Raw genomic sequence first — 976,779 nt, forward strand, 5'->3', positions numbered from 1 at the left:
CTGGGCAGAGGTAGGAAAAAAGTTTCAAAAATCATGAATTAATATTAATATTCAAATTAGGACATTTACAATCTAGGCACTAAGAATAGGCATTGCTAGTAGGCGTCATTGCTTTTTTTTTTTTTTTCTTGAGATGGAGTCTCAATCTGTCACCCAGGCTGGAGTGCTGTGGCGCAATCTCGGCTCAGTGCAACCTCCTGGCCTCCCAGGTTCAAGAGATTCTCCTGCCTCAGCCTCCCGAGTAGCTGGGATTACAGGCGCCCGCCACCACATCCAGCTAATTTTTGTGTTTTTAGTAGAGTCAGGGTTTCACCATGTTGGCCAGTCTGGTCTCCAACCCCTGACCTCAAGGGATCCGCCTGCTGCAACCTCCCAAAGTGCTGGGATTACAGGCGTAAGCCACCTCGCCCGACCTGTTTTTTAACTTTGGATAAATGGTAACCTACAGTGTACATATTTTTCGGTCTACTTTATTTTCCTTCAACCTTCTGAGATTCACCAAAGTTGTCCCATTAAGTTCTAGACTTAAATATTATACATGTTGTAGGGTTGTTACTGACAAGTAACACAGCAGAATGGAAAAGAACATGAAAGAATTAATATGTGTTTTATTTAATGACGGTAACTCTACTGAAACAGGACAAGGGGCAATGACACCTGGCCAGGCACGGTGGCTCACACTTGTAATCCCAGCACTTTGGGAGGTTAAGGCGAGCAGATCACTTGAGGTCAGGAGTTCAAGACCAGCCTGGCCAACATGGTGAAACTCCATCTCTACCAAAAAATACAAAAATTAGCTGAGAGTGGTGGAGGGCAGCTGTAATCCCAGCTGCTCGGGAGGCTGAGGCAAGAGAATCTCTTGAACCTGGGAGGCCAGGAGGTTGCAGTGAGCCAAGATTGTGCCACAGCACTCCAGCCTGGGTGACGGATTGAGACTATCTAAAGAAAAAAAAAAAAGCAATGACACTTACTAGCAATGACTATTCTTAGTGCCTAGATTGTAAATGTCCTAATCTGAATATTAATATGAATTCATGATTTTTGAAACTTTTTTTCTACCTCTGCCCACTGAAACAGCCTAGACGAAATGGCTCTCAGTAGCAGTGAGCTCTCCTGGGGCCCAGTTCTTGGGTTCCAAATACTATATCCACTAGGAGAGGCCGGGTGCAGTGGCTCACGCCTGTAATCCCAGCACTTTGGGAGGCTGAGGTGGGCAGATCACGAAGTCAGGAGTTTGAGACCAACCTGGCCAACATGGTGAAACCGTGTTTCTACTGAGGATGCAAAAACTTAGCCAGGTGTGGTGGTGCGCGCCTGTAATCCCAGCTACTCGGGAGACTGAGGAAGGAGAATCGCTTGAACCCAGGAGGCGGAGGTTGCAGTGAGCCGAGATGGCACCACGGCACTCCTGCCTGGACGACAGAGCGAGACATTGTCTCAAAAAATTTTTTTTAAAAGTCAACTACAGCCTGGAGAGCAACCAAGAAGAGTAAGAAAAAATGGTGTCATCAAAGTTTAGGGACGTGAGTGTTTCAAGAAAGAAAGAAACTCACAATGTCAGATAGGGTTGGTCAAAATAAAGACTTGAAATGGGCCTGGGAGAATTCTTCTGGTTTTGAAACACATACTGAAATATTTTGGGATAAATGATACGCTATCTGGTGTTTTCATTAAACTTATCCAGGGTGAGGTCAGAGGGAGCAGGTGGAGATGGTGGCAACAAGATTGGCCGTGACTTGTGACTGTGGACTCCAGGCATGGAGCACGTGGGTTCACTGCACTGTTCCTTCCACCTATACGTATGTTTGAAATTTCCCATACTGAAGTTTTTTTTTGTTTCCGTAACAATCAGTAGCCTGTGGATTTCTCATCACGGAGACCACCAGTAACCTCTGCGTGGGTAGTTTGGGTGGCCTATGAAGGCAGAGGCCAGGCTGAACGGATGAAGGAACAAGTAGAGGTCAAGTTCTCAAGACAGTGGGGAAGGCAACAGACAACTGGTTCAAGAAATTTAACTCTGGAGGGGAGAAGGGGCAAGGGAGTAGATAGGGGAGGATGTGAGGTTGAAAGATGGTATTTTATTTTTCAGACTGGAGAGACTAGTACTTGGTTATAGCCTGATAGGGCTGAGCCAGCAGACAGGAAAGTTTTTGAAAAAGGAAAGAGCCCGAGAAACTAGGAAGGGATGGGAGGGAGGTTCCAGATGAAGAAACTGGCCTTAAATTTGATAAAAGCTCTTCCTCTGGTACAGAAGAAAAGGAGAAGAAAGTGGGCAAGGAGGCCGAGGCGGGAGGATAGGTTGAGACCAGGAGTTTGAGGCCAGCCTGCACCATAGCAAGACACTGTCTCTACACAAGCAAAAGAAAAATTGGTTGTGAGTGGTGTAGTTCCAGCTACTTGGGAGGCTGAGGTGGGAGGATTCCTTGAGCCCAAGAGTTTGAGGCTGCAGTGAGCTATGATTGCACCACTGCACTCCAGCCTGGGTGAAAGAGGGAGACCCTGTCTCAAAAAAAAAGGAAAGAAAGAAAGTGAGTGAGGGCACAGGTGGTCAAAGGTGAGTGATGGGGCATACTCCTGGCAGATGGCTTTTCTTTTCCCTCTTGACTGGATGGTGAGGACATCCGCTAAGAGTGGGAGTGAGGCCGGGCATGGTGGCTCATGCCTGTAATCCCAACACTTTGGGAGGCAGAGGCAGACGAATCACTTGACGTCAAGAGTTCGAGACCAGCCTGGCCAGCATAGTGAAACCCCATCTCTACTAAAAATGCAAAAATTAGCTGGGTGTGGTGGCACATGCCTGTAATCCCAGCTACTTGGGAGGCTGAGGCATGAGAATCGCTTGGACCCGGGAGGTGAAGGTTGCAGTGAGCCGAGATTACACCACTGCACTCCAGCCTGGGTGACAGAGGGAGACTCCATCTCAAAAAAAAAAAAAAAAAAAAGAGAGTGGAGGCGAAGAGGCCCGAGGCCAGAAACAGTGGAGCCAGGTGTGGTGGCACAGGCCTGTAGTCCCAGTGACTCAGGAGGCCAACGTGAGAGGACCACTTGAGCCCAGGAGTTTGCAACCAGCCTGAGCAACATGATGAGACTGTCACTACAAACTTTTTTTTTTTTTGTAGAGGCTGAGATAGGAGGCTGACTTGAGGTCAGGAGTTCAAGACCAGCTTGGACAACATGGTGAAACCCTGTTTCTGCTAAAAATACAAAAATTAGCCAGGTGTGGTGGCGTGCACCTATAATTCCAGCTACTCGGGAGGCTGAGGCAGGAGAATCACTTGAACCCAGGAGGTGGAGGCTGCAGTGAGCCAAGATCGCACCATTGCACTCCATCCTGGGTGACAGAGCAAGACTCTGACTCAAAAAGAAAAAAATTTAAAAATAAAAAAAAAACCATGGAGAATATTTGAAAAAGAGAGAATTCACCAGAAAACACTGTGAAGCAGTGTCGAGGATCCAAATGACATGGGTGGACATGAAAACGACATGCCCTGTTTTGTGAAATTTTCCCAGCAATACTCAGCAGCCTGATTCTGAGCTCACAAGAAGGTCCAGGCTCATCCCACTGCTGGAGGGTTACCAAGGATGTGGATAGGACAATGGAACAAGACAGCCGAGAACTGTAGTTCTTCAATATTGCCGAACAAATTACATCCAAATTGAGCAGCTGAAAACAACAAGCATTTATCATCGCACACAGTCTCTGAGGGTCGGGAATCCTGGAGCAGCTAAGCTGGACAGCTCCTGCTCAAGGTCTCTCATGGGGATGGGGTCCTCTTCAGGCTTGCCGGGGTGGAGGACCCGCTCCCAAGCTCACTGGCATGGTTGTCGGCAGGCTCAGGTTTCTTGCTGATTACTGGCAGGAGACCTTGCCACTGGGCTCTCCACAGGGCTGCTTACAACATGGTACCGAGCTTCTCCCAGAGTGAAAATCTAACGGAGAAAAAGAGAGAGTGCCAGCCTAAGACGGTGGCATTTCATAGCACAACCCACCATCTCAAACTTTTTACTTGCCTTTGCCCATTGCTCATCAGCTTCCTGAAAGGGGGAACCGAGTGTGTCTGTCTTGTGCATTGCTGTACCCTTAGAGGAGTGCTAGGCACATAGCAGATGATTGAATTTTTTTTTTTTTTTTTTTTTTTTTTTGAGACAGAGTCTCGCTCGCTCTGTCGCCAGGCTGGAGTGCAGTGGCGCAATCTCGGCTCACTGCAAGCTCCGCCTCCCGGGTTCACGCCATTCTCCTGCCTCAGCATCTCCGAGTAGCTGGGAATACAGGTGCCCGCCACCACGCCCGGCTAATTTTTGCATTTTTAGTGGAGACGGGGTTTCACCATGTTGGCCAGGCTGGTCTCGAACTCCTGACCTCGTGATCCACCTGCCTCGGCCTCCCAAAGTGTTGGGATTACAGGAGTGAGCCACTGGGCCTTGTTTTTTGTTTTTGGTTTTTGGTTTTGTTTTTTTGAGACAGGGTCTCACTCTGTTGCCCAGGCTGGAGTGCAGAGGCATGATCATAGCTCACTGCAGCCTCAAACTCCTGGGCTCAAGCGATCCTCCCACCTCAGCCTCCTGAGTAGCTGGGACTACAGGTGTGAACCCTGAAAATCTGAGACAGGTTCCAGTAAACTTAGAAAGTTTATTTTGCCAAGGTTGAGGACGCACACCCGTGACACAGCCTCTTAAATTGAACTTTGGGAGTTCCTGACAACATGTGGCCAGGTGGTAGAGGGGGGAGAGTTTGGTTTTATACATTTCAGGAGACATGAGACCTCCATCAATATGTGTAAGATGAACATCGGTTCAGTCTGGAAAGACTGGACAAAGCGGGACAACTCCAAGCGAGGAGAGGGCTTCCAAGTCATAGGTAGATGAGAGACAAACAGTTGCATTCTTCTGAGTTTCTGATGAGCCTCTCCAAAGGAGGCAATCAGATATGCATCTACCTCAGTGAGCACAGGGGTGACTTTGAATAGAATAGGGGGCAGGTTTGCCCTAAGCAGTTCCCTGCTTGACTTTTCCCTTCAGCTTAGTCATTTTGGGACCTGAGATGTATTTTCCCTTTACACAGGCATGAGCCGTTGTGCCCAGCTCTAAAATACGTCTTTAAGTAAATGAATGAAATGAGTGAGTGAAACCCACCGGAGAAAACGGTAGCGACACTCAGTGAAAAACTCTCTTTGAGGGAGGAGCAGAGCTTCCACGGGCTGGATTATAAATTTTTATAGGTGGCCGGGTGCAGTGGCTCACATCTGTAATCCCAGCAGTTTGTGAGGCCGACACAGGCATTTCACTTGAGGCCAGGAGTTTGAGACCAGCCTGGATATCATGGGGAAACCCTGTCTCTACTAAAAATACAAGAATTAGCCAGGCGTGGTGGCACACCTGTGGTCCCAACTACCTGGGAGGCGGAGGTGGTGTCAGAGATGTTTGAACCATAGCAACTGCGTCTTGAATAGGGGCTGGGTAAAATGAGGCCGAGACCTACTGGGCTGCATCCCCAGCCTGTTAGGCATTCTAAGTCACAAGATGAGATAGGAGGTTGGCAAAAGATACAAGTCATATGTTGGCCGACCGCAGTGGCTCACACCTGTAATCCCAGCACTTTGGGAGGCCAAGGCAAGTGGATCACCTGAGGTCGGGAGTTCGAGACCAGCCTGACCAATATGGTGAAACCCCGTCTCTACTAAAATACAAAAAATTAGCTGGGTGTGGTGGCGTGCGCCTGTAGTCCTAGCTACTAGGGAGGCTGAGGCAGGATAATTGCTTGAACCCTGGAGGCGGAGGTGGCAGTGAGCCGACATCCCACCACTGCACTCCAGCCTGGGTGACAGAGCAAGACTCTGTCTCAAAAAAAAAAAAAAAAGATACAGATCATAAAGACCCTGCTGATAAAACAAGTCGCAGTAAAGAAGCCGGCCAAATCCCACCAAAACCAAGATGGCCATGAGAGTGACCTCTGGTCGTCCTCACTGCTACACTCCCATTAGCTCCAAGACAGCCTACGAACGCCACGGCAACATCAGGAAGTTACCCTCTATGGTCTAAAAAGGGGAAGCATGAATAATCCACCCCTCGTTTAGCATATCATCAAGAAATAACCATAACAATGGGCAACCCGTAGCCCTCGGGGCTGCTCTGTCTGTGGAGTAGCCATTCTTTTATTCCTTTACTTTCCTAATAAACTTGCTTTCACTTTACGGACTTGCCCTGAATTACTTCTTGCACAAGATCCAAGAACCCTCTCTTGGGGTCTGGGTCGGGACCCCTTTTTGGTAACATCTTTCTGGTGATCACAGAAGAGACTATAGCGTGGAAACACCTGACCCAAAGGCTAACTTTGAGCCCAGTGTGGTGGCACGCACCTGTAATCCCAGCTACTCAGGAGGCTGAGGCAGGAGAATCACTTGAACCCCAGCGACAGAGGTTGCAGTGAGCTGAGATCGCACCACTACACTCCAGCCTGGGCAACAAAAGCAAAACTCGGCCTCCAAAAAAAAAAAAAAAAAAGGCAGGGACGCTTGACTGACCTTGGGTTAGAAGCCCAACTTAAGAGGGTTAGAGTCCCTTCTAAGATTTAGGGGGTCAGAGGCCCCTCTCAGTAAAGTCCCTTTCAGCTAAAGAATGGGTTTGGCACTATGGGATGTTAACTGCTGTTCTCTTTAGATTAATCTGCCTTGCACTCTTTGCTGATGGCTGTGGGTGACAGGATCAAGCATGTACAGGATCGTGGGACACAGGGAGCTTTGTTCTCCACAAAAGGGGAAACTTGAGAGCTGATGGGACTTCTGGAAAAGATCCCTTCACGACCAACAAGCAGCCGCCTGAACTTTTCAGTGTCACTGCAATGGGTGGGTCTTTCTCTGGCCTCCCCAAGCGCCTCACCTTCCTCACCTTCCTCACCTTCCCCATCTTCCCTACCTTCCCCATCTTCCCCACCTTCCCCACCCTGCTTCACACAATGCTTTCCTCTCTCTCTGTGCAAATGGGTTAAATGGTAAAAATCACTGTTTATCTCCTCTATAAAGTTTTGATGAAGGAAAGAAAGGATTTGCAAGACTAATCTTAAACTGTAGTGAATCCGGTGTGCTTTGTGTGTCTTTCTGTGTTCTGTGATGGAGAGGAGCATCTTAGGACAGAACGAGGGCCTAGGACACCTGTAAGCCCACTGTTCAGAGACGGCCCAGCACACTGGTCAGTTAAAAACTCTGGCCGGGTGCGGTGGCTCACGCTTGTAATCTCAGCACTTTGGGAGGCTGAGGCGGGCAAATCACAAGGTCAGAAGTTTGAGACCAGCCTGACCAACATGGTAAAACCCTGTCTCTACTAAAAATACAAAAATTAGCTGGGCGTGGTGGTGAGTGCCTGTAATCCCAGCTACTCAGGAGGCTGAGGCAGGAGAACCGCTTGAACTCAGGAGATGGAGGTTGCAATGAGCTGAGATCACGCCACTGCACTCCAGCCTGGGCGACAGAGTGAGACTCCGTCTCAAAACAAACAAACAAAAAAAGAAAAAAAAAAAAAAAAACTTTGCTGCAGGTCCCTGCAAAAAACTGGATGAGGCTTCCTTCTTGTCTTGTACGTCCTTGGGAGCTTGACCTTTTTACCATGTGGCTGTGCTTTCTCTATTCACAATGGCAGCCTGGGTTCAGGGTCCAATTCCTGGCTTGGGGAATGAGTCCTTTATCTTCTGTCTGTCTGCATATTTACGTGTGTCATGTGTGTGATGTTTACATATAAAAGAGCTTGGGTTGATTGGCTTAAAAACAAGTGCTTAAATCAAATATTTTGACAGAAAAGTATAATGCCTTTTAGTTCATGTGACTTAAGTAATCTTTGGAAAATAGTTTTAAAGATTATTGGTAAAATAAAAATATCTTCAAAAATGTAAATATTTGGTCTAACTTATGCAGGTCAGATTTTGTTTGCTAAATGCTTTAAGGTTATAAACTGCTTCTTTGACTTTTGGAAATTGTTCAGTTTACCTACCTTGCTGTGTATGAACATATTGGCTAAAGTTGGGTATTATTCAATTTTTCCATAAATTAAACATTGGAAAAAAAACACAACAGGCTTTTCCTAAAGCAAAAATCTGCTTATGATCTGCTCTTTAACAAAAATTGTAAAGGGTTATAAAAAGTTTATGAGAATCTTACCTTAGGGTCAAACATTAAAATTGGGTAAATATGTCTATAAGGTTTTATTAAGAATTGGGTTTGGCTAGGTGCCGTGAATCACGCCTGTAATCCCAACACTTTGAGAAGCCAAAGTGGGAGGATCACTTGAGGTCAGGAGTTCAAGACCAGCCTGGCCAACATGGTGAAACCCCATCTCTACTAAAAACACAAAAAATTAGCTGGGCACAGTGGCATATGCCTGTAATCCCAGTTACTCGGGATGCTGAGGCAGAAGAATCACTTGAGCCTGGGAGGCGGAAGTTGCAGTGAGCCAAGATCATGCCACTGCACTTCAGCATGGACAACAGAGTGAGACTCCATCTGAAAAAAAAAAAATAGCCAGGCATGGTGGAGCACCCCTGTAATCCCAGCTACTCGAGAGGCTGAGGCAAGAGAAACGCTTGAACCTGGGAGGTGGAGGTTGCAGTGAGCCAAGATTGCACCACTGCACTCCAGCCTGGGCAGCAGAGCCAGACTCTGTCTCAAAAGGAAAAAAAAAAAAAGAATTGGGTTTAACATTAATAGTACACTAATGTAAAGGTGAAATTTGGCTTATTTGGTACAAAACTCATACAGGAAACATTGTCAAATATGAAACGGTGTTTGCTTTTCTTTGGGCTGTATTTGTATAAATGTGTTATTGGCATATGTTCCAAAATAACAGGAAATTCCTATAATTCTGATATGACTTAGTATATGTTATTAATAATCATAATTGTTACATCAAATCATTGTATGCCACAGAGGTAACTGAAAAACCAAATTCTTATCTAAGATTTCTTCTATGGAACAGAGTTCCATCAAAGCCAATTTAAAAACAGCTTATGTGGGCCGGGCGCGGTGGTGCACACCTGTAATTCCAACACTTTGGGAGGCCAAGGCGGGCAGATCATAAGGTCAGGAGATCGAGACCATCCTGGCTAACACGGTGAAACCCCATCTCTACTAAAAATACAAAAAATTAGCCAGACGTGGTGGCAGGCGCCTGTAGTCCCAGCTACTTGGGAGGCTGAGGTGGGAGAATGGCGTCAACCCAAGAGGCGAAGCTTGCAGTGAGCTGAGACAGCGCCATTGCACTCCAGCTGGGGCGACAGAGCAAGACTCCATCTCAGAAAAAAAAAAAAAAGCTTATGTGAAAAATAGTTATTCTTGCTGCATTTTATACAAATAATCAGGCCAAAGAAAAACATCCTTTGTCAATCATATTTTTGACTTTGGCTGTCCTAAGACATTTTGCCATCCACAGACAATTGTTGTCTTAATACTCTGCAAAAGGTGGTTTATAATCAACTAGAGAACTCTAACAGGTATTCTTAAGTGCAGGTTTCTGATAACTTTGGAAATTGTGATATTAAAATAGAGGAAAAAACTTTAAGAACTCTCACGGAAAACTGGAATGTCCACGAATATCAAACAGAACAGGAGGTAACTGCATCAACTAAACTCAGTAATTCTGAAGTAATCTTTTTGACTTTGCTTAAAACATTATTGATCCTTTGTTTTGCTTTTCAGAGTCAAGGAAACTTTTGAGCTATTTGCATTTTTTAACAATTGAGTAGAATATACTCCTATGAACAAACCTTGGAGCATATTTGTTTCTCTCTACCTGCTTTCTCCAGAATTTGCAAACTAGAGAGTATTCTTAACTTATGGCAGTATAGTTATTTGCCTAATTGCAATAAGAATTTTTCTTTTGTAACAGGACACAATTGGAAAAGCTGGTTATTTTACCAAGGCTTTAACTGGAATGGTGTGTTCTCCTTTAAGGAATTAAACTTGACTTACTGAGCCAATAAAAGCCCCTTGGGAGAACTGCCCTCATACCTTGCCTACACAGTCCCTGTTCTGTACAGGGTTTCTGACCTGTGGGAAGTAAAGAATGTCACTTTCCAAAAGGCCCAGGAGCCCCAAGTTATCTTAGGACCCCAAGATGGGAGGAATGTAATCATCCCATAGGTATTTGAGGATACAAACCCATGGCACGGCTCGGCTCTGAAAAAGTCTTATCTAAGATTCCTTCTGTGGAACGGAGTTCCATCAAAGCCAATTTAAAAACATCTTTTGTGAAAAATAATTATTCTTGCTGCATTTTATACAAATAATCAGGCCAAGTATAATAAAGTAAATTGGTCTTACCATGATTTATATTTAGTAAAAATGAGAAACTGGAGAGAGAAAAATTACATTTCAAGAACTATAGTACACCTGTTATTAGATTCTAGTCTCATGAGTTGTTTTTAAGTTTGTTTCTGTAATTTAGGCTAACCCTGCTTATTCCTTTGAACCAACCAGTGATCTCTGGCTGCAGCTCAAAAAAAAAAAAAAAAAAAAAAGGGATGGGTAATGTAAAAATCTGGATCAGTATTCTGATTCTGGGCATGCATTGGAATTGCTAACAACCCCATATCATCTTAGTTCCAACAGTTGCCCAGTTGATGGGAAGCCTTCTAATTTAGTTTACTTGGAATAATTTTACTTATTTTGCTTTACTGTTGTGGAATATATTGTTGTTGTACTCTTTGTGTAAAAATGAGGATAAGTTTACTCAACGTTTTCTTAAATTTAACACTTACGATATCACCGTTTGTCGGAATTCAAGAGTTATGAATGGCCCTCACCATAGGGATGCTTTCTGACTGAGCTCCTCTCTACCCTGAATGCAAAAGACCCAGTAATTGGGCAGTAATATAATCGCCCCTATTCAGCCTGAGGAAGTTGCAGAAGATGGATCTTTGTCCCTCTGCAACTCTTAGGATTAAGGATTCTCTTATAAAAGGGAGGGGCAAAATGTCAGAGGCATTTGAACCACAGCAATTCCATCTTGAGTAGGGGCTGGGTAAAGTAAGACTGAAATGTACTGGGCTACATTCCCAGGTAGTTAGGCATCCTAAGTCACAGGATGAGATAGGAGGTCGGCACAAGATACAGGTCATAAAGACCTTGCTGATAAAACAGGTTGCAGTAAAGAAGCCGGACAAATCCTACCAAAACCAAGATAGTGACGAGAGTGACCTCTGGTCGTCCTCACTGCTACACTCCCACCAGCACCATGACAGCCTACGAATGCCATGGCAACATCAGGAAGTTACCCTCTATAGTCTAAAAAGGGGAGGCATGAATAATCCACCCCTTGTTTAGCATATCATCAAGAAATAACCATAAAAATGGGCAACCAGCAACCCTTGGGCAGCCCTGTCTGTGGAGTAGCCATTCTTTTGTTCCTTTACTTTCCTAATAAACTTGCTTTCACTTACTCTATGGACTCGCCCTGAATTACTTCTTTTTTTTTTTTTTTTTTTTGAGACGGAGTCTTGCTCTGTCGCCCAGGCTGGAGTGCAGTGGTGCAATCTCGGCTCACTGCAAGCTCCGCGTCCCGGGTTCACGCCATTCTCCTGCCTCAGCCTCTCCGAGTAGCTGGGACTACAGGCGCCCACCACCATGCCCGGCTAATTTTTTGTATTTTTTTAGTAGAGACGGGGTTTCACCGTGGTCTCGATCTCCTGACCTTGTGATCCGCCCGCCTCGGCCTCCCAAAGTGCTGGGATTACAAGCGTGAGCCACCGCGCCCGGCCTCCTGAATTACTTCTTGCCCAAGATCCAAGAACCCTCTCTTGGGATCTGGATTGGGACCCCTTTCCAGTAACAGTGGGAGAATCTCTTGAACCCAGGAGGCGGAGGTTGCAGTGAGCCGAGATCGCACCACTGCGCTCCAGCCTGGGCGACAGAGCAAGACTCTGTCTCAAAAAATAAAAATAAATAAAATAAATTAAGGGGCCGAGCGTGGTGGCTCATGTCTGTAATCTCAGCACTTTCGGAGGCCAAGGCAGGCGGATCATTTGAGGTCAGGAGTTTGAGACCAGCCTGGCCAACATGGTGAAACCCCGTCTCTACTAAAAATACAAAAATTAGCTGGGCGTTGGTGCAGGCGCCTGTAATCTCAGCTACTCGGGAGGCTGAGGCAGGAGAATTGCTTGAACTCAGGAGGCAAAGGTTGCAGTGAGCTGAGATCACACCACTGCACTCCAGCCTGGTGACAGAGTAAGACTCTTGTCTAAAACAAAACAAAACAAAACAAAACAAAACAAACAAAAAAAAAAACCAAACCAACCAAACAAAATCCAAATAAGTTTGCACAGAAGTTCAATGGCTCCCTAACTGTATGCTATTATTTTTAACTTTTTTCTCCTTTTGTCTTTCCTTTTTTCAAATTTAATTAGCTGATATTGCTGCCCGTGAAACAGTTCTCAGGGTTAGGACTTAACATCTTGTGCCTTTGAAAATTTGCCTTCAAATACAAACACAATTTTCCCATTCTAAATGCAAAACAGAAGTTCCACAAAGGATTGCTGGAAAGAAAATGTCCACTTAGGGCCGGGCGCGATGGCTCACGCCTGTAAGCCCAGCACTTTGGGAGGCTGAGGAGGGTGGATTACCTGAGGTCAGAAGTTCAAGACCAGCCTGGTCAACGTGGTGAAACCCCATCTCTGCTAAATATACAAAAATTAGCCAGGTGTGGTAGCGGGCGCCTGTAATCTCAGCTACTCGGGAGGCTGAGGCAGTAGAATCACTTGAACCCGCAGGCAGAGGTTGCAGTGAGCCGAGATCCACCAGTGCACTCCAGCCTGGGTGATAAAGGGAGACTCTTTCTCAAATGAAAACAAACAAACAAAAAACAGTCTGATATCCATACTAATTGCATAATTGCATAACCTTAAGCAAATCTCTTAACATCTTTGATTCAACGTCACACTGTGAGGGAGAGACACTAATGCCTCCTTTTACAGAGGAGGAAACTGAGGCCCAGTGAGGTCCAGTGACTGGCTCAAGGTGACAGAGCTGGAGACAGTTGAGGTGCAACTGTGGGTTCAAGGTGCTGGCAAGAGGTCCCCCAGCCCCCAGCCCCTCTGTGTCACTCACTACCTGCCGTCTCAAACAGTGGTATAAACCCCAGTAAAATGTGCATGTTTTTATATGCACGTACAAACCAAATGTAAATGTATATTGGTTTAGGTGGGAAAAAATAATTTTAAAATTTGCAAAAGGAGTTATGTCAAAGTCCTTAAATATTGATACGTTAAAAAGTTAGTAAATATTCTGGGCTGGGTGAGGTGTCTCAGCCTGTAATCCCAGCACTTTGGAGGCCAAGGTGGGCAGATCACCTGAGGTCAGGAGTTTGAGACCAGCCTGGCCAAAATAGTGAAACCCCATCTCTACTAAAAATACAAAAATTGGCTGGGTGTAGTGGTGCACACCTGTAATCGCAGCTACTCGGGAGGCTGAGGTGGGAGGATCGCTTGAGCCCAGGAGGTGGAGGTTGCAGTGAGCCGAGATCATACCACTGCACTCCAGCCTGGGCAACAGAGTAAGACACTGTCTCAAAAAAAAAAAGGGTAATAAGTATCCTTTCATCAGTGTTTAATAAATATATTAGGAATATGAGTAATTTCTATGCACTTCGAGATAACTAATCTCAAATTCATATGGATATATTTCAGAAAAGATTGACTCTAATGACCCTCATACAGCCATGGAACATACCACTTTTTTTTTTTTTTTTTTTTGGAGACAGGGTCTTTCTGTCAGAGACAACTGAAATTTAAAAATAATAATAATAATAAGGAGCTGGGAATTGGGGAGATAATGATGATGATGATAACGATGAGGGAGCAGAGGCTTGTCCAGCTTGGGTCTCCAGGGACACAGCAACAAGAATGAGCCCAGAACTCTGCATATTCTATTTCTTGTCTTCATTTTCAGAGATGTATTATAACCTCAGTTTTGCAGACATGAAACCTAAGGCCAGCCAAGATATAGCTTTAATATGCATTAAAGAAAATAATGGCTCAAAAATAAGGTGTAATGCTTTCATTCTACGATCAGCAATGTAGATGGAACTGACATGTATATACAAAGCATTAGTGACTATCTTTAATAAAATTGTGTCAATGGTTTTTTCTTTTGTTTTGTTTGTTTTTGAGGTGGAGTCTCGCTCTGTCGCCCAGGCTGGAATGCAGTGGCACGATCTTGGCTTACTACAGCGTCCACCTCTCAGGTTCAAGCAATTTTCCTGCCTCAGGCTCCCAAGTAGCTGGGATTACAAGTGCCCACCACCATGCCCGGCTAATTTTTGTATTTTTAGCAGAGACAGGGTTTTATCATGTTGGCCAGGCCAGTCTTGAACTCCTGACCTCAAGTGATCCACCGGCCTCAGCCTTCCAAAGTGCTGCGATTACAGGTGTGAGCCACCATGCCCGGCCTCAGTGTTCTTCTTATACTTAAAAAAAATTCATCTCAAGTGGCTTTAAGAAGCAACTTAATCCCCACTGAAACAAGAGTTCTCTGAAGAAATGGCCAGGGAATGTTCAAGGAAAGGATTTGGGCATCAAAAAGAATAACCATAATTAATTGAAACCCATTAAATAAATATTTCATATAAAGATACATGTATATGAAAAGGGAGGCGGGAGTGCTTCATAGACGAATGCTAGCTAATAAATAGATTGACAGAATAAGGTCACCATTTGCTAACTACAGTGCAATCGCTGATTCCAGCAAGGATCTTCAAAAAATGCTAAAACCATTAGGTGGACAGATATTTGGTAACAGGATATTTGTGTGGGTTTTTAATTGCAAGGGAGAAGCGTATCTTTACAATGGCAAGTTCTGGCAGTCTCCATCTTAACCCAGTGATCAAAGTTAGCGTCGCTAATGGTAGCACAATCTGACATATGTGCCTTCCAATGTGATGCAATTTGAAATCCACATCATCTAGAAGTATTTTTGCCCAAAATGTTTAACCTAAATTGAATCAGGCTCCTAGAGACCAGCACGTATCAATACAAATATATGTGAGCCACTTACATAATTCAAAATTTTCTGGTAACTGCAGTTGGAAAGTAAAAACAAAACAGAAAAGCCCAGGGGTGAAATTAGTTTAAAAACATACTTTAGCTAACCCAGTATATCCAAAATATTAGTATTTCAACATGTAATCTATATTTTTAAATTAATATTTTATATTATTTTTGTACTGAGTCATGTATTTTCAGCATGTGTCTTTACACTTTAAGCACATTTCAATTCAGATGCTAAATCTTCAATGGAAATACTTGATCTGTATTTAGATTTCATAAAATTTGCAATTGAAAAAGTAGCTCCAAGTTGTTCCACACATACTTATATTTTTCCTATCACTGAATTGAGTATCAGCTTTTCAGTTTCAATTCAACTTCGCAAAGATGAAATGAAATTTAAATTCAGTTCCTCAGCTGTATTCACCGGAAGCAAGAATTGAAGCAAGGGCTTCAGAGTCACAAGAGGCTCTTGGCTATGATACTGGATTAGGCAGCCCTAGACTGAACTTCCAGTTTAGAGGAAAGAAAGGGATAGTAGATAGACAAGTTAAATGACACCAAGAGACAATCCAGAATGTGGGACATTTTACAAAACAATTGCCTTAGACTTTCTAAAAAATCAATGTCATAAAAAAAATAAGATGGGGAGATTGTCCTAGACTAAGGAAACCCAGAGATATAGCAACCATAGGCAGCAGCATGTTGGAAAATAACAAAAGCTTGGACAATTGGGGAAATTTCTTTGAACACTTGGGGAACTCTGAATATGTACTACATTCTAGATGGTATTCTGGAATTATTGCTAGCTTTCTTAGTTGTGATAACAGCATTATGGTTATGTAGGAGACTGCTTTATATCTAGGAGGGATAATCATTCTGGTGGAGAATAATTGCAGAAATGCAATTTTAACCAGGTATTGAAGTTGAACGGAGCAAAAATATTTTGGGGCATATGAGATCTTAAAATATATACCTTCTCTGCAAAAAGTTCTCTTCAGTAACTTCCAGGAAGTTGCTGAAGCATACTTTTCTCCAAAATGAAGGAGTAAGCCAAGAAAAGAAAGATGTGGAATGGAGGAGCAGGTGGTTCAGCATGAGGTTACAAGAACCTCCAGGACAACAAGTGGGAATCAGTCTTAGAAAACAGCCATCATTGACTGGAGCAGGAAGACAAAAACTCCAGGGAAGGCCAGGCTTGGTGGCTCACGCCTGTAATCCCAGCACTTTGGGAGGCAGGGGAGGGTGGATCAACTGAGGTCAGGAGTTCAAGACCAGCCTGGGCAATATGGTGAAACCCCGTCTCTACTAAAAACACAAAAATTAGCCAGGCTTGGTGGCACGCACCTGTAATCCCAGCTACTCGGGAGGCTGAGGCAGGAGAATCTCTTGAGCCCGGGAGGTGGAGGTTGCAGTGGCCTGAGATCATGCCATTGCACTCCAGCCTGGACAACACAGTGAGACACTTGTCTCAAAAAAAAAAAAAAAAAACTCCAGGGGAGATGTTTCCAAGGAAAAAAGTACTGACAGGTGGATCATGTGATCCATTTGGCCATATTGTGGAGAGTTTTATAACCCTGTAGGAGAATTTCCAGGAAAAAATGGATAGGTATGTTCAGTGGTATATTGGTAAACCACCTCACTGAAAAATAACAACAAAAAGCCCAAAACACAAGAGGCCCTGATTTGTAGCATTGTTTGATTTCCATGGCATAAATACTTCCGCCGTAGCTGATTTCAGACTACCAACATTTGCACGCAGAGTTGGCAAGGGATGTCCACAATCAGCTCTCAAAGGCCAGTAAGAGTTGGCTTCAACAAAATTCAGCAAATAAACAAAACAGTTATTAACTCCAGGAACAATAAAAAGTTTTATAAGAAATGAAATCACAGTACTGTGCATGGCTCAGCTATGAGCAATATTTACACCATCACGACAATGCACACACTGAATGCTGGTTTAACTTTTTTTTTAATTTATTTTATTTATTTATTTATTTATTTATTTATTTACTTATTTTTGAGATGGAGTCTCACTCTGTCGTCCAGGCTGGAGTGCAATGGCGCAATCTTGGCTCACTGCAACCTCTGCCTCCCAGGTTCAAGTGATTCTCCTGCCTCAGCCTCCCGAGTAGCTGGGACTACAGGCATATGCCACCACGCCTGGCTAATTTTTATATTTTTAGTAGAGACGGGGTTTCACCATGTTGGCCAGGCTGGTCTTGCACTCCTGGCCTCAAGTGATCCACCCTCCTTGGCCTCCCAAAGTGCTGGAGTCACAGGCGTGAGCCACCACGCCCGGCCAGCTGGTTTTCTTTACGAGCCCTGTAGTACTATTAGACTTACACATATGCACACACTTACGCGAGTACTCACATACACAAATACTACTGAGGCAGACTTCTGGTTATAGAAGACTGAACACAAACTTTTATCACTCTTTCCTCCAAAACCTATTGAAATGACAAAAAGAATATAAAAGGCCTGGCACGGTGGCTGACGCCTATAACCCTAGCACTTCGGGAGGGCAAGGCATGTGGATCACTTGAGCTCAGCAGTTCGAGACCAGTCTGGGCAACATGGCAAAATCCTTCTCTAGGCTGGGCATGGTGGCATGCACCTGTAGTCCCAGCTACTCAGGAGGCTGAGGTAGGAGGATTCTCTGAGCCCAGGAGTCAAAGGTTGCAGTGAGCCAACATCACACCACTGCACTCCAGCCTGGGCAACAGAGCAAGACCTGTCTCAAAAAGAAAAAAAGAAAATATATATAAATGTATACATTTGTTATTTATTATAGATAAACTTACATACGTATATATTTATTATGCATGTAAACGTGTATATATAAATAAGCTGATAACTGCTGGGAAGCCAGGAGAATGCAGCACAAACCAAGACAGTTAAAATTTTCTGAGTACAAGACACTTGGAATCACATTGATTTCTAATCCCAACATATTAAAAACAACCCCACACAAGCCAGAGACAGAACCTCAGAAAGTAAGTTTTGCCAGCAGAGCGCCCATCCCAAACCCCTAAAGTGATGTCCCTACTTCCCTTCAGCCCATCCCGTAGCCTGCAGATAACCACACCTCTACGACGCGATTCCTGACACTGCACTTCCTCCCACAGGAGGGAATGAAAGCGGAAACTCCCGGCGGGGTCCCAGGGGACTTACAGCCACCCGAGGGAAGGCACCCCTTTAAGAGAGGAGATTTTACTGGGCGTGGTGGCTCACGCCTGTAATCCCAGCACTTTGGGAGGCCGGGGCGGGTGGATCACCTGAGGTCAGGAGTTCGACCCCAGCTTGACTAACGTGGTGAAACCCCATCTCGACTAAAAATACAAAAATTAGCCAGGCGTGGTGGCACGCGCCTGTAATCCCAGCTACTTGGGAGGCTGAGGCAGGAGAATCCCTTGAACCTGGGAGGCAGAGGTTGCAGTGAGCCAAGATCACAAGCCAAGATCGCGCCACTGCACTCCAGCCTGGGCAACAAGAGTAAAACTCTGCCTTAAATAATAAATAAGAGAAGAGTTTTTCTGGTTCTGCTCTGCCACTAAGCTAAATGACCACCTCACTCCAGGCTTCTGGAATCATAACTTTTTTTTTTTTTTTTTTTTCCTGAGACGGAATCTCGCTCTGTCGCCCAGGCTGGAGTGCAGTGGCGTGATCTCCGCTCACTGCAACCTCCACCTCCCAGGTTCAAGCGATTCTCCTGTCTCGGCCTCCCGAGCAGCTGCAATTACAAATGCGCCACCACGCTCGGCTGATTTTTGTATTTTTAGTAGAGACAGGGTTTTGCCATGTTGGCCAGGCTGGTCTTAAACTCCTGACCTCAGGCGATCCGCCCTCCCCAGCCTCCCAAAGTGCTGGGATTACTGGCGTAAGCCACCGCACCCGGCCTGGAATCATAACTTGTATCGACCACCAGACACACAGGGAGTCAGTCTCACAAGACAGCATGATAAAAACGCAAAGCACAATAGCAGGCGTCAGACTGGAGGGGCCACTGCCATGCTTCCCAGCAGGGAATCCTGAAGAGCCACTCGTTTTGTTCTTGCCAGATCTGTCCTGAATGCTGTCCCTTTCCAGACCTGGTTCTTCAGCTTTCTCTTCAATTCGGTAAGTTTCTCCACATCTTCCCAACAGACGGAAGACCTTTTTTTCTTGTTCGTGATAACTAGAGTCAGAGTCTGTTGCTTGCAATGAAAAACCATTACAATACAAAGATGGCTGAATGATAATAAGCTTGACTGAATGCTATTATATTTTACATACTTACATATAATGATAATATACAACATATTACAATTAATAAGCTTGGTTTAATGCTATTACAGTGCATTCTTTCCAAATCCCCACGTAACATGAACAAAATGATATATATATATATATATTTTTTTATATGGAGTCTCACTCTGTTGCCCAGGCTGGAGTGCAGTGGTGCGATCTTGGCTCACTGCAACCTCCACCTCACGGGTTCAAGCAAGTCTCCTGCCTCAGCCTCCCGAGTAGCTGGGACTAGAGGCATGTGCCACCATGCCTGGCTTTTTTTTTTTTTTTTGGAGACGGAGTCTCGCTCTGTCACCCAGGCTGGAGTGCAGTGGCGCGATCTCCGCTCACTGCAAGCTCCGCCTCCCGGGTTCACGCCATTCTCCTGCCTCAGCCTCCCGAGTAGCTGGGACTACAGGCGCCCGCCACCACACCCGGCTAATTTTTTGTATTTTTAGTAGAGACGGGGTTTCACCATGGTCTCGATCTCCTGACCTCGTGATCCGCCCGCCTCGGCCTCCCAAAGTGCTGGGCTTACAAGCGTGAGCCACCGTGCCCGGCCAATTTTTTTGTATTTTTAGTAGAGACGGGGTTTCACCATGTTGGCCAAGCTGGTTTCGAACTCCTGACCTCAAGTGATCCACCTGCCTCAGCCTCCCAAAGTGCTAGGATTACAGGCATGAGCCACCATGCCAGCCCAGAAATCGTATCTCTTAGGTAAGACCACACACAGATACCCCACATACAATCAATAAACCCCCAAAAGTAGAAATAAACAGGCCACAGTATAAGACAAAATAAAACAAAAAATAGAAATGAACAACAAAAGCATATCCAATCATATTCACTTGTGAAATAAAAGCTGAAATTATACAAAATTTAGGAAAAATTAACATTACCTCTATGATAATCTGATATAATGAACGATAAAATGATTCTCAAAGGGAATTTTATAGTCATAACGACATTCATTAGAAACCAAAAAAGACAGAGAAAAAGTGAATGAAGTAGTCAATTCAAAAAGCTAAAAAAAGACAATAGAATATATCAGGTAAATTTTTTTAAATGTAAAATAGAGAATGAAATAAAAAATAGTAAAACCAAAAGTTGGTCTTTTTAGAAGAAAAAATATTCAAAATTATGAATGAGAAAGGGAGTATAGGATTATTTTCAAAATCATGAAAGTATGTTTTCATTATGAGCCAAGAACGTCTACTTACGCAAGACACAAGATCAAGCACCATAAAAGGAAATACTGACAGATTTGACTCTGCAAGAAAAAAAGAGTTAAAACGTTTGAGAAATAAAAGACCCCATAAACAAAAACAACAAATAAGTGAACATGCAGAAAATATTCGTTACATATATAAGGACTAAAAACTATACTTGTAAAGAGCTACTTTAACAAGAAAATCACATACACAATCAATTTTATTTATTTCTTTATTTTGAGACAGAGTCTCACTCTGTTACCCAGGCTGGAGTGTAATGGCACAATCTCGACTTACTGCAACCTCCGCCTCCTGGGTTCAAGCAATTCTCCTGCCTCAGCCTCCTGAGTAGCTGGGACTGCAGGTGCAAACTACCATACCTGGCTAATTTTTGTATTTTTAGTAGAGACGGGGTTTCGCCATGTTGGCCAGGCTGGTCTCAAACTCCTGACCTCATGTGATCTGCCCACCTTGGCTTCCCAAAGTGCTGTCCCCAAATTTTTAAACACACACAGTGTGTTTAAAGCTATACAAAGTTAATTCTTAGAGAAAGAATGGTCAATAAACATTTGGAAGAATGCTCAACCACAGTAGCAATCAGGAAAAGTTTAAAGCAATAAGATAACATCTTCCCCCCCTTCAGATTCAGCTTAGAGACAGGGTCTTGCTCTGTCGCCCAAGCTGGAGTGCAGAGGCACAATCATAGCTCACTGCATCCTCATGCTCCCGGACTCAAGCGATGCTTCCTCCTGCCTCAGCTACTCCCAAAACCCCCCAAAAGCTGGGATTACAGGCACATGCCACTGAGCCCAGCTAATTTTTTTTTTTTTTTTGACAGAGATGGCTGTTGGGAGGAGTCTCACTTTGTTGCCCAGGCTGGTCTCGAACATCTTGGCCTGAAGAGATCCTCTTGCTTTGGCCTCTCAAATTGTAAGGGGATTACAGGCCTGAGCCATCACGCCCACCCTCCCCCCAAATTAAAACATGTGAACATATGCAGTGTTGGAAAGGTGAGGAAACAGGTAACTCTCCCATACAGTTGATGGGAAATGTAGATTGATAGTATTTTTGGAGGACAAATTAGCAGTATGTATTACATTTTAAATTGTGTATTACATCAGTTATTTAATAACCTTTAAATCAGTTATTCCACTTCCAGATATTTACCCTACAGAAATACTTGAACATGTGCACAGATATATATGCATGCATAAAGATGCTGATTGAAGCATTTTGGGGGGATTAGTAAAAAATGGAAACTTTCAGAAATGTCCATCAGAAAGAAAAGGATTATTAAGCAGTCATTAAAATGAATGAGTAAATCTGTAGTACATACATCAAACAAATTCCCAGATATATGGAAAAAAGTAAATTACCGAATGCAAATGATGTGGTACAGTGTCATTTTAACATGTATCACACACAGATACATGTATACATAGGCGTGGAGGCAAGTGTGACATAGAGCCTTTCATTATTTACCCCTTATATTCCAGTGTTGTTTTACTGAAGACAAAATATAGGTGTTCATGGGATAATTTTTTTTGTTTTTGAGACGAAGTTTCGCTCTTGTTGCCCAGGCTGGAGTGCAATGGCGCAATCTCGGCTCACCACAACCTCCGCCTCCCAGGTTCAAGCGATTCTCCTGCCTCAGCCTCCCAACTAGCTGGGATTACAGGTGTGTGCCACTACACCCAGCTAATTTTTGCATTTTTAGTAGAGACAGGGTTTCGCCATGTTGGCCAGGCTGGTGTTGAACTCCTGACCTCAGCTGATCCACCTGCCTCGGCCTCCCAAAGTGCTAGGATTACAGTCATGAGCCACCGTGCCCAGCCTCGTGTGATAATATTTAATTAAGAAAAAGCCGGGTGCCATAGCTCATGTCTGTAATCCCAGCACTTCGGGAGGGTGAGACAGGAGGATCACTTTAGTCCAGGAGTTTGAGACCAGCCTGGGCAACATAGTGAGACACCATCCCCCACCTCCTGTCTCTACAAATAATTTTTTTTTAAGAAGGAAAAAGAAGACTTTAGAAAGAGCAACATCAAACTGTTAGTTATATTTACTTTAGAAAGGAGAGAAAGAACTGAGATTTTTACTTTCCATTCTATAACTGTTAAACAATTAAAAATGGAAGTATTATACAATTTTGTGAAAATAAAAATTTTAAAATAGGCCAGGCGCAGTGGCTCACGCCTGTAATCCCAGCACTTTGGAAACCCGAGGCAGGCGTATCACCTGAGGTCAGGAGTTTGAGGCCAGCCTGGCCAACATAATGAAACCCTTTCTCTACTAAAAATACAAAAATTAGCCGGGTGTGGTGGCAGGTGCATGTAATCCCAGCTACCCAGGAAGCTGAGGCAGAAGAATCACTTGAACCCGGGAGGCAGAGGTTGCAGTGAGCTGAGATTGCGCCACTGCACTCCAGCCTGGGTGACAAAGTGAGGCTGTATAAAAAAAAAAAAAAAATTAAATCATCCTTATGAAAATACTTTTCAAAGACAAATGAAATAGACCCCAACAATGTCTACTCTAGCAAATTTTCAAAGTCACAATAAAAATAAAATAGGATGACTCAGTGGTGTTTTACCTGGTACTTTTCCAGTTTTCCTTTTACAACATAATCAACGATGACTTCAAAAGAATTCCCCACTCCTTCATGGAATATTACTACCTTCAACACTGCCTTTCAGATCTGGAGTTCAAAGCATAGTTAGCATTAGAATTTCAGCGGAGAATCCAGAATTGGCAGGATATCACCAGTAGGGTGACTTTTTTTCTTTTCCCTAGCACACAGTAGAGCAGTATGTAGTTTCTCCCCCCGCCCAGACGGAGTTTCGCTCTTTCTCTCAGGCTGGAGTACAGTGGCACGATCTCGGCTCCCTGCAACCTCCGCCTTCCCTTTTCAAGCTATTCCCCTGCCTCAGGCTGCCAAGTAGCTGGGATTACAGGCGCCCCCCACCACGCCAGGCTAATTTTTGTATTTTTAGTAGAGACGAGGTTTCACCACGCTGACCAGGCTGGTCCCGAACTCCTGACCTCGTGATCCGCCCGCCGCAGCCTCCCAAAGTGCTGGGATTACAGGCGTGAGCCTCCGCGTCCGGCACAGTATGTAGCTTCTAACTACAATTTCAAAAACAAAAACAACCCCCACCCCCACCGCAAAAAAAAAAAACCTCAAAAAAAAAAAAAAAACTGTGACACATAAATACACATCCTACACTGTGTATTTTACTGGGATTGTAGAAAGGTATTAAATGGCCATGCAAGTAAGCTCGTTACGGAGTAAGAAAACGCCCAATGAACACTACTTAATATGATTCGACATCGTTAACACTGAGCGCTTGCTGTGTGCTAGCGAGCAGCATAATTCGAAGCAGCATGACTTTGCAAATGACATATTCTACAAGTCCAGTCTCCTAAGGAGTGCCCTTAGGTTACATATAACCTAAACGTGAAATGTAAAAGTACATAAAGAAGGCCTAAGGTTAAAGGGAAAAAGTTATAAATACTAGAAAAAATTGCATTGTATTATTTCGATGGCTGAAAAATGGGCTCGACCCTGCATGCACGCGTTCTTGATTGAGCTCGCCAATATGCAGTATTTTGTTTCACGTTATGTCGCAGTCTTAGGGAGGAGTGAAACGTGAAACACGACTTCACATCAGAAATGCACGTTGCAGAGGCATTTTTCTTCGGGGATGCCGGAAGACTTCGCCCCACGCGCGCCCTCCCCGCGGACACCAACGTCCTGACGCATGTTCATTAGCGAGCTGCTCCCTCCATTTTGTCCCCAGTCTCCTTTAGGCGAACTGCGCGGTGCTATTTTAAAGTCACTTAGTAATGAAACTATAAAAAGGAGGAAGTGGGGTGGGCGTGGGAGCCCCGTTTGCGCGAGGCAGGCGCGGGGGACTAAATGGCTGCTGGTGCAGAGTGGGGCTGCCCCGGCACCAAGGGCTCGTCCCGTGGCCGGAAGGACAAAGGACACTTAGGGGACGAGGGCCGCCGAGCCAGCGCGGAGCGCCTTCCGGGTCGGTAGGCTGGGGCGGGCTGTGGGCTGGGGCCGGGCCGACCCCCGCTGCGGGGCCCACCCCGCAGGACAAAGCGGCGGCCCCGCCCCTCGGCGCGCGCCCGGGGCTCGTGCATGTGAGCTCGCGCGCCGGAGACGGTTAGAAATGGCGGTTGGGGCGGAGGAGGGGGCTGGCGCGGGAAGCGGAGCTGTCTGGCTCGGTTACGCCCCCGCCTCGCCAGGAATCCGGGAGCCGGTTTGTTTCCTGAACCCTTCTCCTTCCGCTCTCCTGCCCCTGCAGGCTGTGTGCCGAGCTGGGAAGAAAGTGTGACCCGTTCGATGGAACAAAGGACAAGACAGCCCGGCCCGGTGCGGCCACTGCGGAGCGTTAGGAACGTTCCCTAAAATGGCGGCCGGCGCGTCGGGACAGGGCGGGAGGCGGCGTCGCGTGGGGGCGGGACGGGGAGGGGCGCGGCCGGCCGGGCTTCTGCTCCGGCGACCCCGGCGGTGCAGGGCGGGTGGAGTCGCGGAGTCGTCCTCATGGCCGCCGCGCCGGAGCCCGGTGAGCCCGAGGAGAGGAAGGTAACCTGGGGATCCGCGAGGCGCGCGCCGCGGGTGGGCGGTGGGTAAGGACGGTCTCCGCGGAGCTCCTAGGCCCGGAGCACGTGTCACCGGCTTCTCGGCCACCCATGGGCTTGAAACTATTTTAACTGTTCCTAGTCCTTATCCCAAGCCCCCAATATTTTAATCTAAGTTGCCGCGACAAAATTGAACAAAACTAGAGGGAGGAGGGGACCAGTAGTACTAATGATTTACTACAGATTATTATGAACTAAGCTAACAATACTGAATCTTTTTGGCGAGAAAATTTTGCTGCTAAGGGCACTGCACTGTAATTTGCTAGTAAAGGCTAATAGTAGAGATTAAAACTCCGTTGAGGACAGGTGCCTTGTCTTTAACACGTTGTATTCATCACATTTAACATAGGAGTAATTGCTGAGGGATGACTTGATTGTACTACGATGAGATGAAAGGTTAAGATTTCTTCCCCATCACCAGTAGCCTCCCTAGCTGGTGTCCCTGTCTCCATACTCTCCTGAATCCACCTTCCACTATTGTCCGCTGGCCCTTTCCAGCCTGTAAACTGGACAGTTTTCATCCCTCTGCCTAACATCCAGTCGTAGCAGCCCATCCCATCTCTTTAAGGATAAAACCCAAATTCTTGGTATAGTAAAGCTAAAGCAAGCGCTCTCCCTGGAAGGGCTCCTGTGTTTTACCAAAGCTGACTTACGTACTTTCCCCATCTTCCCAGGCATCTTGTACGTCATTACATTTATCATATTGGAAGGTAATAAATGATCTTGTCTTCCTCTTTTCCTGGGCTCCTTATTAAGAGCAGAGAACCCAATTTATATCCTCAGGAAGACCCACTGTGTGCTAAATGGCTCCTAATATATACTTTTAAGATATTCTCTCAGCTTGGAAATTTTGCTCACTTCTTGCTCTTGCTTGCTTCTCTGGTGGGCTTCCATCTAAATTTGGCCAAGACATCAGATCATATGGTTAATATTAACAAATACTGTATAATTTGTTTTCATACTTAATATCCAACAGGTTGTCAATTTACGTACTACTGGTGCCTTATCTGTTTTTACTGTCCCATACACTGCCCATTTGGAATAAGCTTAGTGTTTAAAAAAAAAAAAAGATCCATGTATACACACAGTAAATCCTAGATTCAGTTTTGTGATAAACACTGGAATCCTGAGTGGGACTTTGGTAGGAGATAACTGCTGTTTTTAAAGGTCATAAAGGTGGTTTAATCCATTGGAAATTAAAAAAAAAACTTAAAAGAGGATCAACATTGACCTATTTAATTGGCCCATCAGTAAGTCGCAAAACAATATTGTATTGTTGAAATGAAGATAGTTATAAGCCTCAAACTGAGCACGGTCAGAGGTGGGAAGCCAAAAAAACAAAAATTGCTCATGAAACAGTAGTACCTATCAGAGCCCATCAAAAAGCTAATTAAATTAATAGAAGCTATGACGAATTAACAGCCCAAGGTGCTGTCAGAAAGGAAGTCTGTGGTTATTTGTTTTAAAGAATTTGTCAGTGATCATTCCAGCACAACCCAGGGAGGATTATTTTATTATAAGAATTAGCAAACCTGAAGTAAAAATGGGAGTTACCAAGCTGGCATACCTTGATAGAACTAGCCCCTAAAAACTGTCCTCTGCCACATTCTTGTCCTTGTAAGAAACTTTAAAATGTGAAATTTGGTACATACAGGTAAATTCACATTCAGGTAATTTCTTAATTCACCCATTCAAAAAATATTTACAGAGTACCTACTGCGTATTAGACACTAAACTAGGTACTAGACTGATCAAGACAGGAAAAATCCCTTTAAGGAGCTGACATTCTACTGGGGGAATCAATAAGCAAGACTTCTACTGAGCCAGTCATGCAAAGATCCAGGAGAAAGGCAGCATATGTTCGTTCGGTAATAACCATCTCAGCTTGTTAGAGGAATGGCAAGGCCACTGTGCCTGGACCAGTGGACAAGAGTGGGATATGAAAGAGCACGGGATCACGTAGGGCCTTTGGAGCAATGGTAAGGATTCTGAGCATAATCGGAGGCTATGGAGGACTTATTATGTCATCTGATACACATTTTTATGAGTAGAATCAAGATCTGAAAGGTACTGTTGATAGATGGTAATTTGATAGGACAGGTTGAGCTTCCCAATTCAAAAAAAAACGAAACATTTTCTTTTGATGTCATATCAGTTTCAGATTTGGGATGCTCAACCTGTATTAGCAATGAAGTTGGTGGGCAGTGGTCTGGCTCAGGATGTATTTAGAATGTAGATCCTTCCAGACTTGTTAATATATTTAACGTGGATTTGATGAAGGAATCAAGGATGACTCTTAGGTTTTGGGTCTGAAAATTGGTTGAGTAGTGTGCCATTAAGAGGAAGGTTTGGAGGTGAAAATATATTTTGCAAATACTAGGTTCAAGGTGCTTTTTATACATAAAAGTGTCATTCATTAAGCAGATGAATGAGGCTGAAGCTTGGGAGAGATGAGGGTTTGATTTAGAAATCTGGAGTCATCATATAATGGCATTTAATTGAAAGCCTTGAGATACCTAGGAAGAGACTAGATTCCAAAGGAGGTAAGAGTGGCACTTCAAAATCAGGTCTGTAGAGGAGGGAACAGCAACAAAGATGTCAATGAAATAGAAAACCAGGAGACGTATTTGAAGCCAAGTAAAAGTAAAAAAGTTTCAAAAACAAATGATAACTTGTGCCACATATGCTGAGATTCAGATTAAGATAGACTGCAGTGGATGTCTTTTAGAGGTCTTGACTCGTGTCAAGTGAAGTTCAGTGGATAGATACCTCACTCAAGTGAGTTCAAGGGAGAATGGGAGGTTTTAAGTAGAAAAGCACACCTAGACTCAAGAAGTTTTGCCCCAAAAGGATGGTGGTTTAGGAGGCTGATGAGGGGAGAGGGGTGTACAGAGGAATTTTGGGTTTTTTTGAGTCTTCTTGCTGTGTTGCCCAAGCTGGAGTGCAGTGGTGCCATCTCAGCTCACTGCAACCTCCACCTCCTGGTTTCAAGCGATTCTGCCTCAGCCTCCCGAGTAGCAGGGATTACAGGCATGTGCCACCATGCCTGGCTAATTTTTGTACTTTTAGTAGAGACAGGGTTTTGCCATGTTGGCCAGGCTGGTCTTGAACTTCTGACCTCAGGTGATCCACCCACTTTGGCCTCCCAAAGTGCTGGGATGACGGGGTGAGCCACTGTGCCTGGCCAAGAGGGTTGATAGTAAATTATTGCAAGTGAAAAAACGAACGATGCAAATGAAAGGGGTAGCTATAGAAGCCAAGCCCTTGAGTATGTGAAAGGCGAATGAAGTGCCCAAGTGGGAAGACTAGCGTTAGACAGGAATAGGGCCAGTTCATCCTTTGCAACCAAAGACAAATACGGGCACTGAGGCAGATACAGTGGTGGAAGATCAACTGTCTCTGATCACATCTATTTCTATACATTATTGACATTCTGGCTTGGAAATCTCTTGAGCTTTCCTTAGATTCATCAGGGTGAGCTGGTAAAGCTGCTTTTCTAAATCTAAGCTTTAAAAATGTCTAACATTTCCTTAATTTATTTTTAAGGGTTCCCATTTGTTAGTAGCAAAGAGTTAAATCTTAAGTTTGCAGGCTACTTAAGGAATAGAAGAGAAATGTTAAAGACATGTATATTATGAACAGAATACTTCCGTATATAAATAGAATACTTCAAAGGGAGTTATGCCTGGGATCCTTTATTCATCTCCACTTCTGAGCATTTTACAGTTCAGAGTACTTAACTGTAAAGGTATACAGGCTCAAGTCATTGCATATTCTTCCCATTTTGATAGAAATTGCAGGGATTTATATACTGAAATCATATCACTCCTTAGATATGTGACAACTAGAAAGCTCCCCACCGAACCCTCCAGCCTTGGTTACTTCTTAATGATGTGGTTTGGCACAATGGAAATGTCATAGGCTTTGCGGTGAAACTGACTTCTACCTCCACTCCTGCCAACACTTATTATTAGCCTCCTAAGTCCCCGAACCTGTTTCAGAGGTAATCTCACAGAGAGGTTGGAGAATTACAAAACATGTAGAGAGCCTGGCACTAATACCCACCCCCCTCACCAGCAGCTCTTAATTATGAGATCAACCACTATTATTTTAGACCAGAGAGTTCTGTTGGGGATTGGGTTTGTTTCAGAAGGCACTATTTTAAATAAGATATGTAGCTTCTACTTAGATATTTGCCTTTAAAGCCAGCTGAGCTATTTTCCTATTGTTTGCAAATTTACTTTTATTAAAAAATAAAATAAAATTTCCTAAAGCAGTGTTTCCCCAATCTGACAGTCATCAGAAAAAACCACCTAGAGTTTTCTAAACATAGATTCCAATGAATCTAAATCAGAATCTGAGAGTGGGACTAGAAAATACTTAATTCTACCCCGTGGTACAAGCTGGTCTCACACTTCCATCTTTGCACCTAAGACTAGATAAAACTGGTACTAACCCTCTGGCCCCAGCATCCCATCCTTGGGGAAATGCTAAGTCCAGCACTCCCCATCTGCATAACACTACCCACACGATCATATGTCCCCTGGGCTTTCAAGCTGATAGGAAAAAGTCGTCTTGCTAAATGAAATCCCCCAACCTCTTGGTAATGTGAAGAACTGCACTGCAAAGCTTTGAAGCAATCCTATCTTAGGCATGTGGGTGGGAGCAGGGGGCCAGACAGGGAGAGGGAAAAAATGGAATAGAATGATCCGAGAGTAAATAATTTTTGCTTTATTATGAACCAAGTCACATTTTGTCTCTTCCAACAGATGCTTGAGCCAAAGAAGCAAACATAGGCAGAAATACAATTGAGAATATCTTCATGTTTAAACCTTTGATCTGACTTGCCTTTTACTGTCCTTTCCCCATTTCTTCTAATCTCTTTTGCCTTACAATATATTACCTTCTAGGTATCACCTCATCCTATAGAATCCCTTCTAGTTTAATGTCCTGCCCCAAACAATATTAACCCATTGAAGATAACTGAAACCTTTAAATGGACAGTGGTTGCTTTTAAAAGCAGCCTTACTGAAAATTTTATATACACTTAATCAAGTAAGTTACCATGAGTTTTCTAAATTTTTGTGTTAACAGAAATGCCAGTTCAACAGTGTGACTGTTACTTTCAGATGTCTCTCTTGCCGCCCTGAAGTACAGTGACAGACATCTCAGTTAAACATACTAGGAAAAAGAAATATATAAATCCAATGAAGACTGTAGAAAAAGAATTTTAGCACTTGAAGGAACTTAAGTCATTTAACCCAACCCATTCATGTTATAGATTGAGACCACAGAAACAAAAGTAGCCTAAAGGATACAAAAGTTAGTGGCAGATCTGAGATAAAAATCCAGCTCTTTGCATCCCTGTGTTTTTGACCACACCTAGCTGTCGTTACCACGTATTATGAACAAAGAAATGTAATCAAGTGCAGCCTCACTTCACAGGCAAGAAGAGACTAGAATACAGTTTAATATATTGCCCATGTTTATCTTAACGTGAAACATTTACTCTTACAACCACAGTTGATGTTAACCTAGTTAATAAAATATGAAAGGTAATTACCAGGGGAATTTTAAACGGCACTACATAAGCAAACATGACTCAAATTACTTTTTCCATTTCTGCTTCCCAAATTATTGGAGTTACTGAAGCAAACTATGCTGCTTTCAATTCCAGTGATAGGCATATTCCCAAATAAACTCATTTAAAGAGCTCATAAAATGTATTCTCCTATTTCCAAGTCAGTTGATTAGCAAATTAAGATACAGCTCAAAGTTAGCCTACTGCTTAAGGGTTTTCTGGTCCAATTTTTAAGGTTTTCGGATTTAAACATTCAGACTGCATACCAAAGCTGGACAAAGACAATGCAAGCTGATTTAGGTTGTCACGTGGCACATACTCTAGTTTAAACCCTCAACTGCAACAAAAGAAATGGTGTATTGTCATTTTTGCCAAAGCACCCCAAAATGAAATACTTTCTTACTCAATCTAGGTTCTTTTTTTCATTCTAGTCCCTTAAGCTCCTAGGATTTTTAGATGTTGAAAATACCCCCTGCGCCCGGGATTCAATATTGTATGGTTCATTAGGATCGGTTGTGGCTGGCTTTGGACATTTTTTGTTCACTAGTGAGTATCTGTGTTTTTTATTTCTCTATATACTAAAAAAGCATTTCTCTATGTAATGAACGATTTTTTTCTAGATGGAGTAATGTATATAACATGTAATCATATTCTGATTGTTATGCTTATCTTTGACAGGTAGAATTAGAAGATCATGTGATGTTGGAGTAGGAGGGTTTATCTTGGTGACTTTGGGATGCTGGTATGTTTGCTAAGTATTCAAGAACATCCATGATTATAGTCGGTTATCTAATTCAAAAAGCACATGCTCTTTTCAGAGCAATCTCCCATTGGGAGATCCTCACCCTCAATGAAGAATCTTGATTTTTCAGGACATTTTCATGGAAATCTGTCTTAAAATGCTTGAACAGATAAATGCATATTAGACATCCCATTAAAAAGAAAGCTGTTTTACACTTCACTTAGGAAAGCCTCAACCATTTCCCTTACCCTAATACTTATTTCATCCCTGCTTATTCATATCTGAAAATGCTACTTTAAGAATGTGTTTACAACTACTGATGAGTGAATATAAAATATGGATGAACCTCAAATATTTGCCAGACCTAAGAGTACGGTATGTATGTACTATATGGTTCCATTTATACATGAATTTCTACAGTGAGCTATTTAAGGTGATAGAAATCATTTTATGTAGACATAGCATTATTATCCCGTTGAAAACGAGAGCAAATACTAGTTTCTTATAATAACCAATGCTATCAGAAGACTTAAAACTAATGGATTTTATCACTTTACAAATTGTTTATGTAGACATCCTTTTTTTCCCTAATAAAAAAGAATGTGTTGATAGGTATTCTGACACCAAAACTGCCCAAAAATAGCACTATAAATTAGAACATATTTTTCAGTCTCAGGGTAGTCATCTGTAAGTATTTAAGTTTTGCATAATTTATAGAGAAATTTCATAAATTAATTTCTGTAGGACTTTATATTAACAATTTATTCATATTCTTTTCTTTCAAGGTTTCATTGTAGGTATAATTATGCAAAGCAAAGAATCCAGGAAAGAATTGCCAGAGAAGAAATTAAAAAGAAGATATTATATGAAGGTACCCACCTCGATCCTGAAAGAAAACACAACGGCAACAGCAGCAATTGAACAATCTTGAGCATAGAAAAGAAGTCAGTGTAAACGAAGTTAAGATCAACCACATAAAACATTTCATGTGCAATAAGCTCTCAATCAAGTAAATAAAGTTTAAGTTGTAGTCATTTTTTTTCCCACACTTGTATGGAATGAAAACTTGCCAATTTATTCTGGCCCTGTGTCTACTACCAGGATAGCATTCTTACGTGTTACATATAGTGGACTTGTCATCCTTAAAATGTGAACAGAATTTATTGGCAGTGTGGCAAAGAATTATAAAACCTAGTGTTTAATGTACTTGGAAAGAGTTTCCCTTGTAGTAATAAGTATAGAGTTTAATGATAAGTAAACTTCCCTTAACAAAAACCTCAACCTTATTACTATCCCATTAAAAAGCAGCAAATACTTACTGACTTCTTGTAACAGCTAATGTCATTGTAAGATTTAAAACTAAGGGATTTTATCACTTTGCAAATTATTTTTTAAATGCATTCATCATTTGACAGTGTTCTCTCATTTCTTAAAATGTGAGTCATCTTCCAAAAGAGTTGTTTTTAACTGCCCTAAACATTTTTGGGGAAGTATGCAGGGTTTATATTTTTAAGTATAATTCGTTCTGAATTTAAATATGCACATGGAACTTGTCTGGCAGACTGATGCAACAGAAAAATAACTGCAGAATTACTATCAATGTAGACAATCCTTTTGAAAGTCAATCAGCTGCTCCCATTAAAATATTATTTAAAATACAAGAATACCCACAGCATCTAACTAAATCCTCAGGATTTATTCTCCGGGAGAAATTATCCCTTTCTAGGAAATGAAGTTATTTCTGGTTTTAATCCGTACAGTACTTTAAGAAAATCTATTAAATACAACAAAACACAAGCTAGATGCTTAAGAAATGCTTCAAGAAATATTGGGGGGAAGATACCAGCAGTCAATAGGATTGTGGCCATTACTGGTCCTATTATTTTGATGTACCATGGAAGGCACAGAAATAGAGCAAGGAAGAAAATATTAGTTATTTTGATCTACGTCTTTTTCTAAAGAAAAGTGGAGCTTGCTCCAGTTCAATTCACAAGAGCATTTTCCCTCCCATGCCCACCTTTTCTTGTGGCTGTCGCTAGGAAGGTTATGATGCAGAGGCTGTGTGGTTTACCAAATGCCTTAACTTAGCAGTGAATGACACTGTCAAACACATGTTGAGGGAAAATTTTTACTGATTGACAAAAAGGAAGACAGTTTGCCCACTCTTAGTGGCACAAATCAAAGCTGCATGCAGTCTACATTATCCAAATTAGTCGTAACCAAATAGTTAAAAAATTCCACCGGGTACGGTGGCTCACACCTGTAATCTCAGCACTTTGGGAGGCCGAGGCAGTTGGATCACCTGAGGTTAGGAGTTTGAGACCAGCCTGGCCAACAGGGTGAAACCCTGTCTTGTCTAAAAATACAAAAATTAGCCAGGCGTGGTGGTGCATGCCTGTAGTCCCAGGTACTCAGGAGGCTGAGGCATAAGAATCACTTGAACCTGAGGTGGGGCAGATGGAGGTTGCAGTGAGCCAAGATCGCGCCATTGCACTCTAGCCTAGGTGACGGAGTGAGACTCCCCATCTCAAAAAAAAAAAAAAAAAAAAATTCCATACCATGTTTTCAGAGGCAGCACTGTATGAATGTGGGAAAATATTGATGATCACTAATCAATAATCTGATATTTAACAAACTGGGGACAGGCCACTTATGCTGTTTTACCTTAGTTATTCCTTGGTATCCACAGGCCCAAGTCCCTTTAAATAAAATGCCCTCATATTTGCATAATCTACATTCTCCCATATACTTTAAATCATCTCTAGATTACTTACAATGCCTAATACAAAATAAATGCTATGTAAATATAATTATTATACTGTGTATTTTTAATTTTTTTTGTTGTTTGTTATTTTTTGTCTTTTTACCTCCAGTATTTTCAACCCACGGTTGAATCCAAGGATGCAGAACTGGAGGACACAGAGGGCTGGTGTGTAACATACATAACATGTAAAACAGGTCTCTTCCAGCGCTAGCACACTGCAATTACATCTTACCCTGAATAAGAGAGAAGCTCTCTCTCGGCTGGTAAAATTTCCAGTGTCTTCACCAATAACAAGGTTAGCTCATTTTCACAGAAGTTTGCATAAACTGGAAACCTGGATAAAAACAAAGTTGTAACATATTTGGTTGGATTATTTTTTAAATGTTTCATGTATTTACATGATCACTAGTAATTTTTATTCTTGTGTTATTAAGATTTTACAGGTGTATTAGTAAATTACGAAAGTCTGTAACACCCACCCTCAATAAGGAGAGACTGGTAGACACTTCCAGTCTCTCCTATCAATGTCTACCCTACCATCCAACTTCATGTCCAAACTGTATTTAGTTTTTTGCCAAACCTTCAATGCACTATGACCTTTTTTTTTTTCTCTTGAGATGGAGTTTCACTCTTATCGCCCAGGCTAGAGTACAATGGCGTGATCTCGGCTCACTGCAACCTCCACCTCTCAGGTTCAAGCGATTCTCCTGCGTCAGCCTCCCAAGTAGCTGGGATTGCAGGTGCGTGCCACCACGTCTGGCTAATTTTTGTATTTTTAATAGAGACAGGGTTTCACCATGTTGGTCAGGCTGGTCTGGAACTCCTGACCTCAGGTGATCCGCCTGCCTCGGCCTCCCAAAGTGCTGGGATTACAGGCGTGAGCCACCACACCCAGTGCACTATGACCTTTATACCGTATCCATACTGCCACTCAGACTTTTTCATTTCACTTGGAATGCCTTTTTTACCTCCTCTCTGTAACTTTCCATTCTTTTGCTCACTAGCTTCTGGGAATTGCAATCACCTTTTCATTTAAGTTCTCACTATTTTGTGTCTTATAGTTGGTGCTTTTCTTGGTCACAAGTATCTGGTACAATTACATACAGCCTAAGTTTCTCATTGGCAAAAACCTTGGCCATTTTTATCTTTACATTCTCATCCAAGTATCTGGCACAAGATAGTCAATAAATGCTAGACAAAAAAAAAATAGTCCAGGTTCCTGGCCGGGCGCGGTGGCTCACACCTGTAATCCCAGCACTTTGGGAGGCCGAGGCAGGCAGATCACACGGTTAGAAGTTCGAAACCAGCCTGGCCAACCATGGTGAAACCCCATCTGTACTAAAAAAAAATACAAAAATTAGCCTGGCATGGTGGTGTGCAACTGTAATCCCAGCTACTCAGGAGGCTGAAGCAGAATTGCTTGAACCCGAAAAGCAGAGGTTGCAGTGAGCCACCATCACGTCACTGCACTCCAGCCTCAGCGACAGAGCCAGACTCCGTCTCAAAAAAAATTAAAAATAGTCCAGGTTCCCCTTCCCCTCTCATCCACACTTTCACACTTTACAGTTTCAAACTGTAAGAGTAACCTACCTTCCATGACCACCTGGAACCTCCAGCGTACAGCTTCCTTCATTGTTCCATTAATTCCGAAATGTCACACTAGGTGATATAGCAGTAGGTACCAGCTAAATAGCTGATTAAAATAGAATTATGGTTATTAGTAGTCTTAAAAACTTGTGGCTTATCTATCATAACTACTTTTAAAAAATCTTTAAGTGCTTTATGCACTTTCCCCTTCCCTCACCCCTCCCTCTTTGGTTTTCCTTGACTGCTTGTGCTTTTCCATCTCAGTAAAAGGACCTCGGAGAATTTAAAATTAACTAGCTCTTCTCTGGACTTGTGATTATATTGACTGAGTTTGGCAACAAGAAAATTTGACTATCCCTAGGTACCATCATTTGCAAGCATCTCTTTAGTCTACGTACCTCTACTCCATCGCTGGTTTCCCTTTGCTTCGATTATATAATGCGAGGAGGTCTATATAATAAATTCAGGATTCCTGTTTATGCACTTTTCAGCAAAGAGCTAGGGATCAAATAGGGTTTCAATCCTTCTATTCCTAGATAAAAATCTGTGATGGGGATCAAGACACCCCTTTAAAAGTCATGTTAAGATATACACTATTCTTTGGGTAAGCAGAAGACCTTAACAAGGAAAGTAGAAAAATTAAAATGATTGCTGTAATTCTGATTTTTAGTGGTCCTCTAGAATAAAATAAGTTTTGGAAGTAGGTATCTTAAAATAGTCCAGTAGTCATCAACCCAGGTCAATATAATATACCAATATCCTCTACCACCCAAATACTGGTATTTTACACAACTTATTTTGCATATTAAGTTCCATTTTAAAATGTTTTAAAATGTTTTCTTAAAAAGGAAGCTGTTAGAACAAAAAAATTATGAAGATAGTTTTCAAAGTATTACATTTAAAGTTCATAATGTGAGCACTACAGATGTTTTACAAATATTTTTCAGTGCTTTCAACCATTGCATTTGCCGTATGCTTCCATGTTCTAGAATAAGGACATTTAAGTATTTTTATGTTGAGAAGACTACACTGATTACATTAATAGGCAAATACTAATTCTGAGAGAGGTTTCTATTGTTCATTTTAAAATGTAAGTCAATGTAATGGGTGATATCTGTTCTTAATTCTTCTAAGAATTAAATCCTGTATGTTATCAGTCACCTATTATATGGCACACCCTCAGGGGGTATCAATCATTCTTTGCATATGCTGGCTTCTTAAAGGGTAAGTTTCCATAGAAATGTTTCTTCATTTGACTTCTACCCTGAAGTTATGTGAAATAAAACATATATGCCTTACCATCTAAATTCAAAGCTTATTTCTGAAATGAATGTTTCCTTTCCTGTAGTTTTATGATTTTTCTCAAATGAACAGAAATGGTAATGAAACCACAAGTTGCCTACTCTTCAGAAACCATTCAGTTGCTTTATTTGTGAGTGGACCCATATTTCATTAAGCAAACTCTGATAGCTACATCTGGAATCAGAAGAGCCCAAGCCCTCTCATTTCACCTAAAGACATTCTGGAGCGTATAGTGGGGAAAATAAATTTCCTCTAAAGTCTTTTTCAGGGAAATGGAAAATTACATATTCTGGACTGATACAACCAAAGCTCACACAAGCCCTCCCATTCCTTCAGTCTTGAATTTACTTCCTAGTTGATTTTATATACTTCCATATATGAACTAATCACTTCACTATCCAAAAGGTCAAGCTATTTTCCAAATTTTCATAAGCTAGTAAAAATACGTATTTCTGAATTTAGTAGAAATGAAAAAGACTTTGGGCAACCAAGGACAGAAAGGTCTCCTATGCACTGTTTTACATTAGAACGTTGTAAGGAAGTACTTACACTCTACCAAGTAGGGTGGATATCAAAACAAATGTATTACCAAAAGTTAAGTAGATGAAATCAGAAAAATGATCTAACTTTGAAAAGACTCAGGTCTATTTTCACATATACCTGTAAACCTAAGCAAGAGGACTGCCAATTTCTTAGAGGACACAGAATACACACTTCACCTCAGATATGCAAGAGAAAACACCCTTTTTTTTTTTTTCTGTTATAGAGACTCTGTCCATCTGGTTACCAATTACTCTCTTCCCCCGTCTTTTTTTAAAGAGTCCTATTTAAAGTGATTCTGGAAGCCTAACATTAATATTAAATGTACAAGCAGCAATTAATTTGAATACCTATTGGAATCACTGGAACATTTAGTTGGGCCCTTTAACTCTTCCACACAGCATATTCACATGGACAGACTAAGGAAAAGGAGATGAAATGTAAATCAGCACATTTGTTTGCTTTACTTTTCAAGAAAAAAAAAAGTTATGTTGGAATCCTTTTTTCTTGTACTTGACCGTGACTCTCCCAATCTTTAACTACAAACAACTGATACAGGATACAAGCTGCCTCAAAAAATTCCTTTGTTAGTTGACATTTAAATAAGCCCCAATAACTCTTTAGGTATCTCTATATATGCTTTAACTTGTATAGCATTAATGTCACACTTATAGACTGGTGTCTATACTAGCCATGTCTATTCTTGGTGTTTTAAAATTTTTTTAAATGTCTTGGCTGACACCAATTTGTGGCAATGCTTTAAGTGTTTTCAACATATATTTTACCAGACATAACTCATTTTACTTCCTGTAAGGTTCAGAATGGAACTATTAAAGGAATAGCAGGAAAGAATATGCCCCAATAGTGCAGCACTTCTGTCAGATGTAGCTCTCCAGCCTGTGATCTCTGCATTATCTTTCATTAATGTAGACAGATTGGACATGCTCATGAGTAACTGTCATTGGCACAGTATGGTGATCATAATGGTGCAAAAAAACCCTGAATCTTTATAAAAGACATTTCTCTAGAGACTAGCCTACACTGACAGTTACTTCACACTTTCAACTACAGTATATAGCTTCTTATGCCCAGGATTCAGCTTTCAAAGCAAAGCCCCTGCTCAAGACCCAAGTATATGCTGAATCCTGGCATGAAAAATGAAGTATCCTAATCAATAATTAGGTAACTACAAATTGACAACATGATTACAATCCCTGTCCTAATTACTTGCCTAACCAAGTAGTGATTACTGATGTCCTGGCCCATCATCAACATGTTTGCCTACCAACACTAGGCTTATAATCAACAGATTCTACTACATAGGTGTTATATTTTCTGAATAATTCTAGGTTAACATTATGAATATAACCCATCTACCTATGTCCAATCTACTATCCCTTAAAACTATTATTAAAGATTCCTGGGGCAACTTATGAAAATTACTTCAATCATTTATATTTTTAGTCAATTGGTTAGGATGTGAAAGCATAGTCCTGCTCAATAATGTAAGCATAGCATCTATTTCCCACCTAACCTCTTTTCTGAGACTGTGCTATTTCTGCATGACTTGAGATTGACATGTGATGCCAAATAAACTAGCACACATATTAAGCTAAACATAATGAAAACTAAGTATTAAGATTGTTTCTGTTCAATTTCAAAACTACAGACTCTTGGGGACCCCTGGTTTTTCATCTACTCCAACACACTCAAGGGATATATACTACATTAATAGTATAGCTCACTTCCAAATTCTCAAGGGCTTATTCTAATTAACAAGTTTAGTAACAAAGGTTAATAAGACAAATGTCACTCCAACATGAGTTAGCTGGACAAAGTACTTTTAATGCTTATTTTACAAATATGTACCTATAGTGCTAATACTAGGCAAATCAAACAGGACGATTCAAGAGCAGCCTATGTAACTACCAACTCAAGCACTAATACTAGCTAGATCACCTTCATGCTTTAAAATTTAAAGTTATGGAGTAGCTGTGCCACACCCCCCCCCACAAAAATGCTTTAATAAAGGCACTGCAGCGTTAACTAAATTTTAGGGTAAATTTAGGCAATTAACAATTCGAAGAGACTTGTGGTTTATATATTAGTAATTCAAATTACTGTTTTAGAGATCTCAGGTAACCAATTCTTGCTCAAAGCACTAATGTTCAGTCCCTCACCATTTATGCTGGGTATGAGTCCCAATGCATAGGTATCGCAACCTATTGTCAGGCCTTAACATATCTATGTTTGCCTTTATTAACTATTACTAAAATGTTGAAACTTAAACCCAATTATTCACCAAACTCTGAACACCTCAACCTCAGAGCTCCAGAATTAGGAATGAATGACAAAGTTTAGACTCTAATCATTTTAAGAATGTTAGGTGGGAGGAAATGGCTTCAGATGCAGTATTGTGTTCATCTTTCCAGGGGAACATCTCAAATGAGTATTCTGAAGCAGGTTGAGAAGTAGATAAAATTCTCGGCTACAAGTTCCATTCACTTTTTTTTTCTTTTTTAAGAGACCAGGTCTCACTATGTTGCCCAGGATGGTCTCAAATTCCTGAGCTCAAGTGATCCTCCCGCCTTGGCCTCCCAAAGTGCTAGGATTACAGGCATGAGCCACCACACCCAGCCAAGTTCCATCCACTTTTGAAAACAAGACATTTTATATTTATGTATAGGAAGAGAATTATGGAAACACTTTGTAAAACATCCATTTATTATATCCAATGCTAAACACTACCACTTGGGCTCTAAGAGATATGTTTATGCCTGTTTATTCTAGTTTTTTAAAAATTAAATATATAAGATCTACAATTATTTATATCCAAGATGTCTACACCACTGTCTAAGAAGCTATTAAAATATTTTTATTTGTGCAATGGAACCCATTATTCACATGGTCCTAGAAAAGTCAATTTATATTGTGAATAAATTTACCAAAAAACATGTCATTCAATTCCCACAAATGAGACATTTTAAATACAGAATACACTCTGTTCATGAATATAAAATCCCCAGGTCAAAGTCCCTTAAAACACTATTATGGTTATGTTTCCTAGAATAATTTTTAACTTCTTCAAAAAAAATTCCTTTAAACTTGTTAAAATACCTTGTTGCTAGTGCTCAGAACATCTAGGTTGTCTTTATTTTTAAGACAGTATCTATCCTAGGCAAATGAGAGCTTGTTTTTATATATTTAAGAGTTTCCTCTTGTCATTTCAATGTCAAATTGATTTGACTCAATTTCATGGTTTCGTCTTGCTCAAGGCCATAAACTGGTCAGAGCCAGAGCCCTTCAAAGGCTGTATGTGAGTATATGAGGGAAAACTTTCCACATAATTTTATTTACATCATTTCTGTCTCATAGCACTCTAAGTTTTAGTTTTCCTTTCTCAAATTCTATGCTGTTTTTGTACTACTGCAGCTGACCAATCCAAAGCCAGTTTTCACTCAGCATGTTATTCTACTTTAAAATATAACCTCTTAGTGAAAGCATCCCTCAAATCAACAGCAATCTCACAGTGAGTTTCCTCTGGGTAGTCAGGATTTGTCCAGAACTACATCCTTTTCAGCTGTTCAGATTTTTGCTTGCCATTAGGGAGGCAAGGGAAAGATGAGCAATAAATCAGGTTTCCCATTCGTATCTTGTTTCTTAACTTACCTAATTTTCTCCCTGTTGCTTGCTATTTGGTACATTCCCTACTCTGAATTCCTTAAACACTTTATAAGGTTATTTCTTCCATACAAGTGTAGACAATTGTATTAATTCTAGTCTTGACTAAAGATTTTAACATTTTTCTAGGTGCCATTTTTATCTATTCTCTCTCCCCCCAAATTCTCTGGGCTAAACAGGCATGATAGTCTACCTAGTGTTACTTGACCATTACTTTCCCACTGCAATTATAAAATCAATTCCTTAATAAGCAATTTTAAACTAGAGGGTATATCCAAGACTTCTTAAAGGCACAAAGGACAACTTTAGGACACAACACTGAGTAGCATGGAAACCTGAAACTGTTCCTCTAGGTAAGCCTATGCACTCCTATATGTATACTGAAGAGTAACTCAGGCCGGTGGTTCTTAGCATTACTTGCTAAAAAAGATAAAAATCCATGACACTCTCTTCAACTGTTAAATATACTATGTTAACTAAGGATTAGCCTTTGTTCCAAAAATGTCTCAACTGAACCTATACATCACCTAGAACTCCAGCTTAGAGCAAGAAAATTCCTTAGAAGTATGAATTCATATTTAAGATCTGATTTTAAAGGGCTAAAACAAAATTCTAAGCAATCAGAAATATAGCAAACCTGAACTTACCAAAAGCAACCTAAAAACACCAAGGAAACACTAGACTGAAGTCAAATTTTAGTTCTACAGTTTGACTCCTGATTCCTCACTTCACATTGGTGAGGGGAAGATTAAAGTGTTCTGTGCAAACCCAATATAATTACAATTAGGGGATCTAATGTTATTACATAGCTACAGTCAAGTTAGCAGTGTTGTGTAGCAGTGACATCAATGACTGGCTTGCATGATGGCTTCTAAAAGCATCTGTTCCCAGAGTTTCATGTATCATATATATGTATATAAAATAATCAGATGAGGACAGCATTAGCATTCTGTAAAGATGATAAACTCAGTGTTAACTTCTCCCAGCCAGTACCTTTTCCCCTCATTAAATGTTAAAAGTTGTCTGGGGGGGAGGGGAAGGGAAGAATTCAACTTTACTTCATAATTATATATCAATTGTCAGTATACATTTAAGTTTTTAAAACCTAAATGTTCTATGCAGAGTAAAGAATAAGCTGTCCAGAAAGCACACACTTAATAAATTTCTCCTCTTGGGAGTTATATAAAGGGATTTTGAACCTTGATGGCGAGAATCCCAAAACAAGAGTAAAATGAATTCTTTTTATTGCAAACAAACGTCTAAATTAATTTCTCCACCCACTTTCTTTAGAAAGAAAAAGAAATCAGCAGGCTAAGGAGATACCCATTCAAGAACTGACATGATTAAAAATTAAGATATAAATGGGTGACTCACAATTTCATTAGCTTACAAAGATGGTGGAGTTAACTACTACAAGCACACTAGTTATACAGTATTTTGTGGGAGAAGGGCATACAGACATGGCTAACTTCATATAGATCCCATTAGACAACTGGATTTACAACAAGTTTTTTTAATAAGAAATGGGCAAAGCCAGCTTTCTTTTCAGAATCAAAATGCAGAACAAATGGAAAAATTATGGTATTTAACCTTCACAAGTTTGAGCCTCCACAAATAATGCAACCAAGTTTTACATTTTTAACAGCCCTTCTACATACACTCCATCTTCTCTATCTTAGTTCCAAGTTTTAGTTTTCAATCCCAATTATACCAATTCCATTGTTATTTAAGAAAAAACCTTCCCAGTTATTGTCAGAAACTACGATTTAGCTTACCCCCTCCACTACCCAGCAAACTACAGAGAGGATGGAGTGTAATATGAGCAGTACAGAGTCTTAATGCAATTCATGAGGACCACTTAGTCCTTACATGAATCTGGTTGCTAACATTTCTATTATATTGTGACAATGACTCCCGACTGTTATTCTCTGTGAGAAATGGGGGGAGTAAATTCTTAATAAAAGACACCAGGTACAAAGCAACATTTTACTTCTGTTGTGATAAAAAAAAAAAAAGTCACATTTTACAGATAAAATGTAGAACCCTGAAATACTGACACATTCTCTTATCGTGCACAATGCTGAGGTTCTCTTACGATTCACTTTTAAACTGCAATTAAAAATGTACAAAAAAGAAAAGAAAAAAAATCAACCCACAAAGCTTCTAAAAAAGGAACCCGCAGGCACTTCCTCTTGTGGAATGTTTAAAAAGTTAGCCTACTAAAGAAAACAGTCGACTTCTTGTGAAGGTTTTGGAGAAATATGTATCAGTTCGTTTTATTTGGGTATTCAATAATATCCTTGGTGATAATGCTGACTCCATGGCTTCTGACCCCAGAATTGCTGTAAGAGAAAATTTTGTTTTTAAAGAAAAAACATCAATAAGCCACTCAAACTGTTTTTAGGAAATGACAATGAATCTAATTCAGAGTAATTTGCTGGAAACAAATTTATACCTGTCATACCTCTGATTTCTACCAAACCAGATTTAGTTTTAATATCCCATAATTATCAATACACATTACAAAACGGAACACATCATGACTTTGTTAGTTTACACAATTAAAGCTAGCAGTAAAAGAAATGTATATATTAAATAATATTACTTTATTAAAAAAATTTAACTTATAGCAATCTTCAACCTATTTTGACTTCAAAAGGTACATCATGGCTACTACTGCAACACGATTCACACTTGACCCTATTAACACTTACAAACACTTCAATCCCTGGACAAGATCTTTTTCAAGACTGATAAATCTTAGGAACTGAAAATACAGTTAATGTACATAAAGCACGTAAGAAGTTACTTACACCCTGCTGCCACTGGTTGTAGCCCTGAGATTGGTTTTTGTAGCCACGATTGTTTCCTCGTCCTCTGAAGTTCTACAAAAAGGAAATAGTCTGTAAGAGCTCTGAGCCCGATTGCTTGTTAGGTTTGTGGGGGTGGGAGAGAGGAGCACAAATGGACAGGTTACTAGCCCCTAATCTCAGGGGGCAACACACAAATTCTGGATACCCTCTGCTGGTTTCTTAATGTTTTAATTTTTTATTCATTATGAGAAATGCATCTGACTTGTTAATTCGTAAACCTGAAAAAACTCAAAAGTAAGTAGACTCATTTCACCATTACTAGTTCAATTTTTCTTATGTCAATGCCTATCATGTTCCTCATGGATTACTAAGACATCCCAACATAAAGCTCACACCTTTCCAAACTAAGCTACACCGGTATCATCATCATGCTTCCAGGGATCTTGAATCATTACCTGGTTGTAGTTCCCTCTGTTGGGCATTCCACCTCTGTTGTAGTTCCCTCTGTTTGAGTAACTACCACGGCCAGGAAAAACAGGGGCACGAGGGTATGGATAGCCGATTCCACCACTTCCTCCGCCACCACCACCTCTCTGTGGCATGTTGCCCCTCCTATTATATCCACCACGATTCCCAGGGGCTAAAAAACAAGAGCTGTTTTAGTTTCATTGTATATTGTACCCTACTTATACAGAAGACTTAGGATTCCTCTAGATTGTTCCTTTTTCTCCAAAAATAATTGTTTAAAGACAAAAGAAATGTTTAATTCTAACCATTAACATAACCTAGGTGTATTTAATATCAAATCACATGAATACTTTAAACTAGTTACTGTGACAGCACACCATTAATGAGGAAGAAACTTCAGCTACATCCAAACTATAAAATTATCACTTGTTTCGATCCTAAACTAAATACAGAATACTCAAAATTAACTTGCCTCCTCCTCTGAAATTTCCACCACGCATATTGAATCCTCCACGTCCTCTATGGCCACCACCTCTGTTAAACTGGTTCTTGCCACTCTTATTTTTATTGCTTTTCTTTGAGCCAGTGTTCTGTTTCTTTTCTGGTGGAAGAGCCTTTTTGCTCTCTTCCTTATATTGCTCCAAAAGTTTTTGGGCTTCTTCCTTCTGAAGTTCAACATAGGTTATTTCATCAAAGCACTCAGCTACCTCTGGGAGGGTAAAGTTTCCTGCAGGAAACAAAGTCATATTATTAACTTAGAAACCCACCACGAATCCTCACAATCCTAAAGCTAACAATTCTTGAGGTTTAGTAACATATTTTCCTAAAAATAAACAGAAATAGACCAAACATATGCATAATTAACAACTGCAATTTTAATTCCTGAAGCAGTATTGCTGGAAAAAACGTTAACTTTTCAGAGACGTAAGTCCTGATCGATTTAACACAGTTACACAAGCAGAATATGTAGGGGAAAAAAAATTTTTAAAAAAAGATTTAACACAGTAACACAATTAAAATTCCTTGCCTTTCATTTTGAGGACCGCATGTTCTGGTAGGTCTTTCCCCTCTACTTCTGCTTTCTTCTGTGTTCTCTGCTTATAGTCTTCATCTTTTGGGCAAACTACAACAGCTTTTCGCTGGAAGCCTGCAAACAGGCACATTTTTCTCCTCTGGGCAGCAGCAGACACATTGGTCTTTAAAAAAAGAAATGTATGTTCACAACTCTAAACATTAATTCTACACCAATCTATCTAAATTATCAGTTAATATTTTTCAACTTCAAAGCTACAGCATACCTGATCCAGAATAAAATTTCGCTTCTTTCGGGCAGCAATCTCAATAAATTTCCCAAGACACTGGGGGGCTCTCTGCAACAGTGTGTTCAGTTTTCCAGTATCTGCCATTTGCTTCTTAAAACCTGCCACCTATATTCAAAAGTTAAAATTTCCCCTTCAACTTGTGAATTTTAATGTTATGCTTTTTAAAATTCAACTCATATCTATATGTAAAGCAGGCAACATTTTATAATTTAAGAATTACCTTTGTCCATTATTGCTACCAAAACAGGGTCACTTAAACTGTGTAACAAGACCTTACACTTACTCCATTTTTTTTAGCTGCTGGATGTTAAGAGCTCAAAAACACTATGAAAAAAAAAAAAAAAAAAAAAAACACAGAAGCCTAGCCACCGGAAGGCAGTTTACCCTCACAGAGTTCAAAGAACCAACTTCATCTTGCCTTTCCTCCCATCTCTTTAAGATATTAACAAAATGGATAGAGACAAAGGCAAAAGGTTTACCCAGAATACCTCCCGGTCTATTTTTTTTTTTTTTTTTTCTGAGACGGGGTCTTGCTCTGTTGCCCAGACTGGAGTACAATGGCACGATCTCGACTCACTGCAGCCTCTGCCTCCGAGGTTCAAGTAATTGTCCCTGCCTCAGCCTCCAGAGCAGCTGGGATTACAGGCGCCCACTACCACGCCCGGCTAATTTTTTTATTTTTAGTAGGAATGGGGCTTCGCCATGTTGGCCAGGTGGGTCTCAAACTCCTGACCTCAGGTGATCCATTCACCTCAGCCTCCCAAAATGCTGAGATGACAGGCGTGAACCACCATGCTCAGCCTTTCCTGGTCTATTTTAAACACTGAGATCAGACCCTAAACATTTTACTTACCATCATTTTATCCATAATAGTATTTGTGCCAAGAATGTTGTATTTCCCTGGATTTTCTGCTGCATGCTTAGTAACCCAGGTAGTTTTTCCAGCTCCTGGCAAGCCAATCATCATCACAACCTAGTGAAATGAAAAGAAATGTCATTTCACTACCAGTAGACACCACCTAATAATTCTTTAAATATTGTTTTTTAAGGCCAATTTAAATATCTAAGTTTTCATAGCCCTTATACTAAGGGACAAAAATTTGTGTTTACAGAAAGAATAACAGTCAACATAAGGGGGAAACATACTTAAGAGCAATATGCACAGCAGAAAGCAAATGAAACAGACTAATCATCTAGTTCTTGTAAATGTCATTTTGTGCCACGCAAGCAATATTCAAATGCCACAGTTTAAAAAAAAATCACTTACTTCACAATCCTTCTTCTCTTCAGGCCCCTTTGGTCCCCTAACTCGATCCTCTAAGGGGACATTCTGGATAAAAGTATACTCTTCAGGTATTGGAAAATATGGCTTTTCCTTCTGACCAAAATTAAATTCAACTGCACAGTTGTGACAGAGAACGTGCGGGAAGAGTGGCCGTCCAGCAAGAACTTCCTTACTGATTTTGAAGGCAATGCCAAGATCTTGTCCATTCTTAGCATAGGAGAGTTCTACTTCATCACTTTCAAAGTTCTGTTAAACAGAAAAAAATTCAACAGTTAAAATCTGCTTCCTTAAACTTTCTAAAAAACTAAGAATTAAAATTAGGAGCAAAGCTTATCCTGTGGAAGCTACAGGTTAAAGAACTATTAGGCGGCCTTTAAGGGCTACACAGTTAAGAAATCTGAAGGTTTTACCACGAAGCACGTTATCTCCAGAACCAGAAACAATACTGACCTAGAAGCTAGACTAAATTTTCTAGGTCAATTTCATGTTCATTGTTTTCAGTCAAAATGAATTAGTGAGTTCCTCAAAAATGTCCTGTATTTTCCCAATTCAACTGCTGAATGAAGTCTTTACACTAACCCAGGGACTGGTGTATTTATGTTGCTCATACTGAAGATTGACCTCAATAAAACTTCTTTAAAGTTCCTAGATATAGCTACTAACTGCCATTTATACATAGAAAGTTAGCTTTAACTTACAGCAAAACATGTAATCACATCATTTTCATCAAACTTTTCTCCATAATCTTCAGTCTCACAGTTGCATGTTTTTATTCCTTTTAGAGAATACCCGTAAGAAAATTCTTCTTCACCTAAGAAAATAATTAACCTTCATGAAGTATATTTTTAAAATAGTCCGAAGACTCATCTATTTTACTACTGAAGATGTAGGCTACAAGAGAAATAAGCATATAACCTAATCACCTGTCACTGACACTTACTTTTCTATCTCTGTACCAGAATCGATGCAAGTTAGGAGGAATATATATGGGATATATACTCAGAGACCAAATTAGTTGACAACTTGCTATCATGGGTAAGATTTTATTTCAACCATTGGTCATAAACTTCTAATAAAGGAACAAAAACTAAAACGTAGCTTGTGCCTACTATGTGCTAATTAATATTACTCGTCTGAAATATTAACAGAATAGATAAAAACAGACAAAAGGCTTAGAATGCCCTCTAGTCTAGTTAAAAAATGCTGAAATCAGACCCTCCTGAACATTCATGAGCCCACATCAGTCAAAAAGAAGCTTTACCAAGTAACATGCCACTTGTAGTTAGTGACCAGCCAATACGAACTTCATGTATGTCAATATCTTTTGTATATAAATGCCTTACTGGGATCTTCTCTGTAACCTGAAAGTCAAATCATTAAATAATTAAAATAATACACCAAGGAGGTAACCCCTTAACTCTGGCTTATTTCATTGCGCCATGGGCTAATCTTCCTCTAGCTATAAATACAAAGAAGGTACACTTTAGCCCACCCCCACTATTTGTAAGAACTTTAAACTGATGTGCTTGTAACTTGAAATTTAAAGAGTTAAATACTTATTTGACCCATATTTAAAAGAATACTTAATATTTTTAAAGTTGATGTTGTCAGTCTTTAACTTAAAGCCAATTAAAGGATACAATTAATGTTTTCCTCACCAACAAAAGCAGTAATCTAACCAAATTTTATTTTTAACTCCTTGGTGGCCCTTTCAAATGCTTGATAAAAATGAAGTACCCTGGGCCGGGCGCGGTGGCTCACGCTTGTAATCTCAGCACTTTGGGAGGCCGAGGCGGGCGGATCACGAGGTCAGGAGATCAAGACCACGGTGAAACCCCGTCTCTACTAAAAATACAAAAAAATTAGCCGGGCGTGGTGGCGGACGCCTGTAGTCCCAGCTACTCGGAGAAGCTGAGGCAGGAGAATGGCGTGAACCCGGGAGGCAGAGCTTGCAGTGAGACTGCACCACTGCACTCCAGCCTGGGCGACAGAGCGAGACTCCGTCTCAAAAAAATAAAAACAAAACAAAACAGAACAAAAAAAAAGAAGTACCCTAAATAAAAAATCGCCTTGCAATGCATGGCAAGTTCTAACATAACAAACGTGATTAACTGTCACAACAAAATGAAGGTTCCAAGCTCCTCTTTTAACTTACAGGAAGCTTCAAAAATAAGTACCTTTGATAACCTAGCAGTATTAAACACCTGTAATTCCACCATTCTGGGAGGCTCAGGCGGGCAGACCACTTGAGCTTAGGAGTTCAAGACCAGCCTGGGAAACATGGTGAGACCCTGTCGCTATTAAAAAGAAAAAGGCTGGGCACGGTGGCTCATGCCTGTAATCCCAGCACTTTGGGAGGCTGAGACGGTGGATCACCTGAGGTCAGGAGTTGGAGACCAGCCTGGCCTACACGGTGAAACCCCATCTCTACTAAAAACACAAAAAATTAAATTAAAAATACAAAAATTAGCCAGGTGTGGTGGTGTGTGCCTGTAGTCCCAGCTACTTGAGAGGCTGAGGCAAGGAGAATCGCCTCAACCCAGGACGCGGAGGTTGCAGTGAGCCTAGGTCGCACCACGGCAATCCAGCCTAGGGGTCTCCAAAAACAAACCAAAAAATCATAAAATTGCATTTACCTTCATCTCAAAACACACTTTGCCTTTTGACACACCATAGGATGCTCTTCCTCCAGCCCAAAGAAAAGCGAAACTCTCCATTGTAAGGGAAGAAGCACTGAGACGATCTCTTGATATTTTAAAATGTAGATCACAATTATCTGTAATTATATCAAATACTGTGTTACTTTTGACATCCAATGTAAACATATCTGCTATGTAGACAAAACTTGGTTACTCAATTTTTGCATGTACTTCTTAATGCTGCACAACTTTTCTCGACATCATGCTGTTGTTCCAATCTTCAGTTTAAAGCCCCACTCCCACCAAGTCACTCCTGTTAAATTATGTACTGAAAAATAAACTGCCTATGAAACTAATACCAAGGTTTAACATGTATATTTTAAGTATTTAAAATAATCAAGACAATGTGACATTAATACATACCTGCTCTGCTCTTTACCTTGATTTAGAGGCAAGCAGTAGAGGATAGCAGGAAATCAAAGTGAAGCATGCCAGAACCAGGTAGATTTACCAGTGCCACATTAAAACTGAAGGGAGGCCACGACCAAATTATTTTAAAATAGGAGTATGAGCTGCTGTTGATCCTGCACCAGGGCTCTAGCTCCTAAATTCTTTTTCTAAAACTTGTGAAGAAGACAGCCTAAATCTATGAAGTACAAACCTGGCCGTCTAATGCTGTTAACAGTGCAGCATTTTAGGTCCTCTTTACCCAGGACTGCCTGTTCAACAATTAGGGATTAATTGCTTCCCGGATTATCCAAATCCAAAGTGTCTTTAACCCAGCTACCTATGGGTCACTGGCTCATTAACATGCACTTTCTCAGACTTCTCACTTGAACAGCTAAAGTCAAGCTGGAATTCGGTTTTCTTTTTACTGATCAGAGAGAAAAATAAATCTACAGTTTGGAATTTTTGTTAAATTAGAATTACTCTAATCAACAGAATTTAATTCAACAGATTGTTTGAATTCAACGTTGTACTTATATTGACATATTCCTAGCTGATTTGCTAAAAAAAATCTACCAATTACATTACCTGCGTGAGTCACTACTTCACTACCTTGCCAATTCCTAACAACTTATTATTTATACAACCCAGAATTTCACATAAAACTTTCAAATCAACTAACTCCTTTTTCACCTGCAGTTTTTTCTTTTAAAAAGGCTCAGATGACTATCTCAACCTTCTGTAAAGGATATTCCAGTAAGAAAGAGTTTTACATTGACACTTACAAATCTGAATGAAACCAATTTGTACAAGAAAACATGAGAAGCTAAGCTTCAATGCCTTCCATCTAACACAGCAGGCTGACACCATAGCTGATACTTCTGAAACAGTTATTTCTATCCTTTGGTCTATTTATCACACCCAGAGTTGTGCATTCTCATCACTAAACCAACTACGTTTTTTTGTAAGAAAAAAAAAAAAAAATACAAGTCTGACAGTCAAAGCCCACTTAGAGGTTTGCAATACTTTCTCACTCAATTGCAACCCAACTGGGTAAGGTAGCAGTATTTACAGTGCTGCACTGCCATTGATACCATTCGCTGCTGAAGAAAGCTAGTGGCCCAGTGATAGCCCACTGCTGCTGCCTCAGGTCTTTGGAAGAAATCAACTTATGTTTAAAGCAGCAGCTACTGAACTGGAATTGAGAACAAAAGAGCAGTTATTGAAAAAGTAATATTACAATCTTTTAGAATAGGGAATATACTTGTGTGCTAATGGGAGAAGTCATTAGTAAATATTTAACTAGCCCAAACAGCTCGCTTAATATAATTCCACAAAAAAATGAATTACTTTATTGTAGAAGCCTGTAAGGCTAAATTATAGGTAGTGTTACAAGTTTCCGTTAGCTAGTCAAAAACTGGCATTAATTTTACATTTCCTAAGAATGAGAACTTTCAAGTCATAAAAACATGAAACTCCTAGAGCCTGTAAAATAATCCATTTAATACAACTGATGCCGTGCTAAATATTAAACTACTAGATTCTGAATATAAACCATTATCTTCCTGCTTTTAAAAAAACTAACCCAAGTTTTGCTGCACTTAAGCATTAAGTTTTCTAACATTTTGGAACCAAAAAAAAAAAAAAACCACCATCACCGCATTTCATAATTGAAGAGAAACAGCTTCACTTACAAGTATCAAGACAAACCACTGTGTCATCGAAGTGTTCATCTTCTTCTTCAACAGGTGGCTGAGGAGATTTGGCTCTGAAAGACAGAATTGTCTCCTGATACAGCTTTCCGATCAACGAACGAATAAGGGATGAGGAGTGAAACTAGGTGAGCATCCTATACCTGCTATACTTGTTCTCTTCAATGTACTCAAAATATCCACGGCCATGATCTTCTCGTGGTCTTTTAACACCCCTCTTTTTATCTCCGCCTTTCTGTTCTGTTTTGCCGTCCCCTAAAACACACAAGACCCCCATAAAAAGCCAAGCCTCTAAACAACAACAAAAAAAACGCTTTTCCGTTCCGAGAATCAAAGCAGCTGGACTTTATCCTGCTTTTTAACTGAGGTTTTAACCGAGGACTCAAATGTGAATTCAAAGAACAATCAACTACGAATTGGATTGGCGCTAGTGACGCAGTCTCAAGACGTTACTAATTTTGCCAGTCTCCTCGATGATTCGAGAAAGCCAAAGAAAAACTGCGCGGCCCAGGCCCGAAGCCCACGTGTATCCCGAAGAGAGCGCAGGGAGGGGGAGGGGCCGAGCCCGGCGCGGCGGCGCTCCCCTCCCCCGCGGGCCCGCGCTCCCCGCGGCCGCATTGTACTGCTCTTCCGCCCCCCGCCCCGCCCGGCTCCTCCCGCCGGAAGTGACGTCACGCCGAGCCCCTGAGCTCCTTGCACAATACAGCGGCCAGGAGCCGCCAAAGCGCGCCCGCCCCGGGACCTGGGGCCTCTCCCCTCCCCCCGAGACATGTGCCTGCACCGTGTGCACGCAGCGCGACGGCGCCACCGCGGGCCGACCGGGCTCCCTCCCGCCGCCAGCCCGCGGCTCCTCCCCCTTCAGCGGCAGCTGCAGCTCCCCCCGGCTCTCGAGCCACATAATGGAGGCGCTGCCACCGCCGACACACACACACACACACACACACACACACACGCACACGGGCGCGCGCGCACACACACACGCCCCGAGCCCGAGGCCTCTCGGCTAATCTGGGATTCCCCGCGCCCCCTCCCCCACCCGCCACCCTCACCGCGGCGCCCGCCCGCCCGGGGCTCCCTCCCCCTGCGGGGCTCCGGCAGGCCTGGGGCACGGTCCCCACCCCGCGCGGGCCTCCCGCCGCGCGCAACGTACAACGCAGCACTCACCCGCCGCCGGAGCCCCGGGGCGACCGCCGCCTCCGCCGCCTTCCGCCTTCTTCTTACCTCCCGCCTGCTGCTGGCCCTGCCTCGCCCCGGGCGGCGCCACCGTCACCGCGAACAGCGAGGTGGGGCCGCTGCTCTTCCCCGCGGCCTCCTTGGCGGCCCCGCGCTGCTGTTGGGGCTGTTGCTGCTGCGTCGCCGGCGGTTGAGGCTGCTGCTCTCCGTGCCCGTTCTCGTCGCCCGCGCCTTCCTCTTCGTCCCCGAGCTCATCTTCCCCTTCCTGGAAACCCTGATCGTCGCCGTTCTCGTCTTCCGAGGCGGCCTCCTCCTCCTCCATCGGGCCCGAGTCGGCCGCCCCCGCGGCCCCGTTCTCCTCTCCTAGCTCCATCTGGTCGCCGTCCAGGGCGGAGATTCCTTCCTCCTCCTCTTCCTCTTCCTCCTCCTCTTCATCGCCGCCGGCCGCGGCCTCCTGCTCGAGGCCTGCTCCCGAGCGCCCAGCGGAATCCCCGCCCAGGTCTAGGCTGCCGTTCCCGGGCTCCATGGCGGGGCGGCCCCCGGCCTCCTCGTCGTCCAGCGCGGCCTGGAGTCGCTCCATGAGCTCGGCCTTGAGACCCTTGTCAGAAAGGCGTCGCTTCTTGAGCTCCTCTTTCAGCTCCGACACCTTCAGCTTTTTTACATTAACAGGCGAGGAACTCATGGTGAGGGCCCCGATTCACCGCTAGGCGCTGCCTCAAACTCGGCTCCGCTCACTCGGCCACTGGTGGCGGCTGCTGCGGCTGCTCCTCGGCCCGGGCGGCGGCTGCGGCTGGAGATGAGTTCGTGCTGCAGAGCGGATCCGCCTGGTGTCGAACGGCGCCAATTCCTTTCACCGAGTTCGCGAGGGAGACGCGGAGACTCGCCTGGCGCGAGCGAGCACGCAACGTCCTCTCGCAGGGGCGGCCCCGCGCACGTAATATAGGCGCCCCGCCCCCTGCGCTGACGGGAGCGCTGCGCAGGAGGAAAGCCGGAGCGCGCCCGCGTTCGGCCCCGCCCATTACCGTACTTACCTCCCCGCCCCCACGCCGAACCCGGGGCGAGAGCGCGGCGCAGGCCGCGCAGTGCGCTTCCAATTGGGACTGAGCAAATGGAGGAAAAGGAAACCGCCTTTCAGTTAAACCGACTCACTGCACGATCTGTTGGCCTTTCTGGGTCTTTGGTGGCTATACTCGTTTGGCTTTTCGCCTTCCCAGCTTGGAGGCTGCTTTATCCAAATACTTTTTTCAGTCTTCAACCTGGGGTTTCAACCCGAATCCGCCTTTTCTTCCATCTTAGATCTGCATTCTTATATGTTTCTCCAGCTCTTCGTTTAAAACTCCTTCAAATCGTATTTCAGTTTTGACTGGTATAGCATACATTGGCAACTGTTATACGCAGGGGCTCTTTTCCTCATAATACTGTATTTGATTTAATTTGTGTAAGTCCTGCCTTGCGAATTGGATTTTAAGTTCGAGAAGGGCAAGGGCAGAACCGTTCTTTTGTCTGTTCCACACCCCGGGTGCAGGGCCTGAGAAGTAGAGGCTTTGCTTACTACTCCATACTGCAAACCCTAGTTTACCAGCCTTTGCAGGGCAACTATTCTCATGCTTTTAATAACCCTGAATAAACCTCAGAATTGCATTTCCAAGTTTTCTGTACCTACCACAAAGACGGACCTCCAGTAAGACTTGTTCTGTCCACTTTAGGACCTGGTCATCGGCAACGAAGTCCCAGTAGCTAACCGTGAGGGTGAGACCCAGCTAGGTCTTTGATTATAGGCCCACTTGATTCTCTTCCTATTCCTGTAGAAATACTCTTGACCAAATTATTCTGAAACTTAAAGTTCATGAAAAATCAAGGGCTGTGATTTTGTAAAAAGGAAAATGGACTATCGCTCTTGAAAAGAAATCCGTTATTTTATATGTTAGAAGTTTACTTTTTCTCTTTAAATAAAAGATGTGATGTTCTCGAAGTTTTAGATAGGGAAGTCAGAATTTAGATTCGTGATAGAAGTTAACATCTTAAACCCCAGATAATCTGCAGTGTCCAGCCAGTGTTCCATCTAAGGAGATGGTTTATACCCACTGTTTGGTGCTCTAGGTGGCACAATAATATTGCCCCATTATTTATTTGAAATTTGGAAGTATGCACTTGAAATTTCTCCGATAGGCTAATATGATTTAACTGATTGATACATTTTATTTTTGAAGTTTATTTTCAATAGCTTTTATGAAGCATTCTACCATACCTTGCAGTCATGTATACGTGAAATATTCACATTTGTGAAATGATTCGACTTGAAATTAATGGACTATGTACAGTGCTACTGATAATCCCCAGTTCAAGTTAAGTGGTGAGGATAGCCCCCAAAATAGAAACTTCCAAACAGTGCCAGAAACTCATTTTAGCCTTTGGTTTAATGTCTTCGAAGGTTATAAATAAGCCACAAACTGGAATTTGAAATTTTGTTTTTGTTCAAAAATGGGAAGAGAGCTACAGGGGGCTTACATGTTCACAAACGATAATTAATCCCTTAATGAATCAGAGTTAAATACAATTATGATGGTTCTTTAAATTTATGTGTCCTAGATATTATTTACACTTTTAAATACTAGTTATATGAAAACAAATTTCGTTTACTGGAAAACACTAAACTATGAAAACAAATTTTGTATATCTACATACAGTAGATCTGTAACAGTCACTCTCGGAACATTAAGTCAGTTGCAATAATAAACATGAAATACAACTTTTGATGCTCACAAGAAAGTTCCATGGCTTTATCTCTAAAAGTTTTGGAGAACTTTAGAGCTGATTGGGGCCTGGAGATGGATCTGCAGGCCTGTTCATTTTACCGCCCAGGAAGATGGAACCCTCACCCCCACACCAATGGGCTTTCGGTTACATTGTGCTGCCTTAGACAACATTTGAAAGAAAAACAGTTTCTGCTCAAAGAACCATCATTGTATTATCCTTTTCACAAACAGGGGAAATATGCCATTCCATAGTCTTATGTTACCACTTCAAAGTACAAATAGTGACATCTTATTGATCATTTTTGCTTCTTATATTTTTAATGCTATCATGATAGTCCTGCTCTATAGAGACCCGTTAAAGTGCAGGTCACTTCCTGTAAATCTCTGAAGGACCTATAAGACATTTTAAACTCCCCCTTTGTGAAATCGTAGAGGCTACCAAGAATACCGCGTGCGGGTGGAGACAAGTTAATTCTGAATAACAAAGAATGATTCAAGAATGACCTAGGAATAATTGATGTGTGAGAGGTAATTACAAAGTTTTGGTGCTCTGCATATCTAGCTTACATTTTTGAGGTTTAAGCAAAGGAAATGCTATACTTTGTCACACAATTTATTCAGCAAATATTTTTTCAATACCTTCTCAAAAACATTTTATAGTCATGAGGAAGTTCCAGAGATCTACAGTTAACAAAGTATCCTGCACTTAAAAATTTGCTGGCCAGGCCCAGCAGCTCATGTCTGTAATCCCAGCATTTCAAGAGGCCGAGATGGGAAGATGGCTTGAGGCCAGGAGTTCGAAACCAGCCTGAGCAACACAGTGAGACTCCATCTCCACAAAAAATTAAGATTAGGTGGCTGTGGTGGTACGCCTGTACTCCGAGCTACTCAAGGGGCTGAGGTAGCAGGATCACTTGACCCCAGGCAGTCAAGGCTGCAGTGAGCCGTGATTGTACCACTGCACTCTAACCTGGACAACAGAGAGAGACCCTGTCTCAAAAAAAAAAAAAAAAGAAAGAAAAAGAAAAAACCCGTTAAGATCTTACGTTAAATATTCTTATTCTCCCCCCCAAAAAACAAAAAAAAAAACAAAAAACAAGGTCGGGAGTGGTGGCTCACACCTGTAATCCCAGCACTTTGGGAGGCTGAGGTGGGCGGATCACCTGAGGTCAGGAGTTCAAGACCAGCCTGGCCAACATGTTGAAACCCCATCTCTACTAAAAACACAAAAAATAGCCAGGCGTGGTGGTGGCTGCCTGTAATCCAAGCTACTCAGGAGCTTGAGGCAGGAGAATCACTTGAACCTGGGAGGCGGAGGTTGCAGTGAGCTGAGATTGAGCCACTGAACTCCAGCCTGGGGGACAAAGCAAAACTTCGTCTCAAAAAAAAAAAAAAAAAAAAGGCCGGGTGCGGTGGCTCACGCCTGTAATCCCAGCACTTTGGGAGGCCGAGGCGGGCGGATCATGAGGTCAGGAGATCAAGACCATCTTGGTTAACACGGTGAAACCCCGTCTCTACTAAAAATACAAAAAATTAGCCGGGCGTGGCAGGGGGCGCCTGCAGTCCCAGCTCTCGGAGAGGCTGAGGCAGGAGAATGGCGTGAACCCGGAAGGCGGAGCTTGCAGTGAGCCCAGATCGCGCCACTGCACATCAGCCCGGGGAACAGCGAGACTCCGTCTCATAAAAAACAAAAAACGAAAGAAAGAAAAAGAGCCGGGCGCAGTGTGGCTCAAACCTGTAATCCCAGCACCTTGGGAGGCCAAGGTGGGCGGATCACCTGAGGTCGGGAATTTGAGGCCAGCCTGACCAACATGGTCTCTACTAAAAATACAAAGTTAGTCGCGTTCGGTGTCGGGCGCCTGTAATCCCGGCTACTAGAGGGGTCAGGCAGGAGAATCGCTTGAACCTTGGAGGCAGAGGTTGCGGTGAGCCGAGATGGCGCCATTGCACTCCAGCCTGGGCAACAAGAGCAAAACTCCATCTCAAAAAAATAAAAATAAAAAGGAAAATGAAAAAGAAAAAAAAAGACAAAGGTACACAAGGAAACTGTTGGAGGTAATGGATAAGTTCATTTTCCTGAATGTGGTGATGGTAACATGAGTGTGTATGTCTGTCCAAACTCACCAAATATGTATATATTTATTAGTTATATGCAGGGCTTTTTTTTTTTTTTTTGAGACAGAGTTTCACTTTGTCGCCCAGGCTGGAGTGCAGTGGAACCTTCTCAGCTCACTACAACCCCCACCTCCCGGGTTCAAGCAATTCTTGTGCCTCAGCCTCCCTCGTAGCTGGGATTACGGGCGCTCACCACCACCCCCGGCTGATTTTTTTTTTTTTTTTTTTTTTTGCATTTTTGTAGAGACAGGGTTTCACCATGTTGCCCAGGCTGGTCGTGAGCTACTGAGCTCAGGCAATCCACCCATCTCGGCCTCCCAAAGTGCTAGGATTACAGGCGTGAGCCACGGTGCCCAGCCTATTTGCAGTTGTTGTATACCAATTATACCTCCATAAAGCTGGGGAGGTTGGGGGAGGAAGACAAAAGAATTCAGGTAACATTGGAGCAAATACCTGGAAGAGGTGGAGCACAGAGACCCCTGCCTGCGGGGAATGATGGGAAGTGGCTAGGAGAGGGGAGAGAGGAAAACACAGATCACCAGCAGCCTCGTGGGTGGTTTTGTAAAGGACTTTGGCTTTTGCTTTCTGCTGTGGACTGAATGTTTGTGTCCCCACAAAATTCCTGTGTTGAAACCTAATCCCCCACGATATTAGGAGGTGAGGCCTTTGGAGGCAACAAGGTCAGGAGCGTGGAGCCCTCATCAATGGGATTAGGAAATTTATACAGAGCTGAAGAGACCAGCGTTTCCGTCTTTTGCCCTGTGAGGACACAGCAAGAAGGTGCCCTGGGTGAGGAGACGGGCCCTCGCCAGTCACTGAGGCCGCTGGGCTTCTTAGCTTCCAGAACTTCAACCAATAAGTGTCTGTTGTTTATAAGCTACTCGGCTTATGATGTTTGTTAGAACAGCCCAAATGGACTAAAACACCTCCACGAGGAGGGAAGACATAGAACGTTGTTAGCAGAGTGACATGAGGGGACAAGAATGCTAAATTAAAAGGACTCAAGAGGCTGTTCTATTTAACTTTGTTTTTGTTTGTTTGTTTTGAGCTGGAGTGCGGTGGCGCAATTTCAGTTCTGTGCAACCTCTGCCTTCCGGGTTCAAGCAATTCTCCTGCCTCAGCCTATCTAGTAGGTGGGATTACAGGCGTTGGCCACCACGCCCAGCTAATTATTTGTATTTTTAGTAGAGATGGGGTCTCACCATGTTGGTCAGACTGGTCTTGAACTCCTGATCTCAAGTGATCCACCCGCCTTGGCCTCTCAAAGTGCTAGGATTACAGGTGTGTGCCACCACCTCCAGCTAATTTTTGCATTTTTAGTAGAGACAGGGTTTTGCCATGTTGGCCAGGCTAGTCTCGAATTCCTGACCTCAAGTGATCCACCCACCTTGGCCTCCCAAAGTGCTGAGATTACAAGCATGAGCCACCACACCTGGCCTTAACTCCGTTTTTGTTTTTGTGTTTTTGTTTCGTTTTGTTTTGTTTTTTGAGACGGAGTCTTGCTCTGTCGCCCAAGCTGGAGTGCAGTGGCACAATCTCGGCTCACTGCAAGCTCCGCCTCCCGGGTTCACGCCATTCTCCTGCCTCAGCCTCCCGAGTAGCTGGGACTACAGGTGCCCGCCACCGCGCCCGGCTAATTTTTTGTATTTTTAGTAGAGATGGAGTTTCACCGTGTTAGTCAGGATGGTCTCGATCTCCTGACCTTGTGATCCGCCCGCCTCGACCTCCCAAAGTGCTGGGATTACAGGCGTGAGCCACCACGCCCAGCCTGTTTTTGTGTTTTCAAGCCCAATTTAAATTAATCAAAGACATATAAAATATACGTATTTTACAAAAGATGTAAGAGTCAGAAACACCTCCAAAGTATTCTGTACTTAAAGTAGACATTTTCACATAGACAAAACAGGAAAGCCCAGCTGCAAGGGAGGAGGTACCAAGTTCTGGTTAGAAGTGCAAACTTTCAACTCAGAAAGTCGAGGCTCGGCCGGGCGCGGTGGCTCACGCTTGTAATCCCAGCACTTTGGGAGGCCGAGGCGGGCGGATCACGAGGTCAGGAGATCGAGACCATGGTGAAACCCCGTCTCTACTAAAAATACAAAAAATTAGCCGGGCGTGGTGGCGGGCGCCTGTAGTCCCAGCTACTCGGAGAGGCTGAGGCAGGAGAATGGCGTGAACCCGGGAGGCGGAGCTTGCAGTGAGCCGAGATAGCGCCATTGCACTCCAGCCTGGGCGACAGAGTGAGACTCCGTCTCAAAAAAAAAAAAAAAAAAAAAAAAAAAAAAAAAAAAAAAAAAAAAGAAAGTCGAGGCTGTACCACATAGTCGCTGCGTGATTTTGCACAAGCTATTTTTCCCTCTATGCCTGAGTTTACTCACGTATAAAAATAATACTTGCCACCTGAAGTTGTTGGGGAAATTCAACAAATAACTGAATACAGTGCTTGGCACACAGTAAAAGCTCAAAAAATAGTGGTCTTCATTAGACACACTGAACAATTTTAGGCAGTTAAAAAATCTATGATTGGCTGGGTGCGGTGACTCACGCCTGTAATCCCAGCACTTGGGGAGGCCAAGGCGAGTGGATCACCTGAGGTCAGGAGATCTAGAACAGCCTAGCCAACATGGTGAAACCCCGCCTCTACTAAAAGTACAAAGCCTGTAGTCCCAGCTACTTGGGAGGCTGAGACAGGAGAATTGCTTGAACCCGAGAGTTAGAGGTTGCAGTGAGCCGAGATTGCACCACTGCACTCCAGCCTGGGCAACAGAGTGAGACTCCATCTAAATAAATTAATTAGTTAAAAAAAATCTACGATTGAGTGATTAATACTAAATCTTACCAAGGAAATCATAACTACATATATTTTGTAAGTTATCAATGAGTTGTTTGTGGTAAGATGTCAATCTGGGAATAAGTGAAGCAAAGTCTAAACGTAAGTGTGTAGGTTGGGTGCAGTGACCCACACCTGTGATCTCACTATTCTGAGAGGCTAGAGGTGGGAGGATCTCTTGGGGCCAGGAGGTCAAGACCGGCCTGGGCAACATAGCAAGACCCTGTCTCTAAAAAAATATATATATATTTTTAAATTAGCCAGGCATTGTGGTGAGTGCCTGTAGTCCTAGCTACTCAGGAGGCCAAGGTGGGAAGATGACTTGAGCCTAGGAGTTGAAGGTTACAGTGAGCAGGCTGGGTGTGGTGGCTCACGCCTGTAATCCCAGCACTTTGGGAGGTCAAGGTGGGCAGATCACCTGAGGTCAGGAGTTTGAGACCAGCCTGGCCAACATGGTGAAACCCCCTATCTACTAAAAATACAAAATAATTAGCTGGGTTTGGTAGCGGGCGCCTGTAATTCCAGCTACTACGGGGACTCAGGCAGGAGAATCACTTGAACCCTGGAGGCAGAGGTTGCAATGAGCCGAGATCTTGACACCACACTCCCAGCACTTCGGGAGGCCTAGGTGGGAGAATGGCTTGAGCTCAGGAGTTCGAGGTCAGCTTGGGCAATATAGCAAGACCTTGCCTCTACTGAAAAAAAAAAAAAAATTAGCCAGGTGTGGTGGCACATGCCTGTAGTCTTAGCCACCTGGGAGCAGGGAGGTGGGAAGACCGCTTGAGCCCAGGAGATTGAGGCTGCAGTGAGCTGTGATTACACCAGCACTCCAGACCTGGCAACAGAGCAAGATCCTATTTCAGGAAAAAAAAAAAAAAAAAAGTGGAGTAAACTAGATTTGTAGAGGCCCCCTCAAGGGGAATCTTCCATGAGTTTCGTTTTTGCTGACTTGAAGAAGACTATAAATGGGCAAGCATCGTTAAACTTTGAAATAGTTTATTCATATTTAGCTTTTACTTGTTAAAACTTTGCTCTAGAGTCTCACAGTATTTTACAATTAATTAGCAGACATGAAATTTGAACTACTGTGCCATAGTTCAGTACTATAGGCTTTGAATTTTAAAAGGTACAAAATATTCCTATTTACATGAGATTTGTGTACCACAATAGGCTGAAAGTTTTAGGTTTCTTTAGAGACAGTGTCTTGCAATTTTGTCCAGGCTGGACTGGAATTCCTGGGCTCAAGTGATCCTCCCACTTCAGCCTCCCAAGTAGCTGAGACTTATAGGTGCACACTGCTCCCGGCTTAATAGGCTAAAAGTTTTAAAGTAAATGGCATTTATTTGAGTCAGCTTATCTTTGATGTTATGAATCTCTGTCTTCGTGTAACTTCTATAAAATAAGATGTGCCAATTAGAAAAGAAAGTGGTAGGAAAACTAGAATCATGTGGTTAATAGTAAGATGTCAAGGCTTTCCTGATAATTAAAATATTTACCAGATGAAGACTGCTAACGTTCACCAAAACTCAACTTCCACAAAGGAAATAACTATTCTATCTACGGATTATCAAATTCACAGGCATCCAGTACATTCACCGTTATACATTCGTACGTGACAAACTGTTGACCTACTTGTGACAGACGCTTCCATGGAAAAACTAAACACTGTGACACTGCTCCCTTTGCACCTACTGTACCGTGTTCAAACTGTTTATGTTACTGTCTCCCGCATTAGGTGATAAACTCCTGGCTCCCAGCACCGACTCACAACTACACAGTTTATTTTATTTTATTTTTATTTTATTTATTTATTTTTTTTGAGACAGAGTCTCACTCTGTCACCCAGGCTGGAGTGCATTGGCACCATCTCGGCCTACTGCAACTTCCACCTCCTGGGTTCAAGTGATTCTCCTGCCTCAGCCTCCCAAGTAGCTGGGATTACAGATGCACACCACCACACCGGGCTAATTTTTCTATTTTTAGTAGAGACGGGGTTTCACCATGGTGGCCAGGCTGGTCTCGAACTCCTGACCTCAGTTGATCCGCCTGCGTTGGCCTCTCAAAGTGCTGGGATTACAGGCATGAGCCACCGCGCCCAGCCACTACTCAGTTTATATTTCTTTCTTTCTTTTTTTTTTTTTTTTTTTTTTGCGACAGGGTTTTGCTCTTGCTCTGTCATTCAGACTGGAGTGCAATGGTGTGATCAGGGCTCACTGCAGCCTCAACCTCCCAGGCTTGGGTGATCCTCCCACCTCAGCCTCCCAAGTAGCTAGGTCCATAGGTGTGCACACCACCACACCCTGATAATATTTTTTATTACTTTTGTAGATATGGGTTTTCACCATGTTGCTCAGGCTGATCTCAGACTCCTGGGCTCAAGTGATCCTCCCACTTTGGCCTTCCAAAATGTTGGGATCACAGGGCTGAACCACCGCACCCAGCCAATTTATATTTCTTAAGCCCAAATGAACCACTTTTCTTTTTTCTGACTTTGATCCTGTCTGACATAATGTTTAGCCCAATGTGAACAAGCAGGAAAGTTCCATAAAGCACCAGTCATTGAGGAAAAAGTGCTACCTATTCATAAGAAACTTTGGTTCAGATTACTGTGAGGAAGAATTTAAATTCCTGAATGAACCAGCACCTTTGCAACTTGATAAACTGGGCTTTGCTGAACTAAAAAGCTTCACAAGCGCATAAGGATTTTTTCCCCAAAACAATTTTATCGTGTTAAGAATAGTGCATGTAGGCTGGGTGCGGTGGCTCACGCCTGTAATCCCAACAATTTGGGAGGCCGAGGTGAGCAGATCACTTGAGGTCAGGAGTTCGACACCAGCCTGGCCAACATGGCAAAACCCCATCTCTACTAAAAATACAAAAATTAGCAGGGGGTGGTGGCGGGTGCCTGTAATCCCAGCTACTTGGGAGGCTGGGGCAGGAGAATTGCTTGAACCCAGGAAGTGGAGGTTGCAGTGAGCCAAGATTGTGCCACTACACTCCAGCCTGGGCAACAGAGCAAGACTCCATCTAAAAAAAAAAAAGTCTTCCAACTCCAGATATAAGCACCATCAAAAAGTGTTATCTGTGACCTAGCAGATGACTGTTATCTGGACAGGCACATAGACATGTCAGAGATTGTAGACTGGCGCTGACCAATACAGTAGTCACATGTAGCTATTTGAATTTAAATTAATTAAAATGAAATAAAATCCAAAATTCAATTCCTCATTTAGACTAGCAACATTTCAAGGGCCTCCATGGCCAGTGGTCTCATATTGGATAATGAATATTTTCATCATCACAGAAAGTTCTTTGGGATAGCACTGTTATAGACTGTTTCAAAGGTCTAATTTACACCAAGGATGGAACTAGATAGTCTATATGTGACTCAGTAGCCAGACTACATGGAAAGTTGGCCCCAGGAATGAGAGAATGGGAGTAAAAGTGTGTGAGATTGTGTGTGCGTGTATATACATATATATAAAACACAACATAAATATATAATATATATGGAATTTATATATATGGAACAACATGTCTATACATATCATATATTCATAGATATGTACATAGTTAACTCCCAATTCACCCATTTATCTATATAACAAATATTTATTGAACATCTGCTATGTACCAAGTATTATACTACGTGCAAGGAAAGCAGATGTGAATGACCAGTCCCGGGCCTCCAGGAGCTTGCAGTTTGCAGAGAAGGACAAGCCTTAGCTACATACTGTGGAACACTAGCATGGCTGCAAAGGGAGCTAGCCGTCCTGACCACCTGCCTAGCTATTGTCTGCAGGACTCCCATGGTGTAGGTTTGTACACACGCCTTCCCCCACACAAACATTCACATGTGCAAAAACAAAACAAGACAAAACTTCACACACACACTCAAGAAGCCAGTTGTACGACATTTGCAAGTAAACAGTAATTAGCTAAGATTATCTTATATTCATTATTCTATACACAGAGCTGCCTACCATTTGCAGACTTCTGCAAGCTGATAATTAAGCAAGTCTTCCATCAAAAGCTGTCAGGTTAAGGGGAAAAAAATCAAACTATAAGTGACTCCTGCATCGTCCTAATTGCCAAGACCCTGTGCATACTCATAACTTTTCCGCCTTTTTCCTGCTTTCACTTTGCTCCATCTAAGCACACATTAAATAGGCTATTTTTTGAGGCTGTTGTGTTTTTTCCTGATCCGTTTATTTGTGCTATTAACTGCCAGTTATTAAGTGCCTGTGCCACTGTACCAGGTGTTTATACAAAATACCTCTAATCCTCATAGCAATTATGTGAGGTAAGAATTATTATTCTCAATTTATAGATACGGAAACAGAATCAGAGGGGTTAAGAAACTTGGTCAAGATTAATAAATGGTAAACTGAGATATCAAATCAGGGCTGCCTGACTTTCGTGCCCAGGCTCTTTCTCCTGCACCAAAAAGTTGGAATCATTAGAATTTCCCGGCCGGGCACAGTGGCTCATGCCTGTAATCCCAGCACTTTGGGAGGCCGAGGCGGGCAGATCACGAGGTCAGGAGATCGAGACCATCCTGGCTAACACAGTGAAACTCTGTCTCTACTAAAAATACAAAAAATTAGCAGGGCGTGGTGGCGGGCCCCTGTAGTCCCAGCTACTCAGGAGGCTGAGGCAGGAGAATGGTGTGAACCTGGGAGGCAGAGCTTGCAGCGAACCAAGATGGCGCCACTGCACTCTAGCCTGGGCGACAGAGCGAGACTCCGTCTCAAAAAAAAAAAAAAAAAAAGAAATCATTAGAATTTCAAAGTTATAAATGGCATACTCTGTTCCAGCAAAATTTTATACTACAGAGTCCTGGAGAAAGAGACAAGCAAATCAGTGATTAAATTACAAGAGTCATACGTGATAGAGGCACGTATTCAGTACAGGAGATGGAGCAAGGGGCTTACTGGGGGCAAAAGGACTTAAGTTGAGTCTTCAAAGAGTGAGCAGGGCTGAGGGAGAGGGAAGGACGTTCCAGGCAAGAGGAACCACGTTTACAAACGCATAGAGGCGAGGCTCATTCCTGTGGCTATAATTCACTGCGAGTGGACACGCTTGCAGGAGCAGGGCTAGGAAATGATTATAGTGGACGAAGAGGTCGACTAAGAAGAACCCAGCCAAGCTAAGAAGTTGGAGCTTCATCCACTAATAAAGAGGCAGGTAGTGAGGGGATTAAAGAATGTTAAGCTGAGAAGTGGCACGATCAGTTCTGAGTTTTAGGAAGATCATGTAGGCATCAGAGTGTTGAAAATGCACATGTTCACACATGTCGTAAGCAGGAAACATCAATAGCAACAGGTGTAATAACTGCCATCTGATAATACGTGACAAGGTCCTGCATTGGCTCCAGGTCAGTGGCGCCATAGGGAGTGATGGAGACTGTGAGCTGGAGTGACGGCCTCTATGGAAAGGGAGCAGGCGCCTAGGACCATCTGGAAATGGGACCCAGGATTGTTGGGTTTTTGTTTAAGGGAAGTGGGAAAATCTTTATTTTTATATGATATCTACTGAATTTTAGAGATGACCAACCTTATGTAGGCCAAAAACAAAAAACCACCTTTGGTCATATGTTTGTAAACCTTGGGTTAAAGAATCTTGAACAGGGCACGGCCAGAAGAGCAGTTAGGAGGTTATTTAAACAGGTGAGGGCCGGGCACGGTGGCTCATACCTGTAATCCCAGCATTTTTGGAAGGCCAAGGCAGGCAGATCACTTGAGGTCAGGAGTTCGAGACCAGCCTGGCCAACATGGTGAAACCCCGTCTCTACTAAAAATACAAAAATTAGCCAGGCGTGGTGGCACACACCTGTAATCGCAGCTACTTGGGAGGCTGAGACTCTTGAACCCAGGAGGCAGAGGTTGTAATGAGCTGAGATCACACCACTGCACTCCAGTCTAGGTGACAGAGTGAGACTCTGTCTCAAAAAAAACAAAAATACAAAACAGGTAGGCCGGGCGCGGTGGCTCACGCTTGTAATCCCAGCACTTTGGGAGGCCGAGGCGGGCGGATCATGAGGTCAGGAGATCGAGACCACGGTGAAACCCCGTCTCTACTAAAACTACAAAAAAAAAAAAAATTAGCCGGGCGTGTTGGCGGGCGCCTATAGTCCCAGCTACTCGGAGAGGCTGAGGCAGGAGAATGGCGTGAACCCGGGAGGCGGAGCTTGCAGTGAGCCGAGATTGCGCCACTGCACTCCAGCCTGGGCGACAGCGAGACTCCGTCCCAAAAAAAAAAAAAAATACAAAACAGGTGAGAAGTACTAAAGGCCACTCTGACTCAGGTCAAATGGATCAATTAATCTTGAGGAGGGTAAAGAGGGCTGTGAAGAAAGATTGCTCAAGATTGCTAGGGTTTTCTTAAATTCCAGTGGTGTTTTGGACCCTCACATTGTGTCCGGAATTTGTGGGTTCTTAGTCTCACTGACTTCAAGAATGAAGCCACGGACCCTCGTGGTGAGTGTTACAGCTCTTAAGGTGGCGCATCTGGACTTTGTTCCTTCTGATGTTCGGATATGTTCGGAGTTTCTTCCTTCTGGTGGGTTCGTGGTCTCGCTGGCTCAGGAGTGAAGCTGCAGACCTTCGCGGTGAGTGTTACAGTTCTTAAGGTGGCGCGTCTGGAGTTGTTGGCTCCTCCCGGTGGGCTCGTGGTCACGCTGGCTTCAGGAGTGAAGCTACAGACCTTCGCGGTGAGTGTTGCAGCTCATAAAAGCAGTGTGGACCCAAAGAGTGAGCAGTAGCAAGATTTATTGCAAAAAGCGAAAGACACAGCCTCCACAGTGTGGAAAGGGACCCGAGCGCATTGCGGCTGCTGGCTCGGGCAGCCTTCTTTTATTCTGTTATCTGGCCCCACCCACGTCCTGCTGATTGGTAGAGCCCAGTGGTCTGTTTTGACAGGGCACTGATTGGTGCCTTTACCATCCCTGAGCTAGACATAAATGTTCTCCTCGTCCCCATCAGATCAGTTAGATACAGAGTATCTACACAAAGGTTCTCCAAGGCCCCACCAGAGCAGCCAGACACAGAGTGTTGATTGGTGCACCCACAAACCCTGAGCTAGACACAGGGTGCTGATTGGTGTGTTTACAATCCCTGAGCTAGACATAAAGGTTCTCCACATCTCCACCAGACTCAGGAGCCCAGCTGGCTTCACCCAGTGGATCCTGCACCAGGGCTGCAGGTGGAGCTGCCTGCCAGTCCCACGCCGTGCGCTCGCACTCCTCAGCCCTTGGGTGGTCGATGGGACTGGGCGCCGTGGAGTGGGGAGTGGCGCTTGTCGGGGAGGCTCGGGCCGCTCAGGAGCCCACGGAGGGGGTGGGAGGCTTAGGCATGGCGGGCTGCAGGTCCGGTGAGAAATCGAGCACAGTGCCCGGTGGGCTGGCACTGCTGGGGGACCCAGTACACCCTCCGCAGCTGCTGGCCCGGGTGCTAAGCCCCTCACTGCCCAGGGCTGGCAAGGCCGGCCGGCTCCTCCGATTGGGGGCCCGCCAAGCCCATGCCCACCCGGAACTCCAGCTGGCCCGCAAGCGCCACACGCAGCCTCGGTTCCCGCTCGCGCCTTTCCCTCCACTCTCCCTGCAAGCTGAGGGAGCCAGCTCCGGCCTTGGCCAGCCCAGAAAGGGGCTCCCACGGTGCAGCGGTGGGCTGAAGGGCTCCTCAGGTGCCACCAAAGTGGGAACCCAGGCAGAGGAGGCGCCAAGAGCGAGCGAGGGCTGTGAGGACTGCCAGCACGCTGTCACCCCTCAACATGACCACCCAGTCTTGGCAACTATAACCATTTGGGTTAATTCTCTAAACAGTGCTGCCATTAGAAAGGAAAGGGAGGCCGGGCGCAGTGGCTCATGCCTGTAATCCCAGCACTTTGGGAGGCCGAGGTGGGTGGATCATCTGAGGTCGGGAGTTCACGACCAGCCTGACCAACATGGAGAAACCACATTTCTACTAAAAATACAAAATTAGCCAGGCGTGGTGGTGCATGCCTGTAATCCCAGCTACTTGGGAGGCTGAGGCAGGAGAACTGCTTGAACCTGGGAGGCAGAGGTTCCAGTGAGCTGAGATCACACCATTGCACTCCAGCCTAGGCAACAAGAGCGAAACTCTGTCTCAAAAAAAAAAAAAAAAAGAAAGGAAAGGGAATGTTTTGTGGTTGTGGGCACTGTGCTTCCTAAGAGGAAAAAGGATGTACAATGTGTAGATTTTTCAGCTTTTTGGACAAATGTATATGAAGGCAATGAACCATGAAGCAGTTCCTCTCATCCCCCTCAACCAAAAAGCGGCCGATTCAGATGAAAAGGCACATGAATTAAGTCACAGAACCAAAGCAAACCTTAGCAACACGTGAGGCTTAGGAAATTGTTTCTTCTTCCCTGCATCTTTATACCATTGAAATAAGATTGAACGGAACGCCAAGGAGTGTTCTGAAACAGGGTGTAGTCACAAAGGGAAACGTTAGTCCCAGAGGAGATGATGTGTGGAAGGCAGGCACAGTCTCATTAGGTGGATCTGGAGAGAGAGAGAGAATTTTACAAATTTTCTGGTTGTAAGCAAGAAGTAATGATGCCATATTCTCCACTCACCATCTCCCTGAGTCACTGCCCAGCTGTATCATGTGTTAATTAATTGTCATATATGTAATTTATTATTATTATTATTATTTTGAGACAGGGTCTTGCTCTGTCACCCGGGCTGGAGTGCAGCAGTACAATCATAGTTCACTGCAGCCTTGAACTCCTAGGCTTAAGCGATCCTTCTGCCTCAGCTTCCCAAGTAGCTGGGATTAGAGGCGTGAGCTACCACACCTAGATAATTAAATTTTTTTTTTTTTTTTTTTTGTAGAGACAAGGTCTTGCTACGTTGCCCAGACTGGTCTTGAGCTCCTGGCCTCAAGTGATCCTCCCACCTCTGCCTCCCAAAGTGCCAAGATTACAGGTGTGAGCCACCATGGGTCATTTATCATTTATTAAACATAGAAATATCTCATTATCTCATCCCACTGTGATTCTGAGATTGTATGAGGCTAGGCCTTGCTTATTCTATTCTGTTTTAATATTCAGTTTAGCTACTCAGGAGGCTAAAGCGGGAGGATTGCTTGAGCCCAGGAGTTCGAGGCTGCAGTGAGCTCTGATTACATCACTGCACCCTAGCCTGGGTGACACAGCAAGACCCCCGTCTCTAAAAAACTAAAAAAGAAAAAAAACTTCTAAAAACAGATTTTGTTTAGGTGTCACCTCCTCTAGGAAGATTTTCCGAATTACCCCCACGCATCCTCACTGCCCCTGAGTGGATTAGGTGTGCCCTTTCTGAGCTCCTAAAATCTCAGAATTTTTTTTTTTTTTTTTTAGACAGTTTCGCTCTTGTTGCCCAGGCTGGAGTGCAATGGCACGGTCTCGACTCACTGCAACCTCCACCTCCTGGGTTCAAGTGATTCTCCTGCCTCAGCCTCCCAAGTAGCTGGGATTACAGGCGTCTGCCACCACACCCAGCTAATTTTGTATTTTTAGTAGAGATGGGGTTTCACCAGGTTAGCCAGGCTGGTCTCAAACTCCTAACCTCAAGTGATCCACCTGCCTCGGCCTCCCAAAGTACTGGGATTACAGGCATGAGCCACCATGCCTGGCCAAAATCTCCAAAGTTATTCTTGCCCTGTGGTTTCATTATTTTCTGTCTCTGTTTCTATTTCTCCTACTGACTGACCTTCTAATGGGGGCTTGAGCTAGATGTCTAGTTTGTTTTGTATCCTTATCGCCTCCTGGAGGGTAAGCACTCAGGACATGAAACATACGGAATGAATGAGCCTGTGTAGATCCGACATTGCTTAGTAAATAACTATACCCCTTACCAGCCAGGCAGAGTTGCTCACTTCTCTCAATCTCAGTCTTTTAACCTGTGAAATAATTACCACTGTCCTGTCTACCCTGGGGGTATAAGAATCACATATGTAAAAATTCTAACCTGTAAAATGCTATGTAATTACTACCTACTTATAAACATATACTTTTGGAGAAAAGGGAGGCAGAAGGTTTTTTTGTTTTTTGTTCGTTTGTTTGTTTGAGTCAGGGTCTCACCCGCATCGCCCAGGCTGGAATGCAGTGGCACAGTCTTGGCTCACTGCAGCCTCGGCTTCCTGGGCTCAGGTGATTCTCCCACCTTGGCTTCCTAAGTAGCTGAGACCATAGGCATGCACTACCATGTCTGTCTAATTTTTTGTATTTTTTAAGTAGAGATAGGGTTTTGCCTTGTTGCTGGTCTCAAACTCCTGGGTTCATGAGATCCACCTGCTTTGGCCTCCCAAAATGCTGGGATTACAGGTGTGAACCACCACGTCTGGTTTAGAAAGTTGTTTTGTTTTTTGTTTTTGAGACAGAGTTTCGCTCTTGTTGCCCAGGCTGGAATGCAATGGCATGATCTTGGCTCACTACAACCTCCACCTCCTGGGTTCAAGTGATTCTCCTGCCTCAGCCTCCCGAGTAGCTGGGATTACAGGTGCCCGCCACCACACCTGGCTAATTTTGTATTTTTAGTAGAGACGGGGTTTCTCCAAGTTGGTCAAGCTGGTCTTGAACTCCCGACCTCAGGTGATCCGCCTGCCTCAGCCTGCCAAAGTGCTGGGATTACAGCCACAAGCCACTGCGCCCAGCCTAGAAAGTTCTTTTATTGCCAAGCGTGGTGGCTCATGCCTGTAGTCCCAGCACTTTGGGAGGCCGAGGCGGGTGGATCACTAAGGTCAGGAGTTCGAGACCAGCCTGGCCAATTTGGAGAAACCCCTGTCTCTACTAAAAATACAAAAATTAGCCGGGCGTGATGGTGCGCGCCTATAATCCCAGCTACTTCGGAGGCTGATGCAGGAGAATCGCTTGAATCCGGGAAGCAGAGGTTGCAGTGAGCCGAGATGGCGCCACTACACTCCAGCCTGGGTGATAGAGCGAGGCTCCATCTCAAAAAAAAAAAAAAAAAAAAAAAAAAAAAAAGAAGAAGAAGAAGAGTGTAGTGCTTTAAAATATGAAGATAAAGTCACTGACTGCCCATCAAGTGGGACAGGTTTTCTTCTGGTAATGGGGATACACCTGTGCGTCCCACTCTCACCTGGGACTCCTCAGTGATCCATGGTTTGACATGAAGACACTATCAGCTAAAAAGCAGGGCAGTCTCAGGGTGCACTTTGGAAGTGCTTAAGGGATCTATGTTTTGAACTCCAGAAACGGAACTTCCAAACTTAGACTTTTTCACATACTCAGGCAGCCCCACATTCCTGTAACAAACGAGCTTGAAGCAAATTCTCTCTCAAGTTATGATTGATACTATTGCCTAGGCAATCTAATTAAGCACTTGGTAAACAGAATCTTAATTTACGCTTAGTCCAGAAGGAACTGCAGGAATTTATCTCCCTTCCCCCAGGGAAGACTTGAATCAACAAGTTGAGGGAGGGAGGCCAGTTATATTTTAGGCTTATACTTTGTATCTATCAGAGAAGTGCTACCATTTCTTCCCAACACAGGGGAGGTTTGGTGGGCTGTGAAATGGGACTAATTTCCAGTTTTTTCCATTTGTCAGATCTTCAGAATCTGGTTATACTGTTGTGGTGGTCGTGGTCTCAAACTCCTGGGCTCAAGCGATCCTCCCGCCTCTACCTCCCAAAGTGCTAGGATTACAGCTGTAGCTGTGAGCCACTGCACCCAGCCTGGTTATATCATTTACTTAAGAGAAATGTGAATTCCCAGAACAGGAACTTCAGACATAAAACCAAAGATTTTACAACGTAACTACTAGTGATTTTTCTATCACAGGTGGTTCAAAGTTAGTGTACATGCCATCAGCATGATAATAAAGAGTGGCAGAGAAACGAATCACTTGTTAACTAGGGGCAGACTGATCTTTTAAAGGCTCTGCTTCACGCTCTGCAGAGCCTTCCCACGGCCCTGGAGGTAGAGCAGGAACCCCCCACCGGGGCCCTCCTGGAGGGAGGTAGCTCCTGCTATTTCTCCAGCCTTATCCCAGGCTTCCCTGAGCTTCATCGGGGGAAGGGATGAAGGGACCCATTTGTCCCCAGAGCCTGCGTTGGTGTCCTTCCTGCCATGGAAATACTCTTGACCTCCTAACCCTGACTCAGCCATTAGCTCTCAGCATAACCCTGACTGCCCAGACCAACTAATGTCCTCCAGACTGAGCTTTCCACCCTAATCACAGCCCACAGCTCCCTTTCCGTCGTGTTTGTTATACTGGGAACTGTTGGGAACGTACACCTACCTCAAAGGAGTGCATCAGTGCAAAGGGCCTGCTTATGGGAGCATTCTGCAAACATTAGCTTTTCACCGTTTGTTTGTTTGTTTGTTTGAGAACAGGATCTCGCTCTGCTGGAGTGCCGCGGATTGCATGGCGCAATCACAGCTCACAGCCTCAACCTCCCAGACTCAGGTGATCCTCCCACATCAGCCTTCCAAGTAGCTAGGACTACAGGCATTCCCCAGCCGGCTAATATTTGTTATTATTTTTGTAGAGCGGGGGTCTCACTATGTTTCCCAGGCTGGTTTCGAACTCCTGGGCTCAAGCGATCCATCTGCCTTGGCCTCTCAAAGTGCTGGGATTACAGGCATGAGCCACCACACCCATTGGTTATGTTTGTCTTTCTCCCTAGATTGTACCCTCTCATTTATTCTATAACCCAGACCTCCCACAATGAGAACTGGGCTGAATCGAAGGTGCTCAATAAGTACTTGTTGAATGAAGGACTATATAGAAATTGGTTGGCTGGGCACAGTGGCTCATGCCTGTACTACCAGCACCTTGGAAGGCCAAGGCAGGCAGATCACCTGAAGTCAGGAGTTCAAGACCAACCTGGCCAACCTGGTGAAACCCTGTCTCTACTAAAAATACAAAAATTAGCCAGGCATGGTGGTGCACACCTGTAGCTACTTGGGAGGTTGAGGCAGCAAAAGCGCTTGAACCCAGGAGGCAGAGGTTGCAGTGAGCCAAGATCATGCCATTGTACTCCAGCCTGGGCTTCAAGAGTGAAACTCTGTCTCAAAAAAAAAAAAAAAAAAAAATTGGTTGAATGGAGAGTGGGGAGTTATTATGTAACGGTACAGAGTTTCAATCTGGGAAGATAAAAAAAGTTCTGTAGATGGAAGGTGGTGATAGTTGCAGAAGAGTGTGAATGTCTTTAATGCCATGGAACTGTACACCTAAAACGGGTTAAAATATCTATTGGACAAGAGGATGGTGTAAAAAAAAAAAGAATTAAAAATTTTTTTTAAATGGTTCAAATGGCAAATTTCATATTAGGTGTATTTTACCATAATAAAAAAGTGGCTCATGCCTGTAATCCCAACACTTTGAGAGGCTGAGGTGGGCAGATCACGAGGTCAGGAGATCGAGGCCGTCCTGGCTAACACGGTGAAACCCCATCTCTACTAAAAATACAAAACTTAGCTGGGTGTGGTGGTGGGTGCCTGTAGTCCCAGCTACTCGGGAGGCTGAGGCAGGAGAATCGCTTGAACTCGGGAGGTGGCGGTTGCAGTGAGCTGAGATAGCACCACTGCACTCCCAAAAAAAAAAAGTGCTAAATAAATGTATAAATAAATTTGAACCAGCTCCTATCCAACTCTAATATTTCAATTCAATAAACATTCATAGGGTGCCTGCTATTGGTAAGACATAAAGTACACTCTTGGACTCATTTAATAGTATATAAAATAGACTAAAAATTGAAATCCGATTGCCCTTCGTGTGTAAAACATGTTTTAACTAGATAGCCAGGTCTTATTTATCTTTATACCCCAAGCAGCCAGCACTTAATATGTGCTCAATATTTGCTAAATTGAAAATAGTGCACTGACAAAAATTCAGTATTTGTTCAGGCCTTTCCCCATTACAAAATGCTCCCACAAATAACACAACATTTCCTGTTACAATTGAGATTCTTTAACTTTCACCCTTTCTTCTCTTTCCCCTTACTTTCATGTTTATTTATTTATGTATTTATTTATTTTATTTTATTTTATTTATTTTATTTTTTTATTGATTTTTTTTGCATACAAAAACAAACATTTTCTAAAAATACATACAAACAAAAAGATGCGTATCAAACATATTAGGAAGGTTGCACATGGGAAGTCGGGGAATAGAAATGGGGGTGGGAGTTAAAATAAATGAGAGAGGGACTTTATATGGATCAGTGATAATAACTCAATCCTCTATTTGACAAAGAAGAGGGAGAAGGAAGAGGAAGAAAAAGAAAGTGGGATAAAGGATCAGAAAGGGAGGAAAATAGAAAAAATTAAAGTATGACTCCAGGGTAGACCTGTTTTGTTGTCATTGAGTTGGTTGGTTGGTTTGTCTGTTGTATTCTTCATGTTTCGCCAAGTTGGCCAGACTGGTCTCGAACTCCTAGCCCGAAGTGATCAACCCGCCTTGCCCCCCAGAGTGCCGGGACCACAGGCGTGAGCCACCACGTCCAGCCCCCACATTGCTTCTGGCCTCCGTGGTAGACCTCCCAGACGGAGCGGCCAGGCAGAGGAGCTCCTCACTTCTACCCAGACACGGGGCGGCCGGGCAGAGGGGCTCCTCACTTCCCAGACGGGGCGGCCAGGCAGAGACGCTCCTCACTTCTTCCCAGACGATAGGTGGCCGGGCAGAGGCGCTCCTCACTTCCCAGACGATGGGTGGTCGGGCAGAGGCGCTCCCCACTTCCCAGACGATGGGTGGCCGGGCAGAGGCGCTCCTCACTTCCCAGACGATGGGCGGCCGGGCAGAGACGCTCCTCACCTCCCAGACGATGGGTGGCCGGGCAGAGGCACTCCTCACTTCCCAGATGGGGCAGCCGGGCAGAGGCGCTCCTCACTTTCCAGACGATGGGTGGCCGGGCAGAGGCGCTCCTCACCTCCCAGACGATGGGTGGCCGGGCAGAGGCGCTCCTCACCTCCCAGACGATGGGTGGCCGGGCAGAGGCGCTCCTCACCTCCCAGACGATGGGTGGCCGGGCAGAGGCGCTCCTCACCTCCCAGATGATGGGTGGTCGGGCAGAGGCGCTCCTCACTTCCCAGACGATGGGTGGCCGGGCAGAGGCGCTCCTCACTTCTTCCCGGACGGGGCGGCCGGGCAGAGGCGCTCCTCACTTCTTCCCGGACGGGGCGGCCGGGCAGAGGCGCTCCTCACTTCTTCCCGGACGGGGCGGCCGGGCAGAGGCGCTCCTCACTTCTTCCCGGACGGGGCGGCCGGGCAGAGGCGCTCCTCACTTCCTCCCGGACGGGGCGGCCGGGCAGAGGCGCTCCTCACCTCCCAGACGATGGGAGGCCGGGCAGAGGCGCTCCTCACTTCCCAGACGGGGTGGCCGGGCAGAGGCGCTCCTCACTTCCCAGACAGGGTGGCCGGGCAGAGGCGCTCCTCACTTCCCAGACGGTGGGTGGCCGGGCAGAGGCGCTCCTCACTTCCCAGACGGTGGGTGGCCGGGCAGAGGCGCTCCTCACTTCCCAGACGGTGGGTGGCCGGGCAGAGGCGCTCCTCACTTCCCAGACGGGGCGATCGGGCAGAGGCGCTCCTCACTTCCCATACGGGGCGGCCAGGCAGAGGTGCTCCTCACCTCCCAGCCGGGGCGGCCGGGCAGAGGCGCTCCCCACCTTCCAGATGTGGCGGCGGCCGGGCAGGGGCTGCAATCCCAGCACCCTGGCAGGCCAAGGCAGGCGGCCCGGGGGTAGAGGCTGCCGTGAGGCCAGACCACGCCACCGCACTCCAGCCCGGGCAACACCGAGCACTGGTTGAGCGAGACTCCGTCTGTAGTCCCAGTACCTCGGGAGGCTGAGGCGGGCAGAGCACTCGGCGTCAGGAGCTGGCGACCAGCGTGGCCAAGATGGCGAACGCGTGCCTGCATCCAAAGGAGAAAAGGCAGGCAGCGGTGGCGCGCGCCGGCAGTCCCAGGCAGTCGGCGGCGCGGGCAGCAGCAAGCCGAGTAGATTGTAGCCTGCGCCAGAGAGGGAAAGAAAGAAACAAAGGAGGGAGGGAGGGAGGGAGGGAGGGAGGGAGGGAGGGCGGGCGGGCGGGCGGGCAGGCAGGCAGGCAGGCTTTTTTTTTTTTTTTTTTTTTTTGAGACGGAGTCTGGCTCTGTCGCCCAGGCAGGAGTGCAGTGGCGCAATCTCGGCTCACTGCAAGCTCCGCCTCCCGGGTTCACGCCATTCTCCTGCCTCAGCCTCTCCGAGTAGCTGGGACTACAGGCGCCCGCCACCACGCCCAGCTAATTTTTTTTGTATTTTTAGTAGAGACGGGGTTTCACCGTGGTCTCGATCTCCTGACCTCGTGATCCGCCCGCCTCGGCCTCCCAAAGTGCTGGGATTACAAGCGTGAGCCACCGCACCCGGCCTTATTTTATTTTTTTTTTGAGATGGAGTCTGACTCTGTCACCCATGCTGGAGTGCACTGGTGCGATCTTGGCTCACTGCAACCACCACCTCCCGAGATCAAGCGATTCTCGTGCCTCAGGCTCCTGAGTAGCTGGGATTACAGGCACGTGCCACCATGCCTGGCTAATTTTCGTAGTTTTTTAAGTAGAGACAGGGTTTCACCACGTTGGCCAGGCTGGTCTCAAACTCCTGACCTCAGGTGATCCACCCGCCTCGGCCTCCCAAAGTGTTGGTATTACAGGTGTTAGCCACCACGCCCGGCCATCATGTTATCAGCCATGTCTTCCTGACTTTCTGTTGCCTGAATCAACACATCTTCTTCAATTTCTTTATCCTTGTGTTACTGACTATTTTCAACTGCTCATTTCTGGCTCTCATTCCCTCACATCTCAGCAAATGTTTCTATTTTATACCAAAACAGTTACATTTGACTCTGAGGTGGAAGACACATTACTAGCATAAAGGTCAGTTTGGCAGAAGCCAATTGGGTCACATGCCCGAGAATCCTGAGAACCATCGCTCACTTGTTGCAAAACCTTCTGGGCATCCTTGACAGCAAGTATTACTCATCCAGTTTCAAAAAGGAATCGCACACCGCTTGTCTACTACCTGTAGTTTAAATGGTGGTCATGTTTCTTCCTTTATAATCAATTTCAGTCTTTTTATAAAGAAAGGAAGTATAGTTTAGATAAGCAGCATACTGTATAATAAAAAATTAGGAGGCATTATAAAAAGAAGGGAACACCAAAAGTATGAGGTTAATCAGAGTGATAAATAATATTTCTGGGCAGGTGCAGTGGCTCACACTTGTAATCCCAGCACTTTGGGAGGCTGAGGCGGGTGGATCACTTGAGGTCAAGAGTTTTGAGACCAGCCTGGCCAACATAGTGAAACCTCATCTCTATTAAAAATACAAAAATTATCTGGGCATGGTGGCACAGGCCTGTAGTTCCAGCTACTGGGGAGGCTGAGGCAGGACAATAGCTTGAACCTGGGAGGTGGAGGTTGCGGTGAGCTGAGATGGTACCGCTGCACTCCAGCCTGGGTGATAGAGCAAGATTCTGTCAAAAAAAAAAAGAGAGAGAGATAGAGGGAGGAAGGAAGGAAGGAAGGAAGGAAGGAAATAATGTTCCTTATTTTCAAGGTCTGATGTCATATGGTAGCTACTATCAGGAGGAAGGACCCCTTTAAACCCAGATTTTCAATGATAGACAAGGCTATAGTTTGAATATGGCCCCCAAAACTCATGTGCTGCAAGCAGAATCCCCAAAGCAACAGTGCTGAGTGGTGGGAACTTTAAAAGATGATTAGGTCATCTGCCTTCATGAATGGATTAATGCTATGATCTCAGGACTGGATTCCGTTAAAAGGAAGAGTTCAGCCTCTGTCTTCTCTCTCTCTCTCACACTCACTCTCTGTCCCCTGTCTTCTCTCTTCTCTTTCTCTCATTCTCTCTTGCCCTTCTGTGATAATGTGGCAAGAAGTACCTCACCAGATGCAGACCTCACCAGATGCCCTTCAACCTTGGACTTCCCAGCCTCCAGAAACTATACCCAGTCTCGATATCTGTTACAGAACACAAAATGGACATAGACAAAATGGAAAGAAGTAGAGAGGTGACAATAGTTTCACAAGAAGCTGGGACTCTCATTTGGTTTCCATATGCCTGATGCCTTTGACATCTAGGCAGAGGTCTCATTCTAATATCCCTAGTAGATTTGAGACAGCACAGCAGTTAAGAGCACAGACTTGGCCGGGTGGGGTGGCTGACACTTGTAATCCCAGCACTTTACGAGGCCGAGGTGGGCAGATCACCTGAGGTCAGGAGTTCAAGACCAGCCTGGCCAACATGGTGAAACCCCGTTTCTACTAAAAATACAAAAAAAAAAAAAAAAATCATAATAACTGGGCGTGGTGGCAGGTGCCTGTAATCCCAGTTAGTACCAGACTCTGGCGCTGGGCTACCAGAGGAAGAAACCTTTTTCTTTTACTTACTAGCTTTGTGAACTCAGGCAAGTTTCCTAACCTGTCTATGTCTCAGTTTTCTCCTCACTCAAAAAATAAAAACAACAAGATATACCATAGAGTTTTTATGAGCATTAAATAAATTAATATTTGCAAAGCACTTAAAACGATGCCAAGTTCCTGGCATTGTATCAATGTTTGAGAAGTAAATGACACTACAGATATAGTTATCTCACATCTTAGCACCCTATAGGTTACTAATTAATTTTGGTACACTAGCCTCATCAAATTCTCACAATTCCGAGGAAGGTATTATTACCTTGATGTGTGGATCAAGAAATAAAGTTTCCTAAGTGTTTTGTGAAGTTAATGATTTGGGGACAAAGTTGACCAGAAAGAAAAATAATTTCATCTATTTTATTTCTATGCTTAGTTCAAGGGAAAAGGGTGAGCACCTTTTCTCCTATTTTCATAGCAGAGAGCACAGTGGCTAATCACTTAATTTTGCTTTGGTTACCAATATGGTTTGGCTGTGTCCCCACTCAAATCTCATCTTCAAGTGTAGCTCCCATAATCCCCATGTGTCATGGGAGGGACATAAAGGGAGGTAATTGATTCATGGGGGCGGGTCTTTCCCGTGCTGTTCTCATGATAGTGAATAAGTCTCACGAGATCTGATGGTTTTATAAAGGGTAGTTCCTGGGCAGACGCTCTCTTGCCTGCGCCATGTAAAATGTGACTTTGCTTCTTCGCCCGCCGCCATGATTGGGAAGCCTCCCCAGCCGTGTGGAACTGAGTCCATTAAACCTCTTTTTCTTTATAAATGACCCAGTCTCAGGTATTTCTTCATAGCAGTATGAAAATGGATTAATACAGTTACTATGATAACAAGTAGAATACCTTCCAATGGAACATAGTTTGTATATGTGTATCTGTGATATGTGATATATTGCATGTCTCTCTTCCAAGAAAGTTTTCCTATTACTAAGTCCTTTATCACTAAGGACCTTCGGGGAACAATAGTAATTTCATACATATGAGTTTTAATGGTGAGTGTTACACTTATGCCCAACTTCTAGGCTGAAGTGCAGTCTGTTAGCCTGCAGAGGGAAGCTCACTGTGGACTCTGGATTGCGTCTTCCTCTTCTCCAACACACACCTGTACCTAGGGTTATGGAAGAAGTTTTTTTTCTGCTCTGCATATTGGTATTTCCTTTTTCCCTTTTTTTCTTTTCTTTTGTTTGTTTTTTTTTTTTTTTTAATTTTTATCTGGAGACAGAGTCTAACTCTGTCACCTAGGCTGGACTGCAGTGGTGCGATGTCGGCTCACTGCAACCTCCACCTCCCAGGTTCAAGCAATTCTCCTGCCTCAGCCTCCTGAGTAGCTGGGATTACAGGCACCCACCACCACGCCCAGCTATTTTTTGTATTTTTAGTAGAGACAGGGTTTCACCATGTTGGTTAGGCTCGTCTCGAACTCCTGACCTCAAGTGATTCACCTGCCTCTGCCTCCCAAAGTGCTGGGATTACAGGTGTAAGCCACCACGCCTGGCCCCCTTTTCTTTTATTTTCTTTCTTTTTTCTTTCCTTTTTTTTTTTTTTTCCAATAGAGACAGAGTCTTGTTATGCTGCCCAGGCTGGTCTCCAACTCCTGGCCTCAAGCGATTCTCTCTCACCTCAGCCTCCCAAAGTGCTGGAATTACAGGCATGAGCCACTGCACCCAGCCAGTATTTCCTATTTTAAATAGGATACTATGCATGGGCAAAGGTTCTCAGGGTAGCTGGACAAACCGGAGAGGCAGGATCGCCCTCCTCCTCAGGTCCTGGGTGCTCCTAGACCCTGCAGCGTGGTGTCAGGCACACAGGTTTGGGAATGAGGAGCTGAACTGTCTGGGACTGAATTCCAGCCATACAATTTTCTAGCTGTGTGACTTTCAGCAAGACAACCATTCTCTCTCTATTTCCTCATTTACAACGTGGAGATATTGACAGTATCTACCTTATTGGGTTATTGGGAAGATTACGTGGTTAATGCCAGTGAAGCCCTTAGAACACTAGGCCCACCTGGCTCATACAAACATTCTGTAAACGTTATCTATTAGTGTTATGTCCCATTTTGCTTAACACTCATCATCCTGTCGTCTAAGTCAATAGCTTTCAAACATTTTTGCCCGTGACTTCCAGTAAGAAATATATTTTGGCCAGGCGCAGTGGCTCACGCCTATAATCCCAGCACTTGGGGAGGCTGAGGCGGGCGGATCACAAGATCAAGAGATTGAGACCATCCTGGCCAACATGGTGAAACCCTTTCTCTACTAAAAATACAAAAATTAGCTGGGCGTGGTGGCATGTGCCTGTAGTCCCAGTTACTTGGGAGGCTGAGGCAGGAGAACCGCTTGAACCTGGGAGGCAGAGGTTGCAGTGAGCCAAGATCGTGCCACTGCACTGCAGCCTGGCAATAGAGCAAGCCTCTGTCTCAAAAAAAAAAAAAAAGAAAAAAGAAAGAAAGAAATATATTTACATCACAATCCACTACATACACACATAAAAAAACTAGATCGAAGTTTCACAAAACATAAGTACTCTTACTAATACATTGTACTGTCTTAATTTCTATTCCCCTTTTAAAAATGGTGGTGGGTTATTAAATTGATTTCACGACCTGATAATGGGTCAGTTAGAAAAGCTGGGCTCTTTGATAGGCTATTCAATAGGCTGAATAATGACCCCCTGAGATGTCCATGTCCTAATTCCTGCAAAAGGGACTTTGCACATGTGATTAAGATTACAAACCTTGAGATGTGGTGATTCTCCTGGGTTATCCATGTGGGCCTAGTCCGTCAACATGAGTCCTTAAAAGTGGAGAACCTTTCCTGGCTGTGATCAGATAGAGAGGTGACCATGAAAGAAGGGTCAGAGATGTAGAAGGAAAAGGACTCAGTCGGCCATTGCTGGCTTTGAACATGGAGGAAGGGGATCACGAGCCAAGGAATGTGGATAGCTGCTAAAAGATGGAAAAAGCAAGAAGACAGATTCCTTCTGAGAGCCTAGAAAGAAACACAGCCCTGCAACACCTTAATTTTAGCCCAGTGAGCCCCTCTCAGACTTCTGACCACCACAATTGTTAGATAATAAATTTACGTTAAGACACTAGATTTGTGATAATTTGTCCCAGTAGCAATAGAAAGCTAATATATTATGTAAGCCAGAAGCCTTGACTTTGCTGTTTCCCGAGACTTTTCTTTTTTCTTTATTTTATTTTCTTTTTTTTGAGACAGAATCTTGCTCTCTTGCCCAGTCTGGAGTGCAGTGGCACAATCTCAGCTCACTGCAACCTCCACCTCCCAGGTTCAAGCGATTCTCCCACGTCAGCCTCCAATGGAGCTGGGATTACAGGCATGCACCACCATGCCCAGCTAATTTTTGTATTTTTGGTACAGACAGGGTTTCACCATGTTGGCCAGGCTGGTCTTAAACTTCTGACCTCAGGTGATCCACCCTCCTCGGCCTCCCAAAGTGCTGGGATTAAAGGTGTGAGCCACTGCGCTGGCCTAGACCTTTAATTTAATGGTCTTTAATGTCATTAAATTTAATGCCACCTAGTCCTCTTGCTTCTATCTTTGCATATCTCTGAAAAAATCCATATGTTTCCTCAATTTTCATGGCTCTTGCCCTCATTCAGTTCCTATTTATCTCTATCTTGAATTATTCCTACTTCTGGGCCCCTATCTGTCCTACATCCTCTTCCTTCTGGCTTTCAGAGTTAAGTTAATAAACTACCAATATGATTACCTCTTGGCGCTTTTTTTAGGGGTTGGGGGAGATGGAGTCTTGCCCTGGTCGCCTACACTGGAGTACAGTGATGCGATCTCGGCTCACTGCAACCTTCACCTCCCGGGCTCAAGCGATTCTCCTACCTCAGCCTCCGAAGTAGCTGGGATTACAGGCATGCATCACCATGCTGGCTAAATTTTGTATTTTTAGTAGAGACAGGGTTTCCCCATATTGGCCAGGCTGGCCTTGAACTCCTGACCTTGTGATCCACCCACCTCAGCCTCCCAAAGTGCTGGGATTACAGGCGTGAGCCACCACGCCTGGCCCAGCACTTTGTTTTTTTTTTTTTAAGAGATCGGGGATGGGGGCACCTTGCTATGTCACCCAGGCTGATCTCGAACTCTTAACCTCAAACCCTTCTCCCAAAGTGCTAGGATTACATGTCTGAGCCACTACGCCCAGCTCTTGGCACTTCTGATGCCTCAACATGCTTCCAGAATAAAATCTGAAGTCTTCAGAGCAATCACCAAAGCTTCTCAGATGACCCAGTTCAAATCTATGAGGACACATTTCTTTGCTGCCATTTCCCCCATTCTGGCCTCTCAGAGTATTATATTTATAAAGTTAGTTTTCCATGTCACTTTATTATAGTTGGTTATCTATTTTTTTGGTCTTAAAAAATGTGCTTCCTCAGGGCCAAAGAAGCCACAAAGAACATGTCCTGCCTGCCAGTCAGCCCTACCTGTGTCCCTGTCTAAGGCCTCATTTATTATTCATATAGAGTATGGCTCTCCAATCACAATGTGCTTTATTTTTTAATTAGGGCATTAGTGGCCAAGAGAACTCTCTTTTCCATACTTGAGCAAAATAAATAAATTCATCAGGAGTGCATTTTTTATCTGCATCTTTTATTTTAATAAACCTCATCAAAAATTTGTATCAACCTATGCATTTGAAAGGTCTTGCTAGACCTAACATCAAAATGTGGATGATAAATGCAGGAAGAAGCCGGGCACAGTGGCTCATGCCTGTAATCCCAGCATTTTGGGAGGCCGAGGCAGGCGGATCACTTCAGGCCAGGAGTTTGATACCAGCCTGGTCAACATGGTGAAACCCCGTCCCTACTAAAAACACAAAAATTAGCCGGGCGTGGTGGCACTCATCTGTAATCTCAGCTACTCAGGAGGCTGAGGCAGGAGAATCACTTGAACCCGGGAGGCAGAGGTTACAGTGAGCCAAGATCGTGCCGCTGCACTCCAGCCTGGGCAACAGAGCGAGACTCCGTCTCAAAAAAAGAGTTACCTCCTTAAAGGCCCTATCTCCAAATAGAGTCACATTCTTAGGTTCTTGTTGTTGGGATGTCAATATATGAATTTTGGAGAGACATAATTCAGCCCATAATGAACAGTGAGGACATCACCTCCTAACTCAGCTTTACACAGACACAGAGTTCTAACAAATTTCTTCTAGGTGCGTCTTAAAGCCCCTGTTACGATCCTCCTATTTGGGTACTACATTTCCATTTTCCTATCTCAAAGCTGAGCTCTACCCTGCAGCCCTAATTTGGGCTCAAAAGGAATTCCATCTTTTCCTATGGACCCTCACAAACCCATCCCTTGTTCTTTGGTTATAACCCCTCCACTTGCCACAGCCTCACCACCAACTCAGCTTGCCTAGCACTGCCAAAAAAATGTTACCCCTTCTTTCTGACATTTTGGACTTGGATTCTTTTGAAGACTATCCTGAGACCTTATATCCTGAGACCAGTGGAATTTTTTTTTCTTTTTTCTTTTTTTTGAGACGGAGTCTTGCTCTGTCGCCCAGGCTGGAGTGCAGTGGTACGATCTCAGCTCACTGGAGCCTCTGTCTCCCAGGTTCAAGTGATTCTCCTGCCTCAGCCTCCTGAGTAGCTGGGATTACAGGCACCTGCCACCACACCCAGCTAATTTTTGTATTTTTAGTAGAGACAAGGTTTTGCCCTGTTGCCCAGGCTGGTCTCAAACTCCTGATCTCAAGTGATCCACATGCCTCAGCCTCTCAAAATGCTGGGATTACAGGTGTGAGCCACCATGCCCGGCCTTGCAATAGAATTTCTGAGAGATTTTGTTCCACTCTTGCTTCCCCTTTCTTCCCTCTATGCCCTGCATTTTTAAAAAAGTAGCTTTAGGCCTGGCGCAGTGGCTCACGCCTGTAATCCCAGCACTTTGGGAGGCCGAGGCGGGCGGATCACGAGGTCTGGAGATCAAGACCATCCTGGCTAACATGGTGAAACCCCGTCTCTACTAAAAAATATAAAAAATTATCTGGGCAAGGTGGTGGGCACCTGTAGTCCCAGCTACTCGGGAGGCTGAGGCAGGAGAATGGTGTGAACCTGGGAGGTGGAGCTTGCAGTGAGCCGAGATTGCGCCACTGCACTCCAGCCTGTGTGAAAGAGCGAGACCCCATCTCAAAAAAAAAAAAAAAAAAGTAACTTTAATGTTATTAATATTTTTTTTTTTGAGATGGTGTCTCGCTCTGTCACCCAGGCTTGAGTGCAGTGGTGTAACCTCAGCTCGCTGCAGCCTCTGTCTCCCGGGTTCAAGTGATTCTCCTGCCTCAGCCTCCTGAGTAACTGGATTACAGGTGTGTACCACCACACTCAGCTAATTTTTGTTAGTAGAGACGGGGTTTCGCCATGTTGGCCAGGCTGGCCTTGAACTGCTGACCTCAGGTGATCCGCCCACCTCAGCCTCCCAAAGTGCTGGGATTATAGGTGTGAGCCACCGCGCCCCGCCAAAAGTGACTTCTAGGATTACTCAACTCCTGCTAGGTACAGTTATCTAGACTCCATTAGTGGTCACATAACTTGAGTCCAGATTCTCAGATCCATTATCTGTCCAATTAGAAAGGTGTAAAGATCATTTTCAACGAGGCCAGCAGGAGCACCTTTCATTAAACATTTCATGTATGTAATGTGGGGAGGCTCTTCCTCTTGTTCCTCCTGTTTCAATTTGCAGTTTATGTTTTTTTGCACGAGGCATTCTTGCTTCCTGGACCAGGTCCAAACTTGACCAATATACCTGACCACCCAGAAGCTGTGTCCTAGTCCTCGGCTGTGGTCTGGGAATAGCGGTAGCTCCTTGGAAGGAGTGAGTCAGTGGCAGAGTGATGCGATGTGCTGGCAATGGGAATGGATTTGAAGACCAGTGGCTCATGCCTTGAGCCGTCACAGGCCCAAGTTCAGTGTCCTCTCCTGGGAAACCTGGTGGTTTGTGCCTGTATATGTTTAGAGAGTAGGCAAGGATAGCATTGCTGATCTAGGCAGAGCCTTATTTGAAAGACCTCTGTTTTTGTTTTAGTTTTATTTTAGTTTGGGGTGTGTGTGTGTGTGTGTGTGTGTGTGTGTGTGTTTTAAGTGGACATTAAAAATTCCAAGCCTGGCCGGGCTGGGCGCAGTGGCTCACGCCTGTAATCCCAGCACTTTGGGAGGCTGAGGCAGGCAGATCACGAGGTCAGGAGATCGAGACCGTCCTGGCCAACACGGTGAAACCCCATCTCTACTAAAAATACAAAAAATTAGCCAGGCATGGTAGCGGGCACCTGTAGTCCCAGCTACTCGGGAGGCTGAGGCAGGAGAATGGCGTGAACCCGGGAGGCAGAGCTTGCAGTGAGCCGAGATCGCACCACTGCACTCTAGCCTGGGCGACAGAGCAAGACTCCATCTCAAAAAAAAAAAAAAAAAAAATTCCAACCCTAAGGCAGAATCACCCTGGAGGATGCTAAGTGCAACTCCAATTCCAGGATCTGCTGTCTAAAAAAACAAATTCCGTTTTCAGACACACGAAGCATCATATTAGACAGCAACAGTGTCTTTGCTTTGATCTTGGTTAGCTGAGATTGATCATTTGCATTCAAAGTTCATATTAATATTCAGGCTCACAGGTAAAGCTAGCATGCTGAGGTTGGAGAGCCAGCCCACTTGTTAACTATTATAATTGAGATAGGCTGTGGTCATTAATATAAATGACAGTAACTCTCCTTGGTCATCTGGTTAGTAATAAAGAGCGCTGAATGAAGATCAATGGATCTGATTCAAATCCCAGACCTAACTCAAACATTCTCTTAACCTCTCTGACAACATTCTCCTCTTTTCCCAAAGGATAAGAATAGCTTCTATATCCACTAAACTTGTATTTTAAAATTTTTTTATCATTTTATAAAAATGATACACATACACTGTTTAAATAGTGAGATAGTACCATAAGGTTTATTACAAAAAACAGTAATGCCCTGCTTGTGACAGATTCTATTTTCCAAAGATGGCCACAATATCTCCCAGCTTACAATGCTTTTCTTCCAGCGAGACCATGACATTTCTCCCACAGAATGGAGCAGGGGGCTCTGTGTTTCCTCCCCTCTAACCTGGGTGAATCTTGGTGACTGCTTTGACCGATACAGCATGGCATAAAGTGATGCTGTATTCATCAGGGTTCTCCAAAGGAACACAACCAATAGGAGATAGCTACATCTCTCTACGTATTTATTTTGAGACAGTGTCTCACTCTGTCACACAAGCTGGAGTGCAGTGGCATGACCATGCTTCCCTGCAGCCTCGACTTCCTGGGCTCAAGCGATCCTCCCATCTCAGCCTCCTTAGTAGCTGGGACTACAGACACATGCCACCATGCCTGGCTATCTTTTTTTTTCTTTTCTTTTCTTATTCTTTTTCTTTTTCTTTTTTTGCAGACAGGGTTTAGCCCTGTTGCTCAGGCTGATCTCTGAACTCCTGAACCCAGGGAATCCACCTGCCTCAGCTTCTCAAATTGCTGGGATTATCGGCGTGAACCACCACACCAGCCAGGATGAAGGTATGCTACTCTCTTTCTTTTTCTTTTTCTTTTTTTTTTTCTTTGAGATAGAGTTCACTCTTGTCGCCCAGCCTGGAGTGCAGTGGCGCAATGTCGGCTCACTGCAACCTCCACTTCCCAGGTTCAAACGATTCTCCTGCTTTAGCCTCCTGAGTAGCTGGGATTACAGGCGCCCGCCACCACGCCCAGATAATTTTTTGTATTTTTAGGAGAGACAAGGTTTCACCATGTTGGCCAGGCTGGTGTCAAACTCCTGACCTCAGGTGATCCACCCTCCTCGGCCTCCCAAAGTGCTGAGATTACAGGTGTGAGCCACCACACCTGGCCTCTACTCTCATATTATCCCAGCTTGCCACTTCTACTTCCTCAACCCTGCAAACATAATTAAATCAAGATATTGATTAAGCCAATATTTATTATTGACCCTATTATTTCTATGAGAGTGTTGTTCACTGTTGAACTAAGTAATGCATTCGCATTACATTCTCTTTCTTATACTATTTAATTTCTCATTTGTTCAATTTCCCATGTCATTATTACTATTTCTTTCCACACTCTCCAACTGAATTGCAAAACCCCCGCATAAGATTTTCTACGTGGTCAAACACACATGAAATAATCTAGCTATCAGTGTCCGTTTTCCCCTGGACTTCAGGGCCCCTGTTCCTTTCTGGACTGGCTCCCTCTGGGTGTAGCTGCTGTCCGGAGGCCCCTTTTGCCTCTCTCCTGGGTCAGATCCCCTTTGTCCTGATGCTGGTCCTACTCTTTAGTGGGTTATTCCCTCATTCTGGTGGAGTGTAGTCTCTGGTGGCTCTGGAATAAGGTGCCCGGGAAAATGAAAATGTCTTTTTTTTTTTTTTTGAGACGGGGTCTCCCTCTGTCACTCAGGCTGGAGTGCAGTGGCTCTATCTCTGCTCACTGCAACTTCCACCTCTTGGGTTCAAGCAATTCTCCTGCCTCAGCCTCCTGAGTAACTGGGATTACAGGCGCACACCACCATGCCCAGCTAATTTTTTTTGTTTTTAGTAGAGACGGGGTTTCACCATGTTGGTCAGGCTCGTCTCGAACTCTTGACCTTGTGGTCCGCCCACCTCGGCCTCCCAAAGTGCTGGGATTACAGGTGTGAGCCACCATGCCTGGCCAGAAAGTGAAAATGTCTTTATTTTACTCTCTTATTTGATTAATGGTCTGGTAAGGCAGAGAATTCTAATTCAAAACATTATTTTTTCCTCAAAATATTGAAAGCATTGTTTTGTTGTCTGGCAGTTTCCAATGCTGTTCTTGAGAATTCCACTGCCATTCTGATTCCAGAATCTGTATGTGTAATACTTATTTTTTCCCTTCTATGGATTAATGTTTTGTCTTTATCTCCGGTGTTCTGAATTTCGTGTGTTGTTTGTTTTTGAGACAGGGTCTCGCTCTGCCGCCCAGACTGGAGTGCAGTGGCACAGTCCTAGCTCACTGGAGCCTCCACCTCCCAGGCTCAAGCAATCCTCTGCCTCAGCCTCCTGAGTGGGTGGCACCACTGGCCTGCACCACCACACTAGACTGATTTTTGGATTTTTTTGTATAGATGAGGTCTCAACATCTTGCCTAAGCTGGTCTCGAACTCCTGGGCTCAAGTGATCCTCCCACCTTAGCCTCCCAAAGTGCTGGGATTACAGGCGTGAACCACTGTGCTCGGCCTCTTCTGAAACATGATGAAGATATGGCTTAGTGTAGATCTTTTCATTCATTTTTCTAGATAGGCCCTTTGAATCTAGAGGCCTGCTCTCCTGAGTTTTTTTTTTTTCTTTGATAATTTTCTCTTCTGTATATTCTACTTATTAAATTCCTGGCCTGGCCTCACACCTGTAATCCCAGCACTTTGGGAGGCAGAGGAGGGCGAATTACCTGAGGTCAAGAGTTCAAGACCAGCCTGGCCAACATGGTGAAACCCTGTCTCTATTAAAAATACAAAATTAGCCGGGTATGGTGGTGGGTGCCTGTAGTCCCAGCTGCTCAGGAGGCTGAGTCAGGAGAATCACTTGAACCCGGGAGGTGGAGGTTGCAGTGAGCCGAGATTGTGCCATTGCACTCCAGCCTGGGGCAACAAGAGTGAAACTCTATCTCAAAAAATAAATAAATAAATAAATAAATAAATAAATAAATTCCTATTAGTTGGCTATTAGACTATAAATTCCTATTAGTTGGCTATTAGACTATCTGGATAATCCTTTATTTTTAAATTATTTTCTCACTTGTCCATTTATTTCTATATTATGGGAAACTGCCTCATTTCCCATAAAATTTGCTGTCACTTTATCTTATATCTCTCTCTCTGACAACAGCAATTTCATCTGTTTCTGGAAGTGTTTGTCCATTCCCTGCATTGCCTTTTTCTTCAAAATTTCCCCCACCATTCGTTTGTTTATTTTAGTCCTTGTCTTTCATATGGGATCGTGGAATGCCCAGCAATCCTTGTAGGATCATTCACATTAAACAGTGACTCACTACGAAGCTGAGAGGAAACATGAGCAAGGCTTGGTAATGTTGAATTTCATTCCAGGGTGATAGGGTCATGCCTGTCCAGAGAGCTATTTTCTTTTTCTTTCTTTCTTTTTTTTTTTTTTTTTTGAGATGGAATCTCACTCTGTCGCCAGGCTGGAGTGCAGTGGCGCAATCTCAGCTCACTGCAACCTCTGCTTCCCAGGTTCAAGCAATTCTCCTGCCTCAGCCTCCCGAGTAGCTAGGATTACAGGCGTTGGCCACCACACCCAGCTAATTATCTGTATTTTTAGTAGAGACAGGGTTTCACTATGTTGGCTAGGCTAGTATCGAACTTCTGACCTTAAATGATCTTCCCACCTCGGCCTCCCAAAGTGATGGGATTACAGGCGTGAGCCACAGCGCCCAGCTGTTTATTTATTTATTTAGAGACAGTGTCACACTCTGTCACCTAGGCTCTCACTGCAGCCTCCATCTCTTGGCCTCACTTGATCCTCCCACTTTGGCCTCACAAAATGCTGGGATTACAGGCGTCAGCCACCATGTGTGGCCCAGCTATTTAATATTTTAGCGGAACAGTTTTTCCAAGAAAGACTCATTCTTCTACCTGAGAACAGGGGTAGGGCTACCATACACTCTGAGGACAAGCGGGGATAGGGCCTGGCTGCACTTTCATGTAACCTCTCTTGCTTTCAGCCCGGTGCCTCATCCCTGCCTTCCGGAATGTCAGCTGTTCCTGAATCTGGACCCCTGCAGTTCAATTTCTCCAAAAATTAGCTTCTGGACTCCTGCCAGCAGGGCGGGGGCAGGGTCGAGGGGAGGAGTGTTCACCTGGCTATGTGGAGAGGTGGAGGGAACGTGATGGGAAATCTTACACAGGTTTGGAACCAGTTTCCCTGTTTCCAGCCGCACTTGGCAGAACCTGTCTCTCGCATTCCCAGCCTTTAATGGTTTTTTGTGTACATCAGCGTCCTCCTCTGATCTGGTGCCGCTTCCCTCCTATGTGAGTTACTCGCTTCTCATGACTTCCATAGTCTCAAAATATACTGCTGTCATTCACTCTAATATTCTCTTCTGTTCTCTTTGATGCTATGGGTTTAGACTCATTTTATTTCTTTTCTGTCATTTTAGTAGACCCCAGGAAGCCATGGAGACAAACGTTGTGTTGAGTCTGCTGTGTTTAATCAGCAGTCTTGCTACCCACTTGGTGAGATTATTGTCAGTACCAAATTGGACAATATATGCAAGTGCTTTGCAAGCTCTAAAATGTCAACCACATGTGATTTACTATCATTTGATCCCTAAGACACCTCGAGAGATTTTTTTTCTGCTGTGACTTTTCTCTTGCTACTTTTGACAAAACGAGCACTTCAGTGCTGGCAGCTGTCCATCCAGCAATAATCTTTCAGGTTCCAAACAAGATGAAAATGACTAAAATACTCAAAATTGTATGTGTTATACAAAAGAAGTTGAGAATATAATACTGAATGGTAGGCTAAATGAAAGGTACCATGCTAGAATTTCCAGCAAAAGTCTCTTAAAAGCTGAGTGCAGTCATGTATTCCTGTAGTCTAAGCTACTTGGGAGATTGAGGTGGGAGGATCATTTAGGGTCCAGGAGTTCAAGACCAGCCTGGGCAACATAGCAAGACCCCATCTCTAAAAAAAAAAAAATTCTTCCTGCTCCGCTCACCCACAAAACCCCCAGGTAGGTGGGCTGCTTGCCCCTGTGCTCCACAGGCCCCGTGCACAGAACTCTTACAGCACTGCCCACTCTGTGGAAATTGCTTATTTCTTGTTGGTTGCACCCTCTGGTTATGGGTTATGTCTTACTCATCTCTTTATCCCCAGCACCTAGTAGAGTGCCTGGAATACAGTAGTTCCTCAATATTTAATGATTTGAAACACTGCAGACAACCGCATTCAAATAATATCCCTTTTTTTTGGGAAAATGCTTCTAAAGGGGATGACCAGATATTCCACTTGAAATATTAAGAAAACAAAAATTGGAAATTCTTTCTCCCTTATAAAGACAAAGGAGGCTGGGCTCGGTGGCTCACATCTGTCATCACAACACTTTGGGAGGCCAAGGGAGGTGGATCACCTGAGGTCAGGAGTTCGAGACCAGCCTGACCAATATGGTGAAACTCCATCTCTACTAAAAATACAAAAATCAGCTGGGCGTGGTGGTGGGCACCTGTAATCCCAGCTACTCAGGAGGCTGAGACAGGAGAATTGCTTGAACCCGGGAGGCGGAGGTTGCAGTGAGCTGAGATCTCACCACTGCACTCCAGCCTGGGCAACAGAGCGAGACTCCATCTCCAAAAAAAAAAAAAAAAGACAAAGGAGAACATTTTGGATCTGTCCGACAGCTTGCTTCATCTTTTCATGCAATGGGAGAAGAAGGATAGAGAAATAAAACTCCAGTTCTGGCAGCACCAGACAGCCCAGACACAAGTGTTAAGCACAAAAGGAGAGGCAGCATGGATCCTGGCAGCTCTCGTGTTCCATGAAAAACACCTGCTCTGTTGGCAGCCAGGAGAGAAAGACCAGAATAGCACAGGCTCACCCACTCACGAAAACACAGGAACTCCCCTGTATATAGGCAAGAGGGGCTGGGGGGCATCAGGAGACAGGCCTAGTGAAGCTTACCTGGAAAATGTACCCTATACTCTTAAAAAGGACTTGAATTTCCTTCAGAATGAGAAGAGAATGAAATTCAACACCTTTCTTTCTTAGAGGCAGCCGGAAGCTTGACTCAGCCAGGACTAGCCACACATGAATGAGGCCTGGGGCCAGAAGTGCCCCTGAGGGAGGCTCCCTTGGCCACACTGTGATGAAATTGCTGAGGAACAAGCCGTCCCCTCTGCTGGGGGTACCCCACAGTGGGCACTGCATTCAGAGTTCTGGGGGAATGGGGCAAGATTTGGAGATAACAGTATTGAGAACAGTGAGGGCAGCAACCAAAATAAGCAAGCAAGGCGGCCTACAAATCAGGAAACAAGGGGACAGGGAAGACCTGAACCATGAAGACCACGGTATTAACCCGCCAGGGTGACCCTCCTGTATCTTCAATATCATGTGTCCAAAATAGCACTTTGAGATGTTCCTTAAGAAAAGTGTTCAGGGGCCAGGCACAGTGGCTCACACCTGCAAACCCAGCACTTTGGGAGGCTGAGGCAGGAGGATCACTTGACCCCAGGAGTTCGAGACCAGCCCAGGGAAAATAAGGAGTCCCCCATCTCTACCAAAAAAAAAAAAGAGAAGAGCTCTATCAGAAAATCAAATACCACATGTTTTCACTTGTAAGTGGGAGCTACACACTGGGTCTGTACAGACATAAAGATGGAAACAATAGGCACTGGGGACTCCAAAAAGAGGGAGCGGGGAGGGAGACAGGGTTAAAAACTACTTACTGGGGGTCCTATGTTCACAGTTTGGGAGATAGGTTCAATAGGAGCCCAAACCTCGGCATTATGCAGTATATCCACGTAACAAACCTGGACATATACCCCTTGAATCTACTTTTTTTTTTTTTTTTTTTTTTGACAGAGTCTCACTCTGTCACCAGGTTGGAGTGCAGTGGCACAATCTCGGCTCACTGCAACCTCCACCTCCCGGGTTCAAGCGATTCTCCTGCCTCAGACTCCAGAGTAGCTGGGACTACAGGCGCCTGCTACCACGCCCAGCTAACTTTTTTTGTATTTTTTTTAGTAGAGACGAGGTTTCACCATGTTGGCCAGGATGGTCTTGATCTCCTGACCTCGCGATCCGTCCGCCTTGGGCTCCCAAAGTGCTGGGATTACAGGCGTGAGCCACCGCACCCAGTCCTAATTTTTTTTTTTTAATTGAAAAGAAAGGGTTCTATGATCACAGAAATTTGGGAAACACTGCCTGCAATAAACCCCCATAGGGATTTACAATGAACAGTAACCTCTGGAAGGCCCTGAGCGGTTCTTCAAGAAAGGAAAAAGACAAAAACAGAAAAAATGACACCAAGGATTTCCCACTTTCCTTCAAGAGAGGCCTGTTAACATCCTGCAGAACTAGTGTTCCAGGGACCATAAAATGGTAACTGCTGTTCTACCCAGGCCTTGACAGTTGAAGCTTGTCTTTAGCAATAACACAACTTTCCGAATTTTGTAGTGAAAGATACATTTCGTTATAAACATTAGTTGTGAATTTTTAAATCCTTTTTTCTCAAATAACATCTCACAGCGGAAAATCCACCATGTTTCTGAAATGTTGTTTTGTTTTTCCAATTAACTTTTTTTTATATAGACTTAATTTGTTTAGCGCTATTTGGGCAAAACTGAGCAGAAAGCAATGTTCCCAGATGCCTCCCCCCTCCCCCTCCCCCTCAGACTCCCCCATATCAACACATAGAGTGCCCCACAGTGGCACATTCTTATGAACAGTCAATGAACCTGCACAGACACATCATTATCACCCAAAGTCCGCAGTTCACATTGGGGTTCACTCTTGGTACTGTGCATCCTATGAGTCTTAACAAGTATATAATGACATGTATCCACCAGTGCAATAATATACAGAGTTTTTCACTGCCCTGAAAATCCTCTGTGTTCTGCCTGTTCATCCCTCCCTCCCCCTAACCCCTGGCAACCACCGAACTTTTTACTATCATCATAGGTTTGCCTTTTCTAGAATGTCATATAATTTGGAATCCTTACAATGTTTTTGTTTTTGTTGTTGTTAAATCTTATGGTATTTCTGTGTAAAAGGAAATTAAAGAGAGAGAGAGAGAGAGAGAGAGAGAAATAACACCCCTTCCATGGCCGGAAGTTTACTTTATAACAGGGTTTCTCAACCTTAGCACTATTGGTATTTTGGACCAGATAATTAATTCTTTGTTGCTGGGCAGGGAAGGGGGTGCTGTCATGTGTTTTTTTGTTTTTTTTTTTTTTTTGAGATGGAGTCTCGCTCTGTCGCCCAGGCTGGGGTGCAATGGAGAGATGTCAGCTCACTGCAACCTCTGCCTCCCTGGTTCAAACAATTCTCCGGCCTCAGTCTCCCAAGTAGCTGGGATTACAGGCACCCGCCACCACGCCTGGCTAATTATTTGTATCTTTAGTAGAGATGGGGTTTCACCATGTTGGCCAGGCTGGTCTTGAAGTCCTGACTTCGTGATTTGCCCGCCTCAGCCTCCCGAAGTGCTGGGATTACAGGCGTGAGCCACCGCGCCCGGCCTGTCTTGTGTATTTTATAGGATGTTCAGTAGTATCCCCAGCCTCTATCCACTATATAGGAAGGACCACCCTTCCCAAGTTGTGACCATCAAAGACATCTCAGACATTACCAAATGTCCCCTGGAAGTGAAATCATTCTGACCGAGAACCATTGGTCTAAAGGAGACATTCAAACTTCATCAGAAAATCTCAAAAATATTTTATATGTAGTCATTTACCTCTGGTAAGCATTTGGCCACCTAAAATGTTTGGTAAGGGTCGGGCACAGTGGCTCACACCTGTAATCCCAGCACTTTGGGAGGCCAAAGTGGGCAGATCACCTGAGATCAGTTCAAGACCAGCCTGGCCAATGTGGTGAAACCCCATCTCTACTAAAAATAAACAAGTTAGCTGGGCATGGTAGCAGGTGCCTGTAATCCCAGCTATTATTCAGGAGGCTGAGGCAGGAGAATCACTTGAACCCAGGAGGCAGAGGTTGCAGTGAGTGGAGATCATGTCACTGCACTCCAGCCTGGGCAACAGAGGGAGACTCCATCTCAAAAAAAAAAAAAAAAAAAAAAAAAAAAGCCTTGGTAAGGAGAAGGAAAATGAAGTAGAGATCAAGGAGTTGCAGCCGAAACCTACAGGATGACCAAGAATATGGACTTTTAATCTCACACAACAAACTGTATTATCCTTTAATCGGAACAGCACATAAGTAAATCAGATAACAAAAGTTTTTTTTGTTTTTGTTTTTGTTTTGTTTTTTTTAAAGAGGTTTTCTCTTTGAAATCTTGTTAAAGGAAAATACTTGAACCCTCGTTTTGGGGTTGTTTTCATGTCGTCTCTAGATCTGAAAAGAGTTTGATCCTGTTCAGATGTTCTTTAAATGTTCATAGAAGGTAAATGCTTTCTCTCTTTAAGAATTAAAAGCTAGCCGGGCGCGGTGGCTCACGCTTGTAATCCCAGCACTTTGGGAGGCCGAGGCGGGTGGATCACGAGGTCAGGAGATCGAGACCACGGTGAAACCCCGTCTCTACTAAAAATACAAAAAAAATTAGCCGGGCGTGGTGGCGGGCGCCTGTAGTCCCAGCTACTCGGAGAGGCTGAGGCAGGAGAATGGCGTGAACCCGGGAGGAGGAGCTTGCAGTGAGCCGAGATTGCGCCACTGCACTCCAGCCTGGGCAACAGAGCGAGACTCCGTCTCAAAAAAAAAAAAAAAAAAAGAATTAAAAGCTAATACTTCACATAACCATTTTAGACTATAAAATACATCTGATAAAAGTCTACTTTAAAAAAAGCATTTGCTGGGTGTGGTGGCTCATGCCTGTAATCCCAGAACTTTGGTAGGCCTAGGCATGGTGGCACATGCCTGTAATCCCAGCTGCTCAGGAGGCTGAGGCAGGAGAATTGCTTGAACCCGGGAGGTGGAGATTGCGGTGAGCCAAGATCACGCCATTGCACTCCAGCCTGGGCAACAAGAGTGAAACTGCATCTCAAAAAAAAAAAAGAAAGAGGCTGGGTGCAAGTTTCACGCCTGCAATCCCACCACTCTGGGAGGCCAAGGTGGGCAGATCACTTGAGGCCAGGTGTTCAAGACCAGCCTGGCCAACATAGTGAAACCTCGTCTCTACTAAAAATACAAAAAATTCACTCGACATGGTTGTGCACATCTGTAGTCCCAACTGCTCGAGAGACTGAGGCATGAGAATCACTTGAACCTGGGAGGCAGAGGTTGCAGTGAGCCAAGATCATGCCACTGCACTACAGCCTGGATGACAGAGCAACACTGCCTCAAAAAAAAAAAAAAAAAAAGGTTAGAAATTTAGAGTGAGATACTTCTGCTCCAATAAACTGTGGCCCAAGGGTGTGAGACCACATACTAAAAACAGGCCAGGCCAGGCATGGTGACTCATGCCTATAATCCCAGCGCTTTGAAAGGCTGACGTGGGAGGATGGCTTGAGTTCAGGAGTTCGAGACTGACCTGAGTAACATGGGGAAACCCCGTCTCTAAAAAAAAAAAAAAAAAAAAATTAAAAATTAGCCAGGTGTGGTGGTACACGCCTGTAGTCCCAGCTAGTCCAGAGGCCGAGGCAGGAGGATGACTTGTGATCAGGAGTTCGAGGCTGCAGTGAGCTATGGTCTTGCCAGTGTAGGCAACAGAGCAGGAATACCCCATCTCAAGAAAGAAAGAAAAGGAAAGAAAGAAAGAGAGAAAGAGAGAGAGAGAAAGAAAGAAAGAAGGAAGGAAGGAGAAGGAAAGAAAAGAAAGAAAGAAAAAAGAAAGAAAAGGAAAGAAAGAAAGAGAGAGAGAGAAAGAAAGAAAGAAAGAAAAGAAGGAAGGAAGGAGAAGGAAAGAAAAGAAAGAAAGAGAAAGAAAGAAAAAAGAAAGAAAAGGAAAGAAAGAAAGAGAGAGAGAAAGAAAGAGAAAGAGCCGGGCGCGGTGGCTCATGCTTGTAATCCCAGCACTTTGGGAGGCTGAGGCGGGCGGATCACGAGGTCAGGAGATCGAGACCACGGTGAAACCCCGTCTCTACTAAAAATATAAAAAAAAAAAATTAGCCGGGCGCGGTGGCGGGCGCCTGTAGTCCCAGCTACTCGGAGAGGCTGAGGCAGGAGAATGGCGTGAACCCGGGAGGCGGAGCTTGCAGTGAGCCGAGATCGCGCCACTGTACTCCAGCCTGGGTGACAGAGCGAGACTCCGTCTCAAAAAAAAAAAAAAAAAAAAAGAGAAAGAAAGAAAAGAAAAGAAAGAAGGAAGGAAGGAGAAAGAAAGAAAAGAAAGAAAGAAAGAAAAGGAAAGAAAGAAAGAAAGAGAAAGAAAGAAGGAAGGAAGGAGAAAGAAAAAAGAAAGAAAAGCCAAGCCAAGCCGAGCAAACATCCCAAAAGGTAGTTTAGAAGAGGGGGAACTCTTACGATGTCACTTACCAGAATAGACCAACAGCAATTTTTTAGTGACATGTTTTTGATTTTAGTCCCAAATCCCTAGTTTTTATTGAACGTGGCCAGCAAGGCCCTGCACGGTGTGATCCCTGCCGTCCAGACAGTCCCTCTCACATCGCTCCTCCCAGCCCCACCCCACTTCTCAGTCAGATTGGACTTCTTGCCACCTCAGGGTTTTTACCTCTGCTATTTCCACTGGCGGGCACCATTTCTTCCTCTCATCCTTATCCTGCCTCAGCCTATTCATTCTTAGTCCATTCGAGGTGCTGTAACAAAATACCATAAACTGGTCGCTTACAAACAACAGAAATGTATTCTCTCAGAATGCTGAAAGCAGAAAAGTCCAAGATGAAGGCGCTGGCAAATTCCGTGTCCGGTGAGTGCCCACTTCCGGTTCGGAGACGGCACCTTCTCACTGTGTCCTCACGGTGGAGGGGACTAGGGGGCTCTCAGGGACTTTTATTTATTTATTTTTTGAGACGGAATTTCGCTCTTTTTACCCAGGCTGGAGTTCAACGGCGCGATCTTGGCTCGCTGCAACCTCTGCCTCCCCGATTCAAGTGATTCTCCTTCCTCAGCCTCTCGAGTAGCTGGGACTACAGGCGCCCGCCACCACGCTCGGCTAAATTTTTTTTTTTTTTTTTTTTTTTTTTGACAGAGTTTCGCTCTGTCGCCCAGGCTGGAGTGCAGTGGCGCGATCTTGGCTCACTACAAGCTCCGCCTTCCGGGTTCACGCCATTCTCCTGCCTCCATCTTCCGAGTAGCTGCGACTACAGGCGCCCGCCACCACGCCCAGCTAATTTTTTTGTGTTTTTTTTAGTAGAGACGGGGTTTCACCATGTTAGCCAGGATGGTCACGATCTCCTGACCTCGTGATCCGCCCGCCTCGGCCTCCCAAACACCTGGCTACTTTTTGTATTTTTAGTAGAGACAGAGTTTCACTATGTTGGTCAGGATGGTCTCCAACTCCTGACCTCAGGTGATTCACCCACCTCGGCCTCCCAAAGTGCTGGGATTACAGGCATGAGCCACCGCACCCAGTTTCCCTTCAACTTTTCTCAAGGATCTTCCTTCAGACTGAGGGGCTGTTTTTCTGGCCCTGGCCCTTGAAGTTTTTTTTTTTTTTTTTTTTTTTTTTTTAATAATCAGTAGTTCTGAACATTTCATTTCCCAGTTTCTGTGTTCTTTCTGCCCAAAGCTAAATTGTAAATATTTCAGTAAATATTCTCATTGGTTCTGGCAGCATAGTGTTTTATCATGCGACAATGCCACCGTGGGTTTATAGAACCATTCGTTCCCTGCTGAGGGGCATTTATGTTGTTTCCAACTTTCTGATATTATGGTGAAAGGCCACAGTGGGGATACTCGTAACATAAATTTTCCCACGTCTGATTATTTTCTCAGGATAAATTTCTAAAAAGAACTGCTAGGCCGGGCATGGTGGCTCACGCCTGTAGTCCCAGCACTTTGGGAGGCCAAGGCAGGTGGATTGCTTGAGCCCAGGAGTTCAAGACCAGCCTGGGCAACATGGCAAAACCCCATCTCTACAAAAAATACAAAAATTAGTCAGGCATGGTGGCACGTGACTACAGTCCCAGCTACTCGAGAGGCTGAGGTGGGAGAATCGCTTGCGCCCAGGAGGTGGAGGTTACAGTGAGCGGAGATCGTACTACTGTACTCCAGCCTGGGGGGACAGAGTGAGACCCTGTCTTAAAAAAACAAAAAACAAAACAAACAAAAACCTACTAAGTTAAAGGGTAAGAACATTTTTGAAGACTAAAGGCATATTTTGTCCAGTTTTGTCCCATTACATTAGGCTTGCTTTTGACACTTAACTCAGTGGTCACGAGAGTTTTCCTACCAACTCTCCTCCCACTGTTTACTTTTTCTGTGTCAGCTTCTTACCTGGTTTCATCTGTCTGATTTCCTGTATTCCCTTTTTTTTTTTGAGATAGAGTCTTGCTCTGTTGCTCAGGCTGGAGTGCAGTGGTGCGATCTCAGTTCACTGCAGCCTCCCGGGTTCAAGCGATTCTCATGCCTCAGCCTCCCGTGTAGCTGGGATTACAGGCTCCTGCCACCAGGCCTGGCTAATTTTTGTGTTTTTAGTAGAGACAGGGTTTCACCATGTTGCCCAGGCTGGTCTAAAATTCCTGGCCTCAAGCAATCCTCCTGCCTTGGCCTCCCCAAATGCTGGGATTACAGGAGTGAGCCACCATGCCAGTCCTAACACTGCTTGATTCTTATGTCTCATTAATCTTCAGATTGACTTGTTCATTAAATAAGTACGGAGCCCCTATGATGTGCCAGAAATTGTGCTTGGCTAAGTGGAGTCAACAAAATGATCAAATCATAACAGGATGTGGTCAGTACCCTATGGACACTAACACAACCCTAGGAAATAATTATAGGGGAAAGGTTTACTTTCAAAAGTTTGTTAGGAAAGTTATTTTTTATTTTTACTTATTTATTTTTGAGACAGGTGTCTCACTATGTTGCCCAGGCTGTCCTTGAACCCCTGGACTCACGCAATCCTCCTGCCTCAGCCTCCTGGGTAGCTGGCATTACAGGCATGCACCACCACGCTCTGTGAAAAGTTCTTTCTGAGAAGATGAAACCTGAAGAATAAGAAGGAAGCAACTGGCCAATGAGCAAGCACGTGAAAAGATGCTCAGCATCATCAGTCATTAGGAAAATGCCAATCAAAACCACAATGAGATAGCACTCATAACACCCACTAGGATGGCTATAATTGAAAGAAAAGGGGGAGGAGGAATAACAAGTGTTGGTAAGGACGTGGAGAAATAGCAGCCCTCGTACAGTACTTGTGGGGATACAGACGTGCAGCTGCTGTGGGAAAGCAGTTGAGCATTTCCTCAAAAAGTTAAACCCTGGAGTTACTACGTGGCCCAGCAATTCAACTCCTAGATGCGTATCCAAGAGAATTGAAAACATATATTCACACAAAAGGTTATAAACAAATGTTCATGAGAGAATTATTTATAAAAGGTCAGGTGCAGCGGCTCACGCCTGTAATCCCAACACTTTGGGAGGCCAAGGCGGGCGGATCACTTGAGGTCAGGAGTTCAAGACGACCGTGGCCAACGTGATGAGACCCCATCTCTACTAAAAATACAAACAAATTAGCTGAGCGTGGTGGCAGGAGCCTGCAATCCCAGCTACTCAGGAGGCTGGGGCAGGAGAATCTCTTGAACCCAGGAGGCGGAGTTTGCAGTGAGCCGAGATCACGCCACTGCACTCCAGCCTGGGGAACAGAGACTCAGGTGATGCAGGAGAACAAGGCACAAGCAAGGAACAGAGCCCATCAAACACCAGAATTCACTGGTGCACGTATATCGATACTGATACTGCCGTGTATTTTCTCTTTTCTTAATAGGTTCAACAGTCTCCTAATTAAGTCTACTTCTTTGCACCCAGAGACCACTCATCTTTTATATTCTGATAATTGACCCTCTCCTCAAATCACAAGGTACACAAAGAAGAATGAGGTTATTTATTCATCCTTCCATCCATTCATCCAACCGACCATCCGGACAGGAAAGTATTAGTGAACAACAACTATATAGAAGGTGCGTAGTATCATTTTAATAAATGTTTTAAAATGGCTAGGTTGACTGCTAGGCTGAAGAGTTGCAACAGCAGCACCTGTGTGGAAATCCAATACCACAGCCAGGCAGGAAGACTTTAAACAGCAACCACTCGTGGCCGGGCGCGGTGGCTCACACCTGTAATCCCAGCACTTTGGGAGGCTGAGGCGGGGGATCACGAGGTCAAGAGATTGAGACCATCCTGGCATGTAACCCCATCTCTACTAAAAAAACAAAAATTAGTTGGACGTGGTGGCGTGAACCTGCAGTCCTAGCTACTCTGGAGGCTGAGGCAGGAGAATCGCTTGAACCCGGGAGGGAGAGGTTGCAGTGAGCCGAGATCATGCCACTGCACTCCAGCCTGGCGATGGAACGAGACTTCGTCTCAAAAAAAAAAAAAAGCAACCACTCACATGAGGTGGGAACAGCTGTTAATTATTTGGAAAGATCATTTTCCAGGAGAGAAAAGGAAGCCTGACAAGCTTTTTATATTTGTGTCAAGCTCTTCTAATACTAGAAAGGCAATTTGGGGAAATTTGCAAACTTCTGGGTGGGGGACCTCTGTACCACATAATACACAGATATATTTTTCAAATGGAATAGGGTCTTAATTTCCAATGATGGGTTTTTAAAATACAAAATTAGTACAGGTACTTTGGGTGAGTAACAGGTCTAAAGAAACTATGCAATCTGAAAGTTGCTGCCTTAAATGTGCACAGTCATTTAGCAATTGTTTTGCTATGGTTGTTCTTGTTTATTTGTTTGCTTTTTACTATAAGCAAGTGGCTTTTATCTCTCTGTCCCTCAATTTCTGTATCTGTAATATGGAAATTGTGAATGTAACTGAAGAATCGGGTTGTTGAGATTACAGATTAATGCATGTAAAGTGCTCAGAAAGAGCAGCAGCTGGTACGCAGTGAACACTTAACACATGTTAACTATTATTGTTATTATTAGTTGTAAAATACATACAAAGTCACACTTAATTCAGGTCTACCAAGAATCTTTTAGTGCTTTCAGTATGTTATTTTAAAAATTATAGTGTTGGCTGGGCGCGGTGGCTCAAGCCTGTAATCCCAGCACTTTGGGAGGCCGAGGCGGGCGGATCACGAGGTCAGGAGATCGAGACCACGGTGAAACCCCGTCTCTACTAAAAATACAAAAAAAAAAAAAATTAGCCGGGCGCGGTGGCGGGCACCTGTAGTCCCAGCTACTCGGAGAGGCTGAGGCAGGAGAATGGCATGAACCCGGGAGGCGGAGCTTGCAGTGAGCGGAGATTGCGCCACTGCACTCCAGCCTGGGCGACAGAGTGAGACTCCGTCTCAAAAAAATAAAATAAAATAAAATAAAATTATAGTGTGATGATTTGGTAATCCCTATTTTCTTGGGGATTACCAGATTCTTTGTTTTTTTTGTTTGTTTGTTTTTTGTTTTTTGTGTTTTTTTGAGACAGAGTCTCCCTCTGTCGCCAGGCTGGAGTGCAATGGTGCAATCTCAGCTCACTGCAACCTCCACCTCCCAGGTTCAAGTGATTCTCCTGCCTCAGCCTCCCGAGTAGCTGGGACTACAGGCATGTGCCACTACGCCCAGCTAATTTTTGTATTTTTAGTAGAGACGGGGTTTCACCATGCTGGCCAGAATGGTCTCCATCTCTTGACCCTGTGATCCAGCCGCCTTGGCCTCCCAAAGTGCTGGGATTACAGGCGTGAGCCACTGTGCCTGGCCCGGAGATTACCAGATTCTTTGGCTAGAAATAGAAATTTGGATATTTCAATGAGTTCAATTTTCACGGTGAAAACCGAAACAGATAAGAGGATTCAGGTGACTAAATATAGGCAAAGCACACAGAATCCTTGCAAGAATAACTTCTGATGGGAAAGCTGTATTTTACTGTAGATCAAGGAGAACATGAAGGAAGAATGGAAACCGTGGTGGGTCTGCAGAGAACTATAAAAATAGGTTACAATTTGAGCCATGTAGAAATCACAGTCACTGGGATCCATGCAATTACTCTCAGAGAGATAGCGATGAGAGTCTGCATCATCATGACAGATACAAGAAGTGATATTGGGGCTAGGATTTATTATTTCCATGGGATAGTCAGGTACTGAGTCAAAAATTTGTTGAGATAAAAAAATAAAAATAATGACGGGGAAAAAACCTAATATAATTGACAACAGCACTGGTCTAGTACAGAGAGCACGGCAATCCCATGAGTGTTCATGGGAAATGGCCATTTATTTACTTATTTATTTAGAGACAGGTCCTCACTCCGTCGCCCAGGCTGGAGTGCAGTGGCACGATCTCGGCTCACTGCAGTCTCTGCCTCCCAGGCTCAAGCAATCCTCCCACCTCAGCCTCACAAGTAGCTGGCACTAAAGGTGCACACCACCACACCTGGTTAATTTTTTTGTATTTTTAGTGGAGACGGGGTTTTGCCATGTTGCCCAGGGGTTTTGCCATGTTGCCCAGGCTGGTCTCAAACTCCTGGGCTCAAGCGATCTGCCTGCCTCAGCTTCCCAAAATGTTGGGATTACAGGCGTGAGCCGCCCCACCTGGCCGGAAATGGCCATTTAAAGGTAGCCATACTGTGCCTCAGTTTCTCAACTATCAAATGAAAATTAAATGGAGGCAATTTTACTCTACAAAGTTAGAAGACAGAAGAAGTAAATGTGAATCTTCCTTTTTAAGAAAGACCTTTGCGAAATTTAACATTGTATTTGGATACCGCCATGCATTTACTCTTCCAGGTTAACTTTGGAGTCACTTTGCTAATTTCCAACAAAATCCTTCTGGATTTTTTGTTTGAGATTGAGTTAAAAGTGTAGATTACTTTGGAGACAGTGTTTTATATTAAATCTTTCCTGCTGGGAACAGGACATGCCTCTCCATTGATGGAAAGCTTCGAGTGCTTCAGGAGACGTTCTTAGTTTTCTTCCTAAAGTTTTCTTACACTTCTCATTTTGTTTGTATTTAGACTTATATCCTCTTTGGTTGATCTTTTGACTTTTCCCACTATATTTTGTAACTGGTTTATAGGAAAGCTATTTTTTAATATCGGTCCTATAACCAGCCACTTTATGAATTCTCTTATTCTTTCCATCAGTGTTTCGTTGATTCTCTTGGGGTTTCTAACTACACAGACATGGCAACTGCAAAAAAAGGGAATCATTTAATCTCATTTTCCCAATAGGCTCATTTCTTCATCATCTTTTTACGTGGGCTAAAACTACCAGAACAACATTGAATAATGGTGGCGATGAGGGAACACACTTTGTGCTTTTGTTTCAGATTTGTAAATGAATGTCTATGGGATTTTACCCCTAAGTATAATGTTAGTTGCTGATTTCAGTTAGAAAAATGCTATCACATGAAAGAAGATTCCTTCTACATTTTCTTTACTAGTGGTTTTTCTTTTTTCTTTCCTTTTTGGAAATGGGGTCTCACCATGTTGACCAGGCGGGTCTTGAACTCCTGGCCTCAAGCAATCCTCCCATATTGGCCTCCCAAAATGCTGGGACTACAGGCACCAGCCACCGTGCCCAGCCTCATTAGTGGTTTTTCAATTTATTACTTTACTGTATTAAGGTTCCTGTTTACTCAAAGTACTTTCCATAAAGCCCCATAGGACTCAGTTTTGTCAAAAACCTATGCACCCATTCCAATTTAATATATAATTATTAGATGATCAATTAGTACTGTCATAATTTGCATAATCATTAGGACCTGAAAATGTGAAGCCCCTCTTTAATTAATATGATGAAAATTAAATTCAGAAAATAAGTGTGATACACAACTGCCTCGTGTAAGGCATTTTATGAGACGCTCCTGAACAGTGTTGCTCAATTAGGGGCCTGCAGTTCACCTGCAGTATCTCTGTTAGAATACAGATTGATGGGCTGCACTCCAGACTTCCTGGGAGGGAACTTGCAGAATAGAGGCCGGTGGCCGGGCGCCGTGGCTCACGCCTGTAATCTCAACACTTCGGGAGGCCAAGGCAGGTGAAGCATTTGATGTCAGGAGTTCAAGACCAGTTCGAGAGATGGTGAAACCCCGTCTCTACTAAAAATACAAAAACTAGCTGGGCATGGTGGCGGACGCCTGTAGTCCCAGCTTCTTGAGAGGCTGAGGTGAGAGGATCATTTGAACCCGGGAGATGGAAGTTGCGGTGAGCCAAAGATCACACCATTGCACTCCAGCCTGGGCAACAGAGCCAGACTCTGTCTCAAAAAAAAAAAAAAAAAAAAAAAAAAGAAAGAAAGAAAGAAAGAAAAACAAAAAAGAATAGAGGCTGGGAAGCTGCATTTTCAAGAAGATTCCCAGGTGATTCTTACACACCTTATAGTTTAAAACTCTGCCACAGAGAATGAAAGATCAAGTAAAACATACAAAACCTAAAAAAAAAAAAAAAAAGAGAGAGACAGAGGCCTGGTGCAGTGGCTCATGCCTGTAATCCCAGCACTTTGGGGGGCCAAGGTGGGCAGATCACCCGAGGTCAGGAGTTCGAGACCAGCCTGACCAACATGGTGAAACCCTGTCTCTACTAGAAATACAAAAATTAGCCGGGATGGTGGCAAATCACTTGAACCCAGGAGGCAGAGGCTGCAGTGAGCAGAGATCACAGCACTGCACTTCAGCCTGGGCGACAGAGCAAGTCTCAAAAAAAATTTTTTTTAAAGAGAGAGAAGAGTATATTTGAACTTAGCATCAGAGAGGCAAAGCTAAATTCATCATGAGATAGTGATTAAACTGGTTGTGAACATAATAAAACAGCTCAGCCACACTCACGCACCACTGTTTGTCTAGGCTTAGTTCTGACTGCTTCTAGGAATTCCTTTAAATCACTGGGTTTTCCAGCTGAGCCATACAGCCTCCAGTGAAGGAAATGAGAGGAGGCCAAGTCGCTGGGACTCTTTTTTTTCAACTTGAACCAGAGCAGCTCCACGTATATCTGTTACAGTGTTTTAGGGTTCTGAGCAATATTTTTAAGATTAAAGTTTGAAAATTATCGATTGACACTCTTTAAATTGTTTAGATTAGATTTAGTAAGATTGCACCCCTATCTTACTATCAAGTTTGATCCTTTATGTTGGTACACATGATTAAAACTCAAGAGGTTCATGGCCGGGCATGGTGGCTCACACCTGTAATCCCAGAACTTTGGGAGGCCAAGGTGGGTAGATCACTCAAGGCCAGGAGTTCAAGCCCAGCCTGACCAATAGCCTTTAGTAGAGACCAACCCTGTCTCCACTAAAAAATACAAAAATTAGCTGGGCGTGGTGGTGTGCACCTGTAGTCCCAGGTACTCGTGAGGCTGAGGCACGAGAGTCGCTTGAACCTGGCAAGCAGAGGTTGCAGGGAGCCATGAGCGAGCCATTGCACTCCAGCCTGGGCAACAGAGTGAGACTCCATCTCAAAAGCAAAACAAAACGAAACAAAACCTCAAAAAAAAATTGATTTGAGCAAATTTGACAAAATCTCTTTTACATTTTTCTTTCTTTATACATCTCTCTCAAAAGATGAAATATCTTCTATATCATAATTTTGCATATAATACATAATGCTTCTGTGAATTTGAGAGCATTCTATGACTATTATTATTATTATTCGGAAATTCTCTGATATCGTGTTTTAAAAGTTTTGGAAAGGGAGAAAAACTCCAGATGAAATACTTAAGAGGTAATTGATGTAGTTCTGTCCCAATGAAGGGAGCTTATGTTACCCCCTTCACTGGGACAGAACCTGCATCAATGACTAGGGCAGTAGCTGGAACTTCTGACGCTCACACTCCAGGCACCTGTTTGTTTTGGTGCTCGTCCTCTCACCACGCTGGGCTCCAGTTCCTTCTTGGATAAACTGAACCAGTTGGAGCATGAGATTTCCAAGATTCTTCCCAGCTCTACGAGTTGATAACTTCTTTGTACGTCAAAGAATCCCACATAGACTTAGATTACGGCAGGCTCGCTCTCATGTCCAAGAAAAAATTCTGGCCAATTTTCAGACATGGAATAATGCTCTGTATCAGTATACATTAAGATTAATTTATTCTAAGATTAATTAATTCAGCATAATGAGTATCTGCTTATGTGTAATTAAAAGCAAATTATTTTAAGGGAACCTGAGCTAATCATCGTGTTTGTTTTTTGAATATCAGCATGACAAATTAACTTCTTTTGTTCCATTAAGATAACCAGTTCATTGCGGGCAAGGATGGCATATGAAATCAAGCCCAGTATCTCATTTCTCCACTTGAGATTTTAGTTTCTCCATTTATTTATTTATTTATTTATTTTATTTATTTTTTTTGAGACGGAGTCTCGCTCTGTCGCCCAGGCTGTAGCGCAGTGGCGCAATCTCGGCTCACTGCAAGCTCCGCCTCCCGGGTTCACGCCATTCTCCTGCCTCAGCCTCTCCGAGTAGCTGGGACTACAGGTGCCCGCCACCACGCCCGGCTAATTTTTTGTATTTTTAGTAGAGACGGGGTTTCACCATGGTCTCGATCTCCTGACCTCGTGATCCACCTGCCTCGGCCTCCCAAAGTGCTGGGATTACAGGCATGAGCCACCGCGCCCGGCCCTTATATTTATTTTTTAAAACAGGTTTTTATTTTACAGGTAGGAGTTCCTCTCCTCCCACAGTCTCTGCAGAGCTGAAATTTTCGAAGCTTTCTTTTTTCTTTTTAGTTGTGCTCCATGGTTTCTCACCAGTGCCCACTTCTTACAACAAAAAAAATGAACTCAGTTGAAATAGGAGCCTCTTGTCTATTTAGCAAATACTCTGAGCACAGCCTATAGTCCTAGCAGTGTTAGAACACTGGAAGGGAATGGGGTGGCCATGACCTGGAGAAGCTCAGGCCTTCTCAGTGCTCTGGAAAAAGTGGAAGCCATATTCAGTATATTGATGTCATGATAAGGATGATACTTAACAAATAAGACTTTTTATCTTTTCAACAAAAAATCCTTAGCAACAATTGCTTAGGAAATACACATTTGAAACTTTAACAATCATGGTATTGGTTTGAAGCAGAGCCTTAGTAATGTCCCTTGGTGGTTGTCAAAACAAACTGAAAAACAAGATAATTAGTGAATTGAAGTAATTAACAATATTTTGTTATAAGCACCACTAACAAAGAAGTAAAGACAAGTACATGAAATGACAGCTGCTGTATATAAGAATCACATTTCCCTTCCCCTCCTGAAGAATCCTAGTAGGATATCTTATAAAAAGAGAGCTACTGGGGTAAGGTGACTTAGAGGGAGGAAAAAAACATGCAGATATAACATACAAAAGGCATCCCAGTCTATTCTTTGCTTAGAGACTGCAGCATAGACACTGTTCCCATGAGGGAGGGTCCCACTGGGTTGGGTTAAAAAAACCTATCTAAAACAATTCTGCAGAGGCAGACTCTGACATTGCATTGAAACGCTCCACCCGCTCTGTGAGCTCATATTTATGACATACATGTGGTTCTCTTTGCTTGGCAGTTCTTTCTCTTGTGTTGAAGAGACACTTGATAGTTGACCTTCACCTCACAGCTCCCTCACTTTTGTGAATTAAAGTCAGACACTGCCGTAAGGTTCTTCTGGTTCCTGCTTTGTTGAGAAAGCTTTCAGCAGCAATATCTGGGATCACTGGTGTATTAAATGTCAGGCCTCGGATCATTATTCTGCCCTGAGCTGATGGTAAACTGGGCACCTGGCCTTTTACCTTTCATCCAGCACGAGGGAACTTGCCTTCAGATGCGACACGTACAAGTCAAAAAAGCTCAGACTCAGCTCCAATGTCTATTGTATCCCACTCTATCGCCTTTAAAAAGGAAAAGAAAATCGAATTCACAGAACCGAGGCTAAATACGACCGTTAAGAGTGGACTGCATTCGCCACATTTCCATGAGAGTGGCAAAGAGAACAAAGATAAATGCCAGGCTACATCTTGGATCCTTTGTCAGCTTGTGGAAGAACTCAGCAGAAAAAGATGTGAACTCTATCGTTTAGGAATAAAATGATTTTTAAAAATAAATTATTGAAAAGGTGTTATTTGGCTGTTTCTTTTATGCATTCAAAAGCAAAAAAGTCAGTAAGAATCCAGTGGGCTTTGAAATCTTCCTATATGTTAAAAATAATTAGAGTCCGCCTAAGGTAAGAATCTAGGACTCATTTTTGTATTGAAATTTCATTCCTTGTAATTCATATTTTTTCATGTGATCCCTGAAATAAATTAAAAAAAAAAAAAGGTACCAGTGTTCGTAAGTAGAAAGTGGAGAACTAAACGACTCCAAAATGTGCAATATGTTGGGCACTGGTGGCCAGCTGGTAAAAATCTTAACGAGAGTTGCGGGTTTTCGAAATATCTGTAATTTCGTTATCTGTCAAAATGAGATCCGAATCTGCATGGCTTTACCCAGGAATGCAGAATTTGAGACTGGAGCGTAGGGAGAAGCCTATGGGTCTTGGGTTTTCCGGAATTGGATTATAAATATGAACAAGTTTAAAGAAATAATGAGGCCGTCAGCGTGTGCGAGGAGCCCTGCGCTTCCTTGGCACCACGCGGCGGGACCCGGGGAGGCAGGCGGGGACCCGGGGAGGCAGGCGGGGACCCGGGGAGGCAGGCGGGGACAGGCACCAACCCACTTGACAACTGCGCGCAGCGGCGCAGCCGGCAGCTCCGGGGCGCGCACACCCACACCGCGTCACGTGCGCGCGGGGGCTGCGGAGACCGCCCGAGCCGCGTGGGCGCGTCAGAGCCACCTCCACTCTCTTTCACATCGCCAGGGATTCTTGACGGATGATTCCGCTGTCAGATGCCAGCTTGCCTCTGTCACACCGTTTTCCTGAACGCGGTAACCATGTATTTGAAAGCCATGTCATGTGTGAAACGAGTTTACCTTGCAGATTAGGATAAACAAAGATTCCCCGCGCTCATCCAAAAGTCCAAAGCCCCCTCCGCTCTGCAATTTCCACTTGTTATAGGCAGAGCTATTCTCGCCTCGGGAATGTGATGGTTTTCTAACTGTGGGGGCCCAAATATACTTACTAGGACTGTTTTCCCGCACTCACCATGAGGAGGTGTTCAGTTTGACATGTGCCTAAGGATTTTTGTTGGCTTTTTATTTAGTATTTGCTCATTTTGGAAAAAAAGTGCAAACTACCTTCAAGCTGGGAGATACACAGAGAGGCTTGCTCAGATTCAGATTCGTTCTGGCGTGTCTATTTCATAGGCTGCAAACTTCCTACTGTGTCACATCCAGTGCTCATAATACCTGCTGGAGTGTCTCTCAGATTGATCAGTGGTTCAGATCGTGTCAACCCGATACGTCCATCATAAAGTTCCCCTTCAGCTCTCCACCTCTGGTTTTAGCAGCCATTGATAATCATTGCTTAGATACTTTATTTCATTAGGGGTTGCAAAATGGCAATATTTTAATTTATCATTTCTTTTATTTATCAGCAGGATCTTTTCCCATCAATTATTTGGTTACCCTAAATACAGTTCATACAGGAAAGGCAAAATAAATACTTGATCCTTTCTCTTTATTTTTGGAATAGTTGTTTCCTTAGCACTCTTTAAAGGTGACCAATCAATCTATTTTTGGAGCATTACTCTCAACCGGTGGATGTTACCATACTTGATGTGTCTTAATATGCTACAGTATTTATTTACTTATTTATTTGATGCCCCAAACACCCCACTTTAAGCCAGTGCTCCTGTGTCCTTTTGACACAACCATAGAAGTCTTTGACGTATTAAGAAAGACTATGTAATATTCCAGGAGTCAGAGGAAGATATTAAATGACATCATGGGGAAGCAAAATCAGCAAACTTTAGAAAATGAGAAACTCTATAGCACACATCATTCAGTTTCTTCAGCAATAAATTGCAAGGCGGTAGAGAAGGAGGGCGTGAAACCTATGAATCAGAAGAGACCAAGAAACTTCAGACAAAAGCAATGTCCGGACTTTGTTTGGATACTGGTTTTTTTTTTTTTTAGACTGTAAAAAAAAGAATTAAGGAGATGGATGATGGTAATGGTTGCACATTATGAATGGATTTAATATCATTGTATACTTAAAAATGAATAAATTTTATGTGTATTTTACCATGATAAAAATAATAAATTAAAAAATAATAATTTGGCTGGGCACAGCGATTCATGCCTGTAATCTCAGCATTTGGGGAGGCTGGAGCAGGAGGATTGCTTGAGGCCCGGAATTCAAGACCAGCTTGGGCAACATAGTGAGTCCCTGTCTCTACAAATAATTAAAAAATTAGCCAGGTGTGGTGGCACATGCCTGTGGTCCCACCTTTTCGGGAGGCTGAGATGAGGGGATTGCTTGAGCCTGGGAGGTTGAGGCTGCAGTGAGCCAGGATCACACCACTGCACTCCAGCCTGAATGACAGAGCAAGACCCTATCTCAAAAAAAAAAAAAAAAGCAAAAGTAAAATAAAATAATTTATGAGAAAATCAAGGAAATTTGAATGCTGGCTGGCTTTTTGATGATATGCAGGAATTACTATAAAAATCTGTAGGAGTGGTAATATGATTGGGGTTATGTTAAAAAATATTCTTTCTATTTTAAAGATGCATAGTGAAATATTATAGATGAAATTATATCTCGAATTTGTTTCAAAATAACCTAGTGGGAGTAAGGAGAGAAAGTAATTGTGGTATGATGGATAATCATTGAAGCTGGGAGATGGGTACATGGGGGTTCACTATGTTCATCTGTCTGGTTTTATATATGTTTGGAAATTGCATAATAAAAAGTCTAAAATTTATTTTAAAGTACAGATTACCCTAGAAGGAAGCTGAAGAGGAACTGATAGTGGTAGAACTACACAAACTCCATAAATAAAGTCTTGCCTAATTCAGAAATGTGCTACCACCTGCCAGCTGCAGTAGTGGAGTAAGAGGAAAAGCCCAGTGACTAAGCAAGGAGAATAACAGTCTTATATTATCGAGGGATGCTCTGCGCCTGTGCTAGGTGCTTTGTATGCTTTTAACTCATTTAATCCTTACAATAGTCTTATGAGATAGATACTATTATGTTAGTATAATATCCACACTACAAATGGAAAAACTGAAGTTCAGAGAAGCCACTCTCTTCATAAACAGCAAAGAGGCTTCAAACCACGTGGTCTGGCTTTGGAGCCAGGCTATTGATAAGAGCAACATAAGTAGCTCTTAATAGATGCCAGCCCTGTTTTAAGTGTTTTGTGTCTATTAATTCATTTAATACTCACAATATCCCTATGAGGAAGATACTCTCATAGGACCCATTTTACAGATGAGAAAGTTGAGATACAGGCAGGTGAAGTGACTGTGTAAGATCACACAGCTGGCACACGGCAGAGCCAGACTTTAAGCTGGGAGTTTGGGCTCCACCCCACCCTGCTGCCCCTCACATTATTAACCACTGGGCTACACTGACAGCTAGCTATGCAGGCTCTTTCCTTCCTTAATAAGCACTTATTGAGCACCTGCAAGAGGCAGTCTCTGTTAGAGGCGCTGGGATATGGTGATGAACAAGACACATTTTGCTTTACCTTCCAGTGACATACAGTCTGCCAGTCCCTGAATCTCTTAGGAGCTAATTTAGGAGATGAAGGGGTTAAACTCAGAAGCTCAGGCTACTGTGTTGGCACTTTCTTGTTTTAAGCTGAATTGGCCAGAGAGTGATGCACGCCTGTAATCCCAGCTACTCAGGAGGGAGGATCACGCAGGAGTTCCAGACCAGCCTGGGCAACATGGCGAGACGCTGTCTGAAAAAAAAAAAAAAAAGTTGAGTTGGAAAGAGCATTGGATCAGCAGCCCAAGAAGGGTTCTTCTGAACTTGAAAATGTCAGAGGTAAGGCTGTGAAGGAAGTTGCCTGTGGATCCTACTGCTCTACCCACTGGGTCCAGTAGATCCCTTCCCCCCAGACACCATTCTCATTTCTTTCCTAGAATCCTCTCTCTCCTGCTGGGTTCTGTTCAACCCCAACTTCTTCTCTGCTTCAGAGCTCAATGAGCTCCTCTCCTCTGAAATCTCAATGCCCTTGTTGGTTGCACTAATCAATTCAATACTTAATTATATACAAAGCCTGATTGTTACCCAATAATTTTACTATGTATGTCTTGCCTCCTCACTTAAACTGTACATATTTACAAGACAGAGACTAGGTCTTATACTTCATTGATATTCTCCCAGCAAGCCCCAAGCCATGGAGTTGGTGCTCATTAAATATTATTTAAATGAATAAATCCTGTTTTTAATAATACTGTGTATGTTAGATGACAATACATAGAATGATCAAGAGCACAGACTCTCTCTCTTCCTAGTTGTGTGCCACAAGGCAAGTTATTAACATCCTTTATGTCTTAGCTTTCTTATCTGTAAAGGAGGGATAATAGTTTCTAATTCATGCACATGGAATTCTTAGCCTGGCGCCCAACAAATGTTCAGTATATGCTATCAGTCAGTATTTTTATTATTATTACAGCTGCCTAGTAAAGTAAGATTAGATTGACTAACCAGAGCATTTTTCCTACATGTGACGTCACATTAAATCAGAAGGTTGCTTGGTAAGCACGATTTGGTTGGCTGTGGAGGCCGTGGACTGTAGCGGAGCAAGAATGGGCATTAAAATCTCACCTCTGACTCTGGCTGTGAGACCCTGGCTTTCGTGAGCTTCAGTTTGTTCATTTGCAAACTGCAAATAATAACAGATATATTGAGCTATCGTGCGGTTCAGATTTAATGAATATAAAGCACCTAGCCTGACACAAAATGGAACTTTGATAAACTGTTCTCTGAATATCATCAAGCCCATAGCGTCCCTCTCTACAGAGACCATGTCTGCTTAGTAGATGAGACATTTGTGGTTGTTCATTGACTCTTTTTTTTCTAGAAGGTTCTAGTCCTCTAGAGACGCATTGTAACACCTTTGTCCCTCTGGATTCTTGGTATTTAACTACACCTCCTCCTGTTATATGCACCCAGGGTAATATGCCTCTGGCACATGGTAGGCACTTAATGAATTTATGTTGAATAATTCAGCAACTTTTATAGATACATATAGACTATCCCTCTTCTATTAACTCATTCTTTCTCAGTGTATCAAACCACCAATCTGCTGAGCTCATCCACAACATTTTGGTGCTTCTTAATGTTCTCAGAGAATAACTTTCGCTCTAGTGCTGGCTTCTTCCATCCACTGGTAGGGGTTTGGATCAGCTAAAAGGGGGAACATCCCAGGCTGGGTGCATAATGTTTGGAAGGGGTTAAGGAAGGCCAAGTGAAGAGTTCTTGACTGAAACCAAGAGTACAAGATGGGCGACAAAATCAGAGATAAGATTATACAGGGAGGGTGGAGACAGATTGTAGAGAAACTTTAAGGTCAGGCTGAAGAATTTGACTTGATACATCAGGCAGTTGGAAAAGTCAGGGGATTGTTTACAGAAGTTATAGTAACTTTTAAATTTGATTTGTATACATGAGGTTAAAGAATCGAAGTTAGTACATGGGAGTCATTACATTTATAATGAAAAACCGCATTTCCTGCCCCACCTTCCCAACCCACTGCCCAGAGGCAGTCATGATCAACTCAACCTATTGATTATTTGAATGTAATTGTTTCTTTCTTTTCTTTTTTCTTTTTCTTTTTTTGAGGTGAAGTCTTGCTCTGTTGCCCAGGCTGGAGTGGCAGTGGCGCAATCTCAGCTCACTGCAGCCTCCGCCTCCTGGGGGTCCAGCTATTCTCCTGCCTCAGGCTCCCAGGTAGCTGGAATTACAGGCGCACGCCACCATGCCTGGCTAATTGTTTTTTGTATTTTTAGTAGAGACAGGGTTTCACCATGTTGGCCAGGCTGGTCTCAAACTCCTGACCTCAGGTAATCCGTCCGCCTCGGCCTCCCAGAATTCTAGGATTACAGGCGTGAGCCACATGCCTGGCCGAATGTATTTATTTCTTTTTGAGAAGGGTAATTCCCAACTCTTGCTCCATTACCTTCCCCTCATTTTTCCAGGTAGTCATAGCCTTGTTTTGGTTAAATAAATAGTTAGCATTTACATCATTATATAGTTCACAGCTAATTACATTTTTCCTGTACACTTTTTTTTTGTTTTTCCTAATGTTTTTTAACTTTTACTGTTCAATGATTTTTAATTTAAAGTTTTAAATGTGTTTTTCCTGGTTAATAATTGTCTTGCTTTAAATCATTTAAAAAAATTTTTTAGAGACAAGGTCTTTCTTTGTTGCCCAGGCTGGAGTGCAGTGGCACCATCCTAGCTCACTGGAGCCTCCAACTCCTGGGCTCAAGCGACCCTCCTGCCTCAGCCTCCAAAGCAGCTAGAACTGTAGGTATGCACCACCACACCCAGCCAGGTTTTCTGCTTTTTTGGAGATGAGGTCTCGCTATGTTGCCAAGGCCAGTCTCAAACTCCCGGCCTCACTTTTTTATTTACTTCATTTTTTGTGTACCTCCTACTAAATCAACCCTGAATGTTCCAATAAAGATGTAAACTGATTGAATACATGAAATAATCCATTAGTTTTATTTTTTTCTTGAATACTTTCTTACCAGGACCTTCTCTGCCTGTTCTAACCTGGACTGGCTGCTCTCTGAGCTCACCACACACCTGGGGTTTTTCTTCACCCACAACTTGCAAATTTTCTTGAACTCCTTGCTGTGTGAGATTTCCTGTTTCTTGGATCTCGTGTACTCATCTTTCTTGATTTGCCGTGTGTGTGTTGTGGTGGGGAGGCGTGTCCATCTGCCCGTAACTTGCTGAGAAAAAGCATGGGACAAATAAAATTTTTGCTGTGCAAGAGCACAGTAGAAAATGTTTTTATTTTACTTTCTTCTACAGGCTAGGATTGTGATTTTAGTTTGAAAAGCACGTTTCCTCTGAATTTTGAAGGCATCTCTCAATTTCTTCTGTTGAGAAAACGAATGCGGATTTTATGTTGACACAGAGCAATATGGTGTTATTCCAGTTCCTGATCTTTTATGTGTGACCTGTTTTATCTTTCTAGAAAATTTTAGAATCTTCTCTGTAAAATGAGGATAATATGAGTATCTACCTCACTGGATTAGTACCTTAATTGTGAGGATTAAACCAATTAATATATCAAAAGCCTTTAGAATGGTCTCTGACCCATGGTTAATTTTAAATGTGCTTGTTATCAGCACATTTAAATTAACCCATGGTTAATTTTAAATGTGCTCATTTTAGTAGAATTTTGGGAGAGGTGATATAAAGACTTATGTTCAACTTGTCATATGTAACAGGGATTGCAGAAGTTAACATTTTTAAATTTTCCTCATAGCACTTTTGTGGAGATTATTTTCTTACAAGACTGAAAAAATAACCAAAAGGCGAAATGACTTAAGGGACTATCACTCAGGGATATTGATCAGGGCAGTGACCCAGCTAATTATAATAAGTTGGTAAACACGTTAGGATATATAGAAAGAAGGCAGGATGGTACTATCTGCTGAGGCTTAATGCTAACATTAAATCATGTTCCCCAAATATAGTGGGTTCATTTCTACAGTATACCTGTTCATAATTATTCATCTCTGTGTCCTCAGAACGTAGGCCACTATTTGATTCCTGGTAGGCAGTAGATATAAAGCCCTTGGCAATGTCTCTGACAGGAAGTAAGCAGTAGGTATTAGCTCTTTGTATAAGTAACACACATCATCTACTTAGAAAGTTGGTTTTCGTTCTCTTTCAAGTGACCTTTCTCGTGACCTTAGAGAAAGAATTTGTATGCAATTGCTAATTTCCCCATATATATTCGCATTCATTATTTTCATTTGATCCTCAAAGTGTCCAAAGAATTAAACTGAGTTTTGAAGACGGCTCTAGTGCTCACTAGCTGTGAACAAGTTACCTAATTTCTTCTTATTTTTCTCAAGAAATTGGGGATCACCTCATGTGAGGATTAAATTAGATCATCTATGTCAAACACTCACATATATTAGCTATTGCTAGTGAGGTAAAGTATTATTATTATTGTTATTATTATTATTTAGACAGAGTCTCACTCTGTCTCCTAGGCTGGAGTGCAGTGGTGTGATCTCGGCTCACTCTAACCTCCGCCTCCAGGTTCAAGCGATTTTCCTGTCTCAGCCTCTGGAGTAGCTGGGATTACGGGCATGCACCACCACACCGGGCTACTTTTTGTATTTTTAGTTGAGACAGGGTTTCGCCATGTTGGCCAGGCTGGTCTCAAACTCCTGGCCTCAAGTGACACGCCCGCCTTGGCCTCCCAAAGTGCTGGGATTACAGATGTGAGCCACCACACCCAGCCTAGCTAAAACATTATTATTTTATGTATTTATTTTGAGACAGAGTCTTGCTCTGTCACCTGTCACTGAAGCCTCCACCTCCTGGGTTCAAGCAATTCTCTGCCTCAGCCTCCCAAGTAGCTGGGATTACAGGGGCCTGCCACCATGCCCAGCGATTTTTTTTTTGTATTTTTAGTAGACACAGGGTTTCACCATCTTGGCCAGGCTGGTCTTGAACTCCTGACCTCAGGTGATCCACCCGCCTTGGCCTCCCAAAGTGCTGGGATTACAGGCGTGAGCCACCGCACCCAGCCAAGCTAAAGCATTATTAACCCTACTTGGTGATTAGACTAATCAGAACACAGAAATTGAATGACTTGTTCACATAGTTGTGCGAGTGGCTGATCTTGGCTTAAAGAACGGCACTGAATGATTCACAGTGCAACTGTTAGAGGAGTTTAATTTATGTTCTTGCTCACTGCTGTATTCCAGCACCTAAAATAGTATCTGGTAAATAACAGGCACTCATATATGTGATTAACAAATTAATGTGTACAAAAGGTTTTAATCCTGGAAATGGCTTCATAGATCATTTAATGAAATGAACCAGTTTTTCAAATTGGTAAACTGAGGCCCAGATGCTTTGCTTTTAGGTGCACCATAGGCACATTTTGTGTTTGTTTGTTTTGTTTCTTTGCATCTTCACAGTGCTTTTTTTATTTATTTTTTTTTTTTTGAGACGGATCTCACACTGTTGCCCAGGCTGGAGTGTAGTGGTACAATCTCTGCTCACTGCAACCTCCACTTCCCGGGTTCAAGAAATTGCCTAGGATTACAGGCACCTGCCACCACGCTTGGCTAATTTTTTGTATTTTTAGTAGAGACAGCATTTCACTATGTTGGCCAGGGTGGTCTTGAACTCCTGACCTTGTGATCTGCCTGCCTCGGCCTCCCAAAGTGCTGGGATTACAAGCGTGAGCCACCGCACCCGGCCCACAGTGCTTTTTAAACCACTGAAGTAATTGTCAAATTAGGTTTGGCCACATACGAATAGAAAAGCCAAATTAGTGGCTTATATAAGATGGAGGTTTATTCCTCTCCCATGTAGAAGAAAAACCAAAGATAGGCAATTCCAAATGGTGGCTCCAGAGTCAGCCAGAACCTAGGCACCCATCTTTCTGCTCCACCGTTCTTGACATAGGGCTTTCATTCTCAGTGCTGTGTTATGATACAAAGTGGCTGCCAGGGTTCCAGCCATTTGCATTCATTCTATCAGGAAGCAGAAAGACGGAGAGGGCAAAAGGGGACATTTCCCAGCTGAGTTGGCTGCCTTTAATTTCTCCACTTATTTTATTATCCACCCATGGTGCAAGAGAGACTGGGAAATGTATTATTTTATCTGGGAAGCTTGCTGCCCACATTCAAAGCAGTGTTCTAAGGAAAAGGGGGAAATGGCTATTGGGTAGGCAGTCTCTGTCAGAGTTGTCAACATTTTGCAAATCATAAATTTCCAAACAGAAATCTGGAGCTGAGGTTTGGGGCCAGAGAGAAGGAAACGATGCTGGATTTGAAGGGAAGGTTGGATGAGATGGAGAAGGGAGGGCTGGATGAGATGGAGAAGGGAGGGCTGGATGAGATGGAGAAGGGAGGGCTGGATGAGATGGAGAAGGCCCATGAAACAGACTGACGAGGGAGAAGGGAGCTGATGTCCTAGGACTTGAGTAGGACTTGAGAAGTGATTTCGGAATTTGCATCCCTAGTTTGGTAGAAGTAGTGCTTTGAAAGCCTGGGCACAGGGGCTCACATCTATAATTCCAGCACGTTGGGAGGCCAAGATGGGAGGATTGCTCGAGCCCAGGAGTTCTAGACCAGCCTGAGCACCATAGCAAGATCCCATCCCTGCAAAAAATTTAAAAAGATTAGCGGGGTGTGGGGGTGCATACCTGTGGTCCCAGCTACTCAGGAGGCTGAGGTGAGAGGATTGCTTGAGCCCATGAGGTGGAGGTTGCAGTGAGCCATGATTGTACCACTGCACTCCAGCCTAGACAACAAAGTGAGACCCCATCCCAAAAAACTAAAATAGTGTTTGAGAGGATTAAACTAGTAGAGAGTATGTATAACAAGAGAAGGCAGAAAGAATAGTTAGGGAACTATTACAGAGCTCCAACCATGAGTGAGGAGGGTACAGACCAGCAATGTCAATAGAAATATAGTATGAGTCATGTATGTCATTCAAAAAATTTTAGTAGCCACATTTTAAAAAGGAAAACAGATGAAATTAATTTTAATAATATATTTTATTTACCCAATATAGCTGAAATATCATTTCAACATGTAATCAATATAAAAAGTCATCAATGAGATGTGTTACATTCTTTGTTTTTTTTTGTTTTAGTTTTTGTTTTGAGAGAGGTTCTCACTCTGTCACCCAAGCTGGAGTGCAGTGGCACAATCTCGGCTCACTGCAACCTCCACCTCCTGAGCTCAAGGGACCCTCCCACCTCAGCCGCCTGAGTAGCTGGGATTACACAGGCATGCGTCGCCATGCCCAGCTAAATTTTTTTTGATATTTTTAGTAGAGATGGGGTTTCAACATGTTGGCCAGGCTGGTCTTGAACTCCTGACCTTTAGCGATCCTCCCACCTCGGCCTCCCAAAATGCTGGGATTATGGGCATGAGCCACTGCGCCCGGCCTGATCTGTATTTAGAGTGCATAAAATTTATAGTTCAAAAAGTAGATTCACATAACCAAGTTATTCTTCACATACTAAAAAATTTTCCAACAACTAAATCAAGTGTATGCATTTTTACATTGAAGTTAAAATGAGATTAAAAATTCAGTTCTTCAGTCATACTGACCATGTTTCAAGCACTCAATAGCCACATGTGGCCAGTGACTTCCATACTGGAAGGCACATTCCAGACAGGGAAAGAAGACAGAAATAAAGGGCCCAGTTTGAGATATGGCTCCTAAAGGATGCTCCTCAGATGGAACACTTCTGACGAAACCTGTATTAATTATCATTTTCTTCCAAAAGCATGGAAATTCTCTCATTTCCCACATCCCTTAGATTTGCCAGATCCTTTTACATGTCTGTGCCTTTGCCTGAAATGCTTTTCCCCTTCTTTTTGCACCTGGAAAATGTCAACTTACCTTTCAAGTCTCCATTTAAATATCATCTCTGTGAAATCCACCTCAGGTCCATCAGGAAGGTTAGTTGCCCCTAACTCTGTGTTCCTATTTCATGTTTCATAGATCTGTCATGTCCTTGAGGTTGAGGACTATGTCTTGATTGTCTCTGAGTCCTTGTTACATGGCATGCAGACTTATAAGAATCGTTATCGAATGAAGAAGACCTTCCGTTTAACCACACCTGGCTAATTTTTGTATTTTCAGTAGAGACGGGGTTTCACCATGTTGGCCAGGCTAGTCTCAAACTCCTAACCTCAAGTGATGCACCTGCCTCAGCCTCCCAAAATACTGGGATTACAGGCTTGTGCCATTGCGCCCAGCCTCAGCATGCTTAATTGAAGATGTCATTGATTGTAGGGTGAACCATTGTTTTGTGCATCATTAAGGAAAAAACCTGTCAATAATAATTGTGAGACCCGGCACAATGGCTCACGCCTGTAATCCCAGCACTGTGAGTGGCTGAGACAGGCAGAACGCTTGAGCCCAAGAGTTTGAGACCAGCCTGGGCAACATGGTGAAACCTCATCTCTACTAAAAATACAAAAAAAAGCCAAAAAATACAAAAGCCAGCTGATAGCTTCTCTATCAGCACTTGAGTCAGCTACATTTTAAAAGGATATGCTTGGCCTCCTTAATTCAATTTTTGCTCTATTAACTTGAATATCATTGGACATGGCCCTTCTAAATAGCAGACTTTGAGGCTGGCTTCTAACTTTAAGCTCCATACATAAAATTTCCCTGGTGCAGGCTTATGTAAAACATTCATCTTCTTTAGGTTCGATATCAGTGCATACTGCTGCCCTATGTCACACATTTGAAATTAATGTGTGTGTCTTTTTGACTGTTGTCTTTTATGAGGATAGACACCAGCATACAGCAGTACTTGAATGACAACCACAAGGATTTTTCAAAATGTAGGAGATATTAATTCCAGGGTAACTTACCTGAGCGAGGTGCTGCAAAACAGACTGAGTGACAGCCCGAACAGACGCACCTTCACTCCTCAGGTAACAAGGAACACATTCCACTAGGTATTAACTTGGGCACAATCAACTTCACAGGGCTGGGGCAACTGATCTTCAGTGTAGCTGAATCCACCTTGGTTACATGCTCTAGATGGCAAGAAAGGAAGTGAGGCTTAGATGATCTCAAGTGGTAGACAGTTATTTGGCAACATCAATTAAAAGGTTAAGTGCAGATTCCCTTTGGCCCTCCAAATTCCACTTTTAGGAAGCTACTGTGTAGAATATTTGCATAAAGATATAAATTTATGAAGAAAAGAATGATCCTTGTTTTTTTTTGTTTTTGAGACGGAGTCTCGCTCTTGTTGCCCCTGCTGTAGTTCAATGGGAAGGTCTCAGCTCACTGCAGCCTCTGCCTCCCAGGTTCAAGCGATTCTCCTGTCTCGGCCTCCTGAGTAGCTGGGATTACAGGCATGCAGCTCCATGCCCAGCTAACTTTTGTATTTTTAGTACAGACGGGGTTTCACCATTTTGGACAGGCTGATCTCAAACTCCTGACCTCATGATCCACCCACCTCGGCCTCCCAAAGTGCTGGGATTACAGGCGTGAGCCACCGCACCCAGCCTATTTCAAGTTTTCAAAATAACAACCAAGAATACAAAGGTCAGCCGGGCCCAGTGGCTCATGCCTGTAATCCCAGCACTTTGGGAGGCCAAGGTGGGTGGACCACGAGGTCAGGAGTTCAAGATCAGCCTGGCCAAAATGGTCAGGCCAACATCCTAACCAATGTTTTGTAAAAGCAATGGCAGGTAAGTGGCCTTCTCTCCAGAGCTGAAGCTTTTTGTGCTTGCTTTGGTGTCATGCCCATGCAGCTAACTCGTTTCCTCAGATTCTATTCCATTCCATTTCTTTCTTTTCTCTTCTTCCTTTCTTTCTCTTTTTCTCTTTCCCTTCCTTCCTTCCTTCCTTCCTTCCTTCCTTCCTTCCTTCCTTCCTTCCTTCCTTCCTTCCTTCTTCCCTCCCTTCCTTTCTTTCTTCTTCTTTCTTTTTTGAGACAGAATTTCTCTCATGTTGCCCAGGCTGGAGTGCAATGGTGTCATCTCTGCTTACTGCAATCTCCACCTCCCGGGTTCAAGCAATTCTCCTGCCTCAGCCTCCAGAGTAGCTGGGACTACAGGCATGTGCCACCACGCCCAGCTAATTTTGTATTTTTAGTAGAGACGAGGTTTCACCATGTTGGTCAGGCTGGTCTCGAACTCCTGACTTCAAATGATCTGCCTGCCCCAGCCTCCTAAACTGTTGGGATTGCCGGTGTGAGACATCACTCCCGGCCCTCAGATTCCATTTCTATGCTTTCTCTCTGGTTCACATTCAAAAGTCCTGAAGATAAAGGATCTGATTAGGTCAGTTCATCACCATTCAATATGGATTACTCCTGCTGTGTTGGGGGCTGCGTGTACCAGGCTGCCTCATGGACGGAGGTCTGCTTTTATAGCCCACTGGCTTTGGTGGAGCTGTTTCAGAGTACAGTTTGGTGTGGCCAAGTTTACAGCATTATATGATGCAAAGTAAGGTGATATGCACGAAGCATACGCATGTCTTAGAAGGAAAATATGGGCAAGGCATATATGTAGCATTACATGGACCATCCACTCTCCTCGGTTTCATTTATTTATTTATTTATTTTTCTCTTTGGGATGGAGTCTCACTCTGTCGCCAAGGCTGGAGTGCAGTGGTGCAATCTTGGCTCACTGCAACCTCTGCTTCCTGCGTTCCAGCAATTCTCCTGGCTCAGTCTCCCAAGTAGCTGGGATTACAGGCACACACCGCCACTAATTTTTATACTTTTAGTAGAGACGGGGTTTCACCATGTTGGCCAGGCTGGTCTTGAACTGCTGACCTCAAGTGATCCACCTGCCCCAGCCTCCCAAAGTGCTGGGGTTAAAGGCACAAGCCACTGTGCCTGGCCTCTCTTTGGTTTTATACACCTAAAGAGAAAGAGGGAAAGCAGGATAAACATTCATCTGCAGTCATTAAGAAATCCAGCCAAGAACTTCCTTTAAAGATATCCTTGTCAGTGGAGAGCAAGTTCATCTGCACATTTTCCAGGTGGATCAGCTGGTGTTCCCCAGACCACCAGGTTTGCACTTGTGCATGCTCGAGGACAACAGAGAAGGTTCTAGAAGCAGCTTTTTTGCACTACTTGAAGCTTTCTTTTCGTTTAAAGATGAATTGTTTGGCTGGATGCAGTGCTCATGTTTGTAATCCCAGCACTTTAGGAGGCCAAAGTGGGAGGATCTCTTGAGCCCAGGAGTTCAAGACCAGCATGGGCCATAGGAAAACCCTCTCTCTACAAAAACATAAAAATAGAAATAAAATGATTAATTGAGGCCTGGCATGGTGGCTGATGCCTGTAATCCCAGCACTTTGGGAGGCCTAGGTGGGCAGATCACTTGAGGTCGGGAGTTTGAGATCAGCCTGGCCAACATGGTGAAACCCTGTCTCTACTAAAAATACAAAAATTAGCCGGGTGTTGTGGTGCATGCCTGTAACCTCAGCTACTTGGGAGGCTGAGGCAGGAGAATTGCTTGAACCTGGGAGGCAGAGGTTGCAGTGAGCCGAGATCGCGCCACTACAGTCCAGCCTGGGTGACACAGTGAGATTCTGTCTCAAAAAAAAAAAAAAAAAAAAAAGATGAGTTGCTGGATGAAAGGGTAAGCAAAAACAAACAAACTAAAATAAAAAACAGTGGTATTGCTTTTACTTTTAAGATGATGACAAAGGTCATAGTATTTACAGGGATCAAACTGTGGCAAGCTGGGCGCGGTGGCTCACTCCTGTAATCCCAGCACTTTGGGAGGCTGAGGCAGGCAGATCACCTGAGGTCAGGAGTTCAAGACCAGCTGTGCCAACATGGTGAAACTTCATCTCTACTAAAAATACAAAAATTAGCTGGGTGTGGTGGCAGGCGCCTGTAATCCCAGCTACTTAGGAGGCTGAGGCAGGAGAATCGCTGGAACATGGAAGCTGGAGGTTGCAGTGAGCCGAGATCATACCACTGTGCTCCAGCCTGGGCGACAGTGCGAGACTCCCTCTCAAAAAAAAAAAAAAAAAAACAAAGAAAAAGAAAAAAGAAAATGTGGCCAAAATTTTTATAGAATCTGGGATTCCTGTGATGCTGTGTTCTTGAACTGTTTCAAAGCCTAGTCTGGGCACCTATTTTTAAACTTTAAAAGGCAGGTCATTGAAGCCCTTCAGAAGGAGGGAAAGGAAGCCATAGAATAGGTGTATCCAAAAGTGCTGTAGGAGGAACAGGCCCTTCGCTATGTTTAATTCAAAAGTAGGTATCTTCAAGCCTCTGGGAATATTGTTTATCATCATTGCTGGCAAAATGTCCATCTGTCTCTGAAAACCTCCATAAGATGTATATGTATTTGCAACAATTCCAAGCAAGGTAAGGCCCCCATTTCCTGTGGAAAGTAGAGCCAATATGGAAGGCAGCCTGTGACATGGTTTCTTTTTCTTTTCTTTTTTTTTTTTTTTTGAGTCGGAGTCTCACCCTGTCGCCAGGCTAGAGTGCAGTGGCGTGGTCTTGGCTCACTGCAACCTCTGCCTCCCGGGTTCAAGCGATTCTCCTGCCTCAGCCTCCTGAGTAGCTGGGACTACAGGCACCCGCCACCACACCTGGCTATTTTGTTTTTGTTTTTGTTTTTGAGATGGAACCTCGCTCTGTTACCCAGGCTGGAGTGCAGTGGCGCAATCTTGGCTCACTGCAAGCTCCGCCTCCCGGGTTCAAGTGATTCTCCTGCCTCAGCCTCCCGAGTAGCTGGGATTACAGGCACCTGCCATCGCGCCTGGCTAATTTTTGTACTTTTAGTAGAGACGGGGTTTCACCATGTTGGCATGGCTGGTCTTGAACTCCTGACCTCGTGATCCACCCGCCTCGGCCGCCCAAAGTGCTGGGATTACAGGCGTGAGCCACCACGCCTGGACAACATCATTTATTTCTCTATGCCTCAAAGCAAGCTGACAAATTTGCCAATGTATGTTGCTTAAGCTGTTGGGTCACTGAAGTGTTCTTACTATGCAAAGTCGGTCACAGATCTTTCATTTTCAGTGTACCCCTCACAGTGTTTAATACGATGCTATGTACTAGGATTTCAATTTACATGAAACAAATTGGTATTGAATATCTATCTTGTGCCAAGCACAGTGGTAAGCACTGAAATAGCAAAGTAAGTTAGCTATATCCCCTATCCTAAAGTTACTCATATCTACCAGGGAAAGCAGCCCCAATAACAACCAGCTATGATGTAGTACAAGGTGTGCTTGTTAGAGATGTTCCCAGCCTGCCACCTTCACCCAGTTAGGGGAAGGATGACCTTGTTTCACCTGTTCTAAGATGTACATTATTGTCTCTGAAATCCAGATGTACCTTACAATAGATGGTGTCTCACAATTATTATTATTATTAATTTTGAGACTGGGTCTCACTCTGTCACCCAGGCTGGAGTGCAGTGGCACGATTTCGGCTCACTGCAACCTCTGCCTCCAGGACTCAGGCAATCCTCTCACCTCAGCCTCCCAAGTAGCTGGGACTACAGGTGATGCCACCATGCTCAGCTGATTTTTTTGTATTTTTAGTAGAGATGAGGTTTCGCCATGTTGCCCAGGCTGGTCTCAAACTCTTGGGCTCAAGCGTTCTGCCTGTCTCAGCCACTCACAGTGCTGGGATTACAGGCATGAGCCATTGTGCCGGGTCTCACAATTATTATTGACAGGTTTTTTTCCTTAATGATGCACAAAACAATGGTTCACCTTACAATCAATGACATCTTCAATTAAGCATGCTGAGGCTGGGCGCAATGGCACAAGCCTGTAATCCCAGCATTTTGGGAGGCTGAGGCAGGTGCATCACTTGAGGTTAGGAGTTTGAGACCAGCCTGGCCAATATGGTGAAATCCTGTCTCTAATAAAAATACAAAAATTAGCCAGGTATGGTGGTGCACACTTTGGCCTCCCGAAGTGCTGGGATTACAGGCGTGAGCCACCATGCCCAGCCCAATTTTCTAGCTTTCTGCCTAGTGATATGCCTGCTCTGCCTCAACCCTCCTTCCCCAAAAAATCTTTAGCAAAAAGGAATTCCTGAATGCTTTAAAATCTTGTAGATTTTCTCATACCGTTCTCTTAACCTGAAAAGCCTTTTTTCTTGTGTAATATAATAACTAACACTTGTGCAATGCATTGCAATTCAGAAAGAGAGGCTTTCTTATAAACGCTCATTTTAGAGGCTTCATGTCAGCAGTTAAGAGCTGTAGCCACACTCCTGGGTTTTAATTTACCACTTACTTGCTATGTAACCAAGGGCAATTAATGTAACTTCTACAGGTTCCTCACCTTTAAAATGGGGATAATAATAGTATCTTTTTTCCCAAGGTTGTTGTGAAGTTTAAATGAGTTAATACATTGCCAGACGTGCAGTTCACATGAAATAAGTGTTCATTGTTATTTGTCTTTGCAGCACTCTCACTGTTAAGCAGCAAACGTCCAAAGTCTCTGAATTTAGGGTTTAGGTTCTGGGCTTATAAGAGATGGATTCCACCATAGCACATCGCTTTTCTATCCAGCAAGAATCCTACTCATTCTTCAGAGACCCAAGCTCAAGAATCGCTTTCTCTATGAGTCTCTCTTCACCTGTGTGTGACCCTGCTACAAAATCAACAATCAACAATCAACATGCTTTTTCTTTTTTTATGAGACAGAGTCTTACTTTGTCACCCAGGCTGAAGTGCATTGGTGTGATCTCGGCTCACTGCAACCTCCACCTCCCAGGTTCAAGCAATTCTCCTGCCTCAGCCTCCTGTGTAGCTGTGATTACAGGGGACAGAGGTTGTGGTGAGCCGAAATTATGCCACTGCACTCCAGCCTGGGTAACAGAGTGAGACTCTGTCTCAAAAAAAAAAAAGAAAGAGCTTAAGATAGAACCACCATTCAACCCAGCAGTCCTGTTACTGGGTATATATATCGAAAAGAAAATAAATTGTTCTACCATAAAGACACTTTCACTCACATGTTAATTGAAGAACTTTTCACTGTAGCAAAGACACAAAATCAACCTAGGTGCCCATCAGAGGCAGATTGGTTAAAGAAAATGTGGTATATATACACCACGGACTACTACGCAGCCATAAAAAAAGACCGAAATCATGTCTTTTGCAGCATCATAGATGCAGCTGGAGGCCATTAGTTCCTAGGCAAATTAATGCAGGAATAGAAATCCAAAAACCACATGTTCTCACTTATAAGTGGGAGCTAAATGTTGGGTACATATGGACATAAAGATGGCAACAGTAGACACTGAGGACCACTAGAATTGGGAGGGATGGAGGGATTGAGAGGGATGGAGGGATTGGGGGAGATGGAGGGATTGGGAGGGATGGAGGGATTGGGGCAAGGGTTAGAAAACCACCTATTGGGAACTATTCTCAGTACCCGAGTGACAGGATCAGTCATACCCCAAACTTCAGCATCACACAATATGCCCAGGTGAAAAACCTACACATGTACCCCCAAAGCTAAAATAAATGTTGAAATTATAATCAAATCAAGTAAAATATCTTTCAAATATAAATCCCCTATTCTTCATCCCCACCACTGCAGCCCTCCACTGTCTGGCCTGCACTAAAGAGCCAGCCTCCCACTGGTTGTCCTATCTTTAGTCTTGCCCACTTCAATCCAGCTTCTCCACTGCTTCCTATCATCTTTCTGAATCACAGGTATGATTGAGTCACTCCCCAGTTCTAGAATCTATCAATGTTGTCTATAATCTATAGATAACATTTGAAATTCAATATGAGATATAGAGCATTTTGCTCTAGCTTTCTTTTTTTTTTTCTTTTTCTAGCTTTTTTTTTTTCTTTTTCTAGCTTTCTTTTTTCTTTCTTTTTTTCTTTTTTGATATGGAGTCTCACTCTGTCACTCAGGCTGGAGTGCAGTGGTGCAATCTCAGCTCACTGCAACCTCCGCCTCCCAGGTTCAAACGATTCTCCTGCCTCAGTCTCCCGAGTAGCTGGGATTACAGGCATGCACCACCACACCCAGCTAGTTTTTGTATTTTCAGTAGAGAGGGGTTTCACCATGTTGGCCAGGTTGGTCTCGAACTCCTTACCTCAGGTGATCCACCTCGGCCTCCCAAATTGCTGGGATTACAGACGTGAGCCACCACACCTGGCCAATCTTGTTAAAATCTTTGCGATATCTCCAGACTACTTTCCACAGTGGCTGAACTAATTTACATTCCCACCAACAGTGTAGAAGTGTTCCCTTTTCTTTGCAGCCTTGCCAGTATCTGTTGCTGTTGTTGATGTTTTTACTTTTTAATAATAGCCATTCTGGGCTGGCACGGTGGCTCATGCTTGTAATCCCAGCACTTCGGGAGGCCAAGGCAGGCAGATCACGAGGTCAAGAGATCGAGACCATCCTGGCCAACATGGTGAAACTCTATCTCTACTAAAAATATAAAAATTAACTGGGCATGGTGGCGTGTGCCTATAGTCCCAGCTACTCGGGACGCTGAGGCAGGAGAATCACTTGAACAGGGAGGCGGAGGTTTCAGTGAGCCGAGATTGCACCACTGCACTCCAGCCTGGTAACAGAGCAAGACTCCATCTCAAAACAACAAAACAAAACAATAATAATAATAGTAACAGCCATTCTGACTGGTATAGGAGGGGGTTTCATTATGGTTTTGATTTGCATTTCCCTGATGATGGTGAGCATTTTTCCATATATTTGTTGGTTGCTTGTATGTGAAAGACATTTTAGATAGCAATCCAAGCCAACTTAGATGAAAGCAAAAGTACCTCTCCTCCAACAGCTCATGTGAGGCACAGAAACATGTCATCAGAGGGCAGGTCAACCACACAGTACTAGAGTCCAGGGCAGGGATCTGACATCCATGTACCACCAGGTAAACTTGCCTTGTTCGTCATGACATTCTCATAGAGATTGTTTTTTTATTTTATTTTATTTATTTATTTATTTATTATTATTATTATTATTGAGACCGAGTCTTGCTATGTCGCCAGGCTGGAGTGCAGCGGCACAATCTCGGCTCACTGCAATCTCTGCCTCCCGGGTTCGAGCAATTCTCCTGCCTCAGCCTCCTGAGTAGTTGGGATTACAAGCACGTATGTACCACCACGTCTAGCTAATTTTTGTATTTTTAGTAGAGACGGGGTTTCACCATGTTAGCCAGGATGGTCTCGAGCTCCTGACCTCATGATCCACCCGCCTCGGCCTCCCAAAGTGCTGGGATTACAGGCGTGAGCCACCGCGTGCGGCCAGATTGTTGTTGTTTTTATCAGATATGCAGAGCAACGATCCAGTCATGACCAGATATTGCCTCCTGTGTTTTGCACGCTAGCTCGAGTGGTCATGATGGTCTTGTGCCTATTAAATGACCTGGAAGTTGTAGAGTGGAATGGCCTATACTGGTGGCCAAGACCTGTTTCCAGGGGAGTCCGATAATAGGTTCCACTGAGAGTCAATAGCAATCGAGTGTCCACTGCGCCAGAACACTCAGGAACAGTCTAAGAGTGAGGAAGACGGTAAGCTCCTTAATCAGATGGGAGGTCAGAATCCAAATACCTAGAAAAGTACCTTAAATAGCGTATCAAACGATTAAACAAAGAATGAATAACGCGGTATAAAGCAAGCATAGAAAATATAGTATGCACTCTGGTTGTCTTAAGCTGGATGGAAGCTGAGTAGCCTTCGTGGAAGTACTGGATATCCCAGGGAGGTTGGTGCAGGGGTAGATTTGGGCTAAAACAGATCCCCTTTTTTTTTTTAACTTATTTTTTATTTTGGAGATAGGAATCTTGCTATGTTGCCCAGGCTGGTCTCGAACTCCTGGCCTCTGCCTCAGCCTCCCAAGTAGCTGGGATCACAGACTCAAGCCACCGCATCTGGCCTAAAGCGGATTCCTGACAGTCATCTTAAGGTCTGGTCCAATCCTCATATTCCAAATACCCGTGGCCAAAAAGGTGGGGGCGGAGAGAGAGGAAGAAAATCTCTCTAGAAATGTATGAATTTGGGAGTATAGTATTTACTGTCCTATGATGGTATTCATTAAATTCCATTCTAGGCCGGGCGCAGTGGCTCACGCCTGTAATCCCAGAACTTTGGGAGGCCAAAGCAGGTGGATCACTTGAGGTCAGGAGTTTGAGACCAGCCTGGCCAACACGGCGAAACCCCGTCTCTGCTAAAAATACAAAAAAACGAGCTGGGCGCAGTAGCGGGCGCCTGTAGTCCAGCCACTTGGGAGGCTGAGGCAGAAGAATGGTGTGAACCCGGGAGGCGGAGGTTGCAGTGAGCCGAGATTGCACCACTGCACTCCAGCCTGGGTGACAGAGTGAGACTCCGTCTCAAAAAAACCCAAAAGTAATAATAATAAATAAATAAATAAAATTCCATCTATCACCCTGGCAGCCACAGCTGGCCCTCCATTAAAACTAGAGAGCCTTTCCTCCACTTTCCCCTTGGGGCAGTAGGATGGTGCCATTCTCTACCACTCTGAACAGGTTCCTGTCCTGGGATTGCCCCCGTGGGCCCTGAGAGAGCTTCTAGGGACGCCTGCTCTGTGACACCCCATGCAACAGCAGCTGAAGGTGCCAGTCAGGCATGGAGGGAGCTGGGCAGGAAGGGGATTGACTCCAGGTCATGCTGGACAAACTCCCGGGAAGGGGATTGACCTGTCAATCACCCAGAGAGCTGGGGTAGGCAGGTTCCCCTCTCCCCACATATCAAATTTTCACACAGTTCTAAGCACCTCCCAAAACTGCCAGAGCAGAAGGGAGGGAGAGTGGGGTTTTCTGGGAAACTCAGTCGGCCCAGACAAAGTGCTGCCTGATAGGGATAGAATGCAAGTCACATATGTAATTAAACCAATATTGGTAGTGACATTATAAAAAGTTAAAAGAAAGAGATGAAAATATTATCATTTCAACATATAGCTGACCAGGCATGGAGGTCTATGCCTGAAATCCCAGCGCTTTGGGAGGGCAAGAGGGCAGATCATTTGAGGCCAGGAGTTCAAGACCATCCTGGCCAACATGGAGAGACCCTGTCTCTACAAAAAAATACAAAAATAAGCTGGGCATGGTGGTGTGCACCTATAGTTCCAGCTACTTGCGAGGCTGAGGTGGGAGGAAGGCTTGAGTCGGGAAGGCAGAGGCTGCAGTGAGCTGTGATCGCGCCATTTTATTCCACCCTGGGTGACAGAATGAGACCCTGTCTCAAAACACACACACACACACACACACACACACACACACACACACACACATACACACACACACAGACACACACATATGTCGCCAATATAAAAAATTATTAATGAGGCATTTTACTTATTTCTTTTGTACTAGTCTTCAAGATCCAGTGTGTATTCTACACTTACATCTATCTCAATTTGGAATAGCTAAATGTTAAGCGTTCAACAGCCATGTGTAGACGTTGGATGACACAGGCCTATAGGCCTACGCTTGGTGCAGCCAAATGAAACAACCAAAAGACTTTCACTTCTGCACTGGGGATGTACCTGCATCTCTCTCCTGTAATTCCCCTCCACTCAGTAGTCATCAAATTCTAAAATCTGGCCGGGCGTGGTGGCTCACGCCTGTAACCCCAGCACTTTGGGAGGCCAAGCCAGGCGGATCGCCTGAGGTCGGGAGTTCAAGACCAGCCTGACCAACATGGTGAAATCCCATCTCTACTAAAAATACAAAATTAGCCAGGTGTGGTAGCATCCACCTGTAATCCCAGCTACTCGGGAGGATGAGGCGGGAGAATTGCTTGAACCCGGGAGGCGGAGGTTGTGGTGAGCTGAGATCGCGCCATTGCATTCCAGCCTGGGCAACAAGAGCAAAACTCTGTCTCAAAAAAAAAAAAAAAAAAAAAAATCTAAAATCTTTCCTGGCCGGGCACGGTGGCTCATGCCTGTAATCCCAGCACTTTGGGAGACCGAGGTGTGTACATCACCTGAGGTCAGGAGTTCAAGACCAGCCTAGCTAACATGGTGAAACCCTGTTGGGGTTAAAATTCTAAAAATACAAAAATACAAAATAAAAGTACAAAAATTAAGGCTGGGTGCGGTGGCTCACGCCTGTAATCCCAGCACTTTGGGAGGGTGAGGCGGGCGGATCATGAGGTCAGGAGATTGAAACCATCCTGGCTAACACGGTGAAACCCCATCTCTCCTAAAAACAAATAGAAAAAATTAGCCAGGTGTGGTGGCAGACACTCATAGTCCCAGCTACTAGGGAGGCTGAGGCAGAAGAATTGCTTGAACCCAGGAGGCAGAGGTTGCAGTGAGCCAAGATCATGCCACTGCACTCCAGGCTGGGAGACAGAGCGAGATTCATCTCAAAAAAAAAAAAAAAAAAAAAATTAGTGGTGATGGGCACCTGTAATCCCAGCTACTCAGGAGGCTGAGGCAGCAGAAGCACTTGAACTGGGGAGGTGGAGGTTGCAGTGAGCTGAGATCACACCACTGCACTCCAACTTGAGTGACAGAGTGAGAATTTGTCTCGAAAAAAAAAATTTCCTAAACTGACAGATAAATGTTTCTCCATTTCCAGATTTGTGATATCAGGGCCCTGCAGTGCAGGGTTCAGCACGGGCCCCCTTGCTCTGGTCTAAGGATGGTGTTGGAGGTGGTAACATTATTTCAACTCTGGATCAAGCCAAGCCCAAATCCGGTTCCTCAGGACATTGCCGTTATGTGCATCCTCTTTTCCCCTTGAGGCAGTTTATGAAGGGCTTTCTGCCAAGTGTAAGTAAAAGAGGCCCAACTGATGTAGCGGCTTAATATTTCCTTTCAAGGATCTGGGTAATCACAGAGGGCCCCTCCTCCGGCCCCCAAATTTCTCTGCTGTTGGTGCTATGCAAACAAGTTTCTTTTGAATTATGAATGATCCTATTCGTGTCTCTAATTGTAGACATATGGGGTACTTGCAAGTCTGTTCAGCCTTTTAAGCAAATGTGTATGTTACCGACATTCTGATTTCCACAGAATTCTCCATTTATTCCAAATGGACATCAAGCCCATAAAACAATTCCTCTGGAGCATCAGTAAAGAACAAAATAGCAGGAATATGAAAATTTCTGAACAGAAAAGTTGTATTCCTGTTTTTTTTTCTTTTTTTTTGTTAATGGGAAGTTTCTATGCATGAACAATGAACAGTCAGGAAAAGAAATTAAGAAAACAATTCCATTTATGATGGCACCAAAAAGAATTGGCCGGGCGTGGTGGCTCACGCCTGTAATCCCAGCACTTTGGGATGCCAAGGCAGGCAGATCACCTGAGGTCAGGAGTTCGAGACCAGCGTGACCAACATGGTGAAACCCCTTCTATGCAAAAATTAGCCAGGCATGGTGGTGCAAGCCTGTAATCCCAGTTACTAGGGAGGCCGAGGCAGGTGAATCGCCTGAATCCAGGAGGCAGAAGTTGCAGTGAGCTGAGATCACCCCACCGCACTCCAGCCTGGGCAACAAGAGCAAAACTCCTTCTAAAAATAAATAAATACTTAGGAATTTACCTAACCAAGGAGGTGAATGACTTGTACACTAAAAAGTATAAAACACTGCTGAAGGAAATTAAAGAAGACACAAATAAATAGAAAGACGTTCTGCATTCACGAATTGGAAGATTTAATATTGTTAAGATGTCAATACTACACAAAGCCATTTGCAGATTGAATAAATTCCCTATCAAAATATCAATGGTGTTTGTGGCAGAAATAGAAAAATAGATCCTAAAGTTCATATGGAATCTCAAGAGACCCCAAAGAGCCAAAACAATTTGAAAAAGAACAAATTTGTAAGACTATAGCATCCTGATTTCAAAACACATTATGAATCTACAATAATTCAAACAGTGTGCTATTGGTATAGAGAGAAACATACAGACCAATGGAGTAGCATAGAGAGCCCAGAGATAAATTCTTGCACAGCCAAATAATCTTCAACAAGGCGGCCAAGACCTCTTGATAAGGAAAGGACAGTTTGTTCAAAAATGGTGCTAGAAAAACTGGATACCCACATGTAAAAGAATGAAGTTAGACCCTTATTTTATACCACATTACATTAGCTAAAAATTAACCTCAAACTCTAAAACACCTTCAAGAAAACATAGGATAAAAACGTTATGGCATTGAATTTGCCATATACAATAATTTCTCGTATACAACACCAAAAGTACAGTTAAAAAAAAAGAAAAATATGGATGTGAGGGTGATCTGGCTGTGGCACCTGTCACCCCATTGATTGCCAGGGTTGATTTGGCTGATCTGGCTGACTAGGCACGTGTCCCCTTCCTCCCTCGCTGCTCCATGTGTGTCCCTCCTGCAGCTGTGTGCTTGGTTTAAGAGGACAACCATTCCAGATAGAGGAGGACTGGTCTCTGTTCAAGGGTATATGAGGAGCTGCACTCCCCCGCTAGAACCTTCAAACAAGCTCTCAAGGTCCATTTGTAGGAGAATGTAGGGTAGTCAAGCTTCCAAGACTCCAGACACATCCAAATGAGGTGCTGCCTTTCTTAAAAAAAGAAAAAAAAGAAAAAAGAAAGAAAGAAAGAAAGAAAAAATAGACAAATGAGACTACCTCAAACTTAAAAACTTGCGTGCATCAAAAGACACAATCAACAGGGTAAAAAGGCAACCTACGAAATGGAAGAAAACGTTTGCAAATCATATATTTGGTAAGAGGTTAATATCCACAATATCCACAATTATTTAATATATAAGTAATTTCTACAACTCAGCAACAAAATATCAAATAATCCCACTTAAAAATGGGCGAAAACCTAGGCACAGTGGTGCATGCCTGTAGTCAACAGCTACTCAAGAGGTTGAATTGGGAGGATCACTTAAGTCCGGGAATTCAAAGTCAGCCTGAGGAATATTGCAAGACCCTGTCTCTGTAAAAATAAAATAAAATAAAATAAAAAATAAAAAGTTTAATGAAAAAAAGAAACAAAAAAACTATTAAAAAATGGGCAAGGGAGTTGTATAGACATTTTTCCAAAGATGACATACACGTGGCCAACAGGTACATGAAAAGATACCCAACATCATTGATCATTAGAAAATACAAATCAAAACCTCAATGAGACACCACGTAACACCCATTAGGATAGCTACTATTCCCCCCAGTTCCCCACCCAGAAAAACCCCAGAAGATAACAAATGTTGGTGGGGATGTGGAGACGTTGGAAACCTTGTGAATGGCTGGCAGGATAGCAAAATGGTGTGATTGCCATGAAAAACAGCATGATGGTTTCTCAAAAAATTAAAAATACCATTACCATATGACCCAGCAACCTCACTTCTGAGTACATATCCAAAAGAAATAAAAGAAGGCTCTCGAAGAGATATTTGCAAACCAACGTTCATGACAGCATTATTCACAATAGCCAAGAGGCAGAAGCAACCCAAATGTCCAATGAATGAATAGATAAACAAAATTTGGTCTATATACATGATGGAATACTTTGCAGCCTTAAAAAGGAAGAAAATCCTGTCACAGGCTATAACATAGATGAACCTTGAGGACAAATACTGTAGATTCCACCTACATGAGGTTCCTGGAGGAGTCAAACTCATAGAAACAGAAAGTGGAATGGTGGTTACCTGGAGCTATGGGGAAGGGAAAAGTAGAGCTGTTGGTTAATGGATATTGAGTTTCAGTTCTGCAAGGTGAAGGAGTTCTGGAGGTCTGTTTCACAACAAGAGCAAAACTCTGTCTCAAAAAAAAACATGGTTAAGATTTTAAAAATAGTCCAGTGAAACAGACAATGATCCTTTCTTTTTTTTTTTTTTTTTTTTTTGAGACGGAGTCTCACTGTCTCCCAGGCTGGAGTGCAGTGGTGCAATCTTAGCTCACTGCAAGCTCCGCCTCCTGGGTTCTTGCCATTCTCCTGCCTCAGCCTCCCCAGTAGCTGGGACTACAGGCGCCTGCCACCACACCCGGCTGATTTTTTGTATTTTTGGTGGAGACGGGGTTTCACCATGCTAGCCAGGATACAATGATCCTTTCTGTTATCCATCACCCAGCTCCCACAATCAACAGTTCAAGGTCACAATCTGCGATTACTTTAGGCAAAATCTGTGTAGAGGTAGGGATAGACTGATGACTTTTTTCTTTCATTATCCTCCTGCTGGTAACTTAACCTCGAATCCTGATGTTTTTGTAACCTAATTTCTTTCTTCTTTTTTTTTTTTTGTTTTTTTTTTTTTTTTTGAGACGGAGTCTCGCTCTGTCGCCCAGGCTGGAGTGCAGTGGCGCCCTCTCGGCTCACTGCAAGCTCCGCCTCCCGGGTTCACGCCATTCTCCTGCCTCAGCCTCTCCGAGTAGCTGGGACTACAGGCGCCCGCCACTACGCCCGGCTAATTTTTTTGTATTTTTAGTAGAGACGGGGTTTCACCGTGGTCTCGATCTCCTGACCTCGTGATCCGCCCGCCTCGGCCTCCCAAAGTGCTGGGATTACAAGCGTGAGCCACCGCGCCCGGCCTCTTTCTTCTTCTTCTTCTTTTTTTTCTTTTTAGATAGAGTCTTGCTCTCTCGCCCAGGCTGGAGTGCAGTGGCCTGATCTCTGCTCACTGCAACCTCTGCCTCCCTGGTTCAAGAGATTCTCATGCCTCAGCCTCCTGAGTAGCTGGGATTACAGGTGCCCGCCACCACGCCTGGCCAATTTTTGTATTTTTAGTAGAGACTGGGTCTCACCATGCTGGCCAGGCTGGTCTCGAACTCCTGACCTCAGGTGATCTGCCTGCCTCGGCCTCCCGAAGTGCTGGGATTACAGGATTACAGGCCTGGCCCCTTTCTGTAACCTATTTTGTGAAGTGACATCATACTCAAGGGAAGGGAGTTGCATAAAGATGGGAGTCTCAGTAGGAGAAGATCACTGAGGGCCACCTCAGAGGTTGCCCGCCACACTATTGGACTATTATTTGAAAGTTGTAGCTTTAGCACATACGCTTAGCATGTTTTTACCATAACTTTTATTAGGTACTTTGAATAACCATTTCATGAGGTACTGGTTTTTCCATTTTACAGCTGAGTGTATTATGTAATTTGTTCAAGTTCACAGAACAATAATCATAATTAGAACTCACACATCTTAAACTACTGTGTTCTATTTTGCAGGGTATTTTTATCAGTATTATATAAAAATCATGTTATTTAACATCAAAGTGTTCTATGGCACTATATCAATAATGGGTTTTGGAGAAATTTTCTTTTTGGATTCTTACTTGTAAACGTACTCTTCTTTGTATGTCACAATTGGTATGTTTGAATCAGAATGTACATATTACATTTGGCTGTTATAATATGTCAAGTTTCTTTTGATTTTGAGTCCTCTTCTTCCAACTCATTTAAAAATTTTTTTTATTTTTAATTTTTGTGGGTACATATTAGGTGTATATATTCATGGTGTCCTACTTAATTAAAAAATGTCATTGACTTATGGAAGATACTGGTTTAATTGATGTATAAAATATCTCACATCCTAGATTTGCTTGTTTGCTCCCTCCTGGTGTCATTTAACTTGTTCCTCTTTTACATTCCCCACCATTTTCTGTAAATGAAAGCTTTAGAAGCTTGATTAGATTCAGGTTCAATTTCTTTGGCAAGAATAGTTCGTAGGTCATATAGACATTAGTATAGAGCTCCCTACAAAATGCAGGCAATGTTAGATTATTCCAGGCAGCATGTGGAATCTCGCTCAAAAACTCACAATAATAGGGAATAAAAATAGCCCTAGTGTCCAGCCACTAGCTTCAACTTTTTTCTCCTCCTTGCTAATGTTAGCCAGCATTGATTACCTATTTTTGTCATTGTCCAAGCAGATATTATAAGCCAAGAACCTTGCTGAATATACAATGTGCACTAAAGAACAAGTAGATGTATATCTTTGTTGTTTTTTATCACAAGCGACAGAAACAAACTGTGCCTAACATGAAAAGTACCGTATTAAAAGGTCGTAAGATGGATTTACGCTTTCACCACTCGTTTTGACATAGTATTGGAAATCCTAGCAAGAGAACTCAGGCAAGAGAAAGGAATAGAAGGCATCCAAATGGGAAAAGAAGAAGTCAAATTGTCCCTCTTTGCAGATGACATGCTTATATTTAGAAAAATCTATACGGTGTCAGCCTCCTTATACAAAGAAAAAAAAATAGAAAAACCTAGACTCCACCACAAAACTCTTAGAACTAATAGACAAATTAAGTAAAGTATCAGGATGCAAAATCAACATACAAAAATCAGTAGTGTTTCTATACACCAATGAAGAACTGGCTGAAGTAGAAATTAAGAAGGCAATCCCATTTACAATAACTATGCACACACTAAAACCCTGCACACAAATTTAACCAAGGAGGTGAAAGCTCTCTACAGGGAAAACTACAAAGCACTGATGAAAGAAATTGTCAAGGACACAAACAAAAGGAAAGACACCCTATGCTCATGGATTGGAAGAATTAGAATTGTTAAAATGGCCACAAAGCAATCTACAGATTAATGAATCTACCAAAATACCAGTGACATTATTCATAGAAAGAAAAACAACTCTAAAATTCATATGAAACCAAAAAGGAGCCTGAATAGCCAAAGCAATCTTGAGCAAAAGGAACAAAGCTTGAGGCATTTTTCCATCTGACTTCTGAACATATTACAAGGCTACAATAACCCAAACAGCATTGTACTGGTATAAAAATAGACACATAGACCAGTGGAACAGAATAGAGAACCCAGAAATAAATCCACATATTTATAGCCAACTGATTTATGACAAAGGTGCCAATAACGTACACTGAGGAAAGGACACCCTCTTCAATAAATGGTGCTGGGAAAACTGGACAGTCATAGGCAAAAGAATGAAAGTAGATCTCTGCCTCTCAGCATATACAACAATCAACTCAAGATGGATTAAAGACTTAAATGTAAGGCCCCAAACTATAGAACTACTAGAAGGAAACACTCCAGGACATTGGTCTAGGCAAATATTTTATGGCTAAGACCTCAAAAACAGAGGCAACTAAAACAAAAATAGGCAAATGGGGCTATATTAAACTAAAAGGCTTCTGCACAGCACAGAAAACAACCAACAGAATGAAGAGATAACCTGTTGAATGAGAGAAAATATTTACAAACTATTCATCTGACAAGAGACTAATATGCAGAATATACAAGAAACTCAACTCAGCAATGAAAAATCTGGCCGGGTGTGGTGGTGCACACCTGTAATCCCAGCATTCTGAGAGGCCAAGGTGGGTGGATCACCTGAGGTCAGGAGTTTGAGACCAGCCTGGCCAACATGGTGAAACCCCATTTCTACTAAAAATACAAAAATTAGCCTGGCATGGTGGTATGTGCCTGTAGTCCCAGCCACTCAGGAGGTTGAGGCATGAGGATCGCTTGAACTCGGGAGGCAGAGGTTGCAGTGAGCTGAGATTGTGCCACTGCACTCCAGCCTGGGTGACAGAGCGAGACTTTGTTTCAAAATAAAATAAAATAAAATCAAGCTATGATCAGCACAACACAAATATCCTTATTCATTCATTAATTTGTTCAATAGTTATTTATAAGTCCTACCATATTTTACTCACTGCTCTGGTCTCAAACATTAATAAGATGTTGATCAGAACCGGGCCAGGGACAGAGCCCTATTGCACCTGCTCCCGGAAATACGTTGGCTGCTAAACAGCTCTTTAGAGAACATGGCTATTTTGTCTATTATCACTTCACCTAACCTATTTCCTCTAGTTTTGTTTAGGAACATGTCTTCAGGCTTTGGGCACGTGCCTTAATGAAGTGAGATCCACAGTGTCAAGCATCCCACCTTTTTCCAGACGGGTGGATTCTGCGTCTCTAACAACACCGTGGACCAGGATGTGGGTGTGAACTAGGTGTGCACCTCAGCTTTGCACTTCTTGCTGTGAACCTGTGGCAAATCACTTCAATTCTCAGAGCCTCAGGTTCCTCATCTCCAAAGAGGGCAGCAAACGCAACCTTGCAAGGCTGTTATGAGAATTAGACATAATATACTTCAAATGTCCAGTACATACTACTTGTTTTTCCCCTTTATTTCGGGTCAGCTTCTGGGAGAACAGATAGTACATACTACTTTTTGAACTTGCATATAAAAAAAATCAGAAAAGCAGCATTGATTTCCAGTTAGGGAAAATTAGATTTTTTTCAATTCCTATATAAATTCATGAGAAGTTTTAATTCAAGAATTTGCAAATCAGAGAAATAGTATATACAAAAATGATTATCAGATATTAAGACTATTTTATTATCTTTAATTTCAATGAGTTTTCTATTTATTTAAAATATACAATATGTGGTCATTGTAGTTACATATAATGATAGCTTACTATCATTATTGTATTAATATGCAATAGAAGACTTTCCCAAGGCTCAGTGAAAACTAAGCAAATTTTATTTTCTCTGTGTTTCATATGTAAAATAAACACCTCATACAGGATTCTGGAAAGATGCCATGCTATGCCATTTTTTTTTTGTTATTCTAAAAGGAAGGTAACCAGACACTGCTCGAAGAACTTAAATATTTGCATCTGGTTTTTAAAAAGCAGAGAGAAACAAAAAGCTGACAACTATATCTAGAGAGGGATATCAGGTCGGGGGAAAGAAGGGAGTCAGGCTGCTTTTTCACTATATAGCTGTTTTAACTTTTGAATTTTGTACCATGTGCATATATTATTATTATTTTATTTATTTATTTATTTATTTTTGAGATGGAGTCTTGCTCTGTCACCCAGGCTAGAGTGCAGTGGTGCGATCTCGGCTCACTGCAACGCCGCCTCTCGGGTTCAAGTGATTCTCCTGCCTCAGCCTCCCGAGTAGCTGGGATTACAGGTGCCTGCCACCACGCTCAACTAATTTTTGTATTTTTAGTAGAGACGGGGTTTCACCATATTGGCCAATCTGGTCTCGAACTCCTGAACTTGTGATCCGCCCACCTTTGCCTCCCAAAGTGCTGGGATTACAGGCGTGAGCCACTGATTGAAAAAATAGTTAATCTTTTTAAGTAGTGGAAAAATAATTTTAAATAACACTATCCTGTTCACTGAGTTTACTTCTATAAAATCTGAAAGCCGTAAATACAAAGAAGGCAAACTAAATTCCCAGAAAAGTCCCATTCAAGTCTGATAATACATGGATTAAATCAGTTAAATGAACCACATTAAAATAGATTGACTTTATAGCAATTTCTAATCTCTGCCTGCTGGACATTCAAATGAAAACTAAACTGTTTCTACAAAGATGCCCAATTCGTTGCAAACCAAGAACACCAAAATTTTAAATATGGACACTTTTTAGATACAATGAACAGGATAGTAAGCTATATTGATTGATTCATTGATTGACTGATTTTGAGACAGAGTCTTGCTCTGTTGCACAGACTGAAGTGCAGTGGCACAGCCTCGGCTCACTGCTACCTCTGCCTCCTGAGTTTAAGTGATTCTCCTGCCTCTGCCTCCTGAATAGCTGGGATTACAGATGCCCACTACCAAACCCAGCTAATTTTTATATTTTTAGTAGAGATGGGGTTTCACCATATTGGCCAGGGTGGTCTCGAACTCCTGACCTCAGGTCATCTGCCTGCCTTGGCCTCCCAAAGTGCTGAGATTACAGGCATGAGCCACCATGCCTGGCTAGTAAGCTAGATTTAGACATTAAAATTCAAAATCTATTTTTTCAGAATAGTTTGGGCAACTGTATAGGCTTTGTGATTGCATATTTGATTGTTGCTGATAAAGTTGTATATGAACAATCAACAATTTACATAAACCTTGACTGCCTATTTAAGGCAAATAAAACAAGAGTTTTCTAAACAAGATTGTGCACAAGAGAGAGATATTTAAAATTTCGGCCGGGCACAGTGGCTCATGCCTATAATGCCAACACTTTGGGAAGCTGAGGTGGGAGGATCACTTGAGGCCAGCAGTCTGAGACCAACCTGGGCAACACAGAGAGACGCTGTCTCTACTAAAAATACAAAAATTAGCCAGACGTGGTGGCACATACCTGTAATCCTAGTTACTCAGGAGGCTGAGGCAAGAGGATCGCTTGAGCCCAGGAGTTTGATGTTGCAGTGAGCTATAATTGTGCCACTGCACTCCAGCTTGAGTGACAGAGTGAGACCTTGCCTAAAAAGAAAAAGAAGCGACCCTCCCATCTCAGCCCCCTAAGTAGCTGGGACTGCAGGTGTGCGCCACCACATCCGGCTCATTTCTTGTATGTTTAGTAGAGACGGGATTTGCCACGTTGCCCAGGCTGGTCTTGAACTCGGGCTGAAACAATCTGCCTGCCTCAGCCTCCAAAACTGTTGGGATTATAGGCCTGAGCCACTGCATGCCAGCCGGAAGACATAGATTATCAGTAGACGCTCAATGGATGATGGCTCAGAATTTCTTTTCACTTTGTTTAGTTAACCAGAAGAAAATGATTTATTTCTTGCCATAGTCATATAAAACAATTTGCTTTTAAACTACTATGAAAGGCCTGGTGTGGTGACTCAGGCCTGTAATCCCAGCACATTGAGAGGCTGAGGTGGGTGGATCACTTGAGCCCAGGGGTTTGAGACCAGCCTGGACAACATAGTGAGTCCTTATCCTACAAAAAATAAACATAAAGTTAGCTGGGTGTGGTGGAATGAGCCTGTAGTCCCAGCTACTTGGGAGGCTGAGGTGGGAGGGTCACTTGAGCGTGGGAGGTAGGGGCTGCGTGAGCCATGATCGTGCCACTGCACTCCAGCCTGGGTGACAGTGTGAGACCTTGCCTTAAAAAGGAAAGAAGAAAAAAGAAAAGAAAGAAAAAAGAAAGATAGAGAAAGAAAGAAAGAAAGAGAGAGGAAATAAAGAAAGAAAGAAAGAGAAAGAAAGAAGAAAGAAAGAAAGAAAGAAAGAAAGAAAGAGAAAGAAAGAAAGAAAGAAAGAAAGAAAGAAAGAAAGAAAGAAAGAAAGAAAGAAAGAAAGAAAGAAAGGGGAGGGATGGAGGAAGGAAGGAAGGAAAAGGAAGGAAGGAAGGAAGGAAGGAAGGAAGGAAAAGAAAGAGAAAGAGAAAAGAAAACAGAAATAAGATACATATGAGATTTGATGCTGAGCAAATATAGTTGTGTTGGGAGAAAACTTCCCCCAGCTTGCCCGGAGCAATGGTGTTACCTCCCTTGTGAAGTTCCTGGCACTACAGTAGGTACGCAGCCAAAATAAGACCCCCTCCTGCTTCCACAGTAGCCAAGGTTTCCTAACTCCTGCCTTTAAATTGAAGAAACTGTATCAATGTCTCCTAATGTAATAGTTCCATAGCTGGCAGGAAAGAAAACCAAACTGAAAGAGCCACTTGAGCAGAGGAGGTAGACCAAACCTGTTCTATTGGTTGGCATTCAGGGAAAACTCAGTCACAAGGCATCACCTCAAGACCATCCAGAAAAGCTCCTTGGGCCCTTGATCCAGAAAGCACCCAGTTGGTCTCCTAGAGAGCGCTGTAGGGATTCTGAAATCATCACATGTGGTTTTTAACCCAGCCCCAGTTGGATGTAGATGTTAAGAACCAAGAATTTGCCCTGTAGGTGTATGACGAGTTGCTTCTTCATAAGTTGTGTTGAGACCCAGCAGGCAAAGACACACCTGTTCAAAGCTAATATTCTGTTAAACAATAACCAGGGATTACTCATGAAGTTCCTCCAGATGTCTGAAGACTCCCAGGGGCGAAAGGCCCCAACTGAAGGGCCTGGCAGTTGTTCAAAAGCCACACTGGATTACTACAGCTTCCAGCTGCTCAAATGGAAACTGCCCATGTCAAAGAGTTCTAGGAGCAGTGTAGTGACCCTTTAACTACATGTTACTTTAACCTGCATCTTCCAAACTCTTTGAGTTTTTTTTTCTTTTCCAGGACATGAAAAAAACTCAGAATAATTAAAAAAAAGAATAGCAGTAACTACTTTTTCCTGTGTTGCTGCTTGTGCCAGACCCTGTAGAAGTGCATGATATGCTACACCAACTCCATCAGTATTTCTTCATAACAATCTGCAAGGAAGTATTATTGTTCTTATTTTACAGATGAAAAACCTGAGACCCAGAGAGGTTAGGTAATTTGCTGAAGCTTACGTAGCTAACAAGTTGCAAAGATCGGATCTGAATTCAGGTTGGATTGGCATGAATACCCCAATCTTTGCACTCAGTATACAGTGTCATACTTATATGCAGGGTTACAATGTGCTTGGTAAGGCAAGAAATCTCTACCAACACAGGATTTTTTTGAGGATTAACTAAGAAAACATAAATAAGCACACAGCCTGTTGCCTCATATACATTAGGAACTCAGTAAATGCTTATTTTGTTTTAAAATAATTACCCTACATTCTGGAAAATGTGCCATGGAATGGGACAGGCCCACAATGGTTTTTCTATAGAGTTTTTTAGTGGGTTCTGGGGACAACTATTATATATTTTAAAATAGCAATGCTCACATGCTCCATAGTAAATCAGTTGGCCAAGTTAAAAATAGATTCTAAACATAGCAAGAGCAGAAATTCAATCTAAGACACTAAGTCATGGAAAGCAGTTGACAGTGGTTGCAACAGAGAAAAGGAAGCGCAGGCACACACTGATTCTACATGTGGATAAAATTCTCCAACCTCCATTTCAGGTTTGTTCTATTCTCTATAGCAGAAAACACACACACACATATATGCATACATGCATATACATATGCATGCAAATAAACTAAGATGACACATTCTATTTATCTGCAATAGCACCATTTACAAATCTATTAATTTTGAAGTTTTGGTACTTATTAGCACGTACTAGACACACTACAACAATATATAGTTCCTTAACATTTTTAGGTGTAAGAGAGAGGATGGTTAATGTTTAAAATATTTGGGGTGCAGATACACAGATGGCTAGACTGGTAGATAACTAGAAAGGATGGGGACAGAAGCTATATACCCTCTGTGCTCAGTCAATTTACAGTGGCAGCCTTAGAGAGTTGAGTTAACGCTGCCATTCTGTCATTTGAAACCCTGGGAACTGGTATGCCAGATAAAACTCCAATCACTGTGCCAAGGACTCAGGAAAAGGCATGGAGCTTAGGTTCTCCCTCAGCCTCCTACTTTTAAACCGTTGTTTGGAGCACACAATTACTTTTCTCTCAGTTGCTAGGGTGGGTGCTTCAGCTGTGGGTGTGACTATTTAGGGAGGAAGCCATGAAATGTATATCCTTAATTCACATAGTCTTATTCCATGTACGTCAAGAAGAGAATGACTGAGGGATGTCTATTATAAACTGGAGTAATGGCACATCACACCAAATAAACCTTTCCATAAGATACTAACATAAAAGCAGATCCATTATAAATATAAAAGAAGAATGATACAAAGAAGATCAGCACGGTCCCTGAGCAAGGGTGACACATGAATTCATGAAGCATTCCATATTGTTAAAAACACCAAAACAGGCGGGGGGCAGTGGCTCATGCCTGTGATCCCAGCACTTTGGGAGGCCGAGGCAGGTGGATCATCTGAGGTCAGGAGTTTGAGACCATCCTGGTCAACATGGTGAAACTCCGTCTCTAATAAAAACACAAAAAATTAGCTGGCCGTGGTGGCACATGCCTGTAATCCCAGCTATTCGGGAGGGTGAGGCAGGAGAATTGCTTGAACCCGGGAAGCAGAGATTGCAGTGAGCCGAGATTGCGCCACTGTACTCCAGCCTGGCCAACAAAGCGAGACTGACTCTGTCTCAAAAAAACAAAACAAAATACCAAAATAACAACCAAAAAAACCTACAGAAAGACTTACGACACAATTGATAATTTAGGATCAATAACTTTCTCCTTTTTTTAAAAAAAAAGCTTGAAATATATTTATTTGTAAAACACCATGGGAAATAGAACAATTGAGGATAAAAACATAGGAGAGTGGTTATCAGTGCAGGTTTTGGAGTCCGGCTACTTGTGTTTGGTCAATACTAACCGTGAGTCTTTTTTTTTTTTTTTTTGAGACAGTCTTGCTGTGTCACCCAGGCTGGAGTGCAGTGGCGGGATCTCGGCTCACTGCAAGCTCCGCCTCCCGGGTTCAGGCCATTCTCCTGCCTCAGCCTCCCCAGGAGCTGGGACTACAGGCGCCCGCCAACACGCCCGGCTAATTTTTTGTATTTTTAGTAGAGACAGGGTTTCACCGTGTTAGCCAGGATGGTCTCGATCTCCTGACCTCGTGATCCGCCCGCCTCGGCCTCCCAAAGTGCTGGGATTACAGGCTTGAGCCACCGCGCCGGGCCTAACTGTGAGTCTTTGGACAAGAAGTCTCACTTCTCTAGGTCATGGTGTCCTAAAATGTCATAGTATACACTTCACAGCGTCATTGTGACTGTTAAAGTCCTGTATGCTAGCTCTGATCCTGGCACATAGGATTCTAAACATTAGCTATCACCATTTTCTAAAAGTAACAGAGGCAACAGATTACTAAATACTTAAGTGGATTACTGTAATTGAGGACTGATTTTCCTAGAAGCTAAGGAAAAAAAAAAGGTTTTACTTTCTGACAAAGAAACAATCAGCATATATCAATGAAGACTGCCGAAACTTAAATAGGAGATTAGTAAAGGAATCTTTGAATACAGGACATTGCATCAAATAGCAGGTATTGCAATGACAGCTTTGCACACCACAGAAATAATTGTTTACATGTGGCGCCTTCTGTCCACTCTCTAATAGAGCTGAGGGGTAGAGCACTACATTGTAACTCATGTAGTGGAACTGAGACATATGCTCCAAATTCTTTGCCTTCTGACTTCTTATGGTTAGGACACGGAAAAATCCAGAAAACCGAACATATGAAACTTGCAAACGACTGATAAATCTTAAGTGTATGTTTGGCAGAAGCAGATCATGCTTTATTCATAGTTAAGTTATCTAAATTTTTGGCTCGACAAGTATTTGTTTCAGACATTGAACAAAGGTATATGGCTTATAAGGATGAATAAGAAGCATTATTCTTTTTGCTCTTTTTTTTTTTTTTTTTTGAGACAGAGTCTCGCTCTGTCGCCCAGGCTGGAGTGCAGTGGCACAATCTCGGCTCACTGCAAGCTCCGCCTCCCAGGTTCACGCCATTCTCCTGCCTCAGCCTCCCGAGTAGCTGGGACTACAGGCGCCCGCCACCACGCCCAGCTAATTTTTTTGTATTTTTAGTAGAGACGGGGTTTCACCGTGTTAGCCAGGATGGTCTCGATCTCCTGACCTCGTGATCCACCCACCTCAGCCTCCCAAAGTGCTGGGATTACAGGCGTGAGCCACCATGCCAGGCCTATTCTTTTTGCTCTTATATGGTCCACATGTGGATTAAAGAAAGACCACATGCTGGTCAGGCGCGGTGGCTCACATCTGTAATCTCAGCACTTTGAGAGGCCGAGATGGGCGGATCACCTGAGGTTGGGAGTTTGAGACCAGCCTGACCAACATGGAGAAACCCCATCTCTACTAATAATACAAAAATTAGCCGGGTGTGGTGGTGCATGCCTGTAATCCCAGCTACTCAGGAGGCTGAGGCAGGAGAATCGCTTGAATCTGGGAGGCGGAGGTTGCAGTGAGTCAAGATCGTGCCATTACACTCCAGCCTGGGCAACCAGAGCGAAACTCTGTCTCTGAAAAAAAACAAAAAACAAAAACAAACAAACAGACAAACAAACAAAAGATGCTTTAGATACTTGAGGTAAGGGAAGGAAATCTCAAATGAAAGTAAGAGTCAAATTTCTAAGCTGGGCATGGTGGAGCACACCTGTAATCCCAGCACTTTGGGAGGCTAAGACAGGAGGATCGCTTGAGCCCAGAAGTTCGAGACCAGCCAGAGCAACATAGTGAAACTCCTGTCTCGATAAAATAAATAAATAAATAAATAATGAAAAAAATGTAAAAATAAATTTCTGCTCTCCTCCCAGACGGAAGGCCAGTTGGTGCTGCAGGGAATAAGGTTGCCTAAAGATAGAATCATGACAGCATTTTACTTAGGAAAGAGCTATGGATGAACTTGAATACTTGGATAAGTTCATGGTTAATATGTCAGATTACATATGCCACATAATATAAGGAAATTGTTATACCCTGAAAAACGTTAAGACCGGTTAATTCAGCCCTTCTCTTTATTTGCAAATTGGCCCTGTAGACTTTGCCCAGTTTCAGGAAATGTTGGAGGGATTTTGGAATCAGATTTAATCGCTCTTGGTCTGTGCTACTTAACTTGCAAGCATTTCTCTGATATAGTATTAGGTTGGTGCAAAATAAATTGCGGTTTTTGCCATTACTTTTAACGGCAAAACAGCAGTTACTTTTGCACCAACCGAATATTTTTCTTATTGTGCTTTCCTTCACCTGTAGATTCCAAGGTACTTGTTCATTAATTGAGCCAAATTATTTAGGTTTAAAAAAAGAGTTCTGGGACACAGCTCTCTTTGACATGGAAATGGATGTCTTGGATGGATTAATATATTAATTAATCCAGTATTTCCTGAATGTTTTTCAGTTATTATGATATGGTTTGGATTTGTGTCCCCGCCCAAATCTCATGTCGAATTGTAATCCCCCATGTTGGAGGAGAGTCCTGGTGGAAGGTGATGGAGTCATGGGGGCGGACTTCCCCCTTGCTGTTCTCGTGATAGTGAGTGAGTTCTCTCGAGATCTGGTTGTTTAAAGGTGTGTAGTCCCTCCCCCTGCTCCCTCTTCCCCTTTCTCCAGCCTCATAACAGGTGCTGTTTCCCCTTCACCCTCTGCCGTGATTGTAAATTTCTTGAGGCCTCCCCAGCCATGCTTCCTGTACAGCCTGTGGGACTGTGAGTCAGTTAAACCTCTTTTCTTTATACATTATCCAGTCTTGGGTAGTTCTTTACAGAAATTCGAGAACGAACTAATACACTTTACTTCTTTTTTCTCTTTCTGTCTCTTCCCAGGCTGGTGTGCGGTGGCATGATCATAGCTTACTGCAGCCTCAAACTCCTGGACTCAAACCACCCTACTGCCTTTGGCCTCCCAAAGCGCTGAGATTACATGTGTAAGCCACTGCACCTAGCCACCCTTTACTTCTGATTTTTGTCAGGTCCATGTTACTTGTACTATTAGATACCAACATTTTCTTTAATTTGACATAAATTGACCAATTTTTAAAATATAGTCTCATCTTAAGCAATGATATTTGTGAAATCTGAGTTTGAGGCAGATTTTTAAATATACCTTAAAATAAAAACAACTATACAAATAAATTAAAATTGTGAGCCACATAAAATAGCCTTCCACTCACTTTGGAAAACAAAGTATTAAACAATTACTAAAATTTTGAACTGGAAAGGTCTCTTTCAGATTTTCTAATCCAACTCAGAGTTCCACAGAGATTCAGCTGAAGTCAGCACCTGAGGGAAGAGTTTGGAGTAGAACCTCAGTCTACGGTTTAGTGTTACAGGTTTAAGGCTTTCTTTACCATGTTTGTTGCAAATTATGCCCCCAACTAGCTGAACAGCTACTTCAATATAAGAATTCCTATCAAATACAATGATTTTAGTTTGGTTATAAATGGTGCCAAAGTAATTCTTCTGTTGGTAGCTAATAGGTCTGACTGCTTAAGCTCACTAAAATACTTATTTTCTTATTTGCCGAAGCAATAGCTGTCTCTAATTATTTAAAAGTTATCAAATAAACTGGATTCAGTGGTGTGTGCCTGTAGTCCCACCTACTCAGGAGGCTGAAGTGGGAGGATTGCCTGAGGCCTGAAGTTCAAGACCACACCCACACATACGTGCGTGCACGGGTGCGTGTTACAGAATAAAAAGAATGGGGTTACACTAATTCTTTTTTTTTTTTTTTTTGAGAGGGGTTTCTTGCTCTGTCACTCAGGCTGGAGTGCAATGGTGTGATCTCAGCTCACTGCAACCTCCGTCTCCCAGGTTCAAGTGATTCTCTTGCCTCAGCCTCTGGAGTAGCTGGGATTACAAGTGCACGCCACCACGCCTAGCTAATTTTTTGTATTTTTAGTAGAGACAGGGTTTTGCCATGTTGGCCTAGCTGATCTCAAACTCCTGACCTTGTGATCGGCCCACCTCGGCCTCCCAAAGTGTTGGGATTACAGGCGTGCGCCACCGTGCACAGCCTACACTAATTTAAAATGTTACTAATAGGGGAGACTGGTGGGGAGGCTGGCAGAAAGGAGGTATACGGGAGCTCTACATTTTGCTTAATTATTTTGTAAACCTAAATCTACTCTAAAAATAAAGTCTAATAATAAAAGCAAAGATAGAATGATATTGATGCATAGTCCTCTTTAAAAATAGGCTTGTGTCGGCCGGGCGTGGTGGCTCACGCCTGTAATCCCAGCACTTTGGGAGGCCGAGGCGGGCGGATCACGAGGTCAGGAGATCGAGACCATCCTGGCTAACACGGTGAAACCCCGTCTCTGCTAAAAATACAAAAAATTAGCCGGGCGTGGTGGCGGGCGCCTGTAGTCCCAGCTACGCGGGAGGCTGAGGCAGGAGAATGGTGTGAACCCGGGAGGCGGAGCCTGCAGTGAGCCGAGATCACGCCACTGCACTCCAGCCTGGGTGACAGCGAGACTCCTTTTCAAAAAAAAAAAAAAATAGACTTGTGTCTAGCTGAGATCACTCTCTTCTACTGTATTTTAGCAATAGTGTTTTGCTACGGACTATGATGAAGCATTAAGGGCCAGGAGCGGTGATGGTTGGACAGTTTGGCCCATTTATGGTTTAGCACAGATATGGAGGGCATGTAGGTGTCTAGGCCCTGGATTGGAAGTGAAATTTGCCCTTAATGTCATCAAGACGGTGATCCTATTTCATATTTTTGATCCCCAAATTCTTTTTTTTTTTTTTTTTTTGAGACGGAGTCTGGCTCTGTCGCCCAGGCTGGAGTGCAGTGGCGCGATCTCGGCTCACTGCAAGCTCCGCCTCCCGGGTTCACGCCATTCTCCTGCCTCAGCCTCTCCGAGTAGCTGGGACTACAGGCGCCCGCCACCACGCCCGGCTAATTTTTTGTATTTCTAGTAGAGATGGAGTTTCACCTTGGTAGCCAGGATCTCCTGACCTCATGATCTGCCTGCCTCGGCCTCGCAAAGTGCTGGGATTACAGGCGTGAGCCACCTCGCCCAGCCTAAGGTCTAACATTCCTAAATGACACTGGAGCAAAAATAGAAATAAAATTCAGGCGTCTAGAGCCCTGGCTTCCCCATCATGCTGTTCACTGTTAAAGTGATCATTAAAAAATTATAATACAAAGAAAGACAGGGTCACAGTCTTGTGAGCACTCATATTTTGAAGAGAAAGGCGTTAAAAAGAAGCTATACATGAGCCTCAACTCTGCATAGGTGTGGTTTTTTAAGATCATTTAGGGAAGGTTTTGCGTTTGTTGCCATTAGTTTTAAAAGTATTAAATTCTTGGTTATATCCCCTTTTTTAAAAAAATTGTATTTGCCCTAATCATATAATAACATGAAAAACGTTGTGCGATCAAGGCAAAAAAATAAAGTGCTAGATTTAGTTATTTGGTTTCAAATAAGCCACAACTAGTGTGAAATTTCTACTTAATATTCTATCTAAAGGTCTACGAATTCAAAGGCCTTGAAACCCACGTAAGGCACCGAAATAAAATAACTTAGTGAATAAACTTAGCCAAATTACTTAAATCCATAATCTCTTGGTTTTTACAAATAGGAATAACTCACCACTTGTCTCCTGGGAAAGATACTTAGTCTATTCTGATGACACTTCTATGGCATTTTGGATTGCCAGTTGATAATTTTCAAAAAAGGTAGATACAAGGCCGGGCGCGGTGGCTCACGCTTGTAATCCCAGCACTTTGGGAGGCCGAGGCGGGCGGATCACGAGGTCAGGAGATCGAGACCACGGTGAAACCCTGTCTCTACTAAAAATACAAAAAGTTAGCCGGGCGTGTTGGTGGGCGCCTGTAGTCCCAGCTACTCGGAGAGCCTGAGGCAGGAGAATGGCGTGAACCTGGGAGGCGGAACTTGCAGTGAGCCGAGATCGCGCCACTGCACTCCAACCTCGGTGACAGAGCGAGACTCCGTCTCAAAAAAAAAAAAAAAAAGGTAGATAGAAACCATTGCTGGGTATGCTGTGGCCATGTGAGGGCATAGTATACATGCTGTATACTATTTGAAGGAGAATGTAGTTTTGGTAGGCGAGTATTTCAAGTTTGTGGGTCATTGTTACCAGCTGTGAAAGGACCTCAGCAACTGCAGAGCAGCTATCATGTTTGTGTACTCCCTGCTGGACCTAGAAGACAGTCCTGCAGCTAGTAGGTGCTCCAGAAGCATTTTCTGAATGCCAAGTGAATCGTCCCCCTCCAAGAATGGAGAGGGAAGCTAAATGAACAAGAGCCCCCCAGGAGTTTGTGCCTGCCTTCCTTTTACCACTTGGTGAGGAAGGATTACGAATACGTAAGAAATGAGAGGGACTAGAGAATGAGGTAAACCCTTCAACAGTTACCCAGCTGTCCCTTGGCCTGACTTCCCCTAGCTCCATGCCCCAAATGCAACTCACTTTTCCCTTTCATCCAAGCCTTCCTAAAAATAACTTCCTTTTCTAACCTCTCTCTCCTGTCACCACTATTCATTTCCAAATCTCACACCTTCCCTTACCTCCTTGAAAATATAGCTGACCTGAAAAAAAAAAAAGGCAGGGGGTAAGGGTGGGGGAAGAATATAGAGAAAAACCCAGCCAAACCGTGACGATGTTTTACCTTTGTATGTTTGCATTGCGTTGCGTAGTGACGTTCTCTGTTGAAAATGGGGCTGCAGATGCTTGTTCTAGGGTAGTTACTAGGTAATGTGGAACTTCAGTAAGGAGTTAGCTTCCAGCTCACAAGAACGTTTAGTCTCAACTGATTTTTACTCTTAAGCATCTTATTAAGTGTCCATAACCCAGGCCTACACAGTTAAGGTCAGGTACTGCATTGAGTCATTTTCTGCTCAATTTTTTTCCTTGCCCCACGTATACTGTAACCTTTTAAAAAAATAAGATGGCCGGGCGCGGTGGCTCACGCTTGTAATCCCAGCACTTTGGGAGGCCGAGGCGGGCGGATCACGAGGTCAGGAGATCGAGACCACGGTGAAACCCCGTCTCTACTAAAAATAGAAAAAATTAGCCGGGCGTGGTGGCGGGTGCCTGTAGTCCCAGCTACTCGGAGAGGCTGAGGCAGGAGAATGGCATGAACCCGGGAGGCAGAGTTTGCAGTGAGCCGAGATTGTGCCACTGCACTCCAGCCTGGGTGACAGAGCAAGACTCCGTCTCAAAAAAAAAAAAAAAAAAAAAAAAAATAAAAAAAAAATAAAAAAAAAATAAAAAAATAAAAAAATAAGATACAAGGTTTCAGTCTGTCACGCAGGTACGCAGTACAGTGGCAAGATCATTAACCTCGAACTCCTGCCTCTCAGCCTCCCAAAGGAGGCATGAGCCACCGTGTCTGGTTCAATTTTCTGCTCAATGTTAAAGCTCAAAATAGTATTGTAATTGCTCATAATATAAAACATAGTACAAATTCACTTTTTACTACTTATCTGCTTGTTGATTGCATATTGCAATTTAAAAATCCACATACTGCCGGGCATGGTGGCTCATGTCTGTAATCCTAACAGTTTGGGAGGCTGAAGAGGGTGGATCACTTGAGTCAGGAGTTTGAGACCAGCCTGGCCAACATGGCAAAACCCCATCTCTACTAAAAATACAAAAATTAGCCGGACATGGTGGCAGACACCTGTAATCCTAGCTACTTGTGAGGCTGAGGCAGGAGAATCACTTGAACCCAGGAGGCAGATGTTGCAGTGAGCCGAGATCGTGCTACTGCACTCCAGCCTGGGTAAAAGAGAGAGACTCTGTCTCATAATAATAATAATAACAATAATAAAATAAAAATCCACATACTGTATACATATAACTGTTTACTCAGACCCAGGATATTTTTCCTTTGTCCTATCAGAGCCTCATGGACTACCATTCATCTGGGGAAACTCTGGGAAGGAAAATTAACTATAGTGCTGGCAGCATTGGAATGGTCGGGTGACAGAGGAGCCATGTGTGCCGTGTGTCAGGCAGATCCTCTTACCATCTCAGAGGGACTCAACAAACTTTCTGAATCAGGAGCCATGTTTGTAAAAATTTTCTAACATTCCAGAACCTTTATAAATTTTTGCTTGCTAATTTTATTATCCTATCTCTTTCCCCATAGCTCAGCAGTAAAACTCTTTAAATTAAAAAAAAAAAAAAAGTACATGATTACATTCAAGGGTAACAAGGAGGGTGGAAGCTAGAAAGATTGGGAGAGTCTAGCCCCCTTCACAGTGCCCCTCGACTGTCCCCCCACTGGACGGTGTATGCCTCCCTCCGGGGGAGAAAAGCAGGCTAAGCCCCTGGGGCTTGATACACAGAGGAAAAGAAAAAATCCAGAGTAAGATTCTGGCTGAGCAGTAGAGGGGCTTCGCCTTTCAAAGAAGCAATTTTGGGGATCTTAACTCTTGGTTTCCTCATCTTTCATATGGAAATATTAGTATATTTCTTATAGGGCTATTGTGATGATTACATAAGACAGTCCATGTAAAATGCTTGACATACTTCCTAGAACACAGTAAATGCTCCAAACATTACCATTATTGGCCCTCGAGTCACTGGAGGGTGACACGGACATAGTCCAGAGAAAGTAAATCAAGGCCTGGTGCGGTGGCTCACACCTGTAATCCCAGCACTTTGGGAGGCCAAGGTGGGTGGATCATTTGAGGCCAGGAGTTCAAGACCAGCCTGGCCAACGTGGTGAAACCTCCGTCTCTACTGAAAATAAAAATATTATCTGGGCGTGGTGGCTGCATGCCTGTAATCCCAGCTACTTGGGAGGCTGAGGTATGAGAATTGCTTGAACCCGGGAGGCAGAGTTTACAGTGAGCCGAGACGGTGCCAGTGCACTCCAGCCTGGGTGACAGAGTGAGACTGTGTCTCACAAAATTAATAAATAAATTTAAATTAAAATCAAATCAAGCCACAAGTTAAGAGAGAACTATAGATTGCCTCCATGTCCAAAATGGTGAATCAAGGCTGGGCACAGTGGCTTACACCTGTAATCCCAGCACTGTGGGAGGCTGAGTTGGATGGATCACTTGAGGTCAGGAATTTGAGACCAGCCAGGGCATGGTGGCACATGCTTGTAATTTCTGCTACTCGGGAGGCAGAGGCACGAGAATTGATTGAACCCAGGAGGCAGAGGTTTTAGTGAGCCAAGATTGCACCACTACACTCTGAGTGACAGAGTGAGACTGTCTCAAAAAAACAAAAACAAAAACAAAAACAGTGAATCATCTTATCTCCATTTTACAGATGGGGAAACTGAGGTTACAGAGAGGAAGTAACATGTCCAAAGTCTTCTAACTAATGAGTAGTGGACTGAGATTCAATCCTAGACCCCTTTACCTCCTAAGACCATTTCCTTCTTCTTCTATACAGCATTATCTCCTGATGTAAATGTTGACATAAATGAAACCTAATTTCGAAGATTTATTTTTGGAGCCGGAACTAACAAAACATTCCAAAATCAATTAGCAGCATATTTTTACACTTTTCCTCTATTTTTACATTGAGGAGGAAGAGGCTGTGTGAGCAATCAAAACACGTATTGAATCTTTGGATCAGCTACCATCCTTCACCTTTGAGGTTTTATTTTCAATAAATAAAGAACAGAGACTTAGCCTGACAAGAAGTGTGCCTGAAAAATGCTGCTTGGGCCAGGAAGTGTTTAAGTAATGAATTAAATCGTGACTTGCTATGTCAAGGTCTGTATTAAAGAGAAACAGAAAGGAACATGTGCTTTTGAGAGAAACAGGGCCAGGGTGTGATTTTTCCAAATGCTTTAAGAGCTGTGGTTTCATGTAAGTGTTACTTGCAAGTTGCCCACAAATGCTGCCGCCCAGGCTTCCTGCGCCGGGTCTCCCTGGAAAGCCTGAACGAGCTTTGGCACTGAAAATGATCTTGTCCAGAGCCAAGAATTTAACACAATTAAATTTCTCCCTCTTGACTGAGAGGCCTGAAACCTAAAGCTACAGAAAGGCGGGAAGGAAAGAGAAGCATGAAGGCGAGAGCCCACTACTAGCTTATGGTAGAGGAGTAAATTTCGCCTCCACTCCTGCCTTCCAAGAGCCAGCATCTGGCTAGACGTTTAGTTTCACTCTTTGTCTTTCCAAACGAGGACAAAGTGCATGCCATTATCTGGTTTCTTTAAAGTCTCTAAGAGTCTCTGCCAGATGCTTGGGTTGATATTTTGAAGCAGTAAAAAAGAAAGAAAGAAAAGCAGAGAGAGAGGTGACTAATTCTGTGGAGAATGTTTGCTCTTAACATTCTTCTCTAAATATTTGGGTTATTAAAAGGATCTAACAATATCTTATTTTGTAAAGAAGCAGAAAAACAGTGATGGCTGGGCCCAGTGGCTCATGCCTGTAATCTCAGCACTTTGGGAGGCTGAGGTAGGATTGCTTGAGGTCAGGAGTTCAAGACCAGTCAGGACAACATAGGGAGACTCCATCTTTACAAAAAACAAAAAATTAGCCGGGCATGGTTAATCTTGGTTAGCACATCTGTAGTCCCAGCTACTTGGGAGGCTGAAGTGGGAGGATGACTTGAGTCTGGGAGGTCGAGGCTGCAGTGAGCCCACCACTGCACTCCAGCTTGGGCAACAGAGCGAGACTTTGTCTTAAACAAACAGACAGACAAAACAGTGACTCTGAAATCAGAACTAGATTCCTAACCAGCTCTCTTATTTACTGGCTGTGAGCTTTAACCAAGCCATTTATGTGAAGATGTAGTATTTTTATCTGTGAAACGGGAATACTAATACAATACAAAGTACCTCATGCAGCTTAATAAAGAAGAACTACTTTTATTACTATAACTCTGTAATGAAACTATGTCCTTATTCTGTTGTATTCTGATAGGGATTTCCTTTTGAGATCATCAGCTCAGGGACTCATCTATGAGGAGGGGTGGTGTCTTCTATGAAGGGCTGGATATTTTTGATGTTGATCATTCAGGGAAGGCATGTATCCTCAGTTAGGAAACTGAAATTAGACCAGAGAACTACCTCCCTCCGTCTCATTGTCCTGCATCTACACCTCAAGGAATCTAGATACACTTATGGGCCCTCCTGAATAGCAAGGTGGAAACAAGGAAGGGGCCACAAGCTGAAGATGATAAGCTGTATTAAGCTGTATGGTGTAAACCAGATCGCATGTCATACAGGCAGCAGATTACAAGTGAAGGGTAGAAACCCTGAAGTCAGAACATCTCCCGTTGTGCATTTGAAGCATTAGAAAAGCAAACTCTCCTAGTGGAAGGTGAATTTCAGGACAGAAGGCGGGGTTTGGCGTCTGAGTGCTTCTTCCCAGGTGGAACGGGGGCTTATTTCAGTAGATTTCCTTGCAAGTCCTTAAACTTTTCCAAGCTTTCAGTTACATCTATTGCGCCTCGTGAAAACTCTAAAATAGGAAGTTTGGACATTGTTACTTCTATTTTTATGAGTTAACTAAGTTTTAAAGGGATTACATGACTTGCCCAGGATCATGAGATTAGTAAATGGCAATGCCCAAGGAAAATCCAGTTTTTTAAAAAAAAAATTATTTCCAGTCCAGATTTCAATTATCTCCATATTAGGAAAGTAAACAGGGTGTGAAGGATTTTTAAACTATCATTTTGCATTATTCACACCACTTACCCTTTCCACTTCACTCACATATTAGGTAACTGAGCCAACTGCATTCAAAAGAAACATTTTTGGGGGAGGGGAAGGGATAGCATTAGGAGATATACCTAATGTAAATGAGGAGTTAATGGGTGCAACACACCAACATGGCGCACGTATACATATGTAACAAACCTGCAGGTTGTGTACTAGAACTTAAAGTATGATTAAAAAAAAAAGTATAAATAAATAAATAAATAAATTCCTTTAAAAAAAAAAAAAGAAACATTTTCTGTGTTCCTCATGGGCACATCACTGATGGCTGTCTGAACAGATTTAACTCACTATAAATTCAAGCATGCAAAAGGACATAACCTGTACATATCCATCTGGCTCCATAGAGTAATTAATCAAATAAGTGTAATTGTCTAAAACTATGTGCTTGCTTTTCTGATTTAGCCCTAAGTTTATATATCCATGAGTGGGATCAAAAATGATTTTCCGATTCTAAATTTCTGAAAATCACTATGAGATGTTTAAGTGAAAAAATGCTTTGGCAGCATACAATATTACAAGTTACTCAAGCTATAGCTCAGAAGCTATATATATATATATATTATATATATATATTTTTTAAGATGGAGTCTTGCTCTGTCACCCAGGCTGGAGTGCAATGCCATGATCTTGGCTCACTGCAACCTCTGCCTCCCGGGTTCAAGTGATTCTTCTGCTTCAGCCTCCCGAGTAGCTGGGACTACAGGCATGCGCCACTATGCCCACCCAATTTTTGTACTTTTAGTAGAGTTATACCATATTGGCCAGGTTGGTCTCGAACTCCTGGCCTCGTGATCCGCCCACCTCGGCCTCCCAAAGTGCTGGGTATACAGGCATGAGACACCGTGCCTGGCCGCAAAATATATTCTAAGGAATAAAAATGATTGTAGTTTCCCACAGTCCAAAGCAACCTAATAATATTTAAAGAGTTAAAAGTGTAATATAATCATCGGTCATGTTTCTACAACCAAAGAGAGTTGAAAGGAGTCAAATATCAGCATAATGCAGATAACGTACTCACTGTCATTGTGGGCCTTTATTATTTGGATAATCATTTTCACCTTGTGGAGACTTTTCCAGAATTATATACTTTTATGTCTAATCAGCAAATTAGGCAGTTGAAAAGTATGTATGAAGCACCTAATATGTGCCCCAATTAGGCTAGGTAGTGTGGGTATATAAAAAGGGTTTATAAAGGGGTAGGCTCCTATTCAAACCTTAGTGGGGTCAGGAGATGGGGAAGTTAATTAACATACATTAAATATTTTTTTACTCACCCACACCTAGAGAAACAGTACTGTTTTAAATGTGCTGTAGGAGTTCAGAGAAATAATGATTAATGTGGTTTGGAATAAATTAAATAATAAAAAGCTTTGCTGAATACAGTTAGTTTAAAAAATATAAAAATATAGGGGGGTTTGCAGAGAAATCTGTTCAACTCTTAAAATAATAATTTTTAATTTACATATGTTTATATAAGAATTCCATTTTATTAACATGAAATACTAGTACTTTTTTGGGGGGATGGATTCTTGCCCTGTCATCTGGGCTGGAGTGCAGTGGTGGATCTCAGCTCACTGTAACCTCTGCCTCCCGGGTTCAAGCGATTCTTCTGCCTCAACCTCCCGAGTAGCTGGGATTACAGGCATGAGCCACCACACCCGGCTAATTTTTCTATTTTTAGTAGAGATGGGGTTTTACCATGTTGGCCAGGCTGGTCTTGAACTCATGACCTGAAGTGATCCACCCGCTTTGGCCTCCCAAAGTGCTGAGATTACGCGTGAGCCACCGCACCTGGCCCAGTACTTTTACTGATGAAAAATGTAATGTAAAAGGAAGGTCTGTCTTACATACAATAAGTGCTGAATCTGGGTCTTTTTTTAAAAAAAGTCATTGAGAAGACTTACTCCTTTCTTAATTTTTAAGACATATATTATTGCAAACAGAAAAATTGTACTAGATACTGGGGATATATGAATGAATAATGCCGTTTCTGTCTTCAAGACCTTACTGTTTGGTAGGTGGAAGCAAGTGAAGGAACGAAGGCACTGCAAATCAATGTGGGAGGCTCTATGAGTATGGGGCCACGCAGGAAAACGCTGAGAGGGAAAGCTTCAATGAGTAGGTGACTTCAAGAAGGTCATCCTGGCCAGACACGGTGGCTCACACCTGTAATCCCAGAACTTTGGGAGGCCCAGGCAGGCGGCAGATCGCTTGAGCTCAGGAGTTTGAGAGCAGCCTGGGCAACAGGGGGAATCCCCGTCTCTACAAAAAATACAAAAACTAGCCAGACATGGTGACGCGCGCCTCTCCTCCCAGCTACTTGGGAGGTTGAGGTGGGAGGGTCACTTGAGACCGGGAGGCGGAAGTTGCAGTGAGCAGAGATTGCACCACTGCACTCCATCCTGGACGACAGAGTGAGACCGTCTCGAAAAACAAAAGACGAAAAGAAAAACAAAGGTCATCCTGCAGGACAACCAGGAGGGGACAAACGTGTGTCTGTGGGAAGCTGAAATGTTGGCGGGGGAAGGAGCAGAAAAAGGCATTCCAGAAAAAGGAAACTGTAAACAACACACGAAAAAGCAGTGAATGAATAGGAAGCCTGAGACCAAACTTAGGGTTTCCTACACTTATTTCAAAGCCTTTCATTATCTATATGGAGAGGTGGAGTCTTCACAAATATTTAGATCATATTGACTGAGATTTAGATATAAATGAATAGTAATAATTACTTTTCGTTATTTTGGGGTGTTAAAAATTTACTGTAAGGCCGGGCGTGGTGGCTCACGCCTGTAATCCCAGCACTTTGGGAGGTCGAGGCGGGCGGATCACGAGGTCAGGAGATCGAGACCATCCTGGCTAACACAGTGAAACCCCGTTTCTACTAAAAATACAAAAAATTAGCCGGGCGAGGTGGCGGACGCCTGTAGTCCCAGCTACTCCGGAGGCTGAGGCAGGAGAATGGCGTGAACCCCAGGGGGCGGAGCTTGCAGTGAGCCGAGATCGCGCCATTGCACTCCAGCCTGGGCGACAGCGAGACTGTCTCAAAAAAAAAAACAAAACAAAATTTACTGTACAAGATTGTATTTGTTTTAAGTATCTTCTAACATGAGCCATTTTGTAGTGATTCAGTTGTTTATACTCAATTTCAATCCAAAAACTGACTATATTTTTCTTTATTAAAATAACTTTTTCTGTGGAAGATACCCATTTGATCACAGCACCAAATGGGTATCTTCTACAGAAAAAGTTATTTTAATAAACAAAAATATAGTCAGTTTTAGGATTTCCTGAGAGATTATAGAAACAATAAAAGCATTAAAACTGTTGTCATTAAATACGAGTACCCTGTATTTTGAAGGCTCTTAAAATTTAGTTTATAAATTGCTTTTACATAACACAGGCACTGAAATACCATTTAAGATTAATTTTGAAAATAGGTGTTCGTTTGAACCACATCATTAGGTATTTTATTCAACGCTCTTTATAAAAAGAGCTTTACTATATTCCAGTATAGTAAACTTATCCAGAAAATAACACAAAAATTTAACTTCATGCTATAGCTGCAAAGTTTCCGGAAAGCAGGATTTAAAACTTCCATTGTAACTTTAACCAGCGGTCATGTCAAATTTCACAACTAAGAACATTTCAACTCATGTAATACTGAGCACAACATGGGCACGTTTTTGTTGCTATGAGAACCTTCTATTTTGTATTAGACATTGCAGCCTTGACGACGCAATGTTTGTGTCTATTTTGCGCATGTTTTTCTACAGCTATTCCTCTCTAGTAAGAGTCGAATGGCTCTGGTTTCCTTTCGCGCCCGGCCCAGTTTTTCCGTTTTAGCCTCAGTTGTCACAGGCTGTGCTGTCGCTCTCTCTGGGAAAGAACGGTGAGGACTGGACGGGGACCGGGAAGGCAGGCGCGGCCGTTCTGCAGCAGCCAGGCCGCTTCCCGGCGGGAGACGGGCTGTGAATGGGAAGCCGGAGGAGGCTGGGCCGCCGGCTGATTCTATCACCCCCTTGGGAGCCCAGCTCTTCACCTAGCTCTCCGGCGCTTTTCAAAATCTGCAGCTAACAACAAAAATCGGGCAACGCCACGTCGCACAAACACAACAGGAGGGGGCGAGGGGTGTGTGCGCGCGCGTGCTGTCCCCAAATGGATGAGAAATAAGGGAAAGGAGGGGTTGGGGACCGTGTGATGAAGCAACACTGCTAGGCCCGGGACAAGTCCGGCTCCGGCCTCGGGTCTGGAGGGACAAGCCTGGGGGCCGGGTGGCAGACGGCGCCTCTGGTCTTCCCCCAGCGCGAGGGTCGTGGCGGGAAGCGGGGACAGGGCGCGCGCTCGGCGCCTCCTCCCCGCCCCGCCCAAGGGTCTGCCTCCCCCTGGATTCGGAGCGGCCCCTCCTCCAGGCCAGGCTCGCCCGGGGCGCTGAGCAGGCCGGGACTCCGCGGCCGAGGTTATCGTTAGGCATCTCCCAGGCGACCGGCTCCGCAGCAAGATGGCGGACGAGAAAGACAGGGAAGGTAAGGTAGGGGCGCCGGGGAGCCGCTGCCCTCGCCGCCCGCCCCGACCCCGGGATGCACAGGGAAGCGCCTGGTGGCGTGGGCCCTCGTCCATCTGGAGTTCCCACCCGCAGGGAAAGGGCGGCCTGAGGAGGGGACCACCCGGCAGCAGCAGCCGCCCTGCCCCTGTCCCCGCAGCCCGCCCGGCCCGCCGCTCCGCCCCGCCCCGCCTCTCTCCCCTCCTCCCGCCTTCTTCTTTCTCCTCCCGCCCTCTTCCCCCTCTTCCCCTCCTCCCGCCGCGTCCTCCTTCCCTCTCCCGCGGAGGCCGGGCCTTGGCTCCTGCGTTGGCTGCGCCGGAGGCGCCGGCAGGGGGTGCTGATAATGGCGTCGTTGTTCACGGTCGCGGGGAAGCCGCCGCCGCCTCCACACCCTCGCCGGGGGTCTCGGTGCCTCGGGCGCCACGCCCGTAGTTGTCCAGGCTGTGGGCCTCGGGGGGTGGCCTGGGTGAGGAGGAGTTCTGGCCCCCAGAATCTGACGGGATCCTCTGTTTGCGCCGAAACCCCGCCCTGGCGCAGCCTGATGGCGTTCGCGGCCACCATTTTGCCTCCTTAATGAGGACGCAGGAGGACGTTCTGGAGGTCACGGTCGCTGCCTCTGTGCTTTCTGGTCGTCCGAAATGCCTGCCCCGCGGCCGGCTAGCGCCGCGCAACTGGCCTAGTGTCTTGTCTTAAAAAAAAAAAAAAAAAAAAAAAAAAAAGACACACGCCCAAACAGCAATTTTAATAACGACGAAAAACCAAAACCTGGCGGAGACCTTGGAACCCCTGTGCGCCGGCCGGGCCTCTCCCAGGGGACCACCCGGCCCCGCGCGGTGGCTGCTTGCAGAGGCGGGACTGCGCTTCGAGGCTTAAGGTCGCCAGCTCAGAGGCATCGATGTGTTTGTTGCCTGTGCGGAGACGCCAAAAAGTGATTTACGTTAATTTGCAAGACCGTTCATGTTGTTTTCAATTCATGGTATGATTAAAACCCGATCCTTGATTACCATGCCCTTAGGTACTAAAAAATAATTGTTTGGTAGTTGGAAAAGTCACCCAAAAATATCCAAAAAGCCATGAAACAGTAAAGGTAACCAAGTAGGAAGTGAAAATAATATTCCTCCTTTGTTTTCCTTCTGGAGTGCTCAAAACACCCTCTCAAACCATTTTTCTCAGCATAGAAGCAAGTGTGGTCAGGTTAACATCTAATATTTACAAGGGAAGAAACGAATCCTGAGATAGTTGTTCCGGTGATCACAGAAAATCGGCGAAGAAACACATGAAAATGTGCCAATGGTCTACCTATTGATAACAAGGATACTGTGATTTTTATATAATATTGATCTGATAAGCCAGGATTATTTTGTAGGTATTACCTTTACCTTCGAAGATGCCCTTACATACAAAGAAAAGGGTAATTTTAAAACTTTCCCAGAAAAATGGATGGCTTATTTTTGTTCTTTATTTACCAAAACAACAAACAAAAGACCCAACAAAACCATTAGGAGATAAACTAGCAAGGTAATTACGGATATTTATTTTCTTAAAAAAGACTTGGTTAGGTCAGCATGAGAAAAAACGCACTGGAGTATGGTACAAATACAGTATTTATCGTTTTTTAAAAATTGAGAGCTTTCCTGATTTTTCAGCTTTTGAACAATATTTTTCTATTTAAAATAAATTCAGAGAAACAGTTCTGTCGATAACTCAGAAGAAGTAATGACTGTTAAAAGTTGGATGCCGTTCATTCAGAATACGTATATTCAATGCCATTATGTAGATAAGGCATTCTACTTAGAACTTTGAAAGATACAAAGATGAAAAGGATATTGTCTTTGCTTCCAAGGAAGGTGAGATCAGTAAGGGAGATGAGATATATACAAATGGGAGGGCCGGGCGCGGTGGCTCACGCTTGTAATCCCAGCACTTTGGGAGGCCGAGGCGGGCGGATCACGAGGTCAGGAGATCGAGACCACGGTGAAACCCCGTCTCTACTAAAAATACAAAAAGTTAGCCGGGCGTGGTGGCGGGCGCCTGTAGTCCCAGCTACTCGGAGAGGCTGAGGCAGGAGAATGGCGTGAACCCGGGAGGCAGAGCTTGCAATGAGCCGAGATCGCGCCACTGCACTCCAGCCTGGGCGACAGAGCGAGACTCCGTCTCAAAAAAAAAAAAAGAGATATATACAAATGGGAGGGAATAGTTAACTGGGCTGAGTAGTCTTGGTGCCAACCACTGTGCTAGGTGTGTTTCCTTGTAGTCCGTGGACAGCAGCCTGGACATCACTGGCTGCCCCCAACCTAGTGAATCAGTCTTCATTTTAACATGTTTGTAGGTGATTTGTATGTACATTAAAGTTCGAGAAGGTCGGGCGCGGTGGCTCACGCCTGCAATCCCAGCACTTTGGGAGGCCCAGGCGGGTGGATCATGAGGTCAAGAGATCGAGACCATCCTGGCCAACATGGTGAACCCCGTCTCTACTAAAAATACAAAAATTAGCCGGGCGTGGTGGCACGCCCTGTAGTCCCAGCTACTCAGGAGGCTGAGACAGGAGAATCCCTTGAACCGGCGAGCCGGAGGCTGCAGTGAGCCAAGTTTGCGCCACTGCACTCTAGCCTGGCGACAGAGTAAGACTCCGTCTCAAAAAAAAAAAACAAAAAACAAAATAAAGTTCAAGAAGCACTCATGTGCTGTTCTCATTTATTGTTAACAGTTTTATGGATTAACTAATTGCAGTTTGAAGGGTATTATGAAATAAAGGCATTTTGTCAGAGAATAAACTAAGTAGAGACTCACTTTGGTGATAAGATCTTTTTATGGAAATCGTCCATTACTATATTTGATTGTCAGCTACTGTATTTTGAATTTTCAGAAATTACATCTAACCAATTAATCAGAATTGATTAACTTTTGAGGATTCACTCAACTAAAATAAAAGACTGATGTGCAAACCTGAATGATTTATTACTTTAAATAGGGGTATATACATTGACTTGAAGGATGATTTTGGCAATGTAGTACTAAGCTTCGGGTAGTGTGTATTTCAGAAGTCATTTGATAACCATGGAATCACACGAAAGAAAGGATAATTTTGAAGGATGTGTTCGTTACCCTGTAAGTTCCAAAAGATCTGGGACTATTTCTGATCTGTTAATACAGAGTGTTGTGCGGAGTGCTTGGAACATGGTAGGCAATCAGTAAATATTTGTTGAATTCAGAACATTTGGATTAATCAAAGACAGCTTATGTTTTAACCAAAGCATTCCTAGCTATTTTCCCCAAACTTATTCTATACCTAAAAGTACACAAAACTTGTTTTAGGTCTCTTTTTCCCTCTGCTTTACCAGTAAGATACATTCTTCTATTCCATCTGGCTCAACAAAACCTTTTATTTCACAATGCCATGGTATTCACAAGCATGTCTTTAAAAAACAACTACAAAAAACCTCATTGTAGAAATACACATATGTTTTAAATAGTTCATCTTTAATATTGAGATTTCTAAAAGTTATAAAGGGGAATAAGTTTCAGGGTACCTATCTTATCCACTCGTCTTCAACATTTAGAGATTAACTTTGATAGAAGTATTGAGAATATTGATAAGAAAAATTACCTAAAAAGAAGGGGCTATTGTGCTCAAAAAACTTTTCTCTAAGATTATGTACATTGAAGTTTTTATACTTATTTGTAGCATTTTTTGCTTTCATACAGTATAATTTATTTTTTCATAGATTAAAAATTATGCAGAATTATATTAGCTAAAAGTTTAAACTTTAGAACCAAATTATTCTTAAAACCACTTTTTTAATTGAAAGAAGAATGTTTGAAATGGGATAAGAAAAAATATTTTTGAAGTTTTATTATTTTTCCAAAGTTTCCTCAGCCAGAACATTTTTTGTTTTGTTCTTTCTTTTCCTTCTGTTTTGTTTTGTCTGTTTAAATGGAGAGTCAATGCAATTGTTGATTCTTTGGCTCCTTAAATCTTCTTGTTTCCGTCTCTGAGAGAATTTTATATAGGACTGGAAGGATCTTGTGTTTGTAATTAGACTCACGTCTAGGAAACAAACTGCTTAGGTATAAAATTCTAACTTTTGGCAGCCAGTGAGCTTTGGAAAGTAAGAACTTTTTAGTAAGCTGCAGATATTAAAAGCTCACTCTAGGATTTACTATTTTTGTTTGTATTAAAATATTCTTTGTTACTTTGCATGCTTTGATAACACTGCTTGATAAAGTGCCTCTACTTCAATTATCAACTCCTAAATGGAAGAGGTTTTACAAGGTTTGTTGTTTTGTTTTTGATTTCCTTCATCGTGCCACTCTTTTAAAAACCCAACATTTGGAAATATAAAGTAAAAAACAGAAATTACAGGTGCCTATTACTTTATAAAAAGGGTTCCCTTAAATAATGTCTTTTTTTTCTTCTTTTATTTTGAGACAGGGTCTTGCTCTGTTGCCCAGGCTGGAATGTAGTGGTGCAACCTCTGTTGCCTAAGCTGGAAGGTGGTGGCGCCATCACGGCTCACTACAGCCTCGACCTCCTAGGTTCAAGTGATCCTCCCCCACCTCAGCCTCCCAAGTAGCTGGGACTACAGGCACAAGCCACCATGCCCAACTAATTTTTTTAATTTGTAGATACAGGGTTTCGCCGTGTTGGCTAGGCGGGTCTCGAACTCTTTTTTTTTTTTTGAGATGGAGTCTCGCATTGTCGCCCAGGCTAGAGTGCAGTGGTGTGATCTCGGCTCACTGCAAGCTCTGCCTCCTGTGTTCACGCCATTCTCCTGCCTCAGCCTCCCGAGTAGCTGGAACTACAGGCGCCCGCCACCACACCCGGCTAAGTTTTTGTATTTTTAGTAGAGACGGGGTTTCACCTTGTCAGCCAGGATGGTCTCGATCTCCTGACCTTGTGATCCGCCCACCTCGACCTCCCAAAGTGCTGGGATTACAGGCGTGAGCCACTGCGTCCGGCTCAAACTCTTGAGCTCAAGTGATCTGCCTGCCTTGGCCTCCCAAAGTGCTGGGATTACAGGCATAAGCCACTGTGCCTGGCCTCATAATAACTGTTGACAGTATATAGTGTAGTCTGTGGGACAGTACAAAGGTTGAGCTTTGAAGTAAGACTTGAATCTGAATTCTGCCTTCCCCAAGCTCTAATTATCTGATCTTAGCCGAGATGCTAAACATAAGTAGCTTCAAGTTCCTCAGATGTAAAGTGGGGATAATTATACCCCCAATATTTCATAATGTTGTAATAGGGACAATGTTTTCTTATTCATTTTTACATCCCCAGCACCTACCACGGTGCCTGGCATCAAAAGAATGCTGAGGCCGGCTCACATCTATAATGCTAGCACTTTTGGAGGCCAAGGCAGGTGGATCACTTGAGGTCAGGAGTTCAAAACCAGCCTGGCCAACATGGTGAAACCCTGTCTTTACTAAAAATACAAAAAATTAGCCGAGTGTGGTGGTGCATGCCTGTAATCCCAGCTACTCAGGAGGCTGAGGCAGGCGAATCGCTTGAACCCAGGAGGTGGAGGTTGCAGTGAGCTGAGATCGCACTACTGCACTCCAGCCTGAGTGACAGGGCGAGACTCTGTCTCAAATAAATAAATAAATAAATAAATAATGATATAATAAAGGAATGCTGAATAAATGGGAAGGAAAGAGTTCGGTACATATCTAGTGAATTAGTAAGTATTAGTATCTGCTTAACATAAAACATAAGAGTTGGCCAGGCGTGGTGGCTCCTGCTTGTGATTCCAGCACTTTGGGAGGCTGAGGTGGGCAGATCACCTGAGGTCAGGAGTTCCAGACCAGCCTGACTAACTTGGTGAAACCGTGTCTCTACTAAAAATACAAAAATTAGTTGGATGTGGTGGTGGGTGCCTGTTATCCCAGCTACTCTGGAGGCTGAGGCAGGAGAATTGCTTGAACCTGGGAGGTGGAGGTTGCAGTGAGCCTAGATCGCACCATTGCACTCCAGCCCGGGCAACAGAGCAAGACTCCGTCTCAAAACAATAAAACAAATAAAACATAAGAGTTAAGAAAACTTTTAAGTCTTACCAATTGGGATCATACATAATGCATTCCTGCTTATTTCTGGGGTAATTTAATAAGTTTTCTTCCTGTTTTAGACCAATATAAATATCCAGTTAAGACTAGCCAAAGAAGAAAACTAGCTTTTTGAAGCCTAATTTGTTTCCTGTTATTCAGAATAAAAAAAAAATTTGAAGAAAAACTGGACTGAAATTTGTTTTTGCTCTGATATATAAAATTTACAGACATGTCTCAAGAATAGTCATAATTTTAAAGATCAAATGGACAATGAGAGATACTACCTCATGCCTGTTAGGAAGGCTATTATCACCAAAAGTCCTCCAAATAATAAGTATTGGTGAGGATGTGGAGAAATTGGAACCCTCATGGACTATTGGTGGCAATGAGAAATGGTGCAGCTACTATGGAAAGTGGTTTGGCAGTTCCTCAAAAAGTTAAAAGTCGGATTACCATTTGACCCAGCAATTCGACTTATGGGTATATATCCAAAATAATTGAAAGCAAGGTCTCGAAGAGATATTTGCACAACCATGTTCATAGCAACATTATTCACAGTAGGTAAAAGGTCGAAGCAACCCAAGTGTCCATCAGTGGATGAATGAACAAACGAAATGTGGTATATACATGCAATGAAATACTATTCAGCGTTCAAAGGGAGGAAATTCTGACACATGCTACCACTTGAATGAACCTGAAAGACATCATGCTAAGTGAAATAAGCCAGTCAAAAAGACAAATACTCTATGATTCCACTTACATGAGGTACCAAGAGAAGTCAAATTCATGGAGACAGAAAGTAGATTGCTGGTTGCCAGGGGCTGTGGGGAGAGGAAAATGGGAAGTTGTTTAAGGAGTATAGAGTTCCAGTTTTGCAAGATGAAAAAAGTTCTGGAGATTGGTTGCACAGCAGTGTGAATGTACATAACACTATTGAACTATACGGTTAAAAGTGGTTAATGCAGTAAGTTTTACATTATGTATATTTTACCACATTTTAATAAATAGAAAATGTCGAGTACATTCAGAATGAAAAAAAAAGGTACATTGTTTTTCAAAGGCAATTTGGAAATCTGTATTAAAGAATAAATGATGATGGCTAGGCAAGGTGGCTCACATCTGTAAACTCAGCACTTTGGGAACCTGAGGTAGGAGAATTGCTTGAGACCAGGAGTTTGAGACCAGCCTGGGCAACATAGTGAGGCCTCGTCTTTGCTAAAAATAAAATAAATAATAATAAGTCAGGGATTCCCTCTCAGCTTTGGAGCCCCCCCTCCCTCTGTCTCTGTACAGGGAAGCTTCCTCTCCCTTCCTTCTTGCCCCTTCTTGCCTATTAAACTCTCCATTCCTTAAAACCAAAAAAATAAAAAATAATGATAAAAAGTGACGTCCACATGCTTTGAACTTTAATATACTTCTGGTTATCCTTAGAAATATATTCTGAAGGCCGGGCGCGGTGGCTCAAGCCTGTAATCCCAGCACTTTGGGAGGCCGAGGCGGGCGGATCACGAGGTCAGGAGATCGAGACCATCCTGGCTAATACAGTGAAACCCCATCTCTACTAAAAATACAAAAAATTAGCCGGACGTGTTGGCAGGCGCCTGTAGTCCCAGCTCCTCGGGAGGCTGAGGCAGGAGAATGGCGTGAACCCGGGAGGCGGAGCTTGCAGTGAGCCGAGATCGCGCCATTGCACTCCTGCCTGGGTGACAGAGCGAGACTCCGCCTCAAAAAAAAAAAAAAAAAAAAAAAAACAACAAAAAAACAAAACAAAAAAAAGAAATATATTCTGAAAAGAATAAAAAAATGCTATAAGCACAAAAATGATCAACGTAAAGTTATCTATAAATTTGAAAATATAGATAAAATTTGCATGTCCAACTAATGGGGCATACAAAATAAATTGTTGTATGTCCACTTGTTGGGTTGCAGCCAAATATATAGAAATTATATGTGTAAATGGGTAAGGACGCGTGGAGGAGCTCAGGAGATGATGATAGCAGGGTGATTAGACTTTTAGGGGCACTTATTTTTAAAATCTCATTTTAATGTCAGTTCTACAAAACTTTAAAAACCCACTTAAATATGCTAATTAAAAATTATTCGTACCCACTTGTGAAAGTGTGTTTACCAGATCCTGTACTTGACAATACTTTGTAAACCTCTAGTATGGATTTTATAGATATTAAGACTGTAAAAAAGTAATTTTAGTTTTTATTTTTATTTTTTAAGAGATGAGATCTAGGCCGGGCGCAGTGGCTCACACCTGTAATCTCAGCACTTTGGGAGGCCGAGGCAGGCGGATCGCCTGAGGTTGGGAATTCAAGACCAGCCTGACCAACATGGGAAAACCCCGTCTCTATTAAAAATACAAAATTAGCTGGGCATGGTGGCACAACAACATTATGAAATATTGGGGGTATAATTATCCCCACTTTACACCTCGGGAGGCTGAGGTGGGGAATCACTTGAACCCGGGAGGCGGAGGTTGTGATGAGCCGAGAGCGCCAGTGCACTCCAGGCTGGGCAACAAGAGTGAAACTCCGTCTCAAAAAAAAAAAAAAAAAAGAGACGAGGTCTCACTCTGTCACCCTGGCTAGGGTGCAGTGGCTCGATCACAGCTCACTGTAGCCTCTACTTTTTGGGCTCAAGTGATCTTCCCACTTTGGCCTCCCAAGTAGCTGGGACTACAGGGGCATGCCACTGTGCCCAGTTAACATTTTTATTTTTGGTAGAGATAAGATCTTGCTTTGTTGCCCAGGCTAGTCTCAAACTCCTGGCCTCAGGCAGTCCTCTCACCTTGGCCTCCCAAAGTGCTGGGATTACAGGCTTGAGCCACCACATCTGGCCCATAATTTTATTTTTTTAAATGCACTAGTAAAATTGGAGTTTAAAAACATGGGCTAGAATTTGGACATTGCCTTTTTTTTTTCTTTTGAAGATTTTGCTTGTTAGTGTCAATTTATCTGACCTTTGGTTCAAAGAATTTCCATCTAATGAGGAAGATAGGCAGCTAAGGAGATAGTGATACAATAATGTGATAAATGCTATGATAGTTGCACATATATGATGATTGGGTGCCTGGGGAGAGTCACCTGATTCACACACACCCTCTTTAAATTATAGCCCCTTTTTATTCCCTCTCATAGCTATTTTTTTTTTTCCTCTTTCATACTATATTTTGTAATTACCTGTAGATGTGTTGTTTGTTGTCTGCTTCTCCTTCTAGACTCTTAAATTCCGAAAGGATAGGGGTCATGCTCATGCATATACCCAGAGCATGGCATATAGCTCAGTATTTGCTGAATGCTGAATAAAAGTTGGCTTTCCAAAGGAGATAACTGAAGCTTGTTTATTTATTTATTTTTTTTGAGACGTAGTCTTGCTCTTGTCACCCAGGTTGGAATACGATGGCGTGATCTTGGCTCACTGCAACCTCTGCCTCCTGGGTTCAAGTGATTCTTATGTCTCATCCTCCCAAGTAGCTGAAATTACAGGTGTGTGCCACCATGCTGGACTCATTTTTTTGTATTTTTAGTAGAGACAGGGTTTCACCATGTTGGCCAGGCTGGTCTCGAACTCCTGACCTCAAATGATCTGCCTGCCTCGGCCTCCCAAAGTGCTAGGATTACAGGCTTGAGCCACTGTGCCTGGCCTAATTTTTGTATTTTTAGTAGAGATGGGGTTTCACCGTGTTGGCCAGGCTGGTCTGGAACTCCTGACCTCAAGTGAACCGCCCACCTCGGCCTCCCAAAGAGTTGGGATTACAGGTGTGAGCCACGGCTCCCAGCCCCAAGCTTATCTTGAAGGTATAATAGCCCAGAGAATAAGTAGGGGATGGATATTTCAGGAAGAGAAGAAATAACATACTTGAAATTGTGAAGATTCAATATGGCCAAAATTTAGGATGGGTTAGGAGATGTGGGAATTTTTATTCTTAAAGCACTAGCGAGTGATTAAAAATTTTTAACAAGATGGGAGACTGAGGCAGGATAATCACTTGAACCCAGGAGGTGGAGGTTGCAGTGAGCCAGGATCGCGCCACTGAACTCCAGCCTGGGTGACAGAATGAGACTCTGTATAAAAAATAAAAAATAAAAAATAATTTTTTTTTTAAACAAGACACAATCATATTTGTTGTCTAGAAAAATCACTTGAGCAAGTGTGTTCAGTGGATTAGATGGACTCCAGGTTTGGGACTCCAGGTTTGTCCCAATATAGTAGTCCAGAAAGATAAGACCCTGAACCAAAGTAATGGAAGTCAGGAATGAAACAAGGAGATAGGCTAGAGGAAATGGATGGATTTTGTAATAGGACAGATATGAATATTGAGTCAGGTCAGGGACACGGTTTCTGGTTGGGTAACAAAGAATAAGGAGGAATAGTAGAGTTATGTAAAAGTTCTAGTCTTGCACATGTTGAGTTTAGGTGCCTGTGAGGCATCCAGGTTGAGATATAACATAGGCAGCACTGTGTGCTTGGTACCTAAATACCTACTGAATGAAAAATGAGAATGATGTGTGTTGGATCACTTGAACGTATCCCTCTATAAGTGGTTGCAGTCTTGGGAATGGTTGAGAATGTCCAGAGAAAATGGATACAATAAAAAATAATGTTGACTGAGGCCGGGCGCGGTGGTTCACGCCTGTAATCCCAGCACTTTGGGAGGCCCAGGAGGGTGGATTACCTGAGGTAGGGAGTTTGAGACCAGCCTGACCAACATGGCACAACCCCCTCTCTACCCAAAATACAAAAATTAGCCAGGTGTGGTGGCAGGCATCTATAATCCCAGCTACTTGAGAGGCTGAGGCAGGAGAATCTCTTGAACCCGGAGAGGCAGAGGTTGCAGTGAGCTGAGATCACGCCATTGCACTCCAGCCTGGGCGACAGAGTGAGACTCTCTGTCCCCACCTCGCCACCCTGCCGCCAAAAAAAAATGTTGACTGAAAGGAGAAGTGACTAAGATCAGAACTCTGGGTAAAAATCAGTAATCGAACAGAGAAAAATAACTTGTGAATAAGATCGAAAGCACAATTGCAAAATCATGGGAAAATAAGCAAATAGTGTCACAAAAGCCAAGTAGGAAGAATTTCATGAAGGAAGCACTTAAAAATGTTGGGAAAAATCCCCCAATGGTTAACATTTATAGAGCACTTACTCTGAAGTAGGCACTGGGCTAAATGTTTTACATGTCTTATGTCCTTTAATCCTTACAATAAGTCTATGTGGTAGGTGCCTCTGTTACCCGCTTTGCACAAATAAAGAAATGGAGGCTTAGATAGGTAAAGCAGACTTCCAGTTTCAGCTCAAAAGGTAAGCACTTGGAGGTCATCACTCCGGTTGCTCCTGGAGCCATAAACTGGAAGAAATATTAGTTAATTTTGACAAATTGCTGGAGGCTGCATGTGGACTGTCACGAGAGTGAGAAACTCCTTGAGGCCTGCAGTCTTAGGAGGTCCCTCCCACTTCCTCCGATTATACTCCTAGGAACCCCACCGGGTTATTCTGGTGAAGAGCCAATCAAGGTTGGTTTAACAGGGGAAGAGGAAAGCAATGCTTTTGAAATATGCTGGTGCATTCTTCATAAAAAGGCCAATTTCAGTGCCCTCTAGTCTGGTCTTATCTCAACGGATGGGAAAAAGCTGAAAAACACTTGTGAAGGTCACAGCCCATTGACACAGGTCCACTAAAAGACTGAGATTTAATCATAAGATGATAGAATTCTCCTCACCCATACCTTACCACCACATCAAAGGAATACAATTCAGTACAATTGACAGTGGCTTGCAGCTGGAAGACCTACAAGATGGAGACTCTATTTAAGGACAAGTTCTTAGGGAAGCCTGAAGAGGAATCTGGCACCTACAGCTACAGCAAACATTAAACACAGCCCTACTCCTAGCCAGATTGAGGTAAAGCCTCACACTAATGGCTGATTATTATCATGTCTGGCTTCCAACAAAAAATGACAGGACATGCTAATAGGCAAGAAAAATAGTCTGAAGAGACAAAGCAAGCATCAGAACCAGACTTAGATATATGATAATGGGCGTTTTGTAATTATCAAGGAATTTAAAGAACTATGATTAATATGGTAAAGGTTCAGGCCGGGCTTAGTGACTCATGCCTGTAATCCCAGCACTTTGGGAGGCCAAGGAGGGTGGGTCATTTGAGGTTAGGAGTGTGAGACCAGCCTAGCCAACATGGCAAAAACCCATCTCTACAAAAAGACAAAAATTAGCCGGGCGTGGTGGCGTGTGCCTGTAGTCCCAGCTACTTGTGAGGCTGAGGCAGGAGAATCACTCAGACCCTGGAGTCCATAGACTCAGTGTGGCTGAGGAAAGAATCATTGAGCTTGAAGGTATGTCACTAGAAGCTTTCCAAACTGAATTGCAAAGAGAGAAGAGAATGAAAAAACAACACCCAAGAACCATGGGATAGTTTAAAAGGTGTGAAATAACATGTAATTGGAATGCCAGAAGGAAAAGAAAGAATAGAGCAGAAGAAATATTTGAAAAAATGGGCTGAGCGGCAGGGCGTGGTGGCTCACGCCTGTAATCCCAGCACTTTGGGAGACTGAGGCGGGTGGATCACCTGAGGTCAGGAGATCGAGACCAGCCTGGCCAACATGGTGAAACCCTGTCTGTACTAAAAATAAAAATACAAAAAATTAGCCAGGTGTGGTGGTGGGCGCCTGTAATCTTAGCTACTTGGGAGCCTGAGGCAGAAGAATTTCTTGAATCCAGGAGGCAGAGGTTGCAGTGCGCTGATATCACGCCATTGCAACAGAGTGAGACTTCAATCTCCTGGGGGAAAAAAAAAGAAGAAAATCATCTGGAAAGCTTGTTAAAACTTAGATTGTTGGGTCTCACCCTCAGTAATCTGGAGTGAGGGGGTCTGGAAATTTGCATTTCTAACAAGTTACCATAGGATGAGCATGCTGTTAAGAAACATTGATCTAAAATTTAAAGTGAATTTTGCCATTTCAGTGTATTTCCTTCTAGGTTTTTCTAGGCAGATTTGTATTTTGTTTTGTTTTACAAACTTGAGAGGATATTGAATATGGTTTTATGTCCAGCTTTTTTCACTTACTATTAGAAACATTTTTTCATGTCACAAGTATTTCTTAAAAACATATAAAGGAGTTGTATTCATTATATTAGGTTGGTGCAAAAGTAATTGTGGTTTTTGCTATTAAAAGTAACCGGGCCTGGCGTGGTAGCTCACACCTGTAATTCCAGCACTTTGGGAGGCTGGGGTGGGCGGACCACTTGAGGTCAGGAGTTTGAGACCAGCCTGGCCATCATGGTGAAACCTTGTCTCTACTGAAAATACAAAAATTAGCTGGTTGTGGTGGCGCATGCTTGTAATCCCAGCTACTCGGGAGGCTGAGGCAGGAGAATCACTTGTACCCAGGAGGCAGAGGTTGCAGTGAGCCAAGGTCGTGCCATTGTACTCCAGCCTGGGCAGTAGAGCAAGACTCCGTCTCAAAAAAAAAAAAAAAAAAAAAAAAAAAGTAACTGGAAATACCGCAATTACTTTTGCACCAACTTAACCTAACATTAATACTTTGGTCAATATAATTTATTTAAGGTTTCCCTAACTGTTAGATACTTAAATTGTTTAAAAATGTTCTGTTGTAAATGTTCTTATACAAGGATTTTTTTTTGACCCAGCTTTGATCCTCATCCTCTACCCACTTTGGAAAAATTTTTTTTTTTCTGGAGAGACAGGGTTTCCCTCTGTCATCCAGGCTGGAGTGTAGTGGCCCAGTCTTAGCTCACTGCAGCCTCAAACTCCTGTGCTCAAGTGGTCCTCCCACCTCAGACTCCTGAGTAGCTGGGACTACAGGTGTATGCCACCGTATCTGGCTAATTTTTTTGGGGAGGAAAAATAATTTTGTTGAATCTCATCTCTGTTGGGTCTTACTAGTTACAGAGGATAACCCAATTTCCAAATTCTGTGAGTACCTTGTGATCCTTTTGTACTAATTACATTATTTCTTTCCAATTTTAAAGAAATCAATCATAGACCCACATATTGCCATTCAGAGCTTATGATCAGGATAAAATACAGATTTGCTTATTGTCTCTCTATCCTGTTACAGTGGAAATGATATAAAACCAGATATTTTGTTTCTTTTGTTACTAAGTCCCTGGATTTAGAAAATGTGTAGGATATAGTAATCACGTAAATATTTGTTGCAAGAATGCATGAACCAGGAGTAACACATTGATGGCACCATGCATAATCTTATTAAGAGTAAATGTATTTTTCTGTTAATCCTTTTAAAATACTGAAAATAGGCTATGTGTGGTGGCTCACACCTGTAATCCCAGCACTTTGGGAAACTGAGACAGGTGGATCACCTGAGGTCAGGAGTTCAAGACCAGCCTAGCCAACACAGTGAAACTCCGTCTCTACTAAAAATGCAAAAATTTAGCCGAGCATGGTGGTGCATGCCTGTAATCCCAGCTACTCGGGAGGCTGAGACAGGAGAATCGCTTGAACTTAGGAGGTGGAGGTTGCAGTGAGCCGAGATCGCGCCATTGCATTCCAGCCTGGGCAACAGAGTGAGACTCTGTCTCAAAAAAAAAAGAAAAAGAAAAGAAAATACTGAAAATAGCTCAAAGTTACCACTACATTTGCCGAGGCACTCAGATTGCAAATCACATATTTAATCTAACCTCGTCATTTAAAAGACTGGAATAGCACCTCCACTTCAACATAGTGATTGGGCACACGTATTTATTTTAGTTTAGTTTAGTTTAGTTTTTCGAGATGGAGTTTCTCTCTTGTTGCCCAGGCTGGAGTGCAATGGCACAATCTTGGCTCACCACAACCTCCGCCTCCCCGGTTCAAGTGATTCTCCTGCCTCAGCCTCCCAAGCACTGGGTTACAGGCACCCACCACCGTGCCTGGCTAAGTTTTATATTTTGAGTAGGGATGGGGTTTCACCATGTTGGCCAGGCTGGTCTCAAACTCCTGACCTCAGATGATCCATCCGCCTTGGCCTCCCAAAGTGCTGGGATTACAGGTGTGAGCCACTGCACCTGGCCCACATATTTATTTTTACTCCTGAAACCCCACTAAAATGACAGTAAAGACGTAAAAAAGGCACAAATACACAGGGATGAAGAAAATAGGAAAGGAGATAATGGTGGTATGTAAAAAGATAGAAAGTGAGGAGATAATACACTATTAAACGGTCGGACGCAATTTACCTATAGCATAAACAAAGAAAATACAAGCCTGTAGAAGAGGGAGCCAAAAAGAAACAAACCAATTTGAGCTTAAAAGCCTTGAAAGGCTCAGGATTAGACACAGCGGCCATCCCAGAAGGCATGTATGTGGAGTCAGGCTAAATAGAGGAGATTTGGATGAAAGTCAAAAAGCAAATGATTAAATCTCCCATCCCCTGGAGTAACCAGGTGACCATGCAGAAGGCTGGTGGTTTACTTTGAATAATTTAAATCAGAGATGCTCAGGACTTAGGGATGATGGTACCTACCAGAGATGGTAGAGATGATGTGCCATTATTATTATTACCATCTTTGAGGTAGTAGCTGAAATATCGTTAAAATTTATATGAAATTTAATATTATCACAGAGGTTAAATATTCTGAGTAGGACCCAAGATAATAAACCTGAAAAATGGTAATATGTCTAATATATGTCAGAGCAATGGGGATTTGAGATTCTCTTATTTAAGATCTTCATTAGCTACAAGGAAGAAGAGCTATGTACCTCTTTAAATGGTTCGTTGATTTGCATTAGTAGCTACATTACACAATAGTTATAAGCACGAAAAGCCTCAAAAGTGAAAACGAATGTAGAGATTAAAAATCTTGGCCGGGCGCGGTGGCTCACGCTTGTAATCCCAGCACTTTGGGAGGCCGAGGCGGGTGGATCACGAGGTCAGGAGATCGAGACCACGGTGAAACCCCGTCTGTACTAAAAATACAAAAAAAAATCAGCCGGGCGTGGTGGCGGGCGCCTGTAGTCCCAGCTACTCGGAGAGGCTGAGGCAGGAGAATGGCATGAACCCGGGAGGCGGAGCTTGCAGTGAGCCGAGATTGCGCCACTGCACTCCAGCCTGGGCGACAGAACGAGACTCCGTCTCCAGAAAAAAAAAAAAAAAAAAAAAATCTTCAGGTGAAATCAGTAAATGCAATGAAATTTCATATGAAATGATGCTATATGATGAAATGAGAGGAAAATTAAAATCTGACCTCAATTTTAGTGACTTTTTATCTCTATTACACTTCAGCCACCCACTTCCGTGGCCAAACCATGGATATTGCCAATATTCAGGACTGTGCCACCTCTGAAGTCCTGAATTCAGATAGTCCATTCTCGGAACATAACCTTATTCAATGCTGACTATTTCAAAAGAATTTTGTGAAATAAACTTTCTGAAGTAATTTCAAATTTACGGAACAATTGTAAGAATAGTATACACAGAGAATTCCCACATTTCCTTTGTCCAAATTATCTTAACATTTTGCCATTTTTTAAATCATTCTTTCTTTCTGTTTCTACATATATTTAAATTTTTTTCCCTTCAACTATTTGAGAGTGTGTTATACAATCATGCCACTTTATCCCTTAATTTTTGGTGTGTATTTTCCAAGAACAAAGATAGTCTCTTTTGTAAAGTCTCGATGAACTTTAACATAGTTTTTTTTTTTTTTTTTTTTTTTTTTTTTTGAGACAGAGTCTTGCTCCGTTGCCCAGGCTGGAATGCAGTGGCGCGATCTCAGCTCACTGCAACCTCCAGCTCCTGGGTTCAAGTGAGTCTCCTGCCTTAGCCTTCTGAGTAGCTGGGATTACAGGCACGCACCACCATGCCTGGCTAATTTTTGTGTTTTTAGTAGAGATGGGGTTTTGCCATGTTGACCAGGCTAGTCTTGAACTCCTGACCTCAAGTGATCTGCCCACCTCAGCCTCCCAAAGTGCTGGGATTACAAGCATGAGCCACTATGCCCCGCCAGCTATTTTTAATTCTATAGTCCGTATTCTGATTTTATCAGTTGTCTCAATTGTCAGTATCTTTGTATAGCATTTCCGCCTCTAGTACAGGTTTCAGTCCAGCATCACATACTGCATTTATTAATAGTTGTCATGTGTCCCTAGTCATCTTTAATCTAGAGCAGAACCTCAGTCTTTCTTTGTCGTGACATTGAGCATGGATTGATTCAGAAAAGGTTTTGATCTCCTGTACAAATTCATGATCTCATACCGATAATCCTCTCATTTCTCCATTCACTCTACAAACTTCTTCACTTATTATATGGCAGAGAAAATACAAGCCATAAAGTGTAAGCTCCTTGGCCAGGCGCGGTGGCTCATGCCTGTAATCCCGGCACTTTGAGAGGTCAAGGTGGGCAGATCACTTGAGGCTGGGAGTTCGAGACCAGCCTGGCCAACATAGAGAAACCCCTTCTCTACTAAAAGTATAAAAATGAGCCGGGTGTGGTGGCACACGCCTGTAATCCCAACTACTCAAGAGACTGAGGCAGGAGGATCGCTTGAACCTGGGAGGTGGAGGTTGCAGTGAGCCAAGATCAAGCCACTACACTCCAGCCTGGGCGACAGAGCAAGACTCTGTCAAAAAACACTCCCCCTCCAAAAAAAAAAAAAAAAAAAAAAAAACAAAAAACTCCCTCAATTTCCTGACACATACATGTTTATCTGTACTTACTGGCTCATTACAAAAACCTCTTACCTGGTTTACTTGTTTTCATTTATTATGCTGTAAATCTGGTTATTGGTTAATGAATTCTCTGCCTAAAACCCTTAATGTCTTCCCATTACCCTTAGGATAGTCTGAACTCTAACAAAACAGACAAGGATGTCTTATTTCTCCAGGGTTTGTTGTTGTTTTTTTTTTTCTGACTACTGTTTGGTGTCACCATTCACGCATTCTACACTTTATTATACGCTTCATCATAGAGAACAATTTCTTTGCTATTCCCGTAATGATGGTGCTAGCCTGTGCACAGATTGTTCCCTTATCCCGGACTTCATTTAGTAAATAGCATTGCTTAGTGGTTAAGAACATGAAGTCTGTAGTTAATCCTTATGGGCTCAAATTCTGGCTTTGCCACTTAAGAGCTGGATAACTTTAGGCAGGGTACTTAGGTGTTCTAATTTCTTCACATGTCAGATGAGGAGCATGGCAGAGCCTGTCCCATGTGGTGGTAAAGGATGTTGTGGAGAACTTCACACGCCGTAAGAGCTCTAGAATTGTTATTAGTCCTTACTTACTGTGTTAGGCCTGGTGCTAGATGTTGGGGAATAAAACAGATTTGGGCCCAGTCCTCTTAGATATTACTGTAGAGGAGAGAACCATTAAGGAGTTACATAATTATTGGGCCAAGTGTGGTGGCACACACCTGTAATCCCAACACTTTGGGAGGCCGAGGTGGGCAGATCACTCGAGGCCAGGAGTTCGAGACCAGCCTGGCTAATGTGGTGAAAACCCGTTTCTACTAAAATACAAAAATTAGCCAGGCATGGTGGCACACACCTGTAACCTGAGCTACTTGGGAGGTGGAGGCATGAGAATTGCTTGAACCCGGGAGGCAGAGGTTGCAGTGAGCCGAGATCATGCCACTGAACTCCAGCCTGGGCAACAGAGGGAGACTCCATCTCAAAAAAAAAAAAATACATAATTGTTATAAGCAGTTCAAAAAAGTTCAGGGTTCCGCAAGAGGGACATCTGATTTAAATTTTTCTTTTTTCTTTCTTTTATTTATTTTTTTTTGAGACAGAGTTTCTCTCTTGTTGCCCAGGCTGAAGTGCAGTGGCACGATCTCAGCTCACCACAACCTCCACCTCCCGGGTTCAAGTGATTCTTATGCCTCAGCCTTCCGAGTAGCTGGGATTACAGGTGTGTGTCACCATGCCTGGCTAATTCTGTATTTTTAATAGAGACGGGGTTTCTCCATGTTGGTCGGGCTGGTCTCGAACTCCTGACCTCAGGTGATCCGCCCATCTCAGCCTCCCAAAGTGCTGAGATTACAGGCATGAGCCACCATACCCGGTCTGATTTAAATTTTTCTTACTTCAGTGGCTTTGAATATGACATTTCCTCTACCAAAAACTACTACTAGTAGCAGATGGAACTGCGAATTTACAAGCCTGAAGTAAGAAAGGAGCATAGCTTATTAGAGGAGTTGCACGAGGGCCATTGTGGCTGGAATGGAGACGTGAGGGTGGGAAGAATGGTGTGAAATGAAGTTTGAAAGTAGGCAGAGGCCAGGTCTTTGTGAAGACCAGGTCAGGGAGGCTGACTTCTATCCAAGAGCAAGAGGGAGCCATTGGAGCTTTTTAAACAGGGAAATGATACAATTCATTATGTTTTTAAGAGGTCACTTGGCCAGATGTGATGGCACGAGCCTGGAGTCCCAGCTACTTGGGAGGCTGAGATGGGAGGATTGCTTGAGCCTAGAAGTTCGAGGATGCAGTGAGCTATGATCACACCTGTGAATAGCCACTGCACTTCAGCCTGGGCAACATAGTGAGACCCTGTCTCAGAAAAAAAAAAAAAGATCACTTGCTTGCACTGTGGAAAGTTGGAGCACGGCAAGAGCAGATAATGATGGTGGTGTCTTGGATTAGACAGCAGCGGAGGAAATGGCAGAGAAGGTTTGAGAGTCTAGAGAGTCTAAACGTTTTTGTAACTGGATGTGGGGACTGGAGGAGACAGGGATGAATGAACACCTTTCAGTCCAACTTCTGACTCCTGCTTCTCATACTTCTCAAGTCTGAGGTGGGTGCCACTCTTGTGCCTCCATAGGGCTGTCTGTGTACATCACTAAGTTTTAGCACTGATCTGTTGTGATTTACTATAGCTGGTCTGTTTTCCTTTTAAGTTAGAATGTATTTATAGTAGATGGTAGCTGATCAATAAACATTTGATAAATGAAAGCATAGATTAACATAAAACTAGATGATGATTGAGTAAAGTATTTCTTTTTTTTTTTTTTGAGATGGAGTCTTGCTCTGTTGCTCTGGCTGGAGTGCAATGGCGGGTTCTCAGCTCACTACAACCTCCACCTCCCGGGTTCAAGCAATTCTCATTCCTCCGCCTTCCGAGTAGCAGGAATTACGGGCATGCATCACCACACCTGGCTAATTTTTTTTTTTTGTATTTTTAGTAGACATGGGGTTTCACCATGTTGGCCAGGCTGGTTTCAAACTCCTGACCTCAAGTGATCCGCCTGCCTCAGCCTGCCAAAGTGCTGGGATTACAGGTGTGAGCCACAGTTACGGTATTTCATTTTAAGCCTAGTGTTTTGGTGGTATATTGTCTTTGGATCAAGTTGTTTATGAAAAAAGAATTCTCAAAGAACTATTCCTACCACCTCCCTCCGCTGACCCCCCCACCCAGCCAAAGGCCACGAATTGGATTCTTGATTTTTTTTTTTTTTGACAGCATGTGTCTGGAATATGTATTGGTATTAATTGGGTCAAATAGAACAATAACATTATCTGTACTTTCAGTTAATTAACCTTGAGGGCGTTTCTTTACCTTCTTTTTTGTATGCTTTAAACAGTTCCCATGGTAAATATTCCTCTTGGGGCTTATTATTTTATCTTAATTTCTGTAGGTGGGGTTTTGAGTATCTAATTAGATATTTAAATATGTATACAGACATCTCCGTGTTAGAAAAAACTCAGCTGCACTATTTGTTTAAAAAACTTCTCTTATATCCTTAGGTGATTTGACTTGTGTTTTGTTATGACTGCTCCTTTTGTATTTATTATCATTAATTTGTTCTTTCGAAATTAAGTTTAACTTTTTTTGTTGTTTTTCTACTATGGTTTAGATTTGAACTTAGTGCAATATGTAGTTTTTTAATCTTCTTAGCATTTCCATTGATGGAAAACAAATACAGTGTGAAATTGTTGGCTTTCATATACCCAATATGGAATTACAGTGAAAAGGGAACTATTTAATTAATTAGTTTTTTAAATGAGATCGGGTCCCACTATGTTGCCTAGGCTGGCCTTGAACTCTTGGGCTCAAGCGATCCTCCCGCCTTAGCCTCCTGGGTAGCTAGAGAATTATTATATAATGCTATAACATGCCTCAACTGGGATTTTTATCAATTAAGTGGCATTTTGTTATTACATTGACATACTAATTTAGTTATATTTATTTTATAATCAGCAACTCTGCCGTTTATATTTTGTGGCCTATTAGAGTAGAAACAACTAAAAATAAGGTAAATAATATATTTTTAAAGGAGCATGAAATAAAAAATTTTATTTAATATTTAGGAAAGATGATATGCATATCCAACCCATTGCAAAAATTATAGTACTTGCTAGTTCCAAAATATTGTTAGTGAAATGTCAGCAGATTCTTATAAGGCTTATATCTTCGTGAAAAGTAATGCTAATAACACTGAGTGTGACATTAGACCTTTGCCTATTTTCTCTCTTTCCAGATATGCTTCCTGTGAATGACTAATAGAAAACTTATTTTCTCTCAACCAAATCTGTATAACTTACTTTCCTGAGATACTAGGCAACTTCCCTAAGTTGGAAAAAATTAGTAATGATAATGGGTAACTTTGATTGAATATTCCTATATTTGGTGTAACCCTCAAAACAACCTTGTGAGCTAGATACTCGATATTGTGCTTTTCACAGATGAGAAAAACTGAATATTTGAGCAGTTATTTATCCTAAAGATTACAGAGCTATGTATGTATGAATATGATCTTTAAAGCAGGTGGTCTGGTTCTAGAGTCTGTGATCTTAACCGTGACACTGTATTGCAACCTGGAAATGGTGGCAAAATTTGTTCAAAGTACAATGTTAATAAAGTAATTTTGATGTATTTAGTTATTATTTATTTATTTTTTGTAGAGACAAGGACTCGCTATATTGTCCAGGCTGGTCTTGAACTCCTGGGCACAAGCAGACTCTCCCACCTTGGCCTCCTGAAGTGTTGGGATTACAGGCATGAGCCACCATGCCAGGCCAATAAAGCAATTTTAAAAATTAACTAGGCCGGGCGCGGTGGCTCACGCTTGTAATCCCAGCACTTTGAGAGGCCCAGGCAGGCGGATCACGAGGTCAGAAGATCGAGACCATGATGAAACCCTGTCTCTACTAAAAAATACAAAAAATTAGCCGGGCGTGGTGGCGGGCGCCTGTAGTCCCAGCTACTCGGAGAGGCTGAGGCAGGAGAATGGTGTGAACCCGGGAGGCGGAGCTTGCAGTGAGCCGAGATTGCGCCACTGCACTCCAGCCTGGGCGACAGAGCCAGACTCCGTCTCAAAAAAAAAAAAAAAAAAAAATTAAAGTCCACACTTTTTTCAGATTTTCTTAATTTTTACCTAATGTCCTTTTCTGCTCCGGAGTCCCATCAAGGACACCAGGTTACCATTTAGTTGCTATGGCTCCTTCAGCTCCTGTCGCCTGCGATCGTTTCTCAGGTTTTCCTTGTCTTTAATGACCTCCTTGACAGTTTTCAGAATGGGTCAGAATGCCCCTCTATTAGAATTTGATGTTTGTGTCCTGATTAGACTGGTGGAATGGGATTTTAGGAGGGAGACCACAGAGGTAAAGTACCATTTTCTTCACATGACATCAGGGTATGTACTATTAATATCAATACAATTGATCACTGTTGATGTTAGCCTCGATCGCCTGGCTGACGTAGTGTTTGTCTGGTTTCTCCACTGTGGTGACTCTGTCTCCCCATTCCATAGTCTTTGGAAGGAAGTCATATGTGCAGCCCACACTCAAGGAGTATGAAGTTATGCTTCCCTCCTTGAGGGCAGAGACTCTACATGAATTATTTGAAATTCTTCTGAACAGAAGATTTGTATCTTTTCTCCTATATATTTATTTACAGTTTCCCCTATTCATGGTTTGGCTTTCCATGGTTTTAGTTAACTAAGGTCAACCAAGATCTGAAGATATTAAATGGAAAATTCCAGAAATAAACCATTCATTTTAAATTGCATGCTATTTTGAGTATCATGACGAAATCTCTCTCTGCCCTACCAGGATGTGAATCATCCCTTTGTCCAGTTTATCCACACGGTACATGCTACCTGCCTTTAATCATTGACATCTTCTGCTCCTGACATTTAACCATGAACATCGTCATGGCTTGGGATGACCCGGGATCTCCCAAGGCAGGTGCTCTTCCTTTTGGTGTATCATCAGGTCAACAGTAGCCTGACACTACATCACGGTGCTCTGTGTCATTCACCTCACTTCATCTTATCACGTGGGCGTTTTATCATCTCACATATGACAAGACACGAGTACAGTACAATAAGATATTTTGAGAGAGGCCATTCACATAGCTTCTATTACAGTATGTTGTTATGATTATTCTATTTTATTATTGGTTATTGTTGTTAATTTCTTAATGTGCTTAATTTATCACAGGCATGTATGAATAGGGGAAAACATAGTATACATAGGGCTTGGTGTTATCTGAGGTTTTAGGCACCCACTGCAGGTCTTGGGACTTATTCCTCGTGGATAAGGGGAGACTACTGCACTTGATCATTCATTCCTGTCAGTATGGACACATTGGATGTTTATTTTATACTTTGGGTTATGAGCCAGTACTACTTTATTCATTTTGTTGCTCAAATTGTTTCAGCTTTGGCCATTGGGAGCTCTTTTCGTTGGCTCCTATGTCACTATGACATAGCCCCATCAATGTGTGGGGTTTTTGGGGGGTTTTATTGAGACAGTGTCTTGCTCTGTTGCCCAGGTTGGAATCTCGATTTACTGCAACCTCCACCTCCCAGGCTCAAGCAATCTTCCCATCTCTGCTTTCCTAGCAGCTGGGACTACAGGCATGAGCCACTGCGCCTGGCCTAATGTAGGTGGTGTTTTTTTTTTTTTTTTTTTGCACTTCTACTACTGCTAGGATCTGGTTCTACTCAGTACTTCTGGCACCAAATGTGTGGGTTTTCCACACCAAACAATTCTCCAGTTCCCTGTGGACACCAACTGGGAGTCCTACAATTCAACTCAATTTAATACCAACTACCCAGAGTTACTACAGATCCCACAGGTTAAGGATTTGGTCCCACAGGACCGTTCCCCAGGAAAGTAGGCTAACTGCTGATTGAAGGTAGTGGATCCTTAAGTTACTCACGCTTCAGTTAGATGTGGCTACAAATTGGGGGTTTCCACAGCCCCCTTCTTAGTTCCATAATTTGCTATAAAGGTTCACAGAACTCAAGGAAACACTTTGTTTAACATTTACTGGTTTATTATAAAGGATGCAAATGAAGAAACAGATGGAGTGCCATAAAGGGTGAGGTGGGATCTGCAAGGCACCCCAGCTGAGGAGCTTCTGTTCTGTGGAGATGGGGTGCACTATTCTCCCGGCATGTGGATGTGTTTGCCATTCCAGAGCTCTCTGAACCCCTTTGTTTAGGGTTTTTATGGTGGTTCCATTATGTAGGCATAGTTGGTTCAATCACTGGCCATTCGAGATTAGCTCAGTCCCCAGCCTCTTCCCTCTCTGGAGGTCAGAGGGTGGGGTCAGGGTGGGGGAATGAGTCTGAATTTTTGGCAAATAATTTCTATTTTGGTATTAGTTTTCTAGATTATTCTGATTACATTATTGTAACTTGTTTATTATGGTCCATCTTTATGCCCTTTGTATACATTATTCCTTTTAATCCTCGTAACAACTCTATGAGATATTCTTATTGTGCAGGTAAAGAAATACAGCAGTAGGAGTCAGGGCCTGTTTGGTCAGCATTTTGCTATTACCACCTTTTTAAACTTTTATATGAATGGCTCTGAATCTCTAGAAAGTCATGTAAAGATCTTGATATTTATTTAAAATCAGTAAACAAGTATTCACAAGGAAACTTTTTTTCTTGACATTCAGTATGTTTTAAGTAATTTTCATGTGGTTTGAGCCTTTTAAAGGTTTTCTGGTTTTCATAGTGTAGAAAGTAAAGAAAGCTGTTACAATTGACTGTCTGGACTGATTTATTCAAGAGAAAATCACTTGGTTTATAGAAGGCCTTTAACATTTTGTGAGTATGTGTTTTAAACCAAAACCCATACATAGGAAGAGCCGACAGGGAGCTGGAAACTGCAGTAAGCTTTCTTCTGACTAGCAAACGCAGTTGACAGACATCTTTTTATAGACGTATCTGTGATTGCACGCTGTTTTTAGGCTTGAGAATTTTTTCAACAAGGAAAAACTTTTCTTCAATTTGAAAAAGCTGTTTACAGTAAAATGGCAAAGTATGAGAAGACAGAAAGCCATCCTGCTCATTCTGAAGCTAAATTGGGCCACATTTCCCTTAAAGTATAGACAACAGCAGCAGTGGAACACAGTTAAGTGTGTGTTTAGTGAAGGAAAGTTTTTTGAATACTACTAGCACAATAATTTTTCAAACCTTGAATTCTTTATTGAGAAAGTGACAAATCAGTGAGAGAGGGAAAGGGAAAAGAAAATTAATTGAATTTGCAAAATTTCTTAAACAACTAGGATTACAGAAGTAAAAGAATGAATTTGAAGGCTGTGTGCAGTGGCTCACGCCTGTAATCCCAGCATTTTTGGAGGCTCAGGCGGGCAGATTATAGGAGGCCAGGAGTTTGAGACCAGCTTGGCTAACATGCTGAAACGCTGTCTCTACTAAAAATACAAAAATTAGCCAGGCATGGTGGTACCCATCTGTAATCCCAGCTACTCTGGAGGCTGAGACTGGAGAATCGCTTGAACCTGGGAGGTGAAGGTTGCAGTGAGCTGAGATTGTGCCACTGCACCACAGCTCGGGCAACAGAGTGAGACTGTGTCCAAAAAAAGCCCCAAAAAACAAAAAACAAAAAGAATGAATTTGACATAGTGCCTGTGTCAGTTAGCTGTTGCTCTGTAACCAATTACTCCCAAATCTAGCAGCTAAAACCCACAAATATTTATTCTCTCTCATAATTTCTGGCTGTAGCTTTACTGGGTGATTGTGCCTAAGGGTCTCTCACAGTCTGGGGCTCACTCACATGACTTTTGGCAGGAAGCCTTGGTTCCTTATTGGTTGTTGGCTGGAGGCCTCAGTTTCTTGACACATGAGACTCTCCATAGGCCACTTGACTGTACATGCAACATTGCATCTGGTATCCCATAGAGTGAGTCATTCAAGAGACAGAAAGAGATAAGACAGAAGCCACAATATCTTTTATAACGTAATCTCAGAAGTGACCAATCATTACTTTTGCTCTATTCTATTGGTGACATAAACTAACCCTATATAATATCAGTGGTGACTGCACAGTGGTGTAAGTAGCAAGAGGTGAGGGTCATCGGGAACCATCTCGGAGGCTGGCTACCACAGTCTGCCTTCTGGCCTCCAGTGATTCATGTTTCTTGCACGTGTGGAATGCACTCAGTCTCTCCAAAGGCGCACCAGAATGGGCCTTCTGTCCCATTACAGCCATTACAGTATCAGCTCAAAGTCCAGAATATCATATCTAAATCAAGCCCAGGTGTAAATGAGGTTCCTTGGCTGTAGCTACTTATGTATGACTTCTTGAGTGGTTTCTCTTGATCTATAGACCTGTGAACTAGAGAGATGTTACTTGCCCCTTACCACTCAACATACAATGGGAAAAGGTAACATCCACAGACACTTCTATCAAAAAAGAGGATGTCTTCGTGTATTTGTGCTGCTGTAACAGGATACCACATACTAGGTAACTTATGAAGAACATACATTTATTTCTCACATTTCTGGAGGCTGGAAAGTCCGAGACTGAGGGTCTGCGTCTGGTGAGGGCCTTCTTGCTGCATCATAACATGGTAGAAGGCATCATATGGGGATGGGGAAGGAGGCTGAACTCATTCTTGTTAAGGAACCCACTCCTGCTATAACATACCTGCTCCTGAGGTAACAGCATTAATCCATTCATGAGGGCAGAGCCCTTGTGGCCTAATCACCTCTTAAGCTCCCACCTCCCAACACTTGCATGGGGGATTCAGTTTCCAACACACGAACTTTGGGGATACATTTTTTTTTTTTGGTATACTTTTTGGTATTCCTCCATAGTAAGGAGGAAATGGGAAGAACACAGGAGTTGTTGGTTCATAAAACTGAGCCTGGCAAGTATTGGACATTTATTGATTAGGACTCAGTCTTACTGTCCAGAAGTGATTCTAGGTGGCCTTTAGCTCTGTACCCTGAGCTCTTGGTTCTACCCTCTGTGATCTTTTCTTTTATGAGAAGTAGTACATGTTTACAGCTAAGCAGTTTTCTAAGCCTGATTCCTGTCAATAGAAGTTTTGGGAGTCCAAAGAACTTTTTTCCTTTTGTAATCTCTTTGTCCTTTTTAGTTCAGGCTGAAGGTATTTCTGCAAATAGCTTTCTTTTAAAATTTTTCATAGGTCTCCCATGAATCTTATTGTCCATTGGACAAAAGCCATATACACAAATTTATTTGAGATAAGCTGTTCTCTATCTTTGGCTCCTAGTAAGATAGCTAAGAGACATTAAACTTTTTTTTTTTTTTAGATGGAGTCTCGCTCTGTTACCCAGGCTGGAGTGCAGTGGTGCAATCTTGGCTCACTGTAACCTCCGCCTCCCAGGCTCAAGCAATTCTCCTGCATCAGCCTCCCAAGTAGCTGGGTCTATAGGTGCACGCCACCACGCCCGGCTAACTTTTGTATTTTTAGTAGAGACAGAGTTCACCATATTGGCCAGGCCGGTCTCAAACTCCTGACCTTGTGATCTGCCGGCCTCAGCCTCCCAAAGTGCTGGGATTACAGGTGTGGGATTACAGGTGTTTAATGTCCCTGTGCCTGGGACATTAAACTTCTTTTTAAGCCCTATTGTTTGATTGAAAGGATCTGTAAGACTCACCCTTAAACTTTCTAGAGATTCTTTGCTAGTCTGACTGTTGCCTTGATGCACCACATTTGACAATTCTGAAGTCTTAAGAAAGGACTCTAGAACCACATCCTCTATTATGTTTTCCTGGCAGTGCCCTAAATTTGATCTTTAAGAAGCCACTTCTTAGCGTTTTCTTGCCATCTGGAGATCTAGGGAATTTTCACAACTAGCAATTCCTGGCCCCTTTTTGTTTAACAGGCTTTCCGTTAGGTTATCTCTCCTCTTGTATTTTGTTTTTTGTTTGTTTGTTTAAAAGAGACAGGTTCTTGGCCGGGCGCGGTGGCTCACACCTGTCATCCCAGCACTTTGGGAGGCCAAGGCGGGCGGATCACGAGGTCAGGAGATCCACACCATTCTGGCCAAGATGGCGAAACCCCGTCTCTACTAAAAATACAAAAATTAGCCGGGCGTGGTGGCAGGTGCCTGTAACCCCAGCTACTTGGGAGGCTAAGGCAGGAGAATCGCTTGAATCTGGGAGGTGGAGGTTGCAGTGAGTTGAGATTGTGCCACTGCACTTCAGCCTGAGTGACAAGAGCAAGACTCCATCTCAGAAAAAAAAAAAAAAAAAAAAAAGAGACAGGTTCTCACTCTATCCCCCAGGCTGGATTGCAGTGGTGTGATCATAGCTCACTGTAACCTTGAACTCATTGGGCTCAAGCGATTCTCCCACCTCACCTTCCCGAGTAGCAAGAACTACAGGTGTGTGCCACCATGCCTCACTATTTTTTAATTTTTTTTTGTAGAGATGAGGTCTCTCTGTGTTGCTCAGACTGGCCTTAAGTGATTGTGATCCTCCCACCTCAGTCTCCCAAAGTGTTGATTACAGGCATGAGTCACCGAGCCCACCCATCTCTTGTATTTTATTATGTGCAACTGGAAGGAACCAGGAAGCACCTTCAGTGCTTTTCCTGGAAATCCCCTTATCTAGATTACCCAGTTTATTTTCTACCTTCCATGTTGATACAGGTGACAATGTTGCAAAATTTCTGCTATTGCATAAAAAGGATCTCTCTTTGCAGTTTCCAATGTGATTTTCCTCACTTTCCTTTAAGCTCTAACCTATAGCCTACGGAAGGGCCAGTGCTGCTTGGCTGCAAAGCCTCTCCCACATTTTTAGGCCTGTGTTGTGCCAGCACCCCGTTTTCCTGTACCATACCTCTAGATGTTATCTAGTACTATTACCTATTAGTTATCTGTTTTGTGGTAACAAATTACCCCCAAAACCTAGTGGCTTAAGACAATAAACATTTATTTTTTCACACAGTTTCTTAGGGTCAGGAATCTAGAAGTTGTTTAATTGGGTGGTTCTGGCTCCAAGTGTCTCATGAAGTTGTAGTCGAGATGTTGGCTGGGGCTGCCGTAATCTGACGGATTGGTTGGGCGGAGACTCTGCTTTCCTGGGGTTACCCATAGGCTGCTTGAGTGCTGTTACTACGTGGCAGCTGGTTTCCCGCAGGACTCGTGATAAGAGGGGTGTGGGGGGCCAACATGAAAATCTAGTACGAAAGTGAGGTGCTGTTACTTTTGCCATATTCTGTTGGTCCCATGGGTCAGCCCTGGTGTATTGTGAAAGGGGACTACACAAATATGTGAAAGCCAGGAGCTGGGAATCACTGGAAGCTACCTGCACATCGTCTTCTACAACGCTGTCTTGAAGAATTTCTTAGCCTACTGGGCATGAGTGCCTACATGTTCCAAGCATTGTGTTAGGCTGTCACATGTTGTTGATTTGGCATTTACAATCCAGAAAGGAACTGCTACCCCCAGTCGAAGTTTAAAGAGATCAAGTAACTTGTTTGCTACAGATTTGAATCTAGCCTGGGAATAAATGCTTGGGAGCCTAGGCCTTAGATAAAGGAGTGGATAAATATTCTATAGCATCATTGCCTTTGTATTTAAATATGAATTTTCTTCATTATACTTATGTTTAGCAGCAGCCATTTAATGTCTATTTTATATGTGGACACCTCTGCTCAACTGTTTTTTCTTGTATTCCCTTCTCTGTGCAGTCATCCCTTGGCATGTGGCAGGGATAGGCTCCAGGACCTCCTGTGGATACCAAAATCCACGGATGCTGAAGTCCCTTACCTAAAATGGGAGGATATTTGCATATAACCTATGCACATCTTCTTGTATACTTTAAATCATCTCTACATTAGTTATAATACCTAATACAATGTAAATGTTGTATAGTTTTTATACTGTATTATTTAGGGAATAATGATAAGGAAAAAAGACTGTACGTGTTCGGTACAGACGCAGTTTTCCCCCCAAATATTTTCAATATACAGTTAAATCCATGGGTGTACAGAGGGCTGATTGTGTAGCTCGACCTTTTTTATTTTTTTTAACCTATCCTATCTCGTTCTTCTACTGACTTTCCTCCCAACACTTTTCATAGAGTCCTTTGGAGCGTCACATTTACTCTAACGTGAATAAACTTCTTTACAAATACTCTTTTTATAGACTACCCCTCTCATCTCCTTGTCTTAACTAAATCCTGGCTTTCCTGCTAGAATGCCACTCTTCGGGGACCATCTTGAATGAAGGCTGTTCATTCTTCCATGCCATTTTGTCTTCAAGCCAGCAAGCTGAATCAGTCTACTTCCAACTCCAAATCATTGTTCTTTCACCCTCATATAAAAATTCTTCTTCCTTTGAAATTCGTGCCATCTTTTTTTTTTATTTTATTTTTACTTTTTGAGACGGAGTTTCGCTCTTGTTGCCCAGGCTGGAGTGCAGTGGTGTGATCTCGTCTCACCGCAACCTCCACCTCCCGGGTTCAAGCGATTCTCCTGCCTCAGCCTCCTGACTAGTTGGGATTACAGGCGCCCGCCATGACACCCAGCTAATTTTTTGTATTTTTAGTAGAGACGAGGTTTCACCATGTTGGCCAGGCTGGTCTTGACTTCTTGACCTCATGTGATCCGCCCACCTCGGCCTCCCAAAGTGCTGGGGTTACAGGTGTGAGCCACTGTGTCTGGCCCTGAAATTCGTGTCATCTTAATCATTTTCTGTCCTTCTTTGTCACTGTCATTTATTAGTCTGTCTGTAGCTTATCCCTTGTTTATCAAAGACTTTGGCACTCTTTTCTCAGTTTTCTGTCCATCTCAAATTCCACTATCATTCTGGGTGGCTTCAGTAGCCAGGTAGACTACCATCCAACATGCTACTTTCATCATCCTTGTTCTTTTCAACTCCAATGACCTTCACTTCCACTTCTTTCCAACATTTTACTCTCATGACTATTAGACTGTAAGACACTCTGAAATCTTGACTCCTTCATTCTATTGACTCACCACCATCTCCTAATTTCCAGTGGTGCTCTGCTCCCTCACATATATATTTATTTTCTTTTTCTTTTGAGACCAGGTCTTGCTTTGTTCTCCAGGCTGGAGTACAGTGGTGCGATCACAGCTCACTGCAGCCTCAAACTCCTGGGCTCAAGCAATCATCCCACCTCAGTCTCCTGAGTAGCTGGGACTATAGGTGTGCACCACTGCATATGGCTAATTTTAAAAAAAATTTTATTTTTAGTAGAGATGAGGTCTTGCTATGTTGCCTGGACTGGTCTTGAACTCCTGAGCTCAAGCGATCCTTCCACCTTGGCCTCCTGAAGTGCTGGGATTCCAGGCGTGAGCCGCTGCACCCGGCCCCCTTACATATATAATGCCGGTGTTGGATCTTACTAAGATGTCTAGGCTGTGCCCTTTCCCCCAACTGGCTTATCAGTCAAACAAATGGCTAATATCAAACGATTCTGGCTAATGAAGTAGAAAAGGAATTTATTAGAAGATAGTAGGTAGCTCACAAAATCAACAGGGAAGCTGGAGAACCAGCTTGGAAAATGGACAGGAAGCAAAGAGGCCCAGCAGCATGTACCCCAGCTAATGCCATGGCACTAGGACAGTGGTTAATGTGCTATTGCTCCTACATTCTTGCTGTTATTTCTTCAGCCATTCCCATAAATAAATACTGTCTCTACATTTTTATATTACCTCCTTAGGATTCAAAATCTTGCACAAGAACATGATTGGCTGAGTATAGGTCACATGCCTATTCCTTTGCTACTAGGGAGCTGGGAGAGGAAAGATCAGCCTTCTTTGGCTTACTTAGTGAGAAGGTAGACACTTTTCTGCCAATATTATACACAATAGGATTCCCTCAAAAGACAACGAATGTTTGGATCCTGGGTCCAAAAAAAAGAAGAAGAAAAGGAGAGGAAGGGGAGGGGAAGAATAGAAGGAGGAGAAAAAGGAGGAAGTGGAGAAAGAGGTGGCAATATTGACAAATGTCTACTTTAGCCCACTAGTGGCTTGGAAATGGGGAGAACTCTGCCTTTAAGCCTCCTGAAAAAAAAAAAAAGCCTCCTGATCCAACTTTAACCTCCAAATTCTCACTACATGATCTTGCTTCTTATTTCAAAAATAGGAGCCATTAGGCCTGGAGTCCCTTCAACTTGTTGCCTCTATCTTTAAACATACCTAATCAACACTGTCTTTTCCTATCTCCCTTTAGTTATCTTAGTAGAAGAGCTCTTCCTTCTCTTGTTCAAGGCTCATTTTTCCATTTATATTCATGATGTCATCCACACTTGTCTTCTCCAGGACCCCTCATTAACTAAGCCTTCCTTCTTAGTTAACATTATTTATTAATATTCCTTTTTTGTCAGACATTGCTAAATACAGGAGATATAAAGATGAATTTGATATAGCTTTGAAGTATTTATTATTTAGTGGGGAAAAGACAGACACAAACAATTGCCATGCAGTAACTTAATCATGATCATAATTATAGTAGTCCCTTCCTTTATCCATGGGGAATGCTACACCAAGACCCCCAGGGGATGCGTGAGACTATGGATAGTACTGAACCCTATATATACCATGGTTTTTCCTATACATACATACCCATGATAAAGTTTTTTTGTTTTTTTGTTTGTTTTTTAAGGCGGAGTCTTGCTGTGTCACCCAGGCTGGAGTGCAGTGGTGCAATCTTGGATCTCGGCCCACTGCAACCTCCGCCTCCCGGGTTCAAGAAATTCTCCTCCCTCACCCTCCTGAGTAGCTGGGACTACAGGCATGTGCCACCACACTCAGCTAATTTTTGTTTTTTTAGTAGAGATGGGGTTTCACCATGTTGGCCAGGCTGGTCTTGAACTCTTGACTTCAGGTGATCCACCTGCCTCAGCCTCTCAGAGTGCTGGGATTACAGGCGTGAGCCACCACGCCCGGCCAATAAAGTTTAATTTATAAATTAGGCACAGCAAGAGTTGAATACTAATAACTAATGATAAAATAGATTAGTTATGACAATATACTGTAATAAAAGTTATGTGACTGGTCTCTCTCTCAAAATATCTTATTGTACTGTACTCACACTTCTTGTGATGCAGAAGGGATGGAGTGGAATGACATGAGATTTCATCATACTGGTCAACTGCGTGCAACTTAAAACTTAAGAATTGTTTATTTCTGGAATTTTCCATTTAATATTTTTGGACCATGGTTGACTGTGCTAACTGAAACTGTGGAAAGTGAAACTGGGGACAAGGGGAGAGTACTGCATTTGTGTAATTTGTTTGATACGTGATTTTCTATTAGAATGTGTCTTCACTGGCTGGGCATGGTGGTTCAAGCCTGTAATCCCAGCACTTTGGGAGGCCGAGGCAGGCGGATCACGAGGTCAGGAGATCGAGACTATCCTGGCTAACACAGTGAAACCCCGTCTCTACGAAAAATACAAAAAAATTAGCTGGGCATGGTTGCAGGTGCCTGTAGTCCCAGCTACTCTGGAGGCTGAGGCAGGAGAATGGCGTGAACCCCGGAGGCGGAGCTTGCTGTGACCAGAGATTGTGCCACTGCATTCCAGTCTGGGTGACAGAGCAAGATTCCATTTCAAAAAAAAAAATAAAAAAAAGAATGTGTCTTCAGTATCTAGTACCTAATCGGTGCTCAATAAATATTACTGAATGAATGAAGAGGGGTAAGCACAGGGTACTGTGGAATCGTAGAGGATAAGTACTTGGCCCTCCCCTACGAGGGAAGGAAGATTGGGCTTATGTCAGTGGAGGCTTGGTGGAGGAGACTGCAGCGGCCAGCAGGGGAAAAAAAATGAGGGGAGAGTACCAGGCAGAGAGAGGGGCATGAACAAAAGTTCAGAATGGTGAGGAGGTGGAGATGGTTTGAACAGTTAGGTGTTAAATAGAGTTATTAACAGTTAACATCTATTGAGTTTACATACATACGTAGTATATGTTTATGTATACATGTTAAGTACTTTACATATGTTTTCTCATTTAATACTTAACAATATTCTTTGATTAAGGTATTATTCCCATTTTAGAAAAGAAAAATCTCTGCAATACGTAGGGAAAATAGTTAACTTGCCCAAGGCCATTTAGCCTATAAAGATCAAGGAGGGATTTGTTTTGGGGTTTTTCTGGATGCAAAACCTGGCGCTCTTTATCAATGCCATGTTGTACTAATACAGTGTGGTTCCCAAACTTGGCGGCTCATCAGAGTCCCCTGAGGAGCTTTGTAAAAATACAAATTCCTGGCCATACCCCAGACCTGCTGAGTCAGAGTTTCCAGGGGCAGAGCTTATAGATCTATATTTTTGGGTGGTTCACATGTAACTGGCATGGTACTGGTTCCCTCACCCTGGGGAGTTACTGCAGATGGTGTCAAGAACAAGGCAGGAATAGCTGACTAGCCAGGGAGGTTTTCCTATGTCTTGCTCCTGATCCTTGACTTTACCCTGTAGGTGATGGGGCCCTGAAGCTGAGAAGTGTAATCAGATGCACATATTATGCCCACCACTTTAGCAGCAGTGCGAAGGATGAAGTTGAAGGCACAGGTTACAGGCAATAAGAACTTATGTCCTTAGACTGCTGTCTTGACTGATTTTGTCCTTTTTGCCCACATTCTCAAGTTTTCTAAATTTTTTTTCTCTTGGTTCTGCCAACCCTTCAGTTCTCTTTTCCCTAGCTAATTTCTTGAAAGAAATAGTTATACTCAATGTTAGGTTTCAGTCAGTTCAAGAAATGTTCCTTACTGACTCACTCTTCTTTGAGGTCATCTTTCATCAATAAATATTTATTGAATGTTATTTGAAAGCATGGTCCTTTCTCAGATTTTGCTTTGAAATGAAAATACCAGGGATCCTTAATTTTTTCATCACGTAATCACTCATATAACAATTTTTATTGATCACCAGGTACTCTTTATGTGTCTCCTTTATGCTAGGGCCTGGGGATACAACAGTGATGAGATGAGGCCTCTGACTTTACTGATCGAACATCTAATGGAAGGTGGAAGAAGAGACCATCACACAATGACGGTGTTATGGGGAACATAGGGTACAGTGCATTCATACCTCCTCCCCATCACTGTGTCAATCTCTTAACCATCTCTCTGCCTCCAGCCTTGCTTCCTTCCAGTTAAGTTATCCTCATTGATCATACATCTAGCCAGTTACTCCCTACTCTATAAATCTTCATTTGATAGCTATTGTCCTTAAGATGAAATCCAAACTCCTTCAATGTGTCTTATTAAAAAAACGAGCCTATCCCCACCTTGTGTTCTGACATTCTGTTTCATTATAGGGAAGTTAAGGAGCAAGAATTTGAACTTTTCCTCATGTTTCTTTAGTTTCTTTTCTTTCTTTACAACACGTTCTTGTTCTGTTGCCCAAGCTGAAGTACAGCGGTGTGGTCTCGGCTCACTTTGACTTCCCAGGCTCAAGCCATCCTCCTGCCTCAGCTTCATGAGTAGCTGGGACTACAGGTGCACACCACCACGCCCAGCTAATTTTTGTATTTTTTGTAGAGATGGGGTTTTGCCATGTTGCTCAGGCCTTAGTTTCTTTTCTGAAAGATTTTTTTTTTTTTTAGTATTTTGAATTATTTTTAAGAGAAAAAAAAATCAACCTTGTTAATATAAAGGGTAATCACTTAAAAAGCACACCTAAGAATTAGTATCTCGAATTGTTGTATAGCCGCCACCACCATCCAACTTCAGAACCTTTTCATCACCCCAAACTAAAGCTCTGCTCCCACTAATCAATAACTTCACATCTCCCCCTCCTCCCAACTCCTGGAAAGTACCATTCTACTTTCTGCCTCAATGAGTTTGAGCATTCTAGGTACTTCAGATAAGTAGAGTCATACAATAATTTGTCTTGTGTCTGACTTATTTCACTTAGTATAATGTCTTCAAGGTTCATCTACCCTGTAAGAATGTGTCAGAATTTCCTTCCTTTTCAAGGCTAAGTAATATACCATTGTATGTATATGCTGCATTTTGTTTATCCATCTGTTGATGGGCATTTGGGCTGTTTCCACCTTCTGTCTATTGTGAATAATGCTACTGTGAACACTGGTGTATAAGTATCTGTTCAAGTCCCCACTTACAATACTTTTAGTTATTTACCCAGAAGTGGAATTGCTAGATCATGTGGTAATTTGATGTGTAACTTTATGAGGAACTACTATACTGGTTTCCAAAGAAGATACTATTATTATCACCATGTGGCAAGTGGGGAGACTTGGGCACAGAGAGGTTAAGTAACTTGCCCAAGGTCTCACAGGTAGTACATGGAAAAGCCAGTGGTGGCTGGCTCCAGGTCAGTGCTCTTAACCAGCAAAATATACGTATTTACTGGCCTCTTTTGTAATCTCTGTTGTAATCAGTCTTATCAACAATGGGACATTATGTTTTCCTATTTGGGGAAGATTGACATCATTTGGAGGTTTTCTTTTTTTTTTTTTTGAGACGGGGTTTGGCTCTGTTGAGCAGGCTAGGGTGCAGTGGAACTATGGCTTACTGCAGCCTTGACCTCCTGGGCTCAAGTGATCCTTCCACCTCAGCCTTCAAGTGGCTGGGACTACAGGCATGTGCCACCATGCCCAGCTAAATTTAAATTTTAGAATTTTAACTTTTTTATAGAGACAGGATCTCACTATGTTGCCCAGGCTAGTCTTGAACTCCTGGCCTCAAGCAATCCTCCCCCCTCAGCCTCCCAAAGTGCTGGGATTACAGGTGTGAGCTACCGCCTGTTTTGTTTTGTTTTTAGAGGCAGGGTCTCCCTATGTTGTCAGGCTAGACTTGAACTCCTGGGCCCAAGCTATTAGCTTGCTGAGTAGCTGGGACTATAGGCATGTGCCACCATTGGTGGCTTGGAGTTTTGAGAATTGGACTAAATCAAACAATATTTTACTCTTAGAGTATTTTCCTTCTTGGATTGATTTTTTTGTTTGTTTGTTTCTGAGATGGGGTCTCACTGTGTGGCCCTGGCTAGTCTCAAACTCCTGGGCTTAAGTGATCCTTCTGCCTTAGCCTCTGGAGCAGCTGGGACTATAGGTGTGAGCCGTGGTGCCCAGCTTTGGATTGATTTTTTTTTTTTTACATGACAAAATTGTTATAATTTTTACTCTTAAATATTTTTTAGAATAGTTCTAGATAAGTATACAGGAAACTCTTTAGGAATTTGTATTCTACAAAACAAAATGAATAACAAAAGTATACTGACACAGTGTATCAGTAACAAATAGCCTGACTCTCAAAGTACTCTCATTACAAAACTTAGAATGATACCTTTTTTTTTTTAAAGATGGTATGTTACCCAGTCTCAAACTCCTGGGCTCAAGTGATCTTCCCACCTCAGCCTCTTGAGTAGCGGGGACTATAGGCATGCACCACCACACTCAGTGAATTATATGTTTTAAAAGGATATTTTGTATATTGGCCATTTCTCTAACATTTCCCAAAACTGCATGCTTTTGGCATCTGTGCTATAAACTTAGACCAAAGTAGCTTTGGAAATACAGTAGAAGCTCCCCTTAACGTGTGTGCCAGCTTAACATAAAATAGACATTTCCTTTCTAAGACATGCTTATTCTAAGGGCATGCGGAATACCTTTTGCCATTCATTAAGTATGATGTTAGTTGTGAGTATTTCATAAATACCTTTTATCCTGATGAGGAAGTTCCCTTCTATTCCTAGTTTTCTTTTAAACAATAATCTTAAGAAGTATTTTTTAATTGACACATAATTTTACATATTTATGGAGCACAGTGTAACATTTTGATATGTGCACATAATGTGCTATGATCAAATCACTATTCCTAGTTTTCCGAGTGTTTTTATAATGAAAAGATGTTATGTATTGTCAAATACTTTTTCTGTGTCTATTGAGATGACGTGGTTTTTTTGCTCCTCTTCGTTCTATTAATGTGGTGTATTATGGTGATTGGTTTTCATATGTTGCATTCTTGGGAGAAATCCCATTTGGTCATGGTGGATAATCCCCCATAAGGTGGCTGGATTATATTTTGCAAGTGTTTTGTTGAGGATTTTGCATTTATATTTATAATGGATGTTGGTTTGTAGTTTTCTTCTTATGTCTCAGTTTTGTTTTTTTTTTTAAATCATGTTAATACTGCCCTTATAGAATGAGTTGGGCAGTGCTTCCGTCTCTTCAATTTTTGGGAAGATTTTGTGAAGGATTGGTAGATTTGTATTAATTTTTTTTTTTTTAGACAGAGCCTCACTCTGTCACCCAGGCTGGAGTGCGGTGGTGTGATCTCGGCTCACTGTAACCTCTGCCTCCCGGGTTCAAGTTATTCTCATGCCTCAGCCTCCTGAGTAGCTAGGATTACAGGCGCACGCCACCATGCCTGGCTAATTTTTGTTAGAGACGGGATTTCAACGTGTTGGTCAGGCTGGCCTTGAACTCCTGGCCTCAAGTGATCTGCCCGCCTCGGCCTCCCAAAGTGCTGGGATTACAGGCGTGAGCCACTGGCTCCCGGCCTTATTGAGCTTTCAGTAGGTTACAGGTACTATCAGAGTTATTCTCAAGGTGTTTACAGTATGGAAAGGGAGACAAATAAGTAAACTGCTAATTATAATATGGTTTGATAGACTGTTATGATAGAGACAGCATGTATGCTACATGATTACATAGGAGGATACTTAACAAAAAAGAGGAGAAGGGAAGCCTTCAAAAGGTCAGTTACTCTTAAACGTGAGTGACGAATGGGAGATAACCAGGAAGGAGGAGAGCAATATTCCAGGCAGGAGTGTCCGTCACAAAGGCACTGGGAAAAAGCATTATCACTGGGACACTACAGAGATTTCCTGCCTAGGGCATCTGTGTGGAAAAGTGTTAAGAGATCACATTTTTGAGATAGGTAGGAGCCTAGTTCATAAAGGGCTTTGTGCGCCTGGTTAAGGAGTCTGAATGTTAGTTTGAACGGCCTTGCGAACCATTGGAGGATTTTAAACCAGATGGTCAAATTATTAAATTTGCATTTTAGAAAGATCATCCTAGCGAAATGTGGATTATGGTTTGATGGGTGGAATGGGAAGTGAGAGAAAGGAGACTAAAGGAGACAAAAAGGCAGGAAGTGACTACATTAATTTAGCTGGAAGTGATGAGTGTCTATTTATTTATTTACTTATTTATTTTTGAGACAGAGTCTCGCTCTGTCTCCCAGCCTGGAGTGCAGTGGTGCAATCTCCACTTACTGCAACCTCCGCCTCCCATGTTCAAGTGATCCTCCTGCCTCAGCCTCCCGAGTAGCTGGGATTACAGGCGCATGCCACCACACCCGGCTAATTTTCTTTGTATTTTTGGTAGAGGTGGGGTTTTATCATGTTGGCCAGGCTGGTTTCGAACTCCTGACCTCAAGTGATCCACCCACCTAGGCCTCCCAGAGTGCTGGGATTACAGGCATCTGAGTGTCTAATCGTAAGCAATGACAATGGAAATGGAAGGGAAAGAACGGAGTTCAGAAGGGTTTATAAGTAGATGGCCGGGTGCACTGGCTCACGCCTGTAAACCCAGCACTTTGTGAGGCTGAGATGGGTGGCCTGCTTGAGTTCAGAAGTTCGAGACCAGCCTGGGCAGCATGGCAAAAACCTGTCTCTACTAAAAATATAAAAATTAGCTGGGCATGGTGGTGCAGGCCTGCAGTCCTAGCTACTTGGGGGGCTGAGGTGGGAGGATTGCATGAACCCAGGAGGTGGAGGTTGCAGTGATCTGGGATTGTGCCAATGAATTCCAGCCTGGGCAACAGAGCAAGACTCTTATCTCAAAAACAAACAAACAAACAACAACAAAAAACCCAGAAGGGTTGAAAGGTGTTGATGATCAAGCAGAATTAGGAAGAATAATTTGTTAGAATGAGAAATTTGGAGGACTGTGATCAGGGAATCAGTAGAAGATAGCAGTGAGAAGGAATAGTAGATTATGTGTCATCAAGTGATGAACCTTAATAGAGTAGTAGTTTTTAATACGAAGTTGCAACAAGGATGCTCTCAGACAAGTCCAGGATGTGGGCCATTCTGTATGATGCTGTTTAGCCCGGTCTCTTCAACAAGCTAATTTCATGTGTGTGAGAGGGGTGGGGAAGGATGGAGGACTGTTTTAGTTTCAAAGAGAACAAAATAATATGTAACAGCCAAACACAGTACATAATCTGATTGGATTTTAGTATGAAAAAAATACCTATGAGACATTTAGGGACAGATGGAGACATTTGAATATGGAATAGATATTAGATGATCCTAGTGAATTTTTGTTAATTTTTAAAGATGTCATAATAGCATTGGGATTATGCAGGAGAATGTATTTTTAGGAGATATGCTGAAGTATTTAGGGATGAATTATTCTGATGTCTGCAATTGACTTAGACAGACATGGAAAGAGGAATCAAAAAATGGCAAAATATTAACAATAGTTTAGGTGGTAGGTATAGAGTTGTTTGTAATACTAAGCTTTCAGCTTTTCTGTATGTTTGAAAATTTCCTTCATTAGAGAAGCTGGCAAAAAATATGACAGATTAGGAATATGGGGCTATGAGCAATGGGGAGTTCTATACTGCTAACGTTCCCCAAGTCCCTGAGATAGGTAAGCCATGGGAGAATGAGCAGCCAGTTCTAGAAGGGACTTCAAGATGGGTAATGACTTTAGGGTAGTGCTTCTCAGCTTTTATCACTTTAAAACCTAAACATTGGCCAGGTTCAGTGGCTCATGTGTGTAATCCCAGGACTTTGAGATGCCAACGTGGGAGGATCGCTTGAGGCCAGGAGTTCAAAACCAGCCTGGTCAACACAGAGTGACTTTGTCTCTGCAAATAAAAACAAAAGTTAAAAAAAATTAACCAGGCATGGTGGTCTGTGCCTGTAGTTCCAGCTACTCAGGTGACTGAGGCAGGAGGATTGCTTGAGCCTGGGAGTATGATGCTGCAGTGAGCCATGGTCTCACCACAGCGCTTCAGCCTGGGTGACAGAGCACGACTCTGTCTCAAAAACAAACAAACAAACAAAAGCCCTGAGCATGGAAAATAATATTTGTGTGGCACACAATATCTAGTAAAACTAGATGAGCTTTGGGACTCTGTATGAGGCTTGATTATTAAAAAAGTCATTATGTTACAATTTTTTAAATGTATTTCATTATATAAAAAAATTTATAAGAAAATAAAGCAGTATTAGGAAATTTTAAAATGATGACTCTATTTTAAAAGTTCCAAATGTATTTAAAATGTTAAAGGTGGAACTTGAGCTTGCTTCCCAAAATGTTGCTTTTTAAATATCAAACTTTTTGCTTGAAATAGTTGTACTCAATTCCTGATTTAAAAAAATCTTTAATATGAGCTCCTCAATTTTTGATCATTTACTACCAATGAGTAACTGTTCATGCAGAAATGTGAAAGCATTTTTCCCAACCATTAAAAAATCAAAATATGAACTAGGCCCCTACCTATCTCAAAAATGTGATCTCTTAACACGTTCTCACACTTTTTTTTTTTTTTTTTTTAATTTTCAGAGCAAGATCCTCCAGGCTGCAGTGCAGTGGTGCTATCATAGCTCACTGCAACCTTGAACTCTTGGGCTTAAGGGATTCTCCCATGTCAGCCTCCCGAGTAGTTGGGACTACAAGCATGTGCCACCATGCCTGGCTAATTGCTTTTTTAAAAATTTTGTGTGTGTGTGTGTGTGTGTGTGTGTGTGTGTGTGTGTATGTAGAGATGAGGTCTCACTGTGTTGCTCAGGCTGGCCCCAAACTTCTGGGCTCAAGCAGTGCCCGCAGCCTGGCCTCTCAAAGTACTAGGATTAGAGGCATGAGCCACTGCACCTGGCCCTCGCACAAATTTTTGTAGTTTCCCAAGGATTATGCTTTTTTTTTTTTTTTTCTCGCTCTGTCACCTGGGCTGGAGTGCAATGGCACCATCTCAGCTCACTGCAGCCTCCACCTCGCAAGTTCAAGTGATTCTCCTGCCTCAGCCTCCTGAGTAGCTGGGATCATAGGCGCGCACACCACGCCTGGCTAATTTTTGTATTTTTAGTAGAGGCAGGGGTTTCACTATGTTGGTCAGGCTAGTCTTGAACTCCTGACCTTGTGATCCGCCTGTCTCGGCCTCCCAAAGTGCTGGGATTACAGGCATGAGCCACTGTGCCAGACTGGATTATGCTTTTTCACAGTGCCTTTGTGACTGATACTCCTGCCTGGAATATTTCAAACCAGTTGAAATTATATCATCTAAAAACTTTTCCTTTAATTAACCAATATAACTTAGAAAATTTTCTAATAATCCAAATAATTTTTAATCCAGTTGAACTGTCTCATATCAATTATTTCAAAGTAATGAAGATTTAATTTATATATGATGCATGTGTTTTTTGTTTGTTTTTGAGATGGAGTCTCTCTCTGTTGCCCAGGCTGGAGTGCAGTGGCACAATCTTGGCTCAGGCTCACTGCAGCCTCTGCCTCCCAGGTTCAAGTGATTCTCCTGCCTCAGCCTCCTAAGTAGCCGGGACTACAGGCATGTGCCACCACGTCCAGCTAATTTTGGTATTTTTAGTAGAGACGGGGTTTCACCATGTTGGCCAGGCTGGTCTCACACTTCTGACCTCAAGTGATCTGGCCACCTCAGCCTCCCAAAGTGCTGGGATTACAAGCATGAGCCACCGCGCCCGGCTTCTCATGCATGTGTGTTTAGGGCCACACAATAAGCTTGGCTGCTACTGAAAGGACGTATCAGTTGCGGAGGCATGGAAGTAGCCCATAGTATGTGAAGGTTAAGATTTGGGACTGCTTCTTAGAGCCATGAGCCCTGTCAGTTTGAAGTAGTTGCAGTGCACACTGTAATGAACACTATGCTCTTTGGGCACCTAGAACAGAAACTTCTCCAGGAGCTCTCGACTGGGTAATGGTGCATTCTGTATCTGGCCTCTGAAGGAGAGGACCACATGATACGTCACACACTTGGCAATGTGGAGCAGTGGGTGCCTGATGGCATTTGTTGTGGTTGCCGCTGTGCAGACCAGGGGGCCTGCCATTGGATCCTGTCCTGCCCTGGTCCCCCTGTGGGAAGCTCTGGAATAGACTGCTTTCTGGGGCCCGACTTCATCTGGCCACACTGAGAGATGAGAGATAAGAGGATCAGTATTTTGGGGTGCCCCATTAATCCATCCACTTTACAGGCTGAGTGTCCCTTTTTCAAAATGCTTGGGACCAGAAGTATTTTAGATTTCTAATTCTTTTGGATTTTGAAATCTGTGCATATACATAATGAGATATCTTGGGAAAGGAATTCAAGTCTAAACACGAAACTCATTTATGTTTCATATAAACCCTGTAGATATAGCCTGAAGGTAATTTTATGCAGTATTTTAAATAATTTATAGATAAAACAAAGTTTCTATACATAGAACCATCAGAAAGCAAAAATATCACTAGGTCAGCCACCTGTGAGGACAAGCTGGTTGTTTGGCATCAGCATCATTCCTGACCCTAAACTGATAGGAATTGATATTGATAAGCAATCATCTTCTTACACTTATTCACACAGAAGTACTTACCAGTAAAAAATATGAAGTACCATTCATGAAGTGAAAAAATAATGTGTTCAAGGTAATTAAGCAGCACAGTAGCATCACCAGAATACCTGTGTCAGCTGTTAGCAACAGCAAATGCAGGACTTTCAGTCTCTGCCTGCAATGCTGTGTTTTGATTAGAAGGTTACTGTATACTGTACAGGTTGAGTGACCCTTATCTGAAATGCCTGGGACCTCAAAATGTTTTGGGTTTTGGAGCATTTTGGATTTAGCATTTTCAGATTAGGGATGGTTAACTTGTATTGCAATGTCCAGTGGGTGAGGATTCCTGAATTAGGGTAGTCCTAGATTTCAATTAAGGCATTAATTATTCCTGATAGATGACAATTCAAAAAAAGAGACTTGATGATCAAGTAACTTTGGAAAATGCTGTGTTGAACAAAGTTAAGTTTCATGATTGTAGAACATTCCAAAGACTTTAGTATACTAATACACACTATAAATGACCATTTAAAACTACATATAACTATTATATATAAACCATAATATTCAGAGTTTTCCAGACATTTTTGATCACTGAAGTCTTTTATTGAGAAGTACTGGCCGGGAGCAGTGGCTCACGCCTGTAATCCCAGCACTTTGGGAGGCCAAGGGAGGTGGATCACGAGGTCAGGAGTTCAAGAGAAGCACCTTGAGGAATGAGTTAAGCAGAACACAGTTTAGAAAATATATTGATAAGAAGTTATTAAAAATTCGTGCCTTGCAGGCTGTAAATGCACTTTAATCAGAGTGCCATTTGTTTTGTTCAAATGTTTTAAATTATTGGAATGCACGCTTTTTAAAATATGCAAATAAAAAGTTTGAAAACTAAAAAATAAAGTTAGTGCCTGTTCTTTAGAGATGGAAGGATAAAATTATAAATTATAAGTTTTACCTATTTCAAAACAAAAGTCAGCATTATACTTATTGGTAAAAGACTAGTGTTCCAGATTATTAAATAATAATAATTATTATATTTTTATAAAATGGATTATTATCACTTTATGCATTAATGTTGCTTTGGTAGTGCTGGCCAGTGCCGTAAGTCATGACAGAGAAATAAGATACAATAAGAAGATAATACAAAAAGTATTATTAGAAAATATAAAATAATCAACTGAAAGATTTTAATTAATAAATTTTTTCAGGAAATATATAATCAATAGCAAAAATTCAATTTTTACCTCAAACAGTTGAAATTACAGGGCTTGAAAAAATATTTCATCACAATATCTACAAAACCCATAACATACTCAGGTATCATCTTCTTGGAGGATTGTGTGTGACTTCCATGACGAACCTCAAAATATGTAATGTTTAATTTAGAGATCTATAAAGGGATATATATATCTAAGTATACATCTCTTAGATGTGAAAACTAAATATTCTAAAATGTTAATTCTCAATGTATAGCTGATTGCAATAGCAATAAAACTTTCAATGGTATTTCATTTGGAATTTCTAAATTATATACGGATTTCTATATTTCCTTTGGAATAATAAATTGGTATTGATGAACATTCCTAAAAAGAGGCTAATAGAGTGGCAATAAATAAAATACTATGGTAATGGCACAAGACTAGAAATGCAAATCAGAATAGAATCGATAGAATGGACAATTGATAGAATTAATCTCAGTCACATAAAAGACGGTAATACATGATAAAGTGCAAGGAAAGGAATCAAGCACTTGATAAATTAGGAAAAGCTAATCTTTCACTTTGAATCACATCAAAATAAACTTCAGATGAATTATTCAGTGTGTTGTCCAGTGTCGAAAACAAAAAACAAAGAACAAACAAACAAAAAAACCACAGTAAATCTATCTGTAAATTGTTGAAGAAAATAGAATTAAGTATTTGCCAGACCTCTAGAAAAAGAGTGATTTTTCTTTGTCTCCCTCTTGGGCCTTTCAAAGGATAAGTTTCTAAACTTTAAAGTATGAGAAGAGATCTCAACAGATGTGATTACCTAAAAATAAAGGATAATGTACTTTTAAAATGACCTTAAATTTAAAAACCAAACGTCAGCTTTGTGCAGTGGCAGTGTCGTAACCAGAGAGATTTTCCCAAGATACTGTTATGGCTAATAAGAACCTTGCTAGTTCAACTGTGTTCAACTCATTGAATTTCAGTGAGATAAGGCAAATGTACAAAGATGAATTGGGCAGGATTGTTCAATAAAGAATTGATTATTGATTATAATAATGAAAAATCAGAAACAACCTAAACATCCGTAATTGGAGGGTTGATTAAATACATTTTGATAAAGCTCTATAATGGAATATCAGGAAGTCACTAAAAATAATAAGGTAATGAATATTTATTGAGAATGAAAGATCCAATTTATTGCTGAGTGAGAAATTACATTAGAGAACAACATTAAAAGTAGTTAACTCTGGGCCGGACGTGGAGGCTCACACCTGTAATCCCAGCACTTTGGGAGGCTGAGGCAGGTGGATCATTTGAGGTCAGGAGTTTGAGACCAGTCTGGCCAATATGGTGAAACCCCATCTCTACTAAAAATATAAAAGTGAGCTTGGCGGTAGTGGTGCACACCTGAATCCCAGCTACTCCAGAGACTGAGTCAGGAAAATCTCTTGAGCCTGGGAGGTGGAGGTTGTGGTGAGTGGAGATCACGCCACTGCACTCCAGCCTGGGCAACATGGCGAGACTCTATCTTAAAAAAAAAAAAAAAAAAAAGACAGAAAGAAAGAAAGAAAGAAAAGGGTGGTTAGCTCTGGGTAGAATTTGAAGTGATTTTAACTTAAACTTTCATCTGTGTCTTTTTTTTTCCTCCAGTAATTGTGTATGATTTTGATCACCAGAAAGGAAATGGAGCTGTTTTCATTTTAGAAAAACAAGTGCAAACAACTGACCTGGAAAACTGTTTGCAGTAACTTTGACATAGAGTTAAGTCTTTATTATTCAAACAGGTCATGCAAATTGTTAAGAAATAATTGAAGATCCCAGTAGGGTTGAGCAGAGAACATGAATAGACAATTCATAACATAGAAAACAGAGATGGGAAACAGACATATGGATCATTATTCAGATTCACTTGTAATCAAAGCAGTGTAAATTTAAATAATGAGATAACATTCATTTGTTGTTAAATTAGCAAAAGTTCATTGCTGTGTTATTTATAATAAAGAAAAAATATATCAGTAAGTTGTGTTATATTCTTTTGGTACTGTTAAAAATGGAAGGTTGTGTAAATTATGTTGCAACCTGGAAAAATATAACATTTATGTGAAGTAATTAAGGAGTTAAGATTTTATACTGTAAGTACTAACAGGTGGGGTGGGGTGGAGTGAGGTGAGGTGGGGTGGGGTGAGGTGAGGTGGGGTGGGGTGTGGAGGGAGAAGAGCAGGATTGTTCAAGTGAGGAAGATCTGAGTTCAGTCCAGCTCTGCCACTCAAAAACTCTGTGATCTTGGGCAAGGTGCTTAGCCTCTCTGAGCTTTGGTTTCTTTTTTTCTCTATGGCTGTAAAAGTATATACAGTACCTGACATAGAACCTGGTGTATAGTGTTTATTCAGTACATATTTGTTGAATGAATGAATGGTAGTTATTCAATGCTATACATAAAATAATATGTATGAAGAAAGATTGAAAGAAAATACAGCGAAATGATGAGTGGTTATGTTAGGGTAAGAGAATGTGAGTGATTTTAAAATTTCCTATTTTCTACTATTTGGTGGTATTATATCTCTAATTGAAATAATTACCTAAACTCATGCCTAATCTCTTTCTTTCTGGGTGTCCTACTGTATTTACTGTTTGATACATTTTGACACCTTTTTCTTTTCTTTGAGACAAGGTCTAGCTCTGTCGCCAGGCTGTCGTGCAGTAGTGTGATCATGGCTCACTGCAGCCTCCACCTCCTGAGCTCAAGTGATCCTCTTGCCTGGGCCTACCAAAGTGCTACAGGCATGAGCTCCCATGCTTAGCACAATTTTGAGACTTAATTACATTATTTTCCTTTATTCTTTCACTCAGCCAAACACCCTGGAGTTGGCCTTGACCCTTTTCTTTCTCTCTGCACCTAACATCAAATTTATCAGCAAATCTTGTTGGCTCTGCTCTTTAGAATATATCCAGAATCTGCTGGGCGCGGTGGTTCACGCCTGTAATCCCAGCACTTTGGGAGCCGAGGCGGGTGGATGACGAGGTCAGGAGATCGAGACCATCCTGGCCAACGTGGTGCAACTCTGTCTCTACTAAAAATACAAAAAATTAGCTGGGCGTGGTGGTGTGCGCCTGTAGTCCCAGCTACTCAGGAGGCAGAGGCAAGAGAATCGCTTGAACCTGGGAGATGGAGGTTGCAGTGAGCCGAGATCAAGCCACTGCACTCCAACCTGGGCAACAGAGAGAGACTCCATCTCAAAAAAAAAAAAAAAAAAAAAAAAAAAAAGAAAGGAGAATATATCCAGAATCCTAACATTTCTCACCACCTTCACTGCTACCATTCTGGCTCATGTCTCTCACCTGGAGTGTTGCAGAGGCCTCCTGCCTGGTCTCTCTGCTTCCACCCTTGTCGTAATAGCCAAAGCCAAAGTGATGATCAGCAGACCACATCACTTTGCCGCCTGGAAAAACCCTTCAGTGGCTTCTCATCTCATTCAGAGTAAAAGCTGAAATCCTTAAAGTAGTTTTTTTTTTTTTTTTTAGGTGGAGTTTTGTTCTTGTTGCCCAGGCTTGAGTGCAATGGCACAATCTCGGCTCACTGCAACCTCCGCCTCCCAGGTTCAAGCAATTCTCCTGCCTCAGCCTCCCAAGTTGCTGGAATTACAGTTATGCGCTACCACACCTGGCTAATTTTGTATTTTTAGTAGAGACAGGGTTTCACCCTGTTGGCCAGGCTGGCCTCGAACTCCTGACCTCAGGTGATCCACCCGCCTCAGCCTCCCAAAGTGCTGGGAATACAGGTGTGAGCCACCGTGCCCGGCCAAGACCTCTTTACAATCTATTCCTCACCCTCAAACTCATACCTTTCTGATCTTATTTCTTACTCTTCTGCACTTACTGTTCTTTCTGCCTGAAAACCCTGCAGTTGTTCATAAGGCTGGCTCCTTCCCCTCCTTCAGGTATCTGCCCAAGGATCACCTTACCACAGAGGCAGCCATCTCTAAGACCACCGTATCAGCCCATTCTCCCCCACCCACGCCCAGCACTTCTCATGTCCCTACCCTGTTTATTCCTTCCTCTATTTTTCACACCATTTGCCTTACTATGTATTTTATCGAATATTACGAGCTTATATATCTTTCCCAATAAAAGTAGCTCTATGGAGGCAGGGATTTTTTTCTATTTTGTTCCTTGCCATAACCTTAGCACATCATAAGTACTAGGTAACTATTTATTGAATTTTATATATATATATATATATATATATCTATGAATATTTCATATATGTAAGTCATAGTCCAAAACTAGTTTGAAAGCTCTTTGAGAAAATGTCATGTTGGTTTTTATGCCTTTCTTCCCCCAACTCCGCAAGCATAGAATAAGGCAAGGTAGGCAGGGAACACTATCGATAAGCAAACACTATCTGTTTTTATTGGTTTCACTGTGCCTCTCAGGCTAGGACTCTACCCAAAGGACTTGAGATAGAGAGGCCGCTGCTGGAGATATTCTATCACTGTGATTGGAGTGGTTCCATGAGTGTATGCGTATGTAAACACTTAATTAAGCTGTGTACTTAAGATCAGTGCACCTTTACCATATGTATATTATGCCTCAGAAAAAATGTTTACAAATACGGGGTATCCTTTGACATCTCCGGTGGAAGTTAAACATGCTAAATGATACGTAAATATAAGGAGAGAATTCTTCATATGCTTGCTTAGTAAGATTGCTAGTCTGGTTATTAGAATTTTTGTTTTGAATTCAAAGCTAAAGGAAAACAATTTTTATTTATTTTGTCTTTTGCAGAGATAATAATAGCAGAATTTCACAAAAAAATCAAAGAGGCATTTGAAGTGTTTGACCATGAGTCGAATAATACAGTGGATGTGAGGTTTGGAAATATTTTTTTTTTGTTACACTTTTAAATTACTGATACAAGTCATAAGATACAAGAGAGCTATTTTCTCTTTTTACACTGTACCTTGGATTTATTATGCTGTTTTAAGTATTTATTTTCCATGCTCTGTAAAAGGTCTTTGCTAGCTATTGCTTTGATAAGTACTGTTTCTTATTCTTCATACTCTGGTAGAAACAATATACTGTATTCTCATTGCCTGTTCCAACTTATAAATTGTAAACTCTGTGAGTGAGATGAACTCTATTTTAGCTTTAGTGCTTGGCACATAGTTGGCACTCAGGAAATAGTCCTTGAGTGAAGGAACAGCATTTGCTTTGTAAAACACATAAATATGTATTATAAGGCCACGAATAGGATATTGCAAGGAAACATTAGTAATGCTTATGCGATGGCACACTTCCCCTGTAAAATAGCAAAAAGAACTCAAACAGAAGAACATAAAAAGACAAGAGAAGACATGAATACTGGTAGGTCTGAAATGGAGGACATAGCTTGGGACTGAAACATAACAAACAAAAAACCCCTTAAAAGACAGAAGAGATTAGACGCTAATAAGAATTGTAGGGTTTGTGCCACACACATCAAAGAAAGGCAATGAAGCCGGGCATGGTGGCTCACACCTGTAATCCAAGTACTTTGGGAGGTCAAGGTGGACAGATCACCTAAAGTCAGGAGTTCAAGACCAGCCTGACCAACATGGTGAAACTCTGTCTCTACTAAAAATACAAAAACTAGCCGGGCATGATGGTGGGCGCCTGTAATCCCAGCTACTTCAGAGGCTGAGGCAGAAGAATCACTTGTACCTGGGAGGCAGAGGTTGCAGTGAGCCGAGATCACGCTACTGCACTCCATCCTGGGCGACAGAGCAAAACTCTGTCTCAAAAAAAAAAAAAAAAAAAGAAAGGCAGTGAAACCATCCTTTCAGGAGGCCAGGCTAAATGAGAATTATTTGATGAGATTGCAATCTCAAGACCAGAACCTAGTAGAGAGGCCAGCAAAGCAGTGGGAAAGTGGTTTGAAAATGGTTCTGGAAAGGAACTGTTTGATGCTTATAAACCAGTGCCATCAGAGCTGCAGCACCATACAGCTCCGGTGACACTGGTCACATTCCATTCTGTGGGAATGACACTGTGGAACACCAGGCCTTCCTGTGGGTATCCCAGTAGGAAATGAGTGGGCTGGGTGCTGGTGGTGGTGCTAGGGTTGGGTAGGGGATGCAGCAGGCAGCCCGGCCTGCAATTTGAATAACTAAGTACATGAATGACAAGTGCCTTGACCTCAGACCTCTCCTTGAAGGGTTCTCCTCCTGGGGGCGGGGGACAGAGGTATTGTTAGAGAAGTCAGGGAAAGTGTGGCTTTATGAGAGAGAGGGGAAAGAGAGAAAAGAAACCAGCATTTGCTTGGGGCTTGCCATCTAACACACTATCTGTAGTTGGGTGCCAGAGGCGTCACGTGGATTACCTCATTTTAATCTTTTTATTTGTGGTTAAGGGTTGGCATCTCCGGTTTCCAGAGACAAGGAGAAGGTAAATCGTTTGTTCCGTGTCACACCAGGTTTCTCTAACGCTGAGTCTCTTGCTATGCTCCACTGCCCACACTCCCACCCGTACTCTTTACAGACATCAGGGGCTTCTCTTCTGCCTTCAGGCTTCCTGACAGTAGCAGTGAAAAGAAACTCTCCCGATCCCTGAGAGCAATGATGCCAGGCCTTTTTTGGTAAAAGGGCCAATTCAGTAAAAGAAAACATGTTTATGGGCTGAATCTTTTTTTCCATTGAAAGTTAAAATAACTTTACCGAGGCCCTGAGGGAAAGTGGATGTCCTTACAACTTAAAGGGTCTGCTTTATTAATTAAAGATGGTTACTAAGAAAATTGTTATTGTTTTTAGCATTAAAATATTGATGCTGAGTATATTTGAGGAGTAACAACATGGATGAATGTAGCTTTATAATCATTATTCCTGTGTTAATTTGTATAGCACTTAAAAGTTTATAATGAATGTTCTCATGCTGCTGGTATCATTACCATCCACTCTTTTTTAAAAATTAATTTAAATATAGGGTCTTACTCTGCCCTGATTACAGTGGCTTGATCATAACTCACTGTATGTAACCTTGCACTCCTGAAGTGATCCTCCTGCCTCAGCCTCCCAAGCAGCTAGGACTACCACGCCCAGCTAATTATTATTTCTTGTAGTGACAGGGGTGTTGCTACGTTGCCCAGGCTGGTCTTGAACTCCTGGCCTCAAGTGATAGACCCTCCTTAGCCTCCCAAAGTGTTGGTATTACAGGTGTGAGCCACTGCACTCGGCCACTCTTTATAAATTGGAAATTAAGCTTTGGGAGGCCAAGGTGGGTGGATCACCTGAGGTCAGGAATTCAAGACCAGCTTAGTCAACATGATGAAACCTTGTCTCCTAAAAATAAAAAATAAAAAATAAAGAAAATTAGCTGGGCATGGTGATGTGCACCTGTAGTCTCAGCTGCTTGGGAGGCTGAGGCATTAGAATCTCTTGAACCCAGGAGGTGGAGATTGCAGTGAGCTGAGATTGCACCACTGCACTCCAGCCTGGGCGACAAAGTGAGACTCCATCTAAAAAAAAAAAAAGAAAGAAGTGTCTTTGAACGGAGGGAGAGATATGTAATGGCTCAGTGCGGGCAGGACAGAGAGACCTGTTCCTGGAGAGTCCCCCAGGCCTTGGCTGTTCCTCCCCTAACTGCTTTATCCCTCAGGTGGAGGTTTGGTGTTACTTCCTGTGTAGGGCTGATCTAGGCCCCCTGAGAGGTCTAGGCCTTAGAGTTTTGTGGTGGCTACTCTCCCTTTCCCTTATCTCTGCTTTGCACAAATTGAAATATTTAATTTGAAATTGTATTGCATTAGGTAAAGGCAAAGTCTGGTATTGCAAATGCTGGGCAGCCACCAGCCCACTGTCAAAAGCATTATGAGCTGGGTTTCTGCTACTGCCCTTCCACTTCTGAGGGGCAGTCCTGAGGTCTGGAATCAGACTTCCTGGGTTCCCATTCCAGCTCCGTGACTGCGAGTCACTTCGTTATTCTCTTTGTGCCTCCATGTACCTTTGCCTCATAGGTTTCATAGTATAAGTAAGTAGTTCTCAGAGTGCCACCAAGACCCTTTCCAGGGTCTGTGAAGTCAGAACTATTTTCATAATAAATTTAAGACAGTATTTGTTCTTTTCGTTCTCACTTTTTCCACGAGTATATAGTGGAGTTTTTCTTTCTTTTTTTTAGTCGGAGTCTTGCTCTGTCACCCAGGCTGGAGTGCAATGGCGCAATCTTGGCTCACTGCAACCTCCGCTTCTCGGGTTCAAATGATTCTCCTGCCTCAGCCTCCCTAGTAGCTGGGATTACAGGTGCCTGCCACTACGCCCGGCTAATTTTTGTATTTTTTTTTTTTTTTTTAGTAGAGACAGGGTTTCACCATGTTGGCCAGGCTGGTCACGAACTCCTGGCCTCAGGTGATCCACCCACCTCGGCCTCCCAAAGTGCTGGGATTACAGGCGTGAGCCACCACGCCCGGCCTTATACTGGAGTTTTTCAAAGGCTACATGACCTGCAGTTTTACAGCAGATTGAACACAGAACTAGATATTAGAATGCAGCTGTCCTCTGTGAAGCCAGGCTTTACATATTTACATTGAACGTATGTAAAACAATGTAAAACAATGCCATTCTTCTAAATATACTTTTTGTTTTGGAAAATATAGTTTCAAAAAATAAAAACTATTTATGTAAACATTTGGGTTGATTTATGATTTCTAAATGAATTAATAAATATATATTTTTAAAATGTAAGGTTTAATTTCTAATATGATAATAAATATAGATCCATATAACTCACGCAAACATAAATGCTTTGAGCGCCTTGGTAATTTTTGATAGTTTGTAAAAGGAGCTCTCAGACCAAAAAGTTTGAGAACTACTCTTGTGAGTGGACATTTTTAAAGCTCTTAGAACAATATTAGCTTGGGATTTAAAGCCAAGAACAGTATTAGCTGTTTTAATTATTCTACTTTATATATATATAGTTTTTATTATTATTTTGAGATGGAGTCTCACTGTGTGGCTCAAGCTGGAGTGTAGTGGCCCGATCTCGGCTCATTGTAACCTCTGCCTCCTGAGTTCAAGCAATTCTCCTGCCTCAGCCTCCCAAGTAGCTGGGATTACAGGTGCCTGCTGCCACGCCCATCTAATTTTTGTATTTTTAGTAGAGACAGGGTCTTGCTATGTTGCCCAGGCTGGTCTCGAACTCTTGGCCTCAAGTCATTCACCTGCCTCAGCCTCCCAAAGTGCTGGGATTACGGATGTGAGCCACCGTGTCTGGCCCCATTTTATGTTCTTAAAGTAAATAATTCAGACTTGTTTTTCCCCTGTTTAATCTGGATGAGCAATGTTATGTTATATGTAAGAAAACTCTCATAAGAACTTTAAAATACATATTTTGTTTTAGAGACAAGCTCTCGTTATGTTGCCCAGGCTGACCTGGAAATCCTGAGCTCAAGCGATCCTCCTGTCTCAGCCTCCCAAGTAGCTGGGACTATAAGCATGTACCACACCTGGCTAGAAGTTTTTACTTATTTCCATATGTTCCATATTGATCTCTTAAGATCTAAAGCATTTTATTTTCCTTTTTCATTTCCTTGTTAAGTAGTTTTTGAAAGCTAGCTCCTTGAAAAACATTGGGCTGGTTTTCAATATCACTAATTAGGGACATTCTGATTTTGCCTCGTATAAAACACAGACTTTTTTTTTTTTTGACAGTCTTGCTGTATCGCCCAGGCAGGAGTGCAGTGGAGTGATCTCAGCTCACTACAACCTCCACCTCCTGGGTTCAAGCGATTCTCCTGCCTCAGCCTCCTAAGTACCAGGAATAGTGAGATTACAGGTGTGTGCCGCCACCCCCTGCTAATTTTTTTTTTTTTTTTCTGTACTTTTAGTCGAGACAGGGTTTTGCCATGATAGCCAGGCTGGTCTCGAACTCCTGGCCTCAAGTGACCCCTCCGCCTCAGCCTCCCAAAGTACTGGAATTACAGGCATGAGCCACCGCACCTAGCCATATTTTTACTTATATATATTTTCCTGCTGTGTGTTTAGAAGTTAAGAAGACTGATTGAAAATTAAATTTTTGAATAGATGATATATGTACATGGGATAAAATTCTAAAGGTAGAAATAATATATAGTGATAAATAAATCTCTTTTTTACCTATCCAGTTCCCCTTTTTAAAGGCAAGGTTAGTTACAGTTTTCTCTAATTCTTCCAGTTATTCTCCATGCAAATATGTATGAGTATGCGTGTGCGTGTGTGTGTGTGTGTGTGTGTGTATGCATGTGTGTATTTTTTACTGTGGTAAAATATGGATAACCAAAAATTTATCATTTTAAGTATAGAATGCAGTGGCATTAACATTACTGTACAACCATCACCGCTATCCATTTTAGGCTTTTTCATCATCCCAAACTGAAACTCTGTACCCATTTAACAATAATTCCACATCCCTCCCTCTCACAGCCGGTGGCAACCACTGTTCTGCTTTCTGTGTCTATGAGTTTCATTATCCTAGGTACCTCATATATAAATGGAAGAGTACAATATTTGTCCTTCCTGTGCTTGCTTCGGCAGCACATGTACTAAAATTGGAACGCTACAGAGAAGATTAGCATGGCCCCTGCATGAGGATGACATGCAAATTTGTGAAGCATTCCATTTTTAAAATACAAACAAACAGTATTTGTCCTGTGTCTGGTTTATTTCACGTAGCGTAATGTTCTCAAGGTTCATCCATCTTGTTGCATGCGTCAGAATTTTATTCCTTTTTTGAATAATATTCCATTGTATTTATATCCCGCATTTTGTTCATCCATCTGTCTATTGATGGACATTTGGGTTGTTTTCATCTTCTGACTGTTGTGAATAATGCTGCTATGAATATTGGTGCATAGATATCTGTTCGAGTCTGTGCTTTTAATTCTTTTGGGTGCATATCCAGGAGTGGAATTGCTGGATCATGTGGTAGTTCTGTGTTTGATATTAGAGGAACCACTGTACTGTTTTCCACAGCGGCTGCACCATGCTGCATTCCCACCAGCAATGCCCAGAGGTTCTGGTTTCTCCACATCATTGCCAGCACTTGTCATTTCTGTTGGTTTTTTGGAGGGGGGTGTTGTTGTTATTGTTGTTTCTGTAATAACCATCCTACTGGGTGTGAAATGGTATCTCACTGGGGCTTTGATTTGCATTTTCCTAATGATTAGTAATATTGAACATCTTTTCATGTACTTATTGGCCATTTGTACATCTTCTTTGGAGAAGTGTCTAGTCTTTGCCGATTTTTAAACCAGCTTGTTTTATTTTGTTTGTTTTTGAGTTGTAGGATATGTGTTTATTTTTAACGTGAATGGTATGATACTATACAAACCATTCTGCACTCTGCTTTTTTAACTTATCAATATATCTTGACTACTTATTAATATATAAAAATTGGCCAGGTGTGGTGGCTCACACCTGTAATCTCAGCACTTTGGGAGGCCGAGGCGGGCAGATCACCTGAGGTCAGGAGTTCAAGACCACCCTGGCCAACATGGTGAAACCCCGTCTCTACTAAAAATACAAAAATTAGCCAGGCATGATGGCGGGTGTCTGTAATCCCAGCTACTCGGGAGGCTGAGACAGGAGAATCGTTTGAACCCGGGAGACGGTGGTTGCAGTGAGCCGAGATCGTGCCACTGCACTCTAGCCTAGGTGGCTGAGCAAGACTCTTGTCTCAAAAAAAAAAAAAAAAATTATCCTCATTTCATTGTATGGATGAATCATAATATATTGAATTAATCTCCCTACTAATGGACATTTGTTTCCAGGCTTTTGCTGTAATAGCTCATGCTGCAGAGAATATCTTAGCATGCATATCATCTCGCAAAAGTGAGAACTTTTTCTCGGTAAATTATTGGAAACATGTCAAAGGGCTTGACAATTTTTGGTAGATGTTGCTATCTTGATGATAGAGTCTCTCATCTCATGTGAGAGTACCAGTTTCTTCAGTCCTTCTGAAACAAGCTTTAATTATCAAGCATTGGGATTTTTTTCCAATCTGTGAAAAATAGAAACTCAGTGTTAATTTTCTTCTTCTTTTCTTTTCTTTTTTTTTTCTTTTGAGACAGAGTCTCGCTCTGTCACCCAGGCTGGAGTGCAGTGGCACGATCTCAGCTCACTACAACCTCCGCCTCCTGGATTCACGCCATTCTCCTGTCTCAGCCTCCTGAGAAGCTGGGATCACAGGCTTGCGTCCACCTGGCTAATTTTTGTATTTTTAGTAGAGATGGGGGTTCACCATATTGGTCAGGCTGGTCTCGAACCCCTGACCTCAGGTGATCCACCCACCTTGGCCTCCCAAAGTGCTGGGATTACAGGCGTGAGCCACCATGCCCAGCCTAATTTTCATTTTCTAAATTAGAACATCTTTCATATCTCTTAAAACTATTTGTATTTCCTTTTGTTTGACCTGACAGTTTATGATTTTTCCCCATATTTTTTCCCACTGAATTATTGATCTTTTTCTATATGAAAGATCTCAACCTTATCATGATGTGTATGTCATCTATTCTTTTCACTCTACTTTTACTTTCCGGCATGCAGATTTTTTTTTTAATTTAGTCAAATTACACACCTTTGGAGTATGGATTTAATTTTTGGAAACAAACAAATGTCATTTAGAGTAGTTTTAGTAGAATAAATTTAGGCTCCCCTAAATAAAGCTAATTTGATGGGGAAAAAATACACCCACAAGGAGTGCCTCTAAGGTAAAGAAGATAATTTTTCCATGTAGCTGATAAATTTAATTTGAAAGTGACTTTAATCTTATTCACAAACAAATCCAGTTTTTTGTAATCTAACGGAATAAAAGTACACCATAAGTCACTAGAGTCAGTTGCTGGCTCTATCATGCATTTTCTATGTGTCACCCTCTTTTTATTTCATTTTCCTTATCTATAAAATTGAAATAAAAATGCCAGCACCACTTAAGCCACAAGAGTATAAGAATATCAAATAAAAAATATCAACTTACTTTTTTTTAACACTCCATTCTAATCAATTTCAGAACAGGTTGATACTCAAGAATTTGGTGAGCTAAGATGAGATAGGGCCCAATCCTGGAATAAAAGTGCCAATCTTTTCCCTTTCCCAAGCCACACCCATCTGTCCTGTTCCTATGCTTCAATGCCTTTACAGTGCGACCTTATTTTTAGTATTCCAGACTATTCTGCGTGATGTGGTTTCGCTGTGTCCCCACCCAGATCTCATCTTGAATTGTGGCTGCCATTATCCCCACGTGTTGTGGGAGGGACCCGGTAAGAGGTAATTGAATCGTAGGGGCAGTTTTTCCCATGCTGTTCTTGTGATAATGAATAAGATGATTTTATAAAGGGCAGCTCCCCTGCAGACGGTCTCTTGCCTGCCGCCGTGTAAGATGTGCCTCTGCTCCTCCTTCACCTTCCACCATGATTGTGAGGCCTCCCCAGCCATGTGGAACTGTGAATCCGTGAAGCCTCTTTTTCTTTATAAATTACCCAGTCTCAGGTATTTCTTCATAGCGGTATTAGTGGTATGAGAATGGACTAGTAGTACACTGTGTTTACTTTATACCTGCCCTATCTATAGGAGATTTTCCCTGATATTTTCTTAATCTTTAGACAAATTTTGCAGTCCAGCAGCATCAAGTATCCACTTGCTAATATAGTGAGTCTCTTTTTTCATTGCTTCCATCTTCAACTCAATATAAGTCTCTGAGGCTCTTGGTATCCAATATTTATTTCTTTTACTGATAGGGAGACTTCAGCTTCATTAGCAATTGGCAGGAACCTTGAGTGTATTAGGTCCTATCTAAAATTCTATAAGAAATAGTAACAAGAACTTATTTGTAATAGATTAGAAATAACTTTTTCTAGGAGCACTGGAGGTACCATAAATATTACTTTTACTTCTTCACATATAGTGCTGTTTTTGAAGAGATATTAAAACAACATTTCGCAATTCATGTTTATCAGGTAGTAAAAAGTGTGAGCAGTGTGGAGAGATTGCATGGACAGTTTCCCCAAGACAGTTATTATCTGAGAAAGCTGGAAGCTACTCAGAGAGCTTTATAAAAACTTATTGATACTGGGTCTGCATTTGTGCAATGGAAAAACATGGAAGAGGAATGGGAATTGCTGGGTCCACACACCCCTTAATAAGAAATGAATTGTAAAAGCAGGTTTATTCATGTGGTGATTGTTCACATGTATGAGTGAAGTGAATGATGAACTAAGACTACATGTGTAACTTGGATAAATCTCAAAAAACAACGTTGAGTTTAAAAAATTACAAAGGGACGGAAACATAGTACCATATAGATACACTTTAAATACACAAAATAATAGTAAATATTGTTTATGAATACAAAGATATGCATGGAAATGATAAGCATTATCCTCAGAATAGTGGTGTGATTGCATCTGAAGATGAAAGGAGAAGGGATGAGGAGTGGAATGTTAATTGTTTCTGCAATGCCTTCTTGTCAGGAAAAAAATTCTGAAGAAAATGTGGCAAGATGTTAACATCTGTTAAATCTTGGTATTGGCTGTCGTATTTTTTCCTGTACTTTTCTCTGAAATACTTTACAACTACACATAAAAATAAATATTTTTAAAAGAGTGATTTATATCTTATCTCTGTACCATCTCACTTTATAGTTGCTTTGTTAAAAATTGGTTTGCTTATCATGGTCCTTTTGATGAACTGGGATTAAAGAAAAGAGTCAAAGAGAATTTTTAAAAGTCATTCCAAATTCTATTTCCTGAAATAATAATTTTTAATGTTAGACTACTATTATTCTAGAGCTCTTTCTATCCCTGTGTAATAAAATAAATGGATAGAAGGGTGGGAAATGAATGAGAAAGGAAGAAGGAGGAAAGGAAAGGAAGGAAAAAGATATTGAAGAAAAAATCTAGGATATAATCTTCATGTGGGAAGGACTTACTTTAATTTTACTTGAATGGGACAAAAGAAAAAAAATTAAGTTGAAGAAATTGTGGTATCTCAAATGTTAACCATAAGAGACGTTATTTATTTTAAGTTCAGAAAAGATTTTGAGAAAAACATTAAGAGACTGTAGTCCTTGTGTGTTTTTTTAAACTATCTATTTCGAATATAAAAAGTGTCAGTTGATTCCTTGCTGTGAAAGATAAGGACATGAGCACTTCCAAAATTCTGTCTACATTTTCTCTCCCAACCCCCAATTTATCTTAGGTATATTTTTATTTTTACACTGACAAGGTAGGTAGAATGTTCACACTTTGTTTAGTATTCACACATTTTTTAGTAGTTTTGTGTATTTGAATGAAATTACCACTAACCACATTTTCTCATTTTTTTCTCCATCCTTGAATTCTTTGATTTATTTTTGTTGTGTTGATTCTCTTGTCAGTTTTTTTTTTTTTTTTTTTTTTTTCAGGAAGTGCTCATGGATGTTTTTGAGACTGGGTGTCTGTCTGTCACCCAGGCAGGAATGCAGTGGTGCCATCACGGCTAACTGCAGCCCCGACCTCCTGGGCTCACGTGATCCTCCTGCCTTAGCCTCCTGAGTAGCTGGGACCACAAGTACACGCCACCACACCCAGCTAAATTTTAGTTTTTGTAGAGACAGGGTCTCCCTATGTTGCCCAGGCTGGGCTTGAACTTCTGGGCTCAAGCGATCTGCCTGCTCAGCCTCCCAAAGTGTTGGGATTAGAGGCGTCAGCCACCATGCTCAGCCTCTTTTATCTTTAACATGTTTTTTTTGTACTTGAATACTTTTTACTTGAATGACGTCTTATAAATTTACACAATCATTTGTCATGGCTAAGAGGTGTTCCAATGTATAACTATACCACAATTTAACATATTTCCTAATTTTGGAAATGTAGGTTGTTTGTAATATGATGCTGCTATAATTGTGACTGGGCTAAAATTATTAGTGTGGAACTTTTCAAAGATCTTATTTCTTTCCTACACTGCCAAAAAATAAACCCTGGAAGCCCAATTTATTTTATATTTACCTTTTCTTAAAGAGGAATTTTTTTTTTTCTTGTTGGGAGAAGAGATATGTCAATCATTATAGTTACATTCTGAGAGTGGGATGGTGGGCAGGATAAAGAAGAAACCCCCTCTGACCGAGATTGGAAGAGGAGTTTGTTAAAGATGGGGCGAGTAAGATTTGAGAGAGGGGAGTGGAACTTGAGCAGTTACAGAATATGAAGGAGCAGTCAGGAAAGGGAATTACAGCTTAAAAGTTTTTGAATAGACGATGTGTTCACATGTTTAAATCCAAAGAGACTAAAATTCAAAGAAAAGTCCCTGTAACTCTTTTCCACCAGTCACCCCGTTCCCCTCTAAAATACTGGCAACCAGAATACTTGTTTCTAGAGATCACCCCAGATTCTATCCATATACAAGGAAATGCATGTATATTATTTTCTTATACCCTGTTTTTATTGAAATGGTTACTGACTTTCATACTATGGTATGATTCACATGGAGTGGGGTCATATCTGTGATGAAGCTTGTTTTTATGGCTTTTCCGTAGCGTTCAGGGATCTGGAATGGAGGTAGCTCTCCAGTTCAAGCTTAGGCTAAGTGGCATGCCATAAGGGTTAATGTACTGGAGGACATCACAAAGGGCATGGAGTCGGTCCTAGATATCACAGTAAGCTATGTTCCAGGCTTTACAGGTGGAAGTTAATAGGAATGGCATTGTGACAAGCAAAATAACATTTGGATTCAGGCTTTCCTCTTCAGGGCCCATTACTGGCTATTTTAATAAAGAAGACCATTTCTGTATCTTTGGAGGCCAACTTTGGTTGACTGTGGATTACAGGTATCTGTCTGTTTTTGTTTTTGAGACAGAGCCTCACTCTGTCACCCAGGCTGGAGTGCAGTGGCCTGATCTCAGCTCACTGCAACCTCCGCCTCCCGGGTTCAAGCAATTCTCTTGCCTCAGCCTCGCAAGTAGCTGGGATTACAGGCATCCGCCACCATGCTCAGCTAATTTTTGTATTTTTAGTAGAGAAGGGGTTTCACTATGTTGGCCAGGCTGGTCTGGAACTCCTGACCTCAGGTCATCTGCCCATCTCAGCCCTCCCAAAGTATTGGGATTACAGGTGTGAGCCACTGTGCCCAGCCCTGTTTTTTTTTTTTTGGAAATGGAATCTCACTCTGTCACCCGGACTGGAGTACAATGATGTGATCTCAGCTCACTGCAACCTTCATATCCTGGGTTCAAGTGATTCTCCTGCCTCAGCCTCCCAAGTAGCTGGGATTACAGGCAGGAGCCACCATGCCTGGCCAATTTTTGTATTTTTAGTAGAGACGGGGTTTCACCATGTTGGCCAGGCTGGTCTTGAACTCCTGGCCTCAGGCGATCCACCCTCCTTGGTCTCCCAAAGTGCTGGGATCACAAGCATGAGCCACTGTGCCCGGCCTGTTGTTTTTGCTGGACTGTCTTGATGAAGTGCAAATTTTGCTGTATGATTTCAAAAGTGGGGAGCCAGAGGCTCTCTGAGGATTGGTGGTTTCAGAGAGTGTACTTCCTGAGGCCTCTGGGTGTGTACCCTCTGTGGCTTCCAGATTCATACGTTCTGCAGCCTCAACCTATTCTCCTTAACAGAGGAAATCTAATATTAGATTCACTCGAAAAGTGTGGAAGACTTCGTGCAAATGCATCACAAAGAACAGCTCATGGTAGTTTCTTTATTAGCTTTGAAATATAGAATGGACACAAACCAAGAAAGTATTACTGTGTATTCCTGTGGCCCCACACTTGTTTGGAAACTGGGCTCCTTTTCATCATTCTGTTGGTCAAGCTCTGTCAGGTTGGATAGGAACAAATATTCTTTAAGTTTTCTCAGTTCGAGCAAGTTTCTTGTAAGGACATATTTGGAAATAAGTGTAAGTGATAGAAGGTATTATAAGTAATCCAGAGAGGATTTAAAGTATATGGGAGGATGTGCATAGGTTATATGCAAATACAATGCCATTGAATACAAGGAATTTGTTTATATAAGGAATAGCAAAAAGTCCCCTCAGCAGCATTCCAGCCTCAGTGTACTGGAAGGACATTCATTGCCATTAAGGGAACACAGGGGCTCTCGTATTTCAAGTCACTCTGGTGACTCCACGTCAACTGGTAATCTAACATGCTGGTGACTCTACTCACCTGCTTTTATTTCTTCTTTTCCAGATTCTTCCTATTTTGCTCCTGACTGATTTGATCTCTGCTGTATGTCTCCTACTCCTTTGCATCTACCTCCTCATGGCTTCAGATGCTTTATGATTCTGCATCCTGCCTTCTCTCTCTGTGCCATTCCTCTTCCATCTCTCTTCCATCTGTATGTCTTGCTTTAAAACTCCCAAGGAAGAAAGAAGAAAAGTCTGCTTTGGTCATTTGTCAATATTCGGTAGTGTGTGCCTTTGTTGAGCAGAGCTCAACTGCAGACCTATAGAGAGGCGCCTTTTTTTTGGTTAAGTAGCCATACCTGGTTCAAGCATCTGTGTCTAGGGAGGCAGGTCCAGTGGTACAAAGCATAGCGACCTATACATTCAGAAACTCTGGGGAGGGAAGTGTGGATTTGGCAGAGACCTTACTGCTCATCTGATATAGTTACCCCCAAATCCTAATGAGGTTGTATGAGCCTAATGTTAGGCCATTCCAACCCAGTTTCTAGGCCAACAGTTGGAACTCTGTGGTAAACTCACTGGTTTATTACCATCCCCCTCCCTGCTAGTGATTCGTGTCATGGTGGTCAGCTGTGGTGGAGATTGCATAGTCTAATTCTGTTTCCTCTCCTCCTGAGCCCATAGCTGTACTGTAATTCCCAAATTCTCTTGCAGATAGAGGGGAGCTGGGAACTATGGTCTAGCTAGACCATGTGACCTAGTTTTTACCAGTGAAATGTGGATGGAGGTAATGGGTGCCACTTCTAGGCCCAGTCCATGGAAACCTCCCACGTGGGAGGTGCTTTTCCCTTTACAGCTTGATATACACAGTAGAGTGACATTGGAAGCCATATGTTGAAAATTATGGAACCACAAGATGGAAGGAGCTGGGTCCCTGAATGAGTTTTTGGAGGAAAGCCATCCACCGATCAGGAAAATATCCATTTTGGATTTTATGTGAGCCACCTCCATGACTATTGTGTTAAGCCACTGGAGGCTGGAGTTTGTTACAGCAGTGGCTGCTATCCTCACATAGTGGCATTATTGATTTTGCTCCACAGGGACCCAAGGAAGGGTTTGGGTTCCTTAGGTATCTTGGTGAGCACTGTCCCAGGCGGAAGTTGGTTAACAGGATGGCCCCCTTCAGGGAGGGCTGATGGGGTATGGGAGAGCAATCATCGCTTTGCTACTCCTGATAAGCATGACATAAAGAATGTCTCTCTTTAAGACTTCCTCCCCGAATCCCAAGCTGTGGTTGTCAATACACTTGTTTAGATTCATGCAAGAGTTCCAGAGTTTTCTGAAATTGCCTCTGAATTTATTTGCAGGAAGGTAGGGGTTAGTAACTAGTGGTACCACTTTATACACAGAGCAAGTAAGCTCCATCTTTACCATGGCCAACTGTAGCAATAGAATTCAGTGTTTTCTATATCACAGATAGAAGAAGTAACAAAACTTCATCCATTTCATCTTCATATATAGGAAGGCGAGGTGTCTGAGAGGGAGAGGTGAGAAAGACAAGACGGGCATGCATGCTATTGAAACGGCTATGAAAGGGAGAAGATTTGCTTATAGTAGCAGGGCCCAGGTAGCATGGGAATTCATTATTTTTATCTTTAAAGGGGTTAGAAACAAGTGTTCAGAGGTGCCATGCAGTAATGAAACCAGCCCAGGAGCCCGGCTGTAAGTGCTGTAATTCAAGTAAGCTTTTGGTTAATTTAAAGGGATGGTAGTTACACCAGCTCCTAACCCATCGCCATCTTCTGTTTCATTTTTTTGATTACTGAGAAGTGACACTCAAATGTTTGTTTTTTCTTAAAACTACTGAGTCCATTTTGTAACAGCTCATTTCTACTGAGCTCATTTATGCCATGTTTCCTCTGCTCACGTAACTCTGAGTACTTCTGTGTTTTACTGAAAGCTTGTATTTCTGTCTCTCCTAAGTTATAAACTTACTGATGACAAAATGTGTTTATTATTTGAGTTCTGTAATGCATACAACATTGTCTTTTTCTATATACAGTGTGATAATATTAGCTGAGGGTATGTAACTAGTTGTGTGGTGTTATTAGGAAATGAATCTGTAAAGGTGGGCCGGGGCCATTCAGTGAATGATCTTGTTTGATGCTCTAGGATCCTGGATTTCATTGTGTAAGCAATACAAATCCATAAATGCTGAGAAGGGATAAGATGAGATTTGGGCTTTTAGAAAGAAAACCCTAGCCAGGTGTGGTGGTGCACGCCTGGTGTCCCAGCTACCCAGGAGGCTGAGACGGAAGATTGCTTGAGCTTGGGAGTTCGAGACCAGCTTGAGCAACATCTCAGGATTTAAAAAAAAAAAACAAAACCCAAAAAAGAAAGCAAACTCTAGCTTTAGGATGGTAGATCCATTGGCGTGCGGACCAGAGCAGTAGTTCTTAATCCTGGGTGGGCTTCAGAGCGGCCTCACAGCGCGGCTAGTCTGGAACTGCATGCGAAAGAGCAGCACAGAGCTGGCACACGGGGGGCTCTCCAACCCAACTGGACCTGGTGACCTTTATGAACCCGCAGCCCAAAGCCAGGCAGGATCAAGGATGTCTCCACAGGTGCAGGTGTGGGTAGCTTATGGGCCTTAGCCACACCCTGGGAAGTAACTATCCCTTTTCATAACAAAGCTTTCCTGGGCACTCACCCTGCCAACTGTATTCTGCCGAGTTCTCCTCTCCCAGGGCAGTGAGCGTGGAATGCCCTTGTCTACGTTGGGAAAAGGATATTAAGGATTATGGATGAAATACCTTCTCCCACAAACGCCTTCTATATAAAACAAAACCAAAAAATTTCCACCCACTAAAACCCCTGGCTAATGCCCTGTGATTATCTTTCTCTTTATAGCTAAGAATCTTAAAAATAGAGTTTGCTGTTTATTGAGCACTCTGTTCCTTCTTCAACGTGCAATTTGTAATTTCACTTCTATCTCTCCATCCCATCCTGTTCAAACTGTTTTTCCTGAGGTTGTTGTCTCTTACTTTATTTTTCATACCATTGTCTTTTGTTTTCTTTTCTTTTCTCTCTTCCTTTCCTTTCCTTTCTTTCTTTCTTTTCTTTTGTTTTTTTTTTTTGACAGAGTCTCACTGTTGCCCAGGCTGGAGTGCAGTGGTGCAATCTCGGCTCACTGTAGCCTCTGCTTCCTGGGTTCAAGTGATTCTCCTGCCTCAGCCTCCCAAGTAGCTGGAATTACAGGCGTGCACCACCATGCCCGGCTGTTTTATTTTTAGTAGAGATGGGGTTTCACCATGTTGGCCAGGCCGGTCTTGAATGCCTGACCTCGAATGATCCACCTGCTTCAGCCTCCCAAAGTGCTGGGATTACAGGCATGAGCCACCACGCCCGGCATCTTTTGTTTTCATCCAACACCTCTGACTCTTTTTTCTCAGCCTCTGTTTTGGGATGATTATCTTTCTATCTGGACTATTAATGTCTGCTAGAGTTTCATCTCCATCCTTCTTTTCATTTACGCCCTTTCTGGGAAATCTCTTCCATACCTAAATCTGTATCTTAACCTGGAAAACATTTTTAAAGTCTATATAAAAAAAGCCCTTCTTAGTTCAAAGGTAAAATTTTAGGAAAATTAAATTGAAAACTTATAAGAAAATAACAATAATGGAAACTAGATTTGAAAACGGAAATGACAAGCTGGGTGCAGTGGCTCATGCCTGTAATCCCAGCACTTTGGGAGGCCAAGGCAGGCAAATCATTTGAGGTCAGGAGTTCAAGACCAGCCTGGCCAACATGGCGAAACCCCGTCTCTAATAAAGATACCAAAATTAGCCAGGCATGGTGGCGTGCACCTGTAATCCCATCTACTTGGGAGACTGAGGCAAGAGAATTGCTTGAACCTAGGAGGCAGAGGTTGCAGTGAGCCAACATCATGCCATTCCACTCCAGCCTGGGTAACAGAATGAGACTCCATCTCAGGAAAAAAAAAAAAAAAAAATGGAAATGATGTTAGAATCTGTGAGATACAACCAAATTAAGACTCATTAAATGCCTATATAAAGAAAAATGAAAGCATGAAAAAATTGAACAGAACATCCAACTCAAAAAAGCTAGGAAAAATAGGTAAACTGAAAGAAAGCAGAAAGGAGAAATTAATGAAGATAAAAACAGAATTAATGGGGTTGGGAAACAGTGTAACAGTAGGAACCAATAAATGAAAGTTTGTTGTTTTTTTTTTTTTGCAAAAGGTTAATAGAAAGATAAATCAGTAGCAGTGTCTTATTTGGGAAAGTACAAATGCAAGATAACTTAGGAGACAGAATCATTAAAACATAGGAAAATTTCAAATCTAATGAGAGTCATTTGTACAACTCTATACAAGTGAATTTGAACACCTAGCTAAAATGGCCAACTTTCTAGTAAAATACAATTCGCCAGAACCAGTCCTAGTCATATGTATATAGATGGGAAGACTTAATGTTGTTATGATGGCAATACTCCCCAAATTGATTAACAGATTCATTGCAATCTTTATCAAAATCCTGTTTGCCTTTTTTTTTTAACAAATTGACAGTTAATTCTAAAATTCATATAGAAATGTAAGGGACCTAGAATAGCCAAAACAATCTTGAAAAAGGACAACAAAGTTGGACTCCCATTTCCTGATCTCAAAATTTACTGAAAAGCTACAGTAATTAAGACTGTGATACTAGCATGATGATATAAGGCTAGACACATACATCAGTGGAATAGAATTGAGAGTCTGGAAATAAACCCTTACACTTATGGTCAATTGATCTTCAATAAAGGCGGCAAGACAATTCAATAGAAAAAACAATAGTCTTTACAATACATGGTGCTAGGATGACTGAATATCCACATGCAAATGAATGAAGTTGGACCCTACCACACACCATATATGAAAATTAACTTGCCGGGCGCGGTGGCTCACGCCTGTAATCCCAGCACTTTGGGAGGCCGAGGCGGGCAGATCACGAGGTCAGGAGATCGAGACTATCCTGGCTAACACAGTGAAACCCTGTCTCTACTAAAAATACAAAAAGTTAGCCGGGTGAGGTGGCGGGCGCCTGTAGTCCCAGCTACTCGGGAGGCTGAGGCAGGAGAATGGCGTGAACCCCAAAGGGCAGAGCCTGCAGTGAGCCGAGATCGTGCCACTGCACTCCAGACTGGGCGACAGCGAGACTCTGTCTCGAAGAAAAAAAAAAAAAAGAAAATTAACTCAAAATGGATAAAAGGGCTGGGCGCAGTGGCTCACGCCTATAATTCCAGCACTTTGGGAGGCCAAGGCAGGTGGATCACCTGAGGTCAGGAGTTCAAGACCAGCCTGGCCAATGTGGTGAAACCCCATCTCTACTAAACATACAAAAATTAGCTGGGCACAGTGGCACACACTTGTAATCCCAGCTACTTGGGAGGCTGAGGCAGGAGAATCGCTGGAACCTGGAAGACGGGGGTTGCAGTGAGCCGAGATCGCACCACTGCACTCTAGTCTGGGCAACAGAGCGAGACTGTCTCAGAAAAAAAAGATAAAAGATCTCAATAAAGAGCTAAAATTTAAGACCCTTAGAAGAAAACATTGGTGTGAATGTTTGTGACCTTGGATTAGGCAGTGGTTTCTTAGCTATAATACTAAAACAAGCAACCCAAGACAAAAATAGATAAATTGAATTTCACCAAAATTGAAAACTTTTGTGCTTCAAAGGACACTGTCAAGAAGATAAAGAGACAAGCCACAGCATGGGAGAAAATATTTGCAAATCATATATCTGATAAGGGGTCTAGTACCTGTAATATATAAAAAACTGACAACAATAAAAAGACAAATAACCCAATTAAAATGTGGACAAAGTATTTGAATAGACATTTCTCTAAGGAAGATTTTTTTTTTGAGACGGAGTCTCGCTCTGTTGCCCAGGCTGGAGTGCAGTGGCGCGATCTCGGCCCACTGCAAGCTCCACCTCCCGGGTTCACGCCATTCTCCTGCCTCAGCCTCTCCGAGTAGCTGGGACTACAGGCGCCCGCCACCACGCCCGGCTAATTTTTTGTATTTTTTTAGTAGAGACGGGGTTTCACCGTGGTCTCGATCTCCTGACCTCGTGATCCGCCCGCCTCGGCCTCCCAAAGTGCTGGGATTACAAGCGTGAGCCACCGCGCCTGGCCAGGAAGATTATTTAATCGCCAAAAAAACACATGAAAATATGCTAAGCATCATTAGTCATCAGGGAAATGCAAATCAAAACCATAATGAAATACTACTTTAGATCCACTAGGATGGCTGTAATTTCAAAAATGAAAGATGGCTAATGTTGGTGGAAATATAAAATGGTGCAGCCACTTTAGAAAACAGTTTAGTAGTTCCTGAGAAAGTTAAATGTAGAGTTACCATATGACCCAGCAAATTCATTCCTAGGCATATACTGATGAGAAATGAAAAAATACGTCCATACGTCCACACAAAAACTTGTGGATGAATGATCATAGTAGCATTATTTATACTAGCCAAAAAATAGAAACAACTCACATGTCAATCAGGTGATGCGTGGATAAACGAAACGTGATATATTCATAAAATAGAATATTGTTCAGCTATAAAAAGGAATGAAGTACTGATATGTGTTACGACACGGATGAACCTAGAAAACATTCTGCTACATGAAAGAAGCTGGACACAGAAGGCCACATGTGTATGACATTTATGTGAAATGTCTAGAGCAGGCAAATCTGTAGACACACAGATCAGTGGTTGTGAGTAGGTAAGGGGAGGGAGGGATGGACGTAACTGCTAACAGGTATGGGGATTCTTTATGGGGTGATTAAAATGTTCTAGGATTAGATGGTGGTGATGGTAGCTCAACCTTGTGAATATACTAAAAACCACTGGATTATACACTTAAAAAATCAATTGATGAAAAAAGCAAAACAAACAAACTGATCTCATAAAGATAAAAAATCTAAACACACTAATTTACATAGAATCATTATGCAAATTTTCAGAGTTCTCTCACCAAAATGCTTCAATCCAGATAGTTTCATAGGATAATTCTATCAGCTGGGCGCAGTGGCTCACGCCTGTAATCCCAGCACTTTGGGAGGCCGAGGCAGGCGGATCACGAGGTCAGGAGATCGAGACCATCCTGGCTAACATCGTGAAACCCCATCTCTACTGAAAATACAAAAAAATTAGCCGGGTGTGGTAGCACATGCCTGTAATCTCAGCTACTCAGGAGGCTGAGGCAGGAGAATCGCTTGAACCTGGGAGGCAGAGGTTGCAGTGAGCCGAGATGGTGGCATTGCACTCCAGCCTGGGCAACAAGAGTGAAACTCCATCTCAAAAAAAAAAAAAAATTCTATCAAAGAAGAACATTTTAGCTCTAGTGCTACTTCATCTCTTTCAGAGAATAGGAAAAGAAGGAAAACTTCCAAATTCTTTTTCCAAAGTAAATATAATGTTGACACCAAAAACTTAATAAAGATTGCATTAAAAAATCCTACAAAACAATCTTATGAATATCTGTACAAAAATTGTAAATAAAATGTTAGCAACAAAATTCAGTGGCATGCGTAAGCAAAAGGAGGTTCATTCCAGAAATGTAAAAATAGTTCTGTGTTGGGAAGTTTATTAATGTAATTCATCATATAAGCAGATCTGTGAAGAAAAATCATAGGATCATCTCTATAGAGGCATTTGACAGAATTCACACACTCATAATTTTAAAGACTCAATAAAGTAGAAATTAAGGACATGCTTTCTTAGCATAAAATATGTGTGTTTCAGCCCAAAATCTAGTTTCTTACCTAATAAAGAAGGCACAAACAGCATTTTCTTAATGTCAGGAATAAGATAATGATATCCACATTTGCTGTTATTATTTAGTATTGACTAGAGGTATTAACCAATACAATTAGACAGGTGATAACAGACACATAAGTATTTGATGTTAAATGGTAGGAGGTGGAAAAGATAGAAGAAATAACTATCTTTATTCACAGATATATAATTAAATATCTGGAAACCTCGAGAGAATTAATGGAAAAACTACAAAGAAAAATAATATTTGCTATAGTAGGGAATAAAATTAATACATAGAAATCAAGAGTGTTCAACTATACAAACAATGCCCAGTTGGATGATATAATAGAAAATAAGACTCATTTACAATAGCAACAAAAAAGCTAAAATTTGTAGACAAAAATATAACAAAAACCATATAAATGCTATATTTGGGTAACCTGAAATATATAAAAATATATGAACAAATAGACATACCATGTTTTTGGATAAGAGGACTTAAAATTATAAAGATGCCAAATAATCCTAAATTAACTTATTAAGTTAACACAATCTCAATTAAAATATCAACAGATCTTTTCTGGAGCTAGATAAGTGAATTTTAATTTTCACATGAAAAATAAGTTAGCAAGAATTGGCAAAAAAACTCTGATAAGAGTAAGGAGGTGAGTTTAGCTTTATTTGATATTAAAACATATTACAAATCGTCTATTGTTAAAACAGTGTGGCATAGTGGATCAATGAAATAGAATAGAAAATCCAGAAATTGTTCCAAGTGCATATGGAAAGTTAATATAGAATATAAATGGCATCTCTGATGTGTGGGGAAAAGATAGCTTTAACTGGATAGCTATTTGGAAAAATATAAAATTGGATCTGTACTTCATGCTGTATAGTAAGATAAAGTTTGTGTTCAGCAAGTATGTAGGTTTAAAACAAAATCTTAAGTATTTAAAAATATGAATGAATTCTGTTATAAAATTGGAGTAGGAAAAATAAAACAAAAGCCAGAAGTAAAAAGATTTTAAAATTTAATAAAATTTTACATAATAAAATTTCAAGCCAAAAAAAAATAAAATCAAGAGATAAATAGCACCTTGAGAAAAATCTTATATTGTAAATGGCTAATATCCCTGATATTGTGTAAAAGTGGTAACTCTTAAAAATATTTGATTAACCAGAAATTTCCATTCCTTGACCACAGAGAAAAAAGGAATCTAGTATGCCATTATTTTGAAATTTAATCTTTTTAGTGCACCCCCTTATTTACTTCATTATTGACAATAGCAAATATAGGGAATTAACCTAAGTGTCCAAATGAATGGATAAGGAAAATGTGATATGTATACACAGTGAAATGTTATCCAGTTTTTTAAAAAAAATTTTATTTTGAAATAATTTTAGAGTTACATAAATGCAAAAAAAAAAATAGTACCCAGGACGAGCAATATAATGAAACCTTGTCTCTACAAAAAATTTTAAAAAAAGCCAAACATGGTGGCACATGCCTGTGGTTCTAGCTACTCAGGAGGTTGAGGTGGTTGGATTGCTTGAATCCAGGAGTTCGAGGCTGCAGTGAGCTATGATGGCATCACTGCACTCCAGCATGAGCAGCAGAGTGAGACTCTGCCTCTAAAAAAAAAAAAGTTGTGCAAGAGAGTTTCTGTGTATCCTTCACCCCATTCACATCTTACATAACTACACTACAATGATCAAAACCAAGAAATTAACATTGGTTCAGTACCATCAACTGAACTAGAGACATACTGGAGCTTCACCAGTTTTTCCACGAATTCCCTCCTCTGTCCCCGGATCCATGTAGAACCCTGTCGTCTTGTCTTGTCGTCTTGTCTCTTTAGCCCTCCAATCTGTGACAGTTCCTCTTTCATGACCTCGATACTTTTGAAAAATCCTGCTGAATTCTTTTTTAGAATGTCCCTCGGTTTGGGTTTGCCAGATATTTTCCTGTGATTAGATTGAGGCAGTATATTTTTGGCGAGAATACTACACACAAGTGAGTTTGTGCCCTTCTCAGAGCATCATGTCAGGGAATACGTGATGTTGCTATGCTTTAGTACTGATGATGTTAACCTTAATTGCTTGCTTAAGATAGTGTAGTGTCTGCCAGGTTTCCCCACAGCAAAGTTATGAATTTTCCTTTTGTATTTGGTAAATATCTTGGAGGAGATACTTTGAGACTGTGCAAATATTGATTCCCCTCAAACTCTGGCCCACAAGTAGCATCCGTCGGTCGATCTTGCCTGTGACTGTTATTACTGTGGTTTTTGCCAAGTGGCGTTTCAGTGTCGTTTTTAAAAAGGAAATTCCAGGACAGTGGTGGCTTGTTCTCCTTTTGTTTGGGCAGTTGGCAGCCATTGGGCAATGTGGAATTTAGAATTAACTTAGGCCTTTCCCAACACAGAAAAATGCTGTAGTCTATTAATTCAGTAAACATTTATGAAACCCTTGTTATGACCAAGGTGTCTTGGTGAAATGTGCAGACAGCATAGGGTCTGGTCTGCACCTGAGTCTTTTTCTCTGCCACTACTTTTCAGCTCGAATCACACTCGCCATCAAGATTTGTTCTAAGATGTTATTGCGAAAAGTGCTGAGAGACAAGTCCAGGAGTCAGAGGATGGGACCAATTTCTGATTTTGCTCCAGACTAGCTATGTTACTAGCAGGGCGAGTCAGATATTGTCTCAAAGTTCTAGTCTCCTTATTTTTAAAATGGGGAGTATAATATAGATTGACATTAGAATTAAATGAGTGGATATATATGAAAGTACTGTTTAAGTGAAAGGCATTTTTCAAGCTATAAAGTGTTCTACAAATTCATTAATTATTGGCTGGGCACGGTGGCTCGTGCCTGTAATCCCAGCACTTTGGGAGGCTGGGGCGGGAGGATCGATTGAGCCCAGGAGTTCAAGACCATGCTGGCCAACATAGCGAGGCTCTGCCTATAAAAAACAAACATACAAGGCCCACCACGGGTGGCTCACGCCTATAATCCCAGCACTTTGGGAGGTCGAGGCGGGCAGATCACAAGATCAGGAGATCGAGACCATCCTGGCTAACATGGTGAAACCCCGTCTCTACTAAAAATACACAAAATTAGCCGGGCGTGGTGGCAGGCATCTGTAGTCCCAGATGCTGGGGAGGCTGAGGCAGAAGAATGGATCGAACCCGGGAGGCGGAGCTTGCAGTGAGCCGAGATCGCGCCACTACACTCCAACCTGGGCGACAGAGCGAGACTCCATCTCAAAAAAAAAAAAAGACAACAAAAAAAAAACCAAACACACAAACATGAATTATTCAACAAATATTTGATTTCTTATGAAGTGTGAGCTTTTTCTAGGTGTTAGAATATAGCAATGAAAGCCAAGGCCTCTGCCCTCCAGGAACTTATATTTTAGAGGAAAAAGATGGATAATAGAAAAGTAAACAAGTAATAAATACAATTTCAAATAGTAATAAATGCTACCTGTAAATAAAACAGGATGATATAACAACATGTGCTAGAAAGAAAATAAAGTAGGATAATACATTAGAGATTGGGGTGTGGTTAGGTGGGTTGGAATAGTTTAGACGTTCTGGTCAGGGAGTGTGTCTCTGGAAGTAATTTTTGAGATAAGAACTTTAAGATTAGAAGGAGTCAGCTGTGTGAACTAGGGGAGAGCAAATATAAAGGCCCTTTGAAGGGGAAAGTATTAGGATGCTGGAGAAAAGCAAAGACGATAGTGTACCTGTGAGGTCGCTAGAGAGTGCTATAAGATCAAGCCAAAAAGCGTGGCAGGGCCAAATGATATATTACATGCCGTGAAAAAGAAGTTTCTCAGTGCAGTTTATCAGGAAGAAGTTGACCAGGAAGCCATTGAAGGGTTTTAAGCAGGGCATTACATGTTATGATTTTCATTTTAAAAAGATTGTTCTGGCTGCTGTGCGAATGGATTGAGATGGCCGGCAAGAGCAGAAGCAGAATGACAGCCTGTGGTCTGTTGCAGTGGTGCCGGCAAGGGGGAGTGGTGGCCAGGCAAGCTTGGTGGTGGCAGTAAGTTGTAAGATGTCATTATTGTTATTGTTATGGGCTGAATTACGTCCCCTCCAAATTCGTGTTTGAAAGTCTTAACCTCCAGTATACCTCAGAATGAAACCTTAGTTGGAGATAAGGTCTTTAAAGAGGTGATTAAGTTAAAAAGCCCAAACAAAAGGGAGGTGATTCAGTTAAAATGAGGCCATTGGGGTGGGCCCTAATCCAATCTGACTTGTGTCCTCCTAGGAAGAGGAAGTTTGGACACCCAGGGAGACACTGGGATGCTCACGCACAGAGGGGTGACCAGGTGAGAGCACAGGGAGAAAAAGTGGCCCCTACAAATTGAGGAAGGCCTCAGAAGCAGCTGACCTGCTGACACCTTGATCTAGGACCTCTGGCCTCCGGAACCGAGAAAATCAATTTCTGTGGTTTAAGTCACACAGTCTGTGGTAATTTGTTATGGCAGCCCTAGCAAACTGATAGAGCTATGAAAATGATGGTTATGGTGCTGATTTCTTCATTGTATTTATCACTACCTAAAATTCGCTTAGATTTATTTATGTTTATTCTTTCACTCCCTTGATTGTGAGTTCCGTTACAGCAGTTATTTTGCCTAATTCATAGTAATCACAGTGCCGAGGGGAGTGCCTGCGCCATGGCAGATGAAAAGTGACTGTGTGGTTAAATTATTTCTCAGTCACTCTGTAATATCCAGTATTTTATAGAGCTTTTGTTTTTAATGATATACAGAAGATCCAGAGTTTATTAGGGGGCTACAAACTCTAGCACATAGGACTATATAAGAAATAATACTGCAGCAAGTTAGAACCAGGTGTTCAGGAAGCATATCTTAGCAGTGGAGACGTGATCTCTTGATTAGAGGGACCTTGGATAAAAGAGGTCTTTTTTGAACAGAATAGCTCTGCTGAATAAAGAGATTTAGTCATTATTTTACCTTCATTTCATGGCTTTTCCAAAATAAGGTTCATGTGTGAAAAATGCCCTCCGTAAGGGCGAGGTCTTTATTTTGTTCTCTGCTGTTCTGTAAACGATACCAGCACTCATAGGGTTCAAATATTTGTTAAATGAATGAAAACCATTTTCAAATCCTGCTTTGTCCTTAGACATTTTTGGATTGCTTTAAATGTTCTCTTATCCTTAGCATAATATTAGCTATTTAATAGAGCAGGTAAAATGTTTTGCCTATTTTTTTTGTCTCTTATAATCGTGTGAAATGTTCTGAATCTGGCCTTCACTTTGGTGTTTTTGACCTTAGGCTGCCCTTAAACTGAAGTCATAGCCTAGCTCAATGGCACTGGCTCCCCCTTGTGTCAGGAACGTGATACTACAACCACTAAATGCCAACCTGCCAAGAATCAAGCTTCCCCGGGTCAAACATTTTAAGTGGTCCAAATGCTATACATAATTAAATGATGACACCACGATTGGGCCACCTTATTGGGGCTCATTTGCTCTCAAATAGTCTTACTCCTATGCCCACTACTATATATATAGCACAGGTACAGAAAAACATTTTTAATACTTGTAACCATAAAGGCTTTTGGAGTTAGTTTGTACTTCTTATCAATAGAAGACATCTACGTTGACAAAAGAAATCGAATGTTGACTGAGCGTGGTGGCTCATGTCTGCAATACTAGCACTTTGGGAGGCCGAGGCAGGCGGATCACTTGAGGTCGGGAGTTTGAGATCAGCCTAGCCAGCATGGTGAAACTCTGTCTCTACTAAAAACACAAAACATTAGCTGGGTGTGGTGGTGGGCACCTGTAATCCCAGCTACTTGGGAGGCTGAGGCAGGGGAATTGCTTGAACCTGGGAAGCGGAGGTTGCAGTGAGCCGAGATTGTGCCACTGCACTCCAGCCTGGGTGACAGAGCGAGACTCTGTCTCGAAGGAAAAAATAAAAAGAAAGAAAGAAAGAAAATGAAATCAAATGTCTCAGCATATTTTAAATACTTTATATGGAACAGTTGATTTTCATTTTCTTTCAAAAGCCTACCAAAATTGAGGAGTTAGTGTTTTTTTAATCCCATGAAATCGATTTAAAAGGAAGAAAATTATTTTTCAAAGGGACAAAAATTTTTTTTCAAGAGTAGTATTTGATTTCTGTTTTGTGTACATGGTAGAATACTGAGTGAGTTGTTCCTGGCCACTCTCGCTGTTGAGGAGATGAACCCGTACAGGGACGGCCCCAGGAAGGCCTCTTTAGCTGTCTGAATGAAGTGATTTTGACTCTCACCATCAGTGGTGTGCTGGAGCCAGACTGTGCCGACTTATCCTAGCTCACAAGAGCTAATGGCTAAATTTCAGGAATTGTGCAAACTATTGTTAAAGCTAGTTTATATTTAAAATAAATTATATAGACGTAATTCAATTATATTAAAAAACAAGGGTGCTTTCTTCAGCAGCACTTATCTAAGATCAGAACAACATCGAGAAGAAGAGCATGGCACCTACACAGGCTGACACACACATTTGTGAAGCGGTCCATATTTTTTCAGGTTATTCTGTATAAAATGCAAAATAAATGCTTTTATTAACAACGACAAAAAGAAAGGTAATAAATACTTACAATTTACCACTTCGTAATTACTTTACTATATTTTACTCATATTTATGCTTTGAGGTTATTTGTGTCTAGTGTATGTATGGTGGATGTACCATATAATGTTCTGCTATTGTGCATTTCTTCCAGACTCCACCTTTAGTGATTTCACGTTTGTAATTGGCAGCTTGAAATCGATCTTGGAACAATGGAAATAAAACCACAATGGAAATAAAAAAGGATCCAAATCAGGACTTTTTGCATATGAGGACCCAGTGATAACCAGCCCATTACTATATCAAAATGGGTTTATATCTTTTTTCTCTACTCCAAAAACTTAACAAAAGAAGGAATTATTAAACTTTAAAAAACTATTTTAATTTTATTTTACTACATTGGTTTCAGTTTTTGATTTTAGTTTATCATTTATTTATTTGTTTTTGAGACGGAGTCTCGCTGTGTCACCTAGGCTGGATTTATTTATTTATTTATGTATTTTTTTGAGACGGAGTCTCGTTCTGTTGCCCAGGCTGGAGTGCAGTGGCACCATCTCGGCTCCACCTCCCAGGTTCAAGCGATTCTCCTGCCTCAGCCTCCTTAGTAGGTGGAATTACAGGCACCTGCCACCAAGCCTGGCTATTTGTGTGTGTGTGTTTGTGTATTTTTAGTGGAGATGGCATTTCACCGTGTTGGTCAGGCTGGTCTTGAACTCCTGACCTCAAGCAAGCCACCTGCCTCGGTACCCCCTCCCCCGACCCAGCCCTAACAAAGTGCTAGGATTACAGGCGTGAGCCACCATGCCTGGCTTGGTTTCAGTTTTTTAAATAGTTGTTTGAAAAGATAACTTCAATAATTTTAAATTCTTTAATAATTTTAATAATGTTAAAAATAGTTTTAAAAGGTTGCTTGAATTTAATTTAATTTATTTATGTTGAGACAGAGTCTTGTTCTGTCACCCAGGCTGCGGTGTGATGGCAGCATCGCAGAGCTCACTGCAGCTTCAGCCTCACCTGCTCAAGTCATCCTCCCATCTCGGCCTCCAGGGTAGCTGGAACTACAGCCACACACCACCATGCCTGGCTAATTTTAAATTTTTTTGTAGAAACAGGGTCTTACTGTATTGCTCAGGGTGGTCTTGAACTCCTGGACACAGATGGTCCTCCCGCCTCAGCCTTCCACAGTGCTGGGATCACAGGTGTGAGCCACCTTGCCTTGTCACTGGTTGAGGGTTGTGACTGCAAGTTGTCCAGGTGCTTGGCATTTTGAACAAATAATTGGACAAAATGCCCAGCAAAGCAAAGCAAAGTATGAAGCAACAAAAGAACAAAAGCAGGGATTCGTTGAAAATGACAGTACCCTCCACAGTGTGGGAGTGGGCCAGAGCAGCAGCTCCAGGGACCAGATGCAGAATCTTCTTGGGTCCAAATACCCACTAGAAGTTTTCCATTGGCCCCTTCATGTCCACCTCATGTAAATGAAGTGCTAGCCCACAGTCAGTCTGAATGGTTGCAGACAGCAGCCAACCAGAGGCTGAAATGAAGTTACAAAGGTCACACCCCTGTGCAAACAGGAGTTGGTTTTCGCAGCCAATCAGAGGCTAGGGTGAAGTTACAAAGTTATACCTCTATGCAGACAAAGGCTTGGCAGGCCGTCAGTCTGACTGGTTGTGGACAGCAACCATTCAGAGGCTGGAGTGAACAAAGATGCAAACGAAGACTCAACCCGCAGTCAGTCTGGTTTGTTGCAGACAGCCAATTTCCCATCTGCCTACCAGAAAAGGTAGTGAGTTTGCAAAGGGAGTCGCCTCTGGTCCTTTTGTTACTTAGGCTGGAAAGTTAGGGTTTTCCTTTCAATTTAGTTCTAGGAAGTCAGTGTGAAACAGCCTCGGGTTCTCTGCCTCCAGACCCTATTCCCCTGCCTCAGCCTGTCCTAAAAGCTTTACTTTAATCTTCAATCAATTCACTTAATTCAAAGTTTCATTTAGTAGAAATAGGTTAACCAACCTTAATATTATATATGATTTTATCAATTATTTTATATTTTTGTTTCATTTTCTAGTTCCTGTCTAATGTCTGGTTTTCTTATTTCTAAACTTCTTCCTTTTATTTTCATCATTAAGCTATGAATTTTTTTCCTATCTCCTGTAACTTTCTTTTCACTTATTTCAGTGTTTTTACATTTTTCTCTTCAGCTGTCTCCCTTTGCAGACAGACCTTGCTCTCTTTCTCAGAATTAATGGCCTGATCTTTTCCTGACCTGTGCTCCTTCTTGCCTTCTCTTTTTTTTTTTTGTTTTTTTGTTTTTTTTTTTTGAGACAGAGCCTCGCTGTCGCCCAGGCTGGAGTGCTGTGGTGCGATCTCGGCTCACTGCAGGCTCCGCCCCCCGGGGTTCACGCCATTCTCCTGCCTCAGCCTCCCGCTTCTTGCCTTCTCTTTCATTCTTAGCTCACCTTTAGGATCCTCACTACTCCTGAGGCTGAACTGTTAGCAATACGGTGTCCTCCACTGTGGCCAGGATCCCAGCTCCATCCCGATACCATCTGGACATGTGCAGGGCCCACCTGGCCCCTTCTGCTGTTCTCCCATGTCTTTGGCACCAGAAATAGGATGTGAGGATAGTGCACAGGATCATTCGGTCATTTGTTCCTCTAGCCCCGTATTTCAGAACATGGGAGGACAAGAGAAGCTCTGAGTCGTTTTTCCTTCTGCTATAATTTCTTTTTATTCTCATCTCAAGGAATTTGGAAGGCCTTTTGAAATAAATGCATCTCATTCCATTATCATTTGAGGAAAGAGACATTTGAGAAGAAAGGGCGATTAATATTTAAACACCACCTCCCTTCTCCTTCCTCATTTGCTCTTGTGTTTTTTTCTTCTCACTCGCTCTCTTACATTGCCTTTCCTGGGCAACTGCGTCAGCGAATTGCACTGAAAGGCACCTGGCTGGTGAGCTGCCTTGGGCTGAGGTCAATGTGATCCTTCAGCTGGGAGCCGCCGCTCTGTTTTAGAGGGCGAGCCATTGCTGCCGCTGATGAGCTGAGCCTGGGGCTCAACGAGTCCATCTGAAAAGCCATCTCTTCCAGCAGCAGGGAGCCGCTCGCAGTGCTGCTTTCATCAGCCTTCGTGAAAGATGAAAAGGGCTTCGTCTTTTCCACACACACTTGACTCGAGCAGCCTGGGGGTTTGGAGCACTGATCTCCCCTACCGTTGAAAATCCACATGTAACTTTTGACTCTCCCAAAACATAACTAACAGCCTGCTGTGGACTGAAAACCTTACTGATAACATAAATGTCAATTAACACATATTTTATATGTTATATGGATTATCTACTGTATTCTTACACTAAAGTAAACTAATGTTACTTTAATAAGAGAAAACATTAGGCCAGGCGTGGTGGCTCACGCCTGTAATCCCGGCACTTTGGGAGGCTGAGGCAGGTGGATCACTTGAGGCCAAGAGTTCAAGACCAGCCTGGCCAACATGGTAAAACCCCATCTCCACTAAAAATACAAAAATTAGCCAGGCGTGGTGGCGGGCGCCTGTAATCACAGCTACTTAGGAGGCTGAGGCAGGAGAATCGCTTGAACCTGGGAGGTGGAGGTTGCGGAGAGCTGAGATGGTGCCACGGCACTCCAGCCTGGTTGAGAGAGCTAGACTCCATCTCCAAAAAAAAAAAAGGAAAGAAAAAAAAGAAAATGTTATTAAGAAAATCATAAGGGGCTGGTGCAGTGGCTCACGCCTGTAATCCCAGCACCAGCACTTTGGGAGGCCAAAGCAGGCGGATCACTTGAGGTCAGGAGTGTGAGACTAGCCTGGCCAATATGGTGAAACCTCGTCTCTACTAAAAATAAAAAAATAAACTTAGCTGAACGTGGTGACACGTACCTGTAATCTCTGTTATTTGAGAGGCTGCGGCAGGGGAATCGCTTGAACCCCAGAGGCGGAGGTTGCAGTGAGCTGAGATGGTGCCACTGCACTTCAGCCTGGGTGATAGAGTGGGACTCTGTCTCAAAAAAAAAAAAAAAAGGAAGAGAAAATATATTTACTACTCCTTAAGAGGAGGTCTTGATTCTTATCCTCACATGGAGTAGGCTGAGGAGGAGGAGGAGGAAGAGGGGTTGGTCTTGTTGTTTCCAGTGGCAGAGGCAGAAGAAAATCCACATCTAAGTGGACTTGTGTTGTTCATACCATGTTGAAGGGTCCACTGTGCCTTTCTTTTCCCTGCAAGGAATGGTAGACTGATACACAGCCTCATCTCAACTTTCACTTCAGGAAACAAGATTTTAGGTCTATCCAGGGTTGCCAAGTTTCTGAAGTACTGAGTGAAGATGTTGTAACTAATATATTTTATTATGAAACTGAGGATTAAGACATCCTTCATAACCAGCTTTTCAAGCCAAAGTGATATAGATAGTATAACACAAAAGAGTAAATTGTTTTATGAATAGTTTATGTATATGAGGCAGGATTTCTTTTATCCTTTGTTATTACTGTGGTTTTGATGGATGAGAGTGAAATGTGCTTATCTTGTTTTTTTCTAATAAAATCTTTTTATTTAAAAAATTTCAAACTTCTAAACGGTAAGACTGTTGCCCTGAACTCCTGCACACTTTTACTCAGATTCGCCAGTCCCTCATGATCTGCCACGTTTGTTTTCGCCTCCTCTTTCTCCTTCTCCCTCTTTCCCCCGTTTCTGTCTATATACGAACAAACACACATACGTATTTATACATTTTATTATTATTGTTATTTTATCATCACCATTTTGCTAGACTATTTGAGAGTAAATTGTAAACGTTGTAACCTTTCCCTGAAATGCTTCCCTGTGGATCTTCTTTCTTTTTTCTTTTCTTTTTTTTTGGAGAAAGGTGTCTTGCTATATTGTCCAGGTGGGAAATGGACATGAACTCCTGGGCTCAAGTGGTCCTCCCAGCCCAGTTTCCCAAGTAGCTGGGACTACAGGTGCGCACCACTGGGGTCTTCCTTTCTTTCTTTCTTTTTTTTTTTGAGACAGAGTCCCACTCCATCCCCCAGATGGGAGTGCAGTAGCTCGATCTCGACTCACGCAACCTCCACCTCCCAGGTCCAAGTGATTCTCATGCCTCAGCCTCTCGAGTAGCTGGACTTACAGGTGTGCACGACCACGCCTGGCTAATTTTTGTATTTTTAGTAGAGACAAGGTTTTTCCATGTGGGCCAGGCTGGTCTCCAACTCCTGGCCTCAAGTGATCCGCCCACCTTGGCCTCCCACAGTGCTGGGATTACAGGCGTGAGCCCCTGTGCCCAGCCTCAGTGTGGGTCTTCTAAGACAAGAACATTCTCTTACATAAGCCACAGTGTCTGTGTGTGCTCTTAAAAATAATCTTAGAGTCAGAGCACTTGGGTTAAGATGTCATTTGGCCCATTCCTCTGCTTCTTGCAGGTACATTTCTAAACAGTACAAAACTGATATTTTCTGGGAGTGATAGATCCAAATTCTTATGGGGGCCAGCCTGTGATATAAAAGTGAGAATCAGACAGAGTTCATACTGTACTCATGACATGTATGTATGCCCCAGCTAAACAAATAAACACGCCAATCCTAGACTAAAAAAAAAACTGTAATAAGAAAAAATCAACAACAACAAAAATATCTGATGGCCAAATTTGTCACTTGGGTCAACAATGTGCAGCCCTGGATCTACGGTCAAAGCTCCTGTCGCGGGGGGGAATATCCACAGCTTTCTTTGGAAGCACTGTGTTATAGTTAAGAAGTTCTCCTTTGGGAGGTGGAGCCAAGATGGCCGAATAGGAACAGCTCCGGTCTCCAGCTCCCAGCCCCAGCGACACAGAAGACGGGTGATTTCTGCATTTCTGCTTGAGGTACCGGTTTCATCTCACTAGGGAGTGCCTAACAGTGGGTACAGGACAGTCGGTGAAGCGCACTGTGCGCGAGCCGAAGCAGGGCGAGGCATTGCCTCACTCGGGAAGCGCAAGGGGTCAGGGAGTTCCCTTTCCTAGTCAAAGAAAGGGGAAACAGACGGCACCTGGAATCCTAATACTGCGCTTTTCCAACGGGCCTGGAAAACGGCACACCAGGAGATTGTGTCCCGCACCTGGCTCGGAGGGTCCTATGCCCACAGAGTCTTGCTGATTGCTAGCACAGCAGTCTGAGATCACGCTGCAAGGCGGCAGCGAGGCTGGGGGAGGGGCGCCCGCCATTGCCCAGGCTTGCTTAGGTAAACAAAGCAGCCAGGAAGCTCCAACTGGGTGGAGCCCACCACAGCTCAAGGAGGCCTGCCTGCCTCTGTAGGCTCCACCTCTGGGGGCAGGGCACAGACAACCAAAAACTCAGCGAGAACCTCCACAGCCTTAAATGTCCCTGTCTGACTGACAGCTTTGAAGAGAGTAGTGGTTCTCCCAGCACGCAGCTGGAGATCTGAGAACGGACAGACTGCCTCCTAAAGTGGGTCCCTCACCCCTGAGCAGCCTAACTGGGAGGCACCCCCCCAGTAGGGACAGTCTGACACCTCATTCAACCGGGTGCTCCTCTGAGACAAAACTTTCAGAGGAACTATCAGACAGCTGAATTTGTGGTCTCACGAAAATCCGCTGTTCTGCAGCCACCGGTGCTGACACCCAGCCAAACAGGGTCTGGAGTGGACCTCTAGTAAACTCCAACAGACCTGCAGCTGAGGGTCCTGTCTGGTAGAAGGAAAACTAGCAAACAGAAAGGACATCCACACCAAAAACCCATCTGTACATCACCATCATCAAAGACAAAAAGTAGATAAAACCACAAAGATGGGGAAAAAACAGAGCAAAAAAACTGGAAACTCTAAAAAACAGAGCACCTCTCCTCCTCCAAAGGAACACAGTTCCTCACCAGCAATGGAACAAAGCTGGATGGATGATGACTTTGATGAGTTGAGAGAAGAAGGCTTCAGACGATCAAACTACTCTGAGCTACGAGAGGAAATTCAAAACAATAGCAAGGAAGTTAAAAACTTTGAAAAAAAATTAGAAGAATGGATAACTAGAATAACCAATGGAGAGAAGGGCTTAAAGGAGATGATGGAGCTGAAAGCCAAGTTTCAAGAACTACGCGAAGATTGCAGAAGCCTCAGTAGCAGATGCGATCAACTGGAAGAAAGGGTATCGCTGATGGAAGATGAAATGAATGAAATGAAGAGAGAAGGGAAGTTTAGAGAAAAAAGAATAAAAAGAAATGAACAAAGCCTCCAAGAAATTTGGGACTATGGGAAAAGACCAAACCTACGTCTGATTGGTGTACCTGAAAATGATGGGGAGAATGGAACCAAGTTGGAAAACACTCTGCAAGATATTATCCAGGAGAACTTCCCCAATCTAGCAAGGCAGGCCAGCATTCAGATTCAGGAAATACAGAGAACGCCACAAAGATACTCCTCGAGAAGGGCAACTCCAAGACACATAATTGTCAGATTCACCAAAGTTGAAATGAAGGAAAAAATGTTAAGGGCAGCCAGAGAGAAAGGTCGGGTTACCCACAAAGGGAAGCCCATCAGACTAACAGCTGATCTCTCAGCAGAAACTCTACAAGCCAGAAGAGAGTGGGGGCCGATATTCAACATTCTTAAAGAAAAGAATTTTCAACCCAGAATTTCCTATCCCGCCAAACTAAGCTTCATAAGTGAAGGAGAAATAAAATACTTTACAGACAAGCAAACGCTGAGTGATTTTGTCACCACCAGGCCTGCCCTAAAAGAGCTCCTGAAGGAGGCACTAAACATGGAAAGGAACAACCAGTACCAGCCACTGCAAAAACATGCCAAATTGTAAAGACCATCGAGGCTAGGAAGAAACTATAGCAACTAACGAGCAAAATAACCAACTAACATCATAATGACAGGATCAGATTCACACATAACAATATTAACGTTAAATGTAAATGGGCTAAATGCTCCAATCAAAAGACACAGACTGGCAAACTGGATAAGGAGTCAGGACCCATCAGTGTGCTGTATTCAGGAAACCCATCTCACGTACAGAGACACACATAGACTCAAAATAAAGGGATGGAGGAAGATCTATCAAGCAACTGGAAAACAAAAAAAGGCAGGGGTTGCAATCCTAGTCTCTGATAAAATAGACTTTAAACCAACAAAGATCAAAAGAGACAAAGAAGGCCATTACATAATGGTAAAGGGATCAATTCAACAAGAAGAGCTAACTATCCTAAATATATATGCACCCAACACAGGAGCACCCAGATTCATAAAGCAAGTCCTCAGTGACCTACAAAGGGACTTAAACTCCCACACAATAATAATGGGAGATTTTAACACCCCACTGTCAGCATTAGACAGATCAACGAGACAGAAAGTTAACAAAGATATCCAGGAATTGAACTCAGCTCTACATAAAGTGGACCTAATAGACATCTACAGAACTCTCCACCCCAAGTCAACAGAATATACATTTTTTTCAGCACCACACCACACCTATTCCAAAATTGACCACATAGTTGGAAGTAAAGCTCTCCTCAGCAAATGTAAAAGAACAGAAATTATAACAAACTGTCTCTCAGACCACAGTGCAATCAAACTAGAACTCAGGATTAAGAAACTCAGTCAAAACCTCTCAACTACATGGAAACTGAACAACCTGCTCCTGAATGACTATTGGGTACATAATGAAATGAAGGCAGAAATAAAGATGTTCTTTGAAACCAATGAGAACAAAGACACAACATACCAGAATCTCTGGGACACATTCAAAGCAGTGTGTAGAGGGAAATTTATAGCACTAAATGCCCACAAGAGAAAGCAGGAAAGATCCAAAATTGACACCCTAACATCACAATTAAAAGAACTAGAAAAGCAAGAGCAAACACATTCAAAAGCTAGCAGAAGGCTAGAAATAACTAAAATCAGAGCAGAACTGAAGGAAATAGAGACACAAAAAACCCTTCAAAAAATTAATGAATCCAGGAGCTGGTTTTTTGAAAAGATCAACAAAATTGATGGACCGCTAGCAAGACTAATAAAGAAGAAAAGAGAGAAGAATCAAATAGATGCAATAAAAAACGAAAAAGGGGATATCACCACCGATCCCACAGAAATACAATCTACCATCAGAGAATACTACAAACACCTCTATGCAAATAAACTAGAAAATCTAGAAGAAATGGATAAATTCCTTGACAAATACACCCTCCCAAGACTAAATCAGGAAGAAGTTGAATCTCTGAATAGACCAATAACAGGTTCTGAAATTGTGGCAATAATCAATAGCTTACCAACCAAAAAGAGTCCAGGACCTGATGGATTCACAGCCGAATTCTACCAGAGGTACAAGGAGGAACTGGTACCATTCCTTCTGAAACTATTCCAATCGATAGAAAAAGAGAGAATCCTCCCTAACACATTTTATGAAGCCAGCATCGTCCTGATACCAAAACCTGGCAGAGACATAACCAAAAAAGAGAATTTCAGACCAATATCTTTGATGAACATTGATGCAAAAATCCTCAATAAAATACTGGCAAACCGAATCCAGCAGCACATCAAAAAGCTTATCCACCATGATCAAGTGGGCTTCATCTCTGGGATGCAAGGCTAGTTCAACATATGCAAATCAATAAATGTAATCCAGCATATAAACAGAACCAAAGACAAAAACCACATGATTATCTCAATAGATGCAGAAAAGGCCTTTGACAAAATTCAACAACCCTTCATGCTAAAAACTCTCAATAAATTAGGTATTGATGGGACATATCTCAAAATAATAAGAGCTATCTACGACAAACCCACAGCCAATATCATACTGAATGGGCAAAAACTGGAAGCATTCCCTCTGAAAACTGGCACAAGACAGGGATGCCCTCTCCCACCGCTCCTATTCAACATAGTCCTGGAAGTTCTGGCCAGAGCAATCAGGCAGGAGAAGGAAATAAAGGGTATTCAATTAGGAAAAGAGGAAGTCAAATTGTCCCTGTTTGCAGATGACATGATTGTATATCTAGAAAACCCCATTGTCTCAGCCCAAAATCTCCTTAAGCTGATTAGCAACTTCAGCAAAGTCTCAGGATACAAAATTAATGTACAAAAATCACAAGCATTCTTGTACACCAATCACAGACAAACAGAGAGCCAAATCATGAGTGAACTCCCATTCACAATTGCTTCAAAGAGAATAAAATACCTAGGAATCCAACTTACAAGGGATGTGAAGGACCTCTTCAAGGAGAACTACAAACCACTGCTCAATGAAATAAAAGAGGATACAAACAAATGGAAGAACATTCCATGCTCATGGGTTGGAAGAATCAATATCATGAAAATGGCCATACTGCCCAAGGTAATTTATAGATTCAATGCCATCCCCATCAAGCTACCAATGACTTTCTTCACAGAATTGGAAAAAACTACTTTAAAGTTCATATGGAACCAAAAAAGAGCCCGCATCGCCAAGTCAATCCTAAGCCAAAAGAACAAAGCTGGAGGCATCACGCTACCTGACTTTAAACTATACTACAAGGCTACAGTAACCAAAACAGCATGGTACTGGTACCACAACAGAGACATAGATCAATGGAACAGAACAGAGCCCTCAGAAATGATGCCGCATATCTACAACTATCTGATCTTTGACAAACCTGACAAAAACAAGAAATGGGGAAAGGATTCCCTATTTAATAAATGGTGCTGGGAAAACTGGCTAGCCATAGGTAGAAAGCTGAAACTGGATCCCTTCCTTACACTTTATACAAAAATTAATTCAAGATGGATTAAAGACTTATATGTTAGACCTAAAACCATTAAAATCCTACAAGAAAACCTATGCAATACCATTCAGGACATAGGCGTGGGCAAGGACTTCATGTCTAAAACACCAAAGGCAATGGCAACAAAAGCCAAAATCGACAAATGGGATCTCATTAAACTAAAGAGCTTCTGCACAGCAAAAGAAACTATCATCAGAGTGAACAGGCAACCTACTCATCTGACAAAGGGCTAATATCCAGAATCTACAATGAACTCAAACAAATTTACAAGAAAAAAACAACCCCATCAAAAAGTGGGCAGAGGACATGAACAGACACTTCTCAAAAGAAGACATTTATGCAGCCAAAAAACACATGAAGAAATGCTCATCATCACTGGCCATCAGAGAAATGCAAATCAAAACCACAGTGAGATACCATCTCACACCAGTTAGAATGGCCATCATTAAAAAATCAGGAAACAACAGGTGCTGGAGAGGATGTGGAGAAATAGGAACACTTTTACACTGTTGGTGGGACTGTAAACTAGTTCAACCATTGTGGAAGTCAGTGTGGCGATTCCTCAGGGGTCTCGAACTAGAAATACCATTTGACCCAGCCATCCCATTACTGGGTATATACCCAAAGGACTATAAATCATGCTGCTATAAAGACACATGCACACGTATGTTTATTGCGGCACTATTCACAATAGCAAAGAGTTGGAACCAACCCAAATGTCCAACAACGATAGACTGGATTAAGAAAATGTGGCACATATACACCATGGAATACTATGCAGCCATAAAAAATGATGAGTTCGTGTCCTTTGTAGGGACATGGATGAAACTGGAAAACATCATTCTCAGTAAACTATCTCAAGGACAAAAAACCAAACACCGCATGTTCTCACTCATAGGTGGGAATTGAACAATGAGAACTCATGGACACAGGAAGTGGAACATCACACTCCGGGGACTGTTGTGGGGTGGGGGGAGGGGAGAGGGACAGCATTAGGAGATATACCTAGTGCTAAATGACGAGTTAATGGGTGCAGGAAATCAACATGGCACATGGATACATATGTAACAAACCTGCACATTGTGCACATGTACCCTAAAACCCTAAAGTATAATAAAAAAAAAAAAAAAAAAAAAAAAAAAAAAAAAAGTTCTCCTTTAAGTCCGAATGCTCGATTGAGATTTAGGAGAGGCAGCAGTTGCAGTGGCAGGTAGCATGAGTGCTGGACTGTGTGTGTGAATCCCGTTTCTGCCACCGGTGTGATCTTGGGAAAATTCCTTAGCCTTTCTGTGGTTCATTTTTCCTCATCTGTAAAATAGTACGTATCACATAAAGCTGTCATGAGGAAGAAGTGAGGAAGAATATTTAAAGGACCTTACGCCAGAGTCTGGCACGCGTAATAAGTCACTGTAGAACTGGATTCTGCTAATACGAACCTGATAGCTAGAGGCTATTTTTTCTCACATCCATGCAGCTCATGATCCTGGTATAAGGGGAGAGGGATGCAAGGACTGTTCCTCCTGGAAGACATAGAGATGTTCATTCTTGAGCCAGAAAGCTACTTATCTGCTTTTCTCCCATTGTGAGTGACTTTCTTTTGTTCTTATCCCCGTTTTCTTTTTTTTCTTTTTTCTTTTCCCTTTGTTTTTTTTTGAGACGGATTTTCGCTCTTGTTAGTACAGATGGGGTTTCACCATGTTGGCCAGGCTGGTCTCGAACTCCTGACCTCAGGTGATCTGCCCACCTTGGCCTCCCAAAGTCCTGGGATTACAGGCGTGAGCCACCGCGCCCGGCCCTCATCCCCGTTTTCTACTCATCCTTGTCAGACTTCTCCCCAGCTCTTTCCTGTATTTCCCTAGTGCCGAGGGGGTCATTGCTTGAATATTAACTACACGTGATCCCTGAGAAGTTGTTTAATGTCTCTGAACTTTAGTTTTCTATCTGTAAAGTGGGGACAATAATAGTACCTACCTCCTCGTTGTCATGAGGTTCAGGGAGTTAATGTGGGGATTACTGTGTCAGGACAGTCCCTGGCACGCAGTAAGTGCTGTGGGACTCTCAGCTGTGGGATAAGATGTGCATTTTCTTTAATAGCCCTATTCCTCCGCGGTGTACTCTATCCTTGTGATCTCAATTCTCTTTTTGCTGGCTCTCTTTTGGAGGTTTTTCTTCCTCTTTTTCTCCTCTGCAAGTGCTCTTATTGAGGTCAGTCGTCTTCTTTTTGTCCAGGTCTAAGATTCTGCTTATTCTCTTAGCCTTCTGTAATATTTTATTTTTTTACTTTGAGACAGGGTTTCACTCTGTTGCCTAGGCTGGAGTACAGTGCCACGATCTCGGTTCACTGCAGCCTCAACCTCCTGGGCTCAAGCAATCCTCCCCCGAGTAGCTGGGACTACAGGCATGCGCCACCACACTCCAATAATTTTTTTTAAATTTTTGGTAGAGATGGGGTCTTGCCATGTTGCCCAGGCCACCTTCTGTAATATTTTAAACTGTAGCAACCTGGCAAGGCTCATGCTTGTAATCCCACTACTTTGGGAGGCTGAGGTGGGAGGATCACTTGATCCCACCAGCCTGGGATTCAAGACCAGCCTGGGCAACATAGCGAGACTCTGTCTCTATTAAGAAAAAAAAAAATTAGCTGGCCATGATAGTGTGTACTTGTAGTCTCAGCTGCTTGGAAGGCTGAAGCAGGAGAATCACTTGAGCCCAGGAGTTTCAGTCTGTAGTGAGTGTGATCGTGCCACTTCTCCAGCCTGGGTAACAGAGCAGACCCCATCCCCTCAATCCCCTCACCACCACCAAAAAGGAAGACAAAACCATGGAGATTATCTTGCAACCAGAAGCTTGGGGGTAGGGGACAGTAAGGAGGTTATTGGAGAAAGGGAAGTGGACAGGAGGAGGGAAAGGAGGGAGTGGGAGGGAGATATTGGCTGATTGGCTGAGCAGTGGAGAGCTAGTGATGGCAGGATTCTGCAACGTGGTGAGGTATGGGGTGGATGAGTGTGACATGAAGCTGTCAGTTACAAGATAAGCCATGTAGAAGAAGTGTTGTGATTAGTGAAAGGAAGCCGGGAAATAGAATAGAGTGGTGAAGCACCTATCAAGTGTTTTCAAGATAAGGAAGATACCTGAATATTTTAAGGCAAAAGAGGAAACAGCTAATAAAGAAAAGAATGAAGATGCTGAGAGGGAGAGGCAAGTGTGTGAAGAACAAGAGCTGAGTGTGGACACGAAAAACTAAGAGAGAGATTTGCTTCTTTGAGGAGGAGCACTTTTTATTTCTCCAAAGCTAAGAGCATGAGGCAAGAGCTATACGACATTCCTCTAAAGTGGTACAAAGTCAGTGACTGTAAAGGTGACATGAGGATTAATCATAGCATCTAGTGATCATGCAGTTCACATCTGTTGAGTGAAATGGGTGATAAGGACGTTTTCTGAGATGAAGGGAGTGAGTACTTTGGAGCTTGAGGCAAGAGATGCTCCAGAATAGCTGTTTTGAGGGAGTTTGCCAGGAAGTCAACAGACGACTGAGTGGATTGTTAGGCAACACCCAGGACAGATTTGATGTTGGATGGGGTGAATTTGTAATAGGCCATGTTTTTTTATTTTATTATTTTATTAGTTATTGCAGCAGTGCTTTGCAGGAACAAAGAACGTGAAAATTAGAGATGTTCAGGATTATGGACTAACAGCAGGCAGGATGGAGGGTAAAGGGCCCAGAGTTCAGGGTGGTGACAGTGGCCATTATGAGTGGCTGAGTGTAGAGGATTGAGCAGCCATGTGTAGATTAACTGCCAAGCACAGCTCCATGAGTGAGCCTAGGCCAAACTAGCGGAGGAACCACGAGGCCAACCCGCAGAATGGCGGAAAAGAATAAGCCACTGTTGATTCCGTCACTCTGTGGCAGGCGGCTTGTTACACAGCAGTAGAAGATGCATGCCATGCCTCCTGTTGACTGCACAAAGCAGGGAGCCTGAGGCAAGGAAGCCTGGCACAGAAGCAGAGGTCAGCCGGCTGGAGAAACTGGGCAGGTGGAGAAGAATAGAGGGGGCCTCTGGGGAGCACCCAGAAATATCCAGCACTTCTGGAGAAGTGCAGGTTTTAGAATGTGAGAGCGAGAAGGGGGCTTGCATCTTGAGATATACGCGCCTGGTGGCAAGTTGTGGTGATGTTAAGTGCTGGAGGGAGCCCAGACACAGCTCAGACTGTCTCTTTTCTTCCATCCCGTTCACTCTCAGCAGAGGACCTTGTCTTGTACTACACAGAGGACAGAGAAGTCTTTAAATGCGAGTTTCTTCATCATGCCATTTCCAAAGACAAACTAGGGATACAGATATGAATTGTATGATAAAACTTGAGATAACAGATAAGTCACATTACTTTTCTAAGTCCGATTCAATCTTGTACCCCTACTTGTCAAGACCGATAAAAAGTTAATATTAGTAGTTTTCGTGGCTTCTTTTCATCTCTTATATTGTACAGTAAGTCTTCTCTTAACCTTTCAATCAGTTGTTGGAAACTGCGACTTTAAATGAAATGATGTACGGCAAGTCTTTGAATAATGTTGTTACAAAGTTGATGAGAAAAAAAATGGTTTTGTTATACGTCCTTTTGCTTTCAGTTGCAGCTTCCAAGAACCCATCAATGATACTCAGAGAAGACTTGCTGTTCTGGGACCCCAAGGCTTAGTGCAGCCTCTGGGGGAAACTGGAGAGAGGGAAAGCATTGCGCTCATGAGCTGTCTAGGCCTGAGACAGGGACAGCATCCATGTCGTCTGCACCAGGCTCAGCCACAGGGAGACTTAGCACAGCTTCCAGGGCCCCAGAGCTCAATGAAGAGATTAGCTCTCCACAAGAGGAAATAACCTCGTCCAGTGCAGTAGAGCAAAAGAGAAGAAGGTAGATGAGATACAGGTGAGCTAGTGGAGCGGTTTGTAGGTGTACAGCGTGAGTTCTTGAGGAAGCCGTGGTATTGTTCTTTAGGCCACTGTGGCTTCATCAGCAAAAGAATCTTTGCCTTTTTTTCTTACATCATCAGGCCTTTGTGATTCGAGACTAGAGAGAAAGAAGTTGCTGAATGCCTGGAAGATGTCAATCATGTGGGCTTTGTTTTCTGAGTCTACCCGGGCAGGTGAGACCATAGCAGATTTGCTCAGCAGAGAAGAGGATGGTGATGGGCTCCTCAAGGGGATGTGGGAAGAGGGAGAGGGAAATTTCCTATGATAGGGAAGAACTTGCCATTCTCTCACATGTAGCAACTTGCAGGTGGCAGGACCTAGGATGGGGGTGGCTGGAAGAACACTGAGCACGGAGTGCCTGGCCCAGGCCTTCCCACCCCTCAGGAAACCCACCCACCCAGCGAACAATGCCCTCATCAGCCTTCTTCTTTGCACGGGCTCATTCCCCGTAGCATTAAAATATGCTCACATCATTCAGGTCTTCAGGATCAAAAAAGAAAAAACATCCTCTTTAACATCATGTTCCTCTCCAGACACCCCTTCCCTCCCCTTTACTTCTGTTTGTTTTTTGGGGTTTTTGTTTGTTTGTTTTTTGATGTGGGGGTCTGTGTATGTTGCCCAGGCTGGAGTGCCGAGTCAGTGGCTGTTCACATCGCGATCTGTGCTCACTGCAACCTTCGCCCCCACTTCCCCTGGGCTCAAGCAATCCTCACGCCTCAGCCTCATGAGTAGCTGGGACTACAGGCATCCACCACCACGCCTGACTTCTCTCCTTCCCTTCTTAGATCCTCCTTGACCCACTGCAATCTAATTTCTCCTCCACCTTCAACAGAGAGTGCCCTTGTCAAAATCATAGCTGATCTCCTGTTTTACTAACTCCAGTGGATATTTCTCATAATTTACCTCCCTTGACCTCTCAGCAGCATTGGAAAGCCAAGGATGACTTTGTATTTTCTTTTTCTTTAGCCTCCATGCCACGGCCCTCTCCTGGATGTTCACTTCCTTCTCTGGCTCCTCTGCTCCATCTCTCATGCAGGTTCTTCTTTCTTGGATCATTCCTTGAATGTGGGTACTCCTCAGACCTCTTCCTTGTCTTTCCCAGCCAATACATTCTACGTAGAGGAGCTCTTCTGCTCCTGTGGCTTCATGACCAGATCCACGTCTCCAGCCAGATCCTTCTCCTGCACTTCACACTCTTATGAGTATCAAGTCTGTGGTTCGATGTTACCCTACTTGTAAGCTAGTAAGTTAGCTTGTTACTGTTTCATGGATGTTGCCACAAGACTTGAGACTCCTGGGTCAGTGACACAGGACTTCATTCCTCTTGGCACAGCAGGCAACATGAGCATCAGCTTGTGGGTGACAGTTACTCCTGCCCTCACCTTTTCCTGGTGATGGGCCCAGCTGGATGCCTGCACAGGCAATGGGTGGCATTACAGAAAGGGAACAGAGTTTTCTGAACAGAGAATTTCAGGGAACAGAACAGGGGATATCTACTGCTTTTATAGCAAGCAGGAAGCAAGCCTGCTCTTTGGCCTGGAGGGAGACATTACGTCATCTCTCGAGGCTGCTCACTGCGACGTAACCCTGAGAGAAGGCCGGGGTTTTCATGGCATAACCAGCAAGAACAAGCATGTTGGAAATTCACCATGTCCTAGATTGAACTCTTCATCTCCCTCCACCCAAATTTTTTAACTTCCTTTTTAAAAATTTATTTTTTTTTATTTTGCACATTTATTGGTATTTCTTTTAGAGGCAGGATCTCACTCTGCACCCGGGCTGGAGTACAATTGCAGGATCATAGTCCACTGCAGCCGTGAACTCCTCGGCTCAACTGATCCTCCCATCTCTGTCTCCTGAGTAGCTGGGACTACAGGCACATGCCACCACACTCGACTAATTTTTAAATTTTTTTGTAGACATGGCAGTCTTGCTGTGTTGCCCAGGCTGGTCTCGAAATCCTGGCCTCAAGTGATCCTCCCACCCACAGCCTCCCAGAGTGCTGGGATTACAGATGTCAGCCACCGCGACTGGCCTGTTTCTCCTTCCATTTTCTGAACTCAGTGATTGATGCAGTCCTTGATATTGGTAACTCGTTACCAACTGATAAGAAATTCTTAACTCTTTTGACCTTCCTCTCCCTCGTGAAGTCTGATGACTCCTTCTAACTCTCTCTTAGGTTTATTTGCTCTTCTTGCCCCTCACTGCCTATCCCTGGGTCAGACTGCGCTTCTCTTATGTGTTTAAGACAATTATAGCCTTTTATCATCGGGCCAGAATATTCATTTTGTGAAGTTGTAAGTTGTTTGATTAAAAAATGTTTTCAGAGACAGAGTCTTGCTGTGCTGCCCAGGCTGGAGTGCAGTGGCCATTTACAGGTGTGTAATAGCTCACTGCAGCCTTGAACCCCTGGCCTCCAGCCGTCCTCCTGCCCCAACCTCCCTAGTAGCTGGGACTAAGTTACTTAATTTAAAATGTATGTATTCATTTGTTTGTAATTCAAAAGATTCAAAAGGTAGATGCTGAAAAGACTTCCTCCAGCCTTTGCCCCTGCCACCCGCTCTCCTCCAAGGCATTCTCCACCCTCCAGTTAATGTTACCAGCTCCTTGTGTATCCTGTCAATACTGTACCCCAGGTAGACATTTTATACTCAGGTTACTCAAGTACCGTATGTGAGATTGTGACACAAATTTCCATACCTTACATTTACTTAGTACTTTTTTTTTTGAGACAGACTCTCACTCTGTTGCCCAGGCTGGAGTGCAGTGGCACCATCTCGGCTCGCTGCATCCTCTGCCTCCTGGGTTCAAGCGATTCTCCTGCCTCAGCCTCCCGAGTAGCTGGGAGTGCCCCAGAGAGGAACGCGGAGGCTTCTGTTGCTGACACAGCACAGTGTAATTCTCATTTTCTCATTACCTGCTCTCTTCTCACAGTCTGACCCCTGATGGGAGCTCTTCCCTAGAAATCCGTGTCCAGAGCGAGTTTGCATAGTATATGATTTTCCATTTTCTGTTAGCCACGTTTTTTTAGTAAAAAAGAAACAGGTGTTGGAAAAAAAACTTTAGACAAGGCCGGGCGTGGTAGCTCACGCCTGTAATCCCAGCACTTTGGGAGGCTGAGGCGGGTGGATCACGAGGTCAAGAGATCGAGACCATCCTGGCCAACATGGTGAAACCCCATCTCTACTAAAAATACACAAAATTAGCTGGGCGTGGTGGCGTTTGCCTGTAGTCCCAGCTACTCAGGAGGCTGAGGCAGGAGAATTGCTTGAACCTGGGAGGCGGAGGTTGCAGTGAGCCAAGATTGTGCCATTGCACTCCAGTCTGGCGACAGAGCAAGACTCCATCTCAAAAAAAAAAAAAAAAAAAAAAAAAGAAAAAGAAAAACTTTAGACAAATTGAATTTAACAGAATTTAATTGAGCAAAGAACCATCTGAGAATCAGCTCACCCCTCCAAAAAAAGGAAAGTGATGTACGGAAAATGGAAGTGAGGTGCAGAAACAGCTGGCGTAGTTACAGCTCGAAGTTGGCCTCCTTTGAACAAGATTTGAACCATTGGCTGTGACTGGCCGAAACGCTGTGATTGGGGCATGAGTAGGTTATGTCTGTTGTAACATCCAGTTAGGTTGCAGTTCACTATATATGCAGAAACCTCTAGGTCAAGCTTAAAACATGTAAGGAGGCAGCTTTAGGCGAAACTTATAGGTTGGTGCAAAAGTAATTGCAGTTTTTGCCCTTTTAATGGCAAAACCCACAATTTTGCACGAACCTAATAATTTAACACAAGTAAAATTAATTTTAACAATGTATCTTATTTAACCCAGTGTGTCTAAAGTGTTATCATTTCAACATGTAACCAATATTAAAAATTATTAATGAGCTATTTTGCATTTTCTTTTTTCATACTAAGCTTTTGGAATCAGTGTGTATTTTACACTGACAGTACGTTTCCATTTGCAGTAGTCACATTTCAAATGCATAATAGCCAGACGTAGTTGATGGCTGCTGTTTGGTCTAGCATGGGCCTAGAATTTGTCTTTTCCCCATCTTGTCTCCTTCAAAAATCTTTTTTTTTTTTTTTTTTTGCTAATTAAAAAGTCGATATACCATGGCTGTACATATTTGTGAGGTCCATGTGCTATTTTGATACCTGCATACAATGTGTAATGATCAAGTCAGGGCAATTGGGATATCCATCGCCTCAAACGTTTATCTTTGTGTTGGGAACATTATAATTCTTCTCTTCTTGCTATTTTGAAAATAGAATAAATTATTGTTCATTCTAATTTTCCTACTGTACTGTCAAATACTAGAACTTACTCCTTCTGTCTAACTATATTTTTGTTCCTATTAACCCAATTTCTCTTTGTCCTCCTTCTCCTCTTCCCTTCCCAGCCTCTGGGAAGAACCACCATTCTACTCTCTGCCTCCCTGAGACCAACTTATTTAGCTCCAGTAAGTGTGAGAATGTGCGATTGTGTTGCCCTCCTTCAAAACTCTTGCCTGCAATAAGAGTGAGAATGTGCGATTAGCCGTGCCTGGTGGCACGCATCTGTAGTCCCAGCTACTTGGGAGGCTGAGGTGGGAGGATCACCTGAGTTTTGGGAAGTCAAGGCTGCAGTGAGCTGAGATTGCATCACTGCACTCCAGCCTGGGCAACGAAAGTGAGACCCTTTCTTAAAAAAAAAAAAAAAAAAAAAAAAAAAAAAAAAAAAAAATAATAATAATAATAATAATAATAATGTCTTTGCTATATGAAAGAAAAAAACAAGCAAACAGGGGAAAAAGGAAAGATACTTGACACAAGGATAGTACATGTTTTGTTGGCCCTTCATTTATTAAGAAGGAAGATCAGTAAGTGAAAAGAATCCTATATTCCACAGTTACTGACTTTAGGTTTTACTTTTAAGTTGATACTCATTCTGCAACCTCTTTCAGTGACGAAATTTAAAATTCTTATTTAAGATGTTTTCTTTGTAAAATAGGGAGTAAACATAATACCACTAAAATTATCCAGAATGGTAAATAAATTAACTATTCTAGTCAAGTGAATATTTGTGAAATTAAATTAACATTCAAACATTACAACTTTAATTTTGATAATTTTGAATGGAAATATTTCGTAATCAATTACACATCCCCATCTTAATATTCAGACAGTGTTGAATAGCATTTATACTTTTCTTAGGTTATTTGTGGAATTGAACTATGTTATGATGGGGGCAGGGAGAGGTGAATAACTACTATTTATTGAGTAGCTGCTCTGCCGGGAGATGTGCTTTGTATTATGATAGCTCTTCTTATTTAACCCTTAGTGTGTCCCCTGTCCCGGTTCTTAGTGTCTGAAGGAAGTCACTGTGTTTTACCAACCAGGTAGGCTTATGCACACATTGATTAGGTAGGTGACTTCTCCGATCTAGTAAGTCACAGAGCTGGGATTTGAACCCTAGTGGTTTTGCGCTAGAGGCCATGCTTTTAACACTCTGATAATTAATGTCAACTTCACCACAAAACTCTGTGGGAGTCATTATCATCCCCATTTTACAGGTGTGGAAACTGAGGCTCAAAAGAGTTAAGTAACACTTAAAGTCAGTTGGTACATGGCCAACGTTTCTTTTTCTTTCTAGAACTTTTTTATATTGGCCCAGGCAAGGCACTTGCCAGTCAATGAAAGCATTTCTTTCATCTTTCTTTGGTTCACTTATCCTCCTTTTTCTTTCCCCAGAAAACATCTTTTATAATCATGAGGCAATATCGGAGTGATTTGGTTTCCTACATTACAAAATATGCTCTGAGATAATTTGGAGAAAAATGGCCTTTTCAGAGTTTATATTCTAAAACCATTGAAAACTTTTTTTTTTTTTTTCCAGAGAGATTGGAACAATTATCAGGTCATTAGGATGCTGCCCTACTGAAGGAGAGCTGCATGATCTGATTGCAGAGGTGAGTGGGGCGAAAAGGTTTCATTCAGCCGGTTCTCTGTGTGACAGCTACTCCTTGTAATTAAAAACTATCGTTACCTGAAACTAATAAAAATGGCCTAAACTACTGAATGTGCTCAGTGGAAATATTAGGATAACTATTCATATTAGCCAACCAACAAAATCTGAAAGAATTAAGAGCAGATCTTGAAGAAATGACTATGAACAGTAACACAACTGATCAAATAAAGAACCCACTGTAGAAATGATCCTCTCTGTAAAATTAGTTGAAGAGAGGCCAGTTGATGCAAGGGGCTGACCGTGTGCAGAAAGTCTATTGACAGAGACAGTAAGGAATTGTTATTTATTTGGGGAAATAAAACTGTATTTTAGAACAAGTAGTAAACAGAATAAAATATCAGGAATGAACTTTACATTGACCAGAGAGTCTAAGAAGTTTAAAAACGAGTCATGTGTAATAGTGGAGATGAGTCCGTGGAGAGAACGATCCCATAAGGCAGTGGACGAGCAGCCCAAGATGAGAGCGCTTCATGCTCTGTTTGACTTTCCAGAAAGGTCTCTGATCTCATTTCAAATGCAGCATTCGGTTCAGCAACAGAGACTTTAAGGGGAAAAAGCTACCTGGCCCGAAGAATCTTTTCAGAATTGCTTATCTAGGCACAAAGATTTTAGTGGAGTCTGGGGATCGCAAAGGGGATAAGAGAGACAGGTAAGGAAGTGGAATTTTCTCTCTTTATTTTGCACCTAGCACAGCACCTCCTTGTTCAGTATGAAGTTGGAGAGAAGGAATTGTGACTGTGGTGAGTCACTTAACCCCTGTTGAGTATCAGTTTCTCCGTAATAATAACTACTTCCAAGTTTGCTTCAAAGATAAATGAAAGAAGGTACAAGAATGCATGTTTTGAATCCTAAAGCATTATGTAAAGTTAAGGAGGGGAAGATTAGAAAGATGATTCTGCTGCACAGATATTAGCACCTTGGTGACCAAAAAGCAGTAGCAATTTTTTGAAGCATTTGGAAATATTCAGTAAAGGAATCTAAGTTGTAAAAACACATTGTTTTTACCTTTTGGGATTCAATAAAGCAATTTTTACCAAGAGTAAGAGAAAAAGCTTGTTTTTCCTGAATTGATGCTCACATTAAAAAAAGATACTGATTACTGCCTTAAAGTGTTTCTGCACAAAGCTGGAATTAGTGTTAGGGAAAAGCAAGCTGGCACTGTGGAAGAGGTAAGAACTAGAGGACGAATTTACAGCGAAATCATCATCATCACATGCTCAGGATAGTAAGTGGAGCAATAATGACAAATACCTCCGAAGGTCAGAAAAGGAGGATCTCTAGAGTCTAGTCCCTCTATGGTTTGTTTGTATGTTTTAATCTCTATCAGGAGTTAGCAAATCATGGCCTCTGGCCAAATCCTGCCCACCACCTGTGCATGTAAATAAAGTTTCACTGAAACACAGCTAAACTCATTTATTTGTATATTATCTATGGTTGTTTCCTGACTACATGGGCAGAGTTCAGTAGTTGCAACAAAGACCTACAGCTTGGAAAGCTTGAGATATTTATCATCTGGCCTTTGCAGAAAAAGGTTGCCAACTCCTGATCTATGGGTTTCTGTGCCAAAGAAGAACAAATACCACATCTAGTACTAGAAGATCTGAGTTCAAACTCCCCAGCTACCACTTATAGCCATGTGGCCTTCAGTGAGCCACTTAATCCTTCAGAGCTTGGTTTCACATCTGCAAAAGGAGTATAATAATATGAAAATGTTTTTATGAGGATTAAATTTAATAACTGAGGAATCAACTGTTACTTGGTTGGCATGCAGTACATACTTGAGTTTGCTTGCACTGCAGGTGGCTGTCTAGGATAATAATCTCCACTGGTTTGGGCAATTAGCCACAGTGGGTGCTTAGGTCCTAAAGTTTTATTTTATTTTTACCCTTTTTAAGGGACATGACACACCCTTTGAAAATTACACATATTTATAATACTTATGTACCAATAGGGGTCACTGAGCTATTAAGCTCTGTAAATATTTTTCTATATTTGTATACCAACACAATTTACTCTAATTAAATTCTACTGATAAACAGCTTTGGGTATAACTACTTTTAAGAACTTTTCCAAATAAATGGGTGGGAAAAAAGCACATGAAAAAAATCACAAATTTGAATTGATAAATACAAGTATCTATTTGTACATGTTTAAATCCATTTAATAGTGAATACATGTAAACACATTTAGAAAATCAAAGCCCCATAAAAGTCAACATCTAAGGGTAAATGTCATATTGCTAAATGTTCTATAATAGCTTCAGAGATCAAACTAGTTAAATGCATGTGTGTATATGCTTTAAAATTGTTCTATAAGGCTGGGCACAGTGCCTTACGCCTGTAATCCCAGCACTTGGGGAGGCTGAAGCAGGTGGATCACTTGAGGTCAGGAGTTTGAGACCAGCCTGGCCAACATGATGAAATCCTGTCTCTACTAAAAATAGAAAAAATAACTGGGTGTGGTGGTACACACTTGTAATCCCAGCTACTTGGGAGGCTGAGGGAGGAGGATCACTTGAACCTGGGAGGCAGAGGTTGCAATGAGCTGAGATCATACCACTACACTCCAGCCTGGGTGACAGAGCAAGACTCTGTCTCAAACAAACAAACAAACAAAAAATTGTTGTATAAAAAGTTGAAACCTGTGTAAAATTCCCTGGTTGTCATGTCCTTGAACTTTAGTGTAGACACATTCTTTTCTCTTTAATTTTTATAACTTTCAGCCCTTTGCTTCCTGAAGATCAATTTCAAATCTGGTGTTTCTCTTGAAATAGATCATTTAAAAAATCATTTAACTTTGATCCATACAGTTCATATTCTATAAATGGCAACTTCCTGCAAATACTTTCTGCCTTTTGGAATATCACAAAAACTGGCAACTGTGAGAAGGATTAGTGAAAAATCTTACTGACATATAGGCTACCAAATAATCATTCTTTTAATATTGAGTTAGAGCCTTCTAGGATCTTCAGGGTATGGGAGCTGGAAGGAGATAATGGCATTTTCATACAAATGGAAAGGTTATTTAGAGGTCTATGTCTTTTGAAGTTCCAACCTAAGTGGAATTATGGAGAACTTCAACTAATTACAAAGGAAAACTAAAAGATGATTTAAAAGTAAGACCTATGTTGGTCAGATTATTGACTCAGGCTTAGGAACTAAGCACGGATTATGACTTTTTATTGGGGTGACCATCCGCAGCCTCCACTTCCCCATCCTTGCCCTTTTTTGGTTGTAGATGTTAGGCAGCACCTTTGTTGGCTGCCCATCTGTTTTGCTCCTGAGCATGCTATGTTCTATTAACCATCTCCACCTTTCCCCTTAACTCCCTCTTCAATCTGTCTGCTCATTATATGAGGCCTCTTAACTTCTGTGCTCAAACAACTCTGCTTGGCCTCTGTTACCTGGGTATAGGAGAGCTGGCTAGCAAATCATTCCATGGGTTTAACAAACCCAGGTCTACAATTAGCTAATCTAGTCAACCCTGGCTTGCAGAAGACACCATCACAGAACTTAGTGACACTAGTGCCTTTCTCACCAGCCTGATGCCCTTGGTGAGCAGTGCATCTGAGCCCTCCCATGGAACAGAATCCTCCAGTGAGTCTTCTGACTCATTAGATACCCATTCTGCCCTCCCACTTCCATCAGCTTGGTTTGCCACTTCACTCAGGGTTTGGTGTCACTTGTTCCAGGTGTCACCCTCGCAGCAAGTGTGCCCCATCTCCTAGGGTCCTCGCCAGAGTGTTAACTCTGTGTCCTGAGAAAGTGCCTGAAGTCGATGAATTCTTGCTCATCCAGTTTTATATTCCAGGCCTCTTGGTCAAGCACTCTCATCCAATCTCAGGGGTACTCCCCTAGCTCCTAGTTCAGGAGCCAATTCCTCTCTAATTCCTTTTGCGATTTTGGTGTATAGTCTTTTTCTTTCCTTATTAGGCCCAGCACTTCCTCAGCCAGATTATGCTGGGATTTAACACTTCATTATTGCCTGGAGCAGCCCATTGGATGGATGGCCTTGGCTCAAATATGATGGCTAGGATCATCATTCAATTACATTTCCTGCAACTGTAGATTTAAGAGGTGCATTTCACTGGGAGGCTGAGGTGAGAGGATTGCTTGAGCTCAGGAATGAGGCACAACCGTGACCCACTGCTCTGCAGCCTGGGTAACAGAGCTAGATCTCAACTCTTTTTTTTGAGATGGAGTCTCACTCTGTCACCCGGGCTGGAGTGCAGTGGCACGATCTCGGCCCACTGCAACCTCTGCCTCCTGGCTTCAAGTGATTCTCCTGCCTCAGCCTCCCGAGTAGCTGGGGCTACAGGCATGCACCACCACACCCGGCTAATTTTTGTATTTTTAGTAGAGACAGGGTTTCACCATGTCGGCCAGGCTGGTCTTGAATTCCTGACCTCAGGTGATCCGCCCACCTTGGCCTCCCAGAGTGCTGGGATTACAGGCGTGACCAACTGTGCCCGGCCCAGATTTCAACTTCTTTTTTAAAAAAAAAAAAGAGAAAGAAAATTGAATTTTCATGGCTGCCATAGTTGTCGTCTGGAAGAGCTGTAATGCGAATCAGGTGTTCAGTGTCCAGTAGAATATGACCAAAAGGAGTTGGCTGCTCTATATATTTTATTTCTAAACTCACTAGGGCCTACCCCTGGCTTTCAGGATTAGATCAAAGCATAAAACTACTTAGAAATGAAATGAAGGTCCTCATCAGATCCAAGGAGTGGGGCAAGAGTGAGCAGAAACTTGACCAGCACATGGTAAAGATAGGTCAGTGATAGATAAGAACTGGGCCAGGCTTATCCTGGAATTCTGTTCTTGGATCAGAAGAGGATACCATGGCAGGGAGACCATGGTAATGACAGTCCTTAACAAAACTGTCCCTTTTCGTGTGATGGTTGACCTCGACACTGTGCACAGCCATCGTTCTGGGATCTTTGTGATATTCCCGGGAGTCACTGTTTTCCTTCTGGGTTGGACTTCTTTCTATCCCAAGTTTTCCTCTTTCTAATTCCTCTAGCATTTTAACACATTATTTGATAGCTTCTTGGGAAAGAGTGCCTTGGGGGTAAAATTTTTGAGATTTGTATGTTTGAAAGTGATTATGCTAATCTTTGGCTGGATATAGAATTCTACATTCGGTGGATTTTTCTTCATTAAATGGATTTGGATTTTCCAGGTCTTCAGTAAGAGTTCTGAAGGCACTCCTCATCTTCATGTTCCTGGTAATGCTATTGAGACAGTGCAAATCCATTCTAGTTCCCAATCCTTTGTATATAACCATTAATTTTTTTTTTTTCCTGAAACCCTGGACTGTCTGTTTTCCCCAGAGTTTGAAATTTCACAATGATTTACGTTGGTGTAAACACATATCTAATGTGTTAGGTACCTGGTGAGCCTTTTCAAACTAGTGACTTGTATCTTTTGGTTCCAGGAAATTTTCTTGCAATTGTTTTGTTTTCTTTTTTCTCTCTTTTGGAACTCCTATTATTCATTTTTGTGTTTCTGGACTAGTCTTTAATATTCTTCTTCTTTTTTTTTTTTTTTTTTGTATTTTTAGTAGAGACAGGGTTTTTACCATGTTGCCAGGCTGGTCTTGAACACCTGACCTCAAGTGATCTGCCTGCCTTGGCCTCCCAAAATGCTGGGATTACAGGCGCATGCCGTCATGCCCGGCTAATTTTTGTATTTTCAGTAGAGATGGCGTTTCACCATGTTGGCCAGGCTGGTCTCGAACGCCTGATCTCAAGTGATCCGCCTGCCTTGGCCTCCTAAAGTGCTGGGATTATAGGTATGAACCACCGCGCCCAGCCTAATATTCTTATTTTTCACTTATTTTCCATCTCTGTCTCTTTGTTCTCTCTGGTAGATTTCTTGAACTTTCTGTTGCAATATTTTTATTGAGTTTTTCATTTCTGTTGTGTTTTAAATTTCCAGTAGCTTGTTTTTGTTCTTTGAATGTTCTTTTCTAAATAGCATCCTGTTCTTGTTTCAGATCTCTGAAGATAATAGTGGTAGTTTATTTGAAGTTTTCTTCTCTTTGCATAATCTGTTCTCTCCAGGTTGATATCTGTGTCTGTTCTGGTCTTTGTTTTTTTATTTTTTTATTTTTTTATTTTTTGTTTTTATTTTTTATTTTTTTTGAGATGGAGTCTTGCTCTGTCACCCAGGCTGGAGTGCAGTGGCGCAATCTCGGCTCACTGCAAGCTCCGCCTCCCAGGTTCACGCCATTCTCCTGCCTCAGCCTCTCCGAGTAGTTGGGACTACAGGTGCCCACCACCACGCCCGGCTAATTTTTTTTTGTATTTTTAGTAGAGACGGGGTTTCACCGTGGTCTCGATCTCCTGACCTCGTGATCCGCCCGCCTCTGCCTCCCAAAGTGCTGGGATTACAAGCGTGAGCCACCGCGCCCGGCTGGTCTTTGTTTTTTTAGTAGCTTTCCTCCGTGTCTGATAAACCTTGGCTGTCAGTTCATAACAAACACGTGCATGGAACTTGTCAATTTTAAACTTCATCACTGGGTAATCTGGGAATTACCCGCATCGGAGTGTTGGGGATTTTTCTCTCATGCAGGCTTGATTCTTCGGAATAGATTCTTCAGTCTTCTGCTTGGGAGGCAAAAGCATCTAGCTGCCAGTTCAGACACCTTCTGTTTACACTCTTTAGAAGGTAAATCTCTAAACTCCTGTGGGGATGGGGGGAGGCAGTCACTTAGTGGGGAAAACTGAGAGGGAATTCACAGCTTTTCAAACATATTTTACCCTAGTTCCCCTAATTTTAGTTCCTGCTCCCTCACCCTCATTTCCAGAAGTAACCAATGCTTTTTGAGGATTCTTGACTCACTACTGTCTTGGGTTCAGTTTTCTAGATCTACTAGATTATTGTCACTCATCCATCTACTTCGCAGCTTCCAAAATTCTATTCCCATTGTATTTTTTCCTATTCTTCCTAAGTAGGTGTATGATTGTTTTAACAAATATTTATTTACTGCCATTTTAATAAGGTTTGAGAAAGAGTAAAGTTAGATGCAGATATGCAGTTTGCCTCCTTAACCCAGAAATTTCATTGATATTTGATTAATCAGAAAATAGCAACAGTGCTCCTGAGAAAAGTATTAATAATATAAATCTAAATGAGATATTGTAATAATCTTTAGAAAGAGAGCATTACTAAGTGTTGGAACTAAACCACTGATAATTATAGCATATAAGATGTAATACAAACATTGGAGTGAAGTAAGTATGCATGTTTAAATATTAAGGGTAACTACAAAAGAGTATAAACTGAATGCATAACTTCCAAATTGATATAGAGCATAAAAGAATTAGAGGACATTCCGTCAGTCCAAAAAGACAAAAAAGAAGCATAGAATAATCAGAGTATCTAGAAAACACAAGATAATGGTACTTATAATCATAATAGGCCAGGCGTGGTGGCTCACACCTGTAATCCCAGCACTTTGGGAGGCCGAGGTGGGCGGATAATGAGGTCAGGAGATCGAGACCATCCTGGCTAACACGGTGAAACCCCATCTCTACTAAAAATAGAAAAAAATTAGCCAGGCGTGGTGATGGGCGCCTGTAGTCCCAGCTACTCAGGAGGCTGAGGCAGGAGAATGGCGTGAACCCAGGAGGCGGAGCTTGTAGTGAGCCGAGATTGTGCCATTGCACTCCAGCCTGGGCGACGGAGTGAGACTCCATCTCAAAAAAAAAAAAAAAAAAAAAAAATCATAATAAATGCAACTGGACTAAACTCACCAGTGACAAGAAATTGAAACTGGACTTCTGGAAAAAATCCAGTATTATAATACATCAACACATTTCTGCCATCTCTACCTTCACATTATAAATTTAACTCTTTCTCATCATTTCCACATCCATCACCTTAGTCCAAGCCTTTTCATTTCTCCATGAATGACTGCAATGGCATTTATTTACTTATTTACTTATTTTTCAGACAGAGTCTCACTTTGTCGCCCAGGTGGGAGTGCAGTGGCACAATCTCAGCTCACTGCAACCTCCACCTCCCAGTTTCAAGTAATTCTCTTGCCTCAGCCACCCGAGTAGCTAGGATTACAGGTGCCCACCAACCTGACCACGCCTGGCCCAATACATGCATTTTTAAATATTTGAGATGGTATTCAGTCCCTACTCATTTCGCTAAGCGAGGAAACCCATAAATAAATGTTAGAGTTTTCTTTATATCTGTGGTCAGTGGTTTAATGTTACATTTATAGTGTTGAGACAACTGTGATGTCAAAGTGTGATAGATACTCGCTAGTAACCACTTAAAATAATGTAATGACACTACTGAATCATTTCCTACACTTTTCATCTTGGATAGAAAGTATCATACTACTCCAGGCACACCACAAGCCCCAGAGGCCCCAAATCTCCACCTTTCATTATTCTTAATTGGTTAAGTATCCTTGGATTTTTTTCTTTGAAACTTCAGAATTGGCTTTTGAGTTAGTAGAACAAGATCCATGTAATCTACACCCTGGTGAAGTGGGAATTTCTATCAGCCTGTACCTGGACTTTATCATTGAGCTTCTGGAAGAGCCCTGGGACTTTACATCATTTGGAATTTGACTGTATCAAGTTTCTCAGAGAATGAGAAAGGGTGGGAGTAATTATGTTCTTATTTTGAAGTAGTTGGTGATATGAAATGTTTTATCTGTTATTGTTCCTACACATCCTGCCTTTGGGAGATAGGGGAGAATGGAATTGATCTGCTCTAATTTTTGTTTATGTTAGATGCTGGAATTTAATTATAGAGCTGATGGTACTTTGCAGATTAGTTAGTAATGGCTGCCATCCAGCCATTACTTCTGAGTAGAATCAGGTAAATTTGGGGCAATAAGGAGAATATATTGTAAAAAGTGTATACTGAGAGTGTTGCTTATTTGTAATTGGTAGGAAAACATTAAACGATGCTAAAGCTGTGATCAGCAGCAGGAAAACGTGACCCAGGGAAATCTGCAAAAGTGGTTTTCCCTTTATTAGAGAAATAAAATGTATTTTTATATCGAACAGAAACAATCACAGCAATAGACTAATAAATATGGTTTTATTCCAGATTTCTTTTGTATAGGTAATATCCAGATTACAAAAAATTTTAAATAAATAGGAATTTCCTTTCCAACAATGCCATCACCTTAATATAATCATTGTTAATATTTTGGTACACTTCCTTACATATTATTTTTCTGTGTAGGTTTTTAACTGGACTGTAATTTTTTGTTGCTATCGTATTCTGTTTTTTAGAGACTGGGTCTCACTCTCTTACCCAGGCTGGAGTACTATGGCACGATCATAGCTCACTGCAGCCTTGAACTCCTGGACTAAAGTGATCCTCCCATCTCAGCCTTCCAAATAGCTGGGACTACAGGTATATGCTACCACTCCCAGCTAATTTTTTTTTTTTTTTTAGAGACGGGGCCTTGAAATGTTGCCTAGGCTGGCCTTGAACTCCTAGCCTCAAGTGATCCTCCCACCTCAGCCTCCCAAAGTGCAGGGATTACAGGTGTGAGCATGTGAGCCACCATACCTGGCAGAACTATAATCTTATAGTATAATTCAGTAGGTAAAATTCTGAATCTTGCTTTTTTCCACCTAATTATATCACAAATTATATCTCCATGTTATTACAAAGTTTTCATTATAAAAATGCATGCTGATTAAATTGCACGAGAAAAAAAGAAGGGAATGATCTCTCTTCTATACATCACTCAGACACAACCAGAATATTTTACCTTTTTCACTCACTATTACATCAAAATGATTTTTCCCTTCTGTTATCTAGTTTTTAGAAACCAACACTTCAAGAAAGAAATCCTGTTCTACTCTAACATGGATGAAACTTAAGGATATTATGCTAAGTAAAACAAACTACAGTTGACCCTTAAACAACATGGGGGTTCAAGGCACCGACCCCCGTGCAGTTGAAAATCCAAGTATAATTTTGCCTCCCCCAAAACTTAAACCAATAGCCTACCATTGCTGGAAGCTGTATCAATAACATACACAATCAATTAACAAAGACTTTGTATGTTATATGTATGATTTACCGAATTCATATAATAAAGTAAGCCAGAGTAAAGAAAATACTATTAAGAAAATCATAAGGAAGAGAAAATATATTTACTATCCTACAAGTGGAAGTGGGTCATCATGAAGGTCTCGTCTTCATTGTCTTCACCCTGAGTAGGCTGAGGAGGAGGAGAGGAGGGGTTTGGTCTTGCTGTCCCAGAGTAACAGAGGCAGAAGAAAATCCATGGAGAAGTGGACCCATGGATTTCAAACCCATGTTTGAGGGTCACCTTAGTTATAAATATTAATGCACAAATACTGCATGTGAGGTATCTAAAATAGCCCAGTTCCTAGAAACAGAAAATAGAGCGGTAGTGGCCAGGGAATGGCAGAGGGGAAAAGGGGAGCTGCTGTTCAATGAGTATAGAGTTTCAGTTCTGCAAGATGAAAACGTTCTAGAGATGTTACACAACAATGTACATGTAGTTAACACTGCTGTACTGTACATTAAAAATGGTTAAGATGGGCTGGGCATGGTGGTGCACCCCAATAGTTTCAGCTACTCGGGAGGCTGAGGCTTGAGGATTGCTTGAAGCCAGGAGTTCAGGACCAGCCTGGGCAACATTGTGAGACCCTGTCTCTACAAAAAAATTTTTAAAGATTAGCCGGGCCTGGTGGTGTGTGCCTATGGTCCCAGCTACTTGGGAAGCTGAGACAGGAGGATCACTTTTGCCCAGGAGTTTAAGGCTGTAGTGAGCTATCAGGGCACCACTGCACTCCAGCCTGGGCAACAGGGTAAGACCCTGTCTCTAAATAAAAAATAAACCAATAGAGTATACAGAAGGATATGCATAGGTTAGATGCAAATAGTGTGCCATTTTATATAAGGAAGTTGAGTATTTGCAGATTTTGGTATCCATGAGGAGTCCGGGAGCCAATCCACCATGGATACAGAGGGACACCTATATTAATATCATTAATATTTTCCATGCCAATATTCTACTGTAATAGGAATGCAATTGCTTCCCAATATTTAATTATATGGCAATAACCATATTAATAAATAGAAACATAATATTCCATTAAATGAATATCCCATATTACATATCCATTCATCTATTGGTAAGGGTTGCTAACAATTTTTAATGTCATGGATACTGCATGCTAAACATTATTTGAATAAATTATAGGCCCTTTTCAGATGTCAGAGGGCCTTGTGAAGCAAGCCAAGGCAGTGATGGGTTACTGAAGGGTTTTAAATGAGAATAACATGACGAGATTTGCATTTTATTTTATTTTAATTCATATTTGTTTTTATTGAAGGAGATTGTACTTTAGACAAACCAGTCTGATGGTAGTAAGAAGTTAGATTGGAATAATTTATAGTCATCCTTTCCCTGGGTCATATCTGACAGCTAGGAGCCCTTTGTACATTTGGGTAATTTTTTCCTAAGTGGTTTTATTTATCCCTTTTATTCAGTAAAACTTAATTGCCATGTTTCTATTATGCTGTGGTCAGAATGTATGTGCCCCTTCAAAATTCATATGTTGGAGCTTAAACCCCAAAGAGATAGTATTAAGAGGTGGAGCCTTCAGGGGGCAATTAAGTTGAGAGAGTAGATCCCTCATGAACGGGATTAGCAATGTTATAAAAGGGCTGGAGAGAATTAGCTAGGCCCCGTTTTGCCCTTGCATCCCTTCTGCCATGTTAGGACACAGTGCTTATCCCCTCTGGAGGCCACAGCATTCAAGGCCCCATCTTGGAAGCAGAGAGCAGGCCTTCACCAGACGCCAAGGCTGCTGGTACCCTGATCTGGGACTTCCCAACCTCCATAACTGCAAGCTGTTATGTGTGCTGTTTATACATTACCCAGTCTAAGGTACTTCGTCATAGCAGCACAATTGGACTAAGACCGAAATTGATCTTCGTGGGACTGTTGCTATAACAAATACCTGAAAATGTGGAAGTGGATTTGGAACTGGATAATGGGTCAAGGCTGGAAGACTTTGAGATGTATGCTAGAAAAGCCTGGATTGCTGTGAACAGAGCACTAATGGTGATTCTGATGAGGGCTCAGGGGAGAGATCTGTAGAGAGAGCCTAAATCTTCTTAGAGATTATCTATGTAGACAAGAACAGAATGTTGGTAGAAATATGGATGGTAAAGGCAATTCTGTTGAGGTCACAGACATAAATGAGGGATGAGGTATGGGAATCTGGAGGAAAGGACGTCGTTGCTATAACATGGCAAGGAACTTGTCTGAATTGTGTCTGTGTCCGTGCTTTATGGAAGGCAGAACTTAGAAATAATGAACTTTGGATATTGAAATTGGCAGAGTTTCTGAAAGTGGTAAGTTCCTGGCATTGTCACTTTTACACATTGCTAATAGCAGTAAAAAATGGTGGTATTCATACTGCCTTCCTGGACGGCGTTTTAGCAATACTTAACAACAAGCTAAAAAAATGTACAAGCTCATTGATCAGTTTCTGGAGGAGATACTGTATTGAGAACAAACAGAAAGATTTTACTTCAAAGATGTTAGTCACACAGTTGTTTGTAACAACAACTGGAAACAACCTGAGTGTCCATTAACACAAAAATGGTTTAACAAATCTTGGTCAGTCTGTGGAGTGGAATGCTGTGCAGTCATTACAAGTATGTCATAAAAGACTGATGTCACCACACACCTATGAGAGTGGATAAAATCCAAAGCACCGACAACAACAAATGCTGACAAGAAGGTGGAGCAGCAGGAACTCTCCTTCACCGTTGGTGAGGACAGTGCGGCACTGTCTTACAAAACTAAACATCCTCTTACCACATGACCCAGCAGTCACTCTCCTTCACCGTTGGTGAGGACAGTGCAGCACTGTCTTACAGAACTAAACATCCTCTTACCACATGACCCAGCAGTCACTCTCCTTTTATTTATGCAAAGGAATTGAAAATTTTTGGCCACACAAAAACCTGCACACAGATGCTTGTAGCAGCTTCATTCATAATTGGCAAAACTTGGAAACAACCAAGATGTCCTTTGGTAGGTGAATGGATAAATAAACTGTGGTACATCCAGACAATGGAATGTTATTCAGCACTAAAATGAGTTATCAAGGCATGAAAATACATCAAAGAAACCTTTTTTCTTTTTTTTTTTTTTTGAAATAGGGTCTCACTCTGTCACCCAGGCTGGAGTGCCAGTTCTCCCACCTCAGTTTCCCATGCAGCTGGGGTTACAGGCACATGCCATGCCCAGCTAATTTTTAAAATTTTTTGTAGAGATGGGGTTTTGCCGTGTTGCCCAAGCTGATCTCAAACTCTTGGCCTCAAGTGATCCACCCACCTTGGCCTCCCAAAGTGTTGGGATTACAGGCATGAGCCACCACGCCTGGCCTCAGAGGAGTTTGAGGGCAGTGAAACTACTCTGTGTGATACTATCATGGTGGAGACTTGCTGTTATGCATTTGTCCAAACCCATTGAACGTACAACACCAAGAGCAATATAGTTTGAATATTTGCCCCTGCCCAAATCTCCTGTTAAAATGTAATCCTCGGTGTCAGAGATGGGACCTGGTGGGAGGTGTTTGAATCATGGGGGAAGATCCCTCAGGCATGGCTTGGGCCATCCCCTTGGTGATAAATGACTTCACACAAGCTGTGAGTTCACACAAGCTCTGGTCATTTAAAACTGCGTGGCTCCTCCCTCCGCACTCTCTCTCTATCCTGTTCTGGCCATGTGATGTGTCTGTTGCCCCTTCACCTTCCACCATGATTGGAAGCTCCTTGAGGCCTCCCAAGAAACCAACCAGATGTCAGCACCATGCTTCTTGTACAGCCTGCAGAACTGTGAGCCAATTCAACCTCTTTTCTTTATAAATTACCCAGTATCAAGTGTTTATAGCAATACAAGAACAATACAAGAATTAAGCCTAATGAAAACTATGAACTTTGGGTAATAAAGAGGTATCAATGTAGCTTTATTAATTTTTTTTTTTTTTTGAGACAGAGTCTCACTCTGTCGCCCAGGCTGGAGTGCAGTGGCATGATCTTGGTTCATTGTAACCTCTGCCTCCCAGGTTCAAGCATTTCTCCTGCCTCAGCCTCCCAAGTAGCTGGGACTACAGGCATGCACCACCACACCCAGCTAATTTTTGTAATTTTAGTAGAAGTGTGGTTTCACTATGTTGGCCAGGCTGGTCTTAAACTCCTGGCCTCAGGTGATCTGGCCACCTCGGCCTCCCAAAGTGCTGGGATTACAGGCATGAGCTACTATGCCCGGCCAGCTTCATTAATTTTTAACACATATACCACTCTCATGGGGATGCTGATTGTAGGGGAGGCTGGGGATGGGGAGAGCAATCCGGGGGAGGGGGCGTGGTATATGGGAACTGTCTGGACATTCCACTTAATTTTGCTGTGAACCTAAAACTACTCTTAACAAACTCAAGTATATTAATTAAAAAAAAAAAAGACTAATGACTTGATAATATGTTCACAGTGTGTTAAGTAAAAAAAAAAAAAAAGACGCTAGAATTCTATTTCTTGCTAAAATATATATATATACATGTATATATAATACATACACAAATATAATATGTGGATATAGCATTGTATTAATAAATATAAAACTAAAACAAAACTCTCCAGCAGTGTATATACAGAAGTGATCTGTAGATGACAGGATCAAATCCCAGGGTGATTTGTATTCTTTGTGCTCATCTCTATTTCTCACTGTTCCACAAAGAACGTGTATTATCTCTGTAACAAGAAAAAGAAGAAAAGAAAACTGCATTATATCATTCAAAAAGTTGTCTAGTGGTCACAAAGACACTATTGAAGATGCATGTTGAAAGTTTGAATAAAGTTGCTTTTTAAAATGTGAAAGTAAAGAGCGATATTTTTAAATTAACGTTGTTACATACATGATCTTAAATATATCTGTGGACGTAGTAAAGTTTATATATTTAACTTGACCAAAACTCCTTTGGGGGATTTTCTTATTGGGGAAAGGAGGGTCACTTTTTGTTCATCACTATATTCAGATATTTATTGTGTTAACCACTGCTCCTTTGCTTAAATTAATCGCAACCCAGAATAAAGCTTTTCCTCCAATCATATCGCAACACAACTTTAAATCATTGTTTTTGGTCTGAGTGGGGTTGAAGAGTACCTTAGTGAGATGATTCCTCCAACACTTGCTGCCTCGATCAAATACAAGAAAACTCTACTTGGCGTGGGGAACGGCACTCACACTTAAGTAGAGAAACTGGAGCTGGAGAGGATGAAAAAATTAGTGTAGCTGGCACCCCTGAAGCCCCACCCTCAGAGGATTAAAACAGGGAAATTAATGGCCTGATGCAACAGTGATAAAATGGCACTGCTGCAACCTTTCCCCCATCTTTTCAAATTGGAGAAACTCTCAGTTGGAAGGGACCTCACTAAGTAGCGGGTTTAGCCACCTGTTGATTCTTAGACTCTCTGGTGATTCATCTATTTTTAACACTTGCACTTAAATCGGAAAGGAATTTATAAACCAGAAGACTCATGTAGCCTCATGGTTGCACAACAGCCTCTGGAATCTTTAGAATAAATACTTTTTCTAAAGTAAGTGGCTTTAAAATTTTTTCTTTGTAAAGACAACGTTTTTGGTAAATGCCAATTAATTTTTGTGATTTTATTCTATTCAAGGGACAGAAACATTTTCTTTTTTTTTTTTTTTTTGAGACAGAATCTCGCTCTGTCGCCCAGGCTGGAGTGCAGTGGCGCAATCTCGGCTCACTGCAAGCTCCGCCTCCCGGGTTCACGCCATTCTCCTGCCTCAGCCTCTCCGAGTAGCTGGGACTACAGGCGCCCGCCACCATGCCCGGCTAATTTTTTTGTATTTTTAGTAGAGTCGGGGTTTCACCGTGGTCTCGATCTCCTGACCTCGTGATCCGCCCGCCTCGGCCTCCCAAAGTGCTGGGATTACAAGCGTGAGCCACCGCGCCTGGCCAACATTTTCTAAATTGTGTTTATGTTTCGGTTTTGAAACATAGTTTATGTCAAAATTTGTATATATACTAATTAGAGCCTAATGTGGACTATCTCGTGGCTTTTATATTTTTTACTACAAACCATTTTTAAAAATTCGCATGTATATCTGATTTGGTGACCTGGAACTAGTTGAAATGCAGATGCTTTATAAACCATCTTAACTACTGACATTATTTTTGTGAAGCATGAAATGGTTCAGTTTATTGACTGATTGTTATGTCACTGGGGAGAAATGAATTTTCACGGTGTGTTTTATTGTGCCTATTTAGTGGGTTCAGCATTAAAATAAATAATGCTGTTATGAGAAAAGAGATGGCCTGATGATTTCTCGATGGAAATGGAAGTTAAGAACTCCAGGCTGTGTGGTTAAATCAAGAGAAACTTAAGTGTTTCCCTAGTGTATTCATATGATTCACTCTTTTTTATTAACTAAGTTTTCAAGTAGTCTATCAAGCCTGTTTATTATCTCTCTTAGAAACTTTTCTTTTCAATGAATTACTGCTTTTGTTATAATCAATTTTTTTACAACATGCTTTTTGATATCAAATAATTTCTACTTATTTCATCATTCATCTTTGTTGCTTTAGTTTTATGTTCCATTATCTAAATTATCTCAGTTCTTTAATAAATAAGTGCAAAAGTGAAAAAAAAAAAAAAAAAAAAAAAAAAGAACTCCAGGCTGTGATCCCATCAAAACACCTGACTGACTCTGACGCCCTCAGATAGGCACTTAACCTCTCTGTGCCTGTATTTCCTCAAATCCAAAATGGATTAAGAAAATTGATTTAGACCAAAGTAGAGTGAGAAGCACAGTATTTGCCACATGCTTTGAGGCTGAGATAAATGTTGATATTATTAAAAAGTCCCACAGTATTTATTGAGATGGCTCCATATTGGGGAAGAGGAAGCAGAGAGACTGTGGAGTGCCGGAAGGCACTGTGTTCGCCTCTAGAATTTGGGCCGCTTTGTGTGGCAATGAAGGCAGTATATTTTCTTCAGGTCACCTACTCCACCTTAATTCTTTGCAGGAGGAGAAGCCAGGCGTATCAGGGCCTTGGTTTTCCAGGTGAGCATCTGCTGGCACACTGTTAAGGTGAATTCCCTGCAAATGGTACTTTTAGCCGGCTACACTCGAGGGGTCTTCTGGCAAAGACGTTTTTCCTGTACATTCATAAATGCTGCCTGGGTTACTTTTAAATTACTACTCCACATTGGCCCTCCTCTTAGAAGAAACAAACTAGATTTAACTTACTTTGCCTCATTCATGTTTGCAGTAACAGGATGTATTTGTTTTGTGAGTTTCTTCTGTCTTTTGAAGGGAGGGATGTGGAGTTTGGTGGATATTTGTTACTCTCGCCTTTTTTTCAGTCCAAAGAGGCCATGTGGGGAAACAGCAGAGGTGGAGGCATCACTGCTAACTCACATACCCTGTCCTCTAGACATGGGGCGAGGCAACAAGGGGTGAGGGAGAGGGTGTTAAATGTGCCTAGCAATTCCATACATTATCTTATTTAATTGCCACATTCCGCGTGGCATTTTACAGAAAGGTGGCAGAGGCAAACTTCTGTGTAAACAGGTGGGTCTACATGGTGGGTCAGGGAGGAGGTGCCTGAAATCTCAGCACCAGCGATTGAGTCTTTAGGAAAAAGTGCCATTGCATGTCATAGAACCACAAGTGTGTACACTGCTGGTAGAAATCATCATCGTCATCGTCATCATCATCATCATCGACTCTCATAGTTCACAAAGCACCTTCATATCTTATGGAACATTGTCATCATCATCATCGTCATTATCATTGATTCTCACAGTTCACAAAGCACCTTAATATCTCATGGAACCTTCACAGCCATCCTGTAGGTTACTGTTCCCCCTGTTAGACATTAGACATGAGCATGCTGAAGCTAGAGAATGAATTTTAATAACATTCTTAACTATTATTGGTCTAACATGGGGAATATATTGTGATTTTTCTCTATAAGAAAGGTAATGTCTTTTAAAATGATTTATCTACTTATTTACTTTTCATACCTAGTCCTGTAGAACATCTGTTTTTTAAAAAAGACTCTGACCAATACAGAAAGAAGTCAAGTGGATTTTCCCAACACGACTTTGCTTTAAGTGAAGAAATGCAGGCCGGGCGCGGTGGCTCACGCTTGTAATCCCAGCACTTTGGGAGGCCGAGGTGGGCGGATCACGAGGTCAGGAGATCGAGACCACGGTGAAACCCCGTCTCTACTAAAAATACAAAAAATTAGCTGGGCGCGGTGGCGGGCGCCTGTAGTCCCAGCTACTCGGAGAGGCTGAGGCAGGAGAATGGCGTGAACCCAGGAGGCGGAGCTTGCAGTGAGCCGAGATTGCGCCACTGCACTCTAGCCTGGGCGACAGAGCGAGACTCCGTCTCAAAAAAAAAAAAAAAAAAAAAAAAGTGAAGAAATGCAGTGACTTTGTAGTCTTTTCCAACATGTCTGATATACGGAATTTTTCTTGAATTCATTTCAGTATAATTGAGTTTTCTCCTGGAGAAAATAGGTCCCGATTGCCCCATTTTTTCTGCATTTCTGCATCAACTCTGTGAAATACAGTTTTTTGTTTGTTTGTTTGTTTGTTTTGGAGACAGAATCTTGCTCTGGAGTGCAGTGGTGTGATCTCGGCTCACTGCACCCTCCATCTCCTGGGTTCAAGAGACCCTCCTGCCTCAGCCTCCCAAGTAGCTGGGACTACAGGTGCATCCCATCATGCCCAGCTAATTTTTGTGTTTTTAGTAGAGATGGGGTTTCGCCGTGTTGGCCAGGGTGGTCTCGAACTCCTGACCTCAGGTGATCCACCCACCTCGGCCTCCCGAAGTGCTGGGATTACAGGCGTGAAATACAGTTCTGAATTCCGAATATCTGCTCTGCTTGATGATAGTGATTCAAACCTGATCAGACTTCTGCTTGATGATAGTGATTCAAAGTCTTTGGTTAAAAATATGTCACATATATTTAGAATATATGTTAGTTATAATGTTTGCCAGAGCCGCTTTGATAGTGCGCCACACAGAGTGGCTTAAACAATAGAAATTTATTGTCTCACAGTTCTAAAGGCTGAAAGTTTAAGATCAAGGTATCAGCATGATTAAACATCTACCCTATTCTTCTTCTTCTTTTTTATGACACTGGAATATACCATATTTGAAAAATGCATTTTAGAAAAACTAATGGAATCCAAATAAAGTTTGGAGTTTAGTGACTAATAATATATTAATATTGATTCATTAGTTATGACAAGTGTACCATAATGTGAGAGTTAGCAATAAAGGAATTGTATCACAAATGAAATTACAAATTATGTCACAAAGCAATAGTAATCAAAACAGTGTGGTACTGGCATAAAAACAGTCATATAGACTATTGGAACAGAATAGAAAGCCTATAAATGAAGCCATGCATAAATGGTCAGCTAATCCTCAGCAAGAGTGCCAAGAAGACACAATAGGGAAAGGATAGTGTCTTCAATAAATGGTGATAGGAAAACTGTTATTTACATGGAGAAGAATGAAATTGGATCCTTATCTCACACCATACACAAAAATCAACTCAAACTGGATTAAAGATTTAAATGTGAGATTTGGAGCTGTAAAACTAGAAGAAAACATAGGGAAAATGCTCTTTGATATTGGCCTGGGCAATGATTTTTTGGATATGATACCAAAAGCACAGGCAACAAAAGCAAAAACAAGTGGGACTACATCAAACTAAAAAGTTCCTGCATGCAAAAGAAAAAAGCAGCAAAATGTAAAGGCAACCTATGGAATGGGAGAAAATACTGCAAACCATACATTTGATAAGGGGTTAATATTCCAATACACATAAGGAACTCAGACAACTCAACTGCAAAAACAAAAATGACCTAATTAATAAAAATGGAAAAAAGGACCTGACATTTTCAAAGAAGACGTACAAATGTCCAACAGGTATATGAACATCATTGTTCATCAAGGAAATGCAAACCAAAACCACAATGGGATATCACCTCACACCTATTATAATGGCTACTATCAAAAAGACACAAGTGTTGATGAGGGTGTGGAGAAAAAGGAACCTGTCGATGGGAATGTAAATTGGCACAGCCACTACGGAAAACGGTATGGAGGGTTCTCAAGAAACTAAAAATAGAGTTACCATATCATCCAACAATCCCACTTATGGGTATAAGTCCCAAAAGAAATAAAATCAGAATCTCTAAGAGCTATCTGTATTGCCATGTTTATTGCAGCATTATTCACAGTAGCTAAGATATGGAAACAACGTGTCTATAGACAAATGAGTGGATAAACAAAAGGTGTGTGTATTTATACACACACACACACACACACACACACACGTATGTAATGGAATATTATTCAGCCTTAAAAAAGGAAGTCCTGCTATTTGCAACAACATAGATGAACTTGGAGAACATTATGCTAAGTGAAATAAGCCAGACGGAGAAAGACAAATACTGCATGATCTCTGTTACATTTTCAAAAGTCAAACTCATGGAAACAGAGGGTAGATGCGTAGTTAACCAGGGGCGGGGGTAGGAAAAATGGGAAAATATTGGTCAAAGGGTACAAACTTTTAGTGATAAGAAAAACAATTTCTGATGTACAGCGTGGTGACTATGGTTAATAATTATTCTATACTAGAAAATTACTAAGAGAGTAGATCTCAAGTGTCCTCACCACACATACAAAAAAGGTAACTAGTGAGTCGATGGATATGTTAATTAGCCTGTGTGGTAATCATTACACAAGGTATATGTATATCAAAAAATCATGTGGCACACCTTAAATATATGCAATTTTTATTTGTCCATCATACCTCAATAAGACTGGAAAAAAAATAGAGGAAACTGAGTGAGAGAGGTATATGGGAACTCTGTATTATATCTGGAACTTTTCTGTGTATCTAAAACTATTCTAAAATCAAAAGGTTATTCAAATATAAAATCCTTTTATAATATAAAATAGTGTCTATATTAAACATTCCAAGAATGCTGTACTTAGAATTATTGTATAATTTTATTGTTTTTAATGCCATTGCTTATACATGTTTTTGTACTCAAGAACAAATTGGATACGGCCTCTAGAGGACAGTGTTGGGTCATAGAAAGATTTTACAATTTCTGCCCAAGTTGAAGATGGTCATAACCATTTTTCTTCTTCTTTTCTAACCACAAGGCCTGTTTATTCATTGTCCCTCTTTAAAAACAACAATAACAAAGAACACTTATGACCCTTCTGCTATTCTGACTAGTTGGCTGTTTTGTTTTAACTTATTTTCGTATAATTTTGGTTCCACAAACATCTATTAGGCAAAAAAGATCTGCAGAGTTGGCACCATAAGGTTCACATCCCTGAGGGTTTGTGAAAGTTGTGAGGGAACCCGGGGAAGTGATATGAGGCATATATTGTGTGTCATTTGTGAGTTCTTCCGTGATGGAGGCGGAATTATAGAGTTGAACTACCTTTGGAAAAACAAACAACAGTTTGTGCCTTGATCAGGGTGCATGTAAGCTAGAGAGGGGTGTTGATCTTTAAAGGCTGAGACTGCCTGCTCTGCAGTGGTTTGGTGGTGGTGGGAGGAAAGGAAAAACCATGGCTCTTGCTTCTGGAGCACATTTCTGGAGTAATCAGAATAGCAACTTAACATTTTAATTTTAAAACTCCTCCTCCGGAGATAACCTCGTGAGATCGACATTGCATTTGCCCGAGGCTCCTGAGGCGGGAGTTGCAGAGTGCTGCTCAAGCGCCTCAGAGCCACAGGAACATCAATCTGCAAAATGCTCGCCTTGGACTTGGAGGCGGGTGAAGACAATTGTTCATGAATGGATGGGCTCAGAAATTATGAAACACACAATTCTGTCATTGAATGCACTGAATTTTCTGCTGAGAGTGGAGTCTGAGGGTTCTACCATGCTAGGTGTGAATCTAGTATAAACATTAAAAAATAGGAGTCATTTGAATGACGGTGTGTTCCACTTAGCAACCTATAGTTTTTTGTTTGTTTGTTTGTTTGTTTATTTTTGCTCAAAGAATAAATCTGTCCAAAGCTCATCTGCTGAATTGGGATCTTTGAGCCTTTTAATAGGGTTTTTGAAAGGGAGTGGAGAATGTACAGCTCCTTATAGATAGCCTGACATGAAAGTTAAGGTCAATGGTGTTTTGTTCAGCCCCTCCATCCACGTCGAACCCATGGGCAGGGATCTGTTTCGTTCTCATTTAGTAGTGCTAAGTGCCAAACATTCTCCTTCTCAGGTATAGCCTTCTAATCTAGTGGTGGTGTGACAAAGTTCTATTTACCATTATAGGTACTTAATACGTATTATGATGATTTAAGATGTAGTTGGTCCTTGAGATCGTGAGTGGTCCCCTAACCTGGTCCCTCATTCAGGATTCCTTATCTCAGGGAAAAGCATCACCTTATCCCAGTGGTATAAGTCAGAATCTTGGGAGTCATCCTTGAATCCTCTGTTTTTTCCATCCTTACTCATAATGAATGCAGGACCAGGTCCTACCAATTTCACTTCTTAAATATTTTTTGAAGCCATCCATTTCTCTCTGCATGGCCGCCACTCCAATCTAAGCCCTTGACATATCTGCTTAGACTATTGAAGAAGCTGCCTGACCCTCAACCAGTGTGCTCTTTCAAAACATGCATCTATGAGACCGTCACTGATTTCCCATTGTTCTTAGGCTAGAAACCTTATCACTGTTATGGACAAGAAGGCCCTGCTGTGGGGCCCCTGTCTCTCTTTCTAGCCTCATCTTGAAGCCTTCTCCCTGCTCCTTGTACTCCAGCCTCCTAGCCTCCAACGTGTCAGCACAGAGTCTTAGCATATTCAATTTCCTCTAGGTGACTGTCTCTCCCCTGCTCTCTCTGTCTCATTACCTTCTACTCATCCTTTCTAAATCAGCTGGAGTGTTATTTCCTCATGGATGACTTCCCTGGTCTCCTGGTCTAAGAAGTGTTCTTTATTGTTTTATTTTTATTTTATTTTATTATTTAATTAATTAATTAATTTATTTATTTTTTTGAGATGGAGTCTCACTCTGTCACCCAGGCTGGAGTGCAGTGGCCTGATCTCGGCTCACTGCAAGCTCCGCCTCCTGGGTTCACGCCATTCTCCTGCCTCGGCCTCCTGAGTAGCTGGGACTACAGGCGCCCTGCCACCACGCTTGGCTAATTTTTTTTTTTTTTTTTTTTATTATATTTTTAGTAGAGATGGGGTTTCACCATGTTAGCCAGGATGGTCTCGATCTGCTGACCTCGTGATCCACCTGCCTCGGCCTCCCAGAGTGCTGGGATTACAGGCGTGAGCCACCGCACCTGGCAATTTTTTTATTTTTTATTTTTTTATTGAGATGGAGTCTCGCTCTGTCGCCCATACTGGAGTACAGTGGTGCGATCTTGGCTCACTGCAACCTCCACCTCCCGAGTTCAAGTGGTTTTCCTGCCTCAGCCTCCTGTGTAGCTTGGATTACAGGTGCGCACCACTACACCCATATGATTTTTGTATTTTTAGTAGAGACGGGGTTTCACCATGTTGGCCAAGCTGATCTCGAACTCCTGACCTCAAGTGATCTGCCTGCCTTGGCCTCCCCAAGTGCTGGGATTACAGACGTGAGCCACCACACCCGGCCGAGTGTTCTTTATTGACTGTTCTTACAGACCCATGCTCCTTCCCCTCACTGTGCTTACATCAATTCACAGTGTCTTTGTGTTGCTGTTTCTTGATTAATGTCTGTCTCCCTTATCAGAGTATCAGCTGTGTTCCAGTTGAATGATGAAGATAAATCTTAAAAAAATAAAGTACCATCTCTGTGAGCAGGGGTCATGCCCAAGTGTGCTCACCATCCAGAGTCTCTAGCACTTGGCACAGTGCTTGGGAAAAGTAGTTGCTGAATACATTTGTTGAATGAATAAATGGCTATTTACTTATTGAATGTTTAGGTAGAGGAAGAAGAACCCACTGGATACATTCGATTCGAAAAATTTCTCCCAGTGATGACAGAAATACTACTAGAAAGAAAGTAAGTAAATGCAATTGTTAAGGCAAAGTAGTGATCAGAATTATGAAGCCATTCATTTCAGGACACTTGGCTTTTTCACTTTGTGTATTATACTCAACCAGCATATCTTAACGTGGCCTCCCTCTAACGTTTCAAGCTACTTCTGAACTGCCGGTTGGTACATGCTTAGAAACATCAACCACATTAGTGTTATCCTAAGCAAAGCATAATTAGAGGGTAAATAAGCTATAAAGATCATAAATCAACATTCTTAATATCTTCTGTTTTGAATTATCAATGATAAATAAGAATCCTAATATTTTTCTAGCAAAAATGTAGCATTAGCTTACCATAGTTGGTTCATCATAGAAGTCTTGTGCCCAGATAAATTGATGTCCAAAAAGCTAGTAGATAACCTCAAACATGTCAGTGATTTTGCACTAAATATTTCCTGTGAGGCTGAGGTATTTTCAACTTTCATATCCAGAAATCCAAAAAGATTTCAATGAGGCAAGTATTATCATCCCAGTATGTTAGCAGCTTTTATTTTACTTTTTATTTTTTATTTTTTTGAGATGGAGTTTCGCTCTTGTCACCCAGGCTGGAATGCAGTGGCACCATCTTGGCTCACTGCAACCTCCACCTCCTGGGTTCAAGCGATTCTCCTGCCTCAGCCTCCCGAGTAGCTGGGATTACAGGCGCGTGCACACTACCATGCCTGGCTAATTTTTGTGTTTTTAGTAGAGACAGGGTTTCACTATGTTGGCCGGGCTGGTCTTGAACTCCTGACCTCAGGTGATCTGCGCACCTTGGCCTCCCAAAGTGCTTGGATTACAGGCGTTAGCCACTGCGCCCAGCCCTATTTTGTTTTATGTGGTCATTTATTACAGGGGTCCGCAACCACCAGGCCAGGTACTGGTGCCAGTCCCTGGCCTTTTAGGACCCCTGGGCCACACAGCAGGAGGTGAGCAGCAAGAGAGTTAGCATTACTGCCCGAACTCCGCCTCCTGTCAGAGAAGCATTGGCATTAGATTATCATAGGAATGCAAACCCTATTGTGAACTGTGCATGTTAGGGATCTAGGTTGCACGCTCCTTATGAGAATCTAATGCCTGATGATCTGAGGTGGAGCAGTTTCATCCCCAAACCATCCCTCCCCTACCCTGGTCTGTGGAAGAATTGTCTTCCATGAAACTGGTCCCTAGTGCCAAAAACGTTGGAGACGGCTGATTTATTATGTAGAGACTGTGGTAAATACCATGGTATTTACTCATTTTATTGCATAATTACAGATACAGACCAATTCCAGAAGATGTCCTTCTTCGAGCTTTTGAGGTATGTAAACTCCAGCTTATATGCATATACATATATATAAATACGTATCTTTATATACACACGTATATGAAAAATTCATCATGTAGAACTTCTTCACCAAACGAAAAATATAATATCTATCTTTTCTTTTCCCCTAGGTTTTAGATTCAGCTAAACGAGGGTTTCTTACTAAGGACGAGCTGATCAAGTATATGACCGACGAAGGTAAGCGTGATTTGTTACTTATCACAATGACTTATGTGAGGAATTGGTAATTTCTTAACAGTTACGTGAAAGTTATAGGGGATACTTTAAAATCAGTTATTCTGGTGAAAGTGATTTACTGTTCCGACTATTTTGGCTTGGGGGTGGTTTCTGTTCTGTGGGGGTTAAGAGGACAAAGAGTAGGGAAAGGGGAGACAGGTTGTTGTCTCGTAGGATTTTGTGAAGCATAGTGATTACTTCTATAATTTCAGGCATTGCACTCAGAGCGTTTCCAGAATGAAAGATATGCCATCTGGAGAACATGAACTATCCATCACTGTAAATGAAGGCCCCTTCCTAGACTGAAGATTTGAATAGAAGTATATAAAAATTCCCCCCCCCCTTTTTTTTTTGAGACAGAGTCTTGCTCTGTCGCCCAGGCTGGAGTGCACTGGCGCAATCTCAGCTCACTGCGACCTCCGCCTCCTGGATTCAAGTGATTCTCCTGCCTCAGCCTCCCGAGTAGCTGGGATTACAGGCAAGGGCCACCACGCCCAGCTAATTTTTTGTATTTTTAGTAGAAATGGGTTTCATCATGTTGGCCAGGCTGGTCTCGAACTCCTGACCTCAGGTGATCCACCCATCTTGGCCTCCCACAGTGCCAGTAAAAATTCCTTTTTAAAGAACTTTTCTGTCAGTGAAGTTACAGATAATGTAGCCTCAATTGAATACTGAGGTCATTTTTAACACTAAAAATTTCCTTTTTTAATGTTAATTGAACCACCTATATTTGTTTTGAACATGTCCCATCATACATATATGCATACACACACACATAAAACCTGCACACTTATATATATGCCAACATATTTCCTTTAGGAATTCTCTCTGCTAGGCTGATGTGTAAATTTGTTTACCCTGAAGGTCAGTAGCCCGATGGACAGTCTCCTGAAACCATCCTCTCATATTTGTCACCTTGCCTGCTCCCATACAGAGCTAGAGCTCTCTGGTTCACAGATTGAGTCCTGAATGACTCAGAGTTGCTAATCACTTGAGACAGAATCAAAAGTGCAAGTGATTTTGAGTAGGGAAGACTAAGACTGCATCTACATGCACAGCTGGTTTGACCATCCCAACTTGATCCACCTTTAGGCGGAATCAGAGAGTGAGGGTAAGAATGACACGACCATCAGAGCTGCCACCCAAGAACTCCTATGCCATTGTTAAAATTATCTTAGGGATTAATTTTGATGGGGATGTTATGACTTTCAAAGCATCAGCTTCTTAATCCTAAGGATTAGTTTAAAGAAAGTAAATCCTAGGTTATATATTAGGCAACATGAATTTAGTCAAAATGGCCAAAACAGTTAGATTTTCCTACTGTTGTGTGCCTACTATATGTTTAATATTTAGTAAGTGTAGTAAGGTATAATGATATTTAAATCTACTTCCTCTCTCAAGGATATTACAATCTTATTGGGGAAATAAAACTAAGATAAAATAATTCACAATACAAGACAATAGAAAGCTAAACATCAGAAGATCAACCAGGGCCGGACCAGCCTGGAAAACTTGGTCTGGGAAGACTTAAAGAGAAAATAGGTTTTTTGAGATGCTAGAATGTATATGGTTAAATTGTTGAGGGCAAAGGTAAACTCTTGTGCGTTATAATTCTGTCACACATGGTAGATCTCAACAAATGTTTGTTGAATGAATGAATGAATGAGTAGATGATGAAGACCAGGTGAAGCGGCTCATGAGAGGGAGACATTATCAATGTGTAAAACAGTCTGAACAAAAATTGGGAGGTAGGAATGAACATGCTGTTTCAGAGAGAAAATAAGCCGAGCTGGCCCAGAGGGTAATGTTGGCAGACAGCAGGAAACTGACTTCAGTAGATTTACTGGGACTAAATTGTGGAGTCCCAGGCTCAGGAGTTTGGAATTCAGCCTCTGGGCAATGGAGAAGTATTATGGGCTTTTGAGCAGATGAGTCACATGCTGTATGAGTGATTGTGAGAAGGTTTTTCTGGTGCTGGTCGGTTTGTTAGATGCATAAGAAAGGTTGGACTAGGGAGGCCAGTTAGAAGGTTATTTCAGCATTTTGAAGGCACCCAAGCAAGGGCCTGACCTGGCAGTGGGAATGGCAGTGGGAAGAAGGAATTGGTACAGAAGGACTGTCTGCGGCAGGATCCATGGGTCATGATGAGTAACACAGTGTAGGCTACAAAGATGAGAGCTGAATCAAAAGTAACACCAAGGCTTTGCCCTCAATGGCAAGTATGATGGTAATGCGACTGACTAAAACAGAAAAGTCAGAACAGACTGCAGTGTATACAGAGACAGTGCAATCACGTGGTTTACTTGGAGGTGCTGTGTGATAATTTCGAAAATGGTATGTTTACAGAGAGTTCATGGTACTTAAAGATCAACTATTGAGTATCTCAGTGGACTAAGCATAGGACAGGTATTTTCAAATAAGAATACATAGGTTTTCAATTATTCACTCAACAAGTATTATTACAAACCTTCCACATATATGAACCAATATGTTTGGAAGTAATATGTAAGATGTAAATCTATACAAATCTAAGTTACGATTTAATATAACAGACCCATCAGGTAAGTGTAATAGCAGTTGACTAGTTTGGTAAAATAGGTGCTTAAGAATTGCTGCTTTGAGAGTCTCAGAATTCTACAAATTGTTTTTAAGTACATTTATGCTATATAACAATATGGGTTCAAGTTACCTGCACACTCATCATAATATCCACAAAGTATCAAACACACTAGTTTGAGAATATGCATTCCTACAGCCCAGGATGTCATATGATAAACAAAATAAATCACATCGAATCAAGTTCCTACAAGATAGAAGTCCCTAAGTGTCCAGGAATGTGTATTGCATCAGACAGTGTTTAGCAGCAGGGAAGATCTCAGAACAATTTTTTAAACAAACATTTACATGTTGCTGCTTATGTGCCAGGTACTGTTCTAAATCCCATTCAAATCATAACACATTTCATTCTCCCGACAACTTATGTGATAGGTAGTATCATTATCACCTCCATTTTATAGACAGGTAAACTAAGGAGTGGAGCAGTTAAGTGCCTTGCTCAAGATCTTAGAGCTAGTAAGAGGCAGCCAGCATGTGAATCCAAACTTGTGCTTTAACCATTCCGTTATTTTCCTTCCATCTTTAATCAAACACTGGGGCTTCAAGTTAATCCTCTGGTACTTGCAAAAGTTTTAATCTAAATAAATAACCTGTTCATGATGTCTTTATGTCTTCCTACTGTTTTGCCTGAAATGACATGTTCTAGAGGTTGCTTGATCTATGACATCTGCAGGCTGAAAGAAGTCCAGAATCTGCCAGGGTGTACAATAACCTTCTCTTTGAACCTCTGGGCTGTTGTGATGTCCTGGCTCTACAGCTGCAGGGAGTGCAGCTAGTGACATTGTGGGAGTTTGTGGGGCTCCATGGCTGTTAAGCTGGCTAGTGGAAAGAAAAAGAAAAAACTCAGATGATCATAAATGATACATTTTCCTTTTTGTCTCTCTGAGGTGAGCCTTTTTCTCAAGAGGAAATGGAAGAAATGTTGTCTGCTGCAATTGATCCAGAATCAAATTCAATTAATTACAAGGACTATATAACAATGATGGTGATAGATGAAAATTAAATGTTCTGAAGATAATTTCTAATTGAAAGGACAATTTTAGAAATTGCTTGTTCTTGTTAGTTTCACATCTTATCTTAGGATTCCTATATGTGATATTTAATACCTTGTGACATACTATGTCACTTTAGATCCTTTGTTTTTAAAGATGATCATAACACTTTAAAACAAATTTAGTATGTCTAGCCTTACCAAATGATAAATTACTATTTATTTAAAAACTATTCTTAAAACATTTTAACATTAGAATGGATTGTTGATTATTTTCTACAATAAAACTCAGGTTACCTTCAAATTAATTAAGCTGACAAAATGAAAATGACGTAATTACCCAAGGTTTGGCATCTAAAGATCTTAAGGGGGCAGAATGACCACCAATCAAAAATGAGTAGCAATGTAATGGGGGCTTCTTTTTTAAACAATAACAAACGCTTCATCAATCTGAGTGTGGAAGGAGATTTATCAAAATAAATATTGATAATTGATTTTTTATGAGTGCCAATTACAAATATCATTTGGGATGATAATAACTTAGTGTAAACATTTATATTTGCTGATCCAGCATGTCACCATTTATGGAGCAGCTAAAGGAGTTGAGATCATTGAAACTAGAGAAAAGAAGGCTGAGTGGAAGTTGATAGTGTAAGGTAGTGGCAATTCTCTCTTTGTCTTTAGAATTCTCACCCACTCGGCATATCTGTCATGGGAATATTGTCCTGAATACTGAGTAAGAATACTGAGAAATGTTCTGGTGTGCAAATGTACAGCTCCTGAAAGAGCAGAATGAAGCACAAGCAGTCACAATGGAAAAATAGAAACTATATGGCAACTTACAAGCAAAGAGGAAGATAAGGATTCCAAACTTAGATATTCTTTTTTTTTGAGATGGAATCTCTCTCTTTCGCCCAGGCTGGAGTGCAGTGGCACTATCTCGGCTCACTACAAGCTCCGCCTCCTGGGTTCACGCCATTCTCCTGCCTCAGCCTCCCGAGTAGCTGGGACTACAGGTGCCCACCACCACGCCTGGCTAATTTTTTGTATTTTTAGTACAGACGGGGTTTCACCATGTTAGCCAGGATGGTCTTGATCTCCTGACCTCGTGATCTGCCCACCTCAGCCTCCCAAAGTGCTGGAATTACAGGCGTGAGCCATCGCGCCCGGCCTAGATATTCTTTTTTTTTTTTTTTTTTTTTGAGACGGAGTCTAGCTAGATATTCTTTTATAACAAGACACACACACACATACACACACACGGATCTCTATTTAAAGATGGCTTTACCACTATATGTGTGTATCTACATAAATGTAAACATTTAGAGTTGCTGTGAGCCTTCCTCAGGCATGTAGTCTTGCCCCCAAAAGAGGCGGCTGCTACCCAAGAGACTCGCTGTTCATTCATTCATGAAACACTGAAGGAGTATCATGAGATGATGTGCTGGGAACCAGAGTCCCTAATGAATCCAGGTCACAGTTTAGTGAGGGAAGCCTGCAAGACAGTCAACAGCCACATTTCAGATAGGGGCCCGTTCAGGGTACCGTGGAAGTGCAGAAGACAGGCAGCTACTCAGCCTTGCAGGGAGGGAGCTTTCTGGAAGATGAAAGGTGCTAGTGAGCGGAGAAGGCTTCCCAGGAGAGGAGGCACCTGACTTTAAAACGAGTAGTTTAGTAAGTGGGCGGCGGGGCACAGGGCATTTCAGCGGGTGAGCAGCAAGTCCAGAAACCCTAGAGGTGTCATGAAACATGGAACCACCTGGGAATGGAAAGCCGTTCAGTATGTCTGGAGTGTAGGAGACTTGGGGGTCATGATGAGAGGTGAAATTGGCGCAGTAAACAGGAGCGGTATCATTAAGAATATCGGGTTAGGTGCTGAGTTAAGGTTTCAGCGTGAGAGTTTGGACTTTATTCTGAAGATCACAGAGAAAGATCATTTGTAAGCAGCATGGAAAATAGATTTGATAGGTCAAGACTAGAAGTGAGACCAGTTTGTAGGCTATTTGGTTGGTGGGAGGGGATAGACTGGGAAAAGTCAAGCATGATTCTCAGGTTTCTGGCTTGGATGATGGGTAAAAGTGCCATTCATTCAGATAAGAAGTCCAAGGAGCAAGTGGGGCATTGGTAAGCAAAATGATGAGGTTGGGTGCAGACACCTTGGGATACCCAAAGGGTGACATTCAGTAATCAGTTGGATATCGGAGGGAGATCAGGCTAGAGACCTGGCTTTTGGAGGTCTCAGCATGTAAGTAGTATGAATGCCTTGAAAGGAAAAGAGAAGAGAGTCTAGAACAAAACCATGGGGAATATCAGCATTTACGGGAAGGCAGAGGAAGAAGAGCCACAAAAGAGACGGGGAAGGAGAAGCCTGAGAGGAGGGAAAGCTGGAAAGAAGCATCTTGGATGCCAGGATCGGAGAGAATTGCAAGGAGGAGGCAGTGGCCATGCCAGATGTAGCGGAGAGGAGAGTGAAATTAAAGATAGAAAAAACGTCCATTGGTGTTAGCAATGGAGAGTTCATTGATGGCCTCTCCCAGAGCAGATGTGGGGAAGCAACAGGGTGTAGAGTTGAGTGGATGGAGGAAGGAATGGATGTGGGAAGGTTGCAGCCTGGAGGACAGGTTATTCGGCGGTGAAGAGAAGGAAACAGACAACAGGCTCGGGGAGTGATTTTTGGAAGATGGGCGGTTGTAGCAAGTTCATTTCTAGTCCAAGGGCTGAGAGCCTGCAGAGAAGGTGAAGGGAGGGGCCAGTTTCCAGAGCAATAAAGAGACTTAGGAACAATGAACCAAGGCCTGTGGTCCCTACCTCATGGCCTCTGCTGTCTTTTGGAGAGGAAGGTCGTAGGTTATAGAGCGTGAAGAAAATGGTGTAATTTTGGAATATCTTTTGGGGGAAATGGGAGAAAGAGTTGAGAAAGAGCCCACGTAAGGATTTTCAAGAAACCCTGGAAGATTTTGTGCTCAGGAGCAAAAAAGAAGAGAAAAAGGTAGATTGTTGTACCAGGGGTAAGGTTTTGTCATGTGGGGGAGGTGGAAGGAACCAAAGGCCGAGGAATCCGCGATAAAGCGGTTCCGATGGTGTCCGTGGGGCTAACGCATTAGGGAAAGACCCAGGTGGGAGGAGTGGGTAACAGATGGGAGGGGCTAGAGGGCTCGGGGCCCTAAAAGGGCAAGTGGCTGGTGTTGGTAGCAAGGGGTGGTCTTCCCTGCCTGAGTGATGATTCCTGAGTGATAATGTGTTTCCCTGGAAATTTCGCTTTGCTGTGTTCTTAAGAGTGTTTCTTTTCTTCTCCTCTCTTATTATGTGAATAAATAGTAAGAGTGGCTGAGGTTTGTTGACTGTTCTCTGTGTTGCAGGCACTGTCCTAAGTGCTTGATGTACGTGAACTCATTTCATCCTCACATCCACCCATCGGTGCAGGTGCTATTAAGTTATCCCCATTTTACAGAGGTGACAATCAAGAAGCTACACAGCAGTAAGGGGCTGTATCAGCTTTTTCTAGGTTATGTTGTGATAACAAAACTCCCATGTGTCAGAGGTTTACAAGAATAAAGCTTATTTCTGTTTACGTTTTGTTGTCAGCTGGGGTCACCCGGGACTCTGGCCTACGTGTCTTTGTCCCACTCATGGCCTGGGGAAGTAGGGTGACTGTCTGTCCTGCTTTGCCCGGGGTGGTCCCAGACTATACCTGTCCCAGTGTAATTATTAATAAGTCTCCTTTGTACTCTTAGAAATGTTCCAGTTTAGATGATTAATATGTGGTCATCCCATTCAAAAAATAGTGAGTAAAAATGATGGTGAGGAATTGTTACTTCTTCTGGAAGGCTCTCTGACAGATAATTCCAGCAGGGGTAACAATGGAAGGCATTTTTTCCTTCTCTAGTTTCCCAAGATCATTTTTTTCCCCAGGATTATCTGAGATTTTCTCAAGGTAAAGTCCAAATAGAGAACTGATGTGCCACTGGCTTGGCCGTGCATGTTAGAATCACCAGCCAGAGATGAAGATGAGCCATGTGCCTTCAGGACAGGGCGGAGATGGAGGAGGAAAGGAGTGTGGTGACCCTCAGAACATCAAGAGACAGGCTGTTGATGATAGGAACACATTGCAGTGGGGAAGGAGGATGGCCGAGATATGAAACACCCTTCAAGGTGGACGCATACCCAGGGGCATATCATTCGGTGGCAGGGGCCAGCACGGACATGCAGCATTGAAGTGTGTGCTAGCGCCTAATGCGTCAACCCAGGCACGGACTTGTTTGGAGCATACAAGACAGCTCTGAGTTAAGTCCTATAAACCATTAAAGAAGTACAGTCTGGTGAATGAACCCTAATCTCTTGATGATCAAGTGATGACATCATATTCTCTCTCTGAGGAGATGCTCTCGTGCGCAGAAGGCAGTAGAGGAAGGTTGTGTTGAGATTGCGTACCTCCCCAGGCGCCACCTTTGAGGATTCTTTCAAAAGTTCGGACTGATGTTCAACTTCACATCTTGTCTCAAGGCAATCCTCTCTGTTTAGTATCATAGAGTTGGCTTTATGGAATGTAATTCATTTTTATCTTTAGCACAAATTTACCTGTTTCTTTTAAGGCCACCAGAAAGCACAACATAGACAGAAATCTCATTTTGTCTCTTAAGTTGCAGAATAAACGTACCTTGTTTGCAAAGGGAACATTTTTCCTTACACTCAAATCACTTCAATGTGTATTTTGCCTCTTCAGCTCACCGACCTCACCCGCAGCATCTGATGTAAGTCACCATATGCCATTTCCTGACTAGGAGAGTGCTTGGCCTCTTGTGCAGGAAGCTTGCATACCCTCATGACTCCTGGCTTCTGCAGAGCCTGCCATACCCCACAGCTTGGCCGGGCCCTGTGGAAAAGCCATCTCTGTTCTCACACTGCTGGGGAAGGTGCGTGACTCAGGGCCCGACACACAGGCCTGAGAGTCTGGCGATCTCGCGCTCTGATCCCAACTTCATGTGTGACTCACTCTGGATCAGGCGCTTCACCTCCTGTGCACCTCTGTCTGTAAAATAGAGAGCCCAGCTCTAGTCCTTCTCCCTCCTGAGAAGCAGTGCAGAGATTTAGTCCCCTTTGCGGTCACCCAGTGTCTAAGTACCAAATGCCTAAGAGACACAAAAAAGAGTCCAAGATAGCAGGCTAGGTGGGATTATGACTGTTCGTTAAGGGCAGGAGTATTTTCTGTGGGATGGAATGTGTTTAGATCTTTCTCTCCTAGCTTCCCGTCTTCCTTCCTTTCCCTTTTCTAAATCCTTCCATATAAGAAAGTACCCTGTTTATATAGGCAGTTCCTTGAAGATCAGTGTTACTACCTTACCCTCCTGGGCTGCTTAAATAAACAGAGAGCCTCATGGCCACGTACGCTCCCCTCGTGCCAGGCATGGTGGCTGCGTATTTCTGAAAGCGCGGTGGCCAGTCATCTGCTTCAGGAGCATCTGGAAGGAGGGTGTTAGAAATGGGGGGTGTGCCCCATTCCAGACCCCTGAAACAGAATCTCTGGAGGTAGGGTCCAGGAAACTTACATTTTTCACATTCTCAGGGGAGCCTTATGCACACTTGTGTGTAAAAACCACTACCTGGGGCTCTGATGTTGAATGAAAGTGTGGGATTTGGAGTTAGGCTCTGCTGCTTACTGATTACGTGATTGGCCCAGACATTGAATATTGCTGAGCTTCCCCGGAGGTCGAGGCTGCAGTGAGCCATGATTGCACCACTGCACTCAGCCTGGGTGACAGAGAGAGACCTTGTCTCAAAAAAATAAAAAGACATTGCTGAGCTTCTGCATCTTAATTTGTAAAGTGGAAAAAACACTTTTCAAGGCTGGTGTGAAGATTAAATGAAATAATAAAAGTGAAAGTGTTTAAAAAGCTGTAAGCTATGACACAAATTATCATTTACAGAAAGCCAGCTAGGCAGAGAGGGAGAGAGAAACAGAGAGAGGGAGGGGCAGGGATGGAGATCTGCTGCCTGGGTGTGGACAGAGAGGTGGGGAAGTAGGTAGATAATAGAAAACGAATTGGAGAGAATGTGTGCGTACCTGGGCTGCTGGTGGGGAGATAGCCGAGGTTTGCTGTCACGGTGCTATTAATTATAAGGTGTGAAGTTTATTTCTAGAGTGTGAAAATAGGAGGCCTTAAGAGGTTTCTTTTTTTCTTCTTTTAAAAATGTGCTATCAGTCACGGTACTTTTAGAGCAGCAGGAATTATTTACCTCATCTAGTGGAGAAAACACTCTTAATCATTTGAAGAAACTGTTATTTTTCTTAAAAAAGAAAAATCAGGCCAAGCACAGTGGCTCACGCCTGTAATCCCAGCACTTTGGGAGGCTGAGGTGAACGGTTCACTTAAGGTCAGGAGTATGAGACCAGCCTGGGCAACATGGTGAAACCCCGTCTCCACAAAAGTACAAAAATTAGCCAGGCGTGGTGGCGCACTTATAATCCCAGCTACTTGGGAGGCTGAGGCAGGAGAATTGCTTGAACTGGGGAGACAGAGGTTGCAGTGAGCCGAGATTGTGCCACTGCACTCCAGCCTGGGCGACAGAACAAGACTCCATCTCATAAAAAAAAAAAAAAAGAAAGAAAAGAAAAATCACAAGTTGAAAAATTGAGGCCAAACCTAGTTCTGTGGAGAAGGAGCTAAGATAAAACAGCACACTATGAAAATCGGGACATGGTTTTATATGTGTGGCAGGTCAAAATGCCAAATATATCTTGCTGCCCAGCCCCCGCCCCTGCCCCCGCATTAAGTTTTCAGCTGTTAGTAAGAAATCTCAAAAAAGGCTTCTAAGCATTTATCACCAAACTTAGGAAATGTACTGAAGTCTAGTTGAGTATTGCATGACTTTAAATATAGCTTTTAAACATGTCAAGATGTGTTTCCATGGTCTGCATGCCTAGTTTTAAACCGTCTTGCTGGGTGGTAACCATTCCTGGTTACTAACTCAAGGCATGATCCGCACTTAGGCGAAGCTCATTGTTAATGAGAATAGAGCTAAGTCTATTTTCCAACTAGTCTTGATAATGTTTAACTTTTCTTAGTTGTTCTTTATCAAATCCGATTAGCCTGTCTTTGTTCTTACACAACGCGATGAAGAGCTCATCCTGGTGGAATTGTCGGCCCCACCATTCTCGGGAAACCCCCCTGTGCTTAGGTGTTGGGATTATCTTCAATTCGAGGTTGCTTTTTAGTAAACTTTTTAAGCCTCTTATCAATTTTTGAGGGTGGTGTCATTAAAACCAAAAAACATCTGCAAATCCTTGGCCACCTGTATGGTTAGTGATTGCACGGAAATAAGCAAGGTGGAATGAGTACACAAGCGAAGGCTCCCCGAGCTGCCTTCAGGACGGCCGCCTACCTTCCTGATACGTGCATTCCTCATACGTGCGTTCCTGATACGTGCGTTCCTGATATGTGCGTTCCTGATACGTGCATTTCTGCTGTGTGGACCCTGGAAAGACGTCAATGAGATTTAACTCTAACACAGAACATAAATATAAATTGAAACAAATCCTGGTTTTCTTCCTGCACCCTGAGGAGTTATCTTGCATTCCCTGCAGGGGCACCTCACTGTGAGATGGCTACTTTAGAGAATCTTCCCAGGAAAGGCTCTTTTGGAAAAACAGTGTAAAGTATAAAATACTCTAAAAATTACTAGAGTGGCTCCCAAGCAATAAAGAGAAATTGGAAAATGCCAGTAAACAAAAAAGAAGAGGAAAACCCCTTAATCCCACAGAAGTTAACCACCATTACTAATGCTTTGCTTCATCTCTTCTGAAAGCTTTTTCCAAGGGATGTGTCTCTGTATAGAGCTTCTTTAAAATATCACTGTGGAACCTGTCAGTTAGGGTCCTTGACCATAAGGACAGAAAGCAGGACTCACTGGAAGGCACCTGGACTGAGGAAGGGGTGCTCACAGAGCCTACTGGAGACTGGGGCACCAGGCTCAGGCTGACAGGAGCCAAGAGGGCATCCGAGGGCAAAGAAGCATGGTGCAAGAGGATAGCAAACGTCACATAACTGGAACAGCCCGTCCAGGGCCGCTGCTGCGGAGATGGCTTTGCACTGGTTCAGGTTCAAGGCCTGCAAGACACAGCCCACTGAGCTGAGCTCAGTCTGGCCTGGGCAGGTAAGGAGGCACCTTGCTTCTAGGCAGCCATGTGGAAGGCAGGAATCCTCCAACCACCAGCTACACCCCACTGGAGGGAGAACATACTCTGGTAAGAAATCAGGGTACTGTTGGGGAAGAGCATAAATAAATAATAAACACGACAATACTATAGGATCAGACCATATATGCTATTATGTAATCTGCCATTTTAAATGAATACATAATGAACAATCTTTCCATGATAGTATCTACTCACCTAAAACGTAACTTTCAGTGACTGGATAGTATCTAATTGTTTGGAGATACCTTAATTAATTAATTAATTAATTTAGAGACAGGTCTCGCTGTGTCACCCCGGCTGGAGTGCAGAGGCATGATCATAGCTCACTCCAGCCTCGAACTCCTGGCCTCAAGCAATCCTCCCACCTTGGCCTCCCAAAGTGCTTGGATTAGAGCCACCATACCTGGCCTATTTAATTAGTTCCTCATTCTTAGTAATTTAAATAATTTTCAGTTTTCACTGTTATAATAAATTATGATCAACATCCTAATAGTTAAATCTTAATTTAGTTGTTTGCTTAGAATACATTCCAAAAAGCAGAACTGTTGGGTCACCTTTAAAGTGATGGGGACTTATTTTTAAGTCTTCTGCTAATGTGTTTTCAATCTGTCCTGCAGAAAGATTGTTCCCATATTCTAAACCCTCCTCAGCATATTTTTGCTTTTTATTTTGCAATTAGATAGGGAAAAATAGTATCTCATTGATCTTTTAAAAATTTGCATTCCATTGCTGACTGGAGCTTTCTAAAGGCCCACAGCAATGTGCCAAAGGATTCAACTGGATTAGCTCCAGGAAGCACCACATTGGAGCCTCGCAGATTGTTTCTTCAGATAGAAACAACAAACCCCTCGGCTGCTATGAAATGGAGCCCACTAAGCACAACATGACAGACAGAGTCTGAATTCCAGAGACACAGTTTCTTTCAGAACAAATATTATTTGCAGGAGGCAATTAGAATGAGCCACTATTGCACAGTAGACTTAGCAGGAAATGTCACAAATATTCAAGCAACAAAATAGGAACTGGGGAAATAAGCCTGCAAAAGAAGTGAAGAATGACCAACACAGGCAGAACGAGGGGCCAACTGGCCGCCCGCGCTCACATCAAAACGCCAGCTTCTTAGGCTGTGACAGTGTTTCCTAATGCAATTCATTTGCTCATTCAGTCAGCATTCATTGGATTCCCACTATGTGCCAGACACTGTGCTGGGCACCAGAGATGCCAAAATGAGTATGAGACATAGCCCTTGTCCTTGAGAGATTTCAGCCTCATGGGAGAGACAGGAAGACCGATAATGACACTGAGCACGAGTTGTTCAGCGATGTTAGCAAAGTGCATCGGGGTCAATGACAGCAGCTGGCTCTGCCTGTGGGACTCACAGAGGACTTCATAGAGGAAGTGGCAGGATGAACTGCAAATGTTCTATGTGTTCACATTGGCAATTCTGCTTTCAATACTGGGAGGTGAGAATGTTCTAGAACAAGATGGCTTGAGGCTAATGCTGAAGTCGCTTTTTAATAGCATGGCTTAGGGAAAAGAGTGCTGAATTCCAGCTGTGCCAGGTATAGGGTATGTGACCTGGGGAAAGTCACGTGCTGTGTCTGTCCTCTGTTGCCTATCTGTAAGTGACAGAAATCATAGCTACCTTGTAGGATTACTCTGAGCATGATGGGCTGTCTGCACATAGGGCTTGGTAAGTGGTATCTATCATTACAAAGTGTTTGGTAAATATCTGCTGAATGAATGAATATAAATATTTTCTCCATATAATAAATATCTTCAATTATATAATGAGGTTGGGTACAGGTATTTATAGGATGTCCGGGAGTAGGGAAGTCCATTTTCCTAAACTTGTGACCTCAGGGACTTCATGGAAAGGGTGTACATGTCATTTTAACTTCATTCATTCAATAAAATATTTAATTAGTGATATTCTATGCTAGAAATAGTTCTAGTAAACTGGTCAGGTGTGGTAGCTCACGCCTGTAATCCTAGCACTTTGGGAGGCCAAGGCAGGTGGATCACTTGAGGTCAGGAGTTCGAGACCAGCTTGGGCAACATGGCAAAACCCCGTCTCTACTAAAAATGCAAAAATTAGCTGGGCATGGTGGCGGGCGCCTGTAGTCCCAGCTGCTTGGAAGACTGAGGCAGGAGAATTGCTTCAACCCAGGAGGCAGAGGCTGCAGTGAGCTGAGTCTGTACCACTGTACTCCAGCCTGGGAGACAAAGCAAGATTCCATCTCAAAAAAAAAAAGGAAAGAAACAGTGCTAGCAAACAAATCAAAGTCCCTGTCCTTAAGGAACTTGAATTCTGGCTGTGAGGTTGACAGTAGGAGGCAGATAATACATCAATAAACGCATGTCATGTCGGGATTAACACTATGAAGAAAAATGAAGCAGGATAAGGGGCGAGAGTGACAGGGTACTGTCCTATCTAGAATGACATGGAAGTCCCCTCTAAGGAGGGGATCTTGAGCAGTGGCCTGAAGGAAATGAAGGAGCGTGGGGAAAGGGCATTACTTGTAGAGGAACATCAAGCACCACGTGTTTGGCAGCCAGCAGGATCAGCAACCAGCCCCCCAGGCCTTGGTAGCCTGAGTGAAGAGAGAGAAGCAGATGAGGATGGAGAGGTGGGCGGGGCCCCGAGCGTGAAGGGCCTTGTGGGCCAGGAAAGGATTTGGAGCTAAATGTGAAGAGAAGAAGAGATGCCATTGAATGGTGCTGAGCCGGTTAGGGGACATTACAAGGGAGGTGGCATCTCAGGCCGGGGAGATAAGCGTGGATAGTGAAAGGCGGTTGGATTTGGGATCTATTTGGAAGGTAGAAGCAACAGGATTTCCCAGTGGATGGGATGGAAGTAGAGAAAAAGACACCAGGAATGATCACAAGGTTTAGGTCTCAGCAACTAGATACTATTCATTAAGGTTTAGAGGGAAAATCGAGAGTGTGGTTTGAGACACATTCCCACTGAGAAGCCAACCAGACATCCAGGCTGTCTATATAAGTCTGCAGCTCCAGCGCGCCTGGGGTTGGAGTGGTTAATGCACAGAAGATGTTTAAAGCCGTGGGGCTGGATGGGATCACCTAAGGAGGGAGGGTGAGTAGGGAAGAGAAGGGCTCCGAAGGCTGAACCTGTGGGCAACCCAAAGTTAGAGATTGGGAAGGAGAAAGATCAGCAAAAGATACAAGGCAAACATAGTATCAGGGCAATCCCAGGTCGTACTCTGTCCCCCATCCTGTGTCCCCAGGGCTTCCATCACCCAGTTGTTTCTTTTCAGTGTCCCTTCAGAGTCCCTGAGGCAAGCTGGACTCACACAGACTAGAAAATACTGCGTGTATTTTGTATGCAACTCAGTGGTAGCGCCGCGTTTTTCAGTTGCTCGTGAAATCTACGAATATCCCTTCTCATCACATTCCGAGTGAACTGTCCTGATCCCGTGGTTTCTCAGTGTCTCTGAAATTCTTGTGACCTTCACTCCTGAGGACCATTCTTCTCTGAGTAGGCAGGCCGGGGGTCAAGGTTGGGCCTGACTGCCATCGTTTCTGGCTGCGTTACCAACGAATGGAGTTCGATCCAGCTGAGCCAGTGTGGCGGCTGTTGAAAGTAAGCCCTTCACAAAAATGGTGTGCTTAAAGGTAACTGCAGAGATGTTGGGGGTTCTTAATTTTAAACTATCAGAAAAGAATTAATGGGCAATATGTGATTCTCAGGTGTGAAATGCAACCATCACACCCTTGTCCCAGAAACACCGTTTCATTTTTTCTAAATCAAGTGTGACTCCAATCCCTTACTGGCCAATCATGATAAGAGGAGGCCTGGGGGTTTACGTGGTACCTCTAAAACCTAACAATACGGACCAAGAACATGACAATTGTTGAACACCAGAACTGGCTCCGTCACCTACATCATCGCCTGAGCAGCCCTGTCCCCTCCCCAGTTTGCTGCTCCAGAAACTGGAATGACCCTTGAGCAGTTCTCTCAAGGGGGGGCTTTTTCAACAGATTGTTAAAGGGACTATATTGACATGACATTTGGCAAAAGCCCATAGTGAGACTAGAGGAGAGAAAGCTGTGTGACAGCCAAACCCTAGAACAAGGGAAGTTCTTCCCTCTGGTTTGCCCACCAACCAGCAGCACAGCCACCAGCCCTGCCCACCCTTCTGATGCTGGGACACAGCCCCGCCCTGCCCCGACACCAGGCCACAGGCCACAGGCCCTGTCAACAGCCTTCTTATTCCCGGCCCAGAGACCCTACCTGCTCTCTCCAGGCAGTTCAGCTGTTTGTTCATGCAAAGCCTTTCTGAAAACAAAGGCCTGTTAATTCTGCCTGTTTGCAAGTGAAGCCCCAGTTCTCTGGGACTCAAAGCACAGGCTGATCTCTTGAGGGAGTGGTGAGAAGAGGGTGTGAGGAAGGATGACTTTTTATTTTTCTCTCTTTTAACAGCAGAAAGAACAAAACAAAAAATAGTAACTCCATAAATTATCCTGCCAGGCAGAGAGGAATCTCCCATTTTCAAGCTACAATACACGTGTTTTTGTAAAATGTTTTACTATAGAGAGTTAGTAGACAATAGTACAGTGAATCTCCATGTAACATCACCCTCCCCACCGGCCATCAACTCAAGGCCAATCCTGTCCCCATCTCCAGAGGTCACCTCCCTCATAATTTTGAAGCAAATGTAAGGCATCATTTTATTTCATTAATAATTTGTTTCAGTAAGTATATTTAAAAGATACTTAAAAGATAAAGGCTCTTAAAAATTACCTGTAATACTATAATCATCCCTTTAAAATAATAATGGTTTGGCTGAGCGCGGTGGCTCACACCTGTAATCCCAGCACTTTGGGAGGCTGAGGCGGGCGGATCACCTGAGGTCAGGAGTTCGAGACCAGCCTGACCAATATGGTGAAACCCAGCCTCTACTAAAAATACAAAAACTAGCTAGGCGTAGTGGCGTATGCCTGTAGTCCCAGCTACTCAGGACACTGAGACAGAATTGCTTGAACCGGGGAGGCGGAGGTTGCAGTGAGCCGAGATCACGCCACTGCACTCCAGCCTGGGTGACAGAGTGAGACTCCGTCTCAAAAGTAATAATAATAATAATAATAATAATAATGGTTTAATGTTATCATATATCCAGTGTCGAAAAGATCAGGTTTCCCATAAATGAATAAATGACTTAAAAAAATACTGACAGAGGCCGGGCGCAGTGGCTCATGCCTGTAATCTCAGCACTTTGGGAGGTGAGGCTGGTGGATTGCCTCAGCTCAGGAGTTCGAGACCAGCCTGGGCAACATGGTGAAACCCTGTCTCTGCCAAAAATACAAAAATTAGCCAGGTGTGGTGGTGCACGCCTGTAGTCCCAGCTACTCATGGGGCTGAGTCAGGAGGATCACCTGAGTCTCGGGAGATTGAGGCTGCAGTGCACTGTGATCAGTCTACTCCACTCCAGCCTGGGCAATAGACTGAGACCCTGTCTCAACAAAATAAATAATAATAATAATAATAATAATAAATGCTGCACAGTTTGAATTAGGAGTCAAGATTCAAACTGTGAATCTTGTGATTGGTTAACATGGGTTTTTTGTTTGATTGTTCTTTGAGATGGAATTTTGCTCTGTCACCCAGGCTAGAGTGCAGTGGCGCGATCTCGGCTCATTGCAACCTCTGCCTCCCAGGGTGAAGCGATTCTCCTGCCTCAGCCTCTCAAGTCGCTGGGATTACAGGCACCCACCACCACGCCCGACTAATTTTTGTATTTTTAGCAGAGACGAGGTTTCACCATGTTGGCCAGGCTGGTCTCGAACTCCTGACCTCAGGTGATCCGGCCGCCTCAGCCTCCCAAAGTACTGGGATTACAGGCATGAGCCACCACACCTGGCCTGGCTAACATGTTTTTAAAGTTTCTTTTAATGGGTAGTTTTTACTCCCAACCTTTCTTTTATCCTTGCAGTTTAATTATTGGAGGAACCAACTTGTTTGTCCTGTAGAATTTTCCATATCTTGGTTTTGCTGGTTGCGTCATCATGATATATATAATTAATGTATTTGTCTGTCTTGTCTACTTGATAAATTGGCAATTGGATCTAGAGCAAATTCAGGTTTGATTTGGTGGGACCAGATTACTTTACAGGTGTTGTGTCCTTCTATCAGGAAGTACATGATATCTGATTGTCTCTCTATGACGTCAATACTATTGTTGATGAACACTAGGTCTATATTAATCCATTAGGGATTGCAAAATGGTGATAATCTAATTCTATCATTCTTCATTTACTAGTATTTTCTTGATTTATAAGTATTTTCCTTTATCAGTTTTCAAAATAATGATTTGGTTTCTCAATATTCCTTAGTAGCAACCAAGTAGTTTTTAAAATTTTTTTTAAAATTGATATGTAATAGATGTACATACTTTCAGGGTATATGTGATAATTTAATATGTTTATATCAAGTATTTTTTGCTTTTCAGTATTATTATAAAGTCATGAATATTTGGTATATTTCAATCCATTGCCATCATTATTCTTAATGATGTTCACAGTATCCCATTTTTGAATAGTGGGAGCTGCTTCAGGTTGGATTCTAAAAGCTTCCTGGATATATGGCATAAGATGATTTAGGTTCATCTTGTACCTGTTGCTTTCCAATGACGTTATGCATCTTGTGACACGAGATCAGGGCCAACAGTGGGCATTTGCTAATGATGTGTTATTAGGGAATAAGTAAAGGAAAAGTTTGGTTTGTGTTAGAGATTTACAGATCATTTTACTTGTTTTTGCACCATGCTTCTACACAATAGCGCACAGACACACAACTCACTGGTTAAATGGAGACCACAGAAATCTCTGGGACACTTTATGAGCAGCCTAATATCTCCTGATTCTACAAGCTAGATTGGAGAATGCGTCTGGAGCCTGAGGCCAAACTGTGGTCCTACTAGTTCTCAAATCAAGACAGGATTCATCTATGGGGAAAACGATGTGAATAGAACCTCTGAATCCATTGTAATAATCAGTGTCATTATGAACTTTCTTTATTTATTTATTCATTTATTTTTGAGATGGAGTCTCATTCTGTCACCCAGGCTGGAGTGGAGTGATGTGATCTCAGCTCACTGCAGCCTCCACCTCCTAGGTTCAAGCGATCCTCCTGCCTCAGCCTCCCGAGTAGTTGGGACTCCAGGCTTGCACCACCACTCCTGGCTAGTTTTTGTATTTTTAGTAGAGACGGGGTTTCGCCATGATGGCCAGGCTGGTCTCAAACTCCTGACCTTAGGTGATCCACCCGCCTTGGCCTCCCAAAGTGCTGGGATTACAGGCATGAGCCACTGCCCCCGGCCACTTTTAAATCCCAGTGGCAGGAGTACTTATAGATTAGCCTTAAATCCCCATTTGTTGATAGAACAAAAAACATACAAAACAGAGTAGGAGGCAGGTCCAATACAGACTTTCGAAAAGTGATAAAATGCGATACAAGCAAAGCTTCACACATGCAATCAGATGTCTTCCTCGTAAGGGAAAGAACAAGTAAGCAGCCGGAGAGGCCAAGCGTTGTTTATTTCAGTCCTCCACCCTGTGAGGCTGAGGAAGATCAGAGGTGGTCCTGTATGGTCAGGACGGGGACCAGAGGAAGGTGGTCTGGGAAGCACTGCTTGACTCAGAGCTTCCTAGTACCAGGCACTGGATCCACTAAATAAAAGATGGGGAGAGGAAGAGTGGCTGCTTGTGGAGTGGGCTATGGCTGGAAACTGGTGAGAAGGTGATGACAAAAGAAGGCCCATTCTCGGTCTAAAATCTGTACACATGATCCTAAGAAGGGAGAGTGGGCTTAGGGATAAGACAGAGTAAAAAGAGGTGGGGAAGTTGCAGACTGAAGACGCAGAGCCAGCGACAATGACTGTTGGTTCACACTTTCTTTTCCGGGACAGTGGAAGTAAGAAGAGGTACTCACTTTGATGGGGATGTGGGGATATAGGAGAAGAGCCTGTGGATGGAGCACAACCAAACTGAAGTTATTGTGCAGCTGGTTTTGCAAGACACTGATCACCAGCATAGGTGATTAAAAAAGGACTTTCTATTAAGAAATGTTAACCCTTAAAGAATAGAATAAATGGGGCCGGGTGTGGTGGCTCTGGCCTGTAATCCCAGCACCTTGGGAGGCCCAGGTGGGCAGATCACCTGAGGTTAGGAGTTTGAGAACAGCCTGACCAACATGGCAAAACCTCGTCTCTACTAAAAATACAAAGATCAGCTGGGTGTGGTGGCGCATGCCTGTAGTCCCAGCTACTCGGGCATCTGAGGCAGGAGAATCACTTGAACCTGGGAGGCGGAGGTTCCAGTGAGTGGAGATTGAGCCACTGCACGCCAGCCTGGGGGACAGAGTGAGACTCTATCACAAAAAAAAAAAAAAAAAAAGAATAAGCTAAATGGACCCCCATGTATTTATTGCCATTCACATATGGCCAATCTTGCTTCACCTATTCTCCCTCAACAGTTTCCCTCACCTCCATCCCTACCCCTGCTGGTTATTTCAAAACAAATTCTAGACATCACATCATTTCATCTATAAATGCTTTGATGTTATCTTTACCAGATAAGGTAGAGATAAGGACCTCCTTCCCCTTTTCCCCATACAACCATTAAACCATGATCATATCTTAAAAAGCTAACAATAATTCTATAATATCTGATATGCAATGTTTTCAAATTTCCGCTCTTGTCTCATAAATATGCTTTTACCAGTGGTTTATTCCAGTCAGGATCCAAACAAGGTCCTCGTGTTGCATTTGGTTGATGTGTCTTTAAATCTTTAACATTCCCCTCCCCTTTTGTTCTTGTCTTTCATTTGTTGAAGAGCCTGGTCTTTGGTCCTGTAGAACTGTCCACATGTTGGACTCGTCTGATTGCATTTATGTGGTTGTGTTTAACACGTCCCTCTATTCCCTGTATTTCCCATAGACCAATTTTTATATCTAGCGGCTCGATCAACGTCAAGGTCAGTTTTGTTTTTGTTTTTTCTTTTTTTGCAAATCGACTTCATTGGAAGTGGTGAAATTTTATTGCCTTCCTTCAGGAGGTAACATAATGTCTGGATTGTCTCTTTTTGCCACTCCTCAGACTCAGTAGCTGTCAGCCTGATCTAGGCTGTATGAAGCTCTCCATCAACCTGTCACCTAATGGTTGCCATTAACATTATTTTAGTAGGAGTTGTAAAATAGTGATTTTTTTTTTTAAAAAAGATTCTATCATTCCTTCTTCATTTATGCAATGGAATTCCTCTATTAAAGATAATTTTCTGAAGACCAGCCTGGGCAACATGGAGAAAGCCCATCTTTACTAAAAATAGAAAAATTAGCCAGGCATGGTGGTGTGTGCCTGTAGTCCCAGCTACTCGGGGGCTCAGGGAGTATAACCTGAGCCTGGGACATGGAGGTTGCAGTGAGCCATGATCACACCATTGCTCTCCAGCCTGGGCCACAGAGCAAGACCCCATCTCAAAAAAAAAAACAAAAAAAACAAAAACAAAAACCAAAGATAATATTCTGCCGTCAACTATTTGGCTTTTTTGAAATACTGTTTGCTCAGAAAAGGCACAGCAGTTTGCTTCTTTTCTTTAATTTTTCAAGCAAAGTATTTCTTGATTTCTCTTGAAAACATGCATTTTTGGCTGGATGCTGTGGCTCACACCCATAATCCCAACACTTTGGGAGGCCAAAGCAGGAAGTTCACTTGAGGCCAGGAGTTTGAGAGACCCCATCTGGGCAACAAAGTGAGACCCCATCTCTACAAAAATTTTAAAAAAATTAGCTGGGTATGGTGGCACATGCCTGTAGTCCCAGCTACTGAGGAGGCCGAGGCAGGAGGATCGCTTGAGCCCAGGAGTTCGAGGCTGCAGTATTGCACTCCAGCCTGGACAACAGAGCAAGACCCTGTCTCTGGAAAACAAACAGAAACATGTATTTTACTTTCATAAGTGTGTGTGTGTCACAGGTGGGCCTTAAAATTGCCTGTGTCCCTTATGAGACGTATAAGCCTCCCTTTGGCTTGTGTGCTAGCCAAACCACACTTGGTAACATTCTTCTTACCTTATTAGTTTCTGGTGATTTACAGTGTTTGCATTAGCAGTTACACTGCTATTTCTGTCACAGTGAATCTCTCTGGGAGGAAGTGAAGTGTTTGGACTTGATTTAATGAAGCTGTCACAGACTGATAAAACAGGTTTCAAATATCATAGGGTTACAAGGAAAAACAGATTTAGAATAATTATTCAGATAAATGATAACAGTACAGCATGAATTCCATAATAATTCTGAATATAACTCTTCCCTATGTTAAATAATTAACATTTACAACCATTTAAATATATTTCAATATTTAATATATTTAAATTGTATATTTAAAAATAAGAAAGATGTTCACACAACTCAAACTTGCACCTTGTTATATCTATGTTTCTTCCATTTTAAATTTTGTCATTCATCAATATGAATTGGTTACCAATAAATTTGGATTTGTAAGCTAGGTAGAAAGTTGGGGAAATTTCTACAGGAATAACCAGGATTAACCAGATAATTTCAAGATTTTCTTGATCTAGGAATTAAGAATTCATATGATATGGTGGCTGGGTGCGGTGGTTCATGCCTGTAATCTCAGCACTTTGGGAGGCTGAGGCTGGTGGATCACCTGAGGTGTTTGAGACCAGCCTGGCCAACATGGCAAAACCCTGTCTCTACTAAAAATACAAAAATTAGCTGGGTGTGGTGGTGGGTGCCTGTAATCCCAGCTACTTGGGAGGCTGAGGTAGGAGAATCGCTGGAACCCGGGAGGTGGAGGTTGCAGTGAGCCAAGATTGCGCCATTGCACTCCAGCCTGGGTGACAAGAGTGAAACTCCGTCTCAACACAAACAAAACAAAAAACAACCAAAAAAGAATTCATATGACATGGGAACTAGAACTATTTCCAAACAGTTGTAATCCAATTCCAAAGAAACCCTGCACTTCTGGTTTCCTGATGATGTCACCCACATATATGGCTACATCAAGGAGTCGGTCCTGAGAGCAGTGAGGCAGGAGCGAGGTCGAGTGGGCAGGCGTGAGAGCCGAGCACAGGGGCAGAAATGAAGACTCTGCACCCAGAAGGCGGAAAGGAGGCAAGTGGGGGATGGGGGTGGGGTCACCAGCCCAGGCACTATGGGACTGCACACCGCACCCAACACTAACTTCCCTTAATAAACACTAAGTTAGTCTTTACAACTCTTCAGCAAGGCCGCGCCACCCCGGTCCTTCTGTTCTGATCAGAGGACCTCCACTCTTATTCAGCAGAGAGCGCAGACCCTTTGGCCTCTAACACCGCCAAATCTCCCTTTCACAGACCAAATGGCATCGAAGAGCTCTAGGGGCAGAAGTGCTGCTGCGGGGCCCTGATGGGGCAGGGACTGTGGCGCAGGTCACCTCCTGCCTTTGCTGTCTGACACGGGCTCCCAGGGCTGCTTGCATTTGGCAGGGGCTCCTCCTCCACGCTGCCCTCTCCTGGTTCTCAGTCCTGCCCGGTTTCCAGGCACTCACAGCCCCCTGTGCACCACTCCAGGCACCGGGCTCCTAAAGCAGCCCCTTTTTCAGAGCTACCCTTTAGTTGGTGACACTCTCCACTACCAACCCCAGCCCAGCCCAGATTCCCTCCAAGCGCAATTGTGCCGGGCACAGTAGTCATCATCTCTAAGCTTACCTGTGATCTCATCCATCCTCACCTCCCCACCTCCACTCTCAGAAGCCTGGCGTCCTCCTGGAGGCTGCCTCCTCCTCTGCTGTTGTTCCCACCCCGGGCTGCCTCCTCACTGACCTTCCTCCACCAGAGATCCCCTCCGTGCTCTCCCCTTGACCTTGTCTCCATCCCTGTGCTTATTGCTTTCAGACCACAGCCTTAGTCAAGTCCACCCCATCTTTTCAAAGAACTCCCTCCTTTCCTTTAGACTTCGCTCCCCGTCACCCACCCGTCACCCACAGTCTCTCTCCCTCCCTCCACCGCCAAGCGTTCTGAAGAAATGTTCCCCTCGCCCCGAGCTTGCTGCCCCTCCCCTCCATTCCCAGCCTCCTACAGTCTCGTCTGTCTCCAGCACTCAGTGACACTGCGGAGGTCCTCAGTGACATGCCCATCGCCAGTCCTAGCAGCCTGTGTCCAGTTCCCAGCAGCCTGTGTCCAGTTCCCAGCAGCCTGTGTCCAGTTCTTCACGTTTTTTGAATTCACTGCAACATTTAATGCTTGCCGGTGACCCTTCCTTGCTGAAATTCTTCCTTGGATGAAAAGACGCATTCTTTCCAGGTTATCCCTTTTCTCTTTGACTGTTGCTTCTGTGTCTTACTGAGGCCTCTTTCTATTTCCACCCTTAACCATTAGTGTTCCCAGGATTCTAGCCTCAGCCCAACTTCTTTCATCTCTCCCAGTGGCCTCATTCATTCCCATGACCCCAGCTACACTTGCAAGAACTCCCAGATCCAAACCTTTGATCCAGCCTTTCACTGAGGCATTCCCCAGCTGAATGTTCTGCTGGTCTCTCATATGCAGCAAAATCTATTCCTCCTCCTCTCAACTCTCTTTTCTGTCCAATCTAGACCACAGGCATCTGTCACTAGGACTTGCCTCAGCGTCTCTGGGGTCCCTCCTTCCACTGTACTCCTATAATACAAGATGATTCCAGCCCTCATCCCTCCTTCCTTGACAACTGCCATAGCCTCCCAACTCTGCCTCTAGGCTCTACCCAGTCGGATCCATTATTCCTCCGCTTTTAGAAGTATTTTTCTAAATAGATATGGCCATGGCTTATATCTCAGTATGGGTTTTGTCAAAAGCAGACCCTGAAATGAGGATTCTGGTGTAGTTGTTGTATTTGGGAGGAAACAATAGTATGTGAGTAGGGAAGGAAGATAGGAAAGGGAAGCCAGCCAGCAGAGGGTGTGTTGTCAAGCCAGTTACCGCTGCAGGTAACGAGCTGAATCTTGCTGGGCAACTCTAGGAGTCCTGTAGAATACATGCCTCGGAGGTATCCTGCCTGAGGGGCGAGACAGCTGGGTTATTTATACTCCAACTCTCATCAGGCAATGAGAGGTGTCAATTCTGTAGCAGTTCACTCCCCTCCTGCAGTGCTTGGAGGTAGGGGGCTCATGAAATCCTTAGGCAGTAGAAGTCAAGCCAGCTATTACAATAGAAAGGCTCAAAGGGCTAGAGAGGGGCACAGATGGAAGGACAGGGACAGTATCTGTCTCATTACCCCCCTGCTTAATAATCCCCAGAGGTCCCCACTGCCCACAGCTGGCCTTTCTGGCCTCCTCCCCTGCACTGCTTCCCTCCACTCACACAAGGGTTCTGAGGTCTTTCCTGAAGAAGAGAAGCACCCTCATGCCTCCACGCCTGGGTATGCATTGCTGTTTCCTCCACATCACCTTTCTCTTTTAGGTTAACCGATAATACTGGCTGCATGTACTGGGCACCTGCTACCTGCAGAGTCATTTGTGTATGTTAGTTGATTTAATGTAACTCCTATAATAGCATATGAGTTGACTAGCTAAAAAGAATGATCACCTCCATTCTACAGGTAAGGAAATCACAGCTCAGAGAGGTTAACTAAATGCCTCTGGCACAAAGCTAGCAAGTGGCAGGGCCATGTTGGGAGACCCAGATCTCCACTACAAAGCCTGTGCGAGTCACTAACCACTGGGCTGAACGACCTCAGACTTCCTGCCTTGGGTCGGCGGTGGCCTGTCCTTGTTCCTTCTCACCTAAACAGGTGTGCTGTCAGCTCTGTCTTCCCATAGCCTATGGTACTTTTTTATGTGGATGCCTTTATTAAGCGTGTGTTATCTTGTAGTGTAAAGTATTTATTCATCTGACTTTCCTTTTAAACCATAAGTCCCTCCCATTTTAATCTTCAATGCTTGGCCAATTGCATAACTCGAATAAAGCCTCCATTAACTTTTAAAACAGCATTAAGTTGAATTCTGCCGGGCGCAGTGGCTCACGCTTGTAATCCCAGCACTTTGGGAGGCCGAGGCAGGCGGATCACTTGAGGTCAGGAGTTTGAGTCCAGCCTGGCCAACAGGGTGAAACCTCATCTCTATTAAAAATACAAAAAATTAGTTGGGCATGGTGATGCATGCCTGGAGTCCCAGCTACTCAGAGGGCTGAGGCAGGAGAATCACTTGAACCCAGGAGGTGGAGGTTGCTGTGAGCCAAGATTGCACCACTGCATTCCAGCCTGGGCGACAGAATGAGGTTCCTTCTCAAAAAACAAAACAAAACAAAACAAAACAAAGAATTAAGTTGAATGAAGGTTGACTTTGTTTCAATACCATGCACACAAATACTGAGGAATGAGATTTCTTAAATAAGACAGGACCAAGTTTTGACTTTTCTGGGCATATTCTGGCTGGGCAGGAAAGAAATAAGAGCCTTAACTCTAATGGACCACAGACAGATGGCCTGCCCACCAGACAGCGCCCCGCTGAGGCCAGAGCAGGGCCTTTGCCCAAATCAAGGAGGAGCCTATTGTTTCTTCCAGTTTGTGTATGGAAGGCAAAAGCATACAAATAAACAAAAATTCTTTGAAAGCTCTTCAGGCTCTGCGATTTGGGACATGTTTATAGGGCCTGCCTGACTCACAGTGGTCAGTGGCTCTGTGGCCACAGAAGGCATTAAGAGGAAATGTTAGTGGCCCCCTCACCCTTCGTTCCTTAAAGGGCTTTTGCATTGCCATCAACAGCTGGAGGGGTTTGCTAGCTTTTAGCGTGGTTATAGTGTGGACTTAGGCGCTATGAAATGGGAGGAAAGAAAGCTCCTTTTTGGGAAGAAACTTCTACGTATGTCAGCTATAGTATACCAGCTCACAGAGTGCTAAGAAAAAATAATTTTTTTAATAAAAAAAACTACATGTGCATGCTTATGAAAACCTGGTTTCACAATCAGAATACTGAACCTGCTAATAAATTTATACCAGAAAAGCGAAGACCAAAAAGCATGCATGCTTTGCTGCTAAAAATTAACTTTATAATTTACTTTTTGGCAATAGGGGATAATGAGAAAGAGCAGCAAAGACATCTTTAAAAGGCAGCAGGGAGTCAGACCTCCTCCTCCTTTCTTGACCCAGCTCTGCACTCGTGTGCACTGAGTCGAGACCACCAAATGCATGTGGGTGGGTCCGATACCCGGTGACCTGCAGGGACAGCAGCACCCCCATCCCCTGTCCACCTGCTGACCGCAGGGCAAAGTGTCTGGTGGTAAAAGGAAAGTATGGCTCCTTCTCCCGCAACCCGTCCGAATCTTCCAGAGTCATTTGCAGAATATTGACCGCACAGAGCGAAGAACAATTTGTTTACAATGCAGTTGGTGCAAAATGAATAGACTAATGAAGGTGACATGAATGTCTTTGACTCATATTTATGGATTTTGGCTTCTTCGTTTCCTCTTGAACATATTCGCAGTGCCTCCTTTCTTTGTCTTCTCTTCAGTTTCATCAAAGGCAGCCTGTTCCTTCTGACCTTGAAATTTCCTGTGTAAACAACATCATGCCTATTGGTACCTGAACCCACCTAAAGTTTAAGGGGTCCGGGGGTAAGGGAATTTTTGGAAAGCCCTGCTGTCCTATGGCCAACATCAGATAACTGGGGCGGGACACAGTAGCTCACGCCTGTAATCCCAGCACTTTGGGAGGCTGAGGTAGGAGGATGACTTGAGCCCAAGAGTTCAAGACCAGCCTGGGAAATGTAATGAAACTCCGTGTCTATACAAATAAAAAAAATTATCTGGCTGTGGCACACACCTGTGGTCCCAGCTACTCTGCAGGCTGAGGCCAGAGGATTGCTTGAGCCTAGGAAGTTAAGGCTGTAGTGGAAAGTGTTTGCGCTACTGCACTCCAGCCTGGGTGACAGAGCAAGATCCTGTCTCAGAAAAAAAGATAATCTGGAAGACGTTCTTATTTGTTTTTGTTTGTTTGTTTGTTTTTTAGACAGAGTTTCGCTCTTGTTGCCCAGGCTGGAGTGCAATGGCACAATTTCTGCTCACCACAACCTCCGCCTCCCAGGTTTAAGCGATTCTCCTGCCTCAGCCTCCCGAGTAGCTGGGATTACAGGCGCCTGCCGCCACGCCCGGCTAATTTTTGTATTTTTAGTAGAGATGGGGTTTCTCCATGTTGGTCAGGCTGGTCTCGAACTGAAGACCTTAGGCGATCCACCTGCCTCGGCTTCCCAAAGTGCTGGGATTACAGGGCGTGAGCTACTGTGCCCGGCCTTACTATTTGCTTTTTATGAATGGTCCTTATTCCTTTACTTATTTCATTTAAGGTTACCTTTAAGATTATTGGAGCTTAAAAAAGAAATATACAGCTGAGTGAGAAAAGTTATTGAAAATTTTACTATATATGTGTGTTCGTATGCTTAGAGAGTTGTGTGAAAGCAGGTGACTTTTAAACTTCTTTATACTTTTATTTTAAAACTGTGGTGGAATATACATAACATCAAATTTACAATTTTAACCACTTTCATGCGTATAGTCCAGGGGGATTAAATAAATTCACATTGTCGTGCAGCCATCACCCTGATCCATCTCTAGAACTTTCTCATTCCAAATGGAAACTCCATACCCCTCAAACAGTAACTCCCATTCTCCTTCATATCACTTTTTTTTTTTTTTTTTTTTTTTTGAGATGGAGTCTCTCTCTGTCGCCCAGGCTGGAGTGCAGTGGCACGGTCTTGGCTCACTGCAGCCTCCGTCTCCTGAGTTCAAGCAGTTCTCCTGCCTCAGCCTCCCAAGTAGCTGGGATTACAGGTGCCTGCCACCACGCCCAGCTAATTTTTGTAATTTTAGTAGAGACAGTGGTTTTACCATGTTGGCCAGGTTGGTCTCGAACTCCTGATCTCAAGTGATCCACCTGCCTTGGCCTCCCAAAGTGTTGGGATTACAGGCGTGAGCCACCGCACCTGGCCCCGATGCTGTTTTGAGTGTGATTCTTATAATAATATCTTATATTTTAAAAAACAGGATACACCTTACCTTGGTCCTTAAAGAATATGTTTGCTTATTCTGATGTGGTTCCAAGATTATTTTTTCTATAAAGTTTTCCCCCCTTAAGAGCTTATCACAGTGTCTCATAGGCGAGTCAGCCAAGTAAGACATGATTAAAATGCCAGTGTTATGAGGTTTCCAGGTACTCCTTCATAAAGATTCTGAGAAAAGCTATTAAGAATTTATCTAAGAGTTGCTTTCAGGGATCTTAACTCAATTAGTGGAGGTTGCTGACCACAGGCCGTGTCTAGAGCACAGACTATATCGTCGCGTTACTCTGTTGTCTTCTCATCATTCAATTCAGCAGCATTTTATAAGGCCCACTGTTTGCTCTGCACTGTGCTAAGTACTGCAAGAAATGGAAAAGTTGAAGACATGGTTATTGCCTGAAATGGCAGCTCCTGGGAAAAAATGCCGTAGAAAGAGGAGCTGGCTATAGAAAATATGGTAATTTCTAATCTAAAATTAATATGCCACTTACGATCATACAATATGAACATTAATATGTTCAAATATGAGAACAGGAATGAATGCCGGAAATATATTAAAGTAATAACAATAATAATATTAACACCTAATAGTCACTAAGCATCTGTCACGTGCCAAACACCACACTCAACACTTGACGCACATTATCTCATTTAATCCCCACAAGAACAGGAACCTTACAGTGATGGCTCCTGTCCCCAGTTTAGTTAGAAAATCTGACACACACAGAGATTAAGGGCATGGTACTAGCAAGTGATGACGTGGGGCTCCCAACTCAGACCTGCCTGACTCCACGGACCAAGGCTGGTGTTTGTCATTGTTGGGACAACCATTGGTACACTGTGACGCCCAGTCTGGAAATAAAAGAGAGTTGATTTTGTTCTGTTACATTTTATTTTTCACAGAAGTGAAAAGGAAAAGGAACCAATTCATTTTAAAAGCATCCGAAAGGAGGATGTTTTTTCTATCACGCCATTGCTTGGGGTCTGCCACCAAGTCCCTTACTGGTAGCTTAGGCCTCACTGGTTGGGATTCTTTTTTAAAAAATTATCTTCCTGGGCCAGGCATGGTGGCTCACACCTGTAATCCCAGCATTTTGGGAGGCCAAGGTGGGCAGATCACAAGGTCAGGGGTTCTAGAGCAGCCTGGCCAATATGGCGAAACCCTGTTTCTACTAAAAATGCAGAAAAATTAGCCAGGTGTGGTGGCAGATGCCTGTAATCCCAGCTGCTTGGGAGGCTGAGGCAAGAGAATTGCTTGAACCCCGGAGGCAGAGGTTGCAGTGAGCTGAGGTCACGCCATTGCACTGCAGCCTGGGTGACAGAGTGAGACTCCAACTAAAAAAAAAAAAAAAATTGTCTTCCTAAGTTGTCCCTAGATTCCTTCATGTACGACATCCCTGGGGACACCATGCAAAGCCAAGCAGTTGGCCAGCAGCCGGTTCCTGCCAGTCTTCATGTCGGGCCGAGGACTCGGTCAAGAGGAAATTCACCAATGCGTGAACAGCCTGCCTGTTAGTTTGGTGAAATAGGGCAGATTTTTTATTTCGCAAAAGTGTAGTAAATGGAGATGCTATTAATCAAGGGATTTAAATTATTATTTTTTTTACTATTTATTTCTTTTTTGAGACAGAGTCTTGCTCTGTTGCCCAAGCTGGAGGGCAGTGATCTTGGCTCAATGCAACCTCTGCCTCCCGGGTTTAAGCGATTCTTTTGCCTCAGCCTCCTGAGTAGCTGGGACTACAGGCACATGCCACCACGCCCAGCTAATTTTTGTATTTTTAGTAGAGATGGGGTTCTGCCGTGTTGGTCAGGATGGTCTCAATCTCGTGACCTTGTGATCCACCTGCCTCAGCTTCCCAAAGTGCTGGGATTACAGGTGTGAGCCACCGCACCCAGCCGGGATTTAAATTATTTATTTTATTATTTATTCATTTATTTATTTTGAGACAGGGTCTCGCTCTGTCATCCAGGCTGGAGTGCAGTGGCACCATCTCGGCTCATGCAGCCTTGACCTCCCCAGTTCAAGCAGTTCTCCTGCCTCAGCCTCCCAAGTAGCTAAGACTATAGGCACGCCACTACGCCTGGCGAATTTTTGTATTTTTTGTGGAGATGGGGTTTCACCATGTTGCCCAGACTGGTCTCAAACTCCTGAGTTCAAGCGATCTGCCTGCCTCGGCCTCCCAAAGTGCTGGGATTACAGGCGTGAGCCACCCTGTCTGGCTTTAAGTTACTTATTTAAAAAAAAATTATTGCCCACTCTTTAGCAATAGGGAGGGAAGAGTGTTTCTTCCTGGGTCCTCAGGAGTGGCTGTCCCTTCTGGGAAGGTGCACTTTGCAGTTGGGAAGTTAAGTCCAGGGAACCTGGTGTCAGTGGATTAATAGTTCCTCAACTCCTCATTTTGCCAGCTCTGACACGTAGGACTCATTCATTCTTTCAATCACTGTCATTCATTTATTTATTCATCAGGAAGTGCCTTCCTTGAGCATCGCACACCAAACTATGTAGCGGGGCTCAAAGAGCCATCGTGCCCAGTGCCTGCCCTCATAGGGCTGGCTGTCTAGGGAGGGAGGTGGGCGTGTGAACAGGCAAATCACACACCAATGGCCAACACCAGGGCAGAGTGATGGAAGCACTGCTGATGGGCAAGGAGAGCAGAAAACAAAACGACGACCCTGGGCCTGGTGCCGTGGCTCACACCTGTAATTCTAGTGCTTTGGGAGGCTGAGGCAGGAAGGTTCTTTGAGGCCAGGAGCTTGAGACCAGCCTGGGCAACAGAGTGAGACCCTCTTGTTTTTTTTTTTTTTTTTTTTTTTGAGACAGGGTCTTACTCTGTCACCTAGGCTGGAGTGCAGTGGCATGATCTTGGGTCACTGTAGCCTCTGCCTCCCGTATTCAAGCGATTCTCTTGCCTCAGCCTCCTGAGTAGCTGGGATTACAGGTACCATCACCATGCCTGGCTAGTGTTTTTTTTTTTTTTTTTTTGAGACGGAGTCTCGCTGTCACCCAGGCTAGAGTGCAGTGGCGTGATCTCGGCTCACTGCAGGCTCCGCCCCCCGGGGTTCATGCCATTCTCCTGCCTCAACCTCCTGTGTAGCTGGGACTACAGGCGCCCGCCACCTCGCCCAGCTAATTTTTTGTATTTTTAGTAGAGATGGGGTTTCACCATGTTAGCCAGGATGGTCTTGATCTCCTGACCTTGTGATCCGCCCGCCTCGGCCTCCCAAAGTGCTGGGATTATGGGCATGAGCCACCACGCCCGGCCCTGGCTAGTGTTTTTGTATTTTTAGTAGAGACGGGGTTTCACCATGTTGGCCAGGCTGGTCTCGAACTCCTGGCCTTAAGTGATCCACCTGCCTCAGCCTCTCAAAGTGCTAGGATTATAGACATGAGCCACTGTGCCTGGCCTAAAGATCCTATCTGTACCAGAAAAAAAAAAAAAAGAAAGAAAATTAGCCAGGTGTGGTTACTCACGCCTATATCCCAACTACTTGGGAGGCTGAAGTGAAGGCTACTTGGGAGGATCACTTGAGCCCAAGAGTTAGAGGCTGCAGTGAGCCTTGACTGAGTCACTGCACTCCAGCCTGGGCAATGGAGTGATACCTTGCCTCTTAAAAACAAAAAACAAAAAACAAAACAAAACAAAACAAAAAAAACTCTGGCTTGAAGAGTCTAGAAATTAGGAGCTGACATCTGAGCTGTGTCTTAAAGGACAAACAGGAAGTTTCGGGTGGTGCTGGCATCTGCAAGAGCACAAAGCCTCAGGAGCTAGACAGCGCCCACCTCGTCAAACAGATGTGGCGTCAGAACAAGAAACTCTCCAGGGCAAGAGGAAAGTGCCTAGATTTCTTGTTTGTATTTTATACCATGTAGATAAAATTGTTATTTATTTTTTGTAAGGCTTTCAGCCACCTTGAGTATCTGGCTAAAACCTATTTTTTCTCTTAAACTATAGACACAAAGATTAATGTTGTTAAAGTAGCATAAAAGCTGGTCTTGTAGAAATATTTTATCAACTAAATACACGGAAGAACTGTATAATAAAATCCTGTCTCCTTAGCTCTTTCTTGTGTGCTGTGTAGTACAAAATATTTTGTTTTTATCTCCCTTCTATGGTTAATACTTACAAAGCCAGAAACGGTTTTATCTGACATTCAGAAATATCAGTGTAAAAGCCGATAAGCCCTGCAAAGAAAATTGTTTTTCTTCCTTCTTTTCACCAATATTGGGAAGCTCCCAAAGATATCCAAGGTTAAGCAATTTGCATTCAGATTGTTGTTATTAAGTCTGGTTTCCTTCTCTTTTTTGTGAGACAGAGTCTTGCTCTGTTGCCTAGGCTAGAGGGCAGTGGCACAGTCTCTGCTCACTGCAACCTTCGCTTCCCGGGTTCCAGTGATTCTCCTGCCTCAGCCTCCCGAGTAGCTGGGATGACAGGCGCCCACCACCACACCCGGCTAATTTCTTTGTATTTTAGTAGAGACGGGGGTTTCACCATGTTGGCCAGGCTGGTCTCGAACTCCTGACCTCAAGTGATCCACCTGCCTCAGCCTCCCAAAGTGCTAGGATTACAGGCATGAGCCACCGTGCCTGGCCTGGTTTCTTTCTCTTGACAAATGATAACGGAGAAATTAAAGCTTATCTACTTATTTTTTAATTTAATTTAATTTAATTTTATTTTATTTTATTTATTTTTGAGACAGAGTTGCCCTCTTGTTACCCAGACTGGACTGCAATAGCGCAATCTTGACTCAGTGCAACTTCTGCCTCCTGGGTTCAAGCGATTCTCTTGCCTCAGCCTCCCAAGAAACTGGGATTACAGGCGTGCGCCACCATGCCCAGCTAATTCTGTATTTTTAGTAGAGATGAGGTTTCACCATGTTGGTCAGGCTGGTCTCTAACTCCTGACCTCACACATCCACTTAGTTTTAAATATGCTTCAGAGCAGGCATGGTGACTCATGTCTGTAATCCCAGCACTTTGGGAGGCCAAGGCAAGCAGATCGCTTGAGGCCAGGAGTTCAAGACCAGCCTGGCCAACATGGCAAGACTTCGTCTCTACTAAAAATACACAAATTAGCTGAGTGTGGTGGCACGCACCTGTAGTCCCAGCTGCTTGGGAGGCTGAGGCATGAGACTTGCTTGAACCCGGAGGTGGAGGTTGCAGTGAGCCAAGATTGTGCCACTGCACTCCAGCCTGCATGACAGAGTGAGACTCTGTCTCCAATAAATAAATAAATATGCTTAAAATGGGAAATGATGACTGCCAGGCTGTGGGATGTTTACTTAAGCAAAAACCTCTGTTACGCTACCTGAGAATTACATTACCCAAGTTTGAATAATTTCAAAACTACGGGATGGGCCTGCTCTGTCTGACCTCCTGCACACTTACACCGAGAACTGAAAGACCCTAGGGTCAAAAATATTTAAGATCTGCCATGAGAAATAGATGAGGGAGAATTAGAGCAAACCTTGGCCCTAGGGTGCATTTTGAGATTGAAATCGCGGCCTAGTCTCTTCCGTTACACCATCAGTCAATCTTGAAGGACTGAAGAATAGCTAAGAACAACATAGGGACAGGTGCACTGGGCTTGGCCGGGGAGGGAGCCAGGGGAGGGTGTGGCTTCCTGAATGCCCTCGAAGTTTGCCCCTGCAGCTTCCTTCGGAGAACTGGGAGAACACCATGTATCACCTTGTAGAGCATTTTAAAAACGAGTGAGAAACCTTTGTCGGGAAGATGCTACATGCTGTAAAACAATGATAGTAAGCTGGGCGCGGTGGCTCACGCCTGTAATCCCAGCACTTTGGGAGGCTGAGGCAGGCAGATTGCCTAAGGTCGGGAGTTGGAGATCAGCCTGACCAACATGGAGAAACCCCATCTCTACTAAAAATACAAAATTAGCCGGGTGTGGTGGTGCATGCCTGTAATCCCAGGTACTCAGGAGGCTGAAGCAGGAGAATCACTTGAACCCCAGGAGGCGGAGGTTGTGGTGAGCCAAGATCGCAGCACTGCACTTCAGCCTGGGCAATAAGAGCGAAACGCCATCTCAAAAAAAAGAAAAAAGAAAAGAAAAGAAAAGAATAATGATAATAACAGTTGATGAAATGCTTCGATTTCCAGAAGATATTATATAAAGAGAGAACTTTACTTGCATGGGACAGCTGACGAGCTCCTCAGCTAGGGAGAGGGGAGGGATTGACTCATTCTTGATGATGGGCAGGGCCAAGGCTGTAGGGAATTGGGCATTGTCTGGTTGCTGGTGGCTATGAGATGCTGGTAGAGCCCAACCCATGCCTCTGGCTGTTATGCGAGGGTGGGAAAATTCCAGTTTGCTAGAACCATTAATAGCAAGAGTGGAAATCATGGGTAGGTTTACTGTTTATTCAAGCAAGTACTTCTAATTAAACAGAAAAAAAGAGTGAGAAATCCTGACCAAGGCATACTCATGATTCTCAGTAAAATAATTTCTTACTTCTAGTGATCATAATAATAATGAAGTGCGAATATGAAGTGAAATGCAACATTAAGGGTTGGTTAACCCCAAATTCTTTCATCAAAGAGCAATATACAAGAAATTGGAGAGTTTTTTTTTTTTTTTCCATAATAAAAGTAACCATTAAGGGTAAGGAACTGAGCCTGGCACAGTGGCTCATGCCTGTAATCCCAGCATTTTGGGAGGCCGAGGCAGGAGGCCAGGAGTTCGAGACCAGTCTGGGCAACAAAGCAAGGCCCTGTCTCTACAAAAAAAATTAAAAGTATCTGGGCATGGTGATGCATGCCTGTAGCCCCAGCTACATGGGAGGTTAAGGCAGGAGGCTGAAGTGAGCCACTATCATGCCACTGTACTCCAGCCTGGGCAACAGAGCAAGACCCTGTCTAAAAAAAAAAGGAGGCCGGGTGCAGTGGCTCACGCCTGTAATCCCAGCACTTTGGGAGGCTGAGGCAGGCAGATCACAAGGTCAGGAGATTGAGACCATCCTGGCTAACATGGTGAAACCCCCCTGGCTAACATGGTGAAACCCCCCTAGCTAACATGGTGAAACCCCATCTCTACTAAAAATACAACGAATTAGCCACACGTGGTGGCGGGCACCTGTAGTCGCAGCTACTCAGGAGGCTGAGGCAGGAGAATGGCGTGAACCCAGGAGGCAGAGCTTGCAGTGAGCCTAGATCGTGCAACTGCACTCCAGCCTGGGCAACAGAGCGAGACCCCTGTCTCAAAAAATAAATAAATAAATAATAAATAAATAAATAAATAAAAGAGCAAGGAACTGAACCCAGTGGATATGCTGGGGCATCAGATAGAGGCTGTTGGCCATTTAGTTAAAATAAGATGGATGACCATAATCTGAAAGATGTAAAACAAGAAACTTACCTAATTTATTTTTTGAATGAATAAAATGTATGTGGTACAGAACTCAAAGGTATGAAGGCTCATAGAGCAAAAACTAATTTTTTTTTTTTTATATATGTGTCCCAAAACCAGTCGTATCCCTCTCCCGAGTGCACCGATTCCAGGGAATCCTGATGTGAACAGGCAGGTAGCATCCTTATGCGCCCCTCACGCATCTCTACACATCACACTTTTCTCACTAAGCAACAGGTCCCATACGCTCAGTTCCTAATTGTATAAATACCCACCTCATCGATTTCAATGTCTGCGTAGTATTCTATGGCGTGAATGTGCCATATTTTATTTAACCAGTTCCCTTCTAAAGAATATGGAAGCAGTTTTCCATCTTTCAGAAACTCTGATTTATTTATTTATTATTTGTATTTTTTTTTCCTGACAAAAATGCTGTTCAGAACAGAAATTTGAGTTTAAATTGCAGTGGCTGTTCTGGTTCATATAGAACTAGACTCCAGCCTTTTCCTCATTTTCTTTTGCCTGGTAGATTTTTGCTTATCCTTTTATTTTCAGCATTTTTCAAACATTTTATTTTGGGTGTGTCTCTTGCATACCCAAGCAGTGATTGCAACATTTTCAGCAATTGCTATAATTTCCATTTTAGATACAGAGACACCTGTCACTTCGCACCTTAAATGAGGAGCTTCTGAGCTAATTTCTTCAATGGGAAGGCACCTCGGGGGTGATACATGAATAATGTGGAATAATGCAATTTGGGCAGATTACCAGTTAAGAGCAATGTTAGGCTTGGCCCGCTTTGCCTTGCAGGCCACTAAAGCCTCAAACAGTATGACACCTGGCCTTTTACAAAAACCGGACAGTGGAGGTGTTGACAGGAATGGTGTTAAGCCAGGTTCATCTGGGTTTGTCAAGCGTAGACTTCTATTTTTAAAATATTTAGGGCAAATACAGTTCAAAATTAATTTGGTCAACTACATTTTTCTTTAGTTTCTTTAGTTTTGAAACCTTTGTATATTTTTATTAATTATGAAACTCATACAAATTATGTAGGCAGAATTTTCAGGAAGTTTTATGCCCCTTTTTATAAACCTGTAACAAAGAAATAAGTGATATAATAGGGAAATACTGAAGTGTATTTGCACAGTCTTTGTATTTTACAAAATTATCATCTGACCGTAGATGTGATCGTTGCTGTTCCAAGTAACAGAAAACTCAACCCATAAAAGGAATTAACTGACTTACATGGAACGGAAGAGTCCAAAAGCAGAGGTAGCTTCAGATGCAGCTTGATCCAGGGCTCAGATGCCATCATCAGAATCCAATTCTTGGATCTGTTTCTTCGGGTTGGCTTCATTTTCAGGCAGCCCCTTTCCTCATATCCTCAAGATGGCAGAGGCAGCCCATGGTCTTTCCCTTGCAGAGATAGATCACCAGGAAACAATACTTCTATCCCTAGCCATGAAACAACAGTCTCGAACTTTATTCTGACTTGATCAGCCAAGTCCCTGTTGGAACCATCACTGCCTAGCTTAGGCCTGAGACAGTGCTGCACCTCTGCTACCAAAGGCAGGGCTGGCCTTCCCTAAAGTATATGTGCTGGGTGGGAGAGAGGTATGGATCTGAACCAAAACGAGGGCTGTCCAGCCTCAGCAAATATCTCTCGCAGTCCACATGCCTCTAACAGGAGGCAAAGCATCAACCCCTCCCTCTGGCTCCCCTACTGAAAATTCCCTCAGGAGCCTCACAGGTCTTAGGCTTCTCTTAGCTACTTCTTCATCTACTTTTTTGCTTCCCTAATTATTTTTCTTTTCTTTTTTTCTTATTTTATTTTTAGAAGGAGTTTCGCTCTGTCACCCAGGCTGAAGTGCAGTGGCCTGATCTTGGCTCATTGCAACTTCCACCTCCCGGGTTCAAGCGATTCTCCTGCCTCAGCCTCCTGAGCAGCTGGGATGACAGGCACACACCACCACACCTGGCTAATTTCTGTGTTTTTAGTAGAGACGGGGTTTCACCATGTTGGCCAGGCTGGTCTCGAACTCCTGACCTCAAGTGATCCTCCCGCCTCAGCCTCCCAAAGTGCTGGGATTACAGGCGTGAGCCACTGCGCCCGGCTGCTTCCTTAACTCGATCTCCTCTCTGTATCTTGCTTTGTCTAGCTGTTCTCTCCATATTCATCCAAATATAGAATATCACCCTTCTTTAATTTGCTTAGAAGTACCCAGATGCATGGCATTGTATGTGGTACACCTTGAAAGAAGGGTGAAGAAACGAGGGGGAGTGACTTAGTAGCACATGACAGCACACAGTTTAAATTTTAATATTAGCCCATTTACAAAAAACAGCTTCTATAATAGTCATTCACATACCTCAACACTTACCATCCCCTCCCCACTTTTTTTCTGGAGACAGGGTTTCACTGTCGCCCTGGCTGGAGTGCAGGTGGCATGATCACGGCTCACTGTAGCATCAACCTCCTGGACTCAAGGGGCCCTTGGGCCTCAGCCTCCTGAGTAGCTGGGACCACAGGTGCATGCCACCACGCCCAGCTAATTTTTTTTATTTTTTGTAGAGACAGGGTCTGGCTATGTTGCTTAGGCTCGTCTCAAGCTCCTGAGTTCAAGCAATCCTGCCACATCAGCCTCCCAAAGTGTTAGGATTACAGATGTGAGCCACCGTGCCCAGCCAACGTTCACCCCTTTCAAGCGTACAATTCAATGGATTCTAGTATCTTCACAGTGCTGTACAACTATCACTCCTATCTACTTACAAAGCATTTCCATCATCTTAAAAAGAATCCCCATGTCCAATAGCAGTTCCCCTTCCCCCACCCTCATCCTCGGGCAACCGCTAATCTTCCTGTGTGTCTGTGGATTTGCCTCTTCAGGGCATCTCGTATAAACACAATCATACAATATGTGGCCTTTTGTGTCCGGCTTCTTTCATTTAGTATAAGGCTTTCGAGGTTCATCCATGTTGTAATGTATATCCTTAGTTCATTCCTTTTTGTTAAGCTCACAAAAGCACTTTTTATTTGAGGCAAGGAGACTGGCTACAGGGATTACAGTTGCAGCAGTCAAAACGCAACTCCAAGTGGCACTATTTGGACCGCCGATTTTGCTTCATTTTGGCTGGAAAAGGGTATTCAGGATGTACTTCTCCCAGCTGGACAAGAAAAAAAGGGCAAAGAAAACTGGAAGAGACGTCTTGTCTACACAAACTGCTGTTTGGACACAGCATCAACCTGACCACACCATTGCTGGTCAGTCTGCAGGTCGCTGACCCACTGCTAAAGGACACAGGCCATACTACACTTGCTAGAAAAACTGAGGCAGGAAAAAGAGGTGCAAGGCACTTGGGGAAGAGCAGGTACCTGTAGCTTTAAAGCTCGGTGTTGAAGGGGTAATCCTTGCAGGAGGCACAGCTCACCAAGACACAGACTCTCCCGTCCCTGTTGTAGCTGACTACAGTGGCCACATCAGGCTGCTCAGTTGAAAGTCAAAGACCTCCAAGTTTTCAGCAATGCGTTCCAGCGTCACCACCGAAATGATGATAGGAATTACCACCAAATTCCTGTGCATGAGAAACCAGATCAGAATCTGGGCTGCGTTTTTATTTGTTTATTTTTTTTACTGCGCTTGGCTCTGATTGCTTTGGTGCTAGGATCCCGCAGACCTGTCACGAAAGCTGAGGGGACTATAGGCAGTCACCACCTTGCCTTTGGATTGGCAGCCCTGGATTAACTTCTCCTGAGGTGGGCACAGATGGCACTCACTCTGGTTAACCACTGTTTTTAAGCCAGGTTTCTTTTTTTCTGTCTGTCATATATATATATATATATATACACATATATATATATATATATACACATATGTGTGTATATATATATATATATATATATTTAGAGACAGGGTCTCACTCTATCACTCAGCCTGGAGTGTAGCGGCATGATCATAACTCACTGCAGCCTCGAGTTCCTGGGCTCAAGTGATCCTCCCACCTTGGCCTCCCAAAGTGCTGGGATTATAGGCTGAGACACCACACCTGGTCTTAAGCCAGGTTTCTTTACCATCTCCTGGAGATGGCTGCAGTTGGAGATACCAAAAGCTTTCATAGCCCTTCATCCACCAGCTCTTCCATGTGGCCACCCATGTGTCCATGAAGTTGGTGTCACTAGGTACCACGTTGTCTGTCCCATCCAACAGGAAAAATAGCCTGTTGGCCAGTGAGTAAGATAGAGCTCCAGGTGGTCCCCTGAGGATCTTCTGGCAGGCTCCTTTACCAGGCTCTTCTCATGGTATGAGCACCACAGCTTGCTGACAGTGGCAACGTTCTCAAGCTTCACATACTCCGTCACTTGGCCTGGAGGGGACTTCTAGGTGTCCAGCCCCACGACAGGCATTTTGGCACCATGATTGAGCACGATATGGTGAGCCATCCTCACAGGATTAAGAAGAATTCTGGACAGAAATACAGTTGTAATTAAGCATCAGTCAGCCTGCACTTTGACCCACTTCCTTGTAACCAACAGTGACGTAGCACTAGATAACATCTGCACCCCAGTTGTTCCTATAGATAGGATTTCTGACCTTAGAATCATAAGGCTTTTGTTTAAAATAGATGGGATCTCTGACACTAGAATCATAAGGCTTTTGTTTAAGAATTGCTTAAGATGTTTTTCAGATCCTGAATTCCAGCAAGACAGCCAACACCAATCAGTTTGAAGACCCCCACAGAGGAATGTGGTCAGCATGAAAATACAGCTTCATCTCCCTCTCCCATGACTCCACCCTGCACACTTTGACCAATCAACCATCTCCACACTCCAGTCTCCACTCCCAAACCCTTAAAAACCCCAGCCCCAAATTCCTCAGGGAGATGGATTTGACGTTTCCTCCCATTTCCTCCTTCGGTGACCCTACGATGAAACCTCTTTCTCTGCTACAACCCTATGCCTCGGCGCGTTCACTAGCTGGTCCCATCCGGCAATGGACCCATCGTGGTTACCGTGGCTGGCCAAGCCTGCTGTGCTTCACAGACCCCACTCAGGATCACACCACTTAGTTCCATTGTTTGGAGACGCCATGCTTACTTATCCCTTCATCAGCTGATGAGCATTTGTGCTGTTTTCACTTTTTGGCTATTATGAAAATGTTGCTATGAGCATCCGTGATATTCGCCCATTTAAAAAAGTGTTTTTCACCATAACTGCTGTGGGAAATTTCTCCCTGGCTCTGTCCTTTCTTTGTAGCCCAGGCTTCCCCCAGGTTTTGACTCTCCCTCTCTGGCTCAAGGTCAGCTCCTTGCCTCACCTTCTAGAGCAATTCCACTCTCCCACCTCCTACTGCGGCATTTCCAAAGCCTCTGCTTAGCAAGGGACCACCCATTCCGCACCTCTCCCCTTAGGGCTGCAAGCACCTGCACAAACTTGGTGGTTTCATATGCTTCAACTCAATCCAATTCTCTCAATTTTACGTCACCAATCTTTTTAAGCCAAAGGGAAGGCAAAGATTTGATCTTCACATCCCATGAATCACGACACCTACCTTAGAAGGCAGAAGCAACTATAGTTGGAAGAGCAATTGTCTTTTCAACATGTGGAATGATGTCAAGGCTCTTTCCTCCCCATACATCCTGCCCTGTTAGTGGCTGGGGCTGAGGGCTTTCCCAGGAAGCCAGATTGTCCTCACAAGTTCAGCAGGACCCTGGGGCTTCCACAGATAGTAGGACTTATCAGAAAGAAGTCTCGATCCAGATGCCAAGAGAGGGTTCTTGGATCTCACCCAAGAAAGAATTCCGGGGGGAGTCCATAGAGTGAAGTGAAAGCAAGTTTGTTAAGAAAACAAAGGAGTAAAGAATGGCTACTCCATAGGCAGAGCAGCTCCGAGGGCTGCTGGTTGCCCTTTTTTTTTTTGAGACGGAGTCTGGCTCTGTCGCCCAGGCTGGAGTGCAGTGACGTGATCTCGGCTCACTTCAAGCTCCACCTCCCAGGTTTATGCCATTCTCCTGCCTCAGCCTCCCGAGTAGCTGGGACTACAGGCGCCCACCACCACGCCTGGCTAATTTTTTGGTTTTTTTTTAGCAGAGACGAGGTTTCACCGTGTTAGCCAGGATGGTCTTGATCTCCTGACCTCGTAATCCACCCGCCTCGGCCTCCCAAAGTGCTGGGATTACAGGTGTGAGCCACTGCGCCCAGCTGGTTACCCATTTTTATGATTATTTCTTGATTATATGCTAAACAAGGGCTGGATTATTCATGAGGGAAAGGGGTGGGCAATTCCTGGAACTGAGGGTTCATCCCCCTTTTAGACCATATAGGGTAACTTCTTGACATTGCCATGGCATTTGTAAACTGTCATGGCGCTGGTGGGAGTGTCTCTTAGCATGCTAATACATTATAATTAGCATATAATGAGCAATGAGGACGACCAGAGGCCACTCTCATCACCATTTTGGGTTTGGTGGGTTTTGGCCGCTTCTTTACTGCAGCCTGTTTTATCAGTAAGGTCTTTATGACCTGTATGTTGTGGTGACCTCCTGTCTCATCCTGTGACTTGGAATGCCTAACAGGCTGGGGACGCAGCCCAGCAGATCTCAGCCTTATTTTACCCAGCCCCTAGTCACTCTGATTCAAATGCCTCTGACATGACCATGCAGATTTGAGAAACAGGCCCTCAGCCAACCAGACTCTGGCTCTCAGACACCTAGAGCTGTGAAAAGAACATTACGGGTCATAGTCACAAATACCAGGGGTGCAAAGCTTCAGATGAGAAGACACTTGTCAGACTCAGAGGCTCATCCAACTCCATGGAGATCATTATCACCACAAGCTCTTCAGACACTTATGGAGGTTTTCTAAGGGATGTTTTTGTTTTCTGGATTGCAATTTTGTTTAGGAAGAGATGAAAGTGAGGATCAACTACTTTGAGGATTGTACAACTGTAAATTGCACAAATATGACTGCATATTTATATTTGCCTGCATTTGTGAAAACAAACTTGTCAAGGAGCTTATTTCTGGAAAGGGTCAATGATTCTAGAAAAAATAAAAAAAGATAAATATGAGACCCTTCAGGAAAAAGAAACTTACTCTAGGGAAGTTTTTTGTTTTTTTAAAGAAGCAGTATTCACCCATGTTTTTAAAAAGGAACGTGGATTTCAACAATAATATAATGAGTAAAGCATCTGTTTCGTTTATGAAATTAGACCTATTAAAGAACAGAATCAGTGAGGGTTAAGGTAGGGTGAGAGTGACAGGGAAAGAAAATGGAAGGAAGGCCAGGCACGGTGGCTCACGCCTGTAAGCCCAGCGCTTTGGGAGGGCGAGGCGGGCAGATCATCTGAGGTCTGGAGTTCGAGGCCAGCCTGGCCAACATGTTGAAACCCCATCTCTACTAAAAATACCAGTATTTAGCCGGGCATGGTGGCAGGCGCCTGTTGTCCCAGCTACTCGGAAGGCTGAGGCAGGAGAATCGCTTGAACCCAGGAGGCAGAAGTTGCAGTGAGCTGAGATCACACCACTGCACTCCAGCCTGTGCCACAAGAGCATACCTCCATCTCAAAAAAAAAAAAAGAAAGAGAAGAAGAAGAAAATGGAGAGGAAAACAAAGACCGAGGCGCACCCAGGCCTTTGGAAAGTCAGGCTGTGACCCCATGCAAGCAAGAGCCCTGTGTGTGGCTCCCACGGTGCCTGCCACATACTAGCTGCTCAATAAATGGCTGTGAAATAATGCTGATCACAAAGGACAGAATGGGAAAGATTAAGAGAGAGAAAAGGAAGTGTGGAGGAGTACAAGCAGAAATAATAACAGGCTGGGCACGGTGGCTCATGCCTGTAATCCCAGCACTTTGGGAGGCTGAGGTGAAAAGATCATTGAGGCCAGGAGTTTGAGACCAGCCTGGGTAACAAAGCAAGACCTTGTCTCTACCAAAAAGTAAAAAAAAAAAAAAAAAATTAGCCAGGATAGTGACACGCCTGTAGCCTGTACTTGGGAGGATGAGGTGGGAGGATCGCTTGAGCCCAGGAGTTCGAGGCTGCAGTGAGCTATGATCGCACCACTGCACTCCAGCTTTGGGCTATAGAGCAAGACCACATCTTGAAAATAAAATAAAAAAGAGAAATAACAACAACCAATTCCACTAATGTAAGGCTTTTCCATTTACAAAACCCTCGCCATGACTTGATTCTTATAGTCAATCCACAGGGTAAGAAAGAGCATTTGTACAGAGAAAACATAACATTTATGGTGGAGAAGTGAAGTCTGTCACCAGAGGCCACACTCCTGGGAGGTGGCAGGGCCAGTTCTAGACGAGGACTTCCATCTGCCAGCCCCATCCTGGCTGCACAACACCACGCTGCTTCTGTCTTCTGGAGGCACAGCCTCAAAATCGGGCCAGTGCTGAGGGGCCTGGGGACAGGGCTGGAGATGGGGCTCTGGGAGGCAACAGCACAGGGAAGATTTTCGGAACCATGAGACTGGTGAGACCAGCAAGGAGCGGCGGGGAGCACAGATGGAGAAGAGGGGCTGGAGGACCGAGCCCTGGGTGCCCATCCTTCGGAGGGCGCGGAGAAGGGACAGACCCATGAAGGTGACTCAGTGGAAGGAAGCAGAGGGAGGGAGTGGGGAGTCCTGGGAGCCGCGTGGAGAGTGCATCCGGGAGGGAAGGGGGCCACCCTGCCTGATACCTAGTGAAAGCCCCAGAAATAAAAGCTTGTTCCTGTTTTTATTCATGTCTTGTTGGGAGGAGGAGCGAGCAGTGAGTGTGGTAACAGCTAAATTGTCATGCACCACAGCGCAGAGTAAAGAGCTGATGTCTCAAATGGATAGATTAAGAAACAGCAGAGCAAGTGCATTTAGACAAGCAGAGATGAATACCTCAAAAACCTCAAAATGGTCACCTCAGAGGGGAGCAGGACAGGTGTGGAGGGGAGGGGCAGCCAGGACAGGGGATTTTAAAAAATAAGCCTTTTGATATTATTTGCACATGTATTTCTTTGATAAAGAAAATTTTTTTAATTTTTAAATTTTTGTAGAGATGGGCCCTCACTCTGTCACCCAGGCTGGAGTGCAGTGGCATGATCATAGCTCATCGCAGCCTCGACCTCCTGGACTCAAGTGATTCTCCCGCCTCGACCTCCCAAGGTGCTGGGATTACAGGCATGAGCCACGCACCCAGCCTGATAAAAAAAAAGCTTCCAAGGACACCAAAAGAGGGCTTTTGCACATGCAATTGTTTAAGGTGATTGATGAATGGTTTTGGGGGGCTGATTGCAGAGCCCACCAGGCTGCAGGGCTGGCGTGCACATTCTCCAGGACCCCTCCTTCACACTCACTGTCCTGGACATCTTCCCTGCACTGCTAGGACACCTCGTTGTTTGTTCACTAAGCTCTTCCCTGGCTCAGTGAGAGAAAATTCAGAGGCCCCAGCAGCAGAGGAATAACAGGCTCCAGTGGAGAAGGGACCAGGAAGGAAGTAATTGGAAATCTCTTCTTCCTCCCAGGTTCTATCTCCTCTGATCATTCCCCACTGCTGAGGGTCGGTAGAAAGGGGGGTGACACACTCCCACCCTGTCCTTGTCACACTGTGATCTCCCCCAACGCATCAGTGCCTGCACCTTCCAGGCTCCGGAAAGACGATGTGCCCTTTCTACTTTGGAAAATCACAATTCTCAGAAGACCAACAGAAATGCATGTAGAAAATGATGGAAATTACTGGGTATCAGAGGACACGATGACCTGAACAAGCAAGATGGTGGGGGCCAGGGGGTAGGGTGGAAGCCAGCTAGGACCCGATGGTGACAAATGCATAACTATTTGCTTATTTTCAGTGCCTTTTGCTTCAAATGAGAGGTTTCTGCTCTCCCACGGTGAAGTGTGAGGCATAAATCCTGCTTCATTACTGTGGACTTCCAGGGGGGTGGCACGGAGCCCAGGAGTCCCTGTGCCATGATGAGGGGGAAGTTGGGAAAGAGAAGCAGAAAGAAAATGGAAGGGGGCCAAACACAGGAGGTGTGAGGAGGAAAGCCAAGGAAGTCGAGGGGAGAGGGAATGATAAAAAGGAGGGAGAGGCCGGGCGCGGGGGCTCACACCTGTAATCCTGGCACTTCGGGAGGCTGATGCAGGAGGATCGCTTGAGCCCAGAAGTTTGAGACCAGCATGGGCAACAACATAGTGAAACCCCGTCTTTACAAAAAAAAAAAAAAATATATATATATATATAAAAATTAGCTGGGCAGGGTGGCATGCACCTGTAGTTCAAGCTACTCGGGAGGCTGAAGGGGAGGGTCACTTAAGCCCAGGAGGTCAAGGCTGAGTGAGCCATGATCACGCCACCGCACCCCTAGGCTGAGCAACAGAGGGAAACCCTGCCTCAAAAAAAAAGGGGGTGGAATGAGAAGTAGGGTCTAATAGTAGGAGGCAAGGTAGGAGGCTGGCCCAGAAAACGAGTCGGGGTGTCATTTTGTGCAGTGATGCAATGGGTTAACGCATTAGTTTCCTAAGGCTGTCAGGGTGAGTTGCCACAAACTTGATGGCTCAAAACAGAAATCCAAAATCCAGGTGGCAGCAGGGCCATGCTCTCCCCCTAGGTCCTAGGGGAGGATCCCCCTTGCCTTTGCCTCTGCAGCTACTGCTGACCCCAGGCGTTCTTCGTCTCGCAGCTGCGGCACTCCTGTCCCTGCCTCTCTGCCTTCACGGGACCTTTTCTCCTGCGTTTCTCCACGGTGTCTGTGTGTCTCCAATCTCCCTCTTCTTTCTCTTATAAGGACACTAGTCACTGGATTTAGGGTCCACCCTAAGTCCAGGATGATCTTATCTCAAGATCCTTAACTTAATTTCATCTACAAAACCCTATTTCCAAATAAGATCACATTCACAGGTACGGGGGCCATGGACTGAATGTGTCCCCCCAGAATTCCTATGCTGAAATCCTAATTCCAGTGTGACAGTATTTGGAGGCGGGGCCTTTGGGAAGTGATTACGCTGTGAGAGTGGAGCCCTCATGAATGGGATCAGCGCCTTTATGAGAAGAGGCTGGAGACCCACCATGTGAGGATATGGGGGGAAGGTAGTGCTCTTGAGCCCAGAAGTGGGTCCTCGCCAGCACTGACCGTGCTAGCACCTTGATCTTGGATTTGCAGCCTCCAGACGGTGAGAGATGAATGTCTGCTGTTTAAGCCACCCAGTCTTGGCATTTCTTATAACAGCCCTAAGTGATAACTGATTTGGGTGCCCCTATTCAACCCTTGTTTTGACTTAGATGACATTCTCTACAGGGAAAATTTCTTAGGACTATTGGACAAAATATAAAGTTCTTTTCTTGCTTTTTGGTTTTGCAAAAAAAAAAAAAAAAAAGAAAGATTAATGGGTCAATGAGAACATCTGAAAAGTCTGGAGTATCACTGAGGAAACACAGGGCGATTGAGAATCCCGAAAGTGACTGGAAACCCATGATAGAAGTGAGATATGCTTTTCTGTTGTCACCTCATCGGACTGTGTGTGATGACACAAATGCCAATAGCCGGCAAACGGCGAGGAAACCAACATGCTCCTGACAGCCTCAGGAGTGCCCACGCTGAATGATTTTTAAGTCGAATATCTGACTAAAATAAATAATTGTTTCATTGCTTTGTTGATTTAACCAACTCTGAAGCCTAAAAGACACGTGTGAGGCCCTGTGAGGGGAACCAATAGGAATGTGGCCGAATGGCGTCCTTGGAGAGTTCATGGTCTGATAGGAGAGAAGGATTTTATAGGAAATCACAGCCACAGGAAAGGAGCCCACACGAGATGGCTGTGGGGGTTTGGGGAAGAAGATAGTGCACCCAGTTGGAGATATCAGAGAGGGCTTCCTGGAGGAGGTAGCACTGGAGCTGGGCATGGTAGGAGGAAGGATCTGAATGAATATGTGGTGAGAGGAGGAAGGCCATTCTGGGCAAAGGCAAAACAGAGGTGGGAGGGGGCGAGCTCGTCAGGTGCTAATTAGTAGTTCAGTTTGGTTGGACCTTAGAGTCTGTGGACAAGAGTAGCGGAGATTAAGCATAGTGGGGTTATGCCGGGGCTGGCTCCAGGAGGGCCTTGAAGGCCATGCAGAGTTGATGCCGCAGACCCATGATTCCGAGGTTGGGAGAGAAGGTCCAGCTCACAGAGAAGCTCCAGGGGCTGGAGATAGTCGGAGAGAGCTCCTCCAAAACGCCTGATGTGCCCTGGGGCATCCCTCCTACCCTGGAACTGATGCCCTAGACAATGAGATCTGCTAACACGCTCTGAGCGGGGAATGGCACCGCCAAGCTGTGCTCCAGGAAAAATTCATCTGTAGCTCCTTTTAAGACTTAACAGGAGGTCAGGCGTGGTGGCTCACGCCTGGAATCCCAGCACTTTGGGAAGCCAAGGCGGGCAGGTCACCTGAGGTCAGGAGTTCGAGACCAACCTGACCAATATGGCGAAACCCTGTCTCCACTAAAAATACAAAAATTAGCTGGGTGTGGTGGTGCACACCTGTAATCCCAGCTACTCGGGATGCTGAGGCAGGAGAATCGCTTGAACCCAGGAGGCGGAGCTTGCAGCAAGCTGAGATCACGCCACTGCACTCTCCAGCCTCAGTGACAGAGCGAGACTCCATCTCAAAAACAAACAAACAAAAAAACCACTTAATGGCGATGGGACAAATTTCATGGGGCACTACTGCCATCTCCCCAGTTATGTGGAATAGGGCTGACCAAGGGAGATGGCTGTGGGAACAGGAAAGAAGCAAGCCATGGGCTCTGAGTGCCTGCTTGTGAAGCCGGGACTGAGCTGTCTGGTGCCGGTGGGGCTGGGCGCAGGGAGAAGCTTTTCTGGCTGGATGTTCGCTCCTTGTTTGGGTTAAGATAATGTGTGTGCGATTGTCTCAGCCTCTCATCTCACAGGAGTTCCTAGTGCACTGCTGATGCCGAGGTGTGCAGATCCGTGCTTGAGACACTCATCTGTTCTCTGATACTCCTCCCTCATCTGTCTCTGTTTTCCTTACACTGGCAGAGGGGAGGATGAATATCCATGGCCCATCATTTCCTTCATTTGGATGATGGAAAGATGAAAATGTTTCAGCATCCCTTGTTGACCTGTGAGCTGCAGTAAGGCCTGAAGAACCCTCTGCCCACCAAGAGCTGGGGCAGTGTGTGGGGTGTGGCAGAGACAGAAGAGATGGGAAGCTGGACATCCTGTGAACTCGTGTATCAGCTCAACTCCTACCAAGCATTCCATTCCCCTGCTCAGGCCCCAAGTCTCAGAATCATCCTTGCCTCCCTTCTTTCTCCTTCTCCCTCCTCAACCAATCTGCCAAATCCTACCTTCACAATATGGCCAGTCACCATGGGTGAACCTTCAGGACATTATGCCAAGGGAATAAGCCAGTTCCCAAAGGACCAACACTGTGTGATTCCACTTATCTCAAGTACCTCGGGGAGTCAGATTCCTAGAGACAGAGCGTGGAATGTGGATGCCGGGGGCTCTGGGGAGGGGAAATTGGGGGGTTACTTCTCAATGGGTACAAAGTTTCAGTTCTGCAAGATGAAATGAGCTCTGGAGATGGATGGGGGTGATGGGTGTGTGACAATGTGATGTGTGTAATACCACTCAGTGTACACTCCAAAACGCTGAAGATGCTAAATTTCATGTTGTATGCATTTTTTATAATAAATAAATTATACAATAAACACCACTGACTTCAAGTCTCATTGGAAAAGAGTGACACAGTGGAAGCAGGAACGAAGTCCCCCACTACCACAAATTATGCAGTTGAGTTTCCTGCATTTGGAGAAATTGCAGGGGTCAGCATACCTGGAGTGCAGCGGGTAAGCCTCGCTCTGGGAAAACCATCTTCATGATCATGGCACCTTCCCTGCCAGGTAAGTATGTTATATGCACTTTTATCACAATTTAAAAAATACACACACATATAGATTTATCTGTGTCATCTATATCTATCTATATCATTGATATCTCTCATCGATGTCTATCTGTATCTACATCTAGATCTGTATCATCTATCTCCAGCGCTCCTCCTCCATGGCTACTGGCCTGGTCCAGGCTGCCTTTATCTGTCATCTAGATGATTACAATGACGTCCTTCCTGGTCTTTGCTTCTGTAACTATGTTCCCAACATGTAGTCACAGTGATCTGAATAAAACATAAATCAGATGTGTCGCTGTTCTGCTCAGAAGCCTCCATTTGGCCTCTTTCTTGGAGTAAAAGCCAAAGTGCTTACCACGGCCCCCATGGGCTTTCCAGGCTGGCTGTCAATATCCCTCTGCCATCACCTCTCACTGCTCTCCCCTGACTTTGCAGCCGCAGCGGCCCCTTGACTTTGCTGATCCTCACGTAGACCACGCGGAGCACGCTCCTGCCTCGGGGCCTTTGGTCCCAGCATCCCCTCTGCTCTAAATGCCCTTCCACACAGCCTCCTGCCCGGCGCTCTCACTTCCTGCAGGTCCCAGCCCAGATTTCCTGTTAGCAATGAACCTTCCCCAAATACCCTAGGAAATAAGGATGCCCCTTGCCCTACCCCACACTCTCTGTCCTACCTGCCCTACCCTTGTCAATCCCTATTTGTTTCTGCTAGAATGTAAGTTCCAGGAGGGCAGGTCTCTGTTTGGTTGGCTGCTGTATTCCTAACACCCAGAGCAGGGCCTTGCTTTTAGGCACTCAATATAGTTGTTGAATGAATATATTGAGACTTCCATTTCTTCAGGCAATAAATCAATCAGAAAGAGGCCGCTCTAGGTATTTCAAGCAAGAAGAGATTTTTCTTTTTTCTTGTGAATTTTTGTGGGTACATCGTGTGTGTGTGTATTTGTGGGGTCCATGAGATGTTTGGTTCGGGCACGCCATGTGAAAGGAGCACATCATAGAGAATGGGGTGTCCATGCCCTCAGGCATTTGTCCTTTGAGTTACAAACAACCCAATGACACTCTTTATTTTAAAACGTACAGTTCGTATTGACTCTAGTCACCCTGTTGTGCTATCAAATAGCAGGACTTCTTCATTCTGGTTTTTTTTTATTTTTTTGACCCATTACCATCCCCACCCCCTACTCCCCCTCCCAGCCTCTGGTCACCATCCTCCTACTCTCTCTGTCCATGAGTCCTGTTATTTGAATTTTGAGAATATGTGATGTTTGTCTTTCTGTGCCTGGCTTATTTCACTAAATATAATGATCTCCTGTTCCATTCCCGTTGTTGCAGATGACTGGATCTCATTCTTTTTTATGGCTGAATAGTACTCCATTGTGCAGGTCTACCACATTTTCTTCATCCATTCATCTGTTCTTGAACACTTAGGTTACTTCCAAATCTTGGCTCTTGTAAATAGTGCTGCAACAAACAGCAGTGCAGACATCTCTTCAATATACTGAGTTCCTTTCTTTTGGGTATCTACCCAGCCATGGGATTGCTGGATCATACGGTAGCTCAATTGTTAGTTTTTTGAGGAAGCTCCAAACTGTTCTCTACAGTGATTGTACTAATTTACATTCCCACCCACCGTGTACGAAGGTTCCCTTTTCTCCACATCCTCACCAGCATTTCTTATTGCTTGTCTTTTGGATGTAAGGTATTTTAACTGGGGTGAGATGATATCTCATGGTAGTTTTTTTTTTTTTTGGTGATGGAGTCTTGCTCTGTTGCCCAGGCTGGAGTGCAGTGGTGCAATCTCAGCTCATTGCAACCTCTGCCCCTGGGTTCAAGTGATTCTCCTGTCTCAGCCTCCTGAGTGGCTGGGATTACAGGTGCATGCTGCCACACCCAGCTAAATTTTTGTATTTTAGTAGAGACGGGGTTTCAACGTGTTACCCAGGCTGGTCTCGAACTCCTGAGCTCAGGCAATCCACCTGCCTCGGCCTCCCAACGTGCTGGGATTACAGGCATGAGCCACCACGCCCGGCCCTCATTGCAGTTTTGATTTGCATTTCTCTGATGATCATGGTGTCGAGCACCTTTTCATGTGCCTGTTTGCCGTTTGTATGTCTTCTTTTGAGAAATGGCTATTCAAATCTTTTGCCCATTTTTTGATCAGATTATTAGACTTTTTCCTATAGAGTTGTTTGAGCTCCTTATGTATTCTGGTTACTAATCACTTGTCAGATGGGTAGTTTGTAAATATTTTCTCCGATTCTGTGGGTTGTCTTATCTCTTCGTTGATTGTATCCTTTGCTTTGCAGAAGCTTTTTTACTTGATGTGATCGCATTTGTCCATTTTTGTTTGGTTGCCTGTGCTTGCAAAGTATTGCTCAAGAAATTTTTGCCCAGACCAATGTCCTGGAGATTTTCCCCAGTGTTTTCTTGTAGTAGTTTCACAGTTTTGTCAGAGACATTTGAATCAGAGCAACTCCATCTTGAATAGGATCTTGGTAAAATGAGGCTGAAACCTACTGGGCTGCATTCCCAGACGGTTAAGGTATTCTAAGTTACAGAATGAGATAGGAGGTCAGCACAAGACACGGGTCATAAAGACTTTGCTGATAAAGCAGCTTGCAGGAAAGAAGCCAGCCAAATCCCACCAAACCCAAGATGACCACGAGAGTGACCTCTGGTTGTCCTCACTGCTACACTCCCACCAACAGCATAACAGTTTGCAAACGCCATGGCAACATTGGGAAGTTACCCTATATGGTCTAAAAAGGGGAGGCATGAATAATCCACCCCTTGTTTAGCATATCATCAAGAAATAACCATAAACATGGGCAACCCGCAGCCCTTCGGGTGGCTCTGTCTGTGGAGTAGCCTTTCTTTTATTTCTTCACTTTCTTAATAAACTTGCCTCCACTTTACTCTCTGGACTCTCCCTGAATTCTTGCACGAAATCCAAGAACCCTCTCTTGGGGTCTGGATCAAGACTCCTTTCTTGTAAGTTTGAGGTCTTAGATTTAAGTCTTTAATCCATTTGGATTTGAATTTTGCATATGGTGAGAGATAGGGGTCTAGTTTCATTCTTCTGTGTGTGGATATCCAGTTTTCCCAGCACCATCTATTGAGACTGTCTTTTCCCCAATGTATGTTCTTGGCATCTTTGTCAAAAGTGAGTTCACTGTAGGTGTGTGGATCTGCTTCTGGGTTCTCCATTCTGTTCCATTGGTCTATGTGTCCGTTTTTATGCCAGTAACATGCTGCTTTGGTTACTTTAGCTCTGTAGTATAATTTGAAGTCACGTAATGTGACTTCTCTAGTGTTCTTCTTTTTTCAAGCAAGAAGAGATTTAGGGATCTAGGAATTAGGGTTTGCAAAATCACTGGAAGGCTAGAGGTGCAAAGGTTCAGGAAAGCCATTCATTGCTCTCAGGCCCACCACCAGTTACAGGAAAAACAACAAGTTTCAGAACCTGCAGAAACCATTGCCAGGGTCACATTTGCCTGCAGTACCAAGGTGGGATTCACCGGAGAAATGCTCAAATGCCAAGGCACACTCATGCTTGCCATGTTTGCCACCTGTTGAAGGGGGAGCAGCAAGCCGGCTTGCCTCTCTTCCATCTTCCAAATATCACTCGAGTGCCTCTCAGTGGCCCAATCTAAGTTGGAATGCTCCTAGTTGGTATACTGGGAAATGTAGTCCCCAGGCTTTCTACTCCCCAGTACAGAGGTGGCACACCAGAGTGGAGAACCAGCCGATGACCCAACAGAGGCAGAAAATGCCACCCTGTGTTCTCTTCTTGCTTCTCCCCCAGTTATCCTTTTTGTGGGAAGAGACTCTCCAAGAAAGAGATCAATGATGCAAATGAATTTTGAGGATTGAGGTCTGTCGGATTTCAGAGTCTGCATGTGGTGGGAATGTCTACCTTCAATTACCAAAAGGTAATGATCACAGCTTCAGTGTATTGAGCTACGCTATGTGTCCAGTACTATCCTAAGCCTTTCATATAAATTACCGAATTTAGTCCTCATGAGGCAAGCATTATTATTCATCCTCATTTTATTTTATTTTATTTCATTTCATTTCTTTTTTTTCTGAGACAGAGTCTCACTCTGTCACCCACACTGGCATGCAGTGGTGCAATCTTAGCTCACTGCAACCTCCGCCTCCTGGGTTCAAGCGATTCTCGTGCCTCAGCCTCCCAAGTAGCTGGGACTACAGGTGCACGCAACCATGCTCAGTTAATTTTTGTATTTTTAGTAGAGATGGGGTTTCGCCATGTTGGCCAGGCTGGTCTCGAACTCCTGACCTCAGGTGATCAGCCTGCCTCGGCCTCCCAAAGTGCTGGGATTATAGGAGTGAGCCACTGTGCCCAGCCTTCATCCTCATTTTACAGATGAGGAAAGAGAAAGTGGAGGCTAAGTATCTTGCCCAAGGTTGCATAGCTAGAAAGCTGTGGGGCCACAATTTCAACCCTGGTTTTCTGACTTTGGAGCCTGAGCTTCTAAACATTAGATTACATTCCCCCTCCCCCACAAAGGGGTGGAAACACCAGTTCTGGGCATCTCAGCCACATGAGCATACACGAAGGAAAGGTTTTAAACGTCTATGTAAATTTGTCAATAACATAAAAATAAAGATGACCTGAAGGGAGCGCTTGGGAGGTCAAAACAGAAGCCATGAGTAGGCCTCAAGAAGTATGTCACTCTGGGTCAGGGAATCCTGCAACAGCAAAGTCGCTTGCTCACTGTGGCACAGAGAGGGGTAAACAGAGAGAAGTGTGGCTTGCAACTTGGAATTCTAACCCTTTCCTTGCCACACTAACTTCTTTGGTGGTGTTGGGCGTATCATTTAGGCTTTTTGTACTTCGGGGCTTCTCGTAGTTCTAAGTGAAATAACGATGTTAACTTTATCCAGAGAAGAATATGGGGGAAGTCCTAATCACTTAGGATAAATTATTCTGAAAACCAAACTGCTAAAGCGTAATGCTCTATGCTGCCAGAGAAGTGAACACTGCACTAGAGAATCCTCCAGGTGCCATTTAAAATTCAACAGTGACGGGCTTGCCTCCAGTAACTGAGGAAGATGACTCCACAGTCTGCTAGATTTTATGGTCACTGTTTTTACCTTGAAGCTTGCCTACACTTTCTTAATTTTAATTTAAATCCATCACTCCTTTGAAACCTGCTAAACTAGGTGTGTTTCTGTCTTTGTCCTCACCCCTAGACGTGGACTTCCTGAAAACAGTCTTGTTTTACCAGTTATTTTTAGATTTTATACATGTTCTAGTTGCTTCAGTCTTCACTTTGAGGCCATCCCTTCTAAGTTCTTTAATTACTGTGATCATACACTACATTTATCTTTCGGGCAATAAGATGTTCAGAACAGAATGCAGTATTTTAGATTAAGTTTCAGGCTGGGTGCGGTGGCTCACAGCTGTAATCCCAGCACTTTCGGAAGCCGAGGTGGATGGATCATGTGAGGTCAGGAGTTCGAGACCAGACTGGCCAACATGGCAAAACCTCATCCCTACTAAAAATACAAAAATTAGCCAGGCATGGTGGCGGGCGCCTGAAGCCCCAGCTACCTGGGAGGCTGAGGCTGGAGAATCGCTTGAATCTGGGTGGCAGAGGTTACAGTGAGCTGAGATTGCACTACTGCCCTCCAGCCTGGGCAACACAGTGAGACTCTGTCTCAAAAAAAAAAAGTTTCAACTGAGCTATTTCACATGAAAGCCATGCACTAGATTCGTGATACATATTGAGTTCCTCCATATACCTGTAACCAGAGCCACACCCAGTGCTGTGCTGAGTGTTAGGGACACAAAGATTAAGGACCTGGCTACCAGCCTCAAGGAACTTAGAGTCGAATGGTTATAATGCACATATTTTTGAACCCTTAAATGGATGTCTCAAATCTTGAGTCAGAGCTCTATAATTAACAATCATTTTGCACCTTAGCTTTGCACAGTGGGTTTAGAACTCTTCAGGAGTAATCAATTTAATAGAGAAAAGAGGGCAAATAAAAACACATATGGATAGCATGTGCATAGCTATATTGTTAGTGGTTAGGGAAGATCAGATTGCAGTCCCAGAGGGACTGTGAAGATTGTCATGGATAAGTGGGACTAAATGAGAGATGCTTCCTGTAGGAAGTAGGCCGCCCTTAATGTAGCAAAAGTTTACAGTATTTCTGAACCTTAATTATGCAATTAATTATGTAATTACATAATTAATTATACAATTAATTACATAATTTCATTAATGTAAATTATTCATTTACATAACTAATGTAAATTAAAGTTCACATTAACTACATTTAATTAATGTAAATTAAAGTTTACATTAATTTTGCTATCTCTTGCCTGTCTTTAGGGAGAGCCGCTTTATTTATTAAAATTTTATTTTATTTCAAATTGAGGGGGTACGTGGGCATGCTTGTTATGTGGATATATTGTACACTGGGCTTCTAGTGTACCCATTACCCAGAGAGTGAACATCGTACCCGATGGGTAAATTTTCAACCCTTGCTCCCTGCAAATCCCTGCCCACCCCCTTTGGAGGCCCGGTGTCCGCTGTTTCCATCTTTGTGTCCATGTGGACTCACTGTTTCACCTCCACTTACAAGTAAGAACATGCAGTTCTGATTTTCTGTCTCTGAGTTGGTTCCTTAGGATAATGGCCTCCAGCTCCATCCGTATCACTGCAAAGGACATGATCTCATGCTTTCTTATGGCTGCTTTTTTTTTTTTTTGAAGAGACAGTCTCACTGTGTCAACGAGGATGAAGTGCAGCGGCATGATCACAGCTCACTGCAGCCTCGAATTCCTGGGTTCAAGAGATCATCCCACCTTAGCCTTCTGAGTAGCTGGGATGACAGACGTACACCACAACTGGCTAATTAAAAAAAAAAAAAAAAATGGCCAGGTGCGGTGGCTCATGCTGTAATCCCAGCACTTTGGGAGGCCGAGGTGGGCGGATCATGAGGTCAGCAGATCGAGAACATCCTGGCCAACACAGTGAAACATCGTCTCTACTAAAAATACAAAAATTAGCTGGGCATGGTGGCACGCGCCTGTAGTCTCGGCTACTCAGGAGGCTGAGGCAAGAGAATCACTTGAACCCAGGAGGCGGAGGTTGCAGTGAGCTGAGATTGCTCCACTGCACTCCAGCCTGGGTGACAAAGCAAGACTCTGTCTCAAAAAAAAAAAAAAAAAATAGCAATGGGGTCTTAATATGTTGCCCAGGCTGGTCTCAAATTCCTGGCCTCAAGCAATCCTCCTGCTTCAGCCTCCCAGTGTTGGGATTACAGGTGTGATCCACTGCACCTGGCCAAGAACTGGTTTCTAAATGTCTACCATGCAGAGTTGGGGTCATTGTGTAGGAAGTTTACTGTTTTGGGCTTGCCTTTGTGCCTTTGATTTTCTCATACTTTTGAGACTCCATATTTTCACACTTTATTTTCCCTTCTGCAGGAGTGTTGGCAACACCTCTCAATTTAGCTCATCCCTGCATTTTATCTGTTGCTTTTTATTCCCCCTTAAAGAACATTAAGATGAGAGCTAAGGCCAGAGCCAGTGCTGGCCTCAGGCCTCCCTTCCTGGGGACTGTGGGCCACATGTCACAATTTGTGGCTTAGAGCCTTTGGTTGTGTTTTCAATCCATGCACCTGTGTTCTTCTGGGAGCTGAGATTTGCTAAGATCGCTACAGTGAAAGTTTTATCTAAGTAAACATCTCTCACCTCTTTTGGGGCCTTTTCATCTGTCGAATAAGTGGAACGGTCCAAAGGTAATCAAGTATGCAAGACAGCCTCCTCTCTCTAGGACCTGGCGCTTCCTGGCTCCTCATTCTCCTGAGCCATTAGTGGGTTTTTTCCTTCTTTCTCTTAGGACACGGTCACAGTTGTGTGCAGCAGTGAAGCCGGACATAAGAGAGCACAGTGGAACCAGGGCCGTGGGGGGTTTCCTCTCACCTGTTCTTCACCTGTTCTTGCCCACTCAGAGCACTGAGGCCCCTGGTTTTTATTACTGCTTCTTTAGTTGCCTGAGACGCAGTCTTCACTGGGAGGGGCTTGAAAAGAACTCACTAGCAGGACCTAGTGCACAGCAGGCATTTAATAACAATTGGTCTTCGGCTCTCTCTGCAACCTTGCAAGTGGCATTGCACCCTGCAGCCTGCTGTTACGCGCAGAGTCAGATTAGCTATGGCTAGTCATGGCTAGTTATGGCTGGTCACGGCTAGTCACGGCTGGTCACGGCTAGTCACACCTAGTCACGGCTGGTCACAGCTAGTTACGGCTAGTTACGGCTAGTCACGGCTAGTCACGGCTAGTCACAGCTAGTCACGGCTGGTCACGGCTAGTTACGGCTAGTCACAGCTAGTCACGGCTGGTCACGGCTAGTTACGGCTAGTTATGGCTAGTCACGGCTAGTCCCACGACGGGATTCTCTGGGCACATCATTCTTCTCCTGGTACTTGGTGTCCTCATCCTTCCTGTGGGAGTGAGGAGGCTGCCTCCCTCACGGGTGGCTGTGAGGAATTATAAACCAATAAAGTGACTGCTTAGCATACGGCTGAATGTCAAGGGCAATAGAAATGCTTAATTTCATTTATTTGATAGTAGTTGGGTGGCCACGTGAATGTTGCTGTGGAAACCATAACTCCTGAATTCCCTATGCTGTTGTTTTTAAATGAAGCTTTACACTTAAATCTTGTGATTTTTTTTTTTTTTTTTTTTTTTTTTTTGAGACGGAGTCTCGCTCTGTCGTCCAGGCTGGAGTGCAGTGGCGCAATCTCGGCTCACTGCAAGCTCCACCTCCCGGGTTCACGCCATTCTCCTGCCTCAGCCTCTCTGAGTAGCTGGGACTACAGGCGCCCGCCACCACGCCCGGCTAATTTTTTGTATTTTTAGTAGAGACGGGGTTTCACTGTGGTCTCGATCTCCTGACCTCGTGATCCACCCACCTCGGCCTCCCAAAGTGCTGGGATTACAAGCGTGAGCCACTGCGCCCGGCCTGATTTTTTTTTAATATTAGAAAAGTAGCAGGAAGAATCACAGCTTCCTCTCCATCTCAGCCTTTTCATAGGAAACTGTGAGCTGCTACGGTCCCCACCCAGGAGCATCTACTTACTCTCACCTGATCCCTCTCTTTCTTCACCTAAGGTCATATGTCTTCCATCTATCCATCCACCCGTCCACTCATCCATCCATCTGTCCACCCACCTGTCTGCCCACCCATCTGTCCATCTGTTCACCCACCCATCTGCCCACTTGTCTGTCTGTCCATCGGTCCACCCATCCATCCATCTGTCCACCCATCTGCCCACCCATCCGTCCATCTGTCCACCCGTCTGCCCACCCATCTGTCCATCTGTCCATCCACCCATCTGCCCATCTGTCTGTCCATCCATCTGTCCACCCACCCGTCTGTCCACCCACCCGACTGTCCATCTGTCCACTCATCCATCTGCCCACCTGTCTGTCTGTCCACCCATCCACCCATCCGTCCATCGGTCCACCCACTCTGTCCACCTGTCTGTCCGTCCATCTGTCCATCCACCCATCTGTCCATTCACCCCTCCGTCCATCTGTTCACCCACCTATCACCCACCCAGGATACATGTATACATGGGATACATGCCCACCTGTCTGTCCATCCACCCCTCCACCTGTCCGTCCATCTGTCCACCCACTCTGTCCACCTGTCTGTTCACCCATCCACCTGTCCATCCATCTGTCCACCCACCCATCTCTCCACCTGTCTGTCCATCCATCCATCCATCCATCCATCCATCCATCCATCCATCCATCCATCCAGATACACTGCATTTCCAGTTCATGAGTTGAATGGGCCCCATGTGAGTAGATCAGAACTGTTGATTTTCTAGTAAACCTTTAGAACTGAGAGGACTTCCTTGTGTGATGGAGACGTGATGGTGGATCCTGTGCAGCTGATGAGATGAAGGGAGAAGTGGCAAAGGGAGCATTTGCAGCAGTGATGGTGGAGGCTTTAGCAATTCCCTGCTGGTGCCCAGCCTCAGGCAGCACACAGCTGTGAGATGACAGTCAAGGCCAGGGGGCAACAACAGTACTGCTTAGAAAAATGGGTCTTGATTCTAAGCCCTCATTGGAGGAATCCTGGAATCCCACGCCCCAGCAAGTCCCTCTCTTCCCTGAGTAGGTCCGCAGGTTGCTTCCGTGTCTCCACCACGGTCTTTGAAGCCCTTCTCTGGGCTGTGTGTGCTTCTCTGCCCACCACCTCTATGGCTGACTCTGGTGGCCATCACTCCCACAGCTGCTCCCATTCCCCCTGCACCTGCTGCGGCTCGTATGGCTTAGGTGGAGACAGCCCATGCCTTACTCCTAGCCACGGCAACTTTGTTCTGGCAGTTCTTTACAGGGTTCTTAGTATCACACTTTTTTTTTTTTTTTAAATTCAGCACACATTCTCAGTTCCTTTTCTTTAATGGCTCTTCTGTTCCAACAGCAATCAGCCAGTGTCTTTTGATGATCTTCCCAGTGCTGGAGTCCCCTCTCCCAAGACGGCATGAAGCTAGACCCCATGGGGACTCCAGTTGGACACACTGGGATTCCTGAAGTGGGCACACGGGCTAACTCTCTCTCTGGGACTTTTGCTTCAGAGGGAAAAGACAATTGGATTATTGTGGCCATATCTTTTCTCTTTTTTAATGTAAGTTCTGGGATACATGTGCAGAGCATGTGGGTTTGTTACATAGGTATACATGTGCCATGGTGGTTTGCTGCACCTATCAACCTGTCGTCTGGGTTTTAAGCCCCACATGCATTCGGTATTTGACCTAATGCTATCCCTCCTCGACAGGCCCCGGTGTGTGATGTTCCCCTCCCTGTGTCCATGTGTTCTCATTGTTCAACTCCCACTTATCAGTGAGGACATGCAGTGTTTGGTTTTCTGTTCCTGTGTTAGTTTGCTGAGAATGATGGCTTCCAGCTTCATCCATGTACCTGCAAAGGACATGAGCTCATTCTTTTTTATGGCTGCATAGTATTCCATGGTGTATGTGTGTATTGTGGCCATATCTTTTCTAAATCAAATGCATCATGTTCCTCCCACTTTTCTTGTTGTTGGAAACAGTATTTCATCACTCTTGCCCAGTTTATATACCTGAAAATCATCCTTGCCCACTCTGCACATCAGTTTAGTCTCCAAGCCTAGCCGATTGAGTGCCAACAGCTCTGAAATCGATGCCCAATTTCCATCCCCTCCTTTACCTCTCCCACCACTTTCTAAAAACAGCATTATTGACGTATTTTACATATGATAAAACCCACCCTATTCTACATATGATAAAACCCACCCTATATATTTTTTGGTAAATTTACTGAGTGGTGCATCCATCACCATTAATCAGTTTCAGAACATTTTCATCATTGCAATGAAGATCCCATTCACAATTAATCCCTGTTCCTATCCCCAGTTTCAGGCAACCACTAAGCTACTTTCTTTCTCTACAGATTTGCCTTCTGGACATTTCATATAGATGAAATCACACACTACGTGATCTCTCATGTCTGGTTTCTTTCAGTTAGCGTGATGCTTTTGAGATTCATTTGTGTTGTGGTGTCTATCAGTATTTCATCCCTTTTTATTGCCCAGTAATACTCCATTTTTGGATACACCGCATTTTGTCCATCCATCAGCTGAGGCACGTCGCCACTTTTTGGCTATTTATAAACAATGCCACTATGAACTTTTGTGTGAATGTGAACATATGCTTTTATTTCTCTTGGGATAGATACTAAGGAATGAAGTTGATGGATGGTACAGTGATTTTATGTTTAACTTCTTGAGAAACTGCCAAATTCTTTTCCAACGCAGCTGCACCATGTTGCATTCCCACCAGCAATGCATGAGGGTTCCTGTTTCTCCACATCCTCAACAATGTTGTCATTGCCTGTCTTTTTGATTATAGTCGTTCTAGTGGGTATGAAGTGGTGTCCTTTGTATTTTTAATTTTCATTTCTCTAATGGTGAATGATGTGGAGCCTCGTTTCATGTGCTTATTAGCCACACACAGAGCTTCTTTGATGAAATATCTGTCCATGTCTCTCACCCATTTTTTGATCAGGTTGTTTGTTTTCTGATTATGGAATTGTAAGGCCCTCCCGTCCCATCACTTTTTTTTTTTTTTTGAGAGAGCGTCTCACTCTCTCGTCCAGGCTGGAGTGCAGTGGCGCCAGCGTGGCTCACTGCAGCCTCAACCTCCTGGGCTCAAGTGATCCTCCTACCTCGACCTCTCAAGTAGTTGGGACTACAGGCGCATGCCGCCACACCTGGCTAATTTTTTAGTTTTGTGGAGACAGCGTTCTCACTATGTTGTCCAGGCTGGTCTTGAACTCCTGGGCTCAAGCAGTTCTCCTGCCTGCAATTTCAGTGCTGTTCTAAAAATTTTAAATAAAAATGTTTCCAGGAACCCCCCCACCCCCACCAAGAGAATGATATTCTAGTCTAGTTCTCTTTTGAATTCATTGGAATAGTCATCAATCATATAGGTAGTGGGTTTTTTTATTCTTTATTTTAACTTTGATTTTTGGTTCGGGGTATATGTGCAGGTTTGTTATATAGGTAACCTTGTATCACGAGGGTTTGTTGTACCGATTATCTCGTCACCCAGGTACTAGGCCTAGTACCCAATACTTATTTTTTTTCTGATCTTCTCTCTCATCCCATCCTCCACCCTCAATAGACCCAGTTGTGTTGTATTCTAAGTCCTGGACTTCCACAGCTTTATACCTTTTTATGCTCCACCTGCTATCCGCATCTTCCACCTCAGGTCCTAAGCTGTGTATGGTGCCTGCTTGGGAACCAAGGAAGGGATTATGTTTTTCTCGGCACTCTCCTTGGCTTTGCCTTTAAAAAAAAAAAAAAAAAAAGAAAGAGAGAGAGAGAGATGGGGTTTCTATCTATTGCCCAGGGAGCACAGTGGCGCAAACATAGCTCACTGTAGCCTTGGACTCCTGGCTGCCTTTCACTCTATTGCCCAGGCCGGAGTGCAGTAGCATGATCTCGGCTCACTGCAACCTCCACCTCTGGGGTTCAAGTGATTCTTCTGCCTCATCCTCCCAAGTAGCTGGGACTACAGGTGCACGCCACCACACCTGGCTAATTTTTGTATTTTTTTTTTTTTTTTGAGACAGTGTCTCGCTCGGTTGCCCAGGCTGGAGTGCAGTGGCATGATCTCGGCTCACTGCAAGCTCCACCTCCCGGGTTCACGCCATTCTCTGCCTCAGCCTCCTGAGTAGCTGGGACTACAGGTGCCCGCCACCACGCCAGGCTAATTTTTTTTTTTTTGTATTTTTATTAGAGATGGGGTTTCACCATGTTAGCCAGGACGGTCTCGATCTCCTGACCTCGTGATCCACCCACCTCAGCTTCCCAACGTGCTGGGATTACAGGCGTGAGCCACCACGCCAGGCCAATGTTTGTATTTTTAGTAGAGACGGAGTTTCACCATGTTGGCCAGGCTGGTCTCGAACTCCTGACCTCAAGTGATCCTCCTGCCTCGGCCTCCCAAAGTGTTGGGATTACAGGCGTGAGCCGCTGTGCCCAGCCTGCTTTTTTGTATCCTGGCTTTGGCTAGGCATGCAGCTGTGTGTGTGCAATGTGTGCGTGTTGCTTACATTGTGTGTGTGTGTGTGTGTGTGTGTGTGTGATGTGTGGCATGTTGCTTACGTTGTGTGTGTGTGTGTGTGTGTGGATGCTTTGTGGCATGTTGCTTACGTTGTGTGTGTGTGTGTGTGTGTGTGTGTGTGTGTGGATGCTTTGTGGCATGTTGCTTACGTTGTGTGTGTGTGTGGATGCTTTGTGGGCATGTTGCTTACGTTGTGTGTGTGTGTCTGGATGCTGTGTGTGCATGTTGCTTACGTTGTGTGTATGTGTGTGTGTGCGTGTGGATGCTTTGTGGGCACACACATCCTTTACCCTCTAGCTCTTTGTGATTCCTTTCTGACAAACTGAAACTTGCTTTAATTTCCCTTTAAAGTAATCTTTTTCTCATAATAATATTAAATTTGTCTTAGAAAACAGAATTAGAGGCTGGTCACAGTGGCTGATGCCTGTAATCCCAGCACTTTGGTAGGCTGAGGTGGGAGGAGGATCACTTGAGACCAAGTGCTTGAGACTATCCTGGGCAACATAGCAAGATGCTGTCTGTATACAAAAATGTACAATAATTAGCCAGGCATGGTGGTGCATGCCTGTAATCCAGCAATTAGAGGCTGCCAGCTGCTTGGGAGGCTGAAGCAGGAGGATCACTTGAGCCCAGGAGTTCGAGGCTACAGTGAGCTATGCTTGTGCCACTGCACTCCAGCCTGGGCAACAGAGTGAGATCCTGTCTCAAACAAAAGTCAAAAGAAAACAGAATTAGAATTAGCAACTCCCCCCAAAGAATTGTTATGCTTTTAATATTTTGGTGTTAAAATCTAATCTTTTTTCCTGATACATATATACTTTTCTTTTGGTTTTACTGAATTATTATCATATTGCATATACTTTACTTTTTAACTTAACACTAATATATAATCAATATCTTTGCATTCTATTATTCTTTTATGAGCATTTGTAAGGGCTGTAGGGTATTCCACTGTCTGACTAGACTGTAAGTTGTTTATTTTTTTTTTTTAAGAAATGGGGTCTCACTATGTTGGCCAGACTGGAGTGCAGTGGCGCCATCATAGCTCACTGCAGCCTCGAACCCCTGGGTTCAAAACATCCTCCAGCCTCAGCCTCCTGAGTAGCTGGGACCACAGGTGTGTGTCACTGTGCCTGGGTTAGACTGTGAGTTATTAAACCCATCCCCACTCTTGTGCGTTTAGGCTGTTTTTCTCCCCTTCATTATTATAAACAGGGCTACACTGGATGCTGTGATCCCTTTTCAAAGCAGGTTACTTCTGTGGAAGGGGCAGCACAGCCCAAGGTTTTGAGCATCTGGAACCCAAGGTCAGTGGGCTGAGCACACATTGTCTGATCCTCCTCACTCTTTTTAATCTTTTTAAAGTCTTTTAAAATCTTTTTTAAGTTTTCTCCCCCAACCCCAAAACAAAATAAAATTAACAACCAAAAAAATGTATCACTCTGACTATACAAATTTGGTTCATATCTTTTCTCTCTATATACCTTTATCAACTGAACTTTTAATTTCAGACTGAAACCAAGCCTTGGAATTTAGCATGGAAGGAATTTATAAGGCTAAAATGATTAATGACTGAAATGGTATTTCGAGAGTGGAAACCCTTTCTCAGCTTGCAGGATAACGACCCTCCTCTCATACCACAATAATGACCAAGCACGCAGATTCACGTTATCAGCTTGCTGACGACTGTCTGGTGGCCCCCGCGTGATCATACGGTCCTCAGAACGCCAGAAGATCATATGCAAATATTGTCTGCATAGTCATCAAGATACCACATGGCCAGCGTAAGCTGCTTGAATTATCCTTCAAGGAGAAACACAGCCGTCTCTAGCACATGCACTGCGTTGGCTCTGTCGGCACGTTGGTGCCTGAACTGATATGGAAATTATTTCAAAAGCAAAATATTAAAGAGGAGTGAAATCTGCTATCTTGTACATTCAACTTAGCAATTAGAAGTTGCCAGCCTTTTTTTTTTTTTTTTTTTAAGCAGTCTTGCTCTGTTGCCCAGGCTGGAGTTCAATGATGCAATGTTGGCTCTCTGCAACCTCTGCCTCCTGGGTTCAAATGATCCTCCCCTCAGCCTCCCAAGTAGCTGGGACCACAGGCATGCACCACCACACCTAGCTTTTTTTTTTTTTTCTTTTTTTGTATTTTTTGTAAAGATGAGGTCTCGTTATATTGCCTGGGCTGGTCTTGAACTCCTGGGCTCAAACAGTCCACCCACCTCGGCCTTCCAAAGTGCTGGGATTACAGTTGTGAGCCACCGCACCTGGCTGGTTTTTTATTTCTGATTTATACTTTCAGACTTTCAAAAACACAATGATATAATATATTTTAGCTATAAAATTTATGATCTATTCACCCCTGAGGTATAAATAATGGGAAAGCTAAATTGCATTCTCTGAAATATACAAGTCCCGTGAGGCATTCCCAAAGAAGTTATGTCCATTTAATAATTAAGCAACAAGGAATATGCAATAAAAATTTCATTCTTGGCCAGGTAATGGACTTTGGCTTTCTTTGCACTTTGTACTCATGGATACACCAGAAAGATGTGTTTTTCACCCAGGGATATCAATGGAATCAATAAATTGATGTTCACAGAAGCTCTTGGTGACCAGGTGTGGTGGCTCACACCTGTAATCCCAGCACTTTGGGAGGCCGAGGTGGGCAGATCACTTGAGGTCAGGAGTTCAACATGGTGAACTCCTGGCCAACATGGTGAAACCCTGTCTCTACTAAAAATACAAAAATTAGGCAGGCGTGGTGGTGCATGCCTGTAGTCCCAGCTACTTGGGAGGCTGAGGGACGAGAATCACTTGAACCCGAGAGGTGAAGGTTGCAATAAGCAGAGATCTTACCACTGCACTCCAGCCTGGGGAACACAGTGAGGCTCCGTCTAAAACACAACAAAACAAAACAAAACAAAACAAAAAAAGCTCTTGGCTTTTATAAGCCAGTATATAATTTTTTCATTGTTAAAATGAGTGTCTTTTCCCACCTAAATCTTGAAGTAATACTGTTAACATCCTCAAATGTGAAGAAGAAATACATGTATATTTAATATCTATATCATTTATCTATTTATGAGTAATGAGTAAAGGTTTCAGTTGCAACACTGAAATTCCTCAGTCTAATAGAGAATCAAATTATAGCTACAGGCTGCTAATTCATAGAAAGAAAACCCTAAAGACAACAAGAATTCCAGAAGCCCAAGGTAGATCTGAAAAAGCCACCGTTAAAACTAGAATTAGGGAATATCTTATGTACGACATTGAATTTCCCAAAGAAAACTCTTATAAACTGACAACAACAGTGACAAACCCATTTAAGGGCCCTGGAGAATGGCCAGAAGCAGGCAGAGACTGGAAGGGGTTCAAAGATCTAATCCTTAAAAGAAGGGTTCTAGGGCCCTTCTTCCAGTCTGCTGAGCACTGTGACTAGACCACAAGAAGAAAGCCAGTCGCAGGGTTTGAGGCATTCCATGGTGAAGTTCAGGGCTGTCAGAGTAGCTGGAGAGGGGGAAGGAGAATCCAGGAAAGGAGAGAGCCACATTGAGGCAGCCCTGAAATCCACTAAAATTTCCTTCAAATCCGGCTGATAGATTTGAACTCTGAACATCCAGAAGAGCTGCAGGAAGTCAAGAGAAGGCAGGAACTGCATGGTGAAGGAGTTGAGCAGAGACTGCAAGTGCTGTCAAGTGCATGGAGCAGAGTTGGAGTGTGAGTTCCAAGTTGGAGGGGACTGGCAAAGCGCTTAGGCTTTCCATTGAAGCTGCAGAAGGGCTGCGCCTCAGGGATAAAGAGCAATCCCAGGACTAAGGGATTTTCCTTAGATCTAAGGGCAAAAGCTAGTTAGAACCACTCAAAGCATAAAACCAAGCCTCCTCAAGTTCAAGGTGACCCATCAGTAACTTAACTGCCTGCTAGAGCAAAAATCAATACTCCCCAAGGAAGAGAATAGAATCTAGCATCTCTATGATGTAGCATCTACAATATTCAATATACAGTTAAAATTTATTGAATATGAAAAGAAACAGGAAAATGTGATTCAGGGTCAGTAGAAAAATCAGTTAATAGAAAGCGACCCCCAAATGAGTCAGAGGTTGGAATTCAGACAAGAACTTTAAATACGCTACTGTAACTATGTTCAAGGATTTAAAGGGGGGGAAAGAAAACAGAGAAATGGAAACACACACACGCATACACATACACAATTTTTGGATCAGCCGCATCAGCTTAACAGCAGATTGGAGGCAGCTGAAGCAAAGGTTGATGAACTCAATAAAGGAGCAATAGAAATGATTCCGTCTGTAAAGAGATAAAAATGTGAATAATGAACAGAGTTTCAATAACCTATAAGACAATATCAAGCACTGTAATAACAAACATGTAATTGGTGTCCCAGAAGGAGAGGAAAAAGAGAGAACAGGGCAGAAAAAAATATTTGACTAAGTAGTGGCTGAAAATCCCCCAAATTTGGTAAAAAACTTACAGATCAATTTATAGATCCTAGAAATTCAGCAAACCCTAACCAGGATAAATACAAAAAGTAACACATATAGAAATATTATAGACAAATTACTGAAAACCAGAGGCAAAGAAAAAATCTTCAAAGAACTCAGAGAAAAAAAGACACATTACATACAGGAGAATGTCCATATGAATTACTGCTGACCTCTCATCAGAAACAAGGAAGGCCTAAAAGCAATGAATGACATCCTCAAAGGGCTGAAAGAAAAATAACTGTCAATCAGGAATTCTACATCTAGTTAAACTGTTCTTCAAACACAAAAGTGAAACAAAGACATTTTCAGATAAGCAGAATCTGAGAGCATTTGTTGCCAGGAGACCCTCACTATAAGAAACACTAAAAGAAATGACCCAGTTAGAAACTTGGCTCTAAAGGAAAAAAAAATAGAGTCCCAGACACGATAAAACTGGGTAAATATAAAAAACTTAAAATTTTCTAGTTTCACTGAAAGACAACGGATTGTTTAAAGTAAAATTGATGAGATTGTATGGTGCATTCTATAACGCATGCAGATGTAAAATATATCAAATTAGTAGCGCAAAGGAGGAAGGTAAGATGGAGTGGTTGCAAGTCTGCATTTTAGGTGAAGCGGCACAATGTTAACTCTAAGTAGCCTATGAAATGTTACAGATTCATATTATAGGCCGGGTATGGTGGTTTCATGCATAATCCCAGCAGTTTGGAAGGTGGAGGCGGGAAGACAGCTTGAGCTCAGGAGTTTGAGACCAGCCTGGGCAACACAGGGAAACCTTTCTGTACTTAAAAAAAAAGAAATTAGCCAGGTGTGGTGGTGTGCACCTGTAGTCCCAGCTACTAGGGAGGCTGAGGAGAGAGGATCATTTGAGCCTGGGAGATGGAGACTGCCGTGAGCCATAATAGTGCCACTGCACTCTAGCCCAGGCAACAGAGTAAGCCCCTGCCTCAGAAAAAAAAATCCACATTATAATCATCAGAGCTAAAAAGTCAACAGAGAGATGAAACTGGAATACTGAAAAGTTATTCAATTAACAAAAAAAGGCATGAGAGACAGAAGAAGGAAATAGAATAGAGATAGAAAACAGACCCATACTAGCAACAACATGAAACTCAAAAACCTGGGTTAAGTGAAAAAAGCCAAACCCAAAAGAGTACATGCTGTACGGATTCTATGAATTAAAAACCCCTCCAGATCAGTCCACACTAATCCATGCTGATAGAAATCAGAACAGTAGTTTCTTATGAGAGGTGGGGATTGCCTGGGAAAAGGTAGATAAGCTTCAAGAGGGACAGGAATTTATAGATGTTGATTGAGGTGGTGGCCTACGCAGAGTAGACGTTTGTCAAAATTCATAGAACTGAACAATTAAAATGTGTGCATTTCATCTTATGTATATACACTTTACATAAACATCAGTTTTTGAAAGCTTCTTAAAAACTCTTGCAGAGCCTCCGGTTATAAACTTTAACCAACAGAGGGCGCTCGGAGCCCACCAAACACGCTTTGGGCCCCCAGCTACTTAGAGATGCAAATCAGAGCAGCTCTGGGCTCCCGCGTTTCCAAGGTGGATCGCGCAGCTCCCCAACACTCCCCCTCGACACCCCATCTTTCCCACCTGCGGCCTCGCCGGCTCGTTTCACCACACGCTGCTTTTTGGCTGATGAGCGGCTCGTGGCCAATGGTGATGATGTGTTTCGCGGCACCTACGCGGAATACAGCTGCGGATGGGAGCTGGCGCGTGCTGCCTGGAGGTGTACCTGCCCCCTAAGGTCGCCTATTGATAGGATCGCTTTTAAATTGGAAGTGGTAACGTAATGGAAACGTCCACTCTGTTCTTGACATCTTCATTTTGACCTTTTTACCTCGCTTTGGTGGCTGTGAACTATTCCCACGCAGGAGCTGGAGCGGGGGAGGAGGGGGGCAGAGAGCACGGGAGGCACAGAAGAAATTGTCCCCGAGGAAGGCAGAGTGGGGGCGTGGCCCCAGGCTTCCAGAACCCCGAACCTTTGTCTTCCTGCCCCCTCCGGCCTCGTCCACAGCTCAGAAGGAAGCCAGAGACCAGAAAGCCCTGAACGTCCTTCGCGCCCTCGCCCACCCCCGGGCTGGGTCTCCCCACGGGCGCGGAGATGCCATTACACCCCATGTGACCCCTGCGCCGGGCTGGTCCTTCCAGAGGCGTCTCGCGGGGTGTTAATTAAAGGTCACAACAAAACAGACCTGCTGGCTCACCAGAAGAAATGTCCTCCCGTGAAATGAAAAATGACACCCCAGAGCAGCCACGTGTGCAGCCTGGCATACGCCGGCTTCCCGCGCTCCTGGGCGCTGCGCCGGGGGACTTAGGGGGCGATCGGAGAGGGAGCGATGACGGGATGCTCCGGACACCCTGCGGGGCCCAGGCGCAGGAAGAAACGGGCGGCGGGGGGCGAGGGGGCCGATCTCCCGCAAGGAGAGGCCAAGGCCAGCTCGCGCCACACCCCCTCTCCAGGCCAGAGTCGTCCGCGTGCAGCGCGGCGAAGCCCTCAGTTTCCCCTGCCCGGCAGCGGCCCGCTGGGTCACCAGGCTCACCTGTCCCAGCCCCGGGCGGCTTAGTCCATCACAGACCGGGGCTCGGGCGGGCGGGGGACCAAGGGCCCTAGTCCTGCGGCTGTGGTCGGGGAGGGTGGCCCCCCGGCCGGCCCGGGGTCGGTAGGGCAATTCCAGAAAAGGTTTGCCGGGCAGGTCTCCGAGAACAAAGGGCGGGGGGAGGACCCGGCATGTTTGTGGACTTGTTTGTGACTCAATCCCTTTTGCACGGCGTTTCAAAGACAGACCTGCAAGCCTTGTCAGGAAGAGAAAGAACTTGGGGGCGGGGAGGCTGGGGCACCGCATTTCCGTCCAGCCACGCTCGCTCGCGCGGCCCCTGAGCTCCAGGCTCGCGCAGCGGCGTTTCATTAGAGCCCCGGGCCCGGGCCGCGCGCCAGGAACTTCCCCGCACGCAGCGAGATCGACGATCCCCCGCCCCCCGCCCCGGCCCGGCTCCAGGCCTCGCAATGTCAGGCACCAGCGCCGCCACATAAAATGGATCCCGGCCGGCGCGGCGAGGGCGGCAGGTTCCCGAGGCTCCTCCGCGCTGCGCCCGGGCGCACAAGCGCGCTGTGACCGCCGACCGCTCCCGGGCCACGCGGAGCCGCCCCTCTCCCGGCCCTCGCGCAACTGTCAGGCGAAACGGGCCGGCGGATATTGGCTCGGAGACACGCCGAGGCTCCTCCCCGAGTCTGGATCTTTATATTTTGGGAGAATTTCTTTGAACTCAGTTACCAAGCTCGGTGAAGGAGACAAGTTCCCACAGCTGACTCGGCTCGGCTCGGCTCGCCCACCTTCCCCGCAGCGGCCGCGAGACCCGACTGTATCCCTCCCTTCCCTCGTGGGGGAGCACGGACTGACTTGGCTGAAGAAAATGCCAGTTCTACGGATGTGACCGTGACAAGAGAACGTGCGGCTGGAAGAGGCAGAAGGGGATGAGGAAAAGCATGCTTTGAAGAGAAGAATAAACCAGCGACCCCAACCCTTTCTGCAAATTGGTGCTATTACTTGTGGGGTCCATTTGCTTTCATTCCCTCCCACCCCACCGCTGAAGAAACCTTGCCCTGAGGGCTGAGAGCCAGCCCCCTACAGCCGGGGACGCTTCTGGGTTGGAGGACCTTCTGGATGTAGCGCTGGTGGAACCTTTACATACTCTCCTCTGGAAAAGCCACCATGAATTCGGTAGCTGGGAATAAAGAGAGGCTTGCGGTCTCCACCAGGGGCAAGAAATACGGGGTAAGTTGTGACGGTACGACGCGGAGACGCGTTACCAGACCCATCTCGGCGGGGGTCCCCCTTTCCCCGGGATCGTGCGGCCCCGGCCCCGAGCTCTACCCCGCTGCAGAGGCGCCCCCGGGGCTGGCGGCGTTGTGAGTGCGCGGAGGCGGGTCTGCCGCGGGGACGCCCGCACACTCGCCTCGTTCTCGGAATTTTTTCAGTGCTCTCGTTCCTTCCTTTCCCCGCACCCGTAACTTTTGCAGCATTCTTGCACTTCTAGGCAGAGTGAAGCCGAAGGGGAGGGTTTCCCATGAATGCTTGGCCGTACCTCGGATCGTTTAGCTGGAGCCGGAGAGTTGGACCCCGTATGAATAAAAATCCTGAAATCACAGCCCTCCCCCTACCCCGTCATAGGGTCTTCCAGGATTTTGTTCCCGGGATCTTGCTGGGATAGGTGCCGGCTTCAAAAGCGTGGGGCGCTGAACCTATGGGCCCCCCCGCCTTGCAGAAGTCGTGGAAACGGCCCCGAGCGAGTCCTCTTGCTGACCCCAGGAGGAGGCCACCGGGGACCAGCGCAGGGGTCACCCGGGCGGTGGGGACTCAAGGACAATTAACGAGACGGATGGAGGGCAATTTGGCCGCAGGGCTTCGAGAGGTCCCCAACCGGCTCCCGTGGGCGGTTCGAGCGGGTACTTGGTGGCGCACGTATGACCCAGCTCCTGGGCGCTGCAGCCCGCCGCCTTGCGGCCCCTGACACCGGCGTGTCTTCCCCGCAGGTGAATGAAGTCTGCTCGCCCACCAAGCCCGCAGCGCCCTTCTCCCCGGAAAGCTGGTACCGGAAAGCATACGAGGAGTCGCGCGCCGGGAGCCGGCCCACTCCTGAGGGCGCGGGCTCAGCGCTCGGCTCCTCGGGGACCCCGTCTCCCGGCTCGGGCACCTCGTCCCCGAGCTCGTTCACCGGCTCCCCGGGACCCGCCTCCCCCGGCATCGGCACTAGTTCGCCGGGCTCCCTGGGCGGCTCGCCGGGCTTCGGCACCGGCTCCCCGGGCTCCGGCAGCGGCGGCGGCTCCTCCCCCGGCTCGGACCGCGGCGTCTGGTGCGAGAACTGCAACGCCCGCCTGGTGGAGCTCAAGAGGCAGGCGCTGAAGCTGCTCCTCCCGGGACCCTTCCCGGGCAAGGTGAGCGCGGCGCGGGGCTGGCTGGGGAGGCGCCGGGAGGGCGGGGCCGGGCCGCCACCCACAGCAGCCGCTCAGACCGCCGCGACCTTGCGCCCCGGCTCCACGCGAGGGCCCCCGGCGGCGCTGGGGGTGCTCCACACCTCACGGGGCTCTAGCACGCGGGGCGACCCATGCACCTTCCTCAGCCAGGTCGCCCAGGGGCAGGAGGACCGAGTCCCGAGCGCGAAGGGGCGCCCGTGGCCACAGGCCTCACGGCCCACGGGGGAGGCCCCCGGGTGGTCTCTCCTGCCTCCCCCTCCGAGCTCTCCCTGGCAGCTGCAGGCTGCGCTTTCGATGTTTCTCCCCACCCCCACCTGTGATCCTTTACAAAAATGTCAGCGGGGCTGTAAAAGCAAGCTGATGCTTGGAGCTGGCATTTCCCACTGCCTGCTTGCGGTCCATCCTTTCCGCGATTGCAGAAACAGAAACATACTCGAAAGCCAGCATTTTCCCCTTCTCAGTCTGTGTGTGTGACTGGGGAAGATCTGGAGGCGGGTGGCTCCTCGGAGCAGTGCTCCCTCCTGGCCTGCTCCTGCGCCAAGCACGCTGGTTCCTCCATAGCAACCCTGCCCGCGGTGTGTGACTGGCCGGAGCCCCCAGGGGATAACAATGCAATTGTATTTGCACTGTTGGGTCCAAGTACTATCAAATGATAATATTTACTCTTCCACTTCAAAGAGTTTTTATCAGTGGTTAGAGAGCAATATCAAGGAAATAGAGTGGATTGCTGTAGAGGTTTTTGACACTGTTGGTTCAACGTCAATTTCTGGTTTATTATTTCCGTGACTTTAGAAATGAAATATTGTGATTTCGAGTAGGCGTTTAGGAATGACTGCGTCTGCTGGCCTCATCTGCGTATGCAGATATACACATTGATGTTTTCATAGGCAAGGGTTAAATTCAACAAATGCCCACAGACGCTGTGAAACTTAAAATGGGGAAAATGACCACCAGGAGAATTGGTTTTATGAATGCAGAACTTATCTCAAGTGGATGGTTGTCAGTGTACCGTTTTTGTAGTTTGATACATCTGCCATGACATCCCAGGGATAAATCTCAGGGAATCAAAAAGCTTATTTCGCTCTTACGTGCTAGACCTTCCGATTTAACACCATTTCTTCACTCACAGATTTATTTGCTCTCGTGATCCTTCATCAATATTCATTGATTTTCTACTCCCTCCGAGGCACTGTGCCAGGCACAGCAATGAAAATACCAGGTCCATTCATGCAGTCCTTGTCCACGTGGAGCTTAGATTCTAGTGGAGGATACAGATAACAACCACAAAATGCACAGTTCACAATGTCTTCACATTTGTGGAGGGAATGTAGGGTGCTGTGAGGTTGTTGAACTGGATGGGAGCATCTGATACAGATGGAAGAACCTTGGTTCTTAAAGATCTAATAGCTGATATTTGCCAGTCCTAATACATTATAGCCTACCAAATTATTTTAGACCTTTCTTGAGGACCCATTCTTATAATAGGCTTTTTGTGGCATTGAGTGTTCCTATATGCAAAGGTAAATCAAAATACACTCTTCTCATTTAAAAAAAGAGGAGGGGAAGGAAAATCTACAGAAGAAACAAATGTTGAAACTCATACGCATCCATCATGTTTTATGGAGTCTTGTGACCAGCTGGGATTTTGTTTTTATAGAAATAGCCTGGATCATTCACTCACAGTTTTATGGGAGGCAGCTCAATATATTTGCCAATTTTATGTATGTGATAAGGTAAAACTCTTGTTGGTAAACATTTGTATTGTCAGAGTGAGGTGATGGCCCCAGAAGAAACACTGGATTTGCTGAACCCCCATGCTCTACAGTGACTTAGAGTGATCCAAGGACATCTAGAGAAGACCTGATAGTCATGGGGGCAGTCACAGGGGATCACTTTAAGTGCATACGTGAATGTCACGTAGTACCACAGTCGCCTGAGTTTTATATGTGAAGCAGCACAGTAAAGCGTGACATTTGGTGCAAGGACATAGACAGGGCTTAGCCAGGAAGAAGGATGCTTTGCATCAGCTCATTGTTAGTAATGAGATGTGGGGCCTCAATTTTAACTACAGAATTTCTGCTAGCCTTTGTGAATAGTGTGTGTGTGTGTGTGTGTGTGTGTGTGTGTGTTTTAAGCATTTGTACCTTGCATTTAGGTACAATTTCCATTATACCTTTAGCATTTGCAAACTTATAGCCAAACAGTTGCCGTGTTCTCTGGTGCACCATGGATGGAGGCCATATAACTTGGATAAGACTTTTCTTCTTCCTGGAGCAATATTAATGAACAAACTGTGGACCACTGTAGCCCTCAGGCACAGAAGGAGTGAAGTTTCATTAGAACGAGAGGCATCACTGTGACTCCAACATGCACCTTGCTCAGTTCACTCTGAAGAGGAAGAGTCTGGAAGATAAAGACATGTTTTTGAGGCGTAATTAACAAAAATCATCTGTGTAATTTGCTTAAGATGCTTACCTGCATTTGGGAAATATTTTCTTAAATAGAGTGTTAAATTCTACTAGGTGGTATTAAATGTCTCCTAGGTAGATATTTAAAAGTCAAAAGCAGAATAGCACATCCAGGAACCTTATTATTTGAGGATGGATTTGGTTTTGGTTCTTCCTTCACCACTGATTTATTTTGTGACATTGGGGAAATTAGTTTTCCTCTCTACTTTTTAAGTTTCCTGTTAATATCCTAAGGAAAAAAATGCTTCAGACTGTTAAAATGTCATTAAAATGATCCAAGGTAAGGTCTGAAAAGTGCTTTCATTCTTTAGAGAAAGATTGAGGGTTGATGATTATTAATGAGCTAAGATTCTGTTAGATTTATGTTTTACAGAATTTAAGGTTTTTCTTATAAGATATTACCCTGTCAGTTTCTAATTTCATCTGTATATTTTCTAAACATGCTGCCATATGAGTTCTCACACTGTGCCTGTTGGTAGGTAGCAAGCCCTATTGAATCCCCCATTTTGTCTTTAGAACAGTTGGTTAAGGAGGGGAGGTGAAGTATTAGAGAGCCCATTCGGGGTATCTGGTTGGTCCCAGGAGCTAGTGCCTGGCTCTGGTGGCCTGAGAAGAACCATCTTATTCTGAGCCCTCCGATGGAGGATAGGGCTTCGTGGTAGAAAATGACATGATTTGAACGTAACGGAGTGGGTGACAGTGTTGGCTGAGGTAGGAAATAGGAGGAGACATGGAATTGGATGGAGCTCAGAGGGAAGGATGATCATGAGTTTGGTTTTCCATGCAGTGAGTCTGAGCTTTCTGGAAAGAGATGGAGCATGGAGGCAGATTTAATAATAAAACACTTTGTTGTTGGCTATCTCAAGACTGGCGTGTAGAAGTGATAGCTGTGAGCTCACATAGCTCTGCTGTTGATACTCTGTATTCATCCTTTCCGATAGCAACTTACCTGGTGAGTAGACGTTTGTGCTTGGTGGCAGATTGTAAAACACTCAGGTTGACTTTTATTACCTCGATCAGTACAAAAATTACTTGCTGGATTTGCATCATTTCTCTTTTGGTGCCGGTGAGTGGAAGTGGTCAGATAAAAGAATGTAGATGTGTAAAGTGTTGCGATTTTAAGTGAGAATGGCCCTTTTACCCATTGTAGTGTTCCAGTGTGTAAATACAAAACCATTTTATGTCCAATGGCAAGAGCGTCTTTCCTGTTTCATAGACAGTCAAGGTACTGAGCCAGAAATAGGGGCCAAGGAATGAATTGCTCAATTTTGGGCTAGCCTAGATCATTCTGATATCTGTGACAGAACTTTTGAATGGGCTGGGCAAGTCCTACGAAACATCAGCCCAACAAAATTCCCTGGAGTAAGCAGTAAAGCTCCAGGTTGGCAAAAGGTTATCAGACATCTGTTCATTTCCATATCAATAAAAGAAAATCTTTTATGTAAAAAAAAAAAAAAAGGGCAGAACTATGTTCCTATCTGATTATTTCTCAGTCAGATATTCTGAGTCCATTTATGCCCCAGAAATATCAGGAAGATTAGCCAGACATACTGAGAAGGGTGGCCAGGAATCACAGAGATGAAAGAAAGGAATGCGTCATAGGGGTTAAAAACGCCAAACGTGGACTCTAAATAGCCGGAGACCAAGTAAGTCTAGACTTGAGGAGATATAGATATCCCCACACACATATTTTTGTATTTTGCCAGCTCCAAAAGAGGGGTATGAAAAAATAACTAGACGTAAAAAGTCCCCCAAAAGCCATCATAAAACATTTTATAGATAGGATAAAACAGACATTGCATTTCAAGTACCTATTAATTATAAGGGACTTCTAGCTGAAATCTTCTCTTTCTTCTAAGAACATGTGGCTATTTTCAAAAAGCTTCATTTGAGTCTTTCTCATATCAGAAGTATTTTAGATAAAGGAGCAGTTAATAGATAATAGCAGTCATGAAAAAGTCCTGCAGCATTTATCATTTGAAAATTTCTGAAACATTTTGGGAGTTTATAAAAACATTCCCAGGAGAGACATGTGAGCAGTAATCTCTTTTTAAGGCTTAGCAAGCTGTAGAATAATGGCAGTTCATTCTACCAGACTATTAATTGTGAAGCAACATGGTCAGTTTTTATAGTGACTTAATTCACTTTGCAAAAATCCCTGGCCTGCAATAATTCCTTCCACACCCATTGCAGATAGGATTACTCCATTAGAAATGTGATTTTTAAATGGCTGAGGCTGGTAGTTTGTCAGCATTTGAAAGGATTAAGTCAATTAAAATGGAGGCAACATCGGTTGCCTTTTGTTATATCACAGATTGGACCATTAGCGGGCCAACAATCGCGATGATAGTAATAATAATGATATGTAATAAATGGCTAACAACTATTGTCCTACATACCAGGAACGACACTGGAACACACACACACATAATCTCATATATTAAAATGAAGATGAACGTGATTTTTTCTTTTTTACCCTGGAATTCCAAGTGCTTGATGTGGTTAAGATCACAGAAGGAAGCATGAAGAAAAAATATGCAAGGAACAGAGAAATCCAGTCATACTTCCCCCCACAAGCTGTGGAGGGTCACTGTGAGTAGAACTGACTGAGCAGGAGGCACCGGCTTGGCTCGAGATGGTTATTTTTCCTGGGCTCACAGATGGGAATTTTGCTTCCGGTGAGTGGGGAGGTTGGGGGAAAGCGTGTGAGACTGTCAGGTTCTGAGCTGAGTAATTGTCTTGGCTGGAATGCGAGGGGCCGGGGGAAGGAACCTCCTTATACTTACAAGCACTCATTGGAGGCCCTGTTGTCATCCCTTCCTGAACAGAAAACCCTGCCCAAGGGCCCCGTCCGGACCCTCTGCGAGGAAGAGATCTTCAGCCGGCCATTTCAGGGCCGCGTCGGCAGGACGGCCAGGCCTCTGCTCCGTTTTGTCCTCAAAAAGATTGCAAATTGGCTGGTGTCTGTGAGGGTTCTTGGTCATTTTGCAGGAATACAGGACAAATTTCCTTTTATCCCTCTCTGGAGTCACAAGCTGTTCATCAGCATCCTTTCTTTCCTGTTTCTTGTCTATGGTGTTATTGTGGCGAAGGAGCACTGTTTAGAATGTGCAAATGTGCTCCCAATCGCTCTTTTATACCTACATATGCACCCAGCAGAAATATTTTATATTTTTATTTATTTATTTTTTTGAGACAGTCTCACTCTGTCGCCCAGGCTGGAGTACAGTGGTGTGATCTCGGCTCACTGCAACCTCTGCCTCCTGGATTCAAGCGATTCTCCTGCTTCAGCCTCCCGAGTAGCTGGGACTACAGGCACCCGCCACCATGCCCAGCTAATTTTTGTATTTTTAGTAGAGACGGGGTTTCACCATATTGGCCAGGCTGGTCTCGATCTTTTGACCTTGTGATCCACCCACCGTGGCTTCCCAAAGTGCGGAGATTACAGGCAGAAATATCTTATTTTAAAGTACATTTGTGTAGATGGAAAAGGATTGGGGATACACCTGTATTCCTAATGTGCTTTTGAAATATTTGTCAAGATATCAACTCAGTTTGTATCCATCATTTGCTTACCATTGCCTTTGGAACTGCTCCAGCACCTATCTAAGAAAACTGGAAACGAGTCATTGTTAAAAAGACGTTTGTCCACCTCCAGGTCTCAAGGAACTCAGCTATGTTTTCTCCTAGTATTTAAATAGTGTCCTTTTTAATATTTAGATCCCTAATCCATTGAGAGATTATTTTGGTGCATAATGAAAGATATAGATCAAATTTCATCTTTCTCTAAATGTCTATCCAGTTGTCCCCAAACACTTTATTAAATCATTCTTCTTACTTGCAGACTTTTTCTTGTGAAAAAAAATTTATCTTTCTCACATTAAGATATCACCATTGTCATAAATCAAATTTTCAGTTGTATCTGGACGTATTACAGGATCTTCTAGTATGTTCTCACTCTGTTGTCCAGGCTGGGGTACAGTGGCACAATCTTGGCTCACTGCAATCTCTGCCTCCCAGGTTCAAGCAGTTCTCCTGCCTCAGTCTCACAGGTAGCTGGAAATACAGGCACGGACCACCATGCCCAGCTAATTTTTGTATTTTTAGTAGAAATGGGGTTTCACCATGTTGTCCAGGCTGGTCTTGAACTCCTGACCTCAAGTGATCTGCCTGCCTCGGCCTCCCGAAGTGCTGAGATTCCAGGCGTGAGCCACTGTGCTTGGCCCACACTATTTTAATTATGGAAGCTCTGTAGCACGTTTTCATGTCTGGCAGGACTAGCTCTCCCTCCTTCAAACAGTGCCTTTCTTTTCTAGGCGTTTCCTTGACTAACTCCGATTTTTTGTTGTTGTTGTTAGGACCGTGTTGAATGTATACATTAACCTGGGGGAATAGTTGGCATCTTTATGGTGCCAAGAACATGGAATACCTTTCATCTGAATCTTTCCCAAGAACATGGAATACCTTTCATTTGAACAAGTCTACCTTTTAGCAATTTTTAAGCGTTTCTTCATATAGGCTTTGCACATTGCTTGTTAAACTTTTTCTTAGGTATTACAGCTTTTGTTGCTATTGTAAATGGAGTCTTCACTTCCATTATCTCTTTTAATTGATAATTATTTATGTGGAGGATATTGATCTACATGTTTTATATCCCATTGCCTTATTCTACTATATTCACTGATTTTTAAAAAATTAGTACTCGGATTTTCAAAAAATGTTGTCTTCTTCAAATACAGATATCATTGCTCTTTCCTTTGCTATTTTTATGCCTCTAATTGTTTTCTCTTTTTTGTTACATTGGCTAGTACTCCTGATACAATGTTACATAATAGTGATATAGTGGGCATGTGTATATTTTTTTTTCTATTAAGATGTTGGCTTTTGGACTGAGATCTGTCTATATTTTTTACAGTTAAGTAAATAGCCATCAATTCCTACTTTAGTGTTTTATTAGGAAGGGCTATTATATTTTGCCAAATGTCTTGTCAGTATTTAGAGAGAAAATCATGCAATTTTTCTCCTTAGATTTGTTAATATTGTGAGTTATTATTATTGATTTTCTAATAGTGAACCATCCTTGTATTCCCATAATAAATCCCACTTGGCCACAGTGCATGTTTAAAAATATGCTTCTAGATCCAATTTGCTAATATTTCATTTATTGTTTTTTGCTTTGATATTCATATGCCAATGAGCATTTTTGCTTCCTGTTGATGTGCCGGCTCTAGTACTATGCCATATTATCATCCAAATAGGAAATGTACTAAAATTCCAGCCCTGGAGCAACTCACAGTCTAGTGTCAGAGACAGGCAAGGAACATGGCGAAGCGTAAGCGTTCCAGCCACGGGAAACGGCAGGCATAGGCCAGGAAGGGGTGATGCGTGCCCCGTACATATGGGGAACTGAGGTCGCACATTGTCATCATACACAGTATTTGCATGAGTGTGTGACAGGCTGGAAAGGACGCAGGTGGAGGATGAAAGGCCTTGCAGGCTATAGGCTGGACTTTATCCTGTAGGACATGGGCAGCCATTGGAGGGCACTCACGAAGGGAGTGAAATGATCAGATATGCATTTAGGAAAGATTGCTGGCCAGGCACGGTGGCTCACGCCTGTAAACCTAGAACTTTGGGAGGCCAAGGCGGGTGGATCACCTGAGGTCAGGAGTTCGAGACCAGCCTGGCCAACATGGTGAAACCCCGTCTCTACTAAAAATACAAAAATTAGCTGGGTGTGGTGGCCCACACCTGTAATCCCAGCTACTCAGGGAGCTGAGGCAGGAGAATCGCTTGAGCCCGGGAGGCAGAGGTTGTAGTGAGCCAAGAGATCATGCCACTGCACTCCAGCGTGGGTGACGGTGCGAGACTCCATCTTTAAAAAAAAAAAAAAAAAAGAAAGATTGCTGTGAGAATGAGCAAGAAGATGGGTTGGAAGAGTGGTGTCACCGAGACCAGTTGGGAGGCCCCTTGCAGTGGCTTGAGTGAAGAATGACATAGACTGAACTAGGGCAGTACAGACGGAAGGGAGAGGCAGCTCCGGCCTGACACATATCATATGTGGAAAACCCTCCATGGGGAGCTGCTGAGATACGGGGCTAGAGGGAGAAAAGAATGACGAATTCTCCCAGGTTTCTGGCCAGGGAAAGTGTGTGGGTGGTGCTGCCAATTATGGAGATGAAGAATACAGAGAAGAAGGCAGAGAAGGGGTTTTGTTATTGAGTCCAGTGTTCGAGGACGGCTATGGATGTTAAATTGATTGGGGTCTCTAGAGCTTGAGGTGAAATGGTCCAATGGGCTCCTATTGGCACTCTAGAGTCGCTTCCGAGGTGGAGATGTGGATCTCGGGGATGTCAGAATGGAGAAGGTGATGGAATCCACAGACGGCATGAGCTCTCCACAGATGTGTGGGATGAGACAACAGACAGCTGAGCATGAATGAAGTGGTGGAGCCCATTGACATCGAAGGGACCAGTGGCCTGAGGAGCTAAGAAGACAGGCCAAGAAGGAGGGACCAGAAAAGAGGGATGAAAAACCAGGAGAAGGCAGTGTCATGGGAACTAAGGAAGGAGTGAGCTTCAGGGCATAGGAGTGACAAAAGGTCTGATGTCCTGGAGAGGTCAAGGAAGTGAGGACTGAGGTTTTCTTTGAACTGGCAAGGAGGAGGTCATTGGATGTCTTTGTTGGAAGAATTTCTGGTGCCCTGGAGAAAGCCAATGGCACTGTGTCCAGGAATAGATTGAGAGGTGAGGACATCTCAGGTAGCATTTGAGTTGCTGAGGACACTGAGTTACAAGAGATCCACTTCTTGAGGCTTTTATTATCTTAAAATGAAGAACCGGAATCAACAGACTTGTGTGCAAAACCAGGCTCCATCACTTAGGGTGTGACCTTGGGCAAGCCTTGGTCTTTCTAAACCCGGTTATTCTCATCTCTACAGTGGGAGTCATGACAGAGCCCCACCAGGATGATCGTGAGGATTAGGTGAAATTGTGAGATGATATTCAACCATCACTTTCTGTTATTATTCCAATGACTTTCCACAGGAAGTTGAATTTTATAAAAGATTCCTTCCCTCCTTCCTTCCCTCCTTCCTTCCCTCTTTCCTTCCCTTTTTCCTTCCTTCCTTCCATCTGACACAAAAATGGAGAAACAGCAGTCAGAGGAAATGAAAGCATTCAGTGCATCTTTGTTTCTTCACCTCCAAGTGGATAAAGCATCTCATACGTATTTATTCATTTGTAGAGTTGTCACCACAGAAAGTTTAAGGGAGCTCAGTTGATGTAAATAGCGACTCCTTTGGGTTGAGGTGCCATGAATATGGATTGAGACTTTTTTTGTCACAGATGGAAATCCCTTCTTAAGCCCGGCCCCTCTCGTAGCCCCTCCAGGGAGCCTTGCAGATGTGGCATTTGGCATTTCGGCTCCGGGGAATGAGGGAGAGCAGATTTCCTCCAGTGACTGCGCATGCGATGTGCAGATCTCAGCCGCACCAGGAATTTGGGCTTATCTGCCTTCCAATCCAGCTTTATCTGTCTCAGACGGTTTTCTTTGCAGTTGTACTTTGCTGATCCTATCATATCGATTCCAACCAGACCCCATGGGAAGACTGGAAATAAAGAAGTCACCCTCCCCCACCAAGCAGGATTTCCTGCACGTACATCAGCTCTCAGGGCTGGAGTTGACCGTGGAGGGGAGGGATCCTGTGAGCTCTAATATAAAAAAATGAGACATTCTGAACGTTGCTATAGAGGTTAGCAAAGCAGAAGACTCTGAGGGTAGAGTTAGTATTATTATTTTTTTAAATACGCAGAACTATAAATATATCTTAAGTGTTATAGACCAGGTTACAGCTCAAGGACTATTTTGATTTTCCTTTTCTACTTATTGGAGTTTAAGTTCAATACTGTTGCCAACCACAAAAGTTATTGGAACAAATTTTAGCTCTCCACACAGCATGGTTCTAAAATCTTTGATGGTTCTTATGTGTAAACTTTCTTTTTATATAATTTTTTTGCTTGAAAGCATGAGCTGCAAATAATAAAATCCGCTTTTCTATCACGGGGTGACAAATAGAAACTTTTATTTTGATATGTCCTTATCTAAGTGATGTCTGAGATCTGTATATGCTAATTCAGGATTTTTTTCTGAGCGAACCTAGGAACCGATAGAACTTGAGATTTTTCTGCAGTGTAATTTCATCTTTGAGTTGGCAGTGATGAGCAGCTACGCTTCCCCATGAAACACTATCATCGTATTTACAGTGGTTGCTTTCTTTGGGGTTATAATCACTACTTCCCAACCCTTCCTCCACCTAACTGGTGGCTTCCCAAAACAATGGGAGACTCACCTATTAACTGATTAGAAGCCAGCAATAACAACCAGCACCAAAAGCTGTCGAACTGTCTAACTAAATGGTTGTACAGAAAATAAACAGCTGAATTCAGGCAAACAACTAGAAGCAACCACCATTGTTTAAAAAAAATAATCACCTGCCCAGTTCAGTTGTGTAACTTTGCACAGCAGGGAGTCTCAGTCCTGAGCAGGTGGCAGAGTGTCTTCCCCATGGGTGGGGAATTCACCATGGCTGGGAATTAGAGCATCAGGTGTCCTTTACCAAGACAGGCAGTGTGGTGATGGGGGCCGAGGGATAGATGGGAGGCGGATAGAAAGGAGAGGAATAAGAGGGGAGGAGAAGGAGGACGGATGAGAGAGAGGGCGAGAAAACAAAGAAATGGGTGGTATACGCATCCAAGGTTATCTACAATCCCAGATATTTAGGTGAAAAAGGACTTGGATCTGGGGACAGAGGTGCAGTCCTGCTTCCAGCACTAATAAGCATTATGATCTTGGGAGAGTCACCTAGCTGGCCTGTGCTTGATTTTTCTTTTGTAATCTAAGAGCATGGTAATCGGTGGGCTCTAAACTTCTCCCAAGCCTGTGAGTCTCTGTGAAGCTGAGGCTTTGGGAGTCTACTCCGTGAACCCAGATTCCACAGGGATGTGCTTGGCAAAATCCAAGATGGGTTTCCGGCTGAAGCTGTTCTGTGGGCTGCCATGTTTGTGGGACGTCTCATCTGCAGCCGGCCGCAGTGACCTCCTTGTTCGTCCAGCCAAGTGGAGGGACCGGAAGCCAAGCGGGGGGGACCGGAAGTCAAGCGGAGGAACCGGTAGTGCCGTCGTTTCTGATGCTTCTGCTTTGGGAGTTCAGATCATAAACTGACAGGGTTCTTCCTGTTTCTTAATAAAGCTATTTGTTTTACTGTCTAATGTGTTTGTAAGGAGAAATAAACTTAGACAAACAAAAGGACAATTGATTCTAGAAGAGCAATTTAGTAAGGAGTATTTGAAGAAAAGTATTGCCTTAGAAATAAGGATGTCTTGTAGTTAATTTTACATTAAAAGTTCTGCCATATTGATTAGGATTTAGAAATAATATATGAAGAGTTCTTCCTGAGTAGCAGTATAGGAACACCAGAACTCTATAAACATTTTATTCATCATTCTTCATCTGATTTTTTTCCAAAATCTTTTTGCTCCCTTTGATTTCTCTCTTTTTTTCTGCTCTTTCAAATGCCTAGACAGAGCCATATTGATTAGGCCAGTATTTACATATCACATGCCCCTGACGTGGGTTTAATGCCCCGTAGTGTTTGATGCTGTGGTCTGGGAAAGGATGGAGCAGGTAGCTGCCCACCGAGTCAACGAGGCCCATGCAGTTATCATCTATTTTATTTTTATGTTTAATCACTTAGCCAAGGTTGCCTCTTTAAAATATCTACTTCCTGGGGAATGTTTCCCTGACTCTTATTTCAAATCTAATACTTTGTATTTGAGTCTAAACACAATTCAGGGAATATAGCTATTAAAAGCAGAACTTCATTTTGTTTAACTAGCCCAGAACGCATGATGGCCTTGGGGCAGAGTTGAGAACAGGCACAGAGGAGCAGGAGCCACAGGAACACCACTTGGTGCCCCTCCCTCGTCCTTCCACTGAGCTCTCTGCATGTATCTTACCAGGGCGTGAATGGAGCATTCTGCAGCCAGACACATCCGACTCACAGCAAACCCTCCATACAGGCTTGCCTGTGTCCTCAGACATTCTGTCCTTTATTTCTTCTCTTGTTCTTTGCCCCTAAGTTTGTCCATGCGCTCAAGACTTTCTAATGGGCCATGTTGTGTGTGTGTGTGTGTGTGTGTGCATGCACAAGCACTTTGTGGAGGCCCTGAAGGCAGCATGTAAGGTGGTAACACAGTAGACATCCTGCCCCAGGTTTCAGACATTGTTAGGCTGAAGCTTTTATTGGAGGTCAAGGCAGCTAATAAAGTGGGCTGTGCAATTAAAAGAGCATTCAGCAGAGAAGGATGGCTGACTCTCTCGGCAGGCTGAGAGCAGAGGAAGCGGTTGGCAGCTAGTAGTCCTCCCGTGATGGCTTTATGAGCATTTTTTGCAGCCGGGGTGATAATGCAATACAAAGTCATGGTTTCAATATGCCCAATCAGGCGCTCTGCTTCCTGTGTGAGGCATCCACTTGGGGGAAGGAAGTTGCCCGGCTGTGGGCTTTTTGTGGTGGTGGTTTCCGCTAATTTACCTTTTTTATAGAGGGCTCATAATTATTGGGGATCCTCCATAATGCCCCTTTATGGTGGTCAAGAAGGAGATAACAAAATGAAGAGGTTTAGGAGGCTTCCCCAGGGTCACCCAGAAAACCTCTGGTTTCTGAATCTCCATCAAAGATTTAAGAGGATTTATTTATGCTGCCCTCTTGCCCATGTGGATCTCCTTGACACTACACTCCATGAGCGTAATGTCCTGTCTTATTCACTTTGTTTTTTGTTTGGTGCCTGCGCACCAAGTAGATTTCTGGCCTTTTGAAAAAAAAAATCACCGGTCCACTGCTGCATAACCAAAATGTCACTGGTGTGAAGGAAGAGGATGATAGAGGATGGGATGGTGGTGACAAATGGCAGGATGGGAGATGATGCCTGGGTGAGTCCTGGGAAGTGGCATGATGTCATCCCACTGACATGGCCTCCTGTATTCCAGCAAAGAGTGAAATTCACAGGGAGCAAAGAGTAAGAGCAGCGCCTTCACCTCGGTGGAGCTTAGTCTAGGCATTTATGGGTCAGCTGGTTTGAGGGCCCTTGCATTTCTTGTCAGTCGATATGTCCTTGTTTTGGCTGAGTCTCCTGCCCTCATATCCACTTCTACCCTTGCAGAATAAAGACGTGGGAATGCTCACTGGATGCTTAGAATTGGTTCCAGGTGTTCCAGGGAGGAAACTTAGCAGAACCAAACATAGAGGGCAAATGTCTTAGCCAATTCATGCTGCTATAACCAAATACCATGAACTGGGTGGCTTATAAACAACAGAAATACTGATTTCTCACAGTTCTGGAGGCTGGGAATTCTGAGATCAAGGCCCCATCAGATTGAGTGTCTTGTGAGATCTGCTTTTTGATTCATAGATGGCACTTTGTTGCTGTGTCCTCACGTAGTGGAAGGGACTGGCTAGCTCTCCAGGGTCTCTTTTGTAAGGGCAGGAATCCCAATTATGAGAGCTCCGCCCTCATGACCCAATTCACTCCCAAAGGCCCACCTCCTACTACCATCACTTTGGGGGTTAGGTTTCAACATTATTTTGGGGAGAACATAAGTGTTCAGTCTATTGCAGCAAGCATGAGGTCACTTGTCCAGACACTGGCCCCTCCGGCAGTGTTCCTGTTTGGTTTAATTTTTCCCTTTATCTGGTAATTGATTCTGCACTCTCTCCATTATTTGGTGAGATGGTAACACGTGATCACATCCCAATGGAGTTGGGTGTGGGAATAATAAAGAAATCTCCCTTTAAAGGCTGTGGACTACCTTAGAGTTTGAAGAGAGCAGAGGAATGCAGTGAGCTGGTTTTGATCTTTTGGTGAAAGTGACAAGGAGGCAGGATGGTTTTTCAACAGACATTGATAGGGTCATGCTGGTTCTCCCAAAGAGAAATAAAGTAGAGTTCACATTATTGAAGAGCACCTCTTAAGCACATTATGTATCTTCAGCACATTGTTTAAGAGCACCGTCTTTAATAATTCTTACATGGAGCCGGCACAGTGGCTCACGCCTGTAATACCAGCACTTTGGGAGGCCAAGGCGGGCGGATCAAGATGTCAGGAGTTCGACACCAGCCTGACCAACATGGTGAAACCCTGTGTCTACTAAAAATACAAAAAAATTAGCTGGGTGTGGTGGTGCATGCCTGTAATCCCAATTACTCAGGAAGCTAAGGCAGGAGAATTGCTTGAACCCAGGAGGTGGAGGTTGCAGTGAGCCGAGATTGCACCATTGCACTCCAGTCTAGGCAACAGAGTGAGACTCTATCTAAAAAAAAAAAAATTCTTACGTGGGACAAAAATCACTATCCTATGTCAATTAAAATGAAGGCCATTAATTTTTAACACTGTATAAATCGCCTTTTCTCCTGGGAACTTCAGCGTATTCTTTTAAATTATTAGCATTTTATAATCATAGAACGATGGCACAGAAGGAACCTACAGGGTGTCCAGCATTGCATTACAGTTCCCTGATGAAGAGCATGGTTCCTGGGGCCTGGCCATCCCATCAAGATTTGTATCTTTTGCTCTGCCACATGCCAGCTCTGGGAGCCTAGAGAAGGGCCTTAACCACTTTGAGTGTTGGTTTCCTTGCTTGCACGATGGTGTTAATCATTGATGACTGCTTCACAGGCATGTTTTGTCTGCTGCATGGTAGTCATTCATTAAATGTGAGTATCCAAGCTCCCATCCCAAATTGCCAGAAGGGAAAGGTAAAACTTACACTTTCAGACAGTGACCTCCTGATTCCAGGGTTCATTCCATCTCATTAACAGTCAGTTCATTCATTTTTCATTTCCTCATCCATCCACCTATTTGTTTATCCACTCATCTACCTGTCCAGCATTTCTTTGGCTTTCACCGTACATACGTGTGTCTAGACTTGGTGGTGGGGATGTAAAGATGACTAAGACACAGCCCTTGCCCTCAAGTCCCTCCTAGTCTGGTGGGTGGGGTGGGTACGGAAGCCACGTGGTAAGTGCAGAGTTATGACACTTGGGGAGCAGCCAGCATGGCTCCGGGCTGCTGGAACACTGCATCTTTCTTTTCTTACGGGCCCCGCCTAAGAAGTGTCATGGCTGGGAGGGAGTGGGAAGGGGTAGCTTCCTAGAAGGGGAGACGATGGAGAGGAGTTAGTGAGAGAAGACTGAGGAAGGTGAGGAATCTCATAGCTAGAGACCAGAAACAGCCTTGAGGGTCTGCAGGAACCCGAAGAAATGCAGCATTGACAGACAGGAGGTGTCCAAAGTGGGTGGCCCAGCTGGGCGCAGTGGCTCACACCTGTAATGCTAGCAATTTAGGAGGCTGAGGCGGGCAGATCACCTGAGGTCAGGAGTTCAAGACCAGCCTGGCCAACATGGTGAAACCCCATCTCTACTAAAAATACAAAAATTAGCCAGACATGGTTGTATGCACCTGTAATTCCAGCTACTTGGGAGGCTGAGGCAGGAGAATTGCTTGAACCCAGGAGGCGGAGGTTGCAGGGAGCTGATATCGCGTCACTGCGCTCCAGCCTGGGTGACAGAGCGAGACTCCATCTCAAAAACAAAACAAAGAGGGTGGCCCACCACATCAATTTCACGAGAAGTGAAATAATAATGTAAGATTTATACGTCAGTTGTAACAAATGATGATCCCGTGTAATACATCAATATAGCAGTACGATAGCCATGTTCACAGCAGCCTTATTCACAATAGCCAAAAGGTAGAAGCTACCCAAGTGTCTGCTGACACATGAATGACTAAGCAAAATGTGATATGTCCATGCAATGGAATAGTATCCAGCCCTAAAAAAGGAGATTCAGGCACAGGCTATGACCTGGATGAACCTTGAGGACATTATGCCAAGTGAAATAAGCCAGTCACAAAGACAAATATTGTATGATTCTGGTTATATGAGATACTTAGTGTAATGAGATTCATAGAGACAGAAAGTAGGATGGTTATTACCAAGAATTGGAGAAGATGAAAAGAATTCTGGATATGGAAGGTGGTGGTGGTTGCACAATGGTGGCAATGTACGTAATGTCACTGAGCTGCACACTGAAAAATTATTACGAGAGGTAAATGTTACATTGTCTTACTCAGTGCACACATGGAAAGTAGTATAAGTCGTGTCACAAAATTGTATTTTGACGGAAGTGATATCCCTGTGCACTGGTCGTCCAGTGATGGCTCATGAGGGTAATCATGGTAATACTTACTGATCTGACCACCAGAGACTTCCAAGCACATGATGAGCAGTATCACATTTGATCCACCCTATGAGATAGGCCACTTTACAGGTAAAGAAGCTCAGTGAGGTTAGATGCCTGGAGACGCGGGCCGGGGAGGCTGTGGTCCTGCACTCACTGCTGCACAGCCCTTCCTGCCCCCCCGCTCTCCTGCCTCCCAGTGAGGCTCACTGCAGTCCCTTGGAGAGAAAGGGGACGCTATTGAGAAGTGGGGCCAGGTGAATGGCTGTAGAAGGATGCAGGAGCCCCCCCCACCCTTTTCTCTCCTTTCTCTTACTTCCACGGACCTTCTGAGAATAGGGCTGGCCCTGGCAGCCAAGAGCCCCTTAGCTCCTCCCTCCGCGTTTGCCATGGTATGCTGTGTGACACGGGCCAGACCCATGCTGCTCTGTTCTGTGGGACTCAGTGCAAGACGGCTCTTGTATTTGTGCCTGTGGTCGTTAGAAAAGTTCTACACGGGCAGTCATCATCACTATGTAAACACATTAAGCTGGTGAATCAATCTTTGTGAGAGCAGCACATTAAATGGTTCCCTGCATAATAGTTACTGATACATTACTATAATTATATCGCACATTTTGCAGTAAACTCCAAAGAAATGATTTATTATCTCTTGGGTGCTTGACAGCAATATGCTCGATGGCAGCATCACTTTTCCACATTTGCCCACACATTTTATGTGTATGACTCTTTTGGAATTAGACCAAATGGACCCTTTTCAAGATCTGCTGAGTTAACACCACCTTATATTTATATGGCTGCGTTCTTCAGGCCACACTGTACTGGGTCATTGCCACTATTTTCCCATCTTTCTCTTAACACCCCTTTAAGGAGTATCATGGCCGGATGTGGCGTGGTCTCTCTTAAATTCATTTAATAGACAAAAGAGAAGGACATCTCTAACAGTAATATAAGAAAAAAAAAAGAGAGAGAGAGAAGGACAGAGAGACCAAGAAACTCTTTTTTTTTTTTTTTTTTTTTTTTTTTGAGACGGAGTCTCGCTCTGTCGCCCAGGCTGGAGTGCAGTGGCGCAATCTCGGCTCACTGCAAGCTCCGCCTCCCGGGTTCAGGCCATTCTCCTGCCTCAGCCTCTCCGAGTAGCTGGGACTACAGGTGCCCGCCACCACGCCTGGCTAATTTTTGTATTTTTAGTAGAGACGGGGTTTCACCGTGGTCTCGATCTCCTGACCTCGTGATCTGCCCGCCTCGGCCTCCCAAAGTGCTGGGATTACAAGCGTGAGCCACTGTGCCCGGCCTGAAACTCCTTTTTTTTTACTCTTGTTCAGCAACTAGGTATGTATGTATGTACTTATTTATTTATTGAGACAGAACCTTGCTCTGTCATCCGGGCTGGAGTGCAGTGGTGCAATCATAGCTCACTGTAACCTCGAACTCCTGGGCTCAAACGATCCTCCCGCCACAGCCTCCCAAGTAGCTGGGACTGCAGGCATGTGCCACCACACCTGGTCCCTCAGCAACTATTTTTACAGTATCGACTCTGTGCCAGGCCCTGTTCTAGGCTCTGGACCCTTGATCGGTGTCACCAGTGAGCTTAGGACAGAGCTGACGTCCCCTGCCTATTCTTTGGCTTTACTCCCCCTAGGGCTTTTCTGGAGAAGGGCCCTTTGGAGCTTGTGGGATTTCAGGATTTATTGAAATTTATCTACCTTTTTGTAGGTGTCTCATGCTTCCTGGGTTAAGAAATGGGAATTATAATGTATACCATGGTCTCTGGCCACAGATGAAGTACCACAGTCATCAGATTATGAAGCCTCCAAGCTTCTCTTGCAGAGGACTCCTTCGAACCACTCTCGTGGACTGTGGCTAACCGGGAGTTTCTCCTGGGAGCCCATTGCTCATTCCTTGCTGTCTCTCCCGGTTGAGACTTCCCACCAGGGTGAAAAGCTAGAACAGTGGCTTTTGTCTTAAGCAAGGCCATTAGATGGTACAGTAACTGCTTTCAGATGCTGCTGATGTGGCCCAGATTCAGCACAGTGACCCAGAGGTGAAAGGCTACATATTCCATTACAACCCCTAGCCAATCTGCCTCCAGACTCTAGTGCATTTCAGCAGAGAAAGGAAGGAGGATAGTGTGACATACACACTAGATAGCAGCTAGAAGTAAGTCTGGGAAAATGTAAGAATGGAGCTTCAATTTCTAGAGATGCTTTTGTAAAGTGCATTACCTATGTGCTGTGAATGTGATTATGATGGATTATTCAGGTAAGGTGGAGACGAGAACACAGAGAATCAGAACAGGGAACTTGGAAGAGGGAAAGTAAATAGGCATGGTTGCCTGTTTATTTTGAGGTTTCGGGTGGCTATTAGCCCTACAAATGCCAGCCAAGGGCAAATTTCTGTTGGTTGAGATTCTTTGAGATTCTGTCAGTGCAAGATTTTTTAAAAAGCAAGTGTAAAAGATGAGAAGATGCAGTTTTGTGGCAAAGCGTAGAAAGTCACTAAATCCATCCATGATTAAAAATAGTGAAGAGACCATAATTCAAGTCATATGATCTCTTTTATTGTAATCATATTTACTCAAAAGCCTCTTTCGTTTGTTCCATTTCTAATTGTTTTCTCTTGTTGTGTAGAGTTAAGAGTCACGGGCTTTATTGAAGGGTGGAGAAATTTTATTCTCAGAAATTTTGCCTCAATGTTTATTCCCTGTGAGACACATTTTCTTTTCAAAACATATATATATATATATATATAAAAAAATATAAATATATACATAAAAAAATATAAATATATACATTAACATATATAAATATATATAAATATATAAATATATATAAATATATAAAAAATATATAATATATAATATATAAAATATATATAATATATAATATATAAAATATATATTATATATATATATATATTTTTTTTTTTTTTTTTTGAGACAGAGTCTCACTCTTGTTGCCCAGGCTGGGTCACGATCTCAGCTCACCGCAACCTCTGCCTCCAGGGTTCACGCCATTCTCTTGCCTCAGCCTCCCAAGTAGCTGGGATTACATGCATGAGCCACCATGCCCAGCTAATTTTGTATTTTTAGTAGAGACAGGGTTTCTCTATGTTGGTCAGGCTGGTCCTGAACTTCTGATCTCAGGTGATCTGCCCACCTCAGCCTCCCAAAGTGCTGGGATTACAGGCATGAGCCTTGTAATTACAGGCGCCTTGAAGGCGCCTGGCCTTAAAAACATATTTGTTTAGGGAAAAGTAGTGTCAGATCTATGAAGGTCATACTGGAACTTACTAGTAAGTAGAATGCCATAGTTCATGGAAGGAGACCAGAGTTCAGGAAGCATCCTTCCTACAGGGTCTATCGTGGGATTTAGTTCCTTCTTTTTCTGCATCCCAGATGTTCCCGGAGGTGCATACTTGCTGGCAAGCCTGGAGTTGGAGGGATGAAAGCTACCAAAGGCTTTCAGTGGCTCACGTGTGAGCCACTCCCCACAAGACGCCAGCTAGGCAGGGAACCCAGTTCAGCACTTTCATACCCAGTCTAAAGGCTTCTGGGACACCTGTGGGTCAGCTGGCCAACTCCTATTAACCATGCCTTCATCTGTAGTGGAAGGAATATGGCTCACAGGATGGGCTAGCAGGCGATGGGGCCTTTGACTTTCAGATTAGTCTTCCTGTGACTTTTAAAGGTCGTGTTTACTTTTGAATATAACCTGGGATGAAGCATTTAACAGCCTCTGGTACTTTTGTGAATTGGTAGTTTACAGATGGCTCGCTGGTAGCCTTGGCCAGCTCTTTGCCATTAAGTCTTTAAGCATAGACACACAGGGGTATTGCCATTCCCTTTATTTTTAATTAATTAAGTAGTTTCTAGAGAGAGGGTTTCGTTCTGTCGCCTGGGCTGGAGTGCAGTAGCATGATCCTAGCTCACTGCAGCCTCAAACTCCCTGGCTCAAGCGATCTGCTTGCCTCAGCCTCCTGAGTAGCTAGGACTACAGGTGTGTGCCATCATGCCTAGCTATGTTTTAAATTGCTTGTAAAGATGGGGTCTTGCTGTGTTGCCCAGGCTGGCCTCAAGCCTCCTGCCTTGGCCTCTCAAAGTGCTGGGATTATAGGTATGAGTCACTGCATCTGGCCCATGAGTCACTGCACCTGGCCCATTCCCCCTGCCTTTATTGATTCCTACTTCCCCCTAGGATAACACTATCTCTTAAAAGAGTGTTGCCAAGAAACCCTATTTTTTTATTCTATATTGTACTTTAAAGAGGAAACCCTATTTAGAGATATTTTTGTGGGAATGGCTTTGGAGTGTGAAACTTCTGAAGAACCTGGACTGTGTTGGGGGCATTTACAGTGACAGTGCACATGGCTCACACTGACGAATGGCTCGGCCGAGCAAGCCAGTGAAGCAAAGGGCAGGAGAGGTGACTTCCTGGCATCCTGGGTCTCTGCAAATGAAGTTGCTGTAGTGCCGTTATTTACCTCACTGTATATGAAATGAAGGGGTAGGATTCATTGCCTTTTGGTTTTGATTTTACTTGTCCTCGGTGTGTGTGTGTGTGTGTGTGTGTGTGTGTGTGTGTGTCCCCCTGGCCTTCTGGTGACGGATAATGGTGATGGCAGTTTAGGCCTGTTTCTGATTAGTAAATGACCCTTCAAATGAGACTAGGAGAAAAATGCTCTCCTGAACCTCTGGAACCCTGGTTTTTCCTACCACAAGTTTAATGGCTTCAGGTCCTATGTTTTTAGCAGAGAAAACGAAAGACTTGGTCAGCGAGGATGACGGTTTTTTGTTTAGAGAGAAGGTAAAAAGGTTACATGAAGGTTTGGTGTGGGTTTAGACTGGGGCTAGCCTCCACGTGGGAAAGATCTGAAGATCGAGAATGAGGCCAGCTTGTGCAGGCGAGCAGAGCTATCTTCGCAGCTAGATTGTGATGTTTCTAGGCAGAGATATTTTGTCCCTTAGGAGAGTATCAAATCACAGAGGTCACATCTCACTATCACTGCTTTGTTACAGGAGAAAGACCTGTTCGTCAGAATAATTCCTACGCTTGGAGCCACTTATTCAAGTGATGCTGGTCACGTTCAGAAAATAGATAACCTGCTATGTGTTTATGCTCTGCTAGGAGTTCCGAGCTTTCAAGTACAACCATATAACTGAGTTTGACTTTGGAGCTGTCATCTGGATTTGGGGCTGTCTTTTAAAATAAGAGGAGCGGTGTCTTTTGGGCTTTGTGTCTTTTTCAAATGCTTTTTTCTTAGCCCTTTCAGTGATCCAATTCTTGGGCTGTCTCTTCAGTCATCAGTCTCTTGGTAGTCTTTATTCTAAGTTTTTTTTCCTTTTTAATTGTAGTAAAATATATAAAGCATAAAATTTCCCATGTTATTCCTTTTTAAGCATATGGTTCAGTGGCTTTAAGTACCTTCATATCATTGCACGGCCATCGCCACCATCCATCCATTTCCATCATCTCAAACTAAAACTCCAAATGCATTAAGCAATAACTTTTATTAAAGTGTTTAATAATCACTTTTGTGCTGTTTAACCTCTTTACCCTGATTTCTTCCCCCTTTCTTGCACCTTTTCTAGTAGTTTCTACTAATAGATCACCTGAGTAAGACCGCCCATGTCAAGCCTGGTGTCGCCTTGGGCTTTAGGGATAAAGGCTGGCGGTACCGCCTGCGATGTGGGCTGCCATGTGCAGTATCTGAGTGGAGGGCACGTGGGGCCGGCTCTACAACCATCTGAGCAGATGGGGGCTCTGTCCCTTACTCCTCAGGCACCTGACGTTGGACTTGCCTCCGGGTAAATAATTCTTATCAAGCATTTACTTGGAACAATTCTTAACCATCGTTTTTTTTTTTTTTTAAATAATTACTGACATTTTTACTTTAAGCTGTATACAAGTGTTCATATTTGACAGATATTCCAAGCATTAGAGATATTTAATGAAAACTTGTAAATAGGCAAAACGACATCTAAAAAGACTGCCCCTGTCTTTGTGAAAGCAGCAATTAGTTCTCTTGGCTCCCATTTCCCCCTCCCCACTCAAAGGTATTTTTAAATAAAATAGGGTTTGACATTCTCCAGAGAATGCTTTAAAGAGAAAGATCCAAGTGACCTCATTAAGTCATTCATTCACATATTCATTCATCACACATTTATTAAGCTCCCAATATGTGCCACTTTCTCTGTGTTAAATACTATGGATTCAAAAACAAAGGAGGCCGGGCGCAGTGGCTCACGCCTGTAATCCTAGCTCTTTGGGAGGCTGAGGCGCGTGGATCACCTGAGGTCAGGAGTTTGAGACCATCCTGGCCAACATGGCGAAACCCTGTCTCTATTAAAGATACAAAAATTAGCTAGGCGTGGTGGTGTGCGCCTGTAGTCCCAGCTACTCGGGAGGCTGAGGCAGGAGAATCACTTGAACCCCAGGAGGTGGGGGTTGCAGTGAGCCGAGATCGCACCACTGCACTCCAGCCTGGGCGACAGAGCGAGACTCGGACTCAAAAACAAAACAAAACAAAAAACAAAGGAGACGGCAACATTGGTCGTGAGAAGTTTACCAGCCAGGAGGGGAGATAAGTGTGTAAACAAGCAAACAAGTGTCATAAAGGCTGTGGCACAAGAGTGGGTGGGTAGAATTCGGGTAATCCAGGAGGTGTCAGAAAGACCAGGGGTGGACCTTTCATCTGAGCCACGAGGACAAGCAGGTGTTTGCTTTGGAGACAGAGGGTGGACAGGATGTTCTGGAGAGCTGCAGTTGTGGGGTAAAGACAGTGAGCAGAGGAGGCAGCGCCTGGGGGGCCTGGCCAGGGACCCCACCCCCTGCACCCTGATAAAGAACTGTAAGGGGACCAGATCTGTGCGCCTGAATAATCGCTGGCAGCAGCAAGGGAATTTGGAAGCAAGATCTCAGCTGGAGACAGGCAAGAGGCTGTTGCCATGCTTTTAAAGAAGTATTAGAGATATTTTGCTTTTGAAACATTTGGCTTCACTGGAACTTTCGTCTTCCTGTGAAATATTGGAGGATGTCAGATCCTCCCCCATTTCTAAGAGTAGGAGAGACTCATGTATCTTTCTCTTTGGGGTAAACATTCAACTTTAGATCCTGCAGGTAGCAGAGACAGAGAGAGAGAGAGAGAGAGAGAGGAAGGAGTGGTTAAGAGTGTGGCCATTGGAGTCCAGGGCATCTGGGTTCCAGTTCTGGCTCTCCTCTTAAATAGTGCTGCAGTTTGGGCAACTTACTCAACTCTGTCCTTCCTCAACTTCCACATCTGTAAAATGGGGAGAACACCTTCCTTTCAGGGTTATAGGCAAATGAGGTAATAATCTCTTTCAAAATACTTAGCCCAAGTAAATGCATTACCAATTTCTATTTCCTGAACTGTGACCTTGACTAAATGTGGCCCAGTCCTTCAAGAGAGGGGATTTGTAGTCACTTTAAAAAATCTTCAGCTGTGCTCAGGCGGTCCGGAGTACTGTGTTAGTTTTCTGCCTGTGGCAGATGTGTAGCTCATGGGCCAGTGGTCACCATGGAAATGGTGGTGGTGATGGTGGGGGTGGGGGAAGAGAAGGAAGCCAAGCTACAGAGACATTTATACACTTGTTCGTGACCACAGCAGGATTTGGGGTCCTTCTAGAGTCACTGCTGCGGGATTCTTTTTGTTTTTTTCTTTTTTAGAGGTGGGGCCTTGCTCTGTCACCCTGGCTGGAGGGCAGTGAAGCCATCATAGTTCACTATAACCTTGAACACCAACTGCAGGATTCCTATTCTCTTTTGTGGGCAAGATAGGGTGGGGGACATTGTGCACCCCCTTCTTCCCTGTCCTGGTCTGTGACAGACCCTGTCAGACATTGAGAGGCCTGAGAGCTGCAACAGTGATTGTGCCAGAGAGAAATTTGCCAAAGCTCTCAGCGATCTTTCTGCATTAAAGTTTCTTGTCATTATCTCTTTCACATACAAATTCGAGCCCTTTTTTTTTCCCTTGAAATCACTTTTGTGCTGTTTAACCTCTTTACCCTGATTTCCCCCCCTTCTTTCTTGCTCCTTTTCTAGTAGTTTCCAGCTAATGGATCACCTGGATAAGATTGCCCCTGTCTTTGTGAGAGCAGCAATTAGCTCTCACCCTGAGAAGGCGGCGTGTTCTGTTGCTTGGCAGCCTTCGTGTAGAGGATGGATTGGGTCTGCCTCTTTTCATTTGAAAGTAGGTTATCGATTAGCACGGATGCCAATTTACTACAGAGGCTGTTGCCAATGCCTCTTGATCTCATTATGGTGTAAATTTTCAAGATTGTATCACATTAGCTCAGGAGAATTCAGGAGGGAAAAACGTAAAGTTAAAAAAAAAAGCCAGAAAAAAAATTTCTTCCATTATATTATAGCCCAGGCAAAAATAAACATGGCTGCAGCTGACCATGTTCGGGAAGGACCTGCGGTGTGTGTGTGGCTGGGTTGGTTATGGGGTGCAGGAAAACCTAGCAACAGGTTTCAAAGTACTTCATGTTTTTGGTTTATTCCTTTGATTTCTTTTAGGACTGATTTTCTTGGGAAATGGTGATTTTTGGGGAAACTGCAGACTGTTGGGTCTACTTTTTTATGGCAAGAGCCTTCTAGCCTCAGCTTTGTGAGACAGAAGAAGGAGGTAGGGACAGTGAGATGGCAGAGGAAGAGATGCTGGCGACTGTGGGCTAGCTAATGCTAATTTTGAGGACCAGATAGTTTGTGTGCAGGCCTAACTGTTGTTCAGTTAGGAATCTGAGGTCATTCCCTTCTAAAAAGTGGCTTTATTGAGATACAATTTATGTGCCATAAAATTCACCTGTTTTAAATGTGTGCACGCCTAACTCTTGGTCAATTAGGAATCCGAGATCATTCTTCTATAAAAAATGGCCTTATTGAGACAATTTATGTGCCATGAAGTTCACTTGTTTTAGATGTCCAGCTCAGTGCATTTCCGTATGTTGCCAGGTTTGCAGCCATATCACTATCTAATTTTAGAACATTTCTGTCACTCCACAAGGAAATGGCCCATTATCAGTCAGTCTTCACCCCACTCCACTCCCAGGCACAGGAAAAGACTAATCTGCTTTCTGTCTCTATGGATTTTCCTTTTGTAGCATTTTACATAAACAAAGTCATACAATCTGAGGCCTTTTGCAGATGGCTTCTTTGAGTTGGTACAATGTTTTCAAGGTTTACCCTGTTGTAGCATGTATCGGTACTTCATTTCTTTTTATTGCCAGGTAATATTCCACTGTATAAACATACCACATGCTGTATATCCATTCACCAATCGATGGCAATGTGGGCTCTTTCTAGTTTTTGGCTATTATGAATAATGCTGCTATGAACATTTGTGTGTCAATCTTTGTGTGGACATATGGTTTCATTTCTTATGGATAGATGCCTAGGTGTGGAATTGCTAGTTGATATGGCAATTGTATGTTTAACATTTTGAGAAACTTCCTTTTTTTTTTTTTTTGAGATAGAGTCTCACTGTGTCACCCAGGCTGGAGTGCAGTTGCGCCATCTTGGCTCACTGCAAGCTCCCCCTCACGGGTTCACACCATTCTCCTGCCTCAGCCTCCCAAGTAGCTGGGACTACAGGCGCCCGCCACCTCGCCCGGCTAATTTTTTGTATTTTTAGTAGAGAGAGGGTTTCACCATGTTAGCCAGGATGGTCTTGAACTCCTGACCTCGTGATCCACCTGCCTCGGCCTCCCAAAGTACTGGGATTACAGGCGTGAGCCACTGCGCCCAGCCCCATTTTGAGAAACTTCCAAACTCTTTTCCCAAATGGCAGCGCCATTTTATATTCCTCCCAGCAATAGATGAAGCTTTTGATTCTAGTATCACGCTGTAGCTTTGATTTGCATTTCACTAATGACCAACGAGGTTAAGCATCTTTTTGTGTGCTTATTGACCATTCATATATTTTCTTTGGAAAAAATATTTATTCAACCTTTTTGGTGTTTTTTAATTGGGCTATTTTTGTTGTTGTTGTTGAGTTGTAAGTCTTTAATATATCCTGGATATAAGTCTCTTATCAGATATATGATTGGCCAGTATTTCCTCCTGGTCTGTGAGTTATCTTTTCACTTTCTTGATGGTGTTATTTGAAGCACAATAGTTTTTTGTTTGATGAGATCCAGTTGATCAATTTTTCTTTTATTGCTTTTGGTCTCTACGAAGTTGTCTAATCCAAGATCATGAAGATTTACTTCTAGATTTTTGTCTTAAGAGTTTGTAGTTCTAGTTCCAACATTTAGGTCTATGGTCCATTTTGAGTTACAATCATTCATTTTTCTTGCATAAAGAAATTTTCCAGATTCATTCAAGTTTCAAGAAAATAGATTTAGAATGACCGTTGTGGATTTTCTTTTCTGTCCTTTATTTTCTAACAAAACATATGTAGTGGCCATCACATGCTGGGTAGAATCAAGATTGCAAAGACTGATGTAAGAATTTGGCACATGAACAAGCTGGAGTTGGAGATCTTGCCAAAATCTCTAACACATCTTCTGAGGGTGGGAGAACTGTCACAGAAGCAACCTGCAGGTGTGAGATGGACTCCAGGGCCTTGGCACTCATCAGAAGAAAGCTTGACCTCCTCACCTGCATGGGGTTGGGGAAAAAAGCAAATTAAGCATCAGAGAAAGACCTGGCGGTATGACACGATTAAGCCATAATGGCACCAGGGCACAGCTGCCAAGCAGGTTGTCAGAAGGGCAGACAGAGTGATGGAGTTTTTTGTTGGGGTACTGTCGTATAGTTATTTGATGAAGCCATCTCTCTGTTTTTGACTACATTCTTGCTTTCATTGGATTTTTTCCTACATCTTGACCCCTAACCTCCTGCAACAGGAGGTTATTTTTTTTTTTTTTTTTGAGCTTTCTTAAGTATACCTGTGGTTTTCCTCCAGGTCCCCCAAGGATCAGATATAGCTCTGGGAAAGTGAGGGGAGGTGAGATGCTAGACTTACTTTTACCGAAATCCAAGACTAGTGACACAAGGTAGAAGTCACTGGATGGAATGACCTTGTAGGATATTCCCTTTTGGGGCACTGATCACAAAGGCAAATTGAATGGTAGAGTGTCAAGGTGAACTTTAATACTTTGTAACATGAGCTCCAGGCCAGGTCTTAAAACATCTTGGACATATTGCAAGAAATAGCTCAGCCCTATAGCACATTGAATGAGAATGGAGAGTGGATCCTGGGTTGGCTTTAGACTCTGGCCTTGGCGTTTGTGTTTACACATGTGCATCGTCATCTGTGCACACAGGTACACAAATGTGTCTTTATAATCTCGGGGAAGCAGGTTCACTTTTAATGTTCTTTCATCTGCTATTTGATTTTAAAATCTTGGGGGAAAGTATTGAAAATCAAATGTAATCATCTGTCTTGTGTAAAAATAGGAGTCAAAATTTTAAAATCTGAATTTATGCAACAAATTAAATATGGAGTGTTACTTCTCATCACAAAATAATTTAGCCATTGTTTACCTTCAAGAGAGCAGTTTCTCATTGATGCAATTAAAATGAAATTCTCAGAGATTCTTTTATTATAAACAGAGGTGCACCCAAACCTTCTATCTCTGAGAAAACAGTGGCTGTGTAATGAGTAGCGAACTGTTTTTAGCAAATGTGGCTACCTGGTTGCTTCCTCCTAAATCTGAGATGGTAGATAGAGGTTTATTATTGCTGTAGCAGATAGAGAGTATGTCTTGCTTGCACTGCAGAAGTCTGCCCAGAGCACTTAATTAGACATTTCTCTGGCTATTTGCAGCCCAGTACAATGGGAGATCAGGGGATTCCAGATTGGAATCCTAGACATCCAAATCCATAGTTAGTGTTCAGAGCCAAATTTTTTATTGCTTCTCTGGGATTATGCTAATCATTCAATTCATATTTATTCAACTCACATTTTTGACATTCTGCTGTGTGCTAAGGTCTTGGAATACTTTTTTTTTTTTTTTTTTTAAGACAGTCTTGCTCTGTCACCTAGGCTGGAGTGCAGTGGTGCAATCTTGGCTCACTGCAGCCTCTGCCCCCTGGATTCCAGCGATTCTCCTGCCTCAGTCTCCTGGGTAGCTGGGATTACAGGCGCACGCCACTACGCCTGGCTAATTTTTGTATTTCTAGTAGAGACGGGGCTTCGCCATGTTGGCCAGGCTGGTCTCGAACTCCTGACCTCAGGTAATCAGGTGGCGGAGATACTTAATGAAACCTGGTTCCAACCTTCAAGAATAGCACAAGGAAGGGGGAGGGGGGTCTGGACAAAATCGAAAGATACAAGTTGTGATGGGACTAAGTGGATCTAAACATGCTTTCTGAGGCTCTCATGACCCCGAAAGTCAGCTTTGTGTCAATCAACAAACTCTGTGGTCTCTCTTTTCTCTCAGCAAAGTCTGAAGGAGTGGGACACTCCAACTGTGTGTCACGGGAATGAGCTGTCATCTGGCAATTTATGGACCAGCATCAAGGATTCCATTTACCACCAGTTTATTCACTTGTATTTCTAATATTTATATTTTCTTAAGATGGTCCCCTCTCCCACGTGTGCCAATTTTCTAAATAACAGCCACATCAACAAAATGCCCCCTTTGATGAGTCATGGGCTGAGCTGGGTTCTAGTGATGCCGGCTACAGCCTCGACAGTTAAGGAAAAGCCACTTTCGCAAAGAATGGACCCTGCTTCCGTAACTTTGGGTTAAATGTTGTCCGCAAGCACCTTACTGGCAGGTTTCTTCATTTTTTGCTTTATTTGAGTGCAGCTAAACCAGCTAAACAGCCTTAATAAGTTATTCCCTGGGATACTATAAGCTCCCTGCATCTGTGAGGTGAAAGGCATCCCAGTGAATCTTGTCGACAGTAGCTGTTCTGAGAAAGTGAGCTTGAAAGGGGGTGTAGGAGTCAAAGGTGAGAGGTCATGACGTCAGTAGTCCAAACACCTGGAGGTTTTAGTCTAACTTCCTTTCTTGTTACTTAGCCAGTCAGTAAGTTATGTATCTCTAACTTGGCCTTCTGTAAAGTGGGAATCTTACTACTTGTCCTGCTTATCTTTCAGACAGAATCAAATGAAATAGCAGAAGTGTTTTGTAAATTAAAGTGACATCAGACCAAAGAGGTATTATTATATCATCATCATCATCACCAAAGGAACTATGGTAATGTTGGACAAAAAACCAAATACTTTTTTCTTTCTTTCTTTCTTTCTTTTCTGAGACAGAGTCTCGCTCTGTAGCCCAGGCTGGAGTGCAATGGCGCGATCTCGGCTCACTGCAACTTCTGCCTCCTGGATTCAAGTGATTCTCCTGCCTCGGCCTCCAGAGTAGCTGGGACTACAGGCACGTGCCACCATGCTCAGCTAATTTTTGTATTTTTAGTAGAGACAGGGTTTCACCATGTTGGCCAGGATGGTCTCGATCTCTTGATCTCATGATCTGTCCGCCTTGGCCTCCCAAAGTGCTGGGATTACAGGTGTGAGCCACTGCACTCAGCCAAGCCAGGTACTTTTCTAAGTAATTTAATTCTCTAGAATAAAAGATGATAAGATCTTTGCCTGGAACTGGAGGCCATTATCTTAAGTGGAACAAGTCAGACACAAAAAGACGAATACTGCATGTTCTCACTTATAAGTGGGAGCTAAATAACATGTACACATGGACGTAGACAATGGAGAAAGACAGATAGTGGAGATTGCAAAGGTGGGGGAGGTTGGTGAGGAATGAGAAATTACTGAATGGACACCATGTAGTTTATTCCAGTGATGGATGCATTCAAAGCTCTGACTTCACCAATATGGAATATGTCCATGTAACAAAATTACACTTGGACCCCATACATTTATACAAAGAAAGACCTTTGACACTAGGCATAACTGGTGGTTTGGTTAATGCAGAGGAGTATTGCTGTGGTTGCTTTCTTTTAACCAGCCTGAGAGACACTACAACAGATGATTCAGGTTCTTGTCTTGACAAAAGGCTCAGTACAGCCACCTGTACTTTAGGAGAATGTGGTTTGGAAGGCTCTTGGTGTTTCAGTTTTCTGAGTGAGTTTGAGTAATTATGTTGGAAAGGGTGAGGGTGACGAGTGTAACACACTTTTCGTGGCTATAAGAGGTGATAATAAAGAGTTATTAGAACATTTATTAGACACATGATAGGGAAAGTTGGTTAAGGGCCTTGAAGAACAGGCAAAGGATGTGGAATTCATGTTTTTGCGCTCTAGATGATATGATGAAAATTGTGGTTAAGGATTATTTTTCTGATCTTGAGGAAATTCAAGTTTGAATGATGAGGATGAATGAGGTCAGTCAACACTGAAATTGGAATCAGAGGCAAATTCAAGGCCGGGCGTGGTGGCTCATGCCTGTAATCCCAGCACTTTGGGAGGCCGAGGTGGGCGAATCACCTGAGGTCAGGAGTTCGAGACCTGCTTAGCCAACATGGCAAAACCCCATCTCTACTAAAAATACAAAAATTAGCAGGGTGTGGTGGCACACGCTTGTAATTCCAGCTACTTGGGAGGCTAAGGCAGGAGAATCACTTGATCCCGGGAGGTGGAGGTTGCAGTGAGCCTGGATTGCACCATTGCACTCCAGTCTGGGCAAGAAGAGTGAAACTACATCTCAAAAAAAAAAAAAAGGCAAATTCAAGACACGGTAGAACAGAGGTGTGGTCAGTGAAGCCGGGAGAGTAGGCAGGAAGTGAGGCCAGTGCGGGAACCAGCAAAGCCCACCTCTCTCTCGAATAGCCCCTGTTTGTCCCAAGATCTTACTTTCCTACCATCATGTTTGGTTTTGACCGAATAGCTCAATTTAGAGAGACATTTCAACTTTCCCTCTGTGCTTTGCAAACTGATGACAAAGATATGTTTGAAGGAACTAGCTCCCAAGTTAGTTCCTCTTACAAAGATGTACAGATTTTAAAACTGAACTGTGTGTGTTGCTGCTGAGAATGTAAAATCGTGCAGCTGCTTTGGAAAATGATATGACAGTTTTTCAAAAAACTAAACATGAAATTACATATGATTCAGCAGTTCCACTTCTGGGTATAAACCCAAATGAATTGAAAGCAGGGACTCAAACAAATATCTGTACACCCATGTTTTGTAGCAACATTATTCACAGTAGCCAAAAGGTGGGAACAGCCCAGTGTGCATCATGGATGGATGAGCAAAATGTGGTCTATGTATTTACAATGGCATATTGTTAAGAAAAGGAATGAAATTCTGAAACAGGCTACGACATGGATGAACCTTGGAGACATGATGCCAAGTGAAATAAGCCAGTCACAAAGGACAAATATTATATGGCTTTACTTACATGAGGTACATAAAGGAATCAAACTCAGACAGGAAGTAGAATGGTGATTGTCAGCGGCTGGAGTTAAGGGGAATGGAGAATTATTGTTTAACATACAGAGTTTCAACTCGGGAAGATGAAAAAGATCTGGAGATGATGGTGATGATGGTTAATAGCAATGTGAATGTACTGAATGCCACTGTACACTTAAAAGTGGTTAATATAGTTAAGTTTACATATATTTTACCATAATAAAACATTACATTGTTGATGCTTTTGTTCAAATTCTGGGAAATATGGTATAATAAATCTCTTCTTATGTTATTCCAGGTCCGGAAAGTGAACTTTGGTTAACTTTTCAATATCGTTTTCCCCAGGAAAACAAAAGATAATGATGTTTCCCAGGCCAAACACACCTTGTTAACATTTCCATAACAAAACAGCAAACTGTAATTTAAAGTTTATCTCACTCTTATTCTTAAGCCACAAAGAAGCAATGTTTACAGACGATTTTATGCTAACAATTGGACGTGCTGGAAATGGGTGTTTGGGTGATCTCAGGGTTCTTGAACCTCAGGCTGTGGAGTGTTCTTGTTCTAGATGTCGGCTGAGAGTTTTCTTTCTCGAGGAGCTCCTAAATTAGAGGTGAGCCCCCTACCACCTGTGTGATCCCCCAGAAGTTAGAACTTTGCGCCTTCTCTGTGGCAGGGAAGAGACCTGTCCTCTCTAGAGCTAGAAGGGTGTGTGTTAACAAAGTTGAAGGCAGCCATATTAGTCTGTTTTCACTTTGCTGATAAAGACACACCCGAGACTGGGTAATTTATAAAGACAAAGAGTTTTAATAGACTCACAGTTTCATGTGGCTAGGAAGGCCTCACAATCATGGTGGAAGGTGAAAGGCACGTCTTACATGGTGGCAGACAAGATAGAATGAGAGTGAAGTGAAAGAGGAGAACTCCTATGAAACCATCAGAATCTCATGAGACTTACTCCCATGAGAACGGTATGGGGGAAACCACCCCCAAGATTCAATTATCTCCTCCCCGGGTCCCTCCCACAGCATGTGGGAATTAGGGGAGCTACAATTCACGATGAAATTTGGGAGGGGACACAGCCAAACCATATCAGCAGCCTGTGGGATGTTCCCCTGAGGGCTCACAGCCAGGTGCTCAGATTGCTGGGACTCTCTTGTCAGGACTTCTTCCTTCTTTTATGCCTAGGTCTTATCAGAACTAAGCCATTTGGTTTGTAATCTTTCCGTGTAACACTGGCTGCGGGGTCTTTAGCCTGGATTCTAGATTGGAGGGTGCAGGGCAGCAGCCTCACAGGTGCCCATTAGCACATCCCACAAGTAGTCACGGCACTGAGCCTGCATTGGAAACAGCTTCTCATTTTCCTGAAAGTACCTTCTGCCAACTTTGAGAACACCAATTCCTAATTCCTGTTCCAGTGTCCACTTTGGTTTTATACATAGTACATCTTTTCCTATAAGTTGTCCCTGAATTTTTTTTTTTTTTTTTTGCATTTCTTACAGATGTCTATTAAAATCTCAGCACCCTTATAAAATACTCTTTGATTTGAAGAAAGTAGTCATTTTCCCTTAGGCTTATGATGCCTCAGTCTCCCTATAAGAGATAAGAACCAGGCTGGGCGTGGTGGCTCATGCCTATAATCCCAGCACTTTGGGAAGCCAAGGTGGATGGATCACCTGAGGTCAGGAGTTCGAGACCAGCCTGACCAAGATGGTGAAACACCATCTCTACTAAAAATACAAAAATTAGCTGGTTTGGTGGCAGGCGCCTGTAGTCCCAGCTACTTGGGAGGCTGAGGCGGAAGAATCTCTTGAACCTGGGAGGCGGGGGTTGCAATGAGCCAAGATCGTGCCACTGCACTGCAGCCTGGGTGACAAGAGCAAGACTCCATCTCAAAAAAAAAAAAAAGAGATAACCAGATATGCATAAATATGAATATTTGTTCATTTGTAATCTGGCTCTTCCTGTGATAAGATGCCACCAATATTTGGGTAGAACGCTGGGGAGAAGTTACTTCCCAACATTGAAAAGAGTAAAATCCCAGCACTTTGGGAGGCCGAGGAGGGTGGATCACCTGAGGTCAGGAGTTCGAGACCAGCCTGGCCAACATGGTGAAACCCCGTCTCTACTAAAAATCCAAAACTTAGCTGGGTGTGATGGCAGATGCCTGTAATCCCTGCTACTCGGGAGGCTGAGGCAGGAGAATCGCTTAAACCCAGGAGGCAGAGGGTACAGTGAGCCGAGATCACACCACTACACACCCGCCTGGGCAATAAGAGTGAAATTCTGTCTCAAAACAAGCAAACAAAAAGGATTAAATATATAAAAAAAAATCTAGAAGGAAATATATGGATAAAGAAGTTTCTAAGCTTGAAAGAATAGAAGGTATCACAAGAGAAAACATGGACGGGTTTGACTACGTAAAAATTAAACTCTGCATATCAGAAAACATTTGTACATTGACAAAATCAAAGGGCAGGTGACAATCTGCAGAGAATGTAAAAAATTACAATGAAGCATGAATATCTTTAATACAGAATTTTAAATACAAATTGCTAATGTCAACATTAAGACCACAGTAGTTTAAGGGACAAAGTCTGTTGAACTGACTTTGCGAAAGGGGAAACAAACACACATGGCTACCAAACGCAAGAAAAATTGTTCAACTTCATTAGTAATCAAATAAATGCAAATCGAAACAACAGTAAGCTACCATTTTTGATGCAGCTTAACAAAGATTTTGTAAAATGTGATATTCTTTCATATAATGAAGGATAAATTAATACCATTTTGGAAAGCAGTGTGATGAACCTTAAAATTATTCTTACTCCTTGACCTACTAGTTCTATTTCTGGGAATCTATCTTAAGGGGATAATCCTAACTACCAGGATTAATGCACAAAAGTATTTCCTGAAGCATTTAAAAAAAATAATTATAAAGAATTAGAAAGAAGCTGCATGTTCAGCATTAGGGAAATGGTTACAGAAATTACGATCAGTCTATTTGATCAAATGCTCTATGGGCTCTTAAAATAACATTTGTAAAATGTTTCCCATGTTTCAGGGAAAATATTCATGATATAATTAATGCTAAGTGATAAAAAAGCAGGATATAACATCAAATGTAAGTATTTTCTGGTCTAGACAGTTTAAAACTTCACAGGAAAAAAATAGATGCTTGCTACAATATTAGCAGAGAATAATATTGATGGCTGCTGGTCTCCGCTAGTAAACTGTATTTCGTAAAAGGGCATACATTACTTTAAAAATATTTTTAATTTTGATATATTTTGTAAAAATTTGATTCTCATATATCTGTCTTAAGAATTTATCCATTATGTAAATCATCCTTGAATAAGCTGAGTTACATAGTTTTCAAACTCTGTATCCTGCTAAATGATCATCTATACCGACGACTTTTTAAAATAATATAAACTTCCAGGAGGGAGGAAGGAGGTCTGTTTATTTTAGGTGCCTGCAGAGCCCATAGTAACTCTTCCTTCTTGGGGAGAGGAGTCTAAAGATAACAGGCCTGAGTTTGTGAACTCTTATCTCTAGTATACTTGACTTCTATGTATTTATTGATTGTGTAGTATCATAGATTTGGGGGGTACACGTGCAGGTGCACGTGTCCCGTTCTGTAATGGTGGGGATTGGGTTTCTAGTGTACCCATCACCCCAGTAGTGAACATTACACCCAATAGATAATTTTTTTTAACTTTTAGTCTCAGGGGCACTGTGCAGGTTTGTGATATAGGTAAGTTGAGTGTCATGGGATTTGCTGTACAGATTATTTCATCACCTAGGTAGTAAGCATAGTACCCAATAGGTAGTTTTTGAGACTCACCCTTCTCTTACCCTCCACCCTCAAAGTAGGTCTTGGTGTCTATGGTTCCCATCCTAGTATCCATGTGTGCTCACTGTTTAGCTCCCACTTATAACTGAGAACACATGGTATTTGGTTTTCTGTTCTTGTGTTAGTTTGCTTAGGATGATGGTCTCCAGCCCCATCCATGTTGCTGCAAAAGACATGATCTTGGCTGCATAGTATTCCATGGTGTATATGAACCACATTTTCTTTATCCAGTCTACTGTTGATTGGCATCTAGCTTGATTCCATGTTTTCGCTATTGTGAATAGTGCTGCAATGAACATACGCATGCATATGCCTTTATGGTAGAATGATTTATGTTCCTTTGGTACTTGACTTGTTATTGCCACTGTATTCACCAAAGACAATCATATGACTCAGACTGTTTCAATTGGTTTGTAAACCAGAAAGCTTAGGCTTTACTTTTTAAATAACCTTTTTTCAAAATTTCGTATTTTTTTTCTCATTTTAGGAACGTAATAATAGTCATCATGCAGTAAGAGCTTTCGAAGAACCAGATCCTGTTCTAAACACTTTATATGTGTCACATCATTTAATGTTCACAGCAATCCTCTGAGATGTAGGTACTGTTATCGTCCCAGTTTTACAGATTAGAAAACTGAAGCGCAGAGAAGTTAAGTAAATGGAGAAGCCCATGTTCAAACCTGAGTCATCTGTCGCCAGAGCGTCCCTGCACTGTGCCAGATTTATGACAACTTACTTGTTCTTTACGAAGGCAGCAACTCAGGCACAGTAGGCCAAGGCTGCCATCTGATGAAGCAACTGGCAAATCAATGGCAGAGAAAGATTCAGAGCAGAGACAGGGCTGCGTCCATTGACCGTGTTAGGACCTGGACCATGTGGAGGTAGGAAATGACATGTATCCCGGAAAGTTTCTTTTTGCTGCTGAGTGATCATTTGTGAACTTCCCATGGACTTTTGAAAATAATATCAAAATAATACCACTAGAATTGTTAAAGCATTCCAAGCAGGACACTGGGTCATTTGATTTCTGTAGGAAAATGTGATTTTGTAGGAAGGTGTATGGTAGCTTCTTCCATATAAGACCATTATCTCGTCTTTGAACCTAATTTCTACTGCAGTTCAGGTTTGGAGAGGCCTAATTCATCATGGCGGCACAGTTTTAAAATTCGCCCCTCATTTGGAATTGAGTTAGAGTTTCCGTTTACACAGAGTGCTTGATGCAGGAGGCAGTTATGGAAACGGAGGCCCTGCTGAGCTCGGTGCATGGGGTTAGAGTTACCTAGACCTTGGTAACATAGTGACACTGCAAACAAAACTCTATGGAAACAAAATAATTTTTTTTTTCTTTTTGGAGACAGAGTCACGCAGCGGTACAAACTCGGCTCACTGCAACCTCTTGGGTTCAAGCGATTGTCCTGCCTCAGGCCCCCAAGTAGCTGGGACTACAGGCATGTGACACCATGCCTGGCTAGTTTTTTGTATTTTTAGTAGAGATGGGGTTTTGCCATGTTGCCCAGGCTGGTCTTGAACTCCTGACCTCAGGCAATCCACCCACCTTGGCCTCCCAAAGTGCTGGGATTACAGGTGTGAGCCACTGCGCTTGGCCTGGTTTTTACTTTCAAATCTGTTATTTTAGCCTGTTAGTGTTAACCATGTTTAACTGACTCAAATGAAATGCTGGCCCTGGCTCCCGTATAGCCAGAAAAATAAGAATGCTGGTAATCAAGTATTGGCGTTTCTTCAAAAAGCCAAAATCTGTTGTAATAGAAATACTGGTAATTTCTTCACTCTGTGAAGTACCTGTGTGTGGGTGTAGGTGTGGGTGTGTGTAGGAGAGGGTTGAAGATTTTAACAGTTGTTTGCCCAAGGTTACTATATGATCTAAACATATATAAGGCTCCAAGGCATTTAGCATATGGGGAAAATTAAATAGTGGCTATTGTATAAAGGCAACTAGTTGGGAGGCCTCAATCATTGTTACTTTTTATGGGCTCTGCTAGGATTTTATGTAGGAACCAGTGTGATCTGGGGAGGAGGGATTCCTTTACACACATCCTTCAGAAAGCCACCACTGTATTCCTGTCGCATTGGATGAATATCCCCAGTAGGTTTCTTTTCTCCACCTGCCACCTAGGTGGCTCACTACTGCTGCATGTCACTTTTATTGAAGTGAGTAAAATCTCTGCTAGTAGTGTTTTCCAATTATGCTTATATTTTCTTAGTGCTTATTTGGCACTGACTTTGGGGGGTTGTAGTCTTTCTGAGATGGGAATAACATTATTTGTTTGTTGCGCCTCTCAGTTCCACCGTCATTTAAATAGGAGGCGTGTCGTGATGGTAGCAACCTTGTTCCCACCTGACCTTGTGAGATGCGCTAGTTGGATTATGGTCTTTGAACTCATTGCTTGAATTCCTTGGGAGACATGGGTCACATAAACAGGAGCCTGTGATTTTTCAGGATTGAGAGGGAGAGGCATCTTCCTTTCCTAAATCCTTCCTTTGATCTCCTCCGCGGAGGTCACTTAAGCAACAGCTGGCTCTTGTTTGCCCCCGGGGCTCCGCTTCAGGGCGGGGGGAAGGAGGCTGAGCATGTCCAGTGCCCTGGGAAGGCCCATCTGCCTGTCAGGCTGCTTTGTGGAAAAGGGAGGGACTGGAGCCCTTGCCTGGGGCTTGAGGTTGTCCTGGAGGTCCTTCAGGATGTCCTTCTGTGGCAGGAGGATGATAGAACTATTTGTTTCTAGTGTTTTGTGTGGTTTTAGAGCCTTATATATTATGGCGACAGATCCAAGGACTCAATGATTTGATGGTGTCCCTATAGGAAGACCCCGTTTAACAAGACCACTATTTTCCTGGTAAATGAGATATAAGATGTATAGTCTTTTGTTTCCTCCCAGCAGCTACTCTGTGGCTGCATCCTGTGGACTTCCCTTTGCAATGATCAGGATGTCAGCCCCTATCTCTAAGCTTCTACCTGGCCTCCCTAAGTCCATTTTCTTCCCATTCCTAATAGCTCTGAAAACAACTTTTCACTGTGTTTCCTCCAGCATGTTTCCAAGTTGATTGTCAAGCACAGCTCTTAGGGTATCACTGATCTGCGCAAAACCCTTCCCTGGCTCTCCTGTTGAAGGGTGACCTGGGTGTGAATGCCTCAGACCTCTCGGTCTCCTCCCATCTTTCCGAGCCATATCCCCTACATTTACTGTGCTCCAGGCCAGTCGCTTCTTCCTTTAATTTCCTCCAGAATCACTTGGAAGACTTACCAAGACATGGAGTGCTGGGCTCACCTCCAGAGTAGGCCCGGGGTGGGCCTCAGAACTTTCCCTGTGGGCCTCAGAACTTTCCAGGTGATTTCCGAGAACCAGTGCTGTAACCAAGCCATACAGGTGTGGCTTAACGGACCTCAACATTCTCCCTGGGATATTTTTTTAAGTGCATCTTCCTTCACTTTGATTACTCTCCTTGGCTCCTACCAAAATCCCATCAAAATCTTACGCATCTATTAGAGCTTTTCTCAATGCTACTCTTTTAAGGAAATGATTGCCAGTTGCCTCAAATGGTTCTGAGCACACCCTGCTTTGACCACAATCTTATTACCCCTATCCTCAGAGGTACTGTGTGCTGTAGTTATTTATTTTCTGTCTTATTTTTCCCTTCTGGATGGTAGACTCTTTAAGAGGAACAAAATATAGCTCCTTCGGTGTTTGGCGGAAGAACAATTTTGAGATAAGAAATCCTACTTCTCATTGATTCTGTTCTGCATTTAAAGATGTTGGCAAGTGCATTGAGCCACTCAGAGGGCACAGATTAGATTTTATTCAGATTAGAATCCTCTGCATCACCCGACCAATTATTTGCCCACAGTAGGCCCATCATAAATATTTGGTGATTGAATAACAACCTTCCACACTCAAGATGTTGCAGGCCTGAGAAGTAGGAAGAAAGCTCTGCATAGTCTTCCTGCTTCTATTCTTGTAATCCTCTTATAAACCATGGGCCTTCTAGGAGAACAATTATTATTTTTAATGAACTGGTGTGTGGTATAGCTTAAACCTATTTATTATCCTTCAGCACTTAGCTTTGATTAGGATTCATCAGCCAGGAAGATCTGAGGAGGGGCAGGGCAGGCTTCGTTCCCAGGTTATTGCTTTTCCAGTGAAAAGCACTTTGAAGAGGACAGTGGAAACTGATCTTTTATTTTAATTCAATATAATTATAACTTTGTGTTTTTCACACACATCACACACACACACACACGTGCTCACACACTTCAGAAATCTCATGGCTAACGATGGGGCTGTGTAAGTGGATTCATTAGGAAGATTTGAGAAGCAGGGTCAAGCAATGGAGAAAAGGTATATATTTTTGAGGATTTATTTTTAGTATTTATATAAAAATGTATGAGTAATACATGCTCATTATAAAGAATAAAAATAGGACAGAAGAAGATAGAGTCAAAAGTTAAAGTGCCCCCCGGGGAAGTGTATTTATATTAAGTGATACAGAGAGATATTTTGAAATTTTAATGCCCAAAAGTAAAGTAAATGATGTTCACCATATAGATGACAACTAGGCACAGTTTCATTACCCAGGATAATTAATGTGTGATTTTTCTGGTGTCCTCCAAATTATTAGCACTCCCAGGCCTACAGGAGTTTCACAGATGTATTTCACTTTCACATTTGAGCATTTCTCAGTGGTTTCCAGCCTCAGCTCTCTCTTAAGCAGATGACTTTAGCCAAGCTTAGGGCAGAAAAAGCTAAGGAATGAGATCCTGTCTTGTCTCTTCCTCCCCTGCTCCCTCCCTTCCTCCTACCACCCACCCACCCTTCCCTTTTGCAGCAGATACTCATTGAGGGCTTACTATGCTGCCTCACTGAGGTACTGTGCCAGGTGTCAGGAATACAGTGGTGAGCAAAACAGACCTCCAGTACTTGTGTTTTGGGAGATTCAAATCAGGATACCAGAGTCCATGCAGTCTCTGGAGCAGACAGCCTGAGTTCAAATTCCAGATCAGGTACTTACTACGCTATGTGCCCTCAGACAAGTTACGTGTGTCTCTGGCCTCAATTTCCTCATCTGTAAAATGGGAATGATGAAGCATCTACCTCAAAGTTATTTAATGTAGGGATTAAAATAAATAATGCATGTAAAGTGATTAAAAGAGTGTAATATTTGGTAAGTGCTCGGCTGGGTGCGGTGGCTCACGCCTGGAATCCCAGCACTTTGGGAGGCCAAGGTGGGTGGATCACCTGAGGTCAGGAGTTCAAGGCCAGCCTGGCCAACATGGCGAAACCCCGTCTCTACTAAAAATACAAAAATTAGCCGGGCATGGTGGTGGGGGCCTGTAATTCCAGCTACTCAGGAGGCTGAGGCAGGAGAATTGCTTGAATTTGGGAGGCGGAGGTTGCAGTGAGCCGAGATTGCACCATTGCACTTTAGCCTGGGCAATAGAGAGAGACTCCGTCTCAAAAAAAAAAAAAATTGTAAGTGCTCAATAAATGTTGTTGTTTACAGTCAGGGTGGGGCAGACATTTAACAAATAATAATAAATAACTATGAGGTTCTAACTGAGATAAAGGAAAGATGACGGATGCTCTAGAGAGTGTAACGGGAGTTCTAATATAGACCGGGGGGTCAGGAAGGCGTGGTGTGCAGCTGGTGGTGGAAAGGAAGCCTCTGCGGCAGTGGGGAGGGGAGACGGGAGAGTGGCCCGCTGAGCTGAGCTGAGGCTGGAGTCCCAAGCGCGGGGCCGGGGGTGAGGGGGTGGGGGGAGTGGGGGGGTTGGTTGGGCCGGGGGAGGCGGGAGAGTGTGGCCGCTGAGCTGAGGCTGGAATCCCAAGCAGGGGACAGACTAGGTGGGGCCTCAGGGCATCTAAGTTCACTTCATTCATTTTACAGATGAAGAAACTAAGGTTCAGAAAGATAATTGCTTTGTCCAGATCACAGGCTGGTGACAGAGCTAAGACAAGACGCAGGTCTGCTTGCTCCTGGTGCACTGGTGAGGAAACCTTTTACCCTCAGACTTTCATCATTTTCTGTCTCTATCAGATGCAAATCTAAATGTCCTTACACTCGTTCCCGGTAGGGTGCCCTTGTACCAACAGAGGGCAAATACACGCAAGTATGCACATATATACTCCCCTCCCTCCTCCCTGCCTCCTCCCTTCTTGGGGGTGGTAGTGCTCAGCGGTGTATGTTGGATGGTAGTGCGTAGTTGATTAGGGGAGAATTCAGGCCGCTCCTTTGTTTCCAGTTTTAAATAATCTGACCCATGTGTCTCTTTATTCATCCATCCACCTGTTCATATATCCACATATCTTTGATTTTTTTTTTTTTTTTGAGACGGCCCCTCACTCTGTTGCCAGGCTGGAGTGCAGTGGTGTAATCTTGGCTCACTGTAACCTCTGTCTCCCAGGTTCAAGTGATTCTCCTGCCTCAGCCTCCCAAGCAGCTGTGATTACAGGCATGTGCCACCATGCCCGGCTAATTTTTTTGGTATGTTTAAATAGAGATGGGGTTTCACCATGTTGGCCAGGCTTGGTCACAAACTCCTGGCCTCAAGAAATCTGCCCGCTTTGGCCTCCCAAAGTGCTGGGATTACAGGAGTGAGCCACTGCGCCTGGCTCACTATTCGTCCATCTGTCCATCTATCCATCCACTTGTTCATTCATTTATTCATTCATGCAATCCACAAATATTTATTGAAGGGCAGATATGAGTCACACATTCGTGCTAGGTATTTTTAACGGTCAGCCAAACAAACCCGGCCTCTGCCCTCATGCAGTTTACAGTCTGTCAGCAGTAAATCAAAAGGAACATATCCTGTGTCTACACTTCCGTGCTATCATTGTGCGATGGGATTTTAAAAAATGCACGAGATTGTTCTAACACCCACAAGGAATGCACACTCTCGTTAATCCCACACGACTATTTCTTTAGTGGCTTATTTGTCTTTAATTTCCAAGATAGGGGCAGTGATATTCCCAAATCCCATTTCTCTCCTCAATCTCATTTTCACAGATACTCAGCGAAGGATGTAGGGTGACCACTGCAGCAGCACACAGCAGTCAACCAGGATTGGAATTTCATGAACTGCTCTGTGTTTCCCTTCTGGTCTCTTGAGTCTGGTTGATCTTGTCTAGAGCTCTGATAATCTCCAAGACAAAATATTTAAATCTTCTGCAGCTCTAGGGACTTTGAGGAAGGAATATTGCGGCTAAAATCCTAAATATTTTGGAATATCATTAATGCAAGGGTTATACAGCAGATGCTGTTCTGCACAATCTCCATCCCAAGAGAATGTGTCAATATCTTCGTATATGGAAATGTACATGTATACTCATAAATCTCTCCAACCACCCAATTCTATATCTCTTTCCCCTTTGAGACTGACTTTTACTTCCCTTTTCTAGCTCCTGCTTACTTTAATATACATTTTTTCTGTTTGTTTTCAGAAAAGGATAAGAAATTGTTACCATAAATGATTGATAGAGGCTTGAATTTTTATTGTTATGTCTTCCAGGGGGGAACTTGCCTTTTCATAGAGAACGCAGCTTTAATCCAAAGGATTGACTGTCTAATTGTTGAATTTCAAATATAGGCAGGGCTGATTGAGGGTGTAGGGTTTTTCAAACGTTCTTAAAATCATAATGTATGAGTAAAGGCATAACACTGATGGGACCACAGTACAGGATGTTTTCTAAAGGGTGTGAAAGTCATTGTGTGACCCCTGTTGATGCCTCTTTATTCTTGTTTTGTAGAAAAAGTAACTGATTTCTTAAAAAGCGTATTAAGCCCACACCCTGTGCCCAGTATTTCTTTAGAACAACCCTAAAAAGGAGACAGGATTATCTTCACTTTACACCCAAGACAGCTGAAGACGACAGCAACTAAGGGGCTTGCTCAAGGCCACACAGCTAAGAATTAGAGTTGAGCCTCAGAGCTGGCTCTTGGGTCTGGATCACCTCCCTGGGTTAAATACAGTCCTGTCTCAGTCCACCCACTGCCTCACCTCCTGATTTTTAAGGTATTACAAGTTAAACACGCAACAGATAGTCTAGATCAGTTTCATTTTGAAATAACATAGCAGTTATGATGTGGATATTATGCTTGAAATAAAATAATCCTGATAATGGAGCAAGCACAGTGACCTGCCTTAACAGTTAGATGTTAGTAGAGAAGACACAGAGATCATTTAAACGCTAGTAAGGGGTTGTTACTGCGTTCTGAATGCTCAGTATTTTTAGATTCCTCTGTTCGCTTCTAACCTTCAGCCCTGCCATGGTTTTTTCTGTGACAACTGGAATTCTAAATTCAGAAAGGTTGTTAGCCACCTGGATAATTGCACCTTTGTAACTTTTAAGACAACAACCTAGAGGCAGAGGATAACTACAATAAATGACTTGTAATTTCAGGTCTTAGATCTCTGCTTTAACATAAAACCAGCTTTCCACTTCCTTAGATTCACAACCTGAAGAAATCAAAGCTAAGCGTTACCAGAAGTCATTATCTACTATTTAAAGCCTGTTCTAAGAGGGAGACAAGCCCCCTTTTTAGGAGGCGTGGGGGCGGGGGGAAGGGGATCCATTTCTCATTTTGCCATGTTTCTGCAGGAATGTTTTTAATAGGGATACTTTTTTACCCCCAGCTACTCTGCACCACAGGAGTACGATTGTATCTGAGGAGGCAGCTTGACTTCATGCTCCAGGGAGAAGTCTTTTATTTCCAGTTGGGGTTTTAAAGTTGCCCTTGTTTAGGTTGTTGCTGTTTTATAAGTCAGCCTGAATATTTAAAGGCAGGAGGCCTGTTGGTCTGTGTTATGTTGGCCTTGGGGCATTAGAATTACAGAGCAGCTTTATTTAGGATTGCAAGGCAGGCCATATGTACTCAATTATCCCATTTTCGAGGACTTGGCCCTTTGTACCACATCTCCCCCCAAGCCCTTTCATGAGAGCCACTATTATTATTCACATTCAGTAAGACCTGAGAAATATTATCAGCCAGGAAAGCTCTCATTTACATCACCATCTCTCAACATTACTCACTGCCCTCACTGCAGAGCACTCCTTGTGTACCCTCTACCTTAACAAAGTTTGTCCCAAGAAAATGATGAGAAATTCTTTTACGCTGACATACACAGACTAATCAGGTTTAGTGGGAAGAGCGTGGCCTCTATAAGTGTGGCAGATCTAGGTTCACATCCTGATCTACCTGTCTGAGCTTGGAAAACATTACTTCAACTTTCTGAACCTCAGTTTCTCTGTTTGAAAATGGATTGAAGTGGCCGGGCGCAGTGGCTCGCGCCTATAATCCCAGCACTTTGGGGGCCCGAGGCGGATGGATTGTTTGAGGCCAGGAGTTCGAGATCAGCCTGGCCAACATAGTGAAACCCCATCTCTATTAAAAATACAAAAAGTTAGCCAGGCGTGGTGGCAGGCACCTGTAGTCCCAGCTACTTGGGAGGCTAAGCCGCGAGAATGGCATGAACCCGGGAGGCAGAGCTTGCAGTGAGCCGAGATCGTGCCACTGCACTCCAGCCTAGGCGACAGAGCAAGACTCTGTCTCAAAAAAAAAAAAAAAAACCACACATACACCAAAACAGCCAGGCGTGGTGTCGCATACCTGTAACCCCAGCTATTCAGGAGGCTGAGGCACGAGAATCACTTGAACCCAGGAGGTGGAGGTTGCAGTGAGCTGAGATGGCACCACCGCACTCCAGCCTGGGTGACCAGAGCAAGACTCTGTCTTAAAAAAAAAAAAAAAAAAAAAAAAAAATTGCCGGGCGCGGTGGCTCATGCCTGTAATCCCAGCACTTTGGGAGGCCAAGGCGGGTGGATCACGAGGTCAGGAGTTTGAGACCAGCCTGGACAACATTTTTAGTCTCTACTAAAAATACAAAAATTAGCCAGGCATGGTGGTGTGCGCCTATAGTCCCACCTACTTGGGAGGCTGAGGCAGGAGAATAGTTTGAACCTGGGAGGCAGAGGTTGCAGTGAGCTGAGACTGCACCATTGCACTCCAGCCTAGGTGAAAGAGAGAGACTCTGTCTCAAAAAAAAAAAAAAAAAAAAAAAAAGAAAATGAGTTAAAGTTACAAGGAAGCTGATTTTGGCATCCATAAGAAAAATGGGCACAACGCTCGTTGCTTTATGCATGGATTGCCATGAGAATGTTTTCGGATTCACAGACGTTTAACACTATACATCACTTTCTCCTTCTCCTACTTTTCCCATAGGTTTTCATTCAGCAGATACCTATTGATCATCTTATGGTGTTTCAAGATGTGTACATTTGCATTTTAGCTGGGCATGTGCCCTAACAGCATAGATTTCAAGCGGTCACAACACACCATGGGACAGATATTTCTTAAAGTGTGTGTGGGTTGCGTTACTGGGACCCCCAATTGCCACACCGCTAGCATTTGTCCACTTGTAGAGATTTTCTTACTTGTCTTCCTTGTTGAATCAGGAAGTGGACTTTTACGTGGTACATGCAGTTTTTATGATGCGCTTCCTCTCCCTGCTCCCTGGAGGTGCCTCATGAAAGCGCTTTTCCCTGGACGTTCAGCTCCCTCTCCACTCCTTGTCTCTGTGCATCCTGCATCTTGGCATCTCCCCCCGTGACATTTATTCTTGTGAATCTGAAAACTTTCTGTATGTTTTGTGGCCACATTCATATTCCAGTTGCTAGAGAAGAGGGGAGCGTGTGCTGCCACATGAACTTTGGTGGTGAAAGAGCTTCAGGATAAAGTTTTCATAGGACCTGTGATCAACCAAAGCTAATTGAATGTAATTAGGAACTAGGTCCAGTTCCTAATCATACTCCAGAGGAGTATAAATCCATAAGCTGTCCCCAAGCTAGTTAGCTCTGAGTCAGCAATGAGCGTACATCTTCACACACACATGTTGTAGGTTTACTTCATATGTCCTTCTGCAGTCATCGTCCTGCACGGCTCAGGTGGCAGTGACATACTGGCTAGGGACATGGAGAGGAGCTCTCACAAGGGATCTGGAAGGTACATCAGGCCTAGGAGAGAGGAACAAATGAAAGCGGCACTGGGGCTTCATGGATGGTAATAATTCATGCAGGAGACTTTCCAGTTAGAGCACTAAGTATAAACGCTATTTGGAGGATCACTCCAAACTGTACTCATTTCAAACTGTAGTGAAATCCGTCTCCTCTGTTGTAAGGATCTCTTTTTTTTTTTTGAGATGGAGTCTCGCTCTGTCACCCAGGCTGGAGTGCAGTGGTGCGATCTCGGCTCACCGCAACGTCCATCTCCCAGGTTCAAGCGATTCTCCTACCTCAGCCTCCTGAGTAGCTGGGATTACAGGCGCCCACCACCATGCCCAGCTAATTTTTGTATTTTTAATAGAGGCGAAGTTTCACCATGTTGGCCAGGCTGGTCTCGAGCTCTGGACCTCAGGTGATCCACCTGCCTTGGCCTCCCAGAGTGCTGGGATTACAGGCGTGAGCCACCACACCCGGCTGTTGTAAGGATCTCTTAAATTTCTCTTATGCCTTTGTCTCAACCGCAAAACAAATAATCCCCTTAAAAATGTTAAGTTTTTAGTTTTTCCAAGGCTTTATTTTGTGTGTTTTTTTTTTTTTTTTTTTTTTTTTAAGAGATGAGGTCTCACTCTGTCACGCAGGCTGGAGTGCAGTGGTGCAATCATAGCTTACTGCAGCCTCGAACTCCTCAGCTCAAGTGATCCTCCCACCTCAGCCTCCCAAGTAGCTGGGACCTCAGATGCACACCACCATTCCTGGCTAATTTTTAACCATTTCTTTTTGTACAAGTGGAGCCTTGCTGTGTTGCCCAGGCTGGTCTTGAACTCCTGCCCTCGAGTGATCTTGCTGCCCTGGACTCCCAAAGTGTTGGGATTACTGGAGAGAGCCACTGTGCTGGGCCTTGTTTCTTTTTCTTTTTTTTTTTTTTGAGATGGAGTTTCACTCTGTCACCCAGGCTGGAGTGCAGTGGCGCAATCTCAGCTCACTCCAAGCTCTGCCTCCTGGGTTCACGTCATTCTCCTGCCTCAGCCTCCCCAGTGGCTGGGACTACAGGCACCCACCATGACACCTGGCTAATTTTTGTATTTTTAGTAGAGACAGGGTTTCACTGTGTTAACCAGGATGGTCTCAATCTCCTGCCCTCGTGATCCGCCCGCCTCGGTCTCCCAAAATGCTGGGATTACAGGCATGAACCACCTCGCCGGGCCGGGGCTTGTTTCTTAATTGTTCATTTAACAGGCCTGGTTGGGGTGTGAAATGGAGTCTATGTGTGTATTTTGCATCCTCTGTAAATATAGCCCTAGAGTACATTCCAAACACAGCCTCTCTGATACACCGGCTTTTGTGCATACCAGGGTACCACATTCTGTTAAAAAGACCGTTAGTGTAGTGTATTGTTTCTGTAAATGCAGTTTATTCTAAGCACACCGTATGCCGGAATTATGTCTAGAGTTCATAGTGGAATTATCGTTAAGGCGTATGGAAAGTATACTAATTCCTATTCTATAGGCAAAAACAACTGGAGCACAGCAGTCATACTGCCTTACTGAATCCTATAAGAATCTAGGGGGAATAATACTTGAAGTGTACAGTAATAATAATAATATGCCCAACCAGCAACACTAATTACCATGAGAAAGATGTGGTTGAGAACTACATTTCCACAATAATTACACAATTGCTACACTCACTTGGCAACCTTGCAACATGGCTGGTATGCTAGCAACCAAATCTTCCTGCGTAAAACTACTTCCATGATGTTCCTGCCACAGGATTTCGTGCTGGGCTGATAGAACAGAACAGTTTCCTGAGGAAAGTTTTCTTTTTCTTTCTTTCTTTTCTTTTCTTTTTTTTTTTTAGACGTAGGGTCTCGTTCTGTCACCTAGGCTGGAGTGCAGTGGCAAGATTAGGGCTCACTGAACACCTTCTGGGCTCAAGTGACCCTCCTGACTCAGCACCTTCCCCCACCCCCACCCACACCCCCACCAAGTAGCTGGGACTACAGGTGCCCACATCTGGCTAATTTAAAAAACTTTTTTTTTTTTTTTTTTAAAGAGATGGGGTCTTGTTATGTTGCCCAGGGTGGTCTGGAACTCCTGGCCTCAAGCAGTCCTCCCACCTCTCCATCCCAAAGTTCAGGAATTATAGGAGTGAGCCACTGAGCCCAGCCCCCAAGGAGACTTTTCTGATTGCTGGTCTTTGCCATCCTCAGAGAACTGGGCGGGGCACCCAGGGTCCCTGTTTGTTGACTCATACCTTGGGTTCTCTTATATTTACTCAAACATAATGTTCTGAAGTTATCAGTAGTCCCTTCTTATCCTCCAGTTCCCTGTAAAGGCTTAAAGCATAACTCTGGGAAAATGTTTTGCTTGGGTGGGCAGAAATGGTATATTTGGGTACAGATGTGGGATGTGAAGCCTCAGCTGTCGCTGCACCTGCACCCAGAGTGGTCCCCACTCCTTCCATTCTTTGCATCTGTCCTGGGCACCTTCCATTATCTTGCACAAAGGATTATGCATTTCATGTGATATGCCTTAAAATGATTTTCCTTATGAGTAGGGAAAGGGAGTGGGGATAAAAGACAATTGTTTAATCCAATAATCATGCAAGAATGTGTTCTTGACATTAAGAGGCTGTGGAGTAGCCTAAGGCACAGTTGCACATAGCTATGTGGGCAGTTATTGATCTGGAGAATGAACTGTCATGGCTGCTGTGAGAAATAAGATGCATCACTATTGAAGGAGGCCAAGAGAATACTGGAGAGTGGTCTCCAACCCTGGATCTTGATGCTGCTGTTTACTGCAGCCATGCAAAGGAATGTGTGCTTCAGGTCTGAGTGTTCAGGGCAGGACCAGCAAATTTCCATGAACTGTCTGACCGCAGGCCACTTCCATTCCATTTTGCTTCTTTGCTCCTAAAAAAATTAAATATCTTAAGTTAGTTTATAAAACATTATACTTTAAACAGGAAGTGACAATGTTTTTCTGTTTTTAAAAGTAATATGTGCCCATTGTAGAGAATGTGGAAAATACAGAAAGATACAGAGATCACAGAATTAAGAATCCAAATGATTTTGACCAGCTAGAATGATCAAGTCTGAATTAGCATGATGATATTTAAACGGGATGTGTTTTGCTTTGATGATTTTGGCCTAGGGTCCTCGGAGAGAGAAGCCTGTGTCCCTTAAGCCTAGCAAGGTACTTGGCAGAGAAGGGCAGAGTGGGGCATTGCTGAATGAACAAATGGATGAAGAAATAGAATAGGATGCATGGAATTAAGGCAGGACTCCCTGTGTTGGAAGCAAAGCTTGAAGTCGCAAGGAAAACAAGCCCTCAAACGAGATTTCTCAGCAAGGCAAATGTACTTCTGCAGAAGGGTGCTTCTCACAGGACTGGTTGCCACGAGAGCACACCGAACACAGGAGGGAAAGGGTTTTTTTTACTCCTAACGCAGCTTGTCCTTACTGCCGTGTCCTGCCTCCATTGGCTGGAGTTGGACCGCACAATCTAAACTGAACCCGATTGGCTAACTTGAAAGACAGCTTTGGCGGGAAGAGCTGCCACAGTGGGAGGGGTAAATTACAGAGTGAGTAGCAGAAGTGGGCTCTGTAGATAAGGACCGGTGGGAGAGTTGTTTACTGGACCTGGAAGAAACATGATAGAATTTCTGGGGCATTCGCTTTGGAGAAAACCACGGGATGGTCTACAGTGAAGGCTTGAGCTTTTCCCTCCTCCGTGCTAGGTTGATAGTTTCCACTTTCCACTGCCCAGTTCCCACAGCTCCTCCCAAACACACATGCACATCATTTTTCACACCATCATCCTTTTTGGTAAAGAAATGTGTCTATTTCTGTCCTGCATTCGTGAGTTCCTCACCAGGTGCAAACACTGTTAGGTCTCCTGAAAAATGTATCTCATAAAAGAGCTGTAGCAGGGGGGAGTATCAGAGCAGAGAGTAGCCTTCCTTTTGCTGTCTGGCTGCAGAACCATCTGGAATCCCCTGTGGAGGTGGGCTGTGTGCCCGAGCCCTACCTTGGAGAGACACTTGGTTCCCTTTTCCAGCAGGTTTCTTTTCCTGACAGATAATTCTCTGTTAATCGAGGGCTCCTCAAATCCGAATCTGAGCTCCCTCTTCTATTCTCACCTCTGTGCCAGGGAAATTTTCTTGGCAATTGAAACCAAAGCGATAGGCTGGCAGTGGGACTGTACTTGGCTGGGGGTAAAATAAGCAATGATTGCACATAATTGCAGAAAACAATTTTGAATTTTATTAATGAGGTGCTCCAAACAACATCTTTTAGCCCATTGTCCCACTTAACAGCCAATTCACCGGAGTTCATTGTGCTGTAATTTACATCTATCTTCCCCCATTGATAACACCAGGCCCTTGTGTTCTGTCATTGACACAAGTTGGTCATTTTCAGGGGTGTTTCTCTCTCTAAGGACATAAAATAAACAGGTTTGCTGGCGAGCGGGATTGATTTAGCCTCATCCACAGAGCCAATTGGCTGCTGCTGCTTGACGCTTATTTTCCTTCCTCAGGAGAGGTGGCACAGCCGTGGGTACTCGCACAGAAAGTCCTCAGGTTAAAGATGTTGAGGTGGAGGCCTGGGGAGGCACGCGAATATTGACAGTGAGAAAACGAGACTTCTTTCCCTTTCCTTTGCTTCTTGCCACCCAGGACCCAACGTCTCCAGGTGGAGCTGATTTTTAGTGTGCGCGGCCAGGTTTTGGGGGCAGTAGAGGTAGGATTCAGGGGAGGGTTTCCAGGAGGGGATATAGGCCACCACCTCCTTCAGCATCTCATCTCAAAATGCAGCGTGTGTGAGTCGCCACTATAGGTCCCAGTGAGCTCAGCTAGCCCAGCTCCTACCTTCTTTGTGTGTTTACAGCGCTGCTTTCATGTGTCTGTTTAAACACTGTGTGGCCGTCGGCTCTGTGTTGGGCACTTAGGGAGTATGAAGATGAAACCAACTGCTCATCTTTGGGTATTTATTAGATGCCATTGCTATTTAGTTCTTCACTGGACTGTAAGTCCCTTGAGATCAAGGATCTTGTCTTCTCTGTTCTTAGTATCCTCTATAGAACCGAGAACAGAGTAGACACTTAGAAAAACATTAACCGGCTGGGCACGGTGGCTCATGCTTGTAATCCCAGCACTTTTGGAGGCTGAGACGGATGGATCATCTGAGGTCAGGAGTTTGAGACCAGCCTGGCTAACATGGTGAAACCCCATTTCTACTAAAAATACAAAAAATTAGTTGGGCATGGTGGTGCGCACCTATAATCCCAGCTACTCAGGAGGCTGGGGCAGGAGAATCGCTTGAACCCGGGAGGCGGAGGTTACAGTGAGCCGAGATCACGCCACTGCACTCCAGCCTGGGTGACAGAGCGAGACTCCATCTAAAAAAAAAGAAAAAAAAAAAGAAAACATTAACAAATGGATGAATCAAATGGAGAAGAAGAGACAAGTACAGAAACACGTGTAGAAGTGGAAAAAAATAACAAAAACATAAAGGGAGCTCTAAAAGGTTACAAAAAGAGCTGTGGGACATGGAGGTGTTTCTTTTGTCTGGGGTGAGCCGGGAAGCCTTCATGGAAAGGCCGGCCTGCAGCATGAGAGATTCTCATCGGTGGACAGTGGAGGTTGAGCCTTTCAGGGGTAAATTCCGAGAACGTTGTACACACATAAGAAATAATGCAAGGTTCCTATGGCTTTGACGTGAGCATTTGGTATGTGCAAGGAAGTGACTGGAGATCAAAGGGGAAATGCAGATTGGAGACAGGGCCTGGGGGTCTTGTGGCAGGTTGTGGGCGGCCATGCTTTCCCCGGGCACTGCCCGACCCAGGGGACTCAGCTGCGTGTGGTATGCTCGGAGTGCAAGGCATTTGCTCACTGGCAACTACACCCGTAAGCAGATACTGGGGTCTTGGGAAGGAAGGTGACTGTTAACCTGTGGGGATCAGCTTACAGTATGAGTGTTGGCCAGAATGACCAAGCTCTCCAGCCTCAGCCCAGATCAAAATTCAGAGGCCAGGAAGGATGTAAGCCTAGCTCTGTGCCGCACAGCTGGTCGGAATAGAGGTGCAGATACAGGCTCCACGCCTCTGGGACCATGAGCTCCCAGGGTGTTTGCAGCCTCACAGCCGACTCTCCACCAGTCAGCCCACCCCCAAGGCCCTGCAGCTGCAGCTTCTGCTGTGCTTTCATTCCAGGGATGGGCAGGGTGACATCAGGCCACCCGCAGCCTCTGGCCCCAGCCTCTCCACCTAGGTGGCACCGTGGGCTCCAACCAGCCAGGGCAGCTGCCGGGACCACCCCGCACAGGCCCACTCTGCCGTGAGGGAAGGACCGACAGGCTTGTGGCTGCTGGATTGCTCAGTATTTTTCACGTTAATATCCTAATCCTGAAGTTGTTCTGCCATGTGGTATTCTGGTGGTAAATATAATCTTTTGGCAGAGTTTTTAACTGTCTGGAGCCCAAGATCCTAAACTTTTTTTTTTAATTGTATTTGGATTATATTGTTGGTTTTTTTTCCCCAAGGAGGAAAACACTTATTTTAAAATACAACATGAAGTGAGTGAAAAAATTTGTTTAATGCAAATTAAAGAATTGAAGCTGGAGGGTGAGAGTGTTTCCAGAGGAGGCCATCACCACAGGAGGAGAAGCTGGACTCAGAGCCAGGGAGTCCTAGAGCCTGTGGCAGGCCCTGTCCTTGCTTGGGGAGATCAGCCAGTTCCAAGTGCAGGGACCAAGGACATTCCCAAGCCCGTCCTCAGCCAGCTAGTCCTGCAGGGCTGTTCGGAGCATCCAGGTCTTCTGTCACTTTTTCTTCCCCAGACAAACCTCCTAGACACAGGAAGCCCTTTCAGAAGACACATTTGCCTCCACGGCTCCGCCCATTATTCTCGACCACTGGTGATGTTCTGTTCTTCTTGGGACACCACAGCGTTATTTGTCTTTCCAGACCAAAAATATATGCCTCAGGAGTATGGCGGTTTTTAAGCTCACACCAAGGGAATGCTTCTGTAGGCCTTGTGTCTTCTTGTGATGTTTCCCAGCGATGGGCCTGAAAGGGAGAGGCTAGCCAACTGTTGCTAAACGCAATATTCTTTTGTGAATAAAAAGGCCCTGATTCCAGCCAGACCGGGATCTGGCTTGGCTGGGTGTGGGACGGGAGCAGTCACCGCAAGATCCCCAGACATGTGTCTGAGCCCCTGTGTGGCCTGAGGCTCTCCCAGTTAGTCATGGCAGTAGAAAGTCTCTCCCTGCTCAAGATGCAAAAGACTCACCATCCAAAGAACTGGGGCCATCCCCTGCCCACTGCAACTGTCCAGCCGTCTGCCCCTCGACAGGGCCCAAAATGATCCAGTGCTGGAGGCCGGCTTTGCAAACCCAAGGCAGGGTCTCACTGTGTTGCCCAGGCTGGAGTGCGGTGGCCCAATCAGCTCACCGTAACCTTGAACTCCTAGACTCAAGCAATCCTTCCACCTCAACCTCTCAAGGAGCTGGGATTACAGGCATGCACCACTAAGCCTGACTCATTTTTTTACTTTTTGTAGAGATGGGGTCTTGCTGTGTTGCCCAGGCTGGTCTTCAATTCCTGGCCTCAACTGATCCTCCTGCCTCAGCCTCCCAGAACTCTGGGATTAGAGATGTGAGCCACTGTGCCTGGCCTCATGATAACTTTTTATAAAGAAAAAAATTTAAATCCTCTGTTTCTTCTCTTCCTCATCTTCCCTTACTTTACCCACAAACAGGGGAAGAACTTTCTAGCAGGAGCCATTTAGTTCTGTCTTGGGAGCACTTGTTTCCTTCTCAGTTTCTTAGAAAGTGCAGAGTCCGCTTGTTGGCACAGCACCGTATCAAATGCTTGTGATTTCCATTCGGCCTGCACCCACGGCCGTGGGCTCTGCCAGACGGCTCCTCATGGGGGGCCTGGGAGGGGGCTGAAAAGCCTGGGGCTGGCGGGAAGTGGTACTCCCTCCAGCATGGCAGTTTGGAGTCTTAAGGGTCCCCCCTTAGCCGTGGCCCAGGGACACTGCCCCTCGCCACCCCAGACCCTTCCCGACAGCACTGCCTGCTTGGGATGCTCTAGGCAGAAGTGGGCGGTGGGGCTGGCCTCCATTTCAGTGCTTGGTCATTTTACGGTTGGAGTCTCCGTCTTAGAAGCAATTTCCCATAATTCCACTTGGGAGAGAAGTGTCTTGATTGCTCATCCCCATTTTAAAGGTGGGTAATTGGGGGCCTCAAGAGATTAGGAGCCTTGCTCATGATAAAATAGGAAGTGGTGGGGCTGTGATTTGAAATTCTGCGTTCCTGCAGGACACCCTGCTGCCCGTGCCACCTGTTCTCTTCCATGCGATGGGCGCACACCCCTGAGAGGCCCCTTTTCAGCTCCTGTTCCATTCTCAGCTGTTGTGTTTCCCTCTGCTGACCGCCCACATGGACACGTGGGATGTGATGCCTCCACGGAGTGGGGTGAAAAGCGAATGTAGGTTTTCTCTCTCCTCTTTGCCCCCAGTCCTCCGGGTGAATGAGGCTTGCGTCTCTCTTTTGCTACCATCGAGGGCAGCAGCCCGGTCAGCTGACTTCTGTTTTCCTGCTGGTGTGAGTTCAGCGAGTTTCCCCGTGGTTTTAGAGCCAAAGCCTGCGCATTTGGTGTAACTTTGCGTGCTGTCACCCTGAGAGGCGTCACCATGGGGCCCCGGGTCAGCTGTGTGCTGGAACCGCCCCGCTTTACCATTGCTGTTCATCACCCGTCACTCTTTAGTAGAGTCCCATCCACTTAAGGAGCACTTCATGCCCATGAATCGAGTAGAATTATTTCACAGCACATGGCATTTTTCATGACTATAATTACAAAGGATTCTCGTCATCACTGATGGGGGTTCTCCCTGGAGCTAACACCGAGTGAGAGGTTGACCCAGTTAGATTAAAGCTCAAGTTAATAAACAGCATTCGCACATTTTTAGGCCTGTTGACCAATATCCTTTAAATCAGTGTGGTTTTCCAAGGGGGGAGCAAATAAAACCCTAAGGTAGCCAGAGTGCTGTTTTTTCCAATTAACCTTGTTCGTTTTGATTTCCTTTCAGTTCAGAACAATTTAGGTCAATCTTAGATTTTTAAGAATGAACCTCTGGAGGGAAAGGAAATTAACGAGACCCTAAGGAGGCTTGGTTACCACAAGTAACCCCAAAAGACAGACTCTCAGGCTGGCGGGGGCCTGGAGAGGGGCACATGGCCACTTCAGGCTGTCTGCTCGCATGGAGACCCCGGTGGGAGTGTCCCCTTTGCTTTCTTGCTGGCTGGTTAAATAAACTCTGCAGGCTACCACGCCGACGAAGGTCTGCCCATTTCTCATGCTCTTTCTGTCCTTTAGCCAAAGCTGTGTTCCCTCTCTTCCTGAGAAGAGGGATCAGCAAACCCTTAACTCCCAGAGATCGCTGGTGGTGTTCAGGGATGGAAGTGCCCCATCCAGGCAGACCTAAAGCAGAGGTAATGGAAGAGAGATGGAGGACAGAGAAGAAAAGAAGGGCGTGGGACGGGAAGGTAGGGCCAGACTGCTTTCTGTGGTAGGAGCAGAGCCTTCCTTCACCGGACCCGGGGCAGTCAATCACCCTGAGAGCCCTCGGAGCCTTTCATCATCATTAGAACGTGTTCTGCGTGGTATGGATGCTCACGTGACCGTGTGCTGCACCTTTGATCTGCCCGTTCCTTACTCCTCATTTAGATGATGAAAGATGTGGTGCCCCAACGTTAAGTTCCACTTGACGCAGAATTTCCTGATTGAGGAGGGAGCCTGGGGCTACCTTGAGGTAATTACGGGTGAGTCGTTATACCTGGAATGTTCATTTTTCTAAAGTTTCCACACAGTAAGACTCCCACAGTTCTGTCCGTGCCCCTTCCCATGACATTATTTGTTCTTCAAAAGGGACCGGCAGCTGAGATTTTGTTAGCAGGGAAATCTGTTTCACAGGAAGGAGGGATGTATAGATGGGACCTAAACATCGAAGTTTATAATTTGGTGAAAACCTGATAAATGGGAAGACCATTTGAAATAGATATTTCCGTGGCTGGAAGTCCCAGGTACCCTTGAATTTAACACTGCTCATTACATACCTCAGTGACCAGAAACTGGAGACCAGCCTGGGCAACATCGCAAGACCCCATCTCTACAAGAAGTAAAAAATGAGTCAGGCTTAGTGGTGTGTGCCTGTAATCCCAGCTCCTTCGGAGGTCGAGGTGGGAGGATTGCTTGAGCCCAGGAGTTCAAGGTGACAGTAAACTGATTGGGCCACTGCACTCCAGCCTGGGTAACACAGTGAGAGCCTGCCTCTAAAAAAATTTTTTTAATATCATCATAAACTCTGTCAGAAATACAAAGGAGCATAAAGAATGTAACAAACAACCTGTATCCACAATATGGCCTAACAAATAAGACATTACCATCCCATTTGAAGGCTTTTTGCCAGACAGAGGGCAAGTCCCAGAGCAGGCGTCCAGTGCAGATGTGCTGAAGAGCCCAGCCTCAGGCCTAAAATGGGATAGTACAGTACATGAACACGTGAGGCAGGTGGATCCCCTGAGGTCAGGAGTTCGAGACCAGCCTGGCAACGTGGTGAAACCCCGTCTCTACTAAAAACACAAAAAATTAGCTGGGCATGGTGGTGCATACCTGTAATCCCAGCTAGTTGGGAGGCGGAGGCGGGAGAATCGCTTGAACCCAGGAGGTAGACGCTGCAGTGAGCCGAGATTGTGCTGTTGCACTCCAGCCTGGGTTACAAGAACAAAACTCCGTCTGAAAAATAAATAAGTAAATAAATAACGAAATAGAAGACAGAATATGGTAGGCGGTAAAAGGGAATGCTGAGCAGCAGAATGAGAGTAGCTGGAGTTAAGAAGAGGGAGGCGTCGTGGGAGATCGGCTGAATGAGGGCAAACTTGATGAAGGAGGTGGCATGTCAGTTGGGCCACGGAGAACAGGTAGGATTATCTAGTTTGTTCCACATACATCTCCTTAACTCTTCCCTTAAGGTTCTCTTCCAAAGTTTCTCTGGGAAATTTCTCTTTCCCTCTCCAGACGAAAGCTCTTCCCCTGCTGTTTGTCCTCTCTTGCTTGGCTCAGGCTATGATGGAAAACGTCCTCAGGCTGGGTTTCTGTTGGGTGCCAGATGGCAGCCACCGTGGGAGGAAGGGTGGCCGAGCACTCTAAGGGCCCAGCTCCTTGGTGACCAGCCAGGTGCCCTCCAGCCAGCGGCCCCAACATGACACGGTCCAGGTACCCTCCCTTCACCGAGCTATTGGGAGGGTGTTTTCCAGGACTAGTGTGAAGTGGATTCAGTTCCCAAGAAGAACAGAGCTGTCTGATGCGTGAATAGGCCTCTCTGAGACCAGGGAGGCTGCGGCTCTGAGACATGAAGCAGATGCTGCTCCTCAGGGCCTGTGGAGAGAGAACCCTACCCTCTTCCATTTCTGAAAGCCAGTGGAGGCTTCTCCTCCTCTGCAGGATTCATTTCCTGTGTTAGTTCACGCATCCATTCCTTCAACATAGATTCATTCCATGTCAGCTCTGCGCCAGGCCTTATGCTGGACTCGGGGCGTGGAAAATGGAATCGAAGCTGGTCTCTGCTCCCGAGAGACTTACAGCCCCGTTCAGGGTGTGTGTTGGATCTGGAAAGCTGGGATAGGAGAAACTGGGTGACTGTGTATTGTCTCTGTGCTTTTGTGTTTCTTTAGAGGCTTCCATGATCAGAATATTTTTGGACTAATAAGGTGAGTTCCTTAGGTAATTGGAAAATGTGCCCCTATATTCTCTACTGTTTAGAGTGGTGTAATGTTGGCATGACCTCATCTTCCTTTCAAGATTACACATTAAAAGAAAATTTGACTTTATATTAAATGAAGTCAAAGCCGGGCACAGTGGTGAGCACCTGTTGTCCCAGCTGCTAGGGAGGCTCAGGCAGAAGGATCACTTGAGCCCAGGAGTTCGAGTCCAGCCTGGGCAACATAATGAGACCTTGTCGCTAAAAAAAAATTAATTAATTAAAAAATAAGTAAGTAATAGGAATCAGACCCCAGCATCATAGTTGTGCATATTACCTGTTATTTCTTTAAGAGATATCCCTTCTCCCCTTGAGTTCCATTTTTATGGGAATTACTTGCTTTAAAAAAAAAAAAACACGCACAAAAACTTCAAAGATACAGCACTGACATGACGATAAACTTCCATTTCTTTAAATAAGCTCCATGCAACAGCAGATGTATCTGTAACAAAAAGAAGGGCGGGAGAAGGAGCTGGCATTTATGTTTATGAACAGGGTAAACTCAGGGACTGGCAACCTTTACCCCACCCTCCCCCACCCCACCCTCGAGAAGTCCCGAAGAACAAAAGGCAATTCAGATGGCAGAATATTACTTCTGTTGCCGTAGCACCAAACTATTAAAAATAAAACTGTCCCTCAAGGCAAAACATTTCATTTATTTTCCTTTGAATGAGTAACTTGTTGATTAAGATGAACTAAGTGGCTAAATCTAGATGGTACACGGGCAAGAAAAATGGATTTATTGTGGCCTTTCGGAAAGTATGCTTTATGTTCCCTGGAATTATCTCTGGGTTTTAAATGAAGAAGAGCTGGTTTAGTCAGATGGGGAGCTGCTCTCCCTGGAAATAGGCATCACCCGACTCTGCAACGTGGAATGTCATATTTGACCTTGGTTCTTTCGCAAATTGGTTCTTTCTGGGCTAAATCAGTGTGTTGAAAGAGTTAGCTAGGTTTAGTGATCTTCAAAGGAGGACCACGTTTTTGCCTCGACTGCGTCTGCAGTTTTTTGAAGTGTTTAATATAAAATCGTTTCACTTTTGCCTTATTTCATATTTGAGATCACTGGGCGACTGCATCTGCTAAAGAGGCAACACAGAGCACAGGGAGCCAACTGCAGTCGCTGGAGCTTCTGAGAGCTCCCTTTGTTGCTTCCTGACCCAGGCTCAGAGGCATCCCGCCCACAGGGAAGGATATTTGTCTCAGCAGGGAGGTTCTCCATTACTGTCTGCTCATCTGGGGACAGAAATGTGATGTCCAATTCCCCTCTGATTGAGGTCTCATTTGCCCTAAACTAATGCAACTTGAAAGGAGAAAAGGGTGTCAATGGTTAAAACAACAACAAGAACAACAAAAACCTCCACCCAATTTAGCCGTGAAACAGGAAACGCCGTATTGAGGAGAGAAGCTTTTAACTGGAAAAAAAATTTCTCTTTAGAATTTGGACAACAAATGACTCTTACTCTCTTTTCTGGTGGTGATTGTTTTATTTATTAATTTTTTTTTTTTTTTTGAGACGGAGTCTCGCTCTGTTGCCCAGGCTGGAGTGCAGTGGCACGATCTCGGCTCGCTGCAACCTCCGCTGCTGGGGTTCAAGCGATTCTCTTGCCTCAGCCTCCGTAGTAGCTGGGATTACAGGTGCCCGTCACCACACCCAGGTATTTTTTTTTTTTTTTTTTGTATTTTTAATAGAGACGGGGATTTTTACCACACTGGCCAGGCTGGTCTCGAACTCCTGACCTCAGGTGATCTGCTCGCCTCAGCCTCCCAAAGTGCTAGGATTATAGGCATGAGCCACTGTGCCCAGTCGATTGTTTTATTTTAATATCACAACACACATATTATTCCTGATTTGTAATCTCATGATACCCGCCTTGCTCGCCAAGAGTCCTGAGTGCTGGCCTGGTAAAGATGATTAACTCCATCTTTCAGATGAGGAAACCAAAGTTCAGAGCACGGGTCTGCACAACAGTCATAGCTGCCAGCAGTTGCACACCCACATGCGCCATCCCATTTGATGGTCACCAACCTGCTGGTTAGGTTTTCCTGTCACCCGAATTTTACAAACGTGGAACAGAGGCACAGAGAGAATAAATGAGCTGCCTGCGATTAATCAACTGCTGGTGGAACTGGGGCTTAGTCCTGCATTCTTTCCAAAGCCCCCATGCGGTGACTCAGTATTTGGCCATTTTTCTTTGTCCTTTTTGCCTGGTGACTCTCAAGAGAGCCCACCTGCAGTTCAGCGTGTCTGGATCCTGTGCAGCGGGCAGAGGCCAGAGGCCATGGCGGAGGCCCCAGAACTCAGGCTGGGAATCCCAGGGGCTACTCCAGCTTTCATGTCACCAGAGCAGTGACATCTGGACCCTCGGGGGCAGACTGTGCCTGTGGCATCTCAGTGGGGTGCCTTAGGGTCCCCCCAGCGGATGGGATCCCATCTCCTGGTCTGGTTAGCATAAGGTGAACAGGGATAGTAGCAGCAGTTGTCACCCTGAGGGAGGGAAGGGGATGGGGAGGGCTCAGGTGAAAAACAGAAAGGAACTCTATGGCTGTCTTTCTTCTCCCTGTTTACCTGTCCACCCATCTGAGAGATAAAAGAAGAGCAGAGGAGGGCGAGTGAGAAAAAGCAGGAGGGTATTGGGTGTGGGGCCGATGGTTTTCACTCAATCCACAGGGAGATCTGAATATCAACTCTCTGTGGAACAACAAGAACCGGGTGTTCTCTTCTGCCCCATTTCTAGCCCAGGGCGACCCCAGGAGCTCTGCAGTGTGCCGCATGGAATCGCCTAAGACAGGGCTGCCTTGGAACAGTTTCAGTGTCTATTTCACATGTGCGCTCCAGCTCAGAATTTTAATAAACAAATATACATGGTACTTGCCGTAGGGGGGCTTTATGTTTCTAAACCTATGAATTAATAAACAGGATGAGCCTTTTAAAAAAAGGGAGCTTGGGGCAGAATGAACCACTAAAAAGTTATTGGCTCTTAACTCCTGCTTTTTGTAGAAGCTTGACAGGCAGCTGACTCAGCCAAACCTGAAACCCTTTCCCCAGTTCTTATAGCATTTCTGACTTTGCCATTTCAGTTGGCACTGGCCCTGCCAAGACTGTGTATGCCAGGAGGGAGCATCTGCCCCCATCTACTCTCTGGGAAGGTGTCCTCTCCCAAGAGTCAGGAGTGTCTTGTTCTGACCGTGGGTTACTTCTTCGTGTCTGTCTGAGAGGTGAAAGCATTGTCATCACACAGGAGGTAGCAAATACCTACTTCTTTTTTTTTTTTTTTTTTTTTTGAGACGGAATCTTGCTCTGTCACCCAGGCTGGAGTGCAGTGGCGCGATCTCGTCTCACTGCAAGCTCCGCCTCCCGGGTTCACGCCAGTCTCCTGCCTCAGCCTCCTGAGTAGCTGGGACTACAGGCGCCTGCCACCACGCCCGGCTAATTTTTTGTATTTTTAGTAGAGACGGGGTTTCACCGCGTTAGCCAGGATGGTCTCGATCTCCTGACCTTGTGATCCGCCCGCCTCGGCCTCCCAAAGTGCTGGGATTACAGGCGTGAGCCACCGCGCCTGGCCGCAAATACCTACTGCTATTAGAAACCAGAGCAGACTGGGCGCAGTGGCTTGTGCCTATAATCCCAGCACTTTGGGAGGCTGAGGCAGGCAGAGCGCTTGAGCCCAGGTGTTTCAGACTAGCCTGGGCAACATGGAGAAACTCCATCTCTACAAAAAATACAAAAAATTAGCCAGGTGTGGTGGCACATGCATGTAGTTCCAGCTACTCAAGAGGCTGAGGTGGGAGGATCACCTGAGCCTAGGAGGTCAAGGCTGCAGTGAGCTGTGATTGCACCGCTGCACTCTAGCCTGGGCAACGGAGTGAGATCCTGTCCCCTTCACCCAAAAAAAAGAAAACAAAGAAAGAAATCAGAACACCAGGTATGTCTTCCTGAGTGTTTCACCGTGATCACTGCCTCTCCTGCCAGCTCCCTGCTTTCCAGGAAGAGTTGGCTGTGGCAGGGGACAGAGCACTGACTCCCCTAGAGCTAGAGCGCACATGTGAAATAGACACCCAGGCCGCTGGAACGGCCCTATCTAGGCCTCAAAAGACTATGGGGGGTTCCTAGCAAATTCCACCTTATTTGACTTCTCTGAACAGCCCAAACTCTGGTGGGCTCCTTCCCTTGCCTTCATAGGAGACTTGATGCAGGGGGCAGAGGTGAGAGCCCAGGGGGACAGCTGGCCTTCAGGAGGGGTCCTTGCTGGGTGTTTCCAGGAGAGCTTCGGCCTCTCTCTCAGCACCATGTTCCGGGTGGCATTGAAGACCGGCGGGTAACTTGGGGGGTGTGGGAACAGAAAGTCAGAGGAACAGCTAGTGTTTTCTTCCTTGAGACTTGTTTTCCCTGTGACAGTTTAGACGAATAGTAACAATAACCAGTGATAGGAATGTCATCCTGACCAGGGTCTGAAGTCTTCCATGGATGTTCCCATCCAATTCTCAGAGTAACCCTGTGGGCTTTTAAGGTAAGAATGGTCACTGACTCCCCTTTTCACCAGTGTGGGAACTGAGACTTGGAGAGGTTCAGTGACCAGATGATGGAGTCCAGAGTCCAGGGTCCAGGGTCTTCACAGTCCGTGCTCCCTCCCCTTCTGTTTCTCCTCTTGCTTTGGGTTTGGGAAGCCTCCGCAGGAAGACGAGCTTTCCCAACTGCCCCGCAGGGCGAGATGGAGAGCGCCCCTCACTAGTCAGGCACCCCGAAGGAATAAGGCATGTGACTGTACAGTATCCCAATAAAGCGTGTGGGTGGTGGGGATGGGTGGGCGAGGTTAAGATCCATTGTTTAAGGCATGAAATACTGTCTCTTTCAAAAGGAGGTTGCGCTGTCTTGCAGCTGGTTTTCTTTAACTACCAGAAACGCCAGCATTGTTTCAGAAAGCCACAGAATTTCCAAACACAATGAGAATTCCAAGAGGACGGGGTGTGGGTTTTGGGGGCTGGGGTGGGTATGGACAGGCTTTTGGGGAGGGAAGACCACAGCCTGAGTGGTCTTGTCCCCCACGGGTAATGAATTTCACACGGCTCCACTGTCCTCAGTTTTATCTGCAGGATACTCAAGTTTAAGCCTGAGAAAGACGGGGATCGGGAAGGAGCAGGCCCCAGGGATTACAGTGGCCATAAAAACCAAACAGCCACCCAGGACAGCCCCATTTGGTGTGACCTCTAATGACTGCCTTCCCTCAGCTGGTGTCAGAGGAGGCACATGGTGTCAGTTAAGTTCCAAAGTGACATTTGTAGAAATAAGTTTGTTAATGGGAAATTAGTTTTTTTCCCCCTCTCCAATCTTAAGAAAACGTGCAGCCTATATCCAAATATTTCTGAAATAGCATCAACAGTAACAGCAAACAGGGGAGCTAATGTCACCAGCAAAACTTGTGAGGTCAACCCAAAGAAAGATGGGAATAAATGAGGAAAACTTTGGAAAGAGTTTCTCACATGCTGAACACACTCAGCAATATTTCGCAATATTTCTAATAAGCGTGGTGGCCCTTCAGTCAGAAGTGGCCTTTCTCTGAAGTTTGAAGTTAAAAAAAAAAAAAAAAAATCTCTTCTGCTTCTATTCTTCCTGCTTTTTTTTTTTTTTTTTTTTTTTTGAGATGGAGTTTCACTCTTGTCACCCAGGCTGGAGTGCAATGGCATGATCTCAGCTCACTGTAACCTTCGCTTCCCCCATTCAAACCACTCTCCTGCCTCAGCCTCCCAAGTAGCTGGAATTACAGGCCCCCACCACCACGTCGAGCTAATTTTTGTATTTTTAGTGGAAATGGTGTTTCACCATGTTGGCCAGGCTGGTCTTGAACTCCTGACCAGAGGTGATCAGCTTGCCTCGGCCTCCCAAAGTGCTGGGATTACAGATGTGGGCCACCGTGCCTGGCCTATTCTTCCTACTTTTTATACTTTGTGTTTGCATTCAACTTGACAAACTCAGGCAGCCTTACCAGATAGCTTGGTATTTGTGAGATTCAGTTCTGAGTTTTGAAGTAAAATTTTAAATATGATTCTTTTCATCCTTTGAAGTATAGGGAAGTCAATAGCCTTGGCTTCTAGGTCTGACTGACTGTTCTATGGATAATGGATACGGATAATGTGAATTGGAATTTGTATCTGTGGAGTCAAACATGTTCAACTGCATGACATGCATGACAGAAAGTGGCACTTGCCGGAGACAGAGAGGGAAACAGTCATTCTCCCGAGCTGTGAAGAGTGCAACTCTAGAGTACATTCTCAGTTCTTTTATCTGTGGAGGAAAAGGCATGTTGTCATGGTTAAGAAATACCACATGCCAACTTAGTGACAGGAGAAAGACCCTCTTAACAAATGGTCTGGGCCGGGCCTGGTGGCTCATGCCTGTAATCCAGCACTTCGGGAGGCTGAGGCGGGTGGATCACCTGAGGTCAGGAGTCCGAGACCAGCCTGGCCAACATGGCGAAACCCTGCCTCTACTAAAAATACAGAAATTAATCAGGCGTGGTGGTGGGCGCCTGTAATCTCAGCTACTTGGGAGGCTGAGGCAGGAGAATTGCTTAAACCTGGGAGGCAGAGGTTGCAGTGTGTCAAGATCGCACCATTGCACTCCAGCCTGGGTGGACAGAGTGAGACTCCGTCTCAAAAAAAAAAAAAAAAAAAAGAAAACAAAAAAAAAAAAACACTAACGTATACTCTAGAGGCTTACACAATTAATTGTAGAAAATGAAACTCTGAAAGAACTAGAAGAAAATATAGGTGAAGTTTTATCTGATCTCAAAATAGAGAAGCCTTATTAAAATACGACAGAAGGGACGAAAAATCAATAAATGAGCCTGAGGTTGAATTGCAGATTACTTGTACAAGAATATTCATAGCAGCACAACAGCAAAACCTTGAAACAACCCAAATGTTGCATATTGAGAGTGGATAAACAATAGAGTTTTTCACACAAAATTTTCAAAAATTTTAAAAACAATACCCCCAAATTGACAAACTGTAATGACATATAATCCTAGGGGTAAACTTTACAATATAATATAGAGTGCAAAAAACATTACTTAATACACAATAGCCTTTCTTAACCCAATGTTTTAATATGAAAAATTTCAAACATTCAGTAAAGCTGAAAGAATTTTCTCGTGAGTACCTGTATGCCCATCATCTTGTTTATCCCTTTCACACTTTGTTATGTTTGCTTTCTCACATATTCATTCATTATTCCCTCTAATTCAGCAGTCCTCAGCTTGGGGTGATTTTGGCCCCCAGGAATATCTGACAATGTTTGGAGACAGTTTTAGTTGTTACAGCTGGGATGGGGTACTACTGACATCTGGTGTGAGTAGAGGCCAGGGACGCTGGTCACAGCCTGCATTGCACATAGCAAGCCCCCACCACAGAGAATCAGCTAGCCCCAGATTGTAGTAGTGCTGAAGCTGAGAACCCCTGCTGGGAATCCATCCTATTTTCTGATACATTTCAGAGAAACCTGGATACACTGGCATACTTCCTCCTAAATATTTAAGTATGTATATCATTAACTAGATTTCTGTGTTTATTTACAGTGTTTTTTCTTTCATTGTGAAATTTACATGCAATGAAATGCAGAAGTCTTAAGGGTACATTCACTGAGTTTTGGCCAGGGCATGCACCTTTGTAACCCAGACCCTGTCAGGACAGAGGACCTTACCATTGGCTTAGAAAATCCCCCTTAACCCCTCTCCAGTCAAGCCTTTCAGCCTCCTTTCCCCAGGAGGCAACAATTATTCTAATTTTTTTTCCACCATAGAAAAAAATTAGAACAGTGATTCTCATAGTTTTGTTTGTTTTAGAATTGCGTATAAATGGAATAACAACAGATGCACCCTTTGTCTGAGACTTCTTTCACTCCACAGCACAGCCGTTCTGAAAGTGTGTTCTGCAGACCTCTTGGGTTCTCCGACACTCCTTTAAGGGGTCCCATATGTCACAGCTATTTTCATAATAATTCTGAGATATTTTTCTCCTCTACACTGTGCTGACGTTTATGTAGATGGTGCAAAGGTAACAGTGGGTAAATTGAGGCAGTAGCAGCAAACTGTACCTTTGTCAGTGTGTTCTTCATCACCACCAACTTACAGGAAAACGGAGTCAGCATCACTTAAAAATGCCCTGGGTGAAGCAGAACAGATGTGCATCTTTTTAAATCTCAGCCCCTGAATACATGTGCTTTTAATATTCTGTATGATGGCCGGGTGCGGTGGTTCACGCCTGTAATCCCAGCACTTTGGGAGGCCGAGGCAGGTGTGGATCACCTGAGGCCAGGAGTTTGAGACCAGCCTGACCAATATGGACAAACCCTGTCTCTACTAAAAATACAAAAATTAGCTGGGTGTGGTGGCGCGTGCCTGTAATCCCAGCTACTGGGGAGGCTGAGGCAGGAGAATCGCTTGAACCTGGGAGGCGGAGGTTGCGGTGAGCCAAGATCGTGCCATTGCACTCCAGCCTGGGCAACAAGAGCAAAACTCCGTCTCAAAAAAAAAAAGAAAAAGTTGTGTATGATGTAGTGGAAGGTACTCATAAAGCACTGCCACTCCACCATAGTAGCACGATTGTCTTCAGGAAGGGCATGTATGCAATTGTTTGAGTTGCCAGCCAAGCTAGCTGCTTTTTTCATGGAACACTATTTTTACCTGGAAGAGCAACTGACCAACTACAGTTATTCAGGTTTGCGTATGCGGCAGTCAATCTGTCACTTCAAGGGAGACAGCTGACAGCATTTGTTGCTATTGATAAAACTTGAACTTGCAAGTAAGAATTAGAATTTTTGAAAACTTGTATTTGTCACCATGAACTTGATAGCTTCCCAATAACTAACAATTTTTCTGACAAGATCGGTGGTGATATTGACATATGATTTAAAAACATATAATGACATGCATCACCATTTGCAAGATATGTATAACTCACTGAATAATTATTTTCTAAATGACCTGTGTAGGATATTATACAGTTATACACAGGTAAAAGTTCCATTCCAACTGTGACATAGACCAATGGATTTCCATGTAGTGGAGTAGAAAAAATTTATTGATACAGTTTCAGGTTCTACATTGCAACTAACCTTTAAGAAACTACCGGGCCGGGCACGGTGGCTCAAGCCTGTAATCCCAGCACTTTGGGAGGCCGAGGCGGGCGGATCACGAGGTCAGGAGATCAAGACCATCCTGGCTAACACGGTGAAACCCCGTCTCTACTAAAAATACAAAAAAATTAGCCGGGCGTGGTGGCGGGCGCCTGTAGTCCCAGCTACTCGGAGAGGCTGAGGCAGGAGAATGGCGTGAACCCGGGAGGCGGAGCTTGCAGTGAGCCGAGATTGCGCCACTGCACTCCAGCCTGGGTGACAGAGCAAGACTCTGTCTCAAAAAAAAAAAAAAAAAAAAAAAGAAACTACCACTTTTAAAGTTTTGGTTTGTATCAAAGATGAATAGCCATAATTACCTGAAAAGGCTATTAAAATAGCTCTTCATATTCCTACTTCATATCTGTGTGAGCCTGAGTTTTCTCCATATACTCCAACCACAAAAACTTCCAGATGAGTTTCCAAGGTGGTTTACACCATTTTACACTTCTACCACAATGTCTGAGAGTATGATAGCCTTTTTACAAAGTTACAGCAGCAAAACACACAGTTTCAGCATTCGTACAGATGAGATACCACTGTGTAAAAAGCAAAGCCAGAGAGTGATGCCCACAGGACTTGAGGTGGCAGTAACCTTGGGTGGGAGAGTGCTGCATAGCCAGATGTCTACCTGGTGAAGGGCCAGTTAAAGCACTGTTGTTTAAACCAAGGAGAGGGGTCCTGGGGGTGCTCTTTGCCATAGGAAACTATTTCCCATAGTATCAGTATCTGTGGCTAACAACATGGCCACAGGCTGTATTTTTCTGTCCATTCTCTGTGTATCTAAGTCTGCTGAGGCTCCAGATTCCTGCAAAGAGCAGTCTGTGGCCCTCTGCAGGAGGGCTAATGGAGAAAACATGCGTCGGATGCTTACACCGGCTGTGTCATAGAAGAGGAATGAGCCTATTGCTCCTGCCCTGTAATGATTCCTGTTGGGAGTCAATGACTCCTTTTCTGTGGGGCTACCCTCACCCATCCACATTTCTGGCTTTCCTTGCTAGGGGTTCTTCCCCCATCTTCCAAGTCCTGTGCAGGTGGCTGGAGGCCAGAGAGGACTCATTTGGCTATGAGGCTATGATCAGAGGCATTCCCCCTTCCTCGGTCCATGGGGATGGAAGGGTTTAAGCCCGAGTTTATTTACCTTTAGCAAAACACAACTAGCTTTTATTATTATTATTATTTTAGGACTTGGGATAAAAAGGCCCATAAAAACAAGAGCATAAAACAGCTTTTACTGAACAAACATCATGCTGATTTATTTGTGAGTGAAATCTGAACCATATGGTCTGGCTTCCCTTAAAATGCACATGGGGTTCGGGATTAAGGGAACAAACTCTTGGCAAATTTGTTTTGCATTTCACTGAGCACATCATGTTAAGAACAAAATAGAACAATTGTTGAGTGCTTACTGTGTGCAGGAAATTGTGCTTAGTGATTGATGTCTGTGACCTCACTTCATCCTCACAACGATCCATGCAGTCAGCGGCGTTCCCCACAAGGGGCAGCAGCAGTGCTGAGCTCAGGGCCCTCATGACCTGCAGGAAGTTGGGCAAAGTGGGGAAGATCTGGAATTCAGTGGGGAAGAGTTGTCCACCAGTGACAGCACTTCCACCTAAAGTCCCCTGATGGTGAAAGAGATGAAATTGCAAACAAGGACGTGAACTTGGGGCCTGTGGATCAGCTGGCCTTCTCAGGCTGCAGAGAGCCAACCGGCCACTGTCTTGTTCCCTTGTTCCAGCGGAGACTGAATGCTAAGTCTTTCCGACCATCAAGGCATGAGCTTTCTCTCTTTGCCGCATTTGTATTGGGCATCTCAGCCCTCAGCCTGTATTCTTGTGGAGGGTGCACCTCTTTGTTTTTTTTTTTTTTTTGTACACACAGTTTCGCTCTTAGTTGCCCAGGCTAGAGTGCAATGGCGCGATCTCGGCTCCCTGCAACCTCCTCTTCCCAGGTTCTAAGCGATTCTCCTGCCTCAGCCTCCTGAGTAGCTGGGATTACAGGCATGCACCACCACGCCCGGCTAATTTTGTATTTTTAGTAGAGACGGGGTTTCTCCACGTTGGTCAGGCTGGTCTCAAACTCGCGACCTCAGGTGATCCGCCCGCCTTGGCCTCCCAAAGTGCTGGGATTATAGGCATAAGCTATTGCGTCCGGCGAGGTGCATCTCTTTGAGTTTGGGAACGAAAAGGGTATGATGGCAAAATCATGTGCTGCCAGTCATGATCATGATGATGTTCATTCTGGTTCCTGGGCTTAAGCTTCTAATTTGCTGTAAGAAAGCTCAGTGGGCTTGCCCTTTGCCTAAGTAAAACCAGCTTATTTCCACTTTTCTTCAGGCACCCTCATGGACATCCAGTGCCATGGTCCTGCTTTGTCACGCAGCATCTTTCAGATTCTTGAAAGACAGGCAACTTGTTTCGAATGACCCACAGAGAATGGTGGGCCATTCACTCAATCCACCCCCAGCACAGGCCAGTCCTATGTTGTTTTTTGGCATTTTTGAGGAACAGCTGCCTTTTCAGTACCAGGTGACATCATTACCCAGATCCAGTTGTGGAGAGGCATGTGTGTCTGCCTGGTTGAGCTGAACTGTGGGCAGATCAGAAAGGAAGGAAGACTGTCCATTTTTTGGATTAAGCCAGGGTTTGCTTACCTGGAAGATCCAGAAAGAAATCCCCCTTCCTTCCACAGCCAGAGGATTTCAAGTCTATAATGCTGCTAAAATTAGCAGCGTAACAAAACTTCCCACGTGATGTAGCACACGTTGATGGGGTAAGCCAGTGTGACATGGAAACCCATTGGCACCTCTGCATCCGGGCCTAAGGCTGCGGCCTCCATCCTCTTTGCCATCACTGGCCTCTCTTGTTTCTTCCCGCCCATCACACAGCCCTTGACCATGGTTGTCTGCCATGTGGATTCCTCACAGGCAGAGATACTGCCCTCTGAGCTTGCTCCCCGCTTTGCTCCGAGTGTGGAATTTAAAACTTGTAGTGATAGGAGAAGGGAAGAACACAGTTACAGTTTTAGACTCACTGTTTCCTGAGCCACTAAATGTGTCAGACTGTTATATTTGGGTTATTTTCCAAAAACCTTTTGGTAGTCATTTAAAAAAACACTCTGAGGCTGGGCGCAGTGGCTCACGCCTGTGATTCCAGCACTTTAGGAGGCTGAGGTGGGTGGATTACCTGATGTCAGGAGTTTGAGACCAGCCTGGCCAACATGGTGAAACCCCATCTCTACTAAAAATACAAAAAATTAGCCGGGCATGGTGGCAGACGCCTGTAATCCCAGCTACTTAGGAGGCTGAGGCAGGAGAATCGCTTGAACCCGGGAGGCAGAGGTTGCAGTGAGCTCAGGTTGCGCCTCTGCACTCCAGCCTGGGCAACAAGAGTGAAACTCTGTCTCAAAACAAAACAAACACACTGTGGCTATATTTATTCATGGAAACAATGATATAACATTCTTAGATACATGCCTTCAAAGGCCGCTGTATTAATAGGTTCCCACGCATGCCACTTATAACATGGATCCTGTTGCACATTGAGACACCAGAAGCCTTCTCCTTTCATTCTTCCTTGCTCTCCCTATTGCTCCAGCACCTCCTGAGGGGGCCCTCTTTCAGGAGCTTTGATCATTCCCTGCACTTGTACATTTCCATAACTAGCACCACCTTTGTATCTAGATGTTTGCATGCAAGGGACATCTCCAGGTATCTTCCCATGTATCCTTAGTTGCCCAGGCAAGCGGATCACCTGAGGACGGGAGTTCGAGACCAGCCTGACCAACATGGAGAGACCCCCATCTCTACTAAAAATACAAAGTTAGCTGGGCCTGGAGGCGCATGCCTGTAATCCCAGCTACTCGGGAGGCTGAGGCAGGAGAATTGCTTGAACCCGGGAGGTAGAGGTTGCAGTGAGCCGAGATTGCGCCACTGCACCCCAGCCTGGGCAACAAGAGCAAAAACTCCATCTCAAAAAAAAAAAAAGAAAAGAAACAAAAGGCAGTTTCCCCAGTTGTAAGTAGGACTAGAGGAAAGAGTGATAATAATATTGATAACGATAAAATATAATTATTGAGTATTTACTGTGTATAGGAGATATACTTAGTAATTTACATGTATTGTCTCACTTAATCTTGGCAGTAATCCGAGGAGATAATGTTACCCTCATTTTGCAGCTGAAATGTAGCAGGTTGCTTCACCCCTGGAGGCTACACACCTGGTAGTGATGGAGCAGAGGCAGAAACCTAGCTTTGCCTGACTCCAGAGTTCATTCTGCAATCACCGCATGATACTGTCTCCTAATAGTAGCCTGATGGCTTTAACAAGAGAAAATAAGGTTACCTTACAGCTAGAGGGATTTATTATTATTATTGTATTTATTTATTTATTTATTTATTTATTTATTTACTTTTTATTTTGAGACAGGGTCTCCTTCTGTTGCCCAGGCTGGAGTGCAATGATGCAATCTTGGCTCACTGCAGCCTCCGCCTCCCAGGTTCAAGTGATTCACATGACTCAGCCTCCCTAGTAGGTAGGACTACAGGCACGTGCCACAATATCTGGCTAATTTTTTTAATTTTTTTTTTAGTAGAGAGGGGGTTTTACCATGTTGGCCAGGCTGGTCTTGAACTCCTGACCTCATGTGATCCACCCACCTCGGTCTCCCAAAGTGCTGGGATTACAAGCGTGAGCCACCGCACCCTGCTGGATTTATCTTACCCGTGTCTCTCTGACAGGATATATTGTCAAATTCCCAAACTGTATTTTTAGGAGGGTTGCAAATTTTGCTTCCAAATGATCTTTTAAGAGCAGGATATTCTCTGCCTAGAGTGATGAGGGTACAGTTTTTAAAAGAGGTACATTGTAGTTCAAACTCCTGCAGGTAAAGCCGTGACTTACTAACTTTCAACTTTGAAACATTCGCAGGTAAAAGCAGAGCTATGCACTACAGCAAAATCCAGGCTGTCTGTCAGCAGCTGATGTGCCCAGTACCTTTTGTCTTGGCCATCCTGTTGTTCATTAATCTGATGTATACTTACTGTGTTTGCATTTATTTTCCTAACATTTTTAGCCTCATCCTTTTCCTGTAAGTGACAGGCACTGTAACTATTGAAAGTACTGGTTAAAAGTAGTGTTTGATTATTCTGTAAGCAAAGTAATACTTTGGATTAAAACAAAGGGACCGTCATCTGAATCTTAATTTCTGTTATTTTCCAAATTTCTTTATTCATTCTCTTGTTGATGTATATGAAGATGAACAAAGAGAGCAAATAAAACCACTCAGAGGCTGGGCTCGGTGGCTCACACCTGTAATCCCAGCACTTTGGGAGGCCGAGGTGGGCGGATCACGAGGTCAGGAGTTTGAGACCAGCCTGGCCAACATGGTAAAACCCCGTCTCTACTAAAAATACAAAAATTAGCTGGGTGTGGCAGTGCGTGCCTGTAATCCCAGCTACTTAGGAGGCTGAGGCAGGAGAATCGCTTGAACCCGGGCGGTGGAGGTTGCAGTGAGCCAAGATCGCGTTATTGCACTCCAGCCTGGGCGATAGAGCGAGACTCCATCTAAAAACAAAACAAAACAAAAAGCGAAAAAAAAAAACCACTCAGAACCCACACCTACAGTGTAACTGGAGACGAGGTATACTGCCAACTTGGGGAGATAAATGTCCCGAAACAGCAGAGCTAACTCCCCAGCTCCCACCAAAAACGATGTTACTTCTGAAGATACCGCACTTGAACAACTGAAGAGAGTGCTCTTGAAACCAGAAACTTAGAGGCACCCAAGCGATTTCAGAAAGACCTATTTTTGCTGGTCTAAGAAAATCCAACTGATGTAAGAATGACCAGAAAATGGCAGCAAACATCCATAAAAATTTGCTATAAAAAGAAAACTGTGCCGGGCGCGGTGGCTGATGCCTGTAATCCCAGCACTTTGGGAGGCCGAGGCGGGCGGATCACCTGAGGTCAGGAGTTCAAGACCAGCCTGACCAACATGGAGAAACCCCATCTCTAATAAAAATACAAAAATCAGCCGGGGATAGTGGCATGTGCCTGTAATCCTAGCTACTCAGGAGGATGAGGCAGGAGAATCACTTGAACCCAGGAGGTGGAAGTTGCAGTGGGCCGAGATCACGCCATCGCACTCCAGCCTAGGCAACAAGAGCGAAACTTCATCTAAAAAAAAAAAAAAAGGAAAGAAAGGAAAAGAAAACGAAGGGAAGGAAATACTCCCCGAAAACAACCGTGAAGAAAATGAAAATCGTAACACCACCTCCAACATGAACTAAATTTCATTGCACAAGCATTTGAAGAAATGAAAGAAAACCTAATACCAGAAATTTGAAAAATCTCAAACAAAACACTGGAAGATGTAAAATTAAAGATTATGACATGCCAGAAAGAAATGGAGGAAAAAGACAAATCATCTCAGACATGAAGACAAGATTACAATGTGTCCATTCAGATTCTACTGAAAAAAATTATAAGGGATATTGACAAGAGGAACAAAACCATTCAAGACAACAAAAATGAGATAGAGGTGAAAAGAATCAGAGAAAAAGTGATATATAAGCTAGGCAAAGAAAATCCAACACACAAAATTGAAGAACAAGCAGATGGAATAAAACTAATATTTAAAACTACAATCTAGGCTGGGCGCGGTGGCTCACATCCGTAATCCCAGCACTTTGGGAGGCTGAGGCGGGCAGAACACCTGAGGTCAGGAGTTTGAGACCAGCCTGGCCAACATGGGGAAACCCCGTCTGTACTAAAAATACAAAAAATTAGCCAGGCGTGGTGACAGGCGCATGTAATCTCAGCTACTTGGGAGGCTGAGGCAGGAGAATCTCTTGATTCTGGGAGGTGGAGGTTGCAGTGAGCCAAGTTCGTGAATACTTTACGGAAAGAAGAAGATGTGACTCTACATATTGAAAGTTTCTACATGTATCTGGGAAAATTGACCCCGAGTGATTAAATTCTAGGTGTATCCTCATAAACTTTGTGGTTAAAGATGAGGGAGGAGGAGGAGGATGAGGTGGAAGAGGAGGAAGAAGACAGACCTCTGGGCCTCCAGTCAAAAGTACCAAGTCACTTAAAAAGAAAAAAAAATTACATTGGCATCAGACTTATCAACAGCTACGTGCAAAGCAAGATAAGGATGGAACAATGTTTTCAAGAAAGGTAAGGACCGTATGAATCAAGGATTTTAAATCCAGCCCATCTGTCTTTCAAGTATCAAAGTTATAGAAAAAAATGTTTTAATCCTGCAAGAACTCAGGGACTACTGTCCTAACAACTCCTTCCTAAAGAATATGCCAGAGGGTTGGCACCATCAAACAGAGAGAAGACTAAGGAAATTTGTCAAAATAACTGGTGGTTTGAACAAAAGATGCAAAACTACTTTGAAAGAGGGCTTCATGTTTCAGAGATTAATTGGACGTATCCATCCATAAGATCCTTGCCAAGAAAGTTTGAATAATAAAACAATGGAGCTAGATTGCAATGTTTTCACCAAATCCAGAATCTCTGAAGAGATTAGGATACGGCTTTGGCAGCTCTAGGTGTCAAATTTGTAAAGCAAGAGAAGGGGAAAAGTGTAGGTAATTAATGGAGCTTTGAAAAGACCTGAAACAGGACAGTCGGGAGTAGATGAAAGGGTTTTCTAGGAAAAGAAGTAGAAATGTGGAATTCGGTAAATTTTATTGAGAAGGCACCCAAGTAGATTTAGGCTTGTGGTTCTTACAAACATTAAAAATGTTTTATTGTAGTAAAGAGCTAATACTCCTTAATTATGACTTCATTATTTATGGTATAGAGAAGATCTAGATGCACTATTTACCTCCTTTTGTTCCTAACCTAGAAATGGTAGCAAATACGTGTGGTTTCATTTCTTTTTTTTTTTTTTTTTTTGAGATGGAGATGGAGTTTCCCTCTTGTTGCCCAGGCAGGAGTATAGTGGCGCCATCTCAGCTCACCACAACCTCCGCCTCCCAGGTTCAAGCGATTCGCCTGTCTTAGCCTCCCGAGTAGCTGGGATCACAGGCATGAGCCACCACTCCTGACTAATTTTGTATTTTTAGTAGAGATGGGGTTTCTCCATGTTGGTCAGGCTGGTCTCGAACTCCCAACCTCAGGTGATCCGCCTGCCTTGGCATCCCAAAGTGCTGGGATTAGAGGCGTGAGCCACCGCGCCCGGCGGTTTCATTCCTTTTCTCCAAAGTCACATTGCACATCAATATGTGATTTGGCAATGGTTCCCTTTTTCACTGAGCCCCCGTGAAGCCTCAGAATTGTACTCAACATAGCACACGAGGCAGCCATTACTACTCTATCTGCATTTGTTGGAAGTTGAAATATATTTGCTATCCCTGCCCTAATTGTAGGGTCTGTAGCCCGATTACTTGGCATCTTCATCTCACTTGTGGAAACTAACGGGATTACAGACACACTTTCTCAGCAAGCGTTGATCAGTCACTGAGTACATGACAAACAATGTATGAGGCTCTGGGCATAACGAAATGATTAGGACACGTTCCCATCCTCCAAAAGGCTCACAGGGCCCAGAAGGAAGTGAATGATTCTGTAGAATTTGCCTTGTGAATGTGTTACTCCTTAAGTTATATCGAACATTGCAATGATCAAGAAATATTCTACTTTGTAGAAAGATCCTGGAAATCACATAGACCCCAAGTTTTAGGCATGGCAAAACTTTATGCACAATTTCATATGTAAAGTGATTCTCTCTATCCTCATCCTTAGTACCTTGCTACTCAAAGCGTGACCTGAGGACCAGTGGAAAGACATTACCTGGGTACTTGTTAGAAAATGCAGAATTCCAGTCCCATACCAGATCTCTTGAAACAGAATTCTCATTGTATGAAGAAACCCAGGTGACTTGTATGTACATAAAATTTGAGAAACACTGCAGACTCTTACAGTGTCCAGCTAGAACAAGATCGATTTGCCACCTGCCACTTTTCTTTCTCCCTACACACACTTAAAAAAAAATCCCTTAAGTAACGGCAGACGCATATTCCAAATCTCATTTTCTCTCTGTCATAATTTTCTTATTTGTAAACTTAATATGGGAACACTATTAGTACCTGTCCTGTCTGACAACAGTGAGCATTTACTGAGATCACACGTCTGTGGTGTTCAGTAGAGTGCCTGGCTTCATAAATAATGTTATTTTGTGAGTGATATACATGATACTAGTTTAATGGAAAATTGGGACTTAGAAATAATGTTTCAGGCCAGTGCGGTGGCTCACACCTGTACTCCCAGCACTTTGGGAGGCTGAGGCGGGCAGATCACCTGAAGTCAGGAGTTTGAGACTCCAGCCTGGCCAACGTGGTGAAACCCCGTCTCTACTAAAAATACAAAAATGAGCCAGGTGTAGTGGCAGGCGCCTGTAATCCCAGCTACTTGGGAGGCTGAGGCAGGAGAATTGCTTGAACCCGGGGGGTGGAGGTTGCAGTGAGCTGAGATCACGCCACTGCACTCCAGCCTGGACTTTAGAGCGAGACTCCCTCTTAAAAAAAAAAAAAAAAAGAAAAGAAAAAAGAAATTTCAACACCGTAACCTGTTCTCAATGGAGGAAATTCTGAACTTTCTAGTTGTTGGAACTTTGTTTGATACTTTTAAGTAAATACCCAATAAAATGGTATCTAACACCCCCCTGCCGGGCTGAGTGGTACCCACACTTGTACCTCGCACTCACACTCACACACGTTGCACACCTGTCGGGGCACAGCCCCAGGTGAGCCTGAGTGCTGTGCTTGCCTCGTGGGGCACTGCGTGGAGATGGGTCTCCCAGGCCTCAGGGCTCCCTGGGTGCACCTCCCGTTTCTGCGTGCAGGGAGGGATGGCTACGGAACCGGGCGGGAGAACTTTCCCAGCGTGGCGAGGCGTGCTGGTGAGACAGCAGTGTTTCCTGGGTTACATGTGGGAAGGACTGGGTTGGAGATGGGCCAGCAATTTGGCCTCCTGGCTTGGGGTGCTCCAGTCTGCAGGTGGAAGTTCTTCCTGGGGGCTTGCAAAGAGGAAAAGCAAGGAGCAGGGCACTGATTTATTCAGCAGAGAATTTCCTTGGTTTGACTGAAAGCCTTTGACTTGCGTGAGCTCAGCAGGGGAGCGCCGTTTCCAGGCCTTGCAACACCGGCCTGCTATTAAGTGTTTCTAAGAGAATAAAAGCCTGTTGTGTTAAAAGGACTGGCCCTCCACCAGCAGCAGTCGGCCCATTAGCCAATCTTTTGGACACCCGGTGGCACACAGGCTGGCTCTGCGGGAGGTCATCCTGGCCTCCTGCCCCTGTGTCTTTCAGAAGCAGAGTCCATGGGAGAGATCTGCTTCCCCATCCTCTTGCCTGGCGGAGCTGAGAGTGTCAACTGACACTGTCCCTTGGGCCTCCCCCTGTGTCCCTACTGCACTGGGTTTAGCTGCCTGTGGAGGGACTCCACTTACTTTCCTTTGTGGAGCTGATGTATTCAGGAAAATATTTGAATATGTTAGATTTGTATAAACTAGGTCATTACTCTCTTGCTTTAAGGTTATACTTCAAAGGCCATAGTTAATTAAAGGTAGGTGTCCTTTGTCTTTCAAAGTGAACATTTATGTCCGTTCAATAATATTTGCTTTTTAATTTCTGTTAAGAAATATGGGTTGGGTGCGGTGGCTCATGCTTGTAATTCCAGTGCTTTGAGAGGCTGAGGCAGGAGGATGGCTTGAGGCCAGGAGTTCCAGACCAGACTGGGCAACATAGCAAGATCCTATCCCTAAAAAAAAAAAATTAGCCAGGCATGGTGGCATTCACCCTTAATTCTAGCTACTCAGGAGGCAGAGGTGGGAGGATCGCTTGAGCCTGAGAGTTTGAGGTTGCAGTGAGCTATGATCACGCCACTGCACTCGAGCTTGGGTGACAGAGACTCTGGAAACAAAGAAAAGAAAGGGAGAGACAGAGGGAGAGAGGAAGGGAGGGAGGAAGGTTCAGAATATAGAAGGAAGGAAGGAAAGGAGGGAGGGAGGAAGGGAATAAGGGTTCAGAATATAGGTAGAAAGGACAAGTGCACAGAAGACTGGAGTAAACTCTGAAGCTCCTGAAGTTAACAGTCAGTGTGCTAAGCAGGGACACTGTGTACAATTTTAAGACATGAGAGTGAAATACCGGGTTTGTCGTTTGCGTAAGTTTTTGAGTAGTTAGAATAAACAGTGCTTATCGCCTTCCGCAAACACCCCACCACTATAAGCTGCTTGTACACACTGCATCACTTATTGTTATTATTTTTTTGAGACACAGTCTTGCTCTGTCACCCAGGCTAGAGTGCAGTGGCACCATCTTGGCTCACTGCAACCTCCGCCTCCCGGGTTCAAGTGATTCTCCTGCCCCAGCTTCCCGAGTAGCTGGGACTACAGGTGTGCACCACCATGCCTGGCTAATTTCTGTGTTTTTAGTCGAGATGGGGTTTCACCATGCTGGCCAGGCTGGTCTCGAACTCCTGACCTTATAGTCTGCCTGCTTCGGCCTCCCAAAATGTTGGGATTACAGGCATGAGCCTCTGGCATCACTTCTGTTTTAATGAACAAGGGTATACAGGTAAGACAGTTAAGCATGTAAGTGCCAAGTTCATGTCTTGGTTCTATCATTTACCAGCCATGGGACTTTGGGCAAGTTAGTTTTAACCTCATTCAGCCTCAACGTCTTCAACTCTAAAATGGGAACAAATGTTGCCTCCATCGTAGATTTATTGTGAAAGTTAAAGGATATTGCATATAAAATGGCTTAGCATAGTGCCTGGGAATTCACTTAAAAGAACCTTTAAGTGAATTTCTTATAAACCTATAATGTTAGCAATGTTATGAATTAAATTTGTTTTATAAGTTTGAAGTTTGGTATGTTGTATTTTCTTGAAGCAAATTTTATAATGCATGCGACTCGCTTTTTCCTTGTCCTTTCTTATTTTTGGTAAGAATGTCTAAACCCGAAAACAATGGAGTGTAGAACTAAAAGTACACGATGCAGAATCTGAGAATGCTAATGCTAGGGGAAAGGAATACTGAGTGTGTGTGGCTGTGAGCCCCGTGGGGGCTGGGATTTGCTCACTGCTGTATCCCCAGGGCAGAACACCATGGGTGGCATGCGGTAGGTGCCTAATCAGTATGTGTTGCTTGAATAAATGAATGAGACCACATAGCCCAACACCTTCATTTTGCAGATGGAAACATAAGGCACAGAGAAGTAAAGTGAGTTGTCTAAAATTACTTAAGGCAGATCTGGGACTGAGTCTCTGGTCCGTGTGATCACAAATGCTTCTAAGGCTCACAAAACAGCAGAATTCCTCTGCAGTGAATATCATGGTGTCTTCAGCAATGCACTGGCTGGCTGGTTGTCTCCCTTTCTTCCTCCCTCCTCTGCTCCCTCTTTCGACTTCTCCTTCCCTTCTTTCTTCCTCCCATTCCTGCCCATTGCCCCTGGTGGTGTGTCCTTTGGTAAACGAGGGCTAGACAGATGGAACTTTCAGCTCTGTCTCACACCACGCAACTCTCAAGTCCATCTTTAGACTACGACTTAGAGCAGATGTGAATGTTTAACCTCCCTTCTCTCTGGACATATGGCATCATCTTATCTCTCTGTTAGCTGGTCTGCCCTCCTGCCACCCATTTCAAGGCACTGCTCGCTCCTGGAAGCCATCCGGATGGAGTTTTTGTAACAGGGAAGAGTGCTCCTCCAGTACCCAGGAAGCCTTGGGTGGGTGATGGTCCCTATGATCCCCCAGCCGTGGTAAGGCCTGCTTCCCTAGCTTAGCAAAACTGTACCCTGGTGGACGGTGATGCTGCAGCCGGGGCCCAGGGGGTCTGTGAGCATCATGGCAAAAAAGCCTTTATGGGACCTCCCAGTTTACTACGTTCAGGCTTTTGGAAACAAACACATTTCCTTCCATTCTTTGCTGGCAACACTGTCTTTTGTACAGACTGCATTTGTTTGGATTAATCCAGGGAGTCTGCAAATTTTTGTGCAAATAAGAATATTGTAGCTGGGTGCAGTGGCCCACACCTGTAATCCCAGCACTTTAGGAGGCCAAGGTGTGAGGGTTGCTTGAACTCAGAAGTTCAGAGCCAGCCTGGGCAACATAGTGAGACCTTATCTCTGCTAAGTAAATAAGTAAAAATTAACCAGGCATGGTGACGTGTACCTATAGTCCCAGCTACTTGGGAGGCTGAGGTGGGAGGATCACTTGAGCCCAAGAGGTCGAGACTGTGGTGAGCCATGATTGCACTACTGCACTCCAGCGTGGGCAACAGAGCAAGACCCTGTCTCAAAAAAAAAAAAAAAAAAAAAGAATGTTGTTATTTGGCCAGGCATGTTGGCTCATGCCTGTAATCCCAGCACTTTGGGAGGCCAAGGCAGACAGATCACCTGAGATCAGGAGTTCAAGACCAGACTGACCAACATGGTGAGACCTCATCTCTACTAAAAAAATAGAAAAATTGCCGGGCGCGGTGGCTCAAGCCTGTAATCCCAGCACTTGGGAGGCCGAGGCGGGCGGATCACAAGGTCAGGAGATCGAGACCATCCTGGCTAACACGGTGAAACCCCGTCTCTACTAAAAAAATACAAAAAATTAGCCGGGTGCGGTGGCAGGTGCCTGTAGTCCCAGCTACTCGGGAGGCTGAGGCAGGAGAATGGCGTGAACCCGGGAGGCGGAGCTTGCAATGAGCCGAGATCGCGCCACTGCACTCCAGCCTGGGGGAGAGAGCAAGACTCCGTCTCAAAAAAAAAAAAAAAAAAATAGAAAAATTAGGTGGGCATGGTGGCAGGTGCATGTAATCCCAACTACTCAGGAGGCTGAGGCACAAGAATCACTTGAACCCAAGAGGCAGAGGTTGCAGTGAGTCAAGATTGCACCACTGCACTCCAGCCTGCGTGACAGAGAGAAACTTCATCTAAAAAAAAAAAAGAACATTGTCACTTGAGAATCACAAAACTCTGGTCTTTTTAAACATAGGAGAGTGATGTAGAGCAGTGCTTCCCAAACTGTATTTGATGAAGGACCAGTTTTCAAATTTTCCGTGTTGCATTGCAGATCAACCTATCCATCAAAGACAATAAAAATGAATAGAAAAATGGAAAAAAAACCCAAACCCAAAAGACATTAAAAAGTCTTGAATTTTTTTTTTATTACTAAGAACAATTGGGCTGGGCGTGGTGGCTCACACCTGTAATCCCAGCACTTTGGGAGGCCGAGATGGGCAGATCACTTGAGGTCAGGAGTTTGAGACCAGCCCGCCCAACATGGCGAAACCCCATCTCTACTAAAAATACAAAAAATTAGCCGGGTGTGGTGGCAGGCACCTGTAATCTCAGCTACTTGGAAGCCTGAGGCAGGAGAATCACTTGAACCTGGGAGGCGGAGGTTGCAGTGAGCTGAGATGGTACCACTGCACTCCAGCCTGGGCGACAAGAGCAAAACTGTCTCAAAAGACAAAACGAAACAAAAAAACCCCAATTGATCTAAAATTATACATATTGCTGCAAAAAAATTCTAAATGCTTAGTCTCAATTTCTACACTTCCTTCTGGGTGTTGGTAGCAAACTCTCTGTAGACCCGACTTTGAGGAGCTCTTGATATGGAGATGTGGTTTCTTACGTCTAATTTTGTTGTCCACCATCTACTGCAAGAGTTGTATTTTCTGCCTTACGTCGCTGTCCTTCTCCCAGCCCATTCATTTTACTTCCCCTCTCAGAATGGCCTGTGTAGTGGGAGACCCAGGACATTTAGTGGAAGATGGACACGGGCAGGAGTTAACGCGTCCTCCAGAGAATGCCTCCATGTTCTTCCGTCATCCGTGCAGATAGCAGGCTGCAGTCCCGCAGAAAATGATGATGTTGCACAAGGCGAAGAAGCAGATATCGACATGAGGCCAATAAAAAAGGTCATGAGCCAATAAAAATGACCATCTGATTCACTTTCCAGAAGAGCTACATTTTAATGATTTACTAGGAAGTGAATTCTTTCTTTGCATCAATTTTTATCAAAAACTTAAAGGAAATGCCATTAATAGGTGAAGAACGCATTTTTGATTCATTGACTAGGATTATGGTTATTAGTAAAATGATTTTCTTTTGTTTGGGTTTTCGTTGTTGTTGTTTAGACAGAGTCTCTCTCTGTCACCCAGGCTGGAGGGCAATGGCGCGATCTCAGCTCACTGCAACCTCTGCCTCCTAGGTTCAAGCAATTCTCCTGCTTTGGCCCCCATAGTAGCTGGGATTACAGACGCCCACCACCACGCCTGGCTGATTTTTTGTACTTTTAGTAGAGACGGGGTTTCACTATGTTGGCCAGGCTGGTCTCGAACTCCTGACCTCAGGTGATCTGGCCCCCAGAGTGTTGGGATTACAGGCATGAGCCATGGTGTCCTGACCAGTAAAATGATTTTCTGAATGTATTAGTGTTTTTACTTCCAAAGGTTGTCTTTCCTGACAGCGTATTTTTATTTTACTATGTAAAGAGTCACTTTCCGGCCGGGTGTGGTGACTCACGCCTGTAATCCCAGCCCTTTGGGAGGCCAAGGCGGGCAGATCACTTGAGGTCAGGAGTTTGAGACCAGCCTGGGAAACATGGAGAAACTCTATTAAAAATACAAAGATTAGCCGAGTGTCGTGACGCACACCTGTAGTCCCAGTTACTCGGGAGGCTGAGGCATGAGAACTGCTTGAACCCGGGAGGTGGAGGTTGCAGTGAGCCGAGATCATGCTTCCAGCCTGGGCAACAGAGTGAGACTCTGTCTCAAAAAAAAAAAAGAGAGTCATTTCCCGTGAAAACCACATGGTCTTCCTGCATCCCTAGGGGTTATTCTGGTGCCTAAAGACTTCCTGAGTCCACTTTCGCTGCTTCCGTGGCCACATTCGCTTTATTTTTCTCTTGTTAGGGGAGGGAAAGGCAGGGCATAGTTGCTGTATTTGTAGAGTTGGGTTGATCAGTCGCACTTTAGTGTATATACCTCAGCGTGGAAATGTCTGAAAATCGTAACTTTGGGTTTGTAGAATTCGTTTTCCGTTTCATAAGTCCTGGAATTTTAAAGTCCTGCATTTTCGGTTTGTTTAGAGGAAGCTGCATACACACATACATGTACAGACATACGGGTGTGTATAGAATGTGGAGAAATACCACTGCCCTCAGACTCTTGTGAAATTATATTTAATCTTTTTCCTTCCAGGGAGAATTTCTAAAAGGTAGGAGGGGGTTCGTGATATATTAACATTTCTACTAGAAGCTCTGTTAGTGCTGTAGGGGAGACAGCAGAGAAGAGCAACAAGGGAAGTTGTAGTGAGATATAGCCATATCGGAAAAGCAACAATACAGTTAGAGAAGCTGGGAGAGGCAGGACATGCCACTATGGGAGGGAGCTGCAAGGCTACAGGGACCTGCCAGAGGGAGGCTGGAGGCTGTGGGCCAGGTGGCTCAGGGAGGCTGGAGCAAGGTCAGAACCAGCCTGGCAGAGAGCCTGAAGTGACTTGGAGAACCAGGTGGAAAGAAACTTGCTCCGTCTGTGCCCTGAGCTCAAAGATAGAGAGAGGACTCTGGCCCGGCCCAAGGTCCCTGCCCCCACAGTCCCCGCCCAGGGATCATGGATCTCCACCTTTTCCTACTCTTGAGTCTCACAGGGCTTGGGGATTGGGAAACAGAGTATTGCCAAGCCTTATTAAGCAGCTGTTCGTTGGGTCGGAATACACCCGTCAGGAAAATCATCGGTAGTGAGGAGTTTCTTCCCATTACCAGTTAATGTCGGTATTTCCTGAGTGTGGCTCTGAAGGATTTAGAGGTGGCATTCCCAGGGATCAGCAGGGAGCGTGAAGGTGGAATGACCAGGATGGCCAGAGTGAGGGGAAGACCATGAAGTCAGAGGGTGCCCCGACAGAGGAAAAGCGGCCGGTGGGCTTTAGATCCTCATTTGGCCAGAGGGAGGCGGCTGGATCAGCTTTTCCAGAGCCTGCTGGCTGGAGGTGGTCTGGTTCTAAGTAGGAAAAGAGGTGGAACTTGGAGCTGGGCACCAGCTGGCACTGCTGTGCTCAGAGCATGGGAGGAAGCATGAGCAGCAGAATCCCAGGCCCCCCAAAGTGGGAGAAGGGCTCCCAGGTGCCTTACAGGTCACAGTCGAGGGCCTTGTAGAAGCTGGCGGAAACCTGCCCCTTCCTTGCAGCCCAGTGGGCTCAGGAGACAGTGACTCATGCTGTGTCCACCTGTGTCATCCTGTGGACAGCTGGAGGTCCATGGGAGCAGCTGCTATGGCGGCAGACACAGCCCCGTCCAGGGCCCACGGCAGCCCCAGCTGGCTGCCCACTCCCTCCTGTGGGCAGTGCTTCACAGCCGCCGCGGGAGCACTGGGTGCAGCCTCTGGAAGGTGCTTGCTTTGGGGACTCGGCCCTGGTGGATCCCCTTAGCCCGTGGTATGAGCGCAGTCCCCATTTCTCAGGTGGCCTTCAAGGCTCATTCCTGACTCACCCAGCCTCATCTCCAGCCATTTGAGATGCAGGCGTTGTCATTCCTTGAAATTCTCACGTCTTCTAGAGCCTCTGTGCGTTTCATCACACCATTTCCTCTGCCTGGAATGTCTGTCTTTGCCTGGGAAACAAAAGAGAAAAATGTCTGACTGTTAGATTTAAAATAGCATCTCAAAGCTCACATTATTTTTAAATATTTCAAACACATAGATAAGAATAGAGAGTAACATAATCCCAGTGCTTTGGGAGGCCAAGGCTAGAGGATCTCTTGAGGTCAGGAGTTTGAGACCCGCCTGGGCTACATAGTGAGACCCTGTCTCTATGCCTCCCCCAAAAGAATAGGGAACATATTGAATGTCTAGCATTAGCATTATCAGATCTTACTGCTATGCCATATGTACTTCAAATCTCATTTTATTTTAAAGAATGGAATGAAGATTTAGCTGAGGCACTTGGGGTGCCCTTTCCCACTCCTGGTCTCCTTCCTTAGAAAGGGTAATGTCTACACTTGTGTTAACTAGCCCATGTGTGGTGTTCTCATTGGAGCTAGATATTCTACCTAAGAAATCTAAACACATACACTGTATTGGACTATTAAAAAGTTGTATGTAAATTATATATTGTGCATGACATCTACAATTTGCCTTTTCACTCAATATGATGTTTTTGAAATTTATTCAAGTTGACACATGTATAGTATTAGCAGCTGTATAGTGTTCCATTGTATATATATGTGGTTTTTTTGTTTGTTTGTTTGAGACGGATTCTTGCTCCCAGGCTGGAGTGGAGTGGCATGATCTCAGCTCACTGCAACCTCCATCTCCCGGGTTCAAGTGATTCTCCTTGTCAGCCTTCTGAGTAGCTGGAATTACAGGTGCGCACCATCAAACCTGGCTAATTTTTGTATTTTTAGTAGAGACGGGGTTTCACCATGTTGCTTAGGCTGGTCTCGAACTCCTGACCTCATGATCTGCCCTCCTCGGCCTCCCAAAGTGCTGGGATAACAGGCGTGAGCCACCACGCCCAGCCATATGTGGTTTATTTACTTCTCGTATGGATGGACATTTCGGTTTTTTCCCTCAGTTACCTACAGTGCTGCTGTGTGCATTCTTGCATATGTACTCTTTTGCACCTACATGGAAGTTCTCTGATATATTCAGAGGAGGGAGGAGGTAAACTGTCAAGTCATAAGTTGTACATGTCTTCAACTTTACAACTTATCACCAAATTGCTCTCCCAAGTGGCTGTTCCAGTTGGACACGCTCATCCTGTTTCTCCCTTGCCAATACTTGTCTTTATCAAACTTTAAATGTTTGCCAATCACATGGGTGAGAAGTGCTATCTCATTGTTTTAATGAGCATCTCCCTGATTCCTGGTGAGATTGATCATCTTTGCAAATGCCAGTTGGGTTTCCCCTTCCATGACTAAATGTTCACATCCTTTGCCCATTTTTCCATTCGATGCATGTGTTGTCCTTACTGATGTAGGGTATGGATTTTACATATATATATACACACACACACACACACACACACACACACACACATACATAAAAAGATCTTTTGTTGGCACATAACATGTTTCTCCTCCCAGTCTGTGGTTGGTCTTTTCACGGTGTTTAAAGAGTCTTTTAAAACAAAAGTTTTAACTTCAATAAAGCCAAATTTACCCCCATTCTTCTGTATTGCTTATGCTTTTTGAGTGATTTATCTAAGAAATACAAACTTCATCTGTACTAAAAATATAAAAAAAAAAAAAATAGCCAGGCGTGGTGGCACACGCCTGTAGTCCCAGTTACTCAGGAGGCCGAGGCAGGAGAATCACTTGAACCTGGGAGGTGGAGGTTGCAGTAGGCCAAGATCGTGCCACTGCACTCTAGCCTGGGTGATAGAGTGAGACTGTCTCAAAAAAAATAAAAATAAAAAAGAAGAAAAAGAAAGAAAGGAAAGGAAAGGAAAAGAAAGACACCCTTTCTATAGCCTTCTGTTTTTTATTTTTCCGTTTTTTGTCTTTTGAGACAGGGTCTCACTCTGATGCCCAGGTTGAAATACAGTGGTGTGATCATGGCTCGCTGCAGTCTCCGGCTCCTCGCTCAAGCAGTCCTCTTGCCTCGGCCTCTTGTCCTCTTGAGTAGCGAGGACTACAGGCACCATCATGCCTGGCTATTTATTTATTTATTTATTGTAGAGATTGGGTCTTGCTGTGTTACCCAGGCTGATCTTGAATCCCTGGCCTCAAGCAATCTTCCCACCTTAGCCTCCCAAAGTGCTGGGATTAATAGGAGTGAGCCACCGTACCTGGCCTTCTTTTATATTTTTTTCTAAATATTATTCTATATGTTCTTCTTACTCTGAAAGACAATCCAAGATACGTCAGAGTCTCTTCTTGAGAAATACGGAATGACGTCTTGCATATCGTCATGATATGTAGTGGGTGGGTAAAATCCGTGAAGGGGTGAGTATTTTGCTTTTAAAGTTCTGTGACTATGGGATGGCACTCTAAGCTTCAGCTGCAGTTGGGAAAGACTTTTGCTGTAGACCAATTTTATAGTGCTTAGTCGAGTTCTAGAGGGAGCCAGGCCCAGAAAATGAGGGGGACATTTACGTCATGGAACACAGAGGAAGACTCATGAAATGGCAAGAGACCCTCCCCTCCCCTGACTTCCAATATGACACCTGTCTTCTCTGTCCTCTCTCTTCATACTGTCGTCTTAGGTGTTCATTGTAACCAGACTTCAAACTATCTGAAAATGTTTGTGAGAAGGAACACACACACACACACACACACACAGAATTGCTTTGGACTTGGATACTTCTTAGTCCTCCTGTTATTCCTATGAATGATTCCTTCTGTTCTTCTAAGTCCCTTCTACTTTATTCAGAGAGTATCATCATGACTGCCCATGATGGCAGTCAGTTTATCCAGATCACAAGTCAGAAGGGTGAAATCGGCTGAAAAGAGGATGAAATGTTTTAAGTGCTCAAGAATTTCCAGTCACCACCGTCCTGAGGTTCGTTGTTTCTTTTCTATCTGAAAGCTGTAGAACTCCGTGCAGTGAGCCTGTGAGCCTCAGTGGTGGGCTGAGGACAGACTCAGAATAAAAAAGAACTTGATGGAGGCAGTTGCCTGTTTAGCAGACGGGATCCGAATGGAAGGTCCAAAGGTCTGCAGATGTCAGAGCTGTCCATGGCTTTGCCTGGTGTCTGTCTGAGCGATCTGGCCTTTGTCCCTTATGCCTAATCTGCCTGTTTGTCCCCCTGAGATAGCCACCAGGTGGTCTACTGATGATCAAAGCCCTCGATGTTGCAGACTGCTGTCACCCCTCAGCTGAGTCCCAAGATGGGGAGTTTGAGAATGCCGAGTCTTGCTGTTGCCCTTTCTGAATGGGGTGATGCCTGGTCAGATTTCAGTTTCCTGGAACATGTGTTGATGGTTCTCAGCAGAGGGTAGGGCTTTATTTACACACCTGGCTCAGTCCAGACTGCAGACTTTTGAAAGGTTCGCAGAGTGGCCGGGCTCAGTGGCTCACGCCTCTAATCTCAGCACTTTGGGAGGCCAAGGTAGGCGGATCACCTGAAGTCAGCAGTTCAAGACCAGCCTGGACGACATGGTGAAACCCCATCTCTACAAACATACAACAACAACAAAAATTGCTGGGCTCGGTGGCTCACGCCTGTAACCCCAGCACTTTGGGAGGCCAAGGCGGGTGGATCATGAGGTCAGGAGTTCAATACCAACCTGGCCAAGATGGTGAAACCCTGTCTTAACTAAAAATACAAAAAAGTTAGCCAGGCGTGGTGGTGGGCGCCTGCAATCCCAGCTATTCAGGCGGCTGAGGCAGAGAATTGCTTGAACCCAAGAGGTGGAGGTTGCAGTGAGCCGAGATCATGCCACTGCACTCCAGCCTGGGCGACATAGTAAGACTCCGTCTCAAAAAAAAAAAAAAATTAGCCAGGCATGATGGCAGGTGCTTATAGTCCCAGCTACTCAGGAGGTTGAGGCAGGTGAATCGCTTGAACCGGGGAGGCGGAGGTTGCAGTGAGCCGAGATTGTGCCATTGCACTCCAGCCTGGGCGACAGAGCGAGACTCCGTCTCAAAAAAAAAAAAAGAAAGGTTTGCAGGGTAACTTTGTGTGGCTTTCTGGATCAACCGTGGGTGGACTTAAGATTTACAGCCGAACAAAGGACTTAAAAATACAGCCCTGGAATTTTTGCCTCTTCAAATGTCCTTCTTGAAAAGAACCCCTTTCATAAAGTTCCACTTTTTAGATGTTAGCCCAGGTTACTTAGACGCCGCCTGAGCCAAGGCTCTGCTCTTCGGAATCATTAGTCTGTCTGGGGATGAGCGATGCTGTTGTCTTCATCATCCTCATCTTCAGCAGCATCAACAGCAAGGTGAGTATTTAGCTGGTGCGCATACAGATGGCCACACCGCTCACCACCTGTTAAAATATCGAGACACTGCTACACGTGTTCGTCAAGAGCTGCTGTTCTGAGTCCCAGTCTCCCCACCACCCAGGCCCTGCCTCTGGGATCTCTGGGACCTCCTCGCAAATCAGCAATGAAAGGGTTGACACCTGACCCCACAGTGGGCCTCCAGGGCTCTGCTCAGCACTCCAGCTGGTTTATATTCCGGTAGGAAGACAGACACCCACACACCCACTCCCATAGTCACTGAGGAATCCATTCTGATTGATGCCCATGCCACAAAGTTGTTAAATGTCGTGAATTTCAAGTCATCCTAAGACAAAAATCTGGGCTCTTTTCTATAGTTAGAAGACAAAGGAATTCCAGTGAAGGCAGAGCTGTGTGCTGGGTTCTTTGGAGACATTATAATATACACAGATGGGCCCTGAAAGGCTTGCTTGTAAGGGCAGAACACACACATGTACACACACACACACACACACACACACAAACTTAAAAAAGCAACATGTCACCACATTGACACTGATGTAGATTGTAAGCACAGAGGAGCCAGGGGGTAGAGATCTAGACAGACTGTTCAGAGTGCAAATCATCTAGTTTTCTGTGTTCTTAGCAGTGCCTGACACTGTGGCTGCTTAGGATTTTTCTTCTTTTTTTAATATTTAAAATTTTGGCTGGGCATGGTGGCTTGTGCCTGTAATCCCAGCACTTTGGGAGGCTGAGGCAGGTGGATCACTTGAGGTCAGGAGTTTGAGACCAGCCTGACCAACATGGTGAAACCTCATCTCTACTAAAAAAAAAAAAAACAAAAAAAAAGAAAATTAGCAGGGTGTGGTGGCGTGCACCTATAATCCCAGCTACTCGGGAGGCTGAGGCAGGAGAATCGCTTGAACCTGGGCAGGGGAGGTGGCGACGAGCTGAGATCCCGCCAATGTACTCCAGCCTGGGCGACAGAGCGAGACTGCGTCTTAAAAAAAAAAATTAAAATTTGAGATGCTTGGAGGAATAGAAAATGGTGAATGTTTGAGGCAGGACATGCTAACGAAGAGAAGAGGCTGACATTCTGCCCGAGAAGCAGGACACGGTGGCGTGGCAGCTCTGGGCTATCGCTGGAGCGAGCTCGTTTATGGGAGTAAGAGGAAGCAGGCCCGAGGGATGCAGAGCAGACTTGCAGGGTCCTGAAGGCTGGAAACTAGATTTTGGGTTTCATAGGAAAATCATTAAGACACGTGGAAGAAATATCAGCCATCTCTTAAACTAGAAGGCAGGCCTTGCCCCAGAACAGTTAAGTCATCTGTTTGGAGAAGAAAGAACAGAGAGGGGAGCCTCTTGGCCTCAACCCCTATTTTATTGTGACATTCTGCAGAAATCCTGGCCGCTTTTTTCTTTCGCTCTGTGTACCTTTCTGAACTTCTCTGCAGGGAAGTGTTGCAGCAGATGCCCTCAGCTCACCAGAGCCCGTGTTAGCCCTGGTTCCGGTCCTCAGTCTCACTGGGTGATGAGGGAAGATGAGGGAAAACTACTTCTATTAGTCCCACCATCAACAGTGCCAACACTGCCATGCACATCCAAATGGCTTCATTATGCTCAACAGCCTGGGTGAGTCTGAGGCTTACAGCTAAGATGCATTGCTTTTTTTTTTTCCCTTGGTGAGATAAAAATGCCAGTAGTATACTTTTATACCCCAAAATAACTGAGCACATTGAGAAAGAGACTGTGACCTACTTGGGAACTTCAGCAGTATTAGCTGGAACGCTGTCTCGACAGTGGAAGGGCTTTTTACAGGGAGCTGCCATCAGAGGTCTGAGAGCCAGCATTCAGCACGGCATCACTGAGGGCGCCTGGCATGCCTCTGCCTGCCCGTGAGAAGGCACGCTTACCTTCTAGATTTCTCAGATTCCTCCAGAGTTGCATTCTGCTGCCATAACTGACCTAGAACAGCTTTTCCTGTATGAAGATACGTAGGTTTGGCCAGAGACTGAACTCTGGCTATTTTCTGAACTTGGGAACAATACTCACCAAATCCACTAATTACTAGTCATGGTCACAGACACTCTCTTGCTTTTGCATGCTCTGCCGTGATGAAGGTTGTTGCTGCCAAGAACTAAATCGTAATGAGCTCGCGTGTTCTTCACAGCAGGCTCAGATAACACTTTGTCGCTTTTATGGTTAAACCTTCTCATAAAATCTCTTTAAGTGAACACATGATTACCCCCCACAGTAGTTTAAACTGAACTTGATTTGTGAGTTTATTTCTTCTTTTCCATCTGGGATATTTGCCAATATCTCTGATATATATTCTCCTATGGAAATAGCCAATAAATGATGGATTGAGGAAATCAAGTGTAAATCAGTCTGGACCTCCAAGTGGAAACCAGTCAGTGGGAAGTGAATACACTTAATATGTTCTGTTGTCTTGTGTTTTGAAGGCTCCTTCATGGAGATTTTATATCTCTGGAGAAACTCCTGCAGCTTACCTTTTTAGAGAGAGGTTTGAAATAAGAGCAAAGAAAGTGATTTTGCTTTAGCTGAGTGAGGCAGGGGGCAAGTGAAGCAGTGTCAGAGGAGGTGATGTGGCATCTGTCTGTAACACAGGTGGAGCAAGGCGATTTTTGTTTGTTTGTTTGTTTTTGTTTTTGTTTTTTGAGATGGAGTCTCACTGTTTCGCCCAGGCTGGTGTGCAGTGGCATGATCTCGGCTCACTGCAACCTCCACCTCCCAGGTTCAAGCGCCTCCTGAGTAGCTGGGATTACAGGTGCGTGCCACCATGCCCGGCTAATTTTTTGTATTTTTTTTTAGAAGAGAGAGGGTTTCACTGTGTTAGCTGGGATGGTCTCGCTCTTCTGACCTTGTGATCTGCCCGCCTCGGCCTCCCAAAGTGCTAGGATTACAAGTGTGAGGCACTGCGCCCGGCCACAAGATGAGTTTTAATGGCCAAACAGAATTCCTGTTTCACAACAATTGACATTACGTCGTCTCCCTGGTTTGTGCATATATGTTAATCTAATTCTTTTTTTTTTTTTTTTTTTTTTGAATCTCACCTTGTTGCCTAGGCCAGAGTGCAATGGCATGATCTTGGCTCACTGCAACCTCCACTTCCCAGGTTAATTATCCTGCCTCAGCCTCCCTAGCAGCTGGGACTACAGGTGCCCACCACCATACCTGGCTAACTTTTGTATTTTTAGTAGAGATGGGGTTTCACCATGGTGGCCAGGCTGGTCTGGAACTCCTGAGCTCAAGTGATCTACCTTCCTAGGCCTCCCAAAGTGTTGGGGTTACAAGCGTGAGCCACTGCGTCAAAATACAGTTTATTTTGGATACTGAATGCACAGAACTGATCTGGAAAGGATTGCTTTGTTTTGGAGTTTGTCCAGGACAGGTTAGAATAATATTAACATTTGATCTGAAGGCAACTTTACCTAGATTATCTATAAATTGTTATACCACGAGACAGAAGAAATCCTATTTTCCCACTTAATATCTGTGTTAAAAATTATCCTCCAAATATCTATCACATTTTAAAAATTATGAAACATACTAAAAAAATTTAAATCTATAGGAAATAATATAACATGATCCATGTAGCTTTCATGCATATCTAGCATGTTGACATACTTGCTTCAGATGTGTTTTTTAATAGAAACATTATTGTTGAAGGCTGCTTATTTCCCTCTTCTTTCCATCCTATTGCACTTTCTTTTTCCTTAGAGATAACAAAAATTAGCCTCATACATGCTTTTATGGGTACCTCCATCTCTTTGTAGGTAGGCGTATTATATACAGTAAAGTACAATACCGTATATTTTGTATGCTTTAAAATTATTTAATATGGTAAGATGCTCCACATATCAGAACTTGACAGTTTCAAGATTTATCTATCCATTTGGTTTATTTGAACTGTGGTATAACTTTCTGATGAATGACTGTACCATGATTTACTTAGCTTTTCTTCTTTTGATGGACACTATTACAAGCAGTGCTATAATAAACTTGTGCAAGTAACTCTTCATACCTGTCTTGCTCATGTAATGTGCTGGCTCACAGGACACATACATAGTCTTCAGCTTAACTAGATGTTGCCAGTTTGTTCTCCAAAATGGCTTCTCTACAAATCTCACTACCATTCCATATTTTCAGATTCTAAAATCCTGCCATCCTCAGATGAGGATAAAACGATGTTTTCTTGTTTTGAGTTGGAACATCTTTTCATAGTTTTATTGACCATGGGAGTTTTCTCTTTTAAGAATTGCCTATTCCGGAGCTTGCAGTGAGCCGAGATCGCGCCACTGCACTCCAGCCTGGGTGACAGAGCGAGACTCCGTCTCAAAAAAAAAAAAAAAAAAAAAAAAAGAATTGCCTGTTCATTTCTTTGCCCATTTTTTTTCTCATTGTATTGTCTTATTTGTGTCCATTATTGTAATTGAATTTTAGGATATTTGAATGTAAATCTTTTGTTACTGTATCAGGGGTTTCCAAGACTACTTCTAGGCTCAGTAACTCACTAGGTTGCTCAAGAGGCTCAGCCTATAGTTCTACTCACAGCAAAGATTTATTGCAGTAAAAAGATACAAAGCAAAATTAGCCAGGGGAAAAGGCACAGGGTGGAGTCCAGAGGAAACCACATGCAAGCTTCCAAGAGTCTTCTCCAGTCACATAGGACACACTTTGTTCCCCCAGCATCACATTACGACAAAAGGTGTGAAGTGTTGTCTACCAGGAAAGCTCATTAGAGACTTAGGGACCAAGGTTTTTGTTGCAGGCTGGTCATATACGCAGCCTCTGCCTTGCCTGTTCCCAAATTCCGGATTCTCAGAAGGTAAGCAGGTGTTTAGCATAAACCACACTATTTGTACAAATATTTAGGCACAGTGAGTCACTATTATCCGTTCTAGGAATGGTAGGAACCCTCCTGAAATCTTAAGTTCTCAGATGCCAGCCAAGAGTCAACCTTGCAGGCAGGTCTTCTAACTTTCTAATTTTAACTTTTCTCTGCACGGTTATGTTCATTTCAAATATCTTCTCCTAATCTGTGTTTTTATTGTCTTTTGCTCATCCAGCAGTAATATCTGTTTTTTTCAACGCTTTATAATTTTAATATCATGCAAAAAAATCCTTGCCTACCCCATTCATGAAGGTAGCTCCTTATATCTTTCTCTAATAATTTTAACACATTCCTTTTTGTATTTAAGACTGTAACCTAACTGGAGGTTATTTTTGTGACCGGTAAAAGATATGAATCTCATTTTTCATTTTTGGCATAAAAGTAGCCAGTTGTTTCTGCACTGTTTATTGAATGGTCTATAATATCCTCACGGATTTGGGATGCTTCCTCTGGCATACCAAGTTCTCCTGTTTGTGTTATCGATCTCTGAACTAAATTCCACACTCAGTTTATAAATCTTATAAATTTAACTCAGTTTATAAATCTTAATATTTAATAGCATAAATTGTCCCCTGCCTTGTCTTATTTATTCTTGGCTCTTATGACTAGCTTGTCAAGTTCTGCCAAAAATATATATATATATGGTTAATATAGATATTAAGATTAATGTATATGAATTTTTCTATCAGAATTGCTTGGAATTTTTAGATTAATATAAGGATAATTTACATCTTTACAAATATCTGGTCTTGGCTTGGCCTGGTGGCTCATGCCTGTAATCCCAGCACTTTGGGAGGCAGATCACTTGAGCCTAGGAGTTTGAGAGCAGTCTGGGCAACGTGGTAAAAACCCATCTCTGCTAAAAATACTACTAAAAATACAAAAAATTAGCTGGATGTGGTGGTGCACATCTGTAGTCCCAGCTACTAGGGAGGTTGAGGTGGGAGAATCACCTGAGCCCAGGAGTTTGAGGCTGCAGTGAGCCAAGATTGCACCTCTGTACTCCAGCCTGGGCAACAGGAGTAAGAGTAAGACCTTGTCTCAAAAAAAAAAAGAAAAGAAAGTTGGTCTTCCCATATATGAACATATTATATAGCTCTTCATTCATTTATGTTTTCTTTATTGCCTTTTGGTAAATGTTTATATTCTCCATAAAGACATTAACATGTTTTGCTGGAATTCTTCTTAGGTACTTTAGGGTTATTATTTGTTACTATGAATGGATTGTTCTTTTTAAAACTTACATTTTCTAATTGATTGATTGCTGTTGACCTGTATGGGTTTTTACTATTAATGAGATATATAACAAACTGAACTCTTTTATTAAGTCTAATACTTTGTGGATCCTCTTGAATATTCCATGTAGATTATCATGTCTGCAATTATGGCTTTTGTCATAATTGCAGATAATATGTCTCTTTCTTTTCAATCCTAATTCCTCTTATTGATTTTTCTTGTCATACTCTTCTCGCTAGGGTCTCTAGTACTATGTTGAATAGAAGTAATGATGGTGGGAATCCTTGTCAGTTCTAGTTTTGTAAGGGACTGCTTCTGTCATTTAGCCATTAAGTATGATGTTCACTGTGTGATAGGGGTACACACCCTTTATCAAGGTCAGAAATTTTTGTCCCAGTTTGCTAATATTTTTTAAATTTCATAAATCAGAATTGCATTTTATGAAATGTTTTCTCTACATCCATTGAGGTGATAATTTTTTTCTTTTCTTTTTTTTTCTGAGACAGAGTCTTGCTCTGTCACCCAGGCTGGAGTGCAGTGACATGATCTTGGCTCACTGCAACTTCTGCCTCCCAGGTTCAAGCATTTTTCCTGTCTCAGCCTCCTGAGTAGCTGGGACTATAGGTGCCCACCACCATGCCCGGCTAATTTTTGTATTTTTAGTAGAGATGGGGTTTCACCATATTGGTCAGGCTGGTCTCAAACTCCTGACCTCAGGTGATCTGCCCGCCTTGGCCTCCCAATGTGCTGGGATTACAGGTGTGAGCCACTGTGCCCTGCCTCTTAATATGTTAATGTAGGAGTTACATTAAGAGATTTTTTTAATGTTAAATGATTCTTATATTATTTGCATCTAAGATGCTTTGGTCATTATTATTATTTTAAAATATATTGCTGGATTTGACTTGCTAACATTTCATTTGGAAGTTTCACATCTGTGTTTGCTAGTGAATATGGCTTATAATTTTCTTTTCTTGCACTCTCTTCATTTAGTTTGGTCTCAGAGTGATACTAGCTTTAGGAAATAAGTTGGGGTATGTTTCCTCTTTTTCTACTCTCTGAAGAGTTTACATAAGATTGGATTAATACAATTTGGTAGGATTTGTCTCTAAAGCCATTTGGACATCTGGGTTATTCATGTGTCAATTTTGAACTACTAACTTAATTTTTAAAAATGGTTATAGGACTTTTCAGTTTTTCTATTTATTCTTAAATTATATACAGATTAAAATGTTTTTTTTTTTTTTTTCCCGTATATAGACTTTGAAGTCCTGCTTTTTTCCTTTAACATTATGGGCATTTTCTACATCATTCAATATTTACTGAGAAGATGACCTGTAAAGCATTGATTTTTGCAGTAGTTTTTCTTTCTGATTAACTTTATTTCTAGAATTTCATCAGGTTGCATATGTCCCGTGGATAGGGTGGCATAAATAGCCGTGCTAGGCACATGGTAGACATAGAGTAATTTCTGCTGGACATTGTACCCAGAACTACTCAGGCGTTGTAACTTTCCAGAGCAAAAGGTGGGAATTTCCTCATGTTTTACAGGGTGAGGGTAAAGGCAATTCTATGAAAATTAACAAAGGGGGTTGGGGGAGGAGGGCTTTCCTTTTTGCTAAAGGAAAAATAACACATTCTTTTTGAATGATGACTTATTTTTGAAAGGCATCCTGGCTGAAATGATGAGCTCAGGTTTTTGGGTCTGAGCAGTTTCTATTGAAAGACATTTGTGGAGATTTCCAAAAGTGCATATAAGAATGGCAGGTTCTTAGTTCTGGTGGAAGAGTGACTGGGGAGGAAATATGTCTTCCCCTTTTATTGATCTCAATTATGTGCTATGACATAACATGTAATTTTTTGTGGAGCTGTTCTGATGCCCCACATGAGGCCTGCATCCTTTGCTGCCAGTGCATTCCAAGAGTGCTGTACCCTGGGGGCTATGCAGGCAGCTGCCCTTGTGTAGGCTTTTGCCATGCCTGTTTCAGGTTTGCAACTGTATAAATTTTAGGAGCATGGCTTATGACACAGCAATTCCATTTTCTTAACAAAAACAAACCCTATTTTTACTTTAAAAGTAATCATTCCTTCCGCTGTGGTTCGAATGTGTCCCTGAAAGTTCACGTGTTGGAAACTTCATCCTCCATAACAGTCTGAAGAGGTGGGACCTTTAAGAGGTGATTAGGTCGTGAGGACTCACCCTCATGAATGGGTTAATGTCATTATCTTGGGAATTATCTTGGGTTTCTGATAAAAAGACGAGGTTAGTCTTCTCGTGCTCTCTCTTGTTCATGTGATGCCCTCCACCATGTTACGACCCAGCAAGGAGACCCTCACCAGATGTTGGCTCTTTGACCCTGGACTTCCTAGCCTCCAGAACTGCACAGAAATAAGTTTTTGCTCTTTATAAATTACCCTGTCCAAGGTATTGTGTTATAGCAGCACAACATGGGCCCACACACCCTCTATCCATCTCTCCACTGGCCAAAATCAATTCAGTGTCCAGCTTCATTGCAGCCAGTGTCGTTTGGAGGAGAAGTCTCTGAACAGTCCTGCTGAGATTCCTGATTGGAGCTGTGTGAGACCCGTTTAGACTGAAATCAGAAACATGGCCAGGTTGTGAGTTTTGCTTTTGGAGAGCCCTCCCTTATTTTCACATGCTCATTCTCAAAAGCACTTTGTACATCATGTCATTTGTATGTTTTTTGCTTGGTACAATTACACAGCCCTTTACAACCCACTGCCCACACATGAGCTGGCCCAGTGGCTTCGTGCTGTAAAGGCAGATCCAGAAGGCAATGCTGCCAGGCTCTCTTACAAAAAGCAGTTTGTCTTCTTTTGAGATATTCCTGTTCTGAGAGTTAAAACAAACTCTTGAAGGCAGCAGCATATTATAGATGCAAAATCTCACGTAAAAACCATTTAAAAAAATCTGGGGACATGGAAATCCTTTTTTTCCCTTTAACAAGATGGTACCACTAATGTATTCTCCTTATTTTTTTGTCCACAGAGTAGCAATTTCTAAATTGTTAGACATTGTTCTTCTTTGGTTTCATGTAATCCATTCCTTCATGGTACTTAAAGTTAGTAAATGGTTGAAATACTTCCTTGAGAAGTAGAAACGAGGAAGCATGAAGAGATTAAATGAGTCACTTAAAGCCGCCGTAAGGAAGTTTGCCTTCCCTTTTATTGGTTTCTGCCTTTGGTGTTCTGCTGCTTACCCTCCCTGCTTCCTCCCTGCCTTGTGCTAGAAAGGAACGGGACTTGGGTATGCCCTTCTCAGTTGTGTGACTTCGAACAAGCTATTTGACGTCTTAAGGTCTTAGATTTCTCATCTGTAAAATCTAAGATCCTTCTCTTCAAATGGCTAGTGAATTTATGACAAAATTTGGGCTCCCAGGTCACCCCTGCTGCAGACCACGAATATTGCTAACATTTTGGGATTTGCCATCAAATCCTGGTTTGACTTTACGTAACCTGGGTCCAGGACACGTACTAGCTGCAAACAAGAAGCTGATGTGCACATTGTCTCAGGACACCTGGAGGCAAATGTTGAACGTTAGATTTAGAAGGGACCTTCGCCTTCCCTGAGTCCAACAGCCCCATTGTCCAGATGAGGAAGCTGAGGCTGAGGTTAGCCCTCGAGGGCTGCAGTGCTGAGGTTCTGTGTCCTTGCCCCTGGCCAGTGCTGTTCAGCCTTTCCCACTTTTAGGAGAGTTAGTTGACTTTTTGTAAGACCCAGGTGGGTATAAACCAACAGTAACATTCTGAGCTCCCCAACCAACTGAATGGACCTCTCCTCTCAGCGAAGGGCATTCTAAAGTCAACCTGAAATGCTAATCCAGGCCGTGATGGGAATGGGCGGTGGGACATGCCTCCATTACAGCCTCCGCCCCTTGGAATTCAGGCACAGCTGACCAGCATTAACATTAAATAGAGACTTCAGACTGACAAAGCAGACTCTTTGTAGCAATGAGATACCAACTTGACAGATAGCAGGCCCCGAAAGAAATAAAAGTATTTTGCCTCAAAATATATTTCTTTGACATATTTCAAAATGGCCCCTGCAAAGCTGTCTCTTGTGGGGAAAATCTACATTCTGTAGAGAATCCCCTTCCCTTCCCAGGTCTTTTTCCTGATCCAGTAGAGAATTAACTAAGAATCTGGCACTTTTCTAAGTCTGATAAGAAACATTCACTGTCTATTCTCTCCAAAGCCTGCTACCTGGAGGCTTCATCTGCATAATAAGAACCTTGGTTTCCACAACCCCTTATCTTAACCCAGACACTCCCTTCTATTGAGTCCAGGTCTTTAGATAAACCCAACCAATTGCCAATCAGAAAGTGTTTGAATCCACCTATGACCAGGACCCCCTCAGCAATCCTCTGAGTTGTCCTGTCTTTCAGGACCAAAGCAATGTACATCTTACGTGTATTCATTGACCTCTTGTGTTTCTCTAAAATGTATAAAACCAACCTATAGCCCGACCACCTTGGGCACGCGTTCTCAGGATCTCCTGGGGCTGTGTCACAGGCCACGGTCACTCATATTCAGCTCAGAATAAGTCTCTTCAAACCTTTTACAGAGTTGGACTACTTTTGTTTACGTGGGATTGACAGATGATATCCCCTGCCTCGAGGGAATACGTGGGTGGGCATCTGAAACGTCATCTCAGCTCACCTCTCAATTAGTGGGAAGAGACTGGAGCACTTTTCTCCATGGTCCCTGAATTCTTGTCCTTAAACGAGTTTCTCTTCAGGACCCATTGTGTGAAAAGTTTTGCTCCATATCAGCTTGGAGGAAGGCTGGACATGAGAAATAGGCTTCCCACCAAAGCCCTCTGGTGTCTAGAAACATCACAGTGGCCCTTGATTAGGTGGCAGAGAACAGGGGTAGATATTTGTGATCAAGAAAGTTGGTCAGGCTGGGTGCAGTGGCTCATACCCGTAATCCCAGCACTTTGGGAGGCCAACATGGACGAATCACTTGAGGCCAGGAGATCAAGACCAGCTTGGCCAACATGGTGAAACCCCATCTTTACTAAAAATACAAAAATTAGCTGGGCGTGGTGGCACGTGCCTGTAATCCCAGCTACGCGGGAGGCTGAGGCTGGAGAATCGCTTGAACCGGGGAGGCGGAGGTTGCGGTGAGCTGAGATTGTGCCACTGCACTCCAGCCTGGTGACAGAGTGAGGCTCTGTCTTAAAAAAAAAAAAAGATGTTGCTCAGAAGCTTCTCGATCTTGACACATTCTCCGGTGGTGAGTTGAAGGCAGCCCAGGCCTGGGGGTCCTAGGGAGCTCGACGTGGCTACTGTTCTAGACAGTACTGAGTTTGTCATCACCTTGCTTTCATGATGATTTCCTCCTCCTTGTCACCACCTACGGTGTTTATGGAGTTCACTGTACATGAAGCCCACCGTCCAGAGGTGTAAGACAGAGCCCCTTCTAGGACCTGCTGTCCATCCCACCGAAAGGCAAGTCTGACACAGAAGAGACAAACAACCATACTGGGCCTCTGGGGCCCCGTGAGATGTGAACTTCAGGTACCAGAGTGCATGCGGGAGGAGGCCCGGGTACCCTGGGGCCTCAAAGCAGGAGCTCATTTCTGACCTGCCTCTCTCACCAAGCTTCCTTTGCTGAATGCCGTGGGCAAACAGTGGTGTTGGTATTGGAGCAGGATCAAAGCTCATTCCTGGCTAACCTGCAAAAATGAGCAGGTAAACAAATGGGATCCATAAAATAGAGACTAAAATGAAAGTTTGTCTTACTGTGATTAGCAACTGGCCCCTTTCCAAATTCCACCTGCTCTGCGTGGAGCTGTGGCGTCTCATTCCAAGTGCCTTCTCACAGGATCTGACCCCGGGCCTGGGGTAACAATACACTGGGGTTTGCCAAGGATAACAATAGCAAGGCAGCTACAGGAGCACAGCATGGTGGGGGCGTGAAATCAGAACAAGCAGGACCCACGGGCAGGGGTGAGAGCAAGTGGCTGGGAGGCAGAGGCAGAAGTGACGGCTGCTGACTCGCCGTGTGTCTGCCAGGTTGCTTAACCTGTCTCTGCCCCGGTTTTCCCATGCGTGAGCCCTCTGCAGTGTGTGGCATGCTGATCGGCCTCTGGCATGAAGAGTAAAAGCAAGGCCACGTAAAAATCACAGGTGCCCCTCACTTCGTGCAAGAGCTGTGTGCCAGTCCAGTTTCTGCAACAGCACCCCAGGCGCTGAGCCTGCTCCATGGGTTGGGAGATGTCAGACCTCAAGCTATGCCCCTAGCCGGGTGGGTATGGGAAGTTACTGCATTCTGCTAATCGCTGAAAGAAGTGGCCTTGGAATGGATGATTTCTTAAGGTCTTTCCCAGCTCAGTTCTTCTGTTCTGTTTTGTACATTATCTCTTCATTATTTTGAACATTTGTTGGAGCTTAGCCCCGACAGTGCCTGCCTAGGTGGTGTGGACTGAGGAATAGAGATGGAGTAATCATGGCATCCAATGTCTTATCTCCCTGGCCCCCCTGGGCAGCCACCACACACCTTCCCATTGGACGGTGAGGACTGAGGCTCCATCACTGAAATGCACACGTGTGACCAGGCAGGGTTGTGAGGGCCAGTTCAATGAACATAAATACCCTTGTCAGATCAGTTGTCATGATTCTAGAGAATAAGGCCCAAGGAAGTGAGCATGCTGATACTAAAGAACAGGGGAGAGAATACTGGATTTGGTTGTGCCTGGTCACTAAAAGCAAACTTCACCTGCTGAGAACCTGCTAATCAACCTCCTATGATGTTCAGAAGCCTCTTGAATGTTGATAATAAATGGACAGGGGAGCTTGGCCAGGCAGGCTGGCTCATGCCTGCAATCCCAGCACTTTGGGAAGTCAAGGTGGGCAGATCGCTTGAGCTCAGGAGTTCAAGACCAGCCTGGGCCACGTGGCAAAATGCTGTCTCTGGAAAAAATACAAAAAAAAAAAATTAGCCAGATATGGTGGCATGCACCTGTAAGTCCCAGCTCCTTGGGAGGGTGAGGCAGCAGGATTGCTTAGGCCCAGGAGATCAAGGCTGCAGTGAACCAAGGCTGCACTGCTGCACCCCAGCATGGGTGACAGAGTGAGGTCCTGTCTCAAAAAAAAAAAAAAGGTGAGCTTTTCTCTACTGAGTTTCTTGAAGTGTGGCACAACTGAAGCACAGCATAGTGGGACAGGATGCTGTTTATTTATCGGAGAGGCGAAAGGATGTACCTCCTGCTGCTTTTTTGGTGGGATGGGGGCGGAGGAGACCCTGATGAGCCAGGCGAGGAGAGGAAGTAACAGAACATTGGTCGAGTTGCTGGTGAGAAGCTGGACTCTCTCAGTGGGCTATTTGCCTGCCCCTCCCCTCATTTCCCACAGGCTTCAGTAGAAGCTTGGCCTGCAGAATCAGGAAACAGTGCTGGTTAATCTGTAAGTATGCAACATTCTTGGGCCTTTCTGTCACTGAAGAGCATAATGTAATTCAGGCCAGTGCAGTACTGAGATATGGAGTGTGGCCAGCACCCATGGCAGGTGCCTGGAGGTTTATCCTAGTCTTTCTGCTAACTTCCCGGCCCAAGTGCAGGTCACTTACCTTTTCTGGGATTCAGGTACCTGTAAGAAGAGAAGTGAGTGTGTTGGACTCTCTCTAGGGAACTGGAAGGAATAAGCAATAAGAATACTTTGACATTTTATAAATAGAACATGTTTAATACACGCATTTCAACGAGGCCTATAGGATTAACAACTTTGGAGGCGTGTGTACTGATCTGCGGTCAGTCCTCACACCACCTGGTGGAATTTCCTTCCTTTGACTGGCAGGAAGTGGGAAGTACTTCTCACACATCTGTTACCTTCTGCCAAGTGTAAATGTCATGCTGGCATCTGTGTCTTAATTGTATTGGCATTCCCTTGTACTGGGCCTGGATGGGGTGGGTGCTCAACCCACACAGACAGAACCAAGCTCCCGACTGCAGACACACATCATTAAGTTTCTGGACTTCAGCCACAGTATCTTTGTTATTAGATTATTAACTCAATAGCCTTCTTGTCTTTTAGCCTAGGACTCTGAACATAGCTCTCTGTAGATGCTTATTGATGATTGATTGGCTAACAGATGCAGTCATAGAGTCACAGATATCAACTCTTGCCTGTCCTTCCTTCCCTTTCCTTCTCCTTCCTTCCTTTCTTCCTTCCTTCCTTTCTTTCTCTCTCTCTCTTTCCTTTGTCTCTCTCCTTCCCTCCCTCCCTCCCTTCCTTCCTTCCTTCCTTCCTTCCTTCCTTCCTTCCTTCCTTCCTTCCTTCCTTCCTCTCTCTCTCTTTCTTTCTTTTCTTTTTTGATGGAGTTTCACTCTTGTTGCCCAGGCTGGAGTGCAATGGCGCAATCTTGGCTCACCGCAACCTCCGCCTCTCAGGTTCAAGCAGTTCTCCTGCCTCAGCCTCCCAAGTAGCTGGGATTACAGGCCTGGCTAATTTTGTATTTTTAGTAGAGACAGGGTTTCTCCATGTTGGTCAGGCTGGTCTCGAAGTCCCGACCTCAGGTGATCTGCCCATCTCGGCCTCCCAAAGTGCTGGGATTACAGGCGTGAGCCCCCACACCCGGCTCGCTCACGCGCTCGCTTGCTTTCTTTCTTGCTTGCTTTCCTTCTTTCTCTCTTTCTTTCTTTCTCTTTCTTTCTCTCTTTCTTTCTCTCTCTCTCTCTCTGTCTCTCTCCCCCTCTCTCCTTCTCTCCCTCCCTCCCTCCTTCCCTCTCCTTCTCTCTTTCTCTTTTTTTCTTTCTTTCTCTCGAGACAGGGTCTAGTTGTGTTGCCCAGGCTGGAATGCAATGGCGTGATCATAGCTTACTGCAACCTCCACCTCCTGGGCTCAAGTGATCCTCCCGCCTCAGCCTCCCTATAGCTAGGACTCCAGGCATGCGCCACCATGCCTGGCTAGTTTTTGTATTTTCTAATAGAGACAGGGTTTTGCCATGTGCCCAGGCTGGCCTCAGACTCCTGGGCTCAAGCAATCTACCTACCTTGGCCTCTCGAAGTACTGGGGTTATAGATGTGAGCCACCATGCCTGGCTCAACCCCTGTATTTCTTGATGCTTTTCTCATGCACAAGTCCAAAATCTGGGAGCTACCAAAGGCCTCTGGATCCAACATTAGAATTATTTCTCTCCACAGCAGTTTGCCTCATGCTCCTTGGGTCACTGATAAGTGTTGTCGACATTTTTCAAATATCCTGTCTGCACTGGGGCATGACACACACCAGGTAGAGCGCATTATTACCTCTGATTCCCATGTTGACAGACAGATTGGGCATGTCTTTGTGTTTGTCTTTGGAGAGCCTTATTTTTCTCATGTGATATATACACCGAGATACACAGGAATCATTATTGTACAGAACATAGGAGACAGCCACTATCAAAGCAACTGTCCGGCTGATGGAAGAAAAGTCCGGGGACTGCTCATTTTGATTACCTGTAATTTTGCTTTGCATACAATTTCATTTCCTTGGCGAGAGCTACCTCTTCCTTGCTGACTTTTAAGAGACATTGGAAGACATGGGGAGGGTCTTCTGAACATCTACCTGTGCGTCACTTTTTAATTTCTTTTCCAGGTAGAGTCTGCAGTGAGGGAATGAATTCTTTTTTATTTGTTTGTTTTTTATTTTTTTTGAGATGGAGTTTTGCTATTGTTGCTCCGGCTGGAGTGCAATGGTGCGATCTTGGCTCACTGCAGCCTCCACCTTCTGGGGTTCAAGTGATTCTCCTGCCTTAGCCTCCTGAATAGCTGGGATTACAGGCATGCACCTCCACGCCCGGCTAACTTTTGTATTTTTAGGAGGGACGTGGTTTCTCCATGTTGCAGGCTGGTCTCGAACTCCTGACCTCAAGTGATCCTCCCACCTCTGCCTCCCAAAGTGCTAGGACTACAGGCGTGCGCCGCTGCGTCTGGCCAGGAATGAGTTCTTAATGAGAGACTCTCGAGTCTTTCTCTGGAAGTAGAATGGAATTTTTAGAAGGATGAAAGACAGATGTTCATTTCACAGTGCAGGCAGCTCTGTTCACATGCAACCTCAGCACCAGTGACATTCCAACCAGTGTTTAGGGTTTAGTTAGGGAGAGAACTTCATCCTCATTAGTTCATATGTGTATATGTTAAAGCACTTAGAACCATACCTGGCACATAAGAAAAATTCTGTAAGTATTCGTTGTTATTACTATCATCCTTGTAATTCAGTGATTCATGGTGGGGTGCAGTCAAGGAGTGTCATGACAAGCAAACTTCAGAAGACTGCATCAGACTTACAGGTCACTGCTTTTGTAGCCCCAGTACGGTAGGAGAAATATCCACTGGGAGGTGGGTCCCTCGTTAGCCCTGAAGAGTGGACTGCTGATGCCCTCTGCTTCACCCTCTGCTTGTGCTCCTTCTTCCAAGCTGTTAATTTCTCTGAAATCTTGTGTTTCTTTACCCAGGGGTTCACATCCTGGTTGCTTGTTCCACTCTGAAGGGAAGGCAGAGGGCTTGCACCTGAAGCCATGCCTCCTTCATCGGTGCTGGATCGAGCTCTAGGTTTGGGTTCTTGGCACTTCGGTGCTTCCCTCCTCACTTAATAGTCATAATGTTAGCACGGTTGATGCATTGACATGCTCTAGTGAGCAGTTTGCAGGCATCCATCATGAACTTTTCAAAGAGATACGCAGATACATCTCACAAACACTGATGGAATACTTCGTACGTGCTAGGAGGGCACTAGGGAGAGAAAGATGAAAGGCAGTGCCTGCTGTTGATTTCATTTGCATCCTGCCCTCAGGACCCAGGTTAATTGGTCTAGGAGCTCATAGACTATTAGGCTTCCTAGACCCCTTGGGAGACATGGGACTTGCCAGACCCATTTCCCCAAAAAAGGTAAGCACTGTGGAGGATTCTCCTCCTAGAGTCTAGCATCCATCATTTCACCAGTGTGGCTGATTCCAAAAAATGCATTTTGACAAGAAGAGAAACACAGTTAGTTAACAGACGTCAAAATGCAAAATAAGTGTTTGGCTGATTGGAGGAGCTAACTGGTTCTTTTGTCATCTTGTGGTCCCAGTCTGTGTGTGTCTGCTTAGCTTTCTCACGCTGAGCCTTTTCCCTCAGGATCTTCAGCAGTTTTTTCCGGTATGTAGATGATTCAACTCACAGATGGCAGCTTCTAAGTTATTATGCCGCTGATTAAAGAATTGTTAAGGCAGACTTATTTCTGTAAATACAAACACATGCAAAACTGAGATTCTGACCAAAACTTTGCTAGACACAATAGTGTATTGTTTCTCTCTTCAAAGTGTGTTCCATTATAGACTTGTGCTATAAAACAGCAGTGCTTGGCATGTATATTACGGGGTCTATCACCAAAGAATTCTAAGCTCTTTTTAAAAAGACATTTTTAAGGTAAATGACTTTTTTTTTTTTTTGAGACGGAATCTCGCTCTGTCACCCAGGCTGGAGTGCAGTGGCGTGATCTCGGCTCACTGCAACCTCTGCTTCCCAGATTCAAGCAATTCTCCAGCCTCAGCCTCCCAAGTAGCTGGGATTACAGGCATATGCCACCATGCCCGGCTAATTTTTTTGTACTTTTAGTAGAGACAAGGTTTCACCATATTGGCCAGGCTGGTCTCAAACTCCTGACCTTGTGATCCACCCACCTCGACCTCCCAAAGTGCTGGGATTACAGGTGTGAGCCACCATGCCCAGCCGGTAAATGACATTTAAAAAAGATACTCAGTCTCTTCCGTTTTTTTTTCCTTTCTTCTATCTTCAGCAACATCCTAAATGTGACAATGTACGTAAAACACTACTGCATAGAGTGAATGTTCACTAATGCTGATGGCTGTCTTTATTGGTATCTCTAATAGTTGGATTTGTGGTTAAACATATATGCTTCTTGCCCCACATGACTGCATTTTTGTTTTCTGTTCGGGCAAACAGAGAACTGGAGTTTATTGGGATCTCTTCACTGTTAACACTATTTAAGTGTTATTCAAAGAAAATGGAAACTTTTGGTCTTGGTGTCATGCCAACTGGTTCTGGATTATTGTTCTTAAAAAAAAAAAAAAAAAGCCCCAGGCCAGGCGCAGTGACTCACACCTGTAATCCCAGCACTTTGGGAGGCTGAGGCGGGTGGATCACAAGGTCAGGAGATCGAGACCATCCTGGCTAACATGGTGAAACCTCGTCTCACTAAAAATACAAAAAATAGCCGGGCGTGGTGGCAGGCACCTGTAGTCCCAGCTACTCTGGAGGCTGAGGCAGGAGAATGGTGTGAACCTGGGAGGCAGAGGTTGCAGTGAGCTGAGATCATGCCACTGCACTCCAGCCTGGGCGACAGAGCGAGACTCTGTCTCAAAAAAAAAAAAAAAAAAAAGAGCCCTGGCCAGGCGTGGTGGCTCACGCCTGTAATCCCAGCACTTTGGGAGGCTGAGGCGGGCAGATCACGAGGTCAGGAGATCGAGACCATCCTGGCTAACACGGTGAAACCCTGTCTCTACTAAAAATACAAAAATTTAGCCGGACATGGTGGCGGGTGCCTGTAGTCCCAGCTACTCGGGAGCTGAGGCAGGAGAATGGCGTGAACCCAGGAGGTGGAGCTTGCAGTGAGCTGATCACGCCACTACACCCCAGCCTGGGCAACAGAGCAAGACTCCATCTCAAAAAAAAAAAAAAAAAAAAAAGAAAAGCCCTATTGAACCTTGTACACTGTTAGTGGGAATGTAAATTAATATAATCACTATAGAAAACAGTTTGTAGGTTCCTCAAAAAACTAAAAATAGAGCTACCATGTGACCCAGGCATCCCACTGCTGGGTGTATACCCAAAAGAAAGGAACTCAGTCTATCGAAGAGATATGTGCCTCCTGTGCTTGTTGCAGCGCTGTTCACAGGAGCTAAGATTTGGAAGCAACGTTCATCAACACGTAAATGGTTAAAGAAAATATGGTACTTATACACAATGAAATACGATTCCGCTGTAAAGAAGAATAAGAGCCAATCATCTGCAACAGCGTGGATGGAACTGGAGCTCATTATGTTAAGTAAAATAAGCCAGGCCCAGAAAGACAAACATTGCGTGTTCTCATTTATGGGCAAAATCAAAATAATTGAACTCATAGACATGGATGGTAGTAGGATGGTTACCGAGGCTGGGAAGGGTAGTGGGGGTCAGGGGAAGGTGGGGATGGTTAATAGGTATGAAAGAATAGATGAATAAGACCTACTATTTGATAGCACAACAGGGTGACTATAGCCAATAATAACATAATTACACATTTTAAAATAAAGAGTGTAATTGGATTGCTTGTAACTCAAAGGATAAATGCTTGAGGGGCTAGATACCCTATTCTCCATGATGTTCTTATTTCACATTGCATGTCTATATCAAAACATCTCATGTACTGCATAAATATATTCACCTATGTACCCACAAAAATTAAAAATAAAACAATTTTTTTAAAAGTCCCGTTGTTATTTATAGATATCATTTTTTAAATACAGCCCCCCCCCACCCACATACAAATACATTATTAATTTAACAAGAAGGTTTGGGCCTGGCGCGATGGCTCACGCCTGTAATCCCAGCACTTTGGGAGGCCGAGGCGGGTGGATCACGAGGTCAGCAGTTTGAAACCAGCCTGACCAAGATGGTGAAACCTCGTCTCTACTAAAAATACAAAAAAGTAGCCAGGCGTGGTGGCGCATGCCTGTAATCCCAGCTACTCAGGAGACTGAGGCAGGAGAATCGCTTGAACCCGGGAGGTGGACGTTGCAGTGGGCAGAAATCACGCCACTGCTCTCCAGCCTGGGAGACAGAGCGAGACTCCATCTCAAAAAAACAAAACAAAACCAAACAAACAAGAGGGTTTGTTAACGTTTCTGGATACAACACTAATATAAAAAATTAGACTGTATTTATTTATATCACCAACAGTTTGAAAATGGAAAGGTACCCAGGAATAAATCTAACAAAAGATGTTCAAAAGCTCCTATGGAGAGATTGATACAATTTTAAAAAGACATTAAGAAATCTAAATAAATGGAGAGCAAGCATCCTACCACGTTTATGATAGGATGACTCAATATCGTAAAATGTCAGTTCTCCACAAAGTGATGTAAAGATTCCACGCAATTTCCCTCACAACTGGGTTTTTGGGAGAGAGGGATTTGATATGCTTATTCTCAAATTCATATGAAAGCTGAAGGGCCCGGTGCGGTGGCTCACGCCTGTAATCCCAGCACTTTGTGAGGCCGAGGTGGGCAGATCACGAGGTCAGGAGATCGAGACCATCCTGGCTAACACGGTAAAACCCCATCTCTACTAAAAATACAAAAGAAAATTAGCCGGGCGTGGTGGTGGGCGCCTGTAGTCCCAGCTACTCGGGAGGCTGAGGCAGCAGAATGGCGTGAACCCGGGAGGTGGAGCTTGCAGTGAGTGGAGATCTTGCCACTGCACTCCAGCCTGGGTGACACAGTGAGACTCCGTCTCAAAAAAAAAGAAAGTTGAGAAATACGGAGAGACTTATTATGAAGCAATAAATAGTTATGACACGATGGTATTAACACCGGGAGAAACAAATAGACCGATGGAACAAAATAGAGAGCTAGAAGTAGACCTCTACATAAAGAAACTTGGTTATGTAGATAAACATTGTGGACAAGTGGGAGAAGGAACGATTATTCAATAAGTAGTGCTGAGACAACTTAAAAATCATATTTTCAAGAGGCTGCAGTGAAGGTCCTCACATATCCTATACACAAAAAATCAATTAGAAGTAGACCAAATACGTCAATGTGAAAAGCAAATTCTAAACAGTTTAGGGAAGAATATAGGAAGGTATTTTCATGACTGGTGTAGAGAATGACTTTTTTTTTTTTTTTTTAAAGACAGAATCTCAGTCTGTCACCCAGGCTGGAGTGTAGTGGCATGATCAGCGCTCACTGCAGCCTTGACCTCCCAGGCTCAAGTGGTCCTCCCAAGTGATCCTCCCACCTCAGCTAGGACTGAGACTAGCTGGGGCTGCAGGCACACACCACCACACCTGGCTGATTTCTTCTGTATTTTATACAGAGATGGGGTTTTGCCATGTTGCTCAAGCTGGTTTCGAACTCCTGAGCTCAAGCCATCTGCCTGCCTTAGTCTCCCAAAGTGCTAGGATTACAGGCATGAGCCACCCTGCCCAGCCCAAGAATGACTTTTTAAAGCATAAGCAAAAAGCATAAACCATGAATTAAGAATTGCTAAATTTGACTGTCTTAAACAAAGAATATCAGTTTATCAAAAGACACCATAAAGTAAAAGAGATACACAAACTTAGAGAAGTTATTTGCAATATATATAACATAAAAAAGATTTGTATTTAGAGTATATAAAGAACTATTGAATAAGAAAAAGATACTCAAAAGAAAATGGGCAAAGGACTTGAACAGGGATTTTAAAGAAAATAGGAATAGTTAATAAACCCGTGAAAAGGTACCTAATCATCAGAATTTAGGAACCCCAAATTAAAGCCATAATGATATACCATTTGATACCAACCAGATTGGTGAAAATATGAGCCTGATAATATTAAGTGCTGATGAGGGATGTTGGTCAGCGGAAATTCTCATACACAGCTGGCAGGACTGTAAGTTGGCACAGCAACTTTGGAAAGCAATTTATTCTTACCTCTATTACTGCACAGTTCTGCCATTGCACTCCTAGGAACAGACCCCGGTAGAAAGAGAATAAGCTTTCGAGTCGGTCCAGGATTTGAATCCATGTTTTACCATTTTCTTTTCTTTTCTTTTTTTTTTTTTTTTTGAGATGGAGTCTCGTTCTGTCACCCAGGATGGAGTGCAGTGGCGCAATCTTGGCTCACTGCAACCTCCGCTTCCCGGGTTCAAGCAATTCCCTGCTTCAGCCTCCCGATTAGCTGGGATTACAGGCACCTACCACCATGCCCGGCTAATTTTTGTATTTTTAGTAGAGATGGGGTTTCACCATCTTGGTCAGGCTGGTCTTGAATTCCCGACCTTGTGATCCACCCGCCTTGGCCTCCCAAAGTGCTAGGATTACAGGTGTGAGCCACTGTGCCCCACCTGTTTTACCATTTTCTAATTGTGTGCCCCTGAGCCTATGACTTTCTCAGTTCTCTTATCTGTACAGTGAGGGCATGCTGTGTTTGGTAACTGAACATTCATGGCATATAGTAAACCTCACTAAATGCAGACACTTTTATTAACATGTGACTGAAGGGCAGGCTCCCTGTGGGCCTAGTCTTATCCTTTTTAGTGTATGCACTTCTTATCCACAGTGCATATGCTAATACTAGGTATTCAAGAAAGCAAGGTTTGATTGGGATTTGCAGGGTCTCTCCTAAATGCCCAGCTCCTGCTGTATGCATTTCATTCTGCACAAACCTCCTCGTCGCCTGCCACATCTAAGCTATGATACAAATATTCTTCAGGTGTGAAATTCCTTGCTCACTGCTATTATCTCACTGTGGCCATCTCCTCTACTAAGAAAGTCAGCTGTGGTGTTAACACACAAGAATGTGTGCAGCTGGTAGTGTATACATTCAGAATAACAAAGGTTATTACACGGAAAGGATGTGTTTTTTCTTTATTACTGGGCATCTTAATTGCTTCTTGGATGTTACAAGCCCAGCATAGCAAAGTACACCATGGAGCAGAGGACTCATCTATGGATGAGTTGAGGCACAACCCTGTGAGTGCCCTTTCTCAGTGCAGCAGTCTCAGAGATAAATTTACTCTTTTCTGAAATCTCATTTCTTATTTTGGTGTGTGCAGAAAAGCTCAACTGGAGTTACCTGCAAATGCAGGCATATGTGATAGCTGTGCTCAGCCATGTATTAAGCCACAAGCAGCCAAGAACAGATACCACTGGCAACAGCTAAGTAATGCGCGCACACACACACACACACACACACACACACATACACACAAAGGGAGAGAAGTGATAAGCAAGAATTCCAAGTGAGTTACAAACTCCAAGGACTTGGAACATTCTGAGGAATTCTTAAATTGAGGCTTACGGGTGAGAATATATAATGTGTCTCCTTAAACGTTTTGGGGTGACAGATATTTCTGGGTTGTAGGTGATATTTTTAGGGAGCTTTAAAGAATGAATTCAGGAGACTTGGAGCCTGATGCTGGTTGTCTGGGTATTTTGGGACATTTCTTATAGTCAAGCTTTTTATTGCTCAACACAGATTTAGAAGCTTGTCCTAATCACTAGGAAGATCCTCAAAGACTGGCAATAAAGACAGGAATTTCAGGAGCCAGGCACAGTGCCTCATGCCTATAATCCTAGCACTTTGGGAGATGGGGGTGGAAGGATCACTTGAACCCAGGAGGTTGAGGCTGCAGTGAGCCATGACTGCAGCACTGCACTCTAGGCTGGGTGACAGAGCAGGACCCCGTCTCTAAAGAAATAATAACAGGCCCGGCGCGGTGGCTCACGCCTGTAATCCCAGCACTTTGGGAAGCCAGGCCAGGCAGATCACAAGGTCAGGAGATCGAGACCATCCTGGCTAACACAGTGAAACCCCATCTCTACTAAAAAGTACAAAAAAAAATTAGCCGGGCATGGTGGCACGCACCTGTAGTCCCAGCTACTCAGGAGGCTGAGGCAGGAGAATTGCTTGAACCCAGGAGGCAGAGGTTGCAGTGAGCCAAGATTGCGCCACTGGACTCCAGCCTGGGAGACAGAGCGAGACTCCATCTCAAAATAATAATAATAATAAAAATAAAGTTTTTTTAAAAAATATTAGGATTTTAGACCAATGTGAGGGAAGTTAGCAGCATGACCCTGAGAAGCCATGTTTCCAGAGTGCACTGTTAGGATTGCTGGAACAGTTTAAGTACAGACTTACAAGTCAGCACACAGGAAGCAGAGCCCAGGATTAGACCTGACATTTGAACCAGTCTGAGCCCTCTGTCTAGGTATCTCCTCCAATCCTCCAGTCATCCCTGATTAAATATTTTGATTTCTGTTTTGTTAATACTGTATAATAATTCTAAATCTGTCTGAGCCAACATTAAGGTGACCAAACATGCTGGTTTGCATGGGACATAGGACTTTCAGTGCTAAAACTGGCACAGTTCTGAGCAAACTGGGATGCTTGGTCCTAGCAGACAACTGCTTTGTGTATCTGGTACAGGTGAGCCACAGCTGTGTATACATGTGTAGTAGGTTGAATAGGGACCCACCAAAAAAGATGTGTCCACCTAGAATCTCAGAATGTGATCTTATTTGGAATAAAGGTCTTTTTAAAACAACAACAACAAAATCTACCCTTTCTACTAATTTTAAAGTGTACGATACAATATTGTTAATTATATGGACACTGTTGTACAATAGATCTGTAGAAATTTTTCATCTTCCATAACCAAAATGCTACTCCCACTGAACAGCCCCTCTCCCTCTCCTCCTCCCACTGAACGGCCCCTCTCCCTCTCCTCCTCCCACTGAACGGCCCCTCTCCCTCTCCTCCTCCCACTGAACGGCCTCTCTCCCTCTCCTCCTCCCACTGAACGGCCCCTCTCCCTCTCCTCCTCCCACTGAACGGCCTCTCTCCCTCTCCTCCCCTGCTCTATGACTGCCACCATTCTGCTTTCTGCTGCTTTGATTTTGACTATGTTAGCTACCTCATCTAAACAGAATCATACAGTATTTGTATTCTGGGACTGGCTTATTTCACTTAGTATAATGGCCTCAAGGTTCATTCATATTGTAGTGACAGGATTTCCTTTTTTTTGTTTTCTTTTTTTGAGATGGAGGTTAGCTCTGCCGCCCAGGCTGGAGTGCAGTGGTGTGATCTTGGCTCACTACAACCTCCACCTCCTGGGTTCAAGTGATTCTCCTGCTTCAGCCTCCTGAGTAGCTGGAATTATAGGCGCCGGCCACCACGCCAAGCTAATTTTTGTATTTTTAGTAGAGATGGGGTTTCACTGTGTTGGCCAGGTTGATCTCAAACTCCTGATCTAGTGATCCACCCTCGGCCTCCCAAAGTGCTGGGATTACAAGCGTGAGCCACTGCACCTGCCACTGCCCCCTGCCACCTTTTTTTTTTAAGGCTGAATAATATTCCATTGTCTGTATAGCCCACATTTTCTTTATCCACTCATCCATCAGTGGGTGTTCAGGTTGTTCCCACTGTTCCGCTACCGTGAACAGTGATGCAGTGAACATGGGAATGCAAATATTTCTTTGAGATTCTATTTTCAATTCTATTGAATAAATACCCAGAGGTGGGGTTTGCTAGATCATATGGTAGTTCTATTTTTAATTTTCTGAGGAACCTCCATTCTGTTTCACATAGCAGCAGCATTTTATATTCTCATCAACGGTGAACAACGGTTTCAATTTCTTCACATCCTAATCAACACTTATTTTCTGCTGTTCTTTTTTCTTCCTTCCTTCTTCCCTTCCCTTCCTTCTTTCCTTCCTTATTCCCTTCCCTTCCTTCTTCCTTTCTCTTTCCTTCCTTGTTCCCTTTCCTTCCTTCTTCCTTTCCCTTCCCTTTCTTCTTCCCTTCCTTCTTCCTTTCCCTCTTCCTTTCCCTTCCTTTCCTTCTTCCCTTTCCCTCCTTCTTCCCTTCCCTTCCTTCTTCCCTTCCCTTCCCTTCCCTTCCATCTTCCTTTCCCTCCTTCTTCACTTCTTTTTTCCTTTCCCTTCCCTCCCTTCTTCCCTTCCCTTCTTTCTTTGTTTCCCTTCCTTTTCCCCTTCCCTTCCTTCTTCCCTTCCTTTCCTTCTTCCCTTCCCTTCCTTCTTCCCTTCCCTTCCTTCTTCCCGTTCTTCTTCCCTTCCCTTCCTCCTTCCCTTCCCTTTTTCTTTCCCTTTCCTTCCCATCCCTTTTTCCTTCCCTTTTCTTTTTCCTTCCCTTTCCCTTTCTTTTCCTTTCTTCTTTTGTTTCTGTAATCATGGCAATCCTAACAGGCATGGGGGGATATTTCATTGTAGTTTTGATTTGCATTTCTCTGACAATTTGTGATATCGAGCACCTTTTCATATACCTGCTTGTCATTTGTATGTTTTCCTGACAGAAAGGTCTATTTAAGTCCTTTCCTTTATGTATTTTTAAAATTGGTTTATTTGCTTTTGCTATTAAGTTGCAGGAATTCCTTGTATATTTTAGTATCAACCTCTTTTCAGATAGATGGTTTGCATGTATTTTCTCCCATTGCACAGGTTACCTTTTCACTCTGTTGATGGTTTCCTTTGCTATTCAGAAGGTTTTTAGTTTGATATAATCTCACTTGTCTGTTTTTGCTTTTGTTGGCATATCCAAGAAATCATTGCCAAGACCAATGTTTTGAAACTTTCCCCCTATGTTTTCTTCTAGGAGGTCTGTAGTTTCAGGTCTACATTTAAGTCCTTTAATCCATTTTGAGTTGAGGTTTGTGTATGTGTAAGATAAGGATCCAGCGCCATTCTTTTGCATGTGGGTATCTAGTTTTCCTAGCACCACTTTTTGAGACAATCTTTTCCCCATTGTGTTGTCTTGGCACCCTTGTTGAAGATCATTTCTCTGTGTATATGTGGGTTTACTTCTGATCTCTCTATTCTGCTCCACTGGTCTATATGTCTGTCTTTATTTCAATATAATACTGTTTTGATTACAGTAGCTTTGTAAGATGTTTTGAGATCAGAAAGTGTGAAAATTCTAGCTTTGTTCTTTTTTCTTCAGATTGTTTTGGCTATTCAGGGTCCTTTGTGGTTCCATATGAATTTTAGGACTTTTTTTCTATTCTTCAAAAAATGCCATTGGGAATTTGATTGGAATTTCATTAAATCTATGACTCACTTCAGGTAGTATGGACATTTTAACAATATTAAGTCTTGTAATCTATGTATATAGGATGTTGACTTTTCATATATGGACTTTATTATGTTGAGGCAATTTCCTTTTTTTCCTGGTTTCTTGCATGTTTTTATAATGAAAGGGTGTTGAATTCAGTCAAATGCTTTTTTTTTTTTTTTTTTACATATTTTGAGATGATCATGTTTTTTTTCTTTCATTCTTTTAATGTGGTGTACCACACTGATTGACTTTTGTATACTGAACCATCTTTACATCTCTGGGATAAATCCCACTTGACCATAATATATTATCTTTTTAATTTACTTTTGATTCATTTTTCTTGTATTTTGTTGAAAATTTGTGCATCTGTATTTGTCGGGGATATTGGCCTGTATGTAGTTTTCTTTTCTTGTAGTGTCTTTGACTTTGTTATCAGTATAATGCTAGCCTCAAACAACAAGTTTGGAAGTGTTCCCTTCTCTTCATTTTTTAAGGAGAGTTTGAGAAGGATTGGCATTAATTCTTTAAATATTTGGTAGAGTTCTCTACCTTGTCTTAGACTTTTCTTTTTGGGAGATTTTTGGTTACTGATTCAATACCATTTCTAGTAAAAGATCTGTTCAGATTTTCGATTTCATCATGATTCAGTCTTGGTAGTTTGTATATCTCTAGGAATTTATTCATTTCTTCTAGGTTATCTACTTTGTTGGTACATAATTATTCACAGTGGTCTTTTATTAATACTTTTTATTCCGTGGATCAGTTGTAATGCCCCCTCTTTTATTTCTGATTTTATTTATTTGGACCTTTTCTCCTTTTTTCTTAGTTAGTCTGCCTAAGAGTTTGTCAATTTTTTGCCAGGTACGGTGGTGTGTGCTTGTAGTTGCAGCTACTTGGGATGCTGAAGCAGAAGGATCACTTGAGCTCAGAAGTTCAAGACCAGCCTAGGCAATATAGCAAGACCCGCCCCCTTCATCTCTTTAAAAAATAAACAAACAAAAAATAGATCGTTAATTTTGTTTTTCTTTTCAAAAACTCAAGTCTTGGTTTAGTTGTTTTTTTTTCTATCGTTTTTATATTTTCTATTTCATTTCTTTCTATTATAATCTTTATTATAATTTCCTTCCGTCTGCTAACTTTGGCCTAGTTTGTTTTTTCCTTTTTCTAGTTTCTTCAGTTATAAAGTTGGGTTGTTTATTTGAGATCTTTATTCTTTTTTAACATAGGTGTTTACTGCTATAAACTTCTCTCCTAGTATTGTTTTTGCTACATCTCATAGGTTTTGGTATGTTGTATTTTCATTTTTGTTTGTCTCAAGATATTTTCTAAATTCCCCAGTGATTTTTTTCTTTGACTCAGTGGTTAAGAGTGAATTGTTTCATTTTCACATATTTGTGAATTTTCCAGGTTTTCTTCAGCTATTGATTTTCAGTTTAATTCCATTGTGGTTGAAAGAAATGTGGTATGATTTTAAACATCTTAAATTTGTTAAGTCTTGTTTTGTGCCTTAACACGTGATGTATCCTGGAGAATGTTCTATGTGTACTTGAAACGAATGTGTATTCTGCTGCTTTTGGGTGAAATGTTTTATAAATGTCTGTTGGGTCACTTGATCTATAGTGTTCTTCAAGTCCTCTGTTTTTTTTTTATTAGCCTTTTGTTTGGCTAATGTACTGTATACATTATTGAAAGTGGGATATTGAGCCAGGCACAGTGGCTAACACCTGTAATCCCAGCACTTTGGGAGGCTGAGGTGGGTGGATCACTTGAGGTCAGGAGTTTGAGACCAGCCTGGGCAACATGGTGAAACCCTGTCTCTACTAAAAAAAAAATACAAAAATTAGCTGGGCGTTGTGGCGCATGCTGTCGTCCCAGCTACTTGGGAGGCTGAGGCCAGAGAATTGCTTGAACCCAGGCAGCAGAGTTTGCAGTGAGCCGAGATAGTGCCACGGCACTCCTGCCTGGGGAACAGAGCGAGACTCATCTCAAAAAAAATAAAAAATAAAAAATAAAACCCAAAAAACAAAAGTGGGATATTGAAATCTCCTACTATTGTTGTGTTGCTTCCTATTTCTTTTTTCAATTCTGTCCATGTTTTATATCTTTGGGTCTCTGATGTTGGCTACATGCATATTTATAATTGTTGTATCTTCCTGGTAAATTCACTCTTTTATCATTAAATAATGTTTTTTTTCTAGTTTCTTGTGGCAGTGTTTGTCTTAAAGTCTATTTTGTGCTGTACAAGTATGGTCATCCCTGCTGTCTTTTGGTTACCATTTACCTAGACCACCTCTCTTTACCCTTTCATTTTCAGCCTATGTATGTTTTTAAATCCAAAATGAGTCCCTTGTAGACAGCATATAGCTGAAGCTTGTTTTTAAAATCCATTTAGCTACTGTATGTCTTTTGATTGAGGGATTTAATTCACTTACATGAAAAGTCGTTACTGATAGGCAAGGACTTACTATTGCCATTTTACTCATTGCTTTTTATCTACCTTGTATCTCTTTTGTCTCTCTCACTGTCTTCCTTTTTGTTTTCCTCATTTTTCTTCTAGCAATGTTCTTTGATTACTTTTTCATTTTCTGTTGTGTATCGTCTATAGATATTTTCTTTGTGGTTAACATGGGGATTACATAAAACATTTTATAGTTATATTAATCTGTTCTAAGCTGACAACAACTTCAGTCACATACAAAATCTATATGCTTTTCTGCACACTTTGTTATTGATGTCACAAATTCATGTTTTTATATTGTGTATCCATTAACATATTTTACATAATTATTTTTTATACTTTTGTGTTTTTTTAAATTATACTTTAAGTTCTGGGATACATGTGCAGAACCTGCAGGTTTGTTTCATAGGTATACACATGCCATGGTGGTTTGCCGCACCCATCAATCCATCATCTACATTAGGTATTTATCCTAATGCTATCCCTCCCCTAGCCTCCCACCCCACAACAGGCCCCGGTGTGTGATGTTCCCCTCCCTGTGTCCATGTGTTCTCATTATTCAACTCCCACTTATGAACGAGAACATGCGGTGTTTGGTTTTCTGTTCTTGTGTTAGTTTGCTGAGAATGATGTTTTCCAGCTTCATCCATGTCCCTGCAAAGGACATGACATGAATGCATCCTTTTTTATGGCTGCATAGTATTCCATGGTGTATATGTGCCACATTTTCTTTATCCAGCCTATCATTGTTGGGCATTTGGGTTGGTTCCAAGTCTTTGCTATTGTGAACAGTGCTGCAATAAACATATGTGTGCATGTGTCTTTATAGTAGAATGATTTATAATCCTTTGGGTGTATACCCAGTAAGGGGATTGCTGGGTCAAATGATATTTCTGGTTCTAGATCCTTGAGGAATCGCCACACTGTCTTCCAAAATGGTTGAACTAATTTACACTCCCACCAACAGTGTAAAAGCATTCCTATTTCTCCACATCCTCTCCAGCATCTGTTGTTTCCTGACTTTTTAATGATCGCCATTCTAACTGTCATGAGATGGTATCTCATTGTGGTTTTGACTTGCATTTCTCTAGTGATCAGTGATGATGAGCTTTTTTTCATATGTTTGTTGGCCACATAAATGTCTTCTTGTGTCTGTTTATATCCTTTGCCCACTTTTTGAGGTAGTTGTTTATTTTTTTCTTGTAAATTTGTTTAAGTTCATTGTAGATTCTGGATATTAGCTGTTTGTCAGATGGATAGAGTACAAAAATTTTCTCCCATTCTGTAGGTTGCCTTTTCACTCTGATGGTAGTTTCTTTTGCTGTGCAGAAGCTCTTTAGTTTAATTAGATCCCATTTGTCAATTTTGGCTTTTGATGCCATTGCTTTGGTGTTTTAGTCATGAAGTCTTTGCCCATGCCTAGGTCCTGAATGGTATTGCCTAGGTTTTCTTCTAGGGTTTTTATGGTTTTAGGTCTTACGTTTAAGTCTTTAATCCATCGTGAGATAATTTTTGTATAAGATGTAAGGAAGGGGTCCAGTTTCAATTTTCTGCATCTGGCTAGCCAGTTTTCCCAACACCATTTATTAAATAGGGAATCCTTTCCCCATTGCTTGTTTTTGTCAGGTTTGTCAAAAGATCAGATGGTTGTATACTTTTGTCTTTTAATCTGTATACCAGAATTAAAAGTGATTTACACACCACTGTTACAGTATTATGGTATTCTGTGTTTGTGTATATGTTTGCCTTTGGTAGTGAACTTTATACTTTTATGTGCTTTCATTTTCCTATCTAGCATCCTTTTATTTCATCTTGAAAGACTCCCTTTAGTAATTCTTGTAAAGTCAGTCTAGTAGTGAGGAACTCCCTCTGCTTTTGGTTATTTGGGAAAGTCTTTATTCTTGGAAAGTATCCTTGGTTGACAGGTTTTTATTCTTTCAGCACTTTGAATGTATTATCTCACTTGCTTCTTGCATGCAAGGTTTATGCTGTGAAGTCCACTGATAGCCTTTTAGGGGTTCTATTGTATGTGACAATTTGCTTCTCTTTTGTTGCTTTAAAAATTCTCCCTGGGCCAAGCGTGGTGGCTCATGCCTGTAATCCCAGCACTCTGGGAGGCTGAGGTGGGTGGATCACCTGAGGCCAGGAGTTGAAGGCCAGCCTGGCCAACATGGGAAAACCTTGACTCTATTAAAAAATTAGCCAGGTGTGGTGGCAGGTGTCTGTAATCCCAACTACTTAGGAGGCTGAGGCAGGAGAATGACTTGAACTCGAGAGGCAGAGGTTGCAGTGAGTTGAGATTGCACCCCTGCATTCCAGCCTGGGCAACAGAGTGAGACTTCCATCTTAAAAAAAAAAAAAAATTCTCCCTGAAAAGCTAGAACTTTGAATACATGCTCCAACTCTTTTCTTCCCCAGGGAGAAGTAAGGAGTTAGGGGTTTTCTCCTGTTTATTTTGTGCTGAGCTAGAGGGCATGGACTATGGCAAATAAGGACATGCTGATCTAAACCATTTCCTTTATTCTCAGCATCCCTTGACCTGGCGCCCTTTCCTATTCTAAACCATCCCTTGGGCAGTCCCCTTGAAAAGCCTGGACATTGGACTATGATCCGGTCTACTCTTCCCCGCTCCCGGGAGAAGCGAGGAGCTGGAAGTTTCCTCTTGCTTACGCTCTGCTGACCTGGGGGAGGGACTATGGTGAATGGATGCCATGAATTTCCCTGCCAGCTTTGATCATCTGGTTTGCAGCAGCCTGAGATGCAGGAGCCTCTTAACTGGTTTCCGTATTTCTCACAAAGGGAAGTAGTCTATATATTTTTGTTGAATTGGTGTCTCTGTAGGGACAAAGAGGGTCTTGCACTTCCTATTTTGCCATGTTGCTGAAGTCACCTCCTGGAATAGAGGTCTTTACAGATGTAATTAAGGTAAGGATCTTGAGATGAGATCTTAGATTAGGGTGGAACCTGATTTCAATGATAAGTGTCATGAGAGACAGAAATGGAGGAGACACAAACACAGAGGAGAATGCCATGCGAAGGTGGAGGCAGAGACTGGAGTAATATGTTTATAGGCCAAGGAATGCCAAAGATTGTTGGCCACCAGCAGACACTAGGAGAGAGGTGTGGAATGGATCCTGTCTTAGGCTCTCCAGAAGGAACTCACTTTGCTGACACCTTTGATTTTGGACTTTTGGCCTCTAGAAGTATGAGAGAATGAATTTCTGTTATTCTACGCCAGCAAGCTTGTGGTAATTTGTTACAGCAGCCCCAGGGACATGGGAAGTGAGTTTGGGAGTTTTACTACAAAAATCTAGGAGGAGGATTTTAGACCTTTATTGGTCAATAGCCTTATCTATGTCTTCACTCTCTGTGAGCCCACCTGTATGTACGGCCATTATCCACATGGGTGTTTTGACTAGGGATTTCTGTTCAGTGATGTCCAAACTGCCTTCCTCAGTGCCCTGGGGCTCCCTGAAGGTGTTCTTGGTGTCCCCTGCAGGTGCCCTGCGGGCTGCTTCGTGGGGAGTGTGCGAGGTGAAGGCTGAGCCTGTGTGGCTCCAGACCCCTGGCCTCATTAACCAAAACAAGTTTTAGGTAAGTTATTTTTAGGTGGATTAATATGGGATTTTGTTTGAAAACAAACAAACAAAAACCATTTAAAAAAAAAGTAAAAGAAATGTCATAAAAGCTACAGGTTGCATTCTTGCTTTCTTTCTCTTCTAACATGATTCTTTGTGCAACCATTTTCTGCCAATGCCCTTCTTGGGTGCGGCAGTTTCTGCAGTCACGGTGACTGGGAAGTGGGAAGTGTAGAACTGCAGGGAGGATGGGAGTTGGAAGAACCCCTGGTGCCTCAGGTAAAACCACAAGGAGGTGTGCTGCCCTCATTCCCGGCCATGAATATCTATTGTAGATTCTTGTCCCCATTCATGGTCAACAGCTTGCAAATAATTTCATCATAGGCTGGTATCTCAATTTCACTGATGGCTCATGGCAAAGCATGGAGGGAAAAAATTAGGAAGGGGTGGGGTGAAATTATTAAACACTGGGAGTGAGTATAAGTGGGCAGGCAGAAAAATTATTTTAAAAGGGTTAGGGGAAAAGGGAGGTGGCATAGTAACAAAAGGAAGAACTGTACCTACATTAGAGTGCTATAATTTTCCCCAAGTATTGCCGTAGAAATCACACTTCAGACTCTACACCATGCATAAATTTGAGGAGAACAATTTACCTGTATTGTTCACTGTGTGTCATCAGCGTCCTCTTTCTTGTGTTTCAGTCAGCAGGACTCATTTCATCCATTTTCATCTGGTACTGTTGACTATTCATTACTTTGCACTGATTTTGCTGCCAAAGTCCCCTTTTCAAGTCATGGACATTATTAAGTATACCCTTTATTTTACATTACTTAACCATTTTCAGAACTCCTTTATTTCATTACTTTGCATTCAGAATTTCCAGCCTAAATCAATAGCCTTGACATACAGGCAGGTCTCTGCTTTCTCTGTTGGGCATGAGCAGTTCCTTTCCTGAATCAGAAATTTATTTTTCTTTCTAGAAGTCTAGTGTGGGGAATAGTCAGCATGCTTACTAAGTCTTAATTTGTTAGAAGGAAAGATGAAGATAAAAATTGGTGATGGGGATTCCCTAGAAAATAAATTCTACCTACTCCTACCCTCACACGTTTACACTCTGCTTTTGATGCATCTCTTGTATTCTGCTTTTCCTCTCTAAAGAAGGGAAACTTCTTCCTGGGACCAGTACATTGGGCTCATTACTTCCAACCCCAGCTCTGCCACACGCTTGCTATTTAGCTTTTAGAAAGTCAGCTCATCTTTCTGTTTTCTGGCCGCTGAAATGGAGACTCACTGATCTCTTGGATGGATGAAGTACCAAGTGACCACTATGAGACTTGCCCCCATGCAGGAGTAATGAATGAATCAATTTCAAAACAGCTGGACACTAAGCCCACAGCCCAGGCGCTCCTCAGATTCATTCTGTTTAGAGCCCAGCTTTCACGCAATGTGTCTGACAGCCAGTTCCTTACGAAGCCTCTGTCATGCTTATGGAGCACGTGACCCTCTTGAAGGAGATGGGGGAGGATCATGGAATGTTAACCACTGTTCCCGCACATGGAACTATGCTAAGAAATGTGCTCCCAGGTAGTTTTGGAGCCATATGTGTCTGAAAAGAACTCATAATTAGCTGAAGTCGAGAGAAGGGGTCTTCTTATCCCTCTTTCTTTATTGTTTTAGGCACTCATGCTCATTGGCAGACAGAGTGCATTCACTTTCTTTTCTTTCCTTTTTTTTTTTTTTTTTTTTTTTAAGAGATGGGGTCTTGCTTTGTCACCCAGGCTGGAGTGCAGTAGTGCAATTTTATAGCTCACTAGTGCCTTAAATTCCTGGGCTCAAGCAATCCTCCAGCTTCAGCCTGCTGAGTAGCTGGGACTACAGACATGCACTATCGCACGGGGCTAATTTCGTAAATTTTTTGTAGAGATGGGGTTTTGCCATCTTGCCCAAGCTGGTCTCGAACTCCTGGGCTCAAGCGATCTTCCTGCCTCAGCCTCCCAAAGTGCTGGGATTACAGGCATGAGTCACCGTGCCCAGTCTACATTTACTTTCTTGATGGCACTTTGAGGTTTAGGGGCTAATACCTGATGCTTTTATTCTATCTGTCTGAAGCAGTGGCCACATAGATCTTCATCAAAAGCTGACTGTTCTCATTTCTCCCCAAGTAATCACTCTTTTTTTTTTTTTTTTAGCTTGTGCTAAATCATTTTTTAAAATAGTAGCTGAGGCATTTTATTATACAAAGTTAGTACTCATATACATAAACTTATATGAACTTAAAACTCATTATACATTTGCTTCATTTTTTTTTAGCTTGACTCCCTAGTAAATCTTTAACTTCATTGATTTTGGCTGCTATGTAAGGAGATCCTCTGTTGAGTGATTTAAGAACACAGTTTGGAAGAATGGTGTGTCCATGTGTGGCTCATTTTACAGTACCATTTGGAGTTTGATTGCTTCTGTGAGTTGGGTGATCCTCTCCTCTTGAGGTCCAGATCAACCCCAGGAGGAGCCTAGCTGCTGCTCCCCATTGGACGCCCCATTTCAGCAGGAAGTAGCCAGAAGGAATCGTCGCCCAGAACCCCCTAACAGCAGTTAGTGTGGCATCTCCACAGTGGGGAATGTTGTAGGAGTTATTAAGAAATTATTTTGGCCGGGCACGGTGGCTCACGCCTGTAATCCCAGCACTTTGGGAGGCCGAGGCAGGCAGATCATGAGGTCAGGAGATCGAGACCATCCTGGCTAACACGGTGAAACCCCGTCTCTACTAAAAATACAAAAAAAAAAAAAAAAAATTAGCAGGGCGAGGTGGTGGGCGCCTGTAGTCCCAGTTGCTCGGGAGGCTGAGGCAGGAGAATGGCGTGAACCTGGGAGACGGAGCTTGCAGTGAGCCGAGATCACACCACTGCACTCCAGCCTGGGCAACAGAGCAAGACTCCATCTCAAAAAAAAAAAAAAAAAAGAAATTATTTTAGGCAGATAAAGAGGAAAAGGGGTCCTTGGGAAGTTTTCGTTTTTTAAAGCATCTCCGGAAAAGTTTCTTGTAAAGCCCAGTCTCTTAGAGCCAGGCGGGCAACCTTTGATATGCAAATGCAAGCCCTTAGAAACTGGGTCCACCCAAACATGGCGATTCCCACACCTTCTTGGCCTTTCCCCACCTGTTCCTGGCAACGTGGCTGCCCCCAAGTATCCCCACGTGTGTAGAACATCATGTGTCCTGCATTTGCATATTAGAAGGCTAGGGTGGGAGGGCCAGCTTTTTCCAGGGCTGCATCAATGACATGCCCAGTCAAACCAATCCCCTAAGCCCTATGCAAATCAGACACCGCCTTCTCCAGCCTCTGTATATATACCTAGCTCGTATCTGGGGCAGGTGGGGTTCCCTGTCTCCACTTTGGAGCCCCACTCCCTCTGTCTCTGTACAGGGGAGCTTCTTCCTTCTCCCTTCTTGCCCCTTCTTGCCTATTACACTCTCCGCTCCTTTAAAAAAAAAAGAAAAAGAGCATAATTTGTCTGTGAGCAGCAATTATTTTCCCTTATTGGCAGTCAGGCTTAAATGGAGTATTAATGCTGCTTCCTATTTTGTCATTTTGGGTTCAAACCCACCTCTGTAGTAGCCACCACGGAAGGCAGATTTTGGTAGACTTTGAAAAACTTGTTCTGCTTGAGGCTCCATGTGCTTCATGGCTTGCAACACCTAATGGCCTGCAAATTCTGCAGCTACAATGGTGAGTCCAGCTGCTACCACCTACTAGCCATGGCTCCAGCCTGGCTCCCCCTGCCACCACCTGGAGCATGGACCATCCCAGCCCACAGGTCACTGTCAAAAACAGCACGCCTTTCCTGGAGAGCAACACAGCCACCGACAGCAAGCCCAATCCACCCAAGCCCACCCACCGCGAGCCCCATCCACCCAAACCCACCCACCGTGAGCCCCATCCGCCCAAGCCCACCTACAGCAAGCCCAAACCGCCCAAGCCCACCTACAGCAAGCCCAAACCGCCCAAGCCCACCTACAGCAAGCCCAAACCGCCCAAGCCCACCTACAGCAAGCCCAAACCGCCCAAGCCCACCTACAGCAAGCCCAAACCGCCCAAGCCCACCTACAGCAAGCCCAAACCGCCCAAGCCCACCTACAGCAAGCCCAAACCGCCCAAGCCCACCTACAGCAAGCCCAAACCGCCCAAGCCCACCTACAGCAAGCCCAAACCGCCCAAGCCCACCTACAGCAAGCCCAAACCGCCCAAGCCCACCTACAGCAAGCCCAAACCGCCCAAGCCCACCTACAGCAAGCCCAAACCGCCCAAGCCCACCTACAGCAAGCCCAAACCGCCCAAGCCCACCTACAGCAAGCCCAAACCGCCCAAGCCCACCTACAGCAAGCCCAAACCGCCCAAGCCCACCTACAGCAAGCCCAAACCGCCCAAGCCCACCTACAGCAAGCCCAAACCGCCCAAGCCCACCTACAGCAAGCCCAAACCGCCCAAGCCCACCTACAGCAAGCCTAAACCGCCCAAGCCCACCTACAGCAAGCCCAAACCACCCAAGCCCCGACTCATCAGTTCTTCACACCCCATATGCTTTCTTTTTAGAGTGTTGCCCCCCAAACCTTTCATGATGAGTACCTTCCACCGTCTGTTTTTTTCTTTTCACCCGCTTGGAAAAGAGGAAGTTCACCTGAAGGTCACCACTGGAAAACCTTGCTGGCTCTGGGGAGTTATTGGTCTGTGACTCTGTTCAGACTTGGGCTATAGGCAGTCTGGTACCTGTGCAGCCTCTTTTATTTGTTTACTTTTATTGTAAAACCTGTGTGCAAAAAAATATATATGTAGTATAAAGATAAAGTTTAAAGAATAGTAGTGAAAAGAACATCCATTTATCCTCCACCAAGCTTGAGATTTTTTTTTTTTTTTTTTTTTTTTTTTTTGAGACGGACTCTCACTCTGTCACCCAGGCTAGAGTGCAGTGGCACAATCTCGGCTCACTGCAACCTCCAACTGCTGGGTTCAAGCGATTCTCCTGCCTCAGCCTCCTGAGTAGCTGGGATTACAGGTGCGCACCACCACGCCTGGGCAATTTTTGTATTATTAGTAGAGACTGGGTTTCACCATATTGGCCAGGCTTGTCTCGAACTCCTGACCTTGTGATCTGCCTTCCTTGGCCTCCCAAAGTGCTGGGATTACAGGCATGAGCCACCGCGCCCCACAGCTTGAGAATATGAGCAGCACTTTTGAAGTCGCTGTACAATACAGCTTCCCTCATCTCTCGTTTCCTTCTCTATCTCATCAGAGGCAACCTCTGTGCTGAATTTAGTATTAATCAACCCCTTGATATTAATGTAGTTTTTTTAATCACATATTAAATATTTAAATAATGTATTGCTTAGTTGTGCTTCCTTTTGAACTTTATATCAATGGTATATAGTATGTATTTTTCTCAACATACTCATTTTCTAAATATTACTTTTAAAAAGATGTATCTGTGTTGATTTAGCTACAGTAATTTTAAAATTAGGATTCATATTCCTTATAATTTTATCTCTGGGGAATTTTTGAGGACCTTCTTCCAGAATGGACTGGGGTTTTATTTCTCCAGGTACCTGGAGTATTACCAGCCCAAGGCCTCCTACAAATACATTTTGGGTTTTTTTGAAAATGCAGGTGGTGTAAATTCTGACTCCAGCCCTAAACTTAGGCAGGCATTTCTTCATTTCATTTATTGCACCCAGAGCCAAGTCTGAGAGGGGTCTGTATCCTCAGTTCATTTCTGTGGGGCAGGTTTTTGTCTGAATAAACCCACTCACTGAGTGTGTTGACCTTTGGGGAATCCTAGTTTTTGGAGAGTTCTCTCATTTAGATTCCTACACTTCTAAAAATGTAAAGCAGATAGTAATAAAATAGCAAACCAGATATTGGTTATCTTTTGCCTTAGTGTGGTATAACAAGTCACCACAAAACTCAGTGATTTAAAATAATAATTTGGCCGGGCGCAGTGGCTCATGCCTGTAATCTCAGCACTTTGGGAGGCCGAGGCGGGCGGATCACCAGAGGTTGGGAGTTCAAGACTGGCCTGACCAATATGGAGAAAACCTGTCTCTAATAAAAATACAAAATTAACCGGGCATGGTGGCGCATGCCTGTAATCACAGCTACTCAGGAGGCTGAGGCACAAGAATCGCTTGAACCCAAGAGGTGGAGGTTGCAGTGAGCAGAGATCACACCACTGCACTCCAGCCTGGGCAACAAGAGCGCAACTCTGTCTCAGAAAACAAACAAACAAGCAAACAAAAACAATAATTTATTTTTGCTCTGGTGTCTAGGAGTCAGTTAGGGTCTGCTGGTCCAGGCTGGGCTCGGCTCAGCTTGCTGCCCTGCTGTGGGCTGGGTTGAGCCTGCTCCCCACGTCTCTCATCCTCCTCGGATCCATAGAGCATGTTCTCCCCGTGGCAGTGGCAGAATTTATTCCAAGAGTAACATGCAATGCCTTCTAAGGTCTAGACCTGATGCACTTCCTTTCTGCCCATGGTCCGTTAGCTAGAGCCACTCGCGTGGTCCCCAGTCCAGTAGGAAGCATATTCTGCCTCTAGTGGAAGGAGCAGCAAAGTCACATGGCAGAAGGTCTAGATACAGGTAGAGAATCTTGATCATTAATTCAGCTTGCCACAGGGAGATTGCTTTCCTTTACCTGTGCTTGCTAGTGTTGTAGATCTGTGCTCACTGAATTCCATTCTCAAAAGTTTACATTTCCTGAGGGTTTGATTTATTACTCAAGTATGTTCATTTCTACTCCTGAAGTCTCTCAGGTGGGATATTCCAGATGAGCTATTTCCTAAAATTGAAAAAAAAAAAGAAAAGGCCAAGTGTGGTAGTGGCTCATGCCTGTAATCCCAGTACTCTGGGAGGCTGAGGAGGGAGGATCACTTGAGCCCAGGAGTTTGAGTCCAGCCTGGTGTCCCACTCCTGGTTGGGTTCAGTCTGCTCCACGCGCAAGCAACAAAGCAAGACTCCGTCACTACCAAAAAATTTTAAAAAATGAAAAATAAAAATTAGCCAGGTGTGGTGGTGCATAGCTGTAATCCCAGCTACTTGGGAGGCTGAGGTGGGAGGATTCCTTGAGTCCAGGATTCCAAGGCTGCAGTGAGCTATATGGCACCACTGCACTCCAGCCTGGGTGACAGAGCAAGACCCTCTCTCTAAAAAAAAAAAAAAAAAGAAAAAAGAAAGGAAAAAACATCAGGAGAATGCCCTCTCAAGAGGATCACTGCTTCCCCCAGCTTTGCTACTTTGGCAGGGTAGGGCTCCTGAGAATAGGAGTTCCTGTGGGAGCCTCATTTCTTACAACATACTCATCATACGTCAGGATGTCACCTGGTCTCTGGGGGCACCTGTGGATAACCTGTGGCTGGGATGGGTAGGACAAGGTAAAACAAAACTCAAACTCAGGTGGGTGTGGTGGCTCATGCCTGTAATCCCAGCACTTTGGGAGGCCAGATCCACTTTTGGGTGGATCACCTGAGTTCAGGGGTTCGAGACCAGCCTGGCCAACATGTCGAAACCCCATCTCCACTAAAAATATAAAAATTAGCTGGGCGTGGTGGTGCACACCTGTAATCCCAGCTACCCAGGTGGGCAAGGCACGAGAATTGCTTGAACCTGGGAGGCGGAGGTTGTGGTGAGCCAAGATGGCACCACTGCACTCTAGCCTGGGCGACAGAGTGATACCCTGTCTAAAAATAAAAACGATAAAACATGTCAAACTCGCACATTTTAAATATTGATTCTTAAGCCACTGAAGAACTATATCCTAATTCTGCTGAAAAATAACGGGATACAAACTTGTTCCATTTTCAAGACATCTAGATTTTTTGGTATATTTACAAGAAAGATAAATTAGGTGGTGGCTATTCATAAATTAATGAAAGATTCCTCACTTTATAATAGGAGTTGTTGCAAGGTAAATTTAAGTAGCAAACTTTTCCAAAACATTAAAAATTTCATGCAATTTGAAAATTTTGGCTAGGCGCAGTGGCTCACGCCTATAATCCCAACACTCTGGGAGGCCGAGATGGGCAGATCACTTGAGGTCAGGAGTTTGAGACCAGCTTGGCCAACATGGTGAAACCCCACTTCTATTAAAAATACAAAAAATTAACCAGCTATGGTGGCATGTGCCTGTAATCCCAGCTGCTCAATAAACAGAGACAGGAGAATTGCTTGAACCCAGGAGGTGGAGGTTGCAGTGAGCCGAGATCTTGCCACTGCACTCCAGCCTGGGTAACACAGCAAGACTCTGTCTCAAAAAAAAAAAAAAAAAAAAAAATTTTTTTTAAATGTTCTTACAACTTTTCAGAAACCTGTTTATCACATATAACAGGAAAATATTTGCAGGTCTGGGACTATTTTTCCATTGTAATCGGTATATATTTTTAATGATTTCATTTCATTTTTATTAAACTTTTTTTAAGGATTCATATATGGTTCATTTCATGTACTGGTTAATGTTTGTTTAAGCCATTAAAAAGCAGAATTTGAGTCTTACAATTGGATACTGTTTGCATATTGTTTTAGTTATTTCTAGCTTTTTGTAAAGTATATAAATGCAGTTTTTTTCTTCCAAATTATTGGTCAGATTATGTAATTATTAAGAGCCTTTGATCTGAGGGTCTCTGTGTGTCTCATCTCTCTATTTTTTTTTTTTTTCCCTGTGGCGGAGTTTCGCTCTTGTTGCCCAGACTGGAGTGCAATGGCACAATCTCGGCTCACCACAACCTCCACCTCCTGGGTTCAAGTGATGCTCCTGCCTCCGCCTTCCCATTAGCTGGGATTACAGGCATGCACCACCACGCCCAGCTAATTTTGTATTTTTATTAGAGATGGAGTTTCTCCATATTGGTCAGGCTGGTCTCAAGCTCCCGATCTCCTGCCTTGACCTCCCAAAGTGCTGGGATTATAGGCGTGAGGCACCGCGCCCGGCCTGATCTCTTTACTGACACGTGCCCACGGGAGAGCAAGGAATTCCTAACTTCAGTAGTAACTTGGGAATTTCATTGAAAAGTGACAGCTCCTTTCCATCTTTCATACTTATTTTTCCCACCATCTTCTGTGTTTTGATAATTATCTTGTAGATATTCCAATAGTACTATGATAGGCTTTAAAAAAAAAAAGAAAAGAACAGAAAAGGAAACAGCTGGGAAATCCACCAGCAGAATCAAGTTCCAGGTACCAAATTATTTTCTTTCATATTTTATTACATATTGTATGTACTATCTCTTCATCCCACTCTACTTTCAGAGTGAGCATTATTCCTGGAAGAACTTTTGTATTTTCTCGGAGTCCATCTGCTCTGACTACTTATCTCCCACCTGAAGCCATAATGTTCCATTCGGAGCATCGTAATCGTTTTCACAGCAACTAAATGTGATTTCACACACAGCAGATTATGACTTCTGTGGGGAGTGAGCAGTGTAAAATGATTAACCCCTTAGGACAGGGGCCCCATTTCACACTAATCTCCTTAGCAACCAACAGAAGACAGGAAAATGGACAGCATAAATGGATTGAGGATAATGCAGCATCCCATTTAACGATCAGTTCTAAATGCCTCCGGAACATATTTCCAACCGGAAATGATAGCTGACGCCAAAGAGTATTGAACAATTTCCCTGGTAAAGGTGGCACTCGTGTGGAAGAAGGACATGGGAACATATGCCATAAAGATTGGGGGTCCATCGGGGATGAAGTCTTTCCCAACTATGGTGGGCCGCTGGGCCAGTAGGACTCTCGGAGAGACAGCATCACAGAATGCATGGATGATGGGGTTCCGAATGGCTGAAGTCTAAATGAGTTGATTCTACTTTTGTCTAGTTCCTTTACGTTTTGGGGAAGAAGAGCTATACTATGCATAAGTTTGTGAATTAGTACTTATAACCTCCCTATAATTACAGAAACAAGGATAACCCAAAGGTCTTGATTTTTTTTTTCCTAAAATATTTCTTTTTCCCTAAAAGACTTCATGGCAATTGAATACCCTGTTTTCAGTTTACTATTGCTGGTTCAAGGAAGGGAGTTTTTATTGGGAAGAATAAAGTCAATCTAAACAATGCCACAACGTTTTTTTTTTTTTTTAAATAACCTTCCATTCCTATGACACAGTCAGCTAACATAATGGGTTCCATTGTATTTGAATGCTTCTGAAATTAATGCTACCTTTTTCTGCATGACTTACATATAGAGGCAGTTGGGTTGGTTTGTAGCTGATGGCTGTTAGATTTGATGACTAACAGTAAGTATCTCAGTAAAAAAATGTTTCTCTCTCCATCACTACTAATTTTGGAATCTTCACCAGAGCTGATTGATCAATTCAGACAACACTCTTTATAAAGTATAATGAGATTAGAATTTTGGTTTAGTCGTAAATGTGGTTACAGGGTGGGATTTGAAAGCATCTTCTGTTGTTGAAGAGAAGACTATCATCAAATAAATTACTGGCATGCTATAGGAATCTAGGCATTGTGGAACCTTCTATTACCCCAGTCAATTATTATTATTGTGATTTTTGACTCAGCAAGTGTATGGACTTGAAAAAATCATCTAATAAACATTTATTAGTAGCTACCCTTTGCCTGATAGCAGAAAATGAGAAGGAACCAGATGCACCCACTTTAATTAATTGCTGTAATCAGGAGTGGTATGCAACATCAAGGGTGAAAATTGCTGACTTAAATTGTGGCTTTGTGGCTCCAACGAAGTCTTGAAGTCTTTTTTCCCCTTGAATAACAACAGAATCAGAGCCCCTGGGTTTTCCTTTCTCATCCATCTGAATTTCTTTCCTTTTTGGGGGGTGGGAGTGTGTTCAATTGAAACTCTTTCTGTAGTGATAGGTTCCAAATTCCCAATTTTTCTGCAGGAGAGTTGGGAGTTTATTCCTGAGTTTTCTCAGTGCATTCAAAAGACCAATAAAGAGAGGAACAACGTCAGGAAATGTAATGGAAACAATACATGTTATCCTCCTTTTGCCTGCACGTGGTACAGATTGAAGTTGCAACCCTCTGCTTAGAAAAACCTTTTCTGTTGTTCCTGACTAAGCAAACCATCCTTTAGGTCTCTGCTTAGACATCACTTTCTCTGAGAAGTCTTCCCAAAATACCCTCCCTCCCAAACCACCCTACCCTCCATCCTTCCTCCAACTCTGTTAGGCCTCCTTACTACTGTCTTAGTACTTCATCCACTTTATTTTAGAATTGTCTATTTATTGTCTATATCCTCTTTTACTTGGGGTCAGGCACTGTGTCTTGTCACCTCTGTATCTCCAGGATCTAATACAGAGCCTAGCATTCAGTAGGTGCTTAATCAAACCTTTATTGAATGAATGAATGAATGGAAGTAGCGTCTATCTCACCTAGGTATACCTTACTCATGTCTGCATCTTCAGTACCTGCTGTTACCGGAAAGGAGTTCCAATCCAGACTCCGTGAGAGGGTTCTTGGATCTTATGCAAGAAAGAATTCGAGATGAGTCCATAAAGTGAAAGCAAGTTTATTAGAGAAGTAAAGAAACAAAAGTATGGCTGCTCCATAGACAGATCAGACCCGAGGGCTGCGGGTTGCCCACTTTTATGGTTATTTTTTCATGATATCCTAAACAAGGGGTGTATTATTCATGCCTCCCCTTTTTAGACCATACAGGGTAACTTCCTGACGTTGCCACGGCATTTGTAAACTGTCATGGCGCTGGCGGGAGTGTAGCAGTGAGGATGACCAGAGGTCACTCTTGTGGCCGTCTTGGTTTTGGTAGGATGTGGCCGGCTTCTTTATTGCAACCTGTTTTATCAGCAAGGTCTTTATGACCTGCATCTTGTGCCGACCTCCTGCCTCATCCTGTGATTAAGAATGCCTAAGCTCCGGGGAATGCAGCCCAGTAGGTCTCAGCCTCATTTTACCCAGCTCCTATTCTAGATGGAGTCGCTCTGGTTCAATGCCTCTGACCCTACTTGGTGCATCACAAACATAACTTACACTACAAAACTTAGTGTCTTAAAACTACAAAACCACTACAAAACTTAGGGTCTTAAAACAGCAGCTATTTAGCCATGATTCTGCAGACTAGCAGTTTAGGCTGGCCCAGCTGGTCAGTTCTGGTTTCAGCTGGGCTCCCTCATTTGTCTGTGGTCAGCTTCCAGGCCGTTGAGTGCTGGGTGTTCTAAGTAGGCCTCAGCTGGGGGTCTTGTCTCTTTTCCCTGTGATCTTTTATTTTCCAGAAGGCTAGCCTGGGCTTGTTCAAGTGGCAACTGGGCAGGGCTGTAAGAAAGTGAGCAGAAGTATGCATGACCTCTCGAGGCCCAAGCTCAACTGGCACAGCATCACTTCTGCTGTATTTTCTTGGCTAAAGTCACAGAGCCAGTCCTGACTTAAAGGGAAGGAAAACTGACTTCTTTGAGAGGAGGAACTGCAAAGGTAGGTTGCAAAGAGGCAGGGATACATGGAGGAGAGTAACTGAGGGCATTTTTGCAAACAATCTATTATTCTTGGCATAATGTAGGTACTCTAAAGCGCTTGACTACTTTGAGTCCAACAGTATTAGATTTAGCCCAAGTCTTGGAAAATCTTCCAAAGAAGATAAAATTTCTCTTTGTTTGCATTCTGAATCCCTGCCCTTCCCCATCTTCTATTCACTGATCCCTCTACTGCTTCGTGACCCAAGCATGCCGGCCTTGTGTTGCTGTCAGCGCCCAGGTCCTCCTATTCAATGGGTGATACATCCTGGACACCTACTGTTCTCCTGAACATCTTGTATAAACTAGACCCCACACCTGACAGGACCACAGCAGTGAGCAAGAAAGACAGATTCCTGTTCTCCACTGGGAAAGATGGATGTTTGACTAGAAACTACGAGTTTTATTAGTTACAGAGACATGCAGGATTGAAGAACAGGTAGCAGAGGGGACCTGCCTTGTTGAGGACCTGGCATTTAAGCTGCGACCTAAGGGGTGGGTAGGAAGGGGTGTTCTCCCCACGGAGGAGGTGGCGGTGACAGTGTGGGGCCCAGAGACGGTGCAGTGGAGCACTTTTCAGACAGAGGGAATGTGCAGAAGGGCCCTGGTGCGGGAAACTGGGAGAGGACAGAATGGCTTGAGCCCAGGGGTGAGGGATGGCAGAGGTGTGCCAAGGCACTTTCCCAAGAGATGACTGGAAAGCTGTTGAAGGGTTACAGACACGGGGGAGGTGACCCAATTTACTTTTTAAAATCATCCTGGGCTGCATAGATAATACATTTAGAGGCATGCAAGACTGGATGTGAAATTCCTTCCATTCTCCACCATCAGAACACTCTACCCAGCGGGGTGTGAGGAAGAAAGCAATCCGATGACGTCGAATTCGCACTGAGAACCTTGTCATGGTATTTGTTCAGATCTTGAGTGTGCAGTCTTGGAAACCCTCTGAACTCTGTTCCAGACTGTCCTCTCAGCCTTGAGTGCACATGGGGTACTGGAAGCTGGTGCACTGGGGAGGAGAGGGAACCATCACTGCCAGCTGCCCAGTGCAACCCCCATTCATTCTGAGGTGGACTGGCTGGCCGGCTGGCAAGGTGGCAGAGGGGCTCAGTGTCGCCGTGTAAGTCCTAAACAGTCCTTGCTAGTGGCTCATTTTAGAGGGGATGGTGCACGGCTCCTTTTCCTTGGGATCTCAGAGCAGGGGCTTCACCTGCCTCTACTTCCCCCTTGCCCATATTCCCCCCTTTGGGTACTATTTTACCTTTTCATTGGATGTCATTTAAAAAATGTGGTAACTCACTAACACCTTTCACTGCCTTAGGCACCTGGTTTTCTGTGTGACACAGAGGCCTCCCTTCTGGCCCTGTCTCCCGGGAGCATCTTCAGGACGCTGATGCACCAAGTAGGGTCGGAGGCATTTGAACCAGAGTAACTCCATCTTGAACAGGAGCTGGGTAAAATGAGGCTGAGACCTACTGGGCTGCATTCCCAGGGGTTAGAGCATTTCTGTAACTTCACTGAATGATTCTGGAAGCAGCTGGCAGATCGCTGTCAGTGGAGTCAGCCAAATGTGTGTTCGCCAGGCCATTTCCCTTTTCACTTTCCCTTGGTTCTCGGTGGGTCACAGAAGCAACATCTTAACGACACAGCTTCTTCCTAATGAAACGTCTGCAGCCCACCTCTGGCCGACAGTTCATTAACCTCATGGCCCGAACTGCTTCTGTGCCGTCCCTGCTCCTGAATTTTAACATTCAGAGTTTTCTTCAAAGCCCAGGTCTGCTTATCAATCATGTTCAATATTAGGTTACTTACAGAATGAAGTCATTATCTTTAATGTTTAATAACTGTGCCACAAAGATAATATAATAAAATCCGAGAAATGTAATTTAGAGAGGCTTTCGACTCAAGTCTTGTGTGTGTGTGTGTGTGTGTGTGTGTGTGTGTATGTGTGTGTGTGTGTGTGTTTAATCTTTCCTAATCCTATCCCCAAGGCTAAGAAAAACCTTGTTTTCGCTCTGTCTTCTACTTGGTTTATCTCTTTTGTTTTGTTTTTGCTTGGCAATGTCCTGATCAGTCTGTTTCGGTGATAGCTGAGTCTGGGGAGCTGGCAGCAGAGATGATGACACTGGGATTGACACTGTGCTGCAGGAGGGGGTGGTTGACGGCCATAGGAGATGCTGTGGGGTTGGACCCTTGCAGGGCATGGATTTGGTCAGGTATGGGGAACAAATGACCAGCGTGGACTCTGCTCTTGACACAAATGAACAAAGTGCCTAGATCTGATTCTCCCAGCCCTGGTGGCTTCCAGGTCTTTGAAGGTAGAATTGAGCCTCACAGCAGGTGGCTCCTGGTAGTGAAGAGATTCTTGGGGCAAAAGCCTGGTCATTAAAGAAGGAAAATTTCTTTCTTTCTTTTTTTTTTTTTTGGAGATGGAGTTTCACTCTTGTTGCCCAGGCTGGAGTGCAGTGGCGCAATCTTGGCTCACTGCAACCTCCGCCTCCCGAGTTCAAGCAATTCTCCTGCCTCAGCCTCCCAGGTAGCTGGGACTACAGGCGCACGCCACCACGCCCGGCTAATTTTGTATTTTTAGTAGACACGGGGTTTCTCCATGTTGGTCAAGCTGGTCTCAAACTCCCAACCTCAGGTGATCTGCCTGCCTCGGCCTCCCAAAGTGCTGGGATTACAGGCGTGAGCCACCACACCCAGCCGATTTCTTTTTATTTTTTTGTTTAGGAAAACGCATAAAATGGAATGTAGTCATTTTGCTTTGTCTTCTTGGAAGAAGCATCAATATGAATAAGTCTTTGAATTTGCAAGTTAAAACTCTGATTTCCCATGGGCAGAATCCCTGTGAGAAATAAGTCTGTTTGACTGTTTTGAGTTCTTCCTTTAAGGAATATAGACCATAATGGTGGCCTGTGTTGTGTCTGGAGGGGCGGGCTGTGGACACGGAGTCTACGGCAAGGTTCATAAAACGCTTAGAGGTTTTTCAGAGAAAGGAGCTATAGAAATGGAAGGCGGCACAGTTGTGTTGGAAACCTCCCACGGGGTCTCCAGGCTCTCATTTCCCTCCAAGTCATAAAGTGAGAGGATCTGTTATAAGTTTCCCCGTCTCCCCTCCCCTCCCTCTCTCATTCTGCTCTCAAGGCAAGAAGCAAAGCATGAGGGTCTAACTGTACAGGACAATCCTTCCACAGCTCCTCTGCACAGTCCCATCTTACCTCTTTGGAGGAGTTGGATAGCTTTCCTTTCAAAACTTTACAATGATTCCTTTCCTTTTTCTGAATTGCTTTATGAGTTGACTTGTCTTCCTAAGGAGTCAAAGTTAATAAGACTACCCTTGAACAATGTAAAACTGAACCAGGTATGTAGCAGGCTTTTGGTCTTTTATCTAAATACTTGAATTTCTTTTTTCGGGTCTAGCTGTATTAGGAATAGAGAGAAGAGAATTTCTGGAAGTGGAGACCAGGAAAGGGTTCAGACTAGTTCTTTTTTTTTTTTTTTTTTTTTTTTCTGAGACAGAGTCCCGCTCTGTCACCCAGGCTGCTGGAGTGCAGGGGCATGATCTCGGCTCACTGCAACCTCCACCTCCCGGATTCAAGCGATTCCCCTGTCTCAACTTCCCGAGTAGCTGGGATTACAGGCACCCACCAGCACACCCTGCTAATTTTTGTATTTTTAGTAGAGATGGGGTTTCATGATGTTGCCCAGGCTGTCTCGAACTCCTGATCTCAAGTGATCCACCTGCCTCGGCCTCCCAAAGTGCTGGGATTACAGGCGTGAGCCACCGTGCCCGGCCGGGTTCTTGAGGGAGCCAGGTTGAGTTCCACAGATGCTTCTGTTTTTGACTGCTCTCATATTTTCTAAAGCACATCCTAGCCTCTTTCAACTCATGGGGAAAATTGCAGAGAGTTAGGGCCCGTATTGTATGTGACACCAATCAAGACATAAATAATGAAGCATAAACATGTTTTTAAAAAACCCGTTATTAGGGATGGAGAGAAAGTATCCCTTTTCAAATATTCGATATAACTTCATACATCCTAGGGAAATGTTTACACACACCATTGGTTTAAAATTTTAGCTGAATTAATTTGCTACTTCAGTGCAACAAATGGTCAATTCAGTCAGTTTTTTAATTGATTTTTCACAAAGTGGAACCGGTTGACTGCTTGACTCAACTGGTCATTTGTGTGATATAGACACAGGCCTAGAGGAATAAGGTTGAACTGGGCACTGGGAGATGGCTAAGGTCAAGTTTAAGGAAGACACAGAGAACTCTACCCATGGGTCCATATCGTGGGTTCCTGTCCTCACATCCATATCATCAGTTCATTTGGTGAATGAAATCATAATCCCTGCCTCTCAAGGTCTCATTTGATTTCACATTCAGTGGCATTTTCAGTCTGTGTTGAAAAGCACATGAGATGTTGATGCATTCGCACACATGGTGAGCCAGGAAGGAGGTGACGAGAGTGAACTTGGAAGAGATCATTTGAACATTAGAGATGATGATTCTGTTTACTATTTTCTTAAGTCCTTACTGGAAATATTACTTTTCATGGACTAGAACTAATTGGAAGTAAGATATCCTGTAAGTCCATTTAGAAAAAATTCTTCCAACTAGTTCTGAGCATGCTGGATTCGCCTGAGAAACTCTTTGGGCTGCATTCTGAGGGTGGCTTGGGTGGATTTGCCTTGACCTGATGGCCTTGAGGAATAAGGAGTCCTGAATGGGCGTGAAACTGTGTTTAGAACTTGAGTTGGCCTGACACAGCTCTGGTTCACACTTGAACTTATGTGGACACTTCTCTGCCTCTCCATTATTCATCTTTGTACCTCCTGCATCTAGCATAATGTTGATCACATGACAAACGTTCATTAGATGTTCAGAGTTTGGTTGTTTGCCAGCCTAAGATGCTTGGAATTTATTGAATTGGGTTGTACATGCTGCTAGGACCTATGACTTTGGGGAAGGAAGTTTTAGCGTTCAGGAACCTTTTATGTTTTGTCTTTTTTTTTTTTTTTCTTATAAGCTAGGAGATTTACCTGAGGTAAAGTCAGAGAACAAGGGTGTACAGTGTTATATATGGCATTCCTCACTTAGGAGCAAGTGACTAATATCTGTGTTAACTGAAGTCTCTCTTCTCACAGATTCTGTGCTGAAGAACCATCTCACTGGCTGACACCCCTTAATAAGACATTCCGAATCTCCATGATTACAAGATTGGGGTGTGTTTAGAACCAGAGACAAGCAGAACAGTTCAGAGATGTGGGTCGTAATCTGAGTGGGGATATAAGGGATCCAACACAGGTGCCACCAGGCAGCTGCTGGAAGTGGGTTTGGAGCTGCACAGTGTGCACCAAGGTCAGTCGTGGGTGGGGGACGTGCAGCCAAAGGACCATCCCTGAGGGACTCAGACTCCAGATCCCCTGCTTTCCCATCGCCATGGGATGCCCAGAATGTTAGGAACAAAATCCTTGCTCACAAAGTCGGCCTCACTTTTCCCTGCCCAGCTACTGGCTTCCACGTCCTTGTCTTTATGAACTTTCCATCACGTGTCTAGAATTCCATCCCCTCTGCTCCCTGCTGATTCATGCCCGCCATTTTCCTAGGGAGCTCAGTCAGCGTTCAACTCTTCAAAAATTCTTTTTCTGGCCTCATCTCAGGACTGTACTTCATTTTGTAGTTTTTCCACGCAGAACTTGAAAGCACCCTTGAGTCATTTCATTTATGTCCTGACATTTTAGCTAGCAAGCTTAAGAGCAACACAGGCCTTGTTTTTGTGTGTAGATGCTGAAGCAAGCAGAACTGACCTACCCAAATTTGATAGTATGAACCATGTTATATAGATTGTCAGTTCTGGAGGTTTTATTTGATTCTCAAAGTAACTCTGTGAAGGCCGGGCATGGTGGCTCATGCCTGTAATCCCAACACTTTGGGAGGCCAAGATGGGTGGATCACTGGAGGTCAGGAGTTCAAGACCAGCCTGGCCAACTTGGTGAAACCCCATCTCTACTAAAAATACAAAAATTAGCTGGTCGTGGTGGCACACACCTGTAATCCCAGCTACTCAGGAGGCTGAGGCAGGAGAATCGCTCAAACTCAGGAAGTAGAGGTTGCAGTGAGCTGAGATCACGTCACTGCACTCCAGCCTGAGTGACAGAGTGAGATTCTGTCTCAAAAAATAAAAAAGAGCAATTTTTATTATTTCCATGTTTACAGATGATGAAACTGAAATTCAGAGAGGCCAGGTGACTTAACTAAGGTCACACAGCCAAGTGGCAGGCAGAGGTGGGATTTGAGTCTTTGCTGATTCCATGTCCATTATTCTTTCTCCTGCCATACACTGTCTTTCTGGTTGGCTAATTCAATAAATTTTGCTTTGAAAAATTGGAGTCAATTTTTTTTTAAAAGCCTTTCTTTGGAGGAAATATCCTCTGAGAAACTATGATTTTTTAGAAAATAATTGGACTTGAGGAAAAGGAGTAGGCTCTGCCTAAGAAAAAAATGTATTACTTAGTCCTTTATCAAACATTTATGGGTTTACTCTGTACTGTGTTAGTTGATGGGAGTGGGACTAGGGTCAAATGAGGACATGGTTCCTGTCCTCCCTGAACCCATAGCCCCATGGCTTAGAGATGGGACACCATGGTGGCAGATGTTGTGTGTGCCTGTGAATCTGAAAGACTGATGCCTGATGGGCATCAGTTTTTGTTTGTTTGTTTGTTTGTTTTTGAGACAGAGTCTTGCTCTGTTGCCCAGGCTGGAGTGCAGTGGTGTGATGTCTGCTCACGGCAACCTCCACCTCCCGGGTTCAAGTGATTCTCCTGCCTCAGCCTCCAGAGTAGCTGGGATTACAGGCTCCCACCATCACACCCAGGTGATTTTTGTATTTTTCGTAGAGACAGGCTCTCACCATGTTGGCCAGGCTGGTCTTGAACTCCTGACCTCAGGTGATCTGCCTGCCTTGGCCTCCCAAAGTGCTGGGATGACAGGCATGAGCCACCGTGCCCGGCCCTAATATTCTAACTCATAAGGAAATTTTACCTTCATTCACTAAGAGTAGGCTAATACTATACAAATATTAGTTTCTAGAGTCCATTGATGGATGAAGAGATAAACAAAATGTGGCCTATGCATACAATGGCATATTCTTCAGTGTGGAGAGAGAATGAAAGTTACGTGCTATAGGGGTAACACGAACCTTGAAGACATTATGCCAAGTGAAATAAGCTAAACACAAAAGCACAAACATTGTATGGTTTTGCTCATGTGATAGGCAAAATCGTAGAGAAAGAAAGTAGAATAGAGGTTGCCAGCAGCTAGAGGGAGGGAGAATAGGTGCCGAGTTTCAGTTTGGGAAAGTGAAAAAGTTCTGGGCATGGCGATTAGTGATGGTTGCAAAACAATGCATGAATCACTGCATTAATGTACTTCATGCTCTTGAATTGTACACCTAAAAATGGTTAAATTGATAAATCTCATGTTACATATACCACACAGAAAATTAGTTTTCAGAATAGCTGACCAGCTATGCTTAGGTATGTCTTTAAGGCAGGAGGAAGATGGTAGTGGTGATAGCAGTGTGTGGAAAGCAGGAGAGACCCCACGTGTCACCAATTATAATTGCTCTCCAAATCCAGAAAACATCAGGGATGAACAGCCTCCGCTGCCCGTGATCCGCGAGCTGTTTCGCTAGCGTTCCGAACAATTCTGGCAAGGGTGGAAACACTGGACCAGGATCTGGGTAACTCTTTCACAGTTGATTGGGTAAGGAGAAGCACTGTTCTCAGAGAAATGAGAACATGTGTCTTGGAAGGCTGCCTTTGCTTAATGTTCCACACGATCCAGGAGGCCAGATGGCATTTTATGTGGTTTTCACAACTGTGATTTTGGATTGATTACTAAACCTGTTTGTGTTCCTAACCCAGCTCGCTGCCTCCTGCCTGCCTTTTAGCTTAACCCTCATTCCCAGAGCTCAGTTTGAACAGGCACATTGTTTTTCTTCTGTTCCTTATTATTATTGCATTGGTGCCAGCCTTTACTACCTTCAGCCCTGTTTGCTGCCCAGAGTCTAGTGCAGAAAATGAAATCCTTTTTCCAATAAATGTGATCAAATGAAAGGCTGTCACACTGCATTTATATCCAATTCTGGATTTTTTTTTTTTAAGTTTGGGTCCCCCACATGATGGGTTGTAAAAGGATAAAGGATAATTTCTGATGTCATGCCAGCTTTTCCTCACCCAGCTGACCTTCTACCATCAGATGGTATTTTCATAGGAAAGGCAAATTAATTTTATATCTAATGTAAGAAAAACATTATTAGGAAGATTGTAACGAAAATTAAGTAGTTTGCAAAACGTTTTAGAATTTTCAAATTACTTTTGCATAAAAAACTTCTTTCAGTTCTTACAACAGTCCTGAGAGAGTTCAGCAGGTGTCCCCATCTCATATGAGGAAACGGAGGCTCAGAGAAGTTAGGGGGCGTGCCCCAGGTTGCCCAGCTAACATTGGTCAGAGCTGGATCTGGAGAGCGTATCTGCTGGGTCCACATCCAGAATGCTTTCTACCGTCCTGCTGTACCAGCTGGAAAACAAAATCCCATTCGAGTAAATAATATGAGCAGTAGCCACCGTTTTGAGCAACTTACCAGGCCATTTACTAAATAAGTCTCTTTGTACTGTAGTAACTCTCATGACTAAGGTCTGCAGACGACCCATTTAATAGGCTGGCAAAGTGAGTCAGAGATTGCGAGGAGAGGCTGAGAGGTTCCTGAGAACATCTCTGTTGACCTCTTGAACTGAGCTCCTGTTGTTCCAGCAGGGAAACTGGAGGATAGAGGACACTGCAAAATGTCCTTCTGCGAAGAGACTTCTAGTCGTTTTGCTGAAAACACAGTGGCCTGCTGCCTAGCTGAAATCCTGGTATGGCTTGAGGATAAGTTTATCTTATCATCTTTCTATTTCTAGTACTTGGCCCAGATTATGACCTAACAAGAACTCAGCGACTATTTGTTGAGTGGAACCTCCGAAGATAGCAGTTTCTTCTTGTGGGGAATTGCAGTCTATTGATTTGCTCAATGCAAGTTCATTTTATTCAGATTTCTTCAGCTGTGTGTTTATAGAAATGGACAGCCAGGCAGTGCATGGAAGTGGCTGCCTGGCCACGGTCTGGCCGGGCTGCTTCATTCTGCTCTGGGGATTGGACTCAGTGGAATTCTTGGACTTGGTGTGGAGTCCCAGGTCAAACCAACTCATTACTTCTGCCACCTCTCCTTTTTAAAAAGGGTTTTCTCTCTTTGGTTCAAGTTCCTCTTAAAACACAATCATCATCCCTTCATTGATAGAGGCATAAATGAATTTTCTTTTTTTTTTTTTTTTTGAGGCAGAGTCTTGCTCTGTCACCCAGGCTGGAGTGCAGTGGCGCGATCTTGGCTTACTGCAACCTCTGCCTCCCGGGTTCAAGTGATTCTCCTGCCTCAGCCTCCTGAGTAGCTGGGATTACAGGCGCCCGCCACCACATCCGGCTAATTTTTGAATTTTTAGTAGAGACGGGGTTTCGCCATATTGACCAGGCTAGTCTTGAGCTCCTGACCTCAGGTGATCCGCCCGCCTCGGCTTCCCAAAGTGCTGGGGTTACAGATGTGAGCCACCGCGCCCGGCTGAATTTTTAATTTTTTTACTGAAATGGAGTCTCACTCTGTCACCCAGGCTGGAGTGCGGTGACGCGATCTCAGCTCACTGCAACTTCTACCTCCTGGGTTCAAGCGATTCTCCTGCCTCAGCCCCCCTAGTAGCTGGGACTACAGGCGCACGCCACCACACCTGGCTAATTTTTATATTTTTAGTAGAGATGGGGTTTCACCATGTTGACCAGGCTGGTCTCGAGCTCCTGACCTCAGGTGATCCACCCGCCTCGGCCTCCCGAAGTGCTGGGATTACAGGCGTGAGCCACCGTGCCCGGCCGAGGCACAAATGAATTTAAACCTCATTGAAATGACAGCGGATGGCCATGGCTCTACTGTGGTTTCCCTGGACCACTGTCTTCTCCCGCCTTCCTGCCGCATTCAGGAGTGGAGGCAGAGGCTCCCTGGCCAGGCTGCTCTGGGTTATTACAGTGATACATCGTGGAACTGAGCTTGAGCAGGGATCCTCCTGTTTCCTGTTGGAATTGATTTTCTGTCCAACTTTCACTTCCTATTGTGCATTCCTTTGGGGTCAGTGCAGCTTTGTCAGACAAAATCAGGGCTTTCTGTTTTGGAGATATTCCTGGTGTCTCTTCAGCTGTGTGTTTATAGAAATGGACAGCCCGGCAGTGCATGGAAGTATCTGCCCGGCCAAAGTCTGGCTGGGCTGCTTTGTGGTACTCTGGGGGTTGGACCCAGTAGGATTCTTGGACCTGGCGCGGAGTCCCAGGTCACCCTGTCATTGGCCCTGTATCTTAACTTGTAGGCATGTCTTCATCTGTCAGATGGACTTTGTTCTCTGAAGCCTGCATCAGAGAGCTCTTCAGAAGAGAGGAAATGTTATATTGCTGTTATCATTTCAAATGCTTACCGCTAAGTGAATCTGGTTCAAAGCTTAATAGCCTGTGGGTGAACCGCAAAGGCTCAATTGGATCTCAAAGAAAACCCTGGTCAAGCCCTGTGCCTTCTAGTACCCAATGATTTATCAATAAATGTGAAGATTGCAACCTCCAGATTATTCAGCCGTTGTTGAGATGTGTAAAAACGGTGTCCCCAGCACCTTGAAAGGCTAAGTAGGATCAACCCCCCAGTTGTTCACTTTCTATGTCCTCAGAATCCACTTTTGTTTCAGTCTTTCTAACCCATTCCCATTGTTTTCTGTCAGTGTTGGAAGAAGTGGAATAGCAGGGTCCATAAACTCTACCGCTTGATTGTCAGGAATGCAGAATTTGGTTTTCTCTGTTGTCATAACATTCGTGAGTACATCTGTAAGCAGGCATTTTCCCATCATCTTTCCTGCATTTCTGATGAATACTACATCAGTCTATTTGCCACTTCATAGTCAAGGTCCTCTTTGTTGATATGGAATCAAAGCAACCGGATTATGTTTGTCAGTATGAGTCAGAAAAATCTAATATATATTTACTCTGATGCCACAAGTGGTGTCAGCCTATTTTGGCCTCAATAATCTCGTCTTGGGAGAGAAAGCTCATAATGTGGTGAAGATATCGTTTTGGGATTATTTCTAGAATGTGATAGTTGTATAGTGCACACACATGTCCAAATGAATTGAGTCATGTGATAGCATCCAGTTCTATGCAACCACAATTGGACATTATATCGTTTGGATAGAGTGCTCAAGATGGGTGGTTCCTGGATAGAGTGTTGAAGGCAGGTGGTGCCATCAGTTCAGCAGCAAGGAACTTAATAGCTTTCTCATCACAGTCCTCACCTCTTTCCTCCTTTTTCTGTGACACAGAAGCAGTAAGAAACATCGAGGAATTTCCCAACATATCAGCGAATTTGTTATTTCTTCTAAAACATAAGGAAGTACGTGGCAACAGAAATGGCAAATGCGCTGGGTGCAGTGGCTCACGCCTGTAATCCCAGCACTTTGGGAGGCCGAGGTGGGCGGACCAAGAGGTCAGCAGTTTGAGACCGGCCTGCCCAACATGGTGAAACCCTGTCTCTACTAAAAATACGAAAATTAGCCAGGTGTGGTGGCGGGTGCCTGTAATCCCAGCTACTCGGGAAGCTGACGCAGGAGAATCGCTTGAACCTTGGGGGCGGAGGTTGCAGTGAGCCAAGATCATGCCATTTGTACTCCAGCCTGGGCGATAGAGCAAGACTCTGTCTCAAAAAAAAAAAAAAAAAAAAAAAAAAATGGCAAATGGACATTTACATGGTGATTAGAAAATTAGAATACACCAGGAAATCTGGGTTCTGCTCTCAGTTCTACTTGTAACACATTCACTGACCTTAAACACATTTCTTTACTTTGCTGCACCTGAATTCCCTTATCTGCTGTAAAATGAATTTGTGGAACTAAATTAAATGTTCTTAAAGATCCTTTCCAGCCCTAACATTGAACTCAGTACATCAACTTACATGATTTATTTGCACAATCTTAGCAGAATTAATTTGGATTTGTTAATTGTTTGCATCTGGCTAATTATTGCCTGCACACCCTAAGACTATCTAACAGTAGTCGTTTCTTATATTCACTAAAGGTGCTATGAAGGAAACATGGAATTCCCCCAAAATCAAAACTAAAAGAAACTTCTGCTTTAGAGCAAACACTGATAAAATATACATAAGGCACCTGAGCTGCACTGGGCCCTTCTGCCCTCTTCAGCAAGTCCTGCCTGAGGTGCACAGAATTATTACTGGCTCTTGTGCCACAAAGTGACATCGTCTTTGGCTGTGACACCACATGAAGAGGGAAGGAGGTGTGAGACTGTGAAGACAGTCAGTACAGGTGCAGCCTCCTCCACAGAGTAAATGTGATACTTCTCGACTTAATGACTATGTTGGGAAGTTTTCCAACTCCACCATCTTCCCTGCTTCAACGAGGATCCCAGGGGGAAGCGCACAGATTTGCAGATCTTTTTACACTAAGGAAGAATAAAGCAGCATTCCAGTTCCAGGAGTGTAAGCCCGCCACAGACTCAGGGGTCACATCTTGCACTGTTTTGGGGAGAAAGAAAAAGTACTAATAACAAATAAACCTGATGGGATTTCAGATGGATTCCAGTCTCCTTCTTTTGTGATAGCAGGGAGTGAGGTTTTGATATATTCCCTCTAGAGATGGTCTAAACATGGAGACCCATCGATATCAAGGTATACCTCCTCTCCTCTCTGATCAATCCAATTGCTAAACAAGACCAGAGCAAGGCTCAGTAGTTGATGGCAAGTGCTTCTGCTAATTGCCTTGCGATTGGGGAATCAGGAGGATGTTTTTATTCAGGAAGGCATGTCTGACCAATGAAACAAAATGCAGTTGGTAGCATTTTAGATTTGGCTCTTGAATCCTCAGAAATATATGCCTTCACTAACTTTAAGGAGGAAGTATCCCTTCTCTTTGGATATCTCTGGGAAGTTGCTTTATTGATTTTTCACCAGTTTGCAGACAAGCCCAAGTCTAAATAAAATTCTGATGTAGCCTAATACTGCAAGCCTTTCTTTTATCTATCTATCCATCTGTCTCTCTGCCTATCCATCCATCCATGTCCATCCATCCATCCATCCATCCATGTCCATCCATCCATCCATCCATCCGTCTACCTACATGCCTACCTACCTCAGCCTCCCAGATGGTTGAGGCTGCAGTGAGCTATGATCACACCACTGCAGTCCAACCTGAGTGATTCATGATTGCACCACTGCACTCCAGACCAGGTGACAGAATGAGACAGACCCATCTTAAAAAAAAAAAAAAAGTGATTGCTGGGCGCAGTGGCTCAAGCCTGTAATCCCAGCACTTTGGGAGGCCGAGGCGGGTGGATCACGAGGTCAGGAGATCGAGACCATCTTGGCTAACACGGTGAAACCCCGTCTCTACTAAAAATACAAAAAATTAGCCAGGCGTGGTGGCGGGCGCCTGTAGTCCCAGCTACTCGGGAGGCTGAGGCAGGAGAATGGCGTGAACCCGGGAGGTGGAGCTTGCAGTGAGCCGAGATCGCGCCACTGCACTCCAGCTTGGGGGACAGAGCAAGACTCCGTCTCAAAAAAAAAAAAAAACAGTGATTACGAGAGGTCTCAGTGCAGAAATGGTTTCCTCCTGCCCATTGTGCCAGCTCGCCCAGGCCCAGAGGTTGAGTCATGATATGAATGTGCTGTGTAGTGTCCAGCACCAGAAGTGTGGGTACAGTGGAGGAAAGATACAGAGCCAGAACCAGGACATGGAAACATTTTTAAGCTATATGTTTTTAAAAATCACCACCCCCATGCTAGAGAAAGGACTGAATTAGGTTTCTATTTTCTCTCTAAAATTGATATAACAAAATTGTTGTCATGTGAAGAGAAAATCAAAGAGTATGCTGACAAAATACGTGGGAAAATCTAAAGCACAGGGACAAATGAAAACAATAGATGACTTCGACTATATCAAAATGGAAAGCTTTTTTTGTTGCAAATGGCGCCATCCAGAAAATGAGAAAAGCATCCCACAGAATGGGAGAAAATTTTTGCAAATCATATATTTGATAAAGAACCTGTACCCAGAATATATGAAAGACTCTTGCCACTCAATAATAAAAAGACAAGTCAATTATAAAAATGAGTAAGAGATTTGAATAGACATTTCTCCAAAGAAGATATACAGATGGCCAATAAACACATGAAAAGATAATTCAGCAGCATCAGCTATTAGGGAAACACAAGTCAAAACTACAATGAGATACCCCTCCCTTATACTCGCATGGCTAGAATAAAAAAGATAAACAATATGAAGTGTTGATGAGGATGTGGAGAAATTTGAATCCTTATACATTGCTGTTGAAAATGTGAAACGAGGCCAGGCGCGGTGGCTCACGCCTGTCATCCCAGCACTTTGGGAGGCCGAGGCAGGTGGATCATGAGGTCAGGAGATTGAGACCATCCTGGCTAACATGGTGAAACCCCGTCTCTACAAAAAATACAAAAAATTAGCCAGGTGTGGTGGCGGGCGCCTGTAGTCTCAGCTACTCCAGAGACTGAGGCAGAAGAATGGCTTGAACCCGGGAGGCAGAGCTTTTAGTGAGCCGAGATCGCGCCACTGCACTCCAGCCTGGGTGACAGAACGAGACTCCTCCTCAAAAAAAAAGAAAAAATAAATAAAGAAAATGTGAAACGATACAGGCCCTGTGGAAAAGAACTTGGCACTTTCTCAGAGAGTTAAACACATGTTATCATATGACCCAACAATTCTACCCTTGTTATGAAAGAATACGTATCCACAAAACCTTGTATGTGAATGTTTATAGCAGCATTTTTCATAATAGTCCCCAAATAGAAACAACCCAAATGTCTATCAACTGAAGAATGGATAAACAAAATATGGCATGATCTATATAATGGAATATTACTTGGCAATGAAAAGGAATGAAGTGTGGTTCATTCGTTGAAACATTATGGTAAGTGAAAGAACCCAGATACAAAAGATGACATATTGTATGATTCCTTTGATATAAAGTGTCTAGAAGAGGCAAATCTGTAGATACAGTATGTAGATTCCTCATTCTCAGGGGCTGAATTGGGACATTGCAGCTAATGCATATGGAATTTATTTTAGGAGATAATGAAAATGTTCTAAATTCGACGATGGTTGCACAACCCTGTAAATATACTAAAAGGCATAGAATTGTACAATTTAAATGGATGAATTATATTTCAATAGAGCTGTTTTAACAATGTCGAAAACCACAGATACCTGTCTGTGCTCTAAAATGTATCCACTGCCTTCTAGATACAGTCTAAACTCTGCAGCTTGGCTTTTAAAGCCTTTTATTTATATGGAATCCTCCCCACCCCCCACCATCTATCCATTTGTAAACCTTACATGTTATTCAAATGCCATAATTCGTCAAACTGGATATGTTTTCTCCTTCCGGAAAGATATTCCTTCATCCCTCTTATAAGCCTTAGCACTGTCTGCCTTGTGTTTTATTTCTGTATCTGTCATATTATCTCTATCTGATCGAGAGCTCTTTAAGGCCGGATGTCAGCTTGCTCATGTTAGCATCCTTCAGGACGCCTGACCCCTGAACTTATCTGACTGGTACATGATACATTTTTATCACTTGATAGAATGAATGGGTTGTGAAATTATTAGATGTGATCCCAGATAGGATACTGTTTTTACTGATCTCTTTCACAAGGGTCTTTCAAGAACAATGCAGGATCGAACTTATAAAGAGATTTTTGCAACTCTCGAAACTCTGTGCAGGGTATTATTATTATCTGTAACCCTGGTAACTATTCCAATTAGTGTCAATTAACTTTTGGCGGCACTCTTAAGATTCCTTATCATCTTCATTAGTTTGTCAGATGAGGTAATGCACTTTTTCTGGGTACAGTTGTCTTTGAAGAGATTGGCAGCGTTTCATAGTTGTAAACAAAACAGTCTCATATGCCGGACCGTGACAAAGAGGGACTAGGACGCCAGAAGCTCTGTGAAAACACTTAAATCCATTTCAGCGAGGAGGAATTGTGATCTGGTAAATAAATTAGTGTTCTGCTCTGTTCCTTAGCTCGTCTGCTAATGAATGGGCCCCAGAGATTTTTTTTGTCCTGGGTGATAAGCCCGTAATATCTATTCAAGTTCAGCATAAAGCTCATTTTCTCTAGAAATCTTTGTTTAAAAACAGAATTTTTCCAGTAAATGTATTTATCAAATTAAAAATATTTCAAATACACAGAGAGTGATATAACAAACAAACCACTGCCTGTGTCTAACAAATGCTGGCTTTTTGTCATATCTGCTTTGGATTTTTTTTTAGTTGAAAAACATTTCGAAGATAGTTGAATCATTCCTTTCCTTCCCAAATCTCATTGTCCCTCCCTCCCATTCCTCTGAAGCCACAATTATCTCTTCCAGGAATCTCTCTTTTTTTATTTTTTATTTTTATTTTTTTTCTGAGACGGAGTCTCGCTCTGTCACCCAGGCTGGAGTGCAATGGCGCGATCTGGGCTCGCTGCAAGCTCCGCCTCCCGAGTAGCTGGGACTACAGGTGCCTGCCACCATGCCCGGGTAATTCACACCATTCTCCTGCCTCAGCCTCCCAAGTAGCTGGGACTACAGGTGCCTGCCACCGTGCCCGGCTAGTTTTTTGTATTTTTAGTGGAGACGGGGTTTTACCGTGTTAGCCAGGTCTACCACGAATCTTTAACTGATTAATCTTTCAGTCCAACTTTGATATCAATTCTTAACTCTTGAGACCACTTCCTATTTCAAAACTGTCCATCTGACTCGTTTCTATTACTTGAGATAATAGAATCTCAGAATTCTGTGATCTACCTTCAAGCCCATTAAATGGGAATTTTTTCCCGGAGAGAGTTTAAACCAGCCTCTGGGTTAGGGGAGAAGTATAGACCCCAAAGACCCTTACAGAGAAATACTTGTCGTCACACTCCTGGAATTCTGGGAGAGGGAGAGGCGTGAGAAGGCTGTGTGGCCTTGTCTTTGAAATACACAAGTTTGGTGACACCTGGAACATTTTTTACATGACAAATATGGTGAAAATTTAACAGGTTATCAAAGTGCAGATAAGGCCAACTGAATAGCAGTTTTGGGGAAAATGACAAGGTGCTAGGTAGTGGAGAGAGGAAGATTAAATAACCTACTTGGGTCTATGTGCCCGTGAAGACACGCTCATGTGTCTTCCTTGCATAGATACCTGCCTTGTTCTAAAATAAACTTGAAGTGTGTTTTTTAAAAAAAAACCTGCGCAGCCTGGGTAACATAGTGAGACCTTGCTTCTACAAAATACAAAATAAAAAAAGTAGCCGGGCATGGTGGTGTGCACCTGTAGTCCCAACTACATGGGAGGCTGAGGTGGGAGGATCACCTGAGCTCAGGAGGCTGAGTTTGAGGCTGCAGTGAGCCGTGATTGCACCACTTCACTCTGGCCTGGGCAACAGAATAAGACCCTGTCTCAAAACAAGACAAAACAAAAACAAAAACATGAGTGGAACAAGAAAGAATCATGAGGTGAGGAAATGAAGGTTAACGGAAGATAAGGATCAGAGGGAGTAACAGGTTCAATTCTAAGACGAGGTCAGCATGTAGAATACATACCATTAGGCATGAAGCTCTGGCTAGAAGTGCCCCACAGATTGCATCATGAACTTCTCAATAGACAATGGGTAAAGGAGTCAGTGACAGAATTTAGGGCTTTTAAGATAAAAGCAAACTAGTTGGCCAAGGAAGAATGGCTATTTCCAGCACAGATGCCTGAGAGCCATTTTTTCTGAGGATGTAGTTCTCACCCTTGATGGACAATCAGGACATTCTAGCAAATGTGCATTGTGCTCTAGAGGGGTGTGTGCAGGGAGCATAGCTGAAGGATGGAGGGGCTCATGTGCATCAGGAATGCCTGGAATACCAAGGATTATTAGTGCCAGTAATGCTGTCAATGACATTGTGATGGTTAATTTTCTGTGTCAACTTGACTGGGCCATGGGATGCCCAGATATTTGGTCAAACATTGTTCTGGGGTGTGTCTGTGAACAAATAGCCCTCACCTAGTGCAGGTGAGTCTCATCCAGTTGGTCGAAGGCCTGAGTAGAACTGGCCTTCCCGTGAGTCAGACGGAAGTCCTCTTGCCTGACTGCTCGATCTGGGACATGCTGCTTTGGGACTCCAGCTGAAACATCAGTTCTTCCTGGGTCACAAGGCTGCCAGCCTTTGGGATGGAATGACATCATCGGGTGTCCTGGTTCTCAGCCCTTTGGACTGTCACTGGAACTGTGGTGATAGTCTCTCTTGGGTCACCAGCCTGCCAACTGCAGATCTTGGGATCTGTCATTCTCCATACATAAGCCAGTTTCTTATGATAAATCAATAAATACCTCTCTCATTATATATATAATATAATATATAATATGTAATAAATTAATAAATATCTCTCACTATATATATAGTGATATATATACATATAGGTATTATATATATATATATATATATATCCTATTAGTCCTGTTTCTCCAGAGAACTCTGGCGAATACAAACATTCCATATGCAAAGAGAGATCGCATGGTCTTAGGTACTAATTGTAAAATTATAATATATATTATATATAGTATTTATAATATATAATTAATATATATAATCAAATATATATCTCACGATATATCTCTCTCACTATATATAAAAATCAATAAATATCTTTGTCTCACTATATGTATATATATATATATCCTATTAGTCCTGTTTCTCCAGAGAACTCTGGCGAATACAAACATTCCATATGCAAAGAGAGGTCACGTGGTCTTAGGTACTAGTTGTAAAATTATAACATATATTATATATTATATTTATTTAACATAATATATAATATATAATAAATCAATAAATATATATCTCACTATATATAAATATCTCTCACTATATATATATATCAATCAATAAATATCTCTCTCTCACTATATGTATATATATATCCTATTAGTTCTGTTTCTCCAGAGAACCCTGGCAAATACAAACATTCCATATGCCAAGAGAGATAGCGTGGTCTTAGGTACTAGTTGTACAATTATTTTACATTTGAAGAGGTAAACCTTTGGGTTCATAGGCTTTCTATGATGTCATAGAAATAACATAAATGGGCCGGGTGCGGTGGCTCACGCTTGTAATCCCAACACTTTGGGAGGCCGAGGCGGGCGGGTCACGAGGTCAGGAGATCGAGACCGCGGTGAAACCTCGTCTCTACTAAAAAATACAAAAAAATTAGCCAGGCGTGGTGGCGGGCGCCTGTAGTCCCAGCTACTCGGAGAGGCTGAGGCAGGAGAATGGCGTGAACCCGGGAGGCGGAGCTTGCAGTGAACCGAGATTGCGCCACTGCACACTCCAGCCTGGGCGACAGAGCGAGACTCCGTCTCAAGAAAAAAAAAAAAAGAAATAACATAAATGTTCTATTTGTGACGTCACAATTATTTTACATTTGAAGAGGTAAAGCTTTGGGTTCACAGGGTTTCTATGATGTCATAGAAATAACATAAATGTTCTATTTGTGACGTCACAATATATAATTGTGATGTCACAATTATTTTACATTTGAAGAGGTAAAGCTTTGCGTTCATAGGCTTTCTATGATGTCATAGAAATAACATAAATGTTATATTTGTGACGTCACAATTATTTTACTTTTGAAGAGGTAAAGCTTTGGGTTCACAGGGTTTCTATGATGTCATAGAAATAACATAAATTTTCTATTTGTGACATCACAATTATTTTACATTTGAAGAGATAAAGCTTTGGGTTCACAGGGTTTCTATGATGTCATAGAAATAACATAAATGTTCTATTTGTGACGTCACAATTATTTTACATTGAAGAGGTAAAGCTTTGGGTTCACAGGGTTTCTATGATATCATAGAAATAACATAAATGTTCTATTTGTGATGTCACGATTATTTTACTTTTTTTTTTTTTTTTTTTTTTTTTTTTTTTTTTTTTGAGACGGAGTCTTTCTCTGTCCCCCAGGCTGGAGTGCAGTGGCGCGATCTCGGCTCACCACAACCTCCACCTCCTGGGTTCACGCCATTCTCCTGCCTCAGCCTCCCGAGTAGCTGGGACCACAGGCGCCCGCCAACACGCCCGGCTAATTTTTTGTATTTTTTAGTAGAGACGGGGTTTCACTGTGTTAGCCAGGATGGTCTCGATCTCCTGACCTCGTGATCCACCCGCCTCGGCCTCCCAAAGTGCTGGGATTACAGGCTTGAGCCACCGCGCCCGGCCGATTATTTTACTTTTGAAGAGGTAAAGCTTTGGGTTCACAGGGTTTCTAACTGATGTCATGGAGTGGTGGGAGGGTTTTGTTTTCCCTTATCCATTAACTTTATTCTTAAAATAACAATATCAATAATAACATTTATGGCATACTTCTAAGCACTTTACATATATTCTCTCACTTAGCATCATGACAATATTCTAAGGGAACTGAGGCACTCAGAGCTTAGGAAACTCGTTCAAGGCTGCCCAGCTAGGAAATGATGTGCTGTTTTCAAGGCCCTCATCTGAATAAAACTATCTTCTCTTTACTCTCAGCGGTGAAAATGGGGGAGAGATCTGTATTGGAAGCTCATTCAGATGTTGCCTTCTTTTGCACTTGAGGGCTTTGCTGTCTGAAGGCAGGAAGCAGCAGGCACGTGTGCAGGGAAGGCTGTGTATGTGGCCTGTGCAGGCAGCAGCAGCAACGCGGGACGATGGGGAGAGAGCCCGGGGAGGGAGGAGATCTGCAGGAGCGGCTGTGATGTGTGGGAAGCCCCGCTGAGCTGGCACTGTGGAAAGGTGACCTGCAGAGCCACAGCTGCAAATGAACCACTAATTTTCCCATCTCTGCTTGCAATTTACAAAGCACTTTCCTGGTGTCATGCCTAGCTCGCAAGTATCAGAGCAGGGATTGAAACGGAAGTTGTTTGACGCTACACTCTGATTTCCTCACCCCACCTCACTGTCTTGCCAGTTCCAACTGTACCCCTCAGGAATTTCTGTCAGGAGTCTGTGTCAACATCAGCATGAAGCTGAAGAAGGAGAAAGGAAATGGGGCAACAAAGCACACAGATGTTCCTAAAAAGCAAAAGCGGAAGAGAGAAGCTAGACTCGCCTCTCGCTGGTTTTTCTCACTGCCTGATTGTTCCTTTCAGATGACCCGCATCTCTCGGAGCTGACCTCAGCCCAGCAAGGGTGCCTGTGACCCATGGAGCAATGGCCACTATCTCTGCATTGTGGGTCTGCAGGGTCGTTCTCGCAGCGATTAATGTGTAGATCTGTGCTTGCTGAAGTCCGGCTGGTCACTCTTGTATTATCGTCTCCTATTACGCAGCTTTCAGGCTGCTTTTTTTGGGGAAGTTAGACCTCCCTGAAGCCAAGTATGGTGGTTTGCTCCTGTAGTCCTAGCTACCTGGGAGGCTGAGGGAGGAGGATCGCTTGAGGCAGGAGTTCCAGACTGCAGTGAGCAGAGATCACACCACCACACTCCAGCTCGGGTGACAGGGTGAGACCCTGTCTCTAAAATATAATAAAATAAAAATAATAAATCAATCAATCACCCCTTGGCCAGGCGCAGTGGCTCACAACTGTAATCCCAGCACTTTGGGAGGCCAAGCCAGGTGGATCACCTGAGGTCAGGAGTTTGAGACCAGCCTGGGCAACATGGGGAAACCCCGTCTCTACCAAAAGTACAAAAATTAGCCTGGTGTGGCAGGCGCCTGTAATCCCAGTTACTCAGGAGCCTGAGGCAGGAGAATCGCTTGAACCCAGGAGACGGAGGTTGCAGTGAGCCGAGATCATGCCATTGCACTCCAGCCTGGGCGAAAGAGTGAGACTCCATCTCAGAAAAAGAAAAAAAAAAAATCACCCTTTAACTCAGAATCAGCCACGCTGAATTGAGGTGAGGTTTTATGCATATCAGATTGAGGACCTCCTCTGGGGAGTGGTAGGCTGATGGCTTAGGCATCTTATAAAGAGCCCCGCATCTGACTGCACAGCTGGGTCTACCTACAGCATGGAGATGGCTATCTGGGAATAATGGGCACTAGAATTGGCGGATCCTGATGAACCACTTCCTGGCCCCTTGCTTGTGCCACCTCCCTTCCCGCCAGGTAAATATTGCTTAGATACCCAGCTTCTGATTAAAGCCACATGATGGAACTTGTCCTAAGGATGCAACTGATGGCCCGTGTCAGCTTGTTGGAGTTAAAAAATATATTTTAATTTGTTTAGCTCTCCGGGGAAATTAGCTGAGCCTGCATGTGATAATCAACTTTCACATGAGCTTTCAAGAAACCTGAAATGATTTGAGCAACAAAATGAGATTTTTAATCTACATAAATACAGGAGTCATTTGCCTCTTTTTTTGTGTGTGTGCGAGAGGAGGGGAGATTAAAACAATTCTACTTCATTCCTTTTCTTCTCCCCTAGGACACTCATTAGCAATGGCAGGAAAATGGTCATAGGAGTGGTACCTCGCCTAACATTCTCACACACATTTTCCCTTTGGACTTTAAACTTCACATCAACTCTTAAAGGTCGGGGTGGGCGGTAGCAAGTATTGCTTCCCCTTTTTATGGAAAAAAGTGGGTCTCAGAGAGGTTACGTGACATGCCCAAGTTCATGTGCTGGTGGGTTGCAGAGTCAGTTCTAGAGCCCAGTTCTTTTTGGAAAGTGGATCGATGCTCTTTCTACTTCACTAGCTGTCTCATATTAATAGTAGAGATACTAGTGCAAAAACATTTACCATAACAGCATCTTCAAGAGAGCAAATGCAAGGGAAGATGGATTGATACTGGCTGGGGGCGGTGGCTCATGCCTGTAATCCCTGCACTTTGGGAGGCTGAGGTGGGCGGATCACAAGGTCAAGAGATCAAGACCATCCTGGCCAACCTGGTGAGACCCCGTCTCTACTAAAAATACAAAAATTAGCCGGGCGTGGTGGCACGTGCCTGTAGTCCCAGCTACTCAGGAGGCTGAGGCAGGAGAATCGCTTAAGCCTGGGAGGCAGAGGTTGCAGTGAGCCAAGATTGCGCCACTGCACTCCAGCCTGGCAACAGAGTGAGACTCCATCTCAAAAAACAAACAAAAAGATGGATTGACACTGCACCTGCCTGCATCAGCCAGGCTAAGCTGGGTTAAGCTGTGGCTACACCAGATGTCTGTGGCTTCACTGGTTTATGCAAAGTCCCCTGTGGGGCCAGGTCACTCTCCAGGGAAGATCCCATAACTTCCATGTTAGCAGCACTTAGGGTGCACTGAAGAGGGAAAGCGGACTGAAGAGCTTTGTCGAAAGGGCGTTTAAGTTTGTCAGCCCAAAAATGACAGAGAAGTTCATAGCCAGTCACAGCCTGTGGGCCGGGTCTAATTGTGCAGCCCTGCCTGATGCATGGGCGGTTGTGAAACGGTGTCTTCCAAGTGTGTAAGAAGGGGAGAAGACCCGGAAATACTGGTGACCACTAGCCATGAGCACCACACCGTCCGCAGGTCTGTGCGGCCAAAAGATCTGTTCTGTGGAGCAGGCTCCCCTTTAACTATGTCCCTGTCACAGATCCCGCGGCAAGATTCCCACCACCTGGAATTAATCGAGGAGAACATCGCAGCGTTTAACAGATATTTATTTCACAGATATAAACGGTGCGGTCTTCCTAAGTCTCTGCACGTGATCAGCTAAAGATTGGGGTTCCTGTAGTGCACATACCATTTTCGTCATTAAATCCCCAATGACTCACCTTGTCCTGACACTTTTAAAGCTCCTTAACAAGACTGACTCCCATCCTGATTTGGGCCCGGACACCCTCCCCAGTCTCTTCTTTCACGGCACTCCTCCTGCCATCTGGGTTTGTGAAGCTCCTTCCAGTTCTCTCAAAGGAGCGTTTCTCTCTTCCCCCTCTCGCTCTCCGCACCTGCTGTTCCCTCCGCTTTGAGGTATTTCCTCCTCACTCACGTCCCTCTTTGTCCAGGTCTCAGGAGGCCTGCTCTTGTGTGTGAGTCCCTAGCTGGATGGCAAACCCTTTGGGGTCAGAGACAGGGACCCCTGGCAGCACTTGCCCTTAAAACCTTACATTCAGGCGGGGGGCGGTGACTCACACCTGTAATCCCAGCACTTTGGGAGGCCTAGGCAGGTGGATCACCTGAGGTCAGGAGCTTGAGACCAGCCTGGCCAACATGGTGAAACCCCATCTCTACTAAAAATACAGAAAAAAATCAGCCAGGGGTGGTGGTGGGCGCCTGGAATCCCAGCTACTTGGGAGGCTGAGGCAGGAGAATCGCTTGAACCCCAGAGGCAGAGGTTGCAGTGAGCCGAGATCGCTCCACTGCACTCCAGCCTGGGCAACAGAACGAGACTCTGTCTCAAAAAAAAAGAAAAAACAAACAAACAAACAAAAAACCCTTGCATTCAGCATAGGGCTTAGCTAATACATGGAAGCAACTGACTACTATTTGTTAAATAAGCAAATGAATGGTTGTGTGAAGGGTAAATGAGGTCTGTGAAGTTGAATGCTTGTCTGGGTGAGGGGACGTCTCCTGGCTCACCCTCACCTCTGTTGGCTGTGCTGCAAGCTGTAGTCAGGATGGTCATTTTCCAGCTTTGACCGTGATTGCTCTTGCTTTTGGTGTCAGCACCTACCTGTATGGTGCCCTCCGTTCATCAGTTGCCTTATATCCCAGCACGCTTCCTTAAGAGCTGAAGAAACGTCTTACATTTTAATATGAAATCATTTTCTAGCAAGCTATAGATTCACATAATACATAATTAATGGTAAAATGCTATTAGCATTATGTCCTTAAATTATTTGGCTTTAAGGCCAGGTGCAGTGACTCACACCTGTAATCCCAGCACTTTGGGAGGCTGAGGCGGGTGGATCACCTGAGGTCCGGAGTTGGAGACTGGCCTGACCAACATGGAGAAACCCCATCTCTACTAAAAATACAAAATTAGCTGGGCATGGTGGAGGGCACCTGTAATCCCAGCTACTCGGGAGGCTGAGGCAGGAGAATTGCTTGAACCTAGGAGGCGGAAGTTGCAGTGAGCCGAGATTGTGCCACTGCACTCTAGCCTGGGCAACAAGAGTGAAACTCCATCTCAAAAAAATAATAATAATAAAAATAAATTATTGGCTATAATCCCCATTAGAGTTACTATTTAATGGGTAGAGAGTTTCAGTTTGAGTGGATGAAAACGTTCTGGAGATGGATGGTGGCAACAGTTGCACAACAATGTGAGCGTACCTAATGCCACTGAAACCTACACTTCAAAATGGTTCAAGGTAGATTGCTTGAGCCTAGGAGTTTGAGACCAGGCTGGGCGACAGAGTGAGACCTTGTCTCTAAAAGAAAAAAAAAAAAGCCAGGTGCAGTGGCTCATGCCTGTAATCCCAGCACTTTGAGAGGCCGAGGCAGGCGGATCACTTGAGATCAGGAGTTCGAGACCAGCCTGGCCAATATGGTGAAACCTGTCTCTGCTAAAAATACAAAAATTAGCTGGACGTGGTGGCGGGCACCTGTAATCCCAGCTACTTGGGAGGCTAAGGCAGGAGACTCTCCTGAACTCAGGAGGCGGAGGTTGCAGTGAGCCAAGATTGCACCACTACACTCCAGCCTGGGTGACAGAGTGCAAAAAAAAAAAAAAAGAAAAAAATCAGCCGGGTGTGGTGGTGCATGTCTGTGGTCCCAGATACTCAAGAGGCTGCTGACGTGGGAGAATCACTTGAGCCCCAGAGATGGAGGCTGCAGTGAGCCATGATCGTGCCACTGCACTGTGGCCTGGGCAACAGATGAGAGAGAAAAAAGTGGTTCAAATGGCAAATTTTATGGATACTTCGCCACAATAAAAATAAATTTCTATTAAAGTATATATCATTAATTCCACAAATGCAAATAGAATACCAAGGTAAGTCCTCAGAACACAGACTACACGGTCAAGTGTGGGCCTAACTAGACCACAGCCTGTTTCATGTCACCAGGCTTTGTGGATGACCGCACTGCAAGGAAAATTGCTGAGACTGAGTCATGTTTTGGTTCCCTGGCTGCTTCTATTTTTTTTTTTTAAGATGGTGTTTCATTCTTGTTGCCCAGGCTAGAGTGCAGTGAGTGCAGTGGTGCGATCTCGGCTCACTGCAACCTCTGCCTCCCGGGTTCAAGCGATTCTCCTGCCTCAGCCTCCGAAGTAGCTGAGATTACAGGCGCCTGCCACCATGCCTGGCTAATTTTTTTGTATTTTTAGTACAGACAGGGCCTCACCATGTTGGCCAGGTTGGTCTTGAACTCCTGACCTCAGGCGATCCGCCTGCCTCGGTCTCCCAAAGTGCTGGGATTACAGGCGTGAGCCACTGCGCCCGGCCCCTGGCTACTTCTTATTTCGGAAAATTCTTCCCCAAATGAGACTAATTTTGGCTCAGTAGAAAAATTCTCTCACCTCTTGTCCCAAAGGTGAAAATTCACCTCAATGATTTTCAAATATTTTTTGAATCATCATCGGCCTCTTTTATTTTTTTTCTGAAAGAATGTGCTTTAAGAGATAGTTGTAGCCTGTTTCCTATTCCTGCATTTATAAAGTAACAATTCATTTATCCTTACCAGCTATCTGTAAGCTTAAAATACCTAGGAACATCTCACCACCCAGTAGTGTCCTTAACTGGCTTGGATGACCAGTTTCCCTACACTGATTTGGTACAATTGCTACATTTTATAGAATACTTAAATATGAATACAAGTGTGATTTCCGTGGGGCTTTTGACAAACGAGAACTAGTTCAAGGACCCCCGCAATCACCTTCAAGGGAACAAGGACCCCCGTGATCACCTTCAAGGGACAAAAACCTGCATTTTGTGTGTTTCCTGGTGCGTTTCCTTTAAGAGTCCTGGTGCCTGGGTTGTCCAGCCCGGGTGGAGGGACCCGTGAGGCCTGGTGATGGATGCTGTAGTCAGGAGTGCATATTGGATCTGTTACCTGGTGGTGATATACGATTTCACATTTCAGGGTTGATTTGGGTTTTCTGTACTCCCTGCCTGGAATTTTCCTGCTGTGTTGTTTTGTGCTTTACTGTTCTACAAGAGGAAAATAAATCTAGAAACCTGCTTAAAAATAGACATCCTGTATTCAATTCTCTATCATTAAAAGATCTTAAAAGCTAGAATTTAATTCTCTTCCCAGCAGAAGGAAGGAGTTGCGCTAAAGTCCCTTCTTAGAAATTAGCTCTAGAAATTCTAAAATTCTAGCTAACAAATCACAGTATTCACAGGCCTAATATCCCTTAATTTTTCTTGTCTGACAGGCCCAGAGGGCTCATTGTCTGTGGGTTTTCTCGGGGTTGTTGCTATCCCCCAGGGTTGATTGATCTGTTTATTCTAAGCTTGAGGCCAGAGCTGGAAGGGAGGCCGTTTGTTTTGGGCACTGCTGAGAAAAACAGACTAATCACCTAAATACCACCTTGGGGAATGAAGTTACTTGAAAAGAAACTGAATGGAGCCTGGGCTTTTATTTGGAATGAGGAGGCAAACCTGGGAAGCTGCAGGCCGCTGAATGACGATGAAAAGTACAAAGCTACGGAGTGCCTCTGGCTTGGCCGCCAAAGGGAATTGGTTTCTGTAAGTGCAGGAGAGGGAAGATCCGCATTCCAGAGCTGCACCCCTTTCTTCACATTTCCGGTCCCTCTCCCCCAGCTCCTGCACACCCTGGCGCTGGACCAAGGGGCCTGGGCAGAGGTGGGTGTGCTGGGTGGGAAAGTACGTCATGGATGCCTCAGGTGTTGACTTCCTTCTCAGCAACTTGCAGATTTTCAGATGCGCAGAGTTAAGGTCTAAAACAAGAAAAGTCTGCTAACGTAGAGTGGCCGCTGGGTCTTATCTTTCCGTCTTCAATAGCCTTGAAAAATATGGGGCACGCATGGGGATTTCACACTCTTAACAAGCTAATGTCTCTAACACTACAGGTTACACTTCACCTGATTTCCAGGTTAGTGCAGTGCCTGAGCTCTCTCCAGAGGCGCCCTCGTTTAGAAGCATAGATGAGGCGAAAGCATGGTTTCTCTTCTCAGTTCAGATTGCCTCTGTTGCAAGGACTAAGAACTCTGAGAAGATCTAGGAGATCCCTAAGTATATTGGGTTTTAGTTCTGGGTCAAATCAGCAAATGTTTATTAAGTACACACAACAGACAGGGCACTGTAAGACAAAACAAATCAATCAGTCAACATCAACTCTTGTTGCTTTGCGGGGTAAAGGCAATACAAGGAATGACTGGCAAATACAGGTGTGAATTCCACTTACCCTCAGCAAGAGGAGGGAAGAAGAAGATTCTGGAAAGGGAGAATTCTGCCAGCACCAACCTGGTCATCCTTCTGGGCATGGCAAATGCCTCCATTGTTCCTCTGAGGGGCTTCTTTGCCCTGAGGAATATACAAGTTGATAGGGCCACTTGCGTTCTTGCTCATTACTATCTGCTTGGCTCCGGATCTGCAGGTAGAGCAGTGCTGGAATTATCCCAGAGCTGTGTTGTGACCTCTGGGTGCTATCCTTTCCAAGCAGGGACTTCGCTGCGACTGCCTAAGTTCATAGGGAAAGCAGCAAGGATGAGCTCGGGAGACTCTGGCATACGCATCAGAGTTGCAGGGTGAAAGGTGGCTCTGAAAACTTTGCAAACTGTACATAACTCAATTCCCCAGGCTGCTGTGTGTCTGTCATCCCTGAAATTTCATGAGGCCAGAGTAGGTCAACACGGGCTAATGAGACGAGATCTAACTAAAGAGAGTAAAGAGTTTCTCAATCACAAGGGAAACTTTTACTATTTGAGATCAGCCTGAGCCAAGATTGATGAGGAAAAAAAATAAATAAATAAAACCAAAATCTATTGCATTTTACTCCTATTTAGGAAGAAGTAAACTTTTGTAAACAGGAAGAACACAGGGATATTTGCTCTTAGCTAGAATGGGGCAAATTGGCAATAGTCTTGGGTGCCTACGGCTTTGGGTTTGATGGAGTCACCCTGCCACTAAGGAAATAGACGCAAGGAGGTTAAACTCAGTAGAGAGCCATGGGTCTTCCTTTCCTTTAAGTTACAGATCCCAGGAAAGCAAAACACAAGCTGAACAAACATTATACAAGCCATGTATATGTGTAGAATGTGTCCAGATCCAATTCACTTATTTGCTCACGCTTCTAGGAACTCCATCCCTGTGCTTTCATCTCCCGGGCTCTCTGACTTTGCGACTTTTCACAGCTGTCATCATTTAGCATAAATAACAGCCTGTGGAAGAGTGGGTGACAATGTGGTATTTTGCTGGGCCACTTCTTGCTCAGCATGTGTCATGGAGTCTTCTGCCATTGGCCGTGTGCCAGGCCTGACAAACAGCCATCAACACAACTTGTCACCAAGTGATTTTGAAAACTTATTGTTGAGGTGACTTCATTCTTACATCTTTCGTGCTTGGCAAAGTAATTACTATGCTGTTTTTTTTTTTTTTTTTAAATCAAACTAAAATACTGATTACATGTTTTCCTATATCTGGATTACAAACTATTCTGTGATCTGCAAACTTTGTCCTCTCGTATGTGTGCATCTCACACAATCCCTGTCCTTCTTGGAAAAATGTCTCCGTTAATTACTGGGGATGAACCTTGATTAAAATTGTAGGTCATTTCCTAGGGAGGTTTTATGCGCATAACTTTAATACTGTGATGCACTACTTATGAAGTCTCTGGTCTGTTTCTAAAATCGGGTTGGAGAAGAAGAGACTGTGCACGACAATACAGCCCTGTGGCTTGGAGACTATGTGAGCAGAAGCATTTTGAGGATACGATTTCTGAGTCCATGCTATTTCTCTGTCGTAGCTTAGCTGTGGATTCCTTATGTGCGAATGATTTGGGAGTATAAAAACACAGACTCGGTGTCATCATTTTTTCTACCATTACCATTTTCTTTAGAAAATCCATTTGTGGCATTCATTTAGAATGTTACTGTTAACAAAGTGTTTTATGTATACTATTTTATTTGGCCATTATGATGGTCCACCCTGTGAGGTCAGCCAGCTATTGTTGTTCATATTTGTTCCAGATGAGAGACTGGAGGTTCAGAGCAGCAATGTGACATGCACACAACACAGTTAGTGCTCGGAGCAGCAATGTGACGTGTACACCTCCACAGAGTTAAGTGCTCAGAACAGCAATGCGCCATGCACACCACACCACAGTGTTCAGTGCAGAGGCAGCAGGCAGGACCCCAGGACTTCTGAGTCCTGATCCAAAGCTACTTCCTCAAAATCCCTTTACTACTTTATTTTTTTAATAGACTTTTTAAAAAGCAGTTTTCAGCTTATAGAAAAAAAGTGAATGAAAAGTCCAGAATTCCCATGTGCCACCTCTCCTTCTCCTCAATTTCCCCTGTTATTAGCATCTTGCCTTAGTGTGCTACATTTGTTTCAACTGATGAGCCAATATTGATACATTATCGTTAACTAAAGTTTATAGTTAGGGTTCACTCTTTGTCTTGTACATTGTTTGAGTTTTGACAAATGAATAATGACCCAGTGATCATGATCAAGTGTGATTTCCCCGAAGTGAGGTGCGTTGTCCTTCACAGAGCACATTTAGTGCAGTTGCAGTCAATCTAACTGGGTTGTTTTATTTCTTTATTTTTTTGGTGATGGAGTCTCCTCTGTCACCCAGGCTGGAGTGCAATGGTACGATCTTGGCTCACTGCAACCTCCACCTCCCAAGTTCAAGCAATTCTCCTGCCTCAGCCTCCTGAGTAGCTGGGACTACAGGCGCACACCACCATGCCCGGTTAATTTTTGTATTTTTAGTAGAGATGGGGGTTTCACCGTATTGGTCAGGCTGGTCTTGAACTCCTGACCTCAGGTGATCTGCCCGTCTCGTCCGCCCAAAGTGCTGGGATTACAGGTGTAAGCCACCATACCTGGCCTGTGTTTTTCAAATGTAAACAAAAGGCCATCAAGCAGTGACAGTTCATCTCCTGACTTCATTTTTATGTCACAAAAGTGTTCTGATTAGAAAGAAAAAATCACATATCCACCATTACAGTATCACACAGAGTAGTTTCACTACCCTAAAGCCCCCTGTTCTCTCTCTATTCATCCTTCCCGCCATCCACCCTCATCCCTGGCAGCCAGTCCTGTTCTCTCTCTATTCGTCCTTCCCGCCATCCACCCTCATCCCTGGCAGCCAGTCCTGTTCTCTATCTATTCGTCCTTCCCGCCATCCACCCTCATCCCTGGCAGCCAGTGGTCTTTTTCTCTATGCACAGTTGTGCCTTTTCTAGAATGTCAGATAGTTGTAACCATGTACTATGCCTTTACCACCATGTTAAGCCTTGATGTATTTCCTTCGTTGGTTTTATCAATAACAATGAACATTCACTAGGTTTCTTTCCATTGAAGTTAAATTTTCTCATGAAGATATGCACTTAAACAAGTGTCTCTTTTTATCACCATCTCCTAGGCCTATTCTTGCTATTGGTTAGAATGTGGCCAATAGATTCACCTCATGGTAACAATGTCCTTGCTGAATATAACAAACCTGATGTTTGTCATCTACCAAGAATTTTGTTTCTCTGAGGAAAATCAGCAAAACTCTCATTTCAGTTCTAGTGTAGCCTAGCCATGCTAGGCTGTTTTGTAAATGATGACTATCAGGAGATAATTTTATCTATTGAGATGGAGAACACTGAAGCTTCGAAGGAGGAAACAGCTTGCCCAAGTAAAGACCATTAGGAGAACACAAAATAACTACCAAGGCTTCCGTATTCCCATTTGAGATGCTGCCGATTGAGCCGCGATTGGCCAGTGCTCCAAAACCAAGGCCTGGAAAGGACAGGCCATGCCAGTTCGCTCAGCCATTCAACCCAGGAGCCCTGACTATTGTAGCTAAGGTGATGGACTTGATTCCCATAGAAAGCAGCATCACCTTGAAGCTCGCCTTTAACTCCTGGAGGCTGGCAGGGCCCCTGTGGCCACAACTAGACCGTGAGAGGAACCAAGAAAGTACGTTGAGATCTTGGAACCAACCCAAATGCCCATCAGTGAGAGATTGGATAAAGCAAATGTGGCACGTATACACCATGGAATACTATGCAGCCATAAAAAAGAATGAGTTCATGTTCTTTGCAGGGACGTGGATGAAGCTGGAAACCATCATTCTCAACAAACTAACACAGGAACAAACTAACATAGGAACAAAAAAACCAAACACCGCATGTTCTCGCTCATAAGTGGGAGTTGAACAGGGAGAACACGTGGACACAGGCAGGAGAACATCACACACCAGGGCCTGTGGGGGATGGGGGACAAGGGGAGGGAGAACGTTAGGACAAATACCTAATGCATGTGGGGCTTAAAACCTAGATGATGGGTTGATAGGTGCGGCAAACCACCACGGCACATGTATACCTATGTAACAAACCTGCACGTTCTGCACACGTATCTGAGAACTTACAGTATAATAAATCAGTAAATAAAAATCACACACAAAAAGGAAAGTACATTTAGATCTCATCTCCCTCTCACCCCAAATCCAGGAATAGAACAACTCAGACACATGTCCTACAGATCAGCACACAATTTTTTCGTGATCAAAAAATGAATACTAACATTGGTTGATGGAAGAGACAGTACTCTAAAGTCAGCATTATAATGCACAGAAGAACAAATGATGCATCTAGTAACTAATGTTTAACAGCTGATTACCTGTTTGTATGGCGTATTTAAAAATTAGTGTGTTTTCTGCTGTTTGGGTAGTGGTTGTTTATAATTATTAAAGATGCCCGGAGTGACAAAGAGACGAAGTGTTCTTAAAACACTTCTTGCTTTTTAACAAGGGCAGAGTATACCTTGTTAAAAAGATAACCGAGGATCAGATAACCAGTGATTCACTGATGATGAATGCTCATTCTTCTAGTGCCAATGTGATAAAATGTGGGTGTTTTTAACCTTGTAAGTTAGGTGGCAGCATAGTCTAGTAGAAAACACCTCTAGCTCATGGATCAACGTTTCTCCAATTTGCTCCCAAGTCTCTTATTGACACTATATTTGGGTGACCCTGGGCAAGTCATGTTGATAGTTGGCTTTGACTTAGGACAAATGAGGTTATACAGACTGAGAGTTTTGTGTTGGACTCCAAGTATGCTTCGGGACTAAAAGCATTATGCCATTAATATTTATGTTATATAGCTTGTATATAAATATCTCTATTCCTATTATCTTATTAACATTTACATGTATGGATGTGTATACACGTGTGGATTTGTGTAGATATGTGTGGTTGTGACGTATGTATTTTGTGTCTTACAGTTTTGCAAAGCTCTGTTGCAGACATTACCTCACTTGATCTTTCAACAGTCTCTCAGAAGGGGGATGTTCTTGCTTTCATTTTATAAATGTGGTTGAGAGAGGTGATGGTTCCTGAAACTTGATACAATTACCGAGTTTCTGAAATACAGGAAAAATAACTTCATTGTAGACAAAGGTCACAATTTCAAGAGCCTTTGCAACCAAATTGTGAACAAGTTTGGAAAAGCTGCAAGAAATTCATTGAACAAAATTTAAGAAGGTCAACCTTTTGAGAAAGGTCTCTCTTGATGGAAAGACCGAGCAGCATCTTTCACTGAGCCACAGATTTGTATGTCGGATTGGATTTCTGGGGAGGGTTCTCCTCAGAACAGTGCCCTTCAGTCCACCAGAAAGTGCTGCTCCAATTTGTTAGTTAAGAAAGGCTCCAAAAAGACCCACTCTCAAAGGTATCACCTGTTCTGTGACTCTTCTAAAAGTAAGGCGTGTTCTTCACAGCGCACATTGAGCACCGTTGCAGTCAGCCTAACTGATGTTTTTCAAATGTAAACCAAAGACCTCAAGCAGCTACAGTTTATCTCCTGACTTCCTTTTTATTGTCACAAGGTGTTCTGTTTAGAAAGAAAACAAGCCGTTAGAATATGCCAACAGAAACAGCATTAACATGATTTACTAGGTGGGTTATTTAGGGTTACTCAGCAAAGAAATGGCATTTCTGGACAGTGGTAGATTTGTTCAGCCTCTCACAAATTGAGGGAAGTGGCTTTATTTCTTCCCACCCAGCTAGTTCCCCTGTCCTCAGCCCAGAGATTCAAATGCCAACGGCTTTTACTCCAGGACCACCAGGCAAAGGTTCTGGACCATTGTTTGTTTTCCATTTCTGCGGCCTCATCATGCTCAGAAATGCTGACTTCTATGAAGAGCCAAGAAAAGTTCAGATGTGTGCCAAGGCTTTGATTGTGGGCTTGGCACAAGGAGCAGCAGCTGGTAAGGACCAGGAGACAGCCCGGCCTCCTCCATGGTGCCTGCCTCTCATAGAAGCAAAGTCAGGAGGACAAGCTTTTGGTTTCCGCAGACGTAGCAGTCATTCCTGTGTTCCTAAGAATCATACTCGGGATTTTAAAAATTCATGTATTTAGTTATAACTGTGAAATATCATAGAACCGGGAGGTGATGTCCAAGTCATCTGGCCAGTCCAGTTTCTCCTTTTGCACATCAAGGATCAGGCCCCAAGGGGCCAAGGGATTAGTGGGAGCCCTTCTTCTTGCCTTCACATCCATCTCTCCGTCTTTCTTTCCTATCGCTTGCAGTTGTCTTTCACTTCTCTCTTTTCTTTTCCTACTCCTTACCATCTAAAGAACTGAAAAAAATTATTCCAGGTTCAACAACGTTGGAACCAAGTCTTGTAAACGGACCTAAGCCTTTTACAATCTGGGGGACCTTCTTCAGGAAATGGAACATAGATGACCATGTATACATGTTGCTGGCGCCCCTCCCGTGGCTTTGGAAGGGACCCAGGCAGGTGAGGAGCCCTGAATCTCGAGCTTCCTTTAGCTTTACAGTCATTCAGTCACTGGTTAGGACCATTACGATTTCTTTTTTTTATTTCCCCCTTACTTATGCCCTGTATGAAATGAACCAGATTTGAGGGTTTGAATCAAAAAGTCTTCCTTGATATAGTGGTCTCATTTTAGAGGATCAGAGCATGCAGAATAAGTGGCAGCAGAGCTTACTTATTCCATCTGGTTGTTGCATAGACTGCTCGAGTTGTTTTTCCATTCCCATTTGCTTTCCTGTCTTGCATTTTGGTCTGTCTTCTCCCCAGACCTTTAGCTATGAAACATCTCTAGAATTCGACATCTGTCAGAGGAGGCAGCGGAAGTTCCTTCTCTGGGATCCATGAGTCCTGACTCCCCTGATACTGTGTGTTGAGAGAGGGTCTTCTTTTCATAATTATGACAATTCCCATGTATTGAATGCTTTCTACATGCCAGATATTTCCAGAGCTCTGTGTCCCTGGAAGAGTCAAGAACCACTGTGTATAGCATCGAGAAGGAAAGAGTCTAGTCTCTGACATCTTTTCTTCTAAAATGACTGCAACACATGGACATATTTTTAGCTATTTTTTCCATGAAATGTGTTTTCTAATGCCTTAAGACATTAGATCAATGGGAACTGAAAGCATTTATGTTTTTATGAAGGTAATATTTTCAGTGGCACAATGAGCTTTATCAGACCTCAGGAACTTGTGACTTCCAGAAAACAATAATGGTTCCGACCTGGGATCGAGGGAATGTCTTTATCCTAGACATGCCAATCCGCACTTAGCCAGCTTGAAGGGAAGAGTGGCAGAGAGGGGACTATCTGAGTCCTGTCATGGCCTGTCAGGAGAGTGACAGGTGAGGTTAGGCAGGGGGTCTCCGAATGAACTGCTTTGCTGATAGGGCTGTGTTTCTGTGTTTAGCTGAGGAGAGGGCGGGTGAGAGACCCAGTCTGGGAGGTGGGGGTGCCTGAGCCTCCTGTGCCATTTGGAGCTTGTCATTATAGGGGAGTCACTTATTTTGTGGGGGGGGGTCCCAGGCCTCACATTTGTAAAATTAGGGAATATGCTGGGACTAAGGGTTCCTTGTGGCCTGCAGTCTGTTTCTATTTATTTATTCATATTCATAAACATAGATCTCTAATATAGGCCAAGATATTGAAAGAATTAGTAGTTGCAATTTCACCTTGTAAGACTTTCTCTTTTAGGTACCTTATATTAGTTTTGTTAGTTACCCAGATATGTCAAGCATAGAGCTAAACTGAATGCCTGTGTATTTGCTGTAAGCATTGCCTGCCTTAATTCATGCTGTGACGTGGTGTGGTCTGCAGAATTCCTAGAGTGGCCAGTGCACCGTGACCACCAACTGACACTAGGCTCCTTCTAGCAAAAACCGGGGAATGTGGTGATGCCTTTAGTTGGTTTATTAAGGACTAGCACCCATGAGCAGGAAAGGGCACGACACTCATTCTGGCACTGTGACCGCCCTCCTGGTCACAACGCCTGGTCTCCACACTCGCAGCGCTGTTCTCTTACAAGGAGGTACACAGGGTTTGAGACAGCTCCAGTTGTCGCTCATCGAGAACTCGTGAAGACAGACAGGGGAGCAGTGACCCTGGGAATCAGCCGGGAGAGTCCGTTCATCCACGTAGAGAGACTGTGTCTCTGTTGCGGTTCTTATGTCCACCCACATTCTGTGATTCATTGTGTGTTCTTATTAGTATATTATAATCTATTAGAGGGCAATTTTCTCTAATTTTCTGTCATTTTGTAGTTCTGTGCAAAAGGCATGAAATTGTGGATTAAAATGAGGGCATCTCGATATTGCTAGAAAACACCAGCTGAATTCACAGGCTCACAAAGCGGCCGTATGTTCGGAACACTTTAGCCATTGCTGGGATTTTCCATTTTCTGGAGGTGGGGACAGGATAGGAGGTGGCCCCTAGTCCCTAGAGAATATTCCCAAAGTGTGTTTCCCAGTTGGGATCAATTATTGTTGGTTGACTTGGTCGCAGGATTGGGCTGCGTTCTAACTTGAGAACTGCCAGGCCTCGGGGAAGCGTCTGCTTTTCAGGGCAGTCTGCCCATCATCTGCCACTAACACAAGTCAGAGGGCCGTGGCCATCACCAGTGCTGCAAGTGGGAAGGGCAGAGTGGACTTACATAAACACTGTGGCATTCCTGCCTGCAGCTCTGGAGCTCCACCCTCATCCCCACTATCTCTCCTTGGACTTGAACCACAGGCAGATGAGGCCTCGGGAATTAGTTGCACGTGGGGAGTCTGGAAGTGCAGCCCAACCCTCCATGTGTGGAAGGACAGGGTCCAGACCCCTCCCGTCGTCCTTCTTCAGTGGCTGAATGGCTGGAGGCCGCCATGACACCCCTCACACACATTCACTCACCCACCATTCACTCCCACTCTCCTGCCCCTGCCCCTCCCAGGCTCCCAACTCTCTGTCATGTGTACCTTGAAGGTTTGCTAGATGATATCATAGTAGACACTAAGTCGTTGTTAAATAAGCAATAGAGTGACATGTATACAATCAATAAGACCAAAAAAGGTGTTTTAAAAAATCTTTTATTTTTATTTTTTAAGAGACAGGCCTCACTCTGTTGTACAGGCTGGAGTGCAGTGGCACAATCACTGTTCACTGCAGCCTTGAACTCCTAGGCTCAAATTATCCTCCTCCCTTAGCCTCCCAAGTAGCTGTGACTACAGCTACCATGTCTGGCTAATTGTAAAATTTTTTTTTGTAAAGACGGGGTCTTGCTATGTTGCCCAGGCTGATCTTAAACCTCTGAGCTCAACTGATCTGAAGTGCAAAGATTACAGGAGTGAGCCACTGTGCCTGGCCCCCAAAAGGGATTTTAGCGTTAGGAGCTGAGTTATCTGAGCAGACACAGTCCACTGTCTGGTCCCAAGGCTCCATGTAGAATTGTCTGCTTTTAGCGCACAGGCCCACCTGGGCTGGCCTGAGGAGGAAATTCAGGAGTGGGAGATGCCATCTTTTCCTAGCCAGGAGGGGCTGCTGATCCTGGCTGCTGAGTGTGTGGGCTGAGACTCTTGGGGAGGGGGTGTGAGGGGCAGTCGCATGGCCTCATGTGAAATTCTCCATAAAGAATCCTAGGCGGATGGCCGTGGACAGGCAGGCTGGTGCACCGCATGTGTGAAGATGAGCAGCAGGGACAACTGGTGTGGTGGGGGGAGGGAGTGGGGGGAATGGGGGAAATGGGGGAGGGAGTGGGAGAGGGAGTGGGAGAACTGGGGGAAGTGGGAGAGGGAGTTGGGGGAGAGTAGGGGAGAGAGGGAGTGGGGGGAATGGGGGGAAGTGGGGGAGGGAGTGGGAGAGGGAGTGGGAGAACTGGGGGAAGTGGGAGAGGGAGGTGGGGGACAGTGAGGGAGAGAGGGAGTGGGGGGAATGGGGGAAGTGGGGGAGGGAGTGGGAGAGGGAGTGGGAGGACTGGGGGATGTGGGGGAGGGAGTGGGGGAGGGAGGAGGGAGAGAGTGGGGAGGGAGTGGGGGGAATGGGGGAAGTGGGGGAGGGAGTGGGGAGGGAGTGGAGGAGGGAGTGGTGGAGGGAGTAGGGGGGTAATTTGGGGAGAGTCGGGGGAGAGTCGGGGAGGGAGTGGGGGTGTCCGAGGAGGTCTGATGTATTCACTCCTTCCTTTAATGATTTCAAGTGAAGTGATTTTTTTTTTTTTTTTATTATACTTTAGGGTTTTAGGGTACATGTGCACAATGTGCAGGTTTGTTACATATGTATCCATGTGCCATGTTGATTTCCTGCACCCATTAACTCGTCATTTAGCATTAGGTGTATCTCCTAATGCTGTCCCTCCCCCCTCCCCCCACCCCACAACAGTCCCCGGAGCGTGATGTTCCCCTTCCTGTGCCCATGAGTTCTCATTGTTCAATTCCCACCTATGAGTGAGAACATGCGGTGTTTGGTTTTTTGTCCTTGAGATAGTTTACTGAGAATGATGTTTTCCAGTTTCATCCATGTCCCTACAAAGGACACGAACTCATCATTTTTTATGGCTGCATAGTATTCCATGGTGTATATGTGCCACATTTTCTTAATCCAGTCTATCGTTGTTGGACATTTGGGTTGGTTCCAACTCTTTGCTATTGTGAATAGTGCCGCAGTAAACATACGTGTGCATGTGTCTTTATAGCAGCATGATTTATAGTCCTTTGGGTATATACCCAGTAATGGGATGGCTGGGTCAAATGGTATTTCTAGTTCGAGATCCCTGAGGAATCGCCACACTGACTTCCACAATGGTTGAACTAGTTTACAGTCCCACCAACAGTGTCAAAGTGTTCCTATTTCTCCACATCCTCTCCAGCACCTGTTGTTTCCTGATTTTTTAATGATGGCCATTCTAACTGGTGTGAGATGGTATCTCACTGTGGTTTTGATTTGCATTTCTCTGATGGCCAGTGATGATGAGCATTTCTTCATGTGTTTTTTGGCTGCATAAATGTCTTCTTTTGAGAAGTGTCTGTTCATGTCCTCTGCCCACTTTTTGATGGGGTTGTTTGTTTTTTTCTTGTAAATTTGTTTGAGTTCATTGTAGATTCTGGATATTAGCCCTTTGTCAGATGAGTAGGTTGCAAAAATTTTCTCCCATTGTGTAGGTTGCCTGTTCACTCTGATGATAGTTTCTTTTGCTGTGCAGAAGCTCTTTAGTTTAATGAGATCCCATTTGTCAATTTTGGCTTTTGTTGCCATTGCTTTTGGTGTTTTAGACATGAAGTCCTTGCCCACGCCTATGTCCTGAATGGTATTGCCTAGGTTTTCTTGTAATAAAAGAGGATACAAACAAATGGAAGAACATTCCATGCTCATGGGTTGGAAGAATCAATATCGTGAAAATGGCCATACTGCCCAAGGTAATTTATAGATTCAATGCCATCCCCATCAAGCTACCAATGACTTTCTTCACAGAATTGGAAAAAACTACTTTAAAGTTCATATGGAACCAAAAAAGAGCCCGCATCGCCAAGTCAATCCTAAGCCAAAAGAACAAAGCTGGAGGCATCACACTACCTGACTTTAAACTATACTACAAGGCTACAGTAACCAAAACAGCATGGTACTGGTACCACAACAGAGACATAGATCAATGGAACAGAACAGAGCCCTCAGAAATGATGCCGCATAGCTACAACTATCTGATCTTTGACAAACCTGACAAAAACAAGAAATGGGGAAAGGATTCCCTATTTAATAAATGGTGCTGGGAAAACTGGCTAGCCATATGTAGAAAGCTGAAACTGGATCCCTTCCTTACACCTTATACAAAAATTAATTCAAGATGGATTAAAGACTTATATGTTAGACCTAAAACCATTAAAATCCTACGTGAAGTGATTTTTTTAAAAGGCACGCTCACCAATGAGGCGCGGGAAGTCCCCGCAAAGAGAGAACCCATGTAGTAAGTAAGGAACGGCGGCGATGAGAGATTCTGGAGAAGCCGGATGGAAAATGCACACGCGGTGAGGAGAAACCAGGATCCTGAGACGCTGGTATCCAGGAGGGAACAGCCTCAGGGCAGGAACGCAGCCGCGGCTAGGGGTGGTGGGAGTCTGCGGTATGACATAGGGTACGGAGGGCCTGGGGGTGACAGAGCAGCGCCTGCTGCGGAGGCACAGCCTTCTCATTCCGTGCGAGTGACCGAGAGCCTGGATCGCGCTCTTGCTGGAGGAGGGTGCACGTGTGGACTAGAGGCTTCCCAGCGCCAGGGTGCCAAGTTGTGGGGGTCCTGGGCCAGGAGCTTCAGAAGAGCCTTATAAGCCAACTTGGAGGAGTGGCAGGGGCGCAAGTGGAGAAAAATGACAGCTCACGACACTCTTTCTTCATCGTTAAACCAAAGGACCAAACAACTCGAGGTGCTCTTAAGGAAAGCCCGCGGTCACCCAAGACTTTAAACGAAAACGCAGATCTGAAAATGGGTGAAGGAAATTTGAGGTACCCACATTTGCCACAACGTCGCGTCCACCCTGAAGTAAGCGGCTACCTGTGGCGGACACCTTTGTGACGCTTCATCTCTAAGTGAGATAGGATTTCCGGGGAGCGTGGGACTGTCCCTGGATTGGTGGCTGCTGAGGAAGGATTTATTTTCCACGGAGCTCTGGTTGACTGTGAGATTTTAGGTCGACAACTGACTGTAGATGATAGAGGGAGAGATAGCCCCTGTACAGTATTCACTGTGGACTATTATATAGTGCATAGTAATAAGACAATGTACAAAATGTGATAGTGTATACTTCTTTCAGACGTAGAAAATGCAGGGATTTTTAAAAAGTGAGATTTACTTTGGTCTGAAGTCCTCATCAGGAGGCCAAGCGTGGTGGCTCAGGCCTGTAATCCCAGCACTTTGGGAGGCGAGGCGGGCAGATCACTTGAGGTCAGGAGTTCGAGACTAGCGTGGCCAACATGGTGAAACCCCATCTCTACTATAAATACAAAAATCAGCCGGGCGTGGTGGCGGGTGCCTGTAGTCCCAGCTACTCAGGAGGCTGAGGCAGGAGAATCACCTGAACTCAGGAAGTAGAGGTTGCAGTGAGCCGAGATGGCGCCACTGCATTCCAGCCTGGGCGACAGAGCAAGACTCTGTCTCACGATAAACAAATAGCAATAAAAAATGAAGTCCTCATCAGGAAATGCAGTAAGCAGATGATTATGAACTGGATTACGCTGCTGCAGACCGTCTTCTAAGACCATTTGTGTATCGGTGGTTGGAGGAGTGTGCAGGCCAACCTCTCTTTGAACTGTTGTAAATTCATTCAGGCAGATGACTAAAAATGACATAACCCCCACCCATCTCCCAAGGGGCAGGTGAGAGGTGGGCATAGCATTTCAGGTCAGAATGGGGGTTCGCACAATTCATCAGTATTCACTCCGCAAATCTGGATTTGCAATCTGAAATGTTCTTTCTTCAGCCTCTGAATGCCAGAAGTAGGCACTTCCTTTTAATTTGTATTTTTCCGTAGCAAATTCTTTAGTGAGTGAGCTTTTGTCTGATCTAACCTTTCTCTCCCCTGTTGGTTTCAGCCTCCACCTTTGTCTTGCTTTCCCCCCACCACTTACTCCCACCCCCACTGCTGACGTGCTGCTGACGTGCTGCGAGTCGCCTCCTGGAAGCCGCAGCCCTGCTGGTTTTCACTCAGGGTGGTGGGGTCCCCTATGTGTGTCGAGCTTTGCACAAGACAGCGAGAAGTGCTGGCTGGTGTGCTGGCCCCCAGCACTATGACCTGGCTTCCGTTCATGGCTCATGAGTTTCCAGGCTTTCGGAGGGTATCTGTGGCTTTTATTATGTCATCTCGCTGCCTCTCCTCTGCACAGGGACTGGCTTTGCTGTCGATGGCAGACTTGAGGCAAGTGCAGAAGGGAAGAGCACCGCTCAGAAACAGCTCCTGGAGACACTGTATTTTCAGTGGGTCTCTCCAAATCCAGCAGAAAAAGGGCAAAATGTAGGGAAGGGGCACCAACATGAAGCCATCATGGTGGTGCCAAGGGTTTATTGGGCAGCAAGAATCAAAGGACTGGTGGGAAAGAAGAAATCAGAGTCAGCATGCAAGAGAAAAGCAGAACAGAGACAGTGTGGCTGGATCGATAGAATACTGGAAGGCCCAACAGATATTCCCACACCCATGTTCACGGCACATTAGCCACGATTAGCCAAAAGAAGGAAGCAACACCAGGGTCCATCACCGTATGAATGGATAAACAAGATGTGGTCTCTACCTACAACAGAATGTTGTTTCAGCCGTAAAAACGAATGAAATTCGGACACACGCTACAGCCTGGATGAACCTTGAAGACGTGATGCTAAATCAAATCAGCCAGTCACAAAAGCACAAATACTGTATGACTCCACTTAGATGAGGTACCTAGAGCAGTCAAATTCATAGAGACAAACTAGACGAAGTAGAGTGGTGGTTTCCAGGGGCTGGTGGGAGAATGGGCAGTGAGTGTTTAGTGGGTGTGGAGTTTCAGTTTGGGAAGATGCAGAGCGTTCTGGAGGTGGACAGTGGTGATGGTTACACAGTCATGTGAATGTACTTAATGCCATGGAACTGTACACTTAAAAATGATTAAAATGGTAAACTTTATGTTACATTTTTACACACACACGTGTGTGTGCATGCGCTTGTAACTCTCCATTTTTTATCTTTTGATCCTAACCTTGAACCTCTCCAGAGCCTTAACTTAAATATCTCCTCAGGCCAGGTGTGGTGGCTCATACCTGTAATCCCAGCACTTTGGGAGGCCGAGGCAGGCAGATCACTTGGGGTCAGGAGTTTGAGACCAGCCTGGCCAACATGGTGAAACCCCATCTCTACTAAAAAATACAAAAAAAATTAGCCGGGTGTGGTGGTGGGCGCCTGTAGTCCCAGCTACTTGGGAGGCTGAGGCAGGAGAATGGCAGGAACCTGGGAGGCGGAGCTTGCAGTGAGCCAAGATCTCACCACTGCACTCCAGCCTGGGCAACAGAGTGAGACTCCGTCTCAAAAAAAAAAAAATTCTCCTCTGTGAGTGGGTGTCAGGTGAGGTGGGCTGGAGTGGGCAATTTATTTGGGGCTTAGAAGGAAGCTGAAAAGTTCAGTCATCTCCTGTTACCCGTACAGCGAGGTACAAGAAACAATGTGTGTGTGAGCAGCAATGGCCTCTGTCTGTTTTTATTTTTCAGAGGAAGTGGTGGTAATTCCCTTTAGCATCTTGCATTCTACATGCAGCTTTGAAATCCACACTGACATGTTTCAAGCAATCTCATAAGTGCCTACTAACTTAATTTGTGTTTTGCTCATTCCTGATGTGCAGGAATGTTATTAAAATGTTCATTCCTGGTGTTAACAAACTCTGTTCCGTCCTTGTATCCTGGCTGATTAATGGCAAGGTAATTGCCCTTCCTTTCTTTGCCTTCAAAGCAGTGCCACCTGGGTCTTTACTGCCCTCAAAACAGATGTCTTCTGCAAAGAGTGAAATTCCAATCAGTCAGTCCCTCCTCATAAAACATGTAGGTGAGAGGCCACTTGGGTGCACAGGAAGGATGCAAAGCCAGCTGCCCCGCAGGAGCCTTCAGAAGAGTGACCTCTGTCTGGGGTCAGACCCAGGCTCGCTGGAGGGTCAGCAGAGGAGAAGGGGCATCTTCTGGAGAGGAATATGGGTGCGGGGCAGACAAAGGAACAGAAACAATCAAGAGTGAGGAGAGAGCCTGCAATGCACCTTAGAGTGTGGGTCTGTTTCCTGCTAAGGGTGAGATGTTTTGAGCATTTTCTCTGTGTCTATCTCCGTCAAGTACTTTCCGTAATTGCTCTCACGTCAGCCGCCTACTAACCCTGTACAGTAGGTATGACTGCTGTTCCATTCTCGTAGATGAGACTGAAGGGTGAAGAGGGTAGATCACTGGACCGAGTCTACACACGTATTAGGTGTCGGAGTTGGGATTTGAACCCGGGTCTCATGACCTTAAGTCGGGCGAGAACTGGATGTAATCTGGAGTGGCCAGCGTGATCCGCTGGGGCTGTGATTTCAGTTATCCGTAAGAAAGCAGGAGGCAGCTAAAACCACTGAGGCCCAGCGCCAGTGCAGCATCTCTGATTTCCTTCTGCCCTGCTTGTGTCTGGGGACTTCAGACTGTCTGTCTGCTCTCTGGATTCTGCGGTCCAACTGGCACTTCTGTGCCAAAAATGAAGGCATAATTGAGGCATCACAGACCCCAGATTGGCCCTGCAGCCTGGGGCAAGGCTCAGCTGACCTCATGGCACCCCTCTCAGTCTAATCCAGTCTTGGATTGCCACTTCCCCTTTTTGGCTTTGCCTCGTCCTCCCCTGGCCTGGCATCCCAGGCTTCTGCTTGTGGTTTACCTGTGTGACACACACAGACACATATACACACTCTAGTGCCAAACACGACAGGCCAGGAGGTTGGTTTTCTTAGCCTGAGAATCTGCATTATCTGAATGAGGTAGAATCTGGAGGAGTCTGGACTGTGAGGGAGGAAGCTTGGGAAGGAGTCAGGATGGGATTTGCTGCCCACCAACGCCTGCAGGGAAAGAAGAGTCCCACGAAGGGAAAGGAGGGTCCCACACTGGGAAAGCAGAGTCCCACACTGGGAAAGCAGAGTCCCATGCAGGGAAAGAAAGGTCCCACGCAGGGAAAGAAGAGTCCCACGCGGGGAAAGAAGAGTCCCGTGTGAGGAGAGTCCCACGCAGAGAAAGAAGAGTCCCACGAAGGGAAAGGATGGTCCCACGCAGGGAAAGAGAGTCCCACTCAGGGAAAGGAGAGTCCCACGCAGGGAAAGGAGAGTCCCACGCGGGGAAAGGAGAGTCCCACGCGGGGAAAGAAGAGTCCCACGCGGGGAGAGTCCCACGCGGGGAGAGTCCCACGCGGAGAAAGAAGAGTCCCACGAAGGGAAAGGAGGGTCCCACACAGGGAAAGAGGGTCCCACGCCGGGAGAGTCCCACGCAGGGAAAGGAGAGTCCCACGCAGGAAAAGGAGAGTCCCACGCAGGGATTGCTGTCCCACTCTGCATAGTCGCTGGGCTTTCTGCTGCACAGATGCCATCTAGAAGAAGCACCATCCACTGTTCTCAGAAAGAAGAGAGAGGAAGGAGACAGGAGGGCGTAGAGTGAGTGGGCCATCAGAAAAAGGACTACTCTGGGGATGCAGGATTGTAGGACCCGCTTGTAGGGTTTAGAGGCACCGTGCAAGACAGAGGTCATGGTATGCGGGCGCCTCTGACTGGCGGCTGCGTGGTGGATCTGGACACTTGGTGAAGGTCAGAGTGACCTTGATCTGCTCTGGGGAGGGATGCTGTTTTGCCTTTCTTCACGCACGTGGAATCAGGACTAGCTGGACTGGCAGGAAAAGGCTCTCTCTGGAATAATGGTTTGCTTCTCTGCAGGCTCGTGCGGCGGCTGATGTGGAGTCCTGTGAGCACCCATTCTTGGGAGAGCCCCGGAAGCGGCCTCCGGGTTTAGTCATTTCCTACTTTTTCCTGTTCACCTTCCGCATCAACATGCTTTTTGGCCTTCCTCACCTGAATACAGCTGATACCCTAAGAATTCTTACCTTTCTTTTCCCAAAGTGGCCAGGAACTGAAAATCCAACTTCATTAAACTGGAAAGACTGGCTCTTTGCTAATTAGTCCATTTGAAATGAAACTGAAACCCAGGCTAGGATTCTTGGTTCACCTCCCAGATCACAAGAATGTATTGCCTCATTAACAGTTGAAGAAGCAGTTTCAAATGATCCCAGAACAAGCTGACCACTTGGATTCCTGGGTAGTCGGCTGGGCCTCCTGTCTTTCTGCAGGTTTGTGACTTACCTTTGCTTCCATGGGGGCCCATGGGAAGAAAGGAGGCGGGAAATTAGGTACAAAGAGAAAATTGGAGTGAGTGGGCATTTTGGTTTATCAAGTAGAAGCAATTCTGTGTGAATGTTTGGGAGGATGTGGAGAGCATTTAGAAGTTTTATTTATTTATTTATTTATTTATTTATTTATTTATTTATTTATTTTTGAGAAAGTCTTGCCCTGTCACCCAGGCTGGAGTACAGTGGCGTGATCTCGGCTCATGCAACCTCTACCTCCTGGGTTCGAGTGATCCTCCTGCTTCAGCCTCCCAAGTAGCTGGGATTACAGGCGCCCTTAACCATGCCTGGCTAATTTTTGTATTTTTAGTAGGGGTGGCGGCGGGGGACGGTGTTCACCACATTGGCCACGCTGGTCTCGAATTCCTGACTTCAAGTGATCCATCCACCTCGGCCTCCCAAAGTGCTGGGATTACATGTGCGAGCCACCACGCTCGGCCATTCATTTAGCCTGGTGACCTAGAAGTACTTAGGAAGTGTGTGTGTGTGTGTGTGTGTGTGTGCACGCGTGCACGCGCGTATGAGTATATGTGTTTTGGTTTTCCAATCTTTGGTTCACGAATGTATTCCATATTCTTAGAACTGACTCACATATAGGAATTCAATAAATGTTTATTGAATTAATAAATAAATGACTATGATGTGTGTGTTTATAGGTGCGCACACACACACACACACACACACAGTAACATCTCACCCATAAGTCATTTATCGAGCAACCATAAGTATTTAAAATAAATGACAAATTAGAAAGTCCAGAAGACCATGCAGTGGTTGCACAAAGGTGACAAATTTCATGCTTGTGTTTCTTTAAGAGAAACTTATCACCCTTCACAGCCAGGTCTCCTTTAGATAGTGTGCTTGGCCGGGAGCAGATCAGAAATGGCAAATTAAAGATAAAGACAATCACAAAGGCAAAACCAACAAAGCGACAGCTAACAGCTTGACAGGAAGAGAGGGGACAGAAAGCAGACACAGATTCTCTAAGTACAGCCGTCTGGTTTAGGGCAAACAACTTTTTGCACTTTACTGTGCCTGTGGAAATTATGTCATACAGCATGGAATGAAATTAATTAACATTCATAGTAGACACTGAATCATCAAAAGCTTGAATTATATCTCATAACTTTGTAGGAAGATGAAGTTACTCTAATTCTTTAGCAAGATTCCTTCAGAATGGTTTACTTGTTTCTTAAAGGGTACAGGCTTCCATTATATACACCAGGAGGCAGAAAACTGGTCGGCAGGCCATATCCAGCCTGCTGCTTGTTTTTGTAAATAAAGTTTTATTGGAAACAACCATGCTCATTCATTTACATGTTGCTGATGGCAACTTCCTCCTTCCCCTCAGCAGAATTGAGTAGTTGAGACAGAAACCATATGGCCTGCAGAGCCAAAAATACTTAATGATTCTTTATAGCAAAAGTTTGCCAGTCCCCAATCCAGATGTTGGGTTCCTCTTAAATGTTGGTTTGTGCTTATGTATACATCTGATTCACTTCACGCATTACCAAGTGGTCCACATATATGAGTGTGAACACATATGCATTTCTGTGTGGTAGTAAGCACGACTAAGTGTGAGCACCACACATTCTCAGACATAGCTGTAGAAGAGAGTTTCTAAGAAATTAGCTGTGAGTCTTTTCTGCTTCAGTCAGCTGATGGCATGGAGCAGTATGTTGTAACCTCTGACCCAAAGGGCAAAGGCCTTCTAGAGGAAGTGTACCCCCTCAGAAGCCTCCCTGTACATTCACCATCCCCAAAATAGCTCCTTGAGTAGAGGCACATTGATCACCCCCAAAGCTTATATAAGATCCTAGCAGGCCGGGCGCGGTGGCTCACGCTTGTAATCCCAGCACTTTGGGAGGCCGAGGCGGGCGGATCACGAGGTCAGGAGATCGAGACTACGGTGAAACCCCGTCTCTACTAAAAATACAAAAAATTAGCCGGGCGTGGTGGCGGGCGCCTGTAGTCCCAGCTACTCGGAGAGGCTGAGGCAGGAGAATGGCGTGAACCTGGGAGGCGGAGCTTGCAGTGAGCCGAGATTGCGCCACTGCACTCCAGCCTGGGCGACAGAGCCAGACTCCGTCTAAAAATAAAAAAAAAAAAAAAAAAATAAGATCCTAGCAGTCGGAAGGATTCAGTGATTATGTATCCCAGACTACATAGGGTCTTGTGGGATATTTAGCTGGTACTAGAAGTTGACTGCAACGGCAAGAAAGGTATGCTTCATAGGGTAGAATTTTGCTTTTAGGGTTTTTTTTTTGAGACATAATCTCACTCTGTCCAGGCTGGAGTGCAGTAGTGCGGTCTTGGCTCACTGCAATGTCTGCCTCCTGGGTTCAAGTGATTCTCCTGCCTCAGCCTCCTGAGTAGCTGGGATTACAGGCGTGTGCCACCACGCCCGGCTAATTTTTTTGTATTTTTAGTAGAGACGGGGTTTCACCATGTTGGTCAGGCTGGTCTCGAACTCCTGACCTCGTGATCCACCTGCCTCAGCCTCCCAAAGTGCTGGAATTACAGGCATGAGCCACCACGCCCGGCCTTTTAGGCTATTCTTGTGGCCCTTGTCACTGACTTAATGGAGAAAGTTTCTTCTGCTAAGGCGGCCATGTTGGTTTATTATTCTGTACGGATGTGGCTGATACCACATTAGTGTGAGCTTTCACTAGTGCTCACTTTGATAGACTCCTTGCACAGCCTAGCTAATATACGTCACTGGACTCCGTTAATTTTGTAGTGTCAGTAGCCCAGAACTCATTATAGAAGACAAGTTTCTGAGATTGTAGACTCCTATGGGTAAAATATGTATATTATCATAAAATAGGTACTAAAATGTGATTTGGATTTGGGATGTGGAAGTAAGTACCATTTTATTATTGAGATATTCATATACCATAAAATGGACATTTTAAAGTAATTTTTAGTATAGTCACAAAATCATGAATATATATTTTCACCTTGTTTTAAATATAAGAAGATTGGTTCATTTTGAAGAATTCTATGTGACCCATATCAAAGTAGCTGTTAACAGTTGTGCAGAGATTCACACATGTATGCTCTGTCAAGATTGACCAGTTGGCATGTGTGCCACAGGATTTACTGAGTGTGGATTATGACAGTCCTAGGTCCCCTGAGTTTATTTTATATACATATTGAATTGCTCTTCCCCATTGGGCCATGCTAGAGAACACCAGTGCCCAGGGCCCAAGCCTCCAGCCTTCCCCAGTCCCAGGGGTTTGAACAACCTCCCTACCTTCTGGAAACCCATTTCCCCCCAGTACTGGCTGGAAGGTATGAGGAGTCTTCTTTCTTACTGTCCTTATCACTACAGGAAACAGGGAAAGCATAAGAAAAATGACAAAATGTTCCAGCTGAGCTAGAGTCTCATTGGAGGGTACAGTTGTCCCTGAGTCAGCGGAAGAGTGCCTCCAGGACTCCTACAGATACTAAAATCCACAAATGCTCAAGTCCCTGGTCTGAAATGGCATGGTATTTGCATATAACCCATGTACATCCTCCTGTATATCGGAAATGATGTCTAGATTATCTATGATACCTAATGCAATATAAATGCTATATAAATAGTTGTTATTTTGTATTGTTAGGGAATAATGACAAGGAAAAAAGTCTGTACGTGTTAAGTACAGATGTAACCATCCTTTTTTTTTTTCTGAATACTTTTAATCCATGGTTGTTTGAATCCATAAATGTGGAACCCACAGATACAGATGGCTGAATATGTATTAACATATAAATAGGGCTAGCCTTGCTTTTCTGCAGCCCCTGTCCCTTATTCTAAGTGGCCCTGGGCAAAGAGACCATTCATTTATTCACTCATTCATTTGTAGGCACTATTGAGAGCCTACGATGTATATGGCACCATGCACCAGGCCCTGAGAACACAGAGGTAAGATAGACAGGATCCTGCTTTCATCTGGTTTATATTCCAATGAAGATAAGAGACATTCAACAACTCTTTATCTAATGAGTTGTACAGCAACCCTTGTGGTATGTGCACTGAAAGAAACGTGCAGGGGTTTTGGATAGAAAGGCTCAATGTGGAGCCAGACTTAGTCTGGAGGCAGGGAAGCTTCTGTGAGGGTGGGATGTTTCAGCCACGATCTAAGGGAGGGAACAGGGAAATGCACTGCGGTCATCCAGGTGAGAAATGATGGTGGCCTCAATGCCCAAAGTGGGGACATCAGTGGATGCAGACAGTGGATTTGAGACATATTTAGGAGATGGAATTGACTAGCATCATTTTATTGATACTTTTCATTTCTACAGTTCAAGTCCATCCTCCCATCCTCCTTTCCCAATCCTAGTGCCTCAGATGTTCTCATTTTTCTCTTGGGGTGAGTCTATACTGAAGCCAGATGGTTTCACTCAAACCCATTCAGTGCTCCAGAGTCAAGTGTGGTCATCGCAGGGGAGCTCCAGAGCTGCGTCTGTGATGTTAGTGACCCTGATTTCTAAAGGGAAGTCTTCCTCAGTCTATTTCTGAGATTATTCCTGGGAGCTTTAACTGGAAAAGCCAAGGGCTTAAAAAGATGCAGTCTTTTTTTTTTTTTTTTTGAGACACTATCTTGCTTTGTCACCCAGGCTAGCCTGCAGTGGCACAGTATGGCTCACCACAGCCTCAACCTCCCAGATTCAAGCGATCCTCCCATTTCAGCCTCCAGAGTAGCTGTGGCTACAGGCACACACCACCACTCTCAGCTAATTTTAAAAAAATTTTTGTAGAGACAAGATCTCACTAGGTTGCCCAGGCTGGTCTCAAACTCTTGGGCTCAAGTGATCCTCCCGCCTTGGCATCCCGAAGTGCTGGGATTCCAGGAGAGAGCCACTGGGCCCAGCACGGTGCAGTCTTCAGAGAAGGTGAACTCTCTGGGCACCCAGAGGAACTCATAGGGAAACAAAAGCTTGGTTATAAACCTGATTCAACATGGGAGACTCCACATTGAAAAGTTCCTTCATCTTTTTTAAAGCATCTAAATGATTTGTGTCTCACTTCCTAAGCAGGCTGGTGGGTAGGGAGGGCCACCAGCTGGGGTAGAGCCCAGAGGGAGGTGCATGGCTGTGCGGTGCCTGAGCTCCTGTGATTCTCCTGCCTTGCTTCCCATGGCACTATCTATGCCCATCTCCCTCCCCCTTAAGGGTTAACGTGACGTTATATCACAGGGATGTTGATTTTCTTTTCACTTCAGTTCTGGATTTTCAAATTCTCAGACTACAAACCAAGCTGAAAGCAATCCTCTGTTTCCTCTTGAACCGTAAATCAGAAATTGTGCTTGGGAAACCATACCAGGTGACTAACTAGAAAACATCCCGAAACCTTGTTAGTCTTTGGCCGTAGACATGTAATTCTGAGCCCTTGATGGATGGTGATGTTAAATACAGATTGTGCACACATTAGTAGTAGAATGCACCCCTGACCGATTTTTCACACATTTAACCAAGTAAATGGCTTCTTGCCTTCAGTGGGTTTTTATTTGAAGACCAGCAACCATTGCACCAAGATGAAGAAGTGAGCCCGCGTGGTTTTCTCCATCCAGGGGTGCAGAAAGGAAAGTGCAGAGACAGTCTTCAGTGTTTTTATATAAATTTGCTTTGCAAAAAGTATGCTGCTATGTAATTAAGAGTGTTAATGATGCCACCTAAAGCATCTAAGGAGAGCAGTGTGGACAAGGAGAGAATGGGACCGTCACCCACCCGTGGCTGCTCTGTCTATGGTCTCTAGTCAGTTTGCTCTCTACCTTTCTTCCGAAGTCAATTCTGTTTTTTGTTTTTGTTTTTGTTTTTTTCCTATTTTTCCCAAAGACCCAGGGCTGGAGGCCTGTAAAGGGACCATGCTACAATTTCTCATCAATCCAGTCCAGTTTACCAGGATTAGGACTCAGTACTGCAGAACCCTGGGAGGTGACGACGTAGGTCAATGAGGCCTTGGCGAGAAGAAGAGGAGGGAGGGAGGATGGAGACGTCAACCTGACGTAGGATCTGGAGAAGAGTCAGAGATTAAGAATTTAGATTAATGTGTCAGGCGCCGTGGCTCACGCCTGTAATCCCAACACTTCGGGAGGCTAAGGTGGCAGATCGCCTGAGGTCAGGAGTTCAAGACCAGCCTGGCCAACATGATGAAACCCCGTCTCTACTAAAAATACAAAAATTAGCCGGGCGTGGTGGCGGGCACCTGTAATCCCAGCTACTTGGGAGGCTGAGACAGGAGAATTGCTTGAAGCTGGGAGGCAGAGCTTGCAGTGAGCCGAGATCATACCACTGCACTCCAGCCTGGGTGACAGAGCAAGACTCCATCTCAAAAAAAAAAAAAATTTAGATTAGTGTTTATTTTGGAAAGAGAAAGCCATAAATATATATTTCAGGTGTCTGTCTTCGCTATAAGTTTGTTTATGGTTGAATTTGAAAAATACCTTCCTTTGGTCTGTGGAGTGTATTAGTTATTCGGGTGTGATGTGTTGGAAGAAGATAGTTAATGCATTTACAGGACGATCACGTGAGATTTAAAGGCTAATGCCTTTAACACATAAAAATATTTAAAACATTAAAACGTTCCATACAATCGTTTTTTTTCCTACCACGATTTGTGTCTTTATGAGGAATATCTCTATTCTGCCTCTGCTCTGCCAGGGTAATTATTATCCTGTATACACTCAGGTCTGTGTTCAAATCAGCATAATGAAGGCTGCTATGAAAATGAATATAGAATTTTCATAAAGTTCATGCTAAATTCTTAAACTTTAGCTTTTACATTTTTGGCAGTAGGTTACAGATAGGAGTCATCTTTGTAATTGACATTTAAACGCAATTTTTCTTCTCATAATTGATAACGACTTCATTCGTGCCAGCTGCAAAACCCAGTGTATTATTCTTGTCAGTGCTTGACGGTTTTGACAGGCCAGAAAAATCGCAAGTAAAATAGATATATTTGGGCATGAGGTGTTGACTTATAATTCATGAAGCTGCAACCTTCCACCTGTAAAGGAGAAGAATTGGCAGAGGTATCGTTTTGATTTATGTGTTGAAAGACAGAAAACAAATAAGAAAACCTTTGTTCTGCTGTCACAACTGATGAAGGTAACAGTGTTAAAAAATAATGAAATTCAGAATACTTCCTACACATCCAGTCCTCTATAGCTGCAATTCAGGGGGGCCAGGGGCTTCCTTAGCAGAATCTCTGGGCTTTCTTGGGGTGCAGGTGGGGCTCTGGCCTTACTCTGCTTCAACTAGAACTACTGTGATTTTTTTTCCTTCCTTCCCTCCTTCCTCCCTGCCTCGCTGCCTCCCACCCTCCCTCTCTTCTTTCTTTCCTTCTCTTTTTTCCTTTCTTTCTCTCCGTTTCTCTGTCTCTCCTTCCCCCTCCCTGTCTCCCTCCCTATCTCTTTCTTTCCTTCTCTTTTTTCTCTCCCTGTTTCTCTGTCTCTCCTCCCCTCCTCCCTCTCTCCTTTCTTTCTCTTTCTTTTTCTTCCATCTCTTTCATTCATTCATTGGACTTCAGTGTAAGATTTTGTTTGGAAAAAAAGAGTCATATCTCCCTTTAAAAACAGTTCATAGAAATGTATTCTCTAGTAGTCACAGCTGCTTGGGAGGCTGAGGCAGGAGAATGGCATGAACCCGGGGGACAGAGCCTGCAGTGAGCCGAGATCGTGCCACTGCACTCCAGCCTGGGTGACAGAGCGAGACTCTGTCTCAAATAAAAAAAAAAATATATATATATATATATATATCCTCTACAGGAATGTGGATAATGAGCTTCCCTGGCTGGAATAGGACAATCACTCTGGCCTCTGGGACGACCCTGGAGTCCTTTTCTGCTTCAGTAATTGCCACACTCCTGGGCTCCACCACTTCTCTATTTCCCAGTTCTTCTGCTGGGATGCTGGCCTTCCGCCGGGCAGCCTCAGGTTCCGCTTAGACGCACAGGCAATCTTTACCCGTGTGTGAGAAGCCTGAGGATACACAGATGCATACCGCGGCCACGGGTTGTGTGAGTGGTATCAGGCTGGACATAGCCCTTGACAACTTGACTTTTTAGCTCACAGTTACATTTTTCGGACTGATCTATGTTGATTCGTGGAAAAACAGGTGATACCGCTTCTTTCATTCTATCCTCCGGCTTGAGTTGATTCTATACCCCACCCGATGCCTCCGCATACACGCTGTAGCTACTGCTGCAGGAGGTGGAGGGTTCCATGGTGTCTTCACACGTGGAGATGGCACCACATTCATGTTCTGAGCTATTCCCCAGCAGCAAGGGTAAGTTTTCTTCTCATGCATTCTCTCCCTTAGTCAACCTCGTGATCATTGACTCATATTTGAATGTCATCTTTGGGCCACAGGCGCAGTGAGAAGATGTTCACGCTAGTTACCTTGCTGGCGTTTTGTGTAACGAAGAGCCCACAAGCCCTCACCCCACCTCTGCCCTACCAGCAGCTGGAGTGAAGGTGGCGTCCCAGAGGCCACTCCTGGTCGAAACCTCATCCCCTCCCTCCTTCTGCAACTTCATAGCCTCATACAGTTGTCTGGGAAACATCAGATCTGAGCACTGCGAGCCTTGTGTCTCTGTTTATGCGTCTCCTCACGGGAAGGTGGGACTCGGGAAGTCCTTGTCCCCCTCCACACCTGTCTCCTACTCACCACGCCTTTCCATTGGAACACACAGCACGTTATCAGCAGAAATCCCTACACCCTCGGCGCCTTTCCTGAGAGGTCTCGTGATGGTGTGGATCTGTGTCGCTGCCCAAATCTCATGTTCAGCTGTGATCCCAGTGTGGGAGGTGGGGCCTGGTGGGAGGTGGCTGGATCTCGGGGGTGGTTTCTCATGAATGGCTAAGCACCGTTCCCCTTGCTGCTGTTCTCGTGATAGTGAGTTCTCGTGAGATCTGGTTGTTTACAAGTGTGTGGCGCCTCCTTCCTTGCTCTCTCTTGCTCCTGCTTTCACCGTGTAAACTGCCTGGCCCACTTTGCCTTCTGCCATGATGGGAAGCTCCCTGAGGCCTCCCCAGAAGCAGATGCCACCGTGCTTCCTGGACAGCCTCAGAACCGTGAGCCAGTGAAACCTCTCTTGTTAATTCCCCAGTCTCAGGTTTTGTTTTTTTTTTTGAGACAGAGTTTTACTCTGTTTCCCAGGCTGGAGTGCAGTGGCACGATCTCGGCTCACTGCAACTTCTGCCCCCTGGGTTCAAGCGATTCTCCTGCCTCAGCCTCCCGAGTAGCCAGGATTACAGGCAACTGCCACCACACCTGGCTACTTTTTTTTTTTTTTTTTAATTTTTAGTAGAGTCAGGGTTTCACCATCTTGGCCAGGCTGGTCTTGAACTCCTGACCTCGTGATCCACCTGCCTCGGCCTCCCAAAATGCTGGGATAACAGGCGTGAGCCACCGCACCTGGCCCTAAGGTATTTTTTTTATAGCAGTGCAAGAGCAGACTAATACTGTCCCTTTACCTTATCTTCCTAACTGCTCCCCGAAGTCCTCTCAAGCCACATCTGCTTTGTCCCCACACGCTGAACCACCACGTTTGGTGCTAGCGCCTCATCACTGCTCCACGATCATCCTTCCCTCCTCCTGGAGACCCCTGGCTTTGCATCTCAGGCCACCAGATCATTGTTGCAGTCATCTATTCATCTCTGGTCCATGCCACCTTGTTCCTTGCGGATTGAGGCTCCTGGAGTACTATCAGTACACCAACCCTACTTGTAACACCTGTGATTTCAGTGTTCTTATAGACAATCCTTCCAGTACTGTGGCTTCTCAGGTCCTTAATCTCCTCCGATGACCTTGTTCTTCACTCAAACTCAGCCACCCATTTCCGTAACCTATACCCTAGAGCTTATTACCGGTTGTGAAGACTGATAATGCCGTCATTATCTCTTACTGCTCCAGCTCCATCGTCTCATTTCAAGCATCTCCTTCTCTGACCACCACCTCCTTCTTCACTCCTAAAACCTTGACTGAAAACACTTCTCCCACCTCACTGAAGTGCAAAATCCATCCATCCTATCATCTTTTCCCCCTTTCTCACCTACCTCATGTCTTCATGTCTCTCATTGTCTTGTTTGGAGTTCTTGATTATCTAATCATTACCTTGCTTTACTATCGTATAACATTAACTTCTTTACCCATCTCTCTCTTCATCCCGCTCTCCTTGCAAAACTACAACCTTGGTAAAATCCAGTTGCCCACCTCCTCTGTACCTGTCTATGCCCAGCTGAGCCTGGGTGGGACAGAACACAGAGCTGTGGTGACTGTTTCCAGTTTATGACCATTAACTTCTAGTGGGCTTCAGCACCCTCTGGCAGAGCGTTCTCCTCTTTCTGTATCATCATTTCTTCTCTCTTGATTGAATCACTCCTTTTAGAATACAAAAATGCTATTATAACTCCCAACTTAAAACACAAATTTCTCTTAACCTCACACATCTCATTAACTACTGTCCCATTTCTTTTCTTTCTTTCTTTCTGCTTCTTTTTTTTAGAGACAGGGTCTTACCTGTCACCCAGGCTGGAGTGTAGTGGCGTCACCACAGCTCACTGTAGCCCTGTAGCCTTGAACTCCTGGGCTCAAGTGATCCTCCTTCATCAGCCTCCAAAGTAGCTGGTATTACAGGTGCATGCTACCATACCTGGCTAATTTTTAAAATCTTTTTGAGAGATGGGGTCTTGCTACATTGTCCAGGCTGGTCTTGAACTCCTGGGCTCAAGCAATCCTCCTGTCTCCCCCTAATGGGGCAGCCACTGCATTCGGCCTGTTCCATTTCCTTGACTGTCTTTGCAGCAAATGTATTTTTTAAATGCGTGTTTATACTCTCTGTTTCTAGTTTCTCATCTCTATCCTCTCTTGAACCCACTCCATTTATCTTTTAGCTGCCACCACTCAACCAAAAGCTCTTATGAAGGTCACTGATGATAATCAATACTAAATAACATTTGTAATAGATGATCATTGTGATCTGATCATTATAACACGTTCATTCATTCTACAAATATTTGTAGACCACCTACTATGTGCCAGTCACTGTTCTAAGTGTTTTACATATATTAACTTGCTTAAGCCCTAAGGCAGGTACCATTATTTTCCCCATGTTATGGGTGAGGAAACTGAGAAACAGAGAGGTTGAAGAATTTACCTTCTATATCATAAGTAGTATAAAATGGTCAATTCTCAGTCCTCATTTTACTTGATCTATCTGCAGCATTTGCCCGTAGATCATTCCCTCCTTCCTGGATGACTTTCTTTGCCTTGTTTTCTGAACATCACTTTTTGATTTCTCCTTTTAGCTCACTACCTATTCCTTCTCAATATCTTGTGTTGGTTTCCTCTCATCTGCTCTAAATAAATCCTGGAACACTCATTCATCAGACCTTTGCTCTATGTGCACTGACTCCCTATGCCATCCCTCCCAGTCCCGTAACTTCCACTGCTATCAATATATTATTGATTTGGAAAATTGTATCCCTAGCCTGGACCTTGACCCTGAACTTGAGACTGTTGGTCTTAGTCTGCTCAGGCTGATATAAAAAAAAACACCTCAGACTGGGTGGCTTATAAACGACAGAAATGTATGTATTTCTCACAGTTCTGGAGACTGGGAAGTCCAAGACCAAGGCACCAGCAACTTGAGTGTCTGAGGAGGGCCCTTTGTTCATAGATGGGGCATTGTTGTGTTTTCACGCAGCGGAAGGGGCGAGGAAGCTCTCTGGGTCCCCTTTCTAAGAGCACTAATGTCATTCCTAATGGCTCCGCCCTCATGACCTGATCACCTTCCAAAGGCTTTACCTCCAGCCATCACGTTGGGGACTAGGTTTCAATATATGAATTCTGTGGGGGAACACGACGTTCAGTTGACAGCGGCCTTTCTGACCTCATGTCTAACCATCGCCCCTCCTCATTCAGCCCACTCCAGCCATGCTGGCCTCTTGCTCTTCCCGGTTATGCCAACCCGCCCCCACCCAGTCCTTCATGTCCGCCTGCTCCCCTGCCTGGGTTGCTTTCCCCACGATGCCTGCTGTGGCTCACAGCCTCACTGCCTTCCGGTCTCTGCTCAAGTGTCCCTGAATAGAGAGGCCAACTGTGAGCATGCTGTGGAAAAGGGCCTCACTCCAATACACAAAGTTCCTTTCCCCATGCCCTGCCTTACTGTTCTCCATAGGTCACACGTGACGTGACCTGTGTGTGCTTGTTTACCGGTTTTGCTCCAGAAGAGACCTCTGTGAGAGCAAGGACCTTGTTTTGTTCACGGCTCTATCGCACAGCTGGGTGTAATAGATGCTCAATAAATATTCTGTTGAATGAATGAATGAAGTTGCCACAGGGAAGGCATAGACATATGTCTTTCAAAACTCCATGTGCTTGGTCTTTTTAAAAGTAAATTTCTTTGATTGTAAATAGATTCACATTGATAATTGAATAAAATCATAAAGGTATGTCTTCTTTCCTCTTCCTTTAAGTTTTAAGACACTTATAAATGTACCTGAAATTGTAATAAAAGATCCCAGAAGATTTTACAGCATGTTTTCCGTTGATGGTAATGGATGGAAATAATTTAAATAATAACATTAACAGGTTGTTTTACTACAGGACCACAATAATTTTAAAAGACAAACTTGAATAATCCTGTTTTACCACATCCCTAAACGTATGAAACACACGGTACTCATTAATGTTGATTTGTTTAAGAGAAATAAACTTCAAAAAAAAAACAAACCAACAAAACTCACTCTGATATTAACTGCCTTGGGTTTAAAGGTTTTTTCATAATGCCTCAGTAATACTGGCTTAATGAATTAGGTTCTAAGAAAAATGGCCAGGCATAGTTAACAATAAATCAGGTTATACTATTTGCAGAAAAAGCAACTAAAACTCTCCTTGTAAATAATAATGTGGAAAGATCTGGTATTAGTCAAGCCACTGTCTACAGCTGAGCTCTATTTTCAGCTTCCGAACACAGTGGAGTTAATATTGAGCGTATCTTTGTTTGAAGCATAATGAACACAATTCTGCAGTCCTTTGAGAACAGGCTTTTGTGAAAAATCAGGAAGGAATTGCACCTAAAACCCATTTATGAAATCATACTCCCAAAGGCTTTGTCTTAGAGCAGTTTTTAAAATCTTGTTGGTAACCTCCTGACCACATCATTGGGAGTACAAAAAAGTGCAGAGAGTATATATATATATATATATATATATATATATATATTTTTTTTTTTTTTTGCATAAATACTTGCACATCACATTTCCCCTAAGGAAATTCAACCAGCGGTTCCAAAGACTGCTGGGCTGGAGTTGTCCGGGTTGGTGGACCTGCCTGAGTCTGGGGTAGCTTAGCCTGTTCAGAGGTGTGCACAGGGCCGAGGACCTTCTGGGCACGACAGAGTCATTCATCTGGTCAGTGGCCACATGAAGACACAGATCTTGCCATATCAGATTCTCCTTCTTTCTACTGGAGGTCTGGTGACTTTCTGTGTTGGTTCAGGTGCCTCTGGATAACTTAAGGGCTCACCAAGCGGCAGGTCCTTATGTAGCTTCACAGACCACCATGAAACCCTTTGACCTTTTCTGAAGTCTGCCTTACGTCTTGGGCCACTGAACATTCTGCCAATCCTGAAGAACGTGTTGATTCCAGTCTCATCCCAGTGCAAAGTGTCCTTCTCATCTTTGGGCTGCTGTCTCCTGAGCAGGAATACCGTCTCCACAACTGATCTTTGACCATGGGTAAACTCTTGTATATGACCTGGGACCATCAAAGCCCAGGTTAAGCTGCATCCCAAGTGTTTTTCTAGCCAGCCATGCCCTGGGAGTACTTTCCATTTTATTGGTCATGGGGCACTCAGGCCCTGCTCCAGGATCCCAGGTATGGTCTCTGAGGAAAATTGACCACAGGTTGTCCAGGAGGAGCCACCAGACCTGCCCGAGAGGGGACATCTCTTCTCTTTGGCCCGCTGCTTTGAGACAATTCCAAGATCCCAGTGTATATGTGTGTGAAGTCTTCATGGGTAACTATCTCCAAAGCATTTAATGATTCTCGTTCCTTGGTTTATCAGTAGGCTTATAATGGAAGTTCAAATGATGTAAGGGGAGGAGGGCAAGGAATTGGCTCCTCACATGTATTCTAACAAGCATGGGACAGAGCACACGGGACATGGATCTTACTGTAGACCGGGGAAGACACTGAGCCACTTCTGGCTTTATCTCTTCTGACCTATGCATTGGGATAAACTTAGCTGAGTGTGTTTCCCTGTCTGCATGGAGGGTCTGGAAAATGGGCCGACATTGAACTGGGCTTCATACTTTGATCTTTGTCTCTCTCTAGAGCCAAACAAAGGCTTACCTGGGTGGGCCCTTTTTGGTCCTGTTTCTCTGTCATCCCTGTTGATACGTGGGCCTTGAGCTCCCTAGTTGCAAACTGGGAAGTGCATTGAATGAGAAGTGTGTGGCTTCTTCCCTGGCTACGCCTTTTCACATGTTAAACATAGGGGAAACTCAGCTATGCCTTTTCCCGTCTTAAACATAGGGAAAACTCAACTATGCCTTTTCATGTGTTAAACATAGGGAAAACTCAGCATTTGTAATAACATGTTATGTTTATAGAGCTCTTCACAAAGTGCTTTGATGTCTGTAATTCCATTTAATCTTTACATCAACAGCAGGGGATAAGTGTTATCCCAATCTTACTGATGAGGAAACCAAGGCTCAAGAAGATTGAATGATTTGGCCAAGGCTGTGATACTAGAAAAGGCAAAGCTTGGACTAAAACCCAGGTCTTCAGAATTCAGGTCCAGAGCTCCGGCCAGTCTGTTGACTCCTTCATGAGCTCCCCAGATGAAGACGAGGAGCTGTTTTCTGTTTTGAGCCTTTGATGGTAGCTTGTTTTGTAATACGCCATCAAGGTTGAGACCATGTTTGTTTCTAGCACTTACAAAAGGACCTGGCCTAATTAGACACTTAATAAGTGTTTTATAAATGAATGAAATTAGTGAGTGAAGAGGTGAATGAATGGATATATTGAATGAATAGATTAACTAGGCAAAAACCTACCTGTCTGCATTTATATTGGAAAGCACTACGTGAAAGAATGAGATTTGAAAGTTTTAGAATGTGGCTGTGTGTGTGAGAGAGATCGTCCCTAAATCTTTCATTTCTTCTCATTGTCTATCAATAGGGAAGGTCCAAGTCCCACCCATACCATGTTTCTCAAATATTCTCAAATTGTATTGAAACCTGTAACCAAAACCAAAATTAAAATTGATTTTAAAGTGTCTTCTAGGTTCTTATTCTACTATTCCTACCTCCAGTTTTTTGTTTGTTTGTTTGTTTGTTTGTTTGTGTTCCTTTTTTGTGACAGAGTCTCATTCCATCACTCAGACTGGAGGGCAATGGTGCGATCTCAGCTCACTGCAACGTCCGCCTCCCAGGCTCGAGCAATTCTCCTGCCTCAGCCTCCTGAGTAGCTGGGATTACAGGCACCCGCCACCACACCTGGCTAATTTTTGTATTTTCAGTAGAGATAGGTTTTCACAATGTTGGCCAGGTTGGTCTCAAACTCCTAACCGAAAGTAATCCACCAATCTCGGCCTCCCAAAGTGCTGGGATTATAGGCATGAGCCACCGTGCCTGGCCCACCTACTTCCGGTTTAAAGTCACCTGGGAAATACTTGGAGTACAGTTTTGTCATTTTAATCCTTTTTTGGACCACAACAATCACTTTATGAACATTTTTTAAACTTTTTTGGAATCGATTCAAGGAAAAGTGATAGAGGCAGGTAGGGACAGGGAGGTGAGTTTTCTTTGCATTTTTGGGAATGTCAACTCCTGAGCCTGTCTTACTAGTATGGGTTCCCCAACCCCACGACTAGAGCTATCTTAGTGGTTTCTTCCTAAAGGGATGTACACGTGTGTGTGTGTGTGTGGTGGGTGTGTAGAGTCGGGAAAAGGTGAGAAGTGGTTCTCTTGCTACAGACCTTTGCTTTTTGCTCTTTTCCACTGAGTCTGCTCATATTCTTCACAAGATTATCACATTAGAGGTTTTAGAGTTGTAGTGGCTATCGTTTTAAGTTTCTTTTAGAATTAATTTACATCAGTAGACAATGTACATGAATTGATTGATTCAAATCTGTATCTTATAGGGTCTGTTAAAGATAGTCAGAAGGCTGCCTTTTAAAATGTGAGGACAAATCAGTTTAACAGTATAGCAGAGAAGTACAGCTGTGCTCTGTCAAATTCTAGGCTCCTGTGTGTTGGAATGACTAGAGGCAGCGGGGAGAGGGGTCCTGGTTTACTCACCCCCTCTCCCTCTTTCACATACTAACTTGGGCTTGTTGTGGTTGAGGTGGTGTAGGAACATCTAGAAGGATCATTCAAAAAAGACAGCCTCAGCCTTTGCTCAGATGCTCAAGATGTTCTGCCGGCTCTCCCTACCATGAAAGTCCTCTGAGAAGCCAGTGAAGATGGCAGCCTCTAAAGAGGTTAGCTTTATTTGGTGGAGGGGCGGTAGGGGTGGCACACACTGAGGAAGATTCAGATCGTGGCACATCCTTGTGGTCAGGCCCAGAAATCCTCATTGCCCTGCAGCCACCCACGTCATGATTCATGAGGTGGGAGTCTGAGCTGAGAATGGCTGGCCGGCTCTCTGACTTCGTGGGTGTGTGATAGTTGGTTGCAACTGACTTCTCAGGAATGACAGTTACTGACTGGAGCTGGCAGAGAGGTGTGGTCAAGTTCCTGGAGAAATGCTTCCTGCTCCTTCTGCCCTCCCCACCACCATCCTGCTTTATGTAAAGCTGTTTTGGTGATGCTTTGCTCATCTCAGTGAATTTTCAGTTCAGACCTTTTCACTAAAGATCATTATGGAAGAAAGAGGGGTAAGAAGTATGGCTGAGTAGCCTATGATTAATTCATCAGTCCCCAAATAAGCAAACAAGATGTCTCAGGATGGGTGGTGAGATTCTGGACCTCATAGGTAGGTCTTGGAGTTGTTAGTTGTGAATATAGACCCCCAAGTTCAGACGTTGCCAGGATTTTACGTCCTCTGCTGAAGGCTGTGTTGTTATTTCTGATGTTTATGAGTGAAAACAAAAATGTACAGCTCAGATCCTTACCCTCTGAGGGTCTCCTCAGCCTGGGGCACCTCCTGCCAAACGCTTCATGACTCCCCCACCAAGTGCATCCTGGCACAATCTGGCATGAAGTCTGAGCTACATAAATGCGGTTTTATGAGGAAACAAAGCAAGTTTTGGTTTTCTCTAGAATTGTACCAAATGATATCTTCAAGATGACTTTGCCTTATCGTGGTTGGTTTTGCTTCTCCAAGAAGGAAACTGCAAAGTTACCGTGATATAAATCCGGCCAGAGGCTTGAAGTGATTTCATGGTAAAAGCCACCTCAGCTGTCCCGTCTCAAACCCAGGCCAAGAGGCAGAGATGCCAATGACAGGCCCTGTGACCAGCCTCGTAAGCCGTGAACAAGATCCATGGTTTCACATGGTCAGGACCTCAGGGCCGCATCAGCCTCTTCCACCACACTCTCGTAAACAGCTGGTGACACTGTCAGCGTTGCCTCTGTCACCAGGAAGGGCAATGGCCTGTGTAGCCAGATGCGGGGGCAGTTGGAGGCTGGGCCAGGCAGTCAGGATCTGCATTCCACCAGCCTGTGGGGTTTTCATAGCCAGGCGCACTGTGTCCACCTTGGGCGTGGCCATACACACCCACCACTTCTAACCCCATTGCCAGCTACAATGGAAGAATCAAAATATTAAGAGAGCGTGCTGTTTAGAGTTCAGTACCTCCACACTAAGGGAAACTGAGGCAGAGGAGAGCCAGCATTAGCTTCTGGGTTTAGAACACCTACCTTGCTATCCTGCATCGAGATTCATCTCCAGTGAGAGCAGGTGAGAGGGAATCAGAGGAGGGCACCTAGGCCCAGGTTTCAACCTTGACCCCACGGACATCTAGGACTGGATGTTTTTTATTTTATTTTATTTTATCTCTCTGTCACCCAGGCTAGAGTGCACTGGTGTGATCTCGGCTCACTGCAACTTCTGCCTTTCAGGTTCAAGCAATTCCCCTGCCTCAGCCTCCTGAGTGGCTGGGACTACAGGCACCCACCACCAAGCCCGGCTAATTTTTTGTATTTTTTTTAGTAGAGACAGGGTCTCACCATGTTGGCCAGGCTGATCTCAAACTCCTGACCTCAGGTGATCTGCAGGCCTCCCAAAGTGCTGGGATTACAGGCATGAGCCACTGTGCCCGGCCAGTGATTTTTTTTTCAGGTGCTGGGATGGGGGGTGGTCTTCTGCGCAGTGTACGATGTTTAGCAGCATCCCTGGCCTCTACTCACTAGACGTCAGTAGCCCTCTCCCAGTTGTGACAACCAAAAATGTCTCCAGATATTTCCTAACGTCCCCTGAGCATCAAAATCACCATCTCCAGCCTGGGCAGCGTGGCGAAACACCATCTCTACAAAAAATACAAAAATGAGCCAGGCATGGTGGTGCGCAGCTGGAGTCCCAGCTATTTGGGAGGCTGAGGTGGGAGGATCATCTGAGCCCAGGAGAGCGAGGCTGCAGTGAGCCGTGATCACACCACTGCACTTCAGCCTGGGCGACACAGTGAGACCCTGTCTCAAAAAAAAAAAAAGAAGAAGAAAGAATTAAAAAAACTTCCCAGAGGTTAAGAACCATTGGAGTAGAGAGAGAATTTGGTGAAAAGACATCTGCATTCTACCTTTAGTCTCTGGGCTATGTCTCCAGGGCTATTTATCATCGTCTTGAATGATTTTGTATAAAAAGCAGCAGCCCCCATGCTCAGGTGTTTGGAGGAGTTGTAGTTCATTGGGTGGAGGGCAGAGCATCTCATGAAATCCTCGGCTCCTGTCTGAAGGCCACGGCTGGGGTGAGGCACTTGAATGGGAGAGGCAGATGTCCCCGTCTACTTCTTCCTTCTCCCTGCCTCCTCTCGGCCTTCCTTCCCATCCCCTCCTCTGTGACAGCGCACCACACCGTCACCTGGGTGCTCGTCAGCATGCAGATTCCAGAGCCCGGCTCCCCAGAGATTCTGATACAGGGGGTCTGAGGGGGTACCTGGAAACCTGCCTCACTGTGAGCTTCCCAAGTGACTCTGCGCAGGGGGCGTGGTGAGGTCACACTTTGAGAAACAGGCCCCAGAGGGTTTTCTGAACACACAAGCCCTCCCAGTCCTCCCAGGACACTGAAGTCTAGCAGAAACAAGCAAAAATACAACTATACTAGCAAACGTGACAAAAGCAAAAAGGGATAAAAATTCCTAAGAAAGGCCAGGCGTGGTGGCTCATGCCTGTCATCCCAGCACTTTGGGAGGCTGAGGTGAGTGGATCACCTGAGGTCAGGAGTTTGAGAGCAGCCTGACCAACATGGTGAAACCCCATCTCTACTAAAAGTACAAAAATTAGCTGGGTGTGGTGGCGGGCGCCTGTGATCCCAAGATACTCGGGAGGCTGAGGCAGGAGAATTGCTTGAACCTGGGAGGCAGAGGTTGCAGTGAGCCAAGATTGCACCATTGCACTCCAGCCTGGGCGAGAGAGTGAGACTCTGTCTCAAAAGAAAAAAAAAATTAAAAAATTCCTAAGAAAGATGAAGCTATTCAATGTGGTAACCTCTCTCACTGAAAATGGATTCATCGAGTCATTGATTCATTCAACACATGGCTTCTGTGTGCCTACTTGACTTCAGGCATTATTCTAGGCAAGACGCATTCAGCAGTGAACAACACAGACAAATGTGCCTGCTGTCACCTAGTTTATATTTTGCAGGGGGAGACAGACAATGAGCCGAATCTAGTTAGAAGGTGGCCATGCTGTAGAGAGAATTAAAGCAGAGAAAGGTGGTTAGGGAGTGTTGGGGCTAGTTTGCAGTTGTCATTAGATGATCCAGGAAGGCCTCACTGAAAAGGTGATCCTTGAGACCTTGAAGGTGGTAAGAAATGGCCAGGCAGATACCTGCAGGTGAACGTTTTCTGTGCAGGAGGAACAGCAAGTACAATGTCACTGAGCTGGGAGTGGACGTTCCTGGTGTGTTCAAGGAACAGCCAGAAGGCTTTCACGGCTGGTGCAGGCTGAGTCAGGGAGCAAGTGTAGGAGCTGAGGGCAGAGAGGGACCAGGAGGCCGAGTCCTGCAGAGCCCACGGCAGGGATGTTGACTTCGACTCTGAAGGAAGTGGCGTGGGGGCCCGGGGAGGATTTCAAGCTGAGGACTGCCAGGATCAGATGTAAGATGGAAAAGGATCACCTTGACTGCTGTCTTGAGAGTGGACTCCAGGGGGCAAGAGTAGAAGTTATCATTACTATTCAAATTATGGCACAGTTTCTGCCCCCTAGGAATTTACCGTGATGGTGGAGATAGAACATGTACAGCTTAAGTAAGGAAATGTTTGCTAAGTGCTACGAATGACTCAGAGAAGTGCTGTGCGAGTCAGTGAAGGGAGACATCCTTCTGCGAGTCAGACCTCGCGGAAGAGCTGGCCCTTAGGATGAATGAACAAGACTTTGGTTTTTTTAGTGTGATACATAATTCACCATTCACGTCCAGTGAATGGTACACATTTAAAGCGTACACTTTGATATTTTTCAACATATGTATCCACCCATGACGCTCTCCCCACAATTACAATACTGCATGTATCCATTACCCCCAAAAGTTTTCTCGTGTTTGATGAGGGAGAGAGGGAGTTATCATCAGGGCAGGAACCAAAGTGAAGGTGCAGAGGCTGGGAAATGTAGGGGCTTCCATGGGGCAGAGGGAGGCTGGTGCTGGTGCTCCTGGGGGAAGTGAGGGACGTGTGACAAGGTGGCCTGAAGAAAATTGTGTGGGGCCCAAAACACTGGGCCACAAGGGTTAGTTAGGTCACAGGGGAATGAGGCAAGTACTTAAATTTGTTGTAGGACATTGTCAGATGATTTATTTGTTAAGATTCCATCTTTTTTCTTTTTTCTGTTGAGACATGGTCTCGCTCTGTTGCCCAGGTTAGATGGCAGTGGCGTCATCATAGCTCACTGCATCCTCAGCCTCCCGGGCTCAAGGGATCCTCCCATCTCAGCCTCCTGAGTAGCTGGGACTAAAGGCGTGCACCACCACACCTGGCTAATTTTTGTATTTTTTGTAGAGTTGGGATTTCACCATGTTGCCCAGGCTGGTCTCGAACTTCAGATCTGCCCACCTTAGTTTCCCAAAGTGCGGGGATTACTGGAGTGAGCCACCACGCCCGGCCAAAATTTTAACTTTTAAAAACAATGGCAACCCCACCAAATTTTAGGTATTTAATCTTTTTGTAGTAAGTTTAAGAAAACACAGCCAAGGGCGGATCACGAGTTCAGGGAATCGAGACCATCCTGGCTAGCAGAGTGAAACTCTGTCTCTAATAAAAATACAAAAAATTAGCCGGGCATGGTGATGGGTGCCTGTAGTCCCAGCTACTCGGGAGGCTGAGGCAGGAGAATGGTGTGAACCTGGGAGGCGGAGCTTGCAATGAGCCGAGATCGCGCCACTGTACTCCAGCCTGGGCTACAGAGCGAGACTCCATCTCAGAACAAAACAAAACAAAGCAGCCAATACATTTATGCAATATTTCATGCATATGAAATCAATTAAAAGAAAAAGAAACATTAAGCAATTTTATAATTAGATAATTAACAGAATCCTTGATAGGCTTATACTAATACAACTACTTGCAGATTGAAAATAATTCCATTTGCTGCCTGCTGGCGCATTAAAGCCTATATGTAAAAAATACATCTAGTCTAGATAGGCTTTAGTAATTTAAAAGTAATATTTTAGTGCATTCTACTATAATCTTGATTAGTGCTTATATGTGTATAGTCCAGCACTTTATTTTGTGTCATGTTGAACATGAACTTTAAAGTTAAGGGAAGCATTTTAAGTATGTAGTGGGAATCTACTTTCCCATCTTAAGCTCTGAATCTATTTGTGAAGGGGTCCTATTTCCTAACAGCCAAGGGATAGACTGGAGAACAAGATTTTCAGGGTTGAAGATATGCTGATGTGAAATCAGGTTTCTCTCTCTCTTTTTTTTCTTGAGATGGAGTCACACTCTGTTGCTCAGGCTGGAGTGCAGTGGCGCAGTCTTGGCTCACTGCAGCCTCCGCCTCCTGCATTCCAGTGATTCTCCTGCCTCAACTTCCCGGGTAGCTGGGATTACATGCACGCACCACCACGCCTGGTTAATTTTTGTATTTTTAGTAGAGAGGGGGTTTTGCTATGTTGGCCAGGCTGGTCTCAAACTCCTGACCTCAAGTGATCCTCTTGCCTCAGCCTCCCAAAGGGCTAAGGTTACAAGAGTGAGCCACCGTGTCCGGCCCAGGTTTCTCTTTCTACGTTTCCTGGGAAAAGGTTGGCAGCTCCTAGGAGACACTGACCAGTTAGTTGATGGGTCTGTGATTTGAATCGAACATCTAGCAAAGCCCCCACGAAGCGTTACTCACTCTTGTGGGAGAAATGAGGAAGCGTTTTCAGTAGGCTGTTATGGTGAGAAGCATCAGATTCTTAGTTCCATGAAAATGAATGCCTCTTGGAGTGTTTCATCTTTTAAAACAGAGAAGGAAGCTGACAGTCATTCAGGCCATGCTCAGAGACGTCAGCTCAGGAACTCTAGGAACCCAGTATTTTCTTTCTTTCTTTTCTTTTCTCTTCTCTTTTCTATTTTCTTTTCTTTTCCTTTTCTTTTCTTTCTTTCTTCCCCTTCCTCCCCTTTCTTTTCTTTCTTTCTTTTGGGTTTTCCTCATGTTGTCCAGGCTGGTCTTGAACTCCTGGCTCCAGTGATCCACCTGCCTTGCTTTGGGCTCCCATAGTGCTGGGATTACAGGTGTAAGCCAGTGGGCCCAGCCTATTGTGATTTCTTTCTTTCTTTTTTTTTTTTTTTTCTGAGACAGGGTCTCACTCTGTCACCCAGGCTGGAGTGCAGTGGTGAGATCTCAGCTCACTGCAACCTCTGCCTCCCAGGTTCAAGCGATTCTCGTGCCTCAGCCTCCTGAGTAGCTGGGATTACAGGCATCTACCACCACGCCTGGCTAATTTTTGTATTTTTAGTAGACATGGGGTTTCTCCATGTTGGCCAGGCTGGTCTCAAACTCTTGACCTCAAGTGATCTGGCCTAAGTCTCACACCTTAGCCTCCCAAAGTGCTGGGATTACAGGTGTGAGCCACTGAGCCCAGGCTGACTTCTTTTAAGAAGGCTTTGACTTGACCTGATGTAGGAGGTGGTTAAGGGAATATCATATGTTCCCTTCTTTATCATCCTCTCTGTTCTTAATTGCAAAAGCACTAAATTCTCCTAGATAAAAGAAAGCCCTAAGATCATTGTCATCATCCTCCTTATCCTCATCCCAACATTATATGAAGTTCTAAATTTATACAAGTTACATATTAGATACTGAGACTAGTCACATTGATAATAATTACTACCATTTATTTAACGGTGATAATAATTACTACCATTTATTCAGCATTTACCAAGGGCCAGGTCTATGCTAAAAATGTTGAACATATTATCACATTTAATTCTTACTTAATAAAATAAGTATGATTATCAACTCCCATTTTTACATTAAGGAGACTGAAGCTTGGATAGATTTGTGAAAAACGGCTCCTGGTCACTCAGCTACTAAGTAATAGAGGCAGGACTCGAACCTGCCATACCCTTAACCAAAAGTTTTCAGAATAGTCAACACTGTCCATACCATCTAGTTGGAAAAGATGAGACCTAGACATAAAAACTGGCCGGGCGGAGTGGCTCACGCCTGTAATCCCAGAACTTTGGGAGGCCGAGGTGGGCAAATCACCTGAGGTCAGGAGTTTGAGTTTTACCAACATGGTAAAACTCCATCAGTACTAAAAATACAGAAAAATTAGCCAGGTGTGGCAGTGAATGCCTGTAGTCCCATCTACTTGGGAGGCTGAGGCAAGAGAATTGCTTGATTCAGTGAGCCAAAATCACGCCAGTGCACTGCAGCCTGGGCAAGAAAGACTCTGTCTCAAAAATAAGTAAATAAAAGCATTTTCAGGGGTTGTGACGGGAAATGCCTCACCCATTCTTTTGAGTAATTTATGAACTGTTCTTAATCATGTTAAGTTCTAATTAAACATCTCCCTTTTCTTTTGACGTGGAAAAGTCTTACCTTTGCAATGCTTTTTTCACATGTTGCGGCAAGCAGCCCTATTAATTGCGTTCCCACCTGCCTTTGGCCCTCCCAGCTGCCTCGCTTGCGGAACACGTTCATTCAAACGGGAGTCATTCATAGGATCACCTCTCTCTGCAGTAATCCAGAGCAGAATCACTTAGGCTGGGCACAGCCTCTACATCCCAGGGTAATTTGGTTTCTTATGTAGAACAACTGCGGTCTGACATTTAACATTTCTTCCTCCGGAGAGTATTTTTTTTCTTTTTTTGTCTCTGTGAACTTATTACCCAGCATGTCTTCATGCCTTTACATTCAGCGTGTTCACGTGCTCAGTGCGGTGTTCATGCACGCACCGTTGTGTGATCATCATCACTGGGTGAAGGGCTGTGGGCTTGCAAAGCAGACTGGGAACCATAATGACAAACCTTGGGTTCAGACTCCAGGTAGGACAGAAGGAAGTTTCTACCTGAGTTTTATGCTAATCAAGTAGGGGTGCAGGCGATCAAGAGAGGGTGCAGGGGTGCCCCTGTGATCTCAGGGCATGGCCTCATTGCTGTCACTACTGCGTTTGTTATTTTGGCCGTCTCAGGCCTCACCTGGAGCAAACCCTAATTCTAACACACCCTGTGTTCTTTCAAATATCACTGCCCTCTTCCTTCCCCATCTTTCGAGAATGTGCTGTGCTTGTGTCCTCTTTGCCAATCAGAGTGAGCCACTTGGGGACTTTTGTCCATGCACATGTTGTGTCAGTGTGGAGGATAGAATCTTGAGGGTGGTGACTTCCCTACCCAGAGCCATGGGACGTGATTCCTCTGTCAGACGTTCTGGTTGGTTCCTGGCTTCCCTCTGCGGTGGTCGCATGCCTTGTGTGTGGTTCTGGGAGCTCATGAACAACAGGAATCGAGGACATCGACCTTTTCGCCGTCAGTAAACTCTTGCTGTGTAGATTCAGCATGATAACGGGGCGAAGAGAGTCTCGCGGTGAGAAATACTCTGGGTGAGAATGACCCTCTGTGTCTCCTTGGTCCTTCACACCCCGTCAAGCACAGGCGGAACAGGAGATGTAAGGGTCAGGGAGCTGATAAGCATTGATGAACAAAATCTTCCTGAGGAAGGGCTGGGCGCGGTGGCTCACGCCTGTAATCCCAGCACTTTGGGAGGCCAAGGCGGGCAGATCACGAGGTCAAGAGATCAAGACCATCCTGGCCAACATGGGGAAACATCGTCTCCACTAAAAATACAAAAATTAGCCGAGTGTGGTGGCGGACAGCTGTAGTCCCAGCTACTCAGGGGGCTGAGGCAGGAGAATCACTTGAACCGAGGAGGTGGAGGTTGCAGTGAGTCAAGATTGCACCACTGCACTCCAGTCTCATGACAGAGCGAGATTCCATCTCAAAAAAAAAAAATTAAAAATCTTCCCGAGGAAGAAGTAGCATCCCCAAGCTGGCATGCTGGGAATATCCTTCAATTTCAGATGCTTAAACTCTCCTCTCTGACAATGGCTAATTAAGATTTGGCCACATTATCTTTATTTCTCTTCTTTTGAAATTAGTGAGGGGACCTGACCTCGGGTGATCCGCCCGCCTCAGCCTCCCAAAGTGCTGGGATTACAGGCGTGAGCCATGGTGCCCCACCACCTATGTGTCTTCTCGTATTCCTCTTCGTGGGAGAAGTAGGGAAAAAAATGATTTGGTATATATTCCTGAAAGATAAGAGTGTTCTGAGTATCGAATCCTTAAACTTAAAAATTTAGGATGAAAATGTTGCACAAGTGCCAATAAAAATTGGGACCTTAAACATAGACGTTCAGCTTGTGGGTGGGCCCATCGCTGCTCCCGTGAGACTATTGTCTGAGGTCCCAGGATGGATCAGAGCTAGGCGATACAGATGTCTCTGAAGCCCACGAGCTAGGCAGCACGACAGACTGGATGCTTCTTTTGGCACCAGCTGATCCAGAGGACATGGCTCCAGTCCATCTCCTGAGGCCACTGCCATTCTTTTTGTGTCCATATGAGGAAAGCATGGTATAATTCGAGGCATCTATGGCTCTGAACACTACTTTTCTCTCTCTCTTTCTCTTTTTTTGAGACAGAGTCTCACTCTGTTGTCCAGGCTGGAGTGCAGTGGTGTGATCTCAGCTCACTGCAACCTCTGCCTCCCAGGCTCAAGAGATTCTCCTGCCTCAGTCTCCTGAGTAGCTGGGATTACAGGCATGCACCACTGACCCAGCTAAGTTTTGCATTTTTAGTAGGAACAGGGTTTCACCATGTTGGTCAGGCTGGTCTCGGACTCCTGACCTCAGGTAATCCGCCCACCTCAGCCTCCCAAAGTCCTGGGATTACAGGCATGAGCCATCTCGCCCGACCTCCTTTTCCCTTTTCTTCCTGTTTATGACTACCTTCCCTTAAGGCAGATCTTCTTTATTTCAGCACTTACAGAAAGCTATGGCTGTTGACCGTGCCTTTTTGAAGTTGTGAATTGTACTAAAATATTTATGTATAATATGTGAATAAGCACTTGATTTACTGAGGCCTTTTGATGATGAGAACTCACAAAGGGTTTTAGATCAAGGGTGGCTTCATTGAAGAAACGCCTCTGACATCAGCCAGCAACCACATTTTCGTTAAAGACTCTCAGTCTCAGCCTTTCCCTGGTCGAGAGAGGAATGGGTTGTTGTCTACTTCCTGGCTGGCTGTGGCGGTCGGATTGATGGTGGGCCCAGCTGTGCTGAATGGCTCTGTTGGTGCTCGCTGGGCTTGCTCTGGCTGGCACAGCTGTGAGTGGAGGACAGCTGTGAGGAGCTGGAGTTGGTGCTGATGTCTTGTGAACCCCGGGGGAGCACTGAGCTCCATGTACGTACGGATTGGTCCTGTGAGTCATTACAGACTGGGCTAGAGACGGCAGCAGAGGCATGCAGCATTAGGTAGTCCAGGAACCCAGAAGGCCCCCTGGACTGTGAACTCCCAGAGAACGGGTATTGTTCTCATGCGCCCTCAGACGCCCAGCCTGGGGCAACACCGGGGGTGCCGGGAACCAAAGTACCTGCTTGTTAAATGTCAGCAGCTGAGCCACAAGTGGCAATAAGCTGAATAAAGAAGGTGGTGCTTCAAGGGAGAGGAGTAAAAACAAGGAAGAAAAGAGAAGAGGCGCCCTCAGAGCCAGGGATGGCTCATGCAGTTTCTGGAGAGTGGATGTGTCTCGAGGTCAGAGTCAAATCCAGACTCCAATGGCTAGCATTGAAAATAAACTGTGATGTGTAGACACGTCTTCTCACTCTCTCTCTCTTTTTTTTTTTTTTTTTTTGAGATGGAGTCTTGCTCTGTCACCAGGCTGGAGTGCAGTGGCGTGATCTTGGCTCACCTTTGCCTCCCTGGTTCAAGTGATTCTCCTGCCTCAGCTTCCTGAATTGTTGGGACTACAGGCACCTGCCACCACGCCCAGCTAATTTTTTTGTATTTTAGTAGAGATGGTGTTTCACCATGTTGGCCAGGATGGTCTCTTATCTCTTGAACTTGTGATGCACCTGCCTTGGCCTCCCAAAGTGCTGGGATTACAGGCATGAGCCACCACGCCCGGCTGACATGACTTCTCTTAGAGCTGCCTCCTTTCTGTGGCACTTCTTCCATGTGATTGGGTTAGCAAAAATATTCTAAATAAGCAATTGATTTGAGGCTTTTTGAAGCCAAAGAGTTTGGTGCCTTGAAAGCATAAGCCATTGGTTATGTGAAAAAAAACAAGAAACTGTATCTTTGCATATACTGGGGCCCACATAAATCCCGTTTGAATGAATGAACATTTCCTAGTGAAAACATGGGGCTGGAACCCTTCTGTGTCTGTGGGAGACTGGGAATCTATTGATGGATATGGCTCTTTGGCTTAAAGTGAAAAATCATGAACTGGTGGTCAAGAAATCTAGGCATAGTCCACGCTTTTAACCCTCTGGGACCTGTTTATCTGTAAACTGAGGTGACGCTGTGTTCTGGAATGGTCCCTAAGGGGCCCTTTCAGGTCCTACTGCACGCTCTGAGTTGTGATTGGAGACTCTGACCCTGTCACTGAGGAGAACGCCTCGAGGCAGGCCTCATACGGTTTGCATCACTTCCTCAACCAGACTCGCTCAACCTGAACCTCCCATTGCTTCCCATCATTGTGTCTGGCTGTCTCGAGTGTCTCCCTCCTGAGCCACCCCTTGCTGCTGCAGTGTAAAGAGGCCTCTTGATTTATTAATCAATTAATCAGTGCACGCTGAGGAGCTGTTCAGGGCAGTTAAACAGGGAAAACAAAAAGCTGGAGCCTGTAATCAAGATGGATCATAATTAAGAACCACCCCCCAACTGCTGATCTTCCTCGCATGTCACTGCCTCACAACTTCCTCCCTGCCTACAGCTCAGCAAACCGCCTTCAGCTCTGATGGGGCTTCTACCCCATACAAGCTGACAGTGAATTTCAGAAGGGCAGATTTTCTACCTATTGTCCTGGAGGTAAATAAGCCTTGAGATGAGCGTTATCAATTACCTGCAACAACTGTTGAACCCCCCAAATGGCGTAGTAGCCCTGTTCATATACGCACAGACCACACTCTCCTATCCCCATTCCCCCACGAATGGAGTCATGGAGCTGGAAGGTCCTTACGATAAGGAGAGGCCATGGCCCTGTGTGACAGACGAGAGGTTCGGTGAGGTTAAGTGAGTTGTGTGAGGTCACTGCAGAACTCCAAGGTCACAAGTGACAGAACTGGAAACTATCTGACACTCAGCGAACACTCCTGGTGCTTGTTTCTCTGTGTAATCCTAAAGCAAAGTAAATAAGAGACATTGTTCTCATTAAATCCATTAAATGCTTCTGTTCCAGTGGTACTTAGCACACAATGCTGAGAAGGCCAAGATTTTCTTGGAACAGAATCTCTGAGGTTGCAGGTTGCACCTCCATCTGCAACTAACTTTCTGTGGTAACAGGGGGCCAAGGGGCCTCAGTGTAGTTGTCCAGAATTGCACTCATCCCCCATGATGCCTGGACAAATGTTTGTTCCTTCTGATTGAACACCTTGGGAGAGCCCAGGGATGGCTATAATTCTTCAGTGGATGTAAGAATAAGAATGTTCTTGCCCGGCATGGTTGTTCACGCCTGTAATCCCAGCACTTTGAGAGGCCGAGGTGGGCGGATCACGAGGTTAGGCGATCAAGACCATCCTGGCTAACACAGTGAAACCCCGTCTCTACTAAAAGTACAAAAAATTAGCTGGGCGTGATGGTGGGTGCCTGTAATCCCAGCTACTTGGGAGGCTGAGGCAGGAGAATCACTTGAATCCAGAGGTGGAGGTTGCAGTGAGCTGAGATCGTGCCATTGCACTCCAGCCTGGGCGACAGGGTGAGACTCCGTCTCAAAAAAAAAAAAAAAGAATGTTCTTGACCAGCCTGGCGAAGAAGATACTTAGAAGTCTTATTTATTTTTTTAACTTCTTTTTAAAAGTTTTCACTATAAAATTCTTACACTTGTCAAATGTGTTTATCAAAAATAGAGGCTTTTCTGCCAGTGTGGCTTCTCATTTCTGTTGAATGCCAATCAAACTAGCAAACTCTGAGTACATCTAGGGCTTAACTCGTAAGCCAGGTATCTGACTTGCACTAGTAGCCTTGGAGTTATAGAATCTCCTTTCCCTCTGCTTCTGTGTTCTGTAGGACCCTGCTTTCTCGGCTGTGATTCACGACAAACTCCAGGTCCCCAACACAATCCGGAAGGCATGGAACGACCGGGACAACCGCTGTGACATTTGCGCCACTCACCTGAACCAGTTGAAGCAGGAGGCCATCCAGATGGTGCTGACCTTGGAGCAGGCAGCTGGCAGTGAGCACTACGACGCCTCGCCTGGCTCCCCAACGCCGCTCTCCAACATCCCCACCCTGGTGGCGTCCCGGCACGTGGGTGGGCTCCAGCAGCCCAGGGACTGGGCCTTTGTGCCCGCCCCCTATGCCACCTCCAACTACACAGGCTTCGCCAACAAGCACGGCAGCAAACCCAGCAGCCTTGGGGTCAGCAATGGGGCAGAGAAGAAGAGCGGGTCCCCCACCCACCAGGCCAAGGTCAGCCTCCAGATGGCCACCAGTCCAAGCAATGGGAACATCCTCAATTCGGTCGCCATCCAGGCTCACCAGTACCTGGATGGCACCTGGTCCCTGTCGAGAACCAACGGGGTCACCCTGTACCCATACCAGGTAAGTAGCTTGTATGAGCCAGGAAGAGCAGGGCTGGCTAGAGTGAAAGCAGAGAAGGAGGCAGCACTTCCTTCCTCCGCCTCCTCCCGGGAGCCCTGTAACTCAGAGCCTAGTGTTTCCATGTGGCCCCCACAGAGTTCTCATCAAGGTGCCCTACCCGGGCCTGCCTGCTTTGAGAGGGTGTTGCTGTATCTACCAAACTTTCCACACCTGCCCTTTCTCTGCTCTTCAGTGTCTCCTTCCTGAGAGACCCTGCTGGTCCAGGTGATGCCAGCGGCTTCCCAGTCAGCAGGTTTGCCACATGGCATAGCCATGAAGAGGTAGGCCACAGAGATACTTGGACTGGGGTCCAAGCCCTGACTTGTCCACTTATTAGCAGTGTGACTTGGCACAAGCGGTTTGACCTGTCTTAGGCTCAAGTCCCTCATTTATAAATGGCTGTGAGTCACGAGAATTAAATAAGGTAGTGTTTGCATGACATGTAGGCCAATGTCTGCCATATAGTAGGGGATCATTGTTGTGCCTGTTAACAGAGATGTTAGATATTAAGTGAGAGTGAGATGAGTGAGAGGCTTTTGAACCAAAGGATATTGTGAGTCCCAGGAATCATGGTTTTAAAGCAACCTGTGGAAGCGCTGGACATTGCTAAGAATAAAATATATGAAGGATCAGTGATCCGTGTTGGCACTCTGCCTCCCCTGTCTATACCTTCCAAAAGAGGTGTAGACGCCCTTCTTAACCTCTCCTCCCTTGACAGACCCAAACTCTTTTCTATTTGCAACTCACCTTAGGAACTACTGGGATTGGGCTGCCAAAAGTGTTTCTTCCTTTTCAGTTATTTAAATTAGAACATGCCCCCAAGTTTCCCCACAGAAATAAAACACAGGTCTTAAATCTCCCAGGGAATCTTTAAAGATATTCTGATTTTGCCTGGGTGGGTTTTCTGTTGGATGAGGACTGGATTTTTAATGCAAGTGGCCTCTATATCCCCTGCATCAGTGGTGTGGGAAGCAGCAGAGAGCATTGACCGTCACTGGAGTGGAGAGGCGGCCACGGTCAAGGGTGTATTAGTCCGAGAGATAGTTGGTACATACAGCAAATGATCTTGGAGACCTCAGGTTATTTCTCACTTGGGTCTGTCATAGGGGGTGTTTGGTGGGTGGCCTTCCGCTGTGATGTGAGGACTCAGACTTCTTCCACCAAATGCGTCACCGTCTTCCAGGGGCCTCAAGAGTCCTTCACCAGACCTTCTGTAACCAGCTGGGAAATGAGGGAAGAGAGAGTGTGTGGAGGATCTCACAGGAGGATTTAGGGCCCAGCTTTGCCTAGAAGGGATGTACGTTGCTTACATCTATATTCCAGTGACAAGAATCCAGTCTCTGTCGGGCGCGGTGGCTCACACTTGTAATCCCAGCACTTTGGGAGGCCAAGGTGGGTGGATTGCTTGAGCACAGGAGTTGAAGACCAGCCTGGGCATCCTGGCAAAAACCCATCTCTATTAAAAAAATACAAAAATTAGCCAAGTATGGTGGCATGCACCTGTAGTCTCAGCTACTGGGGAGGCTGAAATGGGAGGATCGCTTGAGCCCAGGAGGCAGAAGCTGCAGTGAGCTGAGACTGCACCACTGCACTCCAGCCTGGTGACAGAGCAAGACTCTGAATTGGGAAAAAAGAAGAGTGAGAGAGAGAGAGAGAGAGAGAGAGACAGACAGACAGTTTAGTCTCTTGACCCCACCTTCCCACTGGTGAAGCTGGGGAAGCCAATCTACCCATGAGCCAAGGAGAAAAAGGAACAAGTCAAGTGAACACATAGCATAGTTCTGGTACACCAGACAAGGTACAGGAAATGTGAAGTGAGTTAAATGTGGTTGACAAAATGCCTGGTGACTTTTTCTAGAGTGTTTGAGTGTTCATGTCTCTTGCTATCTTGAAAGAAAGTGGGAAACATTGATCATTATCCTAAGATATTAGCATTCTTGGACGGTTGAACTTTTCACTTAACTGGGTGCTTTCTGATTTACAAAATCTAACATATACATATTTCCTTTAACCCCACAGGAGGCCTATGAGGTAGGTGGGGCAAGTGTTAGATCTTCCTTTTACAGATAAGGAATATGATGCTTAGAGAAATGGACTGATTGTGGCCACACAGCCAATGGCAGAACCAGCACCAGCTCTCCCCTTGCCCGGGGAATGGCTTTGCCTACCACGGTTTCTTCCAACTTTCCTAGGCTACCACAGAGTAAGCTGCCAACATCTTTTCCAGATATGGTTCCTTTTCAGGCCTGGTGTCACAAAGAAAAGAACTCGTTTTACCTGCAGGTGCCTCACTGCCCCTAGACTTTTGGATAGAATTTTCTGGGATGTGTATATAAATGTAACGAGGAACCAGTGGCGTCCTGCGGGGTGCTTCACGGTCTAATCTTGGAAGTAACCTAGGGCAGGAACAGAGAAGGGCTTCTTTGCATCGTGGGATAATTTGCTTTTTTTGTTTGCAGTTTTAAAATATACCATTTAGAAAATTATCAAACGTAGCATGTTTGTTGTAAAATAAAATTTAAAATACATGAGAAAGTTTAAATAAGACTTTAAAAGTCGATGTCACCCAGATATAAACTCTGTAACATTTGAGGATACTTCATTCTAGCATTTCATACACTTGCAATTTGTAAAATTGTGACCAGGTTCAATTCTGTGACCTGCAGCTCACTTAATGCATTGGGTACATTTCCCCACGCCGTTATATGTTTCCCTAAAATATTATCTTTAACAGTAGCATATTTCATTATATGAATATTATCCACACTCTGGAGATGTCCTAATTTATTAGGTTGGTGCAAAAGTCATTGCGGTTTTTGTCATTACTTTCAATGGCCAAAACCGCAATGACTTTTGCACCAACCTAATATATAGCCAAACATCAATTAATTAGAATTTAGATCTTTGCTACTATAAATAAAATGCTCAGGTGAACATCCTTTTACCCAGGCCATCGTTTCAACACATCCCTGGGTTGTGCGAGCCACATACTCATGTTACACAGACAACTCACATTTCACCTTCCAGGACTCTTCCGGCTCTTGTCACGTGTGGCAGGGGCAGGTTAGAAGACTTAGTGGCTGTGCCAGCGCTGATGAGCAAGGACAGATGAGCATGAAACTGGTGCTTTCCTATAAAATATTCAAAGTGAGCTGAAAGTTTGTGTGTAAGGCGGAAACACTGACGATGCTGCTTAAACGGCCGATTAGGGATTATTTGTGCGTTTCTTTTATTTCTGCAATGATTCTGTTCCTCCTCTTTCTTCCCAAACTCAGATGAAAGAGAATTTGCTGTACAAGTATTTATTAATCTCTAACCAAGTACCAGGCGCTGTGCTAGGTGGTGGGTGGGGCTGCAGCCTTGGGCTGGAAACCCTGGTTCCTGTCCTGAGGTCCTCGCAGTGGGACAGAAGGCAGGTGAGTGCAGAGGTGAAGAGATGCCCCGCTGCTTTGCGGGCATGCAGACAGGCTCCTAATCCCGCCCAATGTGGCAAAGCTGGATACAACCAAGATTCGCACAAGCCACCAACTTGTGGCCATCCTGGGTATGTTATGTTGCTTCTTTCCAACTCCAGAACAGACCAATTCGTGCATTTCCCCTGAGTAATAGAGGGACCAGAGGAAATCTCTCCGGGATAAAGAGATTTGGTGCCTGGCTATGAATCCGCGTCCCCTGTGTTGTGACTGTGTCGTCCTGATGCCCTGGGGTGGGGGCTCTGGGTCTGGCCAGACTGAGTGTCTCCTGTTGCGGACATCTGCCTGCAGTAAATATTGTACCGTTCGCAGTCTAGCCAGCTCGTCAGAGATGGTTGACTGCTCTGAAAGCTGACCTCATTTTTCCTGCTCACCCACACTCCCACTTCCCTCCCCACAAAGCAGATGGCCTCTGGATCAGTGCCAGAGCCGTTCCCCGGGGCAGAGAAGCACCTAGACCTTGTCACTACCAAGGGTGCGGCTCCACACCCACAGAACCCGAGCCTCTAGACATGAGGGAGAAGACGACTCTGCCCTTCTGCAATTTAGATGTAGCAAGGATGACAACGATGCGGACAGGCCTTCCAGCAGTGAGCCTGGTGAAACCTGCGTCTCGTGGGCCATAAAGGTCCCTCGAATCCCTCAGTCCCTGTGACTCACACCACTGTGTAATAATCTCCAAAGATTGCAGTAGGAAGATTCTTGATTCTCTTGATTCTCTTTTGCTATATCCTTCACATTTCTAAAGCACCTCCAGAAAGACCAGGAACCTGTAAGCATCACAGATAAACAGGAATCGATCCAGAGAGATTTTTAAAAGAGTAATTTAGGAAGTACTGAGATGACATCAAAAATGTTGAACAAACCACAAAGATAATTCTCATTAAATATCTTAGAAAATTGATTTAATAGGAGATTATAAGATGGGCTTTCAAAGAAAGACTTTCTTCTGTTCATCTGCAGACATTTAGTATAATCTATACACACACAGAGAAAGCAGAAAATTCTCTGGCACAGGGGTCCCCAGACCCCAGGCCACAGACTGATACCACTCTGTGGCCTGTTAAGGAGCCGGGCCGCAGAGCAGGAGGTCGGTGGCGGGTGGGTGGGCATTACCTCCTGAGCTCCAACCCCTGTCAGAGCAGCAGTGCCATAAGGTTCTCCTAGGAGCAGAAACCCTACTGTGAACTGTGCCTGTGAGGGATCTAGGCTGCACGCTCCTTACGAGAATCTAATGCCTGATGATCTGAGGTGGAGCAGTTTCATCCCATCTCTGCCCCCTATTTGTCTTCCTTGAAGCTGGTCCCTGGTGCCAAAAAGGTTGGGAATCACTGCTCTAGAATCTTCATCTTTTTTCTTCCAACTTTTATTTCTGGTTTGGGGGTACACGTGCAGGTTTGTTATGTGGGTAAATGTGTGTCACTGGGGCTTGGTGTACAAATGATTTTGTCACCCAGGTGGTGAGCATAGTACCCAATAGGTGGTTTTCCCATCCTCACCCTCCTCCCACCCTCCACCCCCAAGTAGGCCCAGTGTCTATTGTTGTCCGTCTTTGTAGCCATGTGTTACAACCTTCATTTGACCACATGAAATTGTGACTTTGAAAGGATGTGTCTAGATTAGTTCCTTGTAATCAACTACAGATTAGTTACCTCTTTTTGAATGGCAGCTGCTTTTGCCTGATTAACATTTATTATAGTCAATAACTGCAGGAAAGGCTGTACATATAACACACAGAATTATAGGATGTTGGTGATGTTGGTGTTAGAATCCACCTCTGTAAGATGGTAACTGGCTTTTGTATCATGGCAGGAGATTTGGAGACAGAGTCTTATCTAGTTCAAGCCTGTAGTTCTACCAACTATTAAACCAGTTTAGTAGCTTGACATCTTAGTCTATTTCCTTACATGAAATTCCTACCTCATGGGGTGATTATAGGGAACAATTAAGAAGAAGGTGTGAAAATATTTTATGAACTATAAAGCGGGAATACCAGTATAAATTATCTATTTCAACCCTTTCATTTACCAGAAGAGAAACCTGAGGCTGAGAGAGTTGAAGCTTCTTTTGTTCAGAGTTTTCTAAATCCTAGTTTGATCTCTTTTGCTAAATCACACACTCTTGGACAACAGGGACTCATTTTATTCTCATGTCCCTCACAGCAGCTAATGTGAAAATGTTGTTCTTTGTTAGAGACAGCTCCTATCTCAGGGATGCACTACGATTACTTTCCATGACTGGCCCTAGTTTAGGAAAGAATTCCAGGCCAAAGACCTATCTAGAACCCAAGGATTTAGGTGGAAACCACCAGTTATTTGATTCCAAGCTAATCTTTAACCTGAAGTACCATAATCATACTTAATAAATCCTTAGATGCAGTGAAAAGAACCTAGCTGGCATTTTGATGCCACACTCAATACAGGGGCATTTGAAAGGATAGAAGAACTTTATTTCATAGGATTTCACTCAATTGAACTTGTCAAGAAAATTCAGAAGATGTTAGATTAATATGCAACTAATAAATCCATAGTGGACCGTTGATGCAATGAAGGCCGTCCATGTGCATTCTTTGAGTTGCAGGAAAATGCTCTTGATACAATTTTTCCTGCTTTCTCTAAAAACATGCATTGGAATGAATGTGAGAGATAATGCTGGACTGAACTCTGGCAGAAGTCATTAAGAGGTGGTCTTTATTACAGCTTTAGAAATGATTGTGCCTGTGAAGCACAACCATTACTGGACTTTACATTTTAAGATATGAGCACAGTCTGGGCACGGTGGCTCATGCCTGTAATTTCAGCACTTTGGGAGGCCAAGGTGAGAACTGCTTGAGGCCAGGAGTTAGAGACCAGCCTAGGCAACATAGTAAAACCCTTTCTCTACACATAAATAAAAAATTAGCCAGGCACGGTGGTATGCCTGTAGTCCCAGCTACTCAGGAGGGGTGAGGCAAGAGAGTTCCTTGAGCCCAGGTATTCCTGGCTGCAGTGAGATGTGATTGTACCACTGCCTGTAACCTGGGTGACAGAGTGAGACCCGAGACCCTATCTCAAAAAAAAAAAAAAAGTATGGGCACAAAAGGATGTAAAAGCAGCACCAACCTCCACATATATCACGGTTTGCTAAATGGCAGGACCTCTGCGGTGCGTAACACTTGCTCCTCCGAGATCAGAAGCCCTGGGGGAACTTGGTGCTAGAGGACTTCCAAGGGCCCCTGCGGGAGGAAGGTGAGGCTCTGTGAGGCCCACCAAGTGCTGCTGTACTCAGAGGCTTTGCCGATAGCGGCTTCATGGAAAGCAGAAGCGTGTGTTCTAGCATGGCTGATGTCGGGAATTGAGGTATACACGTGCTCTTCCCGGCTGAACCACTTTCAAGAAGGAACAGGGGTGGGTGTTTCCAGCAGGTCAGGAGTATAGGATTTTCATCCATGTTCTTCGCAGCTCTTGAGGGCTCATCCAGCCACTTGTGCCCTGAAATATGCAGCACACCCCTTCTTGGGCCAGCACTGGGGCCACTTGCTTCCCACTTGCTGCTGCGTCTGCCCAGCCAGGCAATAGTGTAAGATGCCATGATTAGACAAATTATGACGTGGAAGAGATTCTTAAGACCATGGGTTTTGTTTTCTCTTGTTTATAGATGGTCAAAGGGATATTAGGTTATATATATTTATGCTTTTTGACAAATTGTGAACACAGAAAAAAGAATCAATTTGTATATTCGGTCAAGGACAGGCATTTCTCAAGGCTAGAGTGTTCAGGGTGAAATTCCAAAAGGGTAGTCACAGCTTATGAATATGGATGGGGCCGTTGTCTGAAGGGAACACCGAGACTTTATTAGGAAAATTCAAAAATACGTTCAATCTGGGTATTTGCTTGGTGTGGTAGACTGAATAGGGGCCCCCCAATGATGCCCACACCCTAATCCCCACAATTTGTGGGTGTGTTACCTTTCATAGTAAAAGGGCCTCTGCAGATGTGATTAAGTTAAGGATCTTGAGATGGGGGATCACTTAATTTAATTTTATTATTTTTTGAGACGGAGTCCCACTCTGCCACCCAGGCTGGAGTGCAATGGTGCGATCTCGGCTCACTGCAACCTCCACCTCCCAGTTTCAAGCGATTCTCCTGCCTCAACCTCAGGATTACAGGCATGGACCACCATGTCTGGCTAATTTTTGTATTTTTAGTAGAGATGAGGTTTCATCATGTTGTCCAGGCTGGTCTCAAACTCCTGACCTCAGTTGATCTGCCTGCCTCAGCCTCCCAAAGTGCTGGGATTACAGGCATGAACCATCACATCTGGCCAAGGAGATCATTTTAGACTATCTGGGTGGACTCAATGTAATTACAAGGGTCCTTAAAGAGGGAGGCAGGAGGACAGAAGCAGAGGTCAGTGAGGAGAGAGATGCAAATCTGTTGCCTTTGTGATGGAAGAAGGAACCTCTAGAAGCTGGGGACGGCAAGGGTCTGATTCTCCCTTAGAGCCTCCAGAAGAAGCCAGCCCTGCAGGGCCAGTTTTGAGTTCTGGTCTCCAGAACTTGAAGAGGGTGAGTTTATGTTGTTTGAAGCTGCTAAATGTGTGCTATTTTGCTTCAGCAGCAATAGGAAGCTATTACACCTGGTGAGCCTTCCGTTAACTGAAAAGCTTGGTAAGGAGAAGCGGGATGGGGTCTGCAGACCAGGGAGTCCCTGCAGAAACCTGCAGGACAGCCAAGAATGTGGGCTTCTCATCTCACAGGACAAACCCCATTACCCTGCGGATCGGCTGGTCCATGCACAAGTCATGTTCTTTCATCTGGGTGCCACCACAGAATGAGAGGTCACTCACACTGCACCGCTGGTTTCCAATTGTCTCAGATTTCCCTATTGTTATAGAATCATCATAACAAGCACACCACAGCCACTCTCCATTGGTAGCTAGTAATTACAGTTACGTAAGTCTCATACTGTTGAAACTGCAGACATCATTCCAAGCTGGGGGTGGGAGGGATGGAAGGAATGGGAGGGGAAGGAGAGACTTCACTGAATTTCGTGTAGAGGGAAGTTCATCTTTGCTAGAGGCCTTTTGATCTGTTAGAAGGAGGTTTCGCAGAACTGCCCCAGCAATAATTCTTACCTCATCTGGTAAAAATCTTCATAATGCGTGCACTTGAATGCCCTCCGGACGTTGTAGAGCAGCATGTAAGTGTTTGCTGGTATCACATTTTATCTGGTAGGCAGGACACAGTCAATGGGGATTTCGGAGCAGGGGAATGGGAAGATTTCTTTGCCTGAAAGCAGGAATTCTCAATTTTGGCTTCACACTAGAATTACTTGGGAGATTAAAAAAAAAAATCCTAATGCCTAAGCCACACCCCAGATGAATTAAATGAGAATATCTGCAGGTGGGACCCAGGCCTTGGTTTGAACTTGGCCACGGCCAAGAACCACAGTGTTAAGAAAGAATTTATCTGGTGCTGGCGCAATAGGTGCAGGGAAGAGAACAATGAATGTATGTGGGTAGATGAGTGAAGGCTGAGAGACAGGTGTTTGTTTCTTACGGCTGCCATCACAATTTACTACTAACTATGTGGCTTTATTTTTTCATTATTTATTTATTTATTTTTTTTTTTTGAGGCTGAGTCTTGCTCCATTGCCCAGGCTGGAGTGTGGTGGCACAATCTCGGCTCACTACAACCTCCGCCTCCCAGGTTGAAGTGATTCTCCTACCTCAGACTCCTGAGTAGCTGGGGTTACAGGTGCACACCACCACACCCAGCTAATTTTTGTATTGTTAGTAGAGACAGGGTTTCACCATGTTGGCCAGGATGGTCTCAAACTCCTGATCTCAGGTGATCTGCCTGCCTCAGCCTCCCAAAGTGCTGGGATTACAGGCGTGAGCCACTGTGCCTGGCTCGCTGCAACCTCTGCCTCCTGGGTTCAAGCGATTCTCCTGCCTCAGCCTCCCGAGTAGCTGGGATTACAGGTACATGCCACCACGCCTGGCTAATTTTTGTATTTTTAGTAGAGATGGGGTTTCACCATGATGGTCAGGCTGGTCTCGAACTCCTGACCTCAGGTGATCCACCTGCCTCAGCCTCCCAAAGTGCTGGAATTACAGGCGTGAGCCACCGTGCCCAGCCTGTGGCTTTAAAAGCAACAAAAATGTATTCTCATAGTTCTGGAGACTGCAAGTCTGAAATCAAGGTGTCAGCAGGTGGTGCTGTGCTTCCTCTGAAGGCCCCAGGGAAGAGTCCTTCCTCACCCCTTCCAGCTTCTGTTGGCTCCAGGCATTCCTTGGCTTCTGATGCATCCCTCCAATCTCTGTCTTAGGCCTCGCTGTGTCCTTTTCTTTTCTATAAGAACACAAGCCATTGGGTTTAGAGTCTACCCCAATGCAGTAGGATCTCATCTCAATCCTTAACTATTATATGGGTGCAAAAGCAATTGTGGGTTTTGCCGTTAAAAATAATAGCAATCTCTGCAATTACTTTGCACCTATCTAATAATTACATCTGCAAAGACCCTATTTCCAAATAAGGTCACATTCTAAATAGATAGACAGACAGACAGACAGATAACTAGCTAGCTAGATAAGATAGATAAATAAAAAGAAAAGTGAAGTTGCAGAAGTAAAAGGTATATGCGGGCTCTTTCCTTGCTGAACCGCTAAATGAAGAAGGAGCAGATGCATTGTCCATGGCTGGTCAGCAGTGGGGGATTTTCATTCATGTTCTTTGCTTGGAGGAAAAAAGGGAACAAGTGGAAAAGATAAAAATGGGCCAAGTAGAGAGAGAGAGGGACGTATCATATCTGCATACATCCTTATACTGGAGGGGAACCTCTCAAGAGCCAGACAAAATGAAAAAATACTCAGGGACAAAGTCAGTGATCAACCTGTATGCGTGGGTTTTTCGTAGAATAACAGCCTCGTCTTCTGAACTTACAAAATACCTTGTAAGTCATTTGTGCTTTCACAACCACAGACGTAAATGTAAACAGCGCTTCTTGGACCACCACCTGAGAGTAGATAAATTTAAGTTGCGAGCCTAATCAGACTGATGCTGGGGGAGCCTTGTTCCTTCTCTACTGATCAAGCTGATAATTTGGTCTGTATTTTTTGTTTTTATCTTTAGTGACATTTCTAGGCTCTAAAAAGAGGCTAGAAACAGTAGGTAAGATGCTGTGTGCCTTAAAGGGGAATTTCTTAGTTACTATTAATAGTTACCATCCCTCCCCCTTTTTGATGTGGGTGAGAGGGGTTAGGTGGGGAGGGGTGGTGGGGGGAATGTGGCTATTATCACCCACGCAAGGGAGGAGTTATTTTCCCCTCCCAGGCAAAGCGTGGGTTGGGGGCAGAGCTGAGCATCGCTGCACAGGGGGTGAAACAGGTGAGAGAGAAGATTGCCTAGATGTAGATGCTTTTCACAGTTATCTTGTGTTTTAGAGGACTGCCCACATCCTTTCTCACTCAGTCACCGTCCCCAGACCTTGTTCCCTCAGGCTGAATTTTCACTTTCCTATGGGTTAAAGAAAAGAGCCAGGGAGTATCCAGGCTCCATGGCGAGCAGGCCAAGGGGGAAACAACAGCTACTGCTTTTTTTCATTTTAATGACAAAGAAAACAGATCGTTTCAGAAAGTCTGAGGCTGATACTCATCAATGACTTTATCCAAGTCTCACGCAGTGAAAGGTTGGGGTCATGCTGGATTTGCTGCTCATGCACCAGAAATAAAACACCAGCTTCCTTGCTGACTTGTGACCTCAAGCGGGATTCTTAACTGCTATGTGCCTGAATTTTCTCCTCTGCAGAGTGGAAACTTCCAGAGCTGTTATTGGGGTCATGTGAGAGGGTGTGTGTTGCATACTTAGCGCTGTGTGTGACACATGGCAACTTCTCCGTTAAGTTGATTGAACGTTGAGTGCCATTTTCTTTTACTCAACTCAAGTTCATGTGACTCAAATTAAATAGAATCAGGACCCTCTTTTCCATTGTAAGAGCCAGTGGTAGATGAAAAAACATCACCAATTCCATAAAGTGAGTATCAAGCACATAAAACAAATGTTATCCTGCAACTCTGAAAGCATCCCCTCCTTGACATATTGCCAAAAAATCAACTTTCCATATGTACATCACATCTCGTGTGAGAATGTCACATTTTAAGTAGATGTGATCTCATGTTATCATTAGTGAATTAATAAAATACTGAAAGGCTCATGGGCCAGTTTTCCCCCATATTTGGGGACCTTTCTAAGGGAGGAGGGAAAGCAGCAAATAGATTCAAATCATTTAAAATTTGACAGCGTAGTGGAGAGGTCACATTTAAAATAACCCAAACAAGTCAAACGTTATTATTTTGGAATTCATTTGAAATATCAAGCAATTCAGGCCTAGTTTATGATTCTTTTTTTTTTGGTTCGTGATTCTTACTGAACTCTTTGAAACACAGGATTCAGCCCTTTCATTCTTGGTTTCCTTACTTATATGCTTATGGTATATTAATATGTTTGCTTTCTTATTCTTTTATGTATTTATAAAATATAAATCTTTCTTTTAAAATTATTATATAATTTGCAAGTTTTGATAAATTGGAAAATTGAAATGTCCTCGGCTGGGCGCGGTGGCTCATGCCTGTAATCCCAGCACTTTGGGAGTCCGAGATGGGTGGACCACCTGAGGTCAGGAGTTCAAGACCAGCCTGGCAAAGATGCTGAAACCCCGTCTCTACTAAAATCACAAAAATTAGCCGGGCATGGTGGCGGGCGCCTGTAATCCCAGCTCCTCAGGAGGCTGAGGCAGGAGAATCGCTTGAACCCGGGCGGCAGAGGTTGCAGTGGGCTGAGATTGTGCCATTGCACTCCAGCCTGGGTGACACAGCAAGACTCTGTAAAAAAAAAAAAAAAAAAAAAAAAAAAAAAAAAAAATTCTTCACCTACCCCACCCCAGACATACACCTAATTCATTTCTAATTGAGATTTTACTGTGCTAACAGTCTTTAGTGTGATGAATTAGCATGCCTTTATCTTATAGAGGTATCTGTGAGGATTAGTTAATGAGTCATGTATTTCATACGCTGAAGTCACTCCGAGGGAGTCATTTAGGTGATTAGAAGCATATTAGCCACTAATTTTGGGACTCTGGAGACTTAGTCCATTTCTGCAACACCACTGGCCCTGAGGAGGTAACATATCCCTCCGTTGCTCCTCTGAGAGCCTGGGCATGACTGAGACACTGGGAAGAAAAAAAGATTCCATATGAAAAGCAAAGACGGCGGCAGCCATGTCTATATTCAAGGCTGTGGCTGGGAGTTGTCTAATTAGATGACTCATCTGAGCCAGCCTGATGGTTTCCATCACCTTCACTAGGCTGCTCCCCACCGTCCATTAGGCTGCCAGGCGCTGCGTCGCCGGGAAGGTTGACCCCACCTGCTTGTTCATGACATGCTCCCTTTTGGTTGAAGCAAGCAGCCATGGTTGGAAGCAAGACTAGAAGGCAGCCCTCATGAATTACAAATGACAAAACTGAGGCCCAGGCCTGTCAGGCGACCTGTGCCAGGTCACACGGCTAGGAAGTGACAGCGATGGGAGTCAAACACAGGTCTCCCATGCATTTGCCCCTGCCCCAGCCCCTCTCTGGAGGGAACGGGACCGATTCCTCAGATAGGTCAGATTTGCAGGCTTCCTGGGGAGGGGCACCCACCACACACACTCCTGACGTGATTTCTTTGGGGGCAATTTGGGGTGCCTAGGATTTCCAAGCCCGGTTCCATGTCTTATTCTCTGCATAGCAGTTTAGAACTCAATGCGCTGTATTGTATCTCCTCCCTGGGAGGTGGGGAGGTTGGTGGGGTTAAAACCGAAAGACACTGATGGGCCAAAAAAAATGAAAAAATAAAAGGCTGTGTGGGCAATGCTGCCATCTAGTGAGACATACTTTAGCCAACCTAAGAAGCTGAATGGTCCTGGTAGAATCCCACCATAAAGTATTTCAATGTCCTAAGCTTCATAAAAGGAGACAGGGCCATCTCCCTGTCAGTAGCGTGGTCTTTAACAGAGTAGTGAAGGGTTGAATTCAGTGTCCCAACATCTCTCCTTCAGAAAGGACCCATGGCCCAATCAGATCTTCTGTGAGAATGGAACTTGGTTTTGGCCTGGTAGAAAGACCACACAGATCTACATGTGAATGCTGGCTCACCTATTTAGTAGCTGAGGCATGTTTGTTGTTGTTGTTGTTGTTTTAATTGTGGTAAAATATGCCTTATACAAAAAATGTGTCATTTGAATCATTTTTAAGGGTACAGTTCATCAAGCTTGTCCAACCCGCAGCCTGCAGGCCACATGAGGCCCAGGATGGCTTTGAACGCAGCCCAACACAAGTTCGTAAATTTTCTTAAAACATTGCGAGATTTTTTTGGTGATTTCTTTTTGTTTTTTAACTTATCAGCTATCATTAGTGTCAGTGTTTTTTAAGTGTGGCCTAAGACAGTTCTTCTTCTTCCAGTGTGGCCCAGGGAAGCCGAAAGATTGGACATCCCTGACTCTTCCATAGCATTAGGTACATTCACATGACGTGCAGCCATCACCACCATCCACCTCCAGAACGCTCTGCATCTCCCCAAACTGCAACTCCTTTCAGCACTCACTCTCACCCATTCTCCCTCCCACCAGCCCCTGGTCACCACCATTCCACTTTGTCTCCGTGAATCTGACTGCTCCATGTCCCTCATATAAGTGGGATCACACAGAACTTCTCCTTTGGTTAATGGCCTATTGCACTTGGCATAATGTCCTCAAGTTTCATCCGTATTGTGTCATATGTCAGACTTTCCTTCCTTTTACAGGCTGAATAGTATGCCGGTGTATGTATATACCATATTTTGTTTATCCATTAATGTGTCAACATTGAGTTGCTTCCACCTCTTGGTTCTTGTGAATAATTCTGCTGTGAACATGGGTATACACATGTTTCTTTGAGACCTTGCTTTCAATTCTTTTGGATATATCCAGAAGTAGAACGGCTGGGTCATATGGTGGTTCTGTTTTTAATTTGTTGGGGAACTGCCATACTGTTTTCCTTAGTAGCGGCCCCATTTTACACTCCCACCAAGAGTGCATAAGTGTTCCAGTTTCTCCATATCCTCCCCAATGCTTCTTTCCTCTTCACAGTAGCCATCCTAATGGGTGTGAGGTGGCATCTCATTGTGGTGTGGATCTGCGTTTCCCTCATCATTAGTGACGTTGAACATCTTTTCATGTATCTTGGTCATTGGTAAGCTGAGTAATATTTGGTAAATTACTTGACCGTTCAAAGCCTCAATTTCCTCTTCTATAGAATGGGGATAGTATCTATCCCCTAGTATAGTATATATGGCGTAAGATTGCTGTGAAGATTAAGTTCATTATTCTAAAATATATAAATTGTTTTTAGTTCTGTGCACTGTTCTAAGCACAGGTTTTTCTGTGAGTGCATATGTTTAGTCTTTTGTGATTGAGACAGAGTTTCACTCTTGTTGCCCAGGCTGCAGTGCAATGGCGCAATCTCAGCTCACCGCAACCTCCGCCTCCTGGGTTCAAGCGATTCTCCTGCCTCAGCCTCCGGAGTAGCTGAGATTACAGGCATGCGCCACCATGCCCGGCTAATTTTGTATTTTTAGTACAGATGGGGTTTCTCCATGTTGGTCAAGCTGGTCTCAAACTCCCGACCTCAGGTGATCTGCCCGCCTCGGCCTCCCAAAGTGCTGGGATTACAAGCGTGAGCCACGGCGCCCGGCTAGCACTGGTTTTAAATTTTATATATATACATGTTCTATATTGTATATATACATAAATTATTTTTATATATGTCACAATTTTACTAAATATATACTTACATATATTTATATATAATTTATATATAAATTATTTTTAATAAATAAAATATATATTTTATACACACACACACACACACACATATATATATATAGAGAGAGAGAGAGACAGAGAGAGAGAGAGAGAGAGGCAAACTCCGACCCGAGAAGCTCTATAAAGTCAACCCGCACAGATTACTCACAGAGCATGGCTCTCTGCCTATTGCAGCCCGAAGGCAACACATTTAAAGGTGAGGCAGACATACCTAAAATAATTAACATGTCCCTGAAAAATAGTGGTGGAATTGGTGAATTTAGAAAACCGAGGCATCCCTCACGTCTGAACACGGTACCCCTGAAAAATAGGGGTGGAATTGGTGAATTTAGAAAACCGAGGCATCCCTCCCATCTGAACACGGTATCCGTGTGTTTTTAGCAGTAATCTCATGATGAATATCCTGAACATAACCTTCGTGCAGGGTCCACTCTGCAGCTTAGAGATTCATTCCCAGCCTACTTCAAAGGCAGCTGAGACTGTGTATTGGAGTTTCTGTTCAAGACAACGGTTTTTTGTTTTCCTCTAAAGACAGATTGCACTTTCTCATGTAAATAGCCTTTTTGATAGAATGCAGGTGCTTCCAGGGATTAACTGCTGCTATTAGGCTAGGTGGCCCACTCTCTCCAAACACCCTGTTCAAACAGCCAGTGCTTCATCATAGTTTATGAAACTGGCAACTTAGAAGCAGCAGCCACTTTGTTGAGTCTATTAGGAGGTAGGAGAAGGATCGGTAGCAGAGAAATGAAAGTTCTTGTGCACAAATAATGAGTAGAAAAGATGAACGGTGGTTGCTGGTGCTTTCTGAACAAAATGAGGGCAAGGGGTGCTGTCCACTAATAAGTGTCATTTAGAGCCTTTATTCTCCTAGAAAAAGGGCTGCCGATCTGCTCTCCACTGAGAAGGTGATTTGCAGACTTGTTTCTGAACGTGTGCCTGGGTTACTGAAACTTGGAGAAAGTGTATCAGCTGTTGAAGTGGCCTTTCCTTTGGGAAAACTGTGCAGACAGCAAAGAGAGTACAAAACACAAAAATCTTAATTCCATCCCCTCTTCTGCCACTTTCAGTATGACCTTGGGCAGGTTTTCTACCTGCACAGAGAAAAACTGAAGTCGCACGCTGCTCTTGGTTTTCTCAGCCTGGAGCAGATGCCTTTGAGAGCTGCCACTTCCCGTTCCCCTGACAGTGTGCCGGCTTACGAGGCTGTTTTTCTCTCCAAAGTTACCAAATCCACTGTCTCTCCACTTTGGGGCCATCTGTGAATATCACTAACTCAGTATTACAGTAACAAAAATAACAATTATAGCTACCACTTGGGTACTTACTATATGCCAGGCACTGTGCTGAGGGCTTTGTGTGTCTTAATGCATTCAAGCTTCATAACATTCCTATGAAGTAAGTAAATTATTCCCATTTGAATTAGTTAATGAATTCATCAAGACAGGATCTCTTTCTGTTGCCCAGCTGGATGCTGTGGTGCGATGACCGCTCACTGCAGTCTGGAACTCCTGGGCTCAAGTGGTCCTCCCGCTTTTACCTCCCACAGTGCTGGATTACAAGCATAAGCCGCCATGCCTGGCCCATTCGCATTTTAAAGATAAGGAAAATGAGGTACAAGTTGATAGAAATAGACAGTATCTCACCACCTGCATGGAGGAATCACACATTTATGGAGTCCTAAACATTTAATCAACAACTGTTTTATCGAGCATTTACTTTGTTATTGGTTGAAATTAAGAAGACTGATAAATACCATGAGTTAATAAAAAGTTTTATGTTAATAGTAAACTTGTTTAGGAGGTCTGGTTTTGTCTGACTTGAAATATTAAGGATATATGTGTAGGTTTAGGTAAGAATACATACTTGGTTTAGGACTGTTCATATTAAGTTACATAGTCCTCAGCCTTAATTCACCTCACGTCTCCCCGTACATCTTACGTCTTTTTCTTTCTTCTTTTTGCTGTTAAATTACAGCATCACCTCTTGATCATTCTAAGACCTAATCATCTAGCTTGTAAATTATTCATACTTTTCCCCTCACCTCACCCCTCTCTTTTGGATTTTATCGATTTATCTGCAGCTCTGAGAATAGGTGGGCAACAGAAATAAAAGGATTCAGTGACAATAAGTTCATTCTGTCATTTATTAGCAACTTACACAGCAAGTTTGGCAGAAAAGAAAATGGGAACTAAAATAGAGTAATTAAAAAGAAAGTCACTTATTTAAACATTGCAAATCTTTCTACCTCTTCTAAGTAGAAATTAATTAGCTCCTAACAGCTAACTAATAGACTAAGTGGAAAATAGACCAGTGCAACAGTTGGGGTTAATTGGTACAAATATATTGATTACAGTAACTAGTCATTAAATGTTTTATAAGGTATATATGCTACTAGTATAATCTCTGTGTGGGCATCATCTACTGAGTGCATGGATGCCATAAACACATCATGCTTAGAACCAGGCGTTTAAATGCTCTCTGGAGTACTTTTACATTGTAGTGCCCTGAATCTACATGCCTGTTTGTTATCATTGGGACGGCAGCTCAGGACAGGATTATAAAGAGATGGAAAGAAGAGCAAACCTGGGGCGGCATGGAGCTGTCATGAGAATGGTATTTTCGGGAGCTGGGGAAGAGGCAGAGAAGGAAGGGAAAACATTTAAAAAGGGCAAAGCATGGACTTCATCCTTTAGCTGTACAGACACGGCCCTTGGTAGTTAGGTGATGTGAAGCCACGTGCACTCAGGCAGGTAGTGGGGAAGGCTGCTTCTCCAACAGACGGAGAGAGGGAGATTGGCAGACCGCTGGCTTAGGAGGAAGACAGCAGCAGAAGGGCTGTGTGTGCGAAGGCAGGGTCACAGATATTTAGAACGAAGCCCAAAGTCCTTGAAGATTGGTTGGATGTGGGAAAAGAGAGACGATGGTGAGGCCAAGACTCTGGTTTCTGTGCTGGGTGTTGCATGGACAGTGAGCTATTAACCGTCCAGAGAAAGCCGAAAGAGTAAGGCTGAGCAGACGAGGGAAGAGTTCCGTTTTGGACACGTCGGCTCTGGGGTGTCTGTGGGGCTTTCCCGTGCGGGACAGATGTGAATGGGCATCTGGTCGGGGCAAGGCTTTGTTGTGCATCGGAAGTGGGTACAGATGAGCCTCGTGGGTCAGAGATTCTAAAGCTACAGTTTAAAGTTCTTCTGGGTCGTCTCCACGGCACCGTCTTGTCAATACTGTAATAGACATAAGCTGGGTTACTGTGTTCTGGCCACACTATATAAGGTCACACAAGTATTCATTCATTCAGCAAACATGAAGCAGGCCTTGTGCTCATTCCTGAGGACACAAAGGACCATGCGTCCGATGCTTGAGGTAGGGCTCTGCCTGTTACCAGTGCGTCTTGGTGTAGGGAAACCAGTGGGGGCAATGGCTGTTCTAATTGCCTTTTCTTGATCTGCTCTAGTGTGTGTCTTGGATGGGAGGCAGCTTACGGATGCGCCTTTAAAAAAGAAATTCATTAATTATTTATTATATGTTAACACATTATAGTTACATAGATATTTATGGGGTACAATATGGTATTACGATTTTTGAATACTATATGAAATGATTAATTAACGTATCCATCACCTCAGATATTTAACTTTTTTAGTGTTAAAAACATTAGAAAATTATCAACTTAGGCCAGGCCCAATGGCTCACGCCTGTAAGGGATTCCCAGCACTTTGGGAGGCAAAGGTGGACGGATCATCTGAGGTCAGGAGTTCAAGACCACCCTGGCCAACATGGTGAAACTCCGTCTCTACTAAAAATACAAAAATTAGCCAGGCATCGTGGCATGCACCTGTAATCCCAGCTACTCAGGAGGCTGAGGCAGGAGAATTGCTTGAACCTGGGAGGCGAAGGTTGCAGTGAGCTGAGATTGTGCCATTGCACTCCAGCCTGGGCAACACAGCAAGACTCCGTCTCAAAAAAAAAAAAAAGAAAGAAAAAGAAAATTATCAATTTAGCAATATTGAAATGTGCAGCACTCAATTATTAGCTGTATTCAGCCTGCTGTGTAATTGATCTGAAAAAAAAAAAAAGACAGGTATATTCTTCCTATCTAACTGAGGCTTTGTACCCTTTGAGCCCAGTGACCCCGGTGCCTTGATGGGGGCCGGGGACTATGACCCAGGCTTTGCTGAGCAATGAGGGAGCATGCTACTTCTGGGGTCAGGGCTGGAGGGCTCCAGCTGCCCATCTGGGTTGCCACTATGGAGAAGAGCTAAATGTTGACCACCCGCCATACAGAATGTGATTGCCTCCCCCTCACACCCCGGTTATGGTGTAGGTCAATACAGCAAGGCTCAGAGGGTTCCAGGAACCCGGCTTCAAGATTGCCATTAGCATCATTTCCTCCTTAAACAACCTCCTGTTTATGGCTCTCCATTGATAAGATATGCAATGAACAACTTCATCAGGTTAAACTACAGCAAATGTCACCACTTATTTTGTCACTTCCTGATCCTGGGGGAGAAAAACAGTGCAGCATGAAATATTAAACTGTTTATTCAGTATTTAGTTCATTCAGTGTTTTTGGATGCCCACTACGTGCCAGGGGAAGTAAAGATGAGACAGGCTTAGTCCTTCCCTTGAGAGATCTCGCCAAGCGCAGTGTTTGGTGATGCAGGTCACACTGGGGACATGCCATGACAGGGGCACAGATGTCAGCTGGGGGAGCAGAGATGAAGGCCAGATATGAATTCCCCTGGGCATCTGAAAGAATGCTTCATAGCTTTGAATTAGATGAACTGTTTATAGGAATGGTAATCCAGAAAGAAATACTAAATGTTGTATGGTAGGGTGTACTAGAGGCTGTATTGTCTGATCTAGCTCTTTTTTTTTTTTTTTTTTTTTGAGAGATGGAGGTCTGCTCTTGTCACCTAGGCTGGAGTGCAGTGGCGTGATCTCTGCTCACTGCAACCTCTGCCTCCTAGGTTCAAGTGATTCTCCAGCCTCAGCCTCCCGAGTAGCTGGGACTACAGATGCCCATCACCCTACCTGGCAAATTTTTGTATTTTTAGTAGAGATGCGGTTTTACCATGTTGGCCAGGCTGGTCTCAAACTCCTGACCTCAGGTGACCCACCTGTCTTGGCCTCCCAAAGTCCTGGGATTACAGGCATGAGCCACTATGGCCGGCCCCAATCTAACTCTTGATTCCTCCTTTATAACTATTAATCAGACTGAGCAACATAGCAAGAACCCAACTATCAAAAACAATTCAGCCAGGCATGGCGGCACATGCCTGTGGTCCCAGTGCTTTGGGAGGCTGGGGCGGGAGGATGGCTTGAGCCTGCAGGTCTAGACTGCAGTGAGCTATGATCACGCCATTGCACTCCAGCCTAGACAACAGAGTGAGACCCTATCTCAAAAAAAAACTGCAACAAACAAACAAAAATCCCCTATATTTCTGCTTCCCTAATATGCACGATAACAGCAGCAGACAGGGCTGCTCTGACACCTGCCCAAAGTGTAACTGGACATCTGTGTGGACTCCTGGAGTTTGGGGAGAATAGGAAGGCGTCAAGGCTAAGTACAGGTCCCATCTCTCTCCCTCATCCACTTCCCGCAACCTCTGGTCATTCGCCAAGAAATGTTCACAGTCCTGGGCTGCGGTTACTAACTTTGATCTCATGCGTGCTTCTCTTTTTGAGGCCAGAATAGGCCATTTTGAAACCTGGAGTTAAAATGTCCCCTGGTTCCAGCCCTTCCCCTTGGGAAACTGAGCAGCAGAGTCGCAGCCTCTCTCCCTGGTGGCTCATCTCTGTGAGACGAGTGGTGTCCTCAGAAGTGACATGGAAGCTATTGTGACAGAGATGTTTTGGGTCAGAAACTTTCCATTAGTATTTGGAGAGAATTGATCTCATTGGACAAAGGACCATGATATGAACAAGGCCGTTGTTTTTGTCATAGGTTTTTTAAAAAAACGTTCTAAGGAGAAGATTTACACGACCAGTTTCTTTCTGGACGGATACTTCTTCCTGGATGGAAGGAATAAGAAAAGTATATAAAGTAGCTCACATGGAAAATATTTTTCCTTTGGTGAAAAGTGGAACTAAAGTACCACTTGCGGTATGCACTTCTAATTACTGAAGCAAAAGCCGCTGCTTGCAATGCTAAGTCACATCAACATCCCAGTCCTGATTGGCTCAGATTTCCTCTTTTTTTCTCATCCTGCACATACAGTGCTGTTAGCATTTACCGCGGTGTTTGAAAACTGCCAAGATAATGACTATGTTAATTAATCTGGCCCAGAATATTTTCACCATAAACAGGAGTGTGACTGAGTAGGTCCCTCGTTCCTTCTACATCTGCCTCCTGCCTTCCCTAGAGAGAAGTGAATCTAAGTCATGCTGGAAAGATGGTGCCTAAACTGCACCTTAAGGGGGAAAGGGCTAACGGCTGTCCTCCCATAGCCCTTTCAGCACTGTGATCAATCTGACCACTACATTCAATTTGTCTGCAATTGTATTTCTATTAGCAATGCTGCTCTGAGTCTGTTGGGTGGGAGACATCCAATTGGTGGGTTGTTTCTGAACACTGGACCAGCCCAAGGAATATGTCAAGGAAAGTCAGTGTGAGATTTGAACTGTGCGCACCTTCGCCTGAAGCCAGTCTCCTGTAACTGACTCTGGGACAGTAAGCATTACAGAAGACAGCAGTGTCCCTGATGTTGGAAGGGTCACCCCTTAAGTCAGGCTTGCAGTAAAAGCTTATTCCAAAGAATGTCATCTCTCAATCTGTCTCTCTCTCTCTCTCTTGCCAGGCAAGTTCCGTTTTGTTAGCTCTAATGCTTAATGATTTGAGGGTTCACACTGTGTCCACTCTCAAAAAAGCCCATTTTCTTTTTTTTGAGACAGAGTTTCACTCTTGTCACCTGGGCTGGAGTGCAATGGCATGGCCTCGGCTTACTGCAACCTCTACCTCCTGGGTTCAAGCGATTCTCCTGCCTCTGCCTCCTGAGTAGCTGGGATTACAGGCATGCGCCATCATGCCCGGCTAATTTTGTATTTTTAGTAGAGACAGGGTTTCACCACATTGGCCAGGCTGGTCTTGAACTCCTGACCTCAGGTGACCTCGGCCTCCCAAAGTGCTAGGATTACGGGCATGAGCCACCACTCCTGGCCAGAAAAAAAAAAAAAAAAGCCCATTTTCACGTACACACACTCACATGTGCGTGCAAGTATACAGTCTTCCTTGCAGAACTGGAATGAGTTAAATTTTGTCCATTTTTATTACTAGAATTGGCTAATAGGGAGCCATAGTTTATAATGCATCAACATTAAAAATGAAATTATATTTTGAGCTCACTGCATATAACCATGTTTACCCTCTGAAAAGATATTGTCCTCCCTTGAATATTTGACGCAGTAAATTATGTTTTGGAGGAATGCTTAAGTTACCTATGAAGTATCCATTTTTTTAAATGTTGTTTTTTTCTGTTAGTTTTTAAATTAAATGGTACATGCGCATAATTTAAAGATCTAAGCCATTTGATAAGACTTGATATGAAAGACGCCAGCCCAACACTGCGAATGCAGTGAGACGTTTCCTCCTTTCCCAAGGCTCATTCATATTCATCTCCCTGTTTTAACATTCTTAGGTTGCTCCTTCTTGATTTACTTAGTTAAAGGTTTCCTATTACAGCAGTTCTCAAAGTGTGCTCCACAGACCATCTGAGTCCCTAAGACCCTTTCACTGGGTTTATGAGATCGAAACTATTTTCATATAATACTCTGATGCTATCTGCCTTTTTTACGGTTTTGACATTTGCTCTAATGGTGCAAAGGCAATGGTGGATAAAACTGCTGGCTTCTTGGCATGAATCAAGGTGGTCACGCCAAGCTATGCTGGTCATGCTATTACCCATTGTCATATATTTGGATATTTGGAGGGTTTTCTTTTTTAAGAAGTACAGTGTTACTTGAGTTTATTTTATTTTATTTATTTTATTTTTTATTTTTGAGACAGAGTCTCACTCTGTCACCAGGATGGAGTGCAGGGATGCAGTCTCGGCTCACTGCAACCTCCGCCTCCCGGGTTCAAGTGATTCTCCTGCCTCACCCTCCCGAGTAGCTGTGACTACAGGTGTCCGCCACCATGCCTGGCTAATTTCTTTGTATTTTTGTAGAGACAAGGTTTCACCATGTTGGCCAGGATGGTCTTGTGATCTACCGGCCTTGGCCTCCCAAAGTGCTGGGATTACAGGTGTGAGTCACTGTGCCCAGCCTACTTGAGTTTATTTGATGAGGTAGTAAAAATAATTTTATTGAATCAAGAAATATATGTTGACATGCGAAGTGCTTGGGTGGCATAGGACGGTCAGTTGCATTAGTCGCAAGCTCTACTAGCCTTTCCCCCTCCGCCAGTAGAATACATTTTTACTTGAAGGAATAACAAACCAACAAACCATGGTTATTCAGAAGTAGGTATTATGAAGACATTTTCTCAAAAGGAATGAAACTTTGCCACTTAAAGGAAAATAACTAATGGTTATTTTCCTTTGGTTTGTTTATTAATCATAAAAATTTGGCCTAGCATGATGGTACATGCCTTTAGTCCAAGCCATTTGGGAGGCTGAGGCAGGAGGATCACTCAAGTCTAGGGAAGTTCCAGACCAACCTGGGCAATATAGCAAGACCCTGTCTCAAAAAAAAAAAAAAAAAACCCATAAAATTTTGAGCTTTCAATTAAAAGATAAAATTTTGAAAACTTGATTCTACCACCATGGGCCTGAAAGCTTTCCAATACTAAAATATTTTTCTGGTAAGATTTGTGGTGATATTAACGAATGGGATTTTTGGATGCTATATTATGGAATGGGTCAACGTCTGGAAGATACAGATAACTCGGTAAACCAATATTTTCCAAATGACCTTTGCATTATGTTACAAAATCTTGCAACATAAGATCCATTCAAAGTACAAGGTAGCCTAATTGATTTTAGTACAATGTGGTACTAAAAGTTTATTAATATATTTAATAGTTTCAGATTGCTCATTTCATGAAATTTTAAGAAACTACCACTTGTTGATTTTTAGTGTGGTTTCTAAGAACAGTGTGCACAGTTATCTGAATACTCCTATTCAAACACCCCTCCATATTCCAACTGCTTGTCTTTATGAGGCTGGGTTCTCTTTAGATATCTCAATGGAAACCACATATCCAGACATAAGCCACACAACCGAAATAATATAAGCAACTCATTAAAGAGATTTGTGGGCTGGGGATAGTGGCTCACACCTGTAATCCCAGCACTTTGGCAGGCCAGTTTGGTAGGATCACTTGGGGCCAGGGGTTCACAGTCATGCCTTCCAAGATCATGCCATGGCACTCCAGCCTGAGTGACAAAGCAAGACCCTGACTCTAAAAAAAAAAAAAAGAGAGAGAGATTTGTGAAAATGTAAAACAGCAATGCCACTTTTCTTACTAAGTTTTTGTTTAGAAAATAATTACATTTCATAAAGTATGTTATTTATGCCAACATGTGATAGGTTTATTATTTTAAAATAAATAAATGCATCTATATTTTAAAGTTTTCATTTAATTTCTAGTATAGTGACTATCAATAGGTATTTAGTGTATTTATGGTTGCTTTTATGACAGAGCAACCAGTCCAGACTGGAGCAGATCAGGAGACCCTGGGAAAGAACTCGTCAGAAAGATGTAATGATTATTATAACTCCTATGTTGGAACATTTCGAGAGCAGAGTTACAGAACAAGAAGGAGAGTTTTGGATGGAATTCCTAATAAATAATATAGAAAACAAAGCAAATTGAAAAAAAAAAACAAGATAAAAACATTGAACAATAATGGAAAAGCTCTTTGGGGCTCTTGGTAATTTTTAAGATTATGAAGAGGTCCTGAAACGAAAGAGTTTGAGAATCACCGGCCTTCTGTGTAATTACGAAACCTGAAGGTTTAGTTCTCTTTCACCACCACCCACCCCAATCCTACGCCACAGAAATGTTCACTTCTTGTCTTCCCATTGCCCTAACAATTTGTTATGATTTGGGTTGGATCAATATTCTATATTATGATTTATGTAAAGGTTATATAAAAATATTACTCTGAGTACATAGAGGCTGTTTGCAGCTGAGCTATGTAATGTGGCTTTTCATTTAAATTACAGAAGGGATACATTTTTTGATACCTTGGATCTGAAATATCTCTCTAATTTACCTTACCACTCGATTGCTGGTTTTTGGCTCAGTATTAGAGTTCTAGGTTAGATGTCATTTTCCTCAGAGTTGTGAAGGCATTTCTCTATGGTCTTAGAGCTTCTGATGTTGCTGTTGAAAAGTCTGAATCTGGATCATTTATGTAAAACATCTCCCTCTCCCTTCCCCTTTCCCTGCCCCTGCCTCTCCTGAAGCCTGTCTCTTTAGTGTTGAGAAATGTCACAGGGATGTCTTTTGGCGTGGAGCTAATGGCATCCTTCGTGCTGGCACCTGGCAGTCCTTTCGGTCTACTAATTCATGTTGGCCTGTTCTAGGAAATATTCTTTAATTATTTTTTAACTGTTGTTCCTTGCATTTTCTTTTTTATTCTTTTTGTAACTCCTGTTATTTGGTCTTATTGTCTAGTTTAAAAATTTTGGGGGGCTGGGTGCGGTAGCTCATGCTTGTAATCCCAGCACTTTGGGAGGTCATAGTGGGTGGATCACCTGAGGTCAGGAGTTCGGGACCAGCCTGTCCAACATAGTGAAACCCCGTCTCTACTAAAAATACAAAAATTAGCCAGATGTGGTGGTGCATGCCTGTAATCCCAGCTGTTGGGAGGCTGAGGCAGGAGAATCGCTTGAACCCAGGAGGCAGAGGCTGCAGTGAGCCAAGATCACGCCACTGCACTCCAGCCTGGGCAACAGAGTGAAACTCTGTCTCAAAAAAAAAAAAAAAAAAAAAATTTGTCTTTTCTTTCCTATTTGTCAAACTTTTTAAAAACTTCATCTTGTAAATAATTGGTTGAGATGTTGTTCTTTTCTGCTGTAATAATTTTAATTTCCAAGAGCTTCTCTTTGTTGTTTCTTTGTCTCTGCATCTTCCTTTTTTATGGCATTCTGTTCTTGCTTCATGGATGCAATATTTTCATTGATCTCTCAGAACGTTTGATACTTGGTTTTGTTTCGTTCTGTTTCACTTTTATTCTTCCTGTATTGTTTCTCCTTCCGCAAAGATGGCTTCTGTTGTTTTGTTTTCTTCTCTTTTGTATCATATGATTTCCTCAAATATTTGGTGATCCTTGGCTGACTGATTGTAATTTAGGAGTGGGACGCAGAATAACTCAAGGAGGAGCATGGAAGGGATTGGTGAGTGTGGTCTTACCTGTATGGTGACTTGAAGAAGCCATTTTCTTCCATTTCTTTAGTTCTTTTCTTTTGAGTTGTTGAGATCTCCCAGGAAAGACTCATCTAATTTCCAGCTTGCTGAGTGTAAATTTTGGCTGCCAGGTTTTGGGAGCTAAGAGGAAGAAGACAAGGGAGATTTCAAATTTAGTGTGTAAACCTTGACTCAATCCCCTTGTTTTTGGTTTCCTGCTTCTAACTGAACCTAGTGTGTTCTAGCCTAGATGCCCTGGGTGTTATTCTCTCCAAGAACAAACCTTTAATCTCTGCCGGGTGGGGAGGTACAGTCACCCAGCTACCTGGGGGAGAGGAAGGGATCGGGGATTCTAACTGCTTCTTAAACAGAGTTGCAATCAGTCCCCCTGGCCTTAGCTCCACCGTTGTCCTCACTGCCTGCAATATCTGGGGCCACCAACTGTTGAGCCTTTTGGGGGTTTTGAGGTCTGACCTGTGTTGTTTGCAGCTTTGCCTATCACTAGCTTGAGACTCATCTTTGGATCAGCAGACAGTTACCACTCACCTGTCTTGGCTCCAGCTTTTAAAATCCTGTTGCAGTTCCTTCCTCTCCCATTTTCTCTGTCGTTGGGAGTTTCTGCCATCTTAAAAATTCTTTATTGTCATTTTATTAGGGTTTCAGGAGAGAGCAGTGCTCCATGCATGTATTTAATCCACTATCTTTAACCAGAAGTATTTTTTTTAACATTTGGAAAGGCGGCTGGGTGCAGTGACTAACGCCTGTAATCCTAGCATTTTAGGAGGCTGAGGTGGGCAGATCACCTGAGGTCAGGAGTTCAAGACAAACCTGGCCAACATGGTGAAATCCCGTCTCTACTAAAAATATAAAAATTAACCAGGCGTGGTGGCACACGCCTGTAGTCTCAGTTACTTGGAAGGCTGAGGCAGGAGAATTGCTTGAACCAGGGAGGCAGAGGTTGTATAGAGCCAAGATTGCACTACTGCACTCCAGCCTGGGCAGCAGAGCAAGACTCTGTCTCAAGAAATAAAAAATGTAAATATAAAAATATAAAGCATTAAAAAGTACCTTCAAGTTTTTTTTTCTCTTTCTTTCTTTCTTTCTTTCTTTCCTTTATTTCTTTCTCTCTCTCTCTCTCTCTTTCTTTCTTTGATGGAGTTTCACTCTTGTTGTCTGGGCTGGAGTGCAGTGGCGTGATCTCAGTTCACTACAGTCTCCAACTCCCAGGTTCAACTGAGTCTCCTGCCTCAGCCTCCTGGATAGCTGGTATTACAGGTGCTTGCCACCACGCCTGGCTAATTTTTTTGTATTTTTAGTAGAGATGGGGTTTCACCATCTTGGCCAGGCTGGTTTTGAACTCCTGACCTCAGGTGATCCACCCTCCTTGGCCTCCCAAAGTGCTAGGATTACAGGAGTGAGCTACCATGCCTGGCCAAGGTATTTTCTTAGTAGGTGAAATTGCTGAGTTAGAAGCATTTGTTCAGGACCTACTCCTTCTTAAACAAAGTGGCTGTTGTTGTTTCTTCATTTGCCTATGTCTGCAATATTATAGAGCTAATGCAAAAGTCAGCAGTTTGATTTTGGCTCCAACACTGAGCCATCATAATGTAATACTAGGTTCGACTGTGAGTAGATGTGGGTGCATGTCGGTGTTGAAAATAGACTCACTGTTGGAGTGTCTGAGGATGCTCTGGTTTTCCAGGATGGATATTACTCAGGAGTAGGTTGGCTCTGGGTTTTTCCCTGGGTTCTTGATTTGCTTGATTTGGTTCTTACATAATCCATTCTTTCTTTCCCTTTCCTTTTCTAGAAACAGCTCAAATTAAGAAATAATTTTCAAAAACAAGTTAGGTGGTACTAGAGGAGGTAGTGAAGGAAAACAGGGAACTTTCCTGTTCACTGCAGAACAAACCAGGTGCCACGTAGACCTTCTTAGATGCCACTACTGGAAGCAGTCCTCTAGACCTGGAGGTATGCTGGATAGACCCGGATGGGCCCGGCGGGGTGCCGGGTAGACCCGGATGGGCCCGGCGGGGCGCCGGGTAGACCCGGATGGACCCGGCGGGGTGCTGGAGCCCAAGCGTGTGCCATGGTGGGAGGATTTACATTTCAGAAACTGGCAGATGCTATGAAATCAGGACCTTTTTTCCTGGCAAGCTGGTATTTAAATCTTAACCAGCATGCGTCTGTCTAGACCTGACTTTACTCTTGGGGCAATATGATATACCCCCCAAAGTGTCATAATCATGTCAGCCTACCCGTATGACATTGTATTTATTCACTGCACTGTGAGCTCCAGGGAGTCCAGGTGATAGAATAGGCAAAGGGCAAAATTTAGAGCCAGACAGCCTGACATTTACATCCTTCTTTGGCTACTTCTAGCTCTGTGACCTTTGGCAAACCTCTGAAAGCCTCGGCTTCAGTTTCTTAATCTGTAGAACAGGGGGAAAAATTTCTTCCTAGCAATGGTGTTGTAAAAAATTAACAACTGTGACAGCTTGCTCTCCCAAAACAATGTCCTGTAGAAAATCCTGGCACAGAGTAGGTTCGTCTGTGGCCTGTTTCTGTTTGGCAGGAGGCTTGTGACATCTTTGCTTAGGGTCCTTATTTTTATAACAATATACTAACTTTACTTTTTGTTTATATGGTTTCCAAAATTTATGAAGACACTAATCAAAAATATGGGATCAGTGTACTTCAGACTCTCACAAGAGAATATAATCTTAGACAGACTTCTCTCCAGTGCTCCAAATCCCACGAGAGGAACAGTTTTGTTAAGGGGCAGTCATTTAAAGGATAACTAACAAATTATCTATCAATTCTAAGTTATACCTTTGAATAAAATTAAAATACCAAATAAAATATGTATACATTGGGACAACATCAACATAATCCTTTTTATAACCACTCAAAATTGTGTCTTAATCTTATGCCTTCAAACCTTTATTGCAAATTATTATAAGAAACCCTGTCTTTACTAAAAGTACAAAAATTAGCCCGGCGTGGTGACAGGCGCCTGTAATCCCAGCAACTCAGGAGGCTGAGGCAGGAGAATCGCTCGAACCCAGGAGACAGAGGTTGCAGTGAGGCGAGATCACGCCACTGCATTCCTGGGCAACAACAAGAGTGAAACTCCATCTCAAAAAAAAAGAGAAAGAAACAATTATTTGACTTTTGCTTTAGTGTCTGCTATGAACCGTGAATATAGATGCCAACTGTCCATTACATGGTTCAGTTTTCCTGGCCTTCACTGCCCTACACAAGACGTCTGTCCTTGACACAGGGACTAGCCTTGTCTCTCCTAAGGAATTAGTCATTTTTGTCCTCTTAAGAAGGAGTTGTAGGGACATGGATGAAACTGGAAACCATCATTCTCAGTAAGCTATCGCAAGGACAAAAAACCAAACACCACATGTTCTCACTCATAGGTGGGAATTGAACAATGAGAACTCATGGACACAGGAAGGGGAACATCACACTCTGGGGACTGTTGTGGGGTGGGAGGAGGGGGGAGGGACAGCATTAGGAGATATACCTAATGCTAAATGACGAGTTAATGGGTGCAGCAAAACAACGTGGCACATGGATACATATGTAACAAACCTGCACATTGTGCACATGTACCCTAAAACCTAAAGTATAATAATAAAAAAAAAGAAAAAAAAAAAAGGAGTTGTGAAATACATGATGTTTCCCTATGCACCTCCATGCCAGGAATGTTAGAACCAAGTTTTGTTATCAGTCATAAGAACTGTCTAAGTTTTTCATTTGACATGCTAGATTTCTACTTTTTTTTTTTTGGACAGGGTCTTGCTCTGTTGTCCAGGCTGGAGTGCAGTGGCACGATCACAGCTCACTGTAGCCTCTACCACCCTAGGCTCCAGCGATCCTCACACCACAGCCTCCGGAGTAGCTGAGACTACAGGCATGCACCACCACACCCAGCTAATTTTTGTATTTTTTGTAGAGATGGAGTTTTGCCACACTGCCCAGGCTGGTAGATTTCTCCTCTTGATCCTGTTTTCCACATGTTCATTTTTTTTTCTTTTTTTGAGATGGAGTTTCACTCTTACTGCCCAGGCTGGAGTGCAATGGCATGATCCCAGTTCATCACATCCTCTGCCTCCTGGGTTCAAGCAGTTCTCCTGCCTCAGCCTCCCAAGTAGCTGGGATTACAGGCATGCGCCACCACACCCAGCTAATTTTTGTATTATTAGTAGAGATGGGGTTTCACCATGTTGGTCAGGCTGGTATCGAACTCCCGGCCTCAGGTGATCCACCCTTCTCGGCCTCCCAAAGTGCTGGGATTACAGGCTTGAGCCACTGTGCCCGGCCCACATGTCCATTTCTAGCTTATTAACTTTATTGTATTTACCACACTCTCCCACTTTTTAAACTAAGATTCCATGTAGAAAAATGAATAAGTGAATGAGTGAAGGAGTTAGTGGCAATAACTAATGATGTTTTTAAAATTGTGTAGTAAGTGGCATAGTTATGAGATTTGGGGGATTTGGGGCTGGATCAGGGAAAACAGAAAGGGAACATGCCAGTGTCTTCAAATGTTTGAGATACTGTAGTTTGGAAGAGACAGTGGACATGATTTTTATTGCTCCTGAGAGTAGAATAGGAGCCAATAAATAGACTATCCATTAATTGATTTGTTCATTTCCAAGTTATTTCTTATGCACCTGCTCTCTAAGGGCATGTGGACAAGGTCCAGATGAGGACAAGTTTCCTGTTCTCAAATTTCTTGCACTTTAGGGAAGTAATTTTTGGCTGACTTGCAAAGAACTTTCTAATGAAAAGAGTTAAATAACCACGGGATGTGTTGCCTTGTGAAGTAAGGAGCTTTCCATCTTTGGAGGATCTCAAAAAGGGCTGAATGAATACCCTGAAAAATACTCCTCCCTCGGGAGGGAAGGTGGATTTGTTGACTTCTAGGGTTTGGCTCTGCTCTGCTTCCATGTCTCTCTTTTATTTGTAGGTTTCCATCTTAAACTGAAGGATTAGGTTGTTTCAGGGAGTTCTGGGGGTGAGGTGGGGGGAAGCAATAAAAATACCTTCACAAATGAGTTCCTTTACTCTTTGATCCAGGTGGTTCCCACAGGTCCCTTGACCCCCGATAAAGTAATCCCGGCTGCCTGCGACGGAGGTGTAGGCAGCCAGGGTTCATGGAACCTGTGGTTATCTCCTTACAGAGAGCCTTATCAGCTTGCAGAGCCACCGTAAAGCTTGCTTTGACCTTTGGCAGAGACTCCTCCTGTATGTCTGTCCACAGAAATGAGAGCAGGAGACAGACACCTGGGATGATCCTGAGACCCAGCACCCAAAGCCCAGGCTTCTTTCTATGTCTTGTTTCTAAGTCAAGCAGAGGGACCCAAGCTCATAGCCAGTGGAGGGGTGGGTTGATGAGAGGCAAGCCCTTTACCAGATGTGAGCCCAGTCATCACTCTGCATTTTCTACGCCAAATTGAATTTGGTGTTGCTATTGAAATTAGGCAAAGAGGACAAAGAATTGCCCTCTGTAAAGTCCTCAAAAATTATAAATTATAATTTTTATAAAATTATAGAATTTTAAAATAAAATTTTTATAAAATTATAAATTATATATATATATAATTTCCTGGAAATAACTTACAGAAAAGTTGCAAGAATAAAAATAGTACCAAGGACACCCTTATTCACTGTACTCGGTTAGCGATTAACTATTCTTTCTGGACCATTTGTGAGTAAGATGCATATACCATGAGCCTTTATCCTTAAGCTCTTCAATGCATATTTCCTAGGAAATGAGATATTCTGTCGTGTAACCAGAGTACACTTATCAGCTTCAGTAAAATTAACATTGATGAATACCTTTATGGAATCTATCATGTATGTTCCAATTTGTTTTCAGTTGACCTGATAATGTCCTTTATAGCATTGTCTCCCTCCAGTGAGGGGTCCAGTCTAGGATCAGATTGCATTTAGTTGTCATGTCTCTTTTTGAGGCTCTTTTAACTGTACCATTATTATTGTTATCTGTCATCTTATTAGCTTATTCAAAATTGTTAGACAGAGGTATTTCTTATTTAGGGTACATTTCATTTACAATCATCCTTTCGTTCACTTGAAAATGAAGGCTAGGTCCTCTGGAGTCCAGACTCACTCCCCTTCTATGTGAAGTGTTTTCCTGTGTATGGTGGAAGGGATGGGGATGAGAAACTTTGGATGTACATTATATACGTGGTTGACTTTTCTTTGTTTGATTTAAATCATACAAAAACAGATCAGATCCTTTGAGATCATTTTCAAATTCTGCTGTTGTCAATCCGACTTATTGCCAAGATCTTCCCTTCATCCTTGAGGAGGAAGAAAGGATCATTTTGAGAATCTTCGTTTCATATCAAGACAACACACTCTTATGAATCTAGAAAGAGAAATACCTTTACATTTACCTACAGCCCTTATCTCAGCACTTTTATGCATCTTATGAGAAGCAACACGCATGATAATTAAGCATTTCTATGCATGCACAGCTTTGGTTAGCTTGGTAAAGGGTATGGTCAGCAATTCTGGTTCCTGCCCTGCAGAAAAACTTGCTTAAGATGCACCAATATGCATTATTAAATATAATAACACATCAAGTAAAAACTATGCCTGACACTCACAGGCTATCATACAGACTCAGAATTATTGAGATGATTTTTTAGATGGCAACATTTAATCACAGAGAAGCTGAATAATTTGCCACAGTTTACTTTAAAAAAAAATCAGAGCTACAATGCCAATGTTCAGTTCCTTTCTTTCTTAGTATAATCCCCTGCTTTCAAAATACCCTTTATAGATATTTCTAGTATCTATGCTAAGAGAAAGAGTAATGGTGAAAGAGTGAGAGAAGACGCTGCTTTTTTAAAAGGCTATAGAAATCTGGTACATGGCTTCTTTGAAGAAAAAAAATTAAATGGAAAGAAAATTGGCTTCTCATTTTCCGAGGGTGCAATTTTATATAGAAGATATTTCACTGTGGTCTGTATTTAACAAGCTGCGGGGACCCTAAGGCTGGTAGATGGTCAGACAGGTAACATTTTCTAATGTGACTCTGATAACTTTGACATAGGGTTTGTTTTTGGCTGCCCTAAGTATTTATCCTTTTCACCTGATTTACTTTACGTTCGCCTATTTTACCATGGGTTACAGACAAGAAAAAAATGGACTCTTAAAATGGCATATAATTTTAATATTTTCTGAGTTTCTAGTATTCTAAATTCATAATTATAACCTGAGGGATGTATGCCCACAGGGCATAAAACAATCACGTAGATAGTGAGATTTTTTTTTTTTTTTTGAAATTACCTTTTCCTTGGCTACTTGAGGATTCTCTACACCCCTGCTATCCAGTATGGGAGCCGCCAGGCACATGAGGCTAGTGAGCATTGAGACATGGCTAGTCTGAATTGAATGTGACTAGTCTGTATAAAATACACGTTAGAGTTCAAAGACTTGGTACATTAAAAAGAATGTAAAATATCTCATTAGTAGACTTTTTTATATTGATTACATGTTGAAATGATAATATTTTGGATGTGCAGGGTTAAATGAGATGTTATTAAAGTTAATTTCACCTGTTTCTTTTTAATGTTTTGATGTGGCTACTAGAAAACCCCAAATTCCATATGTGGTTTGCATCTGTGGCTCCCATTTTATTTCTGTTGGAAAGCTCAGCTCTAGAAGGAAAGAAAATACAGGAAAAAAAAACCCAACTCATTCAGTATATTTTAGAGTGAATTGTGGAAGGGAAAGCTGACTAGCCAATGATCCCAATTTTTTTTTTTTTTTTTGGTTAGGTTTGGATTTCATTAAAGCTTCTTTAATTAAATATATTGTAAATCTGCTCCAAGTTCCCAGTTGAGATAAGAATTGAATCTTTTTGTTTAATTTAAAAAATTCTAAGAAAATCCTGAACTCACTTCAAAAGTGACTTGTTTTTTGAAATCTTTGTAAAAAGCTTTCCATTTACATGGATTGGAGGTCTGATTAATACAGAGTTTTGAAGGGGCTAAAGAGGTGTGAAAATTATCCAGAAACTTCTGAAAGGACCTTTCTTATCTCACAGGCATCCAGGGAGACATAAGGGCCCTTAGAAGCTGCAGATTAGCCATAAGCATCTGTGTTCACAGCTTCCTTCCAATAAGCAAACACATTGGGAAAGATAAAATATTTATTCTAGGTGTCTATAACTGAATTTATGCATATAACTTGCTGGATATTATTGCCCGTGTAAACCCATGTAACTGCACACATAAAGTATGTTTTTATTAGTTCCTACATAAAATTTTTATGATAATGGCAAACAAAGGACCAATTTAGTTTAGCTGAGTTTGTTCTTGTTACTCCAGCTTCCAATAGATAAGCAACAGTGCAAACAGCAGGCTGGGCACGGTGGCTCACGCCTGTAACCCCAGCACTCTGGGAGGCCGAGGAGGGTGGATTGCTTGAGGTCAGGAGTTCGAGACCAGCCTGGCCAACATGGTGAAACCACATCTCTAGTAAAAATACAAAAAATTAGCTGGGCGTGGTGGCACATGCCTGTAATCCCGGCTACTCAGGAGGCTGAGGCATGAGAATTGCTTGAACTCAGGAGGTGGAGGTTGTGGTGAGCCTAGATCGAGCCACTGCACTCCAGCCAGAGCGAGAATCCATCTCCAAACAAATAAACAAACACACACACACACACACACAAAGCACCACCAAAAAAGCCCCCAAAAAACCACCACCACCACCAACAACAAAAACACCCCACAGTGCAAACAGCAGCAAACAGGGAGGAGAGAGTCAGTGCTTGCTGGGCTGGGGCTCCTGGCCTGTGGGTAAGGAGGATTGAGGCTCCCCTAGGCCTGCTAGGACTGCAATGGGGTGAGGCTGGGCTGGCCTGCCCTCAGCTTGCAAGCCTGTTGCTGAGAAGCTGTTCTCCACGTTGGTAGCTGTGGAGTATTCTAATTAGCTTCTGAAAAGGCTTGCACAGCTACTATTGAAAGAACTCCCACTTACTGTATTTCAACGGGAGAATTACAGAGAAAAAAGGTTCAAGTGGCTTATTGTAGGTCATCTCCCACTCTGGGATTTAAACAAAGCACAAACAGAACAAAGTTCCTTTAAACTGGGTGCCTTCATCTGAGTCCCTCCTGTCTGTGGGGTTTGGCAGGCTCGCTGGATACAGAGCCCACGCCTCTCATTCTCACTGCTGCCTTTTTATGTTTGACCCTTGGATGTGGCCAACGATTCCCATGGTGACCTGGATTGGAGGGAAGTTTTTCCAGAATTTGGAGATAAAGCATCTTTCATAAATACTGCCTTTTCCTTCCCAACGACTAGTTAAAAATTGACAGTCTGTAAACTAGAGCGAGTGCGATCCCTGAACCCAAATTCAGGAGACAGGGTTTGACGTGTCTAAATGTACTCAGGGACAATAGCAAGAAATATTTTAAGCTGAATGAGCCTGAAAAATAAAAGACATAAGATTGTTATAGATATGTCACACTGAAGGCTGTCTTGGATGGAAATAAGCTGAAAAAAGGGCAAGCTTGGTACACACCAGGTTTACTCTGGGCTAAGGCCGGTCTAGGACATTAATGAAATTACAACTTAGTGATTAGGGGCTATAGTGGTTTAGATTCTAGACTTTAGAAGTATTTACACATCCAAAAACTCATGGCTGCGAAGAGTTTTCCTCCTAGCATCTGACACATCTCCTCATTTTGTAAGTCTGTACTGGAGTGAATTCTAGGCAGCTGGCTTGTTGTATTTATTTTTATTTTTAGAGATGGGGGTCTCGCTCTGTTGCCCATGCTGGAGTGCAGAGGTGCAATCGTAGCTCACTGTGGCCTTGACCTCCTGGGCTCAAATGATCCTCCTGCCTCAGCTTCCCCAGTAGCTGGGACTACAGGTGTGCACCACCATGTCTGGCTAATTTTTAAAAAATTTTTTTGTAGAGATGGGGTCTTGCTATGCTGCCCAGGCTGGACTTGAACTCCTAGGCTGAAGTGATCCTCCTGCCTCAGCCTCCCAAGTAGTGGGGACTACAGGGGCACACCACCCTGCCGAGCTTGACTAGTTGTATTGTTCTTAAAGGTTTATAGAAGGAAGGAGCTTCCATAGCCTCCAACCCTGTTTTTTGGATGCGTTCCTTTAAGGACTAATCCAATTGGAGGTTCTTTATTCTATTTCCTCAGTGGGCATGTTTACTGATTCTCAAACGTGTCTTTATATATTTCATAGGTTATTTCTTTGCATTCTTTCCCCCAAAGGAGTAGTTTTCATTCTTTCTGAAAAACACTGCTTAAACCTCTTCCCTGTTGGAAGAGCAGTTCTGGGGTGTGTGTGTGTGTGCATGCATGTGTGTGTGTGTGCGTGCATGTGTGTGTGTCCACGTGCATGCGTGTGTGTGCATGGGGGGGTGTGTCTGCATGCCTGTGTGTGTCCACATGCGTATGTGTTTCTTTGGCCTCCTCTCAGGCTCTGGGGGAAAAAACCTCTACTAAATCTGAAGCTAACTACAAAATGTGTACATGTTTCACTCTTGCCAACGTTTTAGACTTCTGCTGGTGTTAAGCCCTGTAGAAATGCAGATAGCATAGTTTTTAATACTTACTCCAAGGGTACTGTTTAGGGAAGTAAAAGTTACTCTAAAGGTGAGATTGATTTCCTGCCCTCGTGGAACTGACCTTTCATAATAGATAGCTTGTTGTCCATGCCAATAAGAGCTTACTACAAATGCTATGTATTCTCAATTTGTATCAAAAATTGTAGTTTGGGGCCACTGGCTTCTTTTCGGAGATGGCCTGATTGATTCCAGACTCTGGATCTGAGAAGCTGATGGTTTTGTATCATTGCCCTACACACATGGAAACACTGCAGACTTCAAAGTTCCTTTGTTTTAAGTGCGGTGGAATCACAGTTGAGGGGACAGTGAAGGAAGAGGACAGACTTAGCTGAGGTGTTGTTGCTGCTTTCTCTCAAAAGGTTGTTAAGAGATCATTCATTTTTGAGGAATTGCAACGACTGAATTTTTTTTTATGCAGCGTAAAGTCTTTTAACTCAGGATTAGATGAATAGCTTTTCAAATGTGTATGAAAGACAAGAATCCCAAAAGATTGGCTCTATTTTAAATAGCAGACTCCAGGGACTCGAGGTTTGTAACAAAAGGGCAGATATGGACGAGATGAACTCCCAGGTCCAACTCTGAGAATAGAGCACCCTCAGGGCTGGGGTCCCTGAGGTGTCGGGGAATGCCAATCTCGCTGGCTCTGGTTTATTAGCTCGGGGAATCTAGTTAGATATGCTTACAATAAGCTAGTTGGTATTGACTTTGCCTGACCCATATTATAAAGTTCTAACAAGTGGAAAGTATAGCCAAGCTTTGGGAAATGCCGTTGCATGCAGAATAGAAGAGAAAACCAGCGTCTTAAATGAACAGAGGAGAAATTTGAGCAGAACCACCAACTGGAGAAATTAGGACACTGGCTGGAATGTTACAGCCACAACAGGGGAAAAAAGCAGAATATTTACTTAGTGAAGACATAATGAGATGATACAATTCTCTGGTGTCAACTTTCGCAGAAGAGCTTCGTCTCTGTGCTAATGATGCAGAAAGCAGGGAAGTGATGAGAAAATTGTATAGACCTCAAGAAATCCAACAACAGCAAAAAAAGAATTTGGAGTTTAGTTTCGTATCTTCTGAGGTCCAGGATTTTTCCATATCCCTAAATTTGAGAATTCAGGTTTAAGGAAGGACTTGGAGAACAGTGAAAACATTACTACACTTCTTAAAGCATTCTTCATGGTATTTTTACTAGTGAATAGAAAATGAAAACACACACATGTAAATAAGCATATTTTATTAATCCTCCAAATGCCCTGGGTCAACCAGTTTAGAAAACCATCAGATGCAAAGTCTGTCATGGGTCTGGTGACAAGATTGGGATCAGTCCTAATTAGGATTAATGAAACAGAGTTTCCCGGGAAGCAACCGTGACAAGCTGTTCTTTGAATTCTGGACGTGTAGGAATGATGTGAAAGTTTAGATGATCAGCCTTATAGAGTAAGGGATCCAAAACTCCAAAGGGAATAGGCAGAGGAACAATTTCAAATATCTTCACAAGATCAGCACACAAATGTTTGCCTACCCGTGTGCAGGTTTGCAATTAGAGGCTTTAGAGCATTGGTTTTGATTCTTAAGCCATTTTTATTTGAGGAGAAAGATGCCTGAGAGTGTTTTTAGTTAATATTCCTTATGGCAAATCTGTGATTTTGCAAGCTAGAATGCAGAGAGGTTAATTGACTTTATTAAGGTCCCACAGCTGGTCATTTGGGTAGAACTGAGCCCCTGGCTTATGGCTAACCTACAGACTCTTTCTCCCTCTCTGTATTTCGAGGATTTTCAGTCGTTTCAGAGTTCTGCTGTCCTATTGATGTTGTTGTTTTTTTTTGTATGCATAAATGAGCACTGCAATTAACAGGGTGTGGCATGAACTAGGGGTGTGAATCAGGATCACTCATCCTACCAAGTTGGGCTTCTGTGTCTTCACGTTTTCGCAGGGAACTTGGCCTAGAATAGATCTAAGGGCTTTTCCAGCTCCGTTTTTAAAAATTGCTTTCTGAATTGTGTAGGATTTGGTATTTCTGCAGTTGGTAAACAGAATACAAGGTCTGGTGTCAAATCGAAACTGGAACCATATAAGCCATTGCATTACTCTGGAACAATCAGCTGACTCTTGAACGATTCTTATTCAGCATTGACAGTTGGGAATTTTTTTCCCAGTTTGGTAGGGAATTTATTTGTTGTCATTTTTGATATCTTTGTATGTTTTTGCACAAAGGCCACTCAAAGGTTAAGTCAGGGGCATTTTTTAGAGATGTAATGGGAACATCTGTAAATGTTCCTGCTTTAGATTGGATTATGACTTTAGGAAGCACAGGGCATGTTCAGCCGCATGGCCCTCCAATCATCCTATGTGCAGTCTCACACGTTCCCCTCTCTGGGGAAATTGAGTCAAAGAGAGGGGAAATGACTCGCCCACAGCCTCCCATGTTGCTCCCACCAAGCCAGGCCCAGAATTAGTTCCTAACACTTAACGTAACATTTACCAGGGGCCTGATGCCTGACACACCCTTTGCTAGGCACTAGGATTATAGTGACAATTTAATTTGGTCCAGCCTGTCTCCAATTTGGGCATCTCCTTCCTGGCCGCGATGTGGAGTTGCTCAGGGGTAAAATGCACTGCTGGTTGCCTTGAAAGTTTCCCAAGCATCAGCCAAGACTTAGGTGAAGAACTTGGACATGGAGGTGACGTAGGCCCTGGGAAGGGACCGCCTGGAGATGCATGTTGATGGGCTCCACAGACAAGAAAGACATGGCAGATTAAACATGGATAGAAAAAGGCATGATCTGTATTAGAATTAAATGCTGCAGCAGTTCCAGCTAATCTAATTTCAGTCTCTTAATCTCATTGTCTTTCCCCTTGGCAGCATAACTAATAAACAATGCCATTCTGCAACAGTCACATAAAGCAAGTATTCAATAGTCAAAAATTCCAAGCTCTTTTCTTCAAAGGTGAGGTCTATTTTTTATTTTATTTTATTATTTATTATTATTTTTTTGAGGCAGAGTCTTGCCCTGTCGCCCAGGCTGGAGTGTAGTGGTGCGATCTCGGCTCACTGCAGCTTCTGCCTCCCGGGTTCAAGTGATTCTTCTGCCTCAGCCTCCTGAGTAGCTGGGACTACAGGTGCGCACCACCACGCCTGGCTGATTTTTGTGTTTTTAGTAGAGATGAGGTTTTACCATGTTGGCCAGGCTGGTCTCGAACTCCAGACCTCAAGTGATCAGCCTGCCTTGGCATCCCAAAGTGCTGGGATGACAGGTGTAAGCCACTGTGCCCAGCCCAGGTCTATTTTTGAAATGGATAAAAGAAGGAGGGTGGCTCAATTTTGTGACAGGGTCTTTAAATTTGTCAGTTTGTACATTTCATCTTCTGGCGCCCGAGAGCTCTGAGTGCAGCTGAAACTCATGCCTGCTATGGGGAAGAACCGGGGCGGGGGGGGCCCTTTAGCCTCTGGGTTTGGTTTCTCCTCTCTTGGAAGCTGTATTCCTGTGATTACTTGCCCCATATTCCAGAGAATTCCAGCTCTGCAGCTATGGCTGTCACGTCTCACACTCAGACTGACTGAGATGAACAATTACTGGTTTTCTCTCCCCGCTTCTCATCTCTTCGTGTACATTGCTTTTTGTTTTTCTCTTTTTTCTTTCTCCCGTTTCTCTCTTTTGCTTTTTGTCCTTTTGTCTCGCTTTGTTCCTTGTTTGCCCTTTCTTCCCTGAATCCAGCAATTTGTCTTACTACCACTATGTTGAATTATGTATATGCCGAAACATCTCAGTTCATTCAATAAAGCTTTCTGTACCCTATTCACCATGTTAAAAATCAAGTGAAAACAAAGTTTTGTCCCTTAAAAACAAACAAAATTAAATTAAATCCATTCCTATTTGTATACATCTGTTAATTAATATATGAATTAATGTGTTTATTAGATAAATTCCATATCCAGACACTGTCCTATGCTGGTAATACTAAGCAGAACAGACACAGTCCCTAAGGTCCTAGGGTTGACCATTTACTTGGGGAGAGAGACCGACAACAGGTGGTTACAAAGCAAGACATGCTGTAGGCCCTGGGATTGAACGGACAGTGTCCACTGTCAGTGGAGTCCTGTGGAGGGGGTGGCGCTGATCATTCAGTGCGGGGAACAAGTGGTCAAGACATGCTTCCTGGGGCACTGGCTCTTGGTTGACTATTTGGGGGTGAGAAACAATGGTTGCCTTCCCCCAATAGAAGGGCCGCCCCCAGGTGATTCTGTACACAGGAGCTGGCCTAGGAGTAGCCTCTGGCCTGACCCTGACATCAGGGTTGAGTTGATTAGGGTTGTGATTTCATCTTGACTACTCAGTCTGAATTTGCTGAGTTGCAAATTGAAAGTGAAATCAATGACATCCAGATTCAGACCATTTGATTTTATTTTCACTTGATCATAAACATCACAAAACACTGGATAGAGAGAGCCTATTGTGCTCAGTTATTCAAATAATCCTAATTATGATCACTTATTCAAATGATTCTTAAATAATTCTCTTTTTTTTTTTTTTGAGACGCAGTCTTGCGCTGTCACCTAGGCTGGAGTGCAGTGGTGCGATCTCAGCTCACTGCAAGCTCTGCCTCCTGGGTTCAAGCAATTCTCCTGTCTCAGCCTCCTGAGTAGCTGGGCTTATAGGCACACGCCACCACGCCTGGATAATTTTTGTATTTTTAGTAGAGACGGGGTTTCACCGTATTGGTCAGGCTGGTCTTGAACTCTTGACCTCAGGTGATCCCCCGCCTCGGCCTCCCAAAGTGTTGGGATTACCAGCGTGAGCCACCGCGTCTGGTCCCAAATGATTCTTTTTTTTTAAATACAATCTTTTGCTGTTAGCACATTTTCCGAAGAGGGTAGCTGTACTTGAGCTGTACATTCTCTGGATGATGTGGGCCTGAGCTGCCCAATATGAACTCAAAAGTAGCGAGAATCCAAGCCCACGGGCCTCATCTTCTCCAGGGCTTTTCTGCCTGGCAGACAGCAGTGAAGCTCTTACTCGATCACAGTTGTGCCTACTTCATAGGGTTGTTGTCAGGATTGAATGTGGCAATACATACAAAGCTCTTAGAACAGAAGCCGGCTCATGGTAAGCGCTCAAAAGTGGTAATGATGATGATGATGATCTGTGAGGCCGCCTGGTTCACATCCTCAAAGGCCTCTGAAGCTGAAGCTGATCTCATCATGTCAACTGGACTCCTTGTTTCATTATACACCGCTGACTATGTCACTGAAAACACCCCCCAAAGCATCACTGAGGAGTAAGTATTGAGATCCAGCATACCTGCAGGTGAATTCACATGCATATGTGCAAAACTACAAGCTTCATGGTGGGACCGTATCATCTGTTCTAGGAGACTCTTTTTAAAAAGTTTGATCTCTATCTTAAGCCGCACATGTTGGAACTAAGAAATCTAAGGGAGGAACCCCAGACAGACATGCAGTTGGCCCTTGGCTGATTCTCGGTCCTTCCTGGAGCAGGCGGGCAGCCCTGCCCCTTTATCTTCTGGCAATACAAAGGATAAAAGAAAACAGTTATCAGGTGCTGAGGGGCCAGATCTGAGCCCCGATAATGGGAATCCTGAAACATGAGCAGCCTCTTCTGTTTGCAGAGTCTCATCATGCAAGGCAGAGCGCTGGAGGTAGGGCTATAAATTGAGGGTGAAGAAAAGGCAGCCCTTCTAGGCCCTGCGTATCGCCAGTTGTGGAATTCTCTTTTGCAAGAGGTCACTGAGTCAAATGCTGTGGATGGATAATTTTATGGCCACTAATAAAATTTATAGCCAAAGCAAGCTAAGATAATAAGAGTAATCAAACGTCCAGCCCTGGGACATAAGAATCCCATCATGGCCTGGGATGCTGGCTGGGGGTGCTGGACGGCACAGAGAGGAGTTTATCTGTCTGACTCAAGGCCAGCCTCAGAGTCTCAGAGGTGATTTGTGTCCGCATGAGCTGTGAGGACTAGGCCAGGTCTGGGGCAAGCTTCAGCTTGGGCGGTAACTGCTGTTTCTCTGCAGACAGCATGCCAACAGCAGTAGGAAAAAGCTATAGCCTATTTAAAAGCCTAAAAGCAAATTGTGAGCCTAAGAAAAGATCTGAACCACCCCAGCTCTGGAATACTGCATTATGGAAGGAATGCTAACTGGTCATTCACGTGTGACTTGGCAGATATGAGGGAAGATGAAGAAGGATGCAAGTATTACTCATGCAAGTATTAAGAAATCAGATGACGTTTAACCAAAGAGTTGGGTTTGTGTGGGGGGCTTTCCCTTACCCATCTCCTCCCTCTTCTCCAAGCTTGGCCCCTCTCTGAGTTTCCTTCTCATCCCAGCTCTTCCTCCTGTAGGCCTGCGGTATAGGCAAAGTGGGGTCTTGTCACTGAGGCCACCCCGCAGAACACACTTCGTGACATATATAGAGGCATATCAGTCACTGGAAGACAGAAACCCTGGGTTCTTGGCCCTCTTCTCTTGACTTGGGCCTTACCGTTGATGGTCCTTAGGACCACACTAATATGGCACAGCAGGTATGTAGCCACGTGGAACAAGTTAAGGGCAAGTAACTCTCTGGTGTTGTGAGATTCTCTCTCTCTCTCTCTCTCTCTCTCTCTTATTTTTTGAGACAGGGTCTCGCTCTGTCACCCAAGCTGGAGTGCAGTGGCACAATCATAGCTCACTGTAGCCCAACCTCCCTGGCTCAAGAGATCCTCCCACCTCAGCCTCCCAAGTAGCTGGAATTACAGGCGCGTGCCACCATGGCCGCCTAATTTCTGTAATTTTGGCAGAGACAGGGTTTCACCGTGTTACCCAGCCTGGTCTTGAACTCCTGAGCTCAAGCAATCTGTCTGCCTTGGCCTCCCAAAGGCTTGAGCCACCCCACCTGGCCTTCTTTCTTTTTTTATTGTGGTAAAATATATATAACCTAAAATTTACCATCTTCACCATTTTTAAGCATGCAGTTCTGTGACATTAAGTATATTCACATTGTTATGCAACCATCACCACCATCCACCACCAAAAGAACCTTTTCATCTTCCCACACTGAAACTCTGCCCCCATTAACAATAACTCTATGAATTTGACTATTTCAGGTACTTCAGATAGGTGGAATCATACAATATTTGCTCTTCTGTATTATTTTTAAATAAAAACTTCTGATGAGATAGGTCGGAGAAAATCCATTTTATTGCCCTAGTTTTTAGTACATTTTATTCAAACAAGAACCCAGCAATAGTTAACTTGCTGCAATGTCTACTGAGACGTCTAAACCAAAACATGTCTTGCTGATGCCAGCTTTTGCCCTCTTCACAAATTCTGCTTAGGAAAGGTTCATGACACTGCCACAGCAGGCCTGACCCTGCCTGGGAGAGGCATCACCGCAGTTCTGGGTAGCTCTGGTGTGCAGGAAGAAAAGAGACAAGCGGGGTGAGAGTGAAGTCTAAATGGATCAACAAGTTCGCCTGATACCTTGGGGTCAGGAAGCACGGGAAGAAAGAGTTGAGTGGAATAGCTTAGTGAGAACTGAGGCCTGCCTGATCCAGAGGAGACACTGACAAACACAGACGCTGCAGAAGAGGAAGCCGTCCCGGGTTAGGAGGCATCCCAGTGCTTCCCTCCTCGCTGGGTCATTTCATCTGTTTCTCTGCCTGCAAGGAAGAAATAAACATAACTCATAAAAGGAAGCATTTCACCTTCCAGCGGGGGAGTGGCATTGAAGCGAGAGGCATGCATCTGTGGTTGTCAGAGCAAGAGTCCTCTGTAGCTGCTTGTCCTCGACCTGGAAGGAAGGGTCTGGTGGGGTGACAAAGTGACATCTGCTCCTTAGGGGGAGCCTGTTCTTGGAGACCCCTCTGCCAGATACATTTTTATAGTCAGCTCCAGAAGTGACTTGATGTGGGGATTCAGACATATTCCTGCAGTCGAAGCAAAGTCTCCTACATAGAAAGGGACATAATTATTTTTTCTTTCTCTCTCTTATGAGCAAAGACTGAATAAGGCTTATGTGGACTCTATCACTGCATCGTGATGACTGGAGTAAGGTGCCCTCTGTCTATCATTGTCAGCTTTCTATTCTGTGTCTGACTGCAGTGGAACGTCGGCGTGATCAGTTCTACATTATTTAACTTTGATCTGGGCGTGCATTGTTTGATCTTTTCCTTTGCAGATGGACTTTCATAATTTTTATTTTATAGAATATCCAGAAGTGTATTCTGGCATATTCTAAGAGCATAACGACTGACAGCATAGACACATCCTAAGACAATACTAAGGGTTTACAAATTAGCTGTGGATGGTCTTTTCCAGGATAATCGTGAGTTGATTTGTGCTAACCTGGATCAAAAATATTTATCTAGCACTCACTGTTTACAAAACTGTAAGAGCATTAAGTAACAGTGTAAGAAGCAGATAGCAATAAAAGATGTCCCAAGGCAGTGAGATATTAATTGTGTAAGAGAAAATCTTATTAAATGTTATTTTCTGGGATTTGAGGAGGGGGAGCCTGTCATTAAATGTCGTTAATTAAAGACTAAGTAGGAAGCAATTGCTCTCCGTAGATGTCTCTACACAGGAAACAGATACTGTTTGGTGTTCCCTGCTGTCTTGGCAGAGTCAGAGGGAGGTGGCTTTCTGGGTCAATAATGCCGTTTAAGATGAATGCCCATGCTGACACACTCTGGTAGCTCTCAGAGTCCTTCCTTCAGTGTAGAATTTAAAGGTCAGCAGCTTACAGATTGCAATTTGCATTGTGGAAGCAACCTTAGGAAGAGGCACACGTCTTTTATCTTGATTCTGTGGTCAAGATGGTAACCACATTTGGGATTCTCTCTTTCTTTGGGAAGAGTACCAAGCTCCTTATAGTGAGGTATCAGTGTAGACATTTAAATGTGGTTGAAAGATGTGAATTAAAAGTTAAAATAGAAGGAGAAGCTTTATTTCAATGTGGTCTGTGAAAAGCAGACTTTCACTGCTCATTAATGGTACATGGAATTCTCATGGACATTGAGAATGTCACATGTACACACACATGCACACGTGTCACACCTGCACAAACACACATGTGCACCCTCTCGCTGCAGCCTGGCCTCTTTTGCTGCCACCCATATTCATTTTACCACCACCCCGAGGGATATGATGTGCTGTTTAGAAAGTAACAGATATCCTTAAGGAGTGAAAGGGTCCCCTGTAATCAAGACGGAGAGCTAAAAACAGGTTTCAGTGAGAACTAAACCAAATCAAATCCCGTGGTGAAGATTCAGTCCCCCTAAAGCCTGTGATTAGGACCACTCAGCGTGTTTTCAGCCACTGCTTTTAGACGATGACAGTGACACATACACGTAACCAAGATAATGAGGCCTTTCCACCAGCACTGTAGGGTTTTCAAACGTGTTAGATGGATATTTGGAGGTTTTCTCAGGAAGAATCATGTATCTTTCACAGTATCGCAAGAGAAGAAATAAATTCCTAACAGTCCAACATGCAGATGTAAGCCAGTCCTTTAAAAATAAGGCTCTTGGCTGGGCGCGGTGGCTCACGCCTGTAATCCCAGCACTTTGGGAGGCCGAGGTGGATGGATCACAAGGTTAGGAGTTTGAGACCAGCCTGGTCGATATGGTGAAACCCTGTCTCTACTAAAAACATAGAAAAATTAGTGGGGTGTGGTGGTGTCCGCCTGTAATCCCAGCTACTCAGGAGGCTGAGGCAGGAGAATTACTTGAACCCGGGAGGCAGAGGTTGCAGTGAGCTGAGATTGCACCACTGCACTCCAGCCTGGGTGACGCAGCGAGACTCCATCTCAAAAATAAATAAATAAATAACAAAAGTAAGGCTCTTGATTCAGAATTATGCAGTGAGACTCAAGTTTCAGGAGAACATCCTCTAAAAGCGGACTGCAGGGAGGGGCTCTGAGGGCAGCCTCGAGTTAGGAAGTGGTCCTGAAGGGGAGAGTGAAGGGAGGGAAACGGAACTGAGGCCTGACACGCCGCATAGAAGCCACCTCAGCCGAACGGATCAGCATCCCAACCGTGGCTCCTCCTCCTACTAGCTGATTTCCCTTGGGGAAGGAGCTCAGCCTCTCTGACCCTCGGTTCCCTCTTTGGTGAAATGGTTGAATTGTCTTGGAATCCACCGGTGACTGCCTCAGGACTGCAGTGAGAGATCTGTATGCATCCACTAAAGCCCGTCCTTAGCTCTGTCTTGTGGCTGCCTACCTGGCCTGGGGGCCAGAGATGGGGCTGGAGAAGGGGCAGGCTTCCCCCGGGAGCTCATCCCCACACCCAGTGGAGTTAGCGTAGCCAAGGCTTCCTGGCAGTTTTACATCCAGAGTGATCTTTATTATAGGTAGCAGCAAGAAGCAGGTCCCTCCTGGAAAGACTTGCTTTGAAGTGTAGGGAGTCCCACTGACTTGTAGGAAAGGCCACTGCCTTGAGATGAAATTCCAAAGCCAAGAGGAGAAGTGCTGTTGAGGAGGTGGGGTGGGAGGTGGGATGCGGGAGGTCAACTCCTCACATCCCTCAAGGAATTCAGTGGAAGCCACTCCTGAGAACCGGCTGGAGGTGGGAAGGCTGAAGAATGGAGGGAGTTCATGGTGGGGGCCAGAGGTGCATGAGGCTCATTTGTGTTGGTCTGAGCAGGGCTGAAGCCGTGGGCCCAGGGCCTCTTTCCCTCAGAAACAGTCGGAAGTGACCAAGCTTCAGCTCCTCCTCCTCCCCAGGCCTCGGCACCCAGGCCCAGTGCTGCAGGGCTCACGCACGGGAACTGAGAAAGGGAATATTAAGGCTTCCTTCTAGGTCCTACAGAGGCCTCTTTGACCTCAAGACTTGGCTAGAAACACATTTTGGAAGCTTCCCCATTTCCAAGTCACAGATAATATTTCTATACACACACACACACACACACACACTCACTCACTCTTATTTTAGAGAATGGAGAGAACATTTGTCTCTGGCTGACTACAAGTTTCTTTATCTACCTTCCTTTCAAATCTCCTGAGGACAGAGACTAAGCAAAGTTGACCTTTTGTAATCCCCCAAGTCTGTCTGGTGCTCAGGTTATTCAGTAAACTTCAGTCACTGAGGTCAGATGGTGGAAGGAAGGGGAAAGAAGGGAATTGGAGGCCTGTGCTTCCAGCTGAACTTCCCTACTTGACGGCTGAGTGGCTTTGGACCCATCATCGGACTCCTCTCCTCGCCTCTGTTTTCTTGTCTGTGAAGTGGAAACCAGTAGCCAACCCGTCTACATAACGTAATGTTGTTTGCAGTGAGCCTTCTATGAGGAAGGAGCGGTTTAGCAGCAGCAAAGGGACAGACACGTCTGAGGGCATCCCTTATGCTGTTAATGACTGTTTAATTGTCATCGAATATGGATCACTGCCATTCTTTGTTTGACATAAAAACAACTCAGAGACAAACTATCACCGTTGCAGAGAGCTTCAGAAAGAATTTGGATTGGAGTGGTTCTTTCGTAGCCAGATCTCATGTAGTAGGTCATTATTTTGTTTCTTTGATTAATAGGACAATTCAGTTACAACCCATGGTATTGTAATCCTGCAACCCTAGGGAGGGTTTGCAGGTTAAGGAAGAGTAAATTCCTCTTAGCAAGTATCTTGGTGGCAAGCAAGATGGCACCTTGGTGAGAAGTTATCCATCTAACTCAGCACTCCAAAGACCTGCATAACAGTGTATGTGGGAAAAACGATAGCCGGTCTAACAGGGAGGCTCCTTCTGTCTCAGAATCATCTACAATGGATATGATTGTAATTGTTGAAGAAGCTACAGCTGCTTCTACTGAGAGCAAGCCTCGCTCTTCCGTTTTTCGGAATTATAAAAATGGAGCTAAACAGAGATAATGGAAGTTGCTTTTGGAGCACTATCTTGCAGACTGTCTTTGCACAAGATATTGACAAGAAATGTCTGCACATTTCTTAGAGCCTCCTGAATCTTCAGCATCTACTTTTTTTTTTTTTTTTTGCCTGACATATACCAAGCACCCAACACATGGTTGTTCATACGAATGAATGAACGAATGAACTAGTAGACTAAACAAGAGGCAGCTCTTGATCCCCAAACATTGTGGAGCCAAAACACTATCCTTTGACAGTGATGAGGATGGGAGAAAAGACTGTCATATCTTAAGAATCAAACAAAATAGGCCAGGCGCTGTGGCTCATGCCTGTAATCCCAGCACTTTGGGAGGCTGAGGTGGGTGGATCACCTGAGGTCAGGAGTTCGAGATCAGCCTGGCCACTGTGGAGAAACCCCATCTCTAGTAAAAATACAAAAAAAAAAAAAATTAGCCAGGTGCAGGGGCTAATCCCAGCTACTTTGGAGGCTGAGGTAGGAGAATCGCTTGAACCCGGAAGGCGGAGGTTGCAGTGAGCCGAGATTGCGCCATTGCATTCCAGCCTGGGCAACAAGTGCGAAACTCTGTCTCAAAAAAAAAAAAAAAAAGAATCAAACAAAATAGAAAAGCAATGGAGTGTTTTAAAGAAATGACTCTTACTTAAAAGACTTAAGAAAATGTACGTAGATACATGTGAGCAGTAGAAAGTAAGAATACTTCAGATTTATTCCACAAACATGTTTTGAGCATCTTTGTGTGCCAGTCATTGTATTGACCTTGGTATACAGTGGTGAGCAAACCAGCCCTAGACCTAGAGACCTGGGGCTTTTGTGTAGTGGGAGAAAATGACTTACTATTAAATGCATGATATGAACCGAAGCGGAGATACTGAGGGAAAAGGTTGGGGCTGTGTAAAAGCGTCCAGCAGAGGAAGCATAGGATGGAAGAAGGCTTCTCGGAGGAGGTGAGGCTTGAGCTTACGTCTGCAGGAAAAGTGGGAGCATTCCATATGGAGAGCAAAGGCCCCACAGCAGAAGGAGCAGGAGGTGTGTTTGAGGACCTTGCCTGAGGCTGGAGCCCTGGAGTGTGAAACTGAGGGGGAGGTAAATTAGCAGTTGCTGTAGCCAAATCCTGGTCTATTATTTCTGAAAGTCTGTAATCTCTGAAGAGGATACTAGGCATAAATACAAATGAGAACATGACCTTTGAGGTGGTGAGAGTCTATTGAGTAGGCATTTGGAGGGATGCCCTCTGCCCGCTGTGGAACCAGCAGAACAAAATCTAAAGAATGCACAAAATAAACCAAAAAATGAGCTGTCAGGTTCTAAGGAGGGAGGGAGTGTGATGGAAAGCACACCATGAGAAATAAGAACATGGACCTGCCCCCGCCCCGTCATCATGACACTGGCTGTGTCTGAAAAATGGAACAGGAAAGGCAGCGTGACTAGGAAAATGTGCAGTTTTAATTTTACATAATATTTGGTTTCTTCTAGAAAATATTTTCTAAGATAAAAAATGCTAACATTTGTAAATAGTGGTAGTGGATACACGTGTATGTTCTATTATTTGATTTTTTTCTATATATCACATTTGTTTAATTAGAAGGGGAAGACTTTTTTTTTTTTTTAATTAGAAGAAGGGCAGTTAGAGGAAGGAGGTAGGTGCTAGAAATGGTTTAAGAGTCAGGGTCCTATTCCTAGATACAAATTGGCTTGGGCAAATCACTTCTCTGGTCTTCAGGTGTCTTATCTAAGGAGAAGAGTTTTGAAGATGATGATGTTGGAAATCTCTTCTAGCTCTAGAACATTCTGTGATCCTGACTTTTAAAAACCATTGATGATTGTTCTATTTATAGGCTTGGGAATTCGGTGTCTCATACTCACTAACCCCAGAGTCTTTAAAATTAAGAGAAGCAATCTTGCTTGACACAAGATAGCCAATAGCTCTCTAGTCAGGAAGCTCATGCATTGAAATTCATTTGCCCAGAGACATCTTCGAAAGCTGTGAACCCACAGGTTGCTCACATCCCTTCTGGACCAGATATGGGAATCTGGACCCACCCAGAAAGCTGTGCCTCTGTGTCAGGCATCCTGCCATTCACCACACACGTTCCAGCGGCTTCTTTCTGGCTTTGCAGGGCACCTGCAGGACAGTTTGTGCATAAGGAATCCCTTCCCTCCAAATTTTAGATGAGAAATACGGTAATGAAAGGAAATAACCCAGGCAGGGTGGCTTGTTTCACATGTCACTGTGTGTCAAAATCAGATGTATGTCTTAGATTCTTGGGGAAAAAAAAAAGCTGTCGCATGAATTTGGGGGTTTCGTTTTGTCTTTGGACATGTTCCGGGAGGCATGATGCGTCCCCTGGAGCTTCATCGATACTATTGAGTGGGGACGACGGTGTGCATCGTCACGTCCTCAGCTTTCCAGTTGTTTCAGCTGCGCCCTCCGGGCTGCCCCGTTCCGCGGGGACAGTAGCAGCCAGTGGAATGGAGCCCGCACCCCACAGCAGCAAAGGAAGCCCGAGAAGAGGCTCTGCGGGCTGTCTGCTCAGTCAGCAGGAATGTCCTCTGGGCCAGCAGCTGCCTTTGCAGCCTCCTCTCCAGTTTCTCTCACTTGGGTCAAGTTTCCTTACACTGCGTTGAATGAATGAGAATAAGAAAGTGTGTGTTGGCAGAATTTCCGTTGAGTAATGCCAAGGCTTTCCAAGTAAGAGCATGAATTTAAGCGGAGCAAAGTTCCCAGTCAATGGGACTCAGAGTAATGGCTATTCTGCTAATAATGAAAAGTACAAATGTTTTTACTTTTAAAGGTTCACAAATGGGCTGCTCTTAGGGCTCACTGACCTATTCAGTTACAAAGTGGAAACTGTTCCGGATCTTTGCTTTATTGCACTTGTATTTAGTAGGTGATTGGAAACGTTTTCCATTTAGCATTTAAGGGTTTGAATAGACTGGTGACTTTTTTCCAACTAAAGTTTCCTCTTTTTTAAAAAACTAACATTTTTCTTTTTTTGCAAGTAGACTGAAGATTTCAAGTAACAGGTTTTCCCAATACTTAAACTCTGCCTGCATAATTATTATATTTGCCGTGGGGATTAGCACTTTTCAAAAGTATATTTCTACACAAGATCCATGTTTTGCCCCAAAGTTTGATTCTTCACAGCTTATTATGTAGATTTAGGCAAAATGGACTGAGACCCATCCACTAGAACTTCCATTATAAAGGCAATCATTTCAAATAAAACAGAAGCCTTTTATCTTAATGAACCAGCAGTTCATTAAGTCTGTTGAAATGATCTGAACCCTTCAAAAAAATTGGTAATTCATTGTGGCTGTATTTATTTTTATTAGTTTCTCTATGTTGCCTGTTTTATTGACTTTCCACAGAAAACCACCACCACCAAATACTGTTGTATTTTGATTCCTTATGTTCTTTATTAGCAGGCTTACTTCTCTCTTAATAAAACTATGCCTTTGCCCCACTGCTCCATTTCGGAGCATTCGGGGCTATTCCTGGTAAGAAGCCAGCATTAGTTAATGTTACTGTTCTGGTCTTGGGCTGCAAAGAGTGCATGGATAATGGTTCATGTTTTCCCCTCCAAATGGAGGGAAGACACAGACATAATTGAAACTTACAATGTCAGGGGATAATTTTATACCATTATTTTTAATGAAAACGGGGAAGTATCCTAGCTAAAATGCTGGAAAATAGCCTTCTAGTAGCCCTAAGCATCCACGTATAACTGAATGCAGGTGGGATAGAAACCTGTTCCCTCTTGCCTCCCTCCCCCAAATAGAGAGATGCTGTCAGTGGTCAGGAAGTGCAGTGAGCCACAGGTAATGAGCTCCGTATCCATTTTCTTTGTCAGATCTCCCAGCTGATGACAGAGAGTGGCCGGGAAGGACTGACAGAGGCAGTGCTGAACGGCTACAATGCAGACAAGCCTTCCGCCTGCAGCGTCCCAGCCTCGCAGGGCTCCTGCGTGGCCAGCGAGACTTCCACAGGCACGTCGGTGGCCGCCTCCTTCTTTGCACGGTAAGAGAACTGTTCAGATGCTTGGCTCTTTCCGATGAGCCCACCTGGTTAGCCCCTCACATGGACTAGCTCAGCCGAAACACTAGAAAGAGTTTGGGGCCAATCTGTGATGTCATTCATTAAGACAGAGTTTCTCAGCCATGGCACTGTGACCTCTCGGGCCAGCTAACTGTGGTGGGGACTGTCCTGTGTGTTATAGGATGGGCTGCAGCATCCTTGGCCTGTACCCCTCGATGTGTGCCCGCAGTACCCTCCTCGAGTTGTGACTACCAAAAATGTCTGCAGACATTGTGAGAAGCCCCAGGGTTAAAAGCCACTGCTCTCTTGATGTGTAGCTCTAAAGATGTTCTTCTGCAGCATCAGGACTTTGTAGAGGCATCCCTCCGGTGGGTGTTTCCAGATTTATCTTCTCATTGCAGAAATGGAACTGCTTAAAAGCTATTAAATAGATGGCAGGGTTTTTTTCCCCCCACTTCTTGACAGATTAGCCAGAGTGTTATCAAATACTATCCAGCTAATCTTGGGAACTTTAAAAATACAAGAAACGAAAAAGAAAGATATTTCAACTATGTTTTCTGCCTAATTTTGGCAACATGGCAGAGACAGGGCGGGAGACGAAGGACAGCTGAGCAGGAAAGGACTTCAGGGATTGTCTGGTTCCATCTCCTTATTTATGAATGAGGAAACTGAGGACCGGGAAGGTTCAACTAGGAGTGAGTTTATAGCACAGCCAGAAATAGAAACCGGATTCCTCTACATTTTTCTGTATAACTCATGTTTTAATTTAATGCTTAGAACTGAACCTTAGAAAACTTTCTCTGCCTAAGACTTGCAAGCACCTGAGTAAACAGGACATAGAATAAATACGATAGCATCAGATATGAAATCACAAGACCCTTTGGGTTCAAGTTGCAGTTCTGCCTCAGTTTCTTCATCTATAAAATGAGGATAATACCTACTCTGCAGGGTTGCTCTGAAGACTAAAAAAAGATGATGAGAAATTATAAAGCACTGTAGAAATGGTTGCTACTATGTCAGTAAGAAGGAATGTTGTGTGGCTTTGCTGGTTATCTTTATGAATGGTAACATCCAGAACACAAGTATGGGGAAGGGGCTCTGATTAGGACAGCGGCAAGGCAGAGGAGGACAGAGGGCTAAGACCCTGGATGATGGGACCCTAAAGGCAGCACATAGGGCTTGTTGGAAGACCGGCTTTGAGGGTCTTCATTGTATTTTGGTGCTGTGTTTATTGTCCTATGAACACTTGGGACAACTTGAATGTGTGGGAAGTAACAGGAACTATGTATAGGCTGGCCACCCAACAGTGGGGACCATTGTGTTAGCCCTGTCTGGGCATGAATCTCTGTGTTGTCCCAGACCATTAAGCAGGGAGTCCAAGCTCACTGGGAGGTCATATCCATGCCGTTTAGGGAGAGAATAAAGACAGGGAACAGTTATGAGGAAATGTCACAAGCACAGAAGCTCCTAGGAGGTTATTAGAACATGTCCAAAGGAGGCTAAGAAGCCATGGCATGGTAGGTTCAGTTTGGAGAAGAGAAGGACTCTGGGGTACATCATGGATGCTGTCAGCTATCTCTCGGGCTATCATATAAATGGAGACTTGGTTCGTTCTGTAGAGCAACCAGGTATGTAGACAGAGGCTAAATAATGACGGAGGAGATGGACCTCCTAGCTCAGAATGAAGAACTTGCAATTCCGACGGCTTCAGGAGAGAGTGAGATGTGTGTCCCTAAGGGAGATCAAAGTTATGTTGAGTAATTACCTGGCCTTGATCCTAGAGGGAACATTCAATGCTCAGATGGGAATTGACTTCTGATGTGCCTTTCTAACCTGAAATTCTTTGAATGTGGAAAGTCTTCCGTTCAGTTCCATCCAGAGAATTTTACAGAAGGTTGACTGACTCACAAAGCAACCCAGAAGAAGATTTGAAGCAGGAAGAGATAAGAGGTGAGGGTTCCCAATGGGCAGAATTTAAGGAGAACATGAGTTCCCCTTAAATTCTTGGTGCAAGGAAACCAGCAGTGTCTCTGGAGCTGGGGAAAGGATGTGGAAATGAGGGGGGCCTGGGAACCTCGTAGTACTGGATAAGGTGTGCCTGAGGCCAGAGGTCAGGATATCAGAGGAGGATTTACGAACAAGCAAACACACAGCAGGGAAAGGAATAACAAATCACTAGTGAAAGCCTAGGGTGGAAGGGAGATACTGAGGCAAATCCTAAAATGTATGGGCCAGTGATGTCAACTGGGACAGGCTCTGCAGGTGATGCTAGCAGCAAACAAAGACTTGAAACTCATGACTTCAGAACGACAAGGGCTTGCAGTGTGAGCTTTCAAAGAGCTGGAAAGGAACCCTAAGGCTCCCCAAATCTTTACTGTTACCTTCTGTGCAGTGAACGCTGATAGCACTTGGAGCTTCATGGTATAAGCATTAAAAGTACATGGTTTGTATTCAAAGGGTTTACGATGTATAGTGGGAAAAAAGTACCATGTGAAAAAGAACAATTCTTTCTATAGATTCCCCCCCCCTTTACTCATTACCATATTTTACCCTGTTATTCTCATCATTATTGATGAGAACTATTATTGGCTGGGCTTTCCCACCTCCCAGTGAGGAAGGCAGCGTATTAATAACCCCCCTGTCACTGAGGGGCACCCAAAGCAGAAGTGTGAATGACTGGCTCCAGGCTCATGCTGTCAAGAGGCAGAACCAGGGATGTACTTGACATTTAGATCCCCAGACATCCATGTGATAAGCCAAAACCTGCCCAGCTTATGCTGTCAGACAGTCAACTGAGTTCAAAGAGCCTTTTGGTTTTAGCTGAAGCAAAGCTGTGTAAGGGGATGGTAATAACAGCTTTTGATAAGTGTCTATCCTCATAGGGGTTTGGGGCAGAGTCAGCTCCTACACCTCCAATCTGTGCTCACCACTTTCAACTCTTCCTGCTTGACTGCAATGGAGACATAGTCCTCTGAGTCTGCAGGGCCCTAGAACTCTCCTATAGCTCCAAGTCAAGACACAAGGGTGGCCTGCTCTCAGGAAGCTGTCCTGGGCTGGGCGTGGTGGCTCACGCCTGTAATCCCAGTACTTTGGGAGACCAAGGTGGATGGATCACTTGAGACCAGGAGTTCAAGACCAGCCTGGCCAACGTGGTGAGACGCCGTCTCTATTAAAAATACAAAAATTAGCTGGGCATGGTGGTGCACGTCTATAATCCCAGCTACTTGGGAGGTTAAGACATGAGAATCACTTGAATTAGGAAGGTGGGGTTTCGGTGAGCCGAGATGGTGCCACTGCACTCCAGCCTGAGCGACAGAGTTGGACTCAGTCTCAAAAAAAAAAAAAAAAAAGAAAGAAGCAGCAGCAGCTGTGCTGGGGGCCATTTCATTTTATATGGGAGGGATGGCATTTGCTAAATTTGTGGCCAATGTGGCTGACGTATATTGAGCACTGAGTGGGCATCACTCACTATGAACTACCTCTTCATATGCAACCCCCCTTCATCTTCACAGTAACCCTGTGAGGCAGAGCCTGCCACTTTCTCTGTGTTATGGATAAAGAAGATGGTTCCCTGAGTTACTGACCCAGATCCATATAGCCGGGAGTGGTGGGGTGGGAAATCCATCCTCATTTCCTCTCACTTGAGACCCCATGTTCCTATTCTCTGTGCTAAACAGACACAGGAAGTCACTTTATTATAGGGGTTTTTTTTTTTTCACCGTAATCATGAACTGATGATTGCTTATAAAACAGGTTTGAAACTACTAGGCCCTGTAATTTGTTTGAGAAGATGAGTAGAACAACAATAACAAAAACGACAGAAAACCCCCCAATTTGTTGAAGATTTGAAGCAGGAAGAGATAAGAGGTGACACATTTGTTGTTGCTCTCGAAGATTCCTACCTTTACACAGTGTTTTCCTGTTGACGAAAAATATGTCTATCCTGGGTCTGGAATTTTCTGGATAAATGTTGGTATTCATATAGCGTCGCTCTCATTCATGCAGATGTCCACTTTTCTCTGTGATATTAACCTTTATTTAAAATGTATTTATTTTTATTTTAAAATCTTTTTTTGAGACAGAATCTCACTTTGTTACCCAGGCTGGAGTGTAGTGACATAATCACAGCTCACTGCAGCCTCAACCTCCCAGGCTCAAGCGATCCTCCCACTTCAGCCTCCTGAGTAGCTGGGACCACAGGAATGCACCACTGTGCCCAGCTAATTTATTTTTATTTTTTGAAGAGATGGGGGTCTCCCTATGTTTGTTGCGCACGCTGGTCTTGAACACCTAGGTTCAAGCAGTCCTTCCACCTTGGCCTCCCATAGTGCTGGGATTATAGTCATGAGCCACTGCACCTGGCCTAAAATTTATTCATTTATTTATTTTTGAGATGGAGTCTCACTCACTCTGTTTCCCAGGCTGGAGTGCAGTGGCGTGATCTCAGCTCACTGCAACCTCTGCCTCCCAGGTTCAAGTGATTCTGCCTCAGCTTCCAGAGTAAGATTACAGGTGTGCACCACCACGTCCGCTAATTTTTGTATTTTTAGTAGAGATGGGGTTTCATCATGTTGCCCAGGCTGGTCTTGAACTCCTGACCTCAAGTGATCCACCTGCCTTGGCCCCCAAAGTGCTGAGTATTGTTTTGATTGACTAATAAACATTGTATATATTTACGGAGTAAAATATGTTTTGAAATATGTACGTATTGTGGAATTAGCCTTTATTTTTAAATGCTTACTTTCTAGAACTGTGGGTGGAGGTCTGGGTGAACCTTGTGACATTTCAAATTCAATGCCTATAAAATAAGAATTTCAATTTTGAATAAGCAGTGTGTGGTCTGTGCTGGTCCACACACGGTTACTGGTCTGTGATAAGTATAGAAACTGAGAGGAAGCGTTTAGAAACATCTGCTGATGGAATAATTTTCTGTCTGTTGAATCTAAGAATAAAAAATCGGGGCTTGCATTTTGTGTGTAACTAGAAGTAAAAGAAAAAGTTGGTTCTTCACCCAGACAGTTTGAGATGCACTGCTATAGAGAACGATGGAGCGTGAAGCACCTGTTCTGTGCTTTTCTTCCTCTCACGATTGTCTTTAAACAGTCAGCATCTTAGTAGTTGCCTTTGCTTCAGAATTTCAGTACCCCCTTTTTTTATTTTGAGAAAAAACACTGTTTTTGGAAAAAATAGTAACAGTCACCCAGAAAAGAGATTGAGACAATTGATCATCAAGTTGGTTAACTATTATACGCTGGCTCTGAACATCAAGAACATTTCAAACGAGGGACTTTTTTTTTTTTGCATGATTTTCACATTAATAGAAAATGGTGAAGTAGGGTATGATTAGATTTTCCCAGTTGCTGACGGTTCACTTTGAATAAAGGTTGACTTAATGATGTACTTTACCTTATAAAGTATGGAGTGCATGAAACCCCATAAAAACTCTTGGGTGAAACCCTGGCTTTGTAGGTTGAGGTAGTGGAACCTTCATTTATATTTGAAGAGCAGTTAGTGGATTCTGGATTATGCATAGAATTGAACCCTGAAACAGAAAATGAATCTTTTGGGTGACCTCATATCTTTGCATTGATTTTCTTTCCCAAATAACCATTAAAACTCATGGTTTTTGTTTTTGTTTTTTTGACATGGAATCTTGCTCTGTCGCCCAGGCTGGAGTGCAGTGGTGCCATCTCGGCTCACTACAAGTTCCACCTCCCAGGTTCAAGCGATTCTCCTGGCTCAGCCTCCCGAGTAGCTGGGACTACAGGCATCCCCCACCATGCCTGGCTAATTTTTGTATTTTTAGTAGAGACATGGTTTCACCGTGTTGGCCAAGATGGTCTCGATCTCCTGACCTCGTGATCCACCTGTCTCAGCCTCTCAAAGTGCTGGGATTACAGGCGTGAGCCAACGCACGCAGCTGTGTTTTTTTATTCAAGGAGAAAATTAGCTTCTGTAGAATTTTCATCTATATTCAGAGCAAGAGTTTGAAAAATGGTGAAAATGGACAAAGATCACATGAGCACAAAGACGCTGTCAAGTTTTGGCAGAGCAGGTGTCGCCAGTTCCACGGCACTGGTGAGCACAGAGACTTCCAGTTCTGCCTTCAGACATCACTTCTAAATTATCATATTTTTGGTGTTCAGCTTTTATGTTTAGTTGACAGCCTTTCTACCAAATTCTAATCAAATTTCCAAGTAAAATTATATTAAGGGCATTTTTTATTATCCATGATTTTATTTAAATTTTCCTATTTTCTTAATGTAAACAAATGCCTTTCCATTCTGTTTTCATAGGTTCTGATGACTTCAGATCAGAACTTACTATCTTCAAATCCTTTATTCTGTTTTTTTGCTCATTATTGACTGTCACATTAGAGCTTCTCCCTCTCTCTTCCCCTTTCTCTCTCTCCCTCCCTCCTCCCTCCCTCCTTCCTCCCTTCCTGTTTTTCCATCTGCTCTGGAAGATTCCTACCTTTACACAGTGTTTTCCTGTTGACGAAAACTATGTCTATCCTGGGTCTGGAATGTTCTGGATAAATGTTGGTGTTCATCTCCATGTAGCGTCGCTCTCGTTCCTTTCTCTGGGATTCCTGTTGTCTGCTTTCTCTTCCTCACTTGCCAAGCTGTCCCTCACTTTCTCCCACTGACTCCTCGAACTCCTTGTGGTTGGCCCAAACGCATTCCTTTCTCAGGATGTGATTGTGTTTCTGTCCATCGCAGTCTCTTGTGCGGAATCTTCCATTATTACCTAAACAGCATTCTTCAGTCCTCTTGAGCATGTCACTGACTGTTGTGTGACTGACTTGACCAGTATCCCCTTGGGTCCAGAGGTTGCCGTGGTGTTAAAACCAAGCCCCGCTCAGGCCCTGGGGTCAGGGTTAGGCTGAGCAGAGAGGACTGACCCCTGGTTCCCAGGCCCTGCCTTCGGGACCACATGGCTTCTCTTGTTAGTTCCCTGTGGGGCCTGCTCTTCGTGCTGTGTATCCTCATGTGACCACATGGAGAGCTGTTACTGCTCTGATTACCATTATTGCCACACTCTCGCTGACAACCAACTCAGATAGCTCCTTGCTGTGATGGTTTCAGCAAATGCCTTTCGTATAGAATCTTGTATGGTGAAGGCTTTCTTTAGTCTCGGGGCCCTTAACACCTAACAGTGGTACTTGGTTATGTGTTTGGAGTTGATGAAGTCAGAGAAGGATGGGAAGGAGCGTGGAACTGTTCCTGCTTCTTTTGTTCTTCTGTCAGCTACAGTTCCCTTTAGGGATGCTCGCTTATTCCCCTTAGAAATACATCAACAATATTACCAGAGAAAAACTATCCGAAACATACCACAGTTGGTCTCAGGTGATCTAGGCGGAGGAAAAATTGAGCTGGGTGTCTGAGATCCAACTCCTAGGCATCAATTGACTATGGAGAGACAGGGCATAAGTTCTGCCTCCAGTTTCACAACTTGGACAGTTAATGTCCAGCACTGTTTCCATTAGGATAGGATGATGTCTTTACAAAGACAAACAGGCCGGGCACAGTGGCTCACACCTGTAATCTCAGCACTTTGGGAGGCCGAGGCAGGCAGGATCACCTGAGGTCGGGAGTTTGAGACCAGCTTGACCAACATGGAGAAACCCCGTCTCTACTAAAAATACAAAATTAGCCGGGCATGGTGGTGCACGCCTGTAATCCCAGCTACTTGGGAGGCTGAGGCAGGAGAATCACTTGAACCTGGGAGGTGGAGGTTGCGGTGAGCCGAGATCACACCAGTGCACTCCAGCCTGGACAACAAGAGCAAAACTCTATCTCAAAACAAACAAACAAAAAACCCTTTTAGGAGCTCATATTGTAGAACTTCACTGTACTATTTTTTTTTTTTTTTTTTTTCCTGCTTCTTGTTTTGTTTTCACTGAAGCATATTTTGCTCACCCTTAGCTCCTTCCACTTGCCAGGGTCGCATGCTGACTTGGTGTCTGTTCTTTTCTCCTTCCCCCAGTGTATCCCCTCATTCTCACATTCCAGCTCTCGGTCTGCCTATTCCAGGACTTCCCATGGAAGCAGGGCTACCATTGAGCTTCCTGCGGGACACTTGTGGTCAGGGCCAACATGCATAATTGTGCCATCTATTCACAGAAACGGGGCGCCCAAATGTAGGAGTGAATGGGGCTTAAATCCAGCCAACACTGTGCCAGCCTGGTGGAGCCACCTCCTCTGGGGCTCTGTCTATCCTCCTTGGACGCAGGTAATGTCTGAGCTCATGTTGTCCTGGCCGGCCCTGCCTCCTTCACTGGTGGCCAAGCAGTGTCAGGGCACAGATCTCTGAAGGGCTGAACTGGAAGGCAAATCCCTACCCTCTGGGTTTCTTCTTATTTATTTATTTATTTATTTATTCCTGACAGGTCATAGCTTTACTCTGCTTAGAAAATACTCCATTGATTTCTTGGAAGAGAAGGGACTCTCACTCACATATATTGATGAAGTGAATTTTTAGGAATCATAGTTCTATGAATGTGGTTTCACTTTACCTCACCTCATGAAAGGAAAACATTAAGAAGCAACCAAGAGGATATTTAGTGCCATCCGATTTCAAGGGCCCTAGAAAACAGTCTCAGGCATTTGCTGTGTGCAGCTGAACCTCCTTAGTTGCTTATGAGACAGCGAAAACACAGAAGGAAAAGTGGTCGTAATTTAACATCTACACTGTTTTCCCTTGTGCTAAAAACATGCTTAAAACACCTCAAATAGATAAGCCTAAATCCGATATGCAACCCCAGCAAGCCCCAGCTGTTCTGTTGTGGGGGGCACAGACTGTAACAGAAGTGGCATTCATGGCTTGGCATACACCACTCCGAGCTGGTGAGCTACGCTAAAGAAAACGACCAGTGTTTGCGGCCCCTTGCCATCTTCTGCTGCCGGGAATGTGGTCAAATGGAGCATTTTCTGATTAAACAAGTCCTTTGTCTGACTGGCGGCCGGTTAGGGTGTTGGCAATTGGCTCCCAACATCTGGGAATCATTTCCACAGCTTTGCCTAGGTTGAAAACTCAGTTCATGTCTTGGTGTGAATATCTGAAGGCAAAGCAATTTCAACAAGCCTCAAGAATCCCAGGGGTTCTTGTAAGATACTCTCAGGGTTAAGGATTCTAGTTCTTATCGCACATTTTGCATTTTTTGTTTTAATTGATGCTGTGGTGGGGGCGGGGGTGGGGGGTGGGGGGTAGTGGTTAGGGGAGAAGGATATTGAATAAGCAAATAGAAAGCTGGAGAAGCCCAGGCTTGAATTCTCAGCCAGACACTGACATTCTGACTTGAGGCAAGTAACTTAACCGTGCTAAGCTTCCCTTGCTTCTGTTAAATGGAGATCATCATATCTGCTTTATAGGATGATGGAGAGGATTAAATGAAAATGTGATAGTACTGGGTAAACTTCATCTAAATCCTACAGATAATGTGAAGATGGCACGTGCTATAAAACGGATGGAGTTCGGTCCTCAATGAATTCTCAACATTCTCTTTTGAGTAGATGACTTTTCGTTGAGACCTTTACAGGCTGTTTAGGTGGCTCTTTGTTATCTGTCTAATGACTGTCCAGGCCTTCTGTGGCAATTGTAAAGATCTGGTATCACGTCTCTGAGAACAAAAACCACCTACAGAAGGAGTTGAAGAACAATTCGCCCTTAAATCTCACCTATTATGAACTAGATGCCATTGGTGATGGAAAATATCAGTGACCCATACAGAGAGAGAAACCTGCCCTCAAGTAGCTGCATTTTAGCAGAGCTCCAGGTAGGTCACTACTCACCTGTAAATCTTTTGAAGGGGTTTCATTTTTTTGTTGGTTTTTGTTTTGTTTTGTTTTGAGATGCAGTCTCGCTCTGTCTCCCAGCCCAGATTGCAGTGGCACGATCTCGGCTCACTGCAATCTCCACCTCCTGGGTTCAAGCAATTCTTCCACCTCAGCCTCCCAAGTAGCTGGGATTACAGGCACCTGCCACCACACCCGGCTAATTTTCGTATTTTTTAGTAGAGATGGGGTTTTGCCATGTTGGCCAGGCTGGTCTTGAACACCTGACCTCAGGTGATCTGCCCGCCTTGGCCTCCCAAAGTGCTGGGATTACAAGCGTGAGCCACTGCGCCTGGCCTTGTTGTTGTTTTATAGCCCTAGAAAAACTGGTCCCAAACAATAAGGAAGAGACTGAAGGGAAAAAAGAAGATGGAGAAGGGCTTTAAGAATTCTGTTCCCATAGAACTTTGTGACTCACTCAAGGGCAGCAAGCTGGAATTGTCGTGATACTGACAGTGGACATTAACAAAAACAGTGAATAAAAGTAAAAGGGAAATGTTCTTTCTTTGTGAATACCCTCATGATCCGAATTGGGGGCTGAAGAGGGAGGATGGGGTGACATGGAGTAGATTCAGAAAGCAAAGTAGAAACGTGTGAACTGAAGGAGAGGACCGATGGATGAGGAGAGGATGCAATTTTATCTAGTATATGTTGCGTAAATTTGTTTCCTGGTCTACACTTCTACCACCACCCTAATACAGTACCTCTATAACATGCTTCCTTCCTTCAGCACTGACTCATTTAAAAATCATAATGACCAGCCAGGTAGTGCCATGGCTCACAACTTGTAATCCTAGTACTTTGAGAGGCTGAGGTGGGAGGATTGCTTGAGGCCAGGAGTTTAAGACCAGCTTGGGCAACATAGCAAGACCCTGTATCTGGAAAAAATTTTAAAAAGCAGCAAAGTGCAGTGGCACATACCTGTAATCCTAGCTACTTGTGGGGCTGGGGCAGGAGGATCGCTTGAGCCCAGGAGGTTGAGGCTGCAGTGAGCTATGATCTCACCAGGGCACTCCAGCCGAGGCGACAGAGTGAGACCCTTCTCTTAGAAAAAAAAAATAATCATAATAGCCTACATTTTTGAGGATTTCTTATATGCCACACACTATTCTGAGTTCTTGACACACATTTAATCTTCAGAAGCCCCCATGAGTTGGCCGTGTTTTTATCCCATTGTTTAGACGTGGAAACTGAAGCACAGAGGGAAGAAGTAACTTGACCAAGTTCACACAGCTAGTAGGCAACGCATAGGGATCTGAGCCAGGTGTCTGATTCCAGAGGCCACAAGCCAGAATATAAGCTCCAAATATAAGGTGGGGACATTTGTGTCTTTGTTCTTGACTGAAGCTCCAGCACCTAAAAGAACACTCAAGAAATGTTTGTTGAATAACTCAATGATGCTCTTAGCCACCATGTTCTCCTGCCTCCAAACTTAAGACGGGTTGCAATGGACAGGGGTCATTAAATAAATAGTCTCAATGCAATGGTCTCAACGTGAGACCAAAGTAGAGAATGGGTACAAAGTGCACCACAGAAGCTATAGGGGGAAGCTTTTGGAACAACTACTCTTTTTTTTTTTTTTTTTTTTGAGACAGAGTCTCGCTCTGTCACCCAGGCTGGAGTGCAGTGGCATGATCTCGGCTCACTGCAACCTCTGCCTCCTGGGTTCAAGCAATTCTCTTGCCTCAGCCTCCCGAGTAGCTAGGACTGCAGGCGCCTGCCACCACGCCCAGCTAATTTTTTTTTTTTTTTGAGACAGAGTCTGGCACTGTCGCTCAGGCTAGAGTGCAGTGGTGCGATCTCAGCTCACTGCAAGCTCTGCCTCCCGGCTTCAGGTGATTCTCCTGCCTCAGGCTCCCAAGTAGCTGGGATTACAGGCATCCGCCACCACGCGCAGCTCTTTTTTTTTGTATTTTTAGTAGAGACAGGGTTTCACTATGTTGGCCAGGCTGGTCTCAAACTCCTGACCTTGTGATCTACCCACCTCAGCCTCCCAAAGCACTGGGATTGCAGGTGTGAGCCACTGCGCCCAGCCTATTTTTGTATTTTTAGTAGAAACAGGGTTTCACCATATTGATCAGGCTGGTCTTGAACTCCTGACCTTGTGTTCCACCCACCTTGGCCTCCCAAAGTGCTGGGATTACAGGCGTGAGCCACTGCGCACAGCCAATTTTTGTATTTTTAGTAGAGATGGGGTTTCACCATATTGGCCAGGCTGGTCTTGAACTCCTGGCCTTGTGTTCCACCCACCTTGGCCTCCCAAAGTGCTGGGATTACAGGCGTGAGCCACTGCGCCTGGCCTGACCAACTACTGTTTATGCTTCTAATTTTGTTAGTTACTAAAATCTTGCTTTCAGTCTCATGCAGTAAAAGCAAAAGGTTTTTCAGTGACTTACAGGGCTCTGTGCCCACCGTCCCCTGCCCTCTTCCTCTGCCACGTTCCCACTTGCTTACTCTGCTCTAGGCATATTGACCTCCTTGCTTTTCCTCTAAAAGTGCCAAGGCCATTCCCTCCCCCTAGGCTTTGTTCTTCTGCTTGGCTTAACCAGCACTTCCTTCAGATCTTTGCTCAAATGCCACTTTTTTGGTAAGGCCCTCCGTGACCTCCCTGTTTAAAATTACAATAATCCCACCTGCGCACCCCTCCCTCTCACGTGGTACCTGCTATGTTAGGAATGTTTGCTGAACGAATGAATCTTAGACAAATGGGAGATGGGCAGCTAAGTCTCCAGATCGTCCTGCATTGAAGTGCTTGGAGAAGTTTGCGTATTTTCCCACTCAGTTCAAACCACGTGCTCAGGAATTAAGTGTTCTTTTAGCTTTCAGATGTTTTTGGGGGGGGATAGCATTGTAACAAAGCATGATTAAAAAGCAGCGCTGGGAAATTGAGATTCTTATTACAGTGGGAGTACCTGGTTGTCATTTCCAGATGAGGATTTATTAAGGGATGGGACAAGGGATGCTGCCTGGGACAATAAACCAAAGAAAGAGTCAAAACAGAGAAAAGAGTTATTAGTTCCAGGACTAGCACAAAGTAGGGCTCTCCATCTTTTTCCTGTCTCGTTGAAAACCCATCTTTTCCTCCCCTGAATAAACTTCTTTGCTTTCTGTCCCCCTGCTTTGATTTATTATTTTAATTCTATAGCTGTCTTAGTGAAGTATGTAAAGCATTTGGGGGTAAAATCATGTGGAAGACATTATAGAAACTAAACATGTATGATATTATGTGCTGTTGGGTAGAGGCTCCGCGTGCTTCTGAATCACAGTCAGTCCAGCGCCGTTGTCTATCAGCTGTGTAAGAAATGGGCTGCTTGTTGAGGGTACAGGAAGGAGGAGTGTAAGGGGGGCTGCCGGAATAATTCGGTTAGAATTAGGTAAAACTGGAGCATGGAGAGGTCTGGTTGACTTCCCTACTTTTTATACTGAGAGATGTCCCTGAAGGTGAGGTTTTTATTTTCTTGCCTCTAAAAGGAAAATAATGAATGTTTCCGTTTCTTCGGTCCTATTACTCTGTGATGAATGTTTCTTTTATTTTTATCTGATTTCATAAGAACAGAAACTGAGTCTAATTCCCCTCCACCATACTTAGCATCATGCCTGCATCGTATCCATCAATAAATGGATGTTGAAAGAATGAATCAACCATACTTGAAAACTTAGATCTCTCTTGCTTTTCAAGAGAGTCAAATATTTAAAAGAAGCTATGGAGCTGTGCGCAGCAGCTCCCGCCTGTAATCCCAGCACTTTGGGAGGCCGAGGTGGGTGGATCACAAGGTTAGGAGTTCAAGACCAGCCTGGCCAACATAGTGAAGCCCCATCTCTACTAAAAGTCCAAAAAAAAAAAATTAACCAGGCGTGGTCGTGGGCATCTGCAGCCCCGGCTACTTGGAAGGCTGAGGCAGGAGAATCGCTTGAACCCGGGAGGTGGAGGTTGCAGTGAGCCGAGATTGCGCCACTGCCCTCCAGCCTGGGCGACACAGCAAGACTCTGTCTCAAAAAAAAAAAAAAAAAAAGAAAAGAAAAAGAAGTAAGAAGTTATAGGATTGTGCTTGCAAGCAGCACAAATTTATTGTGTAGCATCCGAGTTTTCATCATTCCAAGTATTAGTGATAAAAATAATTCTGAAGGATAAATGGCATATTTGCCATTGTTGATTTCAACACAGAATCAGCAGTGCACTATTTCTGATAATCATCTATCATTTTACTCAGCATATGCAAAAAATGATCTTAGCATCACATGGTAATTAGATGCTTTTTTTTCTGGCACCTGGTGTGCTTGTTCATGAAGTGCACTGAAATTCGGGAAATATAATTTCAAAAGCCTAGAAATAATGGCCCATGTCATTTTCCTGGCATTCTTCAAAACCAAAGCCTTAAGAGTCCGCGGTTTGTCCTTTTAAACCCCAGCAACGGAAAGAAAGGGCCTTGGCAGTGACAAAGAAAGAGAAATTCTCTTGGGGGTCTGCAGTGAAAAGGGATGTAATCAGTACCAGGCAAGCCACTTTGAATTTTTTTAAAAAAATGAACAAATATAAACCATTACTCAAAATTTCTTTCCAGTCTTTTTGGTGCTTCAGAATATAAATGTGGCTCATTTTTCTCTAATAAATTTCCATTTATTATCATAGTCATCTCTTTGGTGCTCAAAGTGGCAAGGTGATATTTGTGGAGAAAACAGAATATTTTTTAACATGGCTGTCCTGAATTTTAGAGGCACTTACTCGGGATGAAAAAACTGGTCTGAAGTTCTTATGCATACTCTTACCATCTAAAGGTGTTTAACAATAAAAATAATACCTTTGTTTTGATCTTTGAGGAACTCCAAGTATCGGGTTAAAAATTGGGAGAGGTAGTGAAAGAGAGTCAGTGATTCCAGTGTTTCAGAAAGTCTGACCTGGCCAGGGTCCAGCTGGGCTGCAAGAACCTCCTTTCTCTCCCTGTCTCTGTAGCTCCATCACTCACCACTCTCTCCAAGTCCTTGGGAATACACAGGGAGAACCTAGTGGCCATAGCAGATACTGCTGGTCCCCCTCTTCCCCCATCCCTTGCAACCTCATCATTTGCTTGCACAAAACCTTATGGTTCTCAAGGCCCAGCACCTGTGACTCTGCCCAAGGGTTTCCTCTGGCTGTGGGAGCCCCCGGCACCAACACAGGGGGCAGGCCACTTCGGAGCAGGCCCAGGTAAGACTGGCAGGAGTTGGTGGATAAATACCCCAGCTCTCTTATCTCTTGGTGGGGATAATTCTGAGGCATGGTCTACCCTGTCTCCCATATTTCCCTGGTAGGATTGAGCCCCAGTTGCCTGTGTCCATAACCTGCTTGAGAACACAGACTCTGGTATCTTCCTTCCTTCCCTTCTCCCTTCCTCACTGTCTTATGGCTGTTACCTAGAGTCACCTCCCAGTTAACCTACCAGCACCCTCATCCTTGTACAAGGATATGTCTGAGGGAACTTGGTATAAGATATTGGAAGTATATGCTCTTTTGTCCATCCATCCATCCATCCATCCATCCATCCATCCATCCATCCATCCATCTCTCCATCCACCCATTCATCCATCCATCCATCTCTCCATCCATCCATCCATCCATCCATCCATCCATCCATCCATCCATCTGACCATCCACCCATTCATCCATCCATCCATCCATCCATCCATCCATCCATCCATCCATCCTTCCATCTCTCCATCCATCCATCTCTCCATCCATCCATCCATCCATCCATCCATCCATCCAACCATCCATCCATCCACCCACTCAACCATCCAACAAGCATTTGGTAAGCTCATGCTGTATGCCAGGTATTGTGTTAGGCACCGAGGAGAGCAAGAGGACAGCCACTGCCCTCAGGGAGCTCTCAGTCCAGCAGGGCAACCGGTCCCAGGATAGGACAGTGAGAAAGGACATGGAGGTTCAAGACAGAAAAATTCATAAAGCCATCCAGTATTGCTCTCCCGGTGTCTTCAGGTTGTTTAAAAACTAAAGGTGGCTTTCCAGCACCTATTATTATCAGAAATGATCTTATTGGTTCACTTGCTTACTAGTCTATTGCCTGTCTCCTTTCCTAGAATGTAAGATCCATGGAAAGAGGTCCTTGTCTAGCTTATTCCATTATTGCTTCCTCAACTCTTATAACAGGGGCCAGGCTGGTGCATGATAAACATTTGGTGAGTGCATCTCGTAGTCATTAAGGCATCTGCTGTGGAAAGTTTGTCAGTTTCCTCCTGTTCCTCCCGGAGTAAGCTCATCCATGTTGAAATATACCCAAGCTCCACTCTGGATGCAATGTTTCCAGTGCACTGTGGAAGTCTCTGCTCAGGACAGGAGGGATAGCAAGTGTGTTGCCCACCCTGGGTCCAAGGTGGCCACTTCCTGCTAGGCACTGCTCCTTGGGAACAAAGGACGCTTGCTCAAGTGTGTCCCTAAGGTGAGCGCTTTAGCATCAAGAATTATTCAACTGAAAGGAGTTGGCCGGACCCAGTGGCTCACTCCTGTAAATCTCAGCACTTTGGGAGGTGGGTGGATCACGAGGTCAGGAGTTCAAGACCAGCCTGGCCAACATGACAAAACCCCGTCCCTACTAAAAATACAAAAATTAGCCAGGTGTGGTGGTGAGCACCTGTAATCTGAGTGACTCGGGAGGCTGAGGCAGGAGAATCACTTGAACCTGGGAGGTGGAGGTTGCAGTGAGCCGAGATTGCGTCACTGCACTCCAGTCTGGGCAACAGAGTGAGACTCTGTCTCAAAAAAAAAAAAAGAAAAAAGAGTTGTCTTTTAAATAGCTTGCTGAGTTTCTCTATTTTCTTTGTACACTGAATTCTAAACTCTCAGTTGGGAGATTCTGCCAATGAAACCCTCTTTGCAGTCTCCCAGCTCTGCTACATGGGCTTGCTTGATGGTGAGTGATGAACCACCGAAGTACCTACGCAACCCCCTGGTTGTCAGCAGTGTCAGTGGAAAGGAGAGTTTGAATTTGGAATGTAGACATTTTGTAAACAGGTTCAGAGAAGTAACTGTCCACCATCCTCCCCACTGTGGTGTGCAAAGCTAAAGAGCTGACTCATGTGATCCTGGGGGTTGGCAAGTCCAAATTTGGCATGGCTAGAAATTCCAGCAGAAGTTGATGTTGCAGGCTTGAGTCCAGAGGCAGTCATAAGGCCTTCAACTGACTGGAGGGTAATCTGCTTTTCTCAGAGTCTACTGACTTTAAGTGTTAATATCATCTAGTAAATACCTTCACAACCACATCTAGACTAGTATTTGACAAAACAACTGGACACCATAGCCTAGCCAAGTTGACACATAAAATTCACCACCTCAAGAATCAGCTCTAGGTTTAACATGAAAACAATTGTATTTAGTGCAATTTAACAAGTGCATGTTGAGACTGGCTGAGGTTCTTCCTGGAACTTATTTCTCTCACTCTCTCTCTCTCTCTCTCTCTCTTTTTTTCTTTTTTGTGACAGAGTCTTGCTCTGTTGTCCAGGTTGGAGTGCAGTGGCATGATCTCAGCTCACTGCAACCTCCACCTCCTGGGTTCAAGTGATTCTCCTGCCTCAATCTCCCAAGTAGCTGGGATTACAGGCACGTGCCACCATGCCTGGCTAATTTTTGTAATTTTAGTAGAGATGGGATTTCACCATGTTGCCCAGGCTGGTCTCAAACTGATGGCCTCAAGTGATCTGCCAGCCTTGGCCTCCCGAAGTGCTGGGATTACAGGCGTGAGCCACCGCACCTGTCCCGTGGAACTTATTTGTTAGTATTCAGGCTACTGAGGTGTTGCACCTGCAGACTCTCAGGTGGCGCTCACCCATTCTCTTTCTCTGCCGAGCTCCCATGTTCCATCCTTTGTTCCTCAGTGTCTCCACCTGTTAACGTGTTGAATGTAATCCCCGTGTCTTTTGGATAAATCAGAGAATCCCATATCATTTATTACTTAGGATCCTGAGCATTCAGTTTTAGCTTTCACACTAAAGATAGAGAAAATAAAAATAGATACCATTAATCTTTACACTTCTCCTGTGGTCCTGACTGCCAACCATAGTCTGAAAGATCTGCAGCGGATTTATTACTTTGCATGTTCTTTATTTCCTTTAAACCCGGGCATGTGAGGAACGTTGATTTATGGAGCCTAGATCATGCTTGGCTGGGGAATGGGAGGAGGGAAGCAAAGTGTTGTTCAAGCTGCAGTAAATTTAAACATCACTAGTATTTCTTTACACATGCAGGGGGGAAAAATCCTAACTTAAGTCCGTTGCTACAGGAGCTCATAAATTAAAAATAACAAGACTATTTCCTATACACCTGGAGCTTCAAAATTACATGCCGTTAATTCTTTGATTGCCCCCTTCACAAAAGAGCCATTGAGGGTGACAACTCAAACAAGATCTCCACCACAGCCGTGAAATCCAAACAGTGATTCACCTCGTGTCTTTGACCTTGTTCAAGATAAGGAAGTGACTTGTCTGAAACATAGAATCTAAGAATTTAGTCCCATTATTTTTTTCCTCAAACTTTTCTCTCTCATTACTCTCTTCTCTGTCTCTCCTCTCTCTTTCTTGTTTTTTTTTTTTAATTTTACATAAATTTTAAAACAAATCTAACAGCATCAGAAGAACAAAACACAGGAAAGTCTTCTTGACTTTCCACTATGTTCTGAGCCATAAATCCTTCCGTGTGCTCAAATAATACACCCCAGCTGAGCTGGTGGATGAATTTGGTTAGCCTCTTAAATGTTTTATCACCTGTACACCACAGAGCTCCCAAGAGCGAGGAAATTATGTTTCCTCCTGTCCCCAGTGGATTGCTTTTCACCTGGGCCATACAGCTGCTGTGTGCCACTTTACAGAGGTTAAGACTGAGCAGTCCTGGACACAGAAAGTTCTAAAGAAGTACAGACACAACTTCAAGTCTTTATATATTTTACTTCTTCATCTTGTTCTTTGAGAACTACGTTTACTTTCTTTGAGAAAATGCATAAAGGAGAAAGAGAGGATATACTTTATTTTGATTTTTAGAGAACCTTAAAAGTGTCACGCCAGTAGCGGCAGAATTGAGTTTTCACTCTTATACCACCCAGACCTTTCACTCTAGGTATATACCAAAGAAAAATGAAATGAAGGCATTTGTTCACGTCGAGACTTGCCCGTGAAGGTTCATGGCAGTGTTATTCATCAAAGCTCCCAAAATGGAAACTATCCAAATAACCACCAACTGATAAATGAGTAGACAAAACATGGATGTCCGTTCAGTGAGATACTCTTCAGAATCCTTAAACGATTGCTACACACAACATGATTGAATCTCAAATAATGATGGTAAGCGAAAGAAACCAGATCCCACCTCTACAGATGGAAGGCTACATATGCTATGATTTCCTTCAGTGCAGGATAAACAATAGAAACTAATAGAGTGACAGGAAGCATATCAGTGGTTGATGGGAAGTGAGGGTGGGAGGGAGGAACCGATTACAAAGGGGTGTGAGGAAATGTTTGGGGGTAATGGATTTGCTTACGATCTTGATTGTGGTGGTTTCACAGGTGGATACATATGACAAAACTCATCAAAGTGTGCAGTTTATTATATATCAGTTACATTTTACTAAAGCCAATAAATGATGGCCAGGCGTGGTGGCTCACACCTGTAATCCCAGAACTTTGGCAGGCCAAGGTGGGAGGATCACTTGGGTCCAGGAGTTTGAGACCAGCCTGGGCAACGTGGTGAGACCCTGTCTCTACAAAAAATAAAAAGTTAGCCAGACATAGTGGCATTTGCCTGTAGTCCTAGCTGCTGTGGAGGCTGAGGTGGGAGGATTGATTGAGCCCAGGAGGCTGAGGCTGCAGTGAGCCATGATTGTACCACTGTACTCCAGCCTGAGAGAAGGAACAAGACCCTGTCTCAAAAAAAAAAAAAAAAAAATAGTAATAAATGAATTTTGTTGGGATTAGAGAAAATGTTTTGAGATAGGGTGATAATTGTCTTAAAAAGTAAATAGAGTTGCGATAAGTGGTCATTTTCCTCTGGAAGGAAAAGTGTTAATAATAGGATATGATGAAATGATATTGGATTGGCCTCATTGACTTTTTTTCCCCCAAGCACTCAAGATAAGAAAGTACCATGGGAAATCTCCAAATTGGTACACAAATCTAAATTATTTTAGGTAATAAGAAAATCATCAAAGTAGAATAAACAGGGGAAGAAATGAGCAGAGGAGCTTTAATGAGAGCAAGGAGAAACATTTTGGGTAAAATAATTCAAATTATTCTTAGGAGATGATAGACTTGGAGAAACTGTTTATAATTGAGGAAGGGGATTTAAGAACTTTGTTGCCAGAAGATTCAGCCTAAGATCACCAGGAGTAATTAAATGTGTTGGCCATCATCGGGAAGAACACTGAAAATATTGAAACAAAGTGAAAGGTACCATCTTACCCTTGGGCAAAGTGAACATTTCTTTCAACCTAGAAGTTCCTATAAAGTTCTGACAGGCCGGGCGCGGCGGCTCACGCCTGTAATCCCAGCACTTCGGGAGGCCGAGGCGGGCGGATCACGAGGTGAGGAGATTGAGACCATCCCGGCTAACACGGTGAAACCCCGTCTGTGCTAAAAAATACAAAAAATTAGCTGGGTGTGGTGGCGGGCGCCTGTAGTCCCAGCTACTTGGGAGGCTGAGGCAGGAGAATGGCATGAACCCAGGAGGCGGAGCTTGCAGTGAGCCAAGATCACGCCACTGCACTCCAGCCTGGGCAACAGAGCGAGACCCTGTCTAAAAAAAAAAAAAAAACTAAAAAGTTCTGACAAGTTCAACTTATAAATATAAAAGGGAAGCAAAGCCAGGTGAGCGGGTAGAGAGACTCCCATTTGAGAACGGGCATTTGGAAGGACTCCCTAGTCCAGATGACAAGAGCTAGGGCGGAATCTGAGGAGCTCATTTGGCACGTGGATAGATTATTCATTAAGTCTTGGAACTACCTCTTAAGACTGGGAAGAAGCAGCCTTAGGGAACAACAAAACAAGCTGTATTCCACATCCTAAGACACAGTACCGACTGAGAATATAAATCTGCAGGTCCAGATTAATCCACAGATGGCAGGCTGATTGCAAGCTATTAGACAAAGCCAGGAGTGTTTGGGAGCAGATCGCCAACTTCTGACTCCATAGAGGGTCATAGCCTGCCTCTCTTGCACAGAAAGAGATGGAATTCTCAGCTAAATGCCACAGGACTCCTGTCCAATATACTAGCCATTCTAGTCTGTTTCTGAAATAGTCTTTTCTACATCATTTTTAAAAGCGGCTCCATTATTCTGAGCACTTTTACCAAGTAACGCATCAGCTGCCATAAAAGCTTGAAGGTGGCTGAAAGTGGGCGAGGATCTAGAAGCCCCTCGGGCAAGTCCAGATTGGAAACATGTCATGGGACCTCCTTTTAGGGACAGACCCCCAGGCAGGCTGCTGTAGGATGACCTCAGGTGTCCCATGTTTTGGGTGGGAATGTCAGCAGAGCAGATGCGAGAGGCATTTCCCCCAAGCACCTGGATTGTTTCATGCCCGAAAGGAGGCAAGACAGGAAGGTATAAAATCCAGATCGGTGCAGTTGCTCAGAAAAAGGACAGGTGACGGCCTGGCGTTCTCTCCTTGGCTTCCTGTGGAATTTCAAAGTTACTGCTTTGGGACTGTGAACTCCAGCCATCTGCGTGCTTGGAACCTGGAGAGCAATCCAGCTGGTGTCTACCACCGTAATTAAGAGGAGTGTGGAGCATGTAGGTGTTATACACCCCTGCCAATCACCAGGAAGGAGCTGAGTGTGGAATTCACATTTGAAAGCGAAGATGCAGGAAGCCTGATAGCTCCCAAAAGAAACGGCCACCAGGTTTTGTTTGTTTAAAAACAAAACAAAACAAAACAAAAAAACGGAAGGGTACACTTTAGAAAAACTATTGACTTTTTCCCAAGATACCTGTACCTCAGCCACAACTACAAAAGAGAGTCTCTTTCTCTGTTGCTGGCATCTCGTCTGCTGTACTTGTAGAATTTTCTGATGCTTCATGGCCATCGTTGCTTCTTTGTCCTCTCCTTATTTCATCTGCCGGCTCCTGTGAGGGGAGGTTCCAGTTCCCTCGGCTAACGTGTGTGATTCTGACAGTAACGAGCAACGCAGACCCCGGGAAGAGGAACAAGAATAGGACATTCCTATATTTTTATGTGGAGATTGATAATCAAGGCTAACAATCCCGGCAGAAGGTGAACAACACATTAAACAGAGGAGAAAAGATAATAAAATATCTCCTGCTGCTTAACAGTCGTTGGCTGGAAACATTCTCTAGAATTATACAGCTGTTGCACTTGATGGCTCATAAAGCCTCAGTAAAGTCCGTCAAGGGCCTTTTTTCTTGGCGAGGGACCATTTTTTTCATGCAGTTATGATAGCATCTGGTTCCTGTCCCTGGAAGTGCACAGAATCCACAGGCGCTGGCACACGGAAGCAGGGGAGGAGCCCTACTGAAGAGGCATCTGGTTCCTTTGATGGGTTTTGGGTAATATCTGATCTACAGGGCATCGTATCAAAATGCAGATTGAGATTTAGTGGGTAGCCAGTGAGCGCTTGCTAGGTGCCAGGCACTGGCTTAGGGTATTTCATTAATCCTGACAACTATGAGGTCAGTATTACCATTTTTAAAACAATACTATGGAAAACAGAGCCCTAGACTCCTTAAGAAACATACCCAGGGCACACGGCTGACAAGTGGCAGGCTGAGGTCCCCACGCCTGGTGGCCTTTCTACTGTTACTGCAAAGACGGAGGAAGTGGCGAAAGTTGCTTCCTGTCCGTGCTCTGGGTACGTGTGAAATCTTGTGCATCTCCTTATACCGGGTGCTCATGCACATATATGTTGAGAAGGGATGCTGTTTTCCAGAAGACTGAAAAACAATGATGGGGGTCCTAGGTGACTTACTGTTTTAGGCCGGGGTCCCCAGAAGCAGATCTTGATGAAGTGAGGATTTCTCTGTAAGTGGTTTATTAAGAATGTGGTCCTCAGGGAAACTGGGAAGGGAGTAAAGGAGGCAGGAAAGGGAAAGAGACAAGCCAAAGATGAGTCCATTCTCAGGCAAAATCCAGCGGAGAGCAGCTTTTAGCTTCAGCCTGACCGTACTAGGGAACTCTGGGGGTTTGTCCTGACAGGAAGCAGCAGAGGTGAGTGGTCATCTCCCTCACTGTTCACCTAGAGCGGTCATCTCCCTCACTGTTCACCTAGGACGGTTGCCGTGGGGAAGAGGCGGGTAGTGAATCCCAGGCCCTTTCAGCGGCTCTCCAGGCCTGCAGGTCAAGCAGGCTCCAGTGGCCTGAGGGCAGGCCTTTGAGAAAGAGGCTGACTGTTAGAAGCAGAAACCCTTGAAGGAGCACACAGAAGGGGTCTGGGCTGAGCGGCAGCATGGTGACCTACACCCGCCCCTCCTCCGTACCTTGTGGGAGGAAGCGGGCGCTGAGGAAATGGGAAAAGAGCCGCAAGATTAACCAGATACCCCTGGTATTTTCAAGCAACACCATCCGCTGTATTTCCACAGAAAGGGTGTTGATTTTCCTGAATTCTAGAGGTGGTATTTTCATCACCGAGTTCAGATGCCTTTGATTGGTGAGCCACCTTCAAACCAAGTCAGCATGAAACAGAAGCTTGGGTTAGTTCATGTTGTTTGATATAACAGGACAAGGCAGACTAATGTCTCTTGAGAATGAAGGGAAGTTTTTCCTAAATAAACTTCCACATTCTCTCACAAGGTGGGAAAATAAAAAGGGAAAATGAAATGTGAGGGGTTGCCCAAGACAGGGAGCCTTCCCATCTGAAACCATGCTGTGGCGTGGAGTGCCACAGATTCCAAAATCCACGTGTGTCTTTCTTCGAAACCAATAGCCACGTGTAAAAAAAATTATGTAGCATATAAACCCACAGCAGCAACATTGTAAGTGGAAACGGATTTCTTCCATTTTAAAGAAATGTCAACTGTGTTAGGGAGTCTGGGGATCCCTCGCATATATCCCAGCTGAGCATGAACCCCAAATTCCTGTGTAATTTATAGCAGAACTTGTCCTTTGCTCACTTCGTCTCTGTTGTCAATCAATACTGTGGACTCTGGAAGCAAGTATGTTATGGTTTTACTGTTGTGACTAAGTGGAGACAAGGAGGCATTTTTCTCCTCCTTGGGCTGTCTGGAAAGTATAGAATGAAATCCAAGGCATGGTCATCATGAATCATAGCACAGCCCGGCTGGTCTCAGGAATCCCTCATCCTCCAGGCAAGCCCAGCCTTGGCAGCACCATCAAAGGGTCATGGATAACCATTTTAAAATGCAATGAATGAAAATGTTCATATGATGATAATGGAATCATAATTTTTAAAGTGTCCTCATCCTTTAGACATACAGACTTAAAATACTGGCAGATGAAATGCTATGATTATGGGATTTTTGTCACAGTAATACTACAGAGAGAAGTGCGCGCGTGTGTGTGTGTGTATGCACGCACGTGCGCACATGAGGGGGATACACATGGAATAAGATTGGTTATGGATTGATAATTGTTGAAGCTGGGTGACAGCCACATAGGCTATTCTATTTTTGTATATGTTTAAATTTTTCCATAAAAATAGGTAAAGTAGATCATAAACATAGTTTATACTCACAGATCCCTCCAGAAGAATCTAAATGCCCAGCTAGGCTGGTCACCGAGTGTCCGCCTTGCTCTCCTAGGTGTCCATAAGCCCCTGCCACAGGGCTGGTGAGGAAGCCTGGCTCCCAGCCTGTGGCTACCTTTACACCCATCACCCTGCTCTCCTCCCAGAACCCCATTCCTCCAGTCACAGGGCCCCCAGCATAACAATTCCATTAGCATCCTTCCCTCCCTTATTTCTTGCAAAATTACTCTTAACATGAATTCCAGGGACTGTGTTCATTTGAGTGGCATCATCTATGACTATTTCATTTACCCCATCACATTTCTTTTTCTCACATAAAGATACAATCATGTGTCACTTAATAACATACACGTTCTGAGAAAGGCATTGTTAGGTGATTCCATCATTGTGCAAACATCACAGAGTGTACTTAACATAAGCCTAAATGGTGTAGCCTACTGCACACCTCAGCTATATGATGTGGCCTATTCATTCTAGGCTATGAATGGTATAGCATGTTACTGTACCGAGTGCTATAGGCAGTTGTAGGACAGTGCTAAGTATTTGCGTATCTAAACATATATGAACATAAAGAAGGTACAGCAAAGATACAGTGTTATCTTAGGGACTACAGTTGTGCATGTGATCTGTTGTTGACCAAAACGTTGTTCTGTGACACATGGCCATATTAAGGTACACACTGGGTTTGGCTGCTTCTATACAAGGAGCTTGGATAAATTTCATATAGTGTCAGTCAAAAAAGTATAAGAAAGTTAAGCAAAGTATAAGAAGCTGTGATTTGTCCCAGACATCGTGACCTCGGAAACAGAGAGTCTGTGTAGGTGACTGCTCCACGACAGGCTCAGAAAGGCATCATGTCTGAGCGCCCAGGCTACAGACTCCTAAGTGTGTTTTTAGCCCCCAAGGCCATCTCCTTTTGGTCATTATGGAGATTCTGGAGCTTAATTAAAAGGAACCTAGAGTGTAACCTTTACATTTAAGAGTAATAGAAAGAATAACTCCAAAACCTGTTTATTGTAGGGCAGTTAACTCTTATGTGAACTCTTCATCTCATGATAGAAAAGCCTCCCTGGTGGAAGGGTCTGATAGAATTGTAATTCCGCTCTCCCCCAATCCCCAAAGCATCAAAGTAGAACTCTGGCCCCTCTCATTATATAGAGAGACAAATTGTTACTGTGATCGCTAGGGAGTTCCCACCAGCATTGCTGTGGGTCCTGAAAGAGAAAAGGAGGTTCCATGATTTGGGAAGTAAGTTTCATTGTCTTTCATATTTGGAGAGGGAGTTTCTGATTACAGCCAGTGGTCTCTTCTGTAAATATATGTGTGCCATGGACTCTAGAGACTCTCAGGATATAATCTGACGGATTGATTGCATGTGAACCTGCCTACAGATGCAGCGCTTGGTTCTGTTTTGGCTTTGCCTCCTCGCCTCACTGTGTGGTGGGTGGAGCTGGCTCCTCTCAAGCTGGTGCCTTCCTGGTGTGCTTGCTGCTGCTGCGGTGCCCGTGGCCCGTCTGAATTAACAGCTTCTGTGGTGCTTTAGGGTGCTTTGCACAAAGTCACTTGAGACTGATGGTGCTAAGGATTCATGGGTAATGTTCTAGTCTTAATGTTCTAATTCAATCCAATCCAACTTTTTTGTTTTGCATATCTACAAAGTGCATAAGAATATGCTTAGTACTGGGAGGAGAATTCATAATGCTTAATAAGGACTGCTATGGTCTGAATGTTGGTGTGCCCCTAAAATTCCCATGTGGGAAGCTTGATCTTCAATGCTATAGTATTAAAAGGTGGAGCCTTTAGGAGCGGATCAGGTCTCGAGGGCTCCACCCTCATGAATAGGGTTAGCGGCCTTATCAAAGAGGCCAGCGGGAACTTGTCCCTCCCTGTGAGTTGGGAGGCGGGGCTCGACTCTGGAGGTGGGCTCAGACACCAGACCAAAACAAGGACTAGATAAAACAGGGAAGGGGCAAAAGCAGCTTTTCATAAGACATGCCCACCAGTGTGCCATGTCAGTTTACTACTGTCCCAGCAACACTCAGGAGTGACCGCCCCTTTCCGTGGCAGTGACCCCACGACCCAGAAGTTCCTACCCTTTTCCTAGAAATTTCTGCATAAACTACCCCTTAATCTACATGTAATTCAAAGTAAATATAAATATGACTGCAAAACTGCCCTGAGCTGCCACTCTCGGCACACGGCCTAGGGGGTAGCCCTGCTCTGCAGGAGCAGTTATGAAACTGCAGCACTACTGGAGCTGTGACACCGCCTCTTTAATAAAGCTGTTGGCTTCTACCCTACCACCAGCTCGCCCTGGAATCTTTACTGGGTGAAGCCTAGAACTCTTGTGGGCTACGCCCCACTTTGGGGTTCACATGCCCTGCATCACCTTTTGCCATAGGAGGACACGTTGAAAGCACTATCCATTAGTAATGGGCCCTTGCCAGACACCAAATCTGCTGGCACCTTGATCTTAGACTTCCCAGTCTCCAGCTGTGACCCATAAATTCCATTTTATTTGTGTTTTTTTGTTGTTGTTGTTTTTTCTTGAGACAGGGTCTCACTCTGTCGCCCAGTCTGGAGTGCAGTGGCATGATCTTGGCTCACTGCAACCTCCGCCACTCAGGTGCAAGCGATTCTCCTGCCTCAGCCTCCCAAGTAGCTGGGAATACAGGTGCACACCACCACACCTGGCTAATTTTTGTATTTTTTTGGTAGAGATGGGGTTTCATCATGTTGGCCAGGCTGGTCTCAAACTCCTGACCTCAGGTGGTCTGCCCATCTGGGCCTCCCAAAGTGCTGGGATTACAGGCGTGAGCCACCGCGCCCGGCTTGAATTCTGTTGTTTTTAACTTACCCAGGCCAAGGTGTTTTGTTATAGCAGCAGGACCGCACTAAGATAAGGACTAATCTTAGTAGGAAGGAATTAACATGCATCTTGTGAGTTATGGCTGATGCTCAAAAGCCTGGAGGACGCCTTGCAGCTCTCCCCACGTGGCGTGTTCTGGAAACACTGTCTTGACTCCTTAGTTTGGTCTGGAGTTCGATAGTCATGTAGATTTGGGATTGGCGTCACAACCTATTGTCAAAGTGTTGAATCCTCTTTTGCATAACACAACTACTTCAAATTTTAATAATTTTAATAATTTTGATAACTATCCATTTACTCAAAAATGTATTTCTTGAACATCTATGGAGTCCAGATATTGGGGTCTACTAGGCTTTGGCTATCCTTGTGATTTTTAAAACCAGAAGCATCCAGAAACTATTAAATCCTTAAAGCGGTACAAAATATTCACAGCCATAGCATGCTCAGTAGAGAACCTCTAATGCCAGAAACAAAGAGACTGTTCACTTTACCACATCTGTACCTGAGGATTTATTCTGTGTCGCGGCTTCTGGCCTGCAAGTTCAGAATAACATCATGTGGATTTGGAACCAAAATGAACACAGCAACAGACAGTCTATCACAATAATGGGAAGGAGCTGGAGCCTGCAGCTGCCATCGGCATCAAGGATCTAGCTTTTATTGAGCTCTGTATATCCCCACAGATCCTTGTCATATGGAAGTGATTCGCGTAGGCTGAGAACAGTGGGGTGAAAAGAACCAGGGCATTTCTAAAAACCAGGGAGAGCAATTCACAAGCCTGAGCCGAGAAACAAGCTGGACACACCACAAAGGAAACACATTTTCCCAGTAACTTTTCTTTTTTGGAGGAGGCTTTAGAGGGCTGGCCTGTGAATTGCATTTGTTTATGAATTGTCTAGTAATCACTTCCTTTGTCACTGGACCAGGAGGGGCTGTGTTTTCTTCCCACACTTGATTTCCATGATTCAGTGCACCACAAGAGCTCCGTTTTTGTCACCTTCTCTGTGGCTGACGTGCGTTTCCACTTTGTACTGTTAATCAGTTAAGTGAATATGAGCTGGGAAATGTGTTCACCAAACACCTGGCTAGCCTGAAGCTCTTTACATCTGACAAAACGGGAGACAGAAATTAGAATGGCTTTTCTATCTTAATCTAGATTATGGAATTCTGTAATCAAGATTACTTTAAAACCATCATTTGAATGAGGAGGTAAAATAGCCTTGATACTTCACTGCTGGAGAGGAACAATAGACAAACTCAAAAGACAAAAACATGAATTTCAAATGACAGTTTGTCCCAAGGACATCCTCATACTGTGTGCTTTTTACAGTCTACTTGTTGTCTTATGCAATTATTGCCAGTGTGTTCTGCTAATGGATTCATTGCAAGTGGACTTACCCTGCGTGGAATGAGGAATGTCCATACGTGGTAGATGTGTTATTTATTGATGAGGAGAGAAAAGTGGATCAATGTGGTCTTTAGATGTGCGTGCTTTGCCTTGGGAAGCACCAGCATTGTCGTCTGAAATACAATTGGTGTGTATCTGGGCAGCATGTGGTACCCGTGGTGAGTTTGCTTGTTCTCATTCCATTGACCCACTTGCAGCAATCAACTGTTGCCTCGACTTGGTGTTTTGGGGGCCGTTCTTACTTTTGTCTGTTGGCCTTGTGGTTCCATCTGGAGGTTGCTCTCTCCATCTAGCTTGGAAACAACATAATGATTCCTTCCAAATCACTGGATTCACAGGGTTGAGGGACTTGCCTGCCACTGACATTCATTGACTGGGATTAGAATTTGAAAAGATTTTCACTGTTGCCTCAGGTGTTCTCAAAGGTGGAATGAATCATTTCCAGTCAGTTTTAATGTTAGAGGGAGAAAGGAGTCATGTTAATTAGATGGGAAAGATGATCTAATCTTTTCTCAAAGAGCCTTTCTATAAGGTTTAGGGTACTGTCCAGCGGGCCTGCGGCTGTGTGAGACTAATGATGGGTACTGGGCTCTTGTTCCATTTCTGCTACCATTCACTGTTGGTGCCTTTGGTAAATAATTCCATTTCGTTGGGACTTCATCTTCTCATTGGGAAAATGAGACTGGTGATGTTGCGCCTCTTGGGTTAGGCGTATTCTGTGGTAGGATTTAGAGTCAAAAGTGTTTTTTATACTAAAAGACACTATGGCACATCTTCGTAGGACATTAGCTTTTCTTTGAAGATCTAGTGGTGGGGGGAAGGGGAACCATTTTTTAAACAGTAAAAAATAAAGAGATATAGTATGGAAAACAATGTGAAATGTGAATGAATTTTTAAGATAGATATTTTAAGATGAATTTTTAAGATATTTTAAGATGAATTTTAAGATGAATTTTTAAGATAGATATGCTTCTAAGTAATTTCTTGCTGGATTTCGACTGCTTTGGGGTGTGTCTTCCTATGGAAATGAATTCCCCGCGCCCAGGGCCATTACATTTCCTACAAGGGAAAGTTTGACTTTTGTTTTTTTTGAAGAGACATTTTGACTTATTTTTTATTCTACTGTTTTTCTATTTGCTACCTCATTTATTTCTACTTCTAATTTGTTATTTTCTTCCTTCTGCTTTCTTTATGTTATTCTTTTTTGTAACTTTTAGAATTTGGAATTTAATGCCTTTTAAAATTTTTATCGATATAAATATTTAGGCCATAAATATCCCACTGTTCAGTACTTTAATTGTATTTTATGTATTCAGATAGATAGTGTTTTTATTAACATTTCGTTTTAGAAATTCTGCAATTTGGGTTTGCAGTTCTCCCTTTACCCAATAGTTATTTAATATAAAATTTTTAAATTTCTAATGGTAACAGCCTCTTTTATTACATTTATTTATTTCTGGTTGTCTTCTATTATGATCAGATAATATTGTTTTTATTTTTTAATTTATGAATTTATTGAGATTTGCTTTGAGTTAGTTAATGTATAGTCAATTTTTATGAATTTCACTTGAAAAGGTGTATTCTCCTTTGGGTACAAAGTAAAATATGTATCCAGAAGATCTATCCTTTTTTTTTTTTTTTTTTTTTTTTTTGAGATGGAGTCTTGCTCCCTCACCCAGGCTGGAGTGCAGTGGCGCGATCTCAGCTTACTGCAACCTCTGCCTCCCGGGTTCAAGTGATTCTCCTGCCCAGCCTCCCGAGTAGCTGAGGTTACAGGCACCCACCATCATGCCCAGCTAATTTTTGTATTTTTTGTAGAGACGGGGTTTTGTTGGCCAGCCTGGTCTTGAACTCCTGACCTCAGGTGATCCACCCACCTCAGCCTCCCAAAGTGCTGGGATTACAGGCGTGAGCCACCATGCCTGGCCGAGATCTATCTTTTTTAAAAAAATTACTTATTGTGGCAAAATACGTTTAACCTAAAATATGTGATTCTAAGCATTTTTAATTGTACAATTCAGTGGCATTAATTACATTCACAATGTTGTACAACTATCACCATTACCTGTTTTCAAAACTTTTTCATCCCTCCAAACAATCTCTGTAACCATTAAGTAATAATTCCCCACTCTCCTCCCCTCAACCCCTGGTGGCCTCCAATCCGCTTTCTGTTTCTGTGGATTTGCCTACTCATAAAAGTGGAATCATACAATATTTAACCTTTTGTGTCTGATTTATTTCACTTAGCATAATATTTTCAAGGTTTATCCATGTTGTAGCGTGCATCAGAATTTTATTCCTTTGTATGGCTGAATAACAGCATACCATTGTATGTATTGTATATACCATACTTTTTTATGTATTTATCTGTTCATAGACACTTGGATTGTTTCCACCTTTGGCTATTATGAATAATGCTGCTATGAACAATGGTGTTCAAATATCTCTTTGAGTCTCTGTGTTCTGTTCTTTTGGGTTTATAACTATGAGTGGAATTGCCGAGTCGTACAATACTTGTATGTTTAGCTTTTTGAGGAACCGTCCAGCTGTTTTCCACAGCAGCTGTCCATTTTACCCATCAGCAATATACCAGGGTTCCAGTTTCTTCACATTCTCGACAGTATTTATTTTCCTTTTTTTTAAAAAAAGAAAAAGTTATGGCCATTCTATTAGATATGAGGTGGTTTGTCATGATTTTGATTTGCATTTCTCTAGTGACTAAGAGATGATGTTGATCATCTCTTCGTGTGTTTATTGGTCATTTGAATATCTTCTTTGGAAAAAAAAGTCTATTCAAATCCTTCGTCCATTATCTTTATATTGTTGAGTTTTAGGAGTTCTTTATATATTCTAGCTACTAAACATTTATCATATATATGATTTGTAAATATTTTCTTCCATTCTATAGTTTGTCTTTACACTTTTTTGATAATGTCTTTTGGTGCACAAAAGCTTTTAATTTTAGTGAAGTCCAGTTTATCTTCTGTCGCTTGTGCTTTTAGTGTCATATTTAATAATCTGTTGTCAAATCCTAAGTTGTGAAGATTTACCTGTATGTTTTCTCCTAAGAGTTTTATAGTTATAGCTCTCATATTTGGGTTCTTTACCTATTTTGAGTTAATTTTTTGGGTATGGTGTGAGGTAGGGGCCCAACTTCATTCCTTTGTGTGTAGAAATCCAGTTGTCCCAGAACACTAGATCTGTTTCATTGATCATGTTATTTAGGTCTTCTATAGCTTTATTTTTTTAAAAAATCTTCCTGAATTACCCTGGACTAAGAGTGGCAGTTTCAAGCAGCATTATGAAGAGCCATACAGAAGCCTGAGGCAAAAGGAAAAATCAGTAATACTGCATCTTGTCTTTATATAAAATATAAAAATTTTCACATTTTATTCATCATAATTTTTTGCATTTATTTTTATTTTTCAAAGTATTACATTAAAATATTATTGATTTTGTATCCTGAGTTTTTGCCATCACCTTGAATTGTGTGCCCAAGAAGAGTGCCTTTTCACTTTAGTATAGTCCCAGCCCTGGGGTAAAGGCTCCTAATTTGAGCGTGTTTCTGTCTGTGTCTTCTTGCAGCTCATGTGGTTTTGGATTTTTGCAAGCGGTTGCCATGTATCTGGTATAAAAATATTCACAAGTGTTTTACTTCTGCTGTAAATTGTGGCTTTTTGTGTTACAGTGTTATTTGTCATAATACTTTTTGGCATGAATTCTGCCTTGTCTGATATCAGGATCACAAACGATAGGGGAAAAGATAAGACACTAACAAGTCTTCAGTTTACCAATGATGAAATCAGGGCCCAAGGACTCTGGCAATAGTTGAAAGAATTATGATCAGTAAGTTAAAAATGTTTATTACTTCTAAATCCTGATACTAAAGTAACAACAGCCCAGCGTACTTCCATGTAGAAATGATGTCATTGTGAAATGGTATAAATAAAAATTATAGTCAATATTCTCATCATGTTCAAGCAGGGCATGGGCCACAAACCCACCTAAGGGCCTGGGAAGGGCGGGTTTCAGAAACCTTCAGACTGAATGCCACTCATACAAATAAGAAGGATGGAAGCTGAGGGAAGGCCAGTCAGTTGAAGTAGGATGATTCAGCCCACTCAATATTTGAAATACTGGTTTTAATGAGATCCTAGGGCTCCATTTTAGAGCTACTAGAACTTTCATAAGTGAAGAAGGGAGTTGTTTTACTGCACTATACAGAGTCTCCTTATCTTTCCCTTTTGTCATTCTTGCCATAACCTTATAGCCTCTAACTTAATCAGCCTGGCTTCCTTCACGTAATACAGCAGCACTTAACATTGCCTTCTTACTTTTCCTCTAAGTAGTTCTTGTTTCTGTGTCTGAGCATCGAGGAGGTAAATGCAAAGAAGGATGGAAATAAAATATGGCTCAGCTGTGGCCTGAGCAGCCCCTTCCAAATGCACTCACGGCTTCTCTGCACATCTTGATACGTGACTGGGAAATAAAAAAAAAAGCACATTTTGGTCCAGCAGGTTTTCTTCCCTTTGTCTCCCTCTGAGGTGCTCAGAGGCATCAGTAACAGAGCAGGAAAGCCCTGGCCGAACAAACCTTAGCCTTTTCCTTTGATACCTTCCACTGGGAGCCTTCATACAATGCATTTGAAAGCACTTTGTCAGCAGAATCCTGCTTCAGGCAAACATTGAGAAAACTATTGAGGAGGCCTCAATGGAAAGGATCTGATCTGCCCCAGAAACTGCCCTAGTTCTCTGGCAGGAGAGCCACCAGCAGGAGAAGAGAAGTCCTCTCTCCTACTCCATTTCTTTTCTTTCTCCTTTTTCCTCTCCTTTCTATTGTAAGAATTGTGGGAACTCTCTTTAAATGAAAATAACTCTCAGGCTGAGCTTTGTCTCCCAATGTGGATAAATGCCCAGATATCTCATCTCCCCTCTGTAAAGCTGGAGTCTCAATTTTGGATGATCACAAACTATTTGGGACAAATGTTTGAGCTCAAGGAGAAACACATGGTAGGTGGTGTGTGTGTAGCTTTTTCTAAAGCACCTACAAATTGCATACTTGTTCATCAGCCTACTGCTTGCGAGCCCTTTGCTACCACTTGCTGGTCTGTTGTTTGCGCCTCTGCCGGCTGGCTCTGCGTCGTGTTTGCATCGGTATCCGATCTCTCCCTGCACCACCCCTTGCTCGATTTTAATTGAATTTAATGATTTCTGAACCCCTGAGCATCTATCACTTTTTAAAGTCCATACTACAGGCTGGGCGTGGTGGCTCACGCCTGTAATCCCAGCACTTTGGGAGGCTGAGGCGGGCAGATCACGAGGTCAAGAGATCGAGACCACCCTGGCCAACGTGGTGAAACCCCATCTCTACTAAGAATACAAAAATTAGCTGGGCGTGGTTGCGCGTGCCTATAGTCCCAGCTACTCGGGAGGCTGAGGCAGGAGAGTCGCTTGAACCCGGGAGGCGGAGGTTGCAGTGAGCCGAGATCGCGCCACTGCACTCCAGGCTGGTGACAGAGTGAGATCTGTCTGAAAACAAACAAACAAACAAACAAAAACCCATACTACATTAGTTTCTACCTACAGTTTCAGTATAAGCAAATGCTTAAGGTGACAATGCCAAGAGAAATAAAATCTCTCTTTAGCTGCTTTCTTCTCCCGTCATTGAGAAGAGCCTTATTAGATACAGATAGATGAATATTCAAGAAGCCTGAGAGTGTGAAGAAGTAAGAGAGGCTGACCCTTGCCCTGAGCAATGCTAGACTCTTGGCTGGGAAGTTCTGTTCTGCCAGCACCCCTGAGGCCGGAGAGGCCTTGCTGGTCTTCTCCGCGTCTCCCTCGGGACAAGGCTGCCCAGTGGAGGACATTCAGGCACTCAGCACTGGGTATGACCCTCCCTTAACCTATTACCATCTATCAGAATGAAGAGCCCCTTCTAGATCTAAATTTCTGTAATTATCTGATAATTTATGTTTTATTCTAATTACAAATCTGGCCTATTAAAAAAATTGAGACTATATCAGGGTATAAAGAAAAAAGACACCCATGATTCCAGGAGTCAGGGATAACCATTAGCGGCTTTTTAGTGTGTTTCCTTCTCATCTTTTTTCATACATCTGTAGTTATTTTGCAGAATTAGATTCCTGTGTGTATGCAACATTTTCTTCACTATCTCTTGAACATTTGCCTGTGTCGTTTAGTATAAACGGAAAAATAAATATCCGTGAAGACTCTAGATCATTACATTATGTGGATTATATTTTATTTAATGAATACCTTATTGTTGTATATTTAAGTGTTTTGCTGTGATAAATGATGCTGCCATGAATATGTTTGCACACAAATCTTTGTACACATCTCTGCTTATTTCCTTAGTATATAATTCTAGCAGTCAAGGTGTTTGGATATTTTTAAGGCACTTAATACACAATGCCAAATTCTACACCAGCACTATGTGAATGCCCAGTTTCTGGATCCCTTGCCAATACTGAATGTGATCTTTGCATATTTGATAGTTTAAAATTATACCTCACTTCAGAAGTTGTTTCCTTTTCTTGCTCATCTGGTTGAGTGTTTTCATGTGTCTATCAGCCATTTAAATTATCCTGCTAAATTTTTTCTGTGGCTTTTAAGTCTTCCTTCCATTAGGATATTTGGGTTTTTCTTAGTGATTTTTAAGAACTCTAGGATTCTATTATTTTAAAATATAAATTGAGTTACCAAAATAGTTTAAATTTTAACAAAACTGCTGTAGCTGGTCTCCTTGTATAAGGTAACCTTGTTATTGTTTGCCAGCTGTTGTGCCTGGCACAGAGCTATGCATACCCAAGGGGCTACATAAATGCTTTTTCATTTTTTATTTTTATTTATTTGTTTACTTATTTACTGAGACAGAGTCTCCCTCTGTTGCCCAGTCTGGAGTGCAGTGGCATGATCTCGGCTCACTGCAACCTTTGTCTCCTGGGTTCGAGCGATTCTCCTGCCTCAGCCTCCTGTGTAGCTGGGACCACAGGCGCATGCTACCATGCCCAGCTAATTTTTATATTTTTAGTAGAGACAGGGTTTCACCATGTTGGCCAGGCTGGTCTCGAACTCCTGACGTCAGGCGATCTGCCCGCCTCGGCCTCCCAAAGTGCTGGGATTACAGGCATGAGCTACTGCACCCAGCCCATAAATGCTTTTTTAATGAGAGAATGACCTATTATCTAAACATAATTGATGTACAGTGTTGGTTAGTAGAGCTAATAGGAGAATTTTTAGTCCATTAGGAGTTATAATAAGAAAAGCTTTTAGAATGAATTGTCCCAGAAAGGGGAGCTGGAAGAAAAAAAACCCAAAACAATATTCCACATCCACATATATGACCTAATGTTAGCGGAACATCACAGAGGACAAATATCACAAATCAGAACGAAAGGACAGCTCAGAGATTTTTTCCAAATTGAACGAAATTGTATGCATGCAAAATAGAAATAGAATGATATTAGAAAGATTTTATCAAATCTTAATGTTTCGGCACTTTTTTCCGGCCGTTTTTAAAGAAGTAAAACCTGACAGAACAGTTGACACCTCTGCATTTCTTCTTTTAGCTCATCCCCCTTTCATCTCTAGCAGAGGTGGCTATGATTTTGAATATGGTGCTTATTATCTGAGTGTGTGCTTTTATGCTTTGATGACATAAGCATACAAATGGTATCATACTTTGTTTCCTATTGCAAAATTTATTTTCTCATTCAATATTATATATTTGAGCTTGATCCATTTTAATAGTATTACATCATAGGAGATTTCACAACTTATTTATTCACTCTGTCACATATGGTCATTCCAATATTTTGCTCTTGCAAATGTTGCTGCAACGAGCGTTGTTGATCACGCTCCCAGATCACACACACAGATGTTTCTCTAGGGTGGAAATGGAATTGATTGCTAAGTCGTAGGTATGGATCTCCTTCTTTTCTAGAAAGAGCCAAATCACTTTTCATGTTTTTAAGGCATTATATAAATACCTGCATTTCCCCCCAAGGACATTTGACATAAATGATGCCAGTTAATATTTGTGAGTGCTTCCTATGGGCCAGGAACTGTCCTAAGGGTTTTATATGATTCCACACATTTGATCCTCAACTATTCATTTGACAAGTGAGGAAACTGAGATTCAGAGAACTTGAGGATCTTGGCCAAGGTCTTACAGCAAGTGCTGGAGCCCACTCAAAGCCCTTGGCAGTGTCGTTCTCAAGCCCTCTCTCTTAACCCCAGGCTGTGCTCTAGGTGCTAGAAAGACTCTACCCATGCCAGTTTATAGAGATATAAAGACAGCAGCTATTTAGGCTGTAAGAAAAGCTCCAACACACCGAAGCAGCCTTCCTAGAGCATTGCTGTTGTGCAGATATAGGAAGAAGAATCAGATGGTTGCTCAGTGTGTCCAAGGCCCACCCATCAGTGACTGATCCAAGACTAAATTCCGGGCTCTAGACGCACACGTTAGCCAGGTTCTTTGCTCCCTGGCTCTTGCTTTCTCACTCTCTCTTGCTCCCTCACTCCCTTGCTCCCTCCTTCCCTGTGTATTCCTGAAGGCATATAACTACATCTTCATGTGCTTTTAATTTCTTTTAGCCTAGAGTAGACGCTCGTAATAGAAAGGTCAAATAAATTTTTTTAGGAGTAGTAATGGATGTAATCTTGTACATGTACGTTTTAATTGCCGCACTTTAATCCCCATCCTAAGTACCAAACTTTCCAGATTAATTTCCTGCATCTGTTGGTAACACGGTACTCAGTCTTCTGACCAGATTCTTTGCCCAAGGGCCCTCATTTACTGATGAGTAATCACTGCAATTTTCAGAGAAAATGCTACTGGTACAATCATGTTTGAACATTCATCAAATATGACGTGAGCCCAGTTAGGAGAGATGTTAGCATCCTTAGCCTACAAATAAGGGCACAGAATTAAATCTCCTCATGCTATAATTTTGTTGGGGTTATTACTTGCATCAGTGTTTGGAACAGTTGGTGATAAAACGTTTCATGGTCTTACAGCTCAGTAGATAGGAGCATGTCATGAGTCAGGCTTACCAAAGGACTTACTGCAGACTTTCTTCCCCTTGCCTCCTGTGATTCAAGCCAATTTTGCAGAGAGAACGCAGAGGTGGAAGAGGAAGTCCCTTCAGCAGGAATGCATTTCTCTTTGTGCACATATCACAGACACACAGCACTGACACACTAATTATAGCTTTAGGTTGAGCATTTCCAGTTTCTGCATCTTGTTTGCACACAGCCCATTATTTCTATCCTGTGTGCTGGAGAAACACAAAATGAGGCAGTCTAATCACTAGTGTTTCTGGTAGGTGCAGCTGTCCACCTGTCTCCTCTCTCTTGGTTTTATTTTTTTCAGGGTGGGCCTGTAACTCCTCTTCTATCCCCACCCGATTGTGTTTTTTGGAGTCTTTCTAACCTGCCTGCAGACCAGGGGTTGCAGTTCCAGCTTTCCGTGATCTTACCTGTGTTCAGCCTTATCTATTTTGTATTGAAAGAAACAGTCAACACAGTCAAATCCTTTATACCTTCCTTAAGACTACACTGGTGTGGCCTACATAGCCACCTGTGTGCCAGCCACTGTTGGTCACTAGGAAGACAGGGTGGGATGTGTGGGTGATATGACCCAGCTGTAAAGAATCTCAGGGTCGGCTGTGTCAGTGAAGGAGTGAATGGGTACTTTGGGGTCACCTGAACTGCGAGAACTAAGTTCTAAAGCAGAAAGAGGAACTAAGCTCTCAAGCAGCAAAAACAGAGGCACAAAAGTGGATTAAAACCCAGTAGTGCAGCCCTGGAGCTGGGCTGCTTTTCTCAGTGGTGGCTCAGAAAACGATGAAAGTCTCTGAAATGTGCACCTGTGATGCAGGTTGCCGCCCACTGAAAAATCATGATTCAAGATCTCTCCTCCTCATAAACCTTTTTTTTTTTTTCCCTGCCTGCGGCGTAAGATAGAATTAGGAGGTCAAGAAAGGCTCTAGATGACTTTCAGAGTGTTTTTTGTTTGTTTGTTTTTTCTTTTTGAGACAGTCTCGCTCTATCATCCAGGCTGGAGTGCAGTGGCATGGTATCGGCTCGCTACAGCCTCTGTCTCCCAGGTTCAAGGGATTCTCCTGCCTCAGCCTCCTAGCAGCTGAGATTACAAGTGCCTGGCTAATTTTTGTATTTTTAGTAGAGACAGGGTTTCACCGTGTTGGTCAGGCTGTCTCAAACTCCTGACCTCAGGTGATCTGCCCACCTCGGCCTCCCAATATGCTGGGATTACAGGCATGAGCCACCACGCCTGGCCCAGAGGTTTGTTTTTTTTTTTGTTTTGTTTTTGTTTTTGTTTTTTTTTCCAGAATCAGCACATCTTCTCTTCTCTGGATCATTTTTCTCTTAAATCAGAGGTTGCAAAGTATGGTCCAAGGGTCAAATCCAGCCTGGAGTCCCCTGTTTTTGTAATGGTTCTTTGTAACACGGCCACCCCCATTTTTTACAGGCTGTCTGTGGCTGCTTTTGTGATATGATGCAGGAGTTGAGAAGTTGGACAGAGACCATATAGTTTAAAATATTTACCACCCTAGCCTTTGCAGAAAGTTCGCCCACCCCTTGGAGTACAGAAAAAGAAAGATTTCAGAGATGTCAGTTTGGGAAGGTCCTTGAAAAGTCACTTGGCAAAGAAAAGTTGTGAGAAGAAGGTTTATATTTTGTCAAAGAAATGCAACGATGACAGATGCCAACCTGCCTTTTCTTCCAGCGGCAAAGGACCTCGGGCCGTGGTGTGCATGCCCGTGTATCGGTGTGGGTATGTGCAACCTGCACACACGTGTGCTTACACGCAGCTCAAAAAGATGCCACTCTGTCCAGAGTTATTTTGGCCATCATGGTTCAAATCAACAGACTTTTCTGGAAAGCTTCTGCACACATGCCATGCTCAGAACAGGAGATGCAAAGATGGGAAAGGATTCTGCCTGATATTCAAATAGTGACCGAAAACAAATAGTAAGGAGTGAGGCTGCCGGAGAGCGAGGGGAGACAACTCACTGTCCCTGGGAGGGCTGCAGAGGACCTAGCACAGGCATTCTGGGGTGTAATCTTCCCTTCATTCTCGTGAGAGAAGCTGAGTGGAAACCGAGAGCCTGGCTTCTCAATGAGGACATGAAGCCTCCGATAGTTGCCTTCCCTCTGGAGGTGAAGCCGTCCGGGAAGAAAACATATTCTTACCTCAAATTCCAAAACAACATCTGGGGACTCTGTTGAGCAGCCTGGGTGACCTAGGGCTGATGTGGGAAAATCCAGACTGATTCTGGTTCTGCTTTCTCTTAAAGTCAGCTCAGTTTTCCCAATTTTTATCATTTTTTTTCAGGGTCTGTCTCTGTCACCCCAGCAAGAGTGCAGGGCTCACTGCAGCCTTGACCTCCCAGGCCCAAGCAATGCCCCCACCTCAGCCTCCCAGGTAGCTGGGATTACGGTTGCACACCACCATGGTTTTCCCAGTCTTATAACCAATGAGATCAGCTCATCACATGTCCCGCAAGCATGCAGTGGCATGTCGCAGTGCCCATCTGACAGCACGGCAGGGTCGTTTGTTGAGAGAAACCCACTGAGGAGGAAATAAATTAATGTCCATCCTTTGCTCCCATCACCTGCAGCTGCACCATCCTTCACCAGGACCTATCAGAGCTTCCCCGGGGATGCTGCCCTGTGGTTCTCAAGGAAGCTGAGAGCTCTATGCTGCAGCTCCATCATCCTTCACCAGGACCCATCAGAGCTTCCCCGGGGATGCTGCCCTGTGGTTCTCAAGGAAGCTGAGAGCTCTATGTTGCATCTTCCAGGGCACCTGTGATCTCCGAAGTGTTGGCTGCAAGAACGGCTAAGCGGTGCACTCTCTTTAGACAAGGATAGTATTTTAATTGCAGACAGAATGCAGATATCGTTTCCACTATTGCCTCCGACACTTAATTTTAGGCTGGGCATGGTGACTCATGCCAGTAATCCCAGCCTTTAGAGAGGCTGAGGCTGGAGGACTGCCTGAGGCTAGAAGTTTGAGACCAGCCCTGGCAACATAGTGAGATCCTGTCTTTACCAAAAAAAGAAGAAGGAGAAGGAAAAATTAAAATTAGCCAGGCATGGTGGTGCATGCCTGTAGTCCCAGCTACTCAGGAGGCTGAGGCAGGAGGCCAGGAGTTTGAGGTTACAAGTGAGCTATGATTGTACCATTGCACTCCAGCCTTGGCAATGGAGAGAGACCCGGTCTCAGAAAAAGAAAAAAAAAGAGAAAAATAAAAAGAAGAAGAAATTTAATTTTAGGCATCTTGAAGGCAGGAGATTTTGACTGGTAATGGTGGAAGGATTTTGCAAAACTCCATGAGTTGACGTCATTCCTCAGAAATTCCATTGAGAATGGAGGGTGTTTTTTTTTTTTTTTTTTTTTTGTATTTTTTTTTTTTTTTTTAATTATACTTTAGGGTTTTAGGGTACATGTGCACAATGTGCAGTTTTGTTACATATGTATCCATGTGCCATGTTGATTTCCTGCACCCATTAACTTGTCATTTAGCATTAGGTGTATCTCCTAATGCTGTCCCTCCCCCCTCCCCCCACCCCACAACAGTCCCCGGAGTGTGATGTTCCCCTTCCTGTGTCCATGAGTTCTCATTGTTCAATTCCCACCTATGAGTGAGAACATGCGGTGTTTGGTTTTTTGTCCTTGCGATAGTTTACTGAGAATGATGTTTTCCAGTTTCATCCATGTCCCTACAAAGGACACGAACTCATCATTTTTTATGGCTGCATAGTATTCCATGGTGTATATGTGCCACATTTTCTTAATCCAGTCTATCGTTGTTGGACATTTGGGTTGGTTCCAACTCTTTGCTATTGTGAATAGTGCCGCAATAAACATACGTGTGCATGTGTCTTTATAGCAGCATGATTTATAGTCCTTTGGGTATATACCCAGTAATGGGATGGCTGGGTCAAATGGTATTTCTAGTTCGAGATCCCTGAGGAATCGCCACACTGACTTCCACAATGGTTGAACTAGTTTACAGTCCCACCAACAGTGTCAAAGTGTTCCTATTTCTCCACATCCTCTCCAGCACCTGTTGTTTCCTGATTTTTTAATGATGGCCATTCTAACTGGTGTGAGATGGTATCTCACTGTGGTTTTGATTTGCATTTCTCTGATGGCCAGTGATGAGGAGCATTTCTTCATGTGTTTTTTGGCTGCATAAATGTCTTCTTTTGAGAAGTGTCTGTTCATGTCCTCTGCCCACTTTTTGATGGGGTTGTTTGTTTTTTTCTTGTAAATTTATTTGAGTTCATTGTAGATTCTGGATATTAGCCCTTTGTCAGATGAGTAGGTTGCAAAAATTTTCTCCCATTGTGTAGGTTGCCTGTTCACTCTGATGATAGTTTCTTTTGCTGTGCAGAAGCTCTTTAGTTTAATGAGATCCCATTTGTCGATTTTGGCTTTTGTTGCCATTGCTTTTGGTGTTTTAGACATGAAGTCCTTGCCCACGCCTATGACCTGAATGGTATTGCCTAGGTTTTCTTGTAGGATTTTAATGGTTTTAGGTCTAACATATAAGTCTTTAATCCATCTTGAATTAATTTTTGTATAAGGTGTAAGGAAGGGATCCAGTTTCAGCTTTCTACATATGGCTAGCCAGTTTTCCCAGCACCATTTATTAAATAGGGAATCCTTTCCCCATTTCTTGTTTTTGTCAGGTTTGTCAAAGATCAGATAGTTGTAGCTATGTGGCATCATTTCTGAGGGCTCTGTTCTGTTCCATTGATCTATGTCTCTGTTGTGGTACCAGTACCATGCTGTTTTGGTTACTGTAACCTTGTAGTGTAGTTTAAAGTCAGGTAGCGTGATGCCTCCAGCTTTGTTCTTTTGGCTTAGGATTGACTTGGCGATGCGGGCTCTTTTTTGGTTCCATATGAACTTTAAAGTAGTTTTTTCCAATTCTGTGAAGAAAGTCATTGGTAGCTTGATGGGGATGGCATTGAATCTATAAATTACCTTGGGCAGTATGGCCATTTTCACGATATTGATTCTTCCAACCCATGAGCATGGAATGTTCTTCCATTTGTTTGTATCCTCTTTTATTTCATTGAGCAGTGGTTTGTAGTTCTCCTTGAAGAGGTCCTTCACATCCCTTGTAAGTTGGATTCCTAGGTATTTTATTCTCTTTGAAGCAATTGTGAATGGGAGTCCACTCATGATTTGGCTCTCTGTTTGTCTGTTATTGGTGTACAAGAATGCTTGTGATTTTTGTACATTAATTTTGTATCCTGAGACTTTGCTGAAGTTGCTAATCAGCTTAAGGAGATTTTGGGCTGAGACAATGGGGTTTTCTAGATATACAATCATGTCATCTGCAAACAGGGACAATTTGACTTCCTCTTTTCCTAACTGAATACCCTTTATTTCCTTCTCCTGCCTGATTGCTCTGGCCAGAACTTCCAGCACTATGTTGAATAGGAGTTGTGAGAGAGGGCATCCCTGTCTTGTGCCAGTTTTCAGAGGGAATGCTTCCAGTTTTTGCCCATTCAGTATGATATTGGCTGTGGGTTTGTCGTAGATAGCTCTTATTATTTTGAGATACGTCCCATCAATACCTAATTTATTGAGAGTTTTTAGCATGAAGGGTTGTTGAATTTTGTCAAAGGCCTTTTCTGCATCTATTGAGATAATCATGTGGTTTTTGTCTTTGGTTCTGTTTATATGCTGGATTACATTTATTGATTTGCGTATGTTGAACCAGCCTTGCATCCCAGGGATGAAGCCCACTTGATCATGGTGGATAAGCTTTTTGATGTGCTGCTGGATTCGGTTTGCCAGTATTTTATTGAGGATTTTTGCATCAATGTTCATCAAGGATATTGGTCTGAAATTCTCTTTTTTGGTTAAGTCTCTGCCAGGTTTTGGTATCAGGACGATGCTGGCTTCGTAAAATGTGTTAGGGAGGATTCCCTCTTTTTCTATCGATTGGAATAGTTTCAGAAGGAATGGTACCAGTTCCTCCTTGTACCTCTGGTAGAATTCAGCTGTGAATCCATCAGGTCCTGGACTCTTTTTGGTTGGTAAGCTATTGATTATTGCCACAATTTCAGAACCTGTTATTGGTCTATTCAGAGATTCAACTTCTTCCTGGTTTAGTCTTGGGAGGGTGTATTTGTCGAGGAATTTATCCATTTCTTCTAGATTTTCTAGTTTATTTGCATAGAGGTGTTTGTAGTATTCTCTGATGGTAGATTGTATTTCTGTGGGATCGGTGGTGATATCCCCTTTTTCGTTTTTTATTGCATCTATTTGATTCTTCTCTCTTTTCTTCTTTATTAGTCTTGCTAGCGGTCCATCAATTTTGTTGATCTTTTCAAAAAACCAGCTCCTGGATTCATTAATTTTTTGAAGGGTTTTTTGTGTCTCTATTTCCTTCAGTTCTGCTCTGATTTTAGTTATTTCTAGCCTTCTGCTAGCTTTTGAATGTGTTTGCTCTTGCTTTTCTAGTTCTTTTAATTGCGATGTTAGGGTGTCAATTTTGGATCTTTCCTGCTTTCTCTTGTGGGCATTTAGTGCTATAAATTTCCCTCTACACACTGCTTTGAACGTGTCCCAGAGATTCTGGTATGTTGTGTCTTTGTTCTCGTTGGTTTCAAAGAACATCTTTATTTCTGCCTTCATTTCATTATGTACCCAATAGTCATTTAGGAGCAGGTTGTTCAGTTTCCATGTAGTTGAGCGGTTTTGAGTGAGTTTCTTAATCCTGAGTTCTAGTTTGATTGCACTGTGGTCTGAGAGACAGTTTGTTATAATCTCTGTTCTTTTACATTTGCTGAGAAGAGCTTTACTTCCAACTATGTGGTCAATTTTGGAATAGGTGTGGTGTGGTGCTGAAAAAAATGTATATTCTGTTGATTTGGGGTGGAGAGTTCTGTAGATGTCTATTAGGTCCACTTTATGTAGAGCTGAGTTCAATTCCTGGATATCCTTGTTAACTTTCTGTCTCGTTGATCTGTCTAATGCTGACAGTGGGGTGTTAAAATCTCCCATTATTATTGTGTGGGAGTTTAAGTCCCTTTGTAGGTCACTGAGGACTTGCTTTATGAATCTGGGTGCTCCTGTGTTGGGTGCATATATATTTAGGATAGTTAGCTCTTCTTGTTGAATTGATCCCTTTACCATTATGTAATGGCCTTCTTTGTCTCTTTTGATCTTTGTTGGTTTAAAGTCTATTTTATCAGAGACTAGGATTGCAACCCCTGCCTTTTTTTGTTTTCCAGTTGCTTGATAGATCTTCCTCCATCCCTTTATTTTGAGTCTATGTGTGTCTCTGCACGTGAGATGGGTTTCCTGAATACAGCACACTGATGGGTCCTGACTCCTTATCCAGTTTGCCAGTCTGTGTCTTTTGATTGGAGCATTTAGCCCATTTACATTTAACGTGAATATTGTTATGTGTGAATCTGATCCTGTCATTATGATGTTAGTTGGTTATTTTGCTTGTTAGTTGCTATAGTTTCTTCCTAGCCTCGATGGTCTTTACAATTTGGCATGTTTTTGCAGGGGCTGGTACCGGTTGTTCCTTTCCATGTTTAGTGCTTCCTTCAGGAGCTCTTTTAGGGCAGGCCTGGTGGTGACAAAATCACTCAGCGTTTGCTTGTCTGTAAAGTATTTTATTTCTCCTTCACTTATGAAGCTTAGTTTGGCGGGATAGGAAATTCTGGGCTGAAAATTCTTTTCTTTAAGAATGTTGAATATCGGCCCCCACTCTCTTCTGGCTTGTAGAGTTTCTGCTGAGAGATCAGCTGTTAGTCTGATGGGCTTCCCTTTGTGGGTAACCCGACCTTTCTCTCTGGCTGCCCTTAACATTTTTTCCTTCATTTCAACTTTGGTGAATCTGACAATTATGTGTCTTGGAGTTGCCCTTCTCGAGGAGTATCTTTGTGGCGTTCTCTGTATTTCCGGAATCTGAATGCTGGCCTGCCTTGCTAGATTGGGGAAGTTCTCCTGGATAATATCTTGCAGAGTGTTTTCCAACTTGGTTCCATTCTCCCCATCATCTTCAGGTACACCAATCAGACGTAGGTTTGGTCTTTTCACATAGTCCCAAATTTCTTGGAGGCTTTGTTCATTTCTTTTTATTCTTTTTTCTCTAAACTTCCCTTCTCTCTTCATTTCATTCATTTCATCTTCTATCAGCGATACCCTTTCTTCCAGTTGATCACATCTGCTACTGAGGCTTCTGCATTCTTCGCGTAGTTCTCGAAACTTGGCTTTCAGCTCCATCATCTCCTTGAAGCCCTTCTCTCCATTGGTTATTCTAGTTATCCATTCTTCTAATTTTTTTTCAAAGTTTTTAACTTCTTTGCTATTGTTTTGAATTTCCTCTCGTAGCTCAGAGTAGTTTGATCGTCTGAAGCCTTCTTCTCTCAACTCATCAAAGTCATCCTCCATTCAGCTTTGTTCCGTTGCTGGTGAGGAACTGCGTTCCTTTGGAGGAGGAGAGGTGCTCTGTTTTTTAGAGTTTCCAGTTTTTTTGGTCTGTTTTTTCCCCATCTTTGTGGTTTTGTCTACTTTTTGTCTTCGATGATGGTGATGTACAGATGGGTTTTTGGTGTGGATGTCCTTTCTGTTTGTTAATTTTCCTTCTACCAAACAAGACCCTCAGCTGCAGGTCTGTTGGAGTTTACTAGAGGTCCACTCCAGACCCTGTTTGGCTGGGTGTCAGCACCGGTGGCTGCAGAACAGTGGATTTTCGTGAGACCACAAATTCAGCTGTCTGATAGTTCCTCTGAAAGTTTTGTCTCAGAGGAGTACCCGGTTGAATGAGGTGTCAGTCTGTCCCTACTGGGGGGGTGCCTCCCAGTTAGGCTGCTCAGGGGTGAGGGACCCACTTTAGGAGGCAGTCTGTCCGTTCTCAGATCTCCAGCTGCGTGCTGGGAGAACCACTACTCTCTTCAAAGCTGTCAGTCAGACAGGGACATTTAAGGCTGTGGAGGTTCTCGCTGAGTTTTTGGTTGTCTGTGCCCTGCCCCCAGAGGTGGAGCCTACAGAGGCAGGCAGGCCTCCTTGGGCTGTGGTGGGCTCCACCCAGTTCGAGCTTCCTGGCTGCTTTGTTTACCTAAGCAAGCCTGGGCAATGGCGGGCGCCCCTCCCCCAGCCTGGTTGCCGCCTTGCAGCGTGATCTCAGACTGCTGTGCTAGCAATCAGCAAGACTCTGTGGGCATAGGACCCTCCGAGCCAGGTGCGGGACACAATCTCCTAGTGTGCCGTTTTCCAGGCCCGTTGGAAAAGCGCAGTATTAGGACGGGACTGACCCGATATTCCAGGTGCCGTCTGTTTCCCCTTTCTTTGACTAGGAAAGGGAACTCCCTGACCCCTTGCGCTTCCCGAGTGAGGCAATGCCTCGCCCTGCTTCGGCTCGCGCACAGTGCGCTTCACCGACTGTCCTGAACCCACTGTTAGGCACTCCCTAGTGAGATGAAACCGGTACCTCAAGCAGAAATGCAGAAATCACCTGTCTTCTGTGTCGCTGGGGCTGGGAGCTGGAGACCGGAGCTGTTCCTATTCGGCCATCTTGGCTCCACCTCTCGAATGGAGGGTGTTATTTGAAAATCCGAATCACAGGGGATGGCTTCGAGACATGTGGAAAGAATGCCACCGTTACATATGCATGCGTAGTGTTTGCCCCTAGAGGAGGCTTTTGAAAAGTTCATCTACGATGTGCTAAAGTCGAGTTTTGCAGTAACTTCCTAGCGCATATAGACTGGGCATAGTTTACATTACTGAGTATTTATCAGCCAGCAAATCAAAGCCAGAAATAGGTTACTCCTTTGTGGAGCAGGAGACAGTGACTGTCCCGGGAGGAAGTGACTGTCACAGCAGTGGATTCCTTTAGTAGCATCTTCACTGTGTATTCACCGGGTACCCACCGTGTTAGTTGGACACTACTCCCAAGTGTCCATTCCCCTGTTAATGATCACTTTACAGGCACTCTTGTTTTGTGCTCACAGTAACCATTGAGGGAGATGAGGCACAGAACATGAAGTTAGTTGCCAAAAGTTGCCAGAGCTGGGATTTGGGCTCCAGGTGGACTGACTTTAGAGGCTGTGCCCTCCATCCTTGCCCTGAACAACCTCCTGTGAAGAAATCAGCGTGAATGAATGAATGAATGAATGAGACCTGAAGAGGGAGGCAGGCTCTGGGAGATGCAGAGACAACTTCAGCCCAGTTTGTGCTCAGGTTGTGGGGACAAGGCTTCCTACGAGACGCACACACAGAAATTTAGCAGAATAGCCCACAGTATGAGGTGGGTCCAGTGACTGCCGAGATTCCCTCTGTCCTCCACCCATACTTTCTCAACTGTGTCCTTCTCAGAAGAGAACCTGCTTCTTCAACCGGCCTGGTAGGAACAGCACTCACCACCCATTTGTGTGCCAGTATGCGTAAGTAAGAGTGCTCCCGGCCGTCCTTCAGCCGTGGTGCTCAATCTGCTGCATGCATCACCTTAGCCAATCCTCATGTCAACCCCACTAGGTAGGGATTATCACTGCAGTTATACAGACAAGGAACCCGTGGCTCAGGGAGGTTAAGCTACATGCCAGATCTCATGGCTAAGAAGTGGCAGAGCCAGGATTCATGCAGTGGTGTGGCCGTCCTTCAAATCCGCGAACCTCCCATGGGAACTTCCCATGGCATCTTGTGTCTCCCCCGGATATACATCCGTACCATGATGGGTTTTCCTTTTTCCTGGTGGGAAAGGGCAGCTGGGGGTGAGAATGCTCCAGAGAGTGGCAGAATGGAGCCATGGACGTGAAGGTATTTGAATGGTTGGGAAGTGCAGAGGTCAGCTCCTCACACACCTCCTGGGACTTTGCAGTCAGTGGTTACTGGAGTTACTCGATACCCACTTGTCCCACGACTGGTGAGTCCGCCTACTGCCTGCTATCCTATGGTGCAGCTGCTGTTTGTCCATCTCCGGGGCCACCAAAGCCTGTCTGGATTGTGATTCAAGGTGTAAGAGGACGTGGAAACAGAACTGATTTGTGTTGTGTGAGTTTAGTTTAACTTGATTACAGGAAACTGGGGGTGGGTGAATGTAGGATTTCATTGCGTGTAAACATCTCAGAGGCAAGTCCATTTTAGCTACGTTCTACTTGGGAATACTTGTTGTGAGGTTTTTCATCTAAGGCTTCCCCGTAATGGTTTTTTCCTGATGATTCATTCCTCAATTAGTGATCTTTTATTGCCGTTTTGCCACAGAGCTTTCAAAACCATCACCTCCTCCTCCTCCTCTGGAAAACGTGCACAGACTTTGCCCACATTTAATCATGCCATCCCCACCCTTGCTAGTCTGTCTTCAAACTTCTACCAGTTCCTGTGTTTCTGAGAGGAGCCCGAGTCAAACACTAGGAGATAAACATCAAGAGCTTAAAATGAATGCATGTTCAAAAAATGTGCTGTCTCTGATTCCAAACATGGCTACTGCTAACCCATTGAAGACCCATCGAAGACCTGACTATTCTGAATTGTTTTAATAGCAGTGAGGGGTGAGTCGATGTCTCAGGAGAGGATGGGCCAGACCTAGGTAATGTGTGTCCCGTCCCCCCACCCAGTGAGCACGTGTGTGCATGTGTGGGTGTGTGCATGTGTGGGTGTGTGCGTGTGTGGGGGTGTGTGTGGGTGTGTGCATGTCTGGGTGTGTATGTGGGTGTGTGCATGTGTGTGTGTACATGCGTGTGTGGGTGTGTGCGTGTGGGTATGTGTGTGTGGGTGCGTGGGTGTGTGCATGTGTGGCACCGTGTGTGGGTGTGCATGGGTGTGTGCCTGTGTGGGTGTGGGTGTGTGTGCGCACATGTGTGGGTGTGTGCTGTGCATGTGTGTGTGGGTATGTGGGTGTATGCATATGTGGCACCGTGTGTGTGGGGGGGGTGTGTGTGCGTGGGTGTGCGCGTGGGTGTGTGGGTGTGTGCATGTGTATGTGCATGTGTGTGTAAATGCCTGGCACACGGTGTTTTTGACTGGACTGAGGTTGTGGTACCAGAGTCCAGAAGACAGTTGAAGTTGTGTCCTGGAGGGACACTGATATGAAATCTGGCAAGTCATGTCCAAACCAGGTCACTAATCAATTGGGGACCACTGAGCAGAGGGCAGCAGCTATGTGCAGAACCAGAGGCCGGGGTTTGAATGGACAGCAGCCACGTGGACACTGTTGCAGGCTACCCAGGCACCTAGCCGCAGATTACCTGTATTGCCTCATTCCTTTTTTTTTTGAGACTGAGTCTCACTCTATCGCCCAGGCTGGAGTGCAGTGGCGCGATCTTGGCTCACTGCAACCTCTGCCTCCTGTGTTCAAGTTTTCTCCTATTGCCTAGGCTGGAGTGCAGTGGCGCGACCTCGGCTCACTGCAACCTCTCCCTCCCAGGTTCAAGCGATTCTCCTGCCTCAGCCTCCTGAGTAGCTGGGATTACAGGCGCCCGCCACCATAGCCGGCTAATTTTTGTATTTTTAGTAGACACGGGGTTTCCCCATGTTGGCCAGGCTTGTCTCCAACTCCTGACCTCGTGATCCGCCCGCCTCGGCCTCCCAAAGTGCTGGGATTACAGGCGTGAGCCACCGCGCCTGGCCACATTGCCTCATTTCTTCCTCCAGCCGCCTGTGAGGTGGGGACTGTTCCCGTTGCAGTCTCCTGGGTGAGAGATGAGGGAACTGCTGGTGAGGTGGTTGCCCCATCACCTAAGCTTATGACCAGGGGAGTGGGGGAAAGCATCACTGCTCAGGCAGAAGCCCCCATGCCTCCTGCTTGGGGTTCACTTAAAGGCACAGCTTAGAGAGATTCTGTCAACCAAAGGTTGGAAAGGAGCCACGGAGAAAATATCTTTTAGGTTTTTTGCTTTTCTCTGTGTTCAGTTTCCTTCCCATTTATACAGGTGCCTTTAGCATGTAAATATTCACAGCTCTTTAGGGTCGTCAATTCCTTGAACATCCTTGGGGTCCTGGCAGAAAGCAGATGGCACACTCTGTCTAACGAAGAGTTTTTGAAAAGGACTGTTTACAAAAACTGTCGCAGGTGCAGGCAAGCCGTGGTGCGCAGTGCTTCTGCCAGCCACTGGGGAGGCCTGAGGGCAGGAGGGGAAGCCACGACCACAACCCCGAGAGGGAGGACCCAGGAGCATCAGCTGAGAGGCACGGCGGCTTAGTGCCCTCATGGGACAGGAGCCAGGACAAGTGCCCCGTCCTCTCCCATCTCCTTCTGCGCTCTCCAAGGGCTGAGCCCATCCTGAAGCCAGAAGGAAGTCTGTCAAGGCAGCTTGCATCCGTCTGCCTCCTGGCCCAGAGCAGAGTAGAGAGATTGAGGAGTGGACCTAGACGGGCAAGTATTCATAGAAGGCGCCCAGAATGAGCATCTCGTGAAAACAGTGGGCCCTGCTGCTCAGAAAAATGCCCAAACACGCCACATGTGGCATATGTTTTCAGGGGATCCATATACCCCTTTTAGCCAGTCTCTGGACCAGACTGTAGAGTAAGAGTCTGATTTAGGTCGATGGGAATGTTTGTTTGTTTGTTTGTTTTTCCTCCTGATAAAAAATCTTGGGGTTTGTGCTCTCCTTTAAGTCTGTAACAGCTGAGTGAACAAATGGCCTGCACGCCGGCTCCCAGGTTAGATGTCCAGCAAGCAGATGCTTCTTTTCTTGTTTATCCATCTCAAGGGAACAAGTAAGTCCAGAAGAAGAAAGGATCTGGTGAAGGAGACTGCAACCCGAAGTTATTTTAAGAGAGTGTTGAAAATGAGGGCTATTTAAAGCAGAATTTGTGGCTGGGCTTACAAGGTAAATCAAAGCAGCCATAGGAAGGAAAGAAAAGATTTTCAATGACAAACATTTTCCTTTACTTGTTCTTTTGAAAGAAAGGGGAATGTGTGGGCAGACAGTTGTGAGGATCTTGACTTAAATACTTCACTGCCTTTTCTCATGCATGCTTTAAAAACTCTCTGGTTCTGGCCGGGCACGGTGGCTCACGCCTACAATCCCAGCACTTTGGGAGGCCAAAGCGGGTGGATCACTTCAGGTCAGGAGTTCGAGACCAGCCTGGCCAACATGGTGAAACCCTGTCTCTACTAAAAATACAAAAATTAGCAGGGCGTGGTGGTGAGTGCCTGTAATCCCAGCTACGTGGGAGGCTGAGGCACGAGAATTGCTTGAACCCAGGAGACGGGGGTTGCTGTGAGCTGAGATCACGCCACCGCACTCCAGCCTGGGCAACAGAACGAGACTCCATCTCAAAAAGAAAGACAAACCAACAAAAAGAAAAACATGAAAACTTTCTGGTTTCTTAAATGCATGACACTCACTTCGAGAAGAAGGCCTATCTAACCTCAGCCTTATTTTTGCATTCATCTAGATAATAAAGTTACTCAAGGTCTTGGGTCCAACCAGATGCTAAAAATGGCTGCTTTTGCTCAACACTATAAGATTGGAAGTCAGGGAGCTTGGACTTTGGACAGTCGGAACTGAGGATTCACCTAGAACATTAATGTTTTTGAACATTCCATAATAAAATAAATTCTGTTAACTCTTAGGCATTTATACCCCCAATGTGGTGGGATAAAAGCATGAGGAAAGAAGTGGCACCAAGATGATGCAAGCTCTTTATTCTGTGTTTCGGTCTCATCCCATTCACATGCTCCTTCATGGAACATTTCCAGGCAGTGGTACCTGATATTCTTCATTTCTTGAAAACTCTGGTTTTGTTGCCCTGAAAGTTTGAGATGAAAATCTGGTTCCTTGAGAAAAGGGTTTTCTTCAATCAGTGAAGTCCATCAGTGTTTGGTTCTGGAGTGATTGCAAACAAAAAGAGCCCTCCAAGTCTCAGCTCTTCCCCCCTCTGCTGGCCTGCAGATGGAAATCTCTGGATCTGAATTCCTAATGGGCCCCACCAGTCTGATATTTTAATTAGTCTGGTTTAAAAAGAGTTGGAGGCCGGGCGTGGTGGCTCACGCCTGTAATCTCAGCACTTTGGGAGGCTGAGGTGGGCGGATCACTTGAGGTCAGGAGTTTGAGACCAGCCTGGCCAACATGGTGAAACCCCATCTCTACTAAAAATACAAAAATTAGTTGGCTGTGGCGGCATGTGCCTGTAATCCCAGCTACTAGGGAAGCTGAGGCAGGAGAATCACTTGAACCCAGGAGGTGGAGGTTGTAGTGAGCTGAGATCTTGCCACTGCATTCCAGCCTGGGCAACAGAGTCATAAAAAAAAAAAAAAGCGGGGGTTGGGGGGTTGGCAGTGGCCTTCACACACAGCAGTCTCTGCCTTTAATAATGGCTTAAATCATGTGTTAGATCTAGGCCCTTTGGTGAGAGCCAGGTTGAACACCCCTCAAGCATTTGCTCTTTGACCTGTGGCCTCCTATTCCTTTGAACTTTCCCAGAAAGCAGGGTAGGGGTGGGGGTGGGGAACACTAACCCAGAATTCTTTAAATTTCTTTCTAATGATTTGGAATGATCAGAAACTTTTAAACCAACTTCATTTCCACCTTCCAGCTGAGCTTATCCATCATAAGACTATTTTTATCTTCCATAAGAACCCATTCTCCAGTGACTCTTAGATGGAAAACACAACACCACAGAGTTCCCATAAACCATTTTTCCTTAATTGCTGGCATCAAACCAAACAGAGGGGGTCATTGGTTTGGAGAAGGAGAGGGAGGGAGAATATCTACGCCCCCTCTGTCCCCTTCCCAGACACCTCATTGCCTCTGAGGATTCTCTTCCCTTCACTCTCATCACAAAAGAGGTAATTACCTTATTTCAGGCATCCTTTTTATAGAGCAGGCAGCAGCCTATCACGGTAGTAGCATTTCACTCTTCCAAGAATGGAACCATTGCACAATGTCCCAGGAGTCATATGTGATTTTTATGAGAACCTGAAGAGGTTAAAGAAAAGAACAGAAAAAAAAGAAAGCCTTTGCTGAGAAGAAGGGAGCTGTTAGCCAAAAGAGGGAATTTGGGCTGAGAAATTATTGTCTGAAATACTTAGAGAGAGGGAGAGAGGTGAGGGAGGGGCTTTGTTATTGAATTGAGTGACATTTCTCTCTATTATAAAGTTATAACGTCTGGCAGTAGAACTGCCAATAAAACTCGATCTGGAGTGTTTTCTTTCCCCCTCGCTATGCTCTTTTAGCAGTTTGCATCTGGACTGTTAAATTAAGGGTTCTTGCATGGGAAATACTTCTTGTTCCTTTAGCAAGTGAAACTACTTGCTAAAGTAATTATTTTTAAATGTAAATATATATACAGACATACCTTGTGTGTATGTATTTTTAAATATTTACACACAATACATATTCATGTATACGTGTGTATGTTGTATTTTTGTTGTTTTGTGTTTTAACATCAGCTGCGTTAGAAAGAGAAGTGCTCTGCTAAGAGTCCCTCCTCACCTGGCCTCTGGCTGCAATGTGAATGACCTCCCTCGTTCCCTACCAGCATGGCTGGAGCCCCAACGCCAGAGTCGCACACAGAAACATCATCTGGAGTCTTCCTCCTGTTCTCCTGCACTGTGGCATAGAGAGAAACAGTGTCACTCAGGGATAGTGTCAGGCAGGGATGAGCTGCCTTGACTTGAAATGGTCTTGGCTCTCATCTCAATTAAAATCAAGCCATTAACTGGCTTTAATGCGGAGATTTTGTGGTTCAGTTTTCTTCAGTGGTATCCATTATAAAAAAAGATGCGGGGTTATAGGTAGCAGAACTGATTGGCATAGTTGTCAGGCATTTAGTATGTATTATTAATATTTAATATGTATTATTAATATTCCCTACCTATAGTGAGAGCTATCCTGCCTTAATCAGTTATCCTTTACTCCAGGACGAAACCATGGCTTTCTGTGGTTACCTGAATTCCAGGTGGGGCTAAGCACAGCTAAGAGTATCTGGCAGCATCTTCAAGTGGCTTTTGTATCACCCCAACCTTTTAAAAACTGCCACACAATGGCCGGGCTCGGTGGCTCACGCTTGTAATCCCAGCACTTTGGGAGGCTGAGGCGGGTGGATCACGAGGTCAGGAGATCGAGACCACAGTGAAACCCCGTCTTTACTAAAAATACAAAAAAAAATTAGCCGGGCGTGGTAGCGGGCGCCTGTAGTCCCAGCTACTTGGAGAGGCTGAGGCAGGAGAATGTCGTGAACCCGGGAGGCGGAGCTTGCAGTGAGCCAAGATTGCGCCACTGCACTCCAGCCTGGGCGACAGAACGAGACTCCGTCTCAAAAAAAAAAAAAAAAAAAACTGTCACACAAACTGGTAAAAACGTATACTTCTGTCTATCCTTGATTGAAAGGAATTGTCACTGTATTTATTTTAAAGAAATGGACAACTTAGAGCCCTATTGCAACACATCCTAAACCCAGCTCACTTAAACCATTAATCAAAACATTTTTCCTGCCTACCTGTGCTCCGTAAGGAGGATACAGTCTAGTCTCTGATTGTTGGGAATTCAGGATAGCATTTGATAAACTATTGCACAATTAAACAGGTGCAGAAAGCAGTCTGTGGATTCCTGCCAAATGAGTGGTACTGGAAGGGAATTCTATGGGAGTTCAAAGGAACGGGAGGTCACAGTAGATCAGAGTTGGTTGCAGGGAGTCTTCAGGGGAGAAATGGGGTTTGACGTAGGCCTTGAAAGAACCGATAGGGTTCAGGCAAACCTGAGGAATGGGAGGGTGTTCCGAGCCACACACACCGATTGTTCAGAGTTTGGTCTGCTCAGCCAGAGGACATGTTGGGAAGATGGGTCTGATTGGAGGTGACATTGACACCCAGACTTAGAGTCTAAGGGCAGGGGGAGTTCCCTGAAGGACTTTAAGTGCCAGGGGCCTGGTAGTGCTCATGTGTTAGGCAGAAGGGAGGCGAACTAGGCTATCACAATCATCTAGATTGGAGTTACTGGGAATCTGGATCGGGTGGACATGAAAAGAAAGCAGTGGATTCAAGTTACAAAGGAAGAATTGGCAAGGGGTGGCAAAACAGTCACTGCTTGGAAAAACCATTTTTCTGAAGCATAATGCCACGTTGACCCCAGTCTTTGCTCTGTGTCTCTCCTGAAGGACAAGAAGGCCATCGTACTAGGCTTCGTAATTCCCTGCCTATTGGTGCATAATTTGAAATCATCTCTATGTAGCTTTCAGATGCTCATTTCCTTCTGGACTCCCTAGTACAATTTCATCAATTTCATATTCTCTCTCTCTCTCTCTCTCCTCTCATAGGTATATAGTATATATTTTATTTGATGACTGGCTCAAGAATTTTAAGATGGGTTCTGATCTTGTTTAGCTGGAAGCATTTTCTAGAAGCCAAAGCCATTCTTATTTTGGTTTCTACATTTATTGTCATATATTCAAGCAGAACAGTGTAAAAATGATTACCAAAGTTGAGCCTATTATTTAGATTTTGATAGTATGTGTGTATATATGTATATATTTGAGAAGGAGTTTTGCTCTGTCACCTAGACTGGAGTGCAGTGGCACCATCTCGGCTCACTGCAACCTCCAGCTCTCAGGTTCGTGCAATTCTCCTGCCTTGGCCTCCCGAGTAGCTGGAATTACAGGCATGCACCACCATGCCCAGCTAATTTTTATTGTATTTTTAGTAGGGACGGGGTTTCACCATGTGGGCCAGGCTGGTCTTGAACTCCTGACCTCAGGTGATCTGCTCGCCTCAGCCTCCCAAAGTGCTAGGATTATAGGCATGAGCTACCACGCCTGGCCTGATAGCTATGTTTTTAACTCTAGATGACTAAAAGATACCTATAAAGATATAGAAGTTAAGACAAAAGTCACAATTACGTTGACAACTGCTGTTACAGTGTTTTCAATATGTATTTATCCAATGGAAACTTTTATTTTACTGCACAATAATATGTTCTATTAAATTAATAAAAACGTACTCATGAGTGACTTCTTGTCATACAGATCTCTATATCTCTTAGAGCTGTATGTCAGCATTTTCTCTCTGGATATATAATATACATATTAATCAATTCATTCATTGCACCTGTGCTTGGCATGATTCCAGGTGCTTTAGTATAATACAGCAATAAAGACAAGCTCCCTGCTCTCTTAGATCTTAATTTTTTTTTTTTTTTTTGAGATGGAATTTTGCTCTTGTCTCCTAGGCCGGAGTGCAATGGCACGATCTTGGCTCACTGCAACCTCCGCCTCCTGGGTTCAAGTGATTCTCCTGCCTCAGCCTCCCGAGTAGCTGGGATTACAGGCGCCCGCCACCACACCCAGCTAGTTTTTGTATTTTTAGTAGAGATGGGGTTTCACCATGATGGCCAGGCTGGTCTCGAGCTCCTGACCTCGGGTGATCCGCCCACCTCGGCCTCTCAAAGTGCTGGGATTACGGGCGTGAGCCACCGCGCCGGTCAGATCTTGCATTCTGATAGAGGGATATAGACAATAAATAAACCAGAAAATACCTGCCAGTCAAAAAGCTGTGATGGGAACCAGCCAGGCAAAGATCTAGAGGGAGAGCACCCAGGCCTGTCTCCACTTATGTGAGATGTACATAAACACACAGCGCCTTGCCCGTGGGAGGTTCTCACCACCTATTTATTGAGGAATAAATGAGTGAATGGATGTATTCATTGGCCTGCTTGTAAAACCTTCATCAGTGGACTCCTGGCTCTTAGAACTTTATTACAGGTTGAGTAATATCTGAAATATCCCTTATTCAGAACACTTGAAACCAGAGATGTCTTGGATTTTGAATTTTGGGGGGTTTGGGGGGTTATATTTATCAGGTGAGCATCCTAAAATGAAAATCTAAGTCCTGGATACTGCAGTGAGCATTCTCTTTGAGCATCGTGTTGGTGCTCAAAAAGTTTTGGATTTTGGAGCATTTTGGATTAGGGAACTTCAACCTGTATGCTAATAATAGTGATCTTATGTAGTGCTTTCCCTCCAAAGAGATTTGAGAGAGAAGTAAGTGGCTGCCGTGGTTGGCCGTCTTTCTCTGGCTCACTTCACCTTGTTGCCCTTGGATAACTCCAGTGAACTCCTTCTTACTTTTCAAGGCCATGGCTCTTCCAAGCAACCTCCCTGAGCCCCTTGGGCTGGGTCAGGAGGGTTCCCCAGCCCTTCATGGACCTACAGTGTGCTACTGAAATGATCATTTATGTGTCTGTCTCTTTCTCTGAACAGTGGGCTCCTCCAGACTGGGCACAAAGTTATTTACCTAATGTAGCCAAGAGGTAGGTGTGCAAGAACTGTTTTCTGTTGAGATGAAAATCACCAAGCCTGGCCATTTGCTTTCTGTGTAGACAGCAGTGTGTTGTTCCCTTAGGACTCTGCTCCCTGTCTCGTGCAACTTACCCTTTATTTAGGGAAAATGAACAATCTGTAAACAATAAGAGAACATTGGCAAATCATTACAGTCAAGACCTGTGGGAAAATGTAGAGGTGTCAAGAGTAAGAGAATAAGCTGAGGGAGCAGGTGTGGATCACCATGGTCTGCTTTGATTTGCTCAATAAAGACCCTCTGACTAAAGGTTAGCTGCAAATGCCTTTGTTTTGGAGGGCTAGTATGCAGCGGTTTCGTGATGTGTCTTTTATATGGTCTCGTGGTTTTCAATTTCTTAATTGATGTTTCTGATTTACCGGAAAGCTTTAAATGTTCATAATCTTGGCTTGGTACACATTAGACATTAAGGTTTACAACCAATGCCTGTCATTGCCATTTGAATGTGTTGGTGACATTCCTGGTGTGGTAAGCTAGGTGAGTGTGCCCCATCAACAAAGGAGGCTGAGTTCTATATTCTGCACTATATGGACTGTCTTTCTCTTTCACTCACTTGCTTTTTAAATGACACAATTCATCCCATTCTTAATGGGGGTCGGGGGAGAAAGGAAGAAGGAAATGAAAGCAAGAAAAAAAACCACTCAATGCCCGCAACTGTGATTATTATCTTGGTATATAGTTCTAAATACTTTTAAAAATAGACTTGAAATACTTCCATAGGTTTTATAACAAATAGGATTATACAACCAATTTTCTCACAGTGAATTTCCAAGTCAATAACTGCTTTTCAGGCTATGTTCCAAGGAGGGGCGGGGTTGCCCAGCCCAAGAGAGCAGGAATCCCTGCAAAGGGCCAGGGGCCCGTCAGTGGCTCCTTCTCAGTGCAGCTCTGCTATCTCTGTTTTTTTATTGATACATAATAGAGGTACGTATTTTGGGGGTGCCTGTGATAATTTAATACATTCATATCATTGTAAAGATCCAATTGGTGTCATTGGGATACTCATTACCTTAAATATTTCCCCTTTCTTTATGCTGGAAACATTTGAGTTCTTCTGTTCTAGCTATTTTGAAATATACAGTAGATTATTGTAAACTGTAGTCACCTACTGATCTGTCAAACAGTAGGTCCTTTTTTTTTTTTTTTTTTTTTTGAGATGGAGTCTCACCTTGTCACCCAGTCTGGAGTGCAGTGGCACGATCTCAGCTCACTGCAACCTCTGCCTCCCGGGTTCAAGTGATTCTCCTGCTTCAGCCTCCCCAGTAGCTGGGACTACAGGCGCCCACAACCATGCCCAGCTAATTTTTTGTATTTTTAGTAGAGACGGGGTTTCACCACGTTAGCCAGGATGGTCCTGATCTCCTGACCTCGTGATCCACCCGCCTTGGGCTCCCAAAGTGCTGGGATTACAGGCATGAGCCACTGTGCCTGGCCTTTTTTTTTTTTTTTTTTAAGGAATCTCACTCTGTTACCCTGGCTGGAGTATAGTGGTGTGATCTTGGCTCACTGCAACCTCCACGTCCTGGGTTCAAGTGATTCTCCTGCCTCAGCCTCATGAGTAGCTGGAATTACAGGCATGCGCCATCATGGCTGGTTAATTTTTGTATTTTTAGTAGAGGCGGGGTTTTGCCATGTTGGTCAGGCTGGTCTTGAACTCCTGACTTCAGATGATCTGCCTGCCTTGGCCTCCCAAAGTGTTGGGATTACAGGCGTGAGCCACTGCGCCCAGCCTCAAACACTAGGTCGTATTTCTTCTAGCACACTGTATACTTGTACCCACTAAACACTTTCTCTTCATCCCCCATCCCCGCTACCCATCCCAGCCTCTGGTAACCACCCATCTTCTCTCTGTCTTCACCAACCCCACTTGTTTAGTTCCCAAATATGAGTGAGAATGTGTGATATTTGTCTTTCTGTGCCTGGTTCATTTCACTTCCCATAATGACCTCTAGTTCTGTGCATGTTGTACAGCTCCTCTCTTGTTGGAATATATTTTGTAAAACAACAACAAAAAAATTTGGGGGATGAAAGGTTTTCACTGCTCATACAAATGACAACTTGTAAACTAATGTGAATAGCAATATTTTCTTTGAGTAGAGTGCTACCTATTTGCCCATTCAGAATTAAAAACTGACAAACAGCTCTGTCCGTATATCCTTAGCACTCACTGATGGTCTTTTGATTGGCACTGGAGCACCCATCTGCTGGGTCTTGCAGAGACTGTGGCCATCTCTGCCTTTTAGACCGAGCTGCTCAGACAGTTGACCCAATACTGGCTGCCTCCTTGCCACTGAATGGGAATGAGGTCGTACTTGTACATGCTTATTGGAAGGTTTTCGGGCCTCAGTTCTGCTGAGCAAAGACTTGTTTGAATAACAAGTGAGGAGGAAACTGCAGGGTTCCGTTGTTTATGATGGGGACAGCCTGCGGCACCACTAGACATTCTGAGGCGGGCCCTGGTTGGGGGTCAGAAGGTCATTGGATAGGTGGAAAAAAATCATTGCAAGGTTATGATTGCACCAATGCATTCCAGCCTGGGTGACAGAGCCAGACTCCATCTCTTACAAATAAATCAGAGGAATGGGAGAAAATATTTACAAGTCATGCATTTGATATTTCTCCAATGATATACCAGTGGCCAATAAGCACATGAAAAGATGCTTAACATCATTAGTCATTAGGAAAATGCAAATAAAAACCACAATGAGATGCCACTTCAAACCCTCTGGGATGACTATAATCAAAAAGACAGATCGTGCGTTGGGGGCATTTTGAGTGTTGGCGAGGACGCGGAGAAGTTGGAACAGTCATATGTTGTGTGTGGGAATGTAAAACAGGGCAGCTGCTGTGGCACGGTCTGGCTGTTCCTCGAAAGCTTAAACACAGAGTTACCAAATGATCTAACAATTCCATTCTTAGGGATATACCCAAGAGAACTGAAAACATACATCCACACAAACATTGGTACACGAATGTTCATGGCAGCATTAGTCAAAATAGCCAAAATGGAGGAAGTAACCCAAAGGTCTGTCCCTGATGCATGAATAAACAATGTGGTGTATTTGCACAATGGAAAGTTATTCGCCACAAAAAGGAATAAAGTGCTGATGCATGCTGCCATGTGGATGGACCTTGTAAACGTTCTGGTAGCTGAAATAAGCCAGATACAAAAGGCCACATATAGTAAATTGCGTTTATGTGAAATGTCCAAAATAGGCAAAACTATAGAGACAGAAAATACGTTTGTGGTTGCCTAGAACTGGGGGTGTTGAGTGAGATGAGGAGTGAGTGTTAAAGGGTGTGAGTGAGGAAGATATTCTATGTTCCATGATGATTACATCATTACATGCATAGTGATTGCACAACTCTGTGAATATATTAAAAATCACTTAGTCATATACTTTATGGTGAGCTTTATGTTATGTGAATTTTATCTCAATATTAATTTTAAAATCCTGGGCTCAAGTGATCCGCTCACCTTAGCCTCCCAGAGTGCTGGGATTACAGATGAGAGCCACCGCACCTGGCCACCCCTTTTATACTTTGTTAATGGAGAAGTAAATAAACAGCCAGGGTGTAAGCAATACATGCACCCCCATAGTTCAAAGGGACAATGGAGCACATGTGTTGATGTGTCTGAGAAAAACAGAAAAAATGCTTGTCCCTGGAATGATGGAAAGAATTGTTACACCTTGAGAGGAGAGGTCAAGGGTGGAAGTCTCAAACGGGTGTGGGAGATGATATTTCTAAGAGTGAGCCAGTACATTTTTGGCAAAATAAAGACTTTAGCAGGCTACTAGTTTGTAAAAATTAAACTGCAAAACTGGAGCTGGTTTCACCCTTATTTTTTAATTATGTGGGATTAGTCATTTGTGCTTGACACTCCCTCTTAGCTCAGCCCCATTTCTCTTTTCTAAATCAAAAACACTTGGTTCTAAATCCTGGCTTAGAAAGCATATTTTTGAAGCTCAAGACACGAAATTCATTTGTTTGTGCATTCAGCAAATACTTTTCAAGCATGCACTGTGTACCGGGCACTGTCCCAGGCACCTGAGACGCACTGGGGAACCAAGACGAAGATTCCTGCCTTCAGGCAGCTTAGATCCTGGTGGGGGTGGGGGATAGGAAGGGGCAGAGGCAGATCATACACCGCAAACACAGTGGGTTAGTCATTCCTGTGGCAGATTGGAAGGTGATAAATGCTATGGAGAAAAAAGAAAAAGGTAGCGCAGGTACAGAAGTGGAATGGTGCAGGTGGCGTGAGTAGCCAGGGTCCGTAAGATGGTGAGATTTGGGCAGAGGCATAGAGGAAGTGGGGGAGGTGAAGCAAGCAGGTGTCTGGATATCTCTGAGGGAAAAGCATTCCCAGCAGAGGGAACAGCAAGGTTAAAGGTTTGAAGGGAGAGCGGGCCTGGCATGTTCAAGGAACAGCAAGGAGTCCAGGTTGGCTGGAAAAGAGACTGAATGGTAGCAGAGCAAGTCGGGGAAGTCTCAGGAGGGTTAGAGTCTACAGGGCCTAGGAGGCCATTGTAAGGGCTTGGCCTTTTTAACAATTTAAATGTAATTCATATACCATAATATTTGCCCCTTTGAGGCGTATAATTTACTGGTTTTTAGTCATCATACTGTGCAAGCAGAACATTTTCATCACCCCAAAAATGAACTTATACCATAAACACACACCCACACACGTCCCTCTTCCCAGCCCCTGGCACCCACTAAGCAACATTCTGGCTCTACGGACTTGCCTATTCTGGACATTTCATATTAGTGGAATCATACAATATGTGAACTTCTGTGTCTGTTTTCTTTCACGGCACATAATGGTTTCAAAGTCCATCCACGTTGTAACAAACATTATTAGCACCTGTTGCTTTCTGTGTCCGACTAGTATTCCATGGTATGGATAGACCACTTTTTGGTGATGCATTCATCAGTGGATGGATATCTGGGTTTTCCCACGTTTTGGCTGTTGTGAATAATGCTGCGATGAACGCTCATGTACACGTTTCCATGGGGGTGTGCTTTTCCTTCTTGGGTGTCTGCCGAGGAGTGGAAGGACTTGAGCATTGCTTTTCTCCTGTATGAAATGGGAGCCATCGCAGGGTTTTCACCAGGATCTGACTTGCATTTTTTTTTTTTTTTTTTTTTTTTTTTTTTGAGACGGAGTCTCACTCTGTCGCCCAGGCTGGAGTGCAGTGGTGTGATCTTGGCTCACTGCAACCTCCGCCTCCTGGGTTCATGCCATTCTCCTGCCTCAGCCTCCTGAGTAGCTGGGACTACAGGCGCCCACCATCATGCCTGGCTAATTTTTTATATTTTTAGTAGAGATGGGGTTTCACCATGTTAGCCAGGATGGTCTCGATCTCCTGACTTGTGATCCACCCGTGTCAGCCTCCCAAAGTGCTGGGATTACAGGCATGAGCCACCGCTCCCGGCCCTGACTTGCATTTTAAAAGGGTCGCTTTGGCTGCCCGTTGGGTATCGACTGTGGGTGAACAGTGAGTAGCAGGAAGGAAACCAGGCAGGAGGTGATGGCAGCGATGTGGGTGAGAGTAATGATGGATCAGACCAGTGTGGGAGCAGTGAAGGGGTTGACAGATTCTGGATGTATTTTGAAGACAGCCAATAAAATTCTTGATCACTGCGAGAGAAAGTAAGGATATAAGAATGAGTCCCATGATTTTGGCATAACCTGTTGGAAAGATGGAGCTGCCATTAAATGAGATGGGGAGGGGTCACGAGGGATCAGGAGCGCAGCTGGAATGCACCGAGGTGGAGATGCCTATTGGACATCAAGAGGAGATACCCAGCAGAGGGCTGGATGGATGAGTCTGGAGTTCAGGAAGCAGCCTGGGCTGCAGATATAAATTTGGGAATCATTGGCATATAGATGGCATTTAGAACCCTGAAACGGAGTAAGATCACTAAGGCTCCCATTTATTCAAAGGACAAAACAACATAAAGGTTGACAGAGAGTAGTAATCTTTTCTATTTATTGAGTTCCAACACTGAGCTCCTGTTATCGCTGAAAACACACATCGCAGATAAGCTTCTCCAGAAATACATATTTCAACCCGGTTGAGCTATAGGCACCCAGGGTATATCTGCAGAAGTCAGGTGTCAGTTAGAGGCATATGCATCAATATTGTGTGAAGTCTTTTGTTAGCTCTTTTCGAATTATGCTTTCAGAGTTTTGTTGTTGTTGTTATGTTTTTGTTCTCCCATGTGTACCTTGGTTTGTGATCAGTGTGTAAAGGAGGAGGAATGGTTGTTTGGTTGAGACATTTGCAGATGGTAAGTAGTCACCTTACCTAACTTGGCTAATTTGCATTGTTTCCATACGGAGAAAGTAGTTGTGACAGTCAAGGATGATAGAAAGTCAGAGGATGATAGAAAACAATCCTTTCTTCATACAGAATAAGAAGAAGAAATGAATAATCTAAACAAAGAAATAACAACAAGAGACACATGGGATGCTGACTGGTCCAGAAACCATGTCAGGTAGCAACAGTTGCAAATCTGAGGGAGTTCAGCCTGGAGAAAAACCAAGGGGACAGAGTAGAAAGGATACTCAAATAGTTGAAAGGACACAGGCTTCTTTTCTGTTGCTCTATATAGAACTAGGATTCGTGGATAAGGATTGCAAATAGACAAATTTCCACTTAAATAAGAAAAAACTTTCAAATAATTAAAGGTGCCCGGCCAGGTGCAGTGGCTCACACCTGTAATCCCAACACTTTGGGAGGCTGAGGCAGGTGGATCACTTGAGCCCAGGAGTTTAGGACCAGCCTGGACAACATGGCATGACCCTGTCTCTCCAAACAAACAAACAAACAAACAAACAAACAAACAAACAAAAACCTAGCCTAGTGTGGTAGCATGCACCTGTAGTCCCAGCTACTTGGGAGGCCAATGAGGGAGGTCACTTGAGCCTGGGAAGTCAAGGCTGCAGTGAGCCATGACCGTGCCACTGCACTCCAGCCTGGGCAACAGAGCAAGACCCTGTCTCAGGGGGGGAAAAAAAAGCTGCCACACTACGTGCAAGGTGGGATTGGGCATAGTACATGGGCCAGCCTGTTGGCATAGCATGTGGAAGCGGGTGACCCGCAGTCAGGGGTCAATCAGAGGGACTGCCATACTGGGCTAGGGCCTCTGAGTGCTCCGCCAACCTAGGGGTTCCATGATTCTCAGCAGATTTCCAGCAGACGTTTGAGGGTTTCTGCATTCAGTGACATAAACAGGCCCTCGTGCTTCTGTGGGTTATAGGCCAGCTTGGTACCATGTAACCAGTACATCTAGAGTTGAAGTGTTGCACTAATGCTTTCCAAGAGTCAGAGCTGGCAGAGTGACTGGGTGTACAGACAGAGTTTGTACTCTTTCCTTTTACAAATACACTCTGCTGTCTATACCTGAATTGTTCTCACAATGTAGAGGTCTTGGGATTCTTGATGTTATTTATCTTATGTGTTCCAAGTGCTAAAGTAGTTTAATCCTAACACTTTTAAAATGTTAAAAAAAAAAAGAGAGAGAGAGAGAGAAGTGTTTAAAGTTTGGATACAAACCCTTAGAATCATTAAATATTCTCAGTGAAAGGGACCACAGAGGTCATCTGGGCCGATTTCCTCATTTTATAGAAAAAGAGTCTGCAAGATCCAGACAGCAGTTCACCCAGATTAGTTGGTTGATTCAAACCTTCCCTTCCTATTTCTCTCTACGGTGTTTTATCTACAGTTATATTATATTTAAGATTTGGCAACAATGACCATATGAGAAGTCTTTGTAATATGCCAGGCACTGTGCTGGCCGTGCATTGTGTGTGCATTTTCCTATTTAAAATGCCACCTATAAGTGCCATCTTTGGAATATTTGTCCTTCAGAAAGAAGCGTCTGCTTTGAGCCAATGGCAGAGACCAAATGGCTTTTCTCTTATCTTTACTACTGTGTGGATTTCTCCATAAACAAGAACTGGCAAAGGGCCTCATAACAGCTCTGTGGCCCTCTCTGGGCTCAGAGAATGCCCATAGCCACCAGCCCAGCTGGCAACAAATGGTTGCAGGTTCTGTTCCCATGTTTCAGTCAATCTGTCTAGAGAACAATGGAACTCCTGAACCATTCCCGTGCTCAAATGTAACCTAAAAGGACAATATAAAATTTCAGGCTTCTGTGTTTGAACTGCTCCCCTGGGGAAAGGAGCATGGTGGTTGGGAACTCAGCATTAAACAAGGAAACTCCATGTGTATCCAGCATCACTGAGCACTCAGGTCTGCAGACTGCAGAGAGATGTAATGCTTATTCCTGTTCCCACATCTTTGATCTTTTTGCGTGAAGCTAATATTTGAGAATTCTTTATTTCTCTGGAGTGTCAAACCTCCTGTCAACTCGCCATAAAGACAAGGAAGAGATTTCCTTTTTCAACAAGTGAGGACAGATGTGGCCAAGCGTTGATTATTATTGTAAGAGATGAATACAAATGTTATCATTACTGAGTGCTAAGCTTTGTTTATTTCTTCAGAATTCCCCTAGTGCCTCTGGGCTGGGAATCTCACCCACAGACCTTGATCAATGTCCCCTGGCACTTTGAACAGTCCTTAGTTTGACCTGACAGCCCGCTCCAGTCTTCCCTTCCACTGGTAGCACAGCAGCATCTAACCGATGGGCCCTCTTCTCGGCACTGTATTTTTACCATCCTAGATAATGAAGGCCAGAGTCAAGGAAGAGAGATAACAAACGAGAGAGCATATTTGATTCTAGGAGATTTGATTGAAGATGGAGATGGTCAGGTAGGCAATTCAATGGGGAAAGACACTATTTATTTATTTATTTATTTATTTATTTATTTGAGACGGAATCTCACTCTGTTGCCCAGACTGGAGTGCAGTGGCACGATCTTGGCTCACTGCAACCTCTGCCTCCTGAGTTCAAGCCATTCTCCTGCTTCAGCCTCCAGCCAGTCTCCAGCCTGTAGCCGGGACTACAGGCACGCACCACCATACCCAGCTAATTTTTGCATTTTTGGTAGAGAGGGGGTTTCACCATGTTGGCCAGGCTGGTCTCGAACTCCTGACCTCGTGATCCTCCTGCCTCATCCTCCCAAAGTGCTAGGATTACAGGTGTGAGCCACCATGCCCGGCCAAGACACTTATTTTTAAGTGAGACCTTCCAATGAGTAATCCTTTATAATCAACATTAGAACTAGATGAGTATTCAGAGATGCATGTTGTTTTATATGATGATACAAAGGACTGAATACAGACATCGTTAACCAAGCTCTTCTGAGAGCTTGGGGAGAAAGATGCCCGAGGGTACCCTGCTTTGAGTGCATGTGATATGTTCCATCTGCCTGAAACGTTCCTTTGAAATAAGAAGCGGGGGCACAGCTGCGTAGGATAGGGTTAGGAAGGGGCCCGTGGAGAACTCACCTCACTGATGTGCTGTGGAGGCTCGATGAATACATTCCCCGCTTGCCTCCCACCTGGTGTGGGCTGATGATCACGACTAGTGTTCCCACCAGTGAATGGTTCACCCTGAGGCAAATGCATTCCCTAAGGTGCATTTCAGAGGAAGATGTGTGCTGTGAGTTTCCAGTTCTAAGAAGCCAGTGGAGACGCCCAGGTAGTCTCTGTTGTTGAAGCCTCACTATCTGGGAGGGTGGTGTGATGAATCCCGGGCAGCCACACACAGTTTCTGGCAGTATGACGTTTCATCAATTCCACCTTAGAACAGTGAGTCCAAGCCGCTGGAAAAAGCTTCCCCTTCAGGTGTGAGGAGGCCCGGGCAGCAGATGCCAGGACGCACACTCCTGGGCATCATTTATTTTGGAAGGTGGGGAAGCAGGTGCCGGACAAAGCTCTGGGTCCTCTTCTTTTGCATCCCCTCCAGATCTCACAGGGTTTCATGAGCATCCTGTGTGTGACGTTCAGTGTGGAATCCAAGAGCCTGGTGAGGAGAAGTTGTCTCAGAACCAGTCACAATAAAAATAATGATCCATAGTTAACATGCATAGAGCATTTGCTTTGTCTCAAGGCATGTGCTGGGTGCACCATTTTCATCCTCACGGGTTCTGCTAGTGTCCTCTTGCATAGATGAGGAAAATGAAGCTTAGACAGGTCAAAAGAGCTGTCCGAGGTCACCCAGCTGGGGTTGCAGTCCAGGTCTGCCTGACCCCAGAGCCCCAGCTCTGAACCTCTGGGCTTCCTGACCTGGCTCCAGTGCCTGTGAGTGTCACAGCCTCACCACAGCTGGTTTTACCATAGCTACTTAACAGCTGGTGTTGGGGGAGCGGGGAAAGTGCAGAAATGAAGTTTACGTCGTTAACAAGAAATTTTGCCAATTAATTTTGGGGGGACACATTGAGCAAGTCCGCCCAGGTGCATGTTGCCACGGTACCATTCAAGTGGGCAGTTGAATGCACACGTATGCATGAAGGGCATGGGTAGTGAACTTGTAACAGCAGAGGAAGCAGAAGGTTAAAAGGAGAAGCTAAATACACCTCAGTGCTGGAACATTCATTTTGCAGATTTTTGTCAGGTTTGGCGGAGAAACCTCCAAGCTCTAATCTTACAGGGCAACTACTTGAGAATCAATCAGGAAGCATATTTCCTGTTACCTTAGTGTAGCGAATGCTTTTCCTCGTTCTTTTCTACTCTTAGTAATGTATTAGTAAAATGTGTTTATAAAAATCTGAGTTTCCTCATTCCACCTTTATGTTTTTCCTGATGTCTTTATAAAATCTGTAAGTTAGTTTCCTCATTCCACATGTACGATTTTCCCCATTCTAATACCCTCTCTTGAATTGTTAGTTCTCTGCTTTAATGACACTTTTTTAGGACTGGGCTGATCCCACGCTATTTTTTTATTTCTTCTGGTTTGATTTCTACTTACACCTCAAAGATTTTTACCTTCATATCTTCTCTTTCCCTTTACCTGTGACCTCTCCGCCTTGCCTCCCTTAATAAGTGTTAATAATGCGGGGTTACACTTTAACTCACTTTGGGCAGTATTCTAAATCTTATCTCTCCAAAGGAAGTGCTAATGAAATGTCCCACCATTATGTATCTGTGTTCTCTTGCAAATGCAGATTAAGAGCCAACCATTCAACGGAGCCACGTAACTGCCTTTCACATCAAGCCCCGAACTGCAAGTAAAGGGGCCTGACTGTGAGGAGTCAGACTCACCATCTAGGTCACCTGACGGAGGCCCCTCCTAACCCTGTCGCTGGACACTGTAACTTCTCTAAGACATTTGATGGTGACCAGGCGCTCCACTCGTCCATGTAGTTTCTGGGATGGATTTCTCTCTGGAATATTAGACTGCCTCACAGATTAAACTGCTAAAGGAATTTTGCAGCAAAATGAAATAGATTTTGGAGCATTGTTTGGAGATTGGAGATTTGGACTTTGTTCCAAATTGCAGATTTTGGAGATTGTTGCAACAATTTGGAGCTGCTTCTCCTTCTTCTACTTCTCCTTCTTCTTCTTTCCTCCTCCTTCTCTTCCTCTTCTTCTTCTTCATATTCTTCCTCTTCTTCTTCTTTTAGTTCTTCAAAGGAGAAGCTCCCAAGAGAGTTGATTTGTGTGAGAGGGTCTGTGACTGGGCCCCTGAGAGTTGCTTTTCTTTGAATTAACTGGGATAACAAAAGACAAGCAGGCATCTTGGTATTTTAAGTGTGTTTTCCCGATGGAAATAGAAATAAACACAACACTGACCAAGTATTCAACAGAGGGATGGCTAAACAAACTGTGGGGTATACATGGAATAGAATAGTATTCAGCAATGAAAAAGGAATGCCATTCTGACACATGGTACAACGTGGATGAACCTTGAAGACATTCTACTAAGTGAAAGAAGCCAGGCACAAAAAGGCCAATAATATATAAATCCACTTAAATAGGGGACCTAGAATAGGCAAATTCACGCAGACAGAAATAGTGATTACCAGGGGATGTGGGGAGGGGGAATGGGTAGTTAATATTTAATGGATACAGAGTTTCAGTTTGGGATGATGAAAAAGTTGTGGAACTTGATAGTGGTGATGGTTGCAAGACACTGTGAATGCACTTAATGCCACTGAATTGTACACTTAAAGATGGTTAAAATGGTAAATTTTATGCTATATTCCTATCATAATTTTTTTTTTTTTGAGACAAAGTTTCGCTCTGTCGCCCAGGCTGGAGTGCAATGGCTTGATCTTGGCTTACTGCAACCTCCACCTCCCAGGCTCATGTGATTCTCCTGCCCCAGCCTCCCAAGTACCTGGGATTACAGGCGCCTGCCACCACTCCTGGCTAACTTTTGTATTTTTAGTAGAGACGGGGTTTTGCCATGTTGGCCAGGCTGGTCTCAGACTCCTGACCTCAAGTGATCTGCCCGCCTCGGCCTCCCAGAGTGCTGGGATTACAGGTGTGAGCCACCGTGCCTGGCCTTAAAAATTTTTTAAATGCTGCATGTGAAGGTAACCTTAGGAGAAAACTCTTCCACTTCTTTTTTTTTTTTTTTTTTTTTTTTCTGAGACGGGGTTTCGCTCTTGTTGCCCAGGCTGGAGTGCAATGGCTCAATCTCGGCTCACCGCAACCTCCACCTCCCAGGTTCAAGCAATTCTCCTGCCTCAGCCTCCTGAGTAGCTGAGATTACAGGCATGCACCACTATGCCCGGTTAATTTTTGTATTTTTAGTAGAGACGGGGTTTCCCCATGTTGAGGCTGGTCTTGAACTCCTGACCTCAGGTGATCCGCCCGCCTCAGCCTCCCAAAGTGCTGGGATTACAGGCGTGAGCCACCGTGCCCGGCTCTTTTTTTTTTTTTTTTTTTTTTTTTTGAGACAGTGTCTGGCTGTGTGCCCCAGGCTGGAGTGCAGTGGCAACATCTCGGCTCACTGCAAGCTCCGCCTCCCGGGTTCACGCCATTCTCCTGCCTCAGCCTCCAGAGTAGCTGGGACTACAGGCGCCCGCCACCACACCCTGCTAATTTTTTTGTATTTTTAGTAGAGACGGGGTTTCACTATGTTGGCCAGGATGGTCTCGAACTCCTGACCTCGTGATCCGCCCACCTCGGCCTCCCAAAGTGCTAGGATTACAGGCTTGAGCCACCGCGCCCGGCCAACTCTTCCACTTCTTATAAGCTGGCAATGCTGTGTAGCTGTTTTCTGTGATCCGAGAGCCTGCAGGGCAAGGCTTTCAGATGGCACACGGTGCCCGTTCACATGAGTGATGCTGACATTTTCTCCAGAGCTGTGATGAATAAATGAATGAAGGAAGGAGTTAAGATTCCTCACTACTTTGCATCTTGGTCAATAGTCAGTCTGTCTTCTGGTTAAATATGAGTATTTTTCTTGGTGGCAACCCATTCCTCCAGCTGCTATTCTTACATATACTGGCATTTACGTAAGTGAGCCCTCTTTTCAAACAGGACCTGACCTTTCCTAAAGGAGCTTTAAAGAAATCCATATTTCCTGATCACAAATAGAAAACAGTATGCTTTCTCAAGGGTTAATGTGGGCAAAGCGAAGCAATGTTGGTTCTAATTCAAGCACATAGTCTTTAAGCTTTTTTCGTAATAGTTCCCTTTTGTCCATTTGGGCTGAAACTGCTTCAGTACGCATTTTATAAAATCAGTGAGAAGCTCCAGAAAAAGGCTTCTGCCTCTTTTTATGAGGGTCGTATTTGGAGCAAAGGAGGGAAGAAAAGCATCTGTCAATTTGATAAATCATTTTCAGGAAAGAAGAAGTTTCAGCAAAGTATAAGATAGAGTTGGCAATTCGAGGGAGGAAAAAAAAAAAAGAGAGGAGACCATCACATATAGTGCTATATAAATGGTTTCTATAGAGCTTTTAAATATGTAAAATAATTTAATGCATAGTATCTTATTAGTGCTCACAGCAAATCCAGTAAAGTAGTTATTATAGAGCTTTTAAATACATAAAATAATTTCTTGCATATTATCTCATTTAGTGCTCACAGCAATCCAGTAGTTATTACTTTATAGGTGAAGAAATGAAGGTTCAGCTTTATTTTATTTCATTATTTATTTTACATTTTTTATTTTAATTAAAATTTTTTTCGAGACAAGGTCTCGCTCTGTCACCCAGGCTGGAGTGTAGTGACAACAATCAGCTCACTGCAGCCTCGGCCTCCCAGGCTCAAGCCATCCTCTCGCCTCAGTCTCCCAAGTAGCTGGGACCACAGGCACATGACATCATGCCTGGCTAATGTTTCCACTTTTTGCAGAGACAGGGTCTCACTGTGTTGCCCAGGCTGTGGTTCAGCTTTAATAAGTGGCTTGCTCAAGGCCTCACAGCCTGTGGGAAGAACTAAACTTTTGCAGAGCTTCCTTCCTGTCCACAGAACTGTCCCAAAGTCGGAGGTCCTGGGCCTGAGGGATGGGTTTGTTGCAAGGGGCTGGCTCCTGATAGCAAACCTTCCTGTCTCCCTGTATATGTGGAATGAATCTCTAATTATGGAGAATTGAGAATGGGGGTGTGGTTAGATTCCCTTGAAGTGTTTTGCCAGTGTAGATTGTGTCGTGATACCTCTTTGTGTCATTGTAAGTATGATCATGCCCACATCTTTGTGACATGGTCTTTTGCATCTGAATTTGCAGTTTCAAATTTAACAGATTTAAACAGATTGGTGGCCTGTATGTACTAAAAGAGAAACATGTCATCTCCAGGACCAACTATATAATTTGCAGGGCTCAGTGCAAAATGAAACAGAGGGACTCTAGCTCAGAAATGATTAAAAGTGCCAATGTAACCACAGCAGAGTAGTCAACCAAGCATGGGGCCTACGTGCTGGCCAGCACTCTAGCGGGGAAAAGCGCAAGACCTGCAGGTGGAAGCTTCACAGTGTGCCTGCAGGGTCTGCTTTTGGGCTTTCTGCCAATCTGGCTACATACTTACTCTTTGACATAATCAAAGTCAAAGAGTTAAAGGAAAGGTAGTCTTGAGGCCTGAACTCTCTTCTAACCCTATTTTTTTCTTCCTTTGAGACAGGATCTCACTCCATTTGCCCAGGCTGGAGTGTAGTGACACAATCTCAGCTCACTGCAGCCTGGACCTCGGCTCAGGTGATTCTCCCACCTACGCCTCCCGAGTAGCTGGGACTACAGGCGCATGTCACCACGTCCAGCCAATTTTTTTTTTTTTTTTTTTTTTTTTTTTGAGACAGAGTCTTGCTCTGTCGCCAGGCTGGAGTACGGTGGCGCGATCTCGGCTCACTGCAACCTCTGCCTCCCGGGTTCAAGCGATCCTCCCGCCTCAGCCTCCCGAGTAGCTGGGATTATAGGCGCCCGCCACCATGCCCAGCTAATTTTGTATTTTTAGTAGAGATGGGGTTTCACCATGTTGGCCAGGCTGGTCTCGAACTTCTGACCTCAGGTGATCCGCCCACCTCAGCCTGCCAAAGTGCTGGGATTACAGGCGTGAGCTGCCACGCCCAGCCTTGTATTTTTTTAAGTACAGATGGAGGTCTCATTATGTTGCACAGGCTGGTTTCAAACTCTTGGACTCAAGCCATCTGCCCGTCTTGGCCTCCCAAAGCACTGAGATTACCAGCGTGAGCCACCACACCGGCCAACCCATACTTCCCCTTGGTACACTGTCTTCATTGCTTTGATAGCAACTTTTAGGCTCACTTAGCTTTAAAAAAGAATCCTCTAACCATACGGGGAAAAAAAAAAAAAAATCAGCAATAATTTTGTACCCACCTGACATTTGGCCAGAATTTTTCCCACAGAACCTAACAATAGATACACTCTCTGAAAACTACCCAAATCATACACTCCTTGCTGGGCAGGATTGTTTCAGAGGATATGAAGGACAAGGGACTGAGCCATGACACCTGTCACTTCCTGTCTGAGCAGTTCCTGAAGAAACAGCCCCTGGGGAATGAATTACCCCCGCTGCCTCGGGGACAGGCACCTCCTGGTCCATGTCCATCCCTGGAATTAGATCTGAGCCACAGATCCTGTCACTCCTCTGCTGCGGCCCCATCCTCCTCTGTCTGGCTTTTGATGAACTGAAGACTGGGGTCTGGGTTGTAATGGAGACTTAGAGTTGAGTGAAGCATTTTAGCTTTAAGAAGATTATCATAATTATCTCAAGGCACTGAAGTGCTGCTTCATTTGCATTTCAGACACTAAAATCAGAGGGCAGATCTTTAAGAGGTTAATTTTGTGAGTGAGTCCTTAATAACAGAGGGACCAAGACTAGATTCTTCATGCCTTAGGCTGGGTTTGCAGTTGGTAGATGCGAAATATGCTGATAAGATTAAAGCTGCTCTAGTGACTCTTAAGCCTCAGGCTCTTTTATTTGCAAATGTCCTCCACCCTACACCTCCGAGAACTCTCTGCGCTCCCGTACTCTAGAATCCCTTACAGCAGATTTGCATGGACAGGAAAGCAAATTCTTATCTCTTCCAATCACTGCAAGACATGGAACTGATAGTCCGGCTCCACGCCCGGCAGCTAAACCTCTTCACTGAGAATCTAGGTAAAGGCCACTTACTGATCGTTTATAAATGCACTCACCGTAAAGCAGTCCTTCTGGATTTCTGGCATTTTCTTGAATAAACTTATTGAAACACCCTAAGGAGAACTGAGACATCCTTGTCAACCCTCAGGAGTGGATAAGAGGATGCAGCTTCATTTGTTAAACTGCAGTTGCATGTCAATTATGAATAAACATGGACTGGACTTCTGATGCTAATACAGGAACGATATTTGTATCTCCTGGAAGTAAATCCTATAGCTCGTTTTCTTTTAAAATTATGCAATCCACAGTCAAGTCCTGGGGTAGAAGTCTAAGAGGTGTCAGCCACACGAGAGGCCAAAGTGACTTTGGGATAGTCTGCCAGTATCTCAACCTGTCATTTCTCCAGACATTCAGATATAGTACATTTCAAACACAGCACTGCCTTTCTCTTGAAATATTTAGTTTTAGTGTTAGCTAAGTTTGCGATTTTTTAATGCAGAAAAAAGGATTTATTTTTAATTTCTGATTCCTCGTAGGGCTATGTATATGTAATGTCCAGGGTTATGAGAAGGCAGAAGTAAACTTGCTGGGTAGAAGGTGTCACGGTATCATGTGATGTGGCTTAGGTTAACATGGGCTGGAACACTTTCTCTTTAGACATTGCTGATGTTATTCTTATTCTTCTACTATTCATAATAATAGCTAACATTTACTGAGTGCTTACAGTGTGCTTGGGACTTTGCTGAGAACTTTATGCCAATTACCTGAGTTTTACAGAAACATTTTGAGGTAGATATTGTTAATATCCCAGTTTGACAGAAGGAAGAAACAGGAGTTCTGGGCAGGTAAGGAACATGCCCAAGCATTGCTCCCTAATAAATGACTGAGCTGTGTGTAAACCTCGTTCTTTCCACATCCAAAGCCCATACTTGTAACCACTGCACTGCTGCTTGTAGATTTGTTCGACTCCTCAGAACAGTAAGTCAGTTTCATCTTACTTGCCTGGCCTCTCCATTGAGTATTGAACTTGGCAGGAAATAGTGTTGGGAGTGATTTGTGATATCTGAGATAGGTAGATCCAGTACAGAGGAATGTTGAAATTAGACTTACTATTCCCATATCAGGTTTTTCTGACTGTCCACAAGAGACTTCTCCATGGACCCGATACCAACCAGGCTTCTGTAGAACATATATATATATATATATATATATTTTTTTTTTTTTTTTTTTTTTTTGAGACAGAGTCTTGCTCTGTCACCAGGCTGGAGTGCAGTGGCGCCATCTCGGCTCACTGCAACCTCTGCCTCCCGGGTTCAAGTGATTCCCCTGCCTCAGCCTCTTGAGTAGCTGGGACTACAGGTGCACGCCACCATGCCCGGCTAATTTTTTGTATTTTATTAGAGATAGGGTTTCACCATGTTGGCTGGGATGGTCTCGATTTCCTGACCTCGTGATCCACCTACCTCAGCCACCCAAAGTGCTGGAATTACAGGCGTGAGCCACCGCACCCGGCCTCTAGAACACATTTTTATTACACAGTCCATGTTCATATGTCTAGCCTGTCGGTGGGCTACTTGTTAATAAAAAGCAGCCATTTCATATTAGTGTCTCATCGAAAGCAGTGCCTGTTTTCCATTCATTGTACCTTGGATTTGTCTTCCTCAATACTGAATTCTTAGAAAATGATATGTATGTTGAAAAATACTTGAGAATACCTGAGAACGGTTTTCTGTTGCATTTATTGCTGTATGTGAACCTGTCTAACAAGAATCCCAGGTGTTTTGTGATTTCCGTGTTTGTGAAATACATTAACTCTCCTTATGGTTGGAGAAATCAAAACAGTGCAGGTAAATGGTGTTTTGAAATATCCGTAATAGTAGCAAGTAAGTCAGAGCCTCACAATGCTTCATTTTTTTATGGAAAATTTGAACACATACCCACCTCTTCAGTACCGAAGAATTTTTTCCTGTTTGATTTGGTTGCTGAGATTGGAGTTTGTCCCATGAGAAATCACTGAACAGATTTAATTTTGTTTATTCTTTTTTTTTAAGACAGCATATTTGCTCTCTACCAATATTATCCAAAGAATGAAATGAGGCCGGGCACGATGGCTCACGCCTGTAATCCCAGCACTTTGGGAGGCTGAGGCGGGCGGATCACAAGGTCAGGAGATCGAGACCATCTTGGTTAACATGGTGAAACTCCATCTCTACTAAAAATACAAAAAATTAGCCGGGTGTGGTGGTGGGCGCCTGTAATCCCAACTACTCAGGAGGCTGAGGCAGGAGAATGGCGTGAACCCAGGAGGTGGAGCTTGCAGTGAGCCAAGATCATGCCACTGCACTCTAGCCTGGGCGACAGAGCAAGACTCCATGTCAAAAAAAAAAAAAAGAATGAAATTAATTTCAACCAGAGATGTAGGACCTAAAAAATGTAGGTCAAAGCTTACATATAAGTGGCTTTGTCTTGCTGGCATCGGTATTTTCGTATTTCTCTTCTCAAAAGAAGATAACTGTATATCAATATTTCAACAGAGTTCCATGTAGCCCACCCTGCTGACTGCCACTGTTGCCTGTTATGCTCACATAAAGATCTTTTGTTTTCCTTGCCTGGGATGTTCTGCCATATCTGAGATGGCTGGATGGACACAGGTGCCCTAAAATTCCTGTGCCAGATTCAGCATGATCCTGACCTAACTTGGCCTGGATCATAAAGTGAGCCTTGGGGAATGTTCCTGTAGCCTGAGCGGGAAACACTGGCCTCTGGGAACTCCTTATGGAGGAGAGAAACCAAGGAGCTGTAAACTGGACAATGGATTTAAAAACCTAGTAAACTGGGCCGGGTGCAGTGTCTCACGCCTATAATCTCAGCACTTTGGGAGGCCGAGGTGGGTGGATCAACTGAGGTCAGGAGCTCGACACCAGCCTGGCCAACATAGTGAAATCCCGTCTCTACTAAAAATACAAAAATTACCCAGGCGTGGTGGCAGGTGCCTGTAATCCCAGCTACTCATGGGGCTGAGGTGGAAGAACCACTTGAACCCGGCAGGCGAAGGTTGTGGTGAGCCAGGATCCTTCCACTGCACTCTAGCCTGGGCAACAGAGGAAGATAATCTCAAAAGAAAAAAAAATTTAGTAAACTGAATTCTGGGTCAGATCTTACCTCCTGTGTAACCTTGGCTAAGTTACCAAATTTCTCTTCACCTCAATTTCTCTGACTGTAAAATGGAGACACGAGCCAGAAAATCTTTCAGTTCCTGCCAAGTTGAAGAGTTTGAAGCGTCCGTGATACTCTGTGCCCAGGCCCTTCCTGATGTCTGCTTCCACAGCGGGACAAGCAGCAATGCTGTTGTACTCTCTGCCTCTTGGGGCTTGTTCCTCTGAACCCCTGAAGACAAGGGCTGAGCCCTGTCAGCTCTTTCCCAAAACACAATTTAAACCCTTCGTAGTGGTCAGAAATGCCACTTTGGGAGGCCTCCCTGGGTTCTCTGGGTGTTCTGTTGAAGCAGCATCAGGTTCTCTAATGCTCTTTTTATTGAAGATGGTATCTACAAGCTTTATACGCTTTTTTCTGATGGGGAGAGGGAAGAGGTTAGTTCTCTTAAATACAGTGTTCAACTATCAATCGTCAACTTTAGGGAGACCCTTCAGTAGCCTCAGTTTCTCTTCGTGTATAACTAGAGCTAATAAGAGAATGTGGGTAAATTGGGCTAAAACTAAGCCAACATTACAGTAGTTCACATGATATTTTTAAGAGAAAAACAAAGGTGGCAAGCCAGACTAAATAAGGCTACCATGGCCACCGAAGTTTTGCATCAATCTGTGACCAAAGGACATTTTTCAAACTGACCTGAGCCAATTTGGTATCTGCAGTTATTTTTGGTCAATATCATTAGCCTCCCATAGTTCAAAGTAGGTGGGGCTATAGGTTTTCTCCTACAAAACCTTGTTTCCAGGTCGTGTTACAAAGGAAATAAGTCTTTTTTTTTTTTTTAATTTTTATTTTTGGAGATGGAGTCTTGCTCTGTCACCCAGGCTAGAGTGCAGTGGCGTGATCTTGGCTCACTGCAACCTCTGCTTCCCGGGTTCAAGCGATTCTCCTGCCTCAGCCTCCTGAGTAGCTGGGACTACAGGCATGTGCCACCCCACCCAGCTAATTTTTATATTTGTAGTAGAGACGGGGTTTCATCATGTTGGCCAGGATGGTCTCGATCTCCTGACCTCATCATCCACCCGCCTCGGCTTCCCAAAGTGCTGGGATTACAGGTGTGAGCCACAGTGCCTGGACAGGAAATAAGTCTTAAGCCAAATTCTGCCATACTTACAAACATGTGTAGCAAGCTGACAGGAAAAGTCCTATAATTCGTTTTGTAAACTTGATGAAAAGCCATGCCCCTATCCTTTTAGGCAATCCTACAGCATTTTACATAAAGGGTACCCTAGAGGCAAGTGTGGTTATTGCACTAATGGCATGAGCCAGATAATCATCCAGTTAGTCAAGCAGAGAAAAGTGCTCCTGGAATGACCTGAACAATGGACCAGTCAGTTCAAATCCCTAGGTTAATGGGGCTTGCTGGATTTTATAAAAGCAAGAATGCCTGCTCAATATTTCTAGCCAATCACTATTTTTTTTTTTTTTTTTTTTGAGACGGAGTCTCGCTCTGTCACCCAGGCTGGAGTGCAGTGGCCGGATCTCCGCTCACTGCAAGCTCCGCCTCCCGGGTTCCCACCATTCTCCTGCCTCAGCCTCCCGAGTAGCTGGGACTACAGGTGCCCGCCACCATGCCTGGCTAATTTTTTTTTTTGTATTTTCAGTAGAGACGGGGTTTCACCGTGTTAGCCAGGATGGTCTCGATCTCCTGACCTCGTGATCCGCCCGCCTCGGCCTCCCAAAGTGCTGGGATTACAGGTGTGAGCCACCGCGCCCAGCCGCCAATCACTGTATCTTGAACATAACCATTTTCACCAAAGAAAAATAATTTCTAACTTCCATGATTCTAATTAAACTCTGCCGTTGACCAGTAATAGAGATAGCCAAAGCAGCGTGGCAACGGCCTTTGGAGTGTAACCTTCTGATGAGACTCTTAGATGATAACTTGGACTGGCATAGGCACTGAACAATCAGGACAGATTCTGGCCTCAGCTGATGCTATACAGAAGCTTCCTACTGAGCCAGAATTGTCTCAGAGAGCTGCCAAGGCAGCCAGGTCTTGAGTGGCCAAGATCTGAGATAGAAGGGAACTACAGAGAGTGGAGAAGGTGCTTTTCTCTCCCTGTTCATCTGCTGAGAAGGCAGCAGACCTTTTGGCGGTATAATGAGGCTTAAAAGACAAAATTTGGGATTTAGACCTGCCAAGGTAGACAAGACTTAATTAAGAGATCAAGATCCTGGGAGGAAGAGACAGAAAAGTGAACTGGATACTCCAGTAGTTTTCCCCTTTGAAGCATTTGCCAAATATTAGGCTGTATACTGCAAGAGACTAAGCAAAAAACTCATTTTAAGTGGAGTTCTCAGTATCACCGTGCTAAGTGGAAAAAAAAAAAAAAAAATCACATGGCCAGGCGCGGTGGCTCACGCCTGTAATCCTAGCACTTTGGGAGGCTGAGGTGGATGGATCACCTGAGGTCAGGAGTTTGAGACCAGCCATTACCAACATGGTGAAATCCCATCTCTACTAAAAATACAAAAACTTAGCCGGGCATGGTGGTGGGCACCTGTAATCCCAGCTACTCGGGAGACTGAGGCAGGAGAATCACTTGAACCTGGGAGGCGGAGGTTGCAGTGAGCCAAGATTGTGCCATTGCACTCCACCCTGGGCAACGAGACCAAAACTCTGTCTCAAACAAACAAACAAACAAAAAACAATCACATTCAAAGCTTAGCCAGGAGAAGAGGCACTAGGAGATACCCCACTGGGATCCTTGAAGAATCATACCCTAAAAATAGATGTGAACCTGAAGTAGACAAGTGATACAAAATCTCAGTGAGCTCAGGCTGGGGTTGGTTTAGCTTGATCACAGCCATTCAGCTGCCTACCGGAGGACTGGGCGAATAATCACTGAAGAAAGATGGGAGTCTCTACCTTTCTCATAAGTTGTTTCAATCAAAAATGATCAAGCATACCAGGAAATAGGCCTAAAAGGAAAAAAAATAGGCACTGGAAAAATACCCATAATGTACCGGCATTATCAGACATAAATTTCAAAATATCTGTGATTCATAAGTTCAGGAAGATAAATGATACAACAAAGAATTTCACCAGAAAATTGGAATTCATAAAAAGAAACTGGGGCCGGGCGTGGTGGCTCACACCTGTGTAATCACAGCATTTTGGGAGGCTGAGGTGGGCAGATGGCTTGATCCCAGGAGTTCAAGACCAGCCTAGGCAACATGGTGAAACTCTGTCTCTATAAAAAATACAAAAATTAGCCAGGCATGGTGGTGCATACCTGTAGTCCCAGCTACTTGGGAGGCTGAGGTGGGAGGATCACCTGAGCCTGGGAGGTCAAGGTTGCAGTGAGTCAACTTCACTTCAGCCTGGGTGACAGAGATCCTCTCTCACAAAAGAGAAAAGAAAAGAAATAAAGAAAAGAAAAGAAAGAGGAAATTCTGGAACTTAAAAAATGAAATAATGGATATTAAGAACACAACAAGTGGATCTAATAGCAGATTAGATTTAGTACAAGACAGAGTTAGTGAAATGGAATGCAAATCAGTTGAAAATATCCAGAGAGATGCATGGAGAATGAAAAGGATCAAAATACAGAAAAGGGCAGAAGAGACATACGGAACACATGTAACATATAACTGAAGGCCCAGAAGAGGGGAAGAGGGAATGAGGCAGAAGCAATATATTTTTCTTTTTCTTTTTCTTTTTAGTTGACACATAATAATTGTACGTATTTGTAGTACATATTTATAGGATACAAAGTGATGATTTTGGTATAGATATACAATGTGTAACGATCAAATCATGGTAATTAGCATATCTATCAACTCAAACATTTATCATGTCTTTGTGTTGTGGACATTGAAAACCTTTTCTTCTAGCTTTTTGAAAACATACAATACATCATCGTTAACCATATTCACCTGAAAGTGCTGCAGGACGCCAGAACTCCTTCCTCCTACATAGCTATAATTTGGTCTATAGTTTGATATCCATTAACGAACCTCTCCCCATCCACCTCTCCTTCCTACCTTTCTCAGCCTCTAACGCCTACAATTCTACTTCAAAACGTGATTTAAGAAGCCCTGGCTTGCCCCAACCAGGATATACACAGAGAAAACCACAGCTGGGTACAATGTAGTAAAACTGTTGAAAACAAAAGCCAAGGAGAAAAATGATTAAAGCTGTGAGAAAAAAAAATCATTATTTTTAAAGGAGCAACAACAAGACAGTAACTCATTTCTCAACAGAAACGATGGATGCCAAGAGACAATGGAATGTCATATTCATGAGTTGAAAGAATGTAACCGTCAACCTAAAAGTTTACAAACTTAATAAAGATATTCGTCAAACATTAAAGTGAAATAAAGACATTTCAGGACAAAAATGGAAAGAATCCATCACCAGTAGACCAACACTAAAAGAAATACTAAAAGGAAGTATACGGATAGAAAGAAAATGATCCCAGAAATGCAGGAAGGAATGAAAGCTGACAGAAAGGGTCAACATGTGGTCAAGTTCAAATGTATTAAGAATATGAGATGTATTGATGGCTGGATAGAGGGATGGACAAATAAGTGATAAAGTAAATGTAGAAAAAATTCTCACATGCAGAAATGTGGAAAAATTAAAGAATCTGGATGAGGGGCATATGGGCATTCACCATACCATTCTATTTTTGTAAAATGTTCAGAAAATAAATATGGGACAAAATGAACATTGACCATATAAAAGAACAAAAATGCGGTTTTGTGGGCACTAAAATATATGTAGCATTAAATGCATGACAAAAACAATACAAAAAGTGAAAGGGGGTAAGTGGAGTTAAAGTGTAATAAAATCATAACATCTGGAAGTATTAAAACTCAGAATTTTACTAGACTATAATAGGTCAAGAACACGTAATCTCTAGAGCAACTAGTAAAATAATGCATAACAGGGAAAATAGAATGAAAAATACTTGATTAATCTAAAAGAATTCAAGAAAGAAGAGGAAAGAGAACATAAAATAGGTGGACTAATAGAAAACAGCTGTAAGATGGTAGCTATAAACTCAAATATATCCGTAATTGAGTTACATGAAAATTGACTAAATACTCTAATTAAAAGATAATTATTGTTACACTGTATTTTAAAGACAACAAAATCTAATTAAATACTGCTTATAAGAGACACTTCATAAATTTAAGGACAAAAAGAAGTTGAAGATAAAAGAATGAAAAAAAAAGATATACCTTGTAAATGCTAGCCAATATAAGCTGGCATAGTTCTAATATCAGAGAAAATAGACTTTTCAAGAATCATCATGAAGTCAGGAGTTCAAGACCAGCCTGACCAACATAGAGAAACCCCATCTCTACTAAGAATACAAAATTAGCTGGGTGTGGTGGCCCATGTCTGTAATTGCAGCTACTCGGGAGGTTGAGGCAGGAGAATTGCTTGAACCCTGGGGGCAGAGGTTGCTGAGAGCCGAGATTGCAGCATTGCACTCCAGCCTGGGCAACAAGGGTGAAACTCCATCTCAAAAAAAAAAAAAAAAAAGATAAGTATCTTTAATTTATCATTAATGTTAAATAGCCAAAAATATACAGAATTAAAAGAAGAAACCAGTCTGTAATCATAGAAACAACATGTCTCTCTCAAAAACTGATAGAACAGTCAGACAAAAGATCAGTAAGGAGAGAAGATCTGAATCTCTCAACAATGACACAATTCATTTCCAAGTACAACTGGGACATTAACCAAAATTGACCATATGTTGGCTCATAAAGCAATTCTTGACAAATTTCAAAGGACTAAATTCATTCGGAGTATTTTTTTTTTGACCAGAGAGAAATTAAGCTATAAATCAATGACCATAAAAATAGAAAATCAGAAAATCACCAAATGTTTAGAAATTAAGCATTCTACTTATAAATAACCAACAGGTTAAAGAAGAAATTTCAGTGGATTTCAGACAATAGTTTGAAATGAAATGATGAAAATTTTACACATCAAGCGCTAACCAATCACCCCTGAAGTGTGTATTCCTAAGGTACTTCAAATATTAAATAACTACTCCTATAATGTAAATTAATAACTAACCCACACATTATTATACTATGTATACTGAAGGACTGTTATTTATTTATTTATTTTGAGACAGAATCTCGCCTTGTTGCCCAGGCTGGAGTGCAACGGTGCGATCTCAGCTCACTACAACCTCCACCTCCTGGGTTCAAGTGATTCTCCTGCCTCAGCCTCCTGAGTAGCTGGGATTACAGGCACGCGCCACCACACCCAGCTAATTTTTATATCTTTAGTAGAGACGGGGTTTCACCTTGTTGGCCAGGCTGGTCTCGAACTCCTGACCTCGTGATCTGTCTGCCTTGGCCTCCCAAAGTGCTGAGATTTATTCTATCATATTCTCATTCATCTCAAACTGCATATGTAACTTGCAGTTGATTTTTCAACATTCAAACATCATTTATTATTATCCATCAAATTTCCATCTTGTTCCATTTCCCTGCATATCTCCTTTCTGTGTAGAAGTCTTCCTTCTGGGAGCAGGGCGAGGTAAGTGGGATGAGAGCCTGGTCTGCCATACTTTATATTCTAATATTTTTAGCCCAGTTTGCTTTAGTGTGGTCAGAGAAGCTGGAAATTGAATCAGAGACCTCAGGGGCAACTCAGATGATAAGTCAGCCTGGATGTGAAGGTTATCAGTCTTGGCTCCGTGTGTTTCATTAGAAGCTAGTGGAATGTTATCATTGACTGCGCCAGCAAAAATCTTCACTTGAGAGGCAGCTGGGTTAAGGAAGAACATGCTGAAAATAGAGCTTATGAACATAGCTGAAAACTTTATCCACAGCAACCAGCAGAAGCGAGGGGCGGGAGAGAGCACAGCAGTTGGCAATCGGAGTGTGCATATAAGCAAAGGGATCATTTCTTCCAAGCTGTGTCTGAGGGCACTCAGTCATGTATACTGAGCTTTCTTCCTGAAAAGATAGTTTAAATCTGTGTGGATTGTCAAGTTTTCTTCCTCTCCATAATATGGTCATTAATATTTCACTTTCTTTTAGCCAGGAGCTTTCAATAATTCAACAGCTGCTCTTCCAGGCTGCCTGCAAGAAAGGCCAGTTTCCACCCACTGCCTCCCGGTTTTGTCCTTCCAGGTACAGAATCTGAGAGGTACTGGGGAGAAGAGGAGGCAAGGAGGCTAGTCTCTCACTCCTGTCTCTTCCCTACCTGTGTTTCTTTGACGGGTTCACATTCTTCTTGCATCATATAGTAAACGCAGTCGAGGAACTGGTGAGGAAAATGGGAAGTTGTGTGTGTGTGTGTGTGTGTGTGTATGTTAGAAGGGAAGAGGAAAATTAGCACATGTTCTTTAAGAAAAGCAGACACAGTTACATTCATGAGGCAGCCGGTTGCCAGACTAGTATAACTCCTGAAGGAACAACTTGGATTCCCTTTTTTTTTTTTTTATCAGTTTTTATCTAGACCAAATCTTTTATTTCAGTGATATCAAGCAGCTCATGTTACCTTTGTCCAAAGAGAAAGATGTATGGGAGCTTCAAACTCAGGACAATTCTCAATGTCCTTATTGTTGACTCATATTAAAAATGTAAGAGAACACTAGAATAATAGTGATTGTGTGTGTGTGTGTGTGTCTGTGTGTGTTTGTGGTTTCCTTCCCTGGAAAGGGTCATCCTTTACACATAGAACCTAGATTAGTCCAACATCATGATAGTCTGAATAGGTTAAATAAATCAGCCCAGATACACAGGTGATTTAGCCAAGGCTACATGGTAAGTCTAGGGGCAAAGCCAAACAGAGGTAGAGTCCCTCATTCATAGCTAACCTGCACCGCCATAATCTATCGGAACTGAGGTAGAGATTATTATCTGATGTTATTATTCCAGGACAGGTAAACTTGGCTGAGGACACACCGCTCGGAACCCTAGCCCATAGATAAACAGACAACTTTATATAGTATAATTAGAGTAAGCCAAAAAGTTTCCACTTGCATATTTTCTAGACCTCCACTTTAGAGTAATGTGAGGGGGACAGAGAGACAAAGCGAGCAGCATTTCTTCAGCGATCACGCTGTCTGGAAATAGCCCAGTAGCGCACATGGCTCCCTGTTAGCCAATTGCTGTCCTGGGCCTGGAGGGCCATAGAGCTGGACAGAGGCCTTGTTTTGTCTGGTTCGGTTTGTGCTTGTGGTATTCAGGCTGGTAGGTCTGATGCCTGGTAAAGTGCTAAGGCAATCATGGGTGCGAGGTACACATTGTGGAATGTATCAAACGGTCGTTTTCCTAAGGGAGACATTCTCCCCCTTCTAGGAATTTGCTGAGGGTTGGGCTGAGTGGAAGCGTTTCCTTCCTGCCTGTTCTCTGACTTCCAATGCGTGCTTTGTTTTGGGCTGGATAGCTACACATCATCAATTAGATTGTAGACAGTCCCTGTGCTTGCTAAGAACAGTGGGAGTTTTTAGGACTACTGTGTCTTAGATATTCATTGTCTAAGCCCCCGAGTGTAGAGCATTCAAAGCTATTCCTTCCAGCTCTGAAATTTCTTTGGGTGAAAGCTGTCGACTTTCCTTAGAGGAAAAAGAAAGCCATTGCATCAGGGCACTGACCTCATTCCCGTAAGCTTGACTGGCTGAGCCCTGGGAGTGACACCTGTCCCAGTCGTCGGGTTTAGCAAGTGATTGATTGGAAGAAATGGTATTGGTCATTTAACCCACAAACTGATTCTGAAATAAGACTCATTTGTAATAAATACATCTCACATTTGGGGACTGAATTCTTCAACACACATTCCAAGTTTTCTCAGTTAGAAAACATACAGTACTTTGTAAAGTATGAAATCCATAACTCCATATAACCCAAAGAATAGGTTGAAAACTGGGCTTGTTAAGGCCGGGCGCGGTGGCTCACGCCTGTAATCCCAGCACTTTGGGAGGCCGAGGTGGGTGGATCACGAGGTCAGGAGATCGAGACCATCCTGGCTAACACGGTGAAACCCCGTCTCTACTAAAAATACAAAAAATTAGCCAGGCGTGTTGGCGGGCACCTGTAGTCCCAGCTACTCGGGAGGCTGAGGCAGGAGAATGGCGTGAACCCGGGAGGCGGAGCTTGCAGTGAGCCGAGATCACGCCACTGCACTCCAGCCTGGGCGACAGAGAAAGACTCTGTCTCAAAAAAAAAAAAAAAAAAAAAGAAAACTGGGTTTGTTGTAAGTAATGTATTAATAACACCTGGTGTAATACCTGTTAACATGCTCGGTGCCTGAAGCAAATTGGCAAGCGCTTCATCTCCTTTTGCCAATAACTTGTCAGAAACTGACTTAGAGTTCCTTCCAAACTCTCAGAAGAACATCCAAGGCAAGGCAGCTTATGTAGCTCTTGAACTTCACCAGGGCGAGGGCTGGGCCCCGGCCAACTAGAGAAGCCACAGCTGAATCAGAGGAGGAATTCCGAAGAGCTGGGCAGGGGCCTCCTGACGGCAAGATGCTGAAAGGGATAAGAATGTGATGAATTAATTGATTTGTATCTTACACAAGAGCTGCAGTGAGGATGGTGAAATTCATTTCCTTCCATAGGTCCTGCCCCTTTCTTTGTAAGTCAGTGAGTGGCGTTGCCAGAGCTGCCTAAAATGCCACCTCCATCCCCTGACAATCAAAGAGGAATCTTTCTATGCAGGCTGAGTTCTAATGACAAACTCAGGCTTCGTTAAAATCAAGACCGCTTAGTACGCGTATGTGATGTGTTATAAGCACTTTCAGATGCATGATTTTAAACATTCTGGCCATCCTGTGAGGTCAGTACCGTTATTATCCCCATTTCGTAGATGGAACAGTAGTTTAGAGAACTTCAGTAATTGGCACGAGGCAATCTGGTGTGAAAAGTTTGAGAGAGGACACTGCAACCAGACCACCTGGGTCCAGATCTTGGCCTTGCCACTTACAAGCTATGTGACCGTGAGAAAAGGTCTTAACTTCTTTGTGTTTCAATTTCCTTATCTGCAGAATAAGGATAATAGTGTTGTGGATGTCACGGAGTTGTAATGAGGGTTAAATAAGTTGATATATAGACAGCTCCGAGAACCTGGCCTGGCATATGGTAAGGACTAGCTACTTATTTGTGGTGGTGATTTGTTTTTACTCTGTGGGAAATTTGAACCCAGTTTAATTTGATGCTAGGGTCAGAGTTCTTCGTCATCTGTTCTTAAGAAGCCAGTGGAGTAAATATCTTCTTTCTCCTACATTTACAAAGAGATGATAATCCTGCTTTAGAAGAGTTATCATGCCTGCAGAGGTATCATAGAGATTAGTTTTTATCTGCAGAGCACTTTTTAACTGGAGGATAATTGCTACACTGGACTAGTGTGGTGGTAGGAATTCATATCAAAATTAGACTTTGTGGCCGAAAGTATAAACAAATGCATTTCTGCTAAGACTAGCCACATATTTAGAGGCATATAGCAGTCTGAAATAATTCTATTCCTTTGTCAACACACAGACGGAGGATTGTTGAGCCTTTTGCTACATTTGGCTCTGCTACACTTCCGTCTTTAGAACCAGGCAATTGCTTCATCATGCCCACATTGTGCTACCCTGATATTTTGGTACCTACCGCACTGCCGCACATTCATGGGACGCCAGCTGTACATCTATATAATAATCTGAGAACTTGGCCATTCACCATCTAAAGTTTTCATACAAACCAACGAAGGCGGCATGCACTTCAGATGAGACAAATACCAGACCCGTAGTATAGGTGCACAGATAACAAGATTTTGCTTTTCTGATAAAAAGAAAGCTTGTCTGTTGTTTTAGAACTACTTCATATGGACAGTGAGTGCAGCGTGGTTTCTTCCAACTGGAGATCTAATGAAGACCTAGATCAAACATTACATACTTTGTTACATCTTTTTGAGAATGAGTTGGAGTGAGGGGATGCTATGTTTAAAAAGAAGAGGCAGGCTGGGAAGGGTGGCTCACGCCTGTAATCCTAGCACTCTGGGAGGCTGAGGCGGGCGGATCATGAGGTCAAGAGTTCAAGACCAGCCTAACCAACATGGTGAAACCCCGACTCTACTAAAAATACAAAAATTAGCCGGGTGTATTGGCGCACGCCTGTAATCCCGGCTACTCGGGAGGCTGAGGCAGGAGAATTGCTTGAACCTGGGAAGTGGAGGTTGCAGTGAGCCAAGATCGTGCCACTGCACTTCAACCTGGCAACAGAGTAAGCAAGATTCTGTCTCAAAAAAAAAAAAAAGAAGAAGAGGCAACAGTTATCTTGGCAAACCATGACTAGTTTAGACTGCAAGCTCAATGAAGATCAAAACTGGGTTGGTCTTGTTTTGTTTCAGGCACTCTCTGTATGTATTTGTTGAATGAATGAATGAAAATAATAGTTATGATTATAGATATTATCTAAGTATGAAGAAAATGCCTTGGGATGAGTAAAGACACATAAAATGGTAGGAGGGTTAAAGAACATCAGTGGGTACCCACTGTTTTGTCATGACAGGGGGATATCTCTGAAAAATTTCTGTATTAATTGGAAAAGAAGCTTATGGCGAACTTTTTTTTTTTTTTTTTTTTGAGTTGGAGTTTCGCTCTTGTTGCCCAGGCTGGAGTGCAATGGCGCGATCTCGGCCCACCGCAATCTCCGCCTCCCGGGTTCAAGTGATTCTCCTTCCTCAGCCTCCCGAGTAGCTGGGATTACAGGCATGCACCACCACCCCGGCTAATTTTGTATTTTTAGTAATGACGGGGTTTCTCCATGTTGGTCAGGCTGGTCTTGAACTCCCGACCTCAGGTGATCTGCCCACCTCGGCCTCCCAAAGTGCTGGGATTACAGCGTGAGCCACCGAGCCCGGCCATGGTGAACTCTTTTTAAATGACACATAAAATTTCCTGATTTGTCTTTTAAAAGTTACATCTAGATTTTCATGTATCATTTTTCTCATAAGGATAGCTAATTAATATATAGATTTTATGTATAGATTTTCATATTTCATGTATATAACATGAATTAAACTGATATTTATATGAAGTGCCAAGCTCCTTTTGGGTAGTACCTACCACCCTGTGTATACCTCATGCCAAATGAGTTTTTAAGATATTGGCATGTCCCAAATTCACCATTTACATGCTTGAAAGTACTTCCTTTGTTCCATACAGATCTAACTAAATATTAGAGGTATTTGATCTTTTATTTTTTGAAAAAATGTTTGATGTTCTGACTATTTGCAACAAAAGAGCTCTGTTCTCAAATGCCCTGTATGGAGAGAATTTCTTGGTCCTTTGAGAGGGATAAAAACGCTCTCTTAAGTCTGTGAGACTAAAGATCAAGGGTATCCCAGCACCATGTATCTGAGGGATAATGACTGTCCGTATCGGAGAGCTGGGCGGTGATGGGTGTGTTGGAAGCACCGGCTGGACCAGTGGACTTGGAGCTAGGACTTGGTTTTGCTCTCGGTGTTGCCGCAGGGTGGCTGTCTTGCCTTATGCAGGTTTTGAGTCTCAGTCTCTTCTGTAAGGATCTGGTAGCTATTCCAAGGCCAACCCATCTGTGCTATGGGATTTCATGCCACATGACTCCAGCTACCCTGGTAGGCCTTTCCCAGGCGTGGGTCAGAGACATGATCCAAAGGCTGTCTGTAGAAGGTTGTTCTCTCCTAGTGTTCTGATGCAGCCAGCACAAGGGTTTCCTAAGGAAAGGAACCTGGTCCTGCTTCGGTCGTTTTCGTATCCCCAGGAGCTGCTGAATAAAGTACTAGTTCCCAAGCTTTCTGTCATACCTTCTCTGCACACTTTTGGAGTAGAGTGGGTGAGAGCAAGGCCAGGAGGTGAGTGCCGCAGCGTGGGAAGAGAGGAGGCCCTGGGCGCTATTCTGTCTGGAAAGATGGGAGCTTTCCATCACCCATTGCTCCCTCCATCTCCCAAGGGCCAAGATGGCTCCATTCTAGAGCTTCTCCTCCAACCCCCTCCCACCTTCCATCCCAAACACTTTCCTCTCTCCTTGGTCTCTCTGTTTCTCTGCCTTTCCTTCCTTCCCTCCCTCCCTCCCTCCCTTCCTCTCTTTCTCCTTCCCTCCTTCCCTCCTTCCCTCCCTCCTTCCTTTCCTCCCTCCCTTCATGTTTTCCTTTCTTCCCTCTTCCTTTTTCTTTTCTTTTTTTTTTTTTTTTGATACAGTGTCTCACTCTGTTAGCCAGGCTGAAGTGCCACCCCTGTGTCGCCTAGTTGTACAAACACTACTCACTGCAGTCTCAACTTCCTGGGCTCAAGCAATCTTCCTGCCTCAGTAGCTGGGACTGCAGGTCCACGCCACCACTCCCAGCTAGTTTTTAAATTTTTTTGTACAGATAGTGTCTTACTATGTTGCCCAGGCTGGTCTCGAACTCCTTGCCTCAAGTGATCCTCCCATCTTGGCCTCCTGAAGTGCTGGGATTACAGGTGTGAGCCACTGTGCCCAGCCTCTCTGCTCTTTCCCTTCCTTCTCTTCTTAGTTAAAATTGTAGCTGTGGTCAGAGCTGGCTCCATCTCCTCATAGAAAGCAGGGAGCAAGACTACAAAAGAAATGGTAAAATGTTAGTGAATTTTAAATGAATAAATCCCTAATTTCCTATGGAATGACAAACTAAATGATGGTTTGTAGTTGGAAAATTAAGCAATAAAGTACTTTTTTATTTTTTGAGAGAGAGTCTTGCTCTGTCACCCAGGCTGGAGTGCAATGGCACACTCTCAGCTCACTGCAACCTCTGCCTCCCGAGTTCAAGTGATTCTCCTGCCTCAGCCTCCCAAGTAGTTGGGATTACAGGCATGTGCCACCATGCCTGGCTAATTTTTGTATTTTAGTAGAGACGGGGTTTCACCATGTTGGCCAGGCTGTTCTCGAACTCCTGACCTCAAGTGATCCTCCCGCCTTGGCCTCCCAAAGTGCTGGGATTACAGATGTGAGCCACTGCGCCTGGCCTATTTTTTTTTTTAATAAGTCTATAATAGGTATACACAAGGCCTGACTATTCCAGATAGTGTCAGCTGTGTAGTTTTCTTATTAGCAGACTTGGGATCTATATGTATAGACAATTGAAGTTTTAAAGATGTAAAGAATTCATTCATTCATTCATTCATTCATTCTTTTGAGAGGGAGTCTCGCTCTGTAGCCCAGGCTGGAGTGCAGTGGCACAATCTTGGCTCATTGCAACCTCTGCCTCCCAGGTTCAGTGATTCTCCTGCCTCCGTCTCCCAAGTAGCTGGGTTTACAGGTGCCTGCAACCACGCCCTGCTGATTTTTGTATTTGTAGTAGAGACGGGGTTTCACCATGTTGGCCAGGCTGGTCTTGAACTCCTGACCTCAGGTGATCCAGCCACCTCAGCCTCCCAAAGTTCTGGGATTACAGGTATGAGCCACTGCATCTCATACATAAAGCATTATATACAATTGTCATTATATACTGTAATGTACCTTCATTCGTTTTGTCTGAACAATGTGGATTTTAGAAATAATTACCAAATATAAACACTACTGAAATGTGTAGATTTGGTGGTGCAGCACATCAAGGAGCACAAATTTTACAAATTTCTTTTTAACCATCTCTGCATTGCATTTTCAGAATATGGATGATTCAGTTTAATCCTGGTGTCTTTAAATGATTAAGGATTTTCATACATTAGGTATTTCCCACAGGGAAATTCTAAGGTAATTTGGGTATGATTCATTTAGAGTTTTTCATTATTTATAACAATTTAGTAACCATTAGACTTTCTTTCTTGCATATGAATACATACATATATTTTTACATCGAGTGTTTCCATCGAATTTTAGCTGCTTATATTTTCTTTTTAACCATTACTTGGAATGGTATTTTCCTATAAGCGGGGAATAAAGAAACTACTTCTGTCTCTCGGGTATATTAACAGAGACAGTGGGGCCTAATTTCTTATGTCCCCTCAGTTAGCCTTTGTCACAGACACTTCTGTGTTTTGGGGCCAGGAGGGAAGAGATCATTGCAAACTACAGTCATGGAATTTGGTTCATTTAACTGAAAACTTTTTATTTTACTTTACCCATCTTAAGTCCTCCTGATAGCCCTATAAAGTAATAAATTGTCCAAACCCCTTCAGGAAACTATTCTTAATTCCATCATCATTTATAGTTCCCTATCTGTCCAATAAACCAGAATTTAGCCTTAAAGCCATCGCTTTCTTAATCTATATTACGATCTTGTCTTTATATATGAGTTGATTTGTTTTTCAAATTAGTGGATGGCCTTAGGTACCATTTTGTTATTCTGCTTGTTTGTGTCTTCTGAAGACAGTCACAGCATCATAGAATACTACAGATGGGAGGGGTCTATGGGATCATCAGAACCAGTGCTTTTCAAAAAAATTTTAACTGCAAACTCCCCATTTGAAGTGAATTTTTGTTTGTTTGTTTTGTGACGAAGTTTCACTCTTGTTGCCCAGGCTGGAGTGCAATGGCACAATCTCAGCTCACTGCAACCTCCACCTCCTGGGTTCAAGCAAGTCTCCATCCTCAGCCTCCCAAGTAGCTGGGATTACAGGCACGTAATTACAGTCGGCTAATTGTTTTTGTATTTAGTAGAGATTGGCTTTCACCATGTTGACCAGGCTGGTCTTGAACTCCTGACCTCAGGTGATCCACCCACATCGGCCTCCCAAGGTGCTGGGATTACAGGCGTGAGCCACGGTGCCCAGACTGAAGTGAAATCTTGTAAGACCCTCAGTATTGGTCCGGGGAGAGTTGACTTCCTCATACCTCCCAGGAGGCCTGAGGGCTCCATTGCCTCTAATTTCCTCTAGATGAGAGAACTGAGACCTCTAGAGATAAAATTAGCTGCCCAACATTTTGGCGAGGGAGGAAGAGTCCATTTTTGTTGCTTAGAAGCTTCGAAATTAGCAGAGGTCAGTGTGTGTGGAGACTGCTGGTAATAAGTCTGGAAACAGAGCAGAAGGTTGCAGGTTGGGTTCCCTGGAAGCCAGCACTCAGGTGGAGCTGGGCGTGCAGGATGTTTACTGGAAATACACACGTGTAGAAACCAGGAGGATGCAGGATTGTGCCGAGGAAAAAGTCAAACTGCCAAACAGGCTAACAAAGCCTTGGCCAGCCCCACAGGGAAGCGCTGGAGCATAAATGGCCCATCCTTGTGTCCTGCGTTGGACTTGATGGCTGGGCCTTTATACCCTCACTGCCATCAGTCTTGCATGTGAACCACCTCGGGAAGGCCAGGCTCTTGGCCTTCTGCAGCATTCTGTGGCTTTCTTCAGTGGAAGCAAATCCTGAAGGAGCTGTCAGCTGGAAGCCGATTGCCCACAGCTGGGGCAACGAGTCCTCCCTCGAAGCAAGATCTAGAAGGCACATCTCCATGTCCCCTCCACATGGCCCCAGGATTGCTGGTGAACACGAGAGACAGTGGAGAGGAGAGTCCCGGGGGGCAGGCTTCCCAGCCAGGCCATCCCAAACTTCTGGTTAGGGATTCCCAGCTTCACAGCACTACGTATGCTTCCTGCCAACGGATGTTTTGACAACATCTGTTTGTCAAAGGTTGACAACAACCTTTGGTCCTTGTGATGGCTTTCTCCCGTGTTTCAAGATGGATTCCTGTTGGCATCTTTCATTTCCACCTCTGTCTCACCAAGTTTAGTGACCATTTTCATACATTGGGGCTTAATGTGGTGCAGGGGAAAGTGTGGCAGATTGAATGTGGAAGATCGGGTTCCAGATCTCGTTCAGGAAGTGAGTAGCTGTGTGATCAAGAGCAAGTTGTTCAGCTTTTCTGAGTCATGATTCCCCAGGTGTACACAGCAAGTGATGAAACACTTTAAAAACTATGAAAACGGTATTTGAAATGCCCCTCAAGTGCTGGTTTTCCCCGAGGATGTTCTAAACCCTTCACCGTTCCATTCATTCATTCATTCATCTATTCGATGATTAGTGTGATCCCTAACTTTGTTGTTGTTGTTGTTGTTGAGACGGAGTCTCGCTCTGTCGCCCAGGCTGGAGTGCAGTGGCGCAATCTCAGCTCACTGCAAGCTCCGCCTCCCAGGTTCACGCCATTCTCCTGCCTCAGCCTCCCCCCAGGAGCAGGGATTACAGGTGCCTGCCACCACGCCCGGCTAATTTTTTGTATTTTTAGTAGAGACGGGGTTTCACCGTGTTAGCCAGGATGGTCTCGATCTCCTGACCTCGTGATCCGCCCGCCTCGGCCTCCCAAAGTGCTGTGTGATCCCTAACTTTTAACCTACAATTCCTCTAATTTTTTTAAGCCAAGTAGATGGGTGATTTTGTTTTCTGCTAATTATTTTGGTATCTTTCATTCCACCTCTGTTTCACCAAGTTTAGTGACTGTTTTCATACATTGGGGCTAAATGTGGCGGTCCTTCTCCAGAAGAGTGAGTGTAAGTTCGCTCTTACTTTGAGCAGCTTATCTCTGTTTAGGCGATTTCTTTGTCACCATTAATGGAAGTGTGACACCTTTCTGAGCCCCAAATGTATCAGTTTATCAAAAACCACGTCTGCAATGCTGCACCTTGTACTGAGTTCACCTCAGTCTGGTACTTTCTTTGCCTTTTGTCTTGTTTACCTCCTCGTTACATTAGCTCCTTATAACTTTTTCTCTTCATTTCCCACTAAGTCATAACTCTCTAGACTAAATCCTAATAAAGAAACATTTAAAGTGTTTCTTTACTGTGAAGTGTATCATGCATGAAAATAGCATGTGAAATGGAGGTAGATGTTCAGTTTAAAGACCAATAGTAGAGCAAACGTCTATATACCAACTCCTCAGGTTAAGAAATCCTCTTGTGATATATTTATGCACGTGGAGTAGCTACTTTATCCAGAATTTGGGGACATGTAATGATGACTGAGAGATCATCTAGTCTACTAGCTCATCATCCTAGAATGAGAAAGAGAGAAACCAGCCAATAAAGAAGGGCAGTGTGTAGAGGTACTTACAATGAGAAATACAGACAAGATGGGATTGGAGCCGTTTCCTATGCCTGGGAGAGTTAGAAAAGTTTCCAAGAGGGTGAGACTTTTGAACTGGGTTTTAAGGGATGGTTTGCCTGAGGAAGATGAGCGTTCCAGGTGAAAGAACAGCCTAGCACGTGTAGTGATTCTTCTCTTTCCTCACTCCCCTCTCACCACTCTGGCCATTCACCTTCAGTTTCGTTTCCACTCTCCCATCCTCCATAAATGTTGGCATTCCCATAGGTGTTCCATTAGGATCTCTTCTCACGTCATTCAGTTTTCATCCATTCACTTGCTCATTATCAATGAAGCAATGGGTCTCCAGAAACTTCCACCTGCAGAACTATCTGTGGAGCTTGGTAAAATGCAGATGGTCCCACCAGCTCAGTCAGAATCTTTGGGGTAGGGTCCAGGTATCTCTAGTGCAGATGACTGGGACTCCACCTGGAGAAACGCAGGTGAACAGAGCCCTTATAAAGAGAGCGAGGGTTGGAGAGACCACTCAGGAATCAGTCACAGGTGACCTTGTGCTTCCTGCCACCATGGCTGCCCCTCCCAGCCTGCCTCACCTGTGCCTTTCTCCCTTCTGTCTTCCTGCCTTCAGCTCCTGTGTTGCTTCTTCTTCCTTAAACATCTTCACCGGTTCCTGTGCTATTACAGAGCCCCGTCTGTGGGTCTCATGTCTCTGCTCCATGCCACGCCCTCCCTTGGGCATCATCTGGGCTTTGGCTGGGTCTGTGGAGGGTCCTGGGCTGCAGTGCCATGAACAGTGGAGTGGGGCATGCGAAGTTGACAGTCACATTGAAAGCTCCTGCCTCACCTCTCTACCTTCTTCTCTTTCGGGGGTTTCTTTCCTGAGGCCGGGAAAAAGAAACAGGAACCCAGACCAAACTGAGGAAAACACGATCAGAGATGAGATGGGGTCAGAGGCAAAGGGCTGTTTGTCGGGTTCGCACTTTCATTACTGAGAGCATTGGAATAGTTTTAAGACATGCAAACTGTGAGACTAGACAATTTCACTTCGAAAATGAAACATGTGCATGCAGATATTATTCTCGTGGGGATATATATCTGCATCTGTTTGTCTACAAGTGTTCCTTTGCAGAGTCACAGACATATACAAAACCTGGGTTCCATCAGCTTTGTCTGCACATACGTGGCTAAATGTGTATAGGGATGTACAGTTAAAGGTTTTAAACGTTTGATTTTGACAGTATATTTTGCAGCTGCTGTGCCAAGAACCCTAAGCTACTGTGGGTTAATGGGAGTTGTAGCAAGTATTTCTTTCTCGGCTGTCTCTTTTAGCAGAGCTTCTCTCTCTCTCTCTCTCTCTCTCTCTGTCTCTCTTCCCCTCTCTCCCTGTCTCACCCCTCCCTGCCTGCCTGCCTCTGCCCCTCCCTCCCTCCCTCCCTCTCTCTCAGATAGCAGACACCAGAGTGAAACTGGTGCAGCTTCCTCTGAGAAGCGTGCTTGCATGTGCGGCTTGACAGGATTCTGTCAGCTCCTCTCCCACCCATGCACTGTTCTTGGAGGGAAATGCGATGTTGGAACAGGGGCTGAGCTGCACTGGGAAGGTGGCTGGGAGCTCAGTGAGGCCAGGACCATGCTTTAGCCAAAGGCTGGAGTCACGAGAATGTGTCACCAGGGTCTGCTCTGAGAGTTCTCGGACCCCCATGGATTTTAGAATTCTCCAGCCTTTCCTCCTTCACCTTCGCACAATTTTACTTTCTCCTGAGATGGTTCCAGATCTGCAGGAGACACCTGAGAGAAGCTATTTATCAGCAGACGTGAAGAAATGGATTCTGCACTTGATTATTTAGCCATGGCTTATCCATGATGATGGATTGGAAAGCAGTGTAAGTAACGCAGTTATGTATGTTGCTGTAGTTAGGTGTCCTGTTTTCTTGCTATTATTTTTTAACTTTTTCAGTTTCCTTTTGAGAAAAGTAAAAATAAAATGTATAAAGCATTTCAAAGAAGTTAGGAGGGTCCAGATTGTACGATGGTCTTGCAGAATACCTAGTTCTATCAGAAGAGACACACAAACTACCGACATAGAAGCTACAAACATCCTCCAGAGGATGGGAATAAAATGGGTAATAAATGAAGGTTTCTGAACTGACAGTCATTGCTATAATCAGGCTTATTCAGAGTTGCGAAAATATTTGACATTGGCTCATATTAGAATCAAAGACAGAACCGAAATGTATTCTCTTTACAGGATCATAAAAATGAAGTTAGCACGTGGCTTTCAGAACAGATTCTTTCTGGCTGCGTAAATGTGAGGGTTTTTTGTTTGTTTGTTTGTTTGTTTGTTTTGTTTTGTTTTTTAACTAATGTCAAATGTTGACTACGTTTCCCGTCCATTTCAACTTTTCTTGAGGTTGGACATCTCCCCATTCTAGAGTACAATGTCTGGTCACTCTTGGGTTGCAGGCCACTGTCTAGTGGAAGCTAGTCATTGCTAGTTTGTACCAGTCAGAGACTTTTCCATCTTTCTGTGTGAGGGCTTGGTTTACGCACTTCAATTCCTAAGTACTCAGGGAGGAAAAACAAGTCACTTGAAGACCAAAATCAATTTATTTCACAAGAGAAAGGAACAGCTATTTAAAAGATGAGAAATTGAAATTTAAAAATATGATCTGCCTTTTCTTCGAAATCTGAAGTGAGGTTAATTTTGTATAGGAAGAGTAACGTAAGCTTTCTTGATTAAAAAGCAGTATTTTAAAGGAGGCTTTTAAAGAACATAAATCACTTAGGTAAGGTCATCAAAAGATGGCTGATATTTTTTATGGTCATTTGCAACTTTTGTAAAAAAGTCCATACAGTATTGTTAATGCAGCTATTTCTGACTTCTTAAAACTTGCATAGATTTGGAAGTGAGATTTCTAACAATAAGAGTCATGAGTTTTTTTGAGCTATCATTGCCTTTCTCTCTCTATCACGTTCATACCCCAGGCAGAGCTACTGCCCCTCCCACCTGTCCACCCTGCCTGTCTCCCAGCCCCCATCCTTCTCTCTGAGTCTTGGAACATCATGAAAGACTCTTCTACAGATTTCCTTTTTACATGCCCTGCCCAGCCTTGGACAGAGGGAGTACTGTAAAGCAACATGCAGGGCTGCCAATTTTGGAAATGAATGAGCTCAGTTGATTCCTGAATATTAAATCAGTTCTGTGAGCAGTAGAATGAGATCATATCTTACAAACCTGACCCAAAGTGTTCCTAACTTTATTAATTGGGGTTTAACGTCATCAAGGGCTGTAGCACTGGGCACCTGAGGGGATCAGCCTAAAGCCAAATGAAATCCCCAAACTCCCCTCGGATTCCCGCTGGCCAAATGCACCTAGGGCCACGCCTTTTAAAATATGTCCTTTGTTATCAAGGGAAATCTGAGACAGAAAACACATGTTGGTAGCATCACGTGAGCACCTCTCTGCACATAAAGTGGTTGTATCACAAGGGGAAAAGCTTTCGATCTTGTGCCGTTTTGTTTTGGTTTCTTGTTTACGTGGATTCTGCTATACTCATGCATCTGGAAGAGGCTTGAAGCAGAGTGGAAAACCTAGAGCAAAAATCATGCCGGGGAAAGGAAAATCATTAAAAAACAAAGACTGAAAAAGGAATAATTTTCTTACCCAAATTCCAGTTCTCTTCCTTGTTTTGGGTTCCCTGTTAAAGCAGATACCAGTTATAGCCTTCCTGGGTTAGGGGAGACAGACAGTCTTTCATCATGCCCCTGGATTTTGAGCAAAGGAGAAAGCTTGCTCCAGAAATAGAAAAGAAAAGGCAGTAAGCAACCATCTTTCAAGTTTCTGCTCACTAACAGAGGAAGCAACCCCACCCTCCTACATCCCCTCTTCCACCCCCCAGCCTGTGCCTCTCAAGTGCCGCTGGTGGACAGCTCCAACCCGCACCCCCCCACCCCCCGCCGCCCCCTCTAGAATCTCACGTGTTTTTGTGGAGGACGGAGAGTGCTTTTTAGCAGTGAATGAGCAAAGAGACCAGATATGCTGATACCTGCACACGGTCTTTGAGAGAGGCAGCTGATTGGCATCAGAAAAACTGCTGAGCAATTCAAAAAAAATACTAGAGTCAAGGTGAAAGAAAGGAGAGAAAGACAGAGAAAGAGAGAGAGAGAGGGAGGGAGGTGGGTCGTCTGTAAAGTTTCAAGCAAAGTTCTGTGAAGCACCTAGCAGGTCTAAACTGATAAGGGCAGAGGGTGAAGAAAAGTCTTAAACTGATCAGCGCCTTACACATGGAACGAAGCTTTCATTTCGGCCCGATGTTCTGCCAGAAAGCTTTGCTTGAGATCCACCTCCAGTGTTCTTGCTTTGCTCAATGATCCCACTATGCTGGCATGTTCTCTCTCTGGACAGCCGTCTTTCTAACAACAGGTGCTGTTCTGAAAAGCTGGGAGCCCAAGAAATGTAAAAACCAAGCGTGGCTTCAGCTGTTGAAGTCTGAGGAACAGCGCCTCCATTAGGGCCTTGCTCACTTTTCTTACTACACATGTTGCCCGTTCTCATTTTTGCCCTTTGTCTGAGCTAATTGGCCTTAGTTTTACATCGGCGCACATTTTTCTCCCTGTAAACTCCATTCCTTCCTCATTTCATCTACACTGCAGAGAACTCTCAAGCTCCTGGTGAGTTTTGCTGCAAAGCCTGTGGCACACTGAAAGAATGCACCGCTTCCGAACCTCATCTTCCCACTTCTTCCACTGGAGACACTGCGGGGGAGAAACATGTAAATATCGTTAGTAACAATGCATCGCGTCCTTGAAAATTGCTGCTAAGAGGGTAGATTTTAAGTGTTCTCACCATAAAAAAGTATGTGAAATAATACATATGTTAATTAGCTCAGTCTAGCTATTCCACGATGTGTGCATACTTTAAAACAATGTGTTGTACATGATAAACATATACAATTTCTACTTGTCAGTTAAAAAATAAAAAATAAGGCCAGGCACAGTGGCTCACACCTGTAATCCCAGCACTTTGGGAGTCCAAGGCAGGCAGATCACTTGAGGTCAGGAGTTCAAGACTGGCCTGGCCAACATGGCAAAACCCCGTCTCTACTAAAAATACCAAAAAGTTAGCCAGGCATGGTGGCGGGTGTCTGTAGTCCCAGCTACTCGGGAGGCTGAGGCAGGAGAATCGCTTGAACCCAGGAGGAAGAAGTTGCAGTGAGCCGAGATCCTCCACGGCACTACAGCCTGGGCGACAGAGTGAGACTCCGTCTCAAAAAATAATAATAATAAAATAAAAAACAGACATTTATATAATGAAGGTTTTTAAAAAAAGAAAATTAAAATAAATTTGGAGAGTGACCCGTGAAAAATGCCTCTGCAAGTTTTCCTGACCCGAGGAAGGACTTGGCTTCTCTCCTAGACATTTTTTCGCCTATCTTCCTCTAGGAGTCAGTGGAAGAGCGGCGATTAGGTAACATCTGAATGTAGTAGAACCCAGAGCTGTTACCTCCATTTGAGCTACTGCTGGTACATTGCTTGACTTCTGTTCTCTCCAGCAGTAAAATGCATGCGAAGCTTACCTCGTTAGGTTTTTCGAGAATTAAACGAGATAATGCATGGTGCTTAGCTTAGCATCTGGTCATAGCCTTGATGTCAATACTGTCCTCATGTTCTCCTGTCCGCGGTAGGTCTGTCTCTCAGACACTTTCCAACAGAGGACCCAGATCCTTAATGACAGGGGACCTGGGAGGACAGGGAGGCAATGTGACAGAATGGAAAGCATGCTAGAGTAGAAGTCAAGACCTGGGTGTTCAAGTCCCAGCTCTGTGCATAACCATTTGAGTGATCTTAAGAAAATGATCACCCCTCTTCCATGCTCCAGCCCTAAATGGGTTACTCCTTACTTCGCCACTCTCCTCACCTTGACTCATGCCGGTCCCTCAGCACGACGGGTCCTCCTCCTGGCTGGCTCCTTTCTTCTCTCCTTCTATGAGACCTCCCCTAATCCCCTGAGCCCCAGAGGGTTGGGGCTTCTCCTCTGCCATCCTATGGCACCTACATCTCTCCACGCTTCACCGTGCAGCCATCACTGTCTGCCTTTCCCACTCGACTGTAATCTCTGTCTTGAAGCTCTGCCTTCGGTGTCAAGACCCGGGCAGCACTTAATGAATGTTTGCCGAATGGATGAGTAAATGACAGAAGGAATGAATGAAGAGTCCCTGCCCTGCCTCAGGTCTTGAGTGAAGATGAAATGAAATAATGTGTGTGGAAGGCTTTGATGAGTAGAGTGCTGTGCATTTGCCTTCAGTTTTAAGTTAGTGTGAGGACAAAGCATTTTTTTATACCAATATTTTAGTTGGTTTCTCAGATACTGAGATTCATACATTTTAGTGAAACAAAACGATATTCTCTTTTATACCGTCCTTGCAGTGTGGGCCCATTCTTTGTCATAGAAGCAAGCCAGGCTTTCTGTGGGCTAGAACCCCTGATGATTGAAACTGTGAGCAACACAACTTTTCATTTCAGAATGAGAGGTAAGGTTCCGAAAGCCAGCGGCACTGGGAGGGCTCACTCTGTAACTCGGCTTGGCCCAGGGTATGAATGAGGGAGTTCAGATCCCTGCCTGTGAGGATGGAGAAGGGAAAATGGTTTCAAAAAGCAGAGGAGGAAACAGAAAGAATCATGATGGAGGCAGCACGGTCAGGGAAGGGGCAGAGGGTGTTGAGTCTGACAAAGCTGGGTTTGGACGATAGCCTCATACTTGGGTTTTTGTTGTATCTCATGAGTCCTCTTCCTGGAGGAGTATTTGGATTCTATTCTGCTTCTCCCCTGAGTTTGTTTTCATGGTGGGACTATCCAGGACTAAGGAGAATGGCACCGTATTGCTCTCTCTGAACCCAGCCTTGCAGGTCATATCTGGATTTATCCTTTTTATCAGCAGAATGATACGTTTTCCATAGCAGTGCTCGAACTCTGGTCCGTGATGAAGCAAGCTCTTCCATGGTGTTAGGGTCTGTTTTTCCTTCCGAAAATGTTATTTGCAGAACAACAAGAAAACGTGTAATAGGAATGGTCCATTCCCATGGCCAGTCCTCATGCACAGCCACAAGACGGCGCAGAGGATGACATGAAGTCATGTACGTGAGCGTGATTTGCTAATAGGCAGCTCTGTAGGGCTGTATGTATTAATATTACATGCATCTACATGAATGCCCCGCTGCAGCTGCCTTTGCCATAGAGTGAATACACTGTGGGTCTATTGTTCACCTCTTCAGGTCCAGCCCAGGAGTTCGTGCAGTCTCATTTTTCATTTTCCTTTGGCCCTGGGTGTCTCCACAAATGAACCACCTGCTGTGTCTTGGTGGGGGTAGAGATGTGGGGTGAAGTAATGAGCCCGCAAGGCCTGTCTGTGCCTATTGGCTGCTCTAAAGGGAAGTTGAGGAATACTGCAAAGCCACACATCTGGGATGTCAGCTCATAAATATGTAAGCTCCTTGCTTAGGTAATAGGCTCCTTGACAGCCAAAACTGTCACTTGCACATTCTTTTTAGCTGAACACAGAAGTTCCGGTTGCCAGACTGTCCCTGGATACCGGGGACTAAAATCTGGTGACTGGGGGGGCTTGGGGGTGGGGAGGAGGTGCTGGGCTGATTGCTCTGGCTGCTCCCCACGGCTGCTGCTTTCACCCCCACCTGACCAGGGTCACAGCGCGGGGCTTTCTCTTGGTATTTAATTAGTAAGTGTAGGGAAAAATTTGCATTGTGGCACTGGGATAGGAAAAGAGTTGAACATGAATATAAAAATGGGGATGGGGCCGGGTGTGGTGGCTCACACCTTTAATCCCAGCTGCCAAGGTGGGCAGATCACTTGAGGTCAGGAGTTCGAGACCAGCCTGGTCAACATGGCGAAAACCCCACCTCTACTAAAATACAAAAACATTGCCCGGGCGCGGTGACACGTGCCCCAGCTAGAGGCAGGGAGGCTGGGGCAGGAGAATTGCTTGAACCCAGGAGGTGGAGGTTGCAGTGAGCCAAGATTGCACCACTGCACTCTAGCCTGGGTGAAAGAGTGAGACTGAGTCTCAAAAAAAAGGAAATGGGAGAAATAGTTTCCAGCATTTCGCTTTTGGCAACAATGAGTAAATCAATACAAATGCCAATCCCTGTTGCATTATGCTTTTTTTTTTTTTTTTTTTTTTGAGACGGAGTCTTGCTCTGTCGCCCAGGCTGGAGTGCAGTGGCGCAATCTCGGCTCACTGCAAGCTCCGCCTCCCGGGTTCACGCCATTCTCCTGCCTCAGCCTCTCCGAGTAGCTGGGACTACAGGCGCCCGCCACCACGCCCGGCTAATTTTTTGTATTTTTTAGTAGAGACGGGGTTTCACCGTGGTCTCGATCTCCTGACCTCGTGATCTGCCCGCCTCGGCCTTCCAAAGTGCTGGGATTACAAGCGTGAGCCACCGCGCCCGGCCGCATTATGCTTTTGAAACTCTATTGGGAGTTTAGGAAAAATCCAGTCAACAGTTTAATATGAAAATAGAGACCTGCAGACCAAATGGAGGGCAGGAAGCAGATATTTGCCATACAAACATTTATTGAGCACTTAATGTTTTATAGGTGCTGTGTAAAGTTTTGGAGACTCAAAAATGAACCAAAGAGAGGAGCGGTGAACACACAAATTATCCCGACTATAATACCTGTGATAAGCCACAAGGTAGCTCTGCTAGCACAGAACATATGGAAGAGATGAATAATTCTGCTTTGGAGAAAAGGAGTCATATTAGAGTTGGGTCTAGAAGAATGAGCAGGAGGTGGCTGGGAAGGGAGGGCATTTGGGCAGAGGAATTGGCATGATTCTCTGTGTATGCACAGGACCATGAAAGTGAACGGTGTCATGTAATTTTTTTTTTTTTTTTTTTGAGAATGAGTCTCGCTCTATCGCCCAGGCTGGAGTGCAGTGGCACGATCTCGGCTCACTGCAACCTCCGCCTCCTGGGTTCAAGCAATTCTCTGCCTCAGTCTCCCAAGTAGCTGGGATTACAGACGCCCACCACAACAACCGGCTAATTTTTGTATTTTTAGTAGAGACTAGGTTTCAGCATCTTGGCCAGGCTGGTCTTGAACTCCTGACCTTGTGATCCACCTGCTTCAGCCTCCCAAAGTGCTGGGATTACAGGCATGAGCCACCACACCCAGCAGGTGTCATGTAATTTTATTCATATTTCATGATGACTAAGACAACATATTTTTCAGATTCTCAAAACAGGCGATGATTAGTAATAGATCACCTGAAATAGGATGTTATAATGGTGATGAAGACCAATCACAGCTGACTGGAAACAGTAGCTCATGGGTCAATAATGGACCCACACCTGGGTTTTGTTACTGAGTCAACCTAGGCTACTTGTTAATGTATCTATTTATCTTGAGCTGGTATTAGTATATCCATTTCTAAACATCCTTGCTTGAGAAGGAAAAACTATTCAGGAGAAAGAAGAGGAGGTAAAGTCTAAACAACTTGATTTCACTTGAAAAGTCCTAAGTTGTCACTGGGAAATTATAGTAAAAAGCACGGAATTTTATACCATGTTTTAGGCAATTCAAAGGCTTTTTTACAATTGTAGTAAACACTGACTGCCAGCATTCTGGTACCAGTTACTTTATTAAGGTAAATTCCCCAAACTCACAATAGTGGGACAAAATACCAATGAGCCTTCTAAAACACCAAAGAAGTGTAGGACAACATTTTGGATGCTTTTAGTCATGAGTCAGAACGCCGCGGTGGTTACAGAGCAATAGCATTTCAGAGCTGGGAGAGGCCTTAGAGATCATGTATTTTGTGTTTTTTCAAATCTTTGAAGAATGATGTTCTGGGTAAGGAAGCTGCTAAGAGTTCATGAGCTAGTTAGTGAGGACTGCCACACTCTTACACACTCACTCCCGGACCCCTTTGTACATGATTTCTGTCATTCAACCAATGTTCATAAAGCCCTTGTAACATGGAGGATAAATATTTGAATCAGATACTGGCCTTACCCCGTGGAAGCATAGAGCTTTGAAAGGAGGTAAGACATATAGGTAAAGAATATAAATAGGAAGTTATTTTAAAAATATAATGAGAGTTATTGGAGTTCAGAAAATGGAAATTTATTTCCTAGTGAAATGGGTGACTGTGTCCTGTAATAGAATATTTACTGTATTTAGTAACAGATTTATACAGTCTCATTTGTTTTAGTTAAGAAGTTTTGAGTATGCAAAAGAGAAAAAAGATTAGGTAAAAATTAAATACAGTGAGGCCAGGCGCAGTGCACTCACACCTGTAATCCCAGCACTTTGGGAGGCTGAGGCGGGTGGATCACTTGAGGTTAGGAGTTCAAGACCAGCCTGGCCAACACAGTGAAACCCTATCTCTACTAAAAATACAAAAATTAGCCAGGTGTGATGGTGGGTGCCTGTAATCCCAGCTATTCTGGAGGCTGAGGCAAGAGCATTGCTTGAACTCGGGAGGCGAAGGCTGCAGTGAGTTGAGGTGGTACCACTGTACTCCAGCCTGGGTGACAGAGTGGAACTCCATCTCAAAAAAAAAATAATTAAGTACAGTCATATGTCACTGAATGATGGGGATGCGTTCTGAGAAATGAATCATTAGGTGATTTTGTTGTTGTTTGAACGTCATGGAGTGTACTTCCACAAATCTAGATGGTGTAGCCTCCTACATACCTAGGCTAGAGGGTAGGCCTGTTGCTCCTAAGCTACAAACCTGTACAGCATGTTGCTGTACTGAATAGTGTAGCCAATTGTAACACAATGGTAAGTATTTGTGTCCCTAAACATATCTAAACACAGAAAAGGTACAGTAAAAATAAGATTATCTTATGGGACCACCAGTATATATGTGGTTCATCCTTGACTGAAACGTTGTTATACAGTGCATGACTGTATTTGGTTTAGCCCATGTTTTTATTTTGAAGAAATGCAGAACAAGTTTAGAATTGAATTGTTGAATTGTTGTCATTAGTTGACAGCCTAATAAGAACATATTGTTCAAGTACAAGAATATCATTGATTTAATTACCCTGAAAATATAATTTTGAAAAATATCTACATTTTTTAAAAATTAAATTTTCATAGCATAAACTAAAATTAAATACTCAACTAACTGTTAACTCAGTTAGTTACCAGTAAATGTGAGCAATAGCTAAAGGCATCACTGTCGTCATGCTGAGAACTACCCCAGGAAGAAGCCAAGGAAAATCTGGGAGAGAGAGAGAGAGACAGAGAGAGAGAGAGAGCCCTCCCCAGCTAGTCTGGCAGCAAGTGATTTCTAAAGGCCAGAAATAGGAAAAAAGAAATAATTGAATCAAATTGACTTTTGGAATTGTCCTTATGAAGCACAAGTCTACAACCTTTAACTCATAGAGAACATAGTGAGCACATCTGCTTTGACTGGAAACTTCAAAAAAACCCTCTCCCAGAGGCTTGGGAAAACACATGTTGGACACAGACTAATGATAATGTGGAACAATTATTACAATGAACACAATAATTGTATTTGTTTTATGAACATGATAGCCTGAAGAAACCCATACCAAGAAATATTTTACGTGTTGTCATCATTAAGAAGTCAGCAAACCTTAAAGACAAACACCATCCATCCATCCATCCACCCATCCATCCATCCATCCATCCATCCATCCATCCATCCACTCATCCATCCATCCACTCACCCATCCATCCATCCATCCACCCATCCATCCACCCACCCATTCACCCATTCACCCATCCATCCATCCACCCATTCATCCATCCACCCATCCACCCATCCATCCATCCATCCATCCATCCACCCACCCATTCACCCATCCATCCATCCATTCATCCATCCATCCATCCATCCATCCACCCATCCACCCATCCACCCATCCACCCATTCATTCATCCATCCATCCATCCATCCACTCATCCATCCATCCATCCATCCATCCATCCATCCATCCATTCATCCATCCATCCATCCACCCATTCATCCATTCATCCATCCATCCATCCATCCATCCATCCGCTCACCCATCCATCCATCCATCCACCCATCCACCCATTCATCCATCCATCCATACATCCATCCATCCACCCACCCACCAATTCATCCATCCACCCATCCACCAATTCATCCATCCATCCATCCATCCATCCACTCATCCATCCATCCATCCATCCATTCATCCATCCATCCATCCATCCACCCATCCATCCATCCACCCATCCATCCATCCATCCATCCATCCATCCATCCATCCATCCACCCATTCATCCATCTATCCATCCATCTATCCATCCATCCATCCATCCATCCATCCATCCATCCATCCATCCATCCATTCTGTAAGTGTTTATTGAGTATCCACTGCATAGCACGCACCATTCTTGGCAGTTAAGAAAAGAAAAGGCCTCACTCTCATGGAACTTACATCAGAAAGGGCAATATTAATGATCAGCCCGGACCACATGCCTTTCCCTTAGGGAACATTGTAGGATGAATGTTCCCTGTGGTCTGAATGTTTGTGTCTCCCTCTAAATTCATAAGCTGAAATCCTAACCCATAAGGCGATGTCATTGTAACATTGTAGGGTGTATTTTAGTTGGTGTGGATCTGGAGGCAGAAAAGCAAGGATACTGGTGAACCTGGGGAATGCTTAAGAGGTTGGACTGTGCTGTACCCTTTAAAAAGCAACAAACAGGCCAGGCGTGGTGGCTCACGCCTGTAATCCCAGCATTTTGGGAGGCCAAGGTGGGTGGATCACGAGGTCAGGAGATCAAGACCATCCTGGCTAACATGGTGAAACCCCATCTTTACTAAAAACACAAAAAATTAGCCAGGTGTGGTGGTGGGCGCCTGTGGTCCCAGCTACTCGGGAGGCTGAGGCAGGAGAATGGTGTGAACCCGGGAGGCGGAGCTTGCAGTGAGCCGAGATCGCACCACTGTACTCCATCCAGCCTGAGTGACAGAGCGAGACTCCGTCTCAAAAAAAAAAAAGCAATAAACAGAATCTCATGCTTCTATACAATAAAAATAACCATCTTTCCTACAGATGATGAAGAGTCTGTTAATATAATCTGACAGGCTTGTTTTGGAAAATATTTAGATACTTATACATCCAGATATATTCTAAACCATAGCCTTGTAAAACCTCTGAGCTAGCGCAATCCTTGATGATAAGTCTACCTCCACCTAGACCAATGTTTCCAAACCATTCTGTGGCTGGGAAGACTGGAAGGACCCCCAGGCTGACCCTGTTGGGAAGACATGCAACAAGGCTTACTTCTTCAGTGGTGTCAGTGATTTTGACCCAGTTCCGACCATCCACTCATCCATCTGTATTTGTGTAGTGCTCACTACAGACAAGGCAATTTTGGGGAATGCAGTTGTAGGAAAGATAGACATGGCTCCTGACCTTATGAAATGTTCAGTCTTGTGAGGAAGACACAAATAATTACAGCCCATTGTAAGAAGCGGTAAGGTGCTCTTGTACCCTTTTGGTCCATTTTTCTTTTTTTTTTTTGAGACGGAGTCTTGCTTTGTCACCCAGGCTGGAGTGCAGTGGCACGATCTCGACTCACTGCAAGCTCTGCCTCCTGTGTTCACTCCATTCTCCTGCCTCAGCCTTCCAAGTAGCTGGGACTACAGGCGCCTGCCACCACGCCTGGCTAATTTTTTGTATTTTTAGTAGAGACGAGGTTTCACTGTGTTAGCCAGGATGGTCTCGATCTCTTGATCTTGTGATCTGCCCGCCTCGGCCTCCCAAAGTGCTGGGATTACAGGTGTGAGCCACCGCGCCCGGCCTGGTCCATTTGTCATCTTGACCATGGACCATGCTGGTAGATGCCTGGCTGGTGTGAGGGACACAGCAGTCAGGCTCTATCAGCCTTTGTGACCAGCACAACTTATTTCCAGTGCATTAAAGAAAATGATACTGCCTATGCCCAATTTAGATTGTGGGCCAGCTGTGTTAGTTAGCTTACCACAGCATTTTGTTTTTGCATATGTATTGATTTTGCACACATGCTCTCTAAGTGCCTCAGAACACTGCCTACAGCATCCTGGTGAGGTTGACAATCAGTTGTCCTGTCCCCGTTCATCTGGCATGAGGACACACTGTCAGAGGAGGAACTACCAAGTAAGTAATTGCCTCCAGCACACAAAAACTGCAGATACATGGTTGACGTAAGAATCTAGTTTCAGCTGGTGGTTTTCAGGGCAGAGCAACTGCACTAACAGGAGATTTCCCTGACAGCTGATTTAAGGCTGTGGAAGACCCCAATTTATCAGCTCAAATTGAGAACGTCCTTTTTTCAGTCCTTTTTTAGCTAGAAATGAGACCCTCCCAGCCAACTGCACAACCAAAACTTATATTCAGGATGTCCAGGTCCTGAAACTGACATGGGAGTCAATATCCTACAGCCAGTTGTGGTGTTGTCAGTGTCTGGGGGAAATCTTCAGAGCTGACTCGTGATGCAGCAGGGCTTACAGCAGAGGCATCCCTTTCACCTTGCTCTTTAGGATTCATATTCTAAGAAGCTGATAAGAAAGAAAGTCTAAAAAGAGACACTTAGGATATAGTTTTCATATTAATGTTTTTTTTTTTTTTTTTTTTTTTTTTTTGAGACAGAGTCTCGCTCTGTCACCCAGGCACCCAGGCTGATTAATGGTTTATTATAACAATAATGGGAGCAAACACCTACCAGGTGTTTACTCTGAGTCAGGAACTGTTCTGATCATCTTATTTGAACTTTGCAACAATTCCGTGAGGCTAGCCTCCCTTACCATCCTGTTTCACAGTTGGGGAAACTGTGGCACAGGAAAGTTAAGGAACTTGACCATGGCCACAGAGCTCTGAGTGGCAGAAAGAAGATTTGAAACCAGACAGTTGGCTTCGCATCCTGTACCCTTGACTATTTCTCCCTTCTGCCTTTCTTGGGAGAAGTCTGAAATACCAGAGTACTATATTACTAAATAAATGTTTGCTAAAGCATTTATTGGGTCCCATATTCTCAATTTACACAATTCTTTTCTCCAGTCACATTTCATTTTAGACTTTATGAGCCCTGTTGAAATCATCAGCTTAAAAGTGCCCTTGAGCCATTCTCTACTCGAGATTGAGTTAAACAGAGTATTTGTAGATAATCTAGAATCACAGACAATACCTGTCTTAGTTCCTTTGGGTTGTTATAACAAAAATACCATAGTCTAAATTTATAAACAACAGAAGTTTATTTTGTACAGTTCTAGAGGCCGAGAAGTTAAAGATCACGAGACCATCAGGTTCAGTGTCGGGTAAGGACCCACTCTGGTTCATAGATGGTGCCTTCTTGCTGTGTCTTCACATGGCAGAAGGGGCAAACAAGCTCCCTGGGCTCCTTTTTTAAGGGCACTAATCCCATTCACCAGGGCTCCACCCTCATGACCTTATCACCTTCTAAATGCCCCATCTCCAAATACCATCATCTTGTGGGTTAGGATTTCAACTTATGAATTTAAAGAGGGACATAAACATTCAGACCACAGCAACATCTAATTTTGACCCACCTAACTTTGAAAGAACAAGGATTGATTAATCCAATGTCAGCATACAGTTATACCATTAGACATGAGCTCCTCTTAGCAAACTTGATAAAAGTGTGAGAAAAAAATTACCTAGAAGACTAATAAATGCAGAATAATCACATATAATTTCTGTTTAAAGATTTATACCTTGCCAATTTTCCCAAAATGATTTAACACACCTCATTAAATATTTGTAAAATAAATTAAATCTTAAAATATAGATTGGGAACCAGTTAGGAGGAAAGAGAAAAAGACACCAGTTCCTAGACCAGCTTGGTTATTGTACTTGGACATTTCTTAGGCTCTGAATTTTATGGGCGCTGAGGCAAATGGATCACAAAGGAGTAAAAGATAGGGGAAGGGAACAAAAGCATTTACTGTGCTCTCACTGTGTGCAGATCATTCTGTTGGCTACTTTCCCATACCTTATGCCCTTTATTCTCACAACAGACCCTTGAGGTAGTTACCATTATTTTCATCCACATCAAAGTAAGTGGCAGAGGCAGGATTTGAACCAAGCCTGTTTGACTCCAAAGCCTGTATGTATTTTTTACTAGATTTAGGTTCTATTATTCCTACCCAATAAAGTGACATATGATTTGTCTGGAGATACCTAGTCTTCCTTTGAGGATTTTTAAAAAAATGGATCCCTATGTAGAGAACATTGGGTAAAATCATAGTAACCTATAAATAGTAGGTATTCAATCAATCTTTATGGAATAACATGAGTAAATAAATGCATGGATAATAAGATGAAGGATATCTTTTTTTTTTTTGAGACAGAGTCTCGCTCTGTCGCCAGGTTGTCGCCCAGGCTGGAGTGCAGTGGCGCAATCTCGGCTCACTGCAAGCTCCGCCTCCCGGGTTCACACTATTCTCCTGCCTCAGCCTCTCCGAGTAGCTGGGACTACAGGCACCTGCCACCACGCCCGGCTAATTTTTTTGTACTTTTAGTAGAGACAGGGTTTCACCATGGTCTCGATCTCCTGACCTCATGATCCGCCCGCCTCAGCCTCTCAAAGTGCTGGGATTACAAGCGTGAGCCACCGCGCCCGGCAAGGATATCTTCTTTAATTTTATAAACTAAATAACTGTTTTTTATAAATGCTTCTATGTTAACTATTAACCTCTATAAAAAACAAAGCCACATCTTAGCTTCATAATTCAGTCTAAGGCATTTAGGTAAATACCTAACAATTTAATATTTTGTTTTTTCTTTCATAGTTTAATTTCTCAAAAGAATAGCCGAAGCCCCCTTATCTTTACTTCCTCCACCCCCATTTACTTCTCAACCCACTGAAATGTACTCCGTGTTTCCTCTGATTCTGTTCAAGGTCAATGATGAACTCATTAATTCTAATCCAATGGACACTTTGCACTCTCGGTCCTTTTTTGGTCTCTCAGGAGCATTTAACATTATTAGCCACTTGTTCCATCTTCCTCTTTACCTCTCTGGCTGCTCCTTTGTAATCTTCTCTTTTTTTTTTTTTTCTTTTTTTTTTTATTAATTTTTTTTGCATACAAAAACAATAAACATTTTCTAAAAATACATACAAACAAAAAGATGCGTATCAAACATATTAGGAAGGTTGCACATGGGAAGTCGGGGAATAGAAATGGGGGTGGGAATTAAAATAAATGAGAGAGGGACTTTATATGGATCAGTGATAATAACTCAATCCTCTATTTGACAAAGAAGAGGGAGAAGGAAGAGGAAGAAAAAGAAAGTGGGATAAAGGATCAGAAAGGGAGGAAAATAGAAAAAATTAGAGTATGACTCCAGGGTAGACCTGTTTTGTTGTCATTGAGTTGGTTGGTTGGTTTGTCTGTTGTATTCTTCATGTTTCGCCAAGTTGGCCAGACTGGTCTCGAACTCCTAGCCCGAAGTGATCAACCCGCCTCGCCCCCCAGAGTGCCGGGACCACAGGCGTGAGCCACCACGTCCAGCCCCCACATTGCTTCTGGCCTCCGTGGTAGACCTCCCAGACGGAGCGGCCAGGCAGAGGAGCTCCTCACTTCTACCCAGACACGGGGCGGCCGGGCAGAGGGGCTCCTCACTTCCCAGACGGGGCGGCCAGGCAGAGACGCTCCTCACTTCTTCCCAGACGATAGGTGGCCGGGCAGAGGCGCTCCTCACTTCCCAGACGATGGGAGGTCGGGCAGAGGCGCTCCCCACTTCCCAGACGATGGGTGGCCGGGCAGAGGCGCTCCTCACTTCCCAGACGATGGGCGGCCGGGCAGAGGCGCTCCTCACCTCCCAGACGATGGGTGTCCGGGCAGAGGCACTCCTCACTTCCCAGATGGGGCAGCCGGGCAGAGGCGCTCCTCACTTTCCAGACGATGGGTGGCCGGGCAGAGGCGCTCCTCACCTCCCAGACGATGGGTGGCTGGGCAGAGGCGCTCCTCACCTCCCAGACGATGGGTGGCCGGGCAGAGGCGCTCCTCACCTCCCAGACGGGGCGGCCGGGCAGAGGCGCTCCTCACTTCTTCCCGGACGGGGTGGCCGGACAGAGACGCTCCTCACTTCTTCCCAACGGGGCGGCCGGGCAGAGGCGCTCCTCACTTCTTCCCGGGGCGGCCGGGCAGAGGCGCTCCTCACTTCCCAGACGGGGCGGCCGGGCAGAGGCGCTCCTCACTTCCCAGACAGTGGGTGGCCGGGCAGAGGCGCTCCTCACTTCCCAGACGATGGGTGGCCGGGCAGAGGCGCTCCTCACTTCTTCCCGGATGGGGCGCCCGGGCAGAGGCGCTCATTTCTTCCCGGACGGGGCGGCCGGGCAGAGGCGCTCCTCACTTCTTCCCGGACGGGGCGGCCGGGCAGAGGCGCTCCTCACTTCTTCCCGGACGGGGCGGCCGGGCAGAGGCGCTCCTCACTTCTTCCCGGATGGGGCGGCCGGGCAGAGGCGTTCCTCCCTTCTTCCCGGATGGGGCGGCTGGGTAGAGGTGCTCCTCACTTCTTCCCGGACGGGGCGCCCGGGCAGAGGCGCTCCTCATTTCTTCCCGGACGGGGCGGCCGGGCAGAAGCGCTCCTCACTTCCCAGACGGTGGGTGGCCGGGCAGAGGCGCTCCTCACTTCCCAGACGGTGGGTGGCCGGGCAGAGGCGCTCCTCACTTCCCAGACGGGGCGGCCGGGCAGAGGCGCTCCTCACTTCCCAGACGGTGGGTGGCCGGGCAGAGGCGCTCCTCACTTCCCAGACGGTGGGTGGCCGGGCAGAGGCGCTCCTCACCTCCCAGACGGGGCGGCGGCCGGGCAGGGGCTGCAATCCCAGCACCCTGGCAGGCCAAGGCAGGCGGCCGGGGGGAAGAGGCTGCCGCGAGGCCAGACCACGCCACCGCACTCCAGCCTGGGCAACACCGAGCACTGGGTGAGCGAGACTCCGTCTGTAGTCCCAGTACCTCGGGAGGCTGAGGCGGGCAGAGCACTCGGCGTTAGGAGCTGGCGACCAGCGTGGCCAAGATGGCGAACGCGTGCCTGCAGCGAAAGGAGCGCGCCGGCAGTCCCAGGCAGTCGGCGGCGCGGGCAGCAGGAAGCCGAGTAGATTGTAGCCTGCGCCAGGAAAGAAAGAAAGAAAGAGAAAGAAAGAAAGAAAGAGAGAGAGAGAGAGAGAGAGAGAGAGAGAGGGAGGGAGGGAGGGAGGGAGGGAGGGAGGGAGGAAGGAAGGAAGGAAATCTTCTCTTTTTTATATTGAGAAGTATTGAAGTACTCATGAAGTACTGAGGATTTTCATGGATCTGTCAGAGGTTACGTTCTGCTCACCTTCCACTCTGCACCTCCCTGGGTCATCTCATCCACTCTCATAACTCCAGCTGCCCCTTCATGCAGAAGACTCTCAAATCTGAAAACCGGAATCAAATATTTTTTATATCCAAATACTCTAAATGAAGATCTAAGCCAAGATTGTCTATCTTGAAAATAAGTTATTTCTGTCTATGGAGGCAAAGGCTCATGTAGGAAGTGAAGAATCTTATCTATTTCTAAGCCATTTCTTGGTAGTCAGTCATGTATTAGGAGTCAGTTCTGTGTGTTTTTAAATACAACATTGAACGACTCAGTGTTTGCTGTTATTAGTGATTTGTTGGACAGGCTGGAGAGAAAGCACAGTTATTTAAAGATAAAGTGTTAGTAGCCCTTCTCAATTGAATAGCATACATACAGATAAGATGTCTCTGAAATTTTAATAGAAATCAATGTGAAATAAGATTCAATTTATAAAATCTCAAATTACAGGCAACTTGTCAAAGCATAGCTGTTGTGTAAACATGGGAATTCACACAAGGAAAAGACGATTGATTTGTTGATTGATTATATAACATGAGTTACATTCTATCCAATTGCACCTGAATATATTCACAGACACAGCTGGATGGCTTCTGATTTAGAGAACAACTATTTTCTTCTTTTCACATGATCTGTTCCTAGAAGCACCATCAAAACATAAATATTATTTTCTCATAATAATATAAGGCATAGTGATTTTATTCTTAGCCAAGGATTCAGTGTTGTAGAATTAGTTATAATTAACAATGTGTTAGTGAAGTTGAGATAGTATTTTAAACCTATCTGGGTACTTAAAATAATGTATTTTTGCTCCAGATTCTGCCAAAAAAAATGCAAATTATTTAATCTAGGATTCTAATAACTAACAGTATCCATAGCATTAAAAATTACCTTTACATATTGTAAATGTCACCTGCCTACAAATAACATGTCCATTAAAGTAAACATTAGTTAAATATGTAGCTTAACAGGGCCTGGTTTCTTTACAATTAACTAGAAAATTTGAACTAAATCTTCCTGAAGATTTCTTCTGTATTAAAAACAAAAGCTGCCTCCTTTCCTTGTTTCACAGCTTTTGGACCTGCCTGTGATGAGTGTCCTTTATTGCCCAGTGTAATTTTGCCATGGTTTTTAGCAATCTGCAAACACTCCAGCCCAGGTAACCTGACGGTAGCATAGACAGGAAAGGAGGGGATGTGAATTTCTACCTCTCTGCCTCTAGTGGGGCTGCTAAGGTACCAGCCATCTAAACATCTTCCCAGGTCTTGGTGCAGTCCAACTTGTCAGCAGAGTCAAGGGCAGAAATTCTGCCCCGCTTCTGTGTCTGGTACATATTTGTACAATGCAGAGGTCCCATGCAAATTGTTTTCCTTTGAAATAACCTTAATGATTTCTTCAGGTTTCAACTACAGTAAATAATTTGTTAAATAAAAATATTGGAATGAAAGGGGGGAAAAGAAATTACTTCCTCTAGCAAATGAGACTCTTATATTCAGATTTAATTAACCAAGATGCCCCCAAACCACAGAGCGTGTCACCCAGCATTGACAATTAATTAGCTTTGCTCTGAAAGAGCTACAGGTACCCAGCAAAGAGTTACGGATTACAGGCTTTACTCGCTCTGCGAAGGCTGCCCATTTCTAGCTATCACACCTTGATAGTGGTTTGCTGCTTCAGGCAACAAATTATATCTGAAGTGTGTAATTTCATGTCCGTTTTTAATTTCACACAATTGAAATACAGGAAAAGTGAGAATAAAGCTCTATTTCTTTTCAAAATAAAGACATTAAAAGTGAACAACACTACTTCTTTTTGGTTTCTCATGCTGTTCAAGGTGATTTTCTATCAAACGGTGAAGGAAGACTCTAAGGGAATTAGTGGTCACTCTTGGCTTTTAAGTGGGCTCTCTGTTAATGGTAGACCATTCAGCTTCTTCCTTGTAGCATTACATTAGCATTTGTATAAATGAGTTAACTAGAAACTTGGAGCTAGCATCTAAAAGGCAGCATGGTGTAATGAAAAGAACATTAGATTCCTTCGATTCTTGAAATCAGATTATCTGGGATATGCTTATCCCTTGAAGGAATCTTAATTTTAGTTGGATAGTCCTTAAACTAGAAAAGATATGCATACATATTTGATAGACAATTGCTTCTCAGCCGAAAAATCAGGCACTGACATTCCATGAGGAATGGACTTTAATTAGCCTGTGATTATCTTTCTCTGTCTATATTTATAGGCAACTGAAATAGCTGGGTTGTAGATACATGGTTTCATCAATTCCATTTAATAAGACCAGCCAGTTCACTGTTATTCATGTTCATGAAAGATAGGAATAATGTCAGTTAACTAAAATCATTTATACCTGGCTTTGGGATGGTTTTTGTTTTTTTTGAGACGGAGTCTTGCTGTGTTGCCCAGGCTGGAGTGCAGTGGCGCGATCTCGGCTCACTGCAAGCTCCACCTCCCGGGTTCATGCCATTCTCCTGCCTCAGCCTTCCGAGTAGCTGGGACTACAGGCACCTGCAACCACGCCCGGCTAATTTTTTGTATTTTTAGTAGAGAGGGGATTTCACCGTGTTAGCCAGGATGGTCTCGATCTCCTGACCTCATGATCCGCCCACCTTGGCCTCCCAAGTGCTGGGATTACAGGTGTGAGCCACCACGCCCGGCCTGGGATGGCTTTTTAATGCATGTTTAAATGGATCTGGTGTCTTAGGTGTTTACAATTCTTTTAATTTATGTATTAAGCCCAGTTTCCATAATTGCACACTAGGTGGGACTTAGGAAAAGGCAAGAAGCTATTAAGTTTCCCTGGTACTAAGCAGGCATGGGGCTGGGCAGATCAGGCCAGGAACATAAAGATCTGCAGTCAGGGAGCATCTGATAAGCACAGATTAATGGTCAAAAGGTCAGCTGGCACAGGGAAAAGTACGTGTGCACCTAAGTGCAGATGAAAAAGAAAGTCAGATCCACCCACACCGGCGCTGAGGCTTGCAAGTGGATGTCTGGCAAGCAAGCAGAAGCGGAGATGCAGATCAGGAAGCTACAATAAGGAAGCTGGGGCATCTGGGAAGACCGAGACACAGGGCTCCACACAGGCTACACAGCAGGAACAAGAGCGAGTAGAATTGGGGTATAGGTGTGGCCAGGTCATCAGTTACCCAGGTGCACGGCCGCTGTCAGAAGGTCAGGCAGCAGGCAAAACTCTGTTCACAGGTAGGATAGTGTGAGGGATCCTGCCTGCTGTGCTTTCTCAGGTAGGGACTTTTTACCTCTCATTGTCCAACGTACTTCTGCTTTTCTCCTCCCTGATGAAGTTCTTGTGACTGTGTACTGGCAAGTTGGAGCCCAGCCCTCCAGGACTGCGGGGAGCAAAGAAAGGGTAGCTTTGTAGGTGTGGGTGGAGATAAATATTGATGCATGGGCAATAAAGCAGCTCTAAGCTATGGAATCACATGTCAACACATATGTCACATGGCATCAAAGGCAGTTTATACATTGGTAATATGTTCCTTTGAACTTTTCTATTCCACAGGAATTGGGAATGAGTTTTGGGTTATTTCATCTTCCAATGTCCTTAAAAATGTGGAGCATGCTCTCTCTTAAAAATTTGAATGATTGCTGCGGCTTAAAGCAAGTTGCCACCTTCCCGAGGTCATCCAACTCTCAGAAACAGAACTTCTCTGTTTTAATGAGTGTTTTTCTCTAGATCTTGACCTAGAACTTGTTGTCTAGGCAGTATTTGGGTCTGACTTACTAGGTTTGCTGGACAGACAGAAATAGAAAAGTGCAATGAGACAGTCGATATGTTCTTAGGTGCCCATAGAGTGTGGCACCAACTTGTCAAGTTCTGGACAAAACTAGATTCATTCGTGCAGAAGTCCTCAACTTTCTCTTGGGTCCTGAAGCCCAGCTCTTGAGATGGCGTCTTAGTCATTAGTAAGGCAGCTCCGTCAGAGTCCCTGTCATACAAAATATTAAAGGAAGCTGCGAAGATTGGTTGCAGTGTCTGCTATCCTGCTGTCGTCTGGCCAGAGGTGAGCCGAGACTGGGGGGCAGCGGGGTACTGAGCAGCTGCTGTATAATGAGCTGAGAGGGGTTAACCCCTGGCAAGGCAAGTAGAAGAGTCATTCTTAACATGCTTTGAATCCCAATATTCATTGCAGCAGCTTCACCAAGCCCTGAGAAACCACAGCATCAGATGGTTTCTCAGTAAATACACTTATCAGAGACAGAGGCAGAGGGTGCTCCCTTTGAACTTCTGAGACAAAAGCCCCCAGCAAGGCGTGGATTCTGCCACCGACAGAGTATTTATTTGGTCTTTCAAAATCTGATCTCTGCAGCCAGGAAATAACAAACTCATGCTTTGTACTTCTGTTTAGCCTTCCATGCCAATGACTATTTTTTTAAATTAAATATTTTCTGCTTTATTTTTGTGTACGAAAGTGTCTATTTTCACACAGGGAGCTTGGCTCAGCAAACATTCATAATTACTTGGCTTTAAACAAAGGAGAAGGTTTTACGTTGAATAGCTTTTATTTAAAAATTGGTTTATACTATCAAAAGGAAACACTGAGGAAACCCCTCAGGGCATTTGGACTGGGCACAGATTTCTTGAGGAACACCCCACGAGCACAGGCACCCAAAGCAAAAACGGACAAATGGGATCACATCAGGTTAAAAAGCTGCTGCACAGCAAAGGAAACAATCAACAAGGTGAAGAGACAACCCGCAGAATGGGAGAAAATATTTGCAAACTATCTATCTGATAAGGGATTAATAACCAGAATATATAAGGAGCTCAAACAACTCTATAGAAAAAAAATCTAATAATCCGATTTAAAAATGGGCAAAAGATCTGAACAGACATTTCTCAAAAGAAGGCATACAAGTGGCAAACAGGTGCGTGAAAAGGCGCTCAACATCATTCATTGATCATCATAGAAATGCAAATCAAAACTACAATGAGATTATCATCTCACCCCAGTTCAAATAGCTTTTATCCAAAAATCAGGCAATAAGAAATGCTGGTGAGGATGTGGAGAAAAGGGAACTTTGTACACTGTGGGTGGGAATGTAAATTAGTACAACCACTGTAGAGAACCGTTTGGAGCTTCCTCAGAAAACTAACAATTGAACTACCATGCAATCTAGCAATGGTAGTACTGGGTGTATATCCAAAGGACAGGAGGTCAGTATATCGAAGAGATAGCCAAGCTCCCATGTTTATTGCAGCACTATTCACAATAGTCAAGAGTTGGAGGCAATCTAAGCATCCATCAATAGACAAATGAATAAAGAAAAGGTGGTACATATACAGAATGGAGTACTATTCAGCCATAAAGAAGAAAGAGATCCTGCCATTTGCAACAAATGGATGGAACTGGAGGTCATTATGTGAAGTGAAATTAGCGAGGCCCGGAAAAACAAACGTCACGTGTTTCTATGCGTGCTGCCCAGACGACACAATTCCGGAAAAGCTTTCAGCCCCTACCAGAGAATAAAGCTCGTTAGCTGTAGTGGGTTTACCTGCTGTGTGTCTTCAGGCTTCTCCCAGTTCTTCATCTCTGCTGTGGAGCCAATATAAAGTTATCAGTAACATTTGGTGGTGTAGATGCTTCTCATCTGTGCAGTTTAGGAGTAGACTGTAATACAGAGCAGCTGCTGGGTGAACCAAAGATGGCTTTAGTGATATTTATAGCGTATTGATTGCATAGTTCTTTGTCTGTGATTATCATTCAATAAATACTGATGGACTGAGTTTCTCGGAACCCTGAGATTCATTTTAAGCAGCTTCCAGCATTCTTTCTGTGTATGTGGGGGGAGGTTCAGGAGGCGGTAGAAGGTGGCCATAATAATGTTGTCTTGTGGTGGTAGTAGTTGTTATAATTTCCCTTTTATATCCTAATTCTGGCCACGACCTAACTCACTGTACTGAGACATTTTCCCCCTATAATATGGAGGTATGTTGCTAAGCAACCAGATCAGTAATTGGTAAGTGCTTATGTATAATATAATTTGATTTGAGTTACATACAAAAATATGTAAATGGTTTTTTTCTCTTCATTATTAGATAAATGATTATCATTTGGTTTTATTTTGCCCAAATAAAATAAAGTAACTGCTTTCATTTACCAAAATTAACATGATGTAGTAGAAAGGCCTTGGATTTGGAGGATGGGAAACACGAATGCAAGTCCCAGGTCTGAGAGTCAGCAGTCCTGTGGCCATGGCTAAAGTCAGGGAACTTGCCAAGCCTTCTTCTTTTTTTTTTTCAACCTGTAATGTGTGGTACAAATACCTTCTCTGCTTGCCTCCCAGGGCCAGGTTAAGGATGGATGTGATGATATATAGAAAATGTTTTAAGAAAAAAAAAATCCAGGGTCTAAGCATTGTCTAGAATTCCAGGCTACTTAATCTTGGAACTCTGAGTCTGTTAGTATAATTCCAAAGGCTGGATTGACTAAGAAGTACTGTCCTCCAGCAGGGCACAGAGCCACAGGGCAGGTCTGCACCTATAGAAGAAAGTAAACACATGGCATGGACCCTGAATAAGTGAACAGTGCAGTGACGGTGGCGAGACAGAAGCAAAAGGCCACATGGTCAAGCACCGTCTCATTAAGCATTAAAACATAAGATAGATCATCTCAAGACCAACTGCTGGCCAGGTGCAGTGGCTCACACCTGTAATTCCTGCACTTTGGGAGGCTGAGATGAGAGGATCACTTGAGGTGAGGAGTTCAAGACCATCCTGGGCAACAAAGTGAGACCCTGTCTCTACAAAAAAAACCTTTTTCAATTAGCCAGGCATGATGGTGCACACCTGTAGTCCTCGCTATTCTCTAGGATCACTTCAGCCCAGAAGTTTGAGGCTGCAGTGGGCTATGATCGTGCCACAGCACTCCAGCATGGTGACAGAGCGAGACCCTGTCCTTAAGAAAAACAAACAAAGCAAACAACAAAAAGACAACTGCTCTAAGACTTCGAGAGGAAGGACAATGATCCACGAGGGCAGAAGTCACTGATGAGGGCAACTTGTACGAGTCCTTGAAGCATGGGAAAATTTTTCTTTCTTTTTTCTTTTCTTTTTTTTTTTTGAGACAGAGTCTTGCTCTGTCGCCCAGGCTGGAGTGCAGTGGCACAATCTCGGCTCACTGCAAGCTCCGCCTCCTGGGCTCACACCATTCTCCTGCCTCAGCCTCCCAAGTAGCTGGGACTGCAGGTGCCCACCACCACACACAGCTAATTTTTTGTATTTTTAGTAGAGATGGGGTTTCATCATGTTAACCAGCATGCTCTCTATCTCCTGACCTCGTGATCTGCCTGCCTCGGCCTCCCGAAGTGCTGGGATTACAGGCGTGAGGGGAAAATTTTTAAGGGTAAATTCACAGCGATGATTTCCACTGGTTAACACTGTGCATTAACATGCAAATGTGAATCCATTTCCAAATGATAACAGTGCCTGGCTGTAGTATTTTAACATGATATTGTTTGAGGCTAATGGCCACCATGTTTGCCTCCTAGCAGTAAACATTTTATTTGAAGTCATGTCATGAATTACCTTCCTGCACTAATGAAATAGATAATTTACATAAAAATCAGAAAAAAAAACCCCAAACCCATATGCTTTTCAATCTCTAGAGCTATGGAAATGACCTCCCTGACAGCCAATTAGGAAATACAAAGGTGAAGGCAGATGCTCTTATTCCCGACACGGAGAAGTTCCAGAATGACTAGCATGCTTCTTGGCTATGCCCGAATACTTTTAAGTAGGTGTTATTTCACAATAAAGCATTAATGGTGTTTGTTACATGTGGATAAAGATCTTCACTGTGTCTGGAAATTCTGCCTCAGAACGTAGGATCTTGTTACCTATCCCTGCTGTTTATCATCTGTTTTATTATCTTCTACCCCTATGTCACTGACTGGATGGTTTTTCTAGGGGCTGCTGTGATCTTTCATATCATTGCTCATTATCAGACAGCCGTAATCCTCGGAACATGGAAATAGTTCTATAATGGCACGTGAGCCATGGCAGCCCACGGCAGCACTGGCCATTTTCACATGAAATGGCAGCCTGGATTGTCCTTTACATGCTGACAGAGGAGACTGTCCATCTGCCACCCCCGTCCTGGGTCGGGACCCTTTCTGTTCAGCAGGTGCAGCAGCTCTGAGAGTCTCACAGTTTTTCAGTTGATATCTCACTCGTCAATTACCTGAGTTGGATTTGTAGAGCTCAAATGACCTCTTAATTTTTATAAACATTTTACTCACCTATTTGAGTATTGCACACTTGAGCACCCCTCAGACAAGATGAAATATTCCTAGGATAGGGTTAGGAACACACAGTATTCCTGAAACTTTTAAAGATATAGAGGTCTTTAAAAATGACTGTATTGCCTGATTTTCCTGTCTGTGCCCTAAGGAAGGTTCTATTCTTCATGAAGCTAATAATTTTTAAAAGATTGCTAAGTCAATATTTTAGTAATCTTTAGACACTAAGGATAGGAGATTTCAATTTAATTCTCATGAGATGCACTTAGAATGAGGGGTGTTCCATTTGAACACCCTGCAGTTCTCACAATCCAGGGTAATAGTCTGACAAATAGTCTATTACACAATTACAAAAAAAAAAAAAAAAAAAAGTCAAAATCAAGTTCCCCACTAATCTATATAATTGAGACCTAAGACTTTCCCTGCACTTAAACCCATTGAATCCACCAGATGAGTACGGACCTCAATTTTTTAGGTTTGGGTAGATCTGGCCAATGAGAGCAAGTAACCATCCTATGTGAAGGTCATTTCAGTTCTAAACTGATCCTTGAATTCAGATATTGTCACATTGATGCATTAGGAGTATTGTCTTTTGTGTGAGTTCAGTGAGGCTATGGAGAGGAAGGACTGGCACTCAGAGGGAAGACTGAGCTCACTGGGACGTTCCAGCCAAGGACAGGCTACTGCTCTTCTCTTCGCTGCCTGATAATGCTCAGTGTGGCGTCACTTTTTTTTTTTTTCCCCAAGACAGAGTCTCGCTCTGTCCCCCAGGCTGGCGTGCAGTGGCGTGATCTTGGCTCACTGCAACCTCTGCCTCCCAGGTTCAAGCAATTCTCCTGCCTCAACCTCCTGAGTAGCTAGGATTATAGGTGTGCACCACCATGCCCGGCTAATTTTTGTATTTTCAGTAGAGATGGGGTTTCACCATGTTAGCCAGGCTGGTCTTGAACTCCTGACCTCGTGATCTGCCTGCCTTGGCCTCCCAGAGTGCCGGGATTACAGGCGTGAGCCACTGCGCCTGGCCTGCTTTTTTTTTATAGGTGTTCAGGAAATATTAATTTCATCCTGCTAGAGAGACTTTTTCCTTGAAATAAGGCACAGATAATTATATGAAGCTAATGGGTGTTTAAAGATGTATGCTGGGATAAATAGCTTTAGGAAACATATTGTACTATCTTGGTAAGAACAAGACAAGTAAATATTGCTTATGGTAGTTTTTAAGTTAATTTTTCTGCTACTGGAAATCTTATAAAACAACCCATTCTTTTTTTCCTATGAAAGAAAGAACTTATCAGGCATTAGTTACATAACATACTTCTAGTCAAAATGTCTTTACCTTTTCTTTTTCTTTTTGTTTTTTTTTGAGATGGAGTGTTGCTCTGTTGCCCAGGCTGGAGTGCAGCGGCACGATCTCGGCTCACTACAACCTCTACCTCCCAGGTTCAAGTGATTCTCCCACCTCAGCCACCTGAGTAGCTGGCATTACAGGCATGTGCCACCATGCTCGGCTAGTCTTTGGATTTTAGTTGAGATGGGGTCTCACCATGTTGGCCAGGCTGGTCTCGAACTCCTGACCTTAAGTGATCCGCCCACCTCGGCCTCCCAAAGTGCTGGGATTACAGGCATGAGCCGCTGCGCCCGGCCGTCTTTACCTTTTCAATTCTTTCGTGACTACCTCTCCTTTATGTCCCTGAATAATAAAATTATACATAAATGATTTCTCAACCTTAACCTTCTCTTCTCTGTGTCATTGAAGTGCTGTGTGAAAAGAACGGAAGCTGCTGACCTCTAAGAAATTGGAATATATAAAATAAAGATCAAACAGCTGGTTATCATGATGTCAAAGATAAAATGCTATTATAGAATCTATGGCTATAAAAATGTGATGATATTAATTTTTAGTGTTCTGAAAATTTCCTGACATATTTATTTTATACACACATTTTAAGAAAATAATTTTATATGCATTCTCAAGATGACTTCCTCTATCGCTGTTTTTCTGCACTGAAGCCAACAGAGGCTTTCCTAAATGGAGTAGGGTCCAGGAGTCATTGCAGAATCTCTATACTGGAAGTGGTGGTGGTTCCCCACTGCACGCATCCCTCTCCCTCGTATTCCTGGTAAGCGGTTTTCTACCCACCATATGGATATTTTCAGTGACAAAAAACACTCACTATTTTATGAAGCCAACACATCACTAGTGGGTTACTCCAATTTTGGGGAAAATGTCTCTTATACTTATCAAGCTAAAGATGCTTTTGCATTTCACCTACTGCTTTGGTACCTGTATTACATAGGTTTAACCCCTATTCAGATATAATACAGTACAATGCAGGACACATAGACCTAGATTCAGCCTCGGCTCTGCTACTTATTATTTATTATATTCGTTCAAAGCATCATTGATTAGTGTACTAAATGTTTTACATGTACTGTCATTAAATTCTCATAAAAAGTCTAAAACAGTAGGTATTATTTTTGCTTCATCTTACTATGTGGAAACTGAGGCTTGATAATAATATTTATAATAGTCATGATGATGATAATAGCATTGTCATGTGCCAACTATGTGCCAGGCACTATGCTTAGGCCTTTATAAACATTATCAGAATTTAGATAACTTCCCTAAGATTATCTACCTAGCATCTAGGCAGCTGGATGTTCAAACTAGGTCAGAAAGGCCTCAGGATTTAACTGCCTTGAGCTTCATTTGTTTGTCTGTTAAATGGGGGTAATATTGTTCTCCTCACCAGGGCTTCTGAGATTCAGAAAAATGGCTTATGAAAGTATCTGGCATCCTTGCTTGAAAGATACTTCCACATGTCATTTATTCATTTCTTTAAAGAGAGCTTTCTTCAAAGACTCTTTCCTTCCTCTTTCTCCAGGTTTCTTTTCTCCAGGCCAAATATCCCCAGCTCCTGTAGTCTTCATTCATTCATTCAAAACATACCGTGAGCTCTCTTCCCTGCTAAAATTTACATTCTAGAGGGGAAACAGATCGTAAGCAATAAACATGGTAACTAAGTAAAGCATCTGCTATGTTACAAGATAACAGGTGTCATGGTTGTGAACAACCAAGATAATGGAAATTAGGAGTCTGGGAGTGAGTGGTGTTTTATTTACTGTGGCTGTGTGACAAATTATCCCCAAAACTTAGTGGCTAAAAGCAACAATGATCATTTATCATCTCTCGAGGTTTCTGGAGGTCTAAAATTCAGATAAGACTTAGTGGGTGTGATTTGTCTCTGTTCCATGATGTCTGGGACCTCAGGCAGAAGACTTGAAGGATGGCATCTGGAATCCTCTAAAGGCTCATTCCTTCATATGTCTGGCAGTTGATACTGGCTGTCTTCTGTGTTCCTCAGTTCTTTTCCACATGACCCTCTCCATGTGACCTGAGCTTCCTCACAGCATGAGAGCTGCGTTCCCAGGGTGAGTGTCTCAAGAAAGGGAGCCAGGGAGAGGTCATTACTGCCTTTTGTATCTGAAGCTCAGACGCTCTACAGCATCACTTCCATTACATTATGTTGGCCAGGGCAATTTCAGAGTTTTGCTTGGGTTCATAGACCCCCACCTCTCAAGGGGAGAGTATCAATGTCAGGTTGTAAGAAGTGCATGTGGGAGACACATGGATGCAGCCATCTTTGGAAAGTACTGTCTGCCATGATGGGCAAGGTAGGTTCATAGATAAGGTAACATTTGAGCAAAGATTTAAAGGAGATGAGGGAGTGAGCCCTTATGCCCATCTCCATCTGGGTAGGGCATTCCAGGCTGATGCAAGAGCCTGTGCAAAGGCCCTGAGATGGGGATTGGACCAAGAGTATTTGGAGGCTAGGATGACTGGAGCAGAATCATCAAAGAAGAGAGTAGTAGGAAAGGTGGTCTGAGGGATATGGGGGGAAGTGACAGACCACGTAGGCTTTATAGGCCACTGCAAGTACTTTGACTTTTACTCTGAGTGATATGGAGAGCCAAAGGGAGGGCTTTGAGCAGACTTAAATTTTTAAGGAGTTACTCTGGCTTCTGGGTGAATAGGCAGGTGGAGAGTGAGTACAGAAGATGGGAGACAAGTTAGGAGACTGTGGCAGCAGTCCAGCAAGAGAAGTCTGTGGCTCTGACCAAGATGGTAGTAAAGGTGGTGAGAGGTGATGGGATCACAGATCTACTTTGAAGTCTTAGCCAACAAAACTTCCTGATGGATTAGATGTGTGAGAAGAAGACAGGTCAGCACGGAAGAAGTCATTGGAAGGATGGAATTGCCATTTTGTGATACAGGAAAGGCTGAATGTGTAACAGCTTTGCAGGAAAAAAATCAGGACTTCAGTTTTAGAGATGGCAAGCTTGAGATGTTTATTAGCTATCCAAGTGGAATTGTTGAAGAGGTAATTAGATACATAAATAAGGATTTCCAGAGGGGGATCTAAGCTGGAAATAAAAAATTGATTAATCATAGGCATTAAGGATGTTATTTAAATCGTGATCCTGGAAGATAACACCGTTGAGTGAAGCAGTGAAGAGGACAAGGACTGAGCCCTGAGGCCTCCATCGTGAAGAAGCTGGGCAGAAGGGAGGGAACCAGCAAAGGAAACTGGAAAGGAATGGCCAGGGTGTCCTAGAAACCGAGTAGAAAGTGTATCAAGGAAGAAGGACCTACTCAGTGCTCTGATAGGTCAAGATGGGGCTGAGAACCATTAACTTGAGCAATCATGGTGGTCATTGGGAACCCAGACGAGCAGTTTCAGATGAGTCGTGGGACGCATGCCTGAATGAAATGAGCTTATAGATAATGGAAGGAGAGGGACTGAAGAAGGCCAGCACAGACAACACTTTCCCTGAGTTTTGCTGCCAAGATGGGCGAGGAAGTAGAACAGTAGCTGGCTGCGGAAGAAGAATCAGGAGAAGGATTTGTGTTTTATGTTTTAAGATGAGAGAAAGAACGTGTCTATGTGCTGTTGGGAATGATCTAGTAGCGTGAAAGTTTGTAGGAGGGAGAGGGAGGAGGGAAACCTTGGAGGGATATCCTGGAGTGTGCTTTACTTTCAAGGATTTTTGCTTTTCTCCTTGGAAAACATCAGGGGATGTGTGGGGTGGGCATGGGTGGCAGAGATAAGAAAAAGGAAACAGCCATGAGGCTACTGCCCGTTCTAAGCTGCCTTTCAGTGTCACTCCTTCCCCTGTCTGTCTCTCCATGTGGACTGGGAACCCCAGCAGGTAGGGGAGTGGGAACCATAGCCATCACCTGGCCCTTTGTACACTGTGAAAAGGAACCCTGAATGTAGATGGACAAACACCACCTTTTAGTTCCTAGCAGCTCACTATCTTCCTTCTTCTTCTAGTCCTCTGAGACACAGGCAGGCCGGCTTACAAGCAGGGAGGGATCACTGAGCAGAGGTGCGTGCAGGTGTCAGAAGGCCACGTGATGCTTTGTGCCAATGACTGACCTGGGATGAGTCGCTGTTCATTTAGGGAGAGAATCTCAAAAGGAATGACTAGTCATTGAATAATTCCATTTCACCCTTGATTTTAGAAGGAAAGTGCCAGGAAGGATAGAAATGAAATCATGAAAAAAAAGTATTCCTAGTTTTTTCTTTTCACTGATTGAAAAGAAAGTGTCCCGTGCCTTCCCTTTCTAATCATCCCACAATAGGGTGACTTAGGGTATCTTCCCATCAAAATCGGTAATTCCTCACTTATCTCATTCCCTGTATTTCACTCCTGTGACATAGATTTTCAGTTTTACAGATGAGAAAAATTAAGCTTTGAAACGGTAACACCATTTGCTATATTTGTGCAGTGGCAAATTTTTAGCTCGGAATTTGTCAAAAGAATGACACTTATGATACAGAATTAAAACCAACTATCCCAGACCATTAAAAGAGACTGGGGTCAGGGAGGGAGAGGTGGTGCAAACGGTGTTGCTTTTGTCTTTCCAACCTGCCTCTCTCGTGATGTGTTCTGCAACTGGTAAGACCATTGGATGAATTATAAGGTTTTAATCAGTAGAATAAAGTCAGCGTGGTCCTTTCATTTTAAGCAGCAGCTCAAACATTTCAAACATTTGATGAGGAAATTAGAATTCTTAGAATAAGAGTTTAGTGTGTAAACATCAAGAATTAATCCAGAAGTGAGTATATTAGAGTCTGTGAAATGCCTTTGCCTCACACTGCCCCTTCCCCTGTTTTCTTCTTCTTTTCTGTAATAAGATTATCATGGTTTTGTTTTGTTTTTTCTTTTGAGATGGAGTCTTGCTCTGTCGCCCAGCCTGGAGTGCAGTGGCACTATGTGGGCTCACTGCAACCTCCGCCTCCTGGGTTCAAGTGATTCTCCTGCCTCAGCCTCCCGAGTAGCTGGGATTACAGGCATGTGCCACCACACCCGGTTAATTTTTGTATTTTTAGTAGAGACGGGGTTTCTCCATGTTGGCCAGGCTGGTCTCGAACTCCTGACCTCAGGTGAGCTGCCTGCCTCGGCCTCCCAAAGTGCTGGGATTACAGGTGTGAGCCACCATGCCTGGCCAAGGTTATCATGTTTTAAGTGTTACAGGATTCTTGCGTGATGGACAATGTCATTGGAACAGCCTATGTTATTAATGATGCTGACAGCCTCCCCTCCCACCTTTCTCTGCCTTCACACTCTATGCGCCCTTTAATGCTTTGACCCCTTACTCCTTGCACTTGACCATGAATTGCATTTTGTATTTAAAGACCTCCCTGCACAATATCCTCTTCTCTACGTGAGCAGACCATAGCCTCAGCGCCCTGCACCCTGGCAGGAGTTCACCTTCTGATTTGGTGTTATATTTCTAAAACCAGTTTGATTTTTCCCGTTGCACTGGGGCTTGTGTTTTTCTTCCGGTGCCCTGTACATAGCATGCCTTGACTGGTCTCCACATGGTTCTTCATCAGACTGGTTTGGATTTTACAAGGTGTTAGAGTTTTTAAATTGGCTCATGAGGTCTCTCGCACTTGAATTTATGCCAGAGAAGTTGTGGAGTGATTAACTTAATGGGTGCCCTTATCCCCAAAGATGCCCGGCTTTGTTCCTGCTTAAGCTGAATGTTGGTGGATAACAAATAATTCTTTGTAAATCGTGATTGCAGAATCCTGCTATTTTATGGCTTTGTTTTTCCTTTTGCTGTATAAATGATTGGGTAGCTCGTTAAGTTCACTCTGTTAAGTAAGGGATGGCTACAGAGGACACTGAGCAGGAGGAGAGAAGGAATGATTAGGCCTCAGGAAGAATGAGGGGTTTTCTAAGAGAAAGAAAACATGTACCCTAAAACCTTAAGTATAATAATAAAATTTAAAAAAAAGATAGCCCCCCCCAAAAAAAGAGAAAGAAAACGAAATAAGCCTAGCATATCTGATTGTACAATCATTTTCCCCTTATTGTTCCTTTTTTATGTTTTCCCCTCCAGAGCTGCCCAGAAGTTAAATCTGTCTTCTAAAAAGAAGAAACATCGGCCTTCCACTTCTCCTGCTGCCGAGCCACCGCTCTTTGCCACCAGCTTCAGTGGGATTCTGCAGACCTCCCCTCCCCCAGCCCCGCCCTGTCTGCTGAGGGCTGTCAACAAGGTGAAGGACACCCCGGGGCTGGGCAAGGTAGGACCATCCACCATCCCTGCCATTTGCCTGATGTGCGAGGTTCTGGATCAAGTTTCAGGAAGAAGAAAATGAGGGCTCCAATGTATTAAAATAAGACGGTGCCAGGGAGAAAAGGAGGCAACATGAAATTCATTTGCAAGTCCTGAAAATGGTCATGGGTTGCATACACTAAGTAGTAAACTAGGACCTTCAAATTGTAAGAGATCTGATTTGCTTTTGGTGGGAAAAATCAGCTTCGCATTGTTTGACAGAATCGTGGCCATTTAAAGAAAAGACACAAAGGCAGGAAATACCGAGGCAGGGGTAGGAGACCGAGGGAAGCCACAGTACAAGGTACAGAAATGAGACGTAATGAGGCCTCATAATTTCCCTGTGACACTTGCGGGTTTTTCCCTCCTCTTCAGAGAAATCCTGATTTGTGCTTTGAACCAGACCGCCGAGGGGATTTGTGTGGAGCGTTTGCAGTTATGCCTTTCTAGCCAACAAGTGCGATTGCGAATTGTTACAAATGCTTAGGAAGAGATGTAGGATCGTGCTTACAAGCTGTTGCTCAGCTACACTTGGGCTAACTTTGTTTTTGAATGTCATTTCTAAATTCTTTCTCCCTTCTGAGAAAAGCGTTTGGGTGAAGTAACTTACGGTTTACTCATCATTGGTGAATAAGCCAGGGCTTATACAAACATGTAGTGAAAGAAAGAGGTGGCAGTTTTATTTTTTGTTTTTATCAAAAGTAGGAGTGGTGCACACGACCTCACTGGTCCTTTGCAGACTTAACCTGACTCCAGCCCTGGGCTTCGTTTGGCTGGAGTTGCTAGTCTTGCTGAAGCTCTGGAGCAACTACTAAACTGTGCGGATTGAGATTTTACTTGCTCAGATCGCAGACTGCCAGTCCCCTGGGTACCCACACATGGTCATGCCTGGGTTTCTGGGCCTCAGAAGGCCTCTGTCTCTCTGGAGTCTTCCCTTACACCCTCTACCCTCTCTTCTTTTCTCCTTTCCCTGTTTCTCCCGTGTCCTTCCATGCTCTCCCACCCTCAATCTCACCACCTTGTTAGGAAGGTATTAACTTCATGTGGCACTTTTCCCAAGAAGAGTTTAAATTTCAAGATTACATGGAATAGGTCAGGCACTGTGGCTCACACCTGTAATTCCAGAGCTTTGGGAGGCTGCAGCAAGAGGAGCACTTGAGGCCAGGAGTTCGAGACCAGCCTGGGTAACATAGCAAGACCCTGTCTCTACAGAAAATTTAAAAGTCAGCTGGGCACGGTGGCAGATGCCTGTAGTCCCAGCTACTCAGGAGGCTAACAAGGGAGGGTCACTTGAGCCCAGGCGTTTGAGGCTGCAGCGAGCAATGATCGTGCCACTGCACTCCAGCCTGGGCCACAGAGTGTCTCTATTTTTAAAAAACTTACATTGAACAGAGCAATGCTTCCTCTGATGGGAAGCACCCAGTCCTGGAGCTTTCCTTGGTGGTGGGCCGGGCAGATAGTTTTCAGCTGAGGGCTTTCCCAGGCCCAGCAGTAAAGTAAGACCCAAGGATGCAGGGCGGCGGCGGCCTGGGCTATCTGCACGGCCTGCCCCAGCATCACTGGACATGGAAGCAAGTGGGAAAAACAGTGTGGACCAGGACTCCTGTCCAGGACAGGACTCAGTGGGTGGGAGCCCCCGAAGAGGGGCCATGGTACCCCACAGGGGCACACGGGTGTGATCGTGGATGGTTGATTCGCTGCCTTCTAAGGAGGGTGGGTCCAAGTAACTGCAGGGATCTTCTATTCTTTTTTACATTTTTTTATTTTTAATTGTGGTAAGATACAGATAACATAAAATGTACCATCTGAACTGCTTTTAAGTGTACATGGGCTCTTGTTTTGCAAAGAGGGATTTGGAACTTCAGTGCCGGAGCTGAACTGCCCTGGACACAGTGAAATCAAGCTGTCAGTGCAGTGACCTTCCCCTTCTGTGCTCTAAGCCACACCCCACTTCTCTTCTGAATAAGTGTGAGCAGATGTTTAAGTGGTATCTCCTTGAAAAGGTGCCAGATGATTAGCCAACCTGGGGTGCTCATGTACCCCCATACAGCCCTGTCCAGGGCCCCTCAAAATGAAGCACATCAGAAACCATCCTCCTGCATCTACAGTACTGGCCTTGTCTGTGGTTCCTAAAAGGGTTGATGTGGATGCATCTTCAGGTGGCTCTGACCTCTCCCCTCTATCCCTAATGACCTCCCTGGAATTCTGAGACAAGGACATCAGGGTGCCAAGGCCAGGGACCAAAACAGCAGAAAGAGTGTCCCAGCCAGCGGGATGACCCAGCACTGACACAAAAATAGTTTGGAGGGCAAAGGACACTGGTCCAATCTTGATTTGATGATGTACCATATGTAGTGACCACAGGTACGGGGCCTTCCAATGAGGAGTTATGCTTGTTAGTAAACTAAAGTTTGCATTTCACATTTTTTTTTAAATTAAAGATATCTCTCTCACTCATTTGCAATCCAAAATGCAATCAAAGCGCTGAGTTCACCCATGAGACTGTGTCTTGGAGCGGGGCATTGGCCTGGGGTCACAGAACATAACAGAAGGTGTGGCTTCCATATGACCAGTGGTCACGTGGCAGCCGAGTCCACCCTCCTGTCCTGTTCAGGTTTCTGGGGCGTGGGTGACAGTGCGGGGGAGGAAGTGACAGTTGGAGAGAATGTGTACCATGACCGGAACAAGAAGTTGGCTGGGCGCGGTTGCTCATGCCTGTAATCCAAGCACTTTGGGAGGCCGAGGCGGGCGGATCACGAGGTCAGGGGTTCGAGACCAGCCTGACTAACATGGTGAAACCGCGTCTCTACTAAAAATACAAAAATTAGCCAAGCGTGGCGGCGCACACCTGTAATCCCAGCTACTCAGGAGGCTGAGGCAGGAGAATCGCTTGAACCTGGGAGGCAGAGGTTGCAGTGAGCAGAGATTGCGCCACTGTACTCTAGCCTTGGCGACAGAGTGAGACTCCATCTCAATAAAAAAGAAAAAGAAAAAGAAAAGTGAGAAGTTAGCAAGACCCTGCCTCTTCCTGCACGGAGCATCTGGTTCTCCCATTTCAGCATGCTCTTACTCTGCCCTACCATATGGTGCCAAACTGCCAGACCTCGGCGAAGGCCCATCTTCCCAGACTCCTGCTTTCTCCACCTCCACTGATATCTCACCATCATTAGGAACAGCAGTTCTTTATACCCATGTGGAAAAATTTCCATCAATTTATCTCTGTTGCATAATTTATATTTTAATATCACCAAGAAATACAGTGGAGTTTAATATAGAACATAAATAATTGGCGCTATATAGAAATCGGCGGGTTTGAGGTAGACAAGTTTGATTGAATTCCCAAAAGCAAGTTGATTGATTATTTAAACCTGACCTGGAGCCTCCTAGAGTGGAGGAGGGGAGCAGGAATCTCCAACGCTTGAGATGGCCCTGAAGGTGACAGTGTTGTCACCCAGCCCGACCACTGCCCCTCAGGCCTCAGCCACCCACCACCTCCCTCTGGAAACCTGGGAGGTCTTCCTCCATAGGAACGGATTTCATAGGTTTATTTAGAGCAACTTTTTTTTTTTTTTTTTGAGACAGAGTCTTGCTCTGTCGCCCAGGCTGGAGTGCAGTGGCGCAGTCTCGGCTCACTGCAAGCTCCGCCTCCCGGGTTCACATCATTCTCCTGCCTCAGCCTCTCTGAGTAGCTGGGACTACAGGTGCCTGCCACCATGCCCGGCTAATTTTTTGTATTTTTAGTAGAGACGGGGTTTCACCGTGGTCTCGATCTCCTGACCTCGTGATCTGCCCGCCTCGGCCTCCCAACGTGCTGGGATTACAAGCGTGAGCCACCGCGCCGGGCCCTAGAGCAACTTCTTATTTAGTAGATAAGAAAACTGAGGCCCAGTGAAGGTAACAGGTTTTCCAGTGACTCCAGAAGCAGGTCAAGAAGTCAGGACCTTTCGGCCATTTTATTTCCTACTGTATCACTGGCTGTCACTAGATAAACATGACACTTGACAATTTGGGGTGGAGGCAAGAGTGTCATGGAACCGCAGTGGTAGCAAAATAACATTGGGAGCCAGTTGCCTTTGTCCAGTGGGGAAAGACATACTTTTCAGGGTCAGGATTGGGAGAGGAAGGGGAATAACAGCCAAGAATAGATACACAGAATGAGGGAGAAGGGAGGCGTGCTATCCCATCCCTTCCCTCCTTCCCACTCCCTGCTGTTTCCAGCAATAACCCCACTTCCCAACCACCACCAGGGAGTCATGGCTGGGCACTGAGCACCTCTTGAGGCAAAAGCTTTTCTGGAGGCCATGTTGATGGAAGAAATGGAGGTAACTTCCATGTACTTGGATTTGAGGCATGCACATACACATGCACACACACACACACACACACAAACACACACACACACAAAACATCTCAGGATCCTCTGCCCCTAGAGCATTTCCTGATACGCAGCAATTTTTTTTTTCTTGAGACAGAGTCTCGCTCTGTCCCCCAGGCTGGAGTGCAGTGGTACAATCTTGGCTCACTTGAACCTCCACCTCCCGGGTTCAAGTGATTCTCCTGCCTCAGCCTCCCGAGTAGCTGGGATTTCAGGCACCCACCACCACACCCAGCTCATTTTTGTATTTTTAGTGGAGACGGGGTTTCTCCATCTTGGCCAGGCTGCTCTCAAACTCCTGACCTCCAGTGATCTGCCCACCTCAGCCTCCCAAAGTGCTAGGATTACAGGCGTGAGCCACCATGCCCGGCCCACGGCAAATATTTATTAAGCACCTACTATGTGTCAGGTACTGTGCTGAGCAGTAGGCTTAGGTCTGAAATAATGGACAAGGCAGAGCACCTGTCCTTATGGCATTTATAATTTAGTGCTTTATTCCAGTCAGTCTTAGAAAGCTCACCAATTTGGGCCAATATGAAGGACAGTGTGATTTAAGGAAAAGTCAGGATTGTAGGCTTAAAATGATTCTGTCTCACTTTCAAGTTACATAAAGAAATTATGCTACTAAGTAGCCTTATAGAGATATTCTTAATAAACAGATAAAGATGATCAGTGGATCAAAGCAGCTTAGTCCCCATTTATATTTCACTGACTTGGCTTATATGTAAATGATGCTTCTAATCTGTTTGAAAACGGTTCCTTCTCCTAAGTCAGTCAACGTTCTTCATGAAATTTGTTTGCACAATTAATTAACATCTATGTCTAAGGTTCATTTGTTAGTATGTCAGAGCTTAATGTCAGAGCTTTTTGTCTTGGAATACAGGCTTCCAGAGCAAAGCATGTTATCTGTTTGACTTGCTAAGTATATGGCTCTGCAGCCACACCATGGTGCATCAGCATTTTTAAAAGTGAGAATGGTAATGGTGACAGTCATATTGGATTGATGACAATCAACCTGTAGGTTGGTTGGTTCTCCTCTTCCCAGAAGAATACCTGAAGGGAAATACATAAAGCACGAAGGGCAAGGGAGCCATCTTTCTCTTACAATCTCCAGGGATGCCTCAAAAGAACAACTGTGATCAGCACCTACCCCTCTTCTCCCCAAACATATTTGAGTAATATCAGAAAATTCTGATAGGTGAATCCTAGCATCAAGAGAACAGACTCTCTAGAATTTGGAAGGAACATAAAAAATTGAATGGAGCAACAGGAAGAGGAATTGTGGAAAATTAAGCTGGGAATAGGACAAGGAGGGCTTGTCATACTTGATTCACTCAGCAAATCACTATAAAGACCTGCTGTCTTTCAGGTACTGTAGTAAGTGCCACTGAAAGGGGCAGGACACAGGAACTGGTTGGCTGCTCTGGCACAGTAAGGGGAAGATATATCCTGATCTCCATAAACTCTAAGCTCCCATGAAAATATCTGACGGGCGTTCAGCCTCAGCCACCACTCATGTGCCATAAATGCTGCTTCTCAACCTTAGGATGCCTGCCTAGCCTCGTCTGGGCAGAAGAAGGGCTGTGGGGTGTCTGTTAACAGTGAATCTCCATCACCACCCATGCCCATCGCCACCCATGCCCATCACTGCCCATGCCCATCACCGCCCATGCCCATCACCACCCATGCCCATCACCGCCCATGGCCATCACCACCCATGTCCATCACCGCCCATGCCCATCACCACCCATGCCCATCACCGCCCATGCCCATCACCACCCATGCCCATCACCGCCCATGCCCATCACCGCCCATGCCCATCACCATCCATGCCCATCACCGCCCATGCCCATCACCGCCCATGCCCATCACCGCCCATGCCCATCACCACCCATGCCCATCACCACCCATGTCCATCCATCTGGGTATTTCTGAAGTGCTTGATGGAGATTTATCCTCTCTGAGCAGTACAGACTCAAAGCAGGCAATTTGGTGGGCTGATCAGAATTGCAATTTAGAAATAAACTCGAATGTCTGGCCGGATTATCTTTCTTATGCAATAAAAATAGAAGCCATTATTCTCTGTTCTCCTCAATTATTAATTTTAAGTCATCTGTCTCTTATTCAGCACTGTTTTTCAAACCTGGTGACAACATACTTTGGTGTCTATTAAAACTTGTATTTGCTAATCTGTCTCACAAACACATATACACACTTAGACACCATGTACTTCATGTCATTAGGTCCTTTATTGTCTAGATTTAGCTTAACTAAGCTCTCCTTTGTTTGGTGTGTAAAACTAAGCATAGAAAAAAAGAATAAAACAACCATGTGATTACAGGCGTGAGCCACCGCTTTGGGAGGCCGAGACGGGCGGATCACGAGGTCAGGAGATCGAGACCATCCTGGCTAACACGGTGAAACCCTGTCTCTACTAAAAAATACAAAAAAAAATTAGCCAGGTGTGGTGGCAGGCGCCTGTAGTCCCAGCTACTAGGGAGGCTGAGGCAGGAGAATGGCGTGAACCTGGGAGGTGGAGCTTGCAGTGAGCCAAGATTGTGCCACTGCACTCCAGCCTGGGCGACAGAGCGAGACTCCTTCTCAAAAAAAAAAAAAACAAAAAAACAAAAAACAACAACCATGTGTGCTTTTTAGCAGAGACCCTTTTCCTGTACAGATGTATTAGCATTTTTAGGGGAGAAGTCATTCAGTTACTAAGTCCTTGTGACACTGTATGGAAGAGAAAGACAAGATTTCTGTTCAGTTTACATTCTGCTTATAGGAAGAGGAGAACAAGATTTTTAGAATTAGATTAAAATACTGTAGGTTTTTTTTATTTTTTATTTTGGTTGTTTGTTTTGTTTTTGTTTTTATTTTTATTTTTTGAGACGGAGTTTCGCTCTTGTTGCCCAGGCTGGAGTGCAATGGCACTATCTCGGCTCACCGCAACCTCCACCTCCCAGGCTCAAGTGATTCTCCTGCCTCAGCCTCCCTAAAATACTGTTTTTAAAAAAGGTACTCTCTAGCTGTTATTCACTTAGGCAACAGGTAGAAACAGTGGGGTTAGCCTTCTCTTGTTCAGGAGGTGATGCCAGAATATATCCAGGGGAAAATCTCATGCCTTTCAGTCCACCAAGGTGCATTTTATTTACACAACACACAAATTGTCCAATTCCTCATTATTATTGCCGTCCTTCCTCATCCTGAAGCATGACCAAAGAGAATAGAAAAGATCTGAGCCAGAATTAATATCTTTACTTCAAGTATTCATAAAGAATTCAAATGTGATGGATAATTCTGGATCCCACTAGATCCCGGTAGATTCTGGATCCCGCTAGATCCCACTACACTCACAGCTTCATCCTTAAACACTAAAGTTGGGACAAGCGAATTGTGAGTTCTCTTTTATTTTGGTTCACTGTTGGAGGGGGTGGGAACGGCACAAATAAAACCTGTTCATCACTATAGCTAGCCTGAGAGCTTTGTAAATTAAATTGTTAGCTCTTCTGGGAAATTAACTCGTGTGACGTTAAACTCCCTAGTTAAGCTTACGTAGAGTTGGTGGTGATGGTGGTTTTCCCTTTCTTCCTTTATTTCTTATTTTGAGCCTTCCTTCAACCGACACCTCAAGAGAAAGGCGACTTGGGGAAAATGTTCTGACTCTTAATCTTCGCGGTTTCTTTTTTCCCACGGATGTAGATTTCGCCAGCCTCTGGGCCGCACATGCGCAGTATGCTGCTAGCACCACCCCAGGCGCCCGGAGCTCAGGAAGCGCAGGCGGCGCTGCCATAAGGGCCATGCCATTTCTGGGGCAAACCTGAAAGACCTCAGTCACAGGGGCTTTCTTCTATGCCATGCCACTGTTGAACTTAGCAGTCCGCATTCTTGCAAAGAGTGGGAACAATTAGGAGAATATTCTCCATTAGAGGTTACTGGACAGGAAAGTCATCACAAGGACGTGTGTAAAGAAAATGTGAGCCAGGCACGCTACCTCATGCCTGTAATCCCAGCACTATGGGAGGCTGAGGCGGGTGGATCACTTGAGGTCAGAAGTTCGAGAGCAGCCTGGCCAACATGGTGAAACCCTGTCTCTACTAAAAATACAAAAATTAGCCAGGCATGGTGGCAGGCGCCTGTAATCCCGGCTACTCGGGAGGCTGAGGCAGGAGGATCACTTGAACCCGGGAGGCAGAGTTGCCGTGAGCCGAGATCGCCGCCACTGCACTCCAGGCTGGGCGACAGAGCAAGACTCTATCTCAAAAAAAAAAAAAAAAAAGTGTGAATCCATTTTCATTCATTATTAATATGATTACCTTTAATTCTGCTGATGAGGGTGTGTGGATATCATTTTCTGTTGTCTTCATTATCAAATGGAGAACTAGAAGGGGTAAGCAGCACATTTCGGTTTAATTGGATCAGATTTCTAATAGGATGGCATATCGCTACATATAAAATACTCATTTTCTGGCGTTCCTGGCCAGAGATGTCTACACAGAGCAAAATGGATGAAAGGACCCGCAGTGAGAGGGGAGGACTGGCTTGGTCCGGTAGCCCAGAGTTTCCTATCTTACATCCCAGGTCTGTTCTTGAGCTTTCAAGGTGCAAGTAGAGAAACAGAACTTTGCATCCACTTTCTCTGTGGAGATCCTGCATTTCCTACTTCTCTGAACTTCCCCTGCCTACTTCATATGAGTAGACAGGGTCTTCTGAACACATTCTTGTTTAAGTTTCAGGGACATGACGCCTTCCAGGCACTGATATGTGTACATATACTCCACAAGACGTATCTGTGGGCAAGCTAGAATTCAGCCCCTTATGTTTCTAGTGGAATGTTCGTTTCAGTTTCCCTCACTAGGTTCTTAGCTTCTTGGGAGGAGGAAATGTGCTCTTTTCATCTTTGTAACCTTTCAGTGCCAGCTCAGTGCCAGAAAGGATACTCAGTGTGGTTGAACTAAAAAAAAAATTCTATACCGTCCTTGTGAAGTCTTGATGGGGCACTGAGCACTGTGTAGGGTCCGTCCTGAAAGAGGCAGCTGTGAAAATTAGGCAGAAACAGTGAAAACACGGATGTGACCAGAACCCAGTGGTCCTTGGCTCCACCTGCTCTTCCCAGGGTGCGAGTTGTCCCGGGGTTTTACATCAGGAAGAAGGTGACACTTCACGCCACACACTGGCAAAGAGGAAACAGTGTCCACATCCCTCACTGGGGAATTTTCTCGAAGACCGTCTTGTCCTGTCCTCTCGTTTTGCACATAAGGAAACTGAGGCCCAGCAAGGGGCACTAACTTGTCAACCCACTTATGTGGGAGAAGACAAAAATTTAAACTTTTGAATGTAAAAGATGATTTGTTGTGGAAAACTGTAAATCAGAATTTGAATAAGAGATTCTTAATCTTTTCCCCCCATGTTGCAACTTTTCTTTTTTTTTTTTTTTTTTTTTTTTTTTTTTAAACACGGTTTCACTCTTGTTGCCCAGGCTGGAGTGCAATGGTGCAATCTCGGCTCACTGCAACCTCCACCTCCCAGGTTCAAGCGATTCTCCTGCCTCAGCCTCCCGAGTAGCTGAGATTACAGGTGCCTGCCACCATGCCTGGCTAATTTTTTTTTATTTTTAGTAGAGACGGGGTTTCACCATGTTGGCCAGGCTGGTCAACTCCTGACCTCAGGTGATCCACCCGCCTTGGCCTCCCAAAGTGCTGGGATTACAGGTGTGAGCCACCGCGCCCGGCCCCATTTTGCAACTTTTGATCTCAATTCTACTGGCTCTATTTTAAGGTATTAAATGGAGATGGTAGGCTTGTATATGTGTGTGCACATGTATGTGAGTGTAAGTGTGTAGGAGGAAGAGGAGAAGAAAATTTTTATAAGGGGACTTTTTAAAAGCTAGCAACCTTTATCATAATTGGTGGACAGCCTTGGGGCCTCCTGGAATACCTGTAATTCCTAATTAGCATCCTGATTTATGGAATAAAAACATGAGATAAAATGAGGGAATTCTCTCTGGAATAAATGCCACTGTCTCAATTAACCAAAGGGCAATAAGATGGATTATAATGCCAGAATAGGGCTTTTGATCAGTCTTTGTCCAAAAACCACATTTTAGTTAAGCTCAGCACAATTAGACCATTACTGATATCAAGAGAATAGAAATAGGAGGTATATTTTAAGCTAACATTGCCAGCATCTTATCTTTCTATAGTCTTTCTCTTGTTAATGGATGAAAGGAAAGTTAAGCATGATTTGTTATAATTATCCCATTAAAATGGGATTGATAGAAATACTTTATATTAAAAAGAGGTGAGTCCAAACTGCTGAGTTAATTAGGAAGTTTTCCTTTGTGCCTCAAACAGAATAGGAAAAGCTGTTCTTGCCTACTGAATCGTTCGTATCAAATAGAAAATATTTGAATCCCTTTCTAATGCTTCATTGAACCAAAATGTATTATTATGGAGGGGGAGAATAACTGAGACATTCTTTTTTTCTGAGATGGAATCTTGCTCTGTCGCCCAGGCTGGAGTGCAATGGCATGATCTTGGCTCACTGCAAACTCTGCTTCCGGATTCAAGCGATTCTCCTGCCTCAGCCTCCCAAGTAGCTGGGATTACAGGCACACGCCACCATGCCCAGATAATTTTGTTTTTTAGTAGAGAGGGGGTTTCACCATGTTGGCCAGGCTGGTCTCGAACTCCTGACCTCAGGTTATCCACCCGCCTCGGCTTCTCAAAGTGCTGGGATTACAGGAAACACAACCAAAAATAGAACAATTACAGTAGCACTGAGTGCTAGAGACAAATTTCCTGCCAAATCTCTTTCCCAGTTCTCTCAGTCTGCCTCTGTGTTCTGTGCCACAACCAAAGATTCAGATATCAATTTTGTTCACTTGTAGTTCAGTTGAGGTCTGTTAACCAACAGTGAATGCTGGGTGGATTCGTTAGCGGAGCTCTGTTCCAGCTGTAGCTAATAAAGTTATTTTCTCACTGAAATCGGTGATGGTAAAATTGGTCTGTTTTCCCATGCTGGCTTCTTCAGTTTCCGCTGAGTTCTTTTCTCCGGGAGTGTGAGATCACAATGGCATGCCTTACAAAAGAGTGCTCTTGCCTCCTCCGTCCTGGCTGCTCCCAGGCGGACCCTGGCTCCTCACCAGCACCCTGCCATAAGTGCTCAGCTGCCCCTTCCCCTAGCAGCAGCATCGGCACTACATTTAGGACCCTTTCTGTATGTACCCTGAAAACCCACGGCGCAGTGGTTAGGCTGGAGCAGCTCAGGCCAGCTTGGGGCAAAAGGCAGAGAACTGAGACCATGTAGTGAGATTGGTTCAGTCAGTATTGGTGGAAGAGCTGCTGGGGGCCAGGCACATGCTGGAAAAGTGGCGTGTATGTCCTGGGGTCTGAAGCGAGAATGGGATCAGGCAGCGTGGAACCAATCTGTAAACTCCTCACACACTGACTGTCATTAGTAACTAAGTTGCTACAAGCTCTTTTTTTGTGAGCCTCAAAACAGGAAGCCCAGAAGAGTTTACAACAGTGGAAATTTTCAGGTTTTTACAGGAAAAAGGAGAATCTTGTTTTCCCCAAAGATTATCACCTTCCGCAGCCTGGCCATGTGCCCCTCTCCCTCAAGTTTGGGAAGCAGGACAAAGGGCCTTGGGAATGCCTTAGCCCACGATGAGCTGAGGGACAGTCATTTTTGTCCCATCGTCATGCATTTGATCTGCTCCTTGTTTTATGTAAATATATAATTTTAGACAGCGTCTTACTTTGTCACCCAGGCTGGAGTGCAGTGGCCCTGTCACGGCTCACTGCAGCCTCAACTTCCTGAATCAGCCTCTCAGGTAGCTGGGACCACATTAGCCACCACGCCCTGCTAATTTTTTTGTATTTTTTGTAGAGACAGGATTTCTCCGTGTTGGCCAGGCTGGTCTCAAACACTTGGGCTCAAGCGATCCACCCGCCTTGACCTCCCAAACTGTTGGGATTACAAACATGAGCCACTGCACGTGGCCTGTTTTAAACATTTTAAGAAAATATTTTATCATATTTGCACAAGAAGATTTTCAGTGAAGGACAATGTTTTGAAAATCCAATCAGTAAGATACCCGCTGGGAGGTATTTTTATGGAAACCCATGGAAAGCTAATCGTAGGAAATCGGAAAAACAGAGAGCAGGGTTTGTAGCTTGGCCTTTCCCCCACCTTGTTCCACATTCTATAAAAAGTGAAAAAGTAGCAAAGTAGCACCCTACAGGGGGCTCAGAGGTGCTGGAGGACTAATAACACACCATTCACATGTCCATGCCCCGCGACCCTGCAGTCACGCTCTGTTACAAGTACAGATGGTGCAAGTGTGGCCAGGAATGGAGGCCGGAAGCCCAGAAGGAAGCTGGCTCTTGTCTGGAGGCTCCCAGGGCGGATCTGCTCAGCCTTCGCTTGGCTGATTCCTGTCCATCCTGTGGATATCAGTGAAATGCCAATTCCTTGGGGAGGCTTTCCCCGCCAACCTCCCCCACCCCAGGTTATCCAGGTCAGGTGCCCCCTCATGTGCTTCCGTAACCCCCCAAAGTTTCTCCTCATTGCATTCATCACCCTTTGGATGACTGATCTGTGTAATTCCATGTTCAGTGGGTCTCCTTATTGAATGTAAGCTCCATGAGGGCAGGGCCATGTCCCTCTTGTTCCCCTTTGAATCCAGAGCACTACATGGTGCTCAACTGTCATAGGTGCTCAGTAAACACTAGGTGGATTAGCCAGAGTTCTCCAGAGACACAGAACCAGCAGGATGTGTGTGTGTGTGTGTGTGTGTGTGTGTGTGTGTGTGTGTGTGTGTGTGGAGAGTGGGGGTGGGGGATTGACTGATTTGCAGGACTTGGCTCGTGTGATTGTGGAGGTTGGCGGGTAGGGTGGAGACGCAGGGAAGAGCTGCAGCTGGAATCCAAAGGCAGGCAGTCGACCAGCAGAATTTCCTCTTGCTCAGGGAAAGTCAGCTTTTCTTCTATTCAGGCCTTCAACTGGTTGGATGAAGCCCACCACATTATGGAAGGTCATCTGATTTACTCAAACTCAGCTGATTTAAATGTTAATCTCATCTAAAAAAATACCTCCACAGAAATATGACCAAAAGTCTGAGTACCGGGGCCCAGGCAAATTGGCACATTACCCATCGCACTAGGGGAATGAATGGAATGATGACGCTGGTTTCCATTCTGTTGTGATGATCCTTCACATCCGTATAAGGCCTGACAGTTTCCATGCCCTTTCACCCGTGTCATCTTCCTGGATTTTTTTTTTTTTTTTTTTTTTTTTTGAGACAGTTGCACTCTGTCACCCAGGCTGGAGTGCAGTGGGGCGATCTTGGCTCACTGCAACCTCTGCATCCCAGGTTCAAGTGATTCTCTTTTTCTTTTTTTTAGGAGGGAGACTAAGGTCTTGTCACCAGGCTGGAGTGCAGTGATGTGGTCACAGCTCACTACAGCCTTGATCTCCCGGGCTCAATGGCGATCCTCCCACCTCAGCATCCTGAGTAGCTGGGACTACAGGTGTGCACCGCCACGCCTGGTTAATTTTTTAAACAACTTTTTGTAGAGAGACAGGGTCTCGCTCTGTTGCCCAGGCTGGTCTTGAACTCCTGAGCTCAAGTGATCCTCCCATCTCGGCCTCCCAAAGTGCTGGGACTACAGGCATGAGCCACCGCACCCAGCCCTACTTTGCCATTCTTTATCTCTCATCTTAAGGTGGCTACTTAGCTTAGCGGTTTCCCCTTCTTGTTCTATAAGCACCTACGTTGCTCTCTAAGTACTGCTTTGTCTGTATCCTCGAGTTCTGGTAATGACAGGTATTTTCACTATCATTCGCTCAAAACATTTTCCATTTCTCATTTTAATTATTATTATCATTTTTTGAGACAGGGTCTCATTCTGTCACTGAAGCTGGAGTGTAGTGGTGTGATCTTGGCTCACTGCAGCCTTGACCTGCTGGGCTCAAGCAATCCGCCTGCCTCAACCTCCTGTAGCTGGGACTACAGGCACGTGCCACCATCCCTGGCTTGTTTTTTTTTTTTTTTTTGGAGACAGAGTCTCACTCTGTTGTCTAGACTGGAGTGCAGTGGCACGATCTTGGCTCACTGCAACCTCTGCCTGCTGGGTTCAAGTGATTCTCATGCCTCATCCTCCTGAATAGCTGGGATTACAGGTGCTTGCCACCACACCTGGCTAATTTTTGTATTTTTTATAGAGATGGGATTTTGCCACGTTGCCCAGGCTGGTCTCAAACTCCTGGCCTCAAGTGATTCACCCGCCTTGGCCTCCCAAAGTGTTGGGATTCCGGGTGTGAGCCACCACACCCAGCCTCCCCGGATTCTTAATACAGCCCTGAGAGGTAGGCAGTGGGGCAGTGCGGGGTGGCAGGGGCTTGGTAGGTGCTGCCCATAGATGAGAACACGGCAATTCAGAGAGGGCAAAATAATTCCTAGAGGTGACACCGCTTTTCAGAGTGGATGGGGTGACACCATATGTTTGTTTCTATTGTTCTTTTCCAAATCATACAACATATGAGCCATTCATCCTGTGCCGAGCACTGTTCAGAATGCTCCATCCTCATGACACCCCTGTGGGAAGCTTCCACCATCACCACTCCTCTTTTACATTGGAGGAAGCTGGACCAGATCTAAGGAATCTGCCCAGCATCACCTGCCTGGTGTGTGGTGGAGCTGGGCTATGAACCCCAACTCTGGAACCTGTCCTCTGGATGGCTGCATGAGACCGTCTCTCTATAGGCACCTTATGTGGTCATTTTGGTTTCAGAAGAGGCACAGTAAGCAAATGTTCCTGGCTGGCGTGCTGCAGCTGCCTTGGTGGGGTGGCAGGCAGGGGGCTGTGGCGGAGGCTGAGGCTGGTCGTCCTCCTCTGCCGCTGACAGTCCCAGGCTCTCTTCCCTCATCATCTCAGACAGCTTTCTGGTTGTCACTGTGTTGTTTTATATATGGATTTTTTATATGGATTTTTATATATGGATTGCCGTGTGACTTATGTTTCCCTGCCCTAAACACACCGATGAAAGTACATTAATACTCAAAATGACTTTGAAAAGACCAAAACAAACAAAAAAAGTCCTCAATTCCGTGGGAGGAAAAAGCACGATCCTTTAGCTCTACTCCAGAATAGTAAGAACTGAGAGCCGATGCCAAGGCAGGGACAGCACCCTGGGAGCTGATGGGCTGGTTAGTCCCATCCCAGATTATATGGAGGCACCTGGGTGATTCCATTTCATTGAGAGTTCTGTGTCTAGAGCACCAGACACTGGCCACAGAAATGTTTGAACTTCAGCTTTTGTTTAAAGAGATGTGTTGTGAGTGTTTATCGAGCCGTGGTCTGTGGGGACACTGCTGGGAGAGGGAGCATTTCTGGAGCCCATCGTGGCTTTCTTCCCTGTCTGGCCTCGCTTTCCTTTTATCATGGACCCCTCTATCTCTTGTGTCCAAACCCACCTACTTTTCCAGATCTGGCTAAGTGCCTTCTTCCTCCAGTGTCCCACCCCTGTCCCCTACTGAGCCCCCTCTTTTCTCCATGTTTTGTATCATGTACTATCCCTTGCCCAGATTTTTCTATTAACCATTCACCACTCTGTTGCTGTCACTGCTTTGTGGGTCTAGGTTTTCTCCTCCACTGAGTCTTTAGGCTGCTTGAGGGTGGGAATGTTTGTTCCTATTGCATTCATATCCCTGAGAATGCTTAGCCATATGTCAGACAGACAGAACTCCCTGAACCGAAAAACACTAAGATGTGGAGTGTGGCACAGTCCTTATATGACTTTTTCCCTGCTTTTCCCTGTCATTTACCCGTCACCTCTCAGTCCATCTGGTCACCCATTGATTCATTCAGAAGACATGTATTACATATCTTCTGTGTGCTAGTTACTTTGGGGATACCCAGATGAGTTAAACATGGTCTCTATCCTTAAGGATTCCAGAAATTGCTATCAGAAAGAGTTAAAAATCATTCCTTAGGTAGATAGCTCAAACTAAAAATACCTGTCATTATGACCACCTGTCTGGCTTATCATGGCAGATAAGGCTGAAATTTGTCCCAGATAATTGGCTTCCTGGTGAGCTTTCTCCCTCCTTCTTTTTCACTGAGTATACGCTAATATTCCTCCAGTATTCATACTTCATTGTGAGGACAACTGATAGTATAGCAGCCAGGGAAGGCTGCACCCACGTTTTCATTTTAGCACTTTGATGTGCTGCATGCAGTTGCCCTGCAATTAGTTCATATGCGTGAATCGCAATGGCATGTAAAACGTGTGCTCATACAGACCCCTCTCCAAAGAACTCACGCATCCTTTGCTTCTGGAGAGAATTCCCCTGAATGTATGCGATGAGGAAGTTGGGCTTTTCCTCTCTGTGCCAGGCCGAAGCAATGGGCTTTGCTCAAGGTCATATAGAAAGTCGTCTGCCCTTCTGGGCCACGCTCTTCCATTGGAGGCAACACCTGGGCATTCTTTGTTTTGCTTTTGCCGCAGAGGGAGAAACATCATATCTTTCAAAATTCCAGTGTTTCCTAGTCTTCTTTGAGAATGCCCCTGTTAAGATAGGCAAGAAGCACCAGGGATGGGCGAGATTCTTGGATAATGTGTGTCCTGGAAGGTGGTGTATTCTGGAATGGGGATGGGAGAAGGGGAATAAAGGAGAAAGAAGGGAATTCTTTTCGTTTCAAGCAAGAGAAATTCAAACTGTGATGTCTCATGGAACCAGACCATGAGAAGGTCATGAACGCCTGGAACTAGGATCTCTCGAGTGCTCTGGGACGCTTCTGTCCTCATCTCTTATTTGTGCGTCTTCCCACATTTTGGCTTAATTCTTCATTTCAGGCCAGCTTTCTCTCTTACAGCTGCCACAGCAGACTGAACAGACTCCTGTCCTCTCTGGCCCTAAACTCAAAACTTCCAGGAGCAGGCTCAGATGAGCGGGCGGTTGGGGGTCAGGAAGCGGCTGCTCAGATGAAGGGGGTGCTGGGGTTGGGGTGCACAGGAGCATCTGCCTGCGTGGAAGACGCTATCCTACAAGAAGGCTAGAAAGACAGACAAACGTCGACCCCTGCATTTTTTGATGGTTTGTAGGAAGCGTCAGCGAGCATTTAGGAGAAAAAGCCAAGACCAAGTTACACAGAGCATGTCAGGTCTCAGATCCTGACATGACTCCTGTCAAACCCAGTGCCAGGGAGGAGGGGAGCCCTTCACCCAATCCGTATGTACCGAGCATTGACTGGGTGCCTGTGAAATGAGGACTTGGGGGGATTCATTTTGTGGACCACTGATTTCACAATCATTTAGCAGTTTCCAGGGGAGAAAAGTGGCCTGTGTATTCAACAGAGCTTGGAGAATAGAGACTGTGTAGGGATTTGCCCAGGGAGTGCAGTAGGGAGAGGTGCATCGCCAAGAAAGTCGGAGACTTCTCCTTAGCAGGCTCATCGTTTCCAAAGAGACAGAGATGCAGTCCTGAGTCAGCGCTCCGGCTTGCTGGGGGCACTGGCTCCAGGTGGACAGTCTTACGTCTGCCTGGCGACGTTGGCTATGCTGGCTGTGCTATGACCTGCTTCCTCTGTGAAACAGCTGCTGAACAAAAATGCCCAAATTTTAGCACATCAATCTTTGCCCCTTCCCCTTCCCCTTCCCCTTCCCCTACCCCTTCCCCTTCCTCCTCCTCCTCCTCCTATTCTTCTTCTTCTTCTTCTTCTTCTTCTTCTTCTTCTTCTTCTTCTTCTTCTTCTTCTTCTTCTTCTTCTTCTTCTTCTTCTTCTTCTTCCTCCTCCTCCTCCTCCTCCTCCTCCTCTTCTTCCTCCTCCTCTTCTTCTTCTTTCTTCTTCTTCTTTCTTCTTTTTTTGTTGGAGAAAGTGTCTGGCTTTGTCACCCAGGCTGGAGTGCAGTGGTGTGAACACAGCTCACTGCAGGCTCAACCTCCAAATTCAAGCGATCCTCTCACCTTAGCCCCCTAAGTAGCTGGGACTACCAGCATGTGCCACCACACCTGGCTAATTTTTGTATTTTTTTGGTAGAGACCGGGTTTTGCCATGTTGCTCAGGCTGGTCTTAAACTCCTGAGTTCAAACCATTGGCCTGCCTTGGCCTCCCAAAGTGCTGGGATTACAGGCATGAGCCACTGCCTCTGGCATTTTTGTTTTTGCTTTGTTTTTAGTTAAGTTTAGTTGTTTTTTTTTTCTTTTGAGATGAAAGTCTCTATATCATCAAGACTGGTCTCAAACTCCTGGGCTCAAGTGATTCTCCCCACTCAACCTCTCAAGTAGTTGAGCTTACAGGCGCAAGCTATTGTGCCCAGCCAAGCACATTGATCTTTATGAAAATGTTTTGTTTCTGCCTTTCCCCACTCTTGCGATGGCTCACCACAGTCATCCCATTTTCCCAGCAGCGTGGAACTCACAGTCAGAAGGGCCCATTCTCCCAAATTAACCCCACCTGAGGGTTACGTCATGTAACACACACTGGGAATGAGGGACAAGGAACATCTGTCTCCATCTGTGCCATGTGCTAACTTCCTATGTCACCCAGGAACACTCACCTAACACCTCCGAGTGCCTCCGCAAAAGTGCCAGGCTGTGTATGTGGGACGCTTGCTCTGCAATGCAAGCAAAAACAGGTGCAGTTTTAGAAAAAATTATAGATTTCTAGAACTTTGGAAATAAGTTGGATAATAGCAGCAGTTGGTATATATATAGGTTAACCTTCACTTGGCAGAATAGTCTGAACGGTGCGTAGATTTTAAGTAGACTTGAATCTGAAGGCTGAGGTCATCCAGATCTGTCTGCGGATGTGGAGCTGGAATGAAGCCCTCCTGGCTTTGCCTCCTCTGCCATCATCGCACCCGGCAGGTCCCAGCTCTCCTCTGTCAATTGCTGTGTGACCCTACGGAAGATACTCAGTTTTTCTGGGCCTGAAGTTCTTTATCTGCAAAACAGGAAAACACATCATACTTCCTCAGAGGGTAATTGTGAGGCTCCAATAACTGGGCTGGAGAAAGTGGGGTATGAGTCCCGGTTTGGGGCTGTGGGAGCACCTCTTCCTTCTGTCAGTCCTGGGAGCTCAGTGCTTGGTGGGATGTTCCAGACCAGGAGAGGCTGAGACTAAAATTCCAGGGTGATCTATGGGTGCAGAAGCTTTAGATGCCTGTTCAAGAGATGGGTAACAGGCGAGGTGAGTCGACATTTAGGTCTCCAGCTAGGATTTAAACCTGTAAGGGAAAGAAGCACAGGTGAGCTACAGTAATTTTGGCTAAAGGTCCAAATTGGGCCAATCTCAGGGCATGTCCTTCTAACTAGAGGTAAGGCATTTAGTCAACAGCCCTCCAAGCTCAAATAGGCAGAGGGTAGAATTGAGGGGGAATAGCAGCTGTTACTAGGAGGCTGGTCACTGGCAACCTTGGGTGTCAGGAGCAAGAAATCCATCCTGGATACTGTGAAGGCCCTTGATTCTTAGAAAAGTAGGGTCCTGGCGTCAGAGCTGGAGCAGCATGGAACAGATGACTGCTTAGACACAGGGCCAGTGAGTGATCAGCTGCAGCCTCGTAGGTTTCTCTTTGGAGGACTGGAGTGACTCCCAGGCTCAGCAGGGGACTCAGTACGGGACTGAGCTTGGAGAAGCCCACCGCCACACTGCCTCCATTCCAACCACGATTATTCACTCCACTCCCGTTTAGCTGGTCACGTGGCTCCCCCAGTCCTTGCTCTCCATTGCCCTCAGTGCAAAGTCCAGATTCCCCAGCCCAGGGCTGCAGGGGGCTCCCTGGCCTCTAGTCACCACTTCTCTCGCCTGCCCCCTTCACTCCAGTGAGTGGTTTTGGTGCTGCAAAGAGGACACACTTTCTCTCACCTTCGGGCCTTTGATCTGCCTGGGCAGTGCCCTCCACATCTTCCTCCTTTGCTCTGAATTCATCCTTCTTCTTCAAGCTTTAATGTGGATGTTATCCCTTCACCCCACTTCCCCACGGAAGCTCCCTCCCGCCCCTGAGGCCTCTTGCCATGCTGGGCTCTAAGTGGGCATTGACTTCTCTGTGCGGGGTTTGTCCTTCTTTGAAGCAGGTCCCTCCTGGACGATGGAAGGTGCTAGATAAATGCTTGTCTAGCCACAGGGATCAGAGCTCAGAAGGTTGCGGGGACAGGGCATCCTGCCTGCCCTCTCTGAACGTTCACTTTGAGTCACTTCAGTTATTCTTTACCTGGACAACATAATGTCGGGGAAAACCCATGTATTTGCAGAAGGCAAAATACATGACACTCTTTCACTCGGAAGCCCCTCAGACCCAGCATCTTGCCAACCTCTGGGCGTAAGAAGTGGTGAAAAGACGGGGAGAGAGTGACTGAATGCATTTTTCTGTCTAGGCAATTTAGTATTACAGGAGATGCTCTCAAATCCTTGACCGGAGTGAAGGCAGATTTCTTGTCAGTTATGTAAGAAAAACAGCTCATTGTTATATGATGCACACTGAACGCCATCGTGTGTTTCCTCAGTCTTTGTGTGTGCAGACACGTGGTATTTAAATTAAAATTTGGCCAGGCACAGTAGCTCATGTCTGTAATCCCAGCACTTTAGGAGGCCAAGGCAGAAGGATCGCTTGAGCCCAGAGTCGAGACCAGCCTGGGCAACATAGGGAGACCCCATCTCTACAAAAATTCAAAAAGTAGCTGGCCATGGTGGCTCACACCTGTAATCCCAGCTGAGGCTGAGACAGGAGACTCACTTGAGCCCGGGAAGTCCAGGCTCCGGTGAGCCTGCGATTGTACCACTGCACTCCAGCTTGGGCCACAGAGCAAGACCCTGTCTCAAAAAAAGAATATTAATTAATTAAAATTTAAGGAATTCTGTTTTTACTACAGTGAGTAACAAGGTTTTTTTGGGGGGGGGGGTGCAGTTTTTCGAGACGGAGTCTCGCTCTGTCACCCAGGTTGGTGTGCAGTGGCGCGATCTCAGCTGACTGCAACCTCCACCTCCTGGGTTCAAGCGATTCTCCTGCCTCAGCCTTCCAAGTAGCTGGGAGACAGGCGCGCGCCCCCACGCCTGGCTAATTTTTTGTATTTTTAGTAGAGACGGGGTTTCACCACGTTGGGCAGGCTGGTCTTGAACTCCTGAGCTCATGATCCACCCGCCTTGGGCTTCCAAAGTGCGGGGATGACAGGCGTGAGCCACCGCGCCCAGCCTGTTTTTGTTTTTGTGGAGATGGGGGTCTTACTATGTTGCCTAGGCTGGTTTTGAACTCCTGGACTCAAGTGACCCTCCCACCTCAGCCTCCCTAACTGCTGGGATTACAGGCGTGAGCCACCACACCCAGCCTAACAAGGTTTTCCGTTTTGTTCCTGTTGGTCTATGTTTTTTTTCCAATCAGTATTTTCAATATTTTGGCTCCAGACAGATTTTAATGGAACATCACATGTTATGACATGCAGGCCCTCCCGTGCCTCCCTATCTGTTCATCTGCTGTCATCTCTGCCAGGGATGCTCATCTCTCATTCATTTTTTTGGCCTGGAAACATGCTGCTCAGTCCTCAGGCCCAGCTCCCGTGTCACCTACCACCTGCAGCCTTTCCCCTTGTCCCTCCTCCAGGCACTGTTCCTGTGTCCCCTACTCCAGACCGTGAGTTGTGGATGAAAGGGGCTGTATCTTACTTGCCCCTTTTTGCATTTATTCATGTGGATACATAGATGCTCATTCGCTTCAATTCATTGAACATCTGCTATTGGCCAGGGGCTTTTTCCCTTTTGGAAGGAGACCCAGATACCCTCCAGACACAGGCCCTGCCTCTCAGGAGTTTTCATTCTCCCGAGAGAGGAGAGAGACTTGAGCTACGTGTGGAGTGCTGCCTGACAGCTTGCTATTTTCTTTCTTTCCTGTGAGATAAAAACGTACCTTATGGTATTACTTTATTTTAATTCTGCCATGACATTTGTGGCGGTTGTTTTAAGATTCAGAGATTACTGGGTGTTGATCTCCTTATGATACTCTCAGTTCCTAATTATGTTAGAAAAAAAGCAAAGCGGGAACTTGGCTTTTGTGTTGCATTCACAGAGTGTGGAGGTTGAAAACATCTCAGCACACTTCACGGAGGTTCTCAGGGGCCCCATAAGTTTCTGGAAAAGCGAGAAACGCAAACCTGTCAATCTGTCAGTCTCTCCCCTCTCAAGGAAGCCTGACATGTAAATCTCAAGTTGTTAAACCTGCTGTCAGATGAGCTGCCTCCACTGAAGCCTCCTTCCCTCCACTCCTCACGCTCATCACTGCCCCTCACTCTCTGTCCCTACAGCACAGGGACAGCCTCCGCAGACTCCCGTGTGTGTGCTCTGGAGGGAAGAGATTCTGGATTTGGGTGGTCTCACCTCCAAAATTGCAGGTCCTAAGGGGAGCCGTGCTAAGGCGTGATACAGGCCATGCCCCTTCTAGCCCCGTGGGACACCTGGCTGATAGCCTGTGCAGATGCGAGGAACAGAAGGTGGCCCCAGACCCCTTAGGAGAAACCAAAGTGCCTCAGAGACAGGACAGGTGCTACCCCAGAGGCCAGTCACCAGATGCCCTGGGAGCTGGGAACCTTTTCGGCCTATGGGTGGCTGTTTACCACGAGTGGCATTAGGCAGACAGGAGGCAGTGCTGAAATTCAACAGCACAAAGCAATTTCCAGCTTCATCTTGGTTTATTAATAATGAAACAGCAAGAGCGCAGGCACAAATCAACAGTAAGTAGGTGGGTGGGTGAGACAAGTTGGACATTTGGGGAACAGCCTGGGCAGCTACAGATACAGAGGGAAGCCATTTGGTGTGTGTACCTCCCCTCTTCCCTGGGACAGGAGCAAACCTGAAATGAGAACGGCAGTCATCTGCACACAAAAACTAGGTTAGGAAACTGTTTTCTAAGGGGCCAGGATGGGTCACTCTTTGTGACAAGAACTGTGTGAACCATTTATTACCTGTAATTCTGACTCAGCATTGATATTTGAAAATTCTTCCCTAGGGCTGGGTGCTGAGTATTGTTCTAAGTGCATTACATACAACAGCTCATTTATATACATAATACATTCACACACATCAATCATTTACATGTATCAACTCATTTACGTACATCGACTCATCTGCATACCTCATTTCATTTGTACATAACTCATTTGCATATACCAACTCATTAAAGTTGTCTCTTTTACTAGTGAGGAAACTGAGGCCTAGAGAGTCATAGGCATGCTGCATCTCTGCATGCTTCCTCTGATGATGTGATGTGGGTCAATCCTACGTCTGTGCACATCTTAACAACCATCATAGGTGTAGGGTGTCTTTGGTTTACTAGAAGTTTCATCAGTCCACTTGATTCTCACCACTGAAGTAGGTATCAAAGTTGGTCATGCTTTTTCTCAGTTTACATCCCAAGGCTCTTTACAGCTTTCTGTGGTCTGATTTCCCTGCTGTGGATGCTGGAGGGCAGTCTTCAGTGGTTTCTCCCAGGAGTGTTGTGGATTGCAGCTGTTTCATACCCAGATGTCCTGGGTGGTAACTTCAGTGTATGCAGATCAGACTGAGCACTGGTACTTGTTCTCCAATCCTACTGTTTCCACAGTGGGACTTTACTGTGCTCAGGCTTAAAGCACTTCTCGGCTGTGCTAGTGGTCCCTTCAGAGAACGAATTATGCTGAGGCAGAGAGGGACTTGGGGAGGGTAGGGAAGGTCACAAATTATACAGCAGATTAGAGGATAGAAATTCGATTTGTGGCTTTAATATTTTATACTCAATATGAGAGGCAGACTCTTCAAAAAAACATAAGCTAGGGGCCCAAATCGCAATTTTACGTTATACTTTCAATATAGGAGGACCCTCATGTTGCTTAAAAGGGGTTTTCAGGGAGAAATTTACCCAAAATTTCACACTTGGCTCCGTGGCGACGGCACATCCTCACTCTGAGAACCAGGGCCGGCCTCGGGAGTCCAGGCTCTGTTCCCTGTTTGTATGCACACCGATTTCCCCACTGTCTGTCACAACCAGTCAACTTCCCACATGTTAACAGTTACTGAATCTACCTGTCCGCACGTGGCCAAGCCCCGCCCCCCCCTTCCCCCATGCTCTTCTCTCTGCCTGGCCAACTCCTCAATCTTGGCAAAGTCCTTCAGAACCCTTGGGTGGTGTGAGTTACCTTCCTTTGTATAGAATTTGAAAAATCATTGCCTTTTTCTTTTTGGAGTCAGGATCTCATTGCTCTGTCACCCAGGCTGGAGTGCAGTGGTGCAATCATAGCTTACTGCAGCCTCAAACTCTGGCAGGTCTCAAGTGATCCTCCTGCCTCAGCCTCCTGAGTAGCTGGGACTATAGGCATGTGTCACCATGCCTGACTGTGTTATTCTTTGTAAGAGATGGGCTCTCACTGTGTTGCTGAGGCCGGTCTCGAACTCCTGGCTTTAAGGGAATTCTCCTGCCTCAGCCTCCCAAAGTGACAGAATTACAAGTGTAAGCCACCACACTTGTCCATCATTGCCTTTTAATCTTTGCATCCTGCCACCTCCCCGGCACAGCCAGCATAGGAGCTGGCACTTAGTACATGTTTGTTTGGGGAATCAATGTGAGGTCATCAGTCAATGATTCTGAAATGAGTCTATTGAAGGTGGGAACCAGCACAATTCAAACGCTTTGCGTTAAATGCCTGTCGGTGTCTCTTCCTGAAGACCCCCACTGAGCCCATCAGATGTAAAATGCCCCATTTTATCACTGAACAACCTGTTTCCACCCATTTATTCGCTGAACAACCTGTTTCCACCCACTTCTCTTATTCGCTAAACAACCCGTTTCCACCCATTTCTCTTATTCGCTGAACAACCCGTTTCCACCCATTTCTCTTGTTCCTTCTTATTGCAGTGGGGGCTGTGTCTTTGCCATCTTTCAAGGGTTGATGTCTCCAGGTTGGTTCTGTCCCTCCAGGATCACTGGTCTTTCGCACATACCCTCTTGCACCTGAATGATTAAGAACTCCTGCTCATTAGATGATGTTGCTGTATCTCCAATTATATTTTGAAACTTTCTCCCTCTCACATACTCCTCCACATGTGCCATTTCTCTGCTTTCTTAATGGCCCCTTCTCAAACACGTGGCTGATAGATTCCGGAGGCCTTCAGCTCCGGCCTGTGAAGCAGCCAGTGGCCTCGGGAGTAGGGCTGCTTGAGACCATGGGAACGATATTTTCGTTAAGAATGGACTACACGTATAATGGTGGTCCCATAAGATTATAATACTATGTTTTTACTATACCTTTTCTAAGTTTAGGTATGTTTAGATTTAGATATGTTTAGATTCAGAATATGTAACACAATTGCCACTGTGTTACCAGCAATCTCGAGAGGACCCCAGACCCTCTCTGAAGGAAACGGGCTCCTGCAGGACCCGGGAGACAGTGTTGAACTTGACCTTGCTCTCCTTGGGTCAGGCCCACAGCATCTTTCATGGGGACCCCACTACAGGTCCTTTTTCTCTCCCTGTGAGTGCATCCATCTGTTTCTGCACTCTCTTCGGCGTGTTCTCTGAACCACCAGAATTAGGTTCCTCCACACCAAATGTGATCATTTCGTTTCACAGCTAGATTGCTTTTAAACAGCTAAGCAGGTCACGCTAAGCTCGACACAGTCCAATCCCAGTCCCAAGGGATAAGGCTCCCAATGTCCCTTCCTATCCCAAAATGTCACCTCCCCTGTGTTGCAGCCACACGGAAGCCTCAGTGTCCCCTAAACATTCCAGACCCTCTTGTGACTCTGAGTCTTTGCCCCTGGGTTTCCTCCACTTAGAATGAGCTTCCTCCCATTTTCTGTGTTACGGATGGTCACTTCCCCTGCGAACAGATTCGACCTGGGCAGAATGCTCTTCAGTTTGTTCCTGTCTCTGCCGGGATCTATATGTTCTGGACTCTCTTCTACGACATGGAGACCTTTCCCAGAGCAGGAACGGGGCCATGGCCATGTTTGCATTTTCCGAACCCAGGATGGTGCCACCGTTGTTTGTTCTCCCCGTTCAAGTGTTGCTGACTGGTGGGGAGGGACAGCATCGCCTCATTGAAAGTTTTGGGTTAAACACTGTCTGCAGTAATTCAAAGGGATAAGAAGGGCTCCTTTCACTGCGCATCTTTAGACGAAGCATCAACAAAGGCTTTTTCACTGAAATCCAGACTCAAGGTGTATACATGTCACCTCCCAGCACAGCAAACGGCACAGACTCCAGGGAACGTTTTCCTTCCGGAACAACATTATAAAGTAGCAGCCCCCCAGCCTGCAGGTACCAGGGACTGGTTTCACGGAAGACAGTTTTCCCACGGACTAAGGGTGGTGGTGGGGGATGATGATTTCTGGAAGATTCTAGTGCATTCCATTTATCGTCAGATTCTCTCAAGGAGCGTGCAACTGAGATCCCTCACATGCGCAGCTCACAATAGGGTTTGTGCTTCCGTGAGAATCTAATGCTGCTGCTGATCTGACGGGAGGCAGAGTTCAAGTGGTAATGCTTACCTTCTGCTATGTGGCCTGCTTCTTAACAGGCCACCGACTAGCACTGGTCCGTGGCCTGGGGGTTGGGGAGCCCCGCTCTGTTACAGAGAACAAAATTTGTTACGTAGGGATCACTTGAGCCCAGGAGTCCAAGGCTGCAATGAGCTATGATTGTGCCACTGCTTTTCAGCCTGGGTGAGCAAGACCCTCTCTATAAAAATTTTTTTTAAAAGAGTAAAATTTGTATTCTTACAGTTTTCCGGAGTTTACTATGGTGAAATTTTATAGCGCTGTCAGGAATGCTCTAGCTATTGGTGGGCCCTCAGAGCACATTGAATTCAAGGGCTCTGATGTATTCTGTTTTTTTTTTTTTTTTTTTTTTTTTTTTTTTTTTTTTTTTGAGACAGAGTCTCACTCTGTTGCTCAGGCTGGGGTGCAGTGGCACCATCTCTGCTCACTGCAACCTCCACCTCCCGGGTTCAAGCAATTCTCCTGCCTCAGCCTCCTGAGTAGCTGGGACTATACAGGCGTGTACCACCACACCCAGCTAATTTTTTATATTTTTAGTAGAGACGGGGTCTCACTACGTTGGCCAGGCTGCTCTCAAACTTCTGGCCTCAAGCAATCTGCCCGCCTGGGCCTCCCAAAGTGCTGGGATTACAGGCATGAGCCACCGCGCCGAGCCTCTGATGCATTCTTGCCAGTCATTTGTACAGTGTTGCTTCTATGTGAGTTCTTCTTCAGGTCAGAGATTAAAGGTATGACGTCAGTACTAACCATTATTCAACCTCTGAAATATATGCACGTGGGGCAAAGGAGATAATTTCATTTACTTATGTGGCCTTACTTTGAAGCTGTTCATATGTTAGTCCATTTTGCATTACTATAAAAAATACCTAAGGCTGAGTAATTTATAAAGAGGTTTAATTGGCTCATGGTTCTGCAGCTGTACAGGAAGCATGGTGCTAGCATCTCCTTGGCTTCTAGCGAGGCCTCGGGAAGCTTCCAATCATGGCAGAAGGTGCAGAGGGAGCAGGCATGTCACATGGCAAGAGTGGGAGCAAGAGAGAGAAGGGGGAGGTCCCAGCTCTTTAAAACAACCATTTCTCACGTGAACTAACTGAGCGAGAGCTCACTGATCACCAAGGGGTGGTGCTAAGCCATTCATAAGGGATCTGCGGCCATGATCCAGTCACCTCCCAGCGGGCCCTACCTCCAGCACTGGGGATTACATTTCAGCATGAGATTTGGAGGGGCAAACATCCGAGCCATATCACCATGATGATTTTTGCGTTTCCCACAGGATGTCAGGGAGCCTTTTTCTCAGTCACCGCCAGCCCCGGCGGAGAGGCAAGATGAGTTCCGCTTGGTTGTGATGCCTCTTTTCAGTTCACACTTCATGCCCTTTGGCTTGCTGCCAGGTGCTGCCTTTCACCCCAAAGACCCACAGGCCCCTCATGGATTTTGCATTCCTTCAGGGTCCTGCCAGTTACTGGCAAATTACATGGTAATTGTGCTCACTGTATAAAATACTTTCTGGAATAAGGTAAAATATGAATGAGAAAATGAACAAATGCCAAACAAATACAGTTGCTTGTGCTGAGATTTTGTGTTAAAGAAGAAATAGAAAAACAAAGAAATTAAGGACAACATGACTGTCACTTCTCTTCCTCCAAACAAAAGCTTTCAAGTGCAACATGTTGATTTTTAAAATTCGTTTCTGGGCTGGGCGCGGTGGCTCACACTTGTAATCCCAGCACTTTGGGAGGCCAAGGTGGGCGGATCACAAGATCAAGGGTTCGAGACCAGCCTGGCCAACATGGTGAAACCCCATCTCTACTAAAAATACAAAAATTAGCCAGGCATGGTGGTGTGTGCCTGTAATCCCAGCTACTCAGGAGGCTGAGACAGAAGAATCACTTGAACCCGGGAGATGGAGGTTGCAGAGAGCTGAGATTGTACCACTGCACTCCAGCCTGGGTGACAGAGTGAGACTCCATCTAAAATAAATTATAAATACATGAATAAATAAAAAATAAAATTCCTTTCTGTAGCCACATGTGAGCCAAAAGCACGGGCTTAAACTGCAAAGTGCTGTGTTTACGCTCACAAATCCCAGGTTCCCAGAGTGGATAGCTCTGCACCCCAGCCGCGGCCAAAGGTCAGAAGTAGCAACTGGTGATTAATGAAGTGGCTCTGTCTTAGGACAGTCAGTGTTTATTGTCTCTGCAGCCCAGACTGTAGAAATAAGCAGACCCACAAAAGCCAGCAATTAATATTTCCCCAGAGAGATTCCAGATGCCGCTGGGTGGACTGTGACATGCCAGCGCTCTTCCTGCTCCTGATTTATTCCGCTGTGTGGAAGAGCTTCCACAGAAATGACTCTTTGGCTTTTTCAGGAAATGTTTCGAGCCTTCTTATTCAGACACCCTTTCAGCGTCCAGTGATGGACGAAGCTGTGTCCTAGAATCCCACCTTCCCAAGCAGTGGGCAACTTGCTTTCTCCAGCCTCCTGACCCCTTCCAAGCACCCTTCACCCCTCCCATCCCCAGGAGTCGCTGAGTAGGTCCCATGGGAGAGAAATGACAGCTTGAAGTGATGACCCATCCCACCCCATCCAAATGTTGGCATTTTACTCTGGCCTCCAAAGGCACTGGGAGATGACCCATGGCAGGAATACAGGCCTTACAGAGAGGTTCACTTCAACCAAACCATACTGCTCTTCCAGTGGCCCACCATGAAAACCTCTGGAAAACCAACTTATTTGCCAAAAGACTCCCATGAGCAGGCCTCTGCGAAATTTCAGAGTGCGGTACAGCTGCATCCCAGGACAAAACTCTTTTCAGTGCTAACAGTGCAAGTAGAATAGGGTCGTGGTGGAGCATCCCATTGTCTTCATTCCTGGTCCACTAATTTTCATCTGAGTTAAGAGTTTTGGGTTTAAATTCAAGGGAAATAAAAAGTTCTTAAAGGAGCCAGGCACGGTGGCTCATGCCTGTAATCCCAGTACTTTGGGAGGTGGAGGCAGGCAGATCACCTGTGGTCTGGAGTTCAGGACCAGCCTGGCCAGCATGGCAAAACCCCGTCTCTACTAAAAATAAAAAAAATTAGCCGGGGTTAGTCCCAGCTACTCAGGAGGCTGAGGCAGGTGAATTGCTTGAACTTGGGAGGTGGAGGTTGCAGTGAGCCGAGATCATGCCCCTGCACTCCAGCCTGGGTGACAGAGTGAAACTCCATCTCAAAAAAAAAAAAAAAAAAAAGCTCTCAAAGGGGGCCTGAACCAGGCACCGTGGCTCATACACATAATCCCAGCACTTTGGGAAGCCAAGGCAGCAGGATCACTTGAGCTCAGGAGTTCAGCCTGGGCAACAGAGTGAGACTCCATCTCTACAAAATATGTTTTTTAAAAATTAGCCGGGTGTGGTGGTGCACGCCTGTAGTGCCGGCGGGTGGCCAAGTCAGGAGGATCGCTCGAGCCTCGGAGGTTGAGGCTGCAGCGAGCTCTGATCACATCCCTGCCCTTCAGCCTGGGCGACAGAGTGAGACCTTGTCTCGAGAAAGAAAAAGAAAATGGCTTGAAGGTGTGTGAGACATTCCACAGTTTGAGGCATTCCCTTTGCTATATGCAAAGGCATAAACACGAACAGGGAGCTAGCGGGAGGGTTTATTGCTGCTCCAAAGCAGCAACATCACAGCCGGTCCTGAGCGTCACAGGGTCTCATGGGGGTACCTTAAGAGGATTCTTAAATGAAACTCAGAACACGGAGAAGTAGTTTATTTTGTGTCTTGCATGTTCTGACTCTTCATTTAGTGTCACAGCAAGGGTCAAGGATATGGGAAATAATAAACAATCCCAAGAGTTTCATAATCTTTGAGAATCTTAAAGCTTCATCTAAGCTATGCTTTCGAATTGTGCAGAACCAGAACGGATACAAGATGAATACAGTTCAAATGATTCAAAAACTAGAGATTAAATCCTGTGAATTTCCTACTCTCAGCAGGAGGAGATTACAACCATTTCCAGGTTTAATGTGATGAACATGACTGGCTTTGCCCCGTGCTCACCGGGCTCAGATGAGAAATAGCTTTAAGGTGCATCCAGGGTTCGGTTGGTTGTGAAGAAGAATATTCCTTGTTGTCAATGAATAAATGTTGTGACAGGTCATTAGAGGAGGATCTAGAGCCCTTTGCTGGAAATTGTTGGAATTTGAAGCCAGAGAAGTAAGCAAGTAACCACTTTGCTCTCTTTCCTTCTCTTTGTTTACTCCATTGTGCATTGACTGTCTCCCAAAGTATCCCACTGAGCCTTAAGAAAAAGTTCCCCTTAAAGATAACAGAACTGAAGGATTCAGCTAGGGGCTTTTTGATTAGTCAAGAAGCCTTTCATTGGATGGACGTGTAATCCCAGCACTTTGGGAGGCTGAGACAGGAGGATTATTTGAGTTCAGGAGTTCAAGACAAGCCTGGGCAACATGGCAAAAACTTGTCTCTACAACAAGTACAAAAAAATTAGCCAGGCATGGTGGCGGGCACCTGTAATCCCAGCTACTCGGGAGGCTGAGGCAGGAGAATTGCTTGAACCTGGGAGGCAGAGGTTGCAGTGAGCCGAGATCGTGCCACTGCACTCCAGCCTGGGAGACACAGCGAGACTCCGTCTCAAGGAAACAAATGAACAAACAAACAAAAAACAAAAATTAGCCGAGTGTGGTGGTGCATGCCTGTAGTTCCAGCTACTGGGGAGGCTGAGGTGGGAAGATCACTTGAGCCCAGGAGGTGGAGGTTTCAGTGAGCCGTGATTGCACCACTGCACTACAGCCTGGGTGACAGAGTGAGACCCTGTCTCAAACAAAACAAACAACCACCTTGATTGATGATCCAATATAGTTCTTTTGCTGTTCTTTGGGCCTTTTTTTTTTTTTTTTTAATGATCACTTATCTTTCCCTTGAGGGAAACCTACATGTAAATAGAGACATTTTTTTTTTTTGAGACGGAGTCTAGCTCTGTCGCCCAGGCTGGAGTGCAGTGGCACGATCTCGGCTCACTGCAAGCTCCGCCTCCCGGGTTCACGCCATTCTCCTGCCTCCGCCTCCCAAGTAGCTGGGACTACAGGTGCCTGCCACCATGCCCAGCTAATTTTTTTGTATTTTTAGTAGAGACGGGGTTTCACTGTGTTAGCCAGGATGGTCTTGATCTCCCGACCTCATGTTCCGCCCGCCTCGGCCTCCCAAAGTGCTGGGATTACAGGCGTGAGCCACTGGCCCCGGCCTGAGAAAAATATTTTTAATTTCCACTTCATAGATGAGAGAATTCAAATTCAGGTAATGATACCACTCAGGCTTGAAACTTCAGCATCATTTTTGTGTTTCTTCTGCACATCCCACATTTGGTCCATCACCAAATTCTGTTAATTTTTTCCTTGTGATGTTACTGGCATCTGTCTTTTTCTCACCACATCCACTGATTCCAACTGGGGCTTTCTGGATGATTATACTGGATTTTTCCATTACCTTCCACATGCTGGTCTTACCTCCTTGATGCCTCCCCTAAGTGTTTTGGATCTTGAGAATATGAATTCATGTCTGTTCCCTTCGTTTGGCAGCCCCACGAGTTGTGGGCACAGAGGCGGGGAGGCTCTGAGAGGCATGGGCCAGGAAAGGCCTTTCAGAGATTGCTGAGCATACCTGTGTCCCTTACACCTTATTCGAACTCATAGTAGCTCTTGGTGTTTGCTCTTGGACTGTGGACCTCTGTGGATGGTAGACAATTTGTGTGAGTCCACGAGCCCTTCAGTATTAAACATCATTAAACATAAGGTCACAAAAGTCAGCTGATGCTCAAACTGAAATTGTTGTATTTTGTTTTGTTTTAGGTTATTTTGTTTCCCAGAATGAGGATATATTGTTCTTACTGTGCTATGTGTTCGAGCCACGTATTCTTTCTTCTGTTTCCGTGTTCACGTTGCCTTCCAGATATCATCAAATCTAGCATGTTAAAATCTAACATAATGAGTGAAAATATACCAGTGAGAATGATAATAGCACCTGCTTTCTAGTCCACGTGTTCATCATGTGAAATAACAAAGCTGCATCATATCCTGTCTTGTTTCTATCATGTCCTCTTCTCCAGTCAGATCCCAAGTCCCTCCATGACAAAGACCTGGATTCGTTCACATATTTAGTGATTCAGCAAAACACCTAGTAAGTACCCCTTGCGTGGAAAGCCCTGTACTTACCTTTGGTCCTATGGGAGTTGCGCTGCTTGATGTTAGGGATGTACCTAAGGACGGTGTTAGGAATGACCAGGGCTCCCCTCCCAAGCCCCACCTATGTTTTCAACCATAGTACCATGCGACTTCCAAATCAACGCTGTCGATAGAAAGACACCTACCTAGCTCTGAAGAGTTATTTGGTCCCTAGATCAAGGGGCAGGTAAGTCAGATTTGCAGAAAGATAGAGTCTGCCTCTTTGTCGTTCCGTCTCCACTATTCCTTCACTGATGAGAAAGTGATCAGAGCTGATGTGGTGTAAACTGCTCTGTAATTCCTGCCTGATTGGCATTTCTTGAGAGGTGCCTGCCCATTAGCTTTTGCCTTCCTTTTGTCAGGCTCCCTAAACACTTTAAGTAACAGAATCAATTAAGCCTTCCTCACGATTTTAGAAAACTAAGTGGTAGCTCAGGAGGGGAGTCATCTTGACAAGCTGTCTGTGTAGACAGTGGATTCTATATTGTGGCTTTTGTCTCTCAAAGGTTTGGTTTTGGTCAGCGGTTACCAGGGAAGCTTCGGTATATTTACACAGATTCCTTTGTGAGCCTCTAGTTCACGCCCTGTAAGGACATTCATCCTTCTCTGTCCTTGAGAGATGTAGGAAAATTATTTCCTGGAGAAATCAGGTGCTTGTAAGAGCCAGCCTTTCAAAGAGGTATCTCCCATCAAAGAGGCTAATCGTCCGAGTGACAGACACGCATGGCTGGCTTCCCTCTTCATTCTGCCTTGATTGAGACAAGATGAGCGTGCTGTTGGCCTTAGCAATGGGGGATTCTGTTAGAACAATATCCTCAGGGAATAGCTTTTATCTGTAAGTATGACAAGTGTGGCAACTGTGCACAAAGTCCAGATCTCACAACCTCGCTTTGCAAAGGCTGCAAGACCAAGGGCCTGTGTACCTGCCCCAACAGAGACAGGCTGACTCTACTACGTGGCCGTAGGAACGGTTTGCCCTTGCGGTTTGCCCTTGCGCAGGACTTATTTACCTAATGTCGTTTGGCCTGGAATGTTTCAGAGCACCCTTTCATGCCTGGTCAGGGTTGTGATCCCTTTTGGAGACAGAAGGAGGTAGACGTGCTTTTGTGTTTCGGGCACTGAGGACATTGAGGTTCTGGGGGATTCATCACTTAGCTCCCAACTCTTCCTGGGAGCAGAAGTGCCACTGGAGTAGGGTGGCTGGTTTGAGGGTGCAGCCCCAGGAAAGGTGGCAGGACACACTTCTCTTGTTCTCCAGACCATTTTCAGGCACAGTCTCCTGTGCTGCTAGGACCGTAGCCGTCACTGACCTCACAGAGGACCCTCCCGGTGAACACTCAGTTAAAATTCCTACTCGCTACAGCAGGAAATTTGATGTTATGTGAATTTTTTCTCACAATTAAAATTAAAAATGAAATTTTAAAAATGAAATATTCATTTGCCTCTCCTAGAAGGAATCATCCCGATGATACTATTCCTTACTTCTCACATTCATCCCATTCTAATGCCCACATTTACTTCACAATGTATTACCTACATATAGTGTATGTTTGCTTTATTTAGCATGACCCTATGAAATGCCTGTGTGACCAAAAGCAAATCAACTTATAAGGCCCTTTTGTGGCTCAGATGTGTCTTTGCGGGGAAATGGTCAGGCGTCCTCTGTTGGCAAGGGCACCTGTCCCATGCAGAGGTGGAGAAACACGTCCTCACCTCCTCCTGCCACCTGCTCTGAACAGATTCTGTAGCGTAAAATTCTTTATAAATACACATATCAATAGAGTTCTTGACATTTTGCCCAGAACCTGAGGAAGAATAAAACCTTTCTTGTCTAACTGAAACACACACGGAATAACAAGCAAAAGCAAAAGAGAAATCCCAAGAAAACAGACCAGAAACAATGGGTTATGTTCCGTCATTGTCCCCAAGAGGGTTACACATGAGACTCACGGGGCAAATTTTATCGAAATTAAAATACCGATTTTTCACATTAAAGGCCCAAAGTTTACCGAGGTCACAATGCTTTTAAAATTAATGAGGCCGGGAGCGGCGGCTCACGCCTGTAATCCCAGCACTTTTGGAGGCCAACGCGGGCGGATCACGAGGTCAGGAGTTCGAGACCAGCTTGCCCAACATGATGAAACCCCCGTCTCTACTAAAAATACAAAGAAATTAGCTGGGTGTGGTGGTGCGCGCCTGTAGTCCCAGCTACTCAGGAGGCTGAGGCAGAAGAATCGCTTGAACCCAGGAGGTGGAGGTTGCAGTGAGCCGAGATCGAGCCACTGCATTCCAGCCTGGGTGACAGAGCTAGACTTTGTCTCAAAAAAAATAATAATAATAATGAGTGAAGATTAGCTTCCTCTGAAGTCAGTTCCTTGTGGATCATCTTAATTGCTGATTTTTTTAACTTATTTGATATCTCACTGACCCCTCCCGAGGCAGAAGTTTGCTTTTGCTCATTGAAAACTGGCCAAGGAAAAAAAAAAAAGAACAATTTCCTCTATAGAGTAGTCCCCCTTGTCCTCAGATAGCCTTCCAAGACTCCCTGTGAATGCCTGAGACCTCAGAAAGTACCGAGCCCTGTATATGCTGTTTTTCTGATCTGGTAACCACGGCGGCTACTGAGTGGCTAACAGGCAGGCAGTGTAGACAGCAGGAGGTGCTGGGCAAAGGGAAGACTCACATCCCAGGCAGGACGAAATGAGATGGGGTGCAATTTCATCACACTACTCAGAATGGTGTGCAGCTTACAACTTACGAATTATTTATTTCTGGAATTTTCCACTTAACATTTTCAGACTAAGGTTGACTGTGGGTAACTCAAACCTTGGAAAACAAAGCCGTGGGTAAGGGAAGACTGCTGTAAGATCTGAGAATGAGGATTGACGTGTTTTGGTTTGGCTGGTGGTTTCAGATCCAACCTCAGTAGTTCCTAGAGACCATTTAATTTGTTTTTGAGATGGAGTCTCACTCTGTTTTCCAGGCTGGAGTGAGTGGCGTGATCTCGGCTCACTGCAAACTCCACCTCCCGGGTTCAAGCGATTCTCGAGCCTCAGCCTCCCGAGTAGCTGGGATTACAGGCATGTGCCACCACGTCAGGCTAATTTTTGTATTTTTGGTAGAGATGGGGTTTCATCTTGTTGGCCAGGCTGGTCCCGAACTCCTGACCTCGGGTGGTCTGCCCGCCTCGACCTCCCAAATTGCTGGGATTACAGGTGTGAGCCACTATGCCTGACCAAGACCATTTAATTTGAATAAGTGCCCAAGCAGCAAGGGACTGAGCCAGGCGAGATGATCTGAGAGCAGGAAGGTGTGGCCAGGCTGGCTGAGCCATGAACAGGCTGGTTGCTCCAGGGCCGGTGTCTCCCCTGGAAGGTTCTGGAGTTCAGGCTGCACTGGAGTCCACCTTCTAAGCCCCTCAAGTCCATGGCAAGGCCGTTGACTGCTGCTCTTGCCCGAGTCTCCTGGTTGCAAAGGCCAGGCAAGGCACTGCTTAATGTCGTGACTAACATCGTGGGTGTGACGGGGAGTCAGGGTGGCTTCTCTTTTGCCCCAAGCGGGTCCTGCACATTGCCATCTTCCTTTTCAAAGAATGGTGAAAATCGGAATTGTGCTCTTTAGGGAAGATTGTCTTTTTTATATCTTTTTCAAAGAAAAAGGTAGGCTGGGGGCAGTGGCTCACGCCTGTAATCCCAGCACTTTGGGAGGTGGAGGCGAGTGGATCACCTGATGTCAGGAGTTCGAGACCAGCCTGGCCAACATGGTGAAACCTCATCTCTACTAAAAATACAAAAATTAGCCACACATAGTGGTGCACACCTGTAGTCTCAGCTACTCGGGAGGCTGAGGTAGGAGAATTGTTTGAACCTGGGAGGCAGAGGTTGCAGTAAGCTGAGATCGTGCCACTATACTCCAGCGTGGGCAACAGTGTGAGACTCCATCTCAAAAAAAAATGTAGAAAAATAAAAACAATCATCTATTCATGGCTAGGTAGAGGTCAGATTTCACTCACTGACCTGTTTTTAGATTTTCCTTCGATATCCCAACTCTTAGATATGTCAGGTTGCTGGAGTTGCTGACTGCACTAACTTCTGCATTCTCCAACTTTCCCCTCAGAGAGTGGCTTGTCCAAATCATAGGGACTTTACTGTGTGGGTGAGAATGTTGGGGAAATGAAGATTTAAAATCCACAATATTATTAGTGCTGTCAATATCATAATATCATAAATGTCCCTAGGAGGAAAGGAGACCTTGGCAGAGGCTACCTTTTCTATCTGTTTTGTGTGTGTGTGTGACATTCTTCATGAATGACTTCTTGAACTATGAAAATGAGACAACTGTGGCCTGAACTCTCTCATTTGCCTCCTCCCCTTCCTGGCATTTACTTAAGCCATTTCCTGATGCTTCCCTGGGGGTGTTTCATGCTGGTGTCTAAGCCAGAGATCACACCTCCCACCCACCACGCCTGCACCTCCACTCCTGCAAAGCTTTTTAGAGTCAGGGTCCCTACCAGCGTCTAAGCATCAGGCTTTTCAGACCCTGACCTTTCAAAAGTCCAACTGGCTCTTGAGTGCCCCATTTTCTCCCAATCTGAAAATTGTAAGAATGAAATCTAACAAGCCTCAGAGGATCACAAGCGCAGGTGATCACTCATGAGCCCAGACTGATATTTCCAAATTATCTAGATCTTCCTTGAACATAGACTCCAGAGTTACCGGGACGCAGCGTTCCCATTCCACTGGGCAGCCATCTATACGTGAAGTGTCATTGTTGTTGGTTTGGGAGTTTTATTTTCCCTTTCATAACACTTCTCCTGTCTCCCCAGCTCTCCCAGAACTCCCTGTAATCATATTTGCCATCAGTTGTGTTCGTGGAGGTGTAGTGAGTTTTTTAGGGATGAATACCAACGCTGAGACCGTCCAAGAAGACCTGTGAGGTCAGCCTTTGTCAGCGTGACAGCCCAGTGGGAGGGGGCCCCAAGCTACACAGCGGGAGATGATTGTCACACGTCCTGGTGGGAGAGCCTGCTCACCAGCTCTGGACCTGCATTCCGTGTGCCTGGCCAGTAGACAGGTTTCCCTGGTGTTCCCCAGGCCTTTTCTGCTTCATGACATTGACTATATAGTTAGCATTTCATTTCAGTAGGGCTTGGGAAAGGGGGTTCTTTATTGCAGCTCCTCTAAAAACCCATTTCCACATGAATCACCTCTGGCCTTTTTCTGTCTGGCACGTTGTTTAGACAAGAGGGGTTTGTGTGTATCCCTTCCCACCAGCCTTTCCTAAGTGGAAGCCTGGGATTTGGAAATTGGGATTTTTTTCCTTCTCTCTAAATGAATGCCTTGTTGGATACCTTGTTGATAAAATGCCATTTCTCACATCTTTATAGCTTAAGGGGCTACCTTAGCCACAAGGCCACAGTCCCTTATTATTGATAAGAGCTACTGTCATTTCACTTATATACTTTGGGGGATTCATTTTTGCTTCTCAGCATCATTTACGTTGTGATTCCCATCTAAATTTAAGGTAAAATTTTATACCTCACCATCGACTTTTCAAAGTTTGTCTTTGAAAATGATTTTTAAAATGATCCAATCCAAACCTCTCAGTTTACAGGTGAGAAAACAAATCTAGGGCAGAGTTTTTCCACAGGGGCACGAGTGATGTCATGGACCAGATGTTTGTGTCGTGGGGGGGGGATGCCTGGTGCACTGTAGGGCATTTCCTGGGATCTCAGGCTTCTATCCTCTGGATGGCAGTAGCACCCTCCAAGTTGTGACCAACAAAAATGTCCCCTGGTGAAGGACTACTGGCCTAGAGCTAAAGATCACACAGCTAAGTCATGACAGAGTCAGGCATAAGACACGGGTGTCCCGACTCCCCAATCTGCCCTTTCCAGGTTGGGCAACAGAATTAAGCTCTCAACTCAGAGCTCAGAGAATTAGTCAAGAGCACTTCCACAATCTCCAGGGAGAGAAGAGGGTTTAGGAGACAAAGGAGCCAACAGCATGGAAGAGCTTTGTGGAACTCTGGGCAATGCATCCCCTACATGGAAGAGCTTTGTGGAACTCCGAGCAATGTATCCCCTCACCATAAGAGCTTTGTGGAACTCCGGGCGACGCATCTCCTCACCGGAAGAGCTTTGTGGAACTCCGGGCGATGCTTCCCCTACACAGAAGAGCTTTGTGAAACTCAGCAATGCATCCCCTCACCGGAAGAGCTTTGTGGAACTCCTGGCAATGCATCCCCTACACGGAAAAGCTTTGTGGAACTCTGGGCAATGCATCCCCTAACCGGAAGAGTGGAACTCCCGGCAATGCATCCCCTAACCGGAAGAGTGGAACTCCGGGCAAGGCATCCCCTAACCGGAAGAGTGGAACTCCGGGCAAGGCATCCCCTAACCGGAAGAGTGGAACTCCGGCCAAGGCATCCCCTAACCGGAAGAGTGGAACTCCGGGCAAGGCATCCCCTAACCGGAAGAGTGGAACTCCGGGCAATGCATCCCCTAACCGGAAGAGTGGAACTCCGGGCAAGGCATCCCCTAACTGGTAGAGCTTTGTGGAACTCCGGCGATGCGTCCCCTCTCCCCAGTCTCCCTGCCTATGAATAGAACTTGGCCCAGTGAGTCACTGACTCAACTTCTGTGATCTTCTACTAGACGATATGGTTTAGAAATTCATAAGATGTGTGTCAGCAGTTAACAGGTTTAGGGGAAAGAACAGAAGAGGCGGAGGAATGCCTCCCCATGAATGCTGACCCTCCACATACCCAGAACCTGGGACTAGCCCCTTGGCAAAGACTCCATGAGCCTCATACAATGAATGCGACTCGTTCTCAGCCAGGTAGACATCAGCTTGGGTCTGACCCCCATCCTTGTGTGCAAGTCCTGATTTACAGAGTTTCTTTGGCACTTTTGCTTAAGCTGTAACAAACAACCAGTCTGCACAGGGCTCCCTTCTGTCTTTCCCTTTAAGTCGGCTCACATTTCTCTCCTGGTCACAGCTGTAGGGGACACACACAGCACGAAACGTGAGAAGTGTGGCAAGTAACGGATGCCCCCAGGGTATTGCCACTTTCTGACAGATGAGGACAAATGTAATTTCCAGGGATTTCATAGCTGAGAGATTAGAAGTTTTCCTGCTGGGCCTAATTCTGGAGCCAGGTATGAACCTGTGTTTCCCTTGTATAGAGGTAAAAGAATTCTGTTACTGGGGCTGTGGATGGGGCCGATTTTAACATTTGTTTTTTGAGCTCCATCTATAGCTCATAAGGTCCACCAGGCTGGTCCAAGATGCCTTTCCTCTAGACACAGGATTTCATTTAGTGGCTGTGCCTACATGCAAAGCAGCAACTTCATTCAACTCTCTGGGTCTTTGTCTCAGTGATGCCAGAAGTAACAAAATAGAAACTGAACTATTACATGAAATGACTTTTGGGTTGGGAAAACAGGCTCTAAGAACAGAGTTAATGAACTGAGAGAAAATGGTTTCTGTTATGCTACTAGAAACTGTGGTTTTTATCCTCATAAATCATTGCTTTAGGAAAAAAAAAGTCCTTTCTAAACTTTTCCTGTCCTGTTTCCTTTTCATTTTTTGAATGAATGAACAGTAGAGTATTCTCTGTCTTTGAGTTATTTTCTTCCTAGCCACCTGGTCATAATCCAGAGGGAAAAACAAATTAGATGGATTCTGTGAGCTATATTTCATTGCTATTGGTGTGTGGATCACAATGCTTTATTTTCCACCAGTTAAAGGAAGAACATTCTGGAAACTTTGCACAAAGAAAAATTAGTGTTTATCCCTACAGTTGAAATTTTCTAGGAAAAAAAAAATAGCAACAAATTAAGTTTTGAAAAAGGAGAGCCAGGTGCAGTAGGGTGCATCTGTAGTCCCAGCTACTCAGGAGGCTGAGGTGGGAGGACCAGTGCAGCCCAGGAGTTCAAGGCTGCAGTGAGCTATGATTGTACCACTGCACTCCAGCCTGAGCAACAGAGCCAGACTCTGTCTCTAAAAAAAGAAAAGTTAAAAAGGAGCCTTGGCCGGGTACGGTGGCTCAATGCCTGTAATCCCAGCACTTTGGGAGGCTGAGGCGGGTGGATCACCTGAGGTCGGGAGTTCCAGACCAGCCTGACCAACATGGAGAAACCCCGTCTCTACTAAAAATACAAAAAACAAACAAACAAAAAAAATTAGCCTGGTGTGGTGGCACATGCCTGTAATCCCAGCTACTTGGGAGGCTGAGGCAGGAGAATCACTTGAACCTGGGAGGTGGAGGTTGCGATGAGTCGAGATTGCGCCATTGCACTCCAGCCTGGGCAACAAGAGTGAAACTTCATCTCAAAAAAAAAAAAAAAAAGCTTTGATTTTCATGAATACCAGTCTATTTCTGAAGGTTTCCCCCTTGGAGGAACAGTGCTGGCAGCTGGCCCTCTCAGTCAAGGAGACGTGAGCATTCCATGAGACAGGGGTTTCCTGTAGGGTCTGCCCCTGAGGTACCTGAGGTTTGGACACCTCTGCCCACTCCCCTCTGCCGTGTTTTTCCATCTGTACCATGCCGATAATCACTGTGTCAGCTGTCATTACCATAATGCTCTGAGCACAACTGCTGTAACAGCTGGGAGAGAACTCTGCCTTTGCAAAACAATGCTGTGTCGTAATAGGCTAAAACCCCCAATGTGCCCACCCAGTATTTCCTATTCATTTGCCCCTTCTGCACTCCACCAGGCATGATCTTCCCTTTGCCAGTGGGACATCAGAATGAGACTCTCCTCTGTCCTCCCTCTCCTTCCCCAAGAACAGCCCTTGCTTGCAAATGCAAACAGAGAGAAAGATGCTACCTGAGTGAGCAGGTGTTTCCGTGGGCGGCTGACAGGAGAAAGACACCACACTCAAATCGGGACTATTTAGAAAAGTACGGATGGAGTGTAGAAAATGAAAAGGGCTAATTAGATAGGCCAGGGCTAGTCATAGCAGAGTGCCAGAGTGGCCTAGGTCCGAAGGGTCAAAAGAGGGAACCACGTAGGGGGGCAGAGGAAAGGAAGGTGTGGCGGAGGCTCTGGAGTTGCCTCCTCCCTCCAGAGGAGTGCAAGGGGGTTCTGCTGATGCGGTCCAGGTAGGCCCATTCCCTGGACACCAGGAGAGTGGAAAAGGGTGGAGACCGAGTCTGGAGGGCACGGAGGAGAATTGGCTCAGCACGGATTAGAACAGTCTTTCGCTCCCTGGAGCTAAAAGCCCTCCTTACTTACCCTCAGTTCCTGCCTCCTGTCTTTGTCCTTGGATGGATACAGCGCATGCCTCTTGCCTGCCACCTCACCTGAGGTTTCTCATCCTGTTTGCTGCCCTCCTTCCTCGTTCTGCCCCTGCTGTCATAATGGATGGAAAAGCTAAAGGTGATTTCCAGTCATCTCTTTTGCTGCTGACAGCATGAAGTTTGTTCTGATATTAGAGTGACACAGACCCGAGACGAGGGTTTTGTCCTGAGTTCATTCCATTAATTTCACTCCGCACAGAGCATCCTTCCAGCAGCTCCTGCATGATTAAATTATGGCTGTGTGGGACACAATGGCACAGGAAGAGTGTTGGCCACTCATCAGCCAGGTCACTAAAAGGCAAGTTCCATACATGAGGAGAAATCAAATGCTCACCCTTTGGACATCCATCCCTTTGGTCCTTTGAGTAACATTTAAACAACTGTTTCTTCAGATACATGGTCCACACTCAAGAGACCTACAAGAGTTGGTACCACCTGGATAGGTATTCACCAGGCTCTGTATCCCCAGTTTTTTCCCAAGTTCCAACCAAGAGCTATTGATGGCTTTGTCCTTGATCAGAATAGCATTGGGTTTTGTGCAAATATATTCTTGAGCATTATAGTGATGAAGATAGACAGATAGATAGATAGACAGACAGACAGATAGATAGATAGATAGATAGATAGATAATAGAGAAATAGAAGATAGGTAGATAGATAGAGAAAGAAGCTTGCGTGTGTTTGTTTCAAAGAATGGGGTCAGTTTTCTTACAGCCACCTATTCTCTCGCCTGGACCTATATTCAGTGAATGGCTTCTGTTTGTAAGATGGCTAACTGGGATGTGGGTCTTACAGGTCTTCAGTTCCTACAGGAGTCCACAACCACAGCCTCATTAACACGTGCTCTCTGGTAAAAAGACATTAAACAGGGAGCGAGGAGGTGTGGATGCTACGTTGGCTTCACCACATGTAATTATTGAACTTTGTGTATCACTTTACCTTTCTGGGTCTCGGGGACCTTGTCTGGAAACCCAACAAGGCGAGGTGTGGTAGCTCATGTCTGTAATCCCAGCACTCTGGGAGGCTGAGGTGGGAGGATTGCTTGAGCCCAGAAGGTCGAGTCTACAGTGAGCCGAGATTGGGCCACTGCACTCCAGCCTCTACAACAGAGAGAGACCCTGTCAAAGAGAGAGAGAAAAAGGAAGGAAGGAAGGCAGGCAGGCAGGCAGGCAGGCAGGCAGCAGGCAGGCCAGCAATAAGCAATAAGCATGAAGTGGCAGTTCTTCTCCAAGTGAGCAGTGTGGAGTAACTGCCATTTGACTAGTACTCAAGTACTCGGTGTAACTGCTACATCCAGGCAACTGCTGAGACTTGAGCAAGGACCTTTCCAGCCTTTGGAAGTCCCATCTGTCAGACACACCAGGGAGCCTGATGCTGAACTTCATGTCTGTGTTTGCTGAATGACGAGCGGGTCCTCTTCAGCGAGAGCTACACGAGCTGTGAATTTACCATGTGCCCATCGAGGGGGTCATCGTGTTCCTCAATCTGTCAATAAACCACACAGGAAAGATTTGGATAATAGGAGCAGAACAGTTTCAAAGGACTTGTTACAATGTATCAAGTCAATAACTTATAATTTTAGAAAATCCCTGAATACAAATTTGCACAATTTTGAGTTGTTTTACAACATATCAGGCCATTAATCTAAGTTTTAAAAGTCTCTTAATATGCTTAATCATAGCCTGTGCTCTTTTTTTAAAAAAGAAAGTGCTGAAATATGTTTCAGCATTACTGAACCACAGCAGCACAAGGAAAAAACGACTTTAGAGTGTTCCATAAAACTTGCAAAGCAACCATAAATATATTCAGTGTGGGGTCTGTTTTGTGCACAATTTATATGCAATAGGCTGGGCTTGATCGAGAGGATTTATGCTTGTCTTCTTGCCTTGTCTCCCCAGGTGGACAATTGTGGTAGAAAGGAAAAGACACAGGACTTAGAGCCAGGGCTGGGTTTGAATCCCATTTCTGCCACCTGCTTTTTATGAGACCCTAGGGAAGCCTTTTGCTCCTTTGAACCTGTCTCCTACTTAACGATAATATGCCCACCTTAGAGGGCAGCTGTCAGGATCGCCACAGAGCAAGGCAGAGGTGAGCCATCAGCAGATGCATGCTGAATTTAAACCAATGCATGAGTGACACGGAGCACGAAAGTGGCCAGCATCCTTCCTCTCCCCCTGCACCCCGCAAAAAAAACTCTACCCCCCACTCTGTCTCAGAGGTGGCAGCGGCCATAATTCAGACACACACAACCCAGCCAGCATAACTACCCCCTACCCACCCCCTGAAAATAGAAGAAGAAAGGATTTAGAGTCTGGGCAGGTTGCTTTTAAAACATTTCCAACCTTCGATGTAATTTGTCATTATTATTTGTAGAGCTTTCTTTCTCTTCTTCATATCTCCTTTCATTTCCGGAGCATTCCCATTGCCGAATACTCGTGTCTCCACTTTCCTACCCTAACTTAAAGATCTACTGGTCCTGCAGAACTGAGCTCCAGTCGTGTGACAGGCACCGTGAGCAATACTGGGCTTGTGGAGATGAGTAACACACAGGCTTGCTTTCAAGGCACTCACAGTCTTACACATTTGAAAATGAGTTTTTTGCTGGAGCCTGAAACTTCCAGACTCGAATACCATCTCCGGGGCCAACCCTGGCTGAGACTCTCTCTCTCTGCATGAGCTGCCTGCCACCATCAGGTCCCCACCCAGATGCCCAAGCCTGACCTTGACCTGCTGGGGGAAATTCATTGTATTCTCGTTTACTCCATTTTATAGATGAATGTTTCTTATCATGAATGAGAGTTTGTTAAATCAGCTTGTTCTAGGTGGAGTTCACTAGAGCCCTCTCCAATGCTGCCCGAGGACCTGTTGCCATCTGGGCTGTATTATAGGTGGATGGCATCATAATAAGATCCGTGGTACCCGAATGGGCTTCAGGGTAGGCCTGGGTTACATCACCACCCTCACTTTCAGGGTGTCAAAGCTGGTAAAAACAGCTGGAAGGTTGCCAGTGTTCGCTTACCCAACGAAGCATGACTTTGCATCTCCTCTACGCTGCCCAGTGAGGGCTCCCTGTTTTGAAGGACTGGCATATTCTGGAATACTTCCACCAAATCCAAATATCGTTCTGGATGAACTGTGAAGCAGTTCACAGTTCACAGTTCACAGTTCACAGTTCACAAAAGGACTCTCTGTAGAAGCAGAGGATCTTTCCCTGGGGAAATTAACCTAAGTCTTCTGATTGTAATAACTGATATAGTTCAAGTATTTGTCCCCGCCCAAATCTCATGTTCACTGTTAATCCCCAGTGCTGGAGGTGGGGCCTGGCATGAGGTGATCCCTCATGACTTGGTGCCGTCCTCGTGATAGTTCTCCTAAGATCCGGTCATTTAAAAGTGTGTGTTTCCTGCCCCATCTCCTGCTCCCATTCTCATCACGTGATGCGTCTGCTCCCACTTCACCTTCCAACTTGAGTGAAAGCTCCCTGAGGCTTCCCTAGAAGCTGAGCAGATGCCAGTGTCACGCTTCCACAGCCTGCAGAACCATGAGCCAATTAAACCTCTTTTCTTTATAAATACCCAGACTTGGGTATTTCTTTATAGCAATGCAAGAACGGCCTAATACAATAACTGTTTTCCACATGAAATAAACATTGACCATCTTATCCGACTATACATGCTTCTTGACTCTAGAAGTTGTTGAATGGAAGAGCTAAAGATTATCCTGGAACACACTCATGTGCACACTCACCCACTCACCATACTCATGCACACACAGTTTCAGTGACAGAACAGTGTTCTCTAGGAGGAAAGATGGTCTCAGAGCAATTACTGGTTGCCTATAATTTTGACTTCCTAATGAGTATAATTTTGGTACGATTCCAATAAATTGTTTATTTGAGGAAAGGGAAAAAGGAAAGAACCTATAGGAAGAGTTGGTTTGGATTCTATTGCAGGCAGTTTGTGCTTCTATGATAGTAATAAAAGCAATGGGAGAAAAAAGCTACAGAACCAAATAAATATAGATCCAGGAGTTGTACAACTTTTAAAAGAAAAACTCTTTAGCCTATTGATCCTTCCTAAGGTAAACGTTTATTTTATTTCAGTTTAGAACTCAAGAATTTTTTTCAAGTAGAACTGAGGAATAGAGTCAGAAGCCACTTTGATTTTGACACCATAGAAACATTCTTTCTTTCGTTCCCAGGATCTTTTAAATGGATAAGATTGGCATTTTCCCGGGATATAACATTCACCTCCATTGTGTTTTTAATTTGCAATAGATTTTGAGGGAAAGATTCCACAAGGATTTGGCCAGCATGCCTCCTGGGCAGTGGGCCTCAAGTGTGGTCCCCAGACCAGTGTGATCCCCATCAGCTGGAAACTGTTAGAAATGCAAATTGTCAGGCCCTACCCCAGACCCACTGAATCCGAAACTCTGGGAGAGGAAACCAACAATCTGTGTTTCAACATTAAGTTAAGTCTGAGAACTTAAACTATGCGCCGTTCCTGGTAAGAAAATAAGTTTTCCTTTGTGTGCGTATGTGAAACCAATTCCCGCAACCAACCCACAGTTATTTAAACAAAAACGTGTCTAGGGAGTTCAAATTAGGTGGCCAATTGCCTTATAAAAGTTTACAAAGTAAAGAGTCTGTGCTGTTTCCGTTATGAGACAGACACCCAATCACTAATTTGGAGTATGCGTCAGAGGCAGGACAGAGAAATGTCTGTCTAGTCGGTGAGCTAATTAATACGTGATCCTGAGGATGGAGGAGCCAGGGCTGCCGTTCCTTCTCCACTAGGGAAAAAAAAAAGATGCTTCTCTGTCAGGCAGCTCCCTAGCTACCTCCGGTATGTTCTATTCCATGGCTAGAGGAGTGCAGCCTACATCCTGTGGATTTATGTATACCACTGTAAAACAAGCTTTCTCTTCTCGAGAGTTCCGAAGCAGATCTGTCTCTGATTCTTTCCATGAATTCAAATAGATTGTCATCCTTAGGCTTCCTAGGTAGAGGAGACTGCCTTACTCATCAGCATTTAATAAATATTCATTTGTTGGTTGACTGAGTCATCATCCTTCCTGCCAATCACATGGCTGCTACTAGCAAGCATACAGCTGACTCTTAACTACACAGTTGTGCCATCTACACAATCCGTGCAGAAAACTCATTGAACCCGTAGTCGACACATTTAAAAATGCTGTGCTGTGGAAGTGCAAGTTGCACAAACGCTTTCATCTTTAACTTCATTTAAAATAAATTTTTTTAGTTTTTTAATTTTTTTAGAGACAGGGTCTGCCTCTGTCACCCAGGCTGGAATGCAGTGGTGTGTGATCATAGCTCACTATAACCTCAAACTTCTAGGTTCAAGTGCTCCTCCTGCCTCAGCCTCCCAAGTAGCTGGCACTGTAGGCACACACCACCATGACCAGCATGTGTGTGTGTGTGTGTGTGTTTGTTTTAATAGAGATGGGGTCTTGCTATGTTGCTGATTTCAAACTCCTGGCCTAAAGCACTCATCCTACCCTGGCCTCCCAAAGTGCTAGGATTACAGGCACGAGCCACCTGGCCCATCTTTAACTTCATAACACTCCAAATTGGAAGAAAGTTGGTGGTGTCATTAGCATTATTTTACAGATGGAGAAATTCACACCTGGAGTTTTGGGATTACAGAGCAGTGGTAATCACCCAGTTATTTTCCTTCTCTGTCCCTCCAGTGACCCTCTGTTGTCTGGGTTAAATACAGACTTTTTAGTTTGGGAAAGGAGTCCCTCCACAATTTGTCATTCCTCTATTCTTCCAGCCAAATTTCTCACTTCTCCTCCACCCTAAACTACAGTCAGAGTAAAACATTAAACAATAATCACTGAGCCCTTCCCATGTGCCGGGCTGTTTGCCGAGAACTTCCCATGCGTTATCTCATTTAATCCTCATCACAGCTTCTCTCAGGTGGGGGCATTATTGCCATCCCATCATATGGATGAGGAAACTGAGGCTCATAGAAGTACCTTGCCCCAAGCCCCATGGCTACTTGCAGGTTCCAAGACACCAGTCAGCCTGCCCCCCTGCACCTTGGCCACGCTGCCCACTCACCTAGAGTGCCCAGCTGACACTGAGTTCTCTTCCAAATCTCGTCCATGAACATATTTCTGAAATCTTTCCTGGCCCCAAGTGGAAATGCCCCCTCATTTGGGTCCTCACTGAACCCCAGTACACAATTCTTTTGTACTACTCTATTATACCGGGGTGTTTTATTATTGTCTCACCTGATAAACTGTAAGCCCCTTGAAGACAGTAACTGGTTTTTAGGCTCTTTATCACCCTTGCACGGTGCCTGGCCCAGATTAAGGGGCACTTAACAGATGCTTGATGAAGGAAGGAATGGATTTCTGACCTGGTTGCTTATCTTCTAGACTCATTTAGGGAGTGGCCCGGAGTCCGGGAGAGCTGCCAGCCGTTGTTCTGTCCCGTCTGTATCCCTTGGGCTAGTTTCTTCTAGACTGAGGTTTCTAAGTCCAAACAAGATGAACTATGCACAGTGCCTCAATTAGGGAACAGCAGCTTGAGTGCTTTGGAAATACAAAAGGGTAGTTTGTGGGTTCACCTTGAAGGTAAGATCAGACAGCCCTATGTAAGCCAGAGCTCTGAAACAAAGCTTCAGGCTGGGGCCACTTTGCAGTCTCAGTGCCCGGTAGTGGGGACTGTTCTGCAGAGCCGTGATCAAACCTCCAACTGCATTCCGGTCTTGGAGGAAAGCTGATTCCATACGAGGAGAAAGGGCCTGGTGAAGGTATTTGCAGGGCTGAAGCAAAGTTAGCATCTATAGTTTGGCAAGCGGCAGCTGCAAACCATCCGTCCCAGCACATGATAAATGCTTCTGACATTTCCTTCAGACAGTGTGCTAGGAAGGCTTTTAAGTTCTCAAATGCAGGAGTCTGCCTTATTGATCAGGTGCCTTTCATTAAAGGTTTCCAAGCCCCTCAGCTACAGAGGGAACGCTCCCCTCAGCCTCCTCCACAGCCCCAGCCTTTCAGGCAGAGGGGATTATCATTGTTGGAATATGGCATATACTTTAATTTGGTGAGGCTTTTTGTTTAATGCTTATGAAATGCACACTGGAACAGACTGGGATTAAGTAATTTAAACATTTACTTGATACTTCCTAACCCCCATCTGATCTTCCATATACACATTTTAAGAAGAAAATAAAGAGAAAACACGTCCTCCTAATGATCCGCCGTACCAGAACTTACCATTCTGCTTTGAACTCCTGCTGCTTTGAGTCTCCCACTGCCAGCAAGCACTTCTCTGCCAGGCAGAGGGGCGGTGAAGGGAATTAAAGGGGCAGTCAGTGGCTTGCCTCTGGCAGGAGGTGGCAGAGCGTCTCATTAGCGTTTGCTCCTTTCCTCCAGCTGGGCTTCACTGGGCCCCTCTTCTTATCAACCCATCCTTCACTTCACCCAGGCTGTCCCCCGCACTCAGATCCCCTCCAGTTCTTCCAGCAAGATGGCAGCAGGATGATTGCGACTCACTGGAGCTAAGCCGAGAATTAAAGTTGCTTTTGTTCCAAACCTAAAATTTGAAAATGAAGGAACTCTTACATGGAAATGCCACCATCTCCCTTTTGTTTTATGCATAAACCCAACTGGTTCCCCATCCTCTGGGTCTCCTTCCTGTCCCTCGCTGGCTCAGGGCATTGTACATGCTGTGTGTTCAACACATGCTGAATGGAATCGAACAGATGCAGTCCCAGGAAAGGGCGCCTTTTGGAAGAACTGATGGGGAAAGAATTGGGTCACTGTGGCCAGTTACTGGACGTTCTTGCTCTTATTTATTGGTTGAATGAGAATGAAAGTATCGAAGATGTACCAAGGCCCAGGGATAGTGGCATAATTTCTCTGTTCCTCCTTCTGACTCCCTCTTCTCGCCTCTTTTAGTGTGGGGAAGTTACAAGAACATACAGTTTGGTACAGTGATCCATTGAGTATATGTTGGGCTCTAATGAAAGTTCAATTTACCTAACGTCCTACATTTTAGATAAGACTGTTCCAGATTTCCACCTCTTGACCCAAAAGATCCCTTCGGTGGTTTTCCTTACTAGGGCAATTCCCTTAGTTTCTTGGATTCTTCCTTCCTCTCCTTCCTGGAACTAAGGCTGCAGAGTCCCAGGCTGGAGAAATAGCCCACTGCCCCTGGGTATTTTAGAAAGGGCTTCCCACCCTCCCCAGTGGGCCTGGAGAAGGATGCCTTCTTTTCACCACCGGGCTGTGATCTCGCAGGCTGGCAAGGCCTTAATGATGAACTGGATGTGGTCTGTATTTACGTGCCTGCCATCTGTCCCCAGGCAGCAGTGAGAAGGGGCTGATGCTGTCACCCCTAGCTCCTTCTGCAGGTCTCCTCCGTACGTGCCACTGCCAGGAACAAAATTATCATCTCATGGGAGCTGCACACATTTAATGGAACTTGGGAGCCAGCACAGACCGTTTTCCTCAAAGAGTTTTATGAAGAAAATGGACTTTGGGGAACAACGCCAGAAAGACATCCAGTATACCTAATTATTAGGCGAGTGTGGCCATTGCTTCTTTGTCTCAGATAACTAGGTTGTTGATTATGGTGCTTTGCCAAACTCCACGGTGGATCTGGTAGCTAGTATTTCTGGGCAGACACCAGACTGAGTTACTTCTTTTCAGAGTTCTGGACCTTACTGATCTAGGTGAAAGGCCAGAAGCAGTGGGATATTGAAATTCTCAGAAGTGGAGAGAATGTGGCAAGGAGGTACAGAAGACACTAAATTGGGTGCCATGTTAGCAAGCTCAAGTTTTCATATTGATCATGCAGTGAGCTGCAGAGAAGAAAAACAACTTTCCCTGGGTCCTGTTGTTCTCCAAGCCAAATAGCATCTCTGTGGTGACAGACGAGTCTGCGTCTGCAGACGCAGCATCTCTTGACTGTTTGCTATTTAACGACAGTCATAACACATGAGTGAGCTTTACTCACGTGGGCCCTTTATTAACAATAAGCCGCCTCTGTGGCGGCTGGGCCCCGTGGGGTTCGGGGGTGCCCAACGTGGCAGGGAGGCCTGCAAGGGGAGGCCGAGGCGCTGGTGGAAGCACAAACCACCCGGCAAGTCAGAGCAGGGGTCGGGGCCCCTGGCTGCACCGTGCCACGCATGCTTGGGGTCTCGGAGTCCCTGGGGTCCCGGGTTTGCGCCCCCGGGGTGGCTGGGCCCCGCGGGAGGGGAGGGCCAACGCGGAAATGGGCCCTTTATTAACAATAAGTGCCAAAATCCAAACTGAACACGTCTAAAAAAATTCTAATTAAGGAGCGTCCACTGCTGCTTTCTCAAAAATTCCTTCTGTGCTATTAAATATTTTATCTTTCAAATGGATATTTACCATTTCTACTCACAGTTTTTCTATCAAGTATTCAGAAAAACCTCCAGTTGTCACTCACCCAGTGTTTACCAAAAATCAGGTGAAAGAGCGTGGTGGAAGTTGAAAGACCTTAGTGTAACCCGCATCTATAAAAATTGGGTGTCCAGGCCAGGCACAGTGGCTCACGCCTGTATTCCCAGCACTTTGGGAGTCCAAGGCAGGAGGATCACTTGAGTCCAGGAGTTCAAGACCAGCCTGGACAACATGGAGAAACCCTGTCTGTACAAGAAATTTAAAAATTAGCTGGGTGTGGTTGTATGTGCGTGTCGTCCCAGCTACTCAGGAGGCTGAAGTGGGAGGATCACTTGAGCCTGGGAGGCAGAGGTTGCAGTGAGCAGAGCTCACACCAGTGCACTCGAGCCTGGGTGACAGTGAGACCCTGTCTCAAAAAAAAAAAAAAAAATTGGATGACCTCGGGCAAGTGTGGTGTCTGTCTCAGCTCTGTGAGTGTAGGGTGATTCAGAATCTAATGATTAGGTCTCCTGAACTCCTAGGTCAAAAGTGGTTCAAGGGAGATCCAGGGAGACAGTGAGGAATGGGCACTTACAACACTGTCATGGACGTGGGTTCAATATGATGGCAATTCTTATTTATTGAGGACGTACTTTGTTTCAAGTGCTTAGCATAATTATTTGCTTAACAGTCATGTAAGTCCTTCAAGACAGGCATTATTATCGCCATTTTACTAATGAGGAAAGTATGTTAAAATAATACATTTATGGTCACACAGCAACCAAGAGCCAGGATCTGTCTGCCTTCAAAGTTCGCGGTCTTTCCAGTAGCCTCAGTAAAAAGTAATAAGAGCTAATATTTACTGAGCACTCACTATGTCAGTGACATTGTGGAAAGGGATGTTATGGGCATTTGCTCTTTTAATGATCACAGTAACTCTGCTAGGCCAGTACTGTTATTATGGCCGATTTATAGATGTGGACAGAGGAGGTTAAACGCTCGTGCATGGACACATACTGATCAACGTACAGCCAGCACTCAAACCCAGGCCGCCTGTCTCCAGAGCCTGTGCCCCCAAGCTCCAGGCCATGTGCCCTGTAAGTCGCAGATGGGACGCTCTGACAGCCTGTGTCACTGAGATCGGAGTGGGTCATCAGGTGTGCCTCAGAATCCCATTCCCCACTTCATTCACACCTGAGAACGCCTGTTTCTGGATGAATCTTTACACTAGCTCATCCATTTGACATAAGTTCCCTAATACAACAAGCTAAGGATGGGGCCTCTCCTAATGAGGCCACTGTCAGAGTCCCAATCCTTTCTGACAGACCAGCCCCTGATATGTGTCTGTCTCCATCCTTGCAGCCTGGCCAGCCCTGTCCCACGCCTGCTAATTGGTGGGGGACCTGGCCCCCCAAGCCTGCCAGCCATTAGCAGTGCCTCGTGGGGAAGGGCTTTCTTCCTTGGTTTCAGCTCCCTCCCTTCAGCGCGCGGTCCCTTGCCTGGTGACAGACGTATGTTGATGAAGACCTTTAGGGAATCTCCTTCCCCCTCTGCTCCCTGAAGCACTTCTTTATTGAGTACATCTCATTACCGGGTCCCATTCTCCCATCCTGCACATGCTCCCTCACACTTAGCTTTATTGTGCCACCACTTGTCACCTTTCCCAGCCCGGTTTTTAATAATGTAAATCTTCCCTCTCTGATGGCATCGCTGCTCATTATTTGCTGTCTGGCACCACGGGAGCTCACCCAGTGGCACCTCTGAGAAGCCAGCCGCCCAGGGTGCAGGCGCAGGCCCCACTGCCCGCCCCAGTCTCCTGAGAGATGGCTCCGCTCTGGCTACGACCCAAGATGCTCATGGAGGGAAGAGCAGTCCAGGGTCAGGGCCCTTCCACCTTCGCCAGGCGGGTGCCTTTGAGCAAGTCAATCTCTGTAGCCTCAAAATAGGAAAGATGGTAATAATCATTATAATAATATCCCCTTAACAAAGCAGTCATGGGACAACCAAATGGAAGTAAGATATGAGAAAGGTCTGTATAAACTGTGAGATTTGTAAAACTTGTAAAGAAGTTGTAGTGGTGTTGCTGATGGGTTATTGATTGATTTGGTCAACACGGAGCAGTCGCTGCCCCAAAGTAGGCCTGGAGGGCACCGCAGCCCCCTCATCTGCCCTCCCACCCCCAAACTCAGCATGGAATCATATGGCTTTGGACTTTCTCCAGGTGAATAAAGCCCCCTGATCTTTGAACATGTCATGCAGGATTATTATTGTGTGTTTTGTTTGGGCAAAGAAATTTAAGCCAATTTACTTTTGTTCTGTAACTCTGAACTGTGCTCAGAATCTCTGGGGTCCTTTCAGGCGAGGGTCTGTGGTTCTGTAATGGTAGCTATGGGTTGATGGAGCAATGGCTCTGTAAAATATGTTTAAAAGCTCCCTCTGAATTGAGGGATCACAGCCTTCTTAGTTGTCCCCTGGATTTCCTGGCATTGGAGTTATATAAGACCTCCATGATCATGGCCATCTGGAATATGACTCTTTGGTCTCCCAAAAAACTTCTGGAGTCTTTCAATCATACAGAATCAAAAAGATCTTCCTTTAGAAGAAGCAATTTTAGATCACTGATAGAAATTTTACCAGAAAAGTATTCAAATCTTTTCCTTTTATAAAACCTGGGTTTTTTTTTTTTTTTTAATTATACTTTCAGTTCTGGGATACATGCATAGAACGTGCAGGTTTGTTACATAGGTATACACGTGCCATGGTGGTTTGCTGCACCCATCAACCCATCATCTACATTAGGTATTTCTCCTAATGCTATCCCTCCCCTAGCCCACCAGCCCCCAACAGGCCCCGGTGTGTGATGTTCCCCTCCCTGTGTCCATGTATTCTCATTGTTCAACTCCCACTTATGAGTGAGAACATGCAGTGTTTGGCTTTCTATTCCTGTATCAGTTTGCTGAGAATGATGGTTTCCAGCTTCATCCATGTCCCTGCAAAGGACATGAACTCATCCTTTTTTATGGCTGCATAGTATTCCATGGTGTATATGTGCCACATTTTCTTTATTCTGTCTACCATTGATGGGCATTTGGGTTGGTTCCGAGTCTTAGCTATTGTGAACAGTGCCACAATAAACACACGTGTGCATGTGTCTTTATAGTACAATGATTTATAATCCTTTAGGTATATACCCAGTAATGGGATTGCTGGGTCAAATGGTATTTCTGGTTCTAGATCCTTGAGGAATCGCCACACTGTCTTCCACAATGGTTGAACTAATTTACACTCCCACCAAAAGTGTAAAAGCATTGCTATTTCTCCACATCCTCTCCAGCATCTCTTGTTTCCTCACTTTTCAATGATCGCCATTCTAACTGGCGTGAGATGGTATCTCATTGTGGTTTTGCTTTGCATTTCCCTAATGACCAGTAATGATGAGCTTTTTTTCATATGTTTGTTGGCCGCATAAATGTTTTCTTTTGAGAAGTGTCTGTTCATATCCTTTGCCCACTTTTTGATGGGTTTGTTTTTTTCTTGTAAATTTGTTTAAGTTCTTCGTAGATTCTGGATATTAGCCCTATGTCAGATGGATAGATTGCAAAAATTTTCTTCCATTCTGTAGGTTGCCTGTTCACTCTGATGATAGTTTCTTTTGCTGTGCAGAAGCTCTTAGTTTAGTGTTAGATCCCATTTGTCGATTTTGGCTTTTGTTGCCATTGCTTTTGGTGTTTTAGTCATGAAGTCTTTTGCCCATGCCTATGTCCTGAATGGTATTGCCTAGATTTTTGTCTAGGGTGTTTTATGGTTTTAGGTCTTACATTTAAGTCTTTAATCCAACTTGAGTTAATTTTTGTATAAGGCGTAAGGAAGGGGTCCGGTTTCAGTTTTCTGCATATGGCTAGCCAGTTTTCCCAACACCATTTATTAAATAGGGAATCCTTTCCCCATTGCTTGTTTTGTCAGGTTTGTCAAAGATCAGATTGTTGTAAATGTGTGGTGTTATTTCTGAGGCCTCTGTTCTGTTCCATTGGTCTATGTATCTGTTTTGGTACCAGTACCATGCTGTTTTGGTTAGTGTAGCCTTGTAGTATAGTTTGAAGTCAGGTAGCGTGATGCCTCCAGCTTTGTTCTTTTTGCTTAGGATTGTCTTGGCTATATGGGCTCTTTTTTGGTTCCAAATGAAATTTAAAGTAGTTTTTTCTATTTCTGTGAAGAAAGTCAATGGTAGCTTGGTGGGAATAGCATTGAATCTATAAATTACTTTGGGCAGTGTGGCCATATTCACGATATTGATTCTTCCTATCCATAAACATAGAATGTTTTTCCATTTGTTTGTGTCCTCTCTTATTTCCTTGGGCAGGGGTTTGTAGTTCTCCTTGAAGAGGTCCTTCACATCCCTTGTAAGTTGAATTCTTAGGTATTTTATTCTTTTTGTAGCAGTTGTGAATGGGAGTTCACTCATGATTTGGCTCTGTCTATTATTGGTGTATAGGAAGGCTTGTGATTTTTGCACAATGATTTTGTATCCTGTGACTTTCCTGAATTTGCTTATCAGCTTAAGGAGATTTTGGGCTTAGACGATGGGGTTTTCTAAATGTAGAATCATGGTATCTGCAAACAGAGGCAATTTGACAAACTCTCTTCCTATTTGGATACCCTTTATTTCTTTCTCTTGCCTGATTGCCCTGGCCAGAACTTCCAATACTATGTTGAATAGGAGTGGTGAGAGAGGGCATTCTTGTTTTGTGCCAGTTTTCAAAGGGAATGCTTCCAGGTTTTTCCCATTCAGTATGAGATTGGCTGTGGGTTTGTCATAAATAGTTCTTATTATTTTGAGAAACGTTCCATCAATACCTACTTTATTGAGAGTTTTTAGCATGAAGGGGTGTTGAATTTTGTTGAAGGCCTTTTCTGCATCTATTGAGATAATCATGTGGTTTTTGTCATTCATTCTGTTTATATGATGGATTACATTTATTGATTTGCGTATGTTGAACCAGCCTTGCATCCCAAAGATGAAGCTGACCTGATCATGGTGGATAAGCTTTATGATGTGCTGCTGGATTCGGTTTGCCAGTATTTTATTGAGGATTTTTGCATTGATGTTCATCAGGGATATTGGCCTGAAATTTTCTTTTTTTGTTGTGTCTCTCCAGGTTTTGGTATCAGGATGATTCCGGCCTCATAAAATGGGTTAGGGAGGTGTCCCTCTTTTTCTATAGTTTGGAATAGTTTCAGAAGGAATGGTATCAGCTCTTCTTTGTACCTCTGGTAGAATTCAGCCGTGAATCTGTCTGGTCCTGGGCTTTTTTTGGTTGGTAGGCTGTGAATCACTGCCTCAATTTCAGAACTAGATATTGGTCTATTCAGGGATTCGACTTCTTGGTTTAGTCTTGGGAGGGTGTATGTGTCCAGGAATTTATCCATTTCTTCTAGATTTTGTGGTTTATTTGCATAGAGGTGTTTACAGTATTCTCTGATGGTAGTTTGTATTTCTGTGGGATCAGTGGTGATATCCCCTTTATCATTTTTTATTGTGTCTATTTGATTCTTCTGTCTTTTCTTTTTTATTAGTGTGGCTAGCAGTCTATTTTGATAATGTTTTTAAAAAACTGGCTCCTGGATTCATTGATTTTTTGAAGGGTTTTTTGTGCCTCTATTTCCTTCAGTTCTGCTCTGATCTTAGTTATTTCTTGTCTTCTGCTAGCTTTTGAATCTGTTTGCTCTTGCTTCTCTAGTTCTTTTAATTGTGATGTTAGGGTGTCGATTTTAGATCTTTCTTGCTTTCTCCTGTGGACATTGAGTGCTATAAATTTCCCTCTAAACATTGCTTTAAATGTGTCCCAGAGATTCTGGTATGTTGTGTCTTTGTGCTCATTGGTTTCAAATAACTTATTTATTTCTGCCTTCATTTCGTTATTTACCCACTAGTCATTCAGGAGCAAGTTGCTCAGTTTCCATGTAGTTGTGCAGTTTTGAGTGAGTTTCTTAATCCTGAGTTCTAATTTGATTGCAGTGTGGTCTGAGAGACTGTTTGTTACTATTTTCATTTTTTTGTATTTACTTCCAATTATATGGTTGATTTCAGAATATGTGGTGCTGAGAAGAATGTACATTCTGTTGACTTGTGGGGGAGAGTTCTGTAGATGTCTTTTAGGTTCACTGGGTTCTGAGCTGAGTTCAAGCCCTGAATATCCTTGTTAATTTTCTGTCTCGATGCTCTAATGTTGACAGTGGGATGTTAAAGTCTCCCACTATTATTGTGTGAGAGTCTAAATCTCCTTGTAGGTCTCTAAGAATTTGCTTTACGAATCTGGGTGCTCCTGTATTGGGTGCATATATATTTAGGATAGTTAGCTCTGCTTGTTGCATTGATCCCTTTACCGTTATGTCATGCCTTAATTGTCTTTTTTATCTTTGTTGGTTTAAAGTCTGTTTTATCAGACACTAGGATTGCAACCCTTGCTTTTTTTGTTAGTTTGTTTTCCATTTGCTTGGTAAATCTTCCTCCATCCCTTTATTTTGAGCCTACGTGTGGCTCAGAAGGGTCTCCTGAATACAGCACCCTGATGGGTCTTGACTCTTTATCCAATTTGCCAGTCTATATCTTTTAATTGGGGCATTTAGCACATTTACATTTAAGGTTAATATTGTTGTGTGTGAATTTGATCCTGTCATTATGATGCTAGCTGGTTATTTTTCCCATTAGTCGATGCAGTTTCTTCATGGCATGAATGGTCTTTATAATTTGGTATCTTTGTGCAGTGGCTGGTACCAGTTGATCCTTTCCATGTTTAGTGCTTCCTTCAGGAGCTCTTGTAAGGCAGGCCTGGTGGTGACAAAATCTCTCAGCATTTGCTTGTCTGTAAGGGATTTTATTTCTCCTTTGCTTATGAAGCTTAGTTTGGCTGGATAGGAAATTCTGGGTTGAAAATTCTTTAAGAGTGTTGACTGTTAGCCTCCACCCTCTTCTGGCTTGTAGGGTTTCTGCAGAGAGATCAGCTGTTAGTCTGATGGGCTTCCCTTTGTGGGTAACCCGACCTTTCTCTCTAGCGCCCGTAACATTTTTTCCTTCATTTCAACCTTGGTGAATCTGAAGATTATGTGTCTTGGGATTGCTCTTCTCGAGGAGTATCTTTGTGGTGTTCTCTATATTTCCTGAATTTGAATGTTGGCCTGCCTTGCTAGTTTGAGGAAATTCTCCTGGATAATATCCTGAAGAGGGTTTCCAACTTGATTCCATTCTCCCCATCATTTTCAGGTACACCAGTCAAATATAGGTTTGGTCTTTTCACATAGTCCCATATTTCTTGGAGGCTTTGTTCTTTCCTTTTCATTCTTTTTTCTCTAATCTTGTCTTCACGCTTTATTTCATTAAGTTGATCTTCAATCTCTGATATCTTTCTTCTGCTTGATCGATTCAGCTATTGATACTGTGTATGCTTCACGAAGTTCTCGTGCTGTGTTTTTCAGCTCCATCAGGTCATTTATGTTCTTCTCTAAACTGGCTATTCTAGTTAGCAATTCCTCTAACCTTTTTTCAAGGTTCTTAGCTTCCTTGTGTTGGGTTAGAGCATGCTCCTTTAGTTCAGTTAGAGAGATGATAAGGGATCAGAAGAGGCCAGTGGTGAATTTAACTCTGTAGCCTAGAACCTTGTAGGGGTAAAAACTATTTATCATCACCTACACACTCTTACTGGGCATTTATTGTGGCCAAGACTTGGGTTCCTGTGTGTCTGTAGAGGGCCTTCGTTGTGGGTATCCACAAAGTGAGTTGAAACAAAGCTCATGCATGAGAAGCACTGATGGAGTTCTCCCTTGCTCCTGCCACCTTATCATCTGCAGTCTTTTTCTCATTGCTGAGGGATCCTTCCAGTGGTCACATTTGCCCGTATCCCTCCTGAACCCTTGAGTCTGCAGAAAACCTCTAGCTGGACAGCTTCTGGGTAGAGAAACAGGCCATGAAGAGCCTCCTAGGTGTGCACCATGTGGCTGCGCTCCGTGACGAGGGAAAAACAGGAATGTCTGCTGTGATCACATGTAGTGGTCATGATGAGTGATGACGGGGCTGCTCCTCATCAGCCTCCAGTCAGGCTGTGTGGCAGCGATTGCCTCCATGTTGATGGAGAGTCTGTGCAGTTTGGGAGCGAGGCTCTGCCTCTCTCGGTGAGTGTCTCACAGTTCCTTTCTCCCTCAGTCCCATGATGCCATCCAGAATGAGGTGCTGAACTGATTAATGAGCAGGACATAAAGACAACTGCTGCCCAGAGCAACAGCTGTCCCACTCCATCCGCGGAATAAACAAACAGGGCAGAGCGAGGCCCCGACTAGTGGGGACTTGGGTGCAGGAAATGCCCATCTCTTGCTTGAATCGGGGTGTCAGGGGGCCTTCCTGGCCACCACTCAGGCTGTTTCTTTAGCTTTCTGGATCCCATTCCCTGCAGGTCTACCCTTGGGAGTGAAATAGTGACCGTCCCTCTGACTCCGAGAGCTGGGGAGAAGGCCGTGCCTGTTAACAGCTGCCTGGACCCTCTCTGGAGAGCAGCAGGGAGAGGCGGGGCTGGAGGAGATGTTGCCAAGAACCTAAGGGCGTTAGTGACAAAAGCAAGAACTCCTGGCAAGAAGTCCGAGGGACTTTCTTGATCACAAGTGGTATCTCCTAAGCACTTTAATTATAGCAGATTAAGCAGGAAGTGGAGTGCTGGACTAAAGGAATAATGATACAAAGGAGCTGAAGCAGAAAAACTCAATTTCCTTCCTTTAAGGGAAAAAAATGTCCATTTATTTAGATGCATTGCAAAGAAAAGAATGGAGTGTGGCCTTTCCCCCAGCTTGGAGCTCAATGAGTTTTTAAAGAACTGTGTGTATCTCTTTGGCCAGACCAGCGACTGGGATCTTCAGCCTCTCTGTAGAAAATGAGCCGCAGGCTCGGGATTTCGTTAAGAGGCAGGAGCATTCCTTCTGGACCAGTGACTCACTCATTCAGCCCCTTCTTTCCTGCTTCTCCTTGTCAGCCCTCGCCTGGCTTAGCTCATATTTTACATTCAGCACCTCTAGTTACCCAGAAATTGCATGTAAAATTGTGAAATAGAAAAGCAGTGGGCCGTGGGCTCCATCAGCTCTGCCTGGTGTTGCATCATCCTTGACTTGCAATGCTCAGAGCCTGGGCTAGGAGATTTGCTTACAGAAAGCCTGAAGGCCCCAGGGACCTTCCCAAAGTTGCGATTTGAATGCATGCTCTTAGCACACATGCTGTGTAACTGGAGCAGATCTATAGGAATGAATGGAACTGAAATCAGACCTTAGAAAGTCACAGTGAGTAAGAAAATTGCCAGAATGGAATGCAGATACACCTACTGGTTACCGTCCTGTATCTAGCAGCTGTGTGGGATTTGAATGTGTTTTACTAAGAGGAGCCTTGTTGGGCCCAGTGCTTAATAACTAGCTCTGTCGGGAATCCCCCACAGTATCCTGCTTGTGATTCACGCTATCCAGAGTCCAGGGCAAGGAGTTCTAAAACCTTATCGTGTTTTGTTTTGTTTCGATACGGAATTTCGCTGTTGTTGCCCAGGCTGGAGTGTAATGGCTCACCACAACCACCGCCTCCCGGGTTAAACCAATTCTCTTGCCTCAGCCTCCCAAGTAGCTGGGATTACAGGCATGCGCCACCGTGCCTGGCTAATTTTGTATTTTTAGTATAGAGGGGGTTTCTCCATGTTGGTCAGGCTGGTCTCGACCTCCCGACCTCAGGTGATCGCCCGCCTCAGCCTCCCAAAGTGCTAGGATTATAGGCTACTTTTTTTTTTTTTTTTTTTTTTGAGACGGAGTCTCACTGTCGCCCAGGCTGGAGTGCAGTGGCTCACTGCAAGCTCTGCCTCCCGGGTTCACGCCATTCTCCTGCCTCAGACTCTCAAGTAGCTGGGACTATAGGCGCCCGCCACCACGCTCGGCTAATTTTTTGTATTTTTAGTAGAGATAGGGTTTCATGTTGTTAGCCAGGATAGTCTCTATCTCCTGACCTTGTGATCCGCCCGCCTTGGCCTCCCAAAGTGCTGGGATTACAGGCGTGAGCCACCACACCTGGCCGTTTTGTTTTTACACTTGATCTTAGCCAAAAGGCCGAGAAGCGATGGCCGTTTTGTTTTTGAGAGACAAGGTCTCGCTCCGTCATCCAGGCTGGAGTGCAGTGGCATGATCATAGCTGACTGTAACCTTGAACTCCTGAGCTCAAGTGACCCTGCTACCTCAACCTCCCAAGTAGCTGGTACCCGTAGGTGTGTACCATGACACCTGGCTATTTTTTTTAATTAACTTTTTGTAGAGATGGAGTCTCACCGTGTTGCCCAGGCTTGTCTTGAACTCTCACCTCTGCCCACATGGTGGGCATTCAATTCCTGTATCTCTTCCTCCCTCGTCTCTTGACTTGCCTCCTCCTGGATCATGATATCTTATCATTTTCCAATCATAGCGTTAATGGGAAGGCTTGAGGCTGGGCATGGCACCCATGCCTGTAATCCCAGTGCTTTGGGAGGCAGAGGTGGGAGTTCAAGACAAGCCTGGGCCATGTTCAGCACTTTACATGCCCATTCATTGAGTTTGCACAGCCGCCCATATGACAGGCATTGTTATTCCTACTGTACAGGTGAGGAAATGGGGGCTCTGAGAAGTGTGACTGTGGGAGGCAGCTGCTGGCATGATGGAAAAAGTGTAGGCATTGGAGGTGGGATCCGAGTCCAGCCTTCCACCCACAGGTTCAATGATGTGGGCCAAGTGGTATGACACAGTTTTCTCATCTGTAAAATCTGGACAGGCATACCTACACCCTGGAGCTTTGGGAGGATTAAATGAGATCGTGTAGATAACAGCACAGTCCTGGCATATGAGAGAAAATGGCAGGGATCATTCTATGACCTCAGTGGGAGAAGCAAGACCTAAACCCTGAGAGGTGGAGCGCGTCCCACCCTTGGGCTCCTTCCACCGGGACACCGGCTTCCGGCTCTCCGCGGAGTACTGTTCTTAAGTTAGAAGGCAAGCACAATGGGGACACGGTGCAGGACACCTGGGGACCCAGTGCCCTTGGAATTCTTTACCTTCAGCTTTGCACACTGCAGATTAGTCCTCACGGCTCAGCAGACAAGAGTCAAGATCGGCAGGAGGATCTCTGTCTTGCACAACATATATGATTCTCTGAGCATTTCTATATGATGAAAATATGTTATTTGAAAATTTACAACCATCCCTCCTCCCCAAAATTGCATGACAGACATTTCATCAAACCTGACAACTGATGAGACAAAGAGAACAAGACACAGAGAGGAATTTAGAAATAATCCTTGTGCATACCTTCCGAATTTGCCGTATATTACTGAAATTACCGTATTTGTGTCTGTCTATCCTGCTACTCTATGCATTACATATCTTTGCATCCCCCATGCCTAGCACAGTGCCTGGCACATTGTAAAAGTGCCCATCATTTGTTGGACTGAACTCACAACACAGTAACAAAGAGCCAGTTAGAGCAAATGCTGTCCCTTTTCCCAGGACTGTAGCCTCCAGACCTGTGTGAGGCCTCAGCCTGATTTCTGTTCACCTTAGGACCCCAAGGCCGACTGTGCATTTCCATAAGCACCTCACTCGCCTGCAGGAGAGGGGCTGGGTTGGTGGTGGGCACCAGAGGTGCTCAGCGTTCAATCACGCAGAAAGTGGGCTAAAGCGCAGCGCCGCCTGCTCCCTCCAGAGATGCACTTCCATCCTCCGAAACCCAGAGATGCACTTCCATCCTCTGAAACGACAACTGCTCTGCACTCACTTAATGGGATCCCAAATAACACGCTGCAGACCAGTCTTTTATCACTGTTGCCCCTTGGAACACATTTCGAATGCTGGCTTAAAAGCAGGTCATTTCACGGTTCTTTAATGATGACACTAATAACTGTGGATTTTTGTCTCCCAGAGTCCTGATGAGCTGAGCCAAGGAGTAAATTACGGAGCTAACTTTTATGTGCGTGGTTTATTGATCTGTGAGCTTCGAGGAAACTGCACCAGCCCCTATAGGTTGGCAGTCCAGACTACCTTTTCATCTGTGTAATTGGGCCACAAGGGCACAGTTAATATTCAATTTATGTTAATAGGAAGACAAAGAACATGATGTGCCAGCTCCATATTGAAGTCATGGGCATATCAAAATATTCTGCCTGGTAATTATAAATAAATCAGTTTTCTCATGACCCAGCAAGGATGATGTTGCCAATTCACTGTGCATTTCATCATCATTTATCCTGAGAAAGTTCAGTGCTGCCATGTGCATTTATATCGCAGAGCATACAAGGGTGCTCCATCGTAAATCACCCAGCTGTCTTCATCCATGCTGTTGCCCCTCTTTTCTTAACAGGTGAAAGTCATGCTTCGCATCTGTTCCGCCTTGGCTCGAGATACCTCAGAATCCAGCTCTTTCTTAAAGGTGGACCCACGGAAGAAGCAGATCACCTTGTACGATCCCCTGACTTGCGGAGGTCAACATGCCTTCCAAAAGAGAGGCAACCAGGTTCCTCCAAAGATGTTTGCCTTCGATGCAGTTTTTCCACAAGACGCTTCTCAGGTGGGTATCAGCCCCCTCTCAGGCTCAGGCAATGTTGATTAAAGAAGCGTTTACTCATTCACAAGGGCCCTTGAGCTGGGAGGGTGTCTTCTGGAGCATTCTGATGGACCAGTTCCTTGAGGAGTCAATCTGAGCTCCATCAAATGGTCTAGTGCTCTTGAATTACTGGTGTCAGACCTTGGGCAGGATCAGTATGCAGCGATTTCAATAAAATCTGTCCTTGGGGAGAAGGAAGTGTGAGCCAGTCAGTGGGTCACACACAGAAGCAGGAGGATAACAGAAAGGGACAAAGACAATGCGTCAAGGGGCTGGTGACAGATCTAGTAGGACCCTACTCCTGCCTGGGCATTGTACGAAGGGAAAAAAAGATGTTTCAGGAGCTGATTAGAATTAGGCAATCTCCTAGGACCCTGTATAAGCACACTGGGGTTGAGGGCAAGTCTGCAGCCCTAGTAAGGAACTAGAGTGCAAGGCAGGGAAACCGAGGCAGACATGCATCCTGTGGCCTGGCTCAGTGGAGTGAAGGGGAAGAAGAGAGGCTCAGGGATAGGTGTTGTATTTGCTGAATTGCTGCCTTACAAATCACCCTCAAATTCAGGGCTTAACACAATAAGCATTGATCATTGCTCATCGGTCAGCTGAGCTCCTCTGGGCCTGGCTCAGCTCATTTTCATGTCTGTGATCAGCTGTGGGTTGGGCAGGCAGCTCTGCGGATCTTGGCTGGATATTAGCCAGGCAAAATAAAATCATCCTATATCACACCATAGGCACATGTCTTTGGGGGTTGGCTGGCTTTACACTGGTCTAGAATAGCCTTGACCAGGTCAGCTGGTCTCTCTTCCACATTGTCTGTCATCATCCAGCAGGCTAGCTTGGGCTAGTTCTCAAGGCAGTATCCAGGACCCATGCATGCAGGTCTCTGGAGGCCTAAGCTCAGAATTGACCCAATGTCACTTCTGCTGGATTCTACTGGCCCAGCTTCATGAGACGGAGAAGAGATTGCTTCTAATGATTGGACAAGCTCCAAGTCACATTGCAAGGGGGTTGCCCCCAGGCTAGGGTGGAGAATTGGGGCCATTTTTATTAATCTACTATGAGCATAATTGGGAGGCTACTTGGGGGCCCAGGGTACCAAGATTACTGACCATGGGCAGCCAGTGAACTGCAGACCTCACCAGATGCTGCAACCAAAGCTTCTAGTAGATATCTGTTCTCATTTGGATTCGCCCTGGAGCTTTGGTGAAGATGGGCCTCTAAGTGGCACAAAACAGCACCTGTTCCTGCAGGGGAGGGAGCAGGGACACACGTGTAGAACTGATTGCAGAAATGAATAACCCATGTTATAGGATATAGTGGCCTACTTTGCCTGGAGTTTGCATCTTTCTGGTAAATTTCTAGTGTTTATCAAGATTTACATTAAACAGTGTATAGTATAATAACTAATAGCCTATAGCAGAACCTGACGACAACAGTGCGAATAGTTACTATTTGCAGCCTCTGTGAATTTCCTCCAGGCTGCGTCTGAGTAGACGAGGTGGTGATGTTCTCACGGGCTCCTATATGACACCGTGGGCACACAGCACATGTTACAGGCTCCATTCATTAAGAAATTGAGCATGTGGTTTCCCCAAAGAGTTTTACCCAAGAAGACAAAGTACTTTATGAATAAGTTCTATGGTTTCTGTCTTCATTACATTTTTTGTGTGGCATACCACCCAATGGGCTCAGTAATTTAAACCTTGGTTCTAATAAATGGCCTACAAATAATTTCATTAACACAGTTAAAACTTTTCAGAAGCAAATCTCCACAAGCTGTAAGAATTCCAAAGCAAACCCTAAATTAAGCATGGACTATTGATCCGTTTTAGATTGATTCCAGAAACAGGGGCCATTTTAATTGCTGGTCTTTGTTTACATTTCACACTCGGCTGTGGAGCTTGGTATGCTCATTGTAGGAGTTCCGCTCATTCCAGAATGCCTTACTTCGTTCACATTTCCAATGGTACAATAACTTACATGTCCGTATACATTTGCAGTTTTCAAGACATTTCATAGACATTAGCGCATTTGACTCTTCCTAGAATTCAGGCGGTAGGAAGGGAGGCATTGATGTTTTCATGTGACACACAAGGAAACCGAGACTCAAGATGAAGTCACTTGTTCAAAGTCCCTTTCCCGAGCAGACGTCCTTCCTGGATTCCCCCCATGAACACTCTGCATCCTGCTCAGTGTGGTATTGTATCTTTGACCTCCCGCCATTTTATCCAATATTTCCTAGCAGTGTGGCCTCAGGCGAGTCACTCAACCTCTCTGGGCCTCCGTGTCCTCATCTGTCAGGTGAGGACATGACCACAGTGTTCCCCATCAGGCCGTGTGATTCATCGAGTTGACACACGGGGGGTGCTCACAGCAGAGCCAGGAACACAGCAAGTGCTCAATAAATGTGGCTGTTTTTACTGTTATCACTGTCAATATTAGCAGCATAGCATGCTGCTGACCAGGGCAAACTCAGCCCCACAGGGTGGGCACCCCTGGAGCCCCCAAGCCTGAAAGGAGGGAGTGTGCAGAGTGGGCCTGTGCTCTCCACTCCTGATTTTCAGCCTGTGAAGCTGCGGCCGCCATGGTGACCCAGGCAGTTAGAAATTGTGCTTTCTCTTCGTTTCTTAGGAAATCAGCTTCCCGAAGCTAAGCAATGATTAGAATAGTCCCGGTTCCTGGTTGCCTTTGAGAGCCAGCCATATGACCTTTCAGTGGCTTCGGCAGTCGCTGGCTGCCCCTGTTGGGACACGTCTCTGCTGGGACACACCCCTGCTGGAGAACCTGGACTTGTGGGCAGGCAGAGCCTTCCTGCAGACCTGTCCCTGCCCACGGGGGCTGTGCTCGAGAAGGCTGCATGCCTCTCCAGGTCCAAGGGGAAGCAGCAAGGGGCCTCCAGGGCCCCTGCCAGCTCTTAACACACACCAGATGGACAGCCCACTGACCACTCTCTTCTCAGTGGAGAGCCGGGCGGGAACTGTGCCGGGGGGGTGCCGCCCCAACTCTGCATAGCAGGTCTCCTCTCACCCCCGGCCTCTGCACGGGTGACTCAGTGTGGTCCACACACAGCCAACATCCTCCCAGGTGGCTCAAGAGTCAAAAGCAGCTTATTTTATGTATAGCTCAAGGTGATTTCTCAGCCTCCTGCCTCCCATCCCACTTTATGTCCAAAGAAGGCTTAGTCCATTGGGCAGCCTTCTGCCTGCTCTGCAGACACGCCTCTGGCAAATTCCATCAAGGCGCTACTGCTTCTGTCTCAGGGTTAGCACTGGGCTCTCCTTGCCTAAGTCCTGGGGGGTTTGAAAGATCCTGTGTGCCCCACAGCAGCCCTGTCCTGCCACCCCCTTTGGCCCAGGAGGAGCCCCCTGCCCCCCGCAGAGTTGCTGGGGACCACCCTGGAACAAGTGACAGTTGTTGGAAGTGTGGTTTTTCAATTTTAGTTTAGGAGAGAAAACTGATTTCCAAATACTTGGGTTCATTGTGCTGCTGGAACTTACAGCTGAATAACAACATTCATGGCCCAGGTGCCCACCGGGAGGCACGCTGCCCTGAGGACTGCAAAGCCCCATGTTAGCACTGCCTCCCGGACCTCCCATGAGCCCTGACTCCAGCCTCAAGACAGAAGTGAAAGCAACAGGACACAGCGAATAATGCTGTCTTCCTGCTTCTGTGAAGTCTCAGGTGCTAACCAAAGAGAAGGACGTTTCCCAGACCTCCAAGTTAGTCCACAAAACTGACTGAGCTCTGATGGCTTGCAGAGCTCTATATTAGTGGGTGTTCAGGGGAAATACAAAACACCATCGAGAGCCTGGTCCCTGTCTAGGATTTAATAATCAAACTGGAGACCAGACACACACGCCAGGCCAAAGAACACCTAATAACATACCACGTGGTGACCGATATTCTGTATGTTGAATGTATCTGTAGCAAAATAAAGAAAAGGCAGGTTTTGAAAAGAGGAGGATGGGCCAGGCGCAGTGGCTCACGCCTGTAATCCCAGCACTGTGGGAGGCCAAGGCGGGTGGATCACGAGGTCAGGAGTTCGAGACCAGCCTGACCAACATGGTGAAACCCCCTCTCTACTAAAAAAAAAAATGCAAAAAATTAGCCAGGCATGGTGGCACATGCCTGTAATCCCAGCACTTTGGGAGGCCGAGGCAGGTGGATCACCTGAGGTCAGGAGTTCGAGACCAGCCTGACCAACATGGTGAAACCCCCTCTCTACTAAAAAAAAAAATGCAAAAAATTAGCCAGGCATGGTGGCACATGCCTGTAATCCCAGCACTTTGGGAGGCTGAGGCAGGTGGATCACCTGAGGTCAGGAGTTCGAGACCAGCCTGACCAACATGGTGAAACCCCCTCTCTACTAAAAAAAAAAATGCAAAAAATTAGCCAGGCATGGTGGCACATGCCTGTAATCCCAGCACTTTGGGAGGCTGAGGCAGGTGGATCACCTGAGGTCAGGAGTTCGAGACCAGCCTGACCAACATGGTGAAACCCCCTCTCTACTAAAAAAAAAAAATGCAAAAAATTAGCCAGGCATGGTGGCACATGCCTGTAATCCCAGCACTTTGGGAGGCTGAGGCAGGTGGATCACCTGAGGTCAGGAGTTCGAGACCAGCCCGACCAACATGGTGAAACCCCCTCTCTACTAAAAAAAAAAAAATGCAAAAAATTAGCCAGGCATGGTGGCACATGCCTGTAATCCCAGCACTTTGGGAGGCCGAGGCAGGTGGATCACCTGAGGTCAGGAGTTCGAGACCAGCCCGACCAACATGGTGAAACCCCCTCTCTACTAAAAAAAAAAATGCAAAAAATTAGCCAGCCATGGTGGCACATGCCTGTAATCCCAGCTACTTGGGAGGCTGAGGCAAGAGAATCGCTTGAGCCCAGGAGGCAGAGGTTGCAGTGAGTCGAGATCGCGCCATTGCATTCCAGCCTGGGCAACGAGACTGAAACTCTGTCCAAAAAAAAAGAAAAAAAAAGAGGAAGGTGTGAATTGAAAACGAGGAAAGAGATCAGGAGAGAAAGCAGATATATATCACAAACCTCTTGCTTACGTGAGAACTACGGTATTTCTCAAGGTCTCACTTGTGAAACGGTGGGTCACCTTTTTCCCTCTAATAAGCCTGGCCTGTTTCATAAACTCTATATATAAGTGTGTCAGCAGAGGGTGAGTGGAGAGTTTAAAGGCCTTATCCGGGAGCCCAGAATGGCAGATGAGGGAAGGGAATGAGGTCCATGAGGGAATGTGCCCCCATTCCAGCCTGCTCCTGCCTGCTGTACAGACGCATTCTCTGAAATGTACCACGGATTAGCAGAAGGGTGGTTTGCAGTTCACGTGCATAGTGCTCTGGCTTGCAGAGGGCGGAAGGTCGCCAGGGGTTCTGAGCATCTCCAGAACTTCATGGCAGAGGCCAACCCTCTGCTATGTGTTCCCCACTGGGAACACAGTGACACTGGGGCCCGAAGCCCCAGGAAGGCGGGCTTACTTCCCGAAGCCCCAGGAAGGCGGGCTTCCTTTCGTTGCTAGTGGTGCCTCCACTGCGAGGTCCATTCACGGCTCGTGTCTCCTCTTGTGTCTGACAGGCTGAAGTGTGTGCGGGCACCGTGGCAGAGGTGATCCAGTCTGTGGTCAACGGGGCAGATGGATGCGTGTTCTGTTTCGGCCACGCCAAGCTGGGTTCGTGACAGTTTCACTTTCTCATGCGGCTCGTTGGGCTCCCTGTCATCCCACGCATTCCTCTGTCTCCCTCCCAGAGTTCTCTGATGACAGGAAGGGCTGCGTTTCTCTTAGGTGCTGAGCTGAATAACCAATAACAAGGTATACGATGAACACCTATGCTGTTCATTGTAGGTGGACACCCATTCGTGTAGGAAAGCCTTCAAGTCCAAAAGATGGAAAGAGAAGTAGCAGGGTTGTTCCCACTTGGTCCAGGTCAGAGTCAAGCCCAGAAGGCAGGCAGGAAAATGTTCATTTCCTGAGCAGCCGCTGTTTGGGAAGCAGATAGGGCCCCTTGCACCACCCCCCACCATGAGGATGTGGGTTGGTGGTTGGACCCCTGTAAAAGCCAGAGGAGCAACCTCCAAGCAAAGCCCAGAGCCCAGGACGCGTCTGGGGAAAGAGGTGCACACCGTCGGGAACGCTCCAGCGCTGAAGCGTCTGGGAAAGGGGGCAGCGGAGCCCCCCATGGTCCCCCCACAGTCCCCCCACAGCCCCATCTTAATTCTGACCTGCGGCCACCTGCTCCGCAGGCCTTGCCCTGACACGCTTGATATGTTTAGTGAATTGAGGAGCTTCAAAAACTGTCCCTTGGCCGAGATTCCAACAGAGGCCTTGCTGGAGCTCACAGAGGCCAGTTCTGAGCCAGGACAGAAAACCATTGCCTCTCTCTGCACTTCTGTCCTCCCCAGCCCTTCCTCCTGATCTAAGCAGCGATCTGGATTTTAATGGAATGTACTCATGCCATCAAAATATACACAGCATTTAACTTGAGACAGGATATAAAGTGTGAATATGTGGACTTAATCTGGGGGGTGACTACAAAAAGAACCATAATGATGAGGAAAAACCCCTGCCTTCCTACTATGTGTAAAGCAGTGCAGGAACTGGATAGCATGTGATATTTGGGGTCCTCCTCAAGGTACATTGTGATTTAATCTTGTCACATGTCTGGGCTCTTGCTTTGTTTTTTTTTTAGGAGATGGGCTGGCTCTCAGTTGCCTGGGCTGGTGTACAGTGGCATGCTCATAGATTACTGTAACCTCCAATTCCTGGGCTCAAGCGATCCTCTCGCCTCAGCTTCCCAAGTATCTGGGGCCACAGGCATGCCCCACCACACCCAGATAATTTTTAAACATTTTTCACAGAGGCAGGGTCTCAGTATGTTGCCCAGACTGGCCTGGAACTCCTGGCCTCAAATGATCCCTCCATCTTGGCCCCCGCAAAGTGCTGAGATTACAGGCACGAGCCACTGAGCCCAGTCAGCATTCTTTATTGTAGCCATTTAGTTAGTAATACCAGAAAATGCCTTCTGTTGTTGTCAAATACTATCTCTCTCATCTTTTTGTTCCTTCTCTTCCCTTTCCCCCCTTCCCCGTGCCTTTCTTCTATATCCTTGGCATCTCTTTTTGGAGACTCCATGGAATGATGCCTGGACACTGAACCTGCTGTTCTTCCTTCCCTGGTTCCCCCAGGAAAATCCTACACCATGATCGGAAAGGACGATTCCATGCAGAACCTGGGCGTCATCCCCTGTGCCATCTCTTGGCTCTTCAAGCTCATAAATGAACGCAAGGAGAAGACGGGCACCCGTTTCTCAGTCCGGGTTTCCGCCGTGGAAGTGTGGGGGAAGGGGGAGAACCTGCGGGACCTGCTGTCGGAGGTGGCCACGGGCAGCCTGCAGGACGGCCAGTCCCCGGGCGTGTACCTCTGCGAGGACCCCATCTGCGGCACGCAGGTGATTGCTTCCGAAGCCTGGCTCGTCCCAAGGTGGCTCCCTCCCCACCTCAGAGGCGGGGGCAGCTCCACCCGTGAATCACTGAACCTGTAAACTCAGAGGCTTACGGGTGTTTACTTTAAAGTGGACTGGAACTTTACGGCCTGCAGCTGCGGGGCCATCTGCTTGCCCAATCTAAATATTTGTACCTTGACTGTAATTGACAATGAGCAGGAACCACAATTGTTGTAGCATTTGGGGGAGAAGTGGAATTCACTTTCTTTATGCCCCTTTCAGAAAAAAAAAGTAACAATCTTTCTTTTGTTTAACAACAAACCGAAATATTTACTGCTCTGCACAAATAGCTAGAGCCATTACGGGGGCTGTTTATGACTCTATAAACTGTGTTTCTGGCACCGGTTTACAGCCGGATTAGCAGTGCTGCAGGAAAAACTAATAACCACTTTCTAATTAGAACCATGATATAATTGCTAGAACTATGGAAGCCAAGAGAAGCTCCAGTTCACCGTTTCGGGATGCTATGCCTGTTGGGAGGGTCTCTCCTTTGCTGTTTGACAATAGATGTAGGAATGACTCGGGAGCTGCAATTCATTCAGATCCAGAATAATCAATCCTTCCAGTCTCTAACAGTAGGCTTTATTTTCCCGTGTTGTCAGATGCCTCCTTTTGTAGATAGGTGTTCCGTTTGATAAGTACCTGCCTCTTCCCAACTGGGATTGTTTGCACAGGTGAGATACCTCCCGTGGCCTGTTACACTCGTTACTCAAACCTGACCGTGCTCTTCCCCTGCTTAAAGCACCTCAGATCCTTCCATTTCCCTGAGTCCTCTTTCATCTGCATCAGTCACCTCGAGGACTTGTTTAAACACTGATCGCTGGGCACTCCCCCCAGAGTTTCCAATTCAGTAGGTCTAGAGTAGAGCTCCAAAATGTGCATTTCCAGCAAGTTCCAATGAGATGCTCATGCTGCCGGTCCAGGGATCACATGTTGGAAACCACTGTTCTGAGACATAAAATGTGCAGAGACAGTATCTACACAGTGTCTGTGATGCAATCAGTAGGACCCTACCCACTGCTCCTGTTCCAGGCATTTTCTAGACATTCAAATATGCTTTCACCCCCATTTGCTTTTAGAACTTCATTGATGAAGTTCCACTAAGGGGTGAAAATGAAGGCTAAGAAAAAGAGGAAAAGGCCAATATTCCCTTTAACTCTTGTTGAAAAATCTTTTAAATTCTTTGGTTTATTTTTCCATAGCGAGACAAAATTGTGAACACAAAAGAATCTCTCGTTGAAGTTTGAGGATTTTGATGGCCTCAGGTTCTAAATATTGGCTCTTACAGTTCAAAATTATTTGTATAGTCAGAGTAGAAAATTGTCAGAATTTGTACCAACCTTAAGACATGTACTGCGAATTAGTTCTTTGAACAAATCAGAAACATAAGTTGCCTTTTCTCCCCAAAAAAGAGGAGTGCTGGTTAAATGCTGTTAATGTGATTGTTGTGATTCAGGTTTAAAATAATTACCAAGTATTTTCATAAGACTTAGACGCATCGCCCTCTATGCTTTCTTTAATCAATTAATGAGTATGCCAGGAGCATGGATTCAGGAACTAAAGGTAAATAGATATCTCCCGAATTTAGATGAGACATTCAAGTATCATGAGTGTTTGAGGGTGCCTTTTACACTGGCTTCTTATTTATAACTATGCTAGTCAATATGGCCTAAAATTGGCTTTAATTAAATAACTGCAAAACTAGGAGTCAAATGAAAGCTAACCAAGTTTTTTTACATCTTTGGGACACCACTGCTATGAGGTCTCAAATCACATTTTGCAACCTACCTGTCTCCAAACAATCTAATCTTTGGACTCAAGATGGAGTCACATCGCTCCTGTTTTCTTAGGTAAATGGATAGCCAGGGGTGTTGGTTTTCTGCCCTCTGCAGAGATAAGGATGAGCCGTCTGCTCCCAGCTTTTCACACCCACTAGTTCCAGATTCTACTTAGATTGTAAAGTAGGTAAAATCTAGATTTCATCCAATAAGTATGCTCAATATTAATTTTCAGAAACGAAGTAATTAAGCTGAGAATTGCACATGAGCATAGCACCTCGTTCCAGAAGGGTTTTCCGCCTTAGAGAGGCACATGGCTTTACTATACAGAATGCACAGCCAGCTGAATGAAGCCAGGGTCACCCAGGCATGAGTGACAGCAAGCCCTCCTCAGCCTGCAGCCTCAGCTCTTGGCTTCTGTCTTCCAGCTGCAGAACCAGAGCGAGCTGCGGGCCCCCACCGCAGAGAAGGCTGCCTTTTTCCTGGACGCCGCCATTGCCTCCCGCAGGAGCCACCAACAGGACTGTGATGAGGATGACCACCGCAACTCACACGTGTTCTTCACACTGCACATCTACCAATACCGGATGGAGAAGAGCGGGAAAGGGGGAAGTAAGTTGGCCCCTCCACCCTCCTGCATCCTTAGTGGCTCCGGCCCCAGCCAGAAACCCCTTGGGCAACCATGACCTTTGTGTGTGTGTGTGTGTGTGTGTGTGTGAGAGAGAGAGAGAGACAGGGTCTTGCTCTGTCACCCAGGCTGCAGTGCAGTGGCACAATCACAGCTCACTGCAGCCTCAAACTCCTGGGCTCAAGTGATCCTCCTGCCTCAGTCTCCCAAGTAGCTGGGACTACAGGCTCATGCCACCACACCTAGCTATTTATTTATTTATCTTTATAGAGATGGGACCTTGCTATGTTGCCCAGGCTGGTCTAGAACTCCCGGTCTTGAGATCCTCTTGCCTTGGTCTCCCAAAGTGTTGGGATGAAAGGTATGAGTCACCATGCCTAGCCAAACTTTTCTTAATAGACTAAAATATGCACTTCAGTGATGCGTAATTCAAGATAATTATAGTATCTGGGCTGAAGTTCACTTTTGAACTGTCCAGGGAAAGGAGTTTGCTTTGGTAAAGGTAATTTACAAATGTTATTGCCATGAGAATGTGAGAGGTCAAACTTACAAAAAGAAAACAACTGCCTAACAGTATCTTTTTGTTCACAGACCCCAAAAATGGTCCTCAAGAAAGACCAACATTGATCCACCAAAGCACTCCGGCAGCGTGTTATTAGCATTAGCTTGAGACCACTGTATGGGCCATGTTTTTTAAAATAGCATAGAAATCAGACTTTTGAATAACTACCCAGACCCTGGCTACCTCCCTCAAATCATCAGTGAAGGTTTACTGTCAAAACCCAGGTACGGTGCCTGCTCTTCGAGTGAGCTGCCCTGCCAGGAACCCAGCGCTGTGCCCCTACAGACCCCTCTCGGCTGTGTTTCCAAAGTCAGCCCGGGCTGGGGTGCGATTCTCTGCCCTCTGTGAAGTAGTGTTTACTCTATGCCCAAAAGAGTTGAGCGCCAGATCAGCTGAATGTCTCCAGTGGGGATCTTGGACCAGAGGCAAAGTGGTCTGTTGATTTCACTGGGTTCCTAAGGCAGGTTGTGGGTAACGGGGCTGCTGGGCTGGCCGGGCAGTGGCTTCCACGGTTCCTCCATGTCCCGCTCTGCAGGGCTTTCAATACACAGGCAACTGGCTCCCAGCGCTTTCTGCATGATTGTCTCAAAGACACTGGATGCCAGAAAAACAATCAGAAAACTGAGTTAAGAGTCTAACCCTGGACTGGAAATTGTAAAGCTAATTGACTAAAGCAGAGACGGTCCACAAAGCTGTTCTAGATGAAGCCTAGAATTAAGACATCCAAGTAGGACCAGGCACAGTGGCTCCCACCTGTAATCCCAACACTTTGGAAGGCCGAGGCGGGCGGATCACTTGAGGTCAGGAGTTTGAGACCAGCCTGGCCAACATGGAGAAACCCCATCTCTACTAAAAATGAAAAAATTAGCCAGGCTTGGTGACACACACCTCCCGGCTAGTTGGGAGTCTGAGGCAGGAGAATTGCTTGAACTCAGGAGGCGGAGGTTGCAATGAGCCCAGATCGTGCCACTGCACTCCAGCCTGGGTGACAGAGCAAGGCTCTGTCTCAGAAAATAAAAATAAAAAGACATCCAGCTGGGATCTATGGACAGGCTCCCCCTGATTTCTCCCTAAGCCTCCTCGTGGCTCAAAAGACCTGGACAACAGTGCTCCTGGGGAGAGAGCTCTTGTGGGCTTCTGTTGCTTCCCCCACCTCAGTGCCTCTCTTCCTACTCCTTAGTTATTGTTGTTAAAATCCAGGTTTATTGCAGTATAATTTACATTCACTAAAACATCATTTTTATGTGTCTTTAGATGAGTTTTGGTCAATCTAGACAGTCATGTAGCCACCACCATGATCAAAATAGAGCACAAGGCTGAAGTTCCCTCTTGCCCTTTGTCCCTTTCCCTGACCTCTAGACCCTCGCAACCATGGATCTGATGATCGTCCTGGTTTTGAGTTTATCCAGGATATCGTGGGAGTGGACTCGTGTGGCCCGGACGTGGCCTGTTGTGTCTGGCTTCTTTCACGTAGCATAACGCCTTTGAGATTCCTCCATGCTGCAGCACGCGTGTCTTGCTTCTTCTGGTTCCTGCTGCCTGCTCCTTTAGTTTTTTTGTTTGTTTTAGACAAAGTCTCACTCACTCTGTTGCCCAGGCTGGAGTGCAGTGGCACGATCTCGGCTCACTGCAACCTCCGCCTCCCGGGTTCAAGTGATTCTCCTGCCTCAGCCGCCCGAGTAGCTGGGAATACAGGTGCCCACCACCATGTCTGGCTAATTTTTGTACGTTAAGTAGAGACGGAATTTCACCATATTGGCCAGGATGGTCTTGGACTTCTGACCTCGTGATCCACCCGCCTCGGCCTCCCAAAATGTTGGGATTACAGGCATGAGCCACCGCACCCGGCCTCTCCTTTAGCTTTGACTGGGCCTGGAGGCTTGGTTCCTACCCTACCACCAGGACAGAACGCAAATATCCACAGCTGGGGCTGGAGTGCCTCTAACTGGGGCTGCTCTTCATGGCTCTGAAAATCAGCCCTGAGCTGCCTCCAGTGGCTGCTGTGAAGAACCCAGAGGTTCTGGTCCTCACCTGCAGCGGGCGGGATGCCCCAGGGAGGTGGCCTATTAGCACGAGGGCAGCTCTGTCGACAGCCCATGACGGTGAGCAAAGTCTCACTGGAGGGGAGCCCAGGGTAGTGGACGGGAATCTCTCAGGAGATTTATTCTTGGTAACAGCTTCACAGCATGTAGAGCGCTTCCGTTTAGAATCACGTTCTTAAAGAAGGAAACAGGGATTCGGATAGGGATGAGGAGATCCAGACCTTTAAAATCGACAGCACAATTGTATCCACATTTCTCCTGACTGTGTGGGAGTTGGCCTTGAACCCTGCCCTCACTGTTTTCTCCTGGGTAGTGTCTTCGCCCTGTCAACGGAAGAGTCTGACAAATGTTTAACTGATTCTTTTAAGCAGCTGTCAATCATCATCATCATCAGAGCCTGCAGTACTTTCTTGTACTTTCAGCAAAGACTCGCAAAACATCTAAATCTTCAGCCAAATGACTCCCAAATGGCACTGATCAGAAAAACCTGGGAGATGGGATTATCTCTCCTCCTTCCAGGTTTCAAACCAAACTGAAGACAACTCTGTTTTCGGTTTTGTACTTTTTTTCTTTTTTGCGGTTCTGCTTTCAATTTGGAAACTGAAAGTAGGGAGCAATCTTGAAAACAAGGAAACAGTTCATTAAATGACTTCAAATATGGGAACCTGAAATTCAGCTTCCACAAAAGTTTAGGCCAAGACATTCCCTAAACCCAGTGATGCACCCCCAAATCAGTACCTAAGGAATCCTGCACACTTATTAAATATTTAATAGCCAGCTCATCTTCTTCCTGTTTTTAAATTGTGAAAGAGAATTGCTTTTACATAATGCATTCAGGTTAAAAGAAAGGGCAAATACCACGAATGGTTTCCAAAACCTCTGTTAGGTCCTTCCTAATGTATCAGTAGATGAGGACAAAGAAGGGGAAGGAGTCCAGGGGTCGTGGGATCGGCAGACCTGGGGGACATCTCTTTCCTCCCGAGGGGAATGGATCCCGGCCAGAATGCACACGGCCTCCCCGCCTGGGACTCGCTTGACTTCAGTGAATTTATAACTGTTTAAAATATAATGAGGAGATTTGGAGCGTTGTTTAAAATGGAAATTTTGTTTACTTACATGTAAGTAATAATCCCTGCAGACCTGGCAGCCAGAACTCAATTAGGGGAAAGTTTATTAATTAGTCACCCTGCAGGGAAGCCATTAGAAGAGATCTCTGCCACAAGAACTAAATACACTGAGTGTGTGCGTCTGGATCTCATACACACACATGCATTTTATATGTTTTACACACAAATGCATTTTACAGTTATAATTTTACACACAAATGCATTTTACACATATAAGTAGACAGACAAAAAAAATGTTTTAAACATTTCCAGTCAAAATAGAAAAGTCTTTGTTGGTGTATCCGTGTTTTGCAGATAGCACTAGGTTAAGCTTAAAATATCTCCCTGTTTAAAAGGTCATTGGAATTAGTGGGACTGGTCCTTCAGCATCATGGAGGCCTTCCTCTGCTTTGCGAAGCTAAATCTGTAATAGCTTGAGAGCCTCCTCGGGAATCCCGGCACTGGGAAACAGACCCTGAAGCCCTGCTGATCAGAGAGCTGCTTCTGGTAATGATGCGTGTACTAGGCACCTAAAACAAGGTGGTGCTTGGGACCAGAAGTGTTTCAGATTTCAGATTGTTTTCAGATTTTGGAATATTTGCATATGTAATGATACTTTGGGAATGGGACCCAAATCTAAATACACATTTCCTGTATGTTTCACATATGCCTTATAGACATAGCCTGAAGGTAACTTTGTACAATATCTTCAATGATTTTGTGCATGAAACAGAGTTTTTACTGCATTTTAACTGCAACCCCTCACGAGGTCAGATGTGGAATTTTCCCCTTGTGGCATCATATTGGCCTTCAAAAAGTTTGAGATTCTTGGAGTATTTTGGATTTCAGATTTTTTGAGTTAGGGATGCTCAGCGTGGACTGGTGATACTTCAGGGTAATGCGCTAATGATACAGAGATCGCACCTGTCCTGTTGACAAAGATAATTTAAAAGCCCCGCTTTTATTGAGTAATCTAAGCATGCAAGCAGCTGTTGCTCAAGGTCCAGAATGACACCGGGTCTCTGATTTGTTCATTCACTTTATTGCCTCTGTGGGGAGGATTAGAGGGCTTTGTAGGCTGGGCTGCTGTGTGCGCACACAAACAAATGTACATGCACATGGGCACACATCTGTGCTACACTCGTCTGTCTACACATCTCATCAGACTCTTTAATCTGTTTTGTTTGTTTTTAACACCGAGTCTCGCACTGTCACCCAGGCTGGAGTGCAGTGGCGCAATCTCAGCTCACTTCAACCTCCACCTCCTGGGTTCCACGCGATTCTCCTGCCCCAGCCTCCTGAGTAGCTGGGATTACAGGCGTCCACCACAACACCTGGCTAATTTTTGTGTTTTTAGTAGAGATGGGGTTTACCATGTTGGCCACGCTGGTCTCGAACTCCTGACCTCAAGTGATCCACCCACCTCGGCCTCCCAAACTGCTGGGATTACCACACCCAGCCTAATCTGCTTTCTTCTGACAACGCAAATGTTTTCTTTCCATGTCGTGGAATGGCTTAAATCAACTAATGCTGTATTTAGGGCTGTGTGGTGGATATGAGTCTGGAGATCCATTCTTTGGGTGGCAGATGTGGGAAAAGAGGCCTAGGAAAGAATCTTGCTTCTAATGGAGGCAGAGCCAGTCCCCTGCTGTCCCTAGCAGCGAAGCCCTGTGCAGCAAGGATGTCCACACACCGCAGGGCTCTCATCTCCCGCTTGCTCAATAATGAAGTGGCAGTTTCATCTTTTGAGGTTTTTGTAATCTATATGTTTGTAAATGTTGGCCAGGAGACACTGTTCTGAAGAGTGCAGCCTGGAATTCCCATCGCCGCATCCGTTTCTAATCTTCTCAAGCCTCCTGGCCGCTCTCAGCGGGTAACTGGCATCCTAGTCAATGAGAAGACAGAGCTGACCTGGTGCATTCCTCAACTTCTCTCTTTTTGGTTTCACAGTCTCCTGGTCCCTGTACCTCAGTTTCCCCCCTGCTCCTTCCCACAGGCCTGCTGCTCCCGCCTCCTGGCATCCTTCCTCCTGCCCCTTCTGCCTCTTCTGGGACCTCACCAACTGGGACCCGCCAGTGGCCTTTTCATGCTTATGTTTTCAGCCTTCCGCCCACCAAAGTCAGGGTCACAGAAGGAAGAGAGGGAGGCAGGGAGGGAGGGAAAAGGAAAGGAAAGGAACCGCAACGGCACCTGGCCTCTGCCATGCTCCTCTCCGATCGCCTCCTCAACCAAGACGTCAGATTCCCCCTCTTTGTAATGTCTTCTTTGAATTTCAGCAGTGTGGGGGATGTTACGCTTTTGCCTTACTCCGCCTTATATTTTGGCTGTTTGTGAGCTTGTCCAAGCCCTATTGGACCATAGGTTCCTTGAGACAGAGTGCCACAGTGCTGGGGCTGTGTCCGCGTGTCAGTGTCCAAGCCCTATTGGACTATACGTTCCTTGAGACAGAGTGCCACAGTGCTGGGGCTGTGTCCGCTGCGTCAGTGCTCAGGTCTCCTTTGTCCAAATGGAACGTGTGCTGTGGTTTTAAAAATGAATCTCAGCTCTCGAACTCCTGACCTCAGGTGATCCACCCACCTCGGCCAGCCTGGCCAACATGGTGAAACCCCCTCTCTACTAAAAATACAAAAATTAGCCAGGCGTGGTGGCAGGTGCCTGTAATCCCAGCTACTTGGGAGGCTGAGGCAGATGAATTGCTTGAACTCAGGAGTCAGAGGTTGCAGGGTTGCAATGAGCCGAGATCGTGCCACTGCACTCCAGCCTGGGCAATAGAGAGAAACTCTGTTTCAAAAAAAAAAAAAATGAATCTCTGGGCTGGGCGTGGTGGCTCACGTGGTAATCCCAGCACTTTGGGAGGCTGAGGCCGGCGGATCACTTGAGGTCAGGAGTTCAAGACCAGCCTGGCCAACATAGTGAAACCTCGTCTCTACTAAAAATACAAAAATTAGCCGGGCATGGTGGCGGGCACCTGTAGTCCCAGCTACTCAGGAGGCTGAGGCAGGAGAATCACTTGAACCTGGGAGGCAGAGCTTGCAGTGAGCTGAGATCACGCCACTACACTCCAGCCTGGGTGACAGGGCAATACTCCATCTCAAAAACAAAAAATGAAAAATAAAAATTAATCTCTGTGTTATCTAGTGGAGCTGTGATTCGGAAACAGTAAGACCACCCAATTACCTTTCACATAAGCAGATGTTATTAGGTCAGAGAAGCCTCATAACGCAACACAGGAGGCAGCCAGCTGACTGGGCAAGCATGTTAGAGGGGGAATTACAGAAAATGAGATATTCATGTCATAAAGATGTTATCTGAACTTAAATAATACAAATGTATTTTTATTCATTGATCTTACGAACCACAAAGGGCCAAGGCTCTATCTTTGAGTTTTCAATTCAAAATTTGACTTCCACGAACCACATTCATATTAACAGTTCAGTTTTTGCTTTAAATTTCTTCAAAGAGATTTAAGAGCTTAAAAAACACTTTACAACCAACTGGGTATAGACTTTTTTAGATTCGTACAATATTTTCCACTCTGTAATTCCTCAATCACACCAAATTCAACATCTTTATAAAAATTTTTTTTTTTTTTTTTCTTTTTTTTGAGACAGGATCTCTGTCACCCAGGCTGAAGTGCAGTGGCGTTATCTTGGCTCACTGCAACCTCGCCTCCCAGGCTCAAGTGATCCTCCCACTTCAGCCTCCCACATAGCTGGGGCTACAGATGTGCACCACCATGCCTGGCTAATAGTTTATATTTTTTTGTAGAGATGGGGTTTCACCATGTTGCCCCGGCTGCTCTCAAACTCCTGACCTCAGGCGATCCACCTGCCTTGGCCTCCCAAAGTGCTGGGATTACAGGTGTGAGCCATGGCACCTGTCCAAAAAATCCTCATTTTTAAATCACATCTTTTCAAAGCATTGAGTTGAGTTTTTATAAAAACATTAACTCCCTTGACAAAATCATTTCATTGGCTTATATAGTATTTTATTATGTTTTTATTTAAAATAACAAGTGGCAGTAACCGATTTAGGAGGAAACACAGCTGACCTATTAAGAACCATGCAGCTGATTCTTTTTGGAGCAAAAGTGCACAAACTAGACCACAGCCTCCACTAGCCACGAGTCCTCAGCGTGCTGTGGGCGTCAGGCAGCACTTCTTATGCAGGTGACCCAGAGCATTGCTGAACCTGGCCAGGTGGTAAGGCAGTGGCTCTCAAACTTAGCGGCACATGAGACTCACCTGGAGGGCTTTTAAAAGCATCCCAGTGTGCGTGCTGCCCTCCAGCCCAATTAAATGAGAAAGCCTGGGAGTGGGAACCAGACATCAATATTTCTTGAAAGTTTCCAAGGTGATTCCAATGTGCAGCAAAGTTTGGGAGGAACTACTACGGTGCGGGAAGGTGAGTTAAAAGATCTTCTGCATGCTTTCTGCTTAGCTTCGGATTTTCATCTTAGATTTCGCATTAATTTTCTATGAGATGTAAAATGGGGCTAATTTCTGCATTGTGGGATATTATAGGAATTAAGTGATATTAGGAGAATTTGGGATTTCCTGCTACCTTCCAGGTGCTTAATAAAGTGTGGCTCAGGCATAGCAGACATTATTATATTGTTTCCTGTGGGTAGAATAAGGCATGTGGGTAATTTGGTTTGGTCAAAATCTAGACTTAAAATATTGCATATTAGAATATAACTAAAGGATTACTGAAGGCAGACTGAGTTATGTTCCTTTGACCCTGCAGTCTTGACCTCAAAATCTGGAAAGTCAGTGAGGAAACTGCTTCTTATCTGCTATTAATGATCACCTGTTGTGTTCATTTGCTGTGTAACCATACTTTCTCCCCAGCCACTGGAAGTGATGTAAATTCTTGATAATAGCAAATGGCCTGTGCGCGCTCACCTTGTACTATTTCAAGTTAAGCACCATGTGTGAAATTCAGAATTCTGTGCCCACGGGAACTCCAGTGGGTATAGAGCAGAGAGTAGATTTTCCATTGTCTAAATGTGACTCTTACTTTGAGTCATGCAGGTATAATTACAGGTATTTTATAATATTATCCTCAGCACAGTCTAAACTGTGCCTTTTGTTCTCGTGTTCTGTTTTACTACATGTACGTTATACATTTTATTCCATTACATCAAATGGGCTATTAGAGTCTGAATTGGTCCCTGTCTTTGCCCTTTAATCTGTGGTGCATGTGGAATATCTGAGCTTCTCCTTTCTATATAATTAGGCTGCAAAACAGATGATATTTTGCTTCAAAAATAACTATTTCCCTAGGGCGCTGCTGTGACCCAAGCTTGCAGGGTACAAAATAGCATAAAACAGAAGTGACACATTATATATTCCCCTTAAAGGGGTTTTACTGGGGATAGTTGAAGAGAAACAAAATATAACATCCTTGATGTAAGCAGTTCTTTGCTATAGACGTGCCAGTAGCTGGAGAGCTGGAATTGCGATGCTTTCTGTAAATATTTCTCACCTTTTTTTCTCGGTACTAGATATGGAATTTGAGGGTAGGAAGGGGTGGAGGCAGATTAGCCTTAGGACAGTGGTTGCCGAATATTTTCATCCTACGGCATGAGCAGGACTGCATCAGCCCTGTCCTTCGGGCTCTTCTGCAGACGCATGGACGTCCAGATCCCTCCCACGCACCCCGAGTGCCACCTGCAATGGTCCAGACACACGCGGGTCCCACACGCTCTGCTCGCTTTTTGTACCAACACCTTTCAGTCTTGCCCCAAATTACTTGGCCTCCACAACAGCTTTGGGAAATTTCCATCTCTGCCTTTGCCATTTTCCTTCTGTGCAGAGTGAGGAAAGGCAGAGGGAAGAGTTGCTGTCCTGGCAGTAACAGGAGGCAGGCCAGGTATGAGGCTGTAAGCTGGGTCGCCTGAAAAGATAGGGATCCAGGGGCCTGGAGGAGCAGCATTCCGCTGCTGCCTGGGACTGAGGCGGGGGGAAGGGAGACAGCCAAGCAGTGGGTGATGTGTCCAGAAACACACCACTCTGGAAGAGTGGGGCCTGGGGCAAAAAGGCGGTGTTCTCCAGCTGCCTCATGGAACTGATGGAGGCCACAGGATGTACTTTTGAGCTCAGGTCTTGCAGTCAGACAGTCTGTGGTTTGAATCCTAGCTCTACTACTGGCTGCAGGATCGTGGGCAAGTTTTTTTTCTTTCTTTCTTTCTTTCTTTTTTTTTTTTTTTAACAACTTTAATGAGCTATACCTGAGCTACAAGAAACTGTACATATTAAATCATATAACTTGATGTTTTATCATATGTATATGCCCATGAAACCATCCTCAATCAAGAAAACATATTCTTCACCCCCAAAAGTTTCCTCGGGTGCCTTGCAATCCCTGCCTCCAGCTCCTCTTCCTCCCTGTCTCCAGACCCAGGAACCACTGATCTACTTTCAGTGTCTAGACATTAGTGTGGATTTCCTAGAATTTTATATGAAAGGAAACATATCTTGCAGACGGTACTCATGTCTGGCTTCTTTCACTTAGTGTAATGATTTTGAGATGTAATCATTTCATTGCCTGTATCAATAGTTCATTTATTTATATTTCTGCATAATGGTTCACTGTCCAGATATACCACAGTTGGCTGATCCATTCATCTCCTGATGGACATTTGTGTTGTTTCCAGTTTGGGGATATTACAAATAAAAGTACTAAAGGTTGAGCATCCCTAATCTGAAAATTTGAAATCCGAGATGCTCCAAATCTGAAACTTTGTGAGCGCCAAATGACATCACAAGTAGAAAATTCCACATCTGACCGCATGTGACAGGTCACAGGAAAAACTTTGTTTCGTGCACATAACTATCAAAAATATTGTCTAAGATTATCTTCAGGCTGTGTATATAAGGTATATATGAAACATTAATGAATTTAATGTTTACATTGGGTCCTATTTCCAAGATATATCATTAGATATATGCAAATACTCCAAAATCTCTGGTTCCAAGCATTTCAGATAAGGGATATTCAGCTTGTGTGAGCATACATGCACAAGTCTTTGTATGGTTATATGGTTTGGCTCTGTCCTCGCCCAAATTTCATGTTGAATTGTAATTCCCAGTGTTGGGGGAGGGAGCTGGTGGGAGGTGATTAGATCATGAGGATGGATGTCCCCCGTGCTGTTCTCATCACACTGAGTTATGAGGTCTGATGGTTTAAGAGCGTGTGGCACGTCCCCTCTTGCTCGCTTGCTTGCTGTCCTGCTCTGCCATGGGAAGATGTCATGTCTTCCTTCACTGTGAGTCAATGAAACCTATTTTCCTCATAAATTACCCAGTCTCAGGTAGTTATTTATAGCAGTAGGAAAACAGTCTAATATATATGGACATATATTTTCTTTCCTTTGGGATAAATACCTATAATAGAACTGGAATCATATCAATGTCTGGGAATATTTGAAAAAAAAAAAGAAAAACTGGAATGGTTGTACCATATAGTAGATGTTTAACTTTTTAGGAAATTTCTCAGCTGTTTCCCAAAGTGCTTGTACTATTTTATGTGGGGAGTTCCCGTTCCTCCACACCCCCACCAACATTTGGTGTGGTCAGTCTTTGAAGTTTTGCCTGTTTACATGGTAGGTTTGTAGCAGTATCTTGTTGTGGTTGTAGTTTGCACTTTGCTAATGACCAATGATGCCAAGCATCCTTCCACACGCCCATTCGGCATCCGTACCTCTTCTTTGGTGAAATGTCCCTTCAAATCTTCTGTCCTTTTAAAAATTGTTTTGAAAGTTTTTAATATATTCTGGATGCAAATCCTTTATAAGATATATTATTTGCAAATATTTTCTCTCAGTCTGTGGCTTCTCTCTTCATTCTCAACAGCATCTTTTGAAAAACAAATATTTGCTTTTTTATGAAGTCCAATTTATATGTTCTTTTATGAATCATGTTTTTGCTGTCATATCTAAGAAATCTTTGCCTAACCCAAGGCCAAAAAGGTTTCTTCTCATGCCTCCTCTAGACGTTTTGTAATTTTAGGCTTCAAATTTAGGTCTTTGATCAATTCTTCTTTTTTTTTTTTTTTATTATTATACTTTAGGTTTTAGGGTACATGTGCACAATGTGCAGGTTTGTTACATATGTATCCATGTGACATGTTGATTTGCTGCACCCATTAACTCGTCATTTAGCATTAGGTATATCTCCTAATGCTGTCCTTGCCCCCTCCCCCGACCCCACAACAGTCCCCGGAGTGTGATGTTCCCCTTCCTGTGTCCATGAGTTCTCATTGTTCAATTCCCACCTATGAGTGAGAACATGCAGTGTTTGGTTTTTTGTCCTTGCGATAGTTTACTGAGAATGATGTTTTCCAGTTTCATCCATGTCCCTACAAGGACACAAACTCATCATTTTTTATGGCTGCATGGTATTCCATGGTGTATATGTGCCACATTTTCTTAATCCAGTCTATCGTTGTTGGACATTTGGGTTGGTTCCAAGTCTTTGCTATTCTGAATAGTGCCACAATAAACATACGTGTGCGTGTGTCTTTATAGCAGCATGATTTATAGTCCTTTGGGTATATACCCAGTAATGGGATGGCTGGGTCAAATGGTGTTTCTGGTTCTAGATCCCTGAGGAATCGCCACACTGACTTCCACAATGCTTGAACTAGTTTACAGTCCCACCAACAGTGTAAAAGTGTTCCTATGTCTCCATATCCTCTCCAGCACCTGTTGTTTCCTGATTTCTTAATGATGGCCATTCTAACTGGTGTGAGATAGTATCTCACTGTGGTTTTGATTTGCATTTCTCTGATGGCCAGTGATGATGAGCATTTCTTCATGTGTTTTTTGGCTCCATAAATGTCTTCTTTTGAGAAGTGTCTATTCATGTCCTCCGCCCACTTTTTGATGGGGTTGTTTGTTTTTTTCTTGTAAATTTGTTTGAGTTCATTGTAGATTCTGGATATTAGCCCTTTGTCAGATGAGTAGGTTCCAAAAATTTTCTCCCATTCTGTAGGTTGCCTGTTCACTCTGATGGTAGTTTCTTTTGCTGTGCAGAAGCTCTTTAGTTTAATGAGATCACATTTGTCAATTTTGGCTTTTGTTGCCATTGCTTTTGGTGTTTTAGACATGAAGTCCTTGCGCACACCTATGTCCTGAATGGTATTGCCTAGGTTTTCTTGTAGGATTTTAATGGTTTTAGGTCTAACATTTAAGTCTTTAATCTATCTTGAATTAATTTTTGTATAAGGTGTAAGGAAGGGATCCAGTTTCAGCTTTCTACATATGGCTAGCCAGTTTTCCCAGCACCATTTATTAAATAGGGAATCCTTTCCCCATTTCTTGTTCTTATCAGGTTTGTCAAAGATCAGATAGTTGTAGATATGTGGCATCATTTCTGAGGGCTCTGTTCTGTTCCATTGATCTATGTCTCTGTTGTGGTACCAGTACCATGCTGTTTTGGTTACTGTAGCCTTGTAGTATAGTTTAAAGTCAGGTAGCGTGATGCCTCCAGCTTTGTTCTTTTGGCTTAGGATTGACTTGGCGATGCGGGCTCTTTTTTGGTTCCATATGAACTTTAAAGTAGTTTTTTCCAATTCTGTGAAGAAAGTCATTGGTAGCTTGATGGGGATGGCATTGAATCTATAAATTACCTTGGGCAGTATGGCCATTTTCACGATATTGATTCTTTCAACCCATGAGCATGGAATGTTCTTCCATTTGTTTGTATCCTCTTTTATTTCATTGAGCAGTGGTTTGTAGTTCTCCTTGAAGAGGTCCTTCACATCCCTTGTAAGTTGGATTCCTAGGTATTTTATTCTCTTTGAAGCAATTGTGAATGGGAGTTCACTCATGATTTGGCTCTCTGTTTGTCTGTTATTGGTGTACAAGAATGCTTGTGATTTTTGTACATTGATTTTTGTATCCTGAGACTTTGCTGAAGTTGCTAATCAGCTTAAGGAGATTTTGGGCTGAGACAATGGGGTTTTCTAGATATACAATCATGTCATCTGCAAACAGGGACAATTTGACTTCCTCTTTTCCTAATTGAATACCCTTTATTTCCTTCTCCTGCCTGATTGCTCTGGTCAGAACTTCCAGCACTATGTTGAATAGGAGTTGTGAGAGAGGGCATCCCTGTCTTGTGCCAGTTTTCAAAGGGAATGCTTCCAGTTTTTGCCCATTCAGTATGATATTGGCTGTGGGTTTGTCATAGATAGCTCTTATTATTTTGAGATACGTCCCATCAATACCTAATTTATTGAGAGTTTTTAGCATGAAGCGTTGTTGAATTTTGTCAAAGGCCTTTTCTGCATCTATTGAGATAATCATGTGGTTTTTGTCTTTGGTTCTGTTTATATGCTGGATTACATTTATTGATTTGCGTATGTTGAACCAGCCTTGCATCCCAGGGATGAAGCCCACTTGATCATGGTGTATAAGCTTTTTGATGTGCTGCTGGATTCGGTTTGCCAGTATTTTATTGAGGATTTTTGCATCAATGTTCATCAAGGATATTGGTCTGAAATTCTCTTTTTTGGTTATGTCTCTGCCAGGCTTTGGTATCAGGACGATGCTGGCTTCATAAAATGTGTTAGGGAGGATTCCCTCTTTTTCTATCAATTGGAATAGTTTCAGAAGGAATGGTACCAGTTCCTCCTTGTACCTCTGGTAGAATTTGGCTGTGAATCCATCAGGTCCTGGACTCTTTTTGGTTGGTAAGCTATTGATTATTGCCACAATTTCAGAACCTGTTATTGGTCTATTCAGAGATTCAACTTCTTCCTGGTTTAGTCTTGGGAGGGTGTATTTGTCTAGGAATTTATCCATTTCTTCTAGATTTTCTAGTTTATTTGCATAGAGGTGTTTGTAGTATTCTCTGATGGTAGAGTGTATTTCTGTGGGATTGGTGGTGATATCCCCTTTTTCATTTTTTTATTGCATCTATTTGATTCTTCTCTCTTTTCTTCTTTATTAGTCTTGCTAGTGGTCCATCAATTTTGTTGATCTTTTCAAAAACCAGCTCCTGGATTCATTAATTTTTTGAAGGGTTTTTTGTGTCTCTATTTCCTTCAGTTCTGCTCTGATTTTAGTTATTTCTAGCCTTCTGCTAGCTTTTGAATGTGTTTGCTCTTGCTTTTCTAGTCCTTATAATTGTGATGTTAGGGTGTCAATTTTGGATCTTTCCTGCTTTCTCTTGTGGGCATTTAGTGCTATAAATTTCCCTCTACACACTGCTTTGAATGTGTCCCAGAGATTCTGGTATGTTGTGTCTTTGTTCTCGTTGGTTTCAAAGAACATCTTTATTTCTGCCTTCATTTCATTATGTACCCAATAGTCATTCAGGAGCAGGTTGTTCAGTTTCCATGTAGTTGAGCGGTTTTGAGTGAGTTTCTTAATCCTGAGTTCTAGTTTGATTGCACTGTGGTCTGAGAGACAGTTTGTTATAATTTCTGTTCTTTTATATTTGCTGAGGAGAGCTTTACTTCCAACGATGTGGTCAGTTTTGGAATAGGTGTGGTATGGTGCTGAAAAAAAATGTATATTCTGTTGATTTGGGGTGGAGAGTTCTGTAGATGTCTATTAGGTCCACTTTGTGCAGAGCCGAGTTCAATTCCTGGATATCCTTGTTAACTTTCTGTCTTGTTGATCTGTCTAATGTTGACAGTGGGGTGTTAAAATCTCCCATTATTATTGTGTGGGAGTTTAAGTCCCTTTGTAGGTCACTCAGGACTTGCTTTATGAATCTGGGTGCGCCTGTGTTGGGTGCATATATATTTAGGATAGTTAGCTCTTCTTATTGAATTGATCCCTTTACCATTATGTAATGGCCTTCTTTGTCTCTTTTGATCTTTGTTGGTTTAAAGTCTATTTTATCAGAGACTAGGATTGCAACCCCTGCCTTTTTTTGTTTTCCAGTTGCTTGATAGATCTTCCTCCATCCCTTTATTTTGAGTCTATGTGTGTCTCTGCACGTGAGATGGGTTTCCTGAATACAGCACACTGATGGGTCCTGACTCCTTATCCAGTTTGCCAGTCTGTGTCTTTTAATTGGAGCATTTAGCCCATTTACATTTAAAGTTAATATTGTTATGTGTGAATCTGATCCTGTCATTATGATGTTAGTTGGTTATTTTGCTCGTTAGTTGATGCAGTTTCTTCCTAGCCTCAATGGTCTTTACAATTTGGCATGTTTTTGCAGTGGCTGGTACCAGTTGTTCCTTTCCATGTTTAGTGCTTCCTTCAGGAGCTCTTTTAGGGCAGGCCTGGTGGTGACAAAATCACTCAGTGTTTGCTTGTCTGTAAAGTATTTTATTTCTCCTTCACTTATGAAGCTTAATTTGGCTGGATATGAAATTCTGGGTTGAAAATTCTTTTCTTTAAGAATGTTGAATATCGGCCCCCACTCTCTTCTGGCTTATAGAGTTTCTGCCAAAAGATCAGCTGTTAGTCTGATGGGCTTCCCTTTGTGGGTAACCCGACCTTTCTCTCTGGCTACCCTTAACATTTTTTCCTTCATTTCAACTTTGGTGAATCTGACAATTATGTGTCTTGGAGTTGCTCTTCTCGAAGAGTATCTTTGTGGCATTCTCTGTATTTCCTGAATCTGAATGTTGGCCTGCCTTGCTAGATTGGGGAAGTTCTCCTGGATAATATCTTGCAGAGTGTTTTCCAACTTGGTTCCATTCTCCCCATCATTTTCAGGTACACCAATCAGATGTAGGTTTGGTCTTTTCACATAGTCCCAAATTTCTTGGAGGCTTTGTTCATTTCTTTTTATTCTTTTTTCTCTAAACTTCCCTTCTTGCTTCATTTCATTCATTTCATCTTCCATCAGCGATACCCTTTCTTCCAGTTGATCGCATCTGCTACCGAGGCTTCTGCAATCTTCGCGTAGTTCTCGATACTTGGCTTTCAGCTCCATCAGCTCCTTTAAGCCCTTCTCTCCATTGGTTATTCTAGTTATCCATTTGTCTAATTTTTTTTTTCAAAGTTTTTAACTTCTTTGCTATTGTTTTGAATTTCCTCCCATAGCTCGGAGTAGTTTGATCGTCTGAAGCCTTCTTCTCTCAACTCATCAAAGTCATCCTCCATCCAGCTTTGTTCTGTTGCTGGTGAGGAACTGCGTTCCTTTGGAGGAGGAGAGGTGCTCTGCTTTTTAGAGTTTCCAGTTTTTCTGCTCTGTTTTTTCCCCATCTTTGTGGTTTTATCTACTTTTGGTCTTTGATGATGGTGATGTACAGATGGGTTTTTGGTGTGGATGTCCTTTCTGTTTGTTAGTTTTCCTTCTACCAGACAGGACCCTCAGCTGCAGGTCTGTTGGAGTTTCCTAGAGGTCCACTCCAGACCCTTTTTGGCTGGGTGTCAGCAGCAGTGGCTGCAGAACAGTGGATTTTCATGAGACCACAAATTCAGCTGTCTGATAGTTCCTCTGGAAGTTTTGTCTCAGAGGAGTACCCGGCCGAGTGAGGTGTCAGTCTGTCCCTACTGGGGGATGCCTCTCAGTTAGGCTGCTCGGGGGTGAGGGACCCACTTTAGGAGTCAGTCTGTCCGTCCTCAGATCTCCAGCTGTGTGCTGGGAGAACCACTAGTCTCTTCAAAGCTGTCAGTCAGACAGGGACATTTAAGTCTGTGGAGGTTCCTGCTGACTTTTTGTTGGTCTGTGCCCTGCTCCCAGAGGTGGAGCCTACAGAGGCAGGCAGGCCTCCTTGAGCTGTGGTAGGCTCCACCCAGTTCGAGCTTCTTGGCTGCTTTGTTTACCTAAGCAAGCCTGGGCAATGGCGGGCGCCCCTCCCCCAGCCTCGCTGCCGCCTTGCAGCTTGATCTCAGACTGCTGTGCTAGCAATCAGCGAGACTCCATGGGCATAGGACCCTCCGAGCCAGGTGCGGGACACAATCTCCTAGTGTGCTGTTTTCCAGGCCCGTTGGAAAAGCACAGCATTAGGGTGGGACTGACCCAATTTTCCAGGTGCTGTCTGTTACCCCTTTCTTTGACTAGGAAAGGGAACTCCCTGACCCCTTGCGCTTCCTGAGTGAGGCAATGCCTCACCCTGCTTCGGCTGGCGCACAGTGCGCTTCACCGACTGTCCTGCACCCACTGTTTGGCACTCCCTAGTGAGATGAAATCGGTACCTCAAACAGAAATGCAGAAATCACCTGTCTTCTGTGTCGCTCAGGCTGGGAGCTGTAGACAGGAGCTGTTCCTATTCGGCCATCTTGGCTCCGGAAAACTGATCAATTCTTAATTTTTTTTTTTTTTTTTTTTTTTTTTGAGACGGAGTCTTTCTCTGTCCCCCAGGCTGGAGTGCAGTGGCGTGATCTGGGCTCACTGCAAGCTCCGCCTCCTAGGTTCAGGCCATTCTCCTGCCTCAGCCTCCCAAGTAGCTGGGACTACAGGTGCCCACCAACACGCCCGGCTAATTTTTTGTATTTTTAGTAGAGACGGGGTTTCATCGTGTTAGCCAGGATGGTCTCGATCTCCTGACCTCGTGATCCACCCGCCTCGGCCTCCCAAAGTGCTGGGATTACAGGCTTGAGCCACCGCGCCCGGCCTTCTTAGTTAATTTTTATATATTTTGCAATGTATGGACTCAAGTAGTTTTTTTCAGGGGGAGGGAGGTTAGGTGTTTTTTTGTGTGTGTGTGTCTGAATATAGTATCCAAAATTTCCAGTATCATTTGTTGTAAAAACTATTATTTCTCTACTAAATTACCTTTGTCAAGGATTAGTTGGCCATATTTATGTGCATCTATTTCTAGACTCTGTTCTGCTCCATTGATCTATTTGTCTATCTTTACACCAATACCACACTGTCTTGATTATGGTGGATATATGATAGGTCTTGAAATTAGGTAATGTTAACCTTCCAACTTTGTTCTTATTTTTTAAAGTTGTTTTGGTTATTCAGTGTATTTGGCATTTCCATACAAATTTTAGAGTCGCTTTCTAAATGGATTATGTAGAAAGAATTTCTATCAAAGAAGTCTACCAGGATTCTGATTGGGATTGCACTGAAGCTCTAGCAACTTGGAGATGATTGACCTCTTCACAGTATTGAGTGTTCCGACCCAGGAGCACAGTATCTCTCTCTAGTTTAGGTTTTTATTAGTTCCCTTCAGTAATTTTTTAAAGTAGGAAAAAGCAATTATTTAAAAATGTATTTCTTTTATATTGATATATAATTACACATATTTATGGGTGATATTTTGATGCATGCATACAATATATAATGATCAATCAGGGAATTTAGAAGATTCATCACCTCAGTTATCATTTATTTGTGTTGGGAACATTTCATTATTTTCTTCTAGCTATTTGAAAATATACAATAAATTATTGTTAACTATAGTCTCCTACTGTGCTATCAAACACTACCACTTCCTCCTTTTATGTAACTGTGTATTTGTAACTGTTAACCCACCTCTTTCATCTCCCTCCCCCGGCACCCCCCCCTCCACACACACACACACACACACACATTCTTCCCAGCCTCTGGTATCTACCATTCTACTCTCTACCTGCATGAGATCAACTTTTTAAGCTCCCACATATGAGTGATAACATGCAATATTTGTCTTTCTGTGCCTGGCTTATTTGACTTAACATAATGACATCCAGTTCCATCCATTTTGCTACAAATGACAGGATTTGAATTTTTGTATAACTACTAGTATTCCATTGTGTATATAGAGCACATTTTCTTGGTCCCGTTTCATTCATCCATCCATTGTTGGACACTTAGGTTGATTCTGTATCTTGGCTATTGTGAATAGAGCTGTAATAAATATAGGGGTACAGGTATCCCTTTGATATACTGATTTCTTTTCCTTTGGACGAACACCCAGTAGTGGGATTGCTAGATCATATGGTAGTTCTATTTTTAGTTTTTTTTTGAGAAGCATCTATACTGTTTTCTATACTGGCTGTACTAATTTACATTCCCACCAACAGTGTATAAGAGTTCCCTTTACTATGCATCTTCACTAGATTTCATGGTGGGTTTTTTTTTTCTGTCTTTCTAATAACAGCCATTCTGACTGGGGTGAAATTATATCTCATTGTGGTTTTGATTTGCACATCCCTGATGATTAGGGACATTGAACGTTTTTTCACATAACTGGTTGCCACGTGTATGTCTTCTTTTGAGAAATGTCTATTCAGATCCTTTGCCCGATTTTTAATGGATTTATTTGGGTTTTTTTTGCTGTTTTGAGTTCCCTGGATATTAATTACTTGTTGAATGAACAGCTTGCAAATATTTTTTTTCCATTCTGCAGGTTGTCTCTTCGCTCTGTTGATTGTTTCCTTAGCTGTGCAGAACGTTTTTAGTTTAACATACTCCAATCTTTCTAATTTTGGTTTTCTTACTTGTGCTTTCAAAGTCTTAGCCATAAAATCTTTGCCTGGACCAGTGTCCCAAAGCATTTCCCCAGTGTTTTCATCTGGCAGATTTATTGTTTTTGGTCTTAATATTTGAGCCTTTAATCAATTTTGAGTGGATTTTTATATATGGTAAGAGATAGCGGTCTAGTTTCATCCTTCTGCTTGTGGATATCTAGTTTTCCCAGCACCATTTATTAAAGGGGATGTCCTTTCCCCAGTGCATGTTCTTGGTGCCTTTGTCAAAAATGAGTTGGCTGTAAATAGATAGATTTATCTGTAGGTTCTCTGTTGTGTCCCATTTGTCTATGTGTCTTTTTATGTCAATACCAGCCTGTTTTATGTTACGGTAGCTTCCTAGTATTGTATTTTGAAATCAGCTAGTGTGATGCCTCCAGCTTGGTTCTTTTTTTTCCAGTATTGCTTTGTGTGCAAGGTTTTTTTGTGTGCGTTTAAATTCCGTGAAGAATGTCATGGATATTTTGATAGAGACTGCATTGAGTCTGTAGATTGCTTTGAGTAGGATGGTCATTTTAACAATGTTAACTCGAACTCAGGATTAAGAAACTCACTCAAAACCACACAACTACATGGAAATTGAACAACCTGCTCCTGAATGAGTCCTGGGTACATAACAAAATTAAGAGAGAAATCAATGAGAACAAAGAGACAACGTACCGGAATCTCTGGGACACCGCTAAAGCAGTGTTAGAGGGAAATTTATAGCACTAAATGCCCACATCAGAAAGCTGGAAAGATCTCAGATCGACACCTTAACATCACAATTAAAAGAACTAGAGAAGCAAGAGCAAACAAATCCAAAAGCTAGCAGAAGACAATAAAAAAGATCAGAGCAGAACTGAAGGAGATGGAGACGTGAAAAACCCTTCAAAAAATCAATGAATCCAGGAGCCAGTTTTCTGGGAAAAAAAAAAAAATTAACAAAATAGACCACTTCACTAGACTAATAAAGAAGAAAAGGAGAAGAATCAAATAGACACAATAGAAAATGATAAAGGGGATATCACCAGAGATCCCACAGAAATACAAACTACCATCAGAGAATACTATAAACATCTCTGTGCAAATAAACTAGAAAATCTAGAAGAAATGGATAAATTCCTGGACACATACACCCTCCCAAGACTAAACCAGGAAGAAGTCGAATCCCTGAATAGACCAATAACAAGTTCTGAAATTGAGGCAGTAATTAATAGCCTACCAACGAAAAAAAGTCCAGGACCAGATGGATTCAAAGCCGAATTCTACCAGGGGCACGAAGAGGAGCTGGGACCATCCTTCTGAAACTATTCCAAACAATAGAAAAAGAGGGACTCCTCCCTAACTCATTTTATGAGGCCAGCATCATCCTGATACCAAAACCTGGCAGATACACAAGAAAAAGAAAACTCGGCCGGGCACAGTGCCTCACAGTGGCTCATGCCCATAACCCCAGCACTTAGGGAAGCCAAGGCAGGTGGATCACTTGAGGTCAGGAGTTCGAGACCAGCCTGCCAACATGGCAAAACCCTGTCTCTACTAAAATTACAAAAATTAGCTGGGCGTGGTGGCGGGTGCCTGTAATCCCACTAATCGGGAGGCTGAGGCAGGAGAATCGCTTGAACCTGGGAGGCAGAGATTGCAGTTAGCCAAGATCAAGTCAGCTTCATCCCTGGGTTCAACATGCAAATCAATAAACATAATCCATCACATAAACAGAACCAATGACAAAAACCACATGATTATCTCAATAGATGCAGAAAAGGCCTTCAATAAAATTCAACACCCTTCATGCCTCAATAAACTAGGTATTGATGGAACGTTTCTCAAAATAATAAGAGCTATTTATGACAAACCCATAGACAATATCATACTGAATGGGCAAAAGCTGGAAGCATTCCCTTTGAAAACCAGCACAAGACAAGGATGCCCTCTCTCAGCACTCCTTTTCAACATAGTGTTAGAAGTTCTGGCCAGGGCAATCAGACAAGAGAAAGAAATAAAGCATATTCAAATAGGAAGAGAGGAAGTTAAATTGTCTCTGTTTGCAGTTGACCTGATTCTATATTTAGAAAACTCCATCATCTGAGCCCAAAAACTTACTGAACTGATAAGCAACTTCAGCAAATTCTCAGGATACAAAACCAATGCAAAAATCACAAGCATTCCTATACACCAACAACAGACAAACAGAGAGCCAAATCTTGAATGAACTCCCATTCACAATCGCTACAAAGAGAATAAAATACCCAGGAATACCTTACAAGGAATGCGAAAGACCTCTTCAAGGAGAACTACAAACAACTGCTCAAGGAAATAAGAGAGGACACAAACAAATGGAAAAACATCTCATCCTCATGGATAGGAAGAATCAATATCATGAAAATGGCCATACTGCCAAAATAATTTATAGATCCAGTGGTATTCCCATCAAACTACCTCGACAGTCTTCACAGAATTAGAAAAAGCTACTTTAAATTGCATATGAAACCAAAAAAGAGCCCATATAGCAAAGACAATCCTAATCAAAAAGGACAAAACTGGAGGCATCATGCTTCCTGACTTCAAACTATACTACAAGGCTGCAGTAACCAAAACAACATGGTACTGGTACCAAAACAGACATATAGACCAATGGAACAGAACAGAGACCTCAGAAATAACACTACACATCTACAACAATCTGATCTTCGACAAACCCGACAAAAACAAGCAATGGAGAAAGAACTCCCTATTTAATAAATGGTACAGGGAAAAGCTAGCCATATGCAGAAAACTAAAACTGGACCCCTTCCTTACACCTTATACAAAAATTAACTCAAGATGGATTAAAGACTTAAATGTAAAACCCAAAACCATAAAAATCCTAGAAGAAAACCTAGGCACTACCAGCCAGCACATAGGCAGAGGCAAAGACTTCATGAAGAAAACACCAAAAGCAATTGCAACAAAAGCCACAATTGACAAATGGGATCTAATTAAGTTAAGGAGCTCCTGCACAGCAAAAGAAACTAGCATCAGAGGGAACAGACAACCTACAAAATGGGAGAAAGTTTTTGCAATCTATCCATCTGACAAAGGTCTAATATCCAGAATCTACAAGGAGCCTAAATTTACAAGAAAAAAAACATCAAAAAGTGAGCAAAGGATATGGAGAGACACTTCTCAAAACAAGACATTTATGTGGCCAACAAACATGAAAGAAAGCTCAACATCACTGATCATTAGAGAAATGCAGATCAAAACGACAATGAGATACCATCTCGTGACAGTCAGAATGATGATTATTAAAAAGTCAAGAAACAATAGATGGTGGCAAGGCTGTGGAGAAATAGAAACGCTTTCACATTGTTGGTGGGAATATAAATTAGTTCAACTATTGTGGAAGACTGTGGCGATTCTTCAAGGATCTAGAACCAGAAATACCATTTGACCCAGCAATCCCATTACTGGGTATATACCCAAAGGAATATAAATCATTCTACTATGAAGACACATGCACACATATATTTATTGCAGCACTATTTACAATAGCAAAGACATGGAACCAACCCAAATGTCCATCAATGATAGACTGCATAAAGAAAATGTAATACATACACACCATGGAATACTATGCAGCCATAAAAAAGAATGAGATCATGTCCTTTGCAGGGACATGGATGAAGCTGGAAGCCATCATTCTCAGCAAACTAACACAGGAACAGAAAACCAAACACCACATGTTCTCACTTATAAGCGGGAGTTGAACAATGAGAACACATGGACTCAGGGAGGGGAACAACACACACCAGGGCCTGTCGGGGGGTTGAGGGAAAGGGGAGTGAGAGCATTAGGACAAATACCTAATGCATGTGGGGCTTAAAACCTAGTTGACAGGTTGATGGGTACAGCAAACCACCATAATACATGTATAACTATATAACAAAACTATAGGTTTTGCACATGTATCCCAGAACTTAAAGTAAAAAAAAAATAATAATATTTACTCTTCTGATCCATGAGCATGGGATGTCTTTTCATTTTTTTCTATGTTCTTCAATTTTTTTCATCAGTATTTTGAAGTTTTTTTATAGAGATATTTCACCTCCTTACATTTATTCCTACGTATTTTTTGGTAGCTATAGTAGATGGGATAGCTTTCTTGATTTCTTTTTCAACTATTTGTTACTGGTGTATAGAAACACTACCGATTTTTGTATCCAGCCACTTTACCAAATTTATCAGTTCTAAGAGTTTTTTGATGGAATCTTTAGGTTGTTCTAATTATTATACGCCATCTGCAAAGAGGAACAATTTGACTTCCTCTTTTCCAGTTTGGATGCTTTTTATTTCTTTCTCTTGCCTAATTGCTCTAGCTAGGACTTCCAGTACTATGTTGAATAACGGTGGTGAAAGTGGGCATCCTTGTCTTGCTCCAGTTCTTAGCAAAAAAGGGCTTTTAGCTTTTCCCCACTTATTATGATGTTAGCTGTGGGTTTGTCATACATGACCTTTGCTATGTTGAGGCATGTTTTTTCTATGCCTAACTTATTGAGAGTTTTTATCATGAAGGATGTTAGATTTTATCAAATACTTTTCCTGTGTCTATTGAGATGATCTTGTGCTTTTAGTCTCTCGTATGTTGATGTGATGTGCACGTTTATTGATTTGCATACATCGACCCATCATTGCATCCTAGGATAAGTCCCACTTGATTACGGTGTATTAACTTTTTGGTGTGTTGTTGGATTTGGTTCGCTAGTATTTTTTAGATGATTTTTGCATCTATGTTCATCAGGGATATTGGTATCTCATTTTGGTATTAGGATAATGCTGGCCTGGTTGCATGAATTAGGAAGACTTCCCTCCTCTTCCATTTTTTGGAATAGTTTGAGAAGAATTGGTTTTACTTTACTGTTAATTCTACTGAACTTTTAAAGTCCTGGGCTTTTCTTTGTTGGGGAACTTTTTATTAGTGATTAATTCTTGTTACTCATTATTCGTTCAGATTTTCTTATTCTTCCTGATTTAATCTTGTAAGGCTGTATATGTCCAAGAGTTTATCCATTTCATGAGCTTTCCAATTTGTTAGTGTGTACTTTTTCATAAGACTCTAATCATTTGTATTTCTGTGGTATTTTTTTCATTTCTCTTTTTTTTTAATTTGGATCTTTTTTCTTGGTTAGTCTAACAGTTTAATCAATTTTGTTTCCTTTCCAAAATCAACCTTTATTTTCTTGATCCTTTGTAATTTTTTTTTTAGTCTTTATTGCTTCTCTGATCTTTATTCTTTCTTCTGATTTTTGGCTCAGTTTGGTTTGGCTTTTTTAGTTCTTTGAGGTGCATCATTTGGTTGTCTATTTGAAATCTTTCTACTTTTTTGACAAAAACATTTATTACTGTAAACCCCTCTTAGTACTGCTTTTGTTGTATCCCATAGGTTTAGGAATGATGTTTTTCCATTTTCATTTGTTTTAAGAAAAAAGATTTTATTTCATTCATTTAGGAGCATGTTTTCATGTAGGAGCGTGGTTTTAAATTTTCATTTATTTGTACAGTTTCTAAAGTTCTTGTTACTGATTTCTAGTTTTATTGAATTGTGGTCTAAGATGCTTGATATGATTTCAACTTTTAAAAATGTGTTGAGAGTTATTTTGTGGTCTAACACATGGTCTATCGTGGAGAATATTCCATGTACTGATAATAAGGTTGTGTATTTTGCAGCACTTGAGTGAAATGCTCTCTAAGTATCTGTTGGAGCCATTTGGTCTGTAGTGTGGATTAAGCTCGATGTTTCTTTATTGATTTTCTGTCTATTGATCTGTCCAGTGCTCAAGTGGAGTGGTGGACCAGGCACAGTGGCTCACACCTGTAATCCTAGCACTTTGGGAGGCCAAGGCAGGCCAATCACTTGAGCTCAGGAGTTTGAGACCAGCCTGGGCAACATGGTGAAACTCTGTCTCTAGAAAAAATACAAAAATTAGCTGGGTGTGGTGGCATGCACCTGTAGTGCCAGCTACTCTGGAGGCCGAGGTGGAAGGATCATTTGAGCCCGGGAGATTGAGGCTGCAGTGAGCCAAGTTCACACCACTGCTCTCCAGCCTGGGTGACAGAGTGAGACCCCATACCAAAAAATAATAAATAATAAAATGGAGTGGTGGAGGCCTCAACTATTACTGCATTGGGGTCAATCTCTTTAGCTCTAACCATAATTGTTTTATATAATATATCTGGGTGCTCCAGTGTTGACTGCGTATATATTTACTGTTGTTATAGTCTCCTGCTGAATTGATCCCTTTATCATTATATTAATATAATGACCTTATTTGTCACTTTTTATGTTTTTTGGCTAACACTGTATTTTGTCTGATGTAAGTATAGCTACTCTGGCACAGTTTTGGTTTCTGTTTTCATGGAATAATTTTTTCCATCCCTTCATTTTCATTCTATGTGCATCTTTACAAATGAAATGAATTTGTTGGAGACCCAGCATATAGTTGGGTCTTTTTTTTTTTTTTTTTTTAATAAATCCATTCATCTTGTCTGTATCTTTTAGTTAAGGAATTTAAACTGTTTACATTCAAGGATGTCATTGATAGGTAAGGACTTACTTCTGTGATTTTGTAAACTGTTTTATGATGGTTTTGTGTATCTTTTGTTCCTTTCTTCCTCTTGTATTGTTTACCTTGATGATTTGGTAGTTTATTGTAGTAATGTTTGACTCCTTTCTCTTTCTCATTCGTGTATCTGCTCTCCCAGTGGGTTTTTTAGTCTTGCGTATTCTCACAGTGGTAGCTATTGTCCTTTTGCTTCCAGATGTAGAACTCCCTTAAGCATTTCTCATAGGGCCTGGCTAGTGGTGGTGAATTCCCTCCATTGTTTCTTGTTTGGGAAAGACTTTATTTTTCATTCATTTTTTAAGGATAGCTTTCAGCAATATTTCATCTCTTTTTAAGGATAGCTTTCAGCAGTATTTCATCTCTTTTTAAGGATAGCTTTCAGCAATATTTTATAGTTTTTATGTACAAATTTTAGTCATATGTCTAAATCATGTGTTTGATGTTGTTGTAAATGATATTTTTAATTTTTTTTCAGTTGGGGTGACAGTGACACCCAGGCTGGATTGTAGAGGCACAGTCATAGCTCACTGCAGTCTCAAATTCCTAGTGATCCTGCCACCTCAGCCTCCTGAGTAGCTAGGATTATGGGCACATGACATCATACCCAGCTGATTTCTTTTTGTATCATTTTTCTGTAGAGATGGGGTCTCACTATGTTGACCAGGCTGGTCTTGAACTCCTGGCTCAAGTGATCCTTCTGCCTTGGCCTCCCAAAATGCTGGGATTACTGGTGTGAGGCACCACACCCAGCCTTACGTTTTAATTTCTAGTTGTTTGTTACTATGATAAAGAAATGCAATTGATTTTTGTCCATTGACCTCATATCCTGCAACCTTCCTAAACTCAGCTACTAGTTCTAGTAACTTTTTTGTGGATTTCATCCATTAGATTTTCTATAGGTGACTATATCACCAATGAAGACCATTTGACTTTTTTCCCAATCTGGATGTTGTTCATTTATTGTACTTGCCTTATTGTACTGGCTAGGACTTCCAGTACAATGTTAAATGGAAATGGTGAGAGTGGACATGCTTGTCATGTTCCTAATCTTAGAGGGAAGGCATTTAGTTTTTTACCATTAAGTATGATGTTAGCTATAGTTTTTAGTCGATATCTTTTATTAAATTGAGGATATTGCCTTCTACTTATATATTGCTGAGGATTTTTTTATCAGGAATGACTGAATTTTGGTAAATGATTTTTCTGCATCTACTGAAACAATCATATAGTTTTCCTTTCAGTTTGTTAATATGGTAAATTATATTGATTAGGTTTTTTTGTTAACCAACCTTGCATTCCTGAAATAAACCTCACTTGCTCATGGTATAAAACCCTTTGTATTTGTTGCTAGATACAATTTTTTTTTGAGTTGGGGTCTCACTCTGTCACCCAGACTGGAGTACAGTGGCATGATCACAGCTCACTGCAATTTTGAACTCCTGGGCTCAAGCAATCCTTCCTTCCATCTCAGCCTCCCAACTAGCTAGGATTACAGTGTGCACCACTGTGCCCAGCTAATTTTTTTATACTTTTTTTGTAGTGATGAGGTCTTGCCCTGTTGCCCTGGCTGGTCTTGAACTTTGGGCCTTAAGCACCTCAGCCTCCCATAATACTGAGATTGTAGGAGTGAGCCACCATGCCTAGCCTTAGATATAATTTTCTAATATGGCTCTTTAATATTTTATTTCGAACTTTTTTGGCAATGTTCGTGAAGGATATTGTTCTGCAGGTTTTGTTTTTTTTGTTTTGTTTTTTTTGTTTTTTTTTATTATACTTTAGGGTTTTAGGGTACATGTGCACAATGTGCAGGTTTGTTACATATGTATCCATGTGCCGTGTTGATTTCCTGCACCCATTAACTCGTCATTTAGCATTAGGTGTATCTCCTAATGCTGTCCCTCCCCCCTCCCCCCACCCCACAACAGTCCCCGGAGTGTGATGTTCCCCTTCCTGTGTCCATGAGTTCTCATTGTTCAATTCCCACCTATGAGTGAGAACATGCGGTGTTTGGTTTTTTGTCCTTGCGATAGTTTACTGAGAATGATGTTTTCCAGTTTCATCCATGTCCCTACAAAGGACACAAACTCATCATTTTTTATGGCTGCATGGTATTCCATGGTGTATATGTGCCACATTTTCTTAATCCAGTCTATCGTTGTTGGACATTTGGGTTGGTTCCAAGTCTTTGCTATTGTGAATAGTGCCGCAATAAACATACGTGTGCATGTGTCTTTATAGCAGCATGATTTATAATCCTTTGGGTATATACCCAGTAATGGGATGGCTGGGTCAAATGGTATTTCTAGTTTGAGATCCCTGAGGAATCGCCACACTGACTTCCACAATGGTTGAACTAGTTTACAGTCCCACCAACAGTGTAAAAAGTGTTCCTATTTCTCCACATCCTCTCCAGCACCTGTTGTTTCCTGATTTTTTAATGATGGCCATTCTAACTGGTGTGAGATGGTATCTCACTGTGGTTTTGATTTGCATTTCTCTGATGGCCAGTGATGAGGAGCATTTCTTCATGTGTTTTTTGGCTGCATAAATGTCTTCTTTTGAGAAGTGTCTGTTCATGTCCTCTGCCCACTTTTTGATGGGGTTGTTTGTTTTTTTCTTGTAAATTTGTTTGAGTTCATTGTAGATTCTGGATATTAGCCCTTTGTCAGATGAGTAGGTTGCAAAAATTTTCTCCCATTGTGTAGGTTGCCTGTTCACTCTGATGATAGTTTCTTTTGCTGTGCAGAAGCTCTTTAGTTTAATGAGATCCCATTTGTCGATTTTGGCTTCTGTTGCCATTGCTTTTGGTGTTTTATACAAGAAGTCCTTGCCCACGCCTATGTCCTGAATGGTATTGCCTAGGTTTTCTTGTAGGATTTTAATGGTTTTAGGTCTAAGATATAAGTCTTTAATCCATCTTGAATTAATTTTTGTATAAGGTGTAAGGAAGGGATCCAGTTTCAGCTTTCTACATATGGCTAGGGAATCCTTTCCCCATTTCTTGTTTTTGTCAGGTTTGTCAAAGATCAGATAGTTGTAGATATGTGGCATCATTTCTGAGGGCTCTGTTCTGTTCCATTGATCTATGTCTCTGTTGTGGTACCAGTACCATGCTGTTTTGGTTACTGTAGCCTTGTAGTATAGTTTAAAGTCAGGTAGTGTGATGCCTCCAGCTTTGTTCTTTTGGCTTAGGATTGACTTGGCGATGCGGGCTCTTTTTTGGTTCCATATGAACTTTAAAGTAGTTTTTTCCAATTCTGTGAAGAAAGTCATTGGTAGCTTGATGGGGATGGCATTGAATCTATAAATTACCTTGGGCAGTATGGCCATTTTCACGATATTGATTCTTCCAACCCATGAGCATGGAATGTTCTTCCATTTGTTTGTATCCTCTTTTATTTCATTGAGCAGTGGTTTGTAGTTCTCCTTGAAGAGGTCCTTCACATCCCTTGTAAGTTGGATTCCTAGGTATTTTATTCTCTTTGAAGCAATTGTGAATGGGAGTTCACTCATGATTTGGCTCTCTGTTTGTCTGTTATTGGTGTACAAGAATGCTTGTGATTTTTGTACATTAATTTTGTATCCTGAGACTTTGCTGAAGTTGCTAATCAGCTTAAGGAGATTTTGGGCTGAGACAATGGGGTTTTCTAGATATACAATCATGTCATCTGCAAACAGGGACATGTTTTTTTTTTTTTCAAACAACATATTTGTTTGCTTTTGGTATCAGATTAGTATAGCATAACCTGGGAAGTATTTCTTCCTATTTTCAGGAAGACTTTGAGTAGAACTGTTATTATTTCTTCCTTAAATGGTGGGTAGAATTCACTAGTGCCTCCATCTGGTCCTAGAGCTTTACCTGTGGAAAGGTTGTGAACTACAGATTCTATTTCTTTAATGAATCTAGGGCCATTTTTATTATCTATTACTTCTTGAGTGAGCTTTGGAATTTTGTATCTGTCAAGAAATTTTTCCATTCTTACACATTGTTTAATTTACTGGTGTAATGTTTCTTTATTATCTTTTTGATATCTATAGAAACTTTAGATGAGGCCATCTCATTCCTGATATTGACCATTTGTGTCTTTCTTCTTCCCAGATCATTTGTGCTAGGGATTTACAAATTTTGTTGATCTTCTCAAAGAACCAACTTTTGATTTCATTGACTTTTCTCCATTGTTTTTGGTTTTCTGTTTCATTGAATTCTGCTATTGTGTTGCTTTTTCCTTTCTGCTATTATTTTGTCTATAATTTGCTCATCTTTTTCTAATTTCTTAAGGTGGAAGCTGAGATCATTGATTTGAAGCCATGGTTGCTTTCTGATATAGGCATTTAATCCTATAAGTTTGTTTTAAGTACATCTTCAGGGTTATTCACAAGTTTGGATGGGTTGCATTTTCATTTCTATTCACTTAAAAACACTTCAAAATTTTCATTTTGAATTTTTCCTTGACCATAGGCTGTTTGGGGCCAAGTTGTGGAGTTTCAGAATATTTGGAGAATTTTCAGATATTGTTCTACATTGACTTCTAATTTAATTCCATTGTATCAGAGAACATGCTTTGAGTGATATGAATCCTTAACATTTATTTAGACTTGTTCTGTGGACCAGAATAGTGTGTATCTTGGTAAATGTTTTGTGTGCACTTCAAAAGAATGTGTATTCTGCTATTGTTGGGTTGAATGTTCTGTGTCAAGTAGATATTTGATAGTGTTGTTCAAATCTATATCCTTATGGTTTTCTGTCTCCTTGTCATATCAATTTTGAGATGGGGGTATTTGAAATTGCCAACTATAATTAAAGACTTGTCTGTTTCTTCATGCAGTTCTATCAGATTGTTCTTCATGGATTAGAACATTAGCCACATAAATTTTTTTATTATGACCTCTTGATGAATTATCTCATTTATCGTTATAGAACCTTCTTTTTTGACTCTAACAACATTTTTCATCTTCAGTCTTTTTTGGCATTTTTAAATTGTATGTCATAGTTGTACATATTTTTGGAGTACACATGATATTTTGATGCATGTATACAATGTGTAGTGATCAAATTAGGATAATTGGGATATTCATCATCTCAAATATTTATCTTTGCTTTGGGTTGGGAGTGTTTATTATTAACTGTAGTTCTTCTACTGTACTATTGAATACTAAAACTCATTCCTTTTATCTAACTGTATGTTTGTACCTACTAATCAATTCCTCTTTATCCTACCCTCTGCCCTTCTCTTCCCAGCCTCTGGTAGCCACTCTTCTACTCTCTATCTCCTTGAGATCCACTTTTGTAGCTCCCACATATGAGTGACAACATGGGATATTTGTCTTTCCATACCTGACTTATTTCACTTAACATAATGACTTCCAAGTTCATCCATGTTGCTTAAAATGACAGAATTCCATTATTTTTATGGCTGAATAATATTCCAGTGTGTGTGTGTGTGTGTGTGTGTGTGTGTGTGTGTGTATCACATTTTCTTTATTCATTTACTCATTGATGGACACTTAGGCTGATTCTATATTTTGGCTATTGTGAATAGTGCTGCAATAAACATGGGAGTGCAGATACCTCTTTGATATACTGATTTCTTTTACTTTGGATATATACTCAGCAGTGGGATTGCTGGATCATATGGTAGTTCTACTTTTAAGTTTTTGAGAAACCTCCAGAATGTTTTCCATGATGGCTGTACTAATTTACATTCCCACCAAGCGTGTGAGCATTCCCCATTTCCTGCATCCTCTCCAGCATTTGTTTTTTGTCTTTTTGATAATAGCCATTGTAACTGAGGTGAGATGATAGCTCCTATGGTTTTGATTTGCACTTTCCTGATGATTAGTGATGTTGAACATTTTTTCACATACCTCTTGGCCACTTGTATGTCTTCTTCTGACAAATGTCTATTCAGGTCTTTTGCTCATTTTAAATTGGATTATTTGGGGGTTTTTGGCCTACTGAGTTGTTTGAATTCCTCATATATTCTGGTTATTAATCCTTTGTCAAATAGTTTGCAAATATTTTCTCCCATTCCATATGTAGGTTATCTTTTCACTTTGTTGTTTCCTGTTCTGTGTAGAAGCTTTTTAGCTTGATGTAATCCCACTTGTCTATTTTTGCTTTTATTGCCTATGTTTTTGAGGTCTTACCCCAAAAATATTTGCCAATGTCCTGTAGTATCTCCCCAGTGTTTTCTCCCAGCAGTTTCATAGTTTCAGGTTTAAATTTAAGTCCATTTTGAGTTGATTTTCATAATGTGGTAGAAGATGAAGCTCTAGTTTCATTCTTCTGCATATGAATATCCAGTTTTCCCAGCACCATTTATTAAAGAGATTGTCCTTTCCCCAATGTATGTTATTGGCGCCTTTGTCAAAAATGCATAGATTTATTTGCATAAATCTATGTAAAATACACATAGGCTGTAAGTGCATAGATTTATTTCTGGGTTTTCTATTGTATTCCATTGGTCTATGTGTCTGTTTTTATGCCAGTACTATACTCTTTGCTTACTATAGCTTTGTAGTATAATTTGAAATCAGATAGTGTGATGTTTCCAGCCTGGTTATTTTTGGTCAGTATTGATTTATCTACCACGGGTTTTTTGTGATTCCATAAGAATTTTAAGATTTCTTTTTTCTATTTCTGTGAAGAATGTCATGAGTATTTTGATAGGGATTGCATTGAATCTGTAGATTACTTTGGGTAGTATAGACATTTTAATAATATTAATTCTTCTAATCTATGAGCATGGGATATTTTTCCATTCGTATGCTCTTCAATATCTTTCATTGGTGTTTTATAATTTTCCTTGTAGAGATCTTTCACTTCTTTCGTTGAATTTTTACTAGGTATGTTTTTGTAGCTATTGTAAATATGATTGCCTTCTTGATTTATTTTTCAGATTGATCACTGTTAGCATATAGAAATGTTACTGATTTTGTGTGTTTATTTTATATCCTGCAACTTTATTAAACTCATTTATCAGTTCTAAAAGTTTTTTGGTGGAATCTTTACATTTTTCTAAATATAAGATCATGTCATCTACAAACAAGAATAATTTGACTTCTTCCTTTCTAATTTGGATGCCCTTTATTTCTTTCTCGAGCCCTATTGTGCTGGCCAGGAATTCCAGTACTATATTGAATAATTACAATTTATAGTGCACCACTGAGCATCCTTTTCTTATTCCAGATCTTAGTGAAAAGTTTTCTATTTTAACCTATTCAGTATGACATAAGCTGTGAGCATATCATATATGACACTTATCTTGTTGAGGTATGTTCCTTCTATAAATTTGTTGAGGATTTTTATCATGAAGGGATATTGAATTTTACTGACTACCTTTCCAGCATCTATTGAAGTAATTCACATTTTTTCCTTGATTCTGTTGATGTGATGTATTAAATTTATTTGACTTACATATGTTGAACTATCCTTGCATCACTGGGATGAATCCTACTTGATTATGGTTAATGGTCTTTTTAATATATTGCTGTCTTCTGTTTATATTGGTATTTTGTTGAGGATTTTTGACTCTTTTTATCAGAAATATTGTCTTGTAGTTTTCTTTTGTTATCTTTGGCTTTGGAAATAAGGTCAGGCTGGCCTTGTAGAATGAGTTTAGAAGTATTTCCTCCTCTTCAATTGTTAAAAATAGTTTGAGTGGAATTGGTATTAGTTATTCTTTAAATGTTTGGTAGATTTCAGCAGTAAATCCATCAGTTCCCTGGCTTCTCTTTGACGGGAGACTTTTTATTACTGTTTCAATCTATTACTTGTTATTGGCCTATTCAGGTTTTTATTTCTTCACAGTTGAGTTTTGGTAGGTTATATGTTTCCAGGAATTTATCCATTTTTTCCTAGATTTTCCAATGTATTGGCATATAGTTATTCAAAATGGTCGCTAATGATCCTTTGTGTATCTGTAGTATGAGTTGTAATGTCGTCTTTTTCATCTGTGATTTTATTTAGTTGGGTCTTCTGTTTTTTGTTAGTCTAACTGAAGATTTTAAAATTTTGTTGCTTTTCAAAAAACCAACTTTTTATTTTGTTGGGGTTTTTTGTATTGTTATTTTAGTCTCAATTTCATTTATTTCTGCTCCATCTTTACTCGTTTTTTTCCTACTAATTTTAGGTTTGGTTTGTTTTTCCTTTTCTAGTTCATTGAAGTGCAACATTAGGTTGTTTATATTTGGAGTCTATATTTTTAATGTAGGTATTTATTGGTATAGGCCTTTCCCTTAGTGCTACTTTTTCTATATTCTGTGGGTTCTGGCATGTTGTATTTCCATTTTCATTTGTTTCAAGAACTTTTTAAACTTCATTCTTAATTTCTTCATTGACCCATTGGTTATCCAGGAGCATGTTATTCAATTTCCATGTATTTGAATAGTTTCTAACATTTCTTGTTACTAATTTATAGTTTTATTCTGTTGTGGTTAGAAAAGATACTTGATATGATTTTGACTTTTTAAAACTTGTTGAGACATGTTTTGTGGCCTATCATATGATCTGTCCTGGAGAATGTTCCATGTACTGATGAGAAGAATGTGTATTTTGCAGCAGTTGGATAAAATGTTCTGTGAATATCTGTTAGGTCCATTTGGTCTAGAGTATAGTTTAATTCTAAGGTTTCTTTGTTGATTTTTCGGCCTGAATGATCCACCCATTGCCAAAAGTGAGGTGTTGAAGTCCCTTACTGTTGTTGCATTGTAGTCTACCTCTCCTGTTTAGATCTACTAATATTTGCTATATATATATATATATATACCCTATTTGGTTATATATATTTATAATTGTTATATCCTCTTTCAGAATTGACTCCTTGCTGAATTATTTTATAACAATTTCCTTTGTTTCTTTATATAGTTTTTCACTTAAAGTCTATTTTATCTGATTGAAGTATAGCTAGTCTTGATCATTTTTGGTTTCCATTTGTATGGAATGCTTTTCCCATCCCTTCACTGTTAGTCTATGTGTGTCTCTATAGGTGAAGTGAGTTTATTGTAGGCAACATATAGTTGGGTCTTACATATTAATCCATTCAGCCACTCCATGTCTTTTATTTGGAGAATTTAGTCCATATACATTCCATGTTATTATTGATAGGTAAGGCCTTCCTACTGCCATTTTATTACTTATTTCCTAGTTGTTATGTAGTGTACCTCCTTACTTCCTTTCTTATTTTTGTGGTTAAGTGATTTTATTTGGTAGCATGTTTTAATTTGCTGCTTTTATTTTTTGTATGTCAATTACAGATTTCTGCTTTAGGTTACTATGAAGCTTACAAAAAACATCCTGTAATTATAACAAGTTATTTAAAGTGATACCAATTAAACTTTTCATTGTAGCAGAAGAAAAGAAACACATCAAAAAGAAAAAAACACATACAGTTTAATTCCCTTCTGTTCCTAATTTAAAATTTTTGATGTCACAAAATCAAAATTTGCCTACCTCAAAAATTTTGTAGTTGTTATTTTTAATAGTTTTGTCTTTTAATCTTCTTAATAAAAATATAAATGGTTTAGATGCCATGATTACAATATAACAGTCACATTAGCATTATTTTTCCTATGCTTTTAAGAACTTCTTTAGCATTTATCGTAGGATAGGTCTGGTAGTGATAAGTTTTCTCTGGGAAAGTCATCTCTCCTTCATTTCTGAGGAATAACTTTGCTCGGTGCAGTACCCTCGGGGAACATTTTTTTTTCCTTCAGCACTTTGAATAATATCATCTCACTCCCTCCTGGCCTGTAAAACTTCTGCTGAGAAGTCTGCTGCCAGGTGTATTTGATGTCCGTTGTATGTTATTTGCTTTTTACTTACTCTCTTACTGTTTTTAGGACCCTGTTTGCCTTTGACCTTTGTGAATTTAATATGTCTTGGGGTCTTCTCACTTGGGTTGAATCTGATCGGTGACTTTTGACCTTTGTGTACCTGGATATTTATATTTTTCTCCAGGTTTGGAAAGTTCTGTGTTATTTCTTTGAATAAGCTTGCTACCTCTTGTCTTTCTCAGTTCTCTCTTTAACTCCACTAACCCAGATATTTGCTCTTTTGATGTTGGTCCATAGGTCCCATAAGCTTTGTTCATTCCTTCTTATTCTTTTTTTTCTCTTCTGTGTATTTTCAAATAGTCTGTCTTTGAGCTCACTGATCCTTTCTTCTTTTTGATCAATTCCTCTGATATGCTCTATTGCATTTTTCAATTCATTTATTGAATTTTTTACCTCCAGGATTTCTGTTTAATTTTATTTTTTAAATTTTTCTGTGAACTTTCTCTGAGACATTTCTCTGAACTTTCTTGAAGTTCACTGAGCTTCCTTAAAACTGCTATTTTTAATTATTTGTCTGAGAGATCATATATTTTCATCACTTTAGGGCCAGTCTTGGTGCCTTACTTTGTCCCTTTGATATCATATTTCCCTGAATGTTCTTGATGCTTGAAGTATGATGATATCTACACATTGAGAGATTAAATATTTTAGTCTTCCTAGTCTGGCTTTATTTGTGCCTGTATTTCTTCAGAGGGTCTTCCAGGGATTCTAAGCCAGCTGAGTATTGTGTTCCCTGTGATCACCACAGTCATCTCAGCATTAGAGGATACTCTATTCCTAGGCTTGCTGTGAGTCTCACAGTGGCTTTCTGGCCCAAACGGACCTGGGGAAGACCCAAGGATGGTACTTGTGTTATGTGGGAACACTGGCCACCAGGGACCTGAGTCCTGAAGACTGTCCTAGTGTCCCAGACAAGTATACTTCCCAGCAGGTCTCTGCACAGGTAGGTTGGGTCCCCAACTATAGCAAGAGGGGTAGAAGTTGAGACTGGACCCCTTCAGGATCTGCTGTGGGAAGGAGGCTGATGGGCCTTTATCATTGGCTGAGACAGGCATGTGTTACTCAGCAAGTCTCTGCACAAGTGGAGTAGTTTCTTGCCCATAACAGGAGGAGCTAAAGCCAAGACTGGGCCTCCTCAGGGTCTGCTATAAGATAGAGGCTGCCAGGGTGCCTGTAGTCCCAGCTACTCGGGAGGCTGAGGCAGGAGAATGGTGTGAACCCAGGAGGCGGAGCTTGCAGTGAGCCGAGGTTGCACCACTGCACTCCAGCCTGGGGGACAGGGCGAGACTCTGTCTCAGAAAAAAAAAAAAAAAAAAAAAAAAAGATGGAGGCTGGCATACTTGCCACATTGGCTCGAATGGGCATGCATCTTCTGGTAAGTCCCTGCATAGACAGGATGGTTCCCCAACTATCAGCAGGAGGAGCTGGAGCAGAATCTGGGCCCTCATAAGATCTGCTATGAGACAGATACTGAAGGGCTCAGTCTCAGCTCAGAGGGGTGTGTGTCACCCAGCAAGTTCCTGTAGAGATAGAATAGTTATCTGACTGCAGAGAGAGGGTCTGGAGCTGTGACTGGGCCCTCTTGGGATCTGCTGTGGGATAGAAGCTGGAGAGCCCAGTCTTATATCAGAAGGCGTGTCTTTCCCAGGAGGACACTGCATCAATAGGATAGTTCCACGACTGCAGCAGGAGGTGCGGGACATGCCTCTCTGCGGGTCTTAGCACAAATGGGATAGGTCTTTGACTGTCTTCAGTCTCTTTTGTCTAATATTGGTAGATCCACTCCAACTCTTATGGTTACTGTTTGCCTTATCCACACTTATACGTTTAAATGATTGTTTACTTCTATTTGAAGTGTATTTGTCATAGGAAGCATATAGTAGAGCCTCACTTTTTTATCCAATCTGACGATTTTTGCCTTTTAATAAGGGTATTTTAGACTATTTCAATTTCATATTATTTATATAGTTTGGTTCAAAATATTACTTTTCTGTTTTCTATTTGTCCCATTTGATCTTTGCTCTCTTTCTTTTTTCTGCCTTCTTTTGGATTAAACATTTAAATGGTTCCAATTTCTATCTTTTGTGGGTTTATTAGCTATTACTTTTATTGTTTAATTATTGCTTTAGTGTTTGTAATATACATTGTTAAGTTACCACAATTTAATTTAAAGTGATATTATACCACTTATATAAGGAATAAAAACCTTACAATAGTACATTTCCATTTCTCCCCTCTGACTTTTGTGTTATTGCTATCAAACATTTTAATTTTACATGTCATCATTCACACATTACATTATGTTTTTTGTTTTAATAATAATCTTTTAAAGATATTTAAAGTAATAAAAATTACATATTTACCCATGTGGTTATCATTTCCAAAGCTCTTCATTCCTTTGTCTATATTCCTTGTGTTTTTGCTTATGGTGAATTCTTTTAGGATTTTTAAGTCTAAAAATGTCTTTATTTCCCTTTTGTTTTGGAATAATACTTTTGCTGGGTGTATATTTCTAACTTGACAGTTTTTAGTACTTTAAAAACATTGCTCCACTGTCTTCTCACCTGTATTTCCAATGAGAAATCTGCCATCATCCTTATCTTTGTTCCTTTATATGTAATGTGCTTTTTTCCCTCTGGCTCTTTTCAAGATTTTTCTTTATATCACTGGTTTTGGGCAGTTTGGCTATGATATGCCTTGATACAGTTTCTTCATTTGTGCTTGGGGCTCACTTAGCTTCTTGGATACATGGGTTTATGACTTTCATTAAATGTGGGGAAGTTTTAGCCATTATTTTTCTCAAATATTTTATTTGTACCACACTCTGTGTCTTCTCCTTTAGGGACTCCAATTACAGATAGCGGACACTTGAAGTTGTCCTACATCTCTTTTTTTTCTGTTTTTTATTTGTTGTTTTTTTCCCTATATATTTTATTCTGAATAGTTTTATTGCGAGATCTTCAAATTTGCTGATTTTTCATTCTCAATATCTAATCTGCCATTCGTCTCATCTAGTACATATTTTTTTATCTCACACATTGTAGTTTTTATCTCTAGAGGTTCAGTTTTGTGTCTTTTTAAATATATATTCCATGTTTCTACGTAACTTTTTGAACATCTGAAATACAGTTGAAATAACTGTTTTAATAAATAGCTGCTTCTGTCAATTCTAACATCTATGCCAGTTCTAGGTTGGCTTCAATTATCTCTTCATTATGGGTTTCATTTTCCTGAGTCTTTACTTTGTAAATATTCTTAAGCTCTGTTTTAGAATGCAGTTGCGTTACTTGGAAACAGTTTGATCATTTTTTTGTTTTGCTTTTAATACGTGTTAGGTGGGATCAGGTCAGTGCTCAGTCTGTGGCTAAGTATGGGAAAGACTTCTGGGTATTCAACCCAATGCCCTGTGAATTGTGAAGTTTTCCAGGCTGGCTGTTGGGGAGCGGCACTATTCCTGGCTTCGTGTAAGTGCTCTGCACCATTATGTCCAATCTTTTTAGGTGGTTAATTTCTGAGCCTTGAATAGTCTTCTCACATGAATGTTGTGTTAGTCCCTTTTGCATTGCTGTAAAAGGATACCTGAGGCTGGGTGATTTATAAAGAGGCTTATTCTGCTCACAGTTCTGCAAGCTATACAAGAAGAATGGCACCCGCATCTGCTTCTGGTGAGGCCTCAGGAAGCTTATGATGACGGTGGAAGGTGAAAGGAGAGTAGGCAGGTCACATGGCAAGAGAGAGCAGGAGAGAGAAGGGGGAAGGTGCCAGCCTCTTCTAAACAACTAGCTTTTGCATGAAGTTAAAGAGCAAGAACTCACTCATTACCATGGGAAGGGCACTAAGCTGTTCGTGAGGGATCTACCCCCAAGACCCAAACACCTCCCACCAGGCCCCATCTCCAACACTAAGGATCACACTTCAACCTGACGCCTGTGATTCTCAGTGTTGGAACCTGCTGGGAGGTGTTTGGGTCGTAGGGGTGGACGACCCGTCTCCAACATTGAGGATCACATTTCACCATGAGATCTGGAGGGCACGAACATACAAACTACATCAGATGTGCTGATCAGTACTCGGCTGAACCCTTGAGGGACCTTCTGCAAATCTCTAGAGTTCTCTCCTCTGCAGTGCTCTGTCTTGTAAATTGTTGCCACCTTGGTCTCCCTGTATTTCAGCAGCAGAAGTACTCATGGGCAAGTTACTTAACTTTTCTGAACTGTTATTTTCTCATCAATACAGAAAGGATAATAGTATTTAGCGTATGATTTTATCATGGGAAGTGAATGAGACTGATGTTTGTACAGCACCTGGCACTTGGCAGATTCTCAGCAAATATTTGGGTCTTCCCTGTCTCTGCACCTGGTCGTTATTTCTTCCTGATTTTTGTCTTGGGTTTGCAACCTGATTCCTGGCTGAGCTTGAGGTTGGGTTCTGTATAATGATCAACCAAAGCAGGTAATCACTCGTGAGCCATTCAAATTTTAACTTGATGAGTTTCAGAATTCTGCTATTCAAATGGCATTTAGGTAGAAATGTGTCCTCCTTTAATTTGACATTTATTTTCTCCAAAATCTCATTCAGTTCAACCTGCAAGAATTATTTGAATTCATTTATTTGTAGTGTGAATGTCAGTAGGCTTTAGAAGGTCAGTGGTGCGTGGTGGAAAGGATTTAAGAGGACCAATGCTATTCGAAGCCCCAGCATGATTTTGCCGAGGTTTCCTAGTAGGTCATGAACTTCAACCTTTCACTTCCCCTTTTCATTTTTCCTCAGATTTCCCAAGGAGCTACACGAAGAACAGATGAGTGTTTCTCAGAACTTAACCATTTCTCTTTTATCTTCTCTCTTTTTGTAGTGTCTGGAGGTCGCAGCCGCCTGCATCTCATTGATCTCGGCAGCTGTGTGAAAGCTCTTAGCAAAAATCGAGAAGGAGGCTCAGGGCTGTGCCTCTCGCTGTCCGCTCTGGGCAATGTCATCCTGGCTCTCGTCAATGGCAGCAAACACATTCCATACAAGTAAGTGACTCTTCTACTCAAAGAATGCGGTGGGGTAAGCATGGTGTGGGACACTTGGTTCAGTGCCATCTGGGGAGAGGTGTGCCACAGAGGGACAGCCTGGACCCCATTATAAGTTCAGTGCCAGAGACCAGCCTTAGCTAACAGTTGTGTAATGCATGATCTCCCAAATTCAAAACTTTTGGAAATACTTAAATGTATTCCAGTTCTAACTTTAGGCTGCTCAAATTAGAGGAAATAGGAAATTATCTCAGTTGAGATCTCCACTCACAAATGAAGGTGGTGGGTCATTGTCACCGTAATAAAGATGCACCTGCTTCATAGTGATGAGAGTGAGGGTGGAAGACTGGCTTATCCTTAGGGGTAGGGCCACCAGACTTAACCAAAAAAATAGGATATCCAGGCAAATTCAAATTTCAGATAACCAACAAATAAGGTTGTATTATAAGTATGCACCCCAACATTGCATGGGACACTCCTGGTGACATGTATTTTATCTGGCAACCCAATCTCGGGAGTTTAGAAAGCTGGGGAAGTTAGCACCTCCCTTCTCATGGAAATGTTTAGTCACTTCCAGGATCCTTCCTGTCTCTTTATTGCTGCTCCAAAACAATTAAATTACAGCCGCTCCTATGTCTGGCAGAGACAAAGCCACTCCACCACCATCACCCCAACTAACCGTTCTCATTGTACCGTGTGCTGGCAGGCCATTGACTGGCTGTCCAGGCTTCTGCCAAGGCCTAGCTGAGCCTCTTACTAGCTGCGTGAACCTTCATTCTTCCTAAAATGAGGGTTAAAGCTACACATGTTACTTACATCACAGAAATATAAGGCTCAAAATGATAAAACATGTATAAAAGTTTATTGTAGGCTGGGTGTGGTGGCTCATGCCTGTACTCCCAGCACTTTGGGAGGCCGAGGCAGGTGGATCACAAGGTCAGGAGATTGAGACCATCCTGGCTAACATGGTGAAACCCCATCTCTACTAAAAATACAAAAAATTAGCTGGGCATGGTGGTGGGTACCTGTAGTCCCAGCTACTCGGGAGGCTGAGGCAGGAGAATGGTGTGAAACTGGGAAGCGGGGCTTGCAGTGAGCCGAGATGGCACCACTGCACTCCAGCCTGGGCAACAGAGCAAGACTCCTTCTCAAAAAAAAAAAAAAAAAAAAAGGTTATTGTAGAACTTAGGACACTATGGCCAATAACCAATGATGGAAGTCTGGTTACACCTATCTAGTCAAGCCTATCCTCACCTACTTAAAGGAAAAAACACCAGCCTTACAGAGTTGCCATGAGGTGAGGATTAACCAAATATATGTGGATTCATGGTTCTATCTGTAAAAATCCTACAAAACCTAAGTTACTATTGTGTGGGAGGAAAAAGTCGGGCAGTGTGTTCTATAGTTACTGAGATTCAGGATGAGCGCTGGAGTTTTTCTTCCCTTCAGCCCTATGTTGACGCCAGACCCCCCACCAAATACATTGTGAGTTTATTTTCTACCAGGAGAACCATTACTGGACTGACTTTAGGAGCTTAAATGGTGATTATAATCCTGTCCATCTCATTTCTAGAAATTTGGAATCCTAGTTGGATGAACCCAGAAATGGTTTTCCCAGCTCTTATAACAACCCTTTTCTATGGGAAAATATTTTGAGTTGAAGAATTATAGAGTTTCATTTGATGTCATTTCTGTAGTTGAATAAATTCAACTTGTGGGGAAAAAGGGCAGGGTAGGGAAACCGTTGGAGTTGGAGATGAAGGGAAGAGTTACTGGCCCTCACTGGTTTCCATAAAATGAGGATCATGTCTGTTAATGTCATAACTTCATAGATCATGATATAGAGAAAATTCCAAATTGCACCTTATTAGGAGGTCATTGATTACATATTTTACTTATGGCTTTTACACTGTTTCTGCAGGGCGACATGCTTTTATGATTTCTATAAATAGTTGTTGAATTGATAGTGGGAAGATAGATGCATGTACACATGAAATTATTTTTAATTTAAAGTAACTTCCTTTTAGTTAGAGTTGGGTTTTTTATAAATGAGTAGGGAAACATTAAAAATTGTTTTTATGGCCCAGCGTGGTGGCTCACACCTGTATTCCTGGCACTTTGGGAGGCTGAGGCAGGAGGATTGCTTGAGCCCAGGAGTTTGAGACCAGCCTGGACAGCATGGCAAAAACCTGTCTCTACAAAAAATACAAAAATTAGCTGAGCATGGTGTTGCATGGTTGTAGTCCCAGCTACTTGGGAGGCTGAGGTGGAAGGGTGGCTTGAGTCCAGGAGGCAGAGGCTGCAGTGAGTTGAGATCGTGCTACTGCACCAGCCTGGGCAACAGAGTGAGACCCTGTCTCAAAAAAAAAAAAAAAAGTTTGTATTAATCGTTCAAGCTTCTTGTTAATTAAGCATATTTTTAACATGCTGGCCCTACCAACTGGCCACCTGCCCTCCTGGGAGACACCTCCACTCACCAGTCCCTGCAGATAGCTGCCTGCCTTCATTCCAGGAGTCCCCTTCCTTCTATTCTGGCACCAAGAGAGTGATCATCAAAGTGTTTCTGTGTCTCAAGTAAGCAGACGAGCATCCATGCAGTGTCAGCACAAGACCCGTCCTGGAGCTGTCCCGTGGCCTGGCTGAGCTGTTGATGGCGTGGGTACAGGCTCACCAGCTGCCCTTGCCCTGCCCTGCCTAGCACACCTCATCGTGACCTTGCTGGGTTGCCTGGGGCTGGAAACACGGTGGCCCTGGCCATCCAGCCAGCGCTGTCCTTCCCAAAACGTCCATTGGCCAGTGCGTTTGTTCTGTCACCCCTCAGGGTCCTGATGCCCTTTATTGTACGTGATCTTAAAAAGACCCTTCCGGAAACGTGTTCTCCGAGTCTGGACCGCAGCCTAGATTCAATATTTGGCATCTGCAAATTTACATTTACAAAGTGATTCATCAACTAGAAACTGTCTTCTTTTGAGGTACAGGAAGATAAGGCAAAGATTTACCCAAATCACCCAGCCAGTGGGTGGCAGGATCAAACTGCCTGCCTTCTCACAGCTTCAGAGGCCTTGACAGCTCGGAGCCGTCGCTGCAGACCCATGCCCACTTCTCATCGAGCTCTCTAAATGTCGGAGCTGCCTTTGCTGCACGCGGCAGGGGAGCCCAGCACAGCAGGAAAGCCCCGATTTCTCTGATCAGTTCCGTCAGCGCTCTGAAGCCACATTATGCAGCATCTTGTTAGCATACTAAACACCTTCGGGTGTCAAACCTTGTGTTTGCAGTGGGTTCCTTAGAGAAGGGGAAGTTTCCTGCCCTTGAGGTTTCCTCTTACTCCTCCTGCTCACTTACGGAGGGTTGGGGGGGGAACAAAAAAAGAAAACCAAATTCCATATTCTCTTTCCTTCCCCCACCACCCCAAAAAACACAGTCACCCCACTACCTCTTCATCTGTCTCCCCAGGCAACTCTGTGCTTGGAACCTGCATTACTCGTGCTTGCTCTGGGAAATTCAGTGGAATGTGCAGGCTGTAGCCTGTCTTAATTCCTCTTCATCATTTTACCAGGCTATTTGTCATGTGAGCAAGCTGGAAAGTGAGTTTGGATTCATTACCCATCCCAGGCGTTCCCACAGGCACCCTCCATGTGCGCTGAATGGTTCTGACTTTGCAAATGATATTGCCCTTGAAGATGCAGGAGGTGTGGAGTAGGTTTCCGACCTCAGCCATTACACGGCACAGGCACATTACAGGGCACAGGCTTGCCGGCCAGTCCAGGCGCCATAAATCAGTCCTAAACGGTGGCACCATTCAGAAAAGCATGCAGGGAAGGCAGGGAGACCACCAAGGGCTCCAACCCCTCGTCAGTTCTGCACTGACAGGCTGCACAAATTACTCTCTAATTTTTGAGAGCCTCCACGTCCAGGGAACCCTGCCCTCATTCGAGCATTTTGACAGTGCATTTGCAAATTTTCTTTATTCGGTACATTCATTTGCTGTTCCTTACTGCTCTTGGGCACCAAGGTGCTAGGTCTTCCCATTTAATGGATAAGAAAAAATAGGCAGAAGCGTTGAAATGACTTCTCAGGCCAAAACCCAGGGTTGCAGGCACATCCCACAGGAGCTGGCCCCCGGAAGAACCGCCACAAGGATCTGTCAGGGTGAACTGAGCTTCGGCTGACGGGTGTTATGTCCCAGCTCATCTGAAGGACCACCGCCTTTCGAGACTCAGGTTCTAACCACGACCCAATTCTCTCAAAATAGAATTTCTGGTTCTCTTAGATGTTGCCTTGTAAAGAAAGGTCACGGGCCCTTAAGAAGCACACCAGTCAGGCAGGCGTCCTTCAAGCCCTGAAGCATTTACCTTCATTGATGGCTGCTACTCCATATGGAGAAAGAATTTCTTTAATGGGTCATATGACCTGTTTGCTTATTTGTCAACATGGTGTTTCTAAACAACAGCTAGTTGCTAATGTCTTGGCTGCCCTTTAACAAGAGCTCATGGAAAGTCCTTCTGTGGCCCTCTCATGCTGTGCCTGTCTGAGATGCGTCTCCCAGTCATCTTGAAAAATGGTGCTACATAACCATCCCATCGTGGAAATGATGCCCGGCACCTCCCGCTTACGGGTTGGGTCTATGGTTCAGACCCAGACCTAATCCTTGTTTGTGGAGATCAGTCATGGAGACACTTTGGGTCTCAGCAGCTGTGCTGGGCTCACCTCCTCTCTGTGGGGGAGCCTGAGGCAGTCTGTGATCCCAAGCTGCAGGCCACAAGCAAACCCGCAGGCAGCATCCACTTCCAGAAGCCTGTGTTCCACAAAAGCGACGAGGATGCCCATCCTCAGGGGCTATCATGGAAACACTTTTCCTCCTAAGGCCCTAGTGAGGAGTCAGGAACCAAGGTCGTCTTTAAGCTTGTAGCATCGGAGCACACCAGTTCATTCAAAGCAGCAGGCAGCACCAGAAGCTCAAGTTCAAATCAGTGACTTGAAAGGAAATGACACTTCATAAGTAGAGGCAGCTTTTTCAAAATGCAAGCACCTCTTCTCATCAAAGAGAGGGTGGGGTGCTGGCACCTGCGGGTCGCACTTGCGGCAGCAGGCCCAGCATTGGCAGGAACTTCGGGACCAGCCTCCCTGAAGGATGCAGACATTCCCCTCCGTGCCTGGAGAAGTGCTTCCTCGTAGAGCCCATGGAGATTTGGGGTTAGCCTCTCCTTTCTCAGAACTGGAAACCCAATGCTCAAGGTCTGGGAAGCTGGGGAAAGGGGCTCAAGATTGCTGTTAGCTACAGCGGGGTTCCAAACCCCCAGGCCACAGACTGGTACAGGTCCCTGGCCTGTTAGAAACCGGCCCGCACAGCAGGAGGTGAGCAGTGGGGGACCGTGACCGCCTGAGTGCCGTTGGCTGTCTGATCAGTGGTGGCACTGGATTCTCATAGGAACCTCGGGCTACTGTGACCTGCACACGCAAGGGATCTAGCTTGTGTGCTCCTTATGAGAATCTAATGCCTGATGATCTGAGATGGAGCAGTTTCATCCCAAAACCATTCCCTACTCCCATTGGGTCCGTGGAGAAATTGTCTTCCACGAAACCTGTCCCTGGTGCCAAAAAGGTAAAAAGGTTAGGGACTGCGGAGCCACAGCATTCAATTCCCACCTCACATAGGAGAGGAAAGGCTCTTCCTCAGGACTTGGATGGATATTATTTAGACGTACCATGACATTAAGTAGATATTTGTCAGGAAAAATTCAAAGGAGTATCAGTTCTCCAGATTTGTTTAAGATAGCATGAAACAGGGAGAGGTTCATGTGACAATCTCTCTCTCTCTCTGTGTGTGTGTGTGTGTGTGTGTGTGTGTGTGTGTGTGTGTGTGTGTGAGAGAGAGAGAGACATATGCATATTTAACCTCCTTTAAATGTACATTAATGCTGTATTTTCTCCTCCTGATTTACAGGGAGAATATCAATTTAGAACTATTTGCACAAACTCCAGATACCAGTTTAGAGCATTCCCTGTTTAGAAATAAAATAACCAAAGTCTCAGGTTGCCAGGCAACTGCAGCAATGATAATTCTTAGTATTGCTGCTTTAGAAATACTCATTTTTATACATTTTAATGACAGGATGCAGAGAACGTGAGTTCAGAATGTCGCTGGGACATCGAAGTCCCTTTTCTATGAGATTTTTAGCATTCTCACTTGCTTTTATTTTTCCCTCTTAGCTCTGTTTGCTTCCTTGGCTAGCGGTATCTTCATATTTAGCTATAGAAATGTTGAGAGATTGTTATTATTTTCTTAAGAGTTGAGGCAGAAGCTGCCACTAAATTAATTCTGCCAGGCTCATTATAGAACCATGCAAGTCACTCAGGGAGAAATGACACCGTCTGGGGATCGGCCGGGGTCACAAACACTGGGTTCAAGCTTTGATTGTTCTGCCGCTGGTTTGACACATGACCTCTACACCTCGTCCTTTTCATTCTCAAGAGGACCACGTTCTGGCCCCTCTCAGAGCTTCCCTGAATTGGGAACAGCATATCAGAACCCAGCTCTGTCATCACCTCTTGGCAGCAAAGCCACGGCTCATGTTTTTGTCTGTCCACTGCAGCAGCCACTGTGGCATAATGGGACATAATGGTCTCAGGGCTGGGGAGAAATTGGAAAGCGTCTTCCTTTCCCTTTTGGCCTTTCAAGTTTATCTTCCTTTTATGTCTAATGTCTGGGGTTATTATTAAACTCTTTCCAAATTCTGCACCAATGATCAAATAGATACAAGAGTATGATTGAGAATTAAACCCCTGCTAATCCTAGCAGAGTAGGAAAGGGTAGACAGCCCCTTCCCCAACCCCATGGCCTGAGTGGAGAGAGAATGGCGTGGCCTGCAGGGGAGGGACAGGCAGACAGTGCCAGCTGTCACACCCAGGCTCACGTTCACCAGCCTCAGCAGTCAGACCTTCTTCCCTCCTCCCTTGGAAGAAGTGAATAGAAGGGCAGAACCGATCACTTGAGCCCAGGAGTTTGAGACCAGTCTGAACAACATAAGGAGACCTCGTCTCCACAAAAAAAAAATTAAAAAACTAGCTGGGCATGGTGGCTCATACCTGTAGTCCAAGCTACTTGGGAGGCTGAGATGGAAGGATCGCTTGAACCCAGGAGGTTGAGGCTGCAGTAAGCTATGATCACGTCACTGCACTCCAGCCTGGACAACAGAGCAAGATCCTGCCTCTAAGTGAATGAATGAATGAATGAAGGCACAGACCCGAGGGGTAGGGCTGATGGTAGCCAATTCATACATTCAGGTCAGTTTTCTGGTCTCACCTGTTTCTGTGATTGCTAAGCCAGGCTGATGGCTAGATACCCATGGCAATGAAGAATGTGAAATACGAAAGGTAAAAAAGGGAAATAAATCTTCCTTTCAAGACCCAAGCTACTTATCAGGGCTAAATCAAAAATACCAAGTAAGAATGTAATGATGAGGGGCAGGGGGGAGGGGGGGCAAAAAATAAAATTAAAAAGAATGTAACAACCAATGAGACGCTCCTGACTTTGAACCTGTGTGCGGGGCTCCAGGTAGGTTAGAAGGCGTCCTAACCTCAGTAAATGGCTGTCAGTGGGGCCTGACAGTCTGGGTCCCATGTTCTGGGCACCACCCATGGAGGGTATCCTCTCATGAAAAGGCTCAGCCTATTTCATGAGCCTTAAAAAAAAATCTCTATAATCTTTCTCGTGAAAGAGCCTGAAAGTTCATGGAGCCACTTCCCACGCCGCACTGATGGGAGAAACTGAGGGACACCACCGGGCTTTCTCTGGCTCCAGGACCCCCACGAAGGCCTCCTGATTTATCTGGGGCAGCTCCTGCGTGAGAAGCATGACCGTTTCCCACAGTGGAGAACCAGACGCTGGGCACAGCCCACTTGATAAGACAGCTTCCATCTCCCGCCCCTCCTGGGTGTGCAGAGGCATTCCTGAGTGAATAGGTTCAGGTCAGAGCAGGAGAGGTTATCGCCCAGGCTGTGCCTTGAAGCTTTGCTGAGTACAAGAAAGATAAGGAAGAGATAAGCAAGAGGTGAGAATGATGGCAGGGCTGGCAAGTGAGATCATGAGCTTTTCCTCAAACATCTGGCTAAGAATAGAAGCTTTGGGAAATTCCACAATTGGCAGATCAAGATGATCAACCTCTCAGCTGGAATTTGTGAAGTTTCTTCAGACTGAGCTCGCAGAGATGTGTAGTGGAATCGCTGTGCTTTCTAAAGAGATGGATTTTGCAACCTGCACTGCTGAGCTAGTGCTGAGCTGAGGCCAGGCGCGATGGATTTTAGTGCCCCTGCCACGGTTAACCTCACACACTCAGACGCTCTCCCCGAGCTTTTCATTTCTCCATCAGCAAAATTACAATCATTCTTACTCCTTGTCCACCTCAGAAACATATTGTAGGTTCCATGGAGACGATGTCTGTGGTAGACAAAGAGACGTGCTTCAAAGGCACAAAGGTCACTGTTTTATCATCTTTCAGAATCATGTAACCCACATGATTCTGCCACCATCCTATCTTCTGTGCATTCCTTGACTTTGAAAGTATGCATCTTTTCTTTTGACCAAGTGGATAATTACCGTCTATCGAAATGAACCCTCATGCATTTATTCAATGAGAGTTTGTGTGCCTAACACACAGCATGGCTGCCTGATACAGATATTTGGTTTAAGAGAATTCTACAGGCTCTGCATGAAAGTGAAGTCATGATGTAAGAAGGCAAAGGACTCTGCCCTCGAACAGTCCAATGGGCCTGAGAATGAACCTGGGGTGGGGGTCCGATGCTGCTGCATCCCCAGTTGTATCTGTGTATCCCAGTGACTGGGGCGTGATTTGAATATTTAAAGATAGTCCTTTTTCATACAGCCTTTAAATGCAAGCTGAGTACTTCTGCTGCACGGCCAGAGAGGTGGTATGTTTTTAATGCTGAAGTAAAACTTGTCTGTTGGACTTAGTGAGAGAATGGTTGTCGTTCAGAGATTATCAAGGCTAACTTTGATACAAATTTCACTTTACATTTTACACCCCATGTGACTCATAACATTTAACTCTGTCATCCATAGAACTCAGTGCTGTTCTGATCAGCACTGAGTTCTGGCCCAAAAGAACTGGTGGAGGAATTTAAGGAACTGGTTCTATTATAAGCCTAATTTAAGTCACCAAACATAGAGAAAATAATTTGAGAAATGTATAGCAGAAATCTAAGTTTTCCACTTATTCATTTACTCAAAAATACCCTACAATAAATACCAGGAATGTAACAGATGATCTGCATTCTTGGGCGACTTACAGTGTAGTAGGGATACAGACATTGAGCACCGAGTAGCTGATAATATACGCACATCAGCACTGAACTGGCACTAAGGGAAGAAGGGGCCGGGTGGGGCTGAGGAATGTCACAGAGTGGTGATTCTCAAGCTCTCTCCTCCTCAAGTCCCCCTCATTCTCTACTCAAGCTCATCTGTATCTTCCAAAGTTTGCCACAGTCCATCCTGTAAACGCCTGAGTCATTCACAGCGTTCTGTCATTCCCTGCTTTGATATAGAGATGATGCAACACAAATCATGACAAACCACTGAGCCAAATGCAAGACTCCGAATCCACAGCTGAGTGTGATCTTGAATGACGACTAATCATCATATCACAAGTTGTGTCGTAACCAGAAAGAAAACAGCCAAAGAAGGAGGGCTTTAGGTTGGTCTGGGGACAGTGCGGAGAGCCCGAGATGCCCTTGGGCACCCACAGGGGGCTGTGATTATTCAAGGATGGCTTGATTTAGGCACAATTAGGCATTGGACAGGATGGAGCATACAAATGCTTTGGGGATTAATTCATTAAAAATCTGTCTTGAACTTTAATGGAGCTTCAGTCAGAGTATCCAACCATAAATTCTCACCTGTTTCACAACTGGTTCAGGCCCAATTGAGCATTAACAGATTTTTTTTTTTGTTCATGCAAATGAGGTGATAATTCATTTCGTGTGTAATTGAACAATTTTTGAATAGTTACATTTGTGGAGTAGTTAAGTTGTATCAAATTGTCTGATGTACCTAGTAATTTTGTAACTAAAACAGAGCTGAATTTCATTTTGATATAACAAAAGGAGAACCAAAGAAGTAGAGGTGGTTTGAGGAATAGTAGGCTTTTAAGAGACTTTATGATATTCTGTTCTTTAGGGCAATGACCACAGTTGCTGTTTCTTTTTATCCTCGCTATTCTTTCTTTTCACTCCCTACCGATGAGATCAATGAAAATTTGGGGGCATTTCTAGATTTGGCAGCCTCCCATTTATAAGCATACATTTTTTTAGTTTTGTGCCCTGACATGCCCATTTTTCTGAGAGTCAAATGTGTCTGTCTTTAAAACACAGCGTTGCTGTCTTTCAAACCACTTATCAAGGGTCGTTTCTCCCATGAGACCTTGTCATCCCTGAGCCTGAAATCGCATGCTGAGAACTAATTGCAATCGCTGTATACATTGAAGGTATTTTTATATCGTTTCCTGAACAAAGTTCACTGCTCCCTTCGTTAAGGGCACCTGCCATATCCACTGTTTCCTTCGGAGAACTCTTTTGGTGAAGACGGGATTTTCGTTTTCTTTACACTCCACATAGCTGCCAGAAGGCCCCTTTAAAATGCAAATCTGATGTCTCTCAGTCTTTACAACCTTCAGTGGCTTCCTGTTGGCTACAGGATAGTTGAAACCCTTTTGTGGCCTATGGAGCTCTTCCGAATTTGGGCCACACCTACCTTTCTGACCACAGAAATTACAGAGATGACTGAACACCCCACCCCCTCTCACAGCCACTTGCTTTGCCGATACCGTTTCTTCTGCTTCCAGTGGCTGTTCACTCACTCACTCATTCATTCATTCAGATGCCGTTTCTTCTGCTTCCAGTGGCTGTTCGTTCACTCACTCATTCATTCATTCAGATGCCGTTTCTTCTGCTTCCAGTGGCTGTTCACTCACTCACTCATTCATTCATTCAGATGCCGTTTCTGCTGCTTCCAGTGGCTGTTCACTCACTCACTCATTCATTCATTCAGATGTCATCTCTTCTGCTTCCAGTGGCTGTTCACTCACTCACTCATTCATACATTCAGATGCCATTTCTTCTGCTTCCAGTGGCTGTTCACTCACTCACTCATTCATTCATTCAGATGCCGTTTCTTCTGCTTCCACTGGCTGTTCACTCACTCACTCACTCATTCATTCAGATGCCATTTCTTCTGCTTCCAGTGGCTGTTCACTCACTCACTCATTCATTCAATCAGTAGTTATGAAGAACATAGCCTACCCCAGTACTGTACTGAAGCCCCTCCTCCATTTGTGAGACTCTTACGTCTCTGACATGTTTTGATGGAAGGTGTGTTGCATATACAGATGGAGAAACACATCTACTCAGTCTATAGAATGACAAAAAAATCTGTGTGCCCACCACCCAGGTTAGGAAATAGAACATTCCACTAGCTTAGGTGCCCTTGTGTGATCGTCTGCCTTCCGTCACCCTCCCGCCTGTTCCAGAGGTGACCACAGTGCTGAATTTTGTTTTTGATCCTCTTGCTTGTCTTTTTAAGTTTTACCACCTAAGTGTGTGTCCCCCCAAAACATACTGTTTAGTTTTGTCTGCTGTTGAACGTTACGTAAATGAAGTCATACTCTATTCTATGCCCTTCCATACCTTCTTTTGATCAGTATTTCATTTTTGAGATCTGTCTTGATGGGCACAGCTACAGGTTCTTAACCTTCATTGCTGTATGATTTTTCCATGGTAGATGGATATTACAAAATATTCTTCTGTGGGTGGATTTCTACCAAGTTTTTAAAAACTGATTGTTGAAGTTAATCGAACCTATTTCTGCATCTAATGAGATGCTCACTTGGTTCCTCCGTTAATCATTTAATATGGTCAATTACGTTGTGAGTTTTCTTTTCTTTTTGAGACAGGGTGTCACTCCATCACCCAGACTGGAGTGCAATGACACAAACAAGGCTCACTGCACTCCCAGGCTCAAGGGATCCTCCCACCTCAGCCTCCCAAGTAGCTGGGACTACAGGTGTGCACCACCATGCCTGGCTAATGGTTTATATTTTTGGTAAGGACGGGGTTTTGCCATGTTGCCCAGGCTGGCCTTGAAATCCTGACTCAAGCAATCTGCCTGCCTTGGCCTCCCAAAGTGCAGGGATTATAGGTGGGAGCCACTGCGCCCGGCCAATCAGTTTTCCATTAATAAGACTAAAAATTCTTGGATTCCTTCCTGCTTATTCTTTGAGGCTTATCTCAAATGTTATCTCCCCTCTCAACCTTCTCTGATCTCCTTTCCCGTCTCCTAATTCTTTGCTCCAGGAAAGTTGTTTCCATCTTCCAACTCAATGGCATTCTGCAGGTATTTTAATCTAGGCACTTGTATTTTAAATATTTGTTTACATGCATCTCTCCTATCATACGAGCTCATCTAGATAATGATGGAGGCCACACGCACTGGCTCACACTTGTAATCCCAGCACTTCAGGAAGCCAAGGCAGGAGGATCACTCCAGCCCAAGTTCAAGACCAGCCTGGGCAACATAGTGAGACTCCATCTATACAAAAAAAAATTTAAAGTATATTAGCCATGCGTCGTGGCGTGCGCCTGTAGTCCCAGCTACTCGGCAGGCTGAGGTGGGAGGATTGCATGAGCCTGGGAAGTTGAGGCTGCAGTCAGCTATGATCATGCCACTGCACCCCAGCCTGGGCAACAGAGCAAGACCCTGTCTCAAAAAAAATAATGATGGAATCTTGTTCTTCACCCTCCTTATGATTTTGCACTAATCTGAATGAAACCAGCCTGATCTAAACCCTGCATCTTTAGTAATAGATGTGAGTCTGACACTCACCTTCAACTTTGTGGTAGCCTGCCCAGCTTCCCAGAGGACACCTTTGTGCCCGCAGGCTTCCTGTGGCCATCGGAGCCCCAATCTAAACTAGGATAAAGTATATGTTTTGTGGTATTGTCACCTGTTTAGGATGAGAAGAGGCACTGAAGCTAGAATCCTATTTTCTGAGCCAGATAAAATAGCAAAAATATATTTGCTGTACCGGGGTATTTTGACAAATTTATCAAGCACCTTCAAAATAGACAGTACTAGTGTAAGCATTAGGGCTAATGCAGAGAGCTTTTGCACCAGTAGGACAGAGGAAAAAATGTACACAAATTAGAGGGCAAGGCATAAGGCAGTTAAAAGTCACATTATCAAGTACATTCAAGGAAAGAGGTAAGCAATTCCAGCAAGTAGGCTGGGCGCGGTGCCTCACACCTGTAATGCCAGCACTTTGGGAGCCCAAGGAGGGCAGATCATTTGAGGTCAGGAGTTTAAGACCAGACTGACCAACATGGCAAAACCCAATATCTACTAAAAAAAAAAAAAAAAAAAAAAAGCCAGGTGTGGTGGAACATGCCTGTAATCTCAGCTACTCAGGAGGCTGAGGCAGGAGAATCGCTTGAACCCGGGAGGTGGAGGTTGCAGTGAGCCGGTATCACGCCATTGCACTCCAACCTGGGAAACAGAGCGAGGCTCCATCTCAGAAAAAAAAGTTCCAGCAAGTCATCTGTGAATATTTTTTCTATGACAATAATAGTAAATACAAGATGCAGGTATAGATTCCTATTTATGACTACAGCTTTCCACGTGTCTAGAATTTGGTGGAAGCAAATATGTCTTAGAATTTACCCCAAAGCTTGAGTTACTGAAACTACCTGTTAGTAATAGTCATTTATCACATGGATTTGGCGCTGGTGTCCTAAGGATATAAGTACAGGGAAGTTCTAGGCATGCATTCGCGCTCTAAGGAAAGGCCTTCACTGGTTCATGTCCCCGGGTTTGGGGTGGTAGCCTACCATTTGATATCATACTGAGCTCCCTAATTTTGAGCTACATCTAGAAGACCATGTGCCTGGTGCCAAGAAGGACACTTAGACTATGTGTGGATGGAGCTGCATCAGCCGTTCTCATGAACGTTTTGCAAAAGACCATTGTGAGTGAGTGAGATGGGAGTTTCTCTGTTTTCAAGCCCAGGACCCTGACTGCTGGTGTGTCCCTCTTCTGAGTCATTCAGCCTTGACCCACTCTAGGGAACCGGAGGAATCCACAGCCCAGAGCTCTCCCACGGTGGCCTGTTTTACACATTCTGAAAAAGCAAACCTCTTGGCTTGATTTTTTTTTATTATTATTTAAGTTTAAGGGTACATGTGCACAACGTGCAGGTTTGTTACATATACATACATGTGCCATGTTGGTGTGCTGCATCTATTAACTCATCATTTAACATTAGGTATATCTCCTAATGCTATCCTACCCCCTCCCCCCACCCCACAACAGTCCCCGGAGTGTGATGTTCCCCATCCTGTGTCCATGTGTTCTCATTGTTCAATTCCCACCTATGAGTGAGAACATGCAGTGTTTGGTTTTTTGTCCTTGCGATAGTTTGCTGAGAATGATGGTTTCCAGTTTCATCCACGTCCCTACAAAGGACATGAACTCATCATTTTTTATGGCTGCATAGTATTCCATGGTGTATATGTGCTACATTTTCTTAATCCAGTCTATCGTTGTTGGACATTTGGGTTGGTTCCAGTGCCGCAATAAACATACGTGTGCATGTGTCTTTATAGCAGCATGATTTATAGTCCTTTGGGTATATACCCAGTAATGGGATGGCTGGGTCAAATGGTATTTCTAGTTCTAGATCCCCTGAGGAATCGCCACACTGACTTCCACGATGCTTGAACTAGTTTACAGTCCCACCAACAGTGTAAAAGTGTTCCTATTTCTCCACATCCTCTCCATTGGCTGGATTTCTTGCTGGAATAATGAAACCCAGCTCAGCCCCTGCTTGACGATTGCCTTTGGGAAAAAGGTAATAGCCACCTTGAAACACCATTCAGTTGGACCTTTCCAAAAGCCACAGGTTTTTCTTCACCAAAGTCCTTCATTTGAGCCTATAATCTGTGAATGAAAAGAAGCGATGATTCCTCTAAAGGCCTTTTGGTTGGAGTCAGAGTCACCCTTTGAGCCTTGAGTTCTCTGTCCAGGGACCTCTCCCATGTGGTCTTGGAGTCATGGATGTTGTGCAAAAGCAACAGGCCTAGCAGAGCTACCAGCCTGGGAGCATTTGCAGTGTGAGCCCAGGCTCTCTACAGGACGAAGATTCTCTTTTTACCCTCACATCAACCTCACGTCAAGATGGGAGATAAAGAATAGCAAAGTAGGGCTGGGTGTAAACTCTGGATACCTTCTGCAGGTATCCGGGGATAGATGCTGTGATTACTCCTGTTTTATAGATGAAGAAACAGGTGCGAGAAGCCCACATCCCATGCATAGCCCTGGCAAGCTGGGATTCAAACACAGTCGGGCTCCAGCGCCTTCCCTTTCAGTCCCCACATTAGCCTCTGGATGAGGTGTGGGGAAAAGCACGCAGATCAGACTGGGGGGACCTGAGTTCCAGCCCCAGCTCCTTGCCTGCTGCCTGTGTGACCTGAGAGTCCCGAGGCTCCATCTGTAAAATGCAGAGGGGGTGGCAGACAGCTCGTCACAGGAGTGAATGAGATCGTGCAGATGAAGGTATTTGGTACACTGAAGAGCTCTGAGAATGATGACGATGATGTGCAAGTCTCTTCCAGGACTTTTTGTGTGGCTTTTGTAGTATAATACAGACTCCGGCACATGGGTGTTCACACTTAGGATATGACCAGCCTCACAGCTAAGTTGCTTAGCATATGGTACCAGCAAACCCAAGTTTGTGAAGCAGAACTTCCCATTGCCTTCTTGACTGTCGAGTTTGACCCTAGCCAGCATCCTCTGATACACTGAAAATAGACTGTGTGTCCAGAGGCAGCTGAGCTTTTGTCTCCGGCCAACCTCACATTCAACCCACTATCCTCCATCTTGTTCCTCCACGAGGAAAGGGACGTGAATGCCTATAGGCCATCAGAGATGCAGGCAAAACAAACCTCAGTGCATCATTGCACGGGGCCAGACGGGGGGGCCGGTGTTTCCCTGCAGAATCTGGAGGACAGCTGTGCCAGCCACGTGTCCAGGCCCAGGATCCACAATAGGAAAGGGGTTGCTAATGCATTTCAAACTATCTCTAAAATTGTGAGTGCAAATGGCAAAATCCCATCATGTCCAGCCTTCTTGCTGTATACATTTGAGTAGAAAATGACACGAGCCAGAAACTCCAAAGCCTGAGATCCAGAGCATAAACTTCCGCTGTCATGTTGAGGCTGGGGCAGTCCAGTCGCAAGCAGTGCTCCAAAGCAGTGCGGTAGGCCGTGCTCGTCTTGCCGTAAAGAAATCCCCGAGGCTGGGTAATTTCTAAGGAGAAAGGTTTATTTTTGGCTCACAGTTCCACAGGCTGTACGGGAAGCGTGGTGCCAGCATCTGCTTCTGGTGAGGCCTCAGGAAGCTTCTAATCAAGATGGAAGGTGAAGGGGGAGCAGATGTGTTACATGGCAACAGAGGGTGTAAGAGAGAGAAGGGGGAGGTCCCAGACTCTTTGAAACAGCCGGATCTCGTGTGAACTAACAGAGCGAGAACTCACTCATCAACAGGGGATGGCTCTAAGCCATTCAGGAGGGATCTGCCCCCAGGATCCAGCCACCTCCTGCCAGGCCCCACCTCCAACACTGGGAATCACATTTCAACATGAGCTCCGGAGGGTACCAACATCCAAACCATATTGGGCTCTATCGTTTTTGAGATTTTACTCACTGGGTGACAATGTAGAGCCCCCACGGCTGGGCTGATATGATTCGTTCCCGTTTCCTGGGCACCCAGGTGTGCAGGGCCAGGAGATGAGCCTCTTGTGACAACTAAGCCACCTTGACGATGGCTTTAACTCGGGGCCTGGAAGTCAGACTCACATGCTTTGAGGATATTTTTATGGTGGTGTCATTTGTTATGAGGGTTATTCTTTTTTCTCTTGGTACTTCCCAGCCGCATTACTTCTCTGTGCCAAACTGTGCCAGGAAATCACTGACTTAATCATCATGCTCATCATCATCGCCATCACTCAGACTTTAGTAGTGCAGTGCAGTGCTTGCTAGCGCCAAGCTCTAGACTCGGTTCTTTATATATACTCAGTCATCGCATGTTCATGACAGTCTCATAGGACCAGTACTACAAATGTGTCTAAGGAGGTTTCCTCAAAATTTCTTTTGTCACAGCAGCCTGGAGCATGCAGAAGCAGGTAACAGAAATACCAGCAGCCACTCTTGACTCATCACTGATAGTGGAACTGGTAAGGGACAAACTTGTAAATGAGCAAAGTTAGATTTCTGGGCCTCTCACCACCTCCCCACTCAGTGCTGTGCCCCTGCCCCACAGGTACCCGGTAACTCCGTGCTCTTCAAGAATGCCCCGTGCTGCCACCTTCCACCCCCATCCTCCTGCCTGTACCTTGTTGCAAATCCCCAACGCCCTGGGCCTCAGCTGACTCTGCACCTAGCCCAAAAGGCATCTTTCCTGTGGGTGCTCTTTCCCATGAAGCCCTGTGGTAAGGTCATGTGCTGTCTTCGGTCAAATCAAAACCCCAATATCTGATAAGAGTCTAATGATATATGAGAGTTCCCACTGTTCCCAAACAATGTTTGTATTGTTTGATTTTTAAAGTTTTTGGCCATCAGGTGACTATTTAATGGTATGTCATTGTCATTTTAATTTGCAGTTTTCCTGATGACTGCTAAGGTTGAGTATCTTTTCGTGTTTATTATTCTCTTTTTGTATAGCCCTTATTCATGTCTTTTGCCTGCTTTTCTGTACAGTTGCTTAGCTTTTTGTTTATTGATTCATAGGAATTCTTTGTAAACTCTGGATACCTTCTGCAAGCCCCACTCATTGAGCCCCCACTGACCAGGAACGATCTTTCAGTCATTTAAGTGTTTGCCTCCGCGTGGAGCTGTCTCTGGGCTCTCTAGCCCTGCGCCATTACCACAGTCTTAACAACATTGTCCTTTGCTAATTTTCTTTATGGCATGTTCATTTTCCATTTATTAATTTCTGTTCTTTGCTGTTTTTTTCTGGGGGGGTGGGTAGGGGAGAGTAAGGTCTTGTCACCAGGCTGGAGTGCAGTGGGGCGATCTTGGCTCACTGCAACCTCCGCATCCCAGGTTCAAGTGATTCTCTTTTTCTTTTTTTAGGGGGGAGACTAAGGTCTTGTCACCAGGCTGGAGTGCAGTGATGTGGTCACAGCTCACTGCAGCCTTGATCTCCCGGGCTCAATGGCGATCCTCCCACCTCAGCATCCTGAGTAGCTGGGACTACAGGTGTGCACCGCCACGCCTGGTTAATTTTTTAATAATTTTTTTCTAGAACCAGGGTCTCACTGTGTTGCCCAGGCTGGTCTTGAACTCCTGAGCTCAAGTGATCCTCCCATCTCGGCCTCCCAAAGTGCTGGGACTACAGGCATGAGCCACCGCACCCAGCCCTACTTTGCCATTCTTTATCTCTCATCTTAAGGTGGCTACTTAGCTTAGCGGTTTCCCCTTCTTGTTCTATAAGCACCTACGTTGCTCTCTAAGTACTGCTTTGTCTGTATCCTCGAGTTCTGGTAATGACAGGTATTTTCACTATCATTCGCTCAAAACATTTTCCATTTCTCATTTTAATTATTATTATCATTTTTTGAGACAGGGTCTCATTCTGTCACTGAAGCTGGAGTATAGTGGTGTGATCTTGGCTCACTGCAGCCTTGACCTGCTGGGCTCAAGCAATCCGTCTGCCTCAACCCCCTGTAGCTGGGACTACAGGCACGTGCCACCATCCCTGGCTTGTTTTTCTTTTCTTTTTTGGAGACAGAGTCTCACTCTGTTGTCCAGGCTGGAGTGCAGTGGCACGGTCTTGGCTCACTGCAACCTCTGCCTGCTGGGTTCAAGTGATTCTCATGCCTCAGTCCCCCGAGTAGCTGGGATTATTGGCGCCTGCCACCATGCCCAGCTAATTTTTGTATTTTTAGTAGAGATGGGGTTTTGCCATGTTGCCCAGACTGGTCTCTCAAACTCCTGGCTTCCAGTGATCCACCCCCTGCCTCAGCCTCCCAAAGTGCTGGAATTACAGGTGTGAGCCATCGCGCCTGGCCCATTTTAATTATTTTGTCATCCATGGGTTATTTAGAAATGTATTTACTACTCGCCACAGTTAAGTTACTTGGAATTTGTTCCTTCTGAGCCTTTTAAGCCTTGCAAAGGCAGGTGCAGCACAGCCTAGGGCTGCTTTGACCCCACTGTTAGTGCAGTATCCTTCTGAAGACTCTGAGGAATGATTTGCATATACTCACATATATATGTACATCCATAATATATACCATATATATACCCAATGATATATACAATATACACACATACCCAATATGTATATACGCCCAATGTTATATATATATACACACACACCCAATATATATACACCCAATGATATATATATACACACACACCCCCAATATATATAACACCCAATATTATATATATATATATACACACACTCTCTCTATATATATACACCCAATGTTATATATATATATATACACACACACATCCCCAATATATATACACCCAATGTTATATATACACACACCCTATGTGTATACACCCAATGATATATATATACATACACACACCCTATATATATACACCCAATGATATATATACTTACACACACCCTATATATATATACACACACCCTATGATATACATACATACCCCCTATATATATATACACCCAATGATATACATACACACAGACACTCAATATATATATACACCCAATGATATATACATACACACACCCCTATATATATATACCCAATGACATAAATAATATACACACACACCCAATATATATATAACCAATGATATATATAATATACACACACTATATAGATACACCCAATGATATATCTATACACACACACACCCAATATATATACACCCAATGATATATATACACACACACCATATATATATATTTTACATATATATATATACGCCAAGTGATATACACACACACACACCCAATATATATATACACCCAATGATACATATATATACACACACACCCAATGATACATATACACACGCACCCAATATATATACACACACACCCTATATATATATATACACCCAATGATATATATATACACACACACACCATATATATGTATACTCAATGATATATATATATACACTCAATGATATATATACACACACACACACACACACACACACACCTAATATATATATATAACCCAATGATATACACACACACACGCATGCCTTGGGTATAAACAGATCTCCTCACTCTGTCTGCTTGAACACAGACTTCCAATCCCTTCTTGGCTTCAAGGATTATTCCGACTCTCCTTTCTGTGGCCTTGCTTGTTTGTACACATGCAGATTAGAGCTCAACCAGAGGGCTCCAGAGAGCTCTTGGTTGCTCTCAGGTCATGTCTGTCTTTTTTTTCTCTTATTCTCCCCTCCTCTCTCTCTCCAATTCTTTCTTTGCATCTCCCTCCGTTCTTCCCTTCTGCTATTTTGTCCTACAAATTTTAGCTGCCCTGGCCTCCCCCAAGTCTGGGCTTTCCTTGTTCAGAAGGATGTGGCTGCCTGGCTCTGCTTGCCTCCCCTGTCGTGTTTGGGGGCCTGGAACCTCTCTCCCGGCAGTAAGCTGGGGCACTTACAAGGCTCAGCTCATCTTTTTCCCTTCTCTCAAACATGACTTTCCTCTACTGCTTGTTACCCAGTATCAGAAACCCATTTTTTTTCTTAGAGTTTGTTTGGTTTTCTAGTTGCTTAAGGTTGGAGGGTAAATCCAGTTTCTATTTTTCAAACATGGCCAGAAGCAGAAATTTGGTCATTTGTGATCATTTTTTAAAATTTCTTTGAACAGTTTAATTGTCTCTAACATGTTAATCAACTTTTTGTTGTTTATTTGTGATCTAGGTTTGAACATCTCATTCTTCCATCTGTGGTTTCTGCTGGCCCTTTCTCATGGTGCCGTGTTTCTTTGTTTGTTTATTTGTGTCTGGGGGCTACTCATTTTCACTGGCATTTTATTTGTGAGAATTCTGCAAGCTCTGGGATAAAGATAGTTTACTCCAGAGAGCATTTGTGTTTACTTCTACCAGGTGCCAGTTGAGGATGGTCTAAATTACATTCTCAGCTTGAAATATTTTTGACCACCCAGATATGGAAAACTCAGCCTGCAAACCTGCGTGTAATTCAGACCAGGGTGCGCAATTCTCAGGATGGTTTCTTTCCCCTCTGCTCAGTGCTATATTTCAAGACAGTCATGTCTTGAATACCTAAAAGGGACAATTGTTGGGGGTTGATTTTCCTGTGAAAAGTCATATGTGCAGCAGGCCTCCAGCTTTGACTGCTGCCACATAAAACTCAGCAGGGTGTTACCTGGTTGGGCAGATGTCTTTGGGGTGAAAGGAAGCTTGCCTGTTCTGCTTATTTATCTTGAGTTCCCAACTTCACTTGCTTTTTTTGGCCTGAGGATTCTTTACCTTTTTGCAGGTTCAACAATGCATTTGCTAAGACTTAAAAATAATATCCATGGCCAGGCGTGGTGGCTCACGCCTGTAATCCCAGCACTTTAGGAGGCCGAGGCAGGCAGATCACCTGAGGTCGGGAGTTCGAGACCAGCCTGACCAACATGGAGAAACCCTGTCTCGAGTAAAAATACAAAATTAGCCGGGCATGGTGGCGGGCACCTGCAATCCCAGCAACTGAGGCAGGAGAATCGCTTGAACCCGAGAGGTGGAGGTTGCAGTGAGCCAAGATCACGCCATTGCACTCCAGCCTTGGCAACAAGAGTGAAACTCCATCTCAAAAAAAAAAAAAAAAAAAAAAATCCACAACATTTAACTGTACTTGATAAGAAGGTTTTCCTAGGAACCCAGCCTATACTATTGCTCCTTTGCTTTTTTTTTTTCTGTTACACACCTCTCCTTTTAAATAAGTAAGGAGATCGTATAATTTATTATTGAAGCCACTTTTGAGAGTGAAAAGGGACACTTAATTATTATTATTTAATGTTTTGAAGTATTTTCTGACACATCCATCTATATTGGTGAACCTATAAAATAGTTCTATTCAAAAATTACTTTCAAACATAAAATGCTTTCTTAAGAAAATACCTACACACATCAAAGTAGAAAAAGGTTAAAACTGCTTTATATTGTTTATCTGGACATTAAAAAATAAGCAGAATAATCACTTAATATACTTTTGTGTATTTTAATCATTGTCTTCACTATCTTCTAATACCACTTCAGTAGTAGTTTTCTTAACACTGTTTTTTCTATTGTTAATGTCAGGGCATTTTTCTCCTTCACATAATCCAACTGCCTTACCTATATGTTTACATATATGTTTATGTGCATTAACACATCAAACCATCTGTTTTTGATAACTGTGGCTTCTGTTTCTCTTGATAGAATATCACAGTTTGGTTAAAAATAATTGTGAATTTATTTGTACCACCACTAATTACAAGTTTATTTCAATGAAATATGTTTCCCAATTCAGTGAGAATATTGTGTGTTGAAGTTTCAAAAGATCTTCCCACAAGTCAATTTCCAGAGCATAGTTGAGGAATTTCACATTTTAATCTTCTATACAGTTTGAACTCTTGTCATCTATATTTCAGGGTCCCCTGTTTGCAAATTTTGTTTTTAATCACTGCAATTCATTACAGGCTTCAGAGGCTGAGCTTTTTGTGTTTCACTGGTTGAACACTTGATTATGGATTACAACTTATTTTGAACCACATGCCATCAAAATTTAGATGACTTGTTTCCAAAACTCGAGTACTTTGTTTGTAGAGCATTTGGATTGACTCATGAAGTATGTTTTAAAGTTAAAAGCTGCCTAATGTCAGCAATTTCCTATCATTTCATTATTTCAAGTGTCAAATATTTCTCAAATCCAACTGTTGACAGGCAGCAAAGAGAGAACTGCACACTCTCCTGATGAAATGTTTTTAATCCAATTTAAACTTCATAAAAAATTTTTGTAGTTCAGTTAATCTCAGTTTATGTAAATTTTACAAATTTCAACAACTATAGCTTGTGCTTCTCTGGGTAGAATTAGAACTGTGTTTGAGCTCAGTTATGAATTACATATGTGTATCAATTACAGGTACATTTCAGCATAATAAGTTTCTCAGCTTGGAACTTATATCTTTTTTTTATTTTTTATTTTTTTGAGACTGAGTCTTTCTCCGTCACCCAGGACTGCAACCTCCGCCTCCCATGTTCAAGTGATCCTCCTGCCTCAGCCTCCCAAGTAGCTGGGATTACAGGCATGTGCCACCACACTCGGCTAATTTTTTTGTTTTTAGTATAGATGGGGTTTCACCATATTGGCGAGGCTGGTCTTGAACTCCTGACATTATGTCTTAAAGTGCTAACTCTGTTCACTGCACATACCTCACATGTTCTTAGATGAGACCACTGAGATAGAAAGTGAAAGTCTATCCAATTCTTCCATCTCATTTTAATAAGTCTTAGTAATAACTACTTGCATTTTGAATAAAGAAATGAAAAATCCAGGACAAAATAAACCAGACAGGGTGCAGGGTAATAGGCATACACTGAGAGAGACTTCTAGGCAAGTGAGCATCTGGTCAGCCGAATTAAAGCCCTCGGAGGGGTTCCTGTACCCAAGTTCTTTTTTTTTTTTTTTCTTTATTTTTATTTATTTATTTTTTTTATTATACTTTAGGGTTTTAGGGTACATGTGCACAATGTGCAGGTTTGTTACATATGTATCCATGGGCCATGTTGATTTCCTGCACCCATTAACTCGTCATTTAGCATTAGGTGTATCTCTTAATGCTGTCCCTCCCCCCTCCCCCCACCCCACAACAGTCCCCGGAGTGTGATGTTCCCCTTCCTGTGTCCATGAGTTCTCATTGTTCAATTCCCACCTATGAGTGAGAACATGCGGTGTTTGGTTTTTTGTCCTTGCGATAGTTTACTGAGAATGATGATTTCCAGTTTCATCCATGTCCCTACAAAGGACACGAACTCATCATTTTTTATGGCTGTATAGTATTCCATGGTGTATATGTGCCACATTTTCTTAATCCAGTCTATCATTGTTGGACATTTGGGTTGGTTCCAACTCTTTGCTATTGTGAATAGTGCCGCAATAAACATACGTGTGCATGTGTCTTTATAGCAGCATGATTTATAGTCCCCTGTACCCTAGGTTCTTAATACACGCTTGTTGAATGAACAATCGGAGGTAGCTTATTTGTTTGAATAAGACTTTCTGTGTGTTAGTGCAAAGGAATGAGGATGGGACAGGTTTCGGCTTTGTAACGAGACCCCCCAAAGGCTAACACATAGGTGGCTGCTTCCTCTGCAAGCAGAGATGACCCTTGTAGCCCTTTTTGAAACATCTTTTTTACATGCCAGAGGTATTTAACTTGACTGTAACAAATGGCTTTATCAGCCCTTTTAACTCAAATATCCCGTTGGGATCAAACATTTTTGCTCTGGAGACCTTTGTACCTGTGCAGTATCAATATAGGGATAGCCTGGGGGTAGTAACCCAGACACAGCTAACAGCGGGGCCTGATTGACTTGGCCGGAGTCTTGGCCTCCAGTTGAGGGCGCATCAGTGGTTCTGACTATTCCTCTTTGGGAACGTTGTACGTCGGCAGGGCCTGATGGTAACGTTGGTGTAAAATGTCTCTGCTGTGATCCACCCTTGAAGATTGTGAGCTGTGCAGAATGAAGCAGGCCATGGCTTGTCCTCTAGGATGTGACGGGAGGCTGAAAGCATCTCTCTGCTGTGACATAGGAGGGACCATGAGCCTTATTCTAGGCACTCATTCCAGCCCAAGGCAGCATCATCTGCTTTGGTTTTCTTTCTTTCTTTTTTTGAAACAGGCTCACTCTGCCCAGGCTAGAGTGCAGTGGCATGATCTCGGCTCACTGCAGCCTTAACCTCCTGGGCTCAAGCTATCCTCCTGACTCAGCCTCCCAAGTAGCTGGGACAACAGGCATGTGCCACCATGCCTGGCTACTTTTTAAATATTTTTAATAGAGATGGGGTTTCACTATGTTGCCCAGGCTGGTCTCAAGCTCCTGGATTCAGACAGTCTGCCCGCCTCGGCCTCCCAAAGTGCTAGGATTACAGGTGTGAGCCACCGTGCCTGGCCTGCTTGGGTTTTATTCTGACTGTGGCTCCTATGAAGAAAAAGAGAAGGTGATGCTTTGGAAGTTGTAGAGTTAGGAAGCTGGAGACTTCTTCTGATGGAGAGGTACACCCAGTAGATACTTACTTAAATACTTATAGAAAGGTGACTTTATGCCGGACACTGTGTTAGGTCCTGGCTATACAGGAAGAAGAGAAGTGGCGTCTACCCATCCTACTCAGTTCTCCAGGAAGGAGGTGGCAGGAGTGGCGTTCAGGCCATCCAGACAACCCACCAAGTCCCTTCGCAGCGCTCCAGAAAAGCACTGAGATGTTTCGAAGCTAAAACAGACAAACAAAAGGGACCAAAGAGGTGGCATGAGTAGCATGAGTCAGATGTGATTAATTCCTAATTAATTCCTTAGCTGCTTCTTTTTGTTTGTTTTTTGTTTTGTTTTATGTTTTTGAGATGGAGTCTCGTTCTGTCACCCAGGCTGGAGTGCAGTGCAGTGGCGCAATCTCAGCTCACTGCAACCTCCACCTCCCAGGTTCAAGCGATTCTCCTGCCTCAGCCTCCCAGGTAACTGGGATTACAGGCACACCCCACAATGCCTGGCTAATTTTTGTATTTTTAGTAGAGACGGGGTTTCACCATGTTGGTCAGGCTGATCTTGAACTCCTGACCTCGAGTGATCCACCTGCCTCGGCCTCCCAAAGTGCTGGGTTTACAGATGTGAGCCACTATGCCCGGCCCCCTATTTCCTTATCTTCTTATCGGCAGCAGGACTTTGAGAAACGGCTCAGTTAGGGTCTTGCAGGGGTAACAGTGATTAGAGCCTGAACACAAACTACATTTATCTCATGTCAGAAATGAATAGCTTATCAAACTTACCAACTTAAAAGATTCAAGAATTGTGCAACAATAGCTACCTTCTTTTCAAACAAAATAAACATCACTAAAAAACTCTAATCCTTCTTAATTCTTTTTCAAGAAATGGATAATTCCTTCACATCATTCTCCTTTAAAATTTTGTGGATTCTCCCTTAAGTTACTTAATGTATGAGTTGTGGCTTCTGTGTAACATCTTTTCTCAGACGTGTATTGGTAATGGAAAGCATTCTTCAACTTAATGTCCTTTTAATTCCTTCCAATTACTATGACTGTTCTTTGTGCCAAGTGCCAATCCAGTTATCCAGTTGGTGCATTTTGTGAAAACTGTAGGATCATGGAGATCATGTTTCTTTTTTTTTGAGACAGCGTCTTGCTCGGTCGCCAGGCTGGAGTGCAGTGGCACAATCTTGGCTCATTGCAACCTCTGCTTCCCGGGTTCGAGTGATTCTTCTGCCTCAGCCTCCCAAGTAGCTGGGATTATAGGCATGCACCACCACGCCCAGCTAATTTTTTGTAGTTTTAGTAGAGATGGGGTTTCGCCATGTTGGCCAGGCTGGTTGTGAACTCCCAACCTCAGGTGATCCGCCTGCCTTGGATCACCCAAAGTGCTGGGATTACAGGTGTGAGCCACCGTCCCTGGCCAGGATCATGGTTCTTTAAACCACACATGATACCCAGAGGGCATCATAGTAGAGCTGACTTCGTCATCTTCCTTATCATAGGTTATGCTTGATTTCAAAAGAAATTTATTCCTGGACAATACACAGAAAATGCACTTAACAATAGCCCCTCAAGTTTTCCCCAGCCAATGACTGGTTAGCAGTCTAATAAGGATCATATTGGACAAGTATCTTTAACACAAAACAGCACAGGGAATCCTGGGCCACTCTCATTGTTAGGCTCTCTCCACAGGTAAAGCATATGTTTGTTAGAAGGCTTCTGAACCACAGATGCCAAAGAAAAATTAGTTCAAATTCAAGACTGATGAAGTATTCGCTACCAATGAAAAGCTACTCTTACATGACAAAGGACACTATCAGGATGTTGAACAACAACCTGTAGAATGGGAGAAAACATTCGTAAATCATATGTCTACAATTAACATCCAGAATATATAAAGAACTCCTGTAAGTCGACAACCATCACCACACCCAGTTCACAAATGGGCAGAGGAATCTGACAGACATTTCTCCAGTGGAGATATATGCACAGCCAAGGAGCATGTGAAAAGATACTCAGCATCATTAGTTGTTAGAGAAATGCAAAGCAAACCCCAAGAAGGTACCACTTCCTAGCCAGCAGGACGTAGCTATTAAAACAACAACAGAAAATTGGTGTTGACAATGGTGTGGAGGAATTGCAGTCCGTGTGCGTTGCTGGTGGAATGTAAGATGGCATAGTCATTGTGGAAAGGAGTTTGGCAGTTCCTCCAAGAGTTACATATAGAATTGTCACATGGTCCAGCAATTCCATTCCTAGGTTACCCAAAAGAATTGAAAGCAGTGGAGCTGGAGGCCATTATGCTAAGTGAAGTAATTCAGGAATGGAAAGCCAAATTCTGTATGTCGTCAGGTATAAGTGGGAGCTAAGCCGAGGGTCCACAAAGGCAGACAGAGTAGAGAAATGGACACTGGAGACTCCGAAGGGGAAAGGAGATGGAGGATGAAAATGCTACATTTTGGGTACAATATATACTACTTCGGTGACAGGTGCACCACAGTCTCAGACCTCACCACTATACAGTTCATCCATGTAACCAAAAACCACTTGGACCCCTAAAGCTATTAAATAAAATAGATAAATAATATAAAAATTCAGCAACATTATCTTTAGAAGAACACTTTTTAATAAACTTGGGCATGAAGAAAAAAAGGCTGAATAATATTCCATCGTACGTGTGTGTATATCCATATATATATATGGATATATATATGCATATATATATGCACACACACAATGTATATGTCTAGTGTCACCAACTTAGTTTTCTTTCCTTCAATATTAAATGTCTCATATTTCCCCCAGACTTTTTGAGAGATAGTTGAGAAAGTTGTGTAAGTTTAGAGTGTAGTATGTGATGATTTGATATATATTGTGAAATGATTAACACAAGTTAGGTGACACACTTGTCACCTGTCCTAGTTACCTTTTTTTTTTTTTTTGTATTGTAGTGAAATAAATGTCTCATTTAAAAAAAACAAAGAATTGAAAGCAGGAAGTGAAACAGATACTTGTATACCAGTGCTCATAGTAGCATTAATTGTAATAGCCAAGAGGTAGGAACAACCCAATTGTTCATCCACAAATAAGTAGATAAAATGTGGTATGTAAATATAATGGAATATATATCTCATTGAAAAGAATGTATCTTTTAATTTTTAATTTTTGTGGGTACATAGTACGTGAATATATTTATGGGGTCCATGAGATGTTGGGATACAGACATGCAATGTGAAATAAGCATGTCATGGAGAATGGGGTATCCATCCCCTCAAGCATTTATCCTTTAAGTTACAAACAATTCAATTACACTCTTTTAGTTAATTAAAAACGTACAATTAAGTTGTTATAGTCACCCTGTTGTACTTTCAAATACTACATCTTATTCTTTCAAAAATTGGTTGAACCTATTAACCATCCCCACATCCCCCACACTCTCCCAATACCTTTCCCAGCCTCTGGTAACCATCCTTCTACTCTCTATGCCCATGAGTTCAATTGCTTTGATTTTTAGGTCTCACAAACAAGTGAGAACATGTGATGTTTGTCTTTCTGTGCCTGGCTTATTTCACAAAATGATCTCCATTTCTATCCATGGTGTTGCAAACAACAGGCTCTCATTCTTTTTCATGGCTGAATAGTACTCCATTGTGTATATGTACCACATTTTCTTTATCCATTCACGTGTTGATGGACATTTAGGTTGCTTCCAAATCTAATGGAATATATTATTCACTCATAAAAAGTGTGAAATTCTGATACATGCTGTTAATATAACATGGATGTACCTTGCAAGCATGTTGAGTAACATAAGTCAGACCCCAAAGGACAAATATTGTATGATTCCACTTATACCAGGTACATGGCACAGGCAAATTCATAGAGACACAAAGTAGAATGGTGGTTACTGGGGGCCAGGGGAGTAGGGAGTGGGGAGTTGTTACCTAATGGGTAGAGTTTGTTTGTTTGGGAAGGTTCTGGAGATAAATGATGTGATGGTTGCACAACAATGTGAACGGGCACAACGCCACTAAACTGTGCACTTAGTTGTAAGGTTACAATAGGACATTTTATGTGTATTTCACCACAATAAAAATAGGAAAAGGCAGGTGATTTCTAAGGACACAAGTCCCTTGGAGTTGCTACTTCTGTCAGACTTTTCCCCTTGTTTTTCTGAATGACAAGGATTATTAGTGGATAATAATGAGTGGATTCATGGATTTGAGCAGGACATGAAAGAATTTCCATAGACAGAGATGAAAGGGCATTTCTGACTTGCAACCTGGGATAAGTACCGATTCAGGAGAGGCACGAAAGCTCACGGCGTGTTCAGGGCGTAGTGAATAGAGGGGTGCGTCGCCCGAGCCTGCAGAGCAGGAAGAGATGTGTAGGAAGGCACCTTCATCCTCCTCGCTCAGCCACCCAGCTCCAGGTCCAAAGCCGCCAAATCATCTTTCTTGTCACCATCACATGATAAGGGGGAGTCCTTCCAGACTGCCAGTCAGTGAAGTAACACATGGAGCCACGGTCATGCCAGTCAAGCCCCGAGGACCCCAGCTCAGGGGATAACAGTCTTGGTGGCATCGGCGCTTCACCAGGCCTCCTGGAACCATATTCAGGATCCCCACCTGAGTGCTGGAAAGACCACTGGTCAGGAGCAGGGAGCAGGGAGCAGGGGTGGAAGGAGATGGCTCGTCCTGACCTTGACAATCAGAATCCTGTTTTAAGCTTCACGCTGCTGACTAAACAGAAAGGCTACGGCACAGGGAAAGACGTGCGCATGAAATCACAGGAAGAAAGACATTTCACGAACACATCCATCCTCCCAAACCAGTCTGAATCCCTCCCAACATGGTGATGTTACCATGCAACTGGCCTGGCCTAATGAGCTGGTTTCTGTCATCTCTCCTGGAAGGTTACCCTGTAACACAAGGCGTGCCCACCGACATGCAGCCTGATTGAGCAGAGCAAGATTACACCTCTCTGCTTTTTGTGTGCACAACATCAGAACACAGTCAAGTGAATACAAATGCAACAGCTGCTTGGGGCTCAAACTTGCATAGTCTATTTTATTTGGATAGAGAGCATAAAATTGGCTCTACCAAACTCTGGAGGCTGGAAGTAATCATAATTGTAATCTAGTATAATTACCAAGCCTAGACTTTTTGCCTGGTCCTATTTAACCTCCCTTTCACCTTTCCAAGGAATGTGGAGGGGTAAGACAGTCACTGAACAAGTTGGTTGGTAATACTGTATTGTATCTCTCAAATCCATTTTTTTTAAACAATGAGATCAATAAATATAAATAGAAATTCCAATATTTTCTTCCCCAAAGCACCATCTTGTACGCTTTTGAGAACATTAGCCTGGGTTTCCAGAGCTGGAAAACAAAAGCCCCATAATGTACCCAGTCCCCACTGCGCGCCGTCATCTTAGGGCCGGTCCCCACTGCGCGCCGTCATCTTAGGGCCGGTCCCCACTGCGCGCCGTCATCTTAGGGCCGGTCCCCACTGCGCGCCGTCATCTTAGGGTTTTGCTTAGGCGGGAGATAGAAGATAGTAAATGAGACCCTTCCAGATAGTTCCTGGCCTTATTTAGTAAACACATCTTTTTGAAAGAACTCTGAATACACCTGCAGATTTTTCAAAGCCCAGATTCTACACGCTTCTAATGTCAACCTTGAAGGGAGATCGTACATTGAATTACAGAAAGGGGTGCTGTCAAAATGCCACATCAAATATAAATTTCACGTATGTTTCTTACCTGAAACAAACACACTCATGGAAAAGCACAGGAATGTTCTAAAAATGCAAGTTTATCACGAAGGAGACACAGGAGGTTCAGAGATGATGAAGCGGCAAAGCCGGGAGGAAAGATCTGAGAGAAGCCGCCAGGCTGGGGCAGGATTTCATTATATCCAGAATTCCACTTGGGCTCTGCAGTTTCTTTCTTCCTGAGAATTATTTAAAAGTCCCTGGGGAAGGACAAGAGTAAGAAAAAGTCAAGGGAGAGCCTCTGGGTTACTATGACAACATGACTCTTGACTCCTCCTCTCTCACCCAGCGGTGCCTAAGTCCCTTTTGCATTGCTGCAGAGATCTCTGGCATTACGATGAACACATGCTCCTAAATCTGAGGACGATTTAAAGTGGAAGGAGATCAAAGTTTCTAAATAGTACAATGAGCTCATCTTGACTCAAAAGATGTGTAATGGTTATAATGCAACATAACTGAGATGTTTCCTTATCCCTCCCCCAGTAAAGCTGGTCACAAACCATGGCAAAGACTCTGTAAAAAATGACAGGTCTATGGAAATGTCTACTGCAAAGCACTGATAACTCAGGATAATGGTTCAGGCCAAATAAAATTTAAAAGGAAGTGAAACTTCAGACAATGTGAAACATGTCAGAGTCCTATTTGCATTCTAAATTGCAGTAACGATATAAACATCATTATTCCTAATCTGATCCTGCAGGTGGATCAAATAAGCACGCATCTATTAAAGAACAGTCTGCATGCTCAGTAAGTGCACAGGGTCTTATTACCGAATCTTCTGGCACATCTTCGTTTCATCTTTAACTTCATTAGAATATGTAAGTTTTGGCAGTCTGTTGATTCAGGAGAAATCTATGGATCTATTATTTTCCATTTGTCTATAAGGTCCACTAATTTGCCTTCTAAGTCGTTGTTTTGGGTTTCATCAAGGTGATGACATTCCTAGCTCCTGATGATGCTACATTGAATAAAAATAAACGTAGGATTTTCTCCTTTCTGACCTAGAGCTAATAAGTCGTACATATTGGCTGAGTTACTGCAAAGAAAGGGCAAAATGAAAACACATCTCTTATAGTCAAGGTTCTTAGGATCTTATTGAGACGAGCTCCTCAGAATCAGCCAAATTTCAAACTTTGAGAGCACGGCCCCCAGTCTGCCAAGTCTGCCGAAGACTACTGACACCAACTGTGAGCAATTAGGGTCCAACTACAAAGTTAGCAGAAAGAGCCCACCCAAGACCACTGTCACGCCTGACAACTGCGTGTTTAGAGGGTTCCCAAAACCACCCTCGGGCTTGTAATTCCCTAGAGGGACTCAGAATTCATGAAAAATACTCATGGCTACAATTTATTACGTTGGAAAGGAGACAGATTAAAATCAGCCAAAGGAAGAGACACATGGGGCAGAATCTAGGAAGGTTCCAAAAGGGACACTTCCATTGTCTTCAGGACACATCACATTACCTTCCCTGCATCCGTGTGTGATAGTACACGTGGAGCACTGCCAACCTAGGATGCTCACCTGAGCCTTGTGTCCAGAGTTGTTACTGTGGTTTCATTACACTGGCATGATTGATTGATTGATTTCCCATGTGGTCTAACTCAGTCTTCAGGTGGACGGGTACTGTGTGACCCCAAAGCCCCTGCCCTAAATCACATGGCTGATCTTTCTCTTGCAACCAGCTTGGACCATATGACTATCAGGTATGGCCCATCCTACCCTAAGATCTTATGTGGCCAACCCTCACCTTAAACAAAGGCACTCCCAATGAGTATGATGTAGTTTACCTCCCAGAAGCTCATGGCAAAGGGCAGATCTATCTTTGGGCAAGGTCAAATTTTTTACTACCCAAGCCTGACCTAAGAAGAAGTGCTAAATTGTGAGGGTGGAAAGGGGCTAGTGTGAGCTTGGATGGTGAACTAAATATCCGAAGAGCAATGGGAGGAACATGGAATATTCTTAAACAACAGAACATTTTTAGGACCGTAGAGTATTGGAGTTGAAAGAATTTGGGAGATTATTGCATTTCTTAATAAGAGCACTGCCCTGCAGGAGTGGCCTTGTCTCGGTAACATGGTAGAAGCACATGATAACTGTCTTTTAAAGTGTGAGGGGCCCGTGTGAGCAACAGGGATTATTTTTACCCCATATAGTCCTAGAGAACAAAGCTAGTGCCCATGGGTTGGAAGTTATTAAAAAGAAGATTTAATAGAAGAAAGAGCTTTCTAATAATTGAGGCTATTCAGAATATTACACAGGCTGTCCTGGGAGACGGTAAGTTCTTCCAAGTTAAAAATATTCAAGCAGAAAGCAGATCACCTGTTACCATGGCAGTGCTTTTATTAGGAAATGCAACAATCTCCCAAATTCTTTCAACTCTAATACTCTGTGGCTCTAAAAAGAGTTTTCAATCTTGACAGAATTGTATTCTGGAATTAGTGGACTATTTCTTTCATAAGTCATTATGTGAATTACCTTGAAAATTTCTGCTATCGTACCTGAGTGCCATGGCCTTGGCATGAATATACACTTCCTGAGCAGAACTTAAGAATGAGAATATCTAGAGTAATTCAGATCCTACTAATTCTGCATGGTTATCACTGAGATGACGTTCATTGTTCTAGATAAGAAGGAATGATAAATGAGTAATAAAAGTTTCATGGGACACATATAAGTGAACTCATGTTTTATATCCACTTCAGTCATTGCAAGCAAGTCTTGTTCAATGAGATCAAAGCAGATTGGTTTGACTTGAAACCTTCCATTATTTATAAATTGGAGTTACATCATATATTTCTCCTAAAAGATTCTATTGAGACTGTTTGCTGTCTACATCTGGTCTTTCTCAAGAAGTAGGTTGAATTGCCATGAATTTTATCTTATTCAGATAAATAGAATGCTGGTATCTAGGATCCAATGGATTCATGTGGCCCAAATTTCATCCAGACTTCATCCCCCTCTGCGTACAGTGGTAACTATTAAAGTCATAACAGAGACTTGTTGGCTCCAGCCCATACTTGCAACGTAAAACCTCCACTTGGTGCAAACTCTTTCCATCCAGTATTTTCTGATGTCCCTGAGGGCTCTCACGAATGCTCATCACATGTCTCCTCCTGGAAACAACTGCTGCTTCACCAAGAATCGCAGGCCCCATGGGGAACCATCACTTCTCTCCTGCCTGTCACTGGGCACAGCCACCAATGTTCCAGAGCCATCATGGTGCCAGCCCCAAATGACCAGGATGGTGTGGGGAAGAACACATCTCTCCTGCACATTATCCTGCCTCAGAGGCATCTCAAATGATGCTGCTTGCACCTCAGGGTTCTACAGTGTTTCATAAAAGAGATCGATGAGCAAATAATTAGATTAACCTCATGTACTCTGAATGATTCAAGACCTCTGCCAACCAGTAGTCTTAGGATAAGCAAGACATGACCTCATAATAGGAGGCGTGCTGGTTGGATCACAAAAGGCTGGTACTTCAGCCAGAGTGGGTGGTTCTCTGCAGGGTCATCTTCTAAGCTCTCCTCGATGAGACAACTAATCATCTTGTACACTGCCGAATGACAGTGTTTGCAGAACCTCTAGCACGCATGCTGGACTCGGCTATCTTTGCCAATACTTTATTATACAAACCAGAGTCGCCTTCATCAGAAGACTTGAGAACTTGGCTTCTCTGTCCCACAAATGTTATGCAGTCGTCTTCCCAGCATCCTGCAGGACAGACCTGCTTATGCCACTTGCAGTACAAACAAAGTACTATCTATCTGAAATTGAGCAGCAAGCACTTTAACTTCACATACCTCTCCTTCTGAAAATGCCATCAGGATAGCTCAGCCCATACCAAGCTTCTGGTACTTCTCTAGTACCCCAAAGCAAGTAATTCATGCCCTAAGGCATTAGCATCCTTGAAGGGAATGTTGCCAAGATAAGGCCTCTTCTGCAGAGCAGATAGCTTCCCCAGAGGGGAGGCGTGTAAAGTCTTGCCTCAAATGTAGGAATGTTCAGGAAGTGGTCATGGACAGCCAGATCATCAAGTTCCTTAGGAATAAGTAAACTCAAATAAAAATAAAGTGATTTTCCCCCTTGGAGGTACGTGTTTCAGTCTGGCGCAACTCAACACTGTCAGAAATAATAGACACTTGCTTGAGACCTAGGAGACCCTTTGGGGCAGAATTGCCCTCAGCAGAGCTGCTGATGGTTTCCCTTGAGAACAGCCTTTCCCACGAGGGATAAGGAACTGCGGAGATGCTGCCTACCTTGGCCAGGAGCACTGGGCCAGGGATGGTGGCATCTTGGGAGCCTGGTCCCTGGCATCTCAGGCTGGTCTCCAAGGGTCACTGGTGACCTTTCAGGGGACAAAAGAAAAGGATCTTCACAGATAGTTGGCTGTAAATAGGAAGGAGGCAGGGTCAGTGGCAAGGAGGATATTTGAATAGCCAACATGTATTTCAAAGCCATGGTTCTATCCCCCTCTGGTCTTGCTTCCTTCTCCTCTTCACTCTGCAGCTGCCTCTTGGTGGTCAGAGGGTGAATGCAGGGCCCTGGGGTTTGGGGCCTAGGACTGGGAGATCAGAACTCTTGGAGCTGGCTTGATACCTGGCAACCCTCATCCAGCATCTCCATCTCTCTACGATGCGTTCTGGCACGTTGCAGGTGAAGTGGGTAGAGCGTGGGATGGTTACTGGAATTGATGTAGTTCCAGGGTGCTGTCCTTGAGAGTGTGAGCGGTACCTGTGTTCTCCTGGCATTTAAATGTTGTTATCTTGGCTATCTCATGCATGTAAGAATTCTGTGTGTGTAGTTTCCATCCTGAAATTCAACCAAGGTATTATTGTAAAAAAAAGCAAGACAGGCCTGGCGTGGTGGCTTACGCCTGTAATCCCAGCACTTTGGGCGGATCACAAGGTCAGGAGATTGAGACCATCGTGGCCAACATGGTGAAATCCCATCTCTACTAAAAAATACAAAAAATTGCTGGGCGTAGTGGCGCATGCCTGTAGTTCCAGCTACTCAGGAGGCTGAGGCAGGGGAATCGCTTGAACCCAGGAGGCGGAGGTTGCAGTGAGCTGAGATCGCACCACTGCACTCCAGCCTGGGTGACAGAGCAAGAAAAGAAAAAAAAAAAAAAAGCAAGACAAAAACTCTCTCCCTTTTCTAGAAAAGAGCATGCCTGTGATGCCTGTGCATATGGCTGGCTGTGTGCCTACAGTTCATGTGCCTATTTCCGTTTTTGCTGCCCAAAGCCGTGGATTGTTGTGTAGTCAGGAAGTCAAGAGACACTTGCGTTCTCTGCTTGGTGCTTCAGTGTCTGGGATGATACTGTTTCGTGGTTACTCCAGAGCAGAGGTCAACAAACTTCTTATGCAAAGGACCAGATAGCAAGCATTTTTGGCTTTGTGGGCTACACAGGGTCTGTTACAACCACTCAACTCTTATTGTAGCACAAAAGAAGTAGCCACAGACACTATGTAAACAAATAGATGTGGCTGTGTTTTAATAACACTTTGTTTACAAAAGCAGGCCGTGTGCCAGCTTGGGCCTGCAGGGCCCTGGTTGCTCAGCCCCCGTGCCCGAGTGATACATGCTCTTTCACGCCTTTGAAAATGATTATTTATTAAAATGTGTTCATTATCCTGTTCTTTTTTAATTTTAATTCTTTTCTTATTTAATAAAAGAAGAGTTGACTGATTTTAAAAAGACATTTTTCTAAAAGTCTGTTTTTTTTTTTTGACACAAGGTCTCGCTCTGTCACCCAGGCTGGAGTGCAGTGGCACAATCTCTGCTCACAGCAACCGCTGCCTCCCGGGTTCGGGTGATTCTCCTGCCTCAGCCTCCTGAGTAGCTGGAATTACAGGCGCGCGCCACCATGCCTGGATAATGTTTGTATTTTAGTAGAGATGGGGTTTCACCATGTTGGCCAGGCTGGTCTCAAACTCCCGATCTCAGGTGATCCGCCCGCCTCAGCCTCCCAAAGTGTGGGGATTACAGGCGTGAGCCACGGTGCCCAGCATAAATGTTATTTTCAAAGGCAAGTGTGGTCAGTGTAGGCGGGAAGGGAAACGTGTGCGCATGAACACAGCTACTTGCAGGCCCCCATCAGCTCCACTCCGTCCCCAGCCCCTTCCTGTGCCTGCCCAAGCTGTCCTCCATAGCCAGGGCCCCCCCCACCCGAACCCCTCCAGGCACCACCTCTCTCCATCCCTCCCGCCTGGCTCTGGGGAGCGGGTGGCCAGCGGTCCTGCAGGATTCTTCCTGTTTTCTCTTCCTCTCTCTTCAGACTTGATGCAAAGAGTGGGCTAAGTCCGTGCTGACCATTGCCCTGGAAACTCTTTTGAACCTTTCTCTTTTCCTCCAAAGATTCTGAGTTCCTCCTACAGTTTGCAGCCTTTAGCACCCTGCTCCTGCCCTCCCCTGCCCTCCCTTACTTGGTTGTCTTTGTTCCAAGTTTAAATGATCATCATGAGGTTGGGAAAGCCGCAGCTTTCTATGCACCATGTTTTACTCCCCGAAGGGCATCTTTTAGAGTCCGTGGAGGCCCACGTGAAGGGCTCACCAGCAGCTCTACCGGTTTGCTTTGCACAAGGAGAGCTAAAATGCCAGTTGCTAAGCAACATACACGCCGCTGCTTCTTTCCACAACGCTGACTTAAAAAAAATCGCCATAAACATTTTACCATATGATTGAGTCAGGTGTGGGGAGTCGCGGAAATACACAGGGCAGGCAGTTTGCTATCACGATGTTCTCTCTCAATTCTGTCTTTGGTCTGTCTTCCTGGGGAATGTCACATGGAGGCCCAGGGGATCCGCCATCAGCTGCGTGCAATGGGTTAACAAGACAACGGGGAACTTCAGAGTGCAGGCAGTCCTCATCTTTTGCAGATTCTGTATTTGCACATTCACCTACTCACTGAAATGCATTTGTAACCCCAAAATCAATACAGTGGTTTCACAGTCATTCTCCAACACGGGCAGAGGGGTGAAGATGTTGAGTCGCCAGATGCACGCGTTCCCCTCCAAGGTGGAGCGTGTAAAGCTCTGCCTTCGCCTTCGGCTCTCATACCATGCACATGTGTCCTTTTTGCAGTCTCCTCAGCACTGTGTTTTTCGTATTTTTGTGCTTTCTGATGGTTATTTTGCTGTAAATGGCCCCCAAGAATGGTGCTGATGTCCTATTTAGCGTCCCTAAGCACAGGAAGGCTGTGATGTGCCTTATGGAGAAAATCCATGTGTTAGATACGCTTCTTTCAGGCAGGAGCTACAGTGCTCATGGGGGTCTAGTGTTAACGAATCGAGAATACGCACACCCAGAAAAAGGAAAAGGAAGTGCACAGGGCAGCCAGCTTGATGTCACCACGTTACATCCTTTTATCCGGTCTTTGGTATGTTTTCTTTTCTTTTTTTCTTTTTTTTTTTTTTTGAGACAGAGTCTCGCTCTGTCACCCAGGCTGGAGTGCAGCAGCGCGATCTCGGCTCACTGCAAGCTCCGCCCCCCGGGTTCACTCCATTCTCCTGCCTCAGCCTCCTGGGTAGCTGGGACCACAGGCACCCGCCACCACGCCTGGCTAATTTTTTTGTATTTTTAGTAGAGATGGGGTTTCACCATGTTAGCCAGGATGGTCTCGATCTCCTGACCTTGTGATCCACCCGGCGTGGCCTCCCAAAGGGCTGGGATTACAGGCATGAGCCACCGTGCCCGGCCGGTCTTTGGTATGTTTGTTTTCTTGGGGACTTACACAGGGTCATGTGGAGATACAGGGGGATGTGCCTTCGGCCCATCCGTACGTGGGGCCACTCTGGAAAGTGCTAAGGTGACAGCTGTAGTACATGAGGAAGCCATGGAAGAGATGAAAAGTGGCTGAATGTGGATTCATCAGGTGATGAGAAACTGTAATGTAATAGATAGCATTGGCGGGAGGCAAGACACCAAAGAAATTTACAATCATGTCGTCCAAGGGCAGGAAAGTATTAAACCCTTCTTGATTAGTGTTTTATTTTAAAGAAATACTGAATATAATTCATTATTTTGAAGAAACACATTAAAGAAAGCATCTTATTAACAAGGTTATATATTGACCAATTGAAGAAACTTTTGTCATCAGAAGTTCACAGAAACCTAAACCATAGGTTAGTGCAAAAGTAATTGAAATGGGCCAGACACAGTGGCTCATGCCTGTAATCCCAGCACTTTGGGAGGCGAAGGCGGGCGGATCATGAGGTCAGGAGTTCAAGACTGGCCTGGCCAACATGGGTGAAACCGCGTCTCTACTAAAAATACAAAAAATTAGCTGGGTGTGGTGGTGCGTGCCTGTAGTCCCAGCTACTCCAGAGGCTGAGGCGGGAGAATTGCCTGAATCTGGGAGGCGGAGGTTGCAGTGAGCTGAGATCACGCCGTTGCACTCCAGCCTGGGCCACAGAGCAAGAGTCCATCTTAGGAAAAAAAGAAAAACTGAAATGACAAAAACCGTAATTACTTTTGCACCAAACTATATTTTCCCCTAAGAACAATGGCCCAGGATTTACAAATTCAGTGTTCACAAATATTTTATAGAACACAGCTACCATGAAAAACAAGAGCTGATTGTATATGATCACAACCTAACCGAGCGGAACTCACCCTCCACTGCCCATATTGAAGACAGAGCCCAAGACGCATCCAGGTGCAGTGTCTCTGCTAAGAATGTGTGCCAGGAATGGCACCTGGCTTCCTCGTCGAGTGCGGCCTAGAGAGAGAACGTTCTGAAGGAGTTAAACTTTCACAGCTCCTGCTCCTCCTCCTCTATATCCCTTACCTCGCCACTTTCATCACTGCTCATTTTGCTGGAAGGGAAGCCCTGGTACGTTCTTACATTGCTCTGGAAGTGAGCCTTAGCCCAGCGTCTCCAAACTTACACCTTAATTGATCCCAGATGGGAAGGAAAAGCTATTGCTCTTACCCCCCAGGCTTCCCTCCCTGAGGCCAGAAGCAGGTCATGTGTAAAATGGTCTGCTCTCTGCTGACAGTGGCCTGAGTCTCCCACAGTGTGTGCTGAGCTGGATAGTCCCTCTCCAGGGAGCTTTGCAGGGGATGGATGATGAGACATGGACATGGGGACGAATTCCTCTCATCTGGCATTGCAGACACAGCATAGAGATATGAGCGCGCAGCATGGGAAACAGGCTTCCTCAGCCTTCAGGATCAGGAACGTGCCAGAGATGCAGTGACATTTGGCAGCAGTTGAGAGTATGGGTGCTGTGGATGAAATAAACAGAGGCCTTTAAAAGCAAGGCAGGAAAAATGGTGGGATGAGTATAGGAACAGAAAAACAGCCATTGCTCCAGGTCAATTCAAAGACTTAGCAACGCTCCCTGCAAACCCCAGGGCCTCATTATCACCACTCAGGGCAGTGGCCCCGCACAGCACCTGCAAAGTCGCCAGAGGAGGCCTCTCTATAGGAAGTGCTGCTTTCTGCTGTGGATCAAGTGACTGGCTGGGCCACTCTCCTGTGTTTCTCCCCTGGTCTTTAGGAATATGAATGCTTTTTCCTTCAGTGCTACTAGGTGCAAATATGCGAGTTAAGGGACAATGCCAGTAAAGTAGCCGCAGCTTCCTGGCTAAAGGAACTGTGCAGGTATTAAAAACCCACAGATCTTCAATCCAGGTTCGTGGCCTGGGGACTCTTTTTTGTTGCAAGGATTGCGTGTGTGTGGAAACCCGGAGAAGGGCCACACATGAAGTTAGCATGCCGAGTCACCAGTCACAAAGCCATTTCTCCTGATGCCCTCCCCTTGTTTCTATTCCCAGGCCTCATTATGTGTAATGTCATAGACACACACATGCAGGAACATCCCATCACAGCCAGGACAGAAGCGCCAAGGGAGGTGCTTTGCACGAATTCCATCTTGGAGTTAGAAGCACTTGCTCGGTGCTTGCCAACTACAAATGGCCCCATGCTGGAAAATGATGCTAATTAGTATGCCATTAAAAAGGGGGGGGGACCACCACCCACAACAAAATGGCTGTGTGCAGGCCTGACGCCCTGCCCTGAGGACCACAGGGAAGCATGGCCGCTAATGCAGCCTAATTCACTTTATTTGGCAGAGAGAGCAAGCTCGCCATGTTGCTGCGGGAGTCTCTGGGGAACATGAACTGCCGTACCACCATGATTGCACACATCTCGGCCGCGGCCGGGAGCTACGCGGAGACCCTGTCCACCATCCAGATTGCATCGAGAGTCTTGAGGATGAAGAAAAAGAAGACGAAGGTCAGGAGCTCGCGGGGGGAGGGGGGTGTGGTGGATGAGGCAGCCTTTGGAGCCGTGCCCTGGAACGGAGTCAGAAAAAGCCAAATCAACGTTGCCAATCCCCCAGCATCAGGAGATGCGACTTGGAGCTGACAACACGTGGCTCAGGGTCCACTCTGGGGCAGGGAAACCTTGGGGCTGATACAAAGTCAGGTCACCTCCCCACACCTGGTGCTGGCCCTGGTCACCCAGCCTGGACCCCTGAGCGGAAGCACTTGGTCCGCTTTAGGGAGTATAAATGGATTGCTGCCTCAAGAGGAAAAATGCTGGAGGGATGGAAAACACTGTTTTTCTCATGCACAGCCTTGGTCCTGTGTAGTTGGAGACTGTGTCCATCAAGGGGTTGGCGCCAAAGAGGTTCTCCACTCCTGCTGTCAGGGCCCCTCCCCTGCTGCACGTCCGGGAGTGACTCCCTGGCTGCTGCTTTTGTCCTGGCAATTCAGTGGTTTCTGGATGACACTGAGTCTGCTAGACATCGCTGGGCTCATTTTCTCAGGCAGAGGCCAAGCCAGGATGGTGGCAGGGTGGCAAGTATTTGAGAATACCATCATCATCGTGGCCACTCAGGGGCAGGGGCAGCTGCTGAGGTGGGGGCCTTTTTTTTCCCTTCTCCATTTCGTACCTTTTTTATCTTTAAATAGTGTTTCCTAACTACTGTTCCACGGCACAGAGTGCCAAACATTGGTGACCCAGCAGCCCTTAGCTGGTCAGGCAGGGCCTGGATGGTCACCTCCTTCCCTGAGCAGCTTCTGTCTCCCCAGTGTGCCACACGGGGCTTCCCCTTCACACATGCAGCGGTGATGTGAGACCGGGCACGCTGGCATGGCACCCCGAGTGGCCCACGTGCGGGAGGCCAACCGGGGTGGCCGTCAGTAGCCTGTGTCGTCAGGGGCCTCCTCCACTTGCCGCACACAGCTGGGCTCCCGGGGAAACTGCCACGGAAGGGCTGCCACATTAACTGCTCTCTCACTCACAGTACACATCCAGCTCCTCCGGCGGAGAGAGCTCCTGCGAAGAAGGCCGCATGCGCAGGCCCACCCAGCTGAGACCCTTCCACACCAGGGCCACGGTGGACCCCGACTTCCCCATCGCTCACCTGTCCAGCGACCCCGACTACTCCTCCAGCAGCGAGCAGTCCTGCGACACCGTCATCTACATCGGGCCCAACGGCACGGCCCTCTCTGACAAGGAGCTCACTGACAACGAGGGCCCCCCAGACTTCGTCCCTATCGTGCCGGCCCTGCAGAAGACCCGGGGCGACAGCCGGCCCGCAGAGGCAGGAGAGGCTGCAGCCAGCAAGTCAGAAAGGGACTGCCTGAAGTGCAACACGTTCGCCGAGCTGCAGGAGAGGCTGGACTGCATCGATGGCAGCGAGGAGCCCAGCAGCTTTCCTTTCGAAGAACTGCCTGCTCAGTTCGGGCCAGAGCAGGCGAGCAGAGGCCCCCGGTTAAGCCAAGCAGCCGGGGCAAGCCCACTCTCTGAGTCTGATAAGGAAGATAATGGGTCCGAAGGTCAGCTGACCGACAGAGAAGGCCCTGAACTCCCAGCCTCCAAGATGCAGAGGAGTCACTCACCTGTGCCCGCCGCGGCACCCGCCCATAGCCCCAGCCCAGCCTCACCCAGGAGCATCCCGGGCAGCAGTAGCCAGCACAGCACCTCCCCACTCGTGCAGAGCCCCAGCCTCCAGAGCAGCCGGGAGAGCCTCAACTCCTGCGGCTTCATGGAAGGCAAGCCCAGGCCCATGGGCTCCCCCCGGCTGGGCATCGCCAGCCTGTCCAAGACCTCGGAGTACAAGCCACCCGGCTCTCCTTCCCAGAGATGCAAAGTCTACACCCAGAAGGGGGTGCTGCCGTCTCCTGCCCCACTGCCTCCCTCGAGCAAGGATTCCGGCGTGGCCTCTAGCGAGGCCTTGCTGCAGCCCGAGGTGCGTACGCCCCCGGTTGGAATGAGCCCCCAGGTTTTGAAAAAGTCCATGTCTGCCGGGAGCGAAGGGTTCCTGGAAACTCCTGTCGATGATGAGCAGCAGGCAGCTCCTCCTTCAGAGTCCAAGAAGGAGATCCTGAGCACCACGATGGTGACGGTGCAGCAGCCGCTGGAGCTGAACGGCGAGGACGAGCTGGTGTTCACGCTGGTGGAGGAGCTGGCCATCAGCGGGCTCCTGGACAGCGGCCGTCCCACCAGCATCATCAGCTTCAACAGCGACTGCTCCGTGCAGGCCCTGGCCCCAGGTTCGCGGCCCGTCAGCATCATCAGCAGCATCAGCGAGGACCTGGACTGCTACTCCAGCATGGCCCCCGTCTCCGAGGTCAGCATCACACAGTTCTTGCCCCTCCCGAAGATGAGCCTGGATGAGAAGGCCCAGGAGGCAGGGAGCAGACGCTCTTCCATCAGCTCCTGGCTGAGCGAGATGAGCGCGGGCAGTGAGGGCGAGCAGTCGTGCCACAGTTTCATAGCCCAGACGTGTTTTGGGCACGGGGAGGCAATGGCAGAACCTGTGGCCTCGGAGTTTGTCAGCAGCCTCCGGAACACCGCTGTGGTATGCAGAGAGAAGCCCAAGGCCAGCCCCGACAACTCGCTCATCCTCTCTGAGATGGGAGGTGACTCTTTCAACAAAGCAGCCCCCATCAAAGGCTGCAACATATCCACACTGAGCAAGGCCACGGTCACCATCTCCAACACGGCGAATCTGAGCAGCTGCGAGGGGTACATCCCCATGAAGACCAATATCACGGTTTACCCCTACATTGCCATGAGCCCCCGGAACATCCAAGAGTCCGAGGCCCCCACTGCCACCCCCAAAGCAGGCCCCACATTAGCCCAGTCCCAGGAGAGTAGGGAAAACAGTGCAAAGAAAGAGATGAAATTTGAGGACCCCTGGCTGAAACGAGAAGAGGAAGTGAAAAAAGAGAATGCTCATCCCAACGAAGAAGGGATGAGGTGTGAGACTGCCACGGGCCCCTCGAGTGCCAAGACCAGAGCAGAGCAGGAGCAGGACGGAAAGCCCAGCCCCAGGGACAGGCTCAGCAGCAGCAGCGGGGAGGTGTCAGCCTCCCCCGTCACTGACAACTGCAGGAGGGTCGTGGATGGGTGTGAGGTGGCCCTGCCTGGTTTCGCCACCCAGAGCCCCGTGCATCCCAACAAAAGCGTCAAGTCCAGCAGCCTTCCCAGGGCGTTTCAGAAGGCCAGCCGGCAGGAGGAGCCGGACAGCCTCTTCTATTACTGCGCTGCTGAGACCAACGGGGTGGGTGCAGCCTCGGGCACCCAGCCCTCCAAGGCTACCCTGGAGAGGAAGGTGGCTTCCCCCAAGCACTGTGTCCTGGCTCGGCCCAAAGGGACTCCCCCTCTGCCCCCTATCCGAAAGTCCAGCCTGGACCAGAAGAACCGGGCCAGCCCTCAGCACAGTGCCAGCAGCAGCGGCACCGGCAGCCCCCTGAACCAACCAGCCGCCTTCCTGGCCGGCCTCCCAGATGAGCCCAGCAGCAAGACGAAGGACGCCAGCAGCAGCAGCAAGCTCTTCAGTGCCAAGCTGGAGCAGCTGGCCAGCAGAACCAACTCCCTGGGCAGGGCGACGGTCAGCCACTACGAATGCCTCTCCCTGGAGCGGGCCGAGAGCCTGTCCTCCGTGAGCTCCCGGCTGCACGCAGGCAAAGACAGCACCATGCCCCGCGCGGGGAGGAGCCTGGGCCGCAGCGCTGGGACCTCGCCCCCCAGCTCCGGGGCCTCGCCCAAGGCCAGCCAGTCCAAGATCTCCGCCGTAAGCAAACTCCTCCTGACCAGCCCCAAAGCGCGCAGCCTGTCCACCTCCACCACCAAAACCCTCAGCTTCTCCACCAAGTCCCTGCCGCAGGCGGTGGGCCAGAGCTCCAGCTTGCCCCCCGGGGGGAAGCACATGTCCTGGTCCACGCAGTCCCTCAGCAGGAACAGGAGCTCGGGCCTGGCCTCCAAGCTTCCCCTGCGGGCCGTCAATGGGCGCATCTCAGAGCTGCTGCAGGGCAGCGCCGGCGCCCGGGGCTTGCAGCTGCGGGCCGGGCCTGAGGCGGAGGAGCGCGGGGGGGCCCTGGCCGAGGACAAGCCCGCGGCCGCGCACCTGCTCCCGTCGCCCTACAGCAAGATCACGCCCCCGCGGAGGCCCCACCGCTGCAGCAGCGGCCACGGCAGCGACAACAGCAGCGTGCTGAGCGGGGAGCTCCCGCCGGCCATGGGGAAGACGGCCCTGTTCTACCACAGCGGCGGCAGCAGCGGCTACGAGAGCATGATGCGGGACAGCGAGGCCACCGGCAGCGCGTCCTCAGCGCAGGACTCCACGAGCGAGAACAGCAGCTCCGTGGGCGGCAGGTGCCGGAGCCTCAAGACCCCGAAGAAGCGCTCCAATCCAGGTAGGCGGCTGGGCACAGGGACGCGGGTGAGGAGGGCGGCAGGTGGGCGAGCTGCCCGAACCCCACTGCCAGGCTGTCCCGTGCCCGTGGGGAGGGGGCGTCCAGGCCTGGCCTCTCCTTTCCCACGGCCCGGCACCCTGCAGGCCTCTGCCAGGGACATCGCCGCGGAGGGTTCTCTGTGAGAAACTGCCCTACTGTGTGCCGTCATCAGACTTAGGGCTGTGAATCCCTTGGTGCTCAGCAGGGTGGAAAGGCGAGGGCCCGGATGCAGATGGCAGCATGACCCACACCTGCTCGCTATGGGGAAGCCTGGTTCTTCCGCCATCCATTCCCTCACCCTGTGCCCCTCTGCTCAACCACCAAGGATCCTGTGGATGGTTTACAGCCTGTTGAGGGATCAGGTGAGGGTACCTACCCTCATGACCTAGTGGCTTCAGAAGCCCCTCCTGTGAGGTTGGTGGCCTGCAAGACTCTGGCAGCCTCTCTCAGGGACGTGGGATAACGCACAGATTGTCCCGTTGAAGGTGGAATGGGCGAGGCTCTTCCTCCACCTCCACCCCAAACATATTTGTGGACGGTCATGTTTGCGCACCTGCCACGGGGCCTGCAGTGCCCCCCACCACACATACCATGATGCCTGAAATGCATGATTTTGGAGAAAGGCTTTGCCATTTCTTTTTTTCCTTTTTTTGAGACAGTCTCACTCTGTCGCCCAGGCTGGAGTGCAATGGCGTGATCTTGCCAAACTGCAACCTCTGCTTCTATGTTCAAGCGATTCGCCTGCTTCAGCCTCCTGAGTAGCTGGGATTACAAGTGTGCACCACCATGCCCGGCTAATTTTTCTATCTATCTTTAGTAGAGACAAGGTTTTACCACATTGACCAGGCTGGTCTCAAACTCCTGACCTCAAGTGATCTGCCCGTCTCAGCCTCCCAAAGTGCGGGGATTACAGGCGTGAGCCATCACACCCAGGCAGTCTTTGCCATTTTTAAGAATCTCCTATCAAAGGCACGTATGCCAGAATAATTAATATATAAAGCCCACAGTCTTGTTAATTGGAATTTTGGGTGGCATGTGACAGTAAGTTATGATGGGCAAAGAGAAGAGGACCCAGGTCAGAGCTGGTGGCCCTGGAGGCCTTGGGGTAGGTGAAATGAAATGATGGTAAGGAGAGGAAAAGACAGACGCAAAAGTTCCTAAGAACAACTGAAGCTACTCGAGAATTTTGCCTGGAATCATCTCTGCTCTTAAGCGCTTCCAAAGAAATTACCCCTGCTCATTCTTTAAGGGCTTAAAAAAAATAATGAAACTTACGCAGAACCCCACGTGCAATTCTGTGGCTTGGTTGAAGCCAGGGTGGCCCAGGTTCCTGCCCTCCTGGCCTGTCTCTGCCCTCCTGCTGCCCTTCTGTGCAACACTAGGCTCTTCACATGCTCTCAGAAGCCAGGTCCCTGCAGGGATCCGTGCCCGCAGCATATCTGGAAGTAAAAGATGGGGCGAGACACAGATGTAGGGCCTCCTCTTTCCTACTGCTCCAGCAACTGCCCCACAGGCTTGTTCTCTGTCATGGGGTGGCTTCTTCCTGTTCTCCCACCACAGATGAGCACAAACTCTGGAATGTTCCAAATGTAAGGGCTGTGGTCAGTGAACATTATAAACCATTCATCTTCCTAGAATCAAAGAAATCCACCTTAAGGGACAGTGTAGGTATGCAGATGTAGTTTTAGAATATGGACAGCCCCATCCGCTCACCTCATCACAGATCACAGAACTTGGCCGTGGGGATGTTACACTCTAAGCATGGTAGGGAATCATCGTGGCTGTCAGTACCTTGACGTCTTTATTTGCCAGGTGGGGTATGCTTCAGTTTTTGATACGCTTTGACTCTGCTTCACTTCACCCCTCAATCTCGGCAACAGCACTTGGAGCAGAACCCCGTTTAAGACAAGTTGAAAAGGAAGAGCCGTTCCATTAACATAGTAGCTGCTGTGTCTTATGGCCAGGGCCAAGGGCATTGAAACGTATTGATAACAGTAAAAATAACAAGCAGGACAGCATCTGCCGGCCTTCCCAGTACCTGGTTAATGAACACTTGTTATTCTAATCCACGCAGCCTGGGTCTTCAAAGTCCAGATGACTGCGTGGCAGTGGCCGCATGGCCACGTGTGTTTCAGTGTCCCACAGTGTTTTCACGGACTTGAATTTAGTGCCTTGCGCCTACCAGTCCATTTCATGGTTTCCGTGGCTTTCACAGGTTTTCGTTTTTTTTCAAGACTTTTATTTTTTGGTTTGGCGGTTACACTGGAGGAAAGAGGAAGAAAAATGATGAAAAAAGAAACGCGTGAAGTAACTGCTTGGCGAGCAGGCAGCAGGCTCTGCATACACCCTTGCTGTGGGCTGAGTGCTTTCGTAAGTGGTGTCCTCTGGGAGCCTCTGGTTAGGTAAAGGCTATCGGAGGACAACGGTGTAAAATTAAAATGCCAGGGCAGGTGCTAGAAATGGGATTTCCCGTGGAGTGCCAAGAGCAGAAGACCTTTGTGATGAGCTGCTGTAGGTCCAGGCTCCATGACAGATGTGGCAGTGGAGATGTGCTCGTTTCAGGTTAGGTGACCTTGTCTTGCTTATTTATGATTATTATTAAGAGAAACGGTGGCTGTCAGACATGATTAGCATAAATCAACTTCTTTAAGAGAAGCTATAAAACTCCTCCAAGGAAATTCCTAACTAGACGGCTAGAGTTTACAATTATGAGAGGTGTTTGGAACCAGAGAGGAGACATCTTTTGTCTGAGATGGCTTCTGAATTTGGAAAATTTTAATGCTTATTTCCGTAGTAAAAATGAACTAGAATTATTGGGAAAATAACCTTGACCTCTCTGATTCCTTTGTAGTACATGTAACAGCAGAAACGACCAAACATCACCGTGGTGATGACCTCCAAGAATGAGGTCCATGTTGCTGAGGAGTGCACAGGATTGGGCTTGTTCCACCGGCCGTAGCAGGATGCAGTGAATTAAGTTAGAAAGCAGGAGGCTTAGAATCTTGAGCTGTGTGACCTTTGGGGAATAACTGTCCTCTTTGAGCTTCAGTTTCCTCATATGCAAGTAAAACAAGAAGATTAGTAGATAATAGCCATGGTCTCTCTGCTGCCCACATCGTATGAGACTGTGCAGATAATTTAAATAATATTATGGTCGTGTGATGTCTTTTCCTTAGAGCAATCTGTAGCCAGTGGGGTTTATTTTCAGTTGTTAAACATTGACCAGGTATCTTCTGTGCTCTTAGAGCTTGGTGATAGTTTCTGGTGTGTGGGTGGAGGTGGAGGCAGCCGGCACAGGGGACAAGGCCACCGTAAGAAGTTTGTAATCTAACTGGAGAGAAAGGGTGAAAAGTGTGGGACAGAGAACAGTGAACTGAGTGCACTGCCAGATGCTGAGTGGGGTAGCGAAGACCCAAGTGGAGAGAGCATTTAGACAAAGCAGGATCCTGCCAGGCAAAGGCTGCAGAGAAACGTCAGGATTGAGCTTGGTCCGGGAGGGTGCTTACATCGGGACAGGCAGAGAGGGTGCAGGGCATTGAGGCTGAGGCAGGAACGGAACCACCAGCTCCCAGCAGCAAGAGCCTGGCCTGTGGGCAACACAGTGAGATTAACTCAAGGAGGGGACCGTCCCAACAAGCAGAGCAAGACACTAGCAAACGCAAGCCACAGTCACACCCGGAACAAACGCAAGCCACAGGCACACCTGGAACATCCAGGAACTAAAAGAACAGTACACATTATTCTCTATTCTACATAGCTCTAAAAGAGTATCAATATATTACTGTAGTTGGCAATGGGGAGTCATTATAGGCTGTTGACCAACAACATGATAAGGTGAGAGAAATGATGTTGCTTTTATTGATGGATTTCCATCGCTCCATCCTCAGTTCCTTGCCAGCCTCTCTATGGTCAGCAAGATGAAACTGTGTATAGCCCAGAGCCAAGAATGAGCCCAGGTCGGGAGGGAATGTCTGTCCTGGCCAGTGCGCATGTCAGCAGCTGAGGGTGTCGATCCGTGATACACAGTTGATGCCATAATTACACCAGCCGAGCCACTACCCTGAGCCCCCAATCCTCACGCTCCCCCGTCGCCTATCATCCATTATATGTTATGTCAATTCTATTTTCTTCCTCCAGTCCCTTACATTTCACCCTCATCCTGGTGTGTTACCTCCTTAGATTCTTTCCCTTGCTTTCCTTTTCTTGGACTGGATGGGGAAGTCTGACAGTTAGATGAGCACCTTGGTCTGAATTAAATTCATTCCCACCACAGGGAGGCTCAGCACCAGAAAAGCCCTGGAGTGAGGGAGGGTCTGCCTGAAGAGAAGCCCCTCAGGGAAGCATGGAGCTTCTGGAATGCCCCAGGCCTTGGCCCGCCTGGCCATGAGCAAGGCCTGTTCTGCACCCGACCCAGCCTGCTTGGCGCCCAGCACTGGGCTGGTGCAGGCTACTGTTGGATATTATTGGTTGGTTCATTGACGGGCTGGTTGCTTGATTGGCAGCATAGTCCTAAAAGTGTGCTCATACTTCTTTTCTGGGTATTTCTCGTATCTTGTCCTGCTGGTGCTAAGTGCTTTAAATGTTGAGTCTAGTCTGCTACTTTCTTTGTCATTCTAAGGATCAGACCCTGTGCCTTTCTCTTGGTGCTGAGTCAACATTACTGACTGATAGGCCTGTCTTGTGACTTGTGACTTGCACCTGTAGTGAACTGAGCTCCCAGGCTACCAGGTTCAGTTCCCAGGGTGCTGCACAAAAACTTGTGACTAATTGCTCCTCACCGAGGGCACCGTGGTTTGCTCTGCCAACCTCTCCTATTCGTTTGGTTCTCAGGCACATCCTGGTTTTGTTTTAATAAATTCAAGCAGCACAGTGGTCGCTGGCTTAATGAAAACCAGAGGAAGGCAAGCCGCTTGCTGTCAGAGTTCAGAGTTCCAGAATGTTTCTAAGAGAACCAACCTAGAGCCAGTTGAGAATAGGTTCAGAATGAGAGCCTTTTTGAATACACAGTTGGGGAAAAAGGAGGAAAGTCATTGATTCTCTCAGACACCAAGGAAGCTCCTTAGAGGGGAACCCCAAAGAGAGTAGGTGGTGCTGATGCTGTGAGGTGACACTGTGGCCCTAGGCGCAGGGTTCAGAATCTCAGAGAACATAGGAGGAAGCCCAGGCTCGGCATCAAGGAGAGCTTTGTGGCCCTGGAGAACCTGCCTCTTTCTCATCCCCAGCACGGGAGCACTTGCCTTTTCAGCTAAAACATGACAGCAGGCCATACAGCCAGCATCATTCTTCACCATGGAGCTGCCTCTTTCCTGGTCAACAAACTCACATGTATTGATTCACATTCTCTTTCTCTCTCTGCTCTGATATCTGCAGTTCCTTTCAACATTAGTGCTTCGCGCTTTTTTGACTCACTGTCTTCCTAGTGCCTACACTTTGAGTCAGAATGCAGACGGTGGGCGATGGAGCAGAAAGCTATGCTGGAGGGCTCTTGGGAACAGGAGTTTGGGCATGGGCAGAAGCATATTCCCCAGGGGGAGCTGAGAGGCCTCAGCACTCAGAACGCCCATGTTTCCCGACACGTCACCTCAGCAGCAGCATCTGCAGACTCGTGTGGGGACTTCTGTCTGGACTCAGGGATGTTAAGAGTAGAAAGCCCAATGTCAGCTTCCCACATGGGCGGTCAGCGCCGCAGATGATACACGAAGATGGACTGTGATGGGTCAGCGACCCCTCTGACTGCACGCAGCTGTCGGCCAGGCCTGGAATGGGAGGGGCGAGGGGGTGGGTTCAGCCTCTGTTAGTGGGAGAGGTCCTGGTTTGAAGTTCACTGAAGTATCAGTGTTGACTTTCTCAGGTCAAATCTGGGCCATTTCATGCGGTAAATCTGTGTTGGCAGGTATCAGTCTAAGTGTTTGTTTTGAACATGCTGCACTTGTACATGCCTGGACCAAATGCCAGGCTGATGAGCAGGGAGGGGTTGAGAAGCAGAAGGGAGCCCGACCCACTGGCATCAGCAGGAGGCTGGCCCTGGCTGTGGCTCCCCGATCAGACAGGCGGCGTCCAATGGGACACCACGCGACTCTCGCCAGGGTGGGGCTTCCCCTGTACCTTTCTTAGAGCTGTTGGTGCCCTGAACCCACTCGCAGCCTGGAAGGAGGGGATCCCTGGCAGAGACCGGGCTTGGCAGAAATCTGGGCATCTGCTTGAGAGGTGGAAATGCTGGAGCATGCAGAAAATCTAAGAACCCTTATTTATATGGGGCCCCAGACCAAGGCCCTCGGGTCAGTCTTTGCGCAGGGATGGCATAGCAGTACCATCGCTTCCTGTGCCCTTTCCAGTAATGTGAGGGCACTATCTCTGCCCCTGAACTTCCTTCAGGCCACTTCACTCCATTTCCTCAGCCTGACCACATTACCCCTGCCCCAGTACTTGGCTTCCCTCGTCATCACCTAAGTGAGGCTCACATGCACCTCTGAAGGGAGACAGGAGCAGGGAGAGGGAGCCTCAGCTGGAAGTGCAGGAACTGAATATCAGTCCATTCACAGGATTGATGTTCTGGTACCCAAATTCAGAATTTTACAAAAATCCAAGACACTTGTTCATTCGTGTGCAGGAAAACGGTATTCCTAACCCCCAAACCACACCTAACCTGACAGTGGACAGTCACTTCACCTTGGGAGGGATCAGTGTGGTGAGGAAGTTCAAGGTTGCTAGATGGCATGGAAAGGAGGCAATGGGAATTAATTAGATACCCGCCAGGATATTTCTATGAAGCTGTCGTAGCCCAGTGAAATGTCACTCTCCAGGTGTTTTTACTTTCTCTGCTGCCATCTCACACGGTGCCCTGGCACGGGTATTGGCAGGAGATGGAGGGCGGCTCTCGTCCAAGACATTTTCCCATCTGATCACATCCCATCTGTGGTCACCAGGCTCCAAGATGGCCCCCATGGTCTCTGCCTCCTGGTGTTCACACCCTTGTGTAGTCCCCTCCCATACTGACCAGAGTTGGTCTCTGTGTCGAGTGGGATAAGGCAGAGTGATTGTATGTCACTTTCAAAAGCAGGTTATAAAAGACACTGCAGCTTCTGTGCTGGGTGCCCCTCTTGCTTTCTTGGGTCATCCCCCTCTGGGGGATGCCAGCTGCCATGTCATAAATAGTCCTGTGTAGGAGAGGCCTGCATGGCAATGAACTAAAGCCTCCTGCCATGATGACATGAGTGAGCTTAGAAACGGAAGCTTCAGCCTCAGTCAAGCCTTCAGATGAGTGCAGCCCTAGCTGACAGCTTGCCTGCAACTTGAGAGGCTCTGAGCCAGAAGCACCTGGCAAAAATTGCTCCCAGATTCCCAACCCACAGGGAGATATGAGATAAATGTTTGCTGTTTTAGCCACTGGGTTTAGGGTTCATTTGTTACGCAGCAGCCATTTGGAAGCTAGAGTTGAGGCACACAAAAGCCAAACAGTTTGCCAACAGTCAGCTAGCTTGATCAGACTGATTTAAAAAGAAAAACACCCCTCTGATCTGGTCACTTCCCAGGGTAAGTGTCTCAGATGCTAAGGAGACCGACATTTGCTTTATTCCCGTGGTCGATGTTGCTTAGTCTTGTTAGTTGGGGCCTGCACTTTGTTGGAAACTAAACGTGATGGTGTATGTGTATACACAAGTCAAGTCAACTCTGGGCTCTAAAAAGTGGGGTTTTGGCCAGGCAGAGTAGCTCACGCCTGTAATCCCAACACTTTGGGAGGCTGAGGCAAGCTGATCACTTGAGATCAGGAGTTTGCGACCAGCCTGGCCAACATCGTGAAACCCCGTCTCTACTAAAAATACAAAAAATTAGCCAGGCGTGGTAATGGGCGCCTGTAGTCCCAGCTACTTGGGAGGCTGGGGCGGCAGAATTGATTGAACCCAGCAGGCGGAGGCTGCAGTGACCTGAGATCACACCACTGCACTCCAGCCTGGGCGACAGAGTCAGACTCCCTCTCAAAATAAGTGAGGTTTAATATGAAGCAAAAGGAGCTCGGAGCCCAGAGTTCACTTCATAGAGAAAACACAGCAGTGAGCGTTCCTTGTTGTCTCCCGGAGGAGACATGCTTCAACTGACATCCGTTCATCAAAGCTTCAGTCCCCTGTACCATGCAAGTGTTTAGTCTCCATTCTGGGAGCCATGTGCTTCACCAATACCCAGGGTCTCTTCTGCTGAGAAAGAAAGAGAATAGACACTGGGAGAGAACTAGCAGTCCTTGTCACAATGTGTGAAGCATGTGAAATAGTACCAGGCACGTAACCAGTGCATGTTAGTGCTGCTGCTGCTGTTTTAAGCAAATAGTGTTTTCTGGAACTCCTGTAATGACATCAAACGCTAGGACCTTTTGACCTAACCATGCTGAGGATGCACCCTAGGCTGCAGTGTTTTACAGGTGGAAACTAGGAGGCAGTTCTAAAGATTCCTCAGGGAGTTTGCTGAGCTAAAGCCCAAGTGTTGGTTTAGGGGAGTAAAGGTGGAGGTGGGTGGTGGGAAGTGGGAGTGTTTAGCCCTACGCCAGATCCTGGGGTGCTTGTCATGACCTCATCCGTTGCATCCACAAAATATTTAAAAGATTGAAATGCAGGCTGGGTGTAGTGGCTCACACCTGTCATCCCAGCACTTTGGGAGATTAAGGTGGGAGGATCACTTGAGGCCAGGAGTTTGAGACCAGCCTGGGCAATATAGCAAGATATCATCTCTCAAAAAAAAAAATTTAATTAGCTGGGTGTGGTGGTGTGCACCTGTGGTCCCAACTACTTAGGAGGCCGAGACAGAATTGCTTGAGCCCAGGAATTCAAGGCTGCAGTGAGCTATGATGGCACCACTGCACTCCAGCCTGGGCAACGAGCAAGACCCAGTCTCAAAAAAAAAAAAAAAATTGAATTTCAGAAAGACTAACTCTTTGGGCTTATCTCCCTCCTCAGGTTCTCAGAGACGGAGGCTTATCCCAGCACTATCTCTGGACACCTCTTCCCCTGTGAGAAAACCCACCAACAGCACAGGCGTCCGCTGGGTGGACGGCCCCTTGCGGAACAGCCAGAGGGGCCTTGGGGAACCTTTTGAGATTAAAGTCTACGAAATCGATGACGTGGAGCGCCTGCAGCGGCGACGAGGGGGCGCCAGCAAGGTGAGGCAGCCTCCTCCCCACCCCCCGCCCACGTGGTGGCAGCTCCCCACCAAGCCTGCGCAGGCGCCAGGCAGGGCCCTGGGGAAGGCAACTCAGACCCAGGCTTCCCAGCGGGCTTCTGGCATGGGTGGTGGGAAGGGGGTTTCTGTCCCAGCAAAGGGCCTTTGGACAGAGGCCTTGGAGAGAGCCCCATGTTTCTCTTCCTGAAATGTTTTAAAGGCTTCAAAGCCAGGGGTGGGGGGCTGGTGATCTTGGGGGCTTTTCTGGCTCCTTGAGGCTCCCCGTCTTAACTAGCCTTTGTCCATCTTGAACACCCACCACCTGCTTTCTCAACTTGTCCAAGAATGGCCTGTCATAGTCCTACCTTGTGAGGTGTCTGAACTGACTGGTCTGTCAAGGCAGAAATTTGGCGGAGATCACCTATGCCCCTCCCACACGTCTCCACGCCCAGCCTGTTGTTTTCCATCAACAATACTCACAAGTGTTCCTGTGGCATGGGCTGGGTGTGAGCAGAAGGGCCCTTTCTCCTCTCTGTCTGTGTGCTAGGAGGTCATGTGCTTCAACGCAAAGCTGAAAATTCTGGAACACCGCCAGCAGAGGATCGCCGAGGTCCGCGCCAGGTACGAGTGGCTGATGAAGGAGCTGGAGGCGACCAAACAGTATCTGATGCTGGATCCCAACAAGTGGCTCAGTGAATGTAAGGCCGGGGTTCCTTCCCACCCTTGTGACTAATGGTTCACCCGCTCAACCAGGCTGGCGCGTAGCCCAGGGCGACAGCGACACAGGCTGCGCCTGCGTCCTCAGTCGCAGGATGCCCATCAAATGGAGGAAGTTGCACCGAGCGAGCAGCCCTACTCCCCTGGGGATGGGCGGGAGGGGCCGGGACAGCAGAGGGGTGGTGAATATTGCTCTTGAAAGATTATTTCTACGCGTCTCAGTCCAAAGCACCTGAAAATGAGACTTTTCCCCTGCATGTGGCAGAAGATCACCCAGACATGAAGGCTGTATTACAAATCTGCTCCTAAGCCACAAAATCACACCGCATATCTAGCCTGAAATAGACAGGAATTTATAGAGCCCTTAATAGGGTAGAGTGTACAGTCCTCGAAAAGCCACGCAGAGAACCCAGAAAGCAAGGAAAACATTTTTGAGTGGAAAAAAAGAAAAAAAAAAAAAGACGACAGCCACGGTGTTATTTCCATTTAATAGAAAGCCCAGGATGACCATAACCATCTAATAACAATTCAGGACAGTTTTGCTCTCTTTGAAAGGTGGATTCAATTGTCTCTTATTTATTTGTTCCTGACCATTCCATTTAGCACAAAATAAAACTTCAATCTGGTCCCAGCTATTACACTGCTATAGGAGCTAATGCTGGAAGACCCAGTCTGTGGGGTAAAATACATTCCTGCCATTCGAGTTCCCTCTGCCTCCCCTTCCCATCCGGCCCTCAGCCTCTGGCAGGCCTCCTTTGTACCGCCCCTCCCCTGCACTGCCCCACCCCTCTTCCAGTCTTCCCCAGCCAGTGCGGCGGGGGTGCCTGCAGGTGGAGGCTGGAAGCTTAGGTTTATGTTCCAAAGCAGCTGGTTGAAAAAATATTGGGGTGAAATGGTCCTGGGTGAAGGCGCGGAAGAAAGTGGCAGGACTTGGCAGCCTCCCAGCTGTGCCTGCCACACGGAACTGCAGTCTCGCAGCAGCTGCCTCTCCACAGGGATAAGGTGATAACATTTCCCTAAGTACTCACTGGATTCTTGGGACAGTCTGTGGGGTTGCAGCATTTGCAGCTGTGGCCACGGGCATACAGACCTGCTTTGACTTCTGGCTTTCTCACATACTAGCTGTGGGACCTCAGGTAAGACACTTAACTCTGCGCCTTGACTTCCTTAGCTGTAAAATGGGAAAAATAATGGTGACTACACCACAGGGCGGTTGTGAGGTATAAATCAGTTCCCATTGGTCCTCTTGGTGCTTATTACACTGCTTGGCCCAGGATGAGAGCTCAGGATCTGGTAGTAATTATTACTATTATTTATCCCAAAGTTCAACAACAGGAGACATTGCCTGGTCAGGCGCGGTGGCTCACGCCTGTAATCCCAGCACTTTGGGAGGCCAAGGTGGGCAGATCACTTGAGCCCAGGAGTTCAAGACCAGCCTTGACAACATGGTGTGAAACCCCGTCTCTACCAAAAATACAAAAATTAGCCGGGCGTGGTGGCGGGCACCTGTAATCCCAGCTACTCAGGAGGCTGAGGTTGCAGTGAGCCAGAGATTGCGCCACTGCACTCCAGCCTGGGTGACGGAGCCAGACCCTGTCTCAAAAATAAAAATAAAAAACAGGAGACATTTCCTTCATGCCTGCTTGCATGATGCACTGAGTTGGATCTTGTGTTAGAAATTTGAGCAAAGACATGAACTTGTCCTGCGAGGGCGTTTCATCGAAGGCTCTAATGGGCAGGGGCGAGGACGCTGGTTACTGTCTGCCCATGACATGCACACGGGGTGCTGTGCTTAGCCCTCCCCGCTACAGATACCCTTTTCCTTGTTTCAGGAATCCTTGGCCACTTAAAGATCCCAGAGGCCTCCTTTCAGTCAGTCGTCCTTCATTTTTGCTATTTTCATTAACATTTTATTTTCAAGAACTGTTTATGCCCAAGGCAGACTTGAAAATTATCTTCATCTTACAAAGTCATATATTTTCCCAGGATGGGAACAAGCTGAAACATCAATACATACGTGTTTAGACGCTTCCAGGAAACAATTGCTTCCTTCTAGTCTTTGTACATGTCAAAAATCACTGTGTTTTTGATGCTGAGAAAGAAAATGAACAGAAAGCTACATGAAAGGGGAAATACAGATTGTTTCTTGAAGATGAATTGAAAACAGTAATGAAAAAAAGGATCAATGAGCTGCCTGCTGACTATTCCCTGTGGGCAAGAGGCAGGGGGACTGGCATGGAAAGATCCATTTTTAGTTCTATTTCTTCGTTCTGATGCCTCTTTTAATGTTGTCCAGTAATGTAGTCTGATGTGGTCATAGAATGATGGCTCCTTTTGCTTTTTTGTTTTGGTTGTTTGTTAAATATTAAACTGGTATTCAGGGCCTTCGGTCTCCTTCCAGCTCTAGTCCTGGTTAACTGTGTCAGCCTCAGTGAGTCACGTCACTGTCCAGCTCCCAGGGACCTCATCTGCCGAAAGAAGACACTCTGCAGACAGCGTCCACTCTGATCCCCACTGTTTCCATAGCACGGCATCGTTTTCAAATCAAGTTCATGTTCATTATCTCATTTTATTCCTCACAGGAACTCAAGGCAGGTGGGGCAGGCAGCATAGGCATTGCTATTCTCACATTCCTTTAAAGACACTGTGTCAGCAGAGGTGGAGGTCCCAGAGCTCGTCTCTTCAGAGCTCGTCTCGTGCCTGTGGTTCCAGGGCCATCCCACCACCGTGGGCTGCTGTCCATGCCTTTCCTCCTCATACTGGGAGCCTGCTGGACCCCTGGAGCCTGGGCCAGGCAGCCCATCCCTCTGCCCAGCCACCTCTGGACAAAGTAGGGGACTTGTTGCCAGAGGGGTTGATCCCAGATGCCTGCTCTTCAGGCCTTGAGGGATACAGCCTTCTTACTCTGTGCAGGCCTGAACATCAGGAAAGGCATCTGGGTTATAATCCAGAAACATCCTTTCATATAAGGAGGCAGAGGTGTAAATGTCACTCAACTGAGACCCCCAAAAGGGAGGGACTCTCCCCACCTCAGCTTGAAGTATTTACTTGACAGTGAATAGTGTGACAGAGCCTCTCAAATCCTGGGATCCCTCCTGGATCCTCCATGGCTGGAGGTGGGGGAGCTAGAATGTCACCTTATTGGTCAGTAGAATCTCACAAAAACGTTAAGGATCTAAACCTGGTAAAGAGTGTTCCGTTCCACCCAAAAGAGGCCGAGAATCAGACAGGAGGGAACCCTGCGGTGGCCTGAGGCAGGCGAATTAGACCTTTAGACCAAGGGCTAGATGTGGGGGTGGCAGCTCCAAGCTGAGCCGTGGGGAGATGCTTCTCACCCTGTTTGCTCTGCATCGCCATCAAGCTCTTCCTCTCTTGCAGTTGACTTGGAGCAGGTTTGGGAGCTGGATTCCCTGGAGTACCTGGAGGCACTGGAGTGTGTGACGGAGCGCCTGGAGAGCCGTGTCAACTTCTGCAAGGCCCATCTCATGATGATTACCTGCTTCGACGTCACCTCCAGGCGCCGGTAGATGAGCCAGACCCTTGTCCTGGCGGTCCTCTGCTCCCCAGGACTTCAGAGATGTTGCACGCCCCTCGGCCCTCTGTGCTGGGGCATCAAAGACAGTGAATGAGGATGAAGGTCGGTGGCAAGTCTGGAGCGAGCGTTGAGCGGAAGGCGAGTTTTCTTTTGTTTTCTGTAGGAAAGGTGCAAACGCCAAACACCGTGGAAGGAGAAAAGGATGGGAAGCCCGAGGGGTGTCCAAGCCCTGCGAGACTGAAAAAGCACTTTGAGGAACCTTAAAGACGTTGTTTGTACATAAGAACTGCTAGCAAAAGAGACCTCACTCTTCTCTTGCTTTCGTGAGAAAGGAGGGGGGTGGACGTAGGATTGCTGTGGAAAGCGAACACAAAACAACAACAAAAAGACCCAGAATGACTGATTAAGTGCCTTGCAAATCTTCTTTAGTATTATCCAAACATTTATGTTCATACTTTCTTGTGTACAGATGGTGCTAGTCAAGATGAAAACAACAAAACAAACAAGAAAAACATTTTGGAAACGTATTCACAGCTCGTTTTCTCTTGGTGTTTTATCCTATTTCTGACTTGCTGTTTCTAAGTAAGTTGTGTTTGTAGAGCTATTTCCTAATCAGTATTGCTTATGAATAAATGTTACCTGTCTTTTATGGTTATTCTGGTGAGGCCACTCAAACAGAGAGACTTCCTCGGCGCGAGCCAGTGTGTGTGTTTCCAAAGTAGGTTTGGAGCAGCAGGTGACCTCGATGCCACATCCCAACAAGCAGCGTGGTCAGGGCAGACCCAGAAGGTTGATTGTGGGGCAGGTGCTTTAGAGAACAGGCGAGGAGACAGACCCTGCAGCACGGGGGAGGAGGAGTCCTTTGCGACCTGGGCCCTCCCTGCTCCTGGGTGGTGGGCTGTGTGTTCTGTAGACAGTTTGCCCCCCTCAAGTCCTCCACACGTGTGGTTCCTTGACCTACAAATCCACAGTTTGCAATGCCCTCAAAATTCATATTCATTTTTATTCCAAAGACTTACTTGACTTGAAGGAAAGCTGGAACCAATTCACCAGAGCCATATTTCTTTAGTATTTTCTAGTGTTGTAGATTGATTAAAGTGGGTTTTTCCCCAGCTCAGAGACCTTCTCAGTCTTGTTCAGAGACTTCAACCGTATTGGATTAGAACAAGGATTCTTGAGACTGTACATCTTGTCTGTTGTCCAGAGTACAAAGATTTCAGCTCTCCTATGTCCCAAAGCCTCTATGCCAAGAAGGGACAGGCTTGTCCTCTCAGTCTTTGCTCCTTCCCAAAGGCAGAGAGAGCTTCCCCTCCATAATTCACACAACCCTGGATAGGCAGAACATAGTTGAAGACTATGGATGTCTAGGTCTTGGCTCCCAACAACTCAGGACCTCCAATTCAGATGTTCCTTCCTATAACAATTCCCTTAGGAATTATTATACCCATTTTAGTGACAGAAACCTGGGGTACAGAGTGGTCAAGGGATTTCCCTGATAAACACTGTGGTGCTGATAGTGCAGCCCAGAATCCAAGAGTCCCTGCAGCCTTCACATCAAGATGGTACTTAGGCATGTGCAGAGTACACTTCCCTTTTGCCCTCAAATACAGCATATCTTCATGAGCCTATTTCCAAGCTAGGCTGTCTTTATTAACCAACAACTCAGCCCCAGCCACTCCCCAAGTGGGGGAAAAACACTACCTTTCTTGTCAGTGTACCCCTGGACACTGCAGCCCACACAGCTGGCTGAACTCGGTAAATGGGAACCGAAGTCTTGTGAGCTTCACGTGACCTGATCCTTTGTTATCAGAACAGGGTTCAGGTGGCCCTGTTGGCTCATGTGCTTTGGAAGCCAGCTCCCTGGGTCACGAGTCTGGCTTTGCACTTTCCATAAGAGTCTGCTTCTATGCAAAGGTGCAAACAGGAGACCTTCCCAAATCTGCTGCGTGAACAGGCTAAACTACGGTGAGAGGATGCTTTGGAATGGCTCAGTCTCTCTTCTATGCATCTCCCAAGTCTGACAGGTTTGTTGCCCTGGGAAGCAGGACCTCCCTGAGCTCCTTAACCTTGACCCCATTCTGCAAGACAGTCGTGTGCTCTGGGCTCGCCTCTGGCCTCACAGCACTTGTGTAAGTGGGCTTGCTTAACAGCAATATCCTTGGAAGCTTCTGGACCCAAAGGGAAGCCAATCCTTCGAGTTTGCCATTGGGCTGCTGGTTGCTGGTTTCAAACATATAGTTCATGAAAAGTCTTTAATTGGAGATTTTCAAAGGTGAATAGTCTGTTTTTGTTGGAAACAAACTCATCTGATGAGTCATCGGTGAGTCTGGCTTTCACCCCTGCCACATCCTCCCCCGAGGTTCCTTCCATGCTGGACCGCCTTCCTTTAGCCAGTGACAGAGCCTGGTGCCCTTCCTGGACTGAAACTGCTGGAATCCTTCCGAGGGGAGTGGCATTCGGCTTGCCTCCTGCCTAGATCTGCTTTTATCCATTTGTAGCAACTTTATGCTCTAACAAAAGGTTGAATGAAACCAAGAGTTCTCTTGGCAAGTCAGACTGGCTTCCCAAGACGCCAATCACAGAACACATGCCAATCACAGAACACCTCGCAGGATCCCGCAGGCCACGGTGAAGGAGAATGCTTTATGTTGATGTTGTCCATTCTCTATTCTCTTTGCTTTTTTTTGACCTAAATAAGCTGCAAACATGTTAATTTACCAATACTGATAAACCACATGAAGAAATCAGGCATTTTACGTTATGATGTGCTTGTTCCTGTCTCTGCCTATAAATTGACTGTATTGATGATGAAGGAAGGAGTTCTGGCTGACCATTCTGAAGCAGTCCCGGTCATGGAAGGATGCCTTACCCAGTGGCCAGACATGATAGTTCCAGGTCTCCCCTTGGTTTTGGTGATAGAGAACCCGAGGAGGCAAGGGGGATGTCAAAGAACCCATTTCTATTTCATTACCCACAAGTGAAAGGACTAGAAAAAAATATTTGAAATTAACATTTAGATGCACAGGTCTTAATTCCTTGTCTGAAACCTGTCCTCCTCACCCCCTGCTCCAAATATGTGAGGTGGAAGCATTAGCAGCAGAGCAAAACTAAGATCTAAAAACGGGCGATGGTGCTATTGTTTCCCTGGGAGTCACTCCACATCGCACTGCATGGTGGTGCTGCCTGCTGCGAGGGAGCGAGAGTTTGCTTTATCATGGGCTTTCAGTTCCCACCTGCGAACTGCAAACTTTGATCTTCTTGTCCTTGAATTCCCCTCTACATCATGAGGAAGCTGTCTCTCTCATCTCTTCTGGATTTGAAATCAGAACACTCTGCCTGTTGTTTATTCGCCAGTTGCCGTTCTTAACATGGGGGAGTATTAAGATGCAAATGCAGAGATGTGTCCCGTCTTGACAAAGGTGGGAATCCCTGAGCCTGAGCTGGAGAAGGGGCTTCTCGCATGAGAAGCTGGGGTAAAAAGCCAGGCACCGCAGCATGGGGAATCCGGCAGGCAGGAATCTGGCCTGGTTTGTCATAAACTAGCCTTCAACTTGAAGTCTATTATATTCTTATAAGGCGGTAGTGACTTCGGTCCAGCCGCATCTACCATCCAGGGTGGCCATTCAAAAAGTCTTATACGCACCTACAAGTCTCACGCTTGCTGTTCAGATTTCTGATAAAATCTCAGAGTTCCGTTTGTATTGACCAAAAATGCAGTTGTGCCCACTTGGGCGTGTATCTCATGTCCTTGTAAACCAGCCACCTTCTTTGGATAGAGGGCAAGGCTGACAAGTCTGCAGATTTGTTCAGTGCAAACACAGCCGTCTATATCATTGGCCACTGCTGATTATATTGAGTGTTTTTAGGTTTTTTAGGTTTCTTATTCCAAAAAGGATTTTAGACTGTAAAATGACTAAAGATGAGTTAATTTGCAAACTAAAAACGGAAGGAGTCCTGCCTGTACTCATTGTTCTTTCCTGCTGGACTAGTAACCCATTCTTGGAGCACACACAGAGTCCCTCGCTTCTAAAGACTTAAACCCTGAAGACCCTCGCTTCTAAAGCACACACAGAGTCCCTCGCTTCTAAAGACAATACGTCTTAAACCCTGAAAACTTGCCAGTGAGAAAGAGGTTGAAAGTCCTGTTTGCTATTAGTTGAGGCTAAGCCGTCTGCTGCCACTGTCCCTGGGGCCTCCATGCTGCCACCGGGGTGTGTGACCCAGCTGTCCCCCCATGAAGGACACTGTTCAGTGCCACCACACAGGAGTCTGGGCAGGGAGGAAAGACACACAGCCCACTTTTTTCTGCACCAAATGAAACAAAGCTGGGTGTTCAGTGTCACTGATGCAAGTAAATGGGTCTCAAATTTTGGCGGGGGCAGGTGGTACACTTAGTGTTTCTTTGGATTCTGATATCTCTTTTTCCCCCTCCAGAAAGTATCTGTCAACATCGGTGGGTAACAGCTTATAAAGTGCATCACTTAGCAATCTTCCTGACAAAGTGACACATTTTAAAATTACAACCTGTTCATTATTTCCATCATAATGCAAGCATAATTCTAATCCAGGAGAAGACACTGTCTTTTAAGCTCATCTTCTCAAAAAATTTTTTTCTGAAAATTCCTAGAAACTAATTTATCCCTCCCTAAACAAACACATTCTGCTTTTGGGTGGCCCTACCCAGAACCTGCAGCAATGTCATGACACTGGACACAGCGGGGCTTGGGGCAGCATCAAGCCTTCATTGCATACAAGCCTTATTCTCTAAGCATAGTTGTTCCCAAGGTCCACACGGGTGGAGGCGAGTACTGAAACACCACACTCACACATCTATTCCATGCATACATAGAAATTACCTTCAACACAAAAAAAGATTCCTTCTTTCATTCCCTATCCTGCTAACAGCCCACATTGTCATATTTGATTTATGAAGAAGTTCTAATTTATTTGTGAACTCAGGATGTTGTTTTACAGCATTGCTCGTGTTCTCTCATTTACTTATTATGCATCACGGTTGGAAATGCATCCATGTGCCGTGCATCAAGGTGGAGACTTGCTGGATCTGTCTGTGGCTATTTTTTTCCATGTTTTTCTCACTCAAGCAAAGTCTGTTAGTGGAAACATGGGCTAGGGGATGGGGGGAGGACAGATAAATCAAGAGAATAGGGATTAGGGTCCAATCCTCAGTGCACAGGGCTTAGTTCAAAATCTAAGCTGTTTCTGTAGTAAGTGGCCAAATGGGAAAGATCCCTTCGTTTTGAATTTGATGAGGATGGGCTTGGAAATCCACGCCCACCGGCTTGCATGGAAGAGGATCCAGCCTCTTCCTACTGGCTCAACATTAAATTTCTGAGGAAAGTGCTGACAGTATCGGTTCCCTACACTTCCCTAAGACTCCCATCCAACCCCTAGTGCTACTGAAGAGGGTTTGGGAAAGCAACCGGAGTTCCTTAGCTTGGATATATATAGTACCTGTTTTTTTCTCTGGAAAAACCAAAGTACTTTAGTGAGTCTTATAACCTTAAGGCATTTTGTCCCCTCACTGGGTCCCGAGAGGCAGGGAGGGGCTAGGCCTTGAGCTAGGAGCAAGGACGCTGGGCCACCAGGCCTGGTTCTGTTACTAGCTACGCAACCTTGGGCGAGCCTCTTTGCTTTGCTGGGCCTCAGGTTCCCGAGTGGAAGACTGGGGGTCAGAACAGCTGCCCTTCTGGGAAAGCATCAAGAGAAAGTGGTGTAAGTGATGGGAACTGCTTTGAAGAAATTAAAGGTCTGTCTAGGAGCTGGGGGTAATCATTTACAGATGAAGAAACTGAAGTCTAGTCATTGATTGGCCCGAGTTCACAGAGTGGTTTTATAGCAAAATGGGGACTTGAGTCCAGCTTATTGGATTCTTCCCATTAGATCATATTGCACCAGGTACGTGTAGACATGAACAGATATCATTCCTCTAAGGTGTGTGTACATACATGGATGTGTGTGTACAGGAGGTACCTGACATGGTGAAAAGGCCATAGGACAGAAAACCTGAGTTCTAATTCCAGCTTTGCCAGTTGTCCTGTCCGGGATATATTACCTAACTCCTCCAGAACTCAGTTTTCTAACGTGTGAAATGAAGACATTGTGCTCGATGATCTTTGTGGTTCCTTCGAGCTCTGGATCTCGAATTCCATGATTAGTAATGTATGTATGTATATATAAATACGCTTATCTGTAGAAATGGGCCCATTTGAAAAGTGGAGACAAGGCCTGCCCAAGTGCATTTATTGTGCCAGAAACAGCGAATTCCTAAATAAGTTCATAAAATCTTGTTTTACAATTCAATGGTAGTGCTTAATGTTATTGTCTGAAATCCACTGTTTAACCAGATGGAAGACTGGTGCCATTTAAAACATTATTAGTTCACAAGTGTTTGCTGTTAAAATTCTTCAATAAAACTCATTTGTTAAAGTCAGAAATTCAACTCTTCTGTACTTGGGCAGGTCCCAGCAGCCCTTGGCAGGCTGGTTTTGTGCATGGGCCTTTGCAAGCTATATAAACGTTAGGTGTTGGCTTGATTATGATAAATATGAGCAGGCTCCCTGGAGAACAGTCCAGAAAAGAAGAGTTATAGTTCTCACAAACTGGTGACATGAATCCATTAAGCTGTGTGGCATTTTCCAGTGTAAAGACATTGTTTGCTGGCTACAATCTCTGACTTTTTGTGGCATATGAGGTGTAAAATGTTGTCAAAAAAGAATCTGGTGTTAAAAAAAAATCAAACTATGGTGGCATTAAATGTTCACTTTTATTCTACCCAGAGTTGTGAATTCCTCTATCTAGTTTCTCCTTCTGTACCTCGGGGGAAAGCAATTCAAGAGCTAGGGGTGGGTGCTTCTCACGGCAGCAACACCTTGGCCCAAGTCTAGCCCCCAGGCCTCTCAGGACCTCATGAGATGAGGCCTGTCTAGTCGCCCTGTGGAGCTGGCCCCCAACAAGTGCAGCAGCTCAGCCAGGAGTGAGTAGAGGTGTCAGCTAAGCCCCAGAGTCCCTAGACCTGTTCTGCACGTCTGAGAGTCAGACGCTGGGAAAAGTGCGGAGAAGCTTGTGTTGATAATGGGGTATTTTTTGTCGCCCTCCCTCAGTCCAGTGTTTCTGGAGCTCACACAAAATAAGGGAATTTGCAGTCACTGTAGATTGCTTGGGCCTGGATGCATGGGCCTCTGTTACTCTGCTGCTTGGTCTCAGCTGTAGCTGGGCACATTCAGGCGAGAAAGCAAAAACAGATCAGAACTAGAAAAAGGTCTCTCAGGGTAGCCCCTTCCCTTGAGGACAGTCTCCCTCCACTGCAGACATTTCCCTCTGAACAGCAATGAGGGACTTTCCTAGATGCTGGAGCCACATTCGTCCAATCAACTGAGTGCTCCACAGCCCCAAGAGATAGGGCAGGGTGGCCACTCAAAGCAAATACATACCCTTCACTGCTGGCAAGATCCCTCTCTGAGTCCCTGCCTCCTACTGCGCCACGCCTGCCTGGGCACGCACACCTCCCAGGCCTCTGCTTTTCTTCTCCCCAAATCCTAGACATGACCTTCTTGGGCTCCCTTTGGGTCAACCGAGCAGAAGCCGTAAGGGTTTTCTAAACATAATTCCTTCAACTAGAAGAGAAGGTGGAGGTGGTGCCAAACTGATCGTTCCCTTGCGGAGGAGGTGATGGAAAGGCAGCGTCTATTATACAATTGTTTCTAATGCCCTCACTCCTCCCAATTAATGACTTTCTCAGTGTTCTGCTGGCCTGTCATAGCCTACAGTACATCTTGTCCCAGTTCACATCAGCGCCTCTCGTCTCTGAGAAGGATATGTATTGTGTGGTCATCAGAAGTAACTTTTCATTAGGAAAAAAACTATCCAAATATACAATCTTAGGTGGATCTGTCTCTCAAACCATTAAACTATCCAAACTGTTCTTACTTTTATTCTTTCCATCTTTTTTGATCCTGTTTCTTTGTCTCAGGGAGGCCAGTGGCCATTCTGCCTACCTTGGCACCATGGTGCATTTGGCCAGACACCCCTGGGACTAGAAGGTCATAGAAAACAAAGCAAGGTGATGTCATTGTCCAGCAATGGCAGATCAGGCTATCCCTGCACCTGGATGGAGAAAACGCCTCCGCATCTATGCAGGACCTGTTGCAGTGTCTGATGCTTCCACTTGTTTTTCTAGCTGAAGGTGTTGTTTCTAGAAAACCCTTATAATCTACAGAGCACTTGGACTGTAAATGCATTGACCTGCCAGTGCCTGCAGTGCTCCTAACACCCATGGATGTCTCTTGTTCTATAACCCCAGCGGCTAGAACAGAACCTGGAACATAGTGGGTGCTCAACCAATATTAGCCGAATGAATGAATCGATCAATTAATCAACTTTGGGAGAAGAGGCAACAACAAAAACCTGGGCAGGGGCCTGCAGCATTTCTGACTCCCTTGGCAAGAGGACCAAGGTCTGCATTTGCAAACCCCTACTCGGATTAATCCCTAATTCCCAGTGGAGAAGGAGCACCAGACCCACACAAGGCCAGACCCGTGCCCTGGGCTTATTACGCACACAGCCTTGACCTCCACAGCCACGGAGCAACCTTGGCTTTCAGGCCTCCTAACGCCTGTTTCTAAGAGATGAAAAAGAGTCGTGTGTTCAAGCTCATGGATTCCTTCTCAACATGTATAAAACAATCGTTGAACAGACCCTCACTGAGCGCACTCGCACTGTCCCAGACACCGTGCTGGTTGCAGTGAATGAAACAGGTTCCAGGCTCCCAGAACTCAGTGAGGTTGGTGAGCCGGGCTGGCACACAGAAACGCTGCTACAAACACACAAACGTGCTCCCATCCATGCAGGGCGAACCCTCCTCAGGGACCCCTTTTCCTAGAATTTCGGCCCTTATCCAGGCCTCACCTCCAGAAGAGACTCCTTAAGCAGGAGGCTGAGAGGGCAGTGAGGCGGGGAGGGAAGGGGGACAGCCAGCGTCACTGCAAGTCGCTTTATTTCTCCTGCGGAAGTCCAGCCCTCCCTCACTCCCCTACATCCCCGGCGCTTCCAGCTTCCTCCCCGCAGCAGGTTAACATGTGCATTTGCCAAGAGCTCGGGAAGGGCGCGCTGTGAGCATCCAGCCAGCTGAGGAGGTTGAGGAGGAGGGGACTGTCCCCTGGGCAGCCAACCTGCTACTACCTGAGGAAGCTACTTTGGGGTCCACCTGCATGCAGGGTGAGCAGCATGCCCTTTGTTTTTCATTTTAAAATTATTACATTGCCCCCACTCAGCCCATTCTCTGTGCTCTCCCCTCTCCAGCAGGTTCTGGGGTGCAGATAGATATTACACACCTTTTGTGTGCTCAGAAGAGAAACTCAAAGAGCTTTATAGACCACAAAGATCTACAAACCCCCAAAGTCCCTGATGGTCCACTGAGAGAAAGGCCGCTGCTTTTTAAAACTGCACTTTGAAAATATGGAAATTGAAAACAAAAAATTACCTTCATCTCACCCCAGAGAGAACCACTATTATTTAATAGGTACACACACACACACACACACACACACACACACAGAGGCACGTGCGCTTTTACAAATTTTGGATTATCCTGGATATGGTCCTTTTGGAACCCTTTTCCCCTTTAATAATCCTACCATGTATATTTATTTCCCCAATTGGCACATGTGCTCTGACAACATGACTTTTAACATTGCAGAATATTCCATCACATAGATCGACCGACTCTCATTTATGCACGGCTACTATTCCCTGCCCTTGGACCATGAGACTGCTTCTACTGTTTCACAATTATCAGTTACACTGTTGAACATAAATCAACACATATTGAATATAAATCTTTTTTTTTTTTTTTCACTTCTCTGACAAGTCCATAGGGATAAATTCCTGGAAGTAAAATAGCTATAACAAGAGGAATAAAAGATTACAAGGCATTTTACACACATTGAGAGTGGCTGTGCTTTAAGCTGTCCAATCTCAATGATGATTAGAAGCCTTCCCTGATGGCCCCAGATGGAGTCATCTCTTCCTCTCTTAACTTTTATTTCATTGATTCACTTATGTATTCATTCTGCAAATATACATTAAGAAGCTCTGGCCAGATGCGGTGGCTCACGCCTGTAATCCCAGCACTTGGGAGGCCAAGACGGGGGGAATCACTTGAGGTGAGAGTTCTACAGCAGCCTGGCCAACATGGTAAAACCCCGTCTCTACAAAAAATACAAAAATTAGCTGGGCGTGACGGCGCGTGCGTGTAGTCCCAGCTACTTGGGAGGCTGAGGCACAAAAATTGCTTGAACTCAGGAGGTGGATGTTGCAGTGAGCCGAGATTATACCACTGCACTCCAGCCTGGGCAAAGAGCAAGACTTCATCTCAAAAAAAAAAAAAAAAAAAAAAAAAAAAGAATCTCCAACATGGGACAGTGTTCCTGTTGTAAGATGCACCAACTTCTTAGTATACACTCCATCGTATTTTAATGTAGGACGTGTTTATCTGTCCTTAAATATTTGGCATCAGGGCCGGGCACGGTGGCTCATGCCTGTAATCCCAGCACTTTGGGAGGCCGAGGCGGGAGGATCACCTGGTCAGGAGATCGAGACCATCCTGGTTAACACGGTGAAACCCCGTCTCTACTAAAAATACAAAAAATTAGCCGGGCGTGGTGGCGGGCGCCTGTGGTCCCAGCTACTCCAGAGGCTGAGGCAGGAGAATGGCGTGAACCCGGGAGGCGGAGCTTGCAGTGAGCCGAGATCACGCCACTGCACTCCAGCCTGGGAGACAGAGCGAGACTCTGTTTCAAAAAACAAACAAACGAACAAACAAACAAAAAAAAACGCATCAGGAGGGTAGGAGCTCTTTTTATGGCTCTCTGTGGTTAACACAATGCTGGGCACAAAACCAGGTTAAGATTCAGAGGGTTTCGATAGCCAAAGCTATCAAAGGGAATGGCATTTTATACACAGTACAGATATCCATGCACTAGAAACACTTTTCTGGGGATTCTGACATACATCTCAGCCCTTGCTGAGAACTCTTAGCTGAGGGGCCATGAAGCCTGGGTGCTCGTGTGAAACTGCAACTTGCAGTTGACTTTGAGGGTGTCTCACTGCATCTCCGGGCTCCATCTCCTCATCTGTGTAAGAGAAGTGAAGCCCAATCTGTCTTGCCTAGTTTCCCCTGGGCTTGTTCTGAGGATGAAAGAAGATGCTGCGTGTAGAACCAGGTCGTGACCTGGTAAGTGCTCAACAGACGTAAGGTGCTGAGATAACATACACCTCTTTTGATCATTACAACAAGGCTCCTCAGGCAGCCTTCTTTCCTAGACTGTGCCTGCTACACAGCTTCTTCATTCAGCACCTGCCTCATTCTCTCATGTTATTTTTTTGGAGACAGGGTCTTGCTCTGTTGCCCAGACTAGAGTGCAGTGGCACAATCATAGCTCACTGCAGTCTCAAACTCCTGGGCTCCAGCAATCCTCCTGCCTCAGCCTCCCAAGTAGCTGGGACTACAGGCACGAACCACCACACCTTGCTAATTTTTGTTTGTTTGTTTTGAGACAGAGTCTCGCTTTGTCACCCAGGCCGGAGTGCAGTGGCGCAATCTTGGCTCACTGCAAGCTCCGCCTCCCAGGTTCAAGCAATTCTCCTGCCTCAGCCTCCCAAGTAGCTGGGACCACAGGCGCCCGCCACCACGCCTGGCTAATTTTTTGTATTTTTAGTAGAGATGGGGTTTCACCATGTTAGCCAGGATGGTCTTGATCTCCTGACCTCGTGATCCACCCCACCTTGGCCTCCCAAAATGCTGACACCTCGCTAATTTTTAAAAAAATTTTTCGTAGAGATGGGGTCTTGCTATGTTGCCCAGGCTGGTCTCAAACTCATGGCCTCAAGCAATCATCCCTCCCTGGCCTCCTGAAAGGCTGGAAAGCCACTGCGTCTGGCCCTATTCGTTTTTTTTCTTTCTGAGGCAGAATCTCTGTCTGTTGCCCAGGCTGGAGTGGATTGGCACAATCTCGGCTCACTGCAGCCTCCGCCTCCTGGATTCAAGTGATTCTTGTGCCTCAGCCTCCTGAGTAGCTGGGATTTCAGGCAACCGCCACCATGCCCAGCTAATTTTTGTATTTTTTGTAGAGATGGGGTTTAGCCATGTTGGCCAGACTAGTCTTAAACTCCTGACCTCAGGTGATCCACCCACCTCCCAAAGTGCTGGGATTACAGGTGTGAGCCACTGTGCCTGGCCCCATTCTTTTTAAAATATCAGTGGCTTCCATCTATTAGAAGTAGGTTGGGCTATACATCACACCATCCCTAAATCTTACTTTCATGTGGTTTGTTTAATAATTAATTCCCAATAAGTCTCAGGGGAGGGTTCTGCAATATGTATAAGACTTTGACAAGATGGCATATTAGGAACAGCTCTGGTCTGCGGTTCCCAGCGAGATCGACACAGAAGGCGGGTGATTTCTGCATTTCCGAAGGAGGGTGAGCAGAAGCAGGGTGGGGCGTCGCCTAACCTGGGAAGTGCAAGGGGTCAAGGGATTCTCTCTCTCAGCCAAGGGAAGCCATGAGGGACTGTGCCATGAGGAACGGTGCACTCCGGCCCAGACGCTGCACTTCTCCCACAGTCTTTGCAACCTACAGACCAGGAGATTCCTTCGGGGACCTGGGCCACCAGGGCCCTGGGTTTCAAGCACAGAACTGGGCAGCCATTTGGGCATGCACCAAGCTAGCTGCAGGAGTTTTTTTCCATACCCCAGTGGCGCCCAGAATGCCAGCAGGACAGAACCATTCACTCCCCTGGAAAGGGGGCTGAAGCCAGGGAGCCAAGTGGTCTAGCTCAGCGGATCCCACCTCCATGGAGCCCAGCAAGCTAAAATCCAATGGCTTGAAATTCTCGCTGCCAGCACAGCAGTCTGAAGTCAACCTGGGGTGCTCGAGCTTGGTGGGGGGAGGGCGTCTGCCATTACTGAGGCTTGAGTAGGCAGGTTTCCCCTCACAGTGTGAACAAAGCCGCCAGGAAGTTCGAACTGGACAGAGCCCACCACAGCTCAGCAAGGCTGCTGTAGCCAGACTGCCTCTCTAGATTCCTCCTCTCTGGGTGGCGCATCTCTGAAAGAAAGGCAGCAGCCCCACTCAGGGGCTTATAGATAAAACCCCCATCTCCCTGGGACAGAGCACCTGGGGAAAGGGGTGTCTGTGGGCACAGCTTCAGCAGACTTAAACATTCCTGCCTGCCGGCTCTGAAGAGAGCAGTGCATCTCCCAGAACAGGGTTCGAGCTCTGCTAAGGGTCACACTGCCTCCTCAAGTGGGTCCCTGACCCCCGTGTCTCCTGACTGGGAGACACCTCCCAGTAGGGGCCGACAGACACCTCATACAGGAGAGCTCTAGTTGGCATCTGGCGGGTGCCCATCTGGGACAAACCTTCCAGAGGAAGGAGCAGGCAGCAATCTTTGATGTTCTGCAGCCTCCGCTGGTGATACCCAGGCAAACAGGGTCTGGAGTGGACCTCAGCAAACTCCAGCAGACCTGCAGCAGAGGGGCCTGACTGTTAGAAGTAAAACTAACAAACAGAAAGGAAAATAGCATCAACATCAACAAAAAGGATGACTCCATCCAAGGTCACCAACATCAAAGACCAAAGGTAGACAGATCCATGAAGATGGGGATAAACCAATGCAAAAAGGCTGAAAATTCCAAAAACCAGAATGCCACTTCTCTTCCAAAGGATCACAACTCCTCCAGAGCAAGGGAACAAAACTGGACAGAGAAAGAGTTTGATGAATTGACATAAGTAGGCTTCAGAGGGGAATAATAACAAACTACTCTGAGCTAAAGAAGCATGTTCTAATTCAATGCAAGGAAGCTAAGAGCCTTGAAAAAAGGTTAGATGAATTGCTAACTAGAATAACCAGTTTAGAGAAGAACATAAATGACCTGATGGAGCTGAAAAACACAGCAGAACTTCGTGAAGCATACACAGTATCAACAGCTGAATCAATCAAGCAGAAGAAAGGATATCAGAGACTTAACGAAATAAAGTAGAAGACAAGATTACAGAAAAAAGAATGAAAAGGAACGAACAAAGCCTCCAAGAAATATGGAATATTTGAAAAGACCAAACCTCTGTTTGACTGGTGTTCCTGAGTGACGGGGAGAATGGTGGAACCAAGCTGGAGAACACTCTTCAGGATATTATTCAGGAGAACTTCCCCAACATAGCAAGACAGGCCAACATTCAATTTAGAAAATACAGAGAACACCACAAAGCTACTCCTCGAGAAGAGCAGTCCCAATACACATAATCGTCAGATTCACCAAGGTTGAAATGAAGGAAAAAATGTTAAGTGCAGCCAGAGAGTAAGGTCGGGTTACCCACAAAGGGAAGCCAATCAGACTAATAGCAGATCTCTCTGCAGAAACCCTACAAGCCAGAAGAGAGTGGGGGCCAATATTCAACATTCTTAAAGACAAGAATTTTCAACCCAGAATTTAATATCCAGCCAAACTATCTTTCATAAGTGAAGGAGAAATAAAACCCTTTACAGAGAAGCAAATGCTGAGAGATTTTGTCACCACCAGGCCTGTCTTACAAGACCTCATGAAGGAAGCACTAAACATGGAAAGGAACAACCGCTACCAGCACTGCAAAAACATACCAAATTGTAAAGACCATCAACACTTTGAAGAAACTGCATCAACTAACGGGCAAAATAACGACCTAGCATCAAATGACAGAATCAAATTCACACATAACAATATTAACCTTAAATGTAAATGGGCTAAATGCCTCAATTAAAAGACACAGACTGGCAAACTGGATAGAGGCAAAACCCATCGGTGTGCTGTATTCAGGAGCTCCATCTCATGTGCAAAGACACACATAGACTCAAGATAAAGGGATATTAACCAAGCAAATGGAAAGCAAAAAAAAGAAAAAAAAAAAAAAAGCAGGGGTTGCAATCCTAGTGTCTGATAAAACAGATTTTAAACCAACAAAGATTAAAAGAGACAAAGAAGGGCATTACATAATGGTAAAGGGATCATGCAACAAGAAGTGCTAACTATCCTAAATACATATGCATCCAATACAGGAGAACCCAGATTCATAAAGTAAGTTGTTAGAGACCTACAAAGAGACTTAGACTCCACACAGTAATTGTGGGAGACTTTAACACCCCACTGTCAATATTAGACAGATCAAAAAGACAGAAAATTAACAAGGACATTCAGGACTTGAACTCAGCTCTGGACCAAGTGACCTAATAGACATCTACAGAACTCTCCACCCCAAATCAACAGAATATACATTCTTCTCAGCATGACATCACATCTATTCTAAAATTGACCACATAATTGGAAGTAAAACACTCCTCAGCAAATGCAAAATAATGGAAATCATAACAGTTTCTCAGACCACAGTGCAATCAAATTAGAACTCAGGATTAAGAAACTCACTCAAAACCACACAACTACATGGAAACTGAACAACCTGCTCCTGAATGACTACTGGGTAAGGAACAAAATTAAGGCAGAAATAAAGATGTTCTTTGAAACCAATGAGAAAAAAGACACAACGTACCAGAATCTCTGGGATACATTTAAAGCCGTGTTTAGAGGGAAATTTATAGCACTAAATGCCCACAAGAGAAAGTAGGAAGGATCTAAAATTGACACCTTAACATCACAATTAAAAGAACTAGAGAAGAAAGAGCAAACAGATTCAAAAGCTAGCAGAAGACAAGAAATAACTAAGATCAGAGCAGAAATGAAAGAGATAGAGACACAAAAAACCCTTCAAAAAATCATTGAATCCAGGAGCTGGTTTTTTTTAAAAGATTATCAAAATAGACCACTAGCCAGGCTAGTAAAGAAGAAAAGAGAGAAGAATCAAATCGACGCAATAAAAAACGATAAAGAGGATATCACCACTGATCCCAAGAAATACAAACTACCATCAGAGAATACTATAAACACCTCTAAGCAAATAAACTAGAAAATCTAAAAGAAATGGATAAATTCCTGGACACATACGCCCTCCCAAGTCTTAACCAGGAAGAAGCTGAATCCCTGAATAGACCAATAATAAGTTCTGAAATTGAGGCAGTAATAGCCTATCAACCAAAAAAGTCCAGGACCAGATGGATTCACAGCCAAATTCTACCAGAGGTACAAAGAGGAGCTGGTACCATTCCTTCTGAAACTATTCCAATCAATAGAAAAAGAGGGAATCCTCGCTAACTCATTTTATGAGGCCAGCATCATCCTGATACCAAAACCTGGCACAGACACAACAAAAAAAGAGAAAATTTCAGGCCAATATCCCTGATGAATATCGACGCAAAAATCCTCAATAAAATACTGGCAAACCGAATGCAGCAGCACATCAAAAAGCTTGTTCACCACAATCAAGTTGGCCTCATCCCAGGGATGCAAGGCTGATTCAACATACACAAATCAATAAACATAATCCATCACATAAATAGAACCAATGACAAAAACCACATGATTATCTCAATAGATGCAGAAAAGGCCTTCAACAAAATTCAACACCCCTTCATACTAAACACTGTCAATAAACTAGGTATTGATGGAACATATCTCAAAATAATAAGAGCGATTTATGACAAACCCACAGCCAATATCATACTAAATGGGCAAAAACTGGAAGCATTCCCTTTGAAAACCAGCCCAAGACAAGTATGCCCTCTCTCACCACTCCTATTCAACATAGTATTGGAAGTTCTGGCCAGGGTAGTCAGGCAAGAGAAAGAAATAAAGGGTATTCAAATAGGAAAAGAGGAAGTCAAATTGTTTGCAGATGACATGATTGTATATTTAGAAAATCCCATCATCTCAGTCTAAAATCTCCTTAAGCTGATAAGCAACTTTAGCAAAGTCTCAAGATACAAAATCAATGTGCAAAAATCACAAGCATTCCTATACACCAATAACAAACAGAGAGCCAAATCATGAGTGAACTCCCATTCACAATTGCTACAAAGAGAATAAAATACCTAGGAATACAACTTCCAAGGGATGTGAAGGACCTCTTCAAGGAGAACTACAAACCCCTGCTCAAGGAAATAAGAGAGAAAACAAATAAATGGAAAAACATTGCATGCTCATGGATAGGAAGAATCAATATCGTGAAAATGGCCATACTGCCCAAAGTAATTTATACATTCATTGCTATCCCCATCAAGCTACCATTCACTTTCTTCACAGAATTGGAAAAAACTACTTTAAATTTCATATGGAATCAAAAAAGAGCCCACAAAGCCAAGACAATCCTAAGCAAAAAGAACAAAGCTGGAGGCATCATGCTACCTGACTTCAAACTATACTATAAGGCTACAGTAATGAAAACAACATGCTACTGGTACCGAAACAGATAAATAGACCAATGGAACAGAACAGAGGCCTCAGAAATAACACCACACATCTACAACCATCTGATCTTTGACAAACCTGACAAAAACAAGCAACGAGGAAAGGATTCCCTACTTAATAAATTGTGTTGGGACAACTGGCTAGCCATGTGCAGAAAACTGAAACTGGACCCCTTCCTTACACCTTACACAAAAATTAACTCAAGATGGATTAAAGACTTAAACGTAAGACCTAAAACCACAAAAACCCCAGAAGAAAACCTAGGCAATAACGTTCAGGACATAGGCATGGGAAAGGACTTCATGACTAAAACACCAAAAGCAATGGCAACAAAAGCCAAAATTGACAAATGGGATCTAATTAAATTGAAGAGCTTCTGCACAGCAAAAGAAACTATCATCAGAGTGAACAGGCAACCTACAGAATGAGAGAACATTTTTGCAATCTATCCACCTAACAAATATCAAGAATCTACAAATAACTTAAAATTACAAGAAAAAAACAAACAACCCCATCAAAAAGTAGGCAAAGGATATGAACAGACACTTCTCAAAAGAAGACATTTATGTGGCCAACAAACATATGATAAAAAGCTCATGATCACTTGTCATGAGAGAAATGCGAATCAAAACCACAGTGAGATATCATCTCACACCAGTTAGAATGGCGATCATTAAAAAGTCAGGAAACAACAGAATGTGGAGAAATAGGAACACTTTTACATTGTTGGTAGGAGTGTAAATTAGTTCAACCATTGTGGAAGACAGTGTGGCGATTCCTCAAGGATCTAGAACCAGAAATACCATTTGACCCAGCAATCCCATTACTGGGTATATACCCAAAGGATTATAAATCATTGTACTATAAAGACACATGCACACATATGTTTATTGCGGCACTGTTCACAATAGCAAAGACTTGGAACCAACCCAAATGTCCATCAGTGATAGACAGGATAAAGAAAATGTGGCACATATACACCATGGAATACTATACAGCCATAGAAAAGGATGAGTTCACGTCCTTTGCAGGGACATGGATGAAGCTGGAAACCATCATTCTCAGCAAACTAACACAGGAACAGAAAACCCAACACCACATGTTCTCACTTACAAGTGGGAGATGAACAATGAGAACACATGGACACAGGGAGGGGAACGTCACACACCAGGGCCTGCCAGGGGGTGGGGGGAGGGGGGAAGGACAGCATTAGGAGAAATACCTAATGTAGATGACGGGTTGATGGCTGCAGCAAACCACCATGGCACGTGTATACCTACGTAACAAAACTGCACGTTCTGCCCATGCACCCCAGAACTTAAAATACAATAAAAAATTAAAATAAAAAAATGGGGAGAGTTGATTTCAAATTGGTCTCAAAGAAAGGCAAGAAAGTTGGTCATACGCAAATTAGCTTTAGTCATTTCAAATAGTATACATGTATCAAAACACCATATTGTACCCCATAAATGTAAAACAATTATGATTCATCAGTTAAACTTATATTAATTAAAAAGATAGTATGGTGTAAGCACGAGGACCAATATATAGAAATAGACTATAGACTCTCATATTTAAGGCCAACTGGTTTTCGGCAAGGATGCCAAGACAATTAAATGGGGAAAGAAGAGTCTTTTTAAAAAATGGTGCTGGGACAATTGACTATCCACATGCAAAAGAAGGAGTCTGGACCCAAACATCATTCCATATACAAAAATTAACTCAAAGTTCATCATAAGCCTAAACGTAAGATCTAAAGAAGGCAGTATAAATACTCATTTTCGTGACATTAGATTACGCAATGGTTTCTTAAACATGACGCCAGAGTGCAAGTGAGGAAACAAAAACTAAACATATTGAGCTTCATCGAAATTTAAAAAATTTATATCAGAAGATGCTATTTAAAGAGGGGAAGACAATCTGCAGATTGAGAAAATATTGGCGAATCATCTATCTGATAAAGAACCAGTATCCAGAATACCGAAGGAACCCTTACAGATCCATACAGATAGAAACTAGATTAGCAGTAGGAAGCTGTAGCAGTGAGTGGGAGGCAGGAGTGGTCAATGCCTGCTGATGGGCCAGGGTTCGTTTTTGGGATGATGAGGATTTTTAAAATTAGATTGTCATGTTGTTTACACAACTCTGTGAATACATTGACAACTACATGTCAACTAGTTAATTGCTAAGGAATCTAAAATTATGGTAGAAAGGGTTTGATCAGTGGTCTAGTTTCCTCAAACCCGGCATACTCCTAAGAAAAAGGTTCTCTGCATGACTGACTTTTGCTTGATCAAGAGTTCTTGAATATTCTGCTTGATAAGAAAGTTTGTCCATTCCTGAGTCTGTGGGCCACAATGTACCAACTTGATCAGAAAATTTATGTTAATACTATGATTTATGGTGAACCCCCCCCCCAAAAAAAAAAAAACAAAAGAAACTTCTTAAGCAAAGGAGCTCGAAGTGGTCCCACAGACGGCTCCCGTGTGCTGGGCGGAGTCCCCCTCTCCATCATCAGGCACTCAGAGGAGCATCTGCAGGAAAGGCTCACTGGGAGCAACTCTGGTGGCAGGAGGAGCCAGGTCTGCAGCATGCAGAGGGGACGCCTGGCTGAATGGAGCTCTAGACCTAGAACCTGGTTCCAAAAGGGACAGGTCCCTGGCTTGCTGGATTCTTATACCCACCTCATGCAAGGATGGTGGGCTTGTAATATTTTTGAAGTCAACCACATATCTTTAACTCCACTTCTTTTACCAAAAAACCCCATTTCTAAATGGCCTATATGTTCATTCCTGAGCCTCCTGGTTAGATTTAGATAATGATATTTAAAATGCTTACTACAGGGACCTCTGGAGTATCAATTCCTGAAAACAGGCCCTCAGACACGAACTAATCACTCCTGAATCATGGATTCCAGATTACTACTGCAGAAGCGAACACACACACACACACACACACACACACACACACACACACACACACACAGCTTATAGCAAGTACTTTACTTTAAAACAAATTACTACCCAAATAATAGACCAGTATTCAGTATTCATTCTACAGCCACCACACTGGGGAGAGGCCCCACTCAGCACACAGCTGTTCCTCAAGCCCTGTGCCTCGGTGGGGGGTGGAAAAGCCACAGAGGCCATTGCTCAGACCGTCTCCTGCAGCCACCATGTGGGTGTGGACCCGATTTATCCATTTTCCACGCCAAAATGAAGCAGATAATAATAGAGTCTTTGCCTAACACCTGTCTCTGAGAAATTATGAATTATGGATTTAGGCAGCATTGTGCACTCACACGCGCGTATCTGTCGGAAGGCAAGGCAGCCCCTACCCTGGAGGAACGCGCGGGGTCTCGCATGCATGCCCAGCCTAGCCCCTCCGAGGCTGCCGAGGTGGGCGTCTCACGGGGCTTAGCCGTAGAGGTTCCTGGGGTGAGCGAGGGTGAGGAGGGAGTGGGAGACATGATGGGCACTCATGCCCCTGCTAGGAACCACTGCTCTACATCGAAACCAGCCACAAAAGGGAGCAGAGGCAGCCGGGTTACTGGAGCAGGGACATAGCTGTAACGAGCAAGGTGTTCCTAAAGCCAGGCTCAGAATTCTCTGGAATGCCCACCTGCTCCTGACGCTGAGGTTAACCAGCTCCTCTGGGAGTGTGGACCCACCCAGGGAGAATGATGGCCAGAGTGCCTTCAATGACGGGCTAAGCAGAAGTTGCCAGCCTAGAGGAGCTGCTGATTTTTGTTTATTTTTGTTTTCTTTTTTAGAATGGGTGTTTTAATTCTAGAGGAAAAAGGAAAAGAATATCTAGCCGTAGAAGCTAGACCTGCCTTGAGTGGGCAGTAGGCCAGCTGAGGCCTGGGTTTCTAGGTGGTCGAGAGGAGGCTGGAGACCAGCAGCAGTCAGATGCTGAGAGGAGACAGATTTAACCCTCATCACGATTTTGCTCAAGTCCTGGGGTTCCTGTCCCACAAGTTTTCTTTTCGGAAGCCTGAAAACATATACCAGGTTTACCAACATCCTCAATTCCCAACTGGCCCCTTCTTTCCTGTGGATGTGTTGGGGAAGCCAGGCGTAGAGAATACTGCCATTGACCTCCTCCTGCTCCTTTCCTTCACCCGCTTTATTAGCATCTCAGGAATTTGATGGGTGTGTTGCCAAAGCCAGAATAAGTAGTTTAGACGGTGAGGGCGGCAGCAGCTCAGAGAAGGGAGCAGCTGAAAAATCTCAGAGCTTGTGCACCACCTCTTGAGGCCAGCCAGCCTCGCCCTGTCTCCAGGTAGCTGTGCTCCTAAACCACGACAAATGACTAAGATGTTTTCCGCTCAGGGGAGTCCTGGGGGAAGGAAGGTGCTCTTTCCCTGCAGGTGCATTTGACATCACTCAGGCACAGGAGGTCCCTCCCAGCAGCCTCCAGAGCCTGGGTCGGTCACAGCCCGTCTAGTATTTAAGCATGATTCAGCCGTCCTCCCTACTCCCATGTAAATCCGTGGATATGCACGGAATCCAGCTTCCTCTTTCTGCACATACACACAACCTTTCGGCTGTTTCTCTGGAGGACCCTGACTAACACAGGCCACGGCCCCTCCATCACTGTGGGCTTCCTTTTTCTCCAGTAAGCACTCCCTTTGGGAGAGTCCGATAAGAAAAAAGGAAAGAACCTCATTAGGTCCCTCCACGTCAACACTGACTGTGTGAACCCTAATTACTGCACCTGAATTATTCTTTTCTAGTTGCAAAGAAGGAAATCTCTAAGGTCTTTATTAAAACCTACAAAACTTCTAAAGAATGGTAAAATGGGAAGGCTTGAGTCTTTTTTGCATTGGCAGGAGCATAAATAATTCCTGAGGGCATCTGAACTCCAACCAGGTCAGCCCAGCCCAGCTTTCCCCAACATCCCCCTTGCCAGGGAAGAGGCAGAGAACAGTCACTCAAGTTTATAGAGACTGTATTGTTGCCTTTGATCTTCAGCACCACCCCACCGAGGTAAGCATTAGCTCATCCCTTTGGACAAGGGCAAGTTAGAAAGTGAGAGGGAAAATGAGAAAGGCATTTGGGAAAAACAGGGAGGAGGACTTGGTTGTTGCTTCATTCATGTATTCATTGCACAAATATTTATTGGCCACCGCAATGTGTCAGGTGTGGTGCTGGAAGTGGAGAGACAATAACAAATGAGACAGACAAGGTCCAAACCTTTACCCAACGGAGCGCATAGTCCAGCAAACACTTCCTGAAGGCCTGCACCTGGCAAGGCACTGCCGGAAGAGCCCAAGAGTACAGCAACCTAGCTGAAAGGAGGGTGATCCAACTTTGAAAGCTGCCCCTTCTGTAAGCGCCCTCAATCCCTCAAGCTTATTCTGTCTCACTCATGACTGCTCTCCCTTCCATGGTCTATTGTACCATCTTTCTCTCTCTATTGGCCTGAGAGCTCTTCCAGGGCAGGACCACTCTCCACTCAGCCCAACACAATGTCCGGCGCACGGTTCTTCAGGCACATTCATCCAATGATGAACTGCGATGAGCCGAGCATGGTGTCAGCAGCTGAAGCAACAGAGAGGGAAGAAACCCAGGCCCCTTCCTCCAGGGATGTGGAATCTAGTGCGGGAGAAAGATAAAGAAAGAAGCAACTATTCTGATGTGCTGAGTTTCCTGGGGAATGACTAAGTGCCAAGCTGTGCAGAAGAAGAAATGCTGGCTGGGCCTGGTGGCTCACACTTGTAATCCCAGCACTTTGGGAAGCCAAGGTGGGAGGACTGATTGGAGGCCAGGAGTTTGAGATCAGCCTGAGCAACAGAGCAAGACTCCATCTCTACACAAAATTTTAAAAATTAGCCAGGTGTGGTGGCGCACAACTGTAGTCCCAGCAACTTGGGAGGCTGATATGGGAGGATTGCTTGAGCCCAGGAGTTCTTGGCTGCAGAATGGGCACTGCCCTCCAGCCTGGGCAACACAGTGAGACTTAGTCTCAAAAAAAAAAAAAAAAAAAAACAGCCAAAAAGGAGAGAGGAGGGAGGAGAGAAAGGAGGAGGGAGGAAGGGGAGGTCAAGGAAGGAGGAGGAGGAACATAGATGTAATGGGAAGACAGGCAGGAAAAAGGAGGACAGAAGACATGCTCAGATATGTCTTCATGGCTAGATGGTAAGTTCTGATTGGGCAGAGACAATGTCTGTTCCCTTAGTACCTAGCAAAGGGTCTTGCATTGGGTAGATATTCAATGTATTTTCAGTGGGGAATGAATTCCCATAACAGGGAATCTGAAGCCCTTAATGAAAACCAGAATAGCAAAGAATAATGTTTACTCTTTTATATTGATTAGAAATGCATACTCCACATATAGAAAGTACAAACTCAACAGAGTGAAATCCCAGAGAATGGTTTTTACACATATTTGCAATGTGATCAGTCAATGTTCCTGAAACCTAAAAAGAATCCAGTAACCATTTAATATTAAATGTACGGAGAGCTACCTAAATCCTAGGGTCATGTTGCTTGTCACTTGAGAGAACACCATTTTCTTGTCTAACTCTTATTTTTATTCACCTTCATGATCATACGTGCATGTGCGGGCACACGAACATCAACATCAATATCTGGTTTCTAGAGCAGATTCTCAAAAGGAAGGAAACCTGCCTTGATAGCATCTTACAAAACTCAGCACAGGCTGGGCGCGGTGGCCCACGCTTGTAATCCCAGCACTTTGGGAGGCCGAGGCGGGCGGATCACGAGGTCAGGAGATCGAGACCACGATGAAACCCCGTCTCTACTAAAAATACAAAAAATTAGCCGGGCGCGGTGGCGGCGCCTGTAGTCCCAGCTACTCGGAGAGGCTGAGGCAGAGGAATGGCGTGAACCCGGGAGGCGGAGCTTGCAGTGAGCCGAGATGGCGCCACTGCACTCCAGCCTGGGCGACAGAGCAAGACTCCGTCTCAAAAAACAAAAAACAAAAAACAAAAAAAAAACACAACAAACTCAGCACATTACCACGCACAGATGCATTCCAATCATGAAATCTCTCAGGACAAAAAGTATTCTATGGGTGATGCTGTTTTTTTTTTTCCCCCAGGTTTTGCTTATTAATGACCCAGCCAGGCCTCCTCACATCGTCTTGTGCTACAGGCATTGACTCCTCACATCGGAAAAGTAAAATGCCTAGAAATGCCTAAAGGAGAAATAAAACAAAGTGGTTGATGCTTAGAAAAAAAAGTCATCCAATTCATTCACAGTGGGTCATGCTTCTTAACTCAGCCACAAGGAAATCCCAATTCAAGCAAAAATAATTCTGTCTTCATTATTCTACAATCCAGTGGGTGTCTATGATAATTTGAGTACTCCTTTCTTGAAAAGAGAAGATCAGCACATGTGTCTTTAATAACACATTCCTCTTGGTCTTGCTGAAATACTACATTAGTGACTGCATTTGATTGCGCTGGAACCTGGCTCAGGCCCCCTACTGATGCTCTTACAGGCCATTATTAATGCGTACCCCTTCAGGGGCTGTAATTTGGGACTCAATTTGCCATAAAATTGTCCTAAGTGTCACCTTAGTAATCGGAGATCACATGACCCATGAAACACATTGAGATGAAAGATGGCACCTCTTGGAAATGAATGTCAAATTTTCCCCCATAGTAAAAAGGTACTAGCCATTGTATTTGAAATGGATTTCACTGTGCCTTGAGATGGGGAGGGGCTACAATGTTCCCTATGCACATTCCTTGAGCTGGGCCTGCTAGGCCTCAGACCAGAGCCTTCACCTACCACATATCCTGAAGACTCAACACACAGACTCCAGTAATTCAGCCATCCCTCAGGTGGATTTTGATGGTGCTTACCTTTTTGACCAAAAATCCCTATGTTGTCTAGCAAAGGAGTTTTATCCTAATTCCAGATACAAAAAGTAGGTTAGATGTCAAGTCTGGCAAAACAAAGGGTAGTTTGATTAATCATTATGGAAATGCCAATCGAAACCACAATCAAGATCTATCCTGATCACATCTATCAGGATGGCTATTTCCAAAAAAAAAAAAAAAAAACAGAAAATCACAACAGTTGACAAGGATGTGGAGAAACTGGAAGCCTTGCACATTGCTAGTGGGAATGTAAAATGGTGCAGCCGGCATAGAAAACAGTATGGCAGCTCCTCAAAAAAGGAAACACAGGATCACTATTAACATGTGATCCAGCAATTTCACCTCTGAGTACACAACCCAAAGAATTGAAGGCAGGGACTTGAATAGATACCTGTGTATCAATGTTCATAGCAACACTATTCACAATAGTGAAATGACAGTAATAATGATCTATGTGTCTACTGGCCAATGAATGGATAAACAAAAGCAGATATAGACATACAATAGAGTGTTACTGAGTCTTAGAAAGGAATGGAATTCCTGACACATGCTGCACATTTGCACATGGATGAACCCTGAAGACATGATGCTAAGTGAAATCAACCAGACAGAGAGAGACAAATAATGTGTGATTCCACTTATACAAGACGCGTAGAGTAGTTGAATTCAGAGACAGAAAGTGGAGTGGTGGTTCCCACGGTGGAGCGGGGGTCATTGTTTAATGGTATATAGTTTCAGTTTGGGAAGATGGAAACATTTGAAAAATGGATGGTGGTGACAGCTGGAGAACAATGCAAATGTACTCAACACCACTGAGCTTTCTATTTTAAAATGGTTAGAATGGTAAAGCATACATTATGTACCTTTTACAGCAAAATGTTTTAAGGTAGATTGGTGGTCAAAATACTAGAATTTCACATTTAAATGGACAAAAGCTAAAATGAATGCAATGTGGGACTACCCTGGAAAACTCTGGGCATTTGGCCATCTTGAAACTGTTCTGTAGATAAGGTAGATCAAGACCAGGAAGCCCTGGGGAGAAGGTGGCAGGGATATAGAGCTGGAGAGAAGGGGAACTGTCTGCCTCTTTCCTTCAGAAAAGCCTGCAGTGGCAACTTGTTCACTTCTAGCCTTACTGCTCAGACTGCAGAGGACGCTGGCACTAGCACCTTTGTCTGCCTCAAGGGCTCTGTTGGAAAGTTGAGTCAAATCAACTACCTTGCAGCCTTAATCTACAGTAGTTATTTTTGTTGTTCCTTCTGTTCCTGGTGACTCTTGGTTCTGAATTTAGTCTAGCAGAATGAGAGGGCCTGCACAGGGGCCCTGCTATAAGTTACCTTCACTCACAAAATGCAGGCATCCCCACCCCTAGTTACAACACACAGGTAGCAACATGTCTTCATATGTTCTAAAGCAGAGAAAAGAGCCAATGGAACCTATAAGCTGTAGCACCTGAAGCACTTTTAGATGATTCTACCATTTTAAAATAAAAAATACCAAGATTTATCTGGTCATCTAGAGGGGCGAGACACAGTATGATTATGATGCTCTTAGGAACTTCAGAGCACTCCTAGAGGCCACTTTTAATGAAGTACAATCCTCCTGACTGGAGATTAAGTCAATATCCTTTATCACACTATTGAAAGCACTGAATATTTTGGTATCGACCCTCACTACTCTATTTCAAAAGAGGCTGAAGAAGCTGAAAAGCTGAGCAGCACTTCTCAGTTTCAAGAAACTAGGAGGCAAAAACTGGAGTCTAGAGCTCAACAGTGAGGCCTAATAACTCCCTCTATTGGGGGCTGAGATCTCAAAGAACTCTACCCTAGGAGTAAGGGCGATGGAAGTCGACTAAAACTCAGCAACAAATTATCTCAATTCTTGAAGTGGAATTAAGGCGATCAAGATTGCTAGTCTGCAGGAGGGTGGAGAAAATGGCCGACTAGAAGGCTCCACTGACCGTCCCCCCAGCAGGAATGCCAAATTCAACAATTATCCACATAAAGACAGCATCGTTATAAAACCAACAATCAGGTGAGCACTCACAGTCTGGTTTTAACTATATCACTGAAAGAGGCACTGAAGAAGGTAGCAAGGAGAGTCCTGAATTGCCAGTGCCCCACTTCCTCCATCGCCCAACAGTGGCCATGTGGCACAGAGCAAGAACCTGTGTACTCAGGAGAGAGAGCACAGTGATTACGAGACTTTACAATGAACTCAGTACTGCCCTGTCACAGTAGAAAGCGAAACCAGACTGAACTCAACTGATGAACACCCAGGGAAGGAGCATTCAGATGGGCCCAAGCTGGAGGGGAACTGCCATCCCAGTGGTGGGAACCTGAGTTCCAGCAAGCCTCACCACCATGGGCTAAAGTGCTCTGGGGCCATAAATAAACCTAAAAGGCAGTCTATACCACAAGGACTGTAACTCTTAGGCAAGTCCTAGTGCTGAGCTGGGCTCAGAGCCAGTGGGCTTGGGGAGCATGCGACCTACTGAGACACCACCCAACGCAGCTAAGGGAGTGTTTGCACCAGTCCTTCCCCAGCCCCAGGCAGCACAGCTCTTGGCTCCAAAAGAGATCCCTCCATTCCGCTTGAGGAGAGGGGAGGGAAGAGTAAAGAGAACTTTGTCTTACATCTTGGGTACCAGCTCAGCCAAAGTAGGATAGGGCACTAGTCAGAGTTGTGAAGTCCCCATTTCAGGCCCTTCCTCCTGGATGACATTTCCAGACACACCCAGGGCCAAAAGGGAACCCACTGCTTTGAAAGGAAGGACCCAGTGCTATCAGGATCCGTCACCTGCTGGCTAAAGAGCTCCTGGGTCCTGAATAACCAGCAGCGATATCCAGGTAATATCCAGGTGGTGGTAGCTATGGGCTGCCTGTGGAAAGGGGAGGAAAGAGTGGGAAGAGCTGGGACTCATGGTTTGAGTGCCAGCTCAGCTGCAGTAGAATAGAACACCAGGTATATTTCTAAGGTTTTTGGTTCTAGTACCTGGATCCTGGACAGCACCTCTGGACCTGGCCAGGGCCTAGGGGAACCCAATTCCCTGAAGAGAAGGACACAAGTCTGGCTGGCTTCACCACCTGCTTACTGTAGAGCCCCAGGGCCTTGAGCAAATACAGGCCATAGCCAGGTAGTGCTTATAGCAGGCCTTGGGTGAAACTCAATACTGTGCTGGCTTCAGGTCTGACCAGTGCAGCCCCAGTGATAGTGGCCTCAGGGGAGCTTGTGCCACTTCACACTTAGCTCCAGGCAGCTCAGCAGAGAGAGCGAGACTATGTTTGTTTGGGGGAAAGTAAGGGAAGAGAATAAGAACCTTTGCCTGGTATCCAGAGAACGCTTGCAGATTTTATCCGAGACCACCAAGGTGGCACCTCTATGAGTCTGCAAGAACCACAGTGTTACTGGGCTTGGGGTGCCTTGTAATACAAACATGACTTAGAGAACACACTCAAGTTCTTTCAAATACCTCAAAAGCCTTCCCAAGAAGAACAGGCACAAAAAGCCCGGATTGCAAAGACTATAAGTACCTAACTCTTCAATGTCCAGACACCAAAGAATATCCACAAGCATCAAAAACATTCAGGAAAACGTGGCCTCACCAAATGAACTAAATCAGACATCAGGGAATAATCCCAGAGAAACAGAGATACGCGACCTTTCAGACAGAGAATTCGAAACAGCCATTTTGAGGAAACTCTGAGAAATTCAAGATAACACAAAAATGGAATTCAGAACTCTATCACATAAATTGAACAAAGAGGTTGAAATAATTATAAAGAATCAAGCAGAAATTCTGAAGCTGAAATTGCAAATGACATACTGAAGAACACATCCATTATTGGCCTTAAAGAGGAGGTAGAGAAGGAGATGGGGATAGAAAGTTTATTCAAAGGGGTAACAGAGAACTCCTCAAACTCAGAAGAAGACATCAATATCTAAGTACAAGAAGGCTACAGAACACCAAGCAGATTTAACCCAAAGCAGACTACCTCAAAGCATTTAAAAATCAAACTCACAAAGGTCAACAATAAAGAAATGATCTGGCACATTGGAGTTTCAATATCGCTAGCAGCCGACTTCTCAGCAGAGACCTGATAGTCCAGAAGAGAGTGGCATAGCATATTTAAAGTGCTGACGGAAAAAACTTTTACCCTAGAATAGTATATCTGTTGAAAATATCCTTCACACATGAAGGAAGAGTACGTTCCCAGATAAACAAAGGCTGAGGGATTTCAAGAAAGACTAGACTTGCCCTATAAGAAATGTTAAAGGAAGTATTTCAATCAGAAAGAAAAGGATGTTAATGAGGAATAAGAAATCATCTGAAAATACAAAACTCACTGGTAACAGTAAGTACACAGAAAAACACAGAATATTAAACATTGTAACTGTGGTGTGTAAACTACTCTTATCTTGAGTAGAAAGACTAAAAGACGAACTAATAAAAAATAATAACTACAACTATTCAAGACATAGACAACACAATATATACATTTAAAAGTTAAAAATATATAAATTTAATATATAAATTTAAAAAGTTAAAAAACACAGGATGAAATTAATCCTAACCATTATTAGGATTTTTTGCTTCTTTGTTTATGCAAGCAGTCTTAAAATAATGGGTAATAGATGTTATTTGTAAGCCTAATGGTAACCTCAAATCAAAAAACATACAATGGATATGCAAAAAATAAAAAGCAAGAAATTAAATCCTACCACCAGAGAAAATCACCTTCACTAAAAGAAAGACAGGAAGGAAGGAAATAAGAAAGAGAAGACCACAAAATGACCACTGCATTGAGCCTGCCTGGGTGGTCCGTGCAACCCAAGAGAGTGAGGAAAGGCAGGGTGGGGCCACAGCCCACCCTTGATCGGGGTGGAACCAGGTGAGCCCTCACCCCAGCCAAGAAAGGTGGTGAGTGATTGTACAACTCCACCCAGGAAGCCATGCTTTTCCCATGGATCTTTGCAACCTGCAGATCAGGAGAGCCCCTCGTGTGCCCACCAAGACCTTGGTTCCCAAGCACAGAGCTGTGTGAACTCTTGCAGCTGCTTGGCCATGCACAAAGACCCAGGAGTTTCTTGCATACTCCACCCCGGGAATTCCGGTGAGACAGGAAATCTTCCAAGCATTCCCCTAGGAAGGGGGCTAAAGCCAGGACACTAAGCAGCGTCATCCTGCAGGCCCCACTCCCATAGCACCTCACGAGTTAAAATCCACTGACTTGGAATTCTAGCCGGCCTGTGGCAGCAGGCTGGAGATTGCTGGAGACAACCAAGTTCCCAGTGGGAGGGGCAGCCGCCATCTACATGGCTCAAGTCAGCCATTTTGGCCTGCCAACTCCAGGAGTCTGCAAGGTCCAGACCAAAAGGAATTCAGCGCCATGCCGCGCAGCCAGCTGCTGTGGTAGATCATGGCCAGGCTGCTTAAGTGGGACCCTGACCCATCCCTCCTCATTGGGTGGGGCCTCCCTGTGGGAATTTCATATCTCCCATCTCTCCCTGGGATGGAGCCACTGTGGGGAGGGGTGGCCACCGTATCTATGATTCAGGCTGATGGCTCTGGAAAGTCCAGGTGACCTGGAAAAGAGGGGCTCCTCCCAATGCAGCACACCTGCTCTGCCAAGGGGCAGCCAGAGTGCTTCTTTAAGTGTGTCCCTGATCCCATTCCTCCTGACTGGGCAAAACCTCCCAGTAGGGGTCTCCAGGCACCTTCTAGAGGAGCATTTGGGCCAGCATCAGGTCGGGACCCCTGGGATGGAGCTCCCAGAGGAAGGAGCAGGCTGTCACATTTGCTGTTTTGCAGCCTTCACTGGTGATATCTCTAGGTGCAGGAGGGTCCAAGGCAACTAGGGTCTGGAGTGGACCTCCAGCAAACCACAGTAGCCCTACAAAAAGGGGCCTGTTAAAAGAAAAACAAACAGAAAGAAAAACAACAATAGCACAGACCCCATTAAAACGTTAGCAAACCCAAAGATCAAAGGTAGATAAGTCCACAAAGATGAGAAAGAATCAACACAAAGCTGTTAAAAACTCAAAAAGCCAGAGTGTTTCTTCTCCTTCAAATAATGGCAGCATCTGTCCAGCCAGGACACAGAACTGGGCTGAGACTGAGATGGATACATTGCCAGAAGTAGGCTTCAGAAGGTGGGTAATAGCAAACTTCGCTGAGCCAAAGGAGCATGTTCTAATCCAGTGCAAAAAAGAGAAGAATCATGATAAAACATTACAGGAGCTGATAACCAGAATAACCAGTTTAGAGAAAAACAGAAATGACCTGATGCAGCTGAAAAACACAACACAAGAACTTCACAATGCAATCACAAGTATCAACAGCCAAACAGACCAAGCAGGGGGAAGAATCTCAGAGCTTGAAAACTATCTGGATGAATTAAGATAAACAAACAAGAATAGAGGAAAAAAAAGGAACAAACAAAACCTCCGAGAAATATGGGATTATGTAAAAAGACTGAACCTATGACTAATTGGGGTACCTGAAAGAGATGGGGAAAATGAAACCAAGTTGGAAAACATACTTCAGGATATCATCCAGGAGAACTTCCCCAACCTAGAAAGGCAGGCCAACATTCAAATTCAGGAAATGCAGAGAACCCCAGTAAGACACTCCATGAGAAGATCAACCCTAAGACACATAATCATCAGATTCTCCAAGGTTGAAATGAAAGACAAAATGTCAAGGGCAGCCAGAGATAAAGACCAGGTCACTTACAAATGGAAGCCCATCAGACTAATAGCAGACCTCTTAGTGGAAACCCCACAAGCCAGAGATTTGGGGCCAATATTCAACATTCCTAAAGAATTTCTAACCCAGAATTTCATAACTGGCCAAACTAAGCTTCATAACCAAAGGAGAAATAAGATCCTTTTCAGATAAGCAAATGCTGAGAGAATTTATCACCACCAGTGTCCCTTGCAAGAGTTCCTGAAGGAAGCACTGAATATGGAAAGAAAAACCATAATCAGCCACTACAAAAATACACTAAAGTACACAGACCAGTGACACTACAAAGCAGCTACATAACCAAGTCTGCAAAATAACCAGCTAGCATCATGATGACAGGATCAAATTCACACATAACAGTATTAACCTTAAATGTAAACGGGCTAAATGCCCCAATTAAAAGACACAGAATGGCAAGCTGGATAAAGAATCAAGCCCTATCGGTGTGCTGTATTCAAGAGATTCATCTCATATGCAAAGACACACACAGCCTCAAAATAAAGGGATGAAGGAAATTTTACCAAGCAAATGGAAAACAGGAAAAAGCAGGGATTGCAATTCTAGTTCCAGAAAAACAGACCTTAAACCAACAAAAAATCAAAAAAGACAAAGAAGGCTGGGCACAGTGGCTCACGTCTGTAACCCTAGCACTTTGGGAGGCTGAGGCCGGTGGGTCACTTGAAATCAGGAGTGTGAGATCATCCTGGCCAACATGGCAAAAGCCCGTCTGTACTAAAAATACAAAAATTAGTGGGGCATGGCAGCGCACACCTGTAATCCTAGCTACTTGGCAGGCTGAGGCACAAGAATTGTTTGAACCCAGGAGGTAAAGATTGCAGTGAGGCAAGATCGCACCACTGAACTCCAGCCTGGGTGGCAAAGACTCTGTCTCAAAAAACAAACAAACAAACAAAAAACAAAGAAGGGCATTACATGATGGTAAAGGGTTCAATTCACCAAGAAGAGCTAACTATCCTAAATATATATGCACCCAAATATATATATGCACCTAATACAAGACCACCCAAATTCATAAAGCCAGTTCTTAGAGACCTACCAAGAGACTTAGACTCCCACACAATAATAGTGGGAGACTTTAATGCCCCACTGTCAATATTAGACAGACCAACGAGACAGAAAATTAACAAAGCTATTCAGGACCTGAACTCAGCTCTGGATCAAGTGTACCTTATAGATATCTACAGAACTCTCCACCCAAAAACAACAGCATATACATTCTTCTCATTGCCACATGGCTCTTGCTCCAAAATCATCACATAATTGGAAGTAAAACACTCCTCGTCAAACACAAAATAACTGAAATCTTAACAAACAATCTCTCAGACCACAGCACAATCAAATTAGAACTCAAGATTAAGAAACTCACCCACAACCACACAAATACATGGAAATTGAACAACCTGCTCTTGAATGGCCCCTGGGTAAACAAATTAAGGCAGAAATCAAGAAGTTCTTTGAAGCTAATGAGAACAAAGAGACAACATACCAGAATCTCTGAGATGCAGCTAGAGCAGTGCTAAGAGGGAAGTGTATGGCACTAAATGCCCTCAGAAAGCTAGAAAGATTTCAAATACACAACCTAACATCACAACTAAAAGAACTAGAAAACCAAGAGCAAACAAACCCCAAAGCAGGCAGAAGACAAGAAATAACTAAGATCAGAAGGGAACTGAAGGAGATAGAGACACACACACAAAAAAAACTTCAAAAAAATGAATGTGAATTGGTTTTTTGAAAAAAATAACATAGACCACCAGCTAGACTAATAAAGAAGAAAAGAGAGACGAACCAAATAGATACAGTCAGAAAGGATAAGGAGGATATCACCAATGATCCCACAGAAATACAAACAACCATCAGAGAATACTATAAATACCTCTATACACATAAACTAGAAAATCTAGGAGAAATGGATAAATTCCTGGACACATATACCCTCCCAAGACTGAACCAGAAAGGAATTGAATCCCTGAATAAACCAACAGTGAGTTCTAAAATTGAGGCCATAATAAATAGCCTACCAACCAAAAATAGCCCAGGACCATACAGATTTACAGCTGAATTCTACCAGAGGTACAAAGAGGAGCTGGTATCATTTGTACTGAAACTATTCCGAAGAATTGAAAAGGAGGGACTCCTCCCTAACTCATTTTATGAGGCCAGCATCATCCTAATACCAAAACCTGGCAGAGGTACAAAAAAAAAAAAAGAAAAGAAAACTTCAGGCTGGGCATAGTGACTCACACCTGTAATCCCAGCACTTTGGGAGGCTGAGGTGGGTGGATCACCTGAGGTCAGGAGTTTGAGATCAGTCTGGCCAACATAGTGAAACCCCATCTCTACTAAAAATACAAAAAATTAGCTGGGCATGGAGGCAGGCACCTGTAATCCCAGCTACTGGGAAGGCTGAGGCAGGAGAATCACTTGAACCCAGGAGGCAGGGGTTGCAGTGAGTTGAGATTGTGCCATTGCACTCCAGCCTGGGCAATGAGAGTGAAACTCTGTCTCAAAAAAAAAAAAAAAAAAAAAAAAAAAAAAGAAAAGTAAAGAAAAAGAAAAAGAAAGAAAAGAAAAAGAAAACGTCAGGTCAATATCCCTGATGAACATCAATGCAAAAATCCTCAATAAAATACTGGCAAACCAAATCTAGCAGCACATCAAAAAGTTTATCCACCATAGTCAAGTAGGCTTCATCTCTGGGATGCAAGGTTGGTTCAACACACACAAATCAGTAAATGTAATTCATCACACAAACAGAACTAAAAACAAAAACCACATGGTTATCTCAACAGATGCAGACAAGGCCTTTGATAAAAGTGAACATCACTTCATGTTAAAAACTCTCAATAACTAAGTATTGAGGAACATACTTCAAAATAATAAGAGCCATATATGACAAACCCACAGCCAATGTCATACTGAATGGGCAAAAGCTGGAAGCATTCTCCCTGAAAACCAGCACAAGACAGGATGCCCTCTCTCACCACTCCTATTCAACATAGTATTGGAAGTTCTGGCCAGAGCAATCAGACAAGAGAAAAAAATAAAAGGTATTCAAGAAGGAAGAGAGGAAGTCAGATAGTATTTGTTTGCAGATGGCATGATCCTATATCTAGAAAACCCCATTGTCTCAGCCTAAAAGTTTCTTAAGCTGATAAGCAACTTCAGCAAATTCTCAGGATACAAAATCAATGTGCAAAAATCACAAGCACTCCTATACACCAGCAACGGGCATGCAGAGAACCAAATCATGAATGAACTCCCATTCACAATTGCTACAAACAGAATAAAATGCCTAGCAATACAGTTAACAACCCAAATGCCCATCAACGATAGACCAGACAAAGAAAATATGGTACATATATGCCATGGAATACTATCCAACCATAAAAAAGAATGAGATCATGTCCTTTGCAGAGCCATGGGTGGAGCTGGAAGCCATTATCCCTCAGCAAACTAATGCAGGAATAGAAAACCAAACATTGCATGTTCTCACTTATAAGTGGGAACTGAACAATGAGAACACGTGGACACATGCTGGGGGAGAACACCACAATTTGGGACCTGTTGAGGGGTTAGCGGGAGGGAGAGCATCAGGAAGAATAACTAATGAATGCTGAGCTTAATACCTAGGTGATGGGTTGATCTGTGCAGCAAACCACCATGGCACACATTTACCTATGTAACAAACCTGCACATACTGCAAATGTACCCCAGAACTTAAGAGTTGATGAAGAAAATGACATAGAATGGCTGAATGGATTAAAAAAAAAAAAAGACCCAATGTTCTGTTGCCTACCAGAAACACACTTCACCTGTAAAGACACATACAGATAGAAGATAAAGGGATGGATAAAGATATTCCATGGGGATGGAAACCAAAAAGGGACATGAGTAGCTATACTTATATCAGACAAAACAGATTTCAAGTCAAAAACTATAGAGATAAAGAAGATCATTATATAATGATTAAAGGATCAATTTGGCAAGAGAATATAATGATTGTAAATATTACATGCACCCAACATTGGAGCATATATATATATATATATATGTATATATATATATATATATACAGCAAATATCACTAGAGCTACAGGGAGAGAGATAGACTCTAATACAATAATACATGGAGACTTCAGTACCTCACTTTCAGCATTGGACAGATCTTCCTGACAGAAAATCAACAATGAAGTATCAGACTTAATCTGCACTGTAGACCAAATGAACCTCAAAGATATTTGAAGACTATTTCATCCAATGGCTGCAGAACTCACATTCTTTTCCTCAGCACATGGATCATTCTTAAAGACAGACCATATGTTAGATCGCCAAGCCAGTCTTAAAACATTCCAAAAAGCTGAACAAATATCAAGTATCTTCTTTGACCACAATAAACTAGAAATCAATAACGAGGAATTTTGGAAACTACACAAACACATGGAAATTAAACAATATGCTCCTGAATGATCAGTGGGTAAATGAAGAAACTAAGAAGGAAATTGAAAAATTTTGTGAAACAAATAAAAATGGAAACACAACATACTAAAGCCTATGGGATACAGTGAAAGCAGTACTAAGAGGGAAATTCATAGCTATAAGTGCCTATGTCAAAAAAGAAGAAAAACTTCAAATAAACAACATAACAATGTATCTTAAATAACTTGGCTTTGGTTTGCAAAAGCAAACCAAAGCCAAAATTAGTAGAAAAAAAGAAATAAAGATTAGAGCAGAAATAAATAAAACTGAAATAAAGAAAATACAAAAGATCAGTGAAACAAAAAGCTGGTTATTTGAAAAGATAAGCAAAATGACAAACCTTTAGCCAGACTAAAGAAAAAAGGGAGAAGATCCAAATAAATAAAATCAGACATGAAAACAGAGACATTATAACCAATACCACAGAAATTCAAAGGATAATTGGTGGCTCCTATAAGAAACTATATGCAAATAAATTGGAAAATCTAGAAGACATGAATAAATTCCTAGCCACATAAAACCTAACAAGATTGAACTATAAAGAAATCCAAAACCTGAACAGACCAATAACAAGTAATGACATTGAAGCTGTAATAAATAGTCTCCCACAAAGAAAAGCCCAGGACCCAATGGCTGAACTGCTCAATTTTACCGAACATTTAAAGAACTAATATCAGTCTTACTCAAGCTGATCCAAAAAAGGTGGAGGAGGGAATACTTCCAAATTCATTCTACAAGGCCAATATTACCCTCATACTGAAACCAGACAAAGATACATCAAAAAAAGAAAGCTACAGGCCAATATCACTGATGAATATTGATGTAAAAATCCTTAGCAAAATACTAGCAAACCAAATTCAACAATACATTAAAAAGATCATTCATCATTAACAAGTGAGATTTATTCCTGGGATGCAAGGATGGTTCAACACATGCAAATCATGCCTGTAATCCCAGCACTTTGGAAGGCCAAGGCGGGTGGACAGCTTGAGTTCAGGAGTTCCAGACCAGACTGGGCAACATGTGAAACTCTGTCTCTACCAAAAACAAACAAACAAACAACAAAACAAAATATTAGCAGGGCGTGGTGGCACATGCCTGTGGTGCCAGCTACTGGGGAGGCTGAGGCACAAAAATTGCTTGAGCCCAGGAGGCAGAGGTTGCAGAGAGCTGAGACTGCACCACTGAACTCCAGCCTGGGTGACAGAGTGAGACCCTGTCTCACAAAAAAAAAAAAAGAAAAAAGAAAAAAAAAAAAGAGGCAATAAAAGAATAGCAATTGACTACTCAACAGAAACTATGAAAGTCAAAAAACAAAGGTTATGAGGCTAGATAAAAAAAAAAAATCCATGCTATGCTGTTTACAAGAGACATATCTGAATGACAAAAATATCAAAAGTTTAAATTTAAAAGACTGGAAAAAGAGAACTTTAACTACTAGAGATTGACAAACTGCTTGTCAAAGTGGTTGTATAAATTTTACTCCCTTGTATAGGAGTTCTTGTTACTCTACATTCTGTTCAACATTTGCACTGTCAGTTTTTTTTTAACTTCCAGTTTGATGAATGTATAGTAATATCTTATTGTGGTTTAGATTTGCATTTCTCTGATTACTAATGTAGTTGAACACATGCTCATGTTTTTTTGACCATTTGGATTTCCTCTATTGCCTGTTTAAATTTTCTGCCATTTGATTTATTTGCCTTTGTTCATCAAAGTGTAGTTTATTAAACATTCTAAATATTGGTCTTTTGTACCTTGATGGCTGCTTGTATTTACATTTTTTAAAGTGTGTTTTTTTCACTGTCCTATCTTCTATGAGAGAATCACATACTGGTCACTGACTCAAAGTCCAAACAACAGCTATGAGAGAGCACCAAACATTCTGGGCTTGTCTCCAAGTTTGTGTTGTAATTGAAACTTAATTAGACCATACTATATTCTGTCAGCTCTGCATGATGGGGTGTGTGCATACATACATATGCATATATATATATGACCAGTTAATTCCAAGGACTTGGTGGTTCTGGCAGAAACGATGTGTGGATGGAAGACTAATCACACACACACACACACACGAATAGATATATTCTAATCTAGTAGAACAAATAATTTATCCTTCCAGAATGAAAACCATCCACCATAATTCACCTCAACCTGTTTCCAGATGGCAGCCTGCTTCTACTAGGGAATGGTGGACTTTTGGGGTTGGTCTCTGCTGTTGGCAAACTGGGTATTCTGCAGTGACAGCAGGTAGATCATCCTTGGTAAGAGGAATCTACTTTATTAAATCCACAAATGGTCTCCATTCCTGTCTCTGTGGTTACCTTATATATAAGTTTGTGGTGCTTATATATAATTATTATATGTTATATATATTAGATACCAGTCTGTATGTGTGTATAACTTATATAAGTATATGGTACCTACATACTTTTTATATAAGTACATGCCAGGGAGGCTGCCATTCCCAAAATAAATAATCTTGTCCACCTGATGACTGAGAGCCACCTTTATATATCTTTTACAGGATAAACAAATGGGACACAGATATCTGCGTTTTTTGTCCATTTCAGGAGGCACACCCACATACCTCTTCCCTGTAACTCTTTGTTGCCAATCTTATAATATTTCTTTCTGGAGATTTTTTTTTTTGAGACAGGGTCCTGCTCTGTCACCCAGGCTGGAGTGCAGTGGCATGATCTCAGTTGACAGCAACCTCCGCCTCTTTGGTTTAAGCGATTCTCCTGCCTCAGCCTCCCGAGTAGCTGGGACTACAGGCACATACCACCATGCTCAGCTAATTTTTGTATTTTTAGTAGAGAAGGAGTTTTTCCATGTTGGCCAGGCTGGTCTCAAACAATTTTATAATATTTCTTGTCAAGTATCTGAACATATGGTCTAATCATTAGCCACTCCCATGTTAGTGTGGATCTGTACCTTCTGTACCTCAGGTTATTTTTTATCCACATGAGGCAGAAAACCAGATGTACATCTTGACGTTCTGTCCATTGGGAGGATTTACTTTTATGGTCTTTCAGGAACACTCTTGATGGTATAGTACAACATTGGCCAACTTCTAGCCAAGGACAGCATATCATAAAGGACAATCTGTAAATGAGCCCATTATTTTTCCTTCTCTGTCAACTTATCATAAAGAATTTTCTATGAGGCCAAAAGTGTAAATTAAAGGCGAGACAGCAGTGCAGCAAGAACTGGTGTCAAGAGAACCTGAGCCACCTTCTCATGCAACTTACTCATGCCTTCATGACTGATTCGAACATGATCTCTGTATGTACCATTTCCATTTGGTGATGGATTGATTGTTCATATTCCAAATTTTGGGTCTTGATGAATCAGTTAATACCCACTTCATGTTAGACAGCTCTGTTGCAAACCAAGTGCTATTTCTCAAAAGAATTATCTGCAGAAGAGGGAGTGCCTTTGCTCCAAAATTCCAGGGATCTTCCTATTGATAAATGCCACTCAGTAAATGGGTCAGAGTAGCATAGTCAAATGGGATCTCTAACACTGAAAAATCCAAAGTCCACCAAGTGCTATGTCACTTTCTAATTGGTATATTCCAAAGGTGCAATAACTCATCTTTCACTTTGAAGGGAATAACCTCGAATTCTCTACAGTATTGTAATTTAGAAACTTCACTTCTGTGGTAGGATTTTGGCATGTATGGCCTTAGTAGATCAGTGAAGGAACTTGCCATTTACTGTTCACCAGGCCAATTTAGCAGAATGTCATCAATGTAGTGAACCAAAGTAATGTTCTGTGGGATGACAAAATGATTCAGATCTGGGAAGACTACATTTTGGGAACACTGACATAGTCTGAAGGCAAAATTGTGAAGGTGTACTGCTGGTCCTACCATGTAAAGGCAAAGTGCTTCTTTTCGTTCTTGCAAATTGATATGGAAAAAACTAATTGACTGAAGTCAAAAAAACTCCAATTTCCACTTTGCCCATACTAATTGTAATGACTGTTCCCACCTTTTCTTTGGAGGTTAAGTTTTGTCCCTCTGAGATCTTATTATTCTCAGTGAAACTAAAGAGCCCATTTCAAGGCTGGCATCTCTCATCATCCTCCCTGGGTTCTGAAGAGCACAGCCACCACAGAGCTGTTCAAAGATGAAATGCTCCTCTCACTGAAGCATTTTTTTTTTTTTTTTGAGACAGAGTCTCACTCCATAGCCCAGGCTGGAGTGCAGTGGCGTGATCTCAGCTCACTGCAACCTCCGCCTCCTGGGTCCCAGTTCAAGCAATTCTCCTGCCTCAGTCTCCTGAGTAGCTGGGATTACAGGCATGCACCACCATGCCCAGCTAATTTTTGTATTTTTAGTAGAGACAAGGTTTCACCACATTGGCCAGGCTGGTCTTGAACTCCTGACCTCATGATCTGCCTGCCTTGGTCTCCCAAAGTGCTGGGATTACAGGAGTGAGCCATTGCGCCCACCCACTAAAGCATTTTTTAATGCATTAGTAAATGGAGTGTCCTCTGGGGTATATGATTGAGAGCTACCTTGGAGTTGGGGTGGCTGTGGGGATGTGATAGCCATGATAAAACATTCCAACATTTTAATATCTTTAAGTCTTTGTACTGCCTCCTCTTCAACACACCAGGAAGTTCTTATATCTCAATCTCATTTAATGAGGAAAGTTAGTCTAGGTTTCAGTCAAGCAAGCAAGCAAATTGTTAGAGTCAGTCTTAGCTGTCAGGCTACAACGTTAAACCCACAATCTTTATTGATAAATTCAGTCTGATCCAGAATTATATTACATCTTCCTGGCTCTAATTTTTTTTTTTTTTTGACGGAGTCTCGCTCTGTCGCCCAGGCTGGAGTGCAGTGGCGCAATCTCGGCTCACTGCAAGCTCCGCCTCCCGGGTTCACGCCATTCTCCTGCCTCAGCCTCTCCGAGTAGCTGGGACTACAGGCGCCTGCCACCACGCCTGGCTAATTTTTTGTCTTTTTTTTTTTTTTAGTAGAGACAGGGTTTCACCATGGTCTCGATATCCTGACCTCGTGATCCGCCCGCCTAGGCCTCCCAAAGTGCTGGGATTACAAGCGTGAGCCACCGCGCCCGGCCGGCTCTAATATCTTTAGACTTATTTCTTACACATATTCCCCAAGATATATAAGCTATCTCTTCCTGAAGTAGTCTTCATAGGGTGTGAGAAATATGACTGTAGTTGTTCATCTGAAGGCAATGAAGGGTGGTAGAGGTGGGCCTGGAGAAGAATAAGAGTATCTCTTGTGAAGTCAATTGCTTCTGGTGACATCACTACAGAATCTTCTGTCAAGGGAAAAAAAGCAAGTGTCTTCAGATGGGGGGGGTGGAACTGCTTTCTTTCATAAGGAAGGCTTGAGGATATCTGGGAATTCAGGGTGGTCAGTTTGTCCAATTTCACACAAATATTCCTCTTTTAAACTTGTTCTTTCCCTATCAATACCGTATCTTTTATGTTAGAGACTTGATGGGGCTCTGGATTCAAATTTCATGGAATTCTAGCCACAACTACAAGAAATAATCCTTTTAGGGCTACTTTAGAAGTTTTCTGCTTCCCTGATTGTTTTTTTTTTTTTTTTTTTGAGACGGAGTCTCGCTCTGTCGCCCAGGCTGGAGTGCAGTGGCGCAATCTCGGCTCACTGCAAGCTCCGCCTCCCGGGTTCCCGCCATTCTCCTACCTCAGCCTCTCCGAGAGCTGGGACTACAGACGCCCGCCACCACGCCCGGCTAATTTTTTTGTATTTTTAGTAGAGACGGGGTTTCACCGTGGTCTCGATCTCCTGACCTCATGATCCGCCCGCCTCGGCCTCCCAAAGTGCTGGGATTACAAGCGTGAGCCACCGCGCCCGGCCCCCTGATTGTTTTTTGAGCAGAGAACACGAAGTGTTTAGAACATTAAGTTTGTAATTTTTTTCCTTTGATCTCTCCAGCATAGTCACAGTGATCTCACTCCACAGCCTTTAAGTCATCCTGACTATAGTACCAGTGAAGTGCAGTGCAACTTCTTCTCCTAAAACCTTTCTTCAGTAGGTACTTTATCCCAGGCAGGCAAAGGGGATGATACGTATTCACGATGCCACTGCTCTCCATAGATTAACAGTAACTATTTTCATCAGCAATTAGATCTTCACTGCATTCAGGCTCAAAGAAGTCAACAACAGATTCCATAATCACAAGTCTGTTTCCTGGGACTCCCACTCAAGCTATCAGCTATGTATGCTGAAGTACATTTTGGAAAAAAGAGGGACTGGATACTGGAAATGACTTATAAAAGTGTTTGGAAGGTGGTAGTCCAAAATTTGGTAAGAGCAGAAAGCGGGTACCATGTCTAAGCATGGAGGAACAAAATGTAGAAAGTAGTAATCGCCAGATCTCAGGAGCCTCTACATAGCTTGGAACGCTAGTTGTCCATTTTCTTTCTTTTCCATTTCTTCTTGTAACACCAACCTTCTATCTGTGATCACTTTCCTTCTGCATGATGTACATACATTCTTAGCATTTTTTCCCAGTGAAGGTCTGTTAGTATTCAGCCTTCTCAGGTTTTGTTTTAAAATGTCTTCATTACAACCTCATTCTTGAAAGATAATTTTGCAGAGTATAATATTCTATGGTAGAAGTTTTTTTAATTTTTAATTTTGAAATAATTTCAGACATGAAAAAGTTGCAAAAA

At 44.2% G+C, this 976,779-nt stretch overlaps 5 protein-coding genes, 1 long non-coding RNA gene, 4 other non-coding genes and 1 pseudogene across 27 annotated transcripts; 6 read left to right on the forward strand and 5 right to left on the reverse strand.

Annotated features, from left to right (window-relative positions):
• Nucleotides 1-17,783: 17,783 nt before the first annotated feature.
• Nucleotides 17,784-23,639, reverse strand: LOC134731918 (uncharacterized). Of its 2 annotated transcripts, XR_010114645.1 has the most exons (3): nucleotides 23,542-23,639; nucleotides 23,093-23,197; nucleotides 17,784-20,561 (listed from the first exon to the last, which is right to left on the reverse strand). It is a non-coding gene; the product is annotated as an uncharacterized lncRNA (long non-coding RNA). The 2 variants fall into 2 exon arrangements; XR_010114644.1 differs by having other exon boundaries at nucleotides 23,093-23,639.
• A 1,008-nt stretch (nucleotides 23,640-24,647) lies between these two features.
• Nucleotides 24,648-34,288, forward strand: COX20 (cytochrome c oxidase assembly factor COX20). 5 transcript variants are annotated; one of them, XM_055233589.2, is made up of 5 exons: nucleotides 24,798-25,093; nucleotides 25,824-25,859; nucleotides 31,162-31,276; nucleotides 31,409-31,472; nucleotides 32,258-34,288. In XM_055233589.2, exons 1-5 carry the CDS (start codon nucleotides 25,052-25,054, stop codon nucleotides 32,391-32,393), a joined length of 393 nt encoding a protein of 130 aa, XP_055089564.1. In that variant the 5' UTR covers nucleotides 24,798-25,051; the 3' UTR covers nucleotides 32,394-34,288. The 5 variants fall into 5 exon arrangements, with proteins under 5 accessions (XP_063469645.1, XP_055089564.1, XP_055089566.1 ...); XM_063613575.1 differs by lacking the exon at nucleotides 25,824-25,859 and having other exon boundaries at nucleotides 24,648-24,880; XM_055233591.2 differs by lacking the exon at nucleotides 25,824-25,859.
• Nucleotides 34,289-42,843: 8,555 nt separating this feature from the next.
• Nucleotides 42,844-54,289, reverse strand: HNRNPU (heterogeneous nuclear ribonucleoprotein U). 3 transcript variants are annotated; one of them, XM_055233569.2, is made up of 14 exons: nucleotides 53,254-54,289; nucleotides 52,176-52,287; nucleotides 52,015-52,088; nucleotides 49,871-50,010; nucleotides 48,496-48,595; nucleotides 47,933-48,045; nucleotides 47,217-47,480; nucleotides 46,803-46,922; nucleotides 45,926-46,054; nucleotides 45,655-45,823; nucleotides 45,100-45,354; nucleotides 44,615-44,799; nucleotides 44,160-44,231; nucleotides 42,844-43,688 (listed from the first exon to the last, which is right to left on the reverse strand). In XM_055233569.2, exons 1-14 carry the CDS (start codon nucleotides 53,885-53,887, stop codon nucleotides 43,635-43,637), a joined length of 2,421 nt encoding a protein of 806 aa, XP_055089544.1. In that variant the 5' UTR covers nucleotides 53,888-54,289; the 3' UTR covers nucleotides 42,844-43,634. The 3 variants fall into 3 exon arrangements, with proteins under 3 accessions (XP_055089544.1, XP_055089542.1, XP_063469556.1); XM_055233567.2 differs by having other exon boundaries at nucleotides 53,197-54,289; XM_063613486.1 differs by having other exon boundaries at nucleotides 42,844-44,231; nucleotides 53,254-54,157.
• A 92,698-nt stretch (nucleotides 54,290-146,987) lies between these two features.
• Nucleotides 146,988-147,093, forward strand: LOC129459047 (U6 spliceosomal RNA). The gene has a single exon (XR_008649863.1). It is a non-coding gene; the product is annotated as a U6 spliceosomal RNA (small nuclear RNA).
• A 15,613-nt stretch (nucleotides 147,094-162,706) lies between these two features.
• Nucleotides 162,707-164,112, reverse strand: LOC129458058 (uncharacterized). The gene is given in 2 exon segments (XM_055233576.2): nucleotides 162,707-163,638; nucleotides 163,640-164,112. Coding segments are annotated over 2 exon segments (546 nt in total). The 5' UTR covers nucleotides 164,048-164,112; the 3' UTR covers nucleotides 162,707-163,500.
• Nucleotides 163,270-358,803, forward strand: EFCAB2 (EF-hand calcium binding domain 2). Of its 10 annotated transcripts, XM_055233582.1 has the most exons (8): nucleotides 163,868-163,953; nucleotides 199,159-199,271; nucleotides 213,733-213,812; nucleotides 263,049-263,121; nucleotides 287,221-287,300; nucleotides 288,572-288,614; nucleotides 288,752-288,818; nucleotides 292,361-292,963. In XM_055233582.1, exons 3-8 carry the CDS (start codon nucleotides 213,790-213,792, stop codon nucleotides 292,474-292,476), a joined length of 402 nt encoding a protein of 133 aa, XP_055089557.1. In that variant the 5' UTR covers nucleotides 163,868-163,953; nucleotides 199,159-199,271; nucleotides 213,733-213,789; the 3' UTR covers nucleotides 292,477-292,963. The 10 variants fall into 10 exon arrangements, 9 of the variants coding, with proteins under 9 accessions (XP_055089558.1, XP_055089553.1, XP_063469631.1 ...); XM_055233583.2 differs by lacking the exons at nucleotides 163,868-163,953; nucleotides 199,159-199,271 and adding an exon at nucleotides 163,270-163,319; XM_055233578.2 differs by lacking the exon at nucleotides 199,159-199,271 and having other exon boundaries at nucleotides 163,680-163,953; nucleotides 213,733-213,817.
• On the forward strand, nucleotides 219,467-219,573 carry LOC129459022 (U6 spliceosomal RNA). Its single transcript, XR_008649840.1, has one exon. It is a non-coding gene; the product is annotated as a U6 spliceosomal RNA (small nuclear RNA).
• On the forward strand, nucleotides 241,314-241,417 carry LOC129459056 (U6 spliceosomal RNA). The gene has a single exon (XR_008649869.1). It is a non-coding gene; the product is annotated as a U6 spliceosomal RNA (small nuclear RNA).
• On the reverse strand, nucleotides 328,540-329,732 carry LOC129458061 (aldo-keto reductase family 1 member B1-like; annotated as a pseudogene).
• On the reverse strand, nucleotides 338,789-338,951 carry LOC129458996 (U1 spliceosomal RNA). Its single transcript, XR_008649822.1, has one exon. It is a non-coding gene; the product is annotated as a U1 spliceosomal RNA (small nuclear RNA).
• Nucleotides 358,804-359,925: 1,122 nt separating the features above from the next.
• On the forward strand, nucleotides 359,926-940,373 carry KIF26B (kinesin family member 26B). 2 transcript variants are annotated; one of them, XM_055233556.2, is made up of 15 exons: nucleotides 359,926-360,918; nucleotides 361,677-362,078; nucleotides 573,705-574,238; nucleotides 627,346-627,512; nucleotides 758,324-758,507; nucleotides 822,722-822,928; nucleotides 828,554-828,647; nucleotides 830,162-830,424; nucleotides 832,685-832,868; nucleotides 874,243-874,402; nucleotides 915,566-915,728; nucleotides 916,744-920,143; nucleotides 929,128-929,330; nucleotides 929,877-930,027; nucleotides 933,425-940,373. In XM_055233556.2, the coding sequence occupies exons 1-15, from the start codon at nucleotides 360,856-360,858 to the stop codon at nucleotides 933,571-933,573; spliced, it is 6,324 nt and encodes a 2,107-aa protein (XP_055089531.1). In that variant the 5' UTR covers nucleotides 359,926-360,855; the 3' UTR covers nucleotides 933,574-940,373. The 2 variants fall into 2 exon arrangements, with proteins under 2 accessions (XP_055089531.1, XP_055089532.1); XM_055233557.2 differs by lacking the exons at nucleotides 359,926-360,918; nucleotides 361,677-362,078 and adding an exon at nucleotides 391,992-392,049.
• Nucleotides 940,374-976,779: the final 36,406 nt, after the last annotated feature.

This window comes from Symphalangus syndactylus, chromosome 19, assembly GCF_028878055.3.
Source record: "Symphalangus syndactylus isolate Jambi chromosome 19, NHGRI_mSymSyn1-v2.1_pri, whole genome shotgun sequence".
Taxonomy (NCBI): Eukaryota; Metazoa; Chordata; class Mammalia; order Primates; family Hylobatidae; genus Symphalangus; species Symphalangus syndactylus.

Excerpts from the sequence above, each read along its gene's own strand:
- EFCAB2 (XM_063613556.1), top strand. The coding sequence starts at position 276,803 with ATGGGGGAAGATCCCTCAGGCATGGCTTGGGCCATCCCCTTGGTGATA. Across the intron at positions 277,058-287,220 it reads CTTGTACAGCCTGCAGAACT|GTAGAGGAAGAAGAACCCAC; the intron begins GTGAGCCAATTC and ends TTGAATGTTTAG. Across the intron at positions 288,615-288,751 it reads TCCTTCTTCGAGCTTTTGAG|GTTTTAGATTCAGCTAAACG; the intron begins GTATGTAAACTC and ends CTTTTCCCCTAG.
- KIF26B (XM_055233556.2), top strand. The coding sequence starts at position 360,856 with ATGAATTCGGTAGCTGGGAATAAAGAGAGGCTTGCGGTCTCCACCAGG. Across the intron at positions 828,648-830,161 it reads TTTCGGCCACGCCAAGCTGG|GAAAATCCTACACCATGATC; the intron begins GTTCGTGACAGT and ends TGGTTCCCCCAG. Across the intron at positions 830,425-832,684 it reads ACCCCATCTGCGGCACGCAG|CTGCAGAACCAGAGCGAGCT; the intron begins GTGATTGCTTCC and ends TCTGTCTTCCAG.
- COX20 (XM_055233589.2), top strand. The coding sequence starts at position 25,052 with ATGGCCGCCGCGCCGGAGCCCGGTGAGCCCGAGGAGAGGAAG. Across the intron at positions 25,860-31,161 it reads TACATTTATCATATTGGAAG|TCCCTTAAGCTCCTAGGATT; the intron begins GTAATAAATGAT and ends TTTTCATTCTAG. Across the intron at positions 31,277-31,408 it reads TGGACATTTTTTGTTCACTA|GTAGAATTAGAAGATCATGT; the intron begins GTGAGTATCTGT and ends TATCTTTGACAG.
- HNRNPU (XM_055233567.2), bottom strand. The coding sequence starts at position 53,887 with ATGAGTTCCTCGCCTGTTAATGTAAAAAAGCTGAAGGTGTCGGAGCTG. Across the intron at positions 48,046-48,495 it reads TACAAGTGGCATGTTACTTG|GTGAAGAAGAATTTTCTTAC; the intron begins GTAAAGCTTCTT and ends TTATTTTCTTAG. Across the intron at positions 43,689-44,159 it reads ACAACCAGTGGCAGCAGGGT|CAATTCTGGGGTCAGAAGCC; the intron begins GTAAGTAACTTC and ends TTTCTCTTACAG.